General features: G+C 45.1%; 19 protein-coding genes across 50 annotated transcripts; 9 read left to right on the plus strand and 10 right to left on the minus strand.

The window, feature by feature from the left end:
* The first annotated feature begins 120,512 nt into the window (after nt 1-120,512).
* On the plus strand, nt 120,513-165,705 carry CLINT1 (clathrin interactor 1). The gene is made up of 12 exons (XM_040078387.1): nt 120,513-120,624; nt 143,809-143,913; nt 144,611-144,707; nt 146,145-146,253; nt 147,104-147,268; nt 149,728-149,902; nt 154,509-154,752; nt 155,247-155,328; nt 159,482-159,559; nt 162,175-162,470; nt 163,084-163,288; nt 164,019-165,705. Exons 1-12 carry the CDS (start codon nt 120,584-120,586, stop codon nt 164,357-164,359), a joined length of 1,938 nt encoding a protein of 645 aa, XP_039934321.1. The 5' UTR covers nt 120,513-120,583; the 3' UTR covers nt 164,360-165,705.
* A 10,894-nt stretch (nt 165,706-176,599) lies between these two features.
* LSM11 (LSM11, U7 small nuclear RNA associated) lies at nt 176,600-190,333 on the minus strand. Its single transcript, XM_040078475.2, has 4 exons — nt 189,931-190,333; nt 185,804-185,943; nt 184,973-185,056; nt 176,600-183,488 (listed from the first exon to the last, which is right to left on the minus strand). Exons 1-4 carry the CDS (start codon nt 190,331-190,333, stop codon nt 183,102-183,104), a joined length of 1,014 nt encoding a protein of 337 aa, XP_039934409.1. The 3' UTR covers nt 176,600-183,101.
* An 805-nt stretch (nt 190,334-191,138) lies between these two features.
* Nucleotides 191,139-197,470, minus strand: THG1L (tRNA-histidine guanylyltransferase 1 like). Of its 3 annotated transcripts, XM_040078264.1 has the most exons (6): nt 197,283-197,470; nt 196,347-196,523; nt 195,758-195,927; nt 194,924-195,012; nt 194,210-194,317; nt 191,139-193,650 (listed from the first exon to the last, which is right to left on the minus strand). In XM_040078264.1, the coding sequence occupies exons 1-6, from the start codon at nt 197,468-197,470 to the stop codon at nt 193,489-193,491; spliced, it is 894 nt and encodes a 297-aa protein (XP_039934198.1). In that variant the 3' UTR covers nt 191,139-193,488. The 3 variants fall into 3 exon arrangements, with proteins under 3 accessions (XP_039934198.1, XP_039934201.1, XP_039934202.1); XM_040078267.1 differs by lacking the exon at nt 197,283-197,470 and having other exon boundaries at nt 195,758-195,923; nt 196,347-196,486; XM_040078268.1 differs by lacking the exon at nt 197,283-197,470 and having other exon boundaries at nt 195,758-195,832; nt 196,347-196,413.
* A 393-nt stretch (nt 197,471-197,863) lies between these two features.
* SOX30 (SRY-box transcription factor 30) lies at nt 197,864-205,197 on the plus strand. The gene is made up of 5 exons (XM_040078374.2): nt 197,864-198,470; nt 199,626-199,865; nt 201,121-201,291; nt 202,473-202,950; nt 204,828-205,197. Exons 1-5 carry the CDS (start codon nt 197,864-197,866, stop codon nt 205,195-205,197), a joined length of 1,866 nt encoding a protein of 621 aa, XP_039934308.1.
* A 4,807-nt stretch (nt 205,198-210,004) lies between these two features.
* Nucleotides 210,005-241,024, plus strand: ADAM19 (ADAM metallopeptidase domain 19). Its single transcript, XM_040078538.1, has 23 exons — nt 210,005-210,065; nt 210,399-210,493; nt 213,516-213,586; nt 222,991-223,069; nt 224,139-224,215; nt 225,765-225,957; nt 226,071-226,136; nt 227,405-227,476; nt 228,313-228,479; nt 229,360-229,444; nt 229,691-229,830; nt 230,954-231,131; nt 231,947-232,036; nt 233,215-233,410; nt 233,678-233,786; nt 234,300-234,492; nt 235,061-235,141; nt 235,925-236,033; nt 236,135-236,270; nt 236,491-236,557; nt 237,103-237,309; nt 238,646-238,792; nt 239,534-241,024. The coding sequence occupies exons 1-23, from the start codon at nt 210,005-210,007 to the stop codon at nt 239,600-239,602; spliced, it is 2,688 nt and encodes an 895-aa protein (XP_039934472.1). The 3' UTR covers nt 239,603-241,024.
* A 1,827-nt stretch (nt 241,025-242,851) lies between these two features.
* On the minus strand, nt 242,852-250,415 carry NIPAL4 (NIPA like domain containing 4). 2 transcript variants are annotated; one of them, XM_040078377.2, is made up of 7 exons: nt 250,379-250,415; nt 248,473-248,721; nt 246,514-246,570; nt 245,475-245,565; nt 244,175-244,335; nt 243,493-244,076; nt 242,852-243,067 (listed from the first exon to the last, which is right to left on the minus strand). In XM_040078377.2, exons 1-7 carry the CDS (start codon nt 250,413-250,415, stop codon nt 243,056-243,058), a joined length of 1,191 nt encoding a protein of 396 aa, XP_039934311.1. In that variant the 3' UTR covers nt 242,852-243,055. The 2 variants fall into 2 exon arrangements, with proteins under 2 accessions (XP_039934311.1, XP_039934310.1); XM_040078376.2 differs by lacking the exon at nt 242,852-243,067 and having other exon boundaries at nt 243,472-244,076.
* Nucleotides 250,416-255,343: 4,928 nt separating this feature from the next.
* On the minus strand, nt 255,344-304,659 carry CYFIP2 (cytoplasmic FMR1 interacting protein 2). 7 transcript variants are annotated; one of them, XM_040078127.2, is made up of 32 exons: nt 304,534-304,659; nt 302,329-302,390; nt 298,154-298,291; nt 296,267-296,356; nt 296,110-296,187; nt 294,482-294,583; nt 293,627-293,808; nt 293,250-293,346; nt 292,484-292,612; nt 291,034-291,138; nt 288,176-288,267; nt 285,317-285,434; nt 284,348-284,467; nt 283,902-284,027; nt 282,857-283,023; nt 282,435-282,582; nt 281,953-282,106; nt 281,287-281,443; nt 280,440-280,536; nt 279,836-279,912; nt 278,875-278,983; nt 278,443-278,562; nt 277,606-277,805; nt 277,058-277,145; nt 270,178-270,321; nt 269,247-269,337; nt 268,518-268,648; nt 265,346-265,418; nt 264,745-264,839; nt 260,580-260,818; nt 260,009-260,156; nt 255,344-259,453 (listed from the first exon to the last, which is right to left on the minus strand). In XM_040078127.2, exons 3-32 carry the CDS (start codon nt 298,268-298,270, stop codon nt 259,286-259,288), a joined length of 3,762 nt encoding a protein of 1,253 aa, XP_039934061.1. In that variant the 5' UTR covers nt 298,271-298,291; nt 302,329-302,390; nt 304,534-304,659; the 3' UTR covers nt 255,344-259,285. The 7 variants fall into 7 exon arrangements, with proteins under 7 accessions (XP_039934061.1, XP_039934063.1, XP_039934059.1 ...); XM_040078129.2 differs by having other exon boundaries at nt 288,176-288,264; nt 298,154-298,294; XM_040078125.1 differs by having other exon boundaries at nt 298,154-298,294.
* Nucleotides 274,440-277,030, plus strand: FNDC9 (fibronectin type III domain containing 9). Its single transcript, XM_040078131.1, has 2 exons — nt 274,440-274,503; nt 275,573-277,030. Exon 2 carries the CDS (start codon nt 275,580-275,582, stop codon nt 276,240-276,242), a length of 663 nt encoding a protein of 220 aa, XP_039934065.1. The 5' UTR covers nt 274,440-274,503; nt 275,573-275,579; the 3' UTR covers nt 276,243-277,030.
* Nucleotides 304,660-309,746: 5,087 nt separating the features above from the next.
* Nucleotides 309,747-334,068, minus strand: ITK (IL2 inducible T cell kinase). The gene is made up of 17 exons (XM_040078300.1): nt 333,898-334,068; nt 322,472-322,576; nt 321,673-321,754; nt 320,365-320,493; nt 319,702-319,742; nt 319,190-319,341; nt 318,680-318,745; nt 318,450-318,504; nt 316,219-316,298; nt 315,436-315,572; nt 314,621-314,695; nt 313,750-313,921; nt 312,855-313,071; nt 312,058-312,122; nt 311,852-311,970; nt 310,435-310,592; nt 309,747-309,921 (listed from the first exon to the last, which is right to left on the minus strand). Exons 1-17 carry the CDS (start codon nt 334,066-334,068, stop codon nt 309,850-309,852), a joined length of 1,896 nt encoding a protein of 631 aa, XP_039934234.1. The 3' UTR covers nt 309,747-309,849.
* Nucleotides 334,069-342,311: 8,243 nt separating this feature from the next.
* On the plus strand, nt 342,312-344,208 carry MED7 (mediator complex subunit 7). Of its 2 annotated transcripts, none has more exons than XM_040078315.2 (2): nt 342,312-342,360; nt 343,239-344,208. In XM_040078315.2, exon 2 carries the CDS (start codon nt 343,257-343,259, stop codon nt 343,947-343,949), a length of 693 nt encoding a protein of 230 aa, XP_039934249.1. In that variant the 5' UTR covers nt 342,312-342,360; nt 343,239-343,256; the 3' UTR covers nt 343,950-344,208. The 2 variants fall into 2 exon arrangements, with proteins under 2 accessions (XP_039934249.1, XP_039934250.1); XM_040078316.1 differs by lacking the exon at nt 342,312-342,360 and adding an exon at nt 342,375-342,495.
* A 1,294-nt stretch (nt 344,209-345,502) lies between these two features.
* Nucleotides 345,503-366,613, plus strand: LOC120759357 (uncharacterized). Its single transcript, XM_058422519.1, has 16 exons — nt 345,503-345,758; nt 347,209-347,553; nt 348,113-348,163; nt 350,108-350,187; nt 350,448-350,504; nt 350,936-351,050; nt 351,304-351,343; nt 351,727-351,819; nt 356,027-356,217; nt 359,269-359,613; nt 360,738-361,118; nt 361,769-361,849; nt 363,974-364,041; nt 364,629-364,710; nt 365,174-365,204; nt 366,015-366,613. Exons 1-16 carry the CDS (start codon nt 345,710-345,712, stop codon nt 366,085-366,087), a joined length of 2,082 nt encoding a protein of 693 aa, XP_058278502.1. The 5' UTR covers nt 345,503-345,709; the 3' UTR covers nt 366,088-366,613.
* A 40,560-nt stretch (nt 366,614-407,173) lies between these two features.
* Nucleotides 407,174-904,370, minus strand: SGCD (sarcoglycan delta). 10 transcript variants are annotated; one of them, XM_058422461.1, is made up of 11 exons: nt 904,307-904,370; nt 808,929-809,005; nt 668,037-668,107; nt 607,258-607,443; nt 535,885-535,941; nt 484,320-484,421; nt 464,142-464,229; nt 461,800-461,919; nt 447,787-447,859; nt 418,348-418,471; nt 407,174-415,971 (listed from the first exon to the last, which is right to left on the minus strand). In XM_058422461.1, the coding sequence occupies exons 5-11, from the start codon at nt 535,939-535,941 to the stop codon at nt 415,798-415,800; spliced, it is 738 nt and encodes a 245-aa protein (XP_058278444.1). In that variant the 5' UTR covers nt 607,258-607,443; nt 668,037-668,107; nt 808,929-809,005; nt 904,307-904,370; the 3' UTR covers nt 407,174-415,797. The 10 variants fall into 10 exon arrangements, with proteins under 10 accessions (XP_058278444.1, XP_058278439.1, XP_058278440.1 ...); XM_058422456.1 differs by having other exon boundaries at nt 535,756-535,941; nt 904,307-904,369; XM_058422457.1 differs by lacking the exons at nt 808,929-809,005; nt 904,307-904,370 and adding exons at nt 682,135-682,256; nt 722,729-722,753 and having other exon boundaries at nt 535,756-535,941.
* Nucleotides 904,371-915,631: 11,261 nt separating this feature from the next.
* Nucleotides 915,632-922,865, minus strand: MRPL22 (mitochondrial ribosomal protein L22). Of its 3 annotated transcripts, none has more exons than XM_040078526.2 (7): nt 922,804-922,865; nt 922,236-922,281; nt 920,965-921,100; nt 919,751-919,816; nt 919,367-919,444; nt 918,459-918,528; nt 915,632-917,325 (listed from the first exon to the last, which is right to left on the minus strand). In XM_040078526.2, exons 1-7 carry the CDS (start codon nt 922,829-922,831, stop codon nt 917,114-917,116), a joined length of 636 nt encoding a protein of 211 aa, XP_039934460.1. In that variant the 5' UTR covers nt 922,832-922,865; the 3' UTR covers nt 915,632-917,113. The 3 variants fall into 3 exon arrangements, with proteins under 3 accessions (XP_039934460.1, XP_039934461.1, XP_039934462.1); XM_040078527.2 differs by lacking the exon at nt 922,804-922,865 and adding an exon at nt 922,580-922,686; XM_040078528.2 differs by lacking the exon at nt 922,804-922,865 and adding an exon at nt 922,550-922,670.
* Nucleotides 922,866-922,987: 122 nt separating this feature from the next.
* Nucleotides 922,988-939,950, plus strand: GEMIN5 (gem nuclear organelle associated protein 5). Its single transcript, XM_040078071.1, has 28 exons — nt 922,988-923,156; nt 923,327-923,481; nt 923,978-924,159; nt 924,480-924,631; nt 924,847-924,975; nt 925,141-925,273; nt 925,672-925,831; nt 926,457-926,669; nt 927,363-927,448; nt 927,930-928,024; nt 928,631-928,767; nt 929,937-930,010; nt 930,404-930,585; nt 930,699-930,838; nt 931,253-931,424; nt 931,651-931,878; nt 932,378-932,491; nt 932,687-932,815; nt 933,117-933,212; nt 933,503-933,640; nt 933,991-934,138; nt 934,261-934,380; nt 935,255-935,465; nt 935,994-936,251; nt 936,891-937,053; nt 937,665-938,238; nt 938,681-938,777; nt 939,341-939,950. Exons 1-28 carry the CDS (start codon nt 922,988-922,990, stop codon nt 939,494-939,496), a joined length of 4,611 nt encoding a protein of 1,536 aa, XP_039934005.1. The 3' UTR covers nt 939,497-939,950.
* An 818-nt stretch (nt 939,951-940,768) lies between these two features.
* On the minus strand, nt 940,769-948,578 carry CNOT8 (CCR4-NOT transcription complex subunit 8). Its single transcript, XM_040078072.2, has 7 exons — nt 948,506-948,578; nt 947,074-947,273; nt 945,647-945,840; nt 944,074-944,235; nt 943,190-943,334; nt 942,431-942,541; nt 940,769-942,124 (listed from the first exon to the last, which is right to left on the minus strand). The coding sequence occupies exons 2-7, from the start codon at nt 947,188-947,190 to the stop codon at nt 941,975-941,977; spliced, it is 879 nt and encodes a 292-aa protein (XP_039934006.1). The 5' UTR covers nt 947,191-947,273; nt 948,506-948,578; the 3' UTR covers nt 940,769-941,974.
* Nucleotides 948,579-948,856: 278 nt separating this feature from the next.
* Nucleotides 948,857-964,898, plus strand: FAXDC2 (fatty acid hydroxylase domain containing 2). Of its 7 annotated transcripts, none has more exons than XM_040078669.2 (11): nt 948,857-949,033; nt 952,596-952,717; nt 955,336-955,400; nt 956,528-956,575; nt 958,871-958,962; nt 959,064-959,161; nt 959,873-959,994; nt 960,289-960,494; nt 961,368-961,473; nt 962,521-962,687; nt 963,571-964,898. In XM_040078669.2, exons 4-11 carry the CDS (start codon nt 956,528-956,530, stop codon nt 963,725-963,727), a joined length of 996 nt encoding a protein of 331 aa, XP_039934603.1. In that variant the 5' UTR covers nt 948,857-949,033; nt 952,596-952,717; nt 955,336-955,400; the 3' UTR covers nt 963,728-964,898. The 7 variants fall into 7 exon arrangements, with proteins under 7 accessions (XP_039934603.1, XP_039934602.1, XP_039934611.1 ...); XM_040078668.2 differs by having other exon boundaries at nt 950,676-952,717; nt 963,571-964,339; XM_040078673.2 differs by having other exon boundaries at nt 948,871-949,033; nt 952,585-952,717; nt 963,571-964,339.
* LARP1 (La ribonucleoprotein 1, translational regulator) lies at nt 964,878-1,009,825 on the minus strand. 4 transcript variants are annotated; one of them, XM_040078667.2, is made up of 20 exons: nt 1,009,654-1,009,825; nt 994,040-994,066; nt 981,332-981,393; nt 980,110-980,175; nt 979,206-979,374; nt 978,509-978,640; nt 978,200-978,343; nt 977,370-977,532; nt 977,019-977,163; nt 976,629-976,803; nt 975,633-975,802; nt 974,991-975,350; nt 973,749-973,872; nt 972,943-973,148; nt 972,741-972,847; nt 972,255-972,406; nt 971,846-971,990; nt 971,557-971,666; nt 970,952-971,079; nt 964,878-970,416 (listed from the first exon to the last, which is right to left on the minus strand). In XM_040078667.2, the coding sequence occupies exons 5-20, from the start codon at nt 979,327-979,329 to the stop codon at nt 970,195-970,197; spliced, it is 2,607 nt and encodes an 868-aa protein (XP_039934601.1). In that variant the 5' UTR covers nt 979,330-979,374; nt 980,110-980,175; nt 981,332-981,393; nt 994,040-994,066; nt 1,009,654-1,009,825; the 3' UTR covers nt 964,878-970,194. The 4 variants fall into 4 exon arrangements, with proteins under 4 accessions (XP_039934601.1, XP_039934598.1, XP_039934600.1 ...); XM_040078664.2 differs by having other exon boundaries at nt 979,206-979,377; XM_040078666.2 differs by lacking the exon at nt 1,009,654-1,009,825 and adding an exon at nt 999,523-999,648.
* Nucleotides 1,009,826-1,053,299: 43,474 nt separating this feature from the next.
* Nucleotides 1,053,300-1,054,696, plus strand: HAND1 (heart and neural crest derivatives expressed 1). Of its 2 annotated transcripts, none has more exons than XM_040078343.2 (2): nt 1,053,300-1,053,931; nt 1,054,485-1,054,696. In XM_040078343.2, exons 1-2 carry the CDS (start codon nt 1,053,425-1,053,427, stop codon nt 1,054,584-1,054,586), a joined length of 609 nt encoding a protein of 202 aa, XP_039934277.1. In that variant the 5' UTR covers nt 1,053,300-1,053,424; the 3' UTR covers nt 1,054,587-1,054,696. The 2 variants fall into 2 exon arrangements, with proteins under 2 accessions (XP_039934277.1, XP_039934278.1); XM_040078344.1 differs by having other exon boundaries at nt 1,053,375-1,053,931; nt 1,054,488-1,054,696.
* An 8,210-nt stretch (nt 1,054,697-1,062,906) lies between these two features.
* Nucleotides 1,062,907-1,074,383, minus strand: SAP30L (SAP30 like). Its single transcript, XM_040078221.2, has 4 exons — nt 1,074,058-1,074,383; nt 1,072,158-1,072,280; nt 1,070,430-1,070,528; nt 1,062,907-1,068,488 (listed from the first exon to the last, which is right to left on the minus strand). The coding sequence occupies exons 1-4, from the start codon at nt 1,074,241-1,074,243 to the stop codon at nt 1,068,360-1,068,362; spliced, it is 537 nt and encodes a 178-aa protein (XP_039934155.1). The 5' UTR covers nt 1,074,244-1,074,383; the 3' UTR covers nt 1,062,907-1,068,359.
* Between the last annotated feature and the right edge of the window lie 7,998 nt (nt 1,074,384-1,082,381).

Consider the following 1,082,381-nt stretch of genomic DNA (forward strand, 5'->3'; position numbering starts at 1 on the left):
CTTTTCTTTTGAAAACAGGGCACCTAAGCAGGTGGCAACTCAGAAAGGCATATGAGGAGACCGGGGCAGGGCTCAGGTCAGCAGGTTAGGGCATCAAAAACAGCCGAAGAGAGCTGGCAGCCAAGGAAACGGCGTGGGCCCCCGTGTGAGGTGACATTACGGCCTCGTGGCTGCCTTTGCTGCACTCTGCACCTTTAAACTCTTATTGAGGGGGATTATCTGCAGCCTCATGAGCCAGGCCTGATGCAGGGACATGTCCAGGAGCCACCCAGACTGCGCTGTCCTCCCTGTGCAGCCCTGTGGTGGGGTGGCATCCCCTCGCCCCTCCGTGTACAGCCCAGGATGTAGGGCAGGAGGGCGTTTAGCACAGAGCTATGGGGGCTGCAGCATCCCATTAGCATCCCAGGGATGTGATGGTCCCTGCATGGCTGGGCAGACCTTCCTGCACTGAGCAGGATGAGGTTCATGCCTGTGCCTGAGCCCACAGCTCAAGAGGACACAGATTTTCCTTGGAGACTCCTGGGGCTGTTATATCCGAGCCACTGGGTCACCCCTCCTCTCCTGCCATTCCTTTGGCTCCTGCCCACTTGCCTGCCTGTTTGAGAGATTGGTTCCCTCAGTCAAAACTAAACAACTCTCATGATGTAAGGATGTGGTCGCCCTCTTTGTTTGAGAAGGCATGGCAGGAATTCCCGCAGCGGAAGAGCTCCAGGCGCTGATCCAAATCTGCCTCAGTGAGCTGAGTTAGGCAGCTTCCAACGTCATGTGGATCAGGCCCTTCAGGAGGAGCAACAACAACACCTTTAGGAGAAAACAGAGCTTTATCTTTACATCCCATTCACCTCTCCCAGGACCCAAAACTATCCTCACAGGGGAGCGATGCACAAACTCCCAAGTGATCCCCAACGTGAGCCCAGGGACACGAAGGAAATGGAGCAACCCTCCGGCACTGCCTGTGCCACACATGTCCCCACGTCATGTGGCTGCTCAGCCCTCCCTCAATGCTGCATCTGCCCCTGCATAGAAGCCAGTATGACGCAATATAAAGCCCGGTCTAGTCACTGCACCTCATTGTGAGGAAGAATAGAGCAAATTTTCCCCTTACATGGACACGGAGAGCCAAAGCTGTGCTGCTACTGGCGGAGTTCCCCTGTGGTTGCAACTATAGGGCGCCCAGCAGGGATTTAATCCTGTTGTAAGCAGCATTATCTTGAGCTCAGATATTTGCTCTGGGCTTCACAGGGTTAGCAGTAGGGATCAGTCCTGCCCCCAAAACCTAGTGGCTTTCAAGGCGGAACGTGATCATTTTATTAAAGGGATTATGCACCATTGTTTGTTTGTAACCACAAAGCACCGGACTCGGTGACTCGGGAGGTGCCTTCCAGCCTTTTGCTGTTGTGCTGCTAATTGAAAGAAAAGCTGTTGGTTCCCTGTCCTCAACATTTATCATACACAAATCCCTTGGAGATCTTGCAGGTTTCCCTGGGAGTCTGAGGATCCTGGGACACAAAAACTCTTTTTAGAATTTCTAACTCAAATAAACCTCTCTCAGTTTCTAGGTTTGTGTTTTGTTTTGTTTTGTTTTTTTTTTTCCAGAAGTGGAGAAAAAACCTGGGATCATAAAAGAGTGAGGTGTGACATTATTTTTCATAAATACATCTTGCTTTGAACTCCTTGATATTGTCTTTTTCAGGCACATGAAACCTGATCACCAGAACAGCAGGCAGGAGGCAAAATGGCAGAGATCCAGACTAGGAAGAGTCACTCTATTCACGCCTAACCTAGTCCAGGCTTAAAAAATATCTCCTAGAAAACAAGTTCCCCAAAGTGAATTGCCTGGAGCAGATGAGACAAAGGAAATATGAAATGCAGAAGGTGTAGCAAAATTTTCCAACCAACCATGGGGTTAAAAGGGCTTAATGAAACCCGGGAAATGAAAGTTCTCTTGAGAAGAAATAGAAATATATGGATCTCACCACCTTTTGAATGAGCAGGCACAGCTCTGGTGCAGCCTGGGCTATTTGCCTTCGCTGTGGTCTGAGGGACTGGGAGATAAAAAGCTGGCGGGTACCTTGTCCACTCATGCCAGGTGGGCTTGTGTGATTTAGAAGCAAGACTGAGGTTGCAGCATAAAACCTTCAGCCTGGGGAAGCAATGATCACATCATCTCACCCCCCTCAAACAGGGGAGAAATGGGAGGATTTCCCTTTAAAGAAGTTCATCTGGAAGAGATAGGGAATAAATCTTCTTCTTAAATACGATAACTGAGAATGCCCTGATCCTGGAGACAGACATCTAAGCAGATGCAAAAGACTCGTTGAAGACAAGCATTAGTGTTTGTAAGATAAAGCCTTTATTGATACTTAAAGTTCCATCAGTTTAACTAAATGTATTTTTAAAACTCATTTAGTGAAAACATGCAAAACCCTTGGGCAGACACTCTAAAATTGTTTTAATGGTTTTAAATTGAATTGGCTTCATGATTCCTTACTAAATTAGACTGTGCTAACTTTAAATTGTTCTGCAAGTAGCCACACAGCACAGTGCACAATAAAACCTGAGCCAAATTTTCAATGCAATTTCAGTCAAACCACCTTAGATATAAGTGTGGGAAAAGCTTTAAATGCAGGAAGATCATTAGAGGATGGAGATGAAGCATCTGACTAAACATACAGAACAAACTGAACCTTGTCTGCTGAGACACAGCATTAAACTTCTAAAAACTCATTTATTTGCTTTCTTAATTGTTCTGTATAATATTTAAGTACTCAGTTGACTACAGATAAATGGTTTTCTAGAGTAAATCTCTGCAGCTCTCATGCTCATTGGAGTCTACTGGGTTTGACACTCCAGACTTCACCAGAACTTTTTAACTTTATATTTTTGGTTCCTCCATGACTTTCTGAGACAGAAAGCAAAGAGGTGACAATAAAATAACAGCACCCAGAGACAGCAATGACAGCTCCACAGACTATGCCGCTGAAAGAGTGACAAGTACTTCCAAAGGCTGCTTTGACAACTTATACTGGAGTTTTCCTTTAAGTTACAATCGTTCCTCTGAAGGGTCTGAAAATGAAGAAATTAACTTGTGTAGAGTTGGCAGTATCTTACAGTGCTCACGGAGCATCAGTCATATCTGTAATGCCCTGTCCTACACCTGCCAAAGTTGCCTCAAGACCCTTTTGCTGTGCCATGGTTCTGCAGATTATTAATAAAGCTCCTGCTCCGCTCCTGAGCACCCCAAGGCAGCAAACAGGGAGCAGGTGTGGGATGATGGCCTGGGCTGCCTCCCTGGTACCTGTCCTGCTCCTTGGTGTCACCCCAGGCCTTCTTAGGATCTTCCCAAGGTCTGATGATGGGACTGTTGTTACCATCCCTGCTCCAGGCGCTCCTGGTTGCTGGGAGGGGTCACTGGATCAGTGCCATTCTCACGAGCATCCTGAGGTTTGCTCCCTGCTCCCCGTGCAGTGACGAGGCTCTGTGGCCATTCTGCTGGACAATCCCTTCCCCAGAGCCCAGCAAGGAAGGGAAGGGATACCTGAGCCCATGAGAACTGGCTCTGCTGGGATGGCACTGGCCACCAATGCTGTGTGTGAGCTGTAACTTTAACAGCTGAGCTGTTTAAACCAGGGAAATCCAGGTTCACACACCTCTCCCAGAAAAGCTCCAGGCAGAAGAATGTTGCCTGCTGCACCCTCAATGCAGGATTTAGCCTGAAATTTCAGCCTAACCCTTGAAATTTGCTTTCACCTGCCTAGTGAAATGATTGCTTGCCTAAATAATTCAGTTGCTGCCAGCTTTATCAGCTGGACACCAGGTTATTATTGTTTAGAGGGCAGCAAATCATTCCGTGGGGAAGCGGGAATCATCTGTGAACTGCAAAAGCTGGCAACCAGACAAACACCAAGATGTCAGGGAACTTCTGGGCCTGATGTTCTGGGCTTGCACAGTTTGGTCCCTTCCACCAAAAGGCCAACATCCTCAATTTTGTCTTTTCCCTGGAAAGGGGAAATTCCTTCTTTTCCAGGCCATCCAACAGAAGCTCCCTGAGATTTATGGCTTTGATGAGTGAAATTTTCAGCCTCGAATCTACAGACTGATGCTTTAAATACATTATAGAGATTATCAGCAATGTATCAAGGTGTCTTTGCAGGATGGTATAAACTTCTACTGCACTACTTATTGCCATAAACCATACTCCCAGGTTTTTATTTATATGCGCATTAGCTCAATATGATTGGATCTGTAGCCAGCCCTGTGGACTGGAGTAATTTATATATATCAATAAAGGTCTCCAGCCAGCCACTGGGTGCTCTGAGGGGAACAGTAGTTCCATTTAAAACATTAGGAACTGGAGAAATTGAAAATAACTCTCTATTTAGAAGCCAAGAAGTAAGACAGCAGGCAACAGAGGTCCCAGCACAGCAAGGCTATACTAAAGAGATTGTTAAAATGTCATTTCACTTACATATAAGCCCAAGAAAAAAAAAAAAAAAAAAAAATTAACCCTATCCCTCCCATACTTGCTGCAAATAATTCTTGAGAAGAAAACATATTCTTTAAACCTGAAGTGTTTTAAATAATCTTGGAGGATATGACCGTAAAACTTTGAGCGACACGTTCAAAGAATTCAGGGAGTTTACTTGCAAAATTAGTTTTAAAAAAAAGACAGAAAATCTCATTACCTTTGCATTTGTTAATGTTAAAGCTGAAATGTAAAAGCAGCAAAAAAAATCCCTCAGTGGCTGGATTTTACAAGGCACAAAAAGCCTACAGGAAGAAGTGTCATCTTGTCTACCAAAAGCAACCCAACCCAATAATATTAAATTTTAACATTAAAAAGTGTGGGTTTTTTCCTTTAACAAGTAAGGAAAGCACTGCACAATCATCTAGCACAGATCTGCTGAGATTTACCTGCCTCCACTGCTCCCAAGTTTCCCATGGTTCATGGATACACTTGGCTGGCAGTCTGGGCTTTTACAGTGTTTATATAGCAAAAATTTCATCTTACAGTGAACTTTAATGACCTGTAACTCAAACCCAGCTTGATCAGCTTCCTATAATTTTTTTTTCAAAAATTCTCTTTAACTTTCTGCAAAAGATAGCCAGCAGGTCACAAGCAAGATAGGACAAAACTGTTTGAGGCAGAAAAAAAGCATATGAAGCTACACAAGTAAAAGAGGCTGTAGGGGCTTATTGCAGGGTGAACTCCAGAGCCACACGATTCACATGTCAGGACAAAAAAGTGCGGGGGATTGTGAGAGAGAAGAATCTGCTGAAAGAGGGCCTTGCTATGTCTTTCTGCTCTGTATTTTCTTCACTTTGAACTAGAAAAGCAGTAGGAAAACGCAAGTTCCTTCCCTCCAGCCCAGCCCCTCTTGCAGGGGTGAAGTACCAGTGCTTTATTTTGCTTTCTCAGAACTGACATTTTTTTGTGAGGGTCTGAAACAGCAGCACGGAGGACCCTGTCTCCTGCAAAGAGAGCCCACTGGGTTTTCTTTCTCTGTTCTTTACTTCACCTGGGGAAAAAAAATAAGAACCAAAAAAAAAAGGAATGCACTAAATGCGGTGCTAAGCTGGGGAGCAGTCATTTCTCTACACGGCTGATGTGACCACATCCCAGAGTGAGCCTTCCCCTCTCCCATCACGCCCCCACACCCCAAGAGGGGAAAAAAAAACTTGCTTAATGCATAACAATGCCATCGTGTGCGGGAGAATTCCTGCCGGGAAGGAAACATCCCCTCCAGAGCCCCCGCGTGCAGCTCCCAGAGCTTTGAATGCTCCTGCTGTCCCTGTGCCCCAGCCAAACTAAATCCATTTCTATTCAAAACTCAGATACTGCCCCGCTGTTCCAGGTTTTATTTTGTTTCATAAAGGTTTGTTTCTTACACTGGGTGTTTATTTGCAGTGGGTCAGTTGATGGTAAGTGAGGCTTCACTTTTCCAAGGATATTGCTTTCTGCTCTGGGGAGATGGCGTGGGCTGGTGGACAGAGCCATTGGGCAGAGACTGTGGAGAGCTGAAGTGGGGTTTGGAGCAGGCCATGCCCTGTAGCCTCTCTTCCCATCCCTTCAGTGAAACCACCCACCCTCCTGGATTAATGCATGGTTTCAGTTCTGCTGAAGGAGAGGCTGCTAATTAATATCGTGAGAATGTTGCATTTAATCCACCCAACGGGTGGGCCTGAGTTAATATCTGATTCTTGTGTTAGACCTTGTGCCCTGGAGAAAAGTCATCCCAGGATACATAAGTGGGAGGAAAGAATGATGTGATGTAGAGGAAGGATACATGGGAGGAAGAGATGTCAGTGTGACAGGGCAAAGGTGAAGGAAAACTGCACGGAGATGTATCACGGCAGTGGTAGGGGATGAACGTGCGAAGTTTGCACCATCTACTGAGAGTGTCCAGCTCTTTTAGAGAAGGGAAGCTGGGCTGATGCTTGTGGGTGAGGTCTCACTGCACTGGCCTCAGTGGCCACAGCCTTTTCTGGGCTGGATGTAAGAGCAGGACTGTCCCTGTTTGGCTGGGACTGTGCCCAGACCCGGGCCAAACAAGCAGGTCATGGGCAAGGTCCAACCCGGAGTTCCTGAAAAGATTTCTGTGCATCCTGCGTGGTATCAATGGTCCTTCATAATTGTTGATAATTATGGGGTTTTTTTCCTGAATAAGTGCATTAGTGCCCCATATTCTCTCTTGGTTGGAACCGCAGGCGCACGGCGCTGCAATGGCTGTGTTATTCTAACGTTATTAAATGTGCACTCTTCTTTTATTAGGCTTTTTAATAACATTTAAGTTGCACTCCTGGGAATTTTTGCAGAAAGGGAACATTGGCCAGCCTAATTTGTACATGAAAATACCCCATAGGCCAAAGAAACAAGATTCAGATGAATTTCACGTACAGTATGACTATGAATACAACCAGCACCGAAGAGCTCTGGGGTGTAAAACCATTCAGCTAGGAATGCTTGAATCCCATGTGTTGTGCTCTCGAGGCTGTATCTTGTTTGTGCACATTGCTGCTTACACTCCACATGAATTTTTGCTTCTTTAGAAAATACACCCAGGTTTCCTCATTCCACATCTAAAAAGCTCCTCGTTACCCCCCACAATGGGACGGGGGAGAATGCTCTGCCCTTACAGGAGACCCTGCTCTGTGCATCAACCCCAAACCACTCAATTCCCAGGCCACCAGAAACACAAAGCCCTGAGGGACATCCTGGGTGAGTAGTCCAAGTGCACTCCCAGCCAGGAAATCCGTGGGTGTGGAGTGATGCTGGAAGAGGAGGCAGATGCTTGTGTCAGGCACCGTGGGGACAGATTCCCCTCTTGGGGAGCTCACCAGCTCAGGCATGAATGGGATCAAAGCTCTGGAGAGGAGCAGGCTGGCAATGCCAGCTAAAGTCTCTGAAGACAATCCTTTGCTCTGGCTGACACTGCTGTTAAGGAGCTTTTATCTGTAATCAGCTGTTTGTCATCTTCCTTGTTACTTCATTATCCCTTTTGAAAAAGCGTTTTGCAATAATTTTAGAATAGTAAACAAACAAAGCTGTTTTAAAAGGGAGAAAGCTGAGCGTAACCCTTTTCCTTTCCCTGGGAAAATCATAACTTCAACTGAAGTGTTTCAGTTCATCACTTTCTTGGAAAGCTAGCACATGGAGATCCTGACAGGATGGGCTGCAGGAATTCAAAGGAACAGCACTGCATTTTCTTGCTTACAGCTGCCTTCACTGCTCCAGGGTTACTGTTTTCCTACAATATTACACAGATTGAAAAATTGAGCTGTTAAAAGTGTAAGAATGGAAAATGCACTGCATTACATTCAGAATTAAAGTGTCTGGAGAGACGTTCCTCTGAAAAGAAAGAGATTCCAAGGAAAGGAGTTTGGCTTTTGGGTTTGCCAGAAGTTCCCTGACTTAGCTTAGGTTGAAATCATTGAATCATTGAAATGTCTGTGTTAATTATCCTCTCTTTCTGGTTTGTTTCTTTAGAACCAGGCAAATAATTTCTTCCCCATCAGCATTCAGCTATTTTCAAAACAAATGCCTGAATTTTTAAAAGGAAAATTATTCCGATAACTGCTTACTGATGGGAAAATGATAAGTTCTTTCATGTTTGTGGAGCACTTTTCTCTACCTCCAGTCACAGGGACTCAGATCTGGCTGCAGAGTTTGCAGAATTCCCAAAATGCACGTTGTCAATGTTAAGAGCACAAAGAAAAGATGGGAGAGATTGGGGCACAGGGGTTGAGGGGAATAATCCTTTTCCAGGGCTGCAACACCCTCTGGGAACCCTGACTCAGCAGTGGGAAATGAGTTGCGTGGTCACGTTTCTCTAAAGCTTGCAGGTTATCCTGTGGTTTCTTTCACATAAAGTTCATGGGAACATTTTGTTCAGTTTCATCACACAAGTTCTGTTTTTTCACTTCTCATGTTTCATTTTGGGCATGAAATGATGAACAGACCCAGGACCTCAAAGAGAAACTCATTGGAAACCACGACATTTCTTTGGTCTTTGTTTTAAATCCAAGAAAATCCACAAAATGCTCACACTTTCTATGAAAAACCATCAGCTGGTTTAAGAAAAGATCCTAATCAAACCTTCCCCTGATTTTAGCGAGGAATTCCTGATTTATGCCAGAGTAAGCAAAGACGATTCAGGGGAACAGTGCCCAGAAACTATGCAGTGAACTTGGCCTGGGCTTCCTGTGATAAAAAAGAAAAAGAATTGAAAGTAAATGAGTTAGAACAAGACAGTCCCAAAATGGGCGCACTTTCAGGTTGAACAATGTATTTTGAACAATTTCAGTCCATTTCCCCCTGAGCGGTTTATCTGCATCTCCACAAACCATTTTGGGTGCAGGAATATCCACAGGGAAAGGCAGGTACAGACTCAGTGGGGATGTGCACAAGGGACACAAACACTGGGCTTGGCTTCTGGATATGCTTTCAGTATTTTGCTTTTGTGTTGGCACTGGGAGCACACGTACCAGAGATCTGAACCGGTATTTGCTGTGTTCTGTGGTCCTTCAGCACATCCCTGGGATGCAGGGGGAGAGACAAGCCAGTGGTTCTCCTGGGCAGCAGCCGTGGAGCTGGTTTTATCAGCACTTGGGAAGTGGTTGCAGCGTCTGACAATGGTGCTGATATATAAAACACGTGTGAGGACGGTGCAGCGCACATGTGCCCTGGTTTGCACATTGCCTCTCCATTTTCTCTTTCCTGCAAGACAAATGCAAGGAGGGTGCTAGACTTTTCAGGGGCCGGGAAATCTTTGTGTTTTGCGGTTCTGTTTTAGCTGGTGGCGAGGCTGGTGAAGCATTGAGTGTGTTTGTACCAAACGTAGCACTCTCCTAAATAACCCTGATGTCAGACAGTGACTCTGGCAGCATTAGTCCCAGTCTTTCTATATATAGTGACTTCTTGAAAAGGTCTTACTTCAAAACTGCTGCTGCTGCAAAATCGCTGTTGCTGAGTAATATGACCCATGATATTTTATATTTACTAGAGCAGACCTATCTCATCCCTGCTCCATTTGATAGTGCAAAAAGAGATATGTGTAAAGAGTTAGTCACTGTGACTCACATAACCTCAGTCCCTGTAAAGGAGCTGTGTTTCATGCTTTTTGTCTTCTTTTATTTTCATGGAAAGAAAGAATGAAACAGTTCTAAGTAAATCAAGAGTAGGAGGAGATGGTAGTAATCAGTTCCACCTAATGATTGATCAGTTTGTGGGGAATGCTGATCAACCCCAGATGTTGCATTCCAGCCTCAAAATGTGATCATCAATTCAGAATTCTCATCTGGTTTGTCTGACACCAACGACAGAAGAAGTTTTCCAAGAAACTCTAAAAAAAAAAAAAAAAAAAGTGGGTTTTGGAAGGATCTTTCTCAGCTCAGACCAGTCTATTTGCCAGTAGGATGTGGTAGCTCCCTTCTCTGAGTCTCCTTTGGGTGTTTGCAAGTGACTGGTCTATGGATGGTATCTGGCAGAAATCCACCCACTTTTGGAGATATCTTTTTGGATCACCCTGACTTTCAAGGCCAAAGATTCCTGGATGCTGCTCCCTCCAGTTGTGCTGGTGGAGAACTGTTGGTGACACTCCAGTGTTAATATTTTAACTCCCCTCCAAAATCAGAAGCTAATTCAGTTCAGCCATCCTGCCCATTTGCCAGATGTCACAGGAAGCAATGACTGCCAGGGACTCATCAGTGTTTTGCATTTGGAAACTTTCTTATTTTTTTTTTATTTTTTTTTATTTTATTTTATTTCCTAAATTCCCAGATCTCTGCTTCCTTTATTTACCCACCTACCCCATCCACTCTATAAATCAATCATGACTCTGGATAGCAAGGTACAAAATTCAGTTCTCAGATAGTGATTCACCCTTCCCACTGATTTTAACAGAACTTATCAATGCGTTATCCATGGACCAGCCCAGCTCTGACCCAAGTGTCTGTACAAAACTGGCCATTCCTGTTCTGCAGGGAGCTCCTCAGGGAAGGCTTTTGCCAGCAGATTTTTGTATTCCTGAACCACAGGTGGTCAACACTGAGGTGTAACTTGCCTGCAAGAGGCAGGAGGAGGCCAAGCCCCTTCACAAAGACACAAGGACAGAGGGGGGAAGGCACCAGAGGAAACCTTGACCACCTGCAGTGGTTATGTCCTGGCAGGGTCCACCTGCACCCTGTAGGAAGCAGATCTTTAATTACAGTTTATAATCATCTAGTGACAGCTTGTCCTACCACAACACAGGGCAGCCACCATCAGACACCCAAACATCCCGGCTCAGCCATCCCAGGGAGCAGCACCCACAAGGAATCCTGCTCAAAGCAGAAAAGGAGAAACAGGAGGAGGCAGAGAAAAGTGTAAAACCAGCAGGAGGCTTAGCTGCTGTCCCGGCAGGAAGAGCACTCCTTCCAGTGCAAATCCAGCCCTGTTCTGGAGAGTGGGGCTGGGAGGGTCCAAAGCAACCCCCGGAGTATCCCGGGGCTGGGCACGGCAGCAGCCACCCCACATCCATGGCACAAAGAGTTCCACAGCAAAGGCTTGGTCTGACCAGCCCTGCTACTGCACACCCCAGGGAATTATCCGGGGGGACTCAAGCTGCCCACTGGAAAAACAGAAGCCAGGCTTGGAAACCAGTTGCCTCATGAATGATAACGGTGCTGACAGCTTTAAAAGCTCTCAGGGACTCTTTAAAGCACGGCTACCCCGCCTGAGAGAACCTTGCACGGGGCAGGACCGCAGGAACACAGGTGGAGGAGCCGAAACAAGGAGCTGCTGCCATGTTGGGCATTCCCTCTGCATTTCCAAGTTTCCAGGCATGCTTTCGAGGCGAGGGAAGTCCAAAACACACAGTGCTCCTCACAGAGTCAGGGCCTTTGGTAGGGACCCCTCTGACCTGTTTAGAACACCTTGTCCGTATTTAAGGGCATCCACTCAGTGAGGCAGCCGAAACTCCGGCACTCACCCGTGTTGGATGGGTGGTTCAGGTGTCCCCACACACTTAAAGACATTTCCTTGCTAAATTCCCAGCTGTACATTAATTTTTACTGATTGCTAATGGCTGCCTGGCTGTCTCTAAGGCAACTGGGCCAGTTATTATTAATTTCCAGGGTAGAAGAACAGTAGATGTTCATTTATCAGTGAGGGACAAAACAAAAGCCATTTTTTGTTGTTATTGCAAACTGGTTTTTAACTACATAAGTCCCACACTGATTGTGTTTTTGGTCATTTCTTGCCATAAAACATCCTAGTGGAGGAGAACTTGAGGCAAGAATAAGTGACATTGAAGCAGAGCTCAGGAGAAATTTCAGTCTCCTTCAGCGAATAAATACGAAGTGAATGCAATTTTTCAGCTGTCACTGACCTATTTTAGACCCTCTCTTTGCAAAAAAAAAAAAAAAAAAAAAAATCCCTAGGAAACTTCATTTGCCATAACATGATTTTTCTGGAAGGATCAGTGAAAAAAAAAAAAAAAAAATCAGAAGAAGTTTAAATATAGGGTTCATGAGCTGCTTTTTACTTGATGCAGAAACAGGGACAAGCAGAATAAATAGGTTTATATCACTGCTATGACCATCTCCATTCAGCCCACAGGTCAGTGGGGAGAAAAAGTGACCCAAGCAAAATTAGCATGGCCCTAAATCTTTTCTGACATTCGTGACAGGGAATCCCAAAATACATAAACCTCTCTGGCTTTAAATACATTTCCTTGTGTATGCCATAATGGAATTCTGCTGGGGTTTGCAAGCCCTTGATTTGATGTATTTTGGGGGACAAAGTCTCTGCTGGCATAACTGTTTTGTGGCACTGGATTTACTCACAGAGACAATTCAGTCTGGTGTGTTAAAGGCCTGGTTAGGAGGACATAATCACATGATAGATTAAATTACCCCATAATACCATTTCTTGCCTCGGAAGCGAGATCTAAAGGAACAGTTTCCAGTGGAAGTAGATGTATTGGACAATTTTTGGTGCCACAAAATTCACTGGTAGTGTAGGTTTATTTAACACTATTTAACTATACATCATTTGCATGTTTGTTTTAATAACTATTTATTGTCCTGTCAGCTGAGAGACACAGATTAGTATAGAGTGTGCAATATCATAGGGAGCAGAAATATTTTAGCACAGCCACTCTGTCAGGCTGTAGCATTTAGCAGCCCCTGAGTAGATGTTCAGTTTCCTATTCACACATCATTTTGTGAATTTGCAGAGGCTTCAGGGTGGGTACAGGAAACACTGGGTGAGTAGGTGTAAAACTGTGGAGGTAGCAGAGTGGGGGTTTTTATTTTCCGGTGTTTCTGAGGTATGGGATGTTCATTTCCTTTCTTTTCTTTCTCTTTTTATTTATTTTTTTCTTTTTTTTTTTTTTTTTTAATTTGACATTATAGGAAGAAAACAGTGGTTTACAGGCAATGGGAATGGCTATTTGCACCTGCTGATGCAGATTTGACATAGCAGTTCTGCCTGAAATATCTCTACTCTTAAATTTTTATTATGTTTCAAGATCAAAGTAAAAATTTAGAAAACTTCGCAAATTGCTTTAGAGACTTCATTTTTTAGCAAGAGTTAGTCACATTTCTTAAAATCACAAAATTGTTATCTTTCATTTATGAGAAAATTTTTCCTTTTAAGCCTCTTTTTTTTTTTTTTTTTCAGACTACCGATTTCTCTCTGTGCTTCCTGTGCTCTGTGCTTCTGTGTATTTATTGTAAAATGGAGTTTCTTTGTAAAATGCTTTGAAGAGGAAGAATTAAATATGTTATATGGGAAAATACTATCATTAACATTGATTTACTAGACCATTTTGAGAATACTGTGGTTGAATTTACATATTTAACTGCAATCTCAGCCTTATTCACAAAGTTCTTCAATGTGCATAACTTTGAACTGAGAGTTAATGACTTGAGTAAGTTCTGTACCAAGAAGACACCCAGGTGAGAGTTACAGATATAAAAGAGTTTTAAATTATGGGGTATTTTGGGCTTCCTTTGAACAAAGTTATAACAGCACAGTGAATAAATTAGCAATTTCAATTTGAAATCAATCAAACCATTTGCATGACACCAGCGCAAGGTTCAGTCAAGATGTTTCTATAGCTGAGAGCGTGTTTTAGTATCAGTGAAATAACCAGGGGATTCCAGGAGATGAAAAGGGCTAATAGATAAAAAGTGCTACCCCTCAGCACACCTGCTACAAATCAGGTGGTGGTGGCTGAACCTGACAGTACAGAGCTCTAATCTGGAGCAATGTATCATCCTGAGTTCATCCACAAACACCCCAAAATCACTCCAGGCCTATTGCAAATTGCCTGATTGTATCAGTCAGGTCTGCGCCATGTCAGCTGAGTGAGGAGTCAGCGATGCAGGAAAGAGAAATGACACCATGCCAGTAATTTAACTAACAAAACGCAGATTTGCCACAAAATACCCGTGAGCTACTCATAGAGGTAACCCCTTTCCTCATAAAATTTCACAGAATGGTGGAATGTCCTCAGTTGGAAGGGACCCACAGAACATCCAGGAGGGCTCCTTGGGTCATCGTTATCACATCCATTATCCCCCAGTGTGTTACCTTCTGCTAAGCTGGTGTTCATCTGTTTAATATCTGGGTGCTTGAAGGATGAAAACTACTCATCCTTAATAACACATCATGAAAAGGGGGGGAAGTTTTGATTGATTTGAGAATGTCCAGCCAACCAACGTGGGCGGTTCTGGGGGTCTAGGCTGTTCTCCAGACTTTCTGGCAAGTGAGCTCTTCCCTGTCCCGTGATTGCCTCTTCCAGCGGTGAAGGCACCCTCATACCTCTTACCTCCCACCTCATCATCTTCTGAGGAAGCAGCCCCCTGCAATTCCCAAAGCTCTCTAGAGAGCCAATCTCTCAGCCATGCTTAAAAATAAACTTTTCAGTCTGCAGTCCCATGGGAAAGACGTTGTTAGGAAAGGCGGGGAGTGAAAGGAATTAAATCATGGACACTATTAGCTCAAGTGGCCACTGCAGCTGGTCCAGTAAATGCCAAGCCAGGCAAAGCTCAGTCATTTTCCCTCACACACACTGTGTATAGTGGAAGGAGAGTGTCTGCAGATTTATTAGCTTGTATATAACACTAAATTGATGAAAACATCCTCTAGGCAACTTCATCTACTTTCCACTTGCCATGTTCCCATGACAGTGACAACTTGTTGTGTTACAGCTGACCTGTCAGCCTCCGCTACTCCCTGTTCATCGGGGGCTGTCAGCGGATGTGTATGAAGCGGGAGGTGAGCAGAATACAACAGGCAGTTACACACACATCCCTCCCAACCAGCCTGCTGAAAAACTGGCAAAGCTGACACTGGAGAGGTTATTGCTGGACCTTCACACAGATTCATCCGGTACGTCACTCTGTTCTGACAATGAGGGGTATTGCTGCAAACATTTTCACCTAGGCATAAATAATCAAATTTCTCAGGCATACGGTCCAGAAACAGCAGCCCTGGGTGCTTTCTGTTTGCAAATAAGTGGTGAAAGGGGCATTCATTAGATCCTCTTTTCCAGCTAAAACAGTGACCAGCACAAATCAGGTATCAGGCAAGGAGTGCTCCATTGTTACTGCAGATGTGTCAATCCCTGGAAACAAAGGAATCCGCACCCGTCTAGGAACAAGCTCCCGGTTAGTTAGCAATTCAGAATGACTTCCAAAAGCAATCCCTTAGTCTCCAATGATATCTGTCTGACAACTACTTAATCTCGGCAAGAGCTGTGTTAAACCAGCCTGTCATCATTGCTACCTCTCAGGTGTAGCTTGAAAAGGGAGAGAGAAAGAGAGATCAGTGAGTTTCAATCACTTAGAAGAAATTATAACTTTTTTGAAGCCTGTATGCAGATAGCATTTCCCATATTGAATGGAAGATGACAGTTCCCATATAGGCAGAATGGTAGAATGCAAAATGCCAGCTTCCAGGTGATTCTATCCCATCTCCGAGGCTGTCGGGAGCTATCAAATTAATGTTGAAATAATTGTCACTTGTGAATACCTGCCAGTGTAACCAAGTCGGGTGTTTAGAAAAAAAAATCCCAATTGATCAGCCTCAAAAAATGTTCTGAATACTTAAGGAAAGTTTCACTGAGGTGTGACGGTGTTCCATATTCATTTTAGCAAAAGGATTTTTTTAAGAACAGAAGCAATAATGAAAGTATTTATTTCTTCATTGAAGCAGTGTTAATACCATCACTGACTCTTTGATTGTTTAAAATTTTATGATAAAAGAAGCAAATAAAAATTAGCTAATGCTTAAACCTCTTGCTACTTGTCATTTGTAATAAATCTTCATGCCCTTCTCTCTCTCTGTCTCATTGCTATAAAAATTTCCACTTTGTTGAAGTTCCCTTTTATCTCTGCACATCCTTACAGGGGTTTTATTGGGGTTAACAGTTTTTCTAGGTCCTATTGCTGCAAACTCTTAAGTGCTCTTAGTGTCAAATGTAATGAAGAGCAGGGATAGAACCACTGTGTCACTCCAGTCCCACCCTTAGCATTTCATAATAAATGACAGGATGGGAATACAACATTCTCTATTCATGGAACACATGCAGCAACAGCAACAACGTTGCGCATTTTCTCTATATTGACTTGCCAATGTATCTACAGGAAAGAAGAGAGGAAAATATTATCTGTGCAGCCTGAGAGCACTCCCAGCTCCCACTGAAACCAGGCTCAGTACGTGGCAGGTTTGAAATTTTGACATTCCTTCTAAACCTCTTGGAGGTTTCAGTATTCACCAAGCACACCTGAATAGCCAGTCCACGGCAAATGATTGTGTCCTCCCCTTTGAGAGACATCTCTCACCCCTTTGCTCTTAGCCCTCATCATTTTTCAGAGGGCTAAATGCAGTTCAGCCTGAACCAGCTGCATTTGAAACCTGCAGTCAGTGCTGAGTTTAGCAGAGAACATCTTGAGGCTGTTCAGGAAGGCAGGATGCTGGGACAGTGCTCTGGGACCTGTGCTGGCCCTCACCTGAGTGCAGGAACAGTCTGAGATCCCACCACACAAACACCAACCCTTCAGACACCTGGTCCCTGGCAGCCAGAGGAAGCACCTCACTGATAAATCAGCACATTTCATCAAGGGCAACCAACTTTTCTTTCCTCCTGGAAGGAAGGAAGAAAGGAAGGCAAATATGCTGTGTGCTCAGTGCTCCCCCATCCATTGGTCTTCTCACTTCTGTATTTAACCTCCAGGCTGGTGCCACATGCGAGCCTTCAGCTGGGGGAGTTTTGGTGAGCCGTGACTCAAATCACTGGATACCACCGTGCAGAGCCCCTGTGCTAAATCACAGCACAGGCTGAGACTGTCCATCCGTGCAAATTATCTTGGAGCCCCACAGTTCTCTGCTAAAGGTTCTTCTGTTTCTCTTTACTTCCTACAAGTCAGATACTTAAATTCCATTTTCTAAACTGATAAATTGAATTCTCTCTTAAGAACCTCTGTGCTTCAACTGATGTGGTCTTCTGAAATTAATTTTCCACTACTTAATATTTACAGTAATTTAACTATCTCTTCTCCATCTTATTAGATCTTGTTAGCAAGTACCTAAAATTATTCTTTTTCATTAAACAGCTCCTAGAATTTGGACTACATTATGATTTCTGTCTTATGGAGCAAACTGGATCCATTCTATACTTGTACCCCGATAAATGAAATATCATTTTGATTCTTGTGTATATGTGAATATGGAAATAAAAAAAATATCATCCAGCAGAGATTTATATAGGAAATTTGTATGAAGTCTATCTGTGTGCACAGCCTTGTGCATTTACATGGTTAATTCATATTGTATTTACTGGGTATGTGTGCCTGCTTGCTTCTTTTCCTGTGCAGCTAAAAACCCCGACAGTGCTGTTCAGAGACAAAAACAGAAGAACATTCCATATTTCAATTTCAGCCCATATATCTCCAAATTTTGGAGTCACCTTTGCCAAGGGATGAATGCATGCTTAAAAACTTTTTCCTTGGAAGCCCTACCCCACAAACTCCCTAATACTGTAATGACAAAGGCAGCAGCTGTTTTCCCAGGCCTTTGCTGAATTATTCCAGCAGATTAAAATATACATGTATATATTTATGCCGACAAGAAGGAGGGAAAGTGCAACTTCTAGTCGATGCCTAAATTTCCTGCCTCCGAAGCCCAGCTGGAGAGCAGGAGTTATAACAGAAAACAGCAGCACAATTAGCTGGAGTTCTGTAGCTGTCTGCAGCAGACTGCTTGCTCCTGTCTCTCTATAGGTGGTCTCCCAGTTCATCAGTTCATAAATAAGTAATTTGAAATGTGTTCCTGGGGGAAATTTTCCTCCTTCTCTCCTGAACAGACTGTACTCATCAGTTTTCCTGTTCTCCAGGTACCTGGCGTTCTCATTTATAATGGCCAGAGGAACTATGCTGTTCTAATTCTTGCTTCATTACATTTCCTAATGCTTGTTTTCAGCAGCTTCACAACTCCACATTTCTTTATATATTGATAAAAAAAACTCTTTGCATATATTATTTATTGGCACTTTCATGTTAGCTTTACTGCTGATTTAAATGGAATATTTTTACATACAAAGTAAGACTGTGAAGTTGGTTTCAGGTCTGAGGTTTAGATATTTCGATTTAAATTATGTGAGGGGAGGGGAAAAAAAAAAAAATCAGCCAGAGAAATCATTGTCACTGGCCATTTCCCTCCCCTCCTCATCACAGAATCTCCAGACAGATAGCACATACCAATGCTTCCACTGGAAGGGGACATTTTGTTCTCTAGAGAAAAACATGAAGACCAAACCAAAACTTAAGGAACCGGTTTACAAAGGTTTTAGGTAGTCAAGCAGCAGGATATACAAAAACTTGGCAAGTACTTAGTCCTAGATGAACAGCAAAGGCATCCAATTCACTTAACTCATTTGAAAATACCTGTACGTGATGATTGGTGTCTCTGCTCTCCATGAGGAACGGGGTCCATTGGCATGTAAGAAAAAACATGAATTATCCACTGGCGGGAAGGATAACAATGTTAATACAAGTCCTGATATAAAACAAAGCAGCCTGAACCCAGGAAAGGGAGCAGGAAACAGCCAGGTTAAATATTTTGGAAGCTTTGTTGAATGATCTGATTATGTGACAACAATGAACCTGATGGCTGCTGGGAGTGGATGGACCGTGGCTGGCGGCAGTGACGCCGCTGTCACCCCACAGCCGGGTCTGGGAGGGTGCAGCAGGAGCCAGCCACGACATTGCCAGTGCAAAACGAGGTGCAAGGTCCCAGCACTGGCACAGGAGCCAAAATGTTTCCTGGAGACGCAACACTGCGGGTCCTGAGCTCCGAGTCGCTTTCAGAGTGGTGAAGAGCAAGGCTTCAAGGCTTGGCTGCCTGCAACAGGCAGAGATTTGAGTCGCTGCAAAACTCCGCTGCCCTTCAACAGCCGCCAGCAAACGCCTCAACAAAACTCGGTGTGTGCGTCTGACTTCAGCTTGTCTGCTTTTCCTTCCTCTGCAGAACAAAAGGGAGGTGTTGCAGCCTCAAAAGCCTCGGTGAGATGCAATTGCTGCTCCCCAGGAACTCCAGATTAGGCGCTGACAGACCCTGAAGTGGAATTAGGGATGCAAAGCAAAAGTGTGTCTGTATATTGCCCGGAATTACTGTGATTTTACATTGCTCTTTTTGGACTTAATCAAAGACACCCATTGACTGCATGGATGATCGATCAGGCTTTGCTTTTTGCCATATTACTCTAATCAATGGCTCTAATATATTACACAGAACAGTCCACCAAATGACAGATTTAGAAGCATCTATCTTTTCCCTTAAGAAATTACGCTGAAAACACCTAATGAAGAAGCACTTATTATTGCTTCTAGCTAGGGCCAAATGTTGCTCTTAATTAAATCAGTGAAAATTCAGAACTGGGCTGTTGAGTTCAATAATTGGCTTGTGAATGCCAGTTACAATTTTGACTTTCCTATATTTCAGAAGCAGATGAAAACATACATGGAAAAGATTTATTTTATGTAAGGGAACACTTACAATTTTCTTTTAGTTCTTAATTGTATCTATTGAAATTAATTCTATTACTGGATCATTGGATGGTTACTGAACAGTTTGTTTTTAAAGAAATACAAAAATATTTTAACTTTTAAAAATAGAAGGGCTGCTATGTAAACCGAAATGACCAACCCTAAATAGTAAGTCAGTATTTTTCTTTAATGAACGACATCAACACTAGTTAGGCAAGCTGAATTCTAGTCCTTTCTCTACTCTATTAGACAAAAAATAGTCCACAATCAATGTAGAACTGTCAAGCTCAAATCTTCAGGTGCCCCAAAGCTGGTCCTCATATCTGATCAGCTTTGCTTGGAAAAACAGAATTCAAAATATTTAGGACACCTTTGTGCTTTTATTTAAGGCTGTACTAAGATTGACCAGAGTTCTTCCAGGGTATGTTTTCTCCTTTGCTGCAAAAGCAGGTATGATGCCTGGAGCTGGAGTTTTTAAAACATGGTAACTACTTTAATATCCACAGTCATGGATTATACAAATTTACAAAATATTAATAATAACAACAAGAAAAAAATAAACAAAGACCAGGGCTGACGGCAATCGGTATTTTCCAAGAGTTATAAAAATTATTCAGTGAGAGGTGAAGGGGGAATACTTTGTAAACCTTCTGAAAAAAACCCTGTCATAATTACAATAATCTTCTCATCTGGGATTTTCTTTGGTGGAAAGGGAATTCTGTCACCCAACTGGTGCTGAATTTCTGTGTTAGCCGTAATTATTTGCTGGTTACCTGCGTAGCTCAGCAGTCATAGCTGGGATTAGGTTTTTCAGAAAAGCTCCCTACCCATGTCAGATCTTGCAGTGAAGTTCATGCCTAAACTTTTGAAAAAATATTATTCTTAATGGGTACAGGAAAAAAAAAAAAAAAGAAAACTTGTTGTTTCTTCTGAAGGCTGAACTAGCAAAGAAAACAAACTGAGAGAAAAGGCTGGAGAGAAATGTTTTTAGCAGACTACTTGCAAAATGAAGTCAAAACATCTTTCAGAGCCTTTCCTTGAAAGGGATGTGGCCAGAGGAGGAGCAGGAGCAGGAGGAGCCAGGCTCCAGTGAGGCACGGATGGTTCACTCCGTGACAGGCAGGACTCCGGCACCGCAGGGCTCTGCTGCCCCTCTCACTTGGGCTACTCCTTTCCAAGTTTCAGTAGCCCCCAAACAGCAACAGCTCAACGGGGGCACTCAGGGTGCCGGCAGGGACAGAGAGAGAGCGGCAGAGCAGAGCTGGCAGCTGACAAATCTTGTGGATAAGTGGAGCAGAGACAGAGAAGGGGCATCAGCTGTGTCCTAGGACATCCCCATCCTCGTGCTGCCGGCTCCATGTGTGCCACTCACTCCCACAGGAATATTCCAGGCAGGGAAGACACCAAACAGGCTCCTTGGCTCCGGGAGCACCTTATCTGAAGTCCTGCTCAAAAGAGGAGATGAGCCTATTTGCATTTTCCCACTGAAGCATGGAGGGATGTCTCTCGTTACATTATTCACTCGGGTTTGCCCCAGGCCTGCTCGTAGGCTGCCAGAGCTCTGAAAACACCTGTATCCTTCCCATTTAAATGCACGTTTCAGACAAATCTTCCTGGAGGTTTTCAAAAGACATAGACTAATATTTTGCCATGCTCACATGTATTTTTTTCCGATGAGATTGCTGAAAACAGAAATTAACCACTTGATTCCCACTTACTTCCCTTGCTTGGATTGCTCCTTTATCTGTAAAAGCTTCCCTCTAGGTTAGGCTTTGGATAAGCATCTTCCTCCACAGGAAAAAAAAAAAAAAAAAACCAACCAAACCTTTGGAAATGAACTGTAATTCAAGCACCTATCACATACCTGAATGAAAGGTTCAAGGGGATTTTTTTATTGGAAAAGACTTGGCACATTCCTTGCTAGAAAATTCAAAATCCATTAAGCCATCTCTCCTACGGATTTATTCTCTCTGCTGAAAACATCCTGAAAATTTATTACAGCACAGAAAGCTACCACTTCAAAAATGGTTCAAGGCAGCTTCCCTTCGTGTGGGGCTGTTCCCTGCTACAAAGGCTGGAGAGATTGCTGGGACTTGATCCAAATTTTACTGAAGTCAAGGCAAGGATCCTTACACGAGCCCATGTGCATCCATGCTGGACTGCGGGGGGGACAACTTCTTCTGTCTACAAGTAATTACACAAAAAATTCTGCCTGGATGAGAACAAACCTGGCAGAAACTCTTCAGAGGACCTGAGTTAAAAGATCAGTGGCTGCAATAATAAGTGGTGCCCATGGAAAGAGCTGGGTGCTCTCCCCACACCGCAGGAAACTGATGGATGCACTGCCTCTCCCCAAGTCTGGGAGGCTCCCAGCCTGCCCTGTGACTCAGTTTCCCCATCAGGGAAACCTGTGAGGCCAAGCCTCTACCAAAGGCACAGTGTGAGGGCTCCTGGAGCCCACCAGCGCTGCGCACGGTGGTGGATATTATTATTTACACTGGGACTTAATTACACAGCGCGTGTACACGATTGTGCACATGCACATGTGGTTACCTTGGTGACAGCTTTATTCTGATATGAAGTGGCCATAAGAAAACGCCGTAGGGGATTGGCAGGAATGAGGGCAAGAGACAAATTAGTTCCCATCAGGATCAGCTACTGAGAGCCTGACGCCAAGTTACATAACGGGGGCAAAAAGTCAATGTTCCTTCCCCACATTTCCTTGGTAGAACGCAAATGTCCCTAAGTCTTCCCTCTCCCATCAGCTTTTAGTGTCATTTCATTAAGGGATAGAGTCAGGATTTTTCTAATGCACTCAGTAATTTCCCAGTCTCTCTCCTAAACGATGATTTCATGTGTAACTGGCAGGAGATGAAATTTTAACAGATTGAATCTCTCTCTCTCTCCTCTGCGCGCGCATACACGCACATTCTTTCAGTCCCCAGATAGAAACTGTAATTCCCCTATATAAAAATGGAGGAAAAACATTTTTTTTTCCTCCTTTTCAAATGTATAACATAGTTGTGAAGGCTAATTATAAAATAATGTTTATACCTTGGAGACCAAGACAGGAGGTTACGAAAATGCTTTAAAAGTCCCAGTGCTGCAATAGAAGAATTTCATTAACTGAAACAAAGCAGAGCTGGTGAAAGTTTGAAAAACAAAGTATGCAAAACATTAAAAAAACAAAGCCAAATCTATTTACTGGTCTGGTACATATCAAACTTTCAAGGTTCACAGTGATTCCTTCACATTCCTAAGTGAAAAATGCAATTAAGAGGTTCACTTTTGTTCCTAAAATCTTGGCTTTGAAATGGCTTTTTCCTTTTAAGCCTGGAGGAAGTGCAGTGCTGCCTGGTTCCCAAAGAGGTTTCAGTGCTGCTATCCCACCCATAACCCTGCAGGATGAGATCTGTGTAGCCCAGGCTGTGCAGAGAGTGCCTGCACCATGAGATGGTTTGCTCATACCAGTCTGGGATACAAATGTCCTGGGAGACAATTCTCCCCCTCCACGGGACAAGTTGGCACTGCATGATTGTCCACAGGACCTGTGAGGAGGAGATGAACCCTGATACGTGTGGGCTTTACCTTAGAGTGAAATTGGCTCACAGCAGTGTCCCACCAAGGGGAATGTCTCATTTTATAATTGCCATAATGCTCACTGCAGTGAGCTCTGCCTGCCTGGGCCTTGGGCAGGCAGCAACAGCCCAGCCCTGCCATTTCACAGCTGCAATTTGCTGCTTGCATCCTCCAAAAGTAGCAAACAAGAGCAGAACCAGCAGCATCTGGCCTGACCCCTCATCCTCCCAAACACAGTGAGGCTCTTACCTCCAGGACACAGAGTTCTTCCTTTCCCTCCTCTACAGCATATTCCCAAAGCCCAATGCATCCCTTGGAAGGGTCATTCCTAGTGAGGGAGGGCTGGGTTTTGGGGCATCTGACCCTGCTGTTCATTTTGACAGGGTCTGTCCTATGCAGGTAAATTTTGAGCTTTCTCACCTCAAACTGAGGGCACCCCGTGGTTGGGATCACTAAACTCCCAGACACAATTTTTGTCATGGAAAACTTGTGTTTAATGCCTTACACCATCACGATCTCCCTACTTGCCCATGAACCTCTCAATTCCCATCTGTAAAATGGGGGAAATAACACTTCCTTGTCTCCCAGGGGAGCTATGAAGGTGGAAAGCTCTGAGGAGCACGTGGCATTCAGAAGGGTTGCAGCTGGAGTTGCCCAGAGAGCTGCAGGATGGGCCATAAGTGCACTGATGGATGTGTACACACACACACAGCATTCTAAAAGTCTTCAAGAGCATAAATCTGGCTTGAAATCTTGCCCTCACCTCTGAGGTCTCTGACTACTGATTCCACCTAAGAATAAGCGTTAGTAAAAGATGTCAGATCCCAAGCCAAGGCAGTCTAAAAGTATTTAACTTCTTGCATATCAGAGGATTCATTTTATTTTGGCTCGCAAAGGACAGCCTTTTTGACGAATATATCAAACTCCTTCCTCTTAATCACAAGGGGCAGGGCGACCCATTAAAGGAGTGAGATGTTCATCCACGTGACAAGCACGGTCCTTTAATGAAACACAGCTAACGAAGCTTCAAAATCTCTGCCATAAAAGTGGCTCTGAATTTTTAACTGAGACTTCAGTGAGACAAAAGTCATGTTCTTAATGCTAAATATAGCCCCAGAAATGCTAAAAGTTTTGCACAAAGATAGCAGGCTGCACGTTTTCAAAGGCACGTTATTTTTTGTACCTTTTTTTGTCCTGATGAGTGAATAGGATTTCACAGAGCTTGCTGAATGTTTGTTTGAGGTATTCTTCTTTAATGAGGAAATTCAAAATTTTCCAGGGAAGGATTTTTCCTGGATTTCAATTGAGCCAACTCACAAAACTGAAAACAACTGCTTTGCAGAAACCAAAACCAAAATGTAAAGAAAACTGAAGTTTACACAAAGCTTCTAAAACCTCACGCTTTTAACACCTAAAGAAGAACACTGTGGATAATAAAATACAAATCAAATTGAAAAAAAAAAAAAAGTTGTTGGAAGCAAAACCATCCCATTCTTATTAAAAGAACTCTTTAATTCTTCAAGATTTTTATACTTTTGTGTGGTATTGTTTGAGCAACGATTTGAGTTTGTTTGTATTCTATTGAGGCCACTTGACCTTTCCCAGGCCTATAGAATTTTGCTCTCTGTTTCTAAAGAGAGAATATAGACCCCAGGAATGGCAGTACCATACTCACAATCAGGCACTTTGATTTAAATAAAAAGAAAAAAATGCTTTCAATTTGAACATCTTGTGGTGGAATCTGTGTCACACAAACAAGGAGAATTGTGTCCTGGAACAAACTCGCTTCCTGAGCAAACTTGGCTTTCCTCTTTTTTAAGTAGCCTGGGAGATTTATGCTGAACTGACAGCAGTGTTACATCCAGGCAACTTCATTAAAACCTTTGGACCTATTCCTAATTATTTACTTTTAATTTCTCGAGAGGACAGTCAGCCCCTCACTTGGGTTTTTTTAAAAATATATTTATTTATTTGCTTTGGATATTTTCCTCTCTGCTAGAAAATGGAATAGCAAAGAAACATAAGAGAATTGTCCATTTGAGAATGTGGCTCTGGAATTACAGTTCCTCCGAGAGTTTGCATTGGAGTCCCATAAAAATGAAGGTGGGTTCACAGGCTACTGGAAAATTTAGTTACTTGCATAAGTCAACAGAATACACCAAGTGTGAGTCCTTTACCCTCCTTTCACTTTAAAAAAAACACTTGAAGGAGAAATAAAAATGATAGTGAGGGAATAAAAATTAGGATGTTATAGAAAATGATGTCAGAAAAATTTTTCTCCTCCAGTTTGACAACACCATTTTTTCAGACCTGACCAGGACCTCAATTCTTACTGATTCAAGGGAAGACAACAGTTCCTCCAGTGAGGAAAATGAGAAATATTCCTTGGATGTGTCTATGGTTTCTTGTGTAACGAGCTGGGCACAGTTTCTATCACTTTGAGATGGGGAGTCCCTGTTTTAGCAACCTTCTCTGTAACTGACCTGCAGTGCCCTTGCTGATTAAAACTTGTTTCTGATCCACGCCCTGAGCTGCTCCCAGCCTGGCACGACCGTGAGACACAATTTGATTTCTTTGTGGAGGAGGCAGATTTGGAGGGCTGGGCTTTGTCTGCTTGGAAAAGAGGCACCAGAGGAAGAGAGGACGGGTGACTGACAGCTGTCAGTGACAGGTTTGGCTCACATCAGCACTCCCTTCCTGCTCCCCACCTCCAAGTACACCCACAGACCCAGGACTGGGAATCTGTGAAGGCTTCACTGCCTCAAAAAATCTGCTTGGGTTGTGTGTCGCATCAAGTCCAGATTTCAACACAACCAGGGCTTGAAGACTGCCCCACGGTTGATTATTTGCTGATATTTCCTATTTAGTTTAAAACAACATACTGATTGTATCAGCCATAAAGCTTTATGGAGGTTAGTTTATTCCCCCCTTCAAATGGACTGTTCTCCTCTCTGTCATAAAGTTAATTTTATAGTCTTTGTTCATTTTCCTAATCTGCAAATTACATCCTCCTGTACTCTGATTACTTACTATTGGAAAAACAGACCTTCTATATTTCCCCTCTGCTTCCAGTTTGAATATTCTTTGTATTATCTTGATGACCTTAATCTCTTTTTTTCCCCCCACTGGCCTTTCAAGGAAGCAGCAAATGCACCAGCAACACTAAGTGTGTCAGCCAGAAAAAACACTCTCAGCTCCTGCTCTCTGCTTAGTCCATCTGATTCCCATCTTTCCCCACCCCCTCCTTTTTTTTTTTTTTTTTTTTTTTTTTCTTTCCCCTCCCCTCCTCCTCTAACAGCAAATAGTGTGGGAAGAAATGGAACTGTGGCAGGGAGGATTTGGCATCCTTGTAGAAGTCCTTCATTTCCTATTGGAAAAGAAGGCAGTTTAATATATTGGAAAGCGAGGTATAAATATGCCAGAAGCTGACTGTTGAACACGTTGCAACAAGCAGGTCATTTTCTGTGTAAGGATACATTCATTTTGTAAGAAGAGTGTTGAGGCACATGCTCATGTTTTACTTAGAATGGCCACGCCCCAACACTGGGAACAAGAGGAGTCTGATGGGAATTCTGGCCTGGGCACCACTGAAGTCCTGCTTAAACTTCAGAACCAAGGCACAGGCTGGTTTCAGACTGCTCCATGTCCTTGTGCTACTGCATGAGCATCCCTAGGTGTAACTGTGAAACCCTACTGGCAAGGCTGGAGAAGGAAGCCCTGAGGAGACAAAACCAAACTGTGGTCCCATCCCAAACCCAAGTTCTTCATCACCGTGGGATATTGTCTACCTGTGGTTTTCAACTTTTTCTCATTGCACATCTCTAAAAATACAGCTGCACATGAGCTGACTGCCTGTAAATTTAATTTTCTTTGCTTTTGTAAATCCCTCTGAAAGTACCTATGAATTCCACGGGATTCAATGGACTGTGGTTTGAACATCACAGTACAGCATCCATCCTCTGCATCAGATGTGGCTACTATTTATTTACAGGCTACAAAGTGGGGAAATCAAACCACACACATTATTGTCAAAATGCTGAACCCTGGTCACCATCCTCCCTGGGTGGAGCATCCCTGAGCATCTCCTGTGAAGCTCCAGATATTCCAATAAACATAGTGAAATGATGGAATACCCACATTCTCTCTGTTGGGACTACTGGAGCTTTGACTGTGATGTCTAACCCCAGTTCCCAGCCAGGGGAACTTCCCTGGGAGAGGCCAGCCCAGCACATGGGGCTCAGCAGTTCCCTGTTCAGAAGCCCCTGAAAGCAGGTTTTACCTCCAGGAGGATGCAAGGGCTAAAAACTGTGCACTCCTCAGGTGGGAATTCATCTGCTTCCCTGCCATCTGTGTGTTCCCTCACTCAGCTCCTGCTGCCACTTTGCCTGTCTCCCTCCAGCTGCGTTTCCCACTCTGCCCACAGACACCTCTGCTCTTCCCTCCGTGTTTCTCCCTTTGCCCAGGATCCCTGGCCCTGCCTCTGCTCCCAGCTCAGCCTCACCTCCCTTGGGCTCATTCATCTCTCTCTTTCCTTCCCTTCAGCTCGTTCATTTCACTCTTTCCTTCCCTAATCCCCTCTGTTCTCTCCCCTCACCTCTCTGTCCCATTTTTTTCTTCCGTGGCCTCCAATTTTCTTTTTTTTTTTTTTTCCCAACTTTCTTTGAATTTTAAAACCTTCTCAGAGGTCCTGTCTGTTTCTTTCCCTCTCTACCATCCACCTCTCCTGTCTCTCCTGCCTCCTCTCCGCTTTGCCGATGTACTACTGAGGGAGCTGCTGTTCACAATCCCACTTTTCCGTGCAGTTTTCCGCCGCTCATGTGACCCTCACTTGCAAACAGCAGCTCCAGCCGGAAAAAATAAGACACCAATTAATTCTAACAGCCAACTTTTTGCTTAAAAGCCTTACATTATTTCACATTAAAGACCAGCAGCCTCTGTCTACCTGCAAAGTACCCAATGCCAGGAACTTATTTATAGGAGGACCGGTGGAAGGAAGGTGTTTTTTGGTTTTTTGGGGTTTTTTTGTGGTTTTGTTTGTTTGTTTGTTTGTTTGTTTGTTTGTTTTGTTTTTTTGGGTTTTTTTGGTTTTTTTGGTTTTTGTTTTGGTTTGGTTTGGTTTTAGTTTTTGGGGTTTTTTTTGTTTTTTGGTTTTGTTTTCTTTTTGTTTTGTTTTGTTTTGTTTTGTTTTGTTTTTTACCAGTAGTAAACACAGAGATGCGGGGATTGTTTCATTTCAAATGCATGTGCAAATTCTCCAGAGCACAGCTCGGGGGCCGGAGCAGGAACGGGGCTTTATTTGTAAGCTGTTAGTCTTGGCAACTCCTCCAAATGTTTTCCCCCGAATGTATTTTACACTCATAATTACTGCATGGTGGGTTTATATCAAATCCCTATAACTTCAGACGTGTGACACAATCTATTAAAACCGATACATAATTCAGGGGCACGTTTGGGGGCGGGGAGCGGGGCCGGGGCCGCTCCGGCGGGGCCGTTCCTGGGCTGCCAGCGCCATCTATAGCCGGGCTCCGCCGCCCCCGAGCCCCCCCTGCCACCTTCAGCGGGGCTCTCGCACCGCCCTGCCCCACTCACGGACAGAGCAGCCCCCGCGCCGGGGTTCTCCGGGGGACCGAGGCTCATCCCCGCATCCCGCATCCCCATATCTCCGCCTCCCTGCATCCCCGCATCCCTCATCTCGCATCCCCTCATGCCTGCATCCCACATTCCTGCATCCCCGCATCCCTCATCTCGCATCCCCTCATCCCTGCATCCCACATTCCTGCATCCCGCATCTCCCCATCCTGCATTCTCCTATCCCCTCATCTCCGTATCCCTGCATCCCTCATCCCCGCATCCCCGCATCTCTGCATCCCGCATTCCCCCATCCCTGCATCCCTGCATCCCGCATTCCCCCATCCCCGCATCCCGTACCCCAGCCCGTGTCGCACCCCGTGTCCCAGCTCGGCTCCAGCACCCCCGGCCCGGACTGAGATGTTTCCTTGCAGGACAGCTCTCTCGCACCTTTGTTTTCCTTTCCCTGCTCTTGCTGCCTCCTCAGGCGGCCTTCGGCCAGCAGGAGCCACCAAAAGGGTGCCAGAGCCAGGTCAGAGCCAGGGTCATCTGGTTCAGGAGTTTGTTGTGACCAGTGCCCAGGGAAAGATGGAGAAAAGGGTGGCTAAGAGATGCCAGAGTGGGCATTTATTAGAAGTGGGAAATAAAACTCTTGCTTTTGTGCATTATCTTCCCTTTTCCATTGCCCAGCAAAGGAGCTGTCCCCTCCACTAGAACAAGGTGACAGGCTGACTGGACAAGAGTTTCAAACGAGAGCTGAGCTGTCCCCAGGGAGGATGGAGAGGTGGTTGGCTCTTTCTTGAGTTGGTGGGTGTTGGACGGGATTCACAGTGTGAATTCAACTGAGTATTTGCAAATGTTGAAGAGAATGTGGTGGGAGGGAAGGAGAATTTCACCAAAAGAAAGCTCAGGCCTCCTCAAGCTGAAGAACCTGCTGCACTTAGAAAAGAGCCACCCAAGCTCTGTTAGGTACTCAAAATACTGAACTGCTGTTTTGCAAAGACTTGCCTCAAAAATTAGAGCTACATTTAAAAGAAAAAAAACCGAGGTTGAAACAATGGTACAAGATGTCGCCACTCCTTTCACACTCTGGCTCTTCTCTCTGCCACTCCCACCAAGAGGGAAGGTGCTGCCTCAGAGATGGTACCTGAGCATTGCAGGGAGCAGGATGTGGAAATCCCTCTGACAGATCACAAAATGAGAATATTCTGAGCTGCAAGGGACCCACAGAGTCCAGCTCTTAAGTGAATGGCCATGCAGGGATCAAACGCACCACCTGGAGCAGAGAAATTAACTGGCCTGACCTCCCTGGCTGCAGGGAGCTTTATCAGGGGGCTGTTTCCAAGCCAAGTAATATCCACCAAAGACAGTGGAATCTAACATGCTTTCTTGCATCATTCCTCACCTTAAATGAAGGAGTTTGGGTAAAGTTGATGTGGCCAGCACCCTTTTCCAAGGAGGTTAGGACAGTCCTGAGGTGGAAGGGAGGGGTTGCCCACCTTGTGACAGAATATCTCTACCTGGCTCCACTATGAGCCGGGTTACCCAACCAGAACATTTCACAGCCTGAAGGGCCAAACACAACATTTCATCACTGCTTGTCACACAGGAGACACACCCCATCTTTTACACCTCACTGAAGACAGCTGAAGTTCATGCTAAGCCTTGTGTGCACGCTCAACAGCACTGGATGAAAAGACGTTTCCAAAATCCATCTTGACCCCTGGAAACTCAAAATTTTGTAGCAAACTGAAAATTCACATTTGCTTCTCCCGTGTTCTCTTCTTGAAGAACCCCATGTCAAAGTCCCCTGCTTCAAGAGGGGCTCTGAAGGTCTCACCATCAGCTTTGGAAATAAAGCACACTCAGTGTTTCTTTCCTAACTGAGATGCCTGCTGACCTCTTCTCTCATGTAACACAAAACTTTCACACTTCAGCTTCTCTGGGTTTCTTAAAGTAACACTTGGAAACACAAACCAGTCAACACCTCGGGGAGCCAGGGCACTTGGCTGAGGCACTGCCCTGCTGCTAAGCCAGAGCTGCACAGCAGCAGCCAGAGGACCAGGCAACAGAGGCTTGGGGAAAATGCAGGTAAGGGCTCCTTGCTAGGGAATAGAATCCACTGGCCATTGCTGCTTGTCCCAGACACCTTTCAGGTCACCATAGTCAGGCTTTTCATCTCCTCTACAACTCCCACTCCTGTCCAACATTTTGCCCGTCCCTTTCCTCAGCTGCCTTCTGAAGATGACCTGAAAATGCATCAGTAACAACACTGGCAGAGCTGCATCTGACATTCGCTGGGCAGAGAGAACATTACTGGAGAAGGTCTTGGGAAGTGAGTGTCCCTGTATGCAGTATTTGCTCAGAAGAGAAATGAGAGCTGATCTCCAGCTTATCTGGGCCCTGGTCAAAGCACCATTGCCACAGAGCTGAGCCATGACAGGTTCCTTTGCAGTGTGGAAATTGCCAACCACATTTAATTCTGCAGGAAACAGCACTGAAAACATTGATTGCTCTGGATTTCTCTTTCCTAACATTTTCCAATACATTTCACATGCTGTGTTCCTGGTGCTGAAAAGTGTGATAAAGCCATATGCTCACTGGGAAGAGATTCCTTTGCCCTTCCTACAGCAAGTGCTTGTTCTTGAGGGGCAGCTGGGGCTGCTCCGTCTCTCCAGGTTGGGGTGGGGCTTTGTGGATCACAGGGCAGCGCAGGGAGTGGTGGCCGGGTCAGGGAGCTGCCATCAGCACACACTCACAGTGTGCACAGCAGGAGCTGAATATTGATTCCCAGCAAGTATTGCACCACCAAGCTCCTTTTTGCTTTTCCCATTGTCCCACGAAGCCTGAACTGCAGCTCAAATCCCAGAATGCCCCTTATTGGCATTTCTTACTGCAGCAAAAGTGCAGTTTTGTTCTCAAAAGGAGCTCTAGAAATGGTATTATTGGGTTCCACATTTCCTGTATCTTAGTGACTTCCCCAAAAATTGCCTTAGCCTGCACACAAAGGAGTCTCTCTTTAGTTGCAAATTAAACCTGAGATCTAAAAGTGACTTTGGCTTCTGTTGCCACCAGGAATAAAGACTCTGCAATTGCAGCTTTGCTGATTGTTCTGTCAAATTAATTTCTTCATATTTATTTATTGCTGTGCTATCTAAATTGCACTCAGAGCTTTGCAATAGCCAATAGACACAGGTTTGCTGTGGAATTTGCAGCTTTCTTTTGGTTTGCTCAAACACAGCTCTATCTCCTGATCCTGCAAGGGAGGCAAAGGAGGTCAGGGCCAAATCCAGCATCCACCAGACTGGCACGAATGAGAGGGGTTTTTCTTGGTTTGTTTTGTTTTGTTTTGGTTTGGTTTGGTTTGGTTTGGTTTGGTTTGGTTGCTTCTTTGTTTGGTTTTTTGGGGTTTTTTTCCCCCTGAGGTCCAATGATTTTAAACGGGGAAAAATCAAATTTACAAGCAACCTCCCTCAGCCAAAAGATCTTCTTTCTTTTGCTATAATTAGGCAAACCCTGCCAGGTGAACTCAGGTGAGCAGTGTATAAACCCAGTTAATATAATAAAGACACGTGTGATTGTGTGTAATGTGGCAGGCAATTTTACACTAAACAGGAGCATTAGTGGTCACTGCACACGATAACTCACTGTGACACCTCTTATTTTCCACTGTACAGAAAGAAAGAAAACAGTATGATATCCTACCCCATATTTTACAAAAAAAGCTTGTCATTAAAGAAGTGTAATTTTCTATTCCAATCTCGACAGACGGTTCTTTTGCATAAAATATTCTCCTGCTCTCTGCCCCTCATTCCCCAGGGCTCTGTTCCCAAAAGACATCAGTCCCCTTTAGAACAACCTCCAGAGGAACGAGGTGCTCCAATTCACCTAAAATTCAGGGATATCGAGTCTGACAGCTCCACATGCTGAACTCCTGGTCTAAAATGCCCTCTGCTTTTCAGATTCCCAACAGCTGAACTCTTCATCGAGCAATTTGGGTTGTTTGCATATTAGAAAACAATCAGTATGCATCAAGTCAAATATCAATATAGATTTCTTTCAACTAAAACCTATGTGTTTTTGTATAAATGAATCAGTTATAAAATGTATCAAGCCTAACAAATAAACATTTTATTATGTGTAGCTGCAATACTAAAGTTATTCATCATCTTGCAGTGCAGAACTGTTTTATAGGAAATATCTAGTCTTTTATGTTTTTATAGAGTGGTTGAAATATTTTGCACAAAATGCTCTTAGTAAAAAAAAAAAGCACCTTTTCTCCCTGAGACAAAGTTTGTCATTAAACATGTTTAACTTAATTAACATAATCCATTTTCCTTGGCATTCCCCGTGCCTGTTTCTGCTGATACTGTTATTAAAGATTTGATCAGAATGATGTTTTAAATTATTTTAAAATTTGTTTTCAAAATCCCATCTTTTCTTCCAGGAAAGTCCTATTAAAAAAAAATGAAAGAGAAACTTGAAAAAGGGTTCTGGAAAAGGTCTGGAGATTTTTTGGAACACATTGCAGAAAGATATTGTTTAAAGAGCTGAAGTGTAAAATAACTATATATTCAGTACTAGAGGGGAGACAATGTACAACCCTTTGTGGTATTTTCTGAAAATGGTTTCTTTAGTTTTGAGCAGCTCTCTGCATTTCTGCCTCTGGGGAAGGCACAATTTGTTAGAACTTTTCGGATCACCCACCATTTAATATTCTATCACCTTTCACAACACCAGAGCTTGGCTGGATTACCACCGCTGAGAGAACACAAGCGCATTTATAGAATAGATGCGTTTATTTTAGTGCACATTACAGACGCGCACGCAGAAGAGCGTTCCCTGGGAAATGCGTTCCTGAAACACGTAACCATACAACCTGCCCTCTGCAAAGTAATGCTTACTCACAGGTAATTGTGTACGGGAGGGATAGAGGCGAAATCCTTCATCTCTGCGCAATTTTGCGAGCCGGAGCTTTGCAAATGGAAGTTCAATAAGAGCCACCCTGGCTGGAGCACAGCGCGCGCCGGAGCCGCGCAATTCTTATCTCGCTGGTGGCTCTCGCAAGGGAAGATATGAAAGTCTCGTTCTTTCCTAAGAGAGCTGCATGGAATTGAGGATTGTACGGTTCTGGGGAGACTCGCCGTATAATATCAGAAATTGCTAGACATTTGAAGACAGAAATGTCTTTCTCCTTTGAGTATTGCATCCTAAGTGCCAGCCAGGAATGATTTATACATGCTCCTCCTTATTATGGACTACACATAATAAGGGCATGATAGAAATCGTATCTGCATAGATTCAGGCAGTTCCAGGAGATCTGCTGCCAGTTTTGTTTGACAAGACACTCAATCAAGTGAAAAGGTTCAAAATATTTCAGGAGGAACCTCCTGCATTTTTAAGACCTAATATTTGTATCCACGTAACAGAAATCCTAAATGAGAGCAGCATTAGCCTATATTCACCCCAAGCTGCATTTTGCGAAGAGGAAAATATTTTAAGCGTGGCTGCCAGCATCTTAAAATAAATATTCTATTCATTTCATAATTTCAATAAGATCCAACACATTCCTGTTTCTTTTTTCCTTCATTGGAAAAATGTGAAACAGGATAATAATGTGCTGGGAAAAGAATCTCAGAACCCTTTTTATATATGATTTTATTAATTGGGCTGAGGGAGTTCCATTATACTCCTTATTGCCTCTACAGCTCTCTTCAAATCCTACTTGATCTTTGAAATGCAGGTCATTTTCTAAAGAAGCAGATGCATAAAGAAAAACAGAGCACTTTGTGAGGATTTTATGCAGACAGAAATTATAGTGATGGGAATTGACATTCCTTAGAGTGCATCAGATTTTCCACGGAATGTTCCACTTCTCCCATCGAGGCCCAGTTCATCCAAGCTTCAGCAATCCCATTACAGTGAGTAAAACTACTCAAAGGAGTAAAGCTTCACGGGACTTGCCTCTTAGAGGCAAGGAAGGAGGGTAGATCTTGGCCTTAAAAACCAAAAAAAGCAGCTCAGCCTGAGGGATTTGATAGAGTTAAACCTCCCCACCACCTCCCACATCTTGAAAATCCACGGACATGCAAGTCATTAGGCTGCTCCCAGAAAAGTTTTATTTCTGAGACAATATCGTGCAGCAAAATCTGAGTCATGTGTAGGCCAAGAGGCTGTGCCAGAGCGAAGCACTGAGGAGTAAAACATTCACTCTTCCAGCACTTACTGCACTGACAGCTTGATAAAGTGGTTCAAGGCATAATGTTCAAACAGAGGGAGAAAAAAAAATTAAAAATGTAATAATAAAGTTAAATGTAACTGTTTTAAAGTATAATTCTTTGGAGAGCTCAGTTTTATGTTGGGCCGGCATTTGAAGCTGCACTAGTCATTATTAACGGGAAGCACAGATAGAGGAGATTTAAATCACTAAAGTAATAAAATCTGAACGAGGGCTAGCACCTTGAAAGGCTCTTGGAGAGAAGATTGCATACAAATGCAATTAAAACGATGCTTATAAAATACTAAGATGTTAATTGGGTTTAGTCCCAGAAGCCCCAGCAGTACAGTATGTCAGAAGTTAGCTGGTTTGAAGTTTAAAAAGAGTGGTTTAATTTGTACACCTTGTCCTAATTACGAAGCTTTCTGCAGCCTGTGTATCGGCATGGTTTATTGTAGCTTAGAGCTTTGTAAAACAAACACACACCAGTTAATTGGGTTATTGCAATGGAAAATTGGGCTGCAGGACTGAAACCTTCCTTGCTAGTGTTTTTTTACAGCTTGTAATGAACGCTCCAGCAATGTCAGGATAGACTGATTTGTAAGGTGTGCAGTTTACAACTTGGTTATACCGCTGGTCCGAAAAATAGGTGATACAGTGAAAACAAAGACTAGCACGATATAATGTTGCTGAGCTGGTGGGTTGAAGCCCCAGCTGGCTTATTTATACCTTGCAATCTCCCCAAATACTCCAGCAGGTCTGAACTCTACATTCCCACATTCAGGAAAGGACCATAATAAGGCAGGGAGAGAATACCGTGGTTGTTCGAGGAGCCCATGGAGGCTGTGAGCACCTGCTGGGGGTCCTGTGAGGTCGTGTGTTTTTCCTCATAATCAGTAAATAAATACTTAGAATAAGAACAGAGTAATACAGAGAGAGGGGCAGAATGGGAAACGTTGCTGTTCAAGATCTGCTCGAGACTGCTCGCCTTGGAGTTCATTCGTGCCATTCAGCTGATAGACATTTCTTTGTATGAAGGACACTTTCCAAATGAAAATCCAGCCTCTCCCCTCCTGTCTTGCTTCAGTCCAAGCTTCACAGAGCTGGGGATCTCAGAGCACAAAGTCCTTATCCCTCAAACTCATACTAGGCACATAAAAAGTTGCATTTCTGAGCTCAGTGGACTCGCCCTAAGAGGACCTGGAGACACTGTATATCAAGGAACAAGTCAGGCTACAACAGAACTAAGTCCTGCAGCAACCAGCCAGCAGGACAGGGGAGGAATGTCCCTTCACAATCTCATTTATATGTAGTATTTATAACATTATGGGCACAGCTGGCTGGTTAGGCACTAAAAGACCACTTTAATTAGTCTTCAGGTAGCAAACAAGTTGCTGAGAGGGAGGAGTGGTCATGCTATGAGAAATGGTGGCTTTTTGAAGCCCAGGCGACGTGGTTGGGCATCAGTACATCACATATAATGGGCCCAATATCCGGCAGTCCTGCCACACACCAGAGACCTTCGAGATGTGTAATAGCATGTACCTGTGAAGAGTCCTTAATACATAGAGGAAAGTGAGACAGGGTGTGTATCATTACCACTGGTTGTGTTTGATGGCATATAGGTGTTTAGAAAATCCACGTGAGCACTGGGAATTCCAGATTTCCAGGTCGACCCTTCCCACCTGTCCCAGCAAGCAGCCTGTCCACGCAGCTCTCCCTTGCCTTTAGAGGTTGCAAAGCCCTGCATTTTCCAGTCTGGAGTAGCTGCCACCCCAACAGCTGCATTTACATGCTGCTTAAGGTACATCAGGGCATAATCTCACCTCGTTGAGGAGGGGATTTACATGTACAGCATTTATAGGCAATACTCTTATATCTCACTGCTCGACACAGAGTGAAAATATAATTATCATAAACATTGCCACATTGCAGGAGGCTTGGGCATTCTGAGGCATAAGTCTAATTAGCTCTAAGCTGCAGAAGACTTGAGGGTGGTAGTTTCTTTTTGACTTACTGCTCAGTGTTTGGTCTGAATATTCAAATGTAGTGTTGCATTTTAAAGCAGCTCCTTCATGGCTCGCTGTGTCATGTCAAAACTCCCTTATCTTGGTGACTTTTTGTAGAGGTCCCTGCAGGCGCATTAAGATACATTTTTAGGCTGTTGTGTTGATCTCTCTGTTCTGGCTTCATTGTTTATAAATGTCGAAGACCAGTGCTGCAATGGTAACACTTTTATTTTTTATTCACCAGGATTTGCAAGCAGTGAAGTTACGTAACGTTAAAAGGAGACTTACATGCACTATTTCCAGATAAATGCATTTTCTGTGTGCTGAATTCACTTCAAAAGTTTATGATATTTGCAAAAATGGCAGCTCAAGTCCTTTTCACACAGGTCTGCCAGCTTTCATTGTGTGCAGTGTTCAGCGAAGTTGGGAACAGTCACTCTTGGCTTCCTGTGCAGACAAAGAAGAGAGAGATGCCCTGCCAGGACATAATTAAGGTTATAGGTGGATTGAATGACGCTCAAGAAAGCCTATTTCTATTTACTGAGATGAAAAAATTTCCCCACCTTCTCCTAGGGACCTCGCTGATGTACCTAGAATCCCCTTTACAAAGTATTGATTTTAGGATGTTAGATCCATAACAATAATGGGGTAAAAGCCCAGGTCTGTAAGAGCACCTATTACAGAACAATTTCTTTTAAAGGATCTCTGAGAGCCAAGGGCCTGTAAACTTGTTTTTATAGGAGGCCAAGACTCAAGGTCCTTTTTTAGTTTCACTCTCTCTACAGAATGAAGGGTTTGCTTGAATAAGAAATAACGAGCTAGACCTTCAAGGTTTAGGCTTTCCTCTACTAAGAGGCACCACAGGATTCCCAGCAGCTGCTGACAGCCACTAGCACAGCTCAAGTGGGCTGCACATTATGCCAAGTGCTCCTAATGCCACTTGAACCCTGAAGTGCATCTCCAACCACAAATAATCTGCTGCCTCAAGAGCCTGCAAACAAGCTTAGCTCCTGGGCTTGATAAGGGGGGACCTTTTTGCTGCTCCTGAGGTTGCATCTTCGCAGTACAGCCAAGTCAGTTGACTGGAAAGCTCCTGCCAAAAGGGAGACCCCAGCACAGCCTCCATCTCCAGCCACGTGCCTCTGTGTGTTCCTTCCCTGGTGGTTGTATTCATCACACGGTCACTGGACAGCTCAGTCATCAGGCTGACTTGCAAAGTAAGTGAATATTTTCTGCTGGAGCAGTCACTTGGGTCGACTCATTCCATAAGGACACCAGCTCTTGGAAGTTTCATCTCTTGGGCATGCAGTCGTTCCATTAAAAACAGGGAACTTGCTACAAAAATAATCTTAATTTTTTTCACAAATCTGTTCTGGCCAAAGAGCCAAGAATTGGAGGGAATGTGATGATGGAGGAGGATTGAATGGAAAATTCTCAGCAAGCAGTTTCCAGTGTGCTGATGACTTCTTGTAAATGCATTGACAATTTGGAAACTGACACCGTCCATGAAGTCATTGGGCTGCCTTTCTGCTGAGGTTGCCTTGCAAAAGAGTGCACTGCTGACCCCCTCCAGTCCTGCTCCTCTCAATCTGAGTATCCCCCTCAGGCCCAGCATGCAAGACCGATGCTCCTACAGCTATGATGAGTCTCTGGATTCAAAAATAAACACTGGCCTCTCCTTTTCCTTCCTGGGAGTGTCGGCCAACGATGTTGCATCAATGATGGTGTGAGCTCCCAGAAAATTCCCTCTGCTGTGGCACCCCTCCATTTCCATCTCGGTCTGGCTCCTCCAGAGGTGCTGCCAGCCCACTTTGTTCCCCTTGCTGTTCTGGAAAAGGGAGATAAGTGACACACTCCAGCTTGCTGAGGGCTTTGGGAAAGTCATCGTGCTGGAAGAACTGGAGGAGAAGTCTCCTTGGGAATAGCAGCTCTTCTTTAACCTCCCCTACATCGTGTCAATGTGAGTCTGGAGAGAAAAGGTCTTTCATTTTTCTTCCCCGGTAAGCTACCATATGCACCTCATCCCCCACTTAAGCTAAGAGATTGATGGCTAAATTGCTTAACCCTGGTGTTTTTAATTAATTAGGTCTACTTCATAGAAGGTTTAATACAGTAGTTTAATTTAGACTTTGCTCAGTGGATGATATAAAATCCAGATTTATTACTATTTTTTATCAATTTTTATTTTTATATGATTCCATCATATAAAAAGACTAGTGTATGTTATAGACTTTAAAAAGTGATTCCCTGTAGGTATTGTAAAGTACAGGGTCTATTATATGATAGTAATGTGTTTATAGCTGAGTTTTGGTCCATTGTTCAGGAATCCCTTCAAAGATGACTTAAAGAAAAGACATTTATTCCATAAAATAGTAAGGGAATGTATCTGTTCTTTCTATATATCTTCTTACAGTGCTTTTAGATAATACTGAAGTGTATGGGATAACCACTGCTTTGAGAAACTCAGCACTAAAAGGAAAAATACTTTGAATATTTAGAGAAAGAAAGCACAGTAGTTTGTTGATAGCTCTTTCGTAAAAGACCTGCAGAGCTGTAATCTGGTGAAATTCACCATTACTCTAGGTTAATGAGCAATTTGTTAGTTAACAGATGTTGTTATTAACATGAGAGGTACCTGGTTTATAACAGCAATACTTAATCACGGTGTGGGGTGGCAGAATCATCCATAAGAGCCAGTGCAGTGGCACTGTGGCAACTGTAAGTGCTGCCATGTGGGAACACAAGGTGAAGGGGTCACACATCTACCCTGGTGCACGTGTTTGTGCCCCATCTGGGGGGATTCTGGTGCACTTCGCAAAATTGAAGCAAAAGTCACTTTAGAAGAAATGCAAGAGAAGACTGCATTGAGATCATTTTAGTCAGAGTGTTTGTTGTATTCTTTTGGTTTTATCAGCCATATTCTGCTGTGTAAACCTGGCCCCATGAAAATATGTAGAAGATCCTAAGGTGCTGGGATGACCCAGGGATGGAGGTCAGACAAGGACCTTACCTATCCAACAGGCAAACCAGCAGGTCCCTGCTTCTGTAATGTGACACTGCCAGAGACTCCCAGGAAGCTGGGGGATGTTTCTCTTTTTTGCAGCGCTGTTTCCAGAGCCTATGTTTTCAGATGATTGGTTTTTGTGGAGACTCACACAGCTTTGGCCCAGGTTTATTTCCCAGTATTCCAGCTATTAAGTAAGTACTCAAAATCTTTGTCCTCTGCCTTGAATTTTGTCACAAGGAGCCCAGGCAGTTCACTTTGGTTTTGTGAGGAAATAACACCAGAATATTTCTCTTATTTTCCCAGATAAAGAAGTACAAGGGCACTTACGACTCTTGTGAGGGAAACAGAGCAAAATGAGCACACCAAGGGACTCTCACAATGCCTCTCCTGCCCAGCTGCCAGCTCAAAGCAGGATCAGGCCATGCCATGAGGAAACCCCACTAAATTAAACCAGCAAAACAAACAAGCACCTTCTAAATATTAACATGAATTTCTAGATGAAGAGTTCTGTCTGGAAAGTCTTACGGTTTCTATGCTAATTTTAAATCCTTCAAAGTGCACAGCCACTCCAAAACACAAGCAGTGACCACACTTGATAAGAAAATAATGTCTTGACACTATCTGTAAACACATTTAGGAAATTCTACCTAGAAATACCCCCCAAAAAAGGAAACTGGGATCCTCCATATCACCAGATTTAAAATCATGAGAGTAGCAAGCAAACAGGAAGGATTCAGCTGCACTTGATGCCTTTTGCTTCCAGTTCACCAAACATTTCCTCCTTCCTGTCAGTATCTGTCTGACCTGAGCAGATCTTCAGCCAGACAACCTTCAGTCCTGAGTCAATCCTCTCAGTGCCTGCACAGGCTGCTCTGAAAGTGGTGGCAGCTTAAAGCAGGTTATTGATAACTTGAAGACATCAGAGCCCCTGGTATCACCAGCACCCAGCAGCACTTCAGCAGCAGCTGCACAGCAGACGAGGAGGACTTGGAGAGAAGCCACTGCTCAGTACAACCTTCTGGATTCCCCAGGGGAAAACCATGTAGCTGCCCAATGGTCAGTCCTTCCAGAAAAGACAGTGCATTCCAAGGATGCAAAAGAGCTCCAGATCTTCAAGTTAGCAGCCCAAGAGCATCCCTCAGTAAAGCAAGAAGACTGGGCAAAGAAGCGCAGGTTTCATTTCCAACTCTTCCCTAGGTAGTGTCAACTCAAAGCAAGACCCCTCAGTATTTATCATGCAAATGTATTCAGGCAGGGCAGTTGATAATAAAGGCACAGCAATATGTGGTTTGACAAAAAGCTCTATTAGAAGAAGGAAAAAGGTGCAGGTTAAAAGGTAAGCTTGTGGCTTAGCTCCAAATCAGCGTATTGACTCAGCTTTACAGATCCCCGGCCCAAAATGAATTCCACACAATAACTAAGCAGTTGCCTTCCAAAGGTGTTAAGCCTATTTGCGCTGTGTTTGTTTTGGAATGGCCAATAAAACAGCTTTAGAGGATGTCAAACAGTGCTTAGGCCCATACAAAGGGAGACAGCTGCTCAGATAAATACTCAAGCCCCAAACCATGTTCTGTTTTATAAGTCGTCAAAAGCTCTTTGAAAATCTGCTTGATACATAGCTGGGAGTTAATGCTGCTTCCTCACACCTGCCAAAGCACTCTGGGCAGGTCAGGAGCAGGCAGTAAACTCCCCCACTGGTCTGGGCTTGTGCTATTTTTTCTTCTTGGGAATATTATCGAGTCTTCTCCTATCTTTCTGAATAACAAACTCCATATGACACAGCAGTGCCCAAGATCAGGTGCTGCCACATAAAATTTGCAGAGTCCCGAACATCTACCACCAAAGGTGCCCAAATAAACTTCCCATAATTTTACTTGAGAAAAATGCTATTGCCAGGCCAGCCTCTCACACAGTTCTTTCTCTCTGTATATACCCTTTTGTCCATTGCTCCCTCTGACCTGTAAATAAAACCCCTCAGACTTGAACTGCGATAGCCTTTCAGGAAAATGTAAACGGCATCTTAGGTATAATTCATGAAAAGCACTGTGTAAGCTCTGAAGAGAGAATCGTCCCAGTGGTCTGGGGATGAGAGAAGGCTCCAGTCCTTATCCATGTTACACTGGTGTCAGTTAGGAGTAATTTCATAAAAACCAAAAGGAGGTAATCCCAGTAAAGAGCTGAAGGTGCTCTGTGTTCCCACATTCAGTCTCAGTGACCGTATACAACCCTAAGGGGTTAAGAAAATGCTCCATGTGCCAAGCAAAACACAGGAGGTGCTTTAGAGCCTAACAGCACTTTACACTTAAAATCCTGAGCCGTGGTGTAGAACCAGTCAGTGGCAGAAATATGAAATCAGAGGCACAAGTCCTGGTGTCCTGTTTATCTTTGCTGTGAATCAGGCAAGAAGCACGTTGCTGAATTTGTGTTATGTTTCTGTCAGGGCTGAGCCAGACTAATGTACCACCCATAGCAACATTCTCCTGGGCACAGAAGAAGGAAAAGCTGCCAGGAGATGTTTGAGAAAAAAATATCTGTGGGTGGGCTACCTGCAAATGCTTGATTCCATCACACCAACCTGAGTCCATCCTTGGAGGACAGAGCTACAGTCTTGGGCATAACATACACAGTTTTGATCCCATTAGTGCTCTGTGCTGCTGGTTAGGAGAGGTGGTTGGTTAATGGAACTTTGTACAGATTCGTGTCCCTGCCTTCGCTTCAGGGGACCTGAACAAATGCTTCAGAAAGAAAAAAAAGCCCCAAAGCAGCAAAGAGGAAAAAATCAAAGGAAAAGACCTGTACATCCTTTGTCCAGAGTGGTTTCTGTTCTATCCAAAGTGTGGATCAGAACTTATCCAAAGGGTGGATCAGAACTGCTAGGATTCCTCAGAGTCACTGAAAACCAACACAGTTACTTCCTTCTGAAATGTTGATGAGGAGTTGAAATTTTCAGAGAAGGTGAAAATTAAGGCAGATTGTTTGATAATGGTTTCTTCAATGCAACATGATCATTTGCTTTTTAGAAAGAGGAAAGAAGGGATAACATGGGCAACACCAATCAAACCATTCACAATGGCCGTAAGAGATGGAGCTGAGGCCTTCAAGTACTACAAAGAACCCAAGTAGGGTAAGGAGAAAGATGACAAGGAGTTGGATACAAGTGCAAAATTATTTCCTTTCCATTCAACATAATAATAGACCTACAGCTGACCTTGAAACTTCCAAAAGGTGCCCTTGTATTGAGGCCTGGAAACAGTAGAAACAGCAGAGGCCTTCTGATCTCTAGGAACTTCACTCACTCACTGAACTTTTGAGCTGTCATTTCCAATAAACTTGGCTACAGATGAACCAGAACTTTTTTTTTTTAAAGGAAGACTATTCATAGTTTGAAAAAAGAATTGTGGGGATTTTTTCCCTTTGTCGTTCCATTTGACGTCCAAAAAACTACAATGTCCTTGTGGAGTAGAAAGCGAAATAGATGGAAGAGGAAAAGCAGTAAGAATAATGTTACAATGAAACCACAAGCAACAGAAGAGGAAATGTTAAAGACCCCAAACCCAAAGAGAAAAATCAAGCTAAGAGCACGTCTTTAGAGCAAGTGAGACCCAAATGTGCTTAGGGAAATTAAGCGATTCCCTATACGAGCCACTTTCTCATTTTAAAATGGGCTGATAATGATTAGCAACCAGCATATTAAATGAATATCTCTTTCTACTATCAAAAGTTTTAACTTGCCTGTACCAGACTTGACTCCTAAACCCAAGCAGCTCAGGAAGGTGACCTGAGATGACAGCAGAGGATGACACGCTATTGACTACAGTGAAGAAGTAGGAGGAACGATTGTGCCTATCAATTATTAAACAGAAAGAAAGGAAGGACCTGGTGAATAACTAATACATGGAAGGTTCCACCTCTGTGCTCCTCACAGACTTTGATAGCCTGGATTTATAAGAAGAGGATGCTTTAGTCTAGGAAAAAAAAATCAGAAGTGTTAAATGATCAAATGGTTTCTCTTTAATTAAATAGCCATAAAAAACTTCTTTGCTGACAATCTGACGTAAATCAATGTAATCTTTGGGGTACTAGGTAGATGTTCCCCACATTATTCAGACTGCAGAGCACAAGGTTAGACAGCAATTATACTAAAGACTAAATCCCTGAGTCACTTAAAACCTCCACAAAATGCTTGGTGGCACTGTTAATGTAGCCAGTTAGGAAAATCTTGGCTGATGAATGGGAAGAGAAACAGAACAGCAATAAATTCCTATGTCTACTCTGTAGTCAATAAGATTTGTCCTGTACTTTATTCAAGCTGGGTGCTTTTCACCTCGTGCAGAGAGGCAAAGCAAAATTTAGGTTACATTTAAGTTTGTGTGAGCCATAGCTCTCCAAAGCTTCCTGAACATTCCCTAGTTGTTCCCATGAGTTCTGTAGATGGATTTTCATTTTCAAGCGGAGACGGATTGCAATTTTTTACTTGTTTCAATCGTGCTCCCACTTCCTGTCATTCTGTGCCTACTGCATCTTGTATATTGACCTTTCTGATGTAGCAGAGATTTACAAGCAGAACTAGCTTGCTGAGGCCCTTTAGGTCCCAGAAATAGAAAGAACCTTGCCAGAGGTAGATGCATGCATGAAATGAGATAGCATATTCTACATCTGATAAAGCTTCCTTGCCCAAGCTGCCTGAAAATCATTACCTGCATCTATTTCTGTAACACATATTGATCAAAAAAGTGCATATTTCTTACTGGCTCTCAAACCCCAAAGTTTTAGCCAGATATGATCTGAACTGACATGTCAACCAAAATGGTGATATGCTACAAGAAAGGCAAAGGAAAAACCCTCCCTTAACTGATCCCTCTTACGGTAGAATAAGCAGCAATTGGCACCAAATCTATTTTCTTGAACTCTTGATCCACTTTTAAGACTAGAAGTACAATTTTCCTAATGACCTTTGTAAAAAAAAGAAGTGAAAAGGGCTTCTAGGCTTCATTACATTGAGAGTAATTCACAACAAATCCACTGACTCCTGTGGCATTACCTCAGCCTTACACCACTGCGTCCAGAACTCCCTCAGCATCAGGGGAGCAGCAGCAGATTTCCTTTGCTGCCTTAGATCCAGATCCCACCATAAATCTCACATTTCAGGTGGCTGGGAAGGAGGAAGTTTTGCTTTTTGAGTCTTCCATGAGCTGGTAGTGGTATTTTTTTTGATATTTGCATCCATCTCAGATCCATAGAAAACAGTGGCTCTAACATGGGAAGGTCCAGACCTGTGGCTAATTTGTTCAGTGGGAGAACTTCTAGCAGAGAATTTTGATCCAGAATCAGAAAGAGAAGAAGTAAAGTCAGGGGACTTGGGATCAGAGGCTTTGCTCTGACACATCCTTGGTTGTCAATAGCACGTAGAGTCACCTTCAACGTTACAAGATTTAATGAAAGAGTTACCATCAACCTGCAAGGTGCTGAGCACTTCCAGCTCCTTTTACACGTGGTGAGAAGAGGCAACTTGCAGGATCAGGCCTTGTGGGTACCAAAAGCACCAAGGGCCCCTTCCAGCTCATGCACAGGAGGAGAGATCCTCAGTCACACCAGAAACCGGAGCTGAGCAGAGGCAAGCTGGCGTTAAGGCACGGGCGTAGGGATGCCTCACTGAACAGTTGGGGTTTAATAGGCTGGATATTGTCCCAGCATTTGGTATTCATAGATAATAATAGAGATTAGGTTTACTTAATGTATTTGCTATTTAGGCAGATGATTCATGTTAAGCCATCGGCATTCAGTGGCAAACATCATTAGTTGAAATTGTGCGAGAGAAAGGCCCAGGAAGAGGAGCCGCAATCTGGCCTCTATCATCAACAGCTGTGTTTCTAAATCACCATTTTCGGGTTGTTTCCTGTAGTTGTTGGTATATACTGTACACTGAAAATTAGGCCTCAAAAACGCTTATTAAAAATTTATACAGCTTATGACAGGCTCTTTCAGAAACATAACCCTTAACTAATTCATGTTCACTTACCCTGCAGTTTTCTATTTATAATACTTTACAATTTCTGTGTATTTGTACTATAAATTATTCAGTAACATCAAGGTTTTTATTTTGATGAGAGAATTTTTGATGAATTTGACAGAGTAATTACTTCAAATCCTGTTCTGGATCGCTATGAAAATATTTAATTTTATTTACTCCAATAAATAATTAAAATGGGAGAGTAGCAAGCATACATGCAGAGCCTTATAGCCTGTGACTTCTGTTTGCTTCTCACTAATTAAAATAGCAATGTTTATGTGTGTACTGATTTAAAATGATAATAAATTACCAACTGGGAAGGGACATCTAAAGGAGGAGGAAAAAGGCTCTTGTAGCAACGAGCACGGTCTTAAACACAGATAATGCAAACTGGACAGGTGAGATCTCAGTCCAGTTCTCCCTGGACTGTTGTTCACAGCTCCCCAAAACACCAACAGCTTTGAAACAAATTGGTGCCAGCATTAGCAGAGAGGATGTAATCCGAATATTCGTAGGGCTGGTGAACTGAATGGCAAAGTCTTTGGCACCTACCACTACACCCAACTGCTGTGTAACCTCAGCAGGGTCCACCTGTGTATCTGAGACACAAATTCCTTCATCCTCAAGTACATTCCCATGACACAAATAATCTGCAGGCTAAGCAGCACAGGAGGAGATTTTAATCCCAAACACAGGCCATGGCACACTGCAAAGGGCTCTGGATGCAGTGCTACACCATGGGAATTCACTCCTAGCTCCTGTAAAGCTCAGTCAGTCTCTCCCTCGCAGCAACCACACACACACACGGACACACACGGACAACAAAACTCCCTGTGATTTCATGGTGAGCTCAGATGTGACTGGAAGTCACGGCAGGTAATAAATCCTCGCTGCTGGAATCGGGTAGCATTGCACGCCGGTGGGTTAATCCAACAGCACACCCTAATAACCCGGCTTTCAGCTTGCTGCACAAGCAATTTCTGTGCAATGTGCCATATTTCTGTGGCAGTGCCTCAAACTGCGAGGAGTAACACGTTCTGTCACAGGCTGTTGTAAACACTCGGGCTGCTCGGCGTGTACCGTGCGCGATTCGTCTGAGCAGAGACCTAAAATCTTACACATGACTGTTCTGCTCATGATCAAGCCTAAATAAAACCTTGATGGCAGAAGCAGGCAGGGAACACAAACCAGTTGTGACTGGTGCTGAGGAGCAGGAGACGTGGTGGGGCTTCTGTGCTTTTTGTAGGCAGTGGAAGTAGCAGCGACGAGGGATGGTAAAGCTGAGGTGCTGAGCACCAACCAAGCAGTGCCAGGCAGTGGGAGAGGAGAAACTGGAGCTCGTCCTTTCTGGGACTGAACTCCTGGAGATGGGTTGAGGCACAATGTGATTTTCAGCTGAAGGAGGTCTGGTAGCTAAAAGGAGCACGGGAGGCCTATTTGACTTCTATTCCTGGCCCTCCTATTGATTCGTTTGTAACCTCAGGAGAGTCCTGTCTGGGCCAAAATGTTCTCAGATTGGAAGCCAAAAGTTAATTTAAGACAATGCAGCTGTCAAATAAGCATTTGGATTTTCAAACGTGACAATATCAAAGAATGGTAGAAGAATGTGATAGAGCACACCTCTTTAGTAACATTTTACTTGCACTCCTACAAAGACATGAATTTATGGAACAGCAGCCTCTGTGACATGTAAAACAACATTTGGCATCTCTTTTTCCCTTCATCTTTTCCCCCTCATTTTGTTTTTTTAAATTTTAAATATGTGCAGCAAACACCGAAGATTTTATTTTTCCTTTTTAATGGAGCGATTGTTATTGACTACCTGGTGCCTCTGTTCACAGGGTAGGAAAATAACCCAATAAAACCTACTGAACCTAAAAATAAAGAACCCAAACAACAACAGGAGCTGTCTGTATGAGGTGCACCTGGAGGAAAGGAGCTGCATTTTGTGCAGTCTATTGCACATAAAGAAATACGATGCTCTTGTGGGTCTGTCTATATCCCACTAAACAAGGGACCTGGGACACACTGCCTGCTTGTCCCACCACTGCCCTGGGCTACTCCATGCTAGGGAATGGTTCAACTTACTCAAAGATTTTCAAGTTCCTTGGCTCCCATTGGTTTTCAGAGGGTTTGACTGCCCTTTTTTTCCTCTTTTTCCTTTTTTTCCTCTTTTTCCTTTTTTTCCTCTTTTTTTCTCAGTCTAAGTCTGCGACAATGTGAAAAACTAGTTCCAGCACCAAAGCCATTTGAAAAGTCTGAACCAAGCTGCAGGAAGACCAGTGGATTAAACAGGGCTTGAAAATTTGCTTTGAAAGCTTGAAAAGTTTATGAACCTTGAAAATCACAGTTTTAAAAATGCTTCTTAGTATCAAGCCCTGTCTAGTATATGAAAAAAACTGTACCAATAAAACCTTAGCTGCAACAGACCCAAGACCTAATTTACATTTGAAATTGCTTTTCATTGCATTTAAGCCTCTTGTCTCCTTTGCCAGTGCATTATTACTATTTGCAAATCATTAAATGCTGACTGCAAAGGAAGCAGGCGTGCAGGGTACAACTTCTATTTCAACTCTAGTCCCTTGTTGTTCCTCCTCTGAGAATGAGGGCATTAACTACACCTGGACATAAATAGTGATGGAGTTTTACCACCAAAAAACACTAAAGATTATTTTAAATTGTGTTAAAAAAAAACCCAAAAAAACCAGGAAAAAAGAGTTCCTTCTTGGGTGGGAAGTGACATCAGTCACACCACAAGGACAGGAGGAACGAGCACATTTTATTGGAAAATAAAGATGTGAGTACATCTACGATGATGAATATAAAATGCCTCTTTTGGATTTAATTAGGAGTCACCTTTTCAGGGCACCGCTTTGTACCTGAGTTTTCACACAGCAAAGCATATGGCAAAAGAGCAGGAAGTGGGGATTAAGGTACATTTTAACAGGCAGCATGTTCAGCCAGATGGCCTATTCCCTGCCCCTCAAGATCTGCATGCTTTTTACCCCTCCAGAATTGTTTTGATTGAATTCTGCCCTGAATAAAAAAATATAAAAAGCCCATATTTTATGCTATTTTAGTGCATACTTCTCGGTCCACGTCACACGCTTCCCCATGCACAAGCTTTTTAAACAGAAATCACGGCATAAAGGTGGGCAAGGATCCTTCTGGCTTTGAGGACAACAGGAACTCAAGACTTTACAGACTTTTCCAGAAGCACCCTGTGCCTTTCCCTCCAACTCCAAGCAGCAGCAACAGCACCATGATGCCATCATGTCCATGGTGACAGCACCAAGGGAGGGCAACAAGGAGCTGGAGCTGGTGAAGGGCAGCACAAGTCTCTGGCTGCCCCAGATGTGGAGTTTCCAGAAACTCTAGAGTATGGTACAAATCTGGAGAGACTTTTCTCCTTCACTCTGCTACTGAAGCTGCTTGTCTGTTCCTCATTACTGGCCCCCAGCAGTGCAGAGCTGTCCCAAAAGACTCTGCCCACTCAACCAGCTGGACAGAACCAGGAATTCCCATGGCACCCCTGAGTGACCAGAAAAACATAAAGATGAGGTAAAAGAACCATTGTTTGTTGAAAGAGGAGAAATATACGGTAACCAAACAGTCTGGACGCTCACAAGAAAGTGCAGTCAGAGAAGAAATCCAACTCACACAGTTTAAGGCACTTAAAACTGTCCACCATTCCTTTTTAAAGCCAAGGAATAAACATGGGTAAAAAAAAAGTCCTCCAGAGCAGAGATAATTATGGTGAAACTAATTGTCAGCGGAGAAGATTACAGAGAAAACTTGGGAAGAGAAAAAAAAAGGAGCCCACATTAGGTGGTGAAGTTTGAAGAGTCCTCTTTTCAGGGGTCTGGCTGACAAATGCACCACCATGGCAGGGATCAGGAATTGGTGCTGCTGGACAGCTTTCAACAGCCAGGTGAACTGGTCCAGTTTCACTGAGGCATTAACCAGGCAGGTACCCAGGTCACCAGAAAGCAAGGGCTGGAGGCACCAACCTTCCTGTCACACTGCACTGGAGCTGCTCTGGAGCCTTTGGACAGGTGGAGAGAGGCAGATGGAGCAACTGAAACCTCTCTAGTGCCCACCAGCAGCAGCCCAGGGCAGCAGAGAATGAAACAGAGAAATCCCCACATCCAGCAGTGTACACACTCCAGCTATTGTTATATACACCTGTGCCTCTGTATACACACAAACACACACTTATGTACATCATAAAATACAAAGCAAGCAAGCAAGCTCATTTTAAGAGAAATATGCTATTTTTATGGCATAAAGAAAACTGTAATGATGATTGCACTTCCTCAGTGGAAGCCTGCATGAATACAATGTAAATTGTATGACACAAACGCAAGGATAAGGCTTCAAAATTCTGACAAATAGCTAGTGAAGAAATTTGGATGAGACATCGAGGAGGGAGTAGTGAGGAACTTCCTGTGGCTGAAGCTGGACAGTGTGTAACGTGCAAAATTCATTATCTCAAACTTTTGGCTATGATGTGTAATTGTTAACCTCTGCCGTTAGTTCAAGGCTCCTTTCAGTAAAATATATGGGTTGCCATCATAGCTGATTTGGATTAGGAGGCAGGCATGTGCCCTCACTTTTAGGCTATATTAATACACCAAAATCAATAACATGCCATGGCTTTCAGAAGTAGCAATAAAACACCCTAAAATATTCCCAGAATACTTCTATAAATTATTTGTCCAATGTATTTATGTTAAAAAGGTTGTCAGTTACAGTGCTCTGAAAGACTCTAAAATTACAAGTCATCGTATTTGTATTTGATAAACCCCCTGCTGTTTTGGGTCAAAGAGGGCTCCAGAATGGTGGGGGAAAAAATCATTATTTTGCCTAATAAATAAATTACTTGCCTATATTTCATGTATTGCTAAAGCCTGCCAGTATTGAGAGCTTAAATAATAAATAGCAAATAGCTCCATTCATTTATTAATAATAATGCATCTTTTCTTCCTCTTACCATATTTGAGGGCAATGGATTGAACAGTAGTCAGGTGGAAGGACAAATAGTCAGGCCACTGGGAACACTTAAAGTTCTCCAGTTTAAGGTGAACTTGTCAGCACTGACAGCCCTTTTCCCTTCATCCCGGGCTGTGTGCTGTCAGTGGCAGGAGCTTTTGGGGCTCAAAACTGTAAAACCCCTTGGAAAAGTGATTCGTTAATGAAGTTTGTACGTGTGAGTGTTGCTGAAATGAAACCGCATTTTCAATTAGTCGTCACAATACCTGTTCAGCAGGGCACGGAGGGACCTCACTGCCGTTGGTAGGTTTAATGTTTATGACACCAGGGCGGTGCAGCCGCATCCTGGGCTGTGCAGGCGCCAAACAAAGGCGCTGGGCAAGGAAGGTGCAACAGGCAGGAGGATGATCCAGATACACATTTCTTACCTTCAACAAACAGAAGAGATATGTTTTATTTGTGGCTGTTCTCAGCGTAAACTCATTCCCTTTCTGACATAATCCACATCTATGCCAACCTGACTGTTTTTAACAGTCATTCCTTTTCATGGCTCTTTGATTTAAGTGAAAATAAACACGAGCAGTTTGCTTCAGGTTCTGAAACCACCAAATGCCTTTCTCCCAGAAGCCGGGCAGCTGACTGCCAGTGTAAAGAGTGCCATGAGTGTGTAGATAAGTTTTAGAGACTAAAGTTCCTGACATCACCGGCCTGTAGGGATAAATGGATGAGCACATATTCTAACATCATGCCTCAATCCAACACCTTCCATGGAGAGTTAAGAGAACTCAAGCAAAGGAACACAGATGATCACACCCACCACTGTTCCTCCAGAAGAAAAAGAGAGCTGGGAACTCTCTATTCATGTAGGTCATGGCAACATCAGGCCTGGTGATGGAAAATGAACTCCTTTCTTTGTCTAAACACCCAGTGGGATGGACAGGATGTAAGCAGCCTCATAATAAACACAAAGTGGCCTTTGTCACTTAACAGGAGGGATACTCTTTTTGAAGGGTCAGGAAGAAAGCACTTTGAATTCTCAGTATCCTTTGACCAACACACACCCATTTCTGACAAAACAGAAAGCCAGGAAAAGACAAACTTGTCTCAGCTGCTACCACATGCATCAGACATGCATCAGACCATGCCGAAATCTGGGAGCTCACAGCCTTGGACAGGAGGGGCGACCAGCACTTCAGTTGTCACTGTTAAGAACATAAAGTATGGTGGCACTCAGTCAGATGCAGAGTCTTCAAGAACGTGCCCTGCTACCCTCCAAAGGAATTTAATCACTCAACCAGCTTCACTTCCAGCTGCCTACAGAGCGCAGACTTGTGTTTAAAGCAGAGAATTTCTTACAGCGTTACCCACTGGGAAGTGCAGTTATGTTTTTCTACAAGATTTAGCTACAGGGCAAAAAGCTTCTAAAAATATAGATGTGAGATTCGGCACGATACTGCTGACCCAGTCTAATAGGACCCTTGATAGCCAGATGACTTGGGTCACATCCTACCTCTTGTTTCCTTAAGCCTGGAGTGCCACTGGCTCTTTTCAGACCTAAGTAAATTGCTTCTTTTCTTTTGGCTACTCCTTAAGCTACCCTAGGCACCAAGCAAGGAAAGTAAACACATGGCAAAGGCACAATAGGCAGAACGGACTTGATCTTTGTTTAAAGCACAGGGTCAGCTCCTCGCTGTGAGCAGATTTTCCTCTTTGGAAACAGGTTCATGTTTATGTTTTAAGTTCCAGCAACATGCTCTGGATTTTCAACATGTGCAGCACATCTGCTCCAGCCCAGATTTATGAACAAATCTGCATATAATTGTGCTGGGCTAGGGTGTTGTTGTTGTTGTATTCCTCCACCCCCCACTTTTACCCACCCTTTAAATAAAATGGTTTTGTCCAGGGCTGTATAAACCCCCTGATTCCAAGCCATATAATTTTATGGACAAGGGAAAAAAAAAAAAAAAAGTTCTTTTGTATTGCACCTGAGCTCATTAAAACCCCCAAATTCCATAATTTTACACTACCATGTGCTGCTTATCGTATTTAGTACCTAACAGAGTAATTGCTTACAGTCCTCAGTGTGAGTGCACATAAGGTGCAGAAATGATGGAACAGGTGGGAGAGCCACCCTGCTCTTGGCAATTGCAGGTTTACATGCCTGCCCAGCTGACATGAAGCTGTGTGGGTGAATGGATCAAAAGCCTGGAATTGGAGTCCTTTGTAAGCCCTGTGCTAACAAAGGGTGCCAAGGCCCAGACATCAGCTCCCAGTGAACGTTGTGGCTTCTCTACCAGACCAGGCAAAACAAATCAGTCTGTGGGTTACAGGCTGGGAAGAAAGAGAAGAAAAGGATAAGGGGATCAAGGTGAAAAGTCCAAGATATCACAGGAACCAGCAGCTTCAACAACTTAACCAGACATCCCAAGGGAAAATAAGCCTGGAAAGTGGGCTGCCTGAGCACTCCTCTGTGGCAACATTCAAGGTTCCCTAATTTGTTCTTGAAAATCAACCAAAACCTTTTGTGCATCTTTGCAAAGGAAATTGTATCAAAGCAGCTGTTTCTAAATAAAAAAAGGGTTTGCACACTCCCAATCTGTGAACAACGACTCTGAAACTGCTTTTGCTACCATGTCTTGGCTACATGAAGATCTTCTGGGGTGTGAAGAGGAGAGGAAGGTGCAAGTAGATTTATTGTGTGGCCACACACACTCTACCCTGGTGACTGTACCCATGGAAATAAAATTCCCCTCACTTGGCATTGAGGGCTTGCCCCAGGGATCCAGTCACAAAGGTCGCTGTGCTCAGTTCTGCAAGGGCACATCCCAGTGATGCTTGTCTCTGTCCATGGACTACCCACCCTGATGTCTCAGGACAGATTTAGGCCTCCAGTCTGTAAGAGAGGGAGGTTTTAAAAAAAACCCAGTCCATGCATGGGTTGCTCAAGGGCATTTAGGAAAAGTGTAGCAGAGCAACTCATTTTAGCCATGACTCCCAAATCCCACCCACGTGCCCTAATCACGGCTGGTATCAGAGCTGCTGATAAGCTCTGAGTGATTTCCTTGGGCCTGCAACTGCAAGTGTGCTCTGCCTGAGATTCTTCAATGTCTTATCTGCAGCCTCTTGGATAGTTAAGATTAGGTAGCCAGACAAAGACAGAGAAAAAGACACTGTTTGCAAAAAAATTGTGAGCAGGGGCTGATTGAAACAGGGGTGTGCCAATGTACCCCCACGCAGACAGCGAATGCTCACAGGCTGTGTTTAGTAGCCTGATTTCCTAAGGAAGCAAAGAAACAAAACAAAACCCTTTTGAAACCATTGAAACCAAAATGTAGGTTTTGCAATGGTCAGAGAAGACTAATATTTTGGTAACACGTAACTGTGCTCAGCCTTAAATGGTGGGAAAGGTGGAAGGCTGTAACCTTGACACTAGGAAACTTCTGACATTTAGAGTTTCAGAAGTCTCTCAGCTAGGAACAACTTGTTTCTCTTTTTTTTTTTTTTTTTTTTTTTTTTTTTACTGTAGTCCCTCCTCATTTAAAACATATAATGAATGTGTACAGTCATCAGTCTGTAAATACTGGGTTTAAGTTCACTAAAGCTTTGTTGAGATACCCCTCCTAGGTAACAAGTCTGTGGCTCATTAGTCCCTCATTAGCAAGATAGAAATAAAGACACAAAAGGAAAAAAAAAAAAAAAAAAACAAACCAACCCTTTCTCCAAAGATATTGTTGCAGTCTAATTGCCTGCAAGGAATTCTTAATAATGTTTACTAATGCCTTTTCAGCATTGCCAATTTTATAATGTTCCAGATGTGACGTTGCTGTTCCCTGCTGTGATATTACTAGGTCTGCTAAGGCATTACTAAGTTTGCAAAGATTTTAGCCCCATCTTATGTCACTGCCTTGAAACAACATCCATTGGGGGTTTCCAGCATCGTACTTGTCCTTTCGAAAAAAAAAAAAAAAAAAAAAAAAAAAAAAAAATCAGAAAACCCCTGTCTGATCCACTGTTTATACAGAACTAAGTAAATTCAATCCCAACCCGCACTGGCTGGAGCCAACAGCCCTGGGCATCACAGCACTATCAGATACTCACAGTTCAGCCACATTTGCTTTTCTTTTTAGTTGTTTTTCTTTTAATATATTGGTTTAGACTTTCTGACATTAATTGGTTCCTTATTTGTAGAGAAATATCTTTTGTTTGGGATATGATTTTATATTGTAAGCAGCATTTGGAATATAAAACAAGCAGATGTTTGCAAGGATCTGAAAGAAAAGCTCACAGCATCCCTGTGTTATGCTTTGCAGCCAAGCAAAGGAACAAAGCACACAGCAAATACACAATTTTGAAACAAATGAGCTTTTAACCTAAATTTCTCTGAAGTTTCTTGGTGTTCTGGGAACAAGCAGGCTCTCCACCTGAGTCAGATTTGTATGGCATTGGGAATATGTAAATAAATATGAATTTATTAAGGAAAGAAAGCTTCTGAGATCATCATGTTTGTCATTCTTCCCATCTAATAACCTGTGTACCTGAACGTTCTTCAGTGTCATGTTGAATGTGACCTCCATGGCCACTGTTACACATCTTCAGAGTTGGCTGCACCTGCTGGCCCTCTCCAGCCTGTCTCTGCCAAAGTGATCCAGGTGAGTGACACTTTTCCTCATTGTGTGGAGAAGGAGTAGCCAGGATCACTTCACCAGAACTGGGTTAGGGAGGAAATGCACAGGTATTCCAGTGGATTTAAGAGATATGGCTTCAGGGCAGTGAGCAGCACCTGTGTAGCAACCCCAGCTCTATCTGAAATGGTAATTATGGCCATAACCTAATGCACAGTCTCAGGATCAAAGTAAGGTCTAATTGTGAACCTAGTGAGGGAGGAGAGAGTCTCATTGTACTTTACAGTTCTATAACATCAAACCCTAAAAAATCAGCAAGAACAATCTGCTTTCTGAGTAATTCTGTCCACCTGTTCATTAAAAAAGCTCACGCAAAAAAAAAAAAAAATATACAGGGGTATTGTGTCCTGGTTCACTGGTTAAGGGATCCAAAACTCATATCTTTGTCTTAAATTTATCACCCTGCTCCTAAAATGTTGGCTCTGTCAATTAATGCTAAGTTCCTTATGCCTGTTAGATTGTGGTAATACTATCCATGAAGGCACCCTATACTCTCCTCTCTTCCCACATCCACACAAGGGGAACACTCAGCAGTCTGGTCACCTTGGCTGGTGATGTTAAAACACTCCTGCTTCCAACTCTGAAGGTCCCCAGTTCATTTTCCCAGTATGTCAGCCAAGACGGTGGTCCTCACATTTGCACTCTTTAATAGTTCCAAGCTGACATCACATTCCCCTCTATTTACTTTCTTTCCAAGTAATATATATATATATGCATAACCTTAATCACTCTTCAGCCGAGGTTTCTTCAAGCAGGCCCAAATCAAGTGATCAGTGGAGCCAGTGGGAATCTTTCTGCAGACTCCAGCCGACTCAGGATCATAAAGTCATGAACCCACGAACATCTGCAAGATCTGAAGGCATTCCAGTATGGATTCAGATTGGACATCAGCCACTCAGGCCCATCTTAACCCATAAATCAACATACCCAACTGACTTTCTCTTCTCTGAATCCCCTCCAGTTTGTTAATACGGTTCTGTTAACGAGGTGCTTAGAACTAAGCACAATATCCCCAGTGCAGCCACAGGAGAGCTGTTACATTCCTACTTCATAATGTTATGTCTCCACATCTCCCGGCCAGAATTGCACTGACTTCACCAGCTACCATGTTTTGTTGCAGCCCTGAAACCCTCTCCCTGTCACTCTCATCCACTGAGAGCTGTACTTTGCTCCACAGGTAATCGAGGCACAGTCAGCAGGGCTCCTCACTCAGGACTGGCAATGCAAGCAAGGAAAGCAGAAACTGATCCCAGGGAAAGAATTCCTATCTAGATTTTTGAACTGATAAACTGAGACAGCAGAATAATTGTAACAATGCCATCCTGCTGCTTTCCTGAGCAATAATCTATTTTCCTCATTGGGATAAATGATTTGGCCATCAGTCTCCCGGTTTAGCCATTTGGGAACTGGATTATTGCTTCATAAACCGTGCAACGCACTCCTATTACTGTTTAATTGCATTGGGCAGAGAAAGGGGGAAAAAGATTTTGCAATTTCTAATGGAAATCTCCCAGAAGCACTCTCTTTGCGTGTTACTTTCCTCAATAGTTAAGACAGTGAACTGCATTCCAATCCAAAATTTTCCTCTGAACAAAGAACATAATTTCTCTTTATACGCTTCTGCCAGCGCAGCTCCTCTTTGCAGCACACTTCTCCTTTCCTGGACCTGGATGCTCAGTGTTCCTTACCACCTCCTATAGCGAGATTACCCTGTCTCCTAGGCAAACATTTGCTGGAAAATCTCAGCTATATATTTTGATGTGAGTTTACATCTTGATTTTCTATTACTAGCAGCAGAAGCTGTGCTTGAAACTCTTCATTCTTTCCATCCTTTTTGTTGTTGTTGTTGTTGTTGCCTGCAAGGTCTTCAGAGCAGTCACTGCCTCCTGTTCCACAGGGAACCTCCATCCAGCACATCAGTGGCTGCAGTTCTGGAATTGAGACATATCCTGTCTCCCAAAGCAAGAGCAGTAGCTGAGGGGGGGGAGGAAAGGGCTTGGTCTGCAATTTTTTCATTCTTAAACAGTGCAGCATTCACTCCTGTCTCTAGCATGGTTTCCAACACTAATCTCCTCCTCTGACACAGCACTGAGAAGTCAAGATGAGTTCAAAGAAGCTCTGTTCAGCTGTTTGAGAAAAGGTTGAGTCCCTGGTTTCTAATTATCTAATGCCGACACTTGTTTCCCTTTAGGAAACTTGGGCATATATCTTTTAATAATATTTCTTTCTAATTCCAGGAGGTGGTTGAAGTGTTTTCATCAGAATCATTCTCAGGAAAAATACCTTTTCAACAAACATGGAAATTTTTGCTAGCCAAAGCATTTAACCTGGTTAGTGCTTTTTACAGATTTTATGAAAACCCAACAAAGGAAATGAACAAGGAGCCTTTTGGTGAAATGTTTTCCCTTGCAATATTCAGTGTTTGCCTTTATAAATGTGGCTTTGTAATAAGCTTGAAAACCTGTACCAAAAGACACATTTTAAGATTTTAATCACCAATTTTCATAGGAAATATGAAACAAATAAAAACAAAGTTAAGAAACTTTTCAGAGCAGAAATGAAAAGGAATTTAGTAGGATGAAATACCAGTGTTTTAAAAGTAAAACTATTTTCTATCTCTGCAGGGAAAAAAAAAAAAAAAGGAACTTCCTGGGCTTTCTATGTGCTGGACAAGCCTGGGAATCTGCAAGCCAACCTCTCCCTTAAGCATTGCCATGTGTTCTCCCACACGGCTCCACCCACTTGTGCCAAAAATGTGTCCAATTACCCATCCTCTGGCAAACCATGTCTTACCATTTCCTCGAGCTCAGTGCTTACACACTGTTCCCTTTGCTGTCTGTCAATCCAGCAGCCAGCTGACCTTTCTGTCAAACACTGCAGAAAGTTGTCTCTGAACCACATCTGCCCAATTTGTCCAATTCATCCATGGCTGTGGGGTTCATCCATGGCCCAGGAGCCCTCTGGGGCTGGATTCTGCCTTCCACACACCTGGCCAGGGAGCTCCTGTCCCCACAGGGCTGCAGGTCTTACCTGGGATTCCCGGGTGCTCTTCTAATATCAATTAAAAAAACAACCAGCAAAAGGGGTGAAACTGTGACTATGCAGAGCTTGAGCAGAGGAATTGGAGACAACTCATATTCTGAATTTCAGAGCCTTTCTACAGAATATCAAGCTGTTATCACAAAGGAAGGGGGAATATTTGGCACTGGAGTTAATGGTTGATTAGTAGGTGTTGATTTTAACATGCTGCTGTGCATGTCCTAGTACAGGAGGCAGTTACAGTGAGACATTGAAGGAAAATTACCTACTTGAACTTAAATAAATAGAGAGGTGAAGAGAAAATAAGGTTGAGAGGATCTAGTGCATTGACATAAAGATTAGCTTGAGGAAAAAAAATCCTCCAGCACACAGTGTCTTTAATCATAGATAAGGCTGGACTGGATGATCTTGGAGGCTGAATGATTCTGTGATAACGTGGGGAAGCAGATGCCTCTAAAGAAGCCGTGGAGTGGAAGGCTGAATTGCTGACGGTCCAGCTCCCTGTGGCAGCAGGGCTCTCCAGGAGTTTCATCTCGCTGGGACACCAAAGCTCGCTGGCAGGATGTCCGGCCAGCAAGGAAACACTCTGGTATTTTTAACAGGAGGTTACAGGGGTGACAGGCTGGGACAGCAGCAGGTCAGATGAAAGGCTTGGCTGGCCAAGCTCTCAGCCATGGTTTCCTCCGGTGAAATTCCAGCTGGAGATCTCCTCTCGGGCTCTCTCGCTCTGTTTCTGGGACACACACTCTCCTGCCTTCCCGCACAAGTTTGCAGTTTCCAAGGAGACCACACGCCACTCACCCTGGAGCCCAGCACCGAGGGCCGGGTGACTTCAGCGGGTCGGGGAGCCCATAAAACACCGCAGCCAGAGCGCTAGCGCTGAGCCTGACTCGCTGCCGTATCCCTGAATCCTAGAGGACACATGAACCCAATGACGGGTTGTTCGCTTCGCTTTTTCGTTAGGGCAGTTACGATGAGAAATAGACATGGTGTCACTGCTTGGAGACAGCCCGCAGGGGAAAAAAAAAACAAAACTCCTGTGGAATCGTAGGCTTCAAAGAAGCGATTCCGATAATCGTGTTACTCGTTTTCCTGAGGGAAGATAAATATGAGGAGTCAATTTCATAATTGTAACGGTATAAAAATACACTAAAAATTCAACATTTATAACATGGCCAAGTTCAAAGATTAAAAACTGGCTACGTTCCTACAAGTGTGAGATGTATCAATTAGGTAGTGCAGCTCAGTGTCAGGAGATGTGAATCTGGTGCCTTACTTTGTTGCTGACTTCCTGAAGAACTTTGAAAAACTCATACAGGACATAAAATTCATAGGGGTTTTTGGAAGGCAATATTTATCTCCTCCTGAAATTTAGGTTCTGTAAATAGTTTTTTTCAAACTCCAGCCCATAAAAAGACATCAACATGTAAATTTTCTTTAGGAACCGAATAGAAATTATTCTTCCAGATGCCTTTGTGTGCATAGCCCTCACCACATCTGTGGCCGTAATTCCGTAGGTCTTAAGTAAGAATACCAGAGTTTATTTGACTGAAGTAGTCAAAACAAGAATTTTAAAGTAATTATGAAGCACATATAGTAGTGTGGAAATAGATAATAGTTTCTGTTTCAGCGGTGCTGGAGGAAGCCCCAGCTCAGGACCATTAGAGAAGGAAGCAGAAGTAACAATAGGCATCCAGCAGATAAAGAGTGCCGTACAGTTGGCAGCATTCAGTTTTCCCATGACATTGTACCAGCCATGGCTCTATCAAGAAAAGGATCAAAGAACGCTATATACCCCAAGTAAGAGCTGGTTAGAAATGAAATATTTCACCGTTGCTTCTTGAAAAGTGTATTTAAAAAAACAAAAAACCAAAAAAACAAAAAAACTTTTATGCACCCAAAACACAAAAATTGAACATATGGGTTCATTCATGATAAATACACTGCTTTCCAGCCATTCAGGTTTTGTCTACACCAATATTTGTAGGGAACTTTGAGGTCACCCTGCACCAGCCTTGTGCACTTTCATCATAATCTTCATCTATGGAATGGCTCATAGTCTTTCCCCAAATTCTCACATTCTCATGGCGTTTCTTGTCTACAAATCAGGGCTGGTTTGGATACAGGCCCGTGAGCTACTTCCAGGCATGCCTTGATGGGATTACTGCTATCACCCAGCACACCTGGACATGTCCCAGAGCAAGAGATGAAATGGGAACAGCATGGGGCAGAAGTTTAATAGAATTCCCATGAACCTGCCTGAAAAGTGTAACCAGTATGTTCAGGGTAATTTTGCAGTGGGTCCCAACAGTTAATGTAGGACTGAAGCTGTGTTGATTGGCTAAATAAACAAATATCACAATTTTGGAATAAGTGATTGCAAGAGGCAGGTCTCAAGTGCTTCCACTGGGTCAGAGACATTTGCTCCCAGATCTTGCCCAACACCAACCCTAAATGAATGCTTCTCATATAAGTTCAGTCCTGACTGACTTAAAGTCAACAACATTTTAATATTTTGATTGCTGGACAGTTGCGACAACTCACAGTGGACAAACAGCTGAGCAAAGCACGTCTACAACCATCACATTACTATCCCTTAACTGTCCTAGCAAAGGAGGCAGCTACAATGAGATATTGAAGGAAAAATACTCACTTGAACTTAAATAAATAGAGTTGAAGAAAAAATAAAGTGAAGAGAATCTACTGCATTGACATAAAGATTAGACTTGGAAAAAGAAAACTCCAATGTATTCATTTATTCCTTCCACTTTAAAAGCCTATATCCTACGCTAAAAGTAACGAAGAGGAAAATCCACTTCACTCTTCTGTCATTAAGGAAACAGTTAATGGGTTCAGCAAAAGGTGGCAGCCTGAAACCTGTGGAGCTCTGTTTACTTTATTAGTGACTGACAGCGTCCCTCTCAATTTGTTGTGCGAATTGTTTTCTTGAAGATAAACTACTTCTCTTTCCACTCTTCCAAATGTTGCTCCAGGAGTAGAGATTACTCAAAAAAAATGTGCTGGATGCATTAGAAATTGCAGCCCCAGGAAAGCAGCCCCTGATAGAGCAGATTTTCTCTCTGACTGTTAAGTTTCCCACGCTTCCCATCCAGACTCTGCTGGCCAGGGCTCAGAGCCTGACTCTTGCTGTGAGAGTACGGGAAGCTGTTTCATCCTTGCAGCTGACTGACCCCGGGTGTCTGAGCTACAAGGGAAATCAGAAGAGAGAGCCTGGCTCAGAACAGCCCTCCCTGACAGGCTGTAAGGTCTCCAGTCTCCTGGCACCGTGGCCACTTGACAACCTGTAACACATCCCTGTGTGGGGAGAGGAGAAACCTCACAGTCCGGGTGGGGAATGAGCACAAGGCTCCAGTGGAGAAGGCAGGAAAGGAAGCCCTGTGGCTTTCAATCCCAGGCTGCACCCAGCTCCTTCTTTTGTACGTCAATTCGCTCCTCCTCCTCCATCCACAAGAAATGACAAGGCAACTCAAAGGCTTTGTCCGTAGGAGTCTTTCTGCTATGGCAACCAGAGGTAGCACACAATGTGCTGGGTTATCTGCTTATTCAGCTCACACTGGTTCTGGAATCTGTCATAACCTGGTGGAAGAAAGGTCTTCTGGGCCACAGTGGAGATGCTTGGGGTGCCTACCAGCCAGGATTGCAGGGGATGTGATCCCTGCCCTTCTTTCTCCCCCTCTTTTTAAGCCAGCAACTCATTTTTAATTTTAGATCTTCAATTTTCCACTTGCAAGGTACGATTCTGCCTATTCAGTGGGGCCTTGTGAAATTTATCATCTAGGTAATATCTTGCAAATTATTCTGGGCATTCCTACTGTTATCTGTATAAGGCAGAACTGTCTGAGCTCTTATCGTGAATCAGGATCCCATTGTGTTCAGAAAAAATAAGACCCTATAAACGGCAGCACAATGGAACAAACACTGGCACATCTGCAGATGCAGCAGTGGATACCATTTGAACCTCACTTTTTTCTTCAGTCTCCCACACCACATTCAAAATATTCTGCAAGAACCCACTTCCTGCCCTGACCCCGTGGCAAGAAGGAACACGGAAACCAGGGAGAGCAGGAAATTCCACTCAAATTCCAGCTGCAATCATTTCTGTGAACAGGAGGGACAAAATGCAGCAGAGATTGTGGCAGATAAATGTCATGTGCTCAAAGGGGCAGCCAGTAAAGAACAAGGTCTGGGATAGGGTGCAGGTCACACATGGAAGGGGAAGTAGACAGCCCTGGTCTTTGCCTTATAGAACGTAAGTCAATATCAATTAAGGATTGACTTTACATAAATAAGATTAATATTGCTAAAGGTGTCTGGTTGAATTTCTTATTCCCAATGACAGCTGGATAGAACTTTACCTCAGCTTTTAGGAGGTGGGAGGAGAGACTGGAAATCATTCAAAGGCTTTTTTTTTTTACTGTAGATTTTACTGTTATAGTTACCAGAATGAAATCGAGTGCAACCCACATACCCTTCTTGAACAAAAAAAAAGGAAGTATCACAATTTTTCTTAATGTCTTTGCTGGGCCTCTCTTAGCCCATGAATCTGTCCTGGAGTACTTAGACTTCTTCAAAAGCAGGAAAAGTAAGACCAGGAGCTTGAAATCAGTGCCAGCAGAAGACGTGTATCTCCTGATGTTATGAGAACCCTGAATTAAGTTGGTGGATTGCCCTCTGATATTTTAAAGCTGGAATTACAAATATTTAGCTTCTGTTGATGAGCATGAGTGTTCAAGACAGAAAATGAATTGCATAACTCTTGAAGTGTGTCTCCATAGGTGTTTGCCATGCCTGAAATGGGTCCCTTATTTAAATCAACACATAGGAATGGTGAAAACTCAACATACAGGCATGTCTGAGAAGCAGCAATCACCCTGAGTGACCTGAAGATAATAAAAAAATCTCTTCCCAACTCTTCCAAGTCTTTGCAAACTGGAGGTGATGGAATCACTACCACCCCATGGTCTATTTGTCTGCTGGAAGATGACTTTTTCCATTTGGCAGGGGATGTTGCCAGATCTTCCTCTGCCCTTTCCATTTGCCATCTTCCCAGAGGACGTGCCCAAACAACACAAGAAAAAAGGAGTCAACATGGCTCTGACAAGTTGTGTCCCGCTACTATGCCAATAAAAATTACCTTCCTTACACCACACTTCCCTGAACCTGACATCTGTCCTAAATCTCAAGGCATACATCCCACTCTTCCATTAACATGAGTCATCCTACAGGCGTCCTTCTGCTTCTCTTAGAGTCATGTCAGAAAGAATCATTGACTTATTGTCAGCAGATTCAGCCTACCATGTTAATGGCATCTGCAGAGCCCCCTTCCCTGATCAGCTTGTTCTTGCTTCCCCAAAAATGCTGGAAAATACTTGCTGAGCTGTAGGGTGTCAGAAGCAAGGAAAGAATTGCCTGTCCTGTACTGCTACTCTGCCTGGAGCATAAAGGGTAATTTGCCACATTTTGGAGTTCTCTACCTTGAAGCAGAGCCAATAAAGAGCTTTTTCTCAGGAATTCTCACAGCTTCGAGCTGCCTAAATAAAAAATCTGATGCTTTTGGGAATTTCAGGAAACACAAATGACTTTCTCTACAGAGATTATGGGCATTATACACAGGAATCCTAGTTCCAGATGTTTAAGAGTAAAATACCAGGACTTCAGAGTGGACAGTTGCATAAGAATAGAAAAGACAATGAATATCTTATGCCTTCAACCATAAGCTATTTACAACCCTTCTGTTTTTAAAGCAGAGACCAAATGGGGAAGAGGCTTCCTTTAAGGGGCAGGGGCCACGGCAAGTCCTGGTAGTTGTTTTCATTATTCCATCAACTTGGTGTCTTGAAAGATTTATTAACTCATTCTCTTTCTTGGTCTTTTATTTCTATTTTTAAGTCTCTGATGTTGCCTCTATTCTCATGCACTTCACAATGCCCTTTCTGCAAAGTCAGTGGAGATCAGTCTCAGCCTTCGTCTTTTCCACAAATGGGAACCTAAATATTTGCAGAGCTGGGGGTGTCTGTGGTTGTGCTAAGATCCAGGAAGTCAACCAATTAAGCCAAATGTTTGCCCAGTGTAAATCAGCACTGAGACTTTACCTAATTTCTGCTGGGAATAAGGAAATCCTTACAAGATCGGACTGCAGGTTAATATAGCCATTTTCAGCAGGGAGCTAATTCTGTGAAGGAGGTGCAAAAAACCTTTCAAAGTCTGACTTTCCTTAGAATCACAGAATAACTTAGGCTGCAAAAGGTCTTTAAGATCATTGAGTCCAACCACTAATCCAGTACTGCCAAACCCAGCACTAAACCATGTCCCAGAGTGCCACAGCCATGTGTCTTTTAAATATCCCCAGGGATGGTGACTTCACCACAATACTGGACAGCTTTGTCCAGTGCATGACAACCCTTTTAGTGAAGAAATTTTTTCCTAATGTCCAATCTAAACCTTCCCTGGTGCAACTTGAGGCTATTTCCTCCTGCCCAGTATGCCCATAGCACTTTTCAGTCAGTGGAGTCTAAACACTATAAGGCTGCCATGCTTTCTGCCCTCCCCAACATCAGTGATTTCTGTCTGGAGTGTCACCTGGGGTAATGGAGTGCAGCCATGCTGGTGCAGGGGGCTGCAGGGACCCCTCTGCCCTTACCTGGCATGCACTGCATGAAAAGCAGCTGCCTGGCATCTCAGGGAAGCACTCAGATGTGGCAGAAGAGGACCCCACTCCAGAAAAGCTGAAGATGGATTGCAGGAAGGAGATCAGCTCTATGACTGCTGGAGAAGGACTCCTAGCACACCTCTGCTCCCCAGGGCTCATCTTTGATCCCTCACAACCCCATCCCAAACACAAAAGCACAGGGCTGGGGCAATCAGTGCAGCTAATTGCACACACACACGGAGAGCTCAGTGCTCCAGGACATTCCCACATGTCCCCCACCAGCAGCCAGTTGAGGACTCTGGTGTCAGCAAGGTTCAGATGAACCAGTTCATTCCAAACCCTCTCGGCAGTGGCCAGCAGGCTGCCGTGAAACAGCCCCATCTCTGAGACAGACAGCCACCTCAGCTATAATTAAAGATAATTATTCAAAGGCACCCTGTTCGTGTAGCAGTGCTCAGAAGCTCCCTGCATGAGCATGTAGGCAGCAGGGCTGTTTTTCTTCATAAAAACTTATGAGGAACACTGCGCAGATTAACAGCTTTAATGACAAAAATTACCGCTTACAACACTGACTTCAAATCAAAGAACAATATCTGCAGACAGATATTTTCATGGTTTTCATAACAATTCATTATAGGTGGCACCAAGGGATTATATTTTTATTTCCCTTGTGTCATTTCTCTCAGACTCAGGTTCATTTCTCTTAATGAGGCAGCAGAAGATAAAGGGCAGTGAAGGCTCCTCCAATGCCTCTGCAGAATGTGAGGAGTTTAGGGGCAAAGTGATAACTGATCCTCTAAAGGAAGAGGGAGGGCTTGGAGAGGGGGAGGGAGAGTGATGGGGTGGGATGCTCTCTGCCATAATGAACTAAAATTAAGACATAAATTCTCCTACCTTTGTTCCGACCAGATCTAACAAAAGGGATTCAGCTATTTAATGAAGAATGGATCAGTAGCAAAATTATTAGCTAATTAATTGTAGAGGGAAGGGAAAGAGAGAGGAAAGGAAAAGAATCTTTGACTGAAAGGACGGGACTGAAAGTTCTTCACGCAGGCTCTCAGAATAGGAAGGAAGACCTTGAATTCTGGAAGCCTTTACTCAGGCAGCAAAACCCCTGTTTACACAGAGCTTGGCAAGGCAAGGCAAAGGTCAAAGCAAGAAGGAGCCAGAATTAAGCAGACCTCAAAACGGGGTCCAGGATTCCCCTAGTACCAGGTTTGTTAGGACTGAGTAGAGGCTCCCAGTGAAACTGGATGGAAACTCTCCTGTGAATTACTTTTCTGTTGGAAAATAATGTGGAGACAGCACAAAAGGGTTCCTGGGACTGTGGACTCCCGGCACAGGCTCAGGAGACCAGGCAGCTATTTTGTTTCTAAAGCAAAAAACATCAACCCAAATGCTTCAAAGTCTTCTGAGAACTAAACAAACTGAGAATTGGCATTTCCAATCCATGGAAAACCTTCTCATTCCTGAGTTTCATTCCAGCATTTGTTTCAACAATTTTGGTTTCCTGTGAGTGGGGCAATCTTCGTTTCAGCAAGTTCTGCCCATCAGTTATGGCCACAGGGCTCCCAGGATTTGTGGCTCAAAGGAGGAAAAAAAAAAAAAAAAGAAAGGAGAGAGAGAGAGAGAGAGAGAGAATTCAGGATTTCCTCTATTTTCAGGATTCCATTGGCAGAAAAGATCCTATTTGAACTCATTCCTCGGTACTCAAAGGGGAACAAAACAGAAATTGGGGCTATCAGAAAAACTCTGGTGAAGGGAATTGCTTTCTTTGGGTTAATCCTAATTCAGATCCTTCTTCAGTCTGCTCTAAGCAGTGCTTTCCTGAAAACCAGCATTTTAAGTGCTGGTAGAGTTGTGCAAGAGCCTGGGAGCCTGGATGGGTAAATAATCTGACAAGGCACAGAGACAGGAGACAAAGGGGCTAGACAGGGAAAGGAGAAACCAAGGATAAATGAGATACAGTCAGTGGCATTTGCGTGTGTTTGGCTGCGGGGAAGAAAATCTTGAGAAAGAGGAAAGATGTATTTTTATCATAACCCCTTTCCCTCTACTTATTCTTGGCTCCCAACTTTTCAGCTTCGAAATGCAAAGGGAATAGCCATCCTTTTGAGATGGGCAGGCTAGACTGAAACAGAGCCTCACTTTACGAAGTAATTATTTTAGGAGTGTTTAGCCCACGCTCTTTCTGCCTCCTTCAGATTATGAGGAATCTTTCCTGCCTTGGCAGGGCCCTGAGTCACACAAAAAGGTGTTTCACACCCTCCTCCCTGCTCTGCACCAGCATTAGAGGGCACAGGCTCAGGAATGGAAAAACACAGGGCTAAAGAGCTCCAAGGTCTCCTCCTGCCCTGTCTCCAGTGAGCTCCAAGAATCTACAAAGTTGACCTTCCAAAAAAAAAATTTAAAATTTAATATATATGTATTATCTCTATATATCTCAAGTGGGTAATTATTTGCCTTCTGCTTCCCATATTTTTTCAGGCTTTTCACTTGAAATCAACAGGGCTTGAATCATGCCTCTGGTTTAATGAAGGCTGAGCTTCTTGTGGACTCACATGACAGCAGGAGGTGCTGCTCACTGAAAAGCCCAGGATGGTGGGAGACTTTGATAATATCACGAGAGTTGGTAACACGGGCAGAGGACTTTGAATAAAGCTGTCTGACCTCCTTGGCCCAAGTGCTTTTACAGCCAAGCAAAACAATTTCTCTGGACTCTAATGAATAGACTTCTGTCATTGTTCATCATAATAATGCCCCGATCCTGGCAAGATTACCTAGATGCTACCATAATCCTGCTAATAAGTGATGATTATAAAACACACACTTGAGGAAAACGAAAGGTAGAATTTGGATCTTTTGCCCCAGTCTCTTCCCAAAGGAAAGCAGGATAATAAATGACTTCTGACTGTGATATATGACAAAGAGCCTTTGGCACATCAGAGTCTGCAACAGCAAAATCCAGCCAGCTCACTCAGTTTTGTCCATAAAAATACTGCTGCATTCAGTGTGAGAGGCCTGATAAATGGGGGGGACCATACTGAAGACATCTAGTGAGATTTTTTTTTTTCTTTCTGGGAGAAACAGCTGGAGACAAAAAAAAAAAATTAATTGTGTTTTTGTGAAAGAAGCATTTTTTTCAAGCGGCAAAACTTCCTCATAGTACTATGGAAATATATGATTTTCTTATTATGTGTGACTTCCTATCCATTTTCAGCTAGTGACTTCTGTATTCTGGCAGAGTCCAGCACCAAATATTTTACCCACTTGGCAAAACTGTTGCATGAGAGAGCAAAGTGTGACTAGAAAAATAGATTAATAAATGAAGTGGGCTAATTCTGACAATTTTGTTCTTAGAACAGAGCATGTGTAATGCTCCTGCTGTACAGCTAAGCTGCTGCCTCTTGACTGTGGAAGGTACTAAAGGCTCCTTATCTCAGGGCAGAGTTCCTGTTGGAAACATGAACAGGGGAGTTTTTGCTTCAGAATTTGGTCCATCACAGCTGATGGGGGATGCACACAGCAGAGTCTTCCATGCTTGCCCTACCTTTTGTTTAAGGGTAACTACTGCTTCCAATGCTAAAGTAAAGGGACTGCTTCATTCAGAAGCAGTGACAGGCAGGTAAAATTCTTGCTGTATTCTTGCTTGTAGCCTTAAAAGCAGGGGATGTGATTCTGATATATGCAATAAACAAAGGAGAGCTAAAACTGTCCAAGTGGAAGACCTCCACAGGTACAGCATAAAGAGATCTGGGCAAATGCCATCCTGAAAAACATTTAGATCCTCACACAAGAAATGTGTTTTTGTTACTCTTTCCTGCTAACATCCCCTAATATCACCCCATTTGCACACCAGAAGTAGCTGGTGTGCAAGCCTGCATGAATTTAGAAAGCTCAGTATATAGTTTGAGAAATCATCTTGTTTCACAATAAAGTTATCAGCAGCTCTGCTACCACTCAATCTAAAAAAGCCTTCATCTTAAGAGGAGAGCCTTTCTCTTCCCACTGGATTAGGTTTCAGTGGGAGCTAGGCCAGGAAATTGCTTTTATTTATATTCTCCACCCCTGGCAAAGTCAATGGCCTCATTAATCCACTGATGGGCCAGCACCACGATGGAAACTAGAGATGCAGAGGGGAAGAGTGCCAGAGGAGTTGCTGCTTTTCTTCTCTCCCAAGCCTTCACCTTGTCCCCACCCCAACTTCACCTTCAGGTCCCTCCTGCCAGCGTGCAGAGCTTTTGACACCGTCTCCTCCTTTCCACCTGGATGTCCACCCTTCTTGGAGATAGAAGGAAGAATATAGCCCCAAATTTCATGGACACATCACATTTGCTAGGATGAATTGGAAAAGGTTGAAACTAGCACATTGCCTCTGGGAACAGGATCAAACAAACCTTCACTTTCTTAAATATGCAACAAAATCGTAACACAGCCTGTAGAAAATTAATCATGGCACTGACTGCTAAATCTGGGGAACACTGTCTCCCTCTTAGACCACAGCTTAAATTCTTCCTGAACTCCTGTTGGAGGGGCTGTTACCCTCTCCCTTCTTTTCAACACACGTTTTTATGTTAAAAGTATTTTTAACCACGGGCTTTGACACTGTGACTGGCTGTGCTGTGACTTTTATTTTCCACATAATCTGTCTTGCAGTGGAGGGACCATTAACCAGTCAAACAATGTTCTATCCCAATAACATTATCACTTAAAGGGAGCACGGCAAGAATTTCTGCTAACTAGTGGGCAGTAAATTTACTCTTCTAATAGGTTCATCTTTTATTAGGTATTTATTTCAGGAGGTTAAACCATAATTAGATTGCATTAGGAAGCTGGAAAAGAAAGGAATGGAGATTCCAGCCCGAGAATTTGTTTTATTTGCTCCTCGGATGTCCAAAGAAATTCTCAGCGCAATCTGTATTCCTCCAGATAGGGGGGTTGCACAACTAAACAGCTCCGATATTTCTGCCAGGAGTTTGCATTTGTCTTTCCTGTACAAAAGTTATTGCTAAGCTGTAATCCTTCCCTGAAATACAGTGCGCGGAGCCAAGGCTGAACCCAATTTACTGTGGCAGATGAATATAGCCAAGGTGGTGGTCTGAATGTTTGGCCTAAAGGCACAATCCAATTTTCAACTGTTTCAAAGCTATTATGTCAAAGGCTGTTTGCATAAACATAACAATGGGAGCGAGCCCCGGCAGAGGCGGCAGCAGAGGGGACGCTGCCCTCTCGCGTCTCCTGCCTGCATGTGCCCGCAGCGCGCTGCTGGGGCGAAAAATCCGCTTTTTGGGAGCAGGGCGGGTGCGTGCGGCACTGCTCCAGGCACAGCCCGTGCCCGGAGACCCTGCACAGCGACACAGGCAAATCGCAGGGCTGGGCAGCTCTGTGAGGCTGAGCAAGGGCAGGCGCCGCGTTCTGCCCCTGGGACGGGGTGACCCTGGATTTTCGGGCAGAGTCGGGGGTGAGGCTGGAGAGCAGAGCCTCGGGAAGGTTCCTGGGGGTTGTGGTGCTTGGAGTTTGAGCCAGCAGTGCCCTGGCAGCCGGGAGGGACATCCCTGTCCTGGGGGTGTCCCATCGCCGGCCGGGCCGGGCAGAGATCGCCCCGCTGGGCGCCGGGCTGGGGCAGCCTCGCCTCCAGGGCTCGGGCAGCTCGGGGCACCGCGGGATGGAAAGATACTGAGCTGTCAGTGCCCAAAGGAGGCTGGAAAAGAAGCTGTATGAGAGTGGCTGGGGGCACTTGGTCTGTTCGCTCTGCAGGAGACCGAGGGCAGAGCTCGTCGGGGGCTGCAGCTCCTCCCGAGGGGCAGCGGAGGGACAGCCCCGAGCTCTGCTCTGTGTGACAGTGACAGCACCCAGGGAACGGCTGGAGCTGTGTCAGGGCAGGTTTGGGCTGGACAGCAGGGAAAGGTTCTGCCCCCAGAGGGTGCTGGCACTGCCCAGGCTGCCCAGGGAATGGGAATGGGAATGTGCACTGCCCGAGGCTGCCAGAGCTCCAGCAGCCTTTGGACAGCGCTCTCCAGCACGGGGTGGGATTGCTGGGTGTCTGTGCAGGGCAGGAGCCGGGCTGCATGGTTGTTGTCTGTCCCTTCCCACTCAGGATATTCTGCATTCCTGCGTTTCGTGCCCGTGTCCGTGCCTGCAGGTGCTGGCCGTGTGCCTGTGCACCAGTGGGTGCTGTCTGTCTGCGTGGAAGCGCTCACGGTCACGCACACTCACTACCTGCAGGCACACACACACTGACACACACAGACAAGTTTTTCACATGCACACGTGTCTGCGCTGCCAAGATTCCGGTAAAAAAAAAAAAAAAAAAAAAAAAAAAGTAGATTCTGCCAATGGTGGAAAGGGGAGAATGTTAATGACTTTTTAAACTTTTCTCAAGCTTGAGAAACAGATGTGATTATTCAATTCATCACAAAAAAAAAAAAAAAGTCTTACAGCAGCATGCATGTGATGAGCTGACTGATGATGTGGGAACCTATGAGAAAGCTGTTTCCCTTATTAGAACTGGAGGGTTTTCAAGTCGATGTTCTATTTCTCTTTCCCGTTACGTACACACATAGATGCTTTCTTAAATAATAGAAGTATAGGCTAAACCTTTAAATCAATTTCATTTGAGTGATGAAAAACAAAATAGCAGACCTAAAGATTCCATAACCTGGGCTGGAACTTTCCCCAGATCTGCCATGCTCAGATGGTTTTTGGACTTAGGCCAAACATACAGACTGGACCCAGTCCTGATGCTCATCTCTGAATTTGAAAGATGGGAAGAGGATACACTTATCAGTTTTTTGGAGGGTAGCTGGAAGCAGGAAAATCGTTAAATGACAGAAGCTGCCAAAAATAAACATCCGCTGCTTTAAAAAATCCTCCTTATATAGAATCATAAACGCACAGGGCTTATTAAGACATCTGGCAAATTATTTTTTCTGATGGAGAGAATTCTCAAGGCCTCAAACGCAGAACAATAGAGGATTTCACAGAGAAACAGATTTGCAGAGTCAACATTGCACATTTGTGGGAGTCGGAGTTCACAGGGGTCCAGCAGTTACGATGGGGCTGATGCCAACACTGAGGGACACAAGCCCACAGCCACCCAATGTCAGAGTCTTTCTCAGCCAATATCTGATTTTCAGTCAAAGCTGGCATTGGACTACACTGATTAATATGATAATGTGAAGCTGGATGTGTGTGACAGATACTGAATAACCGGGTTCCAAAATTAAAATTCTTTCTAAACTCAGATGTCTGGAATCTCAGACCGAGAAACCTAAGATTTTCCATTGTTCCAAATTTCCATTTTTGCACTGACTCCTGTTAGAAGCACACACATTAGCTACAGTTGTGACTGAACATTTCTATCATCTTTCTACAATATGACCTTAATTTTGGCAAATTAACAAATGTGTGTCATAGAAGTGAACCCTTTAACAACAAAATTTCAGCAATCTGAATGAAAAAAAAAATTGCAACTCATCATTGCAATATCTCTTTTAAACAACCCAGTGATTATACAAATAAAAAACAAACAAGCAAACAAAACACCCCACAACACCAAAGTATTTATCCAGTAAAAATAATAGATAATGCAGAAGGTGGAGGGCCTGGCAGGGTCAGAGTGGGTGCTCAAACTGGGGGTGTAATCAGCTTACAGACAGCAGCCCTTACTCTAGGAAGCCAGTTGCCTCAAAAAGATGAAGCAGATCAAAGCAAAGCAACAAAAAGACAAGGAAACATTAAGTTAGAAATGTGAAAATTGTTCTTCTTCTCTGTAAGTTACAGCACATGATAAATTTCATCATATATTTCCTTCCAGAGCCGAGGTAGGATTTGTGAACCCTGGCTCATGCTTAAGAGGCACCTGGGCTTGCTGGGATCAACAAAACACCACTAGAGTACAGCAAGGTGTCCCCAGGGTTTTCCTTGCCTTGGAAATGGGACAGTGACAACTGAGATAATTACATTTTTCATAGGACATCACGATGATTAATTAGTTATGGAAGGAGCAGAGCATACAGGAATTAAGGAGAAGATATTTTTATGTGATTGAAAAATATTTTTATATCTCTGTAAACAGTGCCTGATATTCAGAAAGGAGAGCAGAGACTTTTTGAGCTGTGCCCTGGATAGTCTCCTCAAAGAGAGCATCTGCCTGCAAGGTCTGCTCTCAGCCTGCCCCCAGGATCCTCCCAAACCCTTCCACACACATGGAAACCCATCAGCAACAGCTGCTGTGATTCATGGACGTGAAACTAAGCATGAACTCGGGCTTTTGGGAGGTCGGGGTGATAAGAATCACGAGACAGGCACTGAAAAGGGAAACGTGACACTGCTTTTGCCCAACTCAGTAGCAAAATTAAGTCTCTCAACTCCCAGCCTGATGCTTCACCCACAAAAGCATCTGCCTTCCAGGGAAGGGCTGTAGGAGCAGACGGAACTGGGATGCACCAGAGCAGCAGTGGGAACGGCTGAGACACACAGCTGAGAAAGGGTTTAATGAAGACCAGCTTCGCTGGATATTCTTCTGCATCTTGTTGTTGTAAATGTATTCCTGTTTACATTGTTTCAGTTGCTGCTCCGTCCTTGGCTTTCCTGGGACCACTGTTAGATCCTCTTGCAGCGATCAGGATGTTTGGAATCGCAGTTGTGCTGCCGTGAGTCGGATGTCAGAAACCACTTAGGCATAAACAAAGCCAACAGCCTTTGGAGTCGCTCCCCCAAAAAGGGCTGTGACAGCCCCAGAAAGACACCCAAAGGCAGCTCTCAGCTCCACCACGATGCTCTGGGTGCACCAGCTCCAAACAGAGCACATGCATATCCTCAGAGGCATTCTCTGAAGGGAATTTTGGAGACAGAGGTTTCAGTGCTTTGCTGGGTAAAGGAGGGCTCATGTGAAAGTTTTTCATTGAATTGCAGATTGATTAAATGCAAAGAAACAAGAAATAACTCACTGCAGGAGGGAAAGCACACAGTTGTGTGTTGCAAGGCTGCCATGCTGTATTAGAGACTCGTCAGTGAGACCCTACAGACAGGCTCCTGCTCTCAGATGTGTTCCTTGGATGGCAGCTCAGCTCTGAGGGACAACTCCAGCAAAACCAGAACTGGAAGGATGTGGGTAAAGCCACAAAGTCAGGACTGTGACCGTGTAATCAATAGTTCTGCTGCAATTTGCTTCATACTCTCTGTCAAGTCAATTCACTCTACATTTCTAACACTCCCCTGGCTATCAGGACCCAATTCCTAGCTTACAAACCCTTACAAACTGGAGGAAGCAAGAATACCCTTGAGCTCCTTTATCTGTATGGGCTCTGCTCCAGTCATACTCCCACACCCTGATTTCCAAGAGCATGAGTCAAGCATGAGTTTACACAAAAAGAAGCAGTCCTATCCCAGACAGGAGTGGAAGAAGAAGCCCCCCAAACCCAGTTGCCAGCACCAGAAGGTCAGTTTAACAGTGACCAGAAACTCTGGAATGGAGAAAAGGCGAAATTAGTAGAAACCGAAGGATCCTGTAATCCCATGATATAAACCACTGTAAAATGAGGATAACATCTGCCAAAGACATGCAGACACCGATGCAAAGAGGTGCAGCATCCTGTGTGAAGCCAGCAAGCCCTCACTATGTCTCATGGCATGGCAAAGCTTCCCTAACTTTCATGAAATGCTGGGAGAGCCTCAGAGGAAAGATGATATTGGACAGCACAGCAGCATTGTTCATCAGTGTTGGAATTACGGCCGCATGCTAACGGCAAAGTAGATGGAATGAAAAATGTCAAAGGCTCAAAAAAACTGCAAAGTGCAAGATGCATAAAGGGAGCAGCTGCTTTCCCCCCTTCCCCCTTCTTCCCATCACGCTCAGATGTAATAACTTTCCCTAGTTCCGTGGCTCTCACATAGCTAATGCTCTGTTCAGTTGCTGGAGTCTTTACAGATGCAATGCATTAGCAAAGCCTGCCAGTCGGCATCCTGTTTTTCCAATCACTCTTCTGAAACTCCTCCACTTTTCTCAGAGGTTTTATCAGAATGATGTTCCTCTGAAACATTTCAGCGAGGGGATCTGACAGCTCTTCAAACACCAGCTGAAATTCATTTGTTTTCCACTGCTTCCTGTTTTTACAAGTTCATTAGTGTTTCACCAAGACAGACTCAAGATTAGGGACTTTCACCAGCCATGCTGGATCCCTGACATACAGAGTCATGGGAGATTCTCTGAACTTGCACGTTCATACACAAACACAGAAATGCATGGCCTGCATGCAGAGGTGAACATACAGACAGGTACACAGCAAAAACATGTGTGAGCTCCGGGCATGTAGAAATCCCCAGGACCGTCCGAGATATCGAGGAATGCGCAGCCCCGACGTGAGACCACATCCACACACATCCCTAGGAAAAGCAAAGGCGCCATTGTGGGCAGCCTGACACTGAGCCTTTCTCTTTTAGTGGAATTTGTGAGGCCAACAAAGTAAATAAGCGCCTGAAGTATCTCAGCTGTGGTCCATAGGTCAGGGCTGCTCTCAGGACAAGCAGAAGGCAGAGCCTGTACAGACACATTCCTGAGGACTCACAGGGGCTGAGTGTTGCAGCTCCATGAAGAAGGCACTGTGTGTGCTCAAGCATCCAGGCTCTTAGCATTATCTGTCTGGCACATTAATATGCTAATTGTAAGAGAAGAAACGTGGAACTAATTCCATGTAATGTTCACGTGAAAGCATATAGGTAGCAGTAGGATAGGGTTGTATCAAAACAGACATGATCACATTATTTTTGATGTATTCTAGAACAGGAGTACAGAGTATGTTCTCCTATTTAAATAGGTTAACAGGCTGTTTAGTTACACCAGCGGCAAGAAAATTGAAATCTATTTCTAATTTACGCACAGAAGCTGCTTTCCCCTGTGTCCCTGAAATGCAGCTGGACAGCTTCTTCTTATAAATTGCAGTTGTGAAGAAAAGACTAAGGAGCAAGAGAGACAGTTTTCAGATTAGTAAATCTATTTATTCCAAAGTCATAAAACACCATTTTGTTCCTAATAATGATGATTTAACAGTTGGCTCTTAAACTGTCTGCCTTCTGTTTGTTTTTTTATTACTACTTTCTCAAAATCTCCCATAATTGATCAATTCAGAAATTACAAGAAAAGAAAAAAAAAAAAAAAAAAAAAAAAGGGAAAAGGGAAGCATGTCTGCTTTGGTCTAATGATTTTAAACAAGCCTGATGTGTCAGCCAACAGAAAGTGCTGTTGATATAATCATGAAAGGTACTGGGTACCTTACTGTACTCCAACAGTAAACTGAATCTGTATGATCCAGGAGCTGGAGCTTTCTGCTTGACTGCTAAGAAAATGTCAAATAACATCATATTTTTAAAAGTGTGTTCTGAGGCTGGTGGTGATTTACAGCCAAACGTTTATGATAGGATCAAAAAGCCTGGGTTTTTTTGTTTGCTTTTGTTGCAGGTCAACTTCTATGATTTCAGAGCTTCATCATGTGAGTAAGACTGGCCTCACTTTAAAAATGGTTCCCTGGATGACCGAAATATCAAATTCCTTTAAAATTGTCCTGAGCCCTTAACAGCATAGAACTATTATTAACTTATTGCCAGAGACTATAAAAGAGAATATTGTGTGCTTGGTTACACACTGTATTTGCTGTTTTGTCTTCTGTTTATAAGGAAAGTAAAGCAACTGCTGCATATCTTTCTACTTTGTAACTATTTACCATTTCATGCTATTATTAAAATTATTATTTATTTTTAATGACTAATGAATACTCTGTTATTATGCACCTCAAGATTACTACAGTATTTGGTGTCTCTTTGTACACCCTCTAAGGTCTTTTGACCTGCCAAACAGAGATGAAAACATAATCAGGTGTTTTCATGCTATTTCATGCTATAGTGCTCTCCCCCTGGCTGAACCAGCACTGATGCAAGAGTATTTTATTTGACGTGTTTCACCTTCACCTTTCAAGGTTTTGCTGAGACCACCACAAAAGGGCACTGGAGGGAAAAGCACGAAGTAAATCAGCAGAAGTTTCCTAGGCTGGGGGAAGAAGGCTCATGGTCAGCTCAAGCAATGGGGAAAGGTGCAGATCATCAACAAGCTTTATGATAAAAGATAAGAACCAACACCCCCATGTGCCAGTGGGAAGGTTTTTACATCTGACATCACCGAAAATGTTACCCTGACAGCACAGTCACGTAGCAAAGAAACAAAAAAGTCTTTGGCACCCCATAAGCCCTACAAGAATATTGGTAGTTTTTTTGGTCATCTGTGCTGTAAAAAATCTGCAAGTGTCTGCAAAGGAAATAGCAAACCTGACCCTCCCACCTGTTGCCTTTGTTTAGCTCCAGCCAAAATACTTTATTATTCATGACCTACATAATACAAGTAGCATGTTAGAATCTATACACGCAGGTGGAGAAGAAACTAATACCAGAGGAAGCTAAGTTCACTGTTTACCTCTTCCTGGCTTTTTAGGAAGGTCTTTACAGAAACAGTGGGATCCCCATTAACACAAAGGATAGGATGTGCTGCCTTTTGCAAAATCCAACAGCGTGAGAAAAAAACAGCCTTCAGTGCTGAAGGAGGAGATCAAAAACTGTTCTCAAGTCAGGTTGTGAAGACAAAACTCTACCTGGCGGTTTCATCAGTTCATTAGCTGCTGTAAATGAGCAATGTATCGTATTTACTTGAATATAATATTTTTCAACCTCCCAGGCTCTTAAGAAATAAGTGTCACCTTGGGGCTGGTATCCTTGAATCTGAGCAAAACCAACAGAAAAATGGGGGAAGGGGAATGGCAGAACTAGAAATGATAATAAAGTTAGCATGTTTGGAAATGATTTCTATTGTTTCCCTTTGAAAATCCCCAGATATTTAATGTGGAGCCTTATGAGTGTATAAATTACCTTTTGGAAGGAATGGGTTTTAATGATGTGCTTGACGGAGGGGAAGCACAGGGGCACAGGAGAAGCCACCTGGGACCAGAGCACAGCGTGACTTCAAAGAAAAAAGCCAAGAGCTGAGAGTAGGAAAATTCATCAGGCAACTTGGCCAAGGCAGCGGAAGGCAGTGGAAAGAGATGAGAGAATGGAGACAAGCTCCAGTAGATCTTCCTTCCTCGTTGTTTTTCTGCTGCTACTGACCCCTCCATCTCCTTTCCCTCCAAGCAGCCAAGGCAAGGTGAGACCGTCTGGCGTCTGCAGCCCAATCTCCTGCCCCCCCCTCCCAACACCATCTGGGAATCCACACTCCTAATGGAGTTTCCAGATGTTCCTGTCATTCTGGTGCTTGTGTCATTCTGGATCTGCTCCTTCAGTTCTGATGTCCTGCGTCTCAGCCCTGGCATTGGACATGCATCAAAACTTCACACTCTGCAGCAGAAAGCACCAGAACCTCGGCTAGAGGAAAGCCTGATGCAGGCAGGGATGACTGAGCCGTCAGTACTGGTGTTCACAGCAGCAGAACTGTCTTGCAGACCGTCACAGATGTGCTGAAGCATCTAAGGGGTCTAACACCCCATTTCCACCACACAGTCTTTATTTAACTCTGGTCAACTTTCAGCGCACACACCTCAGTTATCACTACTGGCATGTGCATTTCCAGGAGGAGTCTCACAACAAATCGAAATAAACCAACGTGTGAAATACCAGGAGGAATAACTTTATCACTTTGTTGGAGAAAGTTCCATCTAATAGGTCATTTGCACCTACACCTTCCAAGCTGTAATAGCAAAGTTATCCCACAACATGATATTGTAGGGATCCTTTGCACCTGCACTGCTTAAGCCAGAGCTTCTCCAAGACAGACCATGCCCCTGACATGGCTTTAATTAACATTCACTGGGTTTAAAACCAGAATGATCACAAATTTGCTTCTTCAGATTTGTGAATATTTCCTGCAAGTGTCATTCAGGTGGATGTTCCTACCCAGACATTTTCAGGATTGTTTTTTGCTCATAATCTTCCTACTTTCAAGGTATTGCTTTGACAAGAGGTTTACAGTAGATGCTGCCCGCAAGGCAGGGTTTTTTGAAGCCCGGGAACAGTGTAATATCTCACTAGCTACTAAAAGAGAATAATGTATCAACATTATTCTGGGGGTCTGAAAGAGGAAAAATTGCAATATGGTTCTCTACAGCTGCTTTAAAAAGTCTCAATGCTGCTCTAGTAAAAATGTGACCATATAGCAAAGGAGTATTAAATAAATGAGGATTAAAATCTAAAACACAGTAGCCATTTCACAAACTCCTGAGCCACAAGTGCCACTTCTGTAGTTTAAATTAATCCTCTTGGAAAGTGTATCGAGCCAAGTTGCACAAAGGCACTTTCGTACAGAGGAACATCCACTCTGGGATTTAACACAGAACAGTTACAGCGCCTAAAACACACCCCCAGACTTATTCTGTACTAACTTCCTGCTCAGATAAGCCCCAAGAGCTGAACTTTTTGCTCCTGATTTCCCCTGTGAAGCTGTGCAAAACCCAGGGTGGTGAGAGCATGTGCCTTGGAGAACAGGGGTCAGAACTAGGGAATCAATTCCATTGTTTTCTCGCTTATATGAGAAAAAAAAAAAAAAAAAAAAAAAAAAAAAAAAAAAAAAAAAAAAAAAGAAGTTCCCTTAAATTCCCAGGCAAAGAGGAAAGTAACTTGGCAAACAGACTTCTTCTGAGTTCTTTTACTGGAAAGATTTATATTTTGCTCACCACAACTATATGAAGCAGACGTATAGCACAGTGCATACATGCCTGTGCTCCTTGTAGCAGAAGGTTTTGGCAGCCCTTTCTGGTGTGAGCTTAGAAAAACTCACACTGCTGAGGGCAACCTGGCCACTGTAAAAGCCAAACCCAGCTTTTGAGTAGATATATTAGAGATTTAGGCAGTTGTGATTTTAGGCCAGAAGGTACTACTGATCACCCAGTCTAATCTCCTGCACAACATGGGCCACAGGGCTTCTCTAAATTAAATTCCACACCGAGTCCAATAGCTGCAGATGAATTCAACTATCTTTCAGAAAGCCATCCAATTGCAATAGAAAAGTTTCCAGTAATGGAGAACATACCACATCACAGAATACCATCTGTCCAGGATTTCTTGGACAGCCTCACTGCCTGTGTGGTGTTTGCAGCCCTTGCAGCAATCCAGACACTTCCAGAGAGCCCCAAGCCTGCTGTTCTCACGCAGAAGTTACTGCAGCCCATGGCCCTCAGAGGTCAACCTGCCTTTGGATAAGAGCTGCCACCTGCCTAAAATCCCTAGACAAATGCAGCCAACCCCCAGATCAAAAAGGATTAGGGGAAATTTCCTCTCGGTGCCCTGCAGAGGACCCTCCGAAGAACAGAGGTACAGAGTACCCAAATCACAGCCCCTAGTGCTTCTAAAAGGAAATGATCCTACCTGTTGAAAGCGTCTTAGAGATACCTTGAGGAAAGACAAGTAAAATCAGAAAGAGAAACAAAACCCTTGCCATGGTAAAAGAGGTCTGACAAAGCCCCCAACCTCTTTTCTTCATTTCTTTTTTAAGCTGTTTCTTTCACAAAGAGTCTCATCCACCTAGGACAGATAAGGCCCTACAGCTGCCCATCCCTCTTCTGTGAGCAGACTTTCTCCCCAGAGGAGCAGTGTTAACCTTTTCTCTGCTGACCTACTGGGCTAATTCTATTCTTTGGGGTCTGGTGCATAGAGAAAGTGTCATAAAGGCTTGCAAGAAGTCAGTTGAAAGCAGAAATAAAATCACTGCTTCTTGAGACTGTGGCAATAATGCTGGTTGCAATTGCTGGTGGCAATAAATTTTGCAAATTAAGGTGCATTTGTCTGTACTTTGAGTTACTGAAAGGAGGGGATTTCAACTGCATAATGATGATTTAATTTGTTCTGCACTTCGTCATGCCAAATTTTAGTGCCTCTCCAGAGACTTCGTTTTCTGTCTTGAAAGCAAAGACCTAATTATTGTTGAGCTTTACCTGTTCCATACAGTTCCTCAAAAGTTTGACAGCACACAATCATCAGGCTTTTCAAAATGCCTAGTGATCATGAGAACTTTAATTATGAGGTCTCAAACCGTTCGGTGAGTTTTCAAGCAGAGTCCAGCACCCACTTTCTGAAATGTAGGCATCTTTCAAGTATTTCCAGCTGGTCAAGGAAGTCACTTCAGGTGTCTCTCCCCCAGTCTCTGTCCTTAAGATATTCAGCTCAAGGAGGGGTGGTCCCAGTGCTGCTGGTTTTGGCATAAAGCTGCCCTCAGTGGGGATGGTTCTGAGCTCTCAGTGAGGGCAGAGACAGCAGTCAGATTTTGAAGAGAGGCCACACAGCCCCTTTCCCCTTCATATCCTGCCTGCACTCACCCCAGAGAACCCTTCTGGTTTAATTCTGGATTTTTAGAGCACTCTTGATGGTTACCAGGATGCAAGAGTCTTAGCTGATGCAAAGAAGCAGCACAGTTGATTTAACTAATACAAATATAATTGCAGAGCCCTATCACACACAATAATTGTGTCTTGGCCTAATGCACTCAGAAAAGTCTTCTTAAAACATTGCTAAATAAAAGTTGTATTATATACTTTAGATTGAAGCAGTATTAGGGATATGGACAGGAGAGGGAGTATGCTTTTTTCTCTCCTTTTATCCCGTGTTTAGAAACAGAATTTTACAGGCCAACCAGCCAGCTGGTGCAACATCCATTATTTACTCCTGTTGGACTGGGAATCTCAACAAGACCCAGCACCTGACACTGGCAGCATAGAGTGGAGGCAAGAAAGATGCTCCCCAATGTCCCCAGCAGACTGTTCCTGCTGTCTCAGACAGATGAAGAGCACTGCATGTTGCTCTTCTTTGGAAAGTAAAGAAAAAAGGAAGTCTATTTATTTATTTATCCCACAGCATCTTAGAAGATTCAATCCCTGCTCGGTGGGCCTGATTTTCCACTGCTGCCCTGTAAGACACAGTTTCTTACTCTCATGCTGCATGATTTTTGTAGTGATTAAAGTGTTGTTATTTTATATAACAGTATCAGAGAATCATTTAGGGTGGAAAAGACCTTTAAGATCATCAAGTCCAACTGTAAAAAAATGAGGCAACAAAATATTCACAAAGACATCAAATTCCTCCACAATTATACAAGCTTTTCCAGATTTAGCTAAGAATTCATCTCCACCCTTACTTGAATATTTGCCTTGTGCAACTCAACTTTTAGGACACAGGGATTTTTGCCATTAATTTTCCTGAGCTCAGTTCCGTATACAACTTCCATTATAACAGCACAAATGGCACAGCCTTCAGGTGTAAGATAAATTAAGCAAAATAAAAGTAGAAGATGGTCTAAAGAAAGAAGTTGCTTGTGCACAGAACACTGTTGTTTGTTTTGTGGGTTGGTTTTCTTCTTTTTTAAGAGAGAGAGATTTCTGGGCAGGGAGAAGCTGAGTCCATCTGGTGCCACAGCACAGGTTTAAAATCTCATTTACACATTCCTGATGGAGGAAGAGAGAGGTGAGCATACAGTAGTCTCCATGCCTGTGGAAATCATGGACTTCTGTTTTAACCTTACCATGGGTGGGCCTGGCCCTGCAGCTGGGCAGGAATCACAGTGCAGGAACTGCATCCCACAGGACAATTTGTGTGAGCTGCAAGAGAGCATCACTCTCTTGAGCACCAGGAATCCAAGGACCAAAACATGCCGTCCAAATTCTTCCCCTGGCTCCTTGTTCCAAGCCCACGTCATCCATACAAGGTCCAAATTATCCCTGGTTACAACCACACTCAGGTGTTTTCATTTCTGAAATGCAGAAGTTTTATTGAGCAGCAGAATTAGCCTGAGAAGAGAGGGAAATTCAGCTTCTAGTCAAAATCCTTTCATTCACTCACCTAGGTGAGTCCTACGGGATCCTCAAAAGTTAACAACCAAAATTCCACTCTCCACATACTAAATGCAAACATAGTTGTTTGCACTTCTGAAAAAATGGTTGGGTTCACAATTCCAAAAACATCTAAAACATGCTGCTTTGGGAAGACAGTAAGAAGCAGAAAGCACAAACCACAGGCATATCCTTCCAATGTATAGCACGTTAACAAATATATACATCTAATGAGCTCCAGAGTAAAAATTCTCTTTCTTCCTTTTTTTTTTTTTTTTAATCCTAGATATTTTGCCTCCCAGCCCCCACCTCTCACAGGTTTTCTTGCAGAATGTGTCATTTGTGACCAGCTTTGGGTATTTAAAACATTTATAGGGGGAGAAAGACAGATTGATGCCTTTAGTGCAGCCTGCACTCATCAGGTCTAAAGACAGGTCAGGGAGATGACAGGAATGCTAAGCTTAAGGTGACGGGCTTGGCGCCACGCTACATTTAAGCTGAGACTGAGAGTCCAGAATTTCTGGACATCATAAAGAATCTATTATCATTGTGGTCACTTTCAGCAACGCTGGTTTCATTACCATCTGTCTTCATCCACCGATGCTTAGGGAATAAATATTAAATATGGAACTTTTCCTGGACTCGAGTCACAGAAGGCAGAAGGCGAAGCCATTCTCTGGTAATATGATCTCGGACCACCTTCGAGTAGGTGGGGGAAGAGAAAGAAATCAGATAAGATCATTAGCTCTGTCGAGTTGAAAATAAGGGTTCAGTTTTCAGTTGAGCAATAATTCTCTTTTCAAGGTGGGCAATATTTAAGCAATCATCCCTAGAAAATTGGTCATTACCACTGGCTAATAACCGATTTGTTAGTTAATAGCCCAAGGTGAAACCAAGGGCACTAAATGCTCTAGCAAACCACCACTGACTGCAGTATTAACACATTTCAAGGGCATCATTGCTATTATAAACCATGTTCATTGATTTATAACAACGCTAATATGTTTTATAAAAGAGCGATGCAGTGTTCTGGAAAAATTAATCATTTCTTGCCAACCCACAGCTGACTGTCCACTGCTGGCAGTGCTGCCATACCATCCTGGATACCATCACGTTTTGTTCTCTTTAGGCTGAGGAGCACAAGAAATGGACTAGAGGAAGATGGGGAGAGGAAGGATTCTCTTCCAGAGCTGGGCATGTACATCTGTGTGGTCCTGGTGAGGAGATGTGTGACTGCACAGTCAAGAGCCGTTCATAGGTTGCATCTCCTTTCAAAAGCTTTCACAGTCAGCCCCAAAGAACTAAAACAGATATACATTCACACCACAAATTACTGTGTTCTGCTGAACTATGAGCCCAGAACACACGAGCTCCAGGCAGCATCATATGTGACATAATTTGATCCCACTTGACCTTAGGGAAAGGCATTGACACTAAACCAGGCTCCTTTGCTGCTGGAGCAAGCCAGGAGGGCACACAGGGATGGTACTGGAGCTCAGGTGATAGGCTGTGTCTGAAATGAAGTGACCACAGCTCTGGGACATCACTGAATCTGAGACTGAAGATGACAGCTATCACAGAGCTAAGCAGAGCAGAGCAGAGCCCAGGCATGCCTCCACACCACACATGGCTGGATGGAAAAATCTGCAGCTTCTACTTGACCTGTGTAGCAGTTCTTCCAGCAGCATCCACAGGGCTGTGGGTGTCACACATGTGCATGTACTGCTAATTATCTAGTATTCTTTGCCAGCAGCTGAAAGAGATCTACAGACCTGTGCACACATCCTGCCTATGTGTGTTTGACTCTAGTGAGAAAGGTGAGGAACTCCAAGAAAAACACTTTGTAGGAGTTTTGCCTCTTAGCATTACCACCTGGCATGCTGGGAATTCCAAGTGCTGTTGCAGGCCTGGTTGAGTCTTGACAGGACTCACTCAGAAAGAAGAGCGGTTAAAAGAAAAAACAAACAACTTTCCGTTAATCATCCCCTGTTGGCAAAAAGCAAGATTTTCCTAATTGCTGTAGCGCTTGAACTGAAGCTAGTCAGCTCACATAAGAAAACTTCAGGCAGGTCTATTCCTCATTTAGAAGGATACTGAGAGTTCATTCATCCCTTCTGTTCGTAAATCTGTTCTCTTTGCCAACAATGCCCCTCAAGCCTGAAGGAACCTCCGTGCTTTCAAGGGCAGGACGTGGCAGCTCATGCAAGCTTTCCCCAGCTGTAGCATGAAAGCCTCAAAGAGAAAAACTTGCAGGTGCTGGAGCTCAGCTTGCAGATGGCCAAGAAAACTCCTGTGATCTCCAGTGATGTAGCACTCTTTAAGCAGCTGAAGTTCTTGAAGCTTTCCTAGAGCTGCCCAGCTCACCAGTGTGCTTAGATACTCCTAATACTTCAGTGGGAAGTTGGTACCTAAATTCCATTAAGTTCTGGATCAAAATCATCAAGCAGGGAAGGACTCTACAATCTCTGCCTGTTGTTTCCCCGAAGGATATTGAATCTGAACCCAGCTCGGCCAAAAGAGACCGATAGATGAGTTAGATCTACTATATGCAGATAGATTAATCATAATAAGGATCTGGTGTGGACATTTCAACCCAGTCATTTTAATGGAAATGAGGCTCTAAATCTGTATCATCATGCCAAGAAAAATGGAGCTATTTTCACATCTCAGTTGCCTAATGGACTAGACACACATTTTCCTCTGTCTTGGGGAATGAGCTGCAAGTGACAGGCTCTCCCCTGGCTGTTAATGATGTTTTCTCCTGTTACCTGGCCCATGTCAGCCTGCTTGGTACCACTTTCTGCCCCAAAGCAGATGGTGCACACGTGGGCAATGTGCAAGCACAGATGCACACCTTGGTGAGCAACCCTTTCTACTTCTGAAATGAAAACTCCTGGAGACCTGAAATTTCACTCAAATGCAGCTGTGAACATTTACCTCGTGCAATAGTGAAGGACCCCATGTCTTTTTCAGAGGTGAGTTTTTCCACACAAAAAAAAAAAAACCACCCTGTTAATCTCATAGTAAAGACTCAGCAGAAACCAAGTCAGATTTTTGGGATCTGCCCCAGTTTCACCAGGCACTGGAAATGTGTTTCCATGTATTACACAGGCTCACGCTAAGATACGTTCTGAAGCTGGCCCTGCCCAACAGACCCAATAAAGATTGTCGACTGCAATAAAACTTCTTTGACAAGTTAGGAAGAACAATTGGAAACATAAATTCCTGCTGTGGATCCAGCACCTCGGCAAACATTTACTGCCTTTTTTTTTTTTTTTTCCCCCACAGGAAAAAAAAAAAAAAAGAGAAAGAAAGAAAGAAAAATGACAAAGAATTAGCTGTACATTTGTGGTTTATTGGTTTTCCTAGAATTTATTGTGATGCCAGAAATTAATTTATGAATAATAGCAAGCATGGGATCACAACGAACTTCATGCGAAGAAAAAAAAAACACCTAAAGAATGTTCCAGTTGGCAGGAAAAAGCCCCTGCGTCAATTTGAATGCCAAAAAAGGAGGGTAAATCTCACATACCAGCTTTGGAAATCATTAGGGGTTTGTATATTATGAGACAATGTTACATTGTCTTCCCAAACATTTTTTCCCATTTACTTCTCTGTGTGCCTAAGCTCACAGTGTCCAGGAACTTTATTGCTTTATGGCCACCGATACGCAGAGATTTGGGAAAACGTCACTTTTTTTTTTTCCCCCAACAGTTGTTCTTTCTTTTTCTTTGAATGGAGATGGTTATGTGTTACTCATTCCCGTGTCTCTTTGACAAGACTCATTACTTATGTTTATCATAAAAAGATGCTCCATATTACTGTCATATGGTTTCAGGATTTGTTATTAAAATGTTACAGAGTCCGGAAATGGCACAAAACAAAGACCAGTTTTGTTTGGCATTTTTGGGATAGCCTTTTACAGCCAAGCCCCTCCCTTGTTGCTTCAATACAAGCATCTCTAAGGTCTAAAACAGAAGAATTAATTTTGCAGAGGGGAATAAAATATGGGACAATTCTCATCTAGGAAAAACAGGTAAAAAAATCAGAAGATACACACAGGAGGTCACTTTAGTTTGCAGCACACTTCACACTAGCATTGGCTAACACACAGATTTGTCCAGGGCTTAGAGCTGGTTAAACCCCACAAGTGCCAGGAGGAGCATTTCTTCATCAGGAGGAGGGATTTTAGGACTGGTAGCTCAGCTGAGAGAGGAGCAGCTGGAAGGTGCTGCTTTAACCAGTTTAGAGAACACAGAGGTGAATCAGTGATACCTGGGGGAGCAGGACTGGAAGTCACGTGCATGAAAGGACTTTGCAGCTATATGGACAATCCTCCACCCCACAGCCAGAAAAACGCCATGCACTGTGAGACCTCCTTTATTTTCCCTTCAACCTAGCAAATTCCTGCCAGACAAAAACTCTCCCATCGATGTGTAGCTACAGAAGCACTGGAAGCTGCCAGTGTGTTGCACAACAATGTACTCGAGAAAAAATTTGGGGAAGATACAAGAATTTCCTAAGTGCTGGTGTCTGAGCTCTGGGGATGTGGAGAAGGAAAGGCTGGCTGGCCAGACAGAGCCCACAGTCAGCTCCTGCCGTGGCCAAATATCCACTCCAATTTCACCTGAGCAGGACTTGTGATACTGGCACAGGCACTGAAGTGACCATTTTGTACAGCAGGTTCTTTATCCATTAAATGAATAAAATATTTTCCTTACTTGACTCTTAGCCAGTGTTTATGTGGATTTTCACTATCACCAATCGAAGTTATAATCCATTTCTTAAAACAGAGCTTTCTCAAGAATTCCCAGATATGGCTACATGCCAGTAAATGCAATATTAATATTATTTTAAAGACAATCATGGTCCTAATCTCTCTAGGAAAAACTGAAGTAGTAGCATCTTGACCATGTAGATGCCAGTATAATAAACATTTCCAGTTCTTGGAGAAAATTTAAATTTTTCTAAACATAAAAATATGAAAAGGAAAATCAACATTTTTGAAGTGTTTTTCATTCTGCACTTTGAAGAAAACTAAAAACTTCAAACTTTCTGTTGAAACAGTCCTCATTTATGTTGCATAACCATGTTTTCCATCAGAAAGGTCAAAATGTGTTCACACTGTATTTCCTTTTAATTTAATTCATACATTATAAGAAATCATATTGAAACTGAAATGAAACATTCTGACCCTTTTGGAATTAAAGGTCCTTTCTTATCAAATGAAGCATTTCAGTCTTATGTAAGTGAATTTTGAAATATCTTCCCATATAAATGTTGATGAAGCCGTTCCACTTGTGAAAATATTTGAGTTTTGTTAAATGGATATTTTCCAGTGGACTAATTCTAGTGCACTTGCCACACAGAAATATCTTTCAGAGTGAGACCTAAAAGTGAGGCTCTTCTTTTATAAAAGCAAGAAGTACCCAGAAGTGCCTCTGGTAACTGTTAATTTGAGAGATGTTTGATTACATTCAGCAAAACAACAAGATTTGTACTAGCCGGCAAAACAGAAAACTAGATGGGTTTTGTGGAAGTCTGACAGCAGCCTCCAAATTACAGCACACAAAAATCACCTCGTCAAGCTCCCACACTGCAAAACCTCTCCGGCAAAAGCTCTTAGATGACTTCTGCAAAACCTTCTGCGCGCGGCCAAATACCGGCTCGGCACGCACAAGGCCAGGTAAAAACCAGCTAGATTTCGAGCTCCACAGGGGCTGTGCCAGAGAGATTCCAGCTCATGAATCAAAATTAGGTTTCAGAGGCTCGTAGCTGGTGAATCCTGCAGCAGCTCTGCGGATGGCTGCTCGGGAAGCCGGGAGCGCTAATGAACAGAGAGCACAGTTAACACTTCCTGCATGGGAAGTAAATGACAGAGGTGGTTTATCTTATTGTTTCCAATGGGTGCATTTGACAGGAGTTCAGCTGGAGCAGAGGAGGAAAAGAAAAAAAAAAAAAAAAAAGAAAAAAGAAAAATGTTAAGTCTGGACCAAAATAATAATGACTGAGAATCACGGCGCTTCCCTTTCAAGTAGCTCCAAAGAAACTGTCATCTTTAGCAGGGATACATCTTATCAGGAAGGGAGTGACAGCTATATAGGTGGCTGTAGTTATAAATGCTGGCTATAGAGTCACTGGAGTATAAAAAACACATTGAGAGGATGTTTTCCTTACACATTTGCTTTTGTCTTCCTTTGTCAGGTTAGTGCTGCATTTGCTCGGTTGTGTAGTAGCAGTGGCTTTTATTGATTTGTGGTTTTTTATGCTGTAAACGCTCCTGGTCAGGGGCTGTCATCGTTGCTTGGAATGACTACTTTCTGTATCGTACTTAGCATGAAATATATCAATAAACTATATCAATATATCAATAAAAATGAGGGAGCCCCCAGAGGATTCAGCTGTGGAGTGCTGAGCATGTCCCTGACACAACTCACCTCAGGATCCACAAAATAAGGACTCATAAAGGAATTCAAAAAGACCATTTTGCTCTGTGTTCTTTTCTGAATGTATCTGCTCCTCTGTGCATATGGATAGGCACTGGCATTTGGGAAAAAAAGGAGTCATGATTGCATCAGCTTTTCTTTAACCTTCGACTCTAAGAATTATAAGTTTTTTAAAGATAGAGATAGAGATAGATAAAGATGCAGAAATAGAGAGGTTTCTAAAATCCCAGGACCCTGGAGATTAATTTTGAAGAAAAAAGATCCATTAGCACAAGAGTACTATAACATAATGGAAGCCAGCAATGATCTGTTCAGGGCTTCCCTTATGAATCCTCCTTAGAGAAACTTTTCATCTTTACTATTTCCTCATGACCCAGTTCAGGATTTTCACTGTGATCCTCTGGGGGCCTTTATGCCACTGCTACTTGTCTAATTCGGGTCCTGAGTCAGCAAGATACTTTACATCTCTGCCTGGTAGCCCCACTGGCTGTACTGGGATTACTCCCATCTTTAAAAGTAATATCTTGCTAAATTGAAATAACATGCCCTACTTAAAATCCCATAAACCAGAAAGTGCTGGGTGCAAACCCCAAAACCTTCAGGTGTCTTTAAGCAACTGCAGCTATTTAAGATCACTCACGTGATCAGACAGAACTCGGGAATCTTGTATCACCAGCTGAATGCAAGAAATGTATATATTTTAGTCTACCACTTTTCACTTTCAGGTCCTTGGGGTACAGAGGATGACAATATTTCTCTGCCAAACAGAAGAAAAGGTCTCAACTGCTTTTAATTTAAGAGATTTCAATCCAGTTATTTGTTATAGTGATGGAAGGGTAATGGAGCAATCCTGTTTTACCCAGATGAATTTCCCATGACAAATGATATTGGCTCATCATCTGTGGTCCTGATTGAATTCCAGCATTTTCCTTGCTCCAAAGCATGGATAGGGCTGTAAAGAGCTCTTGTTTTCCTTGGGACATTTGTTTCCAATTTTGCAAACACTGAGAATGTGGTTATTTTTGTAGCGCTGTTATGAAAGCCTGGCATTTTCTCCTTCATGTTGGAGTTAATTATAAATCATCGGAGTTGCACTGCCCACAACAAAGTTCTCAGACCCAGAAACCGAATCACTGCTGATCACTGCTCTCCCACCCCTGCTCTCTCTCTCACTGTCAGTTGCTCTTTGAGGAAGGGAGGGGGCGTTATTTTAAGATGTTTTTATTGGCCTCGGAATATAAAGTGTCAGTTCCAAGGTCTTTTTTTCCCAGAGCAAGATAAACTCCTCTGGGCCATATATCACCGGGCTTTCGCATAACTTGACAGGACCTCACATTTAAATGCCTTTGCAATACCATATCTGATGACTTATGGGAGGACTGTAGTTTTTCAGGGGATGTATCATCAAAAGCCCCTTTCAGTAGCATTGGGCTTAGTCCCAGGTTTGCTTCTTTAACACTTTCAATAGCCACTTTTCTTCCTTAAAAAAAAAAAAAAAAAAAAAAAAGGCAAGAAAAAGAAGCACATGAGAGGCCACAAGCACACTCATACACAAATTAAATCGTCACAGCCTGACTGTGCACGGTCCTAGGCTGGCGATCCGTGTTTGTCTGGGGGTTGTTTCTGCTGTGGTGGTGGTGGTGTTGTTGTTTTAAATTAACAGCTTAGCTTTTTTTGTGAGTTTTGCTGTTGATTTAGGTTCAAGCATGTTCTTTAAAGCAGATTAAGCCTGAAAATTCAGGTCAGAGGATCACATCAAGTTCTGTTAAAGGAAATTTGTTAAAGCTCCCCTCCCACTAACCTACTTAGTGTCAGGTCTGATTCGAAAGTAGGGCACTTATAAGTGTAAAGAGTTTAATCAGGTTTCCTTTTTTTCATTAGAAAAGATGGAAATCCAACTTCTCTTTAAAATAAACTGCTCTATTTTCATTGGAGTCTTGGTAAAGGCATTTGTGTTCATTCCTTAGGACGAATGCATTTGCAGGAGCTGCTTCCTGCAGACTCGTGAAAGGGGATTGTCTCCGGCAACAAAATAATCATATTTAACTTAATTGTGCCCTCGTTCAGCAAAGCACTTAAACACAAGTATAAATCCAATCTTACTCAAGACAAGACTTATACAAGCACTTCAACCTGAAGTGCTTAATTTCCACTGGAGTCAATGGAGCATTCCAAAATCATGACTCAGGTCCTAGAATCATTAGACTGGCATGACACCGGGGAAAAAAGAGCATCCCTAGATGTTTTTTTTTTTGCCTGTCACTATGCTGGCTAGAAAATTTTTTTAAAATAAAGCTTCTCCCTTCAATCTTAGTGGCACACTTTACTTCATGATTTTTTCCCTGAATTAGAGCCATGAAGCATGTCAGTGCATTGCAGGATGAAGTCCCCTCGAAGGAAGATCTTTCTGAGGCCTGAGAAATCCCCGTGTCACCAGAAGATGAATGCAGTGGTATAAAGAGATGTTGGCAGAAGACTTCACTGGAGGTGGGGTCAGAGACCAGAACCATTACATGGAGGTTACCATGTAGCACAATCCCCAGTGGTGACTGTGAAAAAAACACCACCTCTGGTTTTTAGACTGCAGAGTGGCTGGGGATAATTTACAAATCCTTCTACTGCTTCCTTAAAAAAAAAAAAAAAAAAAAAAAAAAACAATGTTGAATGCAAATACCAGAACAAAATGCACATCTACAAATGGTGCATTAAGCCCCCCTTCATTTAAATAAACAGCTCTGTGTTTGTGAAGAGGAAAGACAAAAGACACATCTATTTTGCAGTTTCAGGTGTACTGGTACTAAAATATACCTTCTGGTAAATGAGCCTGTCAACTTGCATGCATTGTATATTAAGGAAATAATATATTCAGTGTTAAATTACTTCCTGGCATAATGTGTGGAATCCTATTTCTGGCCATACAGCTGCATACTCATTTACACCAGTGGGCATATTGGCCTTAATTCTGCTATTCAGCAGACTCAGTTATTCCTATTTTAAAAGCTCAGACTCATGACAATAAACCTGTGGTTGTGGTAGTTATGTCTTTTCCTCACTTTTCCACGAGCCTACGACATTTAATATTCCAGGCAACTCCAATAAACTGTTTGCATCTGGGGTAAATCAGCCTGATTCCAGGGAAGACAAAAAGGCAGTGGCAAATCCCTCTAGCTGAGAATCTGGCCTACAGTGCCTGCAACTTCTCTAGAGAGGCTAATGGGGAAAATGCCTGTCATTTTGCGGCTTCTTTCTCTCCACAAACACATTTAAGACAAGTTTGGTCAATTATCCCCATGTCTCCTATATCCATTTAGTGTAATTCCTATTAAGTGCAGTTCCACCTACAGCACTAATGGGAGAAATACTGATCAACCACAGGTCCCTCTTCGCTATATTTAGCGAAGGCAAACGCTCGTGATTCCAGTGCATTGGCAGGGGAATGAGATCGTTACAGGCTGCAGCATTTCCATTTGACTTCCCAGGAGGATAGACCAGCATGGGTGAAATCCAGAAACCTGCTTCAGCCGACGAACAAATAAGAACAGGACTAAGTGACTGTGGGCTCAGCAGTCACAACATGCTGGAAGCCAGGCAGCTGAGCTGAACTAGCACCAAACCAGGCACCAAGAAAGCTCAGTTCAACTTCTGCCACCATCCCCGTTGTGTGACCCTAAGCAAGCCACTTCATCACTTTGTCGCTTACCACCTTATTTCTTACTGTCCTTGTTTTCTGTCTCTGCAGCAAGAACCAGCCCCAGCCTGGAGTGTGTTTTCAGTGAGTCACACCTTGGTCTTAGTGCTCATTTTAGCTTCCCCCTCAGCTTTGCCTGTCAGGCAGTGATTTCCAGGCTGCCTTTCAGCTGCCACAGTACACAGTGGCCTGGCAGAGAGGGAAATGGGTGTTGTTTGCCCTCAGGGTCATGTTACTGCCCTGTCTGCAGCTCTGCATGGGCACACAGGGAAATGGTCCTCTCACAGCGCTCTGGGCCATCACCCTTTCTGTAGACACTGGTGCCTGATATTCCCTGTGGTTCACTGGGCTGAGACCCTTTGGGATCACCTCTCTGATGCCGACTGGAGAGCTGTGGTGGCAAACTGAGGGAGAATTTTTGATGGAGAACCAGCAAACAATTAAGTTTTCTCCTCTTTGGTATGAACTCTGGCATAATCAAAAGCACAGCTTGTGATTTGACCTTACGTGTTTGGACACAAGTCTCAGACAAGAATCTGCCTGGAGGCTCTGTGGCAGAAAGAAGTGTGATCTGGCTGCACCCCACACAGCAAACCAGGATCAGAATCAGAAGAAAACCAGCCACCCCAAGATTCCTGATACCATTAGGTCTGCTAGGGTGTAGGTTCTGCCCTAAGTGCAAGTAAATAAGAATACTGACTTAAACAACAGTCAGTTAAATGTGTGCTTGCAGCTTAGTATATTTAAAAAGCTTTGTAGAGGTCAGCACTCAGGCACATGTGCACATCCGCCTCCAAAAATGGCTTTTATTGGGCAGGAAGAGGATGTAAGAGATAAGCATGTAAAGTCAAGCCAGTGAGCAGGAGGGAAAGAGATAAGGAATCAGACTTCTAGAAGGAACGCAGTGAACCTTGTTTTCAAAATCTGTCCCTTTATCTTTATGCCTGGGCAGACTGTTCACACACAGACGCCAGGATCCTGCACGCTCATCCTGCTGCAGAGCCCAGGGCACAGAATGGAAACGTGGCAACACAAAATACCAACCTGGGCACACGTTTTGATGGGAGCACAGGTAGTGTGATTCCCTGGAATCATGGACATGCACAATCTCCCAGCCTTAGATATCTACTCTCCTTCATTCTTCACATGTTTAAAATTGGCCAAGTTGCTCCAAAATTGTTGGGGTGGGGGAGGATAGACAAGCAGAAAGCCTGTACAGGTCCTATTTCTCCAGGAAATTAGTCTCAGATAAGGGCTGGAAAGGGTCTCAAACGATCACCTAGCCTGCCTGGCTTCCCCAAGGCAGGAGCAGCTCTGCCTACATCAGTCTTGACAGATGTTTGTCTGCCTTGTACCAGGCATCGAACACTAGCTTGGGAGTGTGCCCAGGCGATGAGAAAACTAGCAATCTTCAAACTACCTGGCAAGCTTTTCCATGAGTTTGACACAGCATTTCTCAACACCTGGAAACCTGAGAACATCTGCTTTCCACACAGGCAGAGCAGGGCTCAGTTACATCAAATCCTAGCATCCATATTTTCACCTTATGTGGCTGAGTACCCTGCCATCAGCTCAGGAACACGGGAGCAGCAGTGACTCCACACCCCCTGCGAACACCGCTCAGTTCCTGCCACTGTGGCCGTTCTTCCTTTACACCAGCTGCCAGTGAACCCCAAAGCATTCCAGCAAAGCAGATCATTGCAGGGTGATGTCCCCTCTCCCCACACTGCTGGAGTGGCTTTGCCCAAATGCACCTACTGGTGCCATTTTATCCACATGCTCTGGCCCCAGACCAGTGCAACACAGCACCAGACCAATTCCTGTAATGGCCAGCAGAGAGTCTCTCTGACACTGCACCTTTCTGTTGCCAGAACAGTAGGAGATGGGAGCTATAGCCAGAGAAAAGGAGGTTTGGCTGGGCTGTCCCTGGGCTGATGCTGGGTTTCCAGCACACCCAAGACAGACCACACATGAGGCAGCTCTGAGCTGTCAGATGGAAGTGGCATCAGGATTACAGTAATGTGAGAAGAAGCTTCAAATCCTCCTTTTCCAGATTACTGCTCGCCTTTGATATTTTCTATTCTTTTGCGCCCTGAAATACAGCTCCGCTCATTTCAGTGCTTGACAATTAAAAAGAGAGGAGTTCAGCCAGGACAGAGTAGTGACCTCTCTTTTTTTTATGAGCTGCTGTGAGACTGCAGGTCCAAATCCAGTCACATGCTGGGTTAGTTAGGAATCCATTTCAATCCCAAAGTCCTCATTATACACATAGGTCACTCTGTTGTCAAAAAGTGACCTGCATAACATGAGTAACTCAGTACATGTCAGAAATATTTCTGACTTTATTAAACAATCTCGGTGCTCGGAAAAGAGGTTTTCACTCATCAATCACCGTTTTATTCACGCACGATAACAGCCTCATTAAATCATATGAGAGTTGCAGGAGATTTTATATGCTAATTTAATACCAATGTAACCAATTACACAAACTTCACATAATATCTTTAAATAATCAAGTGGGTACTCAATTAGCATGCAGTGACCATTTATTAAAATCTAAATTAATTCCTTGTTTAAGACTCGCGCAGTGATCAAACTGTGCAAATTCTAAATAAACCCACCAGGAGAAGCCCTGGCCCTGAGACAGAGGCACTGCCCAGCACATTAACAGCAGAGATGCCCCTGTTCTGCAGGAGCTCTCTGACACTGCCTCTCCCCTGAATTTGATGAAGAATCAAGTAGCAGACACAAAGAGAACAAAAGTTTTAGCTCTGACTCTAGTTCAGCTGTCTCATGTCAGACTTTTAAGGTCCAGACACGCAACCAAAAGCAGTTTAATAAGTTACCAACAATCAGCACAGCCCAGTAACCGACTCTGCTGGCATTGGAGATGAAGTACGGTGTGCCTCACAGGCAGAGTCAGCTGATGGGCAGTAACCTGCCCCAGGGTTAGCCACTCACTTGGCCAGGCACCTTGAAACATCTCTGGGGAGTACTCCAGCCTTGGGATGGAAATTCCTGGGGCCTTTTAAGGCATTCCTGCCCCTTTCTCTGTGCCCCTCTTTGAAGAATGTAGAAGAATGAGGTTTGGCCTTTGTAAAGATCTGACTTGCAAGTGGGAGAGCATGAACCTCTTAGACTCAGCCCCTTGCAGGGCTGTCTGGCCATGAGGAACTCAATTTGTCTGTGCTAGTGATCAAGCATCACAAATGCAGCGTCTCTAAATCCTATAAATAAAGATTCCTGTTGTACCTCAACAACAGCCGGTCATCTTTGTCGTCACTGTCGTCGTAACGCTTCCAGCCCCTACACAGAGTGCATCACAAACATTCCACAACTTTCCAAGCGCAAAAAACCACATTTGGCCTCGCAGCTGCCATGAGGTTTTTATGCATTTCCTTATGAAAGACAATTATGTGCATCACTTCCAGCCGAGCAGTTGAAAAATCTGGTTTATATAGGCAAAATGTTTCCGTGCACTGAGAGCTCCTTTCTCACCTGTGAAAACAGAGCAAGGGTCGTGTGTGCAAACAGTGGTACTTACAAGTGGCACAGCTGTGTTCTGAGAAGCCAGGTGGAAAATTTAGCCTATAGCAATTCTGCATCTTTCACAAGGTTTATTATGAGCTCTCTGACAGTTTTACCCTATGGTCTCTCGGGATTGTGTCACAGTTGGTTTTCATTTAACGGCGTTAATCAAGAAGTAACTGTGAAACTGATGTTTGTCACTGCTGCAGCAAAAAAGACCATCCACCCGACAAAAAGCAGTTCATATTTGGAGGAAAAGGTAAAAACTACTACCCGAAGTGCGTTCTCCTTGTTCATGCAGTGACCTCCTCCTTTCTCCCGCAACAAATCCTTTGGCAGTGTTAAGTGCGATAAAACAAACGATCGTACAGACGAATGGTTGCTCCATCGAGCCTCGCAGGGAAGCAAACCCCGATCTTTCCTGCTCAGCTTGAGGTGCTTTAGAGCAATTGTTCCACTAGATGTCAGGGCCGAGCCCGGAGAACAGCCGGGACCCGGCTCCCCGTCCCGCCGGCTCCGCATCCCGCTGCATCTTCATCCCGCTGCATCTTCATCCCGCTGCATCTTCATCCCGCTGCATCTTCATCCCGCTGCATCTTCATCCCGCTGCCTCTTCATCCCGCTGCCTCTTCATCCCGCTGCATCTTCATCCCGCTGCATCTTCATCCCGCTGCATCTTCATCCTGCGGGACTCGAGGTTCGCTCGGAAGGCAAATTGTTCTGTCTGCTGCTGCAGACAGAAAGGCACAAGAAACAGGAGGGGGTCCTTCCCAGCTGGAGTTCTGCCTTCCTTAATGCACAGGGGAGATTTGGTGCGTGAATGGCTTAGGGAGGAGAGCAGAGTGGAAAGTGACTCTGGAATGTGCTGATGTGTTATTCCATGGTGTGCAACCTGTGGACGTTTCCAAGAGTCCCTGGGAGGTTACTGGGGATGCAGGTTTGCAGCAGCTTAGAGCAGATCTAATAAAGGAGGAAAGGAATGCTCCTGGGAAAAGCATACTTGGAATGGTGGAGTGTAAGGAGGGTTCCTCCTCCTCATTCTGCCACACAGAGCAGCCTGTGACCTCTCGCACATGAGAAGATGCGTGTTGTGTATCAGCTCTCCAGATCTGGATGGACGGAACTCCCGGCTGTGGTGCACAAAAGTGCCTCTGACAGGGATTCTAGGGTGCATCAACTTCACTGCCCTCTCCTGACCCTGAGCTGCCATCCACATCTCACCCTCCTGCCATGACCACCGAGGTGTGAGGTGCTGCGATGCCCTGCTGCACAGGGCTGTCTGCGGGAGAACATCACAGGGGATTCAGTAATGGCAGTCCAGAGCTCCGGGCGTGAGATTTTGGGAGACCTGCATCGGAGAGTTGTCGCTCAGGGAGTCAGAGGTGTTGGGAAACAGCCTCTGGGAGAGGCTGGCTGTGTGGCAGACACTGAGCACTGAAACTCAGTGCAGGACAGGATATTTAGGATTCGCACTCTTTTAGTAGAGCTGCCTACACCCATGTCACGGTGCCTTTAACATCTTGTTACCTCTTTCCAACTTGCCCTGGCTAGAACGGGAGTTACTGGACTCCCATCTGGAATGAGCAAAGAGCCCGCACAAGGGTGTGAGGTTTATTCCTCCTGCTAACAGGAGCGAACACGGGGGAGGGCACCAGTATCATCAGAGATCCCTGCACACAATGTCTGGGTCATGCCTGGGGGTAGGTGTGTCTGCTTAAATACATGAGCTTCCCTTAAAAGAGAGGCAGAGCCACCCTGACTGGTTGGGCTCGTTTTTTCTCTGGATTTCTGACAAATGCTTTGTATTCAAAAGGTCAGGCTCTCAATGGCACCTCACGCCCTGGAGCAGGGAGTCATTCCTCACTGCTTCACTCTGCTCACGGCTGGCTGCTCAAGCTTGCTCCATCTCCCTGCATCTGACATCTCAATGCAGGGGAGGTGCAGCCAAGTCCTGCCATCAGCTGTCAGCTCAAGCAGAGGGGAACAGCACAGTGACATCAAAAATGTGTTGATGGGTATTAGCCCGTTACCCAGGTCCTGCCTGTAACTCCCATGCAAACGAGTGAGATTTTCTCTTCCAGCAAGAGCCTCAATTCTTTTGCTGCAGCAATAATCTCACCGTCCTGGGTTTGGAGGGGAAACAGGGAGGCTCTACTGGTTTTCCCTACAAATCCTGTAGTAAATAACCGCAGGTCTTGCAAAAGAAACTTGTCATCTTTTGCATGTTCTTGTAAGACAAGAAGCAAGCAGAGATAGTGTCCAGAAGGTGGGTATAGTCCTAAAAAGAGACAACTCCCTCCCCTCCAGCAGTCTCTTCTCATGGACTGAATTTCGTGTCAGGAAGCACCCACCATGATTTAATTCTTTTTACTTTCAAGGAGAAATCATTTCCCCCAGAGACCAGTTTTGATGACTTCCATTAGTAGGTGTGAAAGTGCCTCTAGCAACCCTCTTCTCTGCGCACTGGCAACCCTTGGGAGGCTGCGAGGACTCTCAGCAGAAGGAAATGCATTGTCAGCTACCAGAGCAGGGAGCAGACTTGTCCCGTACAAGAGAGGTGTTTAAACAACAAAAAAGCAAATACGAGTGTGTTTGCAAATATACTGGAAAACCAAAACAGGAAAGTCCTATCCCAACTGAGTGGATCAGATGTGTTTCTCTTGCTGACAGTCTTGCAGCCTCTTTGTCAAGGTCTGTCCTAATAGATACTGAACTCCTGTGCATATTCCATTCTGTTCTTGGCACAGGAAAAGGCACTCTTTGGACTCTCTCCTGCACGATCCACTTCAGGTCATGAAGGTGGCCGAAAAATTAACACTACAGGAAGAAAGAAGTCATTAGTTTGTGAACTCTGATCCAGCGGTGAGCATGGAGGGAATGCACAGGCAGAAGCTGTGCCAGTCCCAGCACAGACTAGCTTAGGCTGCTGTGAAACCATGCTCCAAATGATCCTTACTTTTCTAAAAGACCTGTCTCCAGACAGAGATAGGAAGGCAAGACCTGTCCTCTTGGCACTGTGCTGACTTAGGTCAGCTCAGGGTAACGCTGAACTGCTCTTCTGTGCTGTTAAGAATCTCACAGAGCTCAGAGCTGGGCGGTTAAAGAGGTGTCCAAACACACAAACCAGCTGCCCTGGGAGCTGGGAAGTGCCCGCTGTCCAAGCAGAGCTTTAAGCACATGGAAGGCTTTCTCTGTAAAACCAAGTTATTACAGCCCAAGAAATGAAGGAGGTTAACCCAGACTTCAACAAAGGGGAACAAAGCTGCTCACCCTTTCTCCAGAGGATTAAAGCTGATTGCTTAACAGGAATCCAACTTAGGCAGTTTATTTTTCAAAATAGTTGGCAGCTGTTTTTATTACACAACAGAGTTTGAGACACAGACTTGTTGAAAGAGGGAACCTTGCACCAAGCTGTTCAAATGAAACCTTCAGCATCTTTCAGCATTGGCAATATTTAACACAAAACATCTCATGCCCTTTAAAAATATTTTTAAGCATTTTTTGGTAAAATAAAAATTATCTCTTCTTGTCTCTGCAACAATACTTATTCTCTGTGTGTTGGGGAGCCAAAATAAGAATAATGTCTTCATAAGCATTCTGGTTTAAAAAAAAAAATAAAAAATTGAAGAATATTTGTGGAGGTGTAAAAGAAACAAAAAGCATCTTTTCAAATTCCTTGAAGTGAAGTTTTAAAATGCTAGATTTTTTCACAAGAATGCTTCTGTGAGGAGATATATGCAGAAAGCCTTTCAGAATTCAGGATCAGGTTTTATTCTCACCTGTGCCAGAAAAAAAATAAGGAATAATAGCTATGTATAAAAACCACAAGGTTATCATCTTCTCATAAAATACATCCATTTTGTCTGACACTAAAACAAAACAGTGCAAGTATCACTGTTGTAACAAATTAATCTCATTTGATATTGTAATTAAGATGTGATTTTTTTCTCTAGATTATTATTTTACATTTTCTGAAGGATTTCATTCAGTCTGAGATCTTATTTATAGTTTCTAATAACTTATGCTAAAATTTAATCCATCTGAATACCAAAGACTAATATAAGGAGAATATTATTACAGTGCGTAGGAAATTAATCTTGAATGATGAGATCCTTCAGATAAGTTACAGCATGGCATTTTAAAATGACCCTAATTTCTCTCTTATTTTTTATAATCTTCATTTTTTTATCATCTCCATTGAGTTAAAAGGGCTATCAAAATGTTGGGTTGTGAAATTACTCAAACTTATCACAGAGAACCTCTAGAAACTGAGAGTTTACTAACACTTTAACCTTGTCTTATCACAGAAATTCTACTGCTGCCAACATCATGGGCCGTTTCAATTCTCATCAGTGATATACCTGTAAAATGAGAGATGCCAAAGGCACTCCAACAATCCCACTCTTTGAATTGCCATTTCACCACTCACCTCAGGCTCTGTGATAAATGATCACCCCATGGCTTTGATAGGCTCGGGCTGGACACATTGGCTATAGGCTGTGGCATCCAATAGGCTGAGCACAGATGCATAAAATGCATCCTTTTTGTAAAAAGTAGTATTGCAAGCCTCATCTTAGCACCTTAAGAGTAGCCTCAGCAGGTTTTACTAAAGCCAACCTCTGAAGTTCTTACAAATGTAAATGTCATAGAGGCTTAAAATCATAATTATTGACATTCTTCATCACTAGAAGTAATTAAGCAACAAGCTCAGCAGGCCTCCCTTTAATGCTTTAATGGTTTATTATATTTTCAGGCTGTCAATCTATCCCTTTCCCTTCATACTTCAGTCACTTTTATGTTTGTAGTCCACATATAACACTTGTTTTCTTTTTACAGCGTCTTTCCTTTAACAAGCTGGAGAGCCAGCAGGAATAACCTGTAAACGAGATACAACATCACAGTGTGGCCATCCTAGGAGCATATATTCAATAAATATGCAAATCAGCTCAAGCACATCTCTCCTCAGGTGGGAATACGGTCAAGATTCACTTTAAATTATCCTCTCAGATGAAAACAGTAACATTCTAAGGAACCAAAGAAAAGGGGAAGAAAATTAAGGGGCTTTTTCTTAAAAAGGGGAATTCCTTATGCACAAGAACCTCACCTTCAAAATCCAGCTGATGGGCTGATTCAGTGTGAATTGCATACATGAGGAGCACAAAGAACACCTCACACCTCCCTGTTAGAAAAACCCTTGTAAGGCCAGAGCAGCCACAGTGACCCCAGCACTGCCCAGCGTGGCTGAAACGAGTCCCTTACCCAGTGGAACTGCAGAGGAGCAAATACAGAGAATTTTTGCTGCTGTCCATTATTCCATTAATGGGTCAGACTTTGGTATCTTCTTCTTGGTTATAGCTATAAATGAAAGGCAGTGTTGTGCTCCAAAATTTAATGGATGAACTCAGTAGAACACAAGTAATATTTGGAAGCAGAATACTCACTAATGCTGCTACAGAGTCATGGGGCCAATCCTGCTTTCAGCTACACCACCGTAAATCCTGAGAAAGCTTCACTCAGATAAATGAATTAGTTCACATTTTATTGGGATAAATGAGACAACTTCTGAAAAATCATTCACCAAGCTGCCACTCGGATGATTTATTCTCCTTGATACTTAAATAAACACATAATAATTGTGCACCATCAATGCACATGGGAACTGAGTGCGTGTGGCAGCCAACTGACTTGGTTTTCTCCTTGCCATACAGAGAGACGGGGAAGCCACTGGTGGGAGCCAGGCTGCAAGGAGACATGCCAGGTCATTGTGCCTCTGCTCCTAGTCTGTATAATTTTAGAAGCAGTTTTTCCTTCCCCCATGCCCCCATCTCCCTTTTATCATGCCTAGGTAGGCTGACAATTATTTGGCATAATAAAGTCATGGACTCGGTTTTGATTCTGTCCCACCCAACTTTAGCCTAAGAAGAACTTAGGAAATCAGGTCCCGTTTTAAAAGTGAGAGAGGCTTTTATTCCTGAAAATCTCTCCGCTGTGACACACAGTTTGGAGCACATAATTTTCAGCAATTAACACCACAGATACACCAAGTCTCTGAGCCAGCATAAACCGGCCCTGCTGCTGAAGGAAATGGCCCTTCCTTCCCCGCACCCGCAGCCCACATTCCTCCTCGCTCCCTCTGCTGCTCCCTACCTCGTGCCAGCACGAGTGTTCTTGTGGCCCCGCAATGAACCAGATCAGGGAACTCATCCAGGTCAAAACTAACCTGGGGAAAGGGAAAATGTTTCGTTTTAAGCTGGCAGAGTTCCCTGGCCTGGTTCACTTCACAATCATGTGTGTGCTGGTGCCAGCGTGGGGAAAGGAGCAGAAAGGCCGGGAAGGAGGCAGAGGAATGGGAATGGTGGAGTGCCCTCTTAAAGAAGTTGTTGCAGAGCTGGCTTATGCCAGCCTTAAGTGTTTGTAGAAACACAGCACATATTCAAAATCTCTCTCTTCACAGAATATTTGTCTTCAGAGGATTAATGCTTCCCAGGATATTCCAGCCTTGGACATCTGTGGAGCATTGCTTCTCCCTCTCTCCCCCCCAGCCCAATATACTGGCATGGAATTAAAGCCTTGAGAAACTTGAAAGCGACAGGCCTGGGGATTTTGTGACAAATGCAAAAATGCTCATATTTGTCAAGCCATTAGCAAAGGGGCACAGCTGTTGTGAGAGCCTTGACCCCATGCCAAGTACTCTGGAGCCTGCTGAAGGCTGAGAGCCTGAATCCAACTCACTCTGGCAACTCCCACCAAGATCCCTTCTGTGGATCTGTGGCAGGTGCCCAGACAAGCATCAGTGCATTCCAAGATGTCCAGAAGAACGTTACTGCACATTACCTGAGCTGCAGGCATTTCCTAAAATGCAGCTGTTGGCTACAGCACTTCCAAGGACGGTCGGGCTCCAGTGCTGCAGCTGCTTTTGCCCACCACGGAGCCCAAGTCCTGCCTGGCATGAGCCAGATCCTGCAGGTCAGAGCAGGAGCTCTGTGCTGCCCAGACCATGCCCAGCCTCAGTGGTGGCCCTGGAACTGGAGGCAGGAGCTGCAATTTCAAATTTGGAAGAAGACAAAAGGAAGCCAGAGCCTTCAATCTGCAGGGCTGGGGATGAGGGAAGAAGGGAGGGAGGAGCAATGTTGAAGGTGTGGAGTAAGAAAAGAGGAGGCAGGAGCTGGTAAATCCCAGGGTAAAGAGCAGATGACAGCAGGTACTTCTGTAACAGCACTGTGGCAGGGTACCGTATAGATTGGTAGCTTCTTTCTCTCACCCCACTGACCCTAAAAATGGGTAAAGCACAAAATAAACATCTCAACCCCAGGTCTGATGGTCTAGGTTGAGTCTGCTACAGACAAGGGCATCAGTCAGACTTCCTGGGATTTCATGGAGATGATTGGTGCTCCACTGACAGCACAGAGCTCCAGACAGACGCTGTTAATAGCTAAGCCCAAAGCATTTCATTTTGACTAATCGTCCAAAGTTCAGGGCTGAACCCAAAGTGCTTGGTCAGCAAAGCTGGCTAGAAATGTCATGTGATTTGGACTCCACCAGATTCCCAGAAATCTTTGGGCTGGAAATGCCAGGAGGATTAGGCAAAAGTGAAATCTTTTTCTTAGATTATCTAGATACTATTTGTCCCTGCTCAGCAGAGCAAATTTGTTTGCTTTCCCTATTTGCCCATCAGTTTAAAGCTTTTTTTTTGTTACTGCTGCCAATTTTGGGGTACTTTAAAGCCAGACAAATCCTTCCTCTCTTCTGTACCACGTTATGTTTGCTGGCAGAATTGATTAATCCCTTTCCAGCCTCATTCTTCAAGAGCAACCTTCACTGTGTGTTTAGGAGGAGTGACTCCAAGGCTACAACAACCCAGATAGAAGAATAGTTGAAAATAGAGCTGCCTACTAAAAATAATCAATTCTCATTCTGGCTGGTTTTCATGTCACTCTCTGATCTTTGGTCAGACTCTGCCACTTATTCTCAAAAGATAAAAATTTTTCCTATCTCTAGGGTTTGTACTTCCATTGTACTGTGGCGGGTAGGATGAGCACCAAACATTTTGTGTGCACAGACTGAGAGACACTTCCACCAGCTCTGTTCTGTGACACAGAGAGGAGTGAGGAAGCTTTGTCATGACTGAAGCCAGGGAGAGATTTCCTCTTCTCTCTGTAGTTGTGCCACTGTGAGACCAGCTATGTGACAATGACCTGCCCACCAGACTACAGCGCCTTTCCCTCTTTAGAACAGGCTCATGTGAGTGTGCTGTAGTTCCAGAATTGTTTGGATCAGTCTGTCCATCCATCCATCCATCCATCCATCCATCCATCCATCCATCCATCCATCTGCCTGAATTCAGGATCACCCATGGGGTGTTTCACTGGCAGAAGGCTGGGGCAGGAATCCCTGGCGAGGTAGATGATGATCATCTCCTGGGAACAGCAAGATCTTCTACCAGCACAGCTGCATTTGTTCACAGCTGTGTAAATTTTGACCAGTTAAATCCAGCTAGGCATAAATAGACTTCCAGATGAATCCCAGGCCCCTTGAGCTCGACTTGAGTGAAGTTCCCTCTATGTTACACAGCCTTTCAGCTGCTGGGAAGAGCTCCAGCAGTTAAAAACTACTGAACATCAGGCCTTGTAAAGCTTTTTGGTGCTCCCTTCTCCAAACAGAACTAAATTTTCTCTCAGATCAATCTGAGTAAAAAGCATTAAAATCATTGCAGTGCTTTAAGAGAGCACACATGATCAAGGAATAGTGAGTAAATTTGTTAATTACAGATGGCCACACAGAGATCAAAGACAAAGCAGAACTCTCAATGTTATCAAGCTCCCCCTCAACCTCTCCAGCAGTAGATTTAAGACCTGTAGACAGCTACAGGTAAGCCAGTTTATAAAATAATTATTGTGTCAATCAAATGCCAGATTTTTCCCCAAATATAGTAAAAAATGTTTCAGTTGTTGGTTCAAACTGCAGAGCCACGGAAGAGGGATGTTTTGTGGACATCCTGCTCTCTTCACATGCATACCCACATTCTCACAAAGACACAGATCCTTCCTTGGGACTGGTTGGGCAAATAAGCACTTTTTCAAGGATATTTTCCAAATAAAATGATGAAGAAAAATTCAGAACTAAGAAACACAGGGAAATAAAACTGTACACACAGGTTTTCCCAGCTGTTAGCTAATTTTGTCTCACCAGTTAAAGGAGGAGGTAGATATAAAAATAAAATAATTTAGGAAGTATCCCAAGTGCAGCATATTCAGAAGGGTGGTTATAAACCTCTTGCAAGGCAGGAGAATTAGTTCTCTAGCTTGCCAGTCAAGACAGGCAAAAGTCAGGTAGAGTGAAAATCATTTCTGTGATCATTATCAGGAGGGGAAGAGATGAGATGAAACTAGAATCTGTATCTCCTCTGTGATGTGAGTACAGCTCAGTCTTGATGGAGCCACAGGATGATGTCTGTTCTTGTCAAGGGATGCTGAATCAGACTAACACTGAAAACAGAGCATGCAGAGACTGGAAGGAACATGAACGACTCAAAGTAAAACTCATCTGGAGCACATACAGGGACAGCTGAAATTTCAGAGCCTTTTGTTGGAAAATGTCTACTGGAGGAGCAGGGGGCATTTAGTGGGAGCTGGTTTTTTCATGACAATATTCACCCATTATTATGCCAAGGATGATTTCCTTTTATTCAGAAAATGAGAAAGGATCTAAGAAAAATGTTGATGAAACAAAAAAATTGTAATTGAAATGTTTTCCACTGGAAATAAGGAACTGAGCCATTTGCCTGCTGGCTGTCAGTGTGCTCACTCATCCCACTGGAACTAACTCTCCACATCCCACCTGATGCCTCTTCCCTCTTCTGCAGCCTGGCCTCCCAGAGCTGCAGAGCAGCTCAACCCCCTGCCTGAGATCACAGGCAGAACAACCCAGTCTTTCCAGTCTGCCCCAGCTCCCCAGGTATTTTGGCACAAGTTCACTGACAGAGGCCTTTTCACTTGTAGAGGGTCAGAACTGGAAAAACTTGAGATATTTGAGGTCAGAACCAAACATGTCAGCAAAGCTGAGCTGAAAGGAATCTTGCACAATGTCTGTGTAGTCTGTGCCAGGAAGCAGTTAGTCCTAATGTGCCTCCAGTTCATTAGTATCAAATCGACTTACCAGAAAAAAAAAAAAAAAATTAAAAAGAAAAATGAAAAAAAAAAAAAAAAATAAGCTGACTGTTCTTATTCCCAATCAACTGGCTTCTCACTATAGAAATCCCCTCCCTGTAATGGTGTATCCCCCTTGCACCCCAGTGCCTCGGGCAGAGGGTGTCTCTTTCACATGGGGGATTTCACTGCCCAAGTGCCCTGAGCTATGGAAACCCAATGTTCTGCTGGGCTGCACATCTCCTTGAACATTCATCCCAGCGCTCTCTCAAGTGCAGCTGGTGCGTTTCTCAAGAGCCAGGCTGGGCTGATCCCATTCTCTGGAAAAGGACACACATTGTTGCTCAGCAATGGGTGTGCTGGGAAGAAATTCTAGCTGTGGCAAGATTTCAGCAGGCTGTTGGTGTCTGCAGTAAAACTGAACTCATCTGGCTACACCAAGGCTTGTGTGGGTTCCTGGTGCCAGTTCACTCCTGGATCCCAGTGCTGCCTGAACCTGGGCACAGACCCATTCTCACGGGACATTCTTCCCTTGAGCTCTGTCAGTGGGCATTATGGACAAATTCAGTGTGTGACCTTTTCTGTCTGATTCAAAAAACAAAACTGAACCTCAAGTGAGACCATCCTGCAGCAAATTGCTCGTCTCTGTGCATGTGCAGATGTGCCAGAACAGGAAGAGTTCTTGCTAGGAGAAAATCAAGAAATCAAGAAATTCTGCTAAGAATCATGGAATCCTTGAGGTTGGAAAAGATCTCCAAGTTCATTGAGTCCAACCTGTGACCAATCCCCACCTTGTCAACCAGACCAGAGCCCAGAGTGCCACATCCAGGAGTTCCTTCAACACCTCAAGGGTGACTCCACTAATTTTCTGGACAATGTTCCAATGCTTGACAACCTTTCCCATGAAGAAATTCTTCTCGGTGCTCAACCTGAGCCTCCCCTGGCACAGCTTGATGTGATTTCCCCTTGTCCTGTCACTAGTTTTCTAGAAGGGGCCAACCCCCATCCAGGTACACCCTCCCGTCAGGGAGTTTTAGACAGAAATAAGGTCCCCCCTGCATCTCCATTTGCCCAGGCTGAGCCCCAGCAGCTCCCTCAGCCTCTCCTCATCAGTCTTATCCTCCAGATCCTTCCCCAACTCCACTGCCCTTCTCTGGACACACTCCAGCACCTCAATGTCCTTCCTGAACTGAGGCTCCCAGAACAGAGCACAAGAGAGGTGTGCCCAGTACAGAGGGACCATCCCTCCCCAGCACTGCTGGCCACGCTGGATTTGGTACAGGCCAGGTGCCACTGGGCTCCTTGTCCACCTGGGCACACCTGCCTCTTGTTCAGCTGCTGTTCACCAGCCCTCCCAGGGGTTTTCCCACTGGGACACTTTTCAGCTGCTCTGCCGCAAGCCTGGAGCACTTCAGGGGGCCAAAGTGCAGGACCCAGCATTTGGCCTTGTTGAACCTCACGCCGTTGGCCTTGACCCATCAATCCATCCTGTCCAGATCTCTCTGCAGAGCCTTCCTCCATCACACCAACACTCCTCCCCAGCTTGGGGTCATCTGACTCCCAGCAAGGGTCCCACCCAGCAATATATGTAACATTTTTAAAGGAGTTTTGGTTGTTGAAGTTTTCAGTGTCAAATTATTCTTATTGAACACAAACAGTATTTTCAAATTCCACCAAGCTCAAAGATAATTTCAACCACCTTGTTTTGTTCATACACATTTATAGAAGCCCTGTAAATAATTAGTAACTTTTTGAAGCTTCAGACAGTGTAGAAACCCATCCCAACATTTTCTTATTCCAACATGTCATTCTGATTCTTTTTTTATGCTGGCTGGCTTGCATAACACAACTCTAAGCATGTAAAGTTAAGTGGATAAACAATTACAAGCAGTTCAAGTTGGGTTTAATGAAAAGTACACCATGCAGAAATCCAGGGAAATCAAGTTTTTCACAGATTTTATGAAGTTGTATGGGTAGGGAAATTCTGGTTATTGTTTGAGTTCAAGTCTGACAAGAAAAAGGGAAAGGAATAGAGTGTTGTTTGGTTAAACTCTGCACTGCAGTCTGTGTCTGGGTTGCCTGAGAAAAAGAGGGTAACCAAAGAGTCCTTGTACTGCCCAAAGCTGTAACTCCTCTCCAGCACCAGATGGGACTTAATTCAGTCCATAGGGTGGTGAGAAGATTCCAATGCTGTTCCTTGCAGGAAAAATTAAACCCTTTCAACTGGCTGCTCACAGCCTCTGGGCACTTAAGATTTTGTTTTCTTTATTACTTTGCTGTGAGTGAGCAGAATTTTCCTTCACCAAGTCACTTGCATTTTTTACATGACGCATATTAAAGCCAAGCTGACCAATACACGACCCCTTGGGAGCTCCCTGGGCTGGTTGCAGATGCAGTGGTGATATGAAGATGGTTTCAGCAGCTCAGTTATTCCTTCCTGACACTTCATATCCATGGCACACATCTATGCTTGGATTCAAGCAGTTTTTCACTGAGCCTTCATACCAAGATCAGAGTTTAAGAAAATGGAACCAAGTATAATAATAATTCTATTCATTAAGGCTAAGGCTTGTAATGGTACTTAGCCATGAAAAGATGCAGCCAGTGGGATTTTCAAATTGCCTAAGTAGATTACACATCTAATTCCCATTGACAGCCAATGGGAATTAGGTCCCAAACTCCCTTAGGCACTTTTATAAATCCTATTAGGTGTCTGTCTGCATCTTTGTATGTTTAAATACCTTTGTAAACCTGAGCAAGGTTGTGTTCCCATGCTCCCCATGCTGTTTTCCAGGGTTTTGGAAATAGAACAAGGTCAGATCTAACTTACTTTGTAGAAGTCAAGATTTGGAATACGAACTGCAAATCAGGTGATTTTTTTTGCTACCTTTGGAACTCTGACGTTAGAGGACTCCTGCTGAGATGTGTTCAGAGGTTGCTCACTAGTGTTGACTCATTGCTGCTAGAACAACCCTTTTATCATCAGCTCCCATTCCCTTCAGCACTGCCAGAACAGGTCAGGGAGCCCAGAGCAGAGTCAGAAAGCTCAAGCCCTGTAGAGTTGAACCCAAACACTCAAAAATGCTTCCTCTTTATTTTACAGTGCCATAAACACAGACACAGATTACAATGGCAGCACAGTTCACTTGAATTCTGCTGCAGCCACAGCTGGTTTGTGTGCTCCTGGCTGAGGGGCACGTGGAATATGCACAGAGTGCTAACCAGACTGAGCTGATTCCCTGGAAGCACAATGGTGCAATTTTTAAAAGACCACAGCCATGGTTTTTCTAAATCTCTGTGAATGCATCCTTTAGTGAAATGGCTCTGTCACAACGTGGAACCAGGCAGGCCAAAATGAAAGCAAACATTCCCCGCCTCTGAAAGGCTCCAGTGTGATCACAACAATACCAGTTGAACTCTACTCTAAGCTAGGGCAGCGCTGGTGACTATTTAGAAAATAATTAACTGAACTTTACATGACATTCAGATGTTTCTTGGCTCAAATACCAGTCTATTCCTCTGTTGAATTCTAGGGATTCTGCAAACAATGAGAAATATTTGCTTAATGGTAGACTTGCATACCATGCTCATGTTGTGCTGAGTCACTGTATCAGCACAGTCAAATGCTGAAAAGAATGTTAGGTAGTGAAAAAACTGCTGGAGAGACTTTGAGTGTGATGAAGATTTGCCATAAATATGAAGCAAATATGGGGTGTTTTTAGGAAAACATGTTAATGGGTTTGAAGGCAGGGTTTTTTCAGTTCCCCAAGGAGATTCTTCAAAGAATGTGGATTTTTTTTGCTTGTTGAGATAAAACTGCTAATGTCATTGCTAGAAATGTTAAACAGTCTTCGGCTGAAACAAGAGTTAAATCCAGTACCCAGTCCATATCCACTCACAGTATATGAAAAAAAAATTGTGCCAGACGATTTTCTCTGAGGCTGGGATGATGCAAGACTTGATGGCTGATGCTCCTTCAGCGCTGGTGCTTGACATAATAATGCCTGATAACTCTGGAGAGTGGGCTCAAACTTATGTCAGGGTGACAGTGTAAACAGATGTGCAACATTTTTCCCTGAAAATCTGAATAAGGAGATGCTTGTTGCTTGGCAGCCCAGAGAATGTTCCAAGACCAAACTGCCACTTGTAAAGAGAAAGATAAAGGCAGACAGATTATGAAATGGTTGAAACAATGGGAGTAAAAAAGAAATAAAGACCAAAAAGTGTGCAGATTTGTCACCAGGGCATTTTTCCTTTTATTGATGGGTGGAAGGGCAGATGTTTGTGTTCATGTCACATATATACGTGCGTACATAGTGTTGGTACTGGAATTTCACATATCTGAGGGAAACTGCATTCTGAATTGTTATGAAAAACTGGTTATTCAATTTATTCTAGGGAACTACATCTAAAATCACCATGACAAATCTATGAGAACAGACAGAGACTGCAGTAAACTAGATGGCTGGTAAAAGAGGCAAAGGTTTCAAATCTGGCCGTGGCAAATAAGTAAACTGATGAAACACTTGCACATAATATACATGTCCTTAAAAGTCTCTGTTGTCAGCCACTGTTGCTTGTTTTCTCCTGTTTATAGAGTTTCAGTTTCACAGAGATGTTTTTGTTATGAAACAAGTATGTGTGCAGGTGCATCCTCAAACAAATGGCTTCGAGGCCAATAGTGGCGCTGGCTTTCATTTGTGAATCAGAAAATAAAAATTACCCAAAATAGACTTTTTGTTAAGAGGGATTTGCTCATGATAATAACTGTGGACCTGCTGAAATCAAGAAGATGGCAAATAAAAAGTACACAGATTGTGCAGAGTATAATGCAATCTCAAAAGAAGAGAGATGGCACCTAGTGAATATTGGTGTGGAAAGATAAACTCTGAGCAGCAGATGCACAGGAGACACTTCCTCACTCAAAATGGAAGACTGTCTTAATGACTGCAGCTTGCAAGCTCCTTACTTAATGGAGCTTTGACTGGGCTAAGCCATTTAACACAATCCTTCAGGAAATAAATAACTTCTGCTCACAGTATTGTAAAAATATCTCCAAACACAAAAGCATCCTTCACGTGCACTAAATACAAGCTGCAATTGAAAAAGCTTTGATGTCGGACAGCTCGGAAGGATTTGAGAAACAATTTTGAGGGGCTCTTGCAGGATGTGTTTGTGGTGCAGAAGAGCTCCCAGTGGCTCAGCACTCCCCACCAGCCGGTCGAGGAGCCAAGCAGGTTTGCAGGGAAGAACACGTCACTTAGAGCAGGGACTCAGTGGCAAAGAGCTAAATAGTTTTTGAAAGATCTGATTACTGAACAGTTCCCTTTTATTGGCCATGTGCTTTCTCCATGGATGGATTCATTGGATGTGCAACAATAATTGAGTTTCATCCCAGGGGTGAAGTCCATTTGGCGACTTAAGTGCAGTCACTTGTCAGGATGGATTTTTCCACAAATGTACATTTTTCAAGTTTGCATGTCTTTTGTCAATACCTCGGCTCTCCAAGGGACAGCATGTCAACTTCCTACACTCTTACATTTGACTGGTACTGAAAATCCGTCTGCTGTGGTTCTCTGAAGTCTGTTTGATGGGGAAGGCTTTTTGACAACTCCTGCCTCTCTAGAGCTCTTACCTCTTTGTTTCTGTGGTAGGTTGGGGTTTTTTTTGTGGGTTGTTTTTGTTGGGTTTTTTTTTTTTTCTTTTTCCCAATAACAGAACCTTTTATTCAATCCAGCAGCATTTATGGTCTCATTTTTTCTGTTCACGTCTTCCAAAACAGCAAGGAGTCTCCAAACTGATGAACTCTAATGAACACACACTTCAAAGATTAAGGGCTGCCAATATCTCCTCTCTCAGCTCAGCCCTCAGCCTCCATCCAAAGGTAACCATTTAGTTCATGACACAGTGGGAGACAGTAAACAAAAGTCACACCAGTGGGAACCAGTGGAATTGAAAATACTGTAAATCAAGAAAGAAGCACAAAATTAACCCAGCTGTTGCATTCTGGTCTTGTACAACATGTTTGTTTAAATGAGTGGTAGGTGCTACTGCGGCCAAGGTAAAATTTTAGATCTGTCTGGCAATTATTCCAGAAGGAAGGAGACAGGCAGCTGGAAATGAGCATCATTTTGTTCCCAAAGTGATCCCCAACGTCAGAGAAAGGGTAGATGGTGGCTCTCCCTTGCTTCGATGGGATCTAAGACCTGAAGATCCAGACACAGTAAATTCAGTAATGAATGAAGCTGAATGAATTGCCAAGAACTTCACAGAAGAACTTTGGAACTGGAGATGATCAATATGTTCAATTCACTCTCTTTCACCTGGTGGTGGCCAAATAATCCTAAGAAAGATGCTGTAGTAAATAACTGTGCATAAAATTACTCAGTGCTACAAAAAAATGCCCACTTGAATCCCAGTGGAACAGATCTGGTTTTTTAAACAAGAAATACATGCTGTTAATTTATGGTATTTTTTTCCATCTGAGGTGTCTCCCAGCTTAACAATAAACCTTATCAATTTCACCTTTGAAACTGAGCTTTTTCTTTCAACTTTCCTTTTAGTTCATTAAAACCTCAGTTGCTATTATGCTGGTGATGATGTTTGCAGTTTGCTTTTGTAAAATACTAATAGCCAACAGCAGCTTTTAAAGCCTTGTTTTTGTAAAAAAATGTGAACTAAAACAATCACATTCCATGCAAGCAATGGAAATAGAAAAGGAATGAGGCAAGCATGGAAGTCAAAGTTGCTAAAACACCATTTCTTCCCCTTAACAGAAGTTACTCAGGTGAAAACTCTTCATGACAGGACTTGCATTTGCACTGTTTTTCTGTTGAGGCGTATAAATTATTATGTGAACTGATACAGAGAAAATAAACTCATTAAACAGCACTTTCCTGATTATTAGCTGAATGTAGAAAAATCAGCAGCATTTTTTTCCATTCTTTCTTTGAAACACAATCTAATTAAAAACTGTGGTGGGTGAAAAAAAAATAAAAATAAAAAAAGGCATCATTTTAAGGCATTGTCTCCCACTTTGAGATAGAAATCCAGTTCCTCTGACTAAAACTGGCTGGATAATTCCAGCCTGGAGAGTCCCAGTCTGCCAGTCTGTGAAAATGTCTCCATCTACTGTGTTTTCATCCAAGTCCAGATAAATATTTTGAAAAGGGGATTTTGAAGACCATCCTGTGAAGTGTTACCGTGTCAGCTTTAATTTCCAGCCAAAATGAAAATCAGATTAATTTTTGTCTGTTCAAGTACTGATTTCAGTTCTCCCTGGGTCGGTTTGTTAGCTTGCATCCATAAAAATATGTACTCTGACCTTTAAGAGAAAAAGCCGCAGTGATTTCTTTGATGGTGTTTCTCTGCCTTACCAAAGAGCAGCTTCCCTGGACCACAGCTTGAAGATGACTTTGAGTTGCCATTTCTCTCAGCTGTTTTGGGGCTATTTAGATGCACCAAGAAGGAAAACGACAACTCTGTCCTCTCGTGTTCACAGCTGACGGAAGGCCATAGTAGGGCTTTATCCGATGGGTTATGTGAAACATTTATGGCACCAGTTATCTATATGAGAACAGGCAGAGTGAAATGAGGTCTTCAGAGAGCAGTAAAGGAGACCTGTTTTCCTGTTTGTGCCTTGTGGTTGGATTCTCCTGTGTGTAAGACAAGCTCCCTGAGGAACACTGGTAGGAATGCTCTCCAAGGGGATCCTCAGTATCCAACTGAACTCCAACTACAGCCTTCCCACTCCTGCTACACCCTTACAGAGCTTTCCTGTGGTATCTCTCTCCACACAGCTGTGCATTCTCACAAAACACAACTTCAAATCCTTAAGCCGGCCACCCCTGTATCTCATCTGATTGAAATTGGCCCAACAGTAATTGCAAGGGGATTGAAAGACACAAATACAGAGACAGGGAGATCTCAGAAGATTTGTATCCTTAGGAAATCAGGCAAACAAGACCTTTCTGGCTCGGGGATCTGGCACAAAGCTGAGTGACTTGGACCACAATCAAACTGACAATGTAATAAATGGGAACACTTACAGGCTGCAACCATCCCCAAAAATTCTGACCTCACTAGTCTGGCATGTGCTTCTGGTTCAGCCCTGTTCTGCTACCAGTGTTCTAACTCTGGCCACTGTCACAGGCATTTTTTAACTTGAAACCCAGCCTGCAAACCAGGACAAATCTGTCAGCAGCTGACTGTTACAAAAAGCAGACTGCGACCTGTCCTTTTCTCCTCCTCCTGTACAGTTTAAATGCCAGAGAGGTGAATTGTTATCAGTAGAGAAAAGAACTTACTGGAACAGCTGCACAACAGCAGTCTGGAACAATCCAGGCTCCAGAGTCTTAGAATATACCAGAGCTGTAACGAAAGACTGAGGAATCTGGACCTGAGTTTCTGGGAGAAGAATAAAGATCATGTGTGGTTCATGTGAGAGTATTCTACTGAGGATCAGTTCTCAAATACAAACTCCAAAATTTCCCACAGAAGGTACCACATCCACTTAAAGGAGGTGTCTAAGGGCGTGACAGAGACAGCTGTGGTGCTATCAGGACATAATTCACATATATTTTAAACTTCTAAGAGTGGTAACATTTTAAAACCTGTGTCTCCAAAGCTGCCCCAAAAACAATGTCAGATCAGACCATAACATCAGCCTAAAGGAAAGCTCAGAACATCTAATATTATCCATTAATTGGAAATCCCCAAACCCCATGTTTCCATCCTAATTTGGAGACGTGCATACACCGCCAGTTACTAATGTGGGAGAAAATGAGAAACCAAAAAACCCCAAGTAGCTCTGTAAAAATTGGAACTAATGAAGATTGCTTCCCTGGGGACATTTGTCTCACAGTTGATTGGTTTGATAATTAAATGGTAATATTTTGGCAGCGGGAATTCACCCCTTTCCAGACATCAGGGAATCCACAACAAAAAAGCAAATGCTGTGAATGCCCCAGGCATAGGAAAAGTCAGAATTTACTGCTTATTGGACAATGGAGAACCCTGAGAACTCTGACCTTAAACACTTGTCATTAAAGGCTGAGCACATCTTTTCAGGAGCTGTAACAATAAGGTCTCTCCTGTTCAGTCATTTATTTTGAGACAACTAGTAAGAATCCCGCATAAGTTTGTAATTCACTTTGAGAGTAAATCACCTTTGCCTCTTCTAAGTGAACTGCTTCAACTGTTTCAAAAAGATTGTGAGGAGACAGAGTGAAAATCCGCAGTATGGAATTAACCTTCATTTCTTCAGGCTAGAAAAAAAAAGCAGCACTGGGCTGGGTGCAGCCTGATGTACACATTCAGCACAGCCTCCCTGCAGGGATTTCTGCCCATGTTCTGCTGGCAGAAGAAGCTGTCTGAAGGGCAGGGTTGTCCTCCCAGTTCCTGAGATAAATCATCACCTCTGCCTGGCACTCCCAGTCTTCCACAAGCACAACGCGGGCAGTTGTAGTCTTGGCTTTAAAGCTTAAAATAGAATCATCTTCACTTCTTAAAAAACTTTGAAGTTTGCTACCTACATTCCTTTACAGTGAGTCAGACAGGTCCTGTCCATGCACAGGCTGTTAGCAAACGGGTGGATCGTCTCAGCGGGGCAGCGTGAGGAGGGATAACACTGGAACATCACTCACAGTCTTTTTTTCACTCCCCCCACACTTTCCACCATTCCCTGCCAAAATTCCCCATTACTGCCTGCCCCTCAAGATTCTTTCCTGAAATGAGTGTGATGTGGGCTCAGGTAGTGGAAGCTTCACAGGCAGTTCTACCCCCATGGAAGGGACTGGAGGATTTTGCAAGTGGCAAAACCATTCTGCGACAGAGCAGGAAGATGTGTTCTGAAACAGCCCACCTAGGGACCCTCTGGTTGGAATATGATGTTTGTGCAGCTGGGATGTGTTACAGAAAGACACACTTGGACTCAGAGGAGCTGCAATTTTTCAAAAAAGCCTGGCTGGTAACCAGCCTACAAACAGGAAACATTATTCCAGTGCAGCTTCTGCCCTAATGACTAATTCTTAGAACAAACAAACTTTATGAAATTCAGATTTTCAGCTGTGTAAGTGGGCAAAAAGTGGGGCTTTATGAAATCATGAAAACAAATACTGCTTTAATTTTTCTCAGTCTGTGCCATAGCCTCCCTATGCTGCCACAACCTGATTTTCCTTGACATTCCTCTTTTCCCCCTTGCATTTTAATTGTAAATTAATCACTGACTTGGACATGTCTCTACTGTGCATTAATATGGTCGATATTAACAACAATATTGCTCTCCAGGCATTTGGAATGTGCAAGACTTTTTGTGCACCAAATGGCCCATATTAACTTCTGGAATAGCCAGGTGCAAACTCTATTGCAGTGCTCAAATTAGTTCAATTTCTCTAACTGCTTCTCCTGTAATTGATGGCTCAAATTATAATAAAGTACAGTTCCTCTACATGATATATGTTACAAGTACTACCTGTTATGCTGAATATTGCATTGCTTTGAAACGGCATTACCCTCCCTCTTCACCGATCAGATCTTTTTTTTTTTTTTTTTTAAGGAATTACTTATGAACCAGAAAGTGTCTTCACATCATTCAGAAATTATACATATGCTCATGCACTTTATCAGCAGCTGACAGAATGGGGATGGCAAAATTACTGTCAGTCATGTTGCATTCAATGTCACATAAAGACCTGCTTTTTACTATACCTTAAAATTGACAATAAATGCCAGTCATCTCTCCTTGCCCCATTACTGCACCCAGACACAGCAAGCAATGCTTAGAAGATACCTTCATCTTTTAAATCCCTGCTTCAGCCTTTCTTTCTTCTGCATATATTGTTATTCTCCTATGCCTGCACCTAAAATACTTTACCATTCTCTTTTTTTTTTCTGAAGTGTGCGATTACAGTGGATTGTAATTTTTTTTTTTTTCAAGTGGAAAGAACAATTTCTATAAAACAAACTAATCAGCCAAAGCCCAAAGGCTTATTGACCCTTAACTGTTTCAATTGAAATGTTATCCCTGATGAGAAAATAGTGAGGAATGGTGCATTTGATTTTGGAGATATGAGCACTTCGAGGTGTGGCTGAGTCTGGACCCTGGAATCTGCCTCTGGCAGCCCCCCATGAGTTGGCAGCTCTGCCCCAGCACTCAGAACTCTGCAGCTGCTCAAGGAAACCAGCTCTAACAAGAACATCAATTTCATTGCACCACAGCAGAATCTGGGGAATTTGCAGTTCATCAGAACTGTATTTAGAAATCTGAGCTCCATCCAATATGGACTGAAGCCACACTTAAAAATAACAACATTTCCAGCCAATCAGAAAAGGTGTGTTTCTGCGAGCTCCAATTATTAGGCTTTCTGTTATTTCTTCATTAAACACAGGTTATAAACATCGTCTGCTCCTGAAGACAAATGTCAGGGTACTCACAGAAGAAACCAAAAGGCTGATATTAAACAGCAAGAATCCTCAACCAGCTTGCTTTGCCAGGTGTTACAGTATGAAATTAAGCATATCCCTCCTCCCAGGCCTCAATGGCCACGTGCCTGACACTTGTGAGGGCAGCAGAACTGGTGCTGAGTTCAGTCACACACCAACCACAGCCACCACAGGTATTGTGCTGCAGATTAAAATACCATCTCAGGGTTCAGAAGCGTTCAAAAATGAAAACTCTGTTAGGAGCTCTTATGAAGGGAACTGAGAAAAAAAAGCCATAAACCATCTCTAGGCTGCTAATAGCCTTCTGAAGAAATTAAGTATAATGCAAGTCTTAGGCAGTAATAAACAGTGTAGTAAGAAATCTATGGATTTCTAAATTTGCAATGAGGAAAGGAGTGTTAGGGAATTGTTACATACTAATTCTCACACTACTTGAACTGGAAATGCTATGAAGCAGACAATTCAAAGCGCACAAAAGGAACAATTTTGTCATGTGACAGAACACTGAATTCATTGCTGTGAGGTGTAGTGTATGTTCATCTAAAAAGGCTCAGAAAGCAATCAGTAAATCCATAAACCAAAACTCCAGCCAGTGCTCCTAAAGGGAAAGTTTTAGCACAAATACTCCAGAACTGAACCCCTAAGCCACAGAAAACTGAAAATTTGAAAGATGTGCTTGAGGACTGATCCATCCACATCCTTTACAATAATGCACCTCTAATACTGCTGTTAGAAAGAGGATGCTGGATTTGATGACCTGTTCAGAAAGTTTTTATATTCAAATAGATTTCATGGACATATTCAGGAGACATTAGCCATGAAAGTGTCCTTTGAAAAGATACAGTGGGATGTCAGAAAATGGGCAGGAGTTCAGCTGTTTAGCTTTCCTGACAAGTTCAGAGAACCACTAACTTTTAAAAGAAGTGACTTATTAGAGCAGCAAGTGCCATTGCTTTTCTCATATTGTTTTGCCGGTTCTGACAGAATAACGAAAATGAAAATATTAAGCATTTGCCTTTGGATACAAGTTTGCAGAAGTACATTGTCTTTTGGAAAAATATATTTATTTATGAGACAAAGGCACAAACAAAAAACATACATCAAGAACGAAACTGAGTCATCTAAAACTCACATTAAACACAATTTGTGAGAAAATAAATGTGTGTAATGAAACTGACGTAATCCTGATTGTAAACACTTGGATGACTTCACTCTTTTCATTGTAACCGTGATTCATGCATGGACAATATTTGAAGATGGTTTTGCCTGTTGGCAAGTGTGTTAAAACAGTCAATATTCTTCTGAGGCGGCTTTTACGTGGGTGATTGTTCCCTGGGTTTTGTCAATCACCTTGGTCTTTCTCCACATTGACAAGGTTCCTGCCTGTGCAGGGCCTCGGTGGAATGTGGGGCAGCCCACATGCTGCACCCTCCCATCTGCTTTTCCAGCCATTCCTTTCTGAAATCTGTGTCTTGGGGATCTGGAAATTCCAGTGGCAATTCGTTCCAGACCGTACACCATGATGAGCAGATGGACGGCCGTAAGGACAGAATGCTGCTCTAAAACGAGCTCCTCGCGCTAAAAGTATACAACCACACTCTGGCCCGACGTGGGTTTTACGCCAGTGTTTTGACTTTAACCAACTATTTCACAGCCTTTTTCCACCCTGTGCCTCGCCGGGCTGCGGATGCAGGCTGCATGCTGCAGGGGTGTGAGGGAGGTTTCAGGGCCGGTTTGAGCAGCGCTCTCCGTGCTCCCCACACGGGCACAACCCCTCGGTGCCCCCTCACTGTGCACAACCCCTCGGTGCCCCCTCACTGTGAGAGCCCTCCTGAAGCCCCGAGGACACAGCCGGCAGAGCCTCACCCCACTCCCATCAGCTTCACCCCCGCCCCTCAGACCCGCTCCCGGCAGGCCCCGCGCGCACAGCCGCGAACTACCACTCCCGGCAGCCCCCGCGGTGCCCCGCAGGTTCCGCGCCTGCCCCCCCCCCCCCCCCCCTCAGGACTCTATCTCCCAACAGCCCGCGCGGCTGCCCGAATCTTCATTTCCGGGAGCGGCGCCGCGTCCCTGGCTCGGCGGAGGCGGCGGCGGCGGCCGGAGCGCGGCGAGCGGGGCCTCCTGGGGCCGGCGGCGGAGGGAGCGGGGCCGGGCGGGTCTCCGGGCGGTCGGTGCTATGCTGAACATGTGGAAAGTGCGGGAGCTGGTGGACAAGGCGTGAGTACGGCGGGGCGCGCGCGGGGGGCCGGGGGCGGCTCTGCCGTGGCCCCTCAGCACGGCCCGCGCTCCCCCCGCCCCCCCCAACATGGCCGCGGCCCCTCCCCTGCTGAGGTGGCGGCCTCACACCCCCTCTGTGCCCGGCTAACCCCGGCCCTGTTGTCTCTCCCTGCTTCCGTCCCTGTCCCCCCAGTGACTGCCCAGGGTGGCCCCTGGGCGTCCTCCCGGCTTGTCTTTGTGGCCCCTCATGGGCTGCAGGGAGGCAGGGGTTGTTTTTCAGGTGGTCTGTGGCCTTTCCATTATGGCTGGCTGCTTTCCCGCCCCTCTCGGGCGCATCTGGGCCCTTCCAGCCCTTGGCGATCAGGGCTTTAGCTCTGGGTGCCCCCTCCTGTGCGAGGGTCCCGGGCTGTAGGTGCCCGGTTTGGTGTTCGAGCCCTTGGAATGTGTCTCTGCTGGATTGGCTCCCAACGTGGCCCTTAGGCCCCTGAGGGGGAACAGACAAGTCTCTCAGAGCAGGAGCGGGGGGGTAAAGAATCACCTGCACGTTTTCACAGAGCTTCCCAAGTCGCCACATGCTCTCTAAAGTGTTTCCCTCCTTCCTAAGGACAGGTTTGCCTACAGTTGCCATTGACTCACTACCCCGGCCGTTCAGAGGTGGAGTGTGGCAGAGTACTGAGATGCCCATTCACATCCCTTACACATTTAAATAGCTCAGATATTTACAAATTTGTTTCCTTGAATAGAGCCTCCTCCCACTGAAAACATGACTATGGACTTGGTTATCGTAATCGCTGTGTTGCAGATGGAGAGCATGACGTTATTGCGTGTGTCAGCCGCTCCTTCATTTTTGGCATGACAGAACTTTGATACGGTGGAGAATTTAGCAGAAGTTGTTTTGTTTCCTCAAATTACACGTCTGTAGGGGAAAGCTTGGAGCACTTCTCCATCACTCTTTTGGTGGTGCCCAGTGACGGGACAGGGGGCAGTGGGCATAAACTGAAACACAGAAGTTCTGTCTGAATATGAGGAAAAGCTTCTTCACTTTCAGGGTGACAGAGCTCTGGAACAGTCTGTCCAGAGAGGTTGTGGAGTTTCCTTCTCTGGAAATATTCAAGACCTGGCTGGATGTGATCCTGTGCAACCTGCTCCAGTTGTACCTGCTTTAGTAGGGGGTTGGACTCATTGATCTCAAGAACTCCCTTACAGCCCCAGTAATTCTGAGCTGAAGATGTCTCTGCTCATGGCAGGGGGTTGGGCTAGATCTCCCTGAAGTTTCTTTTCAATCCAAACCATTCTGTGTTGTATGAATTGTGGAATGCTAAGAGGAATAACTGGCTGAAGGACTGTAGATGGGTATATACCAGATGATATTAATGACAAACAGTTATAGCTGCCCTTACAAGTCAAAAGTCTTTCAAAAGTGAGGTTCTGTTTTAAACTTTTTTTGAATTTTTATTTCTCCAAAAAGTTTTTAAAGGGGCCTGTGTGAGGTATAGGCGCAAAGATGGCAAACTAAAGAGAAGTGTCAGCTTATTCGTGATAATCAACTGCTTCGCTCATGGTGCTGTGTACTGGTCTGAGACTTTTCTAGGCCAAGATTTGGATGGCATTTAAAAGCCACTGTGATTAAGTCTTTTTCTGAGGAAGTTATTTAGTTCTTACAGCTTCTTGTATCCAAAGTCAACCCTGGGTAAAGTAGTTTTAATAATGTGGCAGATGAGGTATTTAAGAGTACAACCCTGACTTGAGTTCCAGGACCTTTCAGGGACATAAAGTTTTTCCTAAGTTTTACTTGTGTACTTTTTGTCTGTAGGATTAATGATCACTGTCACTATTTTTAAAATGTTTACTTCTGAGGATATAAGTTATTAAGTCCAACAGTTCATCAAAATCTGATTTGGAAAAGACATTCTATTTCCAGAACAGGTGCAAGAAGTGAACATTTCCAATAATAAAAAAATATTTATTTGAATAAACTTCAGTTTTCTGGGAGTAACATTATCCAAATAAAGTAGATTGTTTATTTAAAAAAAAAAAAAGAGGGGGGGAGGAGAGGCAGGAGGAAAGTGGAGCCTGCAGAGTAAATAGTATTTAGAGACATCAGGATCAATAGTCCTATTGTGTGTGGTGCAGATTTGTCATAATGTCTTCTGTCTTAAGGCCATGACTTACCAAATTCTCTGCAGAGGAAGCTAAATGATATAATCTGCCTCATAAATAACAGCTGATGCTGTGGCAGCAGCATACTGAACTTTAACAAGAAACTGCCCTTCTTTCCTTAAGAAGGTGATATGATTATATGAGGATTTTGAAAATGTGCAAATAGCTTGAAGTTTTCCTAGTTCAAACCTTGATAGCTTTGGTAGTGGTTTTGAGCTCTGCATCTTGGTTCCATATTCAGCTGATACTTATCTTAGAGTTTCAATTTACTCATCTGGGGTTTGTTTTTTTTTATCCTTATTTGTGCTTCAGTGGCTGAGAACTTAGTTAGGTCAGCTATTTCGACATGCAGGACTTTTCTTACACAATTCTCAGATACTTCAATGTGTGAGGGGTCTGTAAGTGATGATAAATAGCTGTGGGTTATTTTAAGTACAAGAACCCAGGTAAAAGTGGTGACCTGTTAACATTCATCAAAGTCTTAAAACCAAATAATAAGCTAGAAACTGCAAAATACATACGAGAAATTCGAATTCATATTTAGTATTTTTGAAGTATTTGGTCTCTATATTTCTTTGGTGTGGTTGGAATTGGACAATGAAGTTCATCAGGTAAATTCTGCTTTGTAATTCTCTTCACACCACAATCACCTCTTATTTTTATGTTAGCATTTTCTTGTAACTCCAAAGCGTGGATTTGCATCCTGTTGTGCATGAGACAGTTATTTTAGGTACTGAGTGGTAGTCTTACTGTACTGGAAGTTTAGGAGGAAGGCTCTGTGGTAGAGTATTAGATTTACTGTTCTAGCATGTGGTGGAATCCTTTTGTTACATGTCTTGTTCTGCCCTTTGTTAACTTTACTGCTTTTCAATGCCAGTGCAACTCCCTCCCTTAAATATTAAGCACCTTGATTAGGTTTGACTGAACAGTAATACCTTGTTTCTGGCTGGGCATTGTGAATAAGGTTGCAGTTTAAATCAAATAATTAATAAAATCTGTCTATACCTAGTAAAATCTGCTTGTCATAAGGTTTATTCTTGCAATTTCAAAATAACTGTCAAAATTCTTCCACCCTCCAGTTTCTTAATGGGTACTCTGCAGTGTGTTCAAGCGTTCAAGTGTGCGAAATTATATTGAATTTCTGGTTAGTTTATAGTTTAGAAGGTGCAGATCTACATACTCTTTATTTCTTCTGGAGTAAATTCTATTTCATATTATTATATGAATAAATTAACTTAATAAGGCAGCTTTTCACTTTTATGTTCACTTGTATGGGTTCTTTTTCCCCAGTAATTCAAAACTGAATTGGAAAGTAAACTAAAACAGTTTGAAAATAAATACAGCCCTCTGTGCTCAGCTCGTTGGCTCCAGGACAGTGAACTCTGTTTAAATGCCGGAGGTTTCTGATGGCTCAAGGCCAGCGTGGTGCTTGGTGCAAAGTTGGTGAGTCAGGTGGCAGTTCTGAGTCACTCCTGAGGCAATGTCAGAGATTTCTTGTTCGTTCTCTTTTGTCATAGGCTTAGGTGAGGGCTGCAGTTGTAACTGTGTTGCCTCAGCATTCCAGGCAGGAGCTGGCCAGTTCCTGCGACAGAGCAGAGGCACATGTCGCACACTCGCTGCTGGTGGGAGTGTGAGCTGCGGGAGCATTTGGCAGGTGGGAAGGAGTCTGGTCTCTCTCTCTCCCACTGCTCTGCTGCAGCAAGGGATCTGCAGCTTTGTCTCTGGATGCTCTTGTGAGAGCAGTCCCAGATATTGTGGTGCCGGCCGTAGCAGAAGGTTCAGGTTACCCCATGCCTGCTCTGAAACGATCCTGCAGTTGTGGGAAAACTTGAGGCCAAGTGTTGCATTTACTGCTTGTGAGCTGCATGAGACTTTAACATTTTTGCTGCCTGGTTTCTGTCACACATATGTAAGACATGCAGCAGGCAGGCTGGAAGACCTTTGGACCCACTGAGATCAGATTGCTGCCTCTGTAACAGTGTGGTGAGACTTTACAGCCACTTTCTTTAAAATTCCTTTACCATTCTTAGCTTTTGTGATCATCTGTGTGCATGACCATAATGTGAGAGAGCACCATTCCACACATCAAAGGATAAGAAATAATCTCATGATAAAAGGGATGAAGGTGGCAGCTCTGAATGTAGTTAGGGCAGCATTACCCAGGTGTTCATTTGCATTAGTTCAGTTGAGTGAGGTGGTCATCACTTACTTTTACTTAAAAATTAAAGGAGAGAGTCTGTCAATTTCTTGCCACTAATAAGAGTTGGCAGTTGCCATTGTCCTGTTTTGTTCCATGCTCCTTCCAGTTCAGTTTTGTCCACCTAGCTGGGCTCTAAATGCTTTGCTAGTGCTGCTCTTAGCCACACCTTTCTAGTGGCCCAGCAGGAACATGTTTGCACTCCCTTGTGTTGTAGAGTGGGAGGTGAAGTGTTGCAGAGCACGTCACAAGCTTGATGAATTGCCTCAGTATGTAATAGTTTAATTTCTTTTTAAATGGAGAGCAAATAGTCTTGTTTGAAATTGATCGTAATAGGGAAGCATAATAACACCTTAAAGTTTATTGTAGAGGTAAGCACTTGGGTCCTCTGTTATTTATCCTGATGCTACATCTATGCAAAGAGAAAGGATTTTTAGTGTTTGGGGAAAAGGAAGGATTAAAAGGAGCTGTTGTCATGAGCTCCAATAGAACTAGGTAGGGGAGAAGTTCTGGTTGATAAACAGCATGTTTTCTTTAGTGCTTCTAATGGTACAATCTGTAAAGAAGAGGGTAAATTATTGGTAAATAGAGTGAATTACTGCTTCTGTTGTCATTGCAATTTCTCGCTGTTGTAGCCTAAAGCATGTAATGAGACCTTGCACTTCACTCCCAGGTCACAGATGAGGGAGGCTAGTAAGACAATTCTGTCAAGTAAACCAAGTCACACTGTGCTGGTAACAGTTAAAATTCTGCATTTGTTGACTTCTAGTCTTATGTTGCTGTCTGCTACCTCATGCTGTCTGCAGGATACTAATGTGATAAATGCACCCCAGTCATTTACCCTACAATTACAGACCTTACCGTTGACTTTTGATTGATCTCCGCCTGTAGAATGCTCCTGTTTGCCCAGAAATAGGCAGGAACCCATGTATCCTTAGCTTCATTCCTCCAGCCTAACTGCTTTCTCTTTTTAATGTGCCTGTAATTGTTCTTATTTACAGGTGATTTTCTTGTGGTTCATGGATTTGTCCACCCAGACTATTGAGCTCTTTAATGAAATGCTGTTTGCTTGTTCAGTAATAGCAGGTATTATTGTAAATGATCCATCATACAATATAGCCAGCAGAAGGGTAAATGTCTAACGTTTGTCCATTGCTATCTGAATCTCCTGAAACTCCTTTGCTTCAGTCCCAGGATCATTTAGTTTTCTCCGCATTTAAAATTTATTTTGGTTTGCATAAGCAAGGTCTTCAGGGCAGTGAACTGTTTTATGTGAGGGGCAGTTAGTCAACCCTCACTGCCTGAGTTATTCTCCTATTGCTGCTAAAGGTGTCCTGATAACTGCTTAAAGAACAGCATTTTGTATTATTATTACAAGCAAGATGATGATTATCTTCAGCCCTGGAAGGGCTTGTCCTCTGCCTGGTTACCAAGAGCTGGGAGAGAGAAGAAAGTCTTGGCAATACAGAGGTGGCCTGGATTTGAACGTAGCATTTGGCTCTGCAGCCAGGCAAGGCTGTATCTGCCAAGCACTTGTAACAGCAAGTTACTTCTTAGGACTTTCCTCCTTCCCTTAAAAACTTCCAGAAAGTTGCTGGTGTTAATAAGGAAGAAAAAGGGTTCTAGTCTTTGGGCCATGTAATTGAGTATGGGAGATAAGCATCTGTGAAAGTATTATGCTCTGTTACCTCACATACATAGGTACAGTGTTCTCTTGTTTGAATATTCAAACAGGCAAGCTGGTGGAGTAATCCATCAAACAGGCAAATGTGACAAGCTGATGGATTTATTAAGAGTTGCCATGAGGTAGTTGTGGCCAAGCACAGTTTCATCAGCACACTGCAAGTGGTGCTTTTGTTAGTGCTCTTTCAAATGTGGTATTGCCATTTTACACCCTGTGGTAGCTGACAATAGCCTGTATTATGTTGTGTAAGGGTAGCTCAGGTGTTGGCTTTATCTATTTTCAGTGAATCTAAGTGATGCATGCGTGACAACTTCTGAGTTCTTGAAATGTTTCTAAAGCAGAGCTTGCGTGTCCTTGCCAAGCAGGACTGGGCAGGAGCTTGGGGAGTGCGTGAAACTGGTCAGAGATAAGAGCCTTACCTACATCACTGTGTGCACCTGTGGTCCAAAGGATCAAGGTGCTTAACTCAGTTCTATGCTAGTTCCTCATGGTTGTGTTGCCAGTTAGTGTATTACAGAATATTAGCTGATTTGCATAATTATTTCATATACAAGCTATAATTACTTCCAAAGCATTGGGCACACTACTCTCTCTCCTAAGGCTTTGCTATTTCAGTGTGCAACTGTAAGTGTTGCATTTGTCCTACAATACAATCTTAAAATGCTGATCTGATTCTTTTATATATGTCTCTGTTAATTTCAAGTTAAATGATTTTCTGTATTTGTATGAAAATTATATTTTTTTCTAAAAGATGAACCATTGGAGAATTAGTGAAACATTGCTTCACAGGATGGTAGGTTAAGAATACAAAAAGGTAATGATTGAGAATTGTGTGCTCCATTCTGGAACTTTTGGAATATCTTTCATTGATTTATTCTGAAGTTTGGGTACAGCTTGTCCAAAGTCAGTACAAGAATTCCAATTTGAACTCATCCCCAACATACAGAGTGTGACTTCCCTGTTGACCTATTGCTTCAAGTATGTTTTAAATACTTTGCTGGCATGTGCTTGATGAGAAATTTCAGCTTTCAAATCACCACTGTGTGCTCTGAATTTAAATTGAAACAGTATTTAAAGAACAGGGGTGGGAAATTGAAACTCCTTGAGAAGAGCTGTTCCCTTTAATAATTTTTTTACTGATATAAAGATGTACAGTAGCATAACATTTTGTTAAAAGTTGGCTGTTTAACAAACTTTGTTTAAATACTTATCTCAGTTTTTTGTATTCATAAGGCAAAACTAATGTAGGGCAAGAGAATGAAAAGATGAATTAGTAGCAAATGTACCAAGTGAATAAAGTAGTCAGATTTGCAGTTGGTCTTTTTCCAGCTCCTTGTAGTGATCTGGATCTTATTGATACAGGTCAAATATGGACCCAGTTAGACACAAGGATTGACAGCTGCTGTCGTGTTTCAGTTTGGAGCAGGAGCTTTATTTACCTGTTCCGTTTGGAATGAAGAGCTGTTACACAGCTATAACTTGAATGATTCTTGGTAGCCTCTTTAGAAAAACCAGTTGTGTAGAGGAGCATAACTCTCCAGAACAAAATGGTCCTTCTATCCTGCCTCTCTGCAGAACAAGATCTGATTCTAATTGGGGTGTACTGATTTTTTTTAAGATATGCTAAGGTAAGGTAATGTGAAATTGTTATAAGTTGGTACCTTACTTCTTTCCAGAAAGCTGTGCTGCTCTGAGTACTGTTGAGCATTTTTTCAGTACTGGTTGGGAAGAGTATTCATTACTTATTCTTACATTGTGTGCTATCTAATGACGGCGTTTGAGTTGCTGTGTGACCCAAATGGAAGCTCTTTGTCTCCCAAAAGGACTTTGTAGATTATCTGGGTTTGAGTAAGAGTAGTCCCCTAAACTTGTTTGCCATACAATTGTGTTGCACACTTGAAGAAGCTGTGTTGAGATGAGAAGGGAGTGGAGAGGGACCCTTAAAGTTCTCATGTAAGTGCAGGACAATGGACACAGGGTGAAGTCTCCCCTTGTAGTTGCCCTGAAATCTCAGACACAGTCAGCACTTTCACCAATAAGAAAACATAACCCAAGCCATGAAGTTGGAGTTTGTAGTTTCACAGTCAGTGTAAGCGTAGGCTGATGGTGAAAGAGGTTTCACAGCCTCCCGTCTGCCACAGCCTGCACACTTCTCTCCCTTTTGCTGGCACTTGCAGGCTTTCTGCTTGATGAGAGAATCTCTGACTAACCAGTTGTTTTTGCCAATTTAGTTCTCCACTGGATTGGTTCCCTGGTATAGTTAACTCCATGGTCACACAAATATTTGTGCTGGCATAAAGGAAGGAATGGTATTTGGGCAAGAATAAGTGGCTGGGGGCAAAGTACAAGTTAAGTGCAAAATACCCTTAGCATGTGATTTCACAAGCAGGTTGAAGAGCTCTCAGATTATTCTTCTACTAACAGAGAACTAACTCATTTTTTATACCTGGCCATTCCCTTGCTTTGCCTTCCTTGTGCTGCTGGTGTGTGGTTCAGTATTTGTTTGTGCTCTCTTGCTGACAACAGCTAAAAAAGCCCCCATGGTTTTAGGGTTCATAACTGATTTGGCCACATGGTTTACAAATAGCTGCTCATGGCACCACCAAACACTTGTGGTGATGGGGAAAGGACAGGAAGATCAGCTGTGGGAGCCTTTATTCCATAAGACATTTTTACTTATTTTACTTACTTACCTTGGTGTCTTTGTTGTGATGGGGGGTAAGCATCAATATTTTGGTTCTACCCTTGGGTCACAAACTTCTGAGAAAGGGTATAAATTGAAATACAGTTTTGTGTTTTCGTGTGGTGTTGCTTTGAGTGATTCAGGCTCGAATTGATCTCAGGATCCGCCAGATCTTCACATGAGAAGCTTTCAGTTCAGTTTCTGCAGTTTATTCTTATAGAAATACTGGTGGCATATATTTGGGTTATATCAGAGTGGTGAAGTGGGTATTCTGTGTAGAGTGTTACTTTGAATAGATGTAATCTTTCTAGAGGTGTTTGGTTTGCCGCTAAGAATGAAAGTACCATTGCACCAATGTTGTCAGTGTCTATGTGTTATAAGGAAACCACGTCAAAGCTGTTGTACTTTTTCCTCCCCCTCATCCAAAGGGTGTGTCCTGTCCTCACCAGTTAAATATTGACTGCATGCTTAATAGATATTAACTGGTTCATTTGGGATACAATTAGAAATATTAGTGTATATTCAACTTATTTAATGAGACTGGCCTGCATTTTTTTAATCTGTTGTAATAATAATGAGACCTATTGGGAGTTAGTTAGGGAGAGGTTTTTTTTCTCTACTCCAGTCTGAGTCAGAGCAATAAATGTGTTTCTTGGTGGTTACTCTCCCCATCCTGTCAAGCTGTTTAGAATCATCCTAATGCAGGTTACAGACTGTGCTCAGTGTTTCCTCTCAAGACATTACTTTATACTTAGTAAACAAATACTTCCCTGTGTGATTTTTTGGAGGTGTGTGTTTTGTGTTTTGCATCCTACAAGGCTACTCAGTTGAAATGTTCTCTGAGACCATCTGGGATGTGAAGAGAAGAAAAAGGCTTTTGATAACCCTAGATAATTTTATTGGAGTTGCAGTAGGTGAATGCATCTTCTGAAAAATAAATTAGTCTTGGTAACTTACATCTACAAACAGAGCTGATATTTTAAAGATTGCTGTTGCTTTTAATTATTCCTTGTTTTGACAATTACTTAATTATTTAAACTGTTTCTCTGTATGATCATGCAAAGTGTGGGGGGGAAACTCTCTGTTCAGAGGTATTTATTGTCTAAATGAGTTAACTTCTATCACAGTGTTCTAGCTCTCCTTGCTACCAAACAGATGATTGCATTTCTGGAGACAGCTCGAAAATGTAGTGCTAATAGACTTCTAATTGGCAAGTGCAGTCTCAGGCTTTAGACTGCCAGTGTTGTTTTTTCATTAATTACACAGTAACTGTAACTCCTGTAGCTGCAGACACTAGCTCAGAAAAATCCAGTAATCTTACCATTAGTGAGTAAATAAATAAATAGTGCCTGCGTTGAGCCATTGTGAAATTTGTTTGTTGCAAATACAGGGTGTCATTTGAAATTATCACCTCTGTGTGGACAGGAACCAGAAACTGGGTCTCTGAGGCAAATGGAACAGCTCCTGTTACCTTTTTAGGACATAAGTTACTTGATCTCCTGGAGGAACCAGTTTAACAAAGGGATACCTATGAAAAGAGAGGAAACTTCATTATCCTCCACAAATAAACATGGCTTGGAAATGTGAAAGTTAATTTGTCTGTAATTGACCAGACTCCTTTCACAAAAGAACACTTGCTTTCTGTCAAAGTGCATGTTTGTGAACTCGTGGGGGTTTTGTTTGCCAAGCCATGCTTTTTAGTTAATGTGAGGTACCAACCTGAAACATTTAATGAAATAACATTAATATGACATTGCTATTGCAATACTTATTCTGAATGGTGTGTTCTTACTGCTCATGCCCATTTTTGGATACTCAGCTGTGAATAGCTCTGGAAGAACACCTTGTCATTAACTATTAACCAAAATTTCTTTGTCCAGCTGCTTAATACAGCAGCAGAAGGACTGCTAGGTTGTCACTTGCCTTCATGGAAATTAGAATTACTAAAAACAATTGGTATTAAGCAAGTTTAGTCTATTTAGGATTATGGTGACTACTTGTTATTCTTGGATAAACTTGTAGCACAGAAGAAATGTGGTAATTGAGGTTTATTAACGGATGAAGGATCTGAAGTAGGAAAGTGTTCGAGTTGTTTTGTTTTTTAATTTACTCTTGGAAAACTAAATAACTGTGCCATTCCTAGGAACTGGCAGTTCAGGACTAAAGGCCTGAGGGCAGAGCAAGTTCAGGAAGCGGACTGTATTTTGTCGCTGTCTGTAAAATCTTGGGTGCTGCTAGCTTATTCTGCAGAATAAGCTTTATAATAGTCAGGATAAAGGTAGTGATCTCAAGTGTTTCTCAGTCCTCCTGAACACCTCCTGCTTAGCAATTCTACTGCAGGACATTTGTGTAAATGAAGGAATACAACTCCTTATGAACCTGCAATTTGATTATTTTGTATAAGCTGTTGTTTCCTCTTCCTTTCTCCTGCTCAGAAGTGCAGTTCAGCTTCTGCCTCAGCCTTAGGACATTTTCCAGGGTACAAGGCCATATTAAAAGTGCAGTTGAAGGTTTTCTGGTTTATTTGCTTCACCTGCTACTTGGACCATGAATCTGATGAGAGAAGAACTTGTAACAAGTGCTTACAGGCTTAGAGAAGTTACCTGTTCTCCGGTTTATTCCTCAAGAATGATCACAGGAGGCGATTGATATTGCAAAGTATAAGGGTGCCTGGGATGTCACAGTGCCAAAGCTGCGATGTGGCAGCAGAGAATGATCAGTTTGTGTGTTAAAAGCTTCAGTGCCTTCATTGTTTAAACTTTAATCAGCCCTCCCTGGTGGAACAGCAAGCATGTGTTTAGAGTAATGCTTAATTTGTAATAAATCTGGAATTAGGGCAATGTTTTAATAGTACTCAGCTTGCAATGAAGGGATAGCTGAAACTACAAGGATCATTAAGCATGGGCCATTAATGTTGGGGTGTGTGGTTTTTGGCAATATTAAACTCCATATAACTGCATGTTCATTCTTCTGTCCTCACCAAAGACTCTGACAACTGACAAATAATTGAAACAGCTCTTTGAATAGGGAAAGTTTGGATTATTTAGAATTCATTGTCATTAGTTGCACTGAATGGATCTGTGCTGTTCACAGGTGCAGTGTTACTGCTTTTCCAAGTAAAATCTCTTACCTGTAACTATTCAGCTAATACACTTCAAGCATGTAGGGCATCAGGAGATTTCCTTGGCCACTTGGTGCATTACTGTGAGCTTAGAACTGTTACAAGCTCTTTGTTGTGTCAGAAAACTCTGGTATGAAGTTTTTTGGTGAACACATTTCACATAAGTGAATGGTTACAAAGAGTACAGAATTGCAGGAGCTTTAGAGGGTGAGTGAGGCTTATGAAAGCAATGGTACCTTTTGGGGATCATCTTAAAGTGCTAATGGCACGTCTTCTGAAATTCTGAAAACTTGAGGTATTTCTTATATGCAGAGGTCACTACAGAACGTTGGGAGGGTGTGGATGTCATACGTACTGTTAGTATTATTTTTACTGTGCAGTTGGTGTTTGGTTTCTTTCATTTCCTCCCTATCTTTTGCCTCCATTCAAGGTCACTCAAATTTTTTTGTGGTCAGAAATAAGAAGTCTGAGGTACACAAGTGAGTTGAAGTTGCACAGCTTCAAAGCTCGCTGGTGCCTCATGCTGAGCATGGCTACAACTTCCTTGTCCTCTGAAAACTTCTACCTTTTTGTTTGTTGTTTTGAAAGAAGGATAGGATCTTATCCTTCTTGTAAATATTTCTCTCTCAACATTAAAATATTGTGCCTTAATCTTAGAAAACTCAGTGACTGGGAGTACAATGAAAGTCTCTGTTGAAGATTTCTTAAAATACTGTGGGCTTGAATATGGTCTCTCAATTCTGTGTGCATGCAAGGAAGGAAGTAGCGCTTGTACTAATTTGGAGGAGGACTTAGGCCACACCTTATGAACACCTGAAACCAGGCTGGTATTTTATTTATATAAAAAGCATTCTACAGAAGTGTTGGTTTGATTAAATTTAATTTACGCTTTGTCTACTTGGTCAAACCCTTGTTTCCAATAGGAGTCGTGTTACCTGACTGGGTCACAAATAGGGAAAAATTAAAGATAAATCACGTGACAGAAAATTCGTGATGGCATTTGCTGACTCTTGAAGGTTAAAGTGCAGTCTGAATTCTATAATGAGATGTAGTTAAGTGTAAAAAAAAAAAAAAGTTAAGATTGTTGCAGCTTGATTATTACAGAAGAAAAAGCCTTAAGTGTAAGGAGCAGAGTAGCAAAATAAGTGTGAGGATGGAGCAACAGTAATTGAATCATGAAAATTGAGTCATGTGCATCTGGAGGTCTCTTTAGTTCTGCAGTTACAAAAGGTTACACAATTTCATATGTCCACTTCCTTTTGGACTATACAGCTGCTGTTGTGTGACCATAGTGTGTTGAACTTTGAAAGAGATTAAATCCACAGGAATGGGAGCTGCAAAGCGGTGACTCCAATCTGATGTGCCAGATGGAAGCTCAGAAGAGGCAAGGAGGCTGAAAAGCTGCACAGGGCAGTAGCAGCATTGTTGTTACATCTGAATCAAAACCAGGGTTGCTGTTTAATGTGTGACTGTCCCAACAAAGTGTCAAGTGCGGCCTCAATGGCAGCTTTTTCCCACTTGTGTGTGAAATTGGTTTTAATGATTGAGTTTAATCGGATTTGTCACAAGAATCTTCAGGTGTAATTGTCCTCTAATGTCAACTGAAAATGTGACCTAAAAACTAATACTGAAAAACAGTGGAAATATTATTATGGTGTTCTTTATATGTAAGTTAAAAGGAAATATTTTGATTCATTCTACTTGATGGAACGTTGCGTTTATTTTCATAAGTTACTTTTTAAGGAATGCTTTTTGAATTAAGTATAATAAAATGACAACACTATTAAGCCTTTAAAAATGGAATTGTAGAAATATGCATTTGAAGAGAAGATCATCTATAATGGGTGAAGTTTAGGGGATGGTAACTGAAGAATGTGAGGGTGGGTGTTTGGATGAAAACTTCCCATTAAAATGGGTGAATAAACAAATGAGTCTGGACTTTAAATGAAGGGACACTTTGTATAGAGGTGGTACAAACCCACAATCAGTATTACCAACAAGGCAAAATTCTTCATGAGTTTGAGAAGTTATTTACCTCCACATAAAGCAGCCACATATCTGTGGATGAACCACAAGGGACTGTTTTATATAAGAGCAGGAAAATATTAACATTGACATACTGCAGGGAATCTACAGTAGGAGAGGTGAAATCAGTCTTAAATCAAGTGGGGGAGGAAGTGTTTGTTCCTTGCACAAATACTCTTTAAAACTGCGATGTTCCCCTGCTTCATGTTCCCGACATCTGCAAAAAATAATTCAGCTGTAGCAAGGAATTACAAAACCATTTAGGATATAGAATTTTGCAATTGGGAACTTCTGAGAGGAGGAAACTTTGAAAGGGAATACTTCAGTAAGGTGAAATGTTGGTTTCTGTAAGTGAGAGGTCTGACTTCTCTAACAGGCTGCAATTTAATTTTTAAAGTCACTGTTCTTTTTGACAGTGTGTGTGGTGGATTTGGGGCTATTTTGTTTACTTGGTAGTCTTTTGTGATTAGAAGTTGTAAGGCACAGGAAATAGCTTTATAGTTCCTTCCTCCCACAAGTTGTATTTCATTTGTGGCCATCAGGATGTTTTTCTTGGCTTATCTCTTTCTGTGCAGTTTGCCTTGCACATCTGCCACATAAATTATGAAACTGAACTTGAAAAGCTGAAAATGTATTTCAAATCCTACTGTACATAATGAAGATTGTATCATTGGTCAGAAGGAGTATGACTGCTTCTTGCATTGGAAGGTCTGGAATAATACCTGGCATTCATGGACTAAACTGACTGGTGTCATATTTGTAATGGTTCTGAGGAGTTTCTGAAAAATAAAGAACTTCAAACGGTCAAGTATCACTAATGTTGTGCTGTTACCTCTCTGTAACCTGAGGTATTCCACCAGGCATTTTGGCAGATGGGTCCCCATCTGTTTCTTTGTTGAATGTGGACTGCTGGCTTCCTATTTGGTATCCATATGTTTTATCTGAAAGGCTCTAAATCTAAGCTGCATGTTTTATAACAAAAGTGACATAACTGACAGGAGCAAAATGAAAATGCATTAAGTTTGTTACATGTTTTTTAGTTCGTTTGTCTTCACCCAGCAAGGGGAGAGAGGCTCGCTGAGATTGAATATATGAGTTGACTGAAGGGAAGAGCAGCACCATCTTTATTTGGAAGACGATTAATGTCTTCTCTGGATAATTGTTAAAAGCATTAAGTGCATAGATTCCTGAATATCCATTGTATTGTTTGGGATAGCAGGTGGATAAATTATGTCCTCTGTCTGTGAACCAGTGCACATTGAGCTCTCTAAGATAAAAAGTGGCAGTGTTACAGGGTAGTGAAATCTTATCCTGAAGTGCATTTTCAAATCTGGTCCTGAAGTGCATTTTTCTGTTTGACTTTGTATTAAATCCTTCCAGGTTCTTGGAACACAAGTTTGGACCAGAGATCATGTGAAACCCCTCAGAGCCTGAAGGAAGGGATGCTCACAGAAACAAGTGCAGTTGGTAGATGCTGCCCCTGGTCACGGGGTGCTGCTTGCTCCGTGTCCTGGCCTCTGGTGGTTTGGGAGGCAGTGCTGTGCGGATCGGGATCGGTTCTTTTTTAGCTCAGCAATTCAAACGCTCTGTTGAAAGTATTTCATGCCCAGATGGATAAGTATTAAATGATTTTTTTAATTGGCAAAAGTGTTTCTGGAAGCTAATTAACAGTTTAATAGATGCCAAGATTCCTGCACCTGGGAGTGGAGGAGATGTATCCTGTACATCCAGTTGTGTGGCTTTTTTTATTTACTATGAGTTCTCAGTAGTTGAAACTAACTTCTGCACACAATTTAAAAAAGGATCATTTAACATTAAAGCAATTTCTTTGCATTCTCAGAAAGCTTTCCCTCTATTTCCACCCCTCCTTTACAGGAACCTTTTAATCTAGCTGCTAAAAATAGTCCAGATGCATGATTCATGGGAGTAGAATGGTAAGATTGAGGTGGTGTTCACTCCTCTCTGAGGGCTTCATCTTAAATGCATGTGTCTGTGGGTGGGGGTCTTCTGGATAACTGTATTGTGAAAATATTGCCAGGGCCTGCCTTGTCTCTTCTCCAGATGTTGAATGTTCACTTGGCTCATTATATAGTGCATTCAATCCTTCACTCTTTTAAAAAACAAGTACAGATACAGTCTCAAATGTCTAGAAGCAACTCTACATTGTATTCGTGTCATTTTGCCTTAAGTTGTCAGCCCCTCTGCTGCTTTTTGGGCAATCTGAGCACAAATTGCCGTTGTTGCGTTTGGATAAATCCTCCTAAAACACACACCGTGGATCATGTGAGCAGTCACTCGTGGTGCCTGGCTTTTCTTAGTGGGTGACTGTGGCTCAGCTGAGAGGGAGCTGTTGGGAAAAGCAGCTGCTGGAAGGGAAAGGCGGTGCTCAGACTGCAGGGGCAGGGAGCTGGCTCAGCCTGCAGGTGTGAGTTACTGCTGCCTTCGTTCAGAGCTTTACCTGGAGCTCCCACCGTGCTGGAAATGCACCATCCCCTAGAGAAAGCACTGCAGTTGTCACCTGGGTGCCTTTCCACAGAAGTGGTGGGGTGTTTTGGTGGAGATAGGAAAGGTGAATAAATGAACGATGTGTGTGTTCTTCTCTATTCAGTTCAAGCAAACTTTCCTTGTGCTGTAACTTAATGTTTTCTTAACTATTTTATGCATTTAGGATAATGCAGTCCATTCAGTTTTAGATCCGAGAAGCAGCAGCACAGAACTGTGGAATTGTTTCCTTACTGGGATTTGTCCATGTGGAATGTAAGGACTGTTACTGTAATGGTCTCCTTTGCTATGTCACTAATTGAGGTGATGAGATTTGATGCAGTAACAGAGTCAGAGTCAGTAACATCTGTTCTGTCATGACCAAATTTAAAGTGTGCTTTGCCTTTATTCACTGTGAAAGTCACAGGAAAGACAGAGAAAACTTTCTAAAAATAAGGAAACTGCTAACAATATTACTAAAAGAATGAGATTAAGCTATTAGTATGTGAGACTGCCTATTGAAAAGATAATGTTAAACACGTTATTCAAAAGATAAAATCATGTTGTGTCTGTTTTGGCACATTAAATTGCAAAAGGTTAAAATATTTGCTTCTTGTGAGACTGGCACCACACTTCATAGTGGTGTACAGTAACAGAGCTTCTCTTGTCCTCTGTTTATCCAGACCCTGCCTGCTCTAATAGACTAATTTCTTTCTTTAAAACAAATTGAAATTCTTTAGTGTTGCTGTTTGTTTGAATAGCGTTAATGTTCATACTGGATGTATGGTGCATGCATGTGAGTAAAGCTTGAATTTTTTATTCTCCTGTGCTTAGTCCTTAAGCAGATATTTGCAGAGTGATGTCTCGTTGGAAACTGTTAATGGTGGTAAAACGTACAAAGTTTCTCATCTCAGCTTTTAGTATTTTAGTGTTCCCAGTTGTAAAATTAAAAAAAAGGAAAACAGAAGGTGCATAATCCAGTGGTGTCCTTGGAGTAATAGTTAAAGGCATAATATTATGCACATAGGAGTCCCATGTACATGTGATACTGTAATTGGTTTGAAATATACATTGAAAAAAATTTAACTGTGTAGCCAGATTTCTTGTTCCTGCGGCCTGAGTCCCTCGGCACAGTGGGCAGCGTCCCAGAGGCTTGAGAAGTGTTTCTAATTAGGCTCACCCTGTCCAATCCAATACCTTTATCATCACTATAAAGAAACTGTTGTAATGTCCCCTCTCTGTGGCTTCTGGTTATTTTAGTTGTCGTAAGATTAGACCTGGCATTTCACAAATCTTCTGTGGATCTGATGCCCAGAGTTGTGCTTGTGTCCTTGGTGACACCACCCACATCAATAGCAGCTCTAATCCTGACCGTGCTTTTAATGGAGTGCTCTGACTCTCGCCTCAGGGCATATTCAAGGCTTTCACATTTGTGCAGAAATATTGGCAAAGACCTGTTAGGCTTTCTGATTCCTTGATATGTTTTCAAGTAAGTTCCATTCTGAACGGATGGATGGAGAGATATTTATTATTCTTTCGTTAACCTTTAGTGTATAAATACTTCCTTTTCTCATGGTGCTTATTTTTCAAGTGCAGGTTAGCTGTGCACATGCTGTTGAAAGGTTTCTGCATGTTTAAGAAACTGCTGGTATTTGAGCGTTCATACAAAATGCTGGGTTTATGTGATGTTTGAAGATCTGAAGATTTGATGTATAACACTATTTCTTTCCTGATGAATCTTAGGAATAGTTCTTCCAAAGAACATTGCTCCCAAAATCTGGCCATGAACTGCAAGTTTCCTTTATGAGTTGTGATTTCATGTGTTTGAATGTGTTGTCAGGGTGGTGAGGGAGCAGAACAACACTGACCATGGAAAAATGTGGAAGATAGAGGAGATGCTGGGGGGGAGCATGAAGTGGAAATACCTGTGTGATATGGGCACTGAAGTATTTTATTTACTCCTTCTAGTGCTTTATGCTGAATCCAGGGTTCTCACCAAAGTTTTAAATCACGTAAACAAAAATTGTTGCATCTTTTCCTTTCACAGGTTTTTAAATCACTGGCAGTGTGTTTAAATCATTGCTATGAAATGTTGTTCAAGAGTTAATTTTAGGAGACATTAGCTGAGAAAATACTTTTCCATTTATGTTGCTGACTATATGCAGAGCCTTGTGTCCCCACATCCATGTTTCCAAAGAGTTTCTGATTCAAGCTGTATGGTGTAGTGAGAATTAGGGTGGGATTTTTTCTAGAGTGTGGAACCAGCAATGATTGATGTGGATAATTAGTTCAGGCACAACAAAAGTAATTGTAATGTTACCAATTGGAAGCTATTACTAGAAGCAGTACAGTTATAGTTGTGTATAAGTGATTGTAATCTCCTAACAGATAATTGACTTCAGTTAGAGCATATGAATCTGTAGAGAACACCTTGTGGTCCTGAGCAATGAAAAATCTTCACCCTGAAACAAGCATTTCAATTCAGGATGTAGTGTTTATTTAATTTTTTATTAGCATCTTGGGTGGAAGTACAGTGATTTTACTTTGCCGTTGTAAAAGTAATTTTAAAAAGAATTTCTTAGTCTGGAAGAGAAAAAAAATTTTCAGTAATTATTTTGTGGTTATTTTGGGGGGGACCAACAGTGATGAAGCACGGATTTGTTACTGAGAGCAGAGTATACCTCATGCCCATCAGTATTGTCCTGAGCATTACAGCTTGATTCATGTGTTGTGTAAAATCAGAAGCCTGAGCAAAGTATGCAGATTGGAGTCTGTTGAAATGAAACACAAATAGAAGTTTCCTGCAGATACATTTATCACTTACTAGTGGTCATGTGTATTTATGTCTACATTGTGGGTTATGTTCAGTATCTGCTGATAGGGAGGAGGAAGACAGAGCTGCTCTTAAAGCCTGCCTGTTTTGTGTGTCTCTGTGAAGTGTTCCTGCAGGCTGTTAGGTTTTATTTTCATGCAGGCCATCCACAAGCTGCTTCTCATTTTCCTGTTTCAAAGAAAAGTGCTGAGGACAATCTCAGACCCGTAGGATTTTTATCCTCTTCGTGCCTGAAAGTTTAAGTGCTTTCTGACTATTGCAACTGTAAAGGTTGAAGTGACAGATACTTGATGAATGTTTTGGCTGTATCTTCACAGATTCTCTGATCTGAGTTTTATATGAGGAGGTACAGAATTTCTTGCCCCATCTTGCTGCCTGCTTGTTCTCCCTAATACCAGCTAAACATCATTCTTACCTCAAATTACACAATTGAGACACGTTCAATTCTGCTCTCCCCTCTCACATCTCTCTCCTCTCCCCCTGTTGCTTATTTTTTGGTTTTTCTTAGCGCTCTGTAGGGTATGACATCTGAACCCAGATGATACCTTTATCTCAAATGTACAAATCTCAAAATGTAACTTAAAATTTAAAGCTATTTACAATTGATTGAATTCTTTGAAAAATGCAGACAAAGTTGTGGACAAAGTATGATTTCAGGGTATGTGTTACAACAATTAATTTTTAATATGTATCATATGATAGTTAATAAAGTGCTTGTAAAACATTTAAGGGGAAATGTCTCTTTTTCTGCTGCAGGTGGAGATGGTCAGGTATTTACAGCTATTACCCACTGACTTTATTAACAATGTCCATTTATTCACCTAAGAGGAATTTAGTCTCAGACTTGAGCTACCTGTTCAGTGTTGCTATAAATTGCAAATGCAAACAGTTAAAGCTGCAAGAAAATTAAAAGCATTTTGCTGACTGTCACAGTGTTGCTTGGTCCATAAAGATGTGACAGTGCCCTCTCTTGGCTTTTGAAAACAATTTTAGTTTTTAAAAAAGAAAATTATAATGAAATCACTTCAGAGGGGTACAATAAAGAGTAAAAATAATCTCTTATCATTAATCTGTTTTAATAGACTTAAATGTAAGACGCAGAAGAATGTGACAGTTTGTGATGCTCATGTCAACCCCTTTATTGCTGTACCCTTATTTTGAATGTAACTTTCAAAATATACTTTCCGGCTTAATAGCTTTGTCCATGTCAAAAGTTTCTGTAAATGTTTTGTCATGAGATTCCAGTGGTGCAGGGTCTCTTTTGGGGTGAATCCAGATGTAGTGTGGCAGATGCGGGGGGGGATGTAAGCCCTGCCTGAGAAGTTCCTTTCTGTCAGCGTGAGTGTTGCACGTTTGTTTGCAGAGCAGCCTTGTCCATGCGATCCAGCACGATTCCCTGGAAGCTGCCCAGGATAAACTAATCAGAGAGCCCCCCCTGGTGTCGGAAAGTGTCCTCGGATATTAAATTTATATCAATCACAGGAAGTCTTGGCAATCAAGCTAGTCACTTTTTCCCTTCACATCTGGACATAAATTATTTTTTTGCTGCAAAGGTCACAGGAATCATGGGTAGGGCAGGGAATGAGAGCCATAGAAAACATGGGAAAGGAAGAATAAAACTGTATTTCCACCTTTTTAGAAATGGTTATTTTTAAGTGACCTGGAATGATGCCAAACTATACAACAGTGAGGGTTTTTTTTTTTTTCTCCTTGAAGTTTACATTTGTTGCTGAATTAAATGTGGCTCTAAGATGCTTTGGTTTGGAATGGTTCATTCCATTAGATCTTAGCTTGACATTTATAAAAGAGCTTTCTCCTAGCTGCTGAGAACAATAACTTTCTTGCAGGAGGGGTTTAGAAGTCGAGCATGTTTCTGTACTTAGAGAGGCTTAACTGCACCTTTTTTCTCTTGGCATTACTTAATTTCCCTTGTTTTCCTTCCGTTTCCCCCTTCCAGCCCCGCTGCTGCTTTAGCCACGTGCCCCCAGCTCTTGCATAGCCAATGCTGCCATTTATTTTTGTACACTGAGTTTGCATCTCTTCAAGCATTTTCCATTCTTAAATTCTTTGCTTGAAGAAATTAAGGAAATACTTCATTTTATGCTTCCCCCTCCCAAGCCTCCATCAAGTCTTTCAAACAAATGCTGAAGGAGGGGTTATAAAAACAAGCAGAACCTTTCCATTCAGTTCCCTGCCTTTCCTTGCTTTGGACAAGGGAACCAGTGTTCTGGAAGCTGCAAATCCTGGAGCTTTGGGGTTGTGTTTTTTCCACGCACGTGGGAAATAAAGATGGGCTTGGTTTACATTTATACGGTAAAGAAAATACCAGAAACAGAAGCTTGAGGTGCATTCAGCCTAAATGGATTTGTAAAACCTTAATTGCTGTTGTTCCAAACTACTGCTGTGTTCTTACATGCTTGTTGTAATATAGATAGGTTCTGTGAGCTTGCTGATTATTTATTCAGTCATGTAGCTTATGCTCTCTTTAGACACAAAGTTGAATAAAATCATACATCAGGATCTGACAGCAGGAATTCTCATGCTGAGAATCCAAGATTAAGTCCAGAAATTTTATTCTGTTTTAACAATTACCTTCTGTGTCCCCTTTCAGACTTAAGGGGATTTCATTCTTGTTTCTGCTGTTTATAACTCCCAGTTCCAAGATCTTTGCTATCCTTATGCCAAATAAAATTGAGCAGGAGTTGCTTGAATGCTGCTTTGTGCAAACTCCTACATGGACAGAGGGATAACTGTTGGGATGACTATTGAGCATCTTGGGGTTTGTTTTTTTTTTTTCTCCTCCTTTTAGGTCATTCAGGCTCAGAAGTTCTTAAGCAGCAAATGCTTTCCTCACATTATAAATCATTAGATCTTTCCTACAGTTTAATTAATTTTTCGTTGTGAGTTGGTTTGTGTTGAAAGTACTCACAGAGGTTTTTCTCAGCTTCTGAATCAGTTACAAAGTACTTTTCAGTAAACCTGAAACTTCTGACATGCTAGGTGTAAATGTGTTATTTCAGTCCATTTCAGGTATGAAGGGAAGGCAGAGACCACCAGGTCTCCTTTCACTGCTGATTTCATTGCTGCTGTGAGTCCTGATGCTCCAGAAGCAGAGAGCAGTTTTCAAACACTCACTAGGAGTGAGCTTTTAGGGCTGCTCGCTCACCTTAAAAGATGAGGGAAATTACTGTGTTATCAGGCACATCAGGATACTTTTAGGGACACAGAGGAGGTTGCTGGGCTCATATGTTACCTGTTTTAAAGATTAATTAAAAAATAAATACTTACTATTTTAATATAAATATCGCAGAAAAATTTTTTTCCAAGTAAGGCTTTTCTGTGACCTCTCAAAGAGACAGCCCAAGTTCCTTGCAGTGTTTGCATTGCTGTAATTGTAACTGAGTGCTCTGCAGCTTCTCTTTTGCTGTCTTCCCTTAATTAATTAAATTCAAGCTAGGAAACAGACTTTCCAGCAAATCTCATCTCCCTTACTTTAGTCTTCCATGTGATCTTTTTGTTAGTTTTTCACTAACACCTGTTCGGTACTGATGTTTTTGATTTTCTCTTGTAACATTCCAAAAAAAAAAAAAAAAGCCTCTGATTGAGTTATAAAGCCTCTTGCAAATAACTCTGTACCATTACAAACCTGTAAGCAAACCATACCTCGCTGCAGAAGCCATCAGCTTTGACTCTGGTGGTTTGGTTTGCATTTTAATTTGACCCAAAGCCATTTTTACTGGACTGAATCCAGCTGTAATGTAATCCCCAGTTTCTCATCTGTATTCTTGAAGACTAATAGAATAGTAAAACCTTCTTAAAGATAACTTAAATGTGGTGTATAGTGTCCTCAGGGTAACTTGTGCACTAAAGCTGTTTTCTTTCCCACTCTGTAGAGGTATCTCATTAAGTGAGATCTGCACTAGTGTCATTATTAAGTTTTCATGTGTTTCTCAGTTTTGATGCTAATCTTCATGTGTGTGAATTTTTTTTTCCTTTGCAGCACCAATGTGGTTATGAATTATTCAGAAATAGAGTCTAAGGTTCGAGAAGCAACCAATGATGATCCGTGGGGACCTTCAGGGCAACTCATGGGAGAGATTGCCAAGTAAGTGATAATTTGACTCAGTGATGAAGAAAAGAAAGGTACATTTTATATAAGAATGTGAAATTTGATGCTAAATCAACTCCGTGGTATTCAGACTGATAATGCCGAAAAGTTGCTGTTAAATAAAGTCTTAAGTTTTTTAATGCATAAACATAGAATGTGTTGAAACTGTCAAACAGAAAATGAAGCCCTGGTATTTTTTAAATTTGTGATTTTTCATTTATCTATGCTCAGAATTCTTTCAGTATAGCTGACTTTTTTGGAGTATTTATTTTCAAAATGGTTTCTCATAACTTCTCCAAAAACTGCAAAACATGTTGAATTCTTCCTTGAGCTTTTTTTTTTTTTTTTTTTTTTTTTTTTTTTTTTTTGGTATTAAAATCAGTTTGGAAGTTGAATGTTTAAGTACTTGCAGTGACTATTAGGGTATTCATATTCAGCATTGTTTTCATTACAAATTAGTGAAGGTTCCTTTAGCGCCTCAGTTTTCTAGAATTACTCTCTTCTTTTGTACTCCTGGGATGTAAATAACTGATCTAGGAGTTAAAACAGGGGCAGTTTTTTCTGTTGAATGTCATCCGATGTGCCTGGGCTTAGATCACTCCTGCCATCTACTGCCAGCCCCGAGTGTGAGCAAGCTCTTGTGGGCAAACCCGGGAAAATGACATTTCTGTGCTGCTTTTGTTCTGTTCTTTAGGGCCACGTTTATGTACGAGCAGTTTCCAGAGCTCATGAACATGCTGTGGACTCGGATGCTGAAAGACAACAAAAAGAACTGGAGGAGAGTTTATAAGGTGTGTAAGGATCAAGGCTTGGTGCTCGTGCACTGTCCTGGTGGAGTTCTTGTTTAGATAATCCTACAGCACTTTTTCTTCTAGTGACCTAGAATTTCTTCCCAAACTGTTTTATAATTCAGTTGGTGAAAGCCAAAGGTGTTTTTCAAATGCTGTATAAGAAAAAACCCACCAAATTTCTGGTTTTAGAAGCGTGTTAAGATGTTACTTAATGAACACAACAGAGCAATTCCACTTTGCTGCTATTCAGGTATTAGAGCAGCAGTTTGAATCTACCCAAAGGAGTTGCTACAGAGCTCCATGAGAAGGAGATGTTAAGTTACTGTGCTATCAGGAAAACATTTTTGAAGGAATTCAGGAATACCTGAAATAAAATGCAAACTAAATCTTAATTTTCTGCCAATTTGTAATGCTTTAAAATTGTAGTTTACCTTTGAGTGGGTCAAATTTCCTTGCAGATCTTACATGACAGTTTTATGTCCTAATTGTGTTTTGGAAAAGATCAGAGTCATTTGCATTTTTCTTGTCTTTCGTACGGAAACTTTTTGCTTGAGATTGTGTTGTGCTGCACTTAGAGTGGTGTTCAATGTTCACTGAATTATGCAAATATAACCTCCTTTTTTAGAACTGATGTATTAGACTAAGTTATATTTTGTTTTTCTTGATGGCAGGATTGTAGCAAGACAATTAATTCTAAAGCATGGTTTGTGCTTTTCACAGGTGCTTGATGTTTTGTAGTCATAGTAATTGTTTTCCCTGAAGTACAATAGAAATTAATATTTAATGCTATCACACATAGCTACTTAATGTTATAAAGACTCCTTGGAATTGCTTATCAGGTTTAGATTGGTCAAAATAAAAAGATAGTTTTAGCTGATAAAGGCACTACTTCAGAGAAAGTGCGTTATTTCTTTCTAGATACAAGTCCTCAGCATATAAAGAACTGAAATTAAAGTATTATTTAAACTTCATTTGTTTTGTTATTTATCTAAAATGGTCCTGAAATGCAGTTTTGTATATCCATTGAATCCTGCAGAAGGCTTCTTAAATTCCTGTACGAGTTACCTTTCAGTGAAAGCCATTGGAAAATTGTGAACAAAAGAGGCAAAAGAAAATGCTTCGTTTCACAGGTTAACTTTTTCTCCTTAATTGCTACTGCTTTATCTTAAAACAAGCAGTAGCTGATAAAGGTAACTATTTGCAATTTAGTAGTAACAAGCTAAAGTTTTAAAAATACAGTTTTGATCGTCCAAGGAGCAAAAGATTCATGTGAGGAAATTCGTTTTTCCATGGGATCCATATAATAATAATTTCTTTAAAAAGGGAAAGTTATTTACTAATTTGGGGAGGGGGGTGTAGGTTTGGGGTTTTTGCAAAAAAAAAAAAAAAGGTAGAGTTTTTGTTCATGCAATCATAAGGTTCTTTGTATTTTTATAGTCTTTGCTGCTCCTAGCTTACCTCATAAGGAATGGATCAGAGCGTGTTGTTACAAGTGCCAGAGAACACATTTATGATTTGCGATCCCTGGAAAATTACCACTTTGTAGGTGAGCAATAGAAAAATCTTATAAGCAAATTAAAACAGTAGTTGGAGTTGTCAGTCACCTGAACCAGCTTAGAAGCTTCCCCAGTCTAATTAAAATGTGACTGTTGCCAGTTGTGTGAAGAGTGCAGAATCCAAGACGCGGGGCCCTAGAGTATTAATTAGTGAAGACAAGAACTTGCAGAAAAGACTGGCTAATAACAACAGAACCAACACAACATGAGTGTTGGGGTTTATATTAAAATATGCACTAGAGACTGGTCCCCTGTGGTGTCCATAAAGGAATAGCTTTAATCATATGGGAAGAAAAGGTTAGAGCTCCAAAACACACACATCTGTTTGAAGCTGGGGTTTTTTCCTCCCACCAAATAATATTTACAGTGCAAAGGCAGCAAGGCCAGTGTGTGTTTTGAATGTGAAAAAGGCTGGAAAGGAGCACATTTAGCTTACAGTACTTCCCAACTGAAAGCAGTTTTTCAAAAAATCAGTTCTGCCATGAGACTGAGTTCTTGCAATGAAACTTGCAAAAACTGTGTTAAAAAGACTGAGGAAAAAGGGTGATGTTTTGAGGGGTTAAAATTGTTCAAGTGGAGGATAAGAATTCTGTCTCAGTCTTTGTTAATCCCTCCTATGTTTAAGTACACCATTCAGTGCAAACTCATTTATCTATATTTTGTGTTAATTGGTCCCTTTTAAACAGATGCAGTGGACCTCATGCAGCAGTCACAAAGTCTTTATGTGTTTATGATTCAAATTTGTTTATCAATTTGGCGTTCAGTATTGTTGCCTCTTATTGTCTTCCTTTTTTCCTCCCATCTTCCATCCATCATCTCTGTCCTGCATTACCTGCACAGATGAGAATGGCAAAGACCAGGGGATAAACATCCGCCAGAAGGTGAAGGAAATGGTTGAGTTTGCTCAAGACGACGATCGGCTTCGGGAGGAGAGGAAGAAAGCAAAGAAGAACAAAGACAAATACATTGGGGTGTCCTCAGACAGTGTTGGAGGGTTCAGATACAGTGAGTACTGGGCTGCCTTGGCAAGGATTTCCCAAATAATGCTTTTTGGAGCCTTGAAGCGCATCTGTGGATTTTATGCGCGTTTCCTGGCGTCTGTCGGATCTGACTTTAAATACAGGCGCCAAGCACGTTTCTCCTTGCTCCCAGTCCCTGCCATAGTGTGTGGCAGGGATCTGAGCTTGCACTGGGGCTCCCATCTGATGTATCCCAGCGTGCCATCCGTGATCCAGCTGCCAATCTGTGTTTTCTTTGGCCTGAGTAAATCCTTGGCTGCTTGTAGTAAGGGATGAGTACCAAAGTCCCAGTGGCACAAGGCTCTGGTTTGCTAGAATTGGTGATTTCTTTGAGAGAAGTGTTTGCTGTAAGAGCTCAGTAGTGGCTTTTCAGGGCTTAAACTTCACCTGTTTGTGTCTGATGCTTTCTGGTTTTTTTCCTCTTGTGAGCCCTCCACTTAGATTTGATCCCTCCTGTTTTTGACAGGTTGCTTCTCCATTCTTCCTTTACCATGTATGCAGAGTAGTTAAAAATTTCCAAGGCAGGATAGTTCTTGTTTTATTACATTCCTTTGGGCTTTTGCTACCTGCTTGTAATTGTGGTGATTCTCTTTTTAGGAAATACTTATTTAAGTATGTATTTAAACTTTGAGTACATGTCCCTCTGTTCTTTCACTGAGCTTATCTTTGACTTGTCTGTGCAGAGTTGTGATCTATTCTTGTAGGCTGGGTAGAATCACTTCTCCATGTGTTCTTTAGGTATCATTCAGGTTTTCTAATTTAAAGGACTAGTTTCTTTGTCTTGTATTTAATTTTTGTGGTAAAAGGTTTTGAATTATTCCTTCATTTGTTGAGTAAAGATAAAAAAAACTTTCTAGCAGCACAAAACAAACCCTTTCCCCAGTGAGATTTCTAATCAAAAAGATTCTAGTTATTTAAATACAAAATGCTTGTATTAAGATTTTTCATTAGTTTATTTTGTCATGAAAATACTGAGCTCTTACTCGGTGCCTGTTTTAATTTTAAAATTTCTATTGCGCAGGAAAACCCTTCTAAAGGAATCTGCATTAAAGTGCTCGAGAGCCTGACATAAACTGAAATAAGGCAAATTTATTCTCCTGCAAAATTTAACAGCAGTACATTTCTGAGCAGTGTCTCCTTTTCCAATGATAAAGATCTCACTGAGTATCTCATGGATTTGTAGCAGATTCTCTACTGGAAAAGTTTTGTGGATCTAAACAAATATAATTAGAGACTTGCACTTATATCTTTACTGAAAAAATACACCTTATATGTTAACGAAGTTACCAGACAGGTATAATTCAAATTTTGCACCTTGTCAGGCTGGAATCATCATTTAATTTTTATTAAAATGGCTTAATTGAATACACCTTGAACATCACATGAGCTGCAAAATCATTTGTATGTAACTTGAAGTAGAGATTATTTCACTGTCCTTCCTTCCTATATAAAAAGAAAAAAAACCCCACACTATTATTTCACCTTTTTAAAATATGTACAAAAAATGGTGTGTTTCATGTGTATGATAGCCCAGAATATAATATGTTTGCCTACACATGTTGTCTAGAAACTGAGCTGGTCTGGTTTGCTCTATACACCTATATTTTGAGCAGAAGATCTGATACAAGTTCACGATACAATTTAAAATGTGCAGTGCTTCTGATAGTCAAATCTTTGTTAAAATGTTGTTTTTTTCATTTGAGTTAAACTCAGGTTGGCTGTGTTTGTATAAATAAATAAGACTTTAGTGTTTTAGACTTCCTTGATGGAATTGTACAACGAATGTGCTTATTTCACGTAAAACTGGCAACTGTTTGTAATCTAAAATACCAATATGGAGGTCTAGAATACTAAATTAGAAGAAGAAGTTTGTGATTTCTTGATAATAGTGCTCAGGAAAGATTTTCAGGGTATTCAGTGGCCCCTGAAAAGGTGAGTTGCTTTACTGCCTTTTCTTTTTTCATCTCTTTTGGAAAAGTTTTAAAACTTTAATTGCTAAGTGTGGAAACCGAGAAGTTACTATGCACTTTCTTTCAGTATTTTGGTAGTGTGTTTTTGTTTATTAATATCAGTGTATAAAACCCCCAGTGATTTATCTGTGATCACTCATCTCAGCCAGGAATGGAATATTCTGCACAAGGGGACTATTCCAGAAGTGCCGTGAGCCTTTCCTCATCAGCTGCTTCTCCAGCAGAGCCCAGCAGCGCTCTGATGTGCTGTGCACTGAGCTTGTGTCATTGGCATAAACAAAAGTCTTTGAGTCTTCATTCCTGCTCCTCAGTGATGGGCATTCCATGCTGTGCCTTGATTCAGCACTGAGGGGGCTTTTCAGGCTGTAAACTTGTACAGCTCATGTGTGGGGGGCAGGGGGGATTGAGAGGGATTCCAGAAAGACCACAGGCATTTTTTTGGTACCTTTCATAGTTCTTATCTCTGTCTTACCAGGTGAAAGATACGATCCTGAGCCCAAGTCCAAATGGGACGAAGACTGGGATAAAAAGTCAACTTTTCCTTTCAGTGATAAGTTGGGGGAGCTCAGTGACAAGATCGGCAGCACGATCGATGACACCATCAGCAAATTCCGAAGGAAAGATAGAGAAGACTCTCCGGAAAGGTGCAGGTACTGGAGTTGTTTTAACCTGAATTTATCTGTGAGATTGCTCTTAAGAAGCAGTTTGACATTGCTGGATATGAGTTACAATCTTCTGCCATTCTTTGTATCTGTATTTGTGTTCAGTACCTGCTTCCTGGGCTTCTGCAGGTCCCCCTGGCCTTGGGGAGCAGCGTGGCTCTGGCAGTAGTTAACTGCTCTTGGCTGCCTTCCATTACTGCCCCAGCTGCTGGCAAAGCAGGGAATTTGGCTGAAATATCCAAAGCTTTTCCTTGTCTCAGCAATTTAGTGCTCGTGTGCCAGTGTACTGAAGGCTGCCACTTAATGCTACACACGCTCTGAATGCTGGAGTGCCAAGGAGGAAAATTGAAATTGCTTTGACACAGTGCTGCTTCCCGGAGCTGATCTCAGGAAGAACAGCCTGCAGGTGATTTCTTATAAAAAAAATCAAGTCAATTTGAGCTGGGGCTTTTCAAGAAAATTCTTGTATTTTACATCTGGTCATTAAATTTCTTCAATAAGGGAGAAAATCTACGGAAAGAACTTTACATCTGTCACACTTCAACAGGTGCATTGAATTTAATTATCTGGAGATCAAGTTTGTACTTAACAGAATCTGAAATTGCTGTAGAGAAAGTGCTCAAGTACATTGAAATGATTCCCTTTGGGGAAACAACTGAAAATTCAAATTTGCACTGAGATTTGATTAATATTTTTTACTATAATATATTTAGATAGTCACACATGTATACGAACATAAGGATGCACATGCACACATATGTGTGATACAAAACTAAAGCAGTTTTGCACAGAAACAAAAAATAACAACAATGGCAGCATTTCTGGGGGAAAGCCCATGTGGTCCTCTTGCTGAGGCATTAATAAATCATGAAACTGGTATTCTTTGCACACATCAGGGTTCCCTCTTAGAACTTAATATCAATGGACAACAAAGAGAAGGGATCAGAAGAGTAAACAATTTCACATGTAACAATGGCACATTTCTGTGTGCATTTCTGTACTTATCTTTCAAAAGCAACTTGTCCCATGATGTCTGCAGACCTCACCAGCCACGTTTCACATAGGGGATATACAGTAGACTTTTTTTTTTTAATCTTACTTCCTTTGTTTTATTTTTGAATGGCTCTTGTCTCTTACTTATGCTGGATAAAGTCTTGTATTTCTCAGTGGTGTAGACAGTCCTTTCTGCAGTCTAATCTTTAGCAAAAGCAGCTTATTTTGATGACTCTCTACTGTACATCTCTACCCCAAGTTACACTGCTCTTTTTCTCTGGCTAATATTACATTTTTCTTGTAACCCTTGTCCCTTATGTTTGATTTTTCTCCTGATTTTTTGGTCTATAGGTGGTGGAGTATTTGTCTCAAAATTTATAAAAGTGATAAACTTGAGACTTGGAATAAAAGGAGGGATTTTTGGGACACACATGAGCAAAGGCAGTTTGGTGCTTGCAGGTTATTCTCCTCTAAGAAGGAATCCAGGCTGCAGCATTTCAACATTGCTTCAAAACCCAGCCTGGAATTTCTTTTTCTCTTCTCTTGACATGGGGATCAAATACCATGGAAGGGATTTTATCCAAGGGTTTGAATGAAGAGGTTTGTTTCTACAGAATCCATCAGAGGATCTAAGAAGATTGAACTCAAGGTTGTAAAATGTCTGTATTTATCCTTGAAGATACTGTAAATACATGCATTAGTGCATGCTTTATTAGCAAAATGCTATATTTAAATATTAAAACTGAAGGTGGCATGAAATTTTAATTATCATATAACTTGGGCTTAAAATAGCATTCTTTTGTAAATGCCTCATGAAATCTCTGCATTTGTGTTTCCACACTTCAGCAATTTTTTGTAGAAAAAAGTGCCAAAAATGTACTGGCTTATTTGTAGCCTGCTGCCATATAATAACAATTTAGTTGCCATTTCACTTGGAAAAGTGACTAAATGGTGATACTCACTCAGCTGGCAAACATGCTGTTATGTTCTATTGTTTCTGTCTTAATAACTTTATAAACCATTATTGCTTGAGTACTGTAAGGCCAATAAAAGCCTTGAAGCGCAAAGAATAAATGTGTCTTACACATCTTACCTGTGGCCTGTAAAATTTGGAAGCCATGGTCTTTGCACATCAGGAGAACTTGGCCAGACTTGTGGATTTCTGACTTACTTACAAAGCCAGTGGTTTGCATAGATGGGAAAAAATGCTTGAAGGAAATAAGAACTTTACCAGAGAGCTAAATGATAAAAAATGTTGAGTGTACAGTAGATTTCAGTGCAACTGCTTTACACAGTGAGCTTTGGAGAAGCCAAATTTGCTTTTTAATTCAGATGAAAAATTCTAACATTTATGGGGGAAATGGATTCTTTTTTCCAGTAATATATCCCTGTGCAAGTAATGAAAACAACAAGCAATACCCCATGCGGTGGGAAAGCCTCTGGTTTTCTTTCTTAGTGCTTGTTACTTCTTAGGTGAATAAACCAGCTGCTCTCCTGAGTCCAGCACTGCACACTGAAATTCTCATTTCTGAATTACCTGCAGACACACAGAGGTGATTCTGAAACACTGCATTTTTTTCCTAAAAATTCCTAACACTGTTAATCCTTGTTTCTCCAGTATTCAGAAGGGTTACAGAATAGACAGGACAGAAAGGAAGCAAAGCTTCCAGTGTTCCTCTGAAAGGACACCACAGCCATGTTTAAAGGCAACTTGTAGCTAAAGAATTACTTTTACATTGGGGTGTAATTTAGATATACTTAAAGTTTCAGTAAACTGTTGTTGTTTTCCTAAAGGATGTTAAAAAAAACAAAACCTCACTACAAAAAACTTAAGGCAGAGGAAAAGAGTATGTGTCCATACTTTGATTTCTCAAAGTTGTAATTATATACTTTTTTGTAGAAGTTTTTTAATTATTTGGTACATTGCTATAATTTTATTTTGAAGTTCTCTGTGCAATTCTCAGGTAACACACTGCAATTTTACTGAGCACAGTAAACACACTTAGAGCAAACATTAATATGTACTCTTTTTTTGTTAATGTGACCATTAAATAAAAAGTGGATCTCCTGAGAGGGTTTGGAAGCAGTACACGTTGTCATAGAAAATTGAGTTTTGTAATATTTATTCTCCTTTCTGGCTTATATGTTTAATTTCTTTCCTCAGAGCCTTTAGTAATTTATTTTGCTGTATCTCACCAAAGAGTAACTTTTTCCATCCCTGCATTAGTGAGGTTGATCTATGGCAGTTCTGCATCTATCAGACTTTGCTTGTCACTTGTTTCCTCAGCCCACACAACATTCTTGGACTCTGTAGTGGGGACAAGAAATGCATTGCAGGTATTGAATACAATACATGGAGAGACTGAGCCTTACTTGTGCTGTCTTGGTCTTGGATGCTTCCAGCAGCATCCTCCACCCTCCTCCAGGGCATTTGGGATGGATGCCCTGTGTACACCAGGATAATGTGCAGATCCCTCTGCTCCCAATGCCAGGAGCTGCTGTGAAATTTATCTTTTTAACAGTAAAAGAATTGCAGAAGGGAGTGAGCATTTGTGTTAGTGTAGTCAGCCATCCCCAGTGGTGAGCAGGTAACATGCACAGAGGAAACGGCACATGCAACGTGTTCCCAAAAAGCCACCATTGTTAGCACAGAACAAAGGCTCCCCCCGAGAGTGTATTGCAGTTACTGTCACATTCCCTCTGACAAAGGGACAGCCTTTCTTAAATTTTTCAGTTTTAGTATTCTAATGCATTATTAAAATATAAAACCCTTCCACTTTCAACTCTGTTGCTAAGGGAATTACGATTTCAAAATATGTTCTAATGTATTTAAGCTTTCTCTACAGCAATTCTCACTGTTATGTACAAATCCTGATGGTAACATGACTGGTGGTGGGGGCCAATTACTTTCTTTGTGGAAGACTTAAAGTACGAAAGTAGAAAATGTAACAAATTATTCAAATGATTTGCAGCAACATCTAAAAAGTTTTTGCCTAAAAGGGTGATATTTTTATTCTTTTACCTTTTGAGGACAACTGTGCGTGCTCTGATAACGGTAACATTGCATTGCATAATTCTGTGAGCATTTTTTTCCCACAAACACCTTAAAGAATATGAAAGCCTGTTTCCCTGGAAAAGGAAATGAGGTGAAATACAAATGGAGTTGTTCAAGACAGTACAGAATGTGGTTCAGTGCTTTCTGTCTCTTGGTGTAAGTCTGAGCACACCTGCCAACTTAACTTTCTGTTGCTGAAGCATTACATAATGTGTGGGGGAGTTCCTGTCAGAAGTTAATTCAATGTACTGGGTTTAAACACGGATTTCCTATTATTCTCTGTCCTGGACTTATACTTCATGTTAAACAAAATAACCTGCTTTTCTCCACTGCTTCTGTACAACAGGTGCAATGCTGTGTGGTGTGACGTGTTGTGTAAGGGTGAAACAGTTCCTCTCTCAAATGGAGGAAAAAGCAGCATTTTTATCATGAACTGTTGCTACAAGAAAGTGCAGTAAACAAGACTCTTGTGGCTTAAGCCAAATGTCAGCTCAAGGAACTGAGAAGTCGATCACAAATGCTGTGCTATCACTTTTGTTTTTCTAGTGACAGTGATGAGGAAAAATCAAGAAGAGGCAAATCTCCCAAAGCTGAATTTAAAGATGAAGAGGAGACTGTGACAACAAAACACATTCATATTGCACAAGCTACAGAAATTACCACCATCAGACAGAAACGCTCGGCAAATCCTTCAAAAACCATTGACTTGGGAGCAGCAGCTCATTACACAGGAGATAAAGCAAGTCCAGAACAGAACTCTGCTGCTCATCCTGCACAGCCTACAACAAAGGTGAGACAGCAGGACAGCACATCGTTTTGGAAGCTGTTTTCTTCTATCCTCTAAGACAATTTCTAATTTAGGGTAGGTTTTATGTAGCCTTCAAGGGAGCTGTTTTATCAAAAATGTTTAGTTGGACTTAACCACAGTCTGTGGAACAGTGTAATTGTAATTAATTGTGATTGCTTTAAGGTGTAGAATTTTTTGAATATAGTCATTAGCATGTTCTGCTCTCTTCAGGACAGCAAAGAGAATTTTGGCATGAAGTGTTAAAGATTCTATGAAGCTGCATACTTACTGAGAAGTTACCAGATTCTTGTTATAAAAAACAATGAGCCTTTAGCTTTTCAGTATTTGATTTCACAGTTAGCTATGTGATTGTTGGCTTTAAAGACAAATCCGTTATCTTTCAAAGCAAACAAAATCCTTCAAAACCCCAGAGAACTTCTTAATGTCATTTGATTAATGACACCATGAGTTGAGTTGTGGTGTAATTTCTCCTCCAGGCTGCTGTCCCCTCTGGCAGCAAGTCCTCTAACGACCTGGTGGACCTGTTGTTTGATGGAGCCAGCCAGCCAGCTTCCACAGGTAGGTTTGGGGTCTGTTCCAGTTCTGAGGAGAAGCTTGTTTGTTGCTAGAATAAAGATAAACTAGATAAATTGAGAAGTGAATACCTGAAAAAATGTAAAACTACCTAGAAAGAACCATTTGTAGCAAGGCACTGTGTGCTATTGCGTGGGACTAATAAATGTTGGGAACACAAAGATTAACTGTTAGATCAGTCTGTCAGAAACTGTGCATGTAATGCAGTTATTTATAATTAACTCTAAAAGCGAGTGCAATCCATTCATATTCAAGCATTTCTCGTAGTGCAGTTCAAAGGCTGGGCAGATGGATAATCTTCATGGAAGCATTCATCTGAGGAATATAGCAAACTTGTTTTGTTGTCTTATTTTCTCTTGGCCCTTGGTTGATCCAAACCCTGGAACCAAAAAGAAATTGCTACCTAAAAGTGAAATTACTCATTTTAAAACACATCCTTCACTCTCTAAACTTGTAGCAAATCTGAAAATCCTCACGTGGTCTTACCCCTATGCTTCCAAAAAGCAGATTCTTTTTAGGAGTGTGTTACATTTCAGTGCATTCCTATGGGATTGGTAGGAGTTCAGAGGATTGGTGCTTTGCTTTTCAAAACCTAAGACTTGAAATTCAGACTTTTTATTGTGCTTACAGCTTCCTGGTATCAATGGGTTTGTGGTGGCATGGAATAGAAAAAGAACTTCTGTGCACTTGTGGTCTGATGGCAGAGTTGGGAGAAAGTGAACTGTAGCATGAGACCACTTGGAGTAGCAAATAAGTACAAGTATTTCCTGGAGAGAAACCTTCCCATTGCAGATGAGGAATATCCCCTGATGGACAGGATCTGCTGGCACTGCAGAGGGGGTGTGCATCTCTCTGAGCCACGGCTCTCTGGGCCCTTGCTTTAAAGACAAGGTGAAATGACAGAGGCTGCACCAAGGAGGGGCAGTTCAGAGTGGCTGCAGGCCATGAATGCAGCCCTGTGTTTGTAAGGACTGGTCTTGCTCACCCCTAACTGAATCCACACCACTCCTGGGGGTGTTGTAGGGTCACACCAGGGCTTTGATTGTCCTGGGTGACCAAAGTCAGTACCAGGACCTTTCTGTGTGACTGCGATTCCTTCCATCACTACGTTACCCCTCTGGCAGTGTTTAATGCATGTAAAATGTACCAAAACTCTACTGCAGAGGAGGAAAACTGTCAGTTTCCCAGACTCTGACATCTGTCTTAATCTTTTCTTACTTATTTTGAGTAGATCTTTAAATCTTTACTCACTTTTGTTTTTGGGAGAGTAGACAGTGTTTTATGTCTGTTCTGAAATGAGTTAATTCCTAGAGATTAAGAAATACAAGTCAATTCATGTGTCTGTTTTTATGCACAAATGCATAAATTTAAGGAAGAACTTAATTTTGTTCAATTTCCAATTTTTTTTTTAAACTCACATACATAGGTGTTCATTGTACACCAGAGTTACCACAGTGCTATGAAAGTTTAAGATCCTGAATCAGAACCACTATCCCAAGTCAATACTGGCTTTTTTTCTATCCAATTCTTGTGGCAGAACGGATTGGAACCTTTTTTGCTTTATATACAGTGTGTATGTTTTTATTTTTATAAAAACAAGATCTCATTGAGAATAGATATTTCCACTTCAAAGTGAACCTGCCTGTATTTCAAACAGAACTGTGGCAGCTTCTGTGTTACGGTGTATTTAAATCTTTCATCAGTTTGGCTCGTTGCTGTAGTCAGCCTTTTTTAAATCTTTTTTTCTCCTTTTTCCAAAGCAGCATTTAGAAATGGTGCTGAGAAGAGGCACATCACCAGCTGGTCCTGCTAAATAACCTCTGCTGACCTGAGCAGGCAGATGGAAAGGGTTCATTTGTAGTGACAGATCTGGTATGGGAATCTTTGAGGCTTGCTCACGTTGAGAAGATGAGCACTGTCCTTCACGTGCAGGTCACTTGTTATGACCACTGCTCTTTGCACAGGGTGTGGGAACATTCCCAGGGTCAGGCAAGGCAGGGGGAAAGGGTCAAATGCAGCCTTTGATGTGTGCTGTGAAGGAACTGGCAGGGAAGTGATGTCAGTTCAGGGAACTTAAGGGTTGCTTATCTGTGTATTTTCAGGTGCAGAGATGTGAAAGGGTTGATTGGGCTCAGTGTTACTCTTTACTGGAGCACCACAGTTTGTATGTGAGGGCGTGCTTGGTTGCCATAAAAGAGAAAGTGTAAAACCCCTGGTTAGACCTGCTGGAAGATTTTTTTTGGTGTTACTGAGCTGAGGTTCCTTAACCTTTTCTTTAGAGAGTTACTGCATCCAGCCTAATCTGTCATCTCTCTCTGAAACTCAGTTTGATTTGAAAACAGGCAAGAGATGGTGAGGAAAAGTTAAACTTGACTGAAGATGTTAAGGGGTTATTTTGGGTTTGAACCTAGTTCTGTTTTTAAAATTAAATTAATCCCTAGGCACTGTCAGGCAGCCCAAGGATAATAGGTGTAGCAGGGAGCATTGATTTTTATTTTTTCCTTTGAGTATGTGGTCAGGAGTGTGTCATCTGCGTTGCTCATTCAGCATATAAACCCTCAAACCATTAACCTGTTCTGAACTCAGTAAGCACATATGTGGGGAAAAAATTACTTGAAAATGTTCGTGGCAGTAGACAGGGTAAACAGGATCAGATCAGGTTTTTAGTTTGATATTTCACTGTCCCTTTTTCATCCTTGGGTGTTGGAATACAACTTGTGTATAAACACGAGATGCTTATTAGATCTCTTCAGAATTTGAGTTGAAGTTTCTTGACTTGTTCTGAAGTTGTTTCCCTCTTGAAAAGGTGTTAAAAGAGTTTCTGTAGTGCTGTGTCTGAAAATTCAGAGACCATCCTTGCATTCTCTGCTCGTGTTTTCTATCCCGCACTACGCACTCAGCAAGAAGACGTTTCCCCTTGGAAGAGCAGTCGCCTTCCTGGCAATGTCTACAGTAAAATAGCATTAAAAAGAAATACAAGTACACATGTATTAGGAAGTGAATGGTTCCTTTTATTACTGCTGGCCATTTATTAAAAAGAAGATGGTTCTGGTTTAATTAACCCAGTTGAGAGTAGCAGATGGGGCAGAATGTCTTGCAGCGATAAGACAATTCCGAAATGGCACCAGATGTTGGAAGCTGTCCCTGGTGGTGTTTGAGTGCAGCACAGATGTTCCAGTCCCACCTGGCTGCCTCCTAAGCACTGCAGGCTAAGCAGCTGTGATGTAACCTATATAATGTACGCAGAACACTAAAAGCAAAATAATTGAACTGCTGCAGCTTCTTGTGAGGGTGGGACTGCTTGGAGGTGAAATCTTTGAGGACAAACAAATAAGGTCAACTGGTCCTCTGGTCAGTGGAATCCCTGCTTAAAAGCAGTACCAGCCATAACTAGGTGTTTTTTGTAACTTTTCTGAGTTAATTTTAAAAATCAGCTGTATAATATGGTTCTTAAATCTGCTTTTATACCTTGGCTGTATCTTTTTAATGAAAGTTTCTTACTATGCTGTATTCAGAAGTTAATAATTTATATGCTGTATACAAATGTCTAGTTGGAAAACTTAATGTTCATGCTGCAGAAGGGAAGCAAACTTATAAAAAAATGAACACAAATGCAAGCTCTGTCCTTGAAATCCTATTCAAGATCAGTGCAGAATCATTCATGCTTTAAGTAACACAAAAACTAAATATAAGGTGACATGTAATTTTTCATAGGAAGCATAATAAATTAGCTTTATACAACAAGAATGTTTGGCCTTTTTATATTATGCTTTCAAATTTTTAATTTTACAAAGTGCCAAACTGGTAGCATCACTCCCTAATTAAAAACTTGTTAATCTTTTTAATATCTCTGAATTTATTTTTAGAGGTGACAAAAACTTGCATGTTTCAGTTCTTCCCATGGAAAACAAAGCTGCAAGATCTGCAAGGCAGTTGGAAATAATCCAGTTTATTGTTGCTCAGGCTTGTATAAACATAGTCTGGGTATGAACGGGCAAACAGAGCCAACTTAGGGAGCAGAATCAATAAATCTATTGTGTCAAGTGCAGAACAGCTCTTCTTCATAAATCCCACATGCAGTTGTTGCAGTGGATCTTTGCACAGTCCTGTAACAGCTTTGGCTTCCCTCTGTTCCTAGGTGGATCAAGTGACCCATTTGGAGGATTTGCTGATTTTAGCTCACCTGCTGCTTCAGCGAGTTTCCCATCGTCGCAAGGTAGGATTGATTTAGGGATTGCAGTGCTGTTGAAGGGTGGAAGGAGGGCAAGAGATGCCTTGTGGCATTACTGAAAGTCCCTTCCCTTTCCAGGGTAAGCTGTGTGTGTGTGTATAACTGGACCACAAGTGCTCTGGGAGGAAGGAAGATGCAGCCTGGCTCAGTGCATGTGCTGACATTTTACCTGCAGACAGACAAGCTTGTCAGGAGACATGGCCACCATCTGAAAAGGTTTCCCTTAAAATTGGACTTGAAATCAATAAAACGTGTTTGGAAACCACCTCAAGTGATCCATTTTCCTTTGGTGGAATGTTTGTGGCATCCTACAGGGCTGCAGACAACCCTTGAGTGGGGAGAGCTGGCTGGCTGTCCTTTGTGAAGTTAATTGGAGCAGGAGTGTTGTTTGTGATGGGGGATTCTCAGCCAGGGTGCAGGATCAAGTACAAAATGAGAGAAGAGCAGCAAATGTACCTGGGAGCCAGCTTTTAGTCAGCACGTTTACATCTCCTCCTTTATTTTGCTGTGTTGGGAGGGCTCCACTGGGCTTGGATTAGTTAACAGACCTTCTGTTTACTTGGTAGGAAAGAACTGCTCTGCTTTTTTACAGGCTTTCACAGTCAAACCCAAGTTGTTTTGCAAACACAAAGCTGCCTACTATGCAAATAACTCCTGTGTTAATACAGCCTAAATTGATACAATCCTTTATCTGCATTAACATGATTAATCTATTCCAATCACCATTATGCAAGGGACAAGGAGTCCTGTGAAATGATTAATCATTCCTGAACAGTGTAAGCCCCTCTAGAAATCTTTTCCTTCTTGATTAATCATCTTTGAAGTCCTACTGAAGGGGCAAAACCTTCTCCCTTTTACCCCCACTTCCATTATTGGTGCTCAGTGCACAGCTCTGAACACAGAAGGAGCACACTCAGCATTTACTTATCTATCAAGAATATTTAAAGTAGATTTTAATTTTTAATACGTAATACTAATTGAAACATTCTAATATAGTGCCTCTTTGTGAGGAAGATCAAAGCAAATGTTCTAGCAAGGCCCTGAGCTAATGAATATTAGCCCACTTCATGCGCTGAAGTTGTTGGCAATACTTGGGTTTTGTGAACAAATTTACTCTTCTACTATTCTTTAAATTGTAATGTGTTGGTAAAGAGAGATGACTAAAGGTTGAAGGTGTATGTTGATAAATATTTACACAAAGTGTGAAAGACTGCTACAGTTACTTATGAGGGGGTGGAATACATTATGGAAGCAGCCATTGCAGGGCAGGAAATAGAAACTGGCACTGAATTCATCTGCCCCAGCTCAATGTATTTGGGCCTTTGTTCAGTTAGCTAAAGAAATGCAAGAGATTATTTACATGTTCACCAGCACTCAAAGTTCATTTCCTGTGGCAGCACTGTTGCTGATGATGTAGCTGAAGTACCAAAAGTGAATCAGTGAGAGAATCAAAAAGCTGAGCTGGCCAGTGGCCCAAGCTTGGAGTGTGTTTCACTGTGTAGCCTGTGAGCTGTTTACATGGTGTTGCTTCATATTGAGCATCTTCTGCAAATGCTGTTTTAAGCTTTTCTTCTCCCATCACTGCTGTGAATCAACACTTTCCCTGTTAATAGGGAAACACATGTTTTGAGGGAGGGAACATCTCCTCCTGTTTGACTCCAAGGTTTGACACGCTCTCAGTTCACTGGTTTGTGTCACAACATCTGTGATGCTGAAGAGGTGCCCTTGCAGGTGTCTACAAACAACTCGTGCTGTTGGCTTTGCCTTCAGAGAGAAATAGAGAGAGAGCTCTGAGTTCTGTGTTCTGATTTAAACACTTGTCTCCAAAAACCCCATCTCTTGAAATGGAATAGTGTTTAAGTGATGAACTACAAGAGTTCAGCAAAGCTGCTGCTGAGAGAAATGATTGATCCAAGATGGAATTTCTGCTTCAAATCAAGGCATTTAGTTCAGGAATCAAATTTAAAAAACTAATGTGTTTTACATGAGCACTTTGTGGATGGGAATTGCTTATTCCTTATCATCTCAAATTAGCTTTCCCTGGCAACCTGCTTTCAAAGTTCTGGGGTTTGTGTCTCTCAGTGCAGTTTTATACAAAAAGCTACAGTTGTATGCAACCGAATTTGAATGTAGTTGTCTTTATCATGATGGAATTTGCTTTATCCAGTTGCTTGTTCCCGACAACTGCTCTCTCTGCAAATACCAGAATGCCAAGATAAAAGGTTGATAAATATTATCTAAGTTCTCGATGTTGTTCTGACTGTAGTCCCCAGTCTACCCCAAGTTACCTTCCAATTTTACTTCAACTGAAGCAAACCTCTCCCTGCTTGCCTGGCATCCACAGGTGACATCTTACCAAACATCTACTTTGTGTACGGGTGTTTCAGATTCCCTTTTATACCTTGTTAAAATTGTTGGAATATTCATGAGAGGGAATGATGTCCAGATGGAGGTTCTACCTGCAGATGTTAATCTGGACGGGCACAGATCAGCTCTCATTTGTTTCAGTTCATGGAATATGGCATTTGCTCAGTGTCTTTCTCTAAGTCTTGTCTTTCTTCTCTGTCTTACTTCCTCTCTCACTGTTGCCTTTCCTTCAGGTACAGCAACAAGTGGAAATGGAGACTTTGGTGACTGGAGTGCCTTCAACCAAGCTTCTCCTTGTGCCAGTGCTCCGTCTGGAGACCTCTTCAGCAGCACGGCACAGCAGCCAGCTCTAGAGCTCTTCAGTGGCTCACAGTCAGCTCCGGGCCAGCCTCCAGCTGCTTCCAATTCTATGGATCTTTTTGATTTGATGGGACCCTCTCAGACCACCATGACCTCCTCACAAAGCATGAATTTCTCCATGATGAGTTCCAATTCCGTGGGCGTCAGTTTACCCATGTCCAGGTCACAGGTATGCTGCTGTTGCTGCAGTTTGCTAATGACTTTCTCCTTAATCACAGCTTTGAAGATGAATCCATTCCTCTCCTGAAATGAATTAGACCTGGTCACTCAGATGTGATCAGCATTTTGTCAAATTTTTTTTAATTGCCTCCTAAATAGAAAAGTCTTGAAGATGGGCTTCATTGCTCTAGGAGGTGTAGCTGCTTTTTTGGAGCAGTTGAGTTTGGTAGTGGAAAGCCATTCTCTACAGAATGTTACAGGTTCCAGCCTCAAGTAGGTGGAGGTGAGGACTGGTCTGTTCTCACAGCCTGCTGCAGTGCAGAGTGGTTTGGAAACTGTAATGGATCAGCTTGGTATTAGGAGGAAAGTACTGGCATGTTTGAGTTCAGATCTGCTGCTGGTCACTGTCACTCCACATTGATGTGGGATTTACTTCTGCTTACAAATACTCTTCTGATGTAACTGTGGAACAGCACCTGGCAGCCCTGCTTTGGAAGAGCTTAAAGTTCATGGCTTTGTGGGGTTTTATTATCTTCTGGGGGAAACTGAATACTTCTTGTTTAGTCCTATTTCCTACCAGTAAATTGTTTGAAGTGAATCCCAACAGACTTTTCTTTTTCTAGCCTCTGCAAAGCGTGAACCCAATGATGCCGAAGCCTAACTCACTTTATAATGCAAGGACAGAGATGGTCCAGAAAAATGCAAGCAAAACTCTACCTTCAACTTGGTCAGATCCCAGTGTAAATATCAGTTTGGACAATTTAGTACCTGGGATGCAGCCTTCCAAGCCCCAACAGCCATCGCTTAATACCATGATGCAGCAACAGAGTAAGTGATCACTGCACTGTTTGGCACACTCAGGCCTGTCTGTGTTCCATAGGCTGTCCCTGAGATCCAAGTCTTCTGTCCTTTACTCTTTTCCTTCCTTTAGTCACATTTGTTTCGTGAACCACTGTGACATTGTGGCACAAGTGATGTTCTGTAAATGGAGATTGCTGTGTTCAGGAGGCTGTGTCTGTGCAGGTTCTGCTGTACAGCTTGCACCATTGTTGTGTCTTGACTTTGAGCTTCCTAATCTTTAAAACTTCTCTAGAATATTTATTGGTATAAAATGATATTCATACCTTCTATAGAAGTTTTCTGAGTCTTCAAGCAGAAAATCAGGCAACAAATGCAATAGAATCATAGAATTGCTGAGGTTGGAAAAAACCTCGGGGATCATTAGTCCAGCTTGTGACCCATCCCCACCTTGTCACCCAGCCCAGAGCCCTGAGTGCCACGTCCAGTCCTTCCTTGGCCACCTCCAGGGACGTGGGCTCCAGACATCCCTGGGCAGCCCCTGCCGAGGGCTGACCACCTTTTCAGTACAGAAATTTCCTTCTGATGTCCAGATCAGCAAATAGCTGCAGGCCTGGCCATGGTATCCATGTTCACAGCAGCGACCACACGAGTTCCTTAAAGTCCATGAGTATTTTTAAGTACGACCAGGTTGCACTGAGCCCCCTCAGTAGGAGCAGGTTGCACTCAGTGACTTCTGTGCTCTTTCTCTTTGCCGCAGATATGCAACAACCGATGAATGTGATAACGCAGAACTTTGCAGCCGTGAGCCTCAGCCCTCAGCCCAGCATGGTGCCCGTGCGAGCCCAGGCCAACGCGCTGCTGGGGGGGCCCATGGGGCTGGCAATGCCCGGGGTGATGTCGGGCACCATGGGCATGGCCTCCATGGCCCCCACGCCCATGATGAACCAGGGAATGATGGGCATGAACGTGGGAGTGCCGGCCACGGGAATGGGCGCAATAGGAATGGGGGTACCCAGCATGGCTATGGCCTCTCTGACTCCTGGGACTGTACAGCCCAAGCAAGATGCCTTTGCAAATTTTGCCAATTTTAGCAAATAAAGATTGTAAAATAAGTAAATAAATGGAGATTAAAGTAAAATAAATGGGCAGACCGAATGAAGGATTTTTAGCGGCACAAATATAGCTGGGGAAGGGATGGGAAACACTGATCAATACTTTTTTTTTTTCTTTATCAGTTAAAGTGTCTACATAAAGAACCAAAAGCTATTTTCTAAGTGTTGAAATAACTAGTGTTCAAATTCTGGAGAGGTCAGAGATTCTTCTAAGGAATGTGTCAGATGATTTTGCAAAATAATTTGTATTCAGACCATCAAAAAACCTTTCCTATGTAGAAGAACCAATTTTAACTTTGAGACTTGATGGAAGACTGGATTAGGGACTGGGTAAAAATGTTTGAATCTAATTTTATACTTTTTTTTTTTTCCTTGAAGAGCTTTGACTTTTTTTTTTTCCCCTCTCCCTGATCGCTTTGTCATAATTGGATCATTCCTTTTACTACCACTGAGTCCACAATTGTGAAGTCACTCAAGTACTATGATCAGTTTTTTATAAGAATATATATTTTTGTCCAAAAATGGCTTACATATGTGACTATGGCTAATTCAAAGGGACCTGGAATGTATATATACTTTTGCTAATGTTCCAGCCACACTGCTGTATTACCCAAATTTTTATTGTAAAAATCCTCTCTCAGCAATTTGGTGATCAACAGATTTTTGGGGTCTTAACATGCTTACAACTGATATCCCATGCAAGACTGGGAGAAGCTTTACCCAAGACTGCTGGAAGGTTTCCTTTCAGAAAACTCCAGAAAATGCACTTTCTTGGGGTTCTTCAGTGGCACTTGGCATCCTTTGTAGCACCAATGTCCCTAAGGAGCCACTGGTTTAGGGCATCAGCAGCAGGTGAATCACAATTCAGTGATGTAAATCTAGAACCTAACTTAATCCAATGGCATTGGATCCTGACTTTTATACAACACTTGCTGATTCTTTTGTGTAAATATGGCATTAGCAGCTGTGGAATCCAATAGAGGAGTAAAAAATATATATATTAATAAAGGAGACCTGTAGCAGTCAAAGATTTTACTGATTTACTGAAAGCAAAAGAATGAATTAAGGTTTTGGGGGGGTCTTGTTTTCCTTCTGTAATTCTGCATTTAATTTCACATGAATCAAGATTTTAGAATCTGGAACACAAAGACATTGTTATATTCACAAGCTGGGAATATTGTTAAGAATACACACTATACTATAGGTATGAAATTTATTGCCTCCTTTTTCTTATGTTGGATTTCTTTTTTATTATTAAATTGATAAAACTTTGTTTCCATTGTATTCATAATGTTCTGTTATACATAACATTAAAATGTTCATTAAAATCAATGTTGGGCTGCTTTTCCTTTCATTCCATTTGACGTTTATGAGAGCATTTGGGAAAAAAAAATAATTATAATTTGGGCAAAGTAATTTTTATAAATAATTTAAAATTGTTTAATGACTTCTTATCTGAAGCCTTTCCTATCTGGCTCTACCGTTAGGAATTAAAAATGAAGCAGGCAAGATATCCTGACCCGCTCCAGCCTTGCTAATGCTCCATCTACAACATTTCTAATTAGGCAGAAATTCATGTACTTCAGCTAAGTGGTAATGAAAAGTGATTCATTTGCTGAATAAGAGATGAGAGTGAGTGTAATTAGCTGACTGCGGTTTTTAATCTTTCAACAATTCAATGTGTTTAAATTAGTTTCAAAGAATAGGAGCTTTCAAGTGTTGTTACATCAAAGTAATCAAGGCAGCCTTCAACGGCTGAGTAGGAGAGATGGCTCTGGTTCCTATTCTGAAACCTTTACACTTATTTGGAATAATCATCTTCAAACCCTCTCGTTGGAGCAGATGGGAGGGCTCAGACTGGTTCAATGTATGCAGAATTGTGGTGGGAAGGAGGCTCCTTCCAGGGAGCTGGGGCTGAGGAAAGCTAAACCGGGAGTCAGAGTTATTATCCTGTCATGTTGGAGGCTGCAGTGCTTCTCAATCCTCCTTGGAAGGTTCTGGGATGAACAGGATGAGTCTGTTCCTTGTGCTGTCCTTCTAAGATTTGGCCAGGGAAATAGTCAGCTGTGAGCTGAAGGACCATGTCCCTGTTCAGGTTGTTCACCTCTCTTCAGAGGAACGCTTGGTTTTGCTTGCAATTGACATAAATCGCATAACGAAGCAGCTTTGTCAGGGGTTGGAGTAACTCCAGTGGAAAACGTGCTCACTTTGGGGTGGGTCTTTGGAAGGAGCTGATCTCTGTTCATCCCATGGATCAGTATTCCCACGAAGCAGGGTGTGTGGAGTGTGAGAGGCAGCTTTGTCAGCCAGCCAGGTCCTCTGCAGGTGGGTGAGAGCAAAGTCCTTCAAACCAAAATAAACATCAGAAAAGAAACCCTGGCAAGATTCCTTCAGAATGTGAGCCAGGTGCATCCCTGTGCATCTTTTCTGCAGGGATGAGAGCCTGGAAGTTTTCTCCCCAGTTGAAGCACATGGATCACAGGTAGCAGTGCTTAGCAGAATGTGGTTTCCATCTTTATTTAAAGACTGGATATAAAATGGGTATTTGCTTAAAACACTGTTGAACTTGTTTAAGATAAACACCATAAAATGTTTCATCTCTGGTATTTCGGGTATGAACAAAGTAGTATCTTCAAGCTAGAAATTACCTTTCCAGGTGAAAATACAAATGAGCTACTAAGTGGATGGAGACAGATCTACCCATTATCACCTGCTGCATTATAGAACTAGGATATAACCAAAATCATGCTGTGTTAGTACAACTGCTTGCTTCATTTTCAAAGCCTGGTGCAGCTGTACCTGGGATCTCTCCTGAAGGGTTTGGATAGCTGGGTTGTGTATATCTGTATACAGAAACACAGGATTCAATATATAGAATTACATTGTTCTATAAATTTACTGTGTGTTTGGTCCTAAGACTTAAACTTTTACCACTTCTGGATTCTGTAGCTTCTAAAAAAGAGTTCAATTAAAATGAGTGCAATCCTTCGTAAAGGTTGTCTCTACCTCAGAAGGGGAGAAAAGGGCAGCAGAACCCAACTGTGTTTGGTTTTTTTTATAGAATCATTAAAAAATGCATCTTGATGTGTACAAAGGGGTAATAAATTCCAGCACAGGTGCAAGTTCAGTGATAACTAGAGCATCCACCATGTTCTACAAAAGAAATTATATTCAAAACAGCTAAACAAGGGTATTTATAGCAGCATCTGTTTCAGCTCTATCTGTCAACTAAGAACAGTCTGACACAGCTTAGGGGAGGTGGGGGAGGGATTTATCAATGGAGTGTTTACATAATGCAGGCAGGCATTGTATACTCAAGGTGATACCAGCTATAACAGGATAACAAATATCTAAAGACACTTTTATTCTCAAAGGCCTTTGCTCCAGGAGTCACTCTACAAAATTGCCTCCACGTTCCTCTGTGCTCGACTGTAAACGCACTCAGAGCAGATGACATTTTATAGTGTCATGGCTGGCTTCTGATTAAGGTTTTTAATGCTGAGGGCATTTTTGGTTTTAATTTTTTTTTTCCTTCCTCACAAGTTTTATTCCAAGGTGTCACTGACTAAAATTTAGAATTGTTTCAGGTTTTCAATTGTTTCAAACAACTTCTTCTGGTGATGGAAGTGCAGCTCCTTCTTGGGACAGAGTGGGGCTGTTGCTGTGTGCAATTAGGCAGAAAGCACAATCCTCAGGAACCTTTTTTGCCCATATCCCATGGACTTGGAGCTGACTTTAATGTTTTAAACTTTTCCATGGGCAAAGGGCTTCCTGGAGGTGGTGGTGGCGGGATGCTGGTGGTAGCCCTGCTTCTGGGAGCTGCTTTTAGAACTCTGAGGAAAGAAGTTGCAAAGACATCTCGGTGAGCTGGGTTAATGTTGTGAGACTCAGAAGGATGGCCCCTGGAATTTGTAAGTCAATCTCTACAGCTTGTTCAACGATCTGGTCACAGTTTTATCTAGCTGGGACACTGTGGAATTTTTTTCTCCATGTAAAATGACCTTTAAAAACTGAGAGGTGTCTCATTTTCATTTTTTATGTGTTTCTGCATCCACTATTCACCTAAGGAATGACAAGAGGTAAGAGAAAATCTGCAGAATGGGGACAATGAAGAAAGGTGCCTTTGCAGAACTCAGTGTATCCCTGGATTCTGCAGCTGGGGGTTCTTTACATGGAGTAATCCAGTCTCTGTTCTATGTAAATCCTGCGTGTGTACAACACAGCGAAGGCTCAGCTCATCTCTGTTCTTAAAAATGTCTTTACTCCTCACAAATTTCCAGATTTTTTTTTTTTTTTTTTTTTTTTTGAATTGTGCCATAAGGTACTGGCTCAGTAATTAACTGGTTCTTTAATTGAGCTACAATTACTTTGTTTCATGAGAAGGGAGGAAAAAAAAGCATGTACACCAAGACAGAGCTACTTTCGACATCTGGGAACCTCCTAACAGCTGGCTATCTAATGAATATGCATCTGCTTAAGAGGCTGTAGGCCATTAATAAACCAATAGATATAAAACAGAAACAATCTTTGTCAGCTTCAAATGAGATTGGATGCAATGTGCTGTGAAGTGTCACTGTCACATTGAATCGAGCCGGGGAGGTTAACGGCGGCTCCGCGCTACCGGCGGCTCCACGGCGGAAAAAGCGCCGGGACAGGATAGGGATAGGGATGGGACAGGGATGGGGACAGGGACAGGGATGGGACAGGGACAGGGATGGGACAGGGACAGGATAGGGATGGGGATGGGACAGGGATTGGGACAAGGACAGGGAAGGGATAGGGACAGGGACGGGATAGGGACAGGGATGGGGACAGGGACAGGGATGGGGCCAGGGACGGGACAGGGATAGGACAGGGATAGGGACAGGGATGGGACAGGGACAGGAATGGGACACAGCTGGGCCTGCCGAGCTCTGCAGGTGGCTGCTGCTCCCTTTTGCCTCCTCTTTTCTCCTGGTACCAGTTGGGTTTGAGGCACTGGTGGCCTTTTATTTGCCACTCCATCAGTTGTGTCTTTCTGGGTCTGACAGAGGAGGATGTGGGGTTTCCCACACAAATGATTGGAGTGACGCAGGAATTGCTCACGTGAATAAATGACTGGGGAGAAGTTACAGGAATGTGATAAAAATGCTCCTATTTGACTGAGACCTGGGGCTTTGTGAGGCGGCTCAGAACAGCCCCTGAGCCATGTTGTACAACAGGATTGTTGTAGGGTGAAATAAATCCCCCTAAAACAGTGACAGTGACCTCATGTGACTCTACAGGTATCTCTGACCCCTTAAGTGTTGTATCTGTGCTTGTTCCAAGGTAGGAAACGCATATGTTGTCCCAAGCTGTACCAGCATTTGGTACCTTACTGTTGTTCTGCACCTTTGCTTCCTGTGGCAGCTCCAATAAAATGTGAAATGGATTTATTTTAGGGCTCTCCCTCCCTTCTGCACAGCCTGTGTTAGGCCATTGTGTCCTTCCTTTCCAGGGATGGTCACCCCACGCAGCGGCCTCTCGCAGCAGGGAGGAATGGTACCAAGGCAGCGTTTTCCTGAAAGAAAATCCATTATTTCAGCTCAAGCCCCACTACTGGAACAGGGCACTGTTAGCTGCAGTAGAGCTGGGCTGCAGGCACCCCTGGGATGGGGACAGGGCAGCATTTATTTTTGGGTTTGGGGGCGTGGAGGAACAGTTTGGTACCTCACCTGGACTCTGCTTTAGAGCCAGACTTACACCATGTATGTTTCAGTTCCCAGGAAACTCTATAATTTGAGATTTGGAATAGTTTTCTTTGCAGCTCAGTTGTAAAGGGCAGACTTCAGTTCAGCAGAAATTGTAACATGAAGTTTTTGCCCCCGGATTTATAGGTTTTTGTTACAAGAAAATGGAAGCAGGAAAAGTTAAAATGGGAAGATGAGTGCTCCCTAATTACTGCAGATCTTACTAGCAGCTTCTCAAGAGAGAAAATTTGCACTTTGTATCATCACATCAATATAATTTAAGCTAAATTCTGTTAATAAGATTGACTTAATTCCTAGAATAATGTTTGTCTTACCCTCAGTTTTAAGACAGTAGATTGCTCAAAGTCTCTTTCAGAGTTGCAGCTGCACTAGTGACAAGTTTAACTTCTGAGACTTGAAGTTTTACTTCAAGACTTGGAGTAAAGGGGAGGTGTAAACCTCTGCACTACAGCCGAGCATCTTCCTGGCCTCTGCAGGGCTGGAATTTTCTCTCCTTGCTTTGCTGCTGTGCTGCCACAGCCCCGGGCAGCAGCAAGGGCTGCCCGCGGTGAGGGGAGCAGGTTGGTCACTGAGAGCCGCCCACTGCCCTCCCCGGAGCTCTCCCTTTCAGCCCAGCATCAGCAGCGCTCACGGATGCCAAGGTTTTATATTTTTGAGGCAGACAAAAGAGCACAAGGCAAAGGAGGTCTGTCCTTTTAAGTACTTTCACTTTTCAAGGTCATTTGTGGAGCTTTTATCAATCAGAAAGCTAAATCCCTACAAAAAGCATCTGTAATGAACCGAGCATAACTCAAACCTTATCCCTTCAGCTGAATACGAATTATCCAGGAAGGTGCTTCAGTGGCCACGTTCACCAACTTCAGCATCTCTGCGAACATTTACAAAGTAAGCAGGGAAGCCACTACTATTGTGATTTGGCATCTATCAATTTCTTGTCCTTTTTTTTCTGTAATTGATTTATTAATTATAGCATCTTAATGATCTATTTAAAATAAATAAACCATTTACACCATTTCAAAGGTATTTTGTGATGTTCAGCTGATATTAAAATAGCACCAGCCTTATGTGCTTTTTCAGCAAGTGACCTAATTAGTTAATAAAGTAATTGAATATTAAAAAGGATGTTGCAAGTGATTAAAATTTAAGAGCCTTCAGAACATTATTAAAGCTATAAATCATACATCACTGTTTTAATTTGCATAGCTACAGAATTACTAATGGTCCCACATGCATAAGCTACTTGGCAATTAGTCTTTTAACAAACTGTTGGTGATACTATAAGGTTGCCAAAATCTTTCCCCGTTTTTGATTTGCAAACAAAATCCAGCATTGAAGAGCACTAAGGGTTAAATTCCTAAAAGTCAGGAATTTGGTTCTTTCAGTTTTCTCTCTACCTGCCTCTGTTTGCCCCTTGTCCCCCCACGCTCTGGACAGGAGAGCGCATCCTCCCAAGTGTCCCTGAGGTGCGTAAAGGAGATGAGGAAGTGTCTGCTCCTACCTTGAGCTTCCTGAACCGGCCTCCAAGTGGTTTTCCAGCCCAGTCTGATGTGCATAAATTTCCCTACTTGGCGCTGGGCCGTTTTCCATCTTTCATACACACACACCTGTCACAGAGCCACTTTCCTTCCCAGGTAAGTGGCACTGGGCAGACAAAGGGAGTTGCTGACTACCGGCAGCCATGCCTGACCTTTGTCCCATGGACATTGCCTTGGGGTTGCACCAGGTGCTCGTCACCTTCCATCCGCTGTGCTGGGGCTTGGAGCTGATGGGAAACCTCAAATATCTGCAAACAAAACAGAAGAGTTGGGAAAATGATGGGAGCTTCCTGCCCTGCGCCACGGGGCAGCCGTGGCCATGAGGGTCAGCTGCCCACGGCCCCTGGCCGAGCCCTCGGGCTGGCTGCAGGCAGGAATAGAGACAGGATGACAGTTTTCAACTTAATTAGACGCAAACTGCACTGGCCGGATGAGCTGCCCGGTCTCCCTTCTCCGCAGCACTCAGCATCTCCGCAGCGGCGGCTCCCGGCCCCGGGAATGACGGTGTGCAGAGCACGGTCCAGCGCACAGAGCGGGGCTGTCTCTGCCTTCAGCGCTCGCAGCCTGACAAGAGCAAACGGCGCTGGGGCAAAGGGAACGACCCGGTGTGCGACGGAGCACAGCCCGGCAGCGGCGGCCCCGCGCCGGAGCGCCGGGAGCTGCAGCACACCGCTGAGCAGCTCCGCAGCCGCTCCCGGAGCAGCCCCGTGGGCTGGATCGCGCTCTCAGCTCCTACCCGGGCTCCCCTGGGGCTCTGGAACGGCTTCTCTGCTCCTGCTCCAGGGCCAGACTCACAGAAAATGTGGGCGCCTGAGCAGCTGCTGATTTTCCCACCATTTTCTTTGAGGCAGTGTCTTCATAGGATCACAGAATCACGGAATGGTTTGGGTTGGAAGTGACCTTAAATATCATCTAATTCCAGCCCTCCTGCCAACCATCCAGCTTTCCACTGGACCAGATTGCTCAGAGTCCCATCCAGGCTGGCCTTGAACACTTCCAGGGACGGGGTAGCCACAGCTTCTCTGGGCAACCTGTGCCAAGGTATCAACACCCTCACAGCCAAGAGTTTCTCTAATATCTAACCTCAATTTATGCTCTTTCAGCGTGGAGCCATTCCCCCCTTTCCTGTCACTATGTTCTCTTGTCCTCTCACTCTCTGGGAGCTGCGATTTCAGCATCCCAGCCCACCACAGAGACTGGTGCCTGTGGGGCTGTTGCTCCCTTCTCCTGCCCTCACACCCTGCCCAGCTGGGTCACTGCAGGTGGCTGCCTGAGTAAGCTGGGACCTTCATCTTGTAAGCCTCGAGTCCTTTTTATATACAAATGGAGGGGGGAAAAAAAAAAAAAAAAAAAAAAAAAAAAAAAAAAAAAAAAAAAAAAAGACTTTACAGAACAGCATTCACATGTGAAACAAAGACTTTGTTTCACCCAGTCAGCAGAAACCTTGGGGTAGTTTTGGCTATTAAAGTGCTACATTACCAGAAGAATTTCCTTTTTGGGCAGCAAAAACTTTTCAGGAGTTTCCTTTGAAGATTTTATTGAGGTCAGGGGCTGCAGCCTTTTGTAATCTCTCCTGTCAGCCTACAGCAGTTTTGGGAAACCCTTAGACTGGATATTGTGACAAACAGCAGCTCTTTGTTCATTAGTTTACACTAGTTAATAGATGTGAGGCCAGAGTGGAGGATGCTCTGGGTGAGTGATTCACACTCTGCTGCACTAAGGCTTGCCATGAGTGCAATAGCAGGAGACAGAACCGCCCTCTTTTAAGGGTCTTTTTAATTAAAACACCAGGCTGAAGAACGACTTCAGAGCATTTTGACCCAACAAGGAACGACAGGCACATGGCTGCTTTTAAAGTAAACTAATTAATAGCCACTATCTTATCAGCATAAAACTGTCAGCACATGAGGAGGGTGGGCAAACCCAGATGCAAAGCATTTGTAAATGAGGCTACACACACACACAAATGCTACTGCAGTACCAGCAACACACCAAGGAACACACTTGGGAATATCCCGCTCCAGAGGCAAACAGGAGGGGTCTGGAGCTGATTCCAATTCACACCCCTGGACCGATTTTAGGGAAAGTTACACCAACCATCTGTTTCAGCACACCTTGACTCCACCACCCAGGTTCATTTCAATGTTGCAACATCAACCTGCCAGCCCTCACAACGTGGGAAGGGAACCAGAGCCCACCCGGGGTGACACACCTGCCTTTGGACCAGCATACTCTGCCCAGCTGAATTATTAACTTTTTAAAGCCCTGGTTTTCAAAACACCACAAACACAGACAATTTCAGAAGCAAACACAGCCGGTGCCCCTCACCCAAACACCCTCTCCTGACGCACAGTCAGTATCTGACCCGTGTACGTTACTGCTCCTTATTCCCTATGGGAGTCCTTCCCTGTGAGATGCTCCTCCAAAAGAATACAACTAAAAGCCATTTCCTTGCTCTCACATGCCAAGAGCATCCCCCATCCCTTTTTTCAGCTTCCCACTGCTCTCATTTCCAAGCCTCCAAGGCAATTATAAGCTTTTTCTCCAGCTGGTTTTTCCACCAACTTTAGGATGTTGCCTAACAGTTGCTCACTTTCCCCCGAAAGAGTCAGCAAGGAGCCCTTGTTCCCAGCAGAGGAGTGTAAGTTCAGGGACGTTCTGCTTTCTGGTCCAGCTTGTTCTAGCTCACAGAATGGGCCCTGGCTGACTCCAGCCCTGAAGCCCCAGCATTGCTCTGAGCTCTTTCCTCTGAGCGTGGTGAGTATCCTGTTTGCCATCCTTCCTGCTGCTCTCTGCCATTAGCACGATAGCATCAGGTTTTCCACTTAAGCTCCCACATCCTTTTCCTGATCAACACGTTATACAATTGTTCCATTGACCACGCTCTGATGGAAAAAACGTACCGAGCCTGAGCCTTGTCCCCTGAAGGGCAGGACAGCAACGGGCTGGTTTCCTTCTTCCAGCCTGTTCTGGTGCATTTACACATTACCACAGCACTCACTTTCTTAAACAATACTATTTTATAGGATTTACTTCACCGCATCACTGTGTATAAATGATTTGTGATTTCGGCCTGTAAATGTCTGACAAGGTAAGGATACCCACAGAGTCCTGTTTACGTGCCTGCATATTCCCTGTGACAAATCCAGTGATGTTTGCCCATCATGGAGCTCCCATGCTTGCAGGCTCTGATGCAAACCAGAGATGCATCTAAGCCAACACACAAGGACTAAGTTCTGACCGGTGCACGCCATCACGCCCTGTTGTCAGCCCTGACCCGGAGGTGAGGGCTGCCCAGGGGGTGCTGGAGTCCCTGTCCCTGGAGGTGTTCAGGGAACGATGGATATGGCACTCCGTGCTCTGGTCTAGCTGACAAGGTGGGCATCGAGCTTGGGCTCCATGATCCTGGAGGACTCTGTCTCAGTGACTCCAGCCATGCCACCAGCCCAGGACGGCTGTTTTTAGCGGGGGAACTGTGGCCTGTTGGGAAGGGAGAGATGATGCTGTGCAAACACTGCTCACACGGCAGGCGGACGCAGCGCCCGGGGCCTGACCTGGGCCGTGTGAAGCATAGGGGAGAACACACACACACACATACGCACAAAGACACACACAAACACGCACACACGGGCACACACGGGCACACACGGGCACACACGGGCACACACGGGCCCTCCAGGAGCGTTCCCAGGGCCGTGTTTGCGGTGCCGCCGCTGCGTCCCGCCCCCGTCCCCTCACGGCGCCGCGGGGTTTCCCTGCCCGCTGCTGCCCCCTGGCGGGGCGCGGGCCCGTTCCGGGAAGGAAGCGGAAGCGGGAGAGTGACCGTGACCGTGACCGTGACCGTGACCGTGACCGTGACCGTGACCGTGACCGTGACCGCGACCGTGACCGCGACCGTGACCGCGACCGGCCCGTCCCCGCACCCCCCACACCGCACTGCTGGGGGTTTCCTCCGCTGAGCCCGAATCTCCCGTTTTTTCCCCGGCGGGAGCATCAGCGGATTCCTGCTCGTTAGAGCCCACCTGGCGTTCCCATGGCTGTGCTGCTCGGACCTAGGGAGAGGCTCTGGTTGAGATTCCCGGTGGAATGAAGAGAAGTCTGAAGGGCTGTAGCGCACAGTGGAGTGTTTGGACAACATTTCTGGAGCAATTAGTGCCCATGGAAGGAAGAAATCCAGAGGCCTGGACATCTCTCCCACCCTTTCCCAGAGTGAGAGCATCCCTCCATCTGCCTCCTGCCTGGGATGCAGTTCCCAGGAGCAGGGTCCCTGCACAGAAAGAGATCCCCCAGTGCCCAGGCTGCAACAGGAATTACTCTTCTAGCCAAGGGCAGGGCCACCTTCCACTATCCCAGGTTGTTTCAAGCCCCCTCCAACCTGGCCTTGGACATTTCCAGGAGTGGGGCAGCCACAGCTGCTCTGACCAACCTGTGCCAGGGCCTCAGCACCCTCACAAAGAAGAAATTCTCCCTAAAAAGACATCTCTGATCCAAATGTATCAGCATCACTTACCGCGGGATTAGAAAGGTTCCTGAAGTCAGGTTCCACACTGGCTATGCACACACCAGAGCAGATATTTGGATGCTGGCTTTGGGCTTCCCCAGCTCCTGGAGAACCATCTCCTGATAGCATTGTGGAAGACCACACACAGAGGGAACAGACCTTTGAGTGATCAGGCCACTGGTGGTTACATTTGCAACATGAAGTTCACTTCCCTTCTGCATCTCTAAAAGACAAGTCTCATGGTACAGTTATTTTGTAGATTAATGCCCTTTTGAACACACAAATGACTGGTTTGTCCCCAGTTATGTGACTAGATAGCAGTGCTTTATTCACACCTGGGGGTCTCCACATCCAGCATCCACCATCTAACCACAGCAGTCCCAGCTCCTTCACTGACACAATACACAACACTGTATTGGTGGAGCACAAAAAAAAAAAATCATGCTTTGAGGCAAATTGTTACACAGATATATTTATTGCATTGCAGTCTTAGCAATTTTAAATATAAACATTTATATCTGGAAAGCAGAATATTGCAAATTCAGTATTATCCAGTATGTTCATAGCAGCATCAGCTTCCTAAGAAACAAAATGTTTAGGAAGACAGAGAAGGAATTACGAATGAGTTACACCCTCATTTATCACCATCTGACCCAAACATGGAACTGCAACTGTGAAACAGATATTGAAGTCACCAAAAGTGACTTTGAGGACGTCAGTGATTTGAAGACTGAAGAGTGTTTTTGTACCTGATTCCCCACATGGTTTTCGTGTGCCAAGGCGAGGTTAACTAACAGTCACGAGCCTGGAGGGTCGATGTATCTGCATTACCTGACAGAGTTTTGATAACAACACTTGGCACTTGTATAGCATTCACCACCTTCCCAGCTCCTGGCAAGACAGGCAAGGAGTGCTCTTGGATGTGTCACAGCTGTGGAGCACCAGGGAGAGGGATGGCAGTGACTGACCAAGGCCGTTCAGTGAGTGAGAGGCAGTGAAGAGAGCAGAATTTGTCAGCCCCTGACTTCCAATCCCACGTCAGTCTGGTGGCTCGTGCTGCTCCTCTGCTGCTCCCTAAGGAAGTTTTACAGGTGACTGATTGCTTAACAAGTCCCAATGCCTGCAACTACAGTGGGTTTGTGCACCACTTAAAAAGAGGTCAACCCATCTGCTCCCCCTGTAATGCCCATTTTCGTTTTAGAGAAACCAAGCATTTACCTCATCTCGTCCTCTCAGAATAATGTGTCAGCTGAAGACACCTTGGCACAGTAACACTTTGCTCTGAAGCAGTGGAAATCAGAAGCAATTGCTGAAGGAGCAGCTTTCATTTCTTTCCTGAGGGAGAGCACTGATCTTTTGAGAGGAAAAAAGGATGGATGTGTTTTCACAGAAACTGATCAAACTACTTTTCACTCTGAACAAATACAAGACTGACTGAAAGTCTCAGGTGTACTCATTTTTTTTCAACAAAGTCATCCAGGTGTACACCAGAAACCTAGAAGCTAATAAGAGAGTTATCCAGGAACATCAGGAGGCATTTTCCTTCCCTGACAGGCCTTCACTTCCACCAGCTAAGAGCAAGAGCACTTACAGTGACATTTGAAAGGACCTGTAAACATCATTGAGTCAAGCATCTCTGCTTTTTCCCCTTTAAAGCTGTCCTTTCTCCTGCACCCGAGGAGGCCAAGAAGGAAAATCAAGCCTCCCCCATCCCTGCCCAAAAGGGCAAATTTGCTTGCTTCCTTCTTCTCCCACTGGGTTTCCTCTGCAAAATGTTAAGAGGCAGAATCAAACATGTCGATGATTAGGGGTGGAGCCTGGCAGGCATTCGAGGAGCAGCTCAGGTGGTGAGGGAGGCTCACAGAGTAGGGGAGGCTGCACTCAAGAGCTGGCTCAGCATCCTCCCCTTCATGTGCAGAGCTCAGCTGCCCAGTGCTGGCAGGACTGTGCCCAAGGCACAGGCTATAGGCTAGAAAACCCCTTCCATGTCAAGGAGTTATCACCACCTGAGTAATTCCTCTCCCCTCCTTTGTCTTTGCTAATATCCCATCTAACCCTACTTTCTGTCGGTGTGAAGCCATTCCCCCTTGTCCTGGCACTCCAGGCCCTTGTCAATAGTCTCTCTCCATCTTTTTGTAAGCTCCCTTCAGGTACTCGAAGGCTGTAATTAGGTCACCCTAAAGCTTCTCCAGGCTGAACAATCCCAATTCTCTCAGCCTTTCCTGCTTTGCAATACTTTAATTACAATCAGAATTTCACAAATTCTGTAACAACTTTCTTTTCCAATACTATTTCTAGTCAGCAGCAGCCTTTCCTAATGTTCTAAGAGACTGTCTTAAGTTTGTTATTAGTAGAAACCTGATTTTTTTTAAGCCAATGTCAAGAAGCAAAGCATTAACTGAAGTAGTTCTGGGCTGCAGATGATGCAGACCTCAGCATTCACATTTTACACTTGGCAGTGCAGGCAGGAGAGAAAACATCCTCATTAATTGGCAGTATTTGCAATTATGCTCTGAGGCAGACACTGGCATATACCTGAGCAGCTTCTCAGGCAAGAACCATCCTGGCTGAGGGAATCGCTGCATCACCTCTGAAAAGGTGCATGACTGTGCCTTCCAATTTTATCCACTGGCAGAGCTTGCAGTGTAAGTTGTTGCTTATAACTCTGATCTCTTTTATCAAAGACAGGAAGTTTACCTGGAAATAAACATCTTCGTAAACTCAGGGTTTTCAGTCTGCTGTCCCTGCTCCATTTTCCTTCAAGATTCTGGATGAAATAATTTCCACCTGCCCTACTTATGTCAGTGCCAGTAAGAAACAGAAAGGGTTAATGTGGGCAGAATGTTGGACAGAATGTCAGATTCAATAAAAATTAGACACCTTTTTTCTGTGCTTTGTTTTATCCTGCACACTTCTTCACCCAGTGAATCACAGGTACAAGTGGGTGACTGCAATAACAAACTAGGAAAACCTAGCACTTAGTGAGGGAAAAGAAACAACAAAATTATTTTTTAAAAAAATCAGCTTACTCCAAAAAGTAATATTATCCAAGATAAATAACTCTTCTGACCAAATAATTCCAAAAATCTAAAGAGAACAGTATGAAAATCAAGAGTAGCCAAAGGCTCTCTGGATTCAAAAGTGGATGGGCTAACATTCCTTAGGGAAGGGTAAAAACCAGCGGGCACTCAGGCCTGTTCCTGCTGAGACACTGCCCTGCTGAGGGAATGCTGCAAAAAAAACAATGCATCCAAACACTGGAGGAGAAGAAGCAGATGGAAAACAGCACTCACTGATTAATTTGGTAATCGCCTGTGGAGGACATGCTAAGTACTTCACTCTAGGTCAGAAAAAAACCTTCCAGGCAATTAATAAGCTGGACAAGTCAGTTGAGAGAAGGAATCATCTTTTTTATAAGCTTTTTTTTCTCCTTTGGTCCTTACCTTTTCTACTACCACTGCCTAAGAAGTGTTTGAGAAAAATGAAGCACCTGACCAAAAACATTTCCTAAGAAATAATCCCAGAAACGAGAAATTATTTTAAAACTTTCTCAAATTATCCCAATGCTTCTTCCAATTTATTGCAGAAAACTGCTCCCTGCAGTAACTGGGTACCTCACCCCAAACACACTTTAAGAACCACTGCTGAGCACCAGGCTGAACAAAGTCCTAGAGCTACAGGACAGGTGGTAACCTGTGGATCCTTTCCAGGGAGGTTTTCATATCTGCCCAAAGCTTTTTCACTCTCACGTTGCTCTCTGTTTCTTACTCTTCGTTCCTCAGCGCAGACTTTGGTGTGTCTGTGCTCATAGCACCACTGCAGCAAGAGAGGAAGGGCTGGGAGCAAAAAACTTCCTGAACAAAAAATTTTATGTTGAGCTTGGAAAAGGAAAACTGTAGAAAGAAACAACCAGAAACAATTAAAAAACCCACTGAAACCCAAAGCTCATTTGTTTCCAAAGGTTGTTTTCTTTTCTTCCTTTTTTTTTTAAACAGATTTAGGAGAATGCTTCAGTGAGGTAGAAGAATCCATTTCAGAACATGACATTCAATTTTATTTAAAGAGCCACATCATCTGAAGTATTGAACAAGCAAGTGACAACACATCTACAGGATCACTTGCTTCATCACAATAATCATGATGCTTGAAAGAGACAAAATCCATAAGATAGCATTTTAATAATGCATTTTAAAATATATGCCAGAGAAAGTGGGAAAAGGAAGACATTTTGGAAGATCTGAAGTTGTAGAAGAGGAAGCAGCTTGGAAATAATGAGAAAGGTGGACAGGAGAGTAGGAAACAAAGAACCAACAAATAATTCATTAAATCTAAATTGGAAGAGAGCAGTTTAACCAACTTCACAGATAAGAGGAGAAACATTTTAACAATGAGGTAGTGCAAAAAAAGTAGATAAACTATAATCCTTAACCAGGTTTGCTCACCAAGGTGATGATTCTGGAAGAACAGGTCAGGGATGATATAAAAATCAAGGCACAAACTTAGGTCTAAGCACCAGCATTTTTCATAAAATGTAAACAAAGAAACTCATAGATGTGAAGCAACAAACATCTGTAAGGTTTCAGGGAAAAACCCATTATGAAAGGAAATACTGAGGCTTCCAGCAGCAAGTGAGAACTTGAGGAAGTGTCAACTGACAAGGAAGGGCAGCATAGCCACAAAAAAATTCATAGTAGCTGCATCTTAGTTAATCCACAAGGCATAAACTAGGCAAACAAACAGAATTAAGAATATGACGTGAAGAAAAGCAAGAATTCAATGAGCTGTCACTGTACATCAGCCTGAGGGTGATCTGACACCCTTTGGTCAAATATGACAGAAAGAGGAGAGGTCAAAACCAGTGGCCTTTGGTACTAATAGAAAAGGCAGAGAGGAGCCATCCCAAGCAGCTGAAATAAAAACAAAACTACCAGAAAACAGAGAGGAAAATCCCCACAACTAAAATGTAAGGAAGAAAATATTCACTTGGAATAAAAGCTGCTGGGAAGCCAGAAGCAGAGATAAGCACTTTGTTTCTAGCTTCACATGTTGCTAGTAATTTGTGATGGTTCTGGTCAGTACATAGAAAACCAACCAGGAAAGGGTGCAGAAAGCCAGGACAAGAACAGTCTTTGTAAACCAGAGTTTGGAATGCTCTGAGGAGACAAAGTACTGACAGAAGAAAGGGGTAAAAAAAAAAAAAAAAAAAAAAAAGGAAAAACTGCAGAGCACATGAACACAAACAGTAAAGAAGAAAGGGGAAACAAGAACCTCCATGAGAAGAATCTTTCCAGTGCCTCGTCTCAGTTCACAGAGGGATGAGATTACAGCAGTAAAGCAATGTTTCAGAAGAAGGTTTAGAGAGTATTTAATTTTTTTTTTCTTTTCTTTTTTACCCTTGATGAAATTATTTTGCCTCAACAATACTTTTTATTCTGTCCCAGGCTGAACTTGGCTTTGAGCTCAGTGGCTGAGCTCACCAAGCCCCATGTCATGTGAAATGTTGACTTAAGTTTCAAGCTCCCCCAGAGGCAAACAGCTGCTTTGTGTGTCCAGAATGCCTGCTAAATGATTCCTGTGATTCACTCAAACACCAGACATATCCCTAACGACCAAGCAAGCAGAATGCTGCATCTGCAGCAACAGAAATCTGTGTCACCCACAGTACAACCACTCAATTTGAGAACTCAGGGCATCTATATGCAATATAAGTCCTGCTATAAAGCAATTTCCCAACTTCAGCTTAAACACACAGAGCTGCTGCAAAGCACAACGCAGTTGAGATGAATACAGAATAGCAGCATGAAAATCCTTTGACAACAAAGGGAACAGGCTACATAATGGAACAGCTCCATTTACCCTCAAACTTCTGCAGGTAGGTTTTTTGGAAAGCAGTTTAAACCCACAGAACCCTGGCCTGACCTGCAATAATTCAACAGCCTTGCTAAAATGAAACACTGATGAGTTGAGTTTGACTTCTATACTTCAAAACTTTTTCAGGCACATCTCCAAAGCTCAAATGGAATCAGACCATGCATCCCTCACACGGACAGGAAAGACTCATGAAGATTCCTGCTCCATGAGAACTGCTGGAGACACAGCAGCTCTGGTTTCAATAGAGGGAGCCTGAAAGGTGTTTAAATACTGGACAGATGTGCTCAGCACAAACACACCTGAGAAAAACCCAATCTTTGCCAGCTTCCCTGTTACACTAAGTAGCAAGTGGGTGAAATATAAAAGTATAGTTTTTCATCTTCACCCACAGATAAACTCCAAAGAGGGAGTCTCTGGATCAGCTACATCATCTGCTTGCTGGTGACACAGCATTACAAAGAGAGCCTAAGCTTTGATACTGGAAATAAGTTACAGTCCTGCCATCACCCACATTAAAAGAGCAGGACACTACAGAGCTAACTGTGGCAAAGAGGCCAGTAGCCAACAGCAGGATGTGACTCCAACATTTTATAAACTATTTCAAAATGACTGTCAGAATTATATCTGGAAAAGAGAACAGCCATGTAACAGCAGCAGATAAACTGTTGGTTTCATTAGCAGTTTCCTTTTGATATTACTCAGAATGTGCAAAAGAGCATTTCTGATTTATTGCAGGTCCAGATCTTATCCTTAAATGTGTGCCACAAGCAGCTCCTGTAACAGAGTACACTAAAAATCTCTCACAACCCTCCCAATTTAGCTTCTTTTTAAGAAACAGTGGGATCTATGCTTAATTCCCTCATATCACAGAAACAACTGCGTTGATGACCTTCTCCTAAGACCCCCAACAGGGATCTAAGGAGGCTGCTTTGGCATCAAGCCCAGGATGCTCAAGTTACAATTCTTTCCCCTACCTTGTGAAGGCAATGGGAAACCAGCCACGGTACCATCAATGACAACTCTAAATAGCAATGGGAGCTGCAGCAGCAAGTCATGCCATCAAATAAATACGCTGACAAAGGCTCAGCCAAGTCAATGTGCTAAATGGACAAGCAAGACATTCTCTCCTCGAATAAAGATCTGGTTTATGTGGCGTCTGAACACCTGCTGATAATCCACCTTGGGCCGCCTTCTCCTCTGGGACTGGCTCCTTGCTCGGGCCCCAGCAGCACTGGCCCCCTCTGTGTGGGCAGTCCTGCTGCCCACATCAGCTTCACTTCTGTCACCTGAGGTCTTCTTCTCTCCAGCTCTGCCCGAGTGTTTCTGCCTCTCACGCTTCTCTTCTGCTCTCCCTCGTCTAGATGCAACTTTCAAACTCAGCGTCTGAGAGTCATTTGTCAGGGCCAGCTCCTCTGAGACAGTCTTTGAGGCAGCTCCCTTCTTCCCCGAGGATTCCTGCAGCTTGAGTCTGTCAAACAGCTGTAAAAGAACAGTTGCATCTATGACCACGCTCGTAAAAGAGGAGAGGCTGCTTGTTCCACTCTTCTACATTGTATTTTCATGTACAGTCCCAAATCACAAGGCACAGTGACAAATCTCCAGCAGCAATAAAGACCGTGTTTGCTTACCAAAGTCAAACAGTGACAGGTGAATGAGTCTCTTGCATGGTCGTGACTGTTTCAATGTGAGCACTGATGAATTTAATTTGGGGGGTAACACTGCTGTGTGGTAGCCTTTAACTTTGGTCAGGAGAAACTGTTGCTCTTACAACTCACTTTTCCCCATGTTCTTTTAAGGATGTCAGAGAGTTTTAGAGAGATTTTCATCCTTGTGTCATGAATCCCTAAGATAAGGGGCCTCCATCAGCAAAGTCTGTACACTGAAAAACTGAGGGATCTTTTGTGCTCCCAAAACAAACTAAAAAATGATGTGTGGGTATTCTGGGAGGTGAGCAGACCACAAACAACAGAAAAATAATAAAACCTACAGCAACAGACCCAAAGCACTGTATGAACTTATTAATCTAAGAATACATGGTGCTGAAAATGGAAAAGAAATTGCTTTTACTCTGGCAGCACGTAAGCTTTTATGAAATAATGACAAATGAGATTTTTGGTTAGCTTCTCTCTTCCCAGCAACAGGATGGAACGCCAATGCCTGTGAGAGTGAGCTAAAGGAACAATGACAACTTGATTATTTTTAACTAATCTTTTAAAAAAGGAAGGGTGGGATCTATCAGAAAACAGATTTAAATGGCAGGAATTTGAAAGCAAACTCCTCACAATGAAACAGTTTAAATGTTTTTATGATGCTTCTCTGATGTTCAAAAGGCCTGAAGCTGTTGCTATTCAACAGGCACTGCCCTGTCACATTTTTTTTCCCTTCATTGTTCAAGTTCATCTATCATCTCTTCAGTTGTCAATGTGGTGAACAACTCTATTTGCAACTGGATCCTAGAGAGAGGAGACCTTTGGAGATCTTGGGCTTCACAGTACCCAGACTGGAAGCTCAAGTGACCAAGGAGCTGTGTTGTTTCTCTGGCTGCAGACAAAGACCATGCCACGAGGAACTTCAACACCAGAGGAATGCTCTGCTACATTCCCTGGCACGACATACATGGACCTGATCAGTCACAGGTGCAAAAAACCACACAGAACAAATCCCAGATCAAAACCCACAGAGTGAGCTTCTAGAAGCTCAGCCTGTTGCCTTAAGCAGTGGCAGCAACTCTGATCTGATTCTAAAGCAGAGCTTTAGCAACACTGAACTACTAAAGTACTTTCAGAAAGATCAGAAAACATTTTGGGTATTTTTTTTGCTCAGTTCAAGTTATTTTAGAGTCATCTGTAATAAAAGGAGGTAAAATACTCGAAATGTGAACATGGGTTCCAAATCAATGCTCCCCTTTTATTACTTTGAAAAAGGAGATGCTAATAAGAAAGAAGACAGGAGATGTCACTTACTCGGGTCAGTGAGAGCTGAGGTTCTGCATAGAAGGCTTTGCCCATTACTGGTTTTCTGTAAGTCTCATCCACATCTGTCAGGGCCTAAAAAAAATAAAAGAAACAGAAATATTGAAATTAAAATAAAACATGAAGCAGCTTTGGACCAGCTTTGTGTCAAAGCATTATGAAATTATGTTCTGAGAGAAGATCCATTCCAGGAACAAGCTGTGCTTTGGAGCTGGTTTGTTAATCATCTAAATTGTACTGAGGAATAAAAGCAGCAGCAAAGTTCATTCTGCATTACTTGCAAAGTCTCTGTGATCCTTGCCTGTAAAATCCTTCTCTCCTCCCCACTTCCAAACTTTTCACACCTCCAGGCTCACAGATATCTAAAGCTGCTTTTCTATCTACCATCTTTAAGATCTTCAGAAGGTAGAAAACAGGGAAAAGCTTTTGTCACTGGCAGCTCAGTGATGTTAGTGAAAGAAATCAGAGAAGCATCCACCGCTATAAAAAGATTGGGTTTTGCAGAGAAAGCTCTGGAGCTTTTGATATTCCTCATATTCCACCTTCCCATGTTCTTATACAAAACCTCTGAAGATGCTGGGAGCTCTTCAAAGCTTCTCTCTCACCTAAAGCCTCTTTAAGCTGGTTGGGGACCTCCCAAATGTACCCAGTGCAACACCAGATACCACTTAAGTCTGAAACCCTGCACTTGGTACCACAGCAAATTAGTTTGTGAACCACAAAACCACATTAACCTTCCCCATATGTCATTTGCTTAAACCTGTTGTAATTTTCAAGTTTTTAGTATAACAGTTACAAATCAAGGGATGGAACAATGTTTACCATATTCCAGAATTTGTCAAATGCAACCAAAAACCCTGTGCAGACTCCACGAAGCCCTTTGAAAGTGCGGATGTGGACATTAATTCTGACACCATCTCGGACACAGCGATGAAGCTCTCCCAGTGGGCTGCCTTCATGGACTAGGACAGAAAGAGAACATCACCAATCTTCACCAAAATATACAGACTCATAGAACAGAATCATAGAATGGCCTGAGTTGGAAAGATTGATTAAAGATCATCTTCTTTCAACTCCCTGCTGCAGACAGGGACAGCTTCCACTAGACCAGATTGCTCAGAGCCCCATCCAGCACGGCTATGAACATTTCCAGGAGTGGGGCAGCCACAGCTTCTCTGGACAACCTGTGCCAGGGCCTCAGCACCCTCACAGCCGAGAATTTCTCTCTCATAGCTAATCTAAACCTACTTTTTTTCAGTTTGAAGCCATTCCCACTTTTCCTGTCACTGCATATTCTTGTAAAACCTCTCTCTCCAGTATCTATCTATTTAAAAACCACACAGAAATCCACTCTATGTACAAGCATGGCAGAGCTTGGCACAATACTTGTGCTCACAACAATACAAATGAAGAAGCCCCAGGCACTGCAGCACACAGTGGTTGTCATTACCAGACCACCAAAACTCTTCTTACAATGGGGAGAGCCAAGACTTAAGAAAATATGAAGGCTTTGCTTTACATAGCCCACAGCCAAATCAGCCTTAGCTGAAAATCTTTTTGCTACATTTCAGAAACATGCCAAGTAATCTGAACGGTTAATAAAAGTGGTTGAGAGGGAACAGAAAGCTCATGAGGGCAGAGTTAGTTCCACAGAAAAGACAAAAGCCTGGTTAAGGCTACCTCAGATTAGTTACTGTGAATAAAGAATTGTAGCAGATTTGTTCCTTTTCTTTACAAGGGGATTTCTGAAACAATGAATGACTCAAAATCCTTCAACTTACTAAACTGGACCAGTTTAAACTGATGAAAATGCATTGTTTCAGATTTCAGCAGCCAGCTGAACATTCTTCAAAGTCATACAAGCCTTTGGCAAGGCAATAAAATTACTTTAAGGAGCAGCCAGCAATTAAATCATGCTAAACCCCAGGCAATAATGCTTTTACCAGGGCAAAAATGAAGGGATTTGGTAAAATGTACAGCTTGCCTGGCTCAGAGATGCCTTGTCTGCACACCAGAAATCTTTGCAAATGTAACTTTTCTAGAGGGGTAGATATTATTTCCAACTTCCACCCATGCCTTGGTACCTGTTTGCTTGCGCAAACACAGCCCCAGGATTGCTGCACAATTCCTACTAAGAGTCAGGGAAAAGACTCAGATTAAAATCCCACACAGTTCTCTGCATTAATAAAATATATGAGCCAGAGATGATATCTCACGTTGTGCCTGTGTAGATTCAAGATTTGCATATCAGAAAATGCTTCCTGTGAGTGCAAAGTGACTGTGTAAAACAGCTGATCTGCAGGACTGGGCTGCAGGGTAATTCATGACCACAGCAGGGAAATCTAAATCAGTTTCCTCTGAATTAACCTAATCACATTTATTTTTTGAGATCCTTTGTCTTCTTGCCAACCCTCTCCAGCTGGATAACTGCAGGAAATTGGTTTCACACAGAGCGTAAGCTGTCTCTGCACCTCCCAGCCTTGCTTAGGGGGTCTTTCCATGAGCCTCTGTGTCTCCTTCAGCTGAACTGACAACAAACATGTTCTGGGTTGTCAGATCCATCAAAGGAACCACAGATGACACCGTCACGGTATCTAATTGATGCTTCCAATCAGAAAACAGTATTTTTTTCTAACCAACCCTGAGAACTTACATAATAATTTAAAATCCAGACTTATTTTTAGATTTTAAGTTCCAATAGTCTCTTTAAGTCAGAACTCCATCTACAACTATTTACAGAATTCTACATCCAACCCTTATTTCCAACTATGCCTCTGCCTCTCAGCACTCGGGAAAACATTACACAGCTCTACCAAATCTACACTCTGCCCACTTTTCCTTGCTCTATAAGGTTCTGGCTCCTCCCTGGCAAACCTACAGCTTCATCTGAGCAGAAGGGCAGAACACATCATCCAAAACCCCTTCAACAACCTGACATTCTCAGAAAAAATAAAACCAGCAACACAAGGCATTTATTTTGGGAACACACCTCCTCTGCAAGCACCAAGGGCTGCAATGAGCAGGCTCTGCACACAACTAAATCTGCTTGTGCCTTCTGTGCTGTTAAGGACCAGCACAAAGAATTTTTCAATAGAGAGGAAAAAGAGTTACCTAGTTGGGACTCAGAATCCAACCCCTACCTGTGTAAAATAAGCACCTGCTTAATACCAGGACTCTGAAAAATGACTCAAAAACTACTGTAAGCAGAGGGTAAGCACCCCAAAAGGGTGAAAATAAAGATCTAAACTCCGGTTAAGTTCAAGTCCTTGTCCTAAGGGCAGACTCTATAAAGAGGCAAGATTAGTAAAACCCCAAGAGAAAAGCTGAAATAACTCAGAACACTGTCAAACACCTTTCCACCTGCACTACACATGAATTCTCTGCCCCTTGGTGAATGCAAAACCATGATAAATAGCTCCTCCTGAACTGATCCAACACAGTCCAAGTTCCAAACACCTGTGGTGCAGACATCTCCCCAATGTCAGGGGAATTTTGGCTATAAATCACTCTTAAAACACCCCAGGCTGCTGAATAGCACTTTCTGCTTCAGTTGTGTCAGTCTTCTGGAAGTCCAGACATGTATGTGTGGATATTAAGTATGTGTACTTTATAATTCTTAATTTTTACAGGGTTTTTGGTTTTCAATTTTCATCAATGGTACAAACTGAGATTTTTTTTATTTAAGATCTGAAATCAATATTTAAGGTCAGTTTTCTGGAAATCCTGTGCCAACAGAACCTCTGCATTTGTGCAGAACACTAAGTGTGATACTGAAGATCATGCAGCATCTATAGCAATGAATACATTGTGTTTTAGTGCCTAGAGCAAGAAAAAGGTTTTTGCCTTGGGCATTCAGAATTGAATGTTTGAGCTTTGGCTATTTTAGGGGAAAAAAAAATTAAGGTGATGGTGAAAAGATAATTTGATTCCAAAATGAACACCGGTATTTTTAATTAAGTCCGCTAATGTTATATTTCACCTGACAGCAATGCCATTTGATTTCTGGTGTGGGGGCACAAGCAGCACCTCTTCATGTTTAGGGGATGTTTATCCTGCCTGCACACATAACATTTTTACAAGAAATATGCATCATCACCACAGCTGATGACTTTACATCACAGATGTCTGGCACCTCAATCTGCTATTCTGCCAACGTGTTACCATAAATGCCGGCATTTCTGCCCAAAGGATGTTTGGTTAGCAACTAAGTAACAGCAGTGTGTTACAGACTTACCCCGTAGTTATGGTTTAACTACATCCTGGACTAACTCAAATATGACCATGAGATTAGCTCATTTGGTTAGAGCATGGTGCTAACATCAGTCCCGGTTTAAAATAGTACTTTTGAGAATACAGCAGTGTCTCATCCTTTTTCTCCTTAAAACCAAGAGGATGTATGTAATTAACCAATTTACAGAGCAGAACATCACCACAACAAAGTCAGTGTCATCTCTGCGTGAGTAGCTCTGTGAGATGCTGTTCCTCATTCCTGCACACGATTTCAGAGAATCACGGAATGGTCCGGGGTGGGAGGAACCTTAAAGCCCATCTCGTTCCAATCTCCCTGCCATGTGCAGGGACACCTTCCACTACACCAGGCTGCTCCAAGCCCAATCCAACCTGGCCTTGGACACTTCCAGGGATGGGGTTTGGAGCAACCTGGTGAAATGGAAGCCACAGCTTCTCTGGGCAGCCTGTGCCAGTGTCTCTGCACCCAAGTGTCATTTCCCATCAAATTAAATCATTCCCCCCGCACCTCGTTGTCATCCAACTGCTTCCTCCAGCCATCGCTCTCTCCTCACCCCCAAACTCCCCCAGACTCCACCGTAACTCCACGCCGGGCCCAGCGGCAACCCTCGACCCACCTCAGCATGACCCCGGCCCTCACACCCTCCTCCTCCCCCTCAGCCCCGACTCCCTGCGGCCGCGCTGCCCGCGCCCGCCCTTACGGGGCATCCTGGTGAGGATATTGCGCGGTGCCCGCCGCCGCCGCGTCGCCGTTCCTCCTTCGGCCGCTTCCTGCTCGGGGCCCGGGTTGACCATGAGGCTGCGGAGGCGCTGGATGCGCTCGGGGTCGGCGGCGGGCGGGCCCCGGCGGGACGCGCGGGCTCCGGGGGCAGCGCGGCGGGCGGGGGCGGCGCGGCGGCCGCCCGAGCGGCGCAGGCCGCGCTGGAAGCTCTCGTACTCGGCGAGGTTGTTGAAGCAGGGCGCGGCGGGGAAAGGCAACGGCGTGTGCGGCGAGTAGAGAGCCAGCAGCGGGTCGAAGCGGCTGGAGCTCACGTCCAGGCGGCCGGGGCTGGGCGAACGCCGGCGGGAGCCCCGCGGCTCCGCGCCCGCCTCGTCCTCCTCCATGCCGGGCTGCGGGCGGCCGCGCCGCCCAGGGCCGCCGCCAGGGGGCGCTGCCGCGCAAGGCCGCGGGCCTGAGGGCGGAGCGGCCGCCATGGGCGGGAAAGGCCCGGGAAAGGCCCGGGAAAGGCTCGGAAGGGGTCGAGAAAGACTCGGGAAGGGCCCAGGAGGGGCCGCGGGGAGCACGGACACCTCCCTGCTGTGTCCGGCACAGGCCACAAAGGTGGTGAAGGGGCTGGAGCATCTCTCTTTTTTGAGAGACGCTGCGGGAGCTGGGCCTGCTTAGCCAAAAGACTCAAAGGAGGGTATCTAAAGGCGGTGCCAAACTGTTCGCGGTGACAGGACGAGGAGCACTGCGTGTAAACTAAAATACAAATTTCACCTCAGGAAAAACTTTACGTTGAGGGTGGCATAGCACTGGAACAGCTGCCCAGGGAGGGCGTGGAGTCTCCTTCTCTAGAGACATCCCAGACCCACCCGAACACATTCCTGGATAACCTGCTCCAGGTGTCCCTGCCCTTGCAGGGCAGTTGGGCTGGGTGATCTCCACAAGACCCTTCCGTCCCGAACAAATCTGTGATTATTTTCAGCCACCACCCCCGGTGCAACCCTCCCCCTGCAACCCATCCTTGGATCAGGGACCCAATGCCCTGCCCCAAGCCATGGAATGCCACCTCTCAACAGGCAGTTACGATGTAATTTGCAGTTTAATGCATAAAAGGATACACAGGGCAGTCATTTCACGGAGAAACAGCAAGAAAACACTTTTTTTAACAGGTTTTTTTATAACGAGTCACCACCGCCATTAATGTTTCATAAGGGGTTCCCGTAGCTTTAATGCTTCTTGTTATGGCAATACATCAGCCACAGGTTGCTCACCAAATTCAGAGGAAAGCTTTTTCTTCATTGGGTCACAGTACAGGACTCCTGCAGCTACAGAAATACCTGTGTGTTGTGCGTGTCACCAACACCAGGCTGCTGCTTGAGCCTTGGGAATAGTTATTTTCCCCTACAGCTGTGGAGTCCTATACATGTACACCTGATGCATGAGGATACCACAGGGAGTTTCTTTCTCTAACATTTACCTTAATACAAATTAAAGGCCATGGTTGTACAGACAATCCTTATCTTGGTTCCAAAGTCTGCATCCTTATGTGAACAGCTGTGTTGACTTATTCCATATAATTGTAAGAATGAGTTAATTAGAAAACACTATGACCAAATACAGGCCTGGTTTTTATATACACACACAATGTCCATACATAAAGATACTGTAGAATGCATCAGGCAGCCATAATATATAAAATAAAAAACCTATATAATACCTTCCAAACATAAATCATGGCTGGCAAATTATTTTTTTAATCTTTTATCTGTTACCAGGCTCAGTAAATCCAACTGTTACCAGTTCTGGAACAGTTGCTTCGTATGTAATGTCCAAAGTCAGGCACCAGGCAGCAACATGAAATTTCAAAGCCAAGTAAATTGCATTTGTGTTAAAAGATAAAAAATTCAACAGAGAAAAAGTTCTTATGGGGTAAATGACTGGGGCAATGATTCATTCTGAATCATCTCACCATCAAGCCACATCCTCTTCCTAGGAATCATGCAGCCCATTCTACAAACTAAAACCAAAAGACATTCTCTCATTCATTATTTAATCAGTACAAAGAAGTAGGGGGGAAGCCCTGTGCTATTTTATAAACTCACAGACTCACTGCCTAATCTCAGGATGAAGCTGGAAAGCTGAAGTTTACATCAGCATTTGGTCAGGTTTTTTTTCTTTTAAGAAAACCACCAAAAACATATTGCCTTAAATGTGCAAGTTCTTCTGCAGGAAGGGAAAACAGAGTAGGCTGATAAGGAAATTCACAGGAATCTAACTCAGTACTGTGATCTTCTTCAGTCACACTTGATCCTTTCTTTCTGTTTTTATGGCCAGTCCCAACTGCTGACCATCTTTTTGTCAGCAACAACCGGCCCAGTTACTGTTCTGAGATGTTTTTGAAACCAGCTTGGTTAGAAGCAGTAATAGCCACATAAACACCTATCATTATAGCTGTATTCACTGAAACAGGTTATTTCCCCCAAATTCCACTTACACTGGGACAAGCCCCTATCTATTAGCAGAAATATTTCTGCTCTGAGAGGTCGATTTTGACAAAGGGTCTCAGGTGACAGTTAAACCAGAACAGAACTGTGCATAGAGCAGGGAACACACACTCCTCCCTTCCCTCTAACAAACATGGATGGGCAGCACTGCTCTGTCATTCCCAAGGAGATCAGAAAACAGCAACACGAATTGTTGCTGGCTCCCTCTTTGCAGGTACCTGGAATGTTCTGCTACACTGCTGTATTTTTTTAAAAAATATCCTGTGTTGTGCACAATAGGAGACAGCCCATGGAATAGGAGGAAAGATGTCTATCCATGTCCTAACAGAATTCCAGCCCGTACAACAGTATCTTTATTATTAACTTCACTGCTTGGAACTGTCACCACTTACTAGTACAAGCACCAGGAATGAGAAAGGCCACATAATAAAACACAGCAGGGAAGGTACTATTATTTATAACTTTTCAAAATATAAAAATCCTGTACATTTGACAAATACTTTTAAAATCAACCATAGAAAACTGCTGAGCTACTTCATTGCATTTCAGTAAGAATCAGACATCAGGCAGTTGAACAGTTTGTCACTTATCTGACTAAACACACCAGCCCTGAAATTTATTACTAAATCCCAGTTGGATCTCTTGTCCATCTCAGCTGAAAACAAAAATCAAAATAATAATTTTCTGTTCAAATATGTGGACTTTTTTATAGTTCAGAGGTTCAATAAAATACCTCATTGTTTAAATGCTATAGAAATACAGAAATTTGCTACACACTTTTTTTACAAATACACATGTACAAGGCAGGAACAGTCTTAATTCACGATGAGTTCTTAGCATTCAAAATACAGGATGATTTTAGCTTTCCACATGGGCATATCCTTCTGTGTCAGACAGCACCAGCGTCTTCTTTTTAGGCAGCAACAGAGCTAAACCCAATGTAGCTGCTGAAGAGGGCTGCAGGTCAATCTCTGCCAGCCACCATTCGTATTCCTCACTGGCCATCATCCCGAGCAGAGCAAAATGTAAACTACCAGTTTTCAGAGAAATCAACTATCCTCAGCCAGAATCTCGGGATATTCCTCCCAGAACTGGTCCCCAATGATGTCACAGTGCAGGGGAACAACTTTAGTCTTAGTCCTGGTCACTTCCACTTCTTTTTCTTCTTCTTCCTTTGGCAGTTTTATTTTCTTAGTGATGACTTCATTGACCTGAAAATACAGTCAACACATTAGCAGACGTAAAAGACTCCAGACTGGATTAAAAAATTCTAATAAAAAAGAATTTAATAAAAAAAACCACAGGACAGGAATTTCTCCCACTAAATCAATGATGCAACTGTAGAATAAAGAACATTTTCAAGTTAAAGCAGAAGAGGACTAAGCCAAGTATGAGCTGAGCTACCTTATTGAACTGAAATTTGTAATTGCTTTGCCATGGAGGTACCTGGGACCTAATCCAGGGAAAGGTCTGGTCCCAATGATGCACACATTGTCATCTGCTGATAGATGTTTCATCTCAATGGTCTTAATTTGTAACCAAGCCAGACTTCCGAGACTGGTTTTTATATTATGCTCATAAAAACAGCTCTCAAAAACATCTCCAAAACAATGAGTCATCTTGCACATAATTATATGGCAAACATAGTTAATTTAAAAATATATTTAATCCTAGACATACACGGGAGACACACGTGGTGCAATTACAGTGCAGTCTTGTCTGCCACAATGCAACTATTTTAAATATGAAAGTGGCAATATGTTTTTTTACCTTCTGCCATATTAGGACAGTTCCTTTTCTATACATCAAAGGTTCATTGTTGTAGTTGATGTTGAATTCAGAAAATAAGATTTCATTCTTATCTCCAGCCAAAGTTCCCTGAGAGGAAATGAAAAGAGAAATACTCTTAGAGAAAAGAAACAAATTGTATCTCTAGGGTAGAGGAGGGGTAAATATTGGAAGCAAGACAGACATTTGTAAAGGTTTTGCACCTTTAAGTCACAAAGTTTAACTGCTTCTGTCAACAGAGGAATTAATTCCAACTGCCAAATGAGTATTAAAACTGAGAAGGTTTTTATTACAATTTCAAGACAAATGGAAGACAGTCAACAGATTCCAGGAGAAAACAGGAATAATCTGCTGAAGTCTGCACAAGGAGACAAAACTCAACAGAAGGGAGTAGCAATCAACAGGACCTGAATTCTGCCACTACTCCTTGTGTTTGGATACTGAACATTTTATGACATTTCTACGACTTCTGAAATTGCCAACTAAGAATTTAAAACCCCACTAATACTCAAACAAAATTACATTATTTGCTAATGGTATTAATACCTGCACAATTGAAGAAGTTGTTGACTACACCCACAAACTTATTACACAGTAAGAATGGACAAGCCAGGGCTGCTGGGCAGGCAAGACACTTTGAAAATCTTATTATTTAATTTTTAGCTGCAAAACCCCATGACTTCAGCAGACTCTTACCCGGAGCCTCTCCTGTGCTTGCACTGGTGTCAAACCACCTCGCTGTACAAGCATCCAGAACACTGTATTATAAAGGTTATTAATATGGCCTAGAGAAAACACAGAAATGAGCGTGAGGACGATTATTTACCAAATGTGAGCGACTACTTAGGAAAAAACAGCTTTATTTCCAGAACTGTATCCAAGAAACAGCCAAGAGTATATGGGGAATTAATATAATCAGTTTCTAAAGAAGATACAATGTTTATAATACATTTTTAAGGTACTGCATATCATGACTAGAAGACAGATTTCATAAGTGAAAAGGGCACAGCAGAGGCTGAAGGGTGTTTATGTACAATGTAAATTATTTTCATTTGACAATAGTGAGTAGATACTAAGAAAGGTCTAGAAACAAATCCAGTGGAATATTCAGCATGGAATAACTGTAATAACAATAATATAACATGGAATATTCAGCACTTTTGATTACTACCCATTGTGCATTTGAATATTCACATCTCTTCATTAAAGAAGATTACCTCGGCTAAGCCAGCTCTGAACATCAAAATTAATTTATTAATTTTATTAGCAGTTCTAATATTTCTTGTGCTGAATTCTCAGGAATTTATTGCTCTCTCAGGATGCAATAAGTTTAGTTGTAGCCTGACCACTCCAAATTTTAGCCAGTACCCATACAAAGCCCAGAATAAGTGTAATACTACTGCAAAATACCACCCTACCTGCTGTTCATTCACTGACAGCTGTATATACAGATACACTGGCAGAAAGGACATTTCTGTTCAGAGGACGTGAACTCAACTGCACAAATCTCTCTTTCCTAGGAACACTTACAATCTGCTTGCCTCCAGCTGAGGTAGTCCTTCAAATTCTGGTTGCTGGGATACAACACAATTCGTCCATCAAATCCTGGTGGGTACAGAAGCTGCTGGTCCTTAAAGTAATCTTTCCAATAGAACACGTAACTTGAGGAAAACTGGGAGACCACATGAGTCATGAACTTACTTGCAAACACAAAACAAGAGAAAAAAAGAAAAATATACGTGAGTGTGATTATATATCTGTGGTTATCTGAGGTATCAGTAGTGGTAACTCTAGTGGAGAGCAGCATTTCTTAAATAATGGCCAAACAGATGAGGAATGGCACAGAGATTTTGAACAGAGGTACTGAGAATTGTAACATCTTAAAAGAATGTATGTTTATAATGTTTTGGTTGTTTACATAATAAGTTGTTTATATAGCTTTTTTACAAGCTCTGTATTATTGAACGCAGTTTCCTATGTAAAGAAACACATACAAATCCACATTAAAAACTTGAACTAACTGCAGTGCCCTCCTCCTAACCTCTGTGTGTAGGTAAGGAAGAAGAATTACAAAGAGATGCTAAAACCAAGTTCACTTCAGTATCAAAGCAGCTGTTACCTTGCTCTTCTTTTAAACCACCTGCTCTTCTTTTTGAAAATGAAACTATATTCATCACTCTGTCCATAAGCAATAGCAATATCCTCCAGTTCTTGCATCACTGTCTGGGCACACTTGGTCATCAGGTGCAGAGCACGGTCATCATTTGGCTTTTTGAACTCATGCTGCTCAGAAAACCTTCAAAGCAAAAACGGTTGCATAAGAATCTCTTTAAAAAGTACTAAAAATGCTATGTCATTCATTTTCCTCATATTTGTTTTATATGAATACTGATTCCCAGTATCCTGTCAAAACTGACAAAAGAATTCCCTCCAGGTATGAAAAGCAGGAAGAAAAATCCTCATTATCCACTCTGGATTACCCATTCTCCTTCCCACCAGTATCTGACCCTAACCAGTCTTTCAAAGCAGCTGGTTTATGTATTTTAATTGGAAATGGATAAATACTACTTTCTGTAAACTCCCTTTCTTACAGGGTGTCTTTAATATTCAGTCCAATAAGGGCAACATTATCAACAAACTTGTCAAAACTCAAGAGCTTTACCAAAACCAGAGATAATATCCCAGCAAGAACCTGTGTTATCTTCCAGCCGAGGGAACCGTGCCCCATTTATGCCGAGGGAAGGCCAATGCCACACAGACACCGACTCCAAACACCAATACACATCCCCGCAGAGCAGCTGCTGTCCCTCCCCAGAACACCGGCACTGGGACCATTCCCTATCCCCGGCTCTGAAGCCGCCCGTGAAAACAAACTCCCGGCGGAATTCCGTGCCCTGGAGAGGCCGAGTGGAGCTAACCCCGAGCATCTCTAACCCCGCACCTTCCGGGCTCACACAGGCCGGACAGGAACAGCCCAGCGCAACCCGGGCACCGCCAGGACCCTGCTCCCGGCACCGCGGGGTCCCCGCAGCGCCCGCCCCGGCCCTGCCCGCACCTGTGGAAGTTGCGGCCGTCCAGCCGCACCACGATCCAGCAGTTGGGCAGCACCGTGTCGTCCGCCTCGAAGTCCCGCACGTACTCGAACTTGCTCTTGGCCATGTTGGCGAGGCCGCGGCGGCCGCGCAGCGAGCCCGGGGCGCGGCCGGCAGCGATGGCCGCTCCCGCCCGGCAGCAGCGCAGCATGACCGGCGCGGAAGCGGAAAGAGCGGCGCCGAGCCCTTCTGGGCGGCCCGGAGCAGCGCTCGGTGGTGCCGGCGGAGGGCGGGCGGAGCCGGCGGGCGGAGCGCGGGGCGGCTCCGGCAACGGCGCCCGTAGCGGCTGCGGAGCGCGGAGCCGGGGTCGGGGCCCCGTGCGCCCCGGTCCGAGCGCGCCGAGCAACGAACGCGGGATGGGCGGTCGGGGCGGCCCCACCGGTGGGCGCGGGACGGGGCCGCAGCGAGACGGAGCCGGCGGGGCCGGGGCTGGGTGCGCGCCCCGCGGTTGGTGCGGGATGCGCGGTCGCTGCGCGCCGGCGGCGCGGGGCCGCGGGGAGCGTTGGCTCAACGGTGGCGGCGGCCGAGGAGCGGCGGCGGAGCGATGGAGCGCAGGGTCAGGCCCTGCCGCTTCCGCGCCCGGGCCAGCCCCGCCTCGCCCCCCAGGCACAGGGAGGTCGTGGGTCCCCTCGGAGGGCTGCGCGTCCAAGTGCAGGAGCACCCGAGCCAGCCCGGGCACAGCGAAGGAGCGGCGAAGAGGAGCAGGTGCATCTCGGCTTCCGCGGCGGTTGAGAAGGAGGTCCGGAGTGCCATCAGGAGAGAAAGGGACCAAGAAAGGGGCAGCGGTGACCGCCAGACCGAGGAGAATGTGCTGGAGCAAACTGGGAATATTCCCTGGAGAAGAGCTGCCGCCCAAATGGAGCGACCCAACGTGGCTTATGAGGCTCGCCCAGTGCGGGTGGAGAACGGCGATGTCCCGGCTGGATCCCTGTGCGAGCTTGGGAACCCTCCTCAAGATCAGAATATCGCGGTCTTGTTCCAGTCCTTACCTTCCAGGTCCCACATACAGCTCCAAGGCCCTCTGCCCTCGCAGCTGATGCATGTGCCTCCAGTGCCGGTAAAACCAGTGCCAGTTCAGTTGCAGCCTGTCATGCAGCGGCCAAAGGTTGAAACGAAAAACATTCCCCTCACAGTCCTGCCCTCGGATTCAGGTATTATGGGCAGAGAGCTTGCAGGGTGGCACGCAGGTGACAGGTTATCAGGCAGGAGAACACAAGTGGAAAGATCACGTTAGAAAACCATCCCTTTGTATAGGCTGGGTTCAGCACGATTCTTGCACAGCGTAAGACACAAAAGCACGGGAGCACACAGTTCTGTAGTGGTTACAGTCAAGGCAGTTTTGTCAGGTGCATGAAGCCCCTTTAGGACAGAGTTCAGAAATACACTGAGTTGTGACTGCATTTTAATGTCAGGTATCTGCTTGGTTTTTAAAGCTATAAAGTACTCGCATACCTCTCTGAAAAAATCTGGACATGTTAAATGAAAAGCATTTTGAAACATCTATACTAGAAGCTTTTTTCTCTTTTAATACCTAGACTTGCAAAATTAATTACTTAAGTAAGGTCTTAGAGACTTTTTCCTTTTATCAATGATGTGAAAGAGTCAATTTCTAAACATTTTCCAGGAGGAAATTGCATCCTCAGAGGTAAGTTGTAAGGGGCCTGCGGATTCATCATGTTACCAGCTCAATTTAAATGCAGCCAAAGCTCTTTACAAAGAGCCAAAGCCAAGTATCATGTAACAATCCTTTGGGAACGCAGGTTCCTCCAACTACATGAAAAAAACCCCCTCAGCTCAACAAACCCCAAGCAGAAACCCAAAACAACAGCAACCATGGTTGAGAAGGCAGGGACTGCACAGGTGTGGGACTAAGCAGCCTCAGCATCCTTAGTCTGAGTCCCTGCATCCTTAGAGCTTTGATTACATAATTCTGTATGATAATAGATAGGTGATAATAGATATGCAGTGGTGTGGTCTGTGCTATACAATGATTCGTTTATAAATGCTTAAGAAAACAAGCCAACTGAAGTCAAAACTAGTGTGTTAGCAGTCCCTGCTTCTTTCTTTTTTCTTTTTTTTTTTTTTTTTAATTTTACATGACAAAAGCCAGGTAACCGATTCCTTGTGCAGTGTCTCAGTGGAGAGCAATGTGAGATGTTGTAGGAGCTGCTCTCCAAATGTTCCCTGAGTTTCATCTGTTCCAAAGCTCCGGAGACGCTGTTGCCAAATATCCTCTGGGTGTAATGTTGAGTGTGACCTGCTGTATTCCCTGGAAGGTGATGATCTCTCCTTGCCTTGTTGCACAGGGATGCCAGACACCCCGTTCAGCAAGACCAAAAGCGGCCGTGTGAAGCGTCCCATGAATGCATTCATGGTGTGGGCCCGGATCCACAGGTCTGTTGTGGCCAAAGCCAACCCAGGTGCCAACAACGCAGAGATCAGCGTTCAGCTCGGCCTGGAGTGGAGCAAACTCACTGAAGAGCAGAAGCAGCCCTATTACGAGGAAGCGAACAAAATAAAACTGAGGCACAGGCAGGAATTTCCTGGTAAACATCTTAGTTATTTACCTGAATGCTTTAGGAGTGCAGGGCTTTTTGGAAAATCGATCTCTAGCATTATAGCAATTAATAGAGATAGAAAAAAACATCATACAGATATTTCAAGCACACAGTCCTTCTGTGTGGCTTGAAACTATGAATTTTTTAAAGCACCCAAAATGCTGGTGCTTAGAACACTGCAGCTACAGCAGCTTTTCTGAATGCTTTAGTAATCTAATGGCCAGCGTTTGTTGTGAGCGTGGCCTGCTGCATCAGTTTCCTTGCTCCAGAAACAGCTGCCCAGGTGGCCTGTGGTGACACATGCATCCATTCCTTAAAAGCAGGAAAGGGAAATGTTACAGGAGGCACAAACAACATTGTATTCTGTGGGATTCTTCAGCATGTAGGCTTGAGGTTCCCACATAACGGAGTGGAAAACGTTTCTCAGCCCTTTGTCATGTATTAAAATTTCTACCCTTAACTAATTAATTTATTCAGAAGATAACGGAGCATAAGTACTTTGAACACTTTTAAAAAGCTGTTGAGATACCAGGTGTTGTGATCCTTTCTGTAATGCTGCTTTTTCATGATCCTGCCTAATCTGTCATAAACAAGGAAAAGAGCATCACTCTCCCTCTCCCCTTGTGTCTTTCAATAAAAAGAAAAAAAAAAGTTGTTTCTTTAAAGTTGCATTAAGAGTTAATCCGTGTAAGAAACCAAGCAGCTCAGTGTAAATTCATAATAAATTCTTCTATGAGTTAGTGTTTGGTTAATGTTGTCAAGCAAAGGCAAACGTGATCTTCCAGAATCTATCCAGGGTTCCCAGTGGGTCGCATTTTCTGTTGTGTCTTGTAACCTGCAGATATATGTGAGACTTAAGGGTTTAAGGAAACAATAAGGAAAGACAACATTTTGAATAGTCGTGGTTTTCCTCCACACTGAAAGCCCACAGCACAGTGTTCTCCTCAGTGTAATTTCCTCAGCTGGGCCACATCACTCCCCAGTGTTTGGTATTTCTTCATCTCACAAGCAGCTACTCCTTGGTAACTTCCAAACAGTACCCAAATATTTCTATTTCATTTCCATCTCCCCAGTAAAATTCCCCATTTCCAGCTCACCAAAACAAGTGGAGCATTGCCATTGCCTAAAGGAGCAGGTTTTGGACTTAACCAGATCCTTCTGAATTACAGATAACATAGCTTTCGATAAATAATGAAACCATCCAAAATATTGGATGTCTAAATCTCTTTTTCATCTCCGACAGGGTGGGTTTATCAGCCGAACAAAAAGAAGTGTTCACCACCTGGCTCTGCTGCGTTTTCAGGCACTTCCCAGAGTACCAGCACTACAAATCCAGCTGGCAGCCTTCCCTTCTCATCACCTACTTACTCTTTTGTCAACTCCAATGTTAGCAACAGTATTGGACGTCCAGTCTGTGAGTTTTCAGTAGTGAATTATTTTAAAAATCCAGAATTTACCTGTTCCAGTAAGTTTGTATTTACAAGAGCATGTAGTGCCAGGGCAAGGGGGAATGGCTTCAAACTGAAAAAGAGTAGGTTTAGATTAGATATTGGGAAGAAACTTTGCTGTGGGGGTGGTGAGGTCCTGGCACAGGTTGCTCAGAGAAATTGTGATTATTTACCAACAATTCCTTTCTATTTAAGACGTTAAGCTACAGCTGCTTCTTTCCCTTGTTTGGTCTCCACCTCACAGATACCCTGGATGGATCCTTCTTTTTACAAAAAGTCCACACTGGCAGTGGAATAGTGTGAGAGCCCCCAGACCAGTGTAAGAGCTGATCTGCATATTCCTTAGAGAAAGAGCTCTGGCTCTGTCAGTGCATGGCTAGTGGATTTCAACAGCAAATAGCTCAGATCCAGGCAATGGCATTTTCCTCTTTAAGCAACCTGGAAAGGGCTGCTTTCTTTGCAACAAGACAAGAAAATGAAATGCCTGATTGTGCTGTGTGGTAATACTTGGAGATATTAAAACAGAAGAATACTCAGCTTTGTTCTGGTGAAGTTCTGAGTTAGTAATGCAGTTAGTTCTGAGTTAGTTAGAAATTTTCATCGTTTGAAAATTCATATGCAATGTGTTTTGAAATCTTGCCCTATAAAGGCAGCCCTGTTGATGAGGTGTGATTTGGAAGTGTACGTTGTAGTTCGTGCTCTGCAAAACATTTCAAAGTCATATTGCCTAGTGGGTACATTCATTGATGAAATAAGGAAACATATTGGAGATTAGGGTGTTTTAGGCTCCTCAGCACACAGATTTGTTATAAATTTGGCTCACTTCACATCAGTAGACTTGTGAGGTCTTCTGAGCTGAAGGCATACTCCAGCCCATTGTGGGGCCTTGCTAGGACAAGACATGGCCTCACCAGACCCTCATTAGCCACTTCTTTCACCCCTGGGTTTCTGTGGAACAAAGCTTTAATGTGTGGGCTCCAAACACATCTCTCAGAATGGTATCACATTAGATACATTACATGAGTTGCTGGAAGATGTTTCAGGGGGAGTTGCTCTGTCTGTACCTGGAAATGCTGTGGCTTGCTCTGACGCTGTTTATCAGAACTCTGTGCTCCTGTCTGATCAATAACTGTTTTGTTTCCTCAAGGTGAGTCTCCCGCCATCCATCTGCCGGCTTCTTCCATCCAACACGCTGGGCCCGTGACCTTTTTCCAGACCACGGCTGCGAGCACCACATCAGTGGCTGTTGCAGCTCCAACCCTGCCCCTGCACCCTGTGGTTTCATCACAGCACTTTGCTGAACCTGCTCACACAGAGGCTTTTGTGTCACCTGGGCTCAATTTCTCCCTGAGGAGACCTGCACCCGTTTTCGCTGAGAGCTTCAGCAGCAGAAACCCAAGTAACATCAGCAGCACTAGTGGCAGGTTTTCTGCCTCTAACAGTGAGATCCCAGGGATTTCTGTTTTTCCTAGAGGCATAGCTCTTCCCCAGGCTACCCCTTTTATTCCCTCACCTGCCTATGTGTCTGCTCCCATTGAACAACCAGCCGGTTTGTTCGGAGGAACTCCTCAGTTTCCATTTTGCCACCCTTCCTTTATACCTGGACCTCACTGTTTCCCCTCAAGGTAATGAAACCATTTCAATAGCAGTAAGAAACAATGCTGAAAGGCAGAGAGAGTTTTGACTTGCAGACAGCAGGTGGAGCATTCAGAGGGGAAGGAGCTCTTACCTTCCTGTAGCTGCCGTGTGCTGGGATCCCCTGGCCTCAGCCTGCTCGTAATATGTGCTCAGTTACTGAAGGCTCCACAGAGCTGTTGCAGTAATTGGCACTCCCAAGGCCATGGAAAACAGAAGTATCTTCTTTCCACTTTATGGGTCTAAGTGCAGTCGATTTTGGCAGAAGAGCATTAGGTAGAGATAATGTAAATATACTTTGAAAGTGGTCAGATAGAATTAAAGTGGGTGTGTCCTGGAGATGTCTCCTGAGTACACCACGATTGCCAGAAGTATATTTATTTCTGAAACCCAGCCTGGTGGGAAGTGTCTGCAGAATTCTCTTGTAAGTAGTAATTCCTAGTTCTTCCTTTTCAGTCAATCAGAGGTCCCCTAATCAGAGAATTTCCAAGCTAAACCCATGTAGTGTCCTGTGGGTATTTGCTGGGCTGAGCCTGCACAGACAGCACCAGTGCCCTGGTGCAGGTGGGCAGCTCAAACACCAGTCATCTGCTGCTTGTTCTTTACAGGGCATCGTTTTTCTTTCATGACTGTACAGTAGCAAACCTTACAAATGATTGTGATTATTAGACTTAAATGTTGCCTGTTTATACACTGCTTATTCTCACTTGTAGCAGCAACCAGTATGTTCCTTTGGCACCTGGTCTATAATTAGGGCTAATGATGACCCATCAAACTCAGAAAAACGTCAGGAGCTGATAAGTGCAATACAAGAAATTTCTATTTTTGAGGTCCTTTAAAAAAAACACAGGACACATATTCCAAAAACGGCTAAAAATGGTCTTTGCTCAGGCTTGGTGTCTGAAATGAGACAGTTTTGTGAGGCCTCTGGGAGAGAAGAGCGTTCTTGTAGCATAAAAGACTGTTCTGACCTTACCCATTAATGGACTTCTGAAGGCTGCTAGCTTTGCTAATGCCATGGTCTTTCTAATACAATGATTTCTAAGTCCTCTGTCCTATAAACTAATCTCTTGCATGCAAGAGTCAGGATTTCTGAACTGAAAGTGCAGATATATGCACTAAAAATTTAAATATTAGTTTGGAATGATGAATAGTCCCCTTGAAGCCTCAGTACATATTGTATCAATGTCTTCACAATACCTGCACAGTGGAGCCCTATTACTTCTTCACATATTTTGTTCTCTTCACAAAATAGTAAATTTCACTGAAACACTGTAAATTACAATCCCTGTGTCATTCTGCATAAGAATAAAAATTCAAGCATCTGCCACTTGAGGAATACAGTTCCATTTGATATAGTAACTTCCTGCAATTGACTATGTGGTTACTTTTAAAAAATTTATCACTGTGAGTTCTTTAAATATTAACACTGAGAACCACATATTGGGCACGAGGATTCTCTGTTTGATAACAGTGTAACAGATGCAAGAACTCACTAAAAATTATAAATAAGAGCATTTCACCTGAGGTCTGTCACAAATGTTGGCATATAGAAATGACACAAACTGACTTTTGATACTTTGTTTTATTAATCTGAGTATATTGGTAAACTCACTGCATGCTGGTTTATCCGTGATATTATTTGATTGATAAATACAGTGGGGTTTATGTTTGTTCTCAGAGCAACCTCATGTGTGCCTGAGGTTGAAGAGATGCTTATGCACAGAAATTGAATTTGAACTACTCTTGTTATGGCCCTAATGCTGAAATTAGGCACTGTTTTAAAAAACAGGATTAGCTGAGTAGCACAGAACATCAGTGTCATTGTGCATTTCTGAAAAACAACGTCCAATCTCTTCCCTTGCAGCACATTCCCACTCAGAGCTCCATTTGGCTACGGGAATTTCTCCAGCTCAGTGCCTCCGTGCTTTGGCTTTTATGAAGAGAGGAACCAGAGGCAGGAGGTGATATTTTCTGCTCTGGATGAAGACTATCGTTTCAGGGCGTACTCAGAAGAGAGGCTACATGAGAACAAGCATGGCTATGGGAGCCCCGAAATTTCTTCCTGTCAGAGCACCTGCAGTGAGGAGCGAGTTCTGAGCCCCCTGCCACAGCTGGATGTGGAAGTGGTAGAGGAGGTTTTGCCATCCCCTCCATCTACTCCCTCCAGCACTTACATTGTCAATGTAACTGACAGTGATGAGGAAGAGGAGGTGAAGTTTTTTCAAGTATTGTAATTTTTAAAACGCATTATAATCCAGACGGATATTAGAGAATGGGAAATAAATGTTTTCCTCAACACCACCTTTTTGGTCAGTGTGTTCAATGGGAAACCCAGGTAGCTTTAGTCAGTTGCACAGGTCATTTTGAAGAGTCTGAGCTGTTTGGATAAGAGGAAAGTCTTATAAATAGCAGAAAATGCTTGTTCATTTCTAAATTCTCACTGACAGCTGATCTGGCCTGCAGGAATGCATGTGGCCAAACATACAAATTCCTCCACAACTATGTTTCGGGCTATAAAACAGCTGTTTGTGAGATTATTCTCTAGATCTAACTTTCCTCTTCTCCCATCTTTCTTTTTATACCCTGTGGAGCAGAATATCAGACATATTTCAATGCACCAGAATCTAGAATGGTGCACAACTGCCATAATTAATTCTTCCAGAACCCAGAGAAAGGGAAGACTGGTTTAACACATCCTGGACATACTAATGGGAAATTACATGTGAGGGGGATCCCTTCTTTCCTCCCAGCTAGAGCTGATGTCCTGGAGTGGTTGTGTCTGTGTCACTGCAGGTCTGTGTCGCTGCAGCCAACCCTCAGCTGAGCTCTCTTGAAGACTCTCCTGTCTTGTCTACCATGAAAGTGAAAATCACACAAACAACCCACTCAAACCTGACTTCCTCTGCATCATCCCTCAGCGTCTGGCAGCCCTGCAGACAGGAATGAATATATGATAGAAGAGGTTTTTGGTTCCTGTTTCTAGGTGATTTTCAGCTCACCCACAATCTTTCCCTTGCTGCAGGTTCCTGAGTGCTGAGTGTCTGTGCTGTTACTTCTGAAATGTGTGAAGTGGCCAATGTAGGACAGTGTTGGCAGGGCCAGTGCCTTGGTGACTGTGTGCCCTCCTGCAAGCCTTCATGGCAGTGCAGAGGTTAACTGAGACATAAGAGGGACACCTTCTACTCTCGTAATTATTTTCTTCCTTACTGTTTACCGTAATCTAAACTAAAAACCACCTTGAGTCCTTCTCAGTTTGAAAAACAGATGACAATTTTCTGTACAAAGTTTGTTTTCCTCCTGCTACTGTAAAGGTCTAAAGACACTCAGTGCTTCCCAGTGCATCACTGTTATCCATTTACAGAGACAACTTTCTTCTCCAAAATTACTGGTCAGTTTTGTGGACTGGATGTTATGAAAAGCCCCTGTGGTGTTATGCCTGTTTCCCTTCTCTTATTAGAATTAACTATTTCAGTAAAATCACTGTTGTGTTGGAGAACTTTTCAGCACAGAGAGGATTATAAGGGTTTCACGTGTGGAAATAGAGTTAAAAAGATGTGTCTGCAGATGTAATCATCTTTGAGTTCATTTGTCTGTAGGAATGAAGCAAAAGTCATAGCAGAAAGTGGCAGCAGTGACCCACCCTTAAAAAGAAGCACAGGGAGTGCTTTGATACCCTTTTGCTATCAGCACATCAGGACAAGCCCTTGCCTAGCTCCTGATCATCTTACAGCACTTCTCCCTCTCTGGCAGGACAGCTGCTCCAGGGCCCTTCCAAATATTCCTGCTGTCCTACATGGGTGGTGGAAAAGCAAAGCTAAACAGAGTATTCTGGCTCAGCTGAAGCTGCTCTCAACTGTTAAGACGCTGGATAAAGGAGTTAATTCCTGAATCTCCAATTTCCTTCATGGATTCACAGCCTCCTTCCTTTGATCATTTCAAATGACCCGAACCAGAAGGATGTTCTGTAAAATGGGAGATTTCACATTCTGCTCAAGTCAGCCAAAGCTGTGACATTTCTCTCATCAGTGAGAGTGTCTGTGAGGCAGAGCTTCGGCAGGAGTGTCCTCTCCCTTCTCCTGCTAAAACTTTGATTCTGGGTAGTTTCCTTCAGTGTCTGCAGGAGTCTTCTCAGAGCACTTTGTCCCACAGCCTTTCCTAAGAGAGGGTTCCAATGAAATGTCACTGGGCTCTGATACACATCTCAGTCGTTCTCTTCTCAACTCTTCCCTGAATGATCATTTTCCTCTCCCTAGGTCCATCTCTTCCAAGGTCCCTAATTCCTGATTTACTATGAATATAAAGGGAGAATTGTCATCTTTTGCTCTCCAGCTAACAATTGCATTAAATCATCTTGAAAATTGTCCAGCAAGTGCAGAACCCCCCCTGCAAAAGCTCTGTCATCAGAGCTTTGCCCTGGGGAGGCTGAAACACCTCATTTCTGAGCCCAGTGAGGGACCCTTGCTCCGGGTGCTGCACAGAGGCTGCTGCTCCATGCCTTGGCCCCGGGGGATGTAACAGATGAGGGAACAGAGCAGACCTGAAATTTCCAGCTGATACTCTTAATCAGGCCGTTTGGATCCTGGAGGAAATGAGTCTGAGCCTGTGTTAATTCTTAGATGACCAGAAGTCTGACCTTGTTCTGTGAAATCCTGCAAATGCCCCACTGACTTGGGGAAGAGCTTTTGAAGAAGTGGGCACAGGCAGGATCTGACTCACCCTGTGCCAGAAGCAGCGTTACAGCACCTGAGCACTGTTAACAAGGCTAAAATACCCTGAGTTTTTCCAGGCAAGAGTCTCAGTCATGTAAATGATGATGTGTATATATAGATAGACAGATTAACCTATATATAACCACTGCACAGCCTGTCATTATATTTTTATGCAGGGAGTCTCTGGTGGTTTTCAAGTGAGATATCCGTTCTCATATTACCAAGATCCAAAGGTAAAAATATCACTACATAACAAATGCAAATATTGCATGTATTTTATTTTTATGATACTTGAACGCCAAAAACAATCACGAGCAGATAGTTGTTGGCCTAAATATTTTATTAATCTTAAAATAAGGCTCATTTTATTCCATTTTGAGCTTTTTTTTGAGCTGATCTTCTTTTAGAGAAATATATGGAGCAGTCGCTGTGAAGATTTCTTGTACTGAGAAAATTTGTGACAATCTTGTAGTCCAAGCATACATGTTCCTCATCAAAGCGTGGTTTTTGTTTTTGGTTTGTTTTTTTTTCCTTTGGGTAGGCAGAAATTTTATGTAGGGATGAAAGCAGAGTAGCTAAACTTGTGTCTAAATTTGGCTTGCATTTTTACTTATTTATAATATAGACATGCACAGTAGTGCCATTGTTTTCTTCTATATTACAGGCAGCTATAAATAAGTAGGGGAATTCACAGGAAAAAAAAAAAAAAACAACAAACCCCTCCAAGATTTCCCTTCAGGATATTCCATATGATTAGAAAAGAGCTGAAATCTTGCCCCTGTATTTTTTGCTCTTTGAAACAAGAAGATTTAATTGTGCCACGAAAATTTGTGACCTCTCTATGGGTCAGCTAAAATGTCAGCTATAGCCCTCTCAGCCTGATTATTCCCTCTAGGTGTCCCTACAATGCCTGACTTTCCTCTGCCAGGGTGATATCAGGAATAAACTGATAAAACCTTCACAAGGTCAGAGAGATTCAGTGTGTGCAGTGCTGGGGGGCAAAGGGGACACATGTGAGGCATAAACCGAAATGGTATCAGCAAATAAGTCACATTTCCTTTGGGCAGGAGCAAAGGCCTTCAGTACAAAAGAGGTTAGCGTTTTCAATAGCATAAATAATCCTCTGGACAAGAGACAAAATCCTTGCTGTCATCTGGCAAACCTCTATTGTGAAGGGAGTGTTCACTTCCTACCAGCCTGATTTACTTACACACTCTGAAAACCTATCCACGTGCAAATTCTGCCCATTTCTCATTTCCCTGGTGGTTCACCTACACAGACACTTAAGGCATAGAGATGAATGGAAAGGGTTGAAGGGATAATGCAGATCAATGTCTGTCTGAAGAGCGTGGCTAAGAGGTAATGGCTCTTCCTGCCACTCGGAGCTGACCCCATAAAAATCCATGTCAGCCAACCCCTGAGGGGGGCTGCAGCTGAGCTGGCTGGGAGTCACACACTGGCACGGATGCTTTCTGTGGGCTCAGCGTGTGCCAGGAGCTCCTCCAGCACCACGGAGACCCCCGGTGTTACAGCTGTAACCTCAGCGTGGCCCCACTGACCCGGACTCTCCTGTCCAGCCGTGCAGACCCCGGGTGCTCAGCTCCCTGAAAGGCAGAGATCCAGCGAAGAGATGATGTGTGGGCTTCAAGCCTTGGCTCAGCCTTGAAGGATGCAGGAGAAGACAGGGATGCTCCTTTGGGAGGAGTGGAGGTGACTGGATATCCCTGAAGGGCAGCCCCGGGAACACGAGCTGTGGGTGTTCCCAAGTCCTTCCTCCAGCCTTGCCCTCCCATCGACCGTAAGGGGACAGAGGCAGCGAACACCCTTTTGTTTCTGCCCTTTTATACAGGCACATAAAAATCCATCCTGTATCCCTTCAACTGTCCAGGAGTAACGTATTTCCCAGGGACGGAGAAATTTAGGATGCCTCTGGAACCGTGCAATGATAAGATTGCGCATAAATATAGCAATCAAACAAACAACTCTCCAGCTCCTTCCTTTCCCCAGCTCTCCCCTTTCTCCTAGCTTTGGCAGCACAATGGATTTCCGTGCTGGCGGAGGCGCTGGAAGGGAGGTTTTGCAGAGGGAGCCCCGGGGAGGTGCTCAGGCTTCCCCGGAGGGGGCACAGAGCCCAGCGCAGCCCCCACGGCAGGGACAGAGCCGCCGGAGCCCCGGGAGCATCCCGGGCTGCGCGGAGCGGGGAGCAGAGAGGAGGGGGCTGCGGGGCGGACGCGGAGCCGTGGCGTGGTGGGAGGGGAGGGGAGGGGACAAGCGGCGCCGGGCGGCTTTATAGGGCTGTGGCAGCGGCGGGGTGCGGTCCCTGCCCGGAACCATGCGGGGCCGGGGGCTGCTCTGCGGCATCGCCCTCTCGCTGCTGCTGCGGCCGCCGCCCCGTGAGTGCGGGATGTCGGGTCCGAGTGCGGAGTGCCGGGTCTGAGTGCGGGATTGCCCGGTCTGAATGCGGGGTTGCCCATTCTGAATGTGGGGTGCCCGGTCTGGGGCTGCGCGACAGCCCCGCGCCCGAGCTCCTGCTGCGGGAGCGCCCGGGGAGGGAGGGTGGATGGATGGATGGATGGATGGATGGATGGATGGATGGATGGATGGATGGATGGATGGATTGAGGGATCCTCCCGCTTCTCTCGCAACCAGCGCAGAGCTCCCTCTCCTCTCCCGCCCCGGCTTCGTGCGGCCTGACCCCGGGGTGCGGAGGGGCCGGGGATGCTGAGCCGCTCCTCTTGTCCCTGCAGCCGCTGAGGCGCGGCTCCAGCCCGAGGCGGTGGTGCCGCGCTGGGCAGCCCCGGGTGGCCCCGGCAGCCCCAAGGTAGGTCGTGTGCGACGCTTGGTTTGTGTTTTGTTTGTTTGCAGAGCTGCCTTTGCGGGGCCGGGGGGATGTCGCGGGTAGCACAGCACCTGGAGATGCGCCTTTTGGGTTTGTTAAGCCGCGGGGACGAGCGAGGAGCTGCCGTGGCTCCTGCAGATCGCAGGAAAGGCTGGGAGAGGTGGCTGAAGAGTCTGGGAACCGCGTTCACCCTGATCTCTGCCATGCCTTAAAGCCTCGATCTGTCTGTGGAAGGGGAGCGGGGCCATACAATGGGTGGCATTTAGGGAACAGCTGGATAGAAGAATCTGCTGTAGGATAAGCCCAGAAAGCTATCTGTGTCCTGGACTGCATCAGAATAAGAGTGACCAGCAGGTCAAGGGAGAGGGTTCTGATCCTCTGCTCTGGTCAGTGCTGTGTCTGGGATCCCCAGCCCAGGACAGAGATCGACCTGCTGGACCAGGCCAGGGCTGGGCAGTGAAGATGCTCCAAGAGCTCCAACACCTCTCCTATGAAGAGACCGAGAGGGCTGGGGTTGTTCATCCTGGAGAACTCTCTGGAAAAACCTTGTAGCACCTCTCCGTGCCTAAAAGACCTACAAGAGAGCTGGAGAGAGACTTTTTACAAGGGTGTGGAGTGATAGAACAAAGGAGAATGCTTTAAGCTGACAGAGGGCAGGTTTAGATGATATTTGGCAGAAATTTCTGACTGTGAGGCACAGGCAGAGGTTGCCCAGAGAAGCTGTGGATGCATCATCCCTGGATGTGTGCAAGGCCAGGCTGGATGAGGCTTGGAGCCATTTTTCCTAGTGGAAGGCGTTCCAGCCCAATGGCACGGGGATGGAACAAGATCCCTCCCAGCCCAAACTGTTCTCTGGTTCTGTGAATCCCAGCTGTGAGGGTGCTTCACTAGGTAAGAAAAGCCAGTCAGCAGCTCAGGTGGGTTTGGCGGTGTCTCAGACTCTGTGTTTTAACACAGATCTCACCCCTGCTCCTGTTCCATGGGTGGGTGAGGTGATTTGTCCACAGCCTCCAGACTCTGACAATCACTGAGGTCCAGACAACATCAAACACAAAACACAGGGTTTTGTTCAGCTTCCCAGGCTTGGTGCTGTTGCAATCAAGAAGTAATTGCAGTTGTGTGATTAAGAGAAAGAGGAAAGAACACAGGGTGGTTTTTGTGTTGTGAACCAAAAAAGGGAAGCTCAGCATTGTGGAGACATGCAAGTTTTCTTGAATATATTGGGAATATATTCTTGAATATTTGGGAATTTATTAATGGGTCTTTTCCATATAATGAGGCTTCCTAAAATGTATCATTGTGTCCTATTACACACAAAAAACCCTACAATGACTCTCTCGTGATCTCAATTCTTTTTAAAATGTGCTTGTGATACTGCCTGCAAGTTTTGGTTCTGTTATTGATAGCGATGCAAATACATCTGGAGAGCATTTCCCCTTCTGTAAATTTGCTGGGTCTCAGGGGTCGCACTTGGTTTGTTTCAGGCAAGTTCCCATTGGCTCTGAAATGAGTGTTAGCAAAGCTTAAATGCAGCTGGGATATTTCATTTACACAGCAATTGATGGGCTGAAGCAGTGGGATTACTGAAGGAGAAGGGAGGGTGATATTAGTAATAATGATGTTTGCACAACCTTTGTGAAGGGATTTTATGGTGATGGAGACCCTCAGCTATGGGCAGGCAACCTTACACTGCTTTCATGTTGGTGAGTGAGGCACAGACCTACCCTGAGATGAACTGAGCACCTTGATTTAGGAAAAGAAGCTCTGCCTTTTGCAATTATCTTTTTTTATATATCCTAAATGTATTAACTTGTTCTGCGTCATCTGTGTGGGCCTGATGCCACATTCTGGAAAATGAAGGAAGGATGAGCAAAACCCAGAAAATGAGCAGGGAGCTGATGAAAAGACATATTTGTATTTGCTGAAATGGCCAGAGAGCATATCTCTGGGCTGACAGAATATCTCATTCAGCCTTGCTTTCTTTCAGTGTTCTGTTCCACAGAATCTCCTCCAACACTCATTTAGAAAATACTGTGTGTTAATAATTTCACCAACCCTCATGATTTCTTTTTTCTTCCAGCTGAATAAAGTGCATTGTTATATTAATATGAGCTATTTCTCTTCTGGGGAATTTGTTCATCCATTTTCTCTACAAGAAAGCATTCAGACTTGGAAACCCCAAGCGTAGTGGGTCTGCTTTGAGGGAGGTAAAACTGCAGATCTCAGAGCCTCTTCTAGTTGCTCCTTTAAAAATCTTATTCTATGCTTTAAGTCTCTGGAATTAATTTTTTTTTATTATTAATTTTGGGGTTAGTGCATGCATTTGCCATTGTACTAAGAAACTGGGGGGCATTCTGTTCAAACCAGCAGGCCCTGAAGAGGTCTGAAAAACTGTCTGTGCAATGCCTGGAGCCTGAAAACATCCAAGTGTCCCTGTTTGTTCCCTGCCTTTACTGGCTCTTTCTTCAAGTAAAGGAAAGAGGTGAAAATCTCTGGAAGAGCTGCAATTCCTCTCATCCTGAAACAGGCTCCTAAAAATGTCTCTCTGCTGTGACAGCAAAGGAAGCTTTGGCTAACTAGCTCAGATACTTGACTCTGCAAGCCCTAGGGCAAGCTGGGATGTCCTGTGATGTTGTGCTGAGCACAACCTACAGCTCTTCCCATCCAACTGCGCCTCCAAGCACTCCAGCACCAGGACTTGTTGCCTCTCCCGAGCACTTTATTCCTCCTGAGACACCAGGTGGTGTCTGTGGCTCAGGTACAGCATCCCAGCAGATGCCTGTGCAGCTTCCTGGCTCTGCGTGGCTGTGCCGTGGGATGCAGCGGTGTGCCTGGAGCTGGGAGCCGCCGTGGTGCATCCCTTCCCCTCCCCATCACTCCAGGCCTGAAGCAGGAGGAAGGTGAGGGGTGGTTTCAGGACAGCTGCAATTTCCAGTTTGCATTTGTGGATGTGTTGATGGTTATGGTGTGTGAGTAACAGGGACCCTCTCTCTCCTGCACGCAGCATCCACTCCGAGCTGAGGTTACAGTAAAGGCAGAAGGCCAGGAGCTCGTCTTGGAACTGGAGAAAAATAGGTAAGTGTGCTTGTGCCCTGCACTGTGATCTCACTTAAATAATGAATAAGGATACAGGAAAATCTCCAGTGACTTAACAGGGGTTTGATAAAGACAGGATGTGGAAGTCCTTCACTGGATTTCAAGGTTATTCTGAGCCCCCTCAGATGTTAATCAGCCTAGCAGCACACTATAGCAGAGCTTTGTCAGCAAAAAAAAAACCAGATGGTGACCTGGCCCTCAGTGTGTAAACTTATTTTTGCACCATAATTCTTCCTACATTAACTGGGAAATGTTGCTGATATGAAGCTCCCTATTTACCAAATGGCTCAGTGCTTTAGAGTCAGTGTGACTCTAATGAGGATTTCATTTGCTATCATCCAAAGAGGTCCTGCTCTTCTTCCTAGGAGAAATGATCTGACAGCTTCAATTCCATTAGTGCCCTTCATGCTAAAGCAGACTGAAAAAATGGTTTTTGCATTAGCTGAGATGCAGCCTCCTCTCAGGCACGTGAGAGCAATGCTGTGTGCTGTCATGGGGTGTGATACATATTGAATTCAGCTGAAGCTGCAGGATGTGAAGGTAGGGAGAAGGATTCTGGTCTGGAGGCCACCCCAGAGCCCCTCTGCCCTGTGAGTACATTCGTTTCCAGTAGTGGAATAGCAGCTGGGTATTTAGCTGTGAGAAGCTTGTCTTTGCTCAGCGCTCCACTTGCACTCTTGGTGTTTTATTTATTTTTAAATGGGTTTGAAGATCTATGTATGGAAATACAACCAAATGTTTGTCTTCTAGAGTCAGTAGGGATAATAACCTCGGAATAATGACCCTGTTCATATTTTAAGTGTATTTTATGGGCATCCCAACCACAGAGAATGAGGGCTCAGCTTTCCTCCTGAAAGAGTGATGTGTCAGAATTTCTGATGGCAGTGCATAAACCTAAATGATATTCAGAGTGTTTTGGAGGAAAACCAGATTTTTTTATTTTTTTTTGGTCACTCTCTGCAGTAGAACCTGAAATGTGATGGCTGATGGAAGATGAGTACCCTATGAGGGGTTTTCTGTAAAAAGTCACAAAAGCTCCTGCGAGTTCCAGTGCTGCAAAAACTGGATGCTTTTCACAGGCAGTCATGCACCTGTGTAGAACTAAACAGAACCAGATATAAATTCAGTGGTTTTTTAGCATGTTTCAGCTGGGAAAATAAGACCAGGCACCACGAGCACTGCTAAGCCAGTCCTGTCTGGAGGAATTGCTGCTGCTGGTGAGAGTCTGAACCCAGCCTGGAAGCAGCACAACCTCTGATGCTGCTGGGGTTCTTCCAGGACTGCCAGACCTTGCTGATTCTGCAGTTGCTATGCAAAGGTGAATATTTCTGGCACAGCAGAAGCTGGCCAGAGAAAGGGCCCTTGCTGAGCTGATCCATTTGAGCGCCAAGCACGGTGATGTAAGCTCCAGGTGCTCATGGGATCGGTGCTGTGCTATTTCCAGCACAGAAAAACCCTTTGCTGGTGTTAGTAAACAGGGTTATAATAATAGAAGGGTTCCTATTGTGTTTATTTCCTGAAATGCATTTTAATTCATTGAGATGTATACACACAGGCTTGGATGTGTGTGCACACTCTTCAATTGCAGGATGGAAATCCTTCACAAGCGCTGATGAGATATAGCAAATGGTTGGGAACTTTAAATTTTTATTTTCTGTGGAAAATGCGGGTAATTCATAGATAGCAGTGCTTCCTGTGGGAATCTTGCCAGCCCTCAAGTCTTTGCTCAGGGAAGGTGATGGTACAATCCCCAAATGTAAGAAGTGGAAAGGCTCCACTTCTCAGAGACTTGTGAAAGTGCTGAAGGAGTTTAGAGACTTAAATTAAAAGAGGAATGATGAAGTCCCTGGGAGGCCTGTGTATTTATCAGCTTTCATTTATCCATAGAGCACTTTTAAGTGGAGGCAAAGCTCTTCTCCTTGTTGAAGAGTGTGGCAAGGCAGAGCCCAGCCTGGCCCCCCACGTTCCCATCCTGGGGTTGCTCCACAGCACCCAGGAGCTCATTCCTGCTCTTGCTTGTCTTACAGGGGAAAATGAGGTTCTGGAGGAGGTTTGGGGTGCTGAGTAGCTGCAGCATCCAGGACTTCTTCTGGGAAGATTGTTGCCCAGGCAGGAGGAGAGAAAGTGAAGCCCCCAAGTGAGAAATGTCCCTTCTAAGCTGTACAAAACCTGTAAGCTCCAGGTTGCAGATTCACATCAAAATGGGCATAAGAGAGCTGCAGCTTCAAGGAAGGTACTTGAGGCTTTTTTCACTAAAATAAGCCTCAGAGTACTGGGCCAATTAATTGCTGCAGTCTAGAGGAGCCTTTGGAAACCAGCTTTGCTGCTGGGGTTGGTGCTGTGCTCCCCCTCTGTCCCTGGGCTCAGCACAGGGAGGTGGATGCACCCTCCTGGCCCACATTTTACTCTTCTATTCACACCCCAGACTCCCATCATTCAAGGAAAGCATGAAAAGATTGGCATAATTTGGGTTTGTTGGGATATGATTTACCCAGTGGTTCCCAAAACTAGAAAGGAGATATGCCAAGCCACTGAAACTGCTTCAGGTGATGTTCTTGGTGGATTAGGCAGCCTTATTGCACATTCTCCACTCTCCTTCTGGTAAACTTGCTTTGAAAAGTGGGGCAGATGTCATAATCTGTACTTTGGTAGGGATGCACTAGCTTTGGAAGAAACATTCTAGTTTCAATATGTGGAAGCAATGTTCACACCATCCAATTTCATATTCCATATGAAAAGGACATTGTGTTCATCCACTGAGGTGAAACACAGAAATTATTGCATGTCTTGCTTCAGAGCTGTGCCCAACGCAGTGTTTTGCAATAAGCTCATCACACATCTGCATTTGGGCTTCATATATCTGTGAATACAATTATTGCATTAGCAGTTAACATAATGTTGCATTATTTCCTGTCCAGGAATTTGATAAGAAGTCAGAAGCGCACTGGAGTTTCAAGCAGAGTTCATGACACACTAACATTTCAGAATAATGACAAAATATATAGCTCAAATGACTCTGGCTTGTTTTAAATGACTCAAATCCATGTCCTGCAGCTGTGGGATTGGAAAGCTCAAAGCTGCACAAACAACAAATATATGGAGACTTGCCTATAAAGCAGCTTTAAATTTGGCTGGGGCTTAGGAGCGGAAGAATCTGAGTCGCAAATCTTGGATGAAAAGTGACTTTTTTTATAAGGCATTTGCATTTGTTAATAAAAAGCAGCTTTGAGCCAAGCAGGGAGGCTTGAGAGGCTGAGAGCCTCTCAATGTGTGTGGCAGCAGTGCCTGGTGTGAGCCTTTTCTTAGTGGAGAGCTCCCATTTGCACAGCAGAAACCTGCATGGAAATTGTCTTCTTACCTCAGTGAAGGAAAGGGAGCAAGAAGATCCCTTCTCCCTTCTCCCTTCTCCCTTCTCCCTTCTCCCTTCTCCCTTCTCCCTTCTCCCTTCTCCCTTCTCCCTTCTCCCTTCTCCCTTCTCCCTTCTCCCTTCTCCCTTCTCCCTTCTCCCTTCTCCCTTCTCCCTTCTCCCTTCTCCCTTCTCCCTTCTCTCTCTCTCTCCCTTGGGAAAGGCCCTCTCAGCTGCCGAGGTGTTGGAGGCTTCTCCAGGGCTGTCCCTGCCTGTGGATGAATCCCTGGAGCTGTTTGTTTCAGCTCCTTATTCTGGCAGAACCCCAGTGGAGATGTGCAGGAGCTGCTGAGGACACAGAGGAGGTCCAGAGCTCATCTGGTCTGACCCCAGGAGCCAACAGAAAGTTGTTTTCAGGCCGCTGATATGGAGCAGTGTCATTTCCAAGCTCTGCTGGCCCTGCCTGGGTGGGTGACAAGAGCTCCCACCCAGCCTGATGCTCTCAGTGATGCAGTAAAAGATCTGTCACTTGTCAGTGTTTCCTGCTTTTGCACATTTCCAGGGCCTCTCCTACCAGCTGAGTGAGGAAGTTGCTGCCTGTTTCCGAGCAGGAAGGATATATGAGCTTATTCCACTGATGGGCTCCATCAGCGTGCCTTCATGGGCAGGGGTTAAGGGCTATGCAAAGGAGGGAAATTGAGTTTATCCTGCTCTACTGTCTCTTGGAATCATCAGAAAAACAGGGGTGGGACCTGGAAAGCCACAGCTGCTTTTCAGCTTCCTGACTCCCTCAGGATGTTCAGTGATTCCTCTGTGTGGGGCAGAGAGGAAGAGACTGGAAAATGAAGCCTTTTAAATCTTCTGTGCACTGGCTCATTATCAGCCAGTTTTCCATTTATTTCATTTCCTTTTTCCTCTCTGGGCAACCTTTATGGTTCCTATTGGTAAGCCAAGGGTCTCTGTGACAAATCTTGCTTGTGTCCTGTAACATAATTTACACAGTGAATGTCACAGATGATGTGGGTGGGAGAAGGGGATGGAGAGTCTTTAGTCCATGGTGCTTTCCCAGGCCTTACAAATGGCTTGTTTAATTCCACCTCGATAGTTGGGAACTCACTTTTTCCTTCCAAACTGCTGTGTTTACATAATAAACACATTCTTAGCAAAAGCTCTAGAGGAAGGGAGCTTAAGAGCTCCAGGATTCATCTGGATGGAACTCACCAAGAAAATAAAAAAAATTGGATTTCATTGGTTTTATGAAGTGCCAGGTTTTGACTGCAATATTCCGAGGTTTGAAATCTCCATTTCCCACTAGTGGTGGATATGGAAAGCAGGCCTGCATGCTTGTGTTGTCATGAGTCATGTGTTGGTGATGTTCAAGATGGGGCCACTTCAGGTTTTGAGAGTAAATTCTGACTTTAGGGAACATTTAAGTGAGTGAGAGGCAAGAGTTCACATTCCCCTTCTTACCCTACTTGGATCCTCTCGAGAGGCAATGGAGAAGGACCATGAATTGTAGATGGCAATCTCATGTCTAAAGTTTCTTGGGAAAATCAATTCCCTCCACCCCCAGATGCTGGCAGCCTGGCTGGACAGATTTATTGTGATTTGAGGAAAGGGACAGGGAAAGAGATGTAAGAGACGCTGCAGGCTTCACTTTTCTTGGTCCCATGACTGAAAAATCAATGTCGATGTTTCTCATGAGAGCTCCGTGGACCATTTGGCTTTTGTTTTTTTGGGGAGGAAATAAAAACCATGTCCATCTCCTAGATACTGCTGGGTGTCTCTAAGCTGGCAGCTGTCCACGCAGACTAGCCCCTCTGTAAAATGAGCCCAAGGAAAGTTGCTGATGGGACCAAATTATTAAAAGTCCTTCTTGTTCTAATTAGTACAAACATCAGAATGCTGCTGGGGCACTCTGGGCGCCTGTGGGTGATCTCAGACTCATGCAACTGACTGTGTTCATGGCAGCCCTGAGCTCCTCTTAGGCTTGTGCTGACAAATGATGTTTTATAGGCAAAACTGCTGCCATTTATCAGGAAAATAGGGGTGAGGTTCTTTAGAGCAGCTGGGAAATGTGCACTCCCTCAAGAGGACGTGGTCATGGGAGCAGGGCCCCAGCTTTCCCTCTGCTGTTTTTGGGAGTGTTTGGCTGTGCCCTCTTCCCCCAGCTGTTTCTCTGCTCCTCAGCAGTGGCCAGATGAGCTGAAAGCCACGTCCCTTCCCTGTCCCCAGGTGCCACAGGGGCAGCTGCCTGCCCAGAGAGCTGGGTTTGCCCGTGCCCTCAGCGCCTGTCCTGCTGAGAACCACCTCAGCCCACAGCGTGCCAGCAGAGCCAGGCTGCCCTGTGTCAGGGCAGAGAGCAGGGAGCAGCACAGGGAGGAGGGCTTTGTGTCGGACAATGAGATCACTGAGAGCTGGAGCGGGAGCAGGACGGCTCCGTGACGGCCATCAGCAGAAACCGGCTCAGGCCATCTGCTCACGATGGAACTGAGCCACTCTCCCTTCCTTTGGCTTCCTCACTTGTGCTCAACCTGGCTCCCAAAGCTTTCTGGGGAGCAAATCCTGCCAAGAGCAGGCTTTTCCACCCTGAGCTTGGGGGCTGAGCTGGATCTTGGGGACGGACTGATCTTGCCGAAAGCTGGTCCCAGTTGGAAAGGTGTGAGGCTCCTCTAGAACGTCCCAAGCGCTCGTGTGCAGCTTTCCCTGGATCCAAACCAGCTGCAGCTGCTCTCCAGCTTCAACAAAGGAGGCTGCTCCCATCCCAAAACAGCTTCTTCTCTGAGTTCATCAATTCTTCATGCTGATAACTCCTCTAAGGAGAGGCTCAGTGCTACCTTTTAGGAAGATGATGTGTGCTAGCGATCTGCCAGCTGCCTGACTGGATCTCAGAAGCCTTTAAGTGGTGATGGTTCGCATCCAGATTTTTGCAGCTTCAGCGTGAGCTGCAGGAGAAGTGGTCACTGAGGCATGTAATGTAACTGAGAAGAAGAAATCAAATCATGCCATTTTTCCCAGACTTTCCTCCTCCAGCGAGGAGGTGAACTCTGTGTTCTTCTGGAAACTTCCATTTGTGCTTTGCAGGGCTGAGCTGCCCTGGAATCAGCTGTTCAGCCTGGCAGGGGTGTTGTCCTGAAACGATGGCAGGAGGTTTTGGGGTGTGGGTGTTTCTCTGCTGTTTATACAACAACAGGTACACGTGGAAAAGAGTCAAGATTGGCTGATAACTCTGGTGGACTCTTGGTGGCGAGATGTTTTGTTTGCTGTTTATTTACGATTTGGTGGAAAGCTTGGTGGTTGCTAAAGAAGTGCGTTGGGCTGGGGATGAAATTTAAAAGGCTCAAAACAAGACACCAAGGGTGTTGCAAGATGTCCTGTTGTTTTTCCTCTTTCCTCACTGCCCTGCCCACCACACCCCTGTGGTAGCCCTTTCTGGCAGTGCTGCAAGAGCCCCAGGGCTCCCCTGCATTAAGGCTGGGAACTGTCTTTAAAACAGGACTGTTCCAAGCTCAGAGTATGAGACTGGACTTTTCCTAGGGACCCTGTTGTGTAGAGTGGGGCTCAGCTGGTGCACAGAGGCTTGGAAGCTGCAGCATGGGGATGACACAGCTGAGCAGCTGCAGAAGTGTCCCTAAAAATCCAGGCTTAATCCACTCTAGGAAGGGGCTGGAGCCTGAATATGCAAGTGGGAAGGGATGTGCACACCCCTTGGGCTGTGTGGCCTCATCCTGTGCCCTGGGCTCTGGGGCTGGGCAGGAGTCAGAGCTCTGAGGAGACTCCTGGGAAGTGCTGAAGGGGAGATCAAGTGGCTATTCATGGCTAATGCTTTCCAAGAATAAAGGAGCAGGAGGAAAACACAAGCGTGCTTGTTTGGGAACGAAATGAGCGGGTTGTGCGAAGGCTCAGCTACTGGAAATGCACGGGCTGGTGTGTGGATTTAATGGCATTGGGCAGATCAGACTGCTTCACTGTCTGCCCCTGACACAGACCAGATACCTGCCAGAGCACTGCTCAAGGCAATTTCCTCCCAGTTAATGCAATCTGTTGATTCAATATTTGTTTCTTGCACCCTTGCTGAGCAAGCTGCTGGATTCAGGGGGATGAAGGGAATTCTGCTGTCTGGGATGTTCCTTATCTTGGGTTTACAGACCTGGGACAGCAACCTCGCCTTCTGATCACTGACAGCGTCTGGTGGTAAGAATTAACACATCAGAAAGGCACTAAATGAGCTTTTCTGGGCAATGCTGAACTTTAAAAGTGGAGATAAAAGCGGCTGTTTTCCTGCCATCAGATGCTCTCAAACACAACAGTGGCATAGTTGTTAAGCTGTCTGAGCCTTCTGATGCCAGGTGGGTGGAGCACTTTCAAACACCGATGAAAGGTGTTTTTTTTTCCTGTTGTTCTAGTGTGATTTAATCAGACACCACAGGCACCCAGTTCCCTTTTTAAACAGAGATGTTTCAAGGCTGGTGAGAGCTGACTGACAGGTACCAAAAGCCAAGATGGAAAAATCTTTGTGTTCGCATGTGATGCAGCTTTCTTCACCCAGCTAAAAGAAATCAGGCAAAGAAAAGAAAACTATTTTTTTCCCTACTTTCTAGCAGTTTAGTTTTAAAATCTGGCACATGACATGCTTTAAACAGGGATGCACAGGGATTGAGCTGCAGCTGCATCAGACAGCACATTGCCCAGGGTGCATGTGACATCCCCATGGATGGCAAATGTGACACTTTGGTGTCCTGGCAGCACCGAGGGGTAGCTGCAGGAGTGTGTTCCATCAACAGGGCTTGTGCTGTGATCTTTCTCCAAATTTTTTGCAAGACAAGCTATTGTTTTTAAAAACTGCTTTAAACCTACATTTTGTGGCTGCTGAGATGGACACAGGATATGACCTTCTTGGTTTGGCCCAGATTTGGACTTGCTGTACTTTTTACATCACTGTTTAGCAAATGCAGATGTTTAAAAAGAAGGAGAAGGCTGTTTCCTCTGGAACAAAATCAAAATGCTTTCTATTCAGTGCACAGGAGCTCCTTTTATAGACTTTTGGTCTGATCCTGGGTTGAAGACAGGGAGAATATTGTGTACATGGGCATGACATGAACAAATTCAAACTGGGGAATCAGCATTTTCCTGTAACAAAGATGTGAACCGGCTTCTGGGCAGCAGTTGAAATGCAGATACAGATTAATTTATGACTGTACTCAGATTTGGGCAGTGGAGACAGTCTGGGTTTGAGCTGAGGACTCACACCAGCACCCAGATGTGTCCTGAACTGACCTGTCTTGTGTTTGCTATGCTGGACTTGGTGCTTTGAATTTAATCCCAGTATATCTGGGGCATAATTTGGCAATAGAAAGAAAACTCTGCACAGAGACTTGTACCCATTAAGGGTCAGTGATTGGGTTGGGATGCTTGGTCTTTAAAAGTCCTCATGTAAAAATTGAGTTGCTCACTTGCAGCTGTTGGAATTGGATCTTGGTGCCTAATTGAACTCAGGGACAGGCTCTCTGTAATTGCTTTAATTTAATAAATGGCTTTAAAGAGCACTTAGATGGCTTGTGGGGCCCTTCCAGGAGCGGATGTGCTCTGTGAGGGGTGCTCAGCTCCTGCCAGGGCAGCGGGGAGATGGAATTGGCAAGGCCAGCTGTGCTCCCGCCTTCTGACCCTCTCCATCACGGCATGCTCTGCACAGGGAGCACAGCCCGTGGTGATGGATCCCACGGCTCCTGGGCCACGAGGAGCTGCCACTGCTCCCTGAACAAGGCAGGAGGGACACGCTGAGAGCAGAGAGAGCACAGCTGGTGTGCTGTGAACCCCTGTCTCTCGCCTGCCCTCTCAGGTGGTTTTACACTATGGGTAGGAAACAGTGTCTGCCCCAAACCCACAGCAGCAGAAATATTTACACTGACTTCAGAAAGGGCTGGATCTAGCTGATTTTCCAGCACACTTAAGAAGCAGAAATCCAGGTCAAAAGAAAAGTCTCACCATCTTGGTTTTTAAATTTTTTTTTCTTTCACCCCGTCCACCGTGCCTACAGAAACCTCTTTGCACCAGGCTACACCGAGACCCACTACAGCCAGACTGGCCAAGCCCAGAGCACGCCCCTGAGCCACACGGTGAGTGCAGAGATCCCTCCCTCTGTGCCTGCATGGGACACCAGGCTGGGGCTTGCAGAAGTTGAACCTCTTCCTGCCAAGCCTTGGGGTTTTTTTTGGGCGTTTGTTTTTTTGTTTTTTGTTTTTTTTTTTTTTTTTTTTTTTGAGGGCACAGATCCCCACAGCTTTAAGCTAAAGGGGAGAGCAGTCCAGCTTTCCGATCTGGGAGGTTCCAGTGGGAGAGCTGCTCCATCCCCCAAAAATGGTAAAAACATCTTTCTGTTTTGCCTGAGCTCTGTTATGAGAGCCGAGGTCAGCTGCCAGCATTGCTCCCCTCTCTGTGGGCTCTGGGGAATTGTTTATTCCTCACACCACTCACCCTCTTGCTTTTAGCTTTGCCACCAGGTTCCCCACGCCAGGGACCTTCCCAGCTTTTGGGGAAAACAGCCCCTATAAGCCAGCTCCTGTTCATAAAAACCCCATGAAGTACTGACCTCACACGGGCTTGGCTGGCTCTGCTGCAGCAGCACAAAGATGCGCATTGGTCACAAAGCAAAAATAAGAGATAAAATCCCCATGAGATCATCCTTCCTACTGCGGCCCCGGGGTGAGGGGAAGGGATACGATGAATATGTTGGCGTTTCTGCCCCAAAGCCTCCTTGTCTCAGCCAGAGGCTGCCTTTGTCCCACCAGCAGCCCCGAGAGCCGGGCATCCCCACTGCCCGGGGTGTCACCTTCTCTGGGACTGAAGCCACATTCCCTGCGGTGACCCAGGGCCAGCTGCCATCCATGGGCAGCTCCTGGTACGGGCAGGAAGCTTGGGTCTGCCCCAGGGGGTTCAAAGCTCTCCATTTCTGCTGGCAACAAAGGAGCTGTTGGATGCTCTGGCACGGGAGCGGCTGAAAGGGCGAATTTCGCCGCGGAGTCACAGAGGTGCGGCGGCGATCACCAGCTGCCAAACGCAGCGGGGAAAGAACAATCACCGGAGCGTCGGTGACGCTTAAATACAGCACACAGAGCTAAATACAGCACACAGAGCCGTGTCCATCCCCATTCTGCATCGCCAACCCTGCCTCCCTCTGCCTTGCAGGAGCACTGCTTTTACCACGGGGTCGTGCGCGGCTGGGAGCGCTCCAGCGTCACGCTCAGCACCTGCCGAGGGCTGCGGTGAGTGCGGTGAGATGCGGGAATCTGGGCATGCTCCTGGGGATGTCCCCGGGGATGTCCCTGGGGATGTCCCTGGGGATGTCCCTGCTCAGGTGCTGCCATCCCAGCCCTGCTCCCGGCAGCCTGGCTGCCCTGTTTCCCTCCCAGTGCATGGAGCAGCTCTCAAAGTCTGCCCAGCTTGGGCATAAAAAGGGGCATGCTGGGGAAAATTGGGGTGTCATTAGTAGCCATGACCTCTTCAGCAGCTGCAGGATCCTTCCCCCTGTGTGCTGCCAGTGTGGACTGGTGCAGTGACTGAGTTTAACTCGAGTCCACTGCAGAAAAATGCTCCCGTCAGTGGCTCAGGGCTGTGTCTGTCCCAGGCAGGGACAGGACTCACCATGTCCCAGCCCAGTGCTCTACACTTGTGCAGAAACCTTCTCCCAGTCTCTCACAGCTGGCAATTTTCTGTGTGTTTGGGGACAAAGTCTTCAAGTCTGAGCTCCCTCCTGGGTTGTGAGCCCTGTTCTCTGCTTACTCCCTGGGTGATGCCAGGGCTGTGTGTGTGAATTTTGGGGGTAGTGGAGTCTTTGGCTGAAAAAGGGAGTCTGTATCCTCAGCAAGGAGTAAATGAAGCAGTTTGTTGTGACCAAGGAGCTGCATTCATTTACACGAGCTCAGAGTTTGTTTCCAAAACATCACACGGGCTTTATTGACATTAGTGGTCATCTCCTCTGGAAGCTGTGCCGGTGGGACTGGCTCCAGCCAGGAAACAGCCCCTGCCAAAGCAAACCTGAGACATCTCAGTGAGTGGAGCACAGGCCAAAGGGCCCAGAGAGATAAACAGGACTGTGCAGACACCTGTGGCTTGCAATAAATACTCCAAAAGCAAAAGCGGTCACAGGTGTGCTTCAGTCAGCCTGTGCTTTCCTGGGCTCTGCTTTCCAGCTCCAGAGATGTTCAGTGTTCCTGTGCAGAGGGTTCCTGCATCCCTGAGCTGCCAGTGTCTGCTGACAACTCCTTGATAACTTTCTCTCACTGCTGGGGAAGCACAGGAGCTGAGCACACGTGGCTGTTCTCACTCCGAGCCTGCACGGCGTGGGTGATGCCCATCAAGCCACACATTTTCTAGAGGGCATCACACACAGATTTCCAGAAAACTAAAAACATTTCAGTTTTACTGACCCAGAGAGAGCTCTGCTTTTCCTGTTGACTTCACATTTTTTAGGTCAGGTCTGTTAAAGGCAGATTTCTTCTGTTGGTAGAAAAGCATCCACTGCCCCTAAAGAAAAAGCTGTAAGTTAAATTTCTCAGGTTGCAGCATGCTCCAATTGCCCCTCAATGTCTAAGGCCCACTGAATGGATTTTAATATATGGAAACTCAGGGATTTCCCTCTCTGGACTCAAAATATTCCCACCCTTTTTATTAATGAGCTGACTGGCCTGGTAAGGGTAAGTGTCTTGCCAGAGTCAGATGGGAGCTCAGCAGCAGCAGTAGCAGCAGAAGGATGTGTCTCCAGTTGCTGTGATAGTAATTAACTTTCCTTTTTATCGCTTCCCATTTCAACAGAGGACTTATCGTATTGAGCAGCAATTCCAGCTATATCTTGGAGCCAGCTCCTGACAGCCCAAACCAGCACTTGATTTACAGGGTGGACAACCTGAGGTTGCAGAGAGGAGCCTGTGGCTACCAGGGCACTGGGGATGCCGCTGAAGATTGGCTCAGGGACTTAACAGCTGGCATGAAATCACCAGGCCAGAGGGTGAGCGAGGCTGCAAACTGGGAAAAATGACTTCCACATACATTTTTTGAAGAGTTTCTTGGGGAATATTGGGGGGTTAATTAACCCAGTAACCTGTGTGGCTGCTGCTGCAGGTGAAGCGGGACACTCTACAGGCGACAAAGTACGTGGAGCTCCTGCTCGTGGCTGATCGTGCAGAGGTAAGAAATGGGATTTTATACCCAGGGAGCACAGGGCACAGAGCATCCCCTGGGGCTGGGAGGGCTGCTGGGGCTCAGCAGGACTTCTCCTGCAGTCCCAGTGGTTCTCAGCAGACAGGGAGAGCTGTGGCTCGGTCACTTTTGTCCTGGCAGCCACCAGTGGCCCAGGGAGAGCTGCAGATTTGGGTGAGGACTGAGGGTCAGGTCTGGTCTCCCAGGGTAGCAGTGGTCAGACCTAGTTATGGCTGGGAGAGTCTGCCTTCACAACAGGGAAATCTGGGGGTTTCCAGGAGCGATGTGCTTCTAACTGCAGTAGACTTAATCTCTAGAGAAGATAACTGTGTCTGTGCTCTGCTCTGAGCCACGAGCAGATACATAAATTTACATTTTTAAGGCCCCAGATCACAGAGTAGGTCTGGGAGAAGCCGAGTGAAGTCAGCAGTCCCTCCCCCATCCCCAGCCTGGACAGCAGGCCAGACACACTGACAGTGCAAACCACACAGTGCTGTTCTGATTGTTTAATCTCCAGCGCAGACGGGAGCCAGGCTGGTCCTGTCCATAATTTACAACTTGAAACTCCAGTAGGGAAAACCACACAGTGCTCTGGGCTATAATTTATTCTGAACAGAGCTAAAGAGGCAGAACCTATTTTGGTTTCTCTGTTAGGCAGCAGGACACCAGGAGAACTGAGAAAACACATAATACCCAGGATCTGCCATATGTTGTTCACCATTTGATCAGACAAACTGGGACAGAGTCTCACGGTGCTGTTGTCAACTGCCCTCTCTTTGCTGTGTCCCCCATTAGAAGAAAAGTCCTGGGTTTTGTCATCTGTTAAACAAAAATCTGAACATTTTGCCACTTTAACTCTTTGAACCAAAGAGTTTGCAAAAATTAACTCATTAATTGCCAGGTGGTTTAAATAGGCAAATTGGCTGGTTGGGATGAGAGCTCCAGCAGCCTTGACCTCAGACATGAAGTCCTGTTATCACCCATTTTACCTGGCACATTTGCCAGTTCTTTGTCAGCCCCTGGTTCTGGGGGCACTGATAAGTTTGTGTTGTTGAACTGTGCCACCACTGGAGTAGCACCACTGCCATGGGGATGAATTCTGAATATACATGTACAGGTGAGCTTAAAATCAGATGTGCAGGGAGACTTCATTTCAGAGTTACCTTCTTATTTCCAGAATAATGTGACTTGTTTTGACACATTTTAGCTCTTTGTAGCTGCCTTTTTGTGCTGCCTGATGTGTTCATTTTGTTCAGTTTCAGAAGCATCACTCCAGCATCGAAGCAACAAGGCAAAAATTAGTGGAGGCTGCTAATTACGTAGATAAGGTGAGATTGGGTGTGTGTGAGAGGAAGAAAACAAGACCCAGACCGTGAAATGTGAGAATTAATTGTGCCAGAGAAAGGATGGCTTTTTGGGAGAGAGAATAATGTTTTGGCATAATGGGAGAGAATAATGTTTTGTTTTCCCCGGTGACTTAGGGAGAGCATCTGCCAAACTGTGCTGTTCCAAATCCAGAGGGTGGGGGGATCTCCATTCCTTACCTTGGAGCCAGCATGAGCATCTTGTGTTTTACTACATCTCTGTAAAAAACTAACTAATGCTTTTTGAAAAGGGACTGTAGTATTCACTTGGAATGGTAGAAAACCTGGGAAGCAGAGCTGGCAGGAGCCTTCAGAACTCATCTCTGCAGTGGTACCTAGTGCTGCTGAAGTTAAACTTCATTGCTTGTCAGATCCACTCCCTTTCTGCTCCCCTTAAACTCCTTCCACCACTCCCTTCACCCCTCTACCCACGAATGCTTCTCCTGTTTGTACTTGACAGGGGCAGAAGATTATTTCCTTACTCTTTTCAGGAATTTTGAAATATTGGAAGATGAAATAAGATGTCAGTCTCCAGTTTTTGTTTTTTCAGATTGTGTCTTTGCCATTCATTCAAAAATGGAAGCTCAATGTCTCTATTTCAGTCAAGTTTAGATTTTTGGGTGGTTGCACATTTCTGTCTGCACGGCTCAGCACTAAGCTGAAATGCATTTCCAGAGGAAGCCTCTTCTCTGGACATGTGGATTTCTAGCAGCAATTAGGAGCATATATTCAAATTTAAAACACAGTAAAATAACATTATGGTCCTCATTTTATCATCTCTTTTCTTTCCTGTATCTTAGTTTTACAGGGCCTTGAATATCCGGATTGCTTTGGTGGGGCTGGAGATTTGGAATTATAGGGATAAATGTGATGTAACAGAGAATCCTTATTCCACACTCAAGTCCTTTCTGGCCTGGAGTAGCAAAGAGAGGCTGCACAGAAAACACGATAATGCCCAGCTAATCACGTAAGCTCATTTCTCCTGTTTCTGACAAGTGGGCTGGGTGGGTGGGAAATCAGCTTGTACCGTGATATCCTCCCAGGGTTTTGTGGAAAGCATTCCCTCCTAACCCATCCCACTGGCACACAGTGCTGGGAGCCAGCCGATGATGGCCTGTGACCCATGGGCCACCGAGCTCACAGGGCCACTAGCCTGGCCAGCAAGGCAGCTGGCATTGGAAGGAAAAATTGCAGCAGCTCTCAGATCTCCTCACCTCTTCCAGGGAAATTCATCCACCAGGATGTGTCAGGGCACCTGTAGGGTTGAAATGCAGAGGTACAATGCCTTTCCCCTTGTTTTCTTTGGTTGGGTTTTTTCCCTTTAACATTACTGTATTTCCTCTCCATCTGGTCATGTCCCGAGCACAATTTCCAGGGCTCCCGTTTCAAAAATGCTGTCAGGATGGTGCAGAATTCCAGCTCAGAGGCAGGAGCAGAGCGTAGCTGCACCTCAGAGATGTTACCTACCACCCTCCCAAGTCCCCCAAATCCCAAGCTGGCAGATATCAGGCCTATGGTAAATTAAGTATTCACAAACAGTACTCAGCTAAGGATCCAGAAACAGTCTCTTCTGTGCTTGTTGCAAAGCTCAGCAGGAGCACTTTTTGGAACCGAACCATTATGAAAAATAGGATTGTCTGGCTGGCCCATAAAACAGAGTAGCAGTCCAAGACAAACAGACCTTAAGGCTTTGTAGCTCTGCTGTGATGTCCTGCACTGGAAGACACTACAGAGAAAATGTGTCCCCCTGACACTGTGTAAGGGGCTGTGCACTGCAGGGTGCATTTCTCTGCCTGCCTCCTCCAGTGCCTCATTGCCATTTCATGCTTTTTCTGGGTTGATTTTAGGGGTGTGCCCTTCAAAGGTACCACAGTAGGCTTGGCTCCCGTGATGGCCATGTGCTCTGATTTCCAATCAGGAGGAGTAAACATGGTAAGTAATTGCCAATACCCAATCTAAAGCCTCTTGCCAGCAATGAATACATAGGATAGATGACTCCTAAAGCCCAGGCAGGAAATATTTCCTGTGAAGTTCTCCACTCACCTGCTTACAGGCAGGAATTCCTTCAGGAGATTATTTTCTACACGTACAAATGAGAAAATATCTCACCCCACCGTCCCAGAAGCTCACAGGACAGGCGCAGGTAAAACGCTGACGTGCCTCTTTGACCTTGCACAGGACCACTCTGATAATGCCATTGGTGTTGCTGCTACCATAGCCCACGAGCTGGGACACAACTTTGGCATGAATCACGATTCTGCTGGCTGCTGTACCACCCCTGCAGCAGATGGGGGCTGCATCATGGCCTCTGCAACTGGGTGAGTTCATCTCGCATGGGCTCAGGGAGGAGTGCAAAGGTACAAGAGCCTTGGTGGAGTAAGAACTAGAAATGTGGAGTGAAAGTGGGTTTGTTGCTGCCTGCTGGAGTCAGTGTTTATAGACAAAAAAAAGTTGCCAGACAAACCCTGGGTCATGGAGCAGTAGCGATTTGCTAATTCCCAAGGAACTGATTCCTGCCTGAGACTGGCCTTAGGTAATGGCAGCATGTAAAAGTGGAACTCTAAACTGACTGGCAAAAGGAAAATTTTTCTGTTCCCTTTTCTTAAGAATACTCCTTGGTTTCTGAGAGCCTGTGTTTAACAGAAAAGAAGTCTTTGAGAGAAAGGGGAAGCAAGAGTGGCTCTAGAAGCCCATAGGAATCCAAAATTTGATTTGGGATGAGGAAACATAAGCGTTTCTACATTTCAGTCACGAAACATACCAGACAAACCCACACTGAAAGCCACATTCACTATTCTCTCAAGCCTTCCTCTGTTTGAACAGATTTTTTTTTATTATTTTTTTATTTTTTTAATAAGCATCTTCTTTTATGGGCAACATTTCCACTAAGACATTTCCATTTGGGTGAGAAGTGAAAGCACAGTGGCACGCAAGTAGGGCACGCAACACCCACACACATGCACAGCCACACGTGGAGTGCACGGGCATTGTAGCAAGAGAAATTAATGATTCACGTCACAAAAAATCTTCATGTCCTTCAAAATGAGGTGGTAGATAGGAAAAATTCAATATTATTTTCAGCAGTTAGGCTCACAGGCCAAGTGCTGGATTCGCAGGGTTGTTCGAGCAGTTAGGAATAAGCCACAGCTCCAGTGTTGAGGAGAGGTCAGCAATGTCAAGTGTAGCTCAATGTGTTTTGGTTCTATGAAGTTTATTTTGTAAGGCAATTATATTACTAAACCATCTTGCAGTGCAGTCTCACCTTGTCTTCAAGTGCAGCGCAGGCACAGGAAATCACAATCTGCTTTAGCCCAGCTCCACGAATTTCAGGGAGAGACCTTTGTCCTTTGGCACTTGTCAGGATTTGCATGTGCTCCTTTTTGCTTCTCTAAACCACTGCCCAGACCTGTCTTCATGGTCTTCTGCCCTGTCTGTATTCAGGCACCCATTCCCCAAGGTGTTCAACCAGTGCAACAGACAAGAGCTGGAGAAGTATCTGCAGTCCGGTGGAGGGATGTGTCTCTCCAATATGCCAGACACCAGAAGAATGTATGGTGGAGGGAAATGTGGAAATGGCTACTTGGAAGAGGGCGAGGAGTGTGACTGTGGAGAGGTGGAGGTAACAATTGTTCAGATCCAATCATCTAGGGTGTAGCAGGACACAGTTATTTTTATTACGTATTTTGCAAATATGGTTGTGTGAGCTGTAGTCAGCTTTTCTTTGTGCAGGAGACAAAAATATCTTCCCTGCGTGTAAATGTAAATCAAGGTTCAAAAATATTACATCTGCCTTCGCAGTGTGTGGAACAATCCACCCCAGAACTCAGGGATGGTGTGGTCCAGGGCTGAGCAGACGTGATTAAAACTTCATTTAAAAAAGAGAGGGAAAAGTGATTTTAGGTCACAGAATCACAGATTCATTTAGGTTGGAAAAGACCTCCAAGATTATCAGGTCCAACCTGTGACCCATCACCACCTTGTCAGCTGAACCACAGGACTGAAGGCCAAATCCAGTGATTTCCTGACTACCTCCAGAGACAGTGACTCCACCACCTCCCTGGGCAGCCCATCCCAATGCTTAACAACCCTTTCAGTGAAAAAATTCTCCCAGAGGTTGCAGTTTCGTATATAAGTTCACTTTACCTATGGCTCCACTCCTGTTAAGGATGGGGCTTCTCTCAGCACTGCATCTCACTTCTGCAAATCCACCCTTTGCCTCAGAAGACAAAAGGGAGCTGGAGCCAGCAGCCCAGAGTGTCCAGCTGTGATAAGCACGAGCAGTTGTATCCCATCAGAGGGTGGCTGTGCAGTGCTGGCATTCAGCTGCTGCTGGGTACCACAGGATATCGTGGGAGGGAGGGTTTGTGTGTGAGAACACATCAGTGTCACCTCAGGTCTGCCCTGTGAACCCTGCTGCACCTCACTGTCTTCCAGGACTGCAGGAACCCCTGCTGTGACCCCAGGACCTGCTCCCTGAAACCTGGGGCTGAGTGTGCCCACGGCACCTGCTGCCATCAGTGCAAGGTGGGTTTTCCTAAGAGGAAAGGGGATAACAGAGGTGCAGGTGTGAGACTGAAAACTGGAGGGGGGAGGGAAGAAAACAGAACAAAATATGGGGTCTGACTCCTCACCTGGTTTGATTTTTCTTAAGGTGCAACAGCCGTGAGCATAATCAAACTAGTGGGGTCCTTCTGCCTGATTAAATTGACTCCTGTGGTATCTTAAGATGAGCTGTGAATGCTGCTGGAGTGAAGTCAGACTGTCTCTCTTAAACACTGAGGGACAAATCAGAGCTGATATTTCCCTCCATTGGCTCTAGAAGAAATCTAGACAGAGCCTTTGGAGCAAACACTTCCTTTGGGGATTAGGCTGGATGCTGTGTTTGCACTGAATCTTCTTTTCTGAGGTGCAGCTGAATTCCTGTAGCTCAGGTGTTTGCTGAAGTACTACTGGCAGAGTATAATTTTAAATCTCAGCTTTCCTTACAGTGACTGGCTATAATGTGTTTCTGGTTTTGGAGCCAAAGATCTCAAATTTGACAACAAATCCACTCAAAAACTGACATGGGCAAACATTTCTCTTAAGCTCATCTTTAAGTTTGCACATTGACTGCATGCTCTGACTCACTTATCCTGAGCATGGGGAAAACAATTTCCAGAAATGCACCTGGGCTCACTTGGAACAACCTCCCAGATGTAACTGTGAATGCCTTTTGTTCTCCACGCGTGTGGTGGGCAAGAGAAGAATGAACTGAGTAAACTCATAAGCAAGGGAGACATAAGTAATGCATCAGGAAAATGTCTTCAGCAGAAATGACAGGCAAACACAGAAACAAACGTCCCAGCTAGGGAGGGCTTTGAGAACAGATTACATGAACATCTGTCAGAAATGGTTCAGGTAAATTGGATCCTCCCCTGGGGTAGAGTGAGATGGATCAGAGTCCCCATGAGATCTGGCAGCCTTACATTCCATGCATGATCTCATTGCTACCTGGGGAAGGGATCCAGTCATTAATTTCATTCTACAGAGTTCACCCAGCTGATGAAGCCCCAGAGGCACGAGTCACTGCTGACCTCAAAAAACCTTAGACAAGGAGGACGAAGTGACACACGCGAGGTTCTGCCTCACGTGCAGACACGAAACCACAGAGGAGCCAAGCAATAATTCTGGGGATTTTTTTTTTTCCCACTGTCTCTTTTTAGCTGATGACTCCAGGAACTCCCTGCAGGAAGAGGTCAGGACTCTGTGACCTCCCAGAATATTGCACGGGCAAGTCCCCGTTCTGCCCCCTCAACTCCTACCAGATGGACGGGGCTCCCTGCGACGGAGGAAAAGCCTATTGCTACAGCGGCATGTGCCTCACCTACAGGGACCAGTGTGTGCAGCTCTGGGGGCCTGGTAAGGACACTGCCTGCAGCAAAACATGCTGGCCTTTCAACCAGCACATGCCCTGCTCCTCACCCTGCTGCTCCTCGCCCTGTGCAAGGCAGGAGCACCTCCCGTACCTGCTGTCAGCAGCAGGATCTGAGGAGCTTTTTCTCCTGCCCCACGCACGTGGAGGAGGCAGCAAAAAATCTCCCATGCTCCAACCATTCCAAGGAAAAGGACGAGTGGGTGGTTGGCCTGGGGTGAGGTGAAGCAGCCACCTGAGTCTCTTCCGTGCAGGGGCACAGCCAGCACCAGATGCCTGCTTTGAGAAGGTCAATGCTGCTGGAGACATCTACGGGAACTGCGGGAAGGACATCTACGGCAACTACAGGAAGTGTGACATCAGGTACAGAGCAGAGACGCAGCCCAGAGCTGCCCGCTGGAGAAGATGTTTTAATATGTTACAAAAGGACGGGCCAGGAGATAAAACTGAGGGTTCACTCCCTCCCTCTGCCTCCTGGGAAACCAGCTGCATCCTTGTGGGGCTTGGAGCCCGTGCAGCTGAAGCTTTCAGTTCGCCATTTTCAAACATCTAGTTGGTATTCTTCCAAAGCAGCAGAAGAGGGGGGATGGTTTTTAATCTCTAAGGTAGATGTAGCTTTCTAACTGAGATAAAAAATTTCTTAGTCTTCTGATTTTGTTGAGGTTGGCCATCCATGGGGGACAGCCCCCATCCCTGGGGACTGTGGGGTGGCACCAGCAGCGTCCGTCAGGCGCTGTTGCTTGGGATAATTCCTGGGAGGTCCCTGCTCATTTAACAATGACTCAGCGCTGCTGCTCCAATTTACATTTAGAGCTCATGTCTGCAAAACATTCAGCGAGCCAGGAATAATGACTTTAGCCTTTCCTTTGAAATCAGAGACGCTAAATGCGGGAAGATCCAGTGCCAGAGCTCTGCTTTCAAGCCCCTGCAGCCCAATGCCGTGCCCATAGACACCACAGTGAACACGCAGCGGTGCCGGGGCACGTACGTCTACAGATCCGACAGCGAGGAGAAGGAGATGCTGGACCCCGGCTTGGTGTTGACAGGAACAAAGTGTGGGAGCCATCATGTAGGTACAGTTCTGCCTGGAGTGGCCCGAGGGAGGTTCAGGGTGTCGCTTTTCCACCCAGAATGTGCTTTGTGGTTGTCAAGCCATTGATTTTTTTGTGTTCGATGATTTTCTAGGAGATTTCTGCATTTGTTAGAAAAATAATTCCCTGGAGGCTTTGGTGAAAGGACATACACCAAAGGCTTTATGACTTTGCCAGATGAAGCTCAGGGCCAGTGCTAAATCTGGCATTTGCTAGTTGCTTGAAGTTGTCTCGCTTAAAGATGAGACACGGTTGGAAACCAAGACATGTGAGAGCTCCTTCAGGGCACTTGCCACGTGGGCATGGCCAAGATATTGCCAGCAGAGCTCCCACTTCTCTCTGATTCACATTGACTGGGGTTTAGGGCGGTGATTCACTGTTGGTCTGGGAGCCAGGTTAACTTCATTTCCTGTTATTCTGCCCAGGGAATTAATTAATTGTATTTCCAAGGTGTCTGGGACCTGCAAGGCACAATATAGCACAAGGCAGTGACATGGTAGACAATTCAGAGAGCTAACACTGAGGTTTTGGGTGCTTTCTGTGCAGGTCTGCTTTGAGGGGCGCTGCCAGAACATGTCCATCATCTTTGAATCTGAGAGCTGTAGCAAGAAGTGCCATGGGCATGGAGTAAGTGTCTTCTTTTCCATTTCCATTCCAGGCTGAAGCAGGATGGGCTTCCATTCTTCTGTGGATGCTTGTTCAGCTCAGTTCTGACACCTTCCTTAGGCTTGCTCTGGATTTTGGCTTCTTTGCTATCAATTTGCATATTTCTTTCCTGTTGGATGCATTTTCTGGTCCATGAATGAACGTCCCTTTGATATAGGATTTAAGGAGGTCTGTTGGAGGGATATGAATTGCAATAAATTAAAAACAAGGAGTGATCTTAAGGAAAAATATCCTGGGCCCAGTTTAGATTGAATAAAAAGTATCAAAAAAAAAAAATCAAAAAGCAAAGAAAAATTATAAAAAGAAAAGAAAAAACATATCAAAAAGTCATATTTAGGGCAGTTTAACCCGAATTGCTTTGAGATTAAGCCCCTAGGGGATGGAAAGAAAAGACAAATACCAATGGGCCAAACTCTTAAGCCTGAAAAATAAGAAATCTTCACTTGATGAAAGGGAAAACTCACATCTTTCAGTTCAGAGATAAGAGAAAGGCATTCCTAAATGCCGCTTTTCTGCTGAATTTGGGTTGTTGGCACTTCAGCTGAAGAACCCTTGTCTTTTGGAGCAAGGGAGAATTTCTGAGGAAATGAAAGACACTTCCACTCCCTGAGGAAAAGAGTTTCCAGGCACTCAGCTCCCATTGGTGTCTCTCCTGTAGTGTTTAATTCAGCACGGACTTAATTTGTTTTCACTTGCAGGTTTCTTAGTATCTTCCCCTTGAATCTCTGATTTTTCCCACTCCAGGTGTGCAACAACAACAAGAACTGCCACTGCAACCCGGGGTGGAGCCCCCCGTTCTGCAGCGAGGAGGGGACAGGAGGAAGCTTGGACAGTGGTCCCCCTCTGCCTGAAGGTGAGAGGGACCACCTCTGCTCCTTGGCCACTTCTGAAGGACTTGAGTTGGTTGGGAGCAGAGAGTTTTCCATTTTACAAACTCTACTTTCTTGCCCTCAGGCTCTTCAGCGGTTGTGATAGCTCTGGCAATCCTGGCTCCCATTCTCCTTCTCAAAGGAATCTTGTTTTTATTATATTATCTGAAATGCTGGAGTAAATTTGCCATCTGTTCTCTAAAGAAGGCACCTCAGTTCAGGTAAGTTCTCAGTGCTGTGCCTTGTCTGCTCGTCCCCCCTCCTGCCAGGACAAAAGAGACTTTGCAAATGCTGTGAGGAATGTCACTAAATTGATTTGTTGGTACAGTCACTATTGCCTTCTCATTTGTCCACCCCAGTGAAAATAAAATAATAATTACAAGAAAACAAAGGAGAAAATGTATCAAGGCAGTATTAATCTTTCCCTTCTCTCATTGTCAGTGACACCTCTGGAACCGGGCACGCAAACCCCGCCTTCAAGCTGAGAACCCCCCAGCAGCAGAGGAAGGTAGGGGCAGGGTCACCTTGCACCTGCAGGGCAGAGATGCAGCTGCCCCAGGGTGTGGGATGTGGTTTTCCCCCACGCTGGAGTTAGGGAGTGATTTCAGCAAAGGGTGGCAAAAGGAGACAGACATCACCCATGGCTGAAATGGGTGTTAGCTGAGCGTAGCACCTGTTCCTAGTGATTCCCTCAAAGGCAGGAGCTGGGATTTGACCAGACCTGTGTGGCTGCTTGTCTCTCCTGCTGGTCCTCTGTTGTCACATCCCCATCTCAAACCTGGAGGAATGGAGAACCCTGGGTTTATTTGCAAGTGTCACACTGATGGCTGGATTACTCTGCTCTCTTGATTTCCATTTCTGCCTCGTGATCCCAAATTGTCCCAGTCCATCTAACCAACACCTACTAGACATACACAGCACATACTGGTGCTGCAGGCTGTATTTTCCACTCTGTGGCTCACAGACCTCATGTAGATCCTCAGAAGAGTCACAGCGAGTATAAAAGGTGGTTTGAAGAGGAAATACATGAGCATTTGTGGCTCTTCTGCACAGGTGATTGGCTTCCCTGAAATCCCACCCAAACCTCCTTCTCAGCAAGCTCCAGGGCTCCAGATGAGCAGGCAGCAGCCCCCCACCTTCCGTGGCAGCCAGAGCAGCGGCGTGGGGCAGCCCGTGGGGCCGGCGCTTCCAAAGGACGTTCCCCGGAGGACACCCCCGAGCAGGCCAGCACCTCCTGCTCCCAAACCTCCACCCTCTCAGGTACGGGGTGGTGCTGCTGTCCTGTAGATGCTGTTTGATGGGAGGTTTGTTCTGGTGAAGCCTCTTGCCCTGGGGGAACTGTTAGTCTTGACCCAAACTGACTACGTCTTACGTGAGCATCCTCTCCATGGGGCTATTTTGAGGGTTAAAAGGAAAGTTTTATTTCTTCTGCTGGCAGCTCTGTTCTAAACTTACTATGGACCCCACATTCTTGTTGGAAAGATGGTAAATCACTCAGACAGGATTAAATCCATCTTGCAAATTAATATTATTTTATTGGGGCCCCCCAAGAAGCAAAGGGCCCAGTTATAGCTGGTAGCAGTTGCTGGTTCTCAGGTAGTCTCTCTCTGAAGGACACAGAGGAAAACAAACCCTATGGAGGAAAATCTTAGTGAATGGGGTTTGTTTCTAGCTCCATTTTTCCTGTGAACAGGCAGCACTTCAGCAGGAAAGAAAACTAAAACAAAAGCAGGAAGCTGAGTGTTGTCAGTGAGGAATAGGTATCCTTCCCAGCTGCTTGTTGGCAAGTTCCCCATGATCTCCTTTGTGTTTCCTCCCCAACACATCCAATCTCTTTTTCTCAGCCAGACTTATGAGATGGAACACTTTTCATAGGATTTCCACAAGAAACCTTGCTGTTTCTGGGTTAGTGGAGAGCTACAAGTTGGGGAAGACACAGGAGAAATAATCAATGTCACTTTTTGCTAGCTGCAGTGTCCTTCCTAGATGTTTGCAGCATCTGCCAGATTTGCTCTCTTGCTATTCCTGTAGGAGCTCTTCAGACCCGGCAGTCAGTGGAATTTAGGCTGCTGTGACCTTCCTGGGGTCATAGGGCAAGATCCTTAGAGAGCAATAGATCCCCAAGCCATCAAGAACTGCATTTATGCATAGTCTGAAGAGACTGCAGGGGTTTTGGGTGCCCTCCAAGTCGTGAGTGCAGCTGTGTTTGTTAAATCAACACCTGTAAGGCAGCAGCAACAAGGCAATTGGCTCTTGTGGGGGTAACTTCTCCCCCTGGGACATGCTTTCCACTGAAATTCATTAGATGAGTGGAAAATATAATGCTCTGAGCATCCTATTAGGGACAGCTGTGTGCACAAACAAATAACAACTGCTTGTGGGTCTTTGTGTGTTTGTATGGGCACAAGAACATGCACATATGTTGTGTTTACAGGCATTGTGTGGAAAAAAAACAGGTGAGTGTATGTGTGTGGAACTTGCTTCCAGCCACAAAGTGCACCAGTTAATGCGGCTAATTAAAAAGGCTCTGAACACAGGTTACCTATTAGTTCCAAAACTCAAGGCATAAATTCAAAACCATTTCTTTGTTCTGCAGGATATTTCAAGGCCCAGGCCACCCCAGAGGGCTCTGCCAGCCAATCCCATCCCTTCCAGAGGCAGGGGCTGGCAGGGGAGCAGCTCTGCTGTCCCCCTGCCTCCCGGGCACACCAGAGCCCCAGGACACGTCCAGCCTGTGCCAGAGGTAGGCACCGAGAGGGGAAGCACCACTCACCCCTGGGGAATAAACACTGCAGGGAATATCAGCCTGCAGAACACTTTGTGCACAGCCCAGGTGGGTGGAGACAGAGAGGCTCTGGCTTGGTCAGCTTTATGGCAGGGGTCTCTGGTTTTATCTGTTTCGTATTAAGAATTTATTGGGTCGAGCAAAACTCAGGGAATTCAGTCCTCCACATCCCTGAACACTTCCCCAGGCAAGGCATTTGTGTGAGTGGGGCAGAGCAAGGGGGTCAGGGGCTGTGGGACCCAGAAGTGTTAGTGAAGAGCAGCAAAATGCAAAGATTCACACAAGACTTGAAGACCCCAGTAAAGAACAAAAATTTTTTCCAGCCTCTCTAGCTGTGGCTAAGAAGATGCTTTTTCTGCAGGGAATGTTTCACAAAAATCTTCCTGAATACAGGCACTTAATAAGGGATTTCTAGGCACTGAGTTCAGTGCTCTGCAAACTGGGCCCTTGAACACAAAACATCTCCACTCCACACAGCACAGCTATGTTGCTATGTTGTCTCCAGCCTGCAATATACTGGAGGGCAGCTGTGGAAAATGGAGGAAACTGCAGGATCTTCCCTGTGGAACAGTTCCTCTGTGATGCATTGGGTTGTGAGTGCAGACAGGCTAACACCAGCTCCAGGAGAGGGCAAGGACGGTCCTTGTTCTTCCAGCAGCGCTCACTCCTCTTCTTCTCCCCCTTTTCCATCTCACCCAGAATTCCTGGACAGCTGGAGCAGCGAACAACTTGAAAGTGGGACAGCCAGGCTCCCGTGGGCATTCCTGAAGCAGCCTGTTCCTGGCTGGCTCTGGCCACCTTCATCACCCAAAACCACACTCACACCTTCACTGCCAGGGACAGTGCCTCAGTTCCTCCGCTCCTGCCCCAGCCCTGTTTCCTCTGGGACTCACCAGGCTGCAGTCAGGCATGGCAGGGGTGCCCCAGGTACACGCCAGGCTCAGCTGGACCCTCTCTGCCTTTTCCACGTAGGGATGACTCCTTTATACGGTATTTAAATATTGTTGTGCAATATCCAGTGCAGGGATGGGGTGGTGGGGGTTTCTTGTGTTTTTAACCAGTTATTTAAGTGTTGCCAGGGAGAACAAGCTGTGGGTGCAGGTGCTGGCCCTGATGGGCTTTCATGTGAGCCCTGTTGGCTTCCTCAGCCCCCCCATGCAGCTGCAGGAGCATATTGGTGCTACACAGAACCCACTGCCTCTGGGGAGAGCGGAAGGCAGCTGGTGATAACATTCTCCAGTTTATTCTCTGTTTACAGGGGCTGGCAAGTGGGGCCCCAACAGGGGGCCAACCGTGGAAATGCAATTTGTGGGGCGGCTGTGGATTTTGATCAGCTTTAGCAGAGGGGGTTAATTGTTTTCCCCATAAAACTCTTTGGCAGGAGCGTTGCCACCCTTCTGTCCTCCAGCACTGGCTTGTCGTCCCTCGGTGCTGTAAATCCCAAAAGCAGCCCCAGCATGGCCCCTGAGCCCCGACCCAGGTCATTAGGACACACTGGAGGTACGACAGGGCAGCTCTGGCCCAGATCCAGAGCAAAAGGCCAGCAGGGAGCTCAGCAGGAGGAAGGGCTGAGTCTGCCCTGAGGCTTGCGGTACCGTGAGATGTTTCTGCGTGTGTCTCCTCAGGCTTTGGTCTGTGCTGAGCTGTAACTCAGCACGGGCTGTCTGCTCCCCAAACCAGTGAGAAACCGACCTGAAAGATGCCCAGGTGGTGAAACAGCCGAAATATTAACACAACACATGGTGCTTTTGTAGGGCAGCTCTCTCACTCCAGCTTTTTTCTCCAGGCTATGGGTGGAGAGAGCTGTCTGTGTGCACTTTAAGCAGCTGATGGTTCTGACCCTGAGGACCCTCCCTTATGAATTTAATTTTTTCTTCTCCTAATAGTTTGGCTTTTGTATGTGGGTTTCTTTTTTTTTTTTTTTTTTCCTCAGGATTTTAAAATAAGACCTTTTGTTATGCCAGGGTTTTTTTTTTTTTCCCCCTTGAAATTATTTCCACAGAGAACACAGGGAAATCTGGAGCTGTGGTTACAACAGTCCTCTTGTGTCCGATTTATTAAGGACAAATCCTCAAAGAGCACGACTGCTGCTCCACATGTGAGAAACTCTATTATTGGCATAAAGAAAATGAGTCTTGTTTGCTGGTTCTCTTTCCCTAAGATCTGCTCATTAAAGAAATCCCAGATAAAGTTTAAGAACTCATTAAATTTGTAGTTATACGTAGTAGTGTATCTGTAGGATGACTGAAGTCACATTAGTTTTCACAACTTTACTACCTCTTTCTCCACAAGGAAGCAGTTCACATGGTGTGTCTTGAAATTCTCACAGATTATTCCTTATCTTAGTAGTTTTAGACCTTTTCTTACCTTCTATGTGCCTGGAAAACAAACCAATCTAAGAAACTTCTTTCTGAAATAAGGAAGGGCAAGTAAAAGACGACAGCTTTCTAATATTTGTCTTTTTTGATAGCTGGGGTATATTACATATAAAAATGTGTATTCTGACGACGCCCAAAGTTGTTTCTTGGTATGCAACGGCAGGTTTGGCTTCTCACAGTGCAGCAGGACTGTACGTACACTGTAATTTTTGGTTCTACCACAAGAACTTGATCTCATATCTGAGCCCTCACTGAGGGCAGCAGCACTTCTGCTCCAACCCCTGATCTTCAGCAGATGGCCACCAAAAGTCACTAAAATTACTTTCACTGCATTTCATGTGAGCATGCGATCAAGGTCTCAAAAAACGCCCCTGGACACACAATGCTCAGAGAACAATTGGACATGCCCAAACTCTAACAGAAAACCTGATTGCTGGAATATCACAAAAATCCCCAAAAGGTAGTTTTAAGTAAGTCCTTTTAAAATTTTATGATGTGTGCAAGTTTGAATGAATGAGACCAGGGGGACTGCAGAAGGAGTAAAAGATGGTAAAACCTGGTTGTTTTTGAAAGATAATATTTCCTGGGAGAACTCATAACAAAATACATCTCACTTTCTCCTGTGTCCACATTTTAATGGTTTACAATAATGCTATCTATGCAAATACTTGAAGAATGCAATTCATTGTGCCTTTTGCCTAGTTTTAATAAAATTTGTTGGTTGTCAGTAACAAATATTCTTTCACTGTCTATTATTTCATTACCTCAGTTCAAATCTTCATTTTCTACATGCCATTTCTCCAGGGATGGCAGGATGGGTTTAATAAAATGCAGTTCTGGAGTGAAGAAAGATGAGTCCCATTTACAGCCATTTTCTAGAATAAAATGCACAAAGCATCACACTGATTAGGATGCCAAAACCAAAGCTGGAGTGACTTGGATTATTTTCTGCCACCAAAGGAGGTCGCTGCCGTTTTACTCTGCTCCAGATGCTCTTTCTGTTGTTCTCAGCTGTCCCTCAGCCTCTTCATCCTTTAGGGCTACACCATTGAGATGAAATAATGAAAAGCTTTCAGATCCACCTGCAACTCTTTTTTTTTTTTTTTTTTGAAAAAACCCTTTATTTCCCTTTCCACATTCCAAAAAGATAGCACTGAAATGTTATTAAAATAGGAGATTGCATCGTCCTCTCTCCCAAAGCCCCGCACTGTATGTGAGCTCAGTGATACCCACACCCAGGTATGATCAGGTGAACATCTCAGAGGAGAGCAGGACACCTCATGGGACTCAAAGAATTTGGGGTCGAGATATTTCCTGAGGGAAAAAGTACTTAATATTTACAGCCACTCGGTTTTTCAGGCGGAAAAAAATGTTACAAGAAGCCTTGGAGACATTGGTAGAGATTCTCTTGACGTGGGGTTTATCCTGCCAGAGCTCCCCAGCCTGAGCAGGGATTGCCCTTCCTCAGGTGGGGCCTGGGTCAGGCCCAGCAACCTCACCAAGAGCTGCTCAGGAAAAAAAAAAAACCAACAAAAACCACCAACCAAACAAAACTCCCATAAAAATAATTAACACTGCTTCGGGGAAACTCCTGCACCTAACAAACCCCCCCCCCCCAAAATCTGAAAAAGATGTCTCTGTAAAAAAACTTCATGGCTTGAGTCCTGCCACTGAACCTGAGTGAGCAGCTATTGCAAAATTTGCTGTTTTGCCCATATTCACCAATATTCTTGTCCCCTTATTTGCAGAGCAAGCGATTAAACATGGATGAGCAGAGTTCCAATAGCACCGTCCAGTCCTTGTCTCTCACCTCCTCTTGAGACGCTGGTGTGTATTTTAGAGTTCATGCAAGTGTCTAGAAAGGAAACAAAAAAAGACAAAACCCACTAATCAATGATCCATCAAGGGCTGGAAACAAAGACATCAATGGCCACTGGGGGAAGGAGTGAAGGGTAAACATCGGCTGTGCCAAGAGTAAGAGATGGGAAGAGGCCCCAGAGAGGAGCTTTGTTCCAGCACTATCATATTTCTAGAGGATTTTTATTTCCAGTGGCTGCATGTATTAAGGCCCAGGGAGGATCAAACACACCCCTTGCTGCCACACCATGGCAGAGATCCCATCCAAAAGCCTGGAGAAAGATTTGACTTCGGAAAAGACACTGTTCTTTTCATTTCCTGCTTTTCCTTTTCAAAATTTCCCCCTGGCACCCGGAATATTGACATCACCCAGCCCACCTGCAGCCCCCTGCATGTAGCACCCTAAGTACAGGGCATGAATACTTTGGGTTTATCCTCTGGGGCGATGCTGGAGTTGTCCACCTCTATCAGGATGTTCTTGTCATCTCTGGTGACCGGCGCTGGCTGTTCATTCTGAAGGACCTGGGGTAAATTCCCTAAACTGACGTCCATGTCTTTGAAAGCATGGAGCAGAAACACCCCCAAAATGATGGTGAGGAAGCCACAGACAGTCCCAATGATGTCAACCACGGTCATGGCGACCCACTCCTTAAAGAGGATGATGGAAGTGGCGATGACGATGGTGGTGAACAGCACGTAGTAGATGGGGAACACCAAAGAGGTGTTGAAAATGTCTAGAGACTTGTTGAGGTAGTTGATCTGTGTGGTGATGGAGGCCACCAGCGTGACGACCAGGATCCAGGTCAGTGGGTGCTGCAGCACAGGCTGGCCAGCAAAGAAGCCCTTGATGGCAATTCCCAGGCCCTTGACTGAGGACACGGAGAAGGCGCCGATAACGGAGCAGATGGTGAGGTAGATGAGGATGTTGCTCTGGCCGTAACGGGGGGCAAGGTAGAAGATCAGGAGGAAGCAGAGAGCCAGCAGGATGGCAGCATAAGCCAGGAAACCTGCAGGAGGGAGAGAAGAACTCAAAACTCCAGCGGTGGGCGTGGGGAGAGGCTTGCACTGCCCAGCCCCGAGAGCGAGAACACGGCCGGCTGCGTACCCGGCTCCTTCAGCTTGGAAGTCATTTCCTCCAGAGTGGTGACCTCCTCGTCCTCTGGGGCGTGGATGACCATCACTGTGCTGCCCACCAGGCTCAGCAGGCAGCCCAGCTTTCCCAGCAGGTTGAGCCGTTCTCCAAGCAAATACGAGGACAGGATGGCACTGCACGGGACAGAGAAACATCAGCCGGTGCTTTGCGCTCCTTTAAAGAAGGAACAGCAGCTCTAAGAAAGTTAAGAATGCTTCCATGTGATACAAGGATGCAGTTTAGGCGTAAATTAGTTGGATTCCAGTGGGTTAATACAGAATCACATTGGCATCTATCACAGCTGAACCTGCAGGGGTGCAGGTGTGACCTGTAGATCGCAGCTCTAGTGTCAGCAAGGTGCAAAAATGCTGAATGTTTTAGCACATCCTCAGAAATGGTTTTTTCAGGGTCACCAGAATCATTCATGAGCTGCTGAGCATTACGAAGCTTTTAGCGCTCAAGAAAATTACTGCAAGGGCCAGTGTAACAGAGAGAAAAACCTGAACCTAACAACAAAAAGCTGTGTTGCTTTTAACTAAATCATCAGAACTATTAAGCCTCAGAGAAACTCTGAAAGTACAGGGGCTATAGATATATCTGCAAAAATATCTAATTGTTGTCCAAAAAAATCTGGGTCAGGACACCAGAGCAGTCCTTACCCTCAGTTTGCTTATGCATTTCATAATACAGTCTTTCTATAAAACATTAAGTAGACAGAGCCATGTATTTTGGTAGGAACCTCCTATTTAAAAATAAAGAAATAAAATATGGTTTCAGCCCTTTTGGGAACAGCCAGAACAGCAACGTGAGAGAATCCTAAAAGCTTATAAAATAAAAGGCAGGTGAAAAGCAGTCTGAAAATAAGCCTGGTATTTATGACCCTTTTAAATTTTAAGTACTCTTGATTACAAAAACAAAACGAAACAAAACAAACAAATATTAAATCCCCACCAATGGTTAAAGAGCTGGAATAAAGAACGAAGTAATGCAGATATTTGCAATAATTTAACCTGCAGTGTATGTGGCTGCTCTCCACATCCAGCATTTCCAGAAGGGCAAGCTACTTAATTCAGTGGTTCCCAAATGATCCCCCAAAAGGACAACAATGGTAAAATGTTTTTTTTTTTAGGAAACGCTGAGACTTTTTTCCCTTTGGGCAGAAAAAAATCATATTAGTATCCCTTCAAGTCTATTTTTACAAATCAAACAGGCAAAAAAGAAAAGAAAAAAAAAAAAAAAAAGGCAAATTGCAAATTACAGAGACAAAAATCACCTTATGAGCACACTCAGAGCCCCCAGAGGCGTGACAATAGTTGCAGGAGCAAAGGCATAGGCAGCAAAGTTGGCAGCTTCCCCTCCACCCACTAAACAAACACAAGAAAAATAAACACCAGTGAGTTACAGAGCACTTTCTGCGTTTTCTCTCGGGGGTTTGCAAACCAGCAAGATGTCACTTGGAGAGTGGGTTTTATGCTGGGGGTTTCGTCCTGCTGCTCAACAGGGACAGACAGTGGGTGAAAATCTATTTCAAATTAAATGAGGCACCCGTGGAGAAGGGAACCAACCCCTCCATGGGCAGGTCAGGGCTGACCCAGGGGGGCTCATGACCCCCCAGCCCAGCCAGGCTGTGTGGGGTTAACGAGGGAGGGGGTGGCTGTGGGAGCCCCTGGGCTGGGAGCCTGCTGTCCCCTCCACACCGTGTCCTTGGGGCTGTGCTGTTCCCTGGCTCTGTCCCCGTCCCAGAGCAGCGAGGGCAGAGAGAGCTGGGGGCACCTTGAGCTGCAGCTGCTACGGGGAGAGTCAGAAAAGAGGGCTCCAAAACACCCTGCTGGAAAATCTGCTGCTCCCCGTGCAGATCTGAGCCCAATTTTAGGAGATGCTGCAATTCTGCAGCACAAAATAAAGGGTTTAAGTCTTGTTTTAAGGGAAAGCATTTTTTTTTCAAGGAAGGAGGTGCTACCAACATCTTTGTTATCTCCCTGTGCTGCAGCAGGAAACCTTCCTGGAGCCCCCAGGCACTCAGGGGAGGCTGTTTGCCCTGTGCCTGGTGCACAGGCAGGTCTGCCAGCTGCCCTATTAAAACCTGGCTTTTCATGCTTTTGATCAGGTAAAACTGAGCTGGCAGGTCCTGCCAGTCCTGCAGGAGGATGGAGAGGGAGATCCTGCACTGCCTCTCCTCTCCCTGAGGAATCCCTGATGGAGGAGCTCGACAGCAAACAGGCTTTGAGCAGGATACTCAGTTTGTTCCACACCTCGTTCACGGGGACAGACCCTGGGAAAGCTGCAAACCCAGGGGAACAGCTCCTACTTACTGGTTAACAAGCCAGCCCACCACAGCCAGTCCTTTAGGTAGCCGTGGCCTCCGTCTCCTGGGGAAGAAAAGCACATTAACAACGATATTCTTCAGAGCAAGAGATGAGAATGTCCCTTTGGAGAGGGAGGAACTGCAAGGGGAAGAGTGGCAAAGAACAGGGAAGAATGGACTGTGCTGGGAGCTAATCCAATTTGGTCCTAACCCACAGGTTGTTGGACATAAGGAGCTTGAGCCTGCTGACATGGTGAACCCAGATTTTGCAGGGTCAGGGAGAGGCCCTGTTTTTGATAAATCTGACCTGACTGGAGCTGGCAGTAACAGCAGTGTTTGACTTGCCTTGGAGAAAAGTGACGTGCTCACATAGCAGGGGTGACACGCTGGGGCTGAGAGATTTACAGGGTGAGACAGGACAGGGGGCAATGAAGAGTTGAACAGGAAGACTTCGGGGCACAGGGAAAAATCTTTTGCTAGAGTTCAGCCTCCTCTGGTTCCTCAAGAACTCCATAAATGCTGAAGTTCAAATGTTATGCTTTGGTTGCAATTCCTCAGAAACTGCTGGTTTATTTGTTTTAGGGTCTTTTTGCTTGGTCGGGGTTTTTCCCAAGAACTCTCCTTGTCAGTAGCAATTTTCTGTCATTAATCTCTAATTCCTTTCAGAATGTTAAACATTCTGAAAAATAGAGAGGGGGTTGCTCTTGTTTTACTCGCTTGGTTCTGCTGTGGGAAGAGTTCATGGAGGGAAGGAGGAGAGAGACATCTACAGCTGAGGCAATACTGATATTTCATCGTGCAAGTATAATGTCAGAAAGCAAACCCATCTGTGTTCAGCAGCTGCATGTGGCCAGCCCAATGACAGAGGATGGAGATGGACCTGAGACTGCCCAGTGGCTCAGCTGCTGTTGGTAGCTTTGCTGGCTGTCTCTGGACAGTCACTTCATCATTCCATGGCTCTGTGTGAAATGGGGATAGTGATATTCACTTCCCCTGAAAGATTATTTAAAAACTGTCCCTAGGCCAGAACTGGGAAGCAGCAGTATTTTAATTATCATTGCTCTGTTTTGCAGTTTATGCAAGTGGGTCAGCTGCCAGGTAGGACTTACCCTGCTGCTGGAGCATGTTTGCAATGCTGATGGGACATGTCCAATTCCACAGCGCAATTCTGCTCTAGGCAGCGCTGCTCCACCACTGCCCATCCATATACATATGTATAAATATATATGTGTACACATAAACACACGCCTCGCCCTGAGAGCCTGGTGCTAGAGGAAAGTTATCTGCAGGTCGTTGTGCAACGCAGCTCCAAAGGATCCCTTCTGAAACCACAGAGTTCCCACAGAGCCGGCCCGTCCTGCATCCACACGCCGCCCCGGCTAACCCGAGCACACGGAGCTGCAGCCTTGTCTCGGTGACCTGCTGGCAAAGCTGCTTCGCTCGGGGCAGGAGCGGGGTCAGGGCTGTGCTGCTCTGCCCCGGGCTGGGGCACGGCCCCGAGCTGCGGCTTTGTGCAAAGGGACCCATTTCAGAGAGCTTTTAGCGCTCGGCTTCCTCCTGGCCTCACACACTCCTGAGCGATGGCCAGGTATCGTCCTATGTCTGATCTCACAGGAGCATCTCTCGCTGTTTGTGGTGCCAGGCAGGGGAACGCTGCTTTTAGCCGAGCTCTTCCAGTGCAGGGCTCTGTAAATCAGCTCCTTTCCAATACAGACTGTAATGTTCCAATACAGACTGTAAATTAACTCCTTTCCAATGCCAGCCCTGTAAATCAGCTCGCACACAGCGCTGCTGTCTGGGTCTCGCACATGAAGATGCACCTACAAAAGCTCTTATTTACATTGCTGATGGAAGACTGACTGTACCCAGAGGTGTTCCCATGCCTCAGGAGTGCTGATATTTGGATTGTGTGTGGAGTCCTAGGAACAGGCGGTCCCTCCCCCTCCTGCCCCCACGAAAGCCCTACCTGCCCTGGTGCCTCCCTTCTCCACCAGCCGTAGCAACCCCTTTTTCTTGAGGATGACGCTGCTCCCGATGAGGAAGCTGGAGAAGACAGCCAAGCCCAGGCCAATGTAGAATCCATAGCTGTTTTCCAGCCGAGTTATCCAGGAGCTATCCGAAGTCCCGTTGTCCTGGGAAGGGTCAGCTGGGACAGCACCGCTGATCACTTGGCACACAACGCGGTGAGAAAGGCACGAAAGGGTGATCAGAGACCCTGTGAGACCCCCATGGAGATAAAACAGCAGATTACTGACATGACTATCCACGGTGTCCCCGCTCCCTTAGGCTCATTCTGGTGTTCCCATCCACAGCCACCTAACAGTGACACCCAAAGATCTCCAAAGCTCAGGACACCTCTTCACTCTCATGTGGAAATGGCAGGGTGTTGTCTGACAGATTTATGGCAGTTCAAGCATCTCTTTGACACTGAATGAGTCTACCTATCGAGCTGGCAGGCCACAGTGGCCTCTAAAAAATAATTTGAATTTCCGAACATATATATACCAGAGTATCTCCACCAAACTCCAATGTTATGGGGTTGAACAAGGCTTTATCAACACTTCACCTTGTTGATCCAAAGGCTTTGGTGCTTTCCAGCCAGCTAACCAATCCTCACCCCTGCCAGCTCATCTGCAGTTGTAACTTTGGGTTTAATGCAGAGTGAATCCAGCACTGGAGCTGTGCACCTGTTCCAGCCCTGTGCGCTGAGCTGTGTCACAACACACAATCAGATTCATCTCGGACAATTCATTTCCTCTGGTCTTTAATGGTTTTATTCTACCCATTTGCAGAGTGCCTGAGTGCTCCTAAAGCAAACCCAGCCCTGCCAGCGTGGAAGGCCTGAGAACAGGCACAGCGCTCTGCTGCTAACACCAAAAGCACTACAGCCCTGTGGCTCTGGCCAAGGTGTGTGGCTGTGTGGGGGTGGGAAAATTTCTGAGTTTGTTTCTCCCTCCCCTGACACTCCTACCACACCCAGCACATCTTTCTATCGCAATCTTTACTCCAAGTGTAGTAAAGACGGTGTGACTGTGACCATGAGGAGCAGAGAAGCCAGGTGGAGCACAAAAGTCTCTTTGTAGTAGGAGATTTAATGCTGGTTTTTTTTTTTCCTGAACTCACATAGGAATTATAGAGCAAGTATTTGTGTCTCTGCAGGCAGGAGTATGGAATGCTCCCCGCAGTGTCAGGAGCCTGGGCCCCACGTTTTTCCTGAACCAGGAGCCTGGCTTAGATCTTAAGCAGCTGCAACCCTGGCCCCGGCACACACAGCTAAGGTTTTGGATCTGAACAGGCTATAAACGTTTTTCTAAGGGAAAAAACACCAGTGACTCTCTAGAGGAGTTTCCAAGGGTACCCTAATAATATTTTTTTTTTTTCTACTAGAAAAACTTTCTTGATTGTGGAAATATTTCCTGGGGAATAGCAAGGGACACTTGCCTCCTCGGCTGGGTGAAAATCTCCACAAGGTACTACCAGGCACAAGCACAAGGCAGCAGGATGGGGCGATTAAATAATCCTTCAAGGAAAAACACCCAACTCCTGGCTTCCCTGCGCGCTCGGGCAGAGCGTGGCGCCGGCTGCTCAAGTTTCCCCATTCCTAGCCGGACTTCAAAAGAAAAAAAGAAAGGAAAAGAAGCCCCAAAGCCAGGAAAACAAAACAAAACAAAAGAAAAGAAAACAAAAAAAACCACCCCAAAGCAGAGCAGTGACAGAGGACAGCCGCAAAGCCGGGGGGATGAGGTCGAGGCTGAGCCCCGCGGTCGGAGCCGGAGCGGCCGCGCTGTCCCGGACCCGGCCCGGTCCCGTCGTGTCCCGGCCCGGTCCCGTCGTGTCCCGGCCCGGTCCCGCTGCCCCGGGGCTGCACCCACCGTTGCTGCAGCTGCTGTTGGTCTCCAGCGGCTCCATCGCCTTCGTTCTCCGGCCGCTCAGCGCATCCCGGGCCGAGGGCAGGGCCGGGCGCACCTGAGCCCGCCCCGCTCCTCCCCCGGGCCGGGCTCTCGCCGGGCTGGGAGCGCTGGCAATGCCCGGGAGAGACTTGCACGGGCCCCTGGGCCAGCCCCCGCATCGCCAGTCCTCGTCCCCATCCTCCCAATCCTCATCCTCATCCTCCCAACCCTCGTCCCCATCCTCCCAACCCTCGTCCTCATCCTCTCGATCCTCGAACCCAACCTCTCAGCCCTCGTCCACATCCTCCCAGCCCTTTATCCCCCCACCCTCCCAGCCCTCTATCCGCATCCCCGTCCCCGCCTGCCCGGTCGGTGCGGTGACATCCCCGCGGGGTTCTGTCCCTTCGCACGGAGCCGGGACGAGGCTCCTGCCGCAGGGCTTTCTCCTCCGGAAGGTGTTTTCTGTGTTGCAGAGGTCGGAGAAGGAGCTGGGGCAGCAGGAGGGTGGCTCGGAGGGGTGTGAGCCCAGTCAGGGGAGCCTGCTGTGCAAAGCCGGGGCTGAACCCTGGTGTGGTGGAAAGAGAAATTAAAGGCAAACGAGAGAAATGCTAGTGGCAATGTCAGGTTAGTGGTTGGACTCGAGCTTGGAGGCATTTTCCAGCCTTTTGATGTGAACAATATACGGATAAAAAGGTGTTAGGGAGCATCCGAAGGGGGGCCATGAAGATTGTGGAGGGTCTGGAGGAAAAGCCATGCGAAGAGCAACGGAGGTCACTTGGTTTGCGCGGACTGGAGAAGAGGAATCTCCATCAGCTCCCCGTCCCAGGGCAGCTGAAGCCTCTCGTGCTGATCCTGGTGTGTGAGCGTTTCAGAGAGTGTGGCACATCAGTTTTGCCTTCATTCTCACCCTCCTCTGCCGACCTCCCTTGTTTTGCTTTCATCCTCACCCTCTGCCGACCTCCCTTCCTGTATTTGTGCTCAGTGGCTGTGTGTACACAGAAACCTATTGCTGATAGAAAAGTCCTTTCGTTGCCATTGGCCAGGTTCTGGTGTAGGTCAACAGAGATAAGTAAATCCAATAGTGAAACAAGAGCTTTGCTTCAGCAAGCCCACATTTATAGGTAGAAAGGGCTTCTGTCATAAGGCAGTATAAGGATATAAGATTTGCAGGATCTGAACTTGTCTGAAAAATTGCCTTTTTTTTTTTTTTTTTTTCCTTCATAGAATAAATAGTTAGTACAGGAATCGCCCTTAGACCATCAGGCTGCAGCATTGCTAACACCTCATGACTCCTTCATTCAGTGCCTGATCTTATCTCTGAGCAACTGTTTTCTCCAGCAAATGTAATGCTCAAGTGCTTTGTGAGTCATCTGATTTTAATCGAGTCTGTTCATCCATCACAGTGCTGCGGGTCACCGGCTGGGAGAGACGGTGCCAGCCAAATCCCACGTCCTCCTCTTTATGACAGAGCACTTGATAATCAATCCAAATCATATGGCTGCAGGTTTTGAAGTAAGAAATGAAATGTTTGTTGATTTATCAGTGTTCTGGGAGCAACTTCTGCTGCTGTTATTTATTATGTAACCAAAAGGGATGAGATCCTGGGCAAGAGGATGATGGTGGGATTTGGCCTCTGTTTAGCAAATTTACTGGCTGATGCTGGTTAGGAGCTACTCATGCAATGTGTCAGTACAGGGCTGGCTGTAGAAAACCAGTGTGATGGTGAAGTGGGACAAGGATTTGCTGTGTTTGCAGCGCTGACTGCCTGTGCTGCCTGGGGAAATCCGTGTCCCCTGTCCCCTCACAGGCTGCTCTGCCTCTTCACTCTGGTGCTTGGAGCTCTCCCCTTTGCTGGACCTTTTCCAACACCCTGAGGTCTTGCTTGTAGCTGGGGAGGCCTAATTGTGGTGTAGTTATTGGCACTTAAACCGTGTCCAAAATAATTCCCAAGCTTTTTCAGATGAGTGGTGTTGACATCTGTGCTCACTGTGCACAAAGAGGTGTGAAGGAGGCAGCAAATTTTTATGGAAGAGATCTGGGGTTAAAATAATCCTTCTGGTCATGGTGCAGCTTCATGCATTAATGCCACAGCATGGTGCAGGCAGAAGAAAAAGGCACTTTGGGCCACATTTTTACCTCCCCCTGTCAGCTTGATTTTCTAAAGGCTGATGTGACCCACATACACATGTGTTTAGGTACTCCTTTTCCTCCCCAAAGATAAATTTGAGTCTGTGGGCTGCTTCTGCCAAATTTCACAAGGGCTGAGACGTCCAAATGGAGCCATTCTAAGTTCTGGGAAGAGGGATATGATGAGCAAAATGTCCCCAAGAGGAGGGGACACTGCAGTGTGAGCTGGCTCTCTCAGACACTGGGGAAGGAGCCTGCCTGGGTGACACCACTGAGGGAGAAACTCCAGTCAGATTTTGAAATCAGCCATGGATACAAGTGTGTCACGTATTTCCTTCTTTTTGGCACAGGGACTGCAGGGGGGTGCAGTCCATAAAATCACCAAGTCACAGGAGTTGCATTTGACGGATTTAGCAAGGCTGTGTACGGCAATATGGGAATAAAGAGTCAAGGTAGGGTTGGCATGGAGCCTTCTGCGCTTAGTCAAGGGCAAGTTGAGACTGATAACAATAAAGCAGGGATGCAGCCAATGCCTCTTTTATTGCTTCATATCCTTATTTTAATGGGAAGGCTGTAATTAAGGGAATTCAGCTCCAAGGTATGACCTCACGGGTTGATACTCACATCAGATGCTGCCTTAAAAATAACTCATCAGAAATCAGGGAGTCTTCCTCAGCAGCTCATCTTTTAACAATGCAGCTCCTCCTGAAATACCGGTTTCCAGGCCAAAACCTTGACTGGAATCCAGGGGGCAGAACGAGGCAGCTTTGCATGCAAATAACCTCTCCAGCAACATCCAAAGGCTGTTCTTTCCCTTGCTCTTGTCTACTCATCTCTTCTGGTCTGGAAAAAGTGATGGAAAACTACTGAGTACCAATTGTCCTGTGTTAGGAATAATGGTGGAACTATCCTGCTAACAGGTGATGGAAACTTTTGCCCTTGGATGTCTGCTAGGCATGGTTTCTGTGGAAAGTTTTCTGAACAGCTTTGTAACATTCTGCTCTGGCTTTGTATCGTTTTAGAGCTCCAAGGAGCTGTTTGCTGCTTCAAAGAGAGGGTGAACCCTTTTTCTGGCAATGATTTGATAAGGTAGGGGATAAAGGAATTGCCTGGTGTTGGATGACTGCAGCACTACATGAAAGGATGCCCAAAGCTTGAAAGACTGATGAGCAGACAGCTTTTAATTCAGCCTGTCTCAAGGTAACCACGTCTGCAGAGGCTCAGGCTGTCATTTGGTGCCACCAGAGTTTAGAAAGCACCAAGAGAGTCAGTTCCCAAGCCTGCCACACCCGTGGTGGGTTCCAAGCGCTGCAGCCCTGCCCTCCCCATGCTGGTGCACTCACCTGTGGGTCTGTGCTGAGCTGCTGAGCGATCCGGGGTCACAGGGCCATAAAACACATCCCAGCTCCTTTCTCCCGAGACTTTATCCAGGCCACCGTGGCCCCACAAAGCCACATGTTGGCAGAGCAGAAGTGGTGGGCTGGTGATGGACAGCAGTGGGTGAAGTGACACGTAATCAGCAGATCGTTTGTTTGCAGACTTCTTATCTGGAGGCGTTTGCATCAGAACTCTAAATCAAGCAGAGCTACATGTGAAAGGCACTCCTGACTTGCAGAGGGGGTCACAGAAAGGGTAATTTTGTTAAGCTTTTGGAAGAATGAAACAATCATTAATAAACTGTTCTTTGCATTGGTGAAGTGACTTTTATCTGGAGATGTAAACGTATTTAGGACCATTAGGAAGAAGAAAGATGGGGGCCTGTATCTTTGATACTGCTCCCCTTAGGGTTGGTTGTTCAAAATTCAGTCTTGGACCCTGACACTCAAAGCAAGAATTGAAGAAAAAAAGAAAAAAAGAAAAAAAGAAAAAAAAAAAAAAAAAAAAAAAAAAAAAAAAAAAAAAAAGGAGGAAGAAAAAAAAAAATCTTGATGGGAGAAAGGATAAAACCCAAACCAACCTTCTCTCCTCCCTGCCATTCCCTGTAGCAGAACCATGTTGAAATCAGTAAACATTGGGCAACTCTGAGCAATCAAAGGGTTGCACAGCAGGATGTCACCCAGAGAGCTGCAGCACGGCCTCAGAGCACACTGCAAAGATCAACAGAGCTGCCTGGCCATGGAGTAAAGTTCATTTCCAATTTGATGTGAACAATCATTGCATTTCTGTTCCTCTTAAGCTAGGAAGCTGCTCCCATGAGGAAACCTTGGGAAGAAGCTGTGAAAGGGAACACCAGTTACAGTGTTTGGGCTGGAGCTGATGAGCACAGGAGCCCAGCTCCCATAGATCCATGTCAGATGTTTCTCCCTAATTCCTCAGCTCCCCGAAGATCTTTTCCCTTGGTTCTCACTTCTCCAGCAGTCAACAACCACGGCTGCTCCTTGGCTGCTTTCAACACAAAACCAAGAATGGTTTCAAATGGAAATTTGGGAAAATAATAGCAAGGAGAATCTCCTGGAATAAGATAAAAGGCCCCAGTGGATGCAGTAATGAGAGGAAATTGGCACCTCAGTTTAGCTTTGAGTAGAGTCTGTCAAGATCTATTAAAAATGATTATATAACTTTCCCTCCCCTGACCCCCTTGTACTAAAACAAGTTTTAAAATGAAAAACATGTTGTGCATGGAAGTTCTTCTCAAAAACCATTAACTTTTTGATAGGAAAATATATCTGTTTTGGTGTTGGCCACAAAGCCTCATTTTTTTTCCTTTGGTTTTTACAAAAGCTTGACATTTTTATCAAATTACCTTTTTTTTTTTTTGCAAGCTACAGTTGAAACTTCTCCCCAAGTAACAGTTATCACAACGATGATGACACCACAAGGTAAATTCTGCCCATTTCATGAATGAGCCCAATTTTTATTTCTCTTCATCACAAAAGTCATCCCACATTTGTTGTACACATTGTTGGTTGCTGTGTTACGGGACATATCACCAGGTATCAGATGCTTTACTCTTGCAGAAGCACTTGTAATGGAGATGGAAGCTTCTGTTGGCTCAATTTTAGAACAACAGCAAAAAATAATAATACAAAACCCAAAATATCATCTTCAGCTGCATAGCAAATATGGATCAAAAAATTTAAACACTGTATCAGATCACAAGCGTAAATATACCTCACCATAAATAAAATTCATTGTACAAAATAACTCAAGCAGCTTTTCATACAAATATGGTACATTTGACAACAGTTTTCGAGAATATTTTCTTGGGTTTTTTTTACACCTTAGATTCTTTTCTCTTTTGTTCTCCAATACACACGAACCTACCGGACTGGAGTAATGCGGGAGGAAAAGGACTCATGTTGTTCAATTCTCCTAAGTGCTGTCAGAGTTTAAAAGGAAAACCACTGAAGTGCTGAATTTGATCTAGTTTGCTTCCCCTGTCTATTGCAGCATTGCAAGTCAAGTGTAGCATCATCCCAGAAAAGCACGTGCCTTGCCAACAATCAGGTTTTATAATGGCAAAGCCATTATAAACAATAAAATAACCCAGTCTGACTTCATTCACGACACAGGCCATCCTTTCTTCCCCCTGTAATTCCTGTATGGAGCCAACAACTTGTCTTTGGAGTAGACATTCCAAGTGGTGCCTGGTGAGTGCTGGGGAGTTTGCAGACTACTTTAGCATAAGCAGGAAAATACAGGTTAAAAAAAAGCAAATCCATTGTCAGTGGACTTGGGAGGATTCAGATGGGGGTCAACATTTCCCTAAGAAAAGAACATTAGAAGTCTGTAGATTATGAAAGACTGAAACATACAGGACACCTGCAAGGAAGACTCCCAAGCTTGGCAGAAAGTCTGCAAGTGTGGGGAATGTGCCTGTCTCCCTGGCAATCTGGTACTGTTCAGCCCTACTCTTACAAATTTGCTCCCTATCTCCATTAACAATTATGACATTTAAAAAAGCACATGAGAGAGAGAAAAAAAATCCATTTTCATGGAGTTGTTTAAAGACCTAAGCCTGGACCTTTCTCATACACAGACAAGGAGGGTGAGAGAACTGAAGCTAAGGAGTATCTTAATCCTTGAGATAATCAAAGCTCAGTAACATCAAATCTCAGAAATTAAGACTGTGATTATTACTAGCTGATACCTCATACTACTTGAGCAACAAGGCAAATGATCTGCATACACTCTACAGTCAAAACACTTTACATTTTGTTCATGCACTTTGACATTTTGCTCAAAACATTGAATCCCTTGGAACCTGGAGGGATTTTATATTTTTGCTAGCAAATCTGAGGGCAACAAATAGATTTCAACTACCTGTCCTTTCAAGTACAGCCTGTACAAGTACAACAACTTTGCAGTGCAACTGTGTTCTGCAGGGCTTCAGGGAATTATGGCAAAGCTACAGGAAAAGAATGCAGAGAGATTTACAGATTATCAGGTGAAATATCTCATGACTCACTCCAGACCTAAATTGATTAAAACAGGGATTTAAATTCACCTTACAAGATCCCATTTTGTCTAGGTAGCTGAGACTGGTTTGGTACAGTTCATCCTTTTGTAGCAACTTCTTGTTCATGCTGGCTTCCAAGAAGACTCCAGCATCCCACAGCTCATCAGATGTAGTAGGACACTTAATTTGTGCTGTGCCTAGAGGTGGCTCTGAAAGCCAGACAGGGACTTGTGCCAACTTTTCAGCAACATTTTCATACCAAAATAACAAGCACTTACTATTTAGGTCAGACAAAACAGGATCTTGGTGGGATCTACCTACCTCGCATCTTGTTTTCCACAAAAAATAAAGTGCTTGATTCTTCTCTTCCTTTTAAAAATATATATCTCTAGATTCCCTCGCTCCCGTGGTGTAGAAGTGTTGGATCATGGTGGAATGCCAAAACTGACATCTTTAGTGGAAGTGTAAGTAGAGAGCAAGCCCCAGGTGCTCTCCTGCTGCTCCTCCTCACAACACAGAGAGAAGAACTCACCTTGCTGGGCTGGGTCCTTCCCTGCCACTCCAAGATTTCAGCCAGATTTCCTGAGATTTCATTTTACTTTCAGATTACTGTGCTGCACAATTTCCTCCCTGCAGCTGAAAATGTCTCAGTAATTAAAGGAAACTCAAGGTGTGAAAATGTCCAGCACTTGTCACCTGTGGGGTTTTTACTGATTATCAAGGGAGTAGGTGATGAGAGTCTGGGAGCACAAATTCATGCCACACACCAAGATCTCCTCTTGCCAGCAGTAGTTTGCTGGCTGTTTCCTAAAACAAAAACTCCAGCTGGGATATTTCTACTAATTAATTATAGGTTCCCTCTGAGAGAATAAATGCCCAGGCTCTGCCTTTTTAACATCTGTAACAGCATGCATTTTACAAGGCATGATGAAATGCATGGAACAAATATATATTATCACATCTGGATACAGCAACTCTTGCTGTGGCCAGGCTAGAGCTGAAGAAACACGGCCAGTGGTGAGGCTGGCATCATTTTCTTTTGGAGCACATGGTTTGATCTCCTTTCACATCAAGCACAAGCTTTTCCATCACTCCAGTGACACTACTGAGGGGAAGGAGGTTAGACCAGGAGTTATGAAATCCTCCTTCAAGTTCCACTTGAATTTTTTCTCAATATCCAGGGATCTTAGATTAGTTGAGTGGGAAAAGGAAACAGACTCTAGTGTTCTTTCTGAACTTGGAAAATTCTGGGTTTTAAAGCTTATCCTGTATTTTTTTTAATCTTTTCTAATCAATCACATAATTTCTGAGTGGTGGGAAGTTTCCTAAGCCTTGCTGGTAAGTCACCATTCTCTGGAGAAAGATATTTGTTCGCTGTGCCACTGGGAATTTGTCTAAACCAAGGGCAAGTAGCATCCCAGAACACAGATTACACACCCTGGCTCTCACCCTTGGCTGAAGAACAAAGATCCCATATGTTAAGGTAGCTACACCTGCATCCTGTCAGCACCAGTGATTATTTCCACCCAAATGAATATGTTTGAGAGCACATTTCACATGAATGCTGCCTCTTCTGTAGTCCACAGGAAATCTGGTTTAGGCCATGGAAGATGTCTCTTCAGGGGAGAATCTCTGCATTAAAATAAGTGGATGTCCCACAGCATGGAAAAAGCCAGGCTGTTTTCTCCTTCCCCAGTTCGCTGAAGTGCTGAGGAGTTATCTGGTGACTGCATCACTGCCCTTCTCAAGCCCACATACCAAAGCTCCCCCTCCAACTGCTGGAAAGGCCAAGGACACAGCAGAGAGCTCAAATCTCACTCCAGCCTGGATCAGGCACCCACCCATCCACAACCAGCCTGGCAGGGCTCCTCTGCACCCAGCACTCGATCCTCAGGGCACTGCCATGGCTAACACCCTGCCTTCATCCCTTCTTCCCCTCAAAGACAGATCAGGGACGTGTCTTCAGCCCCTCCTGCTCCGTGGCTGGCGGCACATTGTCACGGGGGTGTGGATTTGTCCGGGAGCGTGGCAATCTCCCACCCCAGGCTGCAGCATGGCTTCAGAGCGACGTGTGGACTGGGTGAATCGCAGGGAAAACCGGACCACTTCATGGAAGAAAAGCACATTTTGCCCACCCACCCCCACCCCCCCTCAAGTCCGAAAGCTACGAGTAAAACCGATCACAGGGATGGTACGGAGGAACATGCACTCAAACGGGGCCGAGGGGAAGATGTGTCCTCGTGTGGAGGGGCAGAGCCAGCCTCACTCCCCTGTCAGGCCTCACACCATCAAATTTACCCCTCCCAGCTGGTTTGGGTTCAGTCCCTGCTCCCTTCCCGACCCACGCAGGGTCCGTGTCCACACTAGCAGGTGGTGGCCAGCGACTGGTGGATGGGGGGCTGGAAGCAGCGCACGTGCTCCACCGTGGAACTGTCTGTTTCCACCGACTTCATGTACTTGTTCAGGATGGCAAAGATCTCGTTGTTCAGGATCTGGTACTTCCTGATCCTGTCGGCCATCTTCTTCAAGGGCTGGAGGGATGGGGAGGGAGAGAAACAGCACATGAAGGGTCTTATGTCATCTGGCCAAGCAGCAGAACATGGGCCCTGCTGCTGGAAAGCTCTGCTAAGGCAAAGCAGCTCTAACACATGTTCCTGTTCCACTTAGCACCTCGCAGGGACCGGTGACTTGCTTCATTATTGGGCTTGATGACTCAAGGCAGAGCATTAACAGCATCAGTGAGCGGTCCTAAGTTAACCATTCCGAAGTCTAGGCTCCCGACCGCTTATTGATAAAGGCACCGAGATCACAGGATGGTGGCTGGAAATACCAGCTCCTCAGGTCCAGCTTCCCAGCCTCAGGAAGAAGGGAAAAGCTTTGGGAGAAAAAAGATTTGATTTTCATGCCAATTAAAACCTTGGCCTCTCTGCTGAGACTGCAGATGGAAACCTTACAGCAAGGGCATCCAGCAGGAAAAAGATTAACGTCAGGCTTTTTTGTAAGTGATTGAGTTTGGACAAAGCAGGACAGAAAACAGAAAGAAGTGTGCTGGTTTGGGTCCTTTGGGACCTCACCGTTCAACTTACCACGTTTTTTATGATTTCATCCTTCCCATCCTGCCTCTGCACCTTCAGTAGGTGGTAGCAGAAGTCGAAGAGGTCAAAGCGCCGTTGCTGTCCAAGGAGAACAATGATGGAGCAACCTGCCCAGTTCAGACCATCTCCAAAGCACTGCCTGGAGGGAGGAACAAGGGTGATGGGTGGGGAGAGACGACAGGACAGTTAGGCAAGAGAAGTAACCACAGCACCAGGAGCTTTCTTTGCTGAATTCCTAGGGAAATCAGGTTCAGTCCTGCTCCTAGAAAGTGAGTATGCGCCTAGAGAAAACGACCCCAGGAGATAACACAGAATTACACCCAGGCCAGGCTGCGTAGGGCGAACCACCGGGTAAGACGGGGCGAGGACCTAATGCTGGGTTGTTGGCCCCTCTACCCATCTCCTGCCTCTCACCTGGGGCGTGTCCCTTTACCTTCCTCTTTCCTCCAGCCGTTCCAACGCAAAGCCGAGCACAACCCGCGCTCCCATCCTCCGCCTCCCCAGCGGCTCTCCCCGCTGCTGAGGACACCGCGGCGGCTCATCCCTGCCCGGGGACACTCACTCTGCCGTGAACTCGTTGGTGCCCACGGGGATGCAGTACACGAACTGCATGGCGCTCCAGAGCCGGTGGAACTCCACGCACTCGTCCACGTGCATGACGCCGTTGGTGGGGGGCGGCCCGCGCCAGATGGGGTCCTGCAGGTAGCTCCGGATGCGCGTCAGGATCACCTCGAACATGGAGAGCCCGCAGCACAGCCGCTCCTTGGTCAGCAGGTCCCCCTCCCGGGCGATGGCGATTTGCTGGGGACAGGGACAGCCAGAGGGACGCGGTGAGGACGTGAGCCACGCCCGCCGGGTTTAACGCTCGCCTGGCCTCTCTCCCCGGCTCTTTCGCCTCGTGGGAGGCCCAACCTTACCTCTGATGGCCGCTCCCAGGGCACTTCCCACCAGGGAACACTCATCCCTCAAACAGGAGGCTTTGATATCGTGCTCCGCTCTGTTTCACCGACCTCAGTCATCTTTTGGAGCAGCTATGTATGTCAGAACACCAGAGCTGAAGGCAAAGCCCTGACCAGAAATACTGATCCTTAATTCTGCTAGTATGCTGCTCTGCCCTGCTAGTGCTACTCAGCGTTTCGTTTCATGATTTTCATTTAATGATTCATTTCATGGGTTTCGTCTCATGATTTCTGCAGATTATGAAGATAAAATGAGAGAGAACAGGGACATTATGCTTCCCAGGACATTGCCATCATCTCTTCAAAATGCAGATAGCCTATGGCGTTCTTGATTTCTTTTGTAGTTAGGCTTAAAAAGCTCTGAGGAAGATGAGAAGCCACTGCAAAGTCGATACTGGAAAACCTGTGGTTTATGAGAAAGCCAAGTAATTTTTTCCCAGGTGTGGATAATTTATGTGACATCCCCGCTCAGATTTAGATATCCAAATCTGGACTAGCTCCACTGGATGAAGTTATTTTGGCTTTTACACTAGAGGAAATTTAAAAGAGAATTAACTTCATTTCAGCCCCATTGCTCCTCGAGAGGGCCAAAAAAAAAAAAAAAAAAGGGGGGGGGGGAAGGGGGGGATTAAAACCAAAGCAATCAGGGCGTTCCCCCAAGCTCACTGAGTGGTGCAAGCGTGGGCATCTCTCACTGCCCTGGTATCCCCTCTCAGCTGCCCCACTTCCTGCTGTTCCAGTGGCAGGACTGACTCCTCTTTGCAGTGCTGCCAAAAATAACCCATGAAATGGGAGCTGAGCGCTGTCAGAGCCGTGCCCCTGGCTGTGGGAGGCTCTGGCTCTGCCGTGCTCACCTCGGCTGAGGACTGGTGCACAGGCAGAGCCCTTCACCCCTCCCACCCCTCTGGAACAGAACAAGCATGACAGTCACTGAGACCCTGCCTATCCCAGTGGACTTCCTGGAGCTTTAAGCAGTTTTTAAGCATTTGCTCCATTTCCAGCTGTCCCTGCAATGCCTATAAAAATGTTATCCCAATCAGTCACCATGGGGACTCGCAGCAGCTGGGACAAAGGACAGGCATGTGTCCTGGCCAGACATTAAGAACATGAATTATGCTTGGTTTACTTGGGCCATCTTCATTCCACTTTGAAAAATGCATGAATGTGCCTGCACATCCCCATTTCTGGTTATCAACTTACACTGGCAGTAACCCCAAGCATTTTTAGTTTGGCTGCTCTTGAAATAAGAAGCGCTTCAATCTTTGCTTGCGCCACAATTTCAAGGATGTTCTGGGGACCTCAGCTCAATTAGTTGAACACTAGTTCAACTAACAGCAACTATCAAGGGAAAGCTGTCATCATGTGCAGAGGCCACATCTGGTCTGGGATCCCTCGATCTGTTAAAAGCAGGAAGGGTATCGCTGGTTCCATGGCACACACCTGCATGTGTTTGCCTGGCAAGTAAAGGTTTATTTTATCCAGCTTTTTAGCTGAAGGCTGTACACTGTCCCTCTCCTCACCTGCTCCAAGCTCTTATGGGCACAGATCTGTACTCACTGGTCTATCATGGCAAAGTGAGGGCACAGTAGAAACAGGAACTTCAAATATAGATTAAGTGTTAGCATTACTCTTTGCTAAAACGTAGTGATAAAAGGGATACTTTTGAGAACAAACTTCTCCAGTGATCTTAGTACACAATTCCTGAAGAAATCTTAATTTAGAAAGGGAAGCATCTGGCTTTCAGTGTAGGTAGTGCCACTGAGTTATGCACATTCACAGACAGAATTTGGTTCTAAATTTCATCACAGTAAGACCAGCCTTTGATAGAGGACTACAATCCTAGGGTAGATATCTTAACATGGGCAAAGCAGCTGGAGAGCTGCTGGTCCTGTGTTCAGCGCTGCCTCACAGTCTGGGCCCCCTCTGATTTCTAAGATCAGGAGAGGAAGGATGCTCTCAAGGTAAATTGTCACAGGATGCCACTGTGCTGACTCAATTATTCCTTCTGTCTTTAGAAGCAAAGGCTCTGATTATTTCCAGGGAAGAAACCAGACTGACCAAACACTTTTAGAAACCCCTTACTAAACACCTTTATGGTCAGCATTAAAAGGGTTCCTTTAATGAACCACTTTGACCCCCCTCGTTCTTTATAAATGGTCCATCAAACAGCTGCTTCTGGATTTATTTACAACAATCATTGGCAGTTTTCCCACCATTGCACAAATCCAGTTTTGATTTTCTGGTTTTCGAACCTCTTTTACAGCTTGTTTCCTGGTGAACTTGCCAGAACCCTACCCAAAACCTGCCAAAACCAATAGATCCCCACTATAACACACATGGGGCCACCTTTTGGGAGAGGCATCGAGCAGGCAACTTCAGCTCAGATTGTGAACAATTGCTACAAGGCATTTATGCATTCTGCAGGAAAAATCCTGTACGGCCTGTGTCCAAAACTGCATTTCCAAAATGCATGTCCGAAACTGCATAAAAGGAGCAAGCTTAGAAGCTATGGAGGCACCTATAGAAAGCAATTCTTGTGTTCATTTACATTTGAGCTCGGAAAAAAAAAAAAAAAAAAAAAATCTGGTACCCAACTGTACCTGTGTGATGAATATGGGAACAATTTACAGAAAAATAACTTCTTAGTGGGACATGAAATATCTTTTGTTTTCATCACCATTATAACTGCAGCAGAAATAAGCAACGAGTGGACTCTAATAGCAGAATTCAATGATGATTTTGCATGGAAAGAAAGAGAGATAGAAAGACCAACACAAAGACACAAAAACACAGAGGTGAATTCTTTTTCTCGAGTGTCTCCTTTTAAAAGGAAGTGTCTACAGAGTAAGACAAAGTCCTCAGTTATCCAGCCAATTTCTCTGTTTCAGATGATTTCCAATGATGCAAAGTTCAAAACGTCCTTGATCCATGACAAAAAAAATACAGGAACAAGTATCAACCACTTTCTGCCTGCCACAGATCTGTCACCTCCTACACCAGCTGAGTGTTTGCTCCATTCCCTCATCAGTACATTACAGGAAAAGGGTGTTGATTCATTTGATACTTTGAAAGATTTTCATCCCATCAACCCCAAGTAAATGGGCACTTGAAATTTGATTATTACTATCAACGGAGCTCAAATTTTGCCCATTACACTGATCAGTCCATGGAGATATTTTAAACAGTACTGAGTTTCTGCACAAGAGATCTTTCCCAAGCTGAGACCCACGTCAAGAAGACACTTAAATGGAGACATAATTTTAAGCATGTGCTGAAGCTCTAAGCATGTGTTAGGAGGGAAACCATTCTCAGATGTATTCCTTGACAGGGATGAGCTTAAATGGACAACACTGCAGTCCTAAAATGGGATCCCCAAAAGCGATGGCAATTGATTTGTCAGGACAGCCCCACAAAGATTCTCCTCAAACCGCTCCAGCAATTTTCCGTCTTTTTAAAGTGGAGAAGAAGAGGTTTTTGGAGTTTTTCTGATTCAGAACTGGCTTCTAGCACACTAGCCTTACAGCTCCCTGCCAGCTCTCCTGACTGGAGGCAGCAACACATCTCTGCACCCGCTCACAAATTTCCCTTCAGAGCGTTTGCTCGGGCAAGGATTCGGATTTGCTCGTCCAATTGATGTTTTGGGGGGAGAAAAAAAATCAATCAATCAATCAAAAAAAAAAAAAAAGGATCACTTTTCCCAAGGCCAAGCAGGCCGTGCGGGGACTGCTACGAGTTTCCAACAGCCATCCCTTCCAATGCAATCCTTACCTGCGGAGTGCCCAGCCTCTCTATTAGGGGAACCAGGTGGAGTGGGGCATACTTGGCTTCGAGACGCTTCATGCGCACCTCCAAGCGTTCTCCTTCTGTCAAGCGAGCAGCAAACAGTGAAATGAGAGGAGGAAGTGGAGACCCGCAACTTTCCAGCTCAGAGCTGCCCCCCAGCAACCATCCGAGGAGCCTGTGGGATCAGGGAGCCAAACCGACAGCAATGAGGGGCCAGTGATGCAGAGAAGGGAGGGATGGGCGAGTGCAGACTCAGCAGCAGCTCGATCACACGTGTCCAAAGCATGTCCCTGCTACCGAGCACTCCTGTTGAGATGGGCATTTCATGCTGTCATTCTCCAGAGAGGCTGTGAAATGCCTTCCAAACCTTAAGGGAACCCCCGAGACTGACTGAGGTTTCGGGTCGTAACTGTGCTACAGGAAATGCACCCCTGGCTTTTGCTTGCACCTGACGTTTGGCTGTATCCACTGATCTGTTTGGAGGGGGAAGCAGGGTCAGAGCTAATCCTCGGCAGAGATGGGAGAGGAAACAGCCTCTGGACAGAGACCTCTGAGTCTGCCCACTGCTTCCCTCTCAGCTTCTTACCTTTGATGTAGACCCTGGGCAAAATATTTTGGAAGGGAGCAGCATGCAGCAAATCACAAACTTCTTCCTGGGACTGAGGCAGGAAGAAAGAAAGATAAAGTAAGTTAAAAAATACCTATGGGGGAGAGTGAATGGCTCAGGGGCCTGGGCAACACTACAACAGCTCACACCGACAGCACCTATTCAGATCCAACCCAGCGCAGTGGTAACTCCAGTGGTTTGAACCTAAATGACCTAAAACTGGAAATAACACTTCAGCTTCCGTCAAGAAGTTTCCCTAACTCAAATAAGTTACTTCCTGCCAGTACAAGGCCAGACCTTTATATCGATTTTCTGTCCTACTCACTAGCCCTGCAAGTAAGAGGGGATAAAGAATATGGAAGTTTCCATTCCATCATACCCTGAATGAATTCCTGCAGCCTGTTCTTTGAGAGAGTGCCCAGGTGGAAATTACCCTTTGGCTCAGTTATTTCAGGAAGCGTACGTGAAAAATACACTGACACGTGGCTCTTCTGCAAATGGGTACATCGTAACTGGTCTGAAATGATTCGCTTGTTGGTGTGGTGTTCTCAGCCAGGGCTATCAGAATCCCAGTGGTGCAGGCACCAGGAAGAATAAAACAGAAGTCCAGAGAGGAATAACACCATGAGATGCCACCAGAGGGGATGCATGCCAATGCACTTGAGAAAAAAATAATCCCAAACACAGATGCACAAGGAGGAGAAACCTAGAAATAGGCAGGTGGAGACTGAGGAGCGATGGCCGACAGTACACCGTACACGAGTCTGCAATGGGAAACGGCAGCGAGGAAACCAAAGCTGTTCAACACAGAGGCATCGTGTCACGACAAGGCGTCAGCCCGCTCCTACAAAAGCCTGCTCCCAGGACATGCTTTCAGTTCTGAGCTCACTGGAGAGATGTAGACACACTGGGAAGCAGCTGATGGCAGCGCAGCGGGAGGAACCCGGGGGCCGGATGGAATGACCGGGCTGGGCCTGTTTGGGATGCAGGGGTGGACATCCCCCTTCCAGCCAGCAGGACAGTGGAGCATGGAGCTGCAGGAGGCTGCACCGGCGCATGGATGCTGGGATGAGAGCGAGTTTGTGGGAGTGCAGTTTGTGACACAGTGCTGGAGGGACAGGAACAGTCTGGGGCCCCTCCACGGGCACAGAGGTGCTGATGCTAACGGAGCGGGCCTGTCACCTGGGTCGTTTTGTTTGCAAAACACTGTTCATTCCTAGGTGAATGTTCTTCCACTGCTGTTTTCCTCTAATAAAGCGAGCATATTTCAGCCATTTGCAGCCTGCATTCACCTCGTATCTGTCCCAAAATTCGTCATGTTATTAACAGACCTCTTCCCCAAGGCCCATTAACCGAGTGCACAAACTCTGCTTAGAAATTTCATCCCAAGCAACCCCTCATTCCTCAGACTTAAACAATAAAATGGGGGTAAAACGCAGCAGACTGGACATCTGCATCAGAGCCATTTTTGCCAGCAAATACCACCAGCCTTAGATCACTCAGACAGCTCTGAAGGTAATTGCTGTATAAAAGCAATTCCTCCTGCTGCACAAGAGCTCCATTAGAGGGAAAATCTTGTCCTGTGATGGCTCTGTGCATCTGACATCCTCCAGCAAGAGGGAATCAGAGCCTACTGCATGCAAAACAGCTTTGTATTCTGAGTCTATTACTGTGAGGAAAAACAGAGGATCCAAGAGGGAGAGACTTTGTCTGGCATAGAAAGTGGGCAGATGTGGATTTTGAGGGACAGCCTTCCATAAAGGATCCCCAAATTCCCATCATCTTTATTTTCTGCTATTCTAAAATGCCAGCACACTGCTGATGTACAGTTCCTGGGACTGAAGGAACATTTCTGCATTGAAATGAAGGATTTCTAAAGAAATCACCATGTCCCTTGAGTGTCCCATTAAAGATGTGACAGGAAAGGCAAGTGCAGTACATCCAGCAGAAAACCCAACACTGAGAACAGCAGAAAGCACTGACAAAGCCACAAAAGGAACAGAAACTGCCAGAATATAGTCGGCAACTCTGATCATCCTACAAAATTCTGCAAAAGCCAAGCTGCTTGTTTGCATCTCTTATTTTCTTCATCCTATGCAACCTCTGCTCACTGAATGTGTTTGGTACACTGTATGAAGAATCAAAAGTCTCTAGGTCTGGAGTTAAAAAGCAAAGGCAAGGTAGAAATATAAATTCTGAGGGCATGCAGAGACTTTTACTTTTCTCTGTGCTCTATGGCCAGATAAAACTTAGAATCTTTGAACTTTCTCATGGCTTTTCTCTGAACAAAACTCCTGGTTTTGCTTGGAAATCCTGTCTTATGCTAGGGAAGTAATTTTGAAACACTTCTGGAAAAACTCAAACAACCCTGCCCAAACCATTATGACACAGTATGCACATTTAATGTACAACTGTGTTGTTGCGCACTCCTCAGCTGGCTCGGGGCCAAACTATGAGATTAAATTCATTGCTTGGTAAATTTGTTGTTATGTGAAAAACCAGAAGCTAAGAAGGTGAGTGGCACTCAGCCACAGGCTTTGCCCCGCACCAGAAAGGGCATCACATGAGCTGGGAGGCTGAGAGACTTGTGCACGTGTAAAACTCCTGTGCAGGGGGCAATGCCAAGCTGTTACTCCAGCCAGATTTTCAGTGAAGATGTCATAGGACATGTATCATCAACAGATTTCCTTCCTGTTGGATTGCTTTATCCACTTCACCATTACGATCAATCAGGCTGTTTCCATTGCACTGGCACCCCAAAAGAGCAGATGGATCAAATCTACTTCTCACTGTACAAATATGTATATGAAAAAGTATTGATCCCTGCCCCAGAGAGCTTACAATCTAAAAATTAACTCCAGTTGGCTTTATTTCTAAGCAGGACAAACAAGGGGCAGCTTTGGGCTCGAGGATGAAATCTGGATTTTGCAGTATTCAGATTCGGCCATGGCAGAGGCCTGACCGAGTGCAAAGCACACCATCCCCGTGGACATGCCCAAAGCCTCCAGTAACACAGCCCCAGAGGGACCCTGAGAACATGAGAAGCTGGAAAGCAACATTTCCCAAACTCTTCTGCTGGAGAACCCACTTGCACTTCTACTCTTGAGCTAGAAATTTCGGGTACGATGTTGGTGTGGGGGTTTTGCCTTACCAAAGCCTGCTCGATAAGAAGGCAGAAGAGAATGGCATTGCCCACTTCTCTGAGGCTCTGGAACACGTCAGTCTTCAGCTCTGCATACTCAATGATGTCCTTCAGCTGATGGTGGAAAAACTCCAGGATTCCTTAAAAGAGAAGGAAGGACGGTCAGAAGGAGACTGGAATCACTTCCCAGTATTTTAGATAAAAAAAGATGATCAGCGTCTGGTATATCCTTAATCACAAATTGCAGCTGCTAAATGGACACACAGGGACTGGCATTGGGAAGAACTAACATGCAGTGTCTTATCCTGCTTTGGGAAATAGGGATTAAGTCATATAAACTCCCTGTATTTCTTCATCAGAGGAGGAAAGAGGTCCCACGCTGTGATGACTTACTTGGTGCTAGCTCATGTACAGCAGCCACAGATTCTGACCGCAGCCATGCTGCAAAAAATCTCTTCACCAGCTAAGGGGAGCATTTAAAGAACACCAGTGAACTCACAAAAGCTCACACAATCATGAAAACATAAGAGAGGCTACCAGGAGACATTCCCTTATCAGCCACCTATGTGTTCAAATGGCAGTTCCCAGCAGGAGATTCCCCGTAAAGGTTTCCTATACATGTTTTAGTGTCAACAGCAGAGCAGCTGAAAGTGTCGCAGCAAACCTGGCTGGGTTAACCATGAGTGTGCAGCAGCACGTGGCTGAGCTCCTGCTCAAGGATCTACCTGCAGCACCCACCTGGAGAGCCATATTCATGTCTTGGCAAGCGGCAGATCTTGGGCATCACTTCAATCAGAGTCTTCACATACTGCAGGATGGTGCCCTGGAGCTGTTGGAGACAAAGGAGGGTTAAACTGGAATGCCAGGTGTCCTGGCACTGCTTCTGAAAGAGGCTGCTTGTGGATGGGTCCACATCTGACAGCACAGGATCAAACTTCAGCTGAAGTCCGAGAAGAACTTGCTTAATTTGGATTTCACTCAGATATGAAATTTGGGCCAAGTGTATGGAGTCAGAATGCTTTTACAGCTTCTTCCCAAAGAATAAACCCCAGCTGCAAGGATTTTCGACTTCCAAATACAGCTTGCTGTGTTTGCATTGTTTGCAGCTGAAATCCAAAACAAGGCTCAGTTTTAGATGCAGCTGGACTCGTGCTTCTAACCCAAAAAGCATTTCACCAGAGCTGCCAAAGGACTCACTCCCTAGCACAGGAAATGCTCCTTCCACCTGAGGAACGATCACCGGATATACAAGAGTTTAATAAAGAATTTATGTTCATGTAGAGTGAGTTTCTGCAGATCTGATGTTTCGGACACACATGGATTAGAGCAGAGCACACTGCTTAACTCAAAGCCTTGCTGTCACTTGGAGTTACACACCTGCACCCTGTGCATACATTATATGAGATAATGCACTAAATTCCATTTTAGTCAACCATCAAATCTTTGTGCTGGATGCTGTCTGATCCTGCTGGAAACGCTCCATCATCCCACAGGAACGGCCGGGATTCCTCACCAGTGCAAATCCGCCCATGGCTCCAAACGCTCCAGCGTGATCAGGAGACACGGAGGTGCCCCGACGCGAACACCCCGATCCCAAAGCCCACGCTGCCTGCCTGTACCTATCCAGGCTGTGGGGTTTCTCCATCAGCAGGGCCAGGCTCAGAATTACCAGGCTCTTGACGATCTTCAGCAGCTCTTCCATGACCACGGCGATGCCTTGGTAGCCCAGGAGCCGACAGATGGTCTTGAAATGAGGTGGCCCCACGAAGTTGCGGTAGGAGCTGTAGATGTGGCTGTAGGCGATGTTGAGAGGCTGGGAAATTGGAAGCACGGTGACAGTTACACAGGGACATCCACCAGACCCGTAATTCTCTTATCACAGTATTATGTTCCATCACTACAAATCATTTTTAAGGAGCAGAAGGAGGAGAAATAATAATGCTGATGGCCATTCTCACTTCTGCTTCTTGTAGGACAAGAGACTGCTTTTCTTCCTATGTGCTCAGACATACTCTAACCTCAACACTGTCATGTCACAAGGTTTTATTATCCTCCTACGTAGCAACACCACTTTCATTTCCAAGGTAATTTGCTCTCCCATAAAAACCCTATCAAATATATCAGTTCAGTGGCCCTTTGCCTCTTCAAAATCAAATCATTCTCTACTAAAATGAAAAGTTTTATATATATTTCAGCAGAAAGATGTTTTTTTCCCCCTATGAGCACTTGCTTTAAACGAGGCTTATTAGGAAAAGCAGGAACTGAGGCAACTGAGTTTAAGGGCAGATGGAAAAGACACAGAAAATAGCCTTTTTGCATCCTGCAAGGCTTTACATCAGCCTCTACTTAACAGATATCCCATGGGTCTATGACAAGGGCAAGAATCTGACACTGGTCTAGGGAGAAAGATGCCCAGGACATTGCCCCCAAAAATTCTTAGCAGCAGAGAACAGAAAGTGATTTCCAGGAATGTACTCTATCAGTGTCATCTTGGAAACATGGAAATTGCTGCAACGGTTCATCACTGGAACATTTACAGGATCCATTTGGTGTGAGGCAAAGAGAAGTAGGGGGAATTAATTCACTTGTGTGTTCTGCAGAGAAAAAGTACTGAGGATCAGATTTAGCTGAGACACCGCATGCTCAGAGCGGGCTCTGCAATGGAAGTGTTGGCATCACGACCCAGCCCAGCAGAGGAGCTGCACTCTCCCCTCATGACATCTCCACTTCAGCCTCAGTGAAGAGCAAAAAAGCCATCCTGGAAAAGATCCTGGCACGTAGTGCCCCCTCCAGCAAAACACAGATTAACCCTGGGCTCATGCTTACCTAAAGGTAAAACAAAGATAAGGAAACAAATCAGACTGAATCCCAAATGCCTCCCTGTGGGTGTTGCAGACTCCACTTTACAGGGATCCCCTTCCTGCCAGTAACGGAGCCAAGGGAGCGGTGGGGTGAAGGCACTGAGGGGGTTTGGGTGAAAGTGAGAAGGGCTGGAGTAGCAGAACAGGGCAAAATGTTGTTTTTGTTCCACCAGTGCTGCAATACCCCCAGCTGGAGGCTCCCGTCATCCTCCGCTCCTGACTCACTCCACAAGATTTACTTCTAACACATCATCCGAGCTGCTAATGGGTTACAGTCATTTGCTAAAAATTGGTATTTTCTTTTGCTCTCAGCTATAGAATTTCACCAATGTACTGACCATGCTTTCACAGACTTGCCAGTTACTTTAATCAATTAATTGCCCCTCATTTTGTCACAGCCCTACAGATGTGGTCCAGCATGTTGTTACCTGCTGTAATTCCTGGGTGCTTCTTGAACCAGCAGAAATAAGGCACAGCTAGAAAGTCCCCTATTTTCTGTGAAATGTAATTTCAACTCTTGTTCCTGGTAGGTGCAAATAGCCCTGAAACACCTTTAAGTGCAGAAAGACCACCTTGGAGGCTCATTCACAATAAGCAAGAACTTTCTCCCCCATCAAAATTTTAAGAAAAAAAACAAAAAAAAGGCTCCTGAGTATGTGTCAGAGCTAAGAATTATTTAGGCAGACAGAAGCCTACTTTCAAAGCTCTTTGGACGTCAGCTCTTAAGAGAATTGAGCACCCTGCTTAGGCTAAATCCGGCAGAAACAGACCCAAAGCCACTGGTTATGCACCCTGATACATTTGAAAAACTGCAATGTGTTTTTTTGAAAAGTGTTTCTGTTTAAACACCAGGTAATGCCCAACCTGGAACACTTGCCAAATGGCCAAAACGACCGTCCCAGAGGGAAGTCAGTGCTCCAGGGCCCCAGCCCAGCCATACTCCCACAGCTTTTGTTGCTTTAACTTTTGCAAGGCACTGGCCCAGCCCCAGGTGTCCCCAGAAAATGAGTGCTGCAGGGGTGATCCAGGTGGCACAGAGATGCCACCTTCCTTCTGTACCTGCCTGCTGGAGGCTTGGGGGAATTAAAAAAGTCCTTATTTCAGTGGGCTCATGAATCTACATTCATTTCTGGAGGCCTCTTTACTATTCCATGGCCAGGGGTCTGGGCTACCACCACTGGCACCAGCTGTGCTGCAAGTGCTCAGGTTTTTCCCACAACAGGGTTGGTATTTGGCTGTACAGGCAGCCAGCAGCTGGGGCAGCACTCCCTCGCTCCTCAGTGGGACAAAGGGGCTGGAGAGCAGCTCCCAGCCAGCTTCTCCCTCGAGTGGGGAGGTCTCAGCAATTAGCCTGATTGGGAGAAGACACATTTTTGGAGGTGCACTGGCTGCAGATGAGCAGGATGATTCACGCCTGCCTGTCTGCAGGATGAGGTGTGTTCGCAGAGCTCTCTGCAGAGCCATGGAGAGCACTAACAGCAGGCTCACATCTAATAATAATGCTCTGCCAGCAATTAAAAATATAACTCCATTTAAGGGCGAGATACACAGCTTGGGGTAAAGACTGTAGGATGTAAAAAAATGACACCAGTGGGTATTTTAAGACAAAGCAGCAGAAGGCACAAGCTGGCTGCACAGCACAGCACAGCACAGCACAGCACAGCACAGCACAGCACAGCTCATCCCCCGCGCTGGGCGGCCGCTTCTGACCCCTCAGAGAACCAAAGCAAAAGCCTGACCCTGATGCTTCCTGGGAGCAGCAGCTGCTGGAGACACTGAGGAGGTTTGCCCCACCCTTGGTTTGGGGCCAAATGGGCAGGTTTTGGGGACAGGAGGCTGGGATTTGCAGCACGGGCCCCCCCTGTACCCAGGTCTCAGGAACAGCCATCTGTAACTGAACGTGTGGGCAAGGTCCCAGCACTGCTCTGGGAGCTCAGGAGTCACCAGCGATGCTCTGCAGAAGCTTTAGCAACAAATGAAGCAAATCAAACCCCAGTTCTATTTCCATGTCTATGACCTTGTTGTTGGCCATCACTCAGGACTGCCTGAGCTCACCTGAGGAAAGGCAGGGAGAGTTTTACTGTGATAAAATTGAACAGAGAGAGAAATAGGCAGTACTGACTGTTACAGAATTCCCCTAGAAAAATGAAGGGCTAATGAAAGAGCAATATACTCAGAGACAAAAAAAGAACTTGCACACAGCCCAAGACAAGTCAGGGCTCCCAGCCAACCTAATTTCAGCCCTAACAGCTGAGAGTGTCTTAGAAAGTGGAATGAGTAACTCCAGACTCAGCATCAACATTTCTGGGAAAGTTCCTCTCGAGCACATTTTGGCTTTAGAGAGCAGCAAGTCACTTGTTCAGAACCTCTCCCTACCAGACCCATCTGTCCCCTCCTGGCCACAGGCTGGACCTGATCCCCTGAACAGCAGGGCACTGCCTTTGCCTCTCCCTCCTGCCCTCTCACCACACTGACAGGGGACATCCCCAAGTTGTCTGTAAGTCAGAATCATTCAAAGCAGAGTGGGTCTTAATCCCATGTAGTTCAGCAGGAGGTGAAAGTGTTTGAAAACCGAGTTCCTACACCCATCACACAGTTTAGAAAGTATTAAAAGGCTACTGGAGATTGCAGCACCATCAGGGATCAAAATGTACTAATGGCTCTAACTTAAATCAGCAGTTTAAGTGTGCAAGAAATCACAGAACTAAAGACAAAGTCCCTGAGTCAATGGTACCACAGGCCAGGATCCCAGATTTCACACCGTGTGGCAGTGTGTCTGCAACCCCAGACCCTGCTGGGGCTCAGGGATAGTTCTTCTGGGGGAATATGGATACAGGAAAAACAAACAAAAAAATCCACAAATAAGCCAGCAAGAAAAGCTACCTGGCTTGTTTTTTCCTACCTTGGAGACACACACTTCTCTCTGGCAGAAGCTTTTAAGGATAACACTCCCAAATCACTGGAAGATGCCTGCCCATCCTTTCCTATTGGTTGCCATGGTGAGAGATGACGGAGCCCGAGCTGGGTATAAACCAGGGAGTGCTCAGGGAAGGATTTAGCAGAGGCAGGAGGGAGGTGAGTGCTGGCAAGGCGCTGCCTGAGGGAAACTCTGTCACCAGAGGACCTGGCCAGAGGTAAGTGCTGGCTCTGGGAGGGCTCAGCATGGGCACCTGCAGCCTCAGGCAAGAAGAGATCAGCAGTCACTAAGATGAGCTTATCCTTGAGTGAATTCAAGGAAAGTTAGTGATTGTTAGAGAGAGGGGGATAAAGGAAAGAGTAAACCAGCTCAACTGAAGGGAGGTGCTGCTCTGAGCACTCGCAGGCTGGGACTGAGAGCCCTGCAGCGGGGCTCAGAGAGCACTCTGGGGATCTAAAGGAGGGATGTGCTCAAGTAATGTGTGGCTGCTGCTAAACAGCCACGCAGCTCAGAGAGTATTCAAAAACTACTGGACATTGCACCATCAGGGATCATAATCTACTACTCACTCTGGCTCAAATCACTTTCAATGTTTAAATTTGTGAGGCGGGCAGTGTCTTTATTCTGTTTTTGTTCTTGTTTTTCATGTATTTGTGTTTCCCTAAAGGCACTGCTTTTATATTTCACCAACCTACAGAGTTCACGTTTAAGATCCTGTTATTATCCTACTATCGCAGCGTGAGATGCTGTAGGAACAGAAAGAGTTTATACTTTATTAAGCAAGGAAGGTACAGAAAATGCAGCGACAACTTAACACAGCGAATTAACCATTATGGAGCCTTCTAAATGGCATTTAGGCGTAAAATCAAAATATCTGTTGATTGGCAGCTTCACAAGGCAAGCTGGAGCTGGTTTAATGATCGCTTTATGTTAATCACACTTGCAGAGTGATTAACTCCTTTTTATTTAGTGGGAAACAAAAAGCTAGAAAAGCTTCCGATACAAACAAGCAGTCAGAGAGATTTTTTAAAAAAATATAACCGGAGCAAAAAGTATACCCTGTGCCCCAGCTGCACGTTTTTGTTGTGAAGCAGAGCGATAGAGTAGTCTGGGCAACAGCAGGATTTGTCTTTTGTAATTTTAGCACGTAACTTGAGTGAGCCAGGATAGTGTTGAGTCCAGTTTAAGGACTGTGGAAAGTCAGTGGAAAGACTTCACCGATGTCAGCGTCCTTTGAGCCTCGACACGAATCAGAAAACTGAGCCTCTCCCCGCATCTGGTTTCAGGGGCACGATGAACATCGAAGTGCACAACATCACTTACACCAGCGCCACCGTGTCCTGGGCCACGAGCAGCCCCTGCCCGGAGAACTACTACCACGTCATGTACCGCCCCAACTGGAACAGCGTCTTCGCCGGCTACCTGCGGCAGAACTTCCACCGCGAGGAGCGCGTCCGGCACCCGCTCAGCTCCCTGGTGCTGCACCGCCTCACACCATCCACGATCTACGTGCTCTGCATCACCTGCAAGAACTCCTACCCCTCCAGCAACCACTGCACCACCTTCCACACTCTGGACAAAATCCCCCTGGTTTTCGGCGGCTCCAAGCACGAGCCCACCACGTCCATGTGGATGGTGAGCAGCCTCCTGCTCCTCTGCTTCCTCGCCCTCCTGGCCTACGGCTGCCTGCAGCTCTGGTCTGCGCGGTGCCAGCGGGCTGCAGGGCTGAAGCACCCCGACAGCAGCCCCGAAGAAGTGGTGGAAAGAAGCAGCTCACCAGAGGAGCCGCTGAGTGATGGACTGAGAGAGGAGCTCCTGGAAGTGCCCATGACCACGGTGCTAATGAGGAGCTCCAGCTTCATGAAGGAGAGCCCGTATAATTCCCCTCACTGCTTTTTTTCCTATAAAAACAGTGATGACAAAAGGGCCATCTTGCCACAGCATGGCCTTCAATGAAAACAAGAGAAAATAAAATCTTGCTTAGGGGTTTGGTTTGTCCGGCTCTTTCCCAGCTCTTGCCAAAAGGACTGTCTTGTGCGTCCACAGCAGCTGTCTGTCCCAGGGTAGAACAAGAGGCATAGACATGGGTCACAGGAAAAAAGATTTTTGTCAAGTGATACAATTACTCTCATTTGCTGAGGATTTTTAAATAAGAGACCAAGTGAGCTCTCTGGGAAAAGCCAGGCTTGGCAGACTGTAGTGTCATTAGCTCATGTGCATCAGTGCTGTGGGTTCACTTCAGAGTCATCAATCAATGTCCACAAGAAATAAACTCTACTCAAGTAGCGTCACACTTGAGTGCCCCTCCACTAGCATCACACCCCAAGCCCTTGTAACGCCTGTATAAACAGTGCAGCCTGAGAAAAAAGCTTCTTGTCAGCATTAAGTAGCGCACACACAAGTATTTTAGTAATCCCCATCTTGAACAGAAAATGGGATTTCTGGAGCAGTACCTTCCTTGGGGAGCATCACTGCATCAGAGCACTAAGTTGCTCACTTCCCTGTGCATTTAGATGGATCAGTGCCAACTCAAGCAAGAGCAGTGCTGACATCCCTTAACATGGGCATTTTATGGAGAAGAATACAAAAAAGCAAAAGCAACAGCACACTGGATCTGCTTCTTGCATGCCCGTTTGGTTGCACACAGCAATGTGACCCCGCTCACTGGCACCCACCGCTCTGTTAATGAACTAATCCTTGCATTTCTTTCCCTTCCTAAATAAATACTTCCAATACCCACCCCAGCTGGCTGTTGTGGCTCATTTACTGACCTTGGAGCCGTAGAGGTAATAGGGCTGGACGTTGGCTGGCTTGTCCCGCTGGGGCTCCTGTGTGAAGGGGATCGCTGTCCTCACAAACCTGCGAGCACGGGACACGGGGAGGGAAGTGGTCAGAGCCTGGTTAACTGAGCACACACAGGGCACGGGCTGGGATGACCTGCAGCTGCAGGCTGGTTAGAATTCATGGCCTGAGCTACACCAACAGGAATGCAAAATCCTGCCGCAATCTGTTGGCGGTAAAACCTGCTAAAAGAGAGATTTCTTCTCATTTTTGGCAGGCAAGAAAACAGTATCTGAGCAGCTACCACAGCCCTCTTGCTGAGTAAAACAACCCTCAGCCACTTCAATCACTGTCTAACTGCTGCTTGAATTTGTTACTGACATTTTCAAGACCTAAGGAAGACGGTGGGCTTCAACTTCATTCTAGGAGTAACTGTTGCATCCCACAGGGAGCACAACGCGTGTCAATTTTACGTGGCAGGTTTGACGTTCTGGAAAGAAAAGCAGGGTCTCCAGGTGGCCTTGCTTTCCCTCCTCACCTGTTGGTGGATCCGTTGTAGCAGTAGTTGGGCAGGAAGTCGAAGTTGAGCTCCCAGAAGACGTGCAGGGTGATGCGCCCATAGGGCGCGGACACGTTGTGGTTGGCCTCGCGGAACATGGCATCGAAGCTGTCCAGAGTCATGTGCTTGCACAGCAGCCTGTGAGTCAGGCGGTTGATTTCCAAGAGCCACTCCAGCTCCTGCAGCACATAAAGCAGCAGAAAATGCAATGTATTACAACAGAAACAGCTGATTTCATTGCCATGGGAGTGGTTTTTTATCCACACGCACGCAGAACTAAAGACATCAATTTAACTCAGCGGCCAAGGCCAACTGCACTTCCACTCAGGGGGGTCCTGGTCCAGTATTTTGTGAACCTGCAGGACGCAAAATTAATTTGTTCCCCACTGAGCACTGGCTGGCTTTCACCTCAGAATCCTCCAAAGGTGGAAACTGGTAATTTTACACTACTTGACTCTGATGCTCCTCTAACATATCAAAGACAGCAAATCCTGTACACACACGAACAATGTCACAGCCCCCTTCATCCAACTGAGAATTAAAGCCAAGATTTCTTTCTCCTATTTTACAGGACTCTCTTATATGAGCTCTGCAAAGTCTAACCGCTGACTGTCACTTTATGATCCACACAGATACTTAATGGTCTGATAATAATGCAATTAAAGCTGCATAAACAGAAATAGTAAAAACTCAACAGCATAAAGGAAGATACACGACTCATTGAAAGCTGCTGCAGGGGGAACTCAAAACAGAAGACAGTTGACTGTGTATCCATTTGTCTCCCTGCTCATACTCAGAGTCAACAGAAGTTCTTACCACGATGGATGTCAGGTCCTCGCTCTCGAAGCGGCTGATGGCCTGGTCTAACGATTTGTACATGGCTGCAGAGATGCGCTGGGTAATGAGCCTGTTCAGGTCGATTGATCTGCCCAGCAACTGGCAAAAAGAAGAGATTTGCATGTTATATACTGATGGGGAAAAGGTATTTCATTTTTTACTCGACACACCAATTAAAGCCAAACCTCAAAGTCTGCTTAAATGTGAAAGTAGTGACGCAAATGCCTTGGTTGAGTTAAGGTTAAGATTACTTAAGAGGGAACAAGGGAAATGTGGAGCATAACCCATTTCTGTGTCACAAACAGATTCAAATCTTCTCAGTCCAGAGCAAACCTCAACTAGGATGCCTTCACCACCAAAAGGGTAACAGACCAGGATGATGAGTGCTGGGGTGTGCTGCTTGCACTGTACCTGGACGTGCCTCTGCTTGAGCAGCGTTTCGTAGCGGTTCGATGGTGGGTATGGAATGATCACCCCGTAATTCTTGCATTCAGCCCGGAAACGTTTGTCCAGTAAAACACTGAAAAAGAGAAGCAGTGTCAGGAAAATAGAAACAGACACTATCAGCTTCTCTGTGCCTCTTTCCAGAGCTGTTTTTGCCCTTCTTTTAATCTTGGCTCTGAATGCCAAGTAATCTCTGCACACTAAATCACAGAGCAGTGGTTGTTATCTTGGGGACTGCCCTGCTTGTCTTTTGTGGCTAAAATATTCAGAAAGATTAAAAAAAATGTGCTGAAAGGTATCAGTGCCAGGTACTGGCTAGTTCCCCTGGCCTGCTCCTTCCTTGAAAATCTGCTCTGGGAACATTTGGTTGGTGATGCTGATTGTTTTCCTTTTCTAAGGCCAAATGTGACCTAGAGACAGAACTTGCAGTCAATTGGAAGACTTGGTTCACATCTTTGGGGCCATGAGAAGAGGATCCTCACTAGATTTCATCCATGTCCTTTAAATTGGTAAGGAGGATATGCCACAAAGGTTCTGTCTCCCCAAAGGGAGTCCTGCTGCTTTATGAGGGTGAGGACAAGTGCATATTCCTGCTTTGTAGGGATGGGAGCAGTCCTCTGCCTGGTGCACAAACAGAAGTCAAGCCAGGACATGCCTGTAATAAGCTCAGTTTGCCTTTCTGCTCTCACAAACTGTACTCTGACAGCTACTTCGGATGCCAATTATTTTTTTTTTACACTTTTAACTGTGTCTCCTTAATTAATTTTCCCCATCTACACTGGTCTGCTGTGGACAGCCAGCTCTGGGGACAGGGATGATCTATGTTTCGTCTTCTTGCAGTGGCTGCTCCCTGAGGGAAACCTTTTGGTTAACAGCAAATTGGATGCAGCGATATCATCAGTCACCATCAGCAGTCAGGCTCTCTTACCTGCCAGCCATTGCTTTGTAATAGGCAAAGATCTGATCTGCCAGCTTGTACACAAATTGATCAAAGCACAAATTCACCTGGGGGAGAAAAAAACAAGACTTGGTGAGGGTGTCACCAGCACGGAACAGCTCCTTCCTACGCATGCAAGATCAATACAACCCAACACAGATCTCTCATTTAACACAAACATGTATTAAAGGTCACACTGCCTAAAAAACCACACTGCAGCTCTCACAATGCTGAAGGTAAGCAGAAAAATGGAGTTACATTTATCTCTTTATAGTTTCTGCACGTTCTTACAGGTCCTGGTCCCCCACCCTCAACCATCCTTCCCTCTCAGGGAATTTCTCATTTTCCTCTGATGTCTCAAGCCCTGTGCTCATCAGACTCTGCCATGTCCCCAGTGTTTGACAGCTTTTGGCTTCCATGAGCTGAAGCCCTTAATCAGGAGAATCTGTGGGGTCTCTGGAAATGCTGATCTTTTTGAAAACTTCTCAGTCTGATTCCTTTCAGGAGAAAGGTGCCTATAATGAACTGCTGGGTCAGACAGGGCAGTGTGTCCCCAGTGAGCTCTTTCCATATGAAAAAGATGAAGAGAACTTACTTCAGCTTCAATTTCATCATACAGGAACTGCTTTTTGAACTTGGTCAAAGCATAGTATGCACTGTCATTGTAGAGGTCCAGGGGGTACAGCACATACCTGAGGGCAGGAACACAAACCACATCTAAAATTAACTTCGGAGCTTACCAACATAGTGCATAAAATAGCAGCAGCCAGTGCATGTCGTGCCCTGCCTAATGCAAAAAAAAAAAAAAAAAAGCTTTTCTCTGACTTCAAGCCAATCATTGCCACTCCCTGCAGCCCCTCAAACAATCCCTCTTTATCCCTGAGTTCTGCAGGAAGCAGCTACAATCTGGAAGTGAGAAAATTATGAGTTGTTCAATCAACACTTGCTTCTTCTCTGCCCTTAAAAAAGCTTTCACCCTGCCCTCACTCCAGAGAGTGCTCTGACAATGCCCATGCAACAGAAAACCAAGTTTTCTTAACGAGGAAGACATTATGAAGGTGGTTACACTTGCAGAACAGCAATTCCTCTCATCATTTATCCCACATATAAAGAAGTTGAGATGGCTTAGCCTGGGCCCACCCCCTCTGGTGACACATCTGTCTCAGTGCTGTGTGCAGGTGACAGTGCCATCAGGTCCTGCCCACATCCCTACAGTTGCCAGCTGCTGTTTATGACACAGAAAGAAGTGCCAGCGCCAGGAAGTCGCCCCTGTGTCTGCAAATGAGGTGTTCACACAGCACCATCCATGTGACAGCAGATCAAGGAACATCCATTTACCTCCCACGTCAAAAAGACTGCTCATCACCAGCCTACCCTTCTTCCTGAACAAAACCCCCAAGCCCAGCACGTGCACAGTCCCAACGGAGCCCATCAGCTCTTACTCCATCATGGAGGGCTCTTTGGTTTCCAAAATATGGTCCGTGAGGATCCAGGGCATGGACATCTCGATGGGGAACTGGATGCGGCGGCCCATGGTCAGCTCCAAGAAGAACTCCCGGAACCAGAGCTGGGACAGGTCACAGCACTGCTGCAGAGCTTCTGGAACGCACAGAGGATCCACGTTACCCCCACATTACTCCCCTGGGCGTGGCACAGGAGGCAGCTGCTGCAGCCTTGCTTTTGGGCATGGAACATTTTTCTAGGATGCCTCTGGTTACAAAGACCATGTCCACGCTGCCTGAGCACTGGGCAACGCAAGAAGAAGGAAGGGATCACCCCTTTTGCTCTAGAGGGACAAGGAGAACACTTGAATGGCTCAGAGCTATTCTGGAAGACTTTTTCTGTATCCAGTAGCCCAATTTGTTTGGACAGAAGGAAAGTCCAATCCTAGAAAATAAACTACCACCCACAGCTATTTGCTCTCGCTGACAGCTCTGTTCACACAACCACTACTCCACAGAAGCATGCCTGAACCAGGCAGGAGTAGGACATTTGGGAAAAAACAAGGAAAACCTTCTGCAGAGGTCAACAAGGAGCAAAGCTGATCTGCTTTTGCCTTTCTGAACACGCAAGGTCTGGGTTCCAGCCTCCCCCTGCCATAACCTCACCACTGATGTTGAGAAGGTGGGTGAAGAAGAAGGACTGCTTGTGGAACTCCTCAATGGCCAAGACTATCGGCCCATCCAAGCTGCTCCTCAGAGTCTTCTTCGAGCCACTCTTGTCTGCTATGAGGGACTCCAGCATGGTCCGCACCATGTAAAGCTTTGGAAGAAAGGTGACATGCAGTTACCACTCTCCAGACACCACCACACACAGCCTTGGTGCTCTGGGAACAAAAATGAAACGCTTCTCCAAGGTGGTGACCACCCTCGGCACGCATAAGCCACTATCCTTCAGAGTTAATTAAACCCCTCAAAGAAGAGGCTTTGGGAATTATACAACAAATTAGGCACGAAAGCAGCATTTATCACACAACAGCATGAAGACTGTGGAACAGAGCACAGAAACAGCTGCTAATCCACAGGGCAGGAGAGTCCTACACAGCTCTAAGACCATTAATTCCCCACACAGGAGACAGCCAGCCACATACCTGCGTGCTTGATGGTCCTACAGCTCGTCGTGGGACTTTAATATCAAATCCACCTTTGGGATCCTTCTCACCTCTCAGGCAAGGATCATTTGGAGGCTCCCGACCTCCCTCCCAGTCACAGATCGTCTTCCGAATTGCCTGAAGGACGCTGGAGTGTGGGGAGAGGGAAAGCTGTGCTTAAGCCTTATTTTACTTCAAGATGAAAATACCTATGGCTGTGCACGTATGAGAGGGAAGGCACCTGAGGTGGGATCACACATTTTGGTGGGATGATGCCCAAAAGTTTCCTCTGGAGGAGCTGCTGGCCAAGGACCGCTGGCTGCTCGTGCACTGCAGCGCACACAGGGCCACGTGCTCGTGGATTACAAAGCGTAACACTAATGAATACACGGGTTTTACGCTGCACTCAGGGCCAGACTGACCTGATCAGAACATTCTTCTTCTTCCTGACAGCCTGTCGGAGAGGCTCCCTCAGGGTCACCTGGGCAAAGTCCTGCAGCGCCGCGTAGATGGTGTTGCGGATGGCCTGGTTGAAGACGCTCTCCATCCTCCCCATCAGCACCTGCAGACCTTTGATCATGGCAATCACCTGAAGAAAAAGTTAAACCCAAATGTATTTGCTGCTTTTCCATTGTGTGAAGAGGGCTATAAACCCAGCACTGAGAGAATTTGGGACTGAATTAATTCTGTTAAAGTAAGAGAGGCTCGGTGATCAGGCAGCTGATTTTTGGGGTGTTAGCTGCTTTACAGGTCACAAGAAGCTGAGGAAAGCATTTATACCATCAGTTTCTTGCAAATGGCCCCTGCCCCTTGTTTCTGCTCCTGATCTCTTGGTATCTTTAATCCCACACGATCCCAGGACACCGCACATGCTCTACGTGTGGGTGCAGCTTGCACAGAGCTGCATCTGCACAGGGCACAGCCTTCCCTGCCCAACAGCAGCGTGGAGGAAGCCATAAAGCAGTATCCAAACCACCCTGGACTGTGTAAGGCAGCAGGAAGGTGAGGGACCCCCAGAGGAGGGCTCCCAGTGCTTACAGACAGCCAGGCTGAGGGTCGATGTGTGCTGGGGACTGGCTGAGCATCTCCTGCTCCAGATCACACTGCTCTGCAAAGCCCCCTGCTCTGGGTTTGTGTGACAACATTTCGGGAGCAGGAGGCTACAGGGGTGACTTGTGTGAGAAGCTGCTTCCAGCAGCTTCTCACGTTCCCGCCATGTCTGATGGAGCCAACGTCAGCCGGCTCCACGACAGACCCAATGCTGGCCAGGAGCAATTTACATTTAAAAATTAAATTTAAAGCAAATTAAGGGATATGGGAAACCCTTAACCCCTTAACATGGGTCACAAGGATGAGGAACTGGCAGAGTATGGTGAGAACACTCTTCCATTCTCTCTCCCTGGCCTGAGGAACACGGACAGGAAAGCAGCATGGGCTGGCTCTGACTCTCGTGCACGGGGCACCTACTTCCACAAAGGCAAACTTCTCCTCACTGGTGTAGTTGTACCGGGTGGCTCTCTCATACTCTTCGGCTGTTCCTGGGCAATCCTTGTTACAGAATTTATCTGTGGGATGAACCAGCTTCCAGGAGTACTAGAAGATGGAAAGAGATCATGTCAACACTGCAATGAGGAAGAAGATAGGCTAGAACTACTGAATTAGGTCATATGCCAAAAAACCCCATTCCCTGGACATCACTACAGTTTGACATTCTTGGCTTTATTATCACTTAATGAATTGGTTTTCTTTACCTGGGAGGCTGCCACTCATACCAGGCCTTTGACATCCATGGATTTGTGTTGAGATGTGGTCAAAACTTTGCAAATTAAGAATTTCCCTCATCGTTTGAATTACAGTTTTAGTTGCTCCAGACTCACCCCAAAGTGCTGTCAGTGATGCAGGGATGCACTCACCACTTCCATGACGTGGGCACTCCACTTGGACAGCAGCTGCAGCCCCCGTAAAGCCAGGTCAAAGAGCTCCCTGTACTCCTCATCTGACTTCTGGCTGTCCAGGCCTGAGCCAGTGACCACCTGGAAGACACCACATCATGTCAGGGCTACAATCAGCAACTTGCGGCAGCGGCTTCACTCAGTCAAGACTTCTCTCCCAAATCCCACTTGAAATGAATTCCTGACCTTATGACCAAGCTAGAATTGAGGAAAGCATACATTATCCCTCAGGAAAAGGGACCTTGGCAAGGCTCTTTTTGCACAGGCATCAAATTATCCCCTACAAAAAAAATGAGCCTGATCTGTCACCTCAGAGCAAATAACTGACTGTTTGTATTCCACTTTCCCACTCCTTTTCAATGGTCTAATACCACTGAAATCCTCGAGAATCCTTTACTGATTGAAGTTCAAACAAGCTCTTAGAAATGCCAAAAAAGAAGCGCTTGAGAATGCTACGATTTGTTAAACTGACACTGATGAATGAGGATCACACATGTGCAAAAGCCAGTCCCAATGGCATCAGAGAGGGCACTGGTGTTCAATAATGAAAAGAACAGAGATGCCTTCGTGAACTTTCCCCAAAGCCCTGCCTGACAGGCCAGTGTAATTGAAAAGCCCTATTTGCAAGTCACTGGTGTTCTGACATTTGACTGATTATAAACACTGAGTCGCCATTTTTCTGCTCATTTTAACAAAGCTGCGGTCAAGGAGCAGAAGCTGCTGCTGTAGATCTCCTGGTGCACACAATTTCCCACCTGCAGGAGCCTTTCATAATGCAGCGGTTAGAAAGCAAGTTAAGAGCAGCTTGTTCCACGCATGTCCTCCATCCCCCCTCGCTGCACATCTGTGACACACCGTGGTCCTGCCACGCTGTCCTGTCCCAGGCCCGTCCCTCAGGAGCCTGGCTGCAGGGAGCGCAGCTGTACCCACCTCGCTGTTGCTGTAGCGCGCCAGCTCCGAGATGAAGCGGATGTGGTCGTCTCGGATCTGCACCATCTGCTCACAGATGTTGTACTGGGGGCTGATGCTGCTCTGAGTGCACGTCCACCTGGGCAAAAGAGCAGCGGGGTCAAGGACAGGACACAGCTCCCGCTCACACAGCCCAGGGACGGCTGCTCCCTTCGCCTTGCCGCGCTCCAGGCACGCCACCCTCGTGGCTCGTGCCGTCTCTCTTCCGGAGGTGGTCTCACACAGCGATGGGGACACCTGACCCACCTCTCAGCCTGGATGTGTCCGCTCCATCCTCCCTGAGGGCTGCTCTCCATGTGGGCTCACCTACCCCAAGGGAGAGATGGCAATCTCCCAGGCCGTCATGGGACAAGCTCTCAGGGAAGGATGAACTTCAAAGACCCGCACGGTTTGCATCCTTTCTGCTAAACCTAAGGATAATCATCCCCTCAGAGATCCTCCCTCCAGGTCTGGATTGTGCTGCCTTCTCCTGCAAAGAAAAACTCTGCAAAGAACTAGCCCTGCCATTGTTTTTGGTTCTGGCTCAGTGAACAACCCCGGGTATAAACAATGAGCAGACATGACTAACCTGAACTGGATTTCCATTTGCATTGAGCCGTATGTACCAAGCAACAGTGTAATGTCATCCTAAAAAAAGGCAGCACCCCTTTCCAAAGGCACAGATGTATGAAGGAATGGGACAAACCAGGCCTATTTAATTTAATATCCCCTTTCTCCCCATAATGTATTAGCCCCAGATATAGAACCAGAATGGCTCCAATAAAATGTTTTGTGTAAGCACTTGTCTATCAGTGAGACTGTCCTGTCTTACTCTGTCATCTCAATGTAGAAGTCCAGATTATATTTTTTTTCCCCCTTAAATGATTGTCCCTCTTATGATAGTCCTGTTCTCCAGTTCAGACTGGCTGCACAAAAGGAAGGTGAGGAACCTGCCCCTGATATGGACAAACATATCCCGACACTTGTTGCACTTGTTGCCAGTATTTGTGGTGGTAGAAGGCGCTGGAAATGCTGGGCCACGTCCTCCCTTGTGAAATCCATCCTCCCCCAGTCCCCTGTTTGGCTCTTACCCGTTTCCACGTGCTCCCCACCAGACAATCTGCAGGTTAGCAGGGCTGGCCAGGGCTGCCCCGGCCCTCCCTGCCACACACAACCTACTCCAGAGTGCAGAAACAAAGCGCCACGCGGGAAAAACACCAATTAATTCCACTTGCACGGAGACAAGGAGGGAGAGAAAGTGACAAAAACAGTATTAGTAAGAAATGGGGGTTACATGGAAGCACCTCGGCAGAGTTAAGAGCTGGGAGTCCCATGCAATTTGCTGGGAAGGCAAGTGAGTGAGGAAGAAACGTTGGTTAGTAGGGTACGGCACACAGACCTGGTGAGACAGATTCCAAAGACAGACATTAATATTGTGCACAGGTAAAACAGCCCATGAGCTACCTCGGTTTTGAGACGACAAAATGAGGAATGCTGCTGACACGTGTTTTGTTGAAATGTGCTTTCTGAATGATTTGGGATAAAAAGGTGCAAATCTTCAGACGATTTTTCTCTTTTAAGAAAAGGAGTTTTCAAAAATATTCTTTAAATTCACATTACACAGAATCACTTTTTTTTTTTTTTTTTTTTTTTTTTTTCCCCCTCCCCAATTTTAATTGAAAACTTTTTGCTCAGGAGTTTTGCCACGTTGTTTTCAAACCTCTCCTGAACAATTAACGGGCACTTTTCAACCAGTCTTTGGGAGGGCAGGGGAGGAGGGCTGCTCCTGGCAGGCAGAGGAGCCAAACCCTCCGGGCTGGAAGGGGACGAGCAAACAGAAGCTGTGACACTGCAGGTTTAGTTCCTGTCCTGCTGAAGAGACAGCCTGGCCTGGCTGCTCCTCAGAGACACCAGAGAAACCTGATTTCCACACAACACAGTCCCACAGGTGGAAGGTCGCTGCTGCTGAAAGCCACCTGCCTCTCCATCCAGACACAGCTCAGACAGGCTTTGCTCATGTGTGGTTGCAAACCTTATTCCAAGGATATCCAAACCTAACAACGATTCTTCTGGCAATCACTGAGCATGATGCAAAGCTACAAACACAGGGTGGGCCTCTCAGGTGCCTGCTGTGACCGAAACAACGTCTGTGGACTCAAGTGATGGCAGCTGCAAACTGCCCGTGAGCCCAGGCTGCTCCTGAGCTCTCCATGCCTGCTCTTCTCTCACAATATTCACAATCACAGAATTGTTAAGGTCGGAAAAGACCCCTAAGATCCTCAAGTGCAACCTTTGGCTGATCACCACCCCACCAACTAACGCAGAGCACTGAGTGCCACATCCAGTCTTTTCCAGTTCATTAACCCCCAGAGCATCCCAGCCTCTGGTTCAATCCTCATCGCTGCTGTCCTTCCCCATGAGCCCTGCCTGAGCTAGAGGAGACACCCTGGCTACTGCAGAGATCCACTGCCGCGTTCATGCTCTGGGGGATTTTGTCCTCGGGGCGCAAACTGTGGATTAAAATCTCCCCAGAGCAGGGACACGCCGCTCACACTCACACAGCTCGCAAGCACTCGGCGCTGCCCCAGTCCAGGCACCAGGCACCCTTCCTTCCTCCTGCCTCGCTGCCAGCCCCCTCCCAGCCCTGCCTGCTCCCAGGGATGGCTGCACGGAGCTGGCTGCACGCCCAGGGCCGGTGAGGACATCTCCCCATGCAGGGACAGGGAGGCACACACAGAGCTGGCACACACCTCACGGGGACACACACACACACAGGAGCTGCAGCTCCCACGGCCCTCAGGACACACACAGAAGCCAAGAGACATTATGGCAGGCACTCACTTGGATTTGTTCTCCTCATAGTGAGCACTGGTCTTAATGTATCTGGCCAGTTCTATCTGCATATCGCCGAATAAAGGAACCACCTGCAGCTGCTGGAAAAGAAAACAAAAGATGGTTGAAACATGGCAGAGAGAGAGAGGGAGAGAGAGAAAGAGAGAGTCTGGCCCCAGCACAACACAAGGGACTCCAAAGAGGCATCCTGCACCTCTGAAGCTTTGGAAAGTGTCAAACCTGGACCCAGGGTCCTTTCACACCTAGGGAATGACTGAGAGTGATCACAAGGCTTTCTGGGGGAGGGAATCACCCCCTGTGAGTGATCTGGAGCCCTGGGCTCGCTGCGACCAGGCTGGTGATGGCCAGAACGGTTCAGTGCTGTAACCAGCCAGAGGTAAGGCTCTTTTCACAACAGAAAGAGGAAAGTGTAGTCCCGAGCTGGCCTTATTGTCTCCCAGTCTACTCCTCCAAGACAACAGAGGGGTGAAAACCCAGCGTGTTGCTATTTTGGACACCCAGGAAGGTGTCAGCTTTCTCCAGGGACTCAGCACAGTGGTCGCTTGTGATGTGTCTTAAAATCTGTCCTTAAAGAGAAAGACACAGGCAATGCAACATGGCTCTGCTTGCCCCTTACATCTCAGAAGGTTTGGGATGGGAAATAAATTCCAAGTGCTCTGAAGATACCTCAAGCTCAGACAGGTCCCTCTTTCCCTAAACTTCCACCTGCAAAGAAAATCCAACCAAGGGCTACTGACATCTCATCAATAAAATATGAAGCTTCAACTTCACCCAGCTACAAAAGCCCTGTCCCAAAATTCAGGGAAGATAGGGACAAATTCCCTCTCCTATTATCACACACTTCTCAGGTTGAGTTGTGCACAGGATGTGTAATGCTGTCATCAGGGATTCCCACTGGCACTTCCATAAAAGGCTTAAATGAAGGGGTAGCTCATTTTCACTACTCAAATTCCTGGGCAATCCACTAGAAATTTAATCAGAAGGCAATAAGCAGATGCAGTGAAGGAGCAGCCTATTGAGATCTGGTAGTTTGGAGAGGAACTCAACTGATTAGGTGAGACCACAGCAGATGCCGGAGAAGTGCAAATGGAAATCAAGCTGGACAGGAGGAAGTTACTCCAAGCAATGGAAGGTATTTTATCTCATTCTCTGATGGCCCACAGCACTTTGCAATGACCAGCAAATCTGTCTGAATGCACCAAAATGACCAAACTCTACAGATTACACTGAAGGCTAGATTTAGAGACTTAGTTGAAAGCTGAATCAGGGAAAACCCAGAAGGACTCTAAAGAATGACATGATAAACCACCTTTGCAGAACAGCCTTCCCAGTGATGGGAGGGTTTTTAAACACCTCATCATTGCCCTGTCCAGAGGGTCATGGTGTCTGTGGCCCCCTGCTCTCGGGGCTGTCACCAGGAAATTGTGCAAACCGGGGTAAATAGGCTCCCACTCACTCAGGAGAGGATGCAGCACACCAACCTTCCATCAAAGCTGGGCTCAGCTACTCCCTGCCCTGCACACACCCAGCACATCACCCATAAACTGAGCCTTGGGGCAATAAGCAGGGAGACACCCTCTATCCAACACCACAACCAATCCAGGCTCCTCACCCCACCTCTGGGTGAGCTACCAGGGAGAATCCACCGTGCTGGAAGAGAGAAGGGAAGAGAAGGAGCCCCCTGTGCCCTCCCACAAATCATCACCTTCTCATTTTCCCTGATGTGGAACAAGTGCTGGTAGCAGAAACTAATCTTTCCATCTCAGGGGAAAGGTTAATAAAGGACTCAGGAAGGACTGTTCCAAGCTCAGTAAATCTCAAAGAAAACTAACAGCTCCATCTGGGAAATTCTCCTGCTGTCCTCCTGGTCTTTGCCACCAATTCATTTGCCTTTTGCTGGATCCTACCATGCCTCCTACAGCTGACCTGCTCCAAGCCCTAAGTGCCTCCCAGCCCCAGCCTGTGCCCAGAAGCAGTGGAAAGGAGGCACCACCTTCCCTGAGGTGCTGTGTGGGCTCTCAGCCCTCCTCTCCACCAGCAGGGTTATCCCAAACCTTTCCTGTGCTGAGTGGTCCCAGGGCAGTGCAGCCTGGCCTCCAGCTGTGGATCAGACCATGGCCAGATGTGCTTCAGCCGAGAGAGGTTGTGTGGCTGCTTCCCACCCCACCAGTGGGAACACCCAGGTTCCATGGGGCTTTCCCCAAAACCCACATCTCAGACAAGACAAAAACAGTTCATCAAACCACAGAGCGACCCTTCCAGGATCTCGCTGAGCACCTCCAAGTCCCAGCTGACACAAACTCCCCCAAAAGCTACAGGGAGCACAGTTTATACATGAAATAAAACTGTCCTCTGTCCCTCAGCTCAGCAGCTTGCAGAGGGAAAGAGAAGCAGAACCATCACCCACAGAGACCTCAGCAAAGCAGCCAGGTTTTGCTGGCAGCCTGAAACCACAGAGCCTGCAAACTTGCCTCAGGAACGTGCAAGGAGAGAGAAGCCACGTCAGTCGGGCACGTCCTTCCCTCATCCATGAGACAGCCTCTCCATCCTCTGCCCCTGGGCAGGAAGCAGCCAGAGCTGCAGCTCCAGAGCCCTGGGAGCTCTGCTCCACATCCACTGCCCTGCAGGCACTGAGGGTCAGCACTGCTCACCTCACCCCTGCTGCAGCTCTGTGCCCCGCCTGCTCACTGCAATTCCATGCCTCAGCCTTTGGCCTAGATAGTTTCCCAACCCCTGGGTTTTTTGGAGCTGTAAGTGATTTCCTGTGGCCTGTTTCTTGCAGTGGTACTGGCTGCTAATCCACGGGTCTGCAATAAACACCGGCCTCACACAGGCAGGGCACTGACCTTGAAGAATTTGTCTATTTTGCTAAGGTTGATTCTCTTCTTGGCATCCAACTTGTAAATGTTGCTGACATTCCCATCCATGAGATACAGGCCAAACCCCATCACCTGGAGAAGATGGAAAGGCAAGGTTTTGTCAGCATGAAGTCAGCAGCACAAGTCAAAGACAGCTCTCCATCACTCAGCACGAGGAAAGACCATTTCAGGTTCCTGGTAGCACCTGACCCTCAGGAGGAAATGTTTAAAATGTGCCTGTATCTGCCAGGATGCACATGGTAGGCACAGGACACACGACGGATTGCTTCTGCTGTCTGTGCAAGAACACAGGATGCTTCCCTTGGTTATCTGTTCCTCCTCTCTCCACATAACAACAACCCAAAAGTTTTCTCCACCCAAAGGCAAAAGTTTACTCCTGGAGAAGAATTTAAAATATTCTCCTGGGTTGGTTTCCCTCCCCCCACCCCATTAATTCAGTGCAAACCATTACAGAGAGCCAAACTGCCCACATTACCCTTCAGAGAGCCTGAGCTGACTCACACCATTGTAATGAACTTTTTATAGTAATAGTGACTGCAATCATTGCCAATAACTGACTGACAGCAAGGACAAATACACCAAACAAAGAGATACTTTGGCATGTTTATCATGAGGACTCTTTACAGCCAGAAAAACAAACCTGGGAGCATCTGCCTTCTGCAGGGAATTACTGCTGGGAATGGGCATCAAGAAGAGAATTCTGGGTTACAAAGTTGGTGGTGATTTTACAACGTCCTCTGCAGTTACACAGGTCAAGCCCATGATCCTGCACTTCCAAGCACAACAGAAAAACCCCTCCCAGCCTTGGAGGATGTAAGGCACCCACCAGTGCCCTCACCCACCATGTGCCTAGCAGCAGGCAGGCAGAGCTGCTGGCAGCACTGGGAAGGATTGTGGGGAAGACAGAGAGATGGAGATGGGGAGGAGAGGAAAGGGAGAGAGGAAGATTTTTATATGGGAATAAGGGAGAAGGCCACAAAGGACAGCAGAGGATTGATGGGACAAGGTCCAAGTTGGAGCAGGAACAGAGGCAGCTCATGGCACTGCCCAGCAGAGCTGCCACCACAGAGCACTGGGGGGAACATCCCCAACTCTGGGCCATGTCCTGCCTGTCCAGCTACAAAAAGAGGTGAGTGGGAGGACTGAGGTACCACAGCAGAGGACACAAAGCACCAGGGATCGGAAAGGAACAGGAAGAGGAGGAAGCAAAGCAGCTTTGCTGCTGCCTGCAGAGCACTCACAGCAACTCGTGTGAGCAGAGGACACTGTCTCTGCAGAGAAGGGATGCACGTCAGCCCAAAGGAGCAAAAAACCAAGAAACTGAAGACAGGTGTTGTCCTAGGAGTGAATTTCATTTTACTAAAACAACAGTGAAACTATGCAAGCACCCAGCCCCACAAGCATGGCCCAAGCTCACCTTTAAGAGCATGTGCTTCTCACTGGGGGTGAGATACATCTTGTTTTCATAGTAATCCACACAGATGTTGACAATATCAGCCAGCAACTCCTCATAGCCAGGGATAACCTCCAGCTGTTGGTGCAGACACTGAAACACAACAGAAGACACATTACACACATGGGCAGAGGAACAGCAGAAACCAGGGAGGAAACACTTGAAGGATGAAGAGTAGAACAGTAAGAGGTTCCTTCAAACCTCATTTGTGTGCTTTTCTTAAGTTTACCAGCAGAAGACTGAGCTCATGGTACCACCTGGAAAGAACAATCTTCCTCTGCAGGACAACCCCTCATCAGAATGATCACCTCACCCAAACATCAATGAGATGCAAAGGAGGGTGACTGAGCAAACTTGTGACTCCTGTCTCTGTGCAATATTTTAACTGGTTAGCAGAGCCTGTGAAGTGTGGAGGGCCATGGGGGCTGAGCTCCAGTCCCTTTGCAGCTGCAGAGGATGGAGCTCTGGCAGAACCTTCGCCTCCCAGAGCTCTTCTTACATCTTTTAAACCTTCATCTTTGTCTTGACACAGAGACCTTCAAAGCCACCCAGGACGACACACGAGGAGACACTGCTAGAATTACACAGCCTGACCAAAAGACCACCAGAATCAGTGGCAAAGAGCCAACAGCTGCTGCCACAGCCTGCTGTGAAGTGCTGTCAGCCTCAGCAAGATCACTGCTTCCCCCTGCCCACGGAAGGTTCGGTGGCTCAGAGAGAAGGGACGTGCCTGAGTGATGCGGTTGTGGTTTGCCAGGAACATGGAGAGGTTCTGGGACTCCTGGATGGACTGGGGGTCTGCCATCTTCCGCAGGAACTGGGCAGCTCTGGAAGGGACAAATCCAACGTCACCAAGGGTCACTCAGCCAGGCTGTCACCACCCAGCTTCCCTGTCCGACCTGCAGCGATGCTGCAGCCTCAGACCCCCCTGCACCCACGGCTCTATTCACCAAGAGGGAATTGAAACAGGGCTCAGAGATTTGCCTAAATTCGCCAAAGAGAGCCTGGGACAGCACAGAACCCCATCTCCAGCCCTGATCTCCTGCCCTCAGTGTGGTCAGACCAGGCGCAGTCCTGCCCCATTCCCACCGCTCCGTCCCCTCTCACCTTTTGTAAGCAGAATGATCATTTTTGACGCTGCACTTCATGTTCTTCAGCTCGTCCAGGACAGCGAACATGTTGATGAACTTGCCCAGAGTGAGGAGGTAGGCCTCGGACACGAAGTCCTTCCTCCTCTCAGCGTGGCACAGGCGCTTCACCTCGCTGCAGAACCGCTCGATGGCCTTGCGCTGCGGGGCACGGCCACAGCGTCACACGCCACCACGGAACCCCTCCACCCACCACCAGCTCCCCTAAAAAAAGCATTTTTTGGGCTGGGGATGGAGGCTCCAAGGTTTCTCCCTGCTGTTCCCGTGCAATGAAGCACTGTTGCAAATCACTGCTGACAAACACGCTCAGTGCTCGAGGGGAGAAAGAACGCTCCAGCTGCAGCTGCCACAAGTCTGGGGGGTTCTGCAAAATCCGGCTGCATTTTTTAGGTGGGACACGGAGACCTCACAGGATATAAAACCTAAAAATGATTGTGAAACTCAGCTGCAGTCAGTTCTAACTGCAGGTGGTGATGGGGAGCCCACAGCAGCTCTGTGACTGCCACATGGCAATGGAGAACCAGCTCTTCACATCAGCCAGCATCCCTGAAAAACAGGAGCCCGTGACACCCTTAGCTCCCAACAGTGGGGGCTCTGGCTCTCCATGACCCTGAATGGCTGAGGTGTGCTCTTTCCTAACCGGTATAGAAGATTTTGGGGCTGAGCAAGGGACACACAGATTTTCCTTCACACAGGTCTCAGGTTTCTGCTCAGGTGGAAGAGACCTCCTGGCAGGCAAGGACAGCACAGCCCTGCTTAGGATGTTAACACCAAAATAAATCGATTATTTTTGCCTCTCTCCTTGACCACTTACCTGAAAATACATGAACTTCATAAGCTTGGTGACTTCTGGCTCCAGGACTTCCACCGTTTTCTCATAAATCTCCACTCGGTTTGGCTGTTCGTTACATTTCACCTGCATTGCAAAGAAAATCACCCATGCCAGCATCAGCTTCTAAGCCAGCTGTGGGTCACTGTGGCACCACCTTCTCCTTGTTTCACAGGGACTCCTGTCCCCACTCGAGGACAACAGAGGGACCTGAGGAGGAGCTGGTTCTCAACACAACAGGTGAAAGCAAAAGGGGATGTTTCAGACCTGAAATTCTCTCCACGAATTCTAAAAGGGCACAATCCTGACTCTGGGGGATAGAAGTCTCCTAATGCACTTGTCTGGGACAGAACACAAGCAAGACAGAGTCTGCACTTGCTGTGTAATGTGGGAATGTTGTAGCACGAAGCTATCTGAGATTTGTGTGGCAAGACACACAAGGCACCAGGTTACTGCTCTGCAAGAGCCTCACTGGGATTATTCTGGTTCTGCTGAGGATCCACTCAAAATCACTGGGCTCGTCTGTGGCTGACAGCAATAAACTGTCACCAGACTCCTGGGAAGGTAAATTTAAGGGCTTACTCAGCTGTCATCCATCTCGCTTCCAAAACAGTGACTTGGAGTCATTATCAAACTTACAGGGAAAACACCAGCTGCCCAGGGCATCCTGCTGTCCTGCTCTGCCTTTGTTTGCAGCTGCTGCTCCCAGAAGGCTGTGATGGGGCTGACAGCTCTGGTGCACGTTCAGCAGCCCAGCAGCTGCTTCTCAGGGCATGGGAGGACACGGCAGCCAGCCTGGCACGGGGGCAGCGCCAATGGAGCCTTGCCCTCACTGCAGTGGGCAATCTAATGTCCCCTTGGTGTGCCACACTGCAGTCAGGCAGTGCCACAGAATCACAGAATACTCTGAGCTGGAAGGAACTCACACAAATCATCGAAGTCCAGCTCCTGGCCTTGCCCAGGACAGCCCTGAGAACCCCACCAGCATCACTGGCCATGAGGATGCAGTCGGGGTAGGGAGGAGTGCTGCACATTCAGGTGCAGGCTCTGTCCTTCACCTGTGAAGCCACAGCCTCTGATGTAGCAGGGAGCTGCACCTAACCAAGCAGGGAGATTGGGGGGCTGAGCACAGGACCCCCCTGGGCACATCCATGAGCCCCACGGCAAAGCACAGGGGTCACTGCAAGGTCAAACCCGGTCAGTATGTAACTGAACCCTCTGGCCTGGTGCTCTCTGCTCCTCCATCACACACAGCACTGAGGGGAGCACGGGGGCAAAGGGCAGGGACCCCACAAGCTGCTCAGGGAGGCACAAATGTCACAGAGAGGGCACTAAACCAGATGATTTCTAGTGCTGCCTTGCCATCAGCTTAGCCACAGCCTTCTGCTGGTGTAGCCAGGGGAGGCAACAGCAGCACAGCAGCATAAAAAGCATAAAAAACCATATAAAGTACTCAATCAACAGCAGAAATCTCCTCATGCCTGGGTCTCAGCATCACCTGCTCTAGCTTGCTTTGCTTTTTCTGTTCTCCTCTCTCCGCTCCAAACTAACCCACACTCACAAAACCAAAGAGGTGCTCTGGGAGCACCCCTGCCTGGGAAGGGCTTGGCTACCTGAGGGATGGCTCGTGAGCAGCTCCTCCACGTGTAGAGCATCACGGCGTACTCGTGGCCTTCCTCCAGCATCTCATTCTGAAACACAGAGGGGTGCTGCTGGGACAGGGCAGGCACTGGGGGCTCAGCACCCCGGGGACACTGCTGGGGGACTCACCATGCTGGAGTGCACCGTGGCCTGCTCGATGTACCTGGCAATGCCTGTCACAAAGGCGTTCCTGTCTTCGAAGTTGGTGTCAAAATTAGCCTGTGGGCAAAACGGAGAGACGGGGATTAAAACACAGCTGGCTGCCTGCTCACCTGGAACAGCCTCACATGGGAGGTGCTGGCAAAAAGCAGAATTAGTAGGGCTCCTGGGGCACTCCTGGGAGGAGCTTGTGAACTATTTGAGGGGCTGCACCTCTAGGTCTGACATAGTTTCATACATACACACACCCTGAGACGCTTTGGAATCACACGTGGCCACCCTGCAGGGAATATGTGTGGAAATACAGCAGTCAGGACGGACAAACCCTTGTAAAATCAATACTGCAGCCACACCAGAGAGAAAAGCTACAGCAATTATTTCTAAGGATTTTAGCTTGGTAACTCAAAGACAGATGCAGCCTTATTAATTTCTGTTTGTGCCCTGGCTGCTAGGGGAAGACCACATCCTGTCAGCAGGATGGGATAAACACAGAGAAAGGGCAGGGAATGAGCTGTCTGGAAAACATAAATATGAAAGTCAGCCCTCATCCAGGTGCTATCATCAGTGCTACTGCTGCTCTTGCAAGCACAGACAGATGCTGGGACAAACATTTGTTCTGGAAGCTGTGACACAGTTTTGGGTTGGGACAGGGGAGCAAGAAGTTGTAGAGGCAGGTGGGGGAGGGAAAAGCAGCTCCCCTGGCTCTCTGGAGTGCTCTGTGCTTGGACATTTCCTCTGCCAAGGCTGGCTGATGGTATCAGCTGCAGGACCCAAGCACCCAGAGCTGCTCCTTGTGATGACAGCAGCACTGCAGAGACCACACTCACCTCAGTAACTGATTTCCTGAGTAGGAAAGCTGGGAGCACAGATCATCCAGCTTAGAGGAGGTTTTTAGGCCCAGCTGCGTGCACAGCTCATAGCCCTGAAAGGAGGCTGTGCCAAAAGGCTGCACCCTGAGCCCCTCCTGAGACACAAGCCAGCAAAGGCTAAGAATTTATTGAAAGAAGAGAGAAGCAAATAGTTACATCAAGATTTTTCAGGGAGAGCTGAAATTTGAACAGCCCAGAATGACCTTTGGGTCTGATAACCCACAGAGATACCAAGGCTCTGGAATGAGCTTGGGGTCTGACCTGCTGAAAGAGCTCCTGTAATTCCAGAGCCCTGCACGTGTGCAAGGCACAACAATCACAGTGCTGGTGTATTTATACACTGCCACGGGTGAGCCAGCAACTCAGGATGGAGAAAGGAACCCCCTATTTATTATATTTAACCCTGGGTGTGTGCTATAGGGCAGGGTGTGGTGGCCAAGCAGCCCAGGCATCCCACTGTGGAAGCAAAAGCAGGAGCTCAGCCGTGCCCTGGGCCCCTGCCAAGCTTTGCTAAGTCTGAGTTGTTCAGGGCAGAGAAAAGTGGCTCTAGCAGCTGCCCTCCTTGCATGCCAGCAGCTCCAGCTGTGCTGGGGGCACAGCCAGCCAAAGTCAGGCAGGACTTTGAGCCTGCCCTGCTCAGTTCGGCGCACGCACGATCACGAAAAGGAAGCACAGAAATATGTGCACAAATAAACACGGCCGAGAACTTTCTGCTGTTATCACAAATCTTATCTCCTGCTTCCTACCCATTCATGCACTCTGGTCCTCATTTTCACTCGGCCTTAAAAAAGTCCCTTTCATCAATGTCTGGTGCCTCCCTTGTAAAGTCCTTGGGACCAGATTTGTGGCCAGATCTGTTCTGAAGGCTTCCTCCAACACGCCGAGCCCCGGATGTTTTCGGCTGGTTCTCGCAGCACCGTGTGGCCCCATGCTTTGCAAGAGCCACTGGAACAACCCTCCCTACCCCGTGCCTGGGGAGCTGAAGCACCTGGTACATGATGGAGGAGGGAGGAGGCTCAATGCACGGCTGCTGGTCTGGCAGGGGCAGCTCCTCCAGCAAGTCCACGTTGGACAAGGCATCCTCGAGCGTGACGTGAGTCGTCATGGCTGCAGACGTTCAGCTCCCCTGCTAAATCCAAAGCAAAAGAGAGGGTGATAGACAGACAGGACAACCAGCCAGCAGGCAGGAGACTGAACGGGAAAGGACAAAACCAGGGCCACGACTGGCTGGCATTGCAGGGGACAAAATCCCAATTCATCTGGTTTCCCTTTTCTTGTGCATTAAACCTACATCTCTACGTCATCTCTCTCCTTCTGCGATTCAACAGCAGAGCAGGAATGCAGAATAAGAGAAACACAGCTACCCACACAGGCACTTCTCTCTTAACTCTATGCAAAACTCTCTCAGGCAGAGCAGCTGGGTGCTGCAGTGCAGCTTTAGCAGCCCCGGGTGAAAGCGTGTACTCCGAAATGCAAAACGGTGCTATCACGAATATCTCCTGTAGCAGCCTGATTAGGGAAGTATGACGGATGCCGACACTCACATGCTCTCCTTCTCACACACATGAACAGCCCTGGAAACTGTAAACAACCAACTGCATTAATTCCCAGGGGTGAACTGGAAAGGCTCGAGTGCTGTGCAGGCGAAGCTGTGGCACTGCAAGCAGCAAAAAAAGAAGTTGTTGTTAAATTTCCCTACTTTTACCACTCACGTGGCATCCCCTGCCCAGTCCCGGCCCGCCCTGGAGCTGCCAACAGCGCCAGTTGCAAAAATGTAAATAAATACACAAAGTAAAATCCAAGGGCAAGATTTCTGAAAGTTCCCTGGTGCTCGGCCCAGGCGGGCGCCCAGCGGGAGCCACAGAACAAACCCGTGTGTCCCCATCTCCCCTGCCACTCACCTGGGCTGTGAGTGCTCAGGCACGGGAGGGGACAGTGCTGTCACCCAGGCTGAGCCCTTGAGTAATCACAGCCACAGGGCTTCCCCAGTTAATGCCTAATCCTGAGCAATAGCTGCTGCTGACCTAGAGCCTGTGTCTCCCACGAGAACACCCTGCTGCACTTGGACATTTGCAGAGAGAGAACTCTTTAAATATTGACACCTCATTCAATTAGCAAGTCACACCCCCTCCAGTGCCTCTTGCCTCACTCAGAGCCTGTCTAGTTTGAAACTGTGAGCCTTTGAGTTTCATTGCTCTGATCTGCAGGACAGTAGAGCTCCCTAAATCAAAGTTCCCATCGAGATACTCACACATTTCAATACAACACCCGGCAAGCCAGCTAAGCTCTTTGCCTGCCTCATTACAGAGCATGTTTTCAAATCCTTTAATCATCTCTTCGGCTTTTCTCTAAGCTTTTGCAACTTTTTTTTTTGTGCCAGACACAGCAGCAGGCAGGACACCAAATACAACAGCAGCAGAACATCCCTCGAGGACAGCCACAGCAGCTCCTTTGGTCACAACTGCATCTCCTACTGCTTCCAAGAAAGTAAGTTTGCTTTTTATTTCCCCCACGGGGAGCAGGAAGGATAATGGCTTTGGGACATCCACGGACAGACACACACAAACACACACACCCAGCAAGGGCCACAGCTAAGGGGGAGGCACGGTGTGCACTCCTGGGGTGGCTTCACGTTGGGTCAGAAGGAGTCTGTAGCTGTGCCTCATCACTGTGGGCTGCAGGAATATGTATGAGCCTGGCAAAACTCATTGCTGCTCCACAAATGCCACCCCAAGGCACCAGGCAGCCGAGAAACAGGTTTGGTTGTACCTACAGCTGAAACATCACTGAATGAGTGCCTGGAAAAAACCCAAAATCTCAAGCAGCTTTTCCCCTCCACACTCAAATTTCTGTTTCCTTCTTCACCTCTGTCTGGTAAAATGGTTTCCTGTTACAAATTGCAGCAACTGTCAAACCCAGACATTACATTTCTGCAGCTTCCTCCCTGCCTGGCCGCCTGCAGGGTCCCTGGGCTGCTCTGCAGGGGAGGCTTGGCCTGCCCAGCCCCACAGCTGGACACAGAACTGCCCACCACGCTCCACCACCACCCTCCAGCTCCTCAGGACTCATCACTGGGATCCCAGAACAACACTCCTGGCTACTCACTCATGCTTCATTACATACTTCAGGCTTGAGAAAATAAAACTTTCCACTTCATAGCTTTGAGGGCTGTGGATGTTTATTTGGGCTCGTTCCCCGTTTTTCTCTAAGTCCAATTCTAAGGCCATTTGTGCAAGGTGTTGTCCATTTGTTGTAACCAAAGGCACTCCCACAACAACCCTGTGACACCCAAAGAGCTCAGCAACCCAAGGGACAAAATTATTGCTGCTGTTTGGGCCACCCCAGGAGAAAGAGTACCAAACATCAGGGTCCTGCTGTGCCAGGCAGTGCACACACGTGGGAGGTGAAGCCAGTCCCCACCCTAAAAATCTTGCACTCAAACAGGCAGAGAGGAAGGGCGCAGAAATACATGAACAGAAACGAATGCACCAAGTCGCTTTGCAAGTGAGAGGTGCAATCAGCCACCAGCCCACCCCGTGCTTTGCCATGGCTGAGCAATGCAAGGATCCAGGTGCAGCTGGAAAAACTACAGACTTTGAGGATTTAACTCATGAGTTTTTATGGGGACTTCCAGTTCCCAATCTATCCTTTCCTAAGACCAACCAGGAACCCAACAGCAGCTACAGGGAACGGCGTGGTCAGCCAGGACTTCCCCTGGGCCTCGTGTCCGTAGCACGTTGCCACAGACAGCAGCCTCACACAGAGAGTGTGGGACAGAGGGGTCACTGGTCCAGGGCCAGCAGACCTGGATCATCACCCCAGATCATCCAGAGAGGATGGCTGGTGAAACCCTACTGCCCCAGACCCATGCTGCCCTCCCTCACCTTTCTGCAAAAAAGGTTTTAACACAGCCATGCTGGGGTTGTGAATCCGGCTGTGAACCCAGCTGCGAATCCCGCTCCAGCCCCTCTGTGCACAGACAAGGGGGCAGCTGTGAGGTAATCTGGCAGAGGCCAAGAGGCTCCAGCCCAGGGAATTCAGGGATCCTGGGGACACTCACCAGAAAGCCTGAACTGCCATTCACCACCTGGGCTTTGGGGTGGCTGCGCTGGCAAGAGAAGACTGAGCCTGTGGTGGTGTTCTGGTGACAGTGCTCGGGCAGATGTGGCCATGGGGCTGAGCTCCTGAGCAGGGAGCAGCACAGCAGCCTGCCCAGGAATGGGGCTTTTCTCTGTCCTAGCACAGGCACGGTGGGGCGAGGCTTCCACCTGCACAGCCGAGGCATATCCTGCCTCTCTGGGCTCACAGGCGGCCAGGAGCCACCTCCATATCCCGCCCCTGCTCAGAGAAACCAAAGTTCCTCCGGTCCTGCACGTTTTGGCAAAACTGAAGGTGAGCCTGGCAGAAACCAACCCCACCCCAGCGAAACCCATGCTGCACTGGGCTGCTCATCCCTCCTGCTCAGGAGCATGGGTGCTGATGGGTGCAGTGCTGGCCACACTTTCTGCTTCCCACACCTCAGCTGCAAACCCTCTGGCCATCTCACACGCTTCTAAAGCCACATGATCACACAGAGGACCTGTGTGAGATGCTGCTGGGAGCCAGCCAGGCACAGGGCACAGCCCCACCAGCCCCAGATGGAAAGGAAAAGCTCCTGACACAGGGAATGCCGCTGCAGCAGCCAGGGGACCAGATTTCACAGGCAGCACAGGAAGGCTCTGAGGAGTGAGGATGGACATCCCAGATGTCTGAACTCACAGGGCATGTCCTGCCTTCCCCGCCAAAATGCTTGCCCAGAAGTATTGGTGCAGTATCATCCTCTCTGCAGGGAGAAGCACAAAGGCTGCTTTACTGTCCAAGCAGCTTGGGGAAATAAAGACTTTCAAAAGCAGGGCCATGATGGGTATGTTGCATGCACGTGTGCTCAGCTCCCAGGCTGCACAGTTCAAAGCTCTGGGGAAGTGGCATGGGCTGTTCAGGATTTTCAGCTTGCCTGCTCCTACAGCAGACACTCACACTGCTGCTGTAGCAGGCTCCAAGAGCAGGAAAGGAGGCAAGGAAAAATGGGAATTGCCCAGAGTCCAAGCCCTGTGAGCCTGGGATGAGGTGAGCAGCAAAAAGACTTTTGCTGGGGAGGTGACAATGTAGAGAAGGAGGACAAACCTGGTCACCCTCAGACGATCTGAGATTCTTCTCCAGCTCTGATTCCCAGCCCCGGGGGTAACCTGGGAAAGTCACGGAATTTAGTTTTACCCCTGTGAAAATGCTTCTCTCTTTTTCTCCAAAAATAGCATCAAACCAGTGGGCAGGCACTATCCTGGCCCAACAAATACCCAGCAGAACAAAGTGTTATCTGCACAAAAGCAAAGTTTCTGGTACCCACTGCCTGACAGCAACAGGAGGATAAAAGATCCTGGCCACCAACACATATTTAGTAAAAAATAACTTCACAGTGTAAAACTTCAGTTTGACTCCTGCCTAAAATGCACAGGAGTTGTCATTGCAACCACCACCACAGTCAGGAGGTTCGTGGCAGAGTGAGTGAGGCTGGCAGAGCTGGGCTCTGCCCTACACAGACACAGATGTTAATAACCATGAAATTACCCTTCCCATTAAAAAAAGGAAGCCAAACTGCATGACTCCTGAAGCTGTTTTTCTCTATCTCCACACTATGTTTTCTGCCATCCCATTAGGGCTGAGTTCCAAGCATTTGCACCGTCCTTGTCTCTCAGGAACACAATTATTCTGGAATTTATTCCTTTTGGAATAACTAAATAGTATTTTTTTTTTTTTTCCTGGTGCCAAAGAAAGCGGGTCAAAGTATATGAAACTACATTTCTGGTAGAGTTGAGAAATTTAGAGCAAGTTTATAAGCAACCCACTGCTGACAGTTAAAGCACTTATTGGGAAACCAAATCCCACAGGCCAGCATTGTTAATAGTTCACCAATTATTGATCTCCCCAAACAAATCTTCCCATTTCTCATGCAAAGATATTAACTGTTTGTTAACAAAACTGATTCAGCGAATTCTGCTTTACTCCAGAGACCTTGGTCAGAAAATGGAAGCTTTTCCGCTATTCCTTAGGCTTCATTAATAACAATCAACTGTACAGAGGAAAGGAAAAAAAGAAATCTCCTTTGCAGGGAATTAGCACAGAATTGTATGGCTGTGACACCAGAACACTGGGCTAGTCACCCATCTCCGTGACTACCCCAGACTACCGTCATCAGGCAAAACATGAGAGGGATTTTTCTTTCGGTATCTCAGGGCAGGAGGGTGCAGAGGCTTTCAGCGACTCAGCCTAATTCTTTGAGACCTTTGTGATCCAAAGCCCCCAGGCAGGAACCCCCCGTGGGAAGCGGCAGATGGCAAAGGGGGCCAGGCTGTGCTGCCGGCAGCGTCCCCCGACAGCACACAAACCCGGCACCCTGCCCCCTTCTCCAAAACAGCCCTGGCCACGCAGGGAGCCTTCACTGCGTTTCTTCTTCTTCTTCTTCTCCTCCTCGTTCTTCGCCGGTCCTTCCAACCCACGGAGAATTTCCTGCGGGATCCATCCACAGGCTCCCGCCCCCTCCGCCCGGTGGATGCGGCTGGCGCCCGGCATTTCCAGCGGCATTTCCAGCGGCATTTCCAGCGGCATTCCCAGCGGCACCGGGGGCAAAGTTGAGCACAAAGGAGCGCAGCCCGGGCCCCCGCACGGGCACCGGCGGGGCGGGAGAGGCTCCGCCGGCTGCGCCCCACGCCACAGCCCCGACCTGCGCCCGCCGCTCCAGCCCTTCATTCCCAGCGCTGCCTCCGGCTCCCCGGGGCCGCCGCCATCCCCCTCATCCCCCTGGAACACCATATTGCCACGCCACGGGTGCTCCGGCGGGAGCCCCAGAGCCGGGGCCGCCCTTCCATCATCAGCATCCTCCGGGCGCCCCGTTCCCCGGCACCGCCGCCACCCCGGCTCGGCTTGCGCTGCCGCGGCGGGGCCTGCAGCGCCCGCGGGCCCGCGGCTCGGCCCCTTCCCCCGTGCTGGGGATGCGGGGCGGGGGAAGGACAAGGAGGATTTGCGCTATTTTTTTCCCCGGCGCTGTGCGGCGGCTGCGGGCAGGCTGAGCGCCGCAGGTAGCTCGGGGCATTGTGGGATACATCCCGTACATCCCGCACATCCCGGCCCGTACACCCCGCGCATCCCGGCCCGCACACCCCGCGCATCCCGGCCCGCCGCGCCCGCACCTGCCCCGCTCCGCCCGCCCGGGGCTCCGCGGAGATGGGGCTCGGCGGCGGGCACGGCCCCGAGCAGCCCCCGGGAAGGAGGAAGGGGAGGAAGGGACGGAGCCGCGCATCCCCCGCGCATCCCCGCGCCCACCACCCCGCTCACCTGCGCTCCGCGGGGGCGATGCCCGGCGCCGCGGGATGCTCCGCGGGGGATGCTCCGCGCCGCCCGCACAAAGAGCAGGAAATGGCTGCAGCAAGTGCACTTCCGCGGATCTCCGCCGGCCCCTCCGCGCGGCGCGGCGGCGGGGGGGAGCCCCGGCCCCGCCGCGGGAAGGGGCTGGAGCGGAGCGGGCGGCTCCTCCCCCAGCGGCGCGGGGGATGCGCGCCGGGGCCGCGGCCGGAGCTCTGCCCTTTCTCGGAGCCGAGGGCTGCGGCTCTGCCGTGCTTGGGGCCGGGGTCGCAGCTCTGCCCTGCTCGGGGCCGGAGTCGCAGCTCTGCCCTTTCTCGGGGTCGCAGCTCTGCCCCGCTCGGGGCCGGGGGCCGCAGCTCTGCCCTTTCTCGGGGTCGCAGCTCTGCCCCGCTCGGGGCCGGGGGCCGCAGCTCTGCCCTTTCTCGGAGCCGGGGGCTGCAGCTGTGCCCTGCTCGGGGCCGGGGCCGCAGCTCTGCCCTTTCTCGGGGTCGCAGCTCTGCCCCGCTCGGGGCCGGGGCCGCGTTCCCCCCGCGGCGGGGAGCTCCGGGCTGGCGGCAGCGCGGCGCCGGCGGCTGCCGGCGGGGAGAGGAGGGAGAAGAGGGCGGCTGCAGCAACCCTTCGGAAGCTTGATGCTGCCACGGTGGGTTTGGGTCCCTGAGAAAGCAGGGCCAAGCTGGGATTGTCCATCTCGCTGCTGCTGGGAAGCGGGTGTTGAGTCCCTCTGCCCCTCGGATGATCATTGTTAGGCGTCACCTGCCATCTTAACAAACGCCCTGGTGGCAGAATACACGCGCGTATAGAAGACATACGGAGCTTCGGGTGACTGAGCATGTTGGGGATGAAAACCTGAAAGCAGCGCCTTTGCTCAGAGCTCCAATCCTCTTCTGAGTCAGCAGCGAATCCAAAAGGTCTCCCTTTTGGCGTTTTTGGCACCTAGCTTTTTTTCAGGGACAAGTTTCCAATCCTTCTGCTTGTGCTTCTCTTTAAAGCTCTAATATAGCTCTTCAGATGTACTGCGGAATCCAAGCTTATGGCTTTCAGAGAGACCCTGCCTCGTGGTGACCCATATAAACCCTGTGTGGGGCAGTCTTGTTTGTTGAAAGACTGGTGGATACCCGAGGATTGACCAAAGCCTAGATACAGGTCTAGATGTATTCTTGGTGGCCCCGGCAGTGCCCCTTTCCTGAGCCAGAATCAGATTGCTACCTGGCTCTTCCCGGATTAGAGTGACCCCTCCAATTCCTCAGAGGCTGCTGCTGTTGTCCATGAGAGTGTGGGGCTGAGCTTGCTTCCTGTGGGTGCCTGTTGGCTCTGCAGGGAAGCTTGGACACCAGGTTTACACTGGAGATCAATTTGAATGCGTGCCATGGGCTGAAGGCACCGGGGTCTGCAAACAAGAAAAGCAGCAGAACAGTCTTAGGGACTAGATTTGTTTTAATGGACAGGACCACACCTGAGAAAATATATCAATGAATCTCTGGGCATAGAACCTTTCCCTGCATAGCATTTCTTTGGGGGTTGGACTGGGCGACCTTTAAAGGTCACTTCCAACCCAAACTGTTCTATGATTCTGTGATATCTACGACTCTATCTCACACTTGACTAGAACACATTGTAGCCATCATTCCTCTTTTTACAAGAATACTTGTCAGAAAAAATCAGTAAGTGAGCGTTGTTACTCACTTGAGCATTGTTACAGACACAAAAGATTTACCAGCAAATATCATTCTGAGGCCATGGGTGAAACAAGGTTAGTTCAAGAAAACCATCAGAAAAGACTGCTGTGGGCTTTTTTTACACAGTTTAATCTGGTCCCGTTATCAGCCAGGCTCAGTGTGTTGGGAATTCCATGAATGTTGTGATCCTGTTTTAATGTTCTGCTCCATGTTGATGTAGCTGGTAGAAGGATAGAATGAGCTTCCCTGCATTTGTCCTGCAGATATCTCTGCAGGCTGGGGACAATGACAGCCAGGGGCAGCTCCGTGCAGCTACAGCAGCAGTGTGTGCATCAGTGTGTGGAGAGCAGGGAGAGCACGATGGTGGGAGTGAGCTGAACACAAGGACACGCACAAATTTGTGGTAGCTGCCCAGTGAGCTTTAGCAGAGCCATTCACCTGAATCCTGCTGTGCTGACAAGCGTTCAGAGAGGGACAATGCCAAACATCACATAAAAACATGTTTGTTAAAAAAAAAACTTCAGGTAATTCTAGATTAATTTTTTTTCCCAGGCCTGATTTTAAGGTAATTGTGCACTGGAACAACACCCACATCCGCAGGGGGACTGACTATGCCCAGAAAGGAGCTTTTCATGGCTAACGCTGCCACACTCCAGTCCCTGGTCTCCACTGAGAAGCATCAGCTGCTCTTTCTACATAAAGTTACTGCTTGACTGCCTTCTGCTAGCAGGGGCTCCAGCCTGGCCGTGCCTGTGCCTGGCCATCTCAGCAGCAGCTTGGGGACACGCTGGGACACAGCTCTGGGCTCTGGCTCCAGCCAAGCGTGCAGAGCCGTGCACCCACCTGCGATAACCAGCGGGGAAAAGGAGGGACAAGCACAACCTCCCACGCTGGTGGGACACAGCCAGGAAAAGGGGCAGCGCCTTAAATGCTTGGCACGTTGGGAATGCTTTCTGAGGAGGCAGGGAAGGGCTGTTCAGAGAAAGGTGGCTCACTCCGCAGTGGGGGACTGATATTCTCACCTCTGCTTCGTGGGAAACGGATCTGGTCAAGCCACATGAAGGGCACCCACCTAAACTTGCCCTAAACACTGCTCTGGTAAGGGAAGACTGAGAGTGCATTGATACCATGCAGTTATCCCACTCTGGCACTGCCCTTTTGAGATTCCTGAAGTGCCCTGTAAATTATGGGGAAACACCCTCTGGGAACACTCAAATATTACCACCCCCAATTTTATGAAGATTCAGAGATTTTAAAGCCACCATAATGGATATTTATACCTAAAAATCTGGTGTCTATGTAATAAATTACCGTATCTGCAGAGATTCTGAATGCTTCCTACCCCCATAAACCCAGCACATTGTGTAACCCCAGAACACAACCATACTTCTGGGGAGCAGAGATATTCCAGAAAGCCAGAAGATGCCTGTTTGCATCTTGGTGGAGGGGATTTGGAGGAAGAGCAGACTGTATGATTATAGGTGCGTGGTTTTTGCAGGTTTGCTCACGTATGGGGAAAGTCACAGTTGGGACTCAGCAATTTTATTGTTTGTAAAAGTCCGTATTTATGTGCATAGAAAGACTGCAAAATAGAACTGAACATAAACCATCACAATAATAATTTGTGCAACCCACTCTGGCTAATAAATATTACACTTATCCAAATATAAATATAACCTCAGAAATGTCACCTAGCAGAACAATATTGCTGCTCCTTAATAGCAATGTCCTCCTGCTCAGCAGACCCCTGGTTCCTTCAAGGATAGTGGGGGCAGTGAGCCATAAGCTGAACTCTGTGAGCCTGTAGACACTCCTGTCACACTGTGGGGAGATGTATAAGGCAGGAACTGATGTCTTGCCCATCTCCATATGCCTGAAAAGATATTCTGGCTCCTAAAAGCCACCCTGGAACAAGGAGCCTGAAAAATACCAAAAAATTAAACCTCCTTCTATGAAGAAATAATTTGACACAGGATATGTGAGATCATGGGATTACATTATTTCCTTGTTCCATTTTTGTTGGCAAACATAGTTTAACCTGACTTGTGTAATGACAGGAGGTTGCTGCTGAAAGTTTGCACTTCAGAGTTTTTGTAAGCTGCTGTCATGTAAGGTTTCCTCGTGTTCTCACCTGCCCAAACAGAGAAGCATCAAAAATACGTATTGCATATCTGCACATGTCATCTGTGAGCCCTCTTGACATCCCTAGTGATTGTTAATGCTTAGCAAAAGGTCCTGATCTCATTTACGAATTCTGCAGGGCACCACCACCCACACGTTTGGTTTGAAGTCCTTTGTGTCAAAACAGTGTCTCTGCCTTGCAGTGAAACTACAGATTTTAATTGAAATACCAGGAGATGGATTTCGTTTGTACCTTCTGCTGTCACCAGGTAATATGGAACTCCTTGAGGAGGAAGAAGCCATGCACGCCATTCACACTGGACTTTCTCTTTGGTCAGTCTTTGTTCACACAAGAGATGGAGAAGTCTTTACTTGTGGTGATTCTGTTACTTTTTAAAGTACGAGAAAATTCTTCTCATGACCACTGGTGATCTGAGCACATACTCTGCATGTTTTCTCCTCCTGGCTCCCTCCTGAGCCCTCTGGCTCCTTCCTTCCCAATACACCAGTTCAGGAGTAGATTCCTGTACGTTTCAGAGACAATCAGATCCTGGGACTCTCTCTTGTCCTGGACTGGGAACACAAAACACTCTGCACTGCTCAGTCTTTGTTCAAAGAAATTGGGTGGAGGTCACATATTAATCTTCTGATGTAGAAAGACTGAAGAAAAAATCAACATAAACATTCAGCTTTGACTTCCCCCCCTCCAAGAATGTCTTCATTTGCATCAGAGTTCCATTTTCCCACTCACTGTACAATGCAATTTGAGAGAATTTCAAGACCCTTCAGCACATACATTTCTTTTTCTCTTCCTCCCTCACAAACTCCCATGCACACACAGAAACCCCTTCAGCTTACCAGATATCCAAATCCTGTTCCTGTTATGCAGGGAAAATCATGCAAAGGGAAAACAAAACCACCTTGAAATACCAGCATCAGAAATGCAGTCACTGAATCCAGCCTGGTTCTATGTCTCCCAGGCTTACTCCTGTTCAGAGCTTTCAGGTCCAGCCCACTCTGAATTAGAGAGCCAGGGAAATGTCTAAATATTCCTCTTCAGTTAAAGAAAGCTTTTTTTTTTTTTTTTTTTTTTTTTTAATCTCCCTCCCTTCTTCTTCCCTGAAGGGAAGACCTTCATTTGGGAGTTCAAAGAAACAGAACAGCAATGTCAGATCTCTTAATTTTGAGCTGTCTCTTCTGGAGAAACACCCTTGCTGGACTGTGTGGTTCAGGACTCCATGCTCAATAGTCACTTCTGGTTTTAAGATGCAAACCAGACTCTTGGCCAAACCAAAGCCTGTGTCTGTCTAGGCTCTGGAAGACCTGGGGATATCTTGTCTGTCTGGAAGTACCAGCCTCTGCCCTCTCCTTCTCCCCAGGCACATGGCAAGTGTTTATGGTGAGAGGATTCCTGTTAATGCTTTGTTGGGGAAAATCCAGCCTTCTCTCTTCTCAGGACTCTGTCGGCTGTGCTGAGCACACACTGCTGTGATTACACATCAAACTCAGAGATTTCACTCAGCTGAAACAGCAGAAGAGAAAAGGATGGCCGCTCATCTTTCCCCTGTGCAAGGGAGAGAAGAGAGAGGAAGAACATTAATGTCAGCTGGAGAGCAATGGCAAGGTTAGTAAGGAAAAACTTGGGAAGAAACTGAGTATTAACAAAAATACAATCTATCCCAATAGAGAAAATGCCAGTGGAAGAACCAACTTCCCTCTGTGCAATGTTTCTTTTCTATTACCGGTGGATTTGGCTTGGTGGACACTAAGTACCTTGTAATGGCTTGGCTGTCATTTTTACCACCATTAGAACTCAGCCCTGCAGATCCACAGCTTTCTTAGCAAGGAAACTGGAATTAACTTGAGTTAGGTGCACTGCATGGGCTCCTCAGTGAAGTCAAATAAAAGGCAGAGACCCCAGAGTCTGTTTGCTAGTGCAGATGAACACTACGGTGCTTCACCTCCAGGATTTTATCTTGTGTGAGCATGTGGAGTGTACAACTCTCTCTCCTGCTTAAAGCCAAGGGGAAGGGAGTTATTTTCTTTGGGAAACAGGGCCCTCCAGGACAATACTCACCATCCTCCAGCAGTGGCTCATCACCTCATAAATGGCCTTGGAGGCCAGCTTGGGTTTGTAGAGCCGAAATCCCGCGTTGATTTCTTCCACCACTTCTGCATTGGTGCGATTCTCATAGGGGATTTTACCTTCACTGAAGACCTCCCACATCAGCACTCCTAAAGCAACCAAACAGGGAAAAAAAAAAATCACAAAGAGGCAAATAAAATCCTCAGCAGGCCCAGGGCCACCTTCCACCTGCTCTTTTCTGCATCTCAGCATTGGTGCCAGTTACTTGGAAAAGCCTTTTCACTTGGATTCTCAGTAGACAGCTGAAAAACCAGGCCCTAACACAGCTGTACAGTTTGAGGATGCCAGGATCTCTGGTGCTCTCTGAAGCATCTCCCTGCTGAGTGTGTGAAGAGCCTGAGCTCCCAGCTCGTGCTGTGCTGCTCGTAGCCCACCCCAGGAGTGCACACAGCTTCAGCCACAGCTTCAGCCAGCAAAGGGCGAGGGAAGCACAGAGCTCACAGGCACAGCCTGGCAAAGGTTATAATCCTGCATTATTTACTGCTGGCCGCAGGGCTGAGTGGCACCCCATTGACTGTGAGCTGTGCATAGCACACTGCCCCATTCACTGTGTGGCCTGGAGAGGGGCCAGGACCATGAGTGTGCCAGATCCACAGCCCAGGGGACAGCCTTTGTTATGGCTTGGGGAAAAACACACAGCGGTGCTCTTATCTGTGAGGGTCCAGAAGGAGCCCAAAGAATGGACCTAAACAGTAAAACAATGCATTGTGGAGCAGGAAATGAGGTGAGAAGTGTGAGCAGTGAAATAACATTTTCAGATGGGCATAAAGCAAATGGAGTTAGCTGAGCAAATTTGGAAGGGCAGGGGGTTTGAGTGAGGCATCAGTGCCCCGGGACTGACACGAAGGGCGATGGAGTACCTAAATGCCTCTCTCCTCTCCTCTCCTCTCCTCTCCTCTCCTCTCCTCTCCTCTCCTCTCCTCTCCTCTCCTCTCCTCTCCTCTCCTCTCCTCTCCTCTCCTCTCCTCTCCTCTCCTCTCCTCTCCTCTCCTCTCCTCTCCTCTCCTCTCCTCTCCTCTCCTCTCCTCTCCTCTCCTCTCCTCTCCTCTCCTCTCCTCTCCTCTCCTCTCCTCTCCTCTCGAAACAGAGTTCATTATTAGTATTATTTAGAGTTGCACATGTACAATACATTCCACTGGCAATATCTGGAATGTTCCAAACAATCTAGGCAGTTTGCTTTTCTTCCCTTTCTTTCACTTAAATGATTTAGGCTTGCTTTTCTAAGCCATTATTCAAGCAAAACACCCTTGGAGTCCAGAGGATGCAGCATTGAGGAGAGTTTACTCGAGCCCCTGTTTTTCTCAGCTGGGGCTGTTGAATTTTCTCCATCCTGACCAGAGTTTCTTACCGAATGACCAGACGTCAGATTTGGTGCTATAGTTGCTGTAGGAGAAAACCTCTGGGGCAGACCACTTCACTGGAAACTTGGTACCTGTGGAGCTGGTGTACTGATCATCCAGGACAATCCTGGAAGAGGAAGAGAAGGGGGGAATGCTGAGTTACCCCCAACCCATGGCAGCACCAAGGGATGCTGCAAAACCTCGGTGCCTTTACCTCGACATCCCAAAGTCAGACACTTTGACCACGTGGGATTCCCCTACCAGGCAGTTCCTGGCAGCCTGCAAAGGAAACAAGGTGCAAAGGCATCAGGTCAGAGCTAAAACGCTGTCACAGCCACTCAGGGGCTTTTATCCTGGAAAAGCAGATAATGCTCAAAAAAGGAGCATCAAAGTGACATTGTGCCATACAAAGAGGACAAAACCCTGAGCTTCTCGTGCTCTCTGTATGTTTTGCAGCTTGACCCTGTTGCCAGAAAAGCTGTTCACATCTCTCTGACTTGCAGGCCCTTGTTGCCCAGAAAGGGTGGAGCAAGCCCCTAAAATAGCCACAGCTACTCTGTCATTGCATGCCTAATGAAACTGCAGCAGTGACTGATGGAGCTTGACTGAAATCCCCGTAATTAAAACTATTTTATCATCAAGCATGTTTATACATGACTTTTGCTAGAACAGGTCTTTTTGCCATCCTCACGGATTTATGACATGAAGAGTGGTCAGTACTGCGGATCTTGGGGAGCAAATGAGTCCAATCAGGAAAAAAAGACAAATTTTATAGGCTTGTTTCTTCTCTCCTTAAACCAGTTAAGGGGAATTTATTGATCAGTGTTCCAGTGATTGGGGTTTTAAATTTATTTATTTATTTATTTATTTGTGCTGCTTTTGCAGTGAGAGCAGATACAGGATCCCCTATAAACAGACAGGCAGGAGCAGTGTGCAAGCTGATATTAAGGAAGAAAGCAGAGGAAAAAGCCCCTCTGGAGCAAAGGAAAAGTCCACATGGGACCAACATACCAGGTCTCTGTGGATGACAGAGTTTTGTTCCAGGTAAGCCATTCCTTCACACACATCCAGGCACATCCCCAGCAGCGTTTCCCTGGAGAAGCTGCCCCGCTGGCTCCTGAGGTAGTCGGACAGGCAGCCGTTCTCCATGAACTCGAACACCAGGCAGATGGGAGCTTCCTCAAAGCACACACCGTAAAGCTGGACCAGCTTGGGGTGAGACAGCTTCCTGCGGGACAGGGAGGGAAGGTGGGAAAGAGGCTGAAACGGGCTCAGTGCCTGCCATCCTCCCAGCAGGGGTGTTATATACAGCAGTTTATGCCACAGCGCTGCACCCAGCTCACTGCAAAGGCCAGCTTTGCAGGTGTGTAGGGCAAGGAATAAATGTCATCCCATTTTAATGGCAGTGGTCACCAAAAGATTTTTCTGCGTGGAAAACCATACAATCGAACAAAATAAACAAAACAAATCCGATTTCTCTCTGTCTTGTGGGGAGGGAAATGCAAAAAGAAAGCAAAAAAAAGTCAATAAAACCAAAGCCAAATATATTCAGTTGTGCAGAGCAAAACATTTGACAGGTAAGGCTTTTCAATGAAATTGCCCTTAAGTTTTAAGAGATTTTTTTTCTCAGAAAAACCACTTTGCTCTCCAAAATGCACCATCAGTTATCCTTGCCTTCCTGAACAGCAGAGATCTGGAAGACCATGGATATTGATAGACTTGGAAGCACAGTAATTCACCTACACTTTGAATTGCCTTCCTTCATAGCCACCAGAGCTCACCAGTCTATTCACCATTAAGATACACAGCAGATAATCCAAGTCTGAATTCCCTATTCATGTTCCTGACTTTTTCCAGTGTTATGGATCCCACAGGGTGTGACTGTGGTGGTGAATCTAACACTTACATCAAGACTTTGGCTTCCTCGATGAAATCCTCCTCAGACATTGCTCCTTCACGGATGGTCTTTATGGCCACTTTGGTCTTGCCCAGCAGATAGCCGAGGTAGACCACCCCAAACTGACCACTGCCGATCTCCTGCACTCGGGTGAGCTCAGAGGCATTAATGACCAATTTTCCTGTTGGTTGCAAGGGAGAAAGAGTAAGGACTGAGCAGTAGAAGGCCAAACAAAGAAGTTTTTGTGGGTTAAACACCGAGGTAGGACTCCAAATGAGACTTTCTGGCTCTCCCTCAAATTACCTGTCTGACCTTTGATAGCTCATTTGACTAGTCCATGCTGTAGGTCATGTTCAAGGGTAGGAACAACAACATCCCCTTTCTCCCCCCGCTTTGTCCTGCCTATCCAGTTCTTCAGGGAGGATTGTTTTTACCATGCTTATGTGCAGTACCCAGCACAACACGGGGCTCGAGTTTCTTTGAAGTCTCCAAGAATTACAATAAAGATGATGCCGGCAAAATTCTATTGACAACAATATTCAAATGAAGGCATCTTTCAGGAGGGACTCAGCTTTCAACAAATTATTTCCATCCATTTCCATCCCCTTTGTTCAGCATTCATTTTGGTATTTAATGCTGAGTTCAGAGAGACCCTGGGGTTCTCATCACCTCTCTCAAGCACGCTCAGTTCTGTCATTTATCAACGACCATGGCAAAGATGACAACCTGGTGAACAGTGCAGTGGAAAGGCCTGAAGAAAGCCATCTCTTGTGGCTGTAATCTCATGACTATTCCTCAGTATCTGTGGGGATGTGCAGGATCACCCAGCTAGCCAGCCAGGAGCGTGATTGATTCCCATGCAGTCGCGGGAGAGCCTTACCATAGCTGAGCCCAGCGGTGATGGGGGCCTGTTTCCTCCAGGAGGAGACCGCGTATCGCAGCCGCGTCACGAGACCTGGGGACACGGGGACAGGTTCCTGTTACTGCCACAGCCATGGGGAGCCTGGCTGCCACCACCCCAGAGGGCAGCTTGCAGTCTGGAAGCAGATTTATTGCACTGAGTTCTCAGCTCCACTTGAGGGCAGCTGAACCTCTGTGCAGGCTCTGGTTTCCTTCCTGGGAGAAGGATGCCAGTTCTGAGCACTTTCAGCTTGTTTCCCATTTTCACATCCAGAGCTTTGACTCTCTGTAAACTCTGATGAATTTCCAAATGATACTTGGTATTTACAGGGTATTTTTGAACCCCAGCGTTTCCCTTGGTACTCCTGGACTGTGGGGATGGAAATCACCATGTCTGGTTATGGATTCTGGCCATGTCCTTAACCTTGTGTCAAATCAAGGCCCAGAGATAGATCACCTCAAGAAGGCCCTGCAGTGTAATTCCGACAGATAGCTTGGCCTGGCAGTGGTGAGACACCCCCAGGGCTCTCTATAATATTTCATTATGACATCTGTATTGGCCATGGTCAGCCTTAGAAGGACAACCAGAGTGAGGATGCAATGCCGGAAGCTGGCCTGAAATAGTAGTTTCAGAATAAGTGGGAGAAAAGGTGATGTAATTTCAGAATGAGTGGGAGAAAAGGTGATGCCATTTAATGCTTCATTGTAAGGACAGAGGGCTTGGGAGCCCTCCTCCATTCCCAACAGTCACCTGGCAAACCAGCGAGTTCTCTGCTCAGCATCAGCTTCACTCACCTGCTGCATTGTGCTGGTGGTAGTTGATGAGGTCAGGGATGGAGTCAAACACGTGCTTTTCTGCCAGGTAGTATCGCTTGGGAAAGTCAGTTGTCTCATTGATGTGATAATGCTTTATAACAGGATTGTTGTCCGTGCTGAAAAAGAGGAGGTTTTCTTTGAGAGAAAATAGATCACAGCAAAAAGACAGGGATTTGGGGTATAAACAGAAACAAGTGAGCAAAGGGAAGAACCCTCCCTCAAAAAGAATGGGAAAGGAGCAAGGAGCGAGCTGCAGCTGCTAATGAGCTCTGTGTACTTGTATGTTCCCCCTCTCACTCGCTCTGGCCTCATCTCAAGAGAAAGACTGAGGTTTCCTGATAAGAGAAGGTTGTGTACTAAGCTCCTCTGCCTCTTCTTTGTGAAACCCAACTTTCTGCCCCATCACTGAAACCCTTTCACTTGTCTTACTCTCCCCACCTCTGATGAGTGCAGCACAGAGCCCATGTGGATCCTGCTGACACTTCAGTTCAGGGGACAATGCCATCAGAATGACAACCCCAGTGATGCCCAAGGGACTATTTATAGGCACATATTTAGATTCAGGGAGAAGTGGAGCCTTTAATACACTTTGGGACTAGCAGCTGACTCTTCTGCCTTTTTTGGAAGTGTTTTCCCTCTATCATTTTCATGAGCCTTCTGCTCTCTTGTTATAATGCCAAAACAACTATACAGAGATTACACACTGGTAGAAGCCATTTCATTGATGTAATTGATGTGAAAAGCTGCTGAGCTCGGCTGTACCTTAATGCTTTGGTGAAAACAGAGACTGTGTACATGCCAGGCTGCCTCGAATCTCTCACCATGAAGGCCCCTTCTCTACCCTGGAACAGGAGCAAAGGCAAGAAAACTGGTTAGAGACATAACGGAAAAAAAAAAAAAAAAATGAAAACCAACAAAAAAAGAAGTAGGCTAGGGGCAAAGCTGTGCTTATTTCAGCCCTGTCATGAAGATGTGCTAAACATATAGGAAAAAAAAGAGCCATCACCCCGCTGACAGAGTTTGGTGTGTTCCATGCATAGCTCTGGTGGCTACCCAGGGCCTGCAGGTCCCTCTCGGGTGTTAGGTGCTTTTAGCTCAGCTTCCTCTCAGAGCTCTCAGAGGAAATGAGACGTAGACACTCGTGCTGAGTACGTGTGGGCGTGCCTCTCTGTCCCTCCAAATCTCTCCTCTGGAAATTCCGAATCCATTGACTGCCCTCAGCCCTATCTGACAGAACACATGTTCAATGAAATGTTTGGCCGAGTGGAAAGGCAAACCCCTCTGAGTGCTCTCTGTGGAGTGAGCAGCCACAGAACAAATCACAGTTGATCCATCACCAGAGAATCCATGTGGGAGTGTAGGAAGATAATTTACCGACGTACTACGAATTGTAAAACCTTGGACGTGACCCTCCTCTTTCAGAGGCACACCACTCATCCAGTGTCTAAACATAAGTGGGTAAGAGAGCGGTGCTCCTGCAGTGTGGCACACACAGAACCATTTTCCATTTTAACTTTTCACTGTAATTGTTTTCCACTCATCTGAATGCTAAAATGCCTCATAGGGCATGTTCCCACTGGCCCAGATGGTTCAGATGGCAGAGGAGACATTTAACATCACAGTTTGGCTGGAACGTGCTGTACTGACCTATATATTGGTAATAAACCCCACATTTTTCTTCTGTTTGCAGATAAAGAAGATTTTCACCTGGCATCCCAAGTGCCTGATTTTTTTCATTCCCTCCTCCTTTGCTTTACATGGAAGGTTTCCTCCATTTTATGTCTTCTACCCACCCACAACACTTCATGCAGAGCTAATCCACCAAGTGCACCCTGCCTGGGCCTCCCTCCCTAGAGGTTTGATCAGCTCTGGGTGAACACAGAGGCTGAGCTGCTCCTGCATCCCCGGGCATGAGCTGCTGGCTGTGCAGCTCTGCCCAGGTGGGATCTGAGCTGTGAACTTCAGTGTCTGCACAACATCTGCTGCATCTGCACCACACAATATCTGGCACAGCTCTAAAAAAGGTCTCTCTGCTGCTGTAGAAGCATTTAATCATGCACAGTGAGGGCTTCAGGACTGGAGGTGGGCAAGTTTTGGAGGCAGCATCCTGCCCAAGTTACTCTAAGCTCTATTCTTGGCCTTCCAGTCTCAGTTGACAGCAAACCTGGCCAAAGATCACTCACAAACTTGGCCACATTTCTGGGGGGAGCTGTGAGGTTTGCAAAGCTTTGAACCAGAAGTCTCTGCACCCACATGGGGGTAGTTACCACAGAAAAGTTGTACAGGTAGGACTGAAAGAAAAAATAAGACCACTAAACCATGTGTGGATTTTTCCTCTAGTACTTTGTACAAGAATTTTTAAAACCATGCAAAAATGTTCCTATTTCCATAAAATACTACTGTTCCAAGAAGAAACACTTTATTTGTGTTCATTAACAGGGCCACCTGTTAATGTAAGAGCTGATTTAAAAATTAAGGTTGTGTTTGTGTGGAAAATTTGAACAAGAAGCTTATTCTTTGTGTTTTCACTGGAAAACTCTGGCTTAACTGAAAAATTAAAGATGTGTGCTTACATGCACACACGCAATTAAAAAAAGAAAACCCACAGCCATACTTTTGGCTTTCACCCAAAATACTTCAGCACAAGATTGGTTAGATTTTCAGAGAACTACTGGCATCCACAGGCCTCCTGCAGAGACAGAAAAGATGAGCTAAAATCGCAGTTTTCAGCTGGCACAGTGGCCTCAAGCAGTGTTTTCCTCCAGTCCCAGTTACTGGTGTGTTTGGATGGCACAGCTCCATCCATGCTCAGCTAATGTGGAGATAAGGGGGGTGTGCTGGTGGTCCTTTATCTCACATCACACACTAAGGACACAAACAGAGCAGGAACCCAGGGTTCATCTCTCTTACTCAAAGCAACCCTCGCAGGCTTCATTTCCCATTAATTAATTAATTACTGTTTCCCATCCACCCCGTACATAACACTGCCTTACCTCATCCCTGAGCAGTGTTTCTGCTTTGCTTCTGCTGATGTTCTTATTGTACCACCTGAAAACATCAAAAGACTCCGAGTCAGCGTCTCTAGGCCAGGAGAGTTTCTCCTGAAAAGCTTCTGAGTGGAGCGTCCCCAGGGTGGAATGTCAGGTGGCGTGGGGGCATTTGAGGCTTGTAGCCTCAAATCCAGGGCACTTGGAGGTACAAGAAAAGCAGTGGCACAACTTACTCATAAACTTGCAGATTCTCGGGTGATTTTTCCACCAGGTAGCTGCTTGGCACGTAGCCTTCATGCCTGTTGAGAGGCAGGACAAGTGTGAGTGTGCTGACAGACGGGATTTTCTCTGCATCTGTAGGAGTCAGCCTTGAAAGCTTTGCCTGCTCACTGTATGATAAAAGTGCTGGTGGGTATGTATTGAGTAGGGTTACTGGAGGGGAAAACAACTGATTGCGCCTCTAAACTTGGAGAGTTTCACAGTTTTCCCCTCTGTTTATCACTGCAAGTATCAGTCTGAATGGTTTATTGCTGTAAAATTAACTTTCAGATTCTTTTCTTCAGCTGCCTGAAGCATCAGCAAATGGAAGAAGGTGACCCTAAATAACCTTCTATCACTTTTTCCCTGTAAATAAGAGGATGCTTCACAAAAGCTGAACAAGAGGGATTAAACATGAATGTTAACAGAGGAACAAACTGGAATTAGAAAGGAACTTGTACATTGGCTGTTGAAAAAGGACTTACCCATTCTTATCCTGAATCAGCCACCAATGCTCCTCAGAGCTGTCAATCACATAATATTCCTCGTTATATTGTAACGTCAGCTCCTGCGGGTTCTGGGCTTCATAGTCATATATGGCCATGACCACGGCTTCCTTGGGGTCCAGCCACAATTTCTGCACAAATTAGGCAAAAGGCTCATCACATTCATATTCATATTAATAATAATATTCATAAAAAGCAGTGGCATGCTCTCTAAAGTGCTATTTTCCTGGCAGCACTGGTGTCCCCTGGGTTCAAAAGCCTCAGAGCACCCCAGAGCATCTAGTGGGGTGTGGTGGCAGCATGAGAATCTTCAGTGCTTTCAAGCAATGAATTTCATACAAAAATTTGAATTGCACAGAAAATGCCCAGGGAATGTTATCACAGGTGAAATTCTAGGTCACTGCACTGTGGTGAACATTAATAAGGACATATTCCCCACTGGTAGTTAATCACTCAGGGCAGGACACTAAGGGCAGCATCACTGCACTCACCCAGTTATCTTCAGGAGTGGGAGGAAGAGGCTTCTTCGAGGCTGAAAAGAAATCAAGAAAGATAAATTGAAGTAGGTGAGGACAAAACCAAGGGAGAAATCAATGCAATGAATTGATAGAGGTGATGCAAACCCACTGAACAGTGAGATTTGGACTTTGAGAACAAGACCTGCCAGCTACAGTGAGTCTCAGCAGGGCTTGGAAACAAGGGTAGAGATTACTTCAGGAATCAAGGTAAAAAAATACAAGGTAAATGTTTCTTTGGTGAAGAATGATTGATCACTTGTGTTCATTTTCAGGAGACAAAGTAAAGATTATGCTTGGCCATTGAAACCACAGAGGAAATATGGTTTGGTTTGGTTAAAATAAGACACGCACTGCTGAATGCGTTTATCTCAAGAAAGTTGTTACGGTTTATTGACTGGCCACAGCTGATCAAGTTCTTAGTTCTCCATCTCATTCCAAAACCAGCACCAAGCATCACACAGAGGAAAATGTGAATTCAAAAAAGGTAAGTCAAAATGTCCCAGGAAGCCAGGAACATGTCTCTTTAGGGAAATCTAACATAATTTTATTGATGTTCTGTACAAAAGAGATTCAATCCTCTACTTTTGCTGGGAATAAATATTTTCCATGTCAGGATGGTCTTAACAAGTCCCTTACCATTTTTGGTGGGGTCATATACCACACATCCAGCTGCCATCTTCTCTGTCTGAGCACAGCATCTCCACTTGCCATCTAACCAAAAGTCTGGATGACACTTTGAAGCCAAACTGTTGTTGTATCTGGTTTCTGAAAAACATTAGGGGAAGAAGAAGAAGGGGGAAGATGAATTTATTTCCATCAACATTCGTTCTAGAAGTCATCTACAACTAAATGGAAATAATCTGCTCTTTAAAGAAGCTTCTGCAGGCTTGCTTCAAGAGACTGCTCAAATTGTCCAAAGGAGGGGACAGTCTCCAAGTGTTGAATGAGAAGAGGTGGTGAAGTAGAAGCTTGGAGTAGGGGAATAACTGATTGCAAGAGTCAGTGCATGAACTTCACAATATCTCCATCAGGCACAATGCTTTTAGAGGGAACTATGCAGCAGCAGTGCTGTAAAACTGAAAAAGAGCTGTGAGAGAAGCCTGGTGCAGTTTTTATGTAACAAATTGACACCTTCCTCATGTCAAGCACTCTGCTTGTCTCTGCCCCCAGTGTTGGTTGCTGCACCACCATGTGAGTGAACCACAGCACAATTCAGGAGGTGAACAGGAAATGAAAGCTACCCGCAAAAATGTTCCTTAATAATCACGATTCTCTAAGAAGGTTGTTATCTAACCAAAAATTCTATTATTGAGAGCTGAAAAATTCTCTGTATAGAAAAGGTTATTTTAAAAAAATAGCCATAGGAAAACCCTCGTCTCTTCCTGAAGAAGAAACCTCAAATTACAGTAATTTATTAAGAGTTTATTCTAGAAAGACACAAATCACAGAATCCCAGAATGGGTCAGGCTGGAAGGGACCACAGTGGACCACCTGGTCCAGCCTCCCTGCTCAAGCAGGGTCATCCCAGAGCATGTGGCACAGATGGTTCTGGAATATCCCCAGGCAGGGGGACTCACAGCCCCTCTGGGCAATCAATGCCCAGTCACTGCACAGGGAGTTTCTTCCTCATGCTCAGGTGGAACTTCGTGGGCATCATTTCTGCCTGTTGTCCCATTGCTTGGCACCACCAACACCTCCCTGCAGACACTGACAGAAATTAAGGACCCCAAATAAACCATCCCATGCCCAAATTTCCCATGTCTGCTGAGAACACACCCACCAGATTTACAAGCAATTTGATTTCATAACCCACTGCCTGGGTTATAAACACTTTGGCTGCCGAGATTGGAGACATTGACTCCTCCTGCACATTTTCTCTGCATTATTTGTGACAAAGTTGGTCAGACATAAGCAGGTTCCACGGTGAGCAAAAGGTTTTTTTACCTTCCTTCAGCGCGAGGACCCATCTCTGCCGGCTCTCGCGGTTGGGAGCAAACACGTAGAGGATGTAGTTGTCATGGACAATCTGGAGAGGGGAGCAGAGAAAGGAGCCAGCCATGAGAAACAACCCCAAACACACTGGTCACAAGGGAGTCACCAAAGGAAAGAGGCAGCAGCCCTCTGACCAACAAGCTACGTGCCAAATGATGATGTGGGGAGGTGGAGTAGTATCGTTAGGGCAGACGTGACATATAGAGTGACACGGGAGAACCTTCAGAAGGCTCTTTATTATGGCCACATGCTGTCTATTATACAGTTTTTACAAAGCTTGAGGGCAACTTCTAATTGGTTAATAGTTTTCTCATTAATTATTCTTAGTAAAAGGTATTTTACTTGTCCATCAAATGTATCTAGTCTCGGATTGTTTACATATTTTCTTTACTGATTCTCATGGGACAAATCCCTTGTTATTACAGGTGCGCTTATTTTTCAACATCAGAATAGATTGTTGTGTTAAAGGAACTTCTCATTCTCAAAAGAGCCCCACTTGGGAACCTGCAAATTGTGCCAGCTGCACTTAGAAGAAATGACAGGCTAGCTTTTCACCCTTTTCCTGCAAGAAGCAAGGACTGTTCAGAAGCAGCTCTTAACCCCATTGATTTTGGATTATGTAAATTGGAGTAGAGGTTCTGATCAAGAACCTGGTGTTGGGTTCATTAACGACTGCACCGTGAAGGAAATGTTGTTGAAATACAAAATGAAGTGATGTCTCTCTCATCAGATGGTCAACAGATGGACTCACCTGGAAAGGGTATTTGTACTGACAGGGAATGATGATGTCACTTTTCACAATTTCCACACATTTAATCCTGGAAAGTTCCACAGTACCCTTCAAAGTCCTCTTTTTCTAAAAGACAGAGAAAAGCACTTGGTTGATGCTAATGATTGTGGATTAAGTGAATAATTAGACCAGATTGTTGTGTCCGTGGGAGACTTAGTTTTAATGGAGCAGAAACAAATTACCTGATTATGTAAGACATTAAAAAGATAAAGAGTAATTCTTATATTTGGCATCTCTATATGTGTTCCCATACTCATACATATATGCACATACATATATTTCAACTCTGCACATGGATTTTAGAGAACCAGTTAAAGCCTCTATTTGAAATTCAGCTTTTGCTTTTTTTAATTCCAGCAAAATGAAATCCCTTTTTAACAAAAAAAAAGAACTATTTTCATTAATTTTTCAGTTTACTAACAGCCCTGTTTCATACTGAAAAGGTAATAAACCAACAAATATTTTATTAAAAAGAGTTTGGGTACCGAGAATTTCAAAACTATTCATTTCATCCAAAATGTACATTTTTACTTAATCAGTTTTCCAAAAAACTACATTTCTCTATTTTTGTTTCATCTGGCTTTTCAGCTAAGAAGAAAACAACAGGGAATATTGGAATAAACATTATCCCCCAAAACTTGCCAACAAAGCTGTTTGTCTGGCATCCTCCTCTGCACTTTCACTCACCAGATGTTTGGGTATATCAGGTCCCCAAATCACAGTATGGGCAGTGGGGGAAGAGTAAAAAGAACAGACATTCCTGTATCCCAGCTTCCTTGGTGTGCCCTATTCCCTGTGAATCCTCACCCCACGGCTCCATGGCCAGTGGCACTCAGCTTTTGCAAGACAGGGGTGAAGGCAGCTGGTGGAAGCGGAGCTGAGGCTCAGCCTCTGGTGCTTCTGCAGGAGCCACGACACGAGTTTGCTCTTCAGAGTGAGCTGGTTTCCTGTTTTGATTCATTTTCAGTAGGGATTAAACTCTAGCTGTCCCCCGACTCAGCTTTGGGACAACGTGACGGAAATCAGTGAGATTTAAGAACACCAAAACACTGCAAAGCTTCTGTTTTCCAAACACTGTCAGCAGGAGAGAGCCTGAACTTCAGCCGCTGTGTTGTACCTGCCACAGGTTATCACTCAGACACCCAGCAAGACTTTGGCAATCTTCTGACCCTCCCTTGGGCCCCAGCTCTTTGTGCCTTACACCCTCCAGCTCCCTCTTGCCCCTTTTTCCCTCTGTCACCACCACCCTGCAGCAGCTGTCCCTGCCACTGCGCCAACCCCACTGCTGCTCTCCTGCCACCTTCCAGAGTTAAATTCAGCCCAAACCAGGGCAGCAGCTCATGCCTCTGGAGATGGGGGAGGTTTGCCACGGAGCACAGTCAAACAGCCTCAAAACAGAGAGGCCCCGAGGCTCCCCAAGCCTCATTCTTGCACGACTGGCTGGGTGTTTTGCCTTTGTATAATTGGACTTGAGGCAAAAGAGGAAAATTATTGCAGTGTGGTTTCACATTGCTCTTGCTGGCCTTTGCTGGTGCATTTGTGGTTTGTATTTGTGTTTGTTGTGTTTGTTTGCAGTTTAACCAGTGTCTCTGGATTTACTGCCAGGACTGTCTCCTGTAGCCTGTGTAGCTCTCTGGGGTGTGAGATTCTTCTAAATCAATAAACCCAAGGCTTTAAAGCACCCCTAAATGTAAATACCAATTAACACTTAAGAGTGCTGGCAAGCCCCAGAAGGCCTCACTGCACCCCATTTTCACCATCTATTTCCTTTCATTCTTATCTAGTCACTTCTTTCTTTCAGACTTGGCTTCATCTGTCTCTTCTGCAAAACCTCCTCTATCATTTCTTATACCCCTGGGAATTCCACCCTTTTGATGAGGTACAAAGCCATTTATATCTTATAAAAACCTTCAATTTTGCTAGCTCTGAACCCTCCTTCATCTCATTCCTTTGAAGTCTCAGGCTTTACCCACATGCATTCCTCCCCCAAGGCTTTAGCAAGCGATGCTGTGCCAGGCACAGGCTCTGCTCTTTCCCTGCAGACTGGTTTTTGTTGATGTTTTACTGGACTCTGCTGAAAGACAGGATTCAGCCTTCCCAAGGAGTTTTGTGCAGTTGTCCTGCAGCTCTCATGACCCACAGTGTTCCTTTTAATCACACAATTCAGCAATGGAAGCTCCTCATAATCTCATGTTGCAGCACAACATCGGTGTGTGTCTCACAGCCAGAGCATTGCCCAGCAGATGGGACCCTGCTGATAGAAAGCAATTACAGTCCTCCAGCAGGACAAACAACTGGAATTACCACTCACAAACCAGGCATTACCCAGAAACTAGGCTGGAAACTAAACATATCCCTGCTTTTGTGGTGTTCGACCGCACTTTAATCCCACAAAAGCAACAAGGCCATTTGGAAGGAAGGGGAGAGGAAAAGCCACTTAAAAATGGCCTCTGAAAAACCTCAGAGACTTGTTCCTTAAAGGGTGGGACAAAACATGCTGACAGATCTCCATTTGTTGTTTCCAGTCTGCCCAGAGTATTATTGGGTAGATGTTTTAGCTGGTTGGTCGGTAAAAGCATCAGTGGTCTTGCTGTGTTCCACGTGTGGAAAGAACCAGGGCAGGCTGCTGTTCCATGAGGAGAAGCACACGTGCTGCAGATCAGCCCACCCTGCTTTCTTTCTTTTGGTCCATGATTTGCAATGTATCAGTTCTGGGAACAGCTCTGAAAGGAGCCAGGTGCATCACAAGCCCAGCGCATTGACATCTTCATCTTTGGTACTCCCCTTACTCTTGCCACACAGCTCCAGTAGCTCTTCCATGGATTAATCCTTTGGTTTGTCTCTGCTGCATAAACCAGATGACTCTGGTGGTCCCTGATTGCTTTAGATGCTGGGATAATTGACCATGGGACAATGGACGCAGCCCTACCCTACAACACAAGAAAGCATCTCCCTGTGCCTGCTTAAGGAATGAGCTACCTGGCATTTGTCATGTGCTAAAAACAACCACCAACACTGCTGCTCACCCAAAAAACCTAATGACTTCCCTCCAGCTCGGGTCTGGGGCTGGAGCAGGGATGTGGAGCTCATGGTGAGAGGGCAGGGAGCTGTCAGTGGCCACAGCAGGTGACACAGGTCTGCTCGTGATCACACTTCCTGAGCATGACCCCGCACCCTCAGGCTTCACAAAGGTCTGAGATCTTGTGAGATACAGGGCTGAAAGGCTCTGCAGTGAGTGTTTGGGCTGAAGGTCTCCTGGTGGGTGCTTGCAGGTTTTGCTGAGCCCTGCTGTGTTTACCAAAGAGCCCTGGCAAAAAGTGCAGCCACCAGTGCTGGGGACAGAGGGAAGGGAGAGAAGAGACAGGGGAGGGCAGAGCCTCATCTCAGGTTGCAGAAGAGGAGACCAAAGGCAGCATTTCTTGGCAGGAAGACAGCACCTTGTGCTTCATAAAGCTGGCTTGGTTCAAAAGTTGCATAAAACTCGTATCTTCTTGCTTTTGTTCAGATGAGGGGAAAACCAAGCCTTGAAAGATTCATGTGGCCCCAATCTCCTCAGCAGCAGTCCCTGAGGGCTGTCCATGCTGCAGCTTGGCTTTCCTTGCCCAGTGGTGTTTGTGTTCACCCTGTCTCCTCATCTCCTGTGTGTCTCTTCCTGTGCAATGCTGGCAATGCCTCCTTGGTATAAAGGTAGGGGAAAGCTCATTTGTAGCTGGGGTGGAGCAAGGTAGGAAATTCCAGTCCTCGGCAAGCTCGACCACAAAAACATTTCCATCAATGAAATCATTTAATGACCTTCTCTGTACCCATCAGGGTTTTTTTTTTTGTCAGAATCTGAGCCAAAGTTCATTCACCATTTTCACTTACTGACTTGACTAAAAAGAGCAATACTTAATTGGTGATTAAGTAGCTGAAGGATCTTTGCTTTGACCCTCTGTCACCATGTCTTAGGTTGCAATGCAAGATGTCACCAGCAGTATATATTCTATTACCATCTATTAAAACAAGGTGGGGCAGTCTTCTTTATCTTTTCCATGAATGATTCCGCATAATTCCAGGGGGATTCTGTTCATGCGCCAGATATTAAAACCAGGTGGGGCAGTGTTCTTTATCTCTTCCAGGACCCATCCTCCCTGCAGGGGATATCTGCTGTTCACGGGCCATCGAGGCTCACTGCATGGCTGATACAATTACATCATCCATTGGGAGATGCTCCACCCAGGGGAGGAGCCCAGCATTCCTACCTGGATAAACCTGAGACTGGGAACACCAGGACAGCCTGTTGGCACTGTCTTCCCAGAGGATGGCCAGACTCATCTACACCACCACTGGACCTTCAGAGGAAAACTACCCCCTTCTACAAGATCATTGCTTCAACAAAACCACATCTGTCATTCCAGGCAACTGCAGCCACCATTGAACTGGACTGCTACCAACACCCTGACCAACAAGGTGTCAGTTCATATTCTGACTCTCTCAGTGTTTTTGTACTGCTGCATTCTATTTGAATTTTCCTAATAAGTTGTAGTTTTCTGGGCTTTTTTTTTTTTTTTTTTAAATTTTATTTTATATATACATACTAGTAAAAAATTTATTCCTATTCTCATATCTTTGCCTAAGAGCCCCTTAATCTCAAAATTGTAATAATTCAGAGAGAGAGGGTTTACATTTTCCATTCCAAGGGAGGCTCCAAGGTTAGCAAACACCTGTCTTTCAAACCAAGACACACCTGTTCCCTGTATCTCTGCTCTAGCTGGACTTGGTGCTCAGCCTGGACAGAGGCAGCAGATGATTTTGAGGGTTGTGCAAAGTGGAAATCCCCTTGGCAGAGAGCTCAGCTGGCTCGGTCAGCCTCAGCCTTTTAAACAAGTGACTTGTTCCTGTCTTTCATGGAGTTTTCGTCAGGCCTTGCTGAGCTTCTGAAAGAATTTGGAAAGGAATTTCTTGATGTAGAAATAGTAACTAGAAGCTTATGAGATATCACTGGAACAAGATGGAATTATTTTTAATGGTAGCCCTCCTTCTAAAGTATTTTTCCACTGACCAAAAGACTTATGCTTGAACTTGAACCTCCTTGAACACTGTGTTGATACAATTGCTTTCTATCTCTTATCTTATTCCTTATCTGTGGAATGTGCTGTTTTTCTCAGCAATAGTTAGGATATTAAGAGCTGTTGAATGCTGGATTCATACCAAGTGCCTGGACACGATCTTCATTTGGTATTTTGTGAGTTTTCTCAAAAACCGTGAGTTTTTTCACATTAAGAACACTGATAGTTTCAGGGGTTATAGGAAATAAAATAATATAACTAATTTTTAATTTGAATCTGAAAACTAAATTGACCAAATTGATTTTTAAAAGAAATTCGTATGGGATTTTGCATCTTCTGTCATGCTAACTGTTCTAAAGGAAAATTGGAGAGGAGTGATACTTGATAACACTGGGATTTTCTGCAGAACTTTGGCTGTTGTGTTATATTTTAATACCTCCAATGTATTTTGTTATATTTGATATTTAAATCCATAAATGTGTCTGCTTGTCTTACCTGTCCATTATGACTATTCCTTCATTTTGAACCAAAAAGAATATATATATATTTTTTTACTGCTGTTTTCACATGTAAAGAACATGAAAGAGTTTTAGGGTGGGCACACCCTGGATACAGAGTGCGCAGAATTGTGTTAAATAACAAAACCATCTGCAGCTGGTGCTTGAGATGCCTCCGTTCAACTATGTTCTATCCTCACACAATCCTATAGACCCGATCCAGCCTTGTATTTCCAACAAATCCAATTCAAAATTTCACTTTGGCTCAAGTCTTGTCAAAGATGGGTATCAGAGTGCCCATCTCAACCATCAGCACAAATGGTTGGACAAGAAAATCAATGCCATCATCAAGAAACAGAAGCGAGGAAAAAAAAAGGAAGAGTCTTGGTTTTTCAAATGAGCTTTCTAATATGATGGAAATAAGCCTTTTATGTTACATAAAAGCACATGGAACAACTCCTGAATACTATATTAGCTTCTTCAAAGCTACTCTTGACTCCAGCAAAGACTGGGAGCAGTGGATTGCTGTGAATGAAGGATTCAGTGGAAGAAAAGAAGCTGAATTAAATCAACTATATGACATCACTTTTTCATGAAAAAAAGAGTTTAAGCTTTAAGGCCAAAATTAAAAATCAGCCAGAAAAGATGAAAGAGTATAGAGCAACAGGAAGGCATTGCAATAAAATAAGTTACAACGTTGATTATAATATAAGACAAAGTTAAAGGCACTGGGAGCAAAAAACAGCTACAATAAAGAAGTCTAATGAAAGTTAACTGTTAGGAAACATCATATTTATTGTTATATATTCAAATTAGGATGTATTCCTTCCTTCCTAAATATATAAAAGAAAACATCGGTTGAAGACTTTGCTACATCCTAAATGTTCTCTGACAGAAGGAAAATTTGAGCTTCGTAATTTAAAGTATCTGATATTTGCTGCAAAAACATTGCTCAGAAGGAATTTATTTTTTTTTCCCTCAAAACTAAAGACTAATAAATACACAGAAAAGGACCTAATAAGCGTAGAACTGGGCACAGAAAGGGCAAGTAGAATATTATTATAATCATATTCTGGAAGATAAAATTAGTTATTTCTGAAAAAAATGAGCTATTTTTATTACCAGACTTTATTACCACATGTTTGTGAACCTGCGTTTTGCTCAAGGCAATCCTGTCTGGACATATCACCACCCTGATCCAGGATGCTGCTGCAGGAGTCGTGAATGAGATCAGCAATAGACAAGAACTTTGCAAATATCCAGAAAAATATTGGGTAAGATGGGCTGGAACAGGTTGATGTGGAGTCTCTGTCCCTGGCTTTGAAGCAGTGGCCAGTCAATGTTATAGCCAACCTGTCCTGGTGTTGGTGACAGTCCTGCTCTGAGTGTTGATCTTATCCTGGCAAAAAGTCCGACTAAATTAATTTAAGAAGTGTTCTCCAACCAGCATTACCATAATTCTGTGACTTCACAGGAGAAATGAGGCTCATTGTGAAAAATAATATCAACTTCATCCTCCAGCAATTCCAATAATATAATTTGGATTATTCAAAATTCCTGTTGTGTTTCCAGAGATTTACTAGACATTAAGGCACAGATTTGTACTTTGTCTCCATCTTATTTAGGGCTGTCTTGATTTTACTACATAAAATTGATTGAAATGGGTGATGCAGACAGATGCCAACCCTGACTTCTTTGTGGGTGATTTGCGTATTATTGATAAATTAGTTGGAGATATGCATCAGAAAAAAGTGGTATTGCAAATTCTGGCAAGCAGACAGTACTAGTTAATAAATACATGGCCGGTTATGAAGAATGACATATCTAGTCAGATGTATTTATTTGGAAGGTAGTCTTTAAAACCATAATTAAATCCCCTTTAGGTGAGGACTGCAGCTTCATGACTGCTAAGGTACCCAGAATACACAAAGCAATGAGAAATTATATGAATGGCCACTCTAGTTAACAAGACCAGAACGGAGATCTTCAGAAGAAGAGTTTTCGTCTGTTTACGTTAGAGTCCTGTGGGGAAAAACCAGGTTGGATTCTGTGTAGAATAATCAAGGTAAAAGGGACTGGACTGAGGAGCAAAGCACTGCTTTTAGTCCGTGGGTAGCTGGACTGCTGCAAGCAACCCAACGTGTAGATGATTCTAGAGAGCAGCTGGAGCATTTTTGGGATGCTGATAAAGGTCTTTTCAGCCAAGCGGATTCGTTTGTTCTCATGTAACAAGAGACTGAAAGCAGATTTCAAGGCTCACTAAAGTGCCATCTTTGCCAGCTTTATATGTGAGCATCAAAGATCTGAATGAAAGAGCCCAGGACAAGGCTGACTCATTATATGTGACCTCCTGAGCATCTGACCAGTGTGAGAAGAATTGTGCTGATGTGAATGAAAAAAGAGCTTGGCCTTTTCTGGGTGAGCTTTTCGTTGCTGCCTTTATCAGCTGGACTAATAATAGCCCACAAGTACCTAAAGATATAAAATTTCAAAATATTTATGTGCCTGAAAGATTTACCCAGGACCGTAAGCTGTTGAGTGAAGGGGATATAGGTAATTTACCAGTTCAAGTGCTTTTGCTGCATCTGAGTAAGGATATTTGAAACTCTGTCCCAGACACCTCCCCAAAGGGATTCACCTCTCTGCTGCTTTTGCAGAGCAGCAAGTGCATCAGGACCCTGAGAGTATCACAGTGTCTGAATTATCCATTATTGTAGTGAGGATCAAACACATTGAAATAGTTAAAATTATTACCCCATATCCTTGTTTACTCAAATGTACAGTAGCTACAAAATCGGACCCTGAAACAAATAATTTTTGCCTTTGGAATTGGTTTGCATGTTATAATAAAGGCACTTCTGATGTCTTTTAGCAGAGATGGGGGCTGAATACATGTGCCTGTTATCAGGGCTTTGCTTTATGTTAAGACAGCCCTGCATTGTGCACTGCATAATGAATGCCAGAAAACACAGCTTCTTATTGTTGTCAGATATTGGGGGCTCATTCTCCTAATGAGACATATAAATATCTTTCATTAACATTAAGGGCCACTGTGTGCTTGGCCCCTGAGGAGAACAGTGCTCTCTGTCAGCTGTGGCAGAAAGACGAAAATTACAATGAAAATGCCATTACAGTTATTGCAAAAAAACCTGACTTTATGATGTCAGTTGTCTTGACAGCTTTGGGTATCATTTGAAGAAACATCCCTGTCTTTTGGCCTGCTTATTTCCTTGTTCAGGACTGATACAAAAAATTCTTTAATGTTGTTTTTTACCTTTGCTTTAAAAATGCAGAGAAAGGGACTGCGTGTTAAACCCCGTTAAATACAGGCAGAATAGATAAACCAGGGTTTAATTCATAAGTGTGTAGTTTAAGTCATCCAACTGAAATCAGTGGGATTTCTCAAACTTTTAAGCAGTTCAGTAGTTGTTTTACCTGACTTTATGCACAGGCTGTTGTTACTGACTGGCCAGGGACCGGAGAGATGGGAACTTTAGATTACAAAATTGAGTACAGGAGTACACCAGAGAGGCTGGTAAGGGGTTCTTAAAGAAACTCATTGAAAACCCTTGGTGAAAACATTCCCAGAGATCTCCCTTGAAAAATCCATGCTCTAAAAGCCCAGATACTTGCTGGGCCCATCCATATATCAGTCCATATAGTGCCTGAAGATGCTCCTCATCACTGCAGCCAGCTGTCAGCAATGTCCCTAGATCTCCAGAGCAGGGCCACATGCAAACTGTCCCCTGGCAATGGTGAAAGCCTGCTCTGACCTCTGCCAGCCCCACAAATTATCTGAGAGTTGCTGTGGAGCAGAGCAAAGCAGTGCCAGGGACTGCACCAGAGAATGAGCACCAGATCATCGATTTCAACGCCTGCACATGGTGCCTGGTCCTGGTGCACTCCTGGGAATGGCACAGCTCATGTGCTGGCCAGGGATGACTGGAATCCTCGCTCCACTGGCTGTGGACTCAGATGTTGGGGGTTCCCTCCATTCTGAGCACAAAACAAGATGGTTCTTGCATGGGCTGCCCTAAGCTTTCCTCTCCAGAACAGCAATGGCCTGACCATGCAGAGGTCTCACCAGCATGCTCTAATTTTCATTACTGAAGAGAATAATGATGAGTTCAGGGAGTATTTCACAGGACAAATTATTCTCTCTCTACTTTGTGACAGATTCTTTTCATGTAAGAACCTGATTTTGATAGTTTGTGTGAGAAGAAAAATCAGCATTTCATGGAAAATCAGCCCTGTGATTACAAATATATCCCCCACGCCTCGAAGGTGCACAAAGTTCTAAAGTTGCATGTGTGTTTACCTACAAGTGTCTACACCTATATAATATGTGCATTTTAAAATGAATAATAGATAAAGTGGATAATACACCAAACCCCCATCTCACCCAAATGACCTTTTGGAAGACTCAGAGGGAAAATTTCCACAAACACATAGTGTGTGAAGTCTGTGCCCCACTGAAAGTCACCAAGTCAGATTTTCCAAACTATTTCAGTCCCTAAAGATGCTGACAAGATACCTACTGTGAATGTATCTAGCCAGAGTTATGCTGAATTCATGTCAAACACACCAAGACTCAGAAAGCACCAAAGAAAACTAATAGTGAAGATTTCTCTAAACCCCTACAGTAAAATCATTTAGATGCTTTTCAAAATTTAGCCCCAAATAGTTAAGTGAAACAGTTATAATGGGAGATAAAATCTTACAAAAATGACAATGAAAAATAGTTTGGGAAACTGACAGGGATAGACTCAAACCATAGACAGTCACAGTATACAGCAACGAATAATGTCCTGTTTAAAATGGAGGTGAGAAAAAATATGGACTATAAAGAAAAAGCAAGAAAATTATTTCATTGGGCATATTTGAGAGAAATGACATACAGGTGAAAAAGACTTTTAAACCTTCTAGCCTTTAAAGCTGGTTTATAACCCCAAATAGGTTGTGATAAAATATGAGGGCACATCATGCTTTGCTTTTATTGTTGGGTTCTGTTTCTACTTAATTTTCTGCAACTGAGCAAGATCAGATGGTCTGAAGTTGCCAGTGCTGGATCCAAGGCAGCACAGTTCTTCTTTGCCTTCAGGAACAGTGCCCAAACATAATGGATTAACAGCACGTTCAGGGACTGTTGGAAAACAAGCAAGATTATTTACAGCCGTAACGAGGCTCTGCAAACATCCAGCTAAATAGAACGAATAATTCTCACTTCACTAGAGCACTAAACACAATGGGGTGCACAGACTGACTTCTAATTTTCTTCATATTTAGCAAATCAGGAAAATGCAAACTTGGGGAAACAAAGCCTGGCCTGAGCCTGGATCTCATCATCACAGCCCATCTGAAGCTAGTTCAAAGACTACATGTAGCAGCTGAATTTATTTTAAAATGCTAGACGGATCTTCTACCAGCCATCAGCCTGATGCCTCGAAGAAAAGAATGAGAGTGAAGATCTGTGGATTACTTTTTCACAGATACAATCAGGGTACACTTCACAATACGCCTCTCCAGGTCACCCCTGTCCCCATGTGAGGTGCCAGGCATAGCCTCACACAAATCTTACACACAGCCCGTGCCAAATTCCCACAATAAAACTAGTTCCTTCCTATAAATTGGTAGTCTTCTTCCTCTGTTCACACCAAATGCCCGCTGATCACAAGCTCTAATCAAACCATTTGAGCAATTTTCAGTGCATGGTGCTGTAGCAAGGACCAGAAAAGTTAACAAAATTTAACAATTAAAATTTCTCTCCATTAGCATCCTTCCCTCCCTTAAACAAACTTAATCCTTCCTTCCATTACTCTGAGAGTGAAAATGACCGACGTACCCCGTGGCGATGTTCGTAGTAAGCCAGCATGGATTTGGTGAGGACAAAGAAGCGCACTTTAAAGTTGGAGGGTGAAGTCCTTCTCTTCTGCTGGGATTTCTTGATCAGCAGTTCCTCCAGGAGCACACAGTTATTCATGGCTGTGCCAAGAAGGTTTGCCTCCCAGGACATGGGAAGTCTGTGCTGTGCACACCGTCAAAGAAAGAAATATGAGAAAGAAGACAGTTAATTTAAAAAAAAAAAAAAGTGTTCTGAAGGCAGCGTAGGTGCTTTGGAGCTTTATCTTCCCATCTACAGCAAAGCTTCCTTTCTGTCAGACCATAACCACATCCTCTCTGAAGTCATAAAGTGAACAGCACATGTTGAAATATACGCTAAGGTAAATGTTGTGGAAAAAAAGAACACTTGAGGGACATGCAGTAGATGTGAATCAATGATTAAGGATAAATTAAAGGGGTGTGGCATGATTAAGCATCTGTCTCCTACTGGCTGATCTGGTAAATACAGTTAGAAATGCACGCATCCAACATGGATGTACAGGATGAGTGTCCCTGCTGTCATCCTAGATGTAGGTCTTGCATCCATATTTCTTTTGTGAAGGAATGATGCCTTTCCATTTAGAGCATTTAGCACATCGATTTCATACGATGGATTTTGAGGGAGTCCCCCTTGTAATGATTTAGTTGACAAGGTGGTGTTTGGTCAAAGATTGGACTCAATGGTCTTGGAGGTCTTTTCCAGCCTTAATGATTCTGTAAAGACAGGAAAATTCCTGCCATGTAAGCAATGAAAAATGATATCCAGGATACACTTGTATAAGGAATGATAAATGTTTGCAGTTGGTAGATATTTAAACTGACAGTGACAATAACCGACAATTAATTAATTATCAATGATTACTTTTACTTAGGGATTACTGACTGCCTCAGGTGCATCTGGTGAGGCTGTGGCTGGATGCTGCAGGAGGCACAGGCACAACATGTCCTTTGTGAATACAACCCAGACCAGTGTCATCAGCAGTGAAATGGGCACAAACACCCAGCCAAACACATCTGGTTTCCTCAGGCCTCCAGAGCACTGTTCAGGGCAGTCAGCACCAGGCTTAATATAGAATTATAAAAAAAATTATGGTATGTCTAATGCAGTCAGTACAACGGCACTGTTCCATTTTAAAATAAATGTAATTCGTTTTTCTCTGCTCCTTGATTTTTAATATTTTGTGTATTTTTTTGTATTATTGATGTATGATTGTATTGCTGATGGTAGCGGGGCTTGGAGAGATGGAGCGTGGTGGAACATGGGTAAACAGCAAGATAAAAATGTATTTTCCTTAATTTCATATTTCTGAAAATCGTTCCAGTGTAAATCATTTATTGGTGCTGACTTTAATCCAGCATTAGGGTATAAGGAGGCACCTCTATATTGCTGACATATTTTTAGAGTGTTTGCAAGTTCAAAAGAAGATACTATATTTATTTTAAATACAGTTCATGAGGGGAAAAAAAAAATCAGAACAAATATCAGAATCGCAAAAAAAGGAAGGCTTGGATTTGTTTTAGGGCATTTAATGGACTGACTTGGGAACCACAGAATATACTGCTTATCCCTCCCAAAATAAGAAGTGTCATATCCCTTCCTTGCTTTACATTTTTTAGGCAGTAGACTCCAGGTAACATCAAGTGTTCTTTAACAATTTTATTCAATGCTAATTAAGAACGTGCATTTGTCATAAAAATACAATTTAAATATAGCATTTAATGTACAGATTTGCAGAGACTTTGCTTAAGAAAATGCAGTACCATAGGTACATAGGAAATGAGGACAAACTGAAGCTCTTGGGCAACTGATGCCTATATACATATATATATATAAATATGGTGGTCTTGCTGAAGAGAAGATGCAGCAGATATTGTAACATTTGTCATGTTGAAGTCTAGTAAACCTGTACTTAATTTCTCGGCAGAGTGACTGAGAACCGAGGAACTCTTGTGGCGAGATGACACAAGTATGTGATCTCCTAAAAAAGCATCACTGCTGTCAAGGGGGATTTCATACCTATTTGTAGATTAAGATAAATGCTCAAATTTCCCGATTCTTCTACAACCCAGTGTGCCTCATGCAGCACACGTGTACAAAATATGCAGAGTTTGATATGAGTTTTCTGGACTTGAGCTCTGTGTAAGCAGCAGCTATTTGGATAAATTCCAGACCTTGCACCTCCAAAATACAGGACCACTTTTGTGTGCTCATAATCCTTGTGCTTGAGAATTTGCCGTTTTAAATTATGCTCCAAGATCCTTTCTTGTAATTAATGAACCAAAAACCGTGCAGTAGAATGCCTTGATAAACTTAATGGATTTCACTCTGCCTGCAACAGTGAATTACCCCCAAAAAGGCAAGGACCTTGATCAACAAATAGTTCATGTGATTTGAGTCAGTGCAGTTGAGTTTATAATGGTGATTTTTACCGGCATTGCATTTTTAGCTAGTAACACTTGTTTAGGACTACGACTCTTTCTAGTCTCCTCTTCACACTAACTGTAACGCATTGAGGACTTGGTGAAAAATCTTTGTAGCTTGGGCCACAGCGGTTTGCAGTCTGCTAGCAGAGATGTACACGGTGTCTTATCAGAAAATGGAATATAAATAGAAATACAAGGGTGTGACATTGCAGCTGTACAGAAGAAGAAGGAGTGCAGGACGGCAGAGAGTTGAGGAGCCAGCACAGAAACCTCTGAGAGGAGAGGTGCTGCTGGAGATGGAGGATGTGGGGGGAGAGAAGATTAACCAAGGTGGTGAGCAGTGGGGGGAGAGCTAAGAAATTCTTTGAACATAGTGACTGGCAGCTTGATTTGTTCATGAGATAAGAGATGAGTTCTCAGAGGGACATGGAGAGGGGAGCAATTTCATCAAATACACAGATAAGGGGCTTGGCAACTGCACTGCATTTGGTGTAAACATGGCATGATGTGACACACTCCAACTTTAAAGTGCGCTTCATTTTTCTTTTTTTCACTTTAATTCCAAACCCCATGTGCAGCAAACACACAAATACTTGGGTGTAGCAAGCCAAAACCAGACAGGAATGCTAAGTCTAAAGAATGTATAGCCGGGCTGACACCTATAAACAAAAACCATATGGTTTAAGAATTGTATTTGTATTTAATTGTACATTTAGGAGAGAACAACCTGTTTAAGTGTATTTGAATTTCAAAGATCATGATTTCCTGACCGATTTTTAACTTATATTCTTTGTCCCTTTCAAGAGATAAAGCATTTGTCATTATCCATCTGGGTGAATAAGGGTTATAAGCCTTTTAAAGAAAGCCTCAGGCATTGAAGTGCTTCAGGACCCTTCTATAGTCAAGTAGGTTATATAAATATATATATAAAAAAAAAATAGGTAGAAATGCACCACTTGCCTAGGACCAAGTTGACTGCAGAGCTGCAGTATGTGAGGGTCTCTGCAGAGCTCCAGACACAAACTACGAAGCCCTCCTGAAAGGGCTCCTCAGGAGGGCTGGAATATCCCACTAACATGAGTAACTCATTTCTGGAACCTGAGCTTATGGGGTGGTATAGTTTTGCACTCAACGCTCCTTTCAAGACTTTTGGCAGCACTTTATATTGCAAGGTACAGAAATTCTGTATCCTTCATAGAGAAGAATTAAATATAACTGTCTTCAATATCTGAAAACCACTGTAAGACCAAGACCTTTATGATGAGGGCTGAAGAATTTTTTAGGTATCCTACATCTTCTCTGCTTCAGTGCTTTTATAAAGCTTGCTACCATCTACCCTTTGACACTTTTCTGTCCATATGCAGGAAAATGTGAAATATTTTAAAATATTCAGATTGAAGTTTGAGCTGCTGTGTGCTCTAAGTACTCCTCTATCCTGGGCAAGTTGAGGTTGCAGAAAAAGTTCTTCTTATGAACTCTAGCCTCTGTGGACACCTTTATTTCTATCAATCACCTTTGTTCTTTCCTTGTTACCTCCATCTCTATTTCTGACTTTAAAAAAATGTTATTTTATGGATTGGATTTTTTCATAGGGGTTTTACCCAGATTATGCAGTTCTCACTTTGATTACTGCAGACTATGAAAATCTCCCCACCCGCACATCCTGCTCTGATACCTGAAGGCGGCAGAGAAATTTATGAAGTTAAATATAGGTAGGTTTTGTTTCTGTAAAAAAAACAACAAAAAACAAACCAGTCCAGAAGGCTGCAGCTCCCTCTTCTCTCTCATAAATTGACCTATATCCTTCTATCATGTGCAATATTTGGGTCAGGTTTACTGCCTGGGTGCCGGCTCTTCTTTGACACCAGCTGCTCAGTATGATGATTATTACTCAGCTTCTAAACTTCCATAATTCAACTCATTTTTCTACATAGCTTAGAGTGTGAGAAACTCTTATTTAGGTTACTCAGCTGTCTTGCTTCTTTGGCAGTTCATTATCACTCCAATAAACACGGTTCCAGTCGATCCAAAGCACAAGACAGAAAGGTGTAGAAAAAGGGAAGAATTAGCCTGGTCTTTACGAGCCAGGTGCATCCAGCTTTCCTCGAGGTCTTACAACTGCACCCTTGAATCTCCTCACACTGCTCCCAGTGACCCAGGGAGTTGTAGAAGCAAAGCAAGATTCTCCTGTGAACTGTTTGGGAGCCCTGGGAAAGTGGATGCCTCGTTCTGATCATCTGCTGGGAGGATGTAGTGAATTATCCATCATTTGTGAAGTGAGTAACACCCAGGACTGGCAGTAACACGGAGAACATGTTTTATACTGGAGAACTTGCACAGGGTTAGGACACTTAATCCTTTCCTCAGCTGTTCTCTCTTGGGTAAAAATGCAGAAAGGAAAACCTCGTTTCATGGGGGTCATACCCAAACTGGGATTTTGTTCTAGCTCCTTTTATTAGAGCCTGGTTATTGTGGTTCCTGTCTGTTTCTGTCTCGCTCTGAAGATAAAGGTGGGACTTGCACTGCTGGCAAAACCTGCTGCAGATCCCAGGGTTTACCCTGGCAGTATCACACATTTGCCATGCCCAGGTCACTCTTGGCTGGACAGGAATTCTTCGTGCCATGCAGATATATTTTTTTGAGACTGGTTCATTTACATGTTTGAATAAGCAGTTACAATGCGCATGTGAGCATGAAAACACTGAACATTAATGTCTGGCTTAAAAATCAGGTTGAGGGGCTGCTTCCAGAGACAATACTATGACTATGAACATATGAAGGGGTGCTGGGTGATTCTACCAAAACATGCCTGGATTTTCAGCCCTGTCAGTTTCCTAATAGTAGTGAGATACCTGTTTTATTGCTAAATAACCATGAAAGCTCTGTTTTGAACTTTGAATCTCTTTGATAACAGCCTGTTGAGCAAGAAACAGTTCAGCTGTCACGTGCACTGCACTCTCTTGTGCCCCAGTTTTCTCAAGATGGGAACATTAAACTCATTTCCTACATTAGCAGGTGTGCCAGTAGGCTGCAGCTGATATTTCAGTCTGAGGAGTCAGGAAGAAAAGGCTGCACAGAACTGCACTGCAAATTCATTAACTCCCAAAGCCACAGCAGGAGACAGGGAGATGGGAATTAACCACAGCAGATGGAGACATAAAGCTTCATTAAGTCTCCTTCACCCCTAGCAAGCTTCTTTTCTCTCGCCCTCCTCCCTGGTATATCCTGCAACAAAGGCTGTAACAGTCACCAAAAAAGGAAATTCCTGAGCTCATTGCTTAACCAGGCTATAAGTTATAACCATAACCTACAGCCAGCAAGAGACTGGAACTGAGTCTGACTTCAGAGTGGTATTTCAGACAACATGAGAAAAACACACATTTATTTATTTATTTATTTATTTATTTATTTATTTATTTATTTAGAAGGCAATAGCAGCAAGAAATGAAAGAAATCTGTTGTAGCACAGAAGAGAGCAGCACTGTTCTAAAAGCATGCGTGAAAATGGGGTTTATATTTACTGTGCTTGTACAATGTTTGGATTCCAGCTTTGCTAAAATAACAGCATACTGCAATGGCACGCACTGTACACACTACTGATGAATTAACAGAACTGGAGTGCCTGCTGAAACATGCCAATTTGCATAAAATTAGCTATGAAGAAAATGAAAATAAACTTAGCCAAAGTTGTCAATTAAGATGTTGAGTCTTTGAGGCAGAGAATATCATGGTACTGCTTCACCATCTGCTGAAGGGGTGTCCAAGTTCATTCGCAAAAACTGGAGATGATGTAGGAATTGTGCTTCATTATCAGTGGTAGGCTTGTACTGGATAGTGCCCTTATTTCAGAAAAAAACCTGGAAAGGAGCAGAAAGCAAACTGCAGAGTGCTACACTTGACATTCCCCATCATTGTTAATTTCTCATTTAGAAGCACTGTAAGGAGAAGTGTCAGCAGCTCCCCGTGGGCTGGAAAGGGTGATTCGTGTGTTTCCTGAGAACCAGCCCGGCCACCAAGAGCAAAACTGACCTTATATCCCCTCTGCCTTGGCCACCATCATACAGAAAATGAGTCAAGGGGATCACAGAGACTGAGCAAAAACCTGCCTGCCCTGTTTGAAGTCACAGCGTTTTACATCCTTGCTGCATGGTTCACCGAGTGCAAGGCACTAGAGAATCAAGCTCTGCTCCTGGAAAAAGAATGTGAAATCAAAGTCTGGAAAGTCCAACAAAACCAAAGGTGTGTTGGTACCTCCCACGACACGTGTTATCTCACACATCTCTGGAGGCGATGACTTTTATTCCTTGCCTGTCTTTCGGAGTATGATGTAAGATGATTTGAGACAAGGTAAGAACTTTCTGTCACAGAAATGCAGAGAACAATCCCCCACCCCATGTCCCCAGCCTCCTCCTTTCCTTCTGCCTATGCATTCTCCTCTCACAAAAGCTCTCCCTGATGCTCACAGGGCACACAGCACAGCATGTTGACTTAACTCACTAGAAAAGCTGAAATCTTTACCAAGAAAAACTGCAGTAGTGTTTTTATGGGGTTTGGGGCTGCATCTGTTCGCTTTGCAATCCAGAGCCCGATGGTGATGGCACAAGCAGTGACAGAAAAGGGCTGCACAGCCAGTGCAGGGGCTGGAGGAGCAGAGAGGGAAGAAAGGAGAGAGGGATGAAGGAAGCAGGAATAGGGGTGAAGGAATTAGACCCCTTTTTCCAAAGAAGAAACATTTTAGTTGCAGCATGGAACTGTGTCCTGGTCTGAATTCAGCAAATTACTTACAAATGAAAACAAATCAGCCTATTTTCAGCCAGGCTTGTATTCGCTGTAAATTGTAAAGTGTTGTTCAGTTTGGAATAATTAAATATTCAACTCCTTGTAAATTGTAAAATATAGTTTATTTTGGAATATATAAATATTCAGATATTCTGTGCATAATTTCAGACTTTCTCATCAAATAAATCTAACAGTTCTGGATCTTCTTTGGATGTTTTTAGAAATAATTAACAGGATCCAAAGTAATTATCATTCGATTCAATTTTTATTAGTAAATGATCGATCTGGAAGAGTGAATCTGACACTGCGTGTGCGGCGATGGGTCTCTGTCACCAAGGCCATTGCTGCCATCTGCTGAGGGACTGAGACCGGCACAGAAACGGCCAAGAGTCGAAAAATCCTTCCCTATTGGCCATTCCAGGGAGAAAACCCTGCAGAAGTGATGCCAGCAAGCCCAGCTCGGTGAAAATCTTAAATCCACGATGTTAACTTCAATTCCTACAAGAAAACTGAAAAAAGCAACAGAGCCTAGACGTTCGTCAGTTACGGTCAAATTTAGTGTATTCTGCCGCAGGAAGGCTGCAAACACTTCCCAGGGGTACTTCAGAGGTCTTTTCCAATCTATTTGATTCCGTGATTTCTGTGATTCTGTGATTTCTGTGATTCTGTCTCCCAGCACCGGGGCTGTCCCAGCGCAGGGGGCACCGCCGGGAGAAGCCAGGCGAGTCCCCGCCGCCCGGGTAGGTCCTGCCGCCTCAGCAGCGGCTTGTGGCCAGGGAGGCCCGCACCCTGAGGGGCCATCGAATCCTGAGGGGCCACAGAATTCTGTGGGGCACAGAACGCCGAGGGGCCACTGAACTCTGAGGGACCACAGAACCCTGAGGGGTCACAGAACGCTCAGAGGCCACAAAGCCCTGAAGGGTCACAGAACCCTGAGGGCTCACAGAGCCCTGAGAAGTCACAGAACGCTGAGGGGCCCCAGCGGCCGCAGGACAGGACAGCCCCTCAGACGCCGTGCCCCGCCCCGCCATGCCGAGAGCCACGCCCTGCGCTTGGCCCCGCCCTCGAGGGAGCTGAGTGGAGCAGGGCCTGACTGCTCTGCACGACAGCCAATCAAAGCGCGGTACCGGGAGGCCGAGAGCCAATGGGAAGCGAGGGGCGGGACGGCCGGGCGGAAGCGGCGGCGGAGGCGCCGAAGGAGCGCGGCGGGTGGAGCGGGCAGGTGAGGGCGGGAGGGCCGGGAAGGCCTTTGAGGGGCCGTGGTTCCGGCTCTTGTCTCTTCAGCACTGGCTCGGCGAGCCCTACTGCGGGGTTTGGGCCTCCTCAGAACCCGGCCCGAAGCACGGCAGGGCGGCGGGTGTGGGCCCTGCCCGGTTTCTCTCGTGGGGCGCGGGTGAAGAGGGGAGGCCGCACGAGGAGCGGTCACTTGCTCTGGTCACCCTGGAGAAGGGCAGACTGAGAGGGGATCTCAGCGCGGGCTGCAGCTTCCCCCCGAGGGGCAGCGCCGATCTGTGCCCTCTGTGACCAGTGACAGGGCCCGAGAGAACGGCTGGAGCTGTGCAGGAGGGATTCAGTAGATATTAGGAAAAGGTTCTTCCTCCAAAAGGCACTCGGGCACTGAACAGGTTCCCCAGGCTCTCTTTGGTCACAGCCTCAAGCTAAAGAGTTTAAGAAGCCTTTGGGACATGCTCTCAGGGACAGGGAGGGGATTGTTGGGGTGTCCTGTGCAGGGCCTGGAGATGATCCTTGTGTATCTCTTCCAGCTCGGGATATTCTGTGATTCTGGGGGGGTTTTCCCAGCAGGTCCCATCTAGGGAAGGGGATCAGCCCTCTCCCTCTGGCTGCCCAGTTTACAGGCTGGTTTTTCATATTAAGGGAGATGAGTGTTCTGTGTGCTTCTTGTGCAGTTAATCTTGCTATAAGTAAACCTTAGTGAAAAGGTGACATGAATTTGCCAGGAGTTTCCTGTATTCTGCAAACCGATTTATCTCTTCTGGCTCATTTTCTCACAGCCACCTCCCATATTTTGGCTTTGTTTATGTTTATATTATAACCTTGTGGCACAAATTGTTAACATTTGTTTCTTGGGTCATTCCCTAGGAATACCATCTGACAGAAATGGGTGAACCTCAGCAAGTGAGTGCGCTTCCTCCGCCTCCGATGCAATATATCAAGGAATATACTGATGAAAATATCCGTAAAGGCCTGGCTCCAAAGCCACCTCCACCTGTGAAGGACAGCTACATGATGTTTGGGAATCAGTTCCAGTGCGATGATCTGATCATTCGGCCCCTGGAGAGCCAGGGTATTGAACGGCTGCATCCTATGCAGTTTGATCACAAGAAGGAGTTAAGAAAGCTTAACATGTCTATCCTGGTCAACTTTCTGGACCTCTTGGACATCTTGATAAGGAGTCCAGGGAGTATAAAGCGAGAGGAGAAGCTGGAAGACTTGAAACTGCTTTTTGTCCACGTGCATCACCTTATAAATGAGTATCGGCCTCACCAAGCCAGGGAGACGCTGAGGGTCATGATGGAGGTGCAGAAACGCCAGCGCCTGGAGACGGCTGAGCGCTTCCAGAAACACCTGGAGCGAGTCGTGGAGATGATCCACAACTGCCTGGCTTCCCTGCCTGATGATCTGCCCCATGCAGAGGGGGGACTGAGAGTGAACGTGGAGCCCATGGACACCGACGATGGCAGCAACTGCGCAGGACAGAGCGAAAAGCAGAGGGAGCGTTCTGGTGGCAAGAGAGATCAGGTTTTGGACAAAGATGCAGCAATGTGCAGCATCATTGATGAAATGACATGAAGCAAACACCTGGTTTTGTTAATGCACTACAGTGAGAGACAGAAGGGGTTCTGAGGATACACGTTGTATTTTGTTTTGCTGTTGTACAAGCAGACAAAGCATTTGTTGTGCATCTGTTGGCGGTCGTGACTGGGCAGATGAAAATGTCTAATGTTTTGTGACCTGTGGTTTTTTTTGATAGAAATTAAAAAGTCTAATTTTTGTTAAATGTGTCATGTGAGGTGGTAGGCACAGATTAAAGTTGGCTTTTCCTGTTGTATTTTCATTTGTCACTTCCTGCTTGTTTCGGGTATGCCATTCTTTAATTCTATATGCTCTCAGCCCAGAAGAAAACATTCCTACAGAAATGGTGTTCGTTTCTTACACAAACAACACGCAGGAACTTGGAAAACAGACACACAGAAACTCAAATGGCATCAAGGCATTCCTTACGCTCTGTGTTTGAGGGGAAATCTAAAGCAAGTGAGTTAACTTGTCCTGTAGCTCTCACATCCTTTTATTGTGTGACCAGAATGGCTTTCCTGGGATCCTGGCAGAGCCAGCCTGCCATGTCCATTTTTGCAGAGCAGTTTCAGGATCCTGCTGGTAATTATCAGAATTGTTCCTCTAGCAGCTCTCTGCAGTTTCCTGTTTCCTCAGAAACCGCAGGAGCTGAGAAGCAGCCTTTTCTTATGGAGTTCTGCTTCCAGCTGCTGGATGCAAAAATCACCATTCCTCTTTCTATCACTTTATTAATCCCTTGGTTTTCCTGATTTTCACTTAAAAAACCTGTCAGTTTGGTGCTTCTGTCCTCCTATAAGGTCGTCATGCAAGGCAAGGTTCCACTTCTAGCGTCTTGCACTTATTCATAAATAACTCCTTAGTACTTAATTTCACCTGTATAAAACACTGTGAAGTAGTTTAGCTGCTTCAGCAAAGAACATTTCTTGGCCCTTGATCACAGATGCAGTTCTAGCCCGAACAATATAAAAAGACAGGATATCCTTGAGGAGAGTGTAGTGATACAGGGACAGAGGCCAGGGAACAGCATTTCTCAAAAGCTGAATTTCAGCATTTTGTCAGGGAACTTTTTCAAATCTCCTCTCTATTTTGGATGTTTTATGTTGTATTGCAAAAACCCAGATGCAAATGGAACTTTTAAATATGAAAAAAGACCGGCACTCCATTAGGCTCAACTGTGTAACAGCTTTCCAAAACTACCAAATTATTGCTGCCAGAGAGAATTTGCCAGAAGATGCTCTGAGTTGCTTCTAAGTATTAGAACCAGAAACTTATGATAAAAACTTGAACACTTCATCCTACAAATCTGTTACTTGACCAACCCCTTTCCACTTACCACAGTCTGCTACATATTATGTAATCTTTTATCCAAACGCTGTCTGCTGTGACAAAAGCAGGTGTAGGAAAGCAGTCTGAGGCAGTGAATTGCTCATTGTCGTGTCAGCTCAGTGCTGCTGTCAAGTTTCACTTACAGTCATTGAAAAACGAGAAGCAGATTTGTGTGGTGCTGTGCAGTGTTGTCACCCCTCACTCAGAGCCCTGCCAGCACGAGCTCGGTGCTCTCGTAGCCTGCCCCAGCAGCGCTTGGCTGTGCTGCAGGACACGGCCCAGCCTCGGGCAAAACAACCCAGAGCGGACTGAGAGGTGCCCGCAGCTGTGTCAGGAGAGGATGTGCTAAGAAGGAAACACACAAGTTCACAAAGAAGAGAATTTTTCTTGAAAAGGGCAAAAGGGAGCATTGTTTGTCACCTTCAGCTGGAATGTTGTCTTACATCTGCCTGAACTGGGTTCTCCTGGTGCTGTTCACAGGTAAGTGAGGGGGCAGAAACAGCTGGATGGAGGTGGCTGGAGGTAACATGCAGCAGGGTAGCAAAGAGAAATTTTACCTTGCAGCAGGAAGGGTGGCCACATCACAGAAGCTGCAGTTCTCCCTGTTAAAATAGAACTTCAACTTCATCACAGTGGCTCAACAGAGTCCTAATGGCCTTATCTCCTTTGGAAAACAGAGACATGCTGAGGGCATGGTGGCTTTAAAGATGCTGCTTCTTGGCCTGGCTGCTTGTCTAATTAGTGGGCTTTTTTAGATAGTGATGATTTGAGCAGAGAACTTTGAATTGTTTTAGAGAAGAGGTAAAATAAGGACATTCTGCTTTGGCAGGCTTTGTGAAGATGAATGCTTCAGAGAAAAAATCAACTGTGGCTTCTGGTGTTTTTTAGCCCTATGAAATATTATTGTGGCAAATTGTTAATGTCTCCTTTTTTTTTTTTTTTATCCTGAGGGAGCAATCCTAGATTGTTAAGGGCAACAGCAATGAAAACAACAGGTTGCAAAGTGGTACTAATAAAGACAGACAGACAGACATTAAAAACTTGGTGGTAAGATAAATTCAATAGAAAGAAAAGGGATATTACAGATATTTCTTCTAGTTCTTTATAAAGCCTTTTATGATGACTTTTGTCTTCAGCTTCCTTTTCATATTAAATAAGTTGGTTTCAGAGACTTGTTTCTAGTGCGTTATTGTGGCAAAATCTCTGCATGCAAATTTATTTTTAAATATAATAGGTTAGGAAAATATCTGAACTGGACTGGGCAAACAGCTTTTTCGCTGTTATGAATGGGCTATTGGGTGTTAGGGCTCACTGCCCTGACCTGAGTAGTGACACAGCCTCCTGGAAATGTGACAAGTTTATGGGGAAGCAAACAATTTAGAAACTGTGTAAGACTAAGAACAGAGAATAAGGTAGTGGAAAAAAAACCAAAGAGAGTATATATAAGATTCCTCAGAAAACCCCGGAAAAAAATGTTCTGATAAGAATGGGCAAAACCTGCCTTAAGGCAAGAGAAAAGGAAATTAATTCAGCAGTGATCATTCTGATGAAACCTGCAGTCTAGTTCATTGAAAGGAGTGCACAGTGATTTTGAGGAAAGTCAGTATTTCCCCATGTGTGTGGCTTGGGTTAAATGTACACAGAGGAAAAATTAAGAGCCAAGAGACTGCACCTGGCTACAGAGAAACCACAGAGTCTCTTTACCTCATTGCCTACCAGCAGAGGCTGCAGAAAATGTTTCCTCTGAACGTGTCCCTGGCCTGACCACTATCCCGTTGCACCAGTCCTGCCAGGGCACGTCTATTTGTGCAAAATCTGATCCAGCAAAGCCTGGTGTTCTTTGAGAGCTGGGAGGTTTCAGGACATGCGAGATGCACGAGAAGCTTCCACTTGCCCCGTGCTCAATAACTGTTTGTCTTTTTGTCCACAGGCTGCACAGTCTCGGAATTGGTTGTGATAGGAGAGGTTGGTCAGGATGTCACTGTGCCCTGCCGCTACAGTGTCCGGAGCAGGGATAGCGTCACATCCATGTGCTGGGGTCGGGACAGGTGCCCCAACTCAAAGTGTTCCCGGCCCATTATCTGGACAGATGGCTGGAGGGTGACAGAGCAGCACAGCAGCAGGTACCAGCTGAAAGGGGACCTGCAGAAGGGGGACGTGTCCCTGACGATCGTGAATGCCAGGGAAACAGACTCAGGGATCTATTGCTGCCGTGTGGAGATCCCAGGGTGGTTCAACGATCAGCTGGTTAATCACAAGGTTGTGGTAAAGAAAGGTGAGTGCAGAGGAGTGCTCTTGTGAGTACCGTGGTGGTGGATCTGCCCCTGGGTCTGGACTTCAAAGCTTGTGGTGGAAATGATTTCTGCAATCATCCATAAGACTGATCTTGAGGACCTTGCACATCTGCTGTTAGTGCTACCTCAATTTAGTCACCTTTGGCAATGTTTTTATCCTTCTGCAGTCACTGAAATTAAAAAAGGACACAATGCTGTCATGAAGTCTTAGAGACACTGAAGAATTTAAAAGAAAGGGCACTGTAAAGTATTCATCCAAAGCTTTACTGCTGCACCTTTTTCATTGAAAGCTGTGTTTGGTTTTCCCTGCTTGATTCTAGATTAAAGCCCAAGGATGCAAAATTGGTATAGAGAAGATTTTTATCTGTTCTTCCTTTGATTTTTAGTTTCTCCCTTGCTTGTGATACTATATAGAACAACTGGCTGACAAGTGTGCTTTGCTAGCAAATTTTTATTATGGAAACACTGTCTCTTTCTCACTACACAAATGCCCAATAAGGTTAACTATGTGTTGATTTTGTTTTATTTTTTTAACATCAGCAAGGATCTCTACTGCAAGTCCTCACACTTACACCTCTGAACAGACCTCAGGTAACTTTTATCCGAGTGTTAATAGCATATACAAGCCATAATGCAAATGGGAATTCTTAGGAAGGGAAAAAAAAATATCAATAATTAAAATATCTTGGCTAAAATTTATTAAACATTACTGAAGATCAGAACTAGGATTTAAATTCTGCTTGATATTATACAGAGTCCAACAGAAGAAACATGTATCTTTGGGAGGAAGCTGCTTCCAGGTGTGATGCTTAAGTAGAAGTTTTAGTGGTGCTGCAAGATTTGCTGTTATTTGACTGTTGTTTTGGTTTGTTGGGTTTTTTTGTGGTATACAATCTCACATCATCTTCTAGAAGTGCATCCCATGAATGGTAAAGCACAGCTTTTAGGAGCTGAGTGTACTCACTATTTAAGCAGAACTGTTTTATTGGAGTAGCTCAAAAGAGCATTGAATTAAGGCTCCTGCCTCCCGTAGCAGTTAGCAGCAGATGATTAAGGAGGATGGTAGAAAAATGGCATTAATTTTGTGATTTAGTGCCAAATTATTCTTCCACCCTGGTGTAAGGTGTGTCCCAGAGGCTGCCCATGGCCTCTGTGCACATTTAATAACATGAGGTCCCTCACTGCAGGGGAACAGGCAGTGCTCAGCTCTTCTTCACTTGTTTTCTACATTCCCCTCACCAAAGGATAAACTTCTATCATGAACCCACTCAGCTGCATCTTTTCCAATCTGAAAAAGACAACTTTAATTTCCACTACACAAGGGAAACCTCATGGTGTAGCTAATGGCTTATTCCCTGGATTCTTAAAAAAAAAAAAAAAGAATCAGGGATGCCATTTGTATTTCTCCCTCTATCTTGGATGATTCCAGCTAAGCAACTCCAAATTAGTGTTACAACAGTTGCATTTCCTTTTTGGAAGAAGAAGTGAAAACTTTCTCAGACAGTTTCTATTCTAGTTGCAGATAACATTGGTTCCAATCTTAGAACCCAGGGGTTTTCTTATCCCTGTGACCTCTTCCTTAGCTGATGGTGGAACAGTGTTTGAAGTTCTCAGTGTACAAAGTAGTGTGTGCATGTTCACACTGGGGGAGATTGAAAAGGGCATGTGGCCATGTGCCTCTGATTTACAAATACTCTAGAATCTCCAACAGAAGCTGATGACCCTGTCCTCTTCAAAATAAAGCTTCTGGGAGAAGGGGAACAGTTTAAAACATAAAAGCAGCCAGCTGGGGTTGGCACAGAGGGGACAGGAGATTTTGAGTTCAGGAGGATTTTATGTCATCTGACAATACACGGAGAAGCTGAGACTGATGACAGAGGAGACAGAAATTGGTAGCTTTTGATTTTAAATCTTGCAAACAGTTGTGCTCTGGGAAATTACCTCAAAATGTGCTGCAGGTCCTTATGCAAATATATCACATTTTGTTCAGTCTGTTTACTGTAGAGCTGCCTGGATCTTTAAAATTATCACACGCTTTCTGCGACTCTGCATCATGTGCTCCTTCAAGGCCCTGAGCTATTCTTCATCAGTTTTCTACTGATAACCTAAGTTTTCTTTATGCATCATTTTTTGCTTCAAGGCCAGGTTGGACCAGGCATTGAGAAAGGTGGTCTAGTGGAAGGGGATTGCAATGATATGGGCTTTAAGACCCCTTTTAACCCAATCTGTTTAATGATCCTATGGCCACTGCTTCTTGGCTCCATAACTGACTGGTAACTCTTTCCCAGTGTTGAGATAACAGCAGGAGCCAAGTATTTCTAAGAAGGAGTTCAAAGCTCCAAAAATGACAAGCAGAAATTTCAATATTCAGCGTTTTGTGCTGCCCTCTGAAGGCACCAACCTCTTACGATATGCAGAGCCCAGACTGCTGATGCACACAGAAGTTCAGGGCCCCAAGTCAGCAGTACAAATTCTTCTCTGTCAAGGCAGACCAGTTCTCTGTGCAAGTGATGTGTTTTTCTTGCCTTTGCTCAGCTCCTGGCAGCACCAGTGAATCCTCCTCTACTTTCACGAGGACCTGGCCGTCAGTTTCTGCTTCAGAAGCTCCTCCAACTGTAAGCATCAACCTTGCTGTAGCACACCTAGACAGAGGGGATGGACTTGGGAGGTTACTGGGTCATCCCTACAGGTCACTTCCACTCCTTTTGTCTGATTGCAACAGAATATTGTTTTGTAGTCTGCGTGTTTAGTGGTTATAAAGAGTGCTCATGTGCTCATTATTAGAGAGGGGAGGAAAAAAACCCCTGCTTAGCATGCATAAAGTACTTCCTTTTAGAGGAGGAAGAGCTTTAGCAAGATCTGTGTTTCCTTCCAGGCCTCTGCTCCCTGCTCAGGCCCCTCAGACTGCTTGGATGAGGCAGCAAACCTGCAGGTATGGCAGGACGTGGGCAGGAGTGGGGCTTGGGCCACCTGAGAGCACAGGGGTGTCCTGCACCCCGTGTGCAGTGAGGGTCAAACAGGCAGCTCGGTGTGTCCTGCTGAGTCCTGCACCACAGGTGGGGGGTGTGACATCAAGAGACACCTTACTCATTGAAAAAAAAATCACCAAATATTATTAAACCTGAATAAATGGGATTTGTCATAACTTCAGGTCTTCTGCAAATCTCAAAGACTGCGTTCAACAGCACAGTTCACGCAATTGTTGCAGAGATTCTGCTGGAAACTGGGCCTGTGTCTCAAATCAGGCTTTTGGTCTCAGGTGTACCTTTCCTGCAGAGTTGCAAAACACAGAGAAGGCCTTTGGGTATTGCAGGGGCTTCTTGCTGTCAGTTCCACTAATGCTCCTTGGCTTGTGTTTGACAGAACACATCTGTGTCCCTTCCCAGCCAGCAGCACCCAGAACATGGGCTGTACGTTGGGATTGGCTCATGTGCAGCTCTTCTGCTCATCCTCATTTTGGCTCTGTTCCTCACTAAACGTGAGTACTTTTCATAGGAATCCTCAAGGATGCCACATCTCCCACTTCAGGGCAGGGGGCTGAGAGCCCTGGAAGCTCCTGTCCTGTGGCTGCTCACAATGGGAATTTCCTATCCTGAAAACATTTGAAGTTCCCTTATTTAATTTCTTACTCTTGAATTTATCTTTGAACCCGCTACCTTACTTCTAATGGTTTAAACAAAATTATTTGGTTTAATCTTGTTTTCTTTATTTTCATTCTGGATGGTCCTTAGAATATTTTTACAACACCAAGAAGATGGGTGGGTTTGCAGGGTGAGTATTCTGTTCCTGCTTTTGCTAATAGGACAAATGAGGTTGCAGAAAAGAAATGTCGGTGTGCTGACCATTCCACCATGTACTTTGGCTTTCTTTTTTAACCTCAAGTTAATAGAAAATATTTTTAAAAGAAACTAATAATTCTTGCTACTTTTTGTTACCTAATAAGCAAAAACAAGTGTCACTGTCAGTTCATAGCATTAGGGAGCTTGCTAACCTCAGGTGTGCATTGTCTCGTAAGTGGAAAGATGATTCATTATCAGTCATGATCACATGTTTAAGCATATTTTGCATTTTCTAGTGATCTGGTTGATCTGTTCCTCTGTGGTTTTATTGTCTGTTTTTGGTTAAACACCATGTTTTTTTACTCTTTTGTGCAGCTTTGTTACATTTCGGAGGCCACAAGGTGTGGGGAGCCATAGTGTCCTGGAAGATGAGAATCATGCAGAGGAAAATGTTTATATCATGCAATAAGGGCTGGATGCATGGCTGCCTTCGTTATTGCTGGGACGTTAAAGAGTTTGCAAAATGTTGGCTGCTCCCTCTGCTCAGCAGCTGAACGTGACTGCACTACTGAAGCATTATTCACATCCTAATAAAAAAACAAATAAAAGCTACACTTTTAATTAAAATCTTTATCAGCCCGTTCCAGAGACAGAAACCAAAACTGGCATTGGTGGAACTTTCCACTTCCTAAAGAAAGTTATGATTATATTTATTATCTGTTTCAAATTCTCGCTTCCTTGTTGGGGAGAAAAAAAAAAAAAAAGTGGCAGAAGGGCACCGTTGTGTTCACTCTGGATTCTATCTGCCACCTTCCACAGAGTCTGTGCCATCAGAGGCCAGAGGCAATCTCAGAGCTGTGTGACAAAGATGTCACATGGACAATCTTGGCAGTATTAGTAATTTAATATGCACTTGGTTGTATTTCCATTGAAATCTGGTTCTAATAACAGCTCAGTAATGCAACAGACCGATGCCTGTACACCTGGAAGTAAATCTGGAGGAGCTATGGTTGCTCACCCCTGAGGGGATGTCCTTGAAGCTACAGCATCAGTATGTCAATGGACAGAACAGTCATAGCCTGTGTGCAGAGAATTATGACTAAGTGTGAGGGTTTTTTCGGCAAAGTACGTCACTATTTTTCTGTGGCTTTCTCCTTCATCACATCTTTACCCTGAGAAGCCCTTGGGGTGGAAGGTCTCACTTCTGAATCTCTAAAAAATCTGAACAACCTTCCCCCCTGCCTTTGTAAAGTTAATGAAATCAATTCCTTAGCTTGCAGAGAAATCATGGACATTGCACAAAATATTGGCTGGAAGTTGCCCTTACCTTCACACGTCTCTAGATAGCAAACAACTCTTAATTCCTAAGAGTGTTGAACGTGTTTGAAGGATTTTACCTCATAAATGGGAAATATCTGTGAGAGAGCACCTTTCCTCTATTGTTCCTCAGTCAGTGATGTACCTCAGCTTTTATTCTCTGCAAAACGAAATTCTGGTTTACTTTAAATAATTAAATAAATGGAGTCAGTCCTGTGAGTATGAATTGTTGAGCAAGAGTCACAACACACCCAAATCATCTTTAAGTGGAAGAGTAATTGTCCCCAATTGTTTCTAAGAACACATTTTAAACAGAGGTTGGGGAAAGAGCAGAAAAACAGCAGAAGAGACACCAACTCCTACCAAATATTGGTCAAATCATTTTGCCCTGAAGCTCATCCTAAGCAGCAGTGTGGAATTACCCAACACAGACACTGCTGCCGCAGGAAAAAACTCACAGATGCACCACAAACTCTCTACCAGTGAGTTAATTTTAAACTCCAAAGTGATTTAAACAACGCAATGAGGCATAAAGGCACAGTAATAAAATCAGTAGGTGTTTATGTTTGCAGCCAAGACACTTGAGGCACTGATCTTTAGGGGGGAGCTGGGGTTAGTGGAGGAATTGCCCCTGCTTGTCCCAGCTGGTGGATGGGAGGGCTTGGGCTGGCTGGAGAGGGCACTGCTTTCCCCAGGGCTCACACAGGGTCTGCCTCAGGTGAGGTCTTGCAGATGAGTGTTTTTGCACAGACTCACAAAGGAGGAAAAGGTCCCTCCTGCTGAGGAAAGAAGAAATGGGAAGCAAATCCTGACAGGTAACCCTGAGGTGCTTTGTATTTTCACTCGTGCTCTGTGTTCTCCTGGGCTGTCTGTTGCAGCAGGCTGAGAACTGAAGGTGAATTCATGGCTGACTGAAGAGTGGGAGCACAGATATTGGGTGATCTCTGATCCCAGGGCCAGGAAACTGATGGACAAAACCAGCTCTGCCATTTTCTGTCTTCACATCATGTGTAGCTTTGTGTAAGAAGGTACTGAAACCAGAAAGGACCTGCTTGTGTCAGACTGTATTTTTGCATTTGGCTATTAATAACAATTACTGACTAACCCCAGATCTCTGCCCCTGCTGCTTTCCTTCTGCCTGGCTGAGCATGTTGCTGCTGCAGGCTCCAGCCCATGACTGGAGCTGGAGGAAGTCTGATCTGGTCTCTGAACTGGCTCTCAGGAAACATCTTCAGCAATTTCTGCTTTCCGCAATTTTATGTAATCAGTCTCTGCTGGGGTCAGAGTTGGACCTGTGAGATCTCCAAAATCATCTGATTTCAACTGTTCATCCTCTTATGGAGCATCCTTAAGACTCCTAATCATGAATAATGCTTGTCCGTAAGGATTTTTAAAATTAATATTACAGACTAATTCAGACTAATTCTTGCATCAGCAAGTTTTTCATGTAAAATGAAGTTCTAGAGTATCTGATAACCAAAATCTTTCTGCTCTGCAACTGCTTGGTAAACAGACTTTGCAAAGGTTTTGTGGAGCAAGAACTTTTCCTTGGGCATGCAGTGTAATACACATCCACAAAGAAGCTCCCTGGGCTTTTTCACTACCTGCACTTGTGTCAGTGGATCTTGGAGCAGGCATTTCAAAATGAGCCTTAGAGGTAAGCAAGTGGCACTTGGAACCCATCCAGCCATCAGATTGTCTGGCAGCACGCTGAGCTGATGAGGCTGATGAGCTGAAAACTCTCTTTTTTGAGACACCTCTGCCTTTTCTGCCTGCAAGAAGCCACTAGATAGCAGCACAGAGGCAGAAAGTGAGCCGTGTGTTTGTGGTTCTTCCCAGCACACTTGGATTTTGGATGGCCTTTTTCAATGCACTCTGCTGCTGTTTTGCCCAACCTCGCTACAAAAACAAAGCAGATAGGATGCTGTGTTCATCCTGTGCCTTTCCTGGTTGCCTGTGACATACTGTCCAGTCCTGTCTGGATGAGCTTCATGGAAATTTGTAGCTGAATAATGACCCAAGTTTGTGCCCCAGGTGAGATTCAGCTGCTCCCTGCGCTGGCATCAGCTGAGCATCAGCTCACAGCCACTGCTGGGTGGGGAGTGATGGGAGGAACGATGATCATTGCAGGGAAAAAGTCTCCAGGATATTGGATGTCTCATGTCTCATTATTTCTGTTCACAGAGTGGCTGAAACTGTGCCATTGTGTGAACTGTACCTGCTAGAATATAGCAAATTGGACATTTTACTCATTGTCTTTACTGCTAAGATTTTATTTGCTTTTTTCAGTGCTAGCAAGTGGAAGGGTGATATTTTCATGGGCTTGACTATCATGATAAGCCCAAAATCTCATTACTAAAAGTGTAATGCCTGGTTAAAAGCCCATCATTTTATCATTTGAACTTGAAATTGCACTCCACTTTGCACTGTGCTACATTTATTTGCACAGAATTTTGTCTATCTGCAATTCTTCATTCCTGACCTTACTGCCCTGAATTACTTTTGCTTTATTACTCAGCTCTTCCAGAGAAGAACTTCCAGAGAGCTTATTTGTCAATTGGTCAGAAAGAAATAGAACAGTCAGAAGGAGTGAAATGTATTTCTTGAAGATGATGTTGCATTTCTTTAGGAAGGATGTGGTTTTGGCAACAAAACATTTGCAACAACTTCCTCCGAGGCTGTCTTTGCAAACAGAAAATGCGAAGCCGGGGAAAGAGAGGGGTCTCCAAGCAGAAGGCATGGGAAATGAGGGGTTAAGCAAAAGTAACTGAAGACAAAGCCCGAGGAGAGACTACACCAAATATTTAGGAGTGTAAAAACACAGAATTTTTTCTTTCCACTCATGACCCTGGAACAGAACTGGGCCTTAAGAGTTCCAGGGAATGGCAAAGCAAATAGAATATTGAAATTTCTGGTGATAGTACCATGCTGAGTGTCTTGGAAGAGGAAAGGTGAAAGGGACAGCCTGTTCCAGGGTTTACTGCCCTCTCACTAAATACTCCCCAATGTCCAGTGCAAACCCCTCTGGTGAGCTGGGAATCATCCCTGTGTGTCCTGGCAGGAGCTGCCAGGGAGAAGAGATCAGCACTTCCCTGTCCACGTCCCCTCCTCAGGAGCCTGCAGAGAGCTCTGAGCTCCTCTCACCCCCTTTTCTCCACTCCTGGAGTCCTCAGCTGCTCCTCACAGCACGTTCATTCCAGCCTCTCCCACCTGCTCAGTTGGCCTCATCTGGGCACATTCAAATACCTGAATGTCCTTAAATTTTATGGCCCAGAGGTGGACACAGAGCTCCAAGTGGGGCTGCACCAGCACTGAACACAACAGGAGATCCCCTCTTTGGCCAGTTCCTATCCGGAAGTGATGGACAGAAACACTTGCAGCGTGTAAAATCTGGAAATGGAGAAATGAGACTTCAGTGGGACTCACTCAGCACCTCTGGAAAGGATAAGATCTGGTTTTCTCTGCTTCCACTCGCTGCCCTGGTGTCTCCGTCAGCCAGAATGTCCCATTTTGTGCTGTTTCACTGGATGGTGATACAGATCTTTATAGGTGAGTCTTCACCTGCTTTTGGTGTGTTTGCTCAGGAAACTTTTTTTTTTTTTTTTTTTTTTTTTTTTTTCTTTTCCCCAAATGAAACCCAGCAACACTTGTTTTGTGAAAGCAAAACAGTGAAAAAGATCATAATTGTATATAGAACTCAAAAAAATTTCTTAGTTTATTGAGTTAATACTGCTTAAGTTTTGTGGTTTTTTCACTTTTAAAAATGTGTGCAGTTTCCTGTGTGTTAGTTCCCATGTTCTCTTCCCTTGCAGAGCTCCTGAAGGATGAGAATGGCTTTTTGTTACCTGCTCTTTAGCTCTGCTCTGTGCTGAGGATGTGTTGTCTTCAGGTTCAGTAACCAGTTAAATGCTTCTTTTCTCTTTATCAGTCATATCCTCTGCAATCTCAGCAGTAAAGAAGCTTCAGTAAGGAAAAAAAAAAGGATTGATAGGGCAAAGATTTCAAATATCTTCTTCAAAGTAGGAAAATTATTCCAGAAATAGATCAAGGGGGGAAAAAAAAAAATCTTATCAAACATTGTCTTGGCTGAAGAATGAATGTTTTTGTCTCTCCAGTGACCAGTTTGTGGGAGAGAAGACAAGCACAAGAGAAACTATTGGAATTACTGCTAAGTGCCAACTGCCCCTGAGGGTGGGTTTGAGGGAGACTGTACACAAATATGAGTATAGCTGTATGATCTGACCACTTATGAATACCCCTTTTCTATTTTGGATGGGATATTAGACATCTGGAGTCCATTTCTCTCTCACTGGTGAAGGTCTTAGAGTGGCAAACCTCCCAGACTTCAGTGGGAACACCCAGGTAGAGCCTTGGGTTAAATCTGGATGCCTGTAATGTCAGTGCCATGAAGGAGGGCAGGATTCCCCTCACAGTAAGAGCAGGATCTCAGGAAGCTCTTCATTTCAAAGACAGGTTAATTCCCTCCTCTTTACTACTTCCTTTGGAAAACGAGTCTGTCGAAGAGGCTGCAGCTGAGAATTAAGTTATTTATTCCTTGCAGAGGCTCATGCTGCTGAATCCAGGTTGCTGCAGTATTGAAGCTCTCCTCGCCAGCCTGCAGTGCAGGCAGATGTTGGCAACATCAGCTTCACAGAAATTGAAAGAGGATTTGAAACTGCAAAACCTGTAACTTTCTAGCAGGAGTACTAGAGGGAAACTGCACTGAAGACACTCTGATGCCTTGTGTCTTTCCTCTTCTTCTTTTAAATTATTTACTTATTTATTTACTAAGTTCGGGGCTCTGCTTCTTTCAAAGAGAAGAGTAGGCAAATATTCATTTGTTAAAGGGCTGCTTAACAAGGCTGCTTTTGTGCTGTGCAGGACTGGGCTGAAATAGCAGAAGATGAGCCCATTTCTCCTCAAGAAGCAGTGAATTCTGAATTCTAGTGACAGTTTTAGCTGGTTTTGCACATATCTTCGTTGGACTGCCTTGAAAAAATGTGTTAACCTGCTCATGACTAACCCCTTACTCCCACAGAAATGCTTTCAAGGTCGACTGCACGTCTTGTCCTGCCTTCACAGAGAGAGGCTCTTTTCTCTGTTCTGCTGTTTCAAGGCAAATGAACCTTCCCTTTCCAGGGGCCAAAGCCACCACCTCACAAAGCCTTATCCTGTACTCAGGAATTCAGTTTCTGGCAAATCCTGCCTTCATTTCACTGCAGAAGCTCCTGTCCTTCAGGCTGTATTGCCTGTTGTTTTGTCTGCCTCTATTCTTTCAGCATTTGGAGCTGTGGAAACCTGAATGGGTCAGCTTCTCTTGCCAGTGGGATAAGCAATAAAGGATCTGAAATGTCATCCCAATAACAAGTCATGAGGCAGCCTGCCACAGATTAAAGCCTCACCTAGGGAATAGTCCATTAAAGAGAAAACAAAAGAGACATGGACACAGTTGGAAGCATCTGTTTGCTCTCTGGGAGTCGTGCCAAAAAGGAAAGGCATTCACACAGCTGGCAAAATAGAAATGTTTGGCAAACCAGGGCCAAAGCTGGTGATAATAGCAGCAGCAGCAAAGCCTCTTTGGGGTGAGCAAGGTGGCCATGAGACGTCAGATCCACAGGGTTGGAGCACAGGTCTGGTTGCTCCCCAGGTCCCTCAGTTCCTGCTCCACGGTGTGAAAATGATAACGTGGGGACAAAAGAAAGGTAGGAGGACTGACACAGACCAGGTGAATGTGAGCTGGGAAAGATTTGTTCCTGTCTGGGAAGCTTTTTTTATAGTGACTTTTGTGAAGAAGAAATCTCTTTCAAGGCAATCTGGGAACGTCATAAACAGTTAAGAGGGAATAATATATAGCAATATTCCGACCAGATGCCAAGATTGGCATTGGCTGTAAATACCACCTAAAGCTGGTCACTAAGAGTAAGAGGACAAGGAAAGTGTGTACGTGCTCTTTTTAACATCAGTTTGACACCAGCAAGCAAAGCTTCTGTGCAGACGCAGTTCCACAAGGTAAGTGGGATCAGTTGGCAGGGCTTGCTCAGTGCAGTTTCTGAGAACAGGTTCCTACAGACAGATCCCTCTGCTCTGCCAGCTTAATTAGACCCTAATTTCACACATGGATAGGTATTTTGGACCCTGCTTTTGAGACTGTCAGTGAAAGGCGACTGTGACAGCCTTTCCTTTTCAAAGGAGGTGATGGTGGGCTGAGAAAAGCAAATGCCTTTCACAACAGGGTTCTGAACAACTTTCAGACAGCCCCCTAGGAGAGGAGATGGGACGGGAGCACGGTTTTCTAAATTCCATTTGCAGAGGTCCCGCCTGTGCCTGGGCTGTCAGCGACAGACCCCAGCTTTGCTCACCACATGTCTGGTGTATTTTGTGAGCCTCCCTCCAGCAGCTGACCAGGACCAGAGCAAGGAGCAAAGCCTGAGAGCTCCTTGCTGAGCTCCTGGCGCCTCGAGGCACGAGCTACCACAGGCGCCAGGAGAAGTCTTGGGGCCCAGCAGCCTCGGCCTGCCTGCAGGCAGGAGTGTTTATTCACACGTTGTTCCTTCGCTGTGCTGTGCAGGCAGAGTCACCTCTCCTCGTTCTCCCTGACAGCACACGCGGTGTCCGAAGCCGTTGTTAGAGGAACAGTGGGACAGCCCGTGACGATGCCCTGCTCCTACCGCGTGACGCGGCGCAGGGACGTCGCCGACATGTGCTGGGGCAGAGGCCCCTGCCCAAATTCCAAGTGCAGCAACAAAGTTCTGCACACCACCGGCAGCAAGGTGACGTTCAGGGCGTCTCAGAGGTACAACCTGCACGGCTCCGTGTCCTTTGGGGACGTGTCCCTGACGATCGCGGCGGCCAAGGCGGAGGATGCAGGGCTCTACTGCTGCCGTGTGGAGATCCCCGGCCCCTTCAACGACATCAAGAGGAACATACGGCTGGAGCTGGTCAGAGGTGGGTCTGGGGACCTTGGGGACACAGCCAGAAACCACTCCTTGGATGGTCAAAAATTGGGGTCTTTGTGCGCTCTTTTGGTTCGTTTTGGCCAAAGGTGTTTTTCCCAAATTACATCTTCTTCGAGGGAGGTCTACAACCAGTTGCCAATTTGAGTCACGTTCAATGTGCAGTTTAGATTTAAAAAAAACCCTAATTTTGCCCCTTTTTTTAGCTTTCAAATGAATATTTCACTTCTCGTTGTGTAGTTATGCTTGACTTTTTAAAAGATGATGGAACTAAAAGGATTTATTTTAAAGAACCCTTGGAATGAAATCCAAGTTTTTCATTTGAGGCTCACCCCAACACTGAAAAGACTTTTGTTTCATTCATGTCATAAGGAGACACATTAGGATGACCCTCCCTTAAGGGTTCTTCCTTCCCCTTAAGGGTGGGTCCTCAACACCCACATATTTGGAAATTTTGTCTCAGAGTTTTGAAGGGCTTCTTCCCTTTCCTATTATTTTTCTGAACTGCAGCATAAAACGAGGTCTTACACAGAAAAAAATAAAAGAGATGATATCCACCCTCCACAAAGCAGAAAGACAATTTTTTTCTGGGTTTTACAGGGCGCAATTTTTGTACCCAGCAAATTTGTTTGTTTTAAGAAATGCATGAGAGAGGGTGAAAAATGCTGCAATTACTTGTCTGCCCCTGAGGCTGAGGGCAGCAGTCCATGAAAAAAAAAACAAACAGTTGCAAAGAGTAGCGAGAAGATTGTAGGTGAAAAACCGAGCTGTTTTATTTGTGGTATTTTTATGAGGACATTGAAAAGCTAAATAACAAAGTTGTCAAGCTTGGGGGTTTTACCACACAAGGTTCTGGCCCTTCCATTTCTACAAGAGGGTCAAGGAGGGGGTGTTTGAGACTGGTTAAAGAAAAGCAAATCTATAAATCTGTGAATTTCTCTGAATGGTCAAGATTTCAGCCAATTAAAATAGCTTTCAAAATAGTAACTCTCCCACCTTCATTTTCAGTATTTTAGTAGCCAGATAATTTTTATTCATTTCTGCACTGGCTTCCCTCGGGGTTGGCTGTGAATGCGCTGACCTGGCTTTTCTCTTGGCTGTGTTTTTTCCATGCAGCTCCTCCAGTGACCACCACCACAACCACCACCACAACCACCACCACCACCACCACCACCACCACCACCACGAAAAAAGCTCCTGTTTTCTCTGAACATTTTACAGAAACTTTTGCTCCTCAAGCAACCTCTGATCTCCAGCCAACAGCAGTCCTGCTGACAACCAGCACCCTTCCACCAGAAACCACAGCCCCCGAGTCTCCAGCAGTAACCACAGGGGAGATCCCTGCTCCCCCAGCAACTGATGTGACAGAAAATTATATTTTTCCTGTAACCATGGTGGAAACGAGTGCTGTCCCAGATTTCCCAACTACTTCCCAAGCAGCTTATGTGACCACTGAAGATGTCATTTTCTGCTCCACGCTCCCTGGAAGTACAGAGGGTAACCAGCACCAATCTTTTCCTTTTTCTGTGTAGCAGAGATGTCTGTGTTAGCCTGGCTGGCATCAGGGAGACTCTCCAAATACTTCTATTTATATCTGGGAAGTTCTTTCTGAGATGCCTATGGGTGTGTTTCAGGGGGTTTAGGCAAACACAGGCCAGAGGTTGTAGATGATGCTAAAGTGGGGTGAACAGCCAAGGCAGCACAGGGTCAAGCTTCCCGCAGAGGAGCTTTAACATGGAGAAATAATGTGGCAGAAACCTCATGAAGTAAAACAAAAATAAATGCGAAACCCAGCACCTGAGGTGGAGTAAGGGAGATTCACTTACCTGTGCACTCATTTTTTTCTTGATTTAGGAAAGACAGTTGAAATTCCCTGGTGAGAAGTTTGGTTTAAAGTATGTCCTGCTTGAGAAATAGTGAGAATTCAGAACATGTTTAAAATGGAGTATTTACATTCTCATCTCATATGAAGGCTGCTGCTGCTATTAGTGATCAGAGTGACCTGTTATCAAACCATTTATAGGTTACTACTTTATGCACATTACTGACTTCATTTCCACAGAGTGATGTCTGCACAAATTTGAAAGCCGTGTGGAGGCCCTTCTAATTAATGATCTTTATAAGAATTACTTTTTATTTTGTTGCAGTGACTACTGAATTCCCAGGTACATTTCCAGCTGCAGAGGAAACCACCACCCCTGTCATGATGGAGGAGATGTCAGTCATGGGTGAGTAGGATAACATTACAAGGTCAGAAGTTGCTTGCTCAGAGATATTAAAAATTTGGCGTAAACAAAACTGTTGAGTGTTCTTAAGAGTGCACCAAACACTTTACTGATAATTATTCATTGCAGCTGGCAGTATCCGGGGTCCACACAGAAATTGTTTGAAATCAGAATGTGGCAACAGTTGGGAAAAACATGTTTTTATACTTCCAAAGGAAGTTGATTTTGAATAACTCATGAGTGTCAGGTATCTTGAGTCTGAAAGAAGTCAAAAACCAAAATTTTCAACATCACTGAATTCTCAGATATCTGATTTGTCATCACTATGTTCATTGAGATTTCCATTTTAAATCTTTCCCAAGTGTTGTGCCCTCAGCAGAGAACTTAATGCTAAAATTCAAGGATGACGTGTTGTGTTTGGCCTCTCAGTTCCAGTAAGAGCCAAGAATCTCTTAATTTTTAAACTCAGAGTACATTGATTTTTGCAGGTCCTCTGACAGACCGAAAGACTTAGAGCAGAGTGTTCCTTAACGCCCCTGGAGAGGGCTCACAGAAGAGACTAAACTGGTCTCCTGAACATCTGCCGGGGTTTCTCACTCCAGCCTCACTTGACACTCTTCTGGGGTGATGGATAAGGCCTGCATTTTGTAAATAAGAAGTTTACAAAGGGTCTTAGCTCCAGGATTCTTGGGACAACTTGAGTTGTGGCAGTGAGCTGGAAAGAGCCACCACAAAAGCAGATGTACCCTGTCGGTGTGAGTCACTCCCACCCGTGCAAAACCGTGTGTCAAACTGTCACAAGGTGTGAAAATGCTGCAGCACAACTGGCTGCTCTCTGGTGAGAGCCACAAGCCAAGTCCTGTTCTTGACTCTGTCCCTTTCGTTCTGTGAAATAATGCACTAAATGCACCCAGCTCAGGCTTGCTGTAAGGTGGGGGAAGGCTGATCTGTTGCTGGACATCGTATTGGTGTTAGAACAGCAGGAGAGAAACCCAGGGTTAAGAGCCCTCCACGTGCAGTAAGAGTTTTTGGCAGATAGGTTGGGATCCCTGGGGTGGATGGCTCCTGCTGACCAGGCTCTGATTTAAAATCTCTTCTCCCTTCACTTGCTTTCCCCCAGCTACAACCCTGCCAGCACCAGCCATACTACGGACCCCAAAAATATCCTTGCTCTTTCAAGTATCAAAGTGAGCAGAAATAGTTGGTTCCATCAGCCGTGCTGCACACGTTGTCATAAAATTTAATTTGACTTGTTGGATCTGCATTGTCACTGTTACATCTGCATTTCTTGTGGATTTGGGGTAGCTCTGAAGTACAGATCTCTGAGGGAATGAAGTGTCATAAAACAGATGTATGACAAAATGCAGGGTTCACATATCCCCGGGATTTTCAGTACTTCTTAGGGTTTTATTACCTGTATTTGTTTAGCTGTAGTGCTTATTAGTCATAATCTCTTTTCTACTCCTGTGCAAATTTCTACTTACACTGGCATGAGCTACCTGTGTCCTGTCCATGTCTCTGACAAAATACAAACACATGGGATGTGGAGACACATCAACACAGCTCTCACAGGGGGCTGGTCAGAGCTGAGATGTTTGGGACAGATTAGGCTATTCATGGGATAACATACTCTGAAAAGTTAAAAAAAAAAAAAATAGCATTAAATTAATTTTTTTCTAATGGGATTATATATTAGAGAGATGCTATTTACAAGAATACATAGTGATGGGAGAAGGGAGAATGGCTTCAAACTGACTGAAGGTTGGTTAATTTAGATATCAGGAAAAAATTCTTCCCTGTGAGGACAGTGAGGCCTCGCTAAGGTTGTCCAGAGCAGCTGTGGCTGCCCCATCCCTGGAAGTGTCCAAGGACAGGTTGGATGGGACTTGGAGCAACCTGAGGTAGTGAAGGTGTCCCTGGGTTTTCCTCCTTATTGATGAAATCTAAGGGTTCCCACGGCTTCCTCAGCTACCATTTGTGGTGGAAACTGATCCTTCTCTTTTGGTTTTGCAAGGGTCTCATTCCCTGAGAGTTCATTGCTCCTTGGCTGAAGCAGTGACAGCCACTGCAGCCCTCAATCCTCCAGGCGACTGTACCAGTAATAATTTCAATCTCTTCCATTTTCAGAGGTTTCAGCAAATTCAGATGGAAATGCTGGGAAACATGAAGATAGAGGAGATAAAGTGAAACCTCCTGTAAGTTTCAAGAGTGTTTGAGTAGAAATCAGGACAGCAGTGATTTTCAGTGTATTCATACTGCAGGGACAGCTTTTGCAAACAGTGGCTTGAACTTTTATTTAATAGCTCGGGAACCACCTGCTCCCCTTTTCAGTGGATAGAACCAAAGCCTGAGCATTCCATCTGACTTGGACACTTCAGAAAAAAACTGATCCCCGGGCATCCCTGTGAGACAGGGGAGGTAACATCCTTGAGGTGTGACCAGGCTAAAGGCAAGTTGGGAGGGTGTTACACCTCCCCCTGTCTCTAAGAGAAGGACGAGGGTGACTGAGCTCCTACTTCCACTTTGGACACCTTATTGAGAAGCCCATGTTAAATGGGATTAATCTGGTTTCAGTATTTCAGAATAAGTTTTATTAAGTACTGAAGAGGTAAATCATGTTTATCATGATCAGCTCAGTGCGTCTCCTCAACACTTTGTGTTGAGAGCAACATTGCAAACTGTAGCCCAGTGCCCCGAGCACCAGTGCAGCCCCTCCTGTGCAAATAGCTCTGAAGGAACCATGCTCCCAAAGCCTTTTCAGTTTCTCTCTTCTCCCTTCCAGTTTCCCAGCTCTGCCATTCTCATTGCCTGTGTCATAGCAGGGTCCATCCTTTTCATCCTGACGATCTCCCTGGTCTGGAAACGTAAGTATCCTTACTCTGAATGATTCTAATGCTGGCCTGATGCACGTGTCCTCCTGAGTCCGTGGCTGCTCTGGGAGCTCTGCCATGGGCCTGGTGCCAGTGCTGTGCTCATTTTGTGGGGGATGCTGTCCTTACTCCAGGACTGTGGCACCATCAGGAGGGCAGGGAGGATGAGTTGTTGGGGATGCAGCAGGAGGCAGCCCGTGCAAGGAAGTTGTTCCCTCACCTGTTGCAGCATTGGCTCATCCTTTTGTCTCTCTATGCTCTATGTGGCCCCAGAGTTTCCTGGAAATGCTCCCAAAAGACACTGGCATAACTGAAATCAGGACAGGAACATTTCTTCCCTGCCTAGCCCACAGAAATTTTGCAGCTTGCTGTCATTGCTTCTGAGCTGGTTTGACAGATACATTAGAAATATGGATTTCATTTTGCCATCGTAACATTAATATTGTTTTGCTTCCAGGTAAACACACAAAGAAGTTTATAACAAAAAGGTAATCCATTTTGTAATTTCCTATTAAAAGTTCCAGTGTAATTTTTCTTAGAGACAGGAAGGCATTGGCCACTGATTGTAATGGGTGCACTATTGGCTTGTGGTGCTGATTACCACAGTTGTATTAGGAGGAAACTTCAGGTAACTTCACTCCAGAAATTCAATAATTGCTCCTGGATGCTCCCTCCATGTAGGAATGAACAGAAACCCAGAGCAATGGAGAAATGAGGTAACTGTTACTTCAGTGTAGTGACTACAGCTTAAGGAAGTGCTTCATCTGCTTTTATTTTTGGTTGAGTACCAGGACATGATACCTTGTGCAAATGTAATTGATAAGTTCATATCTTCTGGCTTATCTTGGGGGAAAAAAAAAAAAAAAAAAAAAAAGAAAAAAAAAAAAAAAGAAAAAAGAAGAAGAAAAAAAAAAAATATCTGTGGACAAACCACGGGGGAGTCCACTGAAGTATCACCCCTTTTTCCAAAGACCATTAATTTTTCAGTGGTAGCTGGTCCTTCACTGCTTGCTCTACCTGGGAGACAGGGACCGGGGAGAGACTTTTCTGAATCCCATGGTGGTTACAGCTGCCATTACAGGGTTTAAACAGTCCTCTCCTATCCATGTGAACAATGCAAGCCAGGTAAATACCTCCCTGGTGTAAAAAGTAGGGGTTACCTCATTGCAGTCATTGGACTCAGAAGCTTCAGGTTTCCATTTCCATGGGAATTTGCTGATTTTACAAATAAAAAAGAATGCTCTGAAGCAGCAATGTCCTTTTGCCCCATCCATAGTGATCTGTGCTTCTCACTGCAGTGCTGGACCACCAGAAGAGACTGACAAAGTTTTCAGTGGTGCTGAAGGAGAAAACAACATTTTTTCCCTGTGAGGAGTTCCTACATCATCTGCAGATGCCATGGGAAATGAAAAGGGCCTGTTCCATGCTGCACTGAGATGCTTGGGAGCCTTCAAAATATCAGTGGGTATAAAACAAAGGCCAGAGCTTCAAGTATGAAAATTTAAAATCTTTGTGCAAATTTTCCCATATCACCCTTAAAACTCATTGCATAAAGAAGCTTATTTGAGAAGGGGCTTTATGCATAATTCATGGATGCCTCTGGCATCTGCCTTCCTACTAACATCATGTTGCACAATTGAATTTGTTCTTCTCCATTTTTACTAATGCCCTTCCTTGAATACAAGTTGTACTATGAGGAACAGAAGAGATCACATGGAAGGCTGCCTATCTTCAAATTGCCATGAAGAAAGAAAAAGAATCATAAAATACAGTTTTTAATGCTTTTATGTAATCAACAGAAAAATTAAGCAACAAGAATGCCGTGAGTTTAAATCAAAAATTCAGATTACTTAAGGGGTATCACTGCTGCCTGTGATTCAGCATGTTTGAATAAACCTTGGAGAATATGTTAATAAACTTTGTAATTTGTCGCTGGCAATTGGATTTTTTATGCCGCTTCCTAAGGCATTCCAACAGGAGTTGGTTATTTCCCAGGTGTGGAAATGACTGGTGTGCTGTCTCAGCTCTCCAAAGAAATACTGCAGCGTTTCCAGAGGTGGGAAAATGCCCAGAAGACCAACCTGGAAGGAAATTCCTCTACCCTGCCCCCACAAACCCCCGTAACACTCATTTCTAAATTCGTTGAGGAAGAGGCGTTGTCCATGGAGGCTGGGGGATCACTGATGGGATAGGCTGCAGAGCTTTTGTGTAATTCCCTGGGGTCCTCACCCGCTCTGCTGCAGTGACTTTGGGAGAAGATCCCAGTCCATGGCAGGGTTTGTTCTCTCCACTGCCCGGAGCTCAGCAGTGCCAGCCACGGCACCTCTGGGCAGCGACAGCCCGCAGAGCTGGGGGAACAGCGCTGCATCAGGAGCCAGCACAGTCTGGCAGCTCTGGATTTCCCAAACTCTGGTGGTGCTCAGGGCTGTGGTGAGGCTGTTGAACTCTCCAGCCTCCTCTCACAGCCGTGGGTTGGGGCAGGCAGGGCAGGTTCCCCTTGGGGCTCCCTCTCGGTCTCACCCATGTTCAGAGCCCAGCAGCCCGGTGTGGTGGAGCTGTGGGAGGCACAGGAGAGCCCCCAGACAGAGGATGTGACCTGTGGGCTCCCAGGCTGGGGTTGATCAGCTGAGACCTCTGTGTGTCCCACACCCATGACTGTGGCTGTCACCACCCCAACACAGAGCACAGGGACCTGCATCTGCCACTTCTAGGCATGAATCCCACACAAACCTGTCAGCAGTAAAAATAACAAGCAAAAAAGAAAATCCCAAACAGTGTTGGTGTGCTCCTTTGAAAACCCCAAACTTTTCTTTTTGCCCTTTTTTTTTTTTCCCCCCCACCCAATTAAACCTGCTAATTAATTCAACTATATCTCCATTGCAACCTCCAATTGGCAGAGTTGGGCCAATCCTAATTAGCTCTTCGCTAATGACTTCTTTACAGCAGAGATGGCATCTCACTTGGGAAGGTTCTAGCACATTTGCTGTGGTGCTGGCTGGACTTAAAAGCCCTGGTTTTGAGGAGTTGCACAAGGGGAGGAGAGATGGGAGCCAACAAAGTGAGTTTGATCTGATCAGCCATGTGGAAATGCAGCCCTGAGAAGCTGCAGGGAAGCTGTAAGTGTAACTTATGCCACTGAGCATTCTTATTTATCTTTTTATTCAGCCCAATTATTGAGGCAGAGCCTTGGGTTTAGAATGGCAATTGGAAGCAAGGATTTGGGGAGGGTTACCTTGAAATGAAAATTCATTGAAGTTATTTGTGAGGACTCGGGCTGTCAGGATGTTCAGGGAAAGGTTAAAGGGAGCCTTTTAAATGTAGCTGGAGGATTCTGCTTTCCAAAAGCAACAGAAGCCCCAGGATGAAGTCTCCGGGTCTAGTGGAGAAAAGCTGGATGAAAGCAGCAAGTGTGTAGAAAGAAAAGGCTGTCAGGGAGGATGTCATTGGCATCTGGAAATGTTGGCTTTTATTTTTAAGAATTTTACCTTGGAAGGCAAAAAAAAAACCCAAAAAACCCCCACTTGAGTAATGATAAAGCACTGTAGCCAAAAAAACTCTCTGATAACAGATTAAAGCAATACACAGGGCAAAGGAGCAAAGCCATTTGCTTTAAAACCACCCTGCATTTCCCCAAAACTCCAATCCCTCCATCCTGGCCTCCCACCACCTCTCAAACTGCCACATACCATGAGCTGAATTCACCCAGGTCTGAGGCATCTCCCCAGCACTTGGAGCTGCTGGAGTTATCTCAGCATTTATGGACGTGCACAGGGAGCCTGTGGCAGAGCAAAGCAGGTTTTAATTTGTTTAGAGTCCATGTCAAGCTAAGTGTTGTTATATCTGGAGAGTCCGGCTCAGCTCTGCGGAGCAAGGTGGTTAATTAATGAAGGATTTAGCTTTTGGTCCAAGTAATAATTTTTACTGGTCCCCAGTACTTTGTGGACAATTGTCTGTATCAAAATGACTGATTGAAGAGGGTAAAGGAGGTCTGACGTGAGGAGATAATGACTGAACTGCCAGATTAATATGGAGGGGGTACAGAAAAGCAATTAAAAAGGGAGATCTGAATATTTTGGCATATGGGATTGACTAATGAGGAAACAGGAGGAAATACTGAGAAAAGAAAAAGGCAAGTGCTGAGTTAGGAATACAAATCCTTTAAAGAGAAGCCAGAGGAATGAATTAAATATCATTTTGAGATTAATAAGAGACCTCTCTTAATAGACTTTATTTGAACTGACTCTTCTTATGGTCCCTTTCCATCTCAGCAGCACATTTCATTATGTTCCCAGGTTTGTTTCTCAGCCTTAATGTGCTTTTCCGGGCATTTTTTAAGGTTAATATAAATAAATCTCTTGATTTCAAAGGTGAAATGTAATTGGGGCTTAAGAAAGAGCACACAGAAGGGAAGAATGTGGCTGAGTACATAGGAAATTAGAAATAAGAATAAATAGCATCATGGGACTTGGGGAAAGAACAGAGATAACCACACAGTGTGAGATGAATGCGTGAAAAAGTGGAAAATTTTCGCCCGCTAGAAAGAGGAAATGGGACGTGCTGCCACAGACATGACAGCAGATGGCAAAATTGAGCTGCAAAGACTGAGCAGAGAAACATCTGGAGAGACGAGAAGAGGCTGCAGAGGTGATGCGGATTTGCTGTCACCAAGCAGAGCCAATGCAGCCTCCCCCAGTGAGGATGGAGGTCCCAGCCCGGAGTTCTGCTCATGGGCTGAGCTCATGGCTCCAGGGAATGCTCTCAGCACGCTTGGCCTGGGCTCTGGCCCACAGTTTCCTGCCAGTCTCAGTAACACCCTGGTTTTCTTGTGCTCCCGAGGCTGCGGTGACCACGCGCTTTTTTGGTTTCCTCTTCCCGCTGCTGTCAAACCCCAGCTGGGAGCTGAGTGGTTTTGGTTTCTTTTGCTAATTTAAATCCCAAAGCCCAAGACTCAGCAGCTCCTGCAATCACACTGTGGAAGCAGTGACCTGGGATAGGAAATGTCAGCCCTAAAGGATCCCACAGCTCATCTCAGCATCCGCTCCCTCCTGCCGTCCAGCAGGGCTGGGGTCATAGCAAGGAGCCCTCCAAGGAGTCACTTTGGAGAGCGTTTAGGATCTAAGAGGAGCTCTGAGATTGCAGTGGGGCTTCCCACAGAGAACTCTCGTTTCCTCAGCCTCATCTCCTCACCCCGTGGTGCCGAGTCACAGAATCAATGAGCTTGGAAAAGACCTCCAGGATCATCGAGTCCAACCCATGGCTGATCCCCACCTTTTCACCCAGCCCAGAGCACTGAGGGACAATTCCCTGAACACCTCCAGGACCTGGGACTCCATCACCTGCCTGGGCAGCCCTTCCAATGCCCAGCAGTGCTTTCAGTGAAGGAATTCTTCCCGATGTCCAACTTGAGCCTTCCCTGATGCAGCTTGATACCATTTCTTGTCCTGTTGCTGGTTTCCTGGGAGCAGAGCCTGACCCCCACCTGGCCACAACCTCCTTTCAGGGAGCTGCTGAGAGCAAGAAGGTCCCTCCTGATCCCCCTTTTCTCCAGGCTAAACACCCTCATCTCCCTCAGCCTCTCCTTGTAGGAGTTATTTTCTAACCTCAGCTGAAGAGCTCCGAGTAGTTTGAAACTGAGACAGGAAAGACCATGAGGACATTGGGAAGAGAGAGGCAAATTGGAGTGTGCAAACGCCAGTGGAAGGACTGGGGAGGAAGGTGTTGGGAAATAATTTCTGGTAAAAGTTCATTGCCTCTCTTTAGTCTTTCAAGCACTGACCCTTCTCCAAGGGGAAGGGAAATCTACCACTTCCCAAAATATCTATTTTTTCTTTATTTAAAAGAAAAGAAGCTGAATATTTTCTGACTATTTCAAAATGCAGCTTCTTTTTTTTTAAGTACCTAGAAAAAGATAAAAATTTCGTGGGGGTGTGTTGGGTTTTTTTTTTAATACCTAGGAGAAGAGGTGTACGGTAAGTAATCCAAACTAGGGAATGAATCCTGTCTGTGGTTATGTTTTCTGAAACACAGTATACTAAAGCCTGACTCTCTTATCTCATATACATATTCTGTACTTCTACTGATGTAAGTGAACACTGAATCCTGGAAGGTAACCCCTTTTCAAGCTTGAATGCACATCTAATGAAGATTCATGGCTTCAAAGGTGCTCTCAAGCACCAGAGCTGGTGTCATCCATAACTAAGCCATCCAGTAGTTAATAAACATCACACAATCATCTGCATATTTAATGCAGGGCAGAGAATTTTATGGAGAAATCTCTAGCTTTTAATCCAGCGATGAATCATTTATGGGACTTTGGATTATTCACTTTGTGCGGAATTAAGTTGTCTCTTTTCACCGAGCGAGCCCCCCGACGTGGGCTGTGTCACCGGCCGGGCTGCACCGTGATGGATGGTGCTGGGATGAATTATTTATTGCCCATCTTAGATCACTTGCCCAGCAGTGAACTAAGCCTGTTAATTTTAAATCTGTTCATCTCCACTCCTAAGTGCACAGAAAGGTTCCCATGTACATGAAATTCATCTCCCTTCCTTCCTCCCCCTCCTTGCAGTGCGCTGGTGAGTTACCCGTGAGGTTTGGGTGAGTTTGGGGTGAGCGCTGTCCCTGAGGGGGTGTGGGGACAGTGTCCTGCCTTGTTTGTGCAAGCCGGTTCCGGTTCTTCAGCTCGCACTTGTGTGCTGCTCTAAGAGCCGTGGAATGGAAATGGTTGTGATTCCTTAGCTTGTCGTGCACGTGCTACAGTCCTCTCTGGTCCACGGGGGGTGTACAGAGAATGTGTCAATGGACCCAGCTGGGTTGAGGAGGGAAGCTCCCAGAGGCTATAATGATCAAGCACTGATTTTTTTATTTTAATTATTTTAAATTGTCTGCAAGCCTCAGCCAATGCTGGGGCAGAGCCCTTTCCCAGGGCTCTCCTGTGAGCTCTGCTTCAAGGACAAGGGACATTCAGTCTCTCACTGGAGCAGAGAGTCAATGCTGCTTTTGAATTCTGCTTGGTGTTTTATGCCCTTGGTCCATTATCTAATGGGGAATATGATGAGGTAATTATGGAAATACACAAATTGCAACCTCATGAATACCAAAGAAATTCGTGATGATCCATGCTAAAAGAATGCATAAAAATGCAAATCATTTGTAAATGGGGAGCAGTAAATCTTGTTAGTATTAATAACTTAGGGCATTTAATTGCATCAGGTCTTGATGAATGCTAACCAAAGCTGTCTGAAGAGATGGTTTTAGGACTCTTACCCTGTGAACTGTGTACCATGAGGTCAAGGGGAGCTGTAACTTGGATCCACTCGGTGGATCCACTTTTAGCTCCCTCTATAAGCAATGCCTGGGTGGTTCTTTTGTGGACTAACAAAGGGATTGGGGTTTATCTTCAGGCTGCTCTCTGGTTTTTGTCATATCACACTATCTTGGTTTGGTTTGTGGGAGGTGCTCCTGATGCCTTCTTGGGCTAGCTAAAAACAGAGGTGAGACAGAATTAAGGGAATGAAAAGCAGTTAGATTTAATGAAGTGCCTTTAGGTACATTAAGGGCAGATGAACCCCCCAGGGGCTACACCCAGAAATGGATGGTCACGAGTCTTCACACTTTTATAAGTTTGGTCCATTTGCATATTGGGGGTTAATATTCCAATTACAGCTTCAGGTAATGAAGTAATTTACCCCAAGTTTACTCCCCTCCAACTCACTTTTGTTTTACATTTTTCAGGGCCTGAGACAGTGAGGTCTCTTTGATTCCCAGGCCTGGAGAGGAATTGTTTTGTCTGACCAAAATGTGAAGAAAGTAGCTAGCACTGTATATGGAGTCCAGAGCTATACACTAAAGAATTACAGGATTCCAAATATATTAAAAATATACAAAGTAAAATCATAAGGCATCACTCCCAGCAGCATCCTGGGGAGGAAAGGGAGAAGAAATTCCGTCCTTGTTCAGATTTTTTTCTGCTGCTGTTGTGATACATCTGGCCAGGTGTGAGGGGCTTTTGTTCCGAGTCTGCTGGGTGAAGATTCCACCTGGAAACACACTCACTGAAACTTTCCCAAGTCATTAACAAACTCTTTCTTAAACATTGCCAGGCTTGCCAGTGGCTGGGTGTTTGGTGGAGTTCCTATTTATCAGCTCTTCCTTTCTCTTTAGTTTATTCATCCCCTGTCTACAGCTGAGTTATTCTGCCCTAATCAAAGATACTGGATGGCACCTCCACGCATGAACCCTGCAGCTTCATAAAACCTGATGAAGGAGAGAGGAATATTCCAAGAGAAAACGAGAAAAGGTCATGATTTATGGCTAATAAACAGCTCCCTGGATCTTATTATCCTTGCTGTGTAGAAGCCTGGAGATCTAGACTGGGCTTTATAATTCACATTGAAATTCAATGTATCACATGTCTCCTGTAAAGCCACGTTTTTGAATGATACTCAAACCCTATTAAACAGGTACTCATTAAACCACAACACCCTATAAATCCTTCCTGAGTTTTGTTGACAGTACGCATCAAACACGAACCGTTAAGTGCTTTTCATTTTCCTGGTAGTGGGCTATCATAATGCATCACATGACAAAATAATGTGTTTACATGACAGATTTAATGCTTGATCTGCTGCATGAAATGCTTCAGAGCACCGGAAGACAAAAACGTAACATTATACTTCCAAGTGTCTATTAATTCTTAACTAATAATAAATTACAGTGGGATGCTGATAGAAACGGATGAGAGAGGCACGTGCACACGGGAGGAATTCATGAGGATCACTGACGTGGCAGTGAATACTAAATGCAGACATCAGAGCTAGAGTGAGAACAGCCTTTCTGGGTTGGCAAGAGACTCGCTGCTGCTCCACGGGTCTGATAGACCTCACAGGCTTGTGGTGAAGGCCATGTTGGATTTATTTTCACTTTTCCCTCCTAAATGGTGCCAGCAAGGAGCCCCAGCTGGCCCTGTCCTGGGAATTGGCCAGGCGTGTGAGCAGGACTGGAACTGAGCCCCAGCTCTGGGGATGTGAGGGTGCCCTGCCAGCCCCTTGTGTCACCCTGGGGCTGAAAGAGTCACCCCCTCGTCCCTCTCGACCCTGTGAGCAGCGTGCCTTTGCCTAGCCCGTTGTATTTGTTTGTGAATTGTCAGCCTGTGCCTGGCCTGACAGCTGAGGGGGCACCGTGGGGTGGCTCTGGGGACCTTACACATCCACAGCAAGCCTCTGCATGGACCTTTTGTAGGGATGAGGGGTTCACTGAGGGCAGTCACCAATCCTCCTGGGGTTGGGAGAGGCAGAAATCAGCTCTTGCATACAAACAGTCTCCCACCAGCAAGAGAAAGTAGCCAGGTTTCATTTTTTTCCAGCCAAAGACCCTTCTCCCCTGCTCTCTTGTGCTCTTCTGCTCCATCCCTGCACCTCCTGTGCTGATCTGTGTAACCTGCCCGTGGCACTGGGCACGTTGCTCCCACCCTCATCCTGCACATCCCAGCCACCCCAGCACCTCCAAATCAGACCCCAGGACGTGCTTTTCTCCCTCATGAACCAGCTTTTGTGTTTAGAGCAATGATTTCATGCTTGGGTTTGAGCATCACTTCCTACTCGCCCTCAAAGCGCAGCACAGACCAGTCTCAAATAATTCTGTGCAAAATTGGTTTTATTTTCCTTTTGTAAAGCTCTAGGTAAACCACTTTTGCCTTTGTTCGTGGTTTTCATCAAAAAGGGTTGTTAATTCTAGAGTTTCTTTATGAGGAGTTGTCCCTCAACAGGTCTCAGTTCTCCACAGTGCCAACTCCTTCCCTCACTTCCCAACTCTACTGTAATTCACGACATCGTTGACTTCCAGCCCCGGCAGAAAACTGCCAGAATTTGGAATTTCAGGAGTGATATCCAGCCACTCCACAAGTTTAGAGTATGAGGGCAGCTGTGCCCATTAATCTTTTAAAAGAACCCAAATCTCTGGTTTTTATTGCAAGTGGGAGCTAGGAAGGAATTGGTATGTGGGAAAACAATGCTGTAATGATGACATACAATCAAAGGGAGGGTAATAAACCTGCTATTCCTCCGTACTTACTGGGGGAGTTGGCTGGGGAGCAGGAGCTGAGGCTTGTTTTAACTACAGACAGCTCTCTCTTTTCAGTTTTTATAGCTTTCTCAATCACTTTGCTCATCTGCTGCTGGAGGCTTTTATTTGCTGATAAGGGCTGTTAAGCAGTTGGAAAGTCAGACCAATGAAGTTATATAAAATGCAGCAAAGGGTTTGTGCCAAGTTAGAGCCAAGATGCTGGAGGAGGGAGGGAGATGGGAGGGCTCCAGCCTTTCCTCTTGGCAAGGGAAATGTCCTGAGAAGGGGACAAATTGCAGTAAAACAGCAAGAAATGTAGTTTACTGCAATTTGTCACTCTTTCAGGAGGGGCCGTATATTTATTTAAGTGTTTATATGCAGCTACTTATATTTGTCCCTACTCCTTGTGCTGATGGAACAATGAATTCCTCTTTCTTGGTCTTTTTCCTCTTTTTCTGAGAAATTTCTGAAGCCTCCTTTAACAAGAAAATGAATAATAAATGTTGATATGCAATGGGAGCAGTGTTGAGGTTGCCTTGCCCCAGTCCAGTGGTCTGAAGCAGCACCTTTTAGTGAGGAAATGACCAGTTAAACCCCAGGAAGTCTTGGAGGGACATCAAAGGCTACTTCCCAAGTGACTTTGTAGTACATTTCCTTATCTGGAAGCAGTCAATGATGGAAACGGAAAAATGACCGGCTTTTAACACAGGAATTTTTCTTTGAGCACTCTTCGGGGCTGCAAGCCTGAATGCAGGGAATAATGTTGGGCTGCATCCATGGTGAATGTAGGTTTTTTTTGGCTTGGGTTTAAAAGTTTATTTTATATATAGTGGTTTTTTTTTTTTTTTTTTTTTTCCCCAGCGGGAACAGTGCTTCTGGGACTGCTTCGTTCTGCTTTCTCACCCACTATTTACTCCAATTTGCCCCTTTATAAGAGAATTACAATTAATCTGGAATGTCAGGTTGAAAGGTAGTGCATTCTCTCTATATATAAAGAAATTGATATAATTTTAGATTAAAAAAAAAAAAAAATCCAACCAACCACACCCAAAACAAAAAAACATTTTCCCCATATCTTTCAGGTCCCTCCTGCAAATTGCTAACATAGTTCAGTTGACTTGTGATCACTTTTAACGGTTTATGAAATTTCCTGATTTTTAAAATGTTCCTAATTTGCTCACTTTGTGTCCCCAGAGTGGAGGATTCTCTTTAAATCCTGCATTTCTCACCAACTTGTTCTCAGCATCAGTTATTGCAGTACCACAACACCTAGTTTTCAAACAGATTCCTGGAAAAGCAGGCATCCTTTTCAAATGTCAGCTCCATTTTGTTCCTGACCTGAAAAATGAGGAGTGTCAGGCTTTACTAAAGCATTTCAGTTCTCTTCCACTCTTTCTTTTTGCTCTGAAGCAAATTGGAAACATTCTGTAGTCCCTTCTTGTCTCACCTCTCACAGATTGTATATGATAGGTAGGTAGGTAAATGCCTTTCTGCCTCCAACTTTTATTCTTGAGAAATTTCCATCTAACCCCAAGGAAATATGAAGTCAAAACTGATGACTCTGCCTGGAAAAGGTCCACTGAGATGTGACAGCTCCTCCTCCCCGGAGCAGAGCAGCAGCGCAAACACCTTGGGAGAAATGCTGCTGAATGCAACAAACCATTCACTTCATTTTCCTTTCCCTCCCTGGAAGCAGTTTGTTCAAAGCCCTCTGCAGTCAGGAGCCTGAGAAAATAGTTTAAAAAGCTCTAGGAAAGGATTTACTCTTTGCATGAGTTGACAGTCTGCAATCTTGGGTGCAGAGCAGTTAATTGAAAACCGGGGAAGGAAAGGCTGTTAAAAGGTATCATGTGAATCTTGGCTAAAGGCATTAAAGCCCAGCTTTCAAGTTAGTTTTTTTCCCCCTGTTTTTCTTCTTGAAAGATGTGCAAGTTCAAGGAACAGGGATCTCAGAGAGTTTGGATGGCCATAAAGCTGCTTGGTAATGATGGACCATCTGCTGCTGCGGAGCAGAGCGAGCGCAGGGTGCTCATTGTGGGAGCCTGGTGGGGCTTTCACCAAACGCCTCTTGGAGGAACTGAAGTCCTCTATTTCTGCACATATATGCATTCCCCCATTGCTACTGCATCTCTCTTCTCCAGCAGCCTGGATTTTGTGTCCAGCACACTGGGATGTGATCTCAGCAGATCTCATGCTGGTGCTCTCACCCCCTGGTTCCGTTCACCTCACCCGCAGTGGCTCCTGCACTCACTCTTGTCAGATCTACTTCATAATTTGGAAATCACTTTCCTAACTGTGGTCTGTTAACTCTGTAGAATATTGGCACTGAATATGGCCTGAATGTCACTCCAGGAGAGGTGGTATGTGTTACCCTGGTTTTTCTGAGTTTCTTAAATCCTTTTGAATTTTCATAAAATGGAGTCAGATCTTTTAGCTACAGTGCAATATTAGAAGCAGTTTCTACCTTTTTCCCACATATGTAACATAAACAAATCCTTTGTTTTTCATTCTCTGTCCTTTGTTTGCATATTTCTACCCAAAAACAATTGTAACTGACATCTGGTTTGACCATTCGGCTGAGGGGTGAGACCTCCAAGAAGCCAACGTTCGGCCAGACCCAAAAATATATATAAAGTAAGAAATAAACAAGGAGGCTCTCTCTCGCCTCGGACTCAGCCTTGAGCTGGCACAGAGGAACCTCTCTGCCCTGTGAAACCTCTCTCTCCGTGTGACTGCTTTGTGAATCATGGTAGTAGGTGTGAATCCTTTCAGGCTCCTCACTGTAGCCAGTGAGTCTGCCCGCACACTTGCTGGCATGTGCAGTGTGTTCCCTTTCCTACCTTCTGCAGGAAGGATTTGAGATCTCCTTGGCTGATGTTACATTTCATTTTCTGATGCAGATGCATTAAAAATGGATTAATTTTCTTTTTTTTTTTTTTTTTTTTTTTCTTTATCAGGCTCCACTACTTTCCTGCTGGGGCTATTTATGTAGAAGTAGATTTAAACGTCTCCTATTTCATCATAAATTGTATTGACCTGGTAAAATCCATCTGGTTTTCAGCAAAGTCTGTTCCATTCGGAAATAAGATATAAATCTCCTTACTTCAGAAAGTTTTTTCTTAAAAGCCCTCATTTGAGGCACAAGTGGGGTCAAGGCAAGGTAAAAATCGAGATCCAAAGTTTACTGTGCTTTCTCCTCATACCAAAATCCACCACGTCAAATCCACCCAGCCCCCAGAAAGTTTTACTTCTTGTAGTTGTGGAGTAATAAAATCCAGACTCTTAACAGGGAGCTGCCATCCCCCTGCTGCCCCACATCTGAAGCCCCAGAGACCCAGGAATGAAGACACAGCTGGTCCCCACCTGCAAGGGGCTCAGCCTGTGACGTGTTCCCAGGGTGATGTCATGCCTCAAGACAGAGTTTCCTACAAAATGCAATTGCTGCAGCTTCCTTTTAAAGACGTTGCCAGAACAAGAAGAGGTGCTGACGGCAAAATCTCTTCTTTATAATGAGTTACACTGTGTGCTCATGCTTTGGAAACCAGGAATTCATTTCTAACCTTCTGCTGAGAGAGTCTAAAGCCACTTTTCCCAACAGAGTGGCTGAGCCGGTGGGTGCTCTGGAGTAGGAGCACTTTCCTCCATTGGCTGGAGCTAGAATACTGAAGAAAAAAAAAAAAAAAAAAAAAAAAAAAAAAAAAAAAAAAAAAAAAAAAAGATTCGGGTTCAGCTGGTGGCAGAGAAATTACTGTCAGAACAGAGTGGGGTCCAGTGAAAGAGAGGCCTGAGCTCTGGACTTGTCCCCCCATTGCTTTGCATTTTCCTTTAAACCAAATACACAAGGTTTTGGACCAGGAACAAAGTCCTTTTCCCTCGCTGTGATTGTCTCAGCTTGTACCCCCACAAATCCCCTGCCCCTTTTGCCTATGTAAAATCCTGCAGGGGGATCATTTCTCAGGATGGTCCAGCTTTGGCTGGATCATTTCCAAGGCAGGTACTAATCCCTGTGCAATGCCCCTCTTCACTCCAGGATCTGGATGCACTCCAGCAGCCAAACACCTCTGCTCAGCCCCAGAAACAGCAATGCCTGAATTTCAGATGCAGAAGGTACTTTTATCTAGCCCTGAGTGTATGCACAGAGGAATGCCTGAGCTACTTGATGAACTGATTAAAGATTTATAGTTCTTAGAGCACATAGCTCTCTTTTGGGGAAAATCCTGGATCAGAAATCCATCTCTGTCCTCACTAATCCACGTATTATTCTCTCTCATTACTTTCTATTGATTCATTTTCATTTCATGTTGCAGCACTGGGTCACCAGCGTGTTTCTGATACTACAATACATTATTTAGCTGTCTCCTGACTCTGGTGTTTGGTGCCATCTGTTAACATGGTTGACTCTTCCCTGTCTATTCATTTAGTGATAGTACCTTAATTTTTTCTATTAATAATACCAACATCCTACTGATCAGCTAGCTGGTCATGCTCTGACTGAATCCAAAGTTAACTCTTTTGAGTGCCTTCTCTTTTCTTTCTGTTTTACTACTTACAAAATATTAGCAGGATTTTTTTGTCTCCTCTGACTTTCCGAGTGATGCAACTCCCACCATTTATGGTGTCATCCCATGGGAAAAACAGGAAGCAGGGAGCTCTCCTGTGCTCTCACATAGCTCTAGGCTGCCATTCAGCCACTGAGGTGAGGTACAAGGGGTATTTAGGGAGATTTACAGGAGAATACGTACCCAGACTGTCACACAGACCCAATGTAGTAGGCTCAGACTTCTGCCTATTCTCTCTCTTCATCTATTTTTGCCCAAACGTTTCATTCCAGGGATTCCCCTCCTTTTAGGAAAGAGAGGATGAGATCTAATTTTTTTGATTGCCTCTAAGAATATGGGAGCAAACCAGCAAGTCATTTTTGCAGTCTAGTGAGGAGCAGCAGCAAGCAGCCAGGCCAGTGCTGGGCTCCTGCCCAGCTGGACACTGGGATGAGCTGGAGCTGCTGGAACTGATGAGTGACACGTTCCACAGCTGCCCCCTGGCACAGCCCTTGTCCTTCCCTCTGGAGAGAGCCTGCTCCACATCTCCCTGGGCATGACCCACCGGGCATGGGGGCAACTTTGATATTTTGAAATGTCAGAAGTGTATCAGCCCCACTGGTGGAGGAACATTTTTTCTTGACGTTCCCAGGCTTGCCAGAGTGATGTTGCCAGGGACTGCAGAGCACTTTCTGTTTAGTTTCAAATCTGCTTCTAACAGCTGGGCTGTACCATCTCCAGTGCTCAGAGCAGCACAGCACAGCACAGCAGCCCCTCTGAGCAGGCTGCTCTCTCCATCTCAGCTGCTTCCCTTCAGGGTGTCTCTCATCCTGGCCCTTCCTGGAACGCACAGCAGATGTGAGCGACTTTCCCTTCCTGGGATTTCTCATCACTTCCCTTTGCTGGACTGCCTGAGCAACAGTGACAACACCTCTACCATCACTCTCATCGGTTAGAAGATCCCTCTGTTTTCCCTAAATTGCAGCCATTCCTCTCCCTTCCCCTGGATTCACAATCAGAATAACAACAGAAGGCAGCTGGGCTGGGCTGGGCCAGGTAACTCCTTCCTTGCTTGGCCAGCACACCCTGTTTCGCAAGATTTGAGGACAAAGCAACACCTCAATTCCAGGACTTCAGTAAAATAACTGTGGCAATAACAGCCCCATCCCACTGCAGGATGGAAAAGCTGCTGGAGAGACACCACAGCAGGGTTTTGGGGAGGCTTGGCTGCTGGAACTGTAACTCAGAAACACCTCTGTGGCTTCCCCACGGCTGCTAATGTGAACACAGAGGTCTTGCAGACAAACCCACACAAGATTTTTTTAGGAAGAGTAAAAACCCTTATATTTTTAATTTATTTTACACCTTCTCAAGCATATGTAGTTTCTCACTGTGCTTTTCTCCACCCAGCACCAAGATTTTGTCCCTTGGAAAACACTCATTCCCAATACTGACTGGCTTTGACTTTTTTTTTTTTTTGTTAAACAAATTTGACCTTTAAGATGTCCCATGGACTCTTAAACACTACATTGTTTTGTACTTCTCCTTTTCAGCTGGTTCAGCTTTTTAATCTGCTTTTTTAAAAAAGCAGTTGGCACCAGAGTGGAGCCAGCATCCTGGGTTTCTCTCCCCAGTGGCACAACTGGAAGTAAAACTCACCTTCCTCCTTCTGTTGGCCCTGTGAGATTGAGCTGGATGTGTCCACGCTCCGTAGTTCAAGCACTTCCCGTGATAGAAAATCTATCAGGCACTAATGGAAGATGTTCCCATAGTTAATTACTCCCTTTGGTTTGTAGAAAAATAATAATTAGGAAATGACTCCCCATACTTAGCTTGGATTGATCCAGTTTCAGTTTCCAGCCATTGGGTCTTGTCCTGCCCCTGTCTGATAGATTAAAGAGCTCTTCCTTAATAGAAAATCACGTGGGAACTTCAGAGACCTCTTCACCCTCCCTTGCTGAAATCAAATAAATGGAAGCTCTTTGGTGTCTCCCTGCAAGGGAAGTTTTCCTGACAGGGGTCAGGGCAAGCCAGCAGGGTCAGAGATCACAAACCAGAAAACTTCTGTGTTCTTGGCCCACTTTCTGGAACCCCAAAATAGATGAACTGTGAGAGGGGATTGGGCATTTAAATATATCTCCTCTCTCCCCTCCTCATGATTCAAATTAACAGAGAACTAATGGATAAAATTAATCAGGCACTCTTTCGTCTGTCTCCATGAAAAGGCAGGTGAACATTGAATTATATTAAATATTGCTTTCTCTTGGGAAAAATGAGATTCCATAAAAATAAAGTTAATTAAAGATCGGGACCAGACAATTACATGAATATATACAAGAATGATTTGAATAAGGATGCCACAAGATTGGAGGAGGGAAGAAGGAAACCTGTCCGTGCCCCTAAAAACCCATTTGAACAGCTTAGTTCTGGATTTCATATTTAACTTAATAAAGGCATTTGCTGTTAATGAGATGATGAATGTGCTGGAAAATAGGACTAAGTGATTAGAACAGGAAAGTTGTGAGATGTGGCTCTTGGCAAGGGTGGAATGGGAAGGAAGGGGTTTACTGGGAGTATGTGATGGGAAGAGCTGTCCTGGGACCTGCCAGCCTGGCAGGTGGGCACCCAGAGAGGTGTCTCACAATCCTTTTCTTGGCCTCTTTGGCTTCCTGACCTCCTCTCTTTCCTCCTTCTCTCTCCTCCTGATGTTGCTGGCTGTGTCGCTAACGAGCCCCGATCGTGCTGTCGCTCTCCAGGTCTGCAAATGAATATAAATGAAAAGAAAATCCCTGCCCCGTGATTTTACTAATCTGTGTGCATTTGCTTGTCCAAAACAAGAGTGCTGGAGGCTGGGTTAATGAGAAGCTGGTCACAGGAGCAGAATCCTGTTGAATAAAAAAAGCATAATTCAGTCCTTAGATCATAGGAGATTTGGGAGATTCTTGCGTTCTGCCGGTATAGCTGGGTGAATTTCATGGGTTTGGTGACCTCCAAGCAAGGACAAAAAGTGCTGCTTTCCATCTAAAGCTATTCTCTGCAAAAATAAGACACAGTTTCTGGACACAGAATGCAGGCATTGTTACAGAAACTGTGCGTGGGACATACATTTGCAAATTTTTCATTCGTTATAAAACATTGACCAGATTAATTCAGGGTTTCCATTTGCCCCTGGAACAGGCTGCTGGAGTATTTAATATTTAGATTGCTGCACAAACCACCTGCAGCAAAAACTGCACCAAGGAAATGGGAACACAGGAGAGCTCTGTTGCAGCACGACCCCCGTTGCCTTTCCCATCCAGGTTAAGGATCATTAGGCAGCAGAACCCCTCAAATCTCACGTTGCAGCTGCAAAATTGGCAATTCTGGCCATGTTCCTAGGGCAGCAAAGGGAGGATTGGATCTGCCTTTGCTTTTCTTCCATGCTGAGGGGATGAAACCTTGCCTTTCTGGGCAAGCTCCTGAGGAATTTTGTGCCTTTCTTTGGGGCACCCTTGGTGTGACAAATGTGAGGACAAGAAGACTGTGCTGGCTCACACAGTTCAGACCTCAAGGCAACAGCAGCCACAGATATGTTAGAGGAAGAGAAAATAAGTTAAAGGTTCTTTTGATTTCAGACGTAAAGGAACAATATGTGACAGCAAAGTGAGAATAAAACAACCCTGTGATAGGAAAGACAGCATCTTTTTGTTTGTCTGGTGCAGAACAGGGCAGGGCGTAACACGGGAATGCCAGGAACGGTGGCAGCAGAGAAAAGGAGGGACAGAGCAGCTCCCAGAAAGTGTTTGGCCATTAGATGCCACTCTTCTGCTGCGTTTCCAGCTGACACAAACTCCTTCAGCTCGGGTGAGCCAAGAGCAGCTGCTTCCTCAGCCTACGGGTCTAATTCATGTCAGAACTTTACAATAAATTTTTTGATCAAGAACCTTCCACTTCATCCAATTCCTGATTAATTTGATTCCCCACTTTAACGTGATTGAAAAGTCAGGAACCGGCTCCCTTGCGCTCGGAATGAAAACAGCCAATATATTCTGTTTGATTTAAATCTCTTTAGGTAGCAATTGTGAGGGAATTCGATCATCAGCTCCGGGGTGTAACTATTGAATTTGTGCAGAGGGTGGCATTTTAACACTGCAGAAGGTAAAGGAGTCCAAGAAAAATATACAAATAACAAGGAAAAAGAGAGGGTCCAGCAGGGAGTGGTTTTGCTGATGTTTCTGACTGTGCCACTCTGTTGTCTTATAACTTTGGCCAAAACAAGGATTCTGAAAGCAGCACAGGATAATCCCGAAGTCAGAGAGGCTGGTGTGCCATTTTCTGGCAGCAAAGTCTCTATGAGTGCATCTATTCCATCCACTTCTCCACTGTCCTCTGTAACAAAAGATAAATGGGTGCTTGGCCAACCCTCGAACGAGCAGCACTGACTCCTCAGATTGCATCCTCATTGTAATGACTCAGTAGAGATTGATGGCTTATGTGGGGAAAGCAGCAGCATTACTTTTTTCTTTTCAGGAGCATTTGGAAGGTTTATAGCAAACTTACATCCTAGTTCTAGGGAACTAACTAGATTAGAACTAATTAAAGACTATATTTTAAATTTAAAACCCCAGTCACTTATGGCTTGCAGATGTAAAACTCCCTGGTTTTTCCTCCTGACGAAGATTTTTTTTTCTTTTTTTCTTTTTTTTTTTTCTGTTTCTGCAGTCAGCAAATGAAAAGCTCCAGCTTTCTGCAGTGTACCTTGCTGGGAGGAAAATTGCCAGCATATGAAGTGAAGGAGACTGGTGGGGAAGGCATTATTTATTCTATTTTAATCTTTTTAATATCCTTGTATTAGGCACACGGAGCCTGCAGGGATCCTCCGTGGGCGACAGCGTGCCTCTGCCCAAGGTCACCCCTTGATGCCTCTGTTTGTTTGCTCCGGAGCCCACCTCTCCTCTTGCATAATTCAGGAGCACGTTCAGGCCCGGGAAAGCTCTTTGATGGGTTGGGGAAGCAGCCAGGGCTCGGCACTGGGGCTGCAGGTGGCTTCAGACCACGGAGGGGCAGAGCATGGGCTGTGCCAGCACGGGGCTCCAGTGTGCACCTGAACCCTACTGCTGTGACAGCGAGCAATCCCCACTCAGCCAGGGCAGAGAGGGCATGGGCACCAGCAGGAGCGTGCCAGACCCACCCCGGTGTTCCTTCTTCTTCTTCACCATCATCCCCTCAAGGTAATTCACCTTGATGAGAGGTGAGAGACAGAGATTTAGAGTCTGCTGGAAGGGCGCTCTGACACTTCTGCTCCTTTTTGACTTGTTTTCCCTGCCTAGGGCCACATCCCGGCTGTTTTGCAGGATTAACTGAGCCATTGATGCTGGAGTAAAGGGCTGTTCAGCGGGAAGGCAGGGTGATGAAACTGGGCTTGGAGGAGCCAGTGCAGTTCTGTCTTCACAGGATGGGGTCTGTGTCTGCCTGCTCACCAGCTGAGACCTTCCCGCTCGTGGTTCTCCTCATAAACACCACAGCAAGGCATGATCCTCTCATCCCAGATCTCAGTCTCTCGTGGCTGAGGGATTTGGGTCTCTTTCAGGCTCCCATCACGGCATCTGTACACTGCAACTCAAGAAACTCCAGAAGACTCAGGAATTCTCTCCCTGCAGAAGCCACCAGCCCTTATCCTGGTCCTGCCAAGCACCTCCTCCAAGGGAGGATCCACAGGTCTGCTCCAGCCCTGCTGGGATTTGTCAGCTTGCTTACAAGTTTTCATAGAAAAATCAGCTCTGTAGCTGTGCTCCACTAATCTGCAAGGACTTTGGTGTTGGTTTTTCATTCCATTGACACGCTTGTATTTTCTCTTTTGCAGTAGTTTAGGGGTGTTTTTTTTTGTGGAGGTTTTTTTGGCTGTCTTCTTTTCTGCATCTGTGTGAAGTAGGCAAGGCAATTTTCTGTTTAAATTGCTTCTGGGGAAGGCACATTTAAAGCCATACAGACGCTTGAAAGGCATATTAAAGACTTAAAGCATCATCTTAGGAACCCAGCTGTACACCCCGAGTCCTCCAGGATTTAAAAAAGGGCCATAATCTGGACATGACCTTCTGGTGCTCTCAGGAAAGGAAAGAAAGAGTTTCATGTGCAGTAATTTTTGATTTGCTGTCATGGAAACATTTCCAACCACGAACTCATTGCAACAAGCTGAAGGAGGCTTTTGAGAGCAGGTTATGCCATCACCCATCTAATGCTGGGCTATTAGGTCTTTCAATAAAAGAAAAAAAAAGAAGTCTTGATGTCCTTTTGGATTCCCTGTTTCTGACCTGCTCTCCCAGGGAAGGGTAGGAAGCCCTGCACCTTCCACCTCAGTGAGTTCGTAAAAACTTCTGTTTGGTTGGTTTTTCTTCTGTGAACTCGAGCTGGGCTGGTGGTTAGACAAGAATTGTGTCCTCCCTCATCAATTCCCACTCTGCTTCCCATGTTAGGAACATGGGCTAAGATGAGATTGTCAGACTTGGAAAATTATTTGATTTTGGAATACTGCTTCCTGTTCAGAATGAGCTTTAAAGAGCAAGGTTGATCCCGCACAAAGCTGTATTTTTTAGTTAGATTTTTGTTTGTTTGGACGGTTGAAACAGTTGATATTCCATATAAGTAAATATGGGAATGTATTTATGTGCAAAAACCACACCACACTGCTGCTGAAGCTGTTGAAGTGCTTCATCTTGACATTTTCAGACTAGAAGACAGATGTTACCAAGATGCTTATGGGATGACCTGTGTTCTTCTTTAATGAGAAATCATTAGCAAGCAAGGGTCCACAGAATGTCTGAACTTAACTGAAAACGGGATTTTTCTTATAGAAGGTGTTTTACGGAAACTCACAGTTTTTTGGTGTTTGTTTTGTTTTTTTTTTTTTTTCCCAATTAATTGACATACTCCTTCTGTGCACATGCTTTTAATCCTGCCTGATCAGAGCACCTTCCCACCAGATTTCCCCATGGGCTGCTCTCTGCCACATTCCTGGGGTTTTTGCTCTCTGAGATGCTCTGTGAGAGCTGCCCATTCTTTCCCAAATGCTGCAGCAGGATTTGTGCTGGCCTGTGGATAAAAGTGGCTCGTGTCCTGCCACCTCAGCTGGCTGCAGCCTCAGTGCCAGCGAAAGAGGAGCAGTGCAGGAGGTCTGTGGGCAGAGCTGGAGCTGGGGGAACCCCAAGGACTCTTTGATTGTGGCTGCTTGTGGAAATCTTGAGCAATAGCACCCGGGGATTCTGTCTGTGACCGTGTCTGCTTGCAAAGCCTGTGGTCAGAGAAGGGCTGTCTGGGACATTGGGCAACTCAAATGTTCTGCACTGTTACACTTCAGGAATAAAAAGGGTAAAAAGGGTTATAATGGTGTGCATGGAAAATCTGGTCAGGCTGGTGCCTTTTCTCACTGTGTTGTGCTTCTTCCGTGCCACCCGTGAGTGCAGAGTGTAACAGTGACTGTCCATTAATTGCCTGAAAACATAACTAATTGATTGAAAACATAACTAAGGTGTTACTGTGCAAGTCTGCTTGCGCTAAATCAGAAGACTGGCATTTGCAAATTGGTATTAAACAAGATTTAGGGCTGCAGCAGCTCCAGGTGCAATCTCTGCTTGTCCTTCTGAAAGCCCTGGGCAGAAGTTACAGTCCTACAGCCCAGTGTGTGAGGAGAAATGTTGGTCTTAATCTCAGCCCTTCTTCGACTGGAGACTGAGAAGAGCTTGATGGAAAAAAAGCCACCTGAGACGTCAGGTGAAATCCAGGTGTGATCAGTGGAGGTCCCCAGGGAGGGGGCTGGCACGGGAAGGGTTGTGGGAGGGTTTGCTCATGGTTACACTCATTTTCACTCCACTGTGTGATTATTCAGAGGTGCTGGTCTTTGCAGTGCCACAGAGAGCCCATCATTTCCCCACAGCTGCTGGAGGAGGGGAGGATCCAGCTGCAGGGACTGAAGCCCCTGGGACTCTGCTCACACGCTCCTGCCAGGGCACTGGCACCACCCTAAATCCACAAGCACTTGGCTGGCTGGAGCTCACTTGGTATTTCCTGCAAGCATCATGGTGATGCCTGCAGAAAAGAATGCTTTCAGGGTGATATTTAGGGTCCCTTCCAAGCCAAACCATCGTCTGCCTTCATTCAGCCAGGAAAACAGCGGCATAGAGATTCCCACATTAAAAGTTTCCTGTCTTTACACAGGATGATTTCCCTGAAAGTCAGAGCTATATACGGACCAAATGAAAATCCCTGCTTGATACTCAACCTGCAGGATCCCTGAGGCTGGAGGAGAACCTACATTTTAGTCTTCCTGCTGCAGGTGGCACTCCTGTTCCTTCTCTTTCCACCGTCCCAAATCTGAAGTGATGAGTTATTTGCTATGGTCCAAAGGGCAGCAGAAAAGCCTGACCAAATTTAACTAAACCAGAAGGGCACAAAAAGGATTTTGAACAAAATGTGAGTGGCTCGCTCGCCCTGCCCATCCCTTCTCAATTACTGAGAGCAAATAACTTTCATGTAATGGCTATGGGGGAGAGGCGTGGAGAGAAATCAGAAAAGTCTTTTTGGTAAAAAACAGAGAGCTTCTGGCAAAAAAAAAAAAAAAAAAAAAAAAAAAAAAAAAAAAAAAGAAGGCAAATGAATTCCACAGTGTTTGCACAAACACAGTGTGTGCTTGGCTGCCTGGGGCTCCAGGACTGGCCCTGCAGCTGACGCTGGGCACAGCAGCCTGGCATTCCAGGCTCTGTGCTGGGGCCCTTCCACATTTAAATTCCATCCCTTGCTCCCTGCCTTGGAGGGGCCAGTCCCCCAGAATATCTGCCAGCAGGTCTCTCCAAACTTCCCTGAGTTAGGACAGAGAATTTTCCCTCTTAGCACCGTGGCTTCTTCTCCTGCAGCCTGATGTGCTGGAGGTGCAACGCAGAGGGTCCCCATCATGAGGGTGAATCTGTAGGGTGGTCAAGGTCAGCTTTCCCAGGCAAAATTTGGGCAGCCAGCCTTCTTCCATCTCTTAAAATCCAGGTGGAGCTTTGCTTCCCCTTGTGAGCTGTGTTAGGGTAGTGGGAGAAAGGCAGCCAGCAGCAATCAGCAGAGCAATGCAATTATCAGGTAAAAGCAGAGACATGGTGGGGTCTCCTCCCACCATCCAAATAAGCCAGAGAGGGAACACAGCATTTGGGTCCTTCCACCTGGCCAAAACTGTCCATCGAGTCACAGTGGGTTAAAAAATAACAATAAAACTCAAAAATTGGGCTGAAGAAGCTGAGATATTTCGGTTTTGTCCAAGGGAACGCTAAGAGGTGACCCAGCCACAGCCTGCAAGTAACAACAGCAGGCAGAATAGTTTCTTAATCTGAGGGAAAGACTATAAGTAAATTTCAAAGGCTGTGAAGAGAAGTGACATAAATCCAGGTGGGAAATAAGGTGTGTAGGATGTGTTCAGTGGCTTCCCTGGGCAGCAACAGGAGGGTGCAAGCGAGATGTATTTCTTGTCTTGGTGCAACACCATATGCACTAATCTAAAAAGCCCATAAAAGTCTTCCTGCACTTTAGCTTGATTCCATGCAGTACAGGGAGAGTAAACAGAGAGAAAGAGTATATGGATTGAGTTGATGGAAATTTACTTTTGACTGATTGAAACGGAGGTGACATAAAGCAGATGGAATTTTTTTCTCACCACTGCTAGCTTAAGGAAATGAAGCCTCTCATGATGATCCAATTTTTTTTTTATTATTAATTTTCATACAAGGAACACAAAATATTGTGGCTGCGGAAGGGCTGAATACGAAGCAGAAATAAAATATGTACATAAACCAGGATAACTGACAGGCTTAATACATTTTCAATTTATGTGTGAATATAGACACAATGCCCCTCCTGCACAAACCAACCCCCCCACCCACAGGGTGTGACGTGGGAAGCACAAAATCAAAGTGATGTGCGGCCCCTGAGCTGCAGCCAGGGTGTGGGGTGGTGGCAGAGGGCAGGTGCTGCTGGTGGGATCATCCCTCCCTCTCTCTGTGCTCGTCCCTGGCACAGCCATCAGACCTGCTCAGGACCTGGCAGCCCCAGACCTTGGGGCTGTTTGTGCAATCTCTGACGCTCTCCTCATCAGCAGCTTGGATGTTCTGCTGGAATCAGAGAAATCATCCAGGTGAAGGAGTTGATTGTAGTGGCCAGAAGTGATGGAAAGCAATTTGGAGGCAGAGCTGGTGTGCCTAGGACGGAGCTGTTTCCTCACAGCTCCCAGATGATCCACAGAGGACGCTTCCAGATTGTGCTAAATTGCACCAGGCTCGAGGCAGATCCCCTGTGACTTCAGAGGCACCAGTGTGCCATAAAACCACCTTCTGCCAGCCCATCCTCCTTGCATTTCACCCCAAATTTTTTGGCTTGCTTAGATAAAAAACAAAGCAAAACAAACAAACAACAACAACAAAAAAAAGAGTGAGAGGAAAATAGAATTAATTAAAAAAAAAGGAAAAGGTAAGAATAGAGATACAAACACAGAGAAGCAAAATAAGAGAGGGAAGAGATTAAAATTTTAGGCACCCACAGCAGTAACCTCCCTGACTCCTGGGATGCCTGGCTGTGCCCAGCGCTGCCTTTTTAATTATTGGCACAATCAGGCCATGCAGTTAATCAACACCCTGGTGCAGGAGCTCGTGCTCACATGGAGGCTGTCCTCTGCCAAGGCGTTTTTTTGGGATTTGTTTAGCTGCACGACACAGAGAAACCTCATTAGGAATTAGACAGGCTCTCCACAAAGGATAAGTTCTGATGAGTGGGTCTTTTCTCCTCTGCTCGAGCTGCTGCAAAGGGCTTCTTGAATTAATGTCATGTAAGCAGCCACAAAAGCCTCTCAGCTCTGCGCTCTCCTTCCCCAAACGGATGTGTGTAAGGATTCCACTGCCTTGCCCCGTGATTTTCAGCTCAAAATTGGTAAATGTTTACCAGAGCCCACCATGGACAGCTGCAGACCCTCTCCTCCAGGGTGGCTGTCCTTTTGCTGCTTCCCTCTGGAGTGTTTGGGTGGCTGTAACCTACTGGGAAGACAGGGCTCTGCTGTGCCAGAGGACAGATATCTCCTAGAAAAATGGACCAGGGGTCTCCCATTTTGAGAATCATCCCAATCTACCCCTTCTCTCTAAATCCTCACCAGGATTTCCAGCAGTGCCTCAATCTAGATCTTTTCCAGGCATTTCCAACAGTTTTACAGGAATCCCTGTGCCCAAAAGCTTTCTAAAAAATCCCTGTGACTTCTCAGTTCCTTCCAAGCATCCTTGCATTAGAAGGTTTAGAGCAATATCCCTGATTTTCCAGAAATTCCTTAATGTGGGGTCTTCTTAGGAAATCACATACTGCTTCCCAGAAATTCCTTGGGTTAGAATCTCTCTAGAAATGTTCCTGGTGCTTTTAGGCAACATTCTGCTGCTTCTTATGAATTTACCCAGCTCCTTTTCAGATTTGCTTCTTGTGACTCAGCAGGAAATTTTCTCACAGCCTTTCAGCATGTGCTTTCCAGGAAAATTCCAGTTGCTTTTTGTGAATCCTCCCCATGCATTCTGGGGATTTTATTGTTCCTTTTTAAGAATTGCCATACGAATTTCTAGGAATTCAGTTCAGAGAATCATAGAAGCTTTCAGGGTGGAGAAGACCTTCAAGGTCACCAAGTCCAGCCATCAATGCAGCACCATGTTCACCATTAAATCATGTCATCAAGTGCCACATCCACATGGTTTTTGATCACTTCCAGGGATGGTGACTCCACCATTTCCCTGGGTAGTCTGTTCAAACATTTTACAACTGTTTCTGTGAAATAAAAATTTCCTAATATCTGAACTAAACCTCCCCTGCTGATACTTGAGGCTGTTTCCTCTGGTCCAGTTAATTGGTGCTTTTCATCTTGGTTGTTTTCCAGAAAATTAAACGGACAAATTAATTTAATTAAAAATTAATTGTGGCTTTCTAGGAATTTTATTGATGCTTCCTCGAGATTTTCCCACCACTTTCTAGGAATTTACAGGGTGCTTTTCATCATCTTCCCTCAGTTTTCTAGGAATTCTCCTCGGAATCACTAAGACTTTCCCCCAGCTGCTCTCCAGAAGTTTGAGCGGTGCTTTGGGGGAATTCCCCAAAGTGCTTTCTAACAATTTTTTTTCTGTGACTTTCAAGGATTACTTCCATTGCTTTCTAGGCATTTCCCCCACTACTTTCTGGGAATTTGCCCTGCTGCTTCAATTAATATTGGAGGTGAAAACTCAGTCAGCCACGTTCTGCTCTGGTAGCACATCCTGGTGCTGATGGGGTCCAAATTACCAGCACACCCCACCTGTGACCATGTAAAACAGAGCAACGAGGCAGGGAAGTGGTGTAGAAAGAAAAATATGGCAAGTCTTGCACTTTCACCATGACTGTAACTTGATTCTGCTGTTGCAATTTCTGCCTGTGTTTTATGTCAAAGCTGAGACCTGAGGAGAAACTTGTATGGCTTTAAAAAGATGGTTTTTTTTTTTCCTAGCAGAGTAACACTCAAAAGAGTTTTGCCATTAGAATTGCTAATGTTGGAGTGTGGTAACAGCCAGGCACGATGCAGCCTTTCTGTTTGGCACAGCAGTGATGAATTGTTAGAGAAAGGAACTGGTTCACTTTGCTAAATTAGAACTGATGCCACGGGCACTGCGAACGTTAACATCCATGTAATTATGCAAATATTTGTGCTTTTATCTACATTAAGTATGGTACAAGTGTACAAGTCACAGAGGCTGTCAGAGAAAACACACGTAACTTACCCAAAAGGAGAGTTTCTTATCTCCTTGGTTCCCAGCAAAGGTGTGGTGGCAGGTTGCTTACCCTGGAAGGTAAATCTGCTTTCCACAGTGCATAAAACAGAGCAGAATTCAGGGTTTGGGGTCTTGCTTCACTTGTGTTCACATACCTGTGGTGGTGACACTGAGATCTTTGCAGCTCTGCCATGACATTGAATCCACACTTTTCTCTCTTTGGGGAAAAAGTTAAATCCTGGTAATTTAAAAACTAAACCATCCCACAGTGTTCAGAGCTGCCAAAGGAACTGTAGAAATAACCAAAATACAGGATTTCCCTTTCAGCTGTGTAAAGTTTTAATCTGAATTTAATTGCAGTTGGGGGAGTGGGGGTGGTGGTGGTGTTACTATAGAATATTAGAGCTTCAGCTCTTGCCAACTTGAAGGTGACTTCTCAAAGGAAAAAACTTTCTTAAGAAGGGTCTCAAGGTCAGTCACATTTATTTTTAAACCAAAAAGGCAGCTGTTGAAAAAGATTCAGATCAGCAAAATCCTTGATCCTTCATTTTGGTTTCATAAATTCTTTTTAAAAGACGTTGTCACTTTTTCCTGCTCATTATTTATTGAAGAGGTTTCATGCCTATGAGAGATATTTGACCTCTGTATGTTAAAAGTTGTTCAGGTAGCAAATTATTTAATAGAAATGGCACTTTCCTTCAACAGGTTGATGTTTGTGAAACCATCACTTCTGGGCAGCAAAATCCCGCAGTCCTCTGGGGGGATGCGATTTGTCCATCAGGTGTGAGAAATAAATGACTTTTCATCAATATTAACATGCTTCTGGCAGCCATTACCCAATACCTGTGCTTATTGTCTAGGCTTGAGACAGAAGTATGTCCTGATGGAATTCCTCCAGGGGTATAAAAACCAGGGCAGTTTGCTCCCCTTTCTACTTTTCTGAGAGCCATTGGAAGAGTGCAGTGTTTAGTGAGACAAAATGTCTTAGTTAATCTCAAAATATCTCAAGAGCTTTTTATGCTGTGACGTTCTGGGCTGGATCTTGCTGTAGATAGGGGTCGATGTTTCCTTTTACACACTGTTTGAGTTTTAAAGGTGTTATCCTCAGCAAAGTGAGTACAAGAACAGAGTCTGGGTTCAGGCCAGATCCTGTACCAGCAGAGAGCTGGGTGAAAGGAATGTCTGCTGCTGCCTGAGACAGAATCAGGATTTAGCCCTTACACCTTCCAGGTTTGTCGCTGGTTTGTTTTCAAAAAGAGAAAGCAAAAAAAATCCGTGATTCCTCAGCGCCAGCTTGTTGTAAGCCAGAAAAGCTGTATCCAGTGCAACTCCTGATCCACCTCATTCACAAAACCACCAGCTAATCCTTTCTGCTGCTTGTGATGATCTACAAAGCTTCAAAGCAGCTCCTTTTGCAGATGGCACATTAAGCAGAACTGGTTCTGCTGTAGGTGCTTTGCTGCTCAGCACAAAGAGCAGCATTTCAGGGAGAATCTGCAGGCAGGGGAACACCCGAGCTGTTTGCTGTCCCCGCTCACGAGGGACAGGGTCAGAGCAGGTGTCCCCTTGGCCATGGCTGATGCTGGAGGCTTTGCAAGCATGGCTCGTGCTGCTGGCAGAATTAATTCTTCTTTGCCCGAGATTCTCTTTATCACCTCCAGTGTAATCTGAGGGTTTGTGACATGGGGCTAGTGCCAGGCGCTGCCCCAAAGAGGGGTGGCCAGGGACTGATTTCAGATTTCAGATCAGCACTGTTACAGCAGGAATGGGCACTGTGCTCTTCCCTGGGACTGTCCAGACAAGTCACAGTGACCATGCTGAGTCCCACCTCTTAGGAATAAACAGATTTTATTTGCATTTTTGCTGAGAGTCTGACTGGAAAACTCTGTAAGTGTTCCCTCCTAGGTGGATCTCAGCCTCAGAGGTGTAGTACCAATGTTTGTGTGTGTGTGCACATGCATGTATCAAGAGCTGCTTTGTCAAGCAAAAGCATTTTATCCTGTTGAGAGAAGGAAAAACCTTTGTTTAAAAAACACCCCAACAACCTAAACCCCAACCTTGCCAACTGCTGTGTCACGGTTTTACCTCAGCTGGTAACTCAGCCCCACTCACAGCCACTCATTCCTCCTCCAGTGGGATAGGGGAGAGAATCAGAAGGATTAAAGGGAAAAAAAAAAACCCTCATAAAAGCCAGTTTAATGGCGAAAAAAGCTGAGCATGCAAGCAAAGCACAACAAGGAGTCTTTTATCAATTCCCATGGGCAGGCAGGAAAAACTGAAGATCCATCACAGGCAACAGTGACTGGGCTGCAGCCCGTGTTTTAAGGAGCTCTGCTGTAACATGATTTTTCAAGTGATCTAACAACTTCTCTTTTTTTGTGTGGTTTTTGTTGTTATTGTTGTTGTTTTTATGTTTTTTGTATAGCCAAGATAACCACAAGACCAAGTGGTAATTGCTTTACACAGACCTCTGAGTCTTGTCTTCATAGTCATGTTAATTTAGGATGACACAAATTATGTTCCCCAGATGAGATCCACTCCTCCCTTGGAGCACTGGATGCTGGTTGAGCATGGGGAAGGCAGCAGTGTGGATGAAAGTCAAGAAAATCTCTTTACAGCTGGGTGTGACATTGTTCTTCAGATCTATTTTCTCCTTATTTGTTCATTTTCTGGGAAATAAGAGTTGAAGTGGAAGGAATTGGTTTCCAGCTGCTGTTTCCAAGCTTGACAAGCAACTGCAGCTGCTGGTGGGATGGGAGGGTCCACAGTGAAAATCTTGAAGTGCTGATTATCCAAATTTTAAGCAAGATATCTGACTTTTAAGCTAGAAGATACACAAAGATTTAGCTGGGGAGCAGTCTCTGAAGTTGTTTATAATTCTTTCTTATGCTGTGTCTGGATGAAATATTTTGTCAGTCATGAAATGTATTCCCAATCCCAGAGAACTGCTGAGAGAGAAGCAGATTGTACATGATCACAAACCAGCAGCTCCTTCAGACTTTGCTGTATATTTACAGCTCTCCTTCTCAGGAGCTTTTGCTTTCAAAAGGAGTCAAGATGCATAAGGAAAAAGCTTTCTCTGCCTCCTACACAGATTGGGTGAGCACAGGAGAGGCAAGAGATTCAGCTAAACAGTGGCCACTGTACCTGGGAGGTGTTTGATCAGTTTTTGATCAGTATTTGATCAGTATTGAGTATCACAAATCGCTCCAGCTCCAGGATGGGGACTGCCAAACTCCTCTGTCAACACTGCAGAGGCAACAATGAGAGAGACGAGGAGACACTACCACAGGGAGCAAGCTCTGCAAACAATCCTTCACAGCGGGACTCTCTGTGCTGTTAGATGAAGAAGGAGCAGCTAATTGGAGCATTATTTTTCTAACAGAACCTCACATCTTGCTCTCGGTTACATGTCAGCAGCTGCACTAAAATAATTGGGATAACACCTCCAGCAGCAGAGGTTCAGGTACCATGGTGATGAGCGCTATTAGAGAGATTGGTTAGATAAAGCAGGATGCATAGATGACAGATTGGCTCAGTTAAATGTATTTTACAAGCCAGAAGGGTTTTCACCTGTGGTTTTCTTTTGAACCAAACATTGAACCAAGTATCTTTAGCAGTCTTCTTCCTAGACAGGTGCTCATTTGTAGGAATTTTACATTTGCTCTACTAATGATCAGAGAACCAAATTCTCTTTTGTTTGAAGTCAACAGAAATTTTGCAGCTATAAATTGTGGCCTGGTTCTGAAATCTTAATTATTGCTGGAAATTCAGACAATATACACTTCTCTACCACATCTGCTATATGATTTGAAAGAATTTTTTATGTGATACTTTTAAAGATGTGTAGGTCATGGGTTTTCAGAGGAGCCTAATGAGACCTGGATGCTGTGTCTGAAACATGGCTAGAAAATCTGTAGGTAAACCTAGGCAGCATATCTATTAATGTTTCATTACTATGAATATTTGCTGAAGATTTGTTCCCCAAGCACTAATTACAGGGAAAGGAAACTGATTTTTAAAATTCTCTTTTATAATTTTACCCAGGTAACAATCAGGTAAGATTAACAAAACTGTTCTTGACTATGATTTTTCTTCTCCTCATTTTGAAATATCTGGAGACAGTGATTAGGGAGTTTAAATGATTAAACCTCAGATCTTTCCACAACATGCCAAAGTTGATGGAACTTTTTTCTCTGAACTGTATCTCAGGTAAATTAATGTGTCTGTGAGGGAACTGGGCTGATGTGCCCAAAGAGGAAATCAAAGTGCAGTAAAGGCAGTCAGTGTATGCCTACCAAAATGTAGGTGGGCAAGTGTGGGACTTGGCCTTCCCAAAATCTGTGTAAATCTCTTGGCAGTTTAAAGGGAGCTGATTTGCTCACGGATGTCCTCTGGAAAAAGGGAGCTCAGCCATCTGCAACAAGAGTTTCTCCAGCTGCTCCCTTCGCTCCTGCTCTCTGAACTGGATCTTCCATCCTTTCCTCACCCAGCACCGCTCCCACCGCCTGACAAAGCTTTGCAGCCTTCTGACAGGTTCCTCTGCAGAGCAGAGCCTACAAACGCTTGTAGGACTGCTTGTGAGAACACTTGCTCACAACTGCTTTTAAGTGCTAATGGATCTGTTCAGCCATTAAAACGCCACCTGCACTGAAATGCAACACTGTGCTGAATCCTGATCGTCTTCAACGGGTTTTGTTTAGGAACCTCCTGGGTGGGAGGAACGAAGTGCCCTGGTTTCACAGAGATGAGTAGCAGATCAAAAGCTCTCTCCAGCGCAGAGGTGTTGATGCTCATCCAGGAAATGGAAGCGTTGACCTGTACATTAAAACAACCCGCAGGAGTTTTCAGAAACCAAAGTTCAGCTCTGTAAGAGGGATCATCCTTCTCTTTTCAGCAGCGTACAGAAGTTAAAGTCGCTGCTTGATGGGTTTTAGGTGACAGCTAAAATTATGTGGTCTGACAGGCTTCCTGTTTAAGGTAGAAGGTCAGCTTCCCTGATATCAGGGATCATTCATTTTATAGTGGTTCTGGATAAATAGAGGTTTCTTTTGTAAGCTTCAGCCAGACTCCAGTATAAAAGGACAGACATGGGGAAGCAGATTGTCTCTTCCTTGGTGTCTCAAAACTCAATACAAGCTGCCAGACTTCAGCAGAAGATAACTGCTGTAGGTACCTTCTAGTGATGACATGTGGGTTCTGTTTCATTTCTTCTTTCCCTGAGCTTCTGCTTTTCCCACAGTCTGTCTAAGCCTTTTAGATAAACAACTTCTGCGAGATGTAGGATGCAAATAGAAGAGCAAGAGGGCTGCAAGAGTGCATTTCTCCTGAAATGACAGATACTGGACTAGAACTAGAAAAGGGTTCAGCATTCAGGTTATCTGAAGCTCCTTTGTGTTAATTATTTCAGCACATATTAGAGAAGAATGTCCCATGAAATGCATTAATCCCAGAACAGAGATACTAAATGGCTTATAAGGGACTGTTCTAAGCACAAGTTTTCCTGGACCTTGGCTTCATGCATTTGTCCCAAAGTTAATCTTCCTCAAACAGTCTGCTGTGCCTGATTCTATCACAAGACTGAGAATTTGCAAATTTGGCTAGTGTTCCACTTTGCAGTCAGAAGCCAGAAGTGATGGTTCTTTGCTGCATATTAAACATTTCCCCCTCCAGGGAAGCTCCTGCAGGTCTGTGCCCGACAGCGGCTGCCCTGGAAGATGAGTGTGAGGTATGGGCAGAGGCGAGCAGCCTCAGAGCCCTGAATGGAGAACTCCAGCTCTTCTGTCCTACCTAACTCTATGTCAGATGTTAATTCTGCCTTGGGGGTGACTCAGATCTCTCTTAATTCTTGGGCTAGAGCAAGGTGAACTCACTTGGATGAGCCTCAGGATTAGGATCTGCACAACCAGAGTCATCCCTGTGTGCTGCTCTTCACTGTGGCTTCATGTCCAGCCAGGGGGTGGAAAAATGTTGATTTCATGTTAAATTCACGTTACTTGCCTTTGTCATTTTGGAAAGCAACTGCTTGCATCTCAGAGGTGTCTGACCTGATGGCTGTAGCGTCTACTGCAGGAAATGTCAAATCAACCTCTCCAAACTCCTGTCAGTTAGAGGGAAAATAATCACAGGAATACATCTGTCAGTCTCTTACCAGCTGAGCATCTAGGAAATACAAAGTGGTCCCAGAAAAGTTGGTGCACTGAGGCATTTTGACAGCTATTTGCTAAGCAAACATTGGTAATTAACAGGGACCTGGAGAACATTGCCCATCAGGTGTTCCCTGTGCCTGGCATCTCATTACCCAGCGTGCGGAGCAGGGCTGTGTTTGTTCCTTGCTGTCAGCTTCCACCTTGGGAAGTGCTCCAGGGAGAAACCACAGGCAGTGCACTAACATTTGATACAGCAAAGCAGAACAAAGCAGTCCTGGATGGAGCATCTCCTGCACCCATCATTTTGGACTCATCTCCTCAAATTTTCTTTCTTCTGGGGAAATTCCCAAGTTTCTTAGAGACAAGAGCTAAACTCAAGTTGGTGTTCAACTCTCCCCAAAAACTGTATTAAAAATAGACAGTTAGTCCTACCACTGCCCTGTTGTAAATTTGTTTTCTTTCCTTTGGAACGAGCCAAGTCTGAATGCTGGAGGCCTCCAACTCTCCCACTGTTTGGGAAGTTTGGTTATTTCAGGGATAGTACTGTTGTTGTAGCTGACACTTTGCTTCCTCACTTCTCCTCAGCACAAGGGCACAGGGAATCCTCCACCTATCCAGAAGGGGAAAGGGAACAGGAGCTCAGGATGGACTGATGTTGGATGTTGCTCCAGCACTGCATTAATTTTGTATGTATTTTGTCTGCTGTGTTTCACTTTTGACTCCCAGTATCAGTAAGGAAGGAGAGGAACTGTCTTTCCAGGGAGACATTCCATGCAATTTTATCTTTCTGTGCGTGAAAGATAGACTAGCCAAGCAAAATACCAATTCTCATCACAGTGGTGACATTTGCCTGTCCTCTAACCCTGTAATCCCACTTTGACACTGCCTTCACATTTGCCATGCAGCAGCAGATGTCGAGGCTTCAGTAATAATTAGCAGTAGTCAGAGTGTTTCTTCCAAAGACTTAAAACTTGTTTTCCTCTAAAGATGAAGACTTGGAGGTCCAGGCCTCCCAGCATTGCCTCTGGCTTTTGGTGTGCCAGGATTCATCCATCTACTGGGGTTTACTGATCACATTACAGACAATGGGTACCACAAGGCAAGAGAGAATCTGAGTGAGAGCTGAGTGCCTTGGTAGCCCAGCCTTGCTCTAGCCAGATTCCTAGCCTTGTACTTTTTTGCATAAGTGGGAAATATTCCTGATCCCCAGGAGTCTTGCTCCCTTCTGGGGGGACAGAGGAGCCCTTGGCTTCCCACCCCTTGCAGACCTGGCTGCAAGTCCATCATCTGAGGCTGGGTGAAGTTTGCTTTAAATGGAGCATTTGCAGAAGGGATGCTCCAGTCTGCTTTAGCTCCTCCCTTTGGCCCGAGTGAGCCCTCTCATCCTGAGGGAAATCATGGCAGGGAGCTGTCAGGATGTCAGAGGCTTCGGCTGCCAGCTCCCCACCCAGCAGAGCCAGGACTGGCTTCTCCTCTCAGGCGAACTGGGATGTAATCCATCCCATTTTCCACAATGACTGTAATCCCAGTACTGTTTATTCAAGCATGGAAGTGCTATGATTAGAGCCAAGGGTTTTAATCATCCAAATGATGCCACTGGCAGAGCTTGTTCTCCAACGAGTGAACTGCCAGCACCTCCTGTGGAATTTGTGCAGCCTTTTCCCAACCCACAGCTGCAGTGCCTCAGTGTGCTCTGGAACCTAAGTGGAAGAAAGGCCTTTTCCAGCCTCACCTCTGACTTCCATGTGCTCCCCCACTCCTCCAGCACACCTCGTCTTTGGGCTTAAAGCACTTGGCATGGCTGAAGGGACCTTCATTTTCTTATGACACTTTTAAACTCTCTCCCTAGGCAGAGCAATCGTCTATCTAAATCCTGGGTGAAGCCCTGAATACCAGAAAAGGAAAAGCTTAAATTCCTCTGGGAGTCTTTCTATTGAATTCTTTTCCATTCCTCTGCTGCCTTTTGCAGTACAAGGAGTGAGACTCCAGGAGACTCCACTTGGCTCCTGGGGTTGAGGGAAGACAGAGAAATTGCCACCAGAGCCTTGCACCGTGTTTAATTTCTCACAGATATGATAAATTCCAACGGCTGGAAATCTTGAGGGCTGTAGAAAAACCCAAGGTGAGAAATCACAGCCTGCTGGATTTTGCAGTTCAGCGAGGATCATTTAGAATGGGCCATTTATCTAACTGCAGCCAACTGAGCATTTCAGGAGATCATTACATAAGACTTCATCTCTGCACAGAGCAAACCCAAATAAGCCAGGACACTTCCAGTGTCACTCCACTGCCAAATCCTCCAGGGAGTGTATTCTTTTCTAGATCTGTCCAAAGAGCAATTGCTTCTAGATTTGCTGGAGCGTTTCTGGATTTGCAGCCTAGGCATCGGCACCGTGGCATTTAACGGTTGTGTTCAAGTGCAGGTGTCAACAGTAAAATAACAATGCCCTGAGGTCCTAACTGCTCTCATAAACTGAGTAATTGCAGCCAGGTATCTGCTGGAGCCCATGGGACTTTACAGCAGCTTGGCAGTGACTCCTGGTGCTCAGCACCACGGTTATTGCAGCATCAGCTCAGCTCTGCATCTGATGGAGGAACTCTTTCCCCGTGGTCCCAAGCATGCTGCATTTTTTCCCTGGTGCATCCAGGTTTCTGCTGCAGCCCAAAGGGCTGTAAGATGTGCAGGAGAGCTCCCAGCCTGCTGGGCTGCTCTGGGCAACGTGTTCCACACTTCATTATTTTTCACGTGGTGAGATGAAAAGGTAAAAAGACAGGCCTGTCTTTAATATGCAGTTAGGGGTCACTTTATAGAGGCCATGCAATGTTAATGGAATTTATCAGCTTAAAAATGCTTTTTGATTGCGAGTAACTCAACTGTAATTTATTGAATTGTTTACCCTGAATTGCCTGACATCTCCATTCCTGCACCTTCTAAGGCTTATCATAAACTCCTCCTGGCAGTTCTCATGCAAAGCAGGAATGAGAGTATAACTCTGAGGTCAGGAGCTCTCAGATGGTGATGATACTTATTCTTCTTCTTAATTAATTTATTTATTTTCACCCTTTCCCTTTTGGCCCTGGTGACGTTTTACCCTTGTATTTCTCAGGAAGGGAGTGGCTCACACCAACTCTCCTGAGACAAATCTGCCTATGGTTGACTCTGGATCTGAGCTGTCATTCACATCCTGCCAAACTTTGGCCCTTTCACATTAAGCCTCCTGTTCCACCTCTTAAAAATGCGAGTGAAAATCTATCTGTGGACAGAACACCTACTGATTTCAGTGGGAACTGATTGAACTTGCTCTAGGGTTGAAGAGCTTTCAATATTTCTGCTGTCATTTTTGCGCTCTTCTGTCACCTTCTCGGAGAAAGAAAGAAGTATGGCAGTGGGTATGTCTCAAAACACCATGTCTAATGGAGGCAGTCCTCACATCAGGAACAAATGACATCCCCAAACCCCAGACAGACACCTGTTAGGTGCTACAAAGGCCTCATGAGGGAGAGGGAAAGGAGTGACAATCAAGATCCATCAGTCACTGCAGGAAGCTGGTGCTTGTGTCTACCCATCTCTCACCCTGGGACACACGGGCCCCACCAGCTTCCATCTGGCCCACAGTGCTCCTGCCTCTCTCTGTGATACAAGTTCTATCTGTAGTGTCCTTGTCCTGCAAAAATGGAAAAAAACCCCAGGGTTCCCCTTGGCACATCGTGCTCATCAGGTTTGTCCCGCTCAATATTTGATTTAGTGGATGTGGAAAAGGTTTGAGGTCCAAAGTCTGTGCAGAAAACAGAGAAGAAGAAAAAGGTATAAACCAGGAAAATAATCCCATGATTCTGCTGCTATTGGCTGCTCTGCCTGGTCTGCTCACTTTGGGAGGGAAACAATGACCCAGCAGCCACGGTGGAACAGGATTTGAACTGGGCAGGCGTCATAAATGTTTCACCTGGTTCAGTTGACGTCAACTTCTTCAAACCATCTCTGCATCTTTCTGCTTTTGCCTTCAGTCTTTCTGGTGGAAGACAGGATAAAGGGCAACTTCTCACTTGAAATATCCTGGCTTCACTTCATTCACAGAGCTCACACGGGTGTGAGTCAGACTTACCAGGGAATGTGATGCTGCTCTTCCCACAGAAAAATGCTGGCTCTCGGGACACAGGGCTTCCATTGTGGCACTGATAAAAAAAAAAAAAAAAAAAAAAAACCAACAAAAAAACCCCCCATTCCCCACCTGGCTGGCAGGACTGAGCTTTTGGAATATCACAAGAGTGACCATTATAACAGCCAGTGTGAGAAGTGAGCTAAACCATGCTCAGCAGCGTGGGCTCTAAGAGGAGCAGCAATCTCAGCCCCTCTCCTGGATCTGGGCAGGACTCTGGAAATGTTGCTCTGGAAATGAAATGAAAAAAAAGAGCATTTTTAAGCTCTTCCAACTGCAGCAGCCAGGAGCTGTATGAGAAGTGCTGCTGTTTGCACAGGTAGCTGTGACCCAGCACAGCTTGTGGCTGGCAATGCCAGGGAGCTGCAGCAAGCCCAGACCTGCCCCGGCCAACCTGCCTGCTCTGCCTCTGGGTTCTCCCAGGTCACTCCTGCCTCTGCTGCTCCAACACCTCCCCTGTCCCTGTCCCAGGAGCAACTAATGCAATTCAGGAACCCACCCAAGCGTGTTTGTGCTCCATGCTGGTGTCAGGGAGAGAAGGTGCTGAGCAGTGTGTCAGCCCCAGGGCCTGGCATGCAGTGGTGTGACAGCAGCAGGGCTGGGGCTCAGCTGCAGCTGCAGTCAAATGAGACATCTCAGCCTAGGAGGAGGGAGAAGACCCACTAAACGTTAATTTAATGTCATGCTAAAGGCCACTGCTGGTGTGCTGCCCTCAGTGCAGACCTCATTCCAGTGCCAGGCAGGGACAGCCCCTTCTGCAGCCTGGCTATAAAGAATGAATTTAAAAGCAGGATGTGGTCTTTTTATCTCCTGATTTCTTTGTCTCATCATTACCTTTAAGCAGCAGCTCGTTGCACTTGTATTTCAGCTTAGCAGAAAACGCGTGTGGTAGGGGTGAAGCGCTGTCACCTGAATCTCCCACAGCCTGTGTTGGGGCACTGCACAGCCTGGTGTTTGCTAGGAATTGGATTTTGTTTTAAACTTTATTAGTGTGCAACTCATCGTGCACACCGCTAAATGCCTTCTTGCCAGAGGAACAGCACTCCTGTGTCCCCTGCTGTCACCCCAGGCACGGCTGCGCTGCCTGGTTGTGTTTCCTTTGACTGCTAAACCGCTCATTGGAAATTAATTCATAAATAATTCATTGCGTGTTGCACTCTGTGCTTAAAAGTTCATCGTGTAGGTGGTGGGTTGTGGGTTTTCTTAGAAGTGGCAGTGCTTTTCTGCTGTCGTTTTTGTGTGTTAATCTGGTGTGTGCGTGCAGAGCTCCCACAGCAGCCTCTTGGTTCTGCTATGGATGTTTCAATGTCTTTCTAGCGGATGAGAGTTATTTTCAAATTTAGTTGCTATGGTTCAGGATTATTGCGTTGCAAAAACTCTCTTTTGAGATTGGGGTTTATTGCAATACCCAAAGGATTTTTGGGAGTAGTTACAACTGACAGAAAAATAACAAATGATTCAGAAATGCACCTTCCCCTGTCCCATGCATACACACAAATATCACACAGTCACACTTCCCAATCACTCATTTATTATTCCTAAATCTGATGATGCTGGACAGCAGTGAGAAGTTTTCATCTCCCTGGTTTCCCAAGGTTGTGTTTTTTAGGGTGGGCTCTCTCTGGGACCACCCCTAACACTGCTTGTTTCAGCTCTGGGGCCTCCTTAGTTTGCTCCCACAAAAGCATTAAACCCTGTATAAATACGTAAAATATGGAAAAAGGGTTTTGATTTTTTCTTTTTCTTTTTCTTTTTCTTTTTCTTTTTCTTTTTCTTTTTCTTTTTCTTTTTCTTTTTCTTTTTCTTTTTCTTTTTCTTTTTGTCTTATCCTTTGTTTCCTTGTCTTCCCATTCTGGCAAAGCAGATACAAGATCCACATCCAGCGAGGAAAATCCCATCTCCGTCACATGCAGCATCCCTCAGCTGGCTTGGAGCTCTCAGCTGCTGGTTGCAGGTAGAGTTTATGCAAAGTAATGTATTTTTTGTTTTAAAAGATGCTGAAACACCAAGCAGCACTGCAGCCTTACCATCCCCTGTGTACTTGTGAGCTGTGCTGGCATTCAAAATATCCCTGTTTCACAGTCTGAGTCAGGGGGTGGCACAAGAATAGGGCTCTCAGAGGATCATTAAGGTTGGAAAAAACCTCTAAAATCACCAAGTCCAACCATTACCCCAGCACTGGCAGGTCCAGGCAGTGTGCAGGGAGGAGAGGTGGGAATGGGAGCTCCAAGGGGGAGGCTGGGCTGGTGGCAGCTCTGCTACGGTGAACAGAAAACCAAATCAAAGGAGGTTATTCCAGAGATCCCAACGGTGCTTTGTCTCTCCCCTGCCTGCACGCAGCCACTGAAAGGAGCCAAGCAGATGGGGATGTGCATTCCTCAGGAGGCAGTGGGCTGCTTTTCTGCCTGCACTGCTGGGCTGCTTTTAGGAGACAAAGCAAAGCCCAGAAACAGGGTGAAAAAAAATAAAATAAAAAGCCCACGTAGGTGTGAAAGGGAAAATACCAGAGCCGGAGACACACAGGCCTGGTTGTGTGATGGCCTGAAGCAGAGCTGTTATGTGCAGAGCTATTCACAAACCCCAATTTTAATAAGTGCAGATCGTATCAGTAATGTAGATTACAATAGTCCAATAGTGTGAGTCAAATATTTAAAGACTACTTACACTCTGCTTTTTATCCCAAAATGACTGCAGAAAAGAGCCGAGTTCTTGCTGCTGGCTTGATTTCGTGCTTTTTCTCTATTAAATGAGGCCATACAATTTTCCTCCGGGATACATTTGGCACTGGGGCTATTTGGGTCTGAACCTTCATCACTAAATTGAGGAAGATTTTTCTGTTCATTTTAAGGAGAGAAGAATCAAGGTCATAGCACTGGAGAAAAACTGTTAAAAACAGAGGGTTCTCCTTAGCTGAGATTCTGGCCGCTGTTCATAAAAATAAAAAATAATCACCCAAATTTAACAACTGAACTTCAGCAGCAGCAACTTGTCTGTATTGAATTCAGATGAAAAATACAAAAACCCAGCTGCACATAAAATTTTAAGCTGTGGAAGTTGTTATCATTTTACAGAGTATGAAATGGACTCATTTTATCTAAATGATTCTTTATTTGGTTATTCTTTTTTGTTTATCTTTGTCATTTAGGATTAAAAAAAGGAAACAATTAATCACCTGCAGGGGTAGAAAAGAAAGCAAGAAAAAAATCGGGAAGTACTTCTTAAAAAGCAAAGGGCAAGATACCTGGGAGGAAATTACATTTTGATGATTTTCCCAGGAGTTGATTTTGGAAGCCAAATCCTGGGTTTGGCTTCCCAGACTTTCAAAACAGCGAAGACGCTGCTGCTGTTGGTTTGCGCGCAGCACTCCTAGCACGGGGGCACTGCAGACATGCTGCAGTCCGGGCTGAGCTGCACAACTCCCCGCTGCTGCATCCCAGCCCATCCAGAGGCAGGTGTGAGGATCTCCCCAGGGCTGGGGAAGGTCCTGGCCCCTGCTGCCATGGCAGTGCTGGAGCTGGTCAGCTACACAGAGCAGCATCTCGTGGGGGCTGGGAGCTTCCCGCCCACGCGCTTCTTGATGGGGGGAAATTCATGAATTATCACATTGTCACTTCGGAAATTCCAAATTCAGGCCAACAACTGCAGCTGAAGTTCGGCTGAAAGATGTCTTTTCTCTTTTCTTTTTATTTTTTTAAAGGACAAACGGTCCAAGACCCAGTGAGAGACCAGAAGACTCTGTGTGCCCACCCAACAAACTGAGGGAAGTTATGTGGAGCCTGGTAAACAGCAGCCCCTGCAAACTGGTAAACAAGTGTTCCTGCAGCCTGGATTCCGGCTGTGTCCCCGTGGGGACGGCGCTTGCTCTCTCTGAGGGGTTTGGAAAGCACAAACAACTTTCCTCCACCCAGAGCGAAATCTTGCAGTTTGTTCAGACAATGAGCCTTAATCAATGCTCTCATTTTCTGACAAAATCCAGGGCGGACAAATTCATATTTAAAACCCAGCTCCTGCAAAACGCCCAGAAGTGATTGCTTGGCATGTGCAGAGTCACCAATGAGCAGCTGATTAGTTGGCCAATTAAAATAAAACTGATGGATCATTAAAGTAGCCAGATGTTTCCAAGAGGCTTTCTGTGACTTGGTCCAGGCTCCTGGATTTGGGGTTTATTTTTTTTTTTTTTTAATTTAATTTAATTTAATTTAATTTAATTTAATTTAATTTTATTTTATTTTATTTTATTTTATTTTATTTTATTTTATTTTATTTTATTTTATTTTATTTTATTTTTTCACAGGCAGACCCCAGCTCCTGCTGCCTCCACTGTGTGCAGGTGGGGATCTGCTCCTGGATGTGTGCACCCAGCTCTGGTCACTCTTGGAAAACCTTGAGCTCCTGCTGGTTTGGGGCACAAGCAGCAGCAGATCCTCTTTAGCAGAAAGTGATGCTCTCTGAGAGGTTTGTGATGCTCAGGCTGCACCTCAATGCCTGCAACACATTTTGGCTGTGAGTCTCTAATGCCAGGATAAGGGTGAGAATTTCTACAAATAAAAGAAAGTCTCAACTTTCCCCAAAGAAAAAATCCTTTGTTTTGTTGATTACGCGTTTTCTTCCAACAGCAATTCACAGAAATTCTCGTGCCATCTTCTACAGCATTTTTGGCATAAAGACATCCAGGTACTTGCTCCTGTGAAAGAGATCACTACAGTGATCAAAAGAAAAAAAAGCCCCAACATCTCTTTCCTTCTTAACAATCATTATTTTATTAATATATTTTACAAGATTGCAGTTGAAATCATTTAAATACAAACTTTTTTTTATACAGAAAGTGTAATAAAGTTAAAATAGTTCCTTGTGTAATTCATAGCATTATTGCAATGCTTACAAAATTTTGCATAGAGTGTGCAAGGATTGATGTTATTTGATACAAAAAAGCTTTATATTTTCCCACACAACCACACACATACATAAATTAAAAAGGAAAAAAAAAAAAAAAAGCCAAACAAATCTGAATTTCGTCATGAGAACTGTGATAAGACTTTAAATTCATTTTATCCTGTTTACACGATCAGGGTCGTTGGTGGTTTTCAGAGTGGAGGTCAGACAAGGTGTTTTCCCATCAAAGATGAAAACTGCTGTAGCACAGGGGTCATGCCTTTTATGCTGCTGCTGTAGATGAACAGGGTCTGCTTTGACTCACACTGAGTGTTTTTTGCTGTTGGCTCTGCCTATACAGAGCTTTTTTTGAGGGGGTGAATATTGACAACTCTATTGGCATTTGCTTGCAGGGAAACTAATTCAAAGATGGGGTGGGAAAAAAAAAAAGAAAACAAGCAAAATCTGGATGCAGCAGGTCAATCCCTTCCCTGCTCCCCGTCTACCACACGGGGCAGATCCAGACCAAGGTCAGGAACAGCTCTGGCCTAGGGAGGAATCCAGGTGTGAATTCTGTCCACTTAGCCCTTCTCTGACAAACACAGTGGACAGTGGTTGCTCAGATCTGCCCTTTCTGAGGTTTCTGGCACACTCTTGCTTTGCAGGATTTGTTAATCTCCCCTTCAGTGCTCGCTCTGATAACCCACAAAAAAGGACAGGAAAGTGAATTCCTCCAGCAGTGCCTGCCCTCAAGAGTCACTGTTCTCAGAGGCTTGTGAGAACAGCACCCAACAACAACCAGCATCATTTATCCCACTCAGGCTTCAGGTACACACCACCCTGTACCATCTGCAGAATCACCAAAGCTGCCAAATTATCCTCATGACCCGTGTCAGCACTGACACTGAGTGCCAGAGGAGGAGCCAGGTGCAGACAAAGTCATCCCTCCCTGCTCTAAGGCAGCCACCCTGGAGTGTTCCAGCCCTGGCGTGGGGGGCTGCTGGGGTTTGCAGCTATGGGAGTGTGGGAGAAGCTCTAACAGCAGCAGGTTTTTCAGCCACAATCCAAGCTTCAGCAAAAATAGCACCACCCACAAATAATTACTCTCCTGCTCTCCAGCGCGAGCCTGCCTCAAGATGTTTCAAGGACTCCATTATGAGGAAATTTTTAAAATACCAAAGGACATACATTGCTTTAGAAAAAGAGAATGCATTTAGCAGTAAAGGTTTTGGAGGGCTCTATCTCCTATCAGTGGTTAAGACTTTCAATGGGGGAAAAAATGTAGGAGTACAATGCAATTGAAAATTCCTGTTACATGCAAAGATGCACGACTTGTGCTTTGCAATGGGCCTGTTCCTATAACAACAAAAGTGTTAGAAATGGTAAAACTTCCCATTTGGGTAGGACCTGATGAGAGGCTCCAAAGAGTCCTTTTTAATCTCAGAAGAAAAGACTGTTTAGCTAAAGCCGCATGTTTTTACCTGAAGCATATGGTGGCACAGCCTAAAGGCAACATTTTCACGGAAATTTCTCCTGGTATTTTCTCTTCCTTGTGGAAAATTTCAACCAACTAGATGAGGCAAACATACAACTACATATCATTTCAGAATGGACTTAGCCCTCCTATTCTTTAATCCCTGTTAAAGGCTAACAAAAGCTGAATTCATGGAGATCGGCTGCCTCAAAGGAAACCTGACTTCCTCTGAACAGGCAGCCCATCACTCCTGACTGGTGGCACAAAATCCCAGCCACCACAGGGCTTCCAGCTGCAATAAGGTGAGAGATTTCCTGGGAGAGACACCAGTGCTAACTTTGCTGCAGGAATGACACTTGTAGCAAATTAATTTTTAAGGGACTTGCGACTCTAGTTTAAAGTGATTTGGATGGGAAATCTCAGTGGGGCACTCTGATTGTATTTCCTTCTTCGTTTCAGATAAAAATCCTGCAGCTTTAAATATCCATCTTTTCCTGTGTTCTTTATGCCGTGTGTCGCTTTTCACAAGGGCACAATACAATTCAAGTGGCAGGACAAGAGAGGCTGAAATGATAAAGCCTCAGGGCTGGATGTGCATAACCAGGGGCCTCTCAACCACAGCAGACTTAAAAGCTTTCTAAATACAAGCTATTCACTATAATTTCCATCCAAGCCCCAAGCCACTGTGGTTATTGTGGATGGAAACAACACCCCAGCAATCTTGAACAGCCCGAGCTGAAAGTGGTTTCAGTGACAGTAATTCCACTGAGCTCCATGAAAAGATCAAGTATAATTGCCACCATATTTAGTAAAATGGATGTTATTAATTTAAAGCATAATAGTGCAAAGGGACAAAGGCATTGACTGCATTACTCTGATTAGGGTGATGTCTCTCCCCATTTCTTCCCCTTCCCTCCCACCTGCCTTGTTTAATTCACTCCACTCTTGCTTGAGTAACCTCAGCACCACGTCAGTGTTTAACCCTGCTCCACTCACAGCCATAAACTTGGCTACACCAGCTGTGAATATGCATCAACTGCCAGGCAGAATTTACCTGAAAGTCCCCAATTTTATGGTCAAGCCACTGCTCCATGCAGGTTTTGGGGGTCTGTGAAACTGAGACGTGACACGATGCAGACTTGGGAGCTGCAGGACATCAGCTACCAAAGCATTACACAGCAGTTTCAGAGCTGAGGAACAAAAAAAAGGTTAAAATGGGGAAAAGGGAACTGTTGCCAGGATCACACTCCTGAACAGCCAGGGCAATAAAAAGGCTGGTATTTTCACATTCAAAAAGCACCAAAGCAGTGCTTGGCGAAGCTTGGCAGGAACACGCCCTTGTGCTTGCTGAGGTGAATTCCGGATGATGACATTTCAAAATTTAAAATGTCAGCCATAAAAAAGAGCACAGCCTCTAACTTTTGTTTGTTTGTCAGTTAGTTTGTTTGCTTTTAATGTTTTTTTACTGTAGGTACTTCTGAAATGAAATCATTGCAGCAGTTACTCTTCTCCACTGAGCAGCCACGGGAGCTCCTGCCCTGCTAATGCTCAAGTGAGCACCTGGCACCATCTCCTCAGTTTATTTATACTTCCAGCCCAGGATGATGTCTTTTAAGCTTTCTGGGCTATTTCTCCATGTCTCAAATTTCAGCTAACCTCGCCCTCTGCACACATTTCAAGATTTTTCACATTATTTCCTCCTCTCCCCATTAACCAAGTTAGAGCCTTCCTACCACTTTATCCTCTCAAATGCAGCTTTATGATACACCTGCATTTTTCCTGCCCAGTTCAGAAAAAGCACCATTAAAGTTAATGCATTTCAGGCATGAGGGCAACCAGAGAGGGATGAATTTCTTTAAGTCTTTGGTCTTTGTCTCTCTTATGCAATGTGAAACTTAAAGCCATAAGAACAAATATAAAGAAAACTGGCTTTTGTTGTAAACAAGTGTATATGAGTGTATCTGTGTGCATGTGTGAGCACCTTATGACAACAAAATTAATTTTCACTAGGTTGTGATGTGAGCTAGCCTTCACAAGTTCCACAGGAATTTCCCTTTAACCCTGGAGCAATTTCTAAGGAGAGGTTTTTATTTAGCCATCACTTTGCTATACCATAAATTACAGATTGTATTTTTAGGCTTATGCCTTCAAACTTTTTTTGTGCAATATGATATCTATTGTAAGAGGAGAAACAAAACTGCAACCCTTCTAAAACAGCTGTTTGACAGCACATGACTGAGGTAACCAAATACAAATCACGCTTGCCCATACTCAGTTTCCTATAAATGCATACTCAGGAGAGGCTTTATCCATATTGCAGTAGTTACTGGCTTCCCCTTTTGATGACTTCCTTTACTGTTAACATTTCTTTGTACTCTCCAGCTGCCCACTTCACTGGTTGTGGGGTAATACACTTCAAAATGAATAAAAAAACCCCAAACAAACCAACAGCCAAAAGAAACCCCAGGAAGAAACTTGGAGAATGGATACAGATGTACAGCCACTATCAGGACCTCTGCTTTTGCTAAGGGCAAAGTCCTTTTGCTTTAGAAGAACCATCCCACCTCAGCTGTGACAGAAGGGTCACACACTACGTATGGATAAGGTTCCAGCCACAGGTGAGCACTGGCATTCTCCTGACCCTTTCCTAAAGTGTCACATTCACCGCAAGCTGGACAAGGTCCTGCAGCCCTGTGAAGAGCCACCACAATAAATGCATTTATGCATGCTGCATGGCTGCCCTGGGTACACTGGTGGCACAGTCTTGTCTAACCCTTGATTAGGATTTGGGTGGGGGTTCAGTGCTCACAGCTGCAGTGCAGGGTCTGGTTCAGCCCCACAGCCACCCCAAGGGCTGGCAGTGCTCCCACTGCCCCCAGCTCAGGCCATGAAGTCATCACCATCCCTTCCACTCATCTCAGCAGGAACAAACTAAACCCCATTGTGAGATCAACCTCATCTCCCAAACAGCAAATGCTCAACTGAACTGAATCTCAGGCCCTATTCTCAATGAAATACACAAACCCCTGTTTAGTTTTGGCATTTTATCAATGCTGGGTGGAGCATATGGATGGAATTCCAGTCAGGGAATGGTTTAAATGGATTCAGGGAAAAGCAGCCCACACAGGTACAGCTGTGAGGGATTTCTGGGCAAGGCAGAAGGAGAAGGGACTCTCATGCCTTGTCCAACAGGAGAGTCAGCCACTCCACAACAAACTGTGGAGTGTGAGATGGCTGGATGTGTTTGCAGGCAGCTTTTTAAACAAAATGCCTGTTTTTTCCCCTGGGATCTGAGATGCACTCCTGTGTGCTCTGCTTTCACAGAATTCCAGAATGGTTTGGGATGGAAGGGACCGTAAAGATCATCCAGTTCCAACCCCCTGCCATGGGCAGGGTCACCTTCCACTAGACCAGGCTACTCCAAGCCCTGTTCCAGGAATGGGGCATTCACAGCTTCTCTGGGCAACCTGTGCCAGGGCCTCACCACCCTCCCAGCAAAGAGTTTCTTCCTAATATTTAACCTAACCCTGCCTGCTGTCAATTTGAAGCCATTCTTCCACATCCTATTACCCCCTGCCCTTGTAAAAAGTCCCTCTCCAGCTCTCATGGAGCCCCTTTAGGCCCTGGAAAGGGCTCTGAGGTGTCCCTGGAGCCTTCTCTTCTCCAGATGAACACCCCCAGCTCTCCCAGAGGGGCTCCAGCCCTCAGAGCATCTTTGTGGTCTCCTCTGGGCTCACCCCAATGTGTCCCCATCCTTCTGATGTTGGGACCCCCAGAGCTGGACCCAGCACTGCAGGTGGGGTGACACAAGAGCTCAGAATCCCCTCCCTCGACTGCTTTTGATGCAGCCCAGGCTAGAATTGGCTTTCTGGGCTGTGAGTGCACTTCAGGTCATGCTGAGCTTCTCCTCAACCAACAACCCAAGTCCTTCTCCCGAGGAACATTCCTGACCCATTCTCTGCCCAGCCTGTATTTATGTTTGCCACTTGCTGGCCGGCACAGGCAGAATCACTCAAACCACTGTCTTAAAATTCAAGTGGTGTTCAAATGATCTACAAGTCCCTACAGGGGTTCATTCTTTCTAACAACAGTCCCTCGCATTTCAACACAGCACATAATTTTATGTTTTTTAAGATGGAAGCATGGTTGTAAAATATATCAAAACAAGAATTTCTTTCAGTAGACATAATTAAGGTACCCTTTGTTCACCTCAGAGAAGCATCTGCAGTGATGGCACAGATGTTAAGGTCATTTCCTAACAGCTGCTCAGCAGAAATTCACACCAAGATAAGAATGTCCTTGGCAGTTTCATGGCTGTTGTGATATGAGAAGGTGATAACCTCATCCAAGAGCCCAGCTGAGAAAAGCAGCCACTCGAAATTAATTTGCTGGGATGGAAATTGGGAGCAGCCAGAGACAGGGTGGCACAGCGATGAGGATTGAGCCACTGGTGCGTCCGGAGCGGGGCACAGAAATCAGGATGCAGCATCCCTGTGCTCAGCCCTGCCTTCCTCACCCACCTGAATACTCCCAGGGCTGCAAAGTTAATTTATTTATTCATTTACAGGGAACTCTTCCTGCAGCACGTGTCTTCAAACTGCTCACACGGGATTTGGCTATGGACTGGGCCATGCTTGCTGTGAGGTTTGTGATCAGTATTCAGTGAAACTGGGACAAAAATTCTACAGTAAATGCAGGACTATGAACGGGACTTCAGTCATGGTCCCAGAGGTAACGTACACAGTATTTTGCTATATTTAACATGGTAAAAAAAAAAAAAAAAAAAGTCTGTATCATTCTAGGTGCCCCTACAGTCTTAATGTATTTCATCAATATCTGTATTAAGTTGCACAACCAGTTCCCAAGACACCCTCCTGCCCCTCCCCCCAAATAAACTAGATTTAATAACGAGATAAATACGATGTGCTTCTCCTTGCTGAGTGCATTGACTTAAGGCATAGGCACAATTCCCCTCTTTGAACAGAGATGGTATAGTCCTGTGTCCCAATACAATTGTTACCCTGGGTGACCCTTTGCATTCAAACGTTGACTCAAGACATAATAATTACAGGAATCATTCATTAACGAATTCGTTAATTCATCGGAAATCATTATTGAAATAAAAGCAAATCATTCAATCCTCTTTCAGGAATGATTTTTTTTTTTTGGGAGTGCTGCTTTGTTAGGCAGCAACACTTCTAATCTGAACTCCATAGAAAACTTCTCTTTGAGTCCAATCAGTTTTGGATTAAGCCAGAATTGTTAATTAAAAAAAAAAAAAAAAAAAAAAAATCAAACCCTGGTACTCTCAAGACCACAAAAAAATACGTGAAAAACTGTAAAAAAAAAAAAAAAAAAAAAGGAATGGGTTCAATTATTTCTAAATATTTCTGTCAGCTATGTTTTATCTTGAAGATCACTCGAAGAATACCAGCTTTGGTTAGATATCACTGGGGATGGGCACAGATCTGTCTTATTTGCACATGAGGTAATATTTCATAAGCATCTCAGTGGTGTAGAAACCTTGCTGTCCTTGTGAGATTTACTGGGATTTGGAAACTTTTGCTGTAATTGGTATATTTGGTTGTTTTTTTTTGTTTTGGTTTTGGTTTTTTTTGTTTTGTTTTTTTTTTTTTTAAGGATTTTTACATGCATGTAGATGAAATTGTGGGTCAGAATTCAATGATCTGAGCTCTTATCATTATTTCCCAAAACTTCAAAAGTGAAAGTAATGTTACCAGATCTGATTTTTGTGTTTTATCCTGCCTGTGACTCCGAGACTTTAAAATAAGGAAAAATTGCAACTACGATAAACTTCAACCACAGAGTTTTGGGGACTCAAATTCTAGAGGAACCAGCATCCAAAGCCCTTCCTTTCAGTAATCTGGCTTTGTCACAATCTTTATAAATCCTTTAAAAAAAGTATTTCATTGTCAGCATCTCTGATATTTGCAGTTTCCACCAAATCTAAGTGACCTTGGACTGTTTATCTTGAAAAGAAAGATGACAAAAATTTGGGTGTAGAATCTACATTATACACTTAATCTTATGATTTTCTCAGTTTCTCATTGATTTTCTCTGTTTCTACAGGTATTTAGGCAATGTCCAAATCTTAAATCTTCACACCTTCACACCAAATAATATTCAAAATTGAAGGTGTAAATGGGGAGTTTGCAGGATGATCGAGGACACCTGTTAACAAAAGAGCTTCAGGATCTTTCTACTTAGTCCAACTTCCACAGTTTTGCTCCTTCCAGTGACTGCATACAACACCAGTTTTGCCAGCACAGAGATGATTTCAGGTTAATGTTGGACCTGACGTGTCACACCTGAATAGCACAAGGCATCCTTGGCCATGCACAGGCAAGGCTGGAACCCCTTCAGAAACTCACATTTATAACTTCAGCAATAGGGTCTGGATTTTCCTGCTGTCCAACTGCATCCATCTCCCCCAACAGGGAGCCGTGCTTCAGGTGATAACTAAAGAGAAATTTAACCTCAGGAATCTTGGATCACTGGAGATGATCAGCACGGCACATCTGGCTATTTTGTTGGTTTTTTAAAAATTATTTTGTTCTCATGCCACTGATTTAATGGCACAAAAATGATCAGAGATGCTTCTCTTCCCTTTGGATGGTGCTGGGTCTGCACTGGTTCCAGGGCCTTGCCCAGCCAGCAATCCCATTGCTCTGAGAACATGATCAAAAACGAGGGGTGATCACTGCACCGTATCGATACAGAGGGGTCCAGGGGAGCATCAGATCCAATTCAGCAGATTGTACCAGTAAATTCTGGCGTGGGGAAGAGAAAATGCTACACAAATGTAACAGGGTCACCCTGGGATTCCTTGTACTGAAACATCGTTTTACACAGAGGATATATATATATATATCTTATATATATATTTTTTATATATATATATTCACACACACGCCCGCGCACACACAAAAGAAGTCTTTGATAGGCTTTCTGTGTTCTAGTAAAAATAGTTGGCAGCTGGATCTGTGAGACCAGAACTGGCTTTTGTGCTGCCTGCCATGCCCCACTGCAAGTTGTCTCTCAAAGGCAGACGCTCGTGTTGATCTGGCAGGTGGAGCTGCTGCCTGCCTGAGACAGGAACAACCTCCCATTGGGACACACACAGAGCTCGTAGATTTTTTGCCTGGACCCTGCAGAAGAGGAAGATCCTTGAGGCAAGTTAGGTAGTTTGATTTTTGCAGAATTCAACGTTATCTGGAGTCAGAGGTGGCGAGAGAGAGAAAAAGAAAAAAAGAGAGGGAATTAGTGGAGGGCTGTTATTTCTGACGCTGTGTTTGAAGAAGTTTCCTCCAGACAGCTCAGCTGCTGCAGAAACTGGGTAGGAAAGTGTTTTAGGATGGGAAAGTCTGACACAAATCTGGGTGAGCACATTAACTGCCTTTACCACAACCTCCAGTTTGTTCCTGTTGATATCCCCACCGTGGTTTCTTGGCTTTTACCTTCCCGGGACACCACCCAGGAATCCAATCCCAGGTTAGGATGGACCCAACCAGAGGTACTCTGCTGTCAGATGGAGAGCATGGATGGCTCACACCCACCCGACCACCCTGCTCCTCCATCAGGATTTCTGTCACCATTGCCAGTTACATTTGCAGGCTCCCAGCACTGACTTTTATGTATATTTTATGTATATTTTATGTATATTTTATGTATATTTTATGCATATTTTATGCATATTTTATGTATATGTGTAACACTTTTGTGTATATTAAAAATAACTCAAATGCTCTAACAGTCTTAAATTCCTCCTTACAGAACAACATAAGGCAAACAACATGTGGCAGCTCTCAGACACGTGGCAGCTGCAGGGGACTGCTCTGACATCAACCAGAACACAGAAAGATAACCTGAACCCCAGAATAATACGGGGTGACTGAGAATATTTGCAATTACAGTAAGAATCTCCAAGTTTAGTATCCACCCTTCTCATGTCCTGAAAAATACAAGTCAATTTATGCATTTTAAAAGCAATTTAGCATTGAAAGTAACTGCTTGAAGTTGTGAAATGCCTTGGATTTAAATCTCAGTGTATTAGGTAGGGTTTTTTTTTCAGAGGTTTTTTCAGAGGTTTTTTTGTTAACACCCATGGTCTAGGTTTGGACTAGATGTCCATATGTTTAGAAATAATAGAAATTGCAAATAAAAAGTTTTTCTATTTTTTACCCCTGACACTAAGATAGGTAAATCTTAACTTATGTGGGAGCCCTCTTGCCTGGAAGTTTGTGTTCCATGGGCAGCTCCCCCTGACCAGGCTCTCAGTGCTTTCCCCACTGGGAGCTCTGCAGCCACATCCTTTGGTGTCTTCCATCACCGTGGCAGGAGGAGGGGATGAGAACCAAATGCTCACCTGAATTTGTGGCACCAAGAGAAGCTTAACTCAACACCTCCTTTACTTTTGCTCTGTGTTATCAGCTTTAATTGTTCTCTCTTCCCCTTTGGAAGTCTCCAGTGCAACAGCCTGTGTCTCCTAATGTTCCCTTTCTTTCCAGAATGAAACATCAGCCACAAAAGCTTTTCAGATCAATACCAGTGAATTAAGCTCTTCTTATAGAAAAAATATATGATAAAAGATTTAATTACACTGGCCAAGTAAATCTTGTTTTAAAGTGAAAAGGAAACAAAGAATTTAAGAGCATCATGCATTTTATAGCTGCATAAATCTGCTGGAACAACAGATGCTATTATCCACGCACTTTAAAAATAATAAATCAGCCTTTGCCACGGCGTGAGCCTGATTTGCATGGGATGCGTTCAATCAGAGTGAGCAGCAAGGAAGTGAGCAGAGCCCACCGCCCCCAGGCTCTCACACCAGCGTTTCAGAGCAGCTTGGTGACCCTCAGCCCTGCAGGGGATCATGCCTTGGCTCGGCTTTGCTGCGGGGCTTGACGTTTTCTGTCGGATCTATTATTCACCAGTAACGGGACAGGGCGACCGAGAGGCGTTCCACGAGTTTTTACTTCATTATCAGTCTCAGTGAAGGTAGAGAGATAAGGATGGTAAAACTCACACCATGACAACAGAAGCCAAAGTTCTCTTTGTTACAAGGCCTTTTAAAAGTTTTTTAGCCAAGAGGCTGATGCTAAAAGCTTACAAGCCTCTACTTAAGCCAGTCAACAAATACTACACATAGACCTTACAGCATACAATAGTTGCTTGTTCTGTATTTTTTGCAGCTCAGGAACTTTCTACGCTCCAAATATTTCAAGGCCTAAAATTCAACTCTGTTTCAAACCTCTAGCAATGTAAGCTTATTGCAACACTGTGAAAGTCCTCTGCTTTTTCAGAGTCCCCACAATTCCCCCTCTTGGTACAGCTAAAAAAAAAAGAAACTTTTCTTTCAATATCTTTGTCAATTAATAACTACATTGTGCTGCATAGTTTTACTAAGAGCAGAGGATTTTTAGAGTGGCAAGCTTATTACAACACTCCAAAAAGCGTTGTAACACGCTTTTTAGGTAAAAAGTGTAACACTCTTTACACAAAATACACTCGTCAGCGCAAACACTTCTAACCGCATTACAACGCTCTAAAAGCCCTCTGCTTGTTGAGTGCCCACAGTCTCCCACTCACCTCTCCATCTTTGGATTCCAGCCTGAGCTCTGTCCTGCACGTGGCCTTCAGGCTGCCGGCCTCGGCGTTGATCTCGATGCCCTTGGGCGCCTCCATCACCAGCGCGCGCGTGGGCGACTCCAGCCTGCAACACACAGGGGTTCCAGCAGTGCGCACCCCGCCCTCGCAGGGTGCCCACTTCAGCAAAGAGTCCCAGTTTCACCCCTGATCTTATAAGGAAAAAGAACCAGAAACGTCCATGCTCTTCTCGCCGTAACTGCCCCTGTGCCAGCGCAAAGGCAGCAGCTGTTGGATCCTGGAAATGTAACTCAAGACCTGTGGCTGTTTCTGTTGGGGAGCACGCCCTCAACCCTCCTTAAAGGAGGGCATGGAGACTCTTGGTGCATTTTCAGGGCGTGACAGCAGGTGTTAGGATCCTCCCTGCACCTTGCACGGCTTACACTCTTTTTTTTTTTTTTTTTGTATAGTTTGTTATTTTTGTCTTTATTAAAACCTTTTGCTTTCCAAACACCTCCGATCATGCCGACTCGTTATTTTTATAAACCGTTTCTGAGAGGCTGTGGGCAGCCCTCAGGTGTGATGCACCTTTGTCGGGCTAATAACATTCTGTCCTCATGCAGAAATGCATCAAGGGGTCACCCAGCCCCGTGGGAGCAGCGTTCCTGCCCAGGCTGCAGTGCTGCACCGCTGCACCCCACACCCTGCTGATGTGCAGGTTCTCACTCTGCTCTCAGAGGAAAAGGTTCCTGCACCATGGGGTGAAACACATCACAAACGATCTGCTAACATTCCATGCCAGCTTTGCTACGCTGGGCCAAGAGAGAAGGGGCAATAAAGCCACCCCCAGGTCAGTTTGCTCTTATTTCTTAGTTCAGCTTTCTCACTAATCAGTGCTGACAGGGGATATCAGCAGAGCTGAGCACCTACACGGAGGGTGAAAGAGTTTCTCTTCCTCAAACCAGTGTTCAAGCAGGAATAAATTAGTTCTCCTGACTTCCTACAAGGTGAGGTTTGGAAGGGTTTAAGGATACAAGGAAATCAATGGAAACAATCAGGCTGAAGACTCCAAGATTTGTGGTCTCTAGTGCTAGGTTCACATCACACCAGGAATGACCATGTGCTCTGCAGAGATTCAGCCCCTCCAACTGTGGGTACACTGCACAGGTCTCTGACAGCCCTGTTACAGCACTGTAACACAGCCAGACCTTTAACTCCAGCAACTGGGGTTAATGCTGTGAAGTGCAGAAGCACAAGGTTCGGTATTCCTTGTTCATCATCCATTTTAAGTCCTTCTATTATACTTGTCTCTTTCTTATTTATAACACAGTCTCTTATTACTCTCTGTTTTGCCAATGGTTATGAAAACACAACTCTCCCTCTTTGGGAATATTCCCTTGGTTGATTTTGTCATCATTTATTTACTGTACCAACACAAAATCAAGGCTGTGGTCTCCTCAGGTGGAGCAGATGGGAGGGCTGGGGCAGAAGCTCCTGAGCTTTGGCTGTTTTGGGCTGGCAGCGCTGAGCAGGGCTGAGCTCAGGGCAGCCCAGCACCACCCCCAGCTCTCCTGGGCAGCTCTCAGGGTCTGCCTGCATCAGCTCTTCCTCTGCTCTCCATATACACAATCATTTGTGCAAGTAAGTGTGTTCTTAAATGGACTCCTGCTGGTACTGAGACAACATTATGGGAGACTGAGGGAATTCAGCTGTATTTATTGCAGCCAACAGCTCAATAAAGCACAGGCACAGCTCCCTCTGTGTGGCACTTTTCAAGTTACGACTTTCCCTCTTCTCAGTGTCATCATATTGATGCTGTTTGAACCTTTCCCTCAAGAGCCCAAACTCATCCATAATTTCCTGGCTGACTTTACTAAATCTAAATTTCAGGGAGCAACTGAGGCATATGCAGCCCAAGGAATGAGCCTGGTCTCACCGTTAGCAGCCTCTGCACAACCCTTCTGAGCTGCTTTTTGTTTTCTGCAGGGAAGCCATATTTTTGTAAACCTTCTTCTGATTCCTTCCACCGGTATCCCCCCTCAGCTGGTTCCTGTGAGAGGAACCTAAGGTTAAGACTGCAGTAACTCACTTTTTTTTCCCTGTCTGACTGAATTGCAGATTGCATGGAGGACAAAAAGCTGTCTGACCCGTGTTTTCCCTGGAGATTTCTGCCCAGGGGTTCAGTACACTCTCACCCTTGCTGTACCTCACAGGCTGGTGTTGGCCCTGAAAAACAAAGGACCCTCTGCTTGCCCTGCGCCCCCAGGATCTGTGCTGCAGTGTCTGTCATGCAGGCACACATTCCCCCTGCTACACAGGCAGAGGAAGAATTCCCTCTCCTCCTTAGGAGGAGAAACAGAGAGTTTGGGCCAGCTATATCTTAAATCATGTAGCTAAATTCACTAGGGGATGTGTCCAAAACCCCAGACAGCAGAGGTAATCTGAGGATAAAATAATTCCTAAGAACACGGCCTGGTAACTCTCCAGCTTTCCAGCATCTCAGTGACTCTCCAATTTCTTTGATGTCCTGGCTGTCTCAATATATTTGTTCATCTGTTAATCTTTTAGCTCTTCTGTCCACTGAGAAATCAATCTCCTAAGTGCAAAACAGTGTGGTGTTCAGACACCATAGTGCAAACACACTCCTCTGCAGCAGCACTCAATTCCTGCCCTGTGCAGGAGCAGCCTCCCAGTCCCACGTTTACTGGAGAATGAGGAGAGCCAGGAAATCTCTGGAAGTCTCCCTGAGGTGAGGGAGGATCAATGGAGAACATTCTTGCACTTCTTTCCCTGTGCACACAGGTCCCCTGAACAGCAAACTGGGTTAAAATTCAAGCTTTGAATAAGCAACCAGTGATGTGGAGTGTCCTGGACAACACCGCCCCGAAGTTTTATTCTCTTTCACGTGTAACAAAGCAACAGGGATATTCTCCCTTCTCCACCAGAAGTGAAATAACAGCACCTTGCAAGCACTGCTTAAAACCATGTGATTTTTGGATGCATTCTAATCCAAGCAGAGCTTGTTTCCTCGTGGAGGCACAAAGGACCCTCCCAACAGCCCCTGGTGTGACGTGGGACAAGGACACAACAACAGCTGGGCTCTGCTGCTGCTCCATCACCCTCCTCACTGAGCTGACCCCCACTCCACCATCCCAAATCACAGCCTCAGACATCTCCAATCCTGCTGACACACTGATTTCATGCTGAAAACACAACTTTAAAGCCCAGGGATCTTTCTAGAACCTAAAACCTACAGAAATTATTGAAAATACTATGATAGCAAAGTGCAGCTCTTCCAACAATTAAAACCTTGGTCTGCAGCCCACATGGCTTTGTACTTGTGCTGTGGTTTGGGGCCTGACTCCTCTCTCTCCTCCATGTTCCATATTGGTGTAAATCCATCTTTTTGGGACCCTTGTCCCAATTTATGCTACTGTAAAGGAGGACAGGAAGGAATTAAAAATAGTTTCCTTGGTATTTAAGGGCCATATGTTTGTAAGGGATTTTATTTGATTATTTTCTGATATTCTGAACGAATCCCCAAGCCACCTGACCATAAAGCAGGAGCTGCAAAATCTATGCAAAGCCAGAGAAAGCACTTGAGGAGTTTATGCTCTGGGGGTTTGAGCAATGTTTACTGAACACTTTCATTTGAAGCAGGCATTTAAGAGATGCTCTGCTTTTAAACCTAATTCTGCCTTCCAGAGCAGAACCAATTTGGAGACTAATAATGAAAGAAAATGATTTAGAGATGAACAGATAATTTGTTCAAAATCAACATTTGTTTTCCAGTGTGATACTCCAGGGCTTTTAGTGGGATTCCCATCTCCTGGTGAGGTGTAAGCCTGTACTTAGAGCAGTAGGCTGGAAAGGTGGCTGCGTGAATATAGATTGTTTCATTATTTGCTCCTGCTCTTGAATTTTCCATCCCAGCAACTGGCACATAAGCCCTTCTTATTGACCATGGGTGCTGCTTATTTTTGCTCCAGTATTTGCAGGACTGGATTTTGACCTCTCTCACAGGGCTGGGCAAGAAGGATAAATGCAATGCTGTGCACAGTTACAGCTTGCTGAATTCAGCACTGAGATAAGCTGCTGCCATGAAATTGCTCCTGTCCCACCTGCAGTCTCCTGGGAGGTGGATGAAGACACATTCTCCTGTCTGGGTGACTCCCTAGAGCTTGGGAACTACTCCTATGGATCCCAAGGTTTCATATAAGTCCAAAATGTTTTATAAAAAAGACACAAGTAACAGGATTTTCAGAACCATCCAAGTTCCCAAGTTCCACTTATTATGACGGGTGTTAGCTACTTTTGAAAATCCCATTGAGCACCTAAATGCCATAACAAATCTGACCCTTAATCTCAGTTCTTAGTTCTGCAACAGAGGTAATAGCACTTCCCAACTCCACAGGGAGGACAGAAAGATAAATACATTAGCAGTTGTGAAGCATTTATATTCTGCAATAACTGGGGCCAGGGAAGTCACCATCGCCAGGGATAAATGGTTGACATGTTGATAACTGATCTTTCCCAAGTACCTGCAGTACTGGGCTTGTACCTTCACCAAAAATAGTGTTGGTCCTGTTCCTCCCCCTGAGCACACTCAGCTCCCACTCACCACCCTTAATGGACAGTGCTAAATGTGCCTCTTGAGCCCTTCCACTCAACCCTACCACCAAAGCACCTCCCATTTTAAAGAGAGGTGATGGCATGTGGGCAGCACGCAGTGAACCCCTGGAAATCCATGGAAATTCTGTGCTCCTGAAAATCAACAAGGAAGAAAAACATTCCTGTGTCATCCCTGCTTTGCTTTGGGAGCTTTAGCAGTAATTTAAAGGGAATCAGCACAGAACTTTGTATTGTGGTTCCGGAGAAAATCATTCACTTGGAAAGATCATTACTTACCCAGATTTCTAGTTTTCATTTCCTTCATCATAAACAGTCACATTAATCACTTCAGTACCATGGAATCTATTTCCTTCCTGTCCCTCCCCTCAACCCCTCCAGGACAATGCAGCATTTTCCTTACTCTTATCAACAGCCTTTTGAATTTTAGGGAAAAAAGAGGGTATTAAAGATGTGCAGTTAGTAACAACTGCAGCTGGAGGCTGCTGATGGGCTTCCAATACAGTGGGCAGAATTCTGTAAAAAGTAAAGTTTAATGTAGTCAGTTCAGGGGAAAAATTTGCCCAGATCCATCACTGATGCAAAGGTGACCTGAAAACTGTGCCTTGCACTAAAGGCTACAGCAGAGGAGAGGGATGATCCTCAACACGTCGAAGGGGTTAATGCGAGCTGAGGACCTTCTGCTGCCACTTTTTAATTGTTCTCATTTTATTACTCCCTTTTTTCTCTTATTTTAACAAGGAATGGCCTCAAACTTCAGAATTCCTTGTCCCCACAAGGGATCTTTTCTGTGTGGGGCACAAATCTGCTTGCAGCATGGAAATGGGAAGAGAAGCTCATGCACAGGAGGTGAGGAGCATATGATGCAGCAGTGTGGGAACAGGAGCTAATTTAATTTTGCTTAGAAACCTCTGGACGGAGAATAGAGCATGTATTACTGCAGCTGTAGCCCATTACCTCTAATGACTCTAATTATTTTTTACGGTATCCATCTGACCAGCCATAAGATTCACGTTGAGCATAAAATTAGCCAATGTTAGCACCGTGCCTGCTTACATCTCATACAATTGGTAAATTATGCCAGCAAGTAAACACGGAGCTCCATCAATTTGCTGGTAATGAACCAGCTTCTCGGGTTGAAATTTGTTTTCAATTTTAACTCCGTTGTTTCAATGAAATCAATGGGATCACCCGTTCACAGCGGCTTACGCTTCTGACTTCATTATTTGTGTGTTATCTCATATATGCCTACTCCTAGAACAGAACACAATGCTGTTCTCCCTATTAACAGGAAGTTAATTAGGTTTTACTGAATTGCAAAGAAGCCATGCATAGTTTCTATTTTTAGAATGCTTAGAAATGTTTTGTTGTTTTTGTTTAAATTGTCTTTACTTTTACTGGAACAGAAAAATGTTCGGGAGGAGGAACAACAGGTAGAGCCTTGACTAACCTGGCAAAAACCTCAATTGAACATCAGTTCAAGCAAAGTTTTGTCTCTGCCCTGAGCTCTCCCCTTCATCACTAGAATTCCTTCCTACTGGTATTGCCTGTCATGGAAAAACATAGGCTAAAATATGGCAAGAACATCCAGTTTCGTACAAAGCAGGAAAGAGAAAAAAAAAAAGGGGAGCTGGCCTTGGTAAATCAGAGTGAGAGATTAAAATCCAAAGGATTTTAAATGCACAATGTCTTTTCCTGAGACATCATGATTTTGACAAAATACGACCTAAGTGGCACAATACAAAAGCAGCAAGCACTCTGAGAGCTTACAGAAGAGATCATCACTAATAAGAAAATATGTATCCCTGTTATTTATTGCCTAGCATTGACATAAATCTTGTTTTCAATTACATGTTAATGAAGCACACCAATTACTGTTTGAATAAGGACATCTGATTGCAGTCTCAATCAACAGGAATAAATCTTGCTTATGGAAGGCTTCCAGGGTATTTTCTTTAGAAACATTAATTAGAGAAGTAAACAAGGATATATTATAATCATGTCATCCAATTGTAAATCCTGCCTATCGCTGTAAATACTGGTTATTCTGACAGTGTGCATCACCACACAGTTTCCAGCGTTTATGCTGCAAATCTAATGAGTGACAATTCCAGTGCAGCCATAATCTGAAAGAAATTGTTATGGCTTCAGGTCCAAAACCTTATGCAATTTCTAATGTGATACAGTGAACAGTAAATGAAAATTATTTTAGCTATCTCCACAAACCACGGGTAATTCCCAAGTGCAGCCCACCTAAATCTGTCAGAGACCTGACAGATGCAGAGGTCTAATGATGCTTTATTGGAAATTACAGTTTTCTAACTGAGTTAGAGGTAAGTCTGGTTCAAATGGCAGGGCGTGCAACAAATTGTCTCCTCTGTATTTGGGCAACACAGATGCTGAAGAGATTTTGTACAAAGCTGAGTCAAGAGAAAGGTAAAAAAGGAGTTCAGAAAGGAATTACCCCTGAGCTAACTTTGAAAGCTTCACTATTTCCTTGGATAGGGAACCTAGTGTTTACAACTCTTCTTTCATCTTTTTTAAACAGAGCGCTTGGAGCTTCAAGGAATGCTTCATCACCAGCAGTGTAATAAATCTGCTGCTGGTTTTGGTAACTTCATCTCAGAGCCCAATGGACCAGTTTATGCATTTTTCACCCAGTTTGAGTTACGGGTCCTGCGTCTAGTGAACTTTTCCTGAGCACAGTTCATGCTAAAACAATACTCTTCTGACCATGTAATTGTTATTATCTCTTCAGAGGCCACAACTCTGTGAGAAGGGCTAACTAACAGCAGGGGCTTGAAACCATCACACAGGAAGTCAAAGCCAGCATCAGGAAGATGCTCAGCTGATATTCAAAGAAGATTTGAGAGGGTCTAGACAAATGAGTAATCAGAGGAATTTGTAGGGAGGGTATTGTCTTGCAGCACCAAGCAGGTGAGAACCAGCTTTCATTCTCCCTCCAAAAAAAAGCCATTCCTCAGCAAGAGGAGAAGTTTGAACATATGGTTCCTCCCACCACACTGCAAATCCCCTGCTGCAGTCTTCCAGCACTTTGCACTAGCTGAGGCTTATTCAGAGCACTAAAAAGCAGCAAAACTAGGAAAACACGGGGCAGTCAAAATACAACTGTAAATTCTTTGTGACTGCCTACCGTGCTACAGCACAGGAACTGCTGAAGGCAAGGTAATTATGTAAAGTTGTTTAAATGTCTTAGGGTAGGGGTTTTTTTGTTTGTTTTGGGTTGTTTTTTGGGGTTTTTTGGTGGTTTTTTTTACATTTAAAGTAATTTCTGTACTAGTTTATCAGAAGCCAAATACAGCATTTAGAAGACAAAACCTGAGATTAAGCAGATGATATCAAATTAATCTAAGGAGAAAAATGACTGTGTAATACTACTGAGATCTAGCTTCATTATGAACTGGAGAAGTGGTGAAGGGTAGAGATTGTCTAAGAAAAAAGTGCAAGATTAATGTTTAACGAAGTGGAGGTATGGCCGAGAAAATTAAAATCATCTGGATAATTAAAAAATTCTGTTGCTTATAAATCAAGGAGGGAAATTATCATAGAAATTGGGAGGTAGTTGAACAGGATGTGTGGTAAATACAGATGTGGTTTAAAAAGATGATGTGTTTAAGCAGACAGAGAAGGGATTCAGGGATGTAAAACTAATTATTCCCATTTTAAGTGCAGAGATGACTGCAATGTCCCTCTCCTCACCTGGGGTGGTCCAGATTTCAGCCTTCACTGACAGGCTGGGACACTCAGAGCCATCTGTGTGCTGTGTGGTGGGCAGAGCCAGAACTGAGGCAGAAAATGACATTATCACAAGGCAGGCTGAGCGTTAACCAAGGCAGGGTGCTGCCACTGATGCCACTGGCTGGCACCTGAGCCCCTAATTATTTTAATTACAAACACCTGACCACAGCTCCTTGGACATTTACACAGACTGGGTCCAAACTGCTCAAATAACAGCCTGGAAAATCTCTTCATGGCTAACCTGAGTGTGGCAGCCGGGGGGCTTGGATTTGCAGTGTGGCTGTGCCTCTGACCCCACTGCCCCCAGCCTCCCCAAACCAGAGTTACACGTGCCTCCTCCGCTACCTAAACCACCCATTTATTTTGCTGGCTACGTAACTTCTTGCTGTAAATGAAAACAAATCGAGAGAAAATAAATTCCTCCTCCTGTTGGCTGCATTAACGACCAGGCTCATTTCGCACACGGAGAAAAAGAATTACTTTTCATGTTACCATAATTGCCTAAACCACAAATGCATTTTTTAAGAAACAAAGGTTGGGCTGGCGTAAGTTTCTAATTACAGGTTGAAAGCTTCTAATTAAAAGGCATAAATTGGAAGAAACCCTTTCAAGCAGAATTGCAGAAGAGGCTGCTAAGATTGGAAATTAGCTTGATACACTGTCACGGTGCCAGGGGGCAGAAAAAGAAATAGAAACCAGGTGTTGTGGCTCTTCCTCGGGGCCACTGACACCGTTTGCTACCCCATGTCCCACAAAGTGCTGCCCTCAGAAACACAGAGGAGATGAACACATCGCAGGGGAGAACTCTGCAGGACCACATTTCCTGTGAAGCCTGAGCCACTGGCACAGGGACATCGATGCTGTCCTGGAGGAAACAGCTCAGGCTTCAATCAGCTTTTTCCTGAAGTTTAAACAGGCTGCTGGATGGTGGCAGGAGGACAAAAGCCACCCGAGAGAGGCTAAAATTATAAAACCACAAAAGCCATCTGAGTCAGGCTAAAATGATAAAACCTGATGAAAAGATGGATACTTGAGTCAGGTAAAACTCGCTGGATGAACAATTTGTATTTGTTAACATACACAGTACATGGTGCTCTGTTTTGGAGTGACTTCATGTGCAGTCAGCAGCTGGATGAATTTGGGCCAAACCTCTGCTACTTTCATCATTTGCTCTTCTGCTTTACTCTGAAAGAAGGCAGCACGATGCAATTTCTTGATCTTACTCTCCTGTTTTTCAGAGTGTTGAAAATTCCTGCAGAGCAGACCAGTGTGCCATCCCTGAGAGGGAAATTGCCTTCCTGTGATAACCCACGCTCCAACGAGGGCATTACTGCCAGGGCTGCGGCACTACGCAAATATTGCAGCCATGAGCATCAGACTTTGCATGCAGTCTCCTGCAGCAGGACTGCCTGAGGAAGACAAGAAATGTCGATCTAGATTTTCATTTTAAAATTACTTTTTGAGTTTGTCTGCCCATGGGGTTTCCACCTGCTGTCTGGTCAGCAATAAAGGAAAAGGGTCAGGTGGATTAAGATCTCACATGGGTAGTGCTCAGGCTCAGCGTCCAGCACTCACTGCAGTGATGGTTTACTCTTCCTCCTCTCTGATGATTTATTCTATTCCTTCTAAAAAGACTGGCATTAATAGTAAATCACAACGAGAAATACAGAGAGAGCAAAGCTAAAAAGGATTTGGAATGGCAGAATAAAAAAAACCCAAAAAACTGCTGGAAAGAAAAGAAGGTGTGTCTCTGTGCATCATCTACTCAGTGGTGATACGCTTTGGAAATGAACACTCTTGCCTAAGTGGATTTGAAGAGCTTCTTCAGCATGACAAATTGGCTACAACCTGACGGGTATTTCTGAAAACCCATTTATGGACCTTCAGACACTCACATTCCTGTGCTACATCCATTCATTGTACAGTCAATTTATAATGATTCCGCCAAATTAAATCTTTATTAACAAACTTATTGACTCTGGCTTTGACTTATTGTCCCCCCTTTTAATTAAATGCAGTAATGAGACAAGCAACATCCAATATAACAACTGACCAAACATTTTGTTTAAAACCTGCCATTTATTTCAAGCAGCTCCACTAAAAATGAAGGCTGAATTGCTATTTGCTAAATGTCAATTTTCACACTCTGCTGAACCTTTTCTGAAGGCTGTCAACCACAAATCTGCAGTCATCTTTTCCCCTCTGATCAGAGCTATATAGAACATATAACAGGTTTTCAGCTACTTTCCATTTTTATGCAGAAGATGTACCATTTTCTGTTCCCAGCATACTTTAAAAAAATTGTAAATGTGCATAAATTGTAAATGTAAAGGGATGCATATGCCAAGGTTGTGGCCTCTTCCACAGTCACAGGTTACACCAGCAATGTGGTTCCACGCCTGCACGTGCAAGGGCACAGAAATGATCCAAACTCCTCAAATCCAGCCCATTATCGTGCAACAATACTGCACCATCCTCTTTTCCGAAGTGCTGGGCTCCTGCTCAGAGTTGGGAAGATGTTTCCCCCTCTAGATCACTCCTTCACAGCCTTGCTTTGGGAAGAACTCTAAAATAAAGCCAGGAAATGGAAAAGACCACCATGGACAGAGACTTCAAGAGAGCCCCAGGGCTCCTTCTTCTTGTGACCTTCTTGGCACAGAGGAGTTTGGAAGGGCAATGGGAGGGATGAGGAGTATTTGAACAAGTCAGGCTCAAAGCTCTTAGTGCAGAGCAGAAAATCTTACAGCTCTTTGAGATTTCTTGCATTCAAAAATGCAAAAGAAGATAGGTTGGGAAATGTTGTAGAGAAGAAAATAAAGGAATTGTGTGGGAGGCTGGAGGGAGGAAAGGAGTAGAGAGATAAAGAGATCAAGAAACAAAAAAAGCCCAAGCTGCTGAAAATGAGAGTACAGAGATGTCTCCAAAGGGACTACTTTAATTTAGGGAAGAGGATGTTTTGCAAATTCTTAGCATCAATTGACTTTCAGCTAAACCCAAAACTGTTTTCTATTTATCCTTTGCACATAATCACTCCTGAGTAAAACATGCATCCAGAGGTAAGGCTTGGCAATCTTTCAAGACAGATCTGCCAGATGATATTTTCCTGAACTGCAAGAGGGACTTTTGAGCCTGCTGGTGGCAATTCACCCTTTGCTGGGAGCTGGCCCTATTGGCATGAACCCACCTCTTCCCAGGGGAGGGACATCCCTGTCCTGCTTCACCTGCTGGGAACTGGGGGCTATGAAACCCTGCTGCTCACAGGGGTGGGTGTGTGTGTGTCAAGAGGTTCTGCCTCCTTCCTTTGCCTCTCCTTTGGCTGTTTGGTAGGTTCCATGGTGCTGCTGCTGCCATCCACAGTGTAAGTTGTTCACCTTGTTCATTTTAAGGTGTGAAGCATCTTCTCCTGCTCCTTGGGCCAAGCACAGCAAAACGAGAATGTGTTCAACATTTCTTGACCCTTTCAGGGTTCCTTCCATCCTTCCCTGGGCAAGTCTGCCTTTTGACTGTAATAACCTTCCCTGGATGTCTCTTTAGCAGGTAGCAAAGACAATTCCAGTTGTTAATGGAAGAGGTCAAATGGAGGTGAAGTGAAATAGATTAAAAACCAGAAAAAGAACAGATGTCAGAAAAGCTGCTGTACCATGCAGTGGAATAACCCCTTCTTAGAACAGGTTTTTGGCTGTGATTTTAAATTCACTTTGCACTATTTTACTTCTATTTTAAAAAGGCAGCCAGGTAGGAGAACTGGCTTTGTGGCTGAAGCACTGGGATTCAGTTTCCAGCCCTGAGATGAAATGCCTTCGTGACCACAGGTGAGCACATCCAGTGGTCCCTGGGTTCCCTGCAGCCTGGTGGGGATGGCTCAGCACAGCCCAGGAGGAATAATTCTCCCCAACACAGCAAAATGAAACAGGCAACTCTTTGCTGCTGATTTTTCCTTGTATCCAAGCCAACTCATTGGAAAACTTCCTCACAGAATGCCCCCTCTGCTGCAAAGCACAGTCCTGAGCCATCACCTCCACAAGAACTTCACCAGATGGTCTTGTGAGGTGGGAATGCCCCCAGGTGCACAGACCTCACCCCACTGACTGCCCTTAAAAGAACTCTATTGAGTTACCTTGGGAACACAACAAGAGAAAGGAAATTGGACCTTAAAATCAACCTTAATTCTCCTTTTGTACAGCCAAACAAAATAATAATAATAAAGAAGAAACACTGCAAGAGAAAAATATGAATTGTGGGTGTTTTTTATGGTCTTAGAAACCGTAAGAACAATCGGAGCTGCAAGGTATAATTTTTTTTTTTCCTGGAATGCCTTGCTTTTTCTGAATTGCCTGCACCCTCATGGCACCTCTCAGCACTCACATTAACACTATTGATTGTCTGCTTGGTAGGTAACAGGAGGAAAAATAAAACAGCCAAGAACTTAACTCTGTTCAGATTCCTCCAGTGCAACCGGAATGTGGATAGTTCTTTTTTTTTTTTTTTTTTTTAAATGGGTGGCCATCGCTTCTAAAACCTTCCCAGTGAAAATTACTGCAGTGGTCTTCTTGTGTCAGCATCCAAAGCCACCCAGCCAGGCAGGGCAGGAGTTGGAGCCTTCCCTGCTCCTTAAAATGCTGGGGTGTTCCTGTTCTTTGAGGCAAAGGCTGTGAGAGATGTCTTGATTCCTCCCCTTTGACGCTGCCAATCCTCCAGGTTTGCAAATGCCACCTGCTCCCCCGAGCAGGGCAGGGCTCCCTGCCAAGGCTGGCCTGTCACTCCCCTGTGACAGCATTCCCTGTAACACCCCACGGCCCAGCAGTGGCTATTTCCAGCTCCAGGACTGGGAATCCAGTCCTCACTTGCTGGTCTCAAGGAAGTAAGAAGATTTGTGCCATGCCCACCCACCACATTCAATTCTGGAACTCCCAGTCCAAGCCAGCAGCACCTCCCAGTTGCTAATCCCACCCAGCTGGGATAAAGCTCAGGAATGAGTCAGCCTAACACATCTCTTGGTTTGACACTGCTGATCAAGCCTGTCACACAGAGCTCAGAAAATCTACAGATCTGTATCAGAGGAACTCGGCAGAGAACTTCCTTCAGAGAAGTTTCCTCAGGAGGGAGGAGGCACACAAAGCCTGTTACCTCCTGTTTCCTCTTTTCATGATGGATAAGGAATATTCCCAACACTAATGTAAAAGATTTTTCTGATGTTTCCTTTCATTTTTCACTTTAACGTTGCCCAGATAGCAAAACGCAACTTTGCAGGCTGGATCCAGACTTGGAGAGTGAAAGGTGAAGAACCCTCAACCCCACTCCATGGCTGTGCATCCACTTGCCAGGGAATTACTTAAACCTTCCAGAGAAAAGCTTTAAAATGGAAACTTCCATATTTTTGAGCTTTTCTAAAACACATTCCCATGTCCATGCACCCATCTCAGCATCCCAGGGTTTTGTGGCAGTGATTTTTTTTCTATTTCAAAGCAATTTAGAAGTGGTGGAGATGCAGTGGCCTGGGGTCCATCTGATTTTCTCCTGCCTGAGCCCCAGCCCTGCTGAACATCACCAGAGAATCCACTCCAGCACATTGTGCCTCCTCTCCTTTTGTCTCTTCTTGTTTTCTTGGGACACAGCTTTACCTCAACAGCACCGAGCACAGTAAGAACTGCTTTCATCTATAGCATTTAAAACAAATCCTATGTAAGAAAATATCAACTAAACATGTCCTGGCTACCCAGACTCAATTAGCTGTGAATTAGAAGGGAATATATTTAATATAATGTGACTATTTAAAAAGCCTGGAGATTTGTGAAGGTATTTGCATGCCAGCTGGACTGTTCCTGAAATTCTGGTGTTGAATATTTCTGTGCCCCTTGCTTGTGAAGGAGGTAACTCTGTCTCACCCCCACGTGGTACCTGCTGCTGGATCTTCTGGCCTAAATGATTTTTATTCTTATGTAACAAACCCCTTTACTGCTCAAGGGAGGGAATCTCCCTTCAGGAGTCCCATCACACAGGTCCCTCAATAGAAAGTGACCCTGGCTGAAACAGGAATGCAGAGAGAAACAGCTGCCTCTTACCCAACCTGGAAATCACCAAATAATGACTTCTCTCCCCCTCGGACTGAACTTCACTGCAGCTCTTCCCTCCATCTTACTCCAATTATTCTTGCAGTCCTTTTTTTCTCCCTCTACAGAGCAAGTCACCAGGAGTAAACATTTACTGTTACCCTAAAAACACACATTTGCCATTTTTAGTTTATAGGTGACGACAGTAATGGAGCACCCAGGGGGAAACCACAAAACCTCCCAAACCAGAGCACACATCCTCTGCTGCTCCGAAAGAGCTCAAACCACTTCACCCCAGCTGCTGCTGTGCTGGACGAGCTGGGAGCTGCAGAGAGCTGAGCTGCTCCAGAGGAGACACCTGCCTGGGCTGCTGGACACAGCTCTGCCCAGGGGTGGATGTGGAAGGAAACCTGGGGCAGGTTTTATCCAGCTGTGCTGGCTTCACTCCTAGCACGCTCCCACATCATCCCGAGTGTCTTTATCTCTGTGAAGGATTATCTTCCACGAAGCAGCCACATCCTGACAGTCATGCTGCTTTAACTTTACTGCTCTAGTTAGAGCTGTAATGTGGGGAGAGCTTAAAGAGATATAACTGGACAGGTCTGTTTTAATTGTTCCCACCAGACCTGTGCTCCGTGACCTTGGACATCTACAGAGCCATAAATATGAGCTTTGATTGCTGTTCCCATAGTGACTGGCAGGAGGAACACAGTGGAGGCTGGACTGGGATCGCTTCAAGCAGGCAAGCAGCAACTGGAAATCATTAAGTTCAGAGGCTCTGGGGACACTAATGTCACTGCAGGCCAGCCAACCTGGAAGATAAACATCGCTGGGCACTGCGAAAATGATTTTTCTATTTGCTTTCCACTGAGAGAGTGAACTAGGCTACACTTTAGGCACTAGGCTTGGCAAATGAGACCGTGGGCTCTTCTGAGGCAATTTTACCAGTCCCTTCTGCTGCTGGAGATGTCAGAGTTCCCAGTGGGGCCTGTCAGGCTTGTGCTGAGAGCACAGACTGCTGAGGAGCAGGCATGGCTGAACCATGGGGAACGCTCCCACCTGGAGCAAGACACAACAGAGGCTGAACCATCCAAAGCTGCAGGGTAGCAGGATTGTCCCTGTTCAGTGCCAGGGCCAGCACTGAGGGCTGTCAGGGAGTTTGGTGTGGCAATGGGACACATCTGGCATCCCATTCCTCATGGATTCAGGGAGAGGAATGCAGAGTGCCCTGCAGCTGTGACACCCAGCTCTTACTTACACTGTGCTGTGAATACACAAACAGAACTCAAAGAGCTCCAGGCTCTCCCATTTCAATAGAAGAAAAACACAGACACATGCTGGTGGCCTGAGAATGTATAAAAGCAGCTCGGGAATATTTACATTGGATGAGGGTGGAGCAGGAATAGCTGAGCTGTGCTAAGGTGGTGGGGGCACTGCCTGTCCATCCTCACAGCAACCAGGGCCCCACACATCACAGGAGAAGGGAAATTACACAGGGGCAAATCCAGCATCACCAACAGATCCCTCCCTCGGAGCTGTGACCCTCACAAATCCAACAGCTTCCCCCTCGCTGCGAGTGTATTCAGGTTTGGAATGGAAAATACCTCTTCTGCCATCCGAGATAAATCAGTAATTACTCAGAAGGGAAGCAACACCAACTCTACCCATCCATACACTTTGTACACTCTCCAAACTCTCCAATTTATGTATTTAAACTCCTCTGAGCTTGGCATTATGTCAACTTTAATGCCAAGAGAAGACAGATTAGCCCATAAAGCAACAAGTCCAAGGCATCACTTCTCCCTTACTACATACAGCATTTACACATATTTGCACGGATCTGTTAGAAAAGCAGGGTAATGCTGACATGTTCTGAAGCCAAGATTACTGGTTTTTTATGAGAAGTTTGGTGGCATGCCACAGGGAGACACTGCACTATTCTCATGGGATAATTGATCACCTCAGCCTCTTCTCCATAACTCAGCCTTTCACTGAAAGTAGATCCCATCATTTTTCAAGCAGCTGAGTCAGATTTGCAAACTATGCACATTCCTATACTGACCACAAGCACTTAAAGCATCAGCTATTTTATTTTTTCTGCATTTGGTTCCTCTATTTTTCTTTTTCTAATTTGTAGAAAATGCCAGAATTGTCCAATTCTTTTTTTAAAAATGACCAGCTTGTGACCCCTTGATAATTTATACAGTATGGACAATCCTACTTGGAAAAATCAAGGATTAAAAAAATTAATCTCTCAGGTGCTCAAACATCTTCAGTTAACTTTTTGAAATACAGACCAATAACAATTATTACCTCCTCTGCTTTACTCTTAATCCATCTCTCGAAAGCGCACTTCTTGAACTGTAGAAAATGACACTTTTAAGAACCATTTTGCATTTTTCTGACTGCAGCAAACCATATGGAGAGTGGCTGACGGGTCCTGATGGATAGCAAACACACCAGCAGCTTCCCAGAATACTTATCTCTGAAAAGAAGGGAGCTCTGCAGAAGTGGCCTGGATAGCTCCATAAATCAATGCCACACCATTAATTCCTGACAGACACTAAAAAATTAAGGGATGGTCAATTTTAAGTATTGGCCCTGCATAAGTCTTGCAGTTGTTCTTTCAGGAGAGCCATAATCTCCACTTGAGAAGCAAGAGAGCCATTATAGTGGCCCTGCTGAAATTTCAGTCTGGCTTTTGAAGGCTAATTTTGCTTTTCATCGCTTTAAGAGTGCAGCCAGATGTTGCTTTTGTTTGTATCAAGCTCTTTTTTTTTTTCCCCCCTGGGAAATTCAACCCAAACCTAGCAATTATTTTGCTGTAGAATTGTTTGTTGTAGGACAGTCCCACTGGCAGGTTGGACAGAGCTGGAACCTCCCCACAGCCTGGCCAGACTCTGAGGGAACTGTGCCTTGCTTCCCTGGGAACTGGCATCCAGCTGGAGGAGAGCCTCCTCAAAGGGATGGTTATGAAACCAACACTCTCTTTGGTATTTCATGGACATTTTGACAGACTGTGTGAGTCACAGAAACACTTCTCATGTGTCTCTGAGCACCTCAGCCTGCAGAGCTTCCAGCTCCCTGGCAGTGACTCCCCTTTCAAGTCACATCAGCTCACAAGGTATGATGTAACATCATTGAAAATGTGCATGTGTTTATTAAGGGTTACAGCATAAAATATGCAGGCACCTTCAAATATATTTCAGACTGTGACAGCAAGCAGAGTGACTGAATATATGTCAGAGGTTTATGATGAACTCTGAAGTGTCTTCATTTAACAGGCAGCATCCTTTCTTTTTTATAGGCATCCTTTATTGCTTGATTTATTCTTTCTATCTGTAGCTAACCTCTAGACTCATAGATTTAGACTCCTGGTGTGATGTTGTTTGAATGCTGTGCACCTCAGAGCTCTGCAAAACGTTCTGACAAATTCATTGCTTGGTCCTCTCTCAGTGCTCAGCACAATGCCAAGGGATCGAGAGATTGAATGGCGCCCTACTGCTCAAATGAGAACCCATAAAATCAACATATTTAGAGGGTGTTATAGAAAAATTGTCACATGCTAAGCAGGGAAGAACAGGAAAGGAACTAGGAAAGATTTAGTGTTCCATTTCCCATCTCTTTAGCAGTATCGCCTTTGATGTTTTCAGTGAGACTTTGTTGGGTATTTTTGCAAAGGATTAAGCAGTGGTGGAGACGAGGAACTGAGCCTATGTAAACAACCCAATATTCCCTTCTTGATAGAATCAATTTGATCCCATAGAGATAAAACTGAGCATTTATGGAAGTTTGCAAGGGCACAGAGGGGCCAAGGCCCAGGCTAAGGCAGCTTCCAGGTCCCAGGGCTGAATTCAGGACCTGGTTTGTTTCCAGATGTGCAGTTCCTGTTTCCAGATGTGCAGTTCCTGCAGGAACACATGCAGTGTGGTTGCACACAGTGTGACTGCACGCACACAGTTTCAATCGCACCTTTCGAGTCGTTAGAGAGAGAATTTAATTTCGGGAACCTTAGGAAGCAATAATAATCTTTAACCTCTGGCATTACAGGAGAAGATAGTGCATATTTCCTATCAAAATGAACAGCTTTAATAACCTTCCATTAATATCCATTTATTCTGGAGCGAATTACACAGAATTGACCAAGGGACACAACGTGCTGTGAAGGGCCATCATTACCTTGTGGCTTCATGGGAGCTGTTCTTTGAATAAAGGCAAGGCTCTGCCTGCAGAATTCAGCCCATTATTAGTAACACCAGCATCACAATGGTTACCCCACACTGCCCAAGTTTCTGCAGTTCAAAAAGCTTCAGGGAATTAATCCAGTGCCTGCAGTAGGATTTGCAGCCACGGGTTTGGGTCTGGAGGGGAGCAGAGATGAATTGCCCCAATCTTCTGGCACTGTACAGTTGGGAATGGCTTTTTCCACCGTGCTTCGAGCACAGGTCCTTCTGCTCCAGGGGAACAAGAATTGATTATCTGGTACTCTCAGGTTTGGAGGCTTTAGAAAGAAGCAAAGAGCAGTTATGAAGGACTTCATTTTTGTACCCTGAGAGGTTCTGTCAGAACTGTCATTTGTAATTAATTAGAAGTGTATAAACCAGAAAAGATTCTGTTAAAGTCAGTTTTTAACCCAGGGCACTCTGGGTTTCAACCTCAGGCTGAAAGCTCAGAACCTTTTCACAAGTTCCTGTGTGCTTTCTAGGTGATCCTTCTGGCAGCAGTTGAGTTTCCAAAATGGTTTATAAAAAAACCTTCCCTCTTTAGACAGAGCTCCTCAGTTGATTCTTGTAAGATATCCTGTTTTTCTAAAGAGATTTTTATTGCAACATGAATTTATTACAAATCATTTCACACGTGCACATTTTCAATCATACCTTTTGGGTCATAAGAGAGAGAGAATTTAATTTCAGGAACCTCAGGAAGTAATAATCTTTAACCTCTGGCACTGCAGGAGAAGATACTGCATATTTTCTATCAAAATAGACAGCTTTAATAACCTTCCATTAATATCCATTTATATTTATTACTCCTTCATTAAAGTTAAGACAGCAAATCCTTAATAAAAAAAACCCCTAAACTGACATTTTACTTTACTTTTTTCTCCATCTTTTAAAATGCTAATACTTAAGGAAGTGGACAGGACGTGGTATTTTTATCACCACCACACACTTCAGCACTAGCAGTGTAAACTCTTTTGTGTCTTGCTTTTTGCCCTTATTATATCAAATATAAGCAGATTTTCTCTGAGTTCACTGGCAGGGAACATCTCCTTAGAGCAGCACATCCCCTCATTATCCAGCCCTATCAGCTGTTCTCCAGCTCACCAGGAGACCATTTCCTCTCTGCTTTACAATCTCTTTTATGACCCTTCATGGCCTAAGTTTGGGGTTTTTCAGTTTACTTTCCTGCTTGATTCTCTTGTGCCACTTTAGAACACCTCCTCAGCCAGCCATCCTTAATGACATGAAACCAGGCAAGAAGGCAGAGAATGTGTTTTTCTTTTTGTTTCGCAAAAGGCAGGAGATAACTCATGAGCCGCGGTCAACTCAACACGAGAAGCTGAGAATTGAAGCTGAGTTTCAGCTGGAGGAAGAATTGCCAGGAAGGTCCCAAAATCCCAACACCCTTCCCTGTTTGCCTAAGTCAGGGCAAAGCTCCTCTCCTTCTGCACCTACTGCCCCCACATTGTGGGTTTTGCTCCTCCTCTCTGCAGAACTCAACAGTATTTCTGTTTTTCAGGCTTTCCTGAGCTCACTCATCTGCTTTTTTGACTACTACTGGGGTGCAATCCTATTTCTGCTTCCTCGTCTCCCACGTGGCCCTGAAGCCACACGGCATCACGTGAAAGAAAAGCTTTTAAGTTGGTTTTTTTTAAGGTTTCTTCTATCCAAGGATGTTCTTGGGCAGCTGAAGTGAAATGGCATTATTTTCCTTGCCAGCAGGGCTGTGTGTGTGTATTGGGGTCTGTATTTACAGCTCTGGGACAGATGAAATGGTGGCTGCTTCTTTGCCTTTCAAACCAATGCTCCACCTTTAACGTGCTGCTTTCACACTCCCAAAAATGCTCCTTTTTTACAGTGAGTCACCCCAACACCAATTCAGCCAGGAAGCAGAGCTGGGACTGCCAGTTTCAGAGTTGTCAGCAGAACCTGGAAATGAGGCTGTGAAATCCGTGGGCTCTCAGCTTTCCTAAACTGGAGATGAGAAAGAGGACCCAGCACAAAGGAGCTTCTGCATTTCCATTTCCTCCCTTCAGAGGACACGAGCGGGCACAAGGTGCAAGATGGGTCGCCGACCTCCTCCAGGCAACACTGCTGAGCCCAGGAAGGGCAGGGCAGCCCACAGCTGATGCTCACACACTGATAATGTATTCTTATCATTCCAGATCAAGTGGAGACCACGAGAGCAGCTATGGATTGTGCAGGGCTCTGCAAAGAATGACCAGGTTTGGCTGCTGGTCATTTTTAGGAAGGGATTCTCATGAGCCACATGCTGGTTCCAAACATCACTCCAGAGCTGACATTCCTTCAGTGGGAGCTCAGCAATGCTGTTTGGCTAGAAATTATTACAATTCAAAACAGCCAGAGGTGCCCCAATAACCCAGGAGATAAATCCATATTGCAGAATACACAAGAGAGGCAGAGCAGCGGCATTCACTGCACATGAAAAGGATAAAATCAATCCATGATGAAAGGACGTAGCTACACCTGTTTGACCTAAAGAAAGCAACTCTATTCCACATGAAACAAATTCAGAAGAGTCTGTAGGCACAGTGAATATTTGTGATTTCTCTTAATAAGTATATACAAAATACTGCTTTCAAATGGAAGGATCCCACTGCAGCTGTGGACACGTATTTCTCCTCTCTTTAACAAGGTTATGCAGCAGCTATTGATTCCTGACTACAGCCTGAAGTACAATTAGTGTATTTGTAAAAACGTCCTTTTTATTCACAGGGGACTTCTGCAGCTCCAAGTACCTCACTCAAACTAATAAACATTATTGCTGTGGCCCGGCCAAACTCTCTGGCACCAGCGAAGGACAGTACAAAACAAAACCCTGAGGAGCTCCTCACTTGGGCAGTGAAGTGTCTGAACTGTCCTTCCCTATTTTGTGCAAGGTTCATGAGAAGTCCGTGTTAAATGCCTCATTTTCAGGACGCTGGTTCTGGACTGCTGCAGTTCAGCGGGTGAAACCCCAGCTGTGGTTCCTGTGCTGGGCTCAGCACAGTGGGAGCAGGGAGCTCTGCCTGCCAGACAGCTCCCAGGCTCACAGGTGAAGCCTTAGCAGGGAGATATTCCTTCTTAAAAGCAGGTACTGACTGCTGAATAAGGCAAAGATTTTTATTTTGCCTGCTTCGCTCTTCACTTGGGGTTTTAGAAATATGTGATACACAGCTGGAGAGGCGTAGGAAGGGATAGAGAGAAATATTAAAGAAAACCATGTATTTTTCTACCCAAAAGCAAACATGGTGCTCAGTGGATTACATTCCTCTCGTTTCTTTAAGATAAGAACAGTGTTCAAAGGAAAATCTCCTTCTCTTCTGAGCTATTCAGTCATTTTGAATATGATTACATCCTAAATATCACAGTATTTGCAAAGGATTGGGATCACAGTGATAGGTGGGTAAGGTGCTTTCCTTGCCAACTTTCTATTTACTTATGTATTTCATGCTCAATATCCTCGGTACAAATAGCTCTATCTCAAGCACAAATGTTATGATAAAAGAATGTTTTTTGGGCCTTTCACAGAGCATGACAAATGCTGTATCCCTGAGCGGCAGCACCAACAGATTCCTGCTGCAGCATCTCCCGAGTGCCCTGTGGAACAGCAGCTCCAGCCAGGCTCTGCTGCAAGGAAAACATTGCCCAATTTGCACTGAAAAAAACCAACCCAACAGTTTCCTTGCCCATCTCTCTGGGTAGTTGTTTAAGGATTGCTTTTAGAGCACCTATGGCTGCAGGTAGTCAATAACCTGCAGACTTTTTTGTAGTTGGCACCCAAAAAATGGTCCTTAGAGCCTGAGGCCCAGGCCCTGCTGCCAGGGCATGGCAGTCCTCCTAAACCACGATCAAAATGTAAATGAAAGGCAACATTTTCTATCAACATCTGCATTCCAGGGGCCAAAAGGTACTTTCATCATTTTCTGTAAGACCTTCCAAAAATACCACCTCCGACTAACCGACCCGACAGATACATCACGTTAGATGTGCCACCACACCCTTTTAAATCAGTGTGCAGTCAATATTCTGTATTGTATGAATAACTAATTAGTTTCACAACTTATTTCCACAGATGTCATTGCAAAATCTATCTGAGGAATGTCATCTGCACTCGAGAGAAGGACAAGCATTGTAATCAAGCATTAAGCCATTTCACCAGTGTGAGTCTGCCGAGGAGTGTGAAATGGCTGTAATTCACATTTTTAAGACCTCGCATTTATTAGCATCTATTTTCTACTCAAGGTTAGCGGTGTGCTGCACAGAGAGTTAAAAAAAGCCAAAGAGCTCACTTTTTTGTTATTCAAATGGATACAAGAGCACGTCTGACTGCACAGCTTGGTCACGTGGATGGGGTTTCTCTGGAGTCCCAGAGGATTTCTGGCTCCCACACCTCTGTGAGCAGCACTGGAAGGTCAGATGGATCCTCTGATTATGGAGCAAGTGACGTTCTGCTGTTGAAAGCTAATGACAAACCTGGATACAGATCTTGTATACAGCAGGGGTATTCAATCTGAGATAACAGCCAGGGCTGACGATTAATATCTCCCAGGAAAAGACTTTGTTTGCGTTAGGGAACCCCTACAGAATAAATGCAGAGAGAGAATAATGAACCCAGCTGCTGGGGTTTGCTCAGGGCCCAGGAAAAGTGAAACTGGTCTCTGTCTGGAGCCATTGCTCCAGCTGCAATTGTGCTGCTTAATTATGAATCCTGACTATCTTCCCACATCTTTTGATGCATCAACCAGCAAACAAGAGGGATACTTCCACTGCTCTCTATCCCACAGGCAATGCCGTTTGGGGGCAATTTCCTTCAGAAATCTGCCCTTCCCTTCCCTATTCCCACTCGTGTTCTCACTGAAGGGCCACGTGGCTCTGGTGGCTCCTGCAGCCACACGTGCCAGCAGCACAGGGGACAGGGGGGCCTCTGGGAAGACCCCAGCACACACTGCAGGCTGCTTCACCACCAATTCCAGCTGCTTTGCCTTTTTTCCTGAATTTTCTTTTTACTTCAGCAATACACTGAGTCCGGAACGCCTTCCTGCCCTTCCTGCCTTCACCATCCATTAGTCCTCGGTGAAGAGGATCTGTCTGTGGACAGATGCCATCAGCAGCACTGGGAACAGGACAGAGCCATGATTTATCCAGCTGGGATAAGGGAACAGGGCAGAGCCATGACTTATCCAACTGGGATAAATCAGCACAGCCCCACTAACACCTCTGCATTTCCCATTTTCAGCTCGTCCAGACTGAAGCTTCACCCACCTGAAAACAGGGAAAGAAAAAACACCAAGAGCTAAATCCGCCCTTCCTGGTGCTGGGTGTGAAAGAAGGGAAAGCCATTAAGAGGTTTGCTGGGGTAAGGAAAAGGAACAACAACCCCCTTCTCCTCCTTTTTGCAAGAGAAATACTTCACCAGATGGAAAGCCCCAGCAATCAACTGCTTCCTTACCTCCAACCCTTATATCCAGTGGTATAAATACACCTTAATGCACACAAGAAGCTGTGGAAAAGCTGCCTTTGCTTTGGGAGGGCTGTGGCTTGTCTTTTTTAAGAGACAAACAGGCAGCAGATTTGAAGGGAGGTCAACAGGACAAAATACTAAAGTGAAGTGGCTGCAAAATCAGTGTGAATTCTGCTCTGGGAAAGTCTCTCCAACAGCAAGAGTTTCAGGAAGCCTCAGCTGCCAGGGAAAATTTTGTTAGATCAGATGTGGTATCCTCAATGAGAAAATGAGGTGACGAGGATCTCAGTCCTTCAAAAGCAACTCGCCAAAGGCCACTGAAATTAGTTTGAAGTTTAGAAACCAGGAACCTGGTGTCTCCTTGTAGTTGTATATGAATTGCACTGGCTTTAGTGGAGACGGTCGTATATACTCAACCTGTCTGAAAGTAACTGAAAATAGTTATATTTATTACAGTGTGGAAGGGAAAACTCATCCCAAGGAAAATCTGTTGTCTTTTAAGCTGGTAGGACCCACAAAATTATTGGGATTGCAACTGTATAGCAGAGAAATAAATTGCATCCCTGCTGGTAAAACAATCAGAAAATAACACCAGCACTGTACAAGGGTACAGTGATCATCTCCCCCTTGCTGACACCTCACAGGATTCCACAAGTGTTCACTGGGAACTAAATAGTATTTCAGTATCATATATTACTCTTTATAAATGACTTTCATTTCTCACCAATTACTTCCTCTTTTATACCATTCATTTTTCGCATTTCCTCTAATTTTTCTCCTCTTAATCATTATTAATGTAATTGGTTTTAGACAGAAATATTATTTGTGTTCCTACTTATCTATGGTGCCTTATGAAGCACAGCTGAGAGAAGCTTTAACTCAGTAAGAATTCCTGTTTTTCAAAACTAGTTACCTTAGCTCAGCACTGTATTTAAATTGTTTTTTGTTACAATAGGTCTCACTTGGACTATTTGGATAGTTCAGTACTCTACGTGGTAAGGTAGAATTGCACTAATAAAATCAAGCAGCAAGCACATTTCATCTGCCATTTCGTGCTTTCAGTGCTTCATAATTAACTTCAGCCAAAAATTACCCCTTTAAGCCCAAGGGAATAATTCTCCCTTAACTATATTTGTGCATTATAGAAAAAAACAGTCATCCCTTGGCTTCCTGGCCTTGGATGAGCGATTTACTGCATTTTCCACCTCCAGTATCTGTGGATGAATTCCAGGTGTGTGCTTGCCCCTTATGGAGTGAATTTCATGCTGTCTGACTTCTTTTTATTTAACTCTGGGAACAGAAATACCCTACAGCAGGTTTCCAAGCTGCAGCACGACCCAGACATTGGTACTTAAGGCAGCTCTGCTCCAACCCCACCCCGCTCCCAGCTTCCAGCACTTGGCACTTTCACAGCATCCCCCTGATATTTTCTCTTATATTTCATCACCCACCTTTTAATCCTCTCCTCTCAAACTATTTCCTTCTTCCTTATTCTGGCTAGTCCAGCCTTTATCTCTCACCTCTGAAGAGTGCTGATCTGGTGTTTGATGGACAATTTCTGTTAGCGTCTCTGGCAGGTATTTGTTTTTTTGGGGAGAATGTAAATAGAAAAAGGCAGGTGTTTCCTGCCAGTGTCAAGGAGAGGTTCTCAAGGCAGGCTCTTGACAAGTTACTTGGGTGCTACTCAAATAATCCAGTGTGAAAAGGTCATATTGAATTCAACTTTTATACATAAGCAATCACATTACCATATGTCAAAGGCACCAGCCTGCTTCAGAAAGCTTCAATGCAGATGAGTACAAATATTTCAATGTCCAAACAAATCTCCCAAGCCCTCCCCTTAAACTATTTTGGGACGATACCAGATGGCAATGCTAAACATTCCAAGTATTTGAGAATAATTGGGATTTGTTTGCTTCACTTTTTACAGCTTTTGACCAGTTTAGAACCCAACGAGCAACAACAAATACGTTCAGGAGTCTACAATTACTTTAAATACGTAAAAACATGAAAATGTTCACAAAAGTAAATCAAATAGTTTGTTAATAATCTCTAGTTTTTAGGTCACTATTAAAGAATATTCTGGAGCCTAGGTAGGAAACATGCTCTGTTAATTACACCCTGCATTAAACAAGACACTAATGAGCTCTGGCATTCCTACCACAGTGGACACTGAGCAGGAGTGTTTTAGAACACATCAGCAAAGTCCAGAGCTGGCTCAAACAAGCACAAAACCAATTTTTGGAGCCTTGATATAGGCTTATCATGTTAGGAAAAGGCTGTGCACATATTCCCACTGAGATCCTCTCCTTCTAAACCACTGCAAAAGCGTTTTAAAAAGCACGCTGAGCAGAGAGGATCACCAGGATGATGAGCACCTTAAAGAGCAGCTGATTTACCAAAACAGCTGAATTACAAGACCATCCATCAGCCAAGTGGACAGAAAGCCTGCTGAGAACAAGTGTCCTGTCCCCTGGAGCGTGTCAGCTGTGGTGACACACGGGTGTGGCTGAAGGCCCTGGGGAGACGGAGGAGAAGCAGGAGATGAGCGGCACGTCCTGCCTGTCCTGCCAGGGAACCAGCCTGTCTGTCCAGGAGAGGAGGAGGGAAGGAGGACATCCACGTGTCCTGACTCCCAGGTGTGACAGGAGCAGCTGGTCTCCTCTCTGTGACACCAACAGTCGCTGCCACCTCATTTTGAAATCTAACAAAGGGACAGGAGCGGGCACTGACAAGCGCGAAGGGAGAAATCACCAACGGGTCATAATCTTTGGTTCAGGATAAGGATAAGGATAAGGATGGAGGCTGGCGGTGCCTGGGGGCACCTGCAGCAGCTGAATGTGCACTTTCCACCTGAGAACTTCAGCCTAAGCAGGAAAGAAAGCACTATTTATTGCAGAAAAAGGTCTTTTAGAGGCAAGCCAGCTACTGAGCGTGTGATTTCACTGCTGCTTTCCCAGCGATGTGTGACAGCTCGGGGCCCATCTCCTCCAGCCCCATTTCACTGCAGCATCTTTGTAAACTGGCAAAAAGGACACCTTATGCACAAACTCTGCTGACAAAATAGGAAGGAACCAAAAAAATCTCCCCTCAGAGTAAGATTATTTTCACTATTAACTCTGTACTGCCCCCAAAAGGCTCCGTTTTACCTCAGAAGCAGCCAGTGATCCAACGTGGAGAGAGAGATGGATGGATCTTGGTTTGGGGAGCAGTAGAGCATTTGCTCTTGGAAAACCTTGCTTTCCCTACACACTGGCTCCTTTCCTCTCAGGGTGCCGTAAAAACATTTATTTTTGCCAAGATAAACTTGTCAGAAACATACAAAATATTTTAGGACTTTGTGGGACTTTTTTTCTCCAGGTAAATTTCATTCAATAGTTTTCCTTAAAAAAAACCAACAAAACAAACAAAAAAAAAAAAAAAAAAAAAAAAAAAAAATCAACCAAAAACTCAACAGATTTTACAGTTTCTTTTTTTTTTTTTTACCTAGTCCACTAATTTGAAAGGAAATCAGTTACCTAACAGCTCTTCACACAAAACAAGTGAAATAACTAAATTAATTTAAAGCAGATCAAATACACTGAATCAATCCCCTGCATGGTTACTGCCATTAATTCATTTCAATTTCATTTAGCTGAATTTGCTTTGGAACAGAAGCATAGTCAATCAGGTTAAGGCCCTTTTAATTCACATTTTCCCCTTCCAATATGACATCCTACACTTATTTGGATCTTTTCCCCAGCTCCCATTTTAGAAAAGTCTTAAATAATCACAAACTTGGACCTAAACCTTGCGTTTCTTTTGCACTACTCAAGACCTGGGTTTGTAAATTTTGGAGATGCTATTAGATATTTTAACCACGATCTTGCTTTTTTTTTTTTTTTTTTTTTTAAGTGAACATGTCAGTAAACACTGTGCTAGAAAGCCTTTGTCACCTGGAGGTCACCTAGAAATCCATATGCTGATGCCTTTGCTTGGCTTTTCCAGGGAAATGGAGAGCCCTGCCCCACCACTCCCTGCCCTCACGTCTCCTTTCCCCACAGCAGCCCCTGGAGCTGCACAGTACAGTGAGGAAAGACCACATTTCCTCTTTTTTTAAAGGAAGCTGACCCACATTGGTGAAACCACGAGGGAGGGTTAAAGTCACTGCCTGGAGGAAGAGAACAAACTTTCATAACAAACCCAAGCACGCCTCCACTGCTCGTGCTGTCTGACAGATGATCCCCAGAGTGGGAAAACGGAACAATTGGAGGGTTTCCTGGGGGAAACTGAAAGGTAGAGACAGACCCAAGGGAAGGCAGATGGGATATTATTCCTCATCTTCCCTGGTGACCCAGCTGGGCCATAACCATCCCTGGTATCAGAGCAGGGAATCCATGAGAGGTTCTCTCTCTCAGCCCCCTGCCTCTGCAGAAAATCTGCAGCGCTCGTGCTCAATTTCAGCTGGCTCAAGGTTGCTCCATCCCCTGCACTTTCCGGCAAAGGAGAGCTGGCAACCCAAGATTTAAGGACAAAATGTCCCTCTGCCTTTTTTTTTATTATTATTATTCTAATATTTACATTTCTCTCTCTCTCTTTTTCTAAGGAGGGATAATTTGAGTATTGAGGCAAACCCCCACAGCACTCTTGGTCCAAAGATATCAGGAGATTTAGCCAATAATTTATTTGGCCATATGATTAACATCTTTGCAGAGACCAGTCATCCAAGTTAACCTGCAGTGCCACACTTCTTAAAAAATATTTTAAAAAAATAAGGTAAATTTAATGCCCTGCCTTTTCTCGAGGGCAGAGCTGGCTCCCAGGAGCTGTGCTGTTTATTGCCCCTGGCACAGTGCTGCCAGCAAGTGGCACCTCTGCCAGTGTCAGCAGTTACACATGTGCACAGCTATGCCCCGTGCAGGTCAGGGAGGGTTTGCAATGCTGCAAGGCAGATAATTCTGGAGAGCATTATCCTTTTGCCTGCTGCTACCCCCTGTGATTCAGCACAGCCTTCAGTACCTCCCTGCACAACCAGGAAAAGATTACTCTGGTTTTTTGGGGTTATCTTGTTTGGTTTTTTTCCAAATGCTGAGGCCAGGGTATGCAGAGGACATTACAGAGCAGAAATGCTGCTCTCATGACCTGTGATTGCCTTTGGTTTGGTCATATCACACGTAAATATGGCAGGTCCCTTCTCTTCCATGGCATCCTCTCTCTTGTGATGCCTTCCAAAGAGAATCCCCAAGCTCTTATGCAAAAGCAGAAATGATGCCCAGCAGTAAGCACAACTCCAACAAGGCTCCACTGAGTTACCATTAAACCATATTCCAAAGTTTACCTTAGTTCCTTGAAGGGGTCTGCCCTGACATTGGGAGTTTCTATAGATTTAGGGAACACTGTGCCTTCTGCTCCTGAAATCACAAAACAAAACAGAAGACAAATTGTAAACATTAAGAGCTGTTATCAGGGGAGTGATTGTCAAATCATGCCTAGGTGCAATTTAACCCATTGCCTGACCCCATGTCTCTCTTGCACATCCCTTCTGTCCCCAGAAAAGCCAGACCTTGTTCACCTGCAATGGGCTGCCTTGATTACACGTGGGATTTGCCCTTAAAGTTCACTTCTGGCTGGAAAAACAGGTGCTTGGACCCTGACTCGGGGAGAGTCTGCTGAGCCAACTGATGCAGGGTGCTTGGAAAAGACACCCTCTGCTAACCAGGCATCTAATCCAGCTACATGCCTCATTAAAGATCCTGGATGCACGTCACGACATTATTGCTTTTGCTGGGCTCTCAGAGATGCCCAAGGGAGAAAAGCAAATTTTGACTCGATCCCTGCAAACCCCTCTCCAGTCAGGCTGTGCTCCTGCCTGGGGAAAGGAGGGAGGTGCAGCCTCAAGCAGGGCAGCACAAGCAGACTCTGCTCCAGTGCCAGCCTGGCCACCAGTTCAATGTGGGACCCAGAAATTATTTAACCTCTGCTCATTCCCCCTTCTCTCAGACGATGGGGAAGCTGTACATTTGCTGACAGCTTTAGAGCTGTGAGCTGCTGGGTAGTACAAACAGCTTGTCTAAGCTCCAGACCTCTGCAATCCTCCTCATGGCCACCTGTACAGCCCAGCTGGGCCATTCCACCCAGTCGTCCCTGAACTGGGGCCCTCTTTTGTGATCAAGCCCTGCTCTCTCTTCTCTAGAAAGATGTGCTCTCCTCATGTCACTGCTATATGCCAAAGCCCTGCCACCCTCTGGCAACCCTTTCCACTGACTGTTCTCATTTAAAATGTGCATCTAAGCTGAACTGGTCTCACTTCATCTTTCAGCCACTGAATCTCCTCAAGTCCTTGTGTGCCAACCAGCCTTGCATGAAGAGACTTTAGTTAGACACCGATGGTGACCCGACTCCCCCACCTGCTCTGGTTCTCTGAGAAGTTCTGGGCTTTCTGGATCAATCACTGTGAAGCAAATCCTATGGACTTCTCGCTCTTTTTTTTTTTTTTTTTTTTTCTTTCTGAACCTGTTCTACTTTTAAAATACTCTGTTGGAGCACAGGAGTCCCCAGGTGCTGCCACCGACACTCTGTGCTGCAGAACATCACGTTCCTGCTCCCACTGAAACTTCCAATTAAAACACAGCTGAGAGTGGCACTAACTGCCTCACACACAGAGTGCACTATAAATTAATGTTCCTGTTCTCCAATACATAGCTGCCAAGCCAATGAGCAAGTATGACCTATATTCTTCAATTTAAACCTGTGGTCTTGCCTTCAGATGCACTGTGAACAATTAGTCACTCATTTCCTGCAGTCACCACAGCAATTTCAGTGTCAGCATGCAGACAGCACTGGTGGCACTTTTTTTTATTTCGATAGGTTTCAGTCTGATAAAGTTATTGTGGCAAACTCCAGATCCTGATGAAAACTTTCACATGTACAATTTGAGAGCACTCCTAACACAAGCTATTGTAACTGTTCCCTGTGTGCAGTTTGAAAGTCATCATTAGAGAATAACAGATGTTCTGAGCTGGTCCAAAACATGTCAAGACAACATCCAGCTGTAACTGCTGCCATAAGTGAGAAACACCTATGGCTGCAGCACAACTACACTTTCTTTGCTCTGAAATAAATTAACTAAGCTGTACTACTGTGTTAAAGAAAAACAAGTCAGAATGAAAACAAGCGCTCTAACATAATATTAAAAAAAACCCCTCCCCAACTCTTTTTAACTCAGAGAAAAACAAAGTAAACTAAAAGATGATAAAAGCAGCCTAAAGTTTGAAGCTTTATACTTGGGGATTGAAACTGATCCTAGGGCACAATACAGATATTTAGCTTTTAACTTTACTATAAGCTTTCACTGTTACAAGTTGTCATAAGCAGCTGTAACTTGCCAACCATGAAGGTTGTTGCTATCAGATCTGTCCACTCTCAAGAGTTTCCAAATGATTTAAATCTCTGCTTTATCCAACACGATTGCCTTGGCTCTTGGCTTTGTGATGAAATGTAGCAAAACATCCAGCCTGCACTTATCTGCATAACAGAACAGTGATTTTTGAGGGAAGGAAGATGAGGAGGTGCAGCTGGAGAGATGCACACAGATATTCTCGTACCCTTTCCACCCACACGGCTTAAATGGTGACTTTATGCTGGGCATTTTAATTCATTTTTAGACACCTTAAATCGGATACTCAAGTAATGCAAAGCTCAAAATAACTACCTGCCTGTAAGCAGAAGTAATTGCAGAATAAGGAGAAACTTTAACTTATTTCTAAACTTGGGGTTTTCCAGGCTTTCATTATTTAGTTTAAATGCAGGAAGCAACTTTGGAAACAAGATCAAGGAAAGCCCCAATGCAGTCATTTGAAGAAGGTTGAAAATAAAAGAGATGGGTATTTGTTTCCTCCATTTTCTTGTTTTCCCTTCCCTACACCATCCTCAAACCCTCCTTTCCTATCTCTCTTTCTGCCAGATCCATTCAAAAGACCCTCAAGCACTGGGAACAGGAATGAGATTTCCAAACCCTTCTGCTTCTCTCCTTTGGTCTGAATTAGAAGTGAATGCTACCTGCCTTGATAAGGCTTTCTGCCTTGACTTTACACTTCCTTAATATTCTCCTTTAATAACACAGAGTCTCCCACAGGCCCACCTGTCCCTGTCACTGAGCAGAACATCAGCCACGAGGGGATGCTGAGGGACCAGGACTGAGACATCCCTCCCTTGGCTCTGGCTGTCAGCAGCTGAGGGTCCCCTTGAGCTGGCAGAGAAAGTTTATCAGAGACACTGATAAACTTTCCTCACCTCACCTAATCCTCGTCTAGGTGCCCTCCTTTCTGTAGCAGGGGGCTGGTGGATCAATTAAACACTCTGGAGAAGTTCTCCCTTTGGTTTCACCCTGCTGCCTGATGATTTTAGTAAAGAACCATCCTCTTCTTTCCGTGCTGTTGGGAATTTTCGGCACCTCAAACATGCCCCCTCCCTCCAGCCCCCTCTGTTCTGCACTGGAGAGTCTCAATCTCTGCCTGGGGGATCAGCAGCTCCCAAGGGGACAAACTGCCTTGGACAAATTCATCTCCACTGGCCATTTGTTTTGGCCACCGTGGAGTCCCCAGCCAGGCTTTGACAGCATCAGTTGGATGGTGTTGAAAGTGAAGGCTGGAGGAAGTGGCCTCATTTAGTGGTTTTAGAATCACAGAATCACTTATGTTGGAAAAGGCTCTGAAGATCATGGAATCCAACTGTGACTCAAGGCTTTGGCAAAAAAGGGAAGGCAAGTTTGAGGGAAATGTGCTGTTGTCACTGAATTGAGCTCTTCTGGCTCTGCTGAGGAAAGCTGCGATGTTATGGAGTAACAAATGGTTGAAAACACAAAGCCCAAGGTCATGCACTTAGAAAGTAGTAAAAATTTCTTCTACATGTTCGAGGCTTCCAAGATATAATATCCCTGGATAAAAGCTGAATGCTATTCATGATTTATGGCAGTGTGACAGAGTCAAAGGAAAGGCAAACATGACATTAAACTGAAAGGCAAGAAGAAGGTCTAACAGGAACACAAAAAGAAAAAAAAAGAAAAAAAGAAAATCACATTATTTTAAGAATCATCAGTGAATCCTCAACTATTGTGTGCCTCCCCTGCTCATCCCCAGTGAGGAGAGTGAAGAGAGAGGAAAAATCATCGTGACTGCACAAACAGTACTCTGTCCTACAAAAGAAGCCTGGAAGGACTTGGCTTTGTAGCTGAGCAGCAGGATGTGCTAAGGCAGGATACTCATGCTGTGCATAAATACATTAGGAGGGTAAATAACACAAAGGGAAAAGAACCACTGGCTCTAAGCTGTCGTTTATATGAGAGCCAGTGCTTATATGAGTGGCAGGAAACAGGTCCTGAGTGTATTTGGGAAGGAAAGTGAGGCTTTTCTAGCCAAAAGAGGAGCTACAATTGGGAGCAGCTTTTAGATGGGACAGACAATATGACAGACCTGACAAATTCCTGACTGGACGTTCTGGTGTCTCAGAACCAAGGGCCAGTATTTTCAGGACCTGAATATTGTAGTCTTGCATTCCTCTAGTGTAATTTTCACCTTCCTGTACCTGAGAAATGATGGGTTTTGGCAAATGGTGTTAACAAACAGCTCCAACAGTTCAAGAATCAGCTGCTACAATCTCCCTTTTCAATCAAAGCTGCTCTATCCCTTTTCCTCTTCTACTGAGTATAAAGCCAATGTAACCTACATCTATTATTGTACAACACAGCTTCTGCTTCTTGAATTATCTGTTATTAAAACATTTTCTATCTGCCATGGAAAATGGACACAGAAAATTTCTATTTCATTGCAAAGTACTGATTTTTTTTATCATATGAGACTCTTTGCTGCTGCTAAGGGTAAGTTATGTGCAATCAGCTAAAGACAGAAGAAAACAATAATATCATTAGTATTTAAACACACTGCACTGTACATCCCATGGCGATAAATTATTCTTTCTCACAGTATTATATCAGAGAGGCTTCTGTTATACTGATTCCCTCTTCTGACACTGTGTAATTTACCACCGATAAATGTTCATAAACAGCTTGACTGAAAAATCCATAAAGCCATTTCAGCTTTATTTTAAGTCCCGTTTAATGTCCCTCAAAAATGATTTCATCAATGTGTTTCCATTAGCTGGTTCTCTGCCCAATAACTTAATTCCACACAATCAGTCAGGAACCTCTAAAGCAGAGGACAGGAACTACCTAAAGTATTTTGAATCACCATAAAGATTCACTCAGAGAGTGTTTTAGGGTTCTTTGCCTTTTTTTTCCCCCTTGCAGTGCATAAGGTGTGGGGTGTCAAAGACCCCTGTGTGTGTTCACTTCACTCAAGAACAATGAGAGATATTTTCAGACTAACAACTGATGCTCCTGCTGTGGAGGGTAGGTGGCAATCAGCCAGGCAGCTCCTGGGGGTGAGCAGAATGCAGGGACATGTCAGGTTTCCACTGATGCCCCTGGTCAGCTATTTCCCACTTGGCTTTCTTTTCAGACAACACATTTCTTTCCCACCCTGTGTTCTTTCAGTGATAATTACAGACCTGCAGCACACATTTAATGTTGTGTATCACTGCTTTCAAGAGAAAGTGGGGTCTCAGGGGCCTGTGATGAACCTGGTGATAAAGTTTGCCTTAGTGTCTCTTCTCTTTAGTGCTCTGCCTTATGCAGGACTGTGCAAATGAGGGGGGAAGAAGAAGGATTTGCTGTGATTTTTTCTAGCTGAAGTCAAGAGGCAACGTATAGTGTGCTATTGGTCTCCATAAACCACATTTATTCCCACTGTCATTGATCAGGACACATTCAGCAATGAAAACACCCATCTGAAGAGGTTCTCTCCTCTGCAGGTCTCATCAGGATAATATGTGACAGTCTCAGAAAGTCTGTGCAAACAGATGCCCAGGAAGTAAATCCAATACAATGTAGGCAAAAATTATTTGTGACTGCTTCTTCTAATTCCAAGCTTTAAAAGCCTTATTCATCCTTAATTTATGTTTTTAAATGGGTGAGCATAGTAATTGGTGTTGCTCCCCTTGAATCCCATTAAATCTGAAATCAATAGGAGCTCTATTTCAGGGTCCAATAATAGCCTGGGTAGGTTAAGCCAGTGCATTGAACAAAAGCCATAAAGCTTCATTCACGTTTCTTTTCCAGGATCCTATAAAAATAGCTCATTGCAAAGGTCTGTCTGCCTTCCTTTTTTGTCTAAGTGTTGGGGAGTTGTTCTTTTAAGGGCAGTCAAAAAAATGTTGAATAATAAAGACAATAATGAGATCATGTGCAGCATCAACAAAGTGTTTATAATAAAAATGTAATACAACTTTTAAAAAATGGATTCTATCGCTTTTATTGCAGATTATTTTTAGCTCTCGGTCTTGGCAGTGTGTGCAGGGACTGAGCCAAGCCTTAGGCACTGGGCTGTGGCTGAGTTAAGGCAGACAGGAGCTCCTCGTGACTCCAGCCCTGCTGGGTGGAGCAGAAAGCAATTCTCTGACTCAGAGTCCCAAGAAATCAATGGAGCCTGGGTTTAAAGCTGGAAAACTTGCAAGCAGTGAGATGAGCTGCAAGCTCAAGGAGGGACAAGTGGGTCATTAGGGATGTATGTGCCTGTAGTCACACCATCCTCAACAGCCTCCCTGCCACGGTTCATTTATCTGAGGAATATAAAGGGAATAACAGAAGAGAACAGATGGGCTTGCACCCAAACTGAGAACAGACATAGGAAGTAAGGTTTTTACAACTTATGCTGGCCTCTAGAGATTTCCTTCTTGACTAGTTTTGAGGTCCTTCAACACTTCTCCTGCAGCTCAACAATAGCAATGTCATCACTGAATTCCTTTGAAGCTCTTCTCAGCATTCTTGTGCAAAGTTGCAATGGAACTCAGGGGAGCACCTGAAGTGGGAATACACAGTGGAAATTTATCATGGAGAATATTATGTGAGCTTCAAACAGATCAGCTGGGGAAGACACTTAGGAAATAAAATATAATTCTGCCACACTTTTAAACTTGATTTCAGTGTTTGGTAAGTGTACAGTATGTTTCTTTCATAATCCTTGTGACATTTAATCAATATTAATCTGATGGTGGATGATTCCTCTCTTTCCTTTAACAGGATTAAGGGAACACAATCTGAACACACATTTCAGCCTGGACTCGAAGCCTATACACTTTACATAAATGCTATCCTTTCAGCCTGGAATGTACTTTGAGTAAAAGCAAACACAAAGAAAACTCCTCAGTAGCTCTCTCTCCCAACACAGGTTGTTCTTGCCAATAAAAAAGTTTGCAATCTGGGTGAGTGGACTTTGAAAATGGAGAGCAATGTTAGTTGGATTTGCAATTAAAAAGAATGGAAAAGTGTCACACCTATTGCCCTTAAAGCAGGGGACGTATCAGAAGTATTCATTCAAGAATTTAATTTCCTCCATTGCAGAATGGGAGAAATACTTTATATGAAAGAAAACATCCAAAAATTGCATCTCAGCAGCTGGGAAAAAAAACGACAAACAACAAAAACCAAGCCCTAAACCCACCCACTTCAACTAAATCAGGTTTCTTTTCTACACAGTTTTGAATTCTCTGTCACTGTTGATTACAGCTTAAATCACCTTGTGACCCCTGCTTCTATGCAGATACAGCAACAGCACAATTCCTAGCTGAGAGAAAAAAAAAAAAAATAAAAGAATTTTCTTCTTTTCATGTGGTTTTAACCACTGATAGCAAACATACGTTCTTGCCCTCCACTACTCCTTAATTTTGCTAAACATAATTTTTTTCCCCATAACCACAGCTCTGCAACGAGCTCAAGGAAATCTGACAGAACTGTGCTGCCACATCCGAGAGCTAAAGACAGGGGAGGCTGTCCCTGCTCCCAGCCCTGCCAGTGCCAGTGCTAAACCTTGGCATCGGTATTTGCCAGCACATTTCCCTGCTCCCCTCCTTTTATCCCCTGTCCCTTTCCTGCAGGACCAACAACCACACGACAGCAATTGCTGCAGGGCTGCATTGGTGCTGCTGCTAATCTCCTGTGGGCAGGGAGCAATGAGTATTGCAGCTGCTTCCCAGAGGAGTTCATACATCTCCAGACAAAGGTCAAATGCCTGTCCCAGATGGCTGGGGCTCGTTCCTTTCCCTGGCTGAGAGCACAGAAGGAGCTCTGAAGCAGCCTAAGCAAGCTGGAGCTCATCTGCAACTGGGTGAACCGGGAGAGGGCTGTGGCCCCGGGCTGATGGTGCAGTTTGTCTCCAGAGGCACAGCAAGGCATCCCAGGGAGGTATCCTGGAGAAGTTCCTTCTCCTTTAGGTTTAAGGAACCTTCCCTTCCACTGCCTTTGTAAAGGAAAAGGATTAGAGTAGGGAAATGTCTCCATTTCGTAAGACAAGAGTACTGCAGCACCATGTCTCCTTTTAAAAGGCTACTTACAGACCTGTGGCCCCCAAAATCCACACCACAAACACCGAAGCTTGGCATTTACCCTTGGGCATAAAGCTGCAGCAGACTCAGTGGTGAGACCAGAAAGCTGGGTTTCCTCTCTGGGTCAGGCCTGATTTCAACACTTGGCTACCAGAGTTGTTCCCTCCGCCACAAACACATCAGCAAAATGCCATTTTGAAATCATAATGGCTGCTGTAAAGGGCAACCACGCGTGTCCTGACCCATAAATAATCGCTGCTGAAGAAGGGTACATGCTGTAAAAACGGGTGGTAATTCCTGGAAACTGTTACATTTCTAGCTTACCCCACCCTCTGAAATGACTGATACCAGTCAAATACCTCTGTGGATTATTTAATGAAATATAACTACGCTTGCAGTCATCAAAGTTATTCTGCTGTAACAACTGCAGCAAGCAAAAGCTGAAAAGGACATGCCAAGAAGCCACTAAAAGTTTAACGTGGAGGCAATGTGAGCAGAGTCCTCTAACCAGGCTGGCACTGCAGCCACAGCACCGCAGGGCTCCTCCCAGATCAGGCTAATCCATGGATCCCTGAAAATATTGGTAGATGTGAAGCTTAAGGCAGCTGGGGCAGCTTACACAGATGTGTTAGCTCAGAAACATCCACATTAAACCCTGTTCTCCTCGTGTCCAAAGCGAAGGATATTATTGCAAAGGCTTTTTTAACCCTTCCATGAGCAACAAGCCACAGCTCCTCGTGTACTATAAATGCAGAGCAGGCTCCTGCCTCTGTCCCCAACAGCCTCAGCACTGCCATTTAAGAAGAGATCTCTGCAGTCACAGAGCCACAGGATGACAGAATGATTTGGCTTGGAATGGACCTTAAAGATAATTTTGTTCCAACTCCTTTGCCACAGGCAAGGACATCTTCCATTAGACCAGGTCCCTCTGAGCTCCATCCAGCCTGAATGGGGCATCCACAGCTTCTCTGGGAAACTCATTCCAGTGCCTCACCACCCTCACAGTACTCCATTTTTTTATGATATCTAATCTAAATCTAATCTCTTTCAGTTTAAAGCCATTCCTCTCCCTCCTGGCACTGCATGCTCCTTTAAATAGCCATGCACTCCTGGACGACACTGCTTTTATTGTTGGTGTTCCTCCACTAAATCCTCTAAACTCCTTAATAAACAGCTCATAAATAAAATGCTGGAAATGTGCCTTGGATTTAATTACTCCGAACTTGTTAATAAATTTGCAATAACCTTTCAACAGCTGATTCTTCTTTCCAGGTGCATTCCCAGGCAGCTGGAGAGAAACTTGGACAAAAAAAAAAAAAGTTCCCAAACTAACAGTCCTAAAAATCTAAGCTGTGGTCAGCATCGACTTGCTCCACATGGTTCATTGCCCAAAGGGTGTTGGCTGCAGTGGGCAAAAAGCTACAAGGTAGAAAAGAAGCCACTGGCTAATTATTTGACAGGAGGGCAGGGAAAGGTTGGTGAGACCAAAGGTACTTTTAAATCAGCCATGGTGCTGGGCTGGGTCACACTGCTCCTGCAGTCATTATTCTGGGAGATGAAAGGCATCCTACCCCACTCAAAATACAGCTATTTTAGTTAGGGTTTGCCACAGGAGAAGGCTTCAGCTAAATTTTTATCATTAGGCTCCATTAGAAGAAAAGCTTCTGCCATGCTAATCCAAATGTCTGAGAGACACATTTTCTGGGGAGTGGGAGCAATCCCTGTATTGTTGTTTTATAGAGAAGGGACCCTGTGGGGTTGTGATTAATCCTATCCTTGTTGGAAAGCAAACCAGTAATTTTAACAGTGCTTAAAAAGCTTGGTAGATTTGTAAGGGGACAACATCCAGCCCACACAATCGCACACAAATCTCCCTCCACGCTCAAACCCAACGACTGCCAGACTCCTGTAAGATGCAGAAGTGTGGCTTTTGTGGTATTGTCTCAGCTCCCTGCCATGCATGTGGATTCCCATCGACATCTAGTCTTCAAAAAAAAAAAAAAAAAAAAATTGGTTAAATCCATCATAAATATTAAACACCAGAGTATACTGGCAAGTTTCCCTGAAAACAAACTTCAAAAAATAATCTCTCTCTCTCTCAAAGAAAAAGAAAAAAAAAAAAGATGTCAAGGCCCTTGGGAGAACTGACACTGGCATGTCATCAGATGTTGTCTTATAAGGCTAAATTAAGCATCTGACCAGAGTTTAATTTCTGTAAAAACTCATGCTAATTTAAATTGCTTTAGATTTAATTAAAAATGCCTTTCTATAGAGATAATAATGTAACTCTGTTAATTAGTATCAAGTGGCATCTAGAGGGCATATTTAAAAACTAATCTGGAGAATAAATAGAGCTAATTAACAGTCAGAATAATGCTTTATGGTTGTCTTTTATTTATAAATGCTATAATGTTCAATAAGCTATTAAATGAAATTGTAATTAATATATATCAAAGTTATTTTTTAATACTCTTTTAACCAAAGAGTGTTTCTTACGCCCCGTTTTTCAGACGCTCTGGACACGTTTCATTTCTGGAGGGAGGACAAGGCAGCAAATACAAATTCAATTAGCAGCTGCTCATTTATCTCCCCTACAAGTGTCTGTGTTTAGGAGCCCTCGGGGGCGTCCAGGCAGGCGTGAGCTCTGTGTCCGTGGGGTTTGCCCAAAGCTCTGCTGACCAGGGAAGGGCTGGCAGGGAAGGGAAGGGCTGCACATCACCCCCCACACCCCACCCTGGGCAGAGCAGGGGCAGGCGTTGCCTTCGGAAATCCAAGCCTTGGAAACACGGGGCTGCGGCTCTGAGGAAGGAGAGCAGCTCCGAGGTCTCCTATGGGGTCTTTTAAAAGACCATGGGGTGCTCAGATTCCACGGGGAGAAGCTTGGGGGGGGGAAGGAATGCTAAGAGCAAGAATGTGCTCTCATCCCATCGCATCCCATCGCATCCCGTCGCATCCCGTCGCATCCCATCGCATCCCATCGCATCCCATCCCGTCGCATCCCATCGCATCCCATCCCATCCCATCCCATCCCATTGTATCCCGTTGCATCCCATCCCATCCCATCCCATCCCATCCCATCCCATCCCATCCCATCCCAGGAGCACACGGGCACTGGCAGAAGAGCTTGGAAGAAAAAGGGCACAGTGCAGTCGTTGTAAGGCTCAGTTTTTATAGGATTCCTTGCAGGCAAACACAAGCTCTCTCAGAGTTATCTGGACCCAGGCAGTGCTGAGCTCCCAACTTGAGCAAGGCAGAGGGAATTGTGTCTGCAAAAGGTTGTGTCCGTGTTCCCAGAGCTCGCCATGGCCAGAGGGCTCAGAGGGCTGCCCTTCCCCTCAGAATGTCATCCTCCAGTCTCTCCTATGATGACCGGTTTGACTGGATTCACTATATCAAATAAAAGTGTTGAAGTACTCTAAATTATGTCATACATGTAAAGCAGAGGTGGCCAGCTCTGTCTTTCTGTGTCCTTTAATGCTCATAAATCAGAAATAACTCCCCAAAATACAAATCAAATAAAAAGCACTTTCATATGGTAATCTGCACTGTCCATGCTGCGCAGTTTTTTTGAAGCACCACCAAATGCATCGTATGTCCTACTTGCATTTGTTTTTAATCTATAATTCTGTGTATTCTTCCCCTTTTTCATCCCTTGCTAATGTTGAAAAATCCTCCAGACACCCAGAGCAGGGTTCATTTCAAAGAGGAGAGCACCTCTTTTCTCAGGACAAGGATTCAGCGTCGGTTTGTAGCACTAACTTGCAGAAAAAGACTTGGAAGTCCACACAAAGGAAAGATTTATTGTCTCTGGCAATATTCAAAGCTGGCCACAAGAGCTGCTGCTCTGACCTCTGTGGGATGACTTTCATGCCAGGTTGTTGACACACGCTTGCCTCTACGTGTTCAGCAATAAGGAGAACGAGTGGGAATTATTTACACGGCCTAGATGGGTGTCAGCAGACACATTCCAGCAGCACCTGAGAACCCAAACACCAGAGGAACGATCAAAGGAATTTGTCTGTGTGCTGCAACTCGGCCTGGCCTTCAGAGCAGACAAAAACACTGCAAGAAACACGAGCATATGGTGTAACACTTCCCAGCATGGCAAACAGCCATGGCAAACACTTTTGGAGATAAAATTAGATTGGGGAAGCAAAGCTGGAGAAAAACAAAGCCAAGTATGAACTCAGAAAGCGTTTCAGCTCAAGGTCATTGGAGTACTTGCTATGCAACATCACCAGTAGTATCATTCTACTTTTTCGTCTCTGATAGATCTGCAAAAGTCAAACCAACCCCGAGAAACGCTCAGTTACAGGTAAAAATGAAAGTGCACTACAGTGATCAGCAGATTTTTGATGCTGTTTATTCTGGAGACTAAAACAAGGCAGAAACTCAAAATACCTATCAAAATTAATTCCTGGTTTTTTGAAAGTACAGAGGAACTTAAAAGCAATTTTTGTTAAGTGTGTAATCTGAAAAGGAGCACTTGCAGCTTATAAGGAGAAGGTTCTGTATTTTTTTTTTTAAACCTATGATGTAAATCTCCCTTATTTTAAGGTCTCCAAGAAAACAATTAAAAACTGCTGCTTCCTGACTTCATCTACCCTGCACAAACTAGCTCTGAAGGGTGCAGTGTGAATGCAGCTTTGCTGGAGAACACGGATTGTTACAAACGTCCCCAGCTCTGGAACACCACAGGAATTTTGATTTGGCCTCTTTTAAGTTTTATGCTAACAATGATACTCTTAATTTTGTGAAGTTCAACATTAATCCTGCGAAATCCCCCTAACTTTTCCCAGCTGGTGACTGAACTAGTCCAGTGTGTAACAACAGTGACCCGCAGAGAGCTCCACTCACCCTGTCCACAGACAGGAACCATCTAGAACAGCAGGACATCAGGCAGCAAAAAGTGTTAAGGGTTGGATACCAAGTCCCATTTATGCTACACAGAATATACTATTAAATATCTAGAAATTATAATAACAGTAATAATAAAAATACTATCTATAGCTATAAATAATTCCAAGCTCCTTACTGAGCTGTTTTTACAAGAGAGTTAAGGAACAGTTTGGAATGAAAAGATGCATCCAAAACAAGTCACTATATATCAGGTATTGGTGCCTCCACAGAGACCAGCAGCACTGTTGTGTGACTGTGAACGACACTGAGTACCCACTCTGTGCAAAAACATTCCTGACCAAATCCCAGACTAACCAAAGAGCGTGGATTGAACTGTGGAGCACAAAAATTCAAGTTCCAGACAGTTAATTTTATGTAACTATCAAATAAGTTTCAAAATTTACAATTGCCACAACTGTTTTGTTTCTCCAAATAACGAGAAAAAAAAAAAAAAAACAATCCAAAGAAAGACGAAAGAACCCCTACATCCCAAACCCAGAGTACACCCCCAGTTTTCATTAGGAAATACCAATGTAAAGCCTGGCAGGCAGCACAGCTGGGGAGGCAGATCCTCCTGGTGTTTGTTTCAGAATGAAGGCGGAGCTGGTGACTGTTGGCACCAAAACCACAAACCCTGAGGTTTCCTTTAGCACAGAGACTGCAGACATGGGCACATCCTTGGGGCGACCCCTCCCTGTCCTCCACCCCAGATCCGGGAGATAAAAGTTGTTCAAAGGTTCCAAAGATGTTTTTAAAGCTACTTCACTCAGCCAGACAAACCACTTCCAGGGGAGTTTTTTTTTCTGAAGGGGAAGTAACAAATTGTGCAAGCTAAGAAAGCCCTCACATAGAAACTCCTGGCCTGGATCTGCTTGGAGAAGACTCAAAGCCATAAACACAGCACAAGGTTTTATCTCCAAAAGAAGCTTTCAGCAAGTAGGAAGGAAAGTCAGGTAAAACTATACTCAGATTTGAAGAGATGCATGTTAAAACTGTGGCTTAATGAACAATCTCTTACCTAGAACTCTCAATCTCTCTGCTCCAACCACCACTTCATTGTCATCTGCAGAAAACAGCAATTTCCCAGAGAGGGTTTTCACCTCAAATTTTTGGCTGTGTGCTTCCACTGCTTGGGGACCTAGGAGGAAGAAGCTCTACTTTAGGGAAAAGTCGAAGAAAATCACACAGTAGCTTCATACATTCAATAAACCCATTTGCTGAGTAATAATAGCTCAACAAATTGCATCAGAGACACCAAACAGGGAGGCTTTTTAGATCTTATTAGAAAAGGCCAGTTTTCTACCCAAGTAACAACTGCTCAAGTATTTCTACTTATGCTTTTGTTAATGCTTATGTGTGCCATAAAATCACCATTGAACTTGGGATAGCTGGATATTTTTACAAAAAGACAGACCCATTATGTGAAACAGCAATGAGCATATCCAGCCGTACTTTGAGAGTACTGGTGCAGGTGTAAGAGGCATCAAGAGCTCCTGGGCCCATTTTGTGTGGTGTGTGGACCGCTGCTGCTGTGTAAAAGATTCCTGTTTTTTTACCTTTTAAATATATCTGGATTAAAATTTTATCAGTGTAATGCACAGACCAATCCAAAAAAAAAAAAAAAAAAAAAAAAAAAAAAAAAAAAGACAAACACCAGCACAGGAGCAATTGTTTACTATTAGACCCCTTCAATCATGTGCTGGCCAACAAAAATGGCATCCTCTCACACTGCAGAAAGTTTTTACACAAGTAAAACTTTCCCTGGAAGATCTTATTTCAATTCTGTTGCTTTTCCTGCAGGCTGCTGTGCCCTGCAGTGCTGGAAAGCCTCTGGCAATGCGTTTTGTTGTGGGGTCTGATAAACATCAGTGCCTGAATAGTGATTCTGTGCAGGTTTGTGGCTCGAAGGCTGCCAGGAATTACAAAGAGGCTGCCCTGGGTTACTGACCTTGGCCAGACTCTGGACAAATCACCAGTGAACAGTTCTGCCAGCTCCATCTAAGCCAGAGCCCTCCTGAAGTATTATCCTGAATGAGGCAGGTGATGGGACTTTGCATTCATTCCAGCCATCTTCAAGACCAGCCTCAGTTCCCAAAACACACGAGAAATGACCCTTGAAAGCCAGTATTTTCTTAAAAGCTCCATCCCTACCCAGCATTTACCTGCACAGGTCACCTGTGCTGGTGCCTGGACACACAGAATCATGCACATGGTTTGCACTTCAGACAAGCTGAGATCCCTGGAAACACTTAAAACCTCATGCAGACACACTGAGAAAATCCAGTTCTTTAAATCTGATTTGTGTCTTGCTTATTAACCACTTCCCCACTCATCCTTGCAGCAAGCACTACATGGGACCACGTCTTTGCTCCATGGTGAAACCAAAGCTGGTGCTGAATCCATAAAAATCTCAATAACCAGAGCATCACACTGGGAGCTACCACTGAGTCCCAAACTCTTGGGGCACAGAGGTGCTCACGTGAACCAAACATCCTCTTGAAAATACAGAGAACCAAGAAACAGAAGACCTTCATTCTGAATGTTAGAATCAGGGAGCCTGGGGTTGAACTTATTTCCTTCCTCCAGGCAAGTTTCACACATGCTGCCTAAATAATTGCTCACTGAAGCTGCATATTTAATTATTTAATACTGTGACTAAAGGCCAAGATGTTATATAAGCAAAACAAGCAACCCAGTCTCAACTTAGAAACATGTTTATGGATTACTGCCTTTGCCACACACCAATACTTCTCACAGTCCATGCATAATTCTCAGTAAATATATCTCTGCTCCATATCAAATATGTATTATATACCATATATACAGTGCCATATATCTTCTATAATGCAGAACCCAAATTACTCATGCTTTCATTCAAAGGCTGCTGTGTGCTGGGGATTTACAAAACAGCCATTTCCCCATCCAACACACTCTTGTTTGGCTGCATAGGCAGTTCTTCATCAGCAGAAGGACTTCAAATTGCAAACTGTTGCCACAGCTGGGCTCCAGAGCTCCCGAGATTCCAGGCAAGTGATAAATGTCTCAGGAAAAACCTGTGCTTGTTACAACAGAAATGTCAGCCTGGCGTATGTTCTTCTTGACCCTGATGTCATACAACAAACATTTCTAACTCTGGACTGGCTTTCAAACAAAAATGATGCTCTGCTTCGTAATCAGACAGCCCCAGCCATTTGCCTCTCCAGCACAGCTTTCAGGTCTGGCTTTGTTTCTCCAAAGTGGAGTGAAGTTTTCCTTTCTACTCCACAAGACGCCCAGGCTCCCCCGCAGCCAGCACAGCATCCCAGAACACCCACTCTCAGCCCTCCCTAGTCCCTCCAGCCAGCCTCTCCCCCTCCTTACCTGTTACAAGGCGTGTGAGGACTTTTGTCTTCTCGTTGAGGATGTTCACGGTGACGTTTCTGGCTGACTGGAAGTACAGTGGGTTGCCCTGCAACAAGACCACGAGACCAAGGGTGTGAGATGGGGATGGCTGCCTGGACAGGTGAGACACCTGGAGCTGTGCCCAGCACTGACCCCAAGGCTGGGGCATGGCTGGGGTGCACCTACCCTGCAGTAACTCCTCCTGTCCGGGATAAGCTCAGGACACCACAGTTCTGTCTGGCCCAGGCAGTGCCTTGCTTTAGGGATGACTGCCTCTATTGCTGGTGGAAGCCAAGCAACCTGTTATTTTCAAATGTGCAGGTGATATGGGACCTGACCTAAGCTTCCCAAAGGTGTTTTGGGAGGGTGGCTGACTGCAGCAGAGCACTTCAGAGGCAAATCTGCAAAATTACAGCTCCTGATGGCTCCAGCGGGTGACTGTGTGCCCACCATGCGAGCGAGCCACGCCCAAGAAGGGCTGGGGAGCAGAAAATGTGATTAACATGTGGAGAGTGCCTTAGATCTCAAAGCACTTTGAACCATCTGGCATGTTTCACCACCACACTGCGGGCTGGGATGCCAGCTCGTGACCAGCTCCATCCCACCGGGTCTGCAGAACACAAGACACAAACCCTTCCTCATTTCCCACCTGGCCGCAGAGAGTTCTACCAACTTCTCATTTTTGTGCTTTCCACACGCCTCTAAGAAAAGAGGCAGAGCAGCTGGTAGCACACAGGAGCCACGCAGCGACCTGGCAACATCCATCTCAGGTATTTCTCCCGCAGAAGGAAGCCAAAGAAAACCCACAGCTCCAACCATCTGGCTCCTCCTGTGTGCAAACACAGCCTGGGCACCGGGGAACTCGTGTTTTCCACAGTTGGCTTCTCAGGGGCTATTAGCCACCCACAGCACCTGCACCCGCATCAAATCAGCCCAAAATCTAATGTGCGAGGTGGAAATTCACCCCCAGCATCTCTTTGTAATGCCTAAAGCATGCAGCTGATCAAGTTCATTAATTGACAAAGGATAGGCAGAGGAGATTAGCAAGAAAATCAGCAAGAAGTTGAAAATTTTTATGTCCAATGTCTTTTTCTAGAATTTCAAAGTTTTTTCCATTTGGAATGAATAAACACGATGGGGACAAAGAATTGTGTGGGTGAGGTGTGTTCTCCTTGCCTCCTGAATTTGTAATGAACACAGTATTTTCATGGATGCCATTTTTTCTGGATCATGGCAGAAGGACTAAGTTGTCTGCACATAAAACATAACAGGAAGACACAAAATGCTTTGTGGGACTCCTATGGTGGATTGGGCCTTCAGGGAACCCTCTAGTGATGGACAAACAATTCCCAGCGGTGTTTTCAGAAAATAAACCTCAAAAAACTAAAGTAAAACCAGCCTCACATGTGACCAAATATTCACAGTAATTACATTTGTTGCCTTCGTTGTTTTTGCAGCATGTTCCCATGGGATCAGCCTTTCAGAAACAAAGGGGAAAATGGGGTTTATTTGATCAATTGTAACTAGAACGTTTTGGCTACATCCAGGCCATTTACAACTAAATAAAAATAATAATAAAAAAGAGAATTCCACTTAATCATTTCCAGATCTTGCACAAGTTTCAGAAGCTCTTGGTGCCTCTGTCCCCTCCTACACTAAATGAGGACAAATCATCCTTCTAACATCAGCAATGTGCCTGGCAGCTTAAGTCATCTTGTATATGAAACTGAATTATGATTAATAATTTATAAGTAAGGATCAGTGTTAATGACTAGTAACGATTCTCCTCTAGTTTTTATTTGTGATCTTCTAAAACTTTTAGAAATGAATGCTGATTATTATTATTTTATGGTTAACAGCTCAGACAGAAACAATGGCTTCACTTGGATCCCCCCCTGCTCAGGGACCTGATTTGAACACCCAGGAACAGCAGTTCACTGCTGCATATCCATTTCCCACAAACAGAAAAAGGGTATTTTTAAAGGTAGACAGCTACAATCTGCATAATGTATGGTCATGGATGAGGCTGTAACTAATACAAACTAGCCAGGAAGCACAGAAATGTCTTCTTTTTTTTTTACTTGTTTGAATTTTGTTTATGGAGTTTTCAAGCAGAGCTGGGAGCATTTTGAAAAAGCCAGGAACTCTAGTCCACGTTCAGACAGGAAAAAAAGTTCAATCCCCATGACTCTGAAAAATCTGTTGCTGCTCTTTGTAACAGGAGATTGCACTAGAGAGGTACTACAAGATTAGCCAATATAAAAAGTCACTCATAGGGTTGCTCTGTAGAAGACCAACAAGACAAGGTAAGAGCTGGCACCCACCTCCAGAAGACTTAAAACACATGATCAGACCTGGAAATGTTTACTCCAGCATAGTAATCTCATTCATTCATACAGAACTCAAATTCATGCAGCCTTCAAAAAAGTAAATTTCCCTAATGGAGGAGTTATGTTTTTATTGGTCTGCAGGGAAAGAACATTGGAAGCACTTAATGCAATGCCTGCTCTCATTTCCATAATTCTTTTTCCATTAAGGAATGAAAAAGAACTGAAGAAATTATTCCCTTTTGCTGAAAATTTGGCAGATTTTCTATCCATCATCTTCTGTTTACAAAGGAAATAACATTGACATCTTTTAAACACGGAACATTAAAAAAATGTTTCCTTTGTTGCAAGCTTGGTGATAATGCCAGCTTCTTTCAATCACACAGAGCAAAATAATGAAAGCTTTAAAAGCCAGTTAGAATTTACAACTGAAAAGACAAAGATTTTCCCTTCTCTTACACTTTCATGTTATGATGAGACAAAATGAAGTATTCTGATGCATATGAACAGGTGGAAATCTGGATCAATATGGCATCATCACCACAATAAAGCAGTTATGTAGTGAAGCAATATTTTCATAAACTGTCATAGCACTTGATGGAGCTGGAGTTAGAGTATCAGCATGCAATAAACAAGCACATCTTTTAAAGACTCTCTGAGCTGCTCATGTCCTTTCAGCTCACCATGAACCTACTATTCATCTCTGCAGGAAATCCTGGAGAGTAAATACATCATTCTGCCTCTTACTCCAGCTCCTCATTAGCAGAAGCAGTGCCTTAAAAAGAATTCAAATGTTTGCAGACACACAATGAATTTGCCTCAGCTACTTAATACATTAAAACTTTGGACACATGCTGCAGAAGGAAGAATATGAAAAGTGCAAAAATACGTCAAAACTGCATAGCTTGGTTCCTCACCAAGCAGAGGTATCCAGTAAAATACAGAAAACTTCCCAAAAGGTATCAACTTAACTGTTTGCTAGGTTAAACACATGGCAAAACAAGCCAGAACAGCTCACTAGCTGTCTTTCTTTGGCTCACTTTTGAAGAGATGCTAAAAACTCCCAGATCACAGACTGAAACAGAAAAAGCCCTTTGACTGACAACCTTAATTTGCAGCTGAAGCAATCCCAACCAGTGCTGTCTCCAGGGAAATTCAGTACTTTAACAGATGTCCTTAGACTGTTTTAGGGAATTATTAAAAATATTTGGAAAGCCTTTTAAATTTTTACAGGCAATTTAAAAATAATGCTTCACAGTTGGCGTGTTTGTAGTTTGGATGGTCAAAAGGAAGAGCTTTGGTTTGATCCTGTGGATTCACAGACTTCACACAGTAAGTGCAAAGTGAAGCTTGTGGAAATAACGGAAACAGCGAATTTCCTTCAGGCTTGACAAAGTAATGGTAAAAAAAAAAAATCTGAAAGCATAACCTAGGTTGGCAAGGAGCAGTCTGTGGAGAAGTCACTCAGCACCATTTTGCTGCTCAACTCCACCTCTCACTGACATTACAGGAAGCAAACACAGCTGGACTGTCAGAGGGCAGAAGCTTGTTTTCTGTAAAGCAACCAACCAGCAAAAGCTCTCTTGCTTCTGGCCGACAGCCACAAGCAGCACCCACCTGCTGCACCCCTGGGTGCTGTTCTCAGGAGCTGCTGATAGAGGGGAAGTTCTGTGTGGGTAATAAATATATTCCTTTCTTCAAATCTAACCAGTCCTAGTCCACCAGCAGCTAAATGTGATAGCAGCAATCACAGCAGTGACACTTTCCTGCATTGCATTTTCCACTGGTAGGGACAACTCAGAGCTGCACTTCAGTTTTTTCCAGTTTGGAGCAGCAAGAATTCATCGCCCTGAGAGACAAAGCAATAATTTTTAGGGCACCTGAAATGTTCTTCATTAAGAATGACAAGCCCCTAAAGAAAAGCCACAAAGGCATCACAGCTCTGTAGTTTTTCTTTGTGTGGCCAGGCCCAGAGCACTGTTGAGGACACCCCACTGCGTGCAGCTCATCAGAGCAGGTGTCAGGCATGTCCCCTGACCCGCCAGGAAAGCTGACCTTGTGACCCTTACTCCCTCACTTTTGGTCAGTTGGCACAGACCTGCTTAAATTGATCCTCCTGACCCAGTTCTGCACGTTCCCATACCCCTTGCTCCTCTCTCAAAGGGAAGCACCAGGAATACCTCACTGAGTGACGCTCAACGCGGGGTTTCCAAACCACAAAAGTCTCCAGAGCATGCTGTGAGCACAGCCAAAAATACCAGGACCTGTCCCCAAGTGTGCACTTCCTCCCCTCACTCCTTCCTTAGGAACAGAAACTCCTTTGGAGAGTGGCTGATGCTGGAAAAGTTCAGAGCTGCCTCCCTAAAATAGAGAGTTTGGAGGAAATTGAGTAAAACGCCTTCAGAACTGCCGGGAGATGCTGCAGGGATCAGACAACTGGCACCACCATGAGTCTCAGCAAAGCCCACAGAACATTGCACAGACACCCTGCACCTCCTGAAGAGCAGCCAGGAAGACTGGACAGCATCTACCTTTGGCTGTGAAGAAAAGAAACTGGGGAGTATCTGATGAACCCCATCCCTAAGACCCTGCTTGGAACAGCAGCCTGGCCTTCATCTACACCAGCAGAAAATCTAGACTTCATGCTAAACTTGTAAGCCAACCATTACTGTTTCTATTTCAAAAGATCCTCCTGCTTTATCTGGTCTAGATCCCCACTGCAAGAACGGGATTTTGCCCAGAAGCCTCCTGGCACAAAACCTTAAGGCATGTAGCTAAATCCTTAGGTGATGGATTGAAAATAGTCCTTAATGTGATTTAAACATACTTTTTGTTGTTTAATCACTGAGTCTCTTTTCATCTTGATTTTGTCCTTCAAACAGCTGAACATAATGTTCATGTTACTAAATCCCTTTCTTAGTAAAACTTCTGATTTGACAGTGTAAGCTTTTCATAGCAGAATGAAAGCAAACTGTGAACAGAATTGGTAACAAACAGATTAAAACAAACGCTTTAAAATGCCCCAGTATGTGCTAGATGTGTGTCTGCAGATGGCGGGTTTTAGGAAGCAGGCAGTAGGTTCAGTGAAGATGCAACAAAACGTAGTTTGCATCCTCTTCTTCCAGGAAACAAACCTTATCACAAGTGGAATGTGCCCAGGTCATGTAAGCTGGCTCAGTGACAGAGCAGGCACAGCCCTGACCTGCAATGGGCACTCAAAAACATAAATGAAGCATCACGAGCTTAGTGTGCTGTGTTACAACTTTGAATATTTTATCAAGTGCTCAAATGCTTAAACAAAAACAAAAAAAAACCAAACAAACAAACCAACCAACCAACCGAAAAAAAATCAAGTTCTGTTTTCTATGCCAACAAGGTTCAGTCACCTTCACAGAATGGTAAGTTTTACAGTACCATGAAGCTCAGAAAATATTGTGGTCCCACCCAGTGTGACATATTTTAATGGCACAGATAGTGCAGGGCTGAGTTTATGTCCAGTGCCACAAACCCCTCTCTTTTATGGAACTTCTTGAAGTTCATTTTAATAACAATAGAAACAAAAGATAAATTTCCTTCTGCTCTATTAAAGCAATTATCTTCGACTCTCCTTTTTGAAGTGCAAAGAAAGCAGGTCTGTGATGTGAGATCTAAATGACTGGGTTCTGCTTCTGGAAGGCTACCCAAGGGAGTCTGTATCCTTCAAAGTGATTTATTTCTGGCAATCTAGGGGTTTCTCTCTTCAGAAGAATACCTGTAATAATCTCATGAACAGAGTGTTTTGAGAGATTGGCTGCTTCTTCAAGATGCCTAATCAGCTACTTTGCAGCTGAGCCTCTTCTGAAAATTAAATTACACCATGTCTGCTGACATTAAAAAACAACACTGAAAAGTTTCCAAGGCATTACATCTGCCTTGACTTCATTGCTGTTCTTCTTTTTTACTTCAGTGACTTATAATATAAGGAAAACCACAGGTGACATGATGAAACCATCAGATACACACATGAAAATAAAATGCAACTGTGCATGTTGGAGCTCTATTCAGTATCCACAGGGGTGGGAAATCTGGGTTTGTAGCATCTGATCTGCTTTCCAAACATCAGGTGTTTGTAACATCTGAAGGCTGCTGCACATTCACAAAACTTTCTCTGCTGGTAGGACTGGAGTGATCGTTACTGGCTTTGGAAAAAAGTCTGATGCGCTGGAGCAAGCCCAGCTCCAGGAGTCCTCTGGAAAGGCAGGCTCAGCCAGATGAAATGAAGAGAGCAGCACAACTTGTAAAATGACCAAGTAACTCTGAAAATGCTTCAAGCTCTTCTCTGCACTGAGAGTTCACCCAAAGGTGACACACCAGAGTCAATCAAACATGTGCTGATGATCAACTTGGCATCCCTGGGGAACAGCTCTGCCTTGTACTAACAAAGCCAGGCTCAAGCCACGCCAGTGCTCGAAAACAGGACAGCAGCAGAGCTGGGTTCTCAGCATATTGCTCAGCCCTTCCACCATAAAATCAACCAAGTATTCTCTAAAGATTTCAATTTACTTGAATTCCTCTGCAGAAAAGCCAGGCTGCAGCTGCTGCTCAGCGGCAGCTCGCTCCAATCTGATCCTCGTCTACAAGGAGGTGTTGGAGCAGCAGGACTGTGGATTTGTGCTAAGTTATATCCTATTTTCTGCCTTGGGCTGTTCTAGTTATGATCAGAGTCCAGCGGTGACAGATCTCCTGCTGAAGTAAACACACTCTAGGTAGGCACAGAGAGAGGGAGAGAAAAGAAGAGAGCTCTGCTGAGGCTTAAAAATATTCTAAATCATCCAACTCTATAGCTACTCCACCGCTTGTAACTTCTACTCCAGTCAAGCGTGCAGACCTCAGTTCGTGTGTTTTCATTTTTATGGCCTTTCTGGCGTCCCTACTGCCTGCCTTAAACAACTTTTAAAACTGCCAGTGAATCATACTCCCTATCTATAAAAGACATTAGAAGACAATATCAAAATTATACAGAACTACTAATTTCTGAGTTATTTTCCCTTTCCACCAGCTCTACTTGGACTGTACTACAAGCAGAAACTATTAAGATCTCAGTCAGGGAGGTGAATGCATGTTTAAGAGCATATTCTGTTAATACTAAGAAAAGCACAGCAATATTTTCCAGAAGTCAGATTCAGCAGAGACACTCGGGCTCTGCAACGCTCACGCCTCCTTTCAGGCGTTCTGTTACTGCACTGCGTAATGCCAAGTTATATATCCAGATATTCTTCTCCAGGAAGGCTAATAACGTGGATACCTCTGAACACTGCCTTGAAATTACAGCTTTCCTTTGCTGCATGTCATGGATCGCTTACTTCTCGTATTGGATTATAAATGGCCATGCCAACTTACGGGTGTGTGTACGGCACGAAACACAGGCAAGCTCCAAGCAGAGGCCCCTGGTGTGACTGAAATTCAGCTGCTGCTAATAAGAAGAAGGAAAAACATTTCCATCTGTCTGGATTGGGGAAAAAGGATTTGTGAGCCTCTGATTCATCTGCATCCATATGCTGGTATGTAGACAATGCTTATGGACACACAGACATATGCGAGGTAGCCAGCAACAGGAACCAAATCAATCACAGATCACAGCATGTGATTTGCCTAATTATGAGTAACACCTCGCATTTTTTATCCGTGCAAAAAGCACTCTGTGAGCGAGCAGATGGTGCTGCTGGGGGATGGCACCAGCCTTGACAGTTGCAGATGCAGAGCATTTACACAGCGCGCCGAAAAAATGGCACAACACAAGCTGCTTCCTGGGAAAAAGACTCCAATTGAACTAGCGTCACCAGACAAAATACACGTATTTATTGATGTTCTGAACTTATCTGATCCAGCCCCTCTCTTGCAATCAAATATACACATGCAGGCCAGGGAGTGATGCCATCCAGACAGCTTTGAAGTGTCTCAGAAGTGCCACGTGAGCTGCCTAGCGCAGGGCGGTGGAGGTGCACACCAACCCGAGTCTAGTTACAACCTGCAAACTGTTTAAACCCTCACAAGCAGAATCAATAGGAAGAAGCCCTGCAGAGAAAGCAATTACACTGCAAAAGCAACTGTATTACAGCACGGTGAGGGCTGGGAGGCAGGATGCAGGCAGCCATCCTCACTTCTGTGATTACCCACTGGAGTTCTCTCCCATGCATCTGGCCTGTGAAATGACAGGGTGAAGCCCAGACATGTTCCTGCAATCAAAGTGTTTCAGCTTCTGGGCTCCTGTCACAATTAAAGAGCTCTTCTTTAGGAGCCCCATCCTTCAGGTTTGCTGTGCTCCACAGGTAAATCCAGGATTGTGCTGAAGGAAATATGTTTGGAGGGCACAGTGAACTCTCCTTTTCAACAGCTTCATGGCAGTAATAATCTCATTTCCTGGATCTGCAATTGTTTATTCATTGTAGACTGTCCACTTGCCACTGCACAAGACACGAAGAAAGATCATCTGACCATTCCTGGTGATAGAAAATTCAGCTTTTCTATTCCAATTCTTTTATTTGTGCTTTTCCTGCACTTCTTTTTTTTTTTTTTTTTTTCCTGAGCTGCTGTAAATGCATACTCTGGTTTGACAGGTTGGAAGCAGCTATAAAATGATTGATGAAAACCATATTTAGGCCTTGTTGTGGGAATATTTACTGTAGAAATATGCTCAGTTAACCCTGTAGGGGAGGGGCAGAAAAGGAAAGCTGGGCCTATGACTGTACCTCTGATACTAAAGTGATTGATTTGCTTCAGTTATGATACAGGGTTATGGGGTCACAGGAACATCAGCACAAACTGGTTTTGAATTGCTGAAATCCAGCCACTTTGTCTCCTCTGCTGAAAGGATCAACAGCTGGCTTTAAGAAGGATGCTCTACGGGTCTGCATGACCAGACAATCTTCCTCCCAAGAATAAGCAGAGGGTCTGAGCTCTGAGCTGCAGAGGTGGAACAGTTCAAGTGCGTCAGACAGTTAATGTCAGACAGGAACTATCTCAGAGAAGAACTGCAAACCTCCACTGCCTTGGAGAGGCTGGAAGTCCAACAGCTGAGGCGAGAGGGCACTTGGACGGGTAAAATGACAGATGCAGTTAAGTGTGGGATGTGGAACTGGGCTGAGCCGGAGGGAAGATCCTGAATCATGCTGGATATTGCCACACACACGTACCCACAGAGAGAGCACGGCAGCAAAGGTGTGATCAGCAGCACAACTGCAGGAGCAGGATGTTTGTGCTGGGATTTGGCTCTGTCTGGTGGCTGCCAGTCAGCAGACACTCCTGAGTATCTGCTCTGGGGTGAAGAGAGGAGAGTACTGCCGTGGTACAGGGCCTGTGAGCAGAAATACATCCCTAACCAGCTCCACTGGGGAGCTGGGGAGTGGTATTTCAAGAGATGTCAGGCTGGCAGAAAAAGCAGCAGATGCTTTTTCCATGCCCGGAAGAAGAGAGGAAAGTTGTCTGGGGAAATGGTGAGTAATGGCAAAAGCAGCCAGAGAGAATGGGGTGTGTGAAGGTAAAACAGAGCCCAGGGAGGAATATCAGAGCCAAGGGCTGCAATTACTCTTTGGGCAATCAGCAGGGTGGCTCAGCCTGGCTGTTGTCTCCTGTTTTGAAGAGGTGTTTTTCTGCTGGTGTTTTTATTCCTGAAGTTCTTCCCAAACTCTGGAGGAACAGAACTGATCAGTGAAGGCACCCAACCAGTGTCTCCTCCCAGCAAAGGGCACAGGAAGGGTCCTGCCTGTGCGTTCCCATTTCTTCTGCTTCACCTAAGCTACACCTCCCAGAGTGCTGCATAATAGATAACGGTGCAGAGAGGAACAAAAAATCCTCCTGCCCTCCCAACTTTGTGCCAACATCAAGGCTCATCACTTATAAATAACAGTCGGGATCTTCAGGAAACGAAGAGCAAAGGTCAGTTTGCAGGAGGAGCTGGGGTTTTTGAAAGGTAGCAGAATACTGATAAAATATTTTGGCTTGAAGCAACTGCAGACATGCAATCAAAGGTGCTTCTCAAGCCAGCAGCTGTGACAACATGCATGCCACTGCCCTGAGTGGCCTTTACTTCATTTAAAGAGTGAGGGATGCTCTGCAAAAACCTGAAGGATACAGGCTCTGCACACCCAACCAGGGAAAGCAGCAGAGAAAACCTGCTCTGGCTCACCCCATCAACTCACTGCCTTCCAACTACGGACACCAAGACCCTAAATCAGCTTCAGCTGGTACTGCTGACCTCTGACAGCAACGTGTGTGTTTGCATTATGGATTGTTTGGCCATTCACTGGGTGGTTTCACCTGTGTGTAGGACACAGAAGTGACTCTGCCTAAAGGAAAATACCAGCTGCTCTAAGGTCATGGGAAGGTGTGCCCACTCCTAACCTGCAAAATATATGTAGAAAAAAAGGGATCTTAAGAAAAGTAATGAATTGTTCACACTTTTACTGATCAACCCAATCAAAAGAAAACAACAGCTTTTGGCTGAAAAACTGAAATCCTTTCTGAAGAGTAATGCTTGATCTGTCAGATGAGTGACCTCTCTTTTCCCCTCAATCAACCCACTGCCTTTGGTTTGTTATTCTGTTTTTAAATATTGATATCTTACAAAGCTTCTCATTGGAAAAAACCCCACATCTGACTCTTCAGCTGTGCTGCCTTGGGCTGCAGTCCTGTCAGATCACATCCAAGAGGGCTCAGTTTGCACTGGCACATCAAAAAGATCTCCCAGGCACTGTGAAGAGCAACACGGATGATTCAGTGAAGAGCAAAGCTTCTCCCCACATCAGTAACCACCCATTCCTGGTGCCACAGCTCTTGCAGCTGCTGCTGGTTTCTTAGCAGAGAATCAGGACTCAGATGTTCACCACTCTTCCTCATTGGATGCCCCATCACAAATCAGCCCCTTGTCTAAATCAAGAGAACCACTGGAATCACTGGAATATTGTTTTGCTCAAGGAGAAGAAGGAACTAGAAGCAGAATATCAATCTGCAGCTGGAAAAAAAGAGGAAATAAAAAGCCCAGGCCATAAAAGCAATTTTAAGTGCCTAAATTTAGATTACTCATCAAGAATCCAATGAAGTAACCTGCACTAAGATACAGTGAAAATCTTGGCATTTCCTCAACATTTTCATGAACAGTGATTTACAAATCACTGCTGAATTTGAAATAAGCTTTAAAAAAAATCCTTCCCTTGTGGACCATAAAGACGAGTTCTCCAAAGGAAGATGTTCCTCTGTCCTTAGAAGGGATATTCCTGGGGGAAGTTGGATGACAGCAGCACTGGATACTCCCTGGGGAACCTCAGAGGTGCAAAGGCAAAAGCCAAGGAGGCTTCAGCTTTACTCATGCTCAGACCAAAAAAAATAAGGCCTGAAAATGAGCAATCTCCTGCAGTTTTATGTAAGGATGGTAAACAAGGAAGAATTACTGTGAGCTGAAGCACTTGAGGTTTTCTTTTTGTTCCACAGGTTATTCTCCTTCAGACGGAAAACGAGGAGCAGACTCCTGCTAGTACTTCATACAACCTGCCTCAGAAAATATCAAGGCCAAGCTGGAAGCAGGCCTAAAAATCCCATGGGACTCAGAATTACAGCGCATCAGGAGGAAATCAATGGACATGTAACATTTTATACTGAAAACCTAGAATAAATCAAGGAAAAAAGAAACAACAAAAAAACAGGCACCATGGAAATTGCTTTCTTTCACCACCACCCAAGAACAACGTTTTACTGCATGTGCTTTTATAGGAAACATGTTCCAACCAGGAAGACCTTAAAAGCCAAAGAAATTTTACTTTTTCTTTTAAGAGCAGCAAGTTCATTTTCCCAAGACCCTCAACAAATTTGTCTTAAAAGAAAAGGAGCAAATTTAAAGTCGTTCTTGTTTTCACCTGTGTTCTTCCTTCTCCAAATGCAGCACATGTTATTTAGAAATAAAACAATCAAAGAGGTATAGCGACTGGTAAATGAAACCTGGAAAATCTGACTTTGCTTTCCTGTCACAGATCAAAGAACACACGAACTGAGCTGTCTGTAAAACCAGTTCTGTGTGCCTGCACTTTCTAATGACAGCACAGCTTGTCTTGTCAACTCCTGCCTTTACAAAATACATAACTTTCCTGCCAAAATAGTTTTGATCAGCAGAAGAGTTGCAGAAGTGTTTGCTGTCCTGTGGTAAGAAGATACAAAGCTCTGCTCTTCAGGCTTCTTGGAAACATGAGGAAAACATCATTTTTCTTTATAATTGGATCTTCCCATTTGTCTTTCAGTGTTTCCATTTTCTATTTTTCTCTATCTTCCCTCTACCCATACTGCACCGTTTTATTTCTTTTTCAATTTTAGCATTAAGAAGTTTTTTGTGCTTCAGCCTCTGCAAAGCAGCCAGGATCCTGATTGTCAGCAGCAATGTCTAGACATAGTAAATCCTTAAACTCAAAGCCTCTGCACTTCAGAGAGAGAAATGCAGCCCCCAGAGTCGCTCATGTTTTCTGTGCCCCACTGTCCTCCTTTTCACAGCTGAAATAAAAGCGATTTCTGGGATCGTGGTGAAAATTCCATGCAAAAGCTGAAAGCCCACAGAGCTCACTTTGAGCTGGGATGCCCATCACTCGTTTTTGTTGCCACAGGGTCCAGCTGCAAATGTTTAGCATGAAGAGGAGGCGGGAATCGGATCAGAGCAGCAAAACAAACACATGATCTGAACAGTTTCTCTCCCTTACACAAGCAGCTCAAGCAAGGAATTTTACTTGTCAAAGGGAAAAAGCAAAATGCATTGAGAGATCATTTGGGAAATTCTCTGTCTCTTTCATGTTTAGCTCCACAGCTGTTAATTTGTCCACATCAACTCCAAATTCCCCCACAAGAAGGTGAAAAATGCTGAGAATAAAGTGTTTATGCACCTTATGGGGTCAGATACTTCTGCAATGATCACGTCACGATTTCTGGACACAAACCCTCCACTGATGTCAGGGTAAGGAACCACAAACATGTGGATCCCAGTGTTAGTTCAGAGGTGTCCCCAAAAAATGCAAATATAGACAAAAGTTGAGGAAGGTAGCCCAGTGGGCACAGCTGATTGGCTTTAATAGGTGTTGATTACACTGCTCATATTGCATGAAATTAAAAAGCTTCCAAATGTTATGAGCCATTACCCTTCCATTTAAGAGGTCTTATGACAAGTTAGCAACATCTAATGAAATCCTTTTAAAAATGCCATAGGCAGTCTCCATGAGATTTTGCTTTGAAATGCAACTTGTGGAGTTATTTCTGAAAGTTTGTGTTTACAACAGAGCTTCCTCTCTTGCCCATCTTTGGGATGATCTGATTTAGAAGCTGGTGGGATACTCCAGTTCCCTGTTGTGCTCTCAATGTGGGGCACACAGCACCAGCTCCTTACAGAAACAGCCAGGAACAGGCATGGCAGGATTTAATTCTGATGTTATTTGTCATAGTCCCTTCAGCCAGCCTGAAATATTCCCTGCAAAATGCAAAGCCGAGAGACTTCTGACCAATTTTACTATAAAGGTAAAGGGAAATATTTTCATAGTTGCTGTAAAATTTACTTAACTTTCACTTCTTCAGCGCACTGGAAATATCACAGAGCCACTAACTGCCCCCAGAGCGCTGGGGCAGCCAAGGTTCAGACTGAAGTAGGCTCTCTGGATTTCATTGCTTCAGAATGAAATTTATTACTGGACAGCACATCAGTTTTATAAATCCCACTGGGCACCCACAGCCTAGTGCTGTCCACGGACGCAAATCTGCTTTGGATGGAGATGGCAAAAAATATCTGTACGTCAGGTGAGGGCGTTTCTGCCAAAATGATGCCTTTTGCAGCTTGTTCTTCGACTGCAGCCCCCGCTGACTGCCAGCTCTCCTCTCTGCTGATCTCTCTTTGAGTCAGGCAAGCAAGACTCAAACTGACCCAGCTGAGAGACGTCTACAGCCATTGGAATCTGACACAGCACCAGAGTGGTGCCACAGGAATGACCAACAAACCCTGCAGGGAGGACTGGAGATGGCCAGGCACAGCTGTTCGTCCTGGCTGTGCCATCCACAGCAACCTTGTTCCTTTTTTCATCTTCTGAACCAAAAATCAGCCAAAAGGCATCAAGCTATGAAGAGATGCAGTCAGGTGAGGTGCTGCAGAAGTTGATCTTGGGTAGTGGGAGACTTTTCTACCTGAAGCTACAGTGGCAGCTGAACTGCCCCAGAGGCCAGTGACAGGAGACCAACATCTCCAGAGCTGGCAGGAGCTCTCACAGATGTTTCATATCCTGCAAAGACTCTTCTTTGAAGGACCAGTCCCTAAGGGAATAGCAAAGTGCTGGGAGGAGATGTGGCTGCAGAGGTGGTGGGAGCGGGCAGGGACAGCTGAGTGATGGCAGCATGGTGGGACAAACTGCATCTCCTCATTTCCACCCCGTGAAGGTTTCAGTGAACACGCTGAAACCATTAAGCACTTTGCTAGACCAAATCACCAGGAACCAAATCAATGTCCTTTTATTTCTCTATGAACTTTGACAAAAGAAGAAAAGGAATTATTTTGTCTTCTCCCTCAAAAAACAGCAAGCCTTCTTTCATGCTATCTATCTAAAAGCTACATTTCTACTACACAGTTTGAGCCTCATACAAAGTTGCAATTATCTTGCCATCTGCATTCCCTTTTTATCCAAATTAGCATGTTATATTGCTTATAAATATGTATTTATGGCTACGAGGCAGGTATGCCCCACTGCGGGCACATGTCACTGTTTAATCCAAATACATGGTTTATTGTTTTGCAGTCGGTATTTTTAGTCTGGAGGCAGGTAGACCCGCAGAGCAAATAATACAAAAGAACATGGCCATTACAGAAGTGCTTCTGTGCTTTGAAATTATAGCACTCTTATTCCAGGACTGAACACAGTGAGATGAGTACATTGGCAAAATAATTATTTATCACTCTTAAAAGCCTCCTTTAAAATTTCTATCATTCAAATACTGGCTGGGGAAAACGCAAAGGACAAAGGAACATATTTTATGCACTCGCTGGTCTAGCTTTTATGCTGATAGGAACTTACTAAACACCAGTAAAGGGACTGGCAGTTATCAGCCCTAATTCACAAGTGTGAATTTTTCAGGCCAAACAGATGCCCCTGCAGAATCCCAGCCAAGTGTTAATGACAGCCCCAGCCCTCCCTCCACTGGAGTCACCAGTTATTTTGCATGGCCTCAAACGAGGGCAGGTTTACTCCAAGGACCTGAGCAAGCACGGTGCTCCGAGAGACACCCCCTGCCACACTGGGTAGGTCAGGGTCCTCTAACATCCCCCAAAAGAAGGAAAATAACACAAAGACACAGCCCTTTGCCTCAAGCTCTTATTCTTTGATGTATTGGGTTTTTCTTTTAAACACTTTTTTTTTTTTTTTTAGCTGATTAAAAATAACAGGAAGCAGACCTTCAACATAAAACCAGCTACATACACTAAGAGATCTCTTTATAAAGACACTTGAAGATTGCCTCAAAATCTTTTCAGAGCATTTTGCCATCCCTTACACCTGTGCAAGAGCAGAGTTTGGAGCTGCCCAGGTAGAAAGTTTGGCGCTCATATTTAGTTGTGTTCCCAGACCCATCAATAGGAGAGTCTGAAAGAGAGCTGAAGGGACAGGACCCCAGTCGAGTGCTTTTTACTGAAGCAAAGTCAAAGTTGTCAGGAAAATCCATATTCTTGTCTTTAAAAGTGTTCAGTGTAAGAAAAATAAAGCTCAGGTGTAAACATTTGCTAACTGAGTTTATTTTTTTTCCTATCTATGCACTTGAAAGGAACACTGAAAGGGCAAACCCATCCTAATCCTATCATTGCAATGTCTTTCTCTGCTTCCTGAAACTGAGATTATCATCTCATTGGTTGTCAGACAGCTCCTGAGAGAAGTAATTCACTGGATTTTCCTGTGTAATCACAGCACAGGATTTTATTTCTGTTGTTATCTGGATGGAAAATGCACACAGCTTGTTCTGTGTCTTGCCCCTTTCAAGTTACTTACAGACCTGGATGTGCCAGGCTTCAAAACACCCCAGCTGCACTAAGAAAGCTAAATCTGGGCTAACTCTAAATTGCAAGCAACTTGCTTCTCAGCAGCTCATCTCAACACAGGCAGGAAAATTTCCAGTTTTAAATTTCTATTCCAATTAAGGCAATGAAGACTGAAGTCCCCTAAACTGTTGCCACTGCTTTCCAAGACATAAAATTAACGATTTCTACTGCTGTGTACAACTTTCAGTCAAAGTTGGTCTGATTTATAAGCAAGCAGATGGTTCACACGCTAGTCCACAATAAATTACAACAGTTAGAAAGACAGCTACATTTTGAGAGTGACAGTGCAGCTGAGCTACAGATGGGTTTATAGATGACCCTTCCAATTTTTAATAATCTTCATAATTTATCTGCAAGGAAGGAAATGTGAGAATTCCTAATGCACCTCCTTGACTAAGTACAAATCACTTTTATTTACCCAGGCAATACTTCATGGTCCAGTTATCTTCTTAATTAAAGGCAGCAAGATGCTCATGTTCCATGCAAGTGGCATGGAAAGAAAAAAAACAAAAAAACAACACTGCTCAGTGTGCAATATGTTCAGCTGGGAGTTCAGGATGCTCTGAACACTCCAGGAAAAGGGCACACATCCATCTCCTTTCTTTAAAAGAAGGCTACAAGGGTGCAAACACTGCTACCACCTGCTCATTAAGCTCCAGATAAACTTTAGCCTTGTAAAACGACAATGTTACATTTTTTTGCAAGGTCTGATGCTTGAAAACAGGTTCCAATCCATACTACAAAGCAACTACACCACTGAGCCAGGACTAGGATGGAGAACAGCAGGAACAGAGACCCTCTTCTCTGTACAAAACCAGAAGGGATCTGGGGGGACACTCCTGAGTGAGGGAGAGGGAAAAAGAAAACAAATCTTGGGGGTGTCAGATGCAGAAAGAAACTGGCTGGAAACAGGTTTAAGAAATCAGTTCATGTCAATGATTTCTCTGCCTGGAACCAAACCACATCCATCCAATCCTTCTGCTACCATTTGGAATTTCAGTTGGAATGAGAAGCAAATCTAAGAGCAGCTCCTCTGCCTGGTAAGGTGATGCAGGGAGCAGGACCTAGCAGGGCTCTTAAGGCACAGACTACAGAAGCTCAGAGGTGCACACCCAGCAGTCTCTTGGGATGACATTTGAGGGCTTTTCCTCCTCTCTGACCCTTGATCTTCCCTTCCAGCCAAATCAATTTGAAAAAGAAATCCACTTTTAAGTGGAAATCCAAAACTATCATTAAAGGCAGAGCTCCTAGGAAATCAAGTCTGTGTGTAATTTTAATTACCAACTTCCTGGGATTCAAGAGAGGCAGCAGAGAAGAAGAGGCACCAGTGACAAATTCAGGCTTTCAAGAATAATCACAATTCCCATTTTGGAGATACTCTGTCAGGGATTTCCCAGCTCTGTGAGCAGCTTTGCAGCACATGGGGGAGCAGCACCACGGAGACACGAGTGGGGAAACCCAGGGCATAGATCTCATGGGACTGCAGCCACTGAATCACATGAATCACATGAAAAGTGATTTTTCCCTGCCCTTTCCAGGCAGCAGCAATGCTCCTTCACCCACTGCACAGAACAATACTCAAGTTAAATTTGTTGAGTTTATAAAAAGAAAAATAAACTAAATTCTTCTATAAATAACCAGCATCTAAAAGTCTTTGGAGACTATATGAAACCATTGTTTATTACTGTACACATCTCTCAGGTTGTTTAATTAAACATATGAAAAACTGTATATGTCAGATTATTTCTGGGATGCTCTTTACTATGTCTTTACTTTATTTGTCATATTTGTTTCTGTTACTCTTCACATATTTAAAGCTGCATAATGCACTTCTGAAAACCCAGAGAAGATCACTCTAGAATTAGTATGGATGTTCATCTGTTACTGAGCTCTGAATTTAGCACTTTATTTTAACAATATTCATCAGGTTCAGGAACTGCTACCACGCTTCCCTCCAAGACAGCTCTGGGTCTTACTACTGTTCTTTAAAAATATGGAGTGTTGATTATTTAACAATATTTTTAAAATATTCTGTGACTATAAACCTTTGACTGACTGCATTCCTTTCATTTGCTTTCAAGGGGCTAAATTCACACACAGCACAAGAAAGCAGAAGTTGTCTGAATGCAGTAAGATCTCAGCTGCTGCCCCCAGCCCAAAAACAATTCCAGGGTTACCACGAACAACCCAAAAGCCAGCACAGGCTATTCCAGTGCATTCCAACAGCCAGAGGAACAATGTGCATGGTTTGTGGAACTCTGTGGTTAACACAGTTTCCAGGACTCATCTACTGAAGCCAGCAGGGATGCTCCAGCTCCCCAGACTGCAGATCAGACCTGGCTGGCAGCTACATCCTCCTCCAGCTCACAGCAGAAATAATCCTGGATGGGGGATAAAGCAAGAACACACACAGGCCTCACCTCACACTGCTCGTTCCTTGCACTCAGTAATCTGTCAATGGTGTGGAAATTATTTTCACAGCCTGAGGAAAGGGACACCTTTTGCACCCCCTGACGTATTAAAATGTAGATCAATATGATAATATGAAAACAGCAAACCCCCAGTAGCAAGAGGTAGTTCCACTTCTCTTAGCAATCAAATATTATTTCCATCAATGTAACTAGAGAAAAAGAAATGTAGGTAGTGATTTGTCAGTCTATTTATCAAACCAACTGCTGCACCTGGTTCCCACATATTTTATACTAAAAGGTGAACGACATGTAAGGTTTTACAGGTTCCGTTTTAATTCAGGGCTGAAAGCATTTACAGATATGAAGGTTTTCTTATTAAGTTTTCTTCCTGAATGATTATGCTTGTTCAAATCAATTCCTAGCCATCTTACAAAGGTTACAACCCTTCTTAATTAAATGGGGTATCATATTGGCTGTTTTGTTCATTATGCTCCAAGTTCCAATTTCTACAAGAGCACTGAAATGCTAAGATCAAAGGATGTTAAGTTTATTTAATTAGCTATCTGCCATTGTTATCAAAAGGGAAGGCTGGTATCTGACTCAAATTAACACTTTAGATTGGAAACCAGACAGATGATATCTTCTGACACAGATCCTGGAAACTCTGTAGTTGTTTCAGTTATTTTAAAGCTGCTCAGGACACATTGGATTGCATTAGAAAGACCAAAAATCACCAACAGCCAGCAAAGTGCTGCTATGAAAATGTTATTTCAATCACCCTTGGGTTCTTTCTTATTTCCAGTAGTTAACATTCTTGCCACTTTTGACAAGCAGTCACTCTTAGCAGCGTTGAATTTTAACTGCACATAATTTTAAACCAACATGAAATAGGATTGAGCACATAATGTGGGTTCATTGTGCTAATGAACAACAGATCAGGCCCTTGTGCCAAGGCACCACCTCTCTGCTACCCAGAAAAGCTGTGACTGGTCAAAAGTGAGCGAGATTTCAGAACTGCCAGACATCCCTCTGCCTCAGAACTAAGAGATCCTCCAGTTGAGGGTTGTTTAGGATTTACCTCAAAAGAAAGCAAAGACTGTGAAACCTCAGAGGTCCTGGAAGAGTTTTAACTGTGGCTTACACAGACCAGAGCCATGGTATCAACCTTTGAACCGCCCAGAGGATGCAAGACTGGATGAAGTCCTCAAAGCCTCTCTCCCCAAACTGCATCTGTATGGAGAGGCCAGTGGCCAAAGCAATTTATCCAGTAACCACATCACCCTGCCACTTCATGGTTCCTTTCTGTTAGGGCTACAGAAACAAGCTTATTCCTTTCCCAAAAACTTACTGGTCTTGATCGGATTTCTTTGGCGTAGAGAGGTTTCAAGAATTCTGAATCTCCTTCAAGCTTCAGACCCTTCTCCGTGATCCTCAGGTTCCCCATTCCATCCTGAAAGACAGGCAAAAAGAAACAACCCCATCAGTTACAATTACTAAATTCACCAGGCTGCCAATAGCTGATTTTTTTTTCCATTGAAGATAACATGCATAGCACTGGGAGGCACTAGAGAATGCAATTACTTATGTTATCGTTGTAGCTCAGTTACTGTGAAAAAAATATTTCTATTCAGAACCATCTGCAGTGCCCCCCAGTAAACCATTTACACAGATGAAAGATGTTCCTTTAAGCTAAGTCATTCTCTGCTCACAGAGAGGCAGTGATGCTCTGTGTTAACAGGAAACTATTCACTGTAATATTCACTGCCTGCCTTTATAATATAATAATATACCTGCTCATTCATAGCAAATCCCTGTAAAGAGTGTGTGATTAAAATCTGCACAGATACACAGAGGAGAACTGTAGCAAAATGTATTTCACCTCTGACACATGAAAGTTCTAACTTTTATTAAGATGAGGGATTTACCTTAATTTAGGCTATAATTGCTTCGAAAGGGTGTGTAAGAAACAGCGTGGGTAGGGGATTGCACAGGTACATCTATAATCAAAACCAAATGTAAGGTATTATTTCCAAGGTTCAGGGTGATTGTCAAAGTTTGCAAGGATTGACGTAAACTGTTCTTTTCTGAGAAAAAAAGATGGTTTGAAGAATACCTTTTAGCAAGAAACTGAAACCACCAGGATTGGAGATGCTGGTGATCCGCTAGCACTTCCACGTCTAACTCACAGCTGTTTTGGGGATTTTATAGGAAAGGGGAATGCACTTGGGTAGAAGGCATAAAAAAGATCAAGAGGAGGCCAGGAAAACCCAGGGAAACCACGTGTATTTGGATATACAGCTAGCATGCTTTCCAATCCAGATGCAAAAATGAATTCATTGTCTACTTCCCATCTGTCTACTTCCTCTTCCTCCCACTGCGAGAGCACCTCCAGCCCCGCACAAGGAATCAGTGTCTCTCCAAGAGAGTGGAGATCTAACCCAGACAGATTTCCATGAACTGCTGCCAAAAGGCCTGAATTTGGAGGGATGAAAATCAGAGACATCACATGGCTCAGCAGCAACACTGGTCACCTGCCAGAGGTTCTCCCGTTCCAAGAAATGCCATTCCCAGGTAGTTCCCTGCCAAGTAAAGATTGTTCTTGCCAGATCCTGGTGTCTCGTGAACAAAGGTGATGCTGGTTGACGAAGTGACCGCTGTCATCTCATTTTGAACCGAAGGCTGTAGGCAAATTTGAGAGACAGATGCTGGAAATGCTATTGAGATGGGTCGTAAAACGCCGCTCCCCAGATTTCTTGGCTCTGGGTGTAAAATATTGGCCTATGAATTCTGGGTTGGTGGTGGCACAGAAGGTGTTCATTTATCTCAAGCAAAAGTATGGAGGAAAATGAGTGAAATATGATTATGCACCAAAAAGCCCAGATTAAATTTTGATAGCGGTGTGCTTCGCGATTCGAGCGGGAATTATTACAGCTATCTGCAGGCCCTCACACGTTTTGGGCTGCTAAAATATCTCTACAATTTGGTTTTTTTTTTCCCCCAAAACAGACTAGCTCAGTAAGGTTACAAGCCCCGAGGGCTTTCAGAGAGCAGCATCTTCTCTGGTTTTATTAAGAAATTTGCAGGTCAGGGAAGCTGCTCTGTGCCCCACCAGCTGCAGGAAGCACCATCTCCGTGGACAGGCAATGCTGACCCCTCCAGGGCTTGCTTCTCAGCTGGGGTGGGCAATACTTCTCCAGTAACGTGGCCCTAGGGATACAAAGGGACTTGTCAAGCCACCGCTGAAGCTGTGGCAAACCAGGAATTTCGGTGACTGACAGCTCTGTTCTGTTGTGAGCACTGACACAGATCCAGAACCCCACTCTGCTCTGCTCTTGTGTGTTTGTCTTTCTCTCCTTCACCCTTTGTCTCCCAAGTGTGGTCCAAAGGATTTTTACATATTAAAAACCTACATAGGGGAAGTTTAGCTGACAGCAGCAGGTCCTACACACCCCAAAAGACGTGTGTGTATCAGGCCTATGGGACAATGTACTACAACTAGAACACCAAGGACACATTTGATTAATCAAAGTTGGTGTATCCTCTTACAATCCCATTGGATTGGAGAGAAAAAAGGGCATTTCCCCATGCTTTTTTCTCAGCCTCTGAGAAAAAAACAATCAAATCTCAATCTCAACCTCCACCCCCCTCTCACCTTTCCCTCCTCCTGCATCTGCCAGAAACAATAAAAGCTGTGCCCAGCACACATCCTCCCTCAAGCTCCTGGTGTTTGGGAGTGGATCGATGCTTAGCACTGTCATGTATCTCATCATTAAAGCTGACAGATTTTTGTGGTGAGAGTCTGGGTCAGCAGGTAAAAAAAAACAAGCAAAGGTTGTACCCTGAGTTTTACAAGTATCTTGGCCTCTTATCATACAATCACTATAAAATGATATTCCTCTATTATTTCCCATTAGAAAAAAAATAAGAGGCTTGCAGGATTATATAGAGGTCCCTAAATACAGATACATTAGAGAGAAATCATTGTTGGAAAGACCACTTCACGTGTTGTTTTGGGTAAAGTATCTTCATTCTCCCTAAATTATATGGTTTAATAACAAATAAATGTCATATTCTGCTACAGAGAATAGATATGAAAGTTCCTATGAAATTTCATGGACTGTGACCTATAAAACGTAGCAGAAAAATGCCTGGAGTGACAAAGACCAAGATGTTTTATTAAACACTGTGTCTGTGATTGGTATATATCCTTATCTGCCACTCTTCTGCTTGTGAATAAGGAGAGGTATTGATTATTTCATACTCTGCCATCTGAAAATCACTGTTTCTCTCCTTTTTACTAACAGACTCCTCAGCAGAGTGAATGACTTTATAGTGCAGGCACAAGTCAGGTTTGTGGGAGCTCCCAGAAGACAAGCTCCAAACTGGAGGCACAGAGTTGGGAACCTTCCATCACCACCTGCTTTGAACTGCTGTCCTTTTTGGGAGGGCATGGCAAAAACTTTCACATCAATTACATCATTTATGCCCTCTCTCTCTTTTATGCAGTGCCTTGTACTGGACAGGCATAAAAATTTATATGCTATTGCTGACTGCCCTGGGTTGAAAGGGGACAGCAATCCTGAACAACATATATGTCATTTTGGTGATGCTGAATGGGAAAGGAATTTTGGATTTTAGTAGCTTGAGAAGCATCTCATTTTTACGGCCAATTATGAAGGATGGTATCACTGTTAGGGGAAGAGCTCAGCACTGATGGTGTCTGATCACCAAAGCTCCCTTTTGGTTGCCAGTGTGACCACACAAGTGGCTCAAACCCAGCTAGTGTTTCTTTTTTTCTTTTACTTTTATAACAATTTGGGTGACTTTAATTTTAGGGGGTTTTTTTGGTTTGTTTTTTTTCTTCATTGCAAGCCTGGTAGTAGGAAGATCCAGCTAACAGAATAAGAAAAAACCCCAGCCACCCTAACCAGAGACATGTAACTGCTGCAGTAAAGGCTTAAAACTGAGATCAGGCTTAGATTAGTTATTAGGAAGAAATTCTTCCCTGAGGGAGTGGGGAGACCCTGGCACAGAGGGCCCAGGGAAGCTGTGGATGCCCCTGGATCCCTGGAAGTGTCCAAGGCCAGGCTGGAGGAGCAGCCTGGGACAGTGGAAGGTGTCCCTGCCATGGCAAGGGGTGGAACACAATGGTCTTTAAGGTCACTCCCAACTCAAACTTATCTATAATTCTGCAATGAGTACCTGGGATTGGGGCTGGCTGCACTGATCTGCATTGATTCCACACAGGGATGGGGAATTTTCAGTGCTGTCTCATTGATGGGCAGCTCTATGAGACCAGGCTGGGCTCACACTGCAGCTTAACCTACCCAGGAGCCAAGGTGATGGTGACACACATTCCCTGTGTCCCTTGGTGCCAGGATCCTTTGTCCTTTACAAACATGAAATGCATCCTCCGACTCTTCTGCACTTCCTCTGTTCTCCTGGCACTCCTGAACAAATTTCCTACTTATTGAGGTCTTTCTAAGGATTTTAAGGACACTGGTGACAGGTGACAGATTGCTCCAGCTGTCTGCTGGCCACCACCAGCTCCAGTGGGTGTTTCCCTGGTTTTCCCTGCACTTCCATCCCTTTCCCATTTTCAGGAGAATGGTTGGCAAAGTTAGTCTCTGCACAGCAGGTAAGGATTTATCTTTTTTTGCTAGGAATAAACTGAAGTTATGTTCAGCAATGTCCTGTGGGAGAGAATTATCTCTGGAGACTGCTTGTGTCAGATGGCTGAAACACCTGATTATCGTTGCTTGTATTATTGATTGCTGTGCTCTGCATTGCTTCCAGATATGTGCAAGTTATTACACAGCTCAATACATCCAAAGTTAGGAAAAAACCCTCAGCAAAAGCAAGTGACCTCATTTTTATTTTTTTTTCTCCCTCCTGGGAAGATATCTGTGCTGTCCTTTTCTCTCTGACTTGACATTAAATGTTTCCAGATTCCAGGTACAGAACACATCATTGCCAGTTCTTCACAGCCTCAAACTTGCTCTAATTGCATCTGCCCTCCCTCCTTCTCCTCATTTTCTTCAGCTAATTCATCATCTTAATAAGGATCCCAGTATCCAGCTGTGGATCAGCAGCAATATTTTCCTATGGAAGCCACCTACCAGCAGCACCAGTCCTATGAAGTTAAATCTGGTTACACAGCTTTGCCCAGAGCAACCTAAGTAAGGAGATAATGTGTGAAAACTTCTTCCTCTGGCATACCTTGCTTTGAGACCTCATGTACAGCCTCAACTTTGTGTGGACAGCAGAGAAAACCGAGGCAATGTCGCATTACACAGCACACATGAACATATCCCTGAGCGCACACATCCAGGATTATGCTGTGAATTGCACTGTGAGGTCTCATGTCCACCACTGCCATCGTCTCCCTCTCCCTCTGCTTCTTGACCTCAGCTGTCCCTGTCTGATCCTTTACTGGTAGCATTTGCCTCTAAAGGTGATAGGCACTGGGCAGGAAAATCTGTGCTGAGGCTTCAGGGGGTGAAGGAAGGTGACCCCAAGTGCCTTGGATCACTGTGGGACAGAGCAAATCCTTCTCCAGGAAAGGAGGGAGACACTGGGGAAGCACAGCTCAAATTCTGCAGCTGTGTGGTGCACTAAAACAACATTATAAATGTAGCAAGAGCAGCAATCAGCTAACTCACTGCTCCCTGCAGAAAGCCCCATCCAGAACCCTGTGACAGCCTGAGAGGAGACACCTCTAAATAATCTCTGGTGCTGCAGCCATCAGTCACAGGAGACATGGATTGGAATGAACACAGAACAGCTGTGGGAGTCACCCACTGGAAAAAGACCTCTGCAAGCTGATGTTGAAGTTGTATGAGCTCTGCAGGCACTTTTAGCTCCCTCCACGGGTATGAAGTTATTTGTGACAGCTACAGGGAAGTCAGGTGGTTTCTAGCTTCTGAAGGAATTTTGTGCAAGCAGAAGAAACTGCCTGCAGACCATGATGGCTAAAGTAAAATTCAGCCCTAAAAAAGCCCTTGCAAAGCTCAGAGCTCTTCCTTTCCACTGGTAACTCCTGGTTTTGTGGGCTCCTCTGCATGACTGCAGAAACAAAGGCAGAAAAAGAGAGGATACAACAACAAGAGCACAAGAACTGAGAGGACATCCCAGCCACAGCAATGAGATTTGATGCAGAGCATCTTGGTTTCATTCCCATCAGGCTCACATGATTAGGGATGGCATCAGGGATGATTTCCACACGCACATTCCCACAGCATCCTCCTCCTCTCTCTGGTCCTTCTACACTGTCCAGGTGCTCCCCAGAGCCAACACCATTTCTGAGGAAAGGAACTCGAAGAGCCCCACAAAGCTCACATGGAGGGAAAACTTGCTGTAGTGGAAGTTAAGGAGAGAAGTCTTAATGAGCAGGAAGAACAGGCTCAAATGTGGTTTTCCAATCACTGTTTCAAATAAGTTACAACCAACCAAAGCAACTAGATCTCACCCATCAAAACCATTCCAAACCTGAGTTGGAACAATTTCTAAACAAATCCTTCAGCCAGGGCTTGAAGAAAGCTCCGCTCTGGATTTGCTGCATAGTGCTGGAATGACTCTAGGCAGGAGGTATTTCCTTCCAAAGCGAAGTGCTAGTGAGTTTATTCAAAGCATGGTCAGGTGTGGCACCACAAAACCAGGATTTCGATGAATTAAGCCACCCCATCTGAGAATACATTTTGCAGGGAAAAAAGATTAGCAGACCTTCTGGGGAAATGATTATGAATCCCAGCATTGTTACTACAACTCAGCCCTCGTATGCAGAATTCCCCTCTAGTGCAATAATTTCCCTTTCCACTGGTACAGCAGGGAAGAGATGGAAACTTGGCTTCCACTCCTCCAATTCCTTGTTACAGAGCACTTTGGCACTGCAGCATTATAAAATGAGCAACTTCTCTCGAGCACTTTTCTGCTATTTTTCTCCAACACAAATAGTAAGGTTTCACATCTTAACATCAACACACATCCCAAATGTGTCCCTGGAACTCTCCATCTTTTTCAGTCCAGCTCATTACCATAATTATGCTAACTAAAAGGGAAAAGTCCCATCCTGCAGAAATCTGTGCTCACTCAGAAGTGAGGAAAAAAAAGATTTTTATACTTGTAGGAACAAGAAGTCTCCTAATGCAGTGGTTTAATAATAAAATTAGCACAGAAATGTGATGCAGAGGGTGCAGAGAGTTCTTATAAATTATGGCCTAATGCTCCTTAACTATGGTAATCTGTCAATCACCAAATGAAGGATAGAACAAACACTTCTTTTTTCAGACTATAAAGATCTTGGACACAAAGTCCTCTGTGGCATTGCTGCTCCAAGTTACACCAAGGCTGATTGGAGCCACTCATCTTTATAGCGCTGAGAGAAGTTTCCAGGGAGAAGAGGAATTTTTTTTTTTCTTTATTTTAGTGGATCCTTTTTGTGTTCTGTCCTTACACTCTGAAGTAAGATTTTTCTGACTAATACAGGATTTGGCATTTCCCCCTACCAGCAATGAAGCTGCAGATCAAGGAGGAAAGCAGCAGTTCTCCTGTGGAGCGTCTGAAGGTGAGCTCTCAGAAATGGGGCCAATTATTGGGTCATTTTTGTCTGATGTGAACATGCCAAAACAACTCAGGGGCATTAATTAGAGCATAACACCAGCTCTGGGCAAAGAGATGAGGCCCATGCAAACACGCTGTGGTTTCAATCCCTTCCAAAACTCACACCAACACCCAAGAGAGCTCAAAGCACAGGTGAAGGGACCCAGCAGAGCTGTGCCCACTCTCACGAGTCCCATCCCTAAGGCACATTTGATGATCCCAAACCCAGATGGATGTACAGGCTGTGGGGACAGCGACTGGAGCTGCACTGACCTTCCCAAAGCTCACAGCTATGTGAGAAACTCCCTGCCACGGCAAGCCCAGCCTCCAAAGCGGGGCAATCATGATGTGAACGTGTATTTTCAGTTGCTTCATTTGCTCCACTGTAACCTCCTCTGCTTCCAAAAGCCAGGATGAAGCAGGGTGGGCAGGGAGGAATATTTTCAAATGGCAAAAGGGTCCATCTAGAACCCAAATCTCTCCCTGCAATTGCCTCTCACCCATTGCTGGGGGTGAAGTCATCCTCTAAGCTGCCTTAGGCATCTTTTCTGGTTGCCTACATTAGGCTGCTGCACTGGAGCTCAGTGCAAAATGCACTGAAAGTGGATTCAAAGGACTCAAAAAGAAAAGAAACAGGTTGCAAGTCAAACCAATAAACAGTTATAATGAAATAAAGCATATCTAAAAAAATGTGATTCCAACTATATCCACACAGAGTGACTTCAGGGATTATTTTAATGATTTTTTTTTTTAAATCAAGACTCATACATTCAATAAGAGACAGGGGATAGAGCACACTCAATTTATTTGCACAGGTGGGTAAAGGAAATTTCCTTTAAAATCAAATTCTCTTTTTAAAGAGGAATCCAAAGTCCCATGGTTAAGGAACTGCCCTCATGGCCAAAGAACCACCACTGAATTTTTACAGCTGTATTTGTCACAAAAAATATATTATTTTACTCTTTGACTATCAGAATATAAAGAAAAATAATTTAAACTGTCTTCCAGGCCTATCCACAATGTGTCTATGACATTGTTTTTAGCAAGAGAGACTCTGGGGATGGCAAAGAAATGAGAGAACGGAAAAGTGCTGCTCCTAGAGAGGCTGAAATAAGGATATTGCTTCTGTTGCTTTTTGAACAATTGCCAGTAAATAATTATTCATAGAGGAAAATATAAGAGTATGTTTAGAGCCCCTCACCACCATGAATGGTGGGCAAAGAACGAGATCTGATCCGTGGAATGCAGCTATTGATGTAAAACTGCTCCGTGGATTTACACGCGCCTGGTACCTGGCCCTGGAGCAGCAGGAGGAAATCACTGATGGAAATAATGGTTTGGGCTGGAAGGGATCCTAAACATCATCTCATTTCAACCCCCCCTAGACCAGGTTCCCTTCAAAGGGGAAACTGAGGCACGCAGTCATGTGCCCACCGTCAGTCACACGAGAAAACTGTGCCAGGGGAGGCACAACCAAAGTCTGTCTCACACCCTGCTGTGTGACAGCGCTGCAGCTGAGAAACTATAAATATCCTGCTCCTGAGAAACAACAGGGTAATTTTAGCAACTTTCAAATGCCAGTAATTCAGACTCCAGCTCCTCTCTCATCTCCCTGCAGTTTGCATCCCTCTGCCTCCTTGCCAGAAGGTGCATTATGCTTAATGCCCTTTGTCATCTTCACAGCTTTCTAATGTACGTTCAGAAGTGTTTACTAGACTGAAATCAATGCTGATTAAACAGCAAGGGGAGTTGGAACTTGCTGGCCAGCAACCCAAATCCAGAATGTAATATCCAAAATTATCATCATGGTAGATTGTACATTTGCAAAGCAACAGCGAGATAATTTCCCCACTGTTTACTTTCTGAGCAAAATAAAGGCAATAAGGCTTTTATTTTGTATCCAGAACTCATGCGTGGGGCGCTTTTAATTTCGAATTATTTACTGAGTGGGTGCTGACTGAGTCATAGGGGACTTTTGCTAGATGCCAAGAGATTCTCTTGGAATTCAGGAGTACAATATTATGTGTGTGAAAGTCAGGTGGTTACCTGAAATAGCCAAAAATCACATGCAAAAATATACAGCTGGCATCAGCGAGTGACAACACAGCAAGAGACAGCAGCTTTTTAAAATACTTTTTTAAAACAGAGGGTCTTAAAGCCACAAGGGAGTGATTGCTCTTACTGTACTATGGCCTTTGGAGAGCACAGCTCTGTGTGCTCTTCATTGCAGAAATATGTCTTCTTTGGGGATATTAGCATTTCCTCCTCATTCTGCTCCCTTCTGAAACATGACACAAGCAGAAACAAATGCAGTGACTCACAACCTGCATAGTTATTAATTTATCCACTGCATACAACCTCACCTCAGCTTAAAGAACCTTTTTCAGCAGCACCAAAATCACAAAATCTTTTGAAATAAATATGAAGTGTCTCAGATCTGGATTTCCTTTGAGCATTCCTGCAGGCCAAATGCAATTCCTGGGCACAGCCTAGCAGCAACACCCTCACGAGTCAGAAGCGATGCTCCCTCCCCTCCAGCCTGGCAGAATGAGCAAGGCTGAGCAGAGCACATCACACCAGCAATTTAAACACGTTGCATTCTCCAGTGTGTGTCTGCAAGCTTTGGCAGAAGCCCCTGGTTACGGTCCCTGGGACCTCCGCAAAGAAAATAAACAAACCAGCACAGGAGGAGGACGCAGCCCACAGGGCAGCCCCGGTGCTCGGCACGTTCACAGGCAGGGAGATGGGAGACAGCATCAGGCTGAGTCAAAAAATGCTAAATTAACATTAAAAGAATGAACTTGGTGAAATGTTTTCGGTCAGCCAGTGCTGCTGGCTGGGAGGTCACGGGGATGCTCCTCCCACAGCTCTCTGCAGGCACAGTGGGGCTGGCAAGAGGCGGCTCAGCTCTCCATCGTGTTCCGGTCGGGCCTCTGAGGGGAACCCAAACTTTCCTTACAGCTTTTTGGCTGTTTTGGCAGCCTGTGCTTGTTGCTGCCTGAATAAGATATTTCTTTCCATAAAAAAGGACCTCTGGGGGATTATGACACATCATCGCCAACCGCTGCATTTGGTTAGGGACCAAAACTGCTGGAGAAGGAACTTTTATCCATTAGAAAACAAAAACACAGAGTCAAACATGCCCAGGCTAGCTTGTATTTCCCTTTGGCTGTCCTTTGGTGAGCATCCAGACCTTGCCTTCAGCCTGCTTGAAGCCAGGAGATTTCAGTCCCTCTCTGCACATCTGCAGCCCTGCCCAGGACACAGCATCCACCTAAATCCTGAACAATATTCTTCTCCCTTGTTCTGGCTTTCCTGGCTGACATACCTGAAAACGTCAGTGAATTTAATATCAAAACACTCAGGGATAGAGGGCAAATAAATATTTTTCCCAGGCTACCGATAAAGAAGGGAGTTTCAGGGAGCTTAAATGGCTCAGTGGGACATTCTGGTGACCAGAGGAAATTCAGAACCCCATGATAAATTTGGGATATTAATGTAAGAATAAAGTCTAACTGCTGGAAGCAATATCTTATTGACAAAAGTGCTAGAAAGCTGCAGAGGTAATAAACGAGGAATTGAGATGGATTACTGGGGATATGCTTTTGAATGTATTACTCAAAGCCAGCTGTCGGATACCTTGTGAAGTCCTTACATGGCTGGGTAAAATACTGCACCTATAAATATCCTTCCTGAATGGGACTATTAATTAGAGTAACTCTGCTAAATGTGGTCAGTGACTTGTCATCAAGGCAGAAGTACTAGTGCAAATGTTAATTATTCTAATTGGTTCCTTCTAGTCTTGTCTTTGTCGACACTGTAAAAAATGTAGAGTTCATAGCTATGGCTACACACCATGGGGCTCTTCTCCCACTCAAGGTGTATGAAAAAAAAATAAAATCTGATTTCTTCCTTTCAGTTATTGGTGGGGTCTTAAAGACATAAGCAATCTTGGCAACCAGTGCAATCCACTGCATATCTCTAGGAAATCCTCAAAAATACAAAAAATCTAAAATGGGGAATAAATATCTAAAACGGGGAATGGGACCACCTCACCAGAATGCATTCCTATGGAATGCTCTCTGCTTTTTCAAACAATTTCTAAATTATGAAATGCCTGACAAAAAATTCTTACTTTAATTAGCATTCTAAGTTGCTGTAGGCTGTAGGAGACATTCCTGAGAAAACCATGTTTATTCATCTAATGCTTAGAGATTATGTCATAATGTTTACTCCCAACATTTGTTACCAAATGCAAGCAGCAAATGCTGTGGGTCAAAATGTCGCACGACTTTGTCAGAAGGCCTAGAATTTCTTAAAAAAGCAAGACATTGCCTAAATACAGTGTATTTCTATTAAATGGAAGGCTTGGTTAAATATTTCCTCATGGTCAACAGCATCCTTTCCAAAGTAAAATATTTTAAAAAAGAAAAAAAAAAAACCCAACAAACTACTATTCTTATAAAGCGGCAGCAGAAGACTTTGTAACTTGAAAGACTTTTTTCTAAGAATAAGCTTGAAAAGATCTGTTTTGGAGCTGAAAATCCTCTGTATATAACTTAAGGACAGTTTGAGTTATTTTGGGCAGAATTTTAATTTTTGTGAAACGATGAAAGAACCAAAGGAATATCTCAAAAGACAGACTCTACTGAAGGAAAACAAACATTAAAACACTAATTATATAGACACAGGGAGTATTCCTACTACTCAAAAAAAATAAACAGAAAGAAAATTGGGATTCAGCTGCAACTCATTAACAACCTGTATTTTCAAAGCTTATTGATGTGTTTAGGGCAAATATTTCACAGTAATATTGAAAGTTACAGCGAGGCTACGCAAAGCCAAAAATATAATCTCAGACTCAAACCCTCCCTCATTCAGCATTTCTCTGATCTCAATTTTTTTTTTTTTTTTTTGTCTCACCTTGTTCAACTTTTCCATATCCACTCTGAAATCCTACAGTGAGTTTGTTCAAGTCCTGCTAAAGGGTTTTTTTAACTTTCATCCTCCTCTATCACAACCATGAGGCAAGAAAATCTTATGTAATTTAAGATAATAATAGCTTCACTTGTTAAATATCAGACTAAGTATTTCTGGAAAAGCGTTGGAAAGTAACTTCAGTAAATAGAGAAAATAGCAGGGTATGAAATTCTTATTAGTAATTAATTTGTCTCTTTCGAGACAGCTCCCTGAATGACATGCAGGTAGCTGAAATGAAACACATTAATTGCGTTAATTTATCACAAAATTTAATTTGGAACTTTTGTCTTTTTTTTTTTTTTTTAAAGCAGGTTAAAGTCCCAAAGAGAAGCCAAGGTCACCTTAAACAAAACTTTGCCACCTCTGAACTACTTTGTTTACCGTGACACAAAAGTACTCTGCTAAGAGATTATTTTTTCCACACCAAAATTCGTGGATCAAGAGGAACCGAGTCCACATTTCTGCACTTTTGGATGGATCCTTCCAGCCAGAACTTGCCACAGAAGCTTTGCAGGGGTGTGGAATGGAGAGATGGTGGGAGCCCCTTCAGGGACCTCAGGCACACCCTCCCCACGGCCACACAGGGCTCTCAGGCTCTCCAGGATGAGTTTGGACACGTCCCAAGGGCTTGGGCAGCTGGCACTGGGTGGCCCCCAGAGCTCCCCAGACAGCCCCAGGGTGCAGGAGCTGGAGGAGGCACCACGAGCTCCATCAGTGCCACACTCCACTGGGACCTGGGGAAGTGACACACGTAAAACTGCACTGCACAACGCTACAGATTTACCCACAGCTGTTTCGTTTCCTGCAGGTCCCCAGCCATCGTTTCACGACCCGCTGGCCTTTCCCAGTGAAACCACATTTTACTTAAAAAAGGTTATGAAGAGCAAATGCAGCCATCACTGAAGAAACAAGCCCGACCTGTGGGTGCACCAGACTTTGAGAGGAATCTTGCAGCAGTTTCTCATGCACACTGAATGAACTGACCTCCTCTCTGCCATATCACCAAAAAATAACTTCTTTGCCTGCATAGTATCTAGTTCTTAATGCCTCTTTTTTCTGCTGGACCTTATGCTGGCTTTGTAAGGAATCTCTTGTTTGTTGGAGTAAGGCAGAGATTCCTAAATCACTGAAAGATACAATCTTGTTTACTTAACTTCTGGATAATGCAAACAACTTACATATACATTTACTTTTTAAATTTTCCTCTGGCTATTGAATTTGTACATTATTAGTGTCTTGTTAAGCTCTCTATAAATCTTTCAGAAAGAGTCACTTAAATCTGCGAGCTCTCCGTGTTTTGGCTCCTAGCAGCGTTTGGGACTGCGTTCAAATATTTGTGTTCTTCAAGTTCCAAGAAAAATCTTATCTATAATCACCCAAGGAATTTTGCATAAAACAACCTTTTATTTTCAGAACAAAGAGAAAACACTTGCCAATCAGTTTCTCTTTCAACTGATTGATGCAGGCCCTGATTCAGTGGTTAGCTGCTGCCTGTAGCCAAATCTGGAAGAAGCTGACAGGGAAAAGGGGAGCACAGGCACTGCTGAAATGGCCTTTCTCCTCCCCATTGCATGAAATTTTGGTGAAAGCCAGTCTCCAGTTTAGTTCAATTAGTTCTCTAATGCAACATGAATTCCACCTCATAGACTTCAAATTCCTGTTTATTGCTCACGTTGTTTTAAAGACCCACAGTTAAGAAAAGCTTGGTTAATAGGGGCATGGTTAACAGGGGCAATATTTTTAATTGGTGTAGCCATGAAACATCAACAGCTGTCCTTGCACTACCTACAGAGTGCCTTTCACTTGGAATGTAGAGATGAATGCCTATTAATTCAAATTAACGAATGGCCTCAGGTATCCTGGTGTGGACATTCAGTAGACGCTTCTTCAGCAAAACAAACGGGTGTGTGTTTAATTGTGGTTCATTCCGGGTTGATCCATTAACTGTTGTGTGTCTTCCCAAGAACGCACGTTCATTAACTCTAGTTAATTGCTATTCAATTACCTTGAGTTATAATATGTCCCTAAACACCAGTGCAGACAGGCCCCCTGGAGATTTCATGTACTTCAGCCAGTAATTAAGATGTACCGTGTATTATTGGTAACTGATTACATCTAGTTTTGAAATAAAAACTTCACAGCCACGCTTAAACTGCTTCCTATTAGGACTTTTTCAAATCTCCTTTATGGGGTAATTGGAGTGGTAACATTTCTTCCTTGCAATAAAGCACACTTGGTTATTATTGTTACTGCACTTGGCCAAAGATGTTCCATGTCATTTTTTTTAATACAACCCATTTATTTAGATGGAAAGAATAGCTTATATTTGACCATCTCAGGATGATACTCTCATGATGACAGACATTTTGTAAATTTTGGGGGGGGGGGGTGTTATTTCCTTCTCAAATATTTTTAAGATTTTTTTTTTGACAGCCTTTTAGTAGAAATTTCAAACCAGTGCCTTACTATTTAATGTTTTGATATTTATAGCTTCTAACAGAAAGGCAGCATAGCCAAAGCCTGTCTTTTCACAAACTACAGCAATTCTGATAAACAATAGCAAGGAAAAATTGACAAAGACCTCGGACAGTCATCACAGCAAGAAACAAAACCTTTTTAAAAATAAAGCACTGCAGCAAATGAGTAATATGCTGGTTTCCCTCTCCAACACTGAAATGTGTTTAAGAGAAATAAAGTAATCGATACCTTCAGAATATTTGAAAAGAAGACAGAAGCTAAGGCCTTAGGGTGCAACTTCATAAAAAAATAACTAATGTAAATTTTTAATTTATCATAAATTCCACATTAAAGATAAGAAAAAAAGAATTAGTCAGAGCCAAGACTGAAGACAAAGCTGTAGCAATAAATGTTTATCAAACTGGTAAATTCCACTGGAATATATTTCTACTCAGCATTTCTTCCTTAAGCTAATTGAGCCCTTCCTGGGGACTTCCATCAGATGCAAAATGAATTATTGAGAACTTTTAAAGCTGTTAAATCTGCTGTGAGCTGGGGATGGGAGGAGGGATCCCATCCCAGCAGCTCCTCATCCGGCATTCACCCCATGAAAAGCTCTCTGCCTCAGAGGAGAATTTTATCACACCATCAACAAAGCAAAGATATTCATAAGCACCCATCCTAATATTCTTTAGCCCATGCCAAGAGAGAAGCTTTGCAGATTTTGAAAACTTGTTAAAGTTCTCAACTTCTAAACAAGTGCAAGTGCATTTTGGAGATGTGTGTGTATGTGTGGATGCCCACCCAACTGCTGCCAGAGCAGCTTGCAGCTCTCCCAGTTATATTCTTTGTCAATCTCAGGAAAAGTAATAAAATTATGGTTTTGGTGTCCCCTGTTAACTGGGAAATGGGCAGAGTGGCACTACTGGCTCTGGACTCATCTCAGCAGACCAGTGGTTCTCTCCCGGGCAACAGGAATAGAAGAGACAGAAGAAAAACAAGTGAAGGATAAATGAAGCATTAAAATAGGTTATTTTTCTCGGAGTATATTTAAAACAACACATATATAAAAGTAGCACCAGATTTCTTTGTTTCTGAATCACAGAACCGTAAGATCAGTGGTTCTGATAACAGCCATTAAACCATGGAAAAATGAACTACCTGCCTCTGCTCACTGGTGTGACAGAAATCTGTAGGAAAACACAGCTCTTCCCTCCCCTGGGCCACACTGCCGGGAAGAGGCAGAGAACCAGGGCAGGGCACAGCAAAGTGGTGAGGACGCTCGGGCAGGAGATGATCCTGGGTGCTGCAGAATGGGCCCCAGCCCCTGATACCCTGCCTCCCTTCAGGGCATTGCTGCAGTGAGCAGAGACATTCCATCCAGCTCCAGGGGCTGGAGAAGTCCTGACTCAGAGAGCTGGGATGAGCACCACTCATGAAGGCCACATTTAACCCCTTACATCCTCTACTTCCAAATGTCACTGATCTCAGGACTCCTTTTTGCCAACACTCTTCCTTGCCCCTCTCCTCCTGGCTGGTGCAGTGATGAACTGGGGCACCTCCCATGCCAAGAGGAAGAGCCAAGCCGAGGAGGGGCCGCAGCAGGGCTGTGCTGAGCTGCAGAACGCGTGCCTGGCACTTAAAAGCAGCCAAAAAGCAATAGCAGCTCACAGTGAATCTAACACAGCGCTCCCATCACCATCAGTTCCTGCCAATCACTAATATCAGCACAAAAGAAGAGGAAAATTTCCCAATGAGCACCCTCTGTGCTCCATGAGAGCTGCTTGTGACACCTGTGTCCTGAAAATTTTTTCAGTGTCTCTGATTCCCTGAAACACGAAGGAAACCCCAATTCCCTCTGCTACAGCCCTAAAGCCATGCAGAACATCCTCCCTCACAACATGAGTACATGGAGATGAACCTGCAAAGCATCAGGAGCTACAGCCAAATCTTCAATTTTGTTCAGGTGCCTTTAGCTAAAACTCAAGCAATTTGTTAATATTCTCCTTCTCAAGATGATTCTTATGAATCTGAACAGAACCACATGCCATGACCATTTCAAAGCATCAACATATTTCACTATATGAACCAAGAACTCAGTCTGGATTCCTCCAGATATCTCTCCAGGACTGCTTTGCCCACATGTCCCAATTACATGAGCTGTGTTAACACCTCACAGTACAGCTGCATCATTTATTCATAAACATAAAATAAAATAAATTTACATTTCCAAAGTCACGCATACTGTTGATTCATTTATCCCAAATTAAAAAGCTTCATCTTCATCTCTCTTTCCCAAATTTAACTTTCAGCACTTTAATTGTTTCTTCCTTCATTGTTAGATCAGTATCAATCATCATCTTCAGTTACCAGAACTTGCATGTTCCTGAAAATTAAGTTAAATTTAGATGCTAATGAAAACTGTTTATGCTGGTTAGCCACAGAAATGAAATCTCTATTGTAATACATAAAACCTGTTAGTTATAGCAAGAAACCTTAATTTCTACCTCAATCTCCTTTCTACCATCTGCTCTCCTAGAAGACCAATCCCAGAAACCATGGACTAAACAAACAAACAAACAAACAATCAAAAAGCTAATTGTTAACTTGTCTTCACAGCACAACAGACATTAAAAGAATTAAAATAGCCCCATTAGCCATTACACTAAAAATTATGATATAAAGCAAAATAATTCATGAATGCCAGCACATTGTAATATTCCTCCTCTCCAGACATTTTTCCAAACATCCAACCAACCAACCAACCAACCAACCACACATTCTATATAGAAATAAATAACTGATCCATAACACTGAATATTCTCCATCCTCTCAGAAGGAATAAAAGTCTTCTAGCCATTAAAAGAAATATAACAGATACAACCTACCACAGCAATAGGTGATAATTATTCTTTCATCTAAAGCACTACACAGTTAATTATATATAATTATTTAAAATATTTATGTTTCAAATAATATTTGCACTGTCCAATCCCTCAGAACTGAGGGTGGGAAACACTGAGACTGCTCCCACATCTGTTGTTCCCAGATGTTTTTCCCCGTGGGTCCCCATGTGTCGTTGTACAATTACAGACACCATCATGTTCTGGGAAATGCTGCATCAATCAGCATCGACTTTCCCTGCGTGGTGGGATGGAGGGAGCTAAAGGCAGCCAGTTCTGGGATCAAGGACCGTATTTTAAACGCACCCAAACGGTCTCATTCTCCAACTATGAACTGTCGTGCACACTGCTTATCTAAATCCAAAATCTAAATAGAATGCGGGGTTGCAGGAGGTTAAAATTGTAACAAGCCTCTAATACAATGTTTTAATTATTTTCCGTGCTACGGCAGCCATGTGATCTTAGAGAATCGTCTTTGCTTTTTATTGGGTTTAGATGAGATACAATCTGATAAGGTAATTCACTGTATTTTATGTCTTAACAGCTGAAAATCTGTATTTCTTGCTTTTTTTTTTTCCCTAATGTGCCCCAAAAGGACACTCAGCGCATTGACAGTAAGAACAGAATTGTTCAATTTGTGCCTTGCAAATTGGTCACGGCCCAAAGAAGACCAAGGAAAATGAGACAAACCCAGCCATGCTACACCACTGCTACACCAAGTCCCATGAAGGAAGAAGGTAATGAGCTCGTTTGAGTAATAATGTGATAGTGTGGCTTGTGCCATCTGGAATGCAGAAAGAACATCTCATTCCCTCCCAGCTTTCCCTTTCTGAGTCCTAAACTCCCTGCTCCCTCCCCACAACGCACAGTTTTGATCCCTGGTGTAAATCCTCTGACACATAGAGACAAAACCATGGATTTGCATCTTTAAAAAAAATAAATAAATTAAAAAACATTGTACAGAGATACATCATTCTCTCTATAATCTGGACAATTTAGTCAGGAGCTACAGCCTACCTCTTGACTGAGCTAATTCTCCACTTCAATTATCTTATGCACCTTCTTTAATGAATACACGTTCCTTTGATTAAATTAACATTTTTGTCTACCTAATTAGCCTGAAAAACCTGTGCTGAACCAATCTAAAAGTGACTTCATTACTGCTCATTGGTGCATGTTTGCTCCCCATCACTGTCACCTCAACAGGTGAAGGATTAGGAGAACATTAACTCTGGTTTATTTGGTTTTCCACAGCCAATCCAAAACTTCAATCCACCCCCTAGGACAGTGACAGATGTTTTAATTATGTGGCTTCATTCATTAATGCTCATTTTCCTGGCTGGCCAGGTTTGTGGTTCTGAGGTACAGTTGAAACAAAAAATAATTAAAGTAACCAGCTTAATTACCTTCTTGCATTTTATCCTTCCGCTCGTACCGCTCACGAGTAATGACAAATTGAAAATATTAATAAAACCCAGTTTATCCAGACCAATGAGCTGGTAAGGATGCTCACCAGAAGATGCATCACTGCTTGTCTAGGAACATGAGCACACGTTGCTTAACAGGCACTTACTGCACATTGGTTAATGAAATCATACCAGAGCTAATGAATATATATAACTGGGTAGGCAGCTGCCACTAAAAAAAGAAAAATGTTAGTGAAACCATCTTGCTGATTTGCTAATTCAGTTTGCAGAGGCAATTAGAGAAGGCCCTTGAAGACAATTCGACAGACCCTGCTAATACCGTGACTGCTATTGATTATTTGCATGATGATATCACATTGGTTTTTTCCTGACTGGTTTCTCATACAGAGAACCCCCATCTGCCTCTAAAATGCTAAATAAATTCAAACAATTTTCAAGATAAATGAAATAAATTTTAAATACACTGTACTAAAACCCATCTCAAATGGTGACACAATTCAATCTGCTGGGATTGCACTCACCAGTCATCAGTTCCAATTCTATCTAATGTAGAGGTAAAAATGTGTATAAAATAATTTTTTTACTGAATAAATCAAACCTTTGGTGCTAATTATTGCAATTTGCACTGCAAATCTGGTATAAGGCCTTGGAAAACCTGTGCCAGTGAATCCACTACAGAACAATATTTATCACCAATTCTCCAGCTGCTTTACCTTTTTGCTTTGTTCTTTCACTATCAGAACTTGCATCACTAAATGTCACGATTCAATGAAAATATCTCTTCCTCCATCCTCTTCTAGAAACGCTTCAAAACATTAGAAAACTTCCATGTTGTTTTATGTGTGACATTGTATGAGATCCAACATCTGCATGGGGTGAGAAGGTGCCTCTGAGGATTTTTTTTTTAAGATTCTTTGTTTTTTTTAGCATCACCTCAGACTATTTCTCTCCCAGTAGTGAATGAATATGACAAAAAAACAGAGGCAGAAAGTTTAGAGCATCTTTTTTTCAAGACCACCAGATATCACCCACCTGCAGCAGACAAGAACAACTCCCACTGAACTTAAAAAAACCTCTGCAGATGGAAAAGAATGATACCATGGTCTTTCCTCACATCATTTATCCTCCTGCCCACTGAAGAACCTAAACTAAAATTCAAGACATCTGCAGTAAATTTTAGCAGTCTATAACTTTTATATTAATAAGTTTTTAGAAAGCTCTGGATAAATAATAAATATTGATACATGCATTTTATCCCAGTCATGGCTTTTTCTTATCTTTTCAAAGAGTTGTTGTTTTGGTTTTTTTCCCACAAAATATCCTGTGGAGACCATTTGGAGTTTGTTTTCATTTTCAGGCTCTGCTGAGCTAAGCATCTGATTCAGAGAAAAATAACAGGTTTGAAAGGAAGGCTCTGGGAAACTTAAAACATAACAGATGCTTATTTGCAGACATCTGATTTAAGTGAACTGAAAACCCCCGGTCTAAATCCTGAAACCCATAAATGTCAGCCAGCTAGAACAGAATAATAACCACTTATTGATATGGATGCACCTAGCAGATAACAGAGTTCCTGGATCATAATATTCATATAACTCTGCCCAGTTTGCTGCTTCCGAGCCCTGGAATTACAATTGGCAATTCCATCCTTCATTTCTCAGTGCTGTGCAGATGGTTCCTGGTGAAGGGACCTGTTCATGACCAGCTGGCAGATTCCATCCAGTATCAGGTGTAAACTACTCAGCCTGGGATTAATATCCAAGGAACATTCTGGGATTAATTCCCAGTGCTGTGTCAATGGCTAGCTGTAGGCACCTTGGGGATTTTCAGAAGAACCCACTGAATGCAAGCTGACAAATCAAAAACTCTTAATGTCTGAAATCACAGAATCTGTGAGATCAAAAGAAAGTCACCAGCATAACCGCTGTGAAATGTGAAAGCAGCCTGGATTGGGGTTCTTGATTGGGGTTTGGCTTTTCTGTGGGTTTGTAATGAGGTGAGACTAAACACTAAAATAGCACTGAAGTTTGCAAAAATCTGCTGAAAATCTGAAAAATTTAGGACCATTTGAAACAAAACCCTTGGCACCATAAATCAATCTGAATGCACAGACACAAAATTGGCATTTTAATGACAACTGTGAAATTTCAGCATCAGGTCAGGCTCTTTCATACTTTTTACCTGGATAAGGAATCAGACACAGCCTAAATCACTTGGATGGCATTTTGCTCTGAAGTTTGGGAGGAACATTTTGTTCCCTGTGCTCTTGTCCTTTCAAACTCACATTACACCTTCACAAAACATGAGTCACCAAAGCGCTCGGTGCACCATTTCAGTGAGGCGCACAGGTTAACTCCAGAGCCAAGGAAAATAAAAGCAGCTACTGAAGAGCAATTCATCCTCCCCAAGGCAGATGCCTACTGTGGGATGTGCTCACTGAACTCTATCTTTGGATACCTGAATTTTGGCAAAGGAAATTTCACATCAGATGTCTAATATTCTTGATTCCTTAAGCCAATGGTCCATCCCAGTGGCGGTAACACCATTTTCTTTTTGTGTTTCTAATTACTTTTCATTATATCTTCCAACTTGTCTGAGACATATTTTGAGAAATGTTGGCAGTTTGATTCCCCTAGGATTTCTTAAAATCATGGCTAAAAGCCCAATGTGACATTAATATATTTTAATTAAATTCATTACTCCATTAATTCAAAGTGATCTGAACGAGTCTAGAACATTTCTGCAGCTCTCAGTGGAAATGTGGCTGAACATCTTTGAGATGTGTGAGCTGACAGATGTGGAGTTTGCCAGGTGAGGTTGACAGGACACACAGCTTTTGTTATGGGCTGCAATTTTTGCTGGCAATACCCCCCAACTACTGTACAATGCACCACATGTATTTTGCTGGGCAACAAAATGTTCTCCAAGGCTTGATGAAAGTACACGGCAGCCTCACTGAAATTTTACACGCATCTTTCAAGGAAATATGGATGTTTCATCTCTTAAAATAATCATTAGAAAAGGGTACAAACTTTGTTTATTAAATACTCCCTGACCACTGGCGTGGGCTGGGCAAGAGTAACAGTGAGTGACCACTGGGACCTCTGAGGAACCTGAACCTTCACAAGGTCATGTAAATGTTAAACCTGGGAAAAGCTGAGACTCTAACATCAGTCACCAGAAAGGGAAAAATCAATTTCGTATAAAAAGTAGCTTATTCAAGTTAATCGCTAAACAGAAGAATTTAATTACATCACTAGATATTTAGAAAGGGTTGTTCTACCCTGTTGATTATGGCAAGTCAGGCCACTGGGAGTTACTGAATGAGACAAGAGAAGGAGAAAAAAGGAAGGATAGAAACATGAAAAGAAAGTGAAAAGGAGACAAGGAGCTGATAATGACACATTCTGTGAGTGGTCAGGAAACCAAGAGAAGACAAATCACTCTATGGTCAGGGAAGTCAAGAGAAGAGATCAATAATAAATATACCATGGGCCATAAGTCAAGAAGAAAAAAACAAATTATAACGAAGGGAAGCATTATGAAAAACTTGGGTCAGGACTTACTGGGCGCTGTAAACTCCAGCACACCCCATTTCTGGTGGCGTCACCCCACCTAACACGAAACTTTATGCTATAAGCTCAGAGCTGATAAACAACCACATTTAAAAGCAGCAGGGCACTGCCCCACCTGCACGGCTCAGGTGCTGGCTCCTCGGATCAAGGCAGGCATCAGCAGTGTAGTGCTGAAAAAGCACTTCAGTATCATTTTGACTGTTCTGTGACATTGATATTCTTTTTTTTTTTTTTTTTTTGCCTCGCATTATAGCCTCACTTCTGAAGTTAGAGCAGTAAAAGTAATATCCCGTTGCCACAGGGCAAAAAACTTTCATTCCACACTTATGTAGCATGCGTTTCCACAGCAAAGAAAGTTAGTGAGAAATGGGCTTGTTAAAGGGACTCCACTTAAAGTTAATGTTCCAAACTTTTTTTTTAATATGATGTGTAAAAGTGAAGTTTTACATCCAGAATTTATTAAGTAAGAGGAGCTGGGCCTTAAATGGGCTATCAAAACCCTGAGGACACTGCAGAAATATAGTCCAGGCTTTCACATTACTTACTAATTTTTCTTTTTCTTTCTCATTCATGGACTGCTTGAGGTAAATGGCTACATGGAAAGTAAAAAGGAGAGGCTGACAGATATCATTGAAAAACACATCCAAATACTTCACTACCCATATTGACACAGGGAAGAGCTAAATCTCACATCAACTGGAGAGTCCATTTAATCTGCCAAAACCCCATTAGTAATTACTTTCATTATTATCCCTGTCCCCAAAAGGCTATTAACTTTATTAAATAATTGATAGTTCTGCCTATCCCTTTTCAAAGGTTGCAGTCTAAACTTTTTGAGAGAAAAATCAGACTGGAAGCCTGAGTTTTGGGTGTTTGCAGCCAGGAAAAAACACATTTATGTCTGTGCAATAAAGACCTGGGCACACGGGTAACTCACCACAGCCAAATGCATTGATGAGGGTCTACTGAGATATTTTATCCTGCCTGCTCAAATTTTTAGTGTCTGGTAAGAGCTGGGTGACTATAATGAGTATTCTGCAGTCAAACAGGGTTAACCTAACATGAATTCTCTGCTATTTGTGGTGGACAAGATCTGCTCGGCTGCACAGAATATTCCTTGGGCTTTGCTCACACGTGGAAATTCTTGAAGATATGACTGAGGGCTTTGTAGGGGAACATCCAGACTGCCTCAGATGGGCTTTACCAGCAGCAGGGGACCTAAAGAAAGCTTCACCTTCACCAGCTCACCGCAATTCCCTGAGGCTGGGAACAGACTCATTCACCCACATCCTGCCTCTGACAAGAGGGACGTTACGTGCTCTTTGTAGATGCACACATTTCTTCTCTGTTTTCACAACTAACCAAAACCATCCCCCTTTAGAAACCACGTGCTTCTATGCTGTTCAATACAGAAATGTTCCATATTTACAGCTGATCTGGATGAGCACCAGTAACAGTCATGTTTTCATGTTCTGCTCCAGTACTTGCACCTCCAGCAGCAGCGATAGCGCACGTGGCATCACAAAACCCACCCAAAGGACAGCAACACCAACATTTTAAAGATATTCAGAATGAGGATCTACTTTTGCTCCTGCTTGAAGTTTCAGAAGGAAGCACAATTTGTGACTAAGTATTCCTGTACCTGCCTGGGCACCCTGAGTGCCACCTCTGCAGCTCAGGGGAGGGATGGATGCAAGCAGAGAGCCTGGGGCAGCAGACACATGGACACTGTTGCCTTGCTGAGGGCCTCAAATTGCCCACAGTCTTATTTCCAAGCTCACCAGATGTGCAAGCACAAGGAAATGCTTCGGGCTTTTCACGTACTCTGAAATTCGCACACACTACAGAAACGAATCCCTGTTTCTCATTATGTGCTCACTGCACTTCACAGTTCAAAACTTTGAGTATTACATTTATTCAGAATAGGGTTTTTCTCAGATTTTGACTCAAGTCATACAAAAGAAGATCTCTTAAGCCACACAGTGTTGCACTCTAGACTCCTGTTCCTGCTTTTATGCAGTTTTATAAAGAAGACTGCCCTCCTCCCTTTTTGAAAGAAAAACCTTTCATGGTTTTCATAAAGCAGTTAAGAGTATTTAACAATTACCCATCTCCAAAGGCATGTTTAACTTCCCTCGTTTATAGAGCTGCTGGATAATATTTACATGTTCTCAGCTCCCACTGGTGACCTCTCTTTCCCTACTAACAGTACTCCTCAGTTCCCATACTTTCAAAAGCAAATATTTTTACTTTCTTTCTTTATAAGCACATTGGAGTCATTAATCCCTTTAGAATCCAGTGCATTCATTTCTCTGGGTATAAAAGATCTCTTCTTCACCTGCACAGAGTATTTTCAATTTACCCTGAATTGCAGGAAAGGCTCCAAGTTTGCAGAAGACATTGAGCACCCAAGCGTGTCCTCCTGTGCTGCAATTCAAACTTCTCCCTTTTGTCCTTCCAACAATAATCCTAGAGATCAGACCATCTGTGGGACTGACTAACAATCCCCCAACACGGTGATGGGTTGAATAATAGTGACACATGTTTCTGGAAGCTGATAATGAACCCTTTTGTAACTCACACTGAGAGAGATGAGCACTTAAACACAGCGACCACACGTATAAAAGGAGAAGGATCCACATCCAAACCCATTTCGTGCATTCTAACAAACAAGTAGAAAGAAAAGATGTCTAAGATTGGGGGGGGGGGGCGGGGGGGGGGGGAAATAAGGAATGTGGGCACAAGATGGAAAAGGTGTGATTTATTCTCATGTTTCACTTCAGGTATTTTTAGGTATTTAAGGCTGAGCTATAAGATGAGGACTTTATTCTTGCCTGTTTTTGAACATTGCTAAGCTCATCACACCTGGCAAAACATTTCCTGAAGGCTGCCAAAATCTGAAATTAATTTGTGGAAGAAACAATCATCAGCCATTAATTGATTTTTAATTCCCTATTCATCCCAATCAAATTCATCGATGTGCTCTCACAAATCCATGACTGATTATCACAGCCACTTCATCATGTTTGTCCTTCCTTACAGGATGGAGCACTGAAGCCTGCAAGGAAAAACCACAGTAATTCTGTGGGATGTCACCAACCAGGTGCCACAACCTGACACCATGAGGGATTTCCTTTGGCTTGATTTAAGGATTTCATGGCAAAAACGTGCGTATCTGTTCACAGCTGTGTCTGTAATTGCAGCTGCTATATTTGCATGCTTGGCTGTAGATGAGGGAAACCTTCCCCTCCTTGAAAGCCACAGTTCAAATATCTAAAGATCAAAGGAACAAATAAACCTAGTGCTGGCCTTAGAGAGGTCTATGACATGTACACAAACACCCTGCACATACATTAGTTTTACTTTCTTCCTTAGTAATCTTTGTGAGGTAAATTCTCATGTTTTGGCTGCAATACATAAAAAAAACACCCCCACCAGCTCTCAAAAGAAGTCTACATTGTACCTTCATTCAAGAATTTTTCTGGTACAAATTCACCAAACTTAATACTTATTCTACTACCTGGAAATCTGAACTTGTACATCTTTTTCATATGCGATGTTTTTCTCTCTCCATTTGAAAAATACACAAATAAATAAAGAAATGCACTTCAGAGACAGCAGCAGAGCAAGAGGAATGAATTCAGCAATGAGATTCACTCTGCAGTTCAGGTTTCAGCATGGACCAAGGGCTCTGGCAGTGAGCCCCACAATTTGGATGTGCTCTGGTGGAGAATAAAGCACAGCCTTAACCAAAGTCCAGCTTGTCACAGTTCAGGATATGCCATGATTCCAGAACACGTCGTGTAGGATGCTGTGTACACGGGTAGATGGGACAGACGCTCCCAGAAATAAAAGAACAATTTCCTTTTTTTAATTTTTTTTTTTTTTCCATCTGGCATAGCTAATGGTTTGACAAGATTTTCTGCAAAGAGCCCATGGGCTCCTCACGAGCCACCTCCTGGTTAGCACTCAGGTGAGTAATTTCACTCAGGACTATACCTCCAGAAGCACTTTTTGCTCATTAGAAGGATCTGAGGTGCTGCCACGGTTGCAGGAGAAGCTCACTCAATGTTTTTCCAATAATTGGACCTACTTGGAATATGAGCTTCAGTCTCCAGCACTGCTGAGCTTGTGGGCAGCAAAACACCAGCATCACCATGGAAAAGAAATAAAAATTCTATTTCAAACCCTTCAACCACATCATATTCTTTTCCTTCCCCTAGTTCATAATGATCTATTACATTTCCTTTCATTCTGCTCAGGAAGCCTTCGGAGTTTATGCAAATAAAAAAATCCCCTTACTTTTCTACAGAAATACTATGCATCAAATTCTAATTCTTCATCTGCTTAAAGAGAGTTAGTAAAGAGCTTTTAAAACTTTGGCCAGGCTACACCTAATTCCAGGGCTGCTTTGAGGGGCAAATATATCATGATGGACGGCCCCTTGGCACAACAAAACCTCCCATGCATTACAGCTTGAATTAGAAAGGCAACAGCCTATTAATGTTACAATTAAAAATATGTTTAGCATTCCCTCAAGGAAAACCACCTTTTCTAATTATTTTCTGCTCAAGGTGCACTAACCTGCTGTGACAACCTACCACCATGAAGGCAAGCGTTCTTGCCATTGCTGAAATTTAAATATTGAGTGTGGAAACCAACTCTGGATTTCCATAACCTTGAAATGTCACCACACATGGATTTTACCTATACTTAGCCACAGCCTGCTCTTTTAAACAGACCCTTTAGAAGTCCTCACACACAAAACTGGGCTTCATGCTCTTTGCAGAACCACATTTCACTGAGAAGTGTGGGGTTCCATTTGCTGCAGGAATGCAACAAACAAAAGGCGAATGTGTAATCATGCAGCCAGGAGAAAAAGGTAATACAAAGGCAGGGAAAAAAAAGCCAAAACCCCCCTCAAAACGCAAAAGGCAGGGACAAGAAGGAAGCAGCAAGACAAAACAGACAGACAAAAGCTGTTCCACACCAAACTTTTCATTACAAAAAAGTTCTGCTTTCTGCTGCACTGCAGCGAGGCCACTGTAACTCACATCTGCCCCAGACACCCAACGCTGCTGCAGCACCATCCCTCCCCACCAGAGCTGAGCAGAGCTACTGGGGCACCCACCCAGGACCCCCAGAGCAGGCACTGACAGCTCCTGACACGTTCTGCAACCAGCAGCCTTTTGCAGCTTTTCTGCACGGATTGCCCGACGCCATCCGGAGGTGAAGCTCCAGCCCAATCCATGATGATGTCCCCCTGCATCACTCTGGAGCTGGTTTCTTCCTCCTGCTCTCCTGACCCAAACCGCAACAGCTCAGCCAATATTTGGGAGTGAGCTGAAGCTGCACAATCACAACTTGGCTGGTGATCCTCTCCTCGAATCGCTCAGACCTCGAGCTTATCGAAATCTGACTTCTCCAGAACAACCCCCAACACATGACTAATAGCTGATTCTCCTCCAACAATATCTATCTTGGTTCCTGTTGTAAAATAATCAATTACACTAAATGGAATTATTTATACAGAATACGAAAGCAGTTTGTACTTGGTGGAAGTAATATGCTTATCAGATGGATTAACATCTAATAGGCTTTTCTCTCTCAAAGTATAGCTGTTCCTGATAGTCTATCAACCCTCTTATGTAAATTACTTTGCTCTTGACAACATAAATTAGATGAAAGAACTATATTTTGTTTACAGATTTCAAGTAACAGGATTTTAAATGTATTTTAAAACCGTGCCAATACAATCAAAAACCGTGTTTATGAACTGAAATTGCCCTAGCTTATTGCAACTAATGAAACAAAAGTGAACTCTGAGTACTTTCTGTTAATATGGTGACTCCATGAAAATCAAATATTTATGTCTTTGGTCTAGACGAATTAATAAGCAATTTCTCTACCAGAGGAAAAAAAAAATCCGATGTCTCCCTTAATGGGTGGCTTAATGGAGTATCTTATTTCTCTGTGCTCAGCTCCGAAGAGCTGAGGGCTGCACGAGGGTTCAGGGCAATGGCAAAAGGGAGAGGGAAGCAGGAGCTGGTGCCTGGAGCCAGCCTGGGAACACCACCAGCACAAGGATGTCAAGTGTTAGCTCTGCATGGAGACTGCACAGATAAAAATCCTGATCAGCTCCAGGAAAACCTGATCAGCAACACATTGAAGAACATTTACTCACATTTCTAGGGGTTGTCCTTTGACTTCTCTCACCTCTTTCCTTCAGGAAGGTGGTAGAGGAGCCCTTGTGTTGCACTTGAAATAAGAGGAAATGTGCCTTTGGAGTTCCATCAGAAGTCCTAGAAGCATTCTTTGTAATATCTTTATTATACACAGCTCTAAAAAAGCATTTCTTAAAATGCATGCAATAAGTAGAAGCATGTCACCGAGACACACAAAGCAATCACACGCAGACAAGAGATTTTCGCAGAGGTTCCTCTGATCCAGCTCCCAGCTGAAAGAGCGGAGAGAAGAGACCCCTTTGTTTATTCTTTTACTTTTATACATTTGTGGGTCTAGCAGAAGATTGGCTTTTTGGGGTTTCCACCCCTCAGCCTCAGTGGCCAGACCAATTGTCAGTTACAATTGTTTTCAGGTTAGAAATATGCAAAGGACAAAGAATGAAAAACAAAGGATTTGTTTATATTACTTCTGTGGGAAAGGTAGAAGAACTGCTCTAATATTCTACAGTAACTAAAAGATCTGACTCCATTTATGAAAATCAAAAGGCTAATAAAAAACCTCAGAAAAACCAGGGTAACAGAAGCAGTAGCTTACTTAATATATTTACTATATTTAACAATATGGAAATGATGTCGAACAAAGCAGAAGTTTGGACTTGGATTGATCTAAAACACAGGAAAAGACAGAGATTTGGGCACGTGTAGATTCATTTTTTAAACATGGGTAACACAGCACAAAAGCAGTTTGGCTCAGTATGCCCATTTCACAGCTCTGGACTAATTAATATCAAGTAAATTACTGTTGGCCCAGAGCTTGGATAAGCAAAACATAACAACACACACTAAAACAAGTCTTAAATAATTTCTCCAAAGCCCAGATGATTTTCACTATGAGATGCAAATAAGCGTTTTTGCCAAAAGAGAACAAATAATTTATGATGCCATTTAAAAGCTGGTAACTGCTTCTCTTATCTGAAAAAAATAATAAAAAAGGGGAAAAAACCAAGTTTCTGGCCTGATTATAATTCACTCTGTGTGTCAGTCCTCTGCATCAAGGGAGTAAGAGCATCCTTTTATCTGTGTTATTCGTCAGGACAGATTGAATAATGACAAGTGGAGTGCCGAGCCGGAGTTTACTCACAGATTGGTTAACATCATTTTGTTCCCAGAACAAGTCTCACTGGCCCTTATCAGGAGTCTCCCAGAATTGTTTGAAAGTTACAGGCAGCACACCAAGAAAATTAATTTCCCTGTCTCCCTCCCAGTGTTGTCCAAATCCTGTTACCCTTATTCACACACAGCAAATCAAGGATGTGAGCACGCAGGGCTGCTGCAATTTCTGCTTAGTCTCACAAAATCCAGTAACATATAATTTCCAGAGACCCACGCAGGGCTCCTTCTCCATTAGGCTTGCAAATGAAATTTTCTTTTACACACACATATTTTATTGCTGTTTGCTCTGAAGTCACTGGCAGCAATTATGAGCTTTGCTCACCAACAAACTACAACACTGGGAGGATTTTAACAGAAACGTGGCACAAGCAGCAGCTCTTTGGCCCCAAGAGCGTGGAGCTCCTCCACTGCTGAAGGAGACTGCAGAGTGATTTCAATTCTGATTTAGAGCAAGAGACACACCAGGGATATTTTTATGCCTTGGGAAATCCAACGCTCCAATATTCGAAGAATATAGATTTTCTCAGCTCACTACCAGAATTAGGAAAAAATATAGGTGACTGTATTTTTCTATGTATTACTCTTTCAAGTCTGCCCTGAGATTTCAGCGTTATGAATGGATCCAAGAAGAAATGATATGATGGGAAGTTGCTTCTACAATGCTGACTGGGAAGAAGAATTCAGGGAGAAAGTTAACAGATAAAAAAAGCTCCACCAAGATGTTTTAACTCAAATAAGGATGGGTGCAACTTTTTGTGACAGCTTCCTACACGAAACACAGGTTGTCTGATTGCACTCTGCACGTCTCCATGAGCAACTGCGGGTCTGTGCCATGAATTTTTAAACACATATTACCTTTTTTTAATCAAATTCAGCAAGGATGATGCTGATGATTTCATTTACCTTCTGCTTTAGTGGAGACCTCAGCATGCAGTAATGTACCAAAGAAAACAATCTCTGGTCTGAGCTTTACGCTTCCTTTCCAACAAATTTCTGGTATTTTACCTCACATCAACATCTGTGAAAGCTGCCCAAAACTGCTCACAGCAGCATTGGCACAAATGAGAGGTTTTTCCACCCTTCTGAGCAGTCTCAGTCCTGGGACTTGTTCAGAGAGCCTGCCTGTGGCCGTTTGCAGTCGTTCCAATCCTCAGGGAAGCTTTGCACATCCCCAGTGCCTTTGCTGTGCCTCAGACACACAGGTCCCATTCACAGGGACTCACAGGGCAATCACTACATCAGGTTTGTGTCCCACACCCAATCCTGCAGCAGATGTCGTGGTCAGAGGGAGTTGTCACCTCCTGCCCCCACGCCCAGCCACCCCTGGCCCCAGTTCTGTCAAACCAGTCAGGATTTCCATAGCCTGCTCCTCAAAGTGCTCAAGCCACTTGGGATCCCTGTGGCAGAACCAAGAGAAGGAACCATGCTTTGGACATTTCTGCCAGGAGATGCAAGAAATCCTCAAAGGGTGAACTTCTCCCAGATCTCCCAGCTCATCACTTCTGACCACTGTGTCCCCTTCCCTAAGAGCTGTCACTTTGATCTGTGCTCCAAATCAACACACAGCTTGTCATGAACTAATTCAACACCCAGTTTTAATTCCACCACATTTGAAAACCCGGCTTTTTCTTTTTTTTTTTTTTTTTTTTTTTTAATTTATTTGTTTGTTTGTTTTAATTTATAGGCTAGAGGCAATCATATTAAATAAAATTGACAGTACTTTCCTGAGGACGAGCGAAAAACACTGAAGTTACAGACCTCTCCAGGATGGATGCTGAACAGATGATTTCAATGTCTGTTTGCATTCTGAACTGAAATTAAGGAGCACAAATCTCGATGGCTTTAAGATCTTTGCCAACAGCTCGTGAATACCAACAAATGGCATCTAATGATGCCTCAAAATGGGTGATTTTTCTAATTCTCCTTTTTGGGAAATAAGATTTAACCAACTAAAGAAAATGAAAGAGAAAGAAGTGAAAAAATATCAAATAATAAAATCAAGAACTGAAACCAGGATCTCAAAGTCCCAGCTACAAAGCCTGACAGCCACGCAGAAGTCTGACAGCAGAGATAGGGTTTAATATTCTCTTATGTGAGAGAGCTTTGAATCTCATTTAATTTTATCAGATTTAGAATCATTTGCTAGGGGCCAGACAGCCAACTAGTGTAAATCAGTTGAGCTCCATTAACTTCTACGGAATTACAGTTTCCAATTTACATCAGCTGAGAACCTTGCTGTTATGCTACTATTATCAGCTGCTATTTATAATGCAATAATACCTAAAACAATCATCTTAAACATGTGGCTCAACAGGCTCTCTGGTGTTGTCCTGCAAGCTCTGGAAGGCTCTGCTCCTCCAGGCCAGAAGAGCAAAGTTTTCTGTGTTGTACTACTTGCTCCACAGTCAAACAAATGGACTGCTGAGGATGGAGTCCACTGGTTAATTCTGAAATCTGAGCCTAGGTTTGCTGTGATATACAAATATAATAATTCCAGACCTAACAGAATGGAATTGTAACAAGAATGTATTTTATCATATAAAAGCTGTCCCTTCAAAAAAAAAAAAAATCTCATAGTGGTGATATGCAAGGGATTGGGAAGGAGAAAACAGGGCCAGAGAATGACATGAGGTTACACAAAAGGAGCTGCAGGGAGAAGGGGAACTCCTGCACTGTCTGGGGTGATGGCTGGGCCTCTCGCTTCTCAGGGAGTCAAAACCCATCCACACTCAAAGCTGTACGGTATGAAGACTACAGAGATCCAAATCCCTCATTTCCTAGTTTTAAACAGAAGTTCTGAAGTTCTGCCTTGCTCTTCTGTAACACCCAGTGAAGGCAGTCAGTCCCCAATCCCAAAGCTGAACCCCCCTTCAGAGACAAACCAGATTTTTCTCTGAGGTTTGGCACTGTCCTTACCCACATCAAGGCAGCGTGGGAGGATGGACACTGAGGTGCTCAGATCTGCTGTGACCAGGAGGAGGCAGACAGAGAAGAGGCACCAAGTAAGTGGTAATTCCCGTTAACAAAAGCAGCGTGAGGCTCACATCTCATGGGACCATCAGAACTTTGCAGCTTTCCTAATCAAAGCAACCTCTGTTCACTCCCTGGCTGCCTCCCATTTTTGAAGCTGAACTTCCCTTAAGTTCAAGGGCTCCAAAAGAGAAATCCTGTGCAGATCTTTCTCTTTTTACTTATGAACTCCTACTCAGACTTCAATCTCACAAAGTGCTTCAGCTTATGCAAAGTCTCTCTGAAGCGAACGGGAGCGTTCACGCACCTGAAGTGCAGAGCTTGGCTGGAGCAGGGTGGCAGCTTCCTTCTCCCCAGGCTCTGAGGCACACAGGTTACTGTTAAATATAGCAATTTTCTACCCAATGCATTTTTTTTCCCTCCTGGACCATCACTGGCTGCCAGGTTTTACAGCAGTGCTGTCCACAGGCTGCCACTGCTTGTCCCCAGTGACAGACACGGTGGGTGCTGGCAGAGGAGTAAGACAGATCACTTCTGGACACATAAATATTATGAAAAAGTTTTCCATTAGCACCCAATAACTGTTACTTGCTTCTAGCAAATACCACATTAGAACATCTTATTCTGCCCCTGTCAATAATCTGGCTGAGAACAAATCCTGAGCTGTTTGCTGGGTTTGTGCTGCTCTCTAGGAGCATGATTGAGAGCTCTGTATAGACTGATCAAGCAACCCATTAATATTTCACAGCTGGGCTCGGGCTGACTGGCAGCAATTATTCCACAGATTACTTTTTCATTTGAAGTGCAGCTGGTCATCCATTACCTTCTCCACGGCTTTGAAGCTCCAATAATTCCAATTATTTTTATCAACAGGAGACAGGTAAACTGGCTCTATGGAAATCTTCCCTGACATGGGCACTGAGTGGGTGACTCAGCCCACCTCCATCACAAATCCACTCGTGGGGGCTGAGATGTTTGTGTACAGAGGCAAACTCCCTGATTTTCCAGTCTAGAACAGTGTGTATTACTGCTGTAAAAGCCTTTAGATTTGGTTTGTGCTGAAAGCTGGCAGTCACCAAGCTCTCCTTGTGTGCTCTACTACAGGGTTGGACCATCAACTGGTTTCCATTAATGAAGATATTGGGAGAACCTCTAAGTGGCATCCTTCAAAAAGAAAGCCTTGCAGTGCCACAGGGCCACAGTGGCCAGCCTCATCCCTGAAGGTTGTTCAGTCACACTCCACACCCTGGCAGAACCACTGGGATTGAGCTCCTGGAGAGCTGGATGTGCCTGAAGGGCCACAGGGGCAGCTGTCTCACCTGGAGGGCACCTGTGGAATCCAGGTACTGGGCACAGCATGGTTCTCACCAGGCACCACAGCAGGAATTTTCTGCTCAGAGCAGTTTCTTGCCAGCTCTCTCCTCACATGCAGCACCACAGCTCGAAACCTGCAGCAGCCTGAACACTGCAAACTGTAAGGACAGGAAGGGTTCACTGTAAAATTGGGGATTGCATCTAGTCTGCAAGTAAGCATTTAATCTTGGAAGTGTTAGCTGGATTGAACCTGACTGCTGATGAGTTATTCTCCCCTGCTTGACTGGAAGGTTACAGACATCCCTGATATTAACAGCCTGGCAGAAGTCAAGGCTCCGTGTGGATGGACTGTCCTCTCCCCATTCCTCATCTGCCCAGAACTTTCTGCTCCACTTGCTCAGCAAGTGGGCACTTTGAATAATGTGGGAAAACACCACTTAAGTATTCATAGGGTTCTTCTGTCTCACTGCTGCAGCACTGCCGACTTCGCTTCAGGACAGAATTTTATTCTGCACCAATTTTTCTTAATCTGAAGGTCTGTTTAAAAGATCTGCTCTATAAAATGATAGTTCTGGTGCTCACTGCTCTGCTCTAATAGCAGCTACATTTATTTCATTTCAGTGGGAGTGAGACTGCTTCTCTTTCACTCAGTGGGAGAGAAACTTGGGTGACTTTTTGCAAGCCATTGCTTGAGCATGTGCACTGCAGCAGCTTCTCTTACATTAAGACCAGGCTGATAGGATTAACAAACTGAGGCTGTAGGGCTCTTCCTTCCCCCATTACCCCCACCAAGGTCTTTCTTCCCTCCAGTGCTACCCACCAGGGATGAAGAGATGGGATGTGTGTGTGAAGTGCACGCTGCTGTCTGCATTTCTCAGCGCTCCTTCATGTTCTACTCCCAACACAACTCCACACCCCACTAGAAACACGGAGGCACTGAGACTTCAGAGCAACAGTGAACCCAAAGGCAGCTGCAGAGAGGAACATTTGGGGTACTCTCCTCCACAGACTGCACTGCAGCTCCTGTCTCAAGCCCACACTGCTGACAATCCTCAGGACTGTTGCTGCTTTCCCACAGCGCATCGTGTGCAGAGATTCCTCCCCAGAACGGGAGAGAGGCAGCAGCCACCAGCAAATCCCAGATTTTTGAGCATGTACTGCCTGCTTGTGAATGCTGGATTGGATTTCCCCTCCCAAGGATCCTCCTGCGAGGCTGAAAACCCAGCCCCACCTGGAAGCCAGGCATCCCTCTGCAAGGCACAGAGATTGTCCCTACACAGTGCATTCATCTCAAACACCCAGAAAACACCATTGGAAGTGTCCTTATTTCAGCTCACTTGAGTATGAAATGCATGCATAATATCCAAGAAAGTCACCAGAAGATAATTTTACTGCTCTAACAGCCCATCTCACTGAGTCCCAGAAGGCACACTCCACAACCCACCAAGCGCAGGAGTATCCCAGAGGGCATCTCTGCATTGCTCCTTTTAAAAGAAGAGCAAAAAAGGAGTTCTGGGAGCCGCAGGACACGTGGCCACACTCACCCCCTGGCCATGCAGGGGCCTCGCTGGTGATGTGCAGACTCTCATGCAGCAAGCCTCACTGAGCACAGCTGCTGCCATCCCAAAATGCCTCCCAGCATCCCAAACCACCTGGCCTGCTCAGATGCCCGTGGTCCCCCCGGGCTCCAGGCGAGGCTTCCCGGGCATGGCCTGGGGCTGAGCTGCCAAACTCACTGCCTGGAAGGGCAAAGGCTTTGCCTGGGGAGCTGTAAATCCCCCTGTGTGCCCTGCTCGGTCTGGAGACCTGGGGCAATCAAATATTTAATGTATTGAGCGAGAGAGGAACTCCCTGCTAAGAGGAACAGCAATTAAAGACCTGCTGACTCGTCAGATATCAGAGAGGAAGCGACACAGCGGGGAATAGAAACATTCTGGAGGAGCCAGACGTCTGCAATGCACTGGGCCAGGAATTCCCATTAACAGCATCCCAAACAAGCTGGGAACAATGTTTGCTTAAACTCCCCAGTGGGGAGCTGCATCACCAAGAGGGGAAAAAAAAAACCAAAGAAAAATGGGTATTTTGAAATTTATAAAGAATTCATCCTTTATTCTGCAATAAAAATGTCAGAAGATGGCAGTGTTATGGTCCTAGCTGCCTGCAGGCTGACTGTGCAGCCCGAGGAGCAATGTGGATATTTTGGAAAACACGCTTTCAGCTTTTTCTGCAAGCCAACCGTGCATGGACATATGCTTTATTAGGGGGCCAGTCCTGGTGCTTCTGCTTGGCTTTTTTTTTTCCTGCATGTGCTGGGTGCTGGCCCTGAACCAAAGCCCTGGGTAAAGGAAGGTGAGTGTGAGTCTGATCCAGGGACTAGATCTTCAGGTCACCTCTGATTTTGCCTGAGCAGAAGGCAGCGTGTGCAACTGCTGGATCTGTGTGCTGATAACACTCATGGAACAGGCTTAGGAGGCAAAACTCAATTCCAAGAAACTCATCCATGAATTAAAAAAAGCCAGACTGAAGATGAAAATCCATGTGAGCAAGGCTGCTGTGAGTACCCAGGTCCCGTAAGTGCCTGTGTGAAGTGGCTTGGAATTTTCTGTGATTCACTGTCAGGAGACATTAAAAATCTACGAAATTGAGAAGTTCCTAAAGCTGACAATGCTGAAGGGGTTTCTACAACATAACTGCACATCCTTTCAGACAAACATGTGGCACTGCTCACTGGCCAGCAGCACAGGACTGGACAGGAGTCCGAACCTTTGTGATTACCAGACAGGTTTGGCACCTTCATTGCTGCAAAGCCACACAAACCCAAGTTACTGCACGAGCCAGCACAGGACTGGTGCCTCACAAGTGACCAGCTGCTCCTTTGGGAAAACACCTCTGACATCATCAAATGTTTACTTCTCCAAATGTCACAACCAAAGAAAAATAAACTTTCTCTTTGCAATGTCAAAAGCGCGATATAAAAACCACAAGGGCCGGCCAGAGCTGCTGTTCCTCCCTGCTCCAGAATGTTCTTCTGCTTCCTTTTCCACAAACTTGCCTGCAAATATTCCCACAAAATTACCCACCTGTAGAGACAACATCCTGATTTCTCTGCCTGAAGGTCACTCAAGTGAATCTGTGTCCCTCACTTGAGGTGCTCAGTTTGGCTAACCTTAAAGCAAAGTGCCCTTTAAGTGCATATCACTTTAGCCCTAAACACCTAATCATTAACAATTTAAAGCCAAAAGGAATTTAAGTGAGTTAGACATCCTGTAATAGGCCTTTTGACTAGGGCCATTAGGAACATTTTGGTTCAGTTCAGCCATAATTTATCATCCTGAATGGAATTTACCTGGAAGGCAAGCAGTGCTCTTGGAGCTATACTCCTAAAAAATAATAAAGAAAAAAGAAAAAATCCATTCAGGTTTTATGATTTCCTAAATACCTTAAGGTTATGAATACCAGAGAGCTTCCAGCTAGGCATTTACTGTGTCTGTAATAGCCAAAACCTATCCAAAATCTCCTGAGGCTAAATACTCAGGAGAGAGAGAGAGAGAAAAAAAAGTAATCATTTTATATTCCAGCGCCTGGTAGGAGAAACCTGCTGAAAGAAGGTTAAAGCAGTGGAGAGTGGTTTACCTCACCAGTTAATTATCACAGCTTGGGCAGCTCCTCACCCAACAGGCAGCTTTGCTGATCAGGAAAGGCACAAAAGCAGCAGAGCTACCCTGGAACCTGTGCAGAGCATCCCCCGACACCAGAGCACTCCTGGATGGCGACGGTAAATTAAGGAAAGGGCACAGCTTAGCTATTAAACAGCAACAGGGCCATAAAATAAGACATTTCAGCAACTATATGTGATTTTTAGGCTGGTGTCAACTTACAGTGATGCTCCAGTTATTCTGTGGAATAGAAAGTCTGACAGCCTCTATAAACATGGCTCATTTTTATATGGGAAACGTATAAAAATGCTGATGCATTATACTGTTGTATATAAACATGAAAAATAGCAAAGGTAAGCCAGAAAAGGTTTAAGTCCTTCAGAATTTAATAGAAAAAATATCCAACCATCTTTCTGAGTGATTACAGAAAATTATATCCCTATCAAAGGACGGTGAAAGATAACAGAAAGCTGCTGGGATGGACATGTTCTCTGCTTAATTTGGTACATTTTGAATGTCAATTCTACCAAACTGTAGTCACTCCATTACTCTTAAGTTTTAAAGATTTTTTTTTTCCCCTATATAGACAAGTATGGAAAGGATATGAAATACCTGAAATATTTCTCTAAATACCAGAATATAAAAATACCATATTCTCACCTTACACTGCTAACACTGACATGTACTGCTTTTCCCTCCTACCCACAATTAAAAAATATGCAAGGCACCAGATTTCTTTAACACAAGGCATGGAGCATCCTCTCACTTCAGCTGCAGAATTCTGGGTACAGCTGGGCTGGCAGGCTTCAGCACAGCAAAAAGATTGCATTGAACAGAGAGGTCCATTCCTCTGATTATACCAAGATGTTAAATGTCTGACTTGGCATGGCTCTGAATGACTTTTAGTGGAACTAAGGTCAAGAAAGATAGGAACTTATTAAAAATAAATACATCAGAGGAAGGGAATATGCACACTCTGAGACTGCCACTGACTGCAGGTTTAAAAAAATATCAAATTCGCTCATTAAAACCTAATGGAGACTCCTGTGATTGGACCCCTCATCCACAGAATAAAAATGGAGGGGCAGAAAAACAGTGTTTGAGTGTGACCCCCCAGTAATGAAGACAACATCACATCCATCAAGGCCATCTGTCCCTCATCCCAAGGCACAGACACGACAACTGGCTGCTGCCACGTGCCTGCAGGAAGCGCAGGAAGCTGCTCTGCTTCCACTTCTATCTTTTGAAAGGATTTTCACAGGGAGCTGGCAGCTTTGGTAAGCAATTAGTGTATATTACTAAGACACTTTGCAGGGTTTCTAGAAGCCAGAAGGAGCCACGCTGGGAGATCTGCTTTCTGCCCTAAATATAGCAGCGTAAGAAATGAAACGCGAGTGCCAGATTTCAGTGGGATTTCCCAGGGTGAAATGCAGTGCACACACGGCTCATTAGAGACCTTTAAAACAGAAACAAGAGCTGCAGATTGCACCAGTGTATTCCCTTCCCAGTGCTGCTGCTGCAAACATTTTGGATGGATGGTGGTCATTTCCCCACCATGGATCTCATCATCTCTCAGTGAGCACTTGAGCCAGCGCCTCCAACATGAGCATCAGGGAGAACTGTGACTGAGCAGAGAGTCCAGCCATTTTACTGCACATTTCTTACTGGATGGATTCATTTCAAGAACAGGAAAACATGCAGAGAAGAAAAGGAAAGAGAAATGAGCACAACTGATTAGTTTACTCTCCTTTACAGGGATGTAATTGTCCACTGTTTCCAGGTTCTTATGCCATGCTTCCAAAACTGGAAGCCCGTTACTGCAAGACTTCAGAGCATGGATCTGTTTTGTTTTTGTTTTGTTTTTTTTTTTTTTTTTTATAGCTATTCCTGTCTGCAGAGCTCTCTTGGGTCCTTGTATGTGTTCTGTGCTGCATAAATCCTCACAGGATCTATGTATTTCTTTTAAACTGGCAAACTTTGCAGGTGAGTGAAACCCATTTAACACGTCACCCTGCAGATTATTACCAACCCAAAGCAATAGTCTCCTCTGTTGCCTATGGGGGGGGAAAATAACTCCAAAAAACCTCCAAACCAGGACAGACTCTTCTTTGCAACTGCCCAGATACTGTCCATATTTCAAAGTTTAAATCCCTTTTAAATGTCCTTTGTAGTCACCCTCTGGAGCTCTATGCTGCCAGTCTGTTCTTCCCTCACTTGTAACTGCAACCCCAAATTAATGCCACCCATTTACATCCCTGTAAGAGGAGAATTGAGTCATGCAACAACTGACTGGCCACTCCATGTCTGTTCAGCACAATTTACAGGCAAAACTGGAATTAACTACCGTCCTGACCCCACCTACAGCACAGATTTCTGCCCTCAAGTTGAAAGCCCTTCCCTTGTGCACACTGCTCCTGTAGGGAAATCTCTCAGTGCCATTTTGGCGACTGCAAATTTGTTCTGAGCTGCCCTGGCTGGCAGCTGGGAGGATGGAAAGTGGCCACAGTGGTGCTCCTGTGGGAAGAGAGCTGAGGGCGCCCCAGCTCCTGACATGGCAAGAACAACAGGGTCTTCACCGCCCTCAGCCTTCCCGTACGGAGAATTTTTATTTTAGCCCTGAATATGTAAAAGCTCCTCATTCTCAGCTCAATATAAAAAGGACTGACAAGGCAAACTGTTCTGCACAAAAGCCTCCTAATCGAAAGAAGGTGTAATGGCAGTAAACGTAGCTCCACAGGGAAGAAGAGAGGAATTACACACATCAGCTTTCTAACATCCAGCCTGCTTCCTGGCCAATGCACAAGGCTGAATCCTTTATAATACTAACAATGACAAACATCTTTGGTCAATGGGAAACTTCAAATAAAGATGAAATTTGCCTTTCAATCTCTACCTGCTGGTGAACTGAATTGCTCCCCCTTCTAGACAAAGCAGTTTGCTGTAAATCCACCCAGAATTTCCACAACTCAGCCATCAGCTGCTCAGGCTGAATTTCCTCCCCTTCACAAGGCTCAAGGCTTTGCTGCAAGCTTTCCATCAGTCTCTGCTGGTGATATCTCCCTGTACATAAGTGTTTGATTCAGAAGTGGTTTGGTGCATAAATACGTAACTAGCAGGAGTTCCCTTTCTACTACACAGAGAAAATTAAGACCATAAAAGGCATTTGATTTCCTCGTTTCTAGAAGAAAATTCTCTAATGTCTTGTTTTGAAAGATTAATATTTGTTGTCAGAAACAATACCACCCTATGAAATAATGTGAATCAAAATCAGCACCTACACACTTCTATATGACTTGCACCTACACGAAATACAAGTACTTCAGGACTCTGCATAAAGAATTAAAACATTTTTTTTTCTTATTCTTAAAAGGAAGAGGTGCACTTTTCCAAGTATGCACTTTTCCAAGTATGTATGCTTGCTAAGAAGTTAACAGAGGCAGGTCACAAAGGTTTTCATGTGTTTATCTGCAGCTGCAACTTCAAAAAAAAAAAGACAAACAATGATGCACCCATTTCTGACAATTCACCCGTAGCCATCTCAGAGTCACTCTCAAAGATTTCAGTCCATCTAGAGATTTTATGTGTTTCAGCGTAAATTAAAGAGAACCTTAGGGACAATAACAAGCAGAAATCAGATGCACATTCCTGCTGACTTGTGTGATACCAGGCATTAATGAACAAGGTGAGAACACAGGAAAGCACAACACTTTCATGTTTCTCAACTTTGGTGTCTTCAGTGAAAAGAATAAACAGCAGAAAATGGCCATGTCTGCTTCTACAACATACAAACTTCTATTTATGCCATGCCTGTTTCCAGATCCACAACACAAGGAAGGATTTAACAGCACCAAAGGATCCAAGCAGAGATGTCACTGCCAGAACCTGCACAGAAATGCTGATAGCTGTAATTGGGCAGAATTTGTGTAATGGAAGTGCTCCTTGAGTGGAGGTGGTGTCTTTCTCATGAGGTGACATGCTCCTGTCCCCAGACATGGGACCCTCACAGCCCCCAATACCACTGACCTGGGCACTGCAGCCCCTAGGCAGAGCAGGGCTGGTTCCAAACGCCTCTGCCAGGGATGGGTGCTTTATAAAATGCCACCCCTGCTCTAGGAACACACTCTGTGTGCCAGGATGGCCAGGGAATGGAGCTGGCCTGAGAAGGATACACTTTTTGCAGCATCAGAAGGTGGAGACGCAGGGAAACGTCCAAGATGTTCCCAACCCCAAAAGCTTTCCTGCTGATCAGCTCTGTGCACCTCCAGCTGAGTAAACCCCTCTCCCGTGTTTCACAGGACACACTGAGCCAAAAAGGCTTAGCCAACAATAAGCAAAATACCACTGGAAGCCAAAGAAACCTGTACAAAACCAGAAACCACCAGGAGCACTTAGGCAAAAGTTGTGCACCTGCACCCCTGCATCTGTGCCTGTGAGCACTGCAGCTCAGGAATATGGGCTGTACCTCGGATTTCTCACAAGCACGCCACAAACCAGCCTTTGAGTAATGAAACTTTAATTTTAGCTGGTTAACCCACACTAAAGAATCATTTGTGAGGACTCTCAGTCACACTAATTGCACAAGGATAAAATAATTTTCAGGGACCCTATGTGTGGGAGTGAACTTCTCAGGTTTGAGGGGTTTTTTTTCCTTCCATTTCTCGTGGTGGGACGGAAACTCAAAACGCTTCAATTAGAAGTAATTACTGGAGATGTAGAGGCTTCTCTGAGGTTAAGCTGCCCTTCATTTTCCCAAGAGAAGCCTTTAATTAAATGCAAATAATCACAAATTTCATATAGCAAATTGCCGTAATTTCTCTGTTACTTACTGGATCTCATTTAAAAAGGGAAGAGGTGGGCAGCAGCAGCACTGGGTGGACGCAAAGTAATGAGAACTCAAGAGGTTAAGGCTGAATTACCTGAGTGAATCTATTCCTCTTCTCGAAGTCTGGCTGCAAACCTCATCATTTCAGTGCTAACAGGCTGTTCTTCATGCAAGTGCACCGGAGTGTAGTCCCTCAGAAACAGGCCTAAATACAAATAATTACCTCAGTCCATCTTGCCGGTGGCCATGGCAGCGGAGGCAGGACAGGTAAAGGGGAAGATGCAATTGAAGTGGAAATGGCCAGAACTAAAACTCAAGTTATGATGAATTCGAGTGATATATTCAAGCCCATCTCCACTGCAGAGCTCTGGAAGAACAGGCACAGGAAATGGCAGCACGTATTTTAAGTGCATCCATCAAATGAGGCATGGGAGTGGAGAGGAGCTAATACAGGGATAATATTCTCCCTGCCCTGCAGGAGGGAAGAGACAGACTCTGCATGACACAGGGCTGTAGTTCTGGCCTCAAACCCCTCAGTCATCACAGCACAAGACACTTGCAGAAGGCAAATAAAGTAAATGCCCAACTGTGGGAAGAACAGGGCACTTCTCTTTTATTTTTTGTTTTGCTAAACATGAGCTCATCCCACTGAACAGGCAGGACCCGGCTTCACCCAAAGCACAGGAAGATTTCTGCTCCTCAGTATTTCACACTTTCCTCAGCCATTTAAGGTTCTAAGAGAAAGCCACCTCCCTTCCCTTTCCATGGATTATGCTCCAACAGCAGGGGCTCAGAACGCCAAGAAACACTTTTTGAAAAGCTGATGGCTTTGCAGTTGCAGGATAAGAGGAAGGAGGCATGGAGGCTGCTCCAAGCAGCACCTCAGCCTGAAGGCAACCATGCAGAACAGGTGCTTCAGAGGAATTGTGGTTTTGTTCCAGCAGTGGCTGCTGGGTTTTGAAAGCCTGGAAGGCCACTGCTCTCTGCTGTGCAGAGAGTTCAGGAGGGATGTTGGGAAGCTTAGAAAGAGAAAAAAAAAAGAGCTCAAGGAAGAAGAGAAGCAGCAGTAGCAAACTGACTCTATGGCTCAGCATGGCACGTCATTTCTGTGTGTATTCCCAAATTAAATCATTTCTCCTCCTGCACTGTGAGAATATGGGGAAGGATCAGGTTGTAAGCTATTCAGAGAACTAACCGATTATCGACATTTTAGCAGCGAGCTTGTTTTTGTTCTTCCACACATTTATAATATACCTTTTACATGTTCTCTAAGACACAAATCTCTCTCTGCTTCAGAACTGCTAGCCTGAAGATCTTTTGTTGGCACTGAGATGAATGCTAATATGAAATATCTTATTTCTTCAGATGAAAGAGAAGCTGAGAACAATCTCCTCTGCAGGGAGGTGGCAGGAGGGAGGATCTGGGATCAAGAGTTTATGACTCACCTCCTGCACAGCCCACCCGAGCCTTCCTTGCTGTTCCATCTCACACTGAGCAGCTCCTCCTGGGCTGTTAACCCTTCCCATGTGCTCCCCCCATCACAGCAGGGACCCCCACAGCAGGGCACCAGCAGAAATGCCTGGAAATGAAGGGTTATTCCAGAAACCAAGTGATCAACCTCCCATTGCAACCCGCCCAAATCCCTGCCACTCTCCTCCCCTCCCCTCCCCATCCATTTGTTTCCCTCTGTTCTTGGAGACATCAAACAAAGCCATGATGTATTTTTAATGCAATCAGGTATTTTCCTGCTGTGAATATGCACAAGACCAGTTATTGACTCTCAGCATGGCCCATACAGCAAGTCTGGCAGATGATGGCTTGCCTGCACACGTGCACTGAACTGCAGGGTATCGCTCAGTTTCCTCCCAATCAGAAGTACTAAGGGATGTGTCCCAGAGTATCTGGATGTCAGGGCTAAATTCCCTGGTGTCCAGTAGGAAAACAGCACCAATAAAAACGTTTCTCTGCTGTGGGGACATTTATAACATCTTTGACTCCTGGCAAGTAGTAAGTACAGAATTTATGCAGCAGCTTCTTTCACAATAGAGACACCAATAAATAAGACTTCTTTGTTCTGCCTCTGAAAAATGCAGTAACTAAATATGTTTGAGATATTTGTTTCTCCTGTATGCACAGTTCTGTTCAGATGACTTGAGTATGAGCAGTGGCTCGGAAACATCTGAGAACTGAGAGCTGGAATCCTGTCCATCACGACGGAAGCACAGGCACACAAACCTCAGTTCCTTGTGAAACCCAACACAAAATATTTGAGGGGAAAGGGCCATCTACTATCTTAATACTCTGTATATCACAGACTGCCTTGAGCAATTGTCAAAGAAAAAACCCAAAGAGTTACCTAGGTGATTGCAGTGCAGCACATGCAGTGTGGCACGAGTAGGAGACTTACTATTTCACTGCTCCTTTTGCTCCGACAGCATGATCTGTCAGCATATCCAATGCCATGGCAGGCCTCTAAAAACTCAATGGTTCAGCAGAGAGCAGAGACAGAGAGGTAAAAATATGGGTCCCTTTCATCACTTTTCAGTAACAAGGATGAAGAAAGCCTTATGTGCTTGTACTGGCTGAGAAAATGTGGTTATTAGGATAATAAAAGTGAAATATTATGAGAGACTGCTGTTTCAAAGGTGTAACACTAGAAGAAACTGGTGCACTTTAACTCAACAAGTCACCACTACCAAATCATTGAAGCCCTGGAGGATGCAGCAATGAAGGGGTCAAACTTTCAATAGCTTCACACAATATCCTATTTAAACTGACTATATTATTCTAAACTCCAAATGAGTGAAGGCAAAAAGTACTATATGTATCTTTAAAAAAGGTAAGTAACCCCAGTTGCTTTTCATGCAGAAACAGAAACCCTCCAGGAATGAAATTCGGATCTCTAAAAAAGAGTAAAAGTATAGCTCATTTTATCCTCAACCTAAAGGAAAGAAATTAGAAGTTGCTATAAAGAAAACTGCAAATAAAAAGCATTCTGGGGAAGAGCTTGATCCACTGATGTCAGTGCCAAGATTCCTGCTAAATTCCAGCCAGGAAGGATTTCACCCACAGGACCTTCTTCACTTAATAGTACAATCACTCACAGCACTGCTGGTGTTGTCAGGCCACCACAAGATTAACATCTTTATATCAGAAGATGCAGTCCATGAGAATGAGGAAAGGAGGGAAATGCACAAAGCTCTTGGGTCGTGCAGGCAGTCTCAGAACAATTACTTGTTCTGCAGAAAGAGCAACATGAATTAGGATGGGAAAGCACACAATTCTGTAATGCCTGCGTGTGCAAGGGGGAGAGGGAGAGAAGAAGAACTTCACTCTTTCCTTAATAAGGATGTAGTAATATTAATTCTAACTCCAGCCAATTTTAGCTGACTGATTACAGCTGCACCACAAAGCAGAAGCTGAAAAGCTGATCAGAGTTCCTTCCCATGCTGGCCTTACCATTGCACCTAAAGGAGACCCCAGAGAAATCACGAAAAGGGAACATAAACAGCACAGTTATTTTCTTCTGGGCCAATCTCTGATTTAAAAAAAAAAAAAAAAAAAAATAGAACAAAATCTATTCCTTTAAATCATTAATAGAAGAATCCTGCCAGCTAGGGCAATGAGCTTTCCTAACTCTAATCCATCTTTACTGCTGTGTTATTACCCCACGGTTTTCCTGTAATTGAAATGTGGCAGGTAGTTTACACACAAGAGGGAGTAATTGTATTGGAAATAACTGTCCATAACCAAATTTTAAAAGCTCATTTTTCCTAGCAACTTTTAATAAAGAAAGCAAGATAATAATGATATTTAGCATTTGTGCCATCCACAGCAGCATTTTATCTCTCTAAATTGCCAACATTTCATTCAAAGTTGATAAACCAGACCCCTTCAGGTATGAATGCAGCCTGAGGCAAAAAAAAGGGGAAAAAATGAACAATTGAAGTAATTTGTTCCTGTTCAATTAAAATAATAAAATATGGCTGAACTTCATGCTAAAGGGTGCAAACCTCGTGGGGTTATGGGAGGAGAACCCAGAGGTGGCACGTGCTGTGGTCAGGGACGCCCCAGCTGAGCCTGACTGGGCCAGGAGGGGAAGATGTCCCTCTCTGTACCCCACAGAGGGTGGAGGGAGGGGGGTCAGTGCCCATTCCCACACTGCATCCCCTTGGAGGTGCACACACAGATGGCACAAGCAGCCAGCACAGGTCTGGAAGCAGCACACGCAGTCACGGAATTACTGAGGTCAGAAAAGACCTCTAAGATCATTGAGGCCAACCCAGCACTGCCAAGTCCACCCTAAACCCCGTGCCTACGTACCACAGCTGCACATCTGTAACTATCTGCAGGGATGGTGCTCTCCCAGCCTGGAGGAACAGGTTAAGTTTGGCTTATGGAAGCACCCCTGAATTCCAAGTTGCAGAATATTTTTTTTACAAAACTAATCTGAAGCCTTTACTTTGGATGATTCTCGGAAGACAGGTCTCCAGGAATTTCAAGCTCTGCAGACTGATTGTGGGAAAATATTATTATTTTCTCTTTATTAGAGTTTAAAGTCTAGTACAACCTGCCAGGATGTAAGACTACATATGCAAACAGCTCCTGCCCCCCAAAAATACAATCCATAACAAGCAAAAAGGAGCTGTGGATAGAAACACCAGGGAAGAGCAAATGAAAAGTAAAAGGCCCTAAATAGTTTGATGGGCAGAGAAGTAGGTGGGTGTTTGACATTTAAAGGAAGCCACAACAGGACACAGTTCTCATCTCCCCTGTTTAAAGCTCTGCCTGCTGCCTAACAGACTCTAAAGGGGTACTAATGGATAGTGCTTCAGACTCCTAACACCATTTAAAACACCAGGCATTGTGTGCTACCCCTGTGGGAACAGGTCAATGCACTGTCATTGCCCATTATCAGAGCTCTCTAGCTTCGGACTGCTTAAAATAAGGATATTGGTTTGCTGTGTTTATGTAAGCACATCTTTTCCTGTAATATTCAGAAACTAATACAACAGGAAGCTTTTTGAAAAACGTTTTAAGCTCGCTGGTAATAGGTGAAATAGAGACCCCCAGCACATCACTGGCGTGCAGCATAAAATCTGCATGTGCTAATATGCACAGTCATGGGCAATGCTGCTGCTGAAGAGCTGCATCACTGCGTGGTGATGGAGGTGAACCAGAAAGAGGAAGGTTGTTAAGAGCTCTCATTCCATTTATAATTAAGTTTAGACCTAGGAGCCCATGCAGGGGCTGTGCCCACCTCAGCCAAGCTCTGTGCAGCTGGAGGTTTAGCCTGCCACAGCTGGAGGTTGGGCACACCACAGCTGCAGCTTTCCCCAGCTGCAGGCTGAGCCCTGTGCCACGCTGATGCAGCCGTGGGACCTGCAGACTGAGTGCTCCAGTCACACACACAGCCCACAGGCATTAACATCACTTCCCCAAGCCCAGTACGTGCAAACCACAGACTCACTGCCAGGCTTGTCCAAGATCTGAGCGAAGCAGGGAACCCTGTATCCATACATCATCAGAAAGTTGAGAGCTGGATGGTGGTTTCTACCTCAATTAGGTTAGGCCACCTTCAGGGCATATTTGGGTTTCAACCAAATTGGTGGCTTTGGTCCAGATTCATTCTATGGTTTGGCTTAAAAATCCAAGCATGGTTCAGAGGCAGCAGCCTGGCCAGAGCTTCCTGCAGCCCCAGAGCAGCTCAGCCCTGATGTAAATGAGCACAGCAAATGGACCTGGCTGTGGGAGCCAGCTGTGGGACAGGCAGATGACATTTGAGGTCCCCTCTAGGCCTGTTTTTCACACAGCCTGTGCTGGATAAAGGCATTTAAAACAAATCAATATCAAGCAGTACATGGGAAATGAATGATTGTGCCAGAGGACAGAGCAGACAGTGACCAGCTGTCCCCACACAGGTGTGACACTGCTGTGACAGCCCTGTGTAAGAGGCAATAGCCACACATACACTTGTTTAAGCCTTGAACACTAAAATAAAAGCAAAACCTAGAATAAATTAGCCATGCTGGTTTGTTAAAAGCCTGATTGGAAGCTTATGGCTAGATTTCATGGGAGTTGTCCCCTGGAGCACCAGCCAGGAGGGCTGGCAGAGGGCAGAGGAAGGAGGTCAGGGCTACACAAGGAAGTGGAGTGCATGGATACTGCTACAGCAAGCATGAGGAGGTGGTTTTTCCTCCTGAGATTGTCTTGCCTCATCTCCTTCCCCCTTCTCCACTCTCCACTATCAGCATTTAAAACACCCCTGAATTTTCTTGAGCAGGTTTGCTGCGCTCATTAAAACACTGTGAGCACTTATTGACTATAATGAGCATCATTAAATTCTGGTAAGTGCCAGGACTGTTCTGTGGAGTTGAACAGACTCAGGTTCTGGAAGGAGAGCTCAGGGGTGGGAAGATGCTAGAAATACTACATTTTCCAGAAGAACAGAAACACAAACCTTCCCCTCCTTTCTGCTCTGCAAACACTGGGGTAACTCAGACCCGTTAAGTAGCAGCAATTGCTTACTGACTACTCAGATCACTCCTCTGCACCAGAAGGACTCAGCTCCTCTTATCAGAACAGGAACAAATTAAAGATTTTTCCATCTTTGCATCTGCTCATTTGATAATTTCCTACATTTGTTACTTAGAGATAAAAGTCTGCCTCTGAAAACTCACTTAGCCAAGTGGTTTTCTCAGCCTCAGGGAATGGTGCAGGAGGGATTGCAGAGCAGGATCCAAAGCAGCTGGCGAGGCTGCAGGAGCAGCAGGAGATCAGGAGATGAATGGGTGCATACTGGGGCAGGACTCACACTTCACATGCCCAGTTCTTGTATTTATTTCCAACTGACTGTGCCAGAAACACTCACCCTGACTAGTGTGGCCATGCCTACAACCATAAAGCTGCTCCCACTGCAGGACTCAGTAGCACCACCTGTGTTTTTATCACCCAGTGCTGTTCATCATCCACTAGCATTAGTAGATATGAATTAACTAAGCCATACACAAATATATTTTACCCTGGAATATTCCCCAGTAATCTGAGGGCAAATAAGGAAACAGAATCAGACAAGAAACTGAAGATCCGTGCATGCTCCCAAAAGCCAGTCTGTGTCCTAGTGCTGCTGGAAATGGGAGGTTTCTGCACACATCCCTAGGAGATGGCACTTCAGCACCTGGCCTGCAAAATGCAGTGCATCTTGAGAGGGCAGTGATGGAGAACAGATGTTCACCTGACTTCCCAAGCAATCTGTAGAGAGCTGACTGACCTCCACCAATTAGCAAAAATGCATGGGACTGAAGTTATGTTACTAGAAAGAAATACAGCTGTGCTCCTGAAAAGTCATAATTTGAAATCTTTTCATTTTGTTCTCGGGTTGATACCCACACCACTGCCTGCATGATGAATGAACAACTCCTCCATCACCTCGGAAATACTTATTTCCCAACTCCATTAATCTACAGACCATACTTCAGCATGAAAAGGATATCAAAATGGCATCAATTTCACAAGATTAAATAACTGGCCTGGCTAAGCATTAATTGCTCCACTTTGGCCACTCTTTGCCCGCTCACAGGAGCTTTTTGTGGATTACTGCTTTATAATTGCTCGCTCCCTATGCACACATGCACTGCAACCTTCTGCACACCTTGACTGCAACCTGGTTAGAGAAAATGAATGCTGCACATTCCCCTGACACAGCATTTTATCTGCTGGGTACAGGAAGCCAGAGATTGTTTGTTCAACTTCTCATGGCCCATTAATGACATAATGCTGGCCACAGCTGTTTGGGACTGCACAAGACCAAAGCAGAGAAAGAAATGCCAAAAAGACTTCAAACATGCTGCCTGGCTGGGAAGGTCCTTGAAAGTTTTCTAGGGAAGCGTAGCTTTACAGCTCCCCCAGGAAGTAAAACCAGGATTAGAGCCTCAAGCTTGGTTTCTCCTGAAGACTCAAACAATCTTAAAATGAATAATCTCATCCAAACAAGGTGGCAAGGTACTTTGAAGAACAGGTGACTGATAAATTAATTTGCACTCTGCCTGGTCAAATTATCTAGAGAAAAACAAGGATGTGCCATATATAAATGCTCACAAGCCCTGGAAGTGGAAAGCTAACCCTGGCCAGGGAATCTGTGCAGCAAGGGAGAGCTGCTCCAGGACTGATGTGCACCAAGCACAGCAATTCAAGGATAAGGACATGCTCCACCTCAGTACCACAGCCAGGGAGATACCCTGTAAAATTTATTTTATTTCATGAAGCTTCCAGAACCACATCATTATGGAACAGCATGAATTTTCCCAAAGAAAAAAAGAAAATCAAGATTCTTGTCTTCTCGGTCATGGAGAAAAGCAGCAAAAGTCTAAGAGAAAGGCTCAAACCCATTCCACATCCAAGTTCAAAATAACCAATGTCATTAATTTTAATACACTTTATAATTGAAAATTGGGGTGGGTGGTGTATATTGCTTCCATAAATACATGTATATGCACACATACAGCAGATAAGAGGAGCATGATTTGCAGTGCTGAGCTGATTCCTCAGCTCGGCAATATCCAGCAGAAAGAGAGGATCACTGTGTAAATTTGTTCCTCTCTATGAAAGTACTGTCCATGGCAATGAAACACCCCATTATTGAAGCTGTATCTGAAGTCATGCTCAGAAGAAAGACCAGCACCCTCCCTCATCTTCCCCAGAACTTCCAGGGTAACCCCTACTTACAATTGTGAAGTTCATAACCTTCAGAATCCAGATGGTCATAGCAAGGTTCACCAGGATTAAAATCATTAGGAGCAGCACAAAGAAATAGAGGCACCTCTTCCTCCAGCCATAAATCCCCACTTTGTATACCTGGGGTCCTTCCGAGGTCTGCATGGTGCTCCGGTGCGGGTACTGTTCCTGAGGCATCTGAAATGATCACAAAGAGACAACCACGTGTATTCAGGGGCAGGAGAAAGCCAGTGACAAAAGCTGCTTCTGTCTGTGCTGGGTTTTTTTTCAGAGTTTCCCAGCTGGGCAGCAGCTCTTTGGATACCTTGGTTATTTTCCCTTCTGCTTGATGTGAGCAGTAACCGACCAAAAGAGAACCTGATGTGTTAAATGTGTATGAATATACTTTTAAATACACGTAAGCACGCTGTCTAAAGGTATCCTATGGAAATCACTCTGGAGTCACTCTGCTCACCGCCCCAGGTTTTGCAAGGCAGGCACTCCAGGGCCTCTAAGGATCCTGAGGGGAAAATTTTGCATGCGTTTGGTAAAAGCAGTCGAGTTCAGCAGTTTGTTTGGAAGATGCAATATGACTTCTCAGAGGTTTAGCTTTAAAAAAAAAAAGTAAAATACCATCTCAAGTAAAATCATTCCTTCCAACCAAAGACAAAAAATGCAAAGGGGAAAGTTTTGCCTTTCCCCTTCCTACACCCCAATCTTGACTAAAAAAGTAAAGCTGAAGTGAGGTTCTCCAGCTGCCACATCCCCAAAAAGTTATCCCCAATTACCTGTGATGGGTGGGTGAGCGTACTTGGCCAACATGGAGGGAGGGAGGGAAGGAAAGGAAAAAAGGAAGGAAAGGAAGGAAGGAATTCATGTTGTCACCCTCCATATTCAGGCTGAGGAAAGTCACTTCCACGGGCTCCCCCAGGGCTTGTTTCTTATGTTTTCAGCTTATTTTGATGCACAGACTGAGGAGATCATCTCTAGTAACACACAGTTTGCTGAATGTTTTGCATTTTAGACTCTAGATGGATAAGAAGCCACCAAACACGTTCTTGCACTACAGATTCAACACCAGGAGTGCCTTCCTCAGGGTTGCTGGCACTGATGTTTGTATGCAGCGGATTACAAAATTTACATCCCAGGTGGGAACAGTGTGAGCTCCCCTGTGGGAGTGTGATCTGCAAGCCTGGAATGAGGCAGTTTTAGGAATGAGATGCTGCTCAGGGAGGGGAGCTGGGACACCAACAAACACACGGACTTGGAGCAAAGCCGATCTTTTTACACTGCCGCAACCACGCCAATCCGTACAAACTTGAACAACAATAAATTACAGAGTTTCCACTACCTGGGGGAAATTAGAGCTGCAACTACTGTACAGTCAAGGATTTTATTGCCTAATATTTTAACAGGGTATCCTGGAGTGCACATATTAAATACAGCCTCTCCCTTGGCGAAAAATGAATAAATTGCATTGCTAACCCTCTTAAACCATGGAAGAGGTTTGACCAAGGAGAAACAATATGAAATACCCAGCTAAAAATACCCTTTTATTGCAAAACTTGTTTATTCACTATATCTCTTTGCTGCTCTCACTGCTTTTTTTCTTTACTTGAAGTTTCTAGGATAGAAAAAATAGTATATCCAGCTGGGGCAAAACTTACAAACATCAAAAGAATTTATAGCAACAGAACACAACCACAAATAGCAACTTGCATCCATACAGTAGCCTGGTTTTGAGAATTTTTCTAGTTCTGATAAAATATTTAACTCACAGCTGCCCTAGCAGAGATAGAGCAAGTGCTACAACATGTGTGATGAGCAAGAGTAATACAGTATAAGTTATAACAAGAAAATAACATGGCAATTGTAGATATCACGTTCTTTCTATACAAACTCTCACACAGCCACACTTGAGCAATATTTGGTTTCTAGCTAGTGTTCCCCCTCAAACTGTAAATACTACCAAAAAATTGCCCATGTCTGTAGTTCTCCAGGGAGAGAAGACAGGATGATGGACAGAGACTGCTGAGGTGTGTTCAACAAATGAGCAGAGTAAGAACGTCTGCAAGGCTACTACCTATGGAACCAGCTATATCCACTATCAATAATCTGTACTGTGTGGGAGGGAGAAGTATCCTAGTCATAATTTACATTTTGGCAACTTTTCCTGACTCAAACATTAAGAAGAATTAAGGCACCAGACAAAAAGGTACTGCTTTGAAAGAATATCCAGTGGCTACACTTGCTGGTGACACCTCCCTCCTTCCAGTTACTGAACTAAGAGGAAAGGTGGCTGCTGCTTAATAGGATTTTTCATTTCTTCTTCAGGAAAATATTAGGAACCACCACTTAGTTCTGTAACAGTGGAGAAGAGATAATACTGAAACAAATACAGAAATTGGAGAAGAAGTATGCCTTCCAAAGGTCAAACTTTGAAGTGCCTGACCTGAGAGGGCTTAGAGACACACATGCACAGAGACTGTATGAACAATCCCACCTACAACAGAAAAAAAAATGCAGCAGCCAAACCTCTGCAATTTAGCCACAGACAACATGACTATGACTACAAAAATATAGCCTGGAACGTGGGTATTTCACCAAAGAGTTCTTGGTTCTCAGCAAAAGAAAGTAGTAAGTTTTTGCACAAAAGCTGTACACTGTGCCCTTATATGCACCAACACTGCAAACAGAGCCTGAGACAAAATCCAGTTCACTTAGAAAAGCTATTCATCCTTCTGCTTTAGCATACCTTAGAGATACGGCCCATGACAAGAAGGATTTATTAGTTTTTTTAAGGCAACTGGAAGAGCCCTGTCACCCCGCCTGCCGATCCGCACAGGCTGCTCGCAGAGCGCTTCTGCGAAGGAGCTTCAGCACTTCCCTTCAGCAGAGCTGAAACCAGGCTCAGCTGAAAGGCACCAGAAAGCAGAACTGGCTCTGAGCTTCCGAAATTCACACCAGACCTCACCAGCTAGTGCAAATCTTTGCTCCCTGCCTCTCTCCCTCCTTCCACCAAGTCCTTGGCAGCAAGTTCCTCACTCGGGGTCTGCAACCCACATTAACAGTTCCTCAGGCAGAAAAGTGTTTTACATGCACAGGGATGAATTAGCACCTTTCCCACATAAACACTGGCAATGTAACGTTCCTGACCACGCTGCCTTTGTAGGCTCAGTGAGGGCCATGAGTAAGGTGAGGAATTACATAAGGAATCAATAATATTTCTCTGCTGCAGGGGTTTCTTTGATCAGCACTTGAAGGATGTATGTTAAGTAACAGAACCATTCCAAGCTGCAAGAGGATGCACTCAGGGAAGGCAGCTTCTGTCTTAAGGGTCCTCTTGAAATTTGCTGCTGGAAATATCCTGGAGGTCATGGAATCAGCTCATTGCAGCAGGAATGGCCCTAAGCCTTGCATAGCCAACACAGCATCTCCCCTCCCAGCCTGCCTGCCTCTAACTGAGGTGTAACAGCCCCATCAGAAAAACCAGGAGCATTTGACCCCGGGCTGACCTGAAGCACAGTGATGGGAACACGTTTCCAGAGATGAGAGAGGGGTTCAAATTCCCTCAAGTCTTGGACCTACATCTCCCACGTCTGCCCTCTCTTTGTGTCCATATCACCAACATCCTCTACTCTTCCTCTTTTGTTTTCTGAAACAAAACCCTTTTCTTTTGGGCTGAAGTGAGGGGGCAAAAAAAGCCCTAAAATCCTTCAGAGCTGCTCTCTGCCATATCACTGGAAGGCACAGTACTTGTATTCACTAGCTGTAAATGCCCTGCAGATTCATCCTCTTTAATTTCTCTGTCGTTTAAGAGCACAGTATCCAACATGTTCAAAAGCACAGACATTTCTGGAGCGTGACTGAGAACAAAACCTGGCGTGAAGAAGAGTGTTTTGAGCCATCTATCAACAAGACATTTTGCGTCTCTACTCCCCATAAGACTCTCTCAAGTTTGACACCCCCAGGTCCATGAATCCACTAGCAGCATGACCCAAAATTGATTTATGGCCCTTCACATGGGTCAGACCACAACCTAGGTCTCCATAAAAAGGATCAGGGTCTGAAAAATTACTTCTCACTTGCAGCTTGGCCAGCAAGGGCTGAGGATTGGGGAACAGCCCATGGGATGAAACACTTGCTGGGATAGTTAAATCTCCCAGCACTTTTCTCCAGGACCATCTATGCCATGAACTTGGCTCTGTGACTGTTATTGGTGTCCCCAAAGCTGAAATCTTTGTTCTCTGCTCGTCCCTCTATTTCTGCCAACAGTGCCTATCCCTCCATATGAGAAGCAGTTCTTCCATGAGTTGGGAACACCACCAGCACTCAATGCCCATTTCTCAGGGATCACTGCTGTGTGAAACATGGCCAGATCGACAAAAAGTAAAAAGAAACATCCTAAGGAATGTTCCTTTCTTTCATGAGTAGTCTCTTTCAGTGGGTACACCACATGTAGTGTTAGTCAAACAACTGGTCTGATTCTGGCAAACATAAACACATCAACAAGCTTTTTTTTCATCTGTACTCCATCAGGGCACACTCTGCCCAGTCCACTGGAAAACACCTCTCTGTCCTCTTGCATCTTGTGGAAGTTGGACTCAGCATGAGCAGCTGGGGAGACCTTGGGGATTCATCTCCTGGTAATACATCTCACTCAGATCCCTCAATGCTCCCGGCCGCTCCCCAGCTCTAACATCTTGAAAGCTCTCGTAATTTCCCCATCTGTCTGGGCTGGCAGCACTTTGACAACAAATGTGCTTGAGCATAAGTGCACTGCAAGAACCTCAGTTTATAAACCAATAGCTTGGAGCAGATGGACTCAACCAAAAGCTGAACAATGGGACTGTCCTGTCCCTTCTCTGCATTCAAAGAGCACTCACAGTAGAACCCCAAACCTTTTAAAATTTGCCTGAACAAACCAAAGGCAGCTCCATCTCTGAATTGTATTTTCTAAGCCAAAAGTGATATTTTATTATGCTGCAAGAATCTGTGAGCAATGTGATTTCACTCTTCTGCCTCTCTTCTCTGAGAAGGACAGAAACACATCTGCTTTCTTCCTTATGACAGTCTCTTCTAAATTTTACACTTTTTACTTGATAGTCAGCTTGTCTCATTACTTTTTTTTTTTTTTTTTTCAGAATTAAGGAGAAAATGGAAAGCTAGCAAGGAAGAAAGTCTCTGCAGTGAGTCCTTTACTGTACCAAGCTAGTCAAAAGAAACTGACTCAAAAGAGAATGTCTTTCAGAAAATGCCCCACGATTCGTGGCAATAAATTCACGCTGCATGCAAACACCACAGCAGCTCTGCTGCATTCACACGCTGCTTCCTTTGCACCACTCAGATGATGTGAAGCACTCACAAGCCTCTGTCCATCGCTGCCAAGTTTAGAAAAGCTCTTTCCCACCAGAGTGTCTCAAAGCAGGATGCACAAATATGAGAACTACACCAAAATAGCCAGCAGCAGGTGTGACTGCAGGAGGCTGTGGGAACAGCAAGAGGGATATAATCAACCGAGCTCGAATCAGAAAGCAAGCCACAGGAGGTGACACTTTGCAGACTCCTGCCCCAACACACTCTCACCCCACAGCACCAAGAAAAGAGACATAGCTTGTAGGAACGTGCAAAGCAGGATCACAATATGGATTTATACGGCTGGAACCCAACCAGCACGGCACAAATTGAGAGCTGTGGGCTTGAGCATGTGCCAGGATCCGGAGTGCAGTCTCTGCAGTGATCCTGCTCACACAAGTTAAAACTTGTTCTGCTGCATCTTCCATCTTCCCTCCACATGATGTGCCTTCTGTGCTAATCCATTTGCTCTTTTGCACAGACTCACTCTCTTTCTGGGAAGGACCAGGAGAAGGGATACACATACCAGGGTTTGCTAATGGCTCTCCTATCGATCTGCTTCCAAAATCAAGAGGCTGTCTCCCCTCTGCCCACACATGCACACATTCTTCAGTCCTCCTGGATCCAAAGCTTGAATGCTTGACCCAGGTGGAGCTGAACAAAGGTCACTGAGGAGGCTCAGGAAGAGCTGCCAAAGTTGGGGAGGAAACACCAGCTTCCATGGCCCTGGCTGCTGCTGGCTAAGATGGACACGTTCCAGCCTCTTCATATCTCTGGCTCTTCAACGCTGACAGTCAGATTTGGGAGGTGGGATGCTGCATGATCAGAGGCAGGAACTCGAATTTTATTTCATTTTTTTAAAAATAAGCTTACAACTAGCAGTGAAGTAGAAAATAGGCTGACTGGTTGCCTAAACAGCTGCTGAGAAAAGCAATAGAGCTCCAAGTCTGCAGGGTAAGATGGCAGCCTGTGAAGGCTCAAGAAGTTCCAGATCATATAAGACCTTCATTTAACACAGCATTTTCACTGCAGGTGTATTTTATGCAAAGCAAATTTTAAGCTTATCAACTCTCTTTATTTCCCTCATTTGCCCCCCCCTTTCATAGCTCAACTCTGTCCTTTCTCTCATTCCCTTTGCCCCCATCAGCCTTCAGGAAGCCACAGTACATCCATGTCTCCTGTAGGATGCCCTTCCTGCGCTGCAAACCCACAGAGCCTTCACTTGGCTCAAACAAACTCGACACTCTTCAGCAGCATTACTGGGAGAAAGCTCTGGTCCTGCACATTCTGCATCTGCTGCCCTTCGGTGGGGAAGCTCCCCACCTCCCTGAATGTTGGGGCTGCCAAGATAAGTGACTGAGCCCTGCTGGATGCAGGCAAAGCAAACTGTGTGTCCACTCCCATGAACCAGTCAGAGATTCTCAGCACCGTCCCATTGTATAATTCCATATTCTTAATTCATTCCTTGTTGAAAGGAAAAGCGCCCCACCACCACCACCAATAAAACACAGCTAAAAAGCATTTTCAACACATCAAATAACACTGAAAATCCAAGGCAGAGGCAAGGAGGTTTGTGAGGAGACACGAGGCAGACTCCTCCTGACACCTCCATTCCCGGGCGAACGCGCGTTCCCGAACCCCGAGCCCAAGCCTGCCATATAAGGTGCTGATATCTCTGCAAAGGCAAGACAAGCTTTAATGCTGCAACTAAAAGGATGAGAGAACATTGCCTAAATCTGGCAGGTCCCTAAAGAGGGAGAGAGCTTTTCATCGTAAATGTTTCTTCAGTTATTCGGGGAAAGAAACACAAATCGGAAGAGAAGTTGCAGACAGAACAGCCCCTAAATTAATGTTTTCCCTTCTAATCTTCTCTACGTGGCTTCTGACCGTGCTGTCTGTTGCAGTTTGCTCATGCTTTGTAAAATACAGGAAAAAAATACACAGACAAATCACAAGGCAATGATTATTACTGAGTTGCTGCCTCTCTTCACAAGCTCGCTGTACCAGGAATTGGCAAACAACCCCCAGACAAACATGCTTTCAACTCATTAAACAACTACAATACAATGCACTTATAAATATATTTACTGTGACTGAGCCGTGTTTTTCATCCAAATATCTGAGCGACACATGGTCCAGAGCCAACCTTTGAGTAGTTTCAGGTTACACACGTACTAACTCCCCAAAATGACAAAGTTGGGGAATATTTGGGTGCAGCATTCCCTCAGCCAGCGACGCGGCGCGGGCGTTGCTTCGCCTGCAAGCTTTACTATCGACACAAATTTAGCCAGAAACCAACACCCAGCCTCAGACTGCTCCCAGCCCTTCGCAAATATGCCACAACTTCCCACTCTTGACTCTTTTTTCTCTGCTCTAAGCAGCAGCGTGAAAGCAAGAAGCCCCTTTGCAGAGGCACAAAGGAGGGCGAAGGCGCGCGGCGGTGGCAGGATGGAGCCGGGCAGCTCTTACCTCTCCCCTGGTGATGGATGAACGCCCGGAGGGTGCCGGAGCCTGGGGAAGATGCAGCTCAGCGTTGGGAGCAGCACGAGGCCTGGCCTGCGCTCATGAGCTGCCCCTGTCAGATTTTCCAACAGCAGAACTGCAGCCAAGTCCCTGCCCATGCCTGAAGAATTTCCTGAACAGCATTCCCCTTCTTTTTCTAACTGCTTTGAAACCACACTGTCTGTACTTCAATAAGGCTTTGTCAGGCCAAGTTACAGCTACTGGGCTGGCTCCAGCGAGCAATTGAAAACACATGTGTTTTGCATTAAAAGCCCCCTTCTCCCTGCACACATTCAGACACAGCCACCCCAGCCCCGGAGCCTGCCTGCCTTGCCTTTGCTGCCATTTCGGTTAAAAGGAATAAAGGGATTAGGATGATGGAGATTTTCTTTGGGAGAAGGAAAAGTGGGGTGGGAGGGTTCCCATTCCCACTGGTAACACCTCGCCCTGCCTCCTGTGCTTTGCCGGTGCCAGTGGGACATGGGCACCCAGGTGAGCAGCCAGCTCCGCCAAACCCCGACAAGCAAGGAAGCACAGGAATTAAAATTTCTCACAGGAATTAAAATTTCAGTTCACCACTACTTTCCCTTTACCTTTGCCTCTGTCTCTTCTAAAACTATGAGAAAAGAAAGCATATTTTTAGCATCTCTAGACTCAGTTCAGCACATCAGAACTGTATCCTAATCTTGACACATACACCTGTATCTGCTTATACTAAAAATAATACAACTATTTTTGAGTACTTTCATCCCTCTCTGCTTTCCAGCTGTCCTAACCTTTATAACCCGAAAAATATTTTAAGCACCTTGCATCTCTTTTTAAAGAGCATTAACACCGCTCCGGCGCTGGCATAACGAAAAGAAATAGAAGATATAATATTATACCTTGAATCAGAACGGGTCCCAGTTCTTAATATCTGTAATCATTTCCAGGCAGCACCATGGGTCAAGGCAGCAACCGTGGGCTCTGCAGCTCGGGATGCCCTGTGCCTGGCATGTGCCTGTGAAGCGGAGCTGGAGGAGATGAGGAAACACACATGGATGTCCCCCTTATTCCGCCACGGCTAAGTCCCACCAAAGATGAAACACAGCAGCAGAGTTGTCAAGGTAACAATATAGAAAAGAGACAGTTTAAAGAGAGAGAGAGAGATTTTCCCCTCCTAATGCTCCTTTTCAAACCGTGCACTCCACTGCTCTGGGGTTATTCTGTTGTGTGGTTTGCAGAGGTGTGGTGGGCAGGTGAAGTGTTTACAAGGGATGAAGGCAGTGGTGATTAGAAGTAAAGAGAGCTCGGAGCCAGCACTCTTTGAAGGCAGAGGAAGCCTGCTGCCTTCCACGGGCTATGGCTTCAGGCCATGGCAAGGACTCATTCACCCACAGGAATGCGAGATCTGCCTTTCACCCATCAGCAGTGAGACCTTACAAACCCCACGTGGCATCCCCTGGGGAAAGCCTGCAGTTCTTCCATCCAAGCTGTTGTGAGAGCTGCTGTGGTCACACCATGTGTGGCTCTCACCTGCACTCTACCAAAACGCTCTTTCCTTCTTCTCACAGAGAGCCCCCCGTAGGTCAGCAGCGCTGCCCTCGTGCACAGGCCAGATGTGGGCAGCCTGGACCAGCCCCCCAAGCTGAAACCAGTGGGGATGATGCCTTAGGATTTAGCTTTTATATTTCTCAGATCCTGTACTGCTTTAGTGTATACCTCTAAAGCTGCATAACCTGTCAGCTGCTGTTCTCCCATCCAACAATTCCTCTCCAGGCCTGAATCTCAGGAACACCTCACTGTCTCAGGCCCCGAAAAGCATAAACCAAAATGAGTTTGGGGTAGCAAACTGGAGGTATATGACTTCCTTACCCGACCCTGTAATTGGAGGATTAACCCCTGATATGTAAAAGGACCAAACTCTCAACCGTATGAAAAACTAATGACCTTTGTCCATCTTGTGTGTAGCCCCTCTTGGGAGGCTTTTGACTGCCCTAGGCATACCTGTCGAAGGCCTTTAATAAATACCAGCTTTTATTCTCTTTATCTTGTCTCCCCTCTGTTTTAGGTAGCCAATCCCAGGTATCAGGGATGGATCCAGACCACGATGCCATTTTGCAGAAGACAGGATGAAACCACACGGTCATCCTGCCTCGGTTTGCAAGAGTTTCAGACAAAGGCAAGCGCACACACACACAAAACCACTGGTGATAGCATTTCACATATTTGCACAGCTTTGTGAGGAGTCAGTTTGTGCCAGAGCAGAAACCACAGGATCACATATCAGAAGAACTGTCTGTGCAGCACAGCCATGATAACACTCTTTGGGTTGGCAACCAGCAACAGCTGAAACCGAAGGCGCCTAAAACCCTCCGAGTCTCTTGGTATAAATAAGCTGAAACAGAAAAATATGAACTGCAGATTCACATAATTAGATTTTCAGTTGTACACGGCAATCAGGCATCTGCAGAGCTGTTTGCAAGATGATAGCAGTCCGTGCCTTCTGTCTTAAATTTCCCCGTGGTCTTTATTCAGCAAACTGGTTATGGATGGGACAGGCAGTAACTTCAGGGGATCGCTGTGTGTTTTGAGTTAAGCACATGCTTTAGTGCTTCGTGGTCTGGGACTTTTTATGGCAGCCTGGCTCTGGCAGGATCATTAGCGCAATCATTAGTCCAATCATTTAAAACATGGCAGTACAGCACTTTGAGATTACTCAGTTCTTTATATAAATATGGTAAATCAGTGGGTTTCAAATTTTTCTCACTGTGTGGACCTCTAAATATTTGACAAAGCTGGTGCATACCTCTGTAATCATTTCACAGAGAGAGATTCCTACACACCTTACAAAAACCTCTCTTTACTTGTCCTTTTTTCCTTGGGAATAGTCCCCAGGCCTCCCATACTTCTGTGGACCACAGGCTGGAAACCGCTGCTGGAGATGACTTAATTCCTTATTAAAAATCTAAATTATCTCCTCTGTTTATGTGATGTACTTTCTATCTTCAGAATATTTACGTGAGCTAGCAGCATGCTGGCAGGTAGAGACATGGGGAGGTGACACATTAATACTGCATTTTTTCCACTGGCATAATTAGTAGGCCAAGTCTATAAATATTTACATTAAATCTGTCAGGCATCACACCAACCTCACTGATAACTTCAGGGGTGTCTTACTGTAAACTGCATTAATGCCTCACTATTTTGTCATCAAGTAACACATAAAATGCTCCTTCAAGCTAAGCCACTTTGAGTAGGTTGTTTTTATCACTTTCTCATTTGGGTGCAGGGTTTAAAGGCGCTTCAAGCATCAGAACTGTGGCTCAGGGACTGTTCTATTTTTCTGTTATTGAGCTATCATTTGTATTAGCGCCAGCACAACCAAAAATATATGAACCTTGCAAGCATAAACCTTAAGTTGATGTCGACATAACTATCTGCGTAACTGCTATTATTCCTCAGAACTGGCAGGGTTATGAGGACTAAAAAAAACCTGCTAGAGCTCTTTGGGAAGATGAAAACAAATTAACCCCCCTCAAAGCTTCAGTATCTTTGCAGCTGGAGACTGCAACACATAGGGACTTCCATTTTGTGCAGGAGATCCAATCCACCTGGATCCATGAATTTCTACACTATGAAGAGACCTACAGAAGATGGAAGGAAAGTTCCTTCTCTACCATTTATACCTGCCCTGACTTTTGACAGCATTTTCTAGAATCAGCTGAAATTTATTTAGTATTTACTGGTGAATTATCAATATTTATAATTAATTTCATTTAACAAAAAATGTCCATTTGCATGCAAAATGAAAATTGAGATTTTCATGCTGTGCAGACTTCCGGGAACCCACTCAAGCATTCCCCAAACCTTCCTAAAAAATTCAGGGCAAACCAAATATGCAGAAAGAATCAGCATGTAAATGCAGGTGTGGGTGCACCTGGAGTGGAGGAAGAAGTCAAAATGAAAATTTTATCATCTGAAATAATTAAGCAATCCCTTGGTTTGAGCTTTCCTTCCAATTGACTTCTTTTAAAATCCATTAAATCTCTCAAAGTATCACAACAGAATAAATATAAATGTTTAAACATTTTTAATGTCTCAACTGAAAGAAATCATCTGCCAAATTATTATTATTTTAAATCACCCTCAGCCTTGGAGCCTTTTAAGAGATCTCTGGAGTACCCGTGTGCAAAGGGAGAAGCCAAGACTCATTTCAGCTCCATCTCCTTAAATGCAGAATTAAGGGAGCTGATGGATTAGAAAGTTAACTATTTTGGGCCAGGAGCAGCGAGAGGAGGGAAGGCAGCTATTGGCACTCCTGATGGATTCACCCAGCCCTGAGCATGCAGAGAGGATGGAGGGCAATGTAATGAGCCAAGGAGGGGGTTCCCCAAACTTTTGTGGGTAGTGGCAGTAGTTGTAGGGGCAGAATGCTCCAGTGAAGGGAGAAAACTCTTCCCTGTGTGTGTGTGTGTGTGCAGAGAGTCAAAGTCTGACTTGTTGGCAGGGAGCAAAACCCTGTTTAAGTGCTGAGAGTGCTGAAGGCACACAGGTCATCAAGTAATCACACAGGGCTGAGATGGACTTGTCGGACAAGTGAAGAGGAAATGGGAGAAAATGAAATGTGTGTGCGTGTGTTGGAACACGACTGCGTGCTGCAAGCAGCCAGACCTGCAGCGCCTGCATCCCCCTGCATCCTCTCCCACTGCTCCAGTTTCTTCACAGGAGATAAATATGGCTACTTTTTAGGAAGAAGTATAAATATAGGACCAGTCATGAGATGCAAGATGTCCTAATTCTTGGAGACTAAAGAGAAAGAGGGGCAGAGCTGCTCTCATAGACAGGTGTTCCAAGGATGCTCTGAATTTCATGCAGATGGGAAACTCCAGTAACAGCAGAGGTGACCCTGGAGACCTTGATTCCCATGATACTGAGTTATTTAGATCTGAGTACTAAATTTTCCCCTTCTATTTATCCCAGACTCAGCAAACAGTGCAATAACATAAACAAATCAAAGGAAACACAACAAAAAGTCCTGGTTTCGTAGTAATGTTACAGGTGAGCTGGGCAACAGCAGGTCAGGGCAGGAGTCAGTGTGGCTTGCACAAGGCCAAAAACACGACGTGAGCTCAAGAGAAGGACTGAGCCTTTATGACAGGCCAGACTCGGAGAGCTGCTGATCAGAGTCTGGAGCTCAGAAACATTCACATCTCTGCTGCTGCAGTGAGACAAGGATCAAAGTGGCAAAAATTCATCACCAAAGGCACCTTCCACTGCACAGGCTCAGGAGAGCTGTTGGCAAGGGAGGGTGGAGGATGGAAGTACCCAGCACACCAGAACAACAGCAGGCTCTTGCTCACCTGTGCACACACTGCTGTGCAACACCTGCACTGAGAGCAGCCTGCTCCTAAGGCTCTTTTCTCCTTAGGGTCCAAACCTGCAGATCCCCTGAGCCCATTTGCAGCCTGCAATGTTCCCAACCCAAAAGCTCCATGCCGTGCTCCTTTCCTCACAAAAGCTGCAGCAGTGTTTACCTGTCAGCCAAAAAAGCCACAGCCAGGACCTCACCCAGCCCACCCCTCTATCCCAACTGCTGCTTTGTAATTATTTTGGTGATTTCAGCCATTTTCAGGCTCTTCTCAGAAATAATTTAAGGCCAGCAGAGCTTGTTAATAGGTGGAATAGAAAGTTCCTTTTCATTTCTCTGGCAACATTAATGTAATTATCCTGAATAATTCTCAAACTACGTGGGCTGCAATTTCAAGGCAATATTACCATTACAGAGCCCTGTTCTTCCAGCCAGCATGTGTCATACTTCCCATTCAGAGGTTATTTATCAATAATCAGAAAGGTCCTCATTTACAAACAGTAGGGTCTCTTCATTTGCAGCACGACAAGGGAGCAGGATGGGTGCCATCAGGAAAAAGATGTGCCCTGTCCCTCCTGGCTTCTACTCCTCTGGCATAAGAAATGCAAGGGAAAAAAAAAAAAAAAAAACCCACTGCAAAGATTAATTCCATATAGATATAAGAGCAAATATTCAGTTGGCAAGGCCAATAATTGTTCTTCTATTAAAGTCTTAACGGTATCCAAATTCATTACTCTTATCTGAGCAGCCTCAGCCTTCGCTCTTTCAGAAAGCAGGTTCAAGGCACAGAGCTGCTCTCTGAGCTTTGCTTAGATACGTGCCCTGACCACGACACACCATCACCTCAGCCTGCAATAATCATCTTCTGGGGGAACATTGCGGTTTCTCTGCTAGGTCTGTTGTAGAGGAGAGTTTTTGAGTATGGACATGCCACTCTTTGATTTGATGCAGAGCAGTTTCTGGTCAGGCAGAGCTGTTCAGCAGCCTGTGCTCATCACAGCCTTTCCCTTTCCAACCCAGACTATTTTTATTCTGTCAAGAAAGAAGCTCTGCTTGTTCTTACACTTAGGTATCCTATTACACCACTAAGTTTAACACCACCCGATGCTCCCAAATTTGGCTCCACAGAACAATTTCCGTAGGCAGCAGATCTGTATTTTCTCAAAGCAATTAGCAGGACTCTTGCAGAACACTAACGAGGCGGCCTGTCAGTCCGTCAGCAGCCCTGGACAGAGCCATCTGTTTTAACGAGCTCTGGGGTGTCATTCTGGACAGCAACACTTCTGCACAGTGCTGTGAGACTCCTGAGATGAGCAGCAGTGACCTTCATCCATATCTGACCAAAGGAGAACTCTCACCCTCCTCCTCCTCCCGTGGCAGCATTAGGCTCTCACCATCAGGCTGTGACTGTCCAGATCACACTAGATATAGCTAAAGGCATTTTTTACAATGAGGGTGGTGAGGCACCAGAACATGTTGCCCAGAGAGGTCCCTGCAAACTTTCCAGGCCGTGTTGGACAGGGTTTTGACCAATCTGATCTAATTGAAGATGTCCCTGCTCATTGCAGGGGGCTTGGCCCAGATGACCTTTAAAGGTCCCTCCCAACACAAACCATTCTGTGATTCTAAAACCCGATTTAAAACATCCACTCTGGAAGAAGCAGCAAGGAGACAACAGAGCTGGTAACCAAAACAGTGATAAATCTTTGGCCAAATTTTGCAAATTCTTTCTCTCTGCTTATATTTTGCAAGAGGTGCTAAGGCACGTGCTGTTCATAAAGCAGCTCCTGACAGAATGCAGATACTTGGAGCTGTAGCACATTAAAGAATGATTGTGCTGATATATAAACAAACGCACACATACTCACATATTTTGAGTTTCAGCAGAGAACACTGGGGAAGGTTTAAAAAGCAAATTGATTGGAAAATTAAGCTACACTGAGATTGTGGCAGAAGGAAGGAAAAAAGATGAAACTGCTTAAGAAACAAATGCATGTTTGTGTGTCAGTAATCACACCTGACCTTTGGCAGAGAACTCAGTATGGCAGAGGCATACTGGTGAGGATTTGTATCCCAAGAATCATGAAAAGGCCATTGTGCAAAAATTCCAGACCTGGATTTATCTACAGAGATATACTCAAGGGCCTCTCAATCTCAGTATCTCTGCTTTGGTTATTGACAGGATGTCACAAAGGGTAAAAAGCCATTTAATTGGAAAATCCCTTTATTTCTATAGCTATTACCTCTCAGTTTCTGAGAGGATTCCTTGTGCTCTCCTATATCTAAGCAGGTTTTGGAGCCTGGCCTCAGAGGATTTCCTGTGTGTTCAACAGCATCCATAAAGGCTGCAATGTCCAAGAGAGTTGCTGAGACCATCTGCACTTGGTCTGCTCTCGTCCAAATATTTATCTGATTCAGCAGCTGGTGAGATTTAACCCTCACTGCAATGTCAGAGAGGGCTGCTGCTGCTGCTGCTGCTCCCAAATCTCTCTGTGACCCCAAGAGTCATGCTAAGGATGGCTGTGACATGAAATTCCACTTCAAAATATTCAAATGTGGCAAGGTTTTCCCTGTGTCCTACTAAAGAAAAGAAGATCCTGTCTCTGCCTCCACAGAGCCAGCATACAATTTGGTTCCTGGCACTGCCTCTTCATCCTATCACCTTATAGGTGTGGTCTTGGATTCCTTGTAAGCACAGTGACCCCAGCAGCCTCTACCAGCACCCCGCTGCAGAAATCTTCACTGCAGAAGTAGAGGAATGAAGTTCCTCTTACAATACTCATTTCTACATGGCAGAAAAATGAGAGGCTCATTTCGTGACTCCTCTGCATGAGCAAAACATCCTGTGGTTTGGCAGCAACAGGATCTTCTTTTCTTTAGTAGGACACAGGGAAAACCTTGCCACATTTGAATGTTTTGAAGTGGAATTTCATCACTGCTGTGATTAATGTCAACATCATTTCTGCCCTAAATTTTCTATTTGCTCAGGCTAAAAATACCTTCCTGGATTTCTCGATATTATCCAATAAGAATCACAAAGGGAGAGAGGGCAAGGAGGGGAAAGGAGAGAGAGGTGCTTTTTGTCTTTCCTCTAGACTTCGTTTTTGGGCAAAGCAGCTGTCAGGGAGGTAAGAGAATGGCACTGCCCGAGGCTGCCAGAGCTCCAGCAGCCTTTGGACAGCGCTCTCCAGCACGGGGTGGGATTTTTGGAGTGTCCTGGGCAGGGCCAGGAGCTGGATCCTTGTGGGTCCCATACAACTCAGGATATCCCGTGATTCTATGGTTCTAATCAATGGCTGGGTGTTTTTGTAACCCCCCCACCTTGCCAGAGACCAGCACAAGAGAAATCAATGCAGAGCATTTACTCTCAACTGCCTGCTATATACACATGTATTTACAAAGTGTGATATTTAAGTCACAAAAAATGCACTGGAGCAGTGGGGTTAGATGTGAATTTTGCAGCAACTGCTTCTCTGGCAGGAGCAGCACTGGGCTGTGCTCACATCAGCGCTGCTGAGCAAAGACTCCTCCTCTCACCCCTCCAGCTATTTATCATCATCATCATCATTAACATCACCACACAAATCCAGGAGCAGCTTAGCACAGTGGCACAGAAGCCTCCATCCTGACTGCCACATGGAGGTTAAACTGATCTGCCTGCAGCACAGCCTGAGCCTTTCTTTTAACCTAAATCACTCAGGTAGCTCCCAGGCTTGAATGGGAGCAGGTGGGGGAACACGTGTTGGGAGCACGGGCTGGAACAGTCACAGAGTTTTACGGGTTCATCATCCCAACACATAAACTTTCTCCCAGCAGGGCTCCTTCTCACTTCCCTGTTTTTATTATTGTACAGCAAGATCTGAACGGCAAATCTCTCAAAGGTTAACAGGCCTGTCCAGAAAGTGCAAGAAACAGACGGGCTACAGTCTATGAATTTTAATGCCCGACATGACAACAACACGCTATTTCTGTACTGGAGAGCAGTCCACAGTCAGCACTATTTCGGTAACTCTGAGACATGACAGAGGCCGAGGAAAGGTGCAATAACAGCTGTAACCTGCTTGCAAATAACAGCAGAAGGACACCATAAAGATGGGATGGCAGAGAGGGGAAACACCACAGCAGAGAAACCCCAGCAAGGACACCTCCACCTGCCTGGAAAACCAAAGGAATGTTGCTCTGCTGCAGCACGTTTCAGATGGTGATCCCCATGTGAAATGAGCCCATCCTTCTTTGACAGGAAGCCCTGGTGGTGTTCACTTAAAAGAAATGACACCTTAAGGCTGGAAGTTACAGGTTGCCACAAGCAAAAGGACAGAAATGCACCCACACACTCCCCATCCACTGGATGCTGAAGCTGGCCTTGTGTTTCAAAGCAAGGAATGCTGGCAGCCCCTCAAGCACCTCTAAACCAACACGCTTTAGGAGGTATTAGAGAAGAAAAGAAAGCTGGCTACCAGGCTACCAGGATGCATTTCAACTCTTTACTCACTGCAGTGAGTCTGCACCACAATAACTCCTCATCCACCAGGACCCAGAGCCCTGTCTGTTCCAAATTATTTGCATTTCTATAGAAAGAAAAACCCAATGATTCCTTAAAGATAAAATTTGTCACAATTAGGTGTTGGCATTTCTTCATAATTGCCTTAAATACTTCAGTCTCAAGGAAATGTGGTTGAAAATGCAGGAAAATTATGCTGATTAGTTGCTCGTAATTAGATGGATTCAATAAAACCTGGTGCTTAGCATGTTTTGCATTTATATCGTCTTTATACAAAATTAGCCTCAAAGATATCTCTATCATTTTTTAGTCCTTTGCTATCAAGCACATCTGATCTGGAAAGGATCATCCTCATGCACAGACACCTCTTGAGGATTGCTTAAAAATTACTGTGCCCACAAAACTGTTCCCCCAGCACTCCACTTCTCCCTTCTGCTATCCACATGCAAAGCTTGGAGAATTATGGGCTTTGGCTTGTTCTGAGAAGAAACCAATTATGGAACTGGTGATTTTTTTTTTTTTTTTGAAGACTGGTTATTCATAAAGGAAATAAGTCTTATTTCTATGGTGGGGAGAAAAATCCCAACGAAACAAACAAAACCCAAAACAAACAAAAACAAAAAAAAAAATCAAAATCAAGAAACCCACCAGAAAAAAAACAACAAAAAACACCAAAACAAAAACCCCAAACAAACAAACAAACACAACACCAAAGAAGCAGTGTCCCACTGCTCCAAATATCTTTCAACCAGTATTTAGCCAAAACATCTGCTCAAAATCTTACCTGCTTCTTGAATCTAAGAGCAAGGACAAATATGTACATCCCAGCACAAAAGATGTCTTCCCCCAGGGAGCACTGATGAAGATAAAGCTCCTGGCAGAATCATAAACCTCATTGCCAAAGTTTACTTGTGGATGAAACTTCCTTCTCCTGATCCAGATAAAGAAAATCCCCAGGACTGAATGTTTTCCTGTGCAAAATGGAAATTACTTCCCTCTGTCATGGAAGTCTTTTTCATTTTCTTGGAGAACGCAAAATTAGCTAAAAATGAACCTATGTGGACTAAAAAAAGACAAAATACTTTTATGGAGCTTCTTTCACTGCAAAGCAGTCAAATATGTCTTCAACCCTATATATAAGCACCTCTATTTATTACTCTGAGTATCTGCTTTTTTTCTCTCTCTGTGTGAGAAATTCTTCTCCCTTCAGAGCACCATCCCCCTTTCTAAGCCAGGAGAATAAAAAATAAATACAGTACTGCATATAAACAGTGCACAACATAACAGAGCCTCGAAATTCAGAGTCAGCCAAAAATATCAAGTTTTTCTTTCTCAGTGATTGATGCCCTCTAGAAGAAACAATAATTATATGGCACAAGGCGGAGGAAAAAAGGCATGTTGAATAACATAAGCATTTAGTCAAATCATAACTGAAACACTGAGGGGAAAAAATGCTTTAAAACTGCTTAGCCAGAAAAAGACAGCATTATCTGTAAAATGGATGAAAAATAAACCCCCTCCAACAAGAAAAGAGCTTCAGAAATTTGTTATACGCTAATGCCATCTACCAGACATCAGTGGAAGTAGCAGAAAGAAGTGTCAAAGAAACAACAAATACGACAGGGATTAAGTAAGTACTTGTGCACAGCTCCAGGTCTTTATTTTCTTAGCAAGTACAGAATTCCAAACCTTGTTCTACCTTTTCTTTCTTTCTTTCTTAGAAATACCAACTAACAGAGGCACTATCCAGAAATTCTGCCAGTATTTGTCTCTTTCTGTTCTTCCAGAAGGGCAGAAACAAAAGCTTTTTAGTTGCCACACTTGGTTTGTGTCTACAATGGAAAAGTTCAGTGATGAAGCCATGCTGAATAGCCCCTGATTAAGAAATTGCAGCAGTTCTAGGAGCTGCTGTTGATTCAAGGTGAGAGGAATTGCACCGAGCTGGAGTGAGCTGGCAGCGCACAAAGAGGAATTTCCATGTTGTCAAAAATCTTTCACCGTGTCTGATTCTGGCATTATTTCCTACTGGCTTGCAAAGAAAAAACCAGCCCTCATCACACTCCTCTGGTGCTTTCTTTGCTCCTTGGATGAATATTCTGTGAGTGCAAATAAAATGTTCAACAGCAGCAGTTTATTTTTTGTCTCTCGCAGGAAGGGCTGGAGGCAGCCATCAGGAGCTGGAAGCAAAGTTCTTACAGCAAAGCCTCCCTGCCATCCCTGAGTGTCCCTGAGACACACAAAGCAGTCACACGCAGACAAGAGATTTTCACAAGGCAGAGGTCCTTCCGATCCCAGCTCCCAGCTGAGAGAGCTGAGAGGAGGAACAGACCCCTTTGTTTATTTTTACTTTTTATACATTTGTGGGTCTAGCAGAAGATTGGCTTTTTGGGGTTTCCACCCCTCAGCCTCAGTGGCCAGACCAATTGTCAGTTACAATTGTTTTCAGGTTAGAAATACGCAAACAAAGGACAGAGAATGAAAAACAAAGGATTTGTTTATGTTACATCTGTGGGAAAAGGTAGAAAACTGCTCTTAATATTGTACAATAGCTAAAAAGATCTGACTCCATTTAAGAAAATCAAAAGGCTCAGAAAAACCAGGGTAACACCTGAGCTCCTCTCCTCCTCCTGCCTTTCTTCTGTGAGATCACAGCCACAAAGCACCACAAGGCCACACCAACGTGGTGCTGGTCCTCAGCCCCATCTCTACAGCTCCAAGAGCCTGCCTGACACTCAGGAAATTTAGCCATGAAGATCCAGACCCAACATTCTTGAACCGCAGAGAGAGGATGCACAGGCAGTCCCAGACTGGGCAGGGAATCAATATCGGGGAGGAATATCTCAATATTATTGCAATATAAGTCTAGGATTTAAATAGCCTGTGTCAGAAGAGCTGAAACATGCCATCACAAAATTTTTATTAGCTATCCATTGGGCTTTTAAGCTTCCAGCTTCCCAGAGTAACAGTGAACGCTTGACACCATAAACTTTTTTTCAATGCTTAAACCTGTTGGCTCTCTTCTCTTACAGAGCAGTCACTGCCTCTGTTTTGCCTGTCTCTCCTTTCCCAGGGTTCTGGCAACATAGGGGTTAATGGGACAGTTATTTGAATGAAAGGCATTTCCAATAAATCAGCAGATAGCAAAAGGGAAAAAGCACTAGGGTAATTTCTTCTGCTCACAATTTCATTATGTTCTTGGCTTTGAGCCATTATAAGGTAAATCAGTCAAGTCATGTTGCACAGACATTTCTGAAAGAACAGTTTTTTAAATCACTTGGTAAGCCACACTCCTTGTTTTGAATGGAGAATCCTGCTTATTTTGTATGGCACTTCATGCCCATTGAAAAGTTGTGAAAAGGAGAGCTGCAGTCAGAGCTAGAGCTGTGATTTGGCAGCAAAGAGCACCTCGTGGAACTGTCCCCAGGGCTGTCCCCATGGCCCACATCCTCCTTGATTTGCTGCACCAGACCTGATGACAGCAGCCCAACAAATGGACACACATTCCCTCTCCAGACCCCTTTTGGCAACAAACATCGGAAAAATGCTGACCAAAGAAGGAATCACTGCTTGTAGGACCCTGGCCTGGGCAAGTCTGCTCAGCTGGTGACATTCACAAGGGCTCTCCCCAGCTTTTCCTTTCCATCTGGTGTCCTCTCACCAGTCACTGGCTCACGGCTCCTCAGCAGACATGGAAAAAATGCAAAAATGCCCTGCTTTCACCACTGGGAAGGCTGTCCTGGGATGAAACTCCCAGCGTAAGGAAATGGAGGCTGCTGGCAAAAATATTACAGTTTTGACAGTCTCTTCATTCTCTTTCTCTCCCACAACACTGGTGTGATCAAGAGGAGGCAGAAGAGCGATGCAGCAGCAGCAGCAGAACCTCATGGACTGAGAAACGGGGGATGAAGACAAAGCAAACACCACAGAGCTGCACATGGCCCTGAAAGCACCAGCTCATCCCTGCACAAACTATCTCCCAGCCATTTAAATGGCTTCAAACTTCACATGCTATCATTAATGCTCAGTATTTTTCCTCTTACAGCTCACAGCTTTCAACTAAATGCATTCATTCTATTTCCCCCCTTTCCCACATTGTCCCCTCCCCAAAATCCCTGAAAGCACCTTTACCTTCATGATTTGGAGTCTCACACAATTTACTGAAATAATGAGCATCAGTTATAGAAGCCCCACATAAAAGCCAAACACTCTCTAAGAATCCCAAGCTAACACAGCAAAAGCATCCTCACAGGTGCTCCAGCAGAGAGAAATCCCAATTAATGCCTTACACAGAAACACAAGCTCTTCATGCTTAACCCTCTGATTCTGAGTGGGAGCCCAGTGTTTGCTGAAAGTAGCTGTGGCACTTTTTAATCATCTAATTTTTAGCTGTTCAGAGCAGAGTGGTGGCTGCTTGCTTTTGCCCCCCAGCCATCCACCAACCTCTCACTTGGCCTAGGTTAGCACAGCAAGCAGCTACTGCAGGAGGCAGAGATTCCTCACCAGTTTCTGAACTAGCTGACAGACACTTCCAGCTGCTTTTCAATGCATATTCCACTGTCAATCAAAATTACAGGGTATAATTAAGCAGGCAACAGCCAAGCAATGTCTGTCTTCTACCCAAGAACCCAATGAAGAGATTAATTTACCAGTGAAATAGAGTAAGATGAATTCCTCTAAAAATAAACCCCTGAGAGACAAGACACCATCAATTTCTCTCCTATCTAGTTGCAGGTTAAATATTGTATTTTTTCTGCAAAGCAGAGTTTCAAAAGTTGTCAAGGACTCAAACCTTTCCGTATCATCCCATATTAACAATGGTGATCTCTGTTCAACTTGCAAATTCAGCTCCTGGAGGCACCAATGGCTCCCTCAGCCTCATGACTGGGATAACATAAATGGCAACAGAGGTCAGAAGGACAATGAGGTGCTACACAAACCATTACAGAGTTGACAGAACCTGCTCCAAGCTGTTGTAGGTTCCTGACACCTTCTAAATATCTTGCTCTACCTGACATTTCTTTGTGCAGTAGGTATTATATTCACATTGCATCGCTGAGCTTTAATTACTTTGACAACTTGCAGGGGACTTTTTAAATAATAATTTATTTAATCAACAAGTTTTTTTCATTGTAATGTTCGGTAGCAGCAAGAGATCGTGCTAAGATAATGAAAAGCATCGGAGCAGCTGAAAACTTAATTAAAACACGTAAAAATTAATTATACCGCTCGTCATTGATTTTGTCTGAAAAAGCTGATATTGCAAATAGGAAGTCGAAAGCAAGGAGGTCATGTGGAGAATGGCTGATGTGAAAGTGATACATTACAGAAAAAATGCAACCACACTGAGAGGAGCCACTCGCTGCAGGTCGACGATCCCGTGCTGAGCTGAACTGCATCCCACAGCACTAAATTGCCAATCAAGCATCAATAAGGAGACTGATAAAGGTGAAGCCAGAAGAACAGAGTACATAGAATATGACTGCTATGTAGATATGTGAGATCAGAACCACACGATTAATAAAGTCAGCTTTTACAGGATCTTTTTCTGCCTCAGTACAAAAATGCCCCCCCCCAAAACCCTAAACAAAACAAACAAACAAACAAACAAACAAAAACACAAACAAAAAAAAAGAGTTTAGTAGTGTAACTATGAAATGTCACTCTTCAGGCTCCCCAAAAATGCCTGAGATGTGTGTCTGGATTAGGACTACACACCTTGGTGTTGCAAAAAGGAATTATAGCATCACTTATTGTCCATAACTAACGAGGACCTGCTCATGCCTGCACTCAGTCCCAGTGTTAGGGAGGCAAGGGAGCAGCCAGGTGTTCTTACCCCTTCTGCTTTGTTCTGCAAAAAAATAATGTACTGCCCTCTGTTTAAATAATAATCCTCTTTCCCTCCTGTCAGTTCCTGAACTTGTTTATAAAGCATATTACATCCTATTTTCAGTTGACTCAGTAGAGCCACTTAAGGTACCCTTTGAATAAAATACCACAGAACAGAAAGGCCAACTTGGTATCAGCATAAATTTTATCCACAGCTCTACCTTTGAGCAAGTCACTTAACTACTCCGAGCCTAAAGCATGGAATGAAGGAAATACTGCTTTATCAAACTCACCAGAAAGATTATCTAATACTATCTCATATTTATAAAGCACTTTCTGATCCTCCAGCAAAGACCATGGATATGTAAAGAAGTACTGACCCAGATAAGGGTTAAGAGCAGAATCTTTTTTTCCAGTGAGAGCTCTCAAATGACCTTGCAATGTTGGGATTTATTTTCAAGGCAAAGGAAGATCTGTCAGGTCTAGGAGCCATGTTTTGCTCTAACTGCAGATGACTTGCTATCAACAAGGAAACAAGTTTAGTCACTGATCCAAATGTCAGGAGCTGCCAAATCAGTGCTCTGATGAAATGTCAGGAACACTAACGTGGGTTCAGGGCTTCACTGATTTAACAGCCAAAATTGGAATCTGGTCACATTCTTTTATTCCTCCAGGAAAATAACAAATAGCCAACAATATACGCGTTATATACCCTTCTTCAATTTCTTTGAAGTTGAACAAACTAAAAAAAAACCAAACTCAAAACCACATAAACTCATAAATATTTCCACTTCAGTGTCTCAAAGGAGTCAGATCTCCACATGCTGGAACTTCAATAGTACAAAGATCCCATTTAATGAGAAAACTTAAAAATTCAAGGATTTTCACACACCTTTAACTTCACCTTGTGCAGGAAGATACACTGCAAAAGGAGTCATCCAGCCATAAGGTTGCTCATGGGAATCAAAATACAGTATTTGACATAGGAGAATGCTCAAAGGACAGGAAGAACAAAGCATGCACACTCAGAAAAGTTAATTATATACTTTAAGATTATTTTCTTAGCCAACAAGAAAACTAAAACCAAACCACAACAACTAACAGCTTTTTTTTAAATTCATGAACCTAATCCCAAAGAAATCTCTCTTTTGGTTAAAGCAGCCAGATGTTTCTGAATAAAATATTTAAAATATTTGTATGCTGTTGTCAGAAATACCCTGCAGGGAAAGAACGGCCATCAAATCCTTGTCATAGCAAGAAAACTGCTGAAGAATTTCAGTGCTGGGAGAAACTGCAGATGCCTCACATGTTGGGCAACTGTAAGAAATGCTGCCCCAGTTATTAAACACAGAATAAAAAACCTGTGTAAGAACAATTCCACAGCGCTCATTTCACTGACTACACGGGTATAACTAGACCATCTCCTCTGTTAAGAAAAGGAGTGTGCTGCACATTCCCTTTCTGCACACAAGGATTGGCAGGGATACACCTGGAGAGGAGCAGCAGGTGCAGCCAGGGCTCTGCAGGAGCAGGAGAGGTTTGCTGCTGAGCAGCAGGGATGGCGTTTCCCATGGGAAGTGTGTTGATAAAAGCTGGCTGGGTTATTGCAAGAACACAGCTCTCACAGCTGACACCACCACCCACAATCTCTGGGCGATACCCAGCAATGCACTTACCCTGTATTGACACAGACTCGAGTGTTCCTCACACAAAGGAGCCTTTATGTGCAACATAAAATTGGTCTCAAGTTTTGGCACATACGTTAAGCTAATTATCTATCCTGCACTACACACTGAGGGAGTCCTACTGTGGAACTTGAAAACCCAAGTAACATCCCATTGCCAGCACGGCATTGATTCATTTTATAATTCAACCTGGACAGCACTTCCACAGGAGCGAATGTAAAAGTGTCTCCTGCCAGGAGAGCACTGACGGGTCTTTTATAAATACTACAGAAGTTTCCCAAGCAGGTGGCCCATCAAACTCAAATAATTGATCCACATCAGTTAGACCTGGAAATTCAATACTACAACACATCATTACAGCAGTCAACATAAGAGGAAAGTCCTTGTGGTTTCCCCTCCAGCCAGCGCTTGAAAGGAAACTGAAAAGCTCTGCTCTCTTTTCAGCTTGGCACATGCCTCTTTTGAGGTTTTCAGGGGAACAGCAAATACTAACAAGCCCTGTGAGAGGCCCCTCCTCTAAGACTTACCTGCTCTTCTGAAACATAACTTCATTACAATATTCACTTTTTCATTACTGGAAACAGTTCAGTGTGGATAGAAGTAGATAAACATCCCTGGCAGGTTCAAGCAGTACTATTAAATACCCCATTTCCTTATGGAATGCAGTTTTAATGGACAATTTTTCCCCCATCCAGCTTCTCTGCACACTTCTCCTGGCGGCAGTGGCGGGTAGCAAAGGGCACTGATTCATCTCCACAGGTGGAGTGAGCAGCTGAAAATCACTGCTGCCTCAAACCCACCTGCCAGAGGGACAAACAGCCCAGAGGGACATCCCACTGGATGGGGGCACCGCTGCTCACAGCCTGACTCCCAGTTACTGTGGTTCACCCCAGCCACACAAGGATGTGTGCGCCTGACGTCTCTAAGTCTGAAGAGATTTTAGCCTGCCAGCAGGGCTAACTCTTCCCCAAGGGAAAAGTTCTCGAGAAAGCCTCTTCTCAAAACAATCTTGGCAAAACAACATTCCTTTCCCAAAACATTCCTTCTCCAGGCGGTGTTTTGCTGTTTCTCTAGTTTCACCAATGGGATTAGAGAGGTGTCGTTCCTGTTCACCAACCATGTTAAGTCTGTATGGGAACACCTTACAAAAGGTGGTAAGAATTAGACAATAAAGCCTTCTATACTCTTTGCCTTCTGAAATATTTGGAGTCCCTCGTCTTTCTTTCGTGTCCTACAGCGACACAGATGTGATTCTGGATCTCCTCCATCGCTGCCCTTCCCTGTGTCAATCACAGCCTGATTTCACTGGTTATAATTTTTGCTTAAATTTCCAGCAGCTTGGCTCCCTGTGAAGTCGTGAAGCCACTCGCCAACTATGCATTAGGACTTAGAAAAGATAAAAGTGATGTCTGAACTACTGCAAGCACAGAAGAAAGTTCTATCAGCCTCAATCACTTCATGAATTATTTATTGAATTTGCACAGGAAAGTTTTAGGAAATACAGCTACTAAGGCAGCAGTCCACAAGCTGTTCTCAGCCTGTAAGAGCTTTCAGTGCTACCAGCAGCCAGGGAAAATCAAGAAGTTTCCACCAAAACAGTAAAGGAAGGCAAAGCCCGATCCTAAACATAGTGTTTGCTCCCTCAGTATCACACGCCCATGCCCCAGGAAAGGTTGCAGACCACTCCAGCAAGGAGGTATCACTATAAACTATCACCTACCAAATGTATCTCTTCTCTTACGATGAACATTTTTGTTCTTAGGAGTTTTTATACTCCTTTGGAAACTACATCAGCAGCTACACACATAACACTTCCACAGATGCCTGCACAAGTTGTTTCACAACACTGCAAGCAGCGCAACAAGCTGGGTAGGTTTGCCAGGCAGGAGAGGAGGGCTGGAGATGCTTCTCCCTGTCAAACTCATTGCCACCAAATACCCACCACAGCACAGCCTGAGATTCCTGCCTGAGAAACAGCTTCTCCACGTGTGCTGAAGCTAACCCACGGGCTGCAGCACAAACTGCAGCACGAGCAGGACCTGGGGCACCCACAGGGATCCTCTGCTGCTCACAGCCAGATCCCAGCTGACAGGCATGGAAATGCTGGCACTCCAGGGAACAAGGAGTGAGAGACTTCTCCCTTCCCATCTCCTCATCCTCACTACACTGAGGGACTCAAGATGCCACCCCACAATGCTGCAGCTGGTGAGGAACCCTGTCACAGGCCTGTGACAAACCCCTGGGTGTGGTGGCTTCACTGCTGACCAGGCACAGCACCTGCAATGCGAGTGGACCCTGCAAGCGTTGGGACCTCTTCCAGCTGAGAAGGATGCTAACGGCAGCTTGGGCACTGGACCACTGCTAGAAACAAGTCTGGGAGCTTTGCTGATTTGACTTAAGTTTTTTTTTCCTCCCCCCCTTCCCCAAATTTTAGGCAGTGTTGACAGCGAGATCAGACCTAACATCCCAGTGCTCCCACAAGTGATCCCAGGGCAGCTCTTCACAGAGCTCACGTGGGTTAAATCATCTTCTCTGCTCCCTCAAGAGGAATCTGGGGTGCCTGTGCTCCCACCTAAACCCTCCAGTCGATCTAATCACTGTCAAAGAAAGCCAGGGAAGGTCAAAGAACATTAGATGAAATGACATCAAGCCTTTATTTTCCAGTTCCCATCTTCATAAAACAGGTATAATCATACTTACTTACTTACTTTCAAAGAGAATTGTAAGGCTTAATTAGATAATTAACGTGCAAGTGCCTTTAAAAAGCCTATGTATACACAAAGCTCTACTGTATTATTAGTGTAGGCAGGCATGGGGAGCTCTTAGAGATTTTCTAACAGGTTATTTGTTATTCTGGGAGAAGTCTTTAGCTGCATACAGCAGCAGTATAATTATTATCATCAGATTCACTTCCTAAAGATATTTATGAAACACTGTGGGGGGAGGAAAAAAAAAAAAAAAAGGCATCCAGTTAAGCAGCACCGAGCTGAGGTTCTGTTTTGTTGCACATGCTGATTAGCAATGCTGTTAAAGTGTTGTTTTGCCATACTGCAAATGCTGGTGCCAGGAAATGCAGTTATATGCTTGTTACTTGAATCATCATTATTTTGATATAATTGCTAGGTATCGGTGATTTCAACTCCTTTTTGTTTTTATCTGTGTTTCTTTGCAATGGGATTGTTTTCTTTTTTTTTTTTTTTTTTTTCCTGGAGTCTGCTGGATCATTACAAGAACGTGGAAAAAACCAGGAACCAGCCTCGCACTGTTGCACAGCTGATTTTGACTGCACCACACATTCAGGAATTTATCTCTCCAGTGCATTGCATAAAAATGGTATATATATTAAAAATCACTGAATTACAGCCTTGAAAGGGGAGACTTCCACCAGGCAATAACTATGCTATCTATCTTCATTAAAATATACAAATTACAACTATTCCACCTCAATTGTAGTACTAGGGATGGGAATAAGCAGGCCAAATTTACTCTCTTATGTCATATAAGTACTTCTGTAGTCCACAAAATTTCCCTTAATAGCCATGTGAGGAGGATTTCACCCTACAACTCTTTTTCTTTGATTCTTTTTCAACCAAATGTCATGGTAAACTATGCTGTGATCAGGTTCACATGAGTGTCATAGATCTACCCTCAGCAAATTTCTCTTCACTGATTCCCATACAAAATAAAATCTAATACAGTCTTATTGCAGCTATATCTGGGCTGGGCCCTAAAATATTGCATCAGATCTGTTTTTTCAGAAGTCTCAAGACAGCCCAACTGTTGGACCCAGCACATCTCCTCTTCAGTAACCAAAAATCAGGCAAACCCTAGATTGCTTTTCCATTAAAAAAAAAAAAAAAAATCTCTTTAGAGAGAAATTTGTACTGTCCATTCTCCTATAGCTTAAGAAATGAAGATGTCAATTCAACCATCAAGTTACAGAAGCTTTCATCTTTACTTTGGATCAGAAAGAACAAGAATTAGCTGAACAAATTCTTTTCAGAGTGGTGGAATAATTAAATTGTCAGGAATTGGATTCACCACCTTACAGCTTCTAATAGTCCATATCATTATTTGTTATTTTGAAGAAATCAATATAGCAACACATTCCCCAAAGAGAAAATATCTATAAATCTCATTTGCAATAACAAATTTAATTCTTAAATCTGTTCATTTTGATCATTCTCCATCATTCTGGTACAAAACTGGGCAGAAAATGTGTTTCCACCCAACTCTAATTGAGTAGAAAACCCTCCATAAAAGAACAGGAGAGGAATCTAAACAACATCAAATATTTATATCATGGGAAAACATCAAGAGATCTTTTTTTTGCAGCTTGCATTGTATATATTTTACATGTAAATTAAGCTGAGTGGTTCCTCTTCATAGCTTCAAGCTGCTGCTAATGCTTCATAGATTTTTCAGGCAGACAAATATTGGTGAAAAAGAGTTTTATAACCTTCATACTGAAGATTTATGATTAGACGTGAACTAGAAGCCTAATGCACTGACATGTGGCCTTGGCTCAGTCTCATTACAAAGTAATCTGTACCCCTGATATAATTGCTGTTGTTTGATTGTAAATCATCCCTCCTTCCATACAGCTCTGCCACTTCTGATGCTGGTGAAGCACACGGGATCCGCTGGCGTTTGCACAGCTTACACCAGAATTAGTGTCAGCTTGCACCACAAGTGTTGCAGCTCTGGAGAGTGTTCAAAACCCTCTGGTTTTCGCTCTCTTTCCCAATGCAAACTGGCACGGCTTCTTCCTGCCCTGGCTCCACTTGTAAAAAATAATCTGTCTGCTATTTTTAAATGCTTCCAGTTGCTTCAGCTCAGCGCTTGTACCGCTCCTGCTGGAGCAGAACAGCCACACCGACACGGGGAGAACGGCAGCACCTCCAGCAGCTGGCAAGCCCCACATCAGCAATTCACTGAGATTCCCAAACAGCATTACACTAAATTAATGCTTGTGATGGAAATGGGCCAATGCAATTAGAACACGGTTCTTATACCGTGACATTTTCTATTAGCCAGGAAGGGACGCCAGGACCGCCAGGTATTGAGCCGCTACGAGGGGCCATTAATGCACCGGACTGCCACTTACCCAAAACAACAGACTTCAGCAGGAGCAGATGGCAAAGCCCTGCATTTCTCCTACCTGCTTTCAGCCTCCAAGCTCTGGCTGGCTACAAAAGCAACTGTGCTCCTTCAAAACACAGCGACCGCTGTAATTAGCAAAGCCATCATCCCAGCGGATGATTTTCAAGCTCATGAACTATTGAAAAGTTTAAATGGTTTTCAAAGGGAGTTAAACACAATCTTAGAGGGCAGGTCCGTGGTGGTCTAAACAGGACTGCTGGCTCAGAAAGTCTTTGCAAAGTACAAACTGTCAGAGATGAGGAGCATATGGCCCGGGATGGATCACTCCACCCTGCTTGCTGCTCGTATGTCAGCATCTCCTTCCAGTGACAGATGAAGTAGAAATGTTCTGTGCTTTATCCAGACTGGCACCATGGTTTCTGTGTCTCTAGGAGTAATGCCTCCATGAACAAAGGTGTTCCACAGAGCCAAAGAGCAGCCAGGATGTGGGACAGTGCCACAGACCCAACCTGGCACATCCACACCGAGTGTCTGAGAAGAGAGAGTTGCCTGTGAGAGGTTCTGCACCATCAAAATGGGAGAAGAGGGGCAAGACCCTTTCACCTTGGCCCATAAAGCCACATCTGCCTTGAGATGTTTGCTTAAGGCTCATTAATGTGCCAACATGGATTTACTGAAGCAACTCAATAATTTATGGAACTAAAGCCTAAAAGCGAGTGTTCTTCTTGCTTAACCCAAAGGTGCAATTTTTGGCTAGCGGCTGTGGAAGGCTGATCTTCTTTTACAGCACAGCCACCAGGGAAGGAAAAAGGCACATTCTCATTGCATTATACCCAAGAGATGCAGAGAATTTTTTTCCTTACTGTTTCAAACAAGTAATGACCTTCACCTGTGCTTGCTACTGGTAAATTTGAGAAAAGATACAAATGTGGAGAAGATTCTCTTTTTTTAAGTGCCAGCTATGTTGTCTGTATCTGGGATTTGTTTCCCTCTTGAGGATTCTTGGTCCAGTTGCATTCCTTCAGAGTTTTCTCTGCATAAATCTCTCCAACACTTGCTGGGTTTCCTCTGGAAGATGCTGCACTGGGATGGATGGTGCCATCAATGCAGTATAACCTCAAAGAATTTTTGCATCACATGTGGTTTGTACTCTGTGTTCTCTATCTTGTAGAGAACATATCTTCAGAGAAAAAAAAAAAAAATCAGCAAGGATTTCTGGCAAGTTGATGACAGAACCCTGAGCTGGAGAGGGAGGAGCCTCAAAAAAACCCAAAAATTAGAACTGGGCTTTTTTGAGTCACGGCTGCAATTCTGAGATGCTGTTAAAGGTGATGGTGTATTTCAACAAATCTCTTCCTCCTCAAACTGTCCAAAATCCCAGCTTACCCTGGGCACCCGACCCAGATTTCCTGAAAAGACCCCATGACAAAGCCAGAGAGGGAGACCTGGTCTGTTCCCTCTCAATTCATGCTCTTGATGCTGTCCTGCCACCACCTTCACTCTGGAATATCAAGTCCAGAATGACAACAACGCAGGGCTACACCAACCTGCACTCGCTGAAGAGCAAACCCCTGGTTTTCTCACACTATCAGAACTCAAACCATTAAAGAAGCAAATCACCTATTACCACAATAGCTCCATTATGACTGTACAAATTAATTTTAGCTGGAATATATATTCACTGTGGAGAACACGTGTATACACACACTCAGAAAGCTATTATGTATGGAAATATATTTGAAAATATTTGCACTATGATTATTTCTTCAGCTCCAGTATTTATCTCTTAAAAAATGAATAATACATTTGTGAGATACTTTTCATTTTCAAAGCAGAAATATCATGCTTTGCTTCTGACAAAGAGTAAGCAGTGGGGATTGCACCTGATCTGTCCCCAGAGAGTAAATCTCTGTTCTGATGTTAAATCCTGAAGACTGGAAGAGCAAAAAACCACCCAATTCCACATCACCTGCAGCAATGGTTTTCCTAAAACTTCTCAGTTAACCTGTACATCCAACCAGCTCCATGACATCTCCATGAGTTACTCCCTTTAGCTACAGTCTCTAAGGCAGCCACAATGCACTGGAAGGTGACCCTGGACAGCTTCATCCTGCAATCTGCTCCTCCCATACCAATTATTTGTACTGAGGAGCTGGAGCAATGGAAGATCCAACGGCAAGAGGCAGGTGGATGCCAACAGCAGCAGGGTGAAGAGAAAAGATAAGCAAAAGGAAGTCTTTTTCCATGTGAGTTGGAGGTCCTGGGGGCACTGTGTGCTCAGAAATGCCAGGAGCAGATTGCAATGACAGACTTTTCCCCTTGGTTTTCCCATTTTTATTTCTTGCTTCCCTGAAGGGCAGCTTCACAGAGCTCCACATTTACCCTAGACCTCAACTCTTCCCCAAAGAACTCCCCCTTCACCCTGCCAGAACTAAAGTTCTTCACGTTTTCTGTTGTTGCATGGGGGACATTAGTGAAAGCAGCCTGGAGAATATTCCTGTGGATTTTCCCCCACCAATTTGTTCAAAACCCTTCAAAAGAACAAAATCCTCATGAGCCTTGCAGACTGAGAACCAACAGCATTCCCTTCAGCATAACCTCCTTCCTTGTATGCTTTGTCAAGTGAAAAAAGAGAGGAAAATCCCATATGAGAATCGACCCAAACTGCCACCACCTCACATTTGGTGGGAGCAACCAGGAAAAATTACGTGGGAATTTTCCAATTTTAACCATGGTTTTTATCTTCCCTTCCCCAAATCTTCTGTGTCTAATTTATGATTTAAGCCTCTGTGCAAAGAACAGCCTGAGGGAAGGACCAAAGGCTGGCATTCCTGGAAAATACTTCACCCTCTTCCTTCGAGCACCACCATTATCCCCTCAGCTGAGTTTCCACTGCTGGGTCCATCATCCTGAGCACAATCAATGCTTAAAACATTTGAAAACAGGACTGTCACAGCCCAGGAAATGTACAGGATTTAATGTCTGCAGAAGCACAAAAGCACTGTCTCCAGAGCACTTAACATATTGACAAGCTGTGTGAAAAGGGAACGTTTTTCTCCAAGTTTCCAGTTATTTTGGTTCCTCCAAGGAAAGCATCTCTATCACAATATCCCACACAGAGAGGACCCCTTGCTGCTTCAACAGCCCCAGATGCTGGAGTCATCTCAGTGCACTTTAGATCAAAACAATCACACCAATTAATCTAAACGGAGTAAGGAAACACAAACTTTAGGCAGGGAAGTCTGTTAAACACAGCAGAATATTTTTCAGGGAAGGGCTTATAGACAGCAAAGGATTTCACTCCCAAGCTTTTGGTTTAATAATTCAAAAATGGAAAAAAAAAAAAAAAAAGCCACCATGCAAGCATGCGGCACTCTCCTTAATTAAGGAAGTCAATTCAGAATCAATAAAAGGGCAATTAATCTGTGGGTGTCACTGGCTCTGAATTATGCTGATAGCCCCAAAGAGGGGACCCTGTGACCTCCAACACTTCTCCCAGGGTCTGAAGGTTTTCACACCCTGATCTGTTATTTTATGACAGACAATGTGTTAGAAAATACGCTGATAGTTGTCAGGAGGAGGGAACTGAAAAGCTTGTGTCTTTTGCAGAATTATTGTGGTTGAATTTGTCATTGTTTTGGATCCTTCTAGACACACATTGAAGGGGAAAAGGGGTTCAGTGGAGGGGCTCATGTGTTCTCCTGGGGACTGAGGACCCCCACAAATACCCCCAGCAGGAGCTGGAGTTGCTTTGAGCCTTCCCTTCCCCAAGGTTTCCCACCGGGTCTTGGCAGGCTTTGGAGAGGAGGAGCGCCCAATCCAGCACAGTCTCCCTCTCCCCTTCTTTCCATTCTCTGGGTAAAAAAGGGCAGTGCAGGTTTTGGAAGGGGAAAAAGCAGAGCACTGCACAGCACCAGCCCCTTGGTGCGCTCCCTCCCTCATCTGGGCACAGATCACCACGGGGATTTGCCTTATCAGTGACAAAGATTGGCACAAAAAGGAATTACTTGGCTTGGTTAGGGCTGCAGTTTAGCAGCTTATGAGCTGTCTCAGTGCTGTGGAAGGGAAATGCAATGAAATCCAACAGCAGAGAAGACGGGGTTGTGAGGAGTGACTCCCTCCCCAAAAGACAATCCCTCCGACTCTGCTGGCACTTCATTACTTATGGAATATGGGGTTACCAGAGCATGATAAAATATCACACTCTGAGCCCTTGTAGAAGTATTAGAAGTATTGTATTAAAGAATATGTAAAAAGCCAGATCCATTGTAAGCAGAGGTACCACTAAGCTGCCATCCAGGGGTGGCTTAAGAAGCTTATCTGCATTATTCTGTACCACTCTCCACTGACAACTTTAACAGACACTCTAAGAAACATCTTATTTCCTCCACTGTGTCCCAAGCATCTCCAGCTAATACCACATCCAGCAGAGACTTCATTACAGGTGTTTTTTCCCAGCCCATACCCCGTGAAGCTCAGTTTTGACTGACATAGCCCCAAATCTGAGGACTCAGACTTGATTTCTTTGTTTCTGTTCTTTTCCGGGTCCAGGGTTACAGCTGGTCTCCTCGTGCCTCCCTTTGCCTCTTCTTTATTACCAATCCCCTGTCATCAATTCTAAGTTAGACATTTCACCTTCTCTGGCAGGAGCTCTCTAGTGTGAGATGACTAACAGACATTAAATTGTTGGTCTTATGTTCCCTTTAAAATGTGCTCAGAGCAAATGCTAATAGCAGCACATCTCAAAAGACTCCTACCAGCATTTGTCTTGATCTTTCATTACCCATCTGTCAAAACCCTGGTGACAGTTACAAGCTTAAATCAAAGTTCAGAGGCACCTGTTAGTTTCAAAAAACTTTTGCCTCCGAGGCCTACATTTTAAGAAGCTGGGTGTGCTTGCCAAGTCCCAGCATCTGAAATGTTGGCAGGAAAAGAGGTATGTGGGCATTGTACATGGTGAGAAAAGGGAGGCAATTTTCCATTTAATAAACACATGGGGACAAATAAATCACAGCCCCTGGGCAGAGCATGCAGTAAGTTTACTCTGTACCTCCTCAGAGGCGCTCACGTAGCTTCGACTTGACAAGCCAGGCAGGGTGAAGTGACAAAGAATAAAGGAAAAGAGGCACCAGGGAAACAGCTGGAGTCACCAAAAGTCAGGAGGCTGCCGTTTTGAGAGGCTGGAGATCATTAATCTGTGCTAATCTGATCAGAGAGGGGGTTACAGATGCACTTCTCTGCTCCTGGAACTGTAAATACGGGTTGTGGTGGGGTGTGAGGGAGGGTCATGGAGGCTCTCAATCCTATTCAGAAACTCCCTCTTCCCCACTGGAGTCCCAGTTCTTTGGATCTGACCTCCAGTTTTAAGTCTTTGGTACCTAAATTCAGCTCTCCAGACTGCTCTGTACAGAAATCAGGCTGAAAAGTAAATTCAGAACCAAGTCAGAAAGCCCTCCCCAAAGGTCTGGCAAGATTTGGGTGGAAAAACGACCTTTGTTCAAACAATTGGCAGCTGCTAATCACAGAATCATCAGCCACAGCCTGACACGGTTTATTTTGCCAACTGTTTGTTGTGCCTGCTGCAGACTCTCACTCATTTCCAACAGTTGCAGCACATTTGCCACTTTTTTGAATGGTTTGTTTTAGTTTGAATGTCTCGCATCTATTGAAAACACACTTGGAAACACTCTATTGCCTAGATCTTCCTGGCCCTTTCTGGATACTGATGAATGCCAGTGCATGCCACAGAGTGTCCTTCAGAAAGGACAGACATAGGCTGCTGCTTTACCAGATATCCTAAAAGCTTGCTGGATTATGCACCATTTACTTTCTCTAATGAGCATAATTTTGACATAAAAACATTTGGATTTCTATTTCCGCTTTCCTATTTTTTTCAGGAAACTCCTACCTGTACCAAATGAAATAATTCATGGTCATCACATCCCAGCTTTGTACAGAAATGGGTAGAGAAACCAGTTTGCAGCAAAGCCAAACTGTACATTCCCGTACAGAAATCTTTTTTGCAGCTCCGTTACTTGCAATCAACGAGCAACGCTGTGCTTCAAGGGTTGATTTTGATACCCTGAATAGAAATTCTGTTCCCTCTTTTCTGTTTTGTTAGAGGAAGCTCGTGTGCCTTGTTACTAAGCCTGTGGTTTTATCCACAGCACCTGGAGGTCACATCAGAGCTGGAGCTGCCAGCCTCAGCGACCTGTGCACGTCCATGTCCTGATCAACCCTTCCTCACCTTAACCTTCATCTTGTCTGCACGCTGCAAGCAGCTTGAAAAAACAACCTGGATTTTTGTTCTAAGCAATGAGAAGCTCACAAAAATAAAAAAATAAAAACAAAAAAAAAACCCAACATGCATCAGTGCCTCTGTGCAACAGGTCCTGCAGGAATCCGACTCTCCTCCTGTGCCACCCTCAGAACTTAGACCTAATAAATCAAGAGCAGACTATAAGCCAAGCAATGCGTCTTTTTCAGTGGATGGCAGAATACAAATTCAGTAATTCGTTCTGATTATGGTGTTTGATTACTGAGTGTGAGACAAGGCTCAAACAGAATGTAACTTTTAATTACACCATTCTGTGGCAGTTCACTGCGAAGCCAGAAGCTCTTTCAGGGCCGTGCAAATGTTTGCCTCATTCCTGATAAAGCTTGAAATATGTCTTGGTGCCTTCCATAGCCTCTGGGCATAGTCTGTATTCATTCTTGCAGATCTCACTGTTGATTTGCTATGTTTTACTATTGCTACCCTGGCAACCCTATGAAACATAAAAAGCTGATTTCTCTGTCTCTCATTTATATATTTTTAAAAATATTTAGATATTTCTAAATAAACAGCACCTGCTATCTAATGCAAACCCATGCAAGAGTTTAATATGGATGTCATGCAAATTATGGTTGACCAAGCGTAGCAAATAAGTGCACCCCAGAAACTATGCACTTTCTCTGCAGACATTACACTGAGCACTGCACATGTCTCTGTGGGAAACCCTTGACATAAATGTGGTGGCCTGAGGCTGTAGGAATAAGGTAGGATTTGAACTGAATATGACACGGCTATTTGAATATATTTTATGTGTGTAATTGAGGGCAGAAATACTCCCAGTTGATTTTTTCTTTTTTCTTTTACTTAAGTATCTCAAAGATTAATTGATTCATTCACACAAACCCTTCAAGCAGGCAGCAATACCCATCTGTGAACTTCAGGACAAACTTAGAGCAACTCACATTTCCCTTTCTCCCATATTCTGCTAAAAACCTCCACCAATTTAGGAGTGTCTGTCACTGAAGTGAAACAAAATCATGAATAACCCCAGAAATCTCACGTTTGGATTAATACAAAAGCCTGGGCTGCTCTAGGCATGACAAGAGTATTGTGGTCTTCTGAAATGAAAATCTGTTTAGTTTTTCCTTACTGCCTGTTTCTCCCTTTACCCAGCACCAGTTCATTGTGCGGAGAAATGTGGGAAGGGGAGGGAAATGCAGGCTGGGGCAGATCCTCCCAATGCAGAGAGACAATGCAGAGTCAGGAAAGCCACAGAGGTGGATGCTGAAGTTTGTGTCTGTGGCAGAACCAGAGCAGGTACATTCAGAGATGCTGCACAAATAAGCACAAGCGCTTCACAAAACCTCACAGAGGGAGGAGAGTGAGAAGTGACAGCACTGCTGAGAGCCCGTGGGACACGGCGTGGTGCTGGAGCTGTCAACATCAGCGGGGAAAGGAGGCGGCTAGGAGGGTTCTGAAGGACAGATAAGAGCCCGGGGTTTGAGCTGCTGGCTTCAGCTGTCAGCAGGACACCCGGGATCTGCCAAGGGAAAGGGAATGGGAAGAGAGAAACCTATGAATCATCAGCTCTGGATGGCAATTAAAACCTCCATGCCATGAGCTGCTCTGTCAGTAAGCCCCTCCTGAAGCATGGGTGGAAGTTGCTCAAAACTTGGCATTTTCTACCCAGCTTCCCAGAAGAATACGTTTAACCCGTTATTTATGGCCACCTTCTAATTATGCTGATGTGGAAATTAGGTATATATACACTAGAGAGGCTGCCCATGTCCATGGACTGTCCCAACAAGCCAACCTGGTCTCCTGGTTTTAGTCCACCAAGCACTAGAGAGAAGTTGCCAAAAGAGAGGGATTCTTATGAAAGAAGCAGGTTTTAGACAGTCACTCCATGGTAATTAGAAAGAGCCAGCTGATTAGGCTCATGGTTAAATGAGCCAGCCTTGCCTTTGAGGCTTGCTGGGCAGCTCTCCTCTCAGAGCAGTCAAAGTTCTCACTTTATTCAGCATTGATTTGTTAGGACCATACTGTGTTATCACCATGTCTAGCATCTGCTTTGATCATTTTCCTGCTTTCTCATCCTTGGAACGGCCACAGACTTGGAAAACTTCAGCACTTATGTCAAGGAGGAAAAAAGCAAGATGGGACTGTGTGTGTGTGTAACTTCCCATCTGACACTGAGAGGCTTTCTGAGACCACTCCCAGGCAGGTTTCTAGGTACAAACTACGTCTGCTCAGACTGAACCCCCTCACCAGATTGCAGAGGTTTGAAGCAGGTGCTATCCTCACCTGGCTGCCAGAATCCCTGAACAAACCACCCTCCACAGCCCATACCAAGTCCTGAATGTGTCTGTGCTTTGTGTTTTCGTGGGGCTCCGGCCACAGAGCAGGACTGGGGGTTGTCTCTGTCAGAGCTGCCAGGGAATGCATTGCTTTGGGCTGGTTTTTCATGGCACAGCAGGGTCAGGAGAAGCCACAGTGCCTCGAATAGAACATCTACTCCCCATGTCAGTAGTTGCAGGACCTTTATTTTGGTGTATGATTCACCCTTACGTCTTAAAGGGATTCTCGGGCAATTTCACATATCTTTAATTTCAAATCTCACTGAAGATTTAAATGCAAACATTTTCTTCTCAGAGCCCGTGAATGCCAATGTGAATCAAGCACCACTAATGAGATCATAAATTGGGTGTTTATGTCCCTTCCTGCTAGACAAATGGCACGACCTTGAAGTACGCTGGAATGTGCAGTCCACACTTCTTCCCCAGGAAAAGTCGCCCTGCCCCATTCTCCAGCACCCAGGGAAGAAGGTTACACCATAACCATAACCAGGGAAGAAGTTTCCATCATGACTGCCCTGCTTAGGCCCAGGTGAGCCTGTCCTGGATGGGGATGGGCCTCCTGTATCTCAGAAATGTCTGTCAAGGTGATACAGTCTCCTACAAAGACTCCAGAAGGAAACCAGAACTATACACAGAGCTTCCAAAACCTTTGAGAAAAGCCTCATTGCTGAGCTTCCCCCCAGAAATCCTCACTGTAATCACTTCACAAGAGCTCTTGTCCATGTAAGCTGGGCTTCAGAAGCAGCTCAGGCTCCATCAAACTTTCCTGCTTGTAAAAATGTCACCCTCCTGCTCTCAGTCATGCAAAATGAGCCATTGTCCCACCCCAGTCCCAGCTTTTCTCTCAGGGACAGGAATGCCCCTGAGGCAGTGCTGGCCGGGTTTTCAGCTTTGAATTCCTCTCTGGACTCTCAGAAATGTCCTTCTACAGCCTGGCCAACAAATACCCGCAGGGAGAGTCACATCTGGAGCAGCGCATAAAGTTAAGTCAGCTCCTCTGAAGTACAAAACAAGCAAACAGCCCCTGAACACACAGCTGGGGGCTGTGGGTGCAGAATTTGGATGGAAGTCAAAATTCAAAGCAAAGCTTAATGGTAGTTACTGTTCAGAAACAAGCCTGTCTTGTTATTATTTTTAGTACTTTTCTCAGACTTGTCATTATGTACTTCTGATTTACAGTTTTAACGCCAGGCAACTGTGTTACCTTTATCCTTCCCTGCAGGATTACGTGAGGATATTCTTTAGAGAGGATATCACACTGGGCTAAGGTTAAAAAACAAGACATGCAGCAAGCTCCAAGGTGCCTTCCCATATCTCTGAAATATAAACGATTCGCTGGCATAAAAGATTCTGAAATACATAGCCATAAAGTCAAAGCTCTGCTAAGCAAATAACAAATACAAGAGGAAGCTCTGCTTCCAAAGGCTCTGAATCACAGCGACAGCTACAGTATGCACGAAGCTAAAATATTTCCAAAAAAGCCAAAAGCTGTCAGCAGAAGGTAGCAAAACACTGGCCAGTTCTTGGACTTTGGTAATAATTCACACAGAAATACTCACTGGGGGGATGGACCTACAGCTCAGAAAAAGTGCAGTCTGTGTTTCCTGAAGACTTTTATGTCCAGGCGTTAAAGACTGAGGGTCTTGCACCCTGTGGCAATGACACTCAGTAACTAACAGGTAACAGCTACATACCAGCAGGTACCAGAATATCAGAGGGTTTGGGAATTTCTTCCTGCCTCCTCAGAGCCAATACCACCGCTGGATACAATCCATGCTCTCCCTTTGCTTTAAAAAATTCCCTCTCAATTAACAACTGAAGAATAAAGTCAACATACATTGAAGAAACCGGCCACTGTCCACGTCATGGAATGTTCTTGAGCACACCTCTGTTTCAGGACCCAAAATGAGACCACAACTTTCAATTTTCTTTTACAAAAACCGTTTTTCTTTTGCCAAAAATGCAGGAAAACCTTGCATTTAAAAGCCTATCTGGGCTTCCACAATTTCTAAGGGAATGAACAGCCAGTGGGGGGATGAAACACAGAAGTGGGAATGTTGGGGTTTTCATTTCCATCCAAAAGGATGAAAGTCTGAGCTGCACCAGTCACAAGGAGGGAAGTGCAGAGGAATTCAGCACAGGGTGTGCACAGGGCTGAGAGGGGAAATCTGCTGAAGAACAGCAATACTGATCCAATGGGCCATAGTCCAGGCAGGAATCACTGCCACACAGAAGTGTAAACCCTTATACACCTTCTCTAAGCCCTACTCTCTATTAGTTTAACCTGTGTCACTGCAATTGTCTTTTTTTCTCGTTATTTTTTTCCTTTTTTATTTTTTCCCCTAGGCATGTAAGCCTTTTTGAACATGAAATACTTTCCAGGAGGCATAAAGGATTAATGTCAGAGGCCTGACACAGAGCACAAAAGACAATGAGCCAGACTTTTCCTAAAACCTGAAACATAACCTGCAAGGTATGTCCAACAATAATTCTTCTTATTCTGGATTCCAGGAGTTACTGAATTTTTTATCACAGTGAATTTTTATTCTTTAATGACTGAGGATACAGAGAGTTATGTATTGAGCAAGTAGAGCAAAAGGCGTACAGCTGTGTGGCTGCTAAAGGCGTGTATATGAGATTATGCAGATCATTACCCAGCTAACTTCAAGCACTGTAACATGCTACACACTGAAATACCCTGTAATCTGCTCTACAAAAGAAGTCACAGTCAGCAGTGATCAACTTGACTTGCCTGACAAAACCCTACAAAATTTCCAAAGACAGTGCAGACCAAGGGTTTGTATTCAGAAATCCTGGCAGAAGCCTTGTTTTCCCTGCTCACCTTCTGTAATCCCCTACGAGGGAGCAGAGGATGCTGCAGGTCCAGGAGCACGAGGCTGAAAGGCACTTCCACCACCCCAGCACAAAACCCTGGCACACTGGCTGTCCACGTCCCACAGGTAACCAGCCATCAAGGATAAAAATCTGGCAAGCTTCATATTAAAAGTGCCAGAATGAACTAAGCAATATCCTGAATGAACATGCAAGTGTGTTTTGGTGCAAAGCAAGTGAAAAAATGAAAAAGAAAACACCCCTGTTTGCAGGACTAATCCTTAAAATCATGTGCAGCCTCAAAAGATTGAGTAAGAGCACACAGGCACCAGCATCATTTGTCACCGGCAGGTCTAGTAGCTCATGGTTATATTGCATAGAAAATTAATGTTACATATAACTCTAAATTCAAGTTTGCTTTCCTATCTCCTATTTATTTATGACAAAGACAGAGCTTTGGGAAGCGGAGATGAAAATATTCTTTGCAAGCAAGATCCCAGTCCAGCACAGTGCTAGAGCACTGAGGCACTTCAAATTTGCCTGGTATTGTTCAGGCACCCAAAGTACAAGTGAAAACCACCAAAATCTTCAGAATGCAAGAGCAGCTTTCTCTAAACAAGTAATCCTACTGTAGATGGATCTTTTCAATTCAATTTCCAAGCCAAGCAGTGTTTTGTGATTTAGTCCCACTAAACCTTAACAAAACAGCACGAGGAACGAATGTTAAACTCAACTGCTGATACAGCCTATCAATATTAAAATAATCTGGCATGGACTGGCTTGCTAATAAGCCAGCATTTCAGAGATGTTGCAAAACAAAACTGTCTTAAATGTGTGATTTGTGGAGGATATAAAACATAAAAAACTACAAAGCAAAAAAATGCTGTCATTGGCACAGCAAGATTAAAAAAAAACAATTACAAGGCTGAGTACATTAAATTAAACTTGGTGCAGTCATTCCTGACAGAAGTCCTACTGTTGGTAATTGCACATATTTGGACTTCTAATTGTTAAAAATATCATACTACAAGTGTTTGATGCATCCCAAATTCTGCTGCTGAAAAGCCATACAAAATTCCCAGTAGAAATCTCAGGTATTGTTTTAGCATGAGCTTCTGTATTTGATTCATTGCTGCTTGCCTTTTTATTGTTTATTGCCTTGGGATCAAGGAACCATTTTGTAGTGGAAACAAATTCCAAATCATTGTTTGTGTGCTCCTGTACCACGAGAGACACAAGAGCTAGTGCCAGAGTGATTGAATTCCATTCTTCTCCCCAAATTCCTGTTCCTCTGGGGATTCCAGAGCCACGATGTCAGATCTCCATGGTTTAATAGGGCTGCAGTTGTCTAACTACCATGGCTTTATTTTCCAGTCCCCAAAACCCAAGCTGAACAAATCTGCCCAGCACGGGCCAGCAGACAGATCCCAGGTGAGACCTGAATGCTCAGAGACACTGCAAGAAATGACACCTCAAAATGGATGTGGTGTTAAAGTGCTCCACATCACCTGACATGAAACTCCAAAACAAAGCCGTGCACCATTTTATTAATCACCCAGCCAGAGGCTTAATTTTACAAAGCAGGACAGAATACAGAAAGTTCTGCTTGTGTACCTCAGCTCAAGCTGATTTACGTGGAGCAGGAGAGTACAGATCAAGCAGGCTGGGGCAAAGGGATGTCTTACTATTTAGTCAGTAAAAACATTCTTGCTGTTTTATACACAACTCACTGGTATTTACACATTCTTGCCTTGCAGTGAGGTCTCCAGACATTTCTGTAGATTTACCAAGAGTCACATAGCCACTGTCAAACTCATACTTGTGAGACACAAACCCATTTGTGCTGCTCTTTCCTGCAGTGAACCTCCTGTCTACACCACAGCTGTGCCCTGCACAGCAAGCACTCAGGAAAATCCTGTTTTCTCTTGGGGTAAATACGTTTTAGCAACAGAGGTTTCTACTGTAGCACCAGCATAGTTTCTGTTTGACACCTGCCATTTCCAAAATCCGTGAAGAACATAAGCACCCAATTTCTAGGCAGTGAAAAGTGGCATTCTGGGGCTTTAGAAAAGTGGTTTCCTAATCTGTACATCTGAATTGCTGTCGAGGACCCTTTATGCTCCCTTCAAATACAGAATTTTTCTTCTGAGCTTCTCAGGATCAGCAGAGACAGATGTTGGCAGAGGTTTGGGGAGCAACAAGTCTGCAGGACATTGGTGTCATCACTGACCACAACTCAGCCCAAAACCTTTTAAGCAGATAAATTAAAGCACACGTGAACTTTTCTTGAACTCAAGGAAATTATTTGTGTGCCAAGTTAATACTTGAGCTTCTGTGTGCTGCTGAACCAGGAAACTGCTTGGCCCTTTCACAGCTGAAGTTTGAAGGGAAGAAACTTGTCATCAATATATGCTATATAAATAATTTCCTGGCACACCAGGAAAAAAGTTACTGTTCTTGATCAGTATCTTCAAAAAAACAATTCTGCCAGACTCCAGTGCAAATCAGTTATTCAGGCACGTGAACGGCAGCTGGTGAGATCTCCTGCAACAACCCTGCTGTTCCTCTTAAATACACTGTGGAAATTTTTAATCACTGCTCTTAAAAAAGCAAACTCCTTGGTGAGCCTTCTTAAGAGAGCCGCATGTTTATGAAACGCCCCCAAAAAAGTTGTCCAGAAAAACTCATCACATCTCATGTGAATTTAGGAATTTCACCTTTTTGGTGACTGCTGCTGTCAGGTGTGTGGTGGTGCCACGTCGCTTCTTTAGCTTAACTTGGATTAAAACCTTCACAGGGCCAACAAAGCTTCTGTGCCAGCTGCAGTGCCCACTCCAGGTGGTTACTCCACTCTGGTTACCTCACCCTGCTCTGCTGAAGTCTGAACGCAGCAGACAGGACACACCACCAAAACCTCGAGACATCGTCCCCACACCCTGAGAGTCGGGACAGAGTGGGGTGACCACAACTGCCGTGCACCAGGAGAACTCTCCCGTGAAGGGAATGCCAGACATTATGATTAATTAGGCTTGGCACTTCGCTGGCCATCACACATCAGGTGCCTCCTCCCTCTCCAGCAGGGCCAGCACCCCGGTGGCTCAGCGGTGGCTCTCTGGTGGCCTCATTAGCCGAGCTCTCGCAAGAGAAGCAGCCAAGCTGCGTCCCAGATTTTCAGGCACCAACTCGGACATTTGTAAAGGACTTTCAGTCGTGACAAGATCAAAACCTCAGCATTCTTTCAAATCTCCCAATAGCTCTCAAACACCCTCAGCACGAGGCTTGAGGGAAAAAAAAAAAAAAAACAACAAAAAACCAAAAAACAAACCCCAACAACCCACAAACTGAAAATGATAAAGCTCTTATGAGATGAAACTGGAGGAATTATGGGATTTCTACCCCACCTCCACCTCGCTCCAGGCTTCATTTAATTTCTGCAACGTACTTTGCTCTTAGAGAACACTAATCACATTACCTCCTGGTCAGGCCTCATTTGCAATCACTGCAGTCCTTCCCATCAGCTCCTCTTGCCAGCAACTCACTCAGTTGCTTGTGGCTCTTGTTGGACTCTCAACCATCTACCCCTGTGATTATATCTAAATGTCAGTGCTATACAAGCCCACTTTGCATGTTAGAGCATCATCCTCCAGCCAAGCTTAAACAGAAATTGTCTCAGGGCTTGCAGAACAATTTGTTCTGAATTGTATAAAGGGTCTGTTTTGTTTTATGGATTTTGCCATAAAAACTATTGATCAAAACTAGGTTTTTTGTGTGTTTACACTTAAGAATTGCTAAAAGTGTGAGTCTCTCTTGGTCACAGCAAATCTTATAAACAGTACCAGAAAGACACCTGAGTGTATTTGTGTATGTCGAATTCTCAAGTTGTTCTACTATAATAATTATCTATGAGACATAATGACCTATGTGTCTCTCCCTTCCCTGTAACCACACATTTCCCTGCTATATGAGTATGAAATATTGTTTTTGCAGCCTAAGATGTTCTTTTATTCTAAACCCTGCAAAAAATCTGGGTAACTTTACGCCTGAGTAACATGCTGCAGCTTATCTACTGGCAATATTTTAGAAAAAATCCCAAACAGCTGAATACTTGAGACAGGCTGTGTTCTGTCTTGTTGCAATAGCTCTATTGATAGTTCCCACCTAGAGTAAGCATCAGAGTCCCTGAAGTACACATGAATCAAAGCAAAATGATAACATGAGCGCACACATGGACAAAGGGTTTGATGAATTTTCTGGGTCAAAAAGCATACAGCCTTGTTACTTACTTGTCTAAAGACTTTGTTTTTATTCTCCTTTGGTTGATTCATGGCCCTTTACTTTTTTTTTTTTTTTTTTCTTTTTGGCTTGTTTATTCCAAACATAAAACAGCCATTAAATCCAAGCTGTTCAGAAAATAACGCAATTGAGAACATTTCAACTATAAACAATACTTGCAGATTTACTCTATGAAAACCATAAATGAAAAGCAAAAAGTGACTCTTCAAGACAACGAAATCACAGAGAAAACAGGCAGGAAACAACTTGAAGAAGAAACAATAAACCACACCATCACCATTCCAGACCTGCTTAATAGCATCCCAGGGCTTCATAAAAAGAAACGAGCATCAACCATAATGGCAGATTTTTAATTAGCAAACTGATGTGTTGTATAGAACAGAGAGTCACGTTACACTGTGTTCAGAGTCTCAGGTGTGTTTATGCGACTTACAAAAATGAAATCTTTCAATCAGCCTCAGGTGGGCAACTGTATGCAGCAGGAAATGCAAGTTTGTGTTTACATAGCTGAATGGTGATTAATGTGCACCAGATGGAAGCAGGGGCCAGCCCCAGTGAACAGTTGTGTCTGCACAGGAACTCAAAATGGCTTTGTAAAATGAGCAAAGTGGAGCTTGCTAGGGGATGGCAAAAAGGATTAAACCAGAATATCCACCAACGGGCTGGAAACTTCTAAAATAGCAACACTGGCAATTAGAATAAATACAAAATCAAACATTAACCAGGTAAAATAATTCTGCAAGCAGCACTTATGAAGGCGGTAGATAATCAGGACAGGTACTTAGGGCACGGGGATTATTTGTGGGTTTTCATTACTAGAAAGAAAGCAAGCGATATTTCATGGAGCAAATTGCATAACCAAACTGAAAGATTAAGCTTGTAAATTAATCTCAACCAAGAATGCACAGGAATGGATAATTAATGCCTTGTTCAGGCAGCTCCTGGCATGACACAGAGCCAGTGATCAGATCCTCAGGAGGTGTCTGTAACCCAGCAGAGCTCTGGAAGAACCCCCAGGGCTGAAAATACTCTCCTGACTGCCCAAAGGCAGCTCCCATCTGAACGCACTCCTGTGTGCCTGGCCACAGGGTTGGTACAGCTAACAAAGTGGAATAAAGGCATTCCCTGAAAGCAGCAATGGCATCTAACCAACACTACCCAGATTCTTAAATAGTCCTTGTGGCTTTGCTCCATTTTTGCCTATTTGGCCCTGACGCTGCAGCAGATGCAAATTCCTGGATTCCTGCTAAGTCTCACTAATCTGAAATAAATGATACATAAACAGGATTGGAACAGCAGAGCCACAGACCACAGAACCTTCTCCTCTGGTGTGTATCACAGAGAGGAGACCAGCTCCAGTCTAAGAGCTCAAAAAGATTATTCTCTTTTATTTAGAGTTGTTGGACAGAAAAGAGACCATGAAGTTGCCATTTGCCAGAAAAATGGAAGCTGTCCTGCCTAACATCACCCCACAGGTCTTCCCTACATACAGGGCAATCACAGTTTGCAGCTGCTGACTTCAAGACTGAATATTTCCTACTGTATAATGTGCCTAAAGCAACTATTTTTTGTGGGGTTTATTTGTTTATTTTGTTATTTTTTTATTAAGATGGGTAGAATAAAAAATAAGGATGAATAACTAAATAATTAATATCTTCACCTTTCTAGCATTTCACATGCAAAAGTTGTAAGTTTATTACTCCCAAAAGAAGAAGAAGGTCCATGGCTTGCAGTCCTGAGATGTTTATGTTCATAAGCATCGAGCCCCAAGGGCTCTAAGTGAATCTAGCTGAGTTGGGCCAAGTTTGCCTTTTAAAACCACAGGACTTTCAACTTTCCTGTCTCTTTTACAGCACTCATCACAGGTACAGAACTGCTGAAAGCTGGATCAAAACCACAGGCACAGTATTTGACACAAGATCACTTAGCCTCTGGAGCTTAAAACCCCACTTGACCTGGGACTGAACAGCCCCTTTTCTGCAGAACATTCAACTCCTGCCAAACTTGGCCACTGGAAAGGGTGTTACACACAGATGCACCATTAACAGTTTACTCATACAACACTTAAAAAACCACCCCAAACCCACAAAGAATGAGAAGCAATCTTAAAAAAAAAAAAAAAAAAAAAAAAGGCATTACGTTCATCTTGAAGGAATCTGCTTCCACTTGAAAGCTTCAATAAAATCTTTATAACAGACTAAATTTCTAGAAGCTGAAACAGCCTGATAAGTGATGCTCCTGCCCGATTTTCTACAGAGTAGCTAAAGATTTCTTCTGAAGTACTGATACCTGAGGCATGAGTGTACACCTGGGGAGCAGTGATGCCCCCCTGTCCCCCTTCCTCACGACATCCCAGTTCCTGTGGAAAGTTTGATCATCAGGCAGATATTCTCCCAAAGGAACGGCAAATGAAACATGAGCCTGGCTGGCACACCCAGCCCAACTTGGGTTTGAATTATTCATCCTGGACTACATCAGAGGCTCCCCAGAAGAGGAGCTCTGAGCAAAGGGACTGCTGGAAGTTTCTGCTGTGGGCCACCCTTTGACATTAGTCAGAGGGAAATGGGTCAAAAGGGCTCTGGCAATGGAAGAGAGCTGGCAGCGAACCCAGAGGACATCTGAAGTCCATGGGAAGTGGGGGATTACAATAGCCCCTTGATGACAGAAACCAAGAGGAGCATCTGAATTGCATCAACAACAGAAAACTCGCCCATTTTGTCAGCACTTCCATTTCAAATCAGTCAACCAATTCCTTCTGCCAATGCAAAATATAAACAGCAAAAATACAAAGCCTTCTCTCCTCTAAACACAAATATTTGGGCAGAAGCTAAGTTATGACACCAAATGCCCTGAGACCCCTGTGGAAACAACACCGGTGGGATGCAGGGGAGGTCTTGTATTACCCAGGCACAGATGTAGAGAGGAAATAACTTGTGAAGAATTTCCCCCGACAGAAGCAGTATTTTCTCGTCTCTATTCAGGTCTCCACAGAAGGAAATGGAGCCTGATTTTTCCAGCAGGGCAAGTCACAGTGAATATACTGAGTGGAGCTCAATACAGTGGGACACACCGCGGTGCTCTCGAGTCTGTGCAGAGGGTTTTGCTCTGCGGAGCACGGATTTGAACAAACCCTGAGCTCAGGGCAGAGCACATCTCTCACCTGGCTGCTGCTGCCTCCTGCCCAAGCCCCAGGAAAGCGGGCAGGGAACAAGGCATCGCCCATGGTTCACCTCTCACCTGCTGAACCAGCCTCTGCTCAGCCCCTCAGCTGCTCTCAGGTGCTGCTGCCAAGCAGATTTACCCGACACAGTGCTCACAGGACTGTACGGTAATGAGAGCAAAGCAGGCTCTTCGTTTCAGGGATGTTTGTATGCTAAGGAGGGTGTAAAAGCATAAATCAGGCCAACAGACCTGAAAAAGTCTGCTCTGTATTCCTTCAATTCTCCTCGCCTCATTTTCTTCCCTTGCATATTTTTACCTTCTTTACCCTGCTCCGTTTGGAGCTCATCTAATTGTCACTTGAGATGACAAATGTCCTCTGCCTCAATGCCCCTTCCTCAGTAACGGATGTTTCCTTTCTATATCGCTCTGCTTGTAGAATTAATTTTCTTCATTAAGTGATGTCTGCATTTATCATTTCCTAACTTTTATTTTGCAGTTTTCTACCTCTTTTTCCTTGGCAAATGTGCTTGAAAACCACTGGTTGTGCTCTTTTTTGAAATAAATCAAGGTTTAAATATAATAAATCCTCCCTTTAAAAAAGCCCCAACTTTTGGTACTGTTGTTGGCTTTTACTTTAGCCTGCTGGTTTTGCTGTTGCCCATAAAATATAAACATCTATTCAGCCAGTCTTGGAAGAAGAATGAAGAATCTGTATTGATAAAAAGGTTTGAGGCCAAAAAGATCTATTCTGATCATTGGTTTGACAGCCCATTCAACACTAAACAAACATTTGTCCCTGGGATTTCTGGCACAAGCAAATCCCATTTAAGAGCCACTTGGCTGCTTTTAGGTATGGATTTTCAGTCTGCTGATCTGAAGTTGCCCATGTTAGAGCTAAAAGAAACCAGCAAATATTACATTCTTCACTGTCTTTTGATCTGTTTGTTCTTTTTGTTTTCACTGCACCACTGTACCACTTCAGTCAATGAAGAAAAACACCTAATTCTCATCAGCGATTGTGATCTATTCTGCTGCTTTTGCTGTCAAAACTGTAACCAAGCATTTCAGCCACCATTTGATTTTAGAAGAGGCCAAAGATAATAAGCTGCCTCCTACAGAAAGAATTAGTGAAGTCTTCTTAATTGAATTAGGAAAAAGAATATTCTAGGATTCAACAGCATCTGCCAAAGGTTTTACCCTGCTACCTCCTGTGACTCCTCCCAGCACCTGAACCCTGTTATAAATAGAATTTTCTTCTGTAGCAAGAAAACATCTACCTAGGACATGACAATAATTGGATTTTTCACCTGTTTTAAGTCTCTCTCTCCCTTTTCTTTCCTCTTCCAGTTTTCAGCCATCAATATAGCAATGTCAGCAAAGCAGCAGAAAGCAAACATATTCCAGTGGCATTATATTTGGTGTGGGGGAAACAAAATGCCATTTGCATTGATGGCACTTGGGATTTCTTGGGAGTCTCCCACATAAAAGCTAGCTGGGGTCAACACTACTTAACCTACAAATTCAAATTAAACAGAACTCATTCAATCTGTTCGATCTACAGACCTTAGAGTACCTGACATCATCCTTGCCAGAAGGGGGGCTTAATTAAATTAAGAGAGTGATTGTTTTAAGTCTGAGGAATTAGCAATCCATACTCTGGGAGAAGGAGACAGAGCATTTTCCCTGCAGAGAGCCAGCCCCTCAGGTTCACCCCTCTGTGTGTCACAGCACTGAGACCAGAGAGTCCCTCGGAACTCCTCGAATCCAGGGAATGGGACCATGGACAGCTCCCTCAGCTCCCGCCCCACACCAGAACTCCTGGGGCACTGGCAAAGAGTTAAAAACCTCATCATTCAATTTATCCTCCTCTGCATCTCTGATGAAAATGTCTCTATTTGGAGAAGATATTTAAACATCATTGGAGATAAAGAAGCCCTTCTAGGAGATGAGTCATCTGTCCATGGGGATTTATACCTTGAAATAGAAGTGTTGTGCCTAAAGGAAGGATCCATTTCCACCCCTTGATTATGAAGGGGATCTCTGTGAGTAGGTCAAACACTGAGATCCATAATTTAATGAGATACCTTAATTAACAAAATGAATTAAAGTCAATGTCCAAACGGCTCACATATATTCAAAACAAACAGCTAAATCACCCCAGAAACATGAAATAATAATTGTTTTAGCTATTCAGCCCACTTGGCTCACAGCTTTACTCTATTTTCCTGGGGGAAAAAAATAAGAGTAAAACATGATTCAATACATACTCCTACAGACTCAGCATGTGGTGGGCCTCTGTGCTAACAGGGTAGGTCACAGTACACCCAAAATGTCACAGCAAATGATCCCATGAGGGAATTACATAGGTCACAGAAGAAAAAAGCCAAGAAAGGAATTTTATACCTGTCACTCCCTGTATAAAAACTTCAGACAGAGCAGACACTGTGCTACATACCCAGAAAAGGGAAGGAAATGAAAGGGAAAGGAGGCAAGAGGAAGCAAAGGGAGAGTGTTAGTCTTCTACGAAATACAAGATGATTAAATACTGTCAGCCTTTAATCCCTCCCGACAAGCAGAGCTGCATGAGAGATATGGGCTGATTAATTATATAGAAAAAAGGCTGTGACACAGGCATATGAGGCAGAAAGACCAAAAAGGAGGGATTTGTAAAATATTTATTTATTTATTGCTAAATAAAAAGGAGAGTTGCTCGTCTGGATCTAAAACTTTCAGTCCTACTTCTAAATCCGGATGCAGACTCCCAGCAAACACTGGGGGGGGAAAAAGAGATCTCACAGCTGAATTTGCTTTGAATAAAGGAATTGAAAGGAGGCCCTGTGTAAAGCTTTGTGGTTTGGGCACTGGGGTTTGCTGCTAGTGGCAGCAAAGGACAGCTCGGGAAAGGCTGGGTCACTGTGGTGCAATGGCCAGTGGCCAAGGGGACTGATGCAGGACAGCCCCCAGAGCCGGAGAGGGAAGAGCAAGGCAAGGCTTTGACAAGACAAACTGGCAGGAGAGATGTGGTTTAGCAAGTATGGTCAAGGAACAAACAACTCAGATTGTCTTCTGCCTCCTTCACATGACTATTGAGTGTTCAGGGCTTTTACACATTATTTGCTGCAGTTAGGAAATTTGATTACAGCCTTATTTTATTTAATTTTTTCTTTTTTTTTCTGTGTGCATAACCACCTCTCCTCCAAACACAAAGCATAGCATACTTTTTTCCTAAAAAAAAAGAAAAAAAAATCAGAAACCAGTTGCTTTGTTTGCAATCCTAGGCCACGGCCACAGCTCCACCAAGAATCGTCCCCTGGGGGCTCTTCTCACCTCTGTCTGAGGCACCACTTTGTCTGAGACCTGCTTCTCATTTCACCCAGACAAACCCTGATGAAACTCAATCTCTTGTTCCAACATCCACAATTGATCTGGTATTTGGAAAGCAGATTCTGTTGGTTTAGCACTTGCTGAATAAATGGGGATTTAATTCTGGACTCCCTGGAAACTAGGTCAGTGTAGGTCTGGTGTGGCACTGCTGAGGGGAGTTTTTGGCTTTTGACTTTGGAAAGATATGAGCAAACAGCTGAAACAAAAAGGGGGAAAAAAAGCAAAATAAAAAAGAAAGTACAGTTTTGTTTCAATGATACAAGATGGCATATATTTGTTCAATATTCCCAGATATTTTAGCAAGAACCATAGCTCATTTGAAGTATGTTATAGTTGAAAAAATATAGGAGGCAATCCCATAGTTTGGGGAGAAAGAGAACTGACACTGGCCCAACTCGGATGCTCCAAGAAACTTTCCTGAATTAAGGCCAAAAACTTCAAGCAATTTTGGCTGCTGAGAGAGGCACCGGAATCAGGCATTTTATCAGGAAAGGAACACATCCTAAAACAAGAAGCTGAACAACCTCTATGTTACAGCAGGCAAAAAAACCCCACCTATATGGTTTTAAAATGCGAGGAGGAAAAAGCAGCGGTGCACATTCTTACTCATAAATTTCAAACGGGAATTTGTCCTGTCTGCAGACCCAGCACAGAGGTCCCAAGGATTTGAATGCATCCAAAACTCCCTCGCCTCCTGTGGCAGAAGGATCTCAGCATTCCTCCCCTACATTTCAGTGGTCTCTGGCAGTGCCTGTAAGAGGTGTCCTACTCTACTGAGGATTTTGGGTTGGTTTTTTAAACAAGATGTTTGCTTCAACATAATTTAGCCAGCAGAGATGACCAGGGCTCTAGGGTGTAAAGAGTTCAAATTAAAAATCAAAATTTACCTCAATCACAACTTCAGCATTCCTCACTAAACCATTAAAACTTTTCAAACACCAATTCCCACACCAAGAAATAAGAGAAGAAGGTAAAGCAGAGGGAAGAAAAGGTACAATAGAGAGAAGACAGGGGAAAACAGAGACGATCTATTACAGCCCCGTCATTTCATCCCGCAAAATTTCAGTCTGCATGCCCCACTGATTCAATTACTGTACACAGCTTTACCCTTCAGCAGAACCAGAATTACAGAGAAACCCATTTTTAAAGGTTAGTGAGAGAGTTTTTCATTGACAGTGACCTGCTTCAATAGGGGCACGCGATGTAAGGCAGGAATTGCATTTGCCTCACTCCTCCAACACAGGTGTTTAAACTTGTTTTGGGCTGCGAGTGAAAGACGTCTGAGGATCTTCATCTACTCCCCAGAGAGAGCAGAGCCAAGGAACAAACTCACTTGATTACCAGGTTCTGTGCAAGACACTGAAACTGGTATTACAAAGCACATTTCTCTGTACAGAGGAGCTGACTCCTCTGGCATATTTAGGAGTACATAAAAAATCAGGATTCACAACCACAGGGTTGGCAGCTCAAAAAGGGTGAATTTTAAAGCTCCCAGCACTTGGAACATCACTCGAGGGGTTTCACAAGCTGTTGCTCCCAACACTCCATTGTTATTTTGGCAGTACGTGTTTACTTCAAGGCAGGTATTCCGAGCTACAACCCCAGTGCTGGATGCCAAATCCACCCCTAAACCATGTCCCCAAGTGCCACATCTACACAGCTTTGAGATACCTCCAAGGACGGTGACCCAACCACACCCCAGGCAGCCCATTCCAGTCTTGACAACTCTTATGGTGAAGGAATTTTTCCTAAACCCCAACCTGAATCTCCCTTGGTACAAACTGAGGCCATTTCCACTCATCCCATCACTTGATACCCAGCACAGACTGATCCCCCCCAGTCACCCCCAGCCTCCTTTTAGGCAGTTGTAAGCAGCAGTAAGGTCCTCCCTCAGTCTCCCTTTCTCCAGAATAAACACCCCCAGCTCTAATAAATACATTTGCAGTTCCTGTTACTCATGGAAAAAGATTTGAAGGATTTCAGTGCTATAGAGGAGCTCTGCAAAGGGAGCAGCAAAAGCATCTCTGGTAAAACAGCAGCCATGTGGCTTCACTGAGCCTGCAAATGACCGAGCTCACAGGATGCCACTGATGCCAAGAGAAGATGGGATTATTATCATTATTTACATAATCAGCTATGCTAAGAGAAGATACTGCAAAAGCACTACTAATTCTATTATTCTAAACTTAAGTGTTCTCAACCCAGCATGGAGATCTCCATGGAATTTTCCTGATTTTTTTTTTTTTTTTTTTAATCAGCTAAATTATAGCCCTCCAAAAAGCTCTGGGCAAATGACAGCTTATTCTTCAAGAAGACTACTGTACAACTGGATGGGTGAAATATCAAGATCATTTCTGTGGAATTTATTCCCATTTCCCATCCTAATTACAGATGGATTCGTTAGCGTCACTGGAATTATAATAATTTGCCTAAGTAGCAGCTTTTAAAAGCAATGATGGGAATTGCATCCAGGAGCTGCTCTTGCACACATTATTTATACATGGGGTGCGTGTGTTTACGCTCCTCGCGTGAGCGGCTATTTTGTCCCTGGAGATCCACGATAACGCGGTAACAAAGATCCTACAAGCACATCCACACCTTCATCCCTTCTCTCTTGCAAACATTTCCCTTTACAGGGCTAGCACCACCAGCTGCCAGCTGGTGCCCTGCTGCATTTCACACCCCCTCTTGCCCTGCAGAGCCCACACTGCTCATCCCAGCAGTGTCAGTTCCCTCTCCACCTTCTGAAAAAACAGAAAAACCCCTCCTTCCAGCTTCAGTGACAGTGGGCTTGTTGGTTGAAGCCCAACTCTGACGCCCAAGCAAACACTTCTTCTGCCCAGGTGATACTGTGCATCATCTCAGACATTTGGGGATATTTTCCTCCTTCCCTCTTTGGCTGTGTCAGTCTCAGCACGGATTCCAAAGGGCTGTGAGCTTTTTTCTTTTTTAGTAATTCATTTGCACAAACAGAAACACTCTGTACTGCACACAAGGAAACCTTCTGGAATAGGCCAGGCATCACCAACTTGTCATGGCTATGCTTTTTTTAGCTGCCTGATTGCTTTCCCCCCCACTTCAAAAATAAACAGAAATTATCTGGAGGAGAGGAGGAGATTTGTTTTCAAACGAAACCAATTTCTCCAAATCTCTGTCATCTGCAATCTCCCACTGCACCAGGGTAAGAGAGCAGTGCTCAGGCTGTGCCCAGCAGGCTCCAAAGGCTGGGTGGTCCGGATCCAGGTGAGACACTGGGCTCTCTGCCCATCCCCTCATCTCCACCAGCCCTGGACCAGACTGTGAGACCAAAATCCTGCCCTGAGCTCACCCCTGCCAGCAACACCCCCTCTATTTGACCAAATACTCGGCCTCTTGGAGTTTTTCCCAAGTTCTCAAGCGTTCACTTTCACAATCATTTCAGCCAGCGTAAGAATCTCATTTTAACTCTCACAGGAGCCCAGAATAACTAGTGAACCTAAAATTAAGCCGTTTTCCCTCCTCACAGAGTAAAAAAAGCTCAAGTGTAACACTCCTGCTCAGCCCAGAATGGTTCACTGAGCCTCAGAACCACGTTGGTGCCATGGATGGGGCTGTCCATGGACATCCACCACCCTGGACCTGGGAGAGGCTGGATGTGCAACCCTTGTGTCTGCTTGGGAGAGCAGGTCAAGGAGAGATTAACAGAAAAGCCACAAAGGGAAATCAGCCACTAAACTCCTGCCAAAAGCCAGAGGAACTGGATGATTAATGCTTTGAAAATCCTCCTCACCAATCAGGGGCTATTCTAAGGACCAAGACAGGTTGAAAACACCTGCAATTAGAGGGAAATTCATATTCAGTTATTGGGGAAGCAGGTTTGTACTTGCTGAAAGCTCAGAAAATTATCTATTTTTACTGTTCTTGTATTACTTCCTTTCTTTTCCTTGGAAAATGGGCTCATTTTGAACAGCAGCAACTCATTGTTCCAGGATGGAGCAACATGAAAGAACAACATCACTGCTCCCATTTCACAGGGACCACAACAGGAGGCAGCAAGGGCTCTGAGGGCACCTTTCCTGCAGTGGGAAAGAGGATTACATCCTGGGAACACAGAGCCCCTGTTCCAGCCACAGCTAATAAATAATACTCTTACATATGTAGGCAGCAGGTACAGAATCCTGGCAGGAGTCCTGCTGTGGTAATGCTCGAGTGTGACAGGAAACCTGAACAATCAGTTAACTTGGGATGCAGAAGCAACAGGTCCCCACTTCAGTGCGATATTCCAGCAAGTTTGGTAAAAACACCAGAGACTGCTTGAAAATTATTTTGCCCGTCTCTAGGAAAAAAAAAAACAACAAAACCCAACAAACAAAACCAAAACCTTTTGAAGTTTGTGCATGTGATGTCAGTTCATTTTTTTTCAAAGGGGCAACATGACAGCTGTGCTGGAGATAATCAAGAAACCCAGGGGCAATTATGTTTTAATGCTGTGACAGTGGGGATGTTTACCAGTCTCCTTGTTGCACATATTTCTTGGTAAAATGTTTGCTAGTAAGGAACATGGGATATCGCCATTTCTTTGGAGAATATTTAATTTTTTTTTTTCTTTTGTTTGAAACAATAGCACCCTATTCCACATGAACCAACTGTTACTGCAACTATAAGCTACATTAGGTAGAGAAAAGGAAGTTTTTCAGACACTTCTGCCTTATACAAAGTAAAGAACAAGCATGACAGCAGGCACTGCTACAGAGGGCACTCTGATTTCTCTGCCTGCTGTTCTTTGGTGTCTCCAGAGTCACCCATGACTACCTCACTTCTTGCAAATTACTAGTGTTTCCCAAATCCCAGGTAAGGGTGAGGGAGTGCCCCTGGAAAGGTGGAAAATCTGAAGCACAGAGAAGCCAGGAGATTATTCACAGAAAATATGTTCCAGAAACAGATACTCAACCTTGGATTGTTTTTTTCCACTATGCTGTTTTCTTCTGTTGGCACGCTGCAACTTCCTGGTTCACAAATGGTTGGTTCACAAATATTTATGAGTGTGTCCTCCATGAAAATTGAACGTTCAAGGTCTGCTTGGAGCATGTTCTTGTCCAGAGGTACGACTGCAGCTTGGGCTGCTACAACATCAAGAACGCAATGGACTTCAGTACATCACACCTCACCTGTGAGCTACTCCCTGAGCCTAAAAGCTCACCTATTAATTATTAAAGTCATTAAAAGAAGAAAGTACATAATAAAATGCACTTTTCATGATATCCCAGAGCAGTTCAGCAAAGGAAATGTTTGGGCATTCTGGCAGCTCCTGACGTGCTGCTCATGCGAACGGGACGGCTGAGGGCAGAGCTGTCATCCATCCCCTCCCTGCACACTTGTGCTCCTGGTACAAAATGCACATGGTCCTGGCCTCCTTCCTACACTTTCCCTTCTCCAGTTCCATGAGAACTACTCGAACGCTTGATCATTTCTCACAGCGGTTCTGCAGAGAGAGAATCCAGCAGGATTGTGCCTGAGCAATGTGCTGGGGAACAGGGATGGGGAGCACCCAGCCCTGCCCACTGCAACCCCCCCTTCCTCCCCAGCCCTTCCCAGCTGCACAAGTTCAAAATCAGCCTTGGCAAGTCTGTGCAATGTAGAGCAGTATCAGCTTCAAGGTCTACAGCAGGCAGCAAAGCACCAAGGGCACAGAATCCTACCAGCACACCTCACCTGCTCCAGATCCAGAGCCCCAACCAGCCCCAAGGGCTTCCAGCTCTCTTCCTTTCTCCCTGAGATGCCCCCACAGCAGCACAGAATGCAAGCTCCAGCCAGCGCTGTTTTACATTCAATTTGTAAATTGACTACTCAAGGCAGAGGAGAATCAGCTTTCTTCAGTAACCAAAGGTGAAGTGATGCTCCATTTCCAGGTGTGCAGAATCCTTCTCTTAAAGCTCCCCACGCCACACAAGCCTGCTTCTCTTTGCCCTCCCTTCCCATGAGGGAGATTACACATTCCCACACCACAACCTGCACTGCCTCAGCACAGCACCAGATTTCCTGCAACGGAGAGAAGGGGAGCAAATTCAAGACCTCTCGATGAAAGGTTCATGTTCTCAGTCTTCCCTCCTGGTTCTGTGCTCAGACTCTGTGCCTGACATAGTCTGGTTTTAAATGCTGGTCACTCAGTCATTCTTCTCACACATACATCAGGTGCTGCTGGAAAATGTGGCCATTATCCATCAAGTCCTTAGCTTCAGTCAGCTTCCAGAGGAAGAGTAATAGATGCACTTGTGTTGTCACATCATTGTCCGAAATGTCAGGGTAAAAAGCCCTGAGCGTTAACAACTCCCTAAGGAAATCAGTTCTTAAAGAAAAAAGTAGAATAGAAAAAAAAAAGAGAGAGAAAATAAAAGAATGAAAGGGACAGAAGAAAAGGGCAGAGCTTCCCTTTTCATCCGTGATGATTTGCACAGGAAAGTGCCCTGACCTGCTGCATGCCAGCCAAGCACCTACACTGTCACCTGACTTGCACTTAAGCTTCCATTTTGCCTGGATAAAGCAACACGTGCACACGTCAGTTTTAATTTCCAGGATACAGGAACGGCCTCCTCTTTGGACATCATGCATTAAAAGAGACATATAGGTTTGAAGGGTGAGAGTAATCTCGTCCCAGGGCACCTGCATTGAGATTCAAGCAGTGTGGAGAGGTGATAGTATCAGGCAGTGCAAATCCTCAGAGAGAGCAAGGGGAAAGGGGGGGAAGCAGAAAAGAGAAAGATGAAATCAAAGATGACAAGAAGCAGTAGTCAAAGTTAGGAGGAAGAGGAGGTCAGCACCCCAACTAATCAAGGTGACACAGTGATATTTTCCTGGTGTGGTCAATCTCTGTGATCTGCTTTTAAAGGATTTGCTAAAGTTAAGTGAGAACTACGCAAAGCTTCAAGGCTTTTAAAGGCAGGTTAAAACACAGCCATGAACAAAGATATTTCTTTACTGAAATGCAAAGAAGAAAAGGGAGGTAAAACATACCTTGTCCTGATCCTTGTTCACCTTGTCCTGTTCACCCTGTCCTGAACAGCCTGAAGCAGAATTTTTTTACCTCTACTCACCAATTCCTTAAAAAACCCTGATCTTGGACTACAAACCCTGCAGAGGAGTTGCTGCCATTCCTGGAAAGCTTATGAAACTTACGTGACATGTTTTTGCATTTGCAGCTGCGAGTACACAATATCAAAACCTCAAGCGACAAAGATAAGGTGGAGTAAATCCAAGAGTGGTTTCCCCTGTTCTCCTTGAGTGCCCCTTTTACACAACCCCTCATCACAGCACAGTCAATACAGCCAAGGAAGATGCTCATAAAAAAATAGGAAATTAAGCCAAAGTTAGACAAGACTGCAGGAACCTGTCTCAGAGATAACAGCACCAGTTCAGTCACCTGCACCAGATACATCCCTTCCCTCTCCAGCCTCCAACAGGAGAGGCATGGCCACACTCTCAGCATTACATCCTACCTCCAGCTCCTTAATTGGGCCTGTGGATTACTAATAAGTAATTGATACACAGGAAATGAATGTGAAGCCACCTCTGTGTGTGCCTCTGCATACAAATACGGGCAGCTGAGTGCGCAGCAGCAGCAGCAGACGCTGCAGTCCTGCCATTCCTATGGCATTTCCAGTAGGAACGTGCTTAAAATATCTCAGCACAAAGTGTTTCGCTTTGTACAAATGATGCTGGCGTGATTGCTCAATGCCTTTTTAGTGAGGAAACTGCAGAGGGCTGAGGGGGTCAGATAAACCCCAAAGATAAAGTGTTATGCAGACACTGCTCCGGATGAGTATCAGAAGAAGAGAGAGACTTTAAGGGGCAACACAATAAGAAATCAAGATAAAGATTTATTTTGTGGCACACAAAGCCAAGTACACAGCTCTCCACACGTTCAGTGTTCAGGAACAATCTTCCTATTTTTTCCCTGAGAGCCAAGAAAAGTCCCCAAATTAATCTCTGTGCACAACCTAAATTCATACTTAGTGCCAACTTTGTATGAAATTCCTCCACAGCGTAAGATGCAACGCTGTAAATAGGCTCATTTTCATTATTTTATCAAACTGCGTTAACTTTCTCTCTGCAGCACCCTCCGGGGCTGGCAACATGGAGACGTGCAGGAAATGTAAATCACCCTCCTTTTGATATGATAACCGTGGCAGTGAATTGCATCCCAGAAATCAGCTCAGGATTATGGCCAAGAACTCGCTGAAAGCACTTGGCTGCGGCGTGGTGCCAGCAGGGGAAACTTCAGCTGGCAGGTCAGCGTGACACGGGCTCAGGGCTTGGGAAAGAGGAGCAATGTGCAACACCCAGCTACCTGGGGCTGCAAAAACCCCACAGGCAGCAGCCTCAGGGTCAATCTAGAAGTAAAGGATGCAAACAGGTGCTAAAAACAAGTGTGTATTTATGTATGCAAATACACGGGGGAAGCTGGATTAAATATGAATAAGCACCTAGGAAAGCAACAGCCAGAGGCTGTGAGATAAAATCTACCTGCCAGATAAATACAGATGTGTGTATATATATAAACAACCACACACCAAAAAAACCTGCATTTCCTGCGCTGACCTATTTGCGGTTACAGAACATTATGACAATAATTATAATCATGTATCTTTCATTTAAATAATGCTTTCAGTCTCAACGATTCAGAAGATGCTGGAATGCAAATAAAGATAATCAGGACGTGAAAATAATTGTTTTCCTAATGCCTTATTTTTCATGTGCAAATGCCACCGCTAACAGCTCCCAGCATTAACCCTGGGCCAGAACCCCATGGAATTCAGTGCTGCACAAACGCTAAAAGAAAAAGCTGTCTGAACCCTAAGGAATCTGCAGCTCTAACAGCAAAGAGGCAGCAGATGGATACAGACAGAAATAATCAAGAGGTAGTAGTTAACAAGGCAGGAGTTAGTCTCAGCAAACCAAATCCCTGATTGCTGTGAGCCTCATACAGGCACCACAACAAAGAGGAGTTTTGATCATTGATGCCCCGCAACACACGAAGATCTGCACATCCTTCATCCCCACCGCTGTGCTCCATCTGCTGCCTCCACACTCGCTGGCAATCCCTGTCTCCTTCTCCCGCTGCACTCAGACTTTTCACACAAAAGCTCCCTGGGCCAAGGACTGTCATGTACGACCTCGCTCCCCAGCACTGACCATAGCAGGGCTCAAACTAGGGCCATAGAGACAGAAAAAGTCATTTAGGGACAAAATTATAATATTTTTTTTATTAATAACTAGTCCAAAAATAACTAGCATGCACACCAACAAGCCTAAAGCCAAAATTCACACACACAAGGTCCATGTAAAACGGTGGAGACATCTGGGCACCTTCTGATGGCTTTCACTGAGTCCACACTCCTCCTGTTATCAGTATAAACCATGCAAAGGAGAGGAAGAGCAGCTGGCACAGAATGATCTTGTGAAACTGAGGCACACCACCAGTAAATGCATGTACTACACCCAATCTCAGCTGGAATCTCCAGAGGCACCACACTACATACCACAGTAATCACAACTAGCCCAACACACAGATAGCTGGGTGGTTATGACAAACCACAGCCACAAAAATATTTACATTTTTCTCAAGCAGTTCTTTGTAACAGGGATATTGTCTGCAGGGTGCAGCATTCCTGCCAGGAGTTTTTATTTCAGCACGTTTGACTCAGTGACCTGCTTACTACAACACCTCTCAGACTAACTTTAGGGCAATGAAATATTTCATTTGTATAACCAAACCTGTCTTTCATGACACAAGACCATTCCACACGGCTTTCAACTTCTCAAATTAAGTGCTTAAAAGTCAGGAGGTGGGGAAATAAAAGCCTGTTCTACAGCACCAATCCATCCCTTCCTCATGCCCAGCCAGACCTGCACTGCAGGGATGTGCTGCTCTTCCAGCCTCCACTTCCACAATGTACTCCACAGGTTAAACAACAGATATACATTTTTACTATGTTGTGTCTGTTTGTTTGTTTATTGCACATTCTTTTTTCCTCCTTGGGCGTCTCCCAAAAATCAAAAGCATCAAACAGGAAATAACTGTTTACAGTCTGAGTTCACAGAGCCTTCACTCTGCAGTTAGGGGTGCTCCACATATACTAATTACATCATGTTTTCAGTAAGACACTGCAAAATTCAGGGTAGGAAGGCAGTTCCTACATAAAGACATGCTCAACAAGGTGACAGCTTCTACTTCCATGCTTTAATGTCCAATGTGACCCGTTCTCCACTGAATTCAAACCTCAAAGTGGAAAAGAAATGGCATGAACATGGACCTGGCCTGCACTTTAAATCACTGTTAGCAAATCTTAATCTCTTTCAGTCTGGCCATTTAAAATCAGGTCTATTTAACTTGCAAAGGTAGGTCAGGTTTTATTGATCAGCCCTAATGCACTCTTAAAAAAATGAGAGCAGTGAGATACACAGCTCAGTTGATGAAGGCTCACTGGAAAAATATCTGATAATATTTACAGCCTTCAAGCTGTGCTCTTGTAAATGTGATTTCCATATGCACCAGATTCCAGGGCTTGCAGGGAAAAGAAAAGCTCTGCCACAGAAATTACTCTGCATTGACTGAAAGCACAAGTATAAACTTCTAGAATACAGGCACAGCAGCACAAGCCCATTTAGTTCTCAGTTATCATTCCTCAATCTTTCTTCAGTGCAGTATTTTGTGCCTGGATTTCCTATGCAGAGTCCAGGCTATGCCCTGGGTTTTGAACTGCAAACAACTGATGACATTTTTCCAGCTGCTATAGAAATAAGATGGGTTATTGTTACTTATATTACAGCATCACCTAGGGGTGCTCATAATTAATCAGAGTTCCTTCTTCTACAGCTCTCAGAGAAGAATCAAGTTTTAATAAAGGAATGCAGCATTTTCCACCCACATGGACAAGCTCAGATCAGACACATTGCAAGGTCTAGATAGTTCTACTTGATACAGGTTTTTGCTTCCCTACTCTTGGCTCTTTGTGAAGGATTTCACATATGAACCACCATTCAGAAAAATTAAAAGTATTTCTCCATGAAAATCTAAACATGATTTTCACTTTTTTTTATTTTTCATGCCATGCTCAAATAATACCACAATGGGTTTCCAATTGAAACCTGATATACCACTCCCATTGCAACTACTAAATAGTCATTTTTCTGGCCTGAAAGAGATTCTAAATATATTTACAGATGCATAAAAAACCACTGCAATTAATAGACAAGAACAGACAGAGGATTTCCAGGGTTACTTCTACTGCAGACTTCTTGTATAACTCAGACAAGTTCCTTAATCCACCTTTACACCAAAATTTCTCCTCCACCTAATGAACAGGTGAGCTGCAGAAATGCCTAGAACATGCTCTGGAGCTACACTGTCAAATAGAAGACCTAAATAGGATAAATCCTCATCAATGACTCGAGGCAATTATCAAATGTTTATTAGCCTCCAAAGTGAAGGCTAATAAACCTGCTTATTTTAGCAGATAAAGTCAAATTACCTTGACTGAAGTTGGTAAGTGTTCGAAGATTAACAGCTCTGGCCTCATATGCTTTTAGTTATTGGTGATGAAGTGTCAGCTCAAAAAACCTGAAAGATACTTCCTAGTTATTTAGGCAATTTGAAAATTGGGCAGTTATTTTCCAGGAAACATGGCCTGTCTGACAGGTTTTAAATGAAGAAAAGTGATATTATTACAATTATCATTAGAAGAAGATGTCCCTCATCAAAATGTGTCTGGATTTTAATTGACAAGGTCCGGGTTAATGCTGTGAAAATGCCAATGAAAGCAAAGCCTGTGGCTCAAACTAATTGTCAGCACTGAGCAACCTCCACCTCTAACCCACCACAGATTTATCACTCTGTGCAGACCGCACTCATGACAAGTAATGTTTGAATTAATCATTAACAACTGGAAATTCCTCCCAGACAGAAAGCAAGCAGAGTGCAGGGCCGTCCATCCCCTTGTTCCCGTGCTCCTGAGCCGAGGACAGGTGCCAACAAGCCTTTCTAAGGAAAAAGACTTGTTGTTGTTGTTGTTTTTCCCCCTTCTAAGAGCATTCCAAGGGGAAACGTCCAGTGCTGCTCTGTGTTTGGGTGTCACCCCTGGGGACAGCACAAAAGTGCAGAGAAGGACTCACAACCTCCCTACTTCAGTCACAAACCCAGGGACACTTTTGGGAGGTGTTACCCTGCACGTCAAGCACCACTTCTCCCACCCATTTCAACACACAGAATGCAAAGGGGTTTGTAGAAAACTTCTCGAATTTTCTTTATTCTATTTTTATTTCCACTTCCCCAGCATGCTGGCACCTGACAGAGGCATGAGGACTGCCAGGGAAATGGCACAGTCCTAACCCTCAAGGTGCTTTTTCATTCAGAATGCTTTGATTTTCAGCTTCTCCATCCACATGGGTGATGGTCTCAAAACACAGCTTGAGTGCACATCAATTTGAGGGTTGCTCAAGCCCAAGTCTTTACACAACATCTAACATAAAACTGAAGTGTTCCCTCTAACAGACCATTGACACTGGGAAGAATGGAAGAGGGGTATCTCCACAAAGATCAGGGACCACTTCCTGAGGTGGACAAAAAGGCATCTGGTCGCTCATGTCAAAGGCACCAAGCTTGTCTGGAGAGATATAAATGGAACTACCCTATCCCAGCTGACAGAGGGGGGAAAAAAAGGGTAAAAAAAATTCTCCCTGTTTTTTCCTGGACAGTCAGAAGTGAAAAACAGATGGTATTTGGTGCTGTGAAGGAATGAGACACAACTTTGTTTAGAGGAAGGCAGTGCTGTGGGGTCTCTGCTGGCCCCTTCCCAGTAACTGGAAGGGAAAGACAGAGGGGGTGTCAGCCCATAAACACAAACACTGCTCACTTCATTGTCCCTTTTACCCCAGAGGTGAAAGGCTCCTTCCATTCACACACAGCAAGCCTGTCTTTTTGGTTTTGCTGTTATCTACATATTCACCACAGAAACCACGAGCTGGAAAGTTCTCATTAAACGATGCCAACAAGAACTCTCCATTCACAGCTAACGCTTGGCTGCACACATTCCCTCTTATTTCCAAATATTTTCAGTATGCTTTAGCTTCCCTTCATTAGACATTCATAATTATTTGCAGCACATCTAAACCTGTGCAATGGGTTTGTGCTTCCAAATACAGTCCCCTGGCTGCAAAAAATCAGCATGACAGCACTAGAAAGAAAGTGGAATTTATGTCAATCAGGAGACAGAGCTCAGGAAGAGGATAAGGCTCACATCGTCATGATTTGAGTCAGTGACTTCCACCAGGCAGCAATTTGGCCCTTTACAAAATCCTAGGTATTTCTTAGAGATCACCCCTCAGCTAACCATTAAATCAGTCAGCAACTGTGACAACGAATTTTGTAATAAAAACTTACAAAGTGGAGACTTCTGGTACCTTAACTGAAAACGGGAGCAACCAAAAGGGTTTTTCTGGTCTGAAGAGACACTGTTATATGAAAATATCTCCATAACACCTCACACCTGTTCCTGCTGTGGCTTTGCAAGGCTGTTTCCATCACACCCTTCAATACCCTTTGGACTAAACAAAGGCTTTATTGAGGAAAGTTCCACCAAATGCTCATTTCCTTAACTCAGCCCCAAATAGCCACTTAGAAATTTTGTCAGACTCTTTCATATATCCTAAAGGGCTCCCTGAGGAAGGGCACCTCTGGCTCTCGGACTGGGCTGTGCTGGCTCTGCAGCGCTCAGCTCGGGGCAGTGGGAGCCAGTGTTTAATTATGAGACCAGAACAGCTCCTGAACCACCCACGGTGCTGGGGCTTCCAGCAATTGCCTCTGTGATCCTGAAGACAGAGGCTGTCCAGGACAGAACTGCTCCTTTAGGTAATCACATTCCCAGGGCTGCTGGTGCTTGTCAAACTTCCCCCTTCCATGTACAAGGAGAGTTTTTGAGGATCATTACAAAGTAAATATGTCATCCTGAAGGAAGAAAATATAAAAAGCTGCAGCTCCTCTAAACCTGAACGTTACCAAGTTACCACTACAATGGAAGACTAAAGTGTTGCTGCCTGACTTTGGAGGGGACATGGGTGTCTTCCCCAAAACACACACACATCTTTATCACTTGGATGAACAATTAAGCTAAACATTCATCCAACAAAAGGTAAAAAATTGCTCCTTGGGTGGTGCCACAGCTGAAAGCAGAGCAGTAAAGGCTCCAGAGCATCCTGAGTGATCAGTCCCATATGAGACATTCTCCACTAAGCTTTGTTCTGGCAGCATTCCCACTATTTGAGGAAGGAGACGTGCAGCTGGATGGGAAGCTTGCAATGCAGAACTGTCTTAACTACATGGCAGGATGATGGCAGTCCATAATTAATTTTCCACATCAACTGTTGGCTGCCCTCCTCTTCCTCTCTGCTAGGCTGCAAACTGTCAGTGGATACTTACCCAGAAAGCAGGCCTGCCACAGAGCAAAAAGCATGATTATTATTAGCTAGCATTTTACAGGGCATGCTAGCCAAAAATCAGAAATGAGCCTGGGCAGAGTGAGAGCAGTACCAGTGCAGAGGGAGCCCTGCCAGAAGCTGCTTGTCTGAGAGATGCAAAACCAAAGGGAACAGAAGAGCAGGATGAAGGCAGCAAAATAGATAGGAGAAGGTTGCAAGGAGAAAATCTGTTCTCAGACAATGGTTTTGAGCCAGCTGATTTCCAAACATAGACCCTTTTCCACCCTGGCTGGACTCTGCCTAAGACACGGCCCATGGGCTGCCGAGCAGCAGCTCTGCAGAGGACAAGGGGCTCCAAACCGCTTCGTCTCCTGAGAGAAAGAACATGCACTCCACTCAGAGCCAGCATCTCCCACTCCTCAGTCCCCAGATCTGACTGGAGTGCAGAGTTATTCCAAGGAGGTTGCTGGTCCTGGCACGGGAAAGGTCTCCAGGAAAAAACAAACCCCAACTTCATCAGGCTCCCTGAAGCACCACTACAAACATCAGAGGGCAGAAGGCAGAGCCACAGGCTGCCAGCCCAGGAGCCAGGCCATTGTATGACTTCAGACAGACCCACTGACTTCTCAGTACTTCAGCAGAACAGGTAAAGGACTATTATATTACTGTTCTGTGATTGGTATCTTAAGAATCTCATGTTAGTTTTGGAGTTTCTTATTTTCTTTCAGCAATTCAACTTGGTTCTGCCGCCGCTATCACCTTTTTAATTCATTTTCCAACAAGATATTTGTTATCAGAAATTGTGCTTTGATATGTGTCAGGTTGATGGATTCAATAAAAGCCCTGTCAGGAGAAGCTGAGTGAATGGGGCTGCAGAAGTGGCATCATCAAGGGAATTGATACCTCAACAGCCAGTCTGCTGATCTTGCAACAAAAATATAATAGCTGGTTTATTTCCTCACCCTGGCAAAACAGTCCAGAGGAACAATAGAAAATATTTGCATATATGTTACTCATGCAAGCAAGCTCAGTCTGCTCACTGATAAAAAAACATATGTAAAACACAATCCTGCATGCTGTCCTCTTGTCCTGTTTGGTGTGCAAATTTCCATCCAGAGGAATAAAGGCTTTAATCAAAACAAAGCTCTTAGTGTAATTTTGGGAATTCAAGCAGCAATCCCGTGATGCTCCACTCAAAATTTTCCCTCAATAATGTTGGAGGACAATTTTACTGACAAATATTCAGACACAGCCACCTGTACCCCTCAGCAAAGACAATGAAAAGTTGCTTTACTGTGAGAGTCAAACCTAGAGGCATATAAAAACAGAAGGTTTCTTCCTGATTTAATAAATGAAATCATGTAAGAAAGAAGAAAAAATTGAAGAAAGAAATAATAAGTTTCTTATCAGACCACAAAATACAACGAATGAGAGAGGAGACCTGATCACTGCTCTGCTGCAAGTCAAGCAGGGCTTGAAATCTCTGCTCCAGCTGATCAGAGCATCACAGCTGCAACACCACCCCTGCACTGGCCTAGAGCACAGAGATGTTTTTAACTGGAAATAATCTACAGAACATCTGGAAAAGGTAAAAAACCGTGATGTTGAGATTCAACTTTTAGAAAAGAGAAATAATATTACTAGTCTAAACAAAGCAAAGGGAAAATTTCCATAGCAATTAATCTGAAAAAGGTGAATTACACTGAGGATTTATGTTCATGTAATGAAGACAATTAATTGCTATGAGAGTCATAAAACACATTAAATGAACAGGTTTTTTTCCAATTTTACTTGCAAGATAAAATTTATTAACTATGTTTAATGGCTACTTAAAATTTCTCTTAAATATTTATTAAATGTGCCTTTTCAGCTGAACAGAGCATTTTACTACTAATCCAAAAATGAGCAATTTCGGAAAAAAACTATTGCTCTGCCCATTATCTGCAGATCCATTTAAATTAATTCCTCATACTATAAGATTACCATCAGCACAATTTCATAATGTTGCTAAAAGGGAATCTGCTCATCTCAGGTGAGCAAACACTCCACTGCAAAGCTGAATGAATTCCGCTCACATGATTTTCCAGATGTTTCAGTTTTCAGTAGAGATAGGCAGGGAAACATTGAGTCCCAACGTTATTAAGTTTTTCTGTAATCACTTAATTAAAACCCTCTCTACTTGGGAGAGCAGGACACATGGAAGAAACTGGATCAGGTGGGAACAGTGACCTCAGAAAGATCCACATCCAAATCTTGTGCTCAGCCAAGGCTGCGTGTCTGCAGCTGTGGGATGCAGCTTGTGCACTTAGACTGCCTGAAAATCAGGGACAGATGTTTGCCACTTAGAAGTGACCTGGAAGTGACTCTGTTTCTTATTCACTATTTACAAAATGGGGATAAGTAGCACTTCTGCCTTACTAGGGTGTTGCGGGAACAGATAAAGTTGATGGCAGTCAAGCACTCCTGGTAATCAGGAGCCCCAAGACGAAGAGAATCAATAAAGAAAGGCTTAATCTACTTAAGTGAGCAACAACAGTTTGGCCAAATCTTTATAGTTTAGCACAAACTTCTCAACCTGCAATGTTCTTCTTAAAGATGAAGTTTCTGTAAATGTGAGATTTAAATAAGAACCAAGTTTTAGATCTGATGGTCACAAAGTAAAATGCAAAAGTATAATCAAAGTCCAACCTAGAGTTTAATGCCTTAATAATATTTTCACACAAATCAATTGTACAGACCTTAGAGTGAGACTTGGATTGGCTCAGGAATGACAGGAGAGCTCATTTATTACCCCCCTGACCAAGGCAGGAGCAGCACCACGGTCACACCAGCAACCAACAGCTCTGGAGCAGATCCTCACACACCCTGGGACACCCTGGGCACCCAGCAAAACTCACACCCTCACTGCAAGGAACATTTACATATTTCAACTCAGAAATCTCAACCCCAAACGAGGAATAAACAAAACCGCTGTGATTTCTACATTCTAACAGTGCCAATTTTTTCTCTGCAAGAGTCAAGAAGCTCTCTTGATTATGAAATACCTCTCCTACAACCTTCCCTTTTAAGTGTTATAATCACAAGAGCAGAAGCTTGGGAATAAACAGAAGTGAAGAGGATAATAAAGGAAGGAGCAATGTTTAACAAGCTCTTCTTCCAGAAACCAGAGCAGGCAGACAAGCGGAGCTGTGCTGCGCTGTAATGACGGGAACCTCGCCCTGGCAACCGTGTTGTTTGCTTGAAATTCCTGGACAAATTAACAGTACATGCTGTGGCTGGAACAGACCTTTCTTGACCCTCAACATTTAAAAGTTAAGCACCCAATTTAAGCTATTCCAACCAACTTTTCCCTGCAATTGCCAGACACTGGCAGAGCTCTGCTGGAGCATTAGAGTTTGAGCCCTCCAGAGCTAACATGACAAGCGCAACCAGATCAAAAGCAGGAGAACTAATATACACACACCTGCACCGTGGTTTATTTTAGAGGCTTTTAAGAAAGTCTTGACTTCTTTTCCCTGCTCCTCCACTAACACCAAGCACAGGTGTTATATTGCTGCTGTACTTTTCTCAACAAGATTATAGTGCTGGTTCAGTCATATAAAAGAAGTCAATACCCATGTGTTAAATGAAAAAGGATACTATCATCTGCTACCACCCTACTGAGATCTGGGAACCATTGCTTTAAATCTGTTGTCTTTTTTTTTTTTTTTTTTTGACTCAGAAAACTTTGCTTTCACAGAAGTAACCTAACATAGGTAAAAGAAGCCATAGAACCAGGGACTGTATTCACCCTAAAATCTCATCTAGCACGATCTTCAATATGTCCTGGCCTTCAGTTTCTTGTCAGAAAATGGTTGCATATTTCCTTGCTACACTTCCTGCACAGCCAGGGCAACATTTGTGTGGGTATGAGAACACTCACACAGGCAAAAAATGTAAGTGCTACACAACAAAGGGGGAATAAGACTATACAGGAAATTGGTAGTGGTATTTCCATCCTTTGCACACAGTGAGAATATACAAAGCACGAAGGAAAGCACAGGGCTGAACTACAAATTTCATCTATTTCATCTCCTTTTTTCCCCATCTCTGACCCTCAGAACTATGGTCATTAGTGAAACACAACAAGTGGGATTTTCAAAACGTGGATTCCCATCACCAAATATCCATCACCAGCAGCAACACACAACCATCAGTGAGCATTTTGTTCAATAAAGAACTTCACATAAACAGACACCCCCTCAAGCTCAAGACAATAAAACCACTTCGCTCCTGGTGAACGCTTTCTAAATTCAGGGAGAGCAAAGCTTATTTACAGACACAGTATGAGCATGGCATGAATACAGCAATAAACTCAAAGGCTGCTAATGCTCTGCTTTCCCCATATGTAGACAGTCAGAAAAGAGCAAAAATACAAGAGCAGGGAAAAAAAAAATACATACCTTACCAAACCTGACTGCTGGACGCGACTCGTTTCAGAGCAACATTGGGGTGAAGGTAAGTTCCTCAGGCGACCACCAACCACAATTCCTTTCTGAGCCCCCCAGAGGCTCCAGCTCTCCCTTGCCCGTGTCCCTGAGGAAGATGCAGTGTCCTCCAGTATTTCAGAGTCTCAGCGGCAGAAGATGCTGCTCAGAAAAAGAAAAGAGGAGAAGGCGTGGCATTAAATTCTAGGGTCAGTTGTTTGGCAGATTCAGAGCAGAACGCAAGACAACACTGGACAGGAATGAAATGTCAAGGCAGGACAGAGAGTCTGTGACAATCCATCATGTATGGCACCTTCAGAGGGCAATCACTGAATTCAAGAACTGTGGTGCAAAGCTATTCCTGCTTTACAGTACTTTTATAGTGTCCCTAGACCAGGAAATGAATGACAGCCTGGCTGCTTTTTATTCCTGTCCAATATTGCAACACAAAAGTAACTAATGCACTTCTCCACAGGGAATATTTTAATTCATTATGGCATTTCTGAAGAATAACAGGACTTTGATATTAAAAGCAGAGACATCACCCCAGTCTTAATACTCTGTACAATAAAATGGTTCTTACTGAAGAAATTCAAAGCTTAGGAGCTCACAGCAGATGAGAAGTCATGACTGCCAGCCCAACACTCCACAGTTCCCAAAGTTCTGCCTCCAACAAAATTGTCAGAGACCAGTAAATGTCCTGGGGTTTTCTGGGAGCAGGAGGCTAGGCATCACCACGTTTTCTAGCCCACTGTCACTGCTGGATGTGCTCAGAGTTTCCAAGGGGTCAGACCCTGGCACTGAGCAGGGACATGGGGCCTCAGCAGGGGCACCAGGTGAAGGACAGCGATGGAGGCAACCACCAGCAGCAGCACTGCCAGCAAACAGAAACCTCAGAGCAGCACTGGGAAGTGCAAATGCTCAACCCTAACCCCTGCCAGGTGGGAAACACTCAAAGGATCATCCTTCCCCCACCCAGATAATACAGCCTGTGAAGCAAAACGAGGCACAGCAGCACAAAACAGGTGAGGACTGGGGAAAGAGCAGGATCTGAGCTCCCTGTGTCAGATACATCCATGGCTCACACCCTTAAACCACACCCAGAGATGCTTTTTTAAGATTAACTCAGCAGCCATGAAGATACTCTAACTTTGCCTAGGAATTTTATAAAAAGCAAAGGGGAAAAACAGCAGAGATCTACAAGAGGTTTCCCTCAGAGGAGAAAACCTGTGGCAGCTCCAAAAAATCCCATTACACCTTCACAAGAAACCCTGAACCCACAAACAGGTTACACCTATCAGGATAACACATTAGGTTTTGGGCTTGTGAGAAGGAAGTTTTCAGCAACCAACACATGAAACTGCATACTGAAAGTTAGCACCATAGTGCCATATATATATATATATATATATACACACACATATACACATATATATACACACACACACATATATATATACACACACACACATGTGTGTGCGTGTATACACAGACACAAATGTACATAATGGTTTTTTTCTTTTTTTGTTGAAGTCCATGCAGCACGCATAGTCACACAGATCAGAAAAAACCAAATTTTACTGGACCTAATAATTACTTTACTGGACCTCATAAGTAACATACACCCCTAAAGGCTCCCCAGCACCTTGTGGGACACCCACAGCAGGAGTCAGGGTGGCAGACCTCAGCCCTGTGACTGTTGTACACATTTGCAGACTTCCTGCCTCTCTTGAACTCAGACATGAAGGACAAAAGTGGATCTTCACAGCTCCTGTCCTCTTCCAGGCCAACCATGAAACATCTGACTGCCAACTGAAATGCCTGCTGAGTGACTTGTGGGCATAGGAACGGCTGATGCTGCACTAGTTTGATCTGCAGGCAGCAGTGAGACCTAATCCTACTGCTTTTAAGGGATTTTATCTCTGGAGACCACAGCTACAATTACTTTTTCATTTGTACTTGTAAATTGTAACATAGAATAGCCACTAAAGAAAATCAGTGCTACATTTTTGTGCATTACCCAGAGCATCAGCTGAGTAGAGGAAGGAACAGCAGCAGGACCAGATCATCACTGCAACCTGAGTGCAGGGACCTGGGCTCACCTGGGCTTGTGAAAGTTCCTGTTCAGCACAGTTTGCCAGTGAATATGCAGCAATGTGAAGGAGGAGAGGTAACGAGAGGTGTGCACGTGGAGGTGAAAACAACTTCATTCATGACAAAATGCAGTGAGCGTGCACAATTCCCATCTCTCATGATACAACTGAGATGGGGCAACTTAATGAGATTAAATCAATGGCCAGTGAGCAGCAAAGTGTAGATGCTCCAGTCTGGAGTCAACGTGCTTCCTGCACACTCTGCTGATGTGTATCACACAACACAGAGGCAGGGAGCCAGGCCAGGGACCATTCCAGCCAGCAATAAAGTAAAAACCTACAAAAGATAAATGCACGGAAACCCTCACCCGCTATAATTTGTGTTGGCTCTGAATCATACAAGGGAAAAAAAGAAGAAAAAATATAATTAAAAAAAAAAAAAAAAAGAATATATGCCATTTGTGCTGCCCAGAAAAACCCCTTCACATTCAGTAGGTCACTCCTCACTTGATGGTCAGTGTCCAGCTGTTTCCCTCTCAAAGCCAGGGACTGTGGAGAGCCCATCACAGACCTGCCAAGATGTTTCTTAGACCTTGGCCTTGGGCAGTTCTTGGCAAGCCCAGAGCCTCGGGAGCACCCCACAGCTGCAGAGTGAGCACAGGGTGCCCAGAGCAGCTGTGGCTGTCCCTGGATCCCTGGAAGTGTCCAAAGCCAGGCTGGACAGGGCTCGGAGCAGCTGGGATAATGGAAGCTGTCCCTGCCCACAGCACAAGGTGGGAACTGGATGGGCTTTAAGAACCTTTCCAACCCAAATCCATTTGACACAAAAATCATCCATTTCAGCCTGCACCTGCCTGCCTGAAACAAAACCAAGTCTGAACTCGCAGAAAATGCCCCACGTCCTAGAAACCTCACAGTTTTGTTGCGCTGTTTCTAAGTTGCTGCATTCCCCCACTCCCCTTTGATCAGAGGGAACACGCCGACAAACTGCAAATTACTTTCATTATCCCACCACTTTGGATTTTTACATTCAGTTAACATAGTTAAGTGGTATCAGATCCGTCTTCCACTCACAAAAGCCGGCATATGGATGTTCCCATTAATCAGAAAAGGCAGACAAGACATTTTTCCAGTAAAAAGAGAGTATTTCCCTTGGAAGAATCTCAGTCTTTTGCTGATGCAAAGCATGAATTATACAAAATAACGATATACTTTAGATGTAACAAATAAGCTCAAATATTAAATGTGAAGACACCATTTCTATCTTGGGATGTTTCCAGGCCACAAATCAATGAAGTCTAGGAGCCTCTCTCTCTCTCTCAGGAAGCCTTGCTGTACCTTTGTCCTGCTCCTAATTCTTGTTTTCAGGCATCAACTATTGATCCCTGCCAGGGTGAGGACAGGAGCTGGCTGGACCCTCCTCTGACCCAGCACACTCATCCTTATATTTGTGTGTCATACAGCTTAAGGTGCAGCCTGGCTGAAGGCATCAATGGCACGGCTCATTGCTGAGCTTTTGCAACTTCAGCAAGGGCAAAAAAGAGGTATCTAGAAGCTAAACGGCACATCTGCGGAGCAAATATTACAGTGTAGTAGACACTCAAATTAGTATTAGTTTGTCTCATCAAAAATTAATTACAATCTACCTAAACTGCAATTGAATAAATTAGTTGGGCATAGAAAAGATTAAATATTTAAAGTGGCTGGTGACTGAAAAATAATTGAAAACATAACTCCTTGCTTAAATATTAAATTTCTTTTATTTTTATTGCTAGCGTGGCCATTAAGAAATCAGAGTTCCTTAAGTGTGTGCATTCATGTAGACATGTATGACACATACAGAACATGTTCATGTACACTCTTCTAACTTCCCTCTCTCCCTAAAACTAAACCTGGGCAAATATTTTCAATTAATAAAGAAGAGCTCCACTGGGAGAGCCAGAAGAAAAGCTGTGAAACAGGCAAGGGAAAACACATTTTTACTGCTAAGTATTTAGCAAGGTCACCTGCCTCTGCAAACGCAGGAGAAGAGATCCCCCAGCAGAGTCTGAGCACAGCAGGGGATTACACCAATTCATTAGCAGGTATATCTTCTAATTACAGCCTCGGACATGAGTCCCCACACAGCTGAGCAGGGAACAACTGCTGCTTTTTGCCTTTTCCTCGGGATCAAGCGCAGAGTTTCCTGCTGAGCTCCAGGACAGCACCAGCACAACCCCACCCCAGGCTCCGGCTCCAAGCCAAGCTCTCTGTTATCCCAAAGGATGCTCCTGACTCCTCCCAGCTCCAGTCCTGGGGGAAGCTGTGGCAGTGACAGCTCACCCCGTCAGCTCCATCCCCGGTAAAGATCTCACATTAATTTACTGCAACGGTGACATGGGTGAAGAAGGGAATAAAATGAGACTGAATCCCTCCTTCCACGAGGCTAATGGTAAAAAATTGGTAGCAATGCAACTCTGGCACATTTCCAACTGTGACACTTAGAGTGTTGCCCACAGCCGTGTCCCAGACACACTTCATCATTCACCATGGCTCAGTGCAAAACATAAATAAAACAGAAGTCATCAGCACTACTGGCACTCAGCTGTTTGGAGGCTTTTTTTTCCCCCCTTCCCTGCCAACAAAACAAATAGTGAAACAGGGGAGCTGCAATTCAAGTGGTAACACCCACCATTAGAAATTTGGTGGGGGCTGGTGGTGGTGTGGAGGGAAATGAACTCAATTAAAGAATGCAGGAAATAATAAAATGAAGAATACGTTGACAGATTAACACAATAGAATACCGTGATGCTGCTGAAGGTCAGCATTGATTTTTGTTATCCAAGTACAAACTAAAGGTATCCAGGAATAAGGAAACAAGTGGTTCATCATCCTTGTTGAAGGAACTATTCCCATCATAACAGCATCAACATTACCTTATGAGACTCATGAGTGTAATTAATATCTTGCTGTGTTAGAAAATGCTATGACACTGCACAGGTTTTTCTGCTGTTGCACATAAGTAAATACTTTCTGAAAATGAACCCAAGAAATGCCCTGGAAATACTTCCAATTTGAAATAATATAGACTCCTTTCTTCAGCAGGCATTTGGTTTTAATCAAAGATGCTTCTCAAGTTCAAAAGCATTAAGTTGCAGGTTACTGTCTAACTCTCCAACTGCCAACACTGCATTACATAATTAAGTGTTTTTATTATTATTACTCCTCCTATTACAGCCTGCTTAGACTATAAAATAAGATCTCTTGGGCCCCTTACACTCAAACATTTACATCTGCCCTTGTGCTGAAGCTCGCTCAGGAGATTATTGTTTCTTCTGCCAGTTCAATGGAAAGCAATGATGGAGTTACTGCAATGCATATGTCCTTGTCAAATAATGCCTTCAAAGGGGTGGAAGCACATTTGTGGGGGGAAAAAAAACAATACTGAACTCACTTCAGCAGTGAGTAGCAACCAGCTTCCATTGAACCGGAGAGGTCGTCACAATAATAGAGTAACAAAACGAACCCAGCTCTCCCAGCAGGAGCTGACAGGTCTGTACCAGAGGCAGCTGTGTGATACAGCCTTCACAGATGGAATAATATCTAAGTGGATTTCCTCTTATTCTAGATTAAAATGGGAATCTAACATATTTGTGATGAAGGGAACTGGCTCAAGCAGGTCCCTTCATCACAAATTTGAAACAAGCTTCTCCAGCCCCAAGTGCACTGCAGCGACATTAACTTGTTTCCCAGCTCACTAAAAAGCTTCATTTCCAAATTCAGTCTGGCAGAGTCCTTAACTCATCAGTAAGGTAAAGCCAGTGCCTGTCTTTTCCTTTATCCTCTTCATCCTTTTTACACTGAGCCAGGGACAGATGTTTTCCAAAAGTTGGGACATATTATCGCTTTTCCAGCTTCCCCTCTCCACCTGTGGCTCACATATCCACACACCTCTGCCAGGGTGAGGGCTCCACTCTGCAACCACAGCGCTGCACGGGTGGGATGTGCTGTGAGAACCTCAGCTGACCCAAGGGAAACAAAATTTATCCACCTGTGCACAACACAGAACTATGCCAACCAGAGAAAAAACAACCCAGCAAAAACTTCTACCCACGCAAAGTGCTCTGAAATTATTCTGGGATGTATTGTCTATGTTCTGTAAAAATCAAGTACATTCCAGGTTGAAGAATGCTGTTTATTACTAGAAGGTCCCAATACCTTTCCATCTCTTTACCACAGCTGAGAGCCCATGAGTGGATCCTCAGGAAAGAGAAGCACTTGCAAACCCCAGAAGTTTGCCTTCCACCACACAGCCACGGTGCATCTGCAACGTCAAATCACAACTCCTTTAATGTTCTCACCCCTTTCCAAACACACAAACATCCCTCCTCAGCCTCCACATGGGAGAGATCTCGAGTTCACCCATGCCAACACCTCCTGCTGCCTACTCTCAGAGAGAGAAGATTTGCTGGACTTTGACGAAGTCAGCAAATACATGAAATACTCTAATTCACCCATAAAATAAGGCAGTGTCACAGCGCTTCCGTGGGGAAACGCTGCCTTAAAGTGCTGTAAATCCTGAAGAGTGGAGCAGAAATACAGCACCTGGCAGAGCCAGCCTGAACTGCCTTCAGTGCCCAGGAGCCTCAGAGCAATCTTTGATTTGTGATGAAAACCAGAACATCTAAAGGGGGACGATCGAACATCAGGGAGTTTAGAACACCCTTCTTACAAAATAGGCTGGATTCCTGTCAGACACAGCTCAAGGCTGCTGACTCCAGGACCAGACCCCGGCCAGAAATATGTCATTAAACCCAGGCAGAGCTTGGCATGATGTGAAAAAACTCATTTATCCACCACTGGCAAAGAAACCACACATGGCACCTCAACCCCATGCAAATCTAGACACGGCTAAAGTAAATAATTAAATACAGATTAAAACTACTTCTAACAGTGCAGTGTTTGAGAAAGAAATTGGACTTTTCACTGATAAAAACTTGTATTTCCTACAGGTGCACAATGACACGCAGAATTAGCAGTGCTTAGACTGCCTGTGCCATCAGGTGTTTGCATTGCTGCTCTGCCACCCACAGTTCATCACAGCAGCACATAATTGCGTCCAGTTAAAAAACCTTTGGAATTATGAAACCACAGATATCATGCATGAGAGTTTAGCGTGCTCTTCTTCTTTTTAAAGTGCTTCTAAAACTCCAGATAATGTTGTTGTCAAAACCAAGCTGCAGCTCTGCGTGTATTTAAGCCAACTAGCTCCAAAGTGATTTTTGCTTTAGGCCACTAAAGCTTAAACAATTGGATATTGCAAAAAAAGCCTATAGCTACCTATCTGCATAGCACTGCAAGCAGTTTGAACACCACTGAAATAAAATTCATTGCCTTGAATTTATCACTTTTCAGTGACTTCAGTGCGCCTTTGCCAGGGATAAATTTGCCCACCGGGTTCTGGGACACGAAAGGACTATGAAATCACAGCCTGTAGAAATGTCACTGAGGGGGTTTGGATGCGGGCAAGCCTGTGCATCGAGGAATTCTTCTCATTACGAATCTGCAAACCTTTGGCAGTTTGTAAAATGCTGCTCTTAGAAACATTTTGAGGAGCTATAAATAGACTGTTCAGCCCATGATAAATTATAATCTGTGAAGACTGCAGGACTAGAAATGTCTACAGCTCTGGGTTCTCAGTACAAGCTTTCAGGACTTCTCTGACCAAATTTTCGGACTTCAAGTTTTCATCTGTGTGTGTCCTTGTTTTTAGATGAATGTCAGAGTCACTTCTGAGATTTTCCCATTTCTAACAAAATGTGCTACTTTTAAGAGTCAAAACCTGACACCAGTCATACAAACTGAAATGCTCTTGAGACACCCCTGGTTTAAAATAAAATAGAGAGAGGCTCAAGTTCCTACAGTCTGATGTCCCTGAAACTCCCAATTTTCAGAAGCCATATAGTTTCACTGCATCTCACAAGAAAATTCAGAAATTTTGATGCAACCTCCTGAACCCTTGAGCCAGCTTGAAGTTACAGCCACACACTCTGCTCCTGGGGATCAGCTACTGAAAAGGCTGAATTTCACCAGCTCTGAGCTGCATTCAGAGTAGAAACAGTTGCAGGTTCCTCCTAACTCACCTCCTCTCACCAAGAAAAGCTTTTCCGCTCTGATTGCTCACTAAGCTGGAACATTGACAGCGGAGGACAGCACACGCTCCTCACAAAAAATATAAAACAATAAGTAGAGGAGGAGGAGTGTATGATCAAATTTGCAGTCTGTGTAACTCAGACTGGAGGTTTTGAAGTTAATGACTGCAGAGTAATTTTTTTTTTTTTTTTTTTCCCTTTTCAGATCCATACTGTGGTTTTCCAGTCAATCCAAAGAGATGTGACAGCCACTATGCCCCGACAGCCATTGCTCAGTGGCCATTACAATTATACACAGGCAATTATTGCTGGGCCAGAGACTCATGGGAAATGTGCCTTCCCCTCCCTATTTCACCGTGAAACGACAACAAAAAGTAGTTAAAGTATGTATTAATGGTTTTTCAAATAATATACTTGATTACATCTACTGCAGAATATTTTTTTCCTCGTGTTTCTGCAATAAATCTGACCAGGAAAAGCAAATTTATGCTCACAGTTTGTATCATTATAAACTCAACACATTTGATGTGAAAAACCTACAGTTTAATTGCTTGATTTAGATTTTGGCTGGTAAAATGCGTACTGAAACATTACTATTTTAATTATGTTAATTTATAACTGAAAAGCTAAATTTGCAAAGGCAATAACATTAATTATTTACTTGCCCATTAAAGCTGAATATTTATTACCAAGATAATTGGCTTCATAAGTCTGCCAAAAAAATTAAAAACAAGTTTATGTACTGACTTACAGAGGAGTGAGTGATAGTGCAGCATCTCTCAGCAGGTTGTGTGTGTTTAATGGATTGCTCTGATATACAATTACATTTCTTTCATTTATAGTCTGTTACATTTCATTTTTTCAAAAGATTTTATTTTTTTTCCTTTTTAGAGATGCCAGTTGTGACTCAGAGCAAGCTCCTTTACTGCTCTGCAGCCAAAATCCTCAGTGCAGTGTGAGGGACTTCCACTGGTTTAATAATTTATGAACATTGCATCTCACCTGGCCATCTAAATGCTCACTGAATGTAGGATTACACTGGGTTAATCAACTGAAAAGGGAAACAGTGACCCAAAATAATCCAGTTCACAGCCAGAACAGGAGGGTTAAGAAAAATCACTAGTGAGGAGTCCCCACCTTTGCTGGTATTTTAGCTCCATTTCCATTTGTGAGACAGCAAATATATCCAATGCCTATTTATGCGTGCATCTTCAAAGTAATAAAATTAACTTACTAATGCTTACAGAACAATTTGTATATTACCTTGATGTAGGATGAAAGGCTAGTTTTGATTGCTGTCTAGACACAAATCCTAATTCCATTTGGCCATGTCATTCACCAAGCAGACACCTTCCCTTCCCGCTTACGTTCCTTAAATCCCTGACTTTCCCAGCAGGTACAGGATCACCAAAGAGCTGCAGCACCATGGCCATCGAGAGGAGACAGGATGGACTTCTGCCACTTGCATTTTCCCTCAGGCCTGGGTAAAAACCCTCTTTGACTGAGGTCTGCAGAGTGCACAAGCTAACCTGAAGAGCCAGCCCTCGTGGAGACAGTAACTAGGATTTCAATCAATATTTATTTATTCAGGTGTCCTCAAAACAGGATGATTACACCCAGGTTACAGTCTGAACGCCCAGCCATGCTGTAATTATGCTGCCAAGGAAGGGCAGGAGCATCCATGAAAGAGAGGCAGTAGGTCAGTGGATTTGGCATCTCATCCCAAGTGAGAAGGAAGGGGTTGAACCACAGTTTAAAACTTCGCTGTCCTTATTTGTTTTTCCTGCAACTCCTCTGCAGCTGCCTGCAGCCCAGAAAACATGGAATGTCTGAACCTCAGTCTTGGGGGACAATAATCTGGCTTTAATCATCTGCATCTCACACTGCCGTCTCACATGGCTGGATTCAGGACAGTTATTTATATTAGCATAGTTTTTGTTGATATTATTATTACTATTATAATAAAACTGATACAGGAGAAAGTAGAATCAAACCCACAAACTTCTAATTGAAAACCTGAGGTTTCTTTGTCCACGTGTAGCTCTCACACTACAAGAGATTTCTGTCTTTTCTCGAATCATGCAGGACATTGATCCTCTTGCCAACAGGGCAGGCATGCCAGTATCTCTCAGTGCCAATTTTCAATTTTTTGTTTTACAAAAGCAGCACAGCTCAGTATAACCCAGCACCACATGGCTGCAAGACACAAAAGAGGAAGAGCCAAAAGAATTTGCTCACACCCAACCTGTGATGCTGAAGACACATTTTCTGACAGGGTAATTCAGTGCCCCCAGAGTGACAAGAGGTGATATTTCAAGTGAAAATGTTACACCAGGGTGGAGCTGCTCCATGCCCACATCCAGGACATCGCAGGGGTTGCAGGTGAAGGCTCCTGCCCTCAGGCTCCACGTGCACAATGCCCATGGCCACCTGCACAGAGAGCACGGCTCCCCACGAATCCTTGGATTTCAGTCACAACTGGGGCTTTCCCTGCTGCCTGCTCTGCTCAGGGCTGCAATCAGCTTACACACATCAAACAGTCATGGAAGCAACCACGGCTCCTGTAGTGTATCTGGGAGTTTGGTGCAACACTTCCTTCACTGACAGCCTGAGCAGATCGGAAATGATCCATATGGTGACACTCACTCAGACACAGCGATGCTACTTTCAAGGCTTTCCCTCAGAAATATGTGACTTGCCTAAATACATCTGCAGCTTCTTCCTCTCAGCAAAGCACAGACCAATGAGGTAATAGCCAGGAATCACTAAGCAGTGCAGAATAAGGAATTTTTCTGCCTTGAAAAATTTGTTACTTACACCAAAGGTTAAAGTTCCAGAAATACTAGTTATTCAGAAGGCTATTAGGAGTTCAAGTCCATATAAAACCCATTTACTTGTAAAATGCTTCACTGGAATGTAATTTTTTTTTTAAAGAAATTCGTTAACTCCAATGTAAAAAGTATTTCTTAGGGAAAATATGGTATTTCAAATTAAAACCCAAGCATTTTTGTTTAAAAAGCTAACTCCAGAAGTTTTGCGCTGCTCCATTTTGGTTTCAGCCCAGTGTTTGCTGAACCTGGCCTCACCCTTGCTGTCAAGGTATTCATGGTTTGGCACCAACCAGTGCCAACACATCAGACTGTGAATTCCAGATCAGCTCTGGCAGGAAGCTGCAAACCTCACAGACAAAGACCTGGTACGAGGCAGGGGTGGTAAACAAGGATAATACTGCACGACAGACAACTAACAGGAGAGAGGATGGCAAACAGAAGATAATTGTCAAGCACGTGGTATTTTTAGCAACAATCAACCAAAATGCCTTAGACATCAATTTCAAGCCACTTAATCCTCTTAATGACATGCTATGGCATTTGTTTGTGATTAGGGTTTCACTTTGTTTTCTATAGAAGATTCCCCTCAGACTCCTGCATTCAATGTGCTTTTGTAAATAGTTCTGCCAGGACGCTGAGTATTAGGTTAGAGTTTACTTATCACAGTGCTAAATTATTCCAGCTGGGTCATTATTAATTCTCCTAATTTTACTGTCATTTGCTATCATTACAACAACGCAGCACCCTATGGATACATTTATTACAGAGCATAAATCCAAGGCTCGTCTAAGCTGCTGAAATGCCTACTCTGCAATCTTTATGCAAAAGCCTGAGGAGTGTTTAAAAAGAATTATCTGTAGGAAAACTTTCTAAAGGCTTACCTCTCGCTCCCCATCCTCCACCCACCCATCACATTTCTGCACCACGTAGGGTAAGTTTTCAATGTGTGATACTCCACTGCAACACAGCCTGTGGCCCACGGCAAAGCTCTTTCAGAGTAAATACACTGGGAAAAGGGATGCTGGAGAGAGAGCAAAGAGGATGGTGCTGCAGTCTATGCAATTTCCATTGAGAGAAAGCATTCATAAAAAAAGATGTTTAAAAATATCCTAATGTATATTCCTTCCCCCTCCGCCCCCACCTTCAGAGAGTTTATGCACTGCATATATCCTTCTCCTAACACAAGCATATGCTTGATTGGATCTCGATTCAGCGAAGCAATTCATTCAGGGAAGAGCTTTTAGCACCTGTTAAAACCTGTCAGACAAAAACTTAAGCAGATGCTTCAGTGTTTTTCTAAATCAGGACTGTAACTGGATTTACCAGTGCATAAATTGCTCCACGTCACACAGACTGTGAAATTTTCGTTCTGTTATGAAGGCAACTGTCCACATGGTGTGAGTCTGGTAACAAGAGGCCATGACTCAGGTTTTAAGCAGCTGCTCTGAAATAGTCCTGAATGTGCCAGTTCCGTCCCCCTCCCCACATTACCACCCTCAGGGAAGTTGCAGCATTTTCTCAGTACAGTAAACCCCAGATTAATAACTAGGTACTAGACCTGGTTTTGTTGCTTCTCTCCAAAGCTGTCCACATCCTTAGGGAACAACGTGTCCCAGCAGCCACCCCTCAGTTCAGGGTCCACAGCGACATCCCCTGAGCTCACCTGAAGCAGTGGTCCCTACACAACAATTTTGTGTGTGCACTTGGGTTTCATTTTTAAGGACTGGGGCTCACCCACACTTGGGAATTGTGCTTTTTGGTCCATCATTCAAACAACTGATCAAAATTAAGGCAGATACTTCTCACATCCCACAGCTAAAATGTCCAATAACATCTGAGTTAAACATTAATATACTTCTTTTAAGACTTTGTTAAATCCAAGTGTATAGCCAGTGGTAGCTGTTGCACAGTGAAATCCTTGCTACCTGGGCACATGAAGCTCTGGTAAAAGAGATTCAGTGATCCACTGATCAAGAACTTTGACAGTCACAAGTCTGAGCTTTCTCTCAGGTATGAGAACACGATGCTCATGTGAGCATCACACTCCTGGTTACAAAGTGCTTTTGCTTTCCTCCTCTCTTGGGTATTAGTTACACAATCAGAAAAAAGAAATCAGATTAGTCTGGGCTTAAAGCATGCCAGTTACTCCGTGCTGCTCACAGGTATGTGCTCACAGGTAATTTGCTCTGTATCTTCTTGGGTATTTACAAATCTCTGTTTCCCTTGTAGTGTCCTCTCTGGTGACAGGTACTATGTTTGCCTTCCTCCAGAATTCTGACAACTGCCCTATTCTCCATAAGCTTTTGAGAGTTGTAAATAATTCAGTGGGTACATTTCATAAGGCCACACTGACCCAAATATATCAGTTACCTAAATACTCCTTATCTTGTTCTTGCCTTTGCTCGTAAGCCCTTTTACAGGGAACACTGTTACAGATCTGACACAGTTATTAACCTTTCTGTGAAGAGCAGTGCAAAATAATGGCATTTTGTATTTCTGTCTTCTCTTCCAGTCCATTTATTTGCTTCCCTTTCTTCCTGATGGACTTCTGCCTTCCTCTTACCTCCAGTGTGTTTATAAGTCATTTCATAACCTTTTATAGCCATAACTGATTTTGCCTCTATGTCCTTCTGATTTCAGCCTGTGTGGCTGCACAGCTGGTGGTGTTCCTGGCCACACATCTTTGGCTTGTCACATTTGTACAAATACTCATTACTGAAAAGCTTTCTTTGCTGTGCTACTCCCCTAAAATTATCTTTGTGCATAGAGCCCCCCAAAACCTCTATTCCACAGCACTGCTTTAGTTAACAAGTTTGCACAAAGCATTTTCCATAGGAAAACGTGGGATTTTCCCACTTCTGACATTTGGCACCCCGGCTCATTACTCCAAAGGAGCACAAAAGGTGTAAATCTTTGTAAATCCATTACTCTCTGCCCAAATCCAACCTGCTCAGACAGTCCAAAAAGAAAGTACATGATGTATCCTATAATTCTGGCCAAGAACATATCTGTGCTTAATTATCTGCCTACAGTCCACTGATTAGCACAAGTTAATTTTCTTCACCAAGAGCAACACACTTGAAAAAATGTCCCAAAACCAATTCCACTCAAAATTCCAGCTGCTCTCCACTTACCCCTCCCTGTCTTCACAGCTTCTCTCTTAAATATTCTCGTGGCATCCTTTTTTCTTCAATACTTTTTGGATTTTGTACACCTTGGTCATAACCCCTCTTAATCTCTTCTATTCTAATGAATATAAACATAATTTTCTTAACCTCACCTCCTGTTTTATAACCCCTGAGGCCCTTTATCATCTTTGTCAAGACCGTATCCATAATTAGGGTATGTAAGAAGGATCAAAAGGAAGGAACAAGAAAGTGCCAACCTGACACAAATCGTTACATGAATAAGCAACATCTTCGGGCCAGACTCACCCTTCCCATCCCAAGCCAGTGTCAGAGGGCAAGTGCCTGCTGATTCCTGCACATCAGGTGGTGTAGCCAGGACAGGTTTCGTCACTGCAGGGTGCTCCACTCCCCCCCTGAGCGCATTCTGCATATTCACCTTTCTGCTGTTTGTGCTAACTCATTACAGCTGCACACAGACACCTGCCTCTGCATTCCGCACAGGTAAATGAAGATGTTGGGTATCAGACAGGCTGCCCTCCTCCCTCTGTGCACACACAGACACGTACACTCCCACAGACTGCTCCCTGCAGGACCCCACAGGCACACAGGTGTAGGGGCAGGGTCAATATTGCTGTTAGGAGGGAAGAGAACACTGAGCATTCTTCGTAGAATCGCAGATGAAGATAACACAACAACTGACCTTCAGGGCTCACAGTGACCAGCGTTCCTTGGCTAGACAGATCCTTGAATACTCCACTGATTAGCAGAGTAGAAGTTTCAGAGGGATGCATCTAAAACCACAAAAATGCCCAGGATCTGGAAGTTTACACCTTACAGAGAATATCGCTGTTTACCTATGGATTATTGTGTATGATATTCAGAATTTGAAATTTGCCATAGCAGATCAGACAAGTGCTCTGTTTAGACCATAAAGCTGAATCAGACAGCAGCAAAAGCAGATGCTTCAGGGAGGGTTTTGAGAAACCTCTGCAAACTGTTACACAACAACGAAACCACCTGGGCTGTGCTCTTCCTCATCCTGATTCACCAGAGAGTAGGCAGATAACCTGAAAAGGAAGAATTCCTCTACCTCCATCAGGCATCTCCCTTTCAGTCCTTACCGTTGATGCTGAATGGTCTCACTGCTCTGAAATCAGGTCTAACCCTCTGGACTTCAGCTCTTGAGCTTTTGTTCTTGGTGGCACCTTGTCACAGTTTGTCCCCCAGACTCAGCAACTCCACAGCTCATCCCACACCCTCAAAACGTGAAATCACAACCCCATCACCAACTGTGCTGCTCTTCCTAAAGAGGTTCCTTGCAAAATTTGCTCACCCATTAGCGAATCACACCCAATCTGTTTGGCATAGGCAAATTTAAGGTGTTTTATTATGGAAAAGCATGCCAAAACATCTTCCCACAGAGCGTGGCACTCCGTGGTGTGACACAGTTACGCGGGGCTGACGCTGCAGGACGTTTTACAGAACACAAGGCTGCAACCTGTTCGTAGTGGGGTAGCAACCTGTTCAGGCATAAAAGGTGAAAATGAATTTATTTGTCCTTGGCACGCCTTGCAGCTACTTATCTGCTGCTCAGCAGGTACAGCCAGTAGTAACAACCTGCAGAAGGAAATGGCACTAAAACTGCAGCCCACGCCAAACTTACGACTCTATTTTTCTTCGCCATTATTAGCTATCAGATGGTTACTATGAAACATTATCTGCGTATTTCATCATGCCTACATTTATGCTCCACGAGCAAATCAGCCGCTGAAAATAGCTTTGCACTCCTCCAAGAAACCTTTACAAGATCTAAAGTTGGTCGTTCTTTATCAGCACCTTATTTACCGAGGCAATTCCCACGTTGCTGAGATTCATCCTTATGGATGGTGGGAGACCTGCACTGCTGTTAACGCCACTGATCTTCGAAAAGAAAATGCAGCTGCAGCGTGGAACAGCAAGGGAACTCTGCAGCTTGACTGGGTGAGGGCTGTAGGATGTAACAAGCATTTACAACACTGCTATTTCGTGCAAAAACATCACCCAGCAGCTTGGGTACATTAAGAAAATTATTCCATGACATTTGATCTGGGGGTTTCTTTTTTCATTTGAGTTTCAAAAAGGTTTTTCAGTCCTCTCAGATAAAGCAACAACTTTCTCTTCCCCTCCCATGAAAAAGTTTTGACTTTAAATCAACTCTTTGTGGACAACTGAATAGCTGCTACCTTACAATACTCTGGATCAGATTTTCAAATTGGTATGAGCTTAAAATAACAATGAAGTCCATATTTCTTCACCAGATACCCATTTGCAGGCAAATTCTGCTTATAATTCTGCTGCCCTTCTGAAGATGCAAAATACAGGAGCTCACGTCTATTCCATATCTCCTACCTGGGCAGCAGAGACAGAGCTCAGCATAGAGAAGACTGAATTTAAACTGGAGCAGGTCCACCACTTTCTGGCCTCTAAACCAAGCAAATAATTCCATGAGCTCTCCTCTAACTCTTGAGCCACAATTAATAGGTGAGGAAAAAGCAGTTCACAGAGTTCCTGACTAAAACATGGCAAACATCAAGTAAAATCAACATATGCTCTAATTCCTACCTTTAGGGTGTAAAAAAAAAAAGCCTACATACAGGTGTAACTGGGCAATTAAAAAGCCACAAAGATCTATGAATGTTATTAAAATTCTAGGTGATACAAGAAAATTGCAAAGTGCAACCCTGGGAATACGAAACCACCAAAGGAAAAAAAAAAAAAAAAAAAGAGTAAGAGCTTCTTTTAGACTTGGCTGCTGGTTAAAAAATAGAAAAGGCAAAAGAAAAAATATCTTATTGCTTCTTACTGGCAAAGGTGCTGGTTTGACAGCCCTGAAGAGAGATCTATTTATTCAAAGTAATGCTGGCAGCAATGGCACATTTCTTCCAATATGCCCAACCCTGTATCTATTTTCAGTTCCGTCAGTAAACTAAAGGTTAAAGCTATTTATTTAAACCCACACCCACATGCCATTTAAATGGACCCAAATTACTGTCTGAGTTGTAACCTCTCTGTATTAAAGTCCCCTTAGGGGCTGCTTCTTCATTTCAGGCTCAAAAAATTCCTCCCTCACAGGATAAAAGCACTTCCAAATAGAAATGGAGAAGGAAATAAGGAGGAGTTCAAAGAATGCCCCTTGGTGTTGTGGACACTGCAGAAAACTTTAGTTCCATTACACGAGTAACTAGGAGGTTAGCACCAGTCATATTAAAAAATGTCACTGCCATTCCTGTTTTAAGGACTACTTAAAAAAAAAAAAATATATATATATATATATATATATATATATATGAGAGAGAAAAATGAAAGAAAAACCACTACATATTCTGCTTGTCTCCGTGACGCAACTGGAGTGAAGCCCACCAAAACACCCCAAAATGAAAAAGAAAAGGTGGCCCCAAACAATCAGCCTACAGTGGAAATAATCCTCTGCCAAAGGACAAGGAGGACCGAGGAGGAACAGGGGCCTTCTGCAGTCAGGCACCGGCTAACAGGAGCAAAGTGCCATCCCAGGAGTGAGGTTATTCTCCAGCCTGATAAAAGGCAAAGAGAAAGCAGCATCTGGCCTACAATATTTAGCCTTTTCTACACAGTTTAATGCTGTGGGAAGCATGGTAAAAGCAAAGCTTCCTCAGCCCCGGGAAGACAGCTGGCGATGAAACGCAGCAGGGACACCATATGATGGAAGGCTCCTAATTACAAAATCCCTGTCTTGCCTGTCAGAGCAACTGCACAGTGGTGCAGGGGAGCTCACAGAGGAGCTGGGGAAAAATCAAACATAGATAAGACTTGAAATCCATCTCCAGATGCAAACTTTCTCTGCCTTTGAGTACAGCTGGCTCTTGGATCTAGCTCCAGCCAAAAAGATGCAGTTCAGAACAGTGAAGATGTTCCCAAAGCTCAGGGCTTGTCCACCTTCAGCTTCTGATGGTGAGCCAGTCTTATAAAGAGACGTTCAGTGGAAAATTTCTGTGCTAATGGACCACAGACACCTAATTCCATCAGCATGAGCGATGATCCCTGGAGACCATGATTCACAAACACCAAGAAAAAGAACAAGAGTGGGGAGAGAAAAAGTCACCCAAGAGGTTTGAATTTCATTTGATGTTCTCTAGACACATAAATAGAAAAGAAGGATTTTCAACATATAGAATCTCATTATGTACTGATACTGTTAATTGCTATTCAAGTGCCTAGAGGCAAAGTACAATTCTAACGAGCTGAAAAGTATTGTCAAATACATCAGCATTATAGAATCAGAACTCCAGAATGGTTTGGGTTGGAAAGGATCTTAAGAACATCTCATTCCAACTCCCTGCCACAGGCAGGGACACCTTCCACTATCACAGGGTGCTCCAAGCCCTGTCCAGCCTGGCCTTGGACACTTCCAGGGATCCAGGGTCAGCCACAGCTTCTCTGGACACGCTGTGCCAGGGCCTCCCCACCCTCACAGCAAAGATCAAAATGAGTAAAATGGTTAAGAACAAGGAAAATGCCACCAATACCATGGAAGCAAACACACAGAGAGCCAAGGGAGGCAACTCCATGCTGATGGACAGATTGGGACTGGTATCCACTAAAGCTGATTTAACATTCCACACTTCAGCCCCCACTGTGACCACACAAACCCTCCAAGTCCCCAGACAGCAGCACCTCACTGAGATCATGGCAGTGATGTGAAGGGTCACAGGTCAATGAACCTGGGCTTTCCCTCCTCCCCTCTTACTCTGGTGGCTGAAGCTCTTCTCCTATCCTAGCACATCAGAATTATAAGGGCACCCCTGTCTGGTGGGAAGGAACTGAGCAGGGATATTTTCAGCTGCACTGCCAGCACATTTCTGCAGTGCCATCAGGAGAAAAAACCCGCTGGAAGAGCTGGCTGAACTCACCAGTAAATATAATTAAGCTCCTGCTAAACCGTATGACTTTTGCTAAATTTGAAGCACAAACAAAACTGGTTTAGCGGCTTTATGCTGAGTAAGAAAGGGATAAAGAATTAGATTTTTACAATTCAATGTGAGCAAACTGCAGCCCTGCAGAATCTGCATCATCCGGACTGTGCGCGGGCGGCAGAGCCGGGCGCTTAATTTTTGAGACAACAGCAGATAGATATTTAAAGCTATTGCTCAAAGGGCTTAAATAATGAGTTGTAAATGAATTCATTACCATTTGCTGTATAGCTGACGGAAAACAAATCAGATCTCATATGCTGTACAAGCTTTCCTGAAAACTGTCAGGTGAAGCTTTTGGCCAAGAAACAGAAGCTCCCTGTGCTTGAGGCTCAGTTTGCTTCAAATCCAAGCATTTGTTTCCCACCAGAGTCAAGTTTTCAAGAACTGCGGGTAAATTTGACTAATCTTGGTTAAAGTTTCAAAGTTGACAAGTATGCGTGTGGAAGAGAGACTGACAAAACCTTTCAGTAGCAGCTTTGATAGATGTTTCTTAATTATGCTAAAGCATTATGAGATCCAAACAGCTCAAACTAAAACCAAGAATAAAATTAGTGCTGCTGTTTCAAAAAGAACAAACAGTAACAAGGAAAATCTGTTAAAAAATAGCAACACGGATTAGTAAACACAAAAGTCAGGCAGAACAGTACACAGACTCTCATTTCAAAGAAGAAAAACGGTCCCAGAAATTGTCAACTAGTAAAACAAGACTGATAAGCATTAACTCTCCACAAAATTAAATTACAGTTTAAAAAAGAAGAAAAAAAAAAGCAAGAGCAATGAGCCCTGGTAGAAAAAATGACTGAATTAACATATCAAAGGAAGAAGATAGGAGAGTAATCCAGAGGGTAATACAAAAGAAAAGTTTAAGGGACACCTTGGGATAAGTTTTCTTTGAAGTACTGCACTTCCTAAAATAATAGGAGGGTTATCTAAACACGCCCATCATGCATCACAATTATTGTACTACACTTTTACTTACAGAAAATTCATTGCATAAGTGGAGAGTAAGTGCTCCTGTGGAACAGCCCTAATTAAGAAGTTCTCATTACGTGTGGAATTAGCACCAGGGACGCAGGAGCCAAGTCTGTATTTCAGACCCTGGGCGTGCACCCTGGGCACACAGAATCCTCCAAGGCAGAGCAGCCTGGGGGTGGAATCCTTACAGCCAGTGACTTTTATAAAGCTAAAAATGATGTCATTGTCCTGTATCCCACCTCTTCCCTCCCCATTTCCCAACTCCACAGACACTGCTGGCCTCTGATGCAGATCAACAACAACTTTTGCATCCCATGCAACTTGCAATGTTCCATTTTCCATCCATGCTGGAGCAAAAAGCCTTGCAGGTCATTAAAACAGCATAAACAACCTAAAATGAGAAGAGAATTAATCAAGCATCACTTTGCAATCACTGCTGGTGGAGCATCTCCTTTGTGGGGACATTCCATTTGCCTGCCACAGAGAAAACCAGACTTCTTTAGAGATTTATATCACTCTTAGTATTCAAGGAATGATTTAATTTTGGGGAAGACTAAAAGCTGTGGCACCAGCTGGAGAAATGTCCAGTTTCTACACAGCAAGAGATTACTCATGGCTGCACAAGCCCAAAGGGATCACAGCAAAACCCTACCAAAGAGCTCCTATTCTGCTTTTCTGAATCACTGGAAATGCAGGGATTGAAGAGTTTACAAGGAAATATGTACACTCAGTATTTCCTGAGGGACTCCATGGGTCTTTGAGTAGGATAATCCTGCTTCCTTTCCTAAGATCATCCATGTCTCATCACAATGAAGTACAACTTTGGAAGATGCTTTTACTTTTGGAGATTTAAAACATAGAAATACTTTATCCTATGTAACTGTTTTTAACTTTAATGGAGCTAATTTTGCCTCAGTTTGCTCTCCTTTGCCATGAGAGTGGATTTACTTCCCTGAGCTGTACTTCATCCAAATGGGATAATTCCAAATGAGCAGCACACACTGATTTCTCAATGTCATTCTCCAGTGTATGTGACAGATGATACAAATATCTCCACGTGATTGATCTACAGCCAATAATCAAATAAAGAACAGATAAGATCTTTAGATTAAAATCATTCTGGAAGTTTAAATGGAAAAGTAAATCAGATAATTAAATGCCTGCCCTTAGTGTTACATTTTTTAAAGTGACAAAATCTATAAAAACCTAAGGCAGAAACATAAAGTGCAACTGAAAGAGAATCACTGAAAACCAAATTAATATTTTAATTCTGTCACCATGGAAAAAAGTCTCTAAATGAGATGAAGTTTAGAATCAGTGCGACGCACGGTGATTTATTACCTTTTCCCTGTGACTTAAATTACTGTTTCTTTAATATTCAATAAATTCTTCTCATGGAGTTTCAGCCTTAGCTGATCACAAAAAAAAAAAAAAAAAAAAAAAAAGAAAAAAAAGAAAAAAAAGGAAAAAAAGAAAATAAAAAAAATAAAAAAAAAAAAAAAAATAAATGGAGAGAAGCTGAAGGAACAGTGAATTAAGAAAAAGCCAGTGATTTTCCAGTAGCCACGTCAAAAATCAATGAGACTGAAGGACCAGAGGTGGGATTAATAAAGCTTTCTTCAACTCTGTAACTCTGCACTTACTCCCTAAGCAGTGGGAACGGGCTTGTTTGCCAGACAGTCTCTGTGAACAGCAAGTTTCAAAGAAAAATCTAAAGATTCTTGTGTACTTGTAATGCAGCACGATGCTTTCAAAGCCAGATCATCTTGTCAGCACAGTATTTTAGCTACACACACACTTCAAATGATTTATCCAGCCTTTACCTTATAAGGTGCTTCCCTGAAACATGTCCTCTCCAAAAAGCAGTGAAAATAAATAAATAAGTATATAAATTATTATATAAATCACGAGCATTTGGTTTGACTGCTTAAAAGAGTCTACAACAATCACTAAGTGATAGGCTGTCAAAACTGCAGTGTTAATTAAATGAAGATTAATTGTTGAATTTACTTAAATTTAATACAATTAAGGGATGCATCATGTTTATATGCATTGATCAAAAGCAGTTAGCAGCTTGCACAGATCCATATTTAATAATACGATTTTAATGTTCAGTTGACACTTACCACACAGCCACTTTTATTAAACACATACAACAATTAGCGTGGCACTGTCAAGCCCTTCCAACATTCTGTCATTAAACAAACGAGAATTTGCAGATGCTATTCCCTACCACCAAATCCTAGCAGCAGGAGGAAGAAATCGGATGGAAATGCCCAAATTATCCCAAGAAAACAGCAGGTCCTGTGTACAAAACAAACCCAAAAGGAAGCTGAAAACAGTTCCTGCCTCTGATCTAAAGGAAAATTCCTTTTTCACTTCAGGAAATGCAAGGAAATGAATTCTGGTTAATTCTGGCTGCTGAGGAGGCTCCCAGCAGATCCAGGAGCAGCGCCAAACACCACACACAACCCAGGCAACCTCGTTAACAACCTGATGTAAGGTTAAAGGAACACACAGAATATATGGCCAACAAAATGGCAATTCCACTAGGCACTAAAAGGCATCCAGAGTCTTAATGGCCACTGACGAGTTTGATTTTGTTAATTAGAGGCAGATATCTTATGAAATAGGCTGAAAGCCTCCATTCCCAGTATCCTCTGTGGCCCCTAACACTTGCCATTTATAGAAGGTTTTTTTTGTATATTATTTTAAAGATGGGAATAAGTATATTTTAAAGGTGAGGATGAATAGAAGTCTTTCGTGGGCTTGCCTTTAAAAATTAGAAAGCTCTCTTGAGCATCATGCTTGAGACAAAATTCAGGTTCTCTCTGGTGAAAAATCTCAGTGCAAGATAACAAACCGTTCCCACACAAATGAACACCAATTCTGGTAACTTCAGCAAGAGTTTTACTGAACAGAAGCATTTCATGCAATCTTGCATGAAATAGTTGTTCTACATAAAAATAATTTCTATTCCATCCACAAATCTCAGGTCTTTGCCTCAGCATAACAATTGCATCTACCATCCCATTAATTTTACTGTGACAGGCAACATATTTAGAGAACTACTTAATAATTCAGTATTTTCTCAGTCAACATAGAGCATCCCTTTCCAGAAACAATCAGCATTGTGGGATTCATTCTGCTGTGCTTGTTCACATCCAAGTGGATTACAAGAAAATGGGAATAACATGAACAAAAAAGAACCACTCCTAGAGCAGAAAATTAAATTTTATCTATGACTGCCTTTAAAGTTATACTCGAATTAGCTTAAAATGTTGACAATTTCCCTAAGCACTAGATCTCAGCTCAGGTTAATTAGATCACCCCACTGAAGGCAACAAACCCATGTGGATTTCTACCAAATGGGAAGTGTAGAAGCAGGAGCTTCAGCAAGAAGCCACCAGTGTGTATCTGAAGGCAGAACATAAATCCTGTAAGGAAAAGAAACAACTTTCACAGCAGAGCCCAGAGGAGCAGCACTGGAGCTGTGTGAGGAGGATCAGCCAAGCACAGGCTCCTGCCCCTCAGGGATGGGACTCGCTGAGTGTGAGCTCCAAACAACCAAAAGTGAGCCCACAGCTGGCCAGAAAAATGAGTTCTTTGAATATTACTGAAATATTTGAGTGTCATGCCTTTCAGCTCCTCACCAACCTTTTGTCCCTTTCTTATGAATTTTCAGTGATGCTCCACTTGTGTCTCTTTATTTTGCTCATTTAAGTGTTCTCTAAATACTTGCTTTGTTTGGATATTCATGTAAACTCTTCCCATACATCAAGAAGATGTGTTGTTATGTTGGGCACCAGGATTTGAGAAGAAACACCACAGGCAGTGCCCTGGGACTCTCTAACTCAACAGTAATTCACTTCATTTAAAGCTGATGGAGCTGTGTCCCTGTGCGTGTCCTGCTGGCTCTGTCCCTCACCAGCACTCACTGCTGGGCTTTGATCGACCAGCTCCAGCTCACACTTCATTTTCAGGATGTGAGTTGTTTCAAAGCTCATGCTACAGACCCGGTTTTCAGTGCTAACAGTTATTCTTTAATACCAGTAAAAATAAATAGATGGATTTAAGGAATCATCTGGGTTTGAAGGAGGAGAAGCATCCCAGCAAGTGGATTCTGCTTTTGGGGTGTGCCCCACTGTGTCTCCCTCCAATCTTCCCAACACCTTTATTCCACAGCAGCAGCAGCTAAAGCTGTTGGTATTCAAGGCACACCCCAAGTTAAAACTCCCACCATATGCTGAGAAAATATCTCATATTAAATCCTAGGACAGCTGTTTCACTACAACCTCATACGGCATAAGGTGAGTGCAGGAGGAGATTATAGGTAGGAGAAGAATTTAAAAAACCCAAATAACTCAGCTCAGACATCAATCATTTCTATTATTCTGCTTGGGCATGGGGGAGCTTTGTGCAGAAAGCTGGGTCCTCTGAAAGTGCCTCTGCCACACAGATTTACTCCTACAGGTGTTTAGGAAAAAATATTTTGAATTAAAGTCATGAACAATGGTTTTTCAGGACTGCCAGGGGAAATACGAAGCACCCTTCCACCTTGTAAGAATAATGCAGCAATCTGGAAACATTACAGCAAATGTGTCACTTTCACTCGTTCTAAATAAAAAGAGGGAAATAAAAATTAAGTATCATTAAACACAAATGTTATTTCATTCTAGATATCTAAAGGGCATCCATTTTAGAGTGCAGCGCATCTAGACATCTCATTATTTTAAAAAAGTTAGTTTAGCTGGGAAATAATATTCTTTCGCTTAGTGAAACTTAGCAAACTTTGTTAGAAACCTCTGAGTGAAGCAAGATGTCCTTCTGAAAACTGGACAACAATTTCAATCAGGGATCCATTAGAAAGAGAAAGGGAAGACAGGGAAAGTGTCACTGGAAAAATACCTGGGAGTGGTTGAAGCGCTGTTTTCATGCAGTGAGCAGCGCTGGCAGCTTCCTCTGCCACTGTCCCTGGTACAATTCAGGCAAACAAAATTACAATCTGAACGCGCTGCTAAACTGCACAAAGGAAATCCACTCTCCTCGGAGTTATTTGTTTAAAAAAGGATTATTCTATTTATACACAAATATTTACACAGCATTAAACAGCACTGTGTTGATCACTTCTTGCATGGAATATGTTATATTTTAAAAACAGGACTATTCTACTGCTTTCAACAATCTTTAAGGGTATCTATCACAAAAATATCCTTTGCACTGGGAACATTAAGACTAAAAGACACTTGATTTGGTGTTTATATCCTACTTAACATGACAAAATGGGGATCTAAAACGGCTCCACAAACCCTTGAAGCTCCTTGGCCTAGAAAATGCTGATATTAAAAAGATATTTGTGATTACAAGCATTTTCCTAAACCGAAGTCAAGCGGCCTCGAGCTGCCTCATATTTACCCACGGTCAGCTCCTGTGGATTAAGTGGGATCCAGGAGCTCGTTATCCCTGATCCCACAGACCCCTGCTGACCCCACAGCAGCTTCAACTTGAGAGATGAATCAATAGGGTAGAGCCTTAGGATGCTGTCCCCAAGGAACAGAAAAGGTCTTCCCAGACGCAAGCAGTGTAGTTAATGGTATTCTCATGGCACAGATACCAGTGTCTCACTCATCTCCGGTCTGTCAGGGAAGGGAGATCCTTATGTGGCATGGACAACCACTCTCAACAAATCCCCACGGACATCAGGCAAGCACCAGCAATCCCAAGTGAGACTTAGTTAGAAACCACCCTTTCTTTCTAAATTGAAAACGATAACAAGGAAATGCTGGAATATTTAACCCACCTTGCTGTTCTTTCCCCAATGACTTATAATTAAAACAGTACTGGAAACACAGTGAAAACTAATCCTTTATCATAAATCTTTTTTTTTAGTCAATCCAATTTCTGACATCCATTTGCAAAACAACTTAAAAACATTGGAGAAAAGAATTCGGTAGAAATACTGAAGGCAGGGGGGAAGGGAAGATCTAATTAAAAAAAAAAAAACACAAAACACAAAAACAAAACCAAAAAACCCTAACAATAAAATAACCAGGCTTACAATTAGCAAATAAATACCTTGAATATGCCCATATGAACATACCTGGCCCACAGCTCCCATTGACCAAGTGACATTAGGAACAGATGGCCCATTGTGAGGCAAGATTAAATCTGGATATCCTTACCACTTTCATTCACCTTGAAAAAAGGCAGGAAAAACTTTTAACAAATATCAAATCTCAAGCCAGGGGTTATTCTCACAGAAAACAGCAGCCACCAGTGCATTCTAGACCATCACCAGAGGCATTTCCGAAGCAAAGCATCGGTGTGAAATGGATCTGCCCTGGCTCACACGGCTGCCCTGGGAGCTGTGGAGAGGCGAGGAATTCAAACATGAGTGAAGTGTTTTCCTTGCCCTGTCCAGTGTAACTCCTCAACACGCCTGGCTGGTGTTAGAGAATTGTCTGCTTCAGCACAACACTTGCCAGAAGTTATTAACACTCAGATTTCTCACGGAGAAAGATTGGCTCCTCTGCAGGGCCGAGGTGGCGGCTGGAGGAGCCGGCACGAGGCAGTCGGCAAAATTCAGTGCTTGATTCTCCCCTGAGACACAGACACAGGGCAGAGCTGAAAGAACAGGAACAATTTTGTCAGATGAGATAGCCAGCAATTTTAATCTCGCTGTGTGAGTACAAACTTCCTGCATGCAAATTTTGGCCGCTTTAAAAAAACAAAAAAAAAAAAGTCACTTTCCAGGCTCTGCAGCCAGCCCCTTCCCATATCCCTGTCTGAAGAGCCTCGTTTGGCCCTGTTATTGCTGTACCCATAAGCATCTCATCATCATCAGATTTATTCTCACACATCCCCAGGAGGCAGAGAATCACAGCCATGTCATTTCTGCAGACAGCTGCGATGTGCCATTTCCCCAGGCACTTGGTCCAAGCCATCAACGCCAGACAGGGCGAGGGAAGGACTGGGACCCGCCCCGCTGGGATGCAGCTGCATCCCCTCACCAGTCACTCTGTCCTCATCAGGAATAGCCCATCCTTCCCCCCTTAATTCCTCTTGAAGCTTTTCAACATCTTGAGTATTATCTAAAATGCCAGACGATATTATCTGCCTGGATCTCATTAAACATTTGGGACTTTAATTGCAGCGAGCTTCTGCCTGTGAGAGGTTCAGAACAACCAATACACAACCTCAGCCTGCAGGGTGAGGGCCAGGCTGCTGCTGCCTCACCCTGAACCAGCGTGATCCACAAAACACTCAGTTGTTGCTTGAATTGCAGGAAGCACATCTCTTTCTTTAAGTTCAAGACTTTTTGGCGTGTTTTCACACACGTTCAAATCAAACAGCTCACAAGATCCAGTCTTAGCTGAGAGACCAATCCTAACGTAATTTACAAGCTGTGCAGGTGAAATGATTTTAAAGTCCCCATTATTCAGGGTGCAGGAAAAGAAGATGCAATGAAATTCAGAACAGGCAGGTCTCTTTAGCCACCCAAAATGAGGGCAGACACTGCGCTGCATGGGAACAAACAAGCTTGTGGAGTGGCTCAATGCACCTTAGCAAATTTTTTAAAACACACACAAAAAGACCTTTTTGGTGTTCATTGGGTTTGTTGGTTTTTTTTTTTTTTTTCTTTTTTGAGGGGAAACTGGGGAAATAGAAAGCTCATATTCATGACAGACAGAATTACATGTTTTACTATAGTGCACCTGCTCATTATCTGGTCACACCGAGGTAAAAGTTTGACATTATTGCTAGACAGCTCTAAATATGAAAAATCCGACCCGTGCAAAACACACCACTGCTGCTGGACCACAACAGGCTGCTCTGGCCAAATGCTGGGCAACGAGGAAGGGAAACAAAAGCCCAAATGCAGTATTTTCCTTGTAGCAAAGGATAAACTTCAGCTAATTGCAGACTTTGGAATGAAGAGACATTTAAAGCACGCTTGCTCTCTCACAGTCAATATTGATACTAATAGAGAAAACAGCTACTAGAATACAACTAAAACTGAAGAGCAGCCCATTATATACCTTTTAATTGATTACAACAGTATTAAGCACAATAAATAAAACAAGTGTAGATGTCACCATTTGAGACATGCTTTAAACAGAATTCCACGTCAACGATTTTTTAAATGATACAATGTTTTAACCAATTAATCATCCTAATATCATGAGGTTTTCTTCCCTTTTCACCCCCACAGAGATCCCTGGATAGTGATGCTAATTTGTGAAAGTTCTCATGCACTTCTCTGCTTATTAAAAAGTGAGGAATCACACTGCAATTTCATAATCTATATCACACAAGGCAACTTCAGTGCCAGAGTCTCAGAGTGACCTCTCTCTTTTGAGAGAATAAAATATAAGTCTTTGTCCCTTGCTGCATCAGACACTACAGCTTCATTTCCAGCAATATTTTGCTAGGGGTTTTGATTTGTTTTGTTTTTTAACTACATACACAAAAAGAGGAAAAACACCAGGTTTGTTATTCCAATACAATTTCCTTCTGAACGCACGATTTAATTACATACAGATTGAAAATCAATTTTATTTTAAAATAGCATTCAAATGCGACCCGAAATGAAAATTCTTTATTTATCAAGAAAGGATGGAAATTATCACTCAAAGGTCTATGTGAAATGAGAGGAATTAGGAGAGAAAGTGCAATTCTTTGCTGGGAAAGATTCAGCCACGAGGGAGAAAAGAAAATTACAGTCTCTAATTTGGAATTTTAAAAAAACAGAGGAAAAAAACCCCATAAATGCGATCAATTTCATATATCCTTTTCAGCATATGGTATTTTTAGATGCTTAAAAAACCCAAACAAACAAACAAACAAAAAACAACCCCACATTTTGACCACTTCAGGCTCCCCAAGGAATGAATTTCAGTTGCTAAAGAAGATCTTAAGCTCAGCTGCTCCCACGTGCAGCTCAGTGAGCTGGCCCAACACACAACAGCGTGCTCAGCACTTGCTGGAGCTGCCCATAAATCTTCACACGCTCCAAAAAAGAGGCTTCAGACAGAGGCTGCTGCTGGCCACCAGCCCTGCAATAATTCACTGCTACAAAATCATTTTCTACTACTCAAACAGAGCCAGCGGCCAGCCTGGTCTTCGAAACAAATGGGGCAAATTCAGCAGGAGGCACACGGCAAAGTTTTTTGTGGGTGTTTGGTTTTTTGGGTTTGTGGTGGGGTTTTATTGCCACAACAGCAGAGGTCTCAGACTGGCAGAGGCCAGGACTGGCTTTGGAGGAAGTGCAGAAGACAGAAACAACAGATCTTCCCACCCATGGCCATGTCCAGGTTTCATATTCCCAGGAGAACAGAAAACCCTTGATGCAGGAGCCTAAAATTATCAAAGAAATTACATTTTGATGGGAGCTCGGGGCCCGCTCACAGCGTGCCCTGCAGAGAAATCGGGAGGCAGAAAGACAAATCTGCTCAAGGCAGACCTGGTTAAATGAAGCTTGGCAAGAACAGATAAGAGGGTCCTGTCAAGAAGATTAAAATAAAGTAGATGGTTGCAAAGGAAGGACAGGGGAAGATCGGAAACCAAGCAGTGTGAAATGGGAGGAAACCACCAAACACGACAGAGTGAAAGGTGAGTCCACCCGAAAGACACTGATGGGAAACTGCTGCCCTGAGTTACGACCTTCCCGTCAGGTCAAAATGAAGCCTTTACACAAACAGAAAAGATGAAAACCTTGGGATCTGCTATAGGCTTAATATTTAAATTCATGGGGTTAGTGGGGGATTACCTGCCCAGCTGAGAGAAGAAAGACAGAAACAATGAATTTTTCAGTCCCAACTCCCAAGTTCATTTGCAGTCATGGTGTGCTAAATATTACAAATACTCCAACTGACAGTAGCAGATTATATGGATACTGGATTATGTTTCCATCTCTTTTAAAATTATTAGTAAAAGAAGTTATTAATAACTCAATAGCTTGAGCAGGTTTGAACTCAAAGCTCAGATTCAAGCCACACCAAACTTAGAACCAGTTCAGAAATGGATTTTATGCATAATTCTTGTCATTAACACAAGTAAAATCCAAATCCTAAAATGATCTGAGAGGGTGAATCAGCTTCAAGAGACTTTGTATTACTCACTGTTCTGCCCTGCTTCTCACAAGAGAGGAATTCCAAGTGATCCCTCAAATCAGCAGCAATCACATCTTCAAAGGCAAAAGAAACTAAACTGGAAAGAAACTTAGAAGCAAAATGAGCGCTTCATCACAGCTGTAATTAAATTAATCAACTGTCTCACACGAGGACAAATATTGTATTTTATTACATTTTATCCAGGCAAAGCTAATTATAAAAGCATGAGATAATTTGCAATTATGCACTAGAACCATCACATTTTTCAAGTGGCATTCAAATGTAATACTGTCCACACACCAACACGTGACGTGCCATCATGATTTTACCTCACTGAGCGTGCCAGGCCAACTGAACTAATAAACTACATCCCCTACATTCAGGACATCACAAGTTTTTCCAGATGTTCCTTCTCCCTTCACAAATTGCAAAGGGAATCTCAAGGCTAAAAGCTTCGAGCTTGGCAGTGAAATACAAGGCTCTGCAAACCACCTTTGTGGGACATTGTTCACATGCCATTTTCAATAAAACACACAGAAGTGGGAGCCCTTCAGTATTCTCAAAAAATCCCATCACGCTCCAGTTCCAGGAAATTGAGAAGTACCATTACATTCACCCATACATTTCTAAGCTACGTGGGAGAGAAAAGCACCAACCTCCTCTTGCACTTCTGATAAATTAATTCCCCAATACGATAGAACAGTACAGCAAAATAACCCTCTCATTGAGGTTTATGATGTACTTAAGCTTAACTCTGAATTCCTTGGATTTGCAACGTTTCCTTTGGTAAAATTATTACATGCCTGTAAAACTGTGGGAAGGCCGGGAAAAGCCGCACATAAAATGCAGTCTCAGATTGATCCTGGATGTGCAGAGGGTTATTTCTGGAGATAAAGAAAATAATAGCCAGAGTTTCTCCGAAGGCTGAGGCTGCCTTGCACAATGTCACTACAGAGAATATAAAGTTGGCAACCACTGTGACAAGACAGAGCAGAGTGATCCATTGTGTCCAGGGGGATGGAGGTCCAGCACCTGCACCTTGCTGCTCCATTCAGCTGCTGCCCACATCATATGAGCCCTTGCCCACAATCCCACAGGGACGGAAGAGGGGTGAAAAAAGCCTGGAAAAAGCTGCAGCTGATTTGTCTCTCTTCTAGATTTGCATCTCCAGCTCTACACTCCTCTCTCCCCCTCAAATTTCCCTTCTTCCGGTTATTTTCCACCACTAAAGACGTCACCAGGTTTTCTCATCACCGTGAAATGTTCACTTGAAAGAGTCAACTTTATTTTGCTCAATGTGTTTGTGCTAGATAAGCACTTGGGAATTGTTATTTGTCTTGCAGAAGCCCTGTTTCCTCTTGATACAGGCCAGTACCCTGCAAGCCCATTTCTGTAGCGTCCTACTGAATCGTGAGCTCACTTCAGTCCTCACGGTTATGGTCAAGTACTGCCCTGATATGCATGCAGCTGCAACTTCTGTCAGATGTATTTACATTCAAATATTAAAGACCTTTGTCTGGAGCAATTTTATTTTTCCTCTGCAAAACCAGGAATGTTTCACGCTGGTGGCTGGTGCACAGCAACTCCGCCAGAGCGCTGAAATAGTCCCCACGAGCTGTTCCTGCAGGCTTAGGATCCACAGAGAACCTTGAGCCAAAGGCAGGGGCAGCACGTATTTTCAGGCTTCTCGTCCCCACACTATTCACCAGTGGTGGTGAGAACGTCGGTTCTCCTTGCCAAGTGGCCAGGAGGGGATGGTCTGTCTGTCTCCTGACAGAAACAACACCCCGCCAGCCATGGGCACCGCTCCAGACAGACAGATTGCAGCAGAGCACACATCAGCTCATCAACCTGTGTCAAAACTCATTTGTTAAGCCTCTCCCAACAACTTCTGTGTTTTGAATCACATTATGACAGGATACAAAAGGAGAGTTGCTTGCCCAATGGCCTGGTCATCCTCCTTGTTAGAAGGACCTCGTGGCAGTCAAGAAAATTCCCACCAATTTAGAGCAGTCTTCTGTTAAAAGCATGCCAGAAGACAGGAGAGAGTTTTTAATACTGGAGAGCCACCTCTTAAAAGAACTATTTGCTCTGGCCCACAGGGCTGGCAGGAGAAAGCCAAAGCCATTGCAGCCAAGAGCAGAGCAGAGCAGAGCAGCATCCCCAGCACAACCCTCCTGTCGCCGCTGCACCTCAGTGCCTCCGGGAAACACGAACACAGGGCACCTGCCTTTGCTGCAAAGCTCGCAACACTGCAGCGAAAGAGAAAGAAAAATGCATTTACAGGCTGGAGGCAGCCCTTCCCCTGAGCGCTGCGGTTTCCGTCGAGTCAGAGCTGTCACCTGCCCTGCAACAAACTTCCCTTCACTGGCCATTCTGCAAGTAAGATTCAATCAGGGCTCCCTGGCTCCTGAGGGAACCAGCACTTCAGCAGGAACTGCCTCCACTCAAACGTAATGGAGTGAGATTGCTCAGGCCATTATTTTAAATGGTTGGAGGCCACACGGTCCCCAATTTCATTAGCTGCATTTATAAACAGACCTTGCACTTAATACTGTGGAACACGGAGACACGTACACACGACGTATCATCATCCCACCACGCACAAAAAAAAAGGAAAAAGGGAAAAAGTAAAAACCAGAACACCAGCTTAAGTGTCTCCATTTGATACATCATCTGTGTGGAGAGGATATTTCTACAGATATATATATAAGCAATAGCTGAGTGAACTATTCATTTAACTGTCTGCACGTGGAGGACATGGAATGGGTGTCCTGCTCTCAAATTAGAAAAATTACAGTCAGTCAGACCGTGCACACACTGATATCAGCAGTGCATAAAACTGAGAGGCGCAGATTTTACCTGAACACAGGAGTTCATCTAAGTTCAGGTGGTATATTTGAGCTAATTAGCTAAATTACTGCCAGAGGCAAGAGATGAGTCAGACCTGCGAGCCGGCAACCACGTCCTTCCACAGCAGGGCAAGGGGCTGGGAACGTGCTGGAGGAGCTGCCTCCATCACTTATCTAAGCCAACCTTAGGCCAGTTTACACTGATCTGAAACAGCTTTAAACATAAACTCAGGGGCTGATATGATACTGAACTGTAATAACTCAAAGAACACCTGTCTGCAGCCATGCACAAGCGAGAAATAAGAAAATAATAGTAATACAGAGATCCCAAACTGAACAGCATGACAGAGTGAAATATGGAGCCCTCAAACACAAAATCACAAGCAATTAAGTTTTAGTGGCTGAACAGGTGTGAGTCTAATCATTGCTCATATACCTTTTTTTCTGGAAGTGTTTTAATTTTGTATCAATTTTTTAAGAAAAATTTTACATCTCCAACAGACTTCGCACAAAATTATAATAAGCTTAGATATTTGCCTATTCATTTTTATTAAGTATTGTGAGTATCTTTTGTACTTCTGCAGAACCCATTTGAAAGAATAATAAAGTAATATAAAAAAAGGAAATAAAATTAATGGAGCTAAATGCTGATAGATTATTACAGTTTGTTGTTAATTGCAACATGGATACAGTTAAACAACAGATGCTGCGAGTACTTTTTAGCTACTGGTAATTTTTGGATTGTCCTGTTTTTCTTACAAAACAGATTTTTCATTTAAACGGCTGCTGGGTGATTTCAGCATGGAAAATTAAAACCTCAATCGCCTAACAAAGAAGCAGTGATTTGCTGTTAATCCAAAGGGGGGGGGGGGGGGGAAAAAAAAAAAAAACCCCACCTCCTTTTTATCCAGACACAAGCTGCTAGGAAAAGAAAGGGCATAATCAGCTGAGATGCAAAGTTATCCTGCAAAAAATGACACAGTGAAACCTATTTCAATGAACAGACCAAGTATGACATGTCAAATCTGGCTCATCCACCGCAGTAAGTGCTTTGTGGAGGCAATTTTCCTTCCAGTCTTCTGTTCTTCACCCCAGCACCTCCCTCTCCACAGCAAGGACAGTCTATGTCTGCATTACACAAGGCTCTGGGAATATTCAGTGCCGTGGTCTTGCTTCAACATGAACTTTCTGGTTTAAGTTTATTTTGCCCGTCCTTTGTGCTGGAGAAGGTGAAGCCCAGAAGGGAAGAGCAGGGACCCTTTGGTGTTGGAGTTGTTTTCCCAGAAAACAGCACACTGGTTGTGCCCAACAGAGAGAAGAGAGATGGTGTTCCACAAACACAGCATCTGCAGCCACCTCTGCCCCCACTCACTCAAAGGGACACCCAGACAAGTAGTTTAGGCTGGACTATTAAATCTCACACTCGTAAGTCCAGAGAACGTGAATCCCAATAAAAGCCAGCAGCAGGATCCAGACTGTATCCCCACTCGGCTCCCAAAACTCAGAGCTTTCCCTCAGATGGCAGAACCCTACTGTCCCCAGGGATCCCAAGGACAGAGGCTGCAGGTGTTTCTGGAAGGGCACTGGGAATCATGAAGGGCCTTTTGGAGGCAAGTAGAGACCGGCAGAGTACTGGGAATGGGTAACCCTATCACAGGAAATAAAAACAACAAAACAACCTTGGGGGGCTTTAAAATGTGTCCCGCAACCCTATTAGCACTATCCTGGCATGCAAGAGTTATAAACAATGAGAAAGGTCAGCACACAATCACCTAGGCAGGCCCAGAACAGTGATGCAAGATGGAAAGTGCAGGCACTGAGGCCATAAATTCAGGGGACGAGAAGAGAAACCTCCTAAGCACAATATTTACTGCCTCCTCAGGATTCCTTTCTATTTTCCTACGTCTGCTTGTCCTTGGGCACTCCCTGTTTGGTATTCTCTGAGCAGTGCAGGGCTCCCTTTCAGTACCCACAAGCTTTGGCTCTCCCAGGCTCTCAGGGTGAGGAATTTTACCCTGCCCAACATCAGACACCAAACCCAAGAGCTGCCTCCTCTCCCTAATGCCTAAGATAAGGCGGCAGTGACAGGCTGTAAAGCCCTCCCGACACACACACAGGTGATGAATATTCATTAAAAGTCAACACACAGCATTCCTATCACTCCAGCCACACAGGGAGGATGAAGAGCCTCCCCCAGGTAGCAACACCTCCCTCAATTCACAATGGGCCACTTTGTACAGGGCTAGATAAAACCCACAGCCACTCACACCCTTTGCATTTCAAGCCAATTTTTCTCCTTCATAAACAGCATTCAGAAAGGAGACTGAGGCATGCAGGGTGACCCTGCCAGCACTGCAGAACACATCACCTTTTTCACACACATACCCCAAGGTATTTTTCCGTCAGATAATAGTTTCCAGGCTCTTTTGGACTTGGAGAAAAAGGGCTTCAGTGAAATAAAAACATCTCTTATCTTAAAACAACTGTCAGTTTAGGAAATAACCGAGCAGCACATCCTGGGTACATACATTGTTTTATATGAAGGCACTCCTTTAAACAGAATCCCAGAAGTCCAATTAGTTCGTGAGCATCTACCTCCTGCTGACCTCTCCTAGCATGATGAGTGCACATCCCAAAGCTGTTTTCATGCTTTCCAGGATTGCATCTGGACTAGGAACACCATGTAATTGTCTTTAACATTCCAGGCTTTTTTGGACCTCTGTACATTCATCATATTCAGCATGGAGAGCCTTCCAGATTAATACAGAGATACTGGAACGGTGATGGGGAGATAAATAGCAAGAATTGAACAAACTGGAGATTAAAGGCTTCTAGGCACACTCCTGCTTCACCCTTACACACGGCCCACATCCCCTCAACATGCATTTTTATTTCATCAGCTGTTGTACACAGCACAGATAAAGCCACACGGACAGATCCTCAGCCTCAGTTACACTCAACTCTGCTGGTTTACAACAGCTGAGAATTGAGCCCTGGAGCTTTGCGAGACTCTCTTAGGTTTATTTCACCTCCAGGATGAAGACCAAATTCCATGCTCATCCTCCCTCTCTGCTTCACTCCTGAATTCATGCCTCTGACCATTCACACTGGATGGAAACCAGCCACTGGGGCTGAGCCTGGGGGAGCAAGAGATAAGCACATATTCACCCTCTGAGCTCTGTTATCAGAGCAGAAAAACAGATTAGAATTAAAATCTAAACATTTGTTAATTTTCAGAGGTGATCAGACATCCCAATCTGACTTGCAGCCCTGTTTTTACAGTCCCAGCTGCTAAGCAGCTTCACCAGGATGTTTATTTGCCACATCTCCTCACCCCATGAGTCTTGTTAAATGTTACAGAGCAGTAATTCAGCATTGTTCCATTGCTCATGAAAGCTGGGCACAAAAAAACTATCAAAAATAATCTAGGCTAGTTCATTTGAAGTGTAAATGACTTTTGCACGCAATACAAAATGCAACAAGTGCCTTTCAAGCTGTCTCATTTATGATAACATAGAAGCTGCTGATGGAATATGAATTCCCAGGTAGTTATCAGGGAACTTTGCAGATCATTTGTACTTCAGACTGTATTAGCAACTCTCGAATCAAGTCAGCAGCTTGAAAAAAAAAAAAAACCAACGAATTACATCTCTCCCAGATTTTATTCTGCTTTGCCTAGTAATCTCATCGCTTATCGCAAATGATTTTGCACTCGATGCAAAATGCTTTGTTCTATTTCTAAAGGAAACCTAAGGCCTCCCCTGAATTATTCCAGTTTACTCAGATGAGCAATCAGCCATCAGCAGAAGAAATATCTGGTTATCACATCTCTAAGGAACACAGGCTGCACAAGACTACCAGATAGCTCACTATTAACAAAATTATAGAACTGAAGCTAAGGCTGTACTTCATCCTTGACCTATAATAACCAGCACCCCAAAGGTAAGGCAGACACATTTATACAAATGGATTTTAGGAGCAGAAAGTGACACCTGTGAGAAAAAAACATTTTTACACTTTTGCTTGAATTCTTGGCAAAAGCCAAGGGAAAAAACCCAAAAATCCCTCAGTTATTTTGGTTATAGTTCACTGCTCTGGCTAGAGCTGTGTGAACATTTTATCAGCTTGACACCACAGTTGGCAGCTTTTATGGGTCAGGAAGAGCAGGCAGCGAGAAGGTAAACACTTCTCTGTAAAAAACCTACATTTTTACCTTTCTTTGATCTGCAGCCCTGGGCTCTGCTTTTGCTGTCCCACCAAAACACCTCTGCCCTTTTAGGACACTCACCCTGCAGGGCAGCAGATGGCCCAAATGCTTCCCTGGCTGCAAGCAGGAGCCCTCCTGTGCTGGGAAGTTGAAGCTGTACCCTCACTAATGCACCAATGTGTTGGTTTGACACAGCCTGGTTTTTGGTAGCAGGGGGGCCAGAGAGGTGACTTCTGTGAGAAGCTGCTGGAAGCTTCCATGTCCAGCAGAGCCAGTCCCTGATGGCCCTGAGGATGGACACGCTGCTGGCCAAGGCTGGGACAATTGGACATGGTGTTAATGACACTGTGACAACAGATTTAAGACAGAAATCAAAACTAAGTGGGGTGCAGTTTTTCCCTAGCCAGAGAAGAGGAGAAGGAGGTGAGAACATGTGAGAGAAACAACATGGAGACACCAAGGTCAGTGGAAGAGGTGATCCAGGAGCCAAGGTTCCTCTGCAGGCTGTGGTGTGACCATGGTGAAGCAGCTGTGCCCCTGCAGCACGTGGGGATCCACAGGGGATGCAGAGATCCACCCACAGCCCATGGGGATCCACAGGGGATGCACAGATCCACCCACAGCCCCTGGAGATCCACAGGGATGTAGAGATCCACACATAGCCCCTGGGGGGATCCATGGGGGATGCAGAGATCCACACACAGCCCTTGGGGATCCACAGGGGATGCAGAGATCCACACACAGCCCGTGGGGATCCACGGGGGATGCACAGATCCATGCACAGCCCGTGGGGATCCACGGGGGATGCAGAGATCCAGGCACAGCCCCTGGGGGAGGTGCCCATGCTGGAGCAGGTGGATGCCTGGAGAAGGCTGTGACCCAGTGGGAGACCCAGTGGGGAGAGGGGGCTCTGCTTCCAGGCTGGAGCAGCCTGTCCTTGGAGGACTGCACCCCGTGGAAGAGTGACCCATGTCTCAGCAGTTTTGGGAGGGCTGTGTGCCCGAGGGAGGGACTCACGTTGCAGCATTTCAGGCAGGACTGTTGCTCGTGAGATTGGATCCACACCAGAGAAGTGGACACCACAGTCTCACAGGGGAAGGACTCCTCTCCCTGAGCAGCAGAAAAAACCTCTGGTGATGAACTGACCAAACCCCCCATGCCCTGTCCCCCTGCGCTGTCAGTGGGAAGGAGGGAGAGGCTGGGGGAAAAGCTGTTCTTAAGGGCTTATTTTACTTCTCACGATCCTCCTCTGATTTTATTAGCAATAAACATATTTTGTACCTCTAAGTTGAGCTTGTTTTGTCCTTGGAGTGTTTTCTCCCAGTCCTTACCTCAACTCATGAAACCTTCATTAATTTTTTTGTCACTCCTCTGCCCAGGTGTGGCAGGGAAAGGTGAGTGAGCATCTTCTGTGGGTGCCTGGAGTTTAGTCAATGTCAAACCACAACAACCAGTCTGTCTCCAACAGCAGAGAATCAAAGGTGTGCTGGGCAAGGCATCCTGCATCTCTGGTACTGCACCACACCACTTCTCTCCTGTCACCCCACAAGTTCATTCCCTACCTTGCTCCCTTCCAGCTTCGTCCAGCAGCGCAGGTCAGAGCCTGCAAAGGTTTCTGTCAGCACAACTCACCGAGGGGCAGCACTGGCTGGAGGCACACAGAGGCTCTGTGGCTGCTGGGACAGGCACTTGACACTGCCAGCACATCTGAATCCTGAGCCGACCCTGCAGCTCTGGAGAGCTCTAAAAGGAGAGCTGCATGCAGGGGACAGCGCTTGGCAATTTGGGCAATTTGCAATTTTGCATCATTAGGCTTATGTCCCCTCATTAGGCTGTGCAGTCTGTGCCCCTCATTTCTCCTCTCTTCGTTCTTTTAATAACCAGCAGCACTTAGCTGAATTTCTGAAAGTGTCCTTACTAGGTATTTGGTTTCCCTTAAAACAAAATTTGCAGAAAACAAAAACATAACATTTAAATGCCCTCCAGTGATCTATCTTCTAAATTACAGTGCACGTTAATTTTGCACAGAACTTTGTGAAGCAGTTTTATTTTCTCGTATCACATTTCAAGGGACACGAGTAAAAGCATCAGTATAAGGTTTATCAGCAAAAATAAGCATTCAAAAGAACTCACTCCAAAAATTGCCCCACTCCCTTTTTTTTTTTTTCTTCTTAAAGAATGCCATGTGATTGAAATTTCTGAAGTATTAGGGAACTACATACTACCTTCAGCCAAGTGGGCACAGCCTACACATAAACCGGCTAAAGCAGATGTTGAAAAATCACATTTCATATCAGGAGAGGAGCAGGAAAGGGGAAAATAAAAACATGCAAAAAGAACATCTATAAAAAAACCTGAAGCAAACAAGAAAACTGATCCTAATTGCTAATGGAATACTGCAAAATAAGACCATTGAAACAGATTTAATTTGCCTTCCACAAGTGACACCTCGAAGCAAGTAAGCAAATCTGGATGGCTGAGGAATTTTAAGGACGTGTCAGGCAGCCATCTGTCAAGGATAAAGCAGGACCTGGAAGAACAGGTCTTGCCTTCAGGCTAGGGATGGACAAACTGACCTCTCCCTACCCTTCCTAACCTCATTTTCTTCGTGAAATTGGAGGTAAGGAAAACACCTTACCAAATCTCTAAACTAGTAACAGGTTGGAACAGAGGAAACTGATAAAGCTTTTTCTGAGCCACATGATACAGCAGGTTTTGCTTCTGAATTTCAGTACAGAGTGTCTTCTGTAGATTAATATATACCTGGACTGGAAGTAGGGGAAGCAAGGTTAATTTTCAAGCCCAAGGTCTCGGCAACCATCCCCTTTCTGTTGGAGTTACTCTGTTGCCAAGCCAAATGCAGCTATTCACAGACATTAAACTCCAGGCTGAACTGCAAAGCACATCCAAGAAAAGGCAACTGGGCCTGAGTGGGCTGGGGAGAAAGCAGCACACAGAGCAGCAATTAGGAATCTAAACCTAGACAAACCGGTTTCAAATTCTGGCATAAACCAATAATTGTTTTCATCACTGAGAGTTATTTTTAAAAATTTCCTGAAGGATCTTTTAAAACCCTAATCCATGAAAACCAGGGAAGTTTTAGGTTGAGCAACCACGTACTTAATCCCAGTAAACTGAAAGTGAATGAAGTGAAACATCTGACCACATCCAGTGTCACCATTTGATGTATCAGAGCTGGGTCAAAGTTACATATGAATGACCATACTGCCGTGACTAATCCAAAAACCTACTGGAGTTTGTTCCACACACTGGAAAATATCAAAACAAATGCCGGAAAAAGATGCCATGAGGGAACCGTTTTCCTTTCCCATTCACCGCACATGCATTTTTACGAAGGCAACACATGGTAAATGGATAAGAACAATTTTCCATCATTAAGGAAGCCTTAAACAACCCCTGACTGCTAATACCATCATCTCTTAGGCTCCTACTAAATTGCAGTTATTTGTTCAAAACAAAACGATGAGGCCTGTGATATAACAGAGCAATTTAAGCAATGAAGAATACAACACCTGTAATTCAATTTCATGGCAACTGCTTTCACAACATGTTTCTATAACACAGCTAGGATATAGGAAACTTCTCTTAGTGCAGCAATTCCTTTTTAAGAAAGCCAGGCTCTCAAGAGAGAAGTGGGCTTTAAGTAGACAAATACTATAAACAATAGCAATTTGTATCTCCATGCCAATTCTTTCAGGTCTATCTCCAGTTAGTTGCCACTCTTCTATTTCGGTTTCTATTTCATACTGAGAGGCTGCTGTCAGAAAACGTAACAATAAAAGTCACCCGAGATCTCTAACCTTGAGAAAGTTTTCAGGCAGAGGAACATACAAGACCTTCCCTTCCCATTCATCTTTGCTATAACAGTCACCATATACCAAAAAGAGCTGTAAATCCCAGGCGTATGACCTTCCCAAGGAGTCAAGGAGGGAGCGGGGGGAAAGATGGGGATATCAATAATGACTACTCAATGCAGGAAGTAGACCAAGCACATTGTCCAAAAAGGAGAAACCTAGTATTAACTCAAAACCCCACAGCTGAACTGCATCCAACAGCAAATCTTTCTCATCCTTCACAGCAAATGATGAGGCCACTTGCTATCCTGGTGGAAAATTCTTCAGAGTACAAATTCATGCAGATATCAAAATCAAAGTTTTCAAGGAGTAACGTAGATGTCCTCCTTCATTCAGTATTGAATCATGCCCCCATATTCACTTTATAGACTGAAATGAGAAAGAAATCATACACCAAATTAGGGATTTCTTCTAGGTTTGATGGCTGGAACAAACACCAGAGCAACTGTTTCAGGAAGTCTTGCAATGGCATAGAACAGCCCTGAAGATGAAAACCTTTCCATGTTGCACCCCAGCTTTCTGTTCCTCATAAGCCTCCTGCCCCTGCATAGGGACGAGGATTTGGGCAGAGATCTGGATGGAGGAGCACGTGCCAGGCTGAAATGCCTGCAACAATGAAAGCTGTCCCTGCAGAACAGAACAGGATTCCCCACAAAAGAAAAGGCAAGACACTTGCCATGGAGTAGATCTGGTGGAAAAGATCAAGGAACCCATCTCTAACCTTTGTGAAAGGGAAGTGCAACAGGGACACGATGTGTCTCAGAGACTGCAGGCTGGAAAAACGCTCCTCTACTCAAGAAATATTCCTACTGATGAAATGTGTATCTGGTCATAAATCATTCCTTGTAAATCAGCTCTGCTTGAACCCCAGATCAGCAGGATAAGAAATCCACCTCAAGGTCCATCCTATACTACCCTCTCTATCCTCAAAAGCAGAAAACCAGTATGATCAAAATGGTTTAGAGTAGCTCCTGCCACATTTCCTGTCTGTTCACACTTTTATGTCGTTTTAAACAGAAAAGCTACTGCTTTGAGCATGAACCATTCAATTCTGCAATTCTTCATCAACAATCATTCCGTCGACACTGATATTCCCACCATGAAGGGAAAACAGCTGAAACCACCTGAACTCAAAGTGTATTACTGTTAGGAACCCCACATAAGAATGGCTCTTCAGTTCTCCCTGCTCAACTTCCACATTGCAAGGCATCAAAACAGGCCGATATGCCAAAAATACAAGAAGATCCCAATCTCCCCATCCACTTCAAGGAACCATTAAACAAGATAATGAAAGTTGTTGCACTGACCTCTGTAATTAGGGAACAAAAAATTAAGCACCCCTGTATTTAGATTAGCTACCCGCAAGGTAATAATAATTTCTGGAAGCGTACACATAGAAAATCAAGAATCAACTGAGCTAATTTCATCCCCTCTAACCCTTGATTTGGTTGCTTTTACGTGCTGCATCTGGCTGTGTATCAAAGGTTCAGCAGGGCTGTTCTTTACACTCAACAGGAGACCCATAGCTCTTTTTATCTGAAGACATCCAATCTGGACTCATCAGTGACTTCTTCCCGTACCCCATTAATTAGCTCTGCGTGCTGCCTGCCATTAGAAACACGAAGAAAACTCCAAATGAACATGTGCACCGCTCCTAACAAAATGAGACTGACACCAGAGGCACCTTCCTGCACTGCAGATACAAAATACTTAGCAGGACTAAAACTGGGTCTTTTGGGGAGGAAAATGTGACTTCACAGAGGTAAGACTGCAAGTTCCAACAGCACACCTGGTGTTTAAATAATTCTGGTAATAAAATGTGCATGTTGCTAAGAGTGTAGGGAAAAAAGGAGTGTGATGGTCACTGGGAACTCAGGAAGAAACTCGAGTTCATTCTCTGTTCTACTTCTACTTAAGATGGGGCTCATCACATATTTACCCACTTACAGTGGTCACAGAACCATAGGATGTCCTGGGTTGGAAGGGACCTTAAAGATATTCAGTTCTGACCCATCTGCCATGCATAGGGATACCTTTCCCCAGACCAGGTTTCTCAGAGCTCCATCCAAAGTGATTATTGAGGCTCCTTATGGAGTTGGTGGAGAAAAACCACCCTGTCTGGAGTACATTCCATTACATCCTGGACAGAAGTAGAAGATAAAGGAATTCCACTCCATGGAGGTGCCTTTATTTTCGACATTTACAGTGGAAAAATTAATAATAACAATAATAATAATAATAATAATAAAAAGACGAGGCAGCTTTTGCTGGCTAAAGCTAAGCTAAGTTTAGTTTTACTGCAAGCACCTCAGTGACCATGAGCTGGCCACAGACCCCTCTGCATCCCAAATCTGCAGGTAGAAGGCAGGGATGCCACATCTTCATGATTCACAACAACCATGGTCACCTTGGATTGAAATATGGAAAAGGGACAGCCTTCAGTAGTTTATGGCACAATAAAGATTTAATTTCAAGTAGAGCTTCACATTACTGATGCAGTAACAACAACAACAAAAAACTCTGTAACTCCTGATGTTTTTAGCAACCAATCCTCTCACATAAGCACAGTGATTTAAGGAAAGCCACCATGCAGCCCCATCATTTCTGAGCACTATGACAAAAGCAGAACAAAAAGCCAAAGAAGAACAAGGCATTTCTGATCTTGGTTGAGAAAAAAAGAGCAAAGCCACAGCTTCAGCAACTGCTACAGCATTACACAAAATACAGCATTTAGTGAGTATTTAACCATTTCAGGACTCTCAATCATTCAGCTGGTTGTGTAGCTCATTGTCAGGCCTGATGCTGATTTAAAAATCTCTATCCCAATCCAATTCCCCTCACCACGCTCCTCTGGCATATTTGTCTTTTATAGGGAACCTTGATGCCAACAGTTAACAGAGTTTATCCTTCCAGCAGCATGAAGGACCTGACCTGACTAAGGCAGGAGAAGGGAGTTACCTTCTATTTCTCCACCAGCTCCTTCAGCTGAAAGAGGGTTTTTACTGGGGGGCAAAAAAATCTCGGGCATCCCAAATTCTGAATGTTTTAAATGTACCTCTCAGGGTTTGGTCCTTGTGTTGTCACATTTCCTCTCTTTGCCCAGAGAAGTTGTGGCTGCCCCAGCCCTGGAGGCGTTCAAGGCCAGGATGGAGCTCTGAGTGACCTGGTCTAGTGGGAGGTGTCCCTGCCCATGGCAGGGGGATGGAACTGGATGACTTTTAAGGTCCCTTCCAACCCAAACGGTTCTATGATTTTATGATTCTCTTTAAGGAGAGGTATGAGACAAAACTCCCAGCAAAGCTCTGCCAGCACTGCCAGAAGGAGGTGGGCAGAGAGCAGGACCTCTCACAATTAATTCAGTAGAAGCTGAAAAATATTTACAATTGCAGCCTTTGCTGAAGAAAGCATAGGAGAATTTTTCTCCACTGAAAACATGAAGGGATAGCTCAGGCTCCTGCTACACAAGCACAGATTTCAAATTATGGGCTTATACAGATACTTTTATTCACTTAAAGCAACCCAAATTTTATAAAGTACCAAAGAGATTACTTGTCACACCAACTCCGATCTTAATGCTGCACCTGTCCTTCACTTAGATTAAAAGGGGGGGGCTGAGGAGGAGGCGGCATCTATGTTTTTTGGGCTTGAGGGTAAGATAAAGGTGGAAGATTGGTAATAGAAAGGCAGAGATTGCTGTAGTACACATTTCACAGCATCTGCCTCAACTGGCCTTTCTTTATAAAGTCAACACTTCTCTAGCTACAACACATAAAATAGACAAAACAGAGTAGGAAAGGTTGAGCACATGAATTTTACAGATGGAGAACCAAAGGTGAGGAAGTTAAAATACGTGCCAGGGCTCTCCAGTAAGAACATGCTGCAGGTCTGCAGCAAGAGCAGCCAGCCAGGACCCGAGCAGGATCCAGCTCACAGGGGTTATTCTTCTTCAAGGTATTTCCCAATTCTCTTTTCTTACGCATTACAAAAAATATTGAAAATTAACTCTTAGAATTCCCATATTGAAAGAAATTTCCTGCAATGTCTGAGTTTCAATTCAGGCAATTTTCCCTCCCCACTGCAAGCTTCCTCACACAAAGGACTTTATATCTATTGATTGATTGATTGATTATTTTTGCAAACACTTCACTATTATAAACCAACCATGGACAGAAAAATGTTCAGGCAGGGTCTGTATTATCTATTCCAATTCATCAGCTCTATCAGCCTTCTCAACCTCTTATGTTTGATTAAGTCTCAGCTCCCACAAACTGACTAAATCTAGTCAGCCTCCTTAAATTATTATTCCTCACTGGTCCAGTGGTGCTAAATGTTTCTATATGTGACAGTAACATGGTTTTAACCAGAGAGCAGAGCCCATAGAATCATCCTCAGCAAGATGGATGCACCAGCAGCAGGGAGTGGGTGTGAGTCCTGTCCAGCACAGATGGGCCACGGAGGGCCAGAGGAGCCTGGAGCACACGCACCGGTATTTCAACAAATTTTGCTCTGCACACAAAAGCCCCTCCCCGCCCCTAAAAAAAGGCTTAAAGGACAAATGTTAAAAGGAAAGCAGCACATCAGAAATATAGAAATTTGTGTGAAGCTCCCGAACCTGCCATTCAGGGGCTGCTGACCCAAACACGGTGGATGTGTGTCTCAGTTTCAGCTGCTCTACTTGCACGTATACACTTCTAAAAATATATTTTTTTCTTTTTTTAATTATGAACTTTTTTCTTTAAATAGTAAGCAAGATCCTAGCTGTCTTTTTAACACAAAAAAAAATCCCTCCATAATCACCTGCCCGGCAGGGGGAGGAAGCAAACACGCCACTGCCTGAAATGGAGTTTATGGATAAAAGTCCATCAAATCTGATGTCATCTAAGGACCCTGGACCCCAAATTCATTCTTAGAAACCAGATCATTCTTAGGCTGATGAGTTTGCATCCACTTGCACAAATGAAGAACCCCTGCCACTATCTTCCCTACATGCAGCATAGTCTCTTATGAAATGTTCTGATCATTTCAGCAAATTAATGAGAACCAGATAGCTTTTTTTTCTTTTTGAAACATTGCTCTCCAACAAGTACTGGGCCACTCACAGTTTTAAGTAGTACCACAACAAACATTAGAAATACAGAGAAATATTTCAGCACTTTGTCAAGCTGGGATGATAAATGTAAGAGAAATCTCCTGAAAAGGAAAAGTCTTCCACTGGCCAAATTAAGGATGACTTTGGAGCAAAGCAAACTCCTGATAAAAAGTGTTCTTTTGCAAACACCATTTTTCTGGATTGACCTCTTGTAACAGATATATAAACAAGCATATGCACAAAGAAGTTTTTTTCTCCAGGGCTTTGTGCTCCTCAGCAATTGGGGAATCTTTGAGGGGAAAAAAAAATTATTAGCAGGTCACAGGAGATTGCTCTTTGTGTTGCTCAGCTGAGCATTCTGTCTTCCAAAGGTAAACAGCCTTTTCAGCCACAGCAGTAACACGATGCAGGCAATCACCAGTCATGTTGAATTGCCATCAAACCACTGACGTTTAGTAAATTAAAGTCCCCAAGCCATCAGCTGTGCTCAGGGCCCATTTCAACCTGAGGATGTTCCATTACATTTTTTTTTCAAAGGAACTTCTTTTTTTTTGAACCTGGGAAGTTGCAAGTGATTGCATTCAGCAAGCAAATAATAGAAAATTCATACACGCTGGAGAATAGGAATAAGGAGCCTAGAAAACATCAAGTGAGGACAAGGATCTGGTGATGATAATAGGAGGAAAAAAAACTTGATATAGATGTACAAGGGCAAACTGCTGCACTTGGAACCACTGGAATCCAGAAAAGGAGCAGACTGACTGTGAAAACAGTTTAAATTGCTGACTGTGTATCAGTCTAGGGGCTACAGCAGCAACAGAAGTTTGGGGGTTTTTGCTTTAAAATACCCGTATCCACTGTAAAAGCCTGACTGCCCATATAAGCCTCTTACACCTACAGGCTCCTCAGCCTGACATGCTCAAGATATGGAGTCCTCAAGGTTTAAGGATGCCGAAGTATTCCCCGCCCATGAATCTGAAAATTACTTGAAGTTACTTGCTCACCCTGTTTTGGTGATCCTGTGAAACACGGAGACTTTTCAGGTCAGCAGCAATCAAACCTCAGCTAAGGGCTCACAGCCACACTCTCCACAGGTGCACATCAAAACGCTAATTGTTATTAGAACTAATATAATTAAGTATGTAAGTATATATAAATAATTAAGTAGCTCGTTCAAATTCTAATTCAATTCTAAGGAGCACCTTCATAACACATTTTCTCACAAAACTGAGTTTTCACGTCCACTTTGGCACACCCAACAGACACCAACAGAAGCGACATAAGCTATCAGCAGGTTGGTGGAACTATGAACCAACAGACTTCACTGTGAGGTCACAAATTTTGGTGGAACCAAGCAGAAGTCAACCGCACCCTCAGCAACATCCCCTGCCGTCACAGGCACTTGTGCTGGTGTCTCACAACTGGGGAGGGTAAAGCCCTAGGCTTGGATTTCTTGTTAGAGCTGTCCTCCTTTGTCTATTAGCCTGCAATTTGTTTATTCTCCTTCTTCCAAACCAAAACTCATCGGGGCTGTCAGGACAGACAACCCGATCTGAACAGGTTGCCTGAACGCCCTCAATGCTGGGGCAGGCCCAGCGGCTCCCCGAGGCTGGCAGCTGGCACCTGCGGCACTTTGGGACACTGATGGAAGAGGACAGCTGGCTGGGCTGGCACGGGGTGCCAGGTTTGATTGATGGAGTGATGCCAGTGTCACAGGCTCGTGGGCTGTCATTAACAGGCTGCGCTTCCTCCGGGCAGGAGGCAAAGCATCGGAGCCCGGGGTCGCTCCAAGAGCAGGGGTCTGTCCGCGTGCTACCCCACTTCCCAAAGCATCATTAAACCTCTTCTTTTTACACATAAACACGTATATTTTTGTGGATGAGGGGTACAGGGCATCGCAGCGCACAGCTGCTGAACAGCCACTCCCTTTTTCACTCCCTGAAAAAAAAAAAATTCAGCCTTTTTTACGGATAAACGAGTCGTGAAACGTTTTGTTCAGGCTATTTAATTCATCAACTAGCTGGACAGCAAATATGCTAGGATGTTAATTTAACAGAATTATTCCCCTCTCAATAAGGTAAATGTTAGATGAAGATCATTAGGCAGGCTGGCAGCCCTGTCATCCTCCTCCTGCCAAACCCACAACACGAAGGAGCTGCTAAAGAGGCTCTGGCAGTGTGAAGCTTTATAATCTTGCCTGAGTGGACCCTCCTGCTGCCATGTTGCCTATATTTTTGGAGCTGGTTTAGCTTTGTTCCTTTACCCTACAGTTTAATTTTTCTTTCAGAATACCAAAGCTATGATTTCAGAAGTCAAACATCCACATGAAAATCCATCAATACATTCATAGGAAAAACAAATCCTTCTGCCTAAATGCTGCTCTGTGTGTCACATCACAGCCAGGAACCCTATTCCTGATGTGCTATCGAGTTTATTTGACCATCAAATAAAATAACATTCACAAATTGGGTTAGTGTTTTTCCCCACGGGAAGTGCCATTTCTTTTAAGTAGATCTTGACCTTACAAATGAACTCCATCCTGCCTCAGATGGTTTAAAAATGGGCCAGAGTTTCTGGCAGTTGCGTGATTAAGGGCTGCATTTCCCTTTGGTGGGGGAAAAAAAATAACTCTATTATTGGTTCAGATCTTTAAGCTAAAAAATCTTTATGATAAAAATATTTCATTTTTTTTCCCCATTCCCAACCTCCCAACTCACCACAACGCCTTAAGGAAAACAAAAGTCTAAACAGAGGAGAACAAACACCGCAAATAGTAACAAGGAACTGTAAAGGAATTCTTGCACAAAGCCCTCCTAAAATGATTTGGCCTGCTCCTGACTACAGAAAAATTCAAAGTTGTAATAAGAGAACCGCCTGAATTTTGATATTTTTCCCCCCAGAAACTATAAAAAAATCAGAACTGCTAATGATTCTATGATACCATAACTGCACTATTTTTTCTCGTTCTAGTAGCAGATGGTAGATATTGAAAAGCACCCCAGACTTCCAGGTTGGAAACACTGTAATTCGAGTGAATTGGATCACATTTCTCATGTCTTAGTCTTTTATTTCTATATGTTTTCCTTCCTCTTAACTTTTTAATTCTGATAAATTCTTACAGCAGGGTCTTTATTTTCCTGGGCATTCGCGCAGCCCCAGCCCAGCCCAGCCTCCAGCACCAACACACACCCAGTTAAGTGTGTGAGAAGGGGGTGAAAGGATACAGGATAAGCTCCATTTATTGCCTCTTCCTGACATTTTTACCCATTCAAATCTGTGGGTTCTCAAGTCGCACTCACCACGGTCAGATTCATTTCCAAATGCACATAAAGCAACCCAGGAACACCTGGGTTGTTATTCACCGGTGTTCTTTCCCAACATTAGGAATTCCTCTATCTAATGTGGCAGAGCCAAAGCCAATACATCTCCCTTGTGTTTACTTATCTTCATGAAAAAGCTACTGAAGCATCTCAAAACTCTGCCCGCTTTGGGTTCTGAACAGACTGACACGTCTCTCCCCCGTTTCCATTCCATTTTTCTTCAGTTGGGGCTGCATTACGTGGTTATTGTCTCACATCTCAGCCCACGACTGTTCCGAGCCTGCCTCTTCCATGTGGATAGCGCTTTTGTAAAAGAGATAATAAAATTCATTCAGCAGCTCTTAAGAGTCTCCTCACATAGGAAGGCATGTGGGGAAAACAGCCTTTCAAAGCTTTGAAGCTCTATACCAAAACATCTGTTCGGGCTTCAAGGAGTTTGCAGCCCAGCTCCCAGAGCTCAGAGCTGGAGGCTGAAGAATCCTTCCGAGCTCTGGTACAGCTTTTTTCAAACATCTCCCCACGATCAAACATAGAGGCTTGAGCTTAAATTCAAACTGTAATACCTCTTCCCCTCTCCACATTTTCAGAGCTCTTTATTGAATTCTTCAGGCAGTTTTTCTTGTAAAATCTATTACGATGTCTCAGCAAGAAAGTTTTGAGTTTTTTGGGTATCTTCAGTTGGAAAGACAAGGGCCAACTTGCACGTTAGACAAAAAATCACACAGCAGCATTTAAATGGACCTACTAACCAACACAGTCATCCTAGTATTTACCAGCTGTTGGAAAGATGAAAATTCACAAGACATACAAGAACACACAATACCTACAAAACCACCTTAAGAACAGCTGGAGCTGATTAGTTCAAAGGTTCACTGAACTTCAATCAATTGACCTAAATCATTGAACTGGCACAGCAACTGTTAGACCTGGGAAAAACAGAACAAGATACAAACACCACGCTCTTCCAAAATATTCCCAACCTGTGGCCCCAGAGCTCCCTGGGCCAGCAGAGGTTGTCCCTCTTCGCACGCCAGTGTCTTTCTCACAGCCACATCTTTAACCTGCAGAAGCTTTCAGCTAACAGATTATTCTGCACAGAGATTTCCAGAAGCAGGTTCTGTGTGAGGAATAATCTCACTCTGTATTTCTGATCTAAGTCAAAATTTTTATGTGATGCTTTCTGATTCTTCGATTATGAAAGAGAATGAACAGTATCCCCCATTAGCTTATTCCATAGCATGATCAGCAAACCTTCACCATCATCCCCTCCTCTGTCACTTCTCTTCCAGCTCTTTTTCCATGTACTAAATTGTTCCGTCATTCCATCCTTTTGTTTAAATTTAAAGCTATTTGTTCAGCCATTTCATTATTTTCTTTAAATTTAAAGCTATTATCACCTGCCTGGCAAAGAATGGTTTGAAATTTGACTTCTCATTGACCAGAAATATGCAGCTACAGCATATCTACAGGACAGCTTCCTTCTTTAAAGAGATAAAATCTTGAGCAGAGGTAGTAAAGAGAAAGTCCGGTTTCTTTTGGACCACACCAAAATACCAAAAACCTTTTTTCATGAGGAATGTCTCTGCCACAAGGTCTACAATGACACCTCCCACCACCATATCCAGCATTCTTTTCTACAATTCCCCAGCAAAATTACTTGTGCTACCTGAGAAGTACTTTCCCAATTTTCCCCTCTTTGGACTTTTTCCTTAAAGAACCTCTAGGATGAAAATCTCCCCATACTGCTAAGCTTGGAAGTTATCAGCAGCCATAGCTTCAATGAAACAAACAAACAAACAAAACCCTAATGACAATCTTTACAAAGACCACAAGACAGAAGGTTTAAAGGACTCTCAATTTAGCTGTCCTTTAAAGTTTCCTCTGCCTTTTTCTCTTTAGAGTATTAGCAATCACTGAGAAGAATTTCTCAAGTGGGCAATTTGACTTTTATCTCTGGAGTGGGTGGAAAGGACTAAGAGGATGATTGTTGTCCTGACCAAAGGAAAGCTGGGAAGAGCTGAACTTCTTCTCATGGATATACCAGATAAGCAAACACTCAGGGGGAAAAAGCCTATTTACACTGAAGGACACAGAACAAGGGGGTGCAAACCAGCTGTGAATAAATACCTGCTGGACATCACACCGTGAGGTTCTATTCCAGTTTACCAGGGGAAGTACCAGGGGCAAAAAGTGTTCATACTCCTAAAATGCAGTGCGATCAGTTAATGAAAGGGCTCGTGTGATGTGATAGCTCATGATGGCAGGAAAATGGACCTAATGACCCAGGAGGTCTCTTCCCAGACATATATTGTCCTGGTGAGGGGTCAGCCTCAATGAGTAGAAAGAACAGGTAATAGCAGACCCTGTGTGAAATTCTGGTGAATTTCATGAGTCTTGCCCAGAACTGAAGAAAAGGTGCATTTTCAGTCCAGGTACACAAGTGAGGCTACTACAGTATTATATAAAACCTCGCAAGACACTCTTTTTTACAACATTTGAAAATGATCGATTCAGCGCAGCTAGAAAGCACACAAATCCTAAAAGAAAAAAAAAAAATTAAAATTTAAAAAAAAGCTAATGACTTCAGTGACAGGAAATATTGATTCCTACAATATTTGGTTCATTCACCTGCTTGTCAAAGGGTTTGGAATCTTGCACCATCAGCAACAAAATAGCTTGCACTGGATATCAGAGATTCTGAAGACCAGAACAAACCATTAGCTCATTTAATTTGATCAGTCACACACGGCAGCCTCCCACAGCACCCCCCGCCCCCGTATTAAAGCTCATACGTTCAGTCCAACCAAAAGTCTCTTGACCAGAAAGTCATTCTGTCATGATCTGAGTACATCAAAAGCAAGAAAATGTACAATCAACACGCAGTTTGGCTTTCTCTATCCAGAAGTGTCCCAACTTCTAATCTTCCTGACCCTAATTTGAAGCTGTTGGTTATTCATGTGCCTTCCTCCACCAAATTAAAGGATTGCTATCTGTCCCAGTGATATGCAAAATGGAGCAAAGCCCAGTTCTTCAATTCTTTCTGACAAAGAGAGGTAACTTTTCCCTGTCCAACTGGAGCAGCTTCCAAGACTAGTGGAAAATCACACTTCTAATTCAGCTACACCAATCTATACCAATAAGAAATATGACCCACATAGTCTCAGCAGCAGTTTTCAATAAGGTGCTAAAGGGTAATGATTTCCAAGAATATTTATTAACAAAATGCAAATTATAACAAAGCTGATGTCTAGCACTTACCTCACATTCCTTTTTCTCACCTATCCAGGCTATGTTCACAGTAATGAAACAAATGCTCATTCTCATATTTATGCTCTGTTCAAAATTTCTGTGCTTCTCCACAACTCTACTCAGCTGTATCTGAATGATGGCAACCAGATGAAGATAACATGATTTTAAAAATAAATCAGAACAGTGCAGAAATGTTCTTTTGGGCTTGTTTTTTTTTTTAAGCCTACAAAATGAGTCCCTTACCTTCGCTTCATCTCCAGTCACCACAGTTAATAAACTGTGCTCTCTCATAAGAAAAGTGATTTCTCTCAGCAGAGAAATCAGACTATTTCTGCTTTATAGAGCAAACATTTACACAATCCTCATGGCTCCTAGGATTCCTCACATCACAAGTTTCCTATTTAGAAACCTCCTCCCACATACGCACCCCACCAGGCTGTGTCAGTGGAAGGGCTTAAAATACAGATTGCCTCCTTCTTTACACAGTCCTGCCCGAACCCTTGCACTCTACTTAGAGACAAAAGAAATCAGGATTGCTATTCAAATCACACGGCATGCAACACACTGGAGAAAAACTAGGAGTTTTAGCCTTTAAGAGGTGATACGGATTTCCCGTAAAGGTGTGAGGTTTAACTGTGGATGCATCCCACAAGGAAAAGGGGAGCACAGATAAATCTCTGTTTGGGTGCTTTAGCGAAAATTACAGCTATAACACAACCTGGAAATCAAACAGCAGTCTGAGGAAAGCCAGCCTCACCACAGACAGGACACCAGAAATATCAGGACAATTCAACACAGGCTCTCCCCAAGTCCCTCCTGGTCAGTGAGGTCTGTTTACACTGCTGTAAGAATACCTAACCCTCAGCAAACAGCAGAAGCCAGGATTTGCAACAACAATTAAAACATCACTAACTACAAAGTCATTACCTCCTAGTAACTGTAGGCTTTTTGAGCTGTACAGCAGCAGCGTCCCAGGGCAGATGTCTGATCAATCCTCCTCTCTCTGCCTGTGCGACGAGAACATTAAACGTGAGACCGCTGCAAACATCAGTGCATTAAAACTGCCCGATGCAACTGCAACGAACAATTGCAAAGAGCCTTTGTCAAGCCGTGTGGAGCACTTTCTAATACTCTAACTGTGTCAGAGGAGTTGACCTGCTTGCATTCCAGCAGGAGTTTCGAGCTGACTTCAAGTCGCACGCGGGAGTTAAGAGAACGAAGAGCCGCGCTGGAGTTGTTTTATAAAAGCAGCCAACAGCGAGGTCTGCTTTTGTTAATATAATCATTATATGAAAAAGATGTCAAATGCTAGCTTTTATGCCAGCCGAAACTTCGTCTTGGGAAAAATGCGCTTTGAAAGTTGCAATCACTCCAGCTGCCTTCAAACCAAGCGTTTTAGACCAAAAGAATAATTTTAGTTTCTTTTTATTTTCCCCTTCACACAAAGCCCAATTATTTCCTTGCTGTAATACGATGGTTCCACCTCCCCGTTTGCTGGAGGATGTCCACCCCACCCAGTACCCACAGTTCTCACCACACACCCAACCAGAACTTCAACTTCCATCCAAACCCATTCTTGAAATACCCTCCCAGACTCCCAGCAGGAATTTTCCCACCCAATATCCAGTTCCCACCAGCTTCTGAAATCCTCTCACTCTACAGCCTCAATCCCTCCTCCTGCTCCCAGTAAGGTTCCTGACTCACAAATTACTCCCCTGGACCAATCTTACATAGAAAGTGCTTAAGTCCAAACTCACCCAAAGCATTTTGATAATAGAAAAGCATCAAGGTGTGGATTATTTTATACCTAAGTAAAATGCACAGGGAGATACAGCCAGACGACCCCAAGCATAACTTATCTTTAAGCCAGTGTGACAATCAGAAGAAACCACAATCAAAATCCCCCCGGCTCCTCCATTAATATGAGACTTTGCCTACAGCAGCTGTGGAAAATTGCAGCAAGGTTTGTATGGTATTTCATATCAGCTGTGGGAGTGATGCTGAAGGTCACAGCAAAAGCACTGCATCTGCCTCAGATTTTACTCATAGCAGCCGAGGAAGAAGTTTGTCCAGAAAACTTTAAAGAAAGCTACAAGGGATGGAAGAGATTTCCAGAGGAGACTTTAAGCAAGGTGAGGTGTATATGGCAATAAACCCACAGCTCAAAAATCACTCACAAGGCATAAGCACTCAGCTTCTCTCTCCTCCCCGTTAAATCACACTTCCCTCCCACAGATGAGAGCTGTCGGGAGCTCTGCGCCAGCCAGAGGAACAGACTGGGATGAGTGGGGAGAGATTAATTGAAAACTGAGAAAGAGGAGGATGCTCAAGATAGCAAGCAGCAGCTTTGCAGGGCAAACAGGGAAGAGAAACTGTGCTCAAAAAGCAGATTTAGAGAACTGCGTGGTGAATGTCTAGAGTCACTGGGGCTTGGGACTGCAAACAGATTTCCGAATGGCGAAAGCAAAGAGACACTCTTGTTTTACCCACACAAGCCTTCTTTCTAGGGTAATGAATCCTCTTCCCCATAGCCTCTGGCTTCCACAACCCTGAAAAACTAGAATTTTCTCTGAGCTTCATTTCTCATCCATAAATCAGAGTAATGATGTCATGTCTAGCTCCTGGGGTCTTCCTGCAAGCAGTACTTTAACTATTGTGAAAACCATGCAAATATCACTCATGTCACTACAAAGGATACCAAGACAGCCACAAGAGACAGTTCTGGTCTTAGCATCTTCAGAAGTTAAGTCATTTGACACTAAGAAAGAAACACCTCTTTCTTTTTCTTCTTCAAACTAAGAAAGTCACGCAACTTCAAATCTGTGCCAAGAGAACAGTTCTCATAGCTTAGGAGAAAAGTATGTAAATAAGTAAAAAAATTCACTGGTACCAGCCCAGACAGAACCAGACCTGCCACTGCTTTCTCTGTCCTGAGAGGTGGCACTCAGAGGGACTCCTCATGGATACCACAGATCTAAGAAAAATGAACATGCAACGCCCATTGCCTCTCTTGACTGCTTTAAAGCAGTTCCTCCAGTTTAACCCAGAAGGGTCCTCACACTCCATTTAAAACAACTCATACGTGTCTTTACAGTAGATAATTCTTCTCTTTTAAAGGGGGAAGTAAATTAAACTCTGAACCCTAATCACATTAATAGCCCCGCCTGACACTCTAAATCACCGATGCAGCATTTTGTTCCTGCCCATAAATTACTGACGCCATGCCCTCCTGCAGAAGATTCCTTCTCCCTAAAAGCATATTAATATGTTTGCACCCAGTCTCCTTTTTAAATAGACTGGCTCACACTGTCAGCTTTCCTAGTGCTCTAGGCACCAATTTCAAATTTCATAATCAATGATATCATTTTCCCTCGCTGCAGTAATTTGATTACTGCTCTTGGGTGTGACAGGCATTTGTGACCATTTCTTCCTGTCTTCATCTGAAATGCCTAATCTTCTTTCCCTCCCTCCTCCCTGCAAAACCTGTGCAAAATTGATAAAATAACATCAATAAATCAAGGCTCTTGCATTTTCCCCGAAGTGACTGTATTCCAGATTTCTTCTCTGAAACATAAACAAGGACATAGTTCATCTAGTTCAACAGCATGACCAAAAGGGGTATAAAATGATGATGATGTTTTGTGGCAGTTATTGCCAGTTTAGTTAATATGACTGACTGCTTTTCCTGTGCAAGCTGTCTCTTCTAGATTACCCTATCTTTGAAATAATCACCACTACCACCTAACATTTAGTAATAATTTACTCCACAGCAATTGGTATGACAGAGCCTGCATCAGCTGAAACAAAATTGCAACATTCTAGGAGAAAAAAAATTAATTCACATTTGTTTCTGACAAGTTCAGAATCCCTGTTGACCAACCTGTACACTGCACTGTTGAAGTACAGTACATTTAGAACTTTTCATATACAGCATCAAAGGAATAGAGTTCAAACTAAAGTTGCCACTTTCTTCCCACGAATTTCAGAAGTTTTAATGACAGTGAGAACAGGAGGAAAGAATCAGTGTATTAATCAATTTCCAAAACAAGCTGCAGAAAGATGCCTGCCCATCCCTGAATTCGGCTGATTTCATCAATCACTCCATTCTTAAGGACACTTAAAACCACTTCCATTTCCACAAACATCTGGAGAGACTGAAAGTGGAATGCAGCTGATAGCACCTACTGCGTTTTCTTTCAGGGAAAGTGGGGTTTTTCCAGGTTAAGTAACAGATTTCTCTCTATCCCCCGTTAATACAAAGCCTTCCAGAGGCAGGCTGGGGATCACACACACATTCTCTTAGTCAGAGCTGAGTAAAACAGAACTTCTTTGATTTTCTTTCCTCTCACACAAAATGTTTGGGTGAGATAAAGTACTGCATGTTTGATATACAGATTTAGACCATGGAAGCTTAGTACAGGTGACCTAATTCCAAAGGCAGATTTCCATGAAACAGATAATTCAGTTTTTTTTCCTTCTATCTGCTTTTTAAAAGTATCTGATTCAAGATATTTAAAAGCAACTTGTGACCTCAGATTCCATAAAGTATTCTGTTCTCCCTTGAGGTATCTCAGAGCAATCCAATTTTTTTTTATGTTGGGCAACCACACTGACATAAGAATTTCCATTAAACTTTCATCTGCAAACATGATGCAATGGTGCTAATTTACAGCTGCACAAGAGAAAGTCCATGGCTGAGTTAAAAGTAAATGGACCACACAAGCAAAAGAATTTTCAACTTTCAGATGCTGAATTAGAGCAAAAACAGTTGTTCAAACTGTCATATTTAATCATTATTAGTTATTTATCCTACGGGAGAAAAATATGTCATGAGTTTTTTAGGCTGATGGAACCATTAGCATGAGGAACCCTCTGTAAGTCAGATGCAGTTTTTTTCACTCAGAAGAGTTGTTAATCATTTCCAGGAGTTAAAGCCCAAATGCTCGTGCAGGAATTTTGAAAAGGCTGAAGCAGCAGAACACAACTGAACCAAAACTTTGAAAAGAGCAATGCACATTCCTGGAATGAATAATTCTTTCTTGTCTGTTCTGTTAATTCCTTCTTCTTGACATTTGTATTTCTATCATAAATTAGCTGCAATTTTCCTTTCCCACAAGATGAAACCTGCTCTAGTAGACAAGTTCATATTCACTGTGAATTACTGACTTTTTTTCTTGCAGACTATTTTCACAGAAATTCCATTTAAGCAAGGAAGAAGCAAATTCTTTTACAATGCCACAGCAGCAATTTTTTTTTGCTCTTCTAGGTTCTATTTACTGAGCTAACAAAGACACTCATCAATAAAACACAAAAAGCGATTTCAAATTTAAAACTATCATTCTGACTTCAAGCTACATGTATGAAGCTTACATGTTGTTTTACTCCCAGATGGAGCTGAAAAGAAATAGCAGATCTGACCTACAAAGCTGCTCAGAGGAACTACAGCAGAAAAGTGGCATCATATTTTGCTGCTCTTCAAAACCATCTTTTTGTTCAGAGGCCCTTTCAGACTGAAAAGACATTACCATTTTTCCTAAGGCAAACATGTGAGGAATTAAAAAATAAAATAAGAAAATAATATCTCAACAGTGGTTGGAGAGATACTATTGCAAAAATCTATATCCACACATCCCTGCTTGCCAGCGTCACAGTTTGTGGAACAGAGGACAATTCAGTATTTCAAAGGAAGCCAATAACCATCATGAGAGCTCCCATGGGTGACGTTACTTAATCTGCAGCTTCATCTTCCAGAGGAAAAAGGAGCCTACGAGGAAAAACTATTTCCATAAACAAGGGTCTTAAAAGCCAAAGAGAAAAAAGGTTTGGGGTAAATTTCAAAATGCAGGCACTTCTGTCTAACAATCCTGGTCATGGCCTTCCTCACCTCAAAGCTGGGGAATAATTTAAAGCAAATGAAAGCTCAAGACTTTGGGAAATGCAGATCTTGGGGAGCACTACATCAAAAGGGGCCAGTAGCAAGAAGGAATGTCTTTATTTCTGCGTCAGACTGCCTGTGGCTCTACCAAGGCAGAAGCAGTAACGCTTTACACCTTCCAGAGCACGTGCCCCACAACACGCCTCACCTGAGCGACTCCATCCCTGCCAGAACAAATGTTAAAGCACTTTGTTACTCCTCATCCTCCTCTTTGATCATTACAAAGCTTTGAACAGCAACAGACTGCTGAGGAGAGAGCTACCAGCATTGACAGGGAGAGAGGATCTGCTACAGCTGATATGCAGCACACAGGGACAGCGTGCAAGGGATCTCCCAAGGAGGAAAAGCAGAAGGAATTGCAGGCACTTCATCCTACAAGGATCAACAAATCCCACAGACAGACTGCAACTGCATGAAATTGTTCTGCAAAAAGGTAATATGAGAGGAACAGAAGTTTCCTGCAATTTCATAGTTCTCATTGAAATGCAACCTACATTTTTAGGAGACTGAGGAAAAAGGGCATTATTTATGTTTGTTTAGAGGACATAGGGAAAACAAGAAGGGAAGGGAGGAAGATTCTCTTCTGCCAATTTTGAGACCGGGTAAGTGACTCAGCTAAATAAACAACGTTTTCAGAAGTACACTTATAATAATATTTTAAAACTATAAGCAAAATCTGCATTCCATTGGCAAAGCTGTAAAACTTGCCTGGAGACTACACACGGTGCTCTAATCACACTGGCTCCTCAGAGCTGACCCATGAAAGCCAGAGCAATTACTGACAAATGCGCTAAAAATTTCTGACTCGCTTTTTGGGGGAACAAGCCACGGATTTGTATTTGGAAGCTATTCCAAAACTGTTAAGAGTCATGTAGAATAAGCAGCCTTTTGCTCAGCTGCCAGCATGCCAGCCCAAAAGCTTGACGAGGTGACTTCAGACAGAAACAAAAAGCCTCTGTGTTGGTACCTACTACAGCTTGCACTAAATTCCCCTCTCTGACACAGAGGATCTCAGTGCCAGGGAACGACAACGAATTCACAGGCCAAAGGCTCACATCTGCTGCTTGGCTTTGAAACCCTTCCTCGCTTTTACAGACTTAAATTGCAAAGGATGCCAGAGCCCAGTGCCACTTGGAGGACTCCACTGACCACTCTGTGCCCGCACAGACCAGCCCAGAGACCTTCACTGCTCAACAGCTTCAGGTTTTGAAGGGCTGCTTCCCACACATAGTTACGTTGCCAATTCAGGACCTGAGTTTCCAGAAATCTCTTGTTGGTGCACATCTGCTGGGATTAGAAGGTTCAAGGTGCTTCCAAATGTTAATCAGGAAAACAGGAAGACAGGTCATTCCACAATCCACAAACACAGAATCACAGGAACCACAGAGCAATCCGGGTTGGAAGTACCATAAAGATCATCACACCCTAGCACGGCAGGGAAATCTTCTGCTACACCAGGTTTCTCAAAGCCCCATCCAGCCTGGCCTTGAACACTTCCTAGGCTGGGATAACACGCTGCTTTTCTTACTGGAAAGGAGATTTAACACAAAACTATCTCCTGTGTAAGTCTGTCCAGCAGCTGCCGGCAGATCCGCGTTTCAGCCTCGGTCATTGCTTCACCAAAGCAAGCACCAGCCTTTATAACCTCCACAGACTGCTCAGGAGCTCCCTCTGAAATGGAACCATCAGCTGTAAGCTGTCCCCTCTGCAGCCAGGTTTCAGGACCAGCAAAACCAAGTGAAACACTGTGAGCAAGCACGAGCAGGCTTTCAGCTGTGACAGGAAACCAGACACAGGGTAATTCTTGTCTTTATTCACACATCACAGACTGACTGCAGTGATTTCAAACACTTGCCTTCTTTTCTCTGCAATGCATACCATATCATTACACCCTGAGAGGCCACTTTACACTTGGTTCTCCTGCCTCCTTTCTCCTGCTTTGTTGTATAAAGTTATATGGAAAATAATACCTAAGTGGCTCCGCATCCTGCAGGGAAGTAGCTTAAAACATCACTCAGTCTTTCTGAAAATTTTCATGCCACTGCAAACAAACAAACAAAAAAAAAGTCAGTCATTATACCTCAAACTTGACAGTTTCTCTTGGATTGAAAACCATAAATTAAGTAAAAAATATTTATTTATTCAAACACATGGGCTTGCTTTCCACCAAAACACTTCTGACAGCTGCAAAGATGACAGTAACCTTTGATACCTGCTCTGCATCACCCTTGTGGCTGTCTTGTTATTTCTGGAAACCCAAAAGGTACCTCCTGAAAAATCAAATCATTCTGTCCTAATTGGAAGCCTCTGAAGACAAACTTCCATTGGGATGTACGCTTCCCACACATTAAACACTCATTCAGAAAACAGGAAGCCCTTCTCAGCATGTCCTTCAGATGAGAGGTTGCAGACTTAAAAACACCAGGTTTAAAACCCAAGCTGAAAACTCTGCTGTTTAATAATGAAACACAGCAGTTGCATTTCGGTTTCTAGAGTTCTTCTAGTAATAAATAAAACCCTGACTGCAGCAAGACAGGCTTTTAGAAGCTTCCTCACAGTCACTAAGTTTTACAGGACAGGAATTTATCCTCTCAATGCAAACATGGGGGTGATAAACTCTTTCTCCTCACACACCTGCTGTGACAGGAATGGGATATAACTGCATTAAAGCCATCACAGTCCCTTTCCAGGGATGACACTGTCTTCTGGTCCAGTGATCAACCACACAGTCTGTGAACAATCAGGTCAAAATACCTCAAGTGCCACAGGTTCCCCGTGTTCAGCTTTGTTGGTGGAAAACAGGAATATTAACTGGGCTGATTTAGGTTTTCTGCAGCAAACTCCCACTGCTTAAAAGCACCTCCCAGTCAAGGTCATTCCAAACAATGCAGGTGCATTACTGCTGGACAAGCAGAAGTGCATGGAGGGGAAATGAGCACTTCAGGTCCTGCTACTCTTCTCTGATCATCTAATGATGTTCAAAATGCTAATCTGATCATTTATTAGGGATGGGAGATAATGTCCATTCTTGCTAGGCAAGGCAAGGACTACCAGCAGCCAATACACTAAATGAAGGGCTATTAATAACTGAATTTCCAAAGGCAATTAGTATTTTCATTTGTGGCAAAAAAATTAGTTGCCTGGTACTCTTTTCTGCAAAAACAGAGCTTGTCTGGAGTAGGCTAGGAACTAGGTATGACCCCATTTCGGCTCTAAATTACTGATGCAAACTTTTCAGGGCAGATATCCAGTGATTCAAGATCAACAATCTGACATTATTTTTGCCTGTGTGCTACCAAAAGCCAAAAAACGCTTTGGGACTTTCTGACAGCGTGTGTATTTTAGGCAGCGAAAGCGCCGTGCCCTGAAACCAACAACACTAATGATTACATCACATAAGCACAGAGTTTCTTAGAAACACTTGCACTCTCAATTTTCACCTACTTAGAGGGAAGTGACAAGGCTGTAAGTCACACAATCAAAGTACTGGTTCATCACACGAGGACAATTTATTTTTTACTTTCTGTACAAGTGTTTAATAAGGCATCTCCAACATGTACTTTTATTTAACTAAACAATCTCCTGGTAACAGAATATAAGACCTCTTTAAAACATTCCATTTTGCTTCTAGCAGCGTGCAGCTGGGGTCAGACAAACTGCTGCATCCCCCTGTGTTACTTTCTGACGTGGTGTAAATTGGCATAATTCTGCTGAGTCCTGGGGATTTACACCCAAGGGTGGCTGATTCTCATAGTTTCAAGCTTTCAAAACGAGACACAAAAATAAATTTGATATGCCCCACCTGAGGACATCTGAGGCCACCTACTGTCCCTGGGGCAGCCTGTCCCCTGCCAGTCCCCTCTCCTGCCTGCCAGGCAAGCCCAGCACCGGAGGGTCCCTTTGGGCACCCCAGCCCCTTTTCACAGGAAACAGCAACTGCTTCTTTAAGGGCTTCAATCATCTAAAAACTGCTGGAAGTAGCAAAGGGGAATAGCATGCAAGTTCCTCTCTTTAATGTAATTAACGTGTGTTTTCTACTCCTTAGAACTACACAGGTAGAACTCAGAACTTCAAGGCCCTCCTTGTCCTGATGCCTCAGAACATTCCAGCTGAAAACTCTGTTGTTTACTCTTTAACTTTTATCTGAGAGGCCCTGAAATATAATCAATGCTCACTTTTGAAACCCTACAATTTTAATTACCATTTTCAGAAACCCTCTATCACACGTTTTATGTACAATCAATGCTGACCCGTAAAGGGAAAGCACTCTCACATTTTGGTATACAAGAAGTTTGCTCTTTAAGAAGAAAACAATCAATTACTGATCATCTAACTGCCTCTGTGTGCATATCTATTGCTCTTCTGTTATTGCAGATTAGACGTGATTACGTCCCAAGAAAGCAAAAATGCCATAAAATTTCACTTCTGATTTATTCAGTGTAAGATTTTATTTATGTTATTACTTAAGGTGGTGGATTTTTTTTTTTTAACCTACACATTGTAGCAGCTAAGGTGGCAAAAAATAATTAAATCTTGCAATACCACAACTTGATCAATGTGTTTCGACACTGCTTCCTTCTAAATCATTCTTAATATGCTGAGATCTGAATGCATGTTGACACATCAAATTACCATTGTGTGAGAGTTGCCATGCTTGGAAAGAAATCTCTTCATATATATAATCCTGGTTTTAATATGTTGTAGCAGATCACGCCGTAAGAAGCTTGTCATGCCCAGATTTTGTGTTTGAGTGTTGCTTTTTATTTCATCTGAGGCGGGGGATCAATCTGCAATGTTTTCAAAGAGGCACTGCAAAGGATCAGTGAGAAAATTACTGGCTTTAAACACACCAGAACAATGCTTTCCTAATTGGCATGCGTAAATAAGAGGCACAAAAAGCCCAGCGACAGACATTGAGAGAAAAGATATGCCAGGACATCCACATTCTTCAGTTCTAGTTCATCAGGGATAGGTTGATAAAAACACCAAAGAAAAAGCCTACCTGAAATTTCTGTTCAAAATCCTTAGCTGAATTAGAAAAAGCAGTGTGTTTGCACATAAATTGGTGTTACCAGGTATATCTCAGTCAACCTGCTGAAATCAAGAGCATTTACACTGGCCACTCAGAAAAGATGAGCTAATTGGTTTATATTTGGGTCTAAAGACTTGAACACAGTAAGAGTAAACCCGGCTCCTTATTCCCTCTCCAAAGGACCTGACACTGTACATCACACGCAGACGTGTCTGGCAGCAGGCTAAAGAACAGCCTGTGGTAACATATAAACCAGAGATTTGCACAAATACGAGCAGCCAACCTTAGAAACAGAAGGGATGTGTAAGTACCCGCCATGGACACTAAACTGAGCACAAAAGGTGCTCAGTTTTTTACTACTTAAAAAAAAAAATCAGGTCGCAAAAGCCAGTGTATTCTCGGAAACAACTCATGCTTCACTGTAAATACTGCAATATTTTTTGAAGCTCAAATGATATCCAGCAGTGTTTGAAATCCCATTACCCCCTATGCCTCAAGTCAAGTGCAGCTCAGCCAAGGAGGAGAAAAAGTCATCTCTCTTCAGAAGAGAAAAGGAAGAAGAAGAAGGAAAAGACAGCTGAGCCAGCTTCCTTCTTTGAAGGAAGTGTGAGAGTGAAGAGAAGGCAGCAGTGGGGTCTTGGGCTGCCTGATCTGCAGGCAGGCACCAGCTCCAGCCAGGAAAGGAGCAGAGCACTCCTGGAGCCACGGCAGCCTGGCTTGGCTCTGCAGGAATATTCCACTCCTTACCTCCTCCAGCACTGAACCTTGCATGTTAATCCCTAGAATCCTCCTTATTTAATAAATGCATTAAAGTCTATTGATTTTCAGCGACTATGAAAGGTCAAGTCAAAACAAAGCAGGAACATTTTGCTACGCACGGGGATGTAAGGAGGAAAAAATTCCTAATGAGAGTAAGTGGTTACTGTGCCGATTGAAGAGAAACTTCAGCCAGTCAAATTCATATCTAGTTACACGGATGCAAGCAGAAAATAATTCCACTTGGGCCAAAACTTGGAGCAATACTCTCTGTGGTCTTATCATGAGTTTTTATTTGCATGCTCGGGAGACAAATTTTAATCTCAAACCCTCAGACATTATTAGTATTTGTTTAAAGGCCAGGAAAGGCTGCTCTAACCTTTCACTGTGACCTCCTGTTCAATACAGACCAGAAGATGGAAGCCAAAAGCTTCACCATCCATCTCACAGGGGAGGAGGGATGAAAAGTGATCCCCTGCCATACTCAGGGTATACCAGGTCAAAACAGGCAATGGCAGGGAAATGAGCAAGTATGTGCCTAATTTTTAGTATCTGTGATATGAAATCTTCCATACAAGCTTATTTACGGAACAGTCATGTTTTCTTTTCCCAAACTTTCTCATTCCTACCCACAATGAAAAATGATGCTGTGATTAGAGGCATACTTAATTACTTTCCAGCAATAAAATTTTATGAAACAAATTTTTATCCTAGCCTGTGTATTTTCTTATTTATTTTTATATATTCATAAATATGCAAAGCCATTAAGATGATTATTAATTGCAGCAGAATGCAATTAAGTGGCTTTCCACAATTGCAGTCTTTGAAACTGCAATGTGTATTCACTGTTTTTCCAGCACCTGGCTTCAATTATTTGGCTCTTTGAGGATCTCTGTTATCATGATATAATGAATGTTCTACTTAAATAGCATCGCTGCCTGAAAGAGAGAACACTGATCTATTACTACATTAACCTCAGCCATGTAGTGAGTTGTGTCATACAATGAAACCTTCACAAAACTGATTACCTGCAGATCCTCACACAGTTCACAATGTTAGCAAGTCACATTCTCTTTTTGGCCACAAAGTTGTCATATTTTCCTTCCCCCAAATAATTCCTCATTAATCTTCTCACAGACTTTTACACCAGTGCTAATTAATTTCCAGACTAGTATTTTAAAAGTTGCTGATCCAACCTTCCCAAGCACGCTGGACGAAAAAGGGTGTGCCTGCAGCAGGGAGAGACTGTGTATAAAATTATGGACACTGGACACTATAAAACACCCAAAATCTCGTTAGCAGACTGCCTTTTCAGGAGTTACTCCTCCAGAAAGGAGAACTCTTTCTGAAGGTCAGCAGCCTGACCTCACTGATGTTTACAGCACTGACTTCCCCAGCAGCCACTTAGAGGATGCTTTCAGCATCTCGCTTCAGTAAGCGGTGGCAGCCTTCACAAAAGGCAGGATATTGTTACAGCTTGCAAGAACTGACATTAACTTTTAGCCTAAGCGGTAAATTTTACCTCCAAAATGATCATTTGCTTTTGAAAGCATGTGCTTAAATCATTTTAGCTTCACCTGACCTCACTCCCTTTCCCTGCACCTCCCACAGGTGTCAGCGCCCGCCCCTCCCCTTACACCCCTATTACAACAACGGAAATGCTCGTTTAGGAACATTTTGCCCAATTATATTGCTGTCCTCTTTATTCAACCTGCTAATGGAGAGGCAAAACTCAGGAGGTGATGAGGAGAGCAAAAGCAGAGTTACAGGGCAACACAGAGGCTGCTGAAGTGAACCCTGAGCAAGGCAGCACAGGGAGGGGATGCAGGGAAGGCAATTTCCAGCCCTGCATAAAGCCAGCAGCAAGGCACAGGCATTTAGCCTGCACCATTCCCACAGCGTGACTGCCTGGGAGACATGAAACGTGGCAAGTGCTCCTAGAAATCTCCTCAAGTCTCTCTCGGGATCTGGCAGAGTTTTATTGGCTCCTGCTCTGGTAACAGTAAAGCCAGCTGAAGGCACTCCTGGGCACTGGGAGCGTTGGACTTCAAAAATTTACAGCATCAGGGGTTGTGCTGCTCCCTGCATGCAAAACACGACTTGTATTTCTTAAAAAAATTCTCAAACATTCTCCAGCCTCAGCCGCGTAAAAAGCCCATCTAAGCAGCTCACCTACCACTGGTTTTTCCCTCTGTGAAAAACTGAGATGTTCCTAAAATAGTGTCATGTTCTAGTGCAGTGCTATCCAGCTTTGATCCTACAATCCCCTCCAAGAGGGGACCGGTGCCCACTGACAGCACAGGAGCCACCCACACAGCTGCAATTTCAGGAGGAAGGAATTAAGGAGGTGGTTTGGGGAGCCCTGTACATGAAGCACAGGGGACTTGCGCTGGTTCACGCTAAATTGAGATGTAAATATGGGTTTTTTCCTTGTTGTTCAGTCAAAATACACGGATGCAGACTGACTACCTCACTGGAGATTATCATTTTAGGGATGTATCGAAAAAACACGATATTCCAGCCAAGCTTTTTCTTACCAATGCTCCTTGCATTATTCAAGAAGAAAAGAAATAAAAAATTAAACAAGCAGAAAATCTTAAAGAAATTAAAAAAGGAAGAAGAACAGAAAGAAATTCGCAGTCATATCTGCTTGCCCTAAAGGCTTCTTTACTCATCTGCCTCTTGTTTGGGACAAATACCTGTTCCACAGAAACCAGCCTTCAGAAGGGGGAAAAGGCATTCCAGTCATTATTGCATCAGGATGGAGATCATCCAGCCAAAATGCATGACACGAATAAATGCAGTGGTTGGCTAAAAGGAGACAAGTGAATTAGCAGGCAGCATTCCTACTGCAACAACTATTTTTTGCTGTGTAATGCAAGATGCCAAATTTACTTTCCAACTGGATTTATTACTTCAGAACTAATGAAGCAATTAACTACAAATTGACAAGTATGTTTTACTAGCAGCTAAGATTTTAATGTAAAAAAAAAAAGTAAACAATGTAAAGTTCTCAAAGTACTTTGGGAAATAAGGATCTAGTAAACGTTAATACTGTTAAATTTTTGCATGTATGAAACTTTAACGCATTAGAAAATAACTAAACTGAAACTGAATGCTTTAATCAAACCCTGGTGACATCATTTTTGCTGAAACAATTTGGAAAATCAGAGAGATTAAACCTGAGATCCATTAGTAAGACAGCAACTGAATATAAACAATTTCTGCTGATTCAATTTTGAAAACCTGCAAGATTAAAACTAAGGCAAACTTATAAGATGGCAAGTGAGCACAAAGTTACAGAACTTTCATATGAAAATAATCAATGACAAATCTCATTAAAGCTGTTTTTCACATTTGTCAGATTATTTGGTAAAGATGCTAACAAAATTAAATCCCTCCCGGTACGATAACAGGAAACAAATATAAAATTATCCAGATCACAGAAAAATACATTCCAAGATACCAGTCAAAACCCAGAATCAAACTTGTAATGCAATTCAACAAAGTATTATTGAATTAGGCCCAATTGTGGAAAAAGAGACTCTGTCCCTGTTCCACACCCTGGCAGGCTGGGATGCTGCTGGGAAATCAGCCAGGCTGATTACTGTTAAAAGAAATCTTTTATTTGGCTCTTCAAACAGCTGATGTCAGCTCCTTCCACTCTTAAAGGAACTCAAGTCAGACTACAAATAAGAGAACAAATTGAAGGATTACAAGTAGGAATAAAGGAGAAACAGACCTATCAGTCTAGCAGGAGTCCACGCACATTTTTCAGCAGGGCAGTAAAGTCTATCAGATGATACAGAGCAAGAGAAAGATGGGGACCTTCCTTTGGGATCATCAGCACAGGGTGGGAATGGGCCATGGAAGCCTCAAATTCAGCTTCTCCCCCTGCCCCCCAGGCACAGCCAGCAGTGTAATAATCCCTAAACCAGACCCCAAACCACTCCTGCTTCCCCTGTGCCTTGCTGCAGAGCAAAAACCCAAATATACAGCAGTGGGGAGCCTTAACAGCCAGGTACAAATCACCTGGAAAGATACACCACCCAACAGCTCGGCTAAAAATGTGATCCTGACTTCTCAGCAAGCCAGGGAAAGCAGCTGCTTCAGTCCCCAGAGCAGCAATCAGATCCCCACTGGTGGAGCCCAAAGCCCACAGCAGTCCCTGAGCAGCCTTCCTGCTGCCCAGGCATCCTCCTGCTCACCTCAGACCACAGCAGAAATTTGCAACGAGAGAATATTCTGCAGTTTATAAAGTGTCTGATAATTCCACTGCTCCCTGCCCTCCAGCCTGAGATTGAGGATTTTATTTTCCTCTGATTCTAATAGCACTGAATTAAGACACAGGTTCTGGCTGGCAGCCTTGAGTGACCTTTTTAAAGGCCTGAAATAGATTTAAACTCAAAGTCCCTGGCAAAGGAAGCCTGGCAGGCTGTTTTTACATGGCCAAACAGGGCTCAGTCGCAGCAACACCCCCACAGATCAGATAGGATGAAAAGGGCAAGTCTCTCAAAATCTGACTTTGAAATTCAGATGACAGGGCTTTTGTACATAGGGTATTTGACACTTCTGTAACACAGCAGCTCTGGTCACCCCTTGAAAAAAATTAATCAAAGTTTCCATAAAGACAAGCTCTTCCAATTCTGCCTCCATAACTTTGCTGAAGGGGTCCGTGGGTTCCAAAGCCTTTAGAGGGAGCAGGCAGATTGAAGCAAACACGTCAACTCCTGCAGCCCAGAGCTACCAAAGTGAGATTTCTCCTCCTTTTTTTTTTTTTTTTTTATGTTTAAAGTGCATAATTAAATAGAATGCATCAAATCCAGCCATGAAGCAAAGAGAACTCAGAGCATATAGCTGAGCACAAACTAAGTAGTTATAAAAAAGTCAGCTCCTCAGCAAAATAACATAACTGGATTAGGCAACTTTATTTTGGGAGGAGGGAGGGTTGATACGATGATTTAAATATTATTACCCAAGTTAAACCTGAAACCCCTGCAGTGTATAACAGCAGAGGTGAGCAGAGAGCAGCACGGGCGTCACAAGGCAGTTCTGTGCCTGCCAGAGCCCACATGGCCCCGCACCTCTGCTCCAGCACCGCTCCACTGCTGCAAATTCACAGTCATTTAAGGACATAAAATATTCAGGGGAACATAAAACATCCAAGTGAATCACTACCCTCTGCAGAACGCCCCCAGGGATTTCTCATCTTCTGACTGTCTGTTTAAGCCATGGAGGAAGATGAAGGAGGCCAACAAAACGGCCCGGGAAGACGTGGGCAGCTGTGGCAAGGAGCAGGATGCGCTGGCACGGCGCTTCTCCCAAACACAGAGCAGGGAGCGGGGCAGTCAGCGCAGCAGGGACTGCTCCAAGCACCTCCCTCTCCCCACCTCTGGCTGGAGGAACTGCACCCAGGAAGAATCAGCACAGCTGTTTCACAGATCACGGCACCCAGGAGCTGAACTGGAAAAACTACAGTGAAATAAAACATTACCTCGAACCTGACGCCTTCGCTTTTACTGTGCAATCTTCCACTTTCCCAACCCAAACTGAGAGTTGGGGAAGCCCTAAAACAAACCTGCAAGGAAACCACTTAAAAACCCTCACACACCAATAATAGAATGAATTTAATCCCACGCCAGGGAGAGATGAAAAAGGGCAAATATAATGGGAACCGACTGTTTCACACCAGCTTGTGAAATACCCAGCTGTGTCAGAGAGAGAGGACTGGGCAGCTGTGAGGGGTATTTACTGCCACTATGACACCTGAATAAAAACCCATCACTTACTGGATCACACTGCTTTGGTTATCTTTTCACTTGCTGTGTTTTTAATCACCCCTAAATCACCAGGTTATCACTTCAAAGCCCAAATCTTTAGTTCTTTTATACCTTACAGCAGCACCACGTGCACACTGTACAGAGGGACCCGGTCCCTTGTGGGCTTCCCATCATAAATAAGGATATTAGAGCAGCTCAGGGCCACACTGTGCCAAGCCCTGGACAAACAAGCAGAATAGCCTCTGTCCCAGGCAGGTCCCAGCCTCATCATCTGCTCCTGTTCACATTTATCTCACTTTAACAAGTCAAAACCAGTTCCTATTCCTGTGACTGATGCAGCCCTGAACATGACATCAGTACGTTTCACAAGCTTTAAACCATTTTGTCTAATTTAAAATCTTAGATTATTATTTTTTTTTTAATCTAAGTTTCCAGCAACTTTTGCTTTCAGAAAGTTTTCAAGTGAGTGAGATCCATTTAAAAAAGAGACAAAAGGGCTAAAGGGCATGGACTGAAAAAAAATTAATAAATAGAGGCTGTAAGAGAATCATATGACAAATGCAACTGAAGCCAGCACCACTGAATGAGTAAAAACCATCCAGCAAAAAAAGACTGTGTAAGAGTAAAAATGAAGTGTGATAGTCCTGTCACCTTTGGGGCTTCAAGGGATGAGTAATGAAAAGTCCTGGATTGGAGCTCATAGAAAACAGGGCTGAAAGGCACCTCCAGAGGTTATCTAGTCCATCTCCACACCCCAAGGCAGGAGCAGCTCTACAGATATCATTCCTGACAGATGTTTTTCTAACATATCCTTAAAGACCTGCAATGATGGAGTTGCCACAACCCCCATAAGCAATCTAATGGCATATTTCATCCTAGAAAGTTTTTGTCACAAAAGTAATTCTCCCTTGCCGCAGTTGAAGCCCATCCTTTCTCACCTCATCCCCCATGGACAAGGAGTGTTTTCCCATCCCTGAGCAGCAGGAATGTCGTGACAGACTGAACCACCGGGTTCTAATTTTTGCCACTGCTGCTCCCCCTACTCTATTTGCTTTGTAATCCTGATTTTTTGGACAAGGTACCGAAAGTAACACGTGGTAACAGGATAGAAATTTTAATCTGCCCTGTCTACAAATGGTTACTCTTGAACATAGGAGGACATGGAGTTGTTGGAGTGAGCCCAGAGCAGGCCAAGAAGATGATCACAGGGCTGGAGCACCTCTGCTGTGACACAGGCTGACAGAGTTGAGGTTGTTCAGCCTGGAGAAGGCTCTGGGGAGACCTTCAAACCCCTTCCAGTGCCTAAAGGGACTCAGAGAGCTGGAGAGGGACTTTGGAAAAGGGCAAACAGTGACGGGGCAAGGTGTAATAGCTTTCAATTGAAAGAGAACAGGTGTAGCTGAAAAGGATGCAATCTTTCCCTGTGAGGGTGGGCAGGCCCTGGCACAGGGTGCCCACAGAAGCTGTGGCTGCCCCTGGATCCCTGGAAGTGTCCAAGACCAGGCTGGACAGGGCTTGGAGCACCCTGGGGTAGCAGGAGGTGTCCTGACCATGGCATGGGAGTTGGAAGAAGATGAGCTTGAAGATCCTTTTCAGCCCAAACCATTTTCTGGCTCTGTGTGGATCCTCTCTTCTCTGTAAAGAAGACGGGAGAATCATGATTCTTCCTCCCATGACCATAGAGCTGGCAATTCTGTGAGGATATTGAGTCCAGCAATTCTCATCTCATCCCTTCAAGTCACAGGCTCTTGCCAGCAGACATCACTAAAAAATGGGAATGGGGGGAAACAATAAACAAAAGAGAGAAGCAGCTGTTGACCGTGTTTTCAAGGGACAAGTCTCTAGGTAAACACAGGAAAAAAAGCCAAGTTCTCCATTTAACTGAAAGCTGTTGGCTTGATGCAGATACTGCCAGGGAAATTACAACGGACTGTGTTATACAGGATCTCTAGTTTGACCTGTAATATTATGGCATTAAGTATGAGTCACGCAAGCTTTTGAGAGCAAGGAAGCAGGAGCTGGTGAAAGATATATTTTCTTAATAAACACAAAATTATAAGCCAGTACTTTCTGGATATTTATACAAGACAGTAACACCACAGGAATGAAAGCTGTGGGGGTCTTTATATTTGTTTGGTGAGCTCTCTTTGAGCACTCAAATCCAAAGCTCCACACCTTCAGGCTGTTCTCCCCAAATACGTGGGCAAACGTCCTTTCTAGGATGAGAGCTGAGATTTTTGTTTTATCACACCACTCTGACAGCTAAGGTATTTCTAAAAACCACTAAATATCTTGGAATTCATAACATCAGTACAAGCACTACCTACAGGAGAATTCCTAAGGGTATCTATGACTCAAACAGTACTTTTTTTTTTTTTTTCTGTTTATTAATCCAATGACCTGCTCTGTTTCCTAATGCCAATTAAATATCCAAATAAAGAGATGAAGGAGGGATGTAAAAGTTGTTTCACTTCCCTTATGCCTTCCAGCCAAAAGCTTGTCCCCTTTTCTGAGTCTTTTATAGTCTAGGCAGGTCTCACCAGCACCACCAGCCAAGGGAGAGCTCTTGCCTAAGGAGCTGTCTGCCTGAACTCCTCAATTTATTAGAGCTTACAGACATCAGGGAGCAAAGAGGTGCAGTCAGCAAAGATAAGTTGCAGAAGAAAGAAAATAAAACCATTCATTACACACACAAACCTTGAATGCAGAATTGAAAGTTATGCAAAACGAAGGGCCGTGATTAATCATTAATTGCACCATGTATCTCTTAAAAGCCATACATTCACTTTACCAACCTCAAAGTCACAGCCAAGATGATGTGGTCACTCAATCCCACTGCTTCAAAGGACACAGTAACAAGTTTTCCCCCTTCTGGATCAGTTCCTTCCTCTGATCTCTTTAGGTACACTGACTTATTGCAATTAGGAATACACATTTAGCAGAATCAAAATTAATGGACATACATGAAAGAAGCGCCTGGCTCTCTAAGCAACCCCAATGCCAAACTCCTTAGTAAGGAAAAATTTCCATTCAAAGTAATAGGAATACAAAACACTTTAGTCTTGGCCCTTCGGGATGGATTTTTAGAAGAAAGCTCCTTCTATTTCATCACCAAAGCAAGTAGCCAGAGTAGTAACTCTACCTCCATGCCCACCAGGTGCTAAGCCCTTACAAAAAATGTAAAAGAAAGTGGGTTTAAATGTGCTGTCATACACGTGGTGTTCAGTGACTGATCTTGAGTCTTCTGGGGTAAAAAGGGGAGGAAGGAAACAAAAACCTAACTGTACTTGTAGTCTGCCTTCCTTGCTTCAAAGTGGACTCCTTTCACCCATCCAAAAATCAGACCTGTCCTACTGTTCCACTGTTCCAGCTAAGAAAAAGAGACTAAATGCCATGAAGACATCCATGGGAGCTTGCATCCCACTCATAAAATTTTTAACTGGATATTGACACGCTCAAAATTAGATGTTGTTTTAAAAATATTTTAAAAAACCCAAAACACAAGACTCCTGCCATGTTCTCTGAGCTCTTTTCAGGCAAGACTTGCCTTTGAGTCAAATATGTCTCTTAATTAACAACTAGCCTTCCAAAAATTAACGAAGGAAAGCAGTACTAAAGGCTATGGATGTTACAAAGAGAAACAAGAATAATGTTGTTAGCTTTTTGCTATGCTAGATGAGACATTACTGTGCCAGAGGCACAAGTAATGGAAATGTACTTTTATATAAATCTCCTTTCTTTGCTTGGATTATTTTAAATGACTCCACTACAGTGTATATTAACCTAGCCACCAACCTTCCTGCAGTCAGCTTTCTTTTTACAGTTTATTAGGAACACAACCAGTGTGGAATAGCCAAAGGATGGTGAATATCATCACACTCTCCCTTTGTTTGTTAAACAAACAGAATGGCCGTGCAAGAAACTGAACAAAAACCAAATTCTGGGAGGCAAATCTGTCCCTGTCACCATATATTCAACCTTTTGCATCAGGTGTGAGGTTTCAGCAGGGCAGCAGCTCTCTTGGCCTTGGCCAGGGGTTACAAAGCACAAGCACCTGAGAACTGTAGCTGTCTTCTTCCCCTCTCCTCCCTGAATTGACCTCTAAATGCCTTTTTCCAGAAGCTGGAGCCCAGAGTGTGACTGATCAAGCTAAAACAGATCAAGGATCAAGCCAGAAACACACTCCATATTTCTCAAAAATGCCTTTTACTATTCCTTCCTGATTTTACCTATTTGTTCCTACACCATCCCAATGCTGTGCCCAGCACTGAACAAACACACAGTTACACTGCTACAGGGGTAAATATTGCATTTCCTTTTCCCATATTAAGGTTACAAGTTGCGAGGCTTCACTCCCCCAGAAAAGTACAACTGTGTGAACACCTGACAATATTCAAAACCAAGAGCTAAATATCTTATCACTTTCTCTTCCAGTATGTTGCATTCAACACTTTTCCTAATTTTCCTACCCTAGAGCACAGATAGCAGTATCCTACTTACTCTGTGAGGGTACAGGGGAAGTTCAGCATTTAGCAATGGTGAGAAAATTGGTTTAGATCCCTGAGGGAAGGTGCTACAGAAGTGCATTCAATTCAGTTGTAATTCAATCCAGTTTGCTGGAGCTGAAAGAAAACAAAACACTTTCAAAGTTAAGGGGAAAGCCGGCATTTATTTTATTTTTATATGTGTGTGTACAAATATAGATAGGTGCACATGCACACACATAAAAATAGCTTTATATTTATATTTATTTATGTATGTTTGTATAATGTATTTTATTTTTGTCTGTTGGCATATATACACACACATCTACACCTACAAACACACACAAAGCCTTAAAATTTTAAGAAGTGAAATTTCTAAGGAGAGCACTAGGACGAGGTTAGCATAAGGCAAGTTCTGCCAGGCATACAGAAGCATATACTGTATGGAAAAGAATAGTTAAAGGTATTTTCTTCTGCCGTCATCTTTTTTTTTTTTTCCTCAGGATATGAACAAAACAAAATCAAAGCAATCAAATCATTACCTTGAGGGGAAAAAAAAAAAAAAAAAAAAAAAAAAAAAAAAAAAAAAAAAAAAAAAAAAACCACCACACCAAGCACAGTAATTGTGCTTTATCCCCTGAGTTGCTATAATGAATATACCTAATTTACTTTGACTAAGAAAAAATGTATTTTTTTCCTCCAAAACTGACAAAGGTCAAATTCAAAGAAACCAAAGTAACTCCCACAGTATTCTAATCAAAAGAGAGGGAAAAACAGCCCATGGTGTGTAATTATCCAAAGGTAAACAACCAGAAAGGCCCATTGCAAGTGTACCTGAGATTCATAACTCTGGAAGCGTTCCCAAAGAGGAGAGCCTGCAACAAGTGCTCTCCCCACCCACCTTTGTCTGCATAAGGCAAATTGCAGGGTGGGGAGATGGGTTCTCCCATTTACATTCTGCAGCATCGATATTTCGTCCCTGGAAGTTCAGTTCACAGCATGAAAACTCTCCAGCTACACTAAACAAGGCAGAAGAACTGGTTCAGACAGGCAAATTACATATCTGCTCCTCTCTGACCTCCAGCACCTTGGAAAAAATTGGGCGGATGAAAGAGCCGCTGGCGCTGCTGCCAGCAGAACTCCCTGAGCTCCTCAGCCTTGGCAGAACTATAGGGGCAACTTTACACATGGATGAACTGTTCTGGAACAATCTTTTTTAATGCAGCTGACACAAATAGGCTTTCCTCCAATACCAGGGAAGCGTGTCCCACATGTTTGTTTCTTTTGCATAGGATTCCTGCTGAGAGCCAAGCGACGTTTCTGGAGGGGAGCTTCTGACCAAGAGTGGCACAGGGGTCAGTTAAGTCTTGGGAAAACAGGAGTGGGTGAGGAGTATCCAGAACCAATTTCCAAGCCAGGCTCTCTCAAGGGCACTCCTGTAAAGATGTGGGCACGTTTTTGTGGGATACCAAAAAGCTGAGGAAGCAAGAGATGTTTGTCTCTGGGAGAGGTTGCTGAGCTGGGACCCCTCTAGAATTCTTGGTTTAACATTTCAACACTCAGTGATGCACGTTTCCTCAGTGACAAAAAATAAAGACAAGCATTTTCACCGTTTTTTACGTAGACCAACTAAACACATATATTCCCTGGTTTCAGAGCAAAATGGTGTCAGTGCTGGCACCCAGGAATTCAGGAAAGGACAGGACAGATGAAAAGCAAGGGCAAAGGCTGCCAAAGGTCAGTCTCTGAGATCAAAGGGAAAGGTGCCATTGGGAACATCTCTGCTCAATCCCTGAAACCTCAGCACTTTGCACTGAGATTTAGTGCCGTATGTACTCAGCAGTACATACAGTGTTGACAAAGCTTTTATTTTTAAACAAATAAAGGCCAGAAAGCACAGATTTCCTTAACTCTAATGGGGCTTCAATTATGCAGTGCTGCATCTACCATGTAAGCATATTTCCAGAGCTTTAGCACTTGACATTTTGAGCTAAAATGTCATGAATAGTATTTGTGTACCTCCCTCCATCTTTGCCCCTCCGCCCCTCTATTTCGACTTGAAATTTTTCAAGACATCCGACCACTGCTTCAAAATATCCCTTTCCTTTTCTCTCTTCAAATTTAGGATCAAAGACCAGACAGACTTTAATAGTATCTTGCAAACGGTTTGCTCTAAGTCTTATTTCAAGAGCTTTTCTTCTCTAGTCTGCTCACTACAAAGCTAATCAATGATTTTTCTGCTCATTAAGTACTGGTGGTGGAATCACTCTTGCCTATCAGGAAGATTCTCTGCTGCCTGTTTGCTTCTCCTGCCTTTCCTCTTTCCAGCCCAGGACCACAACAGCCTCTGAAAGAAATCAATGACCCCTGCTCTGGTCAGAGCATTTTGGCCTTTACATTGTGCCAAACCTCGGAGTCTCTCAACTGGAGACTCCAACTTGCAGCTTCCTGTGCTTTCACTCTGATCTCCTCATGCTCATCTTCCTTAAATCTATCCTCATTTGCTGTGCCCTGAGCAAGAAATGGGAAGCAAATAGGAGGCACGAAATTGAATTACAATTTCCAGTGAACTTCTGTGAACCTCTAGATTGCCCTGGATGTGAAGCAGGGACACAAGAGGCTGTTTTGTCAAGTTAAGCCAGTAAGAAGGAGTTTAATGGTGTTGTGGTGCCTGTGACTGGTTTCTCCACTGGCACATGGGTCTATTCTCAAACTAAAGGAGGACAGTCATTAATTTTATCACACTCTTCTGGGCATACACTTGTGGTGAACCCACCTCCTGAAAAGTGGATTTTGGATGCAATATCCCTGCCTGAAGATGGAGAGAGCCTATGTTCCAGCACCCTCTTGTTCTCATCTGATGCAAATATGCTGCTTTCCAATTTCACCCGATCTTGTCTGTACTTTTATCCAGCTTGCCTCTAATTGTACAGCTCTTCCTGAAAGGTCAATTGTTCCCCATCCAGCTGATGGCCTCCCAATGGAGTCTGAACTGATTATGAGCCCCTGCCTACTTGTAAGAGCTACGGTGAAGATGATGTTTGGCATTATTAAGATGTGATGTCCTGTCAAGGATGCCTTTACAACTGGAAGAGCTAATGTGACAGCTCTGAGCTGGGAGAAAAAAAAAAAAAAAAAAATTTGCTTTTCTTCTCTAGTATTTGCCCTGTGCTGTCAGGCTGCACGAGGGGGCCGTGCTCACATCTGTTATTCTGATTCCTGAAGGAATCCTTCACAAGAGTGACTCTGCCTGCAAAGCACACGGGAGGAGTTTGAAGGTGGCATGTGAAAAGCTGCCGCAGGTCTCCCAGAAATCAGAAATCTTGGCTGTTCATCTCCTGAGAGCTGACCTGGAGCACACGAAACCACAGCGCCCGTGAAACACAAAGCAATCACACCGAACTCTCTTTCAGCCATTTGCATTTTCAACAATTTCTCTTCAGAGAGATGCCCTGTGCCTACGGGAACATTTGCCTCTATTTGCAGCTGACTTTTAATCTAAGTTAGAATCCGTTGGCTCTTCTTTTATAGTTGACAGTGGAGCTGTGGCTCTGTTAGATAAGTGTTCTTTTCTGTTGCTTCTTGTATAAAATTCCTGGAAGATGTGGCCTCGAACACCAAGATGTGGTCCCAGAACACCAGGGCAGAAATAAAACAGTGTCACTATTATTGAAAGTGCTCAGCAAATCCTACTCTGATTCTGAATAAAGATGCTCAGTCTGGCTAGGAAAAGAGTACAAAATAACCTACAAATGTTGATTTATAAAGCTTGAAATTCAGAAATATGTATCAATCCTTCAGATTTGTTACCCTGATGTCTACGATTAATTCTTTGGGTTTTGTTTTGGGGTTTTTTTGGTCACATGGAGACTTTACTAAAGTGATCATTTTTAAATATAAGAAATAGTTTAGGGCGTGTAGAAGTACAGCAAAATTGACATTTTCTAGAAGGCAAAGACAAGGCTTTAAGGTTTTCATATTGTTTTTTTCTATTGGGGGGTTCACAGGATTTGTACTTGAGCTCCTTCTGGGTATTTAAGCTCGTAAATACTGCTGAATGTATTAACAACCTCTAAATTTCTGGTCCGTAGAGTTGATGTAATTAACCACTGAAAGTCTTTGCTGTTACAAATTAAATCAGATTGTTATCAGAGTTCACAGGAGGAGACAAACATCGAAAAAGCTGATCTGTCCTCTCTAACTGAGGTGTAACTGAGCACTTTTTCCATGTAAAGATGGTATTAACAGATGTAGAACCCACTGCTATACAAAGAGAAACACTTCTAAAAGTAAAAATGGGGTAGTTGAAAATGCATTGGCTTCCTTAAAGACCCTCAGCCCTCACATCCAGCAAAGTTATGTGAAAGGTGAAAGACCACTTGGAATTTCACCTAAAAGTCTTACCACCACTCCAGTTACTACAGCAAAATACTTTTCAAAGGTCTCAGCAGACAAAAATTAATATAGATGAAGGGATTACACAATACTGGAAGAGGGTCACTAATAAAGTTGTTTCTCAAAACAAGGCAGTTTTCATCAAAATGACAATTAAGGGGGAACAGCCAGGCTGTTGGGATCTCCAGGAGTTTTTGTCCCAACATCACCTGTTCTCAGAGAAGCAACTCATTTCGGTGCAACACCGAGAATCCACATTGATAAGCACAAGTGTAACCCTTTCAATTCCCCTTCACACTTGTGTGCTAGAGGATCTGAGTGTGTGTAAACACTTAAACCCAGAGCCCCTGAGCAGCTGCTCCCAGCAGAGTGAGAGCTGACAGAGCTCTCTGCTAAGGGACCTCACCCAGGAGAAAACATCCCGTATTTGAGGGAAGATCTTTGCAAAAATTCAGAATCCAAAGCAACAGGAGGAGAATTGGGGCAGCCTACAAAGTAACAGTAACCCGGCTAAAGGAAATCATACCAGGTCACAGCAAGAAAGCCAACGTAAATTCTGCTTTCGAGAAGAGAAGAATCTCACTTGCTACTTCATGGGATGAGGCTGTCCCACCACAAACAGAGAGGATGAGTGAAAGGAGTCTGGGCTCCACTCGATTCTGCCATTCCTGCAGGTGGGAGCTTGAGAAAATTCAACATCTACGTCTAGTAGATACGTTGAATTATTCAAAAAGTAAAGTGCTAGATTTGGGTCAACAAAACAGGATGAGAGGCCAGGTGTCAGTGCTGTGGTCAGCAGAGCACAGAATGGTGACAGCCACAGCAGAGCCTGCACTGCAGGCATCGAGCAAGGGTTCACAACTAAAAGTGTGTTCCCAGAGAAACAAATGGGGTTAGGAGCTTAAATCCCCTTAACTGAATTGCCTTTCTAAATGCAGCAATGGCTTTTTTTTGCTCATCCCAAATATTACAAGCTGCCCACAAACCCCCACCCTCTGTGCTGAAGCAGTTATCTGGCATATCTCTTTCTCCAGAAATACATCAAAATGGGAAAATCAGAAAAAAACCCAAAAACACAGTTGATGCTATTTGTTCATTTAGTTGGACAGTTTCTTACTAATGTTGTATTTTAAGTTTCGTGCAAGAGGAGTTCTTCAAACCAGAGCACTCTGAGTGTGCAGGTATTAGCAGGAATGTGTCTTCTGTTAATCTCCCAGTCAAGAAAGTCTGCTCGACACAAATGATGACAGTGTCATGAAAATCAAACTTCTTTTTTTGCCATTTTATAGCAACTCATCCTGAGCTGACACTGTACAGGCTCTTCACTGCTGGCATCAGGTGGGGCATCAGCATCCAGAACAGCCTCAGCAGCTGCTGGATGAAGAGTTTCTATGATTAACTTTAAAAATATCAATCGCCTGCCACGTTCAGTATTCAGTTTTGTTCATCAGTTAGTAACAACATCCCTAGCTGAGCTGAAAACATGTTCTGAGTGAGGGCTGGGGAAAGGAAAGCTTAAACAGTTGACAGCAGTTAGAGATGAAGCAGACTATGCTGTTCTTTTCTGAAATGAGGATGCAGGGATTCCAGCAGGCTTCTGAAACAGAAGAAGCAGCGAGATTATGGAAACAGACCTTTTCTCTTAGTTTTTCTGACAACTGCAATTCTACATTCCTCAGCTCTGTCCTGCAATTAAAAGGGAAAGATACCAGAAATAGCTGAAGAAGCAAGAAAACAAGAAAAGAAAAATAAGCTGATTCCAGCTACTCTTCTCTTCTCCATGTGTGCTATACACGTTTTATTATTAGATTAGAAGCATCTTCCAGCACCATCTCCACAGGCTTTGAAATTGCCACCATAAAAGTACATCACAGAAGTTATTTTTAAACTGTGGATTTTGTTACAGAGAGAATCTCATTTTTAAAAATTTAATGGAGGGAAAGCATTTATTAGAAGACTATGACAGCTGAGGGGAAAAAATATTCATCATATTCAGATAATACGGAAGAGAAAACCAACTCGGAATGTATTCTCGCTCTCTCAGCCTGAATACCTCTCTCTTCCCTGACTGGTGTCAAATATGATCAATCAAACTAATTCTGCACATACTAAAAAAGAGCTTCTCCAACTCATTTGGCTCTAAAGTAACAGCCTCCCCTCATCCACACTGAAGCTAAGACTGTCACCTAAATGAAAAGGTGCTGGTTCCATATGCTGGAATGCAGGTGGGATCTCCAAGAAGTCAATCAATCTGATGTTCAGGAGTGTACCAGTGCCTGCAACGTGCATCAGTCTCGAGGCCAGAACAAAAATACCACATTTCTTGTGAAGGCAGTGCCTGTAGCCACAGCCCCACTCTCACTGGTTAGATTCTCCTCAATCACCCCCCGTTCCCCTGCAGGGGAATATCTGCCCCCCTTGTGCTGCTCACCACCACCAGAGCAGCTCAGTGCCCCCAACAACAGGTTGAGATGGAAAAAAATGTGCAGCAAGCCAAACTCACACTGAGCTTGGAAAGCCCCCAGCTGCCAAAAGCAAGTGAATGCATGCCCTGCTCAGGCACACAGAAAAGACAGAGGAGAGGAAAAAGGGCCACGTGCAAGAGAAAGGATAAGACCAGTGTTAAGTGGTCTTACACATACACATGCAAATAAATTTTCCTGCATTATTCAGGGACTGTGCAGTCAGGGATGGCTCTCTGACTTTTCCTCTTCAAGAAAGAAAAAAACCATTCAATGTTCTCTTAGCTTGAGAACTGCAGCATTGCTCCAGGATAAAGATCCAGGGAAGCGGCTGAGGGGTGAGGCCAGTTTACAAGTCAAACAGCACAAGAGGGGTTTAAGGTTGTATTTTTTTTTAGAGGCCAGATACCTTCCCAAGGAATTGTTACACTGAACTGGGTTTGGGTTAGAAAACTGTGCTTAGTATCTAAGATATGTTAAACAAAAAAAGGAGGGGGAGGAAGGAATTCTTAGCATAACAAGTTAGCCACATTGAAAAGAAAGCAATCCACAATTGAAGAATTATTCCATTTCTCAATGCTGTCCCATTAAATCAAACTTTTGCTGGACATTCTCCTACTTCAAGTTATTAATCCCATCCCCCCTCAAACAGCACTCTGCAGTTCCTGCTTGCAGAACCCAAGCAACACTAATAAGAACCTGTAAAGGGTCAGGAGAAAGCCCTAAGCCAGAGCTCTGGCAGCAATCCAAGCTGGAAAAGACACTGACTATGCACAATAGCAAGTGAAGACAGCTTTTCCCCAAAGTGATATTTTAATTCAGAAAAGAACCTTCACTAATCTCAGGGTTTATTATTATCTGTGTAGCAAATGGGACTGCAGTTGGTCTGCATAAAGCATTCGTTTCCTATGGGGCATTTTAGACTGTAAATGATGAAGGACCAGACCTAAAGAAGAAGTCTGCTGGAACTCTGCTCTTGCCTTTAATTTGATTTAAGCGTGCCAAAGGCAGGGAATGAAAGTGCAGCGCTAACAAAAAGACCTTGTGGAACACAGGGTGCGGGAGGGATCCCCTCAGGCTGGGATCCACACAGAGAACCTACATCTGCACCAGATCTCCCTCCTTCCCTCCCTGGGACTGATCCCTGAGCATGCCTGGGACTCCGGGAGATGCAGCAGTGGCACCTTCACCAAGCTGGAAGCACAGTGCAGTGCCAGTGGAGCTGCCAGGCTGAAGGACAGCTGTGCATCCAGCACATCTCATGGGAAATCAGGGACTCACTCACAAAAGGGGCTTTGCTCTCCGGCCGCAACGTTCTCCTCTGTTCCCAGAGTTACCAGCACAAGTGAATTCCCTAACAGAAGGGGTTTGGCTTTGCCGATGAACAGCTTTGGGCAAAGCCTCTTCTCCACAAACTCTCCCACAGACATTGCAAAGGGAGCGAGCATCTCTCAGTGTGCACCAGGACAAGAACTGGCACAAGGAAACAAAAACCTTTGTCACAGATGCCAATATGAGAGAGAGAGCAGTAACTGCCTTGGGAAAAGTGCTCCACCACACCATCATAAATAGGTATAACCAGCAATTATACATAATTTCCAACCTCTCATAGGCTGAGACATTAAATACAAGGATGACGACCACACGCACCGGATTCTGAAACCCAGTAACTCACAGCGTTAAAAAGGACTGAGAGCTTGGTATAAACCCAGCACTGCTCTGCCACTATGGCACACATCCCACACCACTTCCCTCCCAGCCCTCCACTCCAAGATTTGCATTACAAAAGAGATTTCCTCCAAAGCTCTTCCTGTGATGAGCTTTACTGAAGAAAAGAGGAGAATCTAAAAGAAAGATAAAAGCACAGGGATCCGGGTTAGAAGAGGTCAAAACCAGACACCAGGTACTGTCACTGGGTTCACAGGAATGCTTCATTATTAGGTATTTTTCTTCTCTTCCCCATCTGCACTACAGAGAAAGTCTTTTCCCAGAATGCTCAAAGGTACCAATAATCAATTTAAAACTTGTGAAATACAGTTACAGTGCATTTTTTGAGCCTTGTGCATTTTGGAACTGAAAGCAGATTGCCACGGAGTAGCCATAATTAGGAAGATTGTCTGCTTAAAGAAATTTTCTGACATATGAAGAGGACTGTGAAGTATTTAAGAGTCTAAAAATATTTTTTACAGAACTCGCCAGGTAGGAATAGCTAGGTGGGAATTTAACAAAACTTGCTCCTTCAACCCGAAATGTGTGAGCTGTACCTGCAGACTCTTCAGTTACCTAATGTTCTCATCAACTGAACTACAATTAAACCCATTCACCGATACCTAGTGGCTGAAGTGGAGGTGAACTGCAAAAACTGTTCCCCTCTGGGCTGATGATGGCTAACACAAAAGCTGGTTATCCTTCCTAAAGATTGCCACTGTGCCTTCAGGGTCTGCAACTCTCTTTAGGACAGTGCAGTTGTTCTGCTTGGCATCCCAGCGGTGAGCAGATTCCCTCTATTTCTGACAATCCTTTTTAATGATGGGTCAGAACCGCAGCAAACTCCCTGAGCATCCAACACTCCTCCCCAGTGAAGACATTGGAAACTTTGCCAGGATTCAGCCCTCTTGCTCTGGAGGAGATCCAGCCAGGGGTCTCATCCTTGTGCAATCTGCTCAGCTCCACTGACTCGGGGAGCAAGCTCACCTCAAATTTTGCAGAGGAACGCACCCAGGGAAATCGCTGAGATTCAGAGCTTTGCAGAAACACTGTGAATTTGGAAATAGACTCAAGCAGCAGCTCGGAGCCAAGTTTTCAGCTTGTGACATGTGCATAGTGGCTGGAGCTGCCTTCCAGTTAATCCCAGACACATTTTCCTAAAGCAGCCTGCACGGGAACAACTTCCAACACCAGGGATGGAAAATTCCCCACCGGCGCTGAGTCGTGCCATGCCCACTCATCTGGATGGCACCGAGCACTCACTGCCAGCATGTCACCATCCAGTCTCTACCTGCCACTGTGCAGCCCTGCCTCAACCACAGTCAAGTCCAAATTATTGACAAAACATAAGAAGAAAAATTTGCAATACGACTCCAGTCTTTGGTAAATGAGTTACTGCACAAATTCTGCCCATCTTTATATCCATACATTTCACCAGGAGTTCAAAAACTAACCCTTGTTTTTATCTGAGGAGAATCTTACACAGGAAGAAAATATCATAACATATCATTTATGCCAGAGAAAGTCTCTGAAAGATCAAAACCTGATGGATAAACAACACTTAACACTCAAATTACACAAATGATGAGGAGGAGCACAATGTACTTACTGAAATTAAATGTACCTCCAACTCTGGGTATAAATCCAGAACCAGCTATTTGAAGCTCCCTATATTAAATCTGATTCATTAAGTTGAAACTAAGATTATGCTGATAAAATGCCAGACTGCATCTGTACTCCCCAGCAACAATACCAGTGATAATTCCTGTTGCTCCTTTGCAAAATTCAGTATCCTTGTGTTTTACTGCCGCTGCACCAGACCCTTCACCTAGCCAAGTTTGCTCTGCCAGCTGGCATTATGATCCCTCCAAAAATAAACATACTTGCAAGTTCTGCTCTCCTGGCTCAAGAACGTCCATTTCTCTTCAGCTTATGATCAGTGTGGTTGCTAACACGCTGCCAGTTGTCCTGAGCCACTGCACAGGGTACAGACAGGCACTGAGTAATTGCAAGGATGGGATGTCTTCCCTTTCCCCTATTTTAAAATGCTCCTTTTGGAAATGTTTCTTCATGGCACTGGTTTAAGCAGAGGGTGGATGTGTTTTAGAACACTGTGTTCTGTCTCAGGCACAAATTATAAAACCAACAGCAGAATTGCCTGGTGACTTTTTCTGGTTTGTATCATGTAAAGTATATGGGTGCTCGGATTTAAAAGACGTACCAAACCTCCCTCCTGAGATTAAAGTTCCTGGAGACCCTCTCCTGCCTGGAGGATGTGCAATATTGTGCCTTTGGACTACTACAGCTCAAGTTCTTAGCAGTGCTTAGGATCACACGGTTTTTTGAAGTGTTACTACCACAAACACTATATAGGAGTCATCTCAGCCATGTCTCATGTCACATTGCACTGAGGCAACTTTGGGTGGCACACAGTGTTCAGTTTCATGTACTGCTCATTAAACACATAGGGTCAAACCACTGAAAGCACAGTAGCAAACACTCCAAATGCATGCTAAATAAAACAAATAACCAAACAAGCCGTGTAGAAAAGAGAAGCCCAGGAAAGCATGAAAGAACCACCATCAAATGTGTAAAGTGATTAGGATGAGGAGGAAGAACAGCTGCTCCCTGTGTGCACCAACGATTAGACAAGAACAACTTGTTTAATTTATAGCAACACAGATACAAGTTCACTGATAAAGACAAGAAGAAATAGTTTGGTCTACTTGATTTGATACTAAGTACACACAGGCTAAGGCTTTTGCTAGTCAGACCCCTAGTCTGCAACACATTCAAAGAGACGGTTTTTTTTAACCAAACATCACTTCCCAGAAATGTTGACCACTCAGCTCTAGTGCAGCGATGAGGACAATAAATAACCATTTATTTTGAACCAACCGCAGGAGCAGTTTTACTCCACGGTTCAGCTGAAGATTATGAAATACACTTCCATCCAGGAAATAAGTATGGCTGGGAGACAAAGCAGATAACCTGCTGCACTCTTCTCTCAGACTTCTCCAGGCAGGAAATCCATCTGAGCCATCCATATTGCTGAGGCTTTCAGCAAGACCTGCACAGACACACAGACGATGCTCACTCTGCCAGATGCCTCCTCAGACAGGCACAGCCTGAGGAGCGAGCACACAGCACAAGAAGGAATTTCTTTTTTTCAGGTGTGATGGCACTGATGTAAATTCCAAAATGAATTCCCACTGCATTTTCTTTCTCTCAATACACCTACTGCCTCTTCCACCCTCTCACATTTCAAGGCTTCTCTGAGATACGCATTTATTTCTTCTCCTTTCCACCCAAGTCTCATTGCCCAGACATGGCTGTATGAATGTCAAATATAAAAAGGTACAAGATGCTGATGCTTTGCTTGCATGTACCAAGGGGTTTTTTTTGCAGAAAAACTGCACATGAGATAGTGGGCCAGATGCTTCTCCAGACCTACTTCCATCTTACAGGAAAGATGTTTAGAGAGGGTCTCATTTGTAACAGATACAGAATCCTTTATGTGGCAAAAGAGCCTAAAGATGATCGAGTCCAGCCATTAACCCGGCACTGCCAACTTAGTCCATGATTTGTTCACCAGAAATTCCACAGTAAAAATAATTTTGTCTTGAAATGATAGGTAACAACTAGTGTTAATAAAATCCAGGGAACCCAAGTGTGCCAAAACACTTGTCTGGGTTGTTGGATTACTTTCTGGGCTTTTAATGACCTGGATTTCCAAACACAGCTTCTTCAAAGGAGATTAGATAACAACATCATCACTTTAATCTGCAGCACTAGGCAGGTAACACACGATAATATCATAATACCTCAACTAACATTCGACTTCTCTTGTTTAATAAGAAAGAAAAGCAGACTATTAAGGATGCAAATACCATATTCATTTGTGCTTCCTTTCCTTCCTCTGAATCCAGTTCCTCACAGCATGATCGAGCCGTGAAGAAAAAAATCCAGCTACACATTTTGTTGCCACTGTTTTTCCCAGAAACACACAATATGTTTTTATATGATTACAGAATTTCAGTTTAAGCATGACCATAAAGTAATAAAGCAGATATTTAAGAGAAACTATTTCCTGGTGACTTCAAGGGACTTGCAACCTTGCACTGAATGTAAGTTTTATCACTGAAATACACACTGCAAAGGGAATTACTCAGAAAAAACTTCATACCAACCATGATACTGAAACAAAACAAAACAAACAAACAAAAAAAACACCACAAACATGGAATGTTTTTTCCTGGGCTGGGGAGGGGCACAAGGTTTTAATGCAGAAGGTTTCAAGAACAGATCTCAAAATAGAGTACCTTTTTCCTGAAGTTCTGTCTTCGTACCATGCCTCATACATACTTCCTGTATTTACTTATCTATCTAATCCACAAATCAACTATAAACCAAGCTACAAAACTACTCAAGTTTTAATGGAATATATTATTTAATGAAGAAATATCTCAAAGGACCAAATCCTGCCAAAACCTACAGTGTTACAGAGAATGAAAGACCAAAAATAATTTGTATGAGACAAGTGCAGCTCACAACGACAAATCACATTAGCTGTTGTCTTTTCAGCCAAAGAACACCTGAGCCATCGGTATTTTTAGTCTTAATCCTCTTAAATTTTTAAAACAATGTAAGAGTTATGCTTGATCTAAGTTAATTAAGTCTTTAATTAAGCAGGAATCCCTGACAAATCACTGTTACATCTAAAGGAATGACCATGCTAGACAATTTGACATCTTTCAGAACCATCACTTCCCAAGTCTTTACCCAAGGAACACAACTGCTTCAAGAAGCCATGAAACGCTTTGAGGGGGGATGATTTTGGGGCAGCAGGAATTCTTACTTGGGGTGCAGTGCCACACATCAGCACTGTGGAGTTTCAGTCAGTCCATCGCTCACAAGTCAGAATCTCCTTTGATGCAGCACAGGAAAATTAATGTGATATCTCCTCATATGGCCCAATGGACACAGGACATCCCAAATGCATTTAATTCAACTCTTCAGCCCAAAGAGGAGCTGCAATCAGAGCACCAACACAGCTGAGTAGTATTAAAAAGTATTCCTAAACATAGAAGTGCTCACATGCTTGCTCAGGAAAGCTGAAAATAACCATTTGCATTGCTGAGCAGCAGTCTCAATTAATAGCTCCATTTTCCCCATCTATGAGCAGAGGATTTGCTTGCTTAGCTCCCATTAATGGTAACGGGGTTGGACCTACAAACCCCTACCTGAAGTGGAATACTGGCATTCCTGCTGCAGTACATTTTCCCTGAAGTTAAAGCTGAGCAATTCACTTTATTTAACCTCTGCCCATTCTCTTCCCTTTTGGGAGCTTTAAATGTAAACTTAAAAAATGATAAGCATTACTTTGAGAAGAAAATACATTATTTTGCTTTTTTTGGTTTTTAATCAACAAGCACAGCCATCCCAATAGACCAATCATAAACCTATTCAAATAAGAAAACAAATTTTAATGCTAAAGTATCCAGATAAGTCAAATCCAGCTTACAGATCAAATTTTGAGATGAAGCCCTTTACATTCCAAATAGAACAAATATTCCACTAGTTTCTGTGCTTACTCTCTACCAGGTCCAACACAAAAAATTAAGCTGACACTTCTGAAAGGTAGATTAAGCAACAGGAGGTATCAGCAAAACCTGGGTAAAAATAGAGAAAAAAATTAAATATTAAAGTATTCTGGTCCCAGTCAAGTCAGTGCAGATAAGTCTCAGCTTGCGGTTTGTCGTGGTCCAGGTCACTCTGGAGTTCACAAAGGGCCAGGTAATTCTCTGGTATAGACCATAGGCACCAACAAACATACAAACAGCAGAGGCAGAATCCCAAAGACCAGTTCATTGTCACCAAAAGCTTCCATTAATAACACGTCTGATGAAAGACTGGATTCATATCACTCAAAAAGCAAAGAAGTGTGGACACTGGGATGGGTAAAAATTGGTATCAATGCCATCACACGGGGAAAAACTTCCCCTGATCAATTCAAAGAGCTGTGAACTCGGCCACTGGGCAAATTAGGAGGCCAAGGTGGATCAGATGCAGCGTGAAGTGAGAGCCAGCCTGGAGCTCACTGGGGTTCTGCCTGCAGCTGCCTTCCCACCGGGACCAGGAGAGACGCGCTGCTCACTGACAGCTTGTCAGAACACTGCCTAGAACATTTGGGACTTCCACTTGCAAAAGTCTTTTCGATGCTAATGACTTCCTACAGATGTTTTGAAACGTTTTAACTGTGCTGGCTTGATTCAGCAAGACACTGATGATGTGATTTGAGGGAACTGCAGCAGGAGCTGCAGCAATGAACCCACCCAGGACCTTCCTGAACATCCAGCAGCAATAGGATGGAGAAGCAAATTCCTGTCTTCCCCAGGAAAACAAGGTGAGATGAAAGATTGGGACCACTGGTGGGACAAGAGCATCTGTTTTGGCTTTACCTGCTTCACACAAAAAAGGGAATTTCCATTCTGTACAAAACCTTGCCATTTTGAACTGACTTTTCAAACCAAGCGAGAAGAAAAGGTCAACATTTCTATAACCCAGAATGTTTTCAACGTTGATTCAGGAGTATTGACATCTCCCTAAAAGTATCAAAACAGTCTCAAACATAAATATGGTACTGAATAATAAATCCAAAAGTCAAAAGGAAGTCAAGCATAAAAGCAACAGACATACATAAACATCCCCCCAATCTAAACAAGGGCTGAGCATGATGTGTCCCAAAAATGCTTGGCTGCCCACGCAGCTGCGTTTTCATCAAAGGCTTCTACGTATTTCTTCTCCATTTCCTTGCTCACCCTGCTATTTGTCCGTGGCCTGGCTTTATATTTTGTTCATAATGCAGTGATGCCTTTAAAACCCAACTGCCCTATTACTGAAATGTAATACTCTCCTCCAGAATAATTCAAACCTCTCCTTCCAGTTCTGCTATTTCCTTACATAATACATCATTACAACTAAGTGTCATAAAGTTGTTTGGGCTCTTTTATGCAGAACAAAGGTGGTCAGAAAGTATTAGACAGTAAGAAATCCAGCCATCATCCTCCTCCCTGTTCCACATGCACAATCTTCCTTTTAACGTGACTGACATGCAATGGGCTCCATGCAACACAATTCCTCTGTACAGCTAATACAGCTGGCAAGAAATGAGCAGGCTTTTGGGTTCTGCATGCCCTCACCAGACTTTTAAGCTGAGTATCACCAGGCTCCATGGCTCTTAATAAAGGACAATGAAGTTTTCAATTGAGCGCAATTAAGAAATCAATTTAAGATCAATTTAAAAAATCTAAAGAAAGTATTGCAAGGCTGAATGAGGGAGGATTAGTGTGAACAGGAAAGAAAGGGAGAATATGTGAGATCAGTAAGACTGTGAAGGACAATGCCATAACACAACAGCTGATGAACAGCAGAAGCCTCTGCGACCAGTGATGCCATGGCAGTCACTGCCTTTCCCCTGCTATCAGTGACAACCTCGGTGTGATGTGTCGAGCTGACTTGAGGTCCACAAGGTTTAAGAGACCAATTAAATAAGTTTCTAAAAGGCTTTTCTTTCAGGTGTTTTGAGTGATGCTGATGAAGATGCTCAGATGCACTCAAAGCACAGGAGTCAAATCAACCAAATCAACCAAACACAGTCAAGCCCCACAGAAAACAACATTTTTGACTTCTCACATAGAGCAACGTTTTTGTTCCCCAAGAACACCTTCCAAAGGGTCTTATTAAGGATTTGAAATAAAGATTTTTTTTTTTTTTCACTTTGCAAATACAACTCCACTGAAGCTGAGGAAGAAACCAATCACAAGCTTGAGTGCTTGTGTTTCAGCACAGACGATCTTTCGTGCTACATTTACACCACTGCTTTCCCTACAGGGATATCACTGCTGTTTGACTTCCTACCTTCTCTCCACACCTCCAGCAGTTAATGAATCAGTCACATGGTGAGATTTTCTGGAAAAGTTAAGTAAGAAATTCTTCTGGGTAGAAGGAATAAGTTGTTACAATAACAAGTAATTTACTATCCGAATGCTACGCATACTGTATCATCTTATTTGTATTTCACAGTTAATCTCCCAGCTCACAAAAGTTTTATCGGATTGGAGGCATGTGCTGTATTCCCCTTTATAAAATTTTACAGTCCCTTGCTATTCTCAGGGCTTGTTTTATAGGCACAATTTGCTGCTTTAATCTCACCCAATTGTCATATTCTAAATCACAGTGTATAAAAATGTCTTAAAAGGAGAGATGCGCTGAAGGGTAGTACTTAATTACACTTACTGCCTGATTTAAATGTTATCTGTGCTTTGCCAAGTGCCAGGCACAGAGTAACCCAGCAGAGCAAATCTGCATAAACCGATACAAGTCATTATTGGGCTTTTAATAGCAACCCCGTTCTCCTGTGCAGCATTCTGATGAAGGTGTGCTCCTCCTCCTCCTATCATATTAGCTCTCAAGAAAATTGAGTAAGGAGGTTGAAGAACTGGTAATTGGTAAGGTCTTTCCAGTCACTCTTTGCTAACTTATTTTTATCAGCTCACAAAAATCTTTGTCAAGACAATTTCGCTGGTCACCTTCATGAATCTAATGTGTCCTAATGGAACTGAAAAGCAGAGTGCATAAAGCAAACAGAAAATCCATTTGTTCAATGGTTTTCTAGTCCTTTTCTAGCACTTCCACTCCAGAAGAGCTTCTCTTTACACCCTTCCCCCCCAGTTCCTAGGAATCAAACAAGCAAAACTGAAAATACCACCAAAGTTTTAGGCAATTCATGTTTTGATTTCTGACTTCCTCCTCCTCCACCCAAGTGAGCACAGCAAGGGACTGATTTGCCTCTGCACTAACTACATTAGACATGCAGTTAAATTCTCTGGCTCAGGGGAGCAGAAACACAGCTTACAGTACATCATATCTAAATACTTTCTACTTCATGCTCCAATCCCTGCTCCTACCACACACCAGAGAGCTCAATACAGGCACACGTTAGCAAGATCACGCTGAACTTCAGGGAAAGCAGGAGAGCGACCTTTTTTTGCTTAGATTCATTGTATTTAGTGAACCAGTGGAGGCAGAGTTAAAGTACCACAGCTCACACTGATCTATCCAGCAGCTCTATTTCTGGCCCATACCTCCAGCATAAATTTAATTTCACTATTTCTTTTTGTTGTTGCCCCCTTGAGCGTGCTGTGCTCGCCAAAATCTAGAAGGGACCAAACCACAGCTTTGTGCCAAGCGCCCTGCGAGTCACTGTGAAAGGACATCACTGAGTCAATCCCAAACACTCAGCAGCCTTCTATTCAAATGACATTTCCAACTTTGCACACATTTCAAACCACGCCAGAGCAGTCACAGTTATGCACGACTACTCCTTGCCCGTCTATGTAGCATGGTTCCAATCATGAGATGTCAGCATTGTTTCATGCAAGATAAACTCCAACACTGTCCCTTATGAGTCTATGAAATATGTATGTGCCACTGCTACCAGCCACAACTGTGCCATCAGTGCCTTTATTTCAGCCTTGGCAAACAAACAACTGGCAGGGGGACGAAAAAGAAAGGGAAGAAACCCAATTCAGAACGATTAGCTATTTTATCCTCTGATTTTAACCATCTTTTCTAAGCCCAAGTGGTGTGAAATACTAAGACCCCTCAGCTTCACAGAGGACTGCTGAAGCTGAACTCCACAGCCTGAGAAGAAATGGGCAAGAGCTGGGTACAGAGAAGCTTTCCCAGCTCAAGGTCAGTCCAATCCTGGCAGAGCCTGGCAGGATGACTCTGGTCTCTAAGCAGTTCCCAAAGTCCAGCCAGTGGATCCCTGGCAATGTGCCTTCCTTTGGGCAGAACAAGAGGAATGAGGTAGCAAAAAAGCCACGGCACTGGGAAAATGCTGCTGCTCCCAAGAACCTCATTCAGCTCATTTTCTCTTAAAATGAAAAGCAGTATTTTCCAGACCACTGGTATCTGAAGCCAAGTGAAGAACTTCACATTTGTCTCAGGGGGATCCCACTGCACTTCAGCGGTGATTTCAACAAAAGCCTTGATGACAAAAGTATGCAGTCCTCTGCAAGTCATTTAGAGAGCTAAAGAGGAGATATAACTCCAAAGGGCCTGAGACAGAGTTATGCAACTATAGGTTTAGCAGAAATGACTTGCTGATTACAGTACTTTTCATGATTAGAAAACATTCCCCCATGTAAGGCTCATTTGAGTAGCCACAAATTAAAGTTTCTCTGATGGTAAATTTACCTTGCCCACTTCCAGAAACAGCAACTCCTTCACAAGGAGAAGCACACTGGAGAAACGGTACAGCAAAACCCCCACATTTGATGGTGGTTATATCAACCTCACTGAGAAGAGAACTGGCTCCTCTGGTGGGACGCTTTCCAACACCCATACCAAGTTTGGCAGCTTTGGGGCTTCTTCTTATCTCCTGTAAACGCAGCTTTTTCTTTTTTTCTTTTTTTTTTTTTTTTTTTTTTTTGTTTGTTTTTTTATTTTTTTTCCCCCCAAACTTTAATTTTTAAAAATAATAATATTACAAGATTAATTACTTAGCAAGGTCTCCATAAACACACCTGCCTTTGAAACCTCTACAAAAGCACAAGTGAAGTTCCAGAGATAAACAAACACAAACTCCCTTTTAATTAAGCACCGTGCCTCTCTGCAGGGGGTGACACAGCGAGCAGATGCAGGGGAGTGCCAATTAAAATACAACTTCTTTGATGGGAAGGGTACAGCCACACACAGGAGGAAAAAGGAGAGGAACTTGCCATCCAAGCCATTATTTTAATTGGCTTCTCAGAAAGATTATGCATTCCCCACATTTGATGCTGCCAAAAAAAAGTATTACTGATCCAAAATACTAAAGAGCCATCAGAACATGTCCTAAGCTGCTTGTGCCATGTTATTACTAAAGCTACCTGTGCACCTCACTCATCCTGCTTCAGAAGGCTGTAGCACAGGGAGATAATTCTCAGGGTTCATTAGACAAAGGAACAGACAACTCTTGGCTTTAATTTTCTGTTATTGATCATTACTATTCACTAAACACCAGGCATGCTTAGCAAAAACTCCTTGAAGGGAATGCACAGTTATTTCTAGCCTAAATCAGTTAAAAAAAAAATGCAAATAGCTAAAATAAACTCTTGCAAATTGCATGAGCCGGGACGCAAACAGAAAGTTAACCAGAGGATGGACTGGTCATCTTCTGCATAACTTTCAGTGATTTGACATCCCAATATTTTTGGTGTGCTGACTTTTCTGTGATGCTAGTGACAGTGCTGTTATTCTCTCAGCTTTGCTGCAAAGCTCCATGTTAACTTTCCCTTGCTTTTATCTGGTCTTAATGGAAATGCAAATAAGCTTTCACATGGCTCGTTCCACACCTTTGTACCCCTTGGGGAGGAAAAAAAAAAAAAAGGCAGGAAACTGAGAAATGGCTTGCTCAGTTTGCAGCTTGCTCAGGAATCTTGATTTTTGCTCCTTACACACTTTTGTCTCCACGGCAGAGGACAGAGCCCTGTGAAGGGGGAAATTCAGGCACAGGAACCCAGAGCTGCTTTATCTGAGCCTCCTTCTCCTGAACATGACAGCTCTGTCATCCAGGCCGATGGAAACACAAAAGAAGATTGGGATTTCACTATCTCTGCTCAAAATAAATGAGTGTGGCAGAAAAGGAACTCTTGTCTCTGCAAAGAGAAGAAGAGCTCAGCCGCTGCTGAGAATGGGATGCCCAGAAATGTGTTCCTGCCTTGGGAAAAGAGCCCAGGCTGCTGAGGGAGACTGGGGCAGAGGAGCTACTCCCTTCTGGGTCTCTCCAGCTGGCAAGCCAGAAACAACAGCATTATTAAACCACAGTTAGAAACAGCAAAAACAATGCTGGCTTTTGTGGAATGGAAGAAAAAAAAGCCTGTTAAAAAAAAAAAAAAAAGAAACCAACCCATAACCTTCTCAGTTTCTTTCTTCTCTCTGGGAAGTGTCTCAATGCCACCAAAAAAGACAAAAAAGTAAGAAGAAACTCCTGTGATACCCTTCCTTCCTTCCTCCAGCTGCTTTTTCTGTGGCAAGTGCTCTGTTTTACCTTTTGGGGCTTCTTGCAATCACTGACCCCACTAGACTGGGGACTTGTCTTCAATGCACAATCAACACTGGATGTCCACTGACCCCCAACCCCTCTCAAGGCACAACAGGGAGTTCTGCAGGGTCCCCACACCAAAAGTTTCCCCTCATCTCTCCCACATGATAGTGCAGAGCGCTGGCACAGTGCTTATAAAAATACACGGAGGCTTGGGCAGCTTAATAGTATTACCACACTTGGTTATTAGTCAGAATGAAATGCCTGAAAATAAAGGAAGTAAGGATATTTAATTTATGAGTGAAAAGCTGAAGGAACCTAATTACAGCTAGGTAATTCCTGCACGTGGACAGTACATCTCCTGCAACGGGGCTCCCTCATCTAGCAGAGTTCCAGCGTCTGAAAATCAAAGCCAGACCTACCAAGGCTCCAAATGGAAACAAGATGCAATTTTTCAATAGAGGAAAGTGCTTCCAGTCTCAGTTTCCTTAGGTTTCCTTATTTTCCATCACTTGAAACCACTATCCATATCCATTACCACTTACTAGATAATTTTCAAAAACAAAAAATTAAAAAAAAAAAAAGAAAAAAAAAGAAAAAAAAAAAAAGAAAGTAATCAGGAAACAGCAAAAAGCAAGCAGAGAGGAAAGGTGGAGAATCAGTTCAATCTAGGCAGTTAATTTAAACATTAAGTCAAGAAACTCAATTCCACACATAGTCAAGAGGAGAGAATCAGGCTCTAAATTCAGAGCTTTGAATCACCCTGTGGCAGCTCTGGTGACTGTATGTGGCCTTGAGGCTCCCAAATTAGATATCTGAACTTGGATGTGTCTACAGCGATTGGCCATGCCGCTTGCAGCAAACGCTAGAGGGATTTGGACACCTGATACTGGTTTTAATTCTTGCTTAACAGTAGTGACAACAGTCTCAAGAGTTTTGTCTCATTTTTGGAGAGGGCGATGCTGTTATGGAAGTACATGATACCCTGAACCATCCACAAGCACAAATTACACATTTACTACCTGCAGCACACTATATTCATATACTTCATCTTTCAGCCTCTAAAAATAACACAAAGATACACATGTGCCATAAACATGAACAAAGCAAACTTCATGCTGACAAGATGCATGCAAACAAAGCCAGAGAAGTTGTTTTAAGGAGAACATCGACGTAAATTGCATTGTAAAAAACAGTCATTAATCAGATTTCATAATTCCTTGGCATGTCTGTCCTTTGCAACAACGCTTGTATTACTGTACAATTAAAAAGAAAGCAAATATCAATTTCTCACCTCTCCCCAACTAACAAACACTCCCAGTTCTTGAGAAGCAGTATTAAAGTTCTGAAGTTGCACATAACTCTCACTGGACTTTTATCTGGTGCAGTATATTGTCACAAAGCAGAAAATGCAGGTTGGACTCACATTATCTCTAATGAGACAGACACTCCTTCATTTTAACAAGGTACCACTGCCAATACCAGCCCTGCTGTGTGGAAAAACCCGAGGCAACAATTTTTTATTTATACAAGAGCACTGAAACTCAGCGAGATCAGATGTGATCGAAGGCACCTTCCAGCACCTGGTACACAGTGAATATTCATACAGGACCTTTAAAAAGCAGCTTGCATCCCACACACCTCATGCCAAGGCAGCTGCCAGGGCACTGGCCAGCTCTGCCAACAGCTGGGCAGGGCAGCCTGGAACAAGAAACCGCTCACACCCAAGTGGACATCAGCCCTGCACACTTCAAAGTGGGAACTCAAGTGCACTGGCAATTGCAGGTTCATCTGTATCTTGAGCTCAGCTGAACTGCTTGTGATCCTCAACTGCCTCTGTTAACTTGCTTTCTACCTCTCTATCTGTGGGAATCCTCTTAAAACCCGTAACTCCCTATAAGGTGCTGAGAGAAAACAGAAGTGTAAAGATGATTTTGCTCAAGCAATGTCATAGGAGCAGCACGTGGAGGAAAAAAGAAATTATCTTTCGCTGGCACGAGATTAAAGCCAACGTGATTGGGAAGATGCCCCATGGAGCAGCCACCTATTTGGAATAAACCTAGGTTTGAATTTCTGAAATGAGCAGCAATGCCACTGGGCTGCACCAACAGTGACCCGGCACAGCAAGGAGTGGCCAGAGTCACCCCCCTCAGTTTTGGGGACACAGCACTGGGGCAGAATGCAGTTTGCACTTGTAAACGACTCCTGCCACAAAGAGTGATCTCAAAGAACATGTCAAGCTACTGTCACACTCAGGGCTCTGCCTGCTCAGGACCAAATGACTGGAACTGTGGAAATTTTACTTCTTTCAGGCGCCACAACGCTAAAATGGCTGGGGACTGAGAGCGCAGCTGCTCCGTGAATGACAAAAGCCTCTTCACTTTTAACTGCAAGTGAAGCACAGCAAATCCCACATAGAATGGGAGGGAGGACAACAAAATTAAGTGGAAATATCATTTTATTTTATATCCCAGTCCTCCGCTGACTGGCTGCTTCAATTTTATCACAGGATTTTGAGGTTATTACAGGAGCCACAAAATCTGCTCACTCACAAAACAAGTAGCCCAGGTTTCATCATTAAGAGGACAGTACACTCATCTACAACAAACGACCCTTTTAAGTGCAAGGTCACCGGAGAGGACCAGAGAGAAAATTCTTGATGAGACAAAATTTGGAGACCGTGCTGATCTACTCCTGACAGTCCTGTAACCTGTGGACGAGACTTTCCCTAACCTTTGGAGAACAAGATGACAATTTAGTGAGTAAATGCTTTCTGCTGCCACAGTGGAAAGGGCTGACAGCTCCCTTAGCCTCGGCACGAAATGTCACAGGTACCCACCACAACCTGGTGCTTCAGGAGAGACCAACAGTGCAAAACAAAAAAGATCCCGGAATGTCAGCCAGCCCTTCTTGGGGTGGGTATTTACAAGGGCTGTGGCTTTCTCCTACAGCTTTTCATTGCAAGACTTCAGATATATATATTTCAGACTCCCCTGCTGAGAATATAGATAAGCTTCTAACATTAAATTTTCTATAAAATAGAGTCACAATACAAAGCTAGTGACAAATGCTGGCGTCAGAAGCCTGCAGGAACGGCATTCTGTTAGGGTTTTGTAGAGCAATGAACACAGAGAGTAAAACCAAATTATCTTCCCAACTTTGATTTCTGGAACTTTTAAAATGTGAAATTAAAGTTCCTTTTGTTGTGGGCACGCAGACAACCCTATGTCTTGATAATTGTATATACAAGAAAGGCTTACAACTGTAATACAACATTTGGTTTCAGTCAACATTAGTTCTAGTGTTTGATTTATTCCTTGCAATAAATAGATTAAGGCTTATTACCATTGATAAAGTTGATCTTGTAAACCCCAGGGCGCCACTTTGAGAATTTTCATGGTGAAATCTGGCAGTGCCATGCAGTGTAATGTGATAACACTGTGGTGATGTGGCAGTGATGCCCATGCCTCGTTTCCACAATTTCTGATTCTGACCCCACAACTCTCAACAAAGCTGTAACCTGAGAGTTCAGAGTGGGACAAAACCTCCCAAAAAACACAATACCCACAATATATCATGCAAAAACCATACTCCACTTCTTTCATTGTCTTCCCACAGTTGAACATTTCTTTAAAAAGCCAAATGTTCAAAGATGCAGAGCACTGAGTTTAACTTCAAAATGAAAAGAGTTGATAGAAAATATAATACAGAATTGAACAAGTGGGTGCATTGTACACCTGGAAAGAGCCAGATATTTTGCAGAGAGCAGTCGTGCACAACAGATCTGTCAGAATTCCCTGAAGGAGTTAACAGGAATGTGAATGAGGGGACATGGTCTGCAGGGCCACAGGTGGCTGGTGCAGTACATGGGGCTTTCCCCAAACCCTTCAGCAAAGAGCCTCAAGGAATGTTAAAAGAGCCTTAAAAAAGGTAGGGATAGAAAACACGGGCATCAGCTGAAAAGGAAATAAAGGAAATAATAAATCATTTGTCACAACAATGAGAGGCTGTTAACACATCACCTGTGCTAAGACCTGTACTGGTCCAAATACCTGTTACTGGTCTGAGAAGGGGGCAGGAAGGCAATGAAATGCCAAACCATACTGAATAAGAAGAACTAGGCAAAATTACAACTGACATGAAAGCTGTGGAAGAGTCTCAAGACACTGTGATTGGACAGCAAAATGACAGCATAAATTAAATGTTAAGAAATGTAAAATATTGCACTGAAATAAAGGAGTATTACTGTCCACAAAGACTGACAGGCTCTGAATTAACTGTTCTAATGCAGAAAAGAGATGTAGTCACTACAGACAGCTTTCTGGAAACATCGGCTCAGCAGCAACCCAAAAATAATAAGCAAATAATTTTGGAACCTCTAGGGAAAGGTATCAAGGCTGAAATACAAAATACCATGTCAGAAAGTAATGATTTATCTGCATTTTAAAAATGTGTTTATTTCTGCTTATGTCATCTTTAGAAGAAAACATATGAGGACATGCAGATGTGATGGATCAGAAGACCAAAATTATTTCTGAACAGTGTAAAGCTTCACACATGGGACTCTACAGCTTGAAGAAGAGCCAACCCACCCAGGTGTGATCCACACCACACACAGGATGCTGGGCTACATGAGCCTTTTGTCTGACCACCTGCGTTGTTCTTATTTTCTTGTGAGGTAGAACACACAGAAAAGACAATTTCTACTTCCCTGTGAAGTGTTAGCAGGATAAGCCAGAGCATGTTTAGATAAATTGTATTAACTGGGCTGCGATCTGCAAGAGACTTCTCTCATTTCCATCTGCCCTGGAAGCAAAGATATTTAATAAGACATTGACCATTCAGCTCACAATGTGCTATAAAATTTTACCTTTGGTCTTATTAGGGTAACAAATGGGAAATATCATACAAGGCTTGAAATTATGGAGTAGATTAGACTCAAATTGCTTCATAAGTTAGGGAAGAAAAAACACCCTCCAGTGCTATCTCCTGTACCAAAAAGGACAGGTTCAAGCTAGCTGAATACTGAATTTTCTATTTCCATATGAAAAGCTGCACATTCTGTTTTTTTGGGGTTTTTTTCCTTCACAAGCTGAGGGAAAAAGCAACTTTTGTGTATAAAGAGTATACATAGGGAGTACTAAGCACAACACTGAACATCTGAAATACCACATAATAGGCTCAGGTTGGGTTGGAGCACCCTAGGTCCATTAGACAATTTATGCTGTTGTAGCCCAAAGATTCAGGAGTAAACTGGATGAAAACCCAAAATCAGGCAGATAGGAAACTTCCCGTAAGTGAAGGAGAATAGAAGGGCCAAAAAAGAAGCATTTTGATGCCTGTAAGAACACTCTTGCTTAGCACAAGAAGACCAAGGGATTTTGTGCCATTCATGATAAAACAGCCTTTTCCCACCTGAAAATCAAGTCTTCTTTTCCAGGAAAAACAACAGGCAAGGATGGAGCCAGCCACGTGAGGCAGCTGCTCTGTTACATCAGCAACACATCCGTATCTTGAACCTATCCCTAAGAGCATAATTTCCACCCCCACCTTTGCTTTCCACAACAAGTTCATGAGTAACCACCAATTGCCCAGGATGTAAAATTTGCAGAAGTAATTTTTGACTTAGTTCTTGAATCTCCCCATAGCTCTTAATGCTTCTTCCTCTCTATGAACCAAAAATACAAAAGAATTACAAAAATCCTGGCTTGATGGACATTCTGATGCTGAGAAAATTCCTACACAGAAACTACTAATTCACAAAACCACATAAGAAACACTTCTGTTGTTTACAAAGCTTTGTGTTATTTGCTTTGTATTATTTTTCAAAAGATTGAACTTTTCCCACAAACACCAGTTCAGCCTCACAGGCACTTTCCCCCTTCAACCTTTCAGAGAAGGCAGTTCGTAACAGTGCTACTGAAAATAAGAACAATAGAGAAGTGTAAGTGCATCATTTTTCAATATGTGACTCAACTATAATAACTATAATATCCTCCATGTCAGTAATAAGACAACTGTTAAACATGATACTTAAAAACATTCACCTCTGGCTTCAGAAAGCTCTTACAGGAAATACCTGTTCCCAGAAAACTTCATTACTGTAACACTCAGGGATCAGTGTGTAGGTGCTTTATCCTTAAACCAATAAAATACCCACCATCAAGCTTACTTTCAAACAGAGAAATTAAACATACAATGGTGTCTAATATCAGCCTGCAGAAGGGCCACATCTGTCAGATCCACCAGCCTGGGCAGAGGGATTTGGAAGTAACTGTTGCTCAGGAGGCAGAAATCCACTGCTGAAGTCAGACAGAAGGAAGGGGAACAAAGAAAAATACCTAACAGGTTTCGTTTTCAGACAATTCAACCAACAAAAGATTCAAATCTTTTATTCACACCTTCAAAAACCATCATCTGTAGGTAATTAATTGCTGCATGCCTGACTTCACTCTCAGTATTTTCACTGACACCACTGGCAGTAGGATTGGCCTAATCCCTATTAGCTAACTCAAACCAGCAACTGGCTCTTGAATATTGCCTTCAGATCTAATATCTCCTTTTAAGTATCCATTTCTGGCAGAGCATAAAATAATCAACCTATCAAAGCACTGCAGTTTCCTCACTACCCCCCCAAAATTAATCACGTTTCAGTACATGCAAGGCAAGCCTTTAGCAGAACATTGGTAAGCAGGAACAGATAAAAGTGGATTTCCCAGTGCTTATACAGGAACAGTAATATAGCTAATGATTTCCTGCAAATCACTAGTGCAAGCTCTGTGGAAAAAAAAAAAAAAAAATTACAAAATAATCCAGCTCTTCAGGAGCAATGTGTAAAGCAGAAAACGGAGCTGTACCCTGTGAGGGCTATGATTCTTCTGTGGTCTCACTTAAAAAAAAAAAAAAAAAAAAAGTAGTCAGGTTAAGCAAGGCAAATTCTTGCTTTAAAGCTTATTTTGGCTTCACTTCTTTAAGAAGTCATGTATACTAAAAAATAAAATTTTAGAGCTGCAGTACATGTGAACTTGATACGGTAAAACTGCTAAAATTCAGGGTTACTGTTTTACCTGAGCGTGACAGCAACAACAGTGAATTTTATCCTCCTTCCAACAGACAGTACAAGGCAGAAAATCCACTTACATCCCATTTACAGCCATAAAATAAGTTGCGAGAGGAGCGAGGCTGCCCATGCTGCGACCCGAAAAAAAAAAATAAGTTTACGCTTTCTGTATAAACAACTTTGTACTTGAAATATAAACAGAGACATTGGCAGGTTATTTTCTGAGCCGTGGAAATGCTCTCATACCCCAAGCCACAGCCATGCGTTTTGTACCTGAACACCTCTCCCTTCGGCTGAAGCTTCACTGCCTGGCTCCACTATCAGATGGCACACCTGCAAAAACCTCAAAGAATAAAAGCTGGGGCGTTGCTGCAATGCACGGTTTTGAAAGACTTCAAAAAGTTCCTGGAGCAAGACGAAGTGCACAAGATTGCTCCGCAGGAAGCCAGGCCAGCAGCAGCCCAGGAGCTCAGGGAGGCTCGCAGGTAATTAGCTGTTTGCCAGGTAGAGGAGAGGCTGGGGAAGTGCCCAGCGCTGCATCCTCGTTTGTGCTTCTCTCTGATCCCTACAGCAGCGAGTCAGTCCCAAGCTGAGCAGAGCTCATTATCCAGCAGAGACAAACTCTCCTGAGGAGAGAGGTGTTCCTTGGGCTGTGAAACAGCATCGGCCCCATCTGGTCACCCCTCTGCCTGCCCTGAGCAGAGCACGAGAAGCCCGTAGAGGTAGGGCTTGCACAGCTTGGCTGGAAGCAGAGATGGAGCCTGGTCTCTGACAGGGGTGGGACACAGACCCTACTTCATAACTGGTTTGGAGGGAAGGGAAGAATATTGAATGTAAACACAGAGCTGGCCTTGGTTTGATTTCCAGTGCAGAGGATGGGAAAGCCTTCGTCACCTGGTCCTCTCTGGGCGACCAGCCCCTCTCAACGATGCTCCTTTTAGGCACATTTCCCTGTCTAAAACAGAGTTAAGACCCTTGTCCTCACCCTCTGTGGACTCTTGGCTCATGCTTTGAGAGAACACATTTATATAGGAAATTCCCAGTGCAGTCAGGTCATGCCCTTTGAGTGTGCAGGAGAAAGTTTGGGGCTGGCTCCACTTCAGCTGCCCCCACCAAGGCCAACAGCTTAATCTGCTCCACGTCCTCGATCCCCCAGCAAATGGCACCTCATTAATTTCAGCACTGTAGGAGCACTAACACTCCCTGCTCTGAAGAGCACAGCCCCAAAGCCAACCACATCACCCTCGACAGGGAACGAGCCAGGTCTCCACAACGCTGACTTGTTCAATCAAATTGCAGGAACTTCCCATTGTTTTTTTTTTTTCCCTTTTCATGCTTAGCATCCTGCTTTTATCTGGCAGCGTTTAAACAGCTGTTTTCTTATCACATTAAACCGACATCTCTGACAAAAAACAAATGTCTAATTCTCCTGGATTTTCTCACAGTATGCTACAGGGGAGCAAATCTCTACTGAGCAATGCTATTAGCCTGAGTACAGGTTTTGCTCTTTAAACAAATATCCTTCCCATCCTCAAAAAACCCCAAACAAACCAACCCAACCTAACAAAACTCCACAACTTTGTCACAATCTTTACAATCTTCTGTTCAAACTTCACCCCCCCGAAAAAGAAAAAAATAGCAGGCCAGCTCTCCAGTCAGTGGCAGCACTGGCACAGTGCCTACGAAAGTAATGGAGCTGCACTGATTTACGACAGTTAAAAATCTGACCTGGAGATGAGTCATGGGCTTTACTTGCTGCTTGAATTGCAACTAATTCAAAGGGTTTGGTTTTGTTTACCTCTGGATGTGTTGTAGAGCTTCAGTCACTAAAGGTCAATTCCAGCATTTCTTCTTAAATATTTAGGAAAGCTCCCGAATATTTAGGAAATGCTCGGATGCAGGAGATTTTCCAAGCACGCTGCTTCTTGGCTTTGGACTCATCTTTTCTAACACAGTCACCCACTCTGCCATCTGAAATAGTCCATTAACCTACACATTGAGGCAGCTAGTTTTGATCACAAGGTGAAAAATCACAGCTTAGCTCTGAGCCTCAAAACAAGAAGAGAAGAGAAAAAAAAACCCAAAAACAATCAACCCAGGGAGGGGGCTTTGGGACTCTCCTTGCTGTCTGTCAGAGAAATGTGGCTCTGGCTGATTCTGGGTGCTTTCAGTGTTATGGTCTCTTCTCCCTCTGCTGAGCAATCCAAGCACTACAGAGAGTGACAGAGCTGCCTGCAGCAAGAGGTTCTTCAGTCGCGTCAGGATTACACAAGAACAAACTTTATTTCTCAGGCTAACTGCAGAAAAAAAGTAAGAAATGGGCAGAGAGATGTGCTCAGCCTCCTGCTCCCTCCCTGCCCACAGGGATGTGCACTGAGCCAGGCTGGGGCTGCCAACACCACGGCTCAGCTCCAGGCTGAAGGAAGCATCTGCTGACATGGAAAAACCAGAACCTCAGCTGGTGCCCGACCAGGGAAACCCCTGGAGAAGGCAGGAAGCTTCTGAATGAAATCATTTCCCCTTGCTGCCGCATTGCCAAAGAAGAAATGAGACTGTCTAACTGCTCTCATGGCTTCCATGCAAGGAACAGGTGAGGCCACTACCGCAGCATCTCATCTGCTGGGGCTGTCACAGCAAATCTTGGCTCATCCCAACAGTGGGCAGCACATCCCTGCATGTGGTCCCAGCACTGCTCTTCTGCACTCATGGTGATTCTCCAGCACCCAACCTGACAAACCCTGTGGGACCAAGAGGGGAAATAACAGGTATATTACCATAACCCAATACTACCAAGCTTACCACTTTGCAATGCATTAGATCCAGGGAGCTTTCTGTGCAGCACCAGAATCTTAAAAGCGTCATTAATTTAAAAAACAAAAATAACACAGCTCCAATACCCATATCAGATTCTAGGGTTAAACCAAGTGGCAATCCCAAGGTTTTACAAAGTTTTCACCTCCATGAGGAACCACTATCCTTCTTTTGATAAGCAGAAGAGATAATTACCCTCAGGCTCCATCTTTAGTAAAAACTAAAATCCCCTATTTCTCAATGACAAAAAAAAAAAAAAAAAAAAGACAAACAACCCAACACCAAATCCCTTTTCACTAGCTCTATCCGAATTCAACAGAACAGCAGCTAAAGATATGTCAGAAATCAAGGTGAGAGTGAAGAAAAGAAAAAAGAAAAGGCTTAACACCAGAATGGCAAGATTTCAAATGTGACCCATTGCCTGGTAGTGTCAACGGGATCCTTTTGAACCGTTTCCAAACAAGTCAGACACAGCTCACCTGACGTGACTTGTTACTGAGAGCAGCTGATGGAGGTAGAGATGAAGAAGACAAAGAATTCACAGGCAAAACACAGAGATACAGGAGTCATACAAGCACTTGATCAGTGTGTGCGGGGAAAGCATACTTTTGCTTCTTTAAAACATTTCCCCCCAAAAGGAAAAAAATAGCAGCCTTCCCATAGGATCCACCTTTAACCCAGGCGGGGCGAGAATGTAAAGAGTAGCTAAAACCTAAGATTTTTCAAGGTTGTCTAAGCAGACATTACAAAGTTCTTTATGGTGTTTAGTAACCTACTGCCCCCCAAAAAGTTAACATGTTTTCAAACTGCTCCAGGCACATTCAGCAGAAATCTGTTATTAAAATCAATGAGAGATTTATTAGCTGTATGTTGTGCTGGAAAAGCTGCAGATGAAATGAAGAAAGCTCCTATGCTTTCACTCCGCATCCAACAATACAAACATTTTCAGTTCCCTCATAAATCAAAGTTTGTCATTAAGCTGCACCTCAAGTGCTATCTTACCCAAGCCTCTGGAAAAAGGCATCGAGGTAGCTGTTAATTATTTTTTTTACAGTCACTCAGGAAGCATTTCACAGGTGAAGGAACCGTGGGCTGCTGCAAATCCTCTGTGACCTGTGGGGCCAACAGGATCGAGGCATCTGGTGGTGGCCAGACACAAATGGACCCAGAGAGTGACAATGTGTTTGAGCTTCTACACTGAGATACTTTCCACTCTGAGCACACCTAAGGGACTTGATGTGAACTGGTAAGAGAGCCTGGGATTCACACAAATGAAATAAAAGCAGGAGCAGACAATGAAGAAAGTTAATTTTTCACCCAGAGAACTGCAGTGTTAGAAGATTGCCCTGGAGGATTTAATCAATGAAAGTGAATCTTGTATATTTTTCTCCAGTATTCCCAAAATAAGTCAATAAGAGGCCAGCACTCTCTCAGTATACAGTGCCTATTTTCCAGTAAGCTTGAGTTAAAGTCTTTATCAAAAGAGCTAAAGAAATGCATTATGACTTCAGAGAAAAATAGTAAGCAAGGAAACAGAAATAGCAGGATAATCTTACAAGGCACAATAGGTTTTCAGAAAAACTTTTTTACTTCTTTTTTTCCTAAGGACAATTAGAAGCAAACAAAAAACTACTCTAAACCAGACATCGCTGGTGCACAAGAATTCCTGCAGCTACCCTGGCCTTTAAGAACAGCAAAACATCTGAAAAATGCACACCACCATCAGGCTCTATCTAAAGGCATTTCCACATCGAGAACCTCCTCTCCTGTGAGGAAAACACACCTACTTGCTCATCTGCTTCATCACAAAACCTCCCCAGACATTCAAGCAACTCCTCCTAATAACCCCTCCCCTAGAGGATCTGTGCAGGAGTGCTGGGTCCATACACATCACCCAAAATAAACAACAACATGCCACATTACATAACATACTTCTCTATATTATTATATATATATTATATTTAATTAACAATATAATTAATATAATATATAATTGTAAGCACCTGAATAAATGCCCCTGCCTGTCTGAAGGGCTGGACACCACCTCTCTTGGTGAAATGTCCTATAGGCAGGGAGCTTTCTCAAGTCCTAAATCAATTTACGATCCCACCTTCAGCTGGAGCCTGGATAATCTGTTTCTCTGAGCATTAAAGAAAAAAAACAAAACCCCAAAAAAACAAAACCCAAAAAACCCCACCTCCGTAATTTCCCCTTTGTAATACTCAGTTTACGTGCACAAAACAGAAGAGCTATCACTTCTTCAGTTTTAAAAGCTTTAAGCAAAATTAGTTATTCTAAGCTACCTGCAAAAGCAAAGAGGTGCAACTGAAAAATATCAGGGGCGTACTATGCGTGACTCTTCAAAGTGTTGGAAGTTTCCAGAACACACAATAAGGATACAGTCAACATCCTCAATGCATTCCAATATAAGAATTCCAAGGACTTCAAGGGGCAAAGACAAAGGTGATTTTTCTGTGGCAAGATTATTGCAACAGTTGTACCTAGGCTAATCAAATCGTTTGGAATCTCTGTATTGCTGAGAGGTGATGCTCTGAAAACAGCTTTTACTACAAGGAATGTTGTCAGCCTTGTTTCAAAATAATGACCCTTTTATTTTTCCATTTATCAGCATAATTTCTTCCTCAAACTGGCATTCAAAAATATAGCTCTTCCTTGGGCGGAGAGGAACAAAACAAAAACACAGCTGAAATACAGGAGCCGATTCACAACAGATATACATCAACATGAGGAGTCAATAAAATTATGTTAATTTATGCCAAGTGAAACCTAACCAAGATTTCTCTCCTTCGAGATGAGGCTGGGACGATTACGGTCATTTACAGCAGATGCTAATCCTCATCACACAGGGCACAAGAGTTCGTTCCCAAGCCTGTGGAATGTCACCGAGCAAACACATCTGTTAGCAGGAGGAGGACTCAGTTAGTTCAGCGCACTGATGTAGCAACGTCACTGCCTGACCTGTTCTGCCCAGCACACAATGGAGAGTTGTTCATTTTTCTTTTCAATGAAACGCTATGCAAGTGTTGATTTAATGGTTCATTCATCAACTCCTCTGAATATTAAGCAATTCATTTTGACTTAATTTGAACGATTCAATTTCACCCATCTTTTCTCCCCTTGAAAAATGTGAATTACTGCCCAGGGAGAAGCTGTTTTAAAAGTTGACTTAACAGGAAGCACTGAGCTCCACGGGCTTTACACCCTCCCATAGACTGGTATTTATACCAGGCTTTCTTCTTTTCCTATATTACACATTATACCTGAAATTTACAAATGCTAAAGCAAAGACACTTCAACAAACATCAACACTACAGACCAAAAGGCATCTCCTACATTAGCTACTCCCTAAGAAGACCATCAGAAAACAAAGCGCACCATCAACAACCAACAACCCTGCGAAATTCTTCAACACCCCGGGGGAAAGGAGCCTCTCATTGAAAACCCTTTACTTTTCTTTGAAAGTTTGCATTACCGGATACATTTTTCCCGACAGGGGCAAACCACCGATCCACGCGGGAAGCACCGGAGCTTCAGTCTCACCTGTAAGCAGCACCCCGCACCTCCGAGCCCGCATCCCGCCGGGCTCCCACCGCCCCGCGGCTCCGGGGCGGCTGCCGGGACCCCGGACATCGGCTCCGAGCCCCGGCAGCGCCTCCCGGGACCCGCCCGGGATGGAGGAAACCCTCCCGGCACCAAAGCAGCCGCGGCCGCTTCACCTGTTGGCCCGCGGTCCTCGCCGCATCCCCCGCGGCTCGCAGCGCTTTTCCCCGATCCAGCCCGGTCCGTGCCCGTTTTCACCTGCTGCTCGCAAGTGCCGAAGCCTCCCTCCGCAGCTCCCCACACACGCCCGCTGTTAACACCGAGCCCGGCAGCCCGAGGGTCGCTTCCAGAGTCCCTCCACCCACGGGAGCCTCGCCCCCGTCAGACACTGAGCATCCCTCGCAAAGCTCGGTCGAGCCTTCCAGAGGGCCGGGCAGCGTCCGCCCGCTGCCAAGAGACACTTTTCCCTCCGGGAATGCCAACACGGAGCCAGCGCGCTGCGAGGGAGGCAGGGATGCGAGGGAAGGATGCGAGGGAGCGATGCGAAGGAAGGATGCGAGGGAAGGATGCGAGGGAAGGATGCGAAGGAAGGATGCGAGAAGGGATGCGAAGGAGGGATGCGAAGGAGGGATGCGAGAAGGGATGCGAAGGAGGGATGCGCGGGGGGCACCGCCACTCTCCGGGAGCCCCCGAAGGGCCGCGTCCCCTCCGCGAAGGACAGCGCCCGAAACTCCGCCAAGTCGGAGCGCGGGGCCGGCCCGTGGCTGCACTCACCGGGGCGGGGGCAGGCAGGGCCGGGCCCCTCAGGAGATCATGCCGGCGGAGCGCGGGGCCGGCGGCGGAGCGGCTGCTCCGGCAGCGGGGGCGCGGCGCTGCTCGAGCCGCGGCGCAGCAGCCGCGCCGCCCCCGACACGCGGCGCCCCGGCCGCGGGGGGAGCGGGGAGGCGGAGAGGAGAGGAGGAGAGGAGAGAAAGAGAGGAGGAGAGGATAGGAGAGGAGGGCCCGGCCCCGCTGTGCCCGCCCCGGCCCGCGCCTCCGCCCGCCGCGCCCTCCTCAGATGTCTCTTTTTCTTCTTGATTTCCCTCCCTTCCTCTTTTATTCCTTTTCTTTTTTTTTTTTTTTTTTTTTCTTTTCTTCTTTCACCCTCTCGCCTTGTCTTCTTTTTCTCCCTTTTCACCCCGCTGTTCTGCCCTTTCCTCATTTCTCGCCATTCCCTCCCATTTTCCCATCGCTCTTTTTCCTGCCTCCTTTCCCGTTTTCCTGCCCCTTCCCCTTTTTCCTGTCTTCTTTCCCTTTTTCCTACCCCTTTTCCCTTTTTTTCCTTCCCCTTCCCCTTTTTCCTGCTTTCTTCCCCTTTTTCCTGCTTCCTTTCCCTTTTTCCTACCCCTTTTCCCTTTTTTCTGCTTCCTTTCCCTTCTTCATCCACCTCCCCCATTCCCCCCTGCATTTCCCAGAATCGCAGAGTCGTTCAGGTGTGAAAAGACCTTTACGATCAAGACCATGGAATCCAGCCGCCACCCCGGCACTGCCGAGCCCCCCGCTAAGCCGTGTCCCGAAGTGCCGCGTCTGCACATCACTTAAATACCTCCAGGGATGCTGGCCGCACCACTTCCCTGGGCAATCTGTTCCAGTGCTTGACAATCCTTCCTGTGAAGAATATTTTTCTTGTATCCTATCAAACCTGCCCTGTCGCAAGTTGAGGCTGTTTCCTCTTACTGCTTGTTCCTTGGGAGATGAGGCCAAAGCCCCACCTGGCTGCAGCATCTTTTCAGGTGGATTCAGAAATCGATAACATCTCTTGTGAGCCTCCTTTTCTCCAGGCTTAACACCCCCAGCTCCTCATAAAACTTGTGCTCTAGACTCGTCACAAGCTTCACTGCCCTACCATGGACACTGCTTTCTACATTCTTCCTTTTATTCATTGATTCTTTTCCTCCTTCTCCTTTTTCTTTTTTTCCCCATCCCTCTCCCTACCAAAGCCTTTTAGCAAAGCAGACTGTGCCCAGAAGCTGAGAGCAGCAGGGGCCCAGCCCCCCAGAGTGGCTCCAGCAGCAACACGGCTCCTTTTCCCTTGGGGTTCCATGTGTTGGAGAGGGAATCAGTGGAAATGGGTTTTTTTGCTCTAAAAAGTTGGTTGTTTTGCAACCATATGCAAATGCTTTGGTTCTAGCAGATGGCAATGAGCGCTTTCCTTCCACGTTTTAGTCTGGAGCTCAGTACCAAGTTAGGAAGAGTTTGCAATAAGCTCTAGTGGTTGCTAGGACAGGTTAAACTTGTTTTCAAGGAGAACTTTCCAACACATGTCCACTTGCTGCTCTTCCCTCTAGGGGCTTGGGACCCTCCCTTCCCTTAAAATTCCAATGAAATGCCAGGATTGGTTCATCAAAGGTCTGTAAAATCATTTCCCAACTAAAGAACAGGGACTACATCATATAACCCTACAGCAGAGCCTCTACACATACACTCCTTTCACCTGTTGAACATTATAAGCAAAATTTATATGCAAAAAAAAATGTTCATCTTATCTCCAGATTTAAAAAAAGAAAGAAAAAAAAAAAACCATACTGAAGAAATCTGACAGACCAAAAGAAAACAAAACTGCATCAGCAAAACTGGCAAGTATCAAGCGCTGTAAATTTTATCAAGTTAGTCAAGCAACAAATTTGACCTCTGGGTCTTCATTTTCTTTTCTGTTATTTTTTTTAATTTTAGTACTTTCCTTTTTTAGTACTTCATAACTGGTGTTGCCTTTTGCTTGCACTGATTTGCAAGTGGATTCAGTTGGCCAGCAATGGCAGGGAATGCTAATTCCATTTAGTTACCGGAAAAAAGCAATAAAAAAAATATGTTTCCCTAAGGCCTCAGCCCACAGTGATGAAAAATCCAGACCAACAAACATATTTTGTTAAAATCAGTCTTATGCGTCCTGTCTTTTCCCACAGAAAAATAAAAGTAGGGAAACAGTCCACTAAGTAAACTGGAATATAAATATAAATTATGAACCCTTCCAGTAGTTTTATCCCAAATAGATGCCCAATCTGGGGAGAGAGTGACAGTGTGTGCCCCAGAAGTGGGCAAGCCCTAATCACATTTCAGATGTGCCACGTACAGCCACAGCTAAGATTATTTAAAGTTATGGGGTCAGTGACAGCAGCAGCTGCTGCTCCTGACCTCAAGGGAATCACAGTGCTGGGTTAACACGAACTCTTGTCCCTCCATTTCTCACTGGAGCTTCCTGGGAAATGAGTGGTTCTTGGAGCTGCTGCAAAGGCTTCTCAGTGTTGAGCAGACCACAGGCAGGAGTGGGCTGCAGGGCCAGAGGGAAATGCAGCACAGGCAAAGATAGAATAACTGTTCCTCTTAGAGATTACTCTACTTATTTTCCCTGCCTTTAGAAAGGAACAGCTGCTACTCAGGTTTGCCAGCACCCAGAACTCAAAAAACTGTGAGAGACTCGGAAATAGGATGATTGTCTGTAAAACAGTCTGATGTCGAGGAGGAAAAAAAAAAAGCCTCTTTTCATTTGGCCGGTGATTGCTAAGTCTGCAGAGATCCTTTTTTTTCAAGCTTTTTCCTTGGTCCTTGAGGAGCAGAGATCCACTCTTTTTCTCCCCTCCCCCCTCCCCTTTTTTTTTTTAATGAATGCTGGGATTCTAACATAAGCAACTAATTCCAGGAGCTGAGGCTTCAAGATAAAAAGAAAAGTATACCATGTCACAAAGCTCACAATGCAATCTCATTGCATTGGCTTTGGCAGCGGTTCACTTGGCTCTGGAAATAATAAAGTGGGAGACTGAAATGACAAACAAACCGGAGATCCAAACCCAAGAACCACCAGGGAATGCTAAGCAGATGGCCAGCCAAAGACCAGCCCAAGGAATTGCTACAGTCTTTGCAGGAGGATTACTGACAGCATCCACCGCGGTGGCCTCCTTCCTGTGAGCTCGCCTGGCACAGTTTGCATCTTGATGTCCTTGTAAAGAATTAAGGGGAATAAACAAGCTAAAAAGACCTCTCAAATGCAAATCATTTGTGCACCCTCTCGTAGCAAACAGGGAGAACCAAGGACGTTGGAGAGCCCATGGAAGGGTCAGAACCAACACAGCATTTCTGTGGCTTTTTGGGCCCACCTTGCTTGAATTGCTTATTGAGCTATCACCAAGATATCACTTGGTGTGTGCTTTCAGGAAGGATGCTTTCAGCATGCTCCTATTGCCATGTCTGCTCTGTTTCAATGTGCCATAATATTATTTTGTCAAGAGAATTTATTTAAAAGAAGTTGCAAGATTAAGTCTGTGCTAAACAGGAGCTGGCACAATGGAAACGAGATTTTGGGATGCCCCATAAGTATGAAACTGTGAGCATATGAAATCTCATGTAGCTATTCATTTTCAGTAAGAGAAAAAAAAAAAAAAAAAAAGCCCTAAATTATATTGTCTTCTGTCATATCCAGTTTGATTACCAGAGAAAACCACTTGAACATCAGCTGTGGCCATTCGCACCAAGCAATGTGGTAAAACACCCTGTAGAGCTCCATCAAGATCGATCCTTTCTGCTTATCCTCATCAATACATTGGTTTACTGAAAAACAGTTATTGTGGAACAGGTTTCAGACTGCCAACCCCAGCAGATTCTCTGTGCTGCCAAGTAGGATTTGTTTTTAGTCTGTGTCCATCCCCAGCACTTAGCCGAGCCGACCTGTCCTCTTGTGCTTCTCGGGCGCTTTCTTCAATTTTCACTCTTCTTACCAATCTAAAAATGCAATGTTTAACACTGACTAAACCCTACATGCTCTCCTCACAGGGATCAGGATTTTGAACTTTGGACTCAATAGGAGAAGTTTTTCAACAAGCGCCTGGACCTAAATCCTACCCACCGTATTTGTGGGTGTTGCCCCACTACCTGCTGGTGTGATATAAGCAGGGCTTAATCATTTGGGAATGACAGTGAATTACAGCCCCTTGTGCAGGAGTTCAGCACTCCCATCCCTCTCTCCCAGCCCGTCTGCTCACAGGCTGGTGCATCACTGGAGCACAGCCAGGCAGCCATAGAAATGCACTCAGAGAATAAGGTCTTCCTTCCCTATCAGCTAATAAGGATAATTACAAAGGCCAGCATATATTCATTTGGGTTCTGTCCTTTTCCCGCTCAGATTAATGTTGGTTTTGCCATTGATGCTGATTTTAGGAGAAGCTGGCCCAACATCAGGGAGCCAAAATTAGATTGTTTCTGCCATCTTGCCCATAACAGCCAAGGAGCTACTGGCCTAGCCAGGAATCAGCACTAACTCAAGGAACAGGCAGATATCCTCGGAGTGGCTCTGCTGGGCTCCAGCACCCACTGCAGGAGCTCAGGCAGGGACACCCCATGATGGTCCAAGTGCCACCTCCACCCCACAACACCACAGCCAGGTCCCTGGCTGTGCTCACCCCTCTGGAACTCATTTGCCAGAACCAGCACTAAATGGGGGCAGAGAAGGAGACACACAGGGAAAATCCTTATCCCCTGGGGGCTCAAAGTCAGGGAATGGCAGCTCTTGGTGAGGTTGCCCACATGGCCACTCACACCTGTGTGTGACACACAGTGCTGTCCTCAGACACTCCCCATGCAGGGCTCTCGGATTTTTATCCCCTCCCCACAACATCAAAGTTGCTTGTTTTCCATATTGGTGGTGCCACTCGAAAAAGTCAGGGGAAATCCATCACGGCCCGTGAGGTTATTCCAGTGTAACGAGCAGCCCTTGTACCTCATTTTTCAGCAGTGCAACTCAGACCTTACAACTCCATTTCTGTGCTGCACAGAGGCAGCTGCTCAAAGCAAAGCTTGGAGGGCTTTTCTGCAGCCCAGCAGCTCAGGATCTCCATGCACAGGTGCAGATGTGCATATGCACATGTAAATATAATATACACACAGTTATCCTCCATAATTTTTCTCTGAAAAGCAGAATTTTCATTTTGGCCAGCTGTCTAGCCACAATATGCCTGAGCACAGAGGTACACAAGCATTTAGCAGCAAGGCTGAAAAAAAGGAAAAACCTCCTCAGCCACACTCCCATGGAGCACACACCCTGATTTGCACACACCTTGGAAATACAAACAGCTCCTCTCTTCTCAAATTCTGCCGCTACAATAACTTTGCAGACAACTTTGCTTACTGGACTTGTTTCATGGTGGGAGTAACTACCAGCAATAGCTCGCCTGCTCCTCGGAGCAGTCACATGCTGGGATTGCTCATATGCCATTCAGATTCTCTAACTGAGAGAGAGAGAGAAAAAGGGAGAGGGGAAAAGGCAACTATTTCTAACAGAGACACATCCCCCTGTTGCTTCTGCCTCGACTGTAAATACTGTTACACTGATTTCTAACTGGTCAATCCCCACCCTGTCTCCATAAACACAGAGACTGTTTATGACTCTAAACTCCCTGCCAAGGCAAGCTTCACACAGGAGGGGAAAAAAAAAAAAGAAGGAAAAAAAAAAAAAAAGAAGGAATGGCAGATTAAACAGACCAACTCTGATTCTTACCTTCAGAAGCAGGCTTCGTTCAAAGCCCACAAATACTTTTACTTTGCTGTAAGTCTGAGCTATTTTTAGGTCCCCTCTGCGATGCCATATAGGGAGAGCAGCCCCCTCCCTATCATTACTAATCTGCTAACATAACAGCAGGACACCTGCTGCTGGTGAGTCATGTTTTGTGTGGAGCTAATGGTATATATATAGGCAAAACATAAAGACAATTGCTTATTTCCCTACCTACTCCATGTGTTGTTTGTTGCTCTAAGCAATTTAAATCATTGCAATGAAGACAGTGTAAAGAAGACAAATACACAGGAAAATTAATGTTCGGTTTCAGGCCAGAAGCTCTACAAGTGCATAGCAGAAGGATGCTTGTTTGTATTTGTGGTGTGTATACCTGTGTGTGTACATTTCTGTGCACTTTCGCACGTGCACAGAGTGATTGTGCTTTTAGAAGCTCCTGCTCTGGTACATGCAAACCAGTGTTTTCACTGAAAACAGGAGTGGAAAATCAATTATTCAAATTCAAAAGCTGCATCCCCAACCTGTCTTCCCTTACTTGCTCACATCGAGAGAGAATGAACATGGAAAAGGTGCAAATGTAGGGACAGCTCAGGTTTATGACCTGACAACATGGAGAAACCTACCACTTGTTCCCTGTATAAGCTTTCAGATAGGAGGTAGAAGAAGCTCTGTGGCTGTTAAACATCAGCTCTGTTCTCTGCTTCAGAGCCTTTACTTGCAGTGACAAGCAGATCTGTAGGACAGCCCCTGCTCTGTGCTCGGAGCCTGATTTAGCTCTGGCTCTCAAGCCGTGCATTTCAGTGTTATGAGCTTCACTTCTAAACTTTTGAGAGCTGCAGTAAAGTGCTGCTAGGTTTGGCTTTGTGATCTCTGGAAGATCTCTCTTTTATTCCTTCCTCCCCTCTCTCTCTCCCCCATATTATTATTATTATTACTACTATTATTATTATTATTATTATTATTATTATTATTATTTTCAAAATGTGAACTTTTTGTTCTTCCTGTCTTTGGAGAAAGCACTGTCCTAATCTCCTGCCTTGGGCAACACTTCCATTTGTGGTGGATACACACCATTCCCAACCTCAACTCACCCTACTGTTCTTAAATTCTACAGCATCATCCCTCTTATTAAAGGCAATGCTAAAATGTCCACTGACCAGTGGAAATAGGGTGGACACATAGAAGGTGTTGAAATATCTCACAATAACTTGAATAAGTCACATCGAGATTCAGCACGAAGCATTGCAAGCCATACCCTGACTGATACAACCACATAAACTTGTATCTTCCCTCCCAAAGCATCCAATGAAAAACTTCCTGTAGGTTTATAAAACCATCATATTGAAATAATGCAGGAGAATATTTTTAAAATACATTTAGTGAAGATATCTCTGTTCCCAGAGAACCGTGTCGATTTTCAATCACGTTTCTTTAGGATCTTGCTTCTCCCTGCTCCATCTCCTCCTCCTGTTGAACTGGGAGAGGGATGGTAGAAACTAAAAAACTCTCCCAGTCTGCCAAGTTACCCTTCTCCAAGAGGGGCTGGACTAGGCAGCAGCAAATTTTACTTCTTTGAGCAGTGTAGGAACATACAGTGCATAAAGTCCCTCTAAAGATGACTGAAGATACTACAACACTGCATGTTTTAGTCTCTCTAAGCAGAGTTCAGAAGTGTCTTTCAAGCCCAGTAATTTAAAATAACCTCTGGCTGATCAACATCTTAACACTTAAAAATGATCATCAATCAAATCCTGAATGTTTGGGGAAAGACAACGTGTCCCAAATATCAACCCCGAGTCTTGCCCACCAAATAAATGTACAAAGAAAGCGAGGCACGGGTCTTTTCCTTTCTGCATCCAGCTGCCTCTCTGGGTTCTGCTGTGGCAGAAGCAGCAGATCTCGGGCAGACAGACCCTGCGGCATTCCCGTTTTCCTCAGGAGCGTGTCCATGACCCACGGGCTGTGCGATCCTCTATCCTCCCCTAGTGACCAGAGCACGCTGAGGGTATTGAGCCAGAGGAGCCTTCGAGCTCAGCTGAGCTGCTGCTCCCAGCACCGGCAGCAGATCTGGCTTTGTGCTTCTGGCTTTGTCCTCTCTGGTGCCAAAACCCAACCAAACCCCACCTTCTCACTCTCCTTCGTCTCAGGGGGACAGGAGTAGCCAGCTGCAGTGGGGAGAGTGAGGGACTGAGCGTGAGGTTGAGCTCTCCCCTGTCGTTTCTCCGACAGCCTGAGCGTGCCATCCCCATATCAACTAACACAGCACTTTTATCTGTCTGCTGAACAAAAATGTAGAAGCATAAGAGGGAAAAAAAAAATCTCAAACCCGTCGGCATGTCTGCCTTGAATCCCAATTGCAAAAGAGTTGTTTGCCTTAATTCTAAATGTATTTTGAATGTGGGGCATATATTTCCAAAGGATGTTTTGTATTTACAGCGTGTCTGTCTGGTTATACTGCTGCAATGTAATTGTTTTCCTGCTGAGAATTATAGCAGGGAAGTTACTCTGGGTACGATTACAGCTCTTTATAGTTCTGCTTTGGAATTTAGAGGCTTCTGTGCACCACTCCCTCCTCCCTGCTTAGGGCACTGGCCTTGGAGCACCTTGTGCCACTGCCAGCGATGTGACATGTGGATGCATTTGGGGTTTAGTTGCTAGAAATGGGTAAGTCACTGCAGGAATGGAACAAGGGGAAATCTGTAACAAATCCCCTACGCTGAGCCTGCAGCTGGGTCAATCTAAAACAAAACTTTTCTCCGTCTCTGCCTGGGGAAGAGAAAAGGCAGCAATTCCTGCCTGGAAGAGCTTTTGGGAGTGAGAGAACTGCAGAATATCCAAATGATTGGTTTTGGTGTTTTTTTGTTGTTGTTGTTTTACTGTTTGAGTTTTTGTTATTGAGGTTTTTGGGTCGTTTTCAGGTTTTTGGGGTTTTTTTTTTTGGGGGGGAGGGAGGTTTGGTTGGAGGGTTTTTGGGGGGAGTAGGTTGTTCGGTTTACTTTGGGGTTTTTTTCTTCACAATAAGAATTATATTCAGGCTGGGTAACAGCTGAAGAGCAGGGAGATATTCGCTCCTGAGGACAGGCACACCACAAGGTCAGCTTTAGGACCTGACACAGAGCCTTGCAGCCTGGGTGAGATACAGACACAGCTGGCACAAGCTGCGGTGAGTTCCTCCGCTGCTTCCTAATGGGAAACACTTCTTGACACATTTTATAACTGAAATTGCTGTTCCTTTTTCCCCCAGATCTTTAAGGCTCGATGCTGGAATCGGGTTTGCACCATAAATCTCTTCCTTCTATCCAACCCTTGCCTGTTGCTGCTGACCCTTCTGAGCAGAGAGCAGAGTCCCAGCCGTGCTGGAGCCACCCAAGACAGCCTCGATATCAGTTCAACACAAACCATGTGGATGGCAGTGGAGCAATTCCAGCTGCTGAGGAATCCTGGCAGCCTCTGCAGGGCAGGGCAGAGCACTCTGGGGCAGCCCTGTTGCTCTCCTGCCCAGATGGTGCAGCTGCAGGAACAAATGTCCTCCTTTGCAGAGCGGCACCGTGTGTTTCGGAACAAAATGCCAATGAGCTTTCCAGATTAAAACATTAAAAATGTATGAACAACAACTGTCACACACGAGGAAGCTAATAACAGTGGGAGAGCTTTTCCTTTTGAGATCGGGTCAGGCCATTTTTAATATCACTGTGCTCATCCCCAGTTACAGTGCCAACAAGCTGAACACCAGGAAGACTCATTGGGTCTTCCTTCGACCTTATAACAGACCAGTGTATTTTACTCAGCTACTTCTAATCGAACAGAGCTGTAACTCCCAAAAAAGTCAATACTGGAGAACAGCAGCAAGTCTTACTCTGGAGCCATCCAAAAGCAAAGAATTCTCTTATTTTGTTCTCTTGATTATGTGCTCCAATGACTAAAATCGCTTCCCAGTTAAAATAAAACAAACCCTAAAAAAACCCTTACCAAACCCACACCTCATTTAATAATATCTGTTTCAGCTTCCAGGGTTGGGCATTTCTTTTATTTTTCTCTCCTTTTAGGACAGAGTTATTTTCTTCCCAGAACAGACTCATGCACAAAAAAAAAAATAAAACACCTCAGACCACTTTTTGGTCTATGAAACATGCTGAACCTTTCAGGCCTCCCATTGTAAAACATTTCCTCATACCCTCAAATAACTTCAGCCTTTCTTTCCTACCCACTTTCCAACTTTTTCATATCCTCACAAAGTTTCGTCTCAATATTTTGCTACTTGAGAACTGGTTTTAGCGGCGCTGCAATAAAAGTAAAATCACCTCTCTCCCTGTTATTCAGTACTCCCTTGTTTATATATTTAAAGGCCACATAAATTCCCTTTGTCAGGCCATCGCAGCAGGATCGATGTGCAGAGGCTTCTTGGATCACCGCTCCCTTCATCCCATGAGCGCTCCCCGTGCTCCAGCCTGCAGGGCTGTGCCCTTGCACAGACCAGCATGGGCCTGGTGGATTCCTCATCCCCTTTCCCAAAAAGTTCACCTTCCCCAGCCTCCTTTCCTGTTCACTCCTTACCATTCTTTAGTTCTTAGTGGTTTGCAAATTTTTTTCATTTTGTGTTTTGCCATAGACCATTGATACGAGCAGCAGAGGGCTTTATTCCTTAACCTTAATATGCCCCAGAAACCACAGGTCCATTTAGTCCTGATTCCCCATCAACAGCTACTCCTTGAGCTCTGCCAGGCGCTTCGTTATCCATTTAATGCATATTCTAATGTTACTGAATGGTGCTAATGTTTAATCAGCACGCCATTCACTGCCAAGTCAAACACCTCATAAACTCTAAATGCACTAAATTTGTATGATTCTTTTTGTCAACCAGGCTTGTAATATAATCAGAGAGTAAAAATTAGGTCTCTTTGATAAAGTTTGCCACAAAACCATGTTGTTTAGACTACTTACTAATTTACTTTTGCATCAGCTTCTGAATTATTTAACACAAAATGATTGCGAACTAACCAGCCTTGAGTCTCAGGAAATGCTTCCTCATAACAACTTTCTCTTTGAAATCAATATAGACACATTTCATACCACCCTGTGAGCATTAACTCGGTCACAAGGCAGCTCTTTACTTCCAGGGAGACAGACTGAATTTGCTCCTTTTGGGAAGGTTTCGCAGATCAATTGGGCTTTGATGGGACCAGATGCCTGACCCAGGGCCACAGTACCCAGTTCCTTTTTACTACTCCTTCACACCTGACCTCCTTAAAAAGCCTCACTAGTACTTGTCAGGCAATCAGGCAAACAAACTCAAAAATCTTCAATATAAATTTCTTTACAAAAGCTCAGAAACAGCTTTACCAGAATGGAGCAACTGTGACTTGGGGCATTTGTGCAGCACACAGCCACTGCTGCACATCAGCTTCTGATTTAGGGCCCCAGATAAATCTGCTCTTTTAACTACATTGGTACAAAGCTAGAGCTGGAATTTTATGGGGCTGAAGGGTGATCATATTTAGGAAGGGAGCCAACTGCCAAGAGGATTTTTATGCTGGTTTCTGTGTAAGGGCCATTCACAAAGGCAAAAATTTCTTTGCACTGAAATTCACCTTTATACCAAAATGCAGCCCAGGTTATTTGAAGGAGCCTCATTCCCCTTGCCTATTCCATACCCTGCTCTTTTAAACCAGTTCATTTTGTCCTGCTGGAACCATTGTTGCCTATCTCATCAAATAACAAGGAAACCTCAAGGAATTCAGAGGAGAGCTGTGAGTTTTGTACATGAAGACATGACGGCTTCCCTGTGCTCCTGCTGTTATTCAGAAATCATGCAAAATGAAGCTGAGGCAGTGAGCAAAGTACCAACCTGAAGCCTTTATACCTCCTGAGCATAGCTCATTTGCTGTGCTGTCAGTAACTCAAAGCCCCAATGAAAAGAGGAGGGGGAAAAAAGGAAGACATAAAAGAAAAGGAGTAATTATATGCAAGTCACTAGACTTATCATTTAGCTTTTGGCAAAATATTGACTCCTGAATGATCTTTGTCAAATTTCATAAAAAACAGCCTCCAGGTGATGAATCTTGCCACAGGCATTAAATGGGGTGCTGCTGGAAAAGGAGGAGGAGGAAGATGGAAAAAGAAGGCTTAATTTTAATTATGTAAACTACCTGTGTCTGTATTTGGTCACAGCTCTCACAATTTGGAAAAGCAGGATGCTCGAGGGCTTGATTTTTGCTCATTTTAAATATTCATGGCATTTAAAATATCTCCAGAGCTGGGCTTGGTGTGCCTGATGAGCTGAACCAGCCCTGACATCCCCTGCCCCGAGCAGCCTCGGCAGCATCTCAGGATGTTCGGCCAAAACCACGGATCAGAGCAGAAAACTTACAGTGAAGGCTCTGCTGGGACCCCTTAGAAGGCTCTGCTGAGAGGCTTATTGATTTCAGGAGGGAGATGGATGAATGTGCAGCATGTCTGTATCAGCAATCCAGGCATTTTGGACTGGTTTTGTCTGCTGACATTTGGCTGTGACTTGGGTTTTGCACAGGCTTTAACCCAGCTATTGAAATCAGGGAGGACAGCACTATGAAGGGCTAAGAAGTAAGAAGGAGGAAGAAGAAAGTATTTGTTATCTACAGCAATAATTTATCATTTCCAGACAGTGCAGCAGGATAAAGAATAGTCTCACGGATAAGGAATTAATTTGAGACTAGGAGAAACGGGTCTGTCCCAGTCTTGGACCTGCCAAATGGAGACAAAAAATAGAAAAAGTGCTAACGTGTTCCCTGCCCAGGTGTGGTCAGGAAGCTGGTCCATGCCACAGTCCATGGAATCCTGAAAGAGCCCCAGGTAAAATCCCAAGGAATAAATCAGTGCTATATACAGAAACCCGGGTTTCTCATCATTAAAATATTGCCATAAGCAATGTTGAGATATTCCGCACACAGTCTGCCATTTCCAGTTTCCCTCTAATCACTTATCAACATTAATTCAACATTAACTTAGGACCCAGTTTCTTCACCCTACTCATGCTGGCATTAGGCAATCCACCCGTAGTGTCTCCCTCACACTCCTTTTTTTTTTTGGAAGTGATTTTTAAAAATCACTTAAAGTGATTTAAGAATACTCCTAAATGTCAGCTGCAGGCAGGAGAAGACAGTTATTGGTCTGGGTTTAGAGAGAATTTTTGGCTCAGTTTCTTCTTTCTACCCTGCTCATCACTGATGTATTTTTAAATGAATCCTAAAATACACACCAGGAAACTCTATTAAATAAAAATCATGAATGGCATGCAGACTGTGCTATTACTGTGCATAAGAAGATAACAAGACTCAAGAGACTGCCCCTTACATTCTGCTGCTCTTGCTAACTGCAGATCTGGCCCAGCAAATGCACATGTTCCATGAAGAAGAGGGAGTGCCACAAACCCTGAACAGTGTGCCTGGAAAGAGGCTGGAGGAATAAGAGATTGCAGAGATAATGGGGATGCCATGAGCTGCATCTCCCTTAATTAACTAAATGATTGGGCATGCACAATCAGAGATCCCGAGCGCGTCGTTTGTTGGTTATCAGTGATATCAGACATCTGATGGAGCGGCCCTGGACTCCCCCTGCCAACAAACTGGAGGAAAGAATTAGAATTCTGAAAGCTTTTTAAAGCCAGACTCTCACCTCAAGACACAATAAAAGAAAAGCTTTTAGATCATTCCTGGCAGAGGAGTTGGAAAGCTGCCATGCTCAGACAGAGTAACTATGGTAATCCATATCAGGTTGCAGAAATCATCTTTAGCATACAGTCTTTTAAGCCCTCCAAGAAGCTTTCTTCCTAATCTGCTTAAAAAATAAAAAATAAAGGGTGTTGCAAGGTCAGACAGTACCAGTAATGGGATCAATGACACTGAAGGGGAACCGGGTTGAGGGTACATGTCCCTGAGCATCAACCACTGTCTCTGCAAGGAGAAGCAAGAGGCAGGAGCTGAGTGGGAGATGGATATCCCTGTCCTGAGCTCTGCACTGCCATGTGAGCTTGATCATCTATCTCTGCAGAGAAGACTGCTCAATTAGGATGCACTGCTGAAAACCAAAGCTTAATTGCTTTGATGCTTAGGTGATTGAGAGCTGAATGCATTAGCACATCAAAATTACTGAACACAAAGGCCTTGATTCTGTTCCATTCTGTGCCCATACAAGTGATGCCTTGAGTTCCCCTTCGTGGGCACTTGAGGATCACCGGAGCTTCACGTGGGCAGGCTCAGCCCTCAGTGACACTTCAGCTCTATTTAAATATTTGGGATCGCGGCGTGCATGGTCTAAAGGAATTTGATTCTATTGTTCGCTTAGAAAATCTAATAGCATAGAAAATCTAATTCCATTATTTTGAAATTAGTTCAAAATTAAACTACTTAAATCCCCGTGTTAGATTAGCCCAGACTTTAGCTCTGCTTCCCCCTGTTGTGTGTGTGCAGAGCCTACACTATCATCCACCCTGTTCCCTGAGCATTCCTCAAGAATTTGGGGGATCCCTGCACCTCTCAGAACACCCTTGAAATTAAAGGCAGATAAATATCGTTTGGAGCTGGCCCCAAAAACCATCAAGGAGAGCAAATGTGGCACAGGGGCATTTGAGGGAAAAGACAACATATGATCAATAGAAAGGATTGCGCAGAGAAATCCCGTAAGGAAGACACATCAGATGTCCCTGAGCCTCTGCTGCTTTGCTCTGCTGCCTGCTGAGGCAGACACCAGCTTTTCTTCCTTGCAAAGATGGCAACATCTCTGATGAGTCCAACACAATGTCAAAACTGAAAACTGTTCTACATCAATCTCATGCTAAAGGGCCAAAATCTCGGAGATCAATCTCACAGATAAGGCGTCTATCACCGAATGCTTGTTCACACACTTTTTTTTCTTTTTTTTTTTTTTCCTATTCAGCTGACAGGGGCTGTTTTTTTTTCCTTTTCCTTACATTCAAAATAATTGTACTTACATGCACAGAGCAGCTGAATGCTTATCTGGCTGGTTCATGTGAATACAATACAGGGAAAACATCTATGTTTTAGCAGAAAAAATAAATAGCTATCAAAAAAAGCACAGCATACAGGCAAAAAAACCCTCAGCAATAATAGATATAGCTTTGGAGATGATTTGAAGATCAGGGCTAATATCTCAGTGTCTCTTGTTTTGTGCTGCAAGGACAAGATGCTGAATTGCTGTGATTTTAGTAGTCCATAACTTAATTTTATTCTGTTTGATCTAACAGTGCTAGGAATATTTCTCGGGTACGTGCAAAACATTATACTCATTATACATTAAGGTGGTTTTAGGTCTATTACTTGTCTGTAATTTGATTTTAGAATTTAGATCATTCTCCTGAACTGTCAGGCGCAGAAGCTGGGGGAATCTCTAAACTGCAATTTAGAAAGGAAAAAAGTAATTATGTGCAATCAGAGTCTCCAAGAAGTGGATCATTTTATGGGACTGCAGAGCTGCAGGCGAAGGACACTCAGTTGTGTTCTGAAAAGACTACCAGCAGCACCCAGCATACAGCAGGGGACAGTAATCTGAAGCTCAAGATGTGCACAATATCATTTTTCCCTGCTCTTTTTCATTTCTGCTACAATCTCAGACCGTTTTTGAGCACACCATTCCAGTTCCTCATGCTGTGTCCCTGCTCCCCAGGAGGCAGAGGAGAACAAGGGGTGTTGGGCAGGAGCATCTCCTGTGGCTGAGCTGCCATGTGGATTAGAGCAGTGCCAAGCTGTGCTGAGGATGCCCTGGGAAAGGCTCTCCCTCTCAACTGCAGTGCTTCCTTTGGCCCCTTTTCCTCTGGGTACAAAACAGCAAGTGGAACCAGTTTCACACTGGTATTTTCAAATATTGAATTTGCAGGTGCAATGTGGTGCCAGGCTTTGGGTCCTTTTCTTTTCTTTTTTTTTTTTTTTTTTTCCTTCTCCCTGGACCAGCTATTGACACAGGAAGAAGTAGGACATGCAGTAACTCATTCAATAAAAAGAGCTAATAAATCTAGTTCATAAATTAAGTCTGCAATGAAGGCAGATCATTTCTCTTCACCATTTGCACAGCTCCCTGCTAGCCTGCCTGGCTGGCTTTTTATTTAGGGAGAATATTCACAACCAGTCACCCAGTGTGCATACGTTGATTTTCAGACACTGAACTATATCTTAAGAGGAGGTGTTGGCATTTATGTATCTTCTGTAAATATTTGTGAGGATTATTTACGAAATTCAAAACACTTTTTTTTTTTCTTTTCCTCCAGACAGAAACCATCTAGATGGATCACAGTGAACTTCACGATTTGTGGTTGGAAACAAGAAAACTTATAGCTCTCTTTTGGCAGGTGAACCCAGCAATGATGATTGATATACCCTCTCGTTTGTATGACAAGAGCTGTTTTATTGAGGGCAGCCTGACAAGACTTTTACATTGCTCTCATTAGTTTTTCAGAGCACCTCGCCCCTGTTTGAATGTGAAATGGCCACGCAGATGCTGCTGAATCACAGAGGGGGGTTTGCACATGCTTCTGTCTACAAAAGCAAGTCTGAAGGCAGAAGTGCCTCTTTCATTTGTTGGTGTTATCTGCTACCCCTTACCTCAACCCACCTTTACATTCTCACACAACAGGACGCCTCAGCAGCAGCAGGAGGAGACGATGCCTGGTCTGAAAGCTGCTGGGAGCTGAACCAGCAGCAGGCAAGAGGGAGAACAGAGATGGTGATTGCAGCTGTGAGGGTGGGACAGCACTGCTGTGTGCTGCAGGCACTGACTGCCCTTCAGAGCAGCAGCACATCCAGAATCTGCTGACAGCAAGCCACACTTCCCACGGGAGAGAATGAAGAATAGCACCTTCCTATGAGTGAGTGCCGCATATTTCAATCATCTGAACTTTCTTTAGCACCCACATTGGTGGGACATGCTTGTTAGGACAGCTCTGCTGGTGGCTGATCCCTTCAGGAAGAGCTGTGCATGATCTCCATCTATTCCTTCCTGGTTCTGGGGGTGCTTTGAGACGTTGCTGTGCAACAAAGCAGTGCCTTGCTGCCCAAAATCTTCCCCCAGCCACCTCCAGCTCAGTCTCTGAGGAAAAGGGCAACACAGGCAGGAGTGCAGCCATACAGGAACCCCCTGCAAGCAGGTGAGTACAAACACATCCACGGCTCTCTCAAGCAGGGTCTTGCACCAGCCTCACAAAACCAAAAAGGCAGGGATTAAAAGCATGAATGAGACTTTATGGATGCCTTCTGCTGGGATATGTCTCCTTCAGCTGTGATGGAAGGAGCTTGTGCTTTGGGAAAGAGATATAGGAGTCGATGCAGGTGCTTCTTGTCTGCACATTTTCCACCTGGAAAATGTCTCTGAAGACACGGTCTGCTACACCATGTGTCTGGCACAGGAGGGAGAAACAGATGGAGAGAGCATCTAAAACCTTTTGTTCTCCATAGCTAATAACCTGGAGCTCCTCTGATATCTAATATGTGTAGGTTGGCTTCACCTCCATGTGCTTGCTCTTCAGAGGAAAACCAGCAACACTCATGGGCTGGCTGAGAGGAGAAAGTGTGACTGATTTACAAAGAGAAATGGATAAGCTCCTAAAATCATCGTGTCCTTTACAAAATGCTGTTTACAGCAGATCTGTCATGAACATCAGTAACTCACCAAGCCGTTGTAGCACAATATGACATTTTAGTGCCACTGAAACTGGGACTGAAACCAGACACGTTTTGACACGAGTTTAGAAATTAGGAAAACCTTTTTTTTTTTTCTTTTCCGAAAAGCCCTCAAATCCATTGGGCTGTTCTAGTGGAAGACTGCAGGGCTTGTGAACAATGATTTTTCAGCACATCAATTCATGCTCAAAAAACAGCACTGGGCTGACTTGGACTTAAATAAAATCCTTAAATAAAATAAAAATGAAAGAGATGTCAATTTCAGTCTAGCTAAACAACAACACAATACTGTCCTTCCTGACTCTTGCAGAGTTTGCTGTACACTTTGAAACACCTGTTTTTATTATCCCTCTATTACCCTTAATTTACCATGCAAAGCTACAAATAAGAGCGGCCATAAAATTATCCATCCCTTGTTAAATGAAATGCAGCTGGAATTTGATAGTGGATTCCAGAGGGGGACTTCACAGCGTGTGAAGAGTCACTCTCTTTCTCCCCTCCATGGAAAGCTGGCAAGGCTGACTGACAGGAGGCAAGCAGAGCATCTTCACAGCTCTGCCCCAGATTTATCCTTCACCAACTGGAACAAAACTCTTCAGCCCCTACAAAGTTCTTGTCTGGTGCTAGAGCCCGTGGCTCATGGCAGCGAGACTTAGACACCCAAACAAAATTTAAGAATTTTGTCTTTCACCATTAAGAGTTGCCACACGAAGCCAACGTTGTTTATTCAGCCTGTGCCTCGCAATTTCCTGTTCCTAAAGTCATCTGCTTCTCTATGACTTAGAGGGAATACAGATTTTTCTTGGGACATCAGGACTCAGGGGAATTACCTGTAGTTAAACATCTGATTAATGGCTCATTAAGAATCAGCAACAGTGTTTATTCAGTCCCTGTCTGAGTGTGGTTTTGCAATTATGTGCTTTTGAGACTGCAGGTGTGTGAAATATTCATAACCCAAACGGAAATATGATGGAAGTGCAGTTTACTCTTACTCAAGGGCTAACTCTTCTGGATTATAAATATGAAACAGAAAAGAGCAGTTACTACTCTGCCCAGGAACTCCCCAGAACCTCACTAGATGCTTTACAAACATATTAGGCACAAAATTTCTGTCCCAAATCATTTATGCTAAGTGGCAGAGCCTTCCATCCCCATCATGCCCCTCATTCATGCTACAATTAGACAAGAAGCTTTCTTATAAAAGCAATATTCATCACAGGATTGCTCATGTAGTAACCACTGTACCTTGAAGGATCTGTGCTTTTTGGGGGGCACATTAGGGGAAGAGAGAGGAGAAAGAGGGGCTGGCAGCCCTTGGCTTGGTCTGTCTTTTTGTTTGTGGCCATATATTAAAATTACAGGACTGGAACCTTAATTCTGTTTAATGGTGAATCGTTCATGTCACTCATCCCTTCCCTGGCCCCAGAAGGATGTAGGGTTTGGACACTCACTCCTGCAGGTGATGCTCTTCTGCTGTTCGCTCCATCAGCTCCTGAGCAGCCACAATCATTGGGCAGCAGCAACAGGGTACCAGTCATTCAAAAATATTAAGTGTTTTTAAAGATGCAACCATAATGCTCTAGCTTTGAAGATGAAACAAGGACTGGAGAGCAGGAGGAGGGATGGGAGATTGGTACCTGAGCAAATACTGAGACTCAAGAAGAGTTTCCCCATTGACCTCAGGTGAGGAAGAGCTCCTTCTGAAACAGTTAACTTCTCTTCCCTGCGGCTGCTGCTCTAAGCATCAAGCCTTCTCCAAAGCTGCTTCCCTTTTCTAATTTATCTTATGCTGTTGTTTTTTTAAAAAGGTCATTTCAGAATTCCTCTGGGTCCCATATATACCGTGCTACCCCCTTGCAGAGGCTCTCGGTGGTACTGTACAACCCATATTAGTCACAGGAGAGCAGGAGCCGATAGCCAGGCAGAAGCAAATCTAAAAGCAGTGAACCATCAAATGTGAGGAACGCAGGAGGAAGCTGACAGCTGAAGGACTGTGCAGAGTCCCTAAATCCAAAGCACATTTCTGAAAGGGCACTGGTTTTTTGGGTTTTTTTTCAGAAGTATTTCTAAGAGTCTCTCTCCACTGCAAAAGGGAAGGACTTACCTACTTGCCATCACTGATTGCCTGGTGTGAAGTGCTTTGCATTAGCCCGAAAGAACACAGTCGAGTGCTTGCAGGTGCTGGGAGGCAGCGGGCAGGATGGCCAAGGCCAGGCAGTGCCCGGTGCCTGCTCCCCACCCGCTGCAGGTCCGGGCACAGCCTGGCCCTGGAGCCTCCTGCAGGCAGCTGCTGCTTCTCCCCCTGCCCTGCCTTCCCTTCCCCAGGGTGAGCAAACACACAAGTGTGCTTCCTTCTTCTGGCTCCTGAGTAGGAGTAGCCTGACAGAGACACCGTGGATGGGTTTCTGCAGCAGGAGGGGGGCTCTGGAGGGGACAGGAGAACCTCCAGGCAGTGACTGTACCAAAACTGACCACTTTGGGCTGAACGCTGCTATGAGATTTAGGGAGATGCTCAGACCCATTTAAAAATGTATTTAATGTTGGGAAATCCATCAAGGTCTGTGGCAAGCTGTTCATTATTAAAACCATTTCCCTTTTTTTCCATTCTGAGTGTTTTTCTCTCTCCAGTTGCTGGGCTCAGATCATGCCATGATGTTCTCTGTGACATCCAAGGGTCCTCTGCTTCCAGAGTCTTCCTCAGTGTTAGTGCTTCTAAAACACCTCTCAACTCCTCTCAAAGAAACTAACAAACTGAACTCTTATCCTATAAGCCAGGACTTCTAGGACACACACCATTCTTGTCATTTTTCTTTTTCAGAACCACTTTTAAATTTGTGACATTAGCACCACTAAAAAGGTCTGCCTTTATTCCTCTGTATCATGGCAGTATCTGCATGAGCTCATTCTCCTCCAGTTCACACATTCAAGGTTCCTATTTAATTTTTCAGCTGCTGCAGGCAGCTGACATTGAGGTGTTTATCATTTCAAAAACACGGTCACCTCAGTCAGTCAGCATGACCTATTTTCCTGGTTCCTGGACCTCATATTTTTTGTCTTGTTCAAAGGACTCTGGTTGTTCATTGGATCCAGATAACTTTGAAGAACTGATTTATTGTTTACTAATTTGCCAGTTTTTCTGTCATCTGAGATTTTTGTGTCAGAATTTGGATATTTTCTTCTAGATCGTCGATAATGATGCTCTGTGACACTGAACCAAAAATAGATTGCTGGGCAGCTGAAGAGAAGCAGCCACGCTGAATGAGGGTTCCCTGCTCCCAGTTATTAAAATACCTGTAAAAGTGAAGTCCATCTTGAAGATTCATTTCAAAAAACTTTTGGAGATCCTCCAAAATAGAGACTTGTACACCACTGCCAAAAGAAACAAAGCTTAAATCTGTTGTGGTTTGGGATTTTTTTTTGTTTGTTTGTTCAGGGTTTTTTAACAGCGTCTTTTCATGAGAAAATACTTTTTAACTATGTCAGAGCTTTTAAGATCTGAAGGATAAGGACATAACAAGAAAACCATCCCATTACTGTCCTGTGAACTCTTTCCTACTGCTGCCATATATGCAGCATGTCAGGGAGAAAATTTTCCCTTTTAAAGTGTCTCTCATCATTTAAAATTTGAGGACAGCCACTGTTTACTCTCAGCTGTCATTTCAAGCAGAATAAAGGAGAAAGTCTGGCAAAAAAGAAAAAAAAAAAATCCCCTCCCAACCTTCCATCTTTTTCTCTGTTTGAAGCTATATGCTTGATAAGTTCTAGCAATATGAAGCTTCAAAAATCCATTTCCTTTAAGTTTGAACTAGAATAGTTTCCTATTATAATTTGAATACTGGTCAGGCTTTTCAATCTACTGCAGGAAGCCATTCAAGGGTGTGCCAAATGTTAAATGTTAGCATTATTTATTGTAGTATTGTCAGCACTTTTTTATTTTTTTTTCAAAGTAGATCTGTACAGAATAGTCCCCAACACACAGAGCTGTGACGAAGCATCAACCTGAAAGTGGCTTTAGGGCACCAAATTATTGGCAAAAATATCAAGTAGCCTGCAATTCTTAACTCCCCTTGCACTATGAATTACTTTCTCCACCTGGGATATTTGTGATGTACTTCTAGGAAAGACAAACTTTGAAACAGCTTCAGTGGAAGACAAGACTGAGAGAAGGATGTGTTCACATTTGCTGGTAATGGTTTTATCTTGGCAGGGCCCAAAAGAAGGCACAGAGAACCAAGCTGTGAAGTCTCAGGAAAACCACATATTTAACTTTAGGTGTGCACTTGTACCCAGATAAATCAGGGTTCCTGGTGGCTTCTCTAACTCTTTACCACGGGGACTGGAGTTGCTCAGCCATTTGCAGCTCTTCTGTTGGCAGACAGCTTCTTAATACACGAGATCTTTCTAAGACTGATACAGAGAAGGTCATGTGCTTTTTCCTGAGCTCTGTGATTAATAGTACCCAAAGCTTTAAAAATATATAAGAAGAGACAATAATTGTCAAGGTTTAGGTGTATGTCTAGTGAATTCATTGCTTCCTTTAGGAGACAATTTGCCATACCTCTGATGGAGTAAGACAGTCTTGTAAACAAAAGAAACTCTAATGAATATAACAGGGAGACAATGAGGCTTTTGTCCCCATTGTCACATAAAATATCTCCCTCTCCACTTCAGTGCAGGAATACTTATCAATACTATGTTTGAATCCCACCTAATAATAGCAGAAAATAGAATAACTTTACAGGACTAAGACCAGTTTCTAAAAGCAGGAGAGGTTCAGTCCCAGCATCATTAAAATTAGAGTCCAGTTCTCAGTCTCCAGCCTGTAATCCCCTGGGGCAGGGACAACACTGCCCTCAGTGTCTTCCCCGAGTTGTTGAAGGCTTGTCCACTCCACGGCCAGGGATATCTGTGCCTGGGAGGCCTTTCTCCATTTCTTTCATCTAAAAACCTTCTCCAGGAATCTGAGGTCTCGTCATTGTCAAACACACAGAGCAGACCTGCCCTTCATTTCAGGGTTTCAAGCCAAAGAAAACACAACCAGTGCTCTAATTAGCAGCTCTGCCGACTTTTTCTGGACTGCAAAGGATTGAGGAGTCACAGCCAACCTTTGATTTAAAATCAAGAGAGTTACAGCCTGGTCCTCCTTTGAGAAGCAGTGATTTCTGCACTCCGGGACTCATTAGGGAGGAAGCTTCCACCACCATACATATACTTTATTAAAAGGCTGAACATTTTAATAGATGAGATGTTCCACCCAGATGCTCCATTCTGCCCCTTCTCTCTCCGTGCCCACCAGAGATCTGTGGGGATGGGGCAGCTGCACCGTTTCCCTGGTTCATCCAAGGGAATTTTAGGCAGGGAAAAAAACCCCACGCTGCAGTGAAGGTTACTTTGCTGGTTATATAAGGGCTTGAGGTAGGGATTTTTTTTGGACTCCTCTGTTACCATGGCTTTTCAAAAGTCCACAATAGGCCCAATTTAGCTCAACCCTCCACTGAGTGCCTTGCAGCGACTGTGAGAGCAATTAAGCAGCATTATCCCCCAAGCTGTCTTCTCCTCAATTATGTTGGCAAACAAAGAGGCGTGACTGGGTAAGACCCTCTCTGTCACACAAACCAGCCCTACTTATTTTCACTTTGATCAGGGGAACGAAGTCAGCAGGGAACAGGGAAGGCAGAGCAGCACATTCTCTCTTGGACTTCTGAAGTTTACAAATTAAAAAAAGAGAGAGAGAGATGGAGAAAGAAAATTATGATGATAGTAGAAAGAAAATAATGATGATAGTAATAGGAAATTTAACCCATCCTTAGTGTGGAGCATCAGGTACACCAGACAGGACAGTGGGCCCTCAGCTTCCTGGCACTGGGAACTGGGCAGCCATTATAGTTATCTTAATGAAAAACAAGGAGAAATTTCCACTGAGAGCCTATCTTTCAAAATCCCACCTTTTGCAGAGGAGATCGTAATAGGATTATGTATTTTTTGTATCTGTTTCTGATGTGGCAAGAAAATTTTGCCCTTAATTGCTGTGCCTCTACCTCATCTCTTAAGAAAGTAAAAAAGCCAAGGAATTATGACAACTTGAATTATGCTATTCGTTTATTGGTATAAACATATAGCTTATATACATTTATACCAATAAATTATACATTATAGTCTTCTGGATATAAAACAATAATGTATTCCATGAACTAATAGTGCATTCTCTTCTTTCTTTCAGATTTCTGTAACTGTCACATCCTTTGGGTTAGGTTTTGTTTAATTGGGCTTGTTTGGGTGCAGATTTCTGACTGATCTGAGTCACAATTTTTTGATTGTGCTGGGACGGAATAAATGTTGCCCCACATCACAGACCCCCCCATCACCTCTACTAGAAAAGCAGACTTTGCATTCCTCAGCTAATGAAACATTCAGCAGCGTCTGGGCTGGGAGGGTTGCTATCAAACTCTCCCTACTGAGAGGTAAAGTGCATCACAGTGCTTCTATTAGCTATTAGCTCTTTTGACATCACTCTTCAAGCACTCTTGGTGCTGTCTGCAGCAGCCTAGAAGACGGGAGCTGTGTGGGTTCCTCGGGGTCCCAGGGAAGCAGCCTGGGGAGCTGCAGGAGCTCCAGCAGAGCTGCAGCACGTGGGAAACCTGCACATCCCCCTGGGCCAGCTCCCCAGCAGGGTCTCCAGGGTGTATGAACACAGGCCTTGCTCCAGGGATTGTTTTTTATACATAAATCTGGTGTTTGCAAAAGCAGTGGATGCAGAGTAATGGAAGCAGAAGCTGCTTCCTTATCCGCAGACCTGTGTCTTGAAGCATGAGAGGTTCTGATGGCTGGGGAGAGAGATTAGAGCTCTTTATGTAAAAACTTTCTCGACCATTGCTTCATTTTAATCTCTTATTTATTACTGGTTGCATCTGCTTATAAATTAGGCCGGTAAGTTGTCTGGAGCTCTTAATAGCACATTTCACTGCTGCTTTGAAAGATCATCTGTACAGTCAACAAAATAATATTAATGGGTCATTACTCCAGTAAAGCAAAGCACTGAATGATAACAGCAGCAGCATTAACAGGATGGTGATAATGAACTCTTGGAACTTCTTCAGTGCTGAGTATCAAAACACTTTCCCAGGGAGACCAGTATTTTTTACCCCATTTTATACCTGGAGAAACTGAGAAAGGGAACAATATCGGGACTCTTGGAGAGAAACACAAGCAGACGCTTGCAGCTCAGGAACAGAAATGGATATTTCTCACAGGCCATACCCCAGAGTTTTAATTTTAATTTAAAAATCTTTTCTCTGAGTCTCTGCCAGCTCAGGGGAACACTTCTCTGAAGCAGGAGGAAAGGCTGTGGTTGCCACTGTCATGTCACTCCCTTTTGCTAGTTCATGCCTGCAGAATTTCATCTCTCTAGAGGTATTTTCTCCAGAAGAGCTCCTAGAAGGAGCCCTAGAAGCAGCTCATTTCTAAAGCCATGCTGTGTATACTACTGGGTTTTTTTAGGGCTTGCCTGAATTTATGTGGGAAAACTAATCCAAAAATCCTTCTGTGAACTTGCTCAGAATTGAAGTAGCCTGAAGTGATTTAAGCTAAGCTAATGAAGGCCTGACTGAGCTTCTCTGCACAAAGCTTTTGGTGCCATTTTAATCATCCGTTTTATCACACCCTAATTTTGGGCCAGCAGCATTACAGACAAGCCCTCTCAAAATAAAGGAGAAATACGAGAAAGGAATACAGGGTGTGGGTGACTATCTATAAGAATTTTCCTAGTAACTATGCTACAAAAGCCAAATCTTACAGTCCTGACCAGGGAAGACAAGAGGAGTCTGCATCATAGACTTGTGAAAATTGAAATCAAAAGTTTGGCAGTTCAGAATCTCCTCTGAGTCTTTAATTCTGAGAGAGAACCAAGGATGGAGTGATTCAATGCAGACATCTCTGACTCTTATGCCTGGAGAGAAGCATCTGAAAATGTAACTCCCTAAGGACCAAACTCAAGACAAAGAAGCTCAGATTTCACCCTTTCCTTTTGACCTTTTCTCAATTCCTCATGGACTCCACACCAGCCTCAGCATGGCCAGGACCCAGTTCCTCCTTGCCAGTGCCAGAGGATGGGGTCCAACAGCACATTCCCAAGAGTGAGCCCAGCCTCCCAGGGACCTTCCTCTCCCAGGAGCAGAGAGCTGAGCCTGCAGCAACCATACTTCAAATGCTTTAAAAGACAGGTTTTTCTGCTAATCTGCTCCACTTGAACAGTCAGTGCTGGAAGCGGACCAATGCCTTGGAGAAATACTTCAGTTTCTCCCAGCTTTGGAACCTGGGCATCATTTTTGATCTGCCTTGTGTGCTCTCACTAGATCAATGTATCATCACAGCAGTTCCCTCTGCTGAAATAGGGCCATCCTTCTCCTGGCACAGCGGAGTGTCTCATCATCTTAGACCACAGATCAACTCCAATTTTCTTCTCTCTAACACAGAAAACTGCCATTTTGCCCTGCTTGTATCCTCTGAGAACACTGTAAAGAGAATTTTCTTACCTTCCCTTGAGACTGTGTCCTTCCCTTCTAACACAGCTCTTCTCTCACCACTCTTTAGTGGCCACATCAAACCTAAGCTGCTTTGTCTGTATTTCTGAGGCGCTTCACAACTTTTATCTGCCTTACCCATCGTTTTTCACTGGGTTTCAAGAGATCATCTCTCACCTTCAATCAGCCCCAGTGCCAGATGGAAGCAGCCCCAGATCCTTCCCCCACCCCTCTCAATACAGCTAACTAACATGAAGACAGCAACTCCTCCCTTCTGTGCCAGGGACTGTGGCAGATGGCACCACCCTGTTTATCACAGGATAATCCTTTTTTACAAGAAGATAAGGGAAAAGAAATACACAGGAAGTTTAATGAGGTCTTTGAAACGGAGTTCCTGCATGTGCATACAGACTGGAGGTCATCTCTGTGGTCACCCAGTGCAGTCCCTTCTATCATGTGCACTACATTGTATTAACTCTCCATAAACTTACTGAGCTGTGGCTGGTAGTTTGGATTCTGTTCATTGTCATTCCTCCCAGAAAGCTGTTCCTGCCTCCATGTCTTAACAGCTAGAAAACTTACTTTGATTTCCAGTGTGATTTTATTGGTCTCCAGTGCTAATAGTCCTTTTTTCTCCCTAAGGTTTTTACGGGCAGTAATCATAACCCTGCTAAGCCTTTATTTTCTTATGATCAACAAGCCACACTCCTTTAGCCTTCTCTTGTAAATCAGGCTCTCCATGCTCCTGATCTCTCCAATGCCCCCATCTGTGCGTGTCTCTGTTTTAATTCACATTTTTTAAGCACAGATATTCACAAATGGCTGTGACAAACAAGGATGCTGAAAACTTCTTACTGATGCAGACAATACTTTTGCTGGTGTAAGCTGGGTCCTATTCACAACTCATCACAAAGTGGACATAACTTTATCCAGAAATATTGATTCTGTAGAGCTGATGCCAGACTAAAAAGCCTGTACTCACCAGTCTCTCTATTACCCTCTCTTTCTTAAATACAGACACTGTGTTTGCTATTCTTCAGTCACACAGTGCCACCCTTGAGTTGATAGATTTATTAAAAACTCTTACTACCAGATTTGCAATTTCACACATCAATTCTTCCAGAACTTTAGGAGCAAAAGTTTCCACTCCACAACTCTCCACTCCCCCCAACATGTGCTATGGAAGACTTTTAGCTTTTATTCCACTTATGGTGAGGCCAACTGTGTACCCACGTGCTCCTTCCCATTAGTCACTGCACTTTTACCCCTGTGCAAGCTGGTTGAACGTAAATTTCTGCACACAAACATTAAGATGTGATCCCCAGCATGGTGAGTGATGGTTTAATGCCTACAGTGAAAGTAGGATATTGGATTTGTGCTGAAATGTTAAGAAACACACAGGATGTCTTAAACATTTCGGAAACTTAACGGGAGTGTTAAGCTGAACAAGTATGCTTTAAAAATCTCTTTGTAATGCTTGAGGTGGAATAAGCACCATGTATTGACTGGGCCATTAAAAGAAAACCATTCCCAAGATTTCAGTGCATTTCTGCAATAAAGTGAAATGAACAATGCTTGTGGCAACCACAGCCTCAGAAATTGCCTGGGAATCTCATGAGAAACTGAAGCCCAAAAGACGAAGGAAATAGGGAATAATACCAAAAAAAAAAAAAAAAGAAAGGTGAAAACAAATATTGCAAGACACCTGAACAGTTATTTCACTGCTACAGAAAAAAAAAAAAAAAAAAAAAGAAAAAAAACAAAAAAAAAAAAAAGAAAAAAAAAAAGCCATGTGCTTTCTTTAGGAACAGCATCCTAAAACTTTTCCTTTTAATGGAATCAATGGAGAGCACCAGAGGAGTCCGTTAACATCGGAGTCAGCTGCTGTGCTGTAGATCTGCTCTCTGATATCCATGGGAGCCCTCAAATTCTCCTTGTACAGCCCTCTTTAGGTCTGTCTGACACAAAAATGGGGCCCAAAGCTGGAACACTCCAGGCTCCCTCCAGGTGAGGCTTAACTGGAGAGCTCAGGAGCTGGTGAGCTCACTGGGCTGCTCCAGGAGGAGCGGAGCTGGACACTCGCTCTGCTGCTGTGTTGGTGAAAGTCCTGGGAGGCAACTGGCACCGGGCGCAGGGAAAAGGCCATGGCCATGGAATATTTAAAGTGCAAGAGATGCGAGCGTGTGGGGTACCAAGAGGATCGCTGCAGCTTCTCCTTCCTATTTCACCCTGGGTACATCACTCCACAAGCTGCCACGTGCAAAACACGGATTACCTCCTTTCCCTGCCTCTCCCTGGAGCACAGATGCTCGAAGCCAAGGGGGCCAAGCAGGTGCAGGAGGCAGGCAGGAGGAGCAGCCTCCCGGCCCGGGCTGCCATTCTGCTGCTAAGCAACGTGCAGGCACAGCGCACAGCCCGCGCGGAAAGCCAATTGACGCGGCACCGCGCTCCCCTCGCGTTAAATGTCAGTGTACAAATGGAAGTGACAGATCACAAACCATTCCCCTCCGTAGCGATGCGGTCTCATCCTGAACCCATCTCCCTGTGCCCGGCTGGTGCAAAGTGATTCCACCTCTGCTAAATGACTCCCAGAGTCTCCAAAGTACAATTTTGTTTTATAGTCGCTGTCAAACCAAACGTTTCATGTTAATTTCTTACAACCTACTCCACTGTCTGCTCAGCTCCTATTTGATATTTATTCCCCTGTCAAATGTGCATTTATTTGCTGACATTTTTATTAAATTAGACTGTAATAAATCTGTCTGCATTTATGTTTATGTCCCTTCCTGCGGAGGACCCCAAAGAAAGTTCCATACATTAAGAGCATGGCCAAATGCTCATAAGCATTTCACAGAGGGTAAATAAAATCAAAGTACTGGTAATCAAAAATGATAACAGCCCAACCTGGCCAGGCTGGAAGGGGACCAGGGGAAGAAATGTTTTTGCAGCAGTGGGCAATCATCTCTCTCCTGAGCAGAGGGGGAAGTTCCTGGGAACAGCCCCACTTCCAGATTGTAAAAATTCACACTTTTTATTTTCTTCTAGACGAGATAGAGAATTTCTTGAGCCCCAATGTTAGCAGATTTTCAGCAGTAAAAAGACAGCTTTTAAATGGTCGCAACTCACAAAACTTCACCTCAAGACACATTACAAATGACATTCCAGTGTGCAGTTAGTGGTCAAATGCTCCCCAGCTCTTAAAAGAGCTTTTAAAACCTCCTTAGCTCACCAAGCCCTGAGTTAATAAAATCCTGCACGGTAAAAGCATAGCAGAGTGGGACTTGCTTGATGTCGACCATCAAGCCATCACCAGTCAGGAATGAAGATGAGAACACCTAAATGCCATCTGGAGAAACCTGGGGGACCACATCAGCTGTCTCACATTTGTGTCATTTGAAGCTTCCCCCCAAAATTTACAGGCAAAAGGGTATTTTGGTGTGTAATAACTTCTTGTTTTCACAGCAGCAATAGGGAGAAGAACAAGTTAAAAATTCACAGCAGCAAGTTCATTCAAGGTTGAGGCTTTTCCTCAGCCCCTTCCTGCTGTCCCCTGTCCTATCAGTCGTGCCTGATATCATGCAGCACGTGTGCCCTGCAATTCCTGGGCAACTGAACCTGGGGCCTCACACCTTCCTGCTCCCTCCACACCACTCACACCCAGCCTGATGAGAGGAATGCAGAGGAATTCAGAGCAGCTCCCTCCAGCTTCGGAGAGCTCTGAACATGGGAATTTTCTTTTTTTTTTTTTTTTTGCTAAATTACGATGTCTTAAAATTGGCAACTGCACGCTGATTATGTTTCATTGTGGCCGTGATGTCCTTGGCGATGGAGCTGGGAGACCACAAAGTGAGTATAATGCTCCTCTATGTGACTCTAATGACTGATGATGCTCTGCTGTGGGTAGCAATTTTGAAATAACTGAGAATGACGAGAGAGAATATTGCCTTTGTCTTCTTGCTTCAGAAGAACTTTACGTGTAACTAAGGAGTACAACGCAGAGCTGCCAGCCACACACGCTGCTAACAGGGGAAATTTGCAGCCCCATCAAGGAGTTTGTGCTAATCTGCCCCATATAGAGCCCTGCAGGGCAGGCTGAGCTGGTGAAGTGAGGACAGGTGAGTGCTCAGGGTGTTCTCACATGCAGGAAGAAATCTCAGGACACAGGGGCAGCCAACAAACACTGCGGACCGCAAGACCAAATTAATAAATTAAATTAAGTGTAGCATTTTTTTAAACTAGGCACCAGATGCTTTCCTCACTCTGGTTGCTTCCTGTCATTGTGATAGCTCAGAGGAACCATCTCACTGAATAAAACAAGCGCTGATCCCGCAGAGGGATGGATTGAATGCTTTGGTGACACGCAGAGAATGCAGTGATGCTGTCCTCGAGACCTGACCTAGTATTGCTGCTTGCCAACCCTCTGTGCCACGGAGGAGTGCCAGCGTGCTCTGGAGCCTCTCCTGTGCTCTGTGACCCTCTCACAGTCAACATATGCACAGGGGACACACAAAGAGTGTCCCACATTAGACAGGGACATGGAGCTTCTCTCCTGCCTTAACCACCCTCTGGCAGAGCATGAAGGGCTTCAGCGCATACGAATGTCACTCAGTCAAATGGAAAACACCGTGTCAGCAATCATCCTGGGGGTGGGGAGGTGAGGAGGGAAACACGGCGAGGCTGAATGCGGATCCCACCCCTGATGTGTCCTGCAGGAAGCTCCAGATCTCCTCTGAGCCTCACCCAGGATCTTGTGCCCATCCCAGCCCTCCGTGAGGAGACCCAGAGGCCTGAGCCCTCCCCAGCCAGAGCAGTCTCAGCTCCAGCCTGGCTGAGGGACCACCGAGCACAGCAACCATCACACACGAGCTATTTTAATTTTTACACACTGTCTGAACGAGCTAATTTAAACTTGAGTGGGTCATTCTCCAGAGATTGAAGACTGACAGAAGAGGGGCACAAAAATCTATTTCTGATCTGCCAGAACAGCAGGTCCTGAGAAGTCCAAGTGCTGTGCTGGCAGCGTGGTTTGCCTTTGAGGGATGGGGAACCAGGAAAGAGGAGGTCAGCTAACTCTGAGATAACATAGCTGATTTGGAGGAGTGTCACCATAAAGTTATTGCTTTAATGGTCATTAGGGCTCCTGAAGATACTGGACTGAGTAGATTTTGTTAATATCCATCCTGAAGGATTTTAAACTCAAGATGTTGTTGACAAAATGAACTCCTTGCTCAAACCCCAGTGCAGACTCGATTGCTGTGGTGGCCTTTCTGTTCCACAGCCACCGTTTAATTGTCTCCCCCCTCCCCAGTGTTGCAGGAGCCAATGAGGAACAGAAATGTACCAGCAGGTTTGAGTAGATCTGTGTGAAAATCTTTTCCTATGAAGAGCACAAGTCAGTGCCCACCGTATTTGATCTCTGTGCTCTGATCTCTGCCTGAGCTCACAGAGGAGATGCAGAGAAGGCAATGTTTTCTCTCACCTCAAGAACTATTTAGGTGGGGCACATAAATCTGTGTCCTGTTCCACCCAAAAACAAGCCAGAGAGTCATTTTGAACCACAAGAGACTGATCACACCTGAAGGGTGCTCCAACAAGCGGCACACAAGTGTTTTTCTGTGCACCAAAAGCCCTCTCTGCTCCTGCCTTGTGTTGTCCCTTTTAAATGGAAACCACTCCGAAGCAGTTTGTGTGCCCTTAACACATTTGCAGGGTATTGCAGCTTTCTGGGCAAAATCCATTCCTTGCACGGGGTGAAGACCATGCCCAAGACCCGTTTCCACCTTAGCCTGGTGGGCTTTCCACAACTCTAAACAGGGATGACAGCCCCGGTAGGTGAGCTCAGAGGGATCTAACACAGGCAATTTAAAAAGTCCCTGCTCCCAGCAATCCACTCTCCCCCAGACAATTAGAGGCAAACATGTGCCTGCATTTCAATGCCTTCAGCATGAAGGTTGGCATATCAATGCGAGCCCACCTTCAGACAAAGCACTGAACTCACCCCGAAGGGGCAGCGTGGCTCTGGCTCCTGGCAGTAGCCAGGGTCAGATCTCTGCTAGCCCTGTCCCTTGAGCCCATCTCTTCGCTCTCTCAGCCTCCTGCCATCCGTGGTGTTAGCTGCTTCTAGCAGGATTTCTTGGCCAGGCTGTTTTGAGAGAGTTTTGGTGCTGGTGCACGCGTTGGGCAGTCGTGGTTGCAGTGGGAGTCTGTGTGTGTGCGCCTGCAAACCACCGCACAGGGATGATTTTCTGCACAGAAGTTTGCATCTACCAAAGCAAGCAGCTTTCTCAGCTTCTCCTTCCTCAGACCCGCTTTTGGTGTTCCAAATGAGTGGGTTTTGCCTCTTTTCCTGCGAGTGAACATTGCTTTTCCTCAGAAACACTGGGGAACAATTAGAGCAATGAGAAAATGGTAAAAATAACACAAACCCTTCTCATTCCTCACGGCACTGACAGCCAGAGGTGCCGTGTGGCATGGCAGAGAGCAGAAACATAACACATTTAAAAACCAAACAGGTGAGCACTATCTGTACTTTAAATCACTCATAACCACTCTCACTTTGCTAGAAGTAATTCAGGAAGCCAGAACACCTCCATGGCCCTGTGAGCACATTTAACAGTCCTTGGTAATTTGTCACTTGGGATGGCAATCACTGTTGGGCTGGTTTTGTCTGGAGCAGAGCTAATTTACTTCATAGTAGCTGGCGTGGGCCTGTGTTTTGGATTTGTGCTGGAAGCAGTGTTGATAATTCAGTTATGCTTTCATGACAGTCAGGCAGGGCTCTCACAGAGCTGGGACCTTTTCTGTTCCTCACCTCATGGTTCAAGAGGCTGGGGGTGCATGGGGAGCTGGGAGGGGACACAGCCAGGACAGCTGAGCCCAGCTGACCCAAGGGACATCCCAGGCCATGTGGTGTCATGCTCAGCATGGGAGGGAACAAAAAAGAATGGGGGGACTTTCAGAGTGATGGTATTTCTCTTCCCAAGCCCTCGTTATGTCTGATAGAGCCTGGCTTTCCTGGAGATGTGTGAGCCTGCCTGCCCATGGGAAGTGGAGAAGGGATTCCCTATTTCACTTTGCATGTGTGCACAGCTTTTGTTGTGCCTATTGAACTCTTTTTGCCTCATTTCCTCCCCTCCACACTTCTGAGTCTCTCCCCCACCCCGCTGCGTGGGGCTGAGCTGCCAGCTGGGGTTAAACCACAACTGTATTTTTTATACTCTTTCATTTGTGGCAGCACTGCAGTGCAAAAACAGTCAAACATTGCTAGGTTAAAATATGTGTTTTCCCAGCGGTAATTAGTACAAGAAAATCAGGCTAAACGTATTAATTTGAGTTGGCTTTTTCATTCTCTTTCTGTAGTTTTATACTTCACAGTCGCAATAATTGTAGCCCTTATGAACAATTATGTGAAATTATGTAAAATGCAATATGATCAAGGTATTAGACTATTATTATCCCAGCTGTAAATGCATGAATCATTACTACAGAGTACCTAAAACCTCCTGAATTGTCTGCCAGTTGGAGTTTAGGGGCCTTTTTTTGTCTTTTGGATGCTGATGACAATTAAATCATACCTTGATAAATATGAAAGGAAAAAATCCAGCCTAGCTATTATGAGTCCTCATTAGGAAGCAAAAGAGTGGTTTTCATGTTTTGCCATTTAGTTAATTGTCTGGCTTGTGACTTATCTGAGAGAGTCTTTTCTGAAGCAGGCATCCAGGCAGGGCTGGGCTGGATGTGAGGGGAGCCCTTGGGGATCAGCCTGGGGGTGAGAAAAGATTTGGCAGATTGGAAGAGGGCTTGACTTAATGTTTATCGAGTGACCCACTGAATGCATAACAGAGAGCTCACAAATGACAGAAGGATCTTGAAGGACTTTACATATGAATGAAGACAGAAATTTCCCTCTTTTGACTCCTCTGCTGCTTTTCGTCCTGGGGTGCAGTGATGCCTGTTTTCTCTTGGGCATAAAAAATAAAAATTGTTTTAAAAATACCTTTGTATTATATGTGTGCCTATATAAACCTCCATCATTTAAAAACAGATTTACTTTCTTTTCTTGGAAAGGTCAACGAGCTTTATATTAGTGTGAAGCTACATCCTACTCCTTCAACCTGACCTCAAAGTCAACAGGACTGCAGACAGATGAGGAGTCTCAGCATCAGTCAGATACCAGGATGTGTATTAATTTCCCTCTGTGCTGAAGGAGAGCTATCCCCACTCATTTTGAAGGAATTAAATTAGTATGCTGGGGGAAGGAACACCATGACCTGTTTCTTTCTGTTTCCCATGGATGTGTGTGATGATTTGAATGTGAGACAAAACTGGAGATTGCTTAGGAAATTCTCTTATAATTCACTCTCTCCTAAAGCTTGCAGGAAGCATGAAGATCATATTACAGTGTTATAGAAAATAGCAGAGCCTTGAAATTAGGTGGAAAAGTCATGGAGAGAAATGTGGCTGAGCCAGATTCTATGGAAATTATTTACCGTTGTCTTTTTTATGCTGAAAACTGAGATAAAGCACTAACAAATACCGGATGAAGTGCTAGGTGTATTGAAAGTTGAATCCAGCCCATTACCTTTACCATCCAAGGCAAGAATTTCTCTATTCCAGGCTTGCATATAAATAATTGTTCCATTATTCTGACCAATTCATAGTGGCTATTTGTTGGAGCCCTGGGTTGGTAAAGGTAACGGGCTGGATTTATCATTCTCGTTGCTCCTATAGCCCACCCTTCTTCTTCTTCTTCCTGATCAGACCTGCAGTAACACACGTGGATTTGCTGACACTACTGGTCCATCCAGCACCCGTGGCACCAAAACTGGATAAATAATTCATTTTAGAAGAGGACACTGGGCCCAAAATAACAAGAAGTGTTTATCTTCCCTGTGAGGGTGGGCAGGCCCTGGCACAGGGTGGCCTGAGAAGCTGTGGCTGCCCCTGGACCCCTGGAGCTGTTCAATGTCAGGTTGGCCAGGGCTTGGAGCACCCTGGGACAGTGGAAGGTGTCCCTGCCCATGGCAGGGGGTTGGAACGAGATGATTTTTAAGATCCCTTCCAATCCAAAGCATTCTGTGATTCTGTGAAGTGGCAAAGAGGCGAAATGATTCATCAGGGAAAGGACACCAGGAATGTCTCCCTTCTCTAGCTCAAAATACAACAGTCACTCCCTAACAGGTTGTTAAGGAGAGCTGGGGCTTTTAAGGAAAATTACAGGGAAAAGCTAATGCCTCTTTTCCCCATTCATGGAATCAAGCTCTGATTTCGGTGACAGGTACTGAGAGCAGGACTCAAAAAATTCTTTAATCTAAAAGGAGGGCGCTCAATATCTCCATTTGGAGCAGAAGGCCTCTCCTGTTTCAGGTTTTTGCCCATGGGGAGCAGTGATAGGGCTGTTTGTACCTGGAGTCAGGCTGCAGATGCCCAAGTTTGCAGTAATTATGTAACTGGCAAAGCCAAGCCTGTTAAACTTTAGATCAGCATTTAAAAAATGCAAGAGAAAGTTATCTACCTAATTGCCTGGAAAAAACGATGCCCCTCCATTTGCAAGAGTGAGACAATATTAATTGTCTCCTAATAACACAAAATTGTTGTTCAAGAGCCTTGTTGGACCTTATTTTTTTCCTTGAAAAGGAGAAAAAGAATCCTCAAAATAAAGAAAAGTGTGCAAGGGAAGAAGCTAATGTAACTAGAAGTGAAATGTTTATGTTATTTCATTAAATGATTTGTGAAGAATGAGATAAGAGATCAACATTCTCAAAGAATAATTTCTTTAAATACCTTGGGCTTGAGATTCCCCTCTAGGCAACTTTTCATCTTTCTTCATTAAAAAAATAGCATTAAATTTTATTAAAGAGTCCCAATTAAGCTGGTAACTTGCTTCAAAGAGCATCCAGGCTTAGGGGGATATGTTAAACGTTAACAGTGATGGGAAGACTCACCCGTAGAGCTGACTTTAAAAACAGCATCTTTCTGACTGGTACAATTTGGCTTGCACACCCTTGAGGCATTCTCCCAGACCTACTGATACTTATTTTGGGAAGCAGCACATAAATTCTTGGCTTTAAGGTCAAGTAGATGGTGAAGCTGGCCGTAACAAATGCAAACTTTTCCTGATAGCTTTGGAAGATGTCAAAAACTAATTTCTAAATGAGTGTTTTTCTTAGATCCTGAACTGGTCTGATTTGAGGGTGGCACCACACGCACCAGAAGCAAATTTAGCTTGAATTGAATTCCGTCAATTTAGCTTGCCTCGTTGTTTAAGTGGAGCTGGCAATAAACACAACACCTCAAAAATAATACCCAGAGCCTTGGCTGGAGGCAGCTCACAGGAAGAAAGATGTTGGTCCCATCTTAATCCTCACAGTCAAAGCCAATGGGAAACCAAACACATTATATTGTTTTCAGAGGAATACTCAGGGTGTGAGGCTTGAAAGCAAAAGACAGAAGTTACCAAGGACCCTCATGGCCTGGTGCTCGGGAAAGGGGCTGGGTGGGTGCAGGGTGATCCCGAGCACACCAGCAGCCCCTGGGAGAGGTGGGAATCTGCCTGGTGACAGGGGCAGGGCTGCAGGACCTCTAATGCTGACAGGGGTAGAAAACTGCCTTCAGACCCTACATGGCATGAAGTGAGTGCTTGTCCTGGCCAAACACTCTTTTGCCAGAGCCTGATGTGAGAAAGGGATGACCAACACTCCACCTTCATCACTTTATGGTCTGGGGAGGCAGAGCAAGATATAAATACAAATATCACAAACCCGTTCTGGAGATTTAGTAAGCCATGGTCTGAATTCTGGGGAAAAACTTGAGGGGGAAAAATTCTGAGAAAACCACTTGCTATGAATCTTGTACAGCGACAATAGATAAATAGGACAAGAAGAAAAAAAACTGCAGTGCTCCCAGGTCCCTGCTGATCCCAGCGGAAACAGAATGGGGAGAGGAGTGAAGGACAGGTCTTCCACTTGAGCAAACCATCTTAAATCCAGACTTCTCCTACCCTCTCTTGTTCCTGTGGCAGATCTCCTCTCTGAAGGATGCTGCACAAGGAGATTATTTATTCAGCCATCCAAATGTCACATTCATATTTAGACACTGATATAGTCCTTTGCTTTACATTCACATCCTGCATTTCCTTCAGTTCTAATCGAGTGCTAATTTCACATTCATTCTTCATAGCCAGGTTTAGACAAGACATCCAGTGGTGCATACTTAGGGGGGGGTCTATTATTATTATTATTTTTTTTTATCAGAGTATGTCATTCCCAGGCAAAGGATGTGCTGCCTGCAATGTAATTTTATATGCTGGATAACGCTTGCATCGACTGGGAGGCACACAAGTCAATTGCATATTGTATTGCAGATTATTTTATATTTATTATTTGCTGTCAAAGTGATTTTGAAAACCAATGCTTATGTGCTGTGTGTACTTTACTATAAATAGGGGGACTCCTGGAGAAGGTACGGGAAGCAGGATAAATTTAATTTGACAATTCTGTCAGAGGTAACCTCCACTTCTTTCCAATCTGCCACTTGCAACATACAAGCCAAACTGGTGTTGAATGCAGAGAAAAAGAGCTGGAGAGACTCGGTAGTAAATATTACAGCGGGCAGATACAGGAAGGTTTGCTTCACCAGTTTAGGAAGGTGCACAGCATGACTACATTTTCCTAAGAAAATGATTAATGGCACCCCTGAGATAATGCTTCCTCTTCTTCAGCTCTTTCCCCCCCTTGTTTAATTCCTCTTACAGGAGTAAGGTTTAAAATTATACTTTTCTCCCTCTCTCAATGAGGCAGCACATCTCACAAGGGAAAAATCAATTCTAAGTGGGAATTGTGTATATTGCAACATTTATATACAATAATTCTCCCCTCCTCTCCCTTGTACACGTCTCCATCAGGGACAAATAATGGAGCCAATTTGCTGGGAGCACAACATGGCAGCAGCTTTGCCCCAAGGCTGGCTGAGCCATTTTACCTCTTCTCAGGCAACAGGAGGCTGCTGAGAAGTTCTTATCAGCCCAGGACGTACAGGGCCTTATAAGTGGAAGGAGAACAGAACAGAATTCCCTGGAAGTGTTCTAAAATGTTGTACTGGTGTGATTAGGAATGATGCTAAGGTTTGTCATGCTGATGTTACTTCTTCTCCTGGGACTTTCTCACTCCCTTCCCGGATGACTGGCGCTGCCATCCAGGTGACTGTGGGCTAAGCCAGGTGGGTCCATCCTGAATGGAAACCAGGGAGGACTTGCTGCTCCAGCTTCACTTCCTCTCCCTTCTATGTCTACACACACACATTTTTAAAATGAAAGAAAATAAAAATTAAAAAAAAAAAAAAAAAAAAAAAATGAAGCTGTTGTTTACAAGTGAGGTGCCATGAGCACACATGTTGTGGGTGGAGAAGCCAGGAGATCATATTTTATGGGGACCAAAAAGCCCAGGAACACCCTTTTATCCTGCCCTTTTCCAAATTCTTGCTGCTACAGCTGATCTATCCTGGTTCAGAAACGGGCAGGGACTAGGACATAGCCTGTGTGACAGCACAGCTTCTGGAGGGAAAAGCAATTCCATTTGATGTTGTATCTTCCCCTCTGCTTTCTTTTCATTATCCTATAAACCTTAACAGGGAATAATCAAGAGAGGCTCCCTGACTGTACTGCAAGTTTACAGAGGTCAAAGCTGCTTGAACTTGCAACTTTACCTTAACTATCCTGTCAAGACAACACATGGGCCTGCTCTCCAAATTGATTACATAAATCTTCAACACAACTGTTAATCACACTCCTTATTCCAGCTTATCTTTCACCAGAGATAAAGCACGGTTGCTTGGCTGTTTATCATAGTGTTGGCATGGTATTATCTACCTTGAAACTTCAGACTCCCCCTGCCCAGAGGTGTGACAATTAATAGGAATCAGAATCACATCTTTATAGATAAAGTAAGATTTTGCTGAAGAGCCTTTGTAACACAGAAAGAATAGGAAAAACGCCATTATTACGCTTATTTTGCAAACATCTCTTGTCAGCAGTTGCTTGATATATACCCTAATTTAAGTAATGTTTTTATTGAATGATCAGGACTCAATTTCTCAAGTAATGAACAATTACAAATAATCTCTATTTCTTATTTCTAGGGTTACCCCTGCACTAAGCCCGAGTTGACAACCCAAAACCCTTCCAAGCTGTTTCCTGCGAAAGAGGGGAAAACCGAATTTAAGAATCAGAAAACAGCCACTGTTTCTCACCACAATAACAGATATCCTCTTAATGCTCCCATGAGGCTTAACAACAAGAAAAAAATCACTTTTCTGAAGGACACGGTGACAGAAGAAACTGAAAATTATGTGGACCCTCAGTGCCTGGGGAATGAAACATAATATTAAAAAAGTAGGCATCTACCGCACATGGTGGGATGTGCTTTATATTTATCAGCTTCTGGCTTGTTGTTGGCCTCGAAGAATGAACCCACCATTAACCTCAAGCAGTGTCTTTTAATTTGCCTGAGCTCCTGACATGGCTCCTGGATGTTTTCATGATGATGCTTAGCAGGAGCTGTTCTAGAAGAAAAGCCATAAAAAGATGTGTTGTTTCTGCCTGAAGGGCCCTGGGGAGCTGGAGGGGAAGGCAAAGCAGGTGGTGGTGTCAGTAGTGCTCTGAAGCCTGAAGAAAACCTTGCAGCAGAAACATCACCTTTTGTGCTCCCCTCCCTTCACAGCACCTCTGGTTCTCTAATGTGCATTTGCCTCGTTGTATTTTTGTTTTGCTTTCTGCATAATGATGAAAACACAGGGCTGGGTTTGCATTATCTGGCTTTTTTACGTGATATCTATAATTGACTTCTGGAGCACGACGGCGTTCACTGAGTGAATTGATTTAAAATTGCTGTAATAATATTGCAAAATTCCTTTATTAGTGCTGGAGTACATCAAGAAGAATCAGTGAGATTGCCATCTAGGATAATAAACATTTACAGGCAACTGCAAGCAGCCCACAAAAAGTAGCAATTTTGCAACTGCTTTTCTTTTTCATTCTGTTTCTCCAACAGTCACTGGCCCATCATCACCACAAATTAGATGGCACCTACAGGAGCCATCTGGAAGGATCTGTTTTTCATACATAACATAAGTATTTGAGGAATATGAGAGAAAGAAGAGATGGGAGGAAAGAGAACCACCAGCGCAGTGAACCGAGCTGGTAGCTCCTCATTATGTGCTGATGTTGGGAAGAAAGGGTTGATTCTCCCTCTCTTTACATCAGCATAAATTCAGAGTCGCTCCAATGACTCAGAAAGCAAGTTGGGATGCTGAGTGAATGGTCAAGCCTTAAATCCCATTTCCAGGACACAATCCATGAGATCCTTTCAAAGAATTCCGGGCCATCACTGCTTTGACTTCCAAAGGATTTGGACTGGACCCATTTTCTCTCAAAGCAGGAGGGACAAGGCTTAGACACCTCCCACGGTGTGGATTCAGGCAGCCCTGCCTGGCTGATGTGCTGAGATCAGCCCATAGACCACTGAAAAACAAAGCATCCATTCCCTGAAGACTCTGTGCCATGATCACTGTTTGAACCACTAAACAAAGCTGGCACCAGGAAACAGTTATTATTATAAGCCTTATTATGTAAGTGTTCCTTATGCTTTAATTTTTGACTTCCAGATGAAATATTTCAAGGATATTTCACTGGACATTTTCCATGAGAATTAAGGCTGTGCAGAGCTGTGCGATTTTAACTGCCCTGCTTGGTCCAGACTGTTTGCAGAGCTATCACAGGGGCTCTCCAAGCTACTGTGTTTCGCTGAGCTTCCAAATTAAATTACAACACATCACACACACCTAAATTACACATCCCAAACTCAGCTCATACACAACTGAAAAAAAAAAAAAAAATCACTTGTTAGCATAATTAATGCAATTATAGTCAGCAAATTTCAGATTCACTGGTGATTCGAACCCCAAACAAAGGAGTATTTTTAGAACTATATAAATCTCACGGGATCCATTTACTCCTAGAAATCAGGATTTATTGATACCTATCGCATCCCTGGTAACTAAAGCGTTTCAGTTACCTCCATTGCAGTGATAACTGGTGGGAGTCTGTCTGAGGGGGGCTGCCCTACCTCCTTCACTTAGGGAGGCTCATTGCTATAGCAACAACTGCATTCTGTGATTTGCTTGCTACAAACACCCGCAAAAAACATTCTGAAATGATCCATGCAAAAAACCCCCCCACAACTGTTCCTTTGACCTGACACAATTAATGTGTTCAAATCTGAATTATTTCTGCCACAGGTTAAGCGTTCTGAATTCAAATGACTCATATGCAAAAATGAAGAATTCCCACTGTGCTTTGGATTAAGGAGGAAACCCTTATTTTGAGCTCTTGCTGTCCTCTGTGCCATTCCCCAGAGTCAGAAGTAGGAAACACCTTGGTCTGGGTGCTGGGAGAGACCACTCAGACCGAGAAAGGAGCAGGGTTTTTCCACTCAGGCCCCAATCACAGAGCTCAGACATCCCTTCTGATAAAATTCCTGCCTTAGCATTTCCTTGCCCAAGGCTTGGAAGTCACAGGGATAAGATGTGACCCTTCTGTTTGGAAGGGATGGGTTAATTCCACAGACACACTTGCTTCTCTCCTACTCAGAATTTTTTAAAAAAGAGAAAAGTTGGCACTGCCCGAATGACCAGCAGCCCAATCCCACCTCGTGAGTGACCTTGAGCAGAGCTGCTCAGTTTAACCTCTGCATTCCCAGTGTTGCTGTCTGGAGACATCCAAATGGGAAAGCAGCCTTAAGCCAGATATGAGCAGCACCTTCAAAGTGTTTGTCGAAGGATCTTGTGGAGAAAATTAAAAGATATAATTCCTATCTGGAAGATATTGGGCAGGACTGGGTATTCCATATTTACCTCCTTCCCTCCCAGGAGGGAGAGAACAGACCCCTCACAATGCAGGGTAACAAGATTTTGCTTTATTTTTGCGCTGACCTGTGAGGTAAGGAAGGAAGGAAGAAAGGTAAGGCAGGCTGGTGGGGAGCAAAGCTGAGAATAAAGATCTGTGCTACAGAAGGCGTTTTATCTTTTTATCATTTTCTCTTGATACTGCAGATCTCTCTTGTTAAGTACTTCCTTTTCATGTCCTCTAATATCTACTGACAACTGAGGTGAGTGAAACAACAACCATTTATTCTACTCCTAAAGGAGTGACAGTAATGAAATTCAAGGAGCACAAGATATCAGTGTTGCCAGTTCTGGCCTCAGCAGAAGCAGCATCTTCCAGTGACCAGGAACGGTCTTTTAAAAACAGCATGTAATGGGGAATGTGACAGTAGCCTGATGATCTCATGCAAGTTTCCTCTTTCCCATATAAATATGACTTCTTAGTCCACATTTCCAGCATCAGAGCACTTAAGTGATAATGTCCCTGTCTGAGCTGGGAAACTCAATGTGTGTGTTTCCCAACTGGAGTTTGTGTATTTCTGAGAATTTACATTTGAGGCAACTACCAGGCGTGAGGCTAAATGTGAGTACGGTGTCTCTGTGGAGGGATTCACAACCAAACTCTACAAACTGTTGCTGAATAAAGAACTGTCTTTATCCTCCCACCAAAAGGCTTCCTACTAACTAAGCATCTTTCATATGGTTTAAAAATGGAATTGTAAATTCAGCATGGAAACTAAGAATGTCTTAGAGCCTTGCTTTCCTTCCATGCAAATAAACATTTAACAAGAGAGGCAACTTCATGTGTTAAATTTTGAAAGTTGTCAGCTGCTGAATGAAATCCCCCTTTTCACCACTCCCATTCAGAGCAAGATGGCATCAATTTGGGATATGAATGATCCATTGCAGAGGATCTGATTCAGTGCCTCATAAAGGCAAATGCATCACTCTGACCCATCTGTTCTATGGACATAATCTTAATTGCAAACATAGGGTCACATCCCAATAAATCAGCCATGCTGCAGTGAAGGTGCCTACATCTATGCCAGCTGAACATTTACCCAGGACTGCCTACGGTCATTTCTCAGTAGAATTTAGGGACAAAAAGGGCAAGGAGATTGTTATCGACCTCATTTTTCCTTACAGTGACTCATATTTATTTAACCTATTGCTTTACATGAGTGAAATCCAAGCTTTATTCCCATAAACTCGAAACTTCCATGGACCACAAATTCACCCTATACATATGGCATAAGACAACAAAGATGTTTGGGATGAATGGCAAGCACATAAACACTAAGGAGAAATATATATCAAGTCACAAAGGAGATGCCAGAGGATCTGTTCCAGGCTTGCAGAGCTGAGGGTGAAGAATCTGAGCATCATTACTCTCAAAATAAAGGTAAATTGTTAGAAAGGATAGAAAGGAGAAAGCATCTCCATGATTCCCACTTCCCTAAATGGCACAGGCACAGATGATCTCATTAGCTCATCTGTGTAATTTACACTTCTAATATGGCTGAGGAATAAAACAAATATGCAGAAATAAGCAACAGGACAGGGACAGAAGAAGGGGAAACCTCACAGCCCTCTCTCATCTAAGCTCCTTCTTTCCTTGCCAAATGTTATACTCCCTTCCTGGGAACCCCTCCAAGTTTGTGTCTCCAGATGCCACATTGCAGCAGGCTGCCTGGAATCCCTCCTACCCACCTCCACATCACTCATGCTGAGCAGGCAGGGCAAACACAGGGCGAAGGGAGTGTTTCATCCTTACTTATTTCCAGATGGAAAATTGAGCCGCAGAAAGAGCCAACAAAGAAAAACAACCCAACAAAATGAGCAACTAAAACAAAACAAAACCCACCCCTTAACCATCTTGAGAACAAACTCTTCTCCAGGAAAAAAATTGAAATACAAGTCACGGGTTGAACTTTGGAAGTATCCACACCTGAGATATGTTTTCCCCTGTTAACTTGGGGTTCTGGCAGGTAATATACAGAATGAGGGAATCTCTCATTCCAAGCAAATATGAAAATAATGATCAAAACCATGTGTAGCTGAAGCCGAATGGGATTCACTCTTCACTGACTATTTGGGTACCTTGGCTGATTGTGAGGATTCATTTGAGCCAGGACAATGGAACTGTAGGCTCCTACCAGGGCACCAATCTTAAACACATAAGTATTTAACACCAAGCCTAAGTACAAAAGTACCTGACAGTCTATGGAGGAAGTTTAGGCAGAGATCTATGAGCTGGTGTCCCACATATGAGTGGGGGAAGTTAAGTGAGGTGAACCCCCCTATTCCCCAGGGGCAAGACCTGAACCATCAGTAATAATTCTCCTCCTCTCTTTGGAGAAAACTTAGATTGGCTCTTGCTCCATTTGAGGCCTGAATTTTGGTGGGCTGGAGCTGGGCCAAGGAACTGGTGGCTTCCTGGAAGCAAAGTAATGGGATCCACAGTTAACAAAGAAACGTGTTGATCTTTAGTATTTTTGACACTTAAAAAAACACCTGACTTAAATACAGATGAATCTGGTTGCAACCAGACCTAATTAGAAAAGTGAACTGGTGTAACACAGCCTCCTTTCATCCTCTCCCTACATATCTCAGAAGACCATTGCTATCCCATCTATGTCTCTCCACCTAATTTTCATTTTCAAATGTGCTTTAATGACTGCAAGTAGGTCTGTAGTCCAGAAATAGAAGTCTCAAAGCGCAGAGGGCATTATGTTCCCATCCACCTTACAGGGCAGGTTGGAGTGGAGTCCAGACCCAAATTACACGAATATTAGATGAGATCCCTATGCCGTACTTCATTTTAGTCCCCTTTTAGGTGCTATTTTACAGCACCCAGCTGGCCTTCACTCCCAGTAAGGAACACTCTCATATCTGATTCTCTCCATCCTTCTCTATTTTTCTCTCCCCTCTGCTTCCTTTGCTCAAGGAATGGTCGGTAAAAATTTATTGTGGGTGGGACTTTGAGGCCCGCATCCCATTAAATTTAATGGGAACTGAGCATCTAAATCCCTTAGGCAGCTTGAAAATTTCAGCCTCTATTACTAATGCTCTTCTCATTATAACAAGATTTGTACATGACAGCTCGGGAGCTCTGACTCTGCCTTCAGTGATGCGGCTCTGCCGCTGACGGCACCCAGCGCAGGCTGCCCTGCTCACAGCTCGTCTTGTCAAAGCTCTGCTAACACGGGGCCAGGAAGCAGCCTCTAATTCCATTATGATTGCTGAACTTTCTCGTCGGGGCCTTTCCACGAGGCAAAGATAATGCCGAGTAAATCTGCCTTTGTTGTGATTGTTTGAGAACCATTTAATTTTAATTGCGGTCGTCGGCTTCTGGTGCGCAGCCTGCTGGAGGGTGGACGGGGCTGAGTTGCTCAGCTGCGTTGTCATATCAAGAGGTTTTTTGAGGGACATTATAGATTTTGCTGGGCTGTCAAAACGGCCACATTCCACCACATTACATTTTTTCATCAGCATTCTGCTTAATTTACTGAAATTATAATTTACCAAGTGGGCATGACTGGAAAGAGAATGGCTTTTTAAAATGTCCTGCACATCCTACAGGTCTTTGTTGGTGAGGTGTTTAACCATGTTGGTGTTAATCACAACTGACAAGGCAACCATTCTCACTCTCATAAGAGATTTTCCTGTCCCTTTTCATGTCACTCTAGTCCAATTTTGCTGTGGAATAAAAGAGGTTTGAAAACCTCCAGAAAACCAGGGGAGAAGCAAAGCGCAGTTGGAATGTCAAGAAAAAACTTTATCGAATTGTTCATGTAGCGAGGAGGATGGGGCTGTTGGATAGGCAGAGTTTCTCTGTATTAAACCAGGGATGCTTACACCTTGGTTTTTGCTTCTATTGTTCTTCTAAGGTGCCTGTACATGTACCTGTCTCCTGCTCACAGGATGTGTGTGTGGCTGGGCTCGGAACTCCAGCCATCAGGTCCTTAAAGTTATGCTGGTGCCCCCTCTTAAAAGTCTCAATTCTCAGAGAAGTCAGCCAAAATATTCCTTGGGGTATCTGAGACTGTTTTCACAGTATGAGGGACAGATTTATAATTGATTTCTTTCTTTTTTTCTGTCTTTCTTTTTTTCCCCATGACTGCTTCAGCTGATATTGGAGGCAAGGACTTCAGGACCTCCTGAAATCATTGGAATAAATTGTATCAGGACCTTTGGCCAGGTACCTGTGGCTGTGTTCACAACAAGGGGCTGGGCGTGCATTTTGCTGGATTCTCTGTCCTGCTTTGACAACAGATTACCTTTGCTTGCCTGGATACTCCCCACCTTTGCCGCCCCAACTTACAAAGAATCTCAGGGGAGATGAAGAGGGGGAAAATGATGTCTCTGTCTCCTCCGTGCCTTAGCTACAGATTTAGGCAGTGAGTTTAATGGGCTCTCTGTACACAGAGGCAGAATGCTCACACTTCAGTACTCCTCCTATAAACCTCAATCTTCTGCCCTTGAACTAGGACGTACCTCTCTTTGAATCAATTATTCACTTTTCAAGGAAGGCTCCTGGGGAAAAAAGAGCTCTGTAACTCCACTGTTCCCACAAAAAGGAAGAGGGGAAAAAAAAAAAAAAAAAAAAAAAAAAAAAAAAAAAAACAACAACAAAAAACCCCCCTGTCCTTTAAGGGAAGTCAATCCTTTTTCCAGGGGTCTTCTGGAGCTGCTACTGCAAGAGGCTCTAGGAAGAAGCAGGCAGGTTTGCTCCAGTGCTGCAGCACCTCTGAACTGTCAGATAAAGCAGTGGGAGGCTGGGAGAGGGCTGACACAAGAATTAGCCAGACTCTTTGCAAACACGCTGGCTAACCCCAGTGATGGAAAGACACCAACACTTCATCCTTAAAACCCACTTAGGAGAGGGGACCAACTGCAGCTGGTATTTTTCCATGTTCTGCACAAAGCTGGGTAGGTGAACTAGCTGGGGATCGCTGTGCTGGTCCAGGTCCTTGCCAAGGTAATGATCCTGTTGCTCATCTGTGCTGCCTGGCCGCCCCTCAGCAGTGCTTCTCCATGGGCAACGCTCACTAAGCAAATTCTGGGATCCTCAGCCCCCAGAGCCAAATGCAAACATCCTTCGTGAGAACTGGAAACATTTAGATATTTTGCATTGCAGCTCATTCTTGGCCCCTGGTTGGCCAAATTATTCCTTCTGTTGGTGATAGCAGGGACCCACAGCAATCTCTGCAGGTCTCAGCTGTGCTGGCTGGGAGCTGTGGATCCTGCTCTATGGCCAGGGTTTTGCTGCATTCTCTGGGCCTTCTGCACAGAAGTACCAGACAAGGGTAATAAAGCACATCCAGGTGTTGTTGCTGTGCAGGAAAACACATCACTTTAAATAAACCTGGTTGTTTAACATGAGTTAAACTTTACTTTTCTAGCAAGTGCGAGCTCAAATCTTTCACTTTAACTAGACAGATGATTATTTTTATCTGCAGCTACCATACACCATTTATTTAGGCAAAACCATTCTTGGACTTCAGATGGAGTTTTGTCTCCAGTAAACAACAAAATGGCTCTCTAGCTGCATTAATATTAGGCTGTCACTAGTTAGATAAGGCTGATACATTGGTGCTTCTATGCCAGCAAGGGACAGTCTCTGGCCAGAATTATCTGCTTCAAAATGCAGAAACTTCAGTCCCTCAGCCCCCAAGTTTTCATTGGGAAATATATGAGCAGTGGGTTGGGGGAATGGAGTCCAGAGAAAGTGCTAAGGTTAAAGGTAAGGAAGGCAAGTAAAGATGTTAAAGCACACTCAAGTTAAGGCAGAACAAGATGTTCTGAGCATGGAAAAGTCTGGGATTCTCTGCTAGAATACTGCAGAGAGCAGGGAGACATTTCAGGGGAGTTAAAGAAGGAATAATGGATCTGCAGCTGGGTGTTTCCCTGGGTCCAGAGATCCACAGAAGATTTTATGACGTCTCTCCCTGGGGTTGTACCTGGGCATGCAGCAGCAGGTCATCTGGAGCAGAATTCTGTGCAAGCCCCCATTTTTTGTAGCAGCTTGAGGGAAACTCAGAATCTTCTCCGTGATATGTACACGGCATCATGGGCTGCATGACAAAATTCCAAGTAATTAAAGAGCTGATAAAAAATGCCGTTAAAAGAGCCAATATCTCTCCAGGACTCTTCAGATAAGCTGATCATTGCATCTTCAGAACAATGATGCCTTCTTTGAAGACAGAGATGAAAAACAAGATGAGTCGCTGCTACATCTGATATGAGATGAACAGAAATCTGTATGATGTTATTAGAGATGTGAATGACACTGCAGTTATGGCTACAGGAATTGTAGTAGGAAGGCTTTAATGTTCTAGATGGAAATAGGAAAACAAATGCTCCTTCTTACAGTGAGCCTCGGATACTTGATTATGGTTATCAACACATTTCTTTGCTGCATGGATTCTGGGTAAAGAAGATGCTTAATATTTGGCTTTAGGCGAGCAATAAATTCAGATAGGGAGTCTAGTCATAAGAAATTATTTTGCTATAAGTGAATTCACATGAGTCTATTTTCTTCAAGTTAAAAGCAAATTTAAAGAAAAATCTATAAGCAATGTTTCTCCAAAAGAGAAAATTGAAAATTTTCTAGATTAATATTTAGCGGAATTATCTGAAATGGAAAGCTAAGTGACCAAACAGCAGAAGCTGAACTGAATATCTTTAAGCTACAGATTCCTCCATTACCTGGAAATGAACTATGAAATAATTTTCCGTTGCTTCTCAGTGCTGGGAGCAGCAGTGACAGATTAACCTGGGCATTTGGTGAAAGTTTAGAGGCCAGGGAGAAAAAGTCCAACAGAGAACCACAAGAATAACAAAAGTTCTCACAAAGTATGAGAAAAGCATGAAAATAAGTCTCAAGGGGCTAATATAAAAGCAAAAGAGATTTCAGTTCGAGAACCAGGAAAATTCTCCGGTGCGAAACTGATGAAACGCCGGGCTAAACTCTGAGGTGATGGAAATCCCTATGCAGTAAGTTTTGAAGAACAGATCAGGCAGACAGACCTCAGGAGCAGTTAATTACATGTTCACCTCCTTTGAGGCAGAGAGATGGATTAGATGATCTCCCAAGGTCCCTTCCACCCTTGTAATTCCTATTTTCTCTATGTAGCTTCTCCTGCTTTTTCACTTCTTTAATGAAGCAGAGGACAGAGACAGTGCAAGGGGGTATTTCAGGTGCTTAACCAGCAGGATGAAGGACACAGCAAGCAGAACTAACTGAAATCTGAAGTCCAGAGGAAAATTAACTTATGACTGACATCTTGGGCAGGAGAACAGAGAATATATATTGCATCCTGTCCTGACTGCCCTTAACATTTCCCCTGAGCTGGGTAATTCTCGGTAACATCTTTGAGGAAAGGAATCCATAACCTACAGGCAACTTGGAGCTGGTCTGAACTACAATACAAATAAAACACCTATATATTTAAGATTTTTCTATCCTTCCATTCTTTACATTTCCCCCTGATTCTTCAAGACTGCTATTTTCTCTGCTGTATCCCACTAAAGAAACACTCCCCATGAAAACAGAAATTTAAAATATAGGGCATTTGGTATAATCTACTTTCTTAAAATTAGTAATTATCGAGGCAGGTGTGGTGCATTTCCAAGGCAGTGGCTGGTGTTACTAGACTGATTCATTCATACCATGCTATTATTGGGCCTTAAATCTCTGTATCTCAGGCTGTTTGTTAAAAATAAAGTGCTGCAACATAAAGGGGAGTGAACCAACTGGGATGATTCAGCCCACTCAGGGTGCTATATATTCCTTCTCTGCTCCATCAGTATCCCTGAACTGCAGTTCCCAAAGCAACCCAGCCTGAGCCTTCAACCCCAATCTTACATCTGTCAAGGGAAGGGATAAGAAGGGCTTTACACCGATTCGTGTCCTCAAGAATCCCTGTTCTGCAGCTGCTTGTTTCTACAAGAGGGTGGAGGGTGAAGCCTGTGGTGTGTTAATTCCGGCAGGAATTATTGCTGCATGGCAACTCTTTGCCATAAAGCAGCACCAGCCGTGTGTTATTCCCTTATATCACCACAGAGTTCTTTACCTCCGTGCTGTGATGATATAGAGCACACTGGATCACTCCTCTGGCCTGTGAGCTGTATATTGCAGCCCCCAGCCAGGAACTTGCATCACTGCTCTCTGTTACTTGGCCCTCCAGACTGCCCAGAATGGAAATACCAAGCAGTAAAATACTTGCTAGAGTTTTGTACTGTCATCAGTTCCCCTCTCCCTTCTCATAGCTACTACAATGTGCAGCAAGATATGAGATAACAGCTGGATTCCATTATGAAATTCTTTCTCACTTGTTGCTCTAAAATAAATAAAAATAAAATGTAAGCAATCCTGTTTCCAGTAAGAGAAAAGGCTGCTGTCGTGCTGGTGTGGTGTATAGTGGAATATAGTAGCACTGTATTTCATTATGATTCAGCGTGTTTTCATTTCAGTTGCCAAGGATTCAACGGCTTAACACAAATTCTAAATTAAGATTAGTATTCCAAATGAAATATTTTTGAAATATGTGAATTTCCTGTTTCATTCTAATGAGCTTCAGTTAATGCATAGCCGTGCTCGTGGGTGTAATTTGAGCTCGGGAGCGACACAGTGAAATGCAGCCCTTTGGGACCATCTGGGCTCATAAAAACAAGGGGCACAGACATCTGGGTCAGCAATTCTGCTCAGCGTGGGCTCCACAGCCACCCAAGCCACAGCACAGGAGGTCTGGACAGCTGCAGTTTCCTGGTTTTTACAGGAATTCCCAGGACAAGTGTTCGCCCGTGATGCTCTGTCACACACTGGAGTGAGTGGTGTGGAACGGGGGAATATTTCCCCACCACCTGCTCAGGTAGCACCAAGCAGGACGGAACCACACCTCCATATTTCACTGAAACCCCTCAGCTTGGCTGGTTTTATGAAAACTAACGGAATCATCTCCTTCCACACTCTGGAGGTGACCGCTCCATCATCCAAACACCACCAGCAGCTGCCACACTGCTCTCAGTTCATTCCTCTGAATTACTGCAGCCCTTAACAAGGCTCACATCATTTGCCTTTTTCTACCTTTTAAATTTCTACGTCATCAGTCCACAGCAGCCACACAAAGGGACAAACTTCTCCTTTACCCCTGCTCTAGGTCCAGCTGCATCGACAGTCAGAGCTTCCCACAAGGCACCAAAGTAAGCTCAAACAAGCAGAATCTCAGGTTTGAAAGAAAGATTCATCCCTGTCATGGCATGGAGAGCAAGCACCTGCAGGTCTCACCTCTCCTCCAGCACTCTCCACAATGTCACAACATTGCTGAATGGTAAAAAAATATATGTATTCAAAACTCAGCCCATACTGGGACCACCCATGGCAGGAAAAATTACTAATGACCAGAGTTATGAAGTAGCCACAACTTTCTGACAACCTTACTCCCAGAGGGTCCTTTTTCTATTCCTCTGCTGTTTTCCTTCTCTCTCCTCATTTTTTAAGACTGTATAAAATGCTTACTGAGTGGACTTGAGGCCCACAGCTGAAGGATGATGTATTTCTAGCTAATGGTCTTTTTAAATAACTAGCTAGAAAAGAGGCGATAGCACCAAGCAGCTCTGTAATTAGTGGGAATCATAAGGGAACAAGACTGATTCACTGGGGCCAGGAAAATGCTGGAAAGAGAGCAAGAGGGAAAGACAACATGCAAAAGAAAAAAGAGAGGTAGCCTGGAGGGTGGTGGGTAAAACAAGGAAAGATCTGGTCAGAAATCAGTGAGGTACAATATCCAAGATGATGTGGCTGTGGCCAGCGAAGCACACGAGAAATAGCCAGAGCAGGCACAACTCCTGGAAACTGGGCACATCCATAAACCATCAGGCATCACTGATGCCCTCCCATAGCTCAGTTAGTCACTTGATCCCTTACACAAGGGGACAATAAATTGAAGTGCCTTATCACTGAGCTTAAGATAGAGCAGAAAATCCTGTGACATTAACTACTTGCACCACTGGAATGAAAAATCCAGGGAACACTTTGCTGCTGCTGGGAGGTTCCTGGACTGTCACGAGCTTTAACTCAAGAAAACCAAAGGGACTTAAGAGTGGCTTACAAAGATGAGAAAACGCAAATTCCCAAGTCTGAGTCCTGGTATAAATAAAGAGCAGGATTTTGACCTGCATATTTTCAACTGAGGAAACATTTCTCCTCATCCCCTGACAGACCTCTGGGACCACAGAGAGAGAACACAAGCAATTTCCTAAGCTTCACAAAGTAATATCTGGCCCCAAAATCACTGCAGTTTAGGCTAAGACAGCAACCTGGCTGCAGCCAGCAATTCTGATAGACTGTGGCCCTGCTTGGCTTTTTGGCCACGCTACGCAGTGGACAATATTTAATTAGACTCATCCTGCTGTACTGAAAAGCAAATTACAGACTTGTCTAGATTACTGTAGATAGGCATCCAGACATGAGATAATTAGGCTGCTGTAAGGCATGTTTCAAGTCTGTTCTGCCACTTGTCCCTTGTCACCCAAGGACACCAACTCTGAGGTCTGCATCCCCTCGAAAATGGCCTTTTATGAGTTGTTGTGCAGGCAGCCTGGAAAAAAGAGGCTGCACCTAAGTTCTGGTTATGGGAAGTTATTTAAAAAAATGCTGAGAGAGAAAATTAACGTGCTTTGTAGGAAAACATCATATTTTAACACAGCAATTTATTCCCTGAGCCTCCAGAGCAGATTCAGATGATCCAATGACAGGGCATCAATACTCTGCTATTTTGTGCTGTACTAATTATGTTTCCCTCTGTGTTAACCCACCACGTAGTAATGGAAGCTTACAGATTCTGGGCAAAAGTAGTTCAGATTACTCTGATTGCTACTTGCTGGTCATTTTTAAATCTTTTCTTACAGTGCTTGTTGAAAAACACTGCTTTGAACAGTTAAAAATATTTTCTCAAATAGTCTTTTTTCAAAACCAGAAATGATTCATTGTTATAAATTGGCATCTAATGTCTTCAGGGTGTTTATAACTACAAAGCCTAGACCTAATCTGTCTTTTTAGAGATTGTTTTCAAGTCAAGCATTAAAAAGAATTAACTAGAAACTTGAGAATAGTTATCAGCTTTTGCTCTTCATTTCTGGCGAGCCCTCAGAAAATTAAAACATTTTCATTCTTATTAGTTTTCTCATTAATATTTTAAAAAAATGATCTTTGAAATAGACTGCAAAACTTTTCTCTTTTTGTTTTTGGTGGAAAACAGAACTTTCAGCCACCTCTGGGGAAGCAAACTGTCTTGTTCAATGTGAGGCATGGACAGGGAGAGGAAGAGAAGCAGGGGAGCTTTTATCATGTGGTGAATTCCACATGCCCATCCTTTAGCCTCCCACATTATCCACAGACTTCTTGAGCTAATTAATCAGTAACATAATTTCTCCTTGGCTTAACTTCACTAGCATTATACCAGGGATTATCTTCAGACCCACTGTGAAATAAAAAAATGGGCATTAACTTGCTCAGATTTGGTATGAGAAAGATCTACTCTTACTACATCGATAGATAAACTTTTATTACAATTACATAAGGCCCAATTTCTTTTCTTTCTAGAACAACAATAATACCAAGGCTAATTCCAAAGCTGTCACCTTCCATTTGGAGATAAGCTCTCCTCAAGTATGGCATTTCTGTAGTTATTAGGAATAAAGGGTAATTTTCCCACTTGACTATAGCAAAAGAGACAGACATTCCAACCTGGAAGTGGCCGCAATATCATTCTCTCTCTTCTATCTCACCACGTTTCCTTTGCCCAGGGAGAATCCTGGTGTTCTCCCTCTCTTCTGCTACTTTTTATAAGGATGTACACTGGCTGCTGGAAATGCTCTTTTTAAATGTTTTTAGGTAATGTGCATTATTCAAGCAAGAGGCACTTCAGTGTTTTACTTCGCATGAAAACATCTTGTTTTAGCCAGAACAAGCAAAGCTCTCTAATTTCCATTACTAAGGCTCAACTCTGGAACACAATTTCCAGTATATGAGTTGTGGCACCTGTTCTTTTGCAGATGTAGACCAGCACTTCACAGATTTTATGATCAGTTATTCTGAATCAGAACCCAGGAACACACGAACGCAAAAAGCTTCCGAGCCCAGCTCCAGTTTAAACAGGAATCTGAATATTCAACATTTTGAACGTTGGTTGATGCTCTGGTACCAAGTTCACACATTTCTGTGGAAAATTCAACCAAAAAAAAATTTTGATCTATCTATTTGTACTTGTATTGAACTATCCCTCTACCAAACTTGCTTTGGCCATTGTGCTGCTCAGACTCAAACCTTGAGAAGCACCATGAACAGCATCTGCGCTGCTCTGTCTTTAACTTCGGTTAAAAATAGGGATGAAAACCATAATTCCCAGAGCTGCAGAAGATTCAGTGCTTTGCTCCTTTCCCCCCACTCCCAGAAGAGTTACAAGCCCAAGCCTGGTTTGTTTGGATGCTCAGCCGAGGTCCTGAGAGGTGCTTTCAGAACAAATCTGCTCTCACCTTCTTCTCAGACCCTGACCATGGGAGTCCTTTGGACACCGAGTCTGCGCTGGCTTTTCCTCTCGGCTTTCTCTGTGGATTGGTTTATGCAACTACAGCTAAGGCCACGCTTGTTCTTTAGCCTGGAAAATCCTTGACTTTGAAGGATAAGAAAAACACCCTGCTAGGAAGGACACTGAAGAAATCCTCAGTGCTTTTTTTTTTGGGTTTTGGTAGGTATAACTGACCTAGATATCACAAACAGCAGGAAGAGAAAAATGCAAATAACTCTCTCTCCTGCTATACAAAATTATTCTGCACAAAACTAAGGGATCTGAAAGGTGAGGCAAGATTTATAAGGGAAGACATGGAAATATTCCCTTTCCACTTGCCCAGCTGTGGATTTGTGATGTGCACAGCTGTGTTCTCTTTTTCACTGTTTGAACTGTTGTCTCTATAGCACGAATCCTCTGCCTTCTTTTTTCCTCCTAAAATCCTTGCTTCAGCTGGCTGTTCCTTATTAAGCTTTCCCCAGAGATATATGTATTTTTAAGATATTAAAATAAAGAGACAAAAACTAAAAGAGGCCATGTGTCTGTGCACAGACGTGTGTGTGGCAGTCTGTCTCAAAAACAGTCTTCCCTTTCCCCTTTTGTTTTGTAATGTTTGCATAGAGGAAAAAAAAAAAAAACACACACACACACACACAAAAAAAACCCAAAATCCCTTTGCCATTCCAGAGGCTTATAGCTCTGAACAAATGCTGCAATTATGCTTCTCAAAAGCAGATAAATGACAGGTGAAAAAATTAAACTCACTTAGACAAGGCAAGTTCAGAATACCTGTAATCAGCTGGAATTGCTTCAGTGAGTCCCCCCCCTTCGGTTTGAAGGCTCAGAAATCACAATCACTTGAGCTTTTTCAACGCATTGTAATTAAGCTCCAATTTGTGATGCCTCTCAAAGCCATGTTTTCAACTCCTATGCCTGCTAAAAGGATGCAGCCAGTGCTGTACAGCAAGATGATCCATTCATACCTTTGCATCCCTGGTACCAGTCACCTAGAAACATAAAAAATACCTCAGGAACATATGGGATACTCGGGATTGCTCCCAAGGGCAGCTCTGGTACATCTAGCACAGGGTCAGACCTTTGCAACACTTTTAAGTGGTTCCATTTCGTGCACAAAAGATATTTCAGGGGCACTGCTGGGACAATTAAAGCAGCTCCAAGCAGATATTTCAATCATCCCTCCCCACCAGCTCTGCAGAATGTATCTTGAGCCTGCACAGATGGTGTGACCAGCCAGGCTCCCCAGCCAACGGTGCTGGGGATGCAGAGAAGATCCCTTCACCTTGCCTGTGCCTCTCTTCAAAAGCAACCCCAGAGGGGCCACAGGGTCACTCTGCAAACCCTGCCAGACCTTTAGGAGGGGATGCTGTGTGAAGGCAGAGCAGGTATCACTGCCAAAGCATCAGAGAGTGGAGCTTGCTGTGGAAAAACAAGAAAAGCCGTTGCTGATGAGCCTGTACCAGTTCCTTTTTCTGGCGAGTCACTGAGAAAAAGCACAGTGAAGCCGTTTAAAACAGGCTTTAATTATCTCTCCAGCACTTCCATTATGCAATTTAGCCAAGGCACTGTGATTGAGCTCATTTTGCTTTCCCACAGTCTGTTACCTATGGGAGCTTCTCTTTCATCCTTCCCTCCATCCCTTCACCCCTTTCCTTCCTATTTCCTCGAGAATGAAAATTCCCAGAGGACTCTAACTATGCAAGACCTCTGAAAGCCATGTTCCTAGGAGTTCAAGGCAACAATGCATCCCCTCAAGTCCAGCACAGGAGAATTTTAAGCTCTGTTAATGTGTCAAGTGACTGATAAACTCAATATTCCATCCCAGCAGACAAGTTTGTCCCCTAAGCTAATATTACAGGCAAAGCTATAACTCAGCTCCCAGGTTCTGCTTCCACTGTGAACTGAGATACACTGTCAGAGCTATTCCAGCAGGAAAAGTTTGACAGGCAGTTTTACATCCTCCATGTAACGTCCTTGGTATTCCAAACAAACCCATATATTTATAAACTTAATTAGTCCACCATCAAGTCGCAGAAGTTTTAAAGTTAACTACAGATGATATGTATTTGATGCAAACCATTGTAGCTTGATAATAAAAAAGATTAGTTATAGTGCTCTAAAAATGTTATGTCAGGTTTTTACAGCTGATCATTAATATTGAAAAATGTAGCTGTGTTTTTATACTGTGTTGACTGACAAAAAACAATCAGAATCTGAAGGAGAGCAGAAAGTTTCTTTAATCTCTATTAATGTGTCTTAAATTGAAGCATTCAGAGAAACATCTTCTTAAAGGCTACAAAATACTCCTGCAGTCCATAATACTCCTTATAAATAGGTTAGCAATCACCAGAGACCTCCAGGTCAAAATGCACTGCAACCATTGTGTGGGTAACTGTGATGGCTCAAAACGGGGAAAAATCTGGCATCAGGAACAAAATAAAGATTTATTTTATATTGTTTTTATAATAACTTTGAATGACATTCAAAAGTGAGGGGTAAAACACACCAATCTCACTGGGTGGAGGATGGATAAAGTACAGTATTTACTGATCAGCTGCAGGAAATGTGTGGGCAGGACACCACTGGCAATTATGACTTTTTTTAGGTTGTGTGGACATAGTGACAGGCATCAGGATTTCCACACACAGGAGCCCTCAAGAGAGCAAATCCAAATTAAATTTTGAAATCAATCCCTTGAACGTATCAACCAGAATTGTGGCCAGTTCTGGTTAGGAATGGCTGTACTGAAATTTGTCTTATTCTCTTTGGAAATGAATTACACCAAATTTATTCAAAGCTACTCATAGTAACGAACAGGGAAACCCACGTGGAGCTTCACTGGATTAAGTTAATTCATGGGTGGAACAATTTCTGATGAAATGTGAGCATCTCCAGGTTGCCCAGGGCCCATCAGGGTGTTTCCCACCCTGCCCACCCTTCCTTTGTGCCACTGCACAACTAACCTGCACTTTACTCTTCCTGGAATATCCACAAGAAACATATGGAGCCCCCATAAGCCTGTGATTTGCATTTTTCTGCACTATTAATAACAATGTGCTGAAGCCATAAAAGACCTATTGACGCCCTGACGGATTGTGAGAAAATGGAAAGTGATTTTATTTTCAAAGCTGCGTTTTAAATCAGCTCATTACACATATTGTTTTATTTTATTTTGTGCTGCATGACATCAGCATCCTCTATTTGCTATTCACTGGAGGTTAAAACATCCAAATGTGTCCTGCTTCCAGGCCCACAGTCCAAGCTGTGATTTGGTTCAGCAAGATGGGCCAGATTTTCTCCTGGAAAAAATCCATTCAAAATCAGGAAAATTATTCATCCCAACAGATAATTTGGCTTGGAGATGATATTTTCTTTTAAAGTAATTTAACAGAGGCCTGTGCAAATCTGAGCAAACTCACACAGTGAGAGTTTCAATATAAAATCAAAGTAAAGTCCATATTTTTTCCCAAGAGGCTCCTCATTTTCATTTGCACCAAACTCCTAAATGTATTTGTTACAGATAACCCTGTTGATGGGGATTTTCCCTTTCTTTTCTTTTGCATGTTTCCTTTTTCCCCAAAAAAGTCTGAGACTGGGAAATGAGCAGGGGTAGACTTGTACAAAGACATCATCCTCATTATTTTATCATGTTCATCTTAAAAATAGGATTTGGGGAGTTGGAGAAGATAAAATTTAAGGGTAGGGAGCCTGCACTGGGTGTGCATCTGGGCTGGGGAAGGGATGGGTCTGAGGTGGCACTGACCAGTGAGACCCTTTGGAAGGGATGACCTGGTGCTGGTGCCCAGCCATGACGTGTCTGCAGAGCTCTCAGCGACAAGGGGAGTGCAGAATTTAATAACTTGGGAAGTCTCTGTATTAAGAAGGGATAGGTGCAGGGTATTTTGGAATCAAATCCTGAAGCATTGTCAGGAAGCTGGAGAAAATCCTCCCAGTCCCTTAAGCCAGAAGAACCTCTGTTTTATTTCATCCCTTGATTCCGAGCTACTTCAAGGTTTCAGATGGAGGAAATTGGGGGGACTGGATTAAGCACCACACTTGGCTTTCCTCCTTAAACCTTGAGCATTAGATGGTCAGCATACTAACTTTTGCTAGTCAGAGCTATCTGCAAGTTCAAGATGCCAGCAGTTGGTGAGCCTAAACTATTGATAACAAATAAACATTTACTTTTGAAACAAAAGCCAAGAAGGCTTTATCTTGAGGAGTCCGTGAACGGAGTCAGAAACACATGGCTTAACAGATTTCACAAGATAACCCCAGAGAGGGCTGAGAAGTCATCACACCCGAATTATCACACCTCCAGCACTAAGAGTTCCTGCTGTAATTTTGACTAGAAAAACCTCAGCAAACCAGAGCCACCTGTCAGGTGTGGGGTACGAATACAGCAGCACAAGAAAAACTGCAGCACACACACCTGTGGATGAATTTTGGTGATTCCACAGAAAAAATCCTAATGGCACTAACAGGATCACTTTGTACCTTCTCCTGATGCTACACCAGTCTGGTTACTGTAGTTCTCCAAGGGCCTATCCAGGGCAACACACCCAAACTAGAAACTTCAATATTTCCATTTCTCATACAGCTAGGCTTATGAGAAAAGCTGTGATAGTTGATACTTTATGTCCCTGCTGCCTTTTCTTCTTTCCAGCTTTCATGTTTCTTGAGATAAGTGTTTTTGTCACTGTCCTTAAAATGAATTACACATGGTAAATATAGTCAGTGCGCTCTGATGTTGGCTTGGAGAAAGCTTCTTGGCATGGTTAAAAAATCCCACAGTATTTAAAAGCTTACACTTTAAGATTTAAGGTGAGTAGAAACAGCAGGCTGGCCCCTAGTCTTGGGCTTTATGGCAGCACAGACATGGCTGAAATTATCTTCAGGAAAGGGTTTTTTTCTCCTGAGTTCCTTTAAAAAACGTGACTTCCTTGTTCATGCACAGTATATCTGCTAGAGTGATGGAGACATTTTAAATCTGTGTGAAGGGATGGAGCTGTTTGGGGACCTGAGGCTGGGCTGCTTCACTCCAGAGCTAATCAGAGAAGGAAGAGACTGGGAGCTGTGTGCTCAGAGCATCCCAGAAGTGAACTCCTAAAAAAACCACTTTGTGTTTGCAAATGAGATGTTTACAAACAATAATGACAATTTGGTCTATTTACACGCCTCCCTTTGCAGAGCAGCAGCTCAGGTGTCACTTCCCATTACCCAGGAAGGGCCATGGAAGCTTCAGCTCCTCTCACCTGCTCTAACAACCTCAACCAGACAGCCTAATATGAGCAAATTAAAGGATTTATCTGCTCTCTTCATTCCTGGCACTGTAGAAAAGCAGCAGCACCAGTTTTCCATGCTCCTCCAATTACACCAGTGGGAAATATCTTCATAAACCCCTCCAAGACCAGTCTTTGTTAACTGCTGTCCCTTTAATTCAACACTTCTGCTGCATTTAATTTCATCTTTTCCCAGTTTGCTTTATTACAGTTTGTTACACTAGGCATAAATTGCCCTCCCTCCATCTTTTTCTCTCTTGTTTTCCAAAACACCAGTCTTCCCTTTCCCTTGCATTTTCATAAAACATAAAATCATCTGCATGAAAGAACTCCCAGTATTTTGCTGGGGAAAAAAAGTTATTTACCACTATACCTAAGAGTGACAGTCTTTTATTCTCAAAGCACATGCACGAAGTGCCCCTGAGTCTGCCTCTGCCACAGCAAAAAAATGTGCCACTTTTAATCAAAGTAACTGCCTGTTTATTAAACTAAACTCCCAAACCAATCTGAGGATGGGGGGGGGGGGGGGGCGGAAATGAATTGAAAAATTAAACAAGAACTCGACAACAAGTTCACTGTGCCACCCAAAAAAACTGCAGTGAGCTGCCCGAGAGCCTGGGGAAGGGGCAGCACTCGGAATTCAGCAGGAAAGGTGATCTCTGCCTCCCAAAGATGCCTGCTGACATCTGTGGCTCTCTGAAGAAGGAGGTGTCTCCTTTTAGATTTTGCTTCATGCTGTTACTTCTCCCTCTTTGGCTCACAAAGGTGCTTTCAGCAGATCCCTTTAAAGCTGCTGCTCAGTCCTACCTGCAGCTGGGGGTAGCTGGGTTTGCAGAGAGAGCCAGCACTCCAGGGAGCCTCGGGAGGAGCTGTGCAGAGCACGTGGGGGAAACCTGCTGACAGCAAGCCAAGTTTTCTTGTTCAAATACTACACGCCCTCACTGCAATTATATGTCTGCATTAAAGACATGGGCTTGAGCTCACAAAATGTCTCCTGCAATTTGTGTGGCTCCAACAGCTCCCCGATGCCCTTTCCAGGCTTCCACCACCACCGCATCCTGCAGACGCAGGTGGGAAAGCGGTGGGACTTTGCAATGCCCTGAAGTTGTGACTGATCTTCCCTCTCACGTCCCTTCAGCTCCCACAATGATGGTGGCTGCTGAAGGCAGAGGCATCACCAGCTCTAAGTGTTCATTAAAAGCACTGGGCCCCATGCTGGAGCCAGCAGAAGGGAGCAGCGTGTGGCCCCACATCAACACCTATTAGGTTTTACTCTCAGGCCTGCCCAGCACAATGGCGCAGCTCGGCAGAAGGAGCTGAGATGTGTCATGGAGTTAATGCTCATCCTTGTGCTCTGAGCTCACCTCTCAGGAGCTCAGCACCTGACCCACGGGGCCGGGCTGCTCTCGGGCAAACACGCTCTTGTCACTCAGGGTGCCACCCTGGAGAGGTGGCACACAGCTGGTTGCACCCAGGCGGCTGCCAGAGGGAACCTCTGCTGTTGAAGAGAAGGATCTGCAGTGGCCCAGAATTGGGGATGGAAGGGGAATAAAGTGCCTTGGGCATGGCTGGGACAGCACAGGGATCTCCCCAGCCTCCGGGCATCCGAGGGCTTGAAGTGATCAGCAGAGACATGCCTGTCCTCTGCGGTCTGTGAGCAGCGAGAGATTGCAGGGAGTAACAAGGACACTGGAGCTGCTCGTAGGCTGAACTCACACCCTTGGACAGTGAGAAATGGTCGTGATTAGCCAGTCAGAATGATTAACATTTCACAGGGCGAGCTGAGATCCATGGACAGGGAGATGTAATGATTAAGCAGGTCGTGTCCAGCACCTCGTGAGGGGGAGGCTCAGATTCATGGGCAGCAGGACCATTATTAACGTGGCAACATCAATAGTTATTAACCTGCTGCATCGGTGTTGTTCACAGAATGAACTTCTCTTCACGGGGGGAGGCAGGGAGAAAACAATTAACAAAAGAACTTAGCCACGCTCTGAGGGTGAATTAAGATGTATGGACAGAAAGAGGATTAATGCAGCACGCATCAGCGTTGTGAGCAGCCTCACAGGCAGAGGACTCAGATTAACACGGTCTTGTCATGTCGACTTGCTGGATGGCTCCTCGTTAGGAAGGCTTGGGCAGCGCCTGTGCCTCCAGAAGTCAAGGTTAAATGTTACCCAGCTTGGCAACTGGGGAAATCAAGCCAAAAGGGGAAGCAATTATCTAGTCTAGACACAGCCTCACATCTGTACAAATGTTTTGATGTCAGTTGGCTGGTGCCAGATACATCAATTAGTTTGCAAAGAAGCAGCATTAGAAACGGTGTCCGCTGCCTGGGCTCCAACACGAGAGGCTTACGGGTTTTCACAAAGGGTTATGGAAACTCAGGATTCCAGACAAGTTTCAGAACTTTGCAAACTCCCTACATTAGCATGGAGGCAACAGGTAAGAGTCACAAACCAACAGCATTTACACTTCACAGGGTGCAGTGGGACATAAAATGTCCAGCAGCTACAGCGGTGGTGCCAGGCACACAAAATACACAGATAAAACTGATTAAACTGAAAACCTTGTAATCTAAACCCCTCTTTGCACAGGACAGAAACAGCAACATAATTGGTTGCCAGGGTCACTGGTACAGCTGGGATTTTGGGAGAGGAGTGAGGGAAAGAGTCTCTCACTTTGTAACTGCAGAATTTCCCTTCCTGAGGGATGCCTGGATCTGTGTCCCCATTCTGAAAGGCTGGGGTCCAGTTCAGACCACTGAACACCCATACATCCTAACTGGTCTACGTTACACTTGTCTGAGCCCCTAGATGTACTTAAAATACGTGTACGTGCATTTGAAATACCTTGGTCACGTCAGAAACAGCAAAGCGGAGAGCAAGAGCTCCTCTGAAATACCCAGAAAGAGAATTTCCTGGGCAATTCTTTTGGCCACTCTGTTGATTAGTCAACCCCCTAATTTAGTATTTCAACCAGTTCTCTACCAGATGTATTCCTAAGGCCTGCAAATGACCAAACTACCTTAGTTAAGAATTGAGGACAATGCCCTCAGAGGTGGCAAACAGCTACATGCTCCTATTTTGAGACCAGAAGGAATGCTAAGAAAACAAAATCAGCAGGAGGTTGAAGTGTCAGGAAAAGCTGACTCTGAAGGGTTAGGTACAAGGCAATTCTGTGTACAAACAGCCAGCTAATTATTTCTTACTGCATATCAGCTATGGCTGACCTGATTAAAATCATAAATCAGCCAATGGCTCTGCTTTTATGCTGTGAAAATACACGTCTGTGTTTGCATATTAATTAAGATATGGTAAGTAATCAAAACCATTTGCTAGGAGAAAGAAAATAAATTGTAACCTGACAGAAGCAAACACAGGAGCACAGGTACACCAACTTTTCGAAAAACTTCCTCTGTTTACACTGTTTCCTTCGAAATTATTGAAATGTTACACAGTTTCTAACCGCTTGTGAATTCCTTCCATCATGCTTTAAGGGAAGATCTCTCTGTTGTTCGTATCCCACGACTTGTTCCCACTTGGTGGGAAAATACCATGAAGGCTGTCAGGCTAGAAAGCTGCATAACTTCATAAGTGCCAGCATATTTTTTGGTTGTTCTTCCCCACGTGCTGTGCAATATCAGATTAATGTCACTGTTCAGCAAAGCTTGGAGCATTGATGTTGAAACATTAAAGCTACTTCATCAATACCAGGTTTGGAGAGAGGTCGTTTATGGTCATTAGAATAGAAGAGAATTTATTCTGGACATCAGAGGAATCCCCATGAGTCCTAGAGATCACGCTGCAATCCCTATAATGCCGTTAATATAATGGCCTCTTTCTTCTTTATTAGAATTTTACAGCTAAGGAGGATGTAAGGAAAACCATCAAATCAGTGGAGTCCAGCACCCTACAGTCACTCCTGTCACAGAGTCCATATGCTGCTCTCTGTTGGTTATCCTGTGTGAGAAACAACATTCATTAACCCACAGGGCTGAGCCTTTCCTCTTGCAGCCACAGACTGCTACAGGGCTGATATCTCCAGCAGGATGCTGAAACTCCCTGCCCCAGATATGCTGCGTGAAGCAGCTGCAGATGATCTGCTTTATTTTATCCTCAGTTATGCTAATCCAACAAGGAGCACATCAGCTTTGGGGCATTTTTTTGCCCGTATTGCTCCAAGCCAGAGCTGAGGGCTGAAGCTGGGATCACGGCAGTGCCTGCAGCCATGTCACAAGGTGTGAAAATGTTCCTCACCAGGAATTCAGAAACATCTTTTTATCAGTCCAAAGGGATGGGCTGAGAGATCTGCTGCCACCCACCCCCTAGATGGGAGCATTTTGTTGTCCCACTTTCTTTTTCCCTGTTTTTATGTCAACCCAGGCATTACTGAACCTACAGCACCTTGGCTGCTTTCTCTTCTCTGCCCCCCAGAGCAACAGGTGAAACCCTGGTGTCACCTAAGCCACACAGACCTGCCAGTCAGCTGGGCTATGCTCCAGGGCCCCTTCACTGCAATCTGCCCAAAAGAGATTTATGCAAAAGTTTCTGCTAACGTAAGCAGGAGGCAAATAGGCTGCGTCTGTCTGTCTGCAAGCAAGAGGAGCGGCTACCTTTGGGTGATGTTGGTGCAAAAGCAGCAGCACAAAGACGGATGAGTTGAGCTGGCAGCGAGTTTCAAATCCCCAAAAGTGATGATTTCCCAGCTAAAAAGGAAATGTCCACCCTCTTGACGGAATAACCTGCCGAGACTCAGCTGGCTGTCCCTGCCAGTTTCTGGGATAACACTGTCCTGCGGGGCAGTTTTTGGACTGAATAATGACATTGCCCCTGCACAGAGTGAGGGCCTCTGTTTGATTTGATTCTGCCAGGAGGTTTCAGACAGGAAAATGTCCATGAAGATTAAAAAGAATATGTTTCAGGTTTGGAATCCTGCTGCTATGCTTTGGGAAATGACCATCAAAGGAAATACCATTGTCTGTTAAGTACAGACATAGAATTAGCACCTTGAAATAATTACCCTTACAAAATGAGCTTTACCCCCATACATTTTAAATCTTAAAATTTCCTTTTCACCCTAGCATGAGTGCTTAAATTGCCCTGCAGATAGCAATATTTCTATTTTTCAGTTCTTTTCTTTAGAAGTCTCACTAAGGTAAGTAAGGAACCCATCCCAAACAACCCAATAAAAATGGCAGATAAAATATCAGTCACACTCTCGTAGGAAGTCAAGAAACCTGCAATCTCTTCAAGGACTTTTTGTGCACAGAGAGAAAAGAGGAAAAAAAAAATTTAAAAAAGGAAAAAGAGACTGGCTAAATCCATCAGTTAATTATGCGCTGTGAATTATTTACTCAGATGCAGTTAATTAAGAAACACTTTAAACGTGAACATTTTTCTGTCCCCTGAAAACGCAGCTATATTTGAAATATTCCCAAAGGCACAATTCTGAGGCAGGTGCAGGAGGACCTAAGCCCCACAGCTGGTGTTTCTATTCAGCCAGATGTGATCCAGCTCTGGGGTGAGAACCAAACAACTCCAATGGCATGGCAATGGCTGAGCTCAGGTGCTTAGACTCCCAAATCCAGGCACAAACCTGCATTCAGCCTTGCCATGTTCAAGGTTAGAACTGGCTTATACCTGAGCAAGTCAGACCTCAGGCAGGGAGGGATAGTTACAGACGAATCTGCTGGAGAGAATGAAATTTCCTGGAAGAGGAAATGCCTTGTTATACCTGGCACATAAGATCTGGGACAGCTATTCCTTGCTTAGAGCTGGGAATTGCTCCTGCAGCACAAATTAACTGCAGCTACAGCAGCAGAGAACCCAAGGAAAGGCAATCATACCAAATGTTTGCATGTTTCAACAAGAAGCCTCTAGTTACTGCCCACACGGGAGGGATTTATAACACTTCCCTTCGTCTACTCCTTGGAAACACTTTGCATTGTGTCTTGCTTAATTTTAAAAAACCATCTGACCTCAGCATCTTTTCTCTCTGGGAAGACAAAGCAAGAAAAGCTTGTGTGCAGGGATAATCCTGCCTGTGGAAAAAGCAGAGTTTCCAGGGCGGGTGGTGTAAAACCCCCATGTGCCGTGGTGCAAGTGCAAGGACGGCACAGCACAAGGACTGTGCTCCCAGGCATTAATCCAGCTGTGCACACACCCCAGGGAATGCACCCCCAGCCATGTGAGAGCAAGACTTCTGGGTCATAATTTTGCTCTCTTTGCCTGTGCTTTGGTGCAGTAATTTAACTTCCTGGTGGGAATGACATTTGCAGAACGCGATAAGACAGCATCATTTCTAAATTATGGATTGTTGCTTCTGCCAAGTTTTCTCCTCCTTATGCTTTTCCACCATGTGTTTCTTACACAGCAATTGTACTTTATCACTTAGGGAATGGCGTTGTAAGGTTTCTTTCAAAGCTTCCCCTCAAGAAAGAAAACAATAATTTTTTCAAGTTATCCTGAAAATATGATTTCAGGCTGAACATGTTTCATGGCTGCAGTACAGATCCCATTGATCTCCATCTTTCCCAGGGAGATAACACACACGGTGGACTTCACACATGCATAAAGAGCAGCACTCTTAAACCTCTGGAGCAAGATCTAGAAATCTCTGTCCCTACACTACAAAGAGAGCAGCAGTTTATTCTGATTTGGCCAGGGAGTGGATGCCTTTGGTCGTGTTTAGAAACCAGAAGCTCACTGCAAATGTTGTGGGTGATAAGCTCCGTGGTCTGTATTTTACATCTAGTGAGATGAACATCATAGTCCATTCTGAAATGAAAAAAAAGTCTATTTAAGGATGAAAAGTTGCCTTTCCTGGCAACATTTTGCTTTTTGGCTTTACCAGTCACTGAAGAAGTCTGTATCAAAGTTTTGTTGCTATCTGAACTAGTTTTAAAGGCATCCAAACCTGATCTTCCTTGAGCATTTTCTCTTGTTGGACGTCCAGTCACTTCGACACATCTGCTCAGCCTGTCAGCAGCAAATAATCTGGCTTGGCAAAGTATTGAATAATGTACACTGCAATCAATTTTTCATAATTCCTCATTTATGCTGTAATTTATATAAATGTTTTATGACTCCCTGGGACTTGCAGCATGCATTTTGGATGGCAGTGGTCACACCAGTACAAAATGACAATGCCAAAAGTTGTTACAGGATTCACAATCTGATTTTTGTGACTATTTTAGATAAATATTTACTTCCTGGTTGTAATTTCATTAATAGAGCTTGAGCACAGAAACATTTACTGAAAACAAACACAAAAGAATGTCAATGGCAGCTGAATCAAAATTGACCACAGATTTCAAACAAAGATGAAATAATGTTTTCTGTTCTTAGAGCTTCTGCTGCTCTAATACAAAGTTGTGGCTCTTCGAAGCTGTGTCACACACACAAATTAACACGGGGTCAAGCTGATAGTTTATTTCCTAGCATAATTTATATTCATGCGTAATCTTTGCAAAATGTTTGCTTTTCTCATCTCTTTTGAAGACAAGAGGCCAGAAGAAATTACTTGTGTTTGGTAAAAGTAGTTTGTCTCAGTGGGGACGCTGTTAATCGCTCAATAGCATAATACCTTTCATAACTTTCAAATTAAATATTAAGCTTTTTAACAACATTTTGGCTATTCTGCCATGGCCACCCTCCTGTAGGTCATAGTAGGGCATCTGTCTTCAAATATTGCATGCTGTTTATTGCTTATCATCCTCTAAAAGACTGATTACTGCATTAAACTTGAACATAAAACTACTGGTATTGCTCTACAGTCTACACAGCTGGAGAAATTAATCTATTCTGGTTTATGATGAAGGGAAACTAAGAGCTACAGCAGAGCCATAAAGAGATTTTGTGGTGGACAATGCACAAAAGCCAGCATTTTTCTGGTTTGCTTTTGCTTCCACCTAAATGTTCCAGTGCTGAACTCACTCACTGCTGTGCCTTTGGACCCAAGGTTCGCTGTGTGACACGTGAAATACACAGGAAAGATGAGCTAGAAGGTGCCAAACATCTTCTTTTACTTGTTTACTACTCCTTTGCAGTACTCCTACTTTAATCATTCTATGATTTAAGCACAAAACAATGCACAAACTAATAGCAATTAATTCACATGCAGTTATTTAATGCAGTCCCAGGGCTAAACACACCAGTGCAAAGATGAGGAGATTTCCAGTGAGGCTGCTCACACTGAGGTTTCTGATTTATCCTTGCAACAGGTGGGATCTAGTAAATGTTTTCCTTTCCCTGCAGGCTCCCATTGCAGGGATGCAGACAAATCCATACTGAGGGTTTCAGTCTGATGCCGCCATGAGCCAGAATTTGCCAAGTCATGGAGCCTCTCTGATAGAAAGCTTTCTACTAGTTAAAATCTCTCTAATTTCAGGAAAACTCCAATAACATTCACAGGTTCACATACTACTTGTTTTTTTGGGTTCTTTGAGTGATTTGTTGTGTTTTTTTAGTTTTTGTTTTTATTTTACTCCTTAATGCTTTGCACATATTGCATTGTTTTACACGGTCACTTCACTAATGGCACTTATTAATTCCTTCGAATTATCAACAGCTATTCCACTGGACCCAAACTCTCTTGTGGTTTAAGCTCTGGCACCAAAGTACAAACAATTCATCCTTTCTCCAAGCTCTCTGTTTCCCAAAGGCTGCTGCTGGTGGTGTTTAAAACCATCCTGAATTTAAGCTGCAGCCCATCCCGGTAAGAATTATGCACATCAAAATCTCTTGGAGCAAAATAAAAAATTCTTTACCAACATCACGCCTGTATTCTGCAACTGTGGCACAGGAAGCATAAATTTACTGCAGAGCCACAGGAGATCTTGCTCAAGTTTCTTTTATTTAGATTTACCAGAGATAACATTAAGTTGGTGAATTACTTCGATTCCCGTAAGAAATTATAATAAAGAATGTATATTAGGATAAAAACACTAACTGCCAAAATTTACTAGGACTTCTTTTGTGGGAATAAATGGCTCTGTCTTATTGCCTTAAAAATAAAAGCACAAATTGTTAAGCGTCTGAAGTTACTATTAGATCTCATGCCACAGAAAAGGAGAATGAAAAATGATTTCTCTCTACTGGCTATACACTAGACACAAATCTAAGAAACAGTGTTTATGTCTTGAAGGAGCGTTAAGAATTGTATTTTCCTTTACTCACATGCTTACAGAATGCTTAAATGCTTACAGAAGCAGAAGTACCGGCCAGTGCAAGAAGACAGCAGGTAAATTTTTTCTGATCTTGGAATCTTGCAGACCTCAGTCCTGAATACCACAGGTCTTTTCTCTTTCAATCCCACACCGACATGCATTTTTTAAGAACACACCTTTGGTCTGCCTGGAATAAATTAGTGTAACCCGGACCTGGCTTCCCACTTTTTCCTCTGCCTGACTGCAGAGTCCAGGAGCTGCCTGGTGCTCCAGGGGTGGCTGGGGAGAGGGACGGAGAGAGACAGAGAGAGCTGATCAGCTGGACCCGAGCTGCATCCAGCAACTGCAGTGGGAAGACTCTGGTGGAACAGATTACTGAAGGATGCTTCAGAAACTTGTCCCCATCCTTTTCTCCTCCCAGGCAAACCACCACCTGCAGCCCAGCAGCCCGGACACCCTCAGAGCACCTCCTCCATCCGCCGCGGAGGCAGACGCCGAGCGCTGGAGGTGCTCCCAGCCAGTTGGCAATTAATTTGAAGCAGATCCTGTAAATCTGTTGTTTGAAAGTTTGGTGGCTAATTTGCATCCAGAGGCTATAATATCCCTGATCACAGCATTGTGACAGTTTCCTCTTAAAATTCCTCAAGCTTTAATTGAAAATAATCGGCGGTGGAAGTTGTTCTAACAGTCCGCATTCACTGACGTAAACAAACACAAGACTTGAAAGCTGTGAACGCTTCTGTTTGCATCTGCGGCTCTTTCACCAAAAGGCATGTTGTTAATTCCATTTATTCCAAACACAGCATAAATGAATGCTTAATTTGGGAGCCTATAAATAATGAGCATGCTCAATTACAGCAGCAGCATCCAGAAGCAGGCTTGAAGTGGTGTTCATGAGTCACTAATGCTGTTAGGAATTTCCATGCACCAAGCCCCAGACCTGCACACTCCCAAGTTCATGGAAAAGTGTGTTCCAACCTCTCTGGGACAGCTCCCATTGTAGTTCAGGCACTAATAGCTCTGAAGAACACAAAGCCCCTTTATGAATTATCCTCATTACTGCAATGATCCTTCTCAGGCTCCCAACAATGATGTTAAACACAAGGTGAATTTAGTGCAATAGGAAGCGAGAGAGGAAGAGCGATGCCTTTATCAGTTTTCTTGAAAGGGAACAGAGCATGGTAGAGATCTAGGGGGTATCTGGCTAATTTAAAGCATTTTTGATGATCAATAACAGTGAGGGATGCACAGCTTTTTACCACCGCTCTGAGTGACAGGCACCTGAAACACTTCCCTTTCCTGATGTCTTTCTCAGGAAGAGACAAGTAGTTTCTGGCAAACTGTCTGAGAGAGGCAGGCACGTAGCTGAGATGAGATTCACATCCTTTTCTCTTTGCAGTCTCTCTGGACCTGTGGAATGACAGAATGTCACATATGGAAACCAAGAAGCCTTGATATACAGGGCAGGACCAACGTGTACCTCTCAGTTCACAGTCTCTTTCTGCTTCTTACCAGTTTTCCTCATTGTGAAATTGTACAATTAGATGTGACTCCTCAGTAGAGATGAATGTACCACCAGCTCACTCTCCTATACTCTGGGATCTTCCAAAATTCCTGGGGGTTAACCTTGCAGCTGAGCTCAGCTGATCAATTCCTCATTCGAGCCAGTCACTCTCACGCCCATCACTAAAAGGAGATGGCACTGGAGGGAGGAATGGGACAAACTCCCAGCAAGCTGCAGCAGCATCAGCTGTCCCCAAACCCAACCGTGATCAAGTAAGTTCTCAAAAAGTAGTTTCTGCTTAACTCAGCCATGTTGAGGAGGTGACAGGAACAGGGAATCACAGCAGAGCTCAGCAGCTCAAAAGATGCAAATTCCTCCATTGCTGATAATACTTGGCTCACAGAGAGGCTTCTTCTGAGAACCTTTGGGATTTGAAGAAGAAGCTGTCACCGAGCTGTGAACAGGGCTGTCAGCTGTGCACACTGAGGTAAGAGGTGAAGGATCCATCCTGTGCTCTAACAGCTCCTTCTTCTCCTGCAGGTGCAATTTCTACACCACCATTTTCTAAATTTAATCCACAAATTTCCCAGGCCAGAAGTGTTTTTCCCCTCCTCCTGCCCCAGGCCAGCTGCTGGGCTCGGGGCAGCTGCCACTCCTGAGCCAGGTCTGGCCATCTTTGCTCACCAGAGATTGGCAGGAGCACGGGGGAGATGCTGGCGGGGCTGTCCCTTCACTTCCCTGTGCCCTTACTCCAAAAGTAGGTCAATCAGCATTTCTGCCAAAGTCTTAATTGCTCTTGCTCGGGACTGGATACATTTCAGGCCCCTGGGTATCTCCACTGCTTACCTCACCAATTAAACCTAAATACAAATCTTTGCCTCTAGCTGCCTCTCCTTCCTCCCTTGACCTCTCTCCACTTTCCCCTCCAGAAACAAGGCAGTAAACAGATATTTACTTGAATTCCTGATTTTTAAAACTCTGCAACTTTTTCTTTTTTTTTTTAACACAGAGACCATCAGCAGTTTAGAACTGGTTTAGGAATGACATAAAAATACTTCTCTGGACCCACACAAACACCTCCTGCTGCTCAGGGGCTCGAGCACAGCAGAGGCCAGATGGCACCCAGGCTTGGAGCAAAAGGCACTGACTTTCTTTAAGGAAATAAAATTAATTACTTCCCCCTGACATTTGAAGACCGTCATGGGGACATGGCAGAGGAGAATGTTACAAAGTGCAGCCCTGCCTTAGCATAAATAAGTAGACAAACACTCCTAGAAGGGATTTCCTCTTCTATACAGTTTATATACCCCGCCTGGAGCCAAAGGGCAGAGATGAAAATCCTCTTTCCCTCCAATACCTTATCCCTTCTGGTCGAGTGCCTTTGCATTTCAGGACACACCGGGTGAAGACAGGTCAAAATCAGATTTGTTATCTGGGGGAAGATAGCAAGGCAGACAGAGAAATTACAGGGAGGAAAGGCATGACCAAGGAGCTGAATGAGACCTTTCTTGTCTTGTCCCAGGATTGCCCCAGGGCGGGCAGACAGCGGAGAGGAAGCGTGGAGAGCATGACTCCAAAAGTCAAAGGGAATGACTGGGAATGACTGACAACTCTGCAGAACAGAAGTAATCACCGTAGACAGGGCTGTCATATTTTATCTGTGCAGAGACTGTTAATTTTGAGAGATCTCTTGCCAGTCATGTTTTTACAGGCGTTCCAAAACAGCACCGCAGTGACCTTGGAGCTCGTTTACGTGGAGCTCTCCCAAAGCACCTCTAGAAAAAAGCCAAAACCTCTGTTTTCTGTAGTTTTGTGCAATTGCCATGTCAGAAAGACAAATCTGGGGTAGTAGTAGTTACAGGTTTTTCATGCGATCTTTCAATTAAAATTTAATAAGACATTTATAGTCTCTAACATGAAATTAATGAAATGGCTTCAAATGCAAATCCTGGGTAGTAAAAATACTTCAACATTTATGTTTCTTGATCTGCTAGCCAGAACACAATGAAAATATTTTTAATCATCTGCAGAGGCTTATCTAAGAAATGATGAACAAGTTTAAAATTCAAGGGTGTTTGTTACAGAAATGTACGGAATTTTTACAGTGTTTTCATGTTCAAGGAAAAGTGTAAACTGTATTTAGTTTTGCTAGATTTCCAAATTCCTCAGACTGAGTTCTGGCAAAAGAACTCCTTTGTGCATCCAGGAGACACAAATAAATGAGACAAAAACATACACAGATCTTAGAAATTCCTATGTAGGTGAGAATGTGCTGTGTCCAGCAAGCTGAATGCTGCGGTCTGGTACCTGGCAGCATGAAAAACAGTGACGAAATTCCCCTTCATTGGTTTTATTTTGGTGTGCAGAGCATGTAAGCAAGATCCAAATCGCTTATCAGCGTTAAAGAAAACAAAAGAAAATTGCAATTCCAGGAGGAAATTGCGTGGTGCCATTCTTCAGCTGCGAGCTGAGCACTCATAACTTTCATTGCCAACAATCCATAAAACTCACTGTCAAGCACTCCGTGTCCAGGAGGCATAGGAAGTGTCAAGAAATGCTTTATGCTGTTGCTAACACACTACAAAAGACATGATCATTAGATTAAACTAGAGAACAGGCTGGCACTGTCCAGAAAGGAATTGGGATGAGACTGTAGTGAGAGTAAGAAAAAGAGCTTTGATTTGTACAGAATAGGATGGATTTAAAAAGGCATCCACAGGCTGAGGATTCTCACAATCAAGGGATCCAGACGGACAGATGGACTGAGCAGGAGCTTCCAGTGATTGCTTCCAGCCAGCTGCCTGATGGAAGGGCTCTGGCTGTCAAAAAGAGAGAGAGGTAAGAGAGGTTGTGTTTCTCAGCACTGTTCCAGCCTTGTCCCTCAATCAGATGCAGTGGGTTGAAGCACTTTTCCCTGCTGACCTGTGATTTGAACAAGAATAGCCTCAGGACAGCTTTAGCTTGTGCTTGGGTGCCCACAAGCTCAAGAAAATGTAAGGGCAGGGAGGAATTGCTGGAGGATGCGTGTGTGCTTTTCCTAAAGCCGTGTCTTTGTTTCTTGTGCATCTGGGAAGAAGGAGGAAGGTGCAGCCCGGCATCACTCAGTGCTTCCCTTGGCCCCAGGAAACCCTAGAAATGTGCCAGCTCTACAGGAACAGCATCAAAGATCTGCAATGCCATGGAGAACGAGGCCTCCAGCTGGGAGGGACGTGTCTCTGGGAAAGCCAGCTAGGATGGAGCACCAGGGAGGATTTTAAGGAAAGTTGTAAATGAGGACAGAATCACTGGGACAAAGCCAGTGACGCTTTAGTGTTTTGCAAAAAGTTTAAGTGTTTTGCAAAAGCTCCAGGGACAGATGAGAGAATCCTTCTGGTGAAAAAAGGACCTTAAGAATATGAACAAAACAAAATTATCTCTCTTTAGAGGCTACAAATAATTTTAGTCTCTCAAGTCTGATTAGAACCAGAAAAACACTGAGCTAGAGCCAGAAAACATTGCACATCTTTTAGGGAACCATTACCTTGATGTATCCAGAACAGATTAAAGGACCTCAATTAAATCGGAAAAATCTGAACGCCCAGATAAAATATTTTTGAATGCTAAGTGGAATCTGTGAAGCTCCATTGCCTTAACCTCCACTAATAAGCTGCTCAATAAACTTCATGAAAACATATTTTATGTACTGATAGCGTCTCAAAGTATGAAAGGTTTTGCAGTTGTTCAGCAATCAGTTACCAGCTGGATTATGGTCCACTAATGCTGTTAGATTTCTGCAAGACAGAAGGCAGCTTTTCAACCATTTGTTATTTTAATGATGAGGAATCTCACCATAAGCCTTGTTAAAACTTCATTTAATCCATTACAGAAGAAACAAAGACATTTAGAAGTGAACATAAAAAAATTTTCAATCTATCAGAGCAGAAATTATAGGGTTTAGGGAAGCTCTTAAGGAGCATCCGTGGAATAAAATGGCTCTGCTAATTAAAGGGCTGTATCCTTTCAGGTTTGACATTTAGGGACTGTCTTCAACAGGGACTGAACTACTCTGCATGATAGCACTCATAATGACAAAGTGAAAAAGGGAGAACCTTTGCAAAGTTGCGGCCAAATTGCTCCATCTATTCCAAATATCACCCAAACGTCTGCAAGGGTGGGGTGTGTTTTTTTGTTGTTGTTGGTTTTTTTGGGTTTTTTTTTGTTTGTTTTTTTTTTTTTTTTTTTGGTTTGTTGTTGTTGTTGTTTTTAAAAAAAAAAAAAAAAATCAAAGACAAAACCTGAGCTTTCTTCCCCAAAACATCTCAGAGGGAACAGAAGTGCAACTTCCCTGCCCCTAGATCAAGGAAATCCCTCTTTGCAGAGATGACTTCTTTGGTTCAGCACCCTGGACAGAACCCAGGGAGAGGCACGTGTTTCAAATCTTGGCTGCGCTGCTGGGAGAGGTGAAATCTGTTCGATGGATCCATCAGGCACAGCCCAAGCACCCTGACTGCCTCATGTCCCGAGCCTTGGGTTGTGCCACCTGAGGAAAGCTGTGACAGCTCCTCCCCCTTGCCACTGCTCCCCTAATTTGCAAAGTACACCTGAAGGTCTGGAAGAGGCATTTCCACAGAGTCTTAAAGAGAGAAGCACCATTCCCTGGACTATCCCTGGGGTTTTTTTAGGATGCCCATTCCAGGGACACGTTGTCGCCTACACACCAACTGAGAAAAACCACACCATGCTAGAATAACTTGATTTTTTAACCTCCAGAAAATATCAATGCAATATATTACATGAACGAACATTTATTTCATGGCTAATACATTAGGGGTAGAAAATAGCCATTTCTGAGTGCACAAAAAGGATGCATTTTCCAAAGGACTAAATACTAAGTTCAGTCCTTCAATTATCCTTACAGCTCCCTACCTGCAGAGCAAAACACCAAAAATTTGCAAGCATTAGTTCAAGAAACAAGTCTAAGCTTTCACTTAGAGGTGCAAATAAAAATGTTTAGCCTCAAAAAGTGAGGTAAAAACACACTGAAAATGCTGTAACCTCAGTTCTCCAAGATTTCCTGGAGAAATCTTGTTTAGAGCACAGATTTTCATACCCCTGAGGGGAGGACATGCTGTTCCAAGCCCTGTGATTACCATCCCCCTTCACCAGCTCTAATGAAGTTCCCAACTGCTGTTGTAAGATTTAGGCAAAGCTCCTCCTGAGAGTGTTTTTCCTGCAAGGATTTCCACAGGGCTGAGCTTATCAACCAAGTCACCTACTACACCAGGAGAAAGTTCAGGGCTCTCTGTCAGATCTTGATCCCATTTAAATTAATGATAAGGAAGAGGGCATGGTCTGTAATACCTATCTGCTTTCTTCTCTTTGAGGGAGATGAAAAACATTGGCTAAAGTTATATCTATCTTGAAAGTCCAAGTACCAAGAAATTATAAATAAATAAATACGCTTTTAATTTTGAATAGAGCACATTAAATGTTAAATATCCCAATTCTGTGTATTCAAAAAGGACTTGTGCTGCTTTGGATTCTTCTGAAACGTTTGATTTAAAAACACTCTCCAGCTCCCACACTCTTCCATACCAAGTCAGAAGTTCATCAGGTGTCCAGCTGCCTTGAGACCTACTGCCTTCAGCTGGGTTTCCTACAGGAACAAGGCTTGTGCAAACAAAGCCGTTTGTCTGTCTTATTTCAGTAACTTTTGAAACAAGTGGCATGAGCTGTTTCTCAAAGAATTACTTTTGAAAGTTTCTTTCCCCCCAAGCTTGCAAAATATTAACATTTGAAATCATTTTACATAATATCGCTCTTGCAAGAAACTGCTGAAATGGTAAATTAAGTGCCATCGAGACTGGCTAAGGAGTTTTTGATAAGAGAGTGATTTTGAATGAAAAAATGGATACTTAATTCAAAGTCAATTAAAAATGGAATTATAAAGTATCTAGATGAGAATCACATAATTGATATCAGCAGCACAGAGTCTATAAAGGAAAATCAACCCTGAAATTCTTCCAAAGGGTCAGCAAAGTCTTGAAAGCCATCTTCACCAAAAACTTTGACTTTTTAAAAGCCTTTCCTGAAGCTTTTCATAAGACTTCATTAATTAAACTAAGCAGTCATGGACTCAGAAACAGGAATGGGTTCTGAATGTTAACTAAGATTCTGGCTTCCTAACTCAAGTACAAGGTTTAAGAACTGGCCATTTTTCACTGTAGCATAATATTAATAGGAGTTGTCCCAGCCTTCTATAATAAGATTGGCTGGATATAACATGTAGAATACATGGGTTTACACATTGTATTCTGCTCTTTGTTTACTATAATAAAGGGAAACACTTTTTAAGGAACTAAATCTGTTTACTCCCAAAATAATAAAGAATAAAATTTAACCCAGACAGTCCAGCAGGCCAAGCAATAGGAGTTGAAAGTCAGAAGCTCTTACTTCTGCAACAAGACAGAACACTCAGGGAGACTGCAGAACAATGTGTGTATGTGAAAATATTTTCTTTGAAACTGTGAAAATCTATGTCAAACAGCACTTGAGGTTGGTTAGTGATAACTGACCATTTTCCTTTCCCCAAGACTGCATCTTACGTTCTCAAAGAATCCCACCAGTTAATTAAACACGTCCAGAGATGTCCACCCACACAGACCACCTGCAAGGGACTGCGCAGGCATAAAAACACACAGCTCCCCTCTGTTACTTAACTGATCCACAAATGTCAAATCAAGCCCATGTTCTTCCAGCTGATGGGAAGAAAAATGGTCTGAACTAATTTTCATTTAAATTTCTTAATGCAGCGCACCAGTTGTTTGTCACATCCTGACGCGCTGTCATGCTGTTTTACAACGTGATGTATTGTAACATGATATGAAGTGAACATATTTCATTTAGAGGAATGCCCTAATGCCTGTAGACTGGAAGAGTAACACCATAATTTCTTAGCACCTGATCTAGATTTACCAGAACTACCTTCATGGCTTTCAAACTGTCTTGGAAATCAGAGGTGCAGCACATCCAGAGCCACCCCACCAAATGCAAAAGGCACTTGGCCGTGCCAGGAATTGCACCAATGCAGAGGTAAATTCTGCTTAGGAGAATAAAAAAATAAACTTTATTGAAGATTTTGTACAGTTTCTATCTCGCTTTCCTTACTGGAACACAAGGAGGTTTATTTTGTCTGCACAAGCCTTTTTATGCATTTATAGTGGAAGGAGTTACTCATATTTATTATGGCAGAGGTATATTATACTACAGACATTGTCATATTTTCATTTAAAAAATCTCTGAGAGAAATCTCTAAACTTCAAAGAAAGGGGCCCCTATTTTTTCCAAGGATCCCCAAACAACTCCTTGAAGTTCAGGTGAAACTCCACATCTGATTAACTACAATCTGTGTGATGGCCAGAAGGGGCTGCCCTGTCTCTCTCTCTCAGTAACAAGCAGCTCACACCCTTCGCGTCTCCAGGGTTAGCTGCACACTGACTGAAAGCTGGATTTATTTTGCAGAGCTTGTTTTTAGTTACATCAGACAGATACAACTCACTATGAGATGGCATTAATATTAAAGCTATGGGGAAAGGGGGAGGAAATGCATGGCTGGCAGCAGAGGAAGGCAGGAGGATTTTGCTCTCATTGCTATCTGCTGCAGAAACAGAACTTCATAAGCACAAGACTGAAATTACACATATTTTATCCCCAAGTAACATCCAGGGAAAATGCATGCATTATATGCTTTGTCAACAACTTTAAAGAGTGCACTTGTGAAGGACAGTTCAAATTTCAGCCCCTTTCCAGATCCTGTGATTCACTAACTGGACTCATCTCTCATCAGCGCTGTTCCTGTTATTCTGGGAGCTGACAGGTAGTGAAAGACTGTTCTCTTACTCGTGCCACAAATAATATTTAAGTCTTAAAAATAAGATTCTTAAAACATCTCCTGAGCTTTGACTGTAGTCTGAGGAGAACCATAGTACAAGCAGCACTCCCTAAATTGTACAGCCCACAACAAGGCTTCCCACTTAATCCAGGAAGATTAATTTCATAAAAGCTAATTGATTAACTAAATCAGTTACACGTGGTCCTGGGGATCTCTGGATCTATAAAGTTCACAGTTTCAGTGAAGTAGGCAATAAGTGAATATCACAAAGATTTGCTTCAGAAATAACTGCAAATAATAATAATAATTTTTAAAAAGTGAATATCAACAAAGATTTGCCCAGCCCTGCCAACAGCAATGTTTACAAAGGTGACCAGCACATGGAAACCTTCTTGAAGTGCTGGATTAAACACCCCATCACTCTCCTGTTCCTAAACCCACCACAATGTTATCTAAAGAAAGTGGGTTAATTATTTCAACTGTCATGACCTACTATATGTCTTGGAAAAGTTTTCAAGCAGTACTGAAAAATACTCCCCAAGACTGTGATGTGATCAGTGTCTGCTGCTGGGCAGGGGATGAGCAGGACGTGCTGAAGGAGAACCTCCAAAGGCAAGAGGAGAGGCCTTCTCTGTTAGCTACACTAAGGAGCTAAACTCGCAGAAACATGTGTGTTGGCGAAGTCCTTCAAAATCATCAACCCAGCACCAGCAACCCACAAGTAAATCCAGGGAATCCCTTTGTGAGCAGGGAGGATTTCATAGTCAGGAGCCACAGAATCACAGAATGTTTTTGCTACGGGTTCAAGGTGAAACACTGCAGACCCTCACCAGCAGAGCACATTTAAGTTTTACCCATCCAAATAATGCTAGATATGGGCTCTGGAAGGAGCACAAGGCAGTGTCATGCCCCAAGCCAGTGCCCTAAGCACACACTCTGCAGGCTGGCATTCACTCAGCCACATGCCTGCCCCGCAGGCTCTCCGAGCTACAGAGCCCTGTTCCGTGACTTTCCACACCAGTGTCTCATCTGGGCTCTCCGAAAAGCCTAACAGCAGCACCAGGAAAGTTACCTGCATCCCTGAGACACAACCCAAGGGATAACTGTCTCCACCTCAGCTGCTCTCGCACGCTTGTCCCTTCCAGTCCTGAAGGGCAGATTTCTCTGCCTGAGAGCACCTGACAGTGCCAGCTGCCCAGACTGTGCACAGCACTAGTTTGGTGACATATTCTTGCCATCACCTGCAGCAATGCCCTGCTCCCCCAGCAGCTGCGGGGTTTGACTGCAGCTGACAGTAAACTGTAACATCTAATGGACATGTGCGGAGTGCCTGAACGCCTGAGGAATTCTGTCATGTGTCAGTGCCGCTCACGTTAAGAGATCCATTAGGAGTGCAATGATCTGAGGAAAGGTCAGCTGTCACAGCTGGTGCCAGAAGTGTCACCTTTGTTTAAAAGGATTTTGCACCCAACTCCCCAGCTGACTAGATGGCGCTGATATCCTTGTCCTAAAGCCAGAGATGTGTCACCTCAGGCTGGGACACATGTACTGATGTTATTTGCTGCAGCTAAGCCCTTTTCCGATGAGCACTGTCAAAGTCCAGTGGCAGTGTCACCATCCCTGACACTTCTTTTGGGAAGTGCTTGGACTTCTTGAGCTGTTCTCCAGAGCTGTGATAGCAGACAGCTCTGCATCTGAACCAGCAAAGCACCACAGGAGGCCTTCTGTGAGTTTTTAGATAGAAAAATCCCACCCAGTCTCCCACTGCTGGGCTTCTGATAGGAAACAATAGCTCTGCCCACACTCAGGACAGGGCAGCGGGAAGAAATAAACATAGCAAATTAAATCAGAAATAACTGCAAATAATAATAATAATTTCAAAAAAGATAGCTGAGTTGCAGAATAGAAAACAGGATTAGAGGCAGGGTAGAATCACCGTGGTGTAATTACTGTTCTGGTGGATGGGCTTGCACGGTAATCCGATTCAGCCTGAAGTTTTGCTTCTCCAGGACTCTGAGTGCCCAGAAAACTGCTCTGAGCTGAGCTTTGGAAAGAGCTAATGCAGAATTGATTCACTCCCAGCTGGTGGAGCCAAGATGTTAACGGCAAAACAGGGCTCCTGTGCTAGACTTGCAGGGTAAAATTCCAGCCTGACTTTCTCAGCACAGGAACCGCCACTGCCCTCAGTGAGGCAGATGTCCCTTGGTCGTTACCTCCTATATTCTTTTATATTATGCATGTTATGAAAGCATTTGTGTTTCACAGCCAACTTGCAACTGTCTGCTACTCTAAAAACCTGGTATTTTTTGAACACCTGACACAAACTGAAATAATCAGCTGCAAAAGAGAAGTTATTGCTTGTGTCTGGTTACTGCTCTACTTGGATTCTTTAGGCAGTAACAGTTGTATAGTACCTAATGCTGCTCATCTGTTTGAGGAACAGTGAAATGAAGCCTCAAATAAGCTATTTTAAACCATAGTAGTGGATTGTTAAGTAGCTAAGGGAATGTTGACATACCACTTATATTTTTCAGTCCTTTGAACTCATACTGTAAATTATAAAAAATCAATTGAAGACTTGGGTGCTGTGTCAGACTGGGCTGCATTTGTAGTGAACTGCTCTGTAGTAGGGATTGAATAGGGTTTAATCAGGTCAGAGGAGGTTTATTGTGGGGTGATCCAGACAAGTGACCTTGACACTCTCGAAATAGGCATGGCATTAACTGTGATTGTCACCCAAATGCTGGCCCAGTGACACCAGAACTCAGATTTTCTTTATAAGAATGTCAAAGTGAGAAGCTGACCTAGAGTTTATAGATGAGGGTATGTGGCAAAAATTAGAAAAAAAAAATAAATAAAGTGATTCTCAGGTGCAAGAAAGAACATGCACAGTGACAACACCGAAAATCTGTTTGGAACAAGGGTACAGAAACAGAAGTTAACGAAGGAAACACAGGAAAAGAACAGTTGGTATTTTGTAGATATCTGGATAAATCCAGGCTGATTTTCACAAGAGCTTCACAAACGCACTTTAGTCCTTGTTTTCCTCTTTTGTCATCCACAATGAAGTTAAATTGTAATTCAGAGTGATAAAATCTAATAGGAAACATGTACGTAATGAAGTATCTGGGACCTTAAGCCTTGATTTGGTGGCTTCAAGACTCAGATTCTGCAGTTTCATGACCCTGGACACGTAGAGGAGACACCTCAGTCTTGGCACACGGCCAGAAAGGTGAATGACCACATCTTCCTGGGAGTGGGAAAAGAAGTTCTAAACAATTTTATCCTTAAGGAAATAACTATTTTGGCCTTAAATTTTGTACCTTTTATTTAAAAACTATTTAGACAGTATGTTCTAGCAGAGCTGGACAGCTCAGTAAAATCAGACTACTTATTTCTGCCAAGCTTAGGGACGGAGGTTTCACTGCTTTGAGAAGAGAGAATAAGTCTGTCAAACCAAATGTAAATAAAAATCCCTCTAATCTAACACAGGAACCATACAGGTGGAAAGTTTTGTGGTCCTAAATTTCAGGCTGTTTTCCCACCAACAGGTGTTGGGAAATTAAAAAAAGAAAGAAAAATCTTTTCGCATTTATGTAGTCACTTTTATTCACCACTAAACACATTCAATATCAGCCTCTTCCACATATGCAGCTCTTCTCTATCAAAAAAATTATAGGGCAGTTGCTCAGAAGTGGTGGTATTTGATGTTTTTTCCTACTGAATATATTTCATGAAACAGCCCCAAAAGGATTCTGTGAAAGTTCTCAATTTTTATTGAATTCTGTAATGCTTTTGAAAAAGGCAAATTTCAGAGGCAGAAATCAATGGTTCTGAAGGTAGATCATTAAGGACTGGAAAATGTACACTTCTATTCATAAATGATCCGGAAAAAGAGATGAATAGTGAAAAGACAAAGTTCTGCAGGTGATACAAAATCACTCAGGCTAATCAAATCTAAAGCAGACCATGAACTGTTGCATAAGGAACTTGCAGTACTCAGGAAGTGGATGATAGAATGGAAGAGGAAATCCAGTTTTGCTGATGAAAGGACTGAATGCTGGGAAAAGCATCTATTCATACCAATCAATGGGCCCTGCATTGGCTATTGCCATTCAGTGCATGGGTGCTCCAGCCTTTGGTTACCTCCCAGGGAAACTCAGGCCAATCCTCAACAATGAGCACAATGGCTAGAAAACCATGAAGGATTGTTGGGGAAGTCCAAAGAGACAAATGTAGGGCACCATCAATGCACCTGGGAGAGGCAAAGGAGGACAAGAAGTTTCCAAAAGGGTGTGTGTGCCTTTATGGAGAACAAGTCCAGGTGTGACCCAAAAGCACCAAGCTTGGGCCCCAGGCAGAAGCAGATGGGAGGAGGGGGATTGCTTTACACATGCCCTGCTGCCTGTATTCCCTTCCTAAAGATATATCCTGGTCATTCTCTTCAGTGCTGCAGAGGAAACCTGTGGCCACACGGACCCTCCCCTCCCAGCTATGGCCAACGTCACAGTGCCAGGGAAACCTCAAAAAGTGTCAGCAGAACATGCAAAGTACAAACCTGTATTTCAAAGCCATCCAGGAAGCCCTTTCTGAGCTGAATAGAAGCTCTTGGTGCTTGGAACATCTGAAACAAACAAGTCATTGCTCCCTAAATGTGTTTTGTTGGAGGGGAGGGACAGGAGCAGTTTGTCTTTTCAGCTCCTCAGAGATACACATTCAAGTACATTTGAGGTCACTGGAACTGGAAAACCAAATTTCATTCTTGATTGATTTTTTCCAGTAGATGGGAATGCTCATCTAATTGTTTTTTACTGTCTGACCTTTGTATTCTGTTTGGTTAATCTTCATGATGATGAAATAGCACTCATGATATTCACACAGAGTAACTGTTGAAGGCTAGAGCATGAATGCTGATTTTTTACAATGTTCTGCTGCTGTGGACACTCTAGAAACAAAACCAGATAGCAATAACAACTTCAGTTCCTGGTGCTTCTGAGAGACTAGTTAAATTTAGCTAATTTAGTTTTCCTGTAGGTCATGATTGGTCAGGGGATGCCTGAGCAGGATATGTGTGGCCATCCACCCTTTGGACCACAACAGCACCACTGAAGCTGAACAAAAAAAAAAAAAAAAAAGGAAAAGCCTCAAAATAATCATTTCCTTGGCAAATTTTTATCAAATCTTTCTGAAGTCTCCCAAAAATGTGACAGTTTAATAACCAGCATTAAGGGACAGGGTGTGAAAGGCAGAAGCTTCCCCACAGTAAGGTTGGGAGTGAGCCACGTCCTCCACCCTCTGCCCAACAGCTTCTGGAGGTGTTTTTGCCTGTTCTCACATTCACTTCACACATGTGACATCACACACACACTGTCACTGCCTACTGCCTGTGCTTGCAGGTCATTCTGGGGCCCTCTGAACAATAAAGGACATGTCCTATCCAGGGCAGGTTTCAAACTAAAAACAGTGAATATTTCACTTTGCATGAAAAATCACCCATTCCATAATAGGCAGCATTTGACAGGAACCAAGTGTACTAGAAGAGACACCTCTCTCAAAAACTACTTTGCAACAGATGCAGATTCTAACAGAAATCCTCCATTTTGCAGGCAGCAGCTTCACTCAGCAATCTGTTATTAATAAAGAGTTCAGAGCACCAAGGAGAGCCACCATCCTTGTGGTCATGTGGGCCTGCATGTCCCTGACATCACCCTGGTTTGTCCCACAATCCAAAGATTTCCTTCTGTAGGCTTTATGACGGAGCACCTTACATCAAACAGAAATCCTGGCCCATATAGCATAGGTTACCAGCATGAAAAGAAAAAAGCAAAGTATTAGCCACTCCAGTCTGATTTGGGCTCAGAATTTCCTCACTGGTTATCAGACAACTTCTGGTATCCCACGGGGGTGGAATTTTAAGTTCTAAAGACCTTGTGCCATTTTTTAGGCTTTCCTGCAGCCTTTTGTGAAGAAATCAGCTTGGTTTCAGCGGAAACAATCCTCTCTGCTGCCTCTGCCCACAAAAGAGAGGACAAAACCCAGGCTGCAGTCATTTGGCACCTTCTCTGCTCCTTTGTGCAAAAGGTCAAAAACGCTGCAGAGGCATCAGTTGTCTGTGCTGGCCCTCAGAACTCCTTGCTGGGCTGAATAATGCTCCCACTGGAGCACGGTGCCCAGACCCCCACACATCAGTGTTTCCAGTTCATCACCGGCAACAATTACGGCACAAAGTCACCTCCTGTCCATTTCCTCCGCTGGGGTTTGCTCACGGTGTGCAACGCGGTGGAGGTCCCACATGTCATGGTGAGACTGAGCCCTCCCACTCACCTTTTCCCCCTGGAGCAGCAGAGCTCTGGGATTCGTTAAACCAAACTTGCAGAGTGGTTTGGCTCCATTATGCAAGGAAGATGCATAAGGAAAAGAGGGAGAGACAGGCAAAGTTCCTTAGGGACCAGCATGTTCAACGATCCCTTCAAACCACCACAAACCTCATTTACTAAGCCCCACAGGCTCTCATTAAATTTCTCTGTCCAAATATTTGCCTTTATAAATTCACCCAGGAGCTGCTTCTGCACTTCAGCCAGCCAGAATGCCACTGGGGCATTGAGCAAGTGCTGAGATTTTGCTAGCACCCAATTTTAAGCTCCTCTTGGTCAGTAACTCCGTTCTGCATCTGTGAATAACCACCACAGAGTAACTAATTTCACCTACTAAGGTTACGTTTCCCCCCGGTTCCTTTTTTTCTCGACTACTTAACAAATCAATTCTTTCTGAGAGACCTCAGTTCATACACAAGAGGATAACAATTATGTGCCACCGTGCTTTGGCAGAGCGGAGTCAGTCACAGTTGAGGTAGAAAATTGCTTTCTGCACTCTCAAAACAGGGGGAATGAAATAGGAGAAAAGTAGAAGAAAGTGATATTTTATGTAGATTCTTTTAGCCTATTTCTTTTAGACAAAGATCGAACAGCAAGTTTGCCACAATAGTTCACCAATGCATTTGTCTTCGTGCTGCCCTCAGGGTAATTTCAACCTCTGTGATCTCTGTGTGGCCAGGACACCCTTGTGCACAGACCACTGCAATCTCAGAGCCCCAGTGCATTTCTTCTTGTTCTGAAAAGAGCACCTAGGAAAGCCTGCAGCTTTGAAACTCAGCAAGTACACGCTAACTGTTAGGGTTGGCTGGAGTCGTGTGTCTAATCCAGCTGGAGTAGGCAAAAAGGGCATTTTAACCACATGCTCCCCTTCCCTGGGCAATGAACAATATTGACAGGGTAAAAATAGGTCAAAAGGCATTTGATATTGTCTTTACTTTCTCCTAATTTTATCCTGAAATGGTCTGGAGGCTACACAGGAAGAGAAATGAAAGAAGGTTTTACTTTCATCTTCCTCTTCTTCATGGAGGTGAGAGCTCTGCAGTTTTCAGCACTGTCAATTTTTTTGCCCGGGCAAAGACAGTGTGGGAAGCGGGATGGAAGTTATTTCTGGATAAAAAAGCAGCTTTCCTGAGCAGAAGAATCTAGAACATGTGTTGTGCCTTGCTGACCCCCAGGCTCCCCCCGGGATCCCACCAGCACCTCTGGCACTTGGTCCAGCTGACAGAGAAGGCCATGAAAAGCAGCTGCCACAGAGGGGCAGACAGGGATTCCCCAGTATTAGGGGACCTGAAGGAGTCCAGAGCCAGCTGAAAGGCTGAGTAGTTCCCTCTCTGCACAGAAATGACATTATCCAGCACTGAGAAGGTGAAAACTGCACCATCTTCTCTCACAAGGAGCCTACGACCTGCTTTCCCCAGGTTTGTCAGAGGTGCAGGGATCTCATAAGTGTTAAGTTCCTCCGAATCTGGGGGGAAAAGGCATCCTGCTACCGGAATGAGATGCAGCAGGTAGGAGGAAGGCATCAGTGTTGCAGCCCTTGAGCACCCCTGGTTTTTTGTGTGTATTCATGCAATACCAGAAATTAAACAGGAGAGGATGAAAGGCATGTTTTAGCTCTATCTAGTGTACTAGAGAAACTGATAACGAAGTTTTAAGTACAGAAAAGAAAAATAATCTTGCCTTCTTCTGATTTTTTTCCCTGCCCTATTCTCTTCTATATGCATCCCCTCTCCCCAGCACTCTTATCTAATCAATCCTGCTCTGCCACTCTAATGCACATAATTTTCTCTTAGGGTGCATTTCTATCACCCAGGCATCAGAGGCTCATATATAGATATATAACAAACTGAGAGATGCCATGCATTTCAAAAAACATCCCTTCACACACTTCTTCAAAAGCCCAAGATAGTAAAATGACCAAGAAATTGATAGAGTACCAGAAATCAACTCTAATATGCTTGACTCATCTGTTGATTTTAATTGAATGGTCTGTATCTTCAGGCAATTTCATTATTCTCCCAAGAGCTGGGGAGCTAAATGAAAGACAAACCTCGTTAACCTCTGACCATGAAAATCAATAATTTTCAATAGAATTTAGGCTCATTTGTTTCTAAAGGATCCCACGCCTTGACTCTGCACTATCATGTGCTCCACAGCTAATCAGCTATGGAACATCATATTTTTCCATGTAATTTTTTGCCAACTTAGCTACAAAGTCTTTACCTAAAGCCACAGGGAGCCTTGCATGTGTACGAAATACAATTTCTCTCCAGATCGTGTGTGGTGTGAGCTGACAACATCCAACCCGCCCTGTATTCATGGCCACTCCAGAGTGACAGTGCAAACACTTCAAAGAGCACTACACTTATTTTTAGTTATGTTTAGGGTCATTGATTCTTCTTCACCCACAGAATTGATTCCCGCGGGTTCATGTTACACACTTTATCTCACCCAGTTCTGCATCCGCTGAATGCAAAAGCACTTTCCTGTTTTGAATAAAAAATGCCAGTTTTCCCAGCTCACCAGAAGCTGAATGTGGGCTTGTTTCTGTGGATGCACCAAAAGCAAAGGGTGAAGAAAATGTTTAATACCTCTTCTAATGCTCCTTCTGCCAACAAGAAACAGTAGCAACTGTGGTACTCTGCTAATGAGCTGCTTAAGCTATTAAGATTCCTTAAGTGGCAGAGGGAGGATATCTGTGCAGAACCTGGCTATACAAGAGGAAATCCATTCCTTACATCAGTGGAGAGTAAAATACAGAGTTTTCAGACCAGAAGTTGGTGTTCTGCAGAAAGAGCAAACATAACATTGCTGGAGTGTGATAAATATTGATAAAACAAAAGCAGATCAGTGAAGGGAAGAATCAAGCAGTCCCCCAAACACGATGCACAAATCCCGACTGGAATTCTACCCATGCTACAGGAACAGCACCAGCTTACAACAGAACTATCACACAAATACAGAAATTGATGTTTCTAGCTCCTGGGCTAGGTTGAACACTAGATTATAAGGCTTCAGAAACAACATTTCTGAGGAAAATATTAGCAATAAGAACATTTCCAGGTCGTTACGGAGCAAGACTCACCAATTGCTTTCTTTAGGAAGGGAGCCCCTGGAAATTGGTCAGGCGCATCAAGAAAAGGGAAAAAAAATTGTGAAGGAAAAAAAAAGAGACGGGTAAAATACCCATGGAATACAATCTCCATGCTCAGAGAAGCTGCTGTGCACATGCAGAGCCAGCCTGGCACTCTGGATGACTGAGCACTCCAAGTCTACACTTGACATCTGCAGATGCTGGCGGGTCAGAAAGCAGCAAACCCCAAATGCACCCCACAGGTCACCCCCCACAGCATCCCCAAAAGCAATGGTCCCTCTGCATGGACTAAAATCTTTGTAAAGGAGCTGAAAAAGTAAAAGAAGCAAAAGGATACATCAGTTCCACGAGGATAAGTGTTGACAGGAAGGACAGCATTGATGGCATTTAGGTTTTGCTCCTCTCTGGACAAAAACTCCCACTACAATTCTGGAGTGCCCTGCAGGCCAAGACATCCAGCCCTCCTGGATGGAAAACCAACCCTTGCTCACTGTGCCAGCCTTGGCTGCTCTGTGGAGAGCTCAGGGGAAGGCACTGAGTGGGATAATAGGTCAAAGGAGATGTTCTGCCACAGAAGTTGGACCAAAATGCCCATTCCTGTTAAAATTCATTTCACACCAGCCAGCCTTTGGCTGCTTCATGTCTGCCCAGTTCTCTCTGCCAAAGAAGTCCCTCACCTCACTTCCACCCTCATCTAAGTGAGACATTTCCTCAGGTTAATCAGCCCAGTAAGAATAGTTCTTTTGCTGACTGAGAACTTTGGTGGGAGGAAACCAAATAAATTATATTAAAGGTCAGGGAAAGTTACAGCCACCTTATAGCAGCAAATTCCTCCAAACAGGGCTGAGCTTTTGCAGAACCTTAATGAGAAACAGTCAGCTGGCTCCTCTGGCAGCTCATTTTGGGGAGTAAAACACTGGATATCAGGTAATGTAGACAGCAAAAGGTGCACGGTGAGAGCCTGATTTTGGTGACTCAGCACAGAGACTTGGGAAAGAGCAGTTTGCAGAACAGCAGGGAAACCTCATCACGGCTCAACTTCCTAAAAGTTACAAGAGGCACCTGACAATTGATCCCTTTTCTCACTGCTTTTGAGTGGAAGTCATCAGAAAGTTGTATCACACATGGTAAAACTTAAAACTAAGGAGTATCCCACAGGGAAGTGTCACAGAGTCAATATTTATCACCAGGCAGAAGAAAGCAATGAACTCTCAGAGCTAAAATTAAATACAATGGGACACTGGTCAATATTAGATAAGAAAAATCAGAAACATAAGACATTGGATTTAGATTAGACATAAGATTTTTCTATGTTAGGTGAAAACTCAGAGAAAAGATTAGCTGGATTTGACATCAGGAATGTAATTTCCACAAACAAAAAGAAAAGGCTGCATCTTTCAAGAAAAGGGTAAGAGTTTTTTTCAAATATTTGCCATGTAACAAGAAAATAAAATTACTGTTATTTTGGACCTGGATTTTTTGTTCCTTTTCCAAAAGGGCACAACCCAAGGAGTCACCCAAAGGACAACAGGTTCTTGTTCCTTTCTAGATAACATGAATACTGGTAATTGCATTCCAGCTTCTCACTCATTTTTCTTCTGAGAAGTTCCCACTTTTCAGATTGGAAATGAAAATTCTCTCAACACCAGGCAGTGCACTCTATTGAATACCCACATCAAGTCAAATCAAACCAACTGACCTCACATTATTTTCCCAAACACTTGTGATGTTTTCATCACACTGTTCATAACAGGATTTTTACTGCAAGATTCATAGCAACTGACTGAAATCCTTGGCAGTGGAGCAGTGATTGCACGGCAATTACTCTACAAATATTATCCATAAATGCTCCATATCACAGGAAGCACTTCACTGGTGCTGTGCTTGAGAAACTCAGGTGATACCAAATAACACTTCCCACTGACAGCTGTACCTGCTGCTCAGCACAAAACAACTTTGAGCCTGGAAAGCAGCAGTTTGTCTTCCTAATCACTGTAAACCCAGCAGATCTCTGGTTTTCCTTCCAAAACTCAAGGGGTCCAATGGACAGAGCAAAGTACTGAGGAGCCAGTCAGGGGGTTCCAGCAGGAATGCTACTGCCTGACTGTCTGGGATCTGTGTGCAGCTGATACAAAGGTTAGCATAACACATTAATGTTTGTAAAACCATTTGACAAGCTATATCCATCTCAGCAGTAGTGCTGTTACACTCAGTTTTGGAGAAGAGCAAGTCAAACCACAATTCTGAGCAGCGACAGAAATAATCATGTTGATTTAGCCTGATCTAGCACAGTGAGGGTTTCAGTGTACATAGCCAAGGTTTGCAGTATTGGGTAATAACTTTGGAACCTTCTTTATATGACAGGCAATGTCACACACTTGCATGAGACCCTTTTTCAGAGGCTACTACACATCATTTATTGGCTTTTTAAAAAACCCTAAGCTGACTGTGCATCCTGCCCATGCTTGTGTAGACACTCTAAAATTGTTTATATAACCTCTGCTGAAACTCTTTTTCCAAATAAAATGTAAAAATCTGTGCAGTCCAAAACAGTAAGAAAATAAGTATCTTACTTCAAATAGTCAAAACCTTGTGAAAACCGAGTGGTTTAGTGCTGCTTGTTTTAGTAAAAGGGTATTGGTGAAGAAAATATAGGTAGCTAAATAAACACTTGTGGCTGTGCAGCACAACGCAGCAAAATTGTGTGTTAGTGTCAGCACACCTTGATAGCAGCTTGTGCCAAATTAGATTAATTTAATTTTAAAGAACAACATTGATGAGCATTCATTTTATTACACCAGTCTTCCTTCTCACTTGCAAAGAGTCTATTCTGCTTACTTCCAGCTTTAGCTTTTAAAAAAAAGAAAATATACATAGAAGTTTGTGATAGTGTATAGGAATAAAACCTCTAAATAAAATTTTTCATAGGTCACCAATTTCTAAAAAACAAGAGGGTTGTTTTTGCAGTAACTCAGGAAAGTACTAAGCATATGCTTGAAGTGTAATCCCTCCAGGTATAGTAATTAAGTGTTTAAGTGATTTGTTCAATGGCAATGGTCATTCAATTACAACACAATGTACAAATCATGGGAGCTGTGATTTTCCATTGAAAATGAAATCAACAACAAGGGATTTTTCCCCCTAAACTTCACATAAAAATACAAATTTATTAGATGTTGTTTAAAGTTATTGAAGACTATCAAAAGAACATTATTCCAGCATTGATTCAAAACCATGGGGTGCACTATCAGCATAATTAAAATGAAAGTATATTGAGCTATTTTCCTTTCCTGCTTCCATATTATTGTCTAATTGTTCAGAATGTCTGTTTGTTACAGAGGCAAAGTAATTAAGCACAGCACGTTGCAACAAGGGGGATAATAAAGCCAGAGTTGGCTGCATTACCCACACAGATATCAGCATAGGAAAACACTAAGGAAAGGATCGGGATTGTAATTGAAAATAATTGGATGATCCAGTTCATTTGGCTGACATTGGGATCATTTGAGCACTCCAGCACCCTTTAGCCCTGGATGCTCACCATTCACCTGTGCTCTTAAAATTGATATTTCCCAGGGAAACTCTGAAGCAAGTTTAAAATCAGCTTGTGAGGAGGGCTGAGCATCACCATTCCCTGTGGAAGGTCAGGGGGCTGTGTTTGGGTCACCACCTACGAAAGAGGTGGGACTAAAATGACAAAACACAGAAGATCCTTATGAAGCCAAAGCCAGTATCCCCTGAAATCAATGCTGTTATTTCCTTTCCCAGTAGGACACAAGGACAGAGCTGTCTCTGGGGAGAGATAATCTCCTTAGAAGAGAACAGTTACACATCTAAAAGAACAAATTTGTGGCTCCATGTTTTGTTAACACAGCAATTATGCTGAAGCCTGTTTGGAAGCACATTCAAAAGCCTAAACAGAACAACTTTATCACTGTCTCTCAGAACCCCAAGCACCACGGATATCTCCAGCTCTCAGCAAGTTGTGACTGCACAACTCGCTGTTTTTTTTGTAGGTCACCACTTGGCAAAACCAAAACTAACCTCTCAGCAAAACCCAAATTTGCAACTCAGCGATACGGAAACAGCCAAGTCACAACTTCCAGAATTACTGACTCGTACAACCTCCAAAAGAGACTATCACTTCCTAACGATCATCTCACAAAACATGGGGAGAAGCTTACCTGTGAGCAGAAATCCCTTCACAATCCTGAAAAACTGGAGCTTCATCACTTGCAGACTAGTGCTACCAGCCAAATTCCTGGGAAAGATGCAACAAAAATGCAAATTTAATTAAAAGAACGGTACACATGGGAAATTTGGAGCACTGTGCAAATCTCTTCAGCAATGCAAATAATTGACATTTTTTAGTAAAAATATAACAAAAGGCTAGTGAGACAACAGCAGGTGTGAAATTACTAGTTTGGGACTAAATCAGGATAGTAGCATCAGCTCAGGGAGTACTAAGGGAAAAGGTAAAATAGGAAAGGAAAAACAGGCAAAAGAGTTTCCAAATGAGATCACTCGAGAGCGTGAGCTGGTGCTCCATGGGACCTGCACAAGAACTCCTTGAGGGTCCTTTAGATTCAGATGAGAACTTGAGGACTGTTGGGTGGCCAGGCTGGAAGACTGAACCTGGCATCACTTGTTCTAACAGCATCATCTCATCTGCCTCCCAGAGCTGCTGCTCCCCTCCGGCAGGAGTGCTCCTGCCAGCACGTACTGCAGCACAGGGACATCCCGAGTGGGGACCCTGGGGTGATCCAGTCACAGCTGCTGACCCCTCCAAAGTCAGTTTATCAATCTGCAGAGCTCTCCTCACATCACAAACGCTGCTTACTGCTCAATAATTTACACAGCTCCCAAGCAAGCTGCCTGCACAGCTTGTATTTATAAAACGAGCTCTCCTGTGTGGACAGGTTTAAACGCCCCGCTGGGATCTCTTCACACCCAGCAGCCTTTGCAGTCATGCAAAGGTTCCAATGAGGTTAAGTCAGAGCAGTCACACGGAGTGAAATATTGATTCAAATGTTCTTGCCTGAAATTCTGCACCAGCCAGGAGAGTGGCAGCCTCGTGCCCTGGGCAGGCTGGGACCAGCAGGCTCCCAACTTTAACTCTGGGCTTCATCAAACCTCTCTCAGTCCATGACTACCTTGAAAGGAGTTGGAGATGCTGCCCTCAACTGAGACAACGCAAACTTCCCTCTGTTCTGGATGAGAAAAGTTTATCCCTGCCCACTTAAACAACGCTGAAGACAGGACTGACCCTCCAGAGACCTTGACTTTGAGATCTGCTGTTGGCTGGCAGGGAGAGGAATGAAACAGCTCTTCAGAATGTCTTCTGAATTTTATCAGGTGACAAGGAGGGTTACAGAGGGCAAGGCAAGGGGCCAGGAGGCAGGAGCGGATTCAGAGCAGGGAGCAGTGTCAGAGGAGGTCACGGCAAGGGCACAGACTGCACCGAGTGCTACTGCCCGCAGCACTGACCAATAAATACTGCAACTCTCCACACCAGAACCACGGCAACAACAACTCTGCAGGAGCCCCAGGGAGAAGGACCAGTGATCCCTGTAATGGCTGGAGTGTATTCCCTGGAAAAGCTGTGTGGGCATCCACACTGCGCCGTTCTCTGGGTGTGGGCAGCTATTTACCACTGACCACTGGGTGCAGCAAACTCCCAGCCACTACATCAGAGCCCAGCCGCTGCAAGAAGGATTCAAGGTCAGGGTTTATACACTGCCCTTGCTGTAAAATAACTCTGCCTTGCACAAGTCACTGAAGTTTGTCGTATGTCACAAGCCATGCCACCAAACAAGTGCTGTTTCTGCAGAGGTGCTGGAAATAAGGCAAGCTGAAGGTTTTGGTTAGCAGTTTCCTGAGGAATCACTTACTCAGGCATCCAAAAGAGTGACAGATCACCACATTTGTTGTTCTACATTTTCTCCCAGAACCATTTCAGACACGTACAGCCAACACACGGCTGCTCCCAGCTCTGGGTCTCTAAGCTCAGAGCTCAGGTCAGCTGAGGTACCACCTCTTCTGTCATCCCAGCCAAGACAGAACTACAGAGTAATGGTCAAGACACTTAGCCTTGCATGAACACAGAGAAACATCTCCTTTCCTGGGCTCTGTAATGTGGAGTGATGAACTTGATATTAGTAATAACACCTTGGGCTTCCAGTCCATCTTCCTGTCACTTGAGGGTTGTTTCTTATTATTAATTTTTTAATATCTCACCTGGAATAGCTTTAATCATACCAGGCACTGAACTACTGCCGCTTGCTCAGGGAGACCATATAACACAAGAATTCTCGCTGTCAGAAGTTTGGCTGATATTTGAAACAACTTTTCCTTCATTTCATTACATTACTCTCCCTTAAACTTTCTACCTGTAAATAATTCCTCTGTCCCAAAGCTCATATTTCTTAGGTAATTCATATTTCTAAGACTCTCTTCACTGTTTCCCTCCACTTAATCATTCTTTCCTCAGATACCACACTGTATGATCTTAATTTTTCTGTGTAATTTCATTTACTTGAGCTCGTAAGTACTTTGTTGCTTTTCTCTGAGCTCTTTATCAGGAATATGTCAATGAACATGGAGGGAGATATCTGAAATTAGAGGTGTTCTCCACATAAAAGTGTCTCATTGGGAGACTGCAGTAACACATAAAAAGTAATATGAATTCAGAATAATGAGACTTGTAAGGAATTCATTTTTATATAAAAGAACAGTGGGCTTTTTACTAGAAGACTGATTCAAAATTTCTTGGAGATGAATCAGCTCAGAGAAGCCCTTAATTAAGAGAGATTTCCATGTTCTATAGAGAGTCAGTGGTCAAGTCAGACAGATTTAAACACCCTGAAGTGGCCAAAAGCCGATTTTCCGCATTTAAAAACCTGCCTCAGAGAAGAATTCCTCTCAAACGGGACATGACATTTACACCACCTCACCAAAAACACATCTCTATCGTCGAACTTTCTTAAGATTTACTTTACATAAGTAAATATTTCTTGGCGTGGCAGAGAGGTAACCCAGCCCAACACGCTGCCCAGCCAAGGGGATACCTGAATTCATTTCTCTGCTCTGAATCAAACAGACCCTCTGCCTGCACACGAATTCCAAAAGAGCATCTTCACTACCTGCACTTTGGCTAATCTGGGGTGAGGTTTGGAGCACAGCAAAAGGGTGCAAGGTAACATCAGAGAGACTGAGTTCAGAGCCCTGGCACTGGGCACAGTCCCTGAGGAGTTGCTTGGGGCTTTTATGAACAGGGGCACAGCAGACATTGCTCCTAAAGCAGAAATTAATAGGTTGCTTCTCTAAAGAGCCCGTAGTGCTGCTGTTTCCCCGAAAGCTGTTGGAATTAACATGAGATTTCAAGACATTTTTGATAACTGCACCAGCAAATTCTTCCTGAAGGCCTTTTTCTGTTCAATTCAACTACTATGGGCCATGAGTGTTTTCTTAAGAGGAAATCTGAAATTAGCAGAAATAACCTCAAATTCCTTGTTTATTTTTAGCTGACCAAGGTGCGGAAATTATAACATATGTCTTCAGAGATTAATTGCTAAAAATAGAAAGTAAGCTGAATATTTAAGAATACTCTATAAGCCATTGGCAAATATGTTGAGATAATAAATCCTGAGAAGCCAGAAACAGATTGTGGTCAGTTCTCCCCTCCCCAGGCAAAATTGCTGAAATCTCTGCTAATGATTCATCACTGTCCTGCACTTTTCAAAGAACAAGAGTTTGTGATTTTTTTTTTCCTCTTTGCTTAAATTTTTCTCTCTCTTGACTTCAGCTCATGTGATGGCCCACACCATCAGAGCTACTTTAGCTACCTCAGCTCACTCATGCACTGTCACCTCCTGTTAGCACCAGGCAATGGGGGAAAAACCCAACGTGACATGATGTAATTCTTCATGGCCCTGCTGAATGTAATCTGGGTTGTCAGAGGATTGTAGTGCAGGCTTTAAAGGGAAGAAGGAATATCTGCTTGGGAATGTAGATAGTAGAGGACCATGCCTAAAATGCCTCAGAAGTTTATCCTTCAATAGCTCCCAGGGAATCAGACTCTTTATTGCCTATGTGAAACTTTTATGCTCTTCATTCTTCCCATCTTCCATATTTCTTTGTTTGCTCTGAGCAAACCGAACACTGCTTTCACCCAGCAACTTCCCACAAGGAATTCCAGGCTCCAGCATCAATGTCCAGAGGTTCAAAAGAGGTATTTCCATGAAGTCTCCCCTCTAGGGCATTCAACTCGACCATCAAGGCTTGTAACACAGTCTCAGCCACAGGCTGAGCTCTCAGAACCACCAACACCTATTTCTCTCTGCAGCAAACAGCACAACAGGAAATTAAATCAAGCAATCTAAGGAGCAGCTCCTCTGCCTCTCCACAGGGTTGCTCTGGCTCCAATGACACCCCACTTGGAGCAAGGTACTACTCAAGAAGGGAAATAGCCAGGTCTTGCTGCTTCCTAATTCGAGGCCATATGTTGTAGTGATCACCTGTGGAAAGGTTTGTTTATCCCACAGTGAGGAAACATGCTGAAGTGTAGCCACAGAAGAGAAAGGAAGATGTTTTAATAACCTGGAGAGCCCTCTAAGCTAATCAACACCTCAAAAGTGCTGTCTGTGATGGTAATTTAACAAGGCAAGTTGGGAAAATAGTTCTGTTAAATGCTGAGTAAAGCCTCTCCCATTACCCTTCATACCATGGCCAGCCTCTTAAGAGTAATGAAAACGTTTCACCAACTTCTTATCCCAAGACTTTGGAATCAGAATAACAGCAAGCAAATTTCCAGTAAAAGTTGAGGGGAAAAAAATTAAAAACATAATTGAACAAGAAATATTGAGAAAAATGTTTGAATGACAAAGCTTAGTTGTGCATTTGCAAACCTTGTTAAAACCTGATGCCAAACATAAAAGCAAGAACTCTCATGTGCCCCTTTTGCAGAGGATCTGTGGTGCCCCCCAGGGCTGATTTGCTTTGCTCCCCATGTCCAATCCCAGAGAAGTCACCTGGCCATGGTCAGGAACAATTTAAACACCTTTTAAATACACTTGAGAGCATTCTATCCTTCAGCTTCACTCTCAAGTTCAACACCAAGGCTCAGACTCCCAATTCTGACACTGGTACCCTGGCCCATCCAACAAATTGTTCTCCCTTTGTGCAGATCTGCAGAACTGTAGACCAGAAATGGAGAAGAAGATTAAACAACTGCTCAGTTCAGAAATGGCTTTGCATTGGAAAAGGAGAGAAAATGGTAAATCAAATGCTTTCTATATTCTTCACCCAAATTTCACAATCTGGAGAATTAAGGGCAAATAAATTTTTGTGCTATGGCCCAGGAAATCTCCTCACTGCCAAAGGGATTTATGAACATTTATGATCTTGAGGCGGCACCTCCTGCCGAGGAGCCTTTTAGTCTGATCAGTGTTTTATACTGTGATAATCAGGCCATAATGACACCCCCTATTTTATGTGAACAACACAGCAACTGAGAGCCAGGTAATGTTTGTAGGAATGGAAAACATAACTTTTAAGACAGCTCATACAGCTGGAAGTTACACACACACTCTTCTACAGAGTAAGCAAGTCAGAAGCAATTTGTCTGACTGGAGATATTGATTAGACCAAAAGAGAAGGTAGTTGGGTAACTGAGGAGAAGGGGCAAAAAGATGGGAAGAGATGCCTCCCAATGAAAGGAAGTGAAAGGTAATTTATCATCTATGGGACATGGGGAGATTAGAGGAGCGAAGAAGAGAAGTTATAACTGATGGGTGTTTGCCTCCCTCCCTTCCCACTAATTTGGCTTTTATGCAAAAGTTCCATCTTGTCACTTCACCATGTTCATCTTCTTGCCAGCCACAACTAAAAGGTCCATTTGTACAACTAACAAACAATCAGAAGATAGAACTACTCCAGCTAATGACAGCAGACTGAATGATACCTACTCCTACCACACACAATCTGGGCTTTCAATTAAACAGTTCTCACATCACTGATGAAGGTGATAGTAGCAGAAATGCTACTTTTTTAGATCTTTTGTATTCTCATATCATAATCCAGTTCCTGTGATCAGATGTTACCTGGTGATCTGTCTTAATACAAAAGCCAAATGGACTAGAGTGCTTTTATGAGAACAAATTAGAGGCAAATAAATTTTTAAATAACTAACATCAGCTATGACTTTTCCTTGATCTGTTAAAAACTGCTTATGGGTGTCTGGCATCAGCTGCAGCCTGGCAAGGTCCTGCACAGAGACCAGGGCAATTGCAAGCACAGGTACCTCTTGGGCAGGGAACGAATTCTGAGCAGCCCTGAGAGAAGGACTTGGGGGCATTGGTTGAGGAGAAGCTCAACTGGACCTGCTGCAACAGGTCCTGAGGAGACCAAGAAGATGCTCTGAGAGCTGGGAGAGCTGAGAGTATTCACCTGGAGAGGGGGAGACTCCAGAGAGACCCTAGAGCCCCTTCCAGGGGCTCCAGGAGAGCTGGAGAGGGACTTTTTTAGGGGACACATAGGGATAGAACAAGGGGCAATGGTTCGAACTGGCAGAGGGCAAGTGGATATAAGGAGGAAATTTGTTACTGTGAGGATGGTGAAGTCCTGGCACAGGTTGCCCTGAAAATGTAGGATACTCCATCACTGAAAATGCTCAAGGACAGGCTTGATGAGGTTCTGAGCAACCTGGTCTAGTGGAGCAACTAACCAAGGCAAGGCACTGGAATGAGAATATTTTTAAGGTCCCTTCCAGCCCAAACCAATCTATGATAATATTATCTTTGTCCAAACTATGCTAAATGTTATTTTTTCCAGTATAGCACCCCACAGCCCCCCCTTAAGAAATAAAAGGCGGTTTTCTGGCTCAAATGTATACCAGAGATCCCTTTCCTGCCCTAGCTTGCACCTGTATGCATCTCATATTTATTTTCAGTGCTATTTTGGGTTGCTGGCAGCCACAGCAGTGTAGGAGGCAGCTGGTGCCCCAGGGTTGTGCCATGCAGGTATTTGCAAGACTTCTGTAAACTGCAGGTTGCACCAAGAAACCCTCAGACTGCAGTGTGCTGCCTCATGCAATAATCTGAATTTGAAATAAGAAGTGCTCTATAATGCATGGGTCAACGTTGGACTACTTAAATGTTTGCACCCTGTTACAATTACAGGAATACCCAGCAATCCCTCATGATAACTTATCTATAAAAGATACTGCATACTGTGGCTTCCAATAGAGCAAGTCATCTTACAAGATTAATTTAAAAAAATAAATCATATATTAAAATGCTCTCTACATTTTTCCGGCTACTCCAGAGTTCCTATGTTAATAATAATAATAATGACAATGTCACAGGTGGGTAAGATTTCTGAACACAAACAGTGATTTTTAGGTGCCTGATAGGAGAACCTGAAGGAGGTGAGTGATTTTTATGTGATGCTGTCCCTTCCTCTCTGCAATTTGAATCTATTAAGCAAAAACCTCTCAGGTCACCAATCACCCTTCAAAATCCAGGCAGCTCATCACCACAGCATGTATGTCCATAAAAGGAGGAAGAGCTTTAGCACACAAAAATATGTAAATAGGCCCAATAAATTTGGTCCTAGGATTTGTTTTTTAAAGTCAGAAAACTATTAGCGCCAGCCTCTTTGTTGGGGCTGTAAGAGAATGATCATTTTCCCTTGTAATGGTTCTGACATAAAGTGTGTATCAAAAACTGCATACGCTTCATATCCATCCAGCTGTGTTGAGCAATAAACATGATGATTATGCAGATAAGGCTTAAATAAATTCCTATACCTAAGGGCAGCTGAATGCTTTTTTTAAGCAAAACAATAATTAACCCTCCATAGGGCTGAATGAGCACAGACCTTTGGTCCTTCCCCAGGCGAGAAACCTGAATATTGGCACCTATCAGGCATCTCTCATAGATATAAATGGGTCAGGGTTCTGCAGAGGAAAGAGCTCCAGCCAGGGTTGTTCCTCGTGAGGTTCCAAAAAAGGTGAAGAACAACATCACCTACTAGTTTCTATACCCTGACGCTTGGATCTGAGGGGTGTTTCAGACAAATGTCGCAGGAATTGCAGATGAAGGGAGAGAAGAGCATGAAACACCAGTGGAACTGCTCACTGCAAGACAAAGAGGAGGTCTGAGCTCGGCAGTGAACGAAGTCCCTTGCAGTAAACTGCTCAAGGGCTCACATGGGAGCAAACTGCTGCAGTGAAATGAGTTCTCACACCTTGGTCATCTGCAGTAACTGCACCCATGCACGTGCTCAGCTCACCACTAAGAGGTTTATTTGAAGCTCTTTCATTATGTTGAGGCTCTTGTGTTTTACCTTGGATGTCTGACAAGCCAAGCCTCTCTAGAAACTGCTGCTGCCTGAAGAAGCCTGAGATCCATGCTGTCAGAGGCTTGGGGCTGGCAGGATAAGCAAGGCCAGCTCCCCATCTTCTCCATGGCCAGTCACCAGCAGGCTGCAATGCCTTTGTGACTGTTCTCACCACCTTGTCTTATTACTTCAGTCATAAAATCCTTCAATACAGAGATTCCATGGTCACACAGATGTTATTTTATAAACTGAGCGCTCAACTAAATGGTTTGCCACACTGTTCCATGTCAAACAATGATAATAAATCCTTCATGCATATACTGTCCCTTCTCTCTGCATCCTTTTTGGTCATTTTTTGAGCTAAGACTGACTGTCAAAGGGAGTTGAAGATCTTCTCAATCCACAAAGCTTCTGGCTTTAAAGCCAGCATAAGAAACATGGGAAATGTCAAACTGGTTTTTGTGCTCTTGGGTTCTAACACAGCACCTGTCAGCCACAGCAGAACGGTAGAGGAAAGGTCTGAATTGACCCTCCCATGGAGATGAACTGGGAGGAATTACCAGCCTCAGACTTTTCTGCATCTCAGTGATTACCAGCCACTGCATTTCCCTTCCACAATGCTTCCTAATGGCTCCTGGAAGCCATCCAAATCTTTTATTCCCACCAAAGCACATGGTAACAAACTCCACAGCTCAGTTATGCACAATGTGGAAATAATGTTTCTTCTGAGTTTTTAACCTGCTGTGAGATTCAGATGCTCCCTAGCTCCCTTATTGTGAAAAGCAGTGAATAATCACCCTTCTGCATTGCTTCTGCACACCCAGCCCACAACTGGCTGCTGCAGCCCTGTCCCACCACAGCTCTGCCTGGAGGGACAGTGCTGGTGACAAGTGACAGATGGCAGGAGCTGCAAGCTGGGTCTGCTCCTGAATCGCTGAGAATACAGAGCTGTGGCTCATGCTTAACAAACCTCCACAAGCAGTCCTGCAGGAGGAGTGAGAATTAAGAATTTCTCTCTGCTCTAAAGAAAAAGAAAAAAGAAGATAAAAGAAAGTCAGACCTGGCTCTGGCCACTTGGTCTCCCCAATGTTCACCCAAGGCAGCTCTGCTGTGATCTGTTGCTCTCAGTTTTGTCTATATTCCACCCAACAGAGATGGGCAGAGAAGGACTGGGACCTGACCAGATCCTCTGTCTGCATGTTAGAGCCTTACCTATAAATTTGAGCACACATGTAATCATCTTAGATTCCAGAAAGGCAGGTTAAAATGGAAAATTAAATATGGAAAGTTTCCTCTTCCTCCTTGCATTCACTGACTTTTTAAAAGCTCATTTCTGCAGACCTCCCATTGATTTCATCTGTTCTAAGAAAGGACATCTCCAAAGCCATGTCACTCTGCATAAGGAGCTCAGATCCCAGGGGAGGCTTAAAACCCAGCACAGGCTCCTCTGAGAAGTGTGGGCACAGCTCTGATGGTTTCTGCTGTCCTGTCAAGACAAGTGAAATCCCCTTGAAATGCATTTTTCCGAGCTGGCTGGTTCTGGCTCAGCCTGGAGAGATGAATCAGACATCCCAGCTGGATCCTGGAGGCAGAAGGGAGAAATGCCTCAGGTGGTCCCTGTGCCAGTCAGCCTAGACCTAGACCAGAGAGATGCTTAGCAGGAGTGTCGTCTTTGCAGCTGTTCTGGTTTTACCCTTAGACAAATGTCCTGGGGCTTGCTGCTTCTCACTGCCAGGTCTGTGGGGTTCACAGGTTTCTTCACTTACAGATAAGAATCTATAATTTAGACAATTCAGTCTGTGAGAAACCTAAGGTATCCAGGAAAAAAAAAATAAAATAAAAAAAATCTAGTCTTTTATCAACTTCCCCACAAGCAGAGAAGAGCATTTCCCTGGAATGGACAAACCAGGAATAGGACATCACTGAACTTCATCAAAACAGAGGTGAGACATCTCAATGAACTCTTGAAAAAAGACCATCCAGTGGGTCCAGGACCCATTGCAGGAGCGAAAGGAAAGGCTGGATGGAAAAATATCTCCAGGTAGAAGAACTCAGATTAGAGAACACACTATCAAATCACCTTCTGTTGCATTGGGATCTACCAAAACTACCAACTTCTGGCAAGAAGTGCATTGAGAAGAGTACTTTGGGTTTATCTCCCCACCTGGAAACTGTTAAACTATATAAATCAGAAGCTTAACTAAAGGCCAGAAATTATCTTTTTTGTTTTTTTTCTCCTGTAGACTCACAGGTTTCACACATCTCTCTTTGGATTTCAATCCTCTGCTACAAAGCCATCTTTACCCTCCCACTGCCCCATACAATCCCATGGCACTCATACAGAGAATTTGCTGCCAAAACGCATTTGCAATTTTCTGCATTAAGCTACCCCGTGCTCATGCCCCTGGACTCAGGCCACCTTCAATGTCCCCCAGCAGCTTTGAGTCATATGCTCCCACCATCTGAGCCCCTGGACTCCTCTCCTCCACCAGAGAGGGGTTAAACCTGAAGCCAAGTGGAGCTGAACTCCAGCCCTTCCAAAGGGCTCACATTGCCCAGCAACAGATGGTGGAGTGCAACTTCTAACCTGCGGGAAAATGATGTTTTCCCCTCACAAACTGAAATATCAATAAAAAAACCCTGACTCTATATTCCAAATTCAGTCCAAAAGCCGATTCCATTTTGCAGTTCAGGGCTTCAACCTTTATAATGTCACAGAGCAGCTCAAGTCTAAGTAATACCACTCCGTTTCTCTTTTGGTGTCTGAGAGGGATTAGTGAGGACCATGCCAGGCAACTTCATAGTGTGTACAAAATTCCTGCTTAGGGAAGGAAGTGTTACTGCTTGTTCTCTTCATGGCAGTAATAATGAAAAACCCTGTTGCAATAAGAGGAGTAAAAACTTTTACTGGTAATGCAAAGAACTAAGTTTTCTGTAAAGAAATATAATCTATTCTGGAAGCATTCCCTTCACGGAGGTTAATCTGAAAGCTTTTACTTCTAGTCATGATCATTCCTATGTTTTCAGAAAATCATAGAGGAGTTTGATTTGGAAAGGACCTTGTTGATTATCTAATTCCAACCCCTTTCCGAGGACAGGGATGCCACTCTCCAGACCAGGTTTGCTCCAAGCCCCTTCCAACCTGGCCTTGGACACTTCCCGGGCTGGGACAGCCACAGCTCCTCTGGACAACCTGTGCCAGGGCCTCAGCACCCTCACAGCCAGGAACTTCCTCCTAAGATCTAATCTAAACATTCCCTCTTTTAGTGTAAAACTGCTCCCCCTTGTCCCACCGCTCTCTGGCTGTACAAAAAGTAACTGTCACTGGTTTTTTCCAAGCCCTTTGTGCCACGCTCATCCTACACTGTGCCAGTAGCAGGCAGGTGCCATCCAATCCAGCAGCTCATCACTGCTGCTTGCTGCTCTTAAGGCGTGTTGTAACAAATTAAACAACATGCACACCTCTAAGTGAAATGTGATGCTAGGAACAGGTTTTGTGTGAGACAAGGGTTTTTCAGGGCTGGTCTTTGGTCAGCATTCACAATCCTTCCTGTATTCTGGCCACTTCCAGAGCAGTTTTGGGAGTCCCTGGTACTGTGCTTGTTATACATTTAAAAATAACTTCTGCTCTCTAAAGCAAGAGCCAGAAGCTACTGTAACTTAGCAACATGACCGAGTACCAACAGCACAAAAGGACCCCCTAAGACTCACCTGCTCCCTCGCTGCTCTTATATATTTGCCAAAAGTTTGTTATTTACTGATAAGCAAAGCAAACAGCGTATTACCCCGACACGTATGTTCCACATTTACCCAACAAATTTATTGTTGACAAAGAAGTTCATAAGCAAACAAGAAATTAATAAAGCCCTGTATGCACAAGTGAAAGATGATAAAATCAGTAATATCGTCCGTCAGGCAAGTTAATACGTTCAACTTGCTAATTGCATGAGAAGTATAAGAAAGCCATTTGCTTTGAAGAAACTTAATTCCTTATAATCAAATTTGAGTATGGCTCTGCCAGTCTAAACGTTTCCTTTTTATGTGGTACATTACAAAACATATGACCTGCTTTCTTCTGATCATTTGATGTGCAAAAATATAACATAAAATTGTTTGTTCAGGGTTGCAACTAAAGTCCAGAAGAAATCAGTGATAACTATGAGAAAAAGACAGAGCTTTCTGCACACCAAATCTTTTTCTTGTACATTAATTAGTAATTATGCCTCGGATTTTTTCAAGTGAGCTATTTCTCCTGCTGACTCTTGCATTTTAGGCTATGGGAAGCTGCATCTTCATTCTCAGGGGCAACATTGTTAAAAAATATGAATCCAGAGATAGAATTCTTAAATGAGGCTTTATTTTTTCTGATTTTTAAATGCAGAATGCCATAAGCTTACTTTAAAAAAAAAAATCATGTAGACAGTAAAGCACAGAATTGGAGGTTTTGGGTCTCTACTATATTTCTTTTCTTTCTTTTTTCATTAAACTTCCCCTTAAAAAATGCCAACCTTGTACACAATTCCACCGACCAACTAAGAGGCCATTGAAGGCTGAAAAAGCAATCAAACCTCCGGTAAGGGATAAATTGTCTTTTGCACTGGTAATTAGGTTGGAGACAGCACTGACTTTTTTCTCAAAACACCACAAAAAATGACCATTAAATGGTTTCTACAGAAAAGGCTTCTGCTGAGGAAGTGGAAGGCTCTTTCTGCTTGTACTCCCTCTAACAAATCTACCCCTCCATGTGCTGTAGTCGTGCATGATGCTGGTTATGGTCCTGGCACATATTTTTCAGAGCATTTTATTCAAATGCTGACCCTCCCCAGCTCTGGGCTTCCTGGTTCGGATGGCATCAGCGCAGCAAGGGCTCTGGGAGCCAGAGCTGCACACCCCCCCTGCGTGTGGCACCCTAATGGTTTTGGCTGCCAGCCTGCCCTTCTTGCTCTGAATATCCCAAATCAGGAGAGAGGTGAATTAGAGCAGCCCAGAGGCTACCTAGATCGGTGCTCAACCTTGGGAGCAGACACCATCCCTTCCCCATTTGAGTCTTGGGCTCAGGAATGCTAAAGAATCTGTCTTTGGCCTGGAAATCAAATCAATGTTGCACGCACTTGGTGGTGTCGCCTTTCAGAAATGTTTTGCTTTGTTGAATAACACACAACAACTCTACAGGAGGTTTTTGTGGTCTCAGAGGATTGCAGTGAACTCTGGAATATTTAGTCTTCTCCTGAAGCCAAACACCATGGGCAGTGCTGGGTCCATGCACTGTCTGTCACAGCACAGGACCAGACACCTTTCAAGACCAGCTCCTGCACAATGAACACGTTCCTTTACCTCCAGCTTAATAGGTATTTTATCTGGAATGAGCTGACAGTGGTCTCTAGGCAGATATTTAGAAAAACCTCCCCATTATCTTTCAGTCATTCACTCTGGCGTGAGCAAGTCCAGCTGCTTCTGAAAGGGAGAGGAAAGAGGAAGCAGCAGCAGCTGTGGCTCAGCCTTCTCCCAGGGCCCTGTGGTGCCCCTGATCAGTTTGTGTTCCTTCCACTTGCTATCAGCTATTCCACATAGGTTTCCTTGCTGCTGAGCTGATGCCCACATTAGAAAACCAGAGAATAGATGGAAATGAGCTGCACCCTATGAGGAACTCAGCACAGACAACACCATCCTCGTCCTCCTGATGTTCTCCAGCATCAACTGCCCTGGCTGACCTCTAAACACAACAATCTCCATACTCTTCAGGGAAAGTGAGTGCTACAGCAGCCAATTTCACAGCAAAATATGGATGGCCTCATCTTCTTTCAGTGTTTAAGTTCCTCTCCCTGAGAAGCAAGCAGTAACCCTTGTTTAGAGTGAGCAGGCTGATGGAGGCTCTGAAACAATCCTCCCTTCAAAAGATCTCCCCCTGGGCACAACAGCAGGGATCATAAAAATGCTGTGTAGCCAAAGGTCAGTGATTTAACCTCCCAAAAGAGGTTAAACACTTCAAGTTTAGAAACAAAACCCAGCTCAGGGTGTTAAAGACCAGCCTTCGACTGCGCAGCGATGTTGAGTACCAGACACGCATCTTCTATCAAAAGCCTACCAGCAGAGAAAATTGGTCATTAATAATTAAAACATGTAAATATACATCATGAGTCCACTGGTTCATGACCAGAAAACACAGCTTACCCACTACAACGGCCAATTATTAATTTAAATTCCTTGTGCACACAGAAATGGAGTTTCATACACAGTTGCAGTTTTCATGATCTAGTTTTGCTTCTCTTTACCCCTCCAGAATAGGACACCTTAATAACATTCAGAATAAAGGACCTCAAACCTCCAGCAGAGAAGACACCTTTATCTTGCCTTAATTTGTACTTCTTGTATCAGAATGGCATTTTTAAGATTAAGATGAAGAGATATAAATGTAATCTCTCAGGAGTTAAACCAAGCTACCTGTGGGCCTGATGTTCTTACGCTTTGCCTCAGGAAAACAAATCCTTCATCCTTATCTATGTATTTCTTTGCTAATTAAAATGCATGGACTGCTTTAAACACTATTTACCCAAGGGGCCTTCAGCAGTGCTCTTTCACCATTAAAAAAAAAAATTAGAACAAACATATCAGCAGTGGAAGGTTTTAAAGATGCCACATACAAAAGCCACTCATTAATATTCCTGAAGAGTACTATTATCAGAGCAGGATATTAACACTACAGGTCTAGCTATACAAAACAATTGCCAATCTAAACACATGGCAACAAGTGAAATCAGAAGCAGTCGGAGATAGACACGGAGAATGTTCTCAGATCTTGTCGGCTGGTGCAGAGAGCTGAGCAATTCAATGTCACCATTTGCATTTTTCCCTGGGTATTCCCAACACGATGCAGAAAACCCTGCAGCAGTGAGAGAATTATCCAGAGCAAATTGGGAAGGTTTGCAGCGCTGCTAGCAATGATTCTGTTATATTCCAAATTCAATTAGAAAGGGAGGCAGCTAAAACAACAGCACCTTGCTGATGAGGCAAATCTCTCCTAGGCTAAAGGATAAAGCTGTATTTCCAAAGTCTCTTCATGCAAGAGATTTTACAAAACCTGACAACAGCAAACCCAAGTACAACAAGTTCTCCTAATACCCTTTGCTTCTGCTTGCCTCAAATCAGCCCAGAAACATTAATTATGGGTGTGGGCCTGCAATTACAAACAAATGAGTGATCAAATCTCTGTGATTTTCTGCTTATCAGCCAACCTGCCTTCATGGCATTTCAAGATAATGCATTTCAGCCTGTGTTTGCAGTAGATTAGGGCCACGCATGTGGTCAGTTCATCAGCACAGCAACGAGCAGGAAATTATGAGGCACAGGAAATCACATGCTTGGAATATCAGCAGCTCTGAAATAAAATGCCATGAAAAAGTCAGCGTTTGCCCTTGATTATTCTTACTTTTACCCCATCTTACCAATGGGCAGGTCAAGGCAACAACAGGTTACAGAATCAAGGCTGCACAGCGTATGAGTACAGACACTGAAAAGCTGCGTTCCTGCTATTTCCCCCTGGACTTTTCCCTATAAACAGAAACACTCCCACTTCTTTTAGCAGACAGCATTTTTAGCAGACTTGCTCTGCAGTCGACCAATTAGGAAATCTTCCATGGTAAGCCACCTTCAGAGATGGGTAAGACTGGAAATAAAATTATGGCCAATTTTGAGGGGTCTATATTTAAGTGGAAAGAAGGAAGCACAATTATTTCTGAAATCATCCCTGTAGATGAGATTCCTCTGGGATAAATACCCATTAAGTGTGTGGCTCTAAAATTAGTGATATCATCTACTCCAAGATAAATCATCCTTATTACGTTGTAGTGCCCTTATGCCCAGAATTCACATACCCTCTAGGAAAAAGAGGGTGGTCAGGCACTGCCCAGGCTCCCCAGGGAATGGTCACAGCCCCAAGGCTGCCAGAGCTCCAGGAGCATTTGGATAATGCTCTCAGGCACAGGGTGGGATTGTTGGGGTGCCTGTGCAGGGCCAGGAGTTGGGCTCAATGATCCTTGAGGGTTCCTTCCCGCTCAGGATATTCTGACATTCTCAGACACTGAGCAAATCCATCTCAGAAAGGAATGCGTTGCCCCCAGACCTTCTATTCAAGAGTGCTACACAAACTGAGGGGATGTCTCCATGTTTTAACACCCTACTTCTGTCTTGTATCATGTTCTCCTTCTGGAAGGAAAGCAACCCTGGACCACCTTGGGATCCTGCAAACCTGAGAGGAAACCAACCAGCAACTGGAACCTTCTGCCTGAACATGGGGAATGTGAAAAAGCTAGAATCAAAATCATCCTTTGTGCAAGCACGGGAGAACAGAGGTCTGATAAGGACCAGACTTTCAAAAACTGGCATCCATTTTAGCAGCCAGAATTAACTGACAGCATAAAGGCAACAACTTCAGCTGTCTACCAAGTGACTGGTGCATACAAATCAAGGATGCTCAGTGTCTAAATGCTAATGTCTTCATAGACTATGCAAGCACAAATTTGCACCTACAACAAGTAGAAGCCACTTCCTTTAAACCTTAACAAACATGACAGAGAGAGGAAAATGAGAAAGGCAACATGAATATTTCAGGGCATGCACCCTGAAGTCTTTGGTGCAGCTGCACAGCTCCAATTAAATTCAATAGGAAAATCACACCTAAAACCCTGAACAATGCTTTGAAAAGTCTGAGGGTTTGATGTCAGAGGATGACTCCCAGAGTCCAATGCCTTGTTCAGCAGAAGCCTTCACAGAAAAATGAAGCACAGTCTCTCCTGTCACAGAAAGTAGAGGCTGAAGAGTGCAGGAAGGGAAGAAAGAAATTCAGAAAAGACATTGGTATAATTCTGTCCATCTCAGTATCTAAGGAATCACACTGACCTTATTTGTATTGGAAATGATACAAAGGGCTCAGGCTTTGGCTTTTCCATCACCCATCATCAGAGATGATTCAGAACAATTCTCATTTTCTTTGAGCCAGTAAAGCCCAATCGGATGAAGGTAGCTCCTGGATAAAAGGATCAACCACTGATCCAATTCTAATCAGCACAATGATAATTCTCTTACCTCCAGCAGGATTAATCTGATTGTTTGAATAAACAATTTGGTTCATCTTTTGGAAGCTCTCAGAGAGCCCAGATGTCTTTGGACACGTGTCAGTGCTTTACTGTGGAGCAGGGTGTGCTTTTCAAAGTACTCTTATGGTTATCTCCTTTTCCTGGGCTTTGGTTCCCATCACAGCCTGTGTTGGAACAACCCATTTTATCTTGGGATAAAATTAGACTGGAAGATACAGTCCAGGAGCTCACCTACTGCCCTCCAGCAAACCAGTCATGCCACAGCTACCTGAAATAAATCCTTGAAATGTGTGGAGTGGGGCCTGAACCTGCAGCACTCTTTTGCTCTACAGCTGTGTCCCCCTTGAGATTACTGCTCATTAATACGTGCAGAGCCTGCATGGCCTCCTGAGCATGGTCACATGTGTGTCCATACTCACAAAGACTTTACACTAAAAAGCATTGCAGATGCTGGAAAATCATCTTTCTTTTGTATATGACAAGTTGGAGTCTACTAATGGCTGTTGATTTGCAACATTCCAATTATAAAGGACCATTTAGACTAAACTGTTTCTAGCGGGAATCACAAACTGCCATATTCCCCTCAGACGTGATAAGTGACAATTTTCTGTCTCAATATTTTTGCTCTGAAGGTGTTTTCCCTTTCCATAATTTTTAGTAATCTGTGTTATTTCATGGCACGTCTGTGGCATCGTATCTACATGTCATTACTTCAAGTTGTCACGTCACATTCCACAAGAATACTGCTGCCATGTCAAATCCTCGCAGAGCAGAGCACTTGCTTTTCTTTATCATTAAGGGCAGCTGCTACTCTGTACAAATTGAAACATCAATATTCTGCAGAAAGGTTCCTGGCTGCTGGAAACAGTTGCTCCTGAAATTAGTACAACAAATGCTTCTTTTTTTTTTTTTCTTTTTTTTTTCCCTTCTTGTTCAAAGTGTTAACCTGTATCACTTCAACACAAACAGGAGGCATCTTGTTCAAAGAAACAAATTGAAGGGGGTTCAAACATGCAGAGCCTGGTTTTGAATGCCTAAACAGACAAAAAGAATGTGAGAGAAGGTCATATTTTTAGATACCTTTTGTACCTAACAGTACCTGCAGAGATCACAGAAATATCAATTGTAGGCATAGAGGAAGCCTTTGACATATCTGGAAATTTAAGCTCGCATCATTTGCATCCTGCTGCAGTGCTTTGACCATAAACCATTCATCCTGACACAGCAACGAGTTAGATGAAGATAAAAGAGGAAAAGAGAGAAGTCAGTAAGACTACGCACACCAGGGTAATTGTTTATTTTTCAATTTTTCCCTGTCAATTGCTCAAGTGGAGTTGAATAAAATAAGATTCAGAAAATAAATCTCTTCTTAGATATCGTCAAAAGGGTCATAAATTCAAATACCCTTAGAAATCTCAGTCTCAGGGCCTTAATTCAGGTCTAGGAGAATTGCAGACACCAAACATTGTAGATTAGCCCCAGTTCAACTTCTGAGTGAATAATGATATCAGAAGAAATCAAATATGTTATGTTACGCTGTAGAGACAAAATGATGGTTGAGCCACTGTGCAAAACCATCAGTGCAGGGACCTCGTGAGTAAAAGTCCCATTTGACAGGGACAAGCTCCAGGTGCACACAGCTCCTCCCAAAGTGCTACAGGCTTCAGAGTGACTGCAGAATGGAGGAAAAGCTGTAATTCCCTCCATCAACACCTCAGTCAAGCAACAGCAGCACCTGTGACTGGGTGACGAGACTTACAAAATTGCAGATGGAAGAAAAATTAGTAAAAAAAAATGAAACTGCATTTGTTTGCAGGAGCAAACAGGCTAGGAGAGCATAGCTTAAATTTAGGTTTGCTTTTGTACTTTTCCATGCCACAGATCTGCAAAGAATGGAGGAAAAGCAAGTTTATGGCCACAGTCTCCCTCCAAGAGCTTCTCAAAAGAAGTCAAATTTAGTTTTACATTAAGTGCTCTGCAGTACTTGGATTACAAGTTCACAAGGGCATGGAAGTAGTTTGCATATAAAATAAGCAAGCAAATAAAACAGAGGGAAACCCATCAAAAGAGAAATTTGGGAGAGCAAAAACAACGGCAGAATAATCAGATGGTAGAAGAGTATCTTCCACAAACAGCTTCTCCTCTCCCTTTTTCTTCTCCCTTTCCAAGTCCAAAACACGGACCAAACATCATCAAAGTAACAGACACTAATCCCTCATCAAACATTCCTTTTGATTACTGGCAGGGAAGAGACAGGAAGGAGCTGCAGCTTTCCTCTGCAGGCAGGATTCAAAGCCAGCCCTCCGGAGGAGCAGGGGCACAGAGCAGGCTCTGCTCCCCATCAGGGTCCCTGGCTACCAGCTCTCCTCTGCCCAGGGGCTGGGACATCCCAGCAGCACCATGCCAACCCGTTTGATCCCAAAAGCTGCTGGGAAATAGTTTAGGAACATTACCAGGAGTTTCTTTCGCTAGCAAAGAAACTCAAAAGTTACACAGGTAGCAAGACAACCCTGCTTCAGCCTTTTTTTTTTTTTTTTTTTCTGGATTAGAAAAACACTGATTAAAAGTCCGTCTTCCACGTCAGTTTAAGGTAACCTTCTCTTGCACTCTCTTTCTCAGCAGACAGCAACACTACCTTTGAAGATAACCATTCATGCATAAAATTACTAATAGAGACCATCTATCTGACAAATGTCTGTTCCTTAATAATTCATATCACTTGATCTATTTTCAAAGGTTAGTCTTACATTTAAAATTACAGTTCTGAATAGGTCAGCCTGTTACTTAAAGATAAATTACTCCACCTCTCTGTGTTGCAGTGTTATGTTTTGATAATGACAGGCTTTTTATTCCTGTGCTTTCCTCTTCCTTCTCAGAATCAGCCTGGCAAAGTAGCAGCACAACCCACCTTGCCCACACCTCCCAGTAGTCACATTTTGATTCTCTTTGACCAAGGCAGTCTGAGCATCGACTTACAGTCCTTTACCTGCTTTTAGTAAAGACTTAGGAAAGACTCAGCACTCCAGGATGAAAAGATGAATCAATGATGCGTGATAGGACTGAGCTTAGTCCCGCTGTGTGGGAGCTAAAATGCTGTATAACCAATGCTATTACATTCATAGTAATTAAAGGATAATTTCTGCTCTCCTCTAGATAGATAAAGCAATAAAATGACAATGTTTAAAGAGGAAATGCCGGTGTAATGTTCATGCATTTAACAACTACCCAGGAGATACACATTGTAAATATACTTATAACAGAGAAGTTCCTACTGTTTTATGTAAGGAAGCATTTTGTGCTGGTAATTTCATGCCACTGTGTAGTCTGGAAAGTTACTGGACCACAGAACTTACTTGTTTCTGTTTTGAACACATGGTATCGGTATTTTTCTATGATTGTGAAGAACTGTCAGGTTATAACAGTTTGTCACATATCTTATTACAAATACATTTCTGAACTACTGAGGGTGAAAAGCTCTTCTCAGGCAAGCCAGACATCTGCACACCAGATTAGCACACCCGTCTGTTAGCTCGGCAGTGGCAGGAGGGGAGGAAAAGAGCAAGGTTTGGAATCTGGACACTCTGTGTGAGCTGCAGGAGTGGAGCTCTCCAGGAACAGTGTCCAGCTGCACCAGTGCCAGGAGAGCAGAGACATCCCTCCAGCACAGAGCTGCTCCTGGGTCTGAGACAGGACAGGGTCCCACCCTGCACAGACACCATCTGGACAGGGAAATTGAGGTGGGAATCGGCTCTCCCAGGGAACTGCTGCTCTTGTGCAGCACTCCTGCAGGATTTCTCTAAGCTGTGCTCTGGGTGTAATAGCTCAGGTGGAATAGCTGGCCCTTGCTTTGCAGATAAAAACGAGATGAGGATCTGCATGAGCCCTTGAGAACAGACTCAGAGGTTCACTCTGTCTCCCATGAAGGAGTTAATGGAATTGTCTCTGCTGCTCCTGGGCTGTCTACCACATTCTCCCCAGAGTTAAGCAGGACAAGTTTAGAAATAATACATCCATTTCAAATGTGATTTCCTGAGGCCCCTTCTGAAGTAACTGCATATATGTAATATATTTATAAGAAGAGCAAGAAATCAGCACCCCCAACACAGATACTGCACAAACAAGCATCAGGTTCCAGGCACAAATACCAGCAGTTACCCAGAGCAAACTATTCACAATGATTTGTGTTAAACAAATCAGTGACACACAAAGAGACCAACTAACCCCAGCTACAAAGATCTCAGATCCCTTTTTCAGATGCCAGCCAGGAGAGCAGAACCCAGCCCAGCACATGAGCAGCTCCCAGGGTCTCAGGACAGAGGAGCTTTTGTCAGTGTAGCCCATAAATGCACAATAAATGCAAAATACAACAAGGGACCTGTAGAAAATTTTGACACCGCTATGGGTATTGACAGGACAACACCTCTAATGCTCAGACAGCCTGTCTTTTTGCCATCCAGGGTGTAAATGCTGACTCTCCTGAACCATTTGGCTCCCTTGTGACTCCTCCTCTGCATCTCCCACTCGGAGATCCCAGGAACAAAGTGCTTCCCACTTCACAGAGAGCAAACACTGTTAAGGCAGAACTACAGATCTGTTATTTCCAGACCCTGGGCAATAAGCGATTCACAAAGAAACAAAGCAGCCTTCAGATGGCCCTAGGGAAACTACCAAAGGTACAGCAAAAGAATGGATGACAGGCATAGTCAGAGTTTTTGTGGGTTTTTTTAGCTAACGAGATATGAAGGGCTGCAAAACTTTGCATATCCCATTGCCAGCTCTTCCATGTATCAGAAGAGCCTCTGTTTACTGTGAGTGGTTCAGGAGAGGAAAGAGTGGTGCAGGAAGCGGCAGCCCAGAGGGCAGGACTGCACCAGTGCAAGAGATGCTTTTTCTCCATTGGCAAATGTGAATTGTCATATTCAGTCCATCCATTATTATTCCCTTGTAGATGGTTGTGACATCTAATACCCTCAGGGCTTGTAAAGCATGAAAAACTCTATATCTTCACCACAATCTAAAACATTTAAAATGTTTTAAATTGTCTGGGTTACCCCAGATCACCTTCCCCAGTGAGAAACTAATTCAGATTGCCTTAAGTACAGTCTTTTTAGCAAACTGTGACCAATGAATCCACGTTTCTTAGTTCAGAGTATAGTCCTGTTCTTGACATGGAAGGATGTAGTAGCTACAGTTAAAAAACATCAACAACAAACCCATAGAAACAAAAGAAATCCCACCTCAAAAACCATTGCATTATACAGCATGCAACACATCTATACATCTGTACAGACAGGGCAGTTCTGACTCCAGCCATGCTCCAGCTTCTTTTTGCTAATCTATTTGAGCCAGAGCTGGACAAGACAAAGCCTGATGCCTGCAATCCTCCCAGTCCAGGTGGAGTCTCATCTTTTTCAGCCAGCAATCCTGTATTTCCTGTATCTAGAGCCTGTTCTGATTCTCCCAGCTTGAGGCCCCGTTGGCCTTTCCTTTGCCATGACTCTCGCTGTGTGATTATCTACATTTGCTCACTTGTTCTGTGATCATCCAGAGGCCACACTGCAGGATCTTTGTTGCTTTAACAGGCACCAAATCCCATCAGTTCCAGCGCTGTGGCTGGCAGGGCAGGCTCTCATTCCTTAGTCACCCTCTCAAATGCCAAGGCACAGCGTTGCCAGCGCTGTCTGATTGCACCCAGAGCCAATTACATCAGCCTTCTGCCAACCTGGGGCTTATCTGCTCCCAGGAATTAATTCCTGTTTTGCTGCAATGCACAACCAAAGTTTGAAGTTCCTTGGCCAATTTATTACAATTAGTATTTCTGCAGTGCATTTGGTCTTCTTTATAATTATCCCGCAGAGGCTGTGGCTCTGAGAATTGCTCCGTGCACTCCTCTGCTTCCCCAGATCCCACACTCTGATGGAGAGGCAAATACCTACTTTTCCAACCCCATTCCCTCCTGCACACGTGAATCAAACAAATTGAAGCAGCACTCAGAGATCAGTAGCGTGGCTCTAAGGGTGGGAGATGAGCTGACAGGCTGGCAAACTGCAGCTCAGTTTCTCCACTTTGGGAAGTTTATTCACAATAGATTTCCTCTGGTCGAATCACCTTGACCTGGTTTGTTCGTTCATTCTCTGTTTGCCATCTCACATAACAGAGCAGCCCAGGGCTGCTCTGAGGACCAGGTAGTGAGACGTTAATTTTGAGGAACTAAGGATTTTTAGGAAAGTTAAGATAATAAGTTGCTGAATTAGCTGAAGTAGATAGGTAATCTTTGTTCACAGTTAACAGAAGCCGGATCTTAGATAAGCTACCCCGGATCTTGTAACTCATTTCTTGTCAGGTTTATGTTTATGTAGTTGTCCTTGTCATGAAAAACAAAATGTGGTAAATAGGACATAAGATAGCTGCAGATTTCCTGCTTAAAGGACCCATTGAACACAGGAAACTGTAAGTTCTACCAAGGAATCATTTGTCATGAATGCATTTAAAAGGTAGAAAGGTCAGGACGAGGAAGACTCATCTTACTTCCTCATTTTGGGTGACCCCTCCCCAAAATAGACCCCCGACTCATTTTAAGAAACAAAGTACGCATGCTTAATAGCCTTTTTGCCAATTAGCATATGAAGCGAGGAATGGGAGGTGACAGGGGTATGAATATGCATTTGTATTTTGGATATTCAACACTTTTGTAAATAAAAGACTTTGTAATTACCTGTGAATTTCGCAGTGTGAATTAGGGAACTATCCCGCGTGCTGCCCAGTGGTAATAAACATACACTTTCTAACTTTGAACTGTTAGAGTGTTTTTGTCCGTCACAGTTGGGTATCGATACTAGATCAATACCCAAATTTCTTTAATAAGTCAGTAGGAAACCACCACACGAGGGGTTTTCCCACAGAGCTTTCCAGAGTGCCCTTCCTCAAGTAAACTTCTCCAAGAGGGATGAGAACCCACCTGGAGCATGGCCTGACATCAACATCAAAGTAAGGAATTCACTGAGCTCTTCCTTTCACATCTATTAGCATCTAGCTTTACCTTCTATGAGAAGTGGTGGGAACAGTGTTGGGGCATCAGTCCTGCTGGGAGACGTGTAGAAAGAAGGAATTTGTCATTGTCGTGATGGCCACATCGTGAAAGAGTGTTTCTTTAAAAACTTCAGGGGGCCTCATGTATCAGTACCTCATTACCTAAAATACCTCCTCTACATTGCAGTCCCATGTTATTTAAAAACTCTTCCATACCTTTGCTAAGTTGCAGTCCTGTGAACAACCCCACACGGCTCTGGCTCTTTCTCCTTCTTCTCTCCTTTCTGCATTTCCAGCCCCCTGTCCCTTCCTCCTGGCAGCCTGGCCAGCAGACTCCAGCTGCCCACTCCAGCCACCCACTCTCTCTTTTATCACGCAAGGCTGTTCCCACTCTTTGCTAATTAACACAGCTGCAACACTTTAGGAGCAAGATTGCCTTCAGCACTATCATCGTCTGTTCCCCCACAGGAATTTAGGGTGTTTTTAAAGAAGGGAAAAGGCTTCAAGGGACGTCTCTTGAGACTGACAATTGGGGTAGGCTGCCCCGGGGCTGTGAGTTAAGGATTTGTGAGAACCAAACTCCCACCAGTTCCCAGGTTAACAATCCCTTCTTCTTTCTCTGCAGAAGACAAAAGGCTGGATGGATTCTTAGCTGCTCCTCAGCGGGACCTCCCTGGTAGACATCAAGGGCAGCTGCCCTGAAGACAGGGCTGAAAAATCTGCTTTCTCTGAAGTTTCACTAAAAGATGATAGGCTGAGCCACACAAAATCCTGATGCTGACCTGATTTTACCATGAACAAAATTTCATTGCCTCTGGTACAGAAGTACTACTTGCCTATATTACTTAAGTCAAGATTTATAAAGTACCCAAAATTCTCTGAGGGACTGCCAAGCATTGAATTTATTTATGCATAAATTACACATGCACAGGGTGTTTTGGCTGTACCTCTTCCTCTTTCAGAGCTTTTTTCTCAACCTGAGAACAAACCTCTTCTTTACCAGCCTCCCCAATACATTATGTGACAAGCTCACCAGGAATAAGACTTACGTCCCCTGTGGCATTTGAAGTTGCACACCTAACTCTGTGAAGTCTGGAGTAACCCGAAGCATTTTCACAGGGAATCATATGGCCATGCCAGGCAGGTGTTCCTCAAAACCCTCAAACAATTATCAGTGTGGGTCGTGCCTGTTGCTTTTATTTCCTGGAACGTTTCACTCCGTAGCTGCACATCATATACTAGTTGCTGTGAAAAAGACTGCTCACATTTGGGACCTGTTTGCATCTCTGAGGAGGTTTTGACACAACTGTCTCGGCCATTCACCTTCAACTGGCCCCCCTTTCCACAGATGACCACTCATCCAAAACACCAGAGAGATTTTAAGCCTCCTTGATTTAAGGGAAGCAGATGAAAAAAGACATGGTGCAGGCAAATGTCACATTTGTGTCACCAGCTGAAAACCTGCTGCCAGGATACATTATTCAGTACCTACCAGACCTCCTGATGTAACCCTGAGCTGAACTCTCCTTAAAAGATCAGCCATCCGTGGCTTCCCCACAGCAGGTGGAAAGATTTGCTGCCACAACCCTGGGGTCAGAGAGAGGAATACACACCCCAGCGTGCCCCCACAGCCCATGGAAATGATTTCTATGACAAGCAACCTGTCCACTTTTTCTTCATGGAGAATTCTCTGCTGTGAACCTGTATCTGTATCTATGCAGATAAGGGAGTCCTGACTCGAGGCACTGAGGATAAGTTGGTCTCCTACTCTGCTTGGAAATCTGTGCCAATGAACAACATGAAAACAAAGTGGCACTTTTCTCCCAAATATATTATTACTGCTAAAATGTTTGATGCTAACAAGGAGAGAGTGGAAACACATTTATCAGCTCACACCTGCAATCCCAGTCTTACTTCTCATCCTCACATGGGGTTGGAGAGGGAAGCAGGGCAGAAGCTGTTCCCTGAGCAGCCCTTCCCGGGGCTCTGACAGAGCAGGACACAATCTCCTGTCCTGTGCACAGCCTCACCTCCCATCAGACAGGGAGGAAAGATACTGGCAGGTTCTGACCAGGTTCTGCCCTCCTTGTTCCTCTTAACTGGCTCTCTGCTAGAATCTGTTTTGGGGGTAATGGAAAGGAAAATTGAGTTAGACCTTTTTAAAGGGTTTGCTAATCAATTTATTCATGAAAGACTGCAAGGCCTGAGTTTTCCATCAAACACCACCACAGGTTCAGTTAACCAACACTCACCTAAGGCTTATACTAGAAAAGCCAGGATGTTGCTATCCTATTGCTTCAGTACCTTTTTATATTTCTTGGCCATGTGCTGCCTCTGGAGTGCATCAGCATCAGAGAAGAGCCCGGCACAGCTTATGTAAATCCTGACCTCCTCATACTTCAAGACATCTCCTTTGCAACTGCAAGGCACCCCACGCCACAAAGCCAAAGCTCTCCATTCCATTCCATTCCATTCCATTCCATTCCATTCCATTCCATTCCATTCCATTCCATTCCATTCTCTCACAGTTTTCCAGATTGTCTAGAGGTACAGAAATACCCACTGTTGCTTGCTCCTTTTGAAATTTAACTTAAAAACTATGCCAGCCAGTCTGTGTTGGGCAGAAGAAATATATTTCAAATGTGTACCAGAACAAAGACTGGTACTGCAGGGCTGGCAGGGCACACAATCTGTTACAGAGACCTTTGGGCACTGCAAACTCAGCCACTGTGTCACAGTGAGGCCAAAAGGCAAAAACCAGGTCATAAAGGCACAGAAAGCCATACAACGGGCATATGGCTTCTGAGATCAGAGCCAACAGAGCTTTTACTTCTAAAATCTTTCACAGTGTTACAGCTGGAGCTCCCAGCACACAAAAAGCTGTATTACCAGATCATCAGCCCCAACACTTCTGGGTGTGCTCCAGCCACAAAGTGCTGGAGAAGGAAATTTTATTTTTGGTTGTGTGTTCCATCTGTCCTGATCCACAGACAAGGTGCCGGCCAGGCACAGCCCAGAGATGCTTCTGTTCCCCTGAGGCCCCAAGACCACCCTCATAAAGCACACCAGTTAAGCAATAAAATTGTAAAACTGTGTGGGGTGACCCCAGCTACACTCTTGGTGCCCACCAAAGCCACTTGATCACTCCCTTCCTCAGCTGAACAGAGGAGAGGAAAAAAAAATTAAAAGCTCATGGGTCAAGCCTGTCTCTTACTCCTCTCTCCCAGCTGCAGCTGTGCAGGTTTTTTCCCCTCTTCTTCAAAACACAGAGCCAGACAGACTCTGCTAAGTTACCTTTGCTGCCACAGGACCCATCCACCGTGGGATCAGAGCGGAGCGCACGGCACACGCAAATGATTAATGATAGCAGTAATTAAGAAGGTGGCTGATGTTCACATGTAAAGTCCTGGCTGTTCCCCTCTGGACCTCATCTTCTGCAGTCAGGTAACTCTTGACAATCCCTGTGGCAGTGATTTATCTTTCTATCAGAGAATGCATGGGATGTCTCACTTCTCGCTGCCTGGGGATTGCTGCCCTCCATCCTAATCAAGAACTCACAAGGCAGATAAGGTGCTCAGGTTTAATGTCTGAAACTCTGGAGCTGTTGGGGAAAAGGTTTGGTACAGAATGTAGAAACGTCAGGACAGGCTGAAATGAGACAAACTTTTGAAAACCTTTTGTATAAGTGATTGCTAGAATATTCTAAATAATTACAGTTTGGGCCAACCCAAGCCATTACCTTTAGCAGACACGTTTTTATTATCTTGTTTAGGTGTTCTTAAAAACTTTTTGTTCTCTCTTTTAAATTAAAAGATAATACTTGAAAAGTATCTAAGATCTACTCTAATCTTGTTAGAAACAAAGTAAATTTCAGAAACTTGTTGAAACCGACAGTGAAGTCCCAGAGTAGTCCAGGAGGGTTGCAATGTCCAGAGGAGGGGGGCAAGCAGCAGGGAGTGGCAGGAGGTCCAGGGGGAGTGGGTGCTGGTTTTCTTGAGTGTTTGCTGCTCAAGGGCCCTTCAGAGGGATTCTGCTGAGCTCTCCCCATGCCCTTTCTCCCCAGACTCACCCATGACCAGTGCCAGAACCAAACCTGGAATGAGGTGCCAGCTGATGCCTCAAAGTCATCCCAGACTGAAAAAGGCTGCATGGCCACAAGACCTCGTGGCACATAAAACACAGCCATAACATCGAGATGCGAAAGATGCACAAAGACAAATCTGAAAGCTTTGGCAATTTTTCCTCCATCAGGCAAACAGATATTGGCATCTCTGTCTGCTCAGGCTTTGCCTGGTGAATAATTGATGCATTTCCATGTGTTTTTATTCAAAACTGACTTTAAAGTTTCAAAATTTCCTGGTATTCTTAAAGGTTAGAAGTTGATAATCGTGATTTTTGTAATCAACAAAGAGTCTACCTCAATAGAGCCTTGGAAATTTAGAAAAATATTGAGAAAGAAGGAGTGAAAGGAGAAAACAAAAGGCATCTCTAATAACCGTGGCAGGAACTAGACAGACATTTCCTTCACACTGAGCTGTCAGTAAGTAAAAACATATTGTGGCAGGCTGTAGTTTACCTTTGCTTGCATGCAGGCATTGGAGGCTCAGTGGGACTAATTACGAAAATATGATTATAATGGATTAGTAATTCTGTCAATCAGACACATGCATATGGTAACAAAAGAGCAATGGGTAAAAATGCCACAGGACAGGAGATTTTAATGCTGTGGGTTACTACCAAAAGCACGTCTCACGGGAGAAATAAGATTTGAGTTATGCTGGGGGAGAATTGCTGGGATTGTTTATTATTAAGAAATCATTTATCAGATCTATCGCTCAGAAGCACATTAAAACCAGCCAAAAAGCCATTTTTACCCCCTCTCTCTTAAAGTGGCTTTGACAGGCTTGGAAAGGGTGTGATTCCAAGCTGCACTAAAACTTTGCATGCAGAACCCTCAGCCTTAGATGGGCCTGCTCAATCAAAAGAGAAGGTGACATCTCAACCACCGAGGACATTTCATTCATCTTTGAATTCACATTCTAGAATCAAAGAACAAGAAAATCTGTGGAAAACATTGCCAGTTAAATTTGGAGAATAAGAAAGTGTCTTTGAATCTGTTTCCTTGATGGATATTCCTCCTTTCCCTCCTCAGCCTGCCTGGTTTGTTATTCAGAACCCTGCAGGAGAGCTGGACTGTGGTCAGGATGTCTCAGGGAAGGCAGCCGAGGACCTGTCCCCTGCCTTCTTCTCTACATAAAAGCACCATGAAGTAATTTATTCTGCAAAACAATGTGATTTTTGTAAATAACTGCAAACTCCATTCTGTGCTTTGCAGCTCTGCCAATACGTGCCCCAGTGGCCTGGCCAGCTCTTGGCATATTAACACGGGTTTTTCACAATTTGTGTTCCTTGCTAGCTCGGGGGGTCTGAGGCAGCTCCCGTGTTTATGGGCCAGTCTGGAAGGCAGTGCTGCTCCAGGGGAAGCAGCCACCTCCTGGCTCAGCCTCCACAAGCGAAGGGGAGCCAAAATTCAGCTGGGATCAGATCTGGCTGCAGCTCCCTGGGAGGCTTGGGAGCACTGGCATCTGGAAAATTATATATACTTGTATACTTATATGTAGTCTCTTATAGAACAGATAATTGCCCAAGTATTGCTGATGATAAAAGTATTTTTTTCTTAGGGCTGATGTAAAGCCAGACAGTTAAAGTCCTTCTAGTCCCAGTTGGTTCCTGGCACCAAAGCTGAAGGATGAAGAGTTTCTACATAAACATTGACCATAGAGCAGGGCTGTGACAAGACACACTGGAAGAGGATCAGGTGAAGACAAGAGTATTTGTATATTCTTGGTCTTTCCTTTGACCTGCCACTTCACAGGTTCTTCAGGAGACACTGACTGAGGGGACAGGAGAGGAAAACCCTAAACTGAAACACAGAGAATAACTCAGAACAGTTTCACACTCTCTTGGGACATCACCTTGTTTTTCCTCAAGTAATTTTTTAATGGGAATTGCTCTGAAATTATTCCTCAGACTGGATTCAAGTTTTGGGTATGAGCCTGCCAGTGGCACATCTGCTAGGATGGAGAAGAAAGAAAGGAGCAAGCTGGCACAAACGGTCAGCAACTAAATTAAAAAAAGTTCCCATTCAAATGGATGATCAGCTTAATTTTGAATATAATTTCTATCCTACAGCCTAGCAGGTAGAGACACAGACTTTATGCTGGTAAAGGCACAATTAAAAAAAGCCATCAAAATCATAAAGATATGCTCCTAGCTCCAGTCTAAACCACTGACCAGCAGGAAGTGCCATCAGGAAAGAAAAAGATAATGTGGCAATAAAAAAGTAAATACTCCTCCTTCAGCCAAGGGACTGATTTGTGCAACATGATTGTACCCCATGATTTGAATTATAAAACGATGCAGATGGTTTCCTGCAACAACCTCACTGAAAACCTCTTTGAAAACAAAGACTGTGGAGAGAGAGGAGGAACCAAGGCACAGTGAGGTGAACCCTGAGCACCAGGGCTTCCCCTTTTTTGTGAACGCTTCCTTTCCCCACTTTGTTCACAAAAATCCCATTGCTTCAGCAGCAACAGAGAGAGCATTAACTCAGGGGCTTCCTTGGGAGCTCCTTCCCAAAAGGCACAAACAAATTAATTGTCAAAAGCAAGAATGTGCAGAACTTTAGGATTTACAATTTTCAGCAGATTTTTGGGCCATCAGTTCCAATTTGTGCCCATTTTCATGTACAAATGGGTGAGCAGTGAGCACAGGTGTGCTGTCATTCTTGTAGAATAACTTCCTTCCACAAACAAGTTTCTCCCTGCTGAGCATTTTTGGAACCTGCTACTTACAATTTGTCCCTAAACGAGCAGCTGAGGGCTCCTGCATGCCCTGTGCTGTGAATACCGGGGCTTTCCCTGAGCTTTGGTTTCAGATTAAGTAATTCACAAAATAGATTTTTTTTCTGCAGAAGTGGAATGGCTGCTGCTGGAGGGGAAGGAAAAAAAAAAAAATTAATTCAGCTCATTTTGAGACATCGCTGTGGTTCAGAGGAAAAGCCAACAAAGGGACCATGTAAGCAAGGATAAGCTGTGGCAAAACTTATTAAATGTGATTGTTTGGTAAAATGCCATCATTCTGCTGAGGGCATTTTGGATGACAGTGAATCCAGCTCGTGCATGGTGCCCTCAGTCCAGTGCATTTTATAACAAACATTCAAAAATCCTTGCTAGCTTTTTGAAGCTGCGGCAGGATGTTTGTCCCTGTGGCTGCTCAACGTGCGATTGCACTGCCTTCAAGTCCCCACCTGACAACAGCCCAGCACTGATTTGATTTCCAGGATCACAGGTTTCACTGCAAGTCACCCAAAGAGACCCAGCAATTTGGAAGAGCCTGTGTTGCCAGCGGATGCACCTGCAGTAGCTGCAGAGGGGAGTTATATCCACTGAACAAGTCGTTCTGAGAGCAGCAGATTTACAGCTGATTTTAATAACCTGTGTGATCTAAAGCCTTGTCATTCTTGTGCACCATGCAAACATGCTCAGGACTTTTACCCAATACAAGCAGAGAAAGAAATTTAGACCTTGTGGGAGCTGATGAGGCAAACCCATGAAAGGAACAGGATCATGCTCCTGGCTAGGAACCCTCCTCTTTGGAAAGTGCAGGGACCTCCCAAATAGGTAACTAAGGGCTAATCTCTGATATTAGGGTCCCTTTGATCAAGATGTGCCAGCACAGGATCTAAATTTTAGATAGCAGTTTAAATTTATCAGTTTTCATGGGACTTTCAGAAAAGAGGATTCTCAACACTTCAACCTCCCTCTCTCCACTGGCAGTGTGCCTGTGTGCACTCAGAATTGGACTATTTAGCCAAATCCAGGGCTCTGAAATGATGGAGCAGTAGGATGTAAATAGTTCAGATGTTGATAATATCACATATTTCATTGTCCTGCTGAAAAGATGAATTCGGCAGGCTCCTTGCACAGACCTCCCCACGTGTCTAATGAGACTATTTTCATGTACTTGGTGGCAGACACAAGAGAGGTGATGGAGGGAGCCAATTTTGGGAAGGACATTGGAGATTAATCAGCAGGTGCTCTCCCCTCCATGAGCATGTTCTCTGCTGAAAGCCAGAGGCCCACTCAGAGCCCTGCTGCACAAAATCCCTGCAGGCTATTGCAAAATGCAAGCCAGAGGCCAGCTGATTAGAAAGGCACTGCAGCAAGATTGATTTGGGGTCTACATCTTACATTTCAAGTGAGCAGAGTTCGAAACCAAGCTTTAAAGGGAAACCAGCTCAGACACGAGGGAACAGGCAGGAGGCAGGAATTGTGTAGCCCTGGGCTCTGCCAGGGGGGCTCAGAGACCACAGGCACCTGCCCCAGCTGTGGGCCAGCACCTCCAGCAGCTCGGAAACCCAGGCTGGAACACGATGCTCCATCCCAGGGTTTAAATCAGGTGAGGTAACGCTTGTCACCACTGCAGAATTTTTTCTTCTGAAGTCAATAAGGAATACCCATCAACATTAAAGGATTCTTGAAAGAGTCCCAAAGCTGTCGTCTCGATTTTTTGTTCACATCTGTGTTAGAAAGGAGCCTGGTAGCAGCATTCACCACGAGTCCAATTTAGCAGGCACAAGGATAAAAATGTACCTGAGAGCAACAGTGTTTGTCCACTAAACACAGAACTTCTAAGGGGTCCACTACCTCAAGAATGTTGTTATTCATAACTACACTGGTTCAACTACTTCCAGTTTTTTTTAGGAAACAGCAGTCTTAACAACACCTGATCTTGAATTTCTTAAGGGAAAATGTCAATAGCAAAAAATAATTATTCTAATGCAGAGATAATGTAGGAAATATTACAAGGAAAAAATCACTGGAAATCAGTAAATAATCCCCAACCTCTCACTATGCTCTTTTTCTAAAACTATGTCACCGTAATTTTGCTATTTTCCTATATATCACATTTCTTTATCTCAGCAAACTGGAGTGTTTCTGATATTTCATTACCCCGTGAGCACAGCTACTGCTTTATTAATGACAACAATACTGTTTCTCAAGGACAAATAAATGTATTTTGATGATATCTGAAACAGAAAGGAGGAAATAACCTTTGGTTTGAGATAAAGAAAAGAAAGTAGAATAAAAGAGAGGTGCGTAATTAGCATAGGAGTAGAGAGTTTTATAAATTGAAAGAGGTTTTATTAAAGAAAGGACTTTTCTTAAAGAAGGGGGTGTGTGCCCAAGTCAGTCTGGTTTTCCTGTGCTGTGCACTCTACTCAAACCTATCCTTTCCCCTATAATCTCTCCCAGCATCATTCACTTTCTGAAGGCTGCCAGCTTTTACGTCCCTGCCCTGTTGTTCTCGGATGCCAGCATTCCCCATTAAAAGGTGAGGTTTCCACTTGCTCACAGTCAGAAGACTCATTCTCCTGAGGCAGTATCTCTCACACCCTCTCTCCACCTATTCCTGTGTAACTAATTCCTACAGATCTTACAGGGACTCCTCAGTTCAAACACCAACTCTGCCAAGGTCAGAGCCCTCCTACGCTCAGCAGCGCTGGATGCAGATCCTTTTTCATCCCTCCTCTCCCACTAGAAATGAGAACCAGGGAAAAGCCCTTCTCTCTCTCATTTTTGAAACATTTTGTTCAGCTAGAGCTCTGCTACCTCCTTTCAAATGATGGCAACTGCTGGTAATTGGGGAAAAAAAAAAAAAGTGGAGGAGTTTATGACTCCAATTGAGAGCAATAGCCCCTTATTAAGAGGGTTACGGGTTCTGCTATAGCCACACACCATCAGCAGCATTCCCCTGTCCCCCAGGAAAATGGGACCACTCACAGACTACAGGAGAATCCCTCATAAGATCCACGGCAGAGTGTGCCTGCAGTTTGTCAAGGCAAAGTAAGAGAAAGATTTTATTGGTATCATTTTATTTCCAGTTAAGTCCCATAAAATCAATCTCGGGGAAGTTCCAGAGGTTGATGTCTGCATTTACAGGCTAATGCAGCGAGCGGGCGTAGCTGGAAAGGGAGAGCTGTAAAAAGAGACAGCAGCAATGCAAATTGGACTGAATCACAAAATTATGCCCTGAATGGCAAGACTGTAAAAACAGCAGAGGCAGAGCGAGTAAAACTGAGATATGCCTGTGTACGCTGTGGTTTGTAAATACCATGTGGGAGCAGGTGTAGGGGCAGGGCAGCCCTGGAGAACAGCAGCCTTTCCTCTAGGAAATTGTTACACAGCTTTTGGAGCTGAGTTTGGATCCAAAGACAGCAGAAGCCCCAAATTATACAAAAATGCTTATGCATGCAAAGCTCCAGCTGCATGCAAAAAAGCTTTAAACTTAAATTTTTCTAGATGAGTCCTGCTGCACTTTTGAAGTAATGTACCAAAAAAAAAAAATTATATATTTTTATATATATATATATATACACACACACGCACACACACACATATAAAGAGAAATCAGGTCTTTTCAAGTCTCCGGGTACAATTTACTATGCACTCCATAAATTCACTCATTCAGTTCAAATTGAACCTCCATCCTTTTTTCCTTCTTTGTGGCGACAGAGCAGGATCCAAACACGCTGCAAGTTTCAATGTACCCTCCCCACTGAGTAGGCACCACTACAAAGCACTGATAACTCAACCTTTCCCTTTAAACATGAAACAGCTTTTTGAGGCAGGACCTGTGGGCTTTTTCTTAGTTTGGATCCCATTTTAGCTGCTGCCTAAAGCAGAACGCCTGGAGCATAAATGAGAGGGCAAAAATCTTAGTCAGAGGTATTCTGTTAACTCTAATTTATATTTCAACTAACTAAAGTCAAAACGCAGGGAATTTGAAATAAAAGCTGTGCTTCTCAGGACAGCCCATGGCCCAAAAAAGGAGATGTAGCAGGGAGGCTGTGCCTGCTGCTGCCGTGGGGCTGAGTGGACCTCACTCACTAAGTGGGGCTGCACACAAGACGAGCAAGTGTTTGACCTTTGAAATCATTCCCTCCTCGTGGTAGCAAAATCTGACTCCATTCCCACAAAAAGTGTTCTTCCAAATAGATGACAACAGATTTCAGGAGCAGAAACTGGAAACACAGGTAACTTACAGCAGGGATGGTTTGTGTGGGTCAGGAGCAGAGAAAATTCACCCACAGAAAAAGCTGTTGCTCTGCTTTCCTTTCCCATCCAAGGACTTGGAGGTTTGGTGCCCTGCTCCAAGCGTGCTCTGAGCTCAGCTCTGTCCTGATCCCAGCTCTCATCCCTCCCAGACAAGCAGCTGCCTGCACATGTCACACGTGGCACCCCAAGAAGGAAGTTCTTGGCTTACATATAAATACAGCCCTTCCTAAAAGTGGAGGAGGTGAATCCACACCATTCCTGGCTCTTAGGGAATCTCAGGATGCTCATCTTTCCTGCACAAGTCAACAGGCAGCTGTCACCAGCTTTAGAAATCACCTTTCAGAGCTTGCTCTTGAAATTTTTTTCAGTCCCTTAAAGTCTTGTTTTTTAGCCCCTCATTCCACTCAGCAACTGCCACGTTTTGAACAGGAATAACATAATTTCCAAACTTTTCCAAACAGCTCCATTTTTTATCCTCCTCCCAATTATACTGACCACCACTGGTTTTATTTATTTCTCTAATATCTCTCCAGTACTCCAGCATGCAGAAATACAAACTTTACTTCAGCTCTTTCCACAGCACCACATTAATCTCCCTCAAAACTCATTTCACCATCTACCTAGATTCTCTAAAAAAATTCAGCTCCAGGAATGATTCTGAAGTTTTATTTAATAATGGAAACATCATTTCACGGCTTGTTTTTTAATGGTAAGAGCTTTTTAACTAACACCTGGCAGAAGAGGATACATCAGCAAACATCCCTACTCAAACACACCAAACATTGAAAGTATCAGTGATGTTGAGCCTGTGGTTCTGCTGCCAGAAAACAGGGTATAATGGAATAAATGCGACTTGCTGCGTTTTTTTACGTCGATCTACACCTGTATTTTTGTCACCAAGACAGAAAGGCTCTCTGCCTTTGGTGCTGCACCTGGTACAAGCCATCAGGACCGGCACAAAGACATGCTGGGGGTCGCTGAGACTGAAACAAGGAGGTTCCCACTGTGCTGATACAGCTCCTTTGTCTTTCCAGATTAAAAATAAAAGCAAATCCACCTCCTGACTGAGCTTGCAAAAGCTGGGCTGAGCTTTTTCTAAGGCGAAGACCAAGTGCTCTTGCCCAGCACACAGCTGCTCTCCAAACTCTCACAAAACCTCAGCTCCTGCTCTAACGTCTGCTGCTCTTAACACGGTGACTTCAAGAATTCCGACTTCACAGCCATCCATGACAGGCTGGGAAAGGAAAAAAGAGATGGAAAATAGATCTTTTACCCTGTGGTATTCTTTTGCTATAAAGTTGGAAAAAGTTGAGTGCTTGTGGCTACTGGATGCTCCAAGTTTATCAATGCATTTCCTCTTGCAATATTTAGCAGGATGAATTTTTAACCACAGAAAACACTCCCCAGAAAATGAGCTTATCCCTAATGACTCACAACTTGCAGAGGTGAGCAAAGAGCAATCTTTTACTACTGAAATTTTAACATTCCTTTGGGGGTTTCGCAACAAACTCTTTTCCAGGTCAATTCATGCCCCTGCTCTGTGTAATCCATAAAGAGTCCCATTGCTAACAGATGACTGCAATAATGTTACCTTTCTAATCAGGTCAGAGGAGGCAAAGCAATCATTTTAAAATTACCCCGACCAAAAACAGCATAATAAATTTGCCCAGAGCTTCTAAACAACTTCAAGGAAGAAAGTACACAGAGAGCATCAGAATAAAAATATTCTGAGAAACTTTGGAGTTCTCTGGAGGAAAAAACCATAATTTCCTTCTCCCCACAGGCGAGGACTTCCCACAGAATCAGTTTGCACTGGAATCTGTCTTTATACCCAAAGCACACGAAGGAAAGGACAGCTTCTAATAATTTGCATTCAGGTAGACAGTGACTCTCAACAATTTCCCTTTTCTTGGGCACATGAGGAAGAGATGAAGCAAAATACTAGAAATGGAGGAGCGAACACTTTGGGTCCTTTGACATTTATTCTGAATATTTGTAATGCAGAGTCACCCACATCCTGCATTGCTGCGCTCAGAGCTGCAAATAAAGAAGAGTTTCAAATGCACAAGTGCAGCTGCCTTCAGTCACCACAGAGTACAAAGCACTTCAGCATGCACCCTCCTTCTGATCTGTCCAAGCAAATATGCACCATGAAATAATAGATCAGCTTCTAAAGAGATAAATGCACACATTTGCTTTTATACCAGCTCCAAGAAATTGTATCACATCCTGCCCGGACTAAATCAGGGCACATAATATATGAACAGGTAGGGCTTGTGCAAACAAACATGACAAATAAGTAGTTATATATAGAGACGACATCACTTTGAGGTTTTACTAGACAAATAAACCAAAGTTGTAAACACTTTTGAAAAATAATTAGCTCAGCAGTTTACTTGGGTCCTTGTGTCTTTTCACAAGTCTGTAACAAAATGGAGTAACCTCACCTCAAGCTACTTTTGGTTTTCTATCACTCTGAGAAGCCTTTTTGAATGTGTTAATATTTATATTGCTGCCTTGAGTAGCAGCTCCATTATGGAGCTGGGCTCCATTGGGCTGGCTGCTCTCCACATGGATACCCATAAAAGGAACAGCCTGTGCTTAAAGTGCTGATTTTGATTTATTTACAGCTATTTTCTCTGGTCAGAAGGGGAAACAATTGTCTGAGCTGAATGCACGGTCAGCAAGAAACAACTCTTAGTCACATTAAGATGTTTTTATTCCTCAGCTACATGCTAAAAGTGCATGTTTGAGAGGAAACAGAGAATGCTGCTGCTGAAACCATTGAGCGGTGCAGGTGCCAAGAGTGACATCAATGTCTCAGGAGAGAGGGGTCTGTCAGATCTGCAGCTCAAGCAAACACATCCTGCTTCCAGAGGGAGCTCCCCACACAGCCCAGCTATTCAGGTAAGAGCTCACAAACCCTGGACACCAAATGCATATTTATCCCTTTTCTAGCCGAGCCAGACCCACAGCCAGCTGGAAAATGCTTTTTTTACAGACTAAACAACCATAGAGGATACCATTAAATGTCCCTCCATTAACAAACTTCATTTCAGTCACTCTGCTGCAATGGATTTTTATTCCATTAAGCTCAGTGTACTCTCTCCATCCCTAGAAAGAAGAGCATGTGATAATGTTTCGTACAGCAGCCATTAATCTGCATTTCTGGCACTGCTCTGGAGGTCTGAGCAGCAGAGATCACAGTCATGCACTTACAGTGGCTTCCCAAAGCCTCCAGCAAAGCCAGTTGCAATTGGTTTTGTGGCTTTTGGCTGGGTTGACTCTTATTTGTTGTCCCTACTGTTCATTTCCCTGAGTTCTAAAACTGCTGTGGTAAGCAACCAAAGAAGCAGCGGGGTCCAAATGATAACTGGCCTTCAGCTGCTATCCTGTCTGTGCAAAGGCATTCCACAGAGAAGCCTCAGGCACGTAAATACAGCATTGCTAAGTCACAGACAGCCCTTCAGTGGCTGCAAGCAGGGATTACCAAATCTCAGATGGAAGGATCAGACTTTGATTCGAGAAACAAATCGATGCACGAGCAAATGGAGAAGCAAACCAACTGGGATGATGTTAGAGAGGTGACTCAGTCAACCAACAGCCCTTTAGCAAGGCAGAAGACCTCCCTGTAAAATGAATTCCCTCCTGGATTATTGCCTCCCAAAGCAATAACATAAATCCATCTAACATTTAAGCAAGGGGATATTGGATTTGACAGATCAACAATGATCGTGTTTGTCTACAGAGTTATAAGGTCACTAACTGAAGAGCCAGCTGAGAAAAGCAGGTGCTTGTGGAAAGGAGCCAGATACCAGAGGGTAGCTAAAGGAGATTAACCTTTGAAGGAAACAAAAGATATTAAGAAATCATCAAGGCAGAAGCAGACCCTGAGGAACCAGCAGTTAGTCACTTTTCATTGCTAATAAGAGATACAGTAAAACCTGTGTTGTTCCCCAGGATTTGTTGGGATTTTGTTTTCTGGGTATTTTTTTCCTCGAGGTGAAGATCAACTGACAGATCACGCAGTCCAAACACCACAAAGCATTTGCAATACAAAACGAGCCCTCCTTCAAAGCAGAAATCAAGCAAACAGTCCAGGTTCAAGAACCTCCAAATCTCTTTCTTCAGTTTCACCCTCAGCCAAGCAATTTCTGATACCATTAATTTGTCTAAATTCATTTGCACCTTTGGGTACATTTTTTGCCTGATACTCCTATCATAACATGTTTTGAATTCTGTGTTAATGAGGAATGTGGTTACAGTAAATACGTCTATTTTTAACCTCCCTTTGGATGACAAGAGGAATACAGCAGCAGGGGTGCACAGGATGGGAACAGCACTTTGGTCATTTCTTTAAAAACAAGTCATTGGTCTCCAGGTTACTCACACTGACTGGTAAAACCTGCTACTGGTGCAGGCAATTTCCAACCATAAAAAATTATCCTGTGAAGAAGCTGGATTGGCCTCCGAGGACAGCTGAAATCACCAAATCCAAGCTGGCTACTTGAAATAATCATCAGGCCTTAAAACTATGCGGAAAAACTCCATGAATGCTGGCAGGACCTCCAGCTTCCAGAACACCTGATGTCTCCTGTGACAGAGACAAACACAGCAGAAGTTTTCATTGCAGACTGCCAGCACTGCTGTTACTTTGAAAACCAGAAAAGAACAACCTGGTACCTAAACCTGAGCATCCCCATGAGCTCACACAGTGTCTGGTGCACAGCACACTGCTCTGATTTTTACACAGACACAGGAGAAGTTTTGAGTTCTGCAGATGCTATAAACACATGAAAGCTGCCCGTTTCCTCGGCTGCTTTCACTTGCAGCACTCCAGGTTTGGAGAAGATCATCCTCTGACTGCAGCTCTGCCTCCACAGCGCTCCTGCTGCAGTGGCTAATCCCAAACCAACTCTGCCAGCATCACTCAGCACCTTACAAGCCTCATGCAAATATTGCTTCATCTTCTCAGGAAACTGCAGGACTTCCAGCCTCCAGCTGAAAAAAAATGAATTATCTAGCCCTGTGCAGACCTGAGAGCAAAACTTTGGAAATTCCTGCCTCACCAGCTGCTGTTCAGATCCTTTTTTTCCTCTCCTCCAGTCTGGAAGGACTGAATTAAGAATTGCAACTGTTCCTGCAGCTTTCTCAAAGAGGCTCTGAGAAAAAAAGGGAGCAGACATTAAGCAGGCAAGCAAGGATTAGTTATGCTCATTTGGGGAGACTTAATCCTGAGAAGAGGTAGCAGAGCTGCACAAAGAAGCAGACAAAAGACTCAAAACGCAATTCTAACGGATAAATAAAGAGCACCTCTCACCTGCAAACTCAGCCCATTCCAACATGATTTCACTAAACTCTTTCCCACTCAAATTCTGCTTTTCTCCCCTTTTCAGTCGTGTTCCTTTTATTCTATGTTGGCTGCCTTCATTTTTTATTTATTGTACTTCACCCCCATTATGATTTTTCTCAGTGAAGTTTTTAGCCAATTGCAGCAACTCACATCTCCCCTGACTTTCTGCTAGGAATTGATGGACAGCAGTGCTCATTATTTCACAGGTGCCCTCCTTTTGGAGAAGCTGCACCATTTACAATACAAGGGAGAGTGTGGTGCTGGCAAAGGGATTTTTCTGTCTGAGCCAGAACCTAGTGCTAAAATTTTCAATATTTAATCCATGCCCTCTGTGTAGGAAGATCAGGAGCAATCTCCTTGTATACATGCCTACATCCACAAGAAAAAAAAAAAATTAGACTACACTGTCTGCTGGTGTAAAAGATGTAAGTCCCTCATGACAATGGTTTCTGCTCCAGGGTTGTTTTTGAGTGTATCAGACAGCCACTGCACCAGGGTTACAGCCGTGTTGAATCCAAGTCCCCAGTTTTACACCTGGGATGCATCTAGCCCAATTGGCCGCGATTTCGAAAACGTTTTGAGCCAGTTTCTAAAGCTCTGAGCTTTATTCTTTCCATCTGCATGTATTTTGCTCATGCCATCCTATTTCATGCTTTTCTTCCTGACAAAACCTGCCTTTCAGAACACAAGCTGCACCCACGGACACGAACTGGGGGCACAGCCACTGGCTCAGAGCCTGGCAGGGCAGAGACCTGGGCACACATCACAGCAGGAAGGGCCACAGAGGTGTGCAGCTCCGGGATAACATTGTTCCCACCGTGCTGCAGGATTTCAAAAACAAATTTGATGTGTTTCAGAGCCGGAAGCGAAGTGCCAATAAAAAGATCAGTCAGACCTGTTTTACCAGGAGCTTGGCATCCGCTGAAGAGGACAGCAACAGAGGTAAAGAGAGAAACAGAGAAAGATGGATCCCCAGAGATTGGGAGGACTAAAGGAAATAATGAGGCATTTGCTTTGGAGCCTGAAAATTTTATGATAAAGTATTTCCTCAAATGAGCAGATTGCAAGAAAAATAGAGCTTGGTACCCTCCTTCATGTATGGCAGGGGCTTGCAGGAAAGTGCTGCCTGCCTTCAGCTGGTCACGAGCAGAAGAAGCACTGGCAGATAATTTTAGAATAAAAAGAGTAAATAATGAGGAGTCCAGCTGCACTGTACAAAGCAGCACAGTGAGATACCCATTAGAGAGCACGGATTGCCCCCCAGACAGAAGCAGAACATAACATCACACGCTGATGTTCAGAACTAGTCCTTACTATCCCACTGCTAGAGTATTAAATACATTTCCCCGTGTCACAGCAGAAACAGGCACAAACAGGAGTGTGGCAATATTTCCGCAGGATGTTCCAAGCTTAAAAGTCACTTACAGTAGGATGAAACCTATTCAGTATTTATTTTCCACAGGTTCAAGTCAACAGTCCTCAGCAGATGGCTGCCGTTAGCATAAAATGAGCACCTGAGGAGGGAAGGGGAAGCAAGAAACTCCAACCAGCCATCTGCTCCTTAATTTTCAAGCGAAGGGCACACAGAACTAGGAGGCAGCACCAGCTCTCCCCACTCTGTGCCATGCCTGCCCCGTCACTGGATTGTCAGCATCAGTGAATTCCCCCGCTGTTGCGAGGGGCGCGTTCCCACGCAGCGCCTGGGAGCCAGGAATGATTGTGCCATGTGTCGCTGCTTGCTTTTCCAGAGAAAGTGTTCCCCCCAGCCAAAATACTTCATTTGCAAATCACACCTGAGCAGAAGTTGATAGGGGAAGCTGGCTCCATCTGTACTTACAGTATCTCCCTGGCTTCAGCAGGACATAAGCAGGTACTTAAACGCTTCACAAGCCAAACCCTTGGAGCAACGTGTACCTTTCTTTCAAACAAATGTATGAATTAATCTTGCTCCAGACGGTAAATGTTTATACATAACCAGTTATTTATGAAAGCTTTTGCGCTGCATAATTTACAAATGACAAAACAAAACTGTCTACTTCCAAGCCACAGACACTTGCTTTTCCTTTTCAAATATTCATGTCTCCTTTTGTAGGGAATCACACATGACTTCAAATATGGGTGCTCTGTAGCACCCGTAGCCTACTGCAGTCCAAAACTGCTGACAGAAAGATGAAGAATGATTTGGAAAGTTTATAAATATAAAGCATGCAATCTGTTCATGGTAAGTGTCAAAAAGTCAGTGAAACTCAAAGGATGAGAAATTATGGCATTGAATGAGACTAATGAAAGGACAAGGTAAAGGAGCAACTATCAAATTCTCATTAAGTAAATAGAATACTGAGAATCAAAACACCGTGAGTAAAGACCCATAAAATCAAAATAAGATTTCAATAATTTAAGAGAGAGGTTATCCCACGTAGCCTGAAAAATACCAAGTGCTAATTAGCAAAGAAGGGAGACACGTGTTGTGCATGTGAAATTCATGGAAAAGTGACAGCAGGGATCAAATATGCAACGATTTGAATGACAGAGGTTCCCTTGCTCAGCTCTCCGCAGTCTTGTTGTCATCGCCCACCTGACAAGATCAGAAAGGAAGACAATGGTGACCATGGGGGGCTTGGGTTTGCCTTCTGTCAAGGCAAATGTTCCCCAGAGAATACATCAAAACATTAAATTCATCTTTCATCTTCTAGAGGGGAAAGAGAAAAAAAAAAAAAAAAAAGGTCAAGAAGTAAAACAAGCAAACAAGTTAAAATTCAACTGAGCAATTTCTCCTCTTAGCCAGGAAAGACAGCGCTGTCCATGGATTATTTAAGTTAACTGACAGATAGTTTTATCAAAGCCTTGTCTACAGGAAGAAGAAAGGAATAATGCAACTTTAAATGCTGCTAACTGCTAGAAGGTCATAAAGATTTATGGTTTACCCTCCTGTAAATACCACTCTTTATAACTGATCCCCATGAGATTTACTGAATGCTCAATAACCTTTCTCTGGTGGATGCAAGAAAATCATCGGCACCACCTCAAAACCCAGTTTATTCACAGGTTAAGAGCTCTGTGCCTGCAAATCCACCTCAAAAGTGCTGTTCTTTCTCTCCCCATTTCTGCAAGCTGGTAGTGATGAAGATGCTGTTGTGTTGGAGAATTCTCCCAGACAAGGCTGAACTTTAAATGTAAACTTGGAAAGGGTTCTACGAGCCAAACATCACCAAGCTGGCCTTGTGGGCCCAGCACAGAGATGAAGTGTGTACACTGGGCTCTGCAGGATTACTGCTGGAGAGACTCCTTCACCTGCAGCTCAAAGAAAAACTAAATGTTTGCACTGAGCTGGGCAGACCTGGCAAATGAAAAGGAGAGCCACATCTGCTGATAAATCACTTTCAGATTTCTCGACTTCTGTGTCACCAGGGATCCTATTAAGTAGAAAAAGCAGGTAAGGAAATGGAAAAATGTTAACTGTAAGTCAAATTTTAAAATATATTAGCAGGAACCGGCTTAAAGTGGCCTGACAAAATGATCTCAAATTCTGTGCATAGCAGACGCAAGAAAAATTCAGACAGAGTACAAGACAAATGATCTTTTTCATCAGTCATGAGAGTTTTGGATCTCTGGGTACTCCCAGACACCAGCATGACTGCCCAGAGCAGATCCCCAGTAGTGGAAAATCTCTGCCTCCAAATCTGCATCCCAGCATCCTTATGGCAGCACCCATGGCAGAGTCAGGCTCTGGGGGAGCAGGGCATGGTCTGACACAGCACACGGCACTGTGGAAGTCACTTGGCACAGGAATGGGCAGTCCTCAGCCTCAGCAGGTTCATCTTGGCCACAAGAGCTGCTGAGCACCATGGCCACACAAGTGCCCAGGTCTGGATCCCCTGAAGAGCAGCTGCCTGCACAGATTGTAAACTGTGCTCCTCCTGCTTAGGAATATCCTGGAGAGAGACCTGGTCCCACTGGCTGGGACTTCCAATTTAGACTTTGCTTAAAACCCATGGCCTGGCTGATGGGTACAATTCTACTTTCCTATAAAGTTTTATAAATTCAAGAAACATGGCACGACACTGCTTCTCTTGTCCCTTGTAATCCTTCCTCATGACTTAATCCGGACCTGCAGCAATGTCCCTGCAAAGGGAGCTGTGCAGAGAGCACGAGTCTCCTGGCAGAGGATCCCAATCTCTTTTATCCCACTCTCTTCTTGTCTTGCATGAAAAGAAAGAAAAGCACTGGCAGGGCTGACAGGCAATGAGGCCATCATGTGCACATGGCTCTTAGAGGCATTGCAGCCTCATCTCCCTGTGTGTGGCTGCACATGCTGCCAGGAGGAGCTGGGAGAGTGTGAGTGGGCTTTAAACCTCTGGCCCACCCAGCCTGTGCCAGGGTTTCCTTTTGGCACCCTCCTACTCTCCAGATTTTATATTTTTGGTAAGCTTATACAAAAGGCATAGCCCCACCCACAGCATCTAAATAGCTCCCCAACTTAGCAGAGGTTTGGGAACATTCCCTCAGCCCTGGACCTGAACAGTCCCAGTGTTGAAGATGACTCTGATCTGGAGTTACAGCTGTTACCCATTTAATGCAAGCCTTGTGCCTCATAGAATTCCCAGGACAGATGCAAATAGACCCAAAGCTTTAGGGGGCTGAGATCTGGTATTCTGGTTTCTAACCCATGGCTAACTTGAAGCAAAATTAAATCCCACCTGTAAGCAACCATCTGTTATTTCCAGTCACCCAGGACAAAATAGAATATTTAAGAAGTGATTTATTGTTCCATTTATTTTACATACCTCAAAACGAAGCACGCAAATAGCTAAATATTTTAAACCAACCAGTAAGCAGTTCCCAAGCGTCTGAAAACATCTGCATCTCCCTCACCCGTACACCAGAGATTTCAGGATTTTAAGTAAGAAAATTAGGTTTTAAATTATTCTATTCTCAGAGAATTTATATCTTACAGGAGATAACTCAGCCTTTGCAAAGAAACAGCTCCCCTGGGTGACTTCTTGGAAAGACTGGAAGAAGAGTTCTTCTCCCACCCACCCTCCAAAAAAACCACTAAATCACACAGATTAACAAAAGAATAGGAAGGTCAGAATTGTTTGAAGTTCAGCCAAACACAAATACCATCCGTGATAAGCAGTGGCCCTGGGGAGGGGGATATCACTGACCTTTTGCAGCACAAGAGTCAACAAGCAGCATCTAATCCCAGGGGAGGTATTACAAAAATCTCCAAGCATGAAAATATGTGTGCATTCACTAATCAACCTGCACATTCCCCCACCACAGCACCAGGAGAAATCCCTGGCCTTGCTGATGATCTGGTTCATGCACTGAATAAGTCAATCTAGAACAGGGCAGCAAAGATTGTTAATCCTTTTCTTTGCTGTGGGAGTTTAACTTCTGTTCATAAGAGATACTGAAAACTTTCCCAGCAGTGACTTCACACAAGCAAAAATTATCCCTATCCTCCCGAGCCGAAGTGACAAAACAAAAAATTCCCTGCTTGATCCACACCCTTGACAAAGGAAGCCAAAAGACTACAAAAGCTCTTTGTTTACCAGTTATGCTTACAGTGGATGTTCTTATGAGAGGAAAATGTTTCTTCCTTTCAGGATTCTTTTCTTGTTCCTGTCTTCCCAAGAGAGAGTACACTGGAAGGTCAGTAGAGAACCGGAGGGTCTGTGTTCCTTGAACTGGCAGGAGAGGTCAGAGCAGTACATAAATACCTACCCTGATGGACTCCAGGCAGTAATAAGGAAGGCCATAAGAAGGCCTATAAATAACTGGTATGTTTGCCCTTTCCTGGCATATTTCCTGGAGTAAGGTGTTGAAAATGTTCTCAAAGTCTTGATGGAAAGTAGTGCAGTGAGCAGGGCTGCTGCCCTCCTGCAGCACCACACAGGCAGGCTGCAGCTGCCACAGGCTCCCAAAATCTGGGGTTTCATGCTGTGATCATGTGCTGGGCACCCTGTGACTCTGAGTGGCCCTAGAGGTCATCAGGTTACTTGGGGCAATCCCACACTGGGGCTTTGGGGATCTCCATGTCCTTATGGCTTTGGCCAGATTTTACATCCTCCAAGAATTTGCTGCAAGCTCTTGCTCTGTCCCAGAAAGGAGTTATGAGACACACACATCAGGGGTGAAGCCTTTTAAAAATTACAATATGGAGCACCAAACTCTCCTGCCTGGTTTGTTATAATTTCGTAAATTTTTTAATTCTCAAAGATGCCACCAATGACAGAGCAGCCTGTTGCTCAAGAGGCTTTGTCAGCTTCAAAGGTGTGACTTCTTCCAGCAAGTACCACCTGAGCCTCTCCTAAACCAGCAGCAGCACCTCCAAGTGCTGTGATCACACACCTCTGTGCTGTAGCCTGGTAAATAACAACAAATCCCCCATAGCAAAGCTGCTGGAGGTCTCCAGGCTCCATCCACACTGTGATCTGTGCTGCATCCCGCTGCCCCAGCAGATGTTCCCTTGCAGAGGAGTCACACAATGCCCTGAGGTTACTTGGTGCCAACTCAAGAGCATCGACAGTGAGATGGAGCTCACCTCACGTGCTCTGTTATGCCTAATACCACATCTGCAGGTGTGATTTGAGAGGAGAGTGCTCAGCCCAGCTCTGCTGTGTACCCTGAGGTGATCAAGAGAACTTGTGGAAAAAATTTGACTCCATGTTATAAAAAAAATAAGAGACAGAAGACTTGTGGTAGGAAGAAGGCAGAGGTAGAGAAGTGAGCACAAGGAGAGAGCACTGCTTGTTTTCTGCCTTTTGTTGCAGCTTTCCTAAACTCCAGAGGAATGAGAGGAGCCACTTTGCATTCTGCTGGGATTGGGACTTCGCAAAGCTAAATTATATCACCCAGCTACACTGGTTGTTACTAAAGAAAGATGATAAACAAACAACATCCTGAGAGAGCTTGAGAATAGAGAGGCTGGTGCTATTGTTCAGAGGGATGGAACAGAAAACGTGAGAGAGGCAACAAGGAGAGAAGCCATTATTCTGTGTGAACCCACTGAATGCTTAATAAAAACAGTGTTTGCATTTGCTCAGACAGTTTGTCCAGTTCCAACACACTGAGTTTCTGAGGGTCAGACCTGATCTTCATGAAATGCAGCAAATTGTAGCCATTTGTGTACATCAAGAGGCTTCTAGAGGGCTAATTAAACCCATCATCTTTAATGTTTCCTGTGTGTCAAGTGCAGATAAAGCATGGTTTTCAATGGACTGTGTTGGGCTTGCAGCACTCCATGGATGCTACCAGCTAGAAAGGAGGACAGCAGAGGAGAAGATGGTGTTTCAGCCTGAATCCAGCCTGTCACTGCTAAACATGAAATCTGGGTCTGGGGTGGATTCTCAGGACAGCCATCTGGAGAACACATCTGGGAAGAAGTTAAGCAGTGGCTGCATGCCACTATAATCATTCCTCCCTCAAGTGCTGCAAATGGAGCATCAAAGCAGAAAGCAGGTGGTTCTTCCAGGAGGTAAATGAACCACAGAGAGGGGTCAGAAAGTGAGACACGCATTTGATGAGGGTTTTTTTACCTGCTCATAAAAATTGTCAGAACAAATTATGCATTGGATGTTACACCGGATAACTACATGCCCAACATCTCCACACTTGTTGCTTTTCAGAGACTGGAAGGTCAGTGAAGAGTTTCCTCAAACAAGCATTAATGTAAATGTGTAAACCAACATTCAGTTTCTCACACAAGGATCTATTGTATTACAATATTGAGAGACCTCATCTCATGCCCTGGACATAATTACGCTAACTTCAGGGCATCAAATTCAAGAACTTGTAATATTTCTGAAGGGTTTAGAAAGTTTTCCCATTCTGCATCGGGGTAATTTTAAAGCTCCCAATATAAAGGGACAACGTGGAATGAAGGAAATGTGAGTTAAGCTCCTGTTCTGATCCCACTTCACTCCCCTGCTGGTTGCTGCCTCTTTCAGGAGGACCCCACCTGTCCCCTGGCAGTGGTCTGACATTGAGTAAAAAACATTAATGCAGAGCAGGAGTTTGAAATGAGCCTTTATCATGCAAAAGCCCTGATACAAAAGCGAGCTGCTGTTGTTAATTAGATCTGTTTGAAACACAGGTCAAAAAAGAGATTAGAACTGAGAAATCTTTTTTCCCCAGGAAAACCATGGAATTTTTGTGAATTCTGAAGCATTTTCTCTGAAAAGGGTTTTTCTTTTCATTTTATTTTCATTCTCTCAAACATTACTGATTATGTAGAATGAAATGTTTTCTCAAGAAACAATTGCAGCTGGAGCCTCAATACTTGAAGACTATTCAGTTTGGAACCTCAAAATGTTTGAATCTCCCCTACATCTGAATACAAGCAGTGTCTGTACTTCTTCAGCATCACACACAGGGCGAAGTTGAAGAAGAGGACCCAGATGGAGAATCCAAAAGCCCACAGCTCAGCCAGGAAACCCATTATAGATGCATAAAAAGCTCATAGATGGAATGAATATTTCTGCAAATCTTCCCAGACCACTTTAGCCTGGTGTTTAGCACTTGACCCAGGCTGGCTCTGGGGAAGTGACACCCCTTCCCTTGGAAAATAAGCCAAACGAAAGGGCTCCTTCTCCCAGTTTCTGTCCCAGAACATAAAACTTTAAGAGCCTGTCTCAAATCTTATTCTTCTTCTTGTGCCTAGATCCAAAGTACAGGAATAAATACCATATTTAGTAACTATGAAAAGATTGAATGGGTCTTGAGTTCATCCTGCTATGAAGGATGGCTTGAAAAATCAGTGCTGTGAGGATTTTGACAGGTAAGTGACCTTTCAGCTTAAACCGTAAGTGATTCCAATCTGGGGAGCTCTCTCCTCACAAGAGCTCCTGCCCATATTCTGTATCAAGATAAACTGCAGCCCAAACTGCTCTGCTGGCCAGCATTTACAGAAACCACTGCTGGACATGGGCAGAGTGAATAAACCAAAGTGGCAGCCAGAAACTCTGAATTTTTAATGGGAACACTTCCTTGGAGGTGTGTAAGAACCGGAAACAAGTGGTTCATGGCCATAGATTTTTTTTTTTTAGTAGTAGTAGTAGTAGATATTAAAAATGCAACCATGAGATTTTGGGGATTCACAATGCAAGAGGAAGTTTCCTCCTTTTCAGATCATCCCTGGCCAAGAGAGTTTAGGAAATTGCTACCATTTCATGCTCAGCTCAGAAGAAAGTGAAGTCTTCACGTTTTTCTCAGCAGAGAGTCCCCACACAACTTTGGAAATCAAACCAGCAGATTTGCACCCAGTACCAACGTCAAGAACATTCATGCCCAAGCAGGGGAGCCCTGAGCAGCTCTCTCTGCCCTCCTGTTCCCCTGCAGAAGAAACACTGATGTGCTCTCTTGGCACACCGTGACTCCTTGTCTACAGCAATGAGTTTTGTGTCCAGTCAGGATTGATTCCTACTCCTAAAAAGGCTGCTGAAAAGCTGCTGGCTATTTTTGTGCTACACTGCATCTACTGCCCAAATGGTTCAGGTGAAACTTCAGCAACTTCTGCATTTGGGGTCATCTTTCACTTTTAGCCCAGCAGCAATTGCCTGGGGGGGTTTGAGAGGCTCTTTCACACAGCCTGCTGTGCAAGCCAATGTTTTATTAAAGGAGAAAAAAAAATATATATATTAAAAAAAGAGAATAAAGAGGAGAGGATGGCAGCTCAAATCTCCCACTTGCAGGGAGACCTGCACCACCATAACCAGGCATTTGGGTTTGCTTATCTCAGACTGAGTCCCCTGCATTAACCTAAGTTAAGCATAATAGCAGTGACTGGGTATTAAGGGCTTGGATTTGGGGTTTTCTTTTTGTTTTCTCCCATTTCTTTAAATCCATTTAAAAAAATAAAAAGAAAAAGAGTTTATTCTTCCGAGATTGCTTAAGAATTGAAATGTGAAAGGGATTAAGAGAGGCAGGACTCCCGCCAGCACTGCACTCACCCACACAGACACAAGTAATGACTGAAGCAGGCACTGCCAGACACACTGCCTGGGCAGAGCCCCCTGAGAGACAGGAGCCAGCAGAGGTGGGAAACAGCTCCTGCTGCTGTACTTCCACTGTTCTTAAACCGAAACTCTTCTGTTCAAACCATATTTTTTTAAAAATTTTTTATTATTATTATTTCTTTTATTCCACCTAGCCCCTAAACTACCTGGCCTGCTCAGGCAGCAATGCTATTTGGTGCTTGAATGCATGATTCTATAACCCTTTCACTCCCCAGATTGTACACCTGGATCTCTCTACTCATGTCCTTCCAGACACAGCCACCTTTAAGCTCCAATAAGAAAGATTTTCCATTTATATCACTGCAAAGTCAGGGCTACAGAATGTGCAAATCACAGCTGACACTCCTTGGTCACATCTGAACAAATACAAATGGGTTTTACCTCCCACCTGTTTTTGTATTTCCACATTTTTCTCCTCAAGTGGACCCAAAATTATTAAACTCATATCTCAGTTGTGTTACTGGAGCTGTTATAAATGGGAGGGGAGTTTGGGAGAAACTCTGGCCTTGAAATATTTACATGAGGTCCTACAGAGAAGCAAATTCAGCTCTCAGTAGAGCTAAACTCAAATCTCCAGAGCCCTTTCCCTCTAGCCATTAATACAACTTCTCTTTTCCTGAAGTTCTCCTCTTTCACAAGCTGTTCCCTAAGGCATCTTCTACAACACATAAACCATCCTGACAAATGCCATCAATTTAATTCATATTAATGGTAATGAAAGTTAAATAATAGATGTCACCCACAGTATTTTCACATCTGTAAATTCTGCCACATTGCTAGGGAGAAAAATAGAAAGGCAGCCCTGCATTTCTCCTCCAAAAGAGATGGACAATTAGCTCTTGAAGGCAAAAAACTCACTTCATTAACTGGAGACGGAGTCATTTGTTGACATTTATCTAGTGTAATTCTCTGGAGAAGAATGATGAAGGCACCAGGACAGAGGCTGCTCGTGCCCAGCCGTGAACCTGGGAGGCTGCAGGTTGATGCTGCAGGAGGATCTGCCAGCAGCTCCCAGGGACAGCAGCTCCCAGGGACAGCAGCCTCCCTCCCTCCCTGCCAGGGAGCACGGGGCTCCGTCACTGTGCTGTGTTTGATGACAGCACCTGTGTGCTGCCCTGAGAGCGCTCACAGAGCCAGCACAGAATGTTCCCTGCCCTGCACGGAGCAGATGGCAGCGCTGGCACAGCCAGGGTCCAGCCAGCACAGCTCCGGGAGGGACAGACAGCAGCGTGGAGCACCAACACCACAGGCCAGCAAACGCCTGCTGGCACACTCCTGACGCCTCAGGACTTTGGCTTTTATATTTTTCATATATCTGTAATCCTGCAATTCTTTAGTGTACAACTCTGAACTTGTAGAGCGTTAGTTACTGCTTTCCCATGTTGGTCAAACAGAACAATTCCTCTCTAGGCCACCTCAATCGAGGGCACCTCACTGTCTCAGGCCCTGAGAAACGTAAACAAAAGTGAGTTGAGGTGCACAAACTTGGGGTAAATTACTTCATTACCTGAAGCTGTAATTGGAAGATTAACCCCCAATACGCAAATGGACCAAACTTATAAAAGTATGAAAACCCGTGACCCATCGTCCATTTTTGAGTGTAGCCCCTGGGGGGGCTTTGTCTGCCCAAAACGCACCTGAAGGCCCTTCAATAAATATAACTGCTTTTCATTCCCTTAATTTTGTCTGGCCTCTGTTTTCAGGTAGTCCCAACAAGGCATCAGTCCCATCTGGAACTGTGTGCTGGACTGAGAGAGAAGGGACCAGCCCTTGGGAGACACAGTCTGCCTTGGTGCTCCCCTCCAGGAGGCTGCCATGAGAGCTGAGAAAGTTTGTCGCCTTTTTCAGAGGCGGAGCAGAGAGTTGTGGAAGGCAGGAAATAAAATGACCCCTCCAACACTGCGGTTCTCCCTCTTTCCTGTTGCTCCTGGATTTCAGGTTTTACAGGTGGTACCTGGAGCTGCACAACACGTTTCCCACTTTCCAGAGAGTGGCTGCTGAGAGAAGAGCCAACGCCAATTCATCACTTCAGAGCCACTCCAGTCCTCCCCTCCCGCTGCCAGCTGGGGCTGAGTGCTCTGGGTAACGTGCCAGCAGTCCAAAGGCTAATAGCAATGGGACTGCAATCCAAGCTTGCAGAGATAAATGAAGGTAGAGTGCAAGAAAAAGACGTGGGGAGGATCCTGGTTGTGATTTCGTGGTGGTCTTTTTCTTCTATCATCATCATCTGAAGCGTGTGCTTATCACATCTCCTCTCCAGCGGGCCCAGAGGAGAGGAGACAAAATGTCCCTAAAACTCACCCAGGAAAAGGAATCTGACAAAAAGCAGCACCGTGGCTGTTGCTGTAACACCTCAGCACCCACAAGCACATCCTTAGCTGAGGCTCACAGCACTGACTTGGTTTTGTTGGAAAAACTTAACAACTCGCTGCTTGTTGGAGACCGTGAGCTTTATCTCGGTGCTGGGTGCAGGGACACACCACTGTGGGCTCAATGCAAAAAATAATGTAAAAATTGCCCTCTCCCTGAGGCTCAGCAGAGCTGCAGAGGGTTCAGACTGCATCCAGACGCTCTGAAATCCCCAAACCAGCCCTGATGCTTCCCATTTCTAACATGGATACGAGTTATTCTGAGTAACCACAAAGCTGCAAGCACAAGGAGATACTGCAGGAGTCATCACAACAGCTAACGGGGGATATTTAAATACAAACTCAACAGGCAGTTTAAAACCAACCAAAATTTTAAAAACTCCTAACCCACCCTCCAGCTGCTGATGTTCAAGGAGATATTTTTCACTCGTGTTCTCATTTAATCATTTCACAGCCCATGTTCACACTTATCTAAAACAAAACATTTTTTATTTTGATAAACTCCCATGCCTGAGCCAAGCAGTCAAAAGTGGCAATGAAGAATAAAAGAGAAATGGGAACAAATATGCAATGCCAAAAGGAACAAGAAGGATGGTCTTCAAATGTAATACTTGCATAATTCAGAAAGTTGTTAACATATGTATTTTTCTGAACAAAATACTTCATTGAAATTTAACACATAATGAAGAATTATGATCAGTTTTATTTCAGTTATTAAAGAATAAAGCTAGGAAGAATGTGTTTAGACCCTCATCACTCAAGACTGTACAATCGGTGCTGCAATTCAACAAAATATTTGAAAGAATGATATGAGCTACATGACCAATTCCATTAATTTAAGGCCAGATTTTTATTCTTTTTTTGGTCAGAAGCCTTTGGGTTTTCTTCTATCAGTTTCTCATTTTCAAAAGCAGCGGCAGGTTTTTGAAGGGGGGGGGCAGGTATGGCTTCAGCCTCAGTAAGTAGAACCAGCAGACCTGACTCCTGAATTGAGGAGATCTGTACCTACAATTAAGGATGCAGTTCCTAAAACACTGCTGGAAAACTTTTTTAAAACAAATATGTGAAACTTAATTCTGTATTATTTGTGAATAATGATAAATTACAACACTTAATGAATTATTTATGGTATCCTAGGTATAAGAAATCAACTTTGTTGCTTCACTGATTTCAAAACCAGACCTGCACTCTGTATCCTGTAGAACGCATTTATTTCCACAGTCCTAGCAAAAGATTTATATGTCAAGTTTCTAATTTTTCCTGCAATGAAAGTTATTTTTAAAGCATACTTCTCATCTCTAACAGGAAAATCAAGGCAACACCAGAGCGGCATTTTGGAATATAAGCTGTTTTGAAGACAAAAGCTGAAATTAAACCAAACCAAACAAACAAAAAGAGAAGTGTGTCTATGAAGAGTTCTGCACACTCAGTCACGCGTTATTGCATGCCACAAGGCAAGCAAAAAAACTATTTTCTTCCATTTCTCCTGTTGTTTCTTTTCAAAAAAATTTCATTTACTACCACATGAGGATCTGTTTGCATTATTTATAACAGCAACTTGCAACCACAAATGAGGGCACATAATTCATTTATATTTCACACCATTAAGAGGAGTATTATAACCGCAAACAGTAAATAGGAAATATAATAGCATTCATCTTCTTCATGCTCTGTGAAATAACAAGTATTGAAACTTGGGGAAAGTATGAGTAAAAGAGAAACTTTTCTTTTTTTGTTACGGATACGAAGTGTGAAGAAAACATGAGTTACACAAACCAAAAAGAATTAGAAAATGATGCATGCACCGAGCACATCAATTCTATTTAAATATCCCCCAACAAGCTAATGTTTCAAAAAACTGACACAACTTTCTTTGTGAAAATCCAAAATTAAATGCCTGGACTCCAGCCTAACCTAAGCAGGGCAAACCCTCCTAGAAATGCAAAAACTCTGCAAGAAATAACCATCACTGCTTACAGTCAGAGAGATGTGGGAGCTCAGCATTGGGCTGGGTCAGACTCACTTTTGTTAAAGCAAATAGCTGCAAAATTCAGTTTTTAAGTACCTCCACTATGTGCAAAAGGTTCAGAAATTGCTGGCCCCAAATCCTGCCGACTGTTCCCTTTTGTACAAGTGATTATAATGAATATCAGCCTTTTATTCTAGGTTAGGCAATTTCTAGCAGTCCAAGGCCTTAGGAGACCCATCCAGATACAAAATCATTTAATTCCATCTACTTCAAATTTCCGCCTGCTTCTACAAGTGTGCCAGGAACTGCAACTTTGCAGCTGAGAAACAAGAGGAAATATTAGTTCCTTGACATGTTTTATTACCCAAAACTGGAAAACTCACAGCAGTTCTCAAAAGGAAACCCAAACCAGCCAAACCCACTAGCGATGTGCAGCTACCACTGCAACATCTGCTCAGCCCAGAGGGAACGGGCTTTTCAAAGATTTAGAAGGCAATAAAATGTGTAGTAAACCCTGACTCCATTGAGAGACCTCTAGGGAAATGGAGAGGCAGCCTGTGGAAATCCCACAGTCTTCAGGAAGTCCTGAAGAATGGAAGTCATTTGACTGTGGCTCCCTCGGATGTATTTATGCACAGAACAGCAACACACAAAAAATTATCAGGAGATACCCGATAGAAGGGTAAAGAGTCACAAGAAATTACTCCAAAGTCACCCCACCTAGCTTGGCACAGATAGTTCTACTGCGATTAAAAACTGTCAGACCACAAAATTAGTTTTATTGTAAATAGCAAACAGAAATAGGGAGACATATCTAAGGTTTCTGATTTTCTTAAGAGTCACAGTACCAAAAGCATCACCAAGGCAGAGTTTTGCTGTGATGTTAAAGTCCAGCAAATCTCCTAGGATTTAGGTGCCTAGTTCCAAGGTGTCACTTCAAAAGGCTCAGCCTAAGGCTGGATGCTTTGCAGACACCAAGGGCAAGAGCCATGGCAAATAAGGTGACGAGAACGCTGGGACATGCAGCAGAGACAGCGGTGAGGATGCAGAGAGGGAGAGCAGAATGGCCTCTTGAAATGCCTTTTAGTTCCCTCTTTTCAAAGGAGCGGCCTTGCATAATCACAGGCGTCTCAAATATTACCAAACACCCCAAGACATTTGGCAAAATCAGGAGTGCTGCCAGCTGTGATTATGGGTCACTTCAACCTGCCTCCCTCATTTCTTTGCCTTCCCTCCATTAGATGTCAAGTATACTAGGTACCACACACTACAACAGCTGCTAAATCAATCCAGCTGCTTATTTTCTAAGCAACCACACTAAATCCCCCTGATGAGGAAGAAGCACTTTGAGCAGCACTGATATTTCCTGCTGTCTCCAGCCTCGCCTCTGCCCAGCTGTGTCTGTAGGATGCCTTTGCAGAGAGCAGCTCAGGGATGGAAAGGATTGCTAAAACAGCACAGTCTCTACGCTTCTGCACTCTCCTAATCCCATCCCAGGTGTCTGGGACCTGTTCTTTTGGGATGACTAGTGAAGTCTGAAGGCTGCTGTCTCGTTCATGCTGTGACATCCCAAAGCTGCTGCCAGGGATTAGCCTTGGATCAGCTGTACTGCTTGGTTACATTTTATTTTTTCCCTTTCACTCTACCTACTTTGCTCTGTTTCATATGTAGGAGCGAAAAATTATACTCACACAAGCTCATATTTAACTCTGACACCTGAGAGACATTTGGGGGTGACTTAACACGACCATTTGGGCCAAATTGCATCTGCAATGCAGGTAACAACAGCGGGACCATCTGGCCCATAGCACGCAGAGTAGCATATAAACATTGATATAATCAAAAGTAATTATAAGCTGAAGTTTTGAAAGCCAGCTAGCAACGTCTGGAAAGGCTCAGTAGAAATGAATTCTTGGGTTCTTCCCTGCAAAAGCACAAATCTGATCACTGGAGGCTCAACAGGATGTGTAGAAGGCTAGGATGTTTCCAAGGGAGGCCTGAATGAAAACGCCATAAAAGCAGCACATCAAATTCCCAAAAAGCCTGGAAAACCGTGCTCCCAGTTCCATTCAATGCTACCTGGCATGTTTGCCTCACAAGCCTTCCATGCTCCACTCATCTCTACTTGTTAACAAAAGAGCCTTGGATCTACCTCTCCTTCTCGTGGATGCAGGAAAGGGTTGGCTGGAATCCATTACAAAGCAAAAAGTGCCCCAAATTTATATCAAGACAAGGAGTATAAATCTGCCTTGTTGTCAGTTTTTCTATTTGGTGTAACTGGCAGCTGGAGCAGAAGTCATACAAAGAAGGCCAAATCACAAATAGTTTTCTAGTGATTTACTGGAAAATCCACAAGCCAAATTCATTCATGTGAAAAAGAAAAAAAAGAAGGCCCCTATTGGCTCAACTATTTTGGCAGACTGAGGCAAAGCAGTGAGCTTTCCCTCTAGGAGCCTGAGAAAGGGCTGAGATATTAACAAGTCTCCTTCCTCCCAAACTTTCCCAGTCTGGAATACACTGTGCACAGCCTAGCAGAGGACAGCCATGCACTAGAACTGAAAGTGTGTTTCTAAGATGCACCTGACAGTTTTTGTCTCCAAAACTTTAAGGAAGGTTTGATCTTCAGTTTTATCAGCAGGCACCGAGAACAGAGAGAGGATGGGCAGGAAAAATGAATGGAAATCTTGCTGAGTCCCAGGGAATATATCTAGCCCCGGGTTCAAATGTGAGAAATATCCAGAGGGCCAAATTTGTTACTGCCTCATACCCCATGGAGTAAGAGACATAAACACATGTCCCAGTGCCAAGTGGAAGTGAAATGCTGCCAAATCAGATGCAAAAGAACATTTTGAGCCTTCTGGCTTTAGTGTTGAATGATAAACCAAGGTGCAGAAGAGTGTAAAAAAAAATAAATAAAACGCTCTGGCAGCCTTCTTTAGATGCACAAAGAATTCACCAGAAGGAAAAAGGTTTAAAATTTTAAGCACAAGGCTCCTGGGAATGCAGCTGTTTTGTCTATAGAAGAACAGAGCTGTCAGAAGTTAATATGCTTTCAATTTGTGAAATCCAAGCTATTGGAGCAATCCTCACTGGATACCTTTTATTTACTTCTTCCCTGGCAAAGTCCAATTACTGAGATGCTCCAAGAGTGATGCTCTTGGCCATCCCAGCTGACAGCCAGCTCTGGTGGTGAAAGCAGAAGCTTTTGGGGCATATTTGGATGGATCCATCTTACCCTTCTATGTTTGTCCAAAGAAAAGGAAAACACTGAATGACCTGGGGAAAAACATGTTTAAATAAGATTTTTTCATAGACAAACTGCTACAGAACTATTATTTAGAAACATTTCCTAACAATATGCCCACAAACATTGAGATTGCTAATGTGCTCCAGGAGAGCTCATGCTCTGGGGCAGTGTCCCAGGTTTTCCAGGAGATTCCTGCTCCTTCCCTTTCTCCTCTTTCTCCCTCTCTTTCCTAGTACAGCAGAAATGAATGACATAGAAAGGGTCTCACACCACTCAGAGCTGCTCAGAGCATTAGTGATTTGGCACCGAGGAGCACAGTGGATGCTTGACCCCTGTGGCAATCATCAGGCTGCCTCAGCATTAGCAGCCTCATTTTGTAATTTGAGATGTTCAGATAAATGGCTAGGGGGGAAAAAAAAAAATAAATCTCAGTTTCCCAGTCCGCTGAGCTGACTCCCTTTCCTCCCTAGCACCTTGTTTTGTTCACAGCTCATCCTGCCAGTGGAGATGTGTTCAGAAACGGAATCGAGGCTTGGCAGTGCTGACAATTCACAGCTGCTGAGCAGAAACTTCTGCCACAGCTCCTCTGAGCTCAGCGAGGTTGTGTCAGCTGTGTGCCTGCAAACCGTGTAACATGAGGAATTCTCTCACAGAGCATTCACAATTGTCCCAGTGTGACCTGGGTCACATCTAGGGGCTCTCCCTGGCCTGAGGTCTCTGCTGAGGAGATGCACAGGGGTCCAGGTAAGTGCATTATCCAGCTGGGGGCTGCCAGAGACACCCTTGTCCTGCTAAAATGGGGAACAGAAAGAATAGGAAGAAGTCCCTGTGAGGACTGAAACTGGCTGCAAAGCCCCAGCATCGATCTTGGAACACAGATCCCAATCTTACTCCCTCTGCAGCCCTAAGCCTTGCAGACAGCTCTCCAGCGACAGCTTTACATAGGAACACTCACAACAGCTCCTCTCCCCAAGCTGGGATGGCTGTGCAAGGATCAGCAGGGCAGCAGGACGGGCAGAGCCAGCTGTTGTCACCTTCTCCCTCTCCCTGGGCAGACCTGGGGATGTGCTCTGCAGGGGAGGTTCATTGGAGCACACCTGAGGGGATCCCGTTGCAGGAGGAGAGGGAATCCCGAGCCATAGCAGGTGCTGAGCACATCTCTTCATTTGTGAAGAAGAAAGGGCAATGCTGAGAAGCTCGAGGTGAAAGATGTCTGCTGCCTACCAGGCAGAGGTGATCCAGCCCAAAGATCAATCAGCAGAAATATTCCTCCTCTCCCTGCCAAGTACAAACAAACTGGAGCGTTTGGTCTTCAACTCATCACCTCCTGCCCTGACACCCCTTTTTTAGAGATAACCATCTTTATCTCTTCCCTCCAGTCAAAGCTATATTAAAAATACACACACACAACATCTGGTGCTTTTTGGGAGCGCTTGCACTTCAGAAGGGTGCTTTTTGAGAAATCACAACATTGGCTTTATTCCCAGCTATCACTCTTTTATCCCCTTTTTACTTTCAATAGTCCTGTCATATAGACAGGATTTTTTGATCTCTAGATGCAAGGAGAGCTGCATGCTAACAGGGACCAGCCAGAAGCAGGGGTGAGAAAAAAAATAAATAAATACTCCTGGAATGAAAGAGAGGAACGATGAACTCCAGCGTTACCTTAGAGTTATAAAACTGAACTGTGGTGGAACACAAATATTTGATTTTTCAAGAAACAGTCTGACCTATCAAAGACTACTCCTCAAAGCCCAGTTCATCCAGCACGTGAACCCACTCCTGTGGCAGCAGCTCACCCAAAGGTATCCCCCCCTCTGAAACCTTCAGTGTGGACACAGGCAGGAGCTGGTTCTAAGCCTCCTTCCTGAGCAGCTGCCACCGTCACACCCCTGCTCTCCAGAGCTGCTCTCCCCCACTGCTGCTGTGTCCCTTTCTCAGCTGTTTTGGTGATAAGGGTCCTGATAAAGGAGCACAGGAAATGCAGCTGGGGGACCCCAATCCTGTCCCTTCCCACACCTGCACACACAGAGCTCACTTCTCTTGGGCTCCCCACAGAGTTCTGGGGTATTACTCAATAACTCCTGCTTTCCTATTTGATGAAAACATAAATGAGATCATTTCAGATGCTATTTGATGCAAGTGAAATTTGAATCCAAAGAGACAAACATTTATGTTTAAATTTCACTTTTGAGGACTTTCTGCTGCTGCCTGAGGAGGGAGGGGATAGCATGGGACCCATAAATGTATGGGAAATGAGTCCTTGTGATCAACATTCTGAATACAAAGCACATCCTGCAGCTGATGAGACTTTATTTCAAGGCACTATTTGAGAGCACGTTTTGCTGTGGTGGCATTCAGAGGTAGTAGCTTATTTTGGAGATCGTCCCACTGCCAATAAGAGACATAAACTAAGGACTGAGCCACAGATTGCATCTTCAAATCTAAAATACATCTACATATTTAAATGCATGTATTTTAAATGCCTCTCTTTTTCATTTCAGCAAGCCTGGGGTAGGAAAGAAAGCAGAGTAAAAGCCCTGGAATCCTTTACTGGAGTTTGCAACCAGTTCATCTCGAGCATCAGCAATTCAAACTTCATCAAGCCAAAATGCCAGCGAGATTGCAAAGACTCCAGTGCAACACCCCCAAACAGCGTCAGGGTATGGAGACAGCACAGCATCCTGCTGATCCCAATTCCCATTTTCCCTGCCACTATAGGCAGTTAGTGCTATTTCTGTTAGAAATTCATGTAAAAATCCTGGATTGCTGTCCTACACAGCTGCACAAGTGGTGTTAGTTTGGTTGTTATTGCTCTAACTGGAAGCTGCTGAGACTGTCACCCACTGACCAGGGGGCAGGGATGGGCCAGGGCTGCCAGAGCTCATTCCAGCACAAGCCACATCCAAAACTTCAACCTGCATTTCACATCCTCACTGTACACGTGCAGCAATCCCAGTGCTTAAGAAAAAAATGTAATTTTTATCAAATCCATAATTACCCCATTGTTCCAATGCTGTTTAGTGAAAGGAAGATAGCGATGTACTTCTAAAACCCCAAACTTTTAGGGATTTAATATTTAAAATTTGGCATATTTTCATTGCACAGGTGGATGGGAAAGCCATTAACAATTCTGTATTCACCTTATTAGAGAGGCTGCCCACATCCCAGCTCAGACAGAGCATAGACTGATAAAAAGGCTTAATACATAAATGCTTGTTTGTGTTTGGAAAGTTCCTGGAGCTTAGCCAAACGTTCAGTGTGCTGAGGAAATACAGAGAGACAAGGGCCTGCTTTTAGAGCAATGCTTGTCTGCAGCTCTGTGTTATCCTGAGTGACATTTAGTCCAAGTACAGTAATAACACACATCCCTGCCTGCTGCTGAAAGCAGAAACCAGATTTTAATACCTGGTGGAAATATACTTGCTTTTGGGAGCATCCAGAACTGGGGGGAAAACCCCCAACATTCAGATTATAAAAATACTGATTTCTTCACGTAAAAATGAGCCAGTTTTCAGCAACAAAAGCCTCTCAGATGGTGGGTGTAACCTCCAAGCTGCTTGGCATGTCTTTTAGTAACACTTGTGAGTTATACAGAGATGCTCCAGCACAGATTGCAAGGAGGCAGAGGAGGACTTTCTGTTCCAAATGACAGCCAGGGAGCCTGGAAGCACAGAGCAGGCACTGACTTCTACCCCAGCAGGTCAGGATCAGGAGGAGCAGGGTTACAGCTGAGACACAGCACGGAGATCACTCTCATCCTGATGCAGGGAGAAGCCAGAGGCATGGGGTTTATGTTTGTTTGGCTTTTGCTGAAGTCTCTGAGGTGCCAGCACAGGAGGAGGGTCTGACTGACCTGCTGAGCTAAGTTCACACTCACATCTAAATGATGGACCGGGCAATCTCACTGAAATACAGCATTGGTTCTCCATCCTGCTCCCTTTGCTCCTCGGGTCAAAGGATGTTCTTTAGGGATAGATCAAGAGATGAGCCAGCAGGAGACAAATCTTAAGAGGAACCCAGAGCTGGGATTAGTTATCAATCAGAGCCCTGCTATCAATGAACCCCCCAAAATAATGATTTTTCCCCTAGGATGACAGGCAGGTGCTTCTGGCAAGTGACAATAAACTTTGATTCCAACTACAAAAAAGCTGCCCAAAAATCCACGCTAAAGCATCCTGGACATCTGTGGGGATAGATCTTTTCAGTGTCATGGGAATGCTACACACACTGATTTTAATTTTTTTTTTTTTTTTTTTTTTTTTTTTTTTTTTTTTTTTTTTTTTTTTTTAAATGCTGCCTTTGAGGGCCAGAGCACTGCTTGGTGACTGACCCTGAGGAGCAGCTCCAAGCTGGCCTCTCCCATTTAACAGCTCTGAATTCCTTAAGGGCTCTCTCTAGAGCATGGAAGGAGAGTGGTGGAAGGGGGAGTAACAGGTCTGCAAAATCCAGAGCGAAAAGGTAGTGAGAGGGCACCTACCACCAACTTAATAAATGGGAGTGAGGGGTGGAATGTGATGGAATGATCAGGCAGCATGTCTAACACAAATTAAATAAAGTGCTTTTTTACACAGTTAATTTATGGAACTCCTTGACACAAGTTATTGCACGAGACAAGGAGTTTTAAAAGGATTCAGTAAAGGACTAGACAAAGTCATGAAGACTTAGTACCTAAAGGTATGGCTTGAATGCCCCTGAGCCAGCAATTGCCAAAAACTGGAAAGATTTGTCTGAGACAGGTTCAGTGCCTGTTCATTTCTCCTGCCTTTTTTTACACATCTGCCACTAGACAGGCTTTGGCCGGCCAGGTGATGGTTATTTCCACGTTGTCCTTGGCACTGAGCAGGGGACAGGGCAACAACGCAATGCAGCACTTGGCCCTTCGTGCACATTTTCTCCTGGGTCACTAATGAGCAGCTTTCTCTGCTTTTCAAAGAGATGGGCTTTAATCCTGCCTGCCCATGGAGTGCCATGCCCAAAGGCCAGTCCCATCATGGTTTGCAACGTGACCAGCACAGGCCAGAGCTGTCCTCCTGTGGTTCTCGTACCGCTGCTCAGATTATCCTCATTAAGTGAAAGGAGATATTTTAAGGTCTTTTTCTCTTCTCATTAAAGCCTCTGTCACAGGAGTTACTTGTTGCCACAGGTTTAATCTTCTGCAGAGTCCAGTCTCCACGTGTTTGCATTCATGAGATGAGGGACAGAACACTAGGAGGAAATTGGACCAAATTAACCTGCTCCCATGACGATCCACAATAATAACAAAAGTGGAAAATGGCAGGGAATTAAACTGTTCTTGACAAAAACTGTAATGACCTCCAGGAATGCCTCTAAAGTAACTGTCCAAGTAATAGTTTCCAAGTGTAATTTCAAGGATATGCTATGCAAACTCCCCTGCAGTATTTTGAACTATTGGTTAAGAAGCCAAAAAAATAAAAAAATGAATGAGGGGAGGAGGTAATCAATACTGTAATTAACAAGACATTAATCTGAAACAGGGTGATCGGGTTAAATAAGTGTAGGTAGATTGGATCAGAGAAAGCTTTAAAGTAAAGAGAAGACTTTAAATCTGATTTGGTTTTAACACTGGGAAACAAAACACTTTAAAAAAAGTTGTACAACAGGGTGCCCTACTCCATTTCAAACTCAAAGTAGTTGAGAGGGAAAAAAAACCCCACCAAAACAAGAACAGCAACAAAAAAGACAACAAGCAAAGCAAACTGATTTTAGATAGCATAGCCTTAATTAGTCAATCCCCAAACAGAGAGAGATAGCATCAATCAAAGTCAGGGCAGAACTGGATCGAAAGGCCATCTGAGATTGGGCCAACCCGCTGAATAAAAAGGATGTCCAAAATAAAAGTATTTCCACTGAGTGAAGAGCAAGAGTGTGCATGCTGCATTTTCCTTTTCAAAGCTGGCTGAGGCAGCCAGGGCTATGTTTTCCAGGGATTAACAAAGCAGAGAGAAAGAAAAACCTTGTTATTCTCCTCGTAACAATGGCTGTGGCACTACCTAATGCTCCTGTTCAGAATCAATATTTCTGAAAATGGTGTCTGTTGCCATCATGTCAAAGAAGAAATTCAAGGGTTTGTCCCTGAATAATAAAAAGAGACTGAGACATCACTTTCAGGATGATGCTGTGCTCTGAAACACCAGGCACAGGCCACATCTAGGTGCCATAAAAGGACTGTGGCCTTATCAGTGCACAGCTGGCAGTAAATGGTCCAGGGACAGTAGAAATTAAACTTACTCCTTCAGATAAAGCCCAGTAGCAACACAGCACTGTCATAATACACCTCCTTAATCTAGTCAAACTCTAGGAGAAGAAAGAAAGTAATCCTTGGAGGATTTCCACTAAGTATAAACAATAATATATTACCTAAGGGCTTATTACTGCTCTACTGACAAAAACCTCTGAAATGTTGTGCAACAGAGACTCCCAAATTCCAGCTCAGTACAGGGAGCACTTCATTTGGGATTCATCTGTCCAACTTCAAATGCGTGCAACATTAATATTTACATATGAAAATTAATTTAGGCTCCATATGTGAAGAGCTAAGCATTTCTGGAGTCCATTACTGATGGATAGAGCTAAGAAGCATTGCAGATAAGAAACGAGAAAAATGAATACTATTTCTGCAGTCAAATACACCTGAAAACTCTCTTGGCTCTGCGGCCAAGACAGAAATTTCTTCCAATTTGAGTAAAACAAGAAACTAAGAAAACTTCGGTACAACAACAACAACAAAAAAGGCAACAAAAATCCCAGCATTGTGTTACACACAAAGTCACTCTTATCACATACTGTGAACCAAATCCTTCTTCCAGGCAATATCCTCCAACATCATAAGAAGTGAGACCAAGGGCATTGGCCAAACTTCAGTTTCTTTCTTTAGCTACCCCTCAGTCCCCCACAAGGACAATCAATCTCTGCTTTAGGAGTCAGGCTATGGAGCACAGTTGCAGTCAAAGCTATCATTGCCAAATGAAAGCAGCAGGTAAATGACTTTGTGCTATGTCTCTGGTTTTATACGCTTCCTTTGATAAAAGTTGGTTTTGAGGCAAATAAAATGAACTTGGTATGAAGACACATGAGCCAGCAAAGGTCTGAAAGTGTTTTGGATCTTGGTATTATCATCCCAAGATGAGCTCTTGGACCAAGACCGTATTTCAGACCATACCATAAAATACAGGAAAGGGAGAGGTGCAAATCCAGTTAGAACTCAAAAATTGTTGAACTTGTCGTGTTCAGTGTCTGGTTTTATACTCTTCCCAATTTATTGAAGCAGATTTTGGTTAGAGTGCAAGGGAGAGAAGCCCTGCAATTTAAATAGACCTTTCTGACTGTCAGTTAGATTGATTACAGTTTTCTGCAAACAATACATTTTAAAATATTTCTTTATGGAGTTTATTTTACTCCCAACAGTTTCCCTATTATACAAACACCATAACGAATGCAATCACCCTTCTATTCACTGCCTCTCCAAAGTCTTCCTCCCTCCCTTTTCTCTAGCCACCTGTTAGCTCTGTCTTTTCTAAATTTAACTCCCTTAGCTTTGTTTGGTAACCTTTTCCTCATGCCCTCATTATCTAAATTCTGCTCCTGCTGTGGTAAAGCTGGTGGGGAGCTGGATCTGGGTTGTTATTTTGGAAATGGGTGGGGGAGGAGGTAATGAATCAGTCCATCAGCAGAGGTTTATTTATGGCTGTTTTTCCTTAATAAATAAATTTTAAAAAATAAACCAAGGTCTCTACCACCTTGTAAAAAGACAGCATAAGCATCGGAATTTATCTAGAATATCTCAAAATATGTCTTATTTCTGTCAGGGTTGTAAAGAGGCACTAGATAGTCCTTTACAGCTATGAAATGTAAGTATAAGCCGGAATTCTAACTCATTTCGTAGCTGCTCAGTGTTATCACGGGTGACCCTGGAGAAACTGTGATCAGCACAGAGGGACAGACTCACGGCTGCTCCACAGGGCAGGGAGGAGAGCCCTGCCCTCATCCCACGTGTCAGGATGTGCTCTTTAGGAAGCTGCCCCCTTTCACCCCACCCAGCCTTGGGCAGACCCAAACGCTGCCTTCGGAGCCTCTCCATGAGCTGGTGGTGACACCCAGCCGCCCACTGACAGGCACAAACACGGAAACAGATTGTTCTGAGAAAAAAACAAATGAAAAAACAAAGGCTTGCAGCATGAAAAGCCAGAGAAGCAAAGACACGGCAGGGCTAACTGGTCATCAGTCACTTCCTAAAGAGGACAACGCACCAAACACACATCACTGAACAAAGAATACATTGCTTCAGTTGTTACAGGGTGTCTCGCACTTACATTTGCAGCAGTTTTGCCCAGACTTTAATGCATAAATTGCAGCTCTTTTTGGAGTTTCCCACTGACTCATCACACACAAAACACCTACAGATGGAGAGAGGCTCCAGGCAGAGCATGGTTCATGGAGAAAACTGTAGGGAGAACAATCTTAGCAGAGGGAATAACTGCAGCCTTCCCCAGCACCATGTTCCACGTCTCCTGCCCAACACAGCCTTCTACAATCTCCTTGACTGCCCCAATAAATCTGACCTTGAGGTAGTACTCTTTAAATACTCCATGGAAACAGGTTGATGCACATAAAAACCACAAAGCTAATGCACAGCGAGTTTACTAAACGAATGAATTTGGATGCAAGTAGGAAAATAAAAGCTATATCTCACCTACAGAGAGAGCCTGGAAACCCTTGTTCCCACAAAGCACATACTGATTTTGAAAATATAGTGAGCTTGTGTTGGGACACAGAGGGGAGATATTTTTAAAATGCCAAAGCCACTGGCATGGCACCAGGCGTTGGTTTAATTTCATTCTCATGCTTGCTCAGAGCCAAAATGAGTCATCTTCCCCATGAAATAGGAATCTGTACACAACACTGGCTGTTAATTACCTTTCCTGTCTCCATTAAAGAGGGAAGTGACAGCTTCAACCTCTCCCAGGGCGAGCATTGTGTTCTCTCGCTGTCTCCACCGCCCGCCAACAAATCTGCTGCTACAACTCAAGTGGCACTTGAGATATTCAGTCTAGCATTTCAACAACAGTATAATAACTGATAATTTGACAACAAGAAGCCATCCTCAGGAAGCTCAAGCCACTTATAGCCCCAGGAGAAACAAGGAGAGGTATTTCTTCACCAGACCTGCCCACAGAGCAGCTCGTTTTGGCCCTGGCCAGCACCAAGCACTCCAAAACCGGGAGCAGACATCTCCAAAATATTGCTGGTTTAGCACATTTCACTCCATGAAATGAGGGGTTCCATCCCTCATTTATTTGTGAGGCTACACTCTCGTGAGTGCAAAGTTTTGAAAGCAGCAGGACTCAAAGGAGATGGTGCCTGGCTCAGGGTGATTGCTCTGAGCATCCCCAGCCCAGCTCTGGGCAGGTCACCTCTGCAGCTGCATTGTCACCCCAGGCACCAGGATACAGGTGACTAAAGGTGTCTCCCACCTCTGCTGGCATCTGGTGGTCCACCAAAATGTTCCTCAGATGACTTTTTAACTCAGCACAGGGTACCAAGTGGAAGGAATGCAAAGTGTTACAGAAGTTGCCACCAATTAACCGTCAAAAAACCAAAATTTGCATATTCCAAAAATTACAGTGGCAAGACATGACAAGAAAAAGCTTAGTTCTGCTTGTTCCCTGGGCTTTCACTTGTATGGGAGACTCTCTGATTGAAGAAACAAAACTTTTCCATGCAAAAGCCTGCTCTTTTTAAAGACCCTTTTGAAGACGTTTATTTATGAAGTGAAATAACAAAAGATTTAGGATATCATCATAAGAAAAAAATTGGAGGGAAAAGAATAAAAAGGCAATGCTGAAATTGCTGCTCATTTGTGGTTGTAACAAAAATCCACTCCTATTCAAAGGTGAATCAAGATCCATACAAGGCTTCTCTCAGCAAGCCCTTGGAATCCAAATTGATTAATGTACTTGTGCTGAGCTTCCCAGAAGGACAAATCTCACCTTTGTGTGCATTGTAGCAGTTAAAGAAACAAAAATTTTCCAGAAATGAAAACTCTGAAAACTGAAAGCCTTCAAATGCAACTGGGAAAAAAAAAAAAGTCATACTCCCTTCCACTTCTGTTCATAAGCTCAATGTATCTCCCAGAAATAAAACAACCTCCAAACAAAAGCTCAAAGCAACTTGCTAACCCGCCTGAGGTCTCAGTGGACACCTCTAAATTAGATAACACCACTGATGAGTCTTTAATTCTTTGTGTCACTAGAGGAGAAGATTGATGTGCTCACAGCAAGGTGTTGGATCATTTGCCTGGACCATGGCACAGGTCATTCTCCTAGCTCAGCCTGAAGGCCACTATAATTTATTTCTTTCCTACACCTGTTGCATCTGATTTATTTACTTATTCACCTGAAGAAGGAAATACAAGCACCGGGGTTGATATCTTTATAGCATCCTTCCCCCTGAAGAACCAGGTTCTCACTATATCAGGATACCCACAACTATGATAAAACCCCTTCTGTGGTGAATTTATTACTTTGTCACATCATGTTCTGTATTGAGCAGAACAGCTCCAAGTGAAACCAGTTCATTAGTCATCTGCTCTGTGGCTTAGAGGGGAAAGCTCTGGAATTACTAAAAATAAATACACACAAGGAGCAGCATTGTTTCTCAGAGGCAGAGAAATGCCTCTTACCACACGTCTTAGCTGAGAAGATAAAGAATACAGGGAAATAATAAAGGAAATTTCTTGATCATTAGAGTAATTTCATGAGGGTATCTAAAAATCAAAGCACGAGACTGAATTTCAGCCTTGCAAGGTAAATCATAGAAAACTCATCTACATGAAACACACTGCCTGGTTTACTGCTGCCTTTTTTTTTTTTTTTTTTCATAAAATAGTTTAAAGCTAGTTATTCATTTCATTGAACTTTTCATGGGGCTGTTCATCACATTTTTACCATCGTGGCAAGTGACTAATGACCTTGAAAAAAATAAAAAGTAGCCATATGAGCATTAGCAGAATAATATATACTCCAGATAAAGGAGGGAATGTTCAGCTTTTGCTCAGTGAGGTATGCAGCTTGTTCGACAAAGAATGATTTATAGGGAAAGCAACAGGAAACCTCATGATGGTTTTGAGACACCGAGCAGGCATAAGAAAAGCTGTGACTCAATGCAAGCAGAATCCCAGCCAGCCACCATGGAAATAAATGTAATTAATATGTGCTCGAGCTCACCCAACCTGTACCCCTCTTATTTAATTCCTTGGACTCGGGGCCATCTTGAATAACAAACTCTGCTATGTCTTCTTCCCACAGGCTGGGAAGACTTGGGAACAGAGTGACAGCCACACAGGCTCAAACTTCCAGAAGAAGGAGGAATTATTCCACAGGATGTAGCTGGAGGTGCGAGGTTCAGTGATACAAGCTCCCAGTGCTGTGGCCTGTGCCTGGACACTGGCACAGAACTCTCACTATTTAGCGATTTTTCCCCCGAAAAGAAAACTCCCAATGTCATCTCCCAATCTCTTTAAAAGGCTCAATGCTTCTAATGCTAGTTATTTTGTTCCAGATATTCTTATTCGTAAGAAGAACAACATTCCCTTCCTGAGATCTCTGTGGTGTGCAAAGGGGGTTCTGGTAATGGGTTCCTACAAACACATGAGAGCTGTGTGCAGAAAAGGAGAAAAAAAGTGGGAAAAAACCCCACAGAAAACCCACCAAAACCAATGGCAGAATGGCCCTGTTTTCATCCTCTCAAGCCTCATCTTGACCACGTTTTAAAGCAATTTTGGTGTTGCCCAGTTTGTTTCCCTGTGCAGCCCCAGCAGATGACAACTTGAAAACCTGAGACACCACACACAGCTGAAAGTGCCCGAGCACTGCAGAGACAGCCCTGGTCAGGAGAAGCTAATGTCTGGGTTCAGGGAGAGGGAAACAAACAGAAACAGAAAGAAATAGAATTTTTAAGGATGTCTCTTTTAATCTTGTTTCTATTCTCTTCAATATAGGAGCAAGAACGACTTTCTCTTTTAATTTTACAAGATTGTATAGGCAGATTAAAGTTTCTCTGTAGTTTTTTCCTCTGCATTTGATCTGGCTTATTTCTTCTAATATCAATGGAGTTAAAAGAGGATGCATGTCATCTATTTTATTGGGTTTAGTCTTTCCCAGTGCAACATTTTACAAGAGCAATCAGCTCAAAGATAAAAGGCAACACTGCAGCTCTGACCTGGGAGAATTTCACATTTACTTAGCAATCCTAGAGGTTATTTCAGACTTCAGCTTCAGCTAAACTCTTGTTTTTAGAGTTGCAGACTTCAGCCTCAGCCAAACTCTTGCTTTTTTGGGTTGCAATCACAAAAATGCCACGTGCAAAAGGAGTCTTTCCAGGTGAGAGTGTTTTGATGGACACACGTGTAACCACTGCACCCTGATATGCCTTTGGAAATACAGGACACCATGCCGAGAGGTTGGGCACATATAGATTACTGAGCTGGAAAATTATTTTGGACCCAAAGTCTCTGTGCTTCAATTTTATGGGTAATTAAACCTAATGTGTTGTCGTTCAGAAAGCAATTAAGTCCAATATCTAGAATGCAGCGTCCCCTTCCAGTGAGCGATGGGGAGGAAGTGACAGGATTCACTATGCTGATGGATCATTTCTGGGAAGCCCCCTCACAACCTTCGGTCCTCTCCTGGAAGGGAAACTGAGCAAAACAGGGAGGTGGAGCAAGGGGATGCCCCTGGGGCTACGCCTTGCACTCATTATCAACTGCACGTCCAGGGAAGAGTGTTGGCTGACCCAGGGAGAGCCTGGAAAGGAGATTTCCCAAGCAATTAGACAGCTTTGTCTGGATATTGCTCTACTAAAGAGGCAGAAATGGCCAGAGATAAGAGAGATCAGGGATGGAGCAATGATTTCTGGTTTTTGGGAATTTCACATCAAACACACCGGGCACACTAGAGGTTTTTCACTTTTTCTGTTGGCCCAAGACACCAGCTCAATGAGGCTAAAGGCACCAAAACCAACAGAGGTAACACAGTCCTTGCAAAATCACCTTGGCTGAGAGCATGAGGCTCTGAATTTTTGCACACCACCAACTGCCCTGCCCTGGGCAGCAGCACAGCACTCCTGGGATGACTGGGAGCAGACCCCAGGCCATGGCCACAGCCCCAGATGGATGTGAACCAAAGCAGTGCACAACAGGGTGCCCCTGCACAGCCCAAGTGCACCCATGCTGCAGGAGCTGTGGTGTCCTCTCCAAGCAGAGGCGCTGCCTTGGGCTCCCTGACCCCATAAATTGTACATGACCTGCAGCCCTTGGCCATACAAAAGGTCAGCTGCCCCCAAGCTCAGTGAAAGCCCTGAGTCGAGATATTCAGAAAAAAAAAGAGGCAGGCTGATGTCAGAGTACCCATTAATACCACAGAATTTGTTTTAAATTCTATGTTTAAGTATCATTAGGTTTAATAACAATGGTGCACTGGGACATAATTGTGATCAAAGGGTTCACCCAAGGTTAGAAAGAAAGTTGGTTGCAAAGTCACAAAAGCAATCTAATCTCCCGCTGTGCAGACCTGTACTTTGGGAGGAAGATAATTGTTACTAAAGCTCACCAGTGGGTAGTCGCCATAAAGAAAAACTTAATAATTTAGGCTGTGTATAATGCCTATTTTTTTCAGTGTAACTGTGGAATGGGGAATGAGATCGGTATGGAAAAACTAAAATAAATTTCGCAAACAATACCTTCACAAATATTGCATCAAGCCACATCTCAGAGATTCTGTTACAGTCATGCTGGCCCAGCCAAAACATTGGTCTTTTTGACAGAAAAGCCAACAACACAGTGGGATCTCTTAAAACATTTTTCTCTTCCTCTGCTATTTTTTATACTATTATTTGAATGCACCAGCTTTCTGCCTCTTTCATGGCGGGGCAGCTCAGTGATAAGCCAGAGTATCACAAATGTTTTCTCCATCTTCGAGAGCAGTGTGTAATATCATTAGATTTACACGGTTTGCTTTGGCAGTGACGTGTTCGGGGGACAGGCTGGTCCCCCACCACAGACACAGGGCCAGCTCTGAGTAAGCAAGATAGATAGAGCAGCATTAGCAGAAACCTATTACCTCTGTTCAATTTTCCCAAAGAGTAACCAAGGCTTCTTCTGCAACAGAGAATAAATGAAAATATGTATGGTCTGATAAAAATTAGTAAGCTGCTCTAACACACACCTGTTCTGGCACATTTTCTCACGGATTACAGCACAAGGGAGCTTCAGGTGATGAGCAGAGAAGGAATAGTGACAGCCTCAGCAGCACACTCCCAACACCCAAGGACCTGGCTTAAAGAACAAGAAGGCAAAGCTACAAACCCTAGCACTGAAGGATTCAATATTTAGTGTGCAACTCACATTTCCACAAACAAACCAGAAAAAAAATCCAGTCCTGTTCCTCTGCCTGCCTACAAGCTGACCTCTCCCTTTCAAGCTGGCAATGCCACATTGTCCCTGCCCCAGCTGTTTTGGGCCAATTGTTTCTGAAACAGAAAGGCAACACATTCAAAGCAACATCACCCCATCCTAGGCACCTCTGGAAGGTGAACTTTCCTGAAATGCAGGCTTGCAGTCTGTTGTTTTGCCTAGCTAATTTTACACTCTGGTCCATCCATGAGGATATGGACAACATATGAGGTCTGTTAATAGCTCGTATTTCTGCATCAGATCCTCCTGAGCTGCTCCACAGGCTGGCAGTGATGTGTGACACATCAGGAATTTCCCAATTTGTTGACTGTCACAGGTTTGCTTTCACCTCCCTGGAAAATCAGTCCCAGGAGTGGAAAGCCAGATTTTCACTCTCTACTTCAATGCCTCTGTTCAGCATGTGCAGGTTAATGACGGTGTGTAATAATCAATAACCAGCTCCTGGCTTTCAGCTGATGGTGCATTACTGCCAGGTCGGAAGAGGAAGGTGAGCCATGCAATTGCTGCTCGCTGGGGAAGGCTCTCTGGGGGCAGACACAGCCCCTCACAGCTCCCTTGCTTGTCCTGCTGATGTCATTTCCACTCTCCTCAGTCTTGGCTGTCAGCACGTTGCTGTGCTCTGGAATTAGAGGGCTGACAGTGATGGTTTTAATGACATGCAAACAGGCAGCGTCTCCGTGATTTCCAATAGCTACGTGCCAGCATAAAAGCTGCAACTTTTAAGTGAGGGAGGCAGATCCCAGAAAGCTTTATGCTTACAAGAGCCAGTGTCCACATGAATTTGAGTCAGGACCAAGCAGGAGCCTGTGGCAGGAGAGCGCTGCTTCACCCAGCACAGGCCTGTGGTGCTCACAGTGCAGGTTTCAGAGGTTGCTTTCTGCTTGTGTCCCACCAGCCTCATTGGACCTGATAATAGCAAAGGTGAGGAATGAAGGAGAAACGCTTTTTGGTAAAAGAAGGCACCACACATTAAAATAAAGCATCCTCCCAGCTTCAGAAGGCAGCAAAGGAAATTACTTAAGATTTCATTATGCTTTTCTTGGCCATTTCATATCTGCACCTGATATCGAGTGACATCTATCCACACTGTCAGACTTCTTTCCATCATGCAGAAGGACAGAAGAGATCACTCACTAACACCTTGAGATTGTGAGGACAGAAAGCAGAGATACATCAAGGGGTTTATCACTGAAGGAGCCAAGTACCTAAATCTATTCAACTTGTAACTTCCAGACAACTTCCACTTGACTTGAGCAAGGAAGCAGGGAGACACAGGATACAAAACCAAAAAAACTTTCAGGTTTTAGCTCCTCAAGATAGATCATCACTCAGTACCTACATAATCCATCTCATCTAGTTTATTTTCACCAGCTGTGCTCTAGGGGTGGGATGAGCACCCAACAGAGAAACCATCTGAAAGGAGCTCCCTACAAGGAGAGATGGGCAGAGCCTGAGCCTGCTCTGCACAGCTCAGATCCACCCAGAAACAGTGCAGGCACACCATGCTCCAGGGGCAGGAATAACCTCAGAAACAGACAGGATCCTGAGACCCCTCTTCATGAAGGCAGCCAGCAACAGCCCCCTCCAGGTGGGAAAGCAGCTCCCATCTCCCTGCAGCCTTGGTCAGGGGAGCAGCAGACCCCAAATCTGCCCCAGGGGGTTGTGCAGTGCCCACGCACTGATGGTCAATGGCCCACGAGCTGGTTTGTGCTGAGGAGTTCTGCTCTGCCTCTGGCAGGGTCTCTGCTGGGGCTGTCACTGGCTGTGATGGCACCAGCTGGGTGACAAACCCGACTGCAGCTGTCACACCTGCTTCCAGGACCTGACACTTGGAGCCTGGTCCAAGACAGAGCGAGGCATTTGCTTCTGGAAATCCCAGAACTTTGTACCTCAGTGGGGGAAAGAGCCCAAGGAAAAGGAGATGAGCATCTGGGGCAGTGGAGATTGGTTTTATTTCACACCCTCACCCACTGAGAAGGGGTCCAGGCACCACAAAGACTGACCAGCCATCTCAGTAAGAGCCACCTGGAGCAGCAGGGTCTCTTGAAGCCACAGCACAGGGTCTGTGCTGCAGTTCCAAGACACGCAGAGGAAACAGCAGCCCAAATCTGCTACTTATTTGCTTTGGACTCCAGATGTTTTTACTCTGAGAACGCTGGGTCCTACTTGAAGAGCAGCACCATGCTTGAAATTACCCCCTGTTATAACTTAAATTGTCAATATTCAGTATGTCAGTAAGCCTTTTTTTCCTTTTTTTTCCCCTTTTTAATGAAAGCAAAAAAAAAACAACCAAACAAAACAAACAAAAAACAAACCCAAAGAAACCCCACACCACTCTGAAATCCCTGTACAAGTTTACAGCTTCTGCCAGGCTTTGTAGAGCAGATGATGTGATGCAACTAGAGAAGGTGAGGGAACACAGAGGATTCCCATGCTGCTTACCCTCACACAATAAGGAACAATCACAGCAGCTCAGCTTAGATAAAATGAATTTCACACCTCAGGTCAGCACGGAGCGAGTGGCTGCTCCCACTCCGGTGCAATGAACCTGGGATGAAGAGGCATTGCTGAGATACCCTGAGACAAGGAGAGTTTTTGTTGCAGCTTCTGCTAAAAAGAATTAGCAGAAATAACCTGTGAATGCTACAGAATAAGGCCAACACTTCCTGCATCTGTTTTACCTTCAGAAAAAATAAAAATACAAAAAGCAAAAAAAGAACAACCCAACTGAAATACATCTCAGCATTTCCTCTCTTACTAAGGCTTCTTCTACCAGACTAGATTCAGCAAGTGGCATTAAGCCCATCCCAGAGCAGACACCTGCACTGCAAACCATTACCCTGGAGGTGAGAAAAGCCACAGCCCATCCCAGGGGGCTGCGAGGTGCCCTGTGCTGAGCAGTGCCACAGCCAGGGTCACGTTATGGAACGCTCAACATTCTCCTACAAGAGCTATGCCGTGCTATGGTTCTTTAAAATACCACAGAAAAACACACCCAAAAAAACCCCAAAGCAAGGCAGACCCCATCCTTGGAGGGGAATACGGTAAGGCTGATTCCAGGGGAGAAGCAGAGCAAGCAGCAAACCACCTCCCTGATCACCAATTCTTGATTAAACTCTGTCTGTCACTGGTGGATGTGGCTCTCCAGTCCATCCAACCACCACCAGCTGCTTTCAGACAAAGTGAAGAACTCAGGGGAAATGTTAAATATGTTTTAAAAAGAGAAATGCATAGCAAGAGCTGAACTGCTCCCAGTTCCCTCAGCAGGCACAGGGACCAGCCCTCACCTGCCAGGTAAGAGGGGTCTGGTGACTTCATTGACCCAGCAACCAGGATCCTGTCACCCTATGGAATACCCCAAGCCCTTGTTGCAGCCAGAATGGTCTTATTTGGAGCCCCAGGACATGGGATTACTCAGTTTTAGGGTTCATGATTCCAGACTCAGCTCAGGAGATCCACCACAAGGTCTGTGTGCTGGTTAGAGTGGATTTGAATGTGGCAGGACAGATGCAAGCCCTGACCTAATGAACAGAGCTAAAGTGATCAAAACAGGGCTCTGCAACCCTCACTGCATGGAAACTCTCCAAAGGGCTTGGTGCATCCTGTGTTTCCTCCATCAGCAGCAATCCCCCCAAGCAAAGCTCCCATCTGAGGAAGACTTCCAAAAGTTGGAAATGGGTCATCTTCTCTCCCAAACACTCACACCTTCCCTGCCATGGGGAACCATTTGAAAGCATTAGGTGACAAATGCTTTGTTGCCAAGCACTGCAGAGGCCCCATGGAACTTGTCTTCTGACACCTCTGCTGGTAAACCAGCGAGTGGCATAGCAACATGACAAGGGATTTAAAAAATTAAGTCTCCCCAGACACTCCCTGGGGGTGCTTTTGCTACAACACGCAGACTGGCAGCCCTGCTGCTCGTGAGATGCCACATTCCCACATTTCCTTGTTTTACAAGAAATGGATGTCTCCTCTTAGTGAAACTTTAATGTGACAAAAGCAAGGGGCACTGCAGTAGTGCTGGGCTGGTTTTTTTTTTTGGACACCGCCACGCACAAGGCTGCCTTTTGTAGGGCTTTCACCTTGCTCCTGGACTTGCCTTTGCATGACAAATCATTCAGATCAGAAATAAAACCCCTTTTAGAATGAATAGACAGAGCGTGGAGGTTTTGGCTGTGAACTTTTCACACTGGAAAGTGCTAGGAGGGGAAGCAAAGTGGGAAGGGGTGGACAAGACAGGCAGAATGGGACAGGCCATGTTTCAAACACCTGGTCTCTTCCCTCCCTGGGGTTTGAGACAAGGCAAGGCTGCTCAAAATGTGTAGGATCCCGCCAGTGACAGCCCAGAGCTCATCTCAGCCTCCACCAGCCAAAGCTGTGCTATCAATGGCTGTCTCCTCACTTCCAGTACCTGCTGCTGTAAATCATAGCCCAGAGCAATGCTTAAGAGAAAGCATCTAAATCACAAAATAAAACAGGTCAGAGCTGCAATTATGATCAGTGGAGCAGGCATCAGTATGTTGTGCATAATTAAAATGGCTGTAGGACTTCTCTATAAATATCAGCCAGAAAAGTGTCTCTTTGTGTGTGGGCATAAAAATGAGATGCAGGAAACAGCCTGCTCTGATGTGACAACACGACCTTGGAACAACTTTGTTGCCTCCACACCAGAGTAATTACACTGTTGAAATGTCTGATTGTGTCCCTCTTGCCATCAGCGACCAAGCCTTTGCAGCAATAAATGTGGAGTGAGTAACAGTTCAATAAAGATCCAGAGATAGACACGTTCTGCAGGGGCTGCTGCTCCTTGAAGTTCTCTAAAGCTGCAGTTCCAAGAGCAGAGGCTCTTGTTTTCTCCTTTAAATGTCTGAACTCATCTTGGAGATGAAATCTGCTCAAGATGATAAATGGATACCATGCAAAGCTTGTCTTACACACGTCTTTAAATATTTTACTTACTGCTCATCAATCTTCCCCATCTATGCAGCATTCTTAACTACTTTGCAGTAAGAAATCCGATCCCTCCGGGGAACTTGGGAAGCAAAATACATTCCCAATCTTCTCAATGCTCTGATGACAGGAAATAGGGAAATGTTAAATGGAGAGTGGCGCTGAAGCAGAGAGTTGCTCCAGACAACTTTGCTCTTGACAGATTGAGCCGTGGGGCAAGGGCTAGCCCTGGCTAGACCCACGGGTCAGGGGTAAATCCACACAGTGCATTTTGGATCTTGTGAGTCCCAATATTCACAGTTTCACTGGCAACAACTCAGAACCACAAATCAAGTCTGAAACGCTGCACAGGGCAGGCTCCACAACAGAGCAGGTGAAAAACATCGCTGTTAATGAGCGGCACAAAAGGACTCCTACCATTAGCACAGAGAAAAACCAGAAGTTTGGCAAGCGACAACACGCGAGGTACGTTTTTATTCAGAGCTATTTCAAAACACAAATACTTCAATCAATAATCACTCACCTCCCATCCAATACCCCAGTAATCCCCTTTTTGTCCAGCATAATGCCTAGACACAATTTTATTGACCCAGCAGTATTCTCCTAGGACGCACCATTCTTTGACTGCTAATGACCGGGTGGGTACGTTTCTCCCTGCAGCCAAGAATTTATCAGGCAGAAGGCAAATATGGAATTCATTGATGCATAAAACATTGCAGATAAATAATAATGAAAGACCTATGCATCATTCTTGTCAATGCGCTGAGAAGATTTGCTGAATGCACAGAGGTTGGGGGGGAAAGAAAAAAAAAACTAAATCAGAAATGTGTGTTAGTGAGAACAGATGTTGAGGCAAAAGCTCACTCAGGGGCTAAAGGGACTCTCCCACCAAGACCAGATTATTAGCACTGGAAAATACACAGCCTGATCTTGTGTCCAAAAAATGCAACATCGCCACATACTCCAAAAGAATTGTTCTAGACCATCTCACTACCCAAGGAATGGTTATAAAATGTATATTGAGTTGGGGGAAAAATGATGGGATTTAATAAATTAAGGGATATTTTTATGAACATTTCACAGGCTGAATGAGTAAAAGAGTACTGGATAAGTTAATTAATATAAATTATTTTCCATATGAAATATTTATATGCTGGACAGCAATCAAAAGTCACAATTTAAACATTACAATAAAAGCCTGCAATGAAATGAACTGGAATACCATTAAAAACAGGAAAAATAACCAAGGAGGAAACAGTTGTCACTCTCAAATCACTCAAATATAGATCTTCTTTATAAAGAATAATGGTGCATCCAAAACGGTCATTTCCTTAAAATAACCTATATAAAGTACTAAAGGAGAGGCACATAATGCATGGCACCACTGCAGCTCTGTCAGGTCACCATTCTCTTTTGAAGGTGTTATACTGCCTGAGCTTCTGCTGGGAATTCTCCCTCATAAATTTCCTTTATATGTCACTTTGCAGGGCTGACATTTGAGGGACGTTATGAAACGATCCGGAGATCTTCTGGAATAACTCCGTGGAGCTGATAAGCCTCAGCAGGCAGGGGCACAGCAGCTCCCTGGGAGACCCCCACTTACACATCAGTGGTTTTGGTGCAGGACAGGAGTCAGGGAGTCTCAGGAGCCATTGGGACATGAATGAACTCCAGGTTCAGACCCTCTTGTGCCCTGGGAAACCACACACGGAGCAGGCAGCCGGTTCTAGCACAACCTGCGTGCAGCATCTCCACCCCAGTCATGTGGGGACGGACACACAACAGCAGAGGGGAGAAAACCACCCTGCAAAACACCAGGCCAAAGCCCCTGAAACCCAGGGCTGTGCTAAATAAAGTGGAAGAAGTGCTCTGAAACCCCAGCCTTGGCACAGCTCACGGAGCAGCCCGGTCCAGCCTGGAAGCGCTTTCTGCATTTTACCAGGTCACCCACGTCCTGTTGCTCAAACTCCGAGAAAACTGACACCTGTCTGCTAATACATTCCTCTGTCCGAGCCAGTTAAGTGCCCATCTGCCCTTCTCCTATCCCCCACCCTTGCAGGAGACAAACTCCACTCAAGCCAAGTAATATAAAGAAAGCTCATTTCCTTTGAACTTATTTACAAGTTTTACCATTAAACTTGCCCACATTATGCAAGCAGCTTGCAATCTTCCCTAATTCTCTGACTTTAATTATATAATTGAACAACCTAAAAACTCATTTTTTCCAGGAAACATTAAACATTACCATCTTAATGAAATTCTTAATGAAACCGTCCTCCCTGCATGCAAATGACTGGCTCTGGATTTGCTTATCACACTGATAGACAAAAGGACAAATGCCCTTCCTTTTGTCAATCACCAAGAGTGACAGCCCTTCCTAAGGACACTCCTCCTCGATGAATTAGGCTGACACAACCACAGACAGGAGGAAGCAGCCAGGAAGGGTCAGTAAGTGGGAATAAACCAACAGCAGATACTCAGGGCAAAATCTTTCTTTAAGCTCGGCTGAGTTCCGAGGGGCTCTGCATCAGCTGGGTTGTAACACACAGGGTGGGAAGAGCTGGACAGGGGAGTCAGGGGTCTCAGCAGGGTCCTGGTGCAGCCATGCTCTGTCCATAAGGAAAAAGAACTGGGGGGCATTTTAGACACTTGACTGTTATAATCTCAAGACACTCGGCTCAGCCTTCCCTGCCTCAAACACCCTCCCTGTGTTGCTTTTGTCTCAGGGAGACTCTTGGCTCCAGCTCCACTGCTGCAGACATGGAGCACACACCAAAAAACAAGAAACCACCTGGGAAGGAGCCCTGCCAGTGCTGGGAACACTCGTCCTTCCCCTGGGGCTGGACATGTCCATCACGTCACAGCACAGAGGGAGGATGCTGGATCGAGCAGCAGCTGTACTGCAGGGACCCAAGATGTCTGCAGGGGTGAAACCTCCAGGGAAAGCTGCAAGAGAGATGGGGGGAATAGAAACCAACACAACTCCCATTGCCTCTCCTACCTCACCCACCAACTTGCCAGTCCTTTGTGCTAAACCAGCTGCAGAGGAGAGGAGCATCTGCCCCCTGCCCAGGGTGTGGAGGTACCTTTTTGGAACCAGCTCCTCTCTTGGTGCCTGGCTGCTGCTGCTCTCCACAGCAGATTTTGAGGCACTGGCTCAGCCACCACACCAAACAATTTGATTTACAGGCTAGAGCACTGTTTTCCCAAAGCAGACTCCTTCTGCTCCCTTCCAGCCTTTCCTTGCAGGGTGTTTTTACACAGCCAAGTTCCTGTGCAGTACCAAGCTCTGCCCAGCTGAAGAAATTTTTGTCACGAATATTTCGGGTGCATCCTTTCCTTCACTGTCACTTTGTGACCTCCAGTTCTTATTTTTGATACCAGTTCAAAGACACCACAAATGTCTTTCATTTTTATTCCCATCAAAAACATGTGTAGTTCAAAGACACGACCTTGGTGTCTGCTTCTGCAAACAACGCTGCCCTCAGTGCTACACCAAGATCCATGTCACTGAATCAGCTTGCTCGAGCCTCTTCTAAATCTAATTCTTTCTAAATCTAATTCCCACAGATAAAGAGCAGAATAGTTTTATTCAATAAGCATTAATTAGTTCTTTTTCCTCCACTCTCCTGCTTCACTGCACTCACAGTGTCCTACACTTTTGGCCCACAGGTACAACTCACCCTGCTGCAGCTCCCAGATTGTCCTGATGATTTATTGACAATAAAACTCAAGCCCCAGGTGCCCTTCCCGATTTACACACAGATCTGCAATTATGTGGTAGGTGGTCATAGCAAGTTTTAAAATAAACAGGGATAGCTGTGATTAGTAATTTAGGGGCAAAGAAAAGGCAAAGAGGTGTCAGTGTCCTGGTACTACCCAAACCAGGAGGGAATATTGAGAGAGTTAAGATCCAGCAGAGCTTTGGAGATGGGGATCTGAACCTGACCCCTGTGTGGCCTCCACTACGGGCTCCTCAGATCCCTGCCGTCAGCTGAACGTCTGGCAGTTTTAAAGACATTAGGGCAAAATGGTCTTTTCCATTTCAAGTCTAAAAAATATAAATATTTTTTGAGTCAGTTACAAATACCTGACAAGCTAATTGCTTGGAATCTTTAGATTAAAGAATTAATTTTACTTAGGTCATGCATCTAATCCAGATGAATTTCTTATGCTGGTTTGAAGAAAACGGTTAGGCAGCCTTGATTTGACAAGCTCCCACCACCAGTTTTGATTTCTCAGTTAAAAAAATCTGCCAGGTTCTCCTCACAGTTGCAAGTAAGTTCTATTTTCTAGCTCTTTATCTTTCCTTAAAGTACTACAGCCCTGCCAGCACCAGAACTTTATCTGTGCCCAGAGCAGAAATGCTTTTTAAAGCTCTGGTAGGCAAAGAGGTTCTTGATCCCATGACAGCTCATGGTCCTAAACAACAACAGGAATAACCTAAGTCACAGTTAACAGTCTTGGTGCTTGAACAGTCCAGCTGAAACCAAATGATCTATTTCTCCAGCAGAGTAAGAAAACATCCACAAAGCACAGGGGGTCAAAATACAGCCACTGAGGCCCAGATCAGCTCATTAAAACAAATAAATGGGACCAATTCCATTGGCCTCAGTGGGAATTCAGTCCGGGGTACAGCTTATAAAGCACTTTCGCCAGGTGCCTTTCATTCAAGGCTCTTTACAGCAGAGGTGCATCGTTATTTGCTACAACCCCAGAACCTTCCCCTGGTCTGGTTTGTTTTTCACTCTATGATTCATTTCAGTCTCTCAGAGTATTCCCTAGCTGTGCATTTTTGTCCCTGGCATTGTTTTTTGTCCTTAGCATCCCGAGTGCTGTATTCCTCAGCAATTATTTATAGAAGGGACTCATCCAGCCCAAGATCTGTGCCCTCAGCCTTAAGTCAGTGCAGCTCCAGCTGTTTCTCCCCCAGGAATTTGATCACCTTTCTGCTCACAGGATGCAGCTCAACATTCCTGACAGCTCATGCCCTCTGCAGGAGCAGAGCTCCATCCTCCCTCATGGAAGCATGGAAGATTTCCATTTAACCTCCACAACAGCCGTTTGCACATGGAAGCAGGGATTCTAAAATGGGGCCCCCAGACATCTTTTTCTGTCTATCAAATCTAGGACAACATTGAAATCCTATTTTACTCTGATATAAAATTTGGCTCTTTATTCATCCCAATAGAAAGTCCTCTTGGTTTTTTACTACCTACATCACTGGTAGCATTTGTGATGACGAAAAGCAACTCAAAGTGCTCAAATCACACATGCTTGGACACATGAGCCCAAACCCAAAACTCTATTCCATTTGCTACACAGACTTCTTTCTGACTTGGATTTCTCTATCACCTTTTCTCTTCCCTTTCTTCTCTTTTCGTAAAAGAAGAAATAACTTCTGCCTTTCCAAGTGGGAAATCTGCCGTGACAGGGTGGGGAAGGGACCCTTCAGCAGCGGGGAGGAGAGGACAGCCAAGTGCCTTGGAGTGCACCAGAAGCGCTGACCGTGCTCCTGAAAAGCAGGAGCAGCCTCCTGGTCACACTCCAGGGCTCGGAGCAGGAAGGATGCCCTTTCCAAAGGGGGGAAATTGATTGCAAGAAACCAACCCACCACCACCCCCTGGCAAGAGCTCACTGCAAAACTTCCCCTCCTCTCACTCACATCCGTCTTGTTGGCTCTGTGGAGATTCTGCAGATTACAGCAGAGCAACTGAATTATTCCAGCTAATGAGAACGTAATGTTTCATCGCCGACTTCCACGGGCACTTAAAGCTATCCTTGTCTAATTAACTTTGCAAACCAAAAAAGTGACTAGGCAAATAAACTCCACGATGTGACAGCTGTAGTATTGAGCTGCTGGTCAGTTGGCAAACAGACCAAGAGAGTGTGAGGGGGCCAAAGAGAAAACGATGGAGAAATTACTCAATGAATGATTGACTTTAACCCAGTGCAAAATTTAAGGAGGGCAAAACACCCCACAACTGACCCACTTTAGCTCTGTAAAAGTGCCACCACTGCCACCCTGCTACTGAAAGGCACAGAGGCTTATGAGTGGCAAACGAAATCGAGCCGAGCTATGCAGAGCCCATCTCAGAAAAGCAAAATTAAATAACATTAGCAATGACCCATTTCCTCACTCAGCAGGGGCCAGCCGAGCTAATCTGGCACTGCAGGAAACACGCTGAGGGTTTTCCCACACAGAGATTGCTTTCTGCCAACTCTTCCACTAATCCACCGTGCCCCAGAATGGTTGACCATTTCTGTTTAAAGAAATAAGTGGGGATTAAGAGGAGGAAGCCTGAAATCCAACTGTATTGAAATTAAACTGGAGGGGAAGGTGAAGTGCTGAGAAAGAAGGATTTGCTCTGGAAGGAGATAGAGAGCTGAAGTGGGATGAGGGTTGTACAGAAGGTGCAGCTGTCACACACCACTGATGTCCTCACCAGCACGGGGGGATGCTCATTTCTGGGGGTTTATACTTGTTTGGGTTTTTTCTTTTTTAAGTACAAAAGGAATTTCCTGTCTGTTGACCTCCAAAGGAACAAGCTCAAACACAACTTTAGCCACACAGGCAGATCTTTCACTTATGCTTCAGGTAAATGTTTTCACTTAAGTAATCTAAACCACAGTGACAGCAAGGTTGAACTCAATGATCTTAAAGGTCTTTTCCAACCTAAATGATTTTATGATTCTATGACAACTGCTTCAAATGTTTGCTCCCACCTTCTCTCCCTCCTTCCCCCTGCCACACTTTTACTTACTTTGCCTATATCTACAGACATTTGTATCCTCTTTGCTACCAGCTCCATTTGCCCACTTTTTCCCTTAAAAAAAAAAAAAAAAAAAAAAGGCAGCCCCTCTGCTGATGCTTCCTGGCAGAGATCTTCGACTGCAATCAGAGCAATCCTCATTTATTCCAGCCGAGGATCTGACCCCAGGACTTCCAGTGCTTGAGCTGTGATAGAAGTAGAATCAGATCAGGCCATTACATGCTTGGGAGAAGTCCAAGACACTTTCAGGTGCTGCAGAAAGCAGTGCCAGCAGTTCTGCAATTTGTAAGGATTTTTTTTTTTCCTCATCTGAATCAAACAAGCATGATCAGTGCAATGGGTAGAGCACACAGAGATCTCATTCAGGCACTCTTTTGATTATCAAACATGCTCAGATCTGCCATGAGGTTTAGTTGCAGGGTGAGGAGTCCAGGGACATGCACCAGCCCATTTTACAACTCAACAACACTTACTTACATTCCTGTTCAATTTTTTTTTGTTTTTGTTTTCAGTCCAAAAAGCAAGAGACCCTGTAAGTCAGAGAGTCTGGTGTGATATTGCTGCAAGGGCCATGACCTTCAGTATGTGCCACTTCTGGCCAACAACCATCTTCACATCCAAATTGGGACAATTGAGTTAAATTTGAAAGAAAGTTCAAACGACACAGAAAAATCCAACCAAAGCAAACAACTGACACAAGAGCCTGGTCACATTTTACACCCAAGCATCCAAAGAGAAATGGATTTTCATTCTCCCTCCCTCCCTTCAGATAAAACAATTTTTTCACTGTTTTTCCTACTTCTCCCCAGTTAAAAAATAGCCCAAGCTGAGGTAAAGGACAGACAGCAGACACTACCAGGTCGTATCTTGCACCACATTTTCCACAAGAACATGCAGTAGTTACACTCAAGACCCTGAAGGGCTGCCTTCCTCAGTACACATGGTCCAGTCCACAGGAAACTATTGTACAGATCTTTAGGGATGATAATGATAATCTTCCCCAAACCTTCCCCAGTTATGCCTGGGTAAAGGACAGGGCACATTCTGCTTAACCTGGAATATTAAAACAGAGCTACAGTTCCTGTCTTGCTGACCACTCTCACTAGAGCTGGCCACTACTGTTCGCTTAATAAAGTGTTTTGCAAGACAAATCAGGAGCATCACAGGGTGACAGTGACACAGAAACCACCCTCAGCCCAAAAGCTGTATCAATGTCACTGCACACACCAGCAAAGAGCCTGACCCTGCACACACCAACAGCAGCTCGTCCTTTCAGGAGGAGAACGCAGCCAGAGCCTGACAAATACAATTAACAGGTGAGGAAAGGCACAGCCAAGAACAAACATGTTTATTTGTACAGTTATTTTTACACTAGGATGATGTATTCTGGCATAAGTCGCCATGCTCTCCATTTCTGTCCCGCTAGCACTCTGCCAGTGTCCCAGGAAAGCCAGGAATAGGAATATGTCTCTTTTTCCAAGCAATCTCATTTCTTTCTTGGTTTGTCTTTCTCTACTAATGTCTTGGGTTAACTAATTGTATTCAAGTTGCTTAATTGAAATATCTTGGGTTAATTAATTGAATTCAAGTCGAGACTTGTTGAGTGCAGTGCCTGTTTCCGATGCAGCAGGAAGGGGGAAGAACCCCAAACATTGAGTCTCAGAGCCCTCTGCAGTTGTTGGCAGCATTTTTTTATTTTAACTTGGACATGGATTGGGATCATCAGAACAGTATTATGGAGACTATTCAAATTTCTAGGCAAGAACGAGAGAGAAGATATTCCTTTTGTACAACAACATTTCTGTAAATTTTGTTTAGCTTGCGTGGGATACAGTTAATTACAGTAATCTATCAAACTGGCACAAGGTAGTATTCACACACAAAGTTTTTCCTGCAGTCAGAATCCTTAGTTTTATATGAGACTGGTTTGTGCTAATTGAATTTTCACTTGGGTAGATAAAATCTTTAACAACTCTGGAATAACTAAGTGCTCTTTGTTCAATGATGTGGATCAGAATGATTTACAGCACCTTTCACATAATCATGCTAATTTTGCTTTCATATGATTAATTAAAACAATATGTTCTTTCTTTGTAAAATAGAATTAGTGCACCCAAGGAGACAGGTTTTACTGCAAACTTCTTTTTCTGGCAATAAAAGCAATTTTTGCACACCACCTTTTTGGCAAAGCTAAATAAACACGCTTAAGTGGGCAAGGAAACCGCAGCTGGGGTCAGATCCCTCCGTGGAGTGCCACCAACAGGATTTGCAGATTGCGCCAGGGATGGCTCAGCCCCAGTGCTGTGAAGCAGAGCCCGGCCAGCAGGAGGATTTGGGGATCCCCAGGCCAAAGCCCCTTCCCACTGCCAGTTTCCTGTAGGACATCCCTCTCTCATCACATCTGGAGCCAAACTGAAGGAGTCTCCTGTAACAGCACAGAAGCTCCAGTGCTAAAATGGACAGTGCTTGTGGTCCAGGTTCTGGATTCAGCACATCCTTTTGGAACAGGACACCTGACTGTGAGGGTCATGCTGAGCCTGACCCGTGGGAAGGGTGAGAGGGAACTTGGCAGGGCACTGCTCTCTGTGCTGGGCGCCAACTTTACTCTGTCCCTCCCAGTTTTTGTTACTGTGCCTTAGCAGGAGTATTTAGATCTCCTTGAGGTAAACACTGATGAAATACCCCAGATGAGAACTGCTAGAGGAGAATGGTGAAGTGGATCCCATGGGGGACTCTGGAGTGGAGGCAGGTGCTCTGGCTGATGGCAAAAAGTGAAGAAAGAACCTCAAGAGAAGCCCTAATAGCACCAAAAGGGGTAATTGTGCACCCTGATCCATGAGAATGTAGATTCACAACATAATTACAATTAATAGCAACCATGTGGGAGGCTAAACTCCCCACACAGAGCACTCAGTGTTTACCTCCAAGGGCTCCCTCCTGCCTTATTTCACTTCAGTTCTGGATCAGAGCTGGACCAGAAGGGTTACCCAGCCCAAAGTTGCAAACACGCTAAGGTATCACAACTCTGACTACATGCCTGGGTCTAAGCATTCTTTACTGCGTGAAACAGTGAAGAAAATCATATAGTGCTGGATTTCATAAACAAATTTTAAAAATTCACAGTAAGAAGTTTATTTTCATCTGTCAATCCGAGATCTCGAGTCACTTTGCCTGAAGCATCCATGTGTATCAGCAAAAAGAAACCCCTCGACTGCCAAATGTCACATTTCAAGTAGTTGAACCCACCAACCAACCCATACAGAGAAACCTAAATAGAAGCATAAATACAAAGAGAGTGAAGATCAGGCAAGGTAATCATTTGTGTGGAAAAAAAAAAAAAAAAAAAATATATATATATATATATATATATATATAACCAGTACTTGGGTCTAATCCCAGTGCTCAAATGTGCTGGGCAGAAAACAGAATAACTTTAGGAAAGCAACTATGAAAAATTGAGGCACCAAATAGAGACAGCCCATCAGCAGGTAAAGGAGCTCTAGAAATCCATCAAGTTTAGGACAAGCTGAGTATGGATGGAACAAGCACTTCCACTGGTACAAGGGAAAATGAGCACTCCAAAAGGGCCTTAGAAAAGGTGTCATCTCAGGAAGGCAGTGCAGTTGATATGGACACTGAAAAGGAGATACTTAAACCCAGTCCTGACTCCTAGAAAAGGCTGATGCAGAACAAGCCAGGAAAAAGAAACAGAAGGAAAAGTTTTTGTGTCCATGTTTTTCTGTCCCCATCAAAGACTTTTCGAGTGCTGTCTGTTTAAAAGACCTTCACTACACCCTCTGCTGTAACTCCACATCTCAGCTCACCTTCTCCAGCAGGCAGCAAAGTGCATGGTTATTGGGAAAATTCCTGCTGCTGCAAATAACTCCTTGTGCACACGGCCGTCTCCAGGGCAGGGGATGAGCAAACCAGCAAACTGCATGTGACAGGCCACTTACTGCACTTCATGGCAATGCTCAGGATGCAGTTTGACTACAGTCCTACCAGGCTCTAATTTAGGTGTCATGACTACTTCTCTCCAGCGCCTGACGCACGAAGAGGAGCCCTGGCTTGTTCCTGCTCTTAACCTCTCCGTGCTCCCTGCAGCTCGTGGGATTCAGCAGCTGTGGCAGCCGAGGGAGCTGCCCTTCGGTCATGTATCTTCAGTGCCTTCGTGAAAAATAAAAAATCTGTCCAGAAAAGCAAGGAGAGAGCAGACTAATGGGCTGCTCGTGGTGGTCTGGACACCACCCGTGGTCAGGCATCATGGGCAGTCTGTCCAGCTCCCCACTGCATCCATCAGTCCTGTTGCAGCCTGAGCAGGTGGGAGCCACACTGTGCTGCCACCTCCTCCGGTGACTGGCACTTCCTGCTTCTGGAAAATTAATTTGATGACTGAATTAAACTAATAATTGTTTCACTTACAAATATGGTCTCCGAGTGCGTTTGATTTAGAGCACATTTCTCTTGGGAGGTGCCAGGGAGATCCAGTTGTATTACTTATGGAATCTGGGCTAATTTAATTACTTTTTGATGGAAAGTGCATGATTTTGCAGATGGTAGCTGTCTGCAGGGCCACACACAGTTGCTGATATCTTTTCACTTTCCTCTGTGATGCAAGAGATGATAAAGGGCCCAATTAATAAAGTCACCTTGAGAAGGAGACCTTCTGTTAATGGGAGAACCAGAAGAGATTCACCATTTGGGAAAATTCTGATTTCCTTATTTCCATCTTATCAAACACTCACCCACTCACAATATGCCTCTTGAAAACAACTGAATGCTAAGGGAGTCCATATGTCCACACTTTCACAAAGTCTTTCAAAGCAAGGTAACAATTAGAAGCATATTTATAAATGACATCCTGCATTTGTGCCCTTTCCCTCTTTCACCCTTCCCTCCGTCTTCCAGCTCCATCTGCTCCCACTGGACCCTGCCAGCCCCACACAAGGGTTCTCATCCCATGTCAAAATTTGGGGACTTGAGTGCTGGCAGTGCAGAAATAGCACCAGAGTAAGTGACAATAAACAGTTGTTTGAAAAGTAACCTGTGCTGTTCAGACAATTAAATCCCATTTTCCACTCATCCCCAGGCAAGGGAAAAGTCATAGACCTCGAAAGAGCATCGCATGCGCTTCTTTTGCTGCCACCAACATCCAGAGCAGCCTCAAAGTCATTGCTAGGGCTTCTAGCAAGCTCCCTAGGGAAGGCTGCTTCTCTCCACTCTCTACCTTGAATTCCCCATGGAAAAGGGAAAATATTTTTGTTTCTTGCCCTCCTTGGCTGCCCAGATCACTTCTTCCTACAGGTCCAACCACTGCTCGCTGTAAGCACACACAGAATCCAGCCCTGCAAAAGGAGCAGGGTCTCTCATTTCACAGGGATTGAGATGCCAACATGACACGAGCAAAATGAAATTGAGCCAGTCAGCATTTCATGGTAAGTGCCCTGTCAGCAGGCAGAGGAGAGGTGGAGAGTATCAACTCATCCCCACAGCTCCCAGGAAATCCTGACAGGCGCCTCAGTCTGCAGAGCATGAAACGCAATGGTGAAGATGCATCTTGGAATTTGAGATTTGCTCTCAAGGGCAAAGAGTTTGAGTTGTGCAGAACCATGCCCAGCTTTAAACAGCATGCAGAATAAGGAGCATCAGCTCAGCTGCTTTCTCCAGAAAAGATGCACAAGATCTAGGTCATCGTCTGTCAGCAGTGAGGAGGAAACTTCCCCAGAGAAAATTAGCCAGGGGAGGAGGAGGAAGTTTGGAAGTGAAGGTAGAATAGTTTTGCAAAAAATGAAGAGGTAAGGAAAAGCTCTCCAGAGCTCTGAATCATCCTGCAGATGAAGAAAATGCTGGATTTTAGTGGTACTGTGAGATGCTGAGTGATTCCCAGCCCCACTCCTAAATGTGGATAATTTTCTACCATAACTTACAAAACTATTATTTCCATTTAAATATCTATTCCACAGGGGCCAAACCATGATTTGTGTGGTTTTATCCCTCAAACTCTCTGAAAGCACTGAAGGAAGGAGTAGACAGAAAGCAAATGGCACACACAGAACCATGCCCATGCCTTGGAAACTCAGGTGTCCTCTCCCGAGGCGCTGTGATCTGCCAAGGACTGCACACACATCAGCAGAGGGAGCTGAGGATATCTCCACGGGGTTTGGTGCCTTCACACCAGAGGCTCCCACCAGGAAACCTTGGCAGTGAGAGATTATTTTTACACACAGTTCTTTCCTAATTATTACAGAGTCACAAAATGGTTTGGGTGGGAAGAGACCTTTAAACGACATCTGGTTCAACCCCTCCCCACACTTATCTTGAGACAAGCTCTCACTCCGGACTTCCATTTCTATTAATGGGGCTCAGAGCCCGAAAAATCCAAAGCCAGGAGAGTGAACACACACACCCAGCAGCATCCACACACAGTGAGAGCAGCCAGCCTGGTACCTCGTGACTCCCCTCGGGACAGAGGAGAGCCCCAGGGAGAAAACCTCGATCCGGCAGCGCTGACGTTACGGGGCCTCCAGTACAATATTAAATTAGAGGCTTGGTAGTCCCTCTAGGACCACACACTTTTATTTGTAATACAGTTGAGCTACACTTAAAATGAGGGTTTGTGAAAGGAATAGACTACTGTAAAAAGAATTAATTTTCTGTGCTCAAGATCAGAGCTATAGCGCTGAAGCGAGGACTTTGGAAACAAATGACCAAAAAGTAATAAATGTATTAAAAATAAAGTTCTGCTGCACAAAAAGGGTGAAATAGTGACCTATCCAATGGATGGTGCAGTTAAATGAACACGACTTCTGTTTTGCAAATCAAAGCAGACTTCCCTGAGAAATAGATCTTTTTGTCAACAAATATTTCTTTTAGGATTGGGCATGTTGGAACTGCAGCTTGACTTTACAACATAGCTGTGCATTAAGCAGACTTTTACCAAAGAAAAAAGTTGTGGATGCAGTTTACCAGGAAAAAAAAATTAGAAGATTATCAGAATAGTGAGGCATTAAAGACCTTGAGAGAGACTTTGCCTGGCATGGAAAATGCTGTGGAGCTGCAGCTTTGAGTGCATGGTGATGGCCATGGCCAGTGCCTTGTTTAAAGGTGAGTGTCCCTGACTCCAGTCTGTTCTTTGCCAGTGACAGCTGTGGTTTGCACCTCTGCTTGGCTGCAGCAAGGGCACATCCAGTTTATTCCAACCTCTGGCCCCTGCTCCCTGAATTTCACGGCAAGTACCAGCCGCTTCCATGTCCTGTCACAGGGACCTCCATCAGGTTACATAGGTCCTGTGCATCACCTCTTCTCAACCCCATTGCTCCAAAAACATGTGTACTTCGATAAGAGTCCTAGGGTTTGATGACAGGAAAGGTTTGGCTTTTCTCCCAGCCTGATGCAGACGGGTCAGAGATTCACAATACACCTACGCAGATGATGGTAAGGGTTTTGTACCTTTGCAAACAAGCAAATCAGACATTTCTAGGAGGTGCAGTTCTTCGGGGGGGGGGGGGGGGGGGGGGGGGGGGGGGGGGGGGGGGGGGGGGGGGGGGGGGGGGGGGGGGGGGGGGGGGGGGGAAATCAGGCAAGGCCCTTAAAATGGCAGAACCAGCAGTGGTTAGGTGCACCCAAAACACATCCATAATGGCGAGGGGAAAACCGCCTCGCCCTCAGGCCTTGGAAAAAATTCATCCAGTCCCTGCAGTTTTCCAAAGTGACAAGGTTTTATTTACTTAAAAGAGATGTATCCAGAGTTTGATGAGCTCTTGCTGCTTTTTAATCTATCACTCAGGGAGCAGCTCTTGCAGGGAGCATTTGACACTGAGTGAGAGGCAGCAGTGCCTGGCACAACCTGACCTGCCTCTTTTTATGGAGGCTGTGCTCGAGCATCCATCAGGTGCACTCAGCCCAGCCAGACTCTGCTCTCTGGCAAGTTTGGCAGACATCACAGCACTGTCTCTCACTCAGAGAGAGTGTTTTTTTCTTCACTCACTACACAGATGAAGAAGAAACTCGACGAGACAGTCATCCTTCCTCCTCACACCGCTTTTGCACTTCACAGTAACGGCGTTGCTGAGCTCTACAAAGTCTCCATCTTTTTCTTGCTCTGAATGTGGTAAGATGCAGCAATTTTATTCCACCTTTAATAGCACAAAGGCTGGCATTTAATTTTTAATGCTAGCTTAAAACCCAGGAGGTTGCTGGGCTTTGCAGGCAAAATCAATCTCCTGTTGGGTCACTTAGAGAGTTCAGGAGTCCAGCACCACTGCTGGCAACTAATCCCTTCCTCCTCTTCTTCCTTCCTCTCTCAAACACCCTTTGAATTTTGCTGGACTAAAGGCAGGGGTAAGGTCAGACGACTGTCTGGGCTCCTGGGGGAGTGCAGGGGCCATAAACGACCAGGAATTAAAGCAGGATGTACATGCCAGGTCATGGAGCCCATCTCCTGGCCAGTGCAGTTCAGTGGCCCATAGCACATTCCCTTGTGCTTTACCTACAGCTCCTGAACAGAGCTTGCTGCTGTCCCACTCTGGTCACTTGGACTTTGCAGCTCTGGTTTGATCCTACCTGCAAAGGCTGTCTTGTCTAAGAAGGAAAAGAAAAAAAAAAAAAAACACCAAAACCCCAGTGTATAAAGGCTTAGATAAGAAGATATTCCTGCAGAGATGAGTCCCCGAGGTTTTAGGGTTTCATGCACTACCAGCAGGTTCACCAGACTTGTGACGTGGCTCCATACCACCAGTGTTTTAAAACCCACTTTAGAGAACTTTGCTTTTTCTACTCTTTGGATTTTATAAGGGAAAGATCAAGAGACTAGAATGGAAGAGGGGAGGGGAAAAAAGCCACAAATAGGATCAGTTCCAAGAATATCAGCTACTTGTCATCTCTGCAAAATAGCTGTTAATTTATAGAGGAGAAGTGTGCAGGTTCTTTCAGAGCCATACGTCAAAGCTTTCTCACTATGATACCTGGCTTTATTTGGCCTTCATGTTATGGACCAGAATGGATTTCTCTGGTTCTGAATAAACTGCACAAGGGTGATGTACACTGTGATTTATTGCTGTGAGCGCTTAAAACGCCTCCCACTAAATTTGTGGTGACCTTATCACACGATTGAAACCTGCAGTAAATAAATGCACCGAGTAAAGGCTAACAACACCTCAGCTAAAACAAACAGCAAGCAGAGGGGATTGGAGATTCTCAACCCCATCACCGGCACAATCCAGGGGATGAAATTGCTGGATGTCCTGGCAGCACTGGGGAAGAGGCCAGAGGATGCAGAGGCATGCAGAGATAAGGAGTGTGGTTTAACACCTCAGCCCAGCAGCCCACCGAGCGTGACAGCTTTGCTCTGACACGTTTTCACCTCGGGAAGCCCCTGGATGAGGAGCCATAAAGAGCCCAGGCTGGGCAAACCCAGCAGCACAGAGGCTCCCAGGGCTCCCTCTGCGCAGGGAGCCTGCATCGAGCATCAAAGCCCCAAAACCACAGACGAGGACAGAGCAGTAACCTGTTAAGAAATAGCTCTGCAGCCACAAGAAGAGCCTTTTGAGGAAAAAACGAACAAACAAACAAAAAAAACAAACACACCAAACCAAAACCAAACAAACAAACCCCCACACTTTACACTGCGGTCTGAAAGGAGAATCATCACCAAATCTATCTCAGAGCTTTATTCAAGAGCTGAGTATTTTCCCTATAGTAATTGGTTTAGGTTTGTTTTCTAAAAGACCATGCCCAGTTCATACCTTCTATTGTCTCTGACAAAGATTTATATTTAGCAGATACCTGAATAAAACTAGCATCAGGAAGTAGAGGAGGGCTTGGAGAAACATGAACAAATGCAGACACTGAGCCAGAGAAAGGGAAAGAAACTTTTTAGCCACTGATTTGATCAGATTACGTTCGTAGCAGGAGATATTCTCATCTTCAGGTGCTCCTTATTACAGCCAGATAACAATAAAGTTTTCTGCAACTCAGAGCATCAGAACACACCTTCCCCACATTAGAATTCCAATAAAAGCAAAATTTATGGAGGGAAAAGCATTTTTTCATTAGAGAGCTCCCCAAAAAGGTGATTTAAGTCCTCAAGACAAAAGGAAAAAATCATGAACCAACTTCTTAATGAAAGTTGAAGCAGGTTTTGTCCATTTGGCCTCTGCACTTGAAATGTTTTTATATTCCAAACTGAATATTCATTTCCCATTTCACCTAAGTGTGAAGTTCTGAAAGTTTCTCTCCAAACATTAAACTGTTTGAGTATAACATTTAGTACTCTCAGCCTCGTTTTCTCTCTGATACATCAGCAAAGGTGTGGCAGGTCATTAGAATCTCCTTCCTTTTTATTCCAACAGCAGTTGTGATCACAAATTCATTATTTTCATAATTGCTCCATTATAATTTAGTAATAGGTTCACATTAATTTCAAAAATCTTACTATGAGGCATTATCCAAACAAAACAAGAAACAATTAAAATTATATTTATCTAAAATCCTATTTAGAAGGCATTATCCAAACAAAATAAGAAATACATAGCATGAAATTTATCTAACATCCCATTAAAAATGATAACTTTGAGGCCAAAGAAAATATTTTACATAAAAGCGCACAAAATAATTGACTTTTTCTGCTGATAAAAGAGCTGATAGCCAATACTAGTGCTAAAACAGAGATTCCGGGCAGCCACAGGGGCTCCACACCCCAGGGCTGACCCCAGCAGCCCACCCAAAACCTCTCCTCTCACCCAGGCTGTCTCACCCTCCCCAGTAATTTCCTTTAGGAATTCAGAGATTTATTACACTAGAAAGAAACTCACTTTTGCCAGGACTCCTTGGGAAGCTTCTTCCTGCTGCCTTCAAGCCTCCAGGTTAGGAAATGCCTCCTCTTGAGCTCCACGGGTGGAGTTTCCTCCTGCCAGCCCCAGCAGGTAACCACAGCCTCACCTGGGCAGCTCCCCACCCCCAGAGCCCCCACCAACAGCTCTGAGGAGAAGCTCTGAGTGCTTAACCCTTTGCACATGCTTTGACCTGGGTCACTCACTCAGGAGCAGAGTATTTCAAGGGGAAATACTTTTAAGTCAAGGCAGCTGTTGCTCCACCTGCTCTGTGCAGAGTTCCTGCACTCTCCCTGCAGAAAGCACAGCAGATCGTTGTCTGTCCCCTAAGGCTCCCAGATCTCTCTCACCATCTCCTGTCTCGAATCATAAACTGCTTTATTGTTTGCCACTTCAGGGAGCAGCACATACCTGAGCCCTGCCTTGGGCTGCTCTTTCCAGTGCCCCTCCATTGGGTTGTAGCCACTTTTAATTTAAAACCCTCGTATTTTTTTGTTGGTTTGTTTTAAGCCTGTGTTGAACAAGTGTGTGTAACAAATGCGTGGTAACCTTCACATGTTTCTATATGTCTCAATAATTAGGTCAGGTTCAGCATTAAGAAAAAAACGCTGCAGATCAGATTGCTGTCGGCCATGCCCCACAAGAGCAACTCACAGCTTCGTTTTATGTGATTAACGTGATCTCAGTGTCCAGCTTTATATTTCAGAATGTATGTCCATGGTCAGAAACACATTAAAGCAAACACTTAACTCCACCCATCAGTTATCTCCTGTCTCAGCCTTCCTGAAATGAGTCATTAGCTGCATTTCATCTCCTCAGTTCCAAAATCCTCAAATTCAGCTGCAAAAATGGAACCCCTTTGATCTTAGATTGCCACTAATTCATAATTGATAACCCAGTCTGGAAGGAAAGGAAAAAAAAATTCGTCCCCATTAGTTGTTCCACTTAATATGTTCTGGTGCTTCAATTATGCAAAACCCAACTCTCAGGGCCTGACTGCTTTCCAAAATGTGAGTCAATGGGGGGAAGAGAAAAAGCCCAGATCGAATTATTCCAGCTGTAAATCTTTGTAATAGCAGAGATGTCACGAGAGCAATGCTCAACACTGAACAATTCTGTTTGTTTTCCAAGCTGTTCCTTTGTAGAATTCCCAAGGCATCCATAAATGACTCCAGAGAGCTCAGTGGAGGACTCAGGACGTGTTCCCCCTCACTTACATTTTTTTGGTCAGGTCATTAGGCTGTGAGTTGTAATGATCCTTTTTGGCCCAAGGCACTAAAAGCCTTGGAGTAATATACGACCTGGTGAGTGAGTAAGCGAGGAGGAATAATTAACACGAGTCATTATGCTCTTTATTTCGTGGAAGAGAAACTGTCACTTCTTTCTGAAGACCTTTGAAATATAAATGTTCAGAATATGAGCACCGTGAAGAAAACAGCAGTGCAGACATCACTGGGCCAAAGAGCGTTTCTCTACAGGGAGACTGACAGAAGCAGGACTACACAGCAGGGAGCTCAGCTGAAAAGGCAAAGATGCCTGCAGCACCTCATGAATAACCAGCAATCAAAGATATGGATACGACTCTACCTGTGTTCTGTCACCCAGCAGGTTGTTGGGCTTAAAGAAGAATCTTTGGACTTGTATTTCCCTCAGACAAAACCGTACAATCACGCAGCAAACTCCCAGCCACCAGGGGAAATTAAAGCCTGCAATTGCACAGGTGCTGGCCAAGGTCAGGAGGATCACCTGTTCAGGACACTTGGGTTCCATAGTTCTCCAGAATTCACCCACATTAGCAAAATAAAGACAAAAATTATGTTGATTTTCTACTGGCTTGTGTCAAGTGACTGATGGACTTCATGTTTTAGGAAGGTGGGAACTCCAGGTGGGAGTTTTCCTGGAGCAGGATAAGGTCTCTTTTCTGGCAGCCATCACAGCTTTTCTTCTTCAGGTACTTACAGGATCTCCCCTCTTCCTGTCAGTGATTTTCTATAAACTTCAATCTCTTCCACACTGGTCCTCAAACCTGGTCAACAGCTCCTGACACTGTTGGGAAGCCTGGGAGATACTGAGTACAAAGGTAAAAACTTCCTTCCTGGAGTAAACCATGCTAAAGAAAAACACAATTATTTTGCAACAAATTCACATCAGCCCTTTTTTCTTATGTACGGTGAGTTTCCCACGGTGGCAGAGTAAAGTCAAAGGCTTAAGGCAAAGAGAGGGAACATCTTCACATTGCATTTATTGCCAGAATGTGTCAAAGTCATCACATAAACCTCCTTGCATTTTCTGGTACATTTTAAGGGCTAAGCCATTAACCCCTTACAAGAATAAATCTATCGAGTTCTTCAGGCATCCCTTGCTCTGTTATTATTTCCAAGTCTAAATCCTTTTGTACTTGGAAACTGAGGGGTACATCGTGCCTTTTACAAACAGACAGCTGCCACTTGTCCTCACAGACCACTCCCTTCTCCCTCTTTCTTTGTCCTGTGCTGCCACACGCCTGCCCTCACCTTTGCACTCCTGGTGTTCTCATTCCCGCCCAAATGTCCTCTTATTTCTCAAGAGAAATATATGTCTTAGCCTTACACACGTCTGTGAGAGCAGGAAACTCTCAGCTGGCTTCCTGGGTCAGTGCAGACCCGTCCCCACCCCTGTCCTGCAGGTGACAGAGCTCTGGCTTTGCTGGCAGACTTTGGGGATCCTCTCTCATGGCCAACAGGGCTAGGACCATTGATCCAGGGCCAGTTCTTTTTACATTTTGCCTCTCGTGCTGCACGTTTTCCTGTTGTTTTTATTGTTCACAGACACCTGGCAAAGGAAAAACAACCCTGCACCTCACAGACATTTTAATAATTCATATTCGACTTCAGTCACTGGAAGTTTAATAAACAAGTACTTATTAGAATACAATCACTTCCTAAAGTGGGCAGATTTTAGGAGTGAAATCACAATAATTACCTGTAAGAATATGTATGAATAACAAACATTCAGTCCTCCTGTTTTCATTGTTTCATTCATTTGCATGAAAGTCTTCTGCACTGTTCCCCTTGCCTCTGTTTTAGCAAAGACTGTGCTTTTAATGGGACTGAATATTCAGCTGGGTTCAAACCCAAATTTGTATGTAAAAAAGCTACACATAGAAACCAGCTCATCCTGGAATCCATTAAAAATAACAAGAGGGATTGGAATGAGATTATTTCAAGAGCTCTCTTGCATTCACCAGAAAACAGATTTATTGCACTTGCAGAGAGGCTCTCCCAGGCAAGGGAGATGCAGGTGGTAACGCTGAGTCCTCCTGGTTTTTCCTCTTGTCCACAAAGAAAACCATGAGGATTTCTGAGCTAATTTCATCCCTGAAAACCAGCTTGCCACGTGCTGAGAGCCTGTTACCAACACTGCCCATTTCTGCAGCCTCCTCCCTTCAGCCCTCCCTCGGGATGCATTGCAGGTCCCTGTGAAATTCAACCTGGCACCAAACGGAAGCAACGGAGAATGCTGCACAAAACTAAAATAAACCAGATGCTGCTAAGTGGCAACTACAATAAAAACACCTGCAAAGAGCCAGGAAAGCAGGCTGAAAAGCTGACTGACACCCTCAGAGCAGGTAAGCCCAGCAGCCTCAGCATCACGCTGCAACAGGGGGTGAGCACACCCTGACCTCTCAGCCCTGACTCAGGCACCCTCTCACGGGGCTCCAGTGAAATTTGGGCTCACCAAATAAAGAGCAGAGTGTTGCCCTAAGAGCAGAGCACAGTGCCAAGTTGCAGCCTGCCACCTCAGCTGCCACCCCTCTGGGAGGATGCAGGCTGTGCTTTCATTCCAGGGGAGGTTTTTTTATTTCTCGCCCTTAAAAAAAATAGCTATTTTCATTAAAAGAATCTCTCCCACTCACAGCAAGAAAATGGAAAGTGATCCAGAGACTTTAGGTTTCTCCTTCTAGCTCTTGACAGGGGGAATTTTCAGGAAGAAAAAAACCCCCGGCTTTAACATGATAATTGATTGTTTTGGGGGACGTGTTGTGGAACTCTGGAATGGAAGAGAACATGGAGGTAGGAAGATTTTGACTTTCTCAACAGGGAGGAAAAAACCCCTTTGTAAATCAGAGGCACACACACCCTGAGGCTGTAGCTGAATTTTTGAAGGGCAAGTCCTCTACTCAAACGCTCCTCACTGGTTCCCACGCAGTGACCTGGCGCAGCAGCCCCTGTAGAAGCCTTGAAGTCACCATCTGCAAAGGCACATCCTCCTGAGCAGGAGGCACATTTAACTCCAGGGCTACAAACACGGGCCAGGGGAAGGAGCAGCACGTTCTCCTGTGTCAGGTAACACATGGCCTTTCAAGCTGCTCTTCAAAGCAGAACACCTTCCTTTGGACCACGGAGCCAAAGGCAGCTCCAGCTTAGGCTTCTGGGGAAAGGTTTGGGATAGAGGGGCCCTGATCAGGAGTTAAATGAAATAGGGTAAATTTGTAGAGTTTTTAAGAGCAAGTTTTACTGACTGACACGCACCTTTAAGCGCTGAAAGTGTGCTGATCCCAAAGGTCTGAGCTGATAAACAAAAGTCACAGGAGCCAAGGAAGTATTCTTTGAAGTCTTGCTTCTAGTTGCTTACAACTTGCAGTTCTCAAAGTAAATGAGCTGCAGTTTGGCTCTCTGTAGATAAAGGTCTCACATTTGCACCATACCCAAAGAGCTCCCCGAGCTGTCACTGCTCTGCACCGTGCAGGTTCCTGTGCAGGTTCCTGCAGGAGTTCATCCCTGTAAAGCACAGGGGGTCCTCTGGTGAAAGGCACTAAATTCCCACGTTTTCCTGCAGATCCCACATCTCAAATTTGTTGGGTTTTGTTTTGTTCTGTTTTTTTTTCTAAGAGCAAAGTAAAATGAACTGAACGTTAGTGTGGCTTAGTTCTGTAGCAGATCTTTAGCTGATATAAAATAGCAGAGCTCCGACCCATATCCCTAATTCACACTTCTTGCCAACCCAGGAATGGGGAGTGAAACACGACCAGGAGGAATACAGTTAAGAATAAGAGCCTTGGCTTCAAGGCTCTTATTCAACATTTTTTAACCCAAAATGCTATACAAGGTCAAGGACTCATCTTTCACCTCCATTTTGATAACCCTCATGTCAAAACCAGAAAAGGAAAGAGCCATTTATTTCATTGTCCTGGAGTTCATTCACTCTGTGTTTTATAAGAGCCTATAACGTTGAGTTTTCTGCCAACTCATTTTCCCTGGAGCACTGGCAGGGCAAACACAAAAATCCCAATAAAAATACTGACCATGCTTGGATCCAACCTACTTTGGGAATCTCTGGGATGCAGAGGAAGTTGAACTGGCTACCCAGTTCCATCTGTGTAAGAGAGCCCTGGCTTCTTTTTAAGTTTATTTTTGTACAGATCAAACAAACAGGCTTCCAAGTGCTTTCATTTAACTTTGATGCCAAACTTTGATGTCTTCACCATTTACAGTAATCATTTTTATGTGCATTTAGTATTATTTTTTTTAGTCCAAAATGCTATACATAAAAAGACCAACTTCATTTAAAATATGCAGCATTTTTGGTATTTGAAAACTCTGCATTTTTAATTTGTTTCTTATCAGCAGAGTACTTCTGGGGCAAGGAGAACATCCATTTCTTAATGCCTTTCAGTTGACTTAAATTAATAATTTATGTTTTTATTCAAAAGAGCTGTCTGATAGAAGGGTGATGACATTTTTTCACACTCTTTCTCTGGCATGTGTTACATGCAAAGTAATGGTTATTTCTTAAATGTTTGGTTCTTTATTCCGTGATGAGTACCCAGAAGATGACATTTCCACACAGTTTAATGCTCTGGAATCACTGCTCAAATGCCCAGACTCAGTAGGAAAAGGTCTTGCCTCTCAAGGTTAAGATTTGTATTTTAATATATCAAACATTTGTTGTAGAGGCAAACACTACCTCTGTGTGCTTGAAAGCCCCATCCCCTCAAAACAACAAAGCAGGGAAGCGTTTCCCTCCCTGGCTCTGTGTCTCTGCTGAGCTCTTTTTGAGAAACAGAAAGCCCAAGAGATAAGAGTGAAACTTTTAATCAGAAGGGGCCTGAATGATTTCTATTGCATTTAATAACCACTTCATCACTGTCTCTGGACAAAAGGGCTGTATTGGATTCCGTAGCTGACAGGAGTGGTGAGGCAGAGGACACTCTTCAGTTGGGAAGCTGGATCCTTCTCCTTTTAAAACTGATGGAGGAGGAGTATCTGAAGTTACATTTTCACGGCTGAATGCTTCCCCTCCCTTTACCCCAGGTAGCTCAGAGGCTGGTAGAAATCTGGAACCTGCAGGATGGATCTCAGAGAGGAGTGACCGGGGCTGCAAACTCAGATTATCCCTGCCACAGCTACCACTGTCACAGACAGGATCTAGAAATGTCTGAAAAACAGGGGGGACTTAGAGGAGGACTGGTGTCACACAGCCAAATCCCAAACAGCACAGGCTACTGCAGTGTTAGCACCACATTTTTACAGAAAGAAAATATTACTGCCCTTATCCATGAGGGCAAAGTACAGGGGAGAAAGTTTTTCTCTCTAGGGCAGATGGAGGAGGAGGAGAGCAGTGAGAAGAAATCATTAGTAAAATATTTGGCTGCCTGCTTTGCACAGTTGCCACAAAATGTTTGTGCTGTCAGTGCCATGAGGGTGTTGACTTGCCAAAGTCACAATTGTGCCAAGGAACTGTCAGCCACAGGGTCTTGCTGTTGCTTTTCCCCTTGTGGGTATAGGAAGCACCCCTGGGTCATCACCCCTATCGCTCTGCTTTCCCAGGAACCATAACAGAAAGATTTATTATCAGCCTCCTTCTGAAACCAAGGATTTTGGCCCCAATGATTGCTATCAGGAACAAACATACCATCTGAAGATATCTCTGAAAAATAAAGATAGGATGCTGTATGATAAGGGATCTGAATTAAGTTTGCGGAGGTTTTTTTTAAGTGAGTAATAAGTTGGGAGATTCTGTGTCAGAGAACAAAAGACCTGTTGTTTTTCCCTGCTGTAGATAGAAAGAAATGTTAACATCTTACATGCAGGCAAAATGATACTGAGTTTATTCCAGGACTGTGCTGGAGTGGGGCAGAAATGTCACTTTATTAAAGCAGTTCTGTTTGCTTTTCCACCTCATTTTCCAACTAAACTTTAACAAAACACAACTTGAAAAAGGAAGGACGCCTTTGTTTTGTATCAAAGCAGATGGTTGTGAAGAAGAACTCCTAAGATACTCAAAAGTGGTTGCAAAAATTCCATCAAGAAGCCTCACTTATCAGCAAGAAATCATATTAAAGAAGGGTATGGTCTGGGAAGGAAAGACATGCACCACACAGTAACTTATTCATATATTACATGTGTAAAGAAAGCTTCTAAGAGCACAATCCTGCAAGTCCCTGCTGCTCTGGGGGTGGTGAGCACACTCAGCACACAGCAGGATTTACCTCTCACGGCTATCTCAGCCCAAAGCCAAACTATTAAATGAATACAAGCCCTGCATACTAGATCAGGACATGAGAAGATTGCCTGTGTTGCTGAGAGATTATCAAGTGAATAAATCTAGCAAGTGATAGATCAAACAAATACCTATTAAAAATACAAATCTCTTAACACTAGGAAGAGAAATGGATTCCCAGCACAGACTCTGAAAGCCTTCAAAAAGACAGGCATATCCAGCATCACAACAGATGGAGAAGATGAACAATAATTGCTTTCCAAGCATCCATCCCCACAAAAGCAGTGAGTACAGGCCCCCTAAAGAGACAGATAATAAGAGCAAAAGAAAAATGAAAAGTATCTTTGAAACACCTTGGACTTGATGAGAACAGCTGGGAATTTCTGCTTTGAAGTGTGACATACTAGAGACAAACGCAGACACTTCTGGCCTCTCAGCCAATGGTTCAGTTGGTATTGCCTTGATCTCAGAAATTTTCACTGACTTTTGGAGGTAAGACAGGTGTAACTGCACCAGACATCTGATTCTTGCTCTTGACTCCAGTCAGCCCGAAGTAAATCCAAGTTTCAAATAATTTGCCCCTTCTCTTTGCTGACTCTGGAATCCACCTTCCCCTCCTAAGGGCACCTCATTTCTGGTTGTGTCACACTCAAATTTCTCTAGATACACTTTGGCCTAGAAGATGAAAATTGTCATGCCTCGTTCACCTGTCAAGAGAGAAAGTAGCAGCACGAGGCTTATTATTATTTATTTAATTGGCCATTTGTGGGGGTTTCTGGGCTCGTGCCAGCTCTGCCTTCAGAGTTTTTGGACAGACACAGTGCGAGGGGAAGGACTCCTGTGCACTCCCAGGCTGTTCCATTACACCTGATTTATAGCATGACACTACTTGTTCTAGCCCATAACCTTGAGCTTGTAAACCACACAGGGGAGAATTTACTAACTACCGAGTTCATCTTAATGCTCTGCTAGGAATCTTAAGTGGGGGAAAAAGAAGGCAAAGAATCGGGCATCTAGAGGAGCAATCGGGCATCTAGAGGAGCTGGTTTTGAACAGCAGTCCTGTACTGGCCCAGTGAAGTGCATCTCACTCTGCTTTCCTTCAAATAACGTTTTAATTTACATGACCAGAATACAATAAGGACCCATGTTTGTCTTGCTCTGAAGGTGATAATCAATAGGAGAGTTGTAGACACATTTCCCAGCTTATTAGCTGCACACATGGATGGAGTTTCCCACAACAGCATGTACAAATTCCGTTACTCCACTCTTAGCTGGCATCAGAGTTTGATTAATAACAGAAGACAGAAAACTGGTTTGCAACTTCTCTATTAGGGTAGAAAATTGTCACCCACATAGCAGATAAATTCCTAGCAGTAAAGGAGGCCTCATCAGTGTAAACAGAGAAGTGCTGAGAGCTGGAACATGGGTGCCACAGGTCCTTGACCACACAAAGCTCAATGTCGGCACTGCTGTGCAATACACACAAGCACCACCCACAGATGCAGCAGTTATTCAGATGCCTTGCCCCACATTTTGTCAGTTTTCAAGTGTATTACACAGACTTTTAGCTTAATTTGCTCAGCTAACACTCTTGAGGTGAATGTCTAATTTGCCCAAGGTAGAGTTAGGCTCTCCTCGGCTCATTCCCTTCAATGGCAGCCTGCCCTCCGTACGAGTGTACAACTTCCTTGAAACAAGCAGAGAGTGTTGATGTTACAGGGTAAATACAAAATGAGCTCTGCATTCACTGACTATTCCCAAGAGACAGCTTGCTCCTTGCTTCAGTCTAAGTACTCAAAAGTCAGTCCCTGAAACTTTCTCCTCAAGTCATTTTTGCCGTGTAAGGCTCTGGCAAACAGCAACTTGTGTGATTATTTCTGCCATTGCAGTCTCTTACTTTGTTCAGCTTTTAATTATTTCAAACTACATGGCTGAAGTGCTGCTGGATAGATGTCATTCAGCAATAAAGGCTTGTCTCTGAAGAGCCTGAACTAGGGGCCATTTCAGCAGGGCTGTAGCTCATACGCTGGGGAATGTCACACTCTGTTTCTGTGGTTCACTGAGGACATTGGAGTAACCTTATTTCTATTCTAAGCAGAGTTGTGTTTGCCAATTACTTTCCAGCATCCCAGCAGTGGATTTTCATAGGGACTGGCAGAAAGCAGTGATTCCTATTGTTCCTTCACTCCAGAGACTGAAGGGTTTCCCAAGTGACAGCACAGCGCAGAGGAGACAGGATTGTCACCCAGCTCCTGCTCGTGCCAGCAGGGAATCACAGGATTTGCACTGCACGACCTTGGCCAGGCCGAGCTCACACCGGATACAGCGGAAGCACTGGGCAGAACACACAGTGCCCAGGTACCAGCTGAGCCCTAATGCAACCCACCTCACCACAGCAGCTCCCAGTGCAGACCCGGCCAGAACCAGCGGTACCCAACGGTGCAGTCACTGGCTCACATTCTCATTTACCTTCCATGTTTAAAAAAGGATGATGATCATCATGTAACTACAATCACGAGCCTTTCTTACTCTGCCTTTGATGGACCACCTCATTAAAAACTGCCCAGAAGTCTTAAAAAAAAGAAACAACCAACCAACCACACACATCCATAAAGATATCAGGCTGCCTGACCAAAGTACTTCTACTTTCACACTGGATACTTCAAAATGTTTATTAACAAGCTCCACAGCAGGTTTACAAGTTTCTCCTCAGTTAAATCTCACATTGCTGAGCAGAGCTCACAGTTCTGCTCTCTTCAGATTTCCCTGAAGCCTCTACACCTTCACATGTACTTGCTCCGTCTCCTGTTTCTGTACCACAAACACAAACCCACACCAGTGGTGAGTTTACAGTGCCCCCAGATGTTACTCATGAAATCAGCACCAAATAGAGGCCTCGCTGTCTCTCCATCCCTTCTGGTGACAGTTCATTCTAAAACATTTTTTATAATAAATGATCTGCTAAAGGCTTATTGCAGTTAGCATGGAATTTTATATCACCTAACTGAGGTGCAGAAGTACTAACCACCATGCAAGCACAGTAGAATCAAACCTCTAAAATTCATAAATATAGAATTATATTTAGAACTTGCCAGTATAAAGCTGTGTCACTGGATCTTACTGAATTGGAAAAGGTTAGGTTCTCAGGATTCCGATGGACGTACCACAGAAACTACTTCAGACATTCTTGCCATCCTACCAGGGAAAGGCAGGGTTCCTCACGTCACCCACCTCCCATCACTCTTGTCACAGACACAGCTGTGGAGCTCCCTTAGCCAGCACCATAAAGATCAGCTCTGGGTTATGCATGTTTAAAACAGCAGAAAATGCTACCAAGGAATAGAGGAATACTAAAAGCATGCCAAAAATGAGTTTTCCCACTTACTGTCCTGAAAACGAAAAACAAACAACCTTGCTTTTTAACTGAGAAATTTTTAAAGCCCAGGTCTGTTTGTTTAAAGGACTTTCAGGGCCACCTGCAAATCATAAAGAAGATGGAAAACACATCAGTCACATTCTCACTTTTTTCTCTGTCTGTGGATTCATAACCAGAGTAATGATATCTCTAAGGTTACAGTCTTCTCTGGAGGTCCAGGATCTGAAGTAAAATCTACAGCATGCAGGAGAAATAGGTACTGGAATAAAGTTCCTAGAAGCCAGGTTTTAGATATTTAGATGTGTCTAAGCGTAAAACACGTGAGTGCTTATTAAACTTGGATTATTTTGCGATTCTTTAGTCTTCTCTCAGATCAGTGATCCCCAAAAGGATTATAAACAATCCAAGTTTGCTACAGCTTGTAAGAGACTCACTCTGACAGAGGAGTTTCAGGGCAGCTGGCAGAGCCCAGCACAGTTGTTTATCACAGTACAACAGAAACAGTTCTTCAAACACACATCAGGGACTGCAGAGATAGAGAGTTTTATCAGAACACACCTTTCAGGCAAGTTACTAAATCGTGGCTTTACAGCAAGAAATGTGTTTGAAAGTGCACTGCAGAAAACCAGACTGCAAATAAGCCCCCATTAATGGTGCTGAGCTCTCTTCTAGTGTAACCTCACCATCCCCTAATACTCTTTTAACATCATGAGACCCTTTCTTTGGTAGCCAAAAGAAATCACTCTGTACCAACCTTTGTTAAGACAATAATTTGTTTCCTTACAGGAACTGTCCCTTTGCCATCATCCAAGTACTGATCAAAGTAAATTCATGTAAGAAAAGCCACCATGAGTTGCTGCAGTAAAAAGACCCAAATGAGGTAAGCAATCAATCTCCCACTTTAATGTTCCCAGAATGGAAAAGAAAGGTCTAAATATAAGACATTTGCATGTACAAGCAGCTGCTCATTCTGTTTTTATGCTGATGTTCATCAACTCTGGCCATCTTGATTTGAATATCTGAGTGAAATGAGATTCCCCCTATCAATCTCAGTCTTTTTCTCTTCAAAGAAGTAATGATAAAAATGAGATTGTTTTCAGAGAACTGAAAGCCCGATTTGTATGTGCAACAAGCCATTCCATATTAAATCCATCGAGCGTTTCACTTTCCTCAATGTTACAAAAGCAATTTGTTTCCAGACAATACAGAACTAGTTCACTCTTCACCAAAAAAAGCTTTTCCCCATATTTTGCCTGTTACCCACAATGAATTTCCAGAGAGAACAGCCTGAACTTCATGCTTGTATCAGATTATTAATGCCATGGGCAAAATCCAAAACAGTTTGACCATTCTGGAAGTTTTCACTGCCACTTCCTCTCTGACAAACTAAATAATGCCACCTACTGACTGCCAAAGCCTGAACTTCCAAGGACTTTTTTTATTTCCCACTCCCAGACACAAAGCCCAAGACACACAACGAAGGCTGTTACAGCCCACATAAACTAAAAATTAATGTCTGATACTCTGAAATATTATTGTTACCTGGTTTTGTCACTGTTACTTGATTTTTTCCAATGTTGTAACTAATTTAAGATGCCAAATTTTAGTTTGACGCTTGATCCAGTTTTACAGTAAGACCCACCAGACATAACAGAGACGCCAAGCTTTATAACAGCACCATATGTTTTAGATTTGAAAGTCCAGGGTTGAGCTCGAATCCTCTGCTCCAAGTAACTCAGAAAAAATAACATCTGCAGCTCCAAGATATTTCCATACCCATGACTTGACAAATAAGAAAAAACCCCCATGAATTTTCTCACATCATCCAGCTCCAGCAGCAGCAAGGATATAACTAAACCAGGACTTTAATGATTCCTTTATGTAATTACACTGCCCAACAAGAGATACCCATACAGCCACCAAAGCGTGTCACAGTGTGTGAACAAGGGTTCTGTTTCGCAGCTGCTGTACGTATTCCTTCGCTTGGTCAAAGCCAGTCCTTGGTGGCTCTGGGGGAGGAGGAGGACCCTCCACCAGCTTCACAAAGTAGTGGCACCTGCTGATTTTCATCATGCCAAACATGCCCTTGCCGTGGCACCGCACCCGCTTCACGTAGTGGCCCCTGCCCGTCTGCGACTCCGCTGAAGGAAAAAGGAGAGGAGAGAGAAGATTATTCAGTCAAGAACAAACTGCTACAGCTGCAATAAAACACCTGTCTTGCCAGGGTATTTTTCATGGCTGCTTGCAGAAAGTTAATTCTACATGGGATTCTCCTCTCCATCTTTCTTCCGTTACCCTTAGCAGATCGCTGCTACAGAGGAACCCATGAGCTGCATTAACGCCCTTCAGGAGCACCAAAAAGGTGAATTTAGAAAGCAGGCACACCAAGATAAATATGTGGTGAAGGACAAATCACACTGAGCACTCACTAGATTATACAGCTCTTCTGAAGGTGGTATTCGTTTCACTGCCTTTCAGTAGTTTGTCTCATGAATTCCTGTGAAGTCTTACAGACTTCATTTTCCCTCCTTTCTCCCTTTGTTGCATTCATCACAGGTATTTTCATTATCTGCACATCCAGTCCTGCACTACAGCTGAGCCTTCTTGTGGCAGAGGCCTGGAAGGCTCCAAAGAATTCTAATCAAATCTCTCTACAGTCCAGGTGACTTTAAGCTTATGAGGTCAGTTTAGTAAAATTTATCCTCTATTAGACAAAATGGGATTTTTTTTCTTTGGGCCCCAAAATACCTAAGAGTAGACATTTCTCTAACATTTTTCTAGACTGAAAAGCGCATTAGTTATTACAAGTTATTATCCTGCAAATCATCTACAGACAAGTCTTTTTATTAAGAAGTTTACTGTCATTACCCATTTACTTTTCTACTGTGTCTGATGGAAGTTTAACTTTGATCCTGTAAATCAAATTGTACCAGCTACAGACAAAGCTTCCAGCATCCCTGACTGGCAACATTAAAAACCAGAAACTGTTTGCTTGTTGTCCAATCTTTCATATTTGTGTCAAGCACCTTCCTCTTCGGGACCTTCTGTTCAATAGACAGCAGAAATTCCACTCTCAGATTGATACATCCATCTTAAAAATGCTGCAAACGCGTGCCTTTTGTGTTTTGGTAAAGTTAAGTTTAGCAGAAACTGTCCTCTATCCACTTCTGGTGATTTCAAGCATCAAAATCTTATTAAATATAGCACATTTTCACAGGGCAGGATAGAGTAGGATGACATTTTTCTAATACACTAAATTAAAAAAAAAAGGTACCTATGTGTAAATTTGATTTGAATTCCACATTGTGCTTTTTTACAGCCATTTCCTGTGCTTCTAACAGAACCTGTAACAAAAGGAAAAGAGATGGAAATACTGAGGAGGAATTTAAGCAATGCTATTTCTTATCTTCAGATAACATGAAAGAAATTGCAAGTTTAAGTCAGTTATAGAAAATGTATTTTACAGAGATAAAAACTGTTAAAAGACAAGCATCTTTTACATAAGGATGTTCCTTGCACAGAATGAAAAGGCCTCAGGACGATTTCATCACTATTTTTGGGGAGGAAAGGGAGTGGAAAAGATGGTTTCCACCAACACTTGTCAGTCTTCCATCCACGGACCTTTGTGTAATTATACATCTGACTAGAAATAAATTCCAAGGCGGGCAAAATGAACTTGGTCCATTCAATATTTTCAGTGAATACAGGACATTTCTTTGCCATAATTATATCAGAAATCAATGCTTCAGCCAAGAAAATGAGTAATTTAAGAATCCAAACCACTACGGTGTATTCCAAGCTTTTGTGCCTTCAGTCCTCTCCTTAATAACATCCTTCATCTCTTACAGTTAAAGAACCGAAGCACACAGAGGCAGCAGCCATTAGTGACCAGGATTCTGCACCTTTCACCATAAACTCAACACCAAGCACAGCTAGAGAGGACACCCACACGGAATTTATCACCATGACAAATCAGAGCAGCCAGCACAAGTGACCCCAAAATATTCATAAGTCACAACGTTACATGACTGCAACAAAAAAATGTTGTTAGAATGTGCTCCCAACAGGCTTACTTGAAACACAAAACCCCACAGAAGTAGCAACACCTCCAGACTTCTGGTGACAGGTATTGATTTGAAAGTTTTTTGGAAACCAGGAGCATTAAAGAATACTGCTATTTACCTCTTTGATCACCTTTGCTCCCTTTTTGTCACTGAACTCCAACTGAGCGAGAGCCTGATCAATGGACATTCCTTTTATCTGCAAACAAAGTGTTAAAATTAACTTCTGCATTTACAAACATTTCTCTTATTCAGAAGACATTACTTAAATTATACTGCTATTACAAAAAACAAAAACAGCACAATTTCCTTAATTACATTTCAATGTAATACCTTACAGCTAAGCCAAACTACAAACAGCCATTCCCTGGCCAGATCCACGCTCATCCCCAGGACTCTGCTAGAAAGATGCTGATTAAACTGTGATTGAATGAGGCTGTTAAGACAAACACAGCAATTAAATTTCCCATTCTCTCAGGCACAGTACAAAGTACTCCTTGCTTACCAGTTTTGCCAGATACCACATCTTATCTTTGCTGTATTTTATTTCCCTCCGACAGTGATATATTTCCTAGGGGGAAAAAAAAAAAAAAAAAAGTTAAAGGATGAGTAATTTTGCAGTGAAAACAGGAATGGAGCATCCATGTCAGCTCCACAATCTGTGTTCTCACTAGGAATAAAGTAAGAATGTCTCTGCCTACTATGAGACAGCATATCAGGCATAGCTTGATATTTGAAACTGAAAGCACTAGAAAAAGTTGCTGGTACACAGGAAATTTTAATACAATCTTATGACACTTAGTTTATAAGCAGAAGTTGCTGAGAAGGATTATCAGAAGGTTTAGAACCATCTTTTCCTCTCCTTCTTCCCACTTGAGAAGCAAAGATTGACATGCCCATTCAGCCTTAAAAATATCACCCTGCTGTCAACTCAACTTACTGGGAGAACAAATAAACAATACTACCAGAATGAACTTAATTAGCCCTTCAGAAGTGAAGAGGGTTCCAAGTTTGATTGGCACAAATAGCTGCCTCCACAGACCCATTTAATATTGTTACTAACAGGGACCAGCCCCAGCTAGCAGAATCTAACATCAATACAAATTTGAAAGAGATGGCACTCTTGATAAACAGGTAAAACACTGATTTAATAAACGAGCCTGTCAATAGCTGCATTTTCACACACACTGCAGCAGCCAGCACAGCCCACAGCAGGGACTTCTACGTCCTAGGCCACAATGTTCACAGGAGCAATCAATAAATGCTCATGGCCCACACAGTACATGCCTAAAAAAACATTTCTTTTGAGATGTAAACACTTTACTTTGCTGAGCAGCATGTCTAACAGAAACCACCACACATAAATTCCTAATGATGAAAAATGATAACAGCAGAATTCCAGAATATCAGCTTTTGACAGCACAATTTCCACCTCCATATAGTTCAGAAATTTCTACAGAGGATGGGCCCCTCACAGCTTGAACCACACACTGAGTGGGTGATCAGCTCCAAGTAACTCAAGGATCCAATATAATTTAGAGATGGAAAGTATTCCAAGTGATATTAACTTGGAAGACAGCCAAACTGAATAAAATCCTAAATAATGAGCAAATAACCTTTCAAACTAGTGCCTTGTGCAGTCACCCTGTGCAGACAGTGACAATCTGTTCAGAAATTGCTGAACACTCCAGGTAAGGACAGTGACAGGTGCATCCTTACAGCTGGTCTGCGAGGCTCTCCAGGCAGCTGGGGAGGGTAAACAATCCTGTTCTTCTTCTCCCACTTCCCAATTTTCTGCAGAGATGTGCTTGTGTGGATGCATGACAGAGGAAAAAGGCTACCAGATGCCAGCCACCTGCAAGACAAGACCACAGCCTCAGCTGCTGAACACAGGAGCTCTTTCTCCCTGCCCAGTTTATCTGGAAAATTGTGAACTTGGTGTCTTGAAAAAAAGAACTGGCACATTTGTGTACTCAAAAAACCCCAAACTATTAAAGTCCTTTATAGTTTATGCTGAAAGAGCTTTTTAATTCAGCAAGAAGACTGAAGCATCTTAAAGCACACTATGAATACTGGCATGAGATTCCACATTAAGTGTCCTCAGATTGTCACACAGTCACCTCTGTTCTGATGTTCTCATGAGGTTCAGGACTCACACAAACCATTTGTATCTTTCCCAAGGTACTTTTACAAGATACGTATTTAACTTTTACCAACAACACTTTTAGCAGTGAAAATTTCTGTTTTTTCAAGGGGCTGAGTATCTCAGAGGTTTATAAACATAGTGAAATTTGAAAAGAGACGTGTTCTGAACTACTTCCAAGAAACAATCCAGTCAATACAAAAAACACAGCTGATGGCAATGAAATTAGTTTTCAGGCAGTTTGCTCACCTCAGATTCTGAAAAACGAAGCTACACTTTGCCCCCTGCTGCCTGGAGGAAGCAGCAGTGGGCAGCCACTGTAAGAAACAGATGAGTTCAAGACCAAATACCGTGAGTTCTACTGAGCCTTGAACATCTTTGTGTGTGTGGTCAACCCATGCAAATATGTGAATACACCCATTCCCATATCATGGAATATTTTTTTCAGATATTTGCTGGGATAAAGCAGTACCACTGCTCCTACAGCACAGCTATGGGATTCCTCCAGAATGAGGAATTCAGCAACTCAGGAAAGCAGTGACTGGGGACTGCAGTGCAGATCCCACATTACTGTGACCTGAACTACGAAATCAGAGAAAATATGGATGTCCAACAGAAAGAAGTGAGGAGAGAGACACCTCCATCATGGCACAAGCCCTGAACGCACAGAAAGACAGCACAGAGCAGAGTAACTCCTCTGAACACAGAGCTGTGCCCCCCACAGCTCCAGGCCTGTTTGAGATGGCCAAGCCAGGTGACTCCAGAGGCCAGCCCCGGGTACTGAAGCAGGGCACTGCCTGTCCCATAGCCCAGAGCAGCAGGACATGGGTGACAGAGCCACACTCACCTCTCTGGCCGTGCCCAGCTGAAGAGACCCCGCGCCCAGGCAGCACCTGAAGGGAAGGGAAAGTGAGCGAGGCCTGAGCAGAATCATAAGATCACAGAATGGTTTGAGTGGGAAGGAACCTTAAACCCCCCCCAGTCCCAATCCTCGCCATGGCCAGGGACCCCTTCCACATCCCAGGTTGCTGCGAGCCCCATCCAGCCTGGCCTTGGACAATTCCAGGGATGCAACAGCCGCAGCTTATCTGGGCACCCTGTGCCAGGGCCTCACTACCCTCACAGGGGAGAATTTTTTCATAATATCTAATCTAAACCTACTCTCTGCCAGTTTGAAGCAATCCCCTTTACCCTGTCACTCCAGGCCCTTGTAAATATTCTCACTCCATCACTCGTGGACACTCCCTTCAGAGATTGGAAGGCTGCAACTTGGTCGCGCTTCTTTTCTCCATGCTGAGCAATCCCAAATCTCCCAGCCTTTCCTCATACAAGAGCTGCTCCACCCCTCCAATCAACTCGCTGGCCTCCTCCCGAGCCGACCCTCCCAAACCAGCGCCGCGTCCCCTCATCCTCACCCGCTCCCAGCGCCCAGCGCGCCGCCATCTTCCCGGTCTCGCTTTGCGGCAGCGCCCTGGGCGGGCGCACGGGCAGGGGCGCGGTTTGCGACATTTTGCGGCGGCGTGCGCGGCGCTCGGCGGCAGCGCCCGGGGCACGTGGGGCGGTGCGGGGGGACCCGGGGCGATGGCGGCGGGGGCCGGGATGGGGACGGGAACTGGGATAGGGATGGGGGTGCGGGCGCTGCCCGCCTCCCCCAACTGGTACAGCAGCCGCTGCAGCGACGCCAGCAGCGACGGCCGCCTTTTCGGCTTCGCGGCCAGGCACCGCGTCTGCCTGCTGGATGTCTCCGCCGCCGCGCCCGCGTTTTACGGTACCGTCACAACCTTCCCCACTCCCCCGCACTGTGCGGGTGCGGGGGGGGCTGCGGGGCCTCCCCGCCACCGGGAGCCCAGGGAGGGCACGGGAGAGGCGGGGATCTTGGGGTGCGGGAGGTGTCGGAAGGCTCCGCGTTCCCCGTGCCCATTTCTCGCTGTGGGGCAGGGGAGCTCATCGGGCACACGGACAGGATCTCCGGCTTCGCCTTCTGCCACTGCCCCGGCCAGAGCGGCCTCTGCGCCAGCAGCTCGGACGACGGGAGCGTCAAAATCTGGGACAGCGGGACCCTGTCGGCGGTGCTGGAGTACAGCCTGCACCAGGTGGGACACGGGGACGCGGCCGGGGGCTCCCGCCATGGGTGCGGTGTTTCGGGGCTCGCACACAAAGCACGGCGAGGCTGCTTTGCCCAAAAGTCAATTTCAAAGCTGGCGGAATTAAATGCTGGGCGGCTCTTTGTTCTTAGCCTGCAGCGCTGTTGCAGCACTGTAATTAGCTGCTGGTTGCCATCAGAGCCGCAGTGGAGCAGCGTGCTCGTGGTTTGGACTCACGGCCGCTTAACCCAGCTTGCCTCAAAGGTCTCAGCGAGCTGCTGTGGCCCGCGGGACAGACTAGATGTGTATTCGAAGAGTTATTGCGGCTCAGGAGTCCCCCTCAGCAGCTACATCCGTCCTGTAAAGCCTGAAAGAGCTGGGACACTCAGGGACAAACCAAACCGATGCTGGGCAGTGCTCACAGATTATCTCCTGCCAGTTTTTTCTGTGTTAGATGGCAGTAAAACAGCTTTAAACAGCCTTTTTTCCAATGCTCTTCCTTCAGAACGCGATCTCGGCGCTGCACTGGTCACCCCTTGTGAAGGATCTGATTGTGTCTGGTGATGAGAAAGGTGTCATTGTTTGTCACTGGCACAACAGAAATGACAGCCAGCAGTTCTTCCCAGAGCCCCGGACAGTCTTCTGCCTCACCTGCTCTCCTCATCATGAAAACCTGGTGGCCATTGGGTAAATGCTCATTAGTTAATATTCCTGATGTTTTATTTTCCACTCCTTTTCTGCAAGGGTTTAATTGTGAGGTTTTTGCTATGTGGCTGAAAGTTAAATTTTAAGAGGTCTCGGTGGCTGTTCTTTTAGTTTTGGAGTAAAATAAATTAGAAATATTTGGTAAACCTGCAGAGGCAAAGAAATCTGTAAAAGTGCAATGGTCCAGGCTGACTTCTCTGCAGGAGGGTGACAGTGACCCTGGAAAGAGCCTGTAAATCACCTCGGATATTATTCCACAAGCGTCCAAGAATCTCTTCATTAATTTAAATCTCTGCTTTCAGCTACAAGGATGGCATGGTGGTGATAATTGATATCAGCAGGAAGAGAGAAGTTGTGCACAGGCTGAGAGGCCACGAGGATGAAATCCATTGCCTGGCCTGGTGCCCTGTGCCTGGGGAGGAACGGTTACCTGCTTGGCAGGATGAGCTCCAGGGTATGTAGACATGATTAACAGTTTGTGGAGTCATTTTTAGTTCATGTAAATGCCCTTCTAGAGATTGCGTTTTTTTACAGAAGGTTAGTAACTAGCTAAGCAACTGGTAAGTTCAGTGAAATATGTTCTGATACAAATCAATATAATTCCCAGCTCACTTTTATGAAGGTTTTTATTTTAAAGCATTATAATGTGACTTCATTGGTGTTTAACAGCTCCTTCAGAAGAAGGCAAGGTTCCAAATGGGGAGCTGACCCAGGACACAGCCACAAAGAAAGGTTGTTACCTGGCCTCTGGAAGCAAGGATCAAACCCTACGAATTTGGAGCTGTACCAGAGGCAGGAGTAAGTAAGAGATAAACAGGGACAAAGTGTGGAACAGCTCTTGAACTGCAGCCTTTGAGTGCTAAAAGCATGGGGAATGTAGCTAAAGCTGCAGATCCACAGAACTCCTTTGTCTGTGTGAGAATTTCCGTGTGTGAGGTGCAGTGATGCCTCCTGGCTCTGCAGGTGTGATGACTCTGAAGCTGCCACCCACCAAGAGAAGAGGGGGAGCCGTGGACCCGGCGGTCAAGGAGCGCATCTGGCTGACTGTGCACTGGCCTGCTGGCCGTCCCTCCGAGCTTGTGTCCAGTGGCTTTGGGTAAGTGGGACACTCAGCAGCAGCTGCAGGTTCTTCTGTTCCTACTGGAGGAAATGCTGAGGAGAAAAGACACCTCCTTCTTCCTTCCTTTCCAGTGTAACAGGAGAAAACAGGCCAAGATTTAGAGTTCGGGCATTGAGAAAATTACTGATTGTCCTATAATTTGCCCCATAAGCTAACCGGATGTTGAGTGCTAATAGCATTAACTGTGGTTTTGCCCATCTGCTGGGGAAAAAAGTCAGTTTTCAAGTGGTGTTTGTGTGTGTGTGTAGCTTTGTGCAGGTGCTGGTTGTCTTCAGAACTCTGTTACTTCTGACTTGCAGGGTATTTGTGATACAGTCTGTAGAGAGCCTCTGTTCTTCTGAAGTGAAAAATTAAAATGAATTTCGATTTTGCAGAGGAGAACTGCTCCTTTGGAATTTGACCCAGCCTGGCAAACGCAAGTGGACTCTTCTGGGATCCTCAGAAGGACAGAACCACTCCCGAATTGTGTTCAATCTCAGTTCTGTGAAGCACCAAGACAGAGAGCTCCTTTTTTCCATTTCAATGGACAGAGATGTAAGAACCATGTAAAAATTAGCATAAGAATGTCTCTACAATGCAGTTTGACTGCCTGTGATTAACCCTTTTAGGGCCACAGTTTTTCTCTCGAAGTGGGTTTATTCTAGTATTTTATAACATCATTTCCTAGCATTTGTTCTGGGCGCAGGTTGTGTATATTTCTGTTCATTTATAAGCTCAGCCTCTCACCTTGGTGGAGTAAATGGTTATGACATTCTGGACTTGAATAGTAAGCATTTAATGAAAGGTGTTTTCCACTTCTTTTCTTCTGTGTTTCACTTTTAAAAGGCCTAGTTTTCCTTCTTAAAATCATTTAATTGTACAAATTAAGGCATCTATTTTTTGATCGGGTTTTCTTTGTTCCTTGGCCTTTTACAGGCAGCAGAGTGTTTCCTGTTTTGAAATTGAAAGAGAAACTTACTAAAATACATTCATTATGTCCATTCTAGTCTTGCAGCTACTGCAGCCCTGCCTGTGACATGGAACCCTCTGGGTGCAGATCACATCCTGTCAAGCCTTCAATTTGACTCTTTGATTCTTCATTTCACTTCTGCTTTGGTTTTTTCTTGTCCTGTCAGTCACTCTGTATTTAACCATTCCTTGTTCTTTAAATATTCTTCAGGTGAAATGCTGGGATCTGTCAACTCTGGATTGCAGCTGGACCATGCCCTCCCTTGGAGGATTTGTCTACAGCCTTGCCTTCTCCCCTGTGGACACAGGCTGCCTGGCCATCGGCGTTGGGGACAGCATGATCCGCGTGTGGAATACTTTGTCCATGAACAACATTTATGATGTTAAAACCTTCTGGCAAAGCATAAAGTCCAAGGTTACAGCAGTAAGTGTGCTTTGGATTCCTTTTTTTTTTTTTTCCCATTATCTCTTCTTTTCACTCAGGTTTTTTTTTTTTTTTTCCTAAGCATGTTTTTCTCTCACTCTGAAGGTTTGTCCCAGCTAAAAGGAGATAAAGCCAAGTTGTTCATTTTGTACTCAATTCTTTCTGTATACAATGCACTTTAGAACCTGGCAACAAGTTTTTAGACCTATTTACAATCCTAGAAGCTTGCATTTACATCTAGTGGAAATAAGCTGAAGTCCAGCTGGCTGTTAATGTTACTTTTTCACTTTTATCCTTCATGATTCTTCCTTGCTTCATCCATGGTTGCCCTTGCTCTGCTAGGAAGTTTGAGAGGTACAAAAAACCAGTACAGCCAACACAGGTGTCTTCAGCTGGTTTTTAACCACAAGTTGGTCAGAAGCTACTGCCTGGTAAAATAGCTGGCAGCTAATTTGGTTTGTAATGTAGCTATCAAAAAGCATTTTAATGATTTTAGTCCCTTGCATCTTACCCCATCATAACTGGAAGGGGGAAAGCCTTTGCTACTCAGAGCAGAGTGATTAAATCAAGTGTTTGGAAGGGTGGGTGTAAGGTCCTTGCTCATCAATTTCAGCATTTTCCTTTTGTTTATTATTTAGCAATAAAATCTTTGTAACTTAGGTCATTTTGTATCTCTTTATATTTTTCTTGCAGTTATCCTGGCATCCAACTAAGGAAGGCTCCTTGGCTTTTGGAACAGATGATGGAAAAGTTGGCATATTTGACACCTTGTCCAGCAGGTAAAAAAGTAGCTTTCAAATTCAGTAGTGTCAGATCCTGCTGGTGTGTTGCCACTCAGGGGTGGTGTGGTCTTTCCTGGGAGACACCTTTGCTGTTAGATGAGTGAGATTAAATTAAAAGTAGCCAAACAGTTGGATTTTCAGTGCATGTTTTCGTTTGCATTGTGTATGTGAGCTTCTAAGGTGAATTTGCTTTAAGGTTAACTTAAAATTGTGTGAGCAGAGATTACCTGTGAGAGGACATCAGGTCAGGAGGACTTCACCCAGAAAGACATTTTCAGGGAAGGAGGAGCAGGAAGGAGGGGAAGGTCACCAGGACAATTATGTTAGGATTTTAGTAGTGTCCTACAGCAGTTAAAGCTTGTTTGAACCATGGCTTTAGAATGTTAGAGCACCTGCTGTCTCAAGTATGTTGCTTTGATTTTATCTGCTTTTAATTTCCATTTGCTGAAATCTGGCTGCCCTTTATCTTCCTGCCCAGTGCTAAGAATAAGCCACCTCAGATCTCCAGCACTTACCACAAGAAGACAGTGTACGCATTAGCCTGGGGTCCTCCAACTCCTCCTCTGATTTCTGGTGAGTCTTCCAGCACCTTGTGACAAAGTGGAATGTCCATGCAGAGCACACAGATGCCATGAAGCTGCTCTTCCCTCGCCTCTTAGGAGAAGGAGCCCCAGTTGCTTGGTGACAATCCTTTGGAGCAGCTGAGAATGTGTTCTGCTTGAGGAACTGTTAACAGTTTGGCAAGGGTACAAGCTCTGCTGGTACCTTCAGGAAATAGGTTTGAGGAGTGCCTCACACCTCTGGGCTTGCTTCAGGGTGTTACAGAGCAGGAACTTCACAGGCTTCCTGCAGCAATTGCATCAAATCAAATACAGCTTCCAGAGTTTCTGCCATTTGAAGTTTAGCCCTTCTTACACAACTTGGATTTTTTTCTTTTAAGGACCAAAGTTTAAAGGGAATTTTAGTGTTTGCAGTGATTGTGCTGTGAGGGATCTGTTGGTGGGAATGAGAGCTCTCTTTAGAGGGTTGTACTGTGAGAATTTCCTACTGCTGGACCACAGGCATTGAAGGATATCTGTTGCTTTTTGAAATAATGTTTTGATTTATGGTGGGAGAGATTAGTTCTGTGAAGACTGATGAAGAACAGAGTGTATTTAGCTCTTTTTCCCTGTTGGATAGGAGAAGAAAGTGAACAGCCCTCTGTAACTTTATATAGTTGTGCTGGAGAAGGAATTGTTTTTCAACACAATCCCTGGAAGCTTAATGGAGAAGCAAATGACATCAACAAAGTCATCAGAGACACCAATTCAATCAAAGTGAGTATGAATTTGAGGGGTTTATGGATTCATAGTAACCACACCAGGGTTTCCATGGCCTTGTAGTTGTAAGTTTCTGATTTTGCCTTTTTGATGTATCTGTAACAAAAAACTTGGAGCCCTCAGGCTCCACAGATGAACTTTAGTGGCACTAACTGACTCAAACTAGAGTTTATATATTTGTATCTGAAGAGGGTGGTTGGTATTTTTTTTCTCCTGGTCTCAACATGGCCCATCTTTTTCTGGCATCAGTTGCTTAATTTTCTACACTGTGATTTACTTGGGAAAAGTAAACGGGGGATAGAGTTTGGGTTTAAACTGTGTGTGGCTGTTTAAAATAGTAGGAGATTTCCAGTTGCAAAGCACTTGAAGTGATATCCTGAATCATATCCTCGTTTAGACCACGTGGTGGGCATGCATGGGTTATTTCCCTCAATTCCTTTAGCTCCCTTGCTTCAAGCATGAACTTTTTAAAACAATTTTTTTATTAAAAACAATCATGATGTTGCAGGAGGCTGTTTCCACTTGTACTGCAGCCAGTGCAGAGTGGTTGGTGATCACTCAGTATCTTCTCAAGTGTGATCAGTCGTGCCTTAGTTGAAAGTATAAAATAAGTGAAGTGATCTTCAGTTCTTTTAAGCCAGCTGCAGTCAGTCCAAGGGTATTGATTTGTATCATCTGGGTTTTGTCTTCTTCCTTGAGTTAAGACTCTTGAGGGGTTAAGAGTTATGTCAGAGGCATTGAAATGATCATATTTAGGCATCTAAGTTGTAAATTGTAAATAGCTTTTTTTTGAATTCAAATGAATTGGGATAATTATAAGCAAACTGCGATTTCTCTTGAAGTGTGGAAGAATTTGCTTACAATGTCTGGTGCTTTCCAAGGAGCATAAGGATATGAAACATCAAGGTCCTACTGAAATCCAGACAAAACTTCAAAATATTTCTCAGAATTAAACAACAATAAAAAACAATCGTTGGTTTTTGCATCAGTTATTTCAGTCCTAATTGCTCAGGTTTATGTCACTGCTACAAAAGCAAAGGGCACTTTTATGACTTTTCCTTTTGCAGACTAACTGCAGCTCTGTCCAGTTGCCAGCCTTGCTCTGTTGAACGTATGTGAGAGAGATTTAAGAGCTTTTTGGCAATAATTGTGTCTTCTTTCTGCAGCACAAGCTGCCTGCACGTACAGAGATCAGCTGGAAACCAGATGGCAAACTCCTGGCTCTTGGCAATGAGGATGGGTATGTGCCACTGGTGGGTGAAGGTGGTGTCTGTGCTGATCTTGACTGCAGTCACTGTGGTGAAGCAAAAGTACTTTTTGTTGCCCTGGTTTGCATCCATTTTTGCATCCATTCTTTCACTGTTGATGTATTTGAATCATGATAACACAGCATTCCCTGCTGTTATTTGCTGTAGCTGCTCTTGGCATGGAAGATCCTCATTATCACAATAAATTCTATTTCAAGGATCCACTCATGGTTGAAATGCACTTTTGCTGATGAGTGAAAGCAGGGCTTCAGTTGAATCCGGAAAGCACAAAAAAAGTTACTCTAATTCTGCTCATGCAAGATAAGAGACAAGTTCCCATTTTCACCAACTACTGAAATTCTTACACTGTTGTTCTTACATTTCAGCTCAATTGAAATATTTCAGGCACCAAACTTGAAGTTGCTCTGCACTATCCAGCAGCATCACAAGCTGATCAATGCCATTCGTTGGCACCATGAGCATGGGACCCAGCCAGAGCTGAGTTACTTGATAGCTTCAGGCTCCATCAATGCCACCATTTATGTGCATAATCTGAAGAGTGTTGTAGGTAACAGTTTGCAGATTATATTCTAAATCTTGGCATCTTTTTTTGGTTGTTGTTATTTATTTCTGTTTCTTCTTTCTGGCCATACTTAATAATTTTTCTTTTATGCCTTTCAGAGAACTCTTCAGAAAGTCCTTTGACAATAACAGAGCCTTTTCGAACTCTGGCTGGGCACACAGCTAAAATCACAAGTCTTTCTTGGAGCCCCCACCACGAGGGAAGATTGGTGTCTGCTTGCTACGATGGCACTGCACAGGTATTGTCCAGAGCACCTCAGAATTGCGTTTCAAATCATCCATTCCACAGCTGATCAAAGAGCAAAACTTGTTTTTGTGAGATAAAACTATTGAAGTACTGCAAGTTTACCTTTGGCAACCATCTGCTGGTTCTGGATACCTGATATGCAGATCATGTTGTGATTTGTGAATTGATTTGTAAGTCCAGTCATTAAGGTTTTCATATTAGCATTTGGGATCCTTAGCAAGGAAAGAGGTGGTGCAGCATCAATGCAAACGAAGCTATGTGTTTTCTCCATTTGCATGTTGGTGTTTGAAATGCCTCTGCAAAATCCCAAAGGAGAAGTTCCTACCTGTGCAGATCATGAGAAAATGCAGGGTATTAGGTGAAGAAGTGACTTTCTGAGTAACTGGATTTCTTTCTTGCTGCCAAGGTGTGGGATGTGATGAAGGAAGAGCCTCTCTGCAACTACCGAGGGCACCAGGGCCGCCTGCTGAGTGTCCAGTGGTCACCAGTGGATTCAGATTGTGTTTATACAGGAGCTGATGATTTTTCTGTTCACAAATGGCACATCTCCAAGCAGGAGCACACACGGCCTCCTCAGGGTGAGTGTATTCAAACAGAAGATCTTTCCTGGAGGTGATGTTGGAGCTGAGAAGTGGAGAGTTGCCATGTTGAAATGATGCAAGTTCTTGTGCTGAATTCCAAATCTGCCTCTTCCTCTTCAGGAGTAAACTGTGACTAGGTTTAAATTGAGTGTCCTTATTTGGAAACTAAATGTTGATCCTGAGATACAGGCAGCTAATGCACTAAAATCTGCACCTTTTACAGGCAAAAAGAGTATAGAATTAGAGAAGAAAAGAAGTATACAGCCAAAAGTCAAAGCCAAGAAGAAGAAAAAGCCTGTAGGCAAGAGCCCAGGCAAGCAGGATGCAAGTGATGCCATGAATGGAGATGACAGCACGAAGGAAATGCTACTGGAGGAAAATGGAGTGTCAGACCACGAGGGGGAAAAAGAAGCTCAGGAGGCAGAGTTGGTTGATGAAGTCTCTGTGACTGGTAATAATCAAATCATCTTAGTTCAGTGTTTCCCAGACTGGTCAGCCCTCCGAACGTCACCAAGTTTAATTTTCATGCAGATTTTGTCATTGTATGGGGTTTTTTTTGAAATTGTCCTCTTGAAGGAAAAAGGCTCTGGAATGCATTTTATAATTTTTAAACTAGTTTGTGACTAATTATCTTTAGATAACAAGATTCTGGCCTCATGAACAGAGTTACTGTGTTCAGCATGAAACTATGTAATTTTTGATCAGCATTGATCAAAATCTTATAATACTGATGGATCTTCACTGGTGTCTCTTGACATCTCATTTAGCCTTCTGACAGTTCTCTGTTTTCTTGATATTTCCTTTCCCTAAAAAGCTGTTATGTTCTATGGCAAAGAAAACTTGGTTTCTGTCTATTTCAGAATTAATGTAATGGAATGTGAATATGAGAATTATTCTGTGTGCATTTCCATTCATTGCTTTTCCTCTTTTTGAATCACTTGACTCCACAGTGTCCAGGGATACATCTTCATCTGCGTGTGATTATTCTTCATTCAGTTTGCCAAAGCCTTTTGTGACCCAGAAAGCTGCTCCTGTGAAAAAGGATCCACCTAAAGAGAAACCAGGTTAGTATGTCTCAGGGGTTTTTCACAGTTCTGTATCAAGGCAGAGTTCCCCATGCTAGGCTTGTTTGGCTGCAGATTCCCTTCCTAACGTGACACCAAATTAATGCCAAAGAAAGAAATGGGTGCTATTGAAATTAATTGAGGGGTTCTGCTGTAACTGCAGCAGCAGTGACTGAAATGTGTCTGATTTTTCAGCTCCTGATGCCTCTGTGAAGAAGAGGAAGCCTCGTTCAATTCTGCCCTTCAGCACATTAATGGATCACAGATCAAAAGAAGAATTGCATCAGGACTGCTTGAGGCTGGCTGCATGTCTGAAAACTAAAGGTATCAGTATAAAATTTAAAATATGTAGAGGGTAGCTGCTCTCAAGTACTCAAAATCAAGTGTCCAGGGACTTGACTTCAACCACAGGACATTATTTTTTTAAATCCTCACCTTTATCAAAGACTTGGTGTGATATCAAACAGATCTGAGGGTTGACCAGCAAATTATTAAATCTGCTGTACAGGAAAGAAAGTAGAAGACAGAAGTATTTGCCAACACTTGAGTGATACAGTGACTTGGCACATTCCAGTTCCCAGTTTTGTGTTAAATCCTAAATATTCACTCTTCTTATCTGGTTTAGATAATAATGAAGATGTGTCCCCTGACCTCAAGGATTGCATCCACTTGGGGCTGTTCACAGACAGGGATTCTCTGCACAAGATGATTGATGTGGAAGGTAAGTGGCATAAAGAACATGTCCACTGTAAGTGTTACATTCAAGTAGAAAACAAAATGGAAAAAATGTTGAGTTTTGAGTTTTCTTTACTGTGGATTACAGTCTAGGATTAAGAATGCAGCTCTGTGTGAGAAGAATATATACCTTTTCCCCAGATAATTTTTACATCTTTCAGATGCAAACCTGCCTTTTCTTAAACTTGCACGATTTCCCTTTTTGCCAAGCTCTTTCATTGCGACAGGTGATGCTGTTGCACTCACACTGATGGGAGGTGTGTTTGCTTCCAACAGGAAAGCTCCACGTGGAGAATGGGCACGCAGAGCTCTTCCAGCAGCTCATGCTGTGGAAAGGAGACATGAAGGGTGTCCTCCAGGCAGCTGCTGAGAGGGGGGAGCTGACAGACCAGCTCGTAGCCATGTCACCCATGGGTATGTTTGCTCTAGCATAAACTGGTGGAATTGGCTGCCAGGGGTCCCCTCCTTCTGGTGGTTCTGGACAGAAACTCAGGAATTAGTTCTTTGTGCTATGATTAGCAGTCCTTACAGCTTGCTGCTGGTTTAAATAATGCTTTTAAGTTATTTTACTGACAGTGAAGTACTGCAGTCACGTTCAAGTCCTAGTTTTGCCCTGCTTCATTGACTTGTGTTAGGATGGTTAAGAAATAGAAACTAACCTGGGGCAGAGAAGAGGTTCATACTGAAGAAACCACTGGTGGTATGGCACAGGACTTGTTCCAGGTATAAAACTGCCCCCATTGGTGTTGCCTTCTCTTTTGCAGTTGGATACCAGGCCTGGGTTTGGACAGTGGAAGCCTTTGCCAAGCAGCTGTGTTTTCAGGAGCAATATGTGAAGGCTGCCTCCCATCTCTTGTCCATCCATAAAGTCTATGAGGCTATCGAGCTCCTGAAAGTGAACAGTTTTTACAGGTGCTGTCTATTTATGTTCAGCACTTTATCTTGGGGGTTTTTTTGTGGGATAGATTGAGCGTTTTGGTCCACTCTTTGCACACGGAGTAACTTTTCTGTCTGATTTCCCTTATGTGCCTTAGGGAAGCAATTGTAATGGCTAAGGCCAGGCTGCGTCCAGAAGATCCAATTCTGAAGGATCTCTACACCAGCTGGGCAGCTGTGCTCGAGAAAGATGGGCATTATGCCATGGCTGCCAAGTGGTGAGTGTTACTGGGCAGAAGACAGAACGGGTTCCATGCCTAAAACAAAGAAGGTTCTTGCTTTGCTAGCAGTTGCAATCTGTTAACTGCTCTGGTCATCGATTGTCTGACGTGCTTTCTGAGCCCTATCTCACTAAGTTTCCTCTAAGGTAGGTGGGAAGAGAAGCTCCAGACAGCAGTTTGGAGCAGAAAGTCCAAATGCCATATTGCAGTAGAGCTGTCTCTTTCCACAGACGTTACTGGAAGTTTCTGAAAACTATTCTAGCAAGACTAAGATTACATTGTCTACATAAAGACAGGGTGAGATTCCCAGCCTTTCCAAACATGCAGTGCAGCAGTTCATCTTGAGTTTCTTGAAGCCTTAGCTAATATCCTGGTCATTGGGTTATCCTGCTCCAACTGGAGTGTTTTAACTTCGTCACTACCAAAATTATTACTACTCTTTGAAATATTTTGGCTGGAGTAGTGTCCTCTGCTTGATGCAGATTTCAGTTCTGGCATTTTTGTGGGTATCACACTCGTGAAAGGATTTGCATGAAACCCAGAGAATTGCAGTAGGGATAAACAGCTGCATATAACCTTTGTCTCCTAAATCTGTTCAGTTTTATTGCTCATCCAAGCCATGTGTGGTATGCAGGCCACCAGAGATTTCAGTGCTGACTTCAAGGCTGTGTGACTTCCACTTTGTGGCTTTGCATCAGATTATTCACCATATGTCTGTAGTAAACTTTGATAAGAAAAAGTGATTAGAGCTCTGAGAACCTGTGGAAAATCCAGGGTCATCTTCATTTGTGTATTTGTGCTACTGTGTTGCAATGCAATTTAAAAACTATTTTAGTACCAATCAACTTGTTTTGCTTTTTATCTTTTTCAGTTATTTGGGAGCTTCCTCACCCTATGATGCGGTTAAAGTGTTGTCAAAAAAGGGGGATGTGACATCTCTTAAAACTGCTGCTGAGCTTGCTCTGATCTCTGGGGAGGAGGAGTTGTCAGCAACTTTGTCTTTGAGATGTGCCCAAGACCTGCTGTTATCCAGGAACTGGGTGGGAGCTCAGGAAGTCCTTCAGCAGCATAAAACTTTATTTGTGAGTCTGGTCCTTTCCTTTCCACCTTCTCCGGTGTTGTGTCTCTCCAGACTGACATAACCTGGCACCACTTGCCATATGTTAATAGTCCACCAGTGGTCATTTGGGCTGGTTTTGCCTCAAAATATTTTTCTAGGAGTATTTTGGGATGTCCCTATGGAATGGTCATGGTTCGGAGGCATGTAGACTCTGTGCTTGTTAATATGAGAGGTTGTAGAGAAAAGTGGGATTCTTCTTTTAAGTGTGTAAGACCCATCATGAGAAGAAAGAAGTGACGCATTTGCTGGTTATAATAAATGAAAAATGAGCCAAATGGAGGATTAAATTTGAAATGTCTTTGTGAACTGAGAATCAGGTGGCTACCTTGCCTTGCTCTGAGGTTTCCTTCTGACTTCCCTTGGGCTCTGTCACCCAGAAGCTGCTGCCAGGCATGGTGTTCTTAGGTCACTCTGCCTGCTGTGGTCAGCAAGGGAGTGTTTTTCTTATTGCAACAGCTCATTGCTTTTATTTTTGCTCTTGTTTTTAAAGGGTCAAAGACTTGTTTTCTGCCTGAATGAAGTGCTCTGCAGGTGCCTCAGTGAAAGGAACCCCTGTGAGCGAAAGAGCCCCGTGGCCCCCTGTTACCACAGCTGGGAGCTGAACAGAGAGGCCTCGTTTTTTGGCATGGTGACAGAACTGTGGCAGAATGTGCTGGGCATGGACACCACTGAACAAGCCACACGTGCACAGGAGCAGCTTCTCAGGATTGAGCATCCTCCTTCAACCAGCAACACACACCCAAAGCAGGTAAATGGATTTTGATCCATGCAGGCACAAATCCTTACTTGGGTATAGGCAGTAAACCCAGCCACTCTGAGGTGTTCCAGCAGCCATTCCCAGGGAGCTGATGTCTGCACCCTGCTGCAGGGCGGGGTTTTAGTCTGGGAGAGAGATGATCAGCAGCTGGGACAGCTTCGTGTAGCCCCCAGTTTGTTTCTGTGCAGGGTAAGAACTGACATAGGGTGTTGGGGTCAGCACTGAGGTCAGAGCTGTGCTGGCTGGGAGTCACTGACAGAGCTGAGTGGTCTCAGCACTGATTCAGGGGTTTGTGTTGGACTGTTAGGGGAGGGAGGGCTGCTTGTTGTTAAAATAGTTTGCAAGGTCTGTCTATAGACTGGTGCTCCTGCAGCTCTTCTCTGTGACAACAGTCAGTCACTGCTCCCACTTCTCATCTGTTTCCTAACACAGGCAAGCACAGTGGCTGTTTTAACAGCTCCCAGTGATGCAGAAACACTCCATCTCCTGCATGAAGGAGACTATGTGTAAATTGCATTGCCACTAAAATTGCTTTTGGTCAAATTATGTGCTTCTGGGCTCTTCTACAGTTGTCATAAGCTCACACTTTGCAGTAACACCGTTACCTGTGCTCTCTGGTGCTTCCTGTAGGTGCTTTTCCATATCTCCCATGACCTGGCCCTCGCAGCCCTCAGCTGTCACTTGGGTCTGTGGGATGAGGCAGTCAAAAGTATTCTTGGGGCTGTGACCCGCAGTTTTGATGCTGGGAATTTCACTCTGATGCAGGAGATTTGCAGTATCATCCTTCCTGAGGGTAAGTCTCTCCTTGTGTCTCATCTGGCCCTGACAAGGCTCTTTCCTGCCAGCACAGTTGTGTCCATTAATGTTCCTAGGCTAAATGATGTTTGGAAGCAGCAAGACACAGCCATATCTGTGGAAACTTGTGGAATTTGGCTAGTGCAAAGGCCACAGGGCAATGAAAATTCCTGACTCTGGAAGGAAGCTCAGCTGTGTCACCTGGTGTGAGTGCTGTAGGAAACTGAGTGAATTCTCTTCTGTGAGGGAGATGGGGGACATTAGAATGCTGTGTTCATTTCATAGCAACACATACTCCAAGTTGTCCTCCATTCCCTTTAGAGTGTGCAGTGCATTTAGTTTGTGGTTCTTGATTATGTGACTTGTGTGTTTTGCAGCTTGGGACCAAAGAAACTGGCTGTAGCTGATGAGAACCTTTTAGCTAGAACAGAGTATTGTGTTCACAAAGATGCCCAAGATGTTTTTGCTTTCATAGTTCATGTACTGCTCTGCCAGCATCTGAGCAAATCCCTGATTTGGGTTTCCAGGATTTCCTGGCTCATTTACCAGATCTGCTCATTGTCTTTGGAAAGTTCCATGAGCTGTTTGTAATCCTTTTCTCATTATTAGGCTGTGATGACCTGAGAGACAAACTGGACAGCACAAACTCTCAGAGCATGGATGCCTGCAGGAGTCTGGAGGGCTTTGTGGCTTACAGACTGCTCTATGACCTGTGGTGGAACCCACCCAAAGGTTCCCTTGGTCTGCAGGAAGCTGTGTTGGGTCCTGTGTCGTGTCCCAGTGAGCAGACAGCTCTTGAGAAGAGCTGTGTTTCAGGTGACCCATCCCCTGAGGAAACAGCTCAAACTGCAGCTGAGATGGGTGAAAACTTCTGCAGTAGCACTGAAGTTCCTAAGAGTGAGACACAGAGTGACTCAAGAACTGGTTCTGTTGATTTGGTAGACAGACAGTCAAAACTGAAGGGCTGCCAAGTGCTCCTTTCAGAAGAGATGGCTGCCTTGCAGAACACCCAGAGGGACATAGCTGAGGTCCAGGAGACTTTAGCAGAAATGATCCGCCAGCATCAGCAGCAGAGGAACAATCTCCAGGAAAACACCAATGGAAACACCCAGGGAAGCAACCTGGAACAGAGTTCAGAGACTGAATCAGACAAACCATGCTCTGACAGCGACCAGATGAATTGGTAAGATTCAGCACGGGAATGAATGAATTGAAAAGTGCTGCATTTTTGTGTGTTTGTACAGCAAATTTCTTGTTTTGCTTAGACTATCTCTAATCTCCTGCCCATCACCCAGGAACACTTGAATATACAGCTCACAAGTCTTGGATTTTCCCTGGGCTGAACCACCACATGCATAAACTCAGTGCAGCTGAATAGTTTTGTGGTGCATGAGGTGTTGTTAAAGTGAATAAACAGGGCAGGTTGAAAAAGGCAGGATAATGAAAAGGCTAAGCATGATCTAAGAGTTCTGTTTCTTTGGTGAACATTGGTTTGGGACTTTGGCAAGAACGAGCTGGAGCACAAAATACTCAGCCAGTTCTCTCCTGTGCTGCTTGTCCAGGAGGGAGGTTACACAGTCTCCTAACAAAATAGTTACTCATGATACCTGCTCTTCTCTTGACAGCAAAGAGGAAGCAAAGCAACCAGTTACACTCCCTGAGCTCACAAAGCAGCTTCTGAAAGCAAAACAGAAATTAGCTGAATTCCCAGACAATTTAAAGGTAAGTTTTCAGAAGAGCCACTGCAGTTCTGAAAAAAGTCATTCTGTGAGGGCAGCCTCATCACAGAATCCCTTTCATACAGAAAGGAACAGTGATTCCTTGTGATCCTGTGGCAGTTTTGAGAGAACTGACACATGGCACCAGGGTGGTATTTTTCTTTTAAATACAATTTTCCCCATGCAGTTGGAAAGCATAGCTATAGCTCCTCTGTGAGAGAACTCAATGAGATATTCTGTATGGATCATCCCATGCATTTTAAGAGTAACCCCTTGCTACTTACGTATGAAAATAAAAATTACAAACCACTAAATCAAAAATTTAAGCTATAACATGGCCTTTATAGTATAGGAACTGTAGAAAGTACAAACTACACATTTGAAAACATGTAACCATGATGATCGGGCAAGAGGGGACAAACCTGGATAAATATGAAAAGAAAATGCATCTGACTTCTGGCTGGCTGCTCTGAGAACGCTACAAAGCAGTGTCTTTAGAGAGCTGCCTGATTATGTTGAACAATTGTATAAACTGTAGACATCACCTCGTGTTCCTTTTTTTTGCAGGTCTTCCCATTCCCTGACGTGCTGGAGTGCTGCCTTGTGCTCCTTCACCTGGGATCCCAGTGTCCTCCTGAGCTGCAGGAAGAGGCTCTGGCTCTCCTTAGGAAACACGGTAGTGCTGGTGTTTACAAAAAGGCTGCCAGGAGCTTCTTGACATGACATTTAGAGACCAAACTGTCTCCCTTGAGCTGCCTCCAGCTACTTAACACTAAGGCTGCTCTTTCTTCAAGTGAAGGCTTCTTTTGATGGCTGTGGCTGTTACTGATCCAGAGTGTCAGGTTTATACACATCCACTTGTGCTCATCCACTGATACTTATTTAAGGAGACTGTTAGAAAACCGAAAAGCAGTAGAGCGTGGGCTTGAACTGTTATAATGGATTTTTGTATAGTTTTTTTTATTTGTTGGACGCTATCTTAATGAAAGCTCTTGCTATTCACATGCAAGAGAAAGTTTTGAGCAGCTGTGTAGTCTTTCAGCAGAGGAGGAAGGTTAGCTGCCCTCAGGAAAATCCATGGTTTCTGTAAGCAAACTGACCCTTAGGCCAGTATTGGTCTTAAAAGCATTGTGAGTTTATTTTCTCTCCTTTAAATAAAGTCTTCTACCACCAAGAACTGGTATTTAATTTGGTGTACAGAAATAAGTTCTCTAGAAATCCTGGATTTTGCAGTCTTGAACGTGCAGTATTTTGACCAGTCTTACAGCTTAAAGGCTTTGTCTGTCTTGTTAGAAAAAGTAACTTCTACAAAAAGCACCAGGGTGCATAAGCCTTAGTGAGCACAGCTTCTGGCTTAGTCACTTCTAGAAGCAAGGTTTTAAATGCAGCAAAAAAAGTTGATGGGGGAAAGCGTGCATCATGAATTTAGAAAGTTTCAAGCACAGTAAAGATTATTAAGACTTAAAAAGAGAAGTGATGGATTTTTTAGATCAAAAGCTCATTCTAGATACTTCGAGCCAAAATTCAGACTTCATCCTGACAGATTTCCTACTTCAAGCTGAGTAAAGCCTCAAGAACAACCTCAAGAGCAGCAGGCGAAAGCCAGGGGTTAGACTGAAACAAGATCCTGCTGTAGGTGTGTTTAATCACTGAAGTGTTGTCACCCATTTGATTTGCTAAATTCTGTACAAAGCACCCAAAAGCCAGGCGGGGGAGCCAGTGCTTAAGCAAACTGCCTTCCTGCACTTAGAGCACCAACCACGGGAGTTGAGACGGAGCAGAAAACTTCACACACAAGTTTGTCCCTTTTCTGCCAGAGCTCTCCAGCTCAGCTTTCCTCAGCTACTGTACAGTGAGCTCAAAAGACATTTTACTAAGAGCTACCCCAGGAGCACATCATAAATGGCAAAGGAAACACAACTTGAGCATCTTCAGGCACGTATCTCCCAAATTCAGGTTCCAAAGCCTCAACTGTGAACATTCTAGTGCTTGACGGAAAATCCAAAACGAAGCCTGGTTTAAAAAATTTTATTTTACAAAAAATAAAAACTAGTCTTTACAAACATTTCAAATACCAGCTCTAAACCTCAACTCTTTAATATTGGATTAAGCTTGTTCAAAATGCCAGACAAAGTCTTAAAAATTTTTAAGTTTGACATGTCCAGAAGGGGTTGTTCTTTTAAGAAATGTCATTACAGAGCTGTTGAAAAAAAACACTATAGAATGTGTTTCAAAGTCAGAATCTCAAGTTCTTCATCCTCTTAACTACTTCTCAGGAGTTTTATAATTAAAAAAACCCAGAAACTCAGAAAAAAAATCAGAAACTTTGTTTTGCCTCTTAAGCATAGTGTAAAAATTAGGGGCTGGAGAAGCAGGGGGGAAAAGAGGAACAAATATTTGTCCATGCTGACCTTGTTGTGTTGCAGGAGAAGAATAAAATTTGTAGGTTTAGGATGGAAACTGAAGTCAGACTATTGGTCCAATCTCCTGTCAAAGGTGAACTTTTGGGCCTCTGAATTTCCAGAACAGTTCCTTAATACCCGTATGAACAAAGCTGAGGCTTAGTATGGGTCAAAGCAGTAACAAAGAGAATCAGAAACTAAGGAGTGCTGATCAAATCAGCCCCATTCATCTCCATTCCCTCTGTTGTTAAAGCAAATCTCTGAATATTTTTAGCTGCAAGGATCATTTTTAATGTCATCCATTCCCACACCTCTGCAGTGATCAAAGGGAGCAATTTCCACAGACAGATAAAATAAGCAACACATGAGGTGAAGCTGTCACCCTCACAACATGCAGAAGTTTTAAAATAAGCTTTATAAAACACAAATTGCAAATTTGCGTGCGTGTCTGTGTCCATCTTCACTGCATTTCCCAGCCCTCAGCTCTACCCAACATTCTACTGCTAAATCTTCCTTGCAGATTCTGTACAGTATAAAGAGGAAAAAAACAGAGGTATACACAGTAGATTCTGTCCTTTGCCCTTGGTATTAAAAATATGGCAAACCACAAATGCTGGCATTAGGAATTCAGTCAACTCTTCTCGGTTTCAAAGGAAAATGCAGTTCTTCAGCAAAACTGCAAGGCTTGGTGCAGCCTGTGTACTGGAGATGCTTTTTGTTTGAGACACTGTTTAGGGAAAATGGTTGAGGACAGCAGCTGCCAATATGGTAAACATGTTCTGCTGAGGGGCACCGCTCATCATGGCTGCATGTTGTTGATAATGGCCAAAATGCTCATTTTCTCTTGGGCTGAGTCCACATCTTCATTTTGTTTCTGAGCCACTCCTGTGCCAAGGCCATACAGTCGTCCGCAATACTTTGCATCATCAATTGTATCCTCAAAAAATAGCTGCAGATTAAAAAATAAAAGAGAGAAACAGGTACTGTTTAATTGTGCCTCTAAATCAGAAAACATCCAGTGCTAATTAACAGCTCATTTGAAATTAGCCATCTCCAAGATGGAGTGTACAAATTAAAATAAGCACATGAAAGGCCAGTAAACAAAACAAGTCTGTGCCAATATCAGCAATTCCTATTCCTGACAGTTTGAAGTGTGATGGCCACAAGGCTCAAAAATCCCAAAGCCAAACAACCAACACGTTGTACATGTTGGCATTTATGGACAGGAAGTGGAGAAGGAAGAACACTGCTGTACCTCTTTCATTCTGAAAAATGCCATTCCTGTGAGAAGAGAGTCTGATCCTGCCTGGTGTTGTCGTCCAATTCGTTGCAAATCCAGCTGATCTGCCACCTCCTGAAGGCCACCCTGCAAGGAGAACAGAAGAGATTTTATTTTGGAAGATCCATCTCTTGCCAAAATTGCCACATTTCTCCAAAACGTGAGAGCAAACAGGATATGATGAACCAATGCAGATCCCAGCAGTACACACACTCCAGCTGTGAGTGAAACACAGTTGGAAGTGCTATTGAAGAGTGCATAAATAACTCTTCTCAAATTTAGGTGCCTTCTTTTCCTGTTGCAGATACTTGAGATAACTGTGGGTACATTCATAGGTTGCACATGCTGGGCCTTTCCCTCCCTTTACTCAAGGCTGTGATTCAATAGATAAATTACTTTCAACCCTCTTACCAGTTAATCAAGTAATGGAGTATTTAATGTAAAAGAAATACCCTTGCATTGGAAACATAAATATGCTGAATTATAATTAGCCTCTGAAACAAACCAGAAGGCTGTGGCAATGTCCCCTTTACAATAAACACATTGCTAAGTCTGAGACTGGGGAGGGCAGTATCCATTAGACACAAACTGTATCTCAGGCACTTCTGTGTCACCACTGACTTTTACACACATTCCTGTTTTAAGACAACCTATGCAGCAGTTCTGCCACTTGTATTCCTGTCCATGTACAGTGGGCTGATGCCCATCACCTGCTTGCTGGGGAGATAAAAGTACCTTGAGGTTTTTGCAGCTCTTCATTAAGTACTTCACATCATAGATAGATGGGAAGAAAAGGTTTAAGATATGGAAAAATTCATGTTCCTCTTCTGGTAACCTGGAATCTGTCAACAACTTCACCATGTAGCCAAAGTCATAACCACTGAAAACAAAACCACAGAGAAACCAGGTGAGCAGGCAGTACCTATAACCCAAGGTACTAGTACCTCCTTTTTCAATTTTACTTGCTGTGCCTTCCAAGCCTTAACATTTTCTGATATTCATAAAACTACATCTCAGCCAGAACTCATCCTGATTTTCTGTGTCAATGCAGGATTTTGGGATGCTCCCCGAGTGCCTTCACTGGCCTTTTGTGGAACACCTAAGCCATTGGGAAGAACACACAATTCCTTCCCACCTCTGTACACTTCTGTAGCTAAGGGCAATACAGAAAAGCAGGAAAACCTGCAAGTATCTGTCGAGGGAGAAGGAGGTGGTGGCAAATCCTTTCATTTGTGATACTCTGTCAGACCAGAGGCTTCCTAATCAACTTGGTTGAAATGCTACGAGAAAGATGTCTTAACCACACAGGTGGAAGTTCAGAGCACCACCAACACTAAGGAAGAAGAAACAAAATCCTTACTTTAAAATGCATTTACTAAGTGTAGAAATCACATTGCAACTTGTTAGTAGCTTCTTCAAGAGAGAGGGAGACTGTAACAGCAGAAGGATTCACCAGCAGTCAGAAAGTCAGACCATGAAGTAGGCTGACTTCTTAAACTTGGCCTTATTTTAAGAACTATGGGACTGCTAATTTTTCTCCTTAAAATCTGTCAATCTCCACGGAAAATGCAGAGGATTGAGAAGAGATTTAACAGGGTCAGTGAGCATCCTGGACCCACCTGTGGAAGGACAGCCATTTCACGCTGTCACTGAGCACAACCCCAGACGTCATCAGCAACTCAGCAAAATGCAGTGTATCAATCCCTTCCTCTTCATGCTTCTGGAATTGCAGCCCAGAGCTGGCAAGGAGGTCTATGGAATCCTGAGAGTACATGTCTTCCCTGAAGGAAAAAACAAAACAGGTTTGCACTCAGGGTGCTGCCAAGACAAGCTCATTTTAGAAGAATTCTCCCCACACTATGTCAAGAATTGGACTAACCAGTAGGGTACTTCTGGGTTCCAATTTGTCTCTCTAGAAAATTCAAACTGACTCAGTTTCAATACCACTACTGCAGCCTCCTACATCTGTAACAAGCTGTTCTGTGATCATAACTAGTTAACACTTCCATTGCTAGTGCAAATTCCAAAGATTCCACTTCCACAGGACTGAAACAGAGAGTTTTGAACAATGTCCCTTTGGCAAGGGGAAGGGAACCACCACAGACGAGGGCCAGAGGAAAGGGGAGTCCTCCCAAACAGGAAGATGTGCAACTCCAAGGCACTGACCATCACTTCTGTCTACATTTTTCCTTTTCACTCTACAGCATGTACCACCTGATCAGCACCTCCACTTCCATCTCTGGGAGTTAACAGAATTGCATCATCCTTGACTCAGGAAGGACAAGAATGATGTGCAAGGTGGAACCTCAGCAGGAACCTGACTTCTTTACTGGTTTGTGTCTTTTGAGGGGGAGGAAACACACAGAGACAAGTTCTAACAATATGATAACTCATTTAAATGAAATGATCACACAGCAAAAACCACTTCACTCTGATTTCAATACTTGTAAGAGACTCACAAATTTGTGGAGTAAATAATGCAACTTTCAGGGTCAGGAACTGGAAGATCTGCACACTATAGCTACAGATGTTTGTAATGCTTTCCAATGACAGTTTCATAAAAATAGATAGATTTCCTCTACATATGTGGTTTTGCCAGATAAACCCTTTCTTTATTTCCAGACAGCTCTAGTGGTGATAATTATGCTGAGTTTATCTTCATAATTACAGGGGAAGAGATAATGAAACTTGTTTCAGCTGCAACCCAGGATATTACAGTATGGAGGAGACAAGAACTGCCACACTCCATTTAACAAGATTCATTCTCCTGAACAGATGTGATGATTACACCAACATGTTTTTAGACCCCAGCTTATACTTAAGCATGGATCTGTAAAGAGGTCTTTTTCTTTTTGATGAGACCAGCACATCCATTTATTTTTTAGCAGAAAGAGATGAAGTTTTACACACACACACATATATATATATATATGAAGTTTCAAACATTGTTCCAGAAAAAAAGGCACACAAAATTATCAAGGGAAAGCGTAATAAGGATAGAATTTCAGCATGGCTTTGACTTCCAGATACACTGTTAACTCCTGGCACTCCAAAACAGGCTCCCACATAGTCTGTACTAGAATCTGGATCCTTATTGCTCAGAGCCAGCCAGCAGTGATGAACACTGGTATTTGTCAAAGCATCACTGCAGCAGAAGGGAACAGGAAATTACTACTGAGCCCAAAGACTCACGTAAGGTTGAATTTGAAGTTGAACTGCCAGGTGTTGATGCCAGAAGGATATTCCCCCTTCTCATTTGTGAAAGTCAGGCCCAGCTGGATAATTTTCAGCAGGTCAACGTTACAGCGAAGGAGCTGGTACTGGTAATCAATGGAGCTGCGGAATTCACCGATCGGCCTGACCACAACTCCGGGGAACTCCGTGTCCTGGGAGAGAAGGAAAATTGAGTTTCACCATGGGTTCTACCAGGAGTCATTATTGCCACTCTGTTAGGCCAGTCCAGACAGTGAAAACCTTTTGAGGAACAGTCAATGCCTACAAAAACTGTCAGTCAAAACACACCTCAACAACAGCAGCCATCTATTAGATGAAAAAACATCTATTAGATGAAAAACCTCTTCCTTGGCCAGTGACTGTGTGCAGTCTTTGCTGAACACCAAACTGCCATACAGTTTTTACCCTCAGATTGGGTCACTCAGCTTCTACTGACTGTACACAAAATCTTTCACAACAAACCCACTGCTGTGCACCTGACACAATCTCTCCCTTGCCCAAGAGGTTTATCTGTCTACTCCTACAGCACACTCACCAAAACAGACCCAAAGAACACTTTCAGTGAGACTAAAAAGAAGCAAAAAGTTCATTTCCCGTTGACAAATGTTAACAAAAAAATCATATTCACTTCCACAACTGAATTTGACACGAAAATCCCACACACTCTGCAGAGGCACCTGTCTTTTGCCACACTTTTAATGAGGACTTTTCGTATCTTGAGGTTCAGTGCTCCTAAGCAAAGCTGGCAGAACTTACAGTATCACAGCTAAAACCAGTTCTTGATCTAACACGCTGGGGTGCTGCCAAGCAGATACAGACTTGTAAGAGCGGGAGGAGATTCCTCCCACCTGGGAGAGATTATGCTCTTCTTAAACAAACATATTGTCTTATCTACAGCCAGAATATTTTTCTTCCCTAAGAATCAACATCTGCCCTCATTAGAAAGAGAGCAGCCCAGCTAGCTAGCAATCACTTGCAGGCCTTTTAAGCTCCAGTCCCATGACATCTTCTATAATCAAATGGCGAAAAACATTCAAAGGATGTTTCACCACACACACTGGTGAAAAAATAAGGATTTAAACCCAATTGTGACTTGTTCCATTTTCCTGTTGCAGAAACTAATACGCTATGACTAGTTAAATATTAAATAAATCCTTGTTTTTAAGTTGGTCTCCCTGTTCCCCTTCTTTCAATCAATCCATACTCAGCATTGCTTGTATTAAATTCTGTAAAGCCACCGAACAGCCTTTTTTTCTTTTTTTTTTAACCTCTTCTAGTTTAGTTTGACTGGAGGGAGAAAGCATTTCACACTCAAGAATCAACTTAGTCCACAACCCAAAAAAATCCCTTGACTAAGGCAATTAGGTCAAGTATAAAACATTTACCATTGCAATGTAGCTGTAACTCAGAACGATCTCCCGAATTTTCCTCATCTCTTCCTCCAGGTTGCTGGCCCATACTTCACAGATAACCTGGCTGTTCTCTGCAAGGGCTGCTGGCATCTTGCAGGGACCAGAAAAAAGGCAGCCGATGCTGAACTCAAATGACAGTGTAGGATCACAAGCTGTGCAATCTTATCAGTGTGCTGCATTAAAGAGATAAATAAATAATGCTTTAAGGAAGGAAGGGTGACATGTGAATAAATGCTCTGCAGGACTCAGTCACACTTCCATTTTCACCTCCAAATAACCCACGTAAAGCTGACACCAAGTTCTTTCTTGCTTCATCGCTTTCTGCAAACATGCTGAATGAAACCTAGAGCATCTCCACAACATAAGAGCAGATGCACAATCAACAGTCCAGTTATTTAGCTCAAGGATCATTATCCCTATCTTCCTTTTCCTGGCATAAGCTTTGACACTTTGGGCAGTGAATCCTCATCTTTAATCCTCAGCTATTTCCCCATCCCTGGAAGTGTTCAGGGCCAGGCTGGATGGAGTTCTGAGCAACCTGGTCTAGTGGAAGGTGTCCCCGCCCACAGCAGAGGGGTGGAATGAGATGATCTTGAAGGTCCTCTCCAATCCAAATCCCTCTGTGATTTTATGATGAAGACAATTGTTTAAACACAGGAACAGAAAGCATCAGAGAGAACACTCATTGGCACGAGTTTCAATGGGTATGAATATCTAAAGTGGGGTGCCAAGAACATGAAGCCAGGCATGGGGATGCCAAGTGATAGGACAAGAGACAATGGGCAGAAAGTGATGCACAGAAGTTTCCCCTGAACACGAGGAAGAACACTGAGCAAAAACTGTGCAGGGACCGGGAACGGACTGCCCCGAGAGGTTTTGGAGTCTGCCTCAATGGAGATATTCCAGAACTGTCTCGACATATTGCTCTGGGATGACACTGCTTGAACAGGCAGGTTGGACCAGGTGATCCACAGTGGTCCCTTCTAACCTGACCGATTCTGTCCTTCTCCGATGTAACTCGGGGCACACACAGCAGCGGGGTGTTTGGGCTGGAACCACCGGCCGTGTCAACAGTGCTACAGCCGGGGCGAGACACCGCTGGTGTCCCTTTCCCGCAATAACACCGGCGAACCGCTCCCAGGGGCCTGCAAGGCGGCTCCGCCTCAGCCCACGGTTACCGGGAGGGACCGAGCGCACCGCCACGGCCCGGCCGGGCCCGGGGTCACCTCGGGGCCCCCCTCACAGCCTGGGGGCGGCCGGACGCGGCTCATCGCGGCCGGGAAGCAGGAGGGCCGCTGCCCTCGGCGCCGCCCCTTCAACCCCAACCCCAGCCCCAGCCCTGCTCCCCCAGTGCGTGTCCCGCCGCCTGTCCCGCTGCCTGCCCGCCCGCCCCGCTCCCCGGTACCTCCCGGCAGCCGCGGCCGGGACGCGCCGCTCTCGCCCCGCGCAACCGCGATGGCTCCGAGTCCCCCCGCCGCGAGGGGCGGTGCTTCCGGGTCTCGCGCCGCTTTGGCTCTCGCGAGAGAGAGCGGGAGGTGGCGGAGCCGGCGGAGCGTGCGAGGGGGCGGAGCAGGGGGCGTGTACGTTCCTTGCGCGCGGCCGCGACGCCCTCACTGCGCATGCGCGCATCCCCGGCCGGCTTGTGTTTCCCCTCCTCCTGACCCCCCCCCTCAGTGCAGCTAATGGGCTCGCCCGGGCTCCCCCGCGCTGCGAAAGGCGGGCGAGTCCAAACTCCGCGGGCGGGGGGAAGGGATGAGGGATTGGGTGCCTCCGCTCCTTGGGGGAAGAAGCGCCATAACGCCCACCGGGGCTGGGGTGGGCTCCCAGCATGGGGAGCCCCCAGCACCGCGATCCCTTGGGACACGGGCTGCGCCGGGCCCTGGCTGAGCGTCCCCGAAAGAAGCAGCGGCCGCCCCTCCCTCACCAAGGGGAGGTGAGGGGGTCCCCGGGTCGGGGTTAGGCCCGAGCCCCCCCGGGCTCCCAGGCCACGGGCGCGCAGGGTGGGAGTGGGATGAGGGTTTGTTTTCCAAGGGGGATTTCCTAAGGGCCACAGAGCAAACCACTGCTGTCCTGCCACGCGTTGCTCCAAAGGCGTAGTGCGTATCAAGCTCATTAATTGAGCAAACTCTGCTTCTTCCTGGAGGGGCTTAGAAATCATTTAAGTTCCTACTACACCTGCAGACTTTTAGTCTGGCTCCTCCTGTTCCAGCAATGGAATTTAAATTACGTTAGCAACAGAAGGTTGTAGCTGGTAAAGCAGCTACTGCTTGTGTAACGCGGCTGCCAACACTTGCTTTGCTGGCTGATGCTGATGGCAGATAGGCAGTTCGTTTGGAAGCTTATCTACTAATTAAGCTTAGATAGTATTTCCTTTCTTTTAGACTGCCTTCCTTCTGGACGGGGTTGCACCTGTTGTAAAATACGTATGCGCCTATATATATATATATATATTTATGTTCTGGAACTGGATTATCTCCCTACCATATGGGAGTCTTTCCCTGAATCTTGGCTACTTGCCCAGCATTTTGATCAAAGTATCTGGAAAAGCAGATATTGATATCCTTCACGCATCAGACGCCATTCAGTGTCTCAGGTTTAATGTTCATGCCTCAGCAGAAATGTTACCTTTAGAAAAGAAGAGTGGTTTTTGGGTGCTGCTGTGTCGAGTGACCTTGCCGCTGTCAGCATCTTACCACATTTCCTTTACTGAGCGTTATTTTGATTCAGAGTTTGTCTTCAGGGATGACAGAGAGTTACAGCTTTGCCTTAGCCCTGCAGTCTCTAGTGTTATGTAATTTATGCAACATACAGTAAGCTGCACTGCCAGAAAGTAATCGCCTTTCTTCCCGTGGTCCGTTGAGTCTGGGGTTTTGTACAAGGAAATCTGTGTTGTTAGCAGGTAAATTCAGCAGGCTGGATTACAGCATGCTGTAAATATATGGTCAAATTTTTATTTCCCAAAAGAGTTCAGAGTAATTTTTCTTGCTTGTAAACCCAGTGCTTGAAGGGATGTTGAATCCAGGGGAGAAGGGAGGATGCATCTCCTCAGGCCACTGTAAATATCGGTGCCTTAGTACTGTAATAAAAATGTGTTGCAGGCAATGATCGCCTGTGATAAATTACATTTGTAGTCTGTAAAAATTTGTGTGTAAAAAAAAAAAAAGCAGTTCAAGGATGTTTGCAAGCACTGGTGGGAAGAGCTGAAGATACATTTTGCTTGATGAGATCAGAATTTTTTCAAACATGACATGGCTAATAAAGATTCAGAAAAGCTGGAAAAGGCACCCTGCTCTTTAAAAAGTCACATCATTTCAGTGTGGAGGTTACCAAGGTTGCCTCCAGCTCCAGCACTCCAAAGCAGTCTTGAAGAGGCCTCACATCTTCACACAAATGTAGAGCTGCATTATAAGGTGGAATAAAGGTCTTTAGCTCAACATTTTCACACTGGGCAGCTTGAGCTGCATGTTCTGTTGTGCCTTTTCTTTAGAGCTTAGTCACAGTACCACAAGAAAACTTACTTGTGGGAATCCTGAAAGGTGAATTTATGTTTTCCTTACCCTTCTGTTGTTCCACAGGTGCTCCCAAAGCAACCACTGCAGTGCTAGGTGGTGGCACACGTGCCCTGGCAGAGGGTGAGAAATCTGCTTCAGGACGCAGGGAGTGAGGCAGTGGTGATGTGTGCCAAGTTCAGATTCCTCTTCAGCCTTAGAGGAGCTATCAGAGTGGGTTTGTACAGTCCCCTTAAAGATACTTCATAGATTTTCCCCTGATGTTCCTCTCAAAGTGAACCAACCAGTGACTATTACAAAAACTGTGGGGAGTGAACAAAGTTGTTTTATCAAGTGTCTGATCAAAAAGCTCTTTTGCTGAGAAGAAGTCAGACTTTTTGCATGGCACAGCAAAGACTGCAGCAGCATTGGAGTGTCTGTGGTGGAGACATCAGCACAGAGCAGCCAGCAGACAGAAGCAGCTGTTTGATGAGTGACAACCTGTGCTAGACACAAAATTGCAGAAGAATATAAATGGCATTTACAACCCTATGACTAATATTCTGAGCTGTCCCTATGGGTATGAATATTTCAGAGATGACCATGTTGCAATTGAACAGTGGTTCCAAAGGAGCGCTGAGGTCTGAAATTCACTCTTATCACCTACTATTGGCTGTTGGATGAGCAGCCCTCCCCATGCAAGCTCAGATCCAAAGATCAGCTGAGGACATTATCCTTATGGCACCCCTCGCTTGAGATGCTCATTTCCACTTCCTCCTCTGCACGTGAATAAATAGTTTGAAGGAATCACGTTCTTCTCTGTTGAGTCTACTCTGTGTGATAAATACCAATTAGTAGCAACAGCTAAGAATTACAACTTCTGTCCCTACCAGGGAATAGCTGGAATTAGGCAAGAGAAAGTGCCGATGGAAACAATAACAGAGTGTTAAATGCTGTTCGCTCTTGCAGAGATCTCTGCAGTTCCAGCTCTGCTGGCATGAGGTGTTACTGAGAAAGAGCATGTGTTGCTTCACCTGTGAAGGGCAAACAAGGCCAACTGTGAGGCAGAGGTGATACTCCCTATTTCTCCTCCTGTGGAAAAATAGATCTGTAAAGTTACGATAGTAACACCCTCAGTTCTCAGAGCTTAGTTTGTAATAGGGCACTATTTATTGGCTAAATAACAGATTGGGGCCACATTTGCATAAGAAAGATCAATGCTGCTGTAAATTACATCTTACTCTCTGCAATACCATAATTATACACTTCATGGTCTGTAAACATCATGTTTAAAGACAACTGAGCCCAAGCACATGCTAACAGCCTCTGTGTATCTTCACCTTAACCATGGAAGCAAAGCCTGTTACTGGTTTAGGGCACTGTGTGGTAACTGAGTTGGACTAATTTTTAGACTTAGTAGAACAACATGAAAACCAGACCACTGTGGGGTTTTTTGCCAAATTTCACAGTAACTCTCATTGCTTTTAACAAATACACCTTTGACCCATTCAGTTGCACTGGCAGTAGCTATTTTATACTCCAGCCATGAGTTAGTGATTTATAAAAACTCCTTATCTTTGGGGTGTTGGTGGCTTTTTTATTCTCAGGTACAACGATGAAAAACTTACCTGCGGAGATGTATTCCACGTGTTTAACTGAGTAACAGCATGTACATACTCACAGGGAACACTGCCAGCACTAACAGTGACATGGCACTGGCTTCACATGACTTGTCTGGGAGGGGACAGGCAGCTCCTGCTTGGAAACTCCCCCTGTTGCCCTTGCCTAAACCCTCATAAAGTTTCGACAGCAGTAGAGTGAAAAGTGAGGAGTTGAACTCTGGGCTCTGAATAGACATGAAGGACCTCTCCTAGGGTACCATCAGCAGGAGGTGAGCAAAGAACAGGCGGCCAGAGTTCAAGGGTGTAGTAGCTTGAAAAGGTATGATAGAGACTTTGAGGAAGTCATTAAAAGGCAGTGTGGTGTCTGTGTGAAGTCCATTGTCAGCTTTTCTAGGAACGGGGCTTTCCCCTGCAAACCGTGCAGTGCTTGGTAGGACATCAAACACCACATCTGGTCCTGTGTCTGTCCCCACAGAGTGGCTGATATGCAGCTGTTGAGGTGACCAGGTAAGTGGGCCTGTATTTTTTGTTCTATATATTCTGTATTTTCATGGACAGTCACAGCCTTTGTTCTCCCAGGAGCAGTTTTCCACTCTCTGTGCTGTATAAAGGTTTATTTCAGTGGAGTAAGATCCACACCAGAAGCTCCAGGCTGGAAGACAAGAGGGATCCCAAGGAGCTGGTGTGGGCAGCCAGTCCATCAAGCAGAAGGAGCTGTTCTGAGCCATGCAGCTCTGTGACAGAAGGATGCAGTGCACTGAGTGCAGTCCAGGGAAAGGGCACCTGTGCTGCCTCAGCTTGGGGCTGTCTGGGCACCAGAAATATAAGAGAGCAGCAGGCATTGGGCATAAATAATAATTCACATGTGTAAAAAAAATGTAAAAAATACAGCAGGTGTTTTTTTTCAGTTCATGCTCAGATTATATTGAGCATTTTAAATTATGAAATCAGACAAACTAGCTTTTTTCGGTACCAAAGTGGAAAATACAGTGAAAACAAGATCTGTGATTTAATGAACAGTGGTTGGGCAAATGAAGTTATACATAGAAATAATAATATAAACAAAGTATTAGAATTATTGTTTGACTAGTGTATGTTTCCCCTTTAATGTCAAGAAACTGATTGGAAAAGCAATTACTTTTACTCTAAGGTTGAGAACTTGCTTCAGATTAAATTTTGTGTTAACTAATTTGAAATAACTGGAAAGGAACTTTTTTTTTTTTTTTTTTTAAGCAGTACTAGTTCTAGCTGATATTTGGAAATAGCTGCAGACAGCTGAGAGCTTCAGTGGTTGATTTGGGGCTGTAAAATATGCCAACATGAGAGCAGTGCCAAGCAGCTGAATGGCTTTTTTGTTTGCTGAAACAGCCATGGTTACATGAATGGTTTTTTAATGTATTTGGTGTATTCTGAATAAGGAGAGACATTAAACAATTAAAAAAGAGTAGATACTGAGATGTTGGGGAAAACCTACTCTATCCAAATTTTCCTGGGTTTAATGTAAATGTAAAATTTCATTCTGAAAACTGGCTTAATAAAGGGAGTGTTCTGAAACAGAGAGTAAGCAGACATGGCAGCTCTGCTTTGAACTGGAAATTGTTGCCCAAGCCAGCCTTCTGTCATAAATTGATTATTTTAAAAGAGTACTAGAACTATGATTGTAATTGTAAGTCTTTCCTAAATGCACAGAATATGTGACTCAGTCGAGTAATAGAGCCTTCTCCTTCTAAAAACTCAAAGCAGAGTCACACTTTTTACAGTGTTCGGCTCTGGAGCTCGTCACATGCAAAGGTTCAGCAGGTTTGAGTCAGCACTGCTGGATGGAGGAACCTCTGGAGCATCAGCCTTCCAGCTCAGTGAGGTTCCCCTTTCACATCTGCCTCTCCTAATGTTGTCTGCTACAAAGTCATCAGAGCAGAGTAATCTCTTAAACCACAGAAAACTGTGGCCAGCACTATTTACTATCCTAGCAGAATAATTGGATATTGCTCTTTTCAGCTCCCTACTTGGTGGTTGTAAAGATAGGGATGTGCACAGCCTAAGAGCAAATAATAGGAATTATAACCAAAAAAATTCCAAGTGGCAAAAAATTACAGTGAAGGTAGTCACGTACTGGAACTGATTTCCCAGAGAAGCTGTGAAATTGCCCTTTGTGCAGACACTCAACTGTTCAAGGCTCCAAACAACCTGTTAAGAAAGCTGGAATGGAGCAAGGCCTCAAAGGAATGGATTATTCAAGCCTGACATATTTCAGGCTTTAGTAGTGTTTTGCTGGAGGCAGTGGGCACACCTGCCCTGAGAGGATCTGTGTGACAAGATGGGCACGTAGTGGATGTTACATAACAGACGTGATTAGAAGGTCTTTTAAAAATTACGATCCCTTTAAATTTGGCCTGTGGCATGTTACGCTGTTCTCTTCAGGCTAGCAGGTTATTTTTGGCTGCTTCTTATGGGTATTCTTCATCAGATATATTAGAGTTCAGCTGTATCTTATCAATAAAGATGTGGCTGGCAAACAATATATGAGAGGAAAAGAAAATCCCACAGACTGGCTCTGGTAGCTCACAAGGTGCAGTAGTGAGGAGCTCTGTGTCTGCGGAAGGACAAGAAGCCCTGGGACACTGCAGATTTCCCAACACATTCTCATTTTAAGCAACAGCACCTTAGGGCACCACTCATGCTAACTTTTCTGGCCAAGGGAGACAAAGTGAGCTTGGATTTGGTTTCTTTTTTAAGGCTGCTACCAAAACTTAGTGTTTCCCATAGGATTACCTCCAACCCTAGTGTTGAAATACAGAGTTGGGAGTTGGCCTCAGGGTTTCAAGTTTCAAATCCCTTTTTGCCTATTTTTTTTTTTTTTTTCCTTCTCAGAAGCACCTAACATCAGTTTCTTCCACTAAAGTGTGTGGTGTGGTGGGCTGGCCTTGCTCTTTTGTGTCTGTGAGTAAGCAGGAAGGTGGTGTGTAATTTTTCTGTCTCATGCCCTTTGACCTGCATACTAATATGTAATGTGACAGAGCTGGGAACACCTGTAAACAAACAGAGTGGTATCTGTAAGAACATACCCAGAAGGCTATAATTTCAAATCTAAACCTCCTGACTAATGCAGGATTTCTTTCTGACAGTTGATTCCTCCTTTCTGAAACACTGCAAGAAGAGTACTCCCAAGAGGCTTCCCTCTATCATCAAGGTAATAGAATATCATCTTCCTAATGAGTAATTTTCCAGCTGTTTGTACCCTAGACAGGAACCTTTGAACCTTCTCCCTGCTTGCCTTTGTACTTTAGGTAACAGTTTGCCTGTGCTTTCCTACTCTCCTGAGTAAGAAAGGCAAAATGGATTAAATTCTGCATTCCTCAGTAATCTGGCTGTCATATTATTAGAAGTTGTGTGTTTGTTCTTAAAGACCATGTGAAACCAAGAAAACATTGAGGAATGTTTTGTTAACTTTTGCTAATTGTATTTGATGATAAGGCTGCAGAAGTATAAAAACAGCTATGCAGTAATCCCTAGGACAGCCAGAATATGGCCTGAAATACAGAACCCTTCATGGCCATTGCCAGCAGTGAAGCCCCAGCAGCTACTCAGACCTTGGGTTTGATTTATTTTTAAATTTATTTTAACAAAACTATCAACAAATGGCCAAGCCAGAGCTAAACACAGGGAGATTTATTGAGATGGCCATGTGTCTATTTAGGGCTTTAACCCTCTAAGTGACCATAGCAGGACTTGAAGGAAAGATGATATTTTTACTTACCATGTTCTTAAGCTGTCAGAGTTTGAGTGAAGGCTGTCGGGCTTCACTCAAACTCTTTGTTTGAGTTAATTCTCTGTGGCACAAACTCACTTTGTTTTCATCCCTGTTTGTTTAATTGCATGTTGTCGTTATGGAAGAACATATGTCCCACGTAATCATTTCCTTACAGCCTGGGAAGGGCTGGAGTAGCTGCTGGGTGCTCCAGTGTATTCCTGGGCCAGATCAAGGGAGGAAGTCTTACCACAACACACCAGTGACACAATCAAAAGCTTTGGTTTGGGCTGTTCTCCCATTTTTCTTTGTTATCCTTGCATCCCTGTTAATCTTCTGGGACACTACTAACTCCTCAGAAAATAAGGGCATTTTTCTTCTCAAGAGCTCAGCTTTGCTCAATGGCCAACACACGAAGGGTGGAGCAGGACAGGACATGGCACATAGAGTAAATATTTTACACTTGCATCACTGAACTGCAAGTGGAGGGGATTTGCTGTTGTCAGCATCATATTCTGCCACTCTCTAGCTGGACAAGGTTCACTTACTTAGATCACCTTTTATTTCAGATGGAAGCAGACTCTGGATATTCCTCCACTGCTGAGCTGCAGAAGCAGGTAAAGGCTCAAGCTCATCGTTTAAAGCGTCATGCAGGTGCTTTGGAAGGCTGAATGTGTTGAATCACCTTCTAAGAGAAGTGACAGGCACATCCTCATTCCGAACATTTTAGCATAATTAGGGGCTCATCTCTTATCACTAAAGCAACACTTGCCCAGCATTTTTCCATTCCAGTGGACTGCAGCTGCAGCAGCAAGTGGGAGGGACCTGTTACCTTTGTTTTCTTGGCAAGAACCCACCACAGTCCCCCATAACCAGAAGCTGTGCCACCTCACTGGGCCTGGGCCTCAGAGTGGTCCTGCTAAAATCTCATTGCCAGCTGATGTGCCCCAGTCCCTTTACCTTGCCAGCAGCAACCCTGTTCTGCACTTAAGGAATTTGCCAACTTGTACAAGCACTTTAAGAGCAGGAATTCAAGCAATCCATGAATTAGTTTGGAAACTACTGTTCAGTAGCTGTTGGCATCAGGAGAAACGGGGTATTAAGCACTTGGACTTGATGAACAAGTTTTTTTCTTCTATGTAAACTCCTCTACTTCTACATCTCAGGTAATTATATTGTGTGGGATTCATGTAATCACTTCATCACATGCAATAAAAACACAGCCTCAAAACAAGACAGTTTCTAGCCAAAGGGCTATTAAAATAGCTTAAGTGCTGAACTTCAGCTCCTCTCTGTCCTGTCTCAAAGCAGGACATGCAGTGTCTATGAATATTAGGAGTTACTAAGGTTTGAAGCTCTTGAGCTGGAGGGTGTTAAAGCAACTGAAACCTTATTTGGACTAACTGGAAATTGTGGCACTTTTAAGACAGAATTTGTATTTGGTATGCTCTTCATCCCAGGAGAAAAAGGATTTACAGGATGAGTGTTTAAAAGCTCAAAGCTTTCTATAGCTTTTGTAACTTTTTTTTTCCCCCCCTAAAGAATATGTAAGTGATGGTCCAGGGTCTAAAGATTAAGAAAGTCTTACCTCAGCATATGGGGCGTAACATGGATGCAACTGGAAGTATGAAACTGCTAAAAGCAAATCTCTGGTCCAGGATCCAGCAGGCACTATCTGATGCTGCAGGAGAGGCTTTTGCCAGCCTGGCATTTGCACTTCAGTACCTCCAGTGATAACAGTGGCTGCTGATTGCACTGCTCTCATATAAACCCATAGGGTTCACAAATATCAAACTGTAGGGCAAGAGTCCTGCCAGTTTCTTCCTCCCTATCTGCTTTTTTGATTAAAAAAACAGAAGGAGGTGATAGGAGGAAATGGTGGGTTGGTTTTAATAGTGAATATTTCAGTGCTAATGAGCAAAGTTCTGTCCTGGGACAAATAAATATTGTTTATAAGTCCTGGGCCACATTTAATGTTCTGTAGCTGTTACAGAATCTAAAAGCCATGTAAAGAGGATTCCTTTATATTGCATTACCCTAAAGCACCTGCATTTGGCATTTCTCAGAGCTGCCTCTCTTGTTTGTCCTCTCTGACAGGAGGTGAGCAGGACAGCAGCTATGAATCACACTGTTTTCACTCCAGTCTGTTTGTGTAGCACAACACCACAGTTAAAAAAACAGGAAGGACAGAGGAATGAAGAAGACAATAGCTGGTTACTATGCTATTGCATTGATTTTTTAAAAAACATTTACATTGCAGATAGGTATAATTCATATTCACTCACGAAAACCAAATTAATTGTACTCCAGAACCAATTCCAACTTGGACTACTCTAAAAGACAGATCGTTAATTATAACTTTGTTGTATATTTGCTAAACAGCTTTGTTTTGAATATGTAAATGTTCAAATATACTGAATACTGCTCTTTGAATATACTTTTTCCTGTTAACCAGGTCATCTGAGCACAGCAGTTCTGGACTGCTGTGGGGAGAAAACACTGCATCCTGGGAGGGAGAAAATACTGAGGGAGGGAGGTGCTGAGATGGAGCACCATTCCTTATTCTCAGTGTTCCTTTCCCACTGCTCTGAGTTATCCAGAAGGCCCTGGGGTTATAGCCCTCCAGGTACTGAGCAGCATGCCAAATAAAAACAAAGAGGGAAAAAAAATCAGTGGTCCTTTCTCTCCCTTTGGTTATTCCCGAGAAATTCCACATCAGTCATGCACCAGGTCTCTGTAAGCATGACAGATGGATGATTACACACAGTATCCCACAACAGCTTTGTTATTGTGTTCTTCAGCGTGTGTGTGAAGCAAAACAGGCCATCACAGGACTGCCTTCATCATTTCAAATGCCAAAAATGCCAGGGCAGGACACAGCAGCACGTGCTTACTCTTGTTGCTTCTCACAGGGAAGGAAGCTCTCGGTTGCCTTGAGGATCAGTGCCTACGTCTTCAGCACAGGCCTGCTCATGTTCACTGCTTTAGTGAACTCTGCTTCTTGGTAAGAATGTTCAAACAAAGCACCTTGAGGAGAAACTTCTCTGTGGAAAAGGGGGGAAACTGGATGAATTGGTGGGCAACCAAGCACTGTTATTCCCACAGGTTTATGCAGAATATACCTTTAGGCAATTTCTGGCAAACGGCATGGTTGGAGTTCCATGACTACATGGAGGGAGATGAGTGGACAATCTTCCTCATTGGTGAGTTTTAACAGTGCTTCTCAGGAGAAACCATCCGTGTATTACATAGACAAGGGAGACATGGACAAGTTTCCCCAACTCACTAATCCTCCCACTGACAAGCACTAGCTGGGAGGGCACCACACCTGATGTGGTGCAGCTGTTCTGCTTTTGGATGGAGTCACCATCAGAGCCCTGTACAGATTAAAAATCTGATCTTTTTGCTGCTACTGAAGTGGCTTCCCTGTGAAGGCACTTTGCTGCTTTGAGAACTGAATGACTCGGTAGAACTAATTACTAAAAATGTAAGTAAAACTAGTGAATTCTACTCTTGCTGTAGTACTTACAAAACTCTTCTGTGATTAGCAGATGGTAAACAGAACTGGGAGGGACCTTGCAAGGTTCTAGAGATCAACTCAATCTTATCCTACTTGGATTTAAAAGCAACAGAGACCTCCCAGCCACCTAGAAAAGCTTTTCTTAGCTTCAGTTATGTCCAGTTTCAACCTCTGAGACGTTTGTCTGCTCTAACCTCCTTCCCATTCTTTAATCTCACCTGGATGTCAGAACTTACCCATATTCCATTTTAAAGCATCTCGGGGCAGGGGACACACACTTGGCACAGCTGGGTCCCAGCAAGGTCCTCTGGGTACTATGCCAGTGTATTTTGTTTCTGATTTAGCCATAGTTCTCAATTCATTCACACATCTCTGCCCTTTCCTCATGCCACAGGGGCTGCATTGGTGCCTGCACTTGCTTTCTGGGGCTTCAATGGAATCCTTCTGGTGGCTGATATAACAGGAAAGCCAACTTTCATTACTCGCTATCGCATTCAGCTGGGCAAGAATGATCCTGTAAGTACTTCTCACTCTGCCTTTTCTGCTGGCTAAACATTTCCTGCAGTCTCTTAGGCCAAGAATGAGGAGAAGAACCTGGTAGGGTTCCAGGAGGATCAAGCCAAGTCTTGTACACCCACTGTAGGGAGGAAGGCAGATCCTGTTATGAGGCTACTGATCAGATCTGCATTGACTGCTTGTTAGAGAGCTGATCCCAGAACTAACTACCTACAAATCTTAAAGCTTTTCCTCCTTTCAACTAAAACTGCATTGCTTCTTTCTTAGCCTCAAGTCCTGACTTCTCTTTTGCAGGTGGACAAAAAGAAACTGCGGAAAGCCATCTACACAGTGCTGGGTAATCAGTTCCTTATCTCCTTTCCCATGCTTGTGTCCATGTTCTACATCATGCAGTGGTGGGACAACACCTACAGCAAGGAATTACCAACCTTCCAGTGGTTTCTTGTGGAGCTAAGCATTTTTACTGTAGTAGAGGAAATTCTCTTCTATTATACACACAGGTGAGCTGAGCACAGGAACAGGACTCTTGATTTTCCTCCTTTAAGCTTATACCCTACAACAGCAATAATCCTCGTCCCTCTGTTCCACCAATTTTGTGTTCATATGGGAAATCTGAGAGGTCCTCACAACATGAGGCCTTGGTGCTGCCAGTAACTGTAGTAAACAAAGATGGGTAGAATTTTAAAGGTGGAACAGCTTAAAAGCTGTAAGGAAGAAACAAAAGAGGCAGTTTTGTACAGAAGCTGTAACCCAACATTCTTTGAGAAGAACAAGACTGAATTATCCTGGAAGGCAGAAATCTCAAGGGTCAGTGACTGATCTCTGTTCCCTTGTACAGCACCTACAAATCAGGGCCTGACTCCCAACACTGCAGGATTTCCAAGCACTGACATCAACATTAGAAGACAGAACTAAAGCAAGGAAGACCAAAGAAGCAGAAGCAAGCACAGTACTCTCAGAAATCTTTAGATTTCCCTTTAGGAAAAATGCACCCAAAAATTGTAAATGCCATTTTTTACGAAGGACCCATAGAACTGAGAATTCTGATTGAGAGTTGCCAGTAGAAAAAGTCAGAACAGTGAAAACATAAAGTATTCCCCTAAGAAGTACTCCCACATTTGAGTAAATAAGTAATTCAGGTACTTTGATTTATGGGATTTATCTGGACTGAGTTTAACATCAGCCAGCAGACACCTTAATTGAATAAAGGCTCAATACATAGAGAGCAAAGGAAGCAAGGAGTCCTACACTTACTGTCAGCTGCTCTGAAATCCTTACCTGAGAGGAGACACAAGCGAGTCCCCTGCAGAAATTCTGTGTTGTGTTACTCCTTTTTTGCAGAGCTCAAAACCTGCCTTTCTCTGTTTACCTAGGCTTGGTCACCACCCAGTGCTGTATAAGCACATTCACAAGAAGCACCACGAGTGGACAGCCCCCATCGGTGTGGTCTCCATTTATGCTCACCCGGTAGAACACATAGTAAGTGGATTCTCCCGTGGTCACCCTCCAGCTGCTGTGTGGAGTGTGATTTCCATGGGATGAGGTGGAATGGTAAGAGAAGAGAAGCAAATATGCCCTTAGAGGCTTCTTCCTTAGGAAGAGGAAGCTGAGCTGCAGTGCCAAGACGCTTGGCTCTAGGAGGGTTGCAGTAATTGTTTATACTGGACTCCAGTAGCTTTCAGAGCACAAATCCAAGGGCCTCCAGTAGATAAGGTACTGACTGGACAGGGCTTCCCATGAGCCCCAAGAGAACTGGGGGCACAGACTGTGCTTTCAGCAAGAGCTATGACACACAGCCTGAATGTGACTTGGAAATCTGTCAGGATTTTTGTGGTGGTTGCTGGGATCAGTGTTTGCAAGGAGTGTATTCCAACACTCCTCCAGCTGAGACTTCTCAGGAAAACACATCCCACCTTCAGAAGACTCCACTTAAAAATTCTGTCTGCTGTTACCAATAGTCCTGGGCTGCAGCAGCAGCTCTGGGGGTCTCCCCAGCTGACAGTCTTTGGACAGCTCAATGATTGAGGAGCCCAGCTGAGCTGTGCTGGTGCACACAGCTGGGTCTGGGCAGCCAGAGCCATTTGTGCCAGGGGCAGGACAGTGGAGTGGCGCAGCAGGGTTTGTCACATTGCTGTGTGTGTCTAGAGGCCATGCCCTTTCACAGTTCCCAGGAGCAGCTTCAGCATTATTCCAAGGTGAAGCTGAAATTCTCACCTCAGACTCCAGGGTGATTTACTGGAATCTCACTGTCCTCACCCAGGGTTTGGTGTCATGTCTAACTTCTACGGCAGGCTTAGGGAGCTTGGGCTATGACAGAGCTTTGCAGCAGTAAAACCCTCTTATCTCTATTATTACTTTATGGATGATTATGTTACTTTAGTAACATGCTTGCAGTGGGATCTTCCCTTTACACTGTTTGCACAAAACAAACCAGTGTGATGGATCAAACCAGGTGACAATTCAGTTCCTAGAGGAGAGTCTGCTTGTTGTGGACCCATTAATGAGGTAGTTTCTTCTCATTTCCAGATCTCCAACACTCTGCCTGTCATGACTGGCCCGATGATCATGGGATCTCATATTGTTTCAATCTCAGCATGGTTCTCCATTGCTCTTGTAACAACAAGCATTTCTCACTGTGGCTACCACCTGCCCCTCCTGCCATCTCCAGAGTTCCACGACTTCCATCACCTCAAGTACGTCTGGGCACTGCTCAGCTTCCCATTCTCCTGCCCCTCCTGCCTGTGCCTTGGCACCACTGACAGGGAAAGCTCCTTTCTGAGGGTCCTGGGTTTGCCTAACTCCTGCACCAGCAGGGCAGCTCTCCAGTTCACCTGAGAGCAGGCTGAGTGCTGCCAGTTCTCAGAGCAGTTAAACAGGGATTTCAAGGGATTCCAGCCCTGTTAAGGACAGTTCTCCACAAGGCTCTTAGAAGTTCAGAACACACTTCATGTGACCTAAAGACAGAGCAAGAGCAAGTCACACAGGTGAAAGAAACGAGCCTGCCTGTCTGTCCCTCTCCATACACTGGGATTAGTAGCACTGATCAGATTACACTTTGCCCAGACAATCACCATTAACCCTTCCTGACAGAGATTCTCAGCCTCCTGTGCTGGAGACAGAGCAGTTGCAGCAGACTGTTCAAGGATACAGACCTGAGCAGTGGAGAAACATTCCCATCTCCCAGTGGGCACTACATTCAGACATGCTCCCCAGAAATGTCTGCCCCTGCTGCAGAACCACCCCAGGGGACAGTTCAGTCACCACATGCCAGGGCACGGATCACTGGGTGGAAGAGCTCTGCCAGCTGGAAGCACATCCGCTCCATATCCCAGGACAGCCAGGTCTTGAGAGCACATGGGGTATGGTAACATGGGTGTCCAGTGCTCCCACAGCTCTGAGCTGCCCAGGAGAAACAGCTGCTGCTCAGTGCCACCATTTCTGGGCAATGATGGTGCCAGAGAAGCTGCACAAGGTGCCCCCAGGCTTCAACAGATTATCAGGGCTCAGAAAGGAATGGAAAGAGGAAGGGCAAGGTAACCTCAGTAACTTCCAGTGATGTTTATCTCTGGTTCTCAGGTTCAACCAGTGCTATGGAGTGCTGGGAGTGCTGGATTTTCTGCACGGCACGGACAAAACGTTCAGACAAACCAAAGCCTTCGAGAGACACAAGGTCCTGCTTGGCCTCACGCCGCTCTCCGAAAGCATTCCCGAGCCACCCAAGAAAGATGAGTGAAGCAGCCCAGCAGCTCTTGCCCAGCCTGGTGATGGGCAAAGTGAGAGACAATGATTTATGCCAAATAGTATTTTAATCAGGAAACAAGTTCTTGTCCACACATAACAAAATGTGAAGCTGAACTTAAATGTGCTGCTTGAAACTAAGTGAGATTTGCTGCCATTGTTTTCTAAGACACTCGCAAAAAAAAACCTGCTCTCAAAATCCATTTTTAAAATTTAATGGTTTTGTTTCTCTGGTACTTCCACTGTCCCTTGGTTGCAACTGTCTGTGTATGAGCCAGGTGTGTTCTGGGCCACGTGGCTCACGGTTCTCATTATTAAGGTTTTAGCACCAGACTCCACAGGAGATGATTTGGCCTCTCTTGTGGACAATCGCCCTATAGAAACATCAAAGTCACTTCATCTACGTGTGATACAATTAAAACCAGGTTTTGTGACTCAGAGCACCTGGGATACAACCAGGATGCAACCCCATGGAAAAATCACTGGGGCCACAGCTTTAGAAACACTGCCCTGCACATGGAACAAGGGCCCGAGTTCCTGTGAGTTGTTATGTACGGGAGGTGAGTACAGGGCTGAGCTGGGGCTGCCACAGCCTCACCACTGCTCCACAGACCAAGGGAGCTTCCCCTCGTGGGACATAGGAGCAGAGCTGGGAGCTGATGTCCTTCATGGCATCACCTCCTCCTGCTGAGTCTCCCCTCATTCACAGACACAAAACTCTGATAAAATTAAGAGATTTTTCCAAGGAAAGCAGAGTCCCTGAGCTGTGTGGAGATTAAGGAACCCAAGAAAGGACCCAAGCAATCAGCCCCCAGAACAATATGCACATTCCCAAGTACCCACAGACCATCCAAGACAAACTGAATTCTCTTAAGCATCTTCCTAAGTCTCAGTCCTGCCTGGGGACCTGGAACAAAACCATCCCATTTCTCCCCAGTGCTAGAGCAGCACCTCGAGGAACAGGCACACAGGGTTCACCTGTGCTGCACTCACCCTTGGTCAGCCCAGCTCTACCTGTGGAACCAAAGTCACTTCCCCTGCTCCTCTCCAGCCCCCATTACTGCAACAGGAGGAACCTAACCCAGTCACCCACCCGCAGTTCCCTGGGGAAGGCAAGGCAGCAGAACAGAAAACCCAAGCACCACTGTCTTTTGAACTTTTTATTTTTATACATTTTTTTTGTATTAAAAAGGAAAAAGCATAATTACCACAAATTACAAAGGACTAAAGCATTACTAGAATAATGAATCACATCAGCCTAGAAAGCAGATACTCTGAATAATATTAATGTTATAATACAAGCTCTCATTCAAGTATTTTACATTTTTCTCTTTTCCTTTTATATGTGATGATGATCCTAGCACATGGGTCAAAGATTATGTACTATCGACAGAGATGGATCATGTACAGCGGGCCGTATTAACAAGATTTTCCTCCCAAGTGATACATGGTCTGTGATGAGTCAAATTTTAAGTTTGTCTCTACTATAAATGCAGCTGAAGAAGGTTGCACACTCTCTAGTTCTGGGAAACAGAAGGCTGAGGTTGGACACATAGGGTTTGAGAAGGGCCAGCACATCGAAACGTCACCCCTTCAGCGCCAGGCGAGCAAGCAGAAGGCTGCACTCGCTGGGATGCAGCTCAGTGGGTGTCTCTGAGCCACAGATCCAAAGGTTTCCAACCCCAGTGGGACCAGGACAGGCTGGGGGGGAAGATGGGGAGCAGGGCTGCACCAGGGAGGCTTGAGGGACCAAGTGGTGCCAAGCACCCCCTCCCACGAGGGGCACCACTGGCACAAAGCCACCCCGGTGCAGGGCTGACACCTGGGGAGAGAGCAGGACAGCGTGGGGAGCTGGAGGGACCCCAGCACGTTCCACAGGGGCCAGCTGGTACCCAGGGCACTCCCTGCTCCTCTGGAGCTTCCCACCAGGGGGATGTGCTTGTCACAGATACATCGGTCCTATGTTCAAGTGTCTGCAGAAAGTGAAACTGTAAACTACTCCTGGAAATGCTGCCCTCCAGCCACCCGCCCCACGCCACGGAGATGAACATTTACTTAGGAAAAAAAATGAAAGAAATTCTTTAATCTGTTACCTGTATTGGAAGTTTTTTTAAAAAGTCAGTGAGGCTTTTAACATCAAGTGTAGCAACCCTCTAAAGAGCCCAGCATCCATTTCAAACAGTGACAAGTGACAAAACCAGCCTCAGAGGAGACAGGAGACAGTAAGCATTGCAAACACAGCTTGCTACATTTACAGTTTTCCTTTTTTTTTTTTTTTTTTTTTTTTCCTTTTGATAAAGTAACTGGAAAGGCATTAACAGCTAGAAGGCCCCCTCTGCACTGCCACGTGGAACGTGGCAGGACACTGAGGTTAAACACATCAGTTTGTTACAGTACAACGACCAGTCCCGAGCAGGTGCCGAAACTCGAGGGACCCCAAGGGCTACAGTGAGAAGGTGCCATCAGGGGTGCCGGGTGGGGCAGCAGAAGAGATGGACAGGCAAAAACAGAGCAGCAGCATCATTATTTTTTTTTTTTTTCCCAAATGAGCATGGCAAAGCAACAAAGCCTCCTCAAAAACACACCTTCCACCTCCACTCTGACCCCACACCACAGCTCTGTACCTGTTGCAGCCACCTGCATATTCTAAAGACAAGTTAACCTCAGCAAGGAGCCCTAAGCTCCAGCCTGGAGGACCTCCTGAGAAGAGGGGCAGGATGAGGAATGCCCCCCTGACTCAGCCTCCCTCAGCCTCTCCAGGAGCAGCTGGGGCTCCCCCCAGGCTCTGCCAGTGGCTGGACACCAGCACCATGCAGCCCTCACGGGCTGTGGATCATCAGCGCTCACAGGAGCGGTGTGCAACCACTCAGTCCTCCGAAATCCAAAAAAGCACAACATGTGGCGGAGGTAAAACACCCGAACTAAAAGCAAAACCTAACTCCCTCCTCTGCAGAAGGGCAAGAACTTCCTCAAATGCAAACCCCCTCTGGACAGCTGTCCCTTTATCCAGTGAGGACATGAGCCTTGCTGCGGCCACTCCTGACCCAGCCGGGCACAGACTGGACCCGGGGAGCTCCTGCCCTCTGCCAGCACCCAGAGCAGGGGAGAACGGCTCTGTGCTCCCTTCCCTGGAGGAAGACAGGTGTGAGCGAGCAGTAGCTGCCTCAGGCTGTCACGCCCATCTCTGCTCTGTCCTGCCCACGGACAGCAAAACAAGGCACACGGTCCACAAACCAGGAGGGCAGCGGGACCGCCGGGATTGCTCTTCTGACCCCCCTTCCCCTGCGTGCACAAACCACTGACCTGGCAGAGGGGGAAGGGAAAACACTTCCATGACAAGACTAGAGCCTCAGGATCAGAAATATAAAATCACTTAAAATCAATATTTTGGGAAATTCTCTGGGAAATGTCCTACCTCTTCTACAACCCAAGCAATTCAACAGCCTGCTCTGCAAGCAACAAATCCATAGCAGCAGCTCATCCCACCCCATTTCCTATTAATTTGTTGCTCAAACGCAGACAATTGGCTTCAAGAGAGAACGCGCGCCAACAAAAGCACAGACACAGCGGCAAGGATCACCTGTGGCACATCCAGACCTGCCTCCACTTGCAAACAACCAGCAACACATCTACAATGTCCTTGAACGACTCTCCAGCCTCCTCCTTCCCAAATCAGGGACAAACCCGCCTGTATGTGTAACCTCAGAGATCTGACTCCAGCTCACAAGAGGGGAAATCCAGAGATAACAGTCACGGCCACAGCACTGTACAAGTGTTACTTTTGCCCATCTTGCCCAGTTCCCACCCCACAACCCCAGAGCACTGCTGCCAGAACGGGGATCCACGGCCTCGGATGGGCTCACCTGCTGCAAGCAGGCCTGTGATGGCACCAGCTGCAGGGTGACAGGGCAGGGTGGATGGACCAGGGCAGGACCACACCACCAGGAAACAGCCAAGCAGCAGCTCCCCGGCCTCTCGAAGCAAGCTGTGCTTTCAATTCTAGCAGCAGTTCATGAAGCCACTCCACTCAGACCAGCCCACCCACCCTCACCAAGGCAGCATCCGGAGGCAGGGCCAGTTTGGGAAGTGATGGCCTCAGCCAGGGCCCCACAAGCACCCACAGCCACTGCTGATGGACAGCTTGGCCGTGCTCCCCCTCTTGCTCCTGCTCTCACCCACCCACCCTGCAGCCACCAGCCCTGGAGAGATGACAACTCCTCCCAGCTAAGAGACACAGCTCTGGATCAACTGGATCCCTTGGGAAAACACTGTTCAGTACCAGCTCGTGACTTTGCAGAGAGGGCAACACAAGGAGCTGCACCTTTGGAGTGGTGCATCACGTGCCCACTCCACACTGCACACAGGAGCAGGGCTCTGGAGCTCACAGGGATGGAGCTCCAGAGCCACAGCCAAGCCTGGTATCCCAGGGACCCAGCAGAAGGAGCACGGTGGCAGCAAGGCAAGCGGGTCTGGATGCAAAGGAACACAGTTTTCCAGTGCTATCTCTGGACATGCTCCAGAGGTAGCACTGGACATCTCAGAGATCTCACACCTGACACACACCCCTCACACAGGATGCAGCCCACAGCCTGGGGAGGGTTTGCCTACCACAGAACACCTAGTGCTAGGTGTAAAGATCAATCAAGTAAATGCCACAGCAGCTCTGCAGTCACCCCCTGCCTCAGCTGAATAAGGAGCTCACGGAGTCATCTCAGCCCTTGGAAATGCACAGGGACTGTGCCCTGAGTGGGAGACTCCATGCAGCCGCCTGCCACAACACAACAAACAAGGAAACCCAGGCGAGAGCTCTCCTGTGCCAGGCACGTCTCCTGCTCACCCCTGCACAAATGCCACCAGCAGCCCCGAGCCAGTGACTGCTGTGGGACAGCTTTCCCAGGGCTGCCTCACTCCCTGTCAGGCTAGAGCAGAAGCAGCCCTCGCTCAGAGGCAGGACCAGTCCCCCCAGCTGCTGTGACAAGCTCCCTGCTCACTCCCCAACCACGCTGGAAGCACAGACAGGAGCGGAGCCAGCTCCTGCCACGGAGGGCCGGGGGTGCGAGCAAGGCCAGGACAGGAGCAGTGGCTGCGGTGGGGACAAGGCTGCCACTAGAGCGTGAGCACGAGTCTTGGCTGTGACTGCCCTCAGCACCGGCCCCAGGAGGCTCCGGGATGCGGGAGGCGTCCGAGCGAGCTGCGGGGTCGGAGGAAAGGCCGCAGGGAAGATCGGCTCGGCAGCAATGCCGTGAGGAGTCTCTGGGCCTGGGGGAGCCAAGAGCCCGGTGCACCCCAGGGTGCAGGAAGCCAACGAGCCTCCCCAGTCCAGCTCCACCATAAGGCAACTTTTTTTTTTTTTTGTGTGTGTTTTTGGGGTTTTTTGTTTGTTTTTTTTTTCTTTTCTTTTTTCTTCAATAATATTTCCAAGGAAGAAAGCAAAGGGAGATGTGTCTTTTTTTTTTTTTTTTTTTCTTAAAGAGTTTTTCTGTTGTCGTTTTAGAGGGGTTTGTGGGTTGGTTTTTTTTTTTTTTTTTTTTTTGTTACATCGTTTTTTCCAAGGGAAAAGGAAGAGAAAAGCTCCTTCAGCAAAGTCCTGTCTTTGCAAGCGATGGGCATTCCTGGGGCAGCGGGTGCACCGTCCACGCAGGCTGGAGTCCAGGCGCCTGCCAGCCTCCCAACCAGCCATCCTCGCAGGAAGGAGTTCAGAACAAACCTATCCTCGGCAAAGGTCCTTTGGTTGACTTCCAAATTGTCCGTGACGGAAAGGAGAGGTGGACAGAGGGAGAGCCAGACCCTCGGGAAGGTGAAGACGTCGGGGAGAAGGGAGCGGGAGAACGAGCAGGGCGATGCTCCTGTCGCGGAGGTCGGTGTTGGAGAGGCACCGCCGTCCGTGGAATGGGAGATGCCAGCCGGGTCATGGAGGTCAGAGGCTCCGCAGCATCGTCACACGCTGTGGCTTCGGTCCCCCACGGGGGAACCTCGCTCCTCCGAGCTTCCTGAGCGGCTGCCCCGCGATCCGAGGGGGACACAGAGGGGACTCGTTGGGGGCCACACAGAGCAGACTTGTTTTGGTAAATCCAGACGAACTTCTAACAATAATTTAAAACTTGATATATATATATAATAATAAAAAAATCTCCCCTTTCCAACCCAGGCAGAACACATTTTTTCTGAAGAGACACTAAGACACGAGTGTGTGCACAGGAGGAGAGGGAAGGGAAAGGGTGGGTCTGCTGGGAGCGGGTCTGGCTCTGGTCAGGGTAGTAATAGCAAAATGGTGTTTTGGATGCAGATCGTCTTTGCTTTCCAGCCACAAGAGAAGAAAATCATGTGCGTCGAAGTTTCTCCCAAGCAGCCCATTCCCGGGAACCCACCTTCCAGCTCCCTTCCTGTCCCACCCCCTCATGTCTGCCCTTCTCCCCCACCAACCCACCCCACCCCCGGCAGGAAGCGGACGCTGCAGCCTGGCTACTTCCCCGCTGTCTGCGACTCTGCAGCTGATGGGGCAGGGGATTGCTGGCTCAGGTTTTTGGCATCCTCTTGTGCAGGCTGGCTGGGTGAGGCGTGGGCTTGGCTGGATGGGCACTGGCTGACCGTTTTGCTGGAAGACTGCGATGGGTAGCGCTTCCTGCCATCTCCCCCTGACGTCGTAGGGTATCTCTTGTGTCCACCTTCCTCCCCCATGGGTGGCTGGAAGAGAAACGCCCCAGTATCAGCACAGCCTCCTCCAGGTGCCCTCCCCTGGGATCAGGGAACAGCTTTCCTGAAAGCCTCCAACTGCAACTTCTCTCCCTGGCCCATAAGGAACACACACGTTCATCACCCCAAGCACTCAGCTTCCCCGTCTGAATTTCCTGCTGCCAGATTAAAAAAAAAAAGCTGACTGACTTCCAAACTGACCACAATGGTGACAGCTCACTCTTAGTCACCTGCTTCCCCACACAGAGGCACAGTCCAGAAGTTTAGGAGCCAAAGCTCCACACAGGGCTGGCTCTGCTCAAACCATCACTGCTCCCTTTTGTCACCAGGGTGGACAGGCTCACGCAGCTCCCTTATCCCACACTGAGTGGGCTTGCCACGTTCCAACCCCGCAGTTTGTCCCCAGCCTGGCTGCAATGACTGGGAGTGACAGTAGGTGTCACTGCCCCCCTCCTGCCACCACCTGGGGACCCCCAAAATCCTCCCTCCTAAGGGCTGTTTGCAGGGGCCATCAATGTCTACTCACATCTACTCGGAAGTCCTCGAGGCGCTTGAACTTGCTGAGGTATTCTTGCAGTTTGCTGTTAATGTCCAGATTTTTGGCTTTGGAATATTTTAAGAAGGCCCAGAACTTTTCCAGCCCATAGAGCTGCCCTGGAGAGAAAAAAAACAACCAAAACAATCCAGATGTCAGCAGGACAAAAAACGAAACAAGACGCCTTTCCTCCAGGCTTCCCCACAAACCCTACTGTCCTGCTGGTAGGACACAGCCTAGGCAAGATGGAAAACCTGGAGGGAAGCAACTTACATGAGTCCTAGGGAGCCCCCTTGACTTGGGATGTCCCCAAGCTCAGCTGACTTGGTAGTGACAAAGTACAGCCACTTTAGAGCCTTGAGAAATCTCACAGGAAATGCTCTGGGAGAGCTGCAGCCTCCCACTGCCCTCCTCCAACCCCCAGCAATCTTCAGGACGGTGATACTCAACCTTCTCCTGCCCTGAGCAACAGGACATCCCAGTCCCCGATGTACAGCACTATGTGGCTTCCTCAAAATGATGAGAAGGGGCTCAGGAGCACCACACAGCTGAGCTACATCACTGCCAGTGCCAGGGAAGCCAAAGGAGACACCTACCAGCTTCATAATCCTTGATGGTCTCTTCTTGGAAGTCTTTAAATATGTCTGGCCGGAATTTCTTCTCCAGCCCATAGCTGTAGTATCTGAAAAGGCACTCCAGACCGTACCTGGGAAGGGAGCAGCACGTGCAGCTCAGACACTGGTGCACACAACACAGGGCAGCAGCAGGAGACTGAGAACAACCCCAGACCCACCTTCAAGCAAGGCAGAGGCGCTGCCTTAATTCACTGTGAGCCCTGTGAAAGGCCAAACCCTTAGAAAAGGCCACTCTGTCACTCTCTCTTACCTGTATCCCTCCTTCCCATCCTCCACAGCCAGTTGCTTGAACTCCTCATACATTTTCTTGTTGAAGTGATCTCGGAGGAAGAAGGACCAGAACCGGAAAAGCGTGTTCATCTCCTGGGACTGGCCAATGCCCAGTCGTTTTCGCTCTGTTGGGGAAGAGGGCATGATTACAAAGCCAATCCTCTCCCAGGGAGTCCGGGGCTCATGTGCAGGAGAGCCCTGTGTGACACCCAGCCCCAGCACCGGACACCACGAGCACAGCCCACGCTCCCCACAAACCGTGGGGACACAGAGCTGCCAGCAGGGCTGTCCTGAGGCACCCTGCCTGTGTCCATCCCTGCCACATTCCTGTCCCCAGCACAGCAGAGCACAGACACACCCTGTCCCACCCCTCAGGGCAGGAGCCCTACCGTTAAGGCAGCGCCGCCGGTACTTGTGGTAGACGTGTTGTGTGAAGCCGTTCTCCTTGAGCAGCTCGTGTGAGGGATGCTGGAACTTGGGCAGGGACTGCGGGGTGCAGCCGTAGCTCCCGACGGCCGGGGTCCCCTCCGAGGGGCTGGAGCTGAGCGGGAGAGACTCGGGTCAGCACCCTTCTCTGGCAGCACCCCACCTTGTCTGTTTGGTCCCACCCACACCCTGCCACTATCCTGGGTTTGACACATGAGCCATGGAGCAGCATACTAGGAAGAGGACCAATGCTTCTAATGTAGTCTCATCTTGCTAGAGATTTCCCCAAGCCTTTGCAGGAAGGGCAGGTTTGATCCCTGCCCTTTCTGCAGTCACCTAACAGGAGACCTCCCCCGCCAGAGCAGATGCTGCCTTTCCCCTTCCTTCCCACGCTCCCTCCCTTTCCCATTTCTGCCTCCTGCACGATCCCGCACGCCTGTCCCTGGTACCTGATGGAGGCAGTCCGGGGCCTGTGCTCCCTGGAGTCCATGACCCAGCCCACGTGGCACTCCATGGGAGGGTTCGAACTGTGCCTCGTCTTCCTCTTCCGTGGGGTCTGCAAGACACAGTGCATCAGGGACGTGTTCCCTTCCTCCTCAGGCCCCAGCTGGGAGCCCCAGCTCCTGTCCCCCAGCCCAGCCCGCTCCCAACCTTGGCATCTATCGTCCTGCCCTCCTTCACCACGGGGTAGAACCGGGGCGTCTGCGTGGGGTCCTTGAGCTGAGGCGTGCGCGGGGTGCGGGGGGTCCTGGCGTTGCGGTAGTTGGGTGATTCCGGGACGGTCGTGGGCAGAGAGCGGGCGATGGTGGAAGGCTCAGGGACTCCGAAGAGCTTGTTGGCCAAAGCGTCTGTAGGTACTGCAGGGAGAAACCCCCGCCCTGGGTCAGGCCGGGCTCTGCGCACCGGAGCGTCGCTACCGTCCGGCGGGCGGGAAGCAGCAGGGGCAGGAAGGTGGGGACACAGCCCAGCTCTCCCACACAAGCAGCTTGAAATCCAGTTTGGTCAAAGAGCCCAAATCCTAGCAGCAGATGCAAAGAGCTCCCCACAAGGTATCTGCTTCCTAGTGGTTAACAGGAGTAACAAATCCCTGCCCTAAAGGACACAGCCCTGGTGTCAACCAGGCAAACAAGGTCCAGCAAGCAGCTGCCTTCCAAGTACCCAGAGAGGGTCCAAGAGGAAAGCCAAATCCCAGGAACTACATCTGAGTCTGCCACAGTTTCCTCACTCCACTGGGACACCCCTGCTTTGGGGCTCCTCTTCTAGAGCCACACAGCATTCAGCTGGAAGAGCATCGTTAAACTGGGAAAGATGCAACTCAGAATATTCTGTGAACTAGATAATCCACCACACTCGTGACCCCAATGCCTTCTCCCCAGCTACTACCCAGCCTCCAAGAACCTCTCAGCACGAGGAGTCTGGACAAATTTGGTCCCATCCATTCATGCCCCATCTCTTACCTTGCTGGAACCTGGGGGGACCAGGAGGGACTTCCTGGTTTGGATCCACGGGGGGCTCTGGGGTCAGGGTGTCAAATTGCTCCCTGCTGATCATGTTCACCTTCTTGAAGTTCTCCACCTCTTGCTGCATTGAAGGAGGAAGATGGTGAAGAAACCACTCACCCCAGCCCAATCATGGCCCAGCTTGAACAACAGCCACAACACCGGGCAGTCACAGGGCCTGGATGCCCAGAGGGCACCTGCTGCACAGGGGCAGGAAGGGGAGATGCAGCAGACAGAAAACTGGGCGCTGCACAGGCCATGTCTGAGCCACTGATGCTGCCAAGCTTTCAGGGATCCCGCAAGGCAGCTTCACTAACCAGCACCTGCTGCTTTCAGGCTTTTACCAGCCAGTTCAGAGCCAGCACAGTAAAGCTCAGGATGAGCTCAGTGACCCATTCTTGGCCAGGACCCCCCTGCCACCATCTTGTGTCCCTAGAGCCCCCCTCTCCACATCCTCACAGCCACGCTGGCAGCAGGGCACAAGGCTCTCACAGACCTGAAGGACCCACACCCCAACATACACTGTCCCTGTCACCCCACAGAGCAGCACTGCTCCAGGTATCAAACTTGGAAGCACTGTGCCCAGCTGGAAGCTCCAGTATGTCATCCCACCTCACAGCCATGATTTCTGTCACTGAATGAGTCTAGGCAAGTCCCCAGAAGTGAGAGTCACCAAGTTGGGACCCAAACGTTTCAAAACAGCAGATGGGCTTTCTATAAAAAGCCCACGTCTATGCAAACTGACACCAAAACGGAGACGAACACAGGCCAAGTGCAGCCCAGCCACCTATGAATCCATCCCCAACACAGGCAGTCACCAAGAGACTGTGCCATAAAGCACAGGGCACGAAGGGCAGTGCAGACACACCCAGTTCTCCTCAGAGATCTGGCACTGCCAGCCAAGATCTGGCTGAGAGCAGAACAATGGGCCCCACGTTCCAGGTCACCTCACTACCGGCACTTTGTTTACCTGGCTGTAGCCTCACGTCTGGTTACAGCGCTGCGTTTATCCCCGGCATGGCCAAACATGATGCTGGCAGCCAAGAATCCCCAACGCTGCAAGAGGACTAATCCCAGCTTAGCTCTACCCCACGAGCAGGCTGTAACCCGCTGCACTGCCCTTTTCACCCCAGCCCAGCAGCCACTGCTGCACACGAGGCTCCCCACGGATCCTCCCATCCTCGGATCAGCCGCTCTCACCTTGATCTGCGAATACTCTGGCTCGAACTGCTCTGTCCACAGGTCCTGCTCGTAGTAGTACAGCCCGTCGTTGATCACCTTGGCCAGCTCCGAGCTCATTTTAGCCCTGGAGGTGTGGTTGCCAGTCCGGTCCCCGCCGGGATGCCGGCGCAGGTACGGAGGGGTCTGTGTCACAATGAGGATCTTGTTCACGTCGCGGTCGTCGATCTCGTAATCCGAGTCTTCGTCCGACCAGTCGGTGAAGGTGTTCTTGCGGCCGTCCATCTGCTCCATCTCCTCGTCGAAGAGGAAGTCGAGCTCCTCAGGTTCATCTTGGTCCTTTTGCTTCTGCTGCTGCGGTGTCTTTGACTCCTCTGGTTTCTGCAGGTCGGGGCGGGGGGGGGCAAGGGTGACACGGGGTAAAGACCACACAGGGACACAACACCCAGCTCTTGCCCTTTGTTTCTCTACCCCAGCTCTCTCCTCTGGGGAGAGCACTGCATTTACACCACTGAGGAGCAGCTCCAAAGGGGCTCAGATGGAAACAGGGGAGACTGGGACATCACTCCCAACAAACCCTGCTTGACTGAATCCTGCCCATGTATGACCCAATCACCCCAATCACTGGGAGGCTCCCAGTCCAACAGCTCCTACATCATTTACCTTGGGTCTGGCTGGGGAAGGTCGGGGTCTCTTCTTCACTTCAATCCATGTCTCTGAATCCAGGTCTGGCAGACTTGTGGACAGGCCCTTGGGCATTGTCTTGAGGTTACTGACCTCCTCTGTTTTGGTGGGGACTGGGCTGGCAGCACGTGGGGAGCCTGGAGCAGACTCTGGAGCCAACAAGAGCCACAAACTGCTTTAGAGGGAGGGAGGGAACCCAGGAGCTGTAGTTACAAATTACCCAACCATTCTGGCAGCATGGCACAGCCTGCAGGACTAACTGGCACACAGTGGCCGAGGTTTACCAGCACATTGCCCACAAGTGCTAGAGTGGGAATCTTCAGTTATGATACCATGGTGGCCACAGAGCTTTGCAGGTGACAGCTTTGCAAATACACAAAGCCCTAAAGCAGGTGCTCTGCTGCTCTCTGGAAAACGTTCCCAAGAGTCTGGAGCCAGATCTTCTCCTGTCAAAACTGTTACGACAGCACCAAGATCCTTCATGTGGGCTCTCAGGCCCAGCCCTGGGCTCCTGCCAGCCCCTGTGGGACGGGGTGACAAGAGCTGGGAGGCCCATGAAAGACAGAAGACCCTTCTGCAGCACTTGGTTAACAGCTCCACACCTGCTGCCCAATTTGTGCCCAGTATCTCCTCAAATCAGTAAAGGAAGGCTGGATTCACCAGTGCCCTCTGATCTGCTCAGCAGGTGTAGACTGTTTCCAGGCAAGCCAAAAGACTTTCACAGCAGGACTGACTCTCTGAATCCCTTCAGCCCTAACAGAGGACAAGCCACACTCAGTCTCTCACATTACCCTGTGTCTAGGGGCAGCAGCATTCTGGGGGTCCAAGGACAGAGCCCACACCAGCTCCCAGCACCAAGCAGAAAGCCACTGGCAGAGCCCTGCCCCGGGAACACTCCTGACTCTCAGGGTCTCAGTCGTGCTGCAGTCCCAGGATTGCAGCCCACACCTCCCTCCACATTCCCCCACTGCTCACCAGTCTCCTTCTGGAAGCTCTGCCGGGGCACAAACTCAGGGCAATTGATGAACTGGGAGAAGTCTGTCTGTGTGTAGTCCGCCATAGGAGGGCCAGGCAGAGCCCATTTTTCTGGCTGCTCTTTTCTCCTGATCTTCTCATCCACGATTTCCACCACCTTGCTGTCCTTCAGAGCCTAGAACCAAGCAGTACTTGGTTAACTTAGGGCCTTGCTTTGGCATACTGAGCGTGTCAGCTCAAGCCATTCCTCCCTGGGAAGACTAACAGGAGGCAGGAGCAAGTCAAGGACAAGGGAAGGCTCCACTTCCACCTCATCCACAGTGAACAGGCATTACACAGGGGTGGTGGGAAGCAGAACAAGGAGGAAGGGTCACCTTTCCTTGCCCTCACCTTGATGATGAGGCTGATGTCGGTGGTCAGCGCCTGCACCCGGTGGAAGCTGGCGATCAGCGTGATGGGCAGGAAGCCGTCCGAGTCCATCTTGCGGCGCAGGAAGAAATCTCGCTCCAGGTTGTCCACGCTGAAGTAATATTCTCTGCATGGACAACGTGTCAGTGAGAGGAAGCTCCAAAGCACCATCCTCTGGGCCTCCCCCAGGAAATAACCCCCACACACAGTGAGGGGAGCGCAGATGTGGCTGGTGCTGGAAGCAAAGCACACTCAACACCTCGGCTCTAACCCCTCCCATGGGATTGGCTGCACAGTCCCCACCACCCAACAAGGACAGGAGGTGGTGCTCACATCTGCCTCTTGATGTAGTCCTTGAGCAGCTCCTGGTCCACGCTGTAGAGCTCAGCACTGCTGATGTTGTCGAAGTAGTAGGTGATGTTGCTGGCGTACTTTTGGGTGCGGGAGCCATCCGAGCCCTCGAATTTCCGGTATCCGTACTGGTAGTCAAAGTGCCCTGGGGGAAACCAGAAGGGTCAGCACAGAGCCCCTGGGATCTGCCAAACAGGCTGCACTGCCAGATGGGGCTGGACTGCTGCACAAATATTACACTCTTCCTGAGGACCCCCTGGAAGCCTGCCGTGGTGCACCCACAACCCTCATCCTCCTGCTCCCTGCCCTCCCTCCCTGCCACAGAGGAGACCAGGAACCCTCTTAGCCAAGGGCAACTGGGCAGCCCAGCTGACACACGAGGGCCCTACACTGAAGCTGCATCACTATTAGTGCAGACACTGCCCAGCCAAATGCCAGGGCAGATGCTCTTCCTCACCCAAGCCATGACTCCTGCTTGGCTCTCAAATGGCATAAAGCCATGACAGACTATCCAACATGAACCAACTCCTGCTCACAGCAGTACTGCAAGGGGCAGACAACATGAAAAAGAGCTTGGCCCTGAGTAGCAGGACATCAACTTCTACAAAAATACTAGTAAGAATTATTTCTTTGTTAACAGCAGTTTAACTTATTGGCTGGAATGCCCTGCCACAACATTTCCCTGTATCCCTGGAGTGTTCTGCCCTCCCCAGCCCACTTCAGAGCCCCAGGTCTCTCAGGCACACAGACACAGCGCTCTGCACGCTGCGTCGCTCTCCCTGCAGTCCCAAGAGCACACACACAATGATCACCTCCTCTGCCACGGCCCCTGCCCCTGCCCCGGCCGCGGCCCCGGCCCCGGAAGGTTCCTCGCACGGCCCCTCCCTCGCTCTTCACGCTCGAGGTCTCATCGTGGTCCTGCCAGCTGCGCTCGTGCTTGTTGTCGGGGTGCCAGCCTGCAGCACACGGGGAAGGAGAGGCAGGAGGGGTGTTAGGCCATGACAGCAGCTCCCTGGAGCGAGCCCGCTGCCCCCGGAGCCCTCTGAACGCTGCTCCCTGGGCACCAGGGCTTGCTCTGCCCCTCGGCCGGGCCAGCAGCGGCTCCCCAGCCCGAGCCCCACCTTTGAGCTCGCTGCGGTTGTTGGAGGGGTGCCTGTGCTGCTCGTTTTGCCGGTTGTTCCGAGAGGCTGTTTTGTCCCTAGGCACCTCTGACTTCATGTCTATCTGCAGAGGGACCCACTTGTGTTTGTTGCCTGCAAAAGGACAGGGTTTGGCTGAGACACAGGTTCAGAGTGAGACTGCTTCCTCCCTCACAGCCCCCACACATGGAGGGGAGAAAGCAGCAGGGCCTTTTGGACAGACCCTGTCTTCTGACGTCCCTCCAGGTCTCACTGGATGCAGAAAAGCTCTGACCAGGACTCTGAGACATGGACGGATGTGAGTCAGAACTTGCCTGTGACAACTGTCACAGCACTTGTCCTTCCTCTGCCCGTTTCTGCCTGCCCAGGCTCAGGCCAGACAGAGCCCACATGTCAACCACAGCTGATACAACTCACAATGAGGGGCTGTTCTGTGCCACCAGAGAGCACACAGGAAGGCAGGCCCTGCCCTGCCCCTACCTGGGCCCTGTTCCACCTGCTTCCACCAAAATGACACCTGAAGCCTGCAAACACCTTTTCCCACAGCTGTCCCCAAACTGGGATCACATCCTGCAGCAAGGCCCCTCAGAAAGGCAGAGGATGCTTCCACCTGCCTGTGGGTTGGCAAGGGGGACACAAGCTGAGCCTGGGGGGCTGTCCCCATCACCTCCTGCCTTACCTTTCTTCTTCTGGGCTGACTTCTGGTTGTCATCATCACCGTTCTTCTCCTCCCCAGACTCGTCTGATTTGGTTTTCAGGCTCTCTTTGCCATCGCTCCCATCCCCCTTTTCCTGCTCTTTCATGTCTTTCTTGACAGGCAGCTTCCGAAGGGGCGGTGCTTTGTGCGGCTGCTGGGGACACACCAGTGCAGGAAAGATGTGACAGGTGGGAGTGGTGAGGAGCTGGAGGCAGACCCCAGCTGTCCCAGCATGAGCAGGAACAGGAGACTTTGCCCTAGGCTGGGTGCATCCCTGCTCTGTACCTCCCAGAGCTGTCCTGCTCCTAGGGAAGGGCTCGTGGCTGAGCAGGGGAAGGGTTCGGTGAGACACCAAGATGAGCTGACAGGGAGGCCTCGTGCTCATGGATGGATTTGTCCTGTAAGACTGCCCCAGTGGCAAAAGGGTGAGTGACCACCTTGCCCTGAGAGCCAGCCAGGAGCTAGCAGAGCAGCATCCAAAAATAGAAGGGTTTCAATGACAGCCATGTCCTCAGCAGAGAGGAAGGGCCGAGCCCCTTCAGCACACCAAACCTTTCTCGTGCATTTTCAGTTCCTCCTGTGGAACTCCTGACTTTTGCCCAATCCCTCCTGCACAGAGCAGCCCCGAGGAGAGCAGGTCTGGGAGCTGGCCTACCTGCTCCAGCCAGCCCAGGGTTTACACTGGGCCCCAGGTTCCCAGAATAGCACTAGTGAGGGAGTCTGCCACACAGGCAGCCCTAAAAGGAAATTCCCTGCACACTATTCCTGGTTGCCTCCGCACTGACACTCAGCACCCCAAATGACCTGGCTCGGCCAGTGTTTCCAGAGGGACAGGGAGGACTGCAAGGGCCTTATCCTGCTCAGCACAATGGTTCTGTGTTCTCACCTGGACGCTCTTGTGGGCTATTTCTCCAGGTGTTGGCCAATTTGTGGCATCACCAAAGTCACCAACCTTGTACCAAAGAGAAAGGTCCCGTTAGTGCACAAAGCTGCAGGTGTTCCCTGCAGCAGGGAAGATTGTTTTCCACCCACCACTGTCCCACAAAGCTGCCCCCAGGAGGCTGGAGGGGGACACCCACACTGCACACACACAGCCCCTCTCCCCACCAAAGCAGGAACCTTGAACTAATTCCAAATAGCTGTGGACAACATTACATCCACCAGACATCGCAACAAGGCTGCCACCATTCCTGCAAGCTCCCAGCCTGCCACCAAATATTCTGCCCCAGCAGCAGCAGCATTTGGCAGCAAGTTGCCCAGGGTTATTCACTCAATCACAGGAAACATCCCTCGGGAAAGCACTCAGCATTCTAAATACACCTGCAGCAACCACATCCCACTGAAGAAGCTGTTCCACCTAGTGGCAGCCACAGCCAGGCACAGCCCCAGTGAAGTGCCCAACTACAACCACCACGTGCTGCCAACAAAGCAAGGGGATGGTCTCAGAGTGGATGAGAAAATTCCATCAGGTGAAGGGAACTCCCTCATTCCAATCACCCCATGGCCACACAGGGAACATCAATTACTTCTGCGCTGAATAACTGACCTGCTTACTACAATCATTTCTATCTCCTTCAGGTCTCAGAGGACCTGCAGGACACAGGAAAGAAGCCAAACAGCTGCCCAGGTACCAAATGAATCATGGCTGGGCACTGAGTTTATCTGGACACAGAAACTCCTCCTTGCCCTTGTGGGATTGTTATTTCTGAATTAATTTGGAGTCAAATTAATTTTTTATCCCTCAGGAGATCACATCTTTACATGCAGGTGCCATGCTCATTTGCCCAGGAGGTAAGTTTCCTGGGAAAACCAATTCCAGTGCAAGGCCATGCCTGTTTCACAGAGAGGAACATCTTCCATCCCCAGGGTCCTTCTCTCTCCAAAATGGAACGGAGAAGGAAAATCTTACCAAGTTGCAGATACATCTCCACTGGCTGCTGGGAGCCAACACCAACAGCCCCTGTTCCCCAGCTGTGCCCCAAAAGAAACTGTCCCTCAATCACCACCAGTTCCCTGAAACAAACTGCCCTGGTTCCTCCAGAGGAGTCACTTTGTCTGACATCAACTGACAACTGCAACAGAAACAGCAAGAGCAGGCACAGCCTTACCTTGCTTCCTTTCCTCTGTCTCGGGTTGGCAGCCCTCACCACTTTCGCTGGAGTTGTAAGTTCTGCAAGAGAAGGACAACAAAAGTGTTAAAACACAGCTGAGGGCTGTGGGTGGGAGTGTTGGCTCTGGAGAGGAGTGGGTAGGAAGCCAAGCAGCTCCCCCTTCAGCAAAGGAGGGCTAAGAGAAAAAGGTTAACAGAAAAACCAGCCAGCTCCTGACTTGAGTTTCAGAACTGCCCCATTAGGATCAGAAAACTCCTGGCCAATCCAGGTGGCCCAGAGATGGACTTTTAACCCCATCCTGCTGCAGGAAGGCATTCCCTGCCTTAGCTCTGCCCTCCCCTCTTGCCCTTGCCAGCCAGGGAGGGGAGGGGGGCAAGGAGCTCAGCTCATGATGCAAAGCACCCACAGAACAGCAAAACAAACATGCCCTTGAGAAGCCAAGACCAGCACAGCACCGTGAGCCTGATGCTCCCCAGGGAGCAGAGCAGGGCTCTGACAGAGGATGCAAAAGTCTGTGGCTGCTGAATCCTGGTTTGAAGTCAGGCATCCCAGCAGGGACAGCAAGTTCAAGAGAGGAAATGTACAGAGAGAATGAGCCAGATACATCAAGTACCTAAATCCCACTACAGCCGAAAGCACTTAGGCACTGAAGCACCTCTGGGGTGTTTTAACACATCAGAGTCAGACTGCTGGGGTTCACACCACCACAGACCTCACAGCAAGTCAAGTCAACCTCACCATGGCCCATCTTGGCACCAGCTCACACACCACCTCCTTACAGGCAGAAACAGGAATTCAGCTTGCTTTGTTCCTCAGGTCTGGCTGCAAGGTCTCTGATCAGGCCCACACAGAGCAACAGAGCAGCACAACTCTGCCCAAGGACCACGGGTGAGGGTCTCCTCCAGGACACTGGCGCTCCACAGGGGGAGGAGAGCCCACTGGGCCCTGCCCCAAGGGTAGCCCATGCCAGGTGCAGGGCTCCTGCAAGCGAGGATTTCTGCTGACTCACTGGCTTTGTTTAGAAGAAAAGCAGCCCTGGCTGGGGTAGGGTGAGGGTGGGAGGATCAGCACAGGCTATCTGGGGATGCCCCAGGAAACACCCTGAGTAGCCTACTCAGCTCTGCTCAAAGCTGCCTTTGATCTCCTTGGAAAGGCCGGACAACTTTGCCTGGATGATCAAAACCGGTCCGAAACCAGTGATTCATCCTGGCCTTGCTCAGAGCTGAAGGCTTTGAAGTGTCAATAAGGCAGAGTCAGACATGGCAGGACAGAGCCATGTGCAGTCACCTTCCTCATTTCCTTTCTCTATGGCCCCTGCATAGGGATTTCAACTCCAGAAGAGTCCAAGCTCTCAGCTGGGTCCCTGAATCCTCCCCCTTTCCCCTAGGACCTCCCCAACCCACCTGCAGTGCCTCCTTTCAGGAGCAGCAGCAGTCCCACGTGTCCCTCATTTATTCCACGTGCACTCCATTGAGAATCCTGGCTCCACTGCACAAAGCTTGCCACAAGGCTTTTAAACCTCCCTGCTAGTGTAGGAAGAGCCAGCGCTTTCAAAACAGCCCCCAAAATCCTCCACTCAACGCCCACAGATGTCACCAACTAAATATAGCTTCAAAAGGCACCAGGAGCTACAGCACAAACCCACAGCCAGCCTGCTTTTCCACAGACACAGAGGAGCCCTGCCTTCTCCAACAGCACTGACAGGACTGGCACAGCCTGCAGGCTCTGCTCTCTGGGGCTGGGGGACAGCAGGGCTCCCCCTCTCCCTGCCAGGATCCATCCAGGTGCCTGCTCCCACCACAGCACAGCCCCAGTGCTCACAGCAATGGCATCCAGCCCCTTCCTCCAGCTGCTTCACCTCAGGAGCCCTCCAGGCCATAGATGTTCTTGTGCTTTCTTTTTCGGGATGCAGTCAAAGAGAGGGGCCTCACAAGCAGCAGTGGAAGAGGACAAAGGGGTACAGGCTGCAGGGGCAGGTGCCACAGACTCCATCATCTCTGCGGGGGAGGGAGGAGATTGTTTGAAACAAGTTCTGCTGCTTTCCTTATCTGCAAGATATGAACAGGGAGCCCTTATCTCGCTGAGGTGCTGAGAAGACTAATTAGCATTTGCAGAGCACTGCAGAAGACAAAACACAAAGCAAAGGGCTGCAGCCCAGCAGGGAGGGAGGGAGGGACTCTGCTCCAGGCTGGGGCTGCGGGCATGTGGAGCATGGATGGATCCAGCAATTCATGGTGGAGACCAAAGCAGGAGACTGAGAAGGTGTGACTGTGGTGGACAGATGGCCAGACACAGCATCTGCTGAGCCAAGACCATGGCAAGCACAGGCCATGCATGCCTGGCACCCTCCAAGGCACAGCAACATAACCAAGGGCTCCAGCAACACATCTTATGGTCCTCAGCTGAAAAGACCTCCTGCAGGAAAACCTCACTGCATCAGCCTGGGCAGTGGAGAGCTGGGAGTGCTGCTCATTCCACGCAGGAGCTCAGCACAAGCAGCAAGGGACACTGGATAGTGCCTTGGTTCATAGCCGAGCCTCTAAAAGCTGCTGCCAGATGTCTCAGACCTCTGGGCATCTCACAAACCTCCTTTTGCATCTGTTTGGTGGCAGTCAGTAATTTCAGTTGCACGAGCAAGTGCCTGACCACGCCGCGAAAAACAGGGCCTCTCTGTGCGAGGGGACAGACAAAACAGCTGCAGCAGGAGCCAGGGCTTTAGTGGCGTGAGGCTGGCACAGGGACAGCAGGCAGGGAAGCAAGGAGAAGCTTTGCCTGCGGCCACAGAGCAGATGCTGGCACAGCCAAGAACAGAAAAGCAGGTCTCGAGTTTTGATCTGCTGCTTGCAGCCAGAAGCTGATCATTTGCCCAGCCACGAGGAGATTATTCCTTAGCAACCAAGGGGATGAGGCATAGGTGGGAGCACCCACAGCAGCCCCAATCACAGCCAAACCCTTCCTGTGGCTGTGCCACAGCCTGAGCACTCGCTGGCTTTGGACACTCACTCCCCAATGCACCTGACAAACACCAAGGGCACGAGACACCTCACGCTTTCCTGCAGCCCACACTTGGCTGGGGCACAGAGCCCTGGGGTGGGAGGTTCACAGGGCATCCCGGTGAGCAAAGGCCTCGTATCTGGAAGAAGAGCCCTTGCACAAGGACCACAGAGCCAGCGTGACAGCAGATCCCCAGCTAAATGTCCAGGGACATATGACACAGGACCACTGAGCTCAGCCAAGAAGACATATCTACTACCTTATCTGAGGAAATAAAACCCAACACCCAGCAACTGATTTTCTACCCTTCCTTGCATCCAAAGGAATTTATAATGGAATTTCAGAGAAGGTAAATGAAGAGAAGGAATAAATCTGTAGTGCTGGGCAGAGGCCAGGCATTACTGGAGAAATACCTGTACCTATAGTAAGAACGCTGCAATGCCTGCTCCAGGTGTACCACTCATGTGCAATGCAGACCAGGGCTCCGAGAACCCCAGCAGCAGCTGGGACAGCCTCAGAGAGCAGCCCAGGCTCCCAGCAGGAATGCAGAATCCTCAGCTCTGGCACACTGTCCCTGACAGAGCATCCCCTCCTTACCCAGCAGCCAGGCCGACAGAAAGGAGCCATCCTGCTCCCTGCTCCACAGCCTGGCACCTACAGGAAACTGCTGATAAAGGTGGTTCCAAGCCAAGAGCCTGGTCTTTGTGCTGAAGCGGCTGAGGCAGGGGCACATGCTCTGTGATGCAGGTCCTGATGGGGCTGTAGGGGCCAAACCAGTATCCCCAGTTTCCCCAGAGCCCTGGCAGGAGCTCAAGGGTGCTGTGTGGGACAGACAGCCATGTGCCCAGCTGTCCACCAGGATCCACTTCACTCTTCTGTCTCCAAACAATCCTCCCTCCTTCCCACACTCCACAGAACACTCCTGGCACATGTGAAGACTCTAAGTCACAACCAACACAATAGGACACCCGCTCTGGCATTGAGGTTTCCAGGTGAGAAAGATCAAGTGCAGCTAGGGACAGGGTGAGCTGAGAAAAACGTTTTTAAAAATGTTTCTGTGTGTTATTGCCTGTTTTCCCAGGAGATAAATAGCTCCTTCAGAGTCACTTCCTGAGGGCAGGAGAGTCCCTCCTGGGGTACTGACACACAGGAAAGATGTGGTGAAACAGCACCAACCCCCAAAGAAATTGCCATAAGACAGACCCAGCAGGCAACCAGCCACAGCCAGGACCTCACTGCGGTCCTTTGCTGGCCTAAAAGACCTGGGGAGCCAACAGAAAAGAGCTTCAAAGGTGCCTCCCCACCTTCCCAACATGGGAAACTCAGGGCACCAACCCTGCCCCTTGCCCTAGGCCTCAAGCAATCTCTCACCCAGGGTGGCCTGATCTGCACAGCAGCAGGGCCATGACATGGATTCAGAGCCTCTCCTGTGGCACTCATCACTGTCCATGCACTCAGTGCAGGACTTGGGAGTCTGAGTCTCCCCAAGTTATCACAGGACACAGCTGGTGAGCTGCATGTCCACCAACAGAGACATTTGCAGGACCAGTCCTGCAGGCCAGATGTGACCTGCAAGCCAACAACAGTCCCCACTCCCACCAGCAGCCTGCCACTTGCAGACAGTGACAAAGCTCTTTTCTTTTTGAGTCCATCCCAAAGAGGACCCCCTGAAGTCACAGGCAGAGAAGCCCTGAGTGATTGGCAAACACTTTACGGCCCTTTTGTGGGTACTGCACCCATTCCTGCATCAGCAAGAGGCCGTGATGGGCAACACACCCTAGCTGTAAAAGGGCTGGAAATCACCAGCAGATGGGAGGGGACCTCAGCCTCCTCAGGGAGCCATCTGGTAGCACCCCTGTGTGCAGAGAAGTGCAGATATCCCCAGAGACCAATCAGCAGATCCACCTCTGCCCTGCCTCCCAAGGAGCTGCTCCCAGCACTGCCTCAGCAGTGTGCCAGAGCTGAAATGGGAAACACTTGTGGCTGCAGCTCCACACACGAGCGGAAAAGCCTGGGATTTATAGCACTGACTGCTTGGCATGCTTACATTTTGCTGAAGGCATCACAAGGCACACAAAGCCAGAAAGGTTCAGGACAGGCTCAGCCCACAGACTGCACCTCCTCTAGGTTTGCAATGTTTTACAGCTCTGCCTCCCACCAAGTCGCAGTTGCAGCCGGAGGCGCATGAGCGCACGGAGGGGAAACAAGGGAGCACAGGATGGAGTTCTCCAGCAGCTTTAAATGAGATGTTATCACAAGGACATCTTCCAGCACAAACGGGTTGGTGTCTCCACAGCAGGGGCTCCCACCTGCTCCTGGGAACTGTGGAGAACCACAGTCAGCCCCATCACTTGCGGCACGTGGTCTCAGTTCCCTGCGGGCAGCGTTTGGCCTTGATTGCAAAGGTAAGAGGAATATCTGCAACACCTCAGCAATAGCAGAAGTTTCCTGTACGTGCAAGAAAAACTGCAGAAGAATGGCCAAGGTCAGGACCATGCTGAAGACTGGATCCTTAAGGTGGATGGCTGAGCAGGATTCAGGCTTGTAAAGCGCTGGGAAGCCTGCTCAGCTGGAGCAGGAGATAAGCTGCAGGTACCACAGCTCAAAGCCTTCCAAGCAATTTTCCACAGCTCCTCAGCAGAAGCTCCACCGTACAAGCCCTACTGTAACAGCAGAGAGCTGCCTACACCTCTCTGCAATGTAAACTCTGCAACTGCTGCAAAGATCACTTGCTAAAAATAACTTCAAAAAGGGCATCTGACAGCTCCACGGAGAGCATGGGAACACTCCCACCTGGGTGTCCTAGGCAGCTCCAGGAGCTCAGGAGTCTGCCCTGGAAAAATGCGGGGAAGGAGGCCGGGGTACAGGCAGGTAGAGCGCTGTCACAGGCTGAGTGTGGGCATCCAAATTCTAATCCCAGCTCTCCAAGCCCTCACATCCCTCAGCTGACAGTCCTGAAAGCCCCGGAACAGGAAGAGCCGCTCAAGACACGTGCAGAGCCCATCTCTGCTGACAGCACAAATGGGCAGCACAAATCCTCACAGCGAGCAGGGGCTTCAGTGAGACCACAGCCCTCCTCAGGGAGCTGAGAACAGCACTGCTCCTCTAAATGCACAAAGCTGCTACAAGCTCCACATATATGCAGGATCTGATATTTATTTCCAGAGCAAATAAGAGGCAGGAAGGGTCTGAACTTACCAAAAATGCATGAACATCTTCACTGCAGCCTTTCAGTCCAAGACAGAAACGCTTCAACTTGTGACCAAGCTACACTCCAGAAGGAGAGGGTTAGGAAATGCCAACAGGCATTTCTAACATTAACAGTGTCAGTGAGGGCACCCTGGATTCGTCCTGGCACAGACAGCTACTATTAAAGGTAGCAAATGAACTCCCTCTTAAGGGCGAGTGACATCTTTCCACCGCCTTTTCAAGCAAACCTCTTCCCTGAAGAGGATTTCTAGGAAACTCCTGACACACAATCCATGCCCACAGGCCTGCACACGATCCCTGAGATGCCACGCACACACAGAATGAGATGGCACATGAACCACCTCCCGCCCAGTTTTCTTAAAAAAAAAAACCACAAAACAATCCTAAAGATTCTCTCCAGGGGAAGCCAACAGTTCCCAGAAACCAAGAAGCATCACACAGGGAACACAGCCAAGGTCACCCAGCTGACCAGACTTCAGAAACTGTCAAAATGAGGAAGCGGGGCTGGGTCAGGCCCCCACAGCTGCTGAGCCACTCTGTTCTCTCTGAGCAGGGAAAAGGTACCCACCACCTCTGCAGGAGAGGCTACTGCAGCACCAGTGCCTGACCCAGTACATCCGGTGCAGACATCTCCAGCTGGCAGAGCATGTCACCAGCAATTCCTCTGCCTTCAAGGACACCTGGGAGCACTCCATCAGGTTAAATGGTTCAGGGAGAGGGGCTGGAAAAGCCGGCGGTGCTCCAGGGAAAACGCTCCAGGGAAAAAGCCACATCAGTCTGGGACCCTGAGAAAAGGCACGAGCTGATCCAGCTGCCGCTCCAGGCACGAGGCACAGCAAGGACACCTCAGTGCTGGGACAGGAGGGCACCTGAGGCAAGGCTGCAGGGGCCCAGGGTATGCAAGTGAGCCAAATCGTGAGGAGATGGAGTCAGGCGCTTCTCCAAGCCAGCTCAGAGACCAGCTAATAGTTCATGACCTAAAAACTAAAATCAATGGTGGGGGAGAGGGAGGGTTGACATGAACAGGAGCTACAGACAACAAGGGCAGACACCAGGGAAGACTCACAACTCCTTATAAAACAATAAAAAAACCAAAACTCACTCACCTTTGGGGACAACCGATTTGCTACTTAAAAAGGGGTGTCCACCCTCCAGGAGGGATCAGGAGCAGTTCCCTCTGCTCCTCTGCTGCTGCTCTGTTCTGCCAGGCTCTAATGAAAAGCTAGTTAACAGTTAATTATTACCCATTCAGACACTCGATCCCCTACTCTGACTGCCGGCTGGGAGGGATAAGACAGTCACGTGATGCAAAAATCCCGACCTTATGAAAGCACGGGCAACTATATTTAGTTGGAAAAACGATGACCTAGCGAGCCTGCTCCTCCCTGGCCCCCCCTTCAGAGGAGCCGACCTGCCACCTCCCAAGATCCTACCTCCACGGCAGCCGGGAAGACCCTCACCCAGCAGGAGCTGTAATAATTCAAACAGAGACAGCTGGCACACAAGCCCTGTGTGCACAACCTCGGCTATCCCGGGTGGAGGGGCCAGACCAGCACACAGCCCCGGCTGGGGGGACCCTCCCTCCCCATCCTCAGCGCTCTGCACCAGGTCACCCTGTCAGCAGCAAAAGCTGATAAGCACCAAGAGCAACAAACAGGGGCCTAGCCCAAGGTCCTGGACCTTATCTTGAAAGCAGGAGGCACACTGGGAACCTGACCAGTGTGACCAGCACAGGAGATGCATTCAGCAGCAACGCTCCAGGTGCTGGCTTCTCCGTGCCCAGGGCTGGTGACAGGAGTTTGTCCCCCTGGATCGGCCTACCCCTCTGTCCTCAGGGCAGCTGGGTGACCCAGACAGACACCAGCGTGCTGAGAACTGAGTGGGAGCCAAGGCAGCACCACTGCTGCTGAGAGATGGCCCTAGGAAAAAGGTGCAACAACAAAATCCAACAGCATCACCTGCTCCCTCTGCAGAAGAAGATCAAAAAGCCTGAGGACCAGACATCATTAATCTCTTGAAAACAGCAGAAGGGTGCTCTCTGCCTGGATCCTGCTGTGGCTGACGAGACAGCGCAGCCGGCTGCAGCCCTGGCACGAGGGAGAGGAGGTCACCGCATCGCTGCCGAACCCGTGCTGACACGATCCCTTTAATGGCCGTCAGCCTCTTCTGCAGCTGCATCTGGGGACTTGGAAGCTGACAAAACCCTTCCTGGGAAGCATCTGGTACATCTCACTGTAAATATTTAACAACAAAGAGACAGGAATCGAGAGCCAAGCGCCTGCAGAGAGACCCTCCAGCTCCAAGCGTTCACACTATCTAGCAGGAGACTGCAGCTCCCACTGTGCCAGTGGAGGGGGAGAGGGGTCGTACAAGGCAAAAGTGCCAACTCCGCACAAAATATGCCTCTGGAAAACCTGTCATCTCAAAGAACAGAACGGGTTTCCAGAAAGGAGGCTGTGACATAATTCAAATAACATCATTCTGAGTTCCTCCTGCTGGGATTCCTGCACCTTCCTGGCTACATTTGCAGAGAGAGGCATCCCTGCAGGACCTCAGTGTCCCCTGAGCAGTGGCCACTCGCTAAGTGACCACTTGACCTTGCCCTCAGCCTGCACAGCTGCAAACCTGCCTCCCTGACTGCAGAGAACAAGAGACTGAGCAACAGCTCAGACTGTGAGGTCAAGGAAAACTAAGCCAGCACCGTGCAGAAATTCAGCTCCATCTCCCAGGGCAGAGGAAAGTAATAGTGATTTGGTGATAGGAGCAGCAAACTTTCCCAGGAATTTAGGGAGGTCATACCTAGGTCCCCCACTAAAAAGGATGTCTCCATAAACGTGCAGAAGAAATCTTACAGTCTCATAACCACCCAGATTAAACTGAGTACAGGTATGGGGGCTTCCTCCTGTTAGTGAATCCAGAGCATTAAAACCATGAAAAGGCACTCAAATATCCCTGTGATCTTTGAGAGCAAGCAGAAGGGATTCTTTATGTGCTACTTCAGGATTACTGCACCTCAGCTGAACTGATTTCAGGGATACCTATTCCAAGCAGAAGATACATCCTCACTTATGCCCCTCACCTTAAGCGAGATGCAGTGACATTCCAGGTTTTTCTAAGTAACACCAATATAGCAACTTCCTTCTTGGGTTCACAATCCCATGAATTCTGCATAAACCACCCTCTCTAATAAAGCTAATTCCAGTGCTACAGGTGGCTACCTCCCATGTCAATACAGAGCATAAAAGAGTACAACACCCTAATCAGACTAAGTCTTCCCAAAGGAGTCAGGAATATCCAATTATAAAAGAGTGCAACATAGCAGTTTCCTAATTTAAAGATCCATCTCCCCTCCTTTCATTTCTAAAGGATTAAAAACCACTTCCTTGCATCACCCCCATCTCTTTATGGAAAACTTCACAGCATTTAATTCAAAGAGGCATTTATAAACTCAAGAAAGATATCTCAGACACTGCTGACAGTTGTACAAAATGATCAGGTCAGGGTGCAGCAGATGAAAAAAAGTCATCAGGAGTGGTGAAACCAAGACAGAGCATCACTTGCTGCTCTGCTGAATGCCAGCGCATCCACAACCGCTCGCTGCAGTCAGCTCTGGTCTCTGGAATTCAACAAGGGCACAGGGCTGTTACAGCTGCTCAAAGAAAAGCAATTAAACCACCCAGAAGTAGCTCCTCGAGAGGTGAGACTATAAAGGGCTGGGATCCTCCACCACAGAGAGGAGAAGGGCTGGCTGCAGCATGTAGGAGGCCAGGAGGGCACAGGCACAGCACACTAAACTAGCAGGAGATCCACTTGAAGTGGCAAAAATATTCCCTTCCAGAGCAGGCAGCAAATTTCACATAGTAGCAAGTCCTGGGAGCTGAACAGCATCAGCTGCCTGGCAGAAGAGTTTGGTGCTCACAGTGAAGTCATCCACAGACATTCAGCTGAAAATGTGCCCTCTCAGTCCTCTTCAGCAGAGCAATGTGAGAGTATGTCCCTCTGCCCACCAAGCCCAACCCTACACCTCTTCAAGGGTGTTGAAATCTCTCAGCTTTCTCTCTGAACTCCAGATCACAGGCTTTGAAATGCCTTCTTCTGAAAAGCACCCTACAGCTGCCAAATCCTGGCTGTGGGACATGGGAGAGGACTGAGGCACTGCTGTGCCAGGCAGAAGGAAAGTGAGGCCTCTCTTCAACAACTGCTTTATTTGCAAACACTATTAGGTAACTGGGACGCAAACACCGCTGCGCTTCCACCTCCACAGCGCTCGCACGTGACACGGGGATGATCCGGGCTGAGGATCCAGGCTGAGGGCAGGCCACGGCTGGTATACGTATGCTAACAAGCAGGAACATGCTCTGGGGCACACCACAGCTACTGTGCCTACAAAATGGCAGAATTTTGGCTCAGGCACCCCACATATGCAATTCCCAACCCTGATACTGCGCCTCAGCATCTTCCATCACTCTGCTAACCATTTCCTTGGGAGAAGGCCAACAGACTTCTTACCCAGAGGGGAACCAGCCATACAGACCCACCCAACGTCACAAGATTAAACTTTAAAAAATAGACCCCTGACACATGTATGGGAGTTCTGGTGACTGGAGTAAACGAAAATGCAATGAAAAGGAGGCGAGTGAGTCAAACCCAACAGCCTCAGGAGTGCACAACAGCTCTGGTGCCTTTGCCTGCTGCCTTCACACTACACTGTGTTTTGAGATACCACGGCTTACAGATAAGCCTAGTGCACGGGAATAAAAAGCATGACACCAGCTTTATGGCTTTTCTGGAGAAAGGTATGAGAAAGACTGCATAGTGTCCTGTGCAGCTACTATTTAAAGGAATCCTGTTTAAGCTTTAACTTATCTCCTAAAAACCATACAGAATTGTAAAAAAAGCCCCAAGGTCTGTAGGTAATGTTTTCTGCAACACTGCTGACATGTAACAAACACTTTCTGAAGTACTATCATCTGCTGCAGACACACACTCATGCCCCACCCTGGAGGCAGCTGTGCAAGGTCCCCAACCAGCTGGAGAAGAGAGGATGGAGCACTGCCAAGAAAAGGACATCTCCCAGTTCACAGCACAGGCAGACAAAACCCAATACCCAAAGAAGACAGATCTTCAGAAAGGTGGAAAAAAGCCTCCTACAAACTCAACAGATGGGAATAAATCTTTGCTCTTCAAAACCCTAATATTTCACTCTTACATTTAAAGAAAGCAATAAAATCATGAGGGACTTTAAAATGTGGAATCAAAGCCTTAATCCAGTGCACCTGGTCGTACACCATGGCCTTTGTTAGCTGGCAAGAGCTCTGGAAACACATCCACAACTTCCATCTCTCTGTGCAGTTCAGCAAGCTGAATTACAGTGCCTCCAGTGTTACACCAGACCACTCTAAACCAGTGAGTTATTTTTACTGCAATCAGCTTTAAGACACCAGAGCTGATTCCATACTTCCAATGCCTCCACCAGCAACAGTGATTTGCCCTCACACTACCCATGAACTGGTGAAATGGGAAACCCAGCAAAGCCAAAGATGGGCATCGGGGTGGACACAGTGACATGCCTGGGGTGACACAAGGACAAGTCAGGCACTGACTTCCACTCCCAGTGCCTTTGCTATGGCACTACAGTTCTGAGACAACAGGCCCTTACTGACTGATCTTAGTATCACTGGTTAGAACACAAACCTTTCCTTGAGTCTTGGCACTTCTACAACATCAGCCTGGATGAAGCTTCTGGCAATTTGGGAAAGGCAGGGATTAAGATCGTCAATATCTGCTTTTGAAAACTAGATTCCTTTCTTTATTTGAAACCTCCATTCAGAACAACCTCCCTCTCCCAGCAAGACTGCACACACCACTGGGGACAGAAGTTTTTTCTCTGCACTCATGGCAACAGAGTGAGTATGCTGGTTGTCCTTAACAGCAATACCCCAACAGCAACACACAGACTACAAGCCACAGGGGAGGTCTGTGTCCTCCCAAAGTACTGCAAATTCAAATACATATCCTCAGGTTCATAGCCACATCCATCTATACACAGGTAACATATAAACAACAACAATCTGAGTTACATTAGCATCTTGACACGTCAGTGTTCTCAATTATGGGTGATGACCAAGACCTACAAGATCCCAAATTCTTTCACCCTGGACATCCAAATTTGCTATGCTAGAATGTATGGGAATAAAGAACCTCCCAGCTGTTTAGTCATCACTACATGAAAGCATAAAAAACGTCACTGCTATACAGGAATGACCATATATTAGAGGTTTGTTTAGGAAGTTTTTTTGCTTCGGTTTTTGGGTGGGTTTTTTTGGGGTTTTGTTTGTGGGGTTTTTTTTTTTTTTTTTACATTTAATGTCCATTGCATATTCCAGACTATACATTGCATGCACCAGTCTTCTAAGTCTGGTTAGTGCTGACTCTGAAGGAAGAGAAGTGAAGGGAAGGGAGAAGAGGGTTTGAAGAGTTCCATTTTTATTTAATACATACCAGACTGGCCGTCAGTTGGAAATATATCTGTAAAAGAAACAAAACAAAAAAAAAGATCAGTATTGGTTGCAGCTGGAGTGCAAATCATTTAAAAGGTCTCCTCTCTCGATTTGTTTGCTTTAGCTAAACAGAGGAAGTATTTTCTTAGTATCTCAAGTTAAACATCAATCCAGTTTGGAACCCACCTCAATTCAACCACTTGTTTTGAGAAAGATTTTGAAGCAGTCTGTGTTTACCCGAACGCGCTGCTCTCATAAATAACCTTCTGTATTGGCTTCTAACAGACATGAGTGTGCAATAAAAAAGGTTGGTGAGATGTACAAAGATCCACACAATGAGCTAACTTGGTGGCACCCCATACTCCCCCTGAGCAGCAATGGAAATCTACAGGGAACATCTAACAGGGAGCACAGGTGGAAGCCAAGGCAAAAGCCAAGTGAGCATTCTTCTGATTGTCCTTGGTTTTGCAGCCACGAGGGGCATCGGCAGCTGTGCCTGGCTCTAACACAGCAGCTACACCAGACACACACACACCCATCACCAAAGGAACACCCAGGGCCTTGGCACATCACCCAGCACACCCTTCCCATTCCCAGCTCAGGAGTCTGTCAGCAGGCACAGGCCACTGCACAGGACAGATGGAGTCTGGGGGGTTCAGATCTCAAAACAGATTATTCAACCTCCCCAAGCTCTTTCCAGTTAGATACAGGTCCTTCTCTTGGGGGTCCTTAAGTATTACTGGGAAGATGTTTACTTCAGTAGCTGGAGGGATCTGACTTTTCATTTAAGGAGCACACAGGACAGCATGTGTGGAAAACCCCTGTTGATAAAGGCTCCCCCTCCCCAAGAAGATATGAAAACAGTACTTTTGACAGAGCAATACATTATGTTTTCTTCAAGGATCCTGGAAGAGGAGGGGGAAGGAAGGCTGCCAGCAAGGCAAGGTCCTCCTGGGACAGGGGCAGGCCCTTGGCTCCTGCTTATCAGCTACCCAAAACACACATTCAGCTGGAAAGTCACAGGAGTTGCAGCAAGGACTACCCCTCCAGGCAGGGCAATGCTCTCTGGCCTGGGCTCTGCTCATGCAAAAACACCTCTAACACACTCAAACTAACTTCTGTTGCTCTTCCTCTGACTTGCACCATGTTCAAAGCCTTCTCAGGCACGGATGCTTTCACCTCACACAGGAACAGGAAGAGCCAAGTGGAGAAAAATATCCACAAGTTAACTGAAGACTCTCTGCCATTATTACACAGTTATGGTCTGTGGCCATTTGAAGGCATGATATCAAGGACAGCCCAGCACGACTGAACAGTCTCCAAGCACCCTTTTGGACCCTTCGCAAGCTGCATGTTCTACTGCAATCCTCCACCAGACCATGTCCCAAATGCATTTAAACAGCTTGTATTTCTGTATGGTCACCGAGGAGTTCAGGCTTCTACATCAGCAACCTGAAATACCCTGTATTAAAATTATTGAGGTTTGAAAAGACCTCTAAAATCTCAAACAAGATACAATTTATTTCCCTACTTAGGCTTCTCTGTAAAGGAACAAGATGTTAACAGTGGTTTCCCACCTGTTTGGATCAGCTGTACCAGATGTTACCAAAAACCAAAATAAATAACAACACCGCAATGGTTGATAAAACAAATTCCTTTGTGCCAGCCAGGAATTTAGCAAAGCCAGGCTTTGGCAAATGCTCCCCTTGCTGTACCCTGAGGGGTGCAGTTCTCCAGTCTGCATTCCTGCCAGGCTGTCCCATCAACTCTTCATCACACACACACCACAAAAGAACCCACCATTCACAACAGGTCCAGGCTCTAGACACCACAAATGTCACCAAATCAGGCAGCAGCTGCAGGTGACCCCTTCAGCAACATCTCCTATCAGACATGTCACCACTGCAACTCCAAACTCACATTCCCTCAAGGTCTCCTCTCAGCTCACTGCTGTATTCCCCACTGCCCTGTCCTGCTCTAGATGTGCAGCAAGGCTATCCTGGCTCCTCCCGACCTCAGCCACAACTGTAGAGCAGCTTTGCCACTACATTTACTAGAAAAGCAGTGACTCTGCTGAGTGGCTGAGGTCAGTAGAAAGCAAGGACCACTCATGATAGCCAAGGGCAGATACAGCTCACGTTCACCTCAAGAGGTTTGCCAGGGCAACTCCTCTCAAGGAAAGACACCTGCATCCAGTGCTCAGCCCACTTGTCTGGAGAGGATAACATTGTCCAACTCATCACACCTATGATTAACACAGATTTGACTCCAAGCTCTCCAGAGCAGACTGAGAACACTGGGCTTGCAGGCAGCTTTCCCCAGAGCTGAGAACAAGCACAGAGCAATCAGTTTGAAGGACCTGCTTTGAAAAATGAGGCTGCTGGGAGGACACATCTGAGGCAGGGCTGGTCAGGGACTGGCAGGCACAACGACCCTTTGGGACACCTTTTTCCCCTGCAAGCACAAGTGACTTAAATTAAAAATTAGCCTGCCAATTAAGGGCAGCACCTCAGGTGCCCAAGAGAAGTCTAAATCAGGCAGTGCTTTCTTTTCCCAAGAAAGCCATGGTAGGGAAGCAGTCAGAAACTTATGTGGCCAGCAGGTAAACGCCTGGGCTGTTCTCCAAGGGGCCCATCTCATACACTGCAGAACTGAGGCTGCCCGTCCAGGTCAGCTCCCTTCCCAGCTCTACCAATGCTAAAACTCAAACACAAAGGACCAAGGCACAGATTTGGGGTTTTTTGCTCCAAGTCCCAATACAGAAAGGTGAAGCCAGCAAACTAGCCCCACCAATTCCTCCCATCACACACACCTTCTACCTCCCAAGGCACCCTGACACCGGGTATCCCAACACTGGCCAGATGCTGCAGGACAACACTTCACAGCAGCTCTCCATCATCCCATCTGCTCAGCAGCAGACAATTCCTACATGGCACCCCAGGCAGTCCTGCCCCTGCCTGCAGAGCACCCTCCCAGCCATGCCCAGCCTGCCCTCCAGGCAGCACAGAGGGAAGGAGCAAGAAATAACAGTATCACAATGCAAACGAGCAGACCCACGAAATTTGGACCCTACGGTCTCACATTTCCTTCTCCTTCTTGAACACAGACACTTTTGTCTCTCAGCTTGCACCCAAAATCAGAAAGACTTGGTGTCTGAACAAAGGGACTGTAGTCACCACAGAAATCAGTGACCTCTTCATCACAGCACCAGTCTCTGCAGAGCCAGGTATTTCCCAAGACCCTGACCATTCTCCTCAGCCCTGTACAGAAACCATACAGCCTACAACATCCCAACAGAAAAACACATTCTGTGAATCTTCCTGTTATTAGCAAAGCAGGGTGGAGAACAGAGTGAGGAGGAGGAGGCAGAGGTGTGCATGGCAGCTGGCAGGCTGCTGGGACAGGCACGGAGGATCCCTTCCAGGACCATCACGTGAGGGTGCAGACATGGTACAAGGGTGCTTGCTCTGAGCACCAGTACCCAGAGTTGCTGCACACAGAGCTCAGGAGATACTACTAAATTGAGGGCAGTTGTCCTTATTTTAGGTGGTGCTGGGGGGCGGATCTCAATTTCAATTTTTGCTTGATGGTATTTTTACACAACGGAGAGGACCGTATGCTAAAATGGGGCATTTAAAGAGAAAAGTTGATGCATCCACACACACACCCCCTTCCCCAGGGGCTATCTGGCTACTGCTGCTATTCAGGTATCTGGGACAGGTCCAAAAAAGTCACCCCATTTATGAGCCCCCATCTCCCCTCCGCTGCTCCCTGAGGAAACACACCAACCACGCTCCTCCGCCAGCCGCGCTCACGGTGCTGAATCCAAACACCCGCACAAAAAGCCTGTCTTCTCCCAGCTCAGGAGCTACAGCCAGGGAAGGCACCTCCACCAGCCCCTTTTCCAGTCCAGACGCTGCTTCCTCCTGGCAGGGCCCGGGAGGCAGCGGATGGAGAGCAGCTCATTATCCCTGACGCAAGAGAAACGCTGACTCGTTATTACAGCAACCTGCAGCCATAACTGCTGAGGGCCGCGCGGCCGCAGGCCCAGCGCCAGCAGGAACCAGCTCCCCACCTCCCATTACCCTTCTGCTCTCCCAACGGGGAAAAGGGAGCTCAGAGTGCTTTATGGCACCCGCCAGCCACCAAAGCACGCTGGTACACCACCACACCGGCGTGCTGGGTGAGGGCTGTGCACCCAGCCAGCTCCTCGGCTGCTCCCGGTGGGACACGGGGCTCATCCACGCTGCCACCGGCTGATTTGCTCTGGCTTTCGACCCGTGAAGTTGTAACCAAATCATCCTCCACGTTTTGCAGACAAAAGACTCGGACGTCAGCAAAAAAAAAATGACCTCTCCAAGGTCGCATGGGGACTCGGCAGCAGGGACGTGAGCAGACCTCGATCACAAGGGCTCGAAAACTGCAGGGCTGCACTGCCGGCCCAGGAGAGGGACTGCGGATGGCAGGATCGATTGGTATCTCTCCTCGTAACCTGACCTGCTGCCCGGTAGGGACGATCCAGGCAGGGAAAGGTCCAAATTTCATAGTCCAGCATGTACTGCAAAGAGACCAGAGCTGCTTGAATCTCTTCTCTGGCCCTTTGAAGCATTTCAGTTCGAATCCCTGTCACCTGGCTCCCCCTCGGAGGCCAAGGCAGTGCCTGTACAGGTTCCTCCAAAAGTTACAGGCCTCTTCTAAGCAACACTCGGCCGAGAAGGGGCTGAGGTCTGCTAGGGAAAAGTAGCAAAGCAAGAAACCCTAAACCCAAAGATTAGCATGGCCAATTACATCCCTCCTGAGATCTTGCTTGCTTCCTGTTCCTCTCCTTTGTTACCTGCTGAGCAGGACTGGGGAGGGTCCAGCTCTCAGTCACGCAGGTCGTCCCAGCCCTCTCCAGCTGCCAGGTCCACACAAACACCTCCCATGCCTCTCAGCTTACTATAGGATATTTACCCTCTCAAAGAGAAGCTGAAACATGAGACAGATGGATCAACCTTAACATGATGCTGGCTAGGACCCAAGATACAGCTAAGGCCTGTGCAAGAGAAACAAAAAAAAAAAAGCTAAAAGCTTACAAAGATTTGATCCCAAATCAGTTCTTCTGCAGGGGGATCTAGACCACCAGTACCTGCTAAGGGGTTTTCTGTTCCCTGTCCAGAGGAAAGGTTAGATTCATTCTCAGACACCCCCATCACCTACACTGGGTCAAGAGCTGCAGCCAGTGTGAGCTCTGACATCAATTTCCCCGCAAACCACAGAAACAAATGTTTGAAATTGGTTTTCAGCGTATAAACAGCTGTGTGTTTGGTGAAGTTCAGCTGTGGTGCCCCTGCTATTTTCATGTACTTGAAAAAGTAATGAAGACTTCCAGCATCAGAGTTTCAAGAGGAACAACCCTGGAAAAAAAAAATCAGCTATTCCAAAATCAGAGCGTTACCTGAGATAACTTCCAAACTAACTCCACACCACACACTAAACAAGTACCTCAATGCTGATGTTCAGTCTCCTCCAGACCAAAGGCGAGCAGTGCAGACCCAGCAGAGCTGTGACACCAGCTGAACACGCAGTCGCCAGCAGGACCAGCACCGTGCCCAGCAAAAACACCTTTCAGAGATCCACATGGAAGAGGGTCCAGGTCTCTCCTCCAAGCACCAGAGAGGACAGTGGGGTTCTGGGGAACCTGACCAGAAGAATGAGAGCTCTCCAAACAGACAGTCCTGCAAATCCAACACTCACATATGCACAGGCATACAAGGAATAACTGGAAGGTCACAGGCTGTTGTTTCTCCCATCCACTTATCAGTGCTTGCACTGGAGAGAACAAACACTGGCTGTTCTCTCCCATTAACCCCTTCCCCTCATCTCCAGAGTGGAGAAGGAGCAAAGCGCTGCTGTTCCAGAGCACGACTCCCAACATTCCGGATCACAAACCCAACAAGCAGCTTCAGAGAAAGCCCAAGGCAACTTAGAAGTGCTGGATTACTCTTGCCATGGAGCAGCTTGGTGACCCAGCTCTCTGCCCCACATCCATTCATCACCAGTAAGCCTAGAGTGATACCACTGGAGGCCTCAGGCCTTCCAGGAGAACAGCCCTACATGAGTCTGGTCCAAATGATCAGTCACCCTCCCCAAACTGCTCTTTAAGCCACTGGATATCGAACAGACACTAAAATTTATGGCACAATCAAGTAAAATACATGTCTCAAAGACTCTTGCTGAAATACAGGAGCCATTTCGGTGCAGCCTGGAAACCAGCTGGATCACATTGTAGAAACTGATAGAGGATGGTGTTTCCCCCTGACAGGGTCAAACTCAGAGCTGCAACACACTTTTCTGCTTGCACATCTAGGGCAGACCCAACTCCAGAGAAGCTTTGCCCACAGACAGCTTAGCAAGCAGCAGGCAGGATAGATTCATCGCCCTACGAAGGAGAATCCATTAATGTACCCAGAAATCCAGTGTCTCCATGAAAGAGGAACCCAGCCCACCTCCTCAAATGCACCAGTATCATGGTAAAGCCCCATAACACCAGACAAGGATGCCATAAATCCCCATAAAAAGACGAGAAACTGAAAATTTCAAGGTTCTCTCCACCTTTGGGCTGCAGGCAGAGGGCCGAGCAGGGGGGCTGTAGGATACACAAGGCAGCACAGCAAAACCAGCATAATTAAATCTCTTAACTGAATTACAAATCATCAGACTCAGCCTGAGGTGTTCCCTCTCTCTGGCCGAGGCTGTTTGGTTTTAATCAAACACAGCCATTCCAATCACCCTCCAAACTCCATCCTTGCTTGGTTCCACTCTCTGATGACAATTACATCAACTCAGATTTCACCTCCAACTGAAGCTAAGAGGGTTATCTCACTGTAATCTGCCATGTCTCCTCCAAATCATCTTCACAATTGTCTTTACAGGTTTAATTTTAAAATTTAAAACTGTGTCTCATCTATAGCAAATGTTCCCTGTAGAGTATTCAAATGTCACATTCACCATTCCAGAGTTTAAAAAAAAAAAAAAAAAAAAAAAAAAAAAAACCAACAAAAAAACCCAGCAACATTGAGCTTGGAGAGCTCACCTGAGATTGGGAAGCCAAAAGAAAAGACCCCTTTTTGTTCAGCTCAGTACGAGACCCTCTGCAGCAGCAGAGGATTTCTGAACACTGGGAAGATTGATGAGATCATAGCCAGTATTCCCCCGAGCTCTCAAGGTTGAACTGGGATTTGGGAAGTGAAATTCAATATGATTAGACAGTGAAGTCTCATGCTCTGTCATCTGAGCACATGGTGGAGACACCTCCGTGATTCGCTCTTCTGTCTTGCTGGGTGGAACCTCGTGCACAAATATCCCATCACTCCTGTTTCAGTCACAGTAAAAACCTCCCAACTGCATTTTTGAGATGTTTCTCCACATTTCAGTATCTGCTGCTACAGACACATCATTTCTCAGCATCACACATACTGGTGTCGCTCCTTACACTTAATTCTTCATTCTGTTCTTCCCTCTACTTTCCTCCTCACACAGCCTCGCAGCTGACCTGCCAACATAAACCCAGCTGGAGGTAACACAGCTACAGTGAAGTGCTTCAGTCACTCCTTTAGGTGTCTCTTTTTGTGCTGAATGAGGCCAAGAGCATTTGTTATTGTGGTTGTCTTTATCTTCAGTAGACTCGTTCTGTGAGGTCAGGAGAGCCGACACAGACTTTCTGACTACTTGGAAGTGTAACCTTCCCAGTTACAGCAAAGGCACAAAAACCCCAGAGAATCCTAAGGGTCTTGCAGGAATAAACTCAGTGCTTCTTTTGCAACATATAATTAAAAAAAAAAAAAAAAAAAAAAAGTGACCTTGGAGAATCTGAAGAAATTAGTTTCCGGTAGTTTAAGTGAATGCTGGCTTATCAAACATTTGAGTGTTGCTTATTAACTGTGAGTTTTCACTATTTTATTCTATCACGAGCTTCATCATCTGCAAATGTGCAAACCAGATAGTTTGGTAGCTAAGTCTTGGTAAAATAATCACTCATTTACATCACTGACCAGAAGCTTTAAAGACAGTGCCCAGTATGTAGCAGCGTACCCACCTCTAAGTTACCAGGCACGTAAAACACCAATCTCTCCATACACTTTTCTCTTACTTTCCCATCAACAAAACTCTACCCTTCCCTCATTTTTGTGGTTTTTCCAATTTCATACTTGCTTCCCTACATATTTAGCCAAGAAAAAACTCACCTCTTCTCTCAGTTTTTTTTCAGGCTCCTTAAAAGCTACCTTACCCATCCCTGAAAACCCCCTGTTCTCTCCATGCATTCACGCCGCAGGAAAAGTCCAAGAAGTCAAATGACGACCGGGGAAGGAGAAGTGAGAAGAGCCCCCCGCCTGGCCGTGGCTCCTCCGGCGCAGCCGTGCCCTGCAGACTGCAGAGTCACTGCAGGAGCTCGGCACACGCCGCTGCTCAGCTGGAAAAACGTGCTCAGCAGTGCGCCCGCCTGGGACAGGCTCCGCTGCTCCCAGCCCACCGCCCCCGAGCTGTGCCCCCGGACCTGGGCCGGGGAGAGCGGAGCGGCGCCCGTGTCCCACCTGCCGGAGCCCACCTCGGGCTCAGGCACTCCCTCCCGGCCAGCAGGAAGGACACGCAGCACATTTCCGCCCCCTGTCCAGCTTCCCTATCGTGCTCTAACTCTGCCTTGTGTGGCAAGGACACGTCAGGTTCACAAGTCCCAGCCGAGCCCCCGTTTCTCCCGGGAGCCCCTCGGCTGCCACCGTCACCAAGAGATCTCTGCAGAGACGGACAGAGATCAAACGAGTGACACTGAGGAGCACCAGAGATGCTTCTCCTCCAACATCTTTCTCGTAGGGCAGGGATGCCTCTCCTGGGCCCCATCACGGGCCAGGGCTGCTTTGGGGAGCGAGTTGGGAGTGGAGAGAAGCACCTGCTAGAGCAGCAGCTTGCAGACCTGTTCCCAGCCACTTCAAGGGGTGTCCAGCAGGAAGCAAATGCGCTTCCCCAGGAGCACAGGTCAGGGCAGGCTGTGCCCGCCAGCATACTGCGAGTGTCACACATTCTGGAGGAACCAGAGTAACGTTTTCTAGATCAAAACAACAAAGGGCATTTGTGTCACCTGAGTGTCACCAGAATCAGACTGAGAGTCATCAAAACCTCAGTCACACCAACAACCACCCCCACTGACCATTTCTAAAGCAAATTAAGGTTTCCATCTGGCCTGTTGTGACAGAGTACCCAACCCAGCCAGAGCCACCGTGGTCACCTCCAACATATCGTCAGACTGCAGCAGAGAACTCTACCAAACCTTACTGTGTCACCACACAGGGTGGAACAGGGTGACTCAAACCCACAAAACAAAAATAAAATCACAACCACTGTGGAGCACTGAACCCTGCTGCGTGTTCCTATACAACCCTGAAAAACATGAAAGTGTCAAGGGAAGCCTCTGCTCCTAAGTCAGCTTTGCTCCAGAAGGACAGTGAAGGTAACTCTGATAAAGCAGGTATTAGATGAGCCCGTTCCCAGCCCTTCCTCCCTCTCCTTGCATGCCTCAGCAGAATGTCCCCCAGCACACATAGCTTTAATGCTGCAGGAAGAACTCTTGATCCTGGCAATACCCACAGTGAGTGTCACACCAAAGCTGGGCTGGATGACTTGCTAAGGATGGCCCCAGCAGCTCAACCAGCACCATCAGCCTGGTGCAACACTAAAACCAGCAGAACCAAAATATATCACACACCATTTGCCCAGGAAAGGCAATCCACGTGAGAAGCCCCCCGAAATGCAGCACAAATGCATGCTCTGACAGAGGCAAGTTCAGTTAAGAGGATGTTCTGGGAACCTCCAATTACAGGATGAGCCTCCCTTTAGAAACATGTTGACACTTGACCACAGTTTCCACAACCTTTCCCAAAAACAAAAGTTTATCTTGCACGGCATTAGAACTGCTATCAGCAAACCTATTTCCACTAAACGCCTCGTGCCAGTTTTTGCTCCACAGCTGTGGGACATTCATGTGCACACCCACTTCTCTGTTTGCCAAGCAATCCAAACCGACCCTGACCCGAAACTTTCCCCACAAAGAAGTCTGGTAATTGATTTATTCAAGGCCAAATTCTGTTTCCATTTGCTCTGGTCACCACTAGCATTACTTAAATACATGAGTAGCTCTAAGCTCTCCCAGCACTTTGCTAACTCCTTTGAAGCCCTTCTTTTCCCTCTCCTCTGACTTCAAGTCCTGCAGCTGCATCACCTGAGTCAAGATACTCAGATTAACCACTTATTTTCAATGCAAGGAGATGAGTCTCCTAGCTATATTCAGACATTATTAACAGAGATCGGGACCTGCAGAACAAGTGGAACCAAAGCCTGGTTTCAAGTGAGAAAAGGAACAAATGCAGAGCTGGCCATGCCAGAGAACACAGAGTGGATCCAGAGATCCACCCAGAGCTTTAGCCAACCCCAGGAGACAACTTCTTGGCCATGAAAAGCTCCACCTAGGCAGCACTATCACCATGGGAGAGCTCAGCAGGTATCACTAAGGTTGCATCATCTCTTTCCCCAAGTTCCCTGTGTACACAGCAAGCCAGGGATTTGGCAGAGCCAGCAGTGTGGAAACACAGGGCCTTGGTAGGAAGTCAGCAAGGGCTTCAATGCCAAGATGACCAAAGGATAAATAACATATTAAAGACTATAATGTAAATGTGTATCGCGGTTAGGAATGAACAAAGCTCCCCAGACCCAACTGGACCTTGGGTAAGAACACCTGTAATAACTCCAAGGGTTAAAACATTCACTTAAAACGTTCAGCCTGGTCTGACCAGTAAGCACAGCTTTCTACTAAAATGCCCATTCCTTATTTTGCCAAAAAAAGCACAACCACAGAGATGGTGTTGGAGATTCATTACAGTCTCAAGTATGTGAAGAACAACCTAACTCTATCCAAGTCTGCATTTGGCATCGTCCTGAAGATAATTTCACACTGTTCAACCACAGCAAAAAGATCTGGTGTCATAATTTGGAAGGGAGAGCAGAGCACTGGAGCCCAGGTACCTGCATTCCCAGTTCTGCTTTCTGGACTTGATTTGTCTTCACATCCAAATGAAGTACTTTCTGCTGCCCCATCCAGTGATCCCCAAAGCAACCCTGGTGAAAACCTCCGTGGCACCAAGAGCAATATACACTTTAAAAGAAGAGTTGTGAGAGCAAGGAGATGGTTGGAGAGAACCCTTCAGCAATGCCTTGGACCCTGGCAATCTGGAGCTGGAGGCTGCAGCAGAAGCAGGCACCGAAGCCCAGCAACCAGGGCCCGTGAGTCAGCTGCCAGGAGCTGCGCTGCATTCCCGAGCCTTCTCTTCCCGAAACAAACAGTGCAGAACAGGGCAAAGGTCCAGCACAAAGCTGAAGGGCAAAGGTATGCGGGGGAGGGAAAACACTAAACCTCACAGTTTTTTTGGAGCAACAAGTTCTAGTTACCTTCATCCTCCCCAGCAAAATGGGAAGAGTTACTCGAACGTGAGTTGTGGGAAGGGAACAAAACAGTAGTTTGAAGAGGAAACTTGGTGCAATGGGGCGATGGTCTCCTGCTGCGATAGCAGCTCTGTTGCAACAGCGAGAAGAGCTCCACAATTACATGCCACGACAGAGTGAGAATTGCCCAACACTTTGGAAATAGGTGTGTGCAGGACTACCAAGCTGGATACCTGAGCAAGCAGATGTGTGTGTCTACTCTGAATGTGAAGAAATGCCAATGGTAAAGCAAGCTTCCCATCCACCTTATCTCCTGCACTGGAGGCTGGTTTCAAGGAAAGCCCTATGGGGAGTTAGTCAGCGAGGGGTGAGATGCAAATGAATCTTCCACTGCCTTCTCCTTAGCACCGGTAGCCAAGTCAGCCTCTGCTGAGGCAACATAAAGCAACACGCACTCTCAACAATAGTCAGCTCAGCCCTTGTGCTTGCTAGTAACTAAGGTGTGCCTTCTGCAAAGTACTGCTTATCCACCCAGCACATTTGCCAAACAGCATGCAGGAAACTCTGCTCAAGAAATCAAAGCACCTCCTGCACCTTCACTAGGAAATACACCACTTTCCCTGGCCGAGAACTTGTAAGGAGAATTTAAAAAGTCAGCAGCACAGGCAAAGCCCAGCGATTGCAGTGCCGGTCATTAAAACCTGAACGTTCTTACTTCCAAGATGTAAATGGCTTTAAAAATAAAGAAGTGCCAAGTGCCTTGATGCAACATTTCTTGAAATACATCCAGCAGGTTTTCAAAACGGGGTGCTGTTAACACCTGTCCACACCAACGCTTGCATCAGCACCAGCCCTGGTGCAGGGCACAGTGGAGGAGCACAATATGTTCCAGAAGGTCGAGCTGTTTTAACTGCAAGCCATACTCCTCATCTAGAGAAGAATTAGAGAAAACACTTTGAATTTGGTTTATAGCCAGTAGTACAAAGCTGGTTTTGCCAGAAAACATTTCCTTCACTACCGCAGACACACACAAACTACCATCATGTGTCAGTCAGGCTGCTGGCTGCATTTATTTACATGATAAGAGAACATGTAATAACGAGGGCATGGTCACACAGACCTTGCTGCTAGATCATTAGAGAGGAAAAACGAGGCATCATTACAGCTCTGCAGCGTCCCTCACAAGCAGTGAGCTGTGTCAAATACAAGCCCTGCCGCACAGGACAGGACCTTGTGTACCTCAGGACACAAAGGATCCCCCCTCTCCTCTCTGCACCTTGCACACTGACAGAAACATACAAGAATAGAAAGGCAACGCGCATCTCATCAAGAAACCATGAAAATTTTCTGGTGTGCCACTCCAGATGAGCCTCAGCCTCCACTCACAGCATAAGCAGTATCACTGCTGTCTAACTTGACCTAATGGTTGTCCCACTTACTGCCAAGCCGTTGTGCTTTCGGGAGGTTAAGAAGCAAGGAGAGGCTTCACTCCAAGAGCCCTCCTTCCTGAAAAAGCAGAAACGCTTGCTCGAACATCCTGTTATATTACAGGCTTCACTGCCTGGAACTTCAAGCATAAAAGTACTGCAGCAGGTAACAACACACAAGCTTCTAAAGGTAAATTCTAATCCATGAAAAAACGACCCTGTTCTTCAGTCCCCCAACATACCCAACTTGCCCAGCCATGGCAAGTCAAACAATGCAAACAAGCCGGTGTTTTGACCACCTGGAGGTGGAGTTGTTAAACTCTTCCCTATCCATATTCCAAGATGGACAGCAGAAACTCTCCAAGATCTTGCAGGTGGCTCTGTTTTCCCTGAGCTCAATGCTTTTACTTTTGTAAGCACCAATTCCAACGCAGGCCATTACAGAATGCACAGACACATAAGGAGATCTTGTCCATTAAATCTGTTCTATGGCTCTATAATTAATATAATCATTATAAAAAAAATTAGGGCTTTCAAAGCCTGTAAAACAAGTCATAGAGGGATCCCTTGATCTTAACAGAACTGTCTTCACCATGCTCTCTGGGCCCCTCGTTACCTCTGGCAGATCAGGGCTGGAAACATTTAGTATCTCTAGCACACAAGCACTGCACTGGGAACACTGCTGGATTACGAGCAAAGGCTTTGTAAGCTTTGCTGAGCTTACAAAAGACTTCCAGTAGTGACTTTCCAGAGTTTTCCAGAGTTCAGAAGCTCTCAATCCACTGCAACCATAGAAAAAGAGTTGCTTTCCTTAGATGATCCTCCTGCAGGTCACTACAACATGACAAACTCACCTCACCAGCTGATTCTTTCACACAAATTCACGCTCCGTATCTTTTCTGGTAAGTGGCTGCCAAAACAAATCCTCCACCCAATGAAATGAAGATAAAACATGAGCCTGCAAACTCTACAAGAAAGTGCCTGGGTGCAGGGCTGCCAGGCAAGGTCAGCTGCCAGCCTGCCTCTCATGGGAGCTCACCAGCCGTGTTTATTTTACACGTTTTCTCTTCTGCTAATGAACAGGCAGCAAAAGAAACAATGGCCCAAGAGAGGAGAGCCAAGCAGTAGCACTGGGGGCATTGCTGGAACCAGTCGCTGCTGCCAAGCGTCCCAGAACACACCACTAACAAATTCCAGTTTTTAAACACCTTTGGGAATACAGAGAGACAACTGTTCAGGGCCCAAGGACAATTCTGAGCGTTGCAGCATTAGTCCTTTACCCTACAACTGCGTGGACACGCTAATGACACACTCTCATTCTCTCCCTCAAAAAATCATCCCAGGAGTTGCAAGGGCCGCTGTTTGTGTTGGGCAGCTGCCTCGTCGCTGCTGACTCTGACAAATCACACACCTTTGCGACTGACAAGCCTGGTAATGAATCTGGACACCCCTTACACAGGAGACTCAGACACGAACATTCAACCTCGCGGTTTTGCATTTCTTGGTTTATTTCTCAGGATCGTTATCTCAGAAGGCATCACAATAGAGTGCAACCTTCACACAAAGGAGCGATGTGACCAGTTTTGTGTCCTGACGCACGTGGAGAACGCAGACAGCGGCCCTGTCCTGGATTTCCTTAAGCTTTGCTTATGTCCATGACTACAATGACGAGCCACCAAACACTCCGAACACAGACTTCCACCTGGCACGATTAACTCGTCCTCTATACTTCTCATTAAGATGACAGCTTTCTAGGTGGAAATTGCAGAGCTGCCCAGCTCCCAAAGATCAATAACTCTGATGAATCATCACGCTAGGCAGTAACAGTTCTTAAGAAACACTGGCACGTACAGTAATTGGAAATCTGATGGCACATGTAGCAGCGTGATTACAGCGTTAACACAGACAGGTAGAAAAAGGTTAAGTCTTTCCCAAACAAGACGCTTAGCGAAAACTTCGTCTGTTTTCTCCTACTCCCGATTCACTTGAAGCAGGTACGAGGGGAGCGCAACACCCATCCCGGCAGCCGAGGAAATGGGTGCTCCGCAATTCCAGACTTTGCTGACGACAGCAGCGAGTTACAAGGGCGATTTGGACAGCGCAGCCCCTCCGCTTTCCTTTCCGGGGACCCCCGTTCCGCAGCCGTGCCCCCAGCCCGGGCAGCGATCGCGCCGGGCAGAGCCGCGCTCGGCCGCAGCCCCCGGCCCCGCCGCCGCCATGAGTCGGCAGAGAAAGGCGGCGCGGCCTGCGCGGGGGAGCCGCGGCCGCGCACACGTGGGCAGCGCAGGCCGCGGCCCGGGGAATGGCCCCCGCGGGGGCGGCGGGGCTGCGCTCCCGGGGGAGCCGCACGCCGGGAACCGACCACGTTGCCGGCGCTGCTGCGGCGGAATGCCGGGAGCGGGAGGGGAGGCGGAGGGAGGGGGGGGGAAGGGGGGGGGCCGCGTGTCCGCCGCCGGGCCCGCCCGCCGCCGCCGCCGGGCCCCCGGCGCCCTCCGCTCCCCGCCGCCGCATGGCCGGGCCGCGCTGCCCTCCCCGCCTCGTGGCCGCGGCCGGCGCCGCCGCTCCCCCCGTTCTCAGCGCGCCCCCGGCCCCGCAGGCCGCGGGCGCGGCCCCACGCCGCGTGTGCCGCATGGCGCGGCCGCCCGGGGCGCGGTCGGCGGCGCACCCGGCCGCCCCCCCTTCCATGCCGCCCCGCTCCCAACGACCCCCGAGCACCCACCGGGAGGCGACTGCCCGTTCACGGCCGGCGCGTTCTTCGTCCAGGGGTTCACCTTGGGCGGCGGGGCCTCGATGAACTCCCGGCGCCCCGCGCCGCCCGCCTCGCCGCCGTCCTCCGCCTCGCCGCCGGCTCTCAGCAGGCTCTCCTTCTCCTGGTTGTTGCTCTCCTCCTTCTGCTGCTTGGCGCTGGGCGGCCGCGGCGCCGCCGGCCCGCCGTCGGGGCCCATGGGCGACTCGCCCTTCTCCCGGCCGCCGTCCTGCGGCGGCTTCAGCACCAGGGCGCGCTCCTCGGCGGGCAGCAGCGGGGCCGTGCCGGGCAGCAGCGCCTCCACCTGCGTCGCCATCTGCGCGCCCCCGAGCCCCGCCGGGAACCCCCCGACCCCGGTGCCGCCGCAATATGGAGCCGCGCGGGGACCACGCGACTGCCGCGGGGGCGCGCACCGCCCGCCCGTGCGCGCCGCCGGCGAGGGGAGGGGCGGCGCTGGGCGCGCCCCCGCGGGGCGGCCGGCGGCGCGCACGGGCCTGATGCAACGCCCGGCTGAGCTGGGGGGGGGTTTAAAGGGCACCGGGCCCTTCCCCGATATCCCGGCCTCGCTGCCCGCCTGGGAGACGCCGAGCTCGGGCCAGGGGTGCCGCTGCCGGCTCCGGGGCTCCGGGGACGAATGCACCGCTGGAGCCCCGGAGTCTCCGAGCCGGCTTCGACAGAGTCTCCCCGGCCGGCATCAGGCAGGAGCCGAGGGATAGGGATGTTCTCGGGTACCCACGCCTGGCAATAACGGGATAACGTGGTTGGAAAGTGCAGAAAGGGACTCGGTGCGTGTCCTGGGGAATCACGGAACCACAGAAATGGTCAGGTTGGGCCGTCTGATCCCACCCCCCTGTGCAAGCAGGGTCGTCCCGGAGCACATAGCGCGGGATTGCATCCAGAGGTTCTGGAATACCTCCAGTGAGGAGGAGCTCGCAGCCTCTCTACTCTCTGTTCCAGTGTGGGTCACTGCAGAGTAAAGAAATTCTTCTTTATATTCAGGTGGAACTTCCTGTGCATCAATTTTTGCCATTGTTTGTGTCCTATTGCTCAACACCGCCGAGAAGAGCCCTGCTCCATCCTCTTGGCACTCCTCTTTTAGATGTTTATACACATTGATGAGTGAGAGACCACCTCTCGTTTCCTGTGCCCAGCAAAACCTTTGTTTGAGTAAGCTAAAATATTCAATTGATTTCTAGCTGATAATGTCACTTGCGTATCACCATCATTAAAATTCCTGGTATTTGTCCTCAGTTCTTGCAGCCAGCAAGACAGGGACTGCAGGCTGTGTGTGTATGTGCACATGAAATATACACATTTAAAAGGCAACTTGCATTGCTGATACCATTTAGCACAGCCTGCCTAATTTGCAGCAGCCCTTACTTGATGCCTTTTTTATTCAATGCAAGCCTCTCCCAGCCTTTTCCCTCATCACAGCGAGCACACCACTCTGCTTCTGCCCAGAAAGGTTCATCTGGAAGTCCCAGCATGTCCTGCAGCCCCAGGGACACATCTATGCAATCCCTGCAGGAGACCCGTCAGCATGACAAGGCACTGAAGATGTAGCCGCCAGCTGCTGATGCGTGGAGAAGGATGAAAAGCTGATGTCACTGTTGGAAGGAAAGAAGAAAGTGAGAAACAAACATGAGCTCAGCACAACATTTGGAAGGGCAACAGCATCAGGGCTTTAGCGGATCCTTAGAGGGAGACCCAGGCTGTCAGGGATGCTCCACTGAGACCATCTCAGCTCTCTGGTACCCAACCTCTTGGCTCAGAGTACCCTCCTGTGCCACAGCCTCGGGGATCGCCAGCCTTTATCCCAAATCATTCAAGAATTTGGCCAGTAAAATTCCAAAAGGAGGTTTAAATATAACTCCAGTAGAGAGGTCTGCCAGCCTGGCTGCCTGAGCTGCAGTAGCCCAAGCCACATCCTGTGCTCTTGTGCCTGATCCCTGAGTTCTGGGGCGTCCCTGCGCTCCTCCTGAGCATGACTTGGGAGCACAGCTCCCAGCCACTCTCCCACCTACACCTTCCCTAGGAGCAGGTCCTTGCGTGGGGAGCACAGCTGGGTGAGGAAGGTGGCTGCAGCCAGGGGACCTGCAGGCCAGTGGTATCCCTCAGCTGTCCCCCAGCCAGGGCGCAGTGTTCCAGCTCCAGAGCTACCAGGCAGGAGGGAGCTGGGTGAGTCTCACCCTCATGCCATGCCCAGCCAGGCCAAAACCGGGCAGGTTTTCAGTGTTAGAAAATAAATGCACGAGTGAGGGGGGAGAGAGGGAAGTGTCCATGCGAGCTTCTTTCATCAGCTGTAGAGACCTTGGCAGGTCAGCTCTCAAACAGCCATCCTTCATGGGAAGGGCAGCTGGGTGTGCACCACCTCCAGCTGGTGTAAACACACTGGCCACGTCCAGCAAGCTCCTTGTGCCTCTCTCCTCCATTGATGTCCTTACCTCTGCTGGACCCATCTTTCCCTGCTCTACCCAGCATCCACGGCACTTGGATATTCTGCTCCTCCCTCCAGGGGTTTGCTAAGAAGCAGCCAAGGAGTCTCCACATTTCTGCAGCACAATTCACTGGGAAGTAATCCATCTCTGCTTTCCCTAAATTCGACTAAAGCACCTGACCGGCATCCCCAATCCCGCTTCTCCGCCTCATCCTTCACCCCAGATGTGTCCCTGTGCCTGCCCAGACCACATCAAGCGGCTCTGGGTGCTGCCTCCCGGCCCTGTGCTGGCCCTGCGCAGGCTCCGAGGAAGCAGTCTCCAGGGAAACTCCTCTGCTGAGCAGTGATTTGGGCAGGAGCTCCCCACCTCCCTTGCTCCGTGTACAACAGCTTATTTATTTCTCCCTGACTGAAGCGTGGCTTGCATATTTATTGCAGACAGCCGGCTGCTTTGGTGCTGGGCTGGGAGGTTTCAAGATGCTTTGATGGTGGCCGTTAATGTCTCTGAGCATCTCCGGGTCTTGCTTGGCTGGAATATCCCCAGCTTCATTTCTGCTGGTCTGGCAAGCTCACCTAGGGGCCCAACCTGCTCTTTGGGAGCAGTTTTAGTTCAGTGGCCTGGAGCAAGGCCTGTGCGTGGTGAGGAGCACAAAGCAGCCAGTGGGACTGATACGCTCCTTAACTTCACCATCCTGTTCGGCTGGTAGCTCAGCCCCTTTCTCAGGTTCCACTTGCCTAATTTTGTCCAGCTCTGTGGCCACGAGGTCACCGTTAAAAGTGTTTCCTATGGTTTCACCTTTGCTCTAGTCCCGAATGCCGATCAGCAGCTGCAGCACTCTCCTGATCACACCTCCTTTTCCTGCATCCAGGGGCTGTGCAGACCTCGCAGTCTGCTCAGATTTGAAGTGTGCTTCACAAGGGAATGTTCTCTCCCCAGCACCTCCAGACCAGTTTGCTCGCTGCCAGTGCTCGTCACGCTGTTCCCTGGTGAGATGCCCAAGCTTTACACGTGGATGGCAGAATATTAAGGCTCAGGCATCTTTAACGCTGTGCGAATGAGAAAGAGGATTTTTCCAAGGCAAGTCCAAGCTTCCTATCCTGAGTCATATGCTTTGACTTATTTATGTGGTTGTTATTGCTCTGTGAACCCTGCCAGGCAGAAACACTGTCAGGGACAATGCACAAGGTTGGGCTGACTTTCCTGCAGCAGCCCTGCAGTGTTGCCCTCAAGCAAACCCAACCGCCCCCAAGAGGTGTCAAAGTCCTTCTCCCAATGGACTTACAAATGCAGCCTGATCATCCAACTGCTGATACCCACAGGGAAATGCTTTTCAAAGGACACCCAGAGCTCATTCCTAGAAAAGAAAGATCTTTGCTCTGAGAAGGGGGTGGCATGCTGGTGCAGAGCCATTCTCAGGACTCTGTGCCAACAGTTACAACCCTGAGATTGAAATGGGAATTTTTAATTTCAGATAATCTGAGTTTCCCACTGAAAAATACTCAGCTTTCCCTGAAGTCCCACATCAGTATAGGTTTCTGAGACAACCTTTTCAGTCTGAGTGAGATTGTTTCCCACAAAACTGTGGAAGCCCAAATTCCAGTCCCAGTTTGCTGTGAATGGGGCTGAGGACAGGCTGCCAGCAAATCCCTGTGACCCTGCCATGGCAAGTGCCTCCCAACCCCAGCAGACACCTATTAGTGGCACAGAGTGGCCATCACAAAGGACTTGAGTACTTTTAAAATACAAACCCTAAACCTTTCATTCTACTACTCAAAATACCCACATTTCAACCTGCTTTAGCTCAGAGCCAGAAGAAAGTGCCCATTCCTGCAGGTTTCTGCCAGAGGGAACTCCAACATCCCCTTGTTTAACCCAGATTTTAGCCTCTCCTTGCTCCATGTTTTTAACCCCAGAGCTCCCACTCCTGCTCTGGAGAGGGATCATGCACTAAAGCACGATGTGCAGCCAGAGCAGCCAGCTCAGCTTCTCCACTTCAGCTGCCAGGGCATGGGGTGGGAACACACTGAGTGCCCCCAAACAGTCCCTAGGCTTTTTCTGTCTGCAACCATGTGATCCACAGAGATGGAAGACCCTCCCTGGCTCTGAGATGGATTCACTTGGACCCTTCCAGGGAAGCATACGAAGGATCAGCCTGGAGAGTGAGTGCATTCCCACCAATAAGTAATTTTCAACCTGCATAATAAAACAGCAGACACTAACGAGTTCCATTACATCCCCATTAAAAAGTGCTTTCACTTAGCAGGACTCCACAGCCCAGGGGCTGGGGCTCAGTGGTTTGATGCTGCAGCCCATCCAAAGGCACTGTGCTCTCAGGGCACTCGTGCCATGTGTGGGGTGAGAACCAGCTCCCAAAAGTGCTGCTTCCACCCATCCTCTGCACGCTGGGAAGTGGTGCTGAAGGTGTGTTGGTGTCTCAGAGTGCACCCCATGGATTTTCCTGGTGCTGGGAAGTTAGATTGAAATGTGAGCTAATATCCTGTAATTAAAATCTGAAGCCTGCTCTGCAGCTTTTGCGTGTTTTTAATAAGTGGATCGGAGGGAGGGAAATATCTAATGATACAAAACTGCTTTTATCATCACAACTTTTCCCTCTAAAAACCACAGTTCTTGTAGGACTCCCCCAAAGCCAGTAAATAATCTTGACTGCTTGAGAAAAATTCCCCCACTTCCTAGTTATTGATGACATGGGCTTTGGAAAGCAATACCTCCTCTAGAACACCATTTCTCACTTTGTATATTTTCCTGGAGATATATTAACCCAAGGTTTCTTATGTCCCCTAAACCACTTCCATTTCCAGGAGCTCGTGAAAACATGACATAAGTTGACCACTGAACCTGATATTTTCTCTGAAGGATATTTACCCTCCATGCCACGCCTCCACCATCAGGAATTTCAGCAGAAATATTTCAGACACTTCTGCAAAGAGAAATGAGATGTAAGAGCTCTACTATCTTTGTTCAAGATGCCTTAAGCCCCATTTGCTTCCGATGAGATGTCCTGCATCCTCCCCAGGTCCCAACCGGCCCCAGCAGTGCCAGGGGTCCCTGACTCAGCCACCCAAGGATATGCCATTCCTATGGAGAAACAAAGCGTGCTGGCAATGTGCTGTGATTCCCAGGAATTTGTGCTTCCCTGCCATCACTCCTTGCACCAGCACTGGCCAGGGTCATACATCTTTCTGCCTCGTGCCTGATGTGCAGGGAGGCACCAGCCAGCGGCTGCTCCGCAGAGCTCAAATAATTCAAGCAGTGGCAGCTTGAGCAGGTGCCCTAAAAGCTCCCAAGGACTCAAGGTGGGAATCAATAAGATTGATGGGTGGAATTGCTGGGATATTTTCCTCTAAGCACCTAAGGATAATTAACAGCCAAAATGCTTGGAGTCAACCGCCAAAGTTATGAAATACTAAATCAGAGGCAGCTCCCAGCAGCCTCGCTCGCTCCCTTTGCAGGTTGTACATTCACGATGAAGCCATCAGCCACACATGGTCACAAATCCTCTCTTTCCCCGAGGGAATTCTGCTCCTTCCAGTGCCTGGCAGTTATTTAAATATTGTTTTACCCCTCTGCAGTCAAAGCAAAGCCCTGGGCTTCGCCATTCAAATCCTATCCTGACACACAGCACAAGGACATCGCTGCTGGGTGTTTCTCTGGCAGGCAGCACGCTGGGATCTGTGTGTTGCCTCAGTAGGTACAGATCCAACAGGTGCTGTTCTCCACCTTGGATAGCAAGGGAGCTGAAAAATAGTGAGAAATTAAGATAATTTTGGTCTTTTGTGTGCAAGAGTTCAGATTTCTACCCCCAAACTTTTGAGGGCACTGGGCATCCCTCCCCAATGCTTTCTTTCCCACTTTTGCAGCCACGTTGACTCTGGTGCCAGGCACAAGCAGCCAGCAGCCTGGACTCCAACAGGCCTCAGGGGGATACCAGAGGAGGTGGAACCAGACAGGAACCCCATCAAGAGCCAGTCTGGAATGGTGGGGCTGAGCTGCCTGGCCAGCTGTCCCACACAGAGTTCCCCTGTGACCCACAGCAGAGGGTCAGCACACACCCCCTCCCTGTCCAGCCGGTCCTGTCTGCCTGCCCTGAGCACCAGCCACCACACCATGAGTGACAAAGGACCCCAGGAGGGTACAGAACATATCTGTGTCCAAGAGCTGTACTGTGCACTTAAGCAAAGGGCTGGAGCAGGGCTCTACTTGACCCCCAGGCATGACTAAATGATCCTCCTTTATCCTTGGGATGTTCTGTGTGGGCCTGTTGTGCTCCTGGTATCACGAGGTTCTTCCTCCAGCACGTGTTTCTGCTCCCATCCCTGCTTCCACTGCAGGGAAGTTTCAGTGCTGAGCAGGTTTCCCTGCCTTTTCTGCCCATGCTGTGACTTGGGAAGGCTCCATCCTGCAGAGATGCTCCCCCAGCAGCCAGCACAGCTGTCCCATGCACCCAGCATCCAGGGGGCATGGAGGGGACATGGCCCCATGCTCTGAGCATCCCCTCCTCTCCACTCGTGCTGTGCCTCCAGCCAGGCCCTCTGCCTCTGACTCCCACTCAGCCCCGCCAGCTTTGTGTTTGCTTTCCCAAATATTTTGCTGTTGCAAAGGAAACATCAGCCTGCTGAATCGTGAGCTGAGCCACCTCCACCTCTGAGATGAAGCCTATGAAGTGGGAGAGACGATAACTCGGAAACGAAGCAATGCCAAAGCGCAGAGCAGCATGCACCCGTCCTCCTCACCCCCCCGGCAGTCTGCCCCGGTGCCACCAAGCCAAGCTGGGGACAGTCCCCGTAGCCAGGGTGCTGGCATTGCCACTGCACCCAGCACAGCCTCCTGATAACACCCTGTCAGCAGCTGATCAGCGAGTCAGAGTAAAAGGGCTTCAGCAAAGTGCAGTGCCAGCACCCAGCCGTGGCCACCGCTGTACAAGCACAGCCCGTGGGACACAGGCGGGGGGATTAAGAGATCTGTGTCAGCAGTGGGCTTGTGTACACAAACACGGCAGCTGAAAGGGCCCACGTTCATGCTTTGTCCCCAGGGAGGTCACTGGGGATGGGGAAGGGTTGTGGAGCACCGGACGTGCGGTGTCTGTGTCAGTCCCCACAGCCAGAGGAGGAACGGGGCTGGGGATGGCAGGGTGAGATTGGCCTCAGGCAAGGGGACTGTCCCCCAGCTCCCCTCCCTGCAGAGACCGGGGCTGGGCATGGCAGATAATGCTGCAGTGCCTGGAAGGCTGCAGGGAACTCCCTGGCTCTGTAGTGGCCCCCAGGAGGGCTGGAGAACCTCACCTGGTTCTAGAGATGGGAACAGAGCAAAGGAATTGTTCCACCAGTGGTTTTAAAAAGTCGGCCCAGAGCTGTTGATGTAGGAAAGAGTCGTGGAAGTCAGCAGCTGCAATGGCATTAACCAGAGGATCTCTAAGTAACCCCTGTATGGGATGCTCATGGACATGCTCCTGTAAAGCTTCCAGGAGGATCTTGAGTCCACAGACCACAGAGAGCCAGTGGATCAGGAGCCCAGGCTTCAAGATGCAGTATTTTATACATTTGCCCTTCCCTCCTCTGCCCCTGTACTTCCCAATGAGCTCCTGAGGCTCCTGACAGCTGGACAAGCAAAGAATGGAAAAGGGACCCACCTCAGGGACCTGAAACATCCTCTGCCTGCAACGCTGTCAGGGGAAATCATCATGGGATGAGAAGTTCAATTGCAAATCTGGGGATGCAGTGGCCAGGTTCTGCATCAATGCATTCATTTTTACAATTATAACAGACAATATCAATTACATCCAGTGACTGAAGAAGTCCTGAGGATGTTAGGTGATGGAGGCTGGCAGAGGAGTGACAATGACTGACCAGCTCCAGCTACGCTGGGTGAAAGAATCTCAGGCCAGAAGTGCAGAATTTGCAGGTGGATTTTGTTATATTTTGGCTGCCCAATTTGGCAGTGATACAGGAGCTTTCCCTTGTCTGGTGAGAGGAACTGTGCTGACCTGTAAGGGAGTCTGTCCTCCTGCCAGGCTCGTTGTTAGACTTTGAGGTTCAATCATGAGCAAAACAAATGCAAAGCGAAGCCATGTGCAGCCAGAGCCAGGATTTCTCGCCTGTGTTTCAGTCTGTTCCATTTTCATGCTTTTCAGCTAACACTGTTTATTCCTAAGCATGTTTTCATCTGACAGCAAGCAAGGCCAGGACATCAGAGTGGAAACAACAGAAGCCAGAAAGGAGTTTATCATCTTCAGAGAGAGACATCTTTCAGATCCTCTCCAGCCTCAGAAAAAGAACAAGGAGAAAAACACGTATTGCCCCTCTCCACTGCAGCAAGTTACTTCAGCTCCTGTTCCCACAGTGAAATCTTGCCTCTGTTTCAGTAGAGCCAGCACAAGGTCAGCACAAGACCACCCCAAGGTGATCTTTCCCACTCTCCAGAAACCTTTGACAGCCATTTGTGTCCCAAAGCAAGATCACCCCATAAGTCTGTTCTCCTGGCTGCTCCAACAGCCAGGGCAGGAGAGACATCTTTGCTCTTGAAATGAGATTTTTTTTTTCTTTGAGCTCACTTCCAGTCTACGGCCTTATCTTATTGTTTTGTAATTCCTCTCCTAAAGATGCAAAACCGAGGCTCGTGCCAAACCAAAACATCCCTGCAGTTTATCCGAGCCGGGAGGAGCACGTGCTGGTGGCCCAGAGCCTGGAGCAGGACGGCAGCTGGAGCCTGGAGAGCAGCCAGGGATGGTTAATGTGGTGGGCCAGGAGACCTCCTTGGGACAACACAAAAACCACCTTAGAAGCTGCTTTGGACTCTTTCTCCTGCCTGGTGGGATGGGGACACCGGAGAGGGGAAAAGCCAGGGCAGTGTCCCTGCACACACACCTCTCCCTCCCTGCCGCTGCCGAATCCAGCCCCGCTCCTCCTCCCAGCAGGTGCTGAGGTGGTTTTGCCCGAACGCTCCCTCCGGCAGACACGAGCCATCCTGCTCCTGCCTGCAGCTCCTGTGCCAGCACCGTCTCTGCAGCTGGGCTGTCTTAGCTGCTAATTTAATAATTAACTTCAGCGAGCCTCATTAAGGCACCTCCTGCCTTTCTCCACATGGCGATGGCGTGTTAGGATCGCTGATAATCCCGGCCAAGGCTGGGCCACGGAGCTGCTGCTGCTGTGAGGCACCCGGGCACGCTGTCTGCTCAGTCCCCAAACACAGATGTGTCCCCCCAGGGCTCTCCAGCCTTTCTCCCCCTCCCCACACTCTCTGGGGACCACACACTTCCATCCTGTCCCCTCTCCAAGCAGTGACAGAGCCAGTGCGGTTGCTCTTTGGGGACTACTTGGGATGGCACCATCTTTGCACAGGGGACTGCAAGATGATTCCCTGGGGCTTCCCCACGTGCTGCTGTTTGGGATGCTTTGTCTACAGAAGCTGTTCTCCCTGCAACCCCTCTAGTGTCCTGCTCAGTTGTGTCACAGCCCAAACACCAGGAGAACCCCCTGGAAACTGTGGTGAGGTTGGCTGCTTATGATTAAACTTTTTCTAACACACAGCATAACCAGTTTTGTCCCATCTTGAAGGTCTGCTGGCTGCTGGAGGGCAATCCTGTCCATTCATCCCACTTCCAGGAGACAGAACAGGGTTTGGAGGCAGCCCCTGGGCTGCAGCTGTCGCAGGAGCAGCTGCTGGTGTTCGGGGGTTTGCAATGCCAGCACCAGAGCAATCAGGATCTGTCCTTCCCTGGAAGAACCAGTTCCCCAGGTAGCAGCAAATGGCACTTTCCCTTGGGCAGAGGCCAGGGACCCTGTCCTGCTCAGCAGGGCTTTGCAGATAGGCAGGCTGCAAGGCGTGCAGTTCACATGAGGAGGGGAGATAGCACAGCCAGCCTCCGAGCACTGGGCCCTCGGAGAGGCCAGAGGGATGGAGTGAGCCAGCAGGTCTTTGCCCACGATAAAAGCTTCAGCACCCCTGGGTGTAATCAGGAGAGGGCAGCCCCAGCTCTTAACTGCATCTCTGGTGAGCCAGGCTGGGTGGGGTGACACAGGCACCCAGGATGACGGTGCTGGAGATAACTCGGTGCCCCAGGAGCCACAGCTGGCAAGGGACAGAGGGGCTGCCTCTGGCCGGGAGGATTCCCCACCACGGCTGCTGGTGTAACCCAGGGAGCTGTGCAGCTGTGGTGGGCTTCCCTGCATGGGGAGTCCTTTGGGAGCTGGCAGTGCCACTCTCCTGCCCTCTCCCTCACCCTGGGCCTCTGCAGTGGAACTCCCCTGTCCCTGCTTCCAGGGAGAGGAGATCCAGGGAGTAAAAGGGAGATACTTGGGGTTGGCTCCATGCCACAGGTTGCAGATCCTCCACCACCAGCATCCCCAGCTGGTCCCAAACACCCTTTTTCCTGCTCAGAAGCACTTACAGGCTCAGAGACTCTCTTCTTGCTGGCGGCAGCTCTCATGTGTCCCTGTGGCCAGACTTGGGCTTCCTAAAATGATATGGCTCCAAATCAGGACCTGGTCCCAGCTTTGCAGCTTGCACCATGTCTCTCGGGGCAGCTTGACCTCTTCCTGTGCCCACCCTCCTGGCAGGAGCTGCTCCAACAGCCAGGGCTCTGTGCTCTCGAAGCAAACTATTTTTTTCTTTCTCTCCATGTTTTTTTTGTTTTGTTTTCTTTTTTTTTTTTTTTTTAAACCAAGCAGTGTGTCAAGGAGCGTGGCAGCCTGGGGAGGATGTTCCCAGCTCCCTGCCAGGGGTTACAGTTTTTTCCCCCCATTATTTCTTCGAGGATGGCACAGCCCCAAGCCTCCCTCCAGCTGATGGTGCAGCTCTGGGCACTTGCCAGCCCTGCCCCGTGACTCAACAAAACCACCTGACCCTGTAAACAGGCACCCCAGAGCACCCCAAGAATGAAGGGGGGTGTCCTTGGCCCCCTCCCAGCATTGCACTGGAGCCAGGGGAGAGCTTTGGTTGGTTCCTTGGCCAGCCACGCTCTGCCGTGGGTTCTGGCTGAGCTCCCAGCAGATGGTAGGTGCCATGGAAAACCCACTGAAAACCTGTTTATCGTTCCCACAGCCTTGTGCTTTTTTTCCCCCTTTTAATTTTTTTTTTCATTATTATTTTATTTCCTTTTTCCTAGAGAGCCTCCGGAGCTGAGAGGAGGCACCCGATGTTAGAATCCTAGAAATTTAGCTCCTTTCCCTGGTCCCTGGGGCTCTCTCTTGAGAGGCGTTAGAAAATCGATGCAGTGGGAATTGCTTATCTTTTCCGGGAGGGATGAGACCCCAGGATGGTGCAGGCAGAGAAATGTTTGAACTGTCGCTGTGCCCAGCAGGTCGCTGCAAAGGTCACGCTGGAAGCTTCGGGCTGCTTGGGGATGGGTTGAATTTGCCTGCGCGCTTCCCCTTTCCTGCTGGGAAAGGAGCCAGGGCACGGCGCAGGCAGGAGAGGAGTTCCTCGCCCCGCCAGGCAAATCGGTTTGGAAGGAATTGCTGCTGCTGGCTCGTTCCAGGACGAGCCTGGGAGCGGGGGAGCCCCGGGCTCAGCGATGTCGGGGGGCGAGGGGAGCCCCGGGAGCGGAGCGCGGCCCCTGCCCGGCTCTGCTGCCACCTGCCGCCGGCAGCCCGGCCCGGGGGGAGCCCGGAACGCCCAAAACCGTGGAAAACAGCCCTTTCTCTCTTCCCAAAGGGAAACATTTGTCCTGCGGGAACAAAGGCTTTGCTTGAAAAGTAGCTGCCCGGGGCAGGAAAGCAGAAAGCTTCCCGCTGCCTGGCTTCATCCCAGAAATGCATCCCAAAAACGCGTTGGGATGCTTGTTTCCAAGGTGTCCTCGGCAGGGTGGAGGTTGATACGCCCTGGCTCTGGCTGGGGCATCACCGAGATAAGATCTCAGCTCGCAGAGCATCCCGCGGTGCCAGGGCAAGCACAGCGCTTCTGCAAGAGCCCGTGTGTGCAGAGAGACGCAAATATCTGCCTGTGCAATGAATTGATATAAAATCCCATTTCCCAAGGCTTCCCAAAAGAGGTGATTTTTTTTCTCTCTCTGTCCTCTGCTCTCGGGGTCAGTGAGACCCAATTCCTCCTCCTCGTTTCCCCAAATTTCAGCTCCACAGGCAACACAGCTGCTTCCAGCCCCGGCTGCACCCCGGAGGGCTGGGCTGGCAGAAAGCAGGGGTGAAAAAGCCGAGGTTCCGTGCTCTTTGCAGGTGTGGAGATAGTTTAAGGTAACAGTTCCTAAACCCCGCTGCTCCCTGCGGTGCCTCGCACTCCTCAGGGATGGGAGAGCCAAACCCCGCAAACAGGGAGAGCCCGGCTGGGAGGACGCGCTGTCAGGGCTGTGGGTGAAATCACCCTACACCCTTCATCCAGAGCCCCCGCTGCCCCTTTGGGTCCCGCTGAGCCGGGAGGAGAGTCCCAGGGGAGCCAAGTATCTCCTGTCCCACGGCCAGCAGCCGGAGCTGCCGCGGACGGGAGGTTTCCAGTCGGTTACGCCGAGCGTCCAGGCGGTGGCACATGTGGACTGCGGCTCCGCTCGGGGCTTGGCCCCGTTCCGCCCTCCTGGGGCCCGTCCTGGGCATGCTGCCGGCCCTTGGGAGGGAAATCCCTGCAGCACGGTGAACACACGCATCCTGCCTTGCTCCTTTGAGTTTGTCGCGCTGAGGATGCGCGGGGAGGCAGATGGAGCTGCAGACGGGCTGGGATAAACCCTCCTGGCCGTCAGTTCCCGTCAGGAGCGGGTCTGGCACTGCCCCGTGCTGCCCTGCAGAGCCCTCGCCGGGAATCCTGCCTCCCCAGCACTCCCTGAGCGGGGATGCACCGTGGGATGCACTTGCTGCCAGCCTCCCTGTGCTCCCTGTGCCGTGGGAGCTGTCCCCATCCGGCACTCTGGCTCCAGCACCGCTCCCTTCCACGGCCAGCAAGGATGACCTGCAGGATCATATTCCAAGTTCATCAGGTCTCCAGGGGTATGGCCAGCGCTGAGCAGCTGCCTGAAAGCGTGCCCAGGTGGCAGTGCCAGAGGGGCAGTGCACATCCTCTGTGTTGGGCTGGGTACCCCGCTCCTGCCTGCCGTGAGGGTTCACGGGGGGATTCCTGCTAAACTGAAGCTTCAGGACAGGAGCATGGATCACAGTTCAGCCTGGAGCAGCCTCACACAGGTTGGCTTGTGGACTGGGCAGGGAGGCCATTTCCTCTTCTGAGGAAACTGTTACAGCTGCAAAAACAGGATCTTTCCCCTTAAAAATCCCTTGATATTTCCTCCAAATATCAAACTACTCCTCTGGCTCAGGGGCCACTCACCAGGCAGAAGGATGTTCCAGCTGCTCTTGGATATGTTCAGCAAGGCTTCGCAGCATTAGCTGTGTGCTCTCGTTGGAACATCCAGCCAGCTCCCAGGGCTGATCATCTCTCTTCTCTGAAGTCCTGGTGGTGATCAGTCACCCGGGGGAAAGTGAGTGGCACGGTGCCGTTTGTGGATGTTGGCACTGCCCAGGTGGAACCTCTCGCTGCTGTCAGCCTGCAGTGGGTGTGATCCAGCGCTTGGCACTGGAGGGAAAGGGCTGGGCTGGGGTGCAGGACGTGCACCCTGGACTGAAAGGGAGGGAGGGCTGCACAGGTAGAGAGTTTGTGAGCACGTTGGATTGTGGAGCTTGTGCCGGCTGCTGCTTCCCGTGGTAAGTGCAAAAAGCTTCTGAAGGATCACCATCAATAATCATTAGCCCGTGGGATGGAAACCACGGCGGGGGGAAGCCCTGTGATGCCAGGGATGCCAGGGAAGCCTGGGAGTCCTGCACAGCAGAGAGTGCATCCTGTCCCTGGCTCAGCCGGAGTGGCACAGCTGAGATCCCGTTCCCGACCTGTCCCCTGACCATGGAATGAACCATCCCATCTCTCTTGGCGCATGCAGCGCTGCCAAGCTAACACCCAGCCCCACGGCCCTGGTATCAGGAGAGCAGCTCGGAAGAGGCTGATGGGCGCGAGTGGGAGCCCCGAGGCTGGGACAGCCTGAGGGGTGCACGGAGTCCCGTGCCGGTCCAGCCGGGCGCTGCAGGATCCGGATCTCAGGTCTCGTCCGACTCCGAGGGTCTCCACGGGCTCCCCCGTGATTAACGGCTGCGCCGCGCTGCAGATGAGCCGCTGCGTTTGATCTATGGAGCAGGAGGCGGCGAGGGATTTTCCTCCCCTTCTGGGGTTAATCCTTCCCTGCCTATCGCAGCCCTTTGATTGCAAAGCCCTGCAGATAAAGCTCCTTAGTCACCAGCAGACTGCAGGCACCGAGCGAAGATGCGGGCAGAAGCGTGAGCTGGCGGGATGCAGCCTTTGGGAGCTTTCCTGCTGCAGACTGTGGTAGCTGTGGAGTGCCTGTGCTCCTTGCAGCCTGCGAGAGGGGAGGGAAAGTGCTTCGCTTTTGATTAATCGTGATTAATTCTGCTTATTTAACCAGAGATCTAAAGTAACATGAAAAGAGCCACAAAACCCCGAACAGGCACCGCTCCCCAGCCTCTCTATTTGAAGGAAACCTTTCCGAAGCGCTTCAGCAAATCAGGAGCACACCCGCGAACATGCGGGCTGGGACATGGCAGTGGCCACACCGCTCGGCCGCTAGCCCCAGCCACTTTTCATCACGCTCAGGCGGCCGTAAAAGCCAGCCTAGAACAAACACGGTTGTTTTTTGCAGGAGTGGTCGAGTTTTGGATTTTAATAAGCCTCAGCTTCCTCGTATTTTTTTTCTCTTTAAAATGCCAAAAGGCACCAGCCCAAAGCAATGCTTAGAAAAGAGCTTGAAAATTCCAGTAAAATAGCTTGTCAGTCTAAAAGCCGCCGAGTTTTGCTCTCATGGGCTTAGAAATGCCACCTCCAGAGCGGAGCCACAGGGGGAGGGAGGGCCCGGGGACAACTCACTGGTCCCTGTCCCATTGCAGGGCAGGAGCTGCCGTGGGGACATTGAGTGGTCCAGGCTGTGCTGTGACAGAGGGATAGATGGTTTGGGTCAAACCTTTCCAGCCAGGACACAGCTGCTGGGATGGGGACAGCCAGGGATTCAGGACAAGGATGTCCTTGGTGCATGATGCCGCTGTGTGTCCCCTGCCTGAGCACTCGGGGAATTAAAGCCCTTCTAAGCCCCACACCTGCCACAGCCTTGTCCAGCCTGGGTTTAAAACACCCATGGCATAACCTGGCCCAGGTTTGACTGCCCTATGGTGACTGAATCATTTGTCTTAATATCTGACCTCTGAGCTTTCTCGTTGCAAATTAAGTTGAGTACGGTTTGTCCCAACTTCAGCAGACTCTGAGATCAATTGATTACTGTTGTCTCAGAGGTCCTGGCAGATTTTATCATGTCCCTCTCCATTTCCAGCTTTCTAGCGAAAACCCTTTTGTCAGGTTGGACTATCCACTGTCATTCCTGCTGCTGCACTGACTCCTCTGAGCATCTGCACCCCTCCCTGAGCTGGCAGCCCAGAGTTCTTGGGGGTTCACTTTGATACAAAGCAGGGACCCCAATGCCCCGAGGACCAGGGCATTTGCTTTGCCTATATACTCAAGTGCCCATGTGAGTTGAAGCCAAATGAGGCTCCTCAGCCCTTCAAACCTTGAAGTCAAGCCAGGCTGTGCCCCTGCATCACATCTGGACCTGGAGGGACCAAGCTGCTCACATGCTCCAGGCTGAGGGGTCCTCAGACCCTCACCACCAAATGCACACTCACACCTGCATGAACATCTGCATGCCCAGAACCACGGGTTGCCTGTCCAGATTTTCAGTCAAGGATTCTCCAACCCAAAGGTGGAGTGGGCCATCCCAGACTGGATGATGCTCCTTGACTTTACTGTTCCCAGTGAACAATACCCCAAATCCCTCTCATTTGAGGTCAGCAGCTTTCCAGCTGCGCAGACTTTGATGCTGAGAACATAGGTTTTTCCCCCCACGCCCCTGCCAATCATCCTCCCCTTCCCCCTGCTCTAGGATTTAAAGAAAGATCCACCGGACAAACAGCTCGGGGCCGGCATCCGAGCAATTAGAAAAGTGCTTTCTGCCAGCTGCTAGACTGCTCGTCACCAATCTGATGGGTAGACTAAACAGCGAGGACCTGGGCTGATCCCCCCTGTGCTGCTGCAGCCTGGAAATGGGGGGAGCTGGGAGAGCGCAATGGTTTGCATCAAAACTGGCAGCAGCGTCCTAGAGGAGAAAGCCGAGGGGATCCTATGGCTGCTGGATGGAGGCGGGTGGGAGGAGGTGGAGAGAGGGCTGTAGGGGCTCAGGAGGATGGAGCCCAGGCTGTGCAAAGTGGGGAGCCCTGGACTGGGCCCACTTTCCTGCCCTGTGGCAGTCCAGCTTTGCATCACCCCTATTCTGTTGCCAAACCTGTGTCAAAGCCCAGCGTGCCAAGCCCGGGGCTTCAGAGACGATTTTTTTTTTCCCTTTTAGTTGCCCAAACTCTCCTCTTCCTCTTGCTCTACAGACAGCACAGACAGTTTCCCCCAGGGGCCGGGGGGCTCGTCTGGGCACCATTATCTGGGAGTCATTCCCTTATCAGGCAGCTGATTTTGGCTCCGGGGAGTCAGCACCTCTCAGGTGAGGAAGGCTGGGGCAGCAGCAGCCCGTGCTGTGCGCTCAGGGGGGGTTATCAGCCTGCCCACCCCCTCACCTGGCCAAGCCCCATCAGATAGCGGCTCTCAGACACCCCTGGGGTGACGGGGTGGAAATGGGACACTGCACCTGGGAAATGCCTGCTGCTTCCTCAAAATGAGGAAAGGGAAAAGCATCGTTTGGGCGTGGGTCCCTCTTGCCATCAGTTCGCAGCAAGGTGAGATTGTGGCAAAGCAAATGCAGTGCCGGTGGCGCTGGAGAGAGCTGCAGCTTTTATTGCTCTTATCTCCCAGCTTCTGGAAGATCCCTCTGCCTGCGTGGGGGTCTGGGCAGGGACACGGTGCACACGCCACAGAGAGAGCAGCCCCCCCCCCCCTAAATCACAGCTTGCCTTGATTTACACACAGGCTCACAGGTTAGGTAACTGCAGTAAACAGAATAAACAGACCTCCCTCTGGATTTATAGACTGGCAAAAGGACCTTTAACCACAAAAGAAATGTGCTTTCCAGCCCTCTTCTATCACCAGATCCCAACCAAAGGCTTAAATGCTTATGTCAAGCCTAGAGAGCTCAGGATTTGGGCTGGATTCAAGCTATTCCTGCACCTACCCTGCTCCCCGGATAAGTCATCTCACAGTTCATCTCCCGTTCAGCTTCCAGCTGACACACACACGTGTGATGCCAGAGGAGCCAGAGGGAGCAGGGAGAAAATTTTTCTGTTTGGGGCTTAAAGTAAATTACTCTTAAATGCACAAGCAGGCAAAGGTGTGCAAGTGCTCTGCAAAGGGGCTACTTTCTTCTGGAGTTCCCCATTCCTCCCAGTAGCTACCCCTGGTCAAGTGAGGAGCTTTGGCTGCTATCACCGAGCTAAACCTTCCCAGAACAAGAGCTGCTGTCTAAAGGGAAATTATGGATGTTTTTTCATATTTTCTTGGAGTAAAAGAGGTGTTAGATTTTGATGTGTTCTCAAATATCTTATGACTTTCCCCCTGTAGATGTGGAAACTTGTATAATGATGCTATTACTGATGTTTTGTGCCAAAACAAAGAGTGTAAAATGCCTCAGGAGTCCTTTGTTAGCAACCTTGGGACCATTATTTTTAATGTGGCATCCCACCCCCCCCCCCCAAAAAAAAAAAAAAAAAAAAGAAGCAGAGAAGAGGAGCCTGTCCATCCCCAGACAGTCACAGCTCATGCCTGGGGAGCCGGTCCCACCAGTGGTAGGAGCATGTTAGGGAGCGCCAGAGGTAAGAGGAAAACCAGAAACCAGGCTGGAAAAGTTTGGAAAATTTGGCATTATTAGGACTTCTTTTCTTTCCTATACTCCTCAGCTGAGTCAGCCAGTGCGTCAGCCACACAGAGCAGCCCACACAGCTACCAAGGAAGTTCTCAGTGCCCAGTTACCCCTTCCCTTCATAGCCAGGGAGGGAAAAGCATCCAGGAAAGTGCTGCTTTCCCCCCCATCTTGCACATCTTTATTTAATTCCATTGAAAGTGAACACACATTTTTGAAATGGAACAATTTAAATCCATGAATTGTTCTGAATCCAGGAGAATTGCCAAACTTTCTGTTTTAATACATTTTCAAATTGCCTTTTCCTCCTGTCTTGGGGAGCCAAGATATGGCTATTTAATTACAAGCACAACCTCCATTTAAGAACCCCTCGTAACGAGGCTGGTGTGGAAAGCCATCCAATTTTTCCATTGTCTGACTGAGGGGCTGGAATTGGTGTGTTTTATCCCAGGTTTGCATTTGGCAGGGCTCAGTGAGTGATGCTGTGGGGAATGGACTAGAGGCCATCTCCGTGCTCTGGGCTCTTCGTTATCCTGCCTGTTAGAGGGAACCAAATCCAGACTCTTTCCAGGGGAAGAGGATTTGAGCTGGCTGCTTTCTGCAGCTCACACTTGGGATCAGAGGCATTGAATCCTCCATGGCATAGGTTGGGAGAAAGGGAATGGGAAAGAAATACAAAAGGGGGGGAGATTCGGGTCAAAGGTAGGCCAAGAAAACTTGTGGTAAGGGAGAGAAGCAAGAACACCATTGCAAAAACTTTACAACATGGGCCTTGTGGTAGCTGCACAAAAATGTTTCCCTTGGCTTGCTTTGAGTGAGGAACAAGAGCTGGCCCATGGAGAGAGCAGCTCCAGGTATGTCTGCAGCAGCTCAGCTCTGAAATCCACTGCAAAAGCCTCCCTGAAGGCTTGGAAGACCCAGATGTGAAGGTGTAGGGATATACCATCATTTCAACACTGGGATGCCCTAAACCCAGGGTAGGGACCCTCAGTGCTGGAGCCCAGCCTCCCAAAGGGATCAGGGTGTGCAGAGCCCAGCCCAGGAAGCCTGATATAAACAAAAGCCTCTCCCTGGCACAGCAAGTGAGGACCTTCTGCTTGCAGGTGTCCCCATGGCATCAGGCTGCTGCTAACAGTCGTGGTGTCACCCTGGCAGCGTGCTGGCACTCCCCCCATCACCTCGAAGCCACCCACTGCCCTCATCCCATGGAGAGGACCGGGGTGGGCTGCAGAGCCACCCTGGAGGTGATGGAGCAGGGTGGGAGCATCTCCCCACTGCCCCCCGACCAGGCTGTGGGTCTGACGTGCACTGCCCACCCTGCTCTGCGGGAAGGGGGTGTGCACAGGAGCCTGGCTGACGTGGGGGTGGCTGGCACACGTGTGGTACCAGCACCCGCTGTCAGGGCTGGTGGAGGGCTCAGCACCCCGTGCTGGCTCTCCATCCCGCGAATTCACATTCCTCCGGGCTCAGGGAGCGCTGGGCCGGCTCTGGCTCCCGGTAAGCAGCCGGCCATGGTGGAGCCATCCTCATCCCCATCCATCATCCTTATCAGGCGGCGCTGGCAGCCCGGCGGTCCCTGGCAGCGGGGCTGCACGGACGGCAGGCCGGAGCCATCGCCCGGAGACAGGCGGGAGCATCGCGGCGATAAGCGCTCACAAACAAAAACAACAACTCCCCTCCTCGGGACTTCAAAGCGCCGAGCTGAAATTTCGCTCCGCGGTCGCAGAGCCTGCGTGGGCGCTGGGAGCGGCACGGGGGGGGACACGGGCAGGACGCGGGGACGGGACCGCGCTTCGCCCGCACGGGGCTGCGGAGGTGACAAATGGAATGGAAAGGGAACGAGGGCAAGGAGCAGAGCAGGTTACCCGGCGCTGCCACGGGCACAGGCGGTGAAAGCAGCAGCTCAGCCCCAGACGGGGTTCTGCCCCATGGCCGTGGGCTCCCTGCCCTTGCGGGCTCCCAAACCATCCCACGGAAATGTATTCCAAGTGATTTGACAGCAATGGTGAGGGACAATTGGCTTTTTCACAGACGACAGTCTCACAGGCATAGAGTAGCTTTGGATACCGGCTTTTGGGATGTCAGCAGGGAGATTTAGGGCTGCTCCCGGGGAAAGTGAGGGCTCAGACACAGCCACGCTCCCTCTGCACCTGAGAGGTCCCACGAGGGTTGCATTGCATCCTGCTTTCATTAACCGGGGTTTTATTCCTCCGGCGGTCCCGATGAAATCCGTGAGACCTCTTGTGGCACGAGCCGAAACTCCAGGCGCATCCAGCGGGCACCACACCGGGGCATCACCCCGTGGGGTCCCCACCCCGCCCCGCTGCCCCCGCACCCGTGGGCACGGCGCCTGGTGAAGAAGAAGTCGTTTCAGATGATTTTCCTGCCTGGAAGGAGAATCGTGTTGTGCTTAGCTCGGGGTTGGAAGCATCTCACACCTGAGATAGCGTCTGGATGATCCAATGCTGCCAGCTCCAAGGAAAGAGACCCCGGCAGGAGATCCAAGGGATGTTAAAGCCCGGCCGTGGTGTTAGGGAGGACAGGAATGTGGGATGGAGGGATGATCTACAGCGCGATGATGTCCGCTCACAAACGTGTCTGCATACACATACGTTCATACACTTACTAAATTCTAACTGTGCATACACCTATCTTAATTTACAAGCGTCATAATGCAATTAAAACAGAATGACACACAGTTTAGCTGGTAATTGCCTCTTTTCGTAGAATTAACTTTCATTGATCTTTGTCTGTATCCCGAGTCATGGTGAAAATTAATGATCTTTAAGTTTTTTAAAAGTCTCTTAAATTTATATCATCATTATTTATCAAGGACTCTTTTATTTGTCAACAAAATGACTCAGAATTAGAATTTTATAACAATTTTATTCATTTTCCTTTTCCCCAAATCTCAGAGCTTGTTCTTTGTATTTTCTTTTTCTCCTCCTTCCTCATTTTCAGTAAATGAGAGGAGACTTAAGGAGCAAGGGAATCCCCATCTATTTCACGTGAGTTGCATTTAATTGAAAAATTGCTTATCGTTTGATCTAGTTTATCACAGATTAGACCTATTTCAGATGAAGAAAGAAGCATTTATTTCCCTCTGAATTTTGTGGAGTAAAAGCCCTTTTCCTCAGCTGCTTCCACGGGAGGTTTGGATACACTATCAGATACACTTTGGCAAAAGGCATCCTGATGCTGGAAGAATCCCATTCCCTGCCTCATCTCCTCCATCAGGATAGTCCTTCTGCCATTCCCTTCCTCCCATGACCATGGTCTGGGCCTCACTTGTCACGCTGCCACCTCCCCAGAGCCCTCCACTTTGCTTCCAGCAATGGCATCGCACACCAGCCCCACGTATGGGCATCAACCACAATGCCCCAGGACCTAGGGTGTGACCAACCACCATGAACTGGGATCATGGGTGTGACCAACCACCAGGAATTGGGATCATGGGCATGACCAACCACCAGGAACTGGGATCATGGGCATGACCAACCACCATGAACTGGGATCATGGGTGTGACCAACCACCATGAACTGGGATCATGGGTGTGACCAACCACCAGGAATTGGGATCATGGGCATGACCAACCACCATGAACTGGGATCATGGGTGTGACCAACCACCATGAACTGGGATCATGGGTGTGACCAACCACCATGAACTGGGATCATGGGCATGACCAACCACCAGGAATTGGGATCATGGGTGTGACCAACCACCAGGAATCGGGATCATGGGCATGACCAACCACCAGGAATTGGGATCATGGGTGTGACCAACCACCATGAACTGGGATCATGGGCATGACCAACCACCAGGAACTGGGATTATGTGTGTGACCAACCACCAGGAATTGGGATCATGGGCATGACCAACCACCAGGAACTGGGATCATGGGCATGACCAACCACCAGGAACTGGGATCATGGGCATGACCAACCACCATGAACTGGGATCATGGGTGTGACCAACCACCATGAACTGGGATCATGGGTGTGACCAACCACCAGGAACCGGATCATGGGCATGGCCCACCACCATGAGCCAGGACCATGGACATGAGCAACCACCACAAATCACAATCATGGATATGACCAAGCACCCTGAACAGGGACCATGGATACAACCAACCACCATGAACCAGGATCATGGAATATGCCCATGATCCGGGATCATGCTGGTGACCAACCACAATATCCAACCACCACCCAGGACAGTTCAGTTCCTTTTCCTTTTATAGCAGCTGTAGTGATGTCACAGGTACCTTCACAGCCTGATTGGATGTCAGGTGTTGGAGGCGTGGTCTCCCTGCTCAACCACCCCTTCAAGGGATGAAACTCCTCAGCCCAGGAGGGATGGTCCAGTGCTGGGGACAGCCTGGCAGCATCCTGCTCCTTCCCTGCCAGGAGAGCCTGCCTGCACATATGCATACTTACATACATTATGATATCTTGTTTTAATTACATTGGAGCAAATGACTGCTTCGCCTGTGGTTTATATCAGAGCTTTAGGTTTGTAATTTATCTTGGCACAGTCTAGACTGGAGCCACTTTGAAGCTGTTTCAAACAGGATGAGAACAAGCAATTTTTCCAAAGTGGCTGGATTAAGAAAACTGGCAGCCATTCATCTTTGGGGGAAGGCTTGTGGCAGTGCTGTGTCCCTGCTGGAGCCCTGCCAGCCTCCTGCTCCCCTGCCCTGCTGGGACAGAGAGGTCCTAACCCTGCAGAGGCTGGGAAATGGCATCATCAGCTACTGTGCGCAGGGGCGATGACAAAGGGCACCATCAGGGAGGTCTGAGCAAGGAAGATCTGATTTATTGCTAATTATTTACACTGAGTTTAGGCCCAAGTGTTAGAGGTGAGGATGGCTGAGCAGATGGCACTGCAGCAAGAGATGCAGCATCCAGCATCAGGAGCATCAGCTGCAGGTGGGGGCCATGGTCCCCTCATCCCAATCCCAGAGCACAGCTCCTTCACACATTCATCGACACCTACACAGAGCTTTTACTATAAACCTCATCTGTACTACAGGAAATCTCTACTTATTTTCTTCAGATAAAAGTAATCCTGAAAATGTCTTGCCTAACTTCTGTAGTTTCTCCAAGATATATTTTCTTCTTTAAAAAAACCAAACTAACACCTAACTGCTTCATTGACTGGGAATGGTGGTTTTCTTCTGGAGCCTTGTCTTCAGGCCCCTCAAAAGTTGAAGAGCTCGTTTTAGGACAAGCACAGTTAAGGAAATATATCTCCCTGAGCCTCGCATTGGGATTATATGGATACCCCTCCACGGGCAGTGTGAGGGTTCCAGGGTGTCCTCAGGGTCACCCAGACCCAACAGTGTCCTCAAGCCCTGCCAGAGATGGCTCTTCATCACCTGGGACCTGCCAGGCTCCACAGCTGCCCTGCAGTGCCACAAAGCCAGCCCTGCACAGAGGCAGAGCTCGCATGGAAACACACGTGTTTTCTATATTTTTCCATCCAAATGCCGGGGGTTTAACTATTCTAGCAGCACTGTTTGCTCAGCAAAAGCTGCCAGGGTTTATGACAGATCCTTCCTCCTTAAGCCTTTGAAATAAGGCTGTAAACATGCTCGCCCAGCTAAAGTGTGACCTGTAAAGGGGGTTGCTCCCCTCGTGATGTGCCTATTGGCTCCAATTAGCACTGGCAGGAGCCAACCACAAAAAGAAGGCAGAGCTTATTCTGGGAGTGAACTGATTTATTTACAGCATTTTCAAAGTGAGATGAATGTGGCCATTTTTTGCTTTTTCTTTTTCTGTTCTTTATGAAGCTACTCACTTGCAACAGGGTAAAAAAAAAAAAAAAAAAAAAAAAAAGGAAACAAACCTTCAGCCTCTAAATAGCTGGAAGTGAGGGGATGCTGTCTGCTTTCCCAAGATAGAAATTTAGCTTTGTTTAATAAGGGTGGGAAAGAATCACCTGGCATTTTACTGGCCATCACCAGAGGGGAGGACAGGGAATCCTGCCCAGACATGCTCAGAGCAGGGAACCAGCACCTCGACACCACGGGGTCAGGGGCTTGTGCAAAGGATCTGGGTTTCCTCAGGGTGCCACCAAGGTACTGGGGAAGTTCACTTGGGTTGGTACTGGAGGGACTCAGCCCAGATAAATTTTGGATGCATCTCATCCAACCATTGCATCACGGATTTACTATGTGGAAAATCTGTGGTAATCCCATGAGGACACAAACCTCCTTGTGCAGGGGAACCAGGGACTGGGAGAGATGAGGGAAAAAATGAGGGGAAAACTGAGGAAAAACTGAGAAAAAAAAGGGAAAAACTGATCCCATGGGCTCAGCCATCCTCTCACCACGCAGGACCACATCCCATCTCTGCTTCAGTTTTGCTTGGCTTCATCACCCCGTCAGCACACCCGGGCACCCGCCTTCATCCTTCAGGCTCCTTTCACCTCCACTGTTCTGCAGCCCAAAGGTCCCTTTTCTGTCAAAAGCAGCTGCTTTCTGTGGCAGTGCCGTCGGGAAGGGGCCGGGCAAGGAGGTGTTTAAATGTGTGGGAGGTTTAAATGTGTGGGAGGTTTAAATGTGTGGGAGGTTTAAATGTGTCTGCCACCTCTGCTCCCCCGGCAGAGCCACAGCCTTAGCTCAGTGCTGAAACTGCCCTGGTGATGTGGCAGCTGACAAAGAGGTTTATGGGCTTTGGAGGGGACTTCATTTGTGGTAACCTCAGGGATCTTGGATGGCAGCAAATGCTGGGAGCTTGTTGTGATCCTTAAAGGAGGGGGGCAATGAAGGCGGAAAAGGTGGGTGAGCTACCAGATTCTGCCCCTGTAGCACGCTCCTGCAGGTCCTTGTGCCACCCTGGTGGGTGGCAGCTCCTTTCCTTGCTGGGGCTCAGGATCCTCCAAGAGGACCAAGAGCTCAGTGCCCTTTCTCATGCTCACCAGTGAAGGGAAAGGGTGGAGCACCGCTGGAAAACGAAAGAGGATAAAATCACCGCTCCTTTGGGTCTGCCCAGGGATAACCTGTGCCTAAGTTGCCCTGCAAAACATGCTTCTGACACGCTGCTGCTCTCAAGAGAGGAGGGCAGCTGGAGCTCAGCTCTGCCTCTTGGGACAAAACAGGCAATGCCAAGCCCCAGCACCCCAAAACTGACAGCAGGAGCATCAGCACCTCCGTGCTGACAGCAGGCAAGGGCCAAGGCCCTGCTTTGGAGCTGGGCTCTGCTCAGCAGCTGAATCAGCAAATAATTAGCAGACCCAGAGCTGAGGGATTAACATCCCTCTCCTCTCCAGCCGTCCAGCCCAGCTTAACCCTTTCATCTGAGCGTCTCTGAAGCCCTGAAGCTTCGGGGTCTCCCGGGGGGAGATGCTGCCATGGGGATGGCACCTCTGGGGGGATGCCCAGGGTGTCACAGGCGGTCTCCCCTTGCCTGATTGCTGTCCCTGTGGCAGCAGCAGCCGGGGAGCTGGCGCAGGGTCGGGGCGAGCCGTCAGTCCCGTGGCTGGCGGCTCGTTTGTTCACCTCCGGGCAGCCCGATGACAGCGCTTCCCTTTACTACCAGCTGCAAAAACCTGGCAGCTGATTTAGGAGAGCTCCCGGGGCCCAAAATGTAAACCGTTTTTCACCAGGAATGTATAAGCAAGCCATAAAATAAGGGATTTGAGTCTGGTCACATGGGACAGGCCTCCCATAAAATTGAAGCATTGATCTGTATTTTAGTGAGCAGCTTCGAAACTGCCCGGATGATTGAAGACCTGAGCTTTAACAAACTCTGTAATCTCCCACCATACATCTGAAGTGGCATGTTTGAAGTCCGAGGAGGAGTTATTTATATTATTTGTATAATACACGGCGAAAGGACATTAGCCACAGCTCGAGCACCGGTGGTGGGTATTGCTGCTGGGCAGAGGGGAGCAGCTCCACGAGGCATCGCTCCTTCTTGGGCTGCTCCACGCGTGGGCACACATGTGTGACAGCTGAGGTGGCCTGTCGCCGCAGGATCTGGCCGTGCTGCTGCACACCTGTGCCATCCTGGCTGCCCTGTGCCCTCTGCAGCTGCTGAGCTGGGGTGCACGGCCCTGCCCTGCTCTCCTGACGGGCATCACGTCTTTTCTGGCATGTGTCACTCCCTTCTCGATGCCTGTCACTCCCTTCTTGATGTCCATCACCTCCTTCCCAGCAAGTGTCACCTGTTCTTGGCACGTGTCACACCCTCCGCAGCAACTGCGTCACCCTGGCTTGTGTCACCCCCTTCCCAGTGAATAACATCCCCATCCTGGCATGTGTCACCCCAGCTGCAGTGTGTCACATCTTCCTGGCATGCATCACGCCTTTCCCAGCATATGTCACCCATTTCTAGCCTGTCACCCCGCTTCCAGGATGGATCACCCCGCTCCCAGTGCGTGTTCCCACTGTGGTGCTGTCCAAGCTCCACTGCTCATGGAGTTCCCTCTTCTTAGCAGAGCCATGAGGGAAAAAACCCATCACCATCCGTTCTTTTTCATAGTCAAAACTGCCCTTGCCCATCAGCAGCAACAACAACAACAAAAAAGAATTGTTGGAGAAGTATGTATTCACTATAAAAAGTGACATATAAAGCCTGGAGTATGGGCTGAGAAAGTCCAAGTGACATTTCAAAGCATGACTTGGTTTCCTGTGTCTAGGAGATGTTTCCTCTGTGCCCTGAGTTCACATTCCACGATTGGAAGGAACTCACCACAAAATGGTTAAATCTGGAAAGTGTTTCCTCCAAAACCAAGCCAAACCAGTACCATTTGGATCACATAAGCACATTACAACCTTTAAATGGAGATTCTTGGTAGTTTTCCTGTACCAAAATCTCATTATTTCCCCGCTAGGTATTTTTGGGGAGAGCTGTGAAACCCAAACCAGTTAGGAAGTGTGTGGGAAAGGGAAGCTCTCAGTTTTGATGGCAGATCCCAAAACGCTGAGCTCAGTGCAATTCTGTCTGTTTCCCTGCTGTGCTGGCAGAACTCCCCGAGGGTGATGCAGAGATACCCAAAAATCCAATTTTTCTCTTTCCTGTTTCTCTCTCCTGGATTATCACTAATCACAACAATTAGTGATGTTATCATCTAAATAACCAACAACGCTGGAAACCCTACAAGCCCCCCATCATGTGAGCCCCAGCTGGGGAAGGCGCACAGCTCGAGCTCAGCCCCAGTTTCACACAGGGGGCTTCAGGGTTAGGTGGGAAACTGCAATATTCATCCTCTAGAGAGCATTTTGTGTCGGCCAGTGCTGTGCTCCTGTGCCCTTGGCAGGACGATGGGAGGCTGTGATTACTAAATCCCTTGCCCACTTAAGGCAGGCTGGGTGCTCCAGCCCACAGCGGGGAGGCATATTTGAAATGCTTCAGGCCAGATCCGGACTCCAGTGCTGTTCAAGCTTCCAAACGGCTGCCCAGGACAAAATCCACCCCCAAAATACCCCCTGTGGGTGGCACTGAACTCACACCATCAGGGAGTCCTTGGGGTGGGCATTGCTACACCCAGGACAGAGGGGACAGTGGGGACATTGGGGACAGTGGGGACAGGAGGGACAGGGAATGCTTTGTCTCCTGCAGGCAGCCCCAAGCAGAAAAAGCCAGGTGAGACAGCCAGAGCTGGCTGCTCCCAGGGCTTCGGGACCCTCGCAGTGGGATCCAGGCACAGAGGGGTCCAGAGGAGCCACCATGACCCTCGTGGGGAGAGCTTCTTCTCCCCTGAGCACTGCCCCAGGAAAGGGGGCCGGTTAACTCGGTGCCACTTTAAAGGGATTAAACACACAAGCCTGATAAGGGGCTGGGAGAGTTATTCCTCACTCCCTCCCAGTCACCAGGAGGGGCTGGGGCTGCTGGTGGTGGGGCTGAGCAGTGGGGTGGGCAGGGTGTGCACCCCCCCGTGCTCTCTCCTTGGGGAGAAGATGGCAGAGCAAAGCCACAATAAATGCCCGGTGTTTCACCACGTGGGGAAATTATTAGGACAGAATTTTGGCAGGGTCAGAGCACCACTTTTACAGCCTTGCCTTTAACAAGCACGTGTGTGTTTGCAAGATGCCCGTTAAGTTCCTTTATCCCAGGCAAAGTGCTCCAGTTACCTGCTTGGCTTTCATGGACTGGGAAAAAACTGGAAAGGACCAAGCCCATTGCTTCATCCATCCCAATGAGTAAAATTCCTCACAGTCACTTGCTGCTTGGTCAGAGTTAAGCCTCAAACTGCATCTTGCAGGGAAATAAGACAAATCAGCTCCGGGAATGAACCCTTCTGCAGGAAGGCACAGCCCGATCTTGTCCAGCCAGCGTGTGCAGCCCTCCCTGCATCCCTGCAGCAGGCTGAGGGGCAGCTTTTACACCAAAACTGCCAGAGTCCTGAAGTTCTGTTTTCTGCATGAAAAATCAGCTTTTCCTAAAAAAAAAAAAAAAAAAAAAAAAAAGAAAAATTTTAAGTTTTTACACTTAAAAAGGGGTGTGTGTGCATGTAAATAATTTTAAATCAGTCTCAAGAGCTTTTCTTGCCTGACTCATGATCAGGAGATTTTTTATATATCACATCAGAAAGTACTGTAAAACATACTTTCAAAGCCTCAGAGGACCTTGGCCTCCTTGGAGTATTCAAAAGCATCAATTACACGAGCATTATGGGCAGGATAGTTTGTACGAACCCTGTTAAAAAGTCAACCTGAGACTTGTGCCTCTAAATCCCCTCACTGCCCCCAGGGCTGGAACTGATTTTTGCCCGGGCTTCGGCACTAGGAAATGTTTCAGTTTAAAAAAGGTTGAAAAACATTAAAACCAGGCCGTATGCACTTATTATTGAGAAAATCCCACACAGATGGACTGCATTGAACCAAGAGCAATTATTTTCTGCCGTTCTCATGGTTAATGAGATGATCAGAAGTCCCCGGAGGCCTTCCTCTGCCTGCGGTCCTGTGCATCAACCTCCTCTTCTGCATCCTGGGGCTGCACAGCCCTGGCACCAGCCCCTGCCAGCCTGGGGCTCTCTGCCAGCGGGCTGAGAAGGCAGTGAAGGCAGATTCTCGGTTTTCAGCAGCTGTAAAACACGGGTTTTTAGGTCCTGAATGCGTTTGGGCTTACCTGTGCGTCAGGGACTCACCCGCGGGCAGGAGTTGGTACCCGAGGGCAAACCCGCAGCTGAGCGGGAGCCGCACGGGTGGCCGAGGCAAGGAAAAAAGAAAAAACAAATATCCCTCTTTTTGCTCCTCTACTAAATCAGGTTGGGTGTTATGCTGCCGGTGGGGACGTGTTCGCCCGGGTTGCTGAGCACGTCCCGCTCCTGCTGAGCACGGGGTGCGGAGCCGTGGCAGCGATGGATGGAGAGCCCTGGCCGTGGGTGTTTACATCCCCCGGTGCCTCCGCGCCGCCGGAGCCCTGCACACCCGGGGCGGGATGCACACTCACTGCTCTGGCATGAGCAGAGCCCAAGGTGCCTGAGCTCTGCGCCCTTATCAGCGCCAGAGCCCTAATTACCGTCCGAACCTCTAATACCTCAGGCTCGGTACCTCGCGGCCCCAATTCCCCGAGACAGAAGCTGTTATTGTCCAGATGAGGGGTTTGAAGTCTTGCAAACACAAACCTACCCTCAAAGGGAATTTCTTTCGCTGACACTTCCCAAGACAAAGAAACATTTCTGCCTGGGTTTTTGCAGATGGAGCTGGCTTCTTTTTTTTTTTTTTTTTCGTTTTTTTTTTTTCCCCTTTCCCTCCCACCGCACCCCTCTGGATATTCGCTGGGTTGGCTGTGTCTGCTTTCAGCACAGAAGGGGTACGGGCAGGGGTCAGGACCACCACCCCAGCGTGGGTCAGGAGGGCAAACCCCACTGCCAGAGGGGCTGCAGCCTGTTTTACTGGAGTGCTGGGCTCCATCTTCCTGGGGCTCTGGGGTGGGATCCATCCCACGGCTCTGGGGCTGTGGGGATGCCGTGGGCTGGGGGTGGCAAGCATAGGAGCGGGGCTAGCTGTAGGCATTTGCCAGCCAGGACAGCCAGGAGCTGCTCCACGCTGCTTTTCACAAGGTGTGGAGCTGAAAGCGCCGCTTCCCCCGGTGCCATCGCACAGGCACAGGCTGGATGTGGCCCCAGAGAGCCACTCGCCAGCCCTCTCCCAAAATCCAGTTTATAACTGGGAAATGCCAGGATCCTTTCTTCGTGCCGTCCACCTGTTCCCAGCAGGATGGGACGCTGCCTGCTCTGCCTGGGGCTGGCTGAGCGAAAGACTGAAGGGAAATCCCCTGGCTTTTCTGTGGTGTGGGTTAATCAAATTGTGCCTCATTTGGGGCACAGGAGGTGAGAGCCCAGAGCAGAGCTCCTGCTGCCTGTGCTGGGCTAAGGGCAGGCTCTCACATACCAGTGGAATCAGCACTTAAAGGAGCAATGTGATCAGATGTAGCCAGTTATTGTAAAGGCCTTGGTGACTTTAATGAGGTCCTGCACAGACTGGATTACCACGGTCACTCATCCATAGTTCATTAGAGCCTGCGAAAGGGGATCCACGAGAAGTCATGAAATACGATCTCCTAATCTCCCCTAAGTAGGAGAAGCCCAGCTATAAAAAAAAAAAGCCTTTTAAAAATGCCCGTGAAGTGAATAAATCTCCCTTGTGCTAAAAGGCAACGACAGCGGACCCGTGAGAAGGGGATCTGCTCGTGGGATGTGTTTTCCATGCACGCAGTTAGAGACTTCACACGAGGGTGGTGTGCCTGGGTGGAGGAACAGGAGACTTTCTAACGGCCTTCTTGGGATTCCTGGGGAAAACAAATAGATAAATAATGGCTGGGAGGAGGAGTACGACAGGCAGACCTGCTGTCCCCATGGGCAGCAGTGGGCAGAGAGCCTAAAGGAGGAAGGTCTGCCCATCTTGGAGGCATGCCCAGTTTCTGGTGTCCCTCTCTGTTCCAAATGCCCTCACCCAGTCTGGGGCTGGATACATCATTTATGGGCAATGAATGGCAGCCAGCTGGCACCTGCTCCTCTCAGGCTGTTCCCAGCAAATCCCTTTCCCAGGAAAGGTGGGCTTGGCATTACCCCAGATACCCTGCCCACCAGGACAGCTTACTGGGTTGAGGATGCTTCTCTGAGCATGACACAACAACTGCTGCCTTCAGGTCCTGGTCTGCAAGTTCCTGAGTCTCAGGACATCACTCGCCTCAGCTGGCATGGCTGGATCCTCTCCGTGGAGTGAGGTGGTGGCCCAGGGCCATTTTGGGGTTAGAAGAACAAGGTATCTCGTGGACCTGGAGGAACTGGGATGGAGCAGCTGTTCCAACAGCTGGCAGTGATTTCCACAACTGGTTCTGTTGCGATGAGCCGCGTCCAGCCTCACTCCATTGGGAAATGGGAATTGGAACATCCCTATGAATGGAAGAGAAAGCAGAGCCCCAGAAAATATGGGATGAGATCCACATATCCCTGCATAATGGTGCAGGCAGCTCTCTTAACTGGGAAACCCACATCACCCCATGGGCAAAGGAGATGGCATGGCAGCAGGGATGCCAGTGTGGAGGGATGCCCCTACAAGAACTGCCCAAGCAGGACATGCTAAGAGAAACCCTGAGAAGATTCCCTGTCCACCATAAACTACCCCGGTCCTTATCAGGGAGAGCATCCAGTAAGCGATTAAGTGAAGACTTTATTAATTCTGCTGCAGCTGGGACTGCTCAGGGGCTTAACCTGAAGCATGTGCTCCTCTGGCTGAGGGTCTTAATGCACTTAGCGAACATCTGGATACGGCCCGCCCCTTCCAGACCTTTCTTCTCTCCACGGGCAGTCGGGTTATCTGGAGGGGAAGGAAGCCTGAAAGCTGACTCTGTCCTCCAGGGCAGCTTTCATTCCTCAGCCAGCCCAAGGGACAATTTGGCAGTAAGGAGCGTCGCGGAAAGGAATGTCCCGCGATGGACGGCGCTTAATGGGACACCTCCACGTGCACCCCTGGCCACGGGTGCAAACCCTGCACTGTCTCCAGCAGCCTCCTGGTGTGGAGAGGGGATGGCGAGGCCGAAGGATGCCCACGCTCACCCTCAGAGCGCGGTGGACGCTTTCCCCGCAGACACCTCTGCGCAGGCACTGGTACCTCTGGACGCGCAGGCTCTGCAGACTCCAAACGCCGAGAAATGTTTGACAGAGCAGCATACGTATTCCAAACATCGCTTGATTCATGTTTTAAAGTCTCACTTGCAAGCATACTTCCCCAGCTCAGACATCAATCACTGCAAATATGTTCTTATAAACAAAGCAACACAGACTGACTGTCTCTTCCACCCTTGCCATATGCAGGTCAGCGGGCAGCACCCCGAGGAGAGGCGCTTCCCAGAGCATCTGAGCCCCTCTTGGAGGACACCAGCACAGGTAGATGAGGAAAAGCAATGGGAAACCTGTTACCTGTGGCACAGCCCCATCCAAGGATATGTATCCCAAGGGAAGGCAGTTGAGTCCATCGCTGTGCTGGGAATGACTCGCTCCTGCTGCACAGGGTGCCTGTCCAAGAGGTTACAGCTGTCCCTTCATCTCTTCATCTCACTCCATGCCCCACCCAAACACACATCTCTGCCGTTGCAGGGATGAGATTTCCCAGGCAGGGACAGGGGATGAAGTTCCTGATGGTCAGGATGCAGTATTTTCCAGCACGTGGGATTCCTGCATGCATCTGCACACTTACATGGATAATCAGAGCAGAGGCGTAATTTCATTTTATGTTGTAACTCTGAATGTCTGATTATCACATCTAATATCTCAAGAGACTCCCCTCCTCGGCATTAGGGACCTGGTGTGGGCATGGGAGTGTCACAGGTGGCTGCTCCCCATGGTCACTGCGTTGTCCCCACCTGAGTTTCCCTGTCCCACTGCCTGCAGGGACATGGAGAGGTGCTGGGTCATGGTTGTACCTCCTTCCTCCGCTACTGTGGACATCCCAGACCCCACAAGCCTCAGCCCTTGCCACCACACAGCAGGGATCCCAAAGCACATGCAGCTCTGGGGGCATCCCTGCCACCAGCCAGGGACCCCTAGAATCCAAAAAAGCAGTGAGACATGACAGGGACAGTGGGAAAAAAAGTCTGCTCCAAATTCATGGGGTTTGGGGAGTTTTTAGAGCAAACTCCTTTCTTTAGGACACTTCAGCAAAGTTCAGGATCCTGTTGGTAGGTGACTCTCGCACTTCTCAGCCCTGTGTTTAGGAAAAATAAATAGGAAAGAATCCAGAGGCGGTGCTTTCCTCCCAAAGACGAGATGGATCAGCGCTTGCCACTGCAGGAAAACTGTCCCACAGTGATCCAACCCAGTGCTTTGTCCTGAAATGCTCTGCCACGGCTGAATACATGACTCCTCTGGAGCAGGGTGACACATTCCAGCCCCAGACAGTGACACTGACAGATGCAATCAGCCTGCAAGGTTTAATGGGAACGTGGCGCTGGTGGAGCCAGCAGTGGGAAATTTATGAGGAATTCATGAGAGGAAGAGGAAAATGAGCAGCGTTTGCTGCTGCACGAGGGAGGAAAATCCCAACAGGGCAGCAGCTGAGCCATGGCATGGTGGCATTTACTGGGGAAAATTTGGTGGCCGTGGGGAGGGAACAGCAGCGTGATGGGACCACAACAGGGTCCTGGCCCTCAGCCATAAAAGGAGCAATTGGGAAGAAGCTCTGTGGCCATCTCCTGCATGGGAAACGATGAGCCCTGTGTCCCACCGCAACTCCTAAATTGAGTAAATCCCATCCTGCTGCCAGGTACACCCAGAGCTGCTTTTTCAGGACAGCAATGCTCTTTCTGCCGGGTTTTGCAGGCTCAATCTCTCTCAGGTTAGGAGCTACATCTAACTGGGGCTCATCCAGCCCAGGGCTGAGCACCAAACTGCTGATGGGAACCTGCTCCCTGCCTCTGCTCCCTGTTGCAGCCAAAGCACTAAGGCCAGGGAGATTTTGGACTTCTACATCCCAGGTTTTCTGCCTCCACTCTTGCCCTGCACCCCTGTCAGTCGGACAAGGGTCAGTATCAGTCTCCATCTCCCCTGACTCAGCCCAGCACCAGCTGCGATGGCCTGAGATAGCAGCAAGTGGCTCAGCCATGGGGCTCCGGGGGCAATTAGAGAGGAGACAGCTCCTGCCTGCACCCAGCTCCTTCCCACACCTCAGGGCAGGGCTTGAAGCCTCTGGAACCTGCTGGGATGCTCGGGGGGCTGCATGCTTTGGGATACTTCCCCACAGAGGGGTGAGGAGGGCAATCCCACCGCAGCTCCCGCAGCCAGCGCGGTCTGACAAGGCAGTGAGGAGGGAAGGAGAGGGGGGAAAAAATGTCTCACTGCTGTAAGGAGATTTACTGGGCTTGTTATCAGCACAGGAAGAGCCAGAGCTTAGGGGCAAATGGGAGATGCTTTGCCTATTGCGGTATTTTTTCCTACTGTGCTCTGAGCCGGCTCATGCGGCGCAGGCAGGCGGCACACGGCTCCGCTGCTCCCTTTCCAGCAGGCTCCGTGTGAGCCCTGTCGCCTCCAGCTTTCTGCTTGCTCAGAGCCCAGAGCCCCCGTGCTCCTTAGAAAAGAGCTTTGTGTTCAGGGGCTGGTGCCCTTGAGCCCGGCAGAGCTCCTGGCGTGGCTGAGTGCTGCAGCCCAGCTCACCTGGATGGTGGCTGCTCTCCTCATCCACACCTCTGGATCTCAGCAGCTGCTTTTAACCTGCCATGGGGTTTGTAAGCACAGCCAGGACCAAGAGGCGGGTGGTTATGGGGCTTTTGTGGGGCATCCCGATTCTGCTGTCCATTTGTACCTCACACCACTGTCACCACACCACCCCTGGGTTGGATCCTGGGGCTCGTTCCCATGAGATCTCAAGGCCATGGAAGGCTGGGAGTGAGGGATATTTTCCCTGGTGAGAAGGAGGGTTATGCTTTGTGCTTATTTGAAGCCCCTGCAAATATCGGGAGGAGCACGTGCGTGCTGGGGTGCCGGTGCATTTTAGGGGACACATTCAGATACACGTGGGAGAGGGTGAGAAACAACTTCCTCGTCCCACAGACTGCATAATAGCATCCATGGAATTAAAACAAGGCCTGAACAGGAGAAATGCACCCACAAAGGCCTTTATCTGGCAGAATCAGAGCTCAGCAGCGGCGCGGGAAGCGGCGCAGCTCGCAGGAGACCCAGCCCATCTAGAGTTTCAGCTCTGGTTAATGACACAGCAAATCGAGCCTGTCATCTTTAGACATGATGTTTCTTGTCCTTTTGGCCCAAGAAAACAACCACCACCCTCTAAAACTGCAGTTTCACGGTGGTGTAGCCCTTTCTCCCCCACCCTCCCCAGAGGAAAGGCAGGGACAGCAGGTCTTGGGGTGTGAGGACGTGGCACTGGGGGCTCACCACCCTCCACCCCACGATTTCAGCATCACACCAGGCAGATGAAGCTGGGACAGCTTCCTCCTGGAGAGCCACAGCGAGGTGGAGTGCCCATCCAGAGGATCCCAGTTCCCCCCATAAACTGGCAGGTTCAGGCAGATCCATGAGGAATAACTTCTCCCGAATTCCATGGGCGCTGGGCTCCTGGCAGGGCTTCACCAGGCTGGGCTTGCTGCACAGGAGGGGCAGCTGCACGGCAAAACTTCGCTGCCAAAGACCCTGCGATAGAAATATTTGTGCCTAAACCACAGACTGACGCCACTAGCAGAAAAAGCAGCACCTTACATACATATATATAGACACACTATATATATTTCTTTATATTTACAACTACAATCATAATTGTATTTGTACTTACTTTTTTATATGTATTAAAATATTGATTTATAGATGCAAGCCTGTTCTTATATATATATAAATACTGTATCAGGATTGCTGGTGTGTATATTGCTAGCTTAGGAATTACTGTGGAGGGTTTTTTGTGCTCTAGGTATAAGATGGAGTACGCCAAAAAAAAAAAAAAAAGAAAAAAAAAAAGAAGTAAAAAGGGCTTTAACACCTTGTTGGAAAATGTTTTTTGTTTGCCCCAGGGTGAGTGTTCTCAGCCCCTGCATAAGATGAACCCTTCAGAGTGGCCACAGGAGCTCTGGGGGCTGGAGGCTGGTACAAAATCCCTCCCTGCCAGAACTCACTCACCCCTGCAAGCCCTCACCCTGATGGCAAACGCCCTGTGCTGAAGTCAGGGATACTGCAGCAGCTGGGATAATCAGCAGTGACGTGCTGGAGGTGGCCATCACCTTGCCAGCACCCACCAGCTTTGTCCACGTCCCACAGAACATCCCTGGAGCCGCTGCACCGCCAGCACGGCGAGTTTCACAACATTTCCCCAGGAGTGTTTGGATTTACGGTGTAAAACAAACCACTTTTGTCCAAACAAGATGCTTCTTGCAGAGATGGCTATTTGGGGTTGGGTGGGTTTGGTTTTTTTTATTTTATTTTAATGGCCTTTCAAAGAGCAGAACTGGTTTGCACGAAGCTGCTCCAAATGTTTCCAAGCAAAGTTTAAGAGAAAACTGGAGTTTCGCTTAAGCGTGTTTTAATGAGGAAGGCTTGTTTTTCCTTCATGTTCCCTGCTCTTCTTGGAAAACCAGGAGCCAAGAGAAGAAAGGTCTTCAGATCACAGCAAACGATTTTGTTTCAGTTTTGAGAAGTAGGGAGGGATCAGCATTTTTATGGGAGCAATTTACTTCCTTCCAATAAGCTCCATTTCAGACAGTTTTGTTTTTTTTTTTTTCCTCCAGAGCATGTTAGGAGGAGTCACATATTTACTGTGTGTATTGATATACAATAAAAACGTTATTCTTTGGAGGTCTGGATTCACTTTTTACAGCATGTCCCCATCCTGTGACTCCCTGGATGCAGGGAGGTACAACATCCATGCTGACACCATGGACCAGAGGGACATTTGGTGTCTCTGTGCCTTTTTACCCCCAAATCCCCCCACTTTCCCCCATGTCTATGAAGGCAGCAGCACAGCCATGCTGGGTGCTGGATCCCAGTTTGGGATGGGGAATAAGGAGCTCCAGGGAGGCTTCTGTCACCTCCCATTTATAAAACAAGGGGAAAAAGGGTGGGGAAAAAGGGTGGGAAAAAGCACTAAAATTATTTAAGACCCCCAACTCCCAAATAATTTTCTGTTGCAAAAAAAAAAAAAAGTATTAACAGATGCTTGTTAATTCTTAAAACCATCTCAATCTGCAAAAAAACCCTAGCCTTGGAAAACCCATCTTGAGAGTCTTGCTGTAATGGCTGGCCCAGCAGCTGCACAGAGATCTCGGGATGCAGTGGGGGAAAACAAGGGAAAATCAGTCCCTCTGCTCCCATGGAAGTGAGCAGTAACTCCTGCACCTGAGCAGAGAGAAAACCTGGAACTTTGAGGGAGCTGAGTATAACCAGGATAATAAGGCACCACTAATTGTCCTCATTCTCCTTCCCTGGCACAGTTGAGAAGGCACAACCAGACCTGGCACGAGATGAGAATTGGAATTGCCCTGAAAATCTTAGAGACAAAATGAATTAAAAACCCCATGTGGATCCAGACAGAGAGGAAGGTGGGGAGTAGGACATGGTCCCACCACAGGGAAACATGGACAGGATGCTGTTCCCTGGCTCTGGCTGCTCTGCAGTGCCGGCACATCACCCTGAGCCTGTGTCACAGCAGAGCCCTGTTAAAGCATCCCAACATATTTTGGTGGTCTGGACCCCTGTCAGCAGCCCTTTCTCACCACAAAGCCATTTACCTGCAATGTCACACAGACACGGTGCAGAACAGGAGCTCACCCACCCAGCCAGGTCAGTCTCTGTGCCAGCCACGGCAGCAATGGGACAGGAGGGAAGCTCCTCTTTCAAGGGATGTGGGATGGTGGTGTGAGCAGGGACCAGGGAAATCCCTCATGCACACGTGGTGTCATGGTACCTGGCACTGGAAGCTCCCTGAGCTCCTGGAGTTGGAAGGAGTGGGAAGAGAAGTCCCTGCAGTGGCACCACCAGGATGAATGGAGAGCAGAGGGAGAGGGAGAAAGACGCATCTCATGTCATGAGCCACCCCCCTTTCCCCAAGCACACAGGAGATCACCCAAACCTGCACTGACAGCTGACCAAGGGAAAGGCTGGAAGCAGCAAGTCCAGCTCTGCCCACCCAGACCCAGCAGTTTGTCTCCAGCTATGCCCCAAACCAGATGCTTTTGACGAAGACGCCAGGAGCTGCCTTAATAAGCGCTTATGCAATCCTTCTCAGCAGAGGAAATGTCTTTCCCAATCCCCAGCCATTAGCAGTTGGCTGATGCCCTGGAGCAGGACATTTTAGAGCCCTTGTAAACTTGCTTCAGGAGTGGAAAGTGGTTCGAGGAGGGAAAGGCACTGGTTTTTGTCAGGGATCTGAATCATCTTGGAGCTCTTCTCCACCACTCCCCACGAGTGGAGAGCTGACACCACGAGCCAGCAGCCAAACCCTGCCCTGAGCCAGGTGATCAAGGATGGGAGAATGACAGTGGCAGCTTGTACCCCAGGGTCAGCAGCCAGCCTCGAGGTTTTGGGGATCAGTGTTTGTCTCAGCAAGGAATCTGAGTGGGAAAAAAAGAGGTTTTAAGGTAGGAGCATCACTCCTGATTCAGTGTGAAACTTCTTTCCAGATGAAAGGTCAACCAGGAGGCAACTGTACCCACTCTCTGCACGTGTGGCTCACCTGGGCTGCCAGGCAGAGCTCATGGACTGGGTTTTCTGTCATCTCCAATTATTTGTCTATGGCAGGTAATGTAATATAAATAGAAATTCCCCTTACAGCAGGTGGAGCCCCCTTCCACTGCTTTCGTGGCAATCAGATGAGGGAGCAGCTCTGCTTTAGGTGAGACTCAGGGCAACCATGCCAGCCTAGAGCAAAGATTCTGGGGCTGGTTTCAGCAGCCAGACTGCTGTTACCTTCCCTTTACCGACTGTTTGCATCCAAACCTAATTGCAAATTGACATGAGCCGTCTTTGAGGAGCTGCTGCTCCATCAGCACAATGAGCCATTGTTGAAATGGCCGCAGCAATTTTCCAGGTTAATTTATGGCCGCCACACCCCATTAGCAGCAATAAATGTGGAGCCCGGTTTTGCCGAAATTGTGAGTTACGATTTTTCAAATAAATACATTTTCCTATAAACCAGCTCTCTGTTTAGTTTGAATTTAGTTCCTCACAGACACATCCATCTACATAAAATACACAGGAGAGGAAGCTGAGCTGTGACTTTGCTCTGATGACATAAAAACTTCTGTAAACACAATGTCACTTACAGTACTAGCGAAGAGAGAGCCCAAAAAATAAACAGCGAGTGCCTGGCTCATCCCTTCAGGAGCACATGGAAAATTTAGTACTTTTTTCCGTAAAGCTTTGTTTTCTTTTTGATTTATCCACGCGAGGCAGTGGCTGTTTGGCCATAAATAGATGGTGTTTCTTGAGGGGCAATGGTTGCAGCCATCCTGTGTGTCGCCGTAGGGGCGGCACGGGAGGGGTGTGCACAGAGAAGACGCTGTGGGTTCCTGCTGGGAGCGGGAACATCCAGGCACAGCCCTGTGCTCACCCCCAGTTCCTCCTGCTCCTTCCGTGGGGCTCTGACAGGCTGAACCCCGCTTGGAGCTGCTCCTGTGGTGCTGATGCAGGATCCAGCAGCCCAGTGATGCAGTGTGTGGGCACAGGAGAGCGCGGGCACCAGCAAGCGTGAGCTCTGCTGCACCCAGCACCCCTCACCCCTAGGAAACCCACCCTGGCACAGCAGGACACGTGTGCCAAACCCTGCTGGGGAGGAGGGGTGCCCTGAGTGGGTTTTTGCAGCCCAGCCGTGTTTGTGACCTCAGAGCTGTTCATCACTGATCAAACTGACTCGATTCCATCCACCTCTGCAGGTTCTCTCGCTCCTCACACTGCCAGGAGGAAAATCATCCCCCAGAGCAGCTCCCTGCAGCTCTCCTTGAAGCAGACTCTGCTCATGCCTCAGTTTCCCAAGGGTTTTTGCCACCGTCCCCCGAGGCCTCTGACAGCAGAACTGTTAGGAAGGTGCTGAGTGATTATTATTGCATTATTCCAGGCAAGTGCTATAAATACCCAGGGGCACCTTTAGACACAACCCAGCTGCCCAGGGGAGCTGGCTCAGCCCTGCTCTGCTCCTGCAGTGGCTCAGGAGGGGATCGAGGGCAGGGGCTGAGTGAGGAGGTACCCTGGGCATAACCTGATGGGGGACACGCGTGGGGCTGTGGGGTGACAGGGCTGGGACCCTCCTGGCTGCAGCCTGGCTTCAGTGGAGCTTGGGGTGGGGGCGATGTGGGTGCAGCAGGGTGCCGGGATGCTGCAGGGAGACGCTAACAAGGAAGACAAGGGGAATATTTTACGGGGCTGCAATGTAAACAGAGCTGGAGCAGAGCCCCTTTTTATGGAGTCCCTGTCCTGCCAGGGCATCTGCCAAGGCCCTGATTTACGCTCCTATTTAGATAAGGGAGCCGGAGGGGGGGAGCAGAGCTGGCGTCAAAGTCACAGGACACCCGGGGCTGCCGCTCGCTGGGCGCTGATAAGGAGGTGGCTGAGGGGCCAGGGCCAAAACCTCAGCTCCCGGCCCAGAAATGGGGATGGATGCAGAGCTTGGTGCCTCCTGCTGGGTTTGGGGCGCTGGGGTTCGCAGAGACCTGGGATAACCTCGCTCCCAACGTGCAGCACTGGCCCCCTCACCATCACCTGGCCGTGAGGGCAGGAAATCTTTCTCCGGGAAGGATTTGAAGGAAAACAGGTGGGGAGAAACGTGGTTCCTCCTGCCATGCCAGCCATAAATCACTTAATCCAAACTGCTCGGTGTTTTCTCCCCCGTGCGAGTGGGGAGATGTGAAATTAAAGAAACTCACCCAAAGTTTGAGAAGTGCTAAATTTGGACGCCATGACAAAGGCAGTCTGGTTTGATTTAGAAGGTGTCGGCATGAAAAGGGCTCTGGTTTTATTATTTTATTAAAGCACCAAAGATTAGAATGATTTTCCAAAGGGAAATCAACCCCCTGGTCCCACTATTTGCTCAGCTGAGCACTTCCAAACTCCACAGAGTCCAGGCACCTCCATCAGGGGGTGGATTAAGCAAGATAATTCCCGAGTTTGGGCTGGACTTACCTGGCTCGGCAGCTGGAGGCTGGAGGTGACTCTGGTGCACGGCTCAAGGCGACAGCTCCCAGCTGGATGTGGCTGTAAGTGGCCTGTGCGATGCAGGGCTCTGGGGATGAAAGGGATGTTTTTGGGAGGTATTTCTGGAGCTGGGGTCGGGTGGCACAGACTCTAACCCGGCAGTTTGCAGCACTGGGGAGAGGCTCAGCGAGGAGCCTGCGTGGCTGGTGAGAGGAGCAGGGCTCCACAGGTGATGCTCCGCCAGCATGGGGGAGCGAGGCATGAAGTGGGAGCCCTGAACTTCTCCCAGGTGGGCACTGGCTCCCTGCAGCTCTGAGCCGGGCTCGGGGATCCCACCCAGCCACGGCTGCTTTGAAGGAAATCGGGGACACGACGCCCTACCCTACCCAAGGCCTGGCTCCGACGGGAGGGTAATCACTAGCAAATGTTTGCAGGGCGCTTGTTTAAAGGGGGTGGGGAAGCGGGGTCTTTGCAGCAGCTGGGAACAAAGCTGGGCAGATCCGGCGCTGCCGCTCCCCCCCCAGCCGCCGGGGCCCGGCAGAACCGGAGACCTGCTCGCACCCTGCCCCGGCCCCCCCAGCCTCCTGCCTCTGCAACCCGCCTTGTAACAGCTAACGATGGAAAATCCGAGGCATTTAAGTGGCTCCCGAATCCGCCCGGGAACCGTGATTGAGAGAAGTCAAATAAAATTTGTCATCTTTAAAATGCAGGGGGACGTTAATGGTGTGTTAGCCCGGATGATTAATACAAGCGCCTGCAAACAACCCTCCAACGTTTCCACCCTCCGCTGCAAGATGAATCGCTGGAAAGCGCCGTTAATCGCTAACATACCTCGGGCCCAAAGCCCCTTCCTGCCCCGCCGTGCTGTGATCACCGCTGCCCTGCCCAGCCTGTCCTCACCGGGAGCCACTGCAGCCAGAGCAGGGGTCAGCCCCAATGTCACCCGGGGCTCTGGGAGACATCCTCCTGGGGATCTGTTCCCTATGGGTGCAGAGGCGAGCAGGTTGTGCTGACCACCTCAGGGCACCACCCTGGGCTCTGGGGCTGTGGTGAAGTACAAGATCCCAATCCCAGCGGGTCCCCCCAGCCCTTCCGTGGCCAGGCTGGGACAGGGAAACGCAGGGCAGGTCCGCACCTCCCTATTGTAAATACATTTGTGTGCATGGACAGTATAATTTTTATATATTTATGTATCTATGCAGCGTCTGCGCATGGGTGAGCAGCACACACATGTGTGCTCGTGGGCCATGTGTGTGATAGGTGTGCTTGTGCCACACGTGTGTGTGTCACATAATGACATCGTGCGGCGCGTCCGTGCTGCTGGTGTATGTAACATACATGTGTGCACGTGTGTGACGTGTTTGTGGAGGGTGTGCACAGCACGGAGAGTTGTGTGGTGCGTGCAGCACGTTTGTGGTGCGCGTGGGACCCGTGTGCAGTGCATCGGTGTGAGCAGCCGTGTAACCATCACAAGTGCGGCGTGGGTTTGTGCAGCGTGTGCTCTACACCCGTGCACCGCACATCCCTGTGCAGCTGTGCAGCGCCCGGGGCAGGCGTGGGCCAGGAGCCCCGTGTGCAGCAGGGAGCCCACACCCCATCCCTGCCAGCCCTAACCGCAGGGGTGACCAGCCGGCCTCACTCCGACACCTTCGCCCCCTTTCCTCTCCATCCCCCGGCTCCGAGCGCGGCCCCGAGCACCGCGCACTGCCCGCCCGGCCCCGCCGCCTCTCCGCGCTCCGCTCCCACGGACGGAGCCTGTCCCGCGTGGGGACCCGGCGCTTGGGAAGCAGAGAATCCCCGGAGCACGCACACGGCCGTCGGGGGTGCGGACAGCCGCGGCTCCCCCGCCCCGCTGCCGCCTCTGCCCCCGGCCGGGCGCGGCAGCTCTCGGGGGGCTCGGACGCGTCCCACCGGGCAGCGGGGATGGAAGCGCTCCGGGACGGGGCCGGGGTGCCCCTCGGTTCTTCCTCACCCGCTTCTCCCTGAAAGCGAGGAGCAGGCGGGACCGAGGGCAAGCGGCGGAGGTGTGAGCCCAAGCCCCCGAGCCCGGAGCGCGGCGCACGCCCCCTCCGCCGCTCCGCTCCCCCCGGGGCCTCCGCGCATCCTCCCCTGCCCATTGGCTCCACGGCGGGGGGGCCGCGGCCCTATATAAAGGCAGGGTCGGGAGGCTCCAGAAGGGGTTAAAAAAAACCCCAAACAACAAACCCGAAATCCCAAACCCCGACCGCCCCACCCCAAAGCCCGCAGCCGCCGGAGCCGCCGGAGCCGCGCTCCCCGCAGCCCGCCGAGCCCGCCCGGCGGGGAGCGCCTCCCGCCCGGCCATGGAGCGCTGCTGAGCGGCCCCCGGGGCCAGCGGAGCGGATCATGAACCTGGTGGGGGGCTACCAGCATCACCACCACCACCACCATCACCACCACATGCTGCACGACCCTTTCCTCTTCGGGCCGGCGGCGCGGTGCCACCAGGAGCGCTCCTACTTTCCCGGCTGGGTGCTCAACCCGGCCGAGGCGACCCCCGAGCTCGCCGGGCAGAGCCCTAACTACGGCCCCGCCGAGTACGGCCCGGCCGGCCCGGGGCGGCTGGAGGCTCTCAGCGGCCGCCTGGGACGGAGAAAAGGTGTCGGGGGTCCCAAGAAAGAGCGGCGGAGGACGGAGAGCATCAACAGCGCCTTCGCCGAGCTCCGCGAGTGCATCCCCAACGTGCCCGCCGACACCAAGCTCTCCAAGATCAAGACCCTGCGCCTGGCCACCAGCTACATCGCCTACCTGATGGAGGTGCTGGCCAAGGACAGCCAGCCCGGGGACACCGAGGGCTTCAAAGCCGAACTCAAGAAGGCGGACGGAAGGGAGAACAAGAGGAAAAGGGAGACGGTAAGAGGCGGATGGGGACCCGCATCCCTGCTCTCCGTGGGCCAGGAGCGGGCTGAAAAAAAAAATACCCGGGGCTGGGGGGGAAAATCCTCTAAACTCTCCCGGCCTCGCTGAAGCCTTCTTTTCCCCCAGCATAATAACAATAATAGTAATAATAATAGTAATAGTAGTAATAACAAATCTGCGGAGGGAAACTCGTCGGAAAATGGCTCGCCGGAGGGCCGGGTGGGCTTCCGAGCACTTTCTGAGTGGGATCAGCCCCTAGGTCCGGGACTGGCCGCGGTCTGTCCTTTCCCTCTCCCGGGAGCTCTCCCAGGACGAGCGGGCGCAGGAGCGATTCGGAGCAAAGTCGGCCGCTTCTCCCCGTGCTGCAGCGGGCGGGTGGCGGGGACCCCGAAAGCCCCTCTTTGTCCTCGGGCTGGCAAAGCTGCTCCGAGCTGCGGGGCCCGGCTGCAGCCCTGCGGCGGGCGCAAGGGTCGGGCGGGCGGCCCGGGACCCCGCTCCGTTCCTGACCGCTCCTTTCTCCCTCCTCTCCCCGTCTCCTCTCCCGCAGCAGCCCGAGGTCTATTCGCAGCCTCTGGGTCACGGCGAGAAGAAGCTGAAGGGCCGGACGGGTTGGCCCCAGCAGGTCTGGGCTCTGGAACTGAACCCCTGAGAGCCGCCCCGCCGCCCCGACGGCGCTCCCCGCCCGCCCCTCCATGTGCAATGTCGGAGAGAGCCCAGCCCGGCCCCGGAGCCCATCCAGGCGCAGGATACGGGGAGCCGGCCCGGCTGCCCCCCGCCCGGACGGATGCTCTGCGGGAGAGAGGCGAGAGCGCTTTGCGGGCTCGGGTCCCGCCCGCCTGGTCGGCAGCGGGGCCCGGCCGGGCCCTTTCCCCCTTTCCCATTCCCGCATTTGCAGTAATCGTTGCTCCTTCCCGCTGCCAGCAGCGATCGGAGGCTCCTGCCCTGCCGGGCCGGACTGGAGCGGTTCGATTCGTTTGCTGCTGTAAATACGAGCCCCGATCCCCTCTCCCCGTCCGCTGCCTGAGCGACGCGTGGCTGCGGTGAAACTACCTAGAGGTGCATTTGGGAACACTCCTGTGCCGGGTTTTCTACCTCAGATCTGCATGACCACTTCCCGAGGGACCGAGCGCGCCACACCACGTATTTAAAACTGAATAGCTAAAAAAAAAAAAAAAAAAAGGAAAAAAAGAAAAAAATAAAATAAAATTTAAACTTTATGCAAACGGCCTCGGCTCCGAGCCCTCTGCTTTCCCCTGTTCCGGCAATCGCGCTGCTCAGGCCGGGTCCCTTGCGCTGCCCACTGGGATGCTGCGGGATTAAAGACATCCCTGGAGTCAGTACTCTGCCGCGGGGCCGATCCATGTGAGGGAATTCCTCCTCGGGGACCTCAGGATCCTTTGAGACTTCTTTATGCCGTCCTTGCTCACCGCAGGAGCTGGTGAAGCTCTGCAAACGTGTACCCCCAACCTCCTCCAGGGCGCGAACCCTGTCCCTGCCCTACAGCCCCTTCCCTCCCTACCCCGGAGACCGGCTGGAGGGACTGGACCCGTGGTTGGCTTGGGGAAGGACGGCAGGATCAGGCCCTTACAGCGTCTGGATGGCACCGTAGAGCTGTGGAGCCGCAGGTTTTGTTGCTGCCACGCAGAGGCAGGGCTCGGCTGCCGTGTCCCGCCCGGCTCTGGCACCGGCAGCGCTGGATCCCACAGGGATCCCGTTAGGCGCTGCCTCGGCCACATTTCCAAGGAGCAGCGTCCCCTCCTCGCCATCCCAACACGATGGATGACACCAGCCTCAGACGCAGCAGCGCTCACGCAGCCCAAATTCTGTCACCACTCAGGCATAAATCCTTAATAATCCTTATTAATTAAAGCCAAATCCTCATTCCTTTACACTGTGCACACACGGAGCTCTTACCGAAGGGCTCCAAGACGTGCGTGCGTGGGCTCAGAGCCTGATCCTGCCTTCCCAGCCTGACCACGCCGCCGCTCCCAGAGACACCGGGATAAACCCTGACACGCGGGAGGCTGCTTGGGGTAAAGAAAAACAGCACGGGAAAATATGTACATTATTCTAGGGCTAATCTGAGGGCTCACGGCAGGGATGTTTACATTTTCCGTTTGAAATCAAGCTTTTGATTGCGGCTAAAGGTATAGAAATAATGGTGCAACATCTGTAAAACAGTGACACGTCGATCAGTCTGTGCTTGTGCGCTTGTGCAGCCGCACACACCGAGAATACCCCAGCAACCCGCGGGGAAGCAGCTCGGGTTTTAAAACCACTTTGTGCACAAGACGGAGGGACACACAAACATTGGGGGGTACAGCCAGAATAATTAACTGGCGACTAAGCGAGAATCAGCCTTCCCTGCCCCTGATCTATTTTCTGATCCCTTTGAGCGAGGCTGAGATGAAAATTGACGGCCAGAGAAGAGCAATGCCGGCCTGCAGTGGTACTTTTTTGTTCGAGGTGTAAGAGGTTTAGCATGATAGCACTTCCATGAGTGAAGTAGAGTAGGGTACTCCCAAACCCGAACGCATTCAAGGAAAAAAAAAAAAAAAAAAGTAGTACAGAAAGTCATCCCCCAAAATCCTATTTTATGTCTACGTTTTACAGTCTCCTAAAGGCTAGGTTCCTATAGGAAAGCTCCCAAGCTGTCACTAACACTACAATCCAGCGCCCCATAAATGTGTCCATGGGATGGGATGGGTTGTTCCTGTGTGCCAGCCGCTGTCCGTGGATCCTTATAGCACCAATCGAGGCTGCCCTTCGGCAGCGGATGAGGGAAAGGGTTAAATGGGGACTCGGGACTTGCTCTGCCGTGAGGCAAAGGTGACTGCACGGGAACCGTGTCCTCGGTGCCAGCACACCACGGTACATCGCTCGCAGCCTGCGCACCTTTCACCCCACCAAAAACCTCCGCCGCTTTTTACCTTATGTGTTTCCGATTGTGCTTCTGGGAAGGGGCACCCTGCACAGCCGGGGCGATGCTCTGCCTGCATCGCAGGATTCTCCTTTTCTTACCACAGGGTTCTGCTGGTGGTACCTGCTGGCTGCAAACTTCTGGGGAAGGTGCCCCCAGCGCCAGCCTCCCTTGTTCCTCGGGATTTTGGAAGTGAAAGCGCTCTCCGTTTCCACGGCCGCAGAGGATTTCCCTGCCCAGCGAGGGGTTTTTCCCTGTGAGGTAGTGGCTCAGCATTTAGGGGGAGAGAGGCAAAAAACAGACAAAAAAACCCCACTAAACCTTTCCTGTAGCCTCGGGCTTCCCCGCTCCCCAAAACGCTTCGGAAGGGCTGCGTTCGCAAGCAGCGAGCTCCGCTCCGGCGGCTCCGCCACTCCGGGGCCGGGAAGGGGAGGCGAGCATCCAGCCCAGCGCCCGTTCCAGCCTGGGATGGGGTCACCCCTTCACCCCCAAAGGGAGAGCAGCTGCAGGGGCATGGCAGCCCTGCACAGGGCCAGCCTCTCTCCTCCGGCAGCGAGCCGCGGCTGGAGCCGCGTCCCGGCGGGCAGCGGCAGAGCTGCCGGCACCAGAACTCACTGGAAGAACGGTCTGGCCACCAGTTCCGAGGTTTTGGCTATCCGAGTGCCTAGCTCATCGCTCAGGGGAGGCGGCCCTGCGCATACCTTCGGCTCGACCCTGCCGTGAACTTGATGCCGTTGGGAAGCAGCTGGCTCGGGGCACGCAGGCGGGGGCCCGCGGTTGCCCGGGCAGAGGAAGGCGCACGCTTGGCCCCGGGGCGGCATCTTACGTGCCAGGCTCCCTGCCGCTGGAATCCAGCCACGGGGGACACTGCAGGGACCCTGCTGCTGCCCCTGCCTCCCTGTCCGGCCAAGGGGGCAATGCTGTGGGCAAGGAGGCTGTCGGATGCTTCCCACCCCACGCTCTGCACCCCTGGTTTGGCGTGGAATAGCTCCTTTTTTTTTTTTTTTTTTTTTTTTTTTTTTTTTTTCCCCTCCTTTCCTGCCAAGCCCAGACCCTGCTTCTTGTTGTTGTAGGTATTTATGGGCCTGTTTATCTGATCTCGGGGGAGCCTATTCTTATCTCAGAAGCAGCAAGGGAAGGGTTACACTGGACAGCTCGGTAGACAGGATGGAGCCAAATAAAATACCAATCTGACAAAAAAAAAAAAAAAAAAAAAAAAAAAAAGGGGGGGAGGTGGGGGGTGGAGAAAGAAACACCCAGACCCAGCCACCCGATCATCCATGAGCACTGTCCAGGCTGCAGGCTGGATTTGCCAGCTCCCAAAACAGCTGCTGGGTTCAGGCAGACAGTAGAACCCTGGGCAAAAAATGCCCAGGGACGGAGCGGAGCAGAGGGCGGTGACACTGAAAGATGGGAAGAAAAATAAAATTTTCCAAGTTTCAGGTCGGTCGTTAGGGCAGTTCGGCTGTGATGACGCTGTCCCGCGTTTCTCGGGGTGAGCACGGGAATGTCCCAGCTCGGACACAGAGGCACAGCCGGTCCCCGAGCCCTGGCAGGGACTCACTCGAGGTCGTCGCGAAGGTCACGGCCAGGGCCAGGGCTGCTGCCTCCTGTCGCGGGGCCCCTCTGGGCTGGTGACACAGGCTGGGGGAGGCACCCCGGACACCGCAGTGGCACGGAGCCCCACCTCTGCTCGGCACCCAAGGGTGCGGCAGGGATAGGACGGGATAGAAGGGGATAGGATGGGATGGGATGGGATGGGATGCATGGGATGTCCCCTCCTGCCTTGGCAAACAGGGGAACGAGGGCAGCCCCATGCCAGGGGTACCCCAAGTCCTTCCCGCTCCCCACCCCACTAATTACCGCTCTTAAGGAAGCCCTGGGAGTTGTGGCCATTTAAGGTAGCCCCAGCCCCTCTGAGTAAGGGTAATTGGGCCATAATTTGTTTTCGGTGTCAAGATGGCGTCAAAGATAAGGCAAAAATCTCCAGGTTTGGGGGCTAAAGAGACAGGAGAAATCCTGACCCGGGGCCGACCTCGGAGGAATGGCCACAAGCCCCAGTGAGTCACATGGCAGGTGAAAGATTTACTGCCAGGGGAGTTTTTGATCCTCTCCCAGCACTTGGAGCCTCTCAGGCCAGTTGCTGGCTCCTAAGTCAGGCTGTCTCCTGGGAGCACTGCTCAGGTGGGAAGGTTTTCTGTCCAACCGAGGCCCCGCCCAGCTGCAAAGTTCATGACATTCAACAGTTCTTCCTCAAAATCTCCATGCTCCTGGAGTCATGTGATTCCAAGACCCATCCAAAGAGAAGATGCATTTCCAATCCACAGCTGTAGAAATGATATCCAAGCACGGGAAGACTCTGCAGCCACAAGGTAGATGAACTAATTTTTTTTACTTTCTTGCTTTTATTTTATTTTCTAAACCAATTCCAAACTCTCTGGGTTTTGACCCCTGTGGCAGTTCCTGCTTGGCTCTGAGCTCTGCCCAGGGAAAATTTTTCCATGCAGCTGCCTTTGCTGGGAAAAGACCAAGAACCCTGCACCTTGGGCCACCCTTCAAACAATGGACAAACTCATCATCCGTCCCTACCTCCCCAAAGCCAACCTGCACTGCTCCTTTACTCCATGAAGGCTCTTTCTCCAGTGCAGAGACCTACAGCTTTCTGCAGAATTGCCTGTTCCTGTCCTGCTCAGCGGTGGAGCAATGCCCACTGCCATTTCCCCAGTGATCTCCCACATCTCAGCACAGCCCTCAGGCGAGGGTGGGTGGTGTGGGGTGGCACAGCAGCCCACCTGTGTGCCATGCAGCAGCTGGATTAGGGCCAGGATGGAAGGACTGGCAGAGGACCAGCACTGTCCAGCCTTGGTGCCAGCCCTGTGATGCTGGATGAGCTCTGTCTCTCCTGGTTACTCCAAAGCTGAAGTGCAGTAACAAACCTGGAGATGCTGCAGCTCCAGGAACCTGCTGTTCAGAGGGGCCAAGGAGCCAGATGGAGCTGCTGGGACACGAGTGGGAAGCACAGGCTGGGAGGAGGGTGTGCACTGGTGAGAGGAGAGGGGAGTGAGAGGCAGTTACCTAAGAGCAGAGGGATTGCAGAGCTATGGCACATGCTTGGAGCCTCACTGAGCCCTTGTGACAGGTCCCCAAGGCAGGGAAGGCCCTTCTTGCTGTTTCCTTTCCCCCTGCTTCTTCTTTTGTGTGAGGAATTCAGGTCCTGGCCACGCTGAAAGACTTTACAGTAACCAGAGAAGTAGGGGAATTTATGGCATCACCAGCAGCTGAAAGCTGAGGGATTGAGAGGAAAAGAGGTTTTTTTTCTGCCTCAAACTGCAGCTACCTTGACAAAATTGTCATGGCCTGTGACTGACCTGCAGGAGCAGCAGAGGGGAAAGCAGGGGCCAGAGCAGGCTGGTTTAACTGCCATGGCCAGGAGCTCCTTCCCAAACTGAGACACAGGAAGGAGTTACGAGTTTGAGTTAGTGCACAAAGCTTGCAGGAACCGTGAATCTCCCTCCTCTGCTTACTTGGGCTTCCTCCCAGCCATGGCTGCTGGGCTGGGTGCAGGAGCTGCTGAGAACCCAGACACCAAAGTGAGATGCAAAGGAGCTGGACACAACAGGCTTTGCCCACACAGGTGTCAAGGCCAGGAAGAGACACAGGGATGTGGGATGGGATGCCCATCACTGCGCTCTCTGGCAGTCCATACCTGTGGTAGGAGAAACAGCAGAGCCACCTCAGCTCGCTGACAGTTCCCTCTTCCCCACAGCACCGGGGTGTTCCTGCTGAAGGTGCTGGGGTGATCACGGAGTTCTCCCTGCAACACGGAAAGGGAACAGACCTTGGAGAAAGTTCCAAAGGCAATTAGGTAAAAGCACACTGAGGGGTTTTCAGGCACTTAGGAAAGAAGCTAGCACTGCCTGCAAGGATAGGAGATGTGAAATGGACTCCAGCTCCTGGTAAAGTGAGAACTGAGTGCTGGTGGAGCTGTGTAGTTATCCCTTATTGGATAGAGGAAAAATTTAAAAAAAGAGAAAAAAAAAAAAAAAGAAGGAAAAAAAAAAAAAGGAAAAAAAGGCAAGCAAGTCCTGAGTCTCCCCTCCACACTCCTCCTGCACAGCCACATCTCTAAGACAGAAAACCATTAAATCCACATTCGCATTTTTCCCTGGTCCTCCGTGCTGCCCTTTCTGCTGGGGAGCGGGGAAGCGAGGCCTGGTTTCCATCAAGGCCGCAGGACGGCTCACGCAGAGCATCGGACGTGTTCAATTTCAATGTCCAACCGGGAAAAAAAAACCCCTCAAAACCCAAACAAACCGTTTTTATGATCTCCACATCCCAGCACAGCATAATCCTGCTTCCGGTCCCTGACAGGCACAGCCAGCTCCTGCCAAGGAAGCGTCTTCGGGATGGGGACACGGCCCCGGTGCCCCCCGCAGCTGCCCTGGGCTCCGAGGGGCAGCGATCCTCCCCTCCGGGATGCTGAGCTAACACTGCCCTCGCACGGCAGCCGGGAGTGCGGAGAGGGACAGTTCTCAGCCCATCGGATCAACCTGCTGGCTCCTTCGCTTGGCAGTGTGTGTTAAAAAGACTGAGCAGATTCCGCCTTGGTTTCGAGCTTGAAATCCTCGGTGAGTTTCTTGGCAGGGAGCAAACATGAGATTAAGTAGCATTATTCATTATTCTATATAAATAACAGATTAACTGGCAGTTTATTTCTATCAAAAGTATCTGTTATACCCTCTTCTACTAAGGTCAGCACCTGCACAACAAGGTTGCTGCTTACAGCTGTTCTCCTCTGGCCCTGCTGCCTCTCCTTCTCACTGTGCTGGCAGAAGAGCCCCTGTCATCAATTTAGGAATGCAAATGACAGAGTTTTCCCTTTCCACTGGGGTATGCTGCCCTTGTCCTTACCTGAACACTCTCCCCTGGTACCTCCTAAAAACCCTTGACAGCACACAGGTTGCGTGATGTGATCCAGCCTTGCTCCGTGTTCCACCGTGCCCATCTGTGTCACCTCTGGTCTTGCCTTCCTCAGCTGAGAGCTCCCTGAGACACAACCCCCTGGAGCACAGCAGCAGGTTCCAAAGTTATCCTGGTCCATTAAGGCCTCAAGACACATCCACAAAGGCAGGCACTGGGGACACTGGGGTCTGTTTTGGGTGTAAAGCTTTCGACATCTGATCGCCCTCCTCTGTGAGAACCCAAGTGTGTGAAAAGCTACACTACAACCTCTTTCCTGGCTAAAAATCAAGGCTAAAAAGCATGACTCAAACAGTGCCAGCAGAGCCTTTAAAAACATCACGACAGAGTACTCAAGTCCCAGTTTTTTTCACTTGCTTCCTCAGTGCAGCAAAATAGCGAGGCACCTTTGCCTGTAAGGCTGATGGCCAGGAGGAGTATCAGAAGAAGAAATGAACAAAGCATTTCATGGGAAAAGATCTTCAGTGTTGGGATGGTCCATGTCATTACTGCTCTGGAGCTGTGCCCACCTTGTCAGCTGGGCGTGCAGGTCTGACTCTGGACAACAGGAGCTATAAATCATGCATGAAATGAAGCCAGGGATGTGCCTGAGAAAGGAGCAGAAGCACAGGGTTGAACTAGACATAAAGAAGATTCATTAGGAAACATGAATCAAGTGAGAAGCTGCACTTGACAGACTCACCATGATACAGGAGGGGAGGAATTCCCATCATGGAAAAGCCCAACACTCCCCAAAATCTCTTTAGAGGCTCTTTAACAGCCTCCATCTTTCTTGCAAGTTGTCTTTTTGTTGCATTCAAAAGACTCCATGAATTGCACCTGTGCAACCCACATGGGTTTGTCAGAAAATATCCCATCACCTGAGATCTTTACTGCAGGCCTGGCATTCCCACTGAGCAGTGCCACTCTCTGCTCCATGTCTGCAGTGTTTCCAGCCCTGGGGAGGTGGGTGGGAAAAGGCAGTGATCTGAGAAGCCTGGCACAAAACATCCACACAAAGCAGAACTCCCTTGGCTCCGGAACCGTCAGTGCTGAGGGCAGAAAGGCAAACAAGGGAATATGGGCCTGGTTGCTAGATAGATCATTTATTAAAGTGAAATTCAGAATTTTATCTTTGTCAGACAGTACAGAGTTAAAGTCTCATACACAGTGGAAGCAGGACATTTCCTACACCTCGGAGAAATGAGTTCTACAGTTTTTGCTATAAGTTACTAAGTCGCTTTAACAATACACAGCTATATTACAGTTAAAAATACAAGGTGTCCAAAACATTTGGCATAAGATCAGCACAACACATGGAGGCCAGAAACAGAAGAGGGAACACAGTTTTCTCTCCCAGTAAGCCTGCCAAAAGACTCCAAACCATTCTGCAAGTTACCTGCTACCCACCTCCCCTGCAGCAGCTGTGGAGCAGAGGCGTGGGTAGGACAGGAATAAAGCCAGCCCTGGTAAGGCTCAGGTAAGCCAGAAGCTCCTGGAGCCTGCTGATGTACAGGATGGCCTGCAGAGCTGCTTGCAAAGTTCAGGTTTAAGGCAGGAGCCTCCCCCTCTCCCCACACTTTGTTCAAGCATTGAGTTCATCCCAAACAGATGTGTTCACAGGCAAGTCAAAAACACGAGACCAGAGATAGCTGTGAAAAGTGCAAGGAGTATCTTATATCCTAACAGGTCATTTGCACTTTGAAAGTGGACAGTGAGAACTCCCTAACGTCATAAGCTAGAGGTGGTTAAAGGGAATCAGTGACACGAGGAGTGAGGCATCAATAACATTCCTTCACCTTTGGGACCCTTCAGTCCTTACTCTGAGCAGAAGGACTCCTTTTGGAAGGGAGGCCACCTTGTATCACCCACATTTCTAAACTGTAGAGACAAAGTGACTCTAGTGCTGCAGGGAAGTCCAGCGATCTGCGAACTTAAACAAACAGTCCCTCAGCAGAGCCCTCCTCTCCCCTCCAACTGCAGTTCCTGCTGAAGATCTCCCATTGGTATTTACATTTGGCTCAACCAAAAGATGTAAAGTGCACAGCTCGCCCTCCTCCCCCTCTCATAAAACATCCATCACAAGAGCTGACGCAGAACAAATCTCCCTCCACGCTGCTGCTGCGGAAGCGAGTTTTGTTCAGTCTCCCTGTGGGCCATGTCCTGCTTCATCCTCCCTGTGCCATCATGACCCGTGTGAAAACTCCCATTTACTGCAGATTATTTCTGCTCTTGTGTTCAAAGCCTCTCCGAACCCAGCTTGCACTTTGGACTCACTTGAAATGCCAGGCTTGACATGTTCTGGTCAATTCTTGCACCCCGGGGTATCTAGTGGTTTACAGCCACAATTTTTAGGAAAACTGGGACACCAGAATACCGGAGAGAAGTGGTACAAAGCTCTGCTTTTCTCAGGCTGAGCATCTAAAGTGCCTGGCAAAGGAAACATTACTTTTCAATGCAATTGTTTACTTCAGGTTGATATACAATAATCTTTCAGATAATGAAATTTTGAAAACTGCATTCTAACAGAGCCTCCTTGGATGTGTTTGCACTTTTCAGCCATCAGGTTGCTACTGACTCAAGTCTTTGCATGCTTCCAACTCCCCTGAGTTGAGCTCAAGCCAATAACTACCAGCAATGATTTCTTCTCCTTCCCTTGAAGTGAGCAGAGGGTCAGCATACAGGATGAAATTAACCCCAGAAGAGATGTTTCTGCATTATTTGGATTGCATACTAATGGCTTTGGATCTATTCAGAACTCTAATTAAGTTAATGGAACTCTGCAAGGAGAATTGAGCTAGGCTATGGAATTGCATTAGGCTATATAATGGCTGGAGACCTTCAGAGACAATTCCTCTGCCCCAGGGTGAATGTCACCTATGCAGGCTTGTAAAAAATAAGCTTCCACTATTATAAATAGAAGATGACATCTGGTCATCCTCCATGCCCCCAAGGCTTGTGCTCCATGGTTCAAAGCTAGACAGAATTTAAGGCCCATCTGTGAAAAGCAAAATGCAAAAAAAAAAAAAAAATCATACCAGCCAAAGCGATTTGGGTCTTACACCTTTCCAACAAGTCCCATCTAAAAGTGCTGAGAAAATGTCCCACCTCATGGCTTCACAAGTGTGAGGTTCAAACACATTTACTTTGACGTTTAAAAGAAAAAGTTGGAAAGTCTTTTTGTTTTTCTTTTACTTGGCATGCAGCATAAGGAATCGAACACACAGCACGGTTATCGTACACAACGACAATTGCATTGTTACGTTTTCTGGTTATTAGACACTAAATGCTTTTCAAGAATCACAGGCACCCTGAACATGGATATTGCTACTGAATTGACGTGTGGTTTCAGTTCATAGCACAGGAGCCAGCAAGTGGCTGACCCTTCCAACAAGACCATCAGCTTTCTGTTGCTCAAGGTGTTTTGCTCTAGCTAAATTGAGAACAAGGTAATAAGGCATTTGCAAGGGGTTTATAAGGCCATGGGGTATGACAGCCAAAGATTCTTCTGTTTCTTTGGTGTCTTGCCTCCAAGCTTTCCACCTTATAAACAACTGCTAATGGCTGGTAAACATCTCTTCATCATCACACTTCACTAAGAATTTTTTTTTTTTTTTCAAAAAAGTATAATTGCTTTAGAAGTGAAACCAACAAGGATCACATTTAACATCAACTGACTATTTCAGGAAAAAAAAAAGAAAAGAAAAGTTTCCTGGATACCACCTCGGTGCAAAAGCATTCCAGTGAATACACCTGAACAGATGGAACCTGCCACCATATTTCCTTGAAAAGAATCATTTTGCTGCTGGCTACTAAAACACCCCAACAGATTTATTTACTATTAAAAATAAAACAAAATAAAATACAACCACAAAAAAAGTAAATCCCAAACAAACTACATTTTTACAGTTTTGGTCTAGAATCACAGAATCACAGAATCAATTAGGTTGGAAAAGACCTCTGAGATCATCGAGTCCAACCTATGACCAAACACCACCGTGTCAATTAGACCACGGCACCAAGTGCCAGTCTTTCCTTACACACCTCCAGGGACAGTGACTCTGCCACCTCCCTGGGCAGCCCATTCCCATATTTAATCACCCCTTCTGTGAAGAAATTTCTCCAAATGTCCAACCTAAACCTTCTGGTGCAGTTTGAGGCAAATTTCCCCTTGTCCTGTTGCTGGTGGCCTGGGAGAAGTGACCAGTCCCCACCTGGCTCCATCCTCCTGTCAGGGAGTTGAAGAGAATGAGAAGGTGCCCCCTGAACCTCCTCTTCTCCAGGCTGAGCAACTCCAGCTCTCTCAGCCATTCCTCATAGGACCTGTACTCCAGATCCTTCACCAGCTTCATTTCCCTTCCCTGGACCTGCTCCAGCACCTCAACGTCCTTCCTGAATTGAGGGGACCAGAACTGAACACAGCACTTGAGGTGTGGCCTCACCAGTGCCCAGTACAGGGGAAGAATCACAACGAGGCATAACCCTCTCAACTCAGAAACTCATTTTCCCTTGGTAACATCCTCTGATTACATGAGCACTTTGAAGGTTGTCATGCAGTCAGAGAATGTACCCTTCTAACCATCTGTCCTGAATGAGAGAAGCCAGAGCGTGCTGACTGATGTGGGAACTATTCCACCCTTTCAATAAGGACCAGCACAAATAGGAAATTTTTAAACATTCATGAAATACCGACAGGAGACATTCTCTCCTCATTCCTTGAACCTCTCTCTTGTACGATGTTCTAAAAATAAATAAGGAATTGAACAAGGAAATGCTGAAACAATCACACTCCCCAGATGTCACACATGGGACATGTACCACAACAGAGTATTTCTGCCTATGACACAGGACTTAAGACAGGTTGAAGTTTGTTGAACATGTTTTTGGAGTATTAGCAAACAGTTCAGAGTGATGTGAACAACTTGCTTTTAACTGTGACTTCAATTTTATGGAGATCCTGGGAGAGCTTCAACAAGAGCTTCACTAAGTGAACCCTTCATGCCTTACAAAACACAATGCAGTACTAAGCTGGGACCATGACCAGTGTGTTTAGCTCTTAAACAAAACTTCATCCAGTTTTGAAATAATAAAACCTGTCATTTACAAAATGCTAGCCGAAGTTTTCTACTGTTCATTTCGTTGCTTAAGGCTTGTTAAGAATATCCTCTCTATGTGGAGTCTTGGCATCTTGTACCAGAATGGAGACACTGGTCAGGACAGCAAAGAAACAGAGCGGTGCTTTAAATCATGAGATCCCCTGAAGAGAATTTGAGGTCACTGGAGAACAGTCAGTCACGACCAACACTTTTAAAAGCTCCTTTTGCCAAAATAATCACTGCATTATCTGTAAGGACACCTCGGCTTTAAATAAAATCAGGGTGATCTCCTCCTACAGTGCCCTGTTAGGAAGCACCAGTGTGCCACCCTCACTCACACAGCTCTCATGAAAGCACACGTAATGGTCAGGAAAGGCAAACGCTTTGATGCTTCTTGCCCATTGCAAAGGGAGATGAAATGTAACGTGAAATGCTCCAGTCAGGTCGCTGCCCTGGTTATGGTGCCTCAACCATAAATCTGCTTTAGACTAAACAGAGCCCCTGAATGCACACAGCAGTTTTGTGACACCTGCTAAAGCTTCAGTATAAAATGCACACCACTTGTGACTGAGACTGACCTGACACAGAAATTAAGTGACTGATGCCTCAAGCCACTGTTTCACATACCATCACTGAAATCTGCATAAATCAATTAATTAAGGACTTCCACCAACATGATCAGACACACCAAATAGGTTGTGTTTGCCTTAATACCACATTCAGAGAAATGCAGAAGTTTTTAAATGCTTACAGAAAATTTAATCAGCGAGTTCTTTAAAGAAATTAGAAAAGAGACTGCAGAGAGTCGGTTGGCATCTGTGTTGGATGGGGTCGGGAGGAAAAAAATGGCAAAAAGCTCTCATCAATTTCAGACTGGTCAAGTAGCATTCACTGGAGTAGATCTGGTGAGCTGGAGCATTTGTAGAAGTTTGGGACTTGAAGCACTGACTCAAGGCAAGACAGAGCATGTGCTGGTGAGCAGCAAGCTTCAGACAAACTTCTGCCCCATGCACCTTGACAATGGATTTTATCTCTGCTGCTCTTCCAGTCCTGTATCAAAACAAACTGCATGGTGGTTTGCGATGCAGCCTGAATTCAGTGAAAAAAATTCCATCTGGGATTTGGAATTGCACTGAGATGTAGATTTCCAGAAATGGTTTAAAACACCAAGTTGACAAACTCCACAGTTCTACAGGTTTATTTGGTTTCCCCATTATCCTCATTTCTTTATTCCAATATGACTTTGAAATGAGGGGAAGAAGTCTTCGGAAACATGCTGGGCACATGTTTTCAAATACTCCTCATAAGAATGTCTATATTTTTTTCTGTCATCCAGACACTGCATTTTTTAAAAAAAAATTTACAATATATTTAGTTTTTATAAGCCTAAAATGCACAATACCACATGTTCCTTCAAGGTGTCTCTTATTCCAAGTTTTGTTAATCTTCAGTCGAGTTGCTTGCTGCCTTCTGATTTCTGGTCCAGCCTGCTCTTGTTGTTCTTTACCATGTAGATGAAATATGCAAGTGTCTCCTTCTCATTCACTGGAATATTCCTGAAATGACGACTGACAGTCTAGAAGGACAACAGGTAAAGAGACATGCTGCAATTAAAAACTAGAAATAATCAGAACAGGGTTTCTCTTCACTTTCCAAAAAACAATTTTATGGCCACTGAGCGCGTTATCCTTTGAGTGAAACACGCACTAATTCCAACTGTCAGTCCTCATTTACCTCCCTCTCTCTTTACAGCTGCAATGTGTGTATGAACACAGCATAGCCTTGCTATGTCAGCAGGATTTGCAGCCAACCTACAAGAGGAATTTGGAAGCCAGAATGTCCTCCTGCCAAAGCAGCACAGCTTCTCCTCAGCGACATTTTGAGCTGAGATTATTCGGTGAGCAAGCTTTCCCTGCACCTCCCTGTTTTAAAGGAGAGTGTCAGAAACACTGTAGCACTTTGCTGGGTGAACCAGGTATAGCAAAGTTTTATCCAAAGCGATCTCCTCTGGGCTCTTAAGTTTTCACTGAAAGGAACACCAGGGAATTTGCAATAGGGGGCTTAGGGTTTGCTTAGGGCTACCCCTCTCTGACAGTAGCATGAGCCCTGAAACATTAGCTGCTTTTTCCTCAGAAAGTGAATGTAGAAAACATGTTGGAGCTGGACAAGATCTGCTTCTCACATACAAGAAACTCTTTTTGGTACCCAGCACAGATCTAGAATGGGATTCTGATGCAGGGTGAGCAATAAGTCACTCCAAGGAGATTTATGGAAGCTTGAGTTTCCCTCATGGTGGGATAGCATGAGGAGTGTAAGAGCCTCAGGCAGCAGTGATTCAAGCATGGGAGCTGGGTGAGGATCCAGTGTAGAGTCAAAGCTGCTCAGGCTTCACAGGAAATCTGGGGAGTGTGTGACAGCTTTAAGTTAGGCTCCCTTTATTTTCCGCCTGCACAGTAATTGATTTTTTCTTTCCTCTTGGGTACATTCATGGTAAATTCCTTAAGCAGGCAGTCCTTCATGGCAGGAGGCAGCTGACAGACATGAACTGGTTAGTTAAAATATGATAAATCAGGACTGCTAATGAGGAACAACCCCATCCTACTTCGTTCAACTTACTCCTACCTGCCCTACACTGCACATTCTCTATATTCTGTATATTCACTCCCTGGCTGACTTTGAAAGAGAGACAGTATCTTGCTGACTTTTTCGGTCTGTCAGGTTTTTGTTCTTTAAAGCAAAAGTAAACGCAAACCAGACAGTTTTAGGCAGGCAGTTGTGAAAGCCACAACTTACAAAACCAACCTCAGTACTAATCAGCAATTAGTAGTTTTTTCAAGTTTAGAGAAGATTTTTCCCACAGCGTGGCTTCAGATCAAGTCAGGAAAGAGAGCAGAGCAGAAGCACAGCAAGCACATCTCGCCCAAATGCCAGAGAGAGACAGAGAGTTCTTTCTGAACAAGTAGCCCATATGGTGAGAAAGCAGCAGAGGCCCTTTAAAAAAAAAAGCCTTTTATAATACAGAATCATCAGGACAAGAGAGGGAAATAAAGAACCTGAATCCATGGACAGCAGTGCTGCCTTTAATAATAAGCAATTCCAATGTGTTCAAGTGCCTGTGAGGAAAGACAAACTAACAGGAGCACTTAGGGAGATGATCAGTGGGGTTAGTCTGAGTTTCAGCTGAGCAGCCATCCCCAGGTAACACCCAAAACCTGGATCCTGTTTCTGCTCCCTAAAGGGCACCAACTGGGACTATGGAAAAGGTAGGGAAGGAAGCAGAGACAAGCAAGTTACTAGAACAGGCTTTCAACAAACAGCGTCTGTGCCTTCCAAGCCTGTCCCAGGTGAAAGCAAGCTGGCAGCTTTCAGCTGGCATCGTTCTCTGAAACCTTTCTGAGGGCACTCGGTCCGTACCACTGAGTCACACAGGTGGGAGTGCCCACAAAACCTGCCCTTGAACAGAGGAGATAAAAAGTCTCCTTGTGACAGAGATAACACCACTGCTGTCCTTACTTACTTCTGCAAGCTGAGCTTTGTTGAGTCCAGGCCGAGTCTGCAACTTATAATGTCTCTTGTAACGTCGAAGGGTGTTCACTTGGAGCTGGAACAAGTCAACCTGGAAGTGATGAAGACGGCATGAGCACTACCTTTGGCTTCTGAGCAGTTATTTTATCTAAAAATACCTAAAAATAACTACTTCTTCCTCAACAGGATTTCTCCTTGCTTGCATTCAGAACCACACCGGCTTGTCTTACTGACAAACCTAAGTATATTTTGTATTTGTTAATACTAAAGGACCAAAATAGCCTCAGGGAAATAGAAATTTTTGTTCTGGTTCACATGCTGTCAACAGAATTGCTGGCCAATTTCTGCTCTCAATTACACCTCTGCAACCTCCAAGCAAAGGGGAACCTTTTGTTCCCACAAGGTTTAAAAAGCTCACACATGAAATAACAATTTAGCAGGCATTGAACAAACGGCTTGTGACATAAAACAGAGTACAGAGATGAAATGAAATTCAAATACTTAAATAGGAAGTGCACAGTTTAAAAGCAAAGGGGGTGGTAGTGGTGAGGTTACAGCAGGGAAGATGAAGATCATGTGGGAAATGCCAAGTTTCAATGACAAAAGGAATCTCTGCTGAAAACTGAGAGGGAAATGACATTAAAACTGACACGGTGCAGAGTTCCCTGTTCAGCTGGGTGACGTGCACCCGTCAGGTTTCAGTCACCAAATGCTCTCTGTGCTCTACAGCACCAACATTTTTAGATGCCAACCGGGTCTTCAGCAATCACCCTGGCAACTACTGCAAGGCTTGAACAGGAAACTTTTGATGGAGAACCTTGTAGAATGGAAACATGAACAGTGATAACAAAAGGTCAGGTTATCTTAAAAAAAAAAACCAAACATATCAAAAACTTCCTACTCTTTCAACACCTCCACACAGGAGGTGTGTGCACCAGCTTTGCACCAAGACACAGTTTTGCTGGCAAAATGTCTCTTGGTGGCTTTTATTTTTTTCTTTCAGAAATAAAAGGCTTTTTGCCAATAAGGTTGGCATTTCCAGCAGAGGGCTCTGCTGACGTGGCCACGCTCTGCTTCTCTGAACATCACCTCTGCACAACTTTTGCCATGTCAACAGTACCAGAAACATCACTGAAGCAAGTGCAGCACACAGCGGCACAGAGAAAGGATTATTTTAGAGTTCTCTATCACAGAAAACTTCCCCCAGGCCTATCTCCTGAAAATAAAAATGTCACAAACTATTTAAAGGTAGTTTTAAATAGTGCTATAAAATACCATATATGCAAATATCTGGAGCAGCTCAATATTCCTTGGTATCAAATATCCAATCAAAAAGAGTGACCTATTGAATTCTGTATTTGCAAAATGATACACACTAAGTAAAAAAGAATTATGTTGGGGCATTAGACACCACCAAAAATAACTTCTTTTCAGCCTCAAAAATTTAGTATCAAATAGAATTTTAACTGTACATACATGAAACTGTGCAGTTACCTTATCACACCTCTTTTTACAGAAAACTTTACATGGACAAAGAAGTCATATGGGAATTAAGAAAATTAGGACACCACGCATTAGAAAAAAACTCTTCCTGGAAAGTGAAATTAACTCCAAAGCAGCTTTAATGGCCTTGCAATTTAAAATATAAATATTTTCTGATATATGAGAACATCTAAAGGAAACTTTAGCATGCTAAGAACTGGTAAAGCAGCTCACAAACCTCCGGAACATCTGTGTCATGCTCAGGAGAGTCACCTCCATCATCGCTTGTCTTCCTCTTCCTTTTGTTCCGAACACTTTGAATGAAGTTCTTGTGAAAATCACAAATATACAGATGTCTCACCTGAGAAGCAGAAGTGGTGAAAAAGCAATCAAAAAAAGATACTGTGAAACAGCATCCAACAGCATCCTTAGACACCGGTGTCTTGAGATGTATCCCTGAAGACCAGCGTGACTAACTGACATCAAGGAATTTCTAATCTTAAATCCCAGCCCTGATATGACACTCCTTATTCAGAGATAACTCACCTTACAAAGACTAAAGGCAAAGAAAACAAAGAACTCGAGCTCCAGCTGAACTTGAACTTCTGCAGATAATATATTTCTTTTTTATGGCTGCAATCATATGTCAGGAAAAAATGGGTGACTGCCTGAAGGAAGTGCATTTATTTCAGAACTTACTAGCAGGTAACTATCAAAAATGTATTATTCTGTTTCACTCTTGAAAACTTTCTGGCTTGAATAGTACAGAGGATTATTACGACAAGTGTCTCAAAACCTAGACCAAATAAAACCTGGAATGATCACCTCATTTAAAACAAACAATCCAAATGCAGAATAGCCTCCTTCCTATTGCTTGTGCAGCCACGGAACCTTTCTTTTAACAAATATTATCTCACTAGAGCTAGCAAAACAAAGGACTTCAAATGATTAAAATTATTTGGCATCTATAGGGCAAAATATCTTCAGATAACACAGGCACCCTACATCCAAAATCACTCCATGCAGCCTGCTTTACACTTTCCCTTTGTTCTGACTGCGTTAGTCTGATTTCCCCTTTCTGTTTCTAAAGCCTGGCATCTGTCAACAAAGACTCATCTCTAAAATGCAAGAAATTACTACGCCACTAGACAAATCTGCTGAGAACTACAACTGAGAGGAATGCTCTATTTTTTAAGAACGTTTCAAACTGAGTCACTTTTCCCGTGACACGATGCGTTTCGGCTGTGCAGAAGGGACCCGACCAACTGGGGGAGCTGCCAAACAGACTGACTCAAAACTTCACCTTTTTTTTTTTTTTTTTTTTTTTTTTTTTTGCTTTTGCTTTGTTTTTCAGCGGTTTTGATCTTTAAAGATCGGGCGAGAAAGGCATGCAGAGCTGAATTCCGTTAACGAAATCGCTCCTGAGAAACTGAGAAATTCCTTCTGTGATCTGCTCTGCTCTGCCTATTTCTCTGCCGGGCAAATAACCCGTTTCTATCTCGAGCTGACAGCTGCCACTTAATGTCATTAGGCAGCAAACCGGGCTGTTCTGTGTGCGAATAAGCTCTGCTGCAGAGGCAGCACATCTCCAGTGCCAGCTCGGTTTTTAACCTGCTTCTCTACAGCACCCATTCTTACCAATTAAAGAAGTAACGTCAGTGCCGCCTGACTGAAGCAGCAACCACAGCGCTGTTTTCACCTGACAGTAACCAGCTTTTCCAACCTGAAACCGCAATGGGAACAGCACTCCTGCCTCCGAAGCACTGACAGCTCGCTCCTTTATTTCCCCGCACACCACCTGCCTCCCAAACACGGGCTTTAGCTACATTATGCTTCAGCAGGCGGGCAGCGCCACAGGGAAAAGCCGGCTCAGCACCCGGGGAACAGCCGGGTCCACCCAGGCACGTCCTTGCCTTCCCGAGCGCTGTCAGGCTGAGGATGGACAACCGCGGTCCGGAGGCACCGTGTGTGCCCCGCACCCCCAGCCCGCGAACCCCGCGGCCGCCCGGGAGCTCAACTCGCCGGGCGGATCGGCATCTCCCCGGAGGCACCGCAGTGCGGTGGCGGCAGGGGCCGGCCCGGCCGCCCCCCCGGGGGGCTCGGCGGCGCCCGGCAGCCCCGGCCGAGGCCGCACTCACACTTTTGTCGATGTCCAGCTTCAGCTTCTTCTGCGAGATGCTCTTCTGGATCCTCTTGCTGAAGGACGCGTTGCCGGCGGGGCGCACGCAGCGGTCCCCGTCGTCGATGAGGCAGCAGCTCTGGCCGTAAAAGGGGGCGGCGGGCGGCCCATCCCGGCTGTCCTCCTCGGTGCTGAACCCATTCATCGCCCACCTGCCCGCCCCTCACCCCGCGCGCGGAGCCGACAACCGGGGGACCAACCGGGGGACGAGCCGCCGGTACTACCGCGCCCTCGGGGGGACCCCGCCGCCCCCGCGGGGGCCCCCCACTACGGCAGGGGAGGGGACTCCCCTCCGCCGCCGCCGCCAAGCGCTGCCCGCGGGCTCGGGCCGGGCCGGGCCCCCCAAGCGCCGCCGCCCGCGGGGAGCCGGGACCGCGCAGCGCTCGCACACACAAAACCGCCTCCCCGGCCGCGGAAGTCCCGCCCCCCGGGCCGCAGACGCGGAGCCGATTGGGCCACTCGGCTGGAGGGGCGGAGCGCCCCGCGCCGCTCCGAGCGCCGATTGGCCGGAGCAGCCGTCCGTCAGCCGCCGCCGCCCGGCCCCCGCGGCCGGAAGGTCGCCGTGAGGGGCGCGCGGAGGGAGCGGCGGCGCGGCCCCCCCGGACCTGAGGGGAGCCGGCCGCTCCCTGCGCTGCCCCGCAGGTGCCGGGCCGGGACCGCCCGGGGGAGGAGGGAGGTGTTCCGGGCCCGCCGGCCTTCGCGCTTCCCCTGCTGCCGAGACGCGCACGGGACACCCGCACGCAGCCGCGGGACCGCGGGTTCCTCCAGCCGCCCGCCGCTGCACCGGCACCGCTCCTGTGACAGACCCGAACCCGAAACAGTCTTGAAGCTGCGGCTCCCACCCGGCCCTCATAGAAAACTCGGGTGGGCACAACCACAAATGACTGTTCTTGGGTCGTCACCTAGGCTGGAGTGCTTGGCTAAACTGTAATTTATAAGAAATACAAAATTTCCTTTTTTTTTTTTTTTTTTTTCCCCTTCCCAATCACGAGGTAGGGATAGTGAGAAGATGAAGTGTTTCTCAAAGCAATGGGACTTTACGCTTCGCATTTTTCATCTTCAGGACAAGAAAAGACAAAACCCAAAAAGAACCTCGTAAAAAAACAATAGAAAAACCCACCCCAACATCTCCCCAAAAATGAAGAAGGGGAGAAAAAAAAAAACAAAAAACAAAAAAAACCAGGAGGCAAAGTAAGCGGGGGGAGCAAAGAATGAAATTCCTGGTCATCTGTGGAGAAAAGATGTAACTTCTGGAAATGCTGTGACTTCTGTAATACCAGACAGTGATTGCTGTTGTCAGAGGTTCCTGAGCAGCTCTACAAGCAAAAGGATTTCATCTTCCTGAAGAAAGGACTTTCTGCTCAGACAGAAGAAAGGTTCTATAGACTAAAATGACTTCAAAGCCTGAAATCCTGCACGTGGAACAATGTGCCCGAGCAGTGGGGGTGAGCTGTGCTGAATCACATGAAATACCTTCGGAAGAAAGAAACTCCTTAAAATGGTCATCAGCTCAGGCTGCTCCACACAGTAACATGCAGTTCTGCCTGCTCTGCACAAGACAACTGCGAAAAGCCAAAATCTGCGTTTTCCAAGCACTCCTTACAATACCAAACAAGCCTCAGAATAAATCGGGAGGGCAGAGATTTAACACCCCTCAACAGCTCCGCCTCTTGTCTTGGCTTTTAGTGCGGGTACCCTCGGGCAATTAGTAATTTCTGTTTGTGCATGTGAGCAGCAGAGAACCACAGTGCACCCTCCTGGGGACACGCTCCCTGGAGCCGGCCGTTCTCACGGGAAGCTGGTGGGAACGAATGACTTTACCCACAGACCAAACAAGCAGTTAGCAAAGAGCAAAGAGATTTTAAATAGTAAAACACTACGGCTTATAAAAGCCCTAGGCCAAGCTGATTGGAATCTACCTGCCTGAAGTAATACTAATACCCTCCTGGCAAAGCCATACAGATATTCCCTTGTTTTGGGGAAAGGGAAAACACCAAGAGGCTGACAGAGATCGCAGAGCTGCTGATAACAAGCTTTCTGGCTTTATCTTAACATTTCCAATAAAAATCAAATGGCTGGCTGAGGAAATCTTGCAGAAGGATTATCTTTGACACTCAGGAAGCCAAAACCACAGACTGTAGGGACAGATGATAGTAACAGCAAGCAAGGAGATAAAAGGGAACATGGCCCTAACAAGCAGAACTTCTTCCTGTCCCCTTGAGGAAGAGATTGTGCAGGTGCTCCCTGACTGTTTTGGGAAGTAACAAGCACCGTAAGTGTCAGAACAGGATGATACTGACCATCAGATTGTATTTCATCTTTGGCTGCAACCCTTCATCCCTGCAGATAAAAAGGCTTTAAGTCCTTTTGCAATGCTCACTAGGAGGAAAAAACCAGCTTTTGTCACTGTTTGCTAATTCAATGCTAATTACCTCCTGCTCAGGCTAGCACAATACCTTTTTTTCAGTATTTCAAAGTAAAAAAAAAAAAAATATATATATATATATATATATATATATGCATGGAGGTGTTTTTATAATTGCAGTTTATTTCAGCATATTTATCCTCATGGGAACCTCCAGATTTCACAGTCTGCTAGCCTGGAACAAGCTTGCTGCAAAATAAACTGCCTCATCGAGACATTCTTTATTAGGTATCTATCACTAACCTGATCCAGTAATTCTTTGTGGGAACTGCAATGAAGTGAGAAACAATGTTTCATAAACCCATCAGTGCCCAGGCAGCTTTAGTGCCTCTGAAGCAGTAATGGCTCGGCCATCCCAGTCAGCCTCTAATCAAATTAGAGGAGCCTGTGCAGGCCTGTAAATCTCACCTGGAGCAGCACTACCCTCTAAAGATAAGTTGGTGGTGGAGCTGTCATCTGGAACTTACTATTTTAATGGAGCCATTCAGGGGGCTCAGGACAGAAATACTTCTCTACCAACGGTCTCTGCTGCTTGAGGTGTCCTGGGAAGAAGGCTTTTTTAAACTTTTCATCATCAGAAATGAGACCATTTCCTTTCACAGTACCTTGGGGAGGCCAATGAAAACACTGCTCTGGCACCTTCCCCCAGACTCCCACTCTGCTCAGCACTTTTTTAGGGTGGCACATATTGAACCTGCTAAAATGCTTAAACTGTCACAGCTTTTGGCACATACTTACCCTGGGCAATGTTCCCGTGGCCAAGAATCACAGCACAGTCTTCCCTGGGGATCATGCCTTGCTGGTCCCCCTAGAAAGGCTCCTTTTCCCACACACAGACTTTCACAGATTTCATTGTCTCCCATCCATCTTTCCCCCCTCTGTTTTTCACCCAATGGAGCTCAGTAAGAAGGATTATTGAGAAGGCCACTGAAGAAATGAAGTGACAGTAGGAAGCACTGAGGGTCCTAGTGGGAACATGAACAATGCTGATACACTTCTACTGTTTCGGGCTAAGCCTGCTGTCCCCTCTTGGAGATGAGAACACAAACAAGGCCGAGCTGTTAAAATCCTCCCCTGCAAACCAAGGGGTGGGAGGGATCTCCCCACAATGTTCCCAAGGCAAACAGGCAGAGAAATAGAGTGACAGCTGGGTTTTCCCTGTTCCTCTGTGCTACCCAGTGTGCCCTACCGAGGACAGTCCATGACTGCTGTCCCCAAGGATGTCCTACCTGGGTACAGCTCATCCACTGCAGCCGTGCTTCCTTCAGGCTTGCACCACTGGGCATGGAGTGACACGAAACCTGTGCCAAAAAAACACCACACCAGGGCAGCTGAGCTTATTCTCTCACAAGCAGAAGAGAAATCAATCACTGGAGCATAACAGGCGGGGACGGTCACATCTTTGTACACAGTTTTCAGAAAACACATTAAAAATTTATTTTAAATATATTATAAAAGGAAGTCCATTCAACTTTAAAAACACTAGGCATTCTATCAATGATTCCCAATTTATGAAAGCTACTACATTAAAGTGCTACAAGTCCTTTACCACCCCCAGATATTAGGCTGTTGGTCCTAATACACACAAAATAAATACACACTGATTCAAGAGGCACCATCCAGTTTTACAGAGAAAATGCATGCAGTACAAGGTACAGACAAACTTAGACCTAATCACCGAGATCCTGGAGAATGCATTTTGAAACCAATTCCCTTCTCCACCCTAGAGGCTAAAGCTGTTTGTTGCTGTTATCGTAAGGGCTACGGTTTCAGGCTGTTAGCTTGATCAGTTTTTATCTTGTTTTGTGGTTGAAGTTCACATTTGTTTGCTCACTACCTGGGATTAAGACTTTTCTCCTTGAGTCAAACTAGTGTATTTAAAACCACACAGATCCAGTATCATACAGAAGCAGGAAGAAAGCTCAAATGCAGTCAACTAAGGAGTGAACTCAGCTAGCAGAGGCAGAGTCAAAACCAGACACAGGGTTTTTATTAGGGTTTCCATGATCTATCATTGCCTAGCTCCATACAGATTATTCTCCAAGCTAAAGCATGGCACTACAAAGTAGAGATCAGAGCAGGAGGTGAGCTTATTTTGGTTATACTTCAAATTTATAATGTGAATAAATCAATCTGACTGGTTAATGAGGAATATGAGATGAATTGACGAGCCTGTGTTGAATGCTGATGGCAATTTCAGATCTCATTTCCCATTCTCCACCCACTGCATCTCCCTCCACTTGAACCAGGTGAGAATCTGCAGCTTGTTTTAAAATCTGGACTCAACAGTCATTAGGTCAGAAAATAAAGCACTTTAAGGGAAATTGCAGCACACAGACTTCCCTTGCTTAAGATCAAGTAACAGGCCACGGGAGCTGGGGAGCAGGACCCAGTGCTCGTGACTCACAAGCCAGCTCCCCTTTGCTGTGTATCCTGTGAAACCACCCACTGAATCCACGATCCCCAGCAGCCTGAAGTGGATGTGGGATGCAAGGTACACATGCATCACTTGGGCTGTTTCACACATGGCTTTGCCAGTGCTCTTTTGACTGCAAGCGTGACAGGCTGACTGCCAGGGGCTGGCTGTTCTCTCCAATCAATTCAAGTCCCTGTCTATAACTTGAAAGACAATTTAGAATAAAATCTTCTCCCTTTTCCCCTGGCAGTTCCATGATTTCCCAATCTGTCTGTTAGGAGATGTCTCCCTTGGGTGATGTGAGCCAGCAGAGCTGCTGTCACAGCTCTGCAGCAGCCCCCGAGCACTGTGCTCCTGCAATGCTGGTGGTGCCTGTCTGGCTCTCAGGTCACTGATCTCAGTGCAGCAGGGAGAGGAAAGTTTGCTGACTAGAACACTTCAGTAGTAAAGGAAAGCAAAGCCCTGTGCAGAGTCTGCTGTAAAACCAACCATGAGAAAAGTCAGGCTGAGAAATCGCTTTCTTGCTACTTCTGTATTAGAGATTTTAATACACTCTTGAAAAAGTTTCCCAGTGATGAAAGGCATCAACTTCTTTTGAAAGACACTTCTACTACAGATTTTACATGCTTTTGGGACTATTTGTGATTTGCATACTTAGAAAATAAAATGCAGGATCTCGCATGCCAGTGAAATCGTGAGCCTTCACCGCGAGGTGAAACATTCAGCAGCTAACCAAGACATCTTCCAGCACAGCTTCAGCTGTTACAGCACACCCAGAGGAAGCTGCCAACCCTTCCAAGTCTTCCTATTAGGAGTGACAAACCTCCCCAGAGTCATTAATGATATCGATTCAACAGAGGGAACCAAAGAGCTTCTGAATTACTGTCGTTCACACGAATTTTGCGCTGAAAATTTGACATTAAAAAAAAAAACAAACCCACATACAAACACTGCAGGAGTCAAGGTTTCTTCCTCTTACATCCTTATCCCCCAACCCCTTCCCCTCTCTTCTCTTGTCCAGCAAGGCACTAGGGAATGGTTCAAGTTTAAGCATTTGCTGTACATTTACATTTAAAAAGGCACATCTTTATTTTAAATGATGCTGTATTCCCCTTTAAGGGAGGCTCACGTTCTTCTATTGTGGTTTGAAAAAGCAAATTAATTTCCTAGGTATGAGAAAAGACACCTTGCACACATGAGAGCCCCAAACCTATTTACTGTCTGCAGGCCTTAGAGATTAGCACCAGTATAGATCAACAACAGCTTCAAGAGCAAATCAAAGTATTTTTATGCAACATAACACACACCCTGTTATCTGGGATTCTGATACTTAAAAGCAGCAAAAACTTATGCAGCCACAAAGAGAGGGGTGTTTCAATACTTTTGGGGGAAAAATATGAAAACATGTATTTGGCATTAGATAATCACCAGTATTTAATCTCCAGTCTTGACTTGCATGCAGATGTGAAGATTTGATTATGTATTCATGCTTTAGTGATTTTGCTTACAAATAACCAAAAGTAATTGGAATAATTACCCAGATTGCCCAGCAAAGGCTCAGTTAAAGATGCAGATGATAAAATACAGCTTGTATTTCTCAATCAGTGGATGGTTGGCTATATTAAGTCTTTGCATTAGTCAACAAAGCCTCTAGGGTACTGAAAAGTATAACTGATACAAATAATTAATAGCTCAAAGCCCAGTGAGCTAGTCAGAAGTGTACAGAATTTGTGAGGCTCTTACCACACTCCGATCCCAAACCTTCAGAAAAGCGATCAACCACATCGAGATGGACCTGGTACAACCACTGACACTAAATCTCTGGTTTCTGTGTACTGGTGGTGGGTTGTCAAACAGGAATTGCCTCTACTATCTCTTGGTGCAAGCTGCTAAGAGCTGACCTTTCTCTCCAGATTAAGATCACCAAGTGGTAAAAGACCTGTTCATTGCTGCAGCTCTCTCTGAAGCAAGAATCCAGTGAGCCAAGCCAGGGCTCCCTTCACAAGGTGAGCCCAAGTACAAAGCAAGCCATGCAGTTTAGAAACAGAAGCTAATCCTCTCATTACGAAACTAAGACACACAAAGCTGCAACCTGCAAGCTGAACAACCTACAGTCCATTTATAGAATATGCTGATTGTGTCCCAGTTATAAAAAACTAGCACTGTTCATGGACAAACAGCTTCTTGTTCCACAGGCATTAAAACATTCATAAAGACATCCAGTCAGGCCATCTAGTGGCTCCACAGTCAGCACTACTCTGCTAATGAGAGCATTAATAACTTAAGGGAAGCAGCAGCCAGACACAAAAGCGCTGGAAGGTGACTCTGTCTCCCACAGAATGCAGAGATCCTAATGACAGACATACTGTAGTAGCTGAGAACAAGATGTCAACTCTGCTTGATGCTGGTCTCACCTCCATCCAATACTGCTGCAGAACGGTCACAAGGGAAGTCTAGGGCTATTCTTTCTTCACTCCCAAACTCTTAGGCACCAACATTTGGGAAACCTGGTGCCAGCTGCAATGCAGTGCCCGTGTTCTCCATGACTGCATGGACCAGCTGAGTTGGCAGAAAAGGTCAGACATGGCCTCAGCTGTGTGGATGAGAGAGGTGGCAATGATTCTAAGCCTCCTACTCAGTACAACAGACTGGAGAGTTTAGGGGGCAGACAGCTGTGTCTTTGTTTGCTTCCAGCTGCAAGGCACAGCACTACATGGCCTCCAACACATCTGAAACATGGGACACAACCCTACAATTGGCAACAAAAGGGCTTTTGGAGCTTTGCAGAGGGAGCCATCCTGCTTGTTTTGGGACACCAGGAAAGCATCTCCTCGCCTTCACATGAAAGACATCCTAGAGCAGAGCTTCCCTGCCCCTCTGAGGACAGGCAATGTCCTAACCATGCTCATCAAGCATCCCACAGGGTTCCCAGCCCCATCACCCCAGAGCTGGCTGCATGCGACCTACTCCTGCAACACCCCTGCATGGGCAGCTAGAGAAACCAAGGAGCTGGGCAATTCCTGGCAAAAGAATCCTGTTTACTAATTTACACAGCATCTGTTCACTGGTTCACTGCATCATCATTCACAGCTTTTACCAGAAAATGCCACTGCTCCCTTCAGTACAAGACTAAATCAGGGGAACTCGTAAATGGGTTTTTGCAACAACTTCATTTTAAACCTGATTTTTTAAAAATACTTGGTTCAGATAGACTTGAAACAATGGTCCTTCATTTGTTCTTTAGTGTCAGTACATTCCAGCTCCTGGGGTGAGACAACCCTGGTTCACTGTCTGGCAGATCCCACCGCCAAACCAGAAGGGGTTACACCTTGCACTGCTCACTCACTGCACAAGGGAGAGGGTACCAGGAAAATGGGTGCACCAGTCCCACATCTCTGCTAAAGTAAACAGATTTCCAGTCACAGTAAACTGTACAGTGCTC

Source organism: Hirundo rustica, chromosome 14, assembly GCF_015227805.2.
Source record: "Hirundo rustica isolate bHirRus1 chromosome 14, bHirRus1.pri.v3, whole genome shotgun sequence".
Classification (NCBI taxonomy): Eukaryota; Metazoa; Chordata; class Aves; order Passeriformes; family Hirundinidae; genus Hirundo; species Hirundo rustica.

Bases quoted from the DNA above. Each gene is read 5' to 3' on its own strand.
- FNDC9 (XM_040078131.1), top strand. From the start codon at position 275,580: ATGAACATCGAAGTGCACAACATCACTTACACCAGCGCCACCGTGTCC.
- MRPL22 (XM_040078526.2), bottom strand. From the start codon at position 922,831: ATGGCGGCGCGCTGGGCGCTGGGAGCGG. The intron at 921,101-922,235 runs GTGAGTGTGGCT...CTTGTCTTGCAG, and splicing joins AGCTGGGCACGGCCAGAGAG to GTGGCTGGCATCTGGTAGCC. The intron at 918,529-919,366 runs GTAAATAGCAGT...CTTTTGTTACAG, and splicing joins GAGCAAAGGTGATCAAAGAG to GTTCTGTTAGAAGCACAGGA.
- NIPAL4 (XM_040078376.2), bottom strand. From the start codon at position 250,415: ATGGAGCCGCTGGAGACCAACAGCAGCTGCAGCAACG. The intron at 248,722-250,378 runs GTGGGTGCAGCC...GGGGTCTCACAG, and splicing joins CAACAGCAGCTGCAGCAACG to GGTCTCTGATCACCCTTTCG. The intron at 245,566-246,513 runs GTAAGTAGGAGC...GTGTTTGTTTAG, and splicing joins GTGGGCTGGCTTGTTAACCA to TGGGTGGAGGGGAAGCTGCC.
- THG1L (XM_040078264.1), bottom strand. From the start codon at position 197,470: ATGCTGCGCTGCTGCCGGGCGGGAGCGGCCATCGCTGCCGGCCGCGCC. The intron at 196,524-197,282 runs GTGCGGGCAGGG...TTTGCTTTGAAG, and splicing joins GACGGCCGCAACTTCCACAG to GTTTTCTGAGCAGCATGAGT. The intron at 195,928-196,346 runs GTAACAGCTGCT...TGTGTTTGCAAG, and splicing joins TGGTTTAAAAGAAGAGCAAG to TAAGTTCATGACTCATGTGG.
- SAP30L (XM_040078221.2), bottom strand. From the start codon at position 1,074,243: ATGAATGGGTTCAGCACCGAGGAGGACAGCCGGGATGGGCCGCCCGCC. The intron at 1,072,281-1,074,057 runs GTGAGTGCGGCC...TCTGCTTCTCAG, and splicing joins AGCTGGACATCGACAAAAGT to GTGAGACATCTGTATATTTG. The intron at 1,070,529-1,072,157 runs GTTTGTGAGCTG...CATCACTTCCAG, and splicing joins ATGACACAGATGTTCCGGAG to GTTGACTTGTTCCAGCTCCA.
- LOC120759357 (XM_058422519.1), top strand. From the start codon at position 345,710: ATGTTGTCTTACATCTGCCTGAACTGGGTTCTCCTGGTGCTGTTCACA. The intron at 356,218-359,268 runs GTGAGTCTTCAC...TCTCCCTGACAG, and splicing joins GGTGATACAGATCTTTATAG to CACACGCGGTGTCCGAAGCC. The intron at 361,850-363,973 runs GTGAGTAGGATA...TTCCATTTTCAG, and splicing joins GGAGGAGATGTCAGTCATGG to AGGTTTCAGCAAATTCAGAT.
- MED7 (XM_040078315.2), top strand. From the start codon at position 343,257: ATGGGTGAACCTCAGCAAGTGAGTGCGCTTCCTCCGCCTCCGATGCAA.
- ITK (XM_040078300.1), bottom strand. From the start codon at position 334,068: ATGTCCTGGGAGGCAAACCTTCTTGGCACAGCCATGAATAACTGTGTG. The intron at 322,577-333,897 runs GTACGTCGGTCA...TCTGTCTTTTAG, and splicing joins ACTACGAACATCGCCACGGG to AAAAAGAGGACTTTGAAGGG. The intron at 313,922-314,620 runs GTAAGGCTCTCC...TGCAACCAACAG, and splicing joins CACCGCTGGGCTCAGCTATG to GAAAATTGGTCATTAATGCC.
- HAND1 (XM_040078343.2), top strand. From the start codon at position 1,053,425: ATGAACCTGGTGGGGGGCTACCAGCATCACCACCACCACCACCATCAC. The intron at 1,053,932-1,054,484 runs GTAAGAGGCGGA...CCTCTCCCGCAG, and splicing joins ACAAGAGGAAAAGGGAGACG to CAGCCCGAGGTCTATTCGCA.
- ADAM19 (XM_040078538.1), top strand. From the start codon at position 210,005: ATGCGGGGCCGGGGGCTGCTCTGCGGCATCGCCCTCTCGCTGCTGCTG. The intron at 227,477-228,312 runs GTGAGATTGGGT...CCTGTATCTTAG, and splicing joins CTGCTAATTACGTAGATAAG to TTTTACAGGGCCTTGAATAT. The intron at 228,480-229,359 runs GTAAGCTCATTT...GGTTGATTTTAG, and splicing joins GATAATGCCCAGCTAATCAC to GGGTGTGCCCTTCAAAGGTA.
- CLINT1 (XM_040078387.1), top strand. From the start codon at position 120,584: ATGCTGAACATGTGGAAAGTGCGGGAGCTGGTGGACAAGGC. The intron at 154,753-155,246 runs GTGAGACAGCAG...TTTCTCCTCCAG, and splicing joins CTGCACAGCCTACAACAAAG to GCTGCTGTCCCCTCTGGCAG. The intron at 159,560-162,174 runs GTAGGATTGATT...CCTTTCCTTCAG, and splicing joins GAGTTTCCCATCGTCGCAAG to GTACAGCAACAAGTGGAAAT.
- FAXDC2 (XM_040078669.2), top strand. From the start codon at position 956,528: ATGGAAGCAGACTCTGGATATTCCTCCACTGCTGAGCTGCAGAAGCAG. The intron at 959,162-959,872 runs GTGAGTTTTAAC...CTCATGCCACAG, and splicing joins GTGGACAATCTTCCTCATTG to GGGCTGCATTGGTGCCTGCA. The intron at 959,995-960,288 runs GTAAGTACTTCT...TCTCTTTTGCAG, and splicing joins AGCTGGGCAAGAATGATCCT to GTGGACAAAAAGAAACTGCG.
- SGCD (XM_058422456.1), bottom strand. From the start codon at position 535,941: ATGCCTCAGGAACAGTACCCGCACCGGAGCACCATGCAGACCTCGGAA. The intron at 484,422-535,755 runs GTAAGTAGGGGT...CCTGTCTTTCAG, and splicing joins AGGTTATGAACTTCACAATT to GATGGAATGGGGAACCTGAG. The intron at 464,230-484,319 runs GTAAGTTTTTGG...GTCTTGTTGCAG, and splicing joins AAGAAATCCGATCAAGACCA to GGCAACCCACTGTACTTCCA.
- GEMIN5 (XM_040078071.1), top strand. From the start codon at position 922,988: ATGGGGACGGGAACTGGGATAGGGATGGGGGTGCGGGCGCTGCCCGCC. The intron at 933,641-933,990 runs GTATGTTTGCTC...TCTCTTTTGCAG, and splicing joins CGTAGCCATGTCACCCATGG to TTGGATACCAGGCCTGGGTT. The intron at 938,778-939,340 runs GTAAGTTTTCAG...TTTTTTTTGCAG, and splicing joins AATTCCCAGACAATTTAAAG to GTCTTCCCATTCCCTGACGT.
- CNOT8 (XM_040078072.2), bottom strand. From the start codon at position 947,190: ATGCCAGCAGCCCTTGCAGAGAACAGCCAGGTTATCTGTGAAGTATGG. The intron at 945,841-947,073 runs GTAAATGTTTTA...CTTCTCTCCCAG, and splicing joins GTTACAGCTACATTGCAATG to GACACGGAGTTCCCCGGAGT. The intron at 943,335-944,073 runs GTGGGTCCAGGA...TTTTGTTTTCAG, and splicing joins AAATGGCTGTCCTTCCACAG to TGGTTATGACTTTGGCTACA.
- SOX30 (XM_040078374.2), top strand. From the start codon at position 197,864: ATGGAGCGCAGGGTCAGGCCCTGCCGCTTCCGCGCCCGGGCCAGCCCC. The intron at 199,866-201,120 runs GTAAACATCTTA...CATCTCCGACAG, and splicing joins GCACAGGCAGGAATTTCCTG to GGTGGGTTTATCAGCCGAAC. The intron at 202,951-204,827 runs GTAATGAAACCA...CTTCCCTTGCAG, and splicing joins CCTCACTGTTTCCCCTCAAG to CACATTCCCACTCAGAGCTC.
- LARP1 (XM_040078667.2), bottom strand. From the start codon at position 979,329: ATGAAAGAGCAGGAAAAGGGGGATGGGAGCGATGGCAAAGAGAGCCTG. The intron at 978,641-979,205 runs GTAAGGCAGGAG...GTCCTTTTGCAG, and splicing joins GTCAGCCCAGAAGAAGAAAG to GCAACAAACACAAGTGGGTC. The intron at 971,080-971,556 runs GTAGGTGTCTCC...TTTTCTCTCCAG, and splicing joins CATCAAGGATTATGAAGCTG to GGCAGCTCTATGGGCTGGAA.
- CYFIP2 (XM_040078127.2), bottom strand. From the start codon at position 298,270: ATGACGACTCACGTCACGCTCGAGGATGCCTTGTCCAACGTGGACTTG. The intron at 279,913-280,439 runs GTAAGTTCTCTT...TTTCTCCCCCAG, and splicing joins ATGATGAAATTGAAGCTGAA to GTGAATTTGTGCTTTGATCA. The intron at 265,419-268,517 runs GTAAGGCAAAAC...TTCCTGCCTCAG, and splicing joins TTCTTATCGAGCAGGCTTTG to TCCCAGGAAGAAGTTTGTGA.
- LSM11 (XM_040078475.2), bottom strand. From the start codon at position 190,333: ATGGAGGAGGACGAGGCGGGCGCGGAGCCGCGGGGCTCCCGCCGGCGT. The intron at 185,944-189,930 runs GTAAGGGCGGGC...TTTCTGTCCTAG, and splicing joins TATCCTCACCAGGATGCCCC to TCCATGAAGGCAGCCCACTG. The intron at 183,489-184,972 runs GTAAGTGACATC...GTTCTTTTACAG, and splicing joins CTCAGCTCTCACTGACCCGA to CTGTTTGACAGACTCAAGCT.